At 37.6% G+C, this 1,153,433-nt stretch overlaps 1 protein-coding gene and 1 long non-coding RNA gene across 4 annotated transcripts; one reads left to right on the forward strand and one right to left on the reverse strand.

Annotated features, from left to right (window-relative positions):
- Positions 1-15,371: 15,371 nt before the first annotated feature.
- LOC136012758 (uncharacterized) lies at positions 15,372-179,221 on the reverse strand. 2 transcript variants are annotated; one of them, XR_010611940.1, is made up of 5 exons: positions 179,090-179,221; positions 98,813-98,879; positions 22,537-22,600; positions 19,759-19,831; positions 15,372-16,662 (listed from the first exon to the last, which is right to left on the reverse strand). It is a non-coding gene; the product is annotated as an uncharacterized LOC136012758 (long non-coding RNA). The 2 variants fall into 2 exon arrangements; XR_010611941.1 differs by lacking the exon at positions 98,813-98,879.
- A 20,276-nt stretch (positions 179,222-199,497) lies between these two features.
- Positions 199,498-926,431, forward strand: PCDH9 (protocadherin 9). Of its 2 annotated transcripts, XM_065678149.1 has the most exons (5): positions 199,498-199,858; positions 201,111-204,280; positions 511,940-512,005; positions 662,218-662,419; positions 924,105-926,431. In XM_065678149.1, the coding sequence occupies exons 2-5, from the start codon at positions 201,245-201,247 to the stop codon at positions 924,476-924,478; spliced, it is 3,678 nt and encodes a 1,225-aa protein (XP_065534221.1). In that variant the 5' UTR covers positions 199,498-199,858; positions 201,111-201,244; the 3' UTR covers positions 924,479-926,431. The 2 variants fall into 2 exon arrangements, with proteins under 2 accessions (XP_065534221.1, XP_065534220.1); XM_065678148.1 differs by lacking the exon at positions 511,940-512,005.
- Positions 926,432-1,153,433: the final 227,002 nt, after the last annotated feature.

Raw genomic sequence — 1,153,433 nt, forward strand, 5'->3', positions numbered from 1 at the left:
AGAGGAAAGGTGGATTAAAAATGGACATGCAAGCAAGGGATAGTCAAAGAACATACATCCTTTGGTCTTTTCAGAGAGTCCTCTCTTAAGCTTATTATGTACCATTTATTTGGTGAGAAGAAGCCTCAAGATGCCAGGAATTGCTTCCTTTCCTTCTTCCATGGAGAGATCCATTATTTCCAGATTACGTAAGACACACAGCAAGACTTACAGTCTGAATGGTCTTTGTGGCTGAAAGGGATTCAAGAATGTCTTACATTGCTCAGTCCATCCTTAGCAGATGAAAAATGTAAAGGTGTACTCATATATACAGTCCTAAATCCTGATGTGGTTTTCAACTTTCTGCTAAGTATTAATCTGATCTTAAATATGTAGAGGCATTTACTTTCCCTAGTAAGATAGGAATAGTTAAGCTCCTTCATTGTTCTTTCCAAAAGCTTTATGAGGTATTCTTTCTGCTTTGATCATGAAAGTACTTTTGTTGCATTATCTTGGCAGTATAAATCACTATTCAAGGCACAATTTTTCAGTAATCTAAAAAAAATAATTATACTATTTGAATATACCAGAAACAAAACAATAATGTCTACAGACTTCATATCTCACTTGTCCTGTCTTAATGAAGGAAACAAAATTAAAAGAACTATGAAATCTCATTGAGCTGGTCTGCTTTCCTCTAGGCTTTTTAAGATATTTCATCTTCAAAGGAATGTAGAAGACACAAACATCATGCACTTGAATTTACATAGCAATGAATAATTGTTCATCCTCAGAGGGAATAATCCAAATGATCCAGAATTTGAACTCCAGATAAATTTATCAAATGAAATTAGAACAGAAACTCCTTAAAATCTGGTTATTTTAGGTAAAATAAGCTAAGCAGTATAAATCAGATTATGATTTGGTTTTCAACAAAAAGGATCCAAACTGAAAAGGTAAAAATTGAAAATGAAAAAACAATATCTCAAGAATAAGCAGCATATTTTTTTTCAGGGATATTCTAAGAGTCCAATTTTTATTGATACAAAAGTTGGGAGATTGAAGGGAAATTGCATCTTTTCTCATTTATCTGAAATTATCTTATTTCTGAATATGATACCCAGTGAGAAAATTCACTGTGTTCTTCTCCAATAGGAACTCTACTATTGGCATATAATAAATATAGAATAGTATTTATTAAGTTTAAAACTGCTAAAACTATATTCATATTTACGTAAGATGAAAAATGGAGGAGAAATATAATAGGACTGATATTGTGAAAACTTTTTCAATACACAACTGCCATAGATGAAAAAGTGGGAAACAAACATCATATTGTCACACTTTGTTAAGTACAGTTCATTCTTAATAGACTTAGCACCAGCAAACAGATTCCTGTCGAATGAAATATTACAAAATCAGCACGGCCTAGCAGAGTAGATTCTGTCTTATTCCATGACATCTTGAACAGGCAAATAATAAAAAAAACATTCAAAAATTGAAGCTGTTGGAAAGAACACATGTGGTTAAGATGTGGAGTTATCTGTGGCAGGTGAAATTTGGAGTCTGAAGCATCTCAGCCAGCAGAATTCCACACGTGAAAGAATTGAAGGGAAAGGCAGAATTGGGGTGTACTATGCTCAAAAAGAAAAAAAAAAACCAAAGATTTAGTGTTTGAGATTTAAACCTGTAAAGCCAGTATTTAAAAGGTTAAATATAAGTGCTAATCTTTAAACTAGAACATTTGAGTCAATTCTTTAATATATTTCAATCTCTGTAGCCTCTGCAATATATCACAGTAGTCAAAAAAATATTGGCATTCTCATCTAAATACCTTGAAACTGAAAACTGTCCTCATGTTGATTCAAAGGGTAATCTTAATCTCCTTTAACACCCTACAGTAAATTTTGTCCATACTTTATTATTACATCAGTAGATCAGTTTCATAGTGACAGGGGATGTCAAATATATAAACTGGAAATGTGATAGAGAAGAAATTTGTCTTTAAATATAACAATGTTTCAAGCCAAAGTGCATTCAAATTTACAATATGTTCATTTTTATTTCTGTGTCTACTGAAAGGACATACGAACTGTGCAACTGTCATGGTTTATGCCCAGCCGGCAACCCAGAAACCACACAGCCATTCACTCACTCCCTCCCCTTCCTCCCTCCTCTCCCAGAGGGATGGGGAGGAGAACTGAAAGAATGTAACTCCCACGGGTTCAGACAAGAACAGTCCAGTAACTATGGTATAACACAAACCACCTCTGCTGCCACCAACAATAATAATGATAAGTGAGACAAGGGGGGACACAAAATCACAAAATGGAATATATAAACCTTTAGAATCAGTTTTAAGTAATGCTAAGTTTGATGGCTTTGTAACAGTAGTAATGGAAAATTACTGAGTTGCATGATACATAGAAAAAAAATAGAGTGCAGCTGGAGAACATATTGAGAATTCTTGTACAAGATAAGTTGTTATAGTTGACACAGTTTTAAGAAAAACAGTCTAGAAGAACAGGACACAGGGAGAAGGAGTACCTGGGAATGGCAGGTGTCCAGAATGGGCTACAGTTAAACCAACTGATAAGTAGGAGGATAGGAGGATTATTATGTCTCTGGTGTTAACGAACCAATTAAGCTGGTATAAGCATCTACTGCGTGCACTTCAAAGGCTGCCAGAAGTGATGAAGATTGGTGGAAGAAGTAAACGACCCTCAGAGACCACCACCAGAATTCTGTACACATGCGGGGAGCTTTCTGGAAAATTATGTAATCCACATGTAACCTTATGAATATGTATGTATGCCCAGGGACTGTATAAGTACGGCTTGTGTAGCAATAGGGGGACACACATTAGGAGGAGTTATCCCCCGTGTCTCCTGGCACCGCAATAAAGAATACTTGCTAGTCAGCTTGAAAACTTTGTTGGCAAGTTTGTTCCTGGAGTTTTCTCTGAATCATAAGGGAAATAACAAGGTAAGAGAATACAACTGCACACCACCCACCTACCGATACCCAGCCAGACCAGAGCAGGCATCTAGCCCTTCTGGGTAACTGCCTCCAGTTTTTATAGTGGCCATGATGTGCTGTGGTATGGAATACCTCTTTGGCTAGTTTGGGTCAGGTGTCCTGTCTCTGCTTCCTCCCGGCTTCCCCTCCTCCCTGGCAGAGATTGAGACTCAGAAAGTCCTTGGTCAGACTAAACATTACAGAGCAGCAACTAAAAACATTGGTGTTATCAGCACCGATCCCAGGCTGAAAGTCAAAACCACAGGACTGCACCAGCTACTGATAAGGAGAAAAATGACTGCTACTGCTGAACCCAGGACAGAATGTAAAGGAAAGTGGAGAATGCTATGGATATTTCTGTTCTTTCAGAGCATACATTGTAACACAATTTTGACAAGAAATTAATAATTTTCCTTAGTATCAGCTCTTATTTTCACTATCCCAAAGTTCTCTCACCATAATCTTTCTGGATCTGTTACTTAATCTCCAGGCCAGTTAGCAAGGCATCTGTCATTGTCTTCAATTATATGTATTGTACCTATCTAAAAAGGAGATGTAAGAAACAAAGTTGCTCTACCTTGATTTTGAATTTTATCTTAATCCCCAGCAGTAAGTGAAAGACACAACCCAGTAATCTCCAAACATTTTTGTCATTGTACCAGTACAATATCAGTAACTGTTAACAAATATTTAATTGTAGAAAATGACTGCAATTTATGTGAATTTATCTTCAAAAGGCCTCTACTTACATAGGCTTTTACTGTGATGCTGACTGTTCTTAGTTGCTTAGAGAGGTTGAGGTCAGCTCAAGTGGAAAGCTTTCAAGAAAAAGCTAGATGGTACAAGAAATAGTACTGGTGATTTAGTAGGCAATATTTTCCCCTCTGATTCAACACTGAAGCAGTGCCTCTGCTTTTAAGGGACACTCTGCAGTTGTAAAGCTGATATTTCAGATGAAAAATTAGTTATAAGAACTTGACTTCACTATTTCTGGTCAAATAAAGTACTACTGCATATATTTATCTTGTCTTCCTTGCCAAGCTGTCTCCTGCAGAGTTACATTTTTGTTGTACACTCCTTTTTATATTTCATTTCAATAGGGGTGGAGAGTTTTTTTGGTGTGGTTTTTTTTTGTGTGTTTTTGTTTTTGTTGTTGTTGTTGTTGTTTGTTTTTCACTTTATGGCTTAAGCTATTGAATATCTACTGGGTGAAGTTACTTTGCCCCTTGAAAGAGTTTTCATGTTCCATATCCTTTTCAGTGATGACATTTTTCTTATATAATTTTTACTGCCATATGGGTATTGTAAAGCACTAGAACAATGTTCTTAGGGACAGTGTAGAATCTCTTTTATTGGAGGCTTTTCAGAACAAGTTAGACAGACACTTGCCAGAGACAATATCAGCACACCTGATCCTATTTCAGTACAGAATTGCACTGAATAGTGAGTGGTTTCTCATGTCCTTTGGAGACCTACATTTCTCTTATTCTCATTTTGAGAGTTGATTAGAACTGCTTATTTAGTACTTTAAATAAAGTTGCCTCTAACCATGGGAAGTGCCAGAAATAGCACAAATAATAAAAAATAAAAAAAAAACACACAAAAAAAAAAAAACACCCCAAAACATTGACGAGACTGGTCTTCAAGTGTTTCAAATGGTAAAAGCCTGAAATGAAAGCAAGTATAATTGCAGAGGCTTTCAAGCAATTCCATACAGGTATGTCACTGAGTTGATCTTTGACCCAGAAATACTGCTGACTTAAAAGTACAGTATAAATATATGGACCATTTGCATAGCCACTTTTTCTTCCTGAGAAATAATTGCAGTTTCTTCCTGCAATACTCCCTTAATATTTATCAAAACTCCAGAGGAAATAGGGAATAATATATCACAGCATCATTCCTCAGGAATAAAGTTGATGCTGACAACAATAACCCCATAAGTCACTGAAAATACACAAGAGTTCAATACTAATATTTCATTAGCAAATAAAAGCAGTCCAATAGACTCTTAAGATAAATTCTGTACAAAGAACTTTGGCCAATAAGTTGTGTATTTTGCTCCAAAAATGAATGAAACCAATGTAGTATAACATATATTCTTATATATGTGCAAAATAGCCCTGATTTCTTATTTAATTTTAAGGTCAATATGTATTTTGACAAGCTAAGCAGTGCTGCTTATTTCACCTCTTATTTTAGGTTTTGCAGCATTAGTTCATTTACTTAATAGTATTCCTAAATATATCTTACTAGTCCACTGAAAATGATTTATCTACTAAAAATTCATGTACAAGACAATATCTGGGGCAAGATCTAGAATAGATGTAAATCAAAATTGTTCTATTAAATTACATGGCACGTGGCCAAATTATGAACTGGTGTGAAAGACCTCTGTTTCATGAAAATGATCTCAACAAACCTGTGGAATTATTTGAAGGAGTTTCTCTAATATTTCAACAGACAGCAAAAGTGAATAAAACATAAAGAAGCATGAGAAAACAAGAACCTTAGAGAGGAATATATATATATATAAGTATATAAAATATATATAAAATATATATGGTGGGTCCATCTTGGATCTGTCTGGCTTTGGCTCTATTGGACAGAGGGGAAGATTCTAGCAGCTTCTCACAGAAACCAACCCTGTAGTCAGCAGCGCTACTAAAATCTTACCATGAAAGCCAATACATACATATACATATCTTTCTCTCTCCAGTGTACTAACATAACATGAGACAGAGAGACAAAAAGCAAAATTCAATAGATAACTTACACAGGCTACTTTGAGCATTATTTCTTGGTAATGACAAAGTCAAATTATTCAGTAATTGTGAAATGGTAAGAATAATCACAGTGATCAAATTTGAAATGGAATGGCCTTCCTCCTTTTTAGTGCAAATAGCAGAACACTTTGTATGTGTTTCAACTGATATTTTTTTTTTGTTTGTCTTCAAAGAGTATTCTGCAGAATTACTTTACATCCAGAAAATTAATGGAAAAAACTCACCTGAATTTTGAGAGGAAATCAGTAAGTCAGTACCACAAGCTGATCTTAACCTTAATGTCCAGTGAAAATTAACCCATGCATCTCAGTTTTATACACTGGAAAGTTATATAGCATATATAGAGAATAAGGAATAATTTTTTTTTCTTAAAAAAAAAAAAAAAAGAGTAAAACATAAAAAACCTGCTTATGATTAGAAATGAGAGGCAGATTAAGTTAATTGAATGCCTTCCCTATCTGAAATTATTCACTGAGTTATATAGATGTTAAGACTTCTGGCAGCTGCCACAAAATAAGGGTAGGATTAATCTGCCTTAGTTTCTAGTCATTCATCTGGGCATGTATGATTGAGATAGTCACTCCAGGCTTTTTCTTAGTCTGTGGAGAACAATCAGTATCTGCAGAGTCAAATCATCTCCCCTTAGGCATCTGAAAGAGTCCAAGTCACCCTTAGCTTTTTTCAATCTTCTATCTTTAAAAGCATAACCGACTGAGTTATAGACATAAGCTTTGTATATATCAGCCTAGAACTGAAGAACAGCAAAACTAGTTGAAGACTAAGGAAAAAAAGACAGACTTAATTTCAAAGATTCTTGAGATTTGATGTTTTCTGTAATAGCAAGCATGGGCACTATCAGAATAAAAAGGCTTGCTCATAATTTCCTACCTCCTTACTTTTGCCCTTGGGCTGTATTCTGTCAAATGGATTTGCAGACAGTGTGACCCAAATGAAACATATCTGAAAATGTCACATTTTTATTTTTAGGAAGAAAAAATAAATAAAAATACATTTTATATATTTTTCACTTTAAATGCATCATTAACCTTTATTACATGCCAAAATCTGCAACCGACAACCAGATGTTTGCTTTTGAATTTAAGTATTTGGCAAAATATGTAGAGCCTTGAAAGGACACAATGAATATTCTCAGACATTCTAAAAAATGAAATGTATAGAACTAGCAGAGAGTTATCAATTTATGTGTTTTAAAGAAAAAAAGTAAAGGTAAAAAAGCCAACTTGTTTTAATTTACTTTGAGACTTTCTCCATAACCTCACAGTCAACACAAAGATAACTTACCTTCAGAATTTGTATCTGGAAAAGAGAAGGTCTTTGTGGCTTACCTGTAATTTACCTTGTGTACTTAGAACACTGCCTATTGGTCCTTCAGAAATGAGGAGCTCCTTTGATTGCTTCAAAAACATGAGATCTTGTGGTGCTACATATTTTATATTGTTGTTTGAACCCATAAATTCTTCCATTTAATCGTCAAACCTCAAATATTTTTCAATTTTGTGTCATTTTTTGAACATATTCTTATACCTCAGCTTTACTTTAAAAAATAAAAAAATAAGATCCATCCTCATCTTAGCCCTTGTTTCTAACACCTCCTCCTCAACAGCTCTGTATACTCTTCTTGCCTTCCCATCTACTTTGGCTCTTCCAAATCCAAAAGTTCAGCCATATTTTACCCATTTCAGATGGCTAAAGCTTGGTTGCTGACTGCTCTTCAGGTGTGCTCACAGAAATGATGGACAGGGGTAGAGCAGTTGATGTCATCTATCTGGACTTGTGCAAAGCATTTGACACTGTCCCACACAACATCCTTATCACTAAATTGGAGAGATATCAATTTGATGGATGGACCACTCGGTGGATAAAGAACTGGCTGGATGGCCGCACACAAAGAGTTGTGGTCAATGGCTCAGTGTCCGGCTGGAGACCAGTAACGAGTTGTGTCGCTCAGGGATCAGTGTTGGGACCGGTCTTGTTTAACATCTTCATTGCTGACAGGGACGGTGGGATTGAATGCACCCTCAGCAATTTTGCCGATGACACCAAGCTGTGTGGTTTGGTTGATACGCTGGAGGGAAGGGATGCCATCCAGAGGGACCTTGACACGCTTGTGAGGTGGGCTGATGCCAACCTTATGAAGTTTAACCACGGCAAGTGCAAGGTCCTACACCTGGGTTGGAGCAATCCCAGGCACGGCTACAGATTGGGCAAAAAAGAGATTCAGAGTGGCCCTGCAGAGAAGGACCTGGGGGTGCTGGTCGATGAGAAAATGAACACGAGCCGGCAGTGTGCGCTTGCAGCCCAGAAAGCCAACCGTATCCTGGGCTGCATCAAAAGGAGCGTGACCAACAAGTCGAAGGAGGTGATCCTGCCCCTCTACTCTGCTCTTGTGAGACCTCACCTGGAGTATTGTGTGCAGTTCTGGTGTCCTCAACATAAAAAGGACATGCAACTGTCGGAACAAGTCCAGAGGGCCACGAGGATGATCAGGGGACTGGAGCACCTCCTGTATGAAGACAGGCTGAGGAAGTTTCAGCCTGGGGAAGAGAAGGCTGCGTGGAGACCTCATAGCAGCCTTCCAGTACCTGGAGGGGGCCTATAGGGATGCTGGGGAGGGACTCTTCGTCAGGGACTGTAGTGACAGGACAAGGGGTAACGGGTTAAAACTTAAACAGGGGAAGTTTAAATTAGATATAAGGAGGAAATTCTTTCCTGTTAGGGTGGTGAGACACTGGAATGGGTTGCCCAGGGAGGTTGCGAGTGCTCCATCCCTGGCGGTGTTCAAGGCCATGTTGGACGAAGCCTTGTGTGGGATGGTTTAGTGTAAGGTGTCCCTGCCTATGGCAGGGGTGTTGGAACTAGATGATCTTGAGATCCTTTCCAACCCTAACTATTCTATGATTCTATGATTTCCTGTCTTTAATTTGCATTATTCTGATCATGAGGAAGGAAGTTTCGCTGATGTAGAAGCGGCAATACAAAGGCAGGGATCCTGTAACACTCACAAGAAAAGTTTCATAGACTTTGGTAGCTTGTGAATAAGTAATACTGAAGAGCTGGCTTAACTTTCTCATTTTAAAAAAATTTATTGGCCTTTTTTTTTTTTCCTTACAAGAGCTACATTGCACTGGCTCATGAAGCAATTTGGAACCAAATAGACAGAAAAAAAATGTCTATTTTTTTTCCGGTTAATACAACTCTAATAGAAGATATTGCTTCTTTTGGCACACTGCCTCCAAAATTCCATTAATGTATTTGAAAAAAAGAGTTTTCTTATTTTTTTTCACAGAACTAGTTTGATCATGCTCTAGAAAGTGAAGTAAGCAAATAAATTGCCAAATCCTTTAAATATGTCCTCATCTCTCAGGTTATTTATCCCATTTTCCTGCATGTATCCTCCCTCTTTACCAGTCTGTCTTCTTTGGCAGCTGGAGAAGAAATTGCTACAGAAAGTATTAGATATCAGCATATTTAAAAGATAAAACTGAAATTTGATATTTTTTCTGAAGATGGAGAAATTAGCAACTGCTACAGAACATGTGAAAAAAACCTAGTTTGTTATAATTAAAAATCAAGACGAAATTAAGACAGATGATCAGGGGACTGGATCCAGGATGACTGGACTTCAAAAGAGCAGACTTTGGCCTCTTCAGGAGCCTGCTTAGTAAGGTTCCATGGGATATAGCCCTGGAGGGCAGGGGGGCCCAAGACTGTTGGTTGATATTCAAGGATCACCTGCTACAAGCTCAGGAGTGCTGCATCCCAACTAGAAGGAAGTGCAGCAGGAGGGCCAGGAGACCTCCTTGGATGGATAAGGAGCTGCTGAGGAAAATTCAAAGGAAAAAAGAGGCTTATAAAAAATGGAAGCAAGGACAGCGGCCTGGGTAGAGTACAGGGATGTTGTCCGGGAGGCTAGGGACCAGGTTAGGAAGGCTAAGGCCCAGTTAGAATTAAACCTAGCCAGGGATGTTAAGGATAACAGGAAGGGATTCTACAGGTATGTAGCAAACAAAAAACAGACTAGGGACAAAATAGGCCCCCTGAGGAAGCTTTCGGGACCTCACCTGGAGTATTGTGTGCAGTTCTGGTGTCCTCAACATAAAAAGGACATGGAACTGCTGGAACAAGTCCAGAGGAGGGCCACGAGGATGATCAGGGGACTGGAGCACCTCTGGTACGAAGACAGGCTGAGAAAGTTGGGGCTGTTCAGCCTGGAGAAGAGAAGGCTGCGTGGAGACCTCATAGCAGCCTTCCAGTATCTGAAGGGGGCCTATAGGGATGCTGGGGAGAGACTCTTCGTCAGGGACTGTAGTGACAGGACAAGGGGTAACGGGTTAAAACTTAAACAGGGGAAGTTTAAATTGGATATAAGGAGGAAATTCTTTCCTGTTAGGGTGGTGAGACACTGGAATGGGTTGCCCAGGGAGGTTGCGAGTGCTCCATCCCTGGCGGTGTTCAAGGCCAGGCTGGATAGAGCCTTGTGTGGGATGGTTTAGTGTGAGGTGTCCCTGTCCATGGCAGGGGGGTTGGAAGTAGATGATCTTGAGGTCCTTTCCAACCCTAACTATTCTATGATTCTATTTTATTTGAATAGGTGTAAAATACAAAATATAATACAGCAACATGTTGTGGTTGGGCACTAAAATAATTTGCGGGGCTCCATGTGATAAGGGTCAAGAGGTGAGTACAGGGGTGTTTATTGTTCCATTATTATTTCACTAAAATTACTTAGAGAATTGTTCAGTTGAAAATGTTTTACCTGGACATAGGGCACTGTAATTGTCATCACCTTAAGCTATTTTTGGAAAATAATGTGCTGTGAGGCAGAAGATTTATGGAATCCTGTTAGACATTTCTAATTGCCTTCAAGGTTGTTATAAAATTTTCAAAATAATTAAATGAAAGCTATCTAATTGGGCCATCATCCCATTTTTAGTGATGTGTTTCAAGAGTCACAGTTCAGTAGCTGAAGCCTAAATCCTTTACAGAAGAATTTTGCAAAATGTTATCAGACTTTGTTATTTTCATTAAGTTAAATTAAATTTGTTCCTTTCGTTTGGACTACTACAAGTAGTCTAATGAAATTCTAACACAAAATTTGTAACAGGATTTATTATTTCCTTTGGGCAAACTGCCCTATATTGACATGCTATTAAAAAACTGCAAATATTTTGAATGATGCTAATTGAACCATATGATGAACTGGATGAATTATTATTTATTTGTTATGCATGTTCTGTAGAATGAATTGAATTTCAGGTTGTGGTAACACACACTATCTTGGCTGCTACCTGATCAAATACCTACAACAGAAATAGGGGTATACTGCTTCTATTGCTTGACTTGCTATGAAACATTTTTAGCTAATTAAGATTATTTTAACATAATATAGGTTGGAGAGGTCTAAAAGGAACATTTGAAACTACTGACATAACTTGAACTTTCTGTGGTTAAAGACGTTTGTTTTAGAGGTGTGAAACATCTAAAGATATAGAATCATAGAATCATAGAATAGTTAGGGTTGGAACGGACCTCAAGATCATCTAGTTCCAACACCCCTGCCATGGGCAGGGACATCTCACGCTAAACCATCCCACACAAGGCTTCCTCCAACATGGCCTTGAACACCGACAGGGATGAAGCACTCACAACCTCACTGGGCAACCCATTCCAGTGTCTCACCACCCTAACAGGAAAGAATTTCCTCCTTATATCCAATTTAAACTTCCCCTGTTTAAGTTTTAACCCGTTACCCCTTGTCCTGTCACTACAGTCCCTGACGAAGAGTCCCTCCCCAGCATCCCTATAGGCCCCCTTCAGGTACTGGAAGGCTGCTATGAGGTCTCCACGCAGCCTTCTCTTCCCAGGCTGAACAGCCCCAACTTCCTCAGCCTGTCTTCATACGGGAGGTGCTCCAGTCCCCTGATCATCCTCGTGGCCCTCCTCTGGACTTGTTCCAACAGTTCCATGTCCTTTTTATGTTGAGGACACCAGAACTGCACACAATACTCCAGGTGAGTTCTCACAAGAGCAGAGTAGAGGGGCAGGATCACCTCCTTCGACTTGTTGGTCACGCTCCTTTTGATGCAGCCCAGGATACTGTTGGCTTTCCGGGCTGTGAGCGCACACTGCCGGCTCATGTTTATTTTCTCATCGACCAGCACCCCCAAGTCCTTATCTGCAGTGCTGCTCTGAATCTCTTCTTTGCCCAATCTGTAGCTGTGCCTGGGATTGCTCCAACCCAGGTGTAGGACCTTGCACTTGTCGTGGTTGAACTTCATAAGGTTGGCATCAGCCCACCTCACAAGCGTGTCAAGGTCCCTCTGGATGGCATCCCTTCCCTCCAGCATATCAACCAAACCACACAGCTTGGTGTCATTGGCAAACTTGCTGAGGGCGCACTCAATCCCACTGTCCATGTCAGCGACGAAGATGTTAAACAAGACCGGTCCCAACACCGATCCCTGAGGGACACCACTCGTTACTGGTCTCCAGCCAGACATCGAGCCATTGACCACAACTCTTTGTGTGCGGCCGTCCAGCCAGTTCTTTATCCACCGAGTGGTCCATCCATCAAATTGATATCTCTCCAATTTAGTGATAAGGATGTCGTGTGGGACAGTGTCAAACGCTTTGCACAAGTTCAGGTAGATGACATCAACAGCTTTACCCTTATCCATCAATTCTGTAGCCCCATCATAGAAGGCCACCAGATTGGTCAGGCAGGATTTCCCCTTAGTGAAGCCATGCTGCCTGTCACCAAGCACCTTGTTGTTTTTCATGTGCCTTAGCATGCTGTCCAGGAGAATGAGCTCCAAGATTTTACCAGGCACAGAGGTGAGACTGACTGGTCTGTAATTCCCCGGGTCTTCCATTTTCCTCTTCTTGAAAATGGGGGTTATATTTCCCTTTTTCCAGTCATCGGGAACTTCACCTGACTGCCATGATTTTTCAAATATGATGGCCAGTGGCTTAGCAACTTCATTCGCCAGCTCCTTCAGGACCCGCGGATGGATTCCATCAGGTCCCACGGACTTGTATGCGTTCAGATTTTTAAGATGGTCTCGAACCAGATCCTCTCCCACAGTGGGCCCAAGGTCTTCATTCTCACAGTCCCTGCATCTACCTTCTAAGACCTGGGTGGTGCAGTCAGAGCTTTTGGCAGTGAAGACCGAGGCGAAGAAGTCATTCAGAACCTCAGCCTTTTCCAACTCCTGTGTAGCCAGTTCTCCCGAAAGCTTCCTCAGGGGGCCTGTTTTGTCCCTAGTCTGTTTTTTTGTTTGCTACGTACCTGTAGAATCCCTTCCTGTTATCCTTAACATCCCTGGCTAGGTTTAATTCTAACTGGGCCTTAGCCTTCCTAACCTGGTCCCTAGCTTCCTTGACAACATCCCTGTACTCTACCCAGGCCGCTGTCCTTGCTTCCATTTTTTATAAGCCTCTTTTTTCCTTTGAATTTTCCTCAGCAGCTCCTTATCCATCCAAGGAGGTCTCCTGGCCCTCCTGCTGCACCTCCTTCTAGTTGGGATGCAGCACTCCTGAGCTTGTAGCAGGTGATCCTTGAATATCAACCAACAGTCTTGGGCCCCCCTGCCCTCCAGGGCTATATCCCATGGAACCTTACTAAGCAGGCTCCTGAAGAGGCCAAAGTCTGCTCTCTTGAAGTCCAGGGCAGTGAGCTTGCTGCACGCTCTTCTCACTCCTGGGGATCTCAAATTCGACCATCTCGTGATCGCTGCAGCCAAGGCTGCCCTAGAGTACCACATTCTCAACAAGCCCTTCCCTGTTGGTGAGCACAAGGTCAAGCATGGCACCTCTCCTTGTCGGCTCCTCTATTACTTGCAGAAGGAAGTTGTCTTCCACACAATTGAGGAACCTCCTGCATTGCTTGTGCCGTGCAGTGCCATCGTTCCAACAGATGTCAGGGTGGTTGAAATCCCCCATGAGAACAAGGGCCTGCGAGCGTGAGGCTGTTCCTATCTGTCTGTAGAGTTCTTCATCCACAGGTTCTCCTTGATCAGGCGGTCTGTAACAGATCCCCACAGTAATGTCTCCCACGGCTGTTTTCCCTTTAACCCTGACCCACAAACTCTCTGTAAACTGCTCACCTGCCCCCAGACAGAGTTCCATACTCTCCAGCCTATCCCTAACATAAAGGGCAACTCCCCCTCCCTGCCTATAAGCAACATCATAGCACCATTTATTTCAATAGAGTAGTCTAGCTTTTACATCTTTGCGTTTTTCTACGTCTTCAATAGCATGTACAGATGAAAATAAGTATTTAACTATAAAACGTTTACAAAAAGTAACAAATGGCTACCTGTTCTGATTGCTCTATTTCATAATTAATTTAGATGTGTAATAATTAGGCATCACCCTAAGATGACTAATTTCAAAAAACCTTCCATAATGTCATTGAAGGTGTGTGTTGTTGTATAGACTTTAATGGAATGAGCAGTTTTATTATCCTTAATACAATAGCCCATAATATAACTGCTATTATTATACCTGCATTACTGTAATATGCGAATCGTTCATCTGTGTAAGCCCTGAATTTGTATTTCTGCTGTGTTCTGATATAATGACATATGGTTAGAACTAATAGAATGTTTAAAACATTTCATGTAAATGCAGGATTAAATACTGTTCTATGATGTCTTGCAAGACTGCTATCATCATTTAAATGAACCAAATTTTATAATTAATATTTTTTAGCTTACCAGATCGATGAGAAAATGAACATGAGCCAGCAGTGTGCGCTCACAGCCCAGAAAGCCAGTCGTATCCCGGGCTGCATCAAAAGGAGCGTGACCAGCAGGTTGAAGGAGGTGACCTTCCCCCTCTACTCTGCTCTTGTGAGGCCTCGCTTAGAGCATTGTGTACAGCTCTGGTGTCCTCAACATAAAAGGACATGGAACTGTTGGAACAAGTCCAGAGGAGGGCCACGAGGATGATCAGGAGACTGGAGCACCTCCCGCATGAAAAGATGCTGAGAAAGTTGGGGCTGTTCAACCTGGGGAAGAGAAGGCTGCGTGGAGACCTCATAGCAGCCTTCCAGTATCTGAAAGGGGCCTATAGGGATGCTGGGGAGGGATTCTTCATTAACAACTGTAGTGACAGGACAAGGGGTAATGGGTTAAAACTTAAACAGGGGAAGTTTAGATTGGATATAAGGAAGAAGTTCTTTCCTGTAAGGGTGGTGAGGCACTGGAATGGGCTGCCTAAGGAAGTTGCAAATGCTTCATCCCTGGCAGTGTTAAAGGCCAGGTTGGATGAAGCCTTGTGTGGGATGGTTTAGTGTGAGGTGTCCCTGCCCATGGCAGGGGGGTTGGAACTAGATGATCTTAAGGTCCTTTCCAATCCTAACTATTCTATGATTCTATGATTCAGTTGGTGCAGTCTTTTTTTTTTTTGTATGCGTATAAAATTTTTCAAATTTTTATTATTTCAATTAAATTATTTAAATTTAATTATTTCAAATAATTACATTTTCAGAACTGTAATTTTGTATATGTATATGTGTATTTTCAATAAAATGAAAAACAATCCACCAATAATAGTATTGCATAACAAACCACAAGTACTGTTACATTTGATACAAGTAATCTGAATGCTGAGGATCTGCCAAGATTAGTCTTTGAAATCATATCATGTTGTCTCTTGTGCAGTTACTGTATAGTAACTTCCCATAAAGGAACCTGTAGCTCAGAAGCTTAAAAGCTCTCACAGTTTAAACTTCTCTGTGGATAATTCAGATTATACTGATGTAATTTTCGAGAGCGCCTGTTTTGATCCAAAACAACATTTATTTCTCAGAGTCTAATTTTCCCAAAACACAGACAGTAATAGGTAATTATTTTGGAGAAATAAATTTGTTTCTTTAGTGTAAATATATGTACTTTCAGTAAATTACATTCATGTTTAAATAATGTTACATCATTCATGAAGAAAGAAGATAAAACATTACTTTTTCATACCAAGATGGTCACAGATATTTCAATGTAGGCAGTTCCCTAGAAGCGTAAGGCATGCAAAATAGAATCACTTTCAGGAAATCTACAAGGCCCTTTCAGCTGGGCAAACCCATGGGATACATAAATCAGTGGGTACCTGAATTAAATGAATAGGAAAGTCTGACAGTCAAAACCTCAGTTAAACTCAGTGTTTCCAGTCCATCAGTCACTGTCATTTAAATGTATCCAAGGTATAGGTAAAGCTCTCGCTGCAGAGTCCATTTGAATGAGAATTGTGTACAAGACACAATGAATCAGAACTGGTGTTTAGTATCAGATTAACTATGGGTTGGCATGACAAGAAAGAAAGAAAAAATACTATCTTGAGTTTCATAAAAGAAGAAAATCGATTATTAAGGCATAAGGTTTAGGTCACTAAGGAAAAAGTAAGCTGTTTAAATCATGCAGAAGCAGAACTGGCCATGATTGAAGGTAGCAGCAAGCTAAAAGGCTTGTGAGATAATTGCAGAATCACAAAATCATAGACTCACAGAAAGGTTTAGGTTGGAACCGTGAAGATAACCTAATCCAATACCTTCTGCCATGGGTCAGGACATTTTTCACTAGATAAGAGGACCAGGTAATGGGATGAGAGGCAGCAAACATAAATTGAAACACAGGAAATTCCATGTGAACATGAGGAAGAACTTCTTTACAGTGAGGGTGACTGAGCATTGGAATAGGTTGTTCAGAGAGGTTGTGGAGTCTCATTCCCTGAAGATATTCAAGAGCTGTCTGGACACAATCCTGAGTAATGCCTTGTAGGTGACGCAGCTTGAGCAGGAAGGTTGGACTAGATCACCTCCAGTGGCCCCTTCCAAACTCAATCACTCTGTAACTTTGTGATTCTGTGAAAATAAACGAAGAGGAGAAAAAGAGAGGAGTGGAAAGTAAATTGCAATAATTCATACAATTTTTGTTTTCTATGCAACAAATAAAAAGGAAATCACTAGATAATCAGTATTCCAGGAAACTCTGTTTTTTTTTCTTTTTCTCCTGCATTTACTTTTTCCTATCCAAAGTCAAATAAAACTTTCCAAAATGAAAAAAAAAAAAAAAGAAATCAGTTATATCTGCAATAGTATGTTGACTAGATGTTTGACCCCATGTGGACAGTATTATTAATCACAGCATCAAGAAACAGCATCACTGAGCTATTTAAAATTTTAATAATTTTCCTGGAATTTACATACATTTGATTGATAGAAACTCCATGAGTCATGGCAGGAGTTACTGATGAAATCTCAAATAGGTTTTATTTTCACAGGCCTTTTTACCTGCTTTTCTTGCATGCAAGGTAAGAAAATTAATGCAGTGAATTACAGGAATGTTGAAGGCTGTTGATCACAAATTCTGCCCTAAACTACATATTAGACAGGTTGACAGAAACCATGTATTTTGTTACTGTTCTGGTAGAGTTGTTACTTACTCTCCTGTTCTAACCACTGTTCCACCCAACACTTCTTACAGTGTGCTCTGACATTGTCACGTAAAAACCACAGTTATGCTCTCAGGCCTTAAGATCCAATATGCATTTTCTTGCAATTTCAATGGGTTTTTTTTGGTTATGAAGTCAGGTGCAAAGTACTGGCCCAGTTTGTATGATTTCAGCCTGATATACTTGTGAGCATCAGAAACTGAGGGACGAAGAAAGCATGATCATAAGCCATGACCCCCAGGAAAACTGGCAGAAAGGGTAAAAGCCTTTCATCAGTTGCGTCCTTAGCCTCCACTTCAGTACTTCCTGAAGAATAAAAGCAAGGCAGCAGGAAACTTTTCTTTCCTATGCTTGTACAACACATAAAAGGGCGCCTATGCCCCAGAGATGTTATCTCAGTACAAGTAATGAATGATAAGAAAGGCAAAGAAACTGGGGCAGCATACTCCAGATTCAAGAAAACTAAGCATTATGTGATTTATCTAAAATCATATCCTTCCTCTAATGAAATTACTCAAATAAAAAGTCTCAATATATAGCTCACAAAATGTGCACAGAATGACCTAAAAGCCACTGAAATGGTGAGGGAAATCACATTTTTTCTTGTTTATTTTACCCATTATTATCAGTAAGTCGGTGTTTTAAGAAACTTTATCTTTTCAGTAGGTATTACCCTTGTTTTGGATAGTTCCATTTGTAAATGTAGTAGTGATCCCATATACAGGTTATGGAGATGAACCAAATACCCCAGCACACTACAAGCTTGACATATTAACTGATACAATCTGAATTTTTTATTAAAATATAAAAATAATGAACTAAAATATATTAAATCAACTAAAACATGAAAAAGAAGAAACTTTGTTTTTTTTATTTAGACTCTACTATTGATAGACATAATTTCTCCACTAATTCTTTGAGAAAAAGAAGATTTATAAGTATTAATCTCATGCCCTCATATTAATGCTCAGAGGTCAATTCACAGTTTATTTAACCTCTTCTAGTTCCCATTGCTACTAGAAAGGTTACTTCAAATATTTTTGAATTGTGTCCATGTTGAAATTTTATTGAGGCTGCAGTTATGTCAAAGCAATTAAGCATTTGCACAGTGCAGAGGAAATGCAAGCTGTTTATTGTCTTTATTTTTATAATATGTAGGAGAACATGACTAAATCCATATCCAGTTGTCAAAACTATAAAAGTAAAGTTGGAAAGACAGCAAGGGATGGAAAATATGTGGAAAGCGAGTAAATATACCAAGGTAAACTCAGGTAACTTATAATTAGCTGTGAAAATTAAAAAACTTTTCAGAAAACTTAATCCAAGAAACCACCCTGATTCTTTGGAACACTCAAGATGTTATTTTGGCCCCTTTCATTAATTTTTTCCCATTGAACCTAAGGAACTCCCAGCTTCACCATTTCAAACACAATTAAAAGGACTTGGAATATTTCTTCCACAGAGTCATAAGGACTACACTATTAAAAACAAAAAGTAAAAATAATGTCTTGAATTCTGTCATCCATGTAACTTTCAGTAGAAGTCACTGAAAGACCTATGTAATGTTGCAGATAGCGGCTGTATTCAGCTAATTACATTTGTAATATCACTTGGATGAGGGGCAGAGGAAAGAAAAGAAGGTGAAAGACAAGCTTTGCCTCCAGTAGATCTGGCTTTGCTGGAAGAAAGTTTCAAAGCTGTTTTTAAATCTGTATCTACATAAGTAGGTTTCTCCGGAGCGTTTCCAAACCTTTATGTTGAAGTGGGTTGAATATCATTATACTGGAATAGCATTTGCAAACCATTTTCCTTGCTATCCCAGACCAAACAACATTTCTGTATCAAAATGATCCTTTTTAATGAAAAGTGTGGATGCTTTTGCTTGATCATATCTTAGCATAATCAACCTTGATGTAAGTCTAGTCTACCTCTCAAAGGAGAGTTATACTGAATAAAAAATTGCATAGACTCTGGTTTCCGTTTCACAGTTTTAAAAATAATAGTAAAGAAAATTATACAGAACTGTGCTGTTTAGGCAGACTTTTAATGAATACAGGTGATTGATAGGATTTTCTATAAACAAACAGCCACATAGAAGCAATAAAATGGAAAAGAGAATTCATAGAATAGCATTATGCTAATCCCAGGAAACTAATACTAGTGATGTACTACAACAGCCGCTGCATACATTCCATTCACTCAAACCAAGAGAATATACTGCAGAGACCACTCAAAAGTTTAGTGTTACCTTTTGCACCTGCAGTGCTCTACAGCAAATCAATGTAATATGCATTTCTAGTGCCAATATTAGGATTTTTTAAGAAGTTGTATAAGCTTTCCAGTGTCATGGTTTAACCCCAGCCAGAAACTAAGCACCACTTTCTCACCCCCCTTCAGTGGGATGGGAGAGAATATCAGAAGAGTAAAAGTGAGAAAACTCATGGGTTGAGATAAAGACAGTTTAATAGGTAAAGCAGGCACAAGCAAAGCAAAACAAGCAATTCACCACTTTCCATGTGAACATCACTCAGGCAGGTGTTCAGCCATGTCCAGGAAAGCTCCATCAGGCGTAATGGTTGCTTGGGAAGAAAAAATACGATCATTGTGAATGTGCCCTCTCTTTCTTCTTCTTCCCTCAACTTTACATACTGAGCACGGCATCATATATGGAATATCGTCTTATTCAGTTGGAATCAGCTGGCCCAGCTGTGTCCCCTCCCAGCAACTTGCGCACTGCCAGCCTACTTGTTGGTAGGGTAGAGTGAGAAGCAGAAAAAGCCTTGATGATGCACAAGCACTATTTAGAAGTAGTTAAAACATCTGTTTCTTATCAACACTGTTTAGGTCACAATTCCAAAACATAGCCCCATACCAGCTACCATGAAGAAAATTATCTTAGCCAAAACCAGTATAACCAATTCCAAGAGCAGGTGGGCAATCAGATTCTCTTAATTCATGGAGAGTAGTATGGCATGTGTCTCTCTTAATCTACAGTTTTAAACCTAATGGAACTTTCTTTCAGCAGCATAGTATTGCAACTATGGATTGTTTTATACATAGTTCTATGCGAGCACAACCTCCTGCATCCTCCTCTATTTGTCTTTCCCCCAAATCTTAATGTTTCTCTCTTCCTTTCCCTCCCCCACACATACTAAAAATTTTTGAGCTGTAGAAAATTTGCCACATTCCAATTTTAAAACCTACGAAAAAAAGGAATAGAGTTTTCACTAAAAGTTTTGGAATATATGGCATTTGTACAAATCTCCATTATGTATGCAATTTTATTATAATACACATCTTTGCCTTAAGCAGATCTATTCTGTTACAACAATTACACATTGTTTGATGTTATAGTGCAAAAATATAATGTTTTGAATTGATTAGACAGTTTAACTATCACTCTCTGCTCTTCTCTAACAGCAATTGTTGTGGAGATGCATGATTGACACAACCAGTGGTGACATATCACAGCAGAGAATGTGGGCCTGGAGGGGGAGCAAACAAAAGCTGCTTGTCAAAAAAAAACATGATCAAAGTAACCAGAGATTACAGGGACTTCTGTTAAAAGAAAATAAACAGAAAAAAAATAAATGCACAGACATAAAGAGGTCTGCAGTTAGAATTTGCATATGCAAAACGTAGCAGAGGGAAAAATTAGTATTTGATGTCATGTTTCTCTACAGCCCTATGTGGTAGAACAAATTCCTTGTGTGGTACTTATCTGCATAGTGTATGCAATTATGAAACTGAGAATCTTAATTATCAATGGGCTCTCATTCCCCCACATCTGTGAAACATCTGTCTTCTTATATGTCATGAGTGGCTAATACAAAGAAGAGGCCAAGCAAATTCTTCAGATAAAATTATCTTGTCAATAGCATATAAAATGCCATTAAAATATTTAGTCTTTTATTAATAGCAGTAAAAAAAATATGCAATGAAGGGCTTGTAAGATGTGAGATAGCTTTATAAACAAACAAACAAACAAACAAAAAAAAACCCAAAACAAAAAAAAACCACAAAATAATTTTTAAGGCTTGAAAATCGGTCAGATTAGAAAGTATAGAAGGTACATGGGCTGTTTGAAGGATCCAGGTACAGAAACGAATAAATAATATACTAAGGAATAAAGGGATTATTCCCCAGCAATGGCTGTGCAATAACTAATACTAATTACATATTAATAGATTTTAAAGTTAAAGGACTTCTAGCATCAACTGGCCTTGCATGCAATACCATTTACAGAGCTCCTCATACCCTGAAATCTCCCCTCCAGTTGAGGATGGTTTAGCTTTGGATGTTTACTGCTGTCAACAGCTACACATGAACCGGCAGTCTGGAATAATTTTGCAGCTAACAGAGACAAGGAGGGTCTCTAAAGGTCCAGTTCACCTGACCTTTATGTTTTGCTAAAAGTGCTTGTAATAAAAATCTAGTTAAATTTAGTGAAATTAATCTTGCCCTACATGTGTCTTTGTTTCAATCACATGGATGACCAGTATCTTGTAAAAATTCTTTACTGCTTTTTTGTCAGTATAAATGACAAAACTGCTACAGGCAATATATCTTTGGCAAATGTTAGATTTCAAAAGTGTTACTTGATCCTGGAAGAAATACTAAAAGGAATAAAATACAGAAAGTTTCTTTTTCAGTTTGTTTTTAACTGATATTTTTTCTTACTTATTTTTTGTGTTGGATGTGTATTTTCCTGACTTTAACTTCCAGTCATGGAGTCATCTTTGGCCTTCTTGTGAGACTAATCTTCTTTTGGGGAGTTAATTTTTAATCCTCCTTACAGTACTGAACTATATCTTCATCGTTATTTCTTGTTTTGTGGGCTTTGTTTTTTTTGTTTGCTTTGGGTTTGATTGGTTAGTTGGTTTTCTTTGGGTTTTATTTGTGGCCTTTTTTTTGGTTTTGTTGCCAGAGCTTATTTTGATATGGTAATCATAGGCTTTACCTGTGCAGTTTTGAGGTGGAGAAAAGCTAGGTAGGCAGTAGAAATATTTTGTTCATTTCTGTAGTCTATAATTTAGAGTCCTTTTGTTGAAATAATGTTCTTTGGGAGCATATTCAAACAGGTAGTTCTGCAGGTGTCCTAAGGTGCCTACATTTTATTTTTCAATAAATTTGGAATCACAAATTTACTTATGATGAATAAAGAGTTTCCAAAGCAATGGCAAGAATCAAGAGATGTTCAGGAAGAGAAATTTGGATTTTTGTTTCTCAGAAATATTGTGCACTTTCCCTTAGATTATCATTGCTTAAAATGCCAAGCACATACCTTGAATGGCAGATAAGATATCTTGTGTCCTTTTCCTGTCATCTGATGGTCCATGAAAAGGGTCCTAGGAAATGAAGAGGTAGACAGACACTTAAAATTCTCTCCCAGATAACTGGATTAGTATATAATGAAGTGGTCAATAATTATCTTTTCGTTAGAAATTTTTATTGATGTTCTGTTGTATACACTTGCCCTTGCATACTGGCAATGGTCAGAACCTAACATAAGGTCTTTGAGAAATCTAAACAATCGAAATACCTACTCCAAGATCCTCTTCACATTTAGGCACCACAACAGCAGTAAGCTACTCACGCTTATCAAGATCATTTAGAAATATAAACCTTAGGCCACCTAATGAATTCTACTAGGATTTTTTCAGTGTGCTTTTGGGTTCTTCGGTCTCTACATTACATTTAATTTCCAGGTTTTGTCTTTTTTTGTGGCACCTTAAAAGATATGCACATCCCCTTCCTAAAAGATTTTGAGAACTAGAATTGTAATAGTCCAACACTAATCATGGTCTTTCTTTAAACTCATATAATGGTGATGGGAAACCAATTTGTGTCAGGCAAACTCTATTTCAAGCTCCACAAAGGCTGGATAGACAAAATGGCTTAATAATTTCTAGTTTCTAATTTCTTGTATTAAACTAAATTGCATTGGCAAAATATTCATATCAAAACACTTATGCTGATGAAAGAAATTAGTTCCAAGCCTTTAATTTTTATAGTATAATTGCTAAATGGCAAAGAACGTAGAATTTACATATCAGTCAGTTAAAGCATGAAGGACTCTATGTTCTTAAATTAAAGAATAATACTTTCATTTTTGTAGTATCTTGAATATCAACAGATGTAATAAATAGTAGTGATTCTTTCAAAATAATTCATGCAATAAAGTTGCAGATAAGATATTATATTGAAGTAAAAACTATCAAAAAATCCTGGCATGGATGCAAATTGCAAATCCAATTAAGTAAATTAAGTTCCCCTGTTTTGGGTTCTTTGTGTTTGTTTTTTTGTTGTTTTTTGTTGTTGTTGTTGTTTTGTTTTTTTTTGAGCAGTCGTAGAATCATAGAATGGTTTGGGTTGGAAGAGATGTTAAAGATTATCAAATTCCAACCACCCTGCCATAGGCAGGGACACCTTCTACTAGATGAGGTTGCTCAAAGCCCCATCCAACCTGGTCTGGAACACTTCCAGGGATGGGGCATCCACAGCTTCTCTGGGAAACCTGTTCCAGTGTCTCACCACCCTCACAGTGAAGAACTTCTTCCTTATATCTAATCTAAATCTCCCCTCTTTCAGTAAAAGTCCTCCCTCTCTGTCCAATCCCTACAGGCCCTTGTAAAAAGCCCCTCTCCAGGCTTCTTGTAGGGCCCCTTTAGGTACTAGAAGGCTGCTATAAGGTGTCCCCAGGAGACCTTATTCTGATCATCTTTGTGGCCCTACTCTGGACTTACTTGAAGAGGTCCACGTAGCTCTTATGCTGGGGGCCCCAGAGCTGAATGCAGAACTAAAGGTGTGATCTCATGAGAGCAGTATAGAAGTGCTGAATCACCTCCCTCAACTGGCTGGTCATGGTCCTTTTGATGCAGCCCAGGATATGATTGGCTTTCTGAGCTGCGAGTACACAATGCCAGCTGACTCTGAGCTTCTCATCAACTAACACATCCCAGTCTTTCTCCTCAGGGATGCTCTCAATCCAGCCTCTTCCTAGCCTGTAGTTGTGCTTGGGATTGCCCCAAACCAGGTGCAGGGCCTTGCACTTGGCCTTGTTTAACTTCATGAGGTTTGCATGCGCTCACCTCTCCAGCCTGTCAAGGCTCCTCTGGATGGCATCCCTTCCCTCCAGTACATTGACTGCATCACTCAGTTTGGTGTCATCGGCAAATTTGCTGCGGGCGCACTCAGTCCCACTGTCCGTGTCACCAAGAAAGATGTTGAACATCTCAATCCCCACACCAACCCCTGAGGAGCAACACTTGACAAAAAAATCTCCACTTGGACCTTGAGCCATGGACTACAGCTCTTTATGTGCACCATCCACACAATTCCTTATCTACCAAGTGGTCCATCCACCAAATCCATGCCTGTCCAATTTAGAGACAAGGGTGTTATCTGGAACAGTGTCAAATGTTTTGAACAAGTTCAGGTAAATGACATCAGTCACTCTTCTTTTATCTACCAACACGTGACCCCACCATAAAATGCCACAAAAGTTCTTAGGCACAATTTGCCCTTAGTGAAGCCATGTTGGCTGTCACCAGTCTTCCCCTTATTGTCCTCATATGCCTTAGCATAGTTTCCAGGAGGATCTGCTCCGTGATAGTGCTGGCACAGAAGTGAGACCGACTGGCCTATACTTCCTCCAGTCTTCCTTTTTCCCTTTTTTAAAAATGAGGTATATATTTCCCCTTTTCCAGTCAGCAGGAACTTCACCAGACTGCCATGACTTCTCAAGATAGATAATGGCTTGGCAACTACATCCTCCAGTTTCCTCAGGACATGTGGATGAATCTCATCAGATCCCATGAACTTGTGCACTTTCAGCTTCTTTAAATGGTCTCAAAGCTGATCTTCTCCTACAGCAGGTGGATCTTCATTTTTCCACTTCCGCCTGTCGTGGTTTAAGCCCAGCTGCCAAGCAGCCCACTCGCTCACTCCCCCCTTTCCTCCCCCAACCCTGCTCCTGGAGGGGTGGGGAGGAGAATTGAAAGAATGTAACTCCCACAGGCCCAGATAAGAACAGTCCAGTAACTAAGGTATAACACAAACCACTGCTGCTACCACCAATAATAATAATGATAAGGGAAATAGCAAGGGAAGAGAACACAACTGCTCACTACCTGCCTACTAATACCCAGCCTGACCCAAGCAGTGATCTAGCCCTTCCGAGTAACTGTCCCCCAGTTCTACATCCTGGGCATTATGTGCTGTGGTATGGAATACCTCTTTGGCTAGTTTGGGTCAGGTGTCCTGTCTCTGCTTCCTCCTGGCTTCCCCTCCTTCCTGGAAGAGCATGAGACTCACAAAGTCCTTGGTCAGACTAAACATTACTTAGCAACAACTAAAAACATCGGTGTTAACAGCGTTGTTCCCAGGCTGAAAGTCAAAACCACAGCACTGCACCAGCTACTAAGAAGGAGAAAAATGACTGCTACTGCTGAACCCAGGACACCGCCTTTGCCTTCTGCAGCTTGGGCAGTGTGGCTGGAGCTCTTGCTGTTGAAGACTGAGGAAAAGAAGTCGTTGAGTACCTCTGCCTTTTCCCTGTCCTGGGTAGCCAGTCTCCCATTTCATTCTGGATGAGGCCCACATTTTCTTTTCCCTTCCTTTTATCGCCAGTGTAGCTAGAGAAGTTTTTTGTTACCTTAATGTCCCTGCCCAGATTCAATTCTATCAGGATTTCAGCTTTCCTAGCCTGACCCCTGCCTCTTCTGACAGTTTCTCTGTATTCTTCCTAGGCTACCCACAGTTGCTTCCACCCTCTGGAACCATTGATCACAACTTTCTGTGTGTGACCATCCAGCCAGTTCTTTATCCACTGAGTGGTTCACCTATCAAACTGATGCCTCTCCAATTTAGAGACAAGGACGTTGTGTGGGACAGTGTCGAACGCTTTGCACAAGTCCAGGTAGATGACATCAGCTGCTCTGCCCCTGTCCATCAGTTCCATAGGCCCATCATAGAAGGCCACCAAATTAGTCAGGCAGGATTTCCCCTTAGTGAAGCCATGCTGGCTTTCACCAAGCACCCTGTTGTTTTTCATGTGCCTTAGCATGCTGTCCAGGAGAATGTGCTCCAAGATTTTACCAGGCACAGAGGTGAGACTGACTGGTCTGTAGTTCACTGGGTCATCCATTTTCCCCTTCTTAAAAATGGGGGTTATATTTCCCTTTTTTCAGTCGTCAGGAACTTCACCTGACTGCCACGATTTTTCAAATGTGATGGACATATTGCATTAGGATTGTCATTCATTACTCTTCTTTTTCTTCCCTTTCCATTTACAAGCAAAATATTAACAACTTCTACATATTTTCAACCAGAGGAATCATATCAAGTTCACTTTCAACTGTTAAATGTCATCAGTGATCCCTTTGAGGGAACAAAAGGGTAATATGTATAAAGCGTAATATCTCCCTGGATGTTGATTTTATGACATGTCATGACCTTACTGAAAACCACAATTATCTTCAGGGAATAACTGTAATATTTTGATTAATATGCTTTCACGTTTTGGAGCTGCTTGAAGGTTGGGCTCAGATTTAGACCTCTTTTTCAGAAAAATAAATAATAAATATTTATACTGAGTCTGAGGGATTAAAATTAGTTTAAATATAATATGCTAAGGATCAGAATAGAAGCTGCCTTTCCAGAAAATTTTAAATGGGCTTTTTTCACTGAATTTATTTGAACAGCAAGAAAAATTTTCCAAGAAAAGAAATCTCTTATCATCGCTTGAGATGACTGCAGAAACACTCAAGCGTATAAATTGGAGTATGAAAGTTTTTCAACAGATCTAAAAAATGGGCTGCATGTTGTCCCTTTGGTTAATGAAGTTACATATGAAGAGGGTTGTTTTGGAGTTTTTGTTTTGGTGGGTTTCTTTGTCAGGAAATGATCATTACCAAATGCAGTCAATGTATTCTGTACTTCATCAATTCGCATGCAACATCACTATCTGAATTGAAAAAAAAGATAATGATTCTAGAAATCTCAAGTTACTGTCACACCACAGTCTTCTTATTCTCCTAGAAATGGGAACTTAATCAAATTCTAACGACAAGTTCCAGACATGGTAATAAAAGTAGTCTGAGTCATACTGGCAATGTGTTTTCTTCAAACAAAAATTTCCAAATCCATTCTGCAAAGCTTTCCTCCTGGAAATCCCCTGCTGTAATCAGCAGAAATATGCAGAGCCAGCTGTTAAAGCATGGTGTAGGTATCTCTTAATTATATCCTCTTTCTGTGGTTGCACACACTATGGTAGTAGGCTGTGAAAATCTTATACGCACACAGCTTCTATATTTAGAAAATACAAGTAGACACACATGAACATCAATGAGCATAGTTTATAATACTTAAAAATGTAACGACATATAGATATTCATACCTTGGGCCCACTGTAGGAGAGGATCTGGTTCGAGACCATCTTCAAAATCTGAATGCACACAAGTCCATGGGACCTGATGGAATCCATCCGCGGGTCCTGAAGGAGCTGGCGAATGAAGTTGCTAAGCCACTGGCCACCATATTTGAAAAATCATGGCAGTCAGGTGAAGTTCCTGATGACTGGAAAAAGGGAAATATAACCCCCATTTTCAAGAAGGGGAAAATGGATGACCCAAGGAATTACAGACCAGTCAGTCTCACCTCTGTGCCTGGTAAAATCTTGGAGCACATTCTCCTGGACAGCATGCTAAGGCACATGAAAAACAACAAGGTGCTTGGTGACAGCCAGCATGGCTTCACTAAGGGGAAATCCTGCCTGACCAATTTGGTGGCCTTCTATGATGGGGCTACAGAATTGATGGACAGGGGCAGAACAGTTGATGTCATCTACCTGGACTTGTGCAAAGCGTTTCACACTGTTCCACACGACATCCTTCACTCTAAATTGGAGATATACCAATTTGATTGATGGACCACTCGGTGGATAAAGAACTGGCTGGACAGCTGCACACAAAGAGTTGTGGTCAATGGCTCGATGTCTGGCTGGAGACCGGTAACGAGTGGTGTCCCTCAGGGATCGGTGTTGGGACCGGTCTTGTTTAACATCTTCGTTGCTGACATGGACAGTGGGATTGAGAGCACCCTCAGCAAGTTTGCCAATGACACCAAGCTGTGTGGTCCGGTTGGTATGGTGGAGGGAAGGGATGCCATCCAGAGGGACCTCGACACACTTGTGAGGTGGGCTGATGCCAACCTTATGAAGTTCAACCACGACAAGTGCAAGGTCCTACACCTGGGTCGGAGCAATCCCAGGCACAGCTACAGACTGGACAAAGAAGAGATTCAGAGCAGCCCTGCAGAGAAGGACTTGGGGGTGCTGGTCGATGAGAAAATGAACATGAGCCGGCAGTGTGCACTCGCAGCCCAGAAAGCCAACTGTATCCTGGGCTGCATCAAAAGGAGCGTGACCAACAGGTCGAAGGAGGTGATCCTGCCCCTCTACTCTGCTCTTGTGAGACCTCACCTGGAGTACTGTGTGCAGTTCTGGTGTCCTCAACATAAAAAGGACATGGAACTGCTGGAACAAGTGCAGAGGAGGGCCACGAGGATGATCAGGGGACTGGAGCACCTCCCATATGAAGACAGGCTAAGGAAGTTGGGGCTTTTCAGCCTGGAGAAGAGAAAGCTGCGTGGAGACCTAATAGCAGCCTTCCAGTACCTGAAGGGGGCCTATAGGGATGCTGGGGAGAGACTCTTTGTCAGAGACTGTAGTGACAGGACAAGGGGTAACGGGTTCAAACTTAAACAGAGGAAGTTTAGATTGGATATAAGGAGGAAATTCTTTCCTGTTAGGGTGGTAAGACACTGGAATCGGTTGCCCAGGGAGCTTGTGAGTGCTCCATCCCTGTCGGTGTTCAAGGCCATGTTGGATGAAGCCTTGTGTGGGATGGTTTAGTGTGAGGTGTCCCTGTCCATGGCAGGGGGGTTGGAACTAGATGATCTTGAGGTCCTTTCCAACCCTAACTATTCTATGATTCTATGATTCTATATATTGCATCACTTTTCTTCAAATTTGCTTTTCAGATTGGAGAAATGGTATGTGGAAGTAAGTCCTGGAAGGTTAGAGGATGGTGTTTTTGTAAAAGACATCCCTTTCTGTATTCTTGTTTAGTTTTAATTTTTAATTCTCATCCAGAGGTTTTCGTGTTGCAGATTATAAATATCTTCCTACAACACAGCCCTTGCCAAAATAGACAGATACATTTCTATCACTATGTAACAAGATAAACACTCATTTGCTAGAAAAATCTAAGAAATATGATAATAAAATTATTTATTGTGGTTGCTTGGGTTTATTTTTTGTTTTTTTGGGGGGTTGTTTTTTGCTGAAATTTGTGTCCTTCATGAAATTTCTGTAATTTCTGTACACCACAGAGACAGCTAATAAGAAGAATCAGAACATATTTTTTATAATTTACAGGAACAGTCAGGCTAAAATATCATACTGCAGCTGTACATTAGCAGACCATGTCTCCAACACCTTTAGTTTTTCTTCTTTATTATTTTTCTTTTTTATATCTTATTACACAATTAGGGTTTTTTTTGATGTAGGAAATTACAATTCTATTACTTTTTGTAGTAGAAGTATAACATCAGGTTTTCCCCAGCAAACTGACAAACATTAGTCTTTAATAACGTCTATGCAAATAAATAGGAAAGGCCATAGGCCACTTTCTGACCCCTGACTGAAAACATAGCATTTTACCATACTTTTACCATATCATCAAAGTGCCCCCCTTTCCCTGAGAACCTACAATATATAGGGATGTATTTGGGATTTATGCACAATTTTATATAATTGATTAGTGGTTAGAGTGTGTGTTCAAGATGGAAAAACTAGATTCCATGTCCTCTTAAATGTAAATACTTCCTCTGGATTCAAATCTTTGTTTCTTCTTTCCCAACTTTCAGTTTGGAAAAGAAAGAACATATGTTGTCCACGTTTGCTAAATCTGTAGAACCACTTATTAAGATTTTAAACACTCTGAATCTCACAGTGAAGGCAGAAGAGGGGACATGAACTGATAGCCAAAGAATTGGTCTTCTGATCTGGAAGCAAGAAAGTTCTTAAATCTGATTTCTGCTTTCACAACTGCTCTTACATATTTTCCATTTCATAAGATACAAATAAAATAAAAAGAAATTAAAAAAAAAGGAAAAAGTGCCACTTTCTCAGGTGAACAGTCCCATCAGTGTGTCAGCGGGTTAAGTCAAGGAACTTCGTATGCTTATCCTCTCTCATCCCATAAATCTTAAATTTTCAGCTGCAGTGTCAAAGCTCTATCAGAAAAGCTGGAGAAAGTTCCTTACCCCTTACTTTTCCACTGGTTAAGTCACTCTCCTGGGAAATGCAGGTTTGAGCTGCCTCAGGCTGAGGAAGCCGCAGAAATAGACCTGTTACATCTTGAGTGTGTGCTCTAGGCTATCATATGAAAGGTGGACAACACTGACACAGACGTTTTAAAAGAGACAGTGGACAAAAAGAACCAGTTCTCAACACAGTGGAAGGCTGTCAGCCTAAAAGAAGAATTCTTCACCTGTTAATCGCCATCAAACTGCAAAGAGTGAAACACTGATGTTGTGTGGAAAGCACACAGACTATTTGGTGTGATTACTGTATTTATCACATTACTACAGTAATGAAGACATAATTTGATGGAGGCAAAATGATCCTAAATACCGCTGAAGGCCTGTCTTTGCTCTGAAGAATTTATTGTCTAACTAACAGTTTTAAAAACCCAAACATAAAAAGGATATGAAATTATACCTATTTCACTAGGAATGGGTCTAAGAAAACTAAATATTCTTTTTCATGGCAAGTAATGTCTGTTTTATAACCCCCAATGAAAACATTTTTTTTTAAGTGATAAGCAAAAATACATGAAAAGCCAAATCTCATGAGTCCTGGGTTTGAAGGGCCTGCTTTATTCTCCAGTTATTATTTTCTAAATTGTCATCATTATGAGTGTTGAAATTTTGCTTTTGATACTTCCATGAAATTGTTGAAGTACAAGCAAATGCATGACATGAACAAAATACAACCAGCCTTCATGAGCAGGAACAGCAGTGATATTGCTATATCACTAAACAGTACTGAAAATGTGTATGTCAAATGCTTATTTTACACTTGGCCCTGAACACTTCTTTTATGTAAGAAAAAAATGTATCTCAAACCAAAGATTTTAAACACAGTTTATTAGCCAGAGGAAATAAGCATATTAAAATCCTAATCTGATTATGGAATTGGTTAGATTTTGTCAAACAAACCAAAAATTCCTTTTAAATTTGGTATATCCATTTATGAAGGCCACAGCCATAAGTAAGTGAAAAGGAAGCAACCATAATCAATATATGTGATTATGTATTTTTATTCTAGACTGTAATAGTTTTAAACTCAAAGAAATGTAAGGTCACAACTATGAAGTTATTAAAGGCAGCCTGCGCAAATTATGAATGGTACAGTATTATCCTGTCTACACCTCCACCTCAGCATGAAACCTGAGAGTGCTGTGTGAGATGGCATACCTTATTTCATTTTGAAATGACAAGGAAAAATTGTTGAAGAAATATTAAATATATACCTTTGATAAAAACAACTTCTGAAAAACAGGGTTTTTTAATAAAAGTCTGTCTTGGGTGTTGAAGAAGCTATTCAGTAGGCATCTTTCTCAGATAATTTCTTTTTACCTATTTCTGCACACCTTTATTCAAGCTCAGTATCTAACAATTGCTGGAGTTTATTACTTAGGAAGTAGAGTACTAGGTAAAGGCACCCCTCTATTCATGAAAATGAAAAAAAAAAAAAAGGGAAAAGTGGAAAAGGCTGTCACTTCCACACCACTTAACATGATTTTTATTACAAGCATGAAGGTACAATGTAAAAATAAGGAAAAGGCTATGATTTTTGCAGGTCAGTTGGTTAACTTCAATGGATCACTAGCTGGAGATTGAGTTTTTGTAGACATGGTCAGCCAGTAGTGCAGAGAGAACACAAGACTGCAGGTCTGCCATGGTGATATCCCCTGGGCAGAAGCCATCAAACAAGAATAGTGGCTATCATGAGTGCAGCAGGAGTTTAAATCAAACCCCAACAGCAATGTGTTAGGTGATCACCCCTGTGGGTTATTCCACAGATGTTTTCTGGCAAATCATCAGAGGTACCCTTCTTCTGAGGCCACTATCAGCTGGTCTTACACTCAGCTTGAAAAAGTCCAGCTGAACAGCAGAACTTTGGTAGAGCTATAAGCAGTTGAACCGTGTCTTGCAAAAGTAGTAGGCAGCCTAAAAAACTGGCAGTGCTACCATCCTCACATGTGACCTACATCTTCACAGGTATATATAAATCCAAATTCTTCTGTTTCATAAGAATTTAATGCTATATTTTTCTAAGAAATTAAAAAAAAATTAGAAACCATAGATTTAATGTAAATTAAGTCTGCCGTTTTTGGTCAGTTCTGCACGTGCATATGTGGAGTCAGTGAAGTATGCTGTCCAAAGTAAATGAGGCTTTTAATTACAATCAGTTTCTCCTTTCCATTAATTTTGCTGATTCCAGGAGCAGACATGTGGCATTTCTAATACTCCAAATGAGTAATATAAACTGGGGAGGGGTACATCTTGTGTTCAGACAGCTACATTTTAGATGTTTAGGGGTTTATAATGCCTACATCTGAGTTCATGGTCTAGATTTCAGTTATGGTCATTGAAGAGAAAGATTCAGTTAGAGTAACATACTTAACTTTAAAATAGGCTTATAAAATCACTTCTTTTAACTGACCCCTGGAGAATTCTGTTTCTCTTCACAAATGATAAAGAGAGGTCAGTTCATTTGCGTTAATAACGTTATCTGTATAGTAGGTTTATATAATAAGTTGTGATAAATTACACTCTAAATTGGGATAATTATATTTTCTCCCATTAGTAAGATAAGTTGTTCTTCATTCTAAAAACAGCCATTGCTATTCTCTCTCTTAGTTCAAAGTCTCTCCAAATGTACTTCTCATTGTTATTATTTTTAATAAAATACTACTCATTCACAAGGCACCATGTAAGCTTCATTCCCACCTTCTGTTTCCAGGTTATATATCCCTAGTTTGTGCTTTTGTCTCTTAAGGGAGATCTTCTTCTCTTTTTTGCTTATCACTTCCACCTAATACTTATTGGTTTCTTCAAATTCACTCAGAATTAAAGATGAAGTTACAGTCACGTGATTATTCATCCAAATTCAGAAACTTAACATAGCCAGCTGTTTGACAGCCAGTCACTCAGATCAGCTAATCTTAATTTAGTTATAGTTTCTAAACCTTATACACCTACTACTCTTTACTACAAAAAGCAGCCTATAAACAAATTAGTCAGAATCCAATGCTAATCTCTGCTTTCATGGAAAAAGAAATATCTTAGGATTTCATGACTGTGATCTCCTTAGTTTCTTGCCTGCACAAAATAGCACCGCTACAGGGAAGGTAAAAGATACTTTCTGTCTTCTCTCCACTGTACTGCTTTTAAGAACAGAGGGAGACAGATATATGTCACAAAGAATTATTTGGTTGGTTGAAAATATCAGAGGCCCTTGCTGTCAGTTTTCATATAGTGGAATCTGAAGTTTTAGGTATTTTAAAATGTGTATTAAGTTAGAAATGTGTCAGCACTTTGAGACTCTTTATTCTAGTTTTGTTTTTCTGTAAGATTAAAAAAAAAAGTCATAATACTGCATCGTCCACAAGTAGAGCATAAAACAGAAACAGCAGACTAGTTCTCCATTAAAGATTTAGCTACGATTTTTGTAACTAATGGTCAACAGGGTTCTAAAAAAAAAAAAAAAAAAAAAAAAATCAGAAATGCCAGATAAGCCTGCTTTATTTTTTTATGTGATTTTAAATAAATTGAGATTCAAAATGCTGATACAATTTACTTAAATTATCATGATGTTTGACATAAGTGGTCATGCTATTACAATTAAAAATACACACACAGTTCATATACTGCATTTTAAATGGATTTAAATTCCCTGACTGATAGACCTTAAAATATAACTAAATAGAAAATTATCATAAAATCAACTGTTTCTAGTGGACTGCTGTAGCAATCTGTGTTTTTCCCAGTGCTAACCTACTTTTTATCAATTGTATTGAGAAAACATCAAAAATATCGCCAGAGACTTCTAAAATTGACAAAAGTAGTCAGAGTTGGAAGAGTGTAAAATATAAATTACATAGGTAAACCAAAAGAATCCTGCTTAGCTTTTCAAAGTTAGAATATATTGTCTTCCAAACCATCATACTGGATTGCAAATCATTAAACTGCCCATATCATTGTACTATCCTGCATAGTCATTCTTGAATAGTCTGCTAATCTCTACCAGGCCAAAGAACAAAACATGACATTAATGGCCATCTCTGTATTATTTAATTTGTGATGTGTTCTCTTTTGATCACTACAGGAATCATTGTGCCATTTAGAATCATAGGATCATAGAATAGTTAGGGTTGGAAAGGACCTCAAGATCATCCAGTTCCAACCCCCCTGCCATGGGCAGGGACACCTCACACTAAACCATACCACCCAAGGCTTCATCCAACATGGCCTTGAACACCGACAGGGATGGAGCACTCACAACCTCCCTGGGCAGCCCATTCCAGTGCCTCACCACCCTAACAGGAAAGAATTTCCTCCTTATATCCAATCTAAACTTCCCCTGTTTAAGTTTTAACCCATTACCCCTTGTCCTGTCACTACAGTCCCTGACGAAGAGTCCCTCCCCAGCATCCCTATAGACCCCCTTCAGATATTAGAAGGCTGCTATGAGGTCTCCACACAGCTTTCTCCCTGATAAACAGCCCCAACTTTCTCAGCCTGTCTTCGTACCAGAGGTGCTCCAGTCCCCTGATCATCCTCGTGGCCCTCCTCTGCACTTGTTCCAGCAGTTCCATGTCCTTTTTATGCTGAGGACACCAGAACTGCACACTATACTCCAGGTGAGGTCTCACAAGAGCAGGGTAGAGGGGCAGGATCACCTCTTTCGACCTGCTGGTCACACTGCTTTTGATGCAGCCCAGGATACGGTTGGCTTTCTGGGCTGCGAGCACACACTGCCGGCTCATGTTCATTTTCTCATCAACCAGCACCCCCAAGTCCTTCTCTGCAGGGCTGCTCTGAATCTCTTCTTTGCCCAGTCTGTAGCTGTGCCTGGGATTGCTCCGACCCAGGTGTAGGACCTTGCACTTGTCGTGGTTGAACTTCAGAAGGCTGGTAATGCACCAAGTCTTTGGGCAACTGTTTTCTTACAGTTTTTCACATTTGCTAAATAAATACTCATTATATACACATCTTGAGTGATTTGACTATGGGGCTTAGCAAATTTTCATATACATGTATTTTTATATATGTGTATATATATATATATAAAACTTCCTTGGAATTTACTAGGTAACTACTATGCCAGATGAATCCTGCTCATGGGTTTCTGAGATAAATCACTATGCAACATGAAATGCAACTTGATAAAACCTTTTCCCTTTAGTCCTTCACACTGTAATGAGAGCTTTCTTTGTCCTTAGAAGGTAGCTAGAGATCTTCTGATTGGCCTACGCTTATTCCAGTATTCGATATCCAGTATTTGACAGTAATGCTACTGATATGAGATATATGATAATAGCCTGCACTTACTGATTACAAGTTAGAATTTCAATTGTTTAAAACTGTGAAGATTTAGCAACTTGCACAACAGAACAGAAATCACTAGAGTTCACAATTATTTCCATAATGAATAATTTGAGAATCAAACCTCCATATAAATTGTGAGCACCTAGTAAAATATTTCTCTTAAAACAGTAAATGACTGAGTTTTCTTGTTTGTCAAGGGAGAGGGCAGGAGTGTTGAAAGGTTTACAGAAGAATATTGCATTCATCTAGCTTAGAAATCTGAGTAAGTGATACTGATTCTCATTCTATGTAATTATTTTAGTATATCAAAAGTCAAGATGTTATGGAAAATACTTCAGAAACTACATTGCATTACTGAATTTGGTTATTTTAAATTTAGAATGCATTCTTTTTGTTCCTTTGGACCTGCATCAATATGTTTTTCATTATTTAATTTACATAGATTTAAAAATACTGCATGTTAGGGCAAAACTATAGAAGATTAAACAAAACTATAAAACTCTAAAAATTAAAGTTCTCTTTAAGTAGCTGGTCACATATACAATTACCTGATACAATGTTTGTTTGTTTTTCATAAAAGAAAGCTTGTATTTTATTTGTGGATCATTTAGCAAAACAGTATAAACCCATATATATGTTTCAAGTGCATTAGAAGTAGGTAATGATTATTTTTACTGATCCACATTAGAAGAGTTTTATAATGGTCGCATTATATCTAGGAGAAAATTTACATTATATTTCTAGTTATTTAAATCATCTGAGTGTGGATAATTTTTAGGATGAAGTCTGAACAATTATATGAACAGCATTTTTTCTCTGAGTTGTCTTAGTGTAAGGCTGTAGAATGTATTTGGTCAGCTGCCATTGAAATTACCAGCAGCTCCATTATGTTAGGGATGATATATAGCTTTGTTTGTAACATTAAAAGTAATGTTACCCATCAGCCATGTTGTATTCTATAAGGGAAAATATGTTTATAATATGCCTCTAAAATCACACATTCTTCTCACAGACCTACAGACTAAAAGCATATAAATTAATGTTTTTTGGTTGGTATTTCACATACTAGATCATAGAATAATAGAATCATAGAACAGTTAGGGCTTGAAAGAACCTTAAGATCATCTAGTTCCAACCCCCCTGAGATGGAGAGGGACACCACACACTAAACCATGCCACCCAAGGCTCCATCCAACCTGGCCTTGAACACTACCAGGGATGTAGCATTCACAATTCCCATTCCAGTGCCTCACTCACCTCACAGTAAAGAACTTCATCCTTATATCTAACCTGAACTTCACCGGTTAAAGTTTGAACACATTACCCGTTGCCCTATTACTACAGTCCCTACAAATTAAGTCCCTTATGAAGACAGGCTTAGAAAGTTGGGGCTGTTGAGGCCGGAGAAGAGGAGGCTGCGTGGAGACCTCATAGCAGCCTTTCAGTATCTGAAGGGGGCCTGTAAGGATGCTGGGGAGGGACTCTTCATCAGGGACTGTAGTGACAGGACAAGGGGTAACGGGTTAAAACTTAAACAGGGGAAGTTTAGATTGGATATAAGGAGGAAATTCTTTCCTGTTAGGGTGGTGAGACACCGGAATGGGTTGCCCAGGGAGGTTGTGAGTTCTCCATCCCTGTCGGTGTTCAAGGCCAGGTTGGACAGAGCCTTGGGTGGCATGGTTGAGTGTGAGGTGCCCCTGCCCATGGCAAGGAGGTTGGAACTAGATGTTCTTAAGGTCCTTTCCAACCCTGACTATTCTATGACTCTATGATTCTACAATTTTATATCTACAAAACATATTTGTTATCCATATGTATACCTTGTATATTCCTAACTCCTCCATTCTCACCTAGTTTCTTTATGAAGCTTGGAGAAGGCATGGGAAATGTTTCTTTTAGGAAAAAAACTACCTCAAAAGTAATAATGATGGAAATTAATTAAAAAAGGTGCTTCAAGATACTCTGAAAAGTTTTCCTTTTGTGCAGCTACTCAAATGAATATCAGATCCCAAGTGTTCTTTTGTGTTGGGTCTGAAATTTGGGCAAAATCTCTGTTTCTTTTAATGCTAAGGTAAGGACATTAAAGTAAAGCAGTATAAGAAGCTGTTGACTATTGCGGCTTTGCTTCTTTCATTATTTACTATAGACTTTTGTCATATAGACATATAGTCATACAGATTATAATCATTTGCTTGTCATCATTTGCATGTCCACTAACAAATTTTCTTTTTACCAGACAAGGGTTTATGGGCTTTGTCATCACCTCCTCAGACAGAAGAGTGGATAGATTACTTGTTCCAGCTTTAGTTTACATTGAAATTAATGTCACACTTGTAACAAAATGGTATGCTCTTCTATTGTCAAACACTGTAAGGCCAAGTGTGGCAAATTAGTTAGTATTAGCATATAGACCTTCTGGCAGGAAAAGAAGCTTTTTAGTTGGATCTGGGCACTCAGCTGGGTCTGTCAACTTAAAGCTGCCACTGGCCTCATTATCTCATTTGTCATAGTTAGTCCAAATTGGCAGTTATGTCTTCATGGCAAATGTTTGTTTTTACAAATGAGCAATAGAGCAGTGATAGAAGACATAATATGAGTACTTTTTTTCCTGAAGTTGAATTTGAAAATGCTATAGCTGCTGACTGTCTTCCCTGATTTCATTTCCCAGGCAGTTTCGAAAGCTATCCTTCTCTTTTCTCACTTATACAACTGGATGTTGCATGTACAAGTTATGGAAAGAGAGGTTATGAAGCTAGTGTTAAATACATTTCTCTCTCTTTCTGATTTTTTAAAAATAATGTCAAAATGTCTTGCAATGAAATATTTTGGAAACCATAACTAGACAAACAAAAAACATTGCCATGGTCATGATGATGTATGTACCCCCTATTTAACAGTGCCAACAAGAACAGGCAGGCAGGAAGGTTATACATCTTATTAAATAACATCACATTGCACTCTGGGCCACAAAATGACAATGATAGAATTTTCCAGTTAATCAGCATAGAAAGGCATTGCACAAAAGAGAGCTATAAAAGTTACATAATATGCTTTTTTGTTTAGTGATATCTGGCACTGCAATCTCACTTCCAGTCATGTTCTGAAAATGATATTTCTAAAGCACATCTTAAATCCTAAGACCAATTTCCTGGCATAAGAAAAGTCCTTTCCCCTCTCTTTCAAATTTGCATCTCTCTTCAGAATGATACGGTGCTATAAAGAGTTTCTGGCCCATCTTTCTGAACAATTATGTAATAAAAATTGAAAATGATTATACAAAATAAAACTTATTTTAGCCAGATTTTTTCTGAAATAAATAATAATGTCAGGTTAGGTCTTTTAAGTACTTTTAAGCCCAAGTAGTATAAGGGTTTTGTTCACCAGAGCAGAAAAGCTAGCAGAAACAAAGGTTCATGTCGTAAACTTCAAAACCCAGGTCCCGCTACTTTTATTGCCCTTCCACTAATATTTCATTGGTCTTTACTTTAGAAAAATTCTAAGATTTTTATTTCTTTCATATTTCAATCTTTTCAGAAAACTTCAGAAATTTGAGAATTTTTTCCTTCATCATCAAACTTTGAAATGTTTATATCCCTATTGTCACTTTTTTTTTTTTCCATTTATGCATTGAGAATGAGTTTCTTTTGATGTCATTGCACAGTGTTTGAAAAAGTAGTTTAAGGACTAATACTGCATCATGCTCTGCCAACAGTCACTGTTAGCTCCTGAAGGCCTCTCCGGAGCCTTGTTCTTATTAAAGCAGTGTGGAAAAGCTGTGTTTGTGTTGGTCAGTGAATCCACATCCTCTCTATTTTTTTTTTTTAGCAATAATTTGTTTACATTACTGCACAAAACCGTTATAAATAAACCAATAATGTGTATGATTCACATGGCAATAAAGTATTGGATTCAAACTCCAAAAGTCACTTTCTTGTGTTCAGATATTAGATATGCTGGGTGGGGAGATTATTTTTTTCATTTTATTTCATAGTGCTGTGAAGTTCTATTTGTGCTTGCATGAACCAAAGATACTAATATGACACATCCTTCAAACTTTATTTATTCACATTGTAGCCTTGTTATCAGGTAGGAGCTGACTGAGCTTCTCTTGGAAAGAAAGCTTTTGCTCTCCAAAATCAGACTGAAAGTAGTCACACAGAAAGTATTATTCCTATTATCTTCATCTTATGGTATATTATTTCAGTCACAAGAGAGAACAGCACTTCTAGATTATTAACAGATCTTCAAGTCTTCTATAAGTGTTTACTTATTGTTGCTGAGATGGGACTTCATTAAGAAACTAAAACCAGAAGCACAGCAGAATAGCAGAATAACATAACAGAAGATTTAAATTTCTACTTGTTCAGCATCCTGCCTAGTATGGACATATCCAGTGCTCATTACTTCTTTATGCAAATGCTTGAGCAATGAAGTGCAGAATATTTCTTTGTTTCTAGGAATGTCTCTTTCTTAACTCTCTTACATGAGACCTGAGGCGTATGAGTTTGCATTCTGTCTAAATTACTAGCTTTTAATTTTAATTGCACAGATGTTCTCATCAGTGACAAATTAATTTCTGAATCTTGCCAAGCTCTTGGCTTTGGTGATACAATAATCCTTATCACATAAAGGTCCATTTCTATACAGTCAGCTACAGTTTAATTTGAGTTGTTAGACTCTGTAGGTGTTCATATATGTATTTGTACATATTATTGCTACTATTATTATTTTTTAAATATTGTTGGAAACAGAATGGAACCTTGTGCTTTGTTTTAACCTTTCCATAGGAGTAAACTATTGTAGTGCCTTGGCAATGGTACTTCAAAGCAAAACCACCTTCCCTCATTCCTGAAACAAAGGCTTGCTTTTACACTCTGAACATACATGTTGAAAGAGCAGCACAAACCAAGTAAATTAAACCAGTTATACAGATTCTGTTCAAAATGCCTCTGAAAGAAAAATATTAACCTGTATGACTTAGATCTATGTCGTGGTTTAAACCCAACCATGCAGCTAGTTCTCTCACCCCCCCCCCCCCCCCCCATTCTTTCCCTCTCTCTACTCCCAGAGGGACAGAGAAGAGAATCAAAAAGAATGCAACTCCCACGGGTTGAGATAAGAACAGCTTAGTAACTAAGGTATAACACAAATCACTACTGCTACCACCAAAAATAATAATGGTAAAGGAAATAACAAGGAAAGAGAATACAACACCTCAACACCAGCCGGCCAATAACTCGGCTCACTCCCCCCAGCTGAGAACTGACTGATACCTCGTCCAACCCTGCAGTCCCTAGCCCTTCTGGGTAACTCCCCGTTACATCCTGGGCATGACGTGCTGTGGTATGGAATACCTCTTTGGCTAGTTTGGGTCAGGTGTCCTGTCTCTGCTTCCTCCCGGCCTCCCCTCCTCCCTGGCAGAGCACGAGGCTCAGAAAGTCCTTGGGCAGACCAAACATTTGAGCAGCAACTGAAAACATCAGCGTTATCAGCATTGTTCCCAGGCCAAAAATCAAAACCACAGCATTGCACCAGCTACTAAGAAGGAGAAAAACAACTGCTACTGCTGAACCCATGACAGTCTACTATTATTCATTGGACTGTTTTGAGAACTTCGGCAGCAAAGGTTCATTTTGCAAAACTTTTTAATTTTCATCTCTGATCTTTTACTTAACTTTTCATTTAACAAAAATAGCCTTGAAAGCCTGAAACCTTTGTGTTCATGAAAACTTTTCTACACTACCCACTTAACATCTACTAATTTGTTTCTATCTTAATAATCAACAAACTACAGCATCTGTAATTCATAAAATAGATTACAAAAATGTTTGATCTGCTCATTAGCTGCAAGATCTTATGGCAATCTCATGACAAGAAGTACCTCACTTCTCCTCCAATTCCAAAGAAATCTATGGAAATTTATATAAAATTAGTCACTATTTATGATAAAGAAATGATGCCAGAAAAATGTCTATGTGAAAATGATTGATCTCTCTGACTTCTTAAGAAAATGTTTTATATATTGCACATAATTTTGTCGATCAGTTATGAAATGCTTTACAAATTAACTGTCTGTGAAAGTGAACATCAGCACTTAGAACTTAACAGTAAGCATTCTCCATCTTTGAAACTTTTCCAATCATGTTAGTCTGGTTATTTCATATGGTTTAAATTAGCTATGAAATAAAACATAGATGAGACTCAGAAAGCTGTTGTATGTGATATAATTATGCCAACAACATTTAAAATTATGTTTTGGAAGAATAGAACTCCTTCAAAAGCCGTATTGAAAATACTTCTGATGCAAAAATGTAACTTTTAAAAAAACTGGAGACTATCTATTCAATATCAATAGCGAGAATTTTTACATTAGCAAACTCAAACTTCTGTAACTTTTAAATTTTCCTAGTAGGAAAGGTCAGATACTCATGAATGCCTGCACACACCTATCGTTGAATATGTGAACAACTCATATGAAAAGCTGAGCCTGACTATCTAGTCCAACAGTGTCAGAGAAGCTTGCATATTCCTTTCTCGTCAAAGCCAACAATTGTCTTCTTGGTACTGCCATTAAACTCATCTATATCTGTTTCTGTACTGATTCTCCCTAAATTGTATCTTTTGACTCATATACCCTTATCACTCTGAATATGTTCTTGGAATACTTCATCCAGATGGGGTCAGCTTGTTACTGCGTTACTCAGAAAACTCAAAATTGATCCAGCAATTTAATCTAACTACATATAGTACTGGTACTCTTTTCCTCTTGAACTTTGCTTTTGGGGTGAGTTACCTAAGTTCTCCTTTTCAGAATTTGCTGGCTCCATCCCATCTTAATGGGATCTAGTATCTCAAAAGAAAAGAATCAGCAATTCTAGACCAGTGTAACCTTCTACAGTCTTCTCTGTTGCTGGAAAACAAGTTTTCTTCTTCTATCAAGTTCCAATTATGTGATAACTGTCACTATATAAATCTATTAAATGTAATTACCTGCAATATGAGCAAGTTAGGTTTTTGCCATGATGATAGCATTTTTCATCCATCTCTAAATGGAAAGGTAAAAAAAAACAGAGATAAAAAAGAAGAAATAACTAGTGGTGGCACCTCAGTACTTTGAGGTAAAAAATCTCTGCTTTCTTAAAAAAAAAACTTTCAAGATTTTTAGTTGCATCATTGAAATTAACTGAATTAACAATTAAATAAAAATGCCTCAAAACCCAAACTTTTTAAAAAATGTGCCGCTGTAGTCTTTGTCTTTAGTATCTGACAAGAGTGTCCTCAAGAGACAAACAATCCTGAATACTAAACAACTGGCTAATGCTAAAAGTGTCACTATGGTGATCATGTGCACCGCTGCTGCTCTTGATGCTCATGGGCTTGTGCATTGCAATTAACTCCCTGCAATGAATGGGCACACATATTAGAAAAATTAGGAAGAAGATATTCTTATCACCTTCACCTGAATCCCTGTCTTTAAGCTACTGTATGACTCGTGGTCTGGTGGTTCAAGTCCTTGCACAGCTTTTGCACGTCAAAGAATCATTGACATTGGTTTAGGCTGTGTTTTTATTTTAAGGCTGTATATCAGCTGTTTAACTGTGCTTACGCAACTTGGACAGGGAAAAAAGACAGGGTGACATTTTTAAATCCATGAAAATAGCTACATTGTAGGCATCTACATTTTTGCTACTCTTTATAATTGATGGAGACAGAAAGCACTTCTAGATGTGAAGAATCTTTTCTAGAAATGGAGTTCTGAAAGAGGTCAGAGGAATAGGATTTACACATGACTGTTTCTCTCTATTGTCTGTAAAGCAAGCATAGGCTGAGAGGCAGGCGTCAGCACTTATGAGGTCAGGATTCTTCTGAAACATCGGGTTCAGGACAGAGTATCAGGCACTGCTAGAGCTGTAAGCAGAGGATTGGCATATCTGCTTAAGGGTCTAAAGAGAGGCAATTGACATGATGAATTAATTTTAACAGCAGAGCTGGAAAGCATAGAGTTAGAGGACTCAGCACAGAATAAGAGAAACCAGAGGCAGACATCTCAAGCCTGTGAGTTTTTTGCCAGTCATGAAGAATGCTTTGTTCGTGGGCTGAGAACAAGAGTTCTCATCCTGTCTCTGCCACTAGTTTAATGCTTGGCAATGTCTGGTTTAGATATTGGTGCCACAGTTTCCTCAGATCTGAGCAGGGAAATTATAATGCTTTAAATAATTTTACAACTCACTGATGTGAAAAAAAAGAGTTACAAAAGTTTCTAACTCTACAGACTGCTTTTTGTTCCACTTTTGTCAGTAAAATTCTGGAAGAGGCCACTCTGAACAGCACATATACAATTACAGAAAATAAGTATCAGAATTGCTAAGGAGAGTAATAAGTAAAAATAATATTAAAAAAACCCAAACCAAACAGTTACAGTAACTGACAAAGCCTGTTTTCAAATTATTTAAAATCCATTTTGGGGAAATAATCACACATAGACAGCCTGCTGTTGTGGTTTTTTAATCCAGCAGGTGTAAAACTGAAATCCTTGCATTACTATGGCAGAACTATTTTGAGTAATTAGGGCAAAGCCTGTGTAAGATGTGCTAGACATAAAACATCTAGGATAAAGAATTAAACTGTGATCAAAATAGGACGTTATAAACTTTACAGAGTACAAGATGATTTAAAGTGGTGAACTACATTAGTTTTGAGCAGTTTTACATTATGATTTATATTACTTTTCTCTAGCACTAATACATCAGCATTTGTAGCCTTCAGTTCCTACTTTTTCCACTTCCCTGTTCCTTATCCAGCACTATGAACACCATCAGCATTAATCCTCTGCACTGACTGTGAAGGCACTTTTGAATCTTGATTCACTCTTCAGATCTATCCAGAATCTAAACTTTGCTGCAGGTTATTGACAAGATTTCAAGCTGATATCTTCACTGTATACATTTAAATATTGCAAGGGATGAATCCCATTCTTAAGCAGATTTTCTTTGTACTTGGGGACTGGATTCAGCTTGTAAAAAAAAGTTTTCTAGTCTCTATTTATTAAAACCCACCCAAATGCCTCAATTCCGATATCTAAATATAGCTATACGGGATCTTCCTCTCTGGTACTCAGAAGCAGCTGTTTATTTCATCTGTCTATTAAAAAGTGTCAGGTATTTTTCTACAGAATCCATATCAGCTGTCACCAGTCAGCCCCTTATTGTCCTTGTACACTTCAGCACAGATTCCAGGAGGATCTGCTCCAAGATCTTGTCAGGCACAGAGGTGAGACTGACTGGCCTGTAGTTTCCTGGCTCTTTCTTTTTCCCCCTTTCAAACATAGGGCTTGTATTTCCCCCTTTCCCATTAGTGGGAACTTCACCAAACTGCCATGACCCCCTAAATAAAATAGATATTGGCTTAGACATGTGAACCAACAGTTCCCTCAGCTTCTGTGGACTTGTACAAATTCAGGTTCCTTAGATGGTCTCAAACCTGATCTTCTCCTAGAAGAGGCAGTTCTTCACTATTCCAGTCCCTGTCTTTGCTTTCTGTGACTTGGGCAGTGTGGCTGGAGGACTTCCTGGTGAAGACCAGCTGAAAAAAAAACCCAAAACTGAGTACCTCAGCCCTCCCTTTATCCTGGGTAATCAGCTCTCTTGCGTCCTTCTGGAAGGGGCTCACATTTTCCCTAATCTTATTTTTATCACCGACATACCTATAGAAGCTTTTCTTGTCCCTGGCCAAATTCAATTCTATAGAATCACAGAATCATAGAATAGTTAGGGTTGGAAAGGACCTTAAGATCATTTAGTTCCAACCCCCTTGCCATGGGCAGGGACACCTCACACTAAACCGTGCCATCTAAGGCTCTGTCCAACCTGGCCTTGAACACTGCCAGGGACGGAGCATTCACAACTTCGTTTGGCAACACATTCTAGCGCCTCACCACCCTTACAGTAAAGAACTTCAGGACTTCAGCTTTCCTAACCTGATTCCTGGCTCCTCAGACAATTTCTCTATATTCTTCCCAGGCTACCTGTGCTTTTTTCCATCATCTGTGGGCTTCCTCTAGTGTCTAAGTTTGTCCAGGAGCATTTTGTTCATATGTTCAGGCCTCCTGGCATTTTTGCTTCACTTCCGCTTTCTTGGGATGCATCACTCCTTAGCTTGGAGGAGGCAGCCCTTGAATATTAACCAGTTTTCTTGAGCCCCTCTTCCCTCCAGAGCTTTATCCCATGGCATTCCACCAAGCAGATCCCTCAAGTGGCCAAAGCCAGCTCTTCTGAAGCCCAGGGCAGGGAGCTGCTTGCTGTACACTCCGCTTGCCTCCCTAAGAATCTCAAACTGCCATTTTTTTGGTCACTGAAGCCAAGATGCCTTTGAGATTCACATTCCCCACCAGCCTCTCCCTGTTGGTGAGAACAAGGTCTAGCATAGCCCCTCTCCCTGTTCACTCTTCTATCTCTTGGAAAAGGAACTTATGATCAACTCATTCCAGGAACCTCCTGGACAGCACGTGCCCTGCTGTACTGTCCCTCCAACTGTTACTGGCATGGTCTTCTACGAGTACCACGACTTGTGAACATGAGGCTTGTCCTGCCTGTCTACAGAGGGCCTTATCCACTTGGTCCTCCTGGTCAGGTTACCTGCAGCAGATCCCCACTTTAACATCACCTGTCCCTGTCCTCTTTTTAATCCCACCCCAGGTGGAGCTCTGAGCCACTCCAGCCACTCACTGACACAGAGGGTGACACCCCCTCCTCATCTCCGCTGCCTGTCCTTTCTGAAGAGTCTGTATCCTTCCATTCCAACACTCCAGTCACAGAAGCTGTGGTATAAATCCAGCTGCTTGTGGTTTAAATCAGCACCACACAGCCACACACTCACCCTTCACCCTTCTTCCTCCCTGGGCGGGATGGGGAGGAGAATCAAAAGAATGTAAATCCCACAGGTTGAGATAAGAACAGTCGAGTAACTAAAATATACTACTACTACTACTATTAATAATAATAATAATAATAATAGAAATAACAAGTGGAGACAATATAAAATGAAAAAGGGAAAAGAAAAGGAACAATAAACCCAAGCGATGCACAATACAGTTGCTCACCACCTGCCAACCAATACCCAGCCTAACCCAAGCAGCAATCTCAGCCTTCTGGGTAGAAGTATAAACTTGAGCTTGAAGTATAAACTTCTATAGAAGTATATAGAAGTATATATATATATATAGCTATATATATATATAAGAATATATAATATATAACATTATATTATATATTATATATATATATTATATATATAAGTATATATAATATATACTTCTATATATTCTATAGAAGTATAAAATCAAGCCCCCAGTTTATATACTGGGCATGACGTGTTGTGTTATGGAATACCCCTTTGGCTAGTTTCAGTTAGGTGTCCTGTCTCTGCTTCCTACCGCCTTCTTGTGCCCCTCTTCACTGGCAGAGCATGAGACTGAAAACTTCCTGATAGTGGTAACTGCTACCAAGCAACAACTAAACCATGGGTGTATTATAAGCATTGTGCTCAGACTAAAGTAGAAACACATCACTGCACCAGCTACTAGGAAGAAAATTAACTGCTACAGCTGAACTCAGGACAGGAGCCATCCCAACAGTTCAGTACCAGACTGAACCATGAGAGCTGATCTCGGGTTACAGGTACCTAACACATCATTTGGCTCCTTACTCTCTCGGTCAAGGTATCTAGATGTCTGATTGAAATAGACTGAATTCCCACTCATGTAAGCGCAGATTTTAAGCACTGGTTTTCTACACAATGAATAGAGCAAGATGGCTGCCTTACTGGAATAAATGATATCATATGTTCCAGGATATCTAGCCAACTTCAGTGATTGAAACATTAAACATGTGTGTTGGGTTGAGATCAATGGCATCCTGGAATACCTATTTTTTTTCTGTTGCTTATGAAAGGAGGCAAGATGAGTAATGCAAATGCAGATACTGCAACACAAATGTCTAAAGTTATCTGATGTGAAGTCTTCTTTGGGTTCTCATTTTTTCCCTTCTGCTCTTCATAGTGATTTGTATTACATATTCACTAGCTTCTGACATTGTTCCTGCTTATTTTTGTTGATAAAGCCCCAAATCCAATATTTTTCTTTCAAGTCATTTCTATGGATTTTTTTTACATGATTTTGCTTTCTATTCACACTTCTAATTTATTTTGTAAATTTTCAAGTTATTCAGTGATATTTTACAAAGCAAACCCAGAAACTTTCTAATTAAAATATCTTTGCATGAAAGAGTTTAATCTTTTAAAGAGTGGATATACTTGCTGACGTCTCTTTGATCAGTCTTGCAATATGTGATGCTCATTCTGAATCGATAAGTATTTTTTATGTCTTGTAAAGAATTATTGCATTCATTTGAAAAGTTTTGGGATTTGTATTACACCAAATTATTTGTTAGAGATCTAAAAGCTTGATGAAAATTATTTAAATGACTTAACTTATATAGACTTGATTACCTTATACAACACAATTCTGAATTATGGAAAAGAGAGAAGACTATTTCATACAATCCAGTTCCACCAGCGAATGATTTTTCATGAGTTAGAGGACACGAAAGAAGGCAGATGTTGGCTTTGTGAGAAGATTCACTCTGGATTCTATCCTGAAAGACTACATACCTTTTTTATCTATGTGGTGGCTTGACCCTGACAGGACGCCAGCTGCCCACCAAGCTCCACTATCACTTCCCCTCCTCAACTGGACAGGGCAGAAAAATACGACAGAAGGCTCATGAGGTGAGATAAGGACGGGGAGAGATTACTCAACAATTACTGTCATGGGCAAAACAGACTCAGCATAAAATTAATTTATTACCAGTCAAATCAGAGTAGAATAATGAGAAGTAAAGCCAAATCTTAAAATCACCTTCTCTCCACCCCTCCCTTTTTCCTGGGCTTAAATTCATTCCCAGTTTCTTTGGCTCTTTCCCCTGAGTGGCACAGGGGGATGAGGGATGGGGAATTGGGGCTGTGGTTAATTCATTGCATCTTTGCTGCTCCTTACTGCTCGCTCTCTTCCCCAGCTCCAGTGTGGGGTTCCTCCCACAGGAGAAAGTCCTCCATGAACTACTTCAGTATGGGTCCTTCCAACAGGCTACAGTTTTTCATAAACTGCTCCAGTGTGGGTCCCTTCCACGGTTGCAGTCCTTCAGGAACAGACTGCTCCAGTGTCAACCCCACAGGACCACAAGTACTACCAGCAAACCTGCTCCAGCATGGGCTCATCTGTCTTGACGGGAGCACAGATTGGCTTAAATAAGAATGACACAGAGAGACATGACCCTTGCATACCAGATACTATTCTGTTCAATCTCTGGCAGCAGTTCATAACAGAAGCTGCTAAAATTGTTCCTGAGGCAAATAGTACATTTATGATCAGACAGTAGGAAAACAAAGGAAGTGAAAACAGTCCTAACTTTCCATGTTCTTCCTCTATGCTGGAACGATCATTGAGAGTTAAGAGTAATCAACAGTTATCTTAGCATGGTAAAATAACTTCTATCTGAAGTTAGTAGAAGGAAACTCTAGCTCAGAGAAGAAACAATCTGTGCCAGCATAGCTAAGAAAAAAATTCCTGCTTTTTTTTTTCTCTCTTTTCTCCAATAGAAGACATATTCTACTATTTTTTAAGAACATTGTATGTAACCTGTTTCATCCCTAATTGTATGGCAGGACCCGTGAAATAAATACCCTGTTTCATAAATGAAGAAAGAACATGCAGAATATTTGTAGCTGTGACTGATCCCCAAAATATGCCACATTATAAAAGATAAAATACTTTTCTATTTCTAAACATGAATATGTTAAACACTGTGACAAAATAATCAAGGGTAGAAGTGTAAGAAGCACATATCCTATCCATACTATATGTATGACTTTAACGAAATATGGCATTAGAACATAACAATTTACAACGAATTGCACCCTAAATGAGGTTAGGTTGTAGGGACTTTCATAGTGCACAATATCAACCTAACTAAGGCAATAGGGACCAGATTTATCTCAGAGAAAGTGAGGCGCCTTATTTTGGGTCATAATGAAGTTGGAACCCTAGTTCCTTCAGAACATAACTGACTTTACTGTGAGGGTGGTGAGGCACTGGAACAGGTTGTCCAAAGAAATTATAAATGCTCCATCTCTGGGAGTGTTCAAGGCAGGTTGGAGCTAGACAATCTTAAGGTCCTTTCCAATCCTAACTATACTATGATTCTATGATTCCATGACTTTGTGATAAAATCACAGGGGTCTTATTCTATACTCCGAACACAACTGGCCAAATGGGATAGTTGTAGGAGTTAAGAGCAAATAAATACTGTAATTTACTCTCAGTTTTGAAAGGGCAGTCCTCCAAAGCATCTCATATATATATAGTATCAAGCCCTTAGTTCACCCTTCTGTATGCATTTAGGGTATCACCAGTGATTACAGTCTTCTTTCATTGCAATCAAGGGCAAAAATCCCCACAGAAATGTCATGTGATGTATGAGTTCCTTTCAAAAACCTGATCTCTGAATTAATGCTCACCCAGATTCAAGTACCACTTACTGAGTCAACAGCACCATTTCTTGTCAATATGCTAGCTTTTTTTATTGAGTTTTCCAAGAACATTCTAGTAGTGAGTAATTTTGATGTTAGCTAACCTACATAACAGAAATGAAACAAGACAGAAGTGTTAAAGCTGTGAGCCTTTAAAGCTGAGCATTGTTTCTTTGAAACCCTAACCAAAGTCTGAATTCCCATTTAGATGCCCTATTGCAAAATACATTCTGAACCAAACAGGAGACTGAATTAAAATCTGCACTGCTTAGGAGTCTAATGTTAATCCACAAAAAATGAAATCATTAAAAAAAAGACCTCAGAAAACCCTACTGCTATTTATTTCAAACCCATTTCTGGACCAGATCTAAGAAGCATAACTTCCCCCTTAAGAGGGGGAAATAAAGAAATGGTTCTTCCTGCAGCAGCTAGTTCCTGAGCTTCAGTGAAAGCTCTGAATTAGTAGAATGTTACCCTGTATGTACTGCTGTATCATGGCCAATCTGTTATCCACCATGGCCCACAGGTCCCGATATAAATGATATGACAATATTTCACATTAAAATAATCTTGTTTCAAGTTTTGGGCAGGCACTGATTTTTTAGAAAATTCTTATCTGCATTAAGTATGTGCAAAGTTCTTCATTTTCATTTCAGTTGGAAACTAATAAATTCCACCAAGGAGCAGATGTCTTGTCTTTCAGCCTGTAAGCATTTTCAATCCTAGAAAATTCATCAAATTCATGTATTTGAATATCACCAAGGATGTAACTGGTCTGCTTTCCATCAGACATATCTGAACCTTTTGTTTTGACTAGTCAATAGGAATAAACAAGGACATTTGGATACAGGAGTCTCATCTATTGAAAATAACCATGAGGCAGATGTCTACTTAGGTACTTCTAAGCATCTGTCACGAGTGAGGACAGAGTAAGTGGCAGCCCACCATGGGTATAGATCCTGAGGTTTATTTAAGAACCAAGCAGATTAGAACTTTTACTCCACTTTTACTTACTCACACATTCACTCACTCCTCTCCAGTGTTATGTCCAATAGGTTTTGATGTCACTTTGCTGCAGAGAGGTCGCTGCTGGTCCAGGAAGGTTGGGCAGAAAGTCACGTTTGTTCTTGCCATGCTGCTGCTCAGTCACCAGCTTTGTGTATTACTGCCCAGCATCCCTGGCCATCGCCCAGCATATGTCTTCACACAGCTCTCTAATCTCATCTTCCCCAACTTCCTAGATCTTTCTTTCAGCCAAGATCTTCACCCGCTGTCAGAGACCGCTTCTTCCTAAATCTAAATAGTCAGTGTGCACAGTATGTGATCAGACTGGTAATTCTATCTCATTTCATTGTCAGCTGGAGGACTCAGGACATGCCACTTCTGTTCAGTCCAAGGCCTAGCAAAATTTTCAAACACACGTACACCCAATTATCTGCCATGTTAGCATTTGCATTTTAAGCTGTTTTTTCACCTGTGGCAGGACCTTACAAGAAATATTAGGCATTTCACAGTTTCAGATTATAATACTCTATGAACACTTGTGAAAGAAATGCAGTCTTCTGAGGTGATTCCTCTATCTTTAGAATGGTTTTAGTCTTATAAATTTTTGCTCTGTCTCTGCAGTGTTGCCTCTGGCAAAATAGATATTATTTTCTAAAAACTGGATTTCACAATGCAAGTATTCTCTGAGTCTTCATATTGTTTACCATCACTTTTTGCCTATGCCAGATGATGCAGCTATATACTTATAACGAGACAATTTATCAAAGTGAAAGCCATTAACTCATTTCAATATTTAATCACCAAATAAAAATTGACCAAGCAAAGCAGCAGTTAACAAAAAATAGTAAAAAAGTAAGTTACTTAGTTTCAATAAAATGGTTATGTCTGGAAGCCAAGGCTGGGGCTGTAACTTGTACTGAAGTGCTTAACCTTTTCATAAGAGCCCTGCAGGGCACTATTCTAACAATAATCATGAAGAATTCCAGATACCAAGAGCTATAACTAAACCTGTGTGTTCAGGTTCAGGGGTTATACAGGAATGGTTTTATGATAAAACAAATGTCAGCTTAAGACCCATTTATAAATTTAAATGCCATCATAAATTTACAAGACACTACAAAATACTGCATGACAGAGCAGTTGAATTTTACAAAATTTTATGTTACTAAGGCTAGAGTGTTCTGAATTCCAGACAAAAAGCAGTATCATTTTGTCTCTTAATTTCTAGTTCTTTTATTTTGTCACATTCTAGCACCCCAAATGTTCTGGATTCCAAGGCACAAGTCATTATATGGCTGATTGCTCTAAGGGTGAAAAATTCTTCCTGCAGAAAACACAGGTAATCCAGGAAAGCAATACTGAAAACAAGGGTCAGAAAAGGCTGATGGATGGTTAACTTATTTGATGAGGCTTAGTGCAGGTCAAATAGACTTCTATGTATTTGGTGATTATAATTTCTCTGAAGCAGACAAGCACCTCTCTGCTTGGGTTTTATCTTCTTAAGGAGAACTAATGGAGAATTTGTACTGTCCAACTTAGAACAAGATGTGCTTTCTGTATCCTGTGACCATGCATTGGAAATAAATAGGATGATTTTAGTTGCAAGGTCACTTGAAACATCCAGCCACTACTAGGAAAGTTCAGGGAAACCGCTTTGCTTCTATGCTCTCTACATTGCACAGCTACAGAATTCAGTATTCCTACTTCATTAGTCACATTTATAGACAAGGACCCAACAAATATTTCTTCTTAAAACTGCCACATCATTTCTCACTGCAAAAGAATCGCAAATGATCAATAAACTTAACTGATATGTACACTAACAGCTGTGTATGAATTCTTCCTCCCTCCTTCTGAGTTTTTGAAAACTTCCAGACTGGCCCTTCAGAAAACAAAGGTTATTTTTAGTCACAGCTGTATCATTTATTCCTTTTATACTTATATTTAGTGTTGATAATGCAGAGGGGTCTGGTAACCTTCATGGGGTGGAAGAAAGCACATACCTGATACTAGCAGTGTCTCTTCTTACAGAAAACTATAAAAATTGTGATTTTGTATCATTTCCCTACAATTCAAATTACACTATTCAACAAGTAGTTTAGCTGGCATGATTTTCAACTGAAATGGATTACCACTGTAAACCAAACTGATTTTCACTTTGTAAACCTATGTCACAAATATTTCACACTTTTGAGTGATGGGCATTTTTGGCTGATTATTTTAATTACTATTGATTATTATTAAAATAAGCTGGACAAAATTAGTTTAGAAATGTTTAATGCAGGGCAATCAGAACGGCTAGTGTTATGTTTTTTATACATCTTTTATTTTTCTAGTGTTATATTTTTATCTAGTAGTGCATAACTTCTATTAGCTCCTGGATATATATATGTATGCTGGTAGTATGAATGTTTACACCCCCTCTGCAAAACCCTCTTTTCCCCTCAAAGGAGTTTATTAGCCAACTGAGAAATTAAAGTCTACTCTGTCAGCTGATAATGAGACAGAAACAGACCTTTGTGTTGAAGAAACAGATCTTTGTACTGGATTGTTCATTTGCTCTATTACATATATGCCTCATTCCTGTCTTGTTCATGTTATCAAGGGGTATATTTTACATTTCAATTTTCAAGATCTATTTGTTGGGAAAATATTTTAAAATCAATGTTGTCTTGAGTGTTTCTACCTCTTTTCATTTCTTGGTGGCCTTGCTATAGTATTTTAAGAATTAGAAGGTGAAATACATTGGATGACACTGTCAGCCTTGTCAAATACATTCAGCTTTGAAGGGCATCTGTAACACTGCAGATTGAAATAGATTGAAACTCAATATTTTATTATATAAGTGGATGGATCGGATCAAATAAAGTAAGAGGTTCACATCTGAGACAAGCAAAATCTGTAAAAAGATTTTGTTCAACTGGGTCTTAATTTTATCCAATTTGGTTTCTTAACACTTCCTTTTTAGTCTGCTCATGGGAGAGGCATTTGTATGCTTCTCTTCACTTTCTGATGAATGGATATTTCATGGATAGAAACACAAAGAATAACCACAGAAAAAAACCCAAACAACCCACCCCCCAAAAAAATGAAACCACAAGCACAGGCTTTATTAGCCTAATTTCTGTGCAGTAACGTACGAAGAAAAACAGCAGCAGAAAACATTCTGCAGGGCTATACTGACAACACTGGTCAAAAAGCAGAATCACAAAATATCCCATACAAAAGCTGTGGCAAGTGTAAAAATGTATTCGTATGGGGGGGAAAAAAAAAAAAAAGAAAGAAAGATTTCACAGCTCCACCCAGCAAAGTGATGATCAGTGTTTAAACCATGTTTAAATTCTAAATTAAGGACTTATATTAATGCTTAGTAAAATCCAATCTTTAAAGCCTAACTTCTTCTAAGCTGAAGTTCTTCAATGACACAAATTGTTTCATGTGAGAAGTCTGAGAAAAGAACTGCAATTACATGTGAACCTATTCACACGTAAATATGCTTTAACCTCCGAAAAAAATGAACTAGAATAGTAAATCTAGAATCATAGACTCAGGTTGGAAAAGACCTTTAAGATCATCCAGTCCAACCATAACCCCAGGATTGCCAACTCCACCACAAAACCATGTCACCAAAGGCCTCATGTACACATTTTCTGAACACTTCCAGGGACGATGATTCCACCACTTCCCTGGGCAGCCTGTTCCAATGCCTGAGCACCCTCTTGGTATTAGGAATTTTTCCTAATATTCAGTCTAAACCTCCCCTGGTACAGCTTGAGGCTGTTACCTGTTGTCTTGTCACTTGTTACTTGGAAGAAGAGACTAACCCCCACTTCACTATAACCTCTTTTCAGGTAATTGTAGAGAGCGATAAGGAGTCTTCTCTTCTCCAGACTAAATAACCCCAGTTGTCTCAGCCTTTCCACATAAGACTTGCTCTCCAAACCCTTCCCCAGCTTTGCTGCCCTTCTCGGGACCCGCTCCAGCACCTCAATGTCTCTCTTGTAGTGAGGGGCCCAGAACTGAACACAGGATTCAAGGTGCGGCCTCACCAGTGCCAAATACAGGGGATGGTCACTGTCCTGGCCCTGCTGGCCACACTATTGCTGATACATGCCAGGACACCGTTGGCCTTCTTGGCTGCCTGGGCACAAACTGGCTCATGTTCAGCTCCATCAATCAGCACCCCCAGGTCCTTTTCCACTGAGCAGATTTCCAGCCACTCTTCCCCAAGCCTATAGCATTGCATGGGATTGTTGTGGCCCAAATGCAGGACCCAGCACTTTGCCTTGTTGAACTTCATATGACTGGCCACAGCTAATTGATCCACCCTGTCCAGATCCATCTGCAGAGATATCCTATCTTCCAGCAGATCAACACTCTCAGCCAACTTGGTGTCATCCACAAATTTACTGAGTGTGCACTCAATCCTCTCATCCTGATCATTAAGATATTAAACACAGGCCCTAACACTGAGCCTTAAGGGATACCACTAGTGACTGGCTGCAAACTAAATGCGATACCATTTACCACCACTTTTTGTGGTCAGCCATCCATCCAGTTTCCAACCCAGCAAAGAATACAGCTACCCAGGCCACTGAGCTGCCAGTTTCTCCGAGAGAGCACCATGGAAGATAGTGTCAAATGCTTTACTAAAGTCCAAATAGACAATGCCCATAGCCTTTCTCTTACAACCAGGTGGGTCACATCAGCCACCAGTCCACTGTTTGCGAACAGCAAACTTAGCCAGGCATCTCCCCTAGTTGGCTCAGTCACCATCTGGGTTACAAATTTATCTTGCACACCCTCCAAGAACCTGCTGGATTGTTTCTTGTCTGCTGTGTTATACTTCCAGCAGGCATCTAGTAAGTTCAAGTCCCCCATGAGAACAAAGGGCAAGTGATCATGAAACATATCCCAGTTGTTTGAGGAGCACTTCATCTGTAGCTTCATCCTGGCTGGGTGGTCTATAACAGACTTCTAGGAGAATATCTGCTTTGTTGGCCTTCCCCCTGGTCTTCACCCACATTCAGCCTTCTCACTCACAACACTGAGTTCAAGGCAGTTCATGTACTACTCCCTAACATGCAACGCAACCCCACCACCTCTTTTTCTGTGCTTATCCCTTCTGAAGAGCCTGTATCCATCCATTGCAGCACTCCAATCAGCTGAATCATTCCACAACATTTTGGTGATGGTGATTATGTCATGATTTCCCTGCTGCACAGTAGCTTCCAGCTCCTACTCATAATCACAGATTGTTCACTTTCTATGTAAAATTATTTTCATACCAGAATCATGTACCAATACATGATGTGAACTCACAATTTCATAAGTTTTCAATGAGTTGACAATGTCAGTGCTCTACAAAGACTAAAACAGAAAAGCTTTATATGAAAGAAATAGTTTTGCAAAAAGCCTCTTAAAATTAACCATGAGGGGAAAAAATAACCCATTTTTGCCATGGATTACAAATAGATTTTTCATTATTTATATTTCTATAAATTTGTTATTTTTAATTGTTTGATGGGCAATAAATGTGAACAACTGCAGCTTGTGGATTGTTTCCCAAAGCTACTTAAAATTTGCTGTATGTGATTAGTCACCACATCACATGGTATTGTTTCTGTTCTTGGTACAGTTGACTGTAAAAAGAATAGTAGAGAACAGCAAACAGCTAATAAAATATACGCATGTCCATGTATGAATGCCTTTCTTATATGAGTGTTTACAGAAAAAATTGGTATTCCCTGATTGTTGTCTTATGTAATATTGTAATACATAATCAACTACCCAATTTTTTGGTAAAAATCACAAAAAAAACCCTGTCATATATTCTGTAAGAAAGCAATTTCCCGAATGCATTGACCTTTCAATTGATATAACAGAGTATAATCACTAGGCATTCAAAATAGCAATGTAACTCAACATAGACAGGTAACAGTGAAATCTCAAGGGTTTGTTGGCTGAACAAGACCACAACGCTGTAGATAAAAGGGTAAATGTGCTTCATGTTTAGGGATGACCTTTAAGTCCCACAGCTGCCTATCGTACATCTTGTTAATCAGCCCTATTTAATCTTTTTTTATGGGTGAAATTTGGGTTTCAGTCAGGTCCATCACCTCTGTGGCACAGGTCTTTGTGCTTTATTTTATCTTAATCTAGGCTCACAGTCATCTGCCTGATAAAAATGTTCAGGCTATGAAAAATACAATTTACTTTAAAAAAGTTTCAAATGAAATATTAAAACGAGGGAGAGTTTAGTAGTGTTTATTCTTTTGACTTTGTTTAATAGTAGGATTCATCCAACAGAATTTTAACTTCTTAAGGTTAAACATCTAACCTAGCTGCTTATAGACCAAATAGCCAACAGAGAACTGGCACTCTTAACTTATTCCAGATATTTTAGTACCTAACCAAAGATAAGGCAAAATAATGTCTCTCCCTTTCTGTACTGAGCATAGACAGCATCAGGCTCGCTCTCTCAAGAACTTAACAAACAAGGAGAACTCTAGAACAAAGCTTTAGAATGGGTCACTTTTGAGTGAAGAATTCAAGGTTTATAATGTTTTGGTTTTAATAGTGCCTCTTCTATTTGTAGTTAATCTGTGGAGATGAAAGTCCAGCTGCATGATTTCCTTTGTCTGGACTGACAAAATTCAGTTTGTGAGCCTTTGAAATCGTATATACCTGTGTACAGACACTGAATGTACCTGGTAGGATCACGGTTCAGAATTAATCATGTCCCATAAAAACAGAGGAGATTATTTAATGAAAAACAAAATTATACCAAAACAAAGCAACTGATTGACCGGAAAAAATTTGGAAGCAGCCTAAGGAGGTTTGTTTGATGAAGGACTGGCAAATTCGATTCACTGGTGTCTGACACTGGTATCTGAAATGGGTTTGGGGTTGCTTTCCAATCCTTAGCAGTCAAGCGTTCACACCACAGAAAACCCTTGGCACTGACAAGAGAGATGATGAGTGAATGCAAAAGGCAGTTGAACAAACATTCTCATCCCATAAGTCAGCTCTTCTGGGTAATTCATAGCTATATTTTTTGCTCCAGTTGAATTTCTGATGTCATTCCTCCTTTTTACGAAATGAATTCTGGCAATCTAAATGAAACCTATTTACTCACTATTACCTACTGATTAGCTGACAAGCCCAGCAAATCTGAGATGTACCAAAGTAATGTCCCACATCAGCTAAAAATACATGACACTTGCTAGCCTGAGCAGCATTACCAGAATGTTCCTATTTGTAAAGGAACACAAGCTAAGTGATGAAATTTGAGTTAGTTTCCCTTTTAACTGGGGGAAGATCTACAGTTTTGTGTATGCAAATTACTCTTGTTAATCTACTTTTCTTTTTCCCTCTCTGACAAACTTTTCTAAAATAAGCAGTAATTTTCAGCATTTATAACATTCATTACCCCCTCTGCTTATCTTGTGTAGCAGGTTTGTGCTTTTTAAAAGGACCTTTTTCTTCTTCTATTGCTGTTTACTTCTCACACAGTACCTTTACAGAGAAAATGTCACATGGTGAAGTCTCCAGGTAACCTCCACACAATGCTTTTTTTACCACAACTTTATTTTACAAAAGGGCTTTTTAACAGCAAACACAGTTCAAAACACTGAAGAGTTTGGAAACAAAAGTTCCACAGTAAAGAAAAATCGATGGTTTCAAATAAATCAAGATTAAATCAAATCAAGCTAGCTTTAACAGAGGATTTTAAAGCCAAACAGTGACTTGGCTTACCTGATAACCAGCCACAGGTATAGCAGATCAAATGAATACAAAGCCAGTAGTGAATGACAGAACCCTCTATACCTATAACAACTTATAACAACCAGATGTTATAAACAAAAAGATATTGACTCAGCTTCTGCCACCTTTATCCACCATTGTCAGCCACTTATTCCACAGGATGTCTATCTTATTTCAGTGGGACTAAACTTAAAATAAGATGTAGTTTTATATAAGATGGCAGAAATTGTTTTTTATCATGAATCAGATATATCATTTTAAGTAACTGTGGAGTACTCAAAGTTAATAAACTTATTCAAAATTCCAATTAAATATTAGAATGGTTAAACTGAAATCCAGTAAGCAGTTTCAAAATTTGCCTGCCTTAGCTACTTCCTTTTGCACAAAACACATACTAGATAATCTTTAGAATACCATGTCTCATTAAACACTGTATTTATTCATGGGGAGAAAGGTTCCTAGCGCAGTCAGTAGGACAAGGAAAAAAATTTGATTTGAACTTGTACATTTGTTCTTATACTGTAAGTCATTTTGGCATTTATAAACTGATTCTTGTTCTCTAAATCTCAGCCAAAATGCCAAGGTAGTCATCAGCCAGCTATTTCCCTTTCATCCAAGTCTTCTGCCCAGTGTTGAACCTGACATATTAGACAGTGTGGTGACATTCTACATACATACACAGTCTTCGTTTATTGTCTTAGCTGCCAGCTAAGCATGGCTAGTTTTGCACAAAATAGCACATCTGATTTATAAATTCAATCATAACATATAAACTGTTCATCACAGCTGAAAGACATGAAGCTGCTTCTTAAGCTACCTCCAACACTGTTGGCAGATAGCTGGCTCAAAATATTAAGTTCCATCTCTCTGATGGTAGTTCATAGTTTACGATCTCTCCTGGGTAGTCTAATGTTTTAAGTTATCATGATCAGGGTTTATATCACAAGAGGAAAAAGAAGAGATAAGCCCACATTTCATTAATAAAATACTGCTCAAATGTTCCCAGTGAATTCATCAGCCTCCCTAAAAGCTGTCAAACAATGAAAAAATATTTGGAACAAAATATTTGGAAATCTCTAGCCATACAGAAATTTAACACAGAATATGGGATTCATCTCACTTAGCTTTATTAACATGAAAGTTAGGCATCTAACTTTGAGCTAGACATTCACTATTATGCTTGGTAATCTTCCATGCAAGGAAGAAAGAGGGCTTAGAACTTAGATGCTTTTTGCATACCAGAATGCATGTAAGGATAAATATTTTCATCAACTACTGATATCAATAGATTTAGTAGGTATTTATGTCCATCTCACTACAAGGTGACACCTCCAGTCTCATCTGAAAGTGCTGCTTCAGATTATTCTCTCTGTGTTTTACGGGCCTAGCACATACACAGGTACTTTGTGGCATGAATTTACTTTTTTTCCCCAGCTAGGCACTGATATCTATAAAAGAAATTATTAAGTTCATTTTCAACTCATCTATATTAATTCATCTGTATGATTACTCCTTGTCAATAATTTCATCTGGTTAGTGCCCTAAACCAACAGAAGAACATACATGTCTTTACTGAGTATAAGGCATGATGGGTCTTTCCTTTCTGGTTTTGCTGTTCCTGTAATATTCTGAATCCTCACAAACCACTGTTTGTTCTTATTGACTTTTATAGTGACTTTATGATGATTTGCTATGTGATTAGTGTAACTTCAGGAGAACAAAAATACTAAACTTCTTGCAGAAAATACTGCTAAATACCAGTATTTTTCCCAAAGCTTCTGCTCACTGGTGACTCTTTTCAGTTCAATTTTCCAATGCAGATCATCTTCACAACAGCTGCACTAATAGCCAACGCTCCATGCCAGGTCTTATTTTCTGATCCACAGAACACATTAAATCATTTTTACTCACTAGTTTGCCAATTAGGTTTTTCCATTGGATGACTTTTCTTCATCAATTAAAATTATTGGTGATCATCTAAAATCATTTCCCTAGTTCATTGCCACTATTTCTGTGCCACTATTAAAGCTGGCACACTATGCTCTTGCCAGCTGCCTTTAATCTGCCTATTGGTCTAAACAGACCAATGCTGATATTTAAGTCACAATGCTGGTCTCAGTCATGTACTCAGTAACATTTTGGAATCCATTCAAAATTTACCTTTTTGTTCCCTTTATTTCTTGTCCTTGTTGGGTCCTTGCTTTCCCCACACCTTGGATCTTGCCTAGCATCTGTCACATTAACTACAACAATCTCTTATCCTTTCTTGATTTTCACTGGCATGTTTCACTGTGTAATAAAGAGACAAATCTAAAACTTCTTTCTTATAAATCTCATCTAGCAATTTCATAACGTGAAAATCAGTATTACAAGCAAATACAAAAACCCAAAATCATTATTTCCCCTCATTTTTCTTTTTTATTAAGATAGTAATAAAAAAAAAAAAAGATTGAGGCATAATTATAGTCATAATGTTAGTTGAGTAAAACTGAAATGTATGTGACCGACCATTCAGAAATCTCTATTAATGAATCACAGAATATGAATACATGGAAAGTGTTGTCCCAGCCCCATTACTATGCATGGTTTGTTGTTTTTGTTTTTTTTTTTTGGGGGGGGGGTGTTTGTTTTTTCTCCTCAGTTGCTTTCAATGTTTTTCCTATTTTAGCTACCTTTTTTTTTTTCCCCCTAATTCATTTTTTGGGATTGCTGTATTTTCTTGGTTCTTCAGGAATTTGCAGAAATCTTATTCAGTGCCTGAAATGCGAGAAAAGACAGAGGTATCATTAAGCTAGTCAGCACTGAAAAAGCAATCGAGCAATGTTGTTCATTATCCACTGCTTCTGAAATTCATGGTAAAACTATTCAAGAGTAAAAATTAAAAGAGATTTAAAACTAACCCGATTCAAACCGCTTTAAACTAATAAATAGTGACAATATCAACACCACATGATGGGTGTGCTTTACAGTCTTGGATCTGCTAAGTATGTGATCCGGAACCATCCCAGATGTGTGCCAGAAAGATACCTGGTTAGGCATTGTGTCTCTGCACACTAAATTTTCCTTTGGAAGGAAACTTGGGCACACAGAGAAAAAACCATGGTGTGTTCCAGACTGGATGACTGGAAAAGCAGGTGCATGACAGGGCACATTTGCTCAGCAACCTAGACAGCAATTCTGAATGAAGAACAAACAACTTTAGCTAAACCCACCACCAAAGTTACAGGCATCTTTCTTTTACCTTGCCTGGGCTTCCAATCTTCTTTCCGAAAGAGAAGATATTTGGCTCTGCCATTGACCAAGATATCTTTTTCTAAAATATTACTATTTTCTAGCCACGGATAGAAATATTTGGGGGTGTGAGTGGTGGTCTTTGGCTTCAGCGCAATTTTTAGTTTCTTTATCCCACAGTCGAAACTGCTAACATTGCTTGCAAAGTGTGCAAGAGCTGAAGCTGATAATATTGCTTACAAAATGTATATGACTGATCTGAAAGTATATTAAAACACAAATATTACTAGTGTCACCTTTTATTTTCATTAGGAAAGCATTACTTCTAGTGTAGACTAGGAGTTGCTAATAGTAGCACCAATCAATAATCTGATTCAGTTTAAAATATATATAAGAAGTCATTTATGAAAACGCTTATAATAAACATTTTTAATGAAGTAGTTTAACTTCCCATAAAAGTGCTAAAGTTTCTCTTTCCTCCTTTCTCCCATTTTTACATTTCAATGGCTTTGGGAAAATAAAGTAAAAATGAGGATTTTTTCCCCTTTTTCGATGACTACTTACCTCTCTGCTATTCCAAGTTTTGGAAAAGTACAGCAGCAAAAGCGAAACATATTAAACAATATCAAAAATGAAAAAAAAAATTCTACTATACTAGTGGTAGAACCAAGAATTTAGAATATTAAAAAAAAAAAATCCAACTAACAAAACACTCTATTTAAATCCTCTAAATAGAAACCCATTTTTATTCACTGATTGAAAAAAAATAAATTAATTTTTAAAGCGTTGTAGTCACAAACTTCTGTTACAGCCAAGAAACCAAGATGCAAAACTTTCTACATGTTTATAGGTCTAATTATAGGGGTTCATTGCCTCATTCTCGGATCTGGAAATTGATTTAGTAGTTTCAGTGAACCTTCCTCTAAGACAATGACAAAGATCTTCTCCAAGTAAGATGCTTTCTTTATTGGTGTCAAAGAAGGTTGGCTATAAATTTTTCCAATTCTTTTAATCAGAATTCTATCAATTTCTGGTTCAACAAGACAGAGTTCATCCTGAAACATATTTTATTTAAAAATAAGGTATATAAACAATACACCTCCTAAAGTAATGCCACTATCTAGGGCAGCTGAAACTTCTTATTTTAAAAGAAACCTCGTAGTCAATTTTTATGAACTCAATCATAAATTTAAGGTTAGTCTGTAGTGGCTAACATGTATGTGCTAGATTGACCTTCGCTGGATGACAGGTGCTCACCAAGCCGCAATATTACTCCCCCTCCTCAACTGGAAAGCAAGTAAAAATACAACAAAATGTTTGTAGGTTGAGATGACAGGGAGAGATCACTCACTCATTGCTGTCATTAACAGAACAGACGCAACTTGAGGAAATTACTTTATTACTAATCACAAGTCAGAGTAGGGTAATGAAAATAAACCCAAACCTTAGAACATTGCACTTCCCAACACCTCCCTTCTTCCTGGGCTTAACTTCACTCCTAATTTCTCTACCTTCCCACCTTAGTGGCACAAGGGGATGTGGAATTGGGGTTGCAATCAGTTCATCACATGTTGTCTCTGCAGCTCCTTCCTCCTCACTCACTTTCCTGCTCCAGTATGGGGTCCCTCCCACAGCAGACAGTCCTCACTGAACTTCTCCAACACGAGTCCTTCCCATGGGCTGCAGCTCTTCATCCTTCCATGGGGTGCAGTCCTTCAGGAACAGACTGCTCCAGTGTGGGTCCCCCATGGGGTCACCAGTCCTGTCAGAAAACCTGCTCCAGTGTGGGCTCTTCTCTCCATGGAGCCACAGGTCCTGCCAGGAGCCTCCTCCAGCATGGAATTCCCATGAGGTCACAGCCAGAACTATTCTGCCCTCCCCTCCCCCCAAAAAAATCTCCTTACCATGCCAAACAAAACACAACACACTACTTCAGAGCAGAAAAATTTTCATCCATGTTTCTACATAGGAAAATAAATGCCCTTATTTTTCACTGTAGCTGAACACCAGTAATGAAACATTACATCACTAGAAGCCTGGAGTGTGAGCTCTCAGACCGTTGCACAGGTATTGGACCTCTATTCAAAAAACTGTATAAATGCTAAGTCATTCAATGATATAAGGCCTAAAAAGTTACATGCCTCATCAGTAATGAAATATCAAACATTGAATTATGTACTTCCTTTCAATTTATACTGAATGCAATGTGGAATTCACAGCAGCCATCCAGGTAATGCCCAATAGATCCCAAGGAAATAACAGTATATACACAAAAATAATTTGTCAAACCCCTCTCACAGCAACTTTTACAGCTCACCAGAGCATACATTTTTTTTATTCCTCTAGGGGATTTAAAATTTCATGTTTCTTCAGGTGCTTGGGTGCTGAAGTGATGCTTTTAGACTTGGGTAAATGGATCACTGTTTCTCTTCAATACAGTTCAGGATATACTCTTGCATCATACTTTCATGCTATACTCTTTGTAATATCCATACATCACTCTCTTAGCATTAGTTCAGTAAACTGTTTTGTGACCTTATATTCATTTTATGTTAGATTATTATTAGTTTTTCACAGATTCATAGAATCACATAATGGGTTGTGTTGGAAGGGACCTTCAAAGGTCATCTAGTCCCACTACCTGCAATGAGCAGGGACATCTTCAACTAGATCAGGTTGCTCACAGTCCTGTCCAGTCTGACCTTTTATGTTTCTGTGTTTTTGATATCTTCGACCCTATTTCTCCCTTCAGTGCCCTCATCTTTAGGTTAAACATTGTGCAAACAATGTGAAAGAAAGTAATAAGGTTCTCCATTATTGCTCACTTCAATTTTTCAACACATAAATAGGATTAATCTTTCCCAGGATGATAAAAACAGCCCAAGAGTATCAATAATTCTAAAGAAGAAATAGAAATGAGAACTGGAGCAAGAACAGGAAAATTTTCACACCATGACAAAGCTATTGAAAATATCTGAGGTATTCTAAAAATAGGGAGAATTTATTAGGTTGCCTTGTCATGTTGCACTTTCTGAAAATGTAAGCATCATCAGCTGCCTGTTCCATTTTCTTGCAAATTTACTAAATTTGACTAGTTAATGATGTAGACCATTCAGTTTCCAAGCATTTTTAAAATGGAAACTGGCTTAGAGATGATGTCTCAGAATATACTGTTAAGCTACCCTGGGAAAGGAGAGTCTGGCCCTAATATCACAGATCAATTCAAACACCACATATACTTTTTAATGGCTCCCAAACTAAGAAAAACCCTAACCTGTATCAATTGGCAAGCTTTATATACTCAAAAATTCTGCTGTAAGTAGTTTAATAGGTGTGTGGTAATTTCACTCAGCAATTTCAGAATACTTAATGATCACAGGCACAAATACTATCTGTTGCTACAATTTAGGATGCTCAGTCATCTTCTTTCTTATAGAACATACATGATGATGGAAGTCGACTGCAGGTCTAGATACCAGAAGTTTTAGTGTGAGAAAGGAAGTGATTTCATTTATAAACCCATCTGTTCTGGTAGCAACAGAGCAAGAAAAAAAAAAGATGACAAACCATTGTGTCTGATAGGGTGTTCAGGTCAGTGCAAAATAAACCCATATATTTTCAAAACCAGAATATTTATTGAATTAAAAATACTAAAGGATATGTTTTGACTATAGTCAATTAACACAAATAGAAACAAGTAGTCTATTCGTGTCTGTGACTGACCAAGTAGATGATCTGCCATCTAAAATGCAAGCTCTGGGGCCTATTCTGGCGAAAAAAGAGAGCAACAAGAAAAAAGTTTATATTTCATATTCTCATCTTGACAATGCATTCATGGAGCAGATCCTCTTGCATACTATGCTAAGGTACATGGACAATTTGGGGTTGGCCAGAGCAAGCCAACGTGGCTTCACTAAGGGCAAATCATGACTAAGAAATTTTGGTGGCTTTCTATGACAGGGTACACAGCCTTGGTGGATAAGGGAAGAGCAACTGGCATCATCTACCTGGACTTGTTCAAGGCATTTGACACCCTCCCATGTGACATCCCACTCTCTGAAATCGAAAGGCATGGATTTTAGGATTGACCACTTGGAGGATAAGGATTTGGCTGGATGGACACATCTAGAGAGTTGTAGTCAATGGCTCAAGGTCTAAGTGGAGATCAGTGACAATTGGTGTTCCTCAGGGGTTGGTGTTGGGACTGCGTGGTTCAACATCTTTCTTGGTGACGTGGACAGTGGGATTGAGTGTGCCCTCAGCAAGTCTGCCAATGACACCAAGCTCTGTGGTGCAGTCAACACACTGAGGGGAAGGGATGCCATCCAGAGGGACCTTGACAGGCTTGAGAGGTGGGCCCATGAAAACCTCAATGAATTCAACAAGGCCAAGTGCAAGGTCCTACACATGGGTCAGGGAAATCCAAAGCACAGCTACAGGCTGGGCAGAGAATGGATTGACAGCAACCCTGAAAAGAAAGACTTGGGAGAGTTGGTTGGTGAGAAACTGAAGTTTTTTGAGTGGCAAGGTTGGCTACTTCTGACAGCTGTATTTCCGAAAGACGTGAATGATTGTGATGTTTTGATTAATTTAAGTGTGCACTTCTAGTAGACTGGAGTAGTCAAGCACTCACACAACCACTCACCCTCTTTCTGGCCCCCACCCTGCCCAGCAGGAAAGGGAAAGAAGTATGAATAGGAAGAACCAGAGAACTCACAGGACAAAACAGAAATTACCCATTCTCCAGTTACTTTCATAGGCAAAAATTGATTTTTCTTGGGGAATTTAACTTCATTTGAGATGTCTAATTACTAGTTCGTATCTCAGGAAACAAAGACAAACATTTAGACACTTAGGGAAAACACCTTTCTTGCCTTAACTTCAGTCCAAACACTCCGACGTCCCATTTGTAGCCTCTATTCTCCTTGTTAACACCACAGATTACAACCTGTCTCTTAGGTGAGGCAACAGGCAGCTCAGGAGGTTGGGGTCAGGGCACAGCAGTTTCCTCCTGCTGCTCCTTGTTCCTTACTCTTTTTTTTCCCTTCCTCCTTACCTTTTACTTATTTTCTCTGCTCCAGCATGAGCTACCCAAGTGCTGTAATCACTCTGGGGGTGAACCTGCTTTGCCATGGATCACCACCTAATGCTCTCTCCTCTTGGTCCTCTCTCTTGCCATTTTATACTCTCTCTTGAATGTTTTCACAGAAGGCCCATAAACCCCCCAAGCTAATTCTGAGATGCCACCAACTTGACTGATGGGCTCACCTATGTTCTGTAGAGGGTCTGTTGTACAGACAGCTGGAAACAGCTGTATCCAGCACCAGGCGGCACATGGCCTCTTCTCTCAGAAACCACCCTGACCCACCATGGCTACCCAAATCATGCCACAGACACCAAGTACTGCTTTATGGTAACTTTTTCATAGAATCATAGAATCATAGAATAGTTAGGGTTGGAAAGGACCTCAAGATCATCTAGTTCCAACACCCCTGCCATGGGCAGGGACACCTCACAATAAACCATCCCACCCAACGCTTCATCCAACCTGGCCTTGAACACCGACAGGGATGGAGCACTCACAACCTCCCTGGGCAACCCATTCCAGTGTCTCACCACCCTCACAGGAAAGAATTTCCTCCTTATATCCAATCTAAACTTCCCCTGTTTAAGTTTTAACCCATTACCCCTTGTCCTGTCACTACAGTCCCTGACAAAGAGTCTCTCCCCAGCATCCCTATAGGCCCCCTTCAGATACTGGAAGGCTGCTATTAGGTCCCCATGCAGCCTTCTCTTCTCCAGGCTGAAAAACAGCCCCAACTTCCTCAGCCTGCCTTCATACGGGAGGTGCTCCAGTCCCCTGATCATCCTCGTGGCCCTCCTCTGCACTTGTTCCAGCAGTTCCATGTCCTTTTTATGTTGAGGACACCAGAACTGCACACAATACTCCAGGTGAGGTCTCACAAGAGCAGATTAGAGGGGCAGGATCACCTCCTTCGACCTGCTGGACACGCTCCTTCTGATGCAGCCCAGGATACGGTTGGCTTTCTGGGCTGCGAGCACACACTGCCGGCTCATGTTCATTTTCTCATCGACCAGCACCCCCAAGTCCTTCTCTGCAGGGCCGCTCTGAATCTCTTCTTTGCCCAATCTGTAGCTGTGCCTGGGATTGCTCCGACCCAGGTGTAGGACCTTGCACTTGTCGTGGTTGAACTTCATAAGGTTGGCATCAGCCCAGCTCACAAGCGTGTCAAGGACCCTCTGGATGGCGTCCCTTCCCTCCAGCATATCAACTGGACCACACAGCTTGGCGTCATCGGCAAACTTGCTGAGGGCGCACTCAATCCCACTGTCCATGTATTTTGTTAAATGACCTTGTGTATTCACAATTAGACAAAATTATTTTTGCTTAGGCCATTAAAACTTCATGTTGTGGAGTGATCATGATTTCAAGGGACAGAGAGAGAGGGTGAAAAAAGAGAGGAGTGAATATCAGCTTTTGAGGAGGAAACTAAAGAGCTAAAATTAATATTTCAATTTTGCCTATATAGGAAAACAAATCTGTTGATTACCTCAGTAATCTAATATTAAATCTTACTTTCTCAGGTCTAACATTATTATATCTTTTTTCACAAATAAGAACACAGATGCACAAAAAAAGCAATAGAAATTGCTGGGATAAACCCAGGTGTCCAAGTCCCACCCTAGAAAACAAACCTCACAGATGTCACCAAACAGTTCAGTCACATGATGTCTCTTAACAGTGAATAAAAAGAAAGGAACACTTTTTTTGAAGCAGCTATTACAGACAATTTTAATGCCTGCCTTACAATGAAGTGAATCATGCCCTAGACTGCACTGACTATATCAATCAGATTTTATTGACTGAGAAGTAACACCTGCATGAAAAGCTTAGATAGACACATCTAAATTCTATACTTAGTGAGACTAATCCCACCTAAAGACTTAGACATCATCATGCAATATATTAAACACTTTGAAGCTTCATTCCTCTTCTCTAAAAAAATAAACTAAAATAATTTAAGTGTCTTGTTCACCTTATAGCTTTATACTGCTGTATCTCCTCGTGGTTTTTGCTGGGTTTTTAGTTGGGTTTTGTTGTTGTGAGTTTTTTGGGGGGGTTTGCAGGTTGGTTTTTTTTGTTTGGTTTTTTTTTTTCATTTTTACCAGGAGATTAGTAGCCTACGAAAACCTAAAGCAAGGATAGTACAGCAAGGGAATTTTTGATCTTTCAGTAAAGAGTGACATATTTTTCACTGGAACCACTTATAAAAACCATTTTAGGTTGTCATATATTTGCTAGATAGTTATAACAAACTAATTTGATTATTACTGCTGCTTACTCCTCTTTCTATATGCTTCGTTCCCCTTGTGGATTTCAATATATGCAAATATCAGCCTATAATTTCTCTATGCACCATAAAACTAGTATCTTGTGATATAATGCTAATTTAATTGAACTTACTTCAAAGTGGATGTTGAGTTGTCGTCCTAAGCAAAGTTTCAATAAATCTTGTCTAAATCCTTTATAGTTCCTTAAGAATAACCTTTGCAAGCTCAGAAACATCTTCATCAATTTATTTTTACAGGTTTAAACATCACAAGAGAACTCTTTGTACAAATACAAGTTGTCGTGCTCCAACTCAACTATTATGTTCTACAGTCTATATGAATGTTCTACAGTCAATGTGCATCTGCTACTGAGGTAGATGGCTGAAGAAAAGTTTGTATTTCAAAACTAATTACTGTAAATGTTATTTGAACTAGGCCTCTACAAACTGCTTATTTGAAAAAAAAAAAAAAAGAGCACAAATTGGACTCTCATGTTGCATGTTGACAGAAGAATGATTTCTTACTCTCCTGATACAATTTTCTAGGACTGATTGGCTGGCTTTATCATTAAAGTTTAACTGATTGACAGCACCAACTATTCATGAGTCTTGGAAAGGTCAACCAGATGTATCAGGAATACATATGGAACTTCTGCTTGAAAGGTGAATTAAAATAATGGAACTGTAAATAAGGAGGTGCAACAGAATATAAAGGAGAACAAAACTCTGAAAGACTTCTGAGAAGTTTCTTTAGTAGGACAGGAATATTACTTGTATCTAAGGTATCTGTACAAGGATTAATTTCCAAATTTTTCAAACTTAAACAAGCATCTGAAATGTAGTGTTTATCTTTTCATCTTTTCTACCATACCAGCCATGAAATTTCCCTCCTATACTACACCAATAATTACAAGATTTTTTGTGTTCAGTGCTATTGCCTAAAATAGAGAAACCTGTAAGAATGAGAGATTTCATGTCCAAACAATAAGACAGAAATTCTCAGAATACATAGACTTCATAACTGAGTTGGTACCACGCTGAAAGTTTCTACCTTAAAGAGCAGTACTTTGCACAGCATCCAGAAAGGCTGATATGAGAGGGATAATGGCAGCTTCCAGACACTTCAGAGATAAATAGCCATCTCTGTACTTACAGTGATCCTCTAGCAACTAGATCAGCATAAAACAAAATTAGTAATTTTTTTGTGGTTGTTTGGGTTTGTCCCCAACGAAATACAGTGAAGATGAGCTGGAAGCAGACACCTGAGAAAGACTGAGCAATACAAAAGGGGAAATAATAATAAAACTCCCCTAGGAAAGTGCATTAGTATCGCTATCACATAAAGTGATAAGTGATGAGTCAGCCCTGACAGGACTTGAATCTGTGACCAAAGGGGGCACATAAACAAAAATTATTAATAGCATAATTGAAGCAAGTACAAGTAAATTTAAGTATTTCCCCAAGGAGTTTACAAAAAAAAAAAAAAAAAACAAAACAACAAAACCAGAATGTCAAGTAATGAATATTCCAAAGCACCGCAAAGACTCTATACTTGTGTACAAAGTTTATTCTGTGAGCACAAGAATGTTGATGGTTCAGCAAGTGGTATCTTCATTGATTATCACTGTATCTTTGCACAAATATTTGAGGGTGACTGAAAAACAAATGAATATTTGAGTTCTAAACCCATGGTTATTATATGTATAATGTGATATGCTATCATATGCTATGCTATGCAATTGATATTACATTACATTATACTCACTATATTTGTTGCAGTTATCATATTATTTAACACCATATATCTTTTTATGTGTAGCATTTTTACATTGTATGTGGACCAATATGCACAAAATATTTTTCTCCTACCATTGCAAACTTATCCTGGAATCCTAAATATATATATTGTTTCAATGCATCAACCACTGAAGACTAACAAAGCTACATTTAATTTTTACTAGGTTCTGATCAGATGCTTGTAACCAAATGAAATTCTACTCAAGTCAATGCTTCAGGAGAGCACAGTTTTGAATTACTTTAGTGGAAATCTGAGTTTCATATATTGATACACTTTTCATCAGTGTGCTAAATATTGACACTACCTTACTCTGTCATAAAGAGCTAAACTTTTCTAGGATACATATAGAGGTCACAGTTACATGTGTCTGCAAAACAGAAATTTTCAGCTGTGTCTAATCAATGAAAATAAATGCTGTATCCCACTGACCCAGTGCCATCACTTTTCAGATGATTACTCTCTTCTTGTCAGACTCTTTAGCCACCTTTCCAGTAATTCCAGCTCACTTTTTTTTTGTCTATTTATACAAGTAAAATTAAAAATGCTACTTAATCAAAGTAATTATTAATATTACCTTAAGTAAAATTGCTGTTAGTGATGCAATATACAGCTGCCTCATTGTATAATACAAGTAATCTTTATTTTAACTAAATACATTTCTGAGACGTCTTGGTTTGTATACCTGAAAGTTTTTAGCAAGTCCAAAGTTACTTTTCTCTTCTGATGATTTTTATTCATTGTAATGATTTATTAGACATTTTTCTTGACACCTACTCTTTTCCAGATTGTCTCCAACTGGTGCATAACTTTCTAGACTTTCTAGACATATGGTAACTAAATGAGACAAAATACTAAATAGAAAACTTGCCAAGCCTGGTCATGTTAGCCAGTTATTTCATCTGTTTCTTAGATCATGCTATTCATAGATCACAATATGATATTAGGAGGTTGGGGTTTTTTTTGCAAAAGCATGATTTTTTTCCCATGCATGTTCAGACTGTGATCCACAATAACTCTATTATATTTTGTTGCAATATATGTCTTTTTTTGTCTCTGTTAAATATCATTCCATGTTTTAGAGAAGAAATCACCAAGAATTAGATCTGCAGAGCTATGACACATACATACCATTAAAGTAATTAATAAAATTATTAAATTCTACCAGACCCAGGAGATACCATGCAGAATTCATTGTAAGACCATTAACCTTCAGATTCACTCACAAAATGGTTGAGGTTGGACAGGACCTCTGGAGCTCATCTGGTCCAACCCTCTCCTCAAGCAGGGACACCTACAGCAGAACCACGACCGGGCAGATTTTGAATATCTCCAAGGAGAGAGACTCACAAGATTTCTAGGCAACCTGTGCCAGTGTTTGGTCATGTTCACAGTTAAAAAGTGTTTGCCGCCATTCAGAAGGAGCCTCCTGTATTTCAGGTTGTGCCCACTGGGCCTTTTTCTTCTGGTTCTGTAACTGGGAACCACTGAAAAGACCTTGGCTCTGTTTTCCCCACATACTACCTTCTGATACTTACGTATATTAGTAAGATTCTCTTGAGGATTCTCAAGTCCCAGCTCTTTCAGCCTTTCCTCACATGAGAGATGATCTATTTCACTAATTATCTGTGTGGCCCTTTGTTGAATTCTCCACAGCATGCCCATATCTCTCTTGTATTCATGAGCCCAGAACTGGACAAAATATTCCAGGTGTGACCTCACCAGTGCTCAGCAGAGGGAAAGGATCATCTCCCTGAACTTCCAGGAAACTACTTTGCCTAATGTTGCCCAGGACACTACTAACCTTCTTTGCTAGCACACTTCTGGCTCATGTTCAACTTGGGGTCTACCAAGATGCTTTTCAGCTGGGTAGCCCCAGCATATATTGGTGCATGGGGTATTCCTCCTCATATGTAGAACTTTGTACTTCTTGTTGAACTTCATGAGAATCCCACCAGCCCGTTTCTCCAGCCTGTCAAATTCCCTCTGGATGGGAGCATGAGCCCCTGGTGTTTTCTTCACTCCTCCCAGTTTCATGTCATCAGCAAACTTGCTGAGGGTAGACTCTACCCTATCACCCAGATCATTAATGAAGATATTAAACAAGACTAGACCTAGCACTGATCCATAAGGTACACTGCTAGCACCAGTCTTCACACTGATCACTACCCTCTGGGCCAATCCATTCAGCCAGTTTTCAACCCAGCTCACAACATGATCAGCAGCCCATATTTCAAGAGCTTCTTTATGAAGATCTTGTGGAAGAAACTGTCAAAGGCCTTGATGCAGTCCAGGTAGACAACAACCGATACTGTCAAATATATGGAAAATAAGGGGTTCTAAAAATAGTGGTGGCTTACCTGTGTTTGATACTAACTTATTACTTGTTGCATAGAGATACTGCATTCCACTGAATTTACAAATAAACTTTGAATTTATTGGAAATCCTGCTTCATTTTCTATTTTTAAAGCCACTGGCATGTGTAGTGCTTTTGGTTTTTTAAACAGATGTTGAAGGAAAATTAAACACATTGCTGAATTAACAAAGAAATATAATCTCAGATTGCATTTAAATGGTAAACTAGCCATGCAGTGTATTTCATACAATTAAGCAAAAAAAAGTATAAATTGTGATGGATTTGACTCTAAAATAGACACAAAAAATGCACAACAGGAGATAGCAATAGAGATCAAATATTTCAGAAAGTAACAGTTTTCCATGTCTTGTAAAATACATAAATGGTAGATCAACCAGGAAACAGCATTTGGACAGTATGTGCTTTGGTAGGAAACAGTTGCAGCATATACATGTGGTTCATTTACCAAAGGATTTCTGAATAACCTTGCAAATGACAACACACAGTCCACTGAAAAATAATAGCATCTCTCCAGCTGTTTAATTTAGGATATGATAAATGGCATGCTATTTGGATTTCTTTACAACTGGAAAGGATGAGATTTAAAATCAAGCTGGCTATCTGTCTGCTCTTTCTGTAATTTCACAGGAAGGTTATCAGAGAGTATTCAGTCTGGACTACTTGAAGAAAAGTTCATTGCTGTTGGAAATAAGTATCTGTGAAGTAATGTTTCATTTCAACCAGAAAGACAAGTTGCTCTTTGTCTTAAAATAATCACAGTAACACCTCTACAGAAAGGAGGTAATATGTGAGAATATGCAGCTAAGTGTGCTGTGTGATGTTATCCCTATGAAGCTTAATGCATTCATGCAACAGGAACTACATAAAAGACATTTGAGAATTGTGATGTCATTCAACAACTGTTTTGCAATGGCAGGACTGATAAACAAATGGAGACTATAACAAAATAAAGTCACAGCTTATAGTAAACAAAAATATTTTTGCATTCTTGGGAATAGCAAGCTGATTTCTTTTCATCATTTTATAGCAATGTGCAGTAAACATGATTATATTTTACAAAAGCCTACAACATACAGTCTATCCATATCTCCAGTCAGTTAACAACAAGAAGGGCATAGACAATCTGAAAACAGGATATCTTTGAAGGAATTATATATGGAAGAGAATCTGGATACACCATCTGTTAGAATGAAGGGAAATTGCACATCCTAGGTATCTATTTCTAAACCAGAATGATATGAGGTTTTTCACACCTAGAAGTAAAACCATTTTGAAGGGGCTGAAGAATTCTCTTTCCACCTTTATTAAAAGCTTTGTTTAGAAGTGTCAATGCCTGTTTTCACACAATGACTGCACTTTAATTCTGTTTTAGATAGTGATTATAAATATTATTCAAGCTGCTGGCTCTTGATTGGTTAATGTTTAGTATCTTTTCATTACCAACTGATATATTCCAGATACTTTCACTCTCCACAGAGTTAGATAAGGCTATTTATGGGTATTGAGATGAAAAACTGGGTGATATTTTATGCTATTTTCAGATCTATTTCGAAACATCTGAAATTCTTGCAAAACTAATAGAAAGGCACTTTCACAAGAACATGTATCTGCTTGAAATGATTGATTCCTAGCACTAAACAAATACATGGAGTAGTAAAAAATAATAGTGATCTATTGTATGTCTCCATTCTTTATACTTTTGTGATCTTTGTATAGGAAGTACAAGATAATTAATTCTTTGATCCTTGATGCTGATTGTAAAAGAGCCCAAGAGCTTAAGAAAGAGTTTCTACCAGAACTAACAATTATGACATAAAGAAAGTGCAAGATTTCAGGAAAATTCTTATCCGCTCAATTAGAGCAGGTCATACTGTATTGCTGCAGGTGCTGTAAGAAGCATTACAGACCAGACCTGTTTCACACGCTCCAAAATCAGATGGCTTCATTGCTTAAATGTGACCAAGAAATAGTAAAAGCTGACTGCTAAGTGCAGCAGCAATCACAGGTGCACGTCTGGGTCTTACTCAAATCTTAGCTATACCTATGTAAATTAAAAATAACTTGATTGAGGTCATCCCATTTAGAGTAATTTAAAACCAATGTAAGGTTAGAATTAGGCCAGTCATTAAAAAAAAAAAAAAAGGGTAAAACTTATCTAGCAAGAGTATATCTTGCATAGACGTTTTTCTTTTTTTTCTTTACTTGTTTCCTAAGTATGAAAGATATGTTCGTGTAACATATATTAAATGCTGAATCTTCTATTTGAAGCTCTCCAGTCCTACAGCAGCTCCACCACAACATATGCTTGGTTGCTCCTTTAAAACAGATTTGAGTATTCCACAGTACAAAATTAGATGCATGCTAATTTAAGCTCAAAATGATACTTGCGATGAAAAGACATTTTAGAGGTCAGATACAGACAAATACTTGAGCCAGCCAAAAAAAAAAAAAAAAGTATTTAATTTCACCTGGAAAAGTATCTTACACCTACACTTCCACTCCTCACTTGGACAATATTCATGAAACAAAAAAAAATGCTCTCAACGAGCAGCATGTGTTGGCAAATCTGCACCACTTCCCATATCAATATAGCCATTACAGACATACCAGCTTCTAAAACATGTGGGAAAAATGACACAGAGGTCTATATTTCAAAATATCCTTGCTCTATACAAAACAGTTATTTTGTATAATTATAACAATTTATATTGACTAAGCTCCGTGGCAATTGAAGACTCTTCTTCTAATAAAAACATTGCGCAACTACAGAGAAAGCATCAGCTATCTTTGTAGCCATCATCACTGAATTTCTGGGGGTCTTTTCAGGTGATATGTGCCTCCTTAGTCATTCAACACATGCACACAGACAATATTCAAATGGAAAACAATTTTATCTCACCTCATTCACTCATTTTCTTAGCCTATATCAGTCAAACAATCGACTGGTCTATTACTGAAGTGTATGTACAGTAATAGTTGCAGTACAGCAGAATCTCAATTTGTAAGGTACCTTACAAAGGCTACAACTCATCCATCAGGCTGGGGATTACAAGGGTAGAGATTCCTCTTATATGCAACACTTCACAAATGATTCAGAACAGTGAATTTTAGAAACAGAGAGTCATATCTTTGAAAAACATACAGTTAGTATGCTTTTAGTATACAGTTAGCATAGCTAGTTCCAGGAAGACAAATTCTGTTTTTCTAGCATCAACTAAAGCTTAGCCATGTGGCTTTCATTCAGGCTTCACCAACTGATTGCTATCTTTTCTGGAGTTAAAGTGCTTGTATAATTAATGCTGCCCCCAGGTAGTTGTAACTTTTACAACTAGCATTTACTCAGCATGTTATCATAGGTCTCACCGCCCATGACAGCAGCATGGGGTCACATTAATACAGATTAAATGGTCTTGAAAAAGTTCTTCAGTATTAAATTTCTCTCTCCAGCTATTTTGTCTTACAAATATGTCTGTTGTAGAATTAGGAAAAAATGAAAAGCCCCACTAAGTGCAAATAATGTTTGTCATCTTCCAATTGTTTTGAAACACCAAAGTGCTATTCATACCTACTCTTGTCTTTATTTTTTAAGGATCAGGCTTCATCTTTGAAGTGCTGTAAATTCATAATAAGTTTTTTTAATGTAGCATTTAGAATGCCTGTGCTATAGTACACCATATTTAAGTGGCTGCTGACAAAGCCAAAACACTGTTGAACTTTCTTCTTGGTTTCAACAGTATGTACTTCAGTATTCTTTTCAGTCCATCACATCTCATTTCAACCACAGCAATGTAAAATTAATAATGCTAAGATTTGATTTGCTCTTTTTACTGTACCTGAAAGTACAAAGATGGGATAAAGCATCTTGTTTTCATCGCAGCTATTCCATGAAAACTGAAGAGCTGGTGGGTATGTCTACAGTTTTTGCGGCCTCCTGGAATAGCTGCAGAGGTTTGCCCAAGCCAAAAAGAAAGACACAGTACAAATAGAGTACATCTGATATCTATCGAGACACAGCTGATCTCTGAATAGCTATCGCTATTGAAAGCTGCAATTTAAACCACGCCCAAATTCTACTAATAATCTAATTTAGTATTCCTAAGCATCACTTCTTTAAAAATTAGCAGCTGCAGTGCTTATTAAATAGTGATTTTTCATGGAAGTAGGATTTTACACTCTTGCTAGTCACTGCACCCCAGCAAAAAATGGGACATTAAATCCACAGCAGTCATGTAGGCATCATTTCAATAATGACTCATGCTATTGCCCTGGTGTTCTGACCTCACTGTGCCTTCCTAGATCAAGTCTGACATTATGACACTGATATCTTTAACACTAACAGCCCTCTTGAGACCAATTGAGCCAGCTTGAGATGATCTCAGAATATTCAGCATCTTGAATAACTTCTGATTCATGAGACGGGTACTTCCGACAGTCAAGCACTCTCCTATTCAGTGAGCTCTAAGTCTCAGAGATGGTTAAAAAGTGAAAAAGTCAGTTAAACGCCAGAAAACCTTGAGCCTTCTTTGCATGACTCTTGGCCTGGTTAATGTTAGCGAGTATGTTATGGTCCAATAGAGCAGTCACTCACAAATTCACAATGCTATGACTTTAAGTTCTTTCCATGAGGTTAGAATAGCTTTGTTAGTTCAACTTTAAAAAAAAAAAAAAAAAGACAGGTGCCACTTAGGACACACATTCACTGCATTGGTGGACAGACAGAAAATACGAGTTTTGCAACTTTCCTTTCACATAACTTTAGGCCTTGACAAAAATGAAAGCTGCAGTGTACTTGCCCTTGTACTAATAATGAAGACATTAAAAATGAAATATAGAAGTTAAAGCAGGATAAAATCAAGAGGTTTGGGGTTCTGGCTTTTTATTTTTTTCTTTTTGCGGGCAGATAAAAAGGTACAAAGTAAATAGCAGAAGGTTGAAAAAGATTTTATCTCAGAGCCAGATACTCGTTTTTACAAATCTTATGCTAAATGAAACAAAAATGGGGCACAGGGGAGAATTCATCAGTACTCTACTATAGAATATTCTTAGCTCATGGTGTTTAAAAGGGCCAAGAGGTTAGCACAGGCTTTTCCACTAGTTAGCTCTCTAGAACTTTAAATTATTGTATCACAATAATAAATTAAAGCTCAGTTTTAAGTGCTCCTATGGGAATGGATGCTTGAAAGGATTATAATGAGTTTTGAAGACAGTGACCTCTTAGCCATCCATTTGAATCTAATTTGGCTAAGTAATAGCAATAAACTGTTACAATCCAATGAATATTTAATGGCACAAATAAAATTACATGTTTATTGTTATTTTTTATTAATGATCTGATTCTCCTTGATTCTTGTAAAGAATTGTCATATATTCATATTATCATTTATATACAAATATATTTTAAAAGATAGGTCCATTACATTCTAAATTAGACAAAATAAAGTACTGCCTTAGAAGACATATGAAGGCAAAGAGATGGTGATACACCAAAGAGAAACCTAGTTCATTCTTCTGTATACTAATGTTTATAAGCAAGTGCTGTGAATGATCTGCAACTGAGTAGTAAATTTGTAATCATTAACTCTTGCCTTTTCTTCAATTCTTTGAGATAGTTAACTTCCTAGAATGTGAAAGAAGAAAAAAATGAGACAGCTACTTATTCTCCCTTCACTTACTCATCCAACTGAAAACAAACCTTGAATTAAACCCAATGACTATGTTTATCATATGGGCCATAATTAATTGTAGGCCTGCTCTTGAAGAGGCTGTCTCTTGAGGATCAGAGGTTCCATCTGTTATATCACTGTCCTTTTTAAAAAGTTACTAAGCAAACATTTAATCCATGTATTTATAGTTTTGACTGTGACAGTTAACAGAGACCTTCAAAGAACAGCAGTAATTACTGACCTACATCTTCTCACTATGAAATTTTAATACCAGTCACTGAGGTGATGAATAAAATCACATGTCTATAAGACTTATAAAAGTACTTCTGGAACATGACTGATGCTCCAAAAGATGTCTTTGATAAGAAAAAGATAAGAAAACAAAGCAAATTAATGCTATTTTCAGAAATCAGAGTAGATGAAAGATTTCCAGTTGCATCAAATCAGCTGAATCCTAAGGTCACTCCACGACACTTCACAGAACCATAGAACAGATAGGGTTGGAAAGGACCTTAGGATCATCTAGTTCCAACTCCCTTGCCATGGGCAGGGACACCTCACCCTAGATCATGTTACCCAAGGCCCTGTCCAACCTGGCCGTGAACACTGCCAGGGATGGAGCATTTACCACTTCCCTGGTCAACCTATTCCAGTACCTCACCACTTTCACAGAATTTCTTCCTTTTATCTAATCTAATTTTCCCCTGTTTAAGTTTTAACCTATTTAACCCTTGTCCTTTCGCTACACTCCTAGATGAAGAGTTCCTCTCTGGCACCCTTGCAGGCCCCCTTCAGGTACTGGAAGGCTGCTATGAGGTCTCCACGCAGCCTCCTCTTTCCCAGGCTGAACAGCCCCAATTTTCTCAGCCTGTCTTCATACGGGAGGTGCTCCAGTCCCCTGATCATCCTCGTGGCCCTCCTCTGGACTTGTTCCAGCAGTTCCATGTCCTTTTTATGTTGAGGACACCAGAACTGCACACAATACTCCAGGTGAGGTCTCACAAGAGCAGAGTAGAGGGGCAGGATCACCTCCTTCGATCTGCTGGTCACGCTCCTTTTGATGCAGCCCAGGATACGGATGGCTTTCTGGGCTGCGGGCACACACTGAAGCCAGCTCATGTTCATTTTCTCATCAACCAACACCCCCAAGTCCTTCTTCCGCAGGGCTACTTGAATCTCTTCTCTGACTAACCTGTAGCTGTGCTTGGCTCCTACTCAAGTGCAAGACCTTGCAGTTGACCTTGTTGAACTTCATGAGGTTTGCACTGGCCCATCTTTCACGCGTGTCAAGGTCCCTCTGGATGGCATTCCTTCCCTCCACTGTGTTGACCACAACACATATCTAAGTGTCATATGCAAACTTGCTGAGGGTGCACTCGATCCCACTGTCCCCATCAATGACGAAGATGTTGAACAGGACTTGTCCCAATACAGACCCCTCAGGGACACCACTCATCACCAGTCTCCAGCCGGACACTGAGCCATTGACCACAACTCTGTATGCGGCCATCCAGACAGTTCTTTATCCACTGACTGGTCCATCCATCAAATTTATGTCCCTCCAGTTTAAACAAGGATTTCATACGGGACAGTGTTGAACACTTTGCACAAGTCCAGGTAGATGACATCAGCTGCTCTACTCCCGTTCATCAGTTCTGTAGCCCCATAATAGAAGGCCACCAAATTGGTCAGGCAGGATTCCCCCTCAGTGAAGCCATGCTGGCTGTCACCAAGCACCCTGTTGTTTTTCATGTGCCTTAGCATGCTGTCCAGGAGAATGTGCTCCAAGATTTTGCCAGGCACATAGGTGAGACTGACTGGTCTGTAATTCCCCGGGTCTTCCATTTTCCCCTTCTTGAACACGGGGGTTCTGTAGTACTTCATTTGCATAAGCAGAAGCATCTTAGGGATTTGCTCATACTTGTCACAAACAGAAAACATTGGTGCCTCTTTTTTCTATATAGTATCTTTTTCAGAGGTTAGAGCTGAATCATAGGACTCCACGTGCTACAGCATACTAAGAATGAAATGTTGAACAGCAATGAATGAAACAGTATCTTGCATTGAGGTTTACCACACTTCCAGTGCTATTGTACTCTGCCATATTACCTCATATGTTTAAATATATAACACGAAAAGAATGCTTAAATCTGGGCAGATTTCATCTTTGCTACTGTCATTTTGTGCACCTTTGAAATGGGCATAAATATCTATGAGAATTATTACTGAATTTAGTGCAACATGAGAGACATCAGAAAACCTTATTTTTTTTCAGAGGCTTCTAGATTTTACTTGAGCTTTTTTTGTATAGTTGATGATTTCTGCCTAAGCTAATACCTTGACTTGCTCCTAAAATATACGTTCCTTTTTTTTTCAGGCAGTAAGATATAAAGGTGATCTGAAAAACAGTGTTAAAAAAAAAAAGATTTATTCATAATTAATATTTGAAGTGGAAGCTAAATAAGATTTTTATGTCCCTGTAACTAAAAGTAATGAAAAATAATGAAAGGACTGTACAAGGTGTTTTCTAGCTGTTTCCAAAAAGTTGTGTTACCACTATTGTTTCAAAAATAGTTAAATACTGATATAGAAAATCTGAATCTATCTTATCTTTACATTTAGGGTGGAAATATATGCATTTATAGTGAAAGATGCTTGCCAACCCAATCTGAAATTCAGTAACGAATCCCAGAAATTGCCAGTAAGAAGCTTATGGTCAGTTTTAGCTGCCTACTTTTCTCTAGAATTAAAGTGAAGTTTTTCATACCTAACTTTAAGAACAGATTTATCATCTTTATTTGAACACAACAGAACACAGCTGTTCAAATAATCCATGACATTTAGAACCAGCTATTATGAAACACTGGTTTTTAACACCCATGTATTACTGTAAGTTAAAGCATGGCTGCAATGCAGTTTAAGCAAAAAGTCAGGTGCATGGTAACAAAATTCCCAAGCAGCTAACCTCCCACCATGGAGCCTGCAAAGATGTATCTTTCATTACAGCAGACACATACCCTTAGTTTTCTGGTTATCATAACAGTTCTAAAGGGCTACGGTTCACTAACTTTTTTGAACAATTATGTAATGCTAAGCAATACTATGAAAACACTTAAAAGAAGTAAGTAATAATTATTCAAATTCTTAGTTAGAACTTCTATCTCAGCTTTATTGGATAATTTTTCAGAGTAGCACTCTGGGGTTACTGGTACAAGCACAGAATTCCAACATTAACTTTTACCATGAAGTATCCTTTCTTCTCTGCTATTATTGGCATGCTGAGGATCAAAGCAGTTTTACTGTCATCATATATTTCCAATAAAAAGAGCTGTCCTGGGTTTACCAGGAGCCGTTTTGCTCCTTCTTAGTAACTGGTGCAAGCTCTGTGTTTTGACTTCCAGCCTGGGCAGAGAGCTGATAACACCGATTGTTTTTAATTGTTGCAAAGTAAAGTTTATTCTGGCCAAGGACTCTGTGAGTCTCATGCTCTGCCAGGGACGAGGGAGGCCGGGAGGAAGCAGAGACAGGACACCTGACCCAAACTAGCCAAAGAGGTATTCCATACCACAGCACGTCATGCCCAGGGAGGTAACTGGGAGTTACCCCAAAGGGCACACTCTCTCTTCGGGGGGGTTGAACTCGTTCGGCAGTGGTATCGTATTCTCTAGTTATTTTCTCTTATCATTATTATCATTGGTGGTAGCAGTAGTGGTTTGTGTTATACCTTAGTTACTGGGCTGTTCTTATCTCAACCTATGGGAGTTACATTCTCCTGATTCTCCTCCCCATGCCTCCGGGAGTGGGGAGGGTCGGGGCGGGGGGGGGGGGGTGAGTGGACGACCTGTGTGGATTGGTTTAAACCACGACAAGAGCTTAATTTTTTTGTTTGTTTAGAATCAGCTAGGTTGGAAAAGACCTTTAAGATCATCAAGTACAACCATTACCCCAGGACTGACAAGTCCACCACCAAACCATGCCACTAAGGGCCTTGTCTACGCAGTTTTCAAACACTTCAGGGACAGTGATTTCACCACTGCCCTGGGAAGTCTGTTCCAATGCCTGATCACCCTCTTGGTGGAGAAATGTTTCCCAATATCCAGTCTAAACCTCCCCTGGCACAACTTGAGGCTGTTACCTCTTGTTACTTGGGAAAAGAGACCAGTCACCCACTTGTCCATCCTCCTTTCAGGTATTTGTAGAGAGTGGTAAGGTCCCTTCTGAGCCTTCTCCAGACTAAACAACCCAGAAGCTGTGGCTTTCTCCAGGACTGACTGGAGACTCTGGCCACACTCTTTAACTTTCACTTCTCAGAACAAAACATCACCTGTACAGAAATTACCTGTCCTTACACAATAAAACAAACCTGTTGCATTTCACAGTGATATGCAATGAGTGCTGAACATCATGCAGCAGTCAGAGGAAATGGTACTTTCCAAGAAATTATACAGTGTGCATAACGGGAGCTTCATTCTACTATGATGATATACTAGAACCTGGACGACAAGCAAATTAGAAAATACCTGGCATCAGCCTTCTCTCAAAACGTTTTTCCTTTTCTAGGTATTTGGTTGTTTTGAGACTATCTATAAACATATGTACATTACTATCTTTTTAAATTCTCTGTGATTTTGCATTTTTCCTATGGTTCAAACCCAGTACGGAATATGAAGCAATTATATATTTTCTCTTATATCTCTGATATCAAGATTAAAACAAAATGTCCTCTTTAAACTCTTATGGCAAACTTTCCCAGAATCTTCATCTGTGCTGTCTACATTCTCAGTGGTGGTTTTGTTTTATTTCTATTTATGTTGAAGTCAAGTGAGTGACCATGTTTAATCTAATTATTTATGGTATAGTCACTGGTAAAAATTAAACATTACAACTTCCTCTATACATTGGCCCATATATTCCATCTTACATACTTATATACATGGACAAAATAATCAGGTTAAGACCCAAATAATAATCCTTCCTCATTTTTGTTACCTATAGATCTTTTTAACAGTACTAATGTCATTATTTCTGTCACAACAGTGCCTTTTATATCAATTTAAATTAGTACAGTTCTTATGTGTTTTTCAGCCATTCCTTCACTGCTGTAACATAATTCTTTTGAACCAATGATACTTTATCCACTTTGTCAATAATGCACCTTCTGTTCTGATACCTGCAGTCTCTTACTGTCGTGATAATTTCCTCTGTCTTTTCCCAAATGTTAAATGTTGACGTGGTCCTCTGCTGTGCAGACTTTTGGGTGGACTCCAGTTTTGAATTTCCTGCCTCTTTCTGTTTTAATATCAGTCTTCACAGTGTATTCTCCAATAGTTTAAGAATCACAGAATCACAGAATCCCAAGGGTTGGAAGGGACCTAAAAAGATCATCTAGTCCAACCCCCCTGCAAGAGCAGGGTAACCTACAGTACATCACACAGGAACTTGTCCAGGCGGGCCTTGAATATCTCCAGTGTAGGAGACTCCACAACCCACCTGGGCAACCTGTTCCAGTGCTCTGTCACTCTTACAGTAAAGAAGTTCTTCCTGATGTTAACGTGGAACTTCCTATGCTCCAGTTTACACCCATTGCCCCTTGTCCTATCACTGGATATCACTGAAAAAAGCCTAGCTCCATCATCCTCCTACCCATTTTCCACCACACTGGGTTTTGTTTGGGTGTCATGGTTTAAGCCCAGACAGTAATTCAGTACCATGCAGCCATTCACTCACTATCCCCCCGCTTCCTCCCTCTGCTCCTGGGGGGATGGGAAGGAGAATCGAAAGAATATAACGCCCATGGGTTGAGATAAGAAGCCCAGAAACTAAAGTATAACACAAACCACTACTGCTACCACCAACAATAATAAGGGAAATAACAAGGTAAGAGAATACAGCCTCTTGCCAGCTGTCTACCGATACCCAGCCCAATCCGAGCAGCGATCTAGCCGTTCTGGGTAACTGCCCACAGTTTCTATACTGGGCATGACATGCTGTGGTATGGAATACCCTTTTGGCTAGTTTGGGTCAGGTGTCCTGTCTCTGCTTCCTCCTGGCTTCCCCTCCTTCCTGGCAGAGCATGAGACTCAGAAAGTCCTTGGCCAGAGTAAACATTACAGAGAAGCAACTAAAATCATCGTTGTTATCAGCGCTGTTCCCAGGCTGAAAGTCAAAACCACAGCACTGAGGAGAAAAATGACTGCTACTGCTGAACCCAGGACATCGGGTAATTTCCTTTGCTTACCAAACCTGCTTATTTTGTTACCTACAGTGTTTTTTAATCTTTTTCTTTTTAATGTTTGTCTTAAAAAAAAAAAAAAAATAAAAAAAAAAAATCATTGTATTTCTATTTTAGAATAGGGGATTCCAATTACTACCCCTAATTGCAAGATGAGATCCCATCCATAGATGCATTACAAATTTCTCTCTGCTTTTATTTTAATAAACTCTGTTAAAAGAATCTTTCTATTTTACAGAAGTGCAGTACTTCTCATTTTTATAATAGTTACATAGTTAGCCTCCTCTGCTTGACTTAACTGAACAGTACTAAAATTAGCTAATGCTTCAGAAATAGCTGCTTTAGAAATAAGACTGCCTCTAAATGTCTTCTTTTCTGCTATCACTCATTTATTACACATTTCATGTGAAGTTTAAATCTTCCGCATTTCCAAATACTTTTAAGTCTAATGAAATATTTCATTACTCCAGTCTTCTTTTGCAGTTCTCTTTTTTTTTTTTTTTTTTTTTTGGATGCTGTGTGTTGTTCAGTAAACAGTGAAAAGTGAAGTGTCTGAGAGTGGTTGAGTAACTTGAGTCAGACTGGATTTCTCACTGATCAGTGTTGTGAAGCATGGGCCATTGCATCTCATGACATTCAGTGACAATTAATTAAAGATTGCACACATTTTTTAAGAAGTAGAAAGGAGGACCCTGCGAACTACTGACCTGTCAGCCTCACCTCTATGCCTGGGAAGATGATGGTATAGATCCTTATAAAAGCTATGCTACAGCACATGAAGGGCAGGGAGGCAATTCGAGACAGCCAGCATGGCTTCGCCAAGTACAAGTCCTGGCAGACCAATCTAGTAGCCTTCTATGGTGGAGTGACTACACTGATGGACAAGTGAAGAGGTACGGATGTTGGGATGTCATCTATCTGGACTTCTATCAGGCCTTTGACATAGACCCCCACAAAACCCTTCTCTCTAAATCAGCAAAATACGGATTTGATGGTTAGACTGGTAGTGCTCAAGGACAGGTTGTATGGAGCCTTGGGTGGCATGGTCAAGGATGAGGTGTCCCTGCCCATGGCAGAGGGGTTGGAACTAGATGACCTTAAGCTTCTTTCAAATCCTAACCATTCTACGATTCTATGTGAACCTCATGAGGTTCAACAATGCCAAGTGCAAGGTCCTGCACCTGGATCAGGGCAACCCCCGGTATCAATACAGTCTGGGGATGAAGGGATAAAGAGCAGCCCTGTGGAGATGAACTTAGAGGCACGCAGGATGAAAAACTGGACATGAGCTGTCAATGTGTGCTCATAGCCTAGAAAGCTAACCATATCCTGAGCTGCATCAAAAGGAGAATGAACTGCAGGTTGAGAGAGGTGATTCCACCCCTCTACACTTCTCTGCCGAGACACCACCTGGAGAATTGCATGCAGCTTTGGAGTCCTTAATACAGGAAAGACATGGACCTGTTGGAGCAGGTCCAGAGGGATGGAGCACCTCTCCTATGATGAAAGGCTGAGAGTTGGAGTTGTTCAGCCTGAAGAAAAGGGTCCAGGGAGACCTTTTTGTGGCTTTCAAGTACTTAAAGGGGGCTTATGAGAAAGATGAAGACAAACATTTTAGCAGGGCCTGTTGCAATAGTACAAGGAATAACGCTGTTAAATGAAAAGAGGTTAGATTCGAGCTAAATGTAAGGAAGAAAGTTTTCATGATGAGGGTGATGAAACACTGCATGGCTTGGCCCTGCCTGGATGCCAGCTGCCCACCAAGCTGCTCTATCACTCGCCTCCTCAGCAGGACAGGGGGAAGGAAATAAGATGGAACAAACCCCTCATCAGTCAAGATAAAGGCAGTTTATTACAGCAGAAGTAAAGGCCACATGCAGAAGCAAAGAAAAACAGAAGATTTTATTCTCTACTTCCCATCAGATGACAATGTCCAGCCACTTCCCAGGAAGCATGGCTTCAGTACACATAGGAGTTGCTCTGGAAAACAGAAGTAAGTGACAAATACTTTCTTCCACGCCCACCCCCCCAAATCTCCCCCTGCTCCTCTTTTCCCTTAGCTTCTATTGCTGAACCAATGTCATACAGTATGGAAGTAGGAAACATCCCTGCTGTTAGTTTGGATCAGCTGTCCTGGCTGTGTCCCCTCACAAGATCTTGCCCATCCCCAGCCTACTGGTGAGTGGGACTGCTGGAGAGACATCCCGAATGCTGTGCAAGCACTGCTCAGCTATGGCAAAACACTGGTGTGTCACCAACACATTTCCAGCTATCAATACAAAGCTCGGCACTATGAGGGCTGCCATGGGGAAAATTAACTCCATCTCAGCCAGATCCAATACACAGTGAAGCATGTTGTTCTGAGATTGTATACACCCCATCCCTGGAAACACTGATGGGGCTTTGTGCAACCTGCTCTATTTGAAGATGTCCCTGCTCATTGAAGGGGAGGTTGAACTACATAACTATGTCAGGGACAATAGATAATGGTCCGTGGTGAAACACACAAAGATAGAAAAGTACTGTTTGTCCGCTTTGGCTGCTCCCCGGAAAGTCCAGCTTTGGTTCCTACCCAGAAAGTTCTGCTTTAGAAGTCCCTGGAAAAGTCTCGACCCTTGAGGAACTTGCTAGATATTGCTGGCCACTTCTTCCAACGTAGGCTGGCCCCCTGCGCTAGAATGAGTGTGCATTTTTGTCAGTATAAAAGGCCGAGCCTCATGTGATGAGGGGGAGGCAGAACCTCATACCACCCAGGTCAACGTTGCCTCCGTGGAGACACCTGCTAAGGTTGAGCCTGCCACCTCGCACTGTGATGATGATTCTCAGAGCTGATTTCCTGATTGTCTTCACAGGGTTCTTGGGGTTGGTAAGATAACCAAACATCAGAAGTATCCTTTACTGTATCCTTTACTATCTCTATATTTTCCTGTGTTAATAAACTACTTGAGAGTTCTCTATTTGTCTCTCGTTTTCTCTCACCTGGAATCCTCGAACTCTGGAACAATAACCTTTAAAGGTCCCTTCCAATCCAAACTCTTCTACAATTCTAGGACAGAATATTTTTCCATGGCATCCTAGTTTAAACATGTACTTTTAACAGCTACCTCATAAAAGAATTAGGTGTTTGGTGCCATGGAGGCAATTCAGTCTATGTAACATGAAGCTCTTTGTTGAGTCAATGGAGGAAATCTTTAAAGACAAGCAGAAAGACATACAGTCCATCCACACATGGTGCCTGCCTTTTTTCATAACATGTATAAAGAACCTTCAAATGAGTTCTCTGAAAAAGAAACTCAGTTAATTAGGTCAACTATCTAACTCTTTCTACTAGAGGGAAATCATAGGCAATTACTATCTCAAGCTTCTTGGAACTCAGTTCATCTACCCTCTTCACTACAAGCATGGGGGAAAGTACTTTTACCTAATAATATACTAGTCTGAGCATGCACTCAGAGATATTTGTGAGGGGACTGAAGTAATTTCCATAAAGGCAAAGGTGGGTTGCAACCACTATTACATGGACCATTGTTCTTCTATCATAATCATCTGGTATCATCTCTTCTGATGATTATGAAACCAAGCATACAAGCACTGTAAGACCAGCTGGAGGAGTCTGATCAATAGTACATACAGCTGAGTGCAAACCAGACTGGTGGTTCCAAATTTGCCCTCAGAACCTTTTTCGAGGGCCTTCTAACAGCAGTTTGAAATGAAATTTTACAACTGGTCAAAAATTGCCCATCTCAGTAGGAAACAAATCTTAAATGCAAACTAACAGAAGTCATGTTTTTCTGCCAAACAACCAACCAACTGACTGACTTAAACATTCTCTTCATTTTGGAACACTTGGAATACTTGGCTAACAGTATTGTCTCCCTCGATTTTACTCAGTAGTGTGACATCTGCTACATTTAACTATCTGCAAGTCATAACACTTTTTACCACTTCTGCATAATGTTTTTGGAACAATATGAAGCATCATTAGTGTATTTCAGTTCCCAACATTATTGTCTCATGTTGCTTTATTACCATAATAAACTTGTGAATCATAGTAACTAACACAGTAGGGCTCCCATAGTGAATTCATTTTCATAACCTCTTTTGGTATCATAAATGTGATCCAGAAAATTGTAAAGTCAGCAGTTCTATACAGCTTATTAATAAAGCACATTACAGGGATGCATTAAAGCCTCAACAGCTGTATTACAATGAAACACTCTAGTTATAATTACAATTATGCTAACACTTAATAATAATTGGGCCTCTGTGTAGCTCATTTGCTCAATAGGAGATTGGGTCTTGTCAGAAGTAGCCATTCCCTCAGCAGGTGACCTGGTTGCAAACATAACAGAGTTTAAACAGAGCACGAAGTTAGTAATGGCATGAAAAGGGCAGATCTGCAGGTGGGGTTACCATCTGTGAGAAGGAAAATGTGAAATAATGAGATATATGGGTTTCTCTCTTTGTGGAGATCAGCTATCCAAGGGTGAAAAGAGGAAAAATAAGGATATTGCATGACAGAGGGAACAAGGTAGACAGGTGAAGAAATATCCCAACCTGCAACACACAGTTTGCTCCCATTAGCAAAATATAGGACTACAATGTCAAGAGTAAACAACTGGTTACATATGTCCCCTTAATGCTACCAACATTTTTTTCTGAGGTAGAAAATTAATTTGAGAAGACTAGGAGTTTATTGTTGAATCCCAACTTTCAGTTCAAGGGTGACAGCAGGGATCTTGGAGACAGACAGACTATTGTCCATTACAGCTTCTTGGTCTCCAGCAATAAAGACACTGCTACACTCTTATCTTAATCAGGAAACAGCAGCAGGAATCAAGCTGCAAAGTTATTTATTTCCACTGTCTAGAGATATAGCTGTGTAGTCTGGAAACTTTTATGTTCCAGGTGCTAGCAGGTTATCCACAAGAAGCCAGCACTTCTGCAGTATGAAAAGGAGTGTTTTGCAACCAAGAATTTAAAGTAACAGAGAAAACTCAACTTTGTATGCCTCATTATTGCCATCCTTACAAAATTAACAGAAGCAGACATAGTGCACAGTCTTCCACTGTGAGGTGAAGCTGCAGTTCCTATTGCTGTACCAGCCCTTACCTAGATCAAGGCTGCATCAGCTTTTGGGCTCGTGGTGGAAAGATGAAGATTCCTGCTTCCAGCAGGGGAATCTTGACATGAGATTATCCTTTCCCCAGTATTATGAATAGGCTTCTTGTTTTTATTTTGTTCAGAAATATAAACAATATTGTGAACTCATTCAGACAATGTGTGGAAATACTGACTACACATGCATATCCTCCTGTACTCTATTCTAAAATGACTAACCTGTTTAAGGAAAGTCTCTCATATCTTGTGGAAGAGCGACTGAGAGTCACTGGAACTACTGCTAATGGGACAAAAATGTCCCTTACATAGTTATTCTCCAAGGTATAGTAAATGTGGTCTGGTGAGAAGGTCTCACCTTCTCAGTGTGAGTGAATGGCATGGGAAGAGGAGCTTATCCCAAAACAGAATGTATCTTTTGCAGAATCTTCCACTGCAATTAAAGACATATTGGCAAGGTGAAGAAAAAAAGAAAAAAAAAAAGTAGAAATAATTAAAATGGTGTTTTCTATTCCTAACTTTACCTTTTCTTCCTGCCAAATTTTCTTGGAAAAGAAGGTAAGAGAATGTAACCTTGGAAGGTTCTGAAAGAGAATGAGGAAGTAACGAGGGAGCTCAGAAGCATTGAAGTACTTAATCTGAAGCATATAGAGGCTGGATCACTGAAGCAACATCAGGCATATAACTTGAAGTCAGGACTGTCCACCAGAGGAGCAGAAACAAGAGCAGTAATTTGCTTTAGCCTATGCGTCTATTTTCAGCTAGGATGAATTCTTGTTTGGAGGTATTTATTCCTCATCTTGGGGAGGTTTATAAACCAGGCTTAGACTAATGTTCACCTGTCAAGGAGTACAGGAAATAAAACTCACTCCAGTCAAAATGTTGAAAAATGAAAAATTATAGAAGAAATAATCTCCAGGAAAGGAAAAATGCATGAAAAGTGATCTTCAGATACTGAAAAGGCAGAAATGGGATCATACACACCCAATATTGATTCTTATATCAAACTTTCAATGAGATTGTGAATTAAATAGTCTGAATGTCCTTATGTCAGTCCATGCTGGCCTAAAATAAGAAGTGCCTTAACAACCCAGGTATACCTATTTCTAGTGCAATATTCAGAGCTAGAGAGATCTGGGGTCTTTATTTAGTGAACTGACTTAGGCACCTTGAAAAGATAAATCTATACTCCTACATGATGTTCCCACCTAGAACCAGAGTTGTGAAGACACAGTTGGTGACTCCTCAGAATTACTCCCAAATGCTGTTTAAAAAAGCCCACAGTATGCCTTTCTTAGAGTATATGAATATCACAATTCAAAAAAGCATGCTAGTAATAGGTTGCTTTGATGGAACTTTTGAGGCCATCAAAATATACTGTCAAGTATTTTAATTTCTACAAGGGGTGGATATAGCATAAGTGTCATACAACCATGTTGCTTTCAGTAAAAAATATTGACAATCAGTGTAATGCTAAGGAGTTCAGTAAACTGGCATACTTTGGATGGAGTGAGTGTTCACTGTACTCTTGTTTGCTTATAGGGAAATAAACTGAAAAAAAAAACAACAAAACAAACCCAAACCCTTTTCAGCTCTTCTCTAGAAAGAGGTATCTGGATTTATAAAATACAAAGAGAGAATAACTTATCTTCTATGGAGAAGTGAATAATGGGGTTTGCTAATAGAGAAAAGCTTTCAAAATGTGATCCCTCTAAAATGCTGAATATAATTGTATTTTTATGTCTTACCAATGTGATCTTTGATTTAGCACTTAAGCATTCTTATCAGAGATATTTCTATTAAAAAATAAGTATTAGATTGATGTCGGGTTTTCTTTTATCATATAATATCTGCCTTCACAAACTGTCCTACCTAATTCTGTGAAGTGTGTCATATAGTATTCATAAAATCACAGGTTTTCTTATGTTTCTTATGATGCACTAAAGTTGAAAATATCCTGCTACTCAAGGCCTTGTAGGGAGCTATGTAAGCTCTCCTCATGAGAGATGTCCTCTAGACCTTTCCCCACCTTCATTGTGCTTCTAATTTGCTATTTCAACTGATTTAGGAAGACAATTAAGAAAACAAAACAAAACAAAACAAACAAAAAATATTAAAATCAGATTTTTTTTTCAAAAGACATCAGAAAGCACAATTACAACTACACATTAGTAAAGCATACACATTAATATATTTTTAGTCAGTCAAATAATTTCTGTAACTAGTAGAATAATGTACATGGGATATTACAGAATCATAGAATACCTCCAGTTTTAAGGGATCCATACGCATCCAACTCCCTGCTCCTCACAGGACTACCTAAAAATAAACCATATAACTAAGAATGTTGTCCAGATGCTTCTTAAACTCTGATAAGGCTGGGTGCTGTGATCACTTCCCTGGGGAGCCTGTTCCAGTGACAGACTACCTCTCAGTGAAGAACTTTTTCCTAATGTCCTACCTGAACTTCCCCTGATGCAGCCTTATTTCATTTCCACGTCCTGTCACTCGTCGTCAGAGAGAGATACGCACCTCTCCCTCTATTGCCTACCTAGAGGAAGCTGTAGACTGCAATAAGGTTGCTCTTCAGCCTTCTCTTCGCCAAGCTGAACAAACCAAGTGACCTCAGTTTCCCCTCCCAAGTCCTCAAGATCTTTGACCATCTTGGTTGCCCTCCTCTGGACACACTTTAATAGTTTGATTACTTCTTACTGAGACACCCGAAAATGCACACAGTACTTCAGGTGGGGTGCAGGGTGCAGGGTGCAGTGTGGGGTGGGACAATCAACTTCCTCAACTGGCTAGCTACGGTGTGCTTGATGCACCGCAGGAGAGGTTGACCCTTTTGGTTGCCAGAGAACACTGTTGCCTCATATTCAACTTGCCATCAACCCAGACACCCAGATATCTTTTCTTAGGCCTGGTCTCCAGTCTCTCATTCCCAAATTTGTATGTATAACCAGGATTACCCCATCCTAGGTGGAGAATCTGTTGCTTGCTATTGTTAAACTTCATATGGTTGGTGACTGCCTAGCTCTCTAGGCTATCCACATCTCTCTGTAAGGCTTCTCTGTCCTTCAGAAGTCCACAGCTCCTCCTAGTTTAGTATCAGCTGGAAACTTAATATACACTTGATTGCTGCATCCAGATAATTTATAAAAACATTAAAGAGCACTATCCCTAAAATTGAGCCCTGGGGGGCCACACTGGTGACTGACTGCCAGCCTGATGTAACTGCATTTACTATCACACTTTGAACTGACCTGTCAGCCAGCTGCTCACCCAATGTATCACACATTTGCCTAGCTGGACATTCTGTCCAGAAGCATGCTGTGAAAGACAGTATATATGAGAGACATCGATACATGTAACATTGATATATACTATTGGAATACATGTTCTAAATTTTCTTCATCTTGAGTATTTTTTCTAATGAATCAGTGAATGATGGGAATAGATTTGAGTAGGATTACATTAAATGGTATTTGGTGTAACTAAATTTAGTCTAGACAGGAAATAAAATTGCCATACAAATGTCTTTCATCTGATAATAATCATTTATCCTCAGGTTTGAATGATTAAACCTGATTTACCATAGCTGTAAGTGAACTGTCATCTTCTGATTTTCAGGTATTAGGGAAATGTATTTGCAGATTTATATAACACTATATGACTTTACTTATGGATTTATAGATATTACAATGTTTAAATACATCCTTCAGCTTTCTAGACTTAGGATGACTTGCTTTATATAAAGCCCTTCTTTGAAATATGCCAGTGTTCAGTTTTGATTGTTCACTCAGTAGATTTAGCATTCAAGAAAATATTTTCTTATTAGCTACACTGCTTCACTTAGGGTGCTGTAGTTCCATATCAGAAATCTCAATATTACTACATCACTGTTCACACATTATTATTGATTATACAATTTAGGCTCAGGATATGGCCCTTATGTTTTACATCTTCAGACTACGTTGCCAAGTATTTCACTGTTATGATTCACATGTCTGCAATATGGTCAAATGATCTCTATTACTTGAGTCCATCAAAACTCAATATATTTTTCTCCAGAACTGGTAATGGACTCTTCTGCCATTGCTTGAAGAAATGGAAAATTGTTAGCCAAACAAATAGTTTCTGGATTATTTTATAGCTGAAAGCATCTGTCATCAAATTCTAAAAGGTTTCCTTTAATATTGCATAATCTCTTCATGACAGTTCAATATATTGTCAAAAAAAGAAAAAAAGGTAATACAACAAAAAAGAAAAAAAAAGTAATACAAAGGGAAACTGTATGCGTTCCACTGCTCAGCTTTCATATTGAAAATTAAAGCAAATTCTAGGGAAATTATCTACCAAATTCTACTGGATTTGAGGTTGCCGTCCCATTGGATTTCAGGTTGTCATCCCATTACTTAAAACTTTTTCTGCAAGAACTGGTGTGCCCTCTGTGTCCTCACATTGCATAGAAACTTCACTCAATAGAAACTTCACCCAGAACAATTCAAACACCTTCTGTTTAACTTTTGGAATAATATAGTATTCAGTACAGTAAAGACATGAATGTTTAGGAAGTTAAAACAATGAATAGTATTTTAAATGTCTAGGTCACTAAATAATATATAAAACCAGTTTCTAGCTCTTGATTTTTTTTCCTTTTTTTAGTTATTCTTTTTTAAAGAATATCTATGTTCTTTCTATGTTACTAGAGACACCTTAATAACTGCTGATGAAATGGCTCTCACTTGTTTCTTCATTTCACAGCTTGGAATGGAAGTTGACTAATTAACACTAGCTAACTTTGTAAATTAATATACATATATTAATAAATAATACATATATTTTAAATTAAAAAAGCATATTACAGATACATTGCTGGAATATGTGCTAGATTAGTAGAAACTTTAGGTTTGGGGTTTTTTTTATATTGTACAGGAACTGTCACTATACAAAATAAAGAAAAAAAAAACCCAAATCAGGAAAAACTGTGAAGCACATAAAGAGATATCATTTTCCTCCATATATCTCTTAATGCAAACAAGGTATAATGTGTAGAACTAGATTTTCGTCACTAGGAGACTACCAATGGTGATATAGCTCAGATGAAAGATGCACTAAAAGTAATCAACACTTTGTGTAAAATAAGCTTCTAGTCAGTAGTATTTTATTACAGTTTGAAGGAATTCTACTGCTTACAAATTAAAGGCTTTCAATAACAAAATCTTTCAATAGTAATTTTTATCATCATTTTTGTGAATTTAAGTTCAAGGTTCATCTGCAATATGAAGGTCACATTTTACAATATAGTGTACCACTACAGTGATTCCTAACTTTGTCATTATTCCTGAATAGTAAAATACATTATTTTGAGATTACGAGTAGTAATAATTCATCAGTAAATCAGAAATTTTTGGGAAAACCCCATAAATATTATGCAAGGTTCACTTTCATGAATTCTCTGTTAAAATAGTGTCTTGTAGAGAGAACATGGTTCTGTAAAAGAACTTTGATTTCACTGGTCAAGAGCTCCTGATAATGTATTTTTAACTTTCCTGTAACGTATTCAAAAGACTTCAACTAAATATATTTAACCATGCAACATGCCAATGACATAATTTATATACATTTTGCAAAATGCACAGGATGATGTTATATTTAGCAGGCTAAAGTATGAAAAACATATTAAGAACATCCCAAAATATAGAAAAAAAAAAGAGATTTCATAATTTTAGGTGTTATCCCTTTAGATATTCAAGATTTTCTGCACCATGTCTGAAAACAGAAACAACTAAATTTGATAGTTCTTTTGATCATTTAACAAAAAGATGCCTGTTTTTCAAGCATCACAGGTTTCTCTTAAAATTCAGCAGAAGCATAGGTAAACTCATAATAGCATTACATGATATGAATATATTACAATTATTGTATTAACAGCCACTCTTGATTAAAAATTGAGGTTTTCCAATTCAGTGAGAATATGAATTCTTATAAAATATGCATACTTAAGTATGTAAGACCTAAAGAGCAATTTAACACTACAACAACACTGTCACTCTCTTACTTTTTTGTGTTATGTAGATGTTCAAAAGACAACTTCAAAAATCTTTTAAGTAGATTTACCGTCATAATAAATGATCATGTTAATAGCAATTTTGCTTGTAATATGTTTTTTAAAGTTGCTTGTCTGCCTCACAGTACACTGTTCTCACAGTTTCTGAATTTTCATGCTTTATATTAAAAAAAGAAACGTGTATTAAAAAGTAAATACACATAGATTGTTATTTATAGCAGTTTCATATTAATTCTTTGGCTTAATCAATGAGTATTAAAACTGGAAGTGGCAAAACAAGTTCACACTTCTTTCTCCTTCCAAAATACAAACAGTAAATCATAAACACGCATAATTTCTGCTGTTATATATTGTAAAGGTTATGTTTATACTATGAGCTGTGAATTAGATTAATGAGTTTTCTCAGCACCATAAACCTCCTCCACCAAAACAGGAGCTAAATTGCAATAAATCACTGTTTATGCTCATGCATTTATGGGACAGCAAAGATTTAGAATTCCTCTATAGGGAAAACTACCCCAACACAAGAAGGAAAAAATTACAGCTTCTGCATTGTAAGGTGGATGAACAGGGGGGAAAGCATGAACACTGTTTTCACTTCACTATAATAATGTAAATTGTAATTTATTAAAAGCAATTTCTAGAATAAAGCTTTTTGCCAATGCTTCAGCCAAAGTGACAATACTCCAACCCAGTATGTTTCCTCTTTCTGTGCCAAAGTTAAATTATGTAACTTTTTACATTATTCTTGTAATAAATATTTTTTTTGTCAAAAAATTATTAGTGATGGTATAAGTAAGCTGTATTCTTTATGAGCTGCATACATTAAAATCTCCTTACATGTGACTGAACAGTATTATTTACTTCTACACATTTATGTTGGTGATTTCAGATTACTGTGGCTATGATTTTTAAATGTGTTCCACATAGAAAAGTACAGAATTTTCTCCTTTTCTGCATTTTCCTATGCCAGTCTTTCACTCCACATTTTCTTCAACTACTCAGAAAATTTTCTACTATCTGTCCAAAAGAACAATCTTATTAAACCCTCTTTAACTGTTTGTGTTTTTTTGTTTGGCTGGTTTTAATATCTGGTCTTAAAACACCCCCCAAAACCAAAACTATGCATTTTAATTGGAATTTTATGTAAATACACCTACTTTCAAATGTGTATAGCAAGTTTTTCTATTTATGGAGAAACACTTGAAATTACAACAAGAATGTTTTGTAGAGTTACTGTTTATTTCTTCCAACAGCTTCAAACAGAGGAGCAGTTCACTCCCCTGCCCAGGCATAAATCTTAAGTGCCAGCAATTATATGTAGTTAAAAACCACTCCTTTAGCATAAACACTTGCAGCCAAGTTTTCAAAACAACAAAGAAGGGGAAAGTCTTATCGCACCATGAATTGTTAAACTGTGGAACCGATTTTTATAGAAAACAGCAGATGGCAAAAATTTATAGAAAATACAAAAGTCATCTGATAAGTTCAAAAAAGAAATTGATGCATGAAAAGGAAGCTTTGTTAAAGTGATATTTTGCGCTTCCTACATTACAGCTTTTTGCTCCAACACTCTTCTCTAAATCATCCATTATTTGCTATCAGTAGAGACAAAGTATGAAACTGCTCCTTAATTTACATAGTACATTTTTTAACTGTACAATGGTTGTTACAGCTCTTACCTTACATCCTTATGCAGTTGCAATGTCTTCTTCATTTGCTAAACACCAGGAACCAACCTGCTGCCACCTCAGATGAGAAATAGTAAAATGGTGATAGTTACTGATTTTTTTATGTAAGTGGGAAACTGAATGCAAGACCTTTACCTAGAAATAAAACTCCTAATTTTAAATTGATCAGCTAATAAAAAGTAAGGTTCAAAGAAGAAAAAACTGTTTAGTTTGGATTTACATGCCGAAGGTGGCACACAAAGAGACATGATACTGCAAAGGTAGATTTCATTTTCAAAACTTTGAGAACCACTGTATTCATGGAAACATGTTGCTATGCTATAGATATTATTTCAGGTTTGTAGCTTCTTAGGGACCATTCATGTCTTTTACAGAAAACAGATTTCAAACCCTTAGAATCTATGTTTAATAAGAAGGAAATAATTTTGTTGCCTAATGCAATACATTTCTTCTGCTCTTCTTTCTCCCTTCAGCCTCCTAAGCAAATTTACACATCACACTTATTTAAATAAGACTGGAAAATGTAGCTTATTTTTAGTCAATGAAGAGAGGTAAGACCTTCTGATCTCTCATGATCCTATACTTCAGGATGCTACAGCAATGATGTACAAGTGCCTATTCTTTACTCATGTAAACGAAGCATTCACTCACTTTCTCACACATAGTTGTCTTCACAATGGGAGCCTACATGTAGTCCGATGACTCCCACTGGAGGAACAGTAACTCTTTGATAAAAAATGAAGCTCAAGTGTTTCTTTTAACATGTGGAGGGTTGAAATTAATTCTTTCTATTCCAGAAGCAAAACGGCATGCTATGTAGTCTTATTCAGTTCTAAATTAACAGATAAAGCAGAAAAAAAAAATCCCCAGTTAAATCACCAGTCTCAAATGTTCTTACTCAGGTCACTAACTCAGACTAGTGTCTAGCACAGGTAGGTTTATGGCTCTAGAGTCAGATAAAGATTCTAGGGAGAGTTAACTCCTTAGACACACTACAAGTCACCTAATTGTAATATTCAGCTACTCACTTCATCACTCTTACTGGGGCAGGGGGAGGGGAACAGTTACTGCTAAGACCATGCACTTCAAAAAAAAAAAAAAAAATGGGAACAGTGGAATATTTTCTATTCAATAGTTAATTATACTGTTGATGTGGTTCATCAGGATCGTTCTAAAATATTGATACTTCTTAACAGTTTTTAAATTAATTTTCTCCTTGGAGATAGCTGCCATGCTAAAAAGCCATGTATGCAACTTGACATAAGGGTCAAATTTATGGATCCCCATTTGTAGTGGGCAAACCACACTTCTAAGCAGAGACCATCCTTACATTTCAAATCTATATGATATTGACAAAATGTTGCCACAGGTGTCATATTTTCTATTCTACAGCTACTGTTCCCGGGTACATACAGCATGTGCTTGTTTCAGACTCAGTTTTCATCAACATTGCTGACAAACATCCATCTCCTCATTGCTTAATTAAGATACCTCTCAGTCATCTGCATATGCAATTAGTCATCTCTACGGTTTTTCTGTAAGAGTTAACCACCCAATATCTGGGTTTAGAATATGTCACAAGGGGGGGGGGGGGGGGGGAAGGGAGAGATTTTCTTGACCCCTAGTGTCTGATCTGTCAAAACTGCCACTAAACCATACCACTGAGGGCCTTGTCTACATGCTTTTTGAACACTTCCAGGGATGGTGACTCCATCACTTCCCTGGAAAGCCTGTTACAATGCCTGAACAACCTCTTGCTGAAGAAATTTTTCCTAATATCCAATCTAAACCTCCCCTGGCGCAGGTTAAGGCCATTACATCTTGTCCTATCACTTGTTACTTGAGAGAAGAGACCAACTCCCCACCTCATTACCACCTCCTTTCAGGCAGATCCCGTGCATGCCAACTGTCCTGAAAATGGCAACTGCATTTAACCGTAAAAAAGTTTATATAATACTACAACTTCTGTTAGACCCCAGTGTTCTCTACTTTGCCCCCCCCCCCAGTTGATTTTCCCACAGCATATGAAGGCTTGCAAATGCATCCATCTCATAAAAAACAAAATTTCAAGAATATTTATAGATTTACCAAATTTCCAAGCTGTGCTTTTTTTATTTTTCTTTTTTCCTCCTGGGTTGAGCAATCAGTTATTGCATTTTCCGGCACCAGAAGAAGCCTTAAGGCTTCTACCAAAGGCTTTTCCAAATTTTTTTCCAGTTCTTAATTGCTTTGTGCACAAATGCTGACCTGATTCCTAATATTTTGGCTAAATAAAAAAGAAGCATAAAATGGAGTATAAATGCAACTGTACTGGCTGGTTTTGTGAAGATTTCTGTTCTTTCTTCAAGTAAAATACAATTTAATTTTACTTAAACTGCGTAAGAAAAGAGCAGTCTCTTCCATTAAAAAGAGCACAAAGGAAAATACACTAATGGAGGGAAGAAAAACGTAAAAGTTCTGTTTATTGACTAAAATTTCATTAAGCTCCTTGGTATTTTGCTTTACTTTGATAAGCTTGATGGTAAAGCCACTATTAGTTACATCAAGTAAAAACATGCTAGACTTTCTCCAGCATAACAAGACCTCATTTTACAGTTAAGGTCACATGCAGAAGTGTTAAAATAAAGAGTAATTTAATTTCCATGGTAACATATATAGAGATCTATAGTTGATATAACTTATGTTATTTCAATGTTATTTCAATGACACTATTTTATCTAGGTTTCTGCCCTTTAAAAAGCATTATGCTCAGAAAATATCCTGCATCCATTTCTCATGAGGAAACAAATAATTTTACAAGACAAAAGTTTCTTCCTTTGTGTTTTTTTGTGTTCATAAGTGTATCCCAGTTGCTATCTGGAGAAGTAGGTTGTTTCTCAGAGAATGGAAAACCACATACAATTTAAATGTCCAGATTGTCTCACCAGATAACTCAGCTGTTACAGTAAACCCTAGATGTTATCTGACATATATTATTATGATTTATGGACAATGACTTGCAGCTTGGTATAGTCTGAATTGTAATGTACTGATGTACTGATGGGTAAATAGGAGGAAGGATAAACAGTCACACGATGGCACTGCATATACAGAACAGACATTTCCCTCTAAATGATAGTGACTATTCTCTACGCTATACTTTATTACATAAAAAAAATAAAGAACCTTGTAAAGTACTCTCTAGAGAATTGCAGTCGGCTCTGAAATTATTGATATCTTATTGGATGTCTAAAAAGGAAAGTTACTCCTTTTTTTCATTATATTTATAGTCATTCACTGTTTGGTGAATTAGTGCTATTAAGTCATGCATTAGCTTGAACTTGGTTATAAATCTCTTTCTGATACAAAATCTGTAAAAAGTTAAACAGTTACTGTAGTGAAACAATATGAAGCAGAGTCTGCCTAAATCATATTCAATTCATATATTGGAGGCTTTAATTACATAAAGTACGCTCAGAAGAAACAGAACATAGTGTTTACACCATAATCCTCTTTGTGAATGATACAATAAGGAAGTGGTTTACAATGTGCATTGTACAAGAAGATAAGCACGGCTGCTGCAGTGCTGCAGTCATCTTTGGCCAAGAAAGGAACTTTGTGACATTGATTGTTACCAACAATGGCTTTTGAGTGGAATTGATTCCCTTAACTTTTCATTTTCTTTTAGTAAAACTTCTGGAAATAGCAACACTTAGGACCTATGCAAGAAGTACTTTGATGGCATTAGATCATCTTTCAGCTGGTATTTTTGCTTTCACACCAGATATAATCTCTAGCTGATCACTATTTTGCTATTTTGAATTAACTGAGTCATCTAACTACTTGACAGAAAGATTTTTTTACATATTTATAAGTTCTGGAAGCTAGAGGATTTTATCTCTTTCAACATTTCTTCCTACAACTAAAACACTTTCTAGCTATGTCTTTCTAGATTGCCTGTTTTCCTATGGGGCACTTTCTTCAGGGGTTATTCAGGGCTTCTGTTGTGTTACTTTATTTATCACACCTTTATTCTGGAAAAGGAATTATTAGACAATCTGGCCTATGGTCAGACTACAACAAGGATGATCAATTTATCGTAATGATTAACTTACTGTACTGTAGCCCCCTTAACTTAGAATAACTATCTGAAAGATTACACTTTCCATCTAAGCTATTTAGCTCTCTCAGGAACCAGAGATAAACAAACATGAAAAGAAAGTTACTTATCCCCTTAATATAGGTGCCTAAATTGGATAACACATTATTGATGTGGCCTTATCTTCCCCCATTAGCCAAATACATGAAAACAAATTAAACAATTTGGAGCTTTCTGTAGAGTGCTATTTATACGCCTCAGCATCCTGTTCCAACAAGCTTCTTTTAAGTATAAAGCTAAACCAAAAGATAGAACCCAGTCTTGCTCTGAAACTGGACAAGAGGTAATAGCCTCAAGCTGCACCAGAGGAGGTTTACACTGAATATTAGGAAAAATTTCTTCAGCAAGAGTGTGATTAGGCATTGGAACAGGCTGCCCAGGGCAGTGGTGGAATCACCGTCTCTGAAAGTATTAAAAAACTGTGTAGATGAGGCCCTCAGTGACATGGTTTAGTGCTGGTCTTGGCAGCCCTGGGGTAATGGTTGGACTTGATCTTAATGATCTTTTCCAACCTTATATTTTCATAGAGATGACAAATGTCATAAATAATACAGATGGTAGATTGGGCATTTCACATATTCTGTTCCAGGCTTTTGTTAACTGTGGAACTCCTGCTGTTTTAAATAAGCAGATAAGGTAACAGAAAAAGTAAAATACAAAGAGCATGAAATAATTGTACTAGCCTCCAGACTTAAATTACAAATGACGCTAAAGAGATAGAAAATACCTATGTATATATATGAAAGGAGACTCTTAATTGCGACCCAGTTGGTTTTATTAGAGTTAATTAGGTCAGTGGAGCTGACCTAAATTTTTAATTAATAAATTGATTCCAAAGAAACACATGAAAATATTGCCAGACTTCCATAAACCAGGCAGGATAATTACATTGTAGTACAAAACCAATTTGCAACCACTAACTTTTCATTTGAATAATTAGATTCTTAGACAACAGTTTTAAACTATGCTGTAGTGTAACTACAGTGTAGATGGTACTGCTTTATGAAATGCATATAAACGTAAAACAGCAAGTATACTTTTTTCCTCCCTCAATTTCTCTAGTCCAGACTATTTGGGAAAACATAACATATAAACATATAGGGGTTTTATACTGTTCCCATATATTACTAAATAGAAAACACAGATAATTTTATCAAGCAGAGGACATTATCAAAACTGTGGATAAATTTCCTAGATTTTTTTCTAATAATAACTTACAATTAGAGTAGTCACTCTTTATACTCAATTTCTCTACTGTTATTTTAATTATTTTAATTTTTATATTGCCTTAGAGAAGATGAGGTATTCCTAATAATTAGATGGCGTTTTAATTGGCTTTGAATATTATAAATCAATCAGCAAGGTTCTTCCTCGGAAAAAAAAAATGTAGATCTGATTAACTGTTTTATGTTCCCAAATGAATTCTGAACTCATTTGTTACCACTAAGATTAAACAACTTTTTTTTATGCCTTATAATTTAAAAACTTGTTTTAAAGAAATTAACATAGGTAAAAAAATGTTTGATTATATGAGTAAGAATGCTCATATTATACCATAACATCAGATCATTTTCTCTAGAGGAATATTTTAAAATGTGCAATGGCCGAGTAATCAGAAATCACCTTTTATTAGCACTAGATCAGAAGCCAGCTAATTCCCCGCTTCACCTATTCAGTCTCTGCTCCATCTAGTAAGGTCCACTGCAAGTTCTTACACAGTATGTAAAAGATAACACTTTATTGTGTGATCTTTCTGCACAGGAGAAGCTATATAATTCTGATTCTGCAATGCCTTATACAGGAACATCATCTGGGAACTCCAAGTTCTCAAGTTTTTGAGCCTGATCTCTCAAATCCCGCACAGAAAACCTCTGCTGAAGTCCTGGAATTTTAAGAAGTACAGAATCTAATACTTAGATATGCATAAAATATTGCGTTCATTTCAATACTACTTAGAAATATCTAATTTTTGTACTTCCTAAGATTTGCCCTGCACCACCTTCAGAAAGCTATAAGAAATGTTGCCTGTAATATTTTTGTAAGATAGAATCCAGACATCAAGAACAATTGATCAATTCACAGACAAATTAACACATACTCAACGTCTCGTTTTGGTACACTAACTCAGCTAATAACTGAGATGTGTAATAAGATAGGTATTTATTTGGATAAATAATTATTTTTAACAGTAAGGAACAATGAATTCTATATATTATATTCAATCAAATATATTCAGTATGTGATATCCTATATCATGAAGCATGATACAGTGGATGAAGCAATAGGTTCTGAGTCAGGAGAGAAATGCTATGTCATAGGCTGGCTGTTACCATACACAAAACATTGACGTCACTTCACTGCTCTGTGCCTTTCTTTCCTTGATTATAAACTGGAACTTGTTTGTGTAAACCACACTAAGGTATTTTTGGTATCTTAATTATTTATAATGTCTATTAATAGTTCCTGAGTTAGGGAAATGGTTGTGTGCTAATTTGGGACCCTGGTCAAGAAAGAACCACCATTTCTAGAATGAGGGCATGCTCTAGCCTGCACCCATCAATGCCTTCCCAGTTCTTCAGATTATCCTCCTGACACTCAAAAATGTCACTGGTACAGTTAAAAGTTATAATGCATAGTAATGCGGCAACAGGAATAACAATTTTTAGACATATGCTATGAGTGAAACCTACCCAAAGCTACTCAGACAAAATGAATCTTGAACGCCAGCTGCCTAGTTCCAGCTCTTACGATTGCTCCACCATCCACAGGGGAAAAGAAACAAGCAATGACAGTTGTCATGGGCAAGCTTATCTGAAAGCACTAACCTGGACCACACTGGCCCTGCTTTAATGGTTTAGATCTGCACAGAAAGACACACAGAAGCACATATGAACAGTTAACAGCATTCCTTGAAGAGAGACTACAGCGTTACATCTATGTACAATTGCTTACTTGGCTTAACATATGGGAAATGTCAAGGAGATTGGCCTGAGGCTGAGAGTCCATTAGGAGCTTATTCAAAACAGTAAATAGTTACAGCATTAGTTCCTTGGAGGGAACTCACCCATGGATGTCCAACGTTATGCAGAAAGTTAAACTGGAGTGGGAGCAGCTGCATGTAGGGGCCAGGTTGCCAGCCAGCCTCTAACCCCATAAAAAAGTCAGAGTGGGTGTCCTAGTCCACCAAATTTCTGGTGCCAGACACAATGGGACCAAAGGAGCAGGAGCCTTGTCTGGCATGAATGCATCTGCACATAGCGTATTCACTCTGTACAAACGTCCCAGGAATCTTAGAAAACAGATTACTATACACCCACTATACCTATCCTGCTTAGCAAACAAATTTTAGATTTTATATTTCTGAACAGTGTGGTTTGTTCTCATAGCCACGCCACCCTGTTCCCATGTGATGGCATACTATTATGTGTTGCTGTGTACTTTAAGTAACACAACTGCACAGAAAGAGGCAACATGGAATTAAGTCCACATAACATATTGAAACTCCAACCTCATGGAAACTCTCTGGAGAGGTAGACAAACACAATTTAGAGGCAGGGCAGAGCAGAGTTTCCCAGTTCCCAAATAAAGGATATCTATCATCACTGAAACCAGGTCCTGGCGTTACTATCAGGAAGCTTGTCAGCACATATATTTATCACTTCTAAGTAAACCCACGGTATAACTCCAGTTGATGGTAAGACCACAGGTTCTTTGTGGGATTAACTGAGATATAAAGGCATGATGGGTCAACCCTGGCTGGACATCAGGTGCCCACCAAAGATGCGCCATCATTCCTCATGCTAAACTGGACAGGGGAGTCAAAATACAATGAAAGACTTGTGGGTCAAGATAAGGACAGGGAGAGATCATTCACCAAGTACCACCATGGACAAGACAGACACAAATTGGGGAAAATTAATTTAATTTCTTTCCAGTTGAATCAGGGTAGGATAATGAAAAATAAAAACTAAATCTTAAAACACCTCCTTCCCTTTCCTCCCTTCTTCCCAGGCTTAACTTTACCCCTGATTTCTCTGCCTCCTCACATGAGCAGTGCAGGAGAACATGGAGTGGGTGCTGCGGTCAATTCATCACACACTGCCTCTGCTGCTCCTTCGTCCTCAGGAGGACAACTCCTCACACTCTTCCCTTGCTCCACAGCAGAAAGTCCTCACTGAACTTCTCCAATATGAGTCCTTCCCATGGGCTGCAGCTCTTCATGAACTACTCCAGCGTCAGTCCCTTCCATGGGGTGCAGTCCTTCAGGAACAGACTGATGCAGTGTGGGTCCCCAGTGGGGTCACAAGTCCTGTAGCAAACCTGCTCCAGCATGGGCTCTTCTCTCCATGGAGCCATTTGTCCCGCCAAGAGCCCACTCCAGTGCAGAGTTCCCATGGGGTCCCAGCCTCCTTTGGGCATCCTCTGCTTTGGCGTGGGGTCCTCCATAGGCTGCAGGAAGATATCTGCTCCACTGTGGCCCTCCATGGGCTGCAGGGGGACAGCCTGCCTCACTACAGGCTGCAGTGGAGTATTAGCTCTGGCAACTGGAGTACCTCCTCCCTCAATTTCTTCACTGACCTTGGTGTCCACAGGGCTGTTTTGCTCACATATTCTCACTCATCTCTCTGGCTGCAATTGTGCAGCATGTTTTTCCCCTTCTTAACTATGTTATCCCAGAGCCATTACCACTGTCACTAACAGGCTCAGCCTTGGCCAGTGGTGGGTCCATCTTGGATCTGGCTGGCGCTGGCTTTATTGGACACAGTGGAAGCTTCTAGCAGCTTCTCACAGAAGCCACCACTTTAGCCCCCCACTACAAAAACCTTGCCATGCAAACACACTATAAAAGCAGAACAAGCATGATGCAGACTTTTCCTTTGAATCTTGCCAACTTATTTTAATCAGGTTTCTTCAAGATAAGTATGTCCTTGGGGGAAGCAAACCTATGTGGTAGGATGCTTCCCTTCATAAATCTCACTATGCTTGCTAGTATCATTTTTATACCTTCACCCTGACTTCTGACTACATTACTCCCCAGTTGCCTTTTTCATTAACTTTAAATTTAATTCATAACTCCTTACTAACAGAAAAAAACCAACCAACAACTAAACATGAAGTGGAGAATGAAATGTAAAAGGGTGAAAAGTAGAAGCAATGCTTTAAAAATCCAGCTGAATATGTTATCTTTCTAGCAATATGTTATCCTCCACTAGGTATCCATCCTGCTTCTGTAACAAAAAGTGTAGTATTCAGCGACTTCTTGTTTCCCATCCCTTCATTGTCAACTATCATAGCTTTTCCTAAAAATTACAATTTTAAAATTATTTTTATACCATGTGCTCTCTTTACACTCTAGAGACAATAAAGTTGCAAATTTCTTTCTGCATGGTGTATCAGCTCACACAGTATGAAAACACAGGGAATCATTTGCATTAATCTTGATGAAAGCATGAACTTCATCTTATCTGCCTGCACATACTGACTAATTAAATCTGACTATCAAAAATAAATGGAATAGAATGTAAGTATGATGTGATAAGGTGCTGTCATACAGAATACTAACAAGAAAAGGGAGTGAGGGTTATTATGGGGGTAATAAAGGGCAATTTTGATGGGGAAAAGTCTTTACAAAGTAGCTGAAGGTGGTCTTCCTAACCATGAACTAAGCCTTTTGAGGCTTTAAGCAGCTGGCCCAGTATTAAGGTCAGTAAGTCATAGCTCACATTGGAAGACAGATGTACAGAGCATAGAGAAAGCAATCTTATTTCTACATAGTTGTGGGGTAAACTCTATTGGAAAAGCTTAGAAATTATGCGAAAAGCAAGTAAATTGTAGACAATATTCATACACGTTAAGCTTGTTTGCTTCTTTTTCTTTTTTTTTTTTTCAGGAGTGTTTGCCATTCATAACCAACTCCTAACATCATTGTGAAAGAGTTCACAGATGCCAAGCTATGCTATGCCTTTCATGGTAGTATGATCAGGAAATATGAGGTTCAGTGCAGAAATCCAGCCCACAAGTTGTGGAATGATATAGTGCCATCCAAAGAGGAATGAAGTGACAGAAAACCTTTCCCCCAAAGGACTATACTTTAAAGGAACTGTATTACTCTGAAGTTGTACCTGTACAGGAACTGGGATGTGCTAATGTTAATTTTCTTTCTAGTACCACCTCATTTGTCCCTGCAGTGTTGAACAGCAACTGCCAAAATCAATGCCCCTTTTCAGTCACTGACAAAAAGCTCTTTCTTGAACCTGTCTGCAGAACAACGGACCAAGGAGGTCAGCAGCAATGAGAAACTTAGGAACAACAGTGAGGAACTGAGTTTCTCCTTGTGCTGTTCTGCGACTCTTTTCATGTCTCTCTGACATGATGGGCACATTTTAAAAATACATAGATAATTTAGAAATCATGCAAAGACTCCAGCTGACTTGGGTACCCATGTACTTTCCCTCAACAGTAGGAATCTGAGCCCCCTGACTCACAGAACAATTCGCTATTGTCCTCTAACCAAAATATTTATTATCCCCAGGGACAAGACAATTTAAAACACATGCAAGTCTCCATAAGAGTTCTAATTGCTGCATTTGACAACAAATTTACAAAAAATATAATCTTTATCTCAATTATACAGGATCAAGCAAACAAAAAAAACACAACAAAACAACAAAAAATCTCAATCAAAAACCACCACTGTTTTTAAAGAGAAACTGAAACTTTTTACATTATGCTTTACTTACTCCGGCATTATTTTGTACTTTGCAGAGTAAAAATTATTAAGGATTACCTTATTCATGGAGCAATATATACTACAAATGAAACATCAAAAGAATAGCCCTCTGTAGAAGATCATATTGTAATGCTTGCAAATACATTGCTGCAGCCTCAGATTTCTGTACCTATATCTTCATTTTACAGGCAAGGTTGATAATGACTGTGCATATAATATATTTTATTTGGATTTGTAGCAAGTCTTTGATCAAGTTTTATGTGACAGGTCTCAGCTTAAAACTACAAGCTTCAGAGATCCAGATTAAGACACAGAGAAGGATAAAGAACTAGTTAAAAAATAGACTAGTGATTATGTGGTAGAAAAAAATAACACTGTGGTTTTATATGGGTCACATCTGAAAGTGTTAACATCTGCAGAATGTGTGAGGTTAATTAAGAACACCTAAGTGCCCATAAATGCAAGGATGACACAGACTAAATTGAGAGGTGGGTGGCAGCTTCCCACAGGAGAGGTAGTGTGAGGGGAGAAGGGGCACATCTCCCCTAGGAAGTATAATTGCCTCTTCTCAAGGTAGTCTGGGTGGCACAGGTCCACTGTTGCCCTCAGGGGTGCTGGCAAGTACATTTGGCATCCTTAGTTTATGACTGGACAGCAGCTCATCAGTATGAAAAGCTGTTACCTCTGTATGTGCTTAAAACATTTGCTTTCCTGCTCACTTTCTCATGACATGCATCACTGGCATGGTCACTACTGCTGTCCCATGTGGTCTGCTGTGGGGCAAGGAGGGTGATAAGGATACGTTGTGTCACTGAATTACCTCTTCTAGGTGAAAGGACTTCAGAGAGCTGGATAAAGTCTGTGAATTTATGCTCATTAGTGCTCCCCAGGGGCTTCTTTTATATGGGGGAAGGGACTTGGCCACCACTGCTCCTGAACGCACAGAGGCTTCGTCAGTCATTGTCACAAGATATGGTCTCCTGCCAGCTCTCTCTTGTCTCCTCCTGAGGTTTCTCTGGCTCAGGAAACTCCCCTGTGCACACCAGACTGCTGCGCTGTGTATCATACTGGCACTGGAGCTGTTCACCTCAGTGAACTGGGTTTACTGCATTCAGAGAGCTTTGTATATATATATGTTTAATTATTTTTTTAAGAAAGCATGTTAACTTCATTTAAATTTTCCAGCATAACTACATAATAAACACAGGAATAAAGCTGGACTACAGATCTTTCTAGGTGTCTACCAATTTGTCAGACTAAAATATGTCCATGCATGCTATGTAGCTCAAGCACACTCTCACCCAGCCAAGATGGTGCGCAATCTGCTGCCTACAGATACTGTTCATTCACAGCAAACCTTACGTGCCCTGACAACTATTTACACGTGGTGGTGAGTAGGTCTTGCACAGCTTCCAGACACCCAGGCAGCTGCTCTTTCACTCCCCTCTCCTTAACAGAACAGGTGGAACAAAGGAAGATGAGAAAGCTCATGAGTCAAGGTGAAGACACAAAGATCACTTACCAATTACCATAATGGGCAAAAGAGACTTGACTCAGGGAAAATTAATTTAAAGTACAGCCAACTACAACACAGTCCAGTGGTGAGAAACAGAAGTAAAACACCACCTGTCCCCCAGCTCTTTCTTCATAGGCTCAACTTCACTCTCTTCTCAACAACTTTACTCCCAGCTGGAAGGGGTGGGGAATGTGAAATGGGAGTTGTGGTCGGTTCATGCCACTTTGTGCTGCTCCTTACTCTTCATGCAGTTCCTCTGCTCCAGTGCTGGGTCCCTCTCTCAGGATACAATTCTTCACAAACAGCTCCACTGTGGGTGCTTCCCACTGGCTGCAATTCTCCATCATGAGTCCTTTCCACAGGGTGCAGTCCTTCAGGAACAGACTGTTCCCGCATGGGTCCCAAGAGGGCCAAGCCAGAGAACTTGCTTCAGCAGGGGCTCCTCTCCACAGGCGACTCCTGCCAGGAGCCTCCTCTTGTGTGGTCTCACACAGGCTGCAATTTCCCTTAAGGGCACATCCACCTACTCCAGTGTGGGGTCCTCCATGGCTGCAGGTAGATACCTGCTCCACTGTGAACCTCCATGGCTGCAGGTAGATACCTGCTTCACTGTGAACCATGATGGGCTGCAGGGGCAAAGCCTGCCTCATCACAGGCTTTCGGGGAATCTCTGCTCTACTGCTATGGCAGGTGCATCTGGATGCATACTTTTTTATTCATTCGTTAAGGTGTAAATATACATTTTTAATCCTACCTATTATGCATTATTATTCATATAGTACTTGTCTTAATCCAAATTATATCTAATAGTGAGACTTATTCACCAGCCAGTATTCCTCTTTACACAATGAAAAACTATTTTCATTGCTTTTTAGTCTCGCTGCTCATCAGTCCATGCCTGTGAAAGCAGATGATACTTAAGAATTTAGTTTACTTTTCTTTTGTTGTTATCATATGTGTTCCTCTTATTTAACTATCAGCCAAAACTGCACTGTCCCACTGTGCTTCTCAAATGTCTTTAGGTACATTTCTCTCTGCCTTACAGTACTTGCACTTCATGCAAACGGTGTATTACAACTTTTCTTGGAGAAGTATCCTCAATTCTACTGAGGTTAATTACTTTATGTAAGTTTTCTCAGAAACTGTTTCAGAATACATTCTTTTGGATTTCTCTTAATCATAGAGCAGATGCTTTCACCTCAGTTTCCATGTGATCAACATCCTCAATGCTCTTAAAACTAAAGGAATAGCAATATACAGAGAATGAAAATTAGCCCACTTAGGCCCAGAATCTATTCTTATGTTATCGCACAGAAGCCTGAGACATTTTAATCATGCATGTAATGGCTGACATTGCCCATTCTGCTTTAAAAAAGAGAAGAAACTGCAGAATGCTCAATAGAGCAGACACAGAACAGCGTTGTATTTTTACAAATAACATAAATGGAGAAGAATCTTCTTAATAAAACAATAATACTGTGAGAACATTGTCAGAGGTTTGATTAGACCTCTCCAACCCAGTAGGATAAAATGCAACCTTTATTAAAAATAGCAGAAATTATTGTACATATTAGGGAAGCCTCCAAATTGAAACAAAATAATTGTAGTCACTTAGCCACTTGAGATTTTTGGGCAAAATACCTATGGGATATAATCTTAAAATTACAGAGGTCAAAAAGAATTTAGAAGGGTAAAATACAGAAAATAGTCAAAAATGGGGAGAGGAGAAGGAAAGAAGCAATCTCACCTTCAGATTAAGTGTGATTCTTTAAAAGGACTACAGACATTTTCGGGAAAATGAGTAAAGAAAACATGTCTCAGTAAACCAGGAAACAGTCACTTGTAATTTCATTTCTCATACTATTCAGTAAGTCAACATTTTGCACAGGTTTTTAGAAATACCTTAAGAAAGCACTGGATGCTATCAACATGTTCTCCTCTTAACTGCAATAACCTACAACGTCTCAAACCCTTTAGTGTCTCGAGTAAAAAGGGATAATATTGCCATTAAAAAAAATAAAATTCAGGTGATACAATTTCTTTTCCTGAACAGCATTCAAATGAGAACACTCTTGTAGCCTTTGCTTGGGTTTTCATTGGACTCCTTCCCTACCCATATTTACCAAAGTCAATGGAATGAACACTAATAAGTTAAGGTTAACATTTATTTAGGGGCAGAAAAAAAGAGTTCTGAAGTATAGACACATATAAGCAGAACAGTGTGTTTTCATCCCAACAGAATCAGTAATAGGTGAGGGACAACTAAAACTTCAAACCAGAGCACAAGAGCTTTTCAGAAATTTGTCCAGCAATCCAAGCCTCTGCCTGTGTCCTTCAGTCTTGCTCTCAGTCTAGAAAACGTTCAGGTGCTCCATCACGCATAACAGTTACTTCAGAAGACAAATGGCATCACTCTGAGCATCCCCTTCCTTCTTTCTTCCCCCAGCTTTATAGGCTGAACATGACACCACATGGTACGGGTTATCCCTTTAGTCAGTTGGGGTCAGCTGTCCTGGCTGAATCACCTACCAGCTTCTTGTGCACCCCCAGCCTACTTGTTGGTGGGGTGGTGTGAGAAGCAGAAAAGGCCTTGACTGTGTAATCACTGCTCAGCAACAACTGAAACATCACTTTGCTATCAACACAGTTTTCAGCACAAATTCAAAATACAGCCCTGTAACAGCTACTATGAAGAAAATTAACTCTATCCCAGCCAAAATGAGCACACCAAGGCCTCCATGATTACCCATGTCTCTATTCACACTTCTATTTTCAGTCTGCAGCCTCAGTCACAGACAATAGCAATCATGCATTTACTGGGTTACAATGCTACAGATTTGCAATAAAGGAATTTCTGATCCAATTTCAAGTTGAGTAAAAATGTATTAATACACAAAAATAGTACAGTGCTTTGTCTCAAAGAGAAATATTGAATTGTCAGTGATTAAATAACATTTACACTTCCAATGTCAACATCTTTTTCATCTAGATGACTCTAGAAGCTCAACAGTTACTGACTAGAGATTTTAACCTGTTAATAGTGAATTAAAAGAACTTTTGTGAATGGTATCCCATGTAACTACCAAATAAACCTCCCAAAACTGAATGCTGTATTTTATTTCCTGATAACAACTGTATTTTTAGTGATTTTATTTAGTTCCTTACAAGTGTAAATATCCTATGATAAATGTATTTACTTAAATTTCTGAAATCTATAACCCCTGTTATGCTACCTCTTTTCGTTAGAGTTAATACCACTTTTATTGTCAATATTGAAATAGATGTGAGTTTTTAAATAAAAAATTTATTTAGAAAACTTAAAATTCAGAAGATTGACAACAAACATGGTATGCTTTATTCAATACTTTTGTTTTATACCATCTTTGTGCTAATGTCCTTTTACCGATCATGACTGCTCTTCAAGATATAAAAGTAGTTGGTGGCTAACCATGATCTTTCCCACTGAATTAATGAAGTTGGTCACACTACCTGCTGTGGTTAGACAATGACATTGAGCACCAGAGTGGCACTGTAAAGTGGTAACTTTTGTGTAAACAGAAGTTAACTTAAGAAGTTTGAAGATAAAATAATCCTTAATATTTTCCAGATCACCAGCAATACTATTTCAACAGCTCTACGCTATGCTTTCAAATATGGATGCACTTTCAGAGAATTATTTTTTTTTCCCACTTTGCCATGGTGATAAAGAAAATCTTAAAGATTACAATCCTTGGCTCAGAATATTAGAGAGCCTCTGAAATAAGAAAGTCAGTGCTTATTAGAAAAAGAGCTGACAGAAGAGAGGAAAAGCAAGAAACTAAAGAGAAGGGAAACAACAGGAGGTTGCTTGTTGAGCCTAGTGACCTTATTTGCTGCTCTTAATATGCTAGCAATTGTGCCAATCAAAGAAATAAAAGGGGAAAGAAGTTCTTTTAAATTCAATTTTTCAGCACAGTGGTTGGATATTGTTCGGGTTTTGTTTCCTGCATCGGTTTTCAGCACTTTCATTTTTTTTCCCTCAGGGTAATATTTTAAAATGCAACTTTTACATTGAAATGAAAAAAAAAAAACAACAACCCAAACCAAAAAAACCCACCCTGATTATACATCTGTAAGTTATTATTACTGACATGTATGCAAACTGCTAACTAGTGCTGCGTGCCCTTCATTCAGCTTGCATTATTTCCTTGAGAAGCAGCACCAAAATTACTTGGGAAGAGTGAAATACAGCCTTGAACTAGTCTCAGAGCTTATTAAATATTTAATAAGTAATAAGAATCCATCAAAGGATGGACTTTACTTTACCTATGCCGGCTGCAGGCAAGAATTGTTTTACAACTTGGCCTGAAAAGTGATTCTCTATGAAAATGACATGAACATAAGAGGGAGGAAAGAGGAGAAACTATTCTATTGCTAGCATTTAAATACAGAGTAATCTATGAACAGCTGACTTATTTGCTTTTACATCTATTATTATGAGGCCCCAGGAGCTAGGACTGCATAGTTACGTGCACTTATCTGTGAGTATGAGTTGAGTAATGGGGAAGGCTTTGATCCAGTTTTGGCTGAAATTTCATCTTTCCTGCTTATGCTACCAACTGTACCAATCTGTAGAGTTTTAGTGCTGATACTTCACATGTAAATAAGAAAGAATATGTAGTTTAGTTCTACTTTTAGTGAAGCATACATATATTCAGCATTGCATATCATTACCTCTATCTTGAATAAGAAGCATAGAATTATGGAATGGTTTGGGTTGGAAGGGACCTTTAAAGGTCATCTAGTCCAACCTCCCTGCAATACGCAGGGACATCTTCAACCAGATCAGCTTGCTCAGAGCCCCATCTAACCTCACCTTGAGAACGTTTTCAGGGATGGGGCATCCACCACCTCTTTGGTGCAATCAGTGTTTCACTACCTACATCATAAAAAAATTCCTTCCTTATTTCTATTCTGAATCCTCCCTCTTTTAGTTTAAAACCATTGCTCCTTGTCCTATTGCAACAGGCCCTGCTAAAAAATTTGTGTCCAAAAAAGCCTGGGTTTTGGTGAATATGCCAAACTTGGAGTTTCTTTCCCATAATTCCTGATCTTGTACAAATCTAGACTATCAATTAGAATAGCCTCTTACCACTTTTGTAGCATTGGAAATGGTTCCTTTACATATTTTTGTTTGGAGGGGGTAAAAATAAAAAAGGATACGAAAGTTCCCATCAAATTACCAACTTCAAAATAGCTTGAAGTAGTGGACAAAGTGACTAAGAACTGTTATTTTTGCTGGAAAAATCCTTGAAAATGAAGAAGATATCCAGATGCATTAGTGTTTCACCCAGGCTCTCTGAGCAACAAGCACCAGTGCAGAAGAACACACAAAAAAGCAACCTTACGCTATACAATTACAGGTTCCATCGCATTTTTTCCCATTAAATCAGGCAAGGGTACTTTAATAAGCAAGACATTCTAGATTTCTGTCACTCTGCATATAATGCAGAAGACAGGGTATCAAACAGTGAAATTAAAAAAAAAGGTGTAATAAAATTTTTGAATGTCATAACTCTTTAAGAGATAGAAGAAGTCATTTATTTCTTGTAAGAGATAAGAAATCACCAAGTACTAGAAAGGGGTCTAAAAGATTCCTGAATGAAAATTAACCCTTAACAAAGTAGCTAAAAATTCATCAAGCAAATTAAAATATAGTCAATAATTAAATCTATAGAAAGTACAGAAATAATTTTAAAAGACTAAAAATTCTAATTTAGTCTATGGAATGAGAAAAACTAAGTATCAGAGTGCATATCTATCATGCAAACCTCTCCAGTCGTTAGGCACCCCACTTCAGGATTAAAAAAGAAATTTCAGCCTGCTTCTGGTTTGAATCCAGAAACTTGGATAGACCACTGCTCAAAACTAAGACAGAATTCAGAAGACGAAATGCAAAAACAAATTGTAGCCAGTAACAAGCATTTACCTGAGAGGAGTTTGGCCTCTGTGACTAACTTTTACTAACTTTCTTAATTAGTCACCAGATAAAACGAGTTTTGATGTTTTAAGTTGCCTGAAATAATTTGTGGGTGGGGGGCGTGGAATTCAAATGCAAGAGCTGGGGAGTTGACAGTAACTTCCAATAAGGGATAAAGAGTGGCCCTTTTCTACCATCACAGAGCTAGAAAAGGTTGTAAACTTTCGGTGTGGGAAGGACTGAGCACAACCTAACCAGTTACACATGCAGCTAAGTGTCTGTTAAGAACCCTGAGAGTTCACTAAATATTGATCACTACATATGGCTCCCACTGGACTTGAATGCACTCTGAGCCTTTCATAACGTGTGATATCCACTAGGGTGTCTACAAAAGAAGTTATATAAGCAATATGTCACAGTTTTAGTGATATAGGTAACTTTCTAGTGAAATTTGGAGTACTTCAAATCTTTGGCAGAGTTTTCCAGAAGTCTCTGCGGTATTTATATTGAAGGCAGAAAGAGACAGTATTCTCATGAACTTTGTCACCTTTTAAGTTGGAAAAGCGAATTTACATATCTCCAAGGGTAAAAAGGCTCAAGCAGCTCCAGGTAGTGATGAAGAGAGAGCATACCACGCACCAGTTCAACTTGTCTTTACTAGACCTAGACTGTTCTCGGACAGACGTTGTCCATAATTGATTCCAATCTGATTGATAACTAGTTTAACAGGGTCCTAAGAGGCCCAGAGGAACAAGGAATTCCTCAACAATATTTAGGTTTTTATGCTAAAAAATGTAACTGTGAATCTTGCCAAGATGACGACAAAGTAAAATTCTTGCGCTTTATCACAGGTTATGCTTTACAGTGGTTTTCTTTCTGCTAAAAACACATCATGGGCAGCGCTGTGTTAAAAAGCAATGTACATTTTTCTGTGAGGTGTATTAAATAATGTATTTCTTGGTAAAGCAGTGAAATTTAGTATGATGTCTGTGGTTTACCTACCCAACAGAGAATAGCAAGTTAAACAGAAACTACTAACAAGTGCAAGGTACTTAGCAGTGCTTTTGCAGGGTACAAAAAATGTTCTTTCAGCCATTCTACCCCAAATGCAGAACTGACTCACTGAGCATAAATAATATCTTAGATACAGAGACTGAGACCTAGAACACTGTTAACACCTAGGCACATAATTTCAACTGATTTTAATGGGAGATACATACTTGAATGGCTCTTGGGACTGGGCCTGCTCAGCATACCCACAGAATCATAGAATCATAGAAGAGTTAGGGTTGGAAAGGACCTTAAGATCACCTAGTTCCAACCCCCCTGCCATGGGCAGGGACATCTCACACTAAACCATACCACCCACGGCTTTGTGCAACCTGGCCTTGAACGCTGCCAGGGATGGAGCAATCACAACCTCCCTGGGCAACCCATTCCAGTGTCTCACCACCCTAACAGGAAAGAATTTCCTCCTTCTATCCAATCTAAACTTCCCCCATATAAGTTTTAACCCATTACCACTTGTCCTGTCACTACAGTCCCTCATGAAGAGTCAGTCCCTCCCCTGCATCCCTATAGGCCCCCTTCAGGTACTGGAAGGCTGCTATGAGGTCTCCATGCAGCCTTCTGTTCTCCAGACATCCTCGTGGCCCTCCTCTGGACTTCTTCCAACAGTTCCATGTCCTTTTTATGTTGAGGACACCAGAACTGCACACAATCCTCCAGGTGAGGTCTCACAAGGGCAGAGTAGAGGGGCAGGATCACCTCCTTTGACCTGCTAGTCACACTCCTTTTGATGCAGCCCAGGATACGGTTGGCTTTCTGGGCTGTGAGTGCACACTGCCGGCTCATGTTCATTTTCTCATCAACCAACAACCTCAAGTCCTTCTCCACAGGGCTGCTCTGAATCTCTTCTCTGTCCAACCTGTAGCTGTGCCTGGGATTGCTCCGACCCAGGTGTAGGACCTTGCACTTGTAATGGTTGAACTTCAGAAGGTTGGCATCAGCCCAGCTCACAAGCGTGTCAAGGTCCCTCTGGATGGCATCCCTTCCCTCCAGCGTCATCAACCAGACCACACAGCTTGGTGTCATCGGCAAACTTGCTGAGGGCACACTCAATCCCACTGTCCATGTCACCGACAGAGATGTTAAACAAGACCGGTCCCAACACCGACCCCTGAGGAACACCACTCGTTACCGGTCTCCAGCCGGACACTGAGCCGTTGACTACAACTCTTTGTGTGCAGCCATCCAGACAGTTCTTTATCCACTGAGTGGTCCACCTATCAAACTGATGTCTCTCCAATTTAGAGACAGTGGGACAGTGTCGAAAGCTTTGTACAAGTCCCTGTGGATAACATTAACTGTTCCATCCCTGTCCATCAGTTCCGTAGCCCCTTCATAGAAGGCCACCAGACTGGTCAGGCAGGATTTCCCCTTAGTGAAGCCATCCTGGCTGTCACCAAGCACCTTGTTGTTTTTCATGTGCCTTAGCATGCTGTCCAGTAGAATGTGTTCCAAGATTTTGCCAGGCACAGAGGTGAGACTGACTGGTCTGTAATTCCTTTGTCAGTGAAGACAGAGGCAAAGAAGCCATTCAGAACCTCAGCCTTCTCCAAATCCTGCGTAGCCAGTTCTCCCGAGAGCTTCCAGAGGGGGCCTGTATTGTCCCTAGTCTTTTTTTTTTATTTGCTACGTACCTATAGAATCCCTTCCTGTTATCCTTAACATCCCTAGACAAGTTTAATTCTATCTGGACTTTAGTTTTCCTAACCTGGTCCCTAGCTTCCCGGACAACATCCCTGTACTCTACCCAGGCCACCTGTCCTTGCTTTCACCTTTTATAAGCCTCTTCTTTCTTTTGAATTTTCCTCAGCAGCTCCTTATCCATCCAAGGAGGTCTCCTGGCCCTTCTGCCGCACTTCCTTCTAGTTGGGATGCAGCACTCCTGAGCTTGTAGCAGGTGATCCTTGAATATCAACCAACAGTCTTGGGCCCCCCTGCCCTCCAGGGCTATATCCCATGGAACCTTACTAAGCAGGATCCTGAAGAGGCCAAAGTCTGCTCTCCTGAAGTCCAAGGCAGTTAGGTTGCTGGACACTCTTCTCACTGTCCTGAGGATCACAAATTCGACCATCTCATGATCGCTGCATCCAAGGCTGCCCTGGAGCATCACATTTCCAACAAGCCCTTCCCTGTTGGTGAGCACAAGGTCAAGCATGGAATTACATAAAAAACCTACAGCAGTAGGCGGATATTTCACATCTGAAACTTGCATCCTAATAATTGAGCCTGACCTTAAAATTCTTTTTGGATCCTGGAAATCTAAATTAACCATTTATATTTAGACAAGTTTCTGCTGGAGAAATCAATATGTGAGACGGATTAGAAAAGAACTATCCTTTGCAGCCTTCACTACATCCTGGAAAATTATACTCAGGTGACTATCTTATGGCAAATTTAGAGATTACAATGAAGATCGAATGGGCATTGTTTTAACCGGTTGCTTCTTCACTATGCTTCCCTGATAAAGCTGTTACCAAAGACAGCTGGTAACATAAAGCCATATCCAGACAATTTTGGCAATAAGATTTAAAGGGAGAAGAAAAAAACAAACAAAAAAAACCCCCAATAAAAATCAGTGTTTAATTTCTATTTCCTATACTAAATTTGGCAACAATTTCCAGCAACAAAGCAACATCTGAAGAGATAATACATCTTGTATTAAAAGAGGATAACAGTAACAAAAAGATTCCAGTAAACTGAATATTTATGTATTTCTAAAAACGTAAATGTAAGAAGTAAGAAGGGCAGTACTGTCCCCTTCTATGCTATTTTTAACAAAATAGCATCTCTCAATGCCAAGAACAAAGAAGTTGTTTGTTGTTTTCCCTTTGTTTTAACCATGCATCAAGGGCAATCTTTGTTAGAGAAGCAGGCGTGGTGTAAAGAATAAATAATGAATTTAGGAGGAAAGATTCATTGTGTACTTCCAGTAAAAGGAACTTATTTCGTCTTTCAGGACCTGATCCAAGACTTATTGAAGCCAGTTTGATTCTTTACTCTCATTATTCAATACAGAATCAGCAGAGACAAAGTAAACAAGACACATCCTAGTAAGTTCCATAGGAGCTACCATCTTGTCTAAGGAAATCAGTGTAAGTTCTGGATCTGTTTCTTTCCCATTGTAGCCATTGTGCAACAAGTATTTTCTGCCCTCCAGATTTAGACATTGAGAGCACTGATTTCACCTAGTCATCAGTGCACTGGTTCTCAAAATCCCCGCCTGCTGAGAAATCCCCAGTACAGCTGAACTTCACGTGCAGCCTTCCAACATTTTCTGTACCTGTGAGCTTTTATCTTAGTTTCTGATCTCACAGAAAATGCAGAATTTCAGTGGACTCAGAAACATAAGCCCTAGATATGTCAGTATCCAATTCCTTGGAATACAGCCCACTAAAACTTATTACCTCATGTTGCCCATTTATACCATGTTTGGCAACATCATGTAAACTGGTACATAAATGCGGTGGGTTGACCATGGCCAGCAACCAAGCCCCCACCCAGTCATTCACTTAATTTCCCCTCAGTGGGATAAGGGAAAGAACCAGTATGACAACAGTGAGAAAAACTTGAGATGAGGGAGAGCAAGAGGAAGAGGAGTAGACCAGTGCCCACACCGTCTGACTAATGGCAACTTTGCCAAGACTATGCCTTGGTTTTACTGCTGAGCATGTCACATGGTATGGGATATCCTTTTGATCAGTTCAGGTCAGCTGCCACAGCTGTGTCCCCTCCTTGCCTCTTGCCCATCCCTATTCTATATGCTGTGGGGGCAGAGTGAGAAACAGAGAAGGCCCTGATGGTGTGCAAGTACCGCTCAGCACTAGCTGGAAAACTGACGTCTTATCAACCACATGTTGTTAATATAATCCTGTTTTATGTTTGAGAAAACACATATCTAAGAAAACTATAGTCTGTACTTTCAGATTCACCTGGAAGAGTTATATTTCCCTTTCACAGGGCTATTTCTATATTTCAACACATATAAAAGACTAAACAATCTTATACTTGTCAACCTGTTTATTGACCAGTGGATCTTGAATTCTATGTGCTAAATAGCACAGCTTTAGGCATAGCTTCTACCTGCAGAAGCTGTATATCTGTTGGTTTAAGAGTATGGTCATGGGGATGCATGCTGATACTCAGACTGCACATTGTGGAAGCAATGTTTAACAGAAAAATCAAGAAAATTTGCCTTTAAAGAGGCAAATCTATACAATCAGAGTCTATACAAACTGCAACTGGAACAGATATATCAGGTTTAATTTACTGCTATATTTCAAGGTTAATCAAGTGTAGGGATCCATCTTTTCTTGTAATGAAGTAATTTGATAAAATATTTTGCTCATGAAGGCATAAGGGTCTTATCCTGAACTGAACCATTGCTCAGAAGCAACAGAACTACAGCATCTGTTATTTTTTTTTCTTTCCCTTTGAGCACGTATGAAAGATCTGGGGAAGTCTAACTCTTAATTCTTGTCTAGGTAATGACCTCCTAAATAAGTTAATCAGCTTTCTTAACTACTAAAAGCATGCATAAGTAAAATGCAATTTTTGACACTAACACCTTGACATGGGGAATAATGTAAAGTGACTGATAGAACAACATATATAGCAATAAGCCACTAAGAAGATTCACTTTCTGGTTCTTGCAAATATTGGTTTAGATCATGTGCAGTTTCATTTCTTCAGCTACACTTTTTTTGGCACTATAAAAACTTCTGACGTACAACTTCTACATCTTTGATAGCTGGTGATGCTGTTATGTTGCCTTTTGCTGTTAATTATCCAGCATAATTTTCCTGGTATATTGAAACTATTTACAACTTCCTATTAGACCCTTGCTTCCAGTTACTTTTTTTGTTATTTTTAGGTGCTGCATAGCAAGAAAAACATTCAAAACATTTACATCCAGTAAACTTCATGAGTGGTTATCTGAAAGACTGTGTTCCTATCACAAAAGAGCTGGCTGCTGCTGTGCTGAACCTTGACTGTGCCTTGGCTTGACTTTGAGGGGCACTACTAAGCTGCAGCTGGCACAGCTGGCAGTAGCACACCTGCTAAGATGAGCAGGCTAATGAGAATATCTCACACCAGTATGCTTTTCTTTATGGTAGATATTACAGCTCTTCAACAGGGGAAAAGTCCTTGTCCCTGTCTGCAAAATCCAAACTCTGTCTGTGGCTGCCACAAGCCTGTTCACTGCTTGCCCTGAAATGACAGCTGCAGTTAGCATGCAGCACTGCATACTGAAATCCTGAATGTATTTATCTGCCTTCCAAATACTCCTTTTCAATTCTTTGTATATTTTTTCCATAGAATTCCAAAATACAGGTGTGTAAACTAAAGCTAAAACTGTATGTCTCTTGCTACTCTACTTTCATAGGTACAAAATGTTATGAATATTCCCCTCAGGTAGCAAGTATACAGCTGGTCACCATGGATTATGAAAACGGTCAGTCAATATTTGCTCACCTTCATATGAGGAAGGGGAGAATGGTTAAAAACTAGATGACTCCAGCAGACTTTTCCATGTCAGCTGCTTATCAGCTCTGAAGAGCCGTACACCCGAAAAGTCATACCATGTAAAGTGTCACAGACTCTGGAGAAAGTAGGGTTTTATAAAGAACCTGTATATTACGTATGGATATATTTAACAAAGCAAACACTTTATTAAATATGTATTGAATAAAATGTGTACTCATTCTTCATCTTCTGACAAACAACTACTGGTTACTACTTTATTCACATCAAGAACAGACTATGGATCTCTAAGATTTCAGTTGACAAATGCTTGGGGTGTGATTATGTGATAAAAAGCTTCTCCGATGTTTTTTTCATATTAGGATACCCTAGGTATTAGCTATTTATGTAAGTTTTGCCTGTGTTCCTCATTGTATATAATTATTTCTTATCATTAGTCCTGTATCTGGTCTGTTATTAACTAACAAACCTCCCTCATATTGTCACTGAAAATTAACTAGCAGAACAATTTATAATCTTTATGGAAAATGAGACAACATTAGAACTTATGCACAGAAACTTTGAATGATAGCTCTAGCAGAAAAGTAAATACGACTGTGTAAATAGAACTATCCAATATTTCCTTTTACGTAATTCAACTTAATAAAGCAGGCTTTCGGTGTTAATTACCTGATACTTCACTTGTAGATTGATTAGGACACTGTTTTCACAAACTGGAATTTTACCAGTATCAGCATGAGATTTTTGCCTTTCTTTTATACTTTTCTAGCAGTAGAAAGCTCTGAAGAGACAAGAATGTCTTACTGACGGAAGTCAAAGTTTCACAGCCTCCAAGCTGCACTTTTCCCCCCCCCCAGATACTCTGTAAAGAGGTAAGGGAAAAGTACAGATTTTAAAGTTTCTTATTAACATATATTAGCTGGCAGTTATTGAGTTCAGAATGTCATTCTCTAAAGCGATACTCTGAAATAACTTTGATGTCCTTCAACTTCTTAAATTGTTTAAAATCTGTACAACTGTTATAAAGCTGATTATTAGTAATTCCGTAAAGCAGATATTTATTTGAAAGTCATACTTTTGTTTCCACATCCCTTTGAACACAAACAAAACTTATTTAAAGTTAAAATATATGTATTTGTAAGGCTTTTACCCCACAAAAAGATTTTCAGTTATAGTTTTAAATAAGGATCTAGAAAATGGGTGACTTGTAAATAGTTACTCTAAACCTGTACCAAAAGAAAAAAAGAAAATAACATCTCATGTAACTTGGAGTTCATGGAGTGCTCTGCTGCCTCAGATATTCTTTTCCCTAACCTTTTAAGATATTTAAATACTAATGGTTTTGTATCATGTTTCAGGATATTCATTGTAAATGTAACAACCTGGACTGAAGAAGACATAATTCTTATATGTTTAGTATTCCCAAAGTTGCTTTGAATCATTGTGAAAATCTCACTGTGGATGGAACGTAACTGTTCATACACTTCCTTGTACTTAGCAGGGTTTAGGACCTGACATCACCAACATGCAAACTGTACATCAGTTTTTCACTAAACAGAAAAACTACCACAGCATTTTGTGTCTGCATGAAAAGCTATGATCATGTAAACTGATAACCAAACAATGCCTACATCAAAGATCCAGGTTGGATGCAGACTGCAGGAGTTATGAAGTTTAGATCAGTTATTTCAGTTACTTAATCAATTCAGTTCAACTACCCGAGTAGTGAGAAAAAAAAAAAACTCAAAACAACACAAAACAAACAAACAAAACTACAAAAACACAAAACCCAAAAAAGTTAAATGATGTTTCAACCAAAGTTTTTACACATTTTTTTAAGAACTGTCATTTGCTGACAAAGATCACTACAAGCATATTCAGTTTATTCATTTATTGAAACAGTGTCAGTGGCTGTCTTAAGTGAGGGGCTTGGGAGAACTGCTCTGAACCTATGTCTTCTTGCACATATCTAGAGGAAGTCAACATTTTATGAACACCTCCGTTCGCTCTCCTCTTTCATTTTCTGTAGCTTATACCTGAGGAGGCTTGGGCACAAGTTAGGGAAGAATTTTAAAGTATTGCTTACATTGCACCAGTACCTCCATCTGAATTCAGTCAGCATAATATAGTTACAAAACAAAGCAGAGGAAAAAAGAGTCATAACACAGTGATTCCTGAATCATCAAAAAGATGAAACTGCTAATGGAAACATGCCAGCATTTTGAGAATACTCAAAGACTTCCAGTAAAGTATTTTTAGAGCTGCTTTCCAAACTAGAAATAAACTTTGATCCTGAAGGCTTGAGTGAAATAGATGAAGTTTTATTTGTAACCCAAGTTTTCCACCTCTCTGTAAGACAGTCTGAAAGGTTTGTTCCTACCTGAAACAGGACTTTTAAAGTTGTCTATGCTATGGTTAATTGAAGCTAAAAATAAGCATTTATTTCTTTTGTAAATGAGGGTTGGCCTTGCCCCGAGTGAACCAAAGTTTACTGAAAATTAAAATGGGCAATTAACAATGTCTTCTCCCTTATCCCATTATAGAAAACCTTTTATTTCCCAAGGAGAACAGAAGCTGCTTTGAAGAAAACACAACACAGATGCAGTAATTCAATTGTAGGCTACGCACAATTGAAGCTGGAGCTAGTTCTGCTTACATTCATTTTCTAAGTGCGAGATGCAAGCTAAGAGAACGAATTTGAAGTGCTCCACCCAGGGTCACAAGGGAATAATAACAAAGCCACAGGTCAGGCTATTCAAGATACTGCTTTACAGTACATGATATAAAAAATATACACAAACAGAGAAGCTCAGTGCTTCAAAAGCTGAGGCTGGTACTGGATATGCACCTTTCGGCAGCTGTCTCAGAGAGGCTAAGTTTCATTGGGAACATGCCTATCACAGTGTGGTAATAACTCAGGATTGCTCCTGCTCATGAGCTTGAAAGCATACAGAAAGCATTGAACAGCGATTGTCAGTGGGAGAAAATCAAAATCTAAATATTATTTTTCTGCATCATAGTACATCCAGTAGGTGCATGTAATGCATCTATGTCTGCTGTAACTGTACTTCAGGCTACTTCCCACTCACCTATGCACTTTCCCATGAGAAGAGTGCAGCTTTGCTTTCTCTGTTAATGACAGTATACACATTCCCTGCTATGTACGAGCCTATTAACAAATGCTGTCAGGAAAAATCTGGGCTGTATGGAAATCAATAACAAAGCTTTTCATTGATTACAATGAAGCTGGATTTCACGTTACAAACTAGAATTCTTACACTTTAGCTTATTGCACGTCTTTTCATCGGCGTTCAGAAGCTGAAAGGATTGATCTCCTGACACCTTTTATTTTTAAGTTATTTATGATGGAAAATCCTTTAATTAAAAGCCCTTCTTTGACAAAGGAAAAATTGTGGAAACTTATTTACGTAATTAAATCTCTGTGTTTACTATTCATATACACCCTGGTTTACTGGAAGAGCAGTTAGGACCTTTCTGAATGCATTAACATATGTTAAATAAATTTCAAATCAGGCTGAGGACATGAAGCTACAAATACTTTCCTTGTCTTGCTTACTTTGAGCATGTATAAAGGATATATGATGAACAGATAAAAGTACAACCACCACTTAAATATATCTCTTCCTTTTATTGTCCAAAGTGTTTAATGCACAGAGGCCCAAACCCTGCTTCATTCTTTAGAATAAAAGCCACAAATTTTCACATTTATTGTTGAACTGATGGTGTTAATGTCAGAAAAAAAATAAATCTGGTTATTTAAATGCATTTTAAAAAATCTGATCTGTTTGACAAAGAAGCAGTAGAAAGCTACTGGAAAACTAGTATTTAGGACTGTTTAGAAGCTGATTTGTTTCTTTCTTAGCATATTCTAATATTTCACTGAAGATGAGGTAATTCTAAATTTAAACAGAAATATAAACTTTTGAAATGATCAGTCAAATGAAGAGCCCAAGTACATTCATCCTAGACCATCTAAAAGTGTTTCAAGTAATTTGATTTTTAAAAATCTTATTATTTCATGCTTTACTAACATAGATACCAATAAATACTTTTACCAAGTATAAAAATTTACATTAAAATACATTCTACTCTGAAATCATGGAGTTTCCTCTTTTATTGCTAGTGGTAAGTCATTATGAAATATTTATATTCACAAATGCATTTAAACTTAAGACTGTTCAATTTAAAATATTGGAGCCAAATCTTTTTGAAAATTATTAGATAGGAAAATGAAAGGAGCCAGTCTTGATTCTGGGCCTGATCCAAGACCAGGGTACTTCCACTGATTCAGCCATCACACACTGAGATGTGTTCTCAACTGATTCTGTCACCTACAACTTAGATACCTGGTTTGAGTTGGCTACTCCAGACTGCCTTCGTAGTCAACTGACAGAAAAACAAAAATTAGACTGTGATTCGTGTGACCACAGGTGATGTGATTTCTGCACAAATACCATAGGCCTTCAGTGCCTCATTAGAAAGGGCAATAGCCTTCACACCAATGACCCACATGTGAAGGTGTGGAGGGATGCAGCATGGCAACAAATACCCTGCAGTGAATACATGAGGCTCTGAAGACATATCTATTTTCTGAAATACTGAGGACAGACACCCAAGTTCTTAGAGCACTAGCTACCAACATACGATGCACTGAAGTGCAGAGCTGCACAAAGTATGCCTTCTATGCAGTGCTTCCCTCTGCTCAGAGATACACCAGGACAGAAAAGCCTGGCTGGTAGAGCACCACGGAATGAATACAGATCCCCAAAGGAGGTGACCCTTATTTGCAAACAGTCTGTTTTCATGTTTAATGTAATTTCTAGTTCATTACTAAGGTCTGGAGAAGCATTATTCAGATTTTGCTCATGGGTTGTTTTTTTTTGTTGCAGTTTTTTGTTTGGACATTTTTTTATTATCTTTTTTTCTGAGGGTAAGTGGGGCGTAGTACTTAGACCTGGTTGAAAATGAGTTTGTTTTCAATGTACTAATAAGAAAGTAGGAAATTTGAGGGGATGGCAGAATTTCAGTGAGCTACACACACTTCCAGCCACATAAGTACAAAGATCTTAAATACATCATCTAATGTACCCAAAGATTTTATTTTAGCTTTCCACATCTACAGTAACAGGCACCTTTCACTCAAAACTTAAATAATCTTAGCCTTAATAGCTTTACACTGCAACATGAATCATACTTTCCTTTACTCATCCACAGCAATGGAAATGTGAATTTGAATCACTGGAATAAGAAAATTACAGGTAATTTATATTTGTTGTAGCCCTGTTTCTACGATTTTGAGAGAAGATGGCCACAATTTGTAGCCCTGGTAACCTGTTACAGGGCAGTGTAATATCTATTTGTTAAACCTTACCCAAGAAACTGTTTGTCCCTCTGGATTTTAGTTGGAGGGAAAAATAAAGAAAGAAAATGAGATTAACTCATCATTTGGGAATTTACTTGTTATTGTTTAATTATTCAAGTAGCATTACAGAATGAAATATCATAAAGGGATTTCATTAATAACTGCTTCTGCTGGAGCTATTTTTAATTGACTCAATCATAAAGAAAAAAAAATTAAATACTGTTTCTGGAATATTCACATGATAATGCATCTATCCATTTAAAACCACACTTGATTTCATCACATGCCTAATATTACCTATTCAGATTGTTATCTAGCAGCTAGTTAAACAGGGTTGTGGTAAATCCAGACCAAACAGTGAGAGTATCTGCATATGACTTGAAAAAAATATCTTCAATGACCCCAGTTTTTTTATATGAAAGATCTGGATCATGAATCTCTGTTCCCACTGTAGTAAACAGAAATCAAAGTTCTTTAAAGCCTACAAGAGGTGCTTAGTAACTTCTAGCATCTTGTCCTTGATTAGCATCAGTTTACAGCTGAAACATTGGTCTATTAACTTAAATTGATTTGATGTGATGGAACAGACTGTGTTCTAAATGCTTTTTCCTAAATCACAGTCAATTAAATGAAAAGCTTGTGATGTGTTGATGTGATATCAGTGCCCACAAGCTGTAGGGTTTGTCTGTATTATATAAATGCTTTTTTAAAAAACAAAATGTCAATCTCTGTACTCCTCTATGATATATCCTATGAATATCACTCTTGAAAGCACACCTATCCCCCCAAACATTCCCACTCTAATGACCACATTCCATTATCCACTTTTTTCCTCAAGCATGTGTTCTGTCTGTGAAGCTGGTGTACCTGTTACCCATTACCTCCCTGCATACATCCAATTTCACAGCCATTTTGCAAAGTAGTGAATTTCATCCTGAAAGTCCATTTACCACACATTTCTTCAGCTCTTAAATAAAACATTCAGTTGCCTAAGCAACTGTCACACCACTGAACTTTGCTAGCTAGAAGAAAATGCATGCACCTATGCACAACCCCATACTCTTTTTTCTTTCTCCCAAGTAGACAATCAAAACCAAACCCCCTTTACAGATATACAGATTTGTCAAGACTATTTACTTACACTCTGTCAGGTCTGGATTAAAATCACTGGCTCCCATACATTTCTACATCTCCTAATCCTAGTTGCTGGCTGATTTTACATTCCAAAAGACTTTCTTGGATATACTTCTTCAATACAAAATCCAGTTAGATCCTCTTTATGTAATGGAACACCACATGGTCCTGCTGTTAACACTGTAAAACCTGTATATATCAGCCTCCTTGAGACATAGCTCTCTCTAAAAATCTGAGCTGGCGATTTTGGAGAAAAAAATTCTGTGCTGCAGTATATTCCGATTTCATAATAGCAATTTTCAGGGACAATGCACAGGAAAGGGAAGAACCACCGGCTCAGTTCTGCAGTTTCTCAAATATGCATATATACTTTCATATTAAAAGAAAATAAAGCACGGGTCTATCTAAACCTAAACATCTCAGAAAGCATTTACCATTCCTGTTCTTTTAGCAACAGAGTGGAATCAAGATTCAGGCTGTATCTACGAGGTAAACAAAACTATGGCCTACTTGAACTGCTCACCTGGCTATGGAAGAAGAAAATTTCCTGTTTGCACAGAAAACTTTCCCCTTCTAAAACAGCCCGTGACTCCTTTCAACCCCCTGTGCTTATGCTGAAAATTTTCCAGCTCTGACATGAACATGCACCCTTTCAGCTTCTGAGCAGAGTTGTTCAAAGTCAATGGCCCTGCTGCTAGCAAGCCCATTGATCCACTGGTGTAGAGCCATTAAGAGTTGATGGCCCTTGATTGCTCTATGAAAGCTTCTCAGCTATAGTCTTTTCACTATGTGTCAACCTCCTGCTTTAGAACGAATGCTCCAAGCTGCACTTAGTTACCTTCAAAAAGAAGTACAAAACACAACAGGGTATTCATAAAAAACAAACGGGAATTATACATTGACAGCGACATAACCCCAAACCCTCACCGGTTTTCTTGCCAATTAAAAGAATGTCAATTAGTCCTTTTGTCAACTAGAAGACTTCAAAATCTAACAAAGAAAAAGAGCAGAGTTTGAAATACTACCGCAAGTGTGAGAATGAAACAGAGCAGTGCATCTCTGAGAAAATGCATTGATAATAGTGCTCTGACTTCACAGCAAAAAGAACGACCTCTTACTAGGGCAGATTTGAATGAAGGGCTATAAGAATCTTAAGTATTGCCAATCATGTGACTGAACTATCTTAAGGAGTCGAGTTTTATGTAAGAATCTTTAATGAGCTCCGCCAGACCCACTGTCTGGCACATTTTACATGATGATTTGCACACTAAATCGATGAGTAAATTCTTATAATAAATTACTGATTTATTTAATCCCATTTCACCCAGTCAGGCATATAATTACTCACAGTATTTTAAAAACACGGACTTGTTAAAATCCAAATAGGTATGTAATCATCAGTGCTTCTCAGATTAGTTTTAATCTCCTGACTAATAACATGTAGATAGATATTTCAACTCAAACAACCCCCTTCATTGAAAGTACAGAGCTGTATTGAAACAGAAAACGGATTTTATATTTTATCTTCTAAATAGATGCCAGAAGCTCAGCTGGTGTCACCCCGTACAGCTCTATTAAAGGCAATGTCAATTTATACCAGCTGGTCCATGTGACTGCCTGTCTAGGTGAAAGTGAGATTTTATTATTGTATATAAAGTTCTTTCTTCCACTTATTTGATTCTTCAGTGATTAGAGTCAGCTGCATATGTTGTTTTGGTTTAAAAATAAAATGTACAGTGCAATATTGCCTTTATATTTGTCAAAAGAGATATATTTCTAAACAATACCCAGAAAGGGACAGTTATTTCCCCCATGAGAAGGAGGGGCAGTTTTTCAACTGAGTTAAAAAGGCAAGTGAAAAGAAACAACAAAACAAAACAACTGTTAGTGTGGGAGAGCACAGGAAACTAGAAGGACTAAAACTCAAGAGCAGGAACGTTCATGCAAAAAGAGCTTCAGTAACAAGAAACCGTACTTACAATGAGCTGCAATTTCAGATGTTTCCATACCTATTTTTTTTTCCCCTCTGTGTTTTCATGAATTACATGAATATATTACAGACAGATAGGAAAAACCTCACACTCACAGGCCCTTGGTCTCATGGGGGACTTCAAACACCCTGACATCTGTTGGAACGATGGCACTGCACGGCACAAGCAATGCAGGAGGTTCCTTGACTGTGTGCAAGACAACTTCCTTCTGCAAGTAATAGAGGAGCTGGCAAGGAGAGGTGCCATGCTTGACCTTGTGCTCACCAACAGGGAAGGGCTTGTTGGAAATGTGACGCTCCAGGGCAGCCTTGGATGCAGTGATCATGAGATGGTCGAATCTGAGATCCTCAGGACAGTGAGAAGAGCGTGCAGCAAGCTCACTGCCCTGGACTTCAAAAGAGCAGACTTTGGCCTCTTCAGGAACCTGCTCAGTAAGGTTCCATAGGATATAGCCCTGGAGGGCAGGGGGGCCCAAGACTGTTGGTTGATATTCAAGGATCACCTGCTACAAGCTCAGGAGTGTTGCATCCCAACTAGAAGGAAGTGCAGCAGGAGGGCCAGGAGACCTCCTTGGATGGATAAGGAGCTGCTGAGGAAAATTCAAAGGAAAAAAGAGGCTTATAAAAGGTGGAAACAAGGACAGGCAGCCTGGGAAGAATACAGGGATGTTGTCCAGGAAGCTAGGGACCAGGTTAGGAAAGCTAAAGCCCAGACAGAATTAAACTTGTCTAGGGATGTTAAGGATAACGTGAAGGGATTTTGTAGGTACGTAGCGAATAAAAAACAGACTAGGGACAACGTAGGCCCCCTGAGGAAGCTTTCGGGAGAACTAGCTACACAGGATTTGGAGAAGGCTGAGGTTCTGAATGACTTCTTTGCCTTAGTCTTCACTGGCAAAGGCTCTGACTGCACCACCCAAGTCTTGGAAGGCAGACGGGACTGTGAGAATGAAGACCTTGGGCCCACTGTAGGAGAGAATCTGGTTCAAGACCGTCTTAAAAACCTAAACGTACACAAGCCCATGGGACCTGATGAAATCCATCCATGGGTCCTGAAGGAGCTGGCAAATGGAGTTGCTAAGCCACTGGCCATCATATTTGAAAAATCATGGCAGTCAGGTGAAGCTCCCGATGACTGGAAAAAGGGAAATATAACCCCAGTTTCAAGAAGGGGAAAATGGATGACCCAGGGAATTACAGATCAGTCAGTCTCACCTCTGTGCTGATTCAGAGAAAACTCCAGGAAAAAACTTGCCAACAAAGTTTTCAAGCTGACAAGCAGGTATTCTTTATTACGGCGCAGGGAGACACGGAGGATAGCTCCTCCTAACGTGTGTCCCCCTATTGCTACACAAGCCGTACTTATATAGTCCCTGGGCATACATACATATTCATGAGGTTACATGTGGATTACATAGTTTTCCAGAAAGCTCCCTGCATGCGTACAGAATTCTGGTGGTGGTCTCTGAGGGTCGTTTACTTCTTCCAACAATCTTCATCACTTCTGGCAGCCTTTGAAGTGCGCGCAGTAGATGCTCACACCAGCTTAATTGCTTTGTTAGCACCAGAGACATAGTAATCCTCCTGTCCTCCTACTTATCAGTTGGTTTAACTGTAGCCCATCCTGGACACCTGCCATTCCCAGATACTCCTTATTCCTGTGCCCTATTCTTCTAGACTGTTTTTCTTAAAACTATGTCAACTATAACGATTTATCTTGTACAATTCTCAGTATGTTCTCCAGCTGTACTCAATTTTTTTCTATGTATCATGCAACTCAGTAATTTTCCATCGCTGTTACAAAGCTATGAAACTTAACATTACTTAAAACTGATTCTAAAGGTTTATATATTCCATTTTGTAATTTTGTGCCCCCCCTCCCCCCTTGTCTTTAATGCCCCCTTTTTCCGTCCTTTTGCAAAATCTTAGAGCAGATTCTCCTGGACGACATGCTAAGGCACACGAAAAACAAGGCGCTTGGTGACAGCCAGCATGGCTTCACTAAGGGGAAATCCTGTCTGACCAGTCTGGTGGCCTTCTATGATGCGGCTACGGAACTGATGGACAGGGATGGAACGGTCAATGTTATCCACAGGGACTTGTACAAAGCTTTCAACACTGTCCCACACAACATCCTTGTCTCTAAATTGGAGAGACATCAGTTTGATAGGTGGACCACTCAGTGGATAAAGAACTGGCTGGATGGCTGCACACAGAGTTGTGGTCAATGGCTCAGTGTCCGGCTGGAGACCGGCAATGAGTGGTGTCCCTCAGGGATCGGTGTTGGGACCGGTCTTGTTTAACATCTCTGTCGGTGACATGGACAGTGGGATTGAGTGTGCCCTCAGCAAGTTTGCCGATGACACCAAGCTGTGTGGTCTGGTTGATGACGCTGGAGGGAAGGGATGCCATCCAGAGGGACCTTGACACACTTGTGAGCTGGGCTGATGCCAACCTTCTGAAGTTCAACCATGACAAGTGCAAGGTCCTGCACCTGGGTCGGAGCAATCCTAGGCACAGCTACAGGTTGGACAGAGATTCAGAGCAGCCCTGCAGAGAAGGACTTGAGGTTGTTGGTTGATGAGAAAATGAACATGAGCCGGCAGTGTGCACTCGCAGCCCAGAAAGCCAACCGTATCCTGGGCTGCACTAAAAGGAGCGTGACCAGCAGGTTGAAGGAGGTGATCCTGCCCCTCTACTCTGCTCTTGTGAGACCTCACCTGGAGTACTGTGTGCAGTTCTGGTGTCCTCAACATAAAAAGGACATGGAACTGCTGGAACAAGTCCAGAGGAGGGCCACGAGGATGATCAGGGGACTGGAGCACCTCCCGGATGAAGACAGGCTGAGGAAGTTGGGGCTGTTCAGCCTGGGGAAGAGGAGGCTGCGTGCAGACCTCATAGCAGCCTTCCAGTATCTGAAGGGGGCCTATAGGGATGCTGGGGAGGGACTCTTCATGAGGGACTGTAGTAACAGGACAAGGGGTAGTGAATTAAAACTTAAACATGGGAAGTTTAGATTGGATATAAGGAAGAAGATCTTTACTGTGAGGGTGGTGAGGCACTGGAATGGGTTGCCCAGGGAGGCTGTGAATGCTCCACCCCTGGCAGTGTTCAAGGCCAGGCTGGAAAGAGCCTTAGGTGACATGGTTTAGTTTGAGATGTCCCTGCCCATGGCAGGGGGGTTGGAACTAGATGATCTTAAGGTCCTTTCCAACCCTAACTATTCTATGATTCTATGATTCTATATACAGTAGACCAGTCTACCCCAGTCCTACATATGAGGTTTGGTAGGTAGCTTCTTGCCACTGCTTTGCAGTTGTTATTTTCAAGCCTCTTTTATGTCCCAGTTTGATATGCAAATAACAGAGGCTCAATGCTAAATTACCTACCAAATAACATGACAACCTTTCTTCATTTTACCTTTCAAAACATTATTTTCTGGTCTTGCTTTCTTAAAGGCAAAAAAGCTCTTCCATTCAGACAAGAAACAAGGCTCAACACTAGGCAATGTAAACTAATGGGATGATCCTGAAATAAAACCGTGTCAAGAATTTAAACAGATTTTTTAACAATATTTTTATAAGCTGCAAGTTTTTCATGAAGCATAATTACAAATAGAAAAAAAAATACAGCTAAATGATCTAAACAGTGTAAGATTGCACTGAGACCAACCTTTCCTCAGACTCTAAAAGAGGTAAGTCCCCTCAGTAGAATTTTTATTCCCCTTGCTTTTAAGATACTATTTACATACACATACTGAGATTTATGGTAATGCATTTCTAAGTGTTGTAGCCAGAAGAGTAAAATAAATGCATCTGTTACCTATTTTTATTAAAAAATACCTCAGGAGTGAATGCCAGCTAAGCAGAGAATCCCTATAGCAGTGTGAGAAACCACCCCTGAAACAAGGACTGAATGCAAGTGAAAAAGCTTTCATAATATGAGCTGAACTTGTGCTGGGACAACCTCTTGAAAAACACTCTCAGTAAGACTCTCAGTGAATAGTTCCACAAATGGAGGTAACAGAAGTCACCAAGAACCAGTGGCACCGTCACAGGCTAACATGCCTGTGACTACATACGTTCCATATATATTCCATATATATAGTCACATATAATACATACACTACACACACACGCACAAGAGCACACACACATGAACACACACTACTGTGACTATATATTCTGCACATGAAACTCCTGAACAGTATATGCTGAAAAGTCATGTTCTCACAGCTGTTTTATATTGCCCTTTCTTTTTTTGACCACTGGACAACCTGTTCTGCCCCAAAGAACTTCGTCTGGGTAACTAGGCAACAGAGACAGGCTAGTTAACAATTATCTCATAGTCTGCCAGTAATCAGTGCCTATGACATCAAGGTTTCCTTCTTGTCCTTGAGTAGTTCACATATCACAGCATGCTAGTAACTGGCAAATACTAAGGGCTTTCCTTTATAAACAGGGGAATACAAAGTCAGAGGCGATATTAAATTGGAAATAATTAGCCATAGCGGAACAACATAAACAAATCAAAACAAGTAAGGTCCAGCCACCTCTAAAAGAGATCATGAGACATACCTGAAGGCACTCAGCAAACCAACTGTCTGGACAGAAAGAGAAGACTAATACTTTATTCAGTTAAAATTAGCAGATGAACTTCAAGTGGCAGAAATCAATCACTTGATTTGGAATTTGGCTCAGCCACACCCTAGTTACACGACAGTAGTATAGATTTTCTGTGGCCACAAACAGGTGAACTTGAATCTTACTGTTCATGGATCTGTACTGCGATTACAGTATTTGCTTAAAATTTTTGTGGGTATTTTATAGTCTATTTCAATGTTGAAATTGCAAAGCAACTTGAAGATCAGTACATTAAGATTTTATGAAAGTGGATGAAAAAGATTACTTTAAAAGTTCTTCTGGGAAATGCTTGTTTGTACCTTCAACATTACAATATAAATTACTGTAAGAGAGTTAAAAGATTCTAAACAAAGAGCATACCGAATGCTCAAAAATAATTAATTTCCCTATGTCATCACCTGTTCAGGAGGCATCTCTCCCTTGAGTTTTTGTAAGTGTAGTTGACAACCAGTGAAATATTGCATAACACAGGCCCACCTGTGCTCTTCTGCCTAAAATAATCAGACTTCAATTGAAGTTGCCAAATTTACACCCACACTGTCCGGAACAGAAACTGGACCTCAGATATCACAAAAGTTGTTAGAATTATTTTTTTGTAAATAGTTTACTCTGAAGGTTTGCAGATTTCTCAGTGGAGGAACTAAAAAAAGAAAAATCTACTGCTAGACAACTCTGACGAGTATACACAAGATGTTTTTGTGTTACCATGCTGTTATGTCTACCATGTATTGGACAATATAATGTAGTCCATCGTGCCTGTGGCTCGCCTCAGCTTGCAATATATAATGTTCTCTGTGGTCCTGATTATACAGCCTGCAGCCACTAACAGTTGCTGAACGTGTTTTGGAAGTTCAGTATTTGAGCCTTTCTTGCTCTCTGACAGACACTGAAAATGCTGTCTTTGGAGTGAGCTCATTTAATTAAAGACTATGTAGATATATGTACCCAGTGGTACATATGTAGGTTTTCTTGAGGCTTTCTTAGAAACAGAGTATTTATTTCAGAAGAATCCATATGCACTTCTCAGCTGGAGGGATAGAGCGGCTCAAGCTTGGGGGATGATGAAATATTGGCAAAGAAGAGGCAGAGAGTTATGTGTAACAGATAGTTTGTTTTATGAAGTTTAACTAGGGGAACTATCTAACCTGACCCTGTACAATTTTGAAATGGGAGCATGTAATTAGGAAAATGATTCTACGATGCTATGAAACGTAATTAGATCTGCCTGACGTGAAAACTGCATGAGTCACCATTTTCTGTAAGCAATTAGTGCACATATTACTTCAAATATAAAGGAGTGCATACACTGTCTGCAATATACATTAATGATTATAATCTTCAAAATGGATGTCCAGACATTAATGGGGGAGTAAATAAAACTGTAACAGGTAGTTGTCATTGGTATGATGACTGAGGAGTTGCCATTCATGGGACTGTTTTTTAAATGTTATACTATACCAGACTGTTTTTATTTTATACTGCTTCACTAGACTGAGGTGAAAATCATACATAGCTTTAAGGGATGGAGGCTATTTGTAACTGAATGTGTAAATATTAAGGAAATCAGAATAAAAATAAACCACAATGTTTGTGTGAGAGCAGTATTTTTGCTAGCATTAACAGGTCAACATTAATGATGTGTCCTCTGCTCCAGAATTAAGCTCTCTGCTGTGGGAATATATACTTCTCCCTGATAATGTTTTTTACCTCCTTGACTATAGATTGTGTTCCTTGGTCACTGCACAACAAATGCCTTTCGTCACTAAAAATGATATATGTCTACTTTAAGACATGCATGATGACGAGTGTGTTTTATAATATACATAAATTTTTAAAGAGGTATATAATAAAAAGAGTGATTGCTAATCAAGATAAGGGGAATTCATTTTTCAGCTCCTATTTATCAGTAAAAATATTGTCTCTTTTATGCACTTCAGAAAACTCAGAATATGTTTATTGCTTGAATTTTGTTTAAGTTATGATCAGAGATGTTTATTCTGAAGAGTCCACATTTATATGAACTCTTCTACATGCATATTTTTGATGTAACTGCATGGGATTAAGTTTTCATCTATACATACTATTTATATAGAAACATTTATAAATATATTGAGAGAAATTCTGAATCTCTAAAAGCAAATAGATGAGAAAATAAATGACCTACAACTACCAGCCACCGAGTCGGTAATCAAATCTATAGCATCATGTCTTGAAAGAGAACCACAGGATAGCGTATTAAATACTTCACATTATTTTATTTTCTCCCAGAGAGAATATGACTTTCCTGTGCAAAGCATTCAGACTGTAGTTTGTGTCCTGTGCTCTCAGCCCTTCAAATTGTTTAAGACTTTAAAATTTAATCAAGGGATTTCTTAATGGAGGTGAAGGAAGACTAACATCAGAAATACATTTGACAAAAGGGTAACAAATTTCTACTTAATTATTTACAATGGCCCTATACTGCTATGTAGAGAGACAAAGTAGTCAGACTCCTGAGCATCAAATCCAACAGTCTGGAAGGACAAGGGCATCAGTTCGTCCTCACATCATGCAAGCAGTTTTCAAGATTGCATCTTGTTGATCTTCATGAAATTACAAGTCTAGGATCTGATGCAGCATGCCAGTAATTTATGATCACAGGTCACTCCAAGCTGAATGTTTTCAGGGCACATCAAGCCTACTTGTCATTTGCATGCAACTCATTTTATCACCTAAGAGATGTTTTTCATCAGACCACTGGGCAGACATTTGCAGTTCTGGCAGGCCTGCATTTTAAAAAAAAAGATGACCTCTTTTCATCCACCACAACATTAAAACAAACATCAATGCAAGACGTAATATTAAAGCAATTAACCTATTATCTTCAGGTCAGGTGTTTGTTATTTTGCCATTTACAGAATGACAATCTCTTCCACTTGGCTGCTGCTGTTTGGACTGGGCCAGCTGTCTGTTCTTTCTAAATGCTGTTTCAGTTGATTGCGTGACTATGAAGTGCCCTTCTTCCTGCCATTTGGGATTAGATTATTCCTAGTTAACTCTATAGCTGAGCAATTTCCCCATATTGCCTGTTTAAGGCAAAAAAAAAAAAAAAAAAAAAAAAAAAGGCGAATTCTGTATCCATACTTTGCAAAATTTTGGACAGGTTTTCTTTTCCAGAGGAATCTGTCGTGTTCCTGTGCACTAGGTGAAAAAAAAATAAATTCTTTGATATTGTTATTTGTAATGTTATGCCACTCACAGGGATCACAAGGTTCCTATAACAGCAATTTAGAAAAGAAAGGCAACATTTCTTAAGACATCTCAAAATTAAAAGCTAAATGATAGAAGCTTCATATAGACTTCATGGAGGAAGTTTAAATATTTGAATAATTCTGATTTTGGGGGGGATGTGTGGAGAGGAGTTTGCAACAGAAGTAGAATTTATTTGTACTTGCTTAGGCATCTTCAGTTTGTGTCTATGCTAGTCATACTAGGTTTCCTCGTAAACAGTTCCAAAAGGGAATTTGTCCCACCCAATGATAGGCATCTAAGTTAAATCTGAGTAAGAGCCTCTTGAGGGTTCCTGTTTCTGTCTAATGGGGGGAGAGAGGATGATTCATTCAGGTTCAGATATAGAATTGATGGATCTCTGACATGAGGGATGAATCCTGCATCAGGTGTATTTCTACTCTAGGTGCAGACTGCCAAGTGAGTAAAATCTTTGCTGTGGCTTTGTCTGGTTTACCTCATCAGCTTTCATGTTTCAGCTACTGTAATTAGATAAGTATCTCTCCCCACTTTTTGCTATTCCATGTAGTAAGGCAAACAGCTGAACCAAACTTTCTGTCATGTCATCCTGTTATTAGTATAAACAAACCAAGATGGGGAACAAAAAAAATCTCCTTCCATACCACTACTGAAACCATCATACAGACATCATATATAATCCAGGTAATAGAATTTCCTCCAGAACATTTTCTGCAACATTCATAGGAGAAAAAAAAGTGCAAAGACCATCCAAGGATGAATTGTCATTTATAGGAGTAATCCAAATTAGTCTTCCAAAAGTGTAAGGTTTGTTCCTAGTTCATGTTTTCTAAGTGAAAGACCAGGTACACTTGGACAAACAAGTTACTTCTAACCTCCAGCAAATGCAAATAGGCATTATAAGGAAAAAATAAATAATTCTTGGTGCTCTATTTTCCTAAAATATATGCGTATCAAGCTCTCAGCAACACTACCAATTAGACTAACCGCAAAAGCCTGACATTTAATGTTGAAATAGATAATAAGGGAACACAAGTGAAACCTTTTTAGGGGAGTGAGGAAACTGAACATGAGTCACAGCACCTGGAAGCATCCATTGACACTGTATGAGACTTGAAAAACAAACTGCATGAAGATTATAAAAATATAATTTTTTAATGGATGCAGAAACTTGGGTGCTGCGGTGCCATACCTCTGCTTTATAGACTGCTGAATAATTTAGTAATGAATGTTAAAATTAGAATACATTATGAAGGGCCATTAATATTGCATGAAGCATTGTTGAATTACATGGTATCAAAATTACATCTGTTATAGGGTGTTTCTTCCAGTAATGGTCAACTGTGTTTATACACAGTCACTGCTTTTCTTAATTGTAAGTATTTTAGTGATGTTCTGGAGAGTGAAATCAACAGATGTTATACAGTATATAGCTTTCCAGATGGCGAACACTCCCGCTATAATAGGCTAAAGCAGACCTTTTTGTCATCAATACCTAAACCATCACTAGAAAACTGTTGCTGGCTTTTTTTTTCTCTTGCAACTATTAAGTTGGAAAAAACTTGTAATAATTTTTTTCAGTGTGTCCTCAGAAAGATGACAAATGCTGAAGTCTTAATCCTGTAAATTTCTACTTGATTATGGTACACATCTGATTTTGCTCTGAAGTTCCCCAGGAAAAGGTTTGGAGAGTGTGAAAACTATTGCTGTAGAAGAGATATAGGCCCTGTTTCTTTCTGTACCTGACCAAGTGTCACCATCTTTACTGTTTAAACTGTCATGCTTCTCTGTTCTCAGACAAAACCACAAGGCTTTGTGAAACAGCAGAGAATAAAACTTCCTCTTTGTTGTTAAGATACAGAAGAAAAATGTCTTATACAGTAAATGGCATTCTACTAATATGATATACAGGATCATTCTATAAGGATGATACTGGCCAGTCTTTATTGCTACTACTATTTATTGCTACTACTTATATTGATTAAAAGATCATTTCTCATATTCTTTTAGTGAATGCAGTCTTCATACAATGACATGAATTACTGAAACAGTATTTCAAGATACTAATAGACTCTTTAATTAGCATTTGAAAAGTAATACAAGTTTTTGCATCTGACCCTTTTGGTTCAGAAAGGCACGACCCTTGGTACAGCACTGTTGCAAACAGCTACCACTAACTACTTTCCTTATTGAAATCTAATTACAGAGATTCAAGTATCTGCCTTCCCAAATACAAACCTATATTCATTTTGCTGCAATATTAATGTCAGTCTCAGCACAGCTGTGAAATATAACAACCCAGCTTGTTGTACTAATGAACTAAAGAGTTTAATGTTTAAAAATTTCTAAGAATTATATTCAAGCCCAGATATTTTTTTGGTTGATATTTAGGTAACTTCAATGCTTAGACACTGCCTAACTACTTAGACCACCTTCTGCTTCTTTAAAGCTCACTGAATCAAGTTGACTTTGTAGGCTTCTAGCTAGGTAGTTAGCATGGATGCATACTGTTTTTTTCTCCCGCTCCTGCCTCAAAACACAAGGTCATATCTCCATTCTTCTGTCCCTTGATGGGTACTCTCCAGCTGAAATCTGTTATGTAGCCATCTGTTTATTAACTACCAGCATTCTTCAAAACGCATCTGTTAACAAACCTAGATTTTTTTAGAGACACCAACTAGCACTTTAGGAAAAAAAAATTTCCATTTTCTGTGCCCCAGTCTCAACAGTGAACTCCCTGTACCTTTTGCCTATTTTGACCTTCCTGACTGAGCAAATATTGATCCTTTCCTTTGCGCTTCTTAAGTGAATAGTGAATGTTCCTCCATTTCATGCATTTTGTCTGTGCTCCAAAGTCTTTGCTGATACAATTATTGTGGTAATACATCCATGACTTTCTAAAAGCTGTTTTGTTTCTCTTGTCTGTGTCTGAACACATACTGAGTATAAATCATTAAAGAATTGCAGTGCTAACAGAGGTCCAAATTTTGGAAACGAAACTGCCATCTTTGGGTTACTGCAAAGGTTCTTCACTGGTGCAAGAGGGGGGAAGGAAAAAACAGAACTTTTCTTTCTTTGTGATGCTACAATACCTGAGATAGAATTTGTCCCCATATTAAAAATTGAAGAGCTCCTTAGTCCATTTCTTCTGGGTCTGATATATGTTTGTGCGTGTACAAACATATACTAAGAAAAGAGCTGACTGCAGGCAACAAACAGAGTGTGTTCAGAGTTCAAATTCCTGCGCATGTTCCTTCAGTTGTTACTGCCTGTCATTCTGCAGTTCGCAGCATGCTGGTTCACAGGCGCCCCTCAGTTACCATCTTTGACTGGAAGGAGATATGCACTATGCATTTTGGCAGCGGCAAAAGTTGGAAGGAGAAAAATGGTGGCCCTTTAGAGGGAGGGAGTGGAAGCTTTCCAGGCATGATCTTGGTGCAGACAGGAGTTTTAGCAGTAACTTGCAAGACTGACTGTAAAAACAGACGAAGTACCGTTAACAGCTCATTTGCTATTAACTATATTGTGTCTTTTTGTTGGTTTGCTTTTTTTTTTTTTTTTTTTCAGACAGATCATTAAGAGTCACTGCATTCTTAACAACCTGAAAGTCTTAAACTTTCAGCAAGTGAGAAGGGGAAAAACTTAAAAAATGTATTATTAATATTACAACCAGGTGTCCTGTTGATAGAGAGAAACAGGCATCTGTTATAAGACAGGTGCTGAAGATCAGCACTGTTTCTAACTTCAGGGATGAGACCATAAAAATAGCTGACTGTGGAAGAGTTAAAGACAGTAAGCTATAGTGAACGCACTGTGAGCTGTAGTTATATACCATGGCAGGTAAATTACATATATATGTAGTTATATACCATGGCAGGCAAATTACTGACAACCCCATGTCTTATACAAATGTGTCAGAGTGTAGGTGAACTACCTGAAAAGGCTATTGAGGTATTCTAAGAGTCACTTTAGTTAAGCCTTGCTGAAGGAGAGAGAAGGTAGATGGTGCATGCTACAGATACTGACAAAATCCACTCTTACAGCTAAACCACAATTCAGTGACATCCTGAGTGCGAGTACTTCCTATACAGCATCTTAAATTATCATGTAGTCATATAAATGTATCATATAGCTATGTATCATGTAGATTATACGATAATTATTATATTGCATTAAAAGCACCGTAATCCTGATACAAATAATCAAGCACTCCACTTTATTGTAACCCATACTGATATTCAGTGGTTCTAAATTTTAAGCCTCAAGAACAAGATATGATTTTCACACAGATTATTCACACAGCCAGGGCCCAGCATTCCCAAAGGAACCTCTTGTGGATGGGGCCTATGTAGTATAGAATATAACTGAAATAAAATATATGAGAGCTCCAAGGAGAAATAAAGATGTCTTAAAACATCTCTAGGCACAGGTATTTTTTACATGGAAAAAAATGCAGTAAAGATCTATCAAACACTGCATGGAATGGCCTTAATTTTAACTCTTTTATGTTAAATTCTACATGGAAAATGCACCAGTAATGTGTGTACTCTTGTTTATTTAGAACAGGTCCATAGCCTTCATTACCTTCCAAAGCATTATTTGCTGCTTTCTAGATTTGAATTAGTCTCTCAATCTTCCTCCAACAGAAATCTACCAGCTGTGACCGTCAGCAATTCCTCTTTTTAGTCATAACAAAACATGTAGTGCCATACCCAGAGATAAATTAGTCTGGTGGGTTCAGAGATGGGAGTCAGCAAAATTAAAGAAGGAATAAATTACCCAAGAGCAGAATAACAAGGTTGACAACAAACCCATGCTGAGAGTGCATGGCACAGATAGCTGTACAGTGTAATCAGCGTAAAACAAATAAATGCTGTACTTATAGCTGAAGAGACTCCAAAATTTCTGTCCAAACAATATAAATAAAAACTGCTTCTTAAAGTTTCTGAACTTTTTCTATTTTCTGACCGGTCATTAAGTAACAGTTATTATTAAAATTATCTCAAATTTTAGAATGCAGCTTATTCTTTTTGTTTTCATTAAGCTCAACTGATAAGTGCTTTGTATCCCTACAAGAAGAGATATCAGTTCATAAAAAATAAATGTGGTGTATTTAAGAGAAAACATGTTTTACACATCTCTCACCACCTCAAATTAGCTGTAGCTTCAGAGATGATGTCTTTACTGACAGAACTTACCTGAAAAAGTATTTCTGTGACATCAAGATCTATTACTGGCCACTGATTTGCAATTTTATAGACAGAAAGTTGATACATTGATGACATTTGGTAGGAGAAAGTAAAATGACAAACCTCACAAGTTGAGATAAGGATGGGGAGATCCCTTACCAATTACCACCACAGGCAAAACAGGGGAAAATAATAATTTATTATTATTATTGGGGAAAAATAATTTAATTTATTGCCAACTAAAATAGAGAAACAAAACAAATTACACTAAAAACATATTAAGGATTTAATTTAAAACTCAGAAAGGAGCAGTGTGTCCATCAGTAACTCTGTGAGACACTGTGAGAAAGAGAAGTTTTAAGAAACACACACATGCTCCTCAGTTCCTTCAATGGGATGGTAAATTTCTGTCGGTCTGATCCAGCAGCAAACAGCAATTCCCTTTACAAGATAGAGCTGTCTTGGTCACTGCACTGAGGAGTAGAGTCAACACTTGGCTTCCTTCCTTTTCATGCCTCACTTGATTCAGGAGGGCAGGCACACTGAAAAACATTTATCCCAGCTAGTTGTAGGTACCGAACCAAACACTCTCCCCATCAGCTTTTCACATACATAGTGGAGATATGAATCACTTATGGCAGTTCTGGTCATTATTTAGCCACTTAAGTGAGGTGTCTACATTTAAAATAAACCAATGGAGGCCTGACAACCTGCATAGAAGTGGTCACCCAAGGCCAAACTTCGGACATAAAGTGTAGGACAAGAACTGTTTACTCCCATGGGCAATGTTTTTGTCCAAGACATTTGGATGTGTTACTAAACAAATGAGCATGCATGTTATAAATATGGACCTGTCCCAGCTAAGAAAAGTACTGGTGCCTCAGCTGAAAACTGAAAAATAACTCTCTTAATAGGTGACCTGAGGACAGATTCTTATTCTATTTTGTCATGTGTTATGCAATTGAAAATACAGAATAACTCAGCTGGCTTTAGTAAACACAGCCCCCAAACTAATTGACTTTCACTGATTTTCAACATAAATGTGGGCAATATTTAGTTCGTCAACATAATAGTGGTGTCTTGATACACAGTAAGTGGCAATATCAGCACAGTGATAAACACAGACCTGCCTTGGCTAGCATTTTTGCTCCCATTTCTGAATACTCTGTCAAGTATTCTGCCTAAAGCTTTCTGATTTTCTGAAATGAATAGTACTATGGAGCTGTGGTAGTCATTCCATGGCTAAGGTTGTAAGGTTGTAAGTACGTTCCATTATAAGCTCAATTTGGCTTTTACATCAATTTTAACATCAGACTGTTCTATTAGAAATTTCTTTTGTGTGGTGTTCTGAAAGATTTTTTTCCCCCTAGAAATTTTGAGATTAATTGGACAAGGCATTTTCGAGATTTGAGAAGCTGTAAAATCAGTGGTAATTTGCATTTGTTACATTATCCTAATGTACTTCAGATCAGCATATCCAAACCAGCATGTTGTAGAAACAGTAAATGTGGCTTATTCTCTTGTCTTCAGTGAGGAGTTTACGAGCTTTATGGGACTAGACAGAACTACCGGAGCAGGGCTAGGGAAGAAGCAGAGCTTAAAAGGTTCACAGGAGCTGGGCTGCTGTCAAGAGGTTTTTTAAGAGGTACTCAGCAAAAGCAGGCTTTGGAACATCTTCCTGCCTAAGAACACTTTAAAAGATAGAATTAGGAATAAATAGAAATATGAGATTAAGATTTCTCTTGCTAAAAATAACAAAATTCCCTTAAAAATCAGAGATGCCAATTTTCAGAAATCTCTCTGTTAGCTTAGAAAAAACTTTATTAGAACATTCTGCAAGAAATGAGAAATGTGAAAGTCAGCAGACTATAATATCCTCAAAGAATGTTAATAAACCCTAAAGATCAGAAACTTTAACTTTTTTATATCAAGTACCAATACCTCACTTACTTCTTTCTCCTAGACTTGATCATCATCATGTAGCTTTCACATACAGTGCAAATACCATATATTGACCTAGACTTTTAGGTCATGATCACTTTATTAAGTAATAAAACACAACTGCAAAAACAAGATGCTAAAATAGAGGTACCATAAAGTACTGAAAAAAATCACAAATTTAAGCAAAAAGAAATCATACTTCTATGCTGTTCTATCCCCCTTTCTCTAGCTTATGAAGTATCCTCTGTAAAATTCTTAGAACACACACACATATATATAAAAATTACATTGGTTTAACTTTATAACCCCAGGTTACCTTGATAGACATACATTCTAATGTAAATCTCATTTTTCACACTTTGAGGTTAAGAAACATGGATGTAGAACAAGTGCCATTTTACAAGCCAGTAAACTGGGCAACAAAACATAGCTGGTACAAGGTGAAGATCAAAGCTGCCCTCCAATTTGCTTACAAATCAGAAGTTACAGTATTATACATACTGTTCTTCATATTAGTATTTTATATACCTTACTGCAGGTTTAATGCACTGTATTACATATAATTTTCAGTGTAATTCATGGAACATATACCACAGAGCAGAGGCCAGTATGGAAGCTAGTATGGTAGGCATGGAAAAGTAATTATTTCACTTAACTTCAGTCACCATGTTCAAAGCAGTTGTCCCAGACTCTATCCCATGAAAACATGTAACACCTCCAGAAGGTAACTAATACCCTTTGAAGAGTCAAAGACGAAATTCAGTTACCTCAAAATAAGAATTATCTGTTTCAAGTGTCCTAGGATACCTGAAACACCAAGATCTTCCTGGCAGACATGATCCCTTTGGAGACCCCTTTGGAACTGTTGCTGAAAGCAAAACTAAGCATATAAAGATATTTAAAATATTACTAGATTAAATGCTTGGGGAACTGAATTCCATCCAGTTGTAAAGTTTAAACTAAATAAAAAGCTTTCTTGGTTACTTAAATTAGCTAAGAGTATTGCCACCCACACTCAGACAGAAAGCCTAATGGGTGGGTTTGCTAGTCATGCAACTTTTCTTTCTTTTAAATTGCATTACCTGGAGAGCGGTTACTAAAGGTCTCCCAATCTACACTGCAGATGCAGTACAGCTGTACTGTCACAGAGATATAATGAAGGTATAATGAGTGACTTTTACACCAAGGAGAGCAAGCACAGAGTCCTTTGAGTCCTTACCTTGCAAAAATACCATCATTTAACAAAATGACTGTGTTCTAAAAACATGTTTTTCAGTATCATTGACTTTAAGAATATGCTTGAATTTAGCAATTGCCAAGCTTTTTATGAATGAGAGTTTAAAAGATGAGGGATAAACAGAAGAAAGAGTAAAAGAGACCACTGGAAAAAAATTAAAGAAAGCTAAAAATATTTTCTTTTCTCTAGAATAAAACATTTTATTGGAAATACATTATGATCTAACTATAGTGATGCTCCTCTTACAACAAAAATTTATTCTTAAATGATTTAGCAATGGCAGTGTATGATGAATAAATTATACATTAAGATTACGTAAGGCAGCATTAGAGTGTCAATTGCAACTTTTTTTTTTTTTTAGTGGAATTAAATGAAGGTTCTAACATTTGAAAAAGTTGTGAACAATCCAATAGCTCAAATGCATAAATCCAGTTTTACACAGATAATTTAGCAGTTATTTCCTATATCTATACTTGCATTCTAATCAGAACTGGCACTGTTCTATGCATCATATGGATGGAGTCCTAAGAAGAATTTAAGATACTACTTTTCTTGTGAAAATACAAATCTTGAGGTCTACCAAGGCTCCTAGATTTTTTGCAGATTTTTGTAAAGTCTGAGGTGCTCTGAGTGAATTTTACTCATCTGTTCTTCATGTGTAAATGATGCCATATCAATATTCGAATATAGTTACAGGAGTCTACACACTTAATGGACTATTGGAACACTCAGTGCTAACCAGCTGATTTAGTCTATAAGTTTCTGGCACCATGAAAGAACTCTGTGCAGGGATTTGAAGTCCTATTTACAACTACCTTTCCAATTCAGTAATTCAATAGACCATCTAACTCTTGTAGCGTAGTCATTTAGACACCAAATGCGTGATATGTAAGCTTCCTTAGTAGTCAGCTGATGACAACTGTATTTTCAGTTAAGGGGATGCCCTGTACGCAAGTGTGAAAAACGTATTTTTAAAAAACGCTTCTGTGTTAAAGGTTGCCTAAATCAACATGTCAGCTTTTGTTCTGTAGCATCACTTACCTTTCTTCAAACAATTCTAATTATTATCTCCTACCAAAAGACTAACAAAGAGAACCCATCTCAGACCAATTTTTAATGACGGATCCTTTTAATGATTGCTATCCACAGTACGCAGATTCTTTTTGTTAAGCTGACACAGAAAATTAGCTCTACCCTTCCTTTAAAAATCCTCTCCTACAAACAAATGACACTGAATATCACATAGGAGAATAGTAAATATATCCTCGGAAACTGTGATTCTTTCAAACAATGTATATTTGATAGACATTAAAAATATTATTAAATCCCTCTCCTTCTGCTATTTGGCATGACCAGACTAATACATTTAATTTTAGTGTTTGGTTTTTTTGCCTGTACATTACATGAAACCAAAGAAATGGAAAGTAGACAACTCTTCATTCAGAAACTAATATGCTCAACAGACCATAAGCCCTGCCTCAAATGAGCTATCATTTTTCACTTTTCTTAAACACCTGGGAGGCATTAACAAATTTTTCCTGGGAAGGGAACCTGTTTCCCTAACCAAAGGAATTATATACTTTGTATAATGTCTAAATAACAAGCCACTTGAAGAAAGAAAAAGTATAAGCTGAGGAGCTTCATACATGGGTAAAAGCCCATGGTGAAAATTCTGCCTCTCCAATTTCCTCTGACTGCAGGCATCCTGGACACAGATAGAGATTCTGCTGTCTTTCTGAAGTACTGTATGGTTGAGAATTCTGCTCTTTTACTGTAAATCTTCACTTAGCAACATCATGCTAGAAAGTATTACATGGTCTGTGACACACAAGGTCATATAAAGTAGACGTGCTGCAGACCCTGTACGGGACACTTATCTACAGTTCATAGGGTTTCTACTGAATTATTTCTAGGTCTTTTTCCATCCTATGACCCTACTATTTGACCTACACATGACAGCATGTAAGATCAGTTCTAAAGGTTATACATTTCATCTCCAATACCCAGAAAACAGCTTTGTCCAAGTTTTCAGTCCTATCACTGCACCTGCACCATGCTTCTGAAGAAGACGGTAAATTCAAAGGGTTGAAGTTTTGATGACTAGAGCTGAATCTGAGGAGAAAATCTGGCACTAATACCTAGGAATGGGAAATTCCATGTCTGAGAAGGGCAAGTTTCTAGAAAGCTGGCTATCCATGCTGATTAAAAAGCATTTTTACAATTAGACAAATAACTCTGCTGCTCTACATTTCATTGCTGTAGTCTGAACATTCACTTGGTTAAATAAAAGACAGTATTCCCATTTATTCCAGTGATTGTCGGACTAAGCTCCCAAGAGGACCCTTGTCATACTCTTTAAAGACAGGGCAAACCCTCTCAGCAGCACAAGCTTCCACTTACAGTTTTAAGAACACAATAGGCCTTATAGAAGTTACAAATCAAAGTTGTTTTCAGTTTGCCTTCTCCTGATACAGTTTAGTCTCAGAAATTATAATTGAGCCATATATAGCAGAGAGTGGATGAAAAGGAAATGCCACAGCAAGAATACAAAGGCTACCTGATACGTGATGCCTTTCTCTCTGTCAAGGCACTTCTTGTGAAATACTGACTGGTACCTTGAGGAAATTAGTATGAATTATTGTCATGGGGAGCACAGAAAAAGAAAGATGTTAAACTTGTCATTCTTGCTTTAAAGGTTATTTCTAATCTTTCATTTAATCTCCTTAACGAGATGCCTGTTGTTACCCTAGACATACTTACCTACTTCAACAGGTGACAAATTGAACCCCAAACCTCAATTAATAGAAGATAATAGCTAGAATCATAAAGAAGAAACCCAAGTGTTCAGAGAATTTAAAATGTTCAGGAGTGACCCATTCCCAAGTTTTAAATGTTAATTTTATTCAGTGGATTTTCAAAATAAAAGCACATATGCTCCAACACAAAGCATTACATGGATATTCAATAGCTTTACCAGTGAATATATGAGGATGTTAAGTTAGTCTATTTACAGTTTATGGGCTATGATTCATATTCAGTACTTGTACTAAGTGTCAGATTGCAAACATCACTTTGAACCTGGGCCTTGCACGTCTTTGCTGACTTTCAGCTCAGCACTGAGCTAAATCCCACAGGTGGTGTAATGAGAAATACTTGCTTTCATCACAGAGCAGACAACAAGAGTCATTAAACTTTGATGACTTAAATGGGATAATGTTCAACAAAGAGATGCATGCAACCCAGAATATTTTTCTTTTAAGTTTGAGTGTGAAAGATAGCATTACTTGGTAACAAACTACCCTGCAAAGACTTTGGTAACTTGTCTTGAGAACTATGTGAAGAAGTTGGTTGACAATTATAGCAGAAAGGTTTACTGAAACACTCTTCTCTCCAGTACGGCTACACTCCATAATAAACCTCAGAGTCTGTGCTCACCAGTTATCCATAGGAAGGGTCGTGAAAAAAGAGCACAGGAGCTTTCTCTAGCCATCAACTTGATTTCATCCACAACAACCAATGCATCAGTGATACAAGGGCATGCATACAGGTCTCCTTCCATTATGTACATGAGAAAGTCTCTTGGGTTAGCCATTTCACATACAGTCTTGCATGACTGGAGTGAGACAGACTGAAAAGAGAAAGGTCACCTGCTGAAATGCAAGCATATTTCATGTCCTGGAGGGAATACTCTGTGACAGAAGAAACTCAAGAAGGGTTTGGGGCTCTTTTACAAACTTCTACTCAAAATCTAAGGATGCTCACTAGTCATGATAAAACACAGAGAAGCATGTGCAGGCATTTACTGGTTTATGTGATCTGGTCCTTCATTAGCAAGGCGTGTCTCTGAAGACTGACTATAAACCCAGAAGCTACTTGATATGTCTTTTATGGGAAAAGGTGTTTAAATTACACTGGAAACTGAGCAGGAGTGATGACACCAATGTTGCATCCTGCTTATGAGAAGCAGTAATAGTGAGGGAGAGTGCACTCTGAAAGGATGCCAGAGGTTACATCTACACTGCTAAATGCACCCACACCAATAAGTGGACCCTGTCTATGGACCAAGAGGTAGAGAACAGTGCTCTACATTGCTGAGCAATAAATCACTAGATCATACTGGCTATACCCACAACACATAGAAACCAGTGTTGGATCATCTCTGAGACTCATGTAGGTAAGATGTAAAAGACTTTTTTTCCCCAGTCCCTAGAAAAAATGAATAATGTGAGGATTCTACTGCAGCTCACCAAAGTGACCTTTTTACAGCATGAAAATGAGGCCATGTATTGCATGCATGCCCAGGGTTGTGTGGTTAGGGCATGTATGAAAAGTTGGGATGATACCACACGGAGGAATAAAACTGCTTCACTCTTGTCTACAATACCTTAAAAAAAAAAAAAAAAAAAAAAAAAAAAATCCTGGATATATCTGGGGGTCAGCTGCTTGATGCATTGTGAGCTTCAGCATGAATTACAATTCATGCAATCTGGAGTGGCAGGGGACCTGCACACTGGAGGGAACTTGGAACTTAAACTGATTAACACCAGAGACATACTCACAGCGGGCAGTGAAGAAACATACTCAAGCTAAGACAAGTTTAGGAGTACATATTCCCCTGTGTATCTCAGGAAAATGTACCTGGGATACGTAATAGCTAATTATCCTTTCAAAATGTATCCTTTCCTTTGAATTCAGTCTTACTTAATACTAAGTGATTTTGTTTCCATGATGATATGAAGCAAAGTTTAATCCCACCAGAGCAGGTACAAATCTTTAGAAGGGGAATATGAATGCAAGGAAATGCTGATTATTATCACTTAAAATGTTTTATACCGATGTACAAGAGCTTTCTGATTTTTTTTTTTTTAACCTTGTAAAATTTCATGACATAGTAATTATACTTTCTCCCCTTGCCTTGTCACCATATATTCAAACCCTCTCTCTCCAACCATCCATTAAGCACTTAGGTAGAAGATGACCTTCAAAATTAAAAATGTAGTTTTGCTCTTTTTTAGTGTCTACACATTAGTACTGAATGGAGATAGCCTCTTCTTATGGACAGTGCCCTGAGCAATACAAAATTCCTGTTTGTCAGCAGACATCGCTGCTACTTCAATGCTTATCACTAAAATGAGACAATAGTAATAAACCCCCTTCTTTTTTAAGGATGACACACTCCTCTGGCACTGTACCCTCTGTTGGCACCATATGATCAGATCAAAAGAAGAGTGACTTAGGGGAGTGTGGAAGAGCAAATGATTCACAGTGAATAATTTAATAACATTTAGCCTCTTTTCCATGTGTCAAGTGCCCACAAGTAGCTTAATACTTTCTCAACTACATTCATTACCTGCGACTATTCAATATGTATTTTCTCTAAGTAACATGGATTTTAAATTTTTCATTTGAACTGTTTATTCAAAGGCAGTATTGTTTTCCTTGATATACGAATTTTGTTCAGTGAATGGATAAATTCAAATGAAGTCACGTATCTGGTGGAAAAATCTTAGATTAAAAATCCATAATTTGCTCTCTCAAATATTTGCTGTGTGAGCAGTAAACACATTTCTAGCAGCAAGTTTTCACTAGAATACCTGCAAGTATTGTAAGTACAACTAGGAGACATTTAATAGCTATTCTGCTTCTTAAGTTAGTCTCCTTGAATTGGAACCCAGTTCTTCCCCCATCCCATAGAAAACACCACAAAGCAAAGTAATGTCAGTATTAGAAGAAACAAGTCAGATACTAATTTCTCTCTTAAACCAGTTTTCTTCTGTGTAGTCTTTTAAGGTTTTGGGACAAGTTGTGACATCTCCTTATTTTCCCTTTCTTGAAAGTACTCAGACAGACACTGAGTAATCTTATCTATGAAAAACTACCTATAGCAGCATAGATGTAAGCCTCACCCCTTGGCCAGGAGACCTTGGAATGGTAGTTTTAGAAATGTAATCTGGCCTCTTTTTTTACTAGCAAATGTGACAGCCCTTTGTCAGAGCTCTCATAAGCCCTCTCCCTTCTCATTTTGAAGTGCTTTATTTATTATATGTCTTGTAGTTTTTCTCTAAAAGCTAGTTCATCAGGAATGGTCAAAACAGATACTAAAGCAGTTCACCTGTCCTGTGCTCCTTGCAACATTTCAGGATGGCAGTAAGGATTTCCATAGAAGGTTACTGAGGTGTTACAGTGTTTACTAGTGCCTACTGCTTTCCAATATTACTGCTTTTTGCAACATGGAGAACCCATTGATTACTCATTTGCATTGTGCATGGACTCATTCAAGCATACACAAGGTTGAATTCCTCCAGCTGTTACTACTGTGCTTGACCACGAAGGAGAAACAGCTCATGCATGACCCTCCTTTCCATAACTTTGACGGCTGTGGCATGATTTTCCTTTAATATCATCTGCAAAGAGGACTCAAAGTTTATTTTATCCAAAATTACAAAATCACTGTAGATCTAGATATGGATATCTGCAACTGATGGCCACAATGTCAATAAAGGGGTGAGGGGTTTAGAGGGGTCATTCCTTTAAAGCAATTGTACAGACAAGGCAGCTACTGCTGCTGCCACCTTATGCACCCAGAAAGGCTCTGTTGCAGAGTTTCCTTTTTGTAGCTATATTAGCAACCTTTACATTGTTGAGACTTGCCCCCCCCTTTCTTTCATGCCTTTTATTTTATGCTTAACACTTCAGTATCTTAAGAGGGTTATCACTGGCAGGTTATCACTGCAGCAGAACTCTCAGTATGTTTTTACTCTTATCATATCCATTCTCAAAACTGGAAATGCCTAGTTTTAGACCAACAGAACAGGCCTGGCAGTGACAAACAGGATCAGCAAAAAGTCCAGGTCCCCAGACAAGTCTGTAAGGACAAGAAACATTCAAGGTCAAGATGGGAAGCAGGGGCCTGGATCAGATCTGGAAATGGAAAGAAGCATCAGACATGGACCAACTATTTCTGGTCAAGTCTACAGTGAACAGGCAGTTCTGAGATCAAGCCAGAAAGTCAAGTCTGTATATGCTATCTTTACTCTTTTATCACTAACTGTTTATTTGAGATTTACTCAAATTTTAATCATCAGCACCTATACTAATGAAGTGGGAAATCCAAACAAATAGCTTGAGCCCCATGGACAATCTCTTTTTTTCTTATCATATGTCTAGCCATACTCTGTGGTAGCTACAATGAGAAAGAAAAGTGTGAACTTGCCAAACACCACCTTTTTTGTAACATATTCTTGTTCATAAGGCAAACACCACAGGTCTTTTTCCCTACTAGCACCATGGTACTGCATTTTTTTCACGTCTGTGTTTTGCCTGTTTCATAGCCATATTCTGTGCTTTTTTGCCTAAGTATCTTCAGTGTTATCCTTCTACTACCTATTCTGAAGCATGGTGCCATCTTCCACTGTTTCTGCAGTTAGAGATATTACTCTGCTTCTCGTGCTGTCCCCAAAGTCATTCTTTACTGCAGTTACTATGTTTTATAAACAACAGATGCTCCATGCCCCTTGTCCATCTTAAACAATTGCTGTCAAGATGCAGCATCAGAATAGGCCACCTTGGCAACAAACAAACATAAAATCCCCCATTTCAAAGTCTGGACTATAGGTCACTCATTTCAGTGCTGACTGCTGTGGCTGGAGATGTGAAGACAATTCCAGCTCTGCCTTTTCTCTGGGTTTAAACAAACAGAGTTCCCAGAAGACTTGTAATTCTGGCAGAAGAATTCTTTTAATTAATGATGCTTCAACTACACACAATCATGCATGTAGTCAGTAGGTAAGATTCATACCCATAGTAATGCAAAAGAACAGCAGAAAGCAAAATAAACCCTTATACATTTGATCTAACTTTCTTCCTTTAATTCATCCCAGAACTGTTTTGGCCATGAACTGAAATAAATAAATAAAAAATAAAAAATAATAATAACAAAATAAAAAAATAAAAAAAGAAGAAATCTCCAGCATTAAGAACAGGAATTTTGTATCGTTCACCAGAGAAATTCAAGGGACTACATTTGGTAATTACAGGTCAAGCTTTAAAAAGGGATGCAAAGATTCCTTCTAGTCTTAGTGACTTATCCTTAGGTTCCGCTGGTACTGCAGAAATTGGTAGCAGGTTAATTACTAGTTTTTCCCAGACTTTATGATTTTTATTCTCAGTGGAAATTTTAAAATATAATTGTGTTTTTCTCTTAAAAATCTATGTTCTGGCTATGTACTTTTCAGCACATAGTTTACAGACACTTGCAGATTCAAGAAAGCTAGCTAACAAAAGAAACCTGTTTTATCAAGAGTTTAATTCTGGACTTTGCATTTTCATTGTGAAAGTGTGCAATGGGCTGAAATTCATAAAGAATGACTGTCATTTTGTTCCCTCAGTTATACCTATTACAGCTGAATCAAAAATTAGTTGAAGAGTCACATGGCCTCTGTTAAGTCTGGCAAGTCTGATTAAGATGATCTTTTCTGGCTTCAGAAGGTATGAACCTATGAAATTACTTCTGTGTGTTATGTTGGGAAATTAGGCCAGTTTAAACCTTGTACCAAGAGAGTTTATTTTACATATAAGATCACCTTGCTTTTTTTTTTTTTTTTCCTTCTTCTTTTGTACAGATACATAGTTGTTAATTTTCTTTAAAGCAGGCAGGAGAAAGCCAATTTGCATGAGTTAGCATGCCAAGGACCCTGAGTACAATACAGGTCAAACAGACTCCAAAGTTAACACCTTCTTCTGGCCTCCTGGCATAATGATTGCACCAATTTACAGTCCTTTATACATCAGCAGAATGAAAGCAAGTAAAAAAGATTCCAAGTGAGTTTAATGGGAAGTGCTCTAATTTAGAAGACCTTATGAATAATTTTTGGACTTTCCCCATAGAAATTAATGGTGTGGAATGCCTATTAATTCACCTGTTCCATCCCCTACAGCACAGTAAATCTACCCTTGCCTTATGTGGGTCTGTCTTAGAGGAGAAAATAATGAAAAGCTGTCTTAGAAAGCACCTACTTGGTCACCTACTTTGGGAGAAATTTCTGACCATGCAGAAGGGGAAACATATAATAGATTAATTTAGACATATAACTCAAAAGTAATTCGTCATTTAGGAATAAAATATACATAGCATTTAGAAACCCTTCTAATCTGTCTAATTTTGTTATACCATTCATAACAGAGATTGCACACAAAATTTAGCCATGTCCAACCATTTCTAATTTTCTAACAACCAGGTGCCACAGTGAATTCACTTAGAAAATATTACTAAGATGTATTCACTTCTAAAATGTTTTATAACATGCTATTTTATAAAGCAAGAAGCAGTCATTGTGATCATCTATCCTCTGAAATGAGCATCTAGGAAGACGCTGAACTGTATAAGCTACTCCATGATTGCTGAATGTAGAGTGCAGTCCCAAAAACAACTCAGTATTGTCCTGCTTCTGTATGCAACATTCATAACAGTTCTTTCAGTTCAAGTGTGTTAACAGAAGCTTACACACAGCTGATGAACTCTCAAAATAACTGAATTAATTTTTCTCCAGTCACATAGCTCTTAATGCAATTTCTTATTTTCCAGTTTATCCAGTGTGCCCACAGTTTGGGCATACTAAAACACAAGTTTGTTTGCTTGTTTCTAGTTTAGAAGCATCCATTTAACTTTCTAGCCAAAGTTATACAGATGGTTTATAGATTAGACCAGTCTTTCCATTATTTAATACTTCCAGGTATTTATCAGTCATATTTTATTCCATATTGTAAAGGTAACGTCAGATAGATGCATGAAAAAACAAAGACCATATCTACACATCAGGTGGCTAGGTATAGATCTCCATTCTCCAAGCCAAGATTAATGTCAAGACTGCTTAAACATAGCCTCATGTATAGCAGATTGGCTATATTCACAGTCTGTGGTATCCCTCTGACCCCAAGGCATAACCACCACCACTACTTAAAGAAAACCAGATAAGTTATTTGAAGTAATGTGAGAAATGTTCTGCACAGTCACTTGAGATGTGTGGCTTAGTCAACAGCCACACATAGTTTAGTCATCTCCTCTGCTCTTCCAAATATACTGGTCATCATTGGGCACTGTACTTTATTAATACACTGCAAAATAAAAAACAAAAATAATACTTTTATTTGCTGTGTAAGCAGACTGGTACCTTCTTTTCAGCGAGTATCTATTAAGATCAAGATTATCATTACAAATACTTTTATCTGCAGCACAATCAGCAACTGTATCTATATGTTTCTTTTAATTCCAGTCTACAGCTACTGCTTATTACCAAGGAGATTTTAAAAACATTGACCATGTCTTCCAATGCTAAAAATTTACTGGAAGCTTTTAAAACTGTCAGTTTTTTTTGCAGCAATGAAGTGTACTGCTCAGAGAAAGGTAAACAAAGGTAAACAAAGCTACAAAGCTAAACATGCAGCTGACATTAATTCAGTCCACACAACAGATGGCAACATGGATGCAAATAAAGTGCTTGTCCTTTTATTATTATTAGTTAATATTTACATCACTGGAATGCCCAGATGCCTCAGTCAGGAGCAGAGGCCCATTATGCTAGACACTACACAAATACACACCGGAACATTTTGTTCCAGTATCGTCTTTCTCCTGCTGCACACTAAACTCGTTGATGACTCATTTGTATTGCCCAGAGAGTCATTCAAGCATACAGAGGGCTGATTTCCTCCAGCTGCTCTGAAAACTTTATAACCTAAGCAGCAAAGGAAGGGAAGAAAACAAGCTTCCAAAATGTAAAATTTCACATTTAAGTTTCAGCCTTGCATTTCTCCTAGCACAGATGTGTTGGAATACCCCTTCACTTTCTTGTTTCTCAGACTCCCTCTTTAGTTTCCCACTGCTCCACCATTCTACTCATTTTCTTAATCCCATCTCCTTCCCTTTGCTGCATTCTCCTTGCTTTTCCTTCACTGCTTTCAAGGCATATGCTTTTAATAGGACATCACCATATATCCTCCAAGCGTGGTAAGACACTAGGAGCTATATAAAAATCACAAAGCGTATGGTGCATGGTATTAGCTGGCTAACAAAGACATCAGTAATTATTAACCAAACTGGTGCATTTAATTTTAAAATTCAAAATGTTCCACTGTTTTCAGTCAGAGTGTGATGCATTTTAATAATGGCAATTAATATGCTGCCATATTGTATATGATACAACTGATTATTATCATCAGTTCTCCACAGAAAAGACTGTTTGGCAGGAAGTTTTTATCTGAGGACTGATTCTACCAGGTAACAAGAACAAGCACCCCCAAATTCATCTTTGCCCTCAGCAGATGCATCATTCTGTCTCTCACAATTAAGTCCTAGAATAGTTTGACACTAGATTTCAATCAACTGCTCTCTGATCCTTTGGATGAGTATCAACTATATCGGTATAAAAAGTTTTTTTTCTCATATTTTTGTGTTTTCTCACCTCTTAGAAAAATTGAAAGACTTTTTTCAGAAGTCTACTATGTGTTTTGATGTTGTGGGTTGATACAGAAACCCACTATTTAGCTAATTACAAATATAGTAGAAATACAACTACCTGAACAGTTTTTAGGATTTTAAAATTCAAGCGAATCAGGCTTTGTATGGAAATACTGTTGCAGCATAAACTACAATGTATTGTAGTTTATGATTCAACAAATTCTTATCGTAAGTTAATCAGAAGTTTATGATATCATAAATCAAAATTTTTAGCTTACAAAAATATCTTTAATACAAAAAAGTATTCCTTTCCAAAATAAAAGCATTAAAAAATGCAATTAGTATTAAAGCAATATTATCAATATGATTGTGATGTCTTATAAGAAAATTATGAACTGTGGAAAAAACTAAATTATCACTTAGATTTAGTGTTAAGAATCTGTACTTCCCAATGTAATGAAGCATTCCTTACAAAAATTAAGATAAAATTCATCACATTTGCACTCAGTCATCATTAGGATTCAGAGTTAACGCCCATATGACTATACCTCTTCAAAAATGTCGCAGATGATGATCTGTGCATACAGTGTCCCAAAGCATTTATTTGATGAAATGTTATTTGGTTATATTGCTAGTAGCATCTTTCTTTAATAACTCTTGTGGCTAGAAGAAAAACTGATGACCAGTACAGCTTAGTGTATGCTTCTACTCCAAGATTAACTTAAAAAAAAAAAGTATTTTCATGCTGAGTTTCTTTGGGAACTTTTGGCTGACATCAGTGGGCACTGAGGTCTACTAACTGTTATTACTGAGGTGATCCTTTGACTCCTACTTTTGTAGACGATAAAAAAACATTTTAGTAATATCCAACCCAAGGATAACTAGTTACGCACAATCTTCATACAGGTACTCCTGTGCAACACTGCCCCACTGTCCACAGTACTATTAATGTACTGCACTATTACAGGAAATGAGAAGCACTGTAACATTCCCACAAAGAAAACAAGAATATGCTGTTCTATACAAATACTTCGCTTTTACTGGTACTACATTTTGTCAGGGGCTACTGCTTGTAAAACAGTTCTGGTATTTAGTATTCTGGTATTATTTAGTTAGCTGCCTTAACTGCAAATCAAATTGAAATGCTAGGTGAAGGTCTTGCCTGGCAAATTGGGGGGAAAATAAATAAATGTATTAACTGCCTATGTTTGATAAGTTATAATTCCTAATTCTTTATTAATAATTTTGATTTTTAGAAGAACAAGAATAATGCAAAAATTAACCTAGAAATTAAGATAATGGGAGGGGAAGGCTGATCTACAATGGAGTGACAAATAACAGAACAGTGTTATTTGTGAAAGTTGTCACCTCAGGTTGTTTCGATAACAGATACTGTCTCATGATTGTGAAGACATGTTGCTATTCAACCACTATCCATCAACTATCCTTCCTTGTATATACCACAGCTGATTGTCCAGTACTAGTAATACACATTTTGAACAAGACCATCTCTTGTCTTACACATGCTGTTCCAGAGGATCAAACAAAATGATTATTGCTCTGCTTGGCAAGGTTGCCTACACTGAGTTTTTTGGCTTCAAATGAAGCATTTACAACTTACCTGAATACTGGTTTATAATACAACCATCTTATTTGGGTCTAAACTCATTATTATAGTATCATGTTGGAGACTGTAAGTAGACACACAAGCAATACATGCTCTAATGAGCCAAACATTTCTCATTCATTACAAAATAAAGCTCTGGATCAAACCCCACCAAGTACCTCTAGCGGTACCAGTTACACAACCGGATTCTCTTTCCCAGTTCTTCAGTTTATCTTCAAGTTTGATGCAAGCAACAATTCTTGAATGCATCCCCAGGCCTTGATTCTTGTAATTAAATGTGAATGTGGTGGCCTGGTTGCACCAGAAATGCCTTAGAACATGTGCTGCAAAATGGACATGTTCTCTAGAAGTCCCTAACACTAAAGAATTTTAGTAGCACAGTGAGAGTATTACAGTAATTGCAACTCTACAGTAAGGAGCCTATTATATATTTCAGAGCAATAATCTCAACTCTGTTCAGCTGGCATTTTTGGCAGTGGCACACATCTCATCAGAAGTTCTTGCTCCCTAGCTCATGCCAACTATGGTAATGCCATAACCCCTCACTGACAGCCTTGACGACTTTCCTTTATAGGCAGTCCAACTGCACAAGGTAAAAAACAGGAATGACAAGAACATTGTGTAAGGTCACAAATTCAGATACTAGCAGTAAATCATAGGCTTCAAATGCCAATAAAACTAGAAATAATGAAAGCTATTGACAGCAGCTGTCAATATTAAAAAGTCATCTTTCATTTTTTTTAGAACAATTAAGTATGGTTTTAGAAAGTCAGACAAGCTTATTCTTGTGATGCAGATAGCAGCAGCCTCTGCAGCAAGGAGGTCAGATTCTATTTTTGTTTATGCCAAGGACTCAAAACAGTACTCCAGGTTGACATTGGAGGCAAAGAAGAAATAATATGACCCTTAAATGTTTGTATTAAAGACAGGACAATGAATTTCTTGTCAAAGACAAGACTTGTTTTCAACCTGTGTGTAGTTTAGCCTTATATTCTTACCATAGTTCCAGATGACAGACATAAAAATATCACTCTTCTGAACTCCACTATGACTTATTTTAACTTTATTACAAGCCATGTGTAATTAACATTTATTTTACAGTATGGAAAAAGAACCTCAGACAAGTTTTTGATGTACCTATCCTGTATTGAGCTTGATCTATAACACTGCTCATTTTTATTGACACCAATTCAAACAGATGAGTCACTACTACTTTAGCCTAATCTATATAAAAGAACAAAGGTTCCAACAGTATGAAAAAGTAGATGTAAGGCAGACTTATGTTGCTCGTATGGGTTAGAGTAATTTTCTTAGCTATTTTGGCACTCTTTTTGACAAAAAAGAAAAAAGTTTTAATACATTTTGCTGCTGAAAAAAGGAAGACAGGCTATAGACTGTTTTCTGTTACAGTAAGCCAAAATTTGTCATGTGTCACATTTGTCAAATAATACTTATTAATCAAGTTAGTCTTGAGCTATTGGCTAATTCATCTGAAAATTCCTTAGCACCCACACATGACACAGCATTTCGTAAGCTTGAGTCATTCACTTAAACTAAGGAAATATTTATGGCAGTGTAAAACATAAATTAGTTATCAGTCTAAGAAGATTCCAGGAATGAATGCTCAAACTCCTTGAATTTTAACAGACAACAAAGAGATTAAGTCAAATAATTAACCTTCACATGACAAAAAAAAATGTCAGAGAGAAGAACAAGTCTTAAGTGTATCTGTTAAACAGAGAGAATCAGCATGTAAGGTGAGCAAAAATGTAAGCAGCTAAAAGAGGCACAGTTATTTGTATACAGAAATATATTTTACATTGATGTCATTTGGAGCACTTCTAGCCTTCGGTCTATGATTCACACTGCTTGGGCAGCATGTGCCAATGTCACTGCAAATCCATTCCTTAGATTACAGTCTGAAATAAAACAGATTTTATATTATGGTCATAGCTTACTAACCCATGTTAAGTAATACGATGTAGGGACTCTGCACCGCCTTTCATTTTGATGACTGGCTTGTCCTTGGTTAAATAATGCCCTTGTAAAATTGCAAACCAAAAAATAAACTGTTTAACTAAACAGATAGCCCTGTGATGTGAAACTACTGAAAAGATGTGATCTGCGGAAATCACAGTTCCTGGCTTAGTATGTATTGCGCATGCCCTACAGCCTTCCCTAACCAGTACCTCCCAATTTCATTTAAATTGCAATGATTTCCTTTAAGGACAATTATGTTGCCTAAGAGCAATGCATGCATAATAATGCTGCTTTGGCATGGTTCAGTATAAAATGAAAGTAATAACTGTTTATTAATATGATAATTAACTGTTAATGTTTAGCAACCCAATTATATCTGTTAAATAACTTACATTTTTGAGCCAAAATTCCAGCAAAATGAATTCTGTTAAAAATAATAAAAAGTAAAAATAATAAAAAGCTATGAATATTATAGCAAAAGCACAGTTACAGTTTAAAGTGCTATATTTTGACTTCACTTACTCTGAATTTCTACATACTGTGAACAAAAGCGGCTTTAAGGCCTTCCTTGTTTTAATAGGAAATGGTTCAGTGCTAGAATTTTGGGCTTATTTCAGGGAGTCCATGAATGAACAATGAGTACCATAAAAATCTATGTAAAAAACTCTATAGGGTTATTTGAAAGAGTTTAAAAAGATAAGAACTCTTCTATCAAGAGATGTACATTTCTCCAGTGGTGATCTTTGTAAATTTTATTATTACTTTTTCTTTCTTTGATGTAGCAAAAATAACTGCTTTGATAGTGAACAAACATATGGAGAACTACAGCCCTGGCAAGGTCATGACTAGGAGCAATAAAATTTAAATGCCAGTCTTCAAAAAGGTGGATTAACAGACCTCACTAGGAGTACTGCACACAGTTCTCATGTCCCCAGCATAAGAAGGACAAAGAATTGTTGGGGCCACGAGGATGATCAGGGGCTGGAGCACCTCCTATACAAAGACAGGCTGAAAAACTTGGGGCTGTTCAGCCTAGAGAAGAGAAGGCTGCATGGAGACCTCATAGCAGGCTTCCAGTATCTGAAGGGGGCCTACAAGGATACTGCAGAGGGACCCCTTCATCAGGAACTGACAGGACAAGGGGTAATGGGTTTAAACTTCAGGGGAGATTTAGGTTAGATATAAGAAATAAATTCTTTACTGTGAGAGTGGTGAGGCACTGGAACAGGCTGCCCAAGGAAGTTGTGAATGCCCCATCCCTGGAAGTGTTCAAAGACCAGGTTGGACAGGGCTTTCAGCAACCTGGTCTAGTGGGAGGTGTTTATTTCTCCAGAGCAGCATAATATGGCTATCATTCCAAATTTAAAAAATTTTAAGTAGTGGCCTATGAATAGCTTGTTTGCATTAATTTGACCAATTGTTCTCTGAAGTACTATCATTGCACTTAAAATAGTTGTACCATTTGATTATCTCTCTTGCTATCTGCCTGGACCTGCAACCTCTGCAACAAAAGCTGCATTTTCTCCTCTGTGACTGGTAACTTTTTACAGTGTTTCTTCTCATTTCCTGACCATACAATGCTTAAAATTATTATGACTGCAACTTCCATTACCCTGTTACATAGACTTTCGAACAAAAGCTCAGGAAATAGTTCACCTTGGAATATCTACAAGCATGGGTAAAAATGAAGCTAGGCAACCCAAAGACAATGCTGTATCTGTTCTTTGGTAACCCTTCCAGAAAGCATTAGTTTTAGATGGAAGTGGAAATTTTCCACCTTACTTTGTTTCCTACAGCATCTTCTTTTGCCCTATAGTTTTGAGGACTATTATTTTTTTCCCATGTTTGGTCTCACACTAAGACTCCTTCCAGAATTTTTATATTAAACAATCTTTTCACATCCTTGACAACCCCTAATAAAACTCAGTAAGAATTTTCAAGATGTTCCTTCCCCCAGCCCTTTCCTCTGCTCATCACTACTAAGTTAAATAAGAATATAATGTAAAAAAGTTTTATATGATCCTTTTGATCTCCTTTGGATAGGACTTTCATGGTTCTGAAATGGTATAACCTACCTCCTATCAGCTTCATTATCATAATCTGTAACTTCAGGATAATACAACTGGATTCAGTATTTCAAAAAAGTTCTCCCTGTGCATGCAAACATAAGTCATTGAAGGTTTTAGTAATTAACAACAAGCATTTGAATTTAAATTTGTTCCAGAATTAAGACCAACTGTTATTTGCAGGTCGTGTCATACTAGCCAATATCACATAGTTGGCAGATAGACACTTACTGAACCAGTATACTTTTTCCTCTAGGAATCATTGGCATGCCAAGGTGACATCATCAAGGGCATGATGAAGAATACCAGCAGTAGGCAATACAGGGAGTGATTCAGAATCCACTGTAGTGATCCAAAAGTTTTATCCTAACTCACTAGACACTAGACTGGACTTCACCTTATAGACATTAATAATGCAAAAAATTAAAATAGATCGTAATAATGGTCATTTGAATCACAAAGATAATGGTAAGAGAACTGACTGACAGAAAGTGTACTCTTAGATGTCTTATTAGTCCTACTCTTGAGAGTTTCATTTGTAAGAAATGAAGGATGCAAAAAGAGAACACTGAAATTTGTGACCTTTCATCACAACCGGAATAAATCAACTCTAAAATGAAAGGGCATAACACTAACACTCCGCATTCTCCACACTGAGAAGCCTCATCCATCTCCTAGAAGAGAAATGGATTCTTGGCAAACTGAGCTGGCTGACAGTGTTCTGACTTGTTTGAGCCAGCTATTTCAGGGTGATTCATTAAGATCTATTAACACAAAATTTAAGATCCCTGACTTTTCACTTTTTATTTCAGAATTAGAAATTCTGCTGCAGACAGGTCAATTAAACCCTGTATTATTACCAAGCTGAGAAAGTAAAAAAAGACTTTTATTTTCCTTTAACTCATTTATGGATGGGGCAGGCCAATTATACTGAGTACTACAACTGTACTGCAATCAGAATTGGGAGATTCAGCAATCACTGGACTCAAGTTCACAGCTCTACAAAAAAAAAATACATATACAGATCATATATACACATGAAATAATTATGATTAGCATGTATCACAGTATGATTTGAATGTTTACCCCCTTCAGGGGAATTGTGCTTGTATTCTGTCAGTTCTCTGTGACAAAAAGAAAGAAGGTCATAGTTGCTTAGAGGAATCTAAGGCACTTAATACAGTTCTGGTTAGTGGCTATACAACATGATGATCTGACCTTACTGGTCTCACCTCATTCCAGAAACAGACACCTGGCCCTAACAGAGTTGCTCACAGACCCTAACTGAAGCATCTTCGCAGACTGTCTTGCAATTATTAGACATAGCCTGAGAAAGATGATCTACAAAAGCGTTTTGTATTTGTTAAGGTGCTGCGTCAAGCTAGTCAATAGAAAACACTCCATACATATTTCTGGATGCAGGCTTCCTTTCCCACAGACAAAAAGCCTCTGTTGACCTCAGACCAGAGGCTAGGCCCATTCCTATTAAGCTTGGGTGCGTAACTGAGGAGGCTTATATTAATTTAGGAGTAGGTATCAGCAGTGCTCTCTGACTGCATATGCTACCTTAGGGGCAAAGTGCTCTCATCCAAACAGTGATGGACCTGCGCCAAGTCTGCAACTCGCTCTACAATTCACATCTGCATTTTAGTCTGGGTGAATAAAACATTTGGCTTTCATATGTAGATAGATGACTATATCAAAAGGAATGAAGGACTCCTGGTGGCAGGTGGAGAAGAGGAGATGACTCAGCCATCAGGTTTTGAGTGTCCACTGCTCAGATGTGGAGGAAATAGCCCTGCATTTCAGTGGAGCTGTCCATAGCTCTCCTCTCTGGGGAAGTTCCATACCCAGATGTGCTTAAGGAATGCCATGAACATGGCTGTGGCGCCAGGCTCACCCAAGCTGCCCATCTGCCACCAGCCTAGGTCATCATCAAGGTGAGTGCCAGTCACCTCACTCCCCAGGAGCCACTTCTGCTGAGCACATGTGGGCACCTATAAAACTTTACAGCTCAAAATTAATGCAACAAATTAGAGTAAACAAGTGATGAATTTTGCCCTTTTGGGATACATTTCCACATATGGTGGGGTTTTTTTAGGTGCTCACTCTTCCTGGTTTGCACCACAGAAGTAGTTTCTTAATCTCTAGGAATAAAAAGAAATAAAAAGAAAAAAAAAAATATAAATGGATAAAAGTGGCTCTCCCATCCTTCAATCTCATTCTACCCAGTGGTCTAATGCTCTTTCTAGCAAAACCAAGTAAAGATTTGATTGTATTATTCACAGATCACTGGTCATGTAATTTTTTGTAACTTGTCTGTAAAGCACCACTGGAGCAATGTAAAGAAGTAGGAAGTAAAAAAAAAAAAAAAAAAAAAAAAAAATCACTCAGTGGTTGTTGCGGTTCAAACCGGCTCTCTTCAGGGGGTTCGAACTCGTTCGGCGGTGGTATTGTATTCTCTTCTCTTGTTATTTTCTCTTATCATTATTACCATTGGTGGTAGCAGTAGAGATCTGTGTTATACCTTAGTTACAGGGCTGTTTCTTATCTCAACCCGTGGGAGTTACATTCTCTCGATTCTCTTCCCCATACCTCCGTGAGCGGGGAGGGTGGGGGGAGTGTCGTGATTCAAACCAAGCCACACAGCTCGTCCACTCACTCCCCCCCTGCCCCTTTTCTCCCTCTTTCTTTCCTTCCCCCCCCACCCCCTCCCTGCCAAACAAGTTTGACACCCCCCCCCCCGAAGAGAGCCCGTGCCCTCCCGGGTAACTCCCAGTTACCTCCCTGGGCATGACGTGCTGTGGTATGGAATACCTCTTTGGCTAGCTTGGGTCAGGTGTCCTGTCTCTGCTTCCTCCCGGCCTCCCCTCCTCCCTGGCAGAGCATGGGACTCACAAAGTCCTTACTCAGGGTAAACATTACTTAGCAACAACTAAAAACATCGGTGTTATCAGCTCTGTTCCCAGGCTGAAAGTCAAAACACAGAGCTGCACCAGCTATTAAGAAGGAGAAAAACTGACTGCTACTGCTAAACCCAGGACACTGGTTGATATAACCCTCTCACATTTTGTATTACTGAAAATCTTTTCTTTCTTCTTGGCTTTTTTTTTTTCCTAAAAAACAGTGAAACTGAAGAAAGGTTGGGATGTCATATGTTAGCCTCTCTAACAGATTTACTCAGTTTCACTTAGTCAATCACGTTGGACCCCACAAGTATCCCAGACCATATTCTCTCTTGTTATTTACAGTGTTGCTAAAGCCTGTATGCAGCAACTTGTAGAGCACAAAATGCAAGGCTGCTTGGCACTCCCCAGCTAAGTGAGACAAAAATATCATTGTATTCAGAAATTAATACGAAAACACAAAAAAAGATATAGAAGTACCAGTGTAAAAAGAAAAAAATAAAATCACTGCTTTTATTTATTTTGCTCATAATGCTTTTCCATCTTGGCAAGAGTTTTCTTAGCACATAAAAATACTGACATGATTAAAATCACTGATGGCTTAGAAAGTAGAAGAATACAGGCCTTGTGAAGGAGAAGACTATAAGGTGACCTGGAGAGATGGAGCAACAGGTTGTGTGAAAGGTATACAAAAGTAAAAGGAAATATATGGAAATGGAAGGTAAAATTACTTAAAGGCTTACAAAGTAATAACCTTGCAAGAGGTAATTTTTTTCCATAAATATGTATCTGTATCAACTCCATCTAAACAACAAAATTAATACCATGCCAATGTCCTCGTCTATTTCAGACTGATGAAGGATTTTACAACAATAAAAGCAGTCTGTTCCTCAGGTTTAGAAAGAAGAAGTGCAATATAACTACCAAGGCAGAAGAGAAGCCTACAGCACTGAAAAGAAAAAAAAAAAAAGCTTTTTTAGAGAATGTACTTCCAGTCTGCAAAATGGCAGAGCAGACTAAAAAAAGTAAAAATCAGTTTATAAATAAAAGTATTCATGACAATGTGTGGCTATATTAAAAACCTTGAGATGTTAACAGAGTGTTCTCAGCATCTCATTGCTGTTAATTTTATGCCATCATTGTAAATCAGTTTTAAGCTCTTTTAGAAAAAAAGACGGTATCATAGGTAACAGTGTGTGGAATAATTGTCTCTACACAGCTGAAATTGACTTTATCATCAATCACTGTCACATTTGAGCCATAAATATTTGTACAATGTCACAGCAACACATTAGCATTATGCAACACTAAAGAGCTGAGGGTCACCAAACAGTTTTGAGACTTTGTATTTACAGCACAACTTTTTGATCACTTGGGGTCATTTGGTACTATTTTCTCCTCCTGATCCATCCAGGAACAACAAAAAATACATTTGGTAGCTGCACCTGAGTTAATCACACTCACTAGTCTTGCTTCAAAATCAGTGAAGAAATTTTCAGACCATCATCCATCTAATTTTAAAGTAAGTATCTAGAATAGGTCAGAAGTATTGTACCTTGAAAGGCTTTATTTCTGTTCCTTGATTAGAAAAAAGAGCCTGCAAAGGCTACATCACATACAAATGTCTCCACTGTAGTTTTCTAAAGCTAAGTGAGATTAATTCCACTAATACATTTTAAATCTTTATTTCTGTGTAAAAAGTTCTCATTACATGTGTCCGTAAGTAAAGGTAAAGCTTCTGTGAGCACCAGGGTTCACTTTGCTTGTTTCATCAAATCTCCCACGATTCTGCAAAGCAGCATATAATGTTCCAAATGTATGTACACTGCATTGTTTTTAACATTTTGGGTCTCAGTCAAAACGCTACTGTCTTCAAGGTAGTATTTTCTGAAAGAAATCAATTATTCATATCGTCAGAAAATGTTATGATACAGAGGAACAGCTTATGTCACTTAACTTCAGACATCTAAAAGTTACAGATGTAAGACTGAGCCAGTCAACCTAAGTTCCCTTGGTAGTCACTGGAAAGAAATTGGTATCTCCAAAGGGCAATCCATCTGACCTATCCTAGATACTGATATTAGGATGAGATGAATCATTCCCTTGAGGTGCCCATTACTCTTCACTGACTATAAAAAAAGAATGTTACTTTTTTTTTTTTTTTTTTTTAATGCCTAAACTAGGGCAAAAAATGTTGGTCTACTTTGTATAGAGAGCTTCTAAGAATGTAATGGGCCAAACTGAACTCTGTTCAAAACAGTTTTATAGGCTAAATTTACCGGCACTCTTAGAGTAATAAATTAACTCTTCCAATACCAATATCATACCCATAGAAAAGATTAAAGTCAAAACCCTCCCCATACATAGGAGACTTTCAATAAAGAGGCACAGGCTTAAAGCCAAATGCAGAACACAACCTACAGTGAATGCAGATTTGGAAGCTAGTCAGGGTTGGGTGGAGAGGAATGGTAGGTTTGGAAGAAATTGACTGGAATATAAGAGGAATAACAATTTTTTGCTCAATTAATTCACAAGAACTATCCTATATCAAATGTATACTTAGAATTTGTATTGAAATTGTTCCTAAAATATGGAAATTGCTTGTAAGTTGGAAAATTTATTTTGTCCTATCCTGAGTTTCCATTGCTCTAACTTGCCAAATTGGGATTTAAAGCTTTTTGTCAGGGTTCTGTGGTTGTGACTTTTTTTTTAATACTAGCTTAAAATATAAACATCCCACCTTCATACAAAGTACAAACAAAACAAAAGCATTGTAAAACTTTTTTTTTTTGTTACCACAGAAACAGAAAAAACAACTCTCCTCATATGATAATATTTAAAAATCTATAATAAAGACTAATGTATGGAGAAAAAAAAAGGAAGATTCCTTGCATTCTTCAGCTAGATACTATATAAGGTCAGGCTGGAAGGGGCCAGGCCATCTAGCTGAAGGTGTCCCTGCTCATTGCAGGGGGGACTGGACTAGATGACCTTTCAAGTTCTCTTCCAAACCATTCTAAGATTTAATGATTTTGTAAGCTAGTATTTTCATATATGTGTATGACTTTCTGTAGAGCAAACATACAGAAGAGCTGTCCTGAAGTCAGTAGGAATATTCCCAAAAAACTGGTTAGGGTCAGGCTTCCAAATGGCTTTGGGTGTATCGAGATTGTTTTGTACTTGGACTGTTGCACTATAGGTGCTCTCTTCCCTCACTCATTCTGTTCATGACAGTGACTCTTATTTACACAATGCAAATAGTGTATCTGACATTTTACTAGAGGAAAGACAAAACTTGCTTTGGTCAGGTGTGGGGCAGGAAAGAAGGGACATGCATGATCACTATGGAGTGGGAGAGCATTAGGATAAAAAAAAAAGACCAGTCCGTGAGAAGTATCAGCAACTGAAGTACAAGACTAGCATCATGAATACCTTGACATCTCAAAAACTTCATTATCACTGGTTTTAAAGCATATTTGACTACATTTAGAATCATGATATAACTGAGGTATCAACAACCTACACTGAAACATGGGGTTTGTTTTTTTTTTTTTTAATTCTGAGTTTATAAACACATTTCTCTGATGGAAAGTTACTACTCTTAAGTTGTTCTTGGAAATCTCATTAAATCATCTTTTTCTAAACTGTATTAGATAGGAGTAACATCTACACTTCTTCCCCAACAACCCACCCTAGCAAAGTCAAGCTATGAAAAAATTTGGTTTTATACTCTGTTGAACATAACCATGCTTGCAAAAGGTTACCCAGAGTAAGAGTATATGGTCTGATGCATTGATAAAAGACATTCAAGAAGACTTTAATCACAACTTTGCATATAGAGACTAAAGCAAAGACAGCATTATACTATAATTCTGGGAGCACCACAGGGACACTGAAGTATGTACAATATGAAAGAGACTCTATTTTTTCACTTTAGAGTTTATCAAACATTATATCAATGCTAACTAAATGAGACTAGGAGTAAAATTTTCCATAGCAATAATCTTGTTTCATAATGGCTCTTCTAAAGTGTCCACAAGGGACACTAGAAGGAGGCCAGGTCAGTTAAGCCACATGTCAGACACAATATAGTTATTTTAATGGTGCAATGAGGAAGACAGAGATATGATCCAAAAGGTAGGAACTGAGCATAGAGTTCCCATAGTCCAGACTGGTGCAGGAGCTGAACTCAGTAAGACAGAGAAAGCTGAAGGGAAAGAAGGATAAAGGATATATTTGGAAAACACTTCAACGTTAGACAGTTTAGCATATAAACTTCAACATAGCACTGGTAGAGGCAAGTCCAGTCAGGAATATTTCCCTAACTGAAAACATGCACATATATGCAGAATATGCTTTTTTTTCCTTACACCAGACTTAATGAAAGAATTCATCAACAGCATTAATACTTCCATTTTACAGATACCATTGCTTTCATGAATCTTTCTTTTACCTTTTACCTACATACCATATTTATAGAACTGTCCATGGTCTTTCATACTGGATGAGCACACACAGGTCACAAACGGAGGCTCCACACCTGGCTGAACTACTCAGAAGAAATGCAGCTGGACATGGAAACCAATTCTGTTAAATTCAGCAGGTGTCCCCCAAAGTCAGTAGCAGGGAACTACTTATTTAATGCAGACCAGTTTCTGTAATTTCATCCTTCCTGCGCACCACTGATTCCAACAGGCCTCACAAACAACCTCCTAAAACGGAGAAGGCTTAATGAGAAAATGAAGCCAATGTTCTGGATTAATGCCTTCCGAAGTCACAGGCTGTTAAGTAGATGCCCAGAACAATTTTCAGACATGTCCCCTAATCATCAAAAGGTCCTTAGTACCTAAGAAATGACCTCAAGCATGATTATATTAATGCTTATTGTTAACTTACTGCCATTGCATCCAGCTTTTGAAGAGAAAGTTGCTGCCAATCAGCCTTAAAATAAGCTTAAAAATCCTACCTATACAAATGTCAGTTAAACTGCTTATAATATTTGACGGCAAGTTTTGACTATGAAGTTAGAAAAACATTGGATGATGATGTACTGGTAAGTACAGGACATGATTATAACGATGGTATTTATGACCATAAATGATATGATACGCGATCAAACAGAAAAATTGAGGATAAGAGCTTAAGAAGGAAAGATTTGGAGTATATTCTTTTCTTAAATTATGTATTTTCTTAAATGCAATACGTATTTCTTATGATCACTGTAGAGGAAGTTATTCTCTAAAGGAACCTGAATATGTAAGATCTAGTGGTTAGTGACTTGCTTATATTGGAGAAAATCTAAACATGAGGACTGGGTGGAAAAAAAGTAAGGAAAACAGTGCAAGAAGGGAATGAACTGGGTATGAAAGAGCAGAAAACTGGGGGCGATTAGTCTGGAACACTGCAGAGAGGCTACTGTTCCTGGCTAGGATATTTGCTGAGACTGCATATCACGTATTTATTTATTTCTGCTGATCTAGCCTTTTAAGTAATAAAGTGCTGCAAGGGCACAGACCAAGAACAGTAACATAATTCATTTGAAATTAAGTCACAGCAACCATCTTATAGATAAATGGATAAAGAGCTACATATTCTCCTAGCATAAATTAGGTGCAACATCACTGGAGTCAATGGAATTGTCTCATTTTACATCAGGAGAGAATTTGCTCTACAACACAGCAACAGTTTTGACAGTTATGTCCCATTTTCAGTAACGCCAAAGCTACAGAAAAATCCCATTTGCAGCTTATTGTTGATCTGTCTAGTAGTTCTGTCTAACAGCTGCAAGGGTCCCCCAAGAATTAAAAAAAAAAAAAAAAAAAAAATCAATTTCCCTGCTGGTGACATCTGAAGAAAAAGGTATGGAATAAAATTCTGACACTGTTTACACCTGGAAGTTTCACTGAGTTCAACAGCACAATTTTATGACACAGAAATTTGGTACACTGTTTCCTATAGTTGTCACTTAAATGTCTCAATATTTAAGTAGTAATAAATACAATATCTGCACAAATGTAGATTCTTTGACACCTTTAGCACTGACATTTCTAGCACATGAGCTAGCTCAATAAAGGAGTTGATACAACTTGTCCAGATTGAACATTTAAACAGGTTTATTCCTTAATGAGATTTCCATGTTGTTTTTTTCTTTAAGCATTTACAAATTATGTTGCAACTTAGCAATGATAATGCTTTATTTCACAAACTGCAGAATTTTACACCAGTCCCAAAATGCTTCAAAAATTAAATACTTTTCTCTGCAGAGGCACTGTAATTGTCTTGTTCTCATTTTGTTGTGTACTTTTTTCTTTCTTGTTATCATTTCCTTATTCATTCTGATAACTGGTCAAGTCTCTCATACTTGTGATCAGCATCATACAAAATACTTTAATCCAGTAACTTAGTAGACTCCTAGGACAGAGAACTGAATCTTAGAACTGAATCCTCACCTCTAACCTCAGCCTCCTTTGAGATGAGGACTCTATTACTACATTGAGAGTGGCTGGGACTTTTCTGTGGGCTTTCTTGTTCAGTTTTCGTTTGTCAGGTTTTGGGTAGCAGTGTGTAAAAGAAGTGTCTCAGGCTCTTACCTAAGAGAATTCTTGTGTCAGAGAAATAGTCTTTTGAGGAAAGGGTTAAGGTCCTACCCTTCAGTATTTTCAAAAAGCCTGACTATTTCATGTGAACCCTCTTCAGCTAGCGAAGTTTCTATGACACCTCGCTTTCCCCATGCACTGAAAAAGGAGAAAATATAGTTTGCCTGCAGAGCTCTCAGAAATTAGGTATTGCAGTACTTAAAATCTTCTGTGGATCCCTATCGATCTCTGATGACCTGAGAAAGAAGGAAATCATGCTTCATTTATATCCAACACAGCATGTAAATTCCAGCACATTACTATACTATAATTGCAGCTAGGGACATAGAGATGCAGATTCAGGATATCCATTTCTGGTGTCCTCATATCCACATGGAGAGGTAATTGAAATCTCACAGCTGTGCAGAATATGCTTCCTCTTTATCTGTGACCAATATACGGTATTTTTAAGTATTAAAACATTTCATTTTCAGTCCTTCCCTAGTTAATGATGGTTTTCAAAGAACTTAATTCACCCTCTTTAACTGTGATAAAGCCAGTGGAGTCTTATCAGGAATGTATTTGATTTGTTAGCAACAATAGCTTCTTTTATCTTTGTTTCCTTCATATCAAACAATTCAAACTCCTTTATAAACAAAGGAATGAGTTCAGATACTAATGAAAGGCAATCATCCATAGGTGAAATGCAGATTTCCTCTTAAAAAAAAAAAAAAAAGAAAGAAAGCCTCAAAATAAAACTATTCAGTGCTGGTAGTAGAAAACAATCTCTGAGGTGAGAGAAATTGTCTTTAACTGAGGTTTGTTTTTTTTTTTTTAATTCCCCTGGACAGAGCAAAACAGCTTGTGTTTCAGGTTGAACTACAGCCAGAGTTTTAGAAAAGAAGAAAGCTCAATTAGGCCCTTAACACAACCAAATGTATGAGAAAGATGACTTACAAACCCACTGATCACTGTCTCAGCTAGTTGACAGCTCTATGAGCTACTTATTTGGCTATGGGCACATGACATTAACATAAGTATATCCAAGAAAAGAAAAGTCATTCTCACAACGGAAGGGTTTAAGATATCAATAAAGCACATTTACAGCAGTAACATTAAACAGTTAACTGTGATTCACAGCTTTAAAAGCAGAAGTCATTTAGCTTGCTAATTACAATAACAACCGCAAAATTGAAGTATTCTTCAACTATTTATGAGGCACTAATGACAAAATGTGAAGATAAAGCATTAGAACATTTGAGATCTGACTATTTAGGTTTTTCTACTAAAACAGTCTCATCTGAGTCCAGCAGAGTCCCTCTGAAGGGACTTTAGAAGCATCTTCAGTCTTTCCTGCTTAGTCCCCACAGAATCATAGAACAGTGAGGGTTGGAAAGGACTGTTGATCCTTCACTTAATTGCTTTAGCATGTTGGCTGGGTGTTCAGCATGTGAGAGGCGTCAACTGGCTATTGTGAATGGAATTCTCACATGCTTGGAGAAAGTTTGCTTCACTGAAGTAGCAAGTCCTTTTGCAGGATGATCAGGTCACAAACCACAGGTGTCTAAAATAATTCATCTGATCCCTGTGGCTTCTGACCCCTTCTTTTCTGCAGATAGCACAACCATGAGAAAGTGAGCTGTGACTTATACAACAGCTCCTGGTGAACCATATCCAGGTCTATTTCTTCATCCTTTCTTTTCTGAAATTCCCTGTTTCTTTTCCATTTTATCTACAGCTATGATTCTGTTTTCAGTCAGAATATATTATACTATATAACCTAGTAGATAAACAGCCAGTTCTCTGGTGGAATATATACATATCTGATCACCCCCCTACAAATACACCAGGAACTATGTGCACACAGTCTATGCTTATTGGGACTTTGAAAAATTCCTTTGGCAGCAAGGGGGTTAAGGTTTCTTTCCAAGGAAACTTTAAAAGGGTCATTAATCTGGTTTTGAAGCATATCCAGATAGGAAAAACTAAGAAAGCTACCCTCTGCATAAGGAAGCAGCAGTTAAATTCACCAAGTGAAGGAACTTGAAGACACTTTTACATAGAGCTTATCTGAGTCAATCTCACAAGATTACAAGTTATATTAAAAAGCAGTGCAGGGAAATGAAAGCCAAGGCACAATGTCCATCAAAGTAGTGCAGCAAGGTCTACAAAAAGCCCTTTCATAGCTATCAAGCATTGAATGACACTGCAATGGCAATGGCACTAAACATGATAAAATCCTGTAGTGATCATCCACAGTCATAGGTTGGGCAGTTTCATGCTAAGTGGCATTGTGCATGCTGTGCTATCCCTAAGAGAATTAAATTAACTCTGGAGGCTTGTTTTTATTTCTCCTATGAAAAATATTTCCAGGGGTAATGTGTGATAAAAACTACTCCTGCAACTAACTCTCTGGACAATACCCAAGAGTTGCTCTTCTATGGAGTAATTAAGGGAAAGGAAAGGGATACTGCCTCTGTGCCTCCGAAGCTCTCAAGAGCACCTGGAAATCAGGTTTTGCACAATACATCTCCTGTTGCCTATCTGCCATCTTAGTATGTTTTTCTTAACAGCTATTAGCTCTCGTGCCTCCAGAATAAAGACTATGATGAAATCTATCATAGGGAACAGTCCTTGTCCTTCCATTTCGCATCCTCACTGGTTAAACATTTTGGGTGGGAAGGGCTCCTCTGTTTGAGTTCCATTTCTGTCCTCTGTCTGTCTCTTTTCTGCCCACCCGCCAGTCTATCTACATGAATAAAATCCACATTAAATATGCAGTGGTGCTGTTAGCAGAGATGTACTGGAGAACTTGCCACTAAATAATGTCATTTAGCTAATTAAGTTAGACTGCTAATAAAGGTAATGATAGAAACAATTGTTTTGGCAACAAGAGCCAGGAACTGTGGAGGAGAATGGGATTGCTGCTTGGATCATATTCACCTTTTAAAGTGCCATTTTGATGTTCATAAAGCAAGCATTGCTTGGTGGGAAAAGAGTGCTTTCAGAGCTGTGCAGATCAGTAATAAGTACAGAATTGGTGGATTAAAAAGGCTGTTTAAGATTCTGGGTGCCTCTCATACCAAGCTCTGCATTCTCCAGAGTTCAGAAGCTTACAGCCAGCATCTTCTGGAAACATGTCACCTTTGGTTGCTATTGATCAGTAGCTACCTACTGTTGTGCTGGAGATTCAGCTCACCAGCAACAAAGTACTGCCAGCACCAAGGGTGCTACACAACAGTGCACACAGCCTTTTGATGACTAAAGTAAAGAAAAAGATATCTTTGAATAAGGTCAGAAATTACTCAGTGATAAAATGTTTTCGTGTTATCCGTAAAAGCATCACCATGGCTCAGTTGACAGAGGTGAGAGACTTCTCCAAAACACTGAAAAACAATCACGTAGGCTATCTTGGGGTTTTAATACTGAAAAGAGGAGCTTCTTTCCCTTGTTTTTCTCTTAATTTTTACCAAACTGAACCCACACTATTTTACTTTGGTTTTATGCCCTAATCATTTGTGAAAAGTGACTTAATGTACCAGCAAAATGTTTTCAAAAGGTGGTCTTGTTAATGTACAAAAAGCAAATGTGTAGCAACTCCTATAAAAAATGAAAATAGGACTATACATTTAAATAGTTAAGCCTGAGCAAAAAAAGAACTAAAGTTATGACAAATGTGATGCACACAGATCTCCAAAGTCTACACGAGCACATCAATTCAGTTTACAGTCTAGTCAACCTGTGGACTTCCTGCCCAACTCTTTTCCTAGAAACCTGTACGCTGCAAGGTCCAGAGCTGGGCTACAAGCGTTCGCCTGAAGGGGGGAGCTGATCTTCTACCACATTGTGCAGTTCGCAGAGAAACCACAGGTCTTCCAAAGGTTGAAATGCTAAATAACCATTGCTTTTATTGTCAATTTCCCTAAAAGTGTGTCAGGAGGAGGAATAAGTCTTGACAGGTTCTTATAAAAGGAAGGAGAAAAGAAAACACAGACACAGCTCACCACTCCGGGGATGCAGCAATGTCTGCTTGGCCGGCGGGGTGAAACCCTTTCAGCGGCCGCAGCCCTTTCCTCCAGCCCGGGATGCCGCCGTGCCGGGCGCACACCTCGCAGCGCAGCTGTTACCCTTTACGTTCGGACAGACTCTCTCCAACCCCTCCCGGAGGCGCAGGTTCATTCCCACACCTGCACAGGCGCCGTGAGCCGCCCTGGAACGTTGCAGGCAGGGCAGGGTCTGTGGCGAGCCCCAGGGGCAGTGACTCTGTGCTCTGAGGCGCAGCGTGGTGCTGGCAGTTGCAGGGTCTGTGTAGCTGTCTCCGGGCCCGCTGTTGTCCGGGCCGTTGATTTTAGCCGCCTCGGGGCAGGCACCGCAGGAAAACCATCCCCCACCTTCATGGAGCCCATCCCTGCTCTGCCCCTGACCAGCAACAAGGTGCTCACTACCGACAGGCCCTCGGCCTCCCTCAGCTACTTCTCTCCTTGAGTTGTGGTACACACACATAGAGGGTCTCCTGCCCATCACAGTAAACTATTATTTTTGTATACTCAGAGGAGGGAAAAATCTGTGCAAGTTGCACTTACCTGTTCTTCTCTGCAGTCCCCAAGATCATGGCAAGAGTCTCTTCAGTCCTCTGGCAGGTGGTAGAAAGGTACTTTTGAGACCATCAGTTACAATACTCAAGCAGAAGAAGTTTGTCATGCTTTGAGTCAGAGTGACTTTTCTCCTTGAGGAATCCCTTACAAACCTACCACAGAAGGAGTGGTAAAGAGGGGGTTGTAGAAAAAGCAATGTCGAAGTCACAAGAGGAGACTAATACTACTAGATACACACAGTAAAATGGTGCATAGATACTTTATCTCAGGCCAGAATTGCAATGGATTATCTTATCCATTGAATCATAAAATCACAGAATGGTTTGGGTTGGAAGGGACTTCAGAGCTCTTCTACTTGAATACCTCTGCCACAGACAGGGACACCTTCCACTGGACTAGATTATTGTGGACTTTTCTGAAGGGTGTATCATCATGGACCTGATTCTCTTTTGCCTAAGTTTCTGCAGTTATTTTTCATGTGTTTTCCTCCAGCATTTACAAAAGCCACAATCCATTTAGAATAATGTTAGTTTAGTCACTATCTAACTGGTTATACTTACTTTTGGGAGGGGCAAAGTTACTGAAAGGCAGTATTTTTCTTTCCTGTCAGCCTCAGTTTTGTGACCAGTGACTGAAAGACTTCCTTTTACTTTTGCAAGTTTTTCACTTTTATTCACTTTTCTAATTTTCCAATGGCAATTAGGAATGGCTGGATAAAATCTATGTCAATGTCAGGCTATTAGTATATAATCAGTAAAGGTGTTTGTGCTTAAGAGGACACATCTGTGGGAAACCAGGGAGTTGGGGTAAGGTTCTTAAAGTCTAAGGTTCAGGCTTAAACATGCGCTGTGTATTTACTGAATTATTTACGAAACCTGGAAAGTTCTGCAGCCTGCTATTACAGGAGGCAATGTTTGGCAGGTTTAATAGAAAGATGTGCCCTTCAGACTGCTGTCAGTTTGTCCTATCGTGTCTTTTTCTGTCTCCTGCCTTATAACATTTTCTATGCCGTGCAAACTGATAGGAATTCATTCCTCAGTGGTCATACACAGAGGTTAATAAGCTCCCAACAGCAGCTGACTTGGCACTAGAGAAGAAATCCTCTCCCCTACCTCCAGTTCAGAAGCATTACTTTCATATCCCTTTCCCTGTTTTGGGAAACGGTACTGACAGTAAGTCTTTTTCCACCTCAGTTCTTCTGGATGTAGATTGGCAATGCAGTAAGCTTTTCCTCTTGTCCTGTAACTGAGAGGCTGTGTGTTGTGCAAATTGCTGGTCAGTGTGATGTGACACTGAGTCAGCCAGAGCCATTAGGTAAGGTGTACCAACATTGTTCCCTATGTCAAACCACAAAATAGGGCTTTCAGAGTTAAAAATCATCGTTTGTTAGGTCAAAGTGTAGGACAAGCATGTTACAATAGAGAAAAAGAAGATTTTGTAGGGGAAGCAGCTTAATTTAAACCGCCTAAACACCATCCTTTGTCTGTCTTTCCTTGTGACCTTGTCCTCCATCCAGCAGTTTTCACCTTGGATTGCAGCAGACTCCCTCTGTCTCAGAATGTTTCCTTTCTGTCACTTCTGTGTCTGTGCTCTCTGCTTTCCCGCAGTTTGCACGCCGGCTGAAGGCTCCCTACCTGCTCCGCCCTGTACTTGCCACAGGTTTTCCAGCAAAGCCTCAAAGCTCACTCTGAGATAACACCACCTCCCTCTCCATTCAGAGGGTGCAAAATCACGACAAAACAAAGCAGCAGATTTTGACCTTGCTGTCCAGCACAGCCTTTCAACAAAACACACTGCGCACGGAAACTGTGAACAAACAAATAACTCAGGCTGTGACAGGGTGGTGAACGGTAGGAAAGGCTAAAGAATTTAAGAGATTATTAGAGGACAAGCAACTAATCCCCATATGTATTTCTCCCACGTTTCTTACATTGTAAAATGTCATTCACTTGTGTAGCCAGGAAGCAAGAGAACTTGCTTGTTTAAGAACAACAGATCAGGTAGGCACTGATGATATTTATTTCTCAGAAGGATTCCTTCTAAGGTGATAAAAGAAAGTAGTTATCTGTACTGGCACAAACAGCAAGGTGTCTCTGCCTTATAGTATTAGAGCCAAAATATGACACTTTCTGTGCCTTAAATTCATATTTATCTATTTTTTCTTATGCTCAGAAGACATGTACAAATCCCACCATAAAATAAATAGGGTTTTGCACTGAGTGCTGAGAATGTTAAGAGGTTAAAAATGTTCTCTATCTCCTGCCTTATCCACACCCTGCCATCTCTATATATTTTCGTACATATGCAAGTTTATGCTATAAAATGTTCCTAGCAAGAGATTGCTGTTAAAAGTGCTATGCATTATACCTGATAAAATATTGAGATAAAATGGAATTACAAGATGTGAAATACACCTTGGACAGTGTACAGTGCACAGTGCTGCACTGGAAAATGTACCTCACAGGAAACTATGAAACCTGTAACCTAAAGCATGGCACCAATCAATCTATGAGAAAAACTAGTATGCAGTATGCCTGGGTTTCATGTCTTCAGCAAGCATATTCACATGATAAGGCTTTTATCATTTCAATATGCTGCACCAGAATGGAAAGAATAAAAAATAACTTGTCACCAGTTTGGAACGAGGTCTGTGGCAGTCTGCTGGAAAGGAAGCAGACCATAACTGGGGGAAAGGGAGCTGTCTAAGTAGGCAAGGCTTTCTACAAAAAAAAAAAAAAAAAAAAAAAAAGGACCAACTGGAAGAATAAAGACAATTGCTATATATTTTTTTTCCCCATACATATTTTTTCAATTCTCGAAAGGTTTGGAGACAGTAATTAATGTAAATGTTGAAATGTCCTCAATTTACCTTCTTTTTATTTTCTTGCTCCTTGAAATTTGATAATATAAGCAATGTTGAAGATTTTTTTTCCACCTTTTCCATTCTTCCAGACCCTTTGGTTCCTTAAACAGTCATTAAAGCACCAAAAGAAATATTAAGCCCTGTAGTCTTTGTAGTCTGCCACTCTTCCAACACTCAATTTTTTAAAGTTAAAGAATTCCTTCTTTCACTATTCTGAACTTTCATAGGTGCAAAGTTAAGAATATAAAAATAAACCTTAACAGAAGTATAATTCCGTGTATTAAAACAAACAGCAAAAATAGGGTAGGAAGAGAAAGGACAAGTAAGGGAAGTAAAAATTAAGAATAAAAAAGTTAAAATACTTTTTCCAAATTAGCTGCTTTAAAAAATGCATATATACATGTATATTTTGCGTGTGTCTTCTAGTTTGATCTTTATAGAACTGGAAGAACTGCAGTACACCGTTTATTCATGGTTTTGGCTTTGTGCAAATGTTTCTCTGCTTTTCAATAAGTTCTGCTCATACCATGTAAATACCTGTGGCCAAGACTATCCCCCTGGAGTGATACAGGATGCATTACTAAGCAACATTTTTTGAGTTTGCTTTGGTTTTGTCTTTTTGTTCTCTCCTGGAGTTCCTTTTGTTGTTTGCTGTTTACCATATAAATGCACAGACAAGTTCAGCCAGGGCTTTTCTGCACACAGCTATGCACAGAGCTGTGTAAAGACTTCAGATTTCAGATAGCCCATAGAGAAGACCAAGACATTTGTTAACCAACTCTTATGTCCAGAAGCAGAATCCCACCAGAAAGTGGGAGTAGAGATCTGAAGCATTTCTACTCTCTATTACTCTCTTTAGGTGGATGGGTCTTCTACAGGCTTACTCCACAGCAGAAAATTAAGAACTTTTTTCCCTTAGTGTACACTTTGCATTTTTTGGGAAGAAATCTGAGCACACAAACTAGATGGGAGCCATGGAGCACTCCAGCAAGATCCCTTAACTAGGTGATCAGCTGTGAGGACTTGAAGACATGCTAGATTATGCAGTCTTTGACCAGCTGTTGACACAACTTAAGCTTGTCTGAATCTCACCTAACTAAAGACAGAACACACCTACAACAGAGCTCCTCGTATCATTGAAAAGCTAGTATGAAACTGAAGGTCTAAACGTGTATCTCTGTACTTAAAATGATTGAAAACTATTAATGCACATGTATGCTCTAAAATTACCAACCCAAACAGCAGAAATGTAAGCACTCTTAGGTTCATAGATCTGGGTTGCACAAAGTGTTCCCAATACAGAATACTCTGACAAAAGCTAAAAAACACAAAATCAAACTTTTTGTCATTTTCCTTGAAAAAAAGAGGGTACAGATAGCTTCTGAAGCTGCCATTTGAGAATATGAAGCTACTCAGTTCCTTAAATCATAACGTATCTTCCTGCCTTGCTCTTTTATTGAGACCAACATTTTTGTTGATGCCAGTATTGGGTACTGGCAATGCATGTTTCAAAGACATGGCAGCAGTTTCAAATGGGTTTGCAACTGACCAGTACCAGTCAGAAAAGGTAAGTTTCCAGATGTTTATGACAAAATGCATCTCTACAGACAAGGAAATCTTATATTGGTATGATACCAGCAGCTCCAAGGCAACCTTGACATAAATTTTCAGCAAACATATTCCTGTCATTGCTAGCTGTGCTATCCTATCAATTCAGTGTGATTATCTAGTCCAATACCAGGAATCCACATTTAATAGATGGCTCCAGCAGCAATCCTGTGACACCATCAGCTAAAGCTTGTTCTCACAATCTTCTTTACCCTCATCTTTATTGCTGTCTGCAAGAGAGCTTCCCAGTTCCATGAATTGGCATGTAAGGGTAGGTATTTACTTCATAAACTCCTGCTGTTTCTCAGCCGTTTGTCGGTGCAATGTAGGATTTTCAATACACCATGTAATTAACCATTACTAAGAAAGTAAAAACAGGAGCGAGAAGTGTTTGTTGTTGAAGTGTAGCAGAGAAAAATGTGATTTGTCAGGGTTGTTCTTTCCTACTGTTTTTAAATTGCACCATGTCTTTCCCAAAAATGAATTCATGAAAGACTATGGTAGTTTTACTAGTCATCTCTGCTCGTGGTAATGGAAATGGCTGGCTGCTCTCCAGAAAAATAAACTCCATGTGAACAGAAACCACCCCCCAACACTGTAACAGGGCAGCAGTGCAGATTATTACAAGACACGTACGCATGGGGATAAACACAGACATCCCTATATATTTTAGTATAAACATTCATTTGTAATGAGCTAGCAAAACTAATTTGGGACAACAGTCACATTCTGGGAACTAGTTACAACAAGAATTTTATTTTGAGGTTTCACACTTGGGGCAATTGTACTTGTGTGATCTTTCCCACTGAGCACAGAAACCATTTTTGCAAGCTCTAAAGCTATTTGGTGGGGATGGTCTGAGACACTCTGGCAATGCCTTTCCCACAGAACTGTATTGTTTTCTAAGGGCACAGAGGTCAAGGCATTAGGCTACTGACAACTTGGTGACTGTACAGCTTCATTGTGATACTGTGAAATAACAGCATGTATTACATGTAAATATTCATATTGAACTAGCAATTAAGCTTGAAATACTTGTATAACCACCAATTAAAAAATCCTGTTCTAATTATACCAAACTTACATAGATGCTGCTCTCTTTCTCTTTTTGTTTCCTAATTTATATCCTCTCACATGGCGTTGCCTTTGTTGCTACTTCATTCTTGGCCTTCCTGACTACAGTCCTTTCTTGTCAGAATACTCCCACATCTTTTGCTACTTAGTGTTTCCTAAACGTCTATCATCTCTACAGCTAAACTGCATAAAGCATTACTTTGCTACCAAAAATATCTGCTGTGAGGGATCTCATTTTGCTATTCGATGCTTCTATGGACTGTTTCCATTTCCCCAGCTATCTTGAGATAGGGAGACCAGCTGTTTGCTTTTTTCACTTCTTTCATTAGAGTTCACACTTCAGATACCCTGCTAGAGCAACTGTCTTCCTACACCAAAACCCTCTGGAGATGTATAAACATTAGTGATCATGTTAGAGGAGTACTAACGTGCAGAAACTTACCCATATTGCATGTGCTGCCTCTTGAGTTCTGCACAGGGAGCAGTCAGTCTTACATTGTTCCTCCGTCTGAAAATGAAAGAGTGGATGAAATAAAAAAGGTTCTGTGCAACTGCGGGAACATATTTGTTTTCTCTTTATAAATGCATTTACCAGGCAGACATCCAAATCCAGCAGAGTTCAGCCTGACGAAGCACTTGTCCCTGCGGAACCATGGTTGCTGTCTCTTCAGGAAGAAGCTCTGGATGCTAATGCACCCCCATCCACTTCTGTCCCTCCTAACTGGGTGCGCTGTCAGCTCTGTGGTCTCTTCCTTACCTGCGAAAATAAGGCGTTTTGATTCTGTGAATGGGTTAGAAATTACATTTTTTTTTGTTACTTTAATTACTGTTCTGTTTCTGCTTTTACTTGATCACAAAGAAGATTGTTGTCGTATCATCCTTGTCACCAAAGTTTATGAGAGAGTCACTGAATAGAAAAAGCATCATCTGACACATACCCTCTTTCCTTTAGCTTCAACCCTGCAAGTGTTTGCAGCTTTTCTTGTTGGGCAATAATGTGCTGGATGCAGCAGTGTTTTTAATGACTTCAGTCGCCATTCTAATCCTATCATTATGCCCATAATATGTACCCATATAAATGCAAGCTTACTGTTGAATGCAAGTGATGCCAACCTTCAAAATGGATGGTCACTTTAATTATAACAGTGTTATAAAAGGAAAATTGCTTTTTAGACAGTATTATCCTGTCAAGAGGTTTTATCTGTAACTAGTTAACTGGACAGCTTCATGGAAACTTCTGTATCATGTAACTGTCTTGTTTGATTTTATTTCCTATTACAGTTTTTAATTCATTTAATTAACATTATAGCCTCATTAAGCATGGTATGTTTTTAATGCAGCTCATTTGTAAAACAGGTATTAAGTTAGATCGCAATGGACCCATTGCACTCAAGTTCTCTACAGATTGAGCCCCTGCTTCACCCATGACTGAAATTAGATACAGCCTGAGATATTTAAATTCCTGCAAAATAATATGAAACTGTGATAAGCAGGATTGGATAACACTTGTAAGTCCTTCTTTGGCAAAGCAGGCATAGCAAAGAGTTGCAGGGTTTTTCTGTGGCCTAGTCAGATAAAAGTGCAACTTCCGTTAAGGCAAACAATAACACTTTTTCTAACAATTTGCTATTTACATATAGGTTTTTTAGTTGGTTGGTTGGTTGGTTGGTTGATAATAGTTCTGGTGGGTTTTGGTGGTTTTTTTTTTGGTTGTTTGTTGGGTGGGTTTTTTTGTTTTGTTTTGTTTTATTTTTGGTGGTTTTGCTTTGTTTGTTTTTGGTGTTGGTTTTTGTTTTAATGAAGATTTTAGCCCAGAAAGTGGTAGAACTGAATTATAAAAGAAGTGACAGGAAGACCTGTATGACTCATCATCTGTTGGTGGAATGAGGCTTTGTTAATTGTTGCCACTCACTGCATTTAAGGTTGGAAATAGAAACCTCCTAGTAATGTCAAGTTGTCAATTTGACATTCAAAATGTGCCTCTGAGTCCTTTCAAAGAGATTGTTTCCTACCATAGGTACCATAGCATGATTTGATGAGATAAAAATTGTTTGTTTGGTTTAGTTAAGTTTTAAAAGTATTTTTTATCAATTTCTTAGTGCAATTTTAATTACATTATATTAAGCACTAAAGGCAATTATTTAAATACGCACTGGTCAAAACTACATGATAGTACACATTATTCCCTTACTTTCTATTATGTTCATTTTGTATGATAGCTTGTTGCTTTAACTGAACTAAAACAAAAATTCCAGTAATAGTGGATGTTAGCTTAATTTCTTTACATGCCCCTGATTAAATAAACAGCCTCCAAGAATCCAAATATTTTGTTGTGACATTGTATTAGTCTTTCTGGTGTCCTGAAAACAGACTGCGTTCAATAATACTTTTTTTTTAAATACAGAATTAGAAAACAAACAAACTAACAAACAGAACACCAAAAAACCCCCACAATTACTACCGCAACTGTCTAGCTTCATGCTTTCAGTTTGCTTGTCAAAAATCTTTGTAGTTGTAGATGACATGCAGTACTTAAAAATATCCTCTAGATGACACTGTTTACTGCATTTGGAAGGTGTGCAGGTGTTTTCAAGAAATAGCTGTAAATTGAACGAAATACATTTGACAAGTACTGTTTAAGCCTAAGCCTGCTCTCTTGACGTCAGTGGCCAAGATTTCAGTAGTTTCAGTGGAAACAAGAAGAGCACCTATATTTATATATAAAACTAAACAAAAATCTTGTACTTTTCTTTCACAGAAAGGACTGCTCTTTAAAATATAGTTTTCATTGCATCCTAAGCTATAAAATGTAACATAGGAATGCTTCCTAATTACTGAACCACCTTCTTACATACACACACATACTTAATTATTCTAGATGGCTTTGTTTAAAAATGACACTGTATAAATATTAATCCTTTTTTCCAGCTATTCTTTGTTCCATAATCTACATTCATTGTAACACAGTAAATTTGAGTTTGTTAGATCAGTTACTGCTATTTAGATGTAAATGTCTTCAAGGAGGATTAATTACTAACTAATTCTGTTTTTTTTTCATTAAAAAAAAAGGATAAGACATTTTCTGACATTTTTCTGATTAAAACAAAACGAAACCAAAAAAAGCAAAACCAGACCAAACACCTCCTCATGTACCTCCATATAACACAGTTCACAACAGGTAAAATTTTGGAAAGCTTCTGTGTAATTTTTGTGGTACTTGAGCTAGTAATTTAGGTTAGGCTGATGCCTAGAAAGCCGTTTAGTGGTTGAAATGGCCATGCTCAAGTTGTCTGTTCCCCACAGGGGCACCTTGGTTGCCTCTACAACAGATGGGAAGAGTGAAACATTCCAGAGTGCTGTCCTTCAAGATGAATGAGGCCATTCTTTTCTTTAAACAAGTCGGAGAAGAAGGAGCTGTGACTGACACATGTAGAGCACATAGCTGTGCATGTTGCTGTAATATTTTGAAAAACTTTTCAATTTGCACGTCCTTACAGATTCTCTTAAAGAGAGCTCTGTTCAGAAAACTGAAAGTACCTGTTAGTAGGAATGCTTTTGAGCTACCTGTTATAGACCGCTTAGAAGTGGTAAATGAACAGCCAAGAGCTCTTGAATCACAGGCTGGTAATTCCTGACAGTTTGTCAAGGAAGCAGGAGAGCCAAGAGCTTTTTCCTTCTGTCCTCTGTGATTTGAGCATGCACCACCCTTCCATTAGCAGAGTATCTTACCCTGCAACTCATTGGTTACTTGTGGAGGGTCAGGCTTACTGACACTATACAGGTTTTCTTAAATGATAGTTTCATGCAAGTAACACGCACTTTTCATGGAGCAGGGAATGTGAGCCAAGACTCTCCGTCCAGTCTTACCAGCTATGCTCCAGAGTCAGCACACACACACACACACAGCCTGTCCCACTAGGACTTTAACCATCTTATCAAAGAACACAGCAGCATCAGGAGATGCAGCTAAGATGCTCTTCCAGAAATTAGAAGCTGAGATACCAAGCCTGTAAACACAGTAAGTGATTGAATGCCTTCTGGGCTAAAGGGATATTAAAAGCATTTAAACACAAATTTCATGGTTGTGCTTAAAAATAAGGTAGAACAAAATACATTATGCTTTACACAGAGCTTGATTTTGTAAACATGCAGAGCTTTATCCAGTGAGAAAAAGCGTCTTATTCATAGGTCCTGATAGGGCTTGATATATGCGTTGCTCAGACAGGCCAGGACTAAAAGCCTTTTCAACAGTCACAGAAGTACAAGTTCAGCTTCTCAGAAATTTTAACTATGTAAATTGAAGCAAACTGTGGAGAAACTTCCTCCAGTTTGATGACATTTAAGTTCAAACTTTGAGGACTGTATTATGAGGCAGATGCCTATATTCTGTCCATAATGTACTTTGGACAACTAAGATCTTTTTAACTGTTGTTTCATTGGTTTTTTTACCACCTCTCTTCTTAGTAGTCTTAGAGTATTATGCAAGATTCACTTCACATCAGAACAAGCAGTATCAGTGTTAATAATAACAGAATTTGTGCCAGTATGCTCTAAATCAGAGCTGCCTTAGGCTGTGTGGGAATGCTAACATAATAATTTGTAATGCTAACTTAAAGAAAGAATGCAGTTAAAAGAACTATGAAAATAAGCCTCATGCCTGTATTTTGTGGGGAGGAGCTGTGTTTTCAACATTATTTTCTCTTAATACTAGCAAGACATGCAAGCCCTGATCTTAAAATGAGTTCCAAGCACCTTAAAACACATGTTCAGGCACAGCACATTTCTGATACAAGACCATTCCCCCCAGCCTCCCATTTAGGGAGGCAAAACATATGAGCTTCTGAAAGAGAACCAGTTAGGTTCAACTTCTGTATTGAAATTGAATACTCACATCCATTTAAAAAAAAAATGAAGAATTAAAGAGATTAATCTTTAGCCATAGAATGCCAAGTTTTGCCAAAAGCTTTCTTTTTTACCTTACAACATTTTACACTAGATGCTTTCAAGTGACAGGTGGTGCTGACTGAAGAATACCTGGGTAGTTGTTCCATAGAGAAAGTATGGGGCAGTGACCCACCACAGACCAAGGTAGGATAACAAACACTTCTGTCAATGGAATGGGGATTTTCACACTCAAAGACTCAGATTCAAGACCAAATACTTAATGGTCAAGAAAACTGAAGGCTTACAACTCCACTGGTTCTTTCATAGTAACATAGGTATGTGTATAGAGAAAGATTCTTGCTATCCCATCTATAAAAAATGGGATCTCTAGGGCTAGCAGAGGCAGTCTCTTCATTTGCTTAAATGTAATCATGTTAATAAGAATTTCATAGTTTCCAGATTAAAAAAAATCTTATTTCTGTCAGTAATGAACAGCATATTATTGTGCTGAATACAACTGGCTACTCTCACTGTACATCCTGAAGCCCTCTGGCACTCACGCTGTAAGAAAAAAAATCCTCTTCAGTAAGACTCCCTACATTCTTCATTCAAGGATCAGCTGAACAATGTAAATCAAGCAACAGCTGAAGTTCACCTCTGAAATGACTGGTGTTCAGTATATGAAGCTCAATAAATTGTGCAGGTGTTTTGAGGGATTGACAGCGGTGCAGCAGTGGGAAACAAAAGGCTTTGTAATTACTACTCCTCACTGGTATGGTAATAGAATAGGCAGGGTGGATCTGGTTTACAGTGACTGCCATACTTTGTAATGCCTGAGAGTAAAGGAAATGAAATAAACTTACAATTTTTGTATTATACCTTCGTGTATCTTCTTCTAGCAACACATGCATTTCATCTGAGCCTTAAATCCAAGAAAATCTCTAGGTTTCTTTTTCTACTGCATAAACTTGCTGTCTTTGGTGACAAACAGTTACACAGATATGTATTGTACAGAAAAAAGATTGTCTAAACAGGACTTTGAATAAACTTGAGCCGCTGTTTCCCAAAATATTGTTTCTTGGAAACAAGTATCCTCTCTTCATCACAGGCCTGAGGTTTGCAAGCATGGATATAAGCTAATCAGCCAGAAGGCCTTCAGTCTATCCGAGCTTTAAAAAGATAAAGGAAAAAGACAGAGATATGAAAGGGAATCTAAACGGTGATCCCTGTAAATCCATCTGAAAACAACAACTTTCTGGCCTATGTCAGAACAAACTTTGCCAAGAAAAAATTATGTCACTTCCAAGAGATTCCTAATTTTGCATTTTTCCAATTCTAAGGTGTTCTCCCTCGGAGGGAGGATTTTCATTGGTTATGCAACCTGAATCTGCCCAAACCCAAATGCTGCACAGGGGGAGATGAGTGCCTTACTAGGTTTTGCTCTGGACCACTGCAGCACCCTCCTGCTTCTGTTAGGACTAAAAGCAATCTGATCTACCTGTCTAGACAAGGCTTTGCTCTGGTCTGATCCCTCTACTTGGTGTTGCTTGTGACATCCAGAAATTTGACAAGGAAAGCAATTATTGATCAGTCCAAGGTGTGTTTTGCTGTGATAGTTGTCTAAGCATGCCTGAGTGATGCCCCTATAGATAGGTGCTTTCTTATTTCCTGAGGCATGTCGTCCTCAAAGCAACAGAAACATTGATAAGGAAGAGGACAAAATTACTAACTTTGATGAAGTTTGTGTTAAAGCGCATCTGCTGCTTCTCAACACGGGAGGCAGAAGTAGTGATTTATTAGTAATAAAAAAAAAAAAGAAAACCAATGAAACTGACTTCCTCTTCTAAACTGTTTTCTGACTATGAATGCCCAGTGACGTCTCATGAGGAGAAATTACTGCCCCATTATTTGTGTATTTTTATTTTGCTTAAGTTGTAACATACCACGTACATGATAACACATATTTTTCTTTAAGACTTCGAGTAACTTCTGCCTATTAAGGAACCTTGCCAGTAAAGTTACTGAATGGAACAGTGAGTATCTATGGAGAAGTCAAATTCTGTTCATTTAGATTTTCTTGTTTAGAATCTAAATATTTTTACAATATTGAAGAGAATGTAAATGAATGCAAAGATATTTGGTGACGTTTCTTATTCCCTGAACCCTTACCAAACACAGACCTTTAATTTCCCCTGCAGAAAAGGACTTGAGGGTGCTGGTTGATGAGAAACTGAACTTAAGCCAACAGTGTGTGCTCACAGCCCAGAAAGCCAGCCATATCCAAGGCTGCATCAAAAGAAGCATGACCAGCAGGTTGAAGGAGGTGATCCTCCCCTGCACACCCACACACCCCCCCCCCCACTCTTGTGAGAGGACATGGAACTCTTGGAGCAAGTCCAGCAGAGGGCCATGAGGATGATCAGGGGACTGGAGCACCTCCCGTATGAAGATAGGTTGAGAAAGTTGGGCCTGTTCAGCCTGGAGAAGTGAAGGCTGCCTGGAGACCTCATAGCAGCCTTCCAGTATCTGAAGGGGGCCTATAGGGATGGTGGGGAGAAACTCTTCATTAGGGACTGTAGTGACAGGACAAGGGATAATGGGTTTAAACCTCAGGGGAGATTTAGGTCAGATATAAGGAAGAAGTTCTTTATTGTTAGGGTGGTGAGGCACTGGAATGGGTTGCCCAAGGCAGATGTGAATGCTCCATCCCTGACAGTGTTCAAGGCCAGGTTGGACGGAGTCTTGGGTAACATGGTTTAGTGCTAGGTGTCCCTGTCAGTGGCAAAGGGGTTGGAACTAAATGATCTTAAGGTCCTTTCCAACCCTAACTATTCTATGATTCCATAATTCTGTGAATTTACCCCCATTGTTTTAATGAGAGTAATTTCATTTGGATTAATCCTTTTATTTCAGGCTTAGCTCTGCATTGGCACTCTGCAGAATTCTGACTTCTGTATCAAGAGGGGCACTGAGAGGAATTAGCCTCCAGAAAGCCAAAATTACATCAAAGTACTTCCCTAGAACATGGTGGCGTGTACAGAGTTGGGGTACTGCCACCCATAGGAGGAAGTCACATATCTTTTACTGCTTTTCAGCCTTGAAGAACAAAGCTTCTTTAGAATCACAGCCATGCTACTGGGGCATGGAAGAGTGATGCAATTCATGAATCTGTGCTCTTCCCTTCAGTGCATATACATTGTAAGTAGATGGGCATAATCTGATCAATGAAAAGGTGTAGCTCTTGATATATTTCTACCATCAGAACACAAAACATATCAAACCCAAAATACAAAACCTCAAAACTATATATCCTTTGGTTTAACTGGAATCTAAGAAAAGTGAAAGTGTTAGAAATAAGAAGAACCTATCATAACAGCACAATGCTTTTAAACAGAAATTAGTCATCTGTCTGCCTGACTGTGATTTAAAGAATGAAGCTATGTCTATGTCAAATGAGTATTTTTTTTTTCCCAGAGGACACAGAGTTTAATCCAGCTTCACTACCTTAGTAACCTTTTTGTAAATGGTGAGGCATAACTGACTTCAGAGTAGGACTGAAAAACAGAAGATATTCAGGTTCAAATCTGGATGTAAAGATGTCAATCTCACTAATGAAAGTTATGTGAGTATATATATTGATTTTAAATTGAGCATTTTCTATTTTCTGTGCAAGCAAGGAACAGGTCAGAAGTTGAAAGCAGAAAAGCAAAGTAAGTGCCTGAAGGAGGTCTCATTCCATGCTTTAGGTCTCATTCTGATCCTGTCAACATTTCATCAGCATAACTCCATCAGTCAGATTTACATTACTGTTTTGATGGAAATGAAAATGATTTAGTAAAGCTTTCTTCAGACATTGTTTTGTCTGAAAACCTTTATACTTCCTTTATTTTCCTATCTTTTTCCTTCTCCCATTTTTAAACAATAAAGCATCAATAAAACATCAGGTTATATGCAGGTCTTGGAATATTTTCACCTTGCACAAAAGCACAGTGGTTGAAATCTGCCCCTATACTCTGATTCATCAGCTACTTTCATCATAACAACATAAGGGTAGCAAAGAATGAAACATTCTTTTCTTTTTGTGCCACATGCAATTACATCTCTTTAAAGTGGTCTGATAATTGCATTTTAAATGGCACTTGTTTATTATTCTCTTTTTGCCATATCCAAATAGATTTTCATTGTTTTACTAAATACTAACTAAAGCTCTGTGAGGGAGAAAAAAGCCCCACACAGTTTCAAGCAAACAATTCAAGTCTGTAAGTTAATCTGTACCTTTACATAAACAGCAATAATTACTGTGAGTTCGGCACCTTGCTGTACTGTGCAGTGACAGGGATTAAACACTGGCACTGCAAAATGCCAGTTTTCAGCTTGTGCACTTGTAGACCCTTCAGACCATGAACTGACATTTGCAATCTTTGTCAGACCACACAGGAAAAAAAAAAAAAAAAAAGAAATTCCAGTTAAATTTAGTTCTGCCATTCAAATGGAACAAAGGTTGTCACCTGCCCCATTTCTGATTTGATTATCCAGGGATTGAGATTATTTTCCTAAAGAAAGACACATTAAAAGGGCCCAATTCTGCTACTATTGCCCCATCTCAGCAGCTCGACTTGCTTCAATTATTCATCATTAACTGACTTAGCTATTGCTGTTTATTTGAGAGTGGAGATTAATATATAGTCCACAATTGTTTGCTTAAGTGTTTTTCCTTTGCTAGAGCTCTCATAACCATTCTGAAAAACAAATATATTTTGAAATTATGAGTATATTAAATAAATATAATTTATAATTCAATTACCTGGGTTTTTGAAATGCTGTAGTTATGTATGGTTTACATTACTCAAAATATTTTTATTGACTTCATTTAACTACTCATGTAAATAAAGACTCCAGGCTCAATCCCTACACCCAAGAGGAGAAGGAAACTCTAAACCAAGCTCCTGAAATCCAAACTATTAGATGTATAAAATCCAGACAAAAGCAGAATGCTTCGAAGGAGAAACATGCTTGTAAGGATATGCAGAAAACATAAGCTCCACCATCCTCTTCGTATGCTGATCGCACCTTTGTGATGTTGTTGTCTCTTGTATTCATAGAATACCTGAAGTTTTGGGAATTAAGAGGGTGATAAGCATATTTTTTCGGCCCAGTACTTCTTGTAAGTGGATTTTTCTGAGGTTACCCTGAGACTGACTTTTGGCAGAAGCCTGAGTCAAGGACAGAGCAATGCCAGTGCTAGTCTGAGCAGAGCAAACGTCTGTCCTGGGGAGGTGGACTACTTCATGGATTAAATACTACCCATTACAGGGACAGTCCTCTCTTCTTACCTGCCACACTGAACTCCAAAACTCTTCATGGGGACAGCAACATCAGGAACAACCTGAAAGATCTCAGCAGAACGAGCGATTTGGCCTTGAGTATTTCTTGTAGGAGATGGGACCAAGGCTGTATTTGCTAATGATTTAAGCAACATTTAAGACACAAGGCCTCCATGGATAATATTAAGGACTGCTAAATAGCTAGCATATAACCTGCTATTTGAACACACAAGCAAATGTTTATAATGCATTTTTTCACTATGCTGGACCAAAGGGTAGATGCGAGAAGTACACCATAGGTCAGGTTCCAGCATTGCAGTGCGATGGCATGAAGTAAAAGAGCTCACTCATTAGCATATGAATCAGCTCTCCATAGAAAGTGGTAGAACTGCAGGAGAGGAAAAGCCATTTTGCTTTAATAATAACAGCCTGTAAGAGGCAATCCCAGGTACAAAATGATCAAGTGACCAGAGCCAGTTCAGTGAAGAATGACAGCATTTTATGCTCAACACTTCAAGATTAAAGTCTTTAGTTAGCTAAGCATAATGTGAATCAGTTTCATGTATAATGTATTGTGTGCGCCTGTACCCAGTATGATACAATGTAAGCAATTCCATTTAGTGCAATTTGACTATAGCTAGTACAGAATAATTGGAGTCAGTTTCTAGCATGCTAGAATTTGAATCAAATATGATATGGAAAAGAATTTGATACAGAATAATGTGGAGGCGAAGATAACAAGCAATGATGTGGATGAATAGTTAATATGCTATAATACAGAAGTCCTTGTAATAGGTTATGATGTGATTAGGAGTCCAGTGTTCTTATATGCAGATGAAAGCCTAATACATCATGGTAAAGAAAGGAGACTATTAAGGAATAGTATAAATAATGGTACATAGCTGCATTTGAGGAAAGTGCAACATCAAATACTGCAGTTTTCTCAAATGTAAAAGTGAGGGAGTAAACATTCACTGGAAGATAAAACATGGCTACTCAAGTGAACATGGGAAATGTTTCAGAGCAGTTCCTTGCATTTCAGGGGCAGGGTAATGTGGCACTGGGTGATTCCAACGCCTCCTCAAAACCCCATCCCTTTCTATTCGTTTTCTCCCACTACCAGAAGCAGTTCTGACAGTTGTAGCCCCTTTGATACTCTGGGCCTCTATTTTACAATCTGCTGTGCAAATACTATGGTCTGAAGACCTACTCTTCCATAAGGTTAATAATGTATGATTAGTTAAAGAACTACAGCACTTTATAGCAAGTACATAAACATTAACATGGCAGATCCACACGTAAACATCTTTGGCTTTATAAACGTTAACATGGCAGATCCACACGTAAACATCTTTGACTTTCTAAAACAACTTCAGAAAAATGCAAAAATATGCTACTGTTGTGACTGTGTTGGGTTTAAATCCAACAGCCGCTAGCTCACTGAAATTTCACTTTTTTTCCCTCTTGCTAGCTTTTCATGAGGCTAACCCTGTGTACATGGGAAGGGCTCATTTATGAGCATGTGCTAATCAGTTCTGACTACAAGTTAAAAGTCATCCCTGAGCAAACAGAAAACTATTCAGCTTAGCAATAAAGTTAAATAATTATTACCAGGCTATGTGATGTGACTACAATGTGACATTGAAATGACTATGGTGTGATTAGAATAAGAATGTTATATGTCTGGGATGTTACTAGAATGAGGCTATAAAACGTCTGTGATACCATACTGCTGTGATAGGACTAGTGTCAGGAAAAATGCGTGCATTATTAACGCATACATAAACATGCCATATTTCAGAAGCAGTCTGCATTACACAGAATGCTAGTAGTTCTAATTATCTTTGTTATTAATGGCTGTTCTGCTTTGGAATTTAAAAGACAAAAAGAATTGCATGCTTAATTCATTCACAGAATTCTTTTCCTAAATGGTTTGGCAGTAAGGTTGTTCCTTCATGTCACTTGCTTGACTTTCAATGCTGGGGCTGTAGCCATCCTTCCTGTATTACATAATGAACATTCTTCTTGAACTATTATTAGATTCAATTCCGTTTGCTACCATTACTTGATGTCATCAAAACCAGGATCAATTTTTCTATGTGTGTCTGTAACAGAGGTCTTTTGGACACAAATACAAAGCACAGCAAAACTTAGAGTGTTTAATCTTTACACATCGTAGGATTACAGGATGTGTGATGTTCTGCACATACAGCATCTGCATCTGCTTGACTAGTGAGGATACGTACATTTATCAGTGTGTACCTCACAATACCAAGCCATGCAAATTACTGACCTCTGACAGATAACAAGCAGCTTCCACCACCAGTTAACAGTGCTTCGTCGTATGTGCAGACGCATATAGGAGTCTGAAGGTAGAAGCCTGCATCTGAAAACATAAAATCTTGAAGGTAGAAACTCGGATCTTTTACTTGGCCAATGTGATCAGCTGAAAATGTGTATATTATTTGGACATAGCGCCACGTACAGAAAAAATCAAATGCCAACCTTATCTTTGTTTTTTGTATGCATGTATATCTGAAAGCAGCAACCAGCATGGCCATGTACCTGGGCATACTGAATTGGATAAGTACCGTGTCATGCAGCTTGGAAGTTCAAGCTGAAAAAATCTAGCATTAAAAGCACAGTCAAACGAAGGTTCATTCATGCTTCAGAAAATGTTGAAAAAGGCACTACATATAATGCACTAGATATAATGCACTATAATCATCATCTTCTTGTCACACTTTTGAGGTCATGCATATCGCAGTACATTGGCATTTTATTACACTGTCTTCCAGGCGTTTGATGCTTCTTTTGTGGCTAGCTGGGCAATTTACCTGTGTCATTTATGGGGAAGGCAAAATGATCACTTTTATTATTTATCAAACCAGAGGGAGAATGGTTTCCCCGTTCAACGTCTAAGCAGATAAACCCCAAACAAGCAGAGCAGCTCGCCCTCTCCTTCGGGGCGCATCTCGGCTGACCCTTCGGGAAGGAGGAAGGTGTGCGGCCATAAACGCGAGCCGAGACGGGGCTGGAGTCAGAGCCTCGTGAATTATAGATGAAAAGCCATGTATTAAACATAAGCTCGCACCGCGCGGAGGAGGGCCGGGACACGGTATTTCCTCCGGCCCTGCGCGGCGCCGGGCGGTGGACCCGCGCCAGGCCGCGGAGGCTGCGCGGACACCAGAGCTCTGCTACGGCCCCACTCCCCCGCGCAATGGAGACCCAGCACGCTCCAGATCACACGCACATCCCTCCAAAACACCCACCACCAACACCAACCTGCACCAAACCCTTACTTGCCGCCCCCCCTCCCCCCGGGGGTACTCGCAAGCTCGACGACGCTTTGCGCCCACCGGGGTGGCATCGGACCCTGCTGCGCTCCCCTTCCACCCTTCCCCCGTGGTCCGCGGCGCTGCGCCCCCGACCCCGACCGCGGAGCGTCCTCCCCCCGGGTAGCCGCGACACCAACTCCACGCCCACCTCTGCGTACGCCCGCCCGCCTCCCCCCCCTCAGTTTCCGCGGCCCGGCGCGGCTCCGCACGTTCCCCCGCACCCTTCCGCGGACCGCTGCGCCTCCGCGCTGCACGCCAGCCCCCCGCCGCCCGGCCGGCCCGGAGAGCGACGTGCCCGGCTGCCAATGGCAGGGCCACGTTCCCTTCATGCCCCGCCCCCGGAAGCACGGACCAATGGGGTGAGGCGGGAGGGGCGGTCCGGTGTTGCTCACACCCTCCCTCTGGGCTTATTGAGAGTTATATCAAGAATTTCGGCTCAGAGAGAGGAGAGAGCGTGTGGCAGGAGGGAGGGAGAGAGGCTGGGAGGGAGGAGGAAGAGGAGGTGGCGGTGGGAGAGCGCCTCGCTTCCTCCCGTCACTAGAGCAACAGCCTATTAGGATTTCATTTTTTTATATCTTTTTTTTTTTTTCTAAATTCGTGGGCAACTATCGCCCCAGAGATAAAGAGGGAGAAGAGAACCACCGCCAGACCAACTCTTGTCATTTCCAGTAAGAAGTTGCACACTTCACGTAGCTGCCTCTTGCTCTACTGAGAGGGGTATGGGAATTGCGTGCAGTGCAGAGTGGAAAATACCCCCGGTCTAAAGAAGTGCACCGGATTCTTCTTTTTTTTTTTTTTTTCCCTTTTTCCTCTCGCTGTTTGTTTGGGTTGTTGTGTGCGCGTTAAACACCCAAAGGATCGTCGCTTAACGGGAATAAAACGTGGGGAGGATGACTAACGACAGAACTGAGAATTTGTTCCCTGGAGTTGCTGCTTTGCCACCCCGAAGCAACACATATCTCGAGGAGGAAGCGTTTGGCTGCTGCTGATTTCTCCAAAACTGGTGGTTTACCAGATGCATTGTGCTGTATCTGCTGGAACAGATCACTGCTTAGCCGCAGCAGATCCTCAAAGGTACACGACCAACGTAAGTGCAAAGTTACCCATACACTGTACTGCATTTCATTTAAAGAAAGAGAAAAAGCCACCTCGCAGTATATTTATCTAGGGAAAGGATCAGTGTTTCGGATTCAGTTGATGTTGGTGGCAAAATCTCACCTACTCGCTGTCTCTGCATCCCTACCTGCATCACTCTGCTGGAAGTAATCACGGGCATCAGCTACCGTGCAGCTTAATGCAGATAAGATTAGTGCTTAAGGGCTGCCCGGTTCCGCCGAGCTGTAGGTGCTGGCAGCCTTGCACCCAGATAATTCGTGGTTAGCAGAGCATGCAAGCAGAAGTCTGTCGCTTTCTCTTTTTTTTTTTTTTTTTTTAATTTTTTTTTTTTAATTCTTTCACGTGCATTATTAGTCTGCAGTATTTATGTGTGGCAGCTGCTAATAACATCCTGAAGGGAGATCAGTGTCAATGGGGAAAGGCTGCACCTTTTTCTTCCTCTCATCATCAGAAAAGATAATTCTCCCGCCTCCCCCCCCCCCCCCCCCCCCCCGATCTGTAAGCATGCTGGCTGCTGCTAAGTTACATTTGGAATTTCCAGCCTCCTTATTTAGGCTGTGTTTAAAAGCAGCCAAATAAAGTTTAAGGTTATTAAACAGAAAGAGAAGTATCCAACATCTGGAGGGGAAACACTGAGCTGAGAGTGTAAGAAACTGTAAGTCCTGTTATTGTCTCATCAGTTAACAGGGATATGAAGTAGCCAGTGACGACTGCTGCAGCAGCAGCATGTCCGGGTGGTTATTTCCCAGTACGATAGCTATAGAGAGGGATGCGAGACACAAGAAGCAGAGAAAAATCTGATTAGTAAGAGCTAAAAAATACGTGTGGAAGCAAACAACAAATTACATTTGGCAGCTGACATAGCAGTTAAAATCCAGAAGTATTGCGGGAAGATTTTTCACTTGCACCAAATGACTGGGTGGAGGAGGGTAGAGGGGAATGCACATTTATGGATTACACGGTGTGCCGAGAAATTATTCAGAAAGTACGTGTCAAAACAGTAGATACCCTCAAAACTGCAAGTAGTCATTTCCATCCTCGCTCTGTGCAAATGCAGCAGACGGGATATTGGTGCATTTGTCCGGAGGGATTGCTTGTAAAAGGGAGCAGTAGGAAAATGTACTGCTGCAAGTGTGCATTGCAAAAACAAGTATTAGTTTGAGATTGTGGATTTGTCATGCATAAAAAACCAATAATGCTGTTCTGTGTGGTTGTGTTGACAGTGCTGTCTCCAAATAAGAAATGAGATGTAATGCATCCTACAGTCCATGCATGCCTCCTCTTGCAAATCGCGCATCATTCTTCTCTGGAAACCTTTAAGTCCTAAAATCCGGGCAAAGAGAATAAAAACATTATCATGGACCTGAGGGATTTTTACCTGTTGGCTGCTTTGATTGCCTGTTTGAGGCTGGATTCTGCTATAGCTCAAGAACTTATTTACACTATTAGAGAGGAGCTGCCTGAAAACGTACCCATAGGGAACATACCAAAGGACCTGAACATTTCTCATATCAATGCTGCCACAGGGACCAGTGCCAGCCTTGTCTACAGACTGGTGTCTAAAGCAGGGGATGCACCTCTGGTCAAAGTGTCCAGTAACACCGGGGAAATCTTTACGACATCTAACAGAATAGACAGAGAAAAACTTTGTGCTGGAGCTTCATATGCAGAAGAAAATGAGTGTTTCTTTGAACTTGAAGTGGTGATTCTCCCCAATGACTTTTTTAGGCTGATCAAAATAAAAATCATTGTAAAGGATACTAATGACAATGCACCTATGTTTCCATCCCCTGTCATCAATATCTCCATCCCAGAAAACACTCTGATCAACAGTCGCTTTCCAATCCCATCAGCAACAGATCCTGACACAGGTTTCAACGGTGTGCAGCACTATGAGTTGTTAAACGGGCAGAGTGTGTTTGGACTGGATATTGTAGAAACTCCAGAAGGAGAGAAATGGCCTCAGTTGATTGTGCAGCAGAACTTGGACAGAGAGCAAAAGGACACCTACGTGATGAAAATCAAAGTGGAAGATGGAGGTACCCCTCAAAAATCCAGCACAGCCATCCTGCAAGTCACAGTAAGTGATGTCAATGATAACAGGCCGGTGTTTAAAGAGAGTCAAGTAGAGGTTCATATACCAGAGAATGCCCCTGTAGGCACCTCTGTAATTCAGCTTCATGCTACTGATGCAGATATAGGAAGCAATGCAGAAATCAGATACATTTTTGGTGCCCAAGTCGCCCCTGCAACCAAAAGATTTTTTGCTTTAAACAACACCACAGGGCTGATTACGGTTCAGAGGTCCTTAGATCGAGAAGAGACTGCTATTCACAAAGTGACAGTGCTGGCTAGTGATGGTAGCTCTACACCGGCCAGGGCCACTGTTACCATCAATGTCACTGATGTAAATGATAACCCTCCTAACATAGATCTCAGGTACATAATAAGTCCCATCAATGGCACAGTGTACTTATCTGAGAAAGATCCCATCAATACAAAGATTGCCCTAATTACAGTTTCAGATAAGGACACTGATGTGAATGGCAAAGTGATCTGTTTCATTGAGAGGGAGGTCCCCTTCCACTTGAAGGCGGTTTACGACAACCAGTACTTGCTAGAGACTTCTTCCTTGTTGGACTACGAGGGCACCAAAGAATTCAGCTTTAAAATTGTTGCTTCTGATTCTGGCAAGCCCAGTTTGAACCAGACTGCCCTGGTAAGAGTTAAACTGGAGGATGAAAATGACAACCCTCCGATTTTCAGCCAGCCTGTAATTGAGCTGTCAGTTTCTGAAAACAACCGGCGTGGTCTATACTTAACAACTATTAGTGCCACAGATGAAGACAGTGGGAAAAATGCAGACATTGTGTATCAGCTTGGCCCTAATGCCTCCTTTTTTGATCTGGATCGAAAGACAGGAGTTTTGACAGCCTCCAGAGTTTTTGACAGAGAAGAGCAGGAGCGTTTCATTTTCACTGTTACAGCCCGAGACAATGGCACCCCTCCTTTGCAGAGTCAAGCAGCCGTAATTGTTACTGTGTTGGACGAAAATGACAACAGTCCCAAATTTACTCATAACCACTTCCAGTTTTTTGTATCGGAGAACTTACCAAAGTACAGCACAGTGGGGGTGATCACAGTGACTGATGCAGATGCTGGGGAAAATAAAGCAGTGACCCTTTCCATCCTGAATGACAATGAAAACTTTGTGCTGGATCCATACTCTGGAGTTATAAAGTCCAATGTTTCCTTTGATCGAGAACAGCAGAGCTCCTACACTTTTGATGTTAAGGCAGTGGATGGAGGGCAACCTCCTCGCTCTTCCACGGCAAAAGTAACCATAAACGTGATGGATGTTAACGATAACAGCCCCGTTGTCATCTACCCACCTTCTAACAGTTCTTTTAAGCTAGTGCCACTCTCAGCAATTCCAGGATCTGTGGTAGCTGAAGTCTTTGCTGTGGATATAGACACTGGCATGAATGCTGAGCTTAAATACACAATTGTAAGTGGAAATAACAAGGGTTTGTTTCGGATCGATCCGGTGACAGGTAATATCACTCTGGAAGAAAAACCGACTCCTAATGATGTGGGGCTGCATCGCTTAGTTGTCAACATAAGTGATTTGGGTTATCCCAAATCGCTGCATACTCTTGTGCTTGTGTTTTTGTACGTGAATGATACTGCTGGAAATGCCTCTTATATTTATGACTTGATACGCAGGACTATGGAAACACCTTTGGACCGGAATATAGGGGACAGTAGCCAACCCTACCAAAATGAGGACTATCTCACGATCATGATCGCCATTGTGGCGGGTGCCATGGTTGTCATAGTGGTGATATTTGTCACTGTTCTTGTTCGCTGTCGGCATGCATCCAGATTCAAAGCCGCCCAGAGGAGCAAGCAAGGTGCTGAGTGGATGTCTCCCAATCAGGAGAACAAGCAAAACAAGAAAAAGAAAAGGAAGAAAAGGAAATCTCCGAAGAGCTCTCTTTTGAACTTTGTGACCATTGAGGAGTCCAAACCTGATGATGCAGTACATGAACCTATCAACGGGACAATAAGCCTTCCAGCAGAGCTGGAGGAGCAAAGTATAGGAAGATTTGATTGGGGCACAGCACCACCAACAACCTTTAAGCCTAACAGTCCTGATCTTGCCAAGCATTACAAATCTGCTTCTCCGCAGTCTGCTTTTCATCTCAAACCTGACACTCCAGTTTCAGTGAAAAAGCACCACGTGATTCAGGAACTCCCGTTGGACAACACCTTTGTTGGTGGTTGTGACACCCTTTCCAAACGCTCTTCCACTAGTTCAGATCACTTCAGTGCCTCAGAGTGCAGTTCCCAAGGAGGCTTCAAGACAAAGGGCCCCTTACACACCAGACAGGTAAACGAGCACTTTTACTGGTCTATAAGTACTGCATACAAGTGCCCAATCAACCAGTATTAAAAGTGCCCCTGTGTTGTCGTTTGTTTTTTGTTTATTTCAGTCTAATTTCACTTAATTGCATCATGGGGGGAACAAAAAAAGCCCAACAAGATAAAACCAAACAACCAAAACCAAATCGACCCCTTTATCATTTACCTGGGGCTTAACCATGCATTTGTGCAATGCTTCTGATACTTTGTGTTTTGAAGAATACTGATTGTAAAAGGACTATTATGCATGTGCACATACATGTGCGTATGCAAAACTGAAAAATACTTTTTTTTTTCTCCCCAGTATATGACTGTCCAAATGTAAAAGCTATTGAAGAAAAACTGTTTCCTTATATGCTAAATTTCAGTCAGAAAATCTGAGTGTTTCAAGATTGAAGGGATATGTACCTTCAGTTTCAAATTTCGAAGTGAGTTCGCTTGAGTTTCTTTTGCAGTTCAAGCTGCTTTGGAATCTTGCTAAGTTAGTGTTACTAAAGGGGTTAATTTTTTTTTCCCCCTAACAAAGACAGCCAAATCTCCAAGCTACTTCATCTGTGAAGCACGTGGTTTGTTGGTAGGATATAACTAAGCCATATAGAAGTCTTCCTCTGTTTTGTGTTCAAAATGATTTTGTTGTAATAGATGAAAGTTGGTATCACATAGACAGTTTGTTGCATATTTTAAAAAATGGCCAAAGCATACTTTTGAAAGGAATGCATTCTCTGAATACATCTGAATTATGCAGGAAACAAAAAAAAAAGCCCATTGTAAATATTCTCTCATCTTAGTAATGCATAAACGATCTGTCATTTTTCATTTAAACTGTAAAATCCACCATGTGAAGAGGGATTAGGAGGCTGGGAAACTCATATTTCAGCCAAATCCAGCATTAGGTGTCTTTTTCTTTTTTTTTTTTTTTTTTTTTCCTTCTCCTTAGGTCTAATAATTCCTTGCTAATAAAGATTTAAACGCGGTGCTGTCTAATTTATTTTGTTGGTGCTTGTCTCTTGGCGCTGGGTCGTCGTGCCGGCTCAGCCTGTAGATGGCGCTGAGGTACCACGTCGCCGGCGCTGGCCCGGTGCCAGCCCTGCAGTAGCTGGGGAATGGGGGATGGAAGGGGAAGGAAAAGGAAGGAAAAAGAAGGATCAAGCCAATATTACAGCCAAAGAGCCTTTTATTTAATGAGAGTTGCACTGGAGCGGCCAGTAGTTAGGTTTGTGTGTTTGCAAGGCAGCATCCTCAGCACTTCGCTTTGGCTTGCACTGACTTTGTAGGTGTTAGGAGCCGAGTTCATATTCCCCTGGCGCTGTACCCTCCAAGTGATGGTGATTTGTCTGAATTTATTAGGGATATGAATCCTAGAGAATCAAGTGAGACGCATTTAGGCTTGTCTTTGCAAAAGGATTTTGACAGTATCCAAGTTTAGGGTAAAGTCATCTTCTTGCTGTTGCATTAGCCTTATCTGAGATGAATGTGACGTTCCCAGAACTGTGTCTTGACTTTGGATTGTCTGTAAGGTGTCACACTAACAAGATGCTAAGAATAAAACAAGCACTTTTAAGGCAATTCTTCTAAAGTAACTGCTCTGAAACAACTCATACTTAGAGTGAGACACTGCAAACATTGCAGTAGATTCTCATGAAACCTTAACCTTTCTAAAGATTTTAAGGGTAGACACCCAGAGCCATTTTCAGGCTGTTGCACAGCACCTTACACATACTGTCAGCATAAGTTAAAAAAGAAGAACCAATTTAAAAAGAAAACGCAACAAATTTATAGAAGAGCTCTGCATAACCTGTGGATAATCAGATGAAGCTTTCTCCCCAGTTTTAGTTACAAAATGTTAACACCCACAACCCACACTTTCCTTTTCTGTTCTGAAAGCTTTAATTAGCTTTCCAAACTCTATTAGGAATCTCAAACTTAATCCCCCACAACATTTACAGGCAGTTAAGACCCAAAAAATTATTTATCTGACATAATGTATAAATTCAGCGCAGTGCAATAGAAGGGGGGGGGGGGGGGGAGAGAGAAGAAGAGGAGAGGAAAGCTAAACAAAAAATACTAATAGTATTCTCAGTTTTACCTGTGTTAATTACATTGACATGTACATGGTTTCAGTTTAATAATAGTGTCAGTCACCATACCTGTATATGGACCTGATTCAAATTCCACTGAAGTTTTATAGAATTCTGTTTGAAGTCAGCAGATACTCACGTGATTTGAATCACTCCTTGCAAAAACTTGCATGTTACTGAAAATACAACTCTTTCTTAGGTAGACACTTATCTTAACTGAGCTTCTGTATTTTTAATCTGTGGGGAAAGGAGATAGTGTCTTCCCTCACCAAGTGAAGAGAATTGCAGGACATAATGTTTTTCTGCCCTCTTGTCACTTTTGGCTGGAGGAGTATAGCCAGCAATGGTAGTAGTCATTAGCAGCCTTATTATTATTCTATCTGTAATTCCTGAAATTAGGTTGCATTTTAGCTAATATTCAGTTATCACAGGAGTTGAATACACTTTCATAGGTGTTTTGGGGTTAGATTTGTGGTAGAGTATGTCTTTAAGCAAAGTATTCAGAGTTAAAAATCTTACTGAATAGTAGTGTGTGCTAGTGCCATAGTGTCTGAAAAACATTTCTTAAAATTCCTTTATGAAGAGGTTCTTAGTTCTGTGCCACTGTACTGTTTTCTTGAGATTTAGTGTAATTAATTGCTCTGTATTTAATGTTAGAAGTTGAATTAAGTTACCTGTATATTCGACAAGTTTTATGTGTTTTGCAAAGGGTGCGGGAATTGTGGAGGATGTTAAGATAGGGAAAGAAGAAACATAGGGTTAACATGTATCTAAGAAATACTAGCATCCTCCATTTTTGCTTACAGTTTCTTTCAGTCCAAGGTAAATACACATGCAATGTATCTTGCAGATACATTAATACTAATAGAGAGCTGAGACCTAAGTCAACACTTGGACTTCATTCAAGCAAAATCCTGTTACTTTTAGTGGGAGGTTGGCCCTAGAAATCTGTTAAGAACTGGGTCTTAAGTCAAAAAGCTTTTAGAATTCACAAATAGATACTTCAATGCAGATTTCTTAGTTGGGTGTTTTGGGGGGATTTTTTTTTTTTTTTTTTTTTTTTTTGCTGGGCAATTTCTGTGCAGTCGTCAATAAATTTAGTGGAAATTCTGTGGTTAAATCTTCATATGTCACTTTGAATTGCACAGGCTGATGTTTCACAAGTACCCAGCATAAAAACCAAAGCCGCCTTCAAGTGCCTGTCTTGCAGTAAACCTGGTGGATGCTCTGAAAAGAGCATTTTTGAATACTTGAACTTGGGATTGTTCTAAATGCTAATTCACATAATTAGGAGTATGGAAAGGATGTTGCACACCACCAGCTTGTATAGCTAAGCTTCCAAAATCAGTGTTATGACTCATAAAGAATACTGAAATCTATGCAGGCTTCTCAATCAGTGTTCTTTTCAGTATTTGATTGAACTTTAAAATGCATTTCAAATTAGTAAGTCACTACACCAAACAGCTACATAGAAATACAGTAGAAGACAACATGTTGTATTCTTCTGTGTGAAAGACCTTTCATAAAAAGCAAATAAACAGACAAAAAATTCTGACTCAATGTCATTAGATTAACAATGGATTAAATGATAGAAGAAATTAGGCACAATTTACTGTGGTTATCCCAGTGTTAAATTTTAACTTCATTTAATCAAATTCAAAGTACAGCACTGAACAAGTAATACACACACACACACACACACAGAAAGTATCAATATGGGTTATGAACAAGACCTTCAGTCTTCATTCCTAATCAAATAGCATTTAGGCATGTGCTTAACTTTAGTTTGAAGTGGTGGGACTGAAGCAGATCCTTGAAGTCCAAATGACTTCAGATGTTGTCTTCAAGAAAGACAGCCATAAGCACACTCTCAAGTACTTTTCTGAATCAAGATGATAGCTTATAAATTTGGGAGATGTGCACAGTTCTAGTAGATTCAGGAAAGCTAAATATATATTAACACTGTCCTTCTACTTCTGTGCTCTGATGTCAGAAATTAAGGATTCGGGGCTTGTCTGACACTTTAAATGCATTCCATACTAAGGTATATTTTTAATCTTATAATCGATAACATAACCTCTATGGAGCTTGCTTTACTCCTTTTTCAGTCAATGGGCTTCTTGCCTGATCAAGGAACAAGCAGCCGGCTCCCACTGATCAATGCACATCACTTAAGCTTTCTGTGGCAAACATAATTGATGTTGTCCTACTCTGTAGTTTTTAAATTTATAACTTTGGGGTTTATGTAAGAGAAAAGACAAACTAAAAACATTAATGTCTCTTAATTTGATAGACTGAGAGTGGCAATTTCAAGGTGCATAAGTTGATGGAAATCTGTATTGGAACAGCAATGCAGAGCCTACGCCACCTGCAAATATTAAAATTCTGTAACCATAGCATTCCATAATTCTGTGTGTGGTATTATTTTTAGTGGCCTTGTTTTACCACTTAATAGATTAAGGGAAAAAAAAAGAAAAAAGACTGTTGTTTCTTTTTTATGCTTAATTTGTTTTATGTGTTAGCATGGATATTAGTCTTGGGTGAGAACTGGTCACCCAGAAAAACCTTTGCATGTGAAATCCATCTGTTTTCTAGTTCTGCATATTTATATATCTATACTAAAATATTAGCAAGGGTGAAAATGTACAGTGTATTTTTCTATCCTCGTATAACTGAAAAATAGGTTAACATATTTTGCTCAACTGTCTAAAGAAATTCATCTTTGAGCTGAGACCAAGCATGGAAAATTTCAGCTGAAAAGAAGAATTTTTCAGAAAGTTAAGAGCATGTGAAAACTGGGGGTTATAATGGAAATCTGAATATAACCCTAAGCTATAATACTGCTTTCAATCGTGACAGGAGAAATGCTAGAGTAGGGAACATTTTATGTCTACAGATACAGATAGTGAAAGCTTAGCATGCTTCATTTCTCTTTAAATGTTTCCCATGCAAAAGATTTTTAACAGAATCACATTCTGTCCTGAATGTGCAAAGCCAAAGTTTCACAAAGGCTAATAAATTTGTGCCAGACACAGGAGTGAGAACTGGATCTTGAGAGTTTAAGGCTATTGGAATTTTGTGATAATATTTTTTTGTATATAGAAACAAGGAGGGAGGATGTTTTTAGTTTCCATTTCAGATTTTCACTTCCAAAGAATCTATTCTTCTAGCACAGCAAAACTGTATCAGCCACACTTTATTGACAGCAATTTTATTGTAGCTAGAGGCTTACAGTAAGCTGTTTATTGCTGTTCCCTAACTTGGTTGACAGCAATTGGGGAATTAATTTTCTTGCCCCTGATGTGCTTTCTTGGGTATAAACAACAGATGTTAAAGATACAAAAACTGTGACCCATTTACATTCAGCAGCTCTTCAACGGGCACACTCTACCTGTCTGAAATGCAGGTTTCAAGTCGTAAGTAAGAATGCTTCATCAGTTCTAGGATTCTTGGTTTTGCAGTAGAACTGCTCATTTATACTTATTCTGTACAAGGGCAGATGCATAATACCTAATGGACCAATCCTCATCTAGGCAAATTCAGTTCAAGAATACCTGAGTTCAAGTCTCATTTATTTCAGGATATGCTGTATCTTCTTGCACTGCCATTTAATTGCACTGAACATACAGAATATAACTGACAAAATGGACATATCATGTCATGAAAGATCTAACAGGAATTACAGGTGATACCTGAATTTTGTTATCACTTCTCCCACAAAATATCATGGTTATCTTTAAAATCTATACTGAGAAGTTGTCTCAGTTGCTACTCAAGTACAGCCATCTCACGTATGTTCTATAATGCTTGAGTCTTTGCTGAAGGAAAACCAAACACAAACAAAGTCATGTTACTTTTTTCTTTTATTATTGCTTTGACTTTCCAGCCTGTGGTGACAGGTGTGTAAAAAGATTTATCCCAATAGATGGATGTGGACATTTAATCAGTTCATTTCTGGTTTACATGAGATAACATTCCATTGACTGAAAAAAAGATTTCGCAGGCTGTACATAAGAAATGAATGGATCCTATCATATTTTACTGAAGTATGGGGTGAAGGGGCTTCTTCTGTTCATTTCCATTGGTGTTTTTTAGCAAGACATTTACAACATCAGGGGCTTTAGCTTCTTGCCTGAGATTTTAAAGGCGTGTCTAGATGCAAAATACGCATCATCTTAACTGTTCTTTTATAACTAAAATTTCATACAAATAAGTTACTTCTAAAATATTTGCAATAATCTTTTTGTAGTGGATTGTGGTCTACTGAGCTATAAACACTCTCTGGAAACAGAACTAGTCATATCTGACAAAACACGCCTTAAATTGGTAGTACTGCACTATTACATTGTTCCTGCAATTATGAAAACTTCAAATAAATAAATAAATGATTGTTTTGCATAGCAACACTGTTGTAGCCATACAAAACCATTTGTAGATTATTTCTAGTACTGAAGGATTCAGATAATTTTGATACTAAATTCATATTGATCTTACTAAAAAAATCTGGACTTTCAAATCTTTGAAAGATTTGTCCTGCATTATCAATTTAGTTTGCAGTTCTTGTATCATGAATCATGCATGATAATACAGAGAAAGTTGGTTAAAGATCTGATTCGTAGACATACTACGGTGTTAAAATTGTACCAGTCTCAAAAGTTACTCATTCTTCGTTTTTTGTTGTTTCTTTTGCAGCTAGTGAGGTGTAAGGATATTTGTTTTAAAGTCTTGGTATGGGTTGTCCTGCATCTTAAGTTGCACAGAGGGAAAATCGTGTAATTCAGCGTTTGTCAGGATTTGTTGGTGTGTAGTATCTGTAGTTTTCTATGAGCTGATGTGTAGTTTTGCTGTTTCTTTTGTAAAATGCCACACTGATTTTTTTGTGTACAAATATTAATAGTATTATTTGAAAGTTGTTCTGGAATATGCACACTTCTTGCTACAAGAGAAATATAAGAAGCTCTTTTTTAGAGTAGTATTTGAGGCTAAATCCAAACCATGGTAAATCTGATTTACACCATATGCAGCTCTTCCTGATGTTAACTTCTTCATAAGAGTAATAGGATAATGTTGAGATAGTATTTCCAAAATCTAAGAATATGTAAAATTAATTTGGTGTCAAGTGAATTAAAAATAATTTTATTCTGAGATGAATTTGATAAAATGCAGAGGATCAGCTGTCAGATTTTTCTTCTTTCATTCGTTTCTTCTCCCACGTTTGCAGAAGCAAGATCTAGGTGGCATTTTAAAACAGCAACCTCTTCCCACTCCAAAAAAATCAGATACTCTCATTGACTGATAGCTGAAAGAGAATTGCTATTGGTATTGGCTTGCAAAGTACTTAGTAGCCTCAAACTGAGACTCATCCATTCTCCCTCATCCTTCCAGCCAAATTCTTAGATACAACTACTTTTATTTGTAATTTTGTAGGATATTCTTAGTAACTCCTAGGCTTTCATGTGTTACTAGTAAGGAAACTCTCTGATTGGTTTTCTCGGTTGTTAAAAATTGTTAAATAACTGCCTGTACAATATTTTTGATCAAATGAGCTACTTTAGCCTACAGCCGATATGGTCATATAGCCTTTAAAACATGGCAGGGGTGAAGTAAGAGGAAGACCATGTTTCATTTGTGAATGATATTTGCCAGTGTTACATACAGCCTCTTGTTGATTGGTAGCTAGTAGTAATCTCTCTCTTAAATGGCTAAACTCGCTAAATGTAAACACCTGTCTCATAATCCGTCCTTCAAACACATAAGGTTATGGAGGCAATTGTGTTTCTGGTATAAAGGCATCTATAGGATACATGTGTTTCTATATGTGACCTGTGTATCAGGTTATTATAGGGATTATTCACTCATATTCCTTAAGAGAAATAAAGGATTTGCTGTTGAACTTCATGACAAAATACTTTCAACACTGAGGTTTATGTGAGTCTCTGCCTTCTCCTTACCAGTATTTTTTGCAAGAAAGTTTTAACATAAGTTTGGTTTTACAGGAAGGGGTGCAGGAGCTCCAGAAAGGGGTGCAGACTTATGAATTTTAATTAAAGAAATCGCCTCCTTCCTGTGTAGAATAAGATTCAAAGCCTGAGAGGAATTGATATTTAACAGCTGGCTTCAGTAGCTTTCCATTCAGTGGGGAAGGTGTTAGCAGTACTGTTGTTATGACAGTCCCTCTCTTTGTAGCACATAATGAATATATCTGAACATTACGGTTCCTTCAGGTGCTCAACTTCTGACTGAGGATCCAGTATAATTTCTGGAAATGATGTTCACAAAAAGTATAATTTATATAATTTCTAACAGTATACTTAGCTGGTAGCACCTGTGCACAGAATACCTGATTATGGTCCTCTTGACACTAGGGTGGGATTCATCTTGTCAGTTCTAATCGGCTTCCCTGGGTTCATGATTTACTGCACCATAAAGAAAATGTGCTGGTTTAAACTGATTGCCAAAGCTGATGGATACAGTTGGGTGAGATGCATCCCACACCAGTGAAGAGTATGATCCAGTGTGATCCATAATCTTCACTTTACCAGTAAAAAGCATGATCCAGTCCAGTTTTCTTACTGAGGTCAAGAGAAGGGTTTTAAGAGTGTGTATTTCTTTAAGTAAAGGTGTTATTTGAGTAGTATATATGCATACAAAAATGTATAATGTGCACAGTTGCCTTTGGGAAAGTCTTTAGATTATGGCTCAAATTCAAAGGCTTCTGGATCAGCAGAAAGACTCATACCGACTTTTTTAAATCATTAACTGGCTATTTGTGCAGCTGTCTATTTTAGGAAGATGGTGCAATGCAACACCTTTTTTTTTTTTGCTTTGGTACTGTTTTGAGTATTTCTGTTTTTCCTCAGTGCTGCATGCTCCTCTATACCTCATTCTGTGAAAATGAATAGGAAAAAAAGGAAGTTGTAAACTTCTGGTCTCTACCCTCCATCATATCTAGCCATTCACATTATACTGTAAAAATGCTTCTTTTACCTCTCTGGTTTAGATATGTGTCTCTAGCTGCATGAATTTTCAGTCACTTGTCAGATTATTTTACTTTCACCATTTCAAAAATACAGGTCAAAATATCAGTGAAGTGCTAGTGTTACCAGTAAGAGAATTTGAAATTGCCTTCAGCTTGTGACAACAGTACCCTGAAACACAAATCCAGCTGAAGTCTGTGGCATCCAGAGCAGCAGGAGGTAGACTGTGCACCAATAGCGAAGCCCTAGTCATTGCCCATATTTTTAACAGCTGCCAGATAAATAAAAAAAAAAAGGAGAAGAAATCTGCATCTGTCTAAGGACAGTAAACCTGCCTGTTGAAATTTAATGTCTCCCCTGTACAGGACATGGACTTTCCTACTTGAAATTTCATCAGTTTTGTTTCAGACAGCTGTAATATCTGTCAAACATTTCAGTTTGAAATTAATGCCTGATTTTTTTTTGCCTTCGTATGCTACAAGAGCACCAGGTTGTCAATCAGGAGAAATACAAAATGAGACGAGCAAGATAGGTGATCAGCTACTGATTGGCATTTTATTTTTATTTTAAAACCCCTTTTTTATTCCTCAAACTGCAGTGACTTAAAAACGTCAATGCTTGTCTATACTGTGGAATTGGATGAGAAACATGGATATAGTGAAGGGAAACTACCCTTGGTTCACTCCGATCCTGTTTGGTTTGACTTCTGATGGCTATCCTTTTGAGAGTACTGGTACAGTCCCCATGGACAGTAAAGCTGTAGGTGACTAGTGGTATGAATTGTGTGAATGTCAGTCTCATGTAAATGCGATGAAAATACATTGTATGAATGAGATCGAAATAAATACACTTACTTTTTCTTTCTTAGCTATGGAATTAGTATATTGCAACAAATCACATGCAGTTTGTAATACTTAACAGGTAGAGTGTGACCACTTCTGGGTGGGCTGTGTAGGCTTTCAGAGTGCCTCCAGGAAAAGGAGTGGTCCAGAACCTTGAGCAATCAATGTGTATATCCTAATAATTTTGTGGCTTTTTTTTTTTTTGCCCCCCCCCCCCTTTTTTTTTTGTCCTGTTTAATATGCTTTTCCTGATTACAAATCAGAACTTTTTTTTTTTTTTTAATAAGGTTTTTCAAATTCTGGGCTAAGAAATTGTCAAATGGTAGGTGTTTTTCAAGATATTTAAGAAACTGATACGTTTCTGTGGCTTTGTGATGTTTCTATTGATAGCATACCTGCTGAATGTCCCTGGATTTCTCTATTACTCATCTTTGCTCAAATCTAGGCTTTGGCCACCTTCTGTCCTTTAACAGTTTATTAAGAAATATTCTAATCCATCATAGGGTACCAAGAAACTAATGGCTTATGGAGTATTTTAGTCTTCAGGCTTCTACTATAAATTATATAAAAAATCATAGTTACTTGGCTGATGCTTAAGCATCTTTTTCCTTTATGAGAAACTGTCATTGTCCTTTCTTATTTCTCTTTTTAATCTCATCTTTCATTCTCTGAGCACTTGTACGCACATATTAGAAAGCTGAGATTTCCCCTCACAGGAATACTACCACAGTAGAGACATGGAACATTTGTGTATGATCTGCTGTAGCACACCGAACTTACAACCACACACTGCTGTTCGTAAGGACTTCTGATGAACCAACTGGCTTCCTTAAGATTCAAAGGTCTGAAGCATTTGGAAGTATATCTGGATAGAAGCATAATATGGGAAGTAAAACACATCTCAACTAGATAGATACTTGATTTGACTTATTCCAGCAGATTTTAAAGAATCAGAATAAATTATAGTTATTAATACAAATCTGAGAAGAAAATCCATTCCTGCAACGTGAAACACACAATTTCCCTCTGTATCTCAGTGATATACTGAATTTGGATTGTAAAACCAAGCTGAAAGTTTGGCAGAGGAGAAAATAGGGCCAACCTTCATCACTGTGATGAGATGTTTGCAGAGATGTTGGCTGGGACAGCTGCTTCTTGTTGTAACTAGAGCTGAAGGAGTCAATATATCTGGCCCTAAGCAATACAAATATACAGAATGTCAGTGATCCTTGAGTCTGCTTTTTTAAAGCAGCATGCTGAGCAGTTTTCAGCAGAGTGGTTTCATATGGTGCAGATCAGTTGCAGACAAAGTACTTCTTGTTGCCATTTATGATTTTTATCTGTCATAAATATGTCACAGAAGTAATTCCTGATTTCAGAACTTTCATACTTTGGATCAGTGGTGACCACATTAAAAAACATTTTGTATTCACTAGCTTGCACTTGGTATTTTTTAACATTTTCATGTCCTAGTGCTGAATACAAGCCTAGCTTGTACATTTTGGGAATCCTCTAGCTCCTGAAGAGTGTTGCACCTTGCTTCCTTCTGTCCACAGCAAAGATAGTTGAGGATCAGGAGAGCCCTTTGCACTGTGTGCTACTTCTTCCTACTGCTCATAACATTTGGAGTCTGAGAGAGTTGCTGTGATAGCACCTTCAATTAAAAGCCACAGGCCATATAACAAAGAGAATCCTTAAGACTGCTAAGCATTATGCCGTTGCCTTGACTAGAATGGAACCAGCACAAGAATAAATTTGCTATGTTAGTTTAATTGTGATCTTTACCTAAGTGTTGCCCGTGAGACCCTAGACCTGGCAGAAAGCCCTAGGTGAAACATTAAGGGGCTTTTTCTGAGATTGCTTTAATATTATATTTCTGTTAGAAAACACTAACACAATTCTATTCCAGTTTTAAAGCCTTAAGCTTTTGCTGCCTGTTTTGGGCTTTCATTACTTTTACATGTATACAGTTACACAGATAATGAGGAACTTGCAAAATCTGCATATCACTGCATGTAACATCGCTCTGCAACTATTTACCACCTCATTAGTTTTTTCAATAGCAAAGATAAGTTAGCATGCTGTCATGAAATTTGAAGCTTATAAGCCACGGCATAATAACTTTCACGAAGTGCATTAAATCTTGCACCAGAAGATGCAATCTTGCAAACACACGAAAAAAAAAATACTGTATTACTTCTTCTATATGTGAAGCAAATTTGTGTGGCATTTTCTCCTGTAAATTTTGCTGCTCTTAGAAATCTTTTAAAACACAAAAGGAGAAATTTAGGTTTCGTGTTATTCTGCACAACTCAGATCGACTGAGCTAGACGATCTCATTTACATTTGGACTGTGCTGTACACGCCTAACTTTTTAAACACATGTGTTTTCTCATTTTTGTTAAAGGCTCTGTCCTCACTGAAAAAAAAATAAAATAAGAGGTTTGTTTTACATCAAGATTACTATGGTGAGGTATCTGTCTAAATGTAAAATCCTTGTGGAGACAAGCAGCAGGTATTACATACCTTGATGTAGCTGGTTGAGGTCAGCCCTGAACAATACACCTGGGGTTCATCTCAGCTGGATATGTACAGGTGAAACTACAATATCTTATCATTAGCAGGATATTATACTGCACTACCAGCTTCAGTGTAAAATCATGTTACACTACCTTGCAACGTAAAGATGCCTTTGAGGATATGAATTACATGTGTACTTATTCTAGGTCCTTTGAAACTTCTAAAGTGATGCAAAGTGAATCTCTGCCCTACTGCCTGGCTAAACCATACAATTTGGTCCCGTGACTGAATTAAAGTCCTTGCTAGACTTTCACATATATCCCTGGTGATACTAGCAGTGATACCCATAATAGTTCCTGCCAGGCTTGCGTTACTCTCTGGTATAGTTCCAATGCATTTTCATACCTTCTTCAATGTTGGTGTTTCTGTTTTGCAAACTGTGCATGATAGCATCAAAGATTGCATCTGCATACAGTGGTTACAACTGTCATACCCCCAAAGTGGAGTAATATGAAGCATCAAAAATCAAACACTAATTCAACACAGGCCATTTAAGTTATGGTAGTGATAGTACAGATGTGCCTATATTCAACTTTTGCTTCAGTAAACCACAGCATTGTGGAGAAAACATGGTCAAAATAAAACATTTAATACACAGTCTACTCCATGTTGACAATAAAGGAGCAGAATAGGAACAAATACCACTTCCTTTGCAAGCGATGTGAGCAGTCCTGAGCATGAGTTGCTTTCTCCATTTTTTATTTTTATTTTTGTATTGTAATTTGAGCCTGCCCACTCTTGAGAACGCACTTTTCAGTGTATGTGTCCCCCCTTGGTTAAAGCATCTCCTGAATTATCCATTGGTGTGTCAGCTGAAGGGTAACCATTCCTCTAAAGCCACGTTTAAGATGTGCTGTTTATTTTAGCAAGCAATCTGGGTAAACGGTTATTTTATACCTCTTAAAATGTTCCTCATATCCTGCAGTGATGCTTCACCCATCTAAGGATCCTCTCATTTTCAATATTCTTTTTGTTTCTTCTTATTTTCCCCTACAAACTTACCTGCAAGACCACATATTTGATTCAGTCAGTAGTTACTCAGTGGGAGACTTTTCCCATTCACATGTGATACCTCCTGGCTGCTGCTTCCAATTATGCCATATGCTGGAAAGTGGAGCTGTTGAAGTATTGGAGTTAATGTTACAATCAAACTAGTTAAGAGGGTAGCAGTGTGTCTCATGAAGGCTTCTGGACAATGATTTCTGCCATAAGCAAAATACTGACGAGTCCTGGTTTGTTTTGCTGCTTTTTCAGGTGGTAAAGAGCTAGAAATACATTCATTATATTGTGAAATCACAACCTTCGAGATCTTGCTGAATCTGCCCTACAGCTATTTATCACATGATTGCAGGGAATGAAAATAACATTCTTCCTTCTACTTGGAATGTGTTGCTAACCTTGAGGCAAGATAGTGCATAATTTTATGTGTGCCTAGTCTTGCTGTTATATATAGACTGTTTGGGGATGAAACAGTGTTATCATTTCCCAGAATTTAACACTCACGCTTTACCAGGGCCAAGGAGATTTCATACACTTAGGCTCTTGGCTGCGACAGTGACCAGGGATCCCAAGTCTGAGTCACATTTACACTAATAACCATTTTATAGTCATGGAAAAAGGCCAGGAAGATGATAATTTCATTTACTCCCAAGTTAAATTTTTATTGTTGATGTTAGAGCTGCATGTAGTAACCTCTGAGTAAAGGCTATCTGAGCCCAATTCTGATTTCACATTCCTTAATTTTATATTTGTGAAATTGCAGCTATTTCACTGATATTTTTGCTTGTAATCAAGAGTTGAATCTGTCTCCTCATGTCTGTACGATAATCCCTCTTTTTTCTCCTCCCACAACAACAGGCAGCAGGAGACTCAGAGATCTCTAAGACACTTTCTTTCCTTTCCTGAGGCACCAATCCTTCTCTTGCTGCTTCTTGAGTAATCTCTGTTTTTTTCAGTATGAAGCATTAATTCATTTTAAATAGCAAGAATTAGGGAAGCTGGAGCTTAGTCCCTCTCCACAGTTACCAGTTTAACCATCGTGTTGGCTGTCTGATGCTTTTATAAGCACAGCTCTACTGTAGCTGTATACCTAGTGCATAGCTCTGACTTCTTGGTTTACTTTGTTTGCAGGGTGACCTGCAGCAAGTAGTTTTAAGCTCATTGAAATAATTTCTAATACTACGTGGACACTTTGATGGCCTCCTTTTGAGCTACTTATGCATGTAGACAAAATTTTTTAGGTATTATCTAAAGATCAACAATATTGGAATGCAATTTCCAAGCTTTATAAATTGTGTTTCGGTTTTTAATATCTGTGATACTTCAACATCTTAAGAACAGAAGGACATCATGAAATTTATAGAAAAAAAATTGAGGCATATACTGAGGAAAACAGGTGAATATGCAAATCAGGTGACATCCACAGTTTAAGGAATATAATACTTCTGAGTGTAATTGTTAGGATTGTCTTTGACCTTAACAGGAACTTCTACAGTTATAAAATAGATGTCATTATTTTCTAAGCACAGGGTACAAAAGAATCACATTTCTAGTTCATGGATCTGTATTTTTTTTGAGGTATCTTAACACAACGGTGGGAATCATTATGCATAATCCAAACCCACTGGAGCTTCAGATTATGCTGTTCCAACTTGCTGTCTGAGTTTTCTTTAGGGGATTTCTAGTTGATTAAAGCTTGATAAAAACAAACATCAGAAAGGGAGAAGTTTGTTTTTCGTCTCTTCTGGACTGGGGTAGCTGTCCAAAAATTTAGGTATGAAAGCAGCAATCCTCTTTTGCAGGCTTAGCTGATGCAAAAATATAATGATAAATTCTGCAGAACATACTTGGGCAAAATTCCCATTTGTTTTATTGAGAATTTTGCCTGATTAAGACTTGTTTTCCCCTTATCTCTGAGTTTCTTGGACAAACTGCGTTGACTCTGATCCAGTAAAGCAGAGCAAGCTTCTTAATCTGGCACATTAAATAAAAGCTCAGCTGGGAAAGGAATGTAGTATTTAGTCTTTGCATTTCAATTGATTTGAAACTTCTCATTTTAAGCTTAGGCTGTGAGAATCACCTCCAAGCAATGTAACATCATTTACAAAGTCAGGTGATAGATGCTTGCAGTGAATACAAGTATATGGTGGGACGCCTCTTTCCTATTAATAAACACAAAAATAAATAAATTCAGCCTTAAGACTTCCTTATTCAGTTCTTTCAAGAAGCTCCGTTCTGACTTCAGCATCCATGCTGTTTCAAGTTATGGACCTTTCTTTTAATATGGACAGCATATTATGCTAATTTGCATGCTGGGCAAAAGCCCAGTTGAGAGTAGCTGAAAGTCTACAAGAAGTTTCACTTTTGACCACATCCCTGTTTTGAACCAAGATTGCTAATGTAGAAAGGCTTGCTATCTGTAGAGGTGTGCACCTCTTTCTTAAAACTCTGGTGTCCTTTTTTCCTCTCATTTTGCTTCCTTTTCTCTGGGGAAATTACTCATAATTTTACCAGTGTAATAACAAAAAGAGTTGTACTGTTTATTTCTAAAGCAAATAAGCATTTTTTTCCCCCACTTGTACTGAGACTCTAATCTCTGCCAAAAACCTGAAAAGAAATCACCAACTGTTCTGTAACTCTTCAAGAAATTGCCATTGAATACAGACACTATGGTTCAAAATGCAGTAAGTACATAAAACTTCAGCAACAAAAATCTAGCTCAGTCATAAACAAGTAACTGATGCAAGTACTAACATAAGTATTTTTGATGTTAATACATAAATTATGAAATACACATACAGTGTCAGTAATCCCATGAGTGGTTTAGTATATCATCTTATCATATGGTGAATGAGGGGAGGCTGAATTTACACTGAATGCTTGCAATCTAATTTATCTCTCAGGAATACTGAAAATACCAAGTTTAATATGCAGAAGTATTTGTTAAGAAGCTTACTAAAACAATATGGTGGGCCTAGGCTAAGATCGTACCAGAAGGTCTGTCCTTCACTTCTCTGAGTCGTAAAAAGAAACAGATTGTGTCAAATGGGAAGTGAGAAATAATGTAATCTAACCAGTTTGCACTTATCAGAGTCACTGTAGGTTACCTGAGGCTTCTTGCCTCTCCTCAGTTTATGTAGGTATTTGACACAATACTGAAGAGCTGACCATTGTAATCGTGAATATGTTTTGCTGGAAAGCAGTAGTCTTAGTAGGTTCAGAGAAGTCTTTCTCATTGGGCCAGTTGCATAGTGCTTCTCAGGGTCAACCAGCAGGGTGAACCAGGTGGTTGCATTAGTACTGGCACCAACCCCCATTTGGAAACTGCAGTAGTTCCCAGAGAGAGAGAGCAGGAAGAAATAGATACTTGCTTCCTTCACAGTTTTTACTGCTTCCCCTGAAGCCTTCTGTTCATGATTCCTGTTGATCTTTCAAGTCCATGAAGTTTTCTTCTGGGGCTTGAGAGCTATCGCTTTTTAGAACTTTGTTGATGAAAGTTTCTTAATTCTTGCTCTTTTTTTTGCTGAGGCTGCAGGCTTAGATTTCCATCTTTTTAAGGCACTTTGGCTTCTTTTCCTGTTGGCTAACCAAAGGTAACAAGAGTATTCTTACTTTTTAATCTCTTTCTTGCTCTGACTGCAGGCTTACTGGTTTTCACCTTTGCTTTATTTCACAGGAGAATGAGCAGATACTCCCACAGAGTAACCGTTATTATGAAGTGAATCATACATCCTTTGCATGTTATTGGCTTGTGCTGTTTTAGCAACAGTTAGTATTAACTGTGTAGGCTTAATTAACATATTTAATTTCAGAATCTTAAACTATAAAGCTTTTCTGTTTGCTAAAATAATCCATTTAATTCTGTATGAATGCCAGCTATTTAAACAGAACAGGCCAAAATACTTACGTGGCATATAAAAAAACAAAACCCAAAACTTTGCTGAAAGAAATGTAAATGTTTTAGGCTAGAAAAGTATCATTATTGCTATTTCAGTAGAGGGTAAACTGAGGTGTAGAGAAACAACATCTTAAAGGTGACACTCATTTTCAAAGCCAAGAATAGAACGTAGATTAAAGACTGTACATTACATGCAGTGCCCCTTATTCAGAATAGTTGTTCAGTTAGATATAAAATTGTGATGTTTTCACGGAGGACAACGTGCCAGTTTTAGAAAGCTGAGAATGCCAATACAACATCAGCAGTTATTTGCATAGTATTGTCAGGGACAACTATTATGGAGACAATTCAGTGCATCAGAGCTGTTTGATTAATCAAATCAAGTCTCTGTTGTAGCAATGCAAAGAGGTTATGTCTGCTGGCAGTCTGATTTGAAATCAAATGTTTATGGATTAATGAACACCAGACAGTTGCTCCTAAGCCTCTTTTTAAGCAAAATCTTAGGTCTTTAGAAATGTGGATAAGTAGGGAATGATTAGCTGGGTTTGACAGCACAAGTGAGAATTTATCCCCTCGAACATACACTTTTTACAATTAAAGAAAATCCAAGGAATTAAAAGCAGCCAAAATTTAGCAAAGAACAAAATTTATAACTTGTGTTTGTTATTTTATTAACATATGGTAATGTAAGCAAATTGTAATCATAGTTACATTGCATTCTAATTGAACTATAAACTTAACAGAGCTATGTCGTTTCATATCAACTAAGAGTGTATCCCACAACTGCTTTCTAAAAGGCAGTCCAGGCCTCATCTTCAGATGGCCTTTGCACTTTAATGTGTTGAAAAAAAATTAAAAATCATTCTTTCTTAGCAGTTGTTGTTCATTACATTATCTTTAAAAACTGTGAATAATGGGCATACTATAAAAGGCAATGTGTAATCCATTTGAGCATAAAAGAAAGTTCTTCTGCTTTTATAGGAATTGACTCAGAAATAATTCAGGTACAATTTTGTGTTCCCTTTGGTCTCTTTCTTCACTGAGAAGGCTCTCTGCTTTGGTTTAATACTAAATTAGTTATATCAATGCCACCTTTGTTTCTGCCCCCACTGAGCTTAACAGTTAATTTTCCAAGCTAGAATAAAGAAATCTTTGATTTCATATTTTATCCCATCCCCATGGTGCAAGTACACCAGTAAGAAGCACATAGTCCTTATTGAGTTAAGAGAATAGGAGCACTTCTGAAGAAGATTGTCTGGCTTTCATGCACTGCATAAAAAAAATCATCAATTAAAAATAGAAAAAGCTGGAAATTAACATCTTCCTCTTGTTGAAGGTGAATATTAAACTGCTCCCTGATTTGACTTTATTTGTTTTAAGATGACCATCACTGTTTTGCAGCAACCCTCTTACTTGCTAATATAACAGCGGTGGCATTGTCAGCTTGGGCTTGTTTTTGGAAACCTTGACTGTGCGTCACATTTGATCTACAAGTAGCTGCACTTTTTCTGTGCACAAGGTAGTGTAATCCTAAACTCATAGCGGGATGAAATTTTTATCAGAACAGTTTAGGTTTAGCAAAAGACTTGCATTAAAATCTGTGGGAATTTTACAATTGATACTAAGTGCTTTTGAAAAGTCTACCCTTTTGCCTCATGTTAAACTCATGAGGTTCACAGAACTAAATCCTAAGGGTGTTTGCATGCTACTTCACCTGAAAGGTGACCTAGTTTGGAGGTTACAACATTTTAAATGGGTGTGATGACAGTAGTTAATCTGATAAAATAAAAAATAAAATAGCAAGACATCAGCCACAGTGTCTTAAAACTGTAACAAGTGGGTGCTGTTTGTACAGGGGGAAACTCCATGAACTGGCCACTTTACTCAAGTTTCATAGTACATCATGATCTCAGAATCATGATTCTCTTTAGTGTGTAATAGTGTTTCATATTTTTTAGGTGCTTATTTTAGTTATATTAATTTTGCTTGTTTGTTTTTGTTAGTTTAGTTGCATTAATTTAGCAAGGATTAAAATAATTTAGTCAAGGAGAATATGATGTCAGTCATCAAGTTGCCTTGTCAGTATGAGTGTGCATGCATAGGTATGTGTACAGATATACATGTGCTTGTTTGTGCAGGATTATATATACTTACTGAAATATACTGAGGATTCTACCTTAAAGAAAAGACACAGTGCTAGCCAAAGGTACATTATTCATGTTGCCTAAAGAACATGCACTGGCATATAGTAAATAGCTAAAGAGTCATAGGAAGGAAGTTAAAATTAGTTTTCAACACTTTAAGAAAGACCAACATTACTTCTTTTATGACTAACCCAGAACTGCTTTATATTTTTGAGTTGAGAAGTGAACTGAGTCTTCAGGTAGTAGGGGAAAATCTCTTTGTTTATGAAAACAGCTGAGGATCTAATTTAATGACCTGAAGATTTATTTTGCAGGATAAAAACAGATGCCAATCATTACAACGAACCATCTGAAAATCTAGTGCAATTGAAGTCCAAATGATTGTGAATCTTGTCCGAGAAGCCTATGGCATATAAACATGAGGTGAATATATTCTGTAGGAGTGTCTTTAGACAAAAGCATTATAGAAGCAGGAAGAGATGAGCAGTTTGTAATGGCCAGGCTCCTCCTTAGCAAGCACTTCCATGACTGTATCCATTCTGCTTACAGTCTGAATGAGAATTAGTCCAGCTAGGGTTGTCATTAAGGCATCATCTAGCATGTGATAGGAAAAAGTTTTTAACTGGAAGAGATCATGAGGTAGCTCCACATGAATATTGCTTATTTCATTTGGGTTTACTTGCATTTTGCTGTTTGTTTCTTGACGTGGAAGTCTTCAGGATTGCAGCTGTATTGGTTCTGTAGGAGCTGGGCAGGTATTTTCAAAAATTCAGTTGGGGAAACACATGCTGGTACTGAGAGTGGGCTGTCAGGTACCCATGTACAGTTTCCATGTGCAGGGGTGTGGCTCTATTGCACTGTGCTAGAAGCTAGGATTGTTGTCATCAGCGTGGCTTCTGCAGTTGATGACAGTTAGGTGCTGCCTATGCTGATAAGGCCTGTCCTGAACATCTCCTTAGGCAAAGTCCATGTGTAAATGTAGTTTGTTCTAATGCTGAGCAGCAGCGCAGACTGGTGTGTCTTGTTTTGAAGTACATGGTAACTGCTACTACTAGTATGACCTTTAGAGAGCTGTTAGGGTCAGAATTAGACACCCAAACCTTCTTTTTTAGTTAGATTCCTCTATCAGATATTGAATGTGTATCTTTGCTCAGCATGCATTAAGATCTGTTAAACTAATTGCATTTAGCCTTTTATTTTCATGTAAGAAATTGCATTTTGCTAAGTGTTTTACTGTAAGAGTATCCCGCTGTCTTGAACAGTGTTGCAAGGACACATGGCTGGTATTACTGGCAGATCACTTTTGTATCATATTTAGTATTATAAATGTTGAAATTCAACAGTGAAATCTCAACTATTTTTAAAACTAGTAATAGAAAATAATTCCAGTTAGCCTTTCAGTATAGAATGTGTTAAGTTTGGATTAGGCTTCAGTAGTCCCATCAAGCTTAAGTATGATTCTTCTGCACATATTTTCCATGTGTTATACTCTGTGTACATCAAACTAAATAAAACTAGCACAGTCATCTGCACCCATGGGTAAGTCAAGTCTGATTCATGTAACAGTACACTAAGAAATGTAAGTGGTGTGTGGCAAGCATGTAGATCATGTAATCACACTCATGACTGCTTTTCTATTAGATCTTGCTGGATTTCTGAAAGGTGAGATGGTAGTGAAAGTACCTTACGAAAGACAAGTCAGATCTGAGAAATAAAATGTTACAACTTTCAATATCTGATATAACTAAGAAGATATTTATTTTAAAATTTCCTCTATTTTGTGGATGATTGTGAAACTTTGGCTGTTTTGTTTTCCTTTGGTTTAGGATTTTTTTTTTAATTTATTTGCATATTTATTTCCCTTTTTTCTTTTTTTTTTTAGGATTAAAATATCTAAACATTTAGTCAGCGCTTTTCTTAATTAAAGAGTGTGGTTGGATATGTCACTGAATACAGACCTTAGCACAACTAATAAGTAAACAAGCTTTTTTGTAGAGGCCTCACTAGGTAATCAATCACAAATCCTGACTGGGAGCTTGTAGTTGTTACTTTTTCATGTCAGTAGAATTAAACCAAGTTTACAGGTTTAAATTAATCAAAATGATGAGTGACTGGGTTTTGTTTATTTGTTAGTTTTCAAAACAAAACCAAAAAGTTGAATTTGACTTCTGCCTATATAGTGAAAAGAAAAAAGATAGGGATACACGTACTTGGAATAGAAACCATGCTTGCGTGTGTGTGTGCATTTGTGCACTTTCATACGAAACACAGAGAAGATCCAGACAAACAGATTATTTTGCAGTGTAAAAATGTTGAATTAAAAAGAGAAATGCTGGTGTTTATAGAGAATCTTGTATTTAACAAGAGCAGCCCTGGAAAGAAATGCTACCAGTAATTTCTCTTTAACTGACTAAAGTGGAAGAAAGCCAAGTTGTTCAGTTGCACAATAGTTGCAATCATGTGGGAGAGTTCCCAGTTGGGAGTTGAAAACTGAAAACCTGACATGCATAAGTGAATGAAGCTCCCCTATGTGATGTGTTAAGATTTTTTTCTTCCTCCTTAAAAATACAGCTGTGCTTCTGCCTTTGTCTGGGTACTGAGGAGGCGACACTGAGACACAAAATTAGTTTAAAATTGACATTTGGATGTTGGTGATAATTTATCCTGACGTTATGGCTACTGGTTGTGATTGTGACAAGCAGGCTTGATCCAAGAGGGCACTGTAAGAGCCCTGTAAGACGACCATTGTAATTTTCTGCCTTGCGGATGGCAGAGACTTTCCAATGTTCCTTCACCACAACAATCAGGGATTACTAAATAACAAGTCCACAGGATTGGGGGAGGATTGAAAGGATTAACGGAGTATGACAAAATTGCACCTGAGGGGGAAAATCTGCAGGGGTTTTTGTATGGTGATGTGGTACATCAGGCAAATTGGCAATTGCTACTGATCTTTACACATGCATGTCTTCAAAAAAACTGTGAAAGTCAAGCAGGTGCAACTATGTGACTAAGGCTGTCATAAACATTTATATCATCAACTGCATAAATCATTTAATATTATCATTTTAAGTATTTTGATTATCAACTATATTAAACATCAGTGGATTGTAGGCACTGTACTAAATCATTTTTTTACTCCACTTTAACCTCTTATCCTGCTAAACTAAATCCTAAAAAGATTAAAAGTGGTGGTTATTCCAACCCTTCTCTTCAAAGATAATTAAGGAATACAGTTCCTGTTTAGGAAGAGTGTTTCCAAGCTTTAGAACTTGAAAACAAAAAAGGTGTTTGCGTGTGTGTTTATCTATCTGTCTATCTATCTATCTAATCTATCTATCTGTCTATCTATCTATCTATCTATCTATCTATCTATCTATCTATCTATCTATCTATCTAAATAGGTTTGTGGTATGCATTCTTGTACTGACCTGATGTTAAAATAACCCCCTTCTATCCCTTTGGTAAATAACCATTTCAAAACAATAATAAATCTTAGCCCCAAGTTCTTATTAACACGTTTTTAATAAACTGTTTGCCACTATGAAACATTAGCAGTTTATTAACAGATACAGTTTCTTTTCACACTGGTCTTTTCTCTGTGTAGTTCTGCACAAGAGAGAGAAAGTTAAAGAGGAAAAATCACAAACGCATTTATAAGTTGCTATCTGGGGTCATTGCTCATGTATTGTGAATTGTTTAAGGAAACGCTTCTTTGGCAGCACTGACTGAAGGTCATGTTGTTATTTAGACTTTTGACTAGTGGAACAGCAAACGATTCATTAATTCCATTAGCCATTCTTTCTGCACACTGGGAAAAGCAAATGTAATTGTCAACTATTCTGACTATATACTTAAGCTGTCAAGGATCCTGGAAGGCTTCAGTTATCCTCTTTGAAGGTATCAAAGGAAGGGGTGGGCTATTTTGTGTCTTTAAAACAGAAATAGGGAAAAAATATGCCACATAATTTAAGCTAAAAGATTTCTTTTTAACCTAAAGTGACACCCTAATACAGAAACACTGGGCAAGTTTCTGACTGGTAAAGCTTCTGGTTATCATTATTTTTTTTTTTTTTTTTTTTTTTAAGAAGTGTTCAAATACAGCCTGTCAGCATGCCATTAGTGTTGTCTCTAAACCTGACTTGTCTGCAGGAGCCATGCCAGGGACTTCTCGTTTCCCTTCCCTTTGCATTCCCAAGGCAATCCATAGGTCTCACCCTGTATGATGCTACATGTTATGGACAGGGGAGTGTAGCGTGACTTAAGTCAGTGGGTATGCTGCATTCTTCTTCCACAGACATTAGGCAAAATTGGGGTACATATTTTTATAGCTTTTCACCATTAATTTACCGGTGGGTTAGTGGACAGGAAAAGTGAAAAACATCAGGTGGGTGGGCAAAATTACTGGCATTTCTTCCTGCTGTTAACAGGGATGACAGCTGAAAGCCTAGTCTACTACATTTAGCAGGAAAAAGTAGTTTCCAGGATTAGTAGCTCAGCCAAAAGTGGATTACATCTGAATTGGAGTGTCTGCCCTCTAAGCGGTCACTGCTGTTAGGTAGTTTTTTCAGAGAGACAGTAACATTTTTCACCATAGAAGACATGGTTATATTGAAAAGACAATGGGGCTCTTTGTTGCAAGGGGCTTCATTTTAACTATGGTGAAGAAGTCCAGCAAATGTAGGCAAGCAAATCCATGTACAGGGGATTTAAGTGTACCCTACCTGTGTGCTTAAAAGAAATAGCATGCTCTGTTCTGCAGATCTTAATATCCCAGACATTGTTGGTGGTGGTTAAAAATCCACCATTGGTTATTACACGCTTTAGAATATTCCTTTTATTTAGGCAATAATGAATGCAAAGCTGTCTTGTCCCTTGCAATGCTTTGAGCTGTTCAGATAACACATTGTGAAGTGGTTGGACACAAATCACATAACCCTACTGTGCTCGGTTTGAAAGGAAAGTACAAGTTTTATTTCATTATTGGCTAGCTAATTTTCTGGTATCCTTTTCCCACAGTTTTGAGTGACAGTCCCACACCCCCAATGCATGGTTTGTTTAATTGTGGTGCTGAAAACTTTACTTTCTTTTTAAAGATATAATTTTACATCCTGATTGTAAAATAATTAATAGTTTGCTGCTTAATCTTTGATCCTGAAAAAGGAAGCACATTCTGCATACTTCGCAAGATATAACTTTGTCACTGTGTGATGATTTTTCTCTAAAATACGAAGAACTGTGGAAAAGGAGGTCCATCTGTTGGGAAAAGTTTTGCTCTGTGTGTGATATAATGTAATGAGTAATCATAAATGTAAAACATTTGATGTGACAATTTCCTATATAATGATTATGCAGTAGTTAGTAGCCACAGTATACTATATTACTCCTGTTAATGTATTTTGGAGGTGGACGCTATGGATTCATAATATGGTTTAACTTGTATAAGTAGTATCAGTCCATCTGAGGGATACTTTTCCCCTAGGTTGAGAATTATGAATTTATGGTGTTGATTTTTTGAATCTTACGAGCCACTACAGAGTGGAAAATATCTAAGGATAGCAGTGTATGTACTTCTATATGTTACTGAGTGTTAAAATAAGCAATTGATTGTTAAATAAACTAATATATATATAATGCATTATATTTATGCAAAGAAGAGCTGCAAAAATCAGGTGAAGTGTTTCACTTTTATTGTAGTAATAGGCACCATTGCTATGTATTTATCTATGCATAGTTTAGGAGAGAAGAAGATGCTGTCAATGATTCTGTAATATTTTCTTCATGTAGTGGCCATTGAGTTGAATAAGAATTCACTGGTATGTATAGTAATGAATCTTTAAAACTATCATTTCTAATCAGTGTTGGACACTGCAAACAAGCAGATGTCCTTTTAAAAATGGACCATTGTACACTTTGAGTAAAGAACTACCTGAAAAGGATATAAAGTAGTTGTACATTCAAAATGTATTTAATTCCATTTTTCCTTTGCTATATTTTGTAAAACATTTTTGTTGTAAACAGTATGCATCTTACACATGTCAAATCAAAACTCTTTATTTTAAAGATATATACCTAATGTAATTGGAAGCTTATTGCACTCTCATGCAATGTATATATTGTGACTTCAGAAAGTCTGTACTGAACTTTGCTTAAACTACTAGTATGTGGATTTCTTTCAAATTTATTTTTAATTAATGATATTAAGGATAAGTTCCTTTCTAAATGTACTTTAAAATTCACAATAAAGTTTCAGAAGTTGTTTTGTAAAATGTTGAGGCTTTGTGTTGAATTTTCTTGTTGAAATCTTTTAAAACTGGTATCTTGAATAAGTTCCACGTTCCTCAAGTATGTGTAAATCTGTGTTTAACACCATCATGGTTTAAATCAGGTGTGCCATATCATGAAATACGGTATGTCCATTTATTTAAGAGCCATCTTCATTAAATTAGGAATTGCTGCTCCATTGAGCAGAGTGTCTCCTGGCACTTCTGTAATTTCTGCTGGCAATTCAGCCTAGGTTCAAGAAACTCTCTATATTGGACTGGAAGAATGAGATAAAATATATACTCTATTTTGTATGTCAGCTCAATCCAGGACACAGTACAGAATGAGCTGTATGAAACTGGGGGGTGAACATAGAGAACATGTTTATTTTAGAATATCTAAAAATCTGGTTTATAGCTCCCAATCAAACAAAAAAATGACTATGTGAATACTGGAGAAAGATGCAGTGGTGCAATGTAGAGTCAATTCTATTGCAAGCTTTCATTTTTATTCTGTATGTCTTTTCGTTTTATTACTATTTTATTATTAGGTGATTGAGTGGTTACTGAGGTAAAAATGTTTGTGGCCTTAATGGGGAATTTGCCTAAGTAAATAGGTAATCGAGCTCTGTAGAGCTTGGAATAACAAGTATTTTTCATGTCTTTCCTTCCCCATCTGGGAAAAAAGTGACAAATTTTTTGCCCAGAAATGGGAGTTTCTATTTAGCTGTATGTTTAGCAATGACTGAAAAGGTTAAGCAAGGGGATGGCGTAATTTTTCTTTTGAGGATAAAATAGTCTATTCCCCATGAAATTCACTACCACTTAGCTGTTTATCTAACCAAGAGAGGGTTAGGCTTTTAATGTTACAGAAGAAATTTTAAGAATTGAGCCTTGTCCTGTTGCTATCTCTATGAAAATTGCTGGTGGCACAGTTATAGCTCATTTGTATACATGTTTGACAACCCAATATGGCATACCTGTATTATCACGAAACTGTATTTTTTTAAGATTTCTATGTTTCATAGAAAACATATATAGCTTGATAGTTCCCATTCAGAAATCCCAATGTAGCTCCTTAACTATAGATTTTTGCACATTAATAATGTCATCCTGATGTCAAGCAAATCTGATTTGAGAATGAGCTAGAAATACGTATGTCTTTCAAAAATCCCTTCTTTAACTTGTCTGTTTAAATAGGTAAAACTCTTACAGAAATTATTTCCCACTGAAGAGCTTCAGCTAAGGTCCAAGGCAAAATTAGACCTAATTATCTAATGGCAGATAATACTCAGCTGAATACTTTACTTAAGAAATTTCTTAAATTTAATGGTGCTATTCATACAGAAAAACAGATCTTTCTGAGTGACTCCTTCATAAAAGACTGAAGAACAGTTTTGAATTGTCTTCAAAAAGGAATCTGAAATTCAGGCTCTAAAGAGAGCCCTCAGATCTCTAAAGAGATTGATAGTTTCACCATACTTTGCTAATTTTTTTTCAGTCTTTAATAACATTTATCTTATTAAAAATCTCCAGTAAGGCTAACTCAACACTCAATTACGGTGAAGCACTGATACTCCAAATGAGAGAACCATTTTCACTCTTAATTTTGGAAATGGGAATGGATGTTCAAGTATTCTCATGTGAGGAAACACTGATGATCAAAAGGAGGTAGGATCATGCACTTTTCTTGCAAATGTAGCCAGAGACCAGAAGGAGTACACCAACATGATTGCACATTAAAATAAACGGAACACTCATAGCCATCAGGAACGGAAGTAGGTGCATTGTCTGTTGCCTGGTTTGATGCTAGTCATCGCCTGCTCGGCTTGCTGGCATTTGAGACGCATAATTGTCTCTTGATGTATGACTTTCTGTCTTTTTGCGAAGGTTCACATCTTCACCTTCTCCATTATGAATTATGATTTTTTTGTTTTACTACAATGCTAATGCCAAAGGATTAGACTAAATTTAGAGCCTGATTGTGTAACCCAGGCTCATATTACCTGGCAGCTAAATCTGCAAGGGCCCCTGTTAGTTTCAATATTGCACAGTGCGCTCTTGCAATACTTTGCTTGTGCAAAAAGCCTCTCGGCATGCAAGGGGTTGTATCACCCAGTGCTGAACATGTGGATTACCCTGAGCAGAATCTGACTTTAGCCAAGGTTGGGGGCCCCTGCATTTTAAAACAATTTAAAACCAATTTTATATCTGTGGCAGAAAAATTATTCCTGGTGCCCATAAGCAGAAGTCCCATCCTGAGTTTCATTTTATATAGTTTTATAATACTGCAATATCTTGGTAAAATGGTTGTAAAAACAAAGGTGTAGTCAAATTAGGGTATGTTAACTTTCCTCAGGTAGATTTCTTGTATTGGGATTTTTCGTAAGAGCTACATGTAAGACTGATGAGCACCAGTTTCTAGGCCAGTTATTCATACCGCATACCATTACACCAACAGAAACCTTGTCTAGCTTAATAAGATCCAGCTTCTAGCAAAAAAAAAAAAAATTAAAATTATGGGAGCCACCTGTAGCAGGAAGTAGGGTAAGATGAACTAAAATCTTTTCACTGATAGCCATCATCAAAGGAAAAAAGGAAAACATAGTTTATTATGAACCCAGGGGAACAATTTAATTTCGTTTTTGAACATAGATAAACTCAAAAACAATACCCTACAGAGAGAGCTCTAAATTAAATGTTATTTTGATCTTATGAATGTTCCATTTTTTTTTAGTTTTTGCAGGCTTTCATATATCAAGTGTTATGATCAGTCCATGAAGTTAAATGTTAAAAGGCATTTAGCAGTCAGTCTCAGCTAGTTATTTCTATACTCATGTATATATTCCAATTTTATTTTCTTAATAGTAGTAATCATTTTGATGATGAAGTTTCAGGAAGTGCTCCAGCATTTTTACTTTGCAGCTTTCTTGAAGAAAGCCAGTGTTGAAATATCTGATGAGAGCCTGCTTCATAAGAAATGGAATAAAGTGTTTTTGTCTGAAAAAGGCTTCCTCCCCATTTTTGATGGGGAGCAGATTTGCTGGAAGAACTTGTTCAATTTCCTTTTTGCATATTCACCTTGCATTAATACCAACCGTTTTCTTGCTTGCAACATGAAGCAGGCTCTTGTCGTAGCACTGCAAAGGGAAAACACATAGTGGGCTTGGCATTCCCTGACAAAATGCTTTCATTAGAACTTTAAAATGTAAATATATGGTGAACGCATGTCATATCCCATCACACAGCTTCACAGCTATTGTATTCATTGCTACTAGTATGTGGCAGAGTTCTTTTTATAGCTTGCTTCCCTTGTAAATGTAACTATATACAGCAAGTTATATTTGGGAGTGAATGTTTTGCCAACCTTAGCTAATCAATAGGAATGTTAGCTCCAGCTTCATTAGATCATTAGCAGTTCAAATTAGTAATGGCTAACAGATTTTTAGTGCTGCAATTTTTCTCCCCCCAAGTTCTTTCTCAAACTTCTTTGCAGTGCTATTTTCAGGTCACTTCTCAATGTCTTATCAGAAGGAGTGGGTGGATTAGAATTCAGTTACATGAGAAATGTTAAATGGAAATTGTTCAGTACTGCTTTGACTGTGGCCAAAATATATGTTAACTAAAAACATCAGAGAACATAATCCTTTTCTGAATCCAAATGGCTATGACAGTTCCTAGAGTTAGGAGGCATGGGACATGCTTTAACCAGTTACAAAGCTATTTAGATGGATAGAAAATATAATGTAGAAAGATTATACTAGTGAATCTAATTCCAGAAGTGTCATATCATCCCTCCTTTTGCTTTTAGTTTCTTTTAATATTAAACACTTGAAACACGATCTATCATTTGGAACATATGTTAATTGCAAAATAACATAAGAGCTCATTTTTTTTGTCAGAAACACTACTTTTTTTGGTCTGCTAGTACACAGCAATATGCTCAACAATGGCATTATCAGTGTTTTGGAAAGCTTATTTTGCTCCAGCTTCTTCAAACTAGCCTTTCCAAAGGCATGTTCAGAGATCACAGAGACAAATATTGTTTCATGCCAGAAAATCATACATTCCTTAGTAAGAGAGAGTGACCACAGGGGCCACTAGCAGAGCCTGTCTTTTAGGATACATTTTTGTTGCAAACAGGCATGTCACTGCTCTGTCCTTTGTGGGCGATAGCAGTGGCAGGAGCTGCAGTTATGTGTATTTCAATGACAGAGATAGGAGACATCAGTTTGCAGCCAGTACACTTGGTATTTATCTCCATGTGTGCTCTTAAACCATGGTTCTAAACCAATTATTTTTGCAATTCACGTGTGTCTTTTTGTAGAAGTCTCTCATAGGAGACTTATGGCTCTGTGGTGACATACCTGCATACCATAGGGATACAGCAAGAAAGCTTTGACAGGTTAAGTCTCCATGATTCTTTGTGGTTTTATGCTTTATTTTGAAAAATATTTTGACATGGCTTTTTTTTTTTTTTTTTGTGGGCTTGTTTAGTTGTTTTGTTCTGTTGGTTTGGGTTTGGGGACTTTTTGTTTTTGTTTTATTTTTAATTATTCTCTTCTCTTCTGCTAGCCCAGTCTTTCCAGACTTGCAAAAGTACTGATTTTTTTCCTTTCCAATTAATATTCTTACTCAGAGAGTCTCTTTTGCTGATAGAGCTCTTTTTGAGGATGACACAGTATTGTCTTGTTAGAGGCAAACCTAAAGACATACCTTTAAAAATGAAAATAGTATATTACTGTTCTGATCCTAATCACCATACAAATACCATTGTAAACACCTTTGCTATAGACCATGACAAGAAATTAGGTACTCTGTCTTTGTAAGTGTGACAAGAATGTCAAGCTACAGTAGAAATAAATGGGAAATCAGCATTATTTAAGAGAAAAAAATAACTTACTCTCGTATCCAAAAATAGGTGATTGCCAAAAGCAAATATTTCACTTCAGGCTTCAAGCCTTCTTTAAACAGAGCTATTTTAAGGATTTTAAGAAAACAACAAAAATATTAGGAATTATCAATAAAAATGCAAACTTCAATAAAAATAATTTTAAAACCCTCTTAAATATTTTTTTTTAAAGAACTGGCGGCACAAAATGCTATGTAATAGGAATGGTTTCTGAGAAATAAATGCTGTCCTCTAAATCAGCTCCTTGCTTCTGCAATTATCTTGCATTAGATTCCTCTGACTGAATGATCGAATCACCTAGACAGCCTTTATAGTTAGTGGAGAGAAACAAACAATTTGGGGTTTGATTGATCTCATTTCATCTTGAAGTAGGTGCCCCAAATCAGTCCTATGAATTTAACTCTAAATGTTAAGCAGCTCACATGTAGATATGGAGCCTGTAGAGATTTAAAGCTAGATGAGGTCAGTCTTTTCAGACCTCTTCTTTCTTTGAGTGTTGTGTCTAAGTAAAGTATTTCCAACTTCAGTATTTCTCTGTCCAAGGCTGTGAGCATAATATATATAGTAAAAGTCATTATTTTCAATGAGCTTCATTTAGAAATGTGTAAGGAATAGAATTAAATGAAGCTGAATGTTTTCAGTGATGGAAAGCTGAAGTCTTGATAGTCATTGTGATTGCAGTATCTTAACAAAAGCATGAGTGATGATCCTAGAATTTCAGTTATTCTTTAACAGTAATGTAAAGTAATATTTTATGCCAGTTGACCACTTAATGACAAGTGGTTTATATGTTGGTCATTATCTCCTTTGAAGTGGGTGAAGGAGTTAATTCTTAGGCCAAGCCCTCTAACCATCAACTACTTCTTTGACCTAGTTTTTAGTTAAAGAAAAAAAAAATAAATAAAAAAGCTGAAAAGCATCTTTTTTACCTTTGCTACCTGCAATCATTGTCTTGCAGTGTCTGACTCGTGTTTAGCTTACTCTGCAAATTGGTATTTTTCTAATGGCCAGCCCAGAAAACAGATCTGAATGACAGGCTAGAATTCTTTATTTGTTATGCATCATCACCAATTATATATGAGTCAGACTAAATTGCTCAATCAGGTTTATGTGCTTTTCTTATTCTCTGAGGAATTTTCACCTCTGTAAGGCTTTCCTCACAGATTTCTTTTGTTTACTTTTTTTGAATGGGCGGGTTTTGCTTCGTCATTAAACCCTAGATGCTGTGACTGGGATGGATGAAGCTTTATTGAAATAGTTCTGGAGTTTTCTTCCAAATTTCACCTTACTGGCACATCACTCCACAGGGTATGGATTTTTATCTGTGAACCTCAGTGGCAGCACAGTCCTGCCCAAGCCCCGCTTCCATAACATCTTAAGGCACTTAACACCTTAGGTCTAGCTGGGTTTTGTCACGTGTCAGAGATGCTTGGGACAGGGCTACCTTGGTTCTTTTATTGCTCTTAGTATTATAGCTTCAAATCCACTGCTTCCATTCTTCTTGTCTCCAGGGTGAAGAAGTGGATTTTAGCTTTTGATGACAGCAATAACCATAATGATAAAAGAAAAGGAGAAAAAAGTAAGAGAAAAGCAATTTCAACCATAAATTATGAGAGATCATCAAGCTTATGGATATGCAATTTCAAATACCTATAGATTTTCAATAAATGCACTAGCAAAATATTTATTTCACAGTAGGATATGATCAACAGTCTGGAATTTATAAAAGACTCTGAGCTCTCAATCCATTCTTTTTTTTTTTTTTCCAGCTGTTCTGCCTTTGGGAGCAGTGGAGCAGTCTGGAAAAGACTGCAACAGATGAATCCAGAGACTCCTTTAGGAACATAGCAATGAGCAAAATATATCAGCATTTCTATACTGACAATATGCAGTAGAAGATATTTTTCGAAACTCTGTTACTCACACAGTATTAAAAAGACATAAAAAAGCTTAGTGTGCCCATGAGGCTTGGGAGTCAGATTATTTCTCTCAGTTAGTTCGCATCCATAAGTTAAGGACTGTATTCTGAATGTTAGCTTTGTTGGTATAATAAAGTCTCATAAAAGAGAAATATATAAAACTAGATCCATTACCATGGAAATAGTGAAAGGTCATTTCCATGGAAACCATGGGAAGCTCTCATACTATAATTTTGAAGAAGCCTGTCTTTGAAGCTGCAATGCATTTATAAAATGAGCTTTGTTTTAAATTAAATTAAATCTATACATGTAAAGTGATAGACATTTTGAAAATTCTAGCTCAGTACAGCCATTTGCTGGAAAGGGAATGAATTATCAAAGCCAGACATGTTACTCATTTTAGCTATGGGGAAGCTGTTTGGTATCTTTTTGTTCTTGTGTTGTAAATACCTGGGCTTTCTTACTGAGAACAGTAACCTTTAAAGATTCAGGACTCAGGTTTCTGTTTTCCAAGGTTTCATTTACTGTCTAAGCCTGATGTCAAACTTCATCCTCAAGTGTATATATACATATGTACTTTCCAGTATATATGTATATATTTGTAATTTGAGAACTCATTTAGGCACAGTAATAAGACAATTTGCAAGGACCTAACTTTATGAAGGTACTGTATAAATAGTACAAAGGTCAGGATTCTGTAGAAGTGTCTGTGAAATGCTCTGCAAGCTAATTTATCCTATTTTTTTGTTTCTTATCATCCATTGTTTAGATTTTTCTTTATACAGTTCTGTAGGTAGTCTTTTTCAGACTTTTGAATAGTATTTCATAACAATTAAATAGACAATCAACCTATAGATGTTGTAAAAAAAACTTTATATGAATAAGTAATCCAATAATTCTGTGATTATTATTTTTTTCATAATGAATGAGAATTTACTGTTTCTCTAATGCAAATATGGAAAGGTAGATGGAAAGAGAACACTAAGGTTTTTAAAGTTTTTTTTTATGATACTGAAACACACATATGCCTGCCTTTAGAGTGGATTTCCAAGCAAATACAAAGTTTGTTTGTAAAATCCTGTAAAGTTTGCTAAACTTGCTTTTTATTTTAAAAAGTAATTCAACTTCAGTATCCTCGAGCACTGGAGGTTAAGAATCTTCACTTAAAGTAATTTACATAAAAACATAATGAAGGCTGGAGCCAGACTACTTTCTTTTTCTCTTATCTCATCAGAATCACTGAAGCAAAAGTCAGGGCATCTACTTTTACATACCTGCTTTAGATTTGAGACAGCAGTAAGCTTTCAGACATCCTACTCCCCTGGGTTGCCTATGAAGTCAATGGAAAGAGTTAGCGATATCTAATGTTAAGGTAGACTCTCTACTACAGGTCCTGCCCACACAAGTATTTAGGAGTCTATGCCCCATTACAATCTTTGGAGTGCAGTCACTTAAATGTCTCCCCCCGTCAGATTATGCAGTTACTTGATTACAGAGGAAACCTGGTACTGCAGCCTGTGTCTCCCTGTATCTTAGAAATAACAGTAGTTACAGGGCTGTGACTGCACTTTTCTAGAAGAGCCTCTGGATACTATCTATACCTTTTTTCTTGTCAGGATTTCAAAATGCTTTCCAAACTTTAAACCTTTTATCTTTCTGTGTCTGAGGGAGTTAAGGATCAAAAGTATAAGGCCAGCATTTCTAAGTTTCCACTAATTTGATGAAGGTTTATTAGTACTCCTTTTGAAAAAGCTTGGGCCTGACTTCGGTCTGAGAGCCTAGGACAGGATGTTCTTGTTCAAAATAGTGTATACTAGCATCTACATTAACTGAAAATCAATTTGTTTATCAGAAGATTTTTACAATTTACAAGAAGGAAAGAAGAAGTGATATACTGGTTTGATGCAATGGTCACTATGAATAAGGTTTTCCTGATCTGACACCTGACTTTCAAGGTGCTGGTAAACGGAAAGAGATAAACGAAAACTCTGTGAGTTTTCTGCATTATCTGTCATGTCAAGGGGAGAGCCTTGGTTGGAGTCATCATGCAGTTTTTCACAAAATGCAATACAGCCATGCACTTCAGACTTTGAAATTGGGGATTTTTCAGTCAAAACATTTTAATTTTTTAAAAGTCATATTCAGGCAGGCAATTGCAATGCCAGGAACCAGTTGGTGCCTTTAAATACTCCAAATGCATAGAACATTGTTCTTTTCTTTTCTTTTCTTTTTTTTTTTTTTTTGGTCATTATGTGCATGTATGTAACTGGGAAAGCAAATACTTGAACTCACTCAGAGCATGCGTTTAATTCATACTAATTTAGTTCAATGGTACTCTCCAGGGTACCTCATCTTTTTGGACTCACTGCTGCTAATCTACTCTGCTAAGCAAAGATACAGATCTTGATAGCAGAAAGATTCTTTTGACATGAGACTGCCACAATGTCTCTGCTGAGTGATACTTAGGTTGGGAATTTTAAGAAGTTCTACTCACATCTCATCTTTATTCACTTGTCTTAGTTTCACTTATTCACTTTTAATTAGTTGAGTTGTCACTACAATCCAAGGGTATCTATAAGAAAGTGTCCTGCTCTACAAATTTTCTGGGAACCAAACCAAAATATTTTAAGAAGTAAGTCATCAGCAAGTAAAAATCAGTCTATCTTTTTGTACTAACTTTGGCTGGGATAGTGTTAATTTTCTTCCTAGTAGTGAATGCAGCGCTGTGTTTTCAACTTTAGCCTGAGGACAATGCTGATAACACACCAATGTTTTAGTTGTTGCTGAGTAGCACTTATCCTGATCACAGACTCTTCAGTTTCCCATGCTCTGCCAGTGAGGAGGGGCACAAGAAGGTGGAAGCAGAGACAGGACACCTGACCTAAACTAGCCAAAGGAGTATTCTGTACCACAGCACATCATGTATATGAACTGGGGGAGTTACCTGGAAGGGCAGATTGCTGCTCAAGTTGGGCTGTGTATTGGTCAGTGGGTGGTGAGCAATTGTATTGTGCATCAGTTGTGAGGGTTTTTTTGGGGTTAGCTTTATTCCTACCCCTCTTTATTGTTGTAATTGCTGTTACTATTATTATCATTGTCATCATGACTACCGCCATCCTCATTGTCATATTTTACTTTTATTTCTATGATTAAACTGTTCTTATTTCCACTTACGGGTTTTTACATTTTTTCTGATTCTCCTTCCCATCCCAGTGGGGAGTAGGGGGCAGTGAGTGAGCAGTTGCATGATACTTAGTTGCCAGCTGGCAACCACAAGACTTTTCTATCCCAGATCTTTTGCCTTAAGTCTTGCTTCTCTAGTTGTCCCTGCTGGGAAGTTATATTCAAAGGTATAATTTTTTTGGCAGGAAAGTTCCAAACTACATTTAACAAAAGTGCATGTATACTTTTTAATTTATGTAATTCATTTCGCCATGTACTGTTGCCAAGGAACTCTAGTTACCTGGGATGTTTTCTTCACATTTGGCCAGATTCAGAGTGAAGTCAAGGGAAGACTCAGAGAAGTTTCTGTGAGCTTTGGAAGAAACTTGTTTTATTTGTATACCACTAGAAATATCATAAAGTAGTATTTGTAAAGGTTTCCACTGACATGTATTAGTCCTAAGGCAAATATTACAGTTAGAGCATCAGTTCATATTTGTTGCCTGTGAAAATAGCTTTGAAGTAAATTGAGGTGTAGTAAGTAGATTAGAAGAGACACACTAATGAGCATTTTTACAGGATTCCCTTTGTGTCCATGAACCAGCTTTTAAATATGCAGATTTTGTTTATTTTTTCTTATTTTGTGTAAATTATTATTATTCTTGCTAAGTCACAGTTTGGCTACTTTAAACCTTCCCTGCTTCACCCTCCTCCCCCCATTTTTTTTTTTTTCCAATTAGATTTTTGGAAGACTAAATTTAGTACAATGAGTCACCAGCTAGCAATGGTCAGTTGGCCCAAACCTCCCCTGGCTTTTACCATTTTCACTGCTGTAAAAGTAGTATTCTTCCATATTTCCCAGCCATTCAAATAAAGAATGAAGCAGGACCTGATTCACTTTACCTAACTTTCTGGGCCCAGTCCATGTCTTCTGCAGATTTTCTCAGTGACAATATTAATACCATGATATACTTTTCACCTTTTGTATTTGGAAGTACAAGATCTGTTCCTTTGTTTATTAATTTTTTAAGGGATATCATTAATAAATGCATAAAAATGTCTCTGTGTTTCTAAAATAGTAATTTGCATCAAAGGAAGTAGGATATGTCATTTGATATAATGATAACTGATGGTATTTAATTGACATTTTTGAGATTAAAAGAAAAGGAAAATAGTTTTAAATTATTAAAATGGGTCAAATGGTAATTCAGTGTCCTGAGCTGAAGAATATGAACCAGAACAGTATTTCTTTGTGTATTTCCTACTCTTGATGATTTGAAAGTGGGAAATTGGAAAATATAAGTTTGATTTCTTTAGAGGATATTTATCTGCTGAAAGGTCAAACAAAAGGTTATCCTGAGATGACATTTTTGAGTATTATATGAAAAGAGGGATGATAGAGATTGTACAAGGAGATGCAAGGAATGAAAAAGCTTTAAAAAAAGCATCAAAAGAGAAATTATCCACCATTTCAAATTTCCAGGAGAATATATGCTAAAATGTCAGAAGACGAATGTTTAATTACCAGTTTATCAGTAAAAGAGATGACATACACCATCACCCATGATTATTATTGTCTGATTTAGTATTTTGGTTACAGACACTGTCTATGCAGACAATAACTTCAAGAGCATATTATCACAGTCAGATCCCATGTGCCTTGCTCTCTGCATTTGCAGAATATCTTACAGCACTGACGCCAATTCTACAGACAATCACTTTTAGCAAATTAAAGAAAGTTGTGTGTATATGTGTTCCAAGATCAATTCCCCAGTTGAGAAGTAACTCAGGAAACCAGAGACAGAATTTTGAGTATGTCAGGTGGTAAAAATACTGTAGGAAGACGCAGCTGGCAGAGAATTTTAAACTAAAAACTGCCCTCAGTCTGTTTTGTATCATATGAATGTCAGGAGTTCTATAATTAGAGTGGAGATCAGAGAATATTGGCCTTGAAACACAGAAGTTTATCAGTGTTTTTGAGTGGAGGGCATAATGAAACCAACAAAACTATGGTTATGCCAACAGAAATAAAATCTAGCTTCATCCATTCTAATTTAATATAATTTATTAATTGTGTTCATAATTTTTTCCTGATTATAATAAATATACATCAGGTGCATTTAAAGGCTAGCAAAAGTGAAAACCAATATTCTGTTCACAAAGAGCCAAAGAATCTCAAGCAATTTCCTCCAGCTCAAAATGTGACACTGATATCCTGCTAGGTGTAGGAGAAGAGCAGAAGTGGGAGCACCCAATAGTAGAGGCGTCTGTTCATCCTGGGCACATGAAAAACAAAATGACATGAATTTGAGCTGCCTACTATGCAGCTGAGTGAGCTGAGGTCAAGAAAAAGGGGCCAGGAACTTGTTTCTCATCACCTATAGTATCTGAACCTATAGGATCAGAACCAAAGTGATTGTTTATTAGTACATGTAGTTACTGGCACTAGACAGACCAACATTTATCTTTACACAGTTCTCTGACATACTGTACTGCCCGAAGATCTGCCTGAAGTATAAACATGTATGCAAAATAAAAATCTACCAGCATTTCAAAGTTACCTATTAGTGGACAGTCATAGCATTGTCTGTGAAGATACAGTTCTTGCTGCACTGCCACTGCTAAAGGAAGTATTATTAAGCATAAGACCATCATATCCTCAATAATAATACAAGGTATAAGGCCCACTTCTTCCCTCACTGAAAAATCTGCTGAAGTTAATAAAACCGTACCAAGGTAAATTTGGCTTCTCTTGTCCTTTCACAATATGTAAATACTGGATACACAGTGAGTTGTTAAAGGATCCTGAAGATAAACTTCTGCCAGTGACTATTTTCAGGTCTTTTACAAGTCACTAGCATTGCTGTGCATGAATTATACAGTGCAGTATTTATTTTATTTAATGTTTGGTATAGTTTAGTTCAGCTTGAACCATGATATTTAGTTCTTCCTTTAAATATAAAAAACAGAATAAGAACCATTTGTAAGTTTTGTTTGTGGGGTATCCCCTAATTTTTACACCTATTTCCACTTTAAGTTTCTTTTTAAAGTCTTTTTAATTTTTATATTCTTGTAATAATCCATTTAAAGGTTTTACAGTTTTGGCATTACTGGCAAAGTGACTAAATGTGGAGGAAATTAGCAATCCATATCTTATTTTTACATCATATATGCTTATGTGTAATAACCTTATGTATAATAACACCCTTTTAAAATCTGTGTGGGTGTGTGTGCATGTATTTTATAATTTAATTAAGGTGATATATCTGGTGTGGCTTTACATTTTCCCTATCCAGGTAAGTGATTTGCTTACCTTTTCATTTCAAAAAATTGTTAAATTGTTATGTAGTTTTGTGTGACTTCCTCCCATAAGGTTCCAGCTCATCTGAATGACCTTGCAGCTTATTGTGCAGGCTTTATCTCTATTTTATAAATACTGAAGACTTTAAACCCACTTTTTTTTTTTCATTGTTTTTATTTGCAAAATGAAGCAACAACTGTCATGTTCCCACTTATAATAATAGGGATTTTGTAAATGATTGCTTTGGGATCTGGCATACTGGTGTAACACATTTATCTACATCATCCAAATGGCATTCAGAATCCTCCCAGAGTTTGTTGGATCCGTGTCCAATCCAAATTACACAGTGCTATCATATAGTTGCAACTAACCACACTGGAGTCACTAACTTTGTGAAGCACTGAGCTGATAACTGCAGCAAGAGCTAACAAGCTAACATATCTTTGTAAATAAGCATTAGAATTACTGTGTTGAGGTTATTTTACATCCTTCTTGATATTGGTTTTCATTTCCATCACTCCAAGTTGCACACAGATATTTTAAAGAGATAAGATTGCTGGTAATATGATCAGAAAAATGACTGAAAAACCTGTGAAGTCCTGTACTTCCTCACAATGACTTTCCTGTCAGTGCAGGTAGGAAGTCAAAAAAGGCTTTTCTAATTGCCAGCTCTGGGAATGCTGTATCTGAAAATCCGTGTTTCTGACTTTCACATTTAGCTTACTAATAAAAATTCTGCAGTTCAGATTTAGATAAATCATTTTGCTGATGATGCATAAGATAGAACAGAAAGCCAGCTCAGTTGTAAATGAGGTGTAATTCTGATAATGATAAAAACTTGATATTTATTGTTAAAGGAGACTTGCATGATTTTTAGAATAGCTGGGCAGATAGATCCTTCTGAGGGGGGAGGGCAAGAATTTGTCAAACAGTGACGTTCTTGAGTTTACTTTTGAATAGTTAATGTGAAAAACCTGATCTTAAGCCTATTGATAAGATCCTCTCTAATTTTAGCAGGCTTTGAGTGTTGGACTGATTACAGATTATAAATCACTTATTTCTCAGTTCTTGTAAATCCATTTATGAGAGTTTGTAAGGTTGTGCATGTACAGTATGTATTATTGTTGAGGCTGTTCAGCCTGGAGAAGAGAAGACTGAGTGGAGACCTCATAGCAGCCTTCCAATATCTGAAGGGAGACTACAGGGATGCTGGAGAGGGACTCTTCATTAGGGACTGTAGTGATAGGACAAGGGGTAATGGGTTAAAATTTAAACAGGAAAAGTTTAGATTGGATATAAAGAAGAAGTTCTTTACTGTGAGGGTGGTGAGGCACTGGAATGGGCTGCCCAGGGAAGTCGTGAATGCTCCGTCCCTGGCGGTGTTCAAGGCCAGGTTGGACAGAGCCTTGGGTGACATGGTTTAATGTGAGGCGTCTGTGCCCATGGAAAGGGGGTTGGAACTAGATGATCTGAAGGTCCTTTGCAACCCTAACTATTCTATGATTCTATGATTCTATGACCTTAATACTCTGCTGAGACCAGACATTTTGAAGCTGTCCTCCATCGTACTGATTCTGACTATGCAGATGTGAGGACCAGTTACCACATGGCCTTGCCTTTTTCAGCTTTAGAAACATCTTTATCATATTTTCAACTTAGTATTTTATTATTCTGTGAAAAAATACTTTTTGAAATTAAATTTGCTAATTAAAGAACAAGATTTTTTTCATGCCCTCAAGGAGAGAAACTTTGAATTGAGTGTACAAGGAAGGTATGAAAGGCAAAATAATCCTTATACATAAACATCTATGCTTCAAAAATAGTTTGATGGAATCAAACACTGCTTTGAAACAAAGCTCAAATATGCATTTGGTACAACAGTTTCTAATGGCCAGAGTCCATGGGTGTCATGAGGCATCCCTTTTCCCAGTTCTTGGCAGTTTATAACAACTGATACTGTGTAAGTCAAATCCATCAGAGGACACCTTTATCTGTCCTGCCATTGCAGAGCTCCCTAAGGTCTCTGGAGAGACACGAGGAGAGATGTTTATTATGGGCTTCATGTACTGAAGAAAACAGCTCTTGCATTTAGTGGGAGGATCACAGAGGCGCAGTGAAACTCAGAGTAGTCCCTCAGCTCTAGGTTTTAAATCTCCCAAGCTTGCTTGTTCTTTTATTTGTCTGTCATTGTGCACAGAACAGCATGACCACTGTTTTCCTCCAGAGTCACAGCTGCCGGCAGGGGATAAGCGAGAGGCCCAGAACAGCAGAGGGGAGGATGTTTATATAGATCCAGCCTGCCTGAAGTTTATGCAGAAGGAACTGCTATTACAGATGTATAAAAATGTTAAAAGGGAGGATAGCTTGTCATCTAAGACAGAATTGCCTTAACCTCTGCCTTGCTGTCTTTCTGCCTCATAGAGCAAGGGATTCTCCACCCTCCTCTAGCTCTGCTGAATTTTCTTTAGGTGAAGCTGAGCTGATGGAGAATCTGGTTAAGTGTTAAAACAGGCCAGGTCTGTGTCCCAGTGGACAGCTGAGGAGCTTTCTGCTCAGCGTGGGCAGTGAGGGCTCATACTGCTCAGTTGCAGTCACACTCCCAGCCTCTTCAGTAGTCTCGCCTCAGACTTGTTTCTCCATCTGTGTTCAGGCTTCTCTGAAAATGCAAACCCCCCATTCCCTTACCCCCTCTGTAGCTTGGCTTTCCTTTGTCACCGGTGGTCACTACAGATTTTGCAGCAATTACCAGCATGCAGCATTCACACTGCACACTACAGTTTCTTGGGAGTGGCACACCTTTGAATGCATATCCCAGGAGGCTGGGGGCACACAGTTCCAGTCTCCAGAAAGGTGTAATTCACTTCTCCTTAGTCACTCAGCAACCGCAGTGGGCTCTTATCATCCCTCTTGGACACCAGTCAGTGTAAATAAGCAGCAATTTCTTTGCTCCCCTACGATACCCTGATTACTGCTGTGTGTGTGCAAGGAACACAGAAAAACCCTCATGTGATCTCATGAATGCTTCAGATGCAGCTTAGCCTTTTGCTTCTTCGGATAAGCAAACATCATGTGTATAAAAATACATTTGTATTTTTTCTCTAATATGCTAATTTATGTAAGCATGCAAAATTCAACTCAGAGATTGTATCACCTGTTTATTGCCCCACCATGTTCAGGGTGGGCTTCATCCCACCTAACCCCAACTGTCTACAACGTAGATACTGTATCTGAGCCCTGTATATATTTGTAGATAAACAGAGAATAGCGCGTTGCAAGCCATTTGTCGTTTTTAACAGCACAAGATGACCTACAATTCCTTAGTTTGCTCCACTGCCTAAGCATACTAATGCTGTAGCATACTAATATTTCTTGCAGGATCAGATTATTTGGATTTGATCTGTTTGATCAGAGAAGGAGCTGGTTCAGTGTAACACATGTATGTCATAACACATTCCCTGAGGGAATGTTAATTGCTTTTATAAAAACAAGTTTAAAGTTGGTTTGGTGTTTTTTTTTCAAAGGTGTTTGTAATCTAGAGCAGCTATGTTGTATGGATACATTTTGCTTTATAGCATGCACGATACTTAAAACTATGCTACTACAGTGTTTTTATAGCCAAGCACGAGCTTTTCCTCAAACTGAATCACTTTTTTGTATCTATTTATTTCATTTTAGAGTGTTTATCTCTTTCATGCTTGTGTATTTTACTTGCCTATGGTTTCTTTCTCACTGTTTTATCTGTCAGTCTAATCTGTCTAACCTATTTCAGGCGTTTATAGCAGGCTTATCACTACAGTATCTAGGTATTAAATGCTTCAGTGCATTTCTGAAGGCTTTCATTTTACTTAAATGCCTTTGAACACACTTAGGAAGTGTTATTAATTAGAATCAGCAGCCCAGTACAACTTCAGGTACTAATTAGGCATTGCCCTTCCATAAATTTTTTATAAGTTTCCTACACACAGAAGGTTTTAGCTAACTCAATAATTTGGAGATGGAGAAAACTATTGTATGTGCTTTTGTCAATCTATACCGCATACACAAAGGATATGACCTGATTAGATTAGAGATTTTTCATAGCAAGCAAACATAAATCTTAAAGTTCTGTGTCTCCAATTATGTATACTTAGGTAAATTCTGTCTTTGGATTCCTTCATGGGGGATTTAACGAAGACAGTGAACTTTAAAAGCAGTCATCCAATTACAGTTTAATTCTAACATTTTGTTTTCTTTTATGTTTGGCAGGGTTTAAAGGGTTTGTTTGTTTATCTATCTCTTTTACCTTGTAGAATTAACATTTAATCAACATTTCATTCTTCAAAACAGTATGACTGTATTTATACAAGTCCTGTAATTTTCAAGCTGAAAACTCAATAGTGGATTGGTAAATATAATGCCCAGCCTTTATGTGAGTATGACAAATTGTTCCATGCTTCGGGTATTATGTCAGCATTCCTAACACAAAGCCCCACTAGCAAGAACTGAAATACTTTAAACATCTCAGAAAAGATCTTACTGGGTATTGAAAGCTAGGCTATCACTGGGAACTAAACTGTCCTTACTTCACTGGAAAGCAAAACTTCCTTTGTACTTCTACAACAGGTAGAGCTGCAGAGCTTGGATGTGCCTTTTTCTACTCAGTGTCTGTATGAGTTACTGGAAGCATAATGCTGTTGGCAAGGTTGTCTTACCCTTAATCTCACCTATTGAGCTATATCTGAATCCTTTCCCTAGAGATTCAGTGTCAGGGTTGTTACTAGTGATCCACTAGCTGTAATTGCACTTTGCTGGCCTTCTCACCAAGATAAAGAATGGATAATAGTTTCTCCTGGTCGTGTTTGGATACAAAAGGAAGTCAACTGTGAGAGACTTCAGTTACATACATAAATGCTTTCTTTGCATTTTTTGAATGTGGTGGAAGTATTTGCAGGACACTTAAACAGATCATGTGCAGTTAAGAAAATAAATTGAGCTAATGTTATAAACTCAGTGAGGAAGAATACAATACATGCTAAATGTGAGCTGCTTTAAGTCTGATTCCACACTAATGGGCTGGAAGAATAATTCCTGTCTTTTGTGCTGTAAATTTTGAACTTCATTTTTTTAACTTTGAAATGATTATGTTGGGAATGAGAATTGGATGTTAGGTAAATGCGAGGCTATTTATGAGATGGGGCTAGAATAGATTTGCTTAACTTAAACAATAATCTTTTGTTTGCACCACGTTAATCTTTACACCAGAACTCTATTTCTGCCTTGCTTATTTCTTTTTAGTATGAGCACTAGATATTATTTCTCCGAAATAAGTCTGTGAAAACCTGAGCCAGCTTGCTGCGTTTGGACAACATTCAGTTTCTTACAACCCATTTTATGACCTTTTTTGTTTTTTGAAATAGGCCCTGTACTCCATGTACCTCATGAAATCAGACAAAAGTGAATTTATTCTATGATTAAAATTGCAGCTAGTATAGTTTAGCCTCTTGACACAAGTTTAAAATGAACAAGTATTTAAAATTATTTTATTTTCCATTACTTAAGGTGCCTAAAAAGAACAAGTAGATGTGCTCAGTTTATTCTCTTTCATGTATCAACATTACAGTGAAGGTATCCCAGCATTTAAGCCGAAGCAAAAAAATCTTCATAACAGTAGCAGTTACTGGTCTTGAAAATCGAAGGAGATTCTTCCTGCTATGTTTACTACTAAGAGATCAAGAACTGAGCTTGCAAGACATTTAAACTTTGCTTAGATTTTGGCTAGAAATTCAGCACCAGCATTTGTCAGGGATGGACCCACACTGTTTGCAGAGGCCAGATCAAATGGTAGTCTTTGTCAAAACTATGGATAAAATTAATTTATGAATCTCTGAGGAAAGTGGTAGTGTACTTGAACACAACTGCAGAGCAACATGCCAGTTCTAAAGATGACTGTCTCCAGAAAGTTTTGTCTCAGCAGGCTGACTTCTTTACCTGAAAATAAAAGAATCACAGAAAGGCAGCACAATGATTTATGAAATACAACAGGAACTGAATCTCAGATCTCAGAAATCTGCACATAACCTCTGCATGTCTACAGCTATCCCTGAAGTCATGATGCTGAATCCTAAAGAGCTAGGAAAGAAAGCAAGCTTTTGTCAGAAGTGGAGCCTTTGCAGTTCTTCAGGAAGGAAGCTTTTGTTCAGCTCAGTGCAGTGAGTTGCAGCTCAGCAGAACTTTTTGTACTTTTTTTTTTTGGCTGACATTGGACTTCAGCTGTGATACAGATACCTTTTCAATGGATCTTTGCTGAACAAAATGAAAGGTTGAGACAGGGCAAATATTTTTATGAGGTCCTCAGGGAAGTGGAATCCCTGGAGCAAAAGAAGTGATGATGTTAAATTCATGTAGTAATCTGACATTCACAGTTCACCTGAAATCTGAACTTTAAACTAAAGGACATACAGGTCACATTTAGTACATGGAGTGACAGGACCACAGCATCTCCTCGTTACTTCCAGTACAGCATACCATGTACACAGCAATCTAAGTGAATCACAGCTTCTTAGTCAGATTCCTATGAAATACCCACTCTTCTCTTAAATCATATCAGAATGAATTCACCTGCCAGCAGACCACCATCTTTACACTGTCATTCATACACAGAGACTTACACGAAGTAGTGATCTGAAAGTCTGAACTGGGCATGTATCAGCCGCTGTACAATGCACTGTGTGCGCTTCCAGTTGTGTTGTTTGACACCAAAGCACATATTACTTCTGATGCTCAGAATACATATCAGTGTAAAAAGAAATGCTATTTGTGTCAATGCGTATGTTTAATATTTTTTGCTATGTATGTATGTATGGTATGTATTTTGGTATGTATGGATACACTTCTGATAGAATTCAACATTGTTGCTATGCTTTAAGAATGAAATTAGCTATACAAAATGAAAAAATCATCACATAATGTAAACTGTAAACTTAGAAATACCCAACACATTTCCAGAAGAATATAATTGCATGTGTTTTTTAAATACGTGGAAACTTCTCTCACTTTACTGAAAAGTAGTGTTGGCTGATGACAACAGGCATACAATACAATTTGGGGAAAATTAATTCTCTGGGGGTGAAAATTATATGTCTAATCAGTAAGAAAATTCTCTTTCTTAAAACTGATTGCTTTATTTATTCAGTTTAGTAGAGCAAGTCTTTATTGTGCAAATTGCATGCAAGTTGTGTTATGCTCTTTTTTATTCCACACAGATTTATCTTGATTTTTTTTGCAGAAAATACATTTCCTAAAGAAGGGAAAAAAAAAAAAAGAAAAGAAAAGCAATTCTCCATTTAATTTGTTCCACCATAGTAGTAGAGTAGTTTCTCTTGAGTTGACCTTTTAGTTTGGGTTGAAAGAATAAGCCTTCCTTCATTTAAGAAAGCCATCTCAATTTTTAAGACATATAATGTGAAAAATAGTTTTTTGCAGCTCAATCAACATCCATCTAAGCATTGCAGGGTTGCTTTCCTTCAAGTGTGGATGAAATTCATTATATTTTAATGCAAATATGTTTGAAATATATGGGTTCAGTGCTCTGTGCTTTTTTTCGGGGCAAGTTACTTTTTTTCCAGATATCACCAGGGATCAGTGAGGATAACACGGATAAGCATCCTATCCGAGACATGCATTTTTATCCTCTCCATTCTGACTGCTTTGCTCATCATAGTCCTTGCGAACAGATGTTTGCAAAATTTGAAATGAACATGACTGCAAAAGATTCCTTTTCTTCTCTATGTAGTAAATATCAGAAATTCCTACCAACATAATTTTGTTTTATTCCCTGTAGGCCTAGCTGACCACTGGTGTAATAGATACATCGTTACTTAGAAAAAGCTTTCATTGTCTTTTGTGATTTATTTTCTTTAAAATTGATTAAAAGACAGGTTTTTGTTTGTGATGACAGGAAGAATACACATTTTTCAAAGAAGTCTCACTGGAACTCTAAAACTTTCTAATGTCAATTGATTTAAAAAACTCCAGCCAGTTCTCTGTTCATCTTGTACAACATATAGAAGAAACAGCTTATAATGCCATTCCTACTGTCATACCTTTACCCAGCCCACCATCCACATAACTCTTTAGCATGAGAATTTGATGGCCAGAACTCCTGGATGAAAAGCAGTAGCAGTTAGACTCCTGTTATGTCTCTCAGACAACCCCAAGATAATGTAGTATCTCTTGTTTGACATCATCCTAAAAATGTGCCTTGGATGGATATTTTTTTTTGAAGTTATATTTTCCTGTACAATCTGCTCCATCCAGTTCAGTACGGAGAAAGGTAATTTATCATTCTGCAGACTGATTTCATATATGGCATGTGTTGGCTCCTATGAAGTTAAAATTACTGCAGTGTCTGCAAATACTAGCACCTGGGAGCAATGGCCTTGCAGTGATCTCATGCCTAGTGAATCAGGATTTCTAGAATTCTCCAAAGAACACTCATCTTCCAGTCCTCTCCCCAGAAACCTGAGCCCCAAAAGACAGTACCCTGCTGCCAAGGCAGTAGCTGTGCTTGGACAACTGGTCCAAAATAGACCCAGTGGCATAGCGCCATTGCATCTCGATAGATAAAACGTCACATCTGCTGTTCTGGACCATCACTGTGAGGTCTCCACTTCCTCGGATAGAAAGACTGTCCTACAAAATGCCCAGGTTCTCTCTGTCCTGTGTTCAGTCTAGAAAGGGGGGGAGCATGACGGTGATAAAGCTGACTTTTAATGCCTGACAAGATCTGTCATCCTCACTGTTTGGCAAAGGGAAGAGAATAAATGCTGTTATGTGATTAACGGTGGTTATGAAACATCTGAAAGATCCTTCTCCATAGATTTTCCTGCTATCCAGTGGGAATTAGAAATGGTTGCTCACAGAGCTTTTCCTTGTATGGCAGTAAAGCCATCACACATTTTGTTTCCCAACAATTTTGGCTTGTATCGAATGTGAAGCTGGCTCAGAAAGAGCCTGTGAAGGAGAGAAAAGTAAGACTCTTAGCTCCAGTAAGTGCCTGAACACTCTTTCTCATTAACTTGGCATGAGTATAATGGTATTTCAACTTGACATTGACACGAAAATTTCAATGGCTGGACAGTAAGCTCTCTGATAAAGCCATTGTCTGAATAGCGAACAAGGCTCTTTTACAGGGCAGCCTCTTTATAGCAATTACAGTAAAAATTAACCTTTTTGAAGTTAAGTTTCTGTTTGAGGGGCCAAAACAAGGACTGAAAGCAAGGATTAATTTCCCAGCAACAATCTAAAAGCTTTTCTTTTCAAATTAAAATTAAGCTCAGAAAGCATTTTAGAAGAGATATTTAAATGCACGTGAAAATATCAGTGTTTTAAGTTTTCTCATTAGGGTCTGCTTCAGATATGAACACATATGTGGAAACAACCCTTTCCAAACCTCTGGAAAATACAAAGCACAATAAAGAAGAAACCCACACAGAAAATAAGTCGTTTTAGACTATGACAAGCTTGCATTTTTAGGAATAGACCTTGACAAGAGTTGCCTCATTATGTTTGGCATATTTTGGCTGGTAGTTTAATATAGCACTCTTTCTAAGTACACTGCATAAAAACATAGCTTTGTATGGGTTAGAATGTCTGTTCTGTGGTTCTCTGTATATTTCTTACTTTTCCATTAGTTGCCATTGTGTTTTCCAAAATATACATGCAAGTCCTTTCATCTGTTTCTGCTTCTTCCAGCTTTATCTCCTTCCCTTTGGTTGTAAGCATGCGACATCAGCCTTCACAATCTATGTTACTATACTAGAGCAGTGCCATAATGTGATATCATCTGGAAGTTAAGTAGAGGCATTATATATTAAAATGACTCCTAAATCATATATTCCACATTAAGAATAATCAGGGGAAATAAAATTTCTGTCATTACTTGTAACTAATGTAACTAATGCTCAAAAGACTTGCCCAGTACTGTCAGACAGGAAGTGATATCCACAGTGAAAGTCCATCATATTCAGTTTATCAATTTGCAGTCCTTTCAGTTGTATTTTTTCATTTGAACATTTATTATCGGTTGCTGTACGTTCACCCACTTATTTAGGTTTCAGTCTTCTCCTCTTTGAATGTATGATCTTAAACCATTTATTAACCTGAAGATAAATCAGCTTTTAAGAGTACTTTTCCCCCTGATTAGCATCAGGGCTAATAGCCTTATTTCTTGCTGGTTTAGATGAATGCAAATTGGTTTTGTTTGTACATGATGGCAGATTAGGACTTCTGCCAGTTCCCTTCATTGTTTGAGAAATTCCAGACAGCTAGAAAGTAGTAGTTCCTTAATGCATGTTTAGTATTGTAAGTCTCCTATTGATGGTGCATTAATAGCTGTCATCAGAAGTATCATCTAAAAATCTGGGTGTCAGCAGTGCTATACCAAATGGCAGTCTCCTTGTAAACAGACTACAGAGAGAGGTGAAAAAAGATAGATGATTGTTTTAGGCCCTTGTTCTTCATTTAAAGGAAAAGAGGGGTGAGACTGTCACTTTAAATAATACTTTTCTACTTCAAGAGGTAGTTTGTTAGTTGTTCTTTCTTCATGTTATGCCAAAGTTGATTTTTGTGTACTGGAGATAATAAATGTAATGCGGGAGCCTAGTACATATTCGTAATTTTGCTCTAAGGCTAAAATGCTTTCCTTGTAAATTCATCTAGCTACAGATATTGTGAGCACCAAAAGCAATTACTTCACCCCATCAGTTTGGTCTAAAAAAGAATAGCATTCAACCCCTTGTTCTATATTTATTGTTCTAACAGGGAACAAGAAGAACTTCTGCTGAGACACCAGTGCAAGAACCAAAATTAGGAGGCTTTTATTTAATTATGTTTGACAAACCTGGACACCTTTTTTTTCAGTCTGTAATGTAGTAAATTTATGTACCTATCAAGAACAATTCATAGAGCTCTCCAGTCTTATTGTGGTAAAAAATTAAGGCTAGGCAAATTCAGAAAAAGAACAATATGCTTTCCATTTGCAAAGACAGACATGAGACATAAGACTCAGGAAAGAAAGCTGTTTTTTTCAAGTTGGTGTTTCTATTACCTGTTTTATCACTATATAACACCTAGAGACAAGAATCCATTGATTGGGCTCTGTACAGAGATAAAAAAGATGTGTCCTGCCTCCAACACTTATATATAACACAGAATTAAAATTTGTATAAAATCAAAGAGACAGTGGGAAAAAAAAAGTTATTTCACACTGAAAGACAATGCAAATGAAATAATAAAAAAACCCAGAACAGACTAGTTTTCTAAGTGGGTAGCTAAGAGGCATTTCACAAGCTTGATACACATATAGAGAGGTATTTATTTGAAAGTGAAGAGAAGACAAACTGGGCTCAGAGGTGCATCAGAGACAGAGGTCAGACTCAATATGGAAGAAAAATTTATATTAAAGAGGAAGGTCAGTTATAAAAGTTATTGAACATTAAAAATAATAATTTCTGTGACAAAGTAGATAACACAGATGAGACAATCTTTAAAATGAGCACAAAGCAAGGAATATGAAGAATATGATCTGGGCAAATCAATTATCATTTGCGTAAGTATTTTTAATGACTGCTAGTATGTCAAGATCGCAGTTTTTGAGGCAAGGGGGGACTGTGAAGATGTGAGATGGGGAGAAGCTCTATGACAATTTTTTCCTATGTGCTTTGACTGATATGATGTACAAATGTTGGCCTGAAACTATTCTAATTCATGGAGCTGTCTACATTAATAACTTAGTAGTCACTGATTCACTACTCAATGGACAGAGGCACCTCCAAAGCACCATCAGGCAGGCAAAGTAAATGAGATGTTTCATTTTTCAGGGATTCATGGTTGGGTTATTTGATTATTGGGTTTTCTTTGCTACACAAGGCAATTTAATGTTGTATACATCTTGTCATAGCATTATGCAGAATGAATCTTACCAATAGTTGGATGGTAAATGTAGACTTTGACTGCAGTACTGCCAAAAGGCTTCACACTGTGTTAAAATCTTGTTGTGAAGGTGCTGTAAAATAGAGCAGTTCATACAAAGAGTCACGTATCTTTCTGTGCATGCATCATGCATCTTACTTGGAGACCTCTGAAGCACGACTCTTACAGACCAGAGGCAGAAGCTTTATGAATTGAACCTCAAAGAGCTTTTGAAATGTTTCTAAGTTGGATGAATTGTGAGCAAAGATGTTTATAGGCCTTCTTTCTTCTCGATTTGATGCTATAAATTTCAGGAACTGTTTTTCTGTTTGGGAATGTAGATAATGTGAACTGCAGCAAAACAAATTGCATTAAATATATTTGTATACCATATCAGATGAAATACATAATTAAAATTATATAATCGTAGAATCGTAGAATAGTTAGGGTTGGAAAGGACCTTAAGATCATCCAGTTCCAACCCCCTGCCATGGGCAGGGACACCTCACACTAAACCATGTCACCTAAGGCTCTGTCCAGCCTGGCCTTGAACACTGCCAGGGATGGATCATTCACAGCTTCCTTAGGCAACCTATTCCAGTGCCTCACCACCCTCACAGTAAATAACTTCTTCCTTATATCCAATCTAAACTTCTCCTGTCTAAGTTTTAACCCATTACCCCTTGTCCTGTCACTACAGTCCTTAATGAAGAGTCCCTCCCCAGCATCCTTATAGGCCCCCTTCAGATACTGGAAGGCTGCTATGAGGTCTCCACGCAGCCTTCTCTTCTCCAGGCTGAACAGCCACAACTTCCTCAGCCTGTCTTCATACGGGAGGTGCTCCAGTCCCCTGATCATCCTCGTGGCCCTCCTCTGGACTTCTTCCAACAGTTCCATGTCCTTTTTATGTTGAGGACACCAGAACTGCACACAATACTCCAGGTGAGGTCTCACAAGAGCAGAGGAGAGGGCCACGATCACCTCCTTCAACCTGCTGGTCACGCTTCTTTTGATGCAGCCCAGGATACGGTTGGCTTTCTGGGCTGCGAGCGCACACTGAAGCTGGCTCATGTTAAGTTTCTCATCAACCAGCACCCCCAAGTCCTTCTCCACAGGGCTGCTCTGAATCTCTTCTCTGCCCAACCTGTAGCTGTGTCTGGGATTGCTCCGACCCAGGTGTAGGACCTTGCACTTGTCATGGTTAAACTTCGTAAGGTTGGCATCAGCCCACCTCACAAGCATGTCAAGGTCCCTCTGGATGGCATCCCTTCCCTCCAGCATATCAACCTGACCACACAGCTTGATGTCATCCTCAAACTTGCTGAGGGATCACTCAATCCCACTGTCCATGTCAGCGACTAAGATGTTGAACAAGACTGGTCCCAACACTGACCCCTGAGGGACACCACTCATTACTGGTCTCCAACTGGATATTGAGCCATTGACCACAACACTTTGCATGCAGCCCTCCAGCCAGTTCTTTATCCACCGAGTCGTCCACCTATCAAATTGATTTCTCTCCAATTTAGAGAGAAAATTACATCTTTACATATTAACCATGGAAAAAATTATAGCAAGAAAATTGTTTTAAAACTAATTTAACTGATTTTTCCTTTATTTAATGAGTACTGCCAGTCTACAGCTGGTGTATGCAGATTTCATATCTTCATTTGTCTTTTTTTTTAAATGTGTTCTAAACAGTTTTAGAGTGTCTGTAAGTACTTGCAGCTAAATAAGAATTTAATACATGTGGAAAGAACATATTTCTAAGTATATACAAAGGCAAACCCCTTTTCTTACACAAATTTTAAATTTTATTTTTTTCCTGACTGAACACAAAAATATTTGCTCAGGGGAATAAGAATTTTTATATTTAATTGTTTGATTGTTTTTAAAATTAACCTCTGGACAAAGTAGTTTCCTATGCAGCACTGGACTTCTAAATTTGCTTACTGCTGTGTAAGAAATTGTATCGCCTAGATCTGTATCTCAAGAAAGGACTCTCCAGAGGCTGAGCTGCTGTGTGATGCTGAGGAATGGATATACCATATCGGTGACATCAGAAATGTGGTTAGAAGCTGTTGTTGCCCTATCACTGTGCTATCTCATCATGAATTTAGCTGTTGTTCCTATCTTTTGTGAAATGGGAAGTTGTCTTTTCCTGAGCTAGCAAGCTTGCTGGGTTAAGTGGTTTGGCCAGAGTTGCACAAGAAATCTGTAGCTATAGTAGAAAATAGACACATGCCTCCTTAAGCATATTAAGTTTCCTGTCAAATCAGATCATTAAAAAAACAACACACACACACGCTTTTTACTTGGTTTTCATTAAGACAAGTGTCTAAGTGGTGCATATAGAAAAAAACTTTGAACTCTGCTGAAGTTGGAGTTATATTTCTCGTAATTCCTAGAACCTAGTAGCGGAGATACAGTTTTGTGAGACTGGTTAATTTAGGAGGAATGTTTCTACTTGGTGTAGTAACTGTGAAAAGGAAGTCTTTCCTAACTATTAAGTAACTGGAAAGAAGAGCAGATGGCCTCCTGTACTTCTGGAAACCCTTACAGTTAATCTAAGAGGGAACAGATATACATCTTCATCTGTTTGTCATGGTTTGGTTCTTGTGGTTTGGTTTTTTTTTTTTGGTTTGGTTTTTGTTGGGTATTTTTTGTCTTTTGGTTTTCTTTTTGTCATTTTGGGTTTTTTTTTTTTTTGGTATGTTGTTTTTATGCTTTTTTTTTTTATGTTTTTGCCATTTAAAGTTATCATCTGGTTTTCTATGTCAGTTTTAAAAATATGATTTCAATTCCTGGTTGGCTTCTCTGTTCTTAACAAAGCTTCCCACCCAGCACATTACCATCTCAACATACTTTCTGCCTGGACACCCATTACAAGGTCTCCTCCTCATGGCAGGATGCGTTGCAAATGATCTGTTCCCTCAAGTATCCTTGTACACTAGGGCTTTTTTCCCTGCAAACACTTTTTTTTTTTTTAAGCAAATTCTTGTTGGTGTGAAAAAGATCTGCCTGTGTCAAGGTGGGAATGAGAATTAGATTTGACTCTGAGTGTCCATCTGAAGTAGGCAATTTGAAGTTTTGCTTCTATTCATCAGCTGTACTGGGCATCCATTAATATTCAGGAAATATTTTGGACATTAACCTCTGTTGCTTTAGTTACATCTATACTAATGAAAATTCCTGTAAAAGTCACAGGAAAAACTATCACTGGTAAATTCAGTGCTTCTAATAAATCCAGTAATCTAAGAAATTAAAAAGTCTTTTCTGTGCAGATGCTGTAATGTAAATAGGATAGTTACAATGAGCTATTGCAGCCATTGTCAAAAGCCCTTTAAAATAAGATTAGATCATTTCATTGTTGTACCATTTTCAGTTGGCAAATTACAACTTTGTTTTATGAGCCCTATTTAATATACAAATCTTACTGGAACTTGAAGGAGTGAAGTAATAGTTGTGATGATTTAATATTAGAAGTGTTTGGATAAACGCAGATGGTAGTTGCAATAGATCTGAATTGTCACCTGAGATTGTGTAACATGAGTTATCATTTCACTGAGGAAGTGCAGATAGCAGTTTACGATACATTTCCATATGTAGTCTTGTCATTGTTTTCTTCAATAAATTATGCTTCCCTATATAACAGAAACAAGAGTTTTATTTTGTCCTAAGGACATGTAAGATTTATGGAAAACAGTTATTTTCTAGGTAGAAGAACTGATATTATTTGCTCATTCACTTTGATACAGGGAGGTACAGTTATGATCTTCATGTGCTTATTTATATTTAATGCATTTTGTTGCTTCTTCATGTTCTGGAATTGCCAGAGTAACTGCATTTGTGAAAACCTGCAGTAAATTTAATTCCCATTTGCAAAGTTAATAAAGCCACTCTAAGAAAATTGCTCTCTGCCAACCTATTCTAATGATCTAGTGACTAGACAGGTCATGTCTCTTAGGTTCTGGAATCAGAGGGAGACAAGAAAGGATTCTGGTAGGAAAGTATAGTTTGCACGTAAGTGGTTTTGAATAAGTGTTTTTTGCATAGATTTCTCAGCCAACTTTTCCAAACTTTATTATGAAAATTTAATGGCTTGTTTAACAAGGATTTTCTGTTTCAGTGGTCATGAGTCAGATAGCTATTTTCTGTGCTCAAAGCATCAGTTTGTCTGACATTGGGGATCTTTTTTTCCTGAATGCATGATCACAGAGAGTGCTGCAGACAAACAAACGCTCAGTCACTTTCCATCCTCTCGTACAGCGTGTGGAGCAGCACAAGGGCAAGGTTGCACCTTATTTTCCTCATTCACTCGGGCCTGTAGCCTTTTTGTCAAGGGAGCTGAGGTACATCCAATTTTTATTTTCTGATGCAGTTTCCTGCTGACTGAGATCTAGGTCAAAACCTTGTGACCTTACTCCACGTGCAGCCTTTCTGCTTCTCAGCAGCAGTGCTGTTTGATGATTGCACCAAGAGCTCGTAGATCAGCCACTGAGAGGCTGGTGGCACCAAATGGTTTTGTCTGTGCCTGAGACCATTGCTATAAACTTTTCTTATGCAAGAGCTCAAAAGTTAATTTGCTGTCTGTTTAAGCACATCATATTCCTCCATGAGTGCTGAGGTATTTCAGCAGTGATCCAGCATTATCTCCTAGAAGAGGAAAATACCTTTTTGGGGTCACAGCAAAGGTCTTGCTTCTGGCAGTGGATGGCAGCAAGTGTCAAAGGAATGGTGTGACAGCGGGCAGATCACAGAGGTGACCTGAGGTAGGCGGTTATTTATTTCTTGCTTCTCCATTCACAGCAGTTAACGTTTAGTACAGGTAGGAATCAAACCTCCTTCGTTTGATAGCAGGGGAAGAGGGAGTTAACACAAAGTAATGGGAAGTAGAACATGAATCAAGCAGGAGAAATATAGCTTGAGTATCAGAGAAACTACTTAGTGGTAAGCTGTATTACAGAATCAGGCAGCTTCCCAAGGAGAGATGACAGATTTGTATTGCTTGTGGCATTTAAAAGTGAGCTGTGCACAGCACATGAAATGCGTTAAGAGGGATCTCACCATCTCTAGCAGAATGACAGATTAGATGAACATCTCTAGATACAAATGTGTTGCTACTCAGGAGAAGATTTAAATAATTTCCACAATAGCTTAAATAAACACAACAGAAATAAAATGCATTAACTTTTCTTTAGGATTGTAAAAAGTTTTGGTTTTTTTTTTCCTGTTCTTCTTGAAGAAACTGCCTTCCTTCTGTGAACTATAGTTTTGCATATATAGTATTTGAATGCATATAATAACACTTGTTCAGTGTTCTAAAGGTCATACAATAATCTGCATTGAATTACATACTGCAAGATGTACTTAAAATGCATATGCTTTTTTATAGCACTGGGTGACTGAAAATATCTTGCATCCATTTTTTTTAACAAAACTAAATTAGTATGTACTGAATTCTAGCTAATGCAAACAGGATCTTATACTGAGACCCTAGCTCCATGGAACTAGCTTACTGTTCAGTCTAAATAACTATATCATAACCTGGGCTTTCATTTTAACCAGCTGAATGCGTCTGCCTTGTGTCTTTTAATGAATACTTTGTCCAGAATGTCATGCACCCTCTCGTGAATTCAATTCTCCGTAGTCTGAAGCATTTACTTTTAAAAATATTTAATATGCAGCTCCCAGCTAACATACATAGCGAATCTCCGTGTGAAGGTATCAAGTGGAAATAAGGCACATAAAAACTTTGAGAGATAGCAGAATTTTGCCACTGAAGGCAGTGTAAAGCTCTAGGCACTTAGGTAACTAAATTTTTATATGAGGGAAGAAAGAGACTTAGGCATTCAGAAGATGAAGTCAGACTGCTGTGCCAGGTGTTCCTGCTGTAGGAAACCTTAAAGCATGGAAGGAACAATGTAGCAGCAAAGCAGACCTGCTGAATAATTCATCACTGTCTTACACACTTCTCCTGCTCTACCATTATTTAGGAAAGAATATTATATTGTTATTGATTATAGCACTTGCTGACGCGTTTCATTTGCTGGGAGGTGTGTGTGCATGCTTGGTATTTCTGACACTTTCACCACCACCAGAGAAACTTATGTATGAGCTTGATTAAAATTTAAGAGGCTGGGTGTTATACACACACATGCATGCACACACATACTCAGCATTTATCCCTAAGACTCCTAGTTTGGTGAGGGAAAGCTTGTTTCATGTGTCAGTGGAACATCTTCCCACAGATAGTGTTTTCGAAGTGATGAAAAACGTTTCTTAAGGGTGTACAAGTGGCTTTGCCTTTTTACCGTAACACCTCTGGGAAAACGGTTCCTTCGTTATACCAACCTGCCACCCTGCAGCGGCACAGGAGCACGTGGGAAAGGACCCAGAAGCATCCTCTGCTGCAAGAGCTAGCCCTGCTGTGCCGTGATCATGAACAGCCCCACTTACACAAGCCAAACCCCAAGGGTGCCCTTTACTTAGGCTGCTGCAGTTGCTGATACAAATAAACTTTTGCCTGTAGTTGGCTAAAGGCCAGAGAAATTTGATGTCTGCTGCAGCTAGTACATGTTATTTGAACAATAAAATGAAATCCTGTTCCTTTCATGCTTGAAAACAAATATATATATATATATGCATGCATGTCTATATATAGAGAGAATTGGTCATAGAATATGGATAGAAGCATATACAAATTTATATATGTACACAACCCTGGAAGTGTTCAAGGACAGAATGGAAGGGGTTTAAGCAACCTGGTCTAGTGGAAGGTGGTCCTGCCATGTTAGGGGGATTGAAACTAGATGATCTTTAAGATCTTTTCCAATCTAAACTATTCTATGATTCTATAATAGATATAGGGCACTATTTATGCTTTCAGATTTATACTGGAGCTTTGAGAGAGTGAAGCATATTTTCCTCAGCTGAAGAAAGGGGAAGGGAAGGAACAAACAAAAATCATTTTTCTGATTTATTTTTTGTTTGTTTGTTTAAGGAAAATGTGGCACAGATGAAAAAGGTACAGTGGCAAAACCTAGATTTTCTATTAACAGCACTGAGAAGATCTCGAGTGGCTGTGGTGAGCTTTCTCTCAAATGTTGAGTTTGTAGGGGATCTCATCCCAAATTCTAAGCAGCACTGAAGGCTGACAGAGAATAAATTGCGTGTGTACTAGAGGAAACCCTTTCCTTAACTCTTTTTGCATGTCCAAGTCCATATATAGCAAAACAAAAACCCCCAAAACAGCAAAACCACAAAAAAAAAAAAAAAAAAACCCACACACAACGACCTAAACCCAACAGGAAACCACAAAACCCAACAACAAACACCACCATCAACAACAACAAAAAAATCCCCAAAGCCCCACAACAGCAACAAAAAACCCCAAAACAAAACAAAAAACCAGCAAAAAACCCCACAAAAAAACTACCCAAAACCATAGGCAGAAGACAAGGGACCCTCAATGCTTTACTAAAATAATGTTCCTTCTCCATTTTGAAAACAAACTTGGTGGAAATTAAATTCTTTTTATACCAAAGTACGATACTGACCTGTTGAAGCAAATGGCTGCCCTCTCGATGATTTTGAGAGTCAGGGCTCTTTCCTAATGGCCAGTTTTCTCAGGTAGCAGTGATTAGATTGCTAAGTATTTGTTCAATAAATATTTGCATCTGCTCAGATTTTGGAAGGGGCAGTTCATATTTAGCAGGTCCAGAAGCTTGGCAGATTATGGGATCCCACAACACAGCAGTCATATATACACAGCATATACCTGTTTGATGTATACAAACTGAATTTGCAGATTTTGGATGGTTTCAGTTATCTAAATACTAAATGAAGACCGCTCGCTACAATATTCAGTAATATGACTAGCAAGTATTACTTTCAGGCTTGTTTGGTTGTTTTAATCCCTTCTCTCTCTCTTTCCTTCTTTGCCAAGAAAAGAATTAGACAGACAGGTAATATTTGGTTTTGTAGTTGTGTTATTTTACTCCTTAAAAGGCAAGACAGAAGGAAAGCAATGTACTTGGAAGGGAAGGTTTTAAATGGATTTCCTGTGGTTTGTGTTTGTAGGTGACTCTGTATGGATACTGGATCAATAGCTGAATAGAAATTTGTGAATATAATTTTACAAAACCATTCTTCAAAATGCTTTCCTTTTCTATGGCAAGAATGGATGAATGTGGCAGATTTAGAAATAGGTGCTTCAAGGCTTTGATGCTTTTGCATTAAAGACAACTCTTACTTCCACTATTCAGTTATTGTGCTTTACCTAGAAGAAATCCATACATAGATTTAGTGTTTTGACTTGGCAGAATTAGTCAGTGTTTTGATTCTTGATAGATAGTTAAAATAAAAAGCAATAAATCTCTGAAACATAACAAGAATGTTAAAAGGTACAACTTAGTAGTTATTTATTGTCTAGAGCTTTTGGTATGTCTGATTAATTTTCCTGATAAGTGCCAAAAAATAGGAATGCAATGTATCTTTTACAAAATGTTCAGCAAAACTCACAATAATATGGTAGTGATTAGTGCAGAGCAATGCTTACAGCAGTTGTATAGTGCCAGTGATTATATTTCAGATCCCCTATGAAAACAAGCTGTTCCTGATGTGCTTCTCTAAAGCAGGACAAAATGTTCTCCATTAGTCTGTTGCTACTTATCATCTTTCTCTACGTCACATCTTAATTTTTCTCTCATGCCATCTGCAGAAAAACATGTCTCTCAACCTTCTAGTTCCTGAGATGGCAATATCCAGAGCTGTAACAGGAATAAGGCCATGTGAAAAGAGACTCTTGTCATAGTGGTGTTGTAGAGGTTTTTAAAAATATATAGATAAAAGCCAAAGTTGCCAGCACTGATTTCTTCAATAAAAGTAATTGTACCATTATTCACACATAAAGCCAAATATAAATTCACATATAAAATTAAAATATAAATAATATTCTGTGATTTCAATCTATTTTTGCTGCCAAACTATACAAGTGTTTACATCTTCAATCTTGGCCTTGGTCATTACATTTTAGAGCAATGTGAGAACAGAACACATCCTGGGGCCAGCTGAATGTATCTTTTACTTCTCTAGAAATGAAAATATTTCATAAAGAATTACATATAAAAATGTACTCATTGTGAAACGTGGTTTTGTGTGTGTATATGCTTTTTATATTTCACAAATAGGACTGCTACTAGATAGGGAGCATTGTGGACCAATCTGACGATCTGCTTGTGCTGCCTTGCCAGCACATCCTCTGCAGAAGAATGCTGATGAGATAAGCCTGGATCTAGGTGTCCTGCTTGACTGACATCACAGTGCTGAGCATCCCTCCATCCCTGGCTGTCCTAGGGGCTGCCTTGCACATTTTCATCTGCTTTTATAACAGATGAAGAAATAATAGGAGTGTGTTTCTACAGTGTGGCAGTGCTGGGACCTCTCAGGACAGGTTGGTGATGAATGGGGAGTGGGAGCAGTGCAGGAAGGACTTGAGTACTACACCTAAATGTTCAGAAAGAGGAGCACTTACGACCTAGTGACACAGTGAATGGTGGCAGTTTTCTATAGCATACGTTGCTTCCTGACATGATAATGCCATCTGTGCCCTAAAAACTAATGCTGCTCAGTTACACTGAACAACTTGGCTTAAGAAGCTCAAGGTATTATTCCATCTATGAGAATCAGGGCTGGTTTGAAAAAGATTAGAGGCCTTAGTGGAGCTCAAAACCGTACTCTGTAATACACTGACAAAGTTGAAGCTTCTCAGCAAGTTATAACTGTCATGACTGTAAGGAAGCACCTATGGACAGAGTCAAGGCAGATTGAAAACTTTGAATGTCTTTGCTGAGTTGAGAGAGGGCAAAAAATAATGGGAGATGCAACTAAGGATCTTATGACAGGCTGAGACGTGGTATGATGTGAACTTTGGTTGAAGTCAGTGACAATTGGTGTAGCTGAGCATTAAGGGAACTTCTTGCTCACCATGCATCCATGCGGCATGTGGCAAATCCCTGAGACTTTTAACATGTATAGTGTTCTTCTTTGGCTTTTTTTCCTATTTCAGACATGCTGTCTTTCTCTTTCCTGTGCACCTTTAGTTTTCTTTTTACAGTGAGTTTCTTCTTTTGCTTAACAGTGAATATTTGATTAGCAGCTACTCAAGCACTATCCAGCTTCCACTCCAGGTAGCAACAGTCTTTTTTTCCTTTTTTTTTCTTTTTTGTGTCTTTCACACTGGCTTTTTATCCTGGGTGTTTTTATCAATGCTTCATTTTTGCAACTCTCACTGGCATCACCATTTTCTTTTTTTCCTATTCCAGTTTACTTTCCATTCTATATTTCATTCCGTATTGAGAAGGGAGATTGGCAGATAATTTATGCCAAAAATTAAAGGGTTGGAAACAAAGGGTTTTACAGAAGCAGATAGAATTTTTTATTGCTGAAAAAAATTTGTGATCTTTTAAAATTAATTGAAATACCTGCAGTACTGCAGTTCCTGCAGAAACCCAGATATCACAGGGTTATGAAAGAGCTTATCCTAAAGCAGAATGATGCCAATACAAAGATCATGAGTGACTTATAGCCAATTGGTACTACAGCTGATTGGAATCTGTGACACTTCTGTGAAAAAGATGTCCTTCTCTCTGGGATTAACTAGCCTTAAATTATATTTGCAGTGTGAATGTAGCCACTGTTGCTATATGATATGATTGCCTTTCATATCCTGCAATGTACTATGTCGTACTATATTATATTATATAGCTTGGGTTTAAAGATTTTTCTGTTTTCCATTTTACAGTTAAGAACTGAGGCACACACTGCTGCCATGGCTTGCTCAGGGTAACACATGGAAGTCTGTTTCAGAGCAAGGACTTGAATTTCAATCTTGTGAGTCAACGCTTTAGCACTCAAACAGTTGCTACTCTGACACCTCTCTAGTAATCAAAGACCAAAAAGTGAAGAAGGGTAAAACGCGTATGGTATATCAGTCTTTATGTTGAACAAGAAACTGAGAGAAAGAATTAACCTAAAAAAACCCAACCCTTCTTAAATGTTCTTATTCTATTGAAACTGGGGCACTTGTGCACCCAGGGATTCAAGATTCATGGATATAGGGCAGCAAACACGAAGGTGCTTGGTTGTACATCGTAGTGGCAGAACAACTCGCTAAGGATAATGGAGTCTTAGAGATTTGCTCATTGCATTGTTCAGACATTTTACATTAGAAAGTTGTTAAGTAAAGAAAAAGAAGAATAATAGAAATGAATTCCCCTTCCTCCCCCTGAAATATGCTTAAGTTAAATTTTAAGGATAAATGTAAGATTTATTCTGCATTATTCTTGTGTAAACAAGATCCCGAAGACTGCTTAAAAGAGAGATTGCAGGTAGGCTCAGAACAAATACCTAGAACTTGTTGTGGTATACATTCACAGTACAGATGAGACTGATCAATTTAGACATCTTTCATTATTTATGCAAATATTTTATTCTACATTTGTTTTAAAGAATGTTGTGTTTGCTGTACATAAACCAGGTACAGTTGTGTATCTAAATAACAGCTCTCTGCAGTTTACCATGTAACTGTGCCTCTGAACATAATAGATAATGAATGCATCAGAGAAAATATGGTTGGCAATAATACTGTCTGTTTAATTAATTTCACGTCAGTACAAGTATACATGGACATGTGTCTTCATAGACATGATTCTCACATAAGAACTATAGAACTATATAGGAAAAATGTTGCAGCTTTAAATTCTACTGTCTTATAATAAAATAGACATGGCTAAACCCCTGGGATTAATCGTGGATATCCAGAACGCAAAGTCTGTAGATGCTAAATCAAATGCAGATCACACCCAAAAGGGACACTTGGTTATGTGGTAAAACAAGCATGACTGACCCTAGGATACCATGCGTGTTTGAAAAGTTTTGAGAAAAAGTGGCCGTAACTGAAGAGTTAATATGCTTAATATTCACCGTCTGATAATTCTGCATGTATTGACAGGTCTAATTACAATAGTCGCTGTTAAAAAACAGAGCTTTTTTTTTCTGTAGCCATGTATATACATGCAACCTGGGTGCATTACCTTGGTAGGAGTCTTCAGTGAGTGAAAAACAGTGAATAGCATACAGCTGTATATACTCTGTATATATGTGTTTAGTTTTGAAAGGGGAAAGTATTAGTCAATTCCAGACATTGAGATGTTTCCTGTAATCTAATTGTATTCTTTTGCATAGTGGCATTTCTTTTTCAGAGGTATCCCCTATCTCTCTGTTTTCCTATCTATCTCGTTATAAAAGGCACCAGTATTAGCAACATATATTGCTGAATTTTCTATGTACTTACAGCTACTTGCAAATATTAATATATGTTAAAATCCTTATTAAAAACTTATTATTTGCGCATAAGTGCACATGCATGTTCATATAGAAACACACTAGCTATCTTCCTCCTTCCTTCTTTTCTTCCTTCTTCCCTGCCTTTCTTCCTTTCTTTAGACATAACTGCCTGCAGATTGCTCTCCGGTCTTGCCGTTCAGCAGGGACATCAATCATTTTGAAGCTGAAGAGATTTTCAGGAAAATGCTTGGGTCTTTTCATATTGAAAGAAGCTTGATTTAATCAGAGATTTGAAAACTTCTTTTACCTGTCCATGGAATCTATGAATTTGACTGCCCTTATGTTGTCACTGTAAAATAAAAGCAGAAAAAGGTCTGTGAAAAAGGCATTCCTTCAGTTTTGCTTTTTTATTGATAAAGCAGCTTGAATGGCACAGCATGGCTTCACATACTAAAGGTACATAGCTCTAAGAAGTATACTGTTAATTTTATCATCTCAGACAGAACCGGGCCTGGAATTCATTATTCTGTTTTGTCACTGGAGCAGAGAATTAGGCTGTGGCTGGCCTCTCCATCTGCATAGAGCCCCTGAAAACACTCAGGACTTCGTGTTTGAAGTTAGCTGAAGGATGATACTCTCAGCCTAAAGGAAGCAGAGTGTGTTTTTTACTTTTGCGTATTTATTTTGCTCACTTTTCTTCTGAATGTGATAGAGTCAAGGCAGGCTCAGGATCTTCCTAAGTTCTGTGACATGGTGTGACTCTGAAGTTTATCTAAGAACATACTTAGGTAAACATGCTTGGTCTTATCCAGCAAACATTAAATTCATATCCTGTTTGAAAAGACAGAGGTTCTAACTAATTCTGTAGAGGTGACATGATATGACTTCTGGCTGTACTGTTAAGTCACCTAACTCAATGCTAATGTGTAGTTTCTAGAAATACCTCCACTATTGACTTTTACATGCCTTTCTTCTTTTCTGACTGAACTCTTCCTGAAGTGAGATACTTTTCCAAACTAGCGTAAAGTCCCTCAGAAAAACAGTTACAGAACCTTTAAAATTAAGTCAAAACAGGATCCTGTCCAGCTAAGTAGTGGTTTTCCCACTGTTATTGTATATTATTGCCTTCTTGTTCTGTTTCTGTTGTGTTTCCAGACTTGAAAGTCCTGGGGTGAAAAAGCTTGTTTTGTTGTTACTGTCTCTTAAACATTAAACGAGAGAGAAAGGAGGAAAACAAAGTAGCTTACAGTGAGCAATGATGAGTCATAATATTCACTGGTCTATTAAAAAAACCATCCCTCTGTGATTCCAGATTTGGGCAGACTGGTGTTACTAGATTGAAATCTTACAATCATTTAATTCGTGGGATAACACAACATTTAATAGAAGTCTTACCCTTATTGCATTGAAGCCAGTTCACACTCTGAGTGACTGCTGTGTGAACAGGATCGGCTTTTATACATGCAACAATCTACAACTCCTGCAGTGCTTTTCTTTTTTTAAAAAAATAATGTTTACCTCTCTGATAAAACCAAAATCGAATTAATTCTCCTTCTTCTTTTCTGAGACAGTAGTGGCGATAAGTCATGACTGTTACTGGAAGTTTATCTAAAAGCCAGTGACTACCAGCACTTTAATATCTCAGTTATCACAGAATTTCTGGGTTCATAAAGAAGCAAGTATACATGCGCTCCTTGAGTCAATGAGAACTTTGCATTGATTTTGATGGAAGCAAGATGTAGGCCCAAGTGAGATAGCTTGACTGTACATTCTAGTTATCAATGATAAATATTGACTTCTTTCATGGCAGGTACTAAAGATTACTTTCCTCATTTTACAAGTGACAAAAATCAAAGCTGAGAGGTTAAATGCCTTGTGTTCAGCCGCAGTGCAGAACATGGAAGAACTCTGAGGGTCAGGGACCTCTTGGCAGTCAACTCTGAACTGAATCTTCCAGAAATTTGGCAGATACAGCAGGCAGCAGATGAGAAAGGAGGCATATACTGACTGAAGGTACAGGGAAGTGCATGCCAATTCTTAGTGTATCAAGTGAAGCATGGACTAAAAAAAAGGCCAAGAAACATTTCCATGCATTCAAACTGCAGAATATGCTGTTCCTAATGAAGGTACAGAAGAGCCCCTTCAAAGTCAGGACTTTAAGGGTGTGGTACCCCTGGATGGGGATCCTGATCTTCACATTCACTACGTGATGAGGTTTGACAAGGTCATGCTTTCTTGACTGGCACAGTGGGAAGTAAAATTGCAATGTGTACATACAGAAGGACCAAGTGAGCCTGCCTGTCTGGTGTACTGTGTTCAGGGAGGCTGAGATTGATTTAGCCAGGTTTCTCTAGATGAGAAAGAGCTGAATGAGCAGGTTAGTGGCCCTTTTAACCTCAGAACATAAAACCTTTTGTACTGATGAACTTTTCCAGAAGGCCTCCCAATGAAAAAGACTATTTCTTTAGTATAAAATGATGTAACTAGCAGGATGCACAGCCCAAGGGAGAGGACTTTGTTAGCCTGTTGCCTAGAACGATTTTGCTGTCTCAAGTTTCTACAGAAGTGAAAAGAGGAAAGAAATAGTGGCTATAGGAGCTACAAGTTGTACAAGCTAAATTGATATGTTTCAAATTTCTGTTTTTCTTTCATGAAGGTTCTATCTTACAGTAAAAATTATCTATCAGGTTAAAAGGGTGATAAAAGATTACTTACACGGAGCTAGAAATAACATAGAGTGTTTACCTTGTATTCCTCATGACACATGTATCATCCTGTTACCTAAGAGAGGAAGGCATGTATGTAAGGTATAGAAACTAAAAGGAGGTGGGAAATGTCTATAATTGGTCCCTAACTGTCTGTGAAAAGAGGTGTTTCAAAGAAGGAAAACAATCTTGGCAGGCAGTGGTTTTGCCTCTTCATTGATAAAGGAGAAAAAAACCCGACAGAAATTGCCATTCTTTTGCAAAGAAATATTCTGAATGTACAGTCATACAGCCATAAAGGAGTGTGATACACATTTCATATATATATATGCATCCATGCATAACTACTTATAAATTCTCAGTATCACTAAGAGCTACTGGGCTGCTGAGGACTTATGTTAAAAAGATAGACTTGCATTTAAATGCTGATCTCAACTTTCCACTAGGGACCACTAAAAAGTCTTTCAGTAGAAAAGACTGGGATCAGCAAAACATGAAATCATTATAGCTGCAGACTTTCTAGACTTGCTTTGTATTAAGCTTTTGAAAGGGACATTTGTTTAAGGATAAGATAGTTTTATCTTGCCTCGATGCTTAATCTTCTTCTATGGCAGAATTCCCATATTTTCACAGCAAGGTCACTGAGCAAAGGACTGGGGCACATATCTGTCCATCCCCTCCAAACTGAGAACTGACACATCCTACTGCAGTCTGACTCTTAAAGGATGCCTACACTAGGAAACCTGGAAGTCTTTGTCTTGATTTTAAACAGACGTGTCTTAAGATGTAACATGGATTTAATACAGGTGAGGGGAAGCGAGGTGAGAGTTTACCAGGGTAAGTGCCTTAGGGAATATGCCAGCTTTTTCCTTCTTCACTTTCTTTACTACAGGTAAAGTCAAGGTAATATGTCCACTGTTGTGGAGTTGGTCTTTTTAATCTTGTTAGGGTCTTTTCGAATTCCGTTATAAATTGGGTCATACAATGATGTTATAATTTCCTTGTGGCAGCTGAGTGAGGTGCTAACATGAAGTGACCTGCAGCACCAGGGTGACCTGCTATGAAATACATGAGTACATAGCTCCAGAGAGGAAGAAATGTCTGCCCACCCTTAATTCAGTTACAGGAAAAATAAAAGTACCCATGTTTGGGGTGGATAGCTTTTTTATTTGTACACTATGAAGTGTCATTGAAGAATTACACGGGAGCACAAAAGGGATCCCTTACAAAGTAATCCTGTGGGAATTTGGATAACAAATTGTAGATCATTTGGGCTTTACCTGTGAGTTTTTTTATCCTCCAGCTGCAATCAGGTCATCAGGAAGATTTGCAGACATAAAAGACATATAGTCTGGTCCATATAGTCTGCAGCCTCTAGAAGACAGAAACAATTCTATGAAGAGACAGTTGGTAAGGTGATTTAGGATTTGCAGACATAAAAGACATTCTAAAAAGCTATAGTATGAAAGTGAATACTGTTTAGTCTAAGTTTCCCCCTTCCCACTCCTAGCCTGTAATCTTGGAGTTAAAAAGATTTGCTTATAATCCAAGGATAAATGACATAAGGAGTGTCTTTTCCTAGAAATGAAGGGTGGCCAAGGAAACAAGCACTGAAATCCTTAATCTCTTCCCCTTTTTTACAATGAGTCCACTGAAGTATTCATATACCTGATGGATGCTGAACAGGAACATTGTGACAGAAAGTGCACTACTTGGTAATCCAAATGCTTAGAGGTAGATCACATCTCCTGAGACTGAATTTTAGCTGTGTGTAGGTGGAATGTAACAAAACAATGTCCATGTAGTTTATGCACTAGTGTATAATTAGCCAAGCTTTCCTTTTTATTTTTGGTCTTTTACATGTGAGAGGTAATGTTCTGTACATAAAAATGAGACAAAGTGCTTTCTACAATTCTTTCAGAGTATTTCCATTTATAGAGATGTCAGAAAGCTTTTTTGTTATAATTCTGAGGAACATGAATATCTGAGCCTCTGAACTGATTAACATCTCATGCATGCAAATCTAACACAAAAGAATCTATTTACAGCTTGACTTCACAGCAGATTGCTACCATATTAGCAAGCACCTTTAAGTAGTTTGAAAAAAGTGATGATTTGTTATTTCCTTTGGGCTGTGTATCTCTGACTTGTATATGACTGCTTTTTTCTCTTCTTTTTAATGATGTCCTCATCATCACCACCACCACCAAAAGAGAAAAAAAGTCTTTAATAGTTTCTTCCCATCTTGTTGATGGATAATATACACAAAAGTCATTTAAAGTGTGGCTTGGAAACCAATTACTTCAGTCTGTCTGTGTTTGTCTTTAAGTTTTTACAGATGGCTGGAAGACAACCCATAGAATCTTAACTCAAATTAGAATTTCAATGTGAATATGACTGAGTATGAACAGTGTGTGTAACCAAATACATCAGAATAAATTACTAAAGAAAACTGTTTTTAAAATATTTTTAAAGCAAATTTCTATTTAGCTGTCTCTGCTGTACATTCATTATCAATTTAATACTGGATCGATTCTATTTCTGCTGTATAGGTAAAAATGTATGTGCATTAATTAGCTTACAGACAAAATAAAAGGAAAGCTGAATGAGCACTGAGACTATTTTACAATCTCATGCCTAGGAATGGTTATTTTGGGTCAAGGATATTGTGAAGGAGAGAGCAAGCAAGGATAAACAAGAAAGCTTGCTCATTGCTGCTGTGCTGTGCCTGTTCTAAGTTTGTCTGTTTTCAAGGAATTCAATCCTAGCATGTTCAAAAGCAGAGCTGAATGAATAAAAGCATAACTGGGAAAAGGGGACCAGTTTCTAAGTTATCAGGGCTGCACTGACATCTATTAAGCAGCTGGTTGAAATATACAGTATTCTGGGAAACACGTAATTGTATATTATACGTGCATATATCTTTGTGCTAAGATATTTATATTAATGGAGAGGAAGTGAAAGAGGGAATCAGATAAATGTTTGCATTTGTAATGGGCATGGAAAGGAAACCTACTCAAAAGTAACACAAAAATATTTTTATAGTTAAATATAGCCTTAGAAGCCGGAAAATAAAGACTACTAAATGTTTAATAATAAAGTAGTAATGTAGAAGAAATTTCACAGTGAAATAGAAGGAAGAAGTCTCCACTCTCAACTTTTATGAGCTGCTTCCAAGCTGTCCAAAACAATATGATGTGAGGAATTCTTTTGTGCAAGAGTACCTAAGCTAAAACCAATGCCTCTCTTGAAAAGTCTACTTACTGATATGAAAATTATACTACAAAGAAAAAACAAAAAAAAAAAAAAAGAAGGAAAATATGTATCACAAAATGCACGTGATCATCATCCTTCAGATGATGATGGATATGTATTTCCTTGTGTATCATCATTATGCCACTGACACAGTTGCAGTTTGGTGGGTGGTGTTGAGAATGCCCAAATGACAAAATAGCATTTTGCAATGCTGTAGTGTTATAGTGCTGTGAGCATAACATTATGTATTACTAAAATAAATTAATACAGCACAAATGGTGTGATATTTAAGGTCTAGGACTGATTCCTAGTGTAACTAAATGGAATACAGTGACATTGCATGGTTGGATATTTAACTTACTGTCTTATTGGTCTGCCACACAATATAGGAGCCGTAGTCTGGAGGTGGATTCAGTTGCATTAAATGTCATCCAAGCCCTTTTAAGGCCACACCTGAAGTACTGTGTCCAGTTTTGGGCTCCCCAGTACAAGAGAGGCATGAATATTGAGTCCAGGGAAGGACCACTAAGATAATGAGGGGGAGTGAGTGTCTCTACTGTAAAGAAAGTCTGGGAAAGCTAGAACTTGTCAGCTTGAAGAATAGAAGGCTTGGGGGGATCATGCTAATGTGAATAGTACCTGATGGTGCAAAGAAGAGGGAGCCGGGCTCTTTTCAGTGGTACCCAGTGACAGAAAAAGGCGCAATAGGTACAAATGGAAACAGGAAGTTCCTCCTAAACATGAGGAAACACTGTTTCACTGTGAGGGTGACCAAGCACTGTCACAGGCTGCCCAGGGAGGTTGGAGGTATTCAAAAGCTGTCTGGGCATGTTCCTGAGCAGCCATCTCTAGGTATCCCTCCTTGAGCAGGGATGTTGGATTAAATGACCTCCAGACCTCCCTTCCAACCTCAGCCATTCTATGACTCTTGGCAGCTAACTGGTGAATTTTTGAAGGTTCAGGGCTTGCTTTATGGTGCTGGATTCTTGCCACAGCATAAAATGCAAGGGCTATGTTAGGTATCCATCTGAATTTATCTATTAGAGGACTTTTTAAAACTGAAGGCAAATAAATGATTGTCTAATGCTAATGTGAGAATTAGTCTTATAACACTTTATGCACAGTGGAAATTATACTTGTGCAAATAGAAGTGTAAGGGATATAGCTGAGCTATCTAACATGTTAATTCCTTTTATGGTAGAAGAAATGAACCAGGTAAAAATGAAAGCTAAAATTAGAGACTTCACTTGAATGAAAAACATTGCAATACTGGGAGGAAGCCAGTTTTCTATGAAGGATGTGAAATAGCCAGAACTGAAACTGAAGCTAACCTGTGCTTGGATTTGAAGCTTACCATTCCTCTTTACTTAAGAGGTCTATTTCCAGTAGATAATTCCATTGAGACCATTTTGTGGTAATAAGAAAATATAAAAACATTGTGTCCTGGGAATTGGTCATGTGTGAGATTATACTCCCCCCACTCCTCTCATATTTCTACCCTTGAAGTACCTTAAATGACAAAGTATTAAGAGTAGAATGGAAAGAGCAATCTGAGGGAGCAAAGCTTGTGTGAGAGGCTGACATCACAGCTCTTTCAGGTATCTCTTGAAGAGACTGAATATAGAAGGGAAGAGCAGGTGTTCATTTGAAATAAGGTCACCGACGAATAGAATACCAGACACGGTTTTACTAAAATTGGGTCTGACTCATTTTGGAACAGTATGAAACTTCTGGGTTTTGTTTTGTTTTTTTTCCTCCCCTCAAAAGGACCAGTTCTCAAAAGGACTTTTCTCCAACAAGCTGGTTGGTCAACAATTAGTTGAGGTGTTGTCATTAAACCATTAAAGTTTTCATTATAAAATCTTTGCTCTTTCTCTCATCATGAGAGTAGTGAGGGTTTGCTAACATAACAAAATGATGCTCAAATATTTTGTCTTTTCAGTTCTATTATATTCTATTCCTCCACACTTCAATCTATTGTATGCCTACAGAGCACTATAAATGTATCAGAATATAGTTTGCAGTTTATCATTGTCAAAACATAATGTGGCTGTGATTAGTACAATAAATGTTGAAAGCACTGAAACCCAGTAAATATTACCAATCTTTAACACAATTCCAAATTAAGATGTTCTAGTTGTTTACAAAATGTAACTGTGTTTATTGTCATATGCAAGAACGATGCTAAGCAATTTCTAACGTGAACAGACGTTAATGATCTGAGATTTAACAAAGAAGGATCTATTAAGCTGCCTTCTAAAAGATAATTTTTTCTCTGTGCCCATCTGAAAATTATAGCTATTAATCAGTCAGACATTTTTGAGTAACCTAAGCATTGAATTTAGTCAGGGAACTGAGAAAATACGCTAGAGCATGGGAGGTAAAAGAATTTGAACACCTTGTGGTACAGACAAAATTGATTAGGAGAGTTTGGAGTTGTGAATAAGCAGTTTCCTGTGTGGTCCTGTGAATTCTTATCACTCTATCTCCTGATTTAGTTTGCTGGCCTCTCAGTCTTAATCCTTGTTCTCAGTAAAGTCCTTCAGGATGCTTAGGTTAGGGTGTTTGGTTTCTTTTTTTTGTTTACTCTAGCCTAGTTAAGCTCAAATAGCTGTTTCTTATGTTGACCTGGCCCTTTATTTACCTCTTGTGCTCATAGTTTTTATTTTTTAGGTTTGTATTCTGTTTCAGAAAATTGACTAATGCTTATTTAGCAGAGCAAAAGTTAATGAATCATTTCAAAGCAATGTTTTGTTGTTTGGGTTTTTTTTTTTTTTTTAATTTTGGCAGTATCAGATGACATGTTAAACAGCTCTTTAAAAATCTTGGTGTCACCTTTACTGACATTGCTTCTTGCTAGGCTTGTTTTATAACTTGTTTCAAAATGGAAAAAGACCTCCTTTGAAGAACTTCAGAATTGGAAAAATAGGGATGGAAGGGAATCCATGTCTCTGCATTATTCTGCAAACCCTAATTATAAAAAAAAGAAAATGCTAACTCCTTTGTCATCTTGATATGTTTTACATTAAGATCACTTTTACATATCAATTTTACAATGATTTACATTCCACCCTCAATTTTGATTTTTTTAAGGCATATAAATTAGCTACTAATACAGTTATGCTTTATCTATGAATATTTTCAGTTTTGTTGCTGCATGTTCAGTTACTGATAAATTATAAAGGTGGTCATCCTAAGTATGATGTCTTTTACTTCTGATTAGAAAATGCAGCTGTATGGTTCCACTCAGATGAGATTAATATCTACATATTGTGCTAGGGAATTTTATTGCTAGCATGTTGATGAAATCTGTTGAGTTTAAAAGTAAGTCATTCATAGGGTTTCAATGAGATTTCTGATTATACCCATATTGAAGATTAATTTGCCTTATAAAATACTAGAAACTATTCTTATTAAAGATGAAATTCCATTTCTAGCCATTAAAATATCTCAAATGTTTCATCTTAATTTAAAATTCTTGAACTATTACTACCTTAACTGATAATTAGTAATTCCATTACCTGTGTGAACCAACAAATGACAAACCAGCATTTCATTACTTTTCTTTTAATATACAAAAAAGCAAAAAGTGGGATGATAAAACATTTGACTCTATTTACATTTGTCTTTGAGAAGGTTGACTCAGAAGGTGAAACTGGATTTGTCAAAAATCTTTTGTCTCTCATGGAATTCACTTAGAGAATAAAAGAATTTAGTTTGAACCACAAGTAAAATCCTAATCCATTGCAATAAATTATGAGGGTGCTTTGGTTTTAGAGGTGACCATTAATTTACCCTGGTTGCCTACACAAAAAATTCCTGAGAACCATGAATGTAAATGCTGCTAATTCATTTACATCGTGATAACAATTTAATCAGAACTAATTTGTATTTTGTATAGTTTTCTCAAAGTACAAATTTTATACTTTGACATTTCCCTTAAATCTCTTTGGTTTTAGGAGTCAACCTGTGTGGCTGGAGATATTTTCCTAACAGCGTCTAGTTTTGTTATGAACTTACTCTAATTTCAAGCATGATTTAGCATCTTTAATTCTTCTATTTGCCTTTGCTTTTATATTTCAGTCAGTTATGTCCTCAGCCTGGATTCTCTGTCCGGTCTATGGACTTTGGTTTCTATAGGGAGGTATGGACTGTTTAGTTAGAAAAAGTATTCAGCTGTATGCCAAAAGCTGCAGTTATTACTTAGAATTAACAGTGTTGGAAGTGCAGTGGTTGGGGTTTTTTCAGTACTTATTTTGGTTCTTTTTGAAGGCACAGAGCCAAAATCGGAAACAATATGAAAAGCTATAGTTCTATTGATGTCAGTATATTCAATCCTCTAACTCTGAGGCTAGATTGGCCCATTGCCTATGCATTTTAACTTTCAGAGGATCTGATCCCAGAGCAATGGACATAGAAAGCATTTGGCTGTCAGTCTTTCAATTACATGAGAGTCAGTACGGTATATTCTTCTATAGCTGTAATTAGGGTTCTCAAGGGATAGTCAAGACACAGAGCTTTCCTTTCAGACAATGCTTGTTGCCTCAGGGGGGAACAATAAACATGCAGATATTCTTAGACAGCCACTGCCACTCACAATAGCTGTTCCTAGATGTATAGGATCATAATGCTGAGGAATCGTATGGTTTGTTGTAAGGATTTTTTATATAGATGCCAGCAGCCTCAAACTGCAAACTAGTCCAAAAGCTGTATCCATTTATTAAACTGGTATCAATAGCTCATTGAAATGGTAAAGAGAGTCTCAATAGGTTCACAAATGTGCATACACTGCAAAATTAATTTCAAAGTTAGCCTTATCTGCCTGGCATTTCTCTTTAAATAAACCATTTTAGATTGGTAGGTCTAGACTGAAGGTAAGATGTAGATTCTGCTGAAGATTCTCTTCTCCTGGGTCAGAACTCGCCCACACACTGGACAAGCCACCCAAGCAAAGCCACCCAAAAACTGATGGCCCTATGGTGCCTTTGTACATTGTCCCCAAGGATCAGACATGATTGACTAAGAACAAATGGTGGAACATCTTAGCACACAGAGTAGTGGGATCTGTCCTCATCAAAAACAGCTGAGAGCAGAAACAAAAGACTCAAATATTAATGGAATCACTTTGCTGTAGGATGCTCGCATGCAAGCAAGGTGGGCCTGGATGCTTCGTCTTGGGTGCCAGTGTGTCAGCTCGCTGGCTTCTGCAGATAAGACCTTGGTGCCAGAATGGGCTGCCCTCTCCAACTCCCTCTGCTTGTGATAGTATGACCTGACTACAGCAGTCAGAGATAGAAATGGAAATGGTCTGTCATTCCTTGTCATAGGCAACTGCTGTTCAGAAAGGAGAAAAGAGGGTTCTAAAGTGGAGGCAAAAGTGCATTCGTATTATAATGTCATTTATTTAAATATCAGGATCACTGAAAGGGTATTTTATTCATTTTCTTGCTTTTGAAAAATTAAAGGAATATGCCTGAAAGTTTCACCTCAATGATTGCAGTACAGAAAGTGAGGAAAAAGAGGTCAGCTGTTGGTTGTCAGTTTTCTCATTACATTATACATCAGAAAACGAAGCTCTCTGTGATCTACAATTTGTGTTGTTTATTGCTTTCATCCAGTTTTGGAAAATCCATTTTTTAAAAATCAGTGTTAAAACCCCCAAATCCTTGATTCTGTCAGAATGTAAACAAATTAGCAGAATTCATAATGAAATTTTTATGACTCCTGGTTCTGAAGGTATCTTAAGTACTGCTGCTAAGGCATTCTTTCAGGCAGTATATAGTGGTTATTAGTGCAATAGATTCTTTATCCAGTATATTTTGTTTAAGGTCTTTGCTCTTTTAATAAAGATAAGAATCTGAGAGACTGATTACTTGCATAGTCTTGGGTGGAAATTACTAAATGGAAGACAGTTTTCAGAGTTGTGTTTGAATGGGTTTGGATTCCTGTCACAGAAGTCTACACCTTTTCCATTCACAGAAATCCCACAGAAGAAGCGATCCTAGTAACTTAAACTCCATAAAAATAGTTGAATGACTCTGTTTTCAGGTTTGCCCTAAGATTTTACTGTGATCAACCAAGCCTCTGTGTGACTAGAGTGAAGGAAAAGTGAAATGTCTATTGCATCTTTTCTTCAAAGGAGTACATCTTCCTCTTCATGTGACTTTATGTGCATGTCTTTGTGTTCAGGACAGAACACAAAGTTTTGGAACAGTTTTCAGAGTTGTGTTTGAATGGGTTTGGATTCCTGTCACAGAAGTCTACACCTTTTCCATTCACAGAAATCCCACAGAAGAAGCGATCCTAGTAACTTAAACTCCATAAAAATAGTTGAATGACTCTGTTTTCAGGTTTGCCCTAAGATTTTACTGTGATCAACCAAGCCTCTGTGTGACTAGAGTGAAGGAAAAGTGAAATGTCTATTGCATCTTTTCTTCAAAGGAGTACATCTTCCTCTTCATGTGACTTTATGTGCATGTCTTTGTGTTCAGGACAGAAATGGTTTGAGGATGAATGCAAAGGAAGGAGGGATTGTCTGGAAGACCCGTGTGGTCTACATTTATAAAAATGATGACAGAAATGAGGACAGATGTGAAAAAGGGCCCAGGTATTTTTAGGGATGCATAATTACTCTACACATTCCTTCTGTAGATATCTGTGAATGAATAAGTGGAGGATTAGGTTTTGAATATTCAGTATTGCAATTCTTCCAGTGTAAACATGCATCTGTGAGTTGTCCACTGTTCTTCTACAGAGACGAAGGAAGTAAAGGAAGAAGTTAAAAGTCTGTTGTGAAAAATAATGAGCATAATACAGTTCTTCTCCGAATCTTATGTATGTAGTGCTGCATTGAACATCCTTGTTTGAAAGATGAGCTTTGGAACAGGAGAAGTTATTGCGATCCACAGCTGAAAGGCAAGGGAGATCAAAGTAGGGGCTCCTGAAAGAAATATAAGTATCAGTTACAAAAATTTATCTGCCTTGTTTAATCCCAGAAGATAAAATTAACTCAGTCCTGCCTATTAGAAACATAGTGGATGGATTTAAGTTCAATTATTCTTATTTTCTGACATATTTTTAACCCCTGAAGACAGTTTCTTAATAAGAGCTTTGCTAACCAAGACCTCTTCTCCATATCATGTAAGTCACTGGAGCATGGAAGTATGTGCTGTGGGAAAAAAACTAGGCTTATTACACTCATTGTTTATACATTGTTTGGAGTATCTAGATGCATATCTCATGATCTTTAAAGTGAGGAAGGAGACTCCCAGTTACTTTTTTATTATTTAACTGCTAAACAATTAAATAAATATATTCTGTGTTTGTCTCTCAATTTCACTGTCAGACAGCACTCACCTGCCCCTGACAAAAAAGAAGTTGAGTGATTTTAAAGATTTAACTTCTGAAATAGGACTTAAACTATGTATAATCAATAGTGCGCCTGCAAAGTTCAGGAGCCTTATTGATTGTACATAGTTTAAGTCCAATTTCAGAAGTTTTTCAGAATTACTTTGTAAAGTATTTATGAACTCCTGTGGAACTAAAATATATAGAACTTGGACCAAATGTGTCCTTTATTTTTGAATATCAATTTAAAGTACCTGGTAAAAAAAAAGAAAAAAATCTCTTCATATCAGTAGAATTTTAATATTTTAGTAGATGTTAGTTTTGATGATGAGTTTCTTTAGTTGTTTTCAATATTAAAATTAAGTGTTGAAATTATATCTTGAATGTATATAATTTAGATAACATCAGAACTTAAAGTAGTTAGCCAGTCCCTTAGCTTTCTAGGAAAGTTTGGTTTTGATGCATTCAGTTGCCCTTCTCCTTCAGGCATTACTGAATGTTTCAATGCTGTAAAGCTGTATTTTTCTCCACTTCTATCCTCTCTAAATGGTGCTCTTGGGCCACTCATAGTGAGTGTGCATAACTAACTTCCTTCACTTTGGTACAAATAAAATAAACTGCTTTGCTCCCCCAAGTCAATAGCTATGTAACTTCATGCCTTCTCCTCATATTTTTTCTGATTGATGGTCAGAGGGCTGAAGCACATCTGTGAAGACAGGCTGAGCAAGTTGGGCTTGTTCAGCCTGGAGAAGAGAAGGCTTCAGGGAGACCTTAGAGCAACCTTCCAATACCTGAAGGGGACCTACAGGACAGCTGGATTGGGACTTTTTACAAGGGCATGTAGTAATAGGACAAGGGGGAATGGCTTTAAACTGAAAAAGGGGAGATTTAGGTTAGATATTAGCAATAAATTCTTTACTGTGAGGATGGTGAGACACTGAAATAGGTTGTCCAGAGGAGTTCTGTCTGCCCTGTCTCCAGAAGTGTTCTAGGCCAGTCTGGATGGGGCTTTGAGCAATCTGGACTAGTGGAAGTTGTCCCTGCCTATGGCAAGTGGGTGGAACTAGATGAACTTGCAGGTCCCTTCCAACCCAAACTATTCTATGGTTCTGTGATGCTATGACTGCACATTTGTTTTGCCCAGAAAATCCCAGCTTTGTATGCTTATCTTCTCACATATGTTTTTGTTTTGTTTTCCTGAGTCTCAAGCCACATATATATATATATATATATATATATACTTTTTTTTTTTCCAGAAACCATCTCCCAGACAGAACTAGTTTCTTTAACGGTTGCCCCTTTCAAGGTGACCCACTGCAGACAGACTCAGTGACTTTAATTTGTCTTTACCTTCCCCAGGCAAAGCAGAGATCACAATTCAGTAGTCTGCTGGCAGGAAAAACAAACAGTGACAACCTCAAGCAATTCTCAGAGAGCATTCAGTGTGTAAAAATAACCAAGTTCATATTTATTTTGTTTGCCTTTTGGTTTTAGAACATTTTGAGTCCACCTGGGTGGTATTTTTTCAAACTCTTCCCTGCAAATAAGGAGCTGCATGTATATTTTATTTACAAGCCACATGGCCTTCTTCCCTCAAAATGCTCATGCATTCTTTTGGCAAAGAGCCAAAAAGCACAGAAAAGGCTACAAAATATGTGATATATCCTGAAAGCTGATCCAAAGCAAATTTGAAATGAACAACATCCCTTGGCCTTAGTATTCCTTCCCTTTATTAAGGGGGGGGAGAAAAAGGGAGGGGTGCATATTTGCAGTCCTTTACTCTGTCATTTAATTCTCACTTCTGCTTCACCAAAGGTGAGACAAAGGACAGTTTATCACAACAAATAATCTGTTGCTAGAAAAGGAAGCTTTACTTAGTTCAATCAGTCTTCTATCCAAAGCAGAAATTGAAGTTCCCCTGTGCAAATATCCTCATCGTATTATTCTTTTTTCTTTTTGTCACTTCAGAATTGAACCTGAAATAAATAAATGTGGTGTGAGTGAACATAATGTAACAGAGGACCACTATATGCTTACTGTAAATGGAAGAAAATTCTAGAGAAAAGACTCTCTACTTTCCTGTTGCAGGTAAAACTGAAGCTGAGAGAGTTGCAGTGGTTGCAATGACGCTACCTCTGGCATTGCAGAATGGAGAATAGGAGGGGGTATGACATGACAGAGAAGCAAAATAATTTGAAATCCCTTTAGACAGCAGAGGCTATGAAAGCCAGCTTGCATAACAGGACGGAACTGTACAGACATTTCAAGTTGTGCAGCCCTCTAGTGTTTTAAGATCAAATATTGTGAATAGCGGGACCTAACAGCTTTTCTCCAGCTAAGGGAGCTTTCTGCTGAGCCAAACAACTTTTGCATTTTCATTATTAGCTGAAGTATAGCAATAAAGAGATCTGATTCGAGTAAATTACTCACGCATCATCTGTTTGCCTGTATGTTACTTATTTGGAACAAGTTCCAAGTTCCAGCAGCTTTTATAATCAGTGCAGCAACTCACTGAAGAAGACATACTTTGGGCAGACAGATTTTGTCATTTATTCTGTCAGTCACATAGTTGCCAGTTATGGTATATCACATAAGATCTCTTTCTATTATGGTGCTTTACTATAATCCTGAATTTCATTGCATTTTATTGAAAGCAATAGAATTGTGCTCTTTTACTTTCAATATGAATTTGACCCATTGATCTCATTTGGTCCATTCTATTTCATCAGCCACTTCATGTACCAGCTTTCTGAGGCATAATATTTCCGTAAGGTGCCTGTGTGCAAGTTGTGGAAACTTAACAAAAGATGACACAACAACCCCACCACCACCACCACAAAGCCCACACAATGTGGAATTTTACCTACTTAAAACACAATGAAAACAGTAAAACAGTTAAGAAAACTGGTATGACACATTTTCTTTTTTGCCTCAGAATGGAAAGGACATATTCTCAGGGCAGAGCCTGTAGCTCTGAGTGCAATATTTAAAGCACTGTGTATAGTTAGGGCATTATGTGCTTTAAATAAACCTGAACTGAAAAATAAACAAAGCATATTTATAAGTAACAAATTAAAAAGTTATAATTTAGTGCAAATTTACAAGTAATTAAAAGTTAGTGTAATTACCTAAATACACACACAGAGATAGTAATTTCCTGTGTTTAAAAATTTCTTTGGAATCTTTGTCTTTGTAGAATAACTTTGAGTTCCTAATTTTGAAAGTTTTTTTTACATATACTAGCTAAGTGGTGAATCCATAGCCACTGTTTTAGTATCATATGGCACAGTAGCAAGGTATATATGAAAAAGATTTGATAAACCAATACACTAAGACTGCTTTGTTTCAAACATTTATTTGTAAATCTGTGGTTGAAAAACATTTTATACATCAAACTACTGTGAGTGAAAAAGAGATGCCAAAAGTGCCAAGGAGAGAAAAAACAAAGCAGCTTTGACTTTTCTCTAAGTTGAGCTAAGAAAACAGAACCTTCTCAAGCTCCTGAGCCTGTCTGTGTATGTTGGCTCTGTGTGGGGGGTGTTTTATTTGTGATGCTGGTAACCTAATGGCAAACATCATAAAACCTGTACCAAAAAAATAGAAATAGAATTGTTCGTAGGGCATACGTAATCATCCAGAGCAACAGAGGCGATTGTTCTAGGAGAATGACAAAGTTTCCCCCAGTATATACTGATTCGTCACATCCTTTGGGAAATAGATACATCAATGCATTTGCCACCTTATGTGTAATAAAATACCCTTCCAGCCAGAGAAACAAATAAATGCTTCCTTCCTCCTTCCCTCTGCAGATAATAAGCAAAACTGAAGTCAAACTCACTTTTCATCTCCCAGCAATCCCTCAAATCAGCAGTGTCCTGTAATTTGATTTGGTTAAAAACTACCCTCCATTCCTTTATTCAGAATGACAAATCTAAGCTTATGGCAGAAGGATTTTGAGTGAGGGTGTTTTTTTTTTATATGGGCAAGGTTTCTCCTGATTTTACACACAGCGTAATCTAAAACGAGGCACAGTGGATTTGAAGCTGGTGTGTGACCTGCGCATGTGGTTTTGCACCTCTGCAGTGTGTACAGCACGCGCAGTCCATGTGGCAGGGTGCAGTCACACACTAGCAAGCAGCACATTCATTTTTTACTCACTGCAGAGGGTACTCCTCAAGTGAGTGTCCAGCAGAGCTACAAATTCAACTTTATATTCCAACATAATCCTCTGTAGCGGAATCTGCTGTAGCACTGGACAGACAGCACCCTTGTTTTGGTCTGGGCCATCTCTCTCATCTTGGACTTTATTACTCCTGGCATAGAGGAATTTATGCAAAGTTTGTGAGTTTCTCAGCATTGCAACTGTTTTATTCCTGTACAAGAACATGTGTCAGTGCTGTCTCAGTGAGTATAGGTAACTGAGTTGAACCAGTTCTTCAGGTGTGCTTTACGGGAAGAGTCTCCTGTGCTGAGGTTACCTCAGTTAGATCATTTCCATATTGCTCTGTTTAGAGAAACTTGGTGAAATTTGGTGCATGTGAGTTAAGCAAAACACACTATTTTTTTTTTTATTTTATTTATTTTTTAGGGAGCTTTTGCAGTCATTGGCACTGCTAACAAAACATATGTAATATAAATTAGTCTCAAAAATTGTTTTCTCTATAAAACATTTGTTATGAAGGATCAATCTGAGCTTCAAAAGGTTCAAGTATTCTCTTGATCAGAAAAGTGTAAATAGCAGCCATTTTGTTGTATGCTTAAATTTAAAAAAATAAAAAAGAAGAACTGGAAGAGCTGGAAGAGAACTGTTCTGATTATTGCCAGTCATTTATTCTAATGTTCCCTTTTGGTTGTTTTTTTTTTAAACAAGTAACTTCTGTTTCTTTTTGGATATGTAGTTCAGTTCATCTGTGAAAGTAAAGAGAGGGGGAAAAATCATAAATACTTGTTTTATTCAGGAGATAAATTTTGCTCTTCCAGTTATGACTTGTTATTTGACAGTGTCTTAGTTCAGAGTGTCGCATCTTGAAAGTTCTACAGTCATTTTAGACCTTTGAAATCTCTTCATGAATACTTAATTCTGCATTTGTAGGAGAAGAGTCTGTGCTGCAGAGATCTGTAGTACTGTTCAATCTGTTGCCACTAGTTCTCAGTGCAGATTGTGCAAGGCTGTAGAATAAATTAGTATCATTTTGAAACATTGTTTGTCCACCAGAAGTCACCCCCTCAGGTCCTTGCATGGAGCATGCAAAATAGCACCAGATGCAGACAGTGATGTGTATCCCACTGTGGGTCTCGCAGTTATCGTCATGAAGCTCTCTTGCCTGCATTGATCTTTTGTGAGAAGAACAGTGCTGCTTGTGATCAAGGCTTTTATTTTCATTTCTTTGTTCTTCTAAAAAGAGAGTGACTGGGTAGGATAGAGGTAGCTTTGTTTTCTTTTGCACGGGAGATCCCAGAGCACGTGGCATGAGGCAGCAGGAACCTGCAGCATGGATAGAATGCAGGGAGCTGTGGAAGAATGCAGAGAGCACGTGTGCTGCAGAAGTGAGGGACCCAGAGGGTACTGCACTAAGTGCAATGCAACCGAGGTTGAGTCATTTGGTCTGAAACAAAGCCTAGAGAGAAGGAATTGCTTTCAAGCATATGATTTAGGATAAACTGAAGGGAACATTCTTTATAATCCTGCTTTATTTCTGTTGTTTTACTTAGCTGATTTTGAGTTTTCTCCAGTAAAAAAATATTTGGCCTAGTCTTGGTTCATATGCAAACTTGCTTTAATGATTAAGAACCTGTTGGAGTTTTCACGGTACTCCTTGTGCAGAAAGAGATTACCATTTCAATGTAAGTAAAGGGAGTATTTTGAAGGTCTGGCTGCCTTTGGCTCTTGTCACAACAGATTGAATTTTTCAGATCAGAAATGCATATTTAATTTTTTTAAAACAACCTCCCTGAATTACTTGCTTAAAAAGTGGATTCTGTAATCACTGAGCTGTCAGGGTTGGTCAGATGTAAATCAAGAATGGCATAACCTTTGCCATAGAATTTTTTTCCTTTTCTCCTCCCGTTTTGCTTTTAACTATTTAGATTTTTTTCCAAAAGAAGAAGAAAAAGGAAAAAAAACAACAAACCAACAAAACAAAACAAAGAAAAAGGAAAAAAAAAAACCAATCCAAACCACCCAAAAAAATCTAAACAAACACCAAAACCTAGTTAACATGCCTGTTAGAAGTTGTTCCTTGGAGACCCTAATCTGCTTCTGGAAACTGTAATTTTCCTCTTTTTCATAACTTCCAACAGAATTAACTTGTTTGAGCTACACGTATACGGCATCCTTAATGTACTGAATGCCATGCTGTTTAGGCAAACCAGAACCCATAATAAAACAATTCAATTAGACAAAGCACTTAACCACTTTACCCTTAAGTGTAAATTGATATGTGAACTGAACTCAGTGGAATTTTCCCACTGAGCTCACTTTTGCTGGAATAGATAAGATGTTACTGGTTTATGTACATGTCTTAAAAGCGAGAGAGTTTGACACATGCTACGGCAATTCTGGAAAACATTGCCTCTCACCCTCTTTTTTTACTTCTGAATTTCCTGAGGGTCCTAATTAGCAAAGTTAGTAAGAAAAGCAATCGCAGCCTATCAGTGTCCCTAATGGACTTTCAGTAGAAGGGAGGCCAACTTCTTGCCTGTTTCTGACACTCAGTATATAGGCTGCAATATCTGGCTTGGATCTGAAACTTTTGTTTTCTTTCAAGATTTCTGTAATAATAAATTCTTTGCCAGACAACTCTATTTTCTAAATTTCATACTGAGTTATGATGTCTTTACAACAATGTCTTTTTTGGGAGGGTAAAAGTTAGGGGGCTTTGTGGTCACAAATCTTCTCTTGGGTTGCGACCAAATAACTAGGTTCTTAGCCAGAGCACCTGAGAGACACAGAAACCAATATATTTGCACAAGATGCTGGCTATGCATACCCCTAAATTAACAGTTAATGGGCAGAGCTCAAGTATAACCTTGGGGCTGGCTCTGTAAGAATGGCTTGTTTAAAACCTCTCAGTGATTAAATAATAATAAATGCTTAGTTCTTACTTTGGCATTTATTTGAGTAGATTTAAAAGCTTTTTAGAGGAGGTAACCTTGACTAACTGTGTTTTACAGATGGGAAGAGAAGGATGCAGCTCTCCTAACTTTGCTGAACAAACCAATAGCAAAGTTACAATTACAAATTCAGGGCTTCAGGCTGCCTGTCAGGGCCATCTACGCAAGGTCCCACTTATAGGCAATAATATAAAATGAAAGTTGTCTCAGTGCTTATTCTGGATGGACTGTTATTAGTGTTGTGCATTTACAAAGGTTTGTGTCCTTTGAAATTTACACACAGGAGTTACAGTTTGCAATAGATGCATAATGTAACACCAGCAACACTAAAACAAATGCAAGTGGCTGGAAATTAATGGAGTTTATGCAAAGGCACTTGGGTGGCAGACTTTGGCTTTTGTTTCTAAGAACCATTGAAGGAGGCGGGGGGAAAGCCCAGCATGGAAGAATGCAAAATATTGGCAGTTATCAATAATATTTATATCAATATCAATAATAAAGGATAAAGAGCAATTGGCAGAAATTCTGAAGGACTGTGAGTAGACCTCTAGGAGTGTGAGGGAAGAAGTCCAAGTCACAGACAGAGGGCAAGTACATTGACACAGCAGCATTATTTGAGTAACAAGGGGGAGGAGGTCAGAATGGAACAGTGACATGGACACTCTGGTTTAACTCAAACTAAGATTGAAAAGCTAAATGCAGCAACTAGAATTTTCCTAATAAAGCAATGTGGCATTCCTGGCTAATTTTTATATGAATGAGGGTAGATCCCATGGCCAAGTTTTTCCATGTATGTTAAATTTAAGTTTAGTTATGATAATTTTTCTGTACAGAGCAATAAGAGCACACATCAGGGCACTCCTGCCCCAAAACCAAGCAGTGAGGAAGTGACCTCCAGCAGATTGGATAAAACAGTGGATTTTAATTTTATAGTCAAACAGGGGGCTAAATGTGAATTGAATGAGTCAGATTCAGAGTATCAGGTCCAACACAGTATGCAGACAGTTGCTGGCAGCCCTCTGGGCTGCATCTCTTGAGGGGAAGATCAAGCCCTTAGCAGTGGAAGAGAGACAATTTACTATGAAGGCTTAAAACTGTATTCAGTTTAGGCTCCATTTAACCTCCAGGACCTTTGTGAAGACAAGAGACACAGAAAGTAAGGAGTGAATAAAGAGAGAAGGGAAAGGAAGGATAACTGAGTCAAAAGTGGATATAGAAGAAAATGAGTAGGACATTAGAGAAGATGAAGTGGGGGAAGGATGGCAAAAGGGAGAGAGGGGACCCTTTCGCACTAGCGGAGAAATGCAGAAGCTTCCTTTTAGAAGCTTTCCACCCAGCAACATCTAAGGCCCACAATAAAGATTTTGTTATTCATCCTATTTTTAGTAGTACTAAAACCTAAGTATAGCATCTCGGCTTGAGTCCACCCTGCTGCACAATGTCCATGTGGCGAGCAGGGGGTGAAGGTGGCTGCCCCCCAGCACCTTTCTCTTCCAGTTTGTGCCAGGCTGCAGGCACAGTGAAGGGGGAATGTAAGCACAGGCATGGTGAGGCTGTGAACCGAGGGGGGCTGGAGCTCAGAGTGGGATCTGTGCTGGAGCAGCAGCAAGCCAGGGCTCTTGCCGTGATGGGATGCTGGAGCACTTCTCAGAGGAACCACTCAAAAGTGGAAAGGAAGCAGAAATGGCTGCTAGGTGAGCAACTCAGAGGAGCTCCGTCCTTTCTCCCAGCTCAGGAGCTGTCATATATTTAGCCATCTTCATTATTTTGCTGCTTTCCTCCTTATGGACTCTCTTTTTTTTTTTCCTTTTTTTTTTTTTTTTTTTAATTTTGCTTTTTGAGACAAGGCAAGAACATGGACTATTTGAGGTCACTGTATTTAAACGCTTTATTTTCATTATTGTTCTCTCTTTTAGTACTCTGAATTCTTCAGGCCTTAATAATATTGTTTGGCTTTTTGACTTCTGCTGTACATGGAACAAATGGTTTTATTGAACTGTCCGAAATACTTTCCACATCTTTTTCTGAATGGGCACACTTAATTTAGAACCCATTTGTACACAGGGCCAATTCAAATTATTTCATGCAGTATGTATTGCCTCTTGTATACACTGAGTTTTATCTCTTGAGTTTCTTAAATGCATAACTTTGTTCAGCTTTTCTGAAGTTCTCCCTGGCCGCCTCTAATCTTGAATAACCTGAGCCACTTTCAATGTGAGTTTTAAAAGTTCCATTAATACTTTAAATGGTTTTTAATTTTTTGTTTTGTTTTGGGATTGGCAAGGTAGTGTCAGAGGTACATTGAGAGTACCTTTGTTCAGCAAAGCTGCAGTAATTGCTTCTGCCTCTTGTAGTTTGAAGAAAGTGAAATAAAGTGAAATACCCATTCATAACAAGAAAATGTAAAGTCAAATATGCACAAAGTTTTTAATATTTAATTTTCCACATTATAAAGCAGACTCTTCTTCTCCACTTTCCTGTAAATGCAGAAATGGATAGGATTAATTAAATATTAAACCATTATTCTTCCTAAAATAAAAGTCCTTGCTGGTCATGTTTGATATAGTATATTCCCAAGGTGATCTTTCCCCCATATAAAGTTTCCCCATCAGTCTTTTTAAAAAATAATTAACAATAAAGAAATAAATATTTTGTTATCATATTGCTCTTATCTTTTTACTGAAGGAGAAAGGAGTATTATATGTTAAATCTTCCTTTCATTAAATAATTGACTGGAAGACTGATTCCATAATGGAAATGTGTGGCATTCAGTACAGGTAGTGATTTAGAAATGAGACAGTGAATCTGTGGAAGTAAAAAGGTTTCTAGGTACTTAGGCTCTAAGGAAGAAGCATATTTACTTTATAGACTGCTTGCCTTCTAGAAAAAAGGAGGAGCAGGGCATGAAACCAACAGAATACAGCCACTAGCATTTTTAGCTAATGCTAAAAATGACTATGCAGTGTCAAGAAGGTGCTATTTTGTATCTGTGAGATATTGCTATGGGCTGACAGAATAAGAAAGCAGAAACATATGAAGTAAACTGAAGAAAGCAAAAATATGCCATCCAGGAAGAAAATAAACGAGAGAATTCCGTGGTGGTTTTTTTGGTTTTGTTTTTAATAAAAGTAAGACATGCTTGCTTAAATTACTTAAGGATTGCATTTTGCTACTATGAGGGTATGAGCATAACTATTGCATTTTCTATGTCCTGTATTCTTTAATTTATGTCTATTACTAACTTTGTTATTTTGCAGAGTGTGCTTAGGCTAAATGGATAGCTCTGGTCTACATTTCAACCATAATAGCACTGAATAAAAATTATGGTTACTAGCATGTTTACACAAATTAATGGGAAAAAATAAATAGTCTTTATAGACCTACAAAATTAGAGAACGGGTGGGGTGGTAAGAGAAGGAAATATGTCCATTCAATAATTTCCTGAGGTGATACTGGTAAATAATGAATTGTCAGGAGCTCTCTGGGTTTAGGGAGATATGCAGTATAAGAAACAGTTAAATATTTACCTAGTCCGTTTATTACTCCATGGAAACTTGAAGGACTTCTGATCTTTTAACTCAAATTTTACCTACTCTCTTTTGAGCAGTAGTTATACAATTTGTAGTTCTTTATTTTAATCTCCCAGTGGTATATTTATTGCCTCAGATCATATGTTAACAGCACAGTGAGTCCCAGAGAAGGAAAAGGAAGACCTACTATAACTCAGATGTATAAAACCTTCTCTCAGGTGACATTCACCAGTATCTTTCTAAAATGAAACTAAAAGGAGAGTGAACAAATGATACAAACTTGGGGTGCAAATGTCAGTGGGAGAGGAAGTGAAAAGCAGAGAATGGACCAATCACTGCTGTGACTACAAGAATTGAACCTGAGCTAGGGTCTTTCTAGCTCCCAACTGCCATAACTTTGATTAACCTTGCAGTGTTTCAGCACAAGGTCACGCTATCCTGTTGACACTTTTCTTTTGAGATGTCAGTCACATTTCAATAACTTTCCGGTGTGGGCTTGTAAGACCTGTCTCTACATTGACTTTGAATAAGGCAGGTTGCTTATGAATGCAGCTAGAAGTGTCACTCAGATATTCTTGCATTGTGTTATCTTTGATTGACTTGTCTGGAGTGGTGAAAAATTCAGGGTATCTAACTGCCCCTGTTTTGACAGTGAGAACACTCCATATTTTTATATTTTTATTTATTTTTATTTTATTTTTAAATTCCTGCGACTCTTTCGCCCTTCTGATGGTAATGAGATTTGGAACTGCTTCTTTCTTTACAGTATTAGCAAGCACAAGAGAGTCCTATCCTGCAGGTGTAACATCTTAGCATTTCTGTCTGGAGTTTAGGTTCTCACAGCATAAAAAGCATAAACTCCACTAATGGGAGATAATACGTTAATGATAGTAGAAAAAGCACTGGTTCAGGGAAGGGCACAAAAGAAATTCCTATTGGTTTAGCCTTCAAGATAGCTTTTAGTTTATGTCTGGCTTGTGTAATTCCTAAGAATTAGGCCTAAAGCCATTTAAAAAGGGCCAGCAGGAAGGAAGAAAAAGCATTTCTAGTTTTTCAGTGTTTATTATTAGCAACAGGACTGTAGCTGTTTTGTGCAAGTTTCACTGTGTAGTAGAAGGCTGTGTCCCAGAACGGTGATTTTTCCAAGGCTGTGTTATTCAGTAAACTGATTTATAACATATGACTCCAGTTATAATCCAAGAGTTTCTCCATTTATTTTAAACAAAATAAATATTTCTCTGCTGTAGCCACTTGAGGTTTATAATCTTGTTTTCAGGATTGCCCTGGCTCACATAAACAGACTTAGCTTCCTTCCAGTGCTAAAAGAAAATGCAGGATCTGTGGTGGAGGAGGGGAAAATTCTGTAATATAAAATAGTTCATATCTGCTTCATAGTGTTTTATAAATCTGGTTCCCAGGCAGTAGAGGAAAATGAATAAGAAGCAGTTTTGGTTTGTTGGGTTTTTTTTCAAGCTACTACTATTGCTTTTCTTCTCAGCTGAATGGAAAGAAGTTTATAAAAACAGCTAGTGCTAGAAACTAGATGTAAAACAATAGCAAACAAAAAACTCTTTAACAAGCATAATCTGTTGTCAGTGAAAGGCAAAGACATCATTAAATTCACAACAGTGCTTATTTATCTAATGTAAGTCATGGAGGAAGCAGTCATGCTGAGATGTGAAAAAGGAAGCAGGAGCTGTATCCTGAGCATTGCCATGCCAAACTTGCACGCATGTCTGTCTCCAAGGCTAAATCTTGGGTAGATCTGGGGCCACCCATATAGTGCAGGAAGACTGCCGTGTCTAGGGTGGAATCCACAAAATTTACTTCGATGAGAAAAAAGCTATTTAAGCAAGCTTACAGCAGGGAGAAGTCAGCATCTTATGAATCATCATGTATGGATTCGTGAGCGGGAATGAAAATACCCCACCGTAGCTTGTACTCTGATGGTTATGGCACTTCACTTGACTATAGAAGTTGGAATACTCTTGAAAGGCAATTGAACTTTGTCCTCTCACATGTTACATCAATGCTTGAACCACTGGAAAACTGGGACCGGTGGTCCATCCTGCAGCTAAGTTTCATTTTTTAAGTGGTACTTCCCCCTGAAAGGGACAGCTTCCACTAGACCAGGTTGCTCAAAGCCCTGTCCAAACTGGCCTTGAACACTTCCAGGGATGGGGCAGCCACAGTTTCTCTGGACAACCTGGTCCACTGCCTCATCACCCTCACAGTAAAGAATTTATTGCTAATATCTAATCTAAATCTACCTTCTTTCAGTTTAAAGTCCTTACCACTTATCCTATCACTACTTGTATTTATAAAAAGTCCCTCTCCAGCTGTCCTGTAGGCCCCCTTTAGGTATTGGAAGATTATTCAAAGGTGTCCCTGGAGCCTTCTCTTCTCCAGGCTGAACTCACTCCAACATGTCTAGCTCTTTCTTATGCTGGGGGCACCAGAACTGAATGCAGGGGTCTGATGAGAGTGGGAGAGAGGGGAGAATCACCTCCCTTGACTTGCTGGGCACTCTTGATGCAGCCCAGGATATGGTTCATTTTCTGGGGTGCAAGTGCATGTTGTTGTGTCACATTGAGCTTCTCATCAACCAATAACCCCAAGTCCTTCTCCTCAGGGTTGCTGTCAACCCATTCTCCACCCAGCCTGTATTTGTGCTTGAGTTTGCCCTTACCCATGTGTAGGACCTTGCACTTGACCTTGTTGAACTTCATGAGGTTGTAATTGGTTCACCTCTCAAGCATGTCAAGCATGTCCCTCTGGATGGCTTCCCTTCCCTCCAGCATGTCAACCACAGCACATAGTTTTGTTGTCACTGGCAAATTTACTGAGGGTGCACTCAGTCTCACTGTCCATGTCACCGACAAAGATGCTAAACCAGCACCAGCAGCAGTACCAGCCGTGGAGAATTGACACTTGTCACTGGTCTCCACTTGGATATTGAGATGGCAATTCTCTGCATGCAACCATCCAGCCAATTCCTTATCCACCAGGTGATCCATCTGTCAAACCAATGTTTCTCCTATTTAGAGACAAGGATGTTGTGGGAGACAATGTCAAATGCTTTGCACATGTCCAGATAGATATTGGTTGCTCTTCCCTAATCCACCAAGGCTGTAACCCCATCATAGAAGGTCACAAGATTTATCTGACATGATTTGCCCTTAGTGAAGCTGTATGCCTTATCATAGTTTGCAGGAGGATCTGCTCCAAGACTGCCAGGTACAGAGGTGAAACTGACTAGCCTGTAATTCCTCAGGTCTTTCCTTTTTTCCTTTTCAAAAATGAGGGCTGTGTTCCCCTTTTCCTGTCAGTGAGAACTTCATCGGGCTGCCACAACTTCTCAAATATGATTGCTAGTGGCTTAGTGACTTAGTGGCTTAGTGACATTCCATGCCAGTTCCTTCAGGACCTGTGCATGCATCTCATCAGGTCCCAAGGACTTGTGCACCTTCAGGTTTCTTTGATGGTCTCAAACCTGATCTTCTGTGCCTGGCATGGGGCAGCCCTTGTCTCACTTCATAGAGGATGCCCCTGAAGCCCTCCAGTATCAAAGCTTTGGCACGTACACCCAACACACCAAGATACAGCACCTGAGAAAGGTAGGTAGTAAAAACGTAAATAGCAGAAATGTTCGCAGATACTGCAGAAACTGGGTTTTCAGGATTGTTATTTTGTCTTAGCTACTTAAAAGAAAATTATCCAAATTCTGTCCCAAGATCAGGAGAATACCAGCCTGAATTTGTAAGAAATAAGAAGACACTGTGTTAATTAACGTGCCTTTAACTTACCATAAAATACTGAGCTAATCATTTAAATATTCTACCCAGAAGTTCCTCTTCCCTTTCTCTCTATATTTTCTCTAATATTTACTACAGGAAGTTCATGAATCTTAATTAATGCTTGAAAAAGCTTTGAGAACTTTGGGAGAACCAATAAGTTCAAATTTGTCCAAAACCTAGTATTTTGAGTGGAAATGCCACCTTCGGAAATGCCACCTTCTTGTAAAACACATTGTAAGCAGATGTTATATTTTAGTATGTGTTGCTTAATGGTACCAAGATTAACCTTAGTGTCCTTTCCTTATGGCTTGCACACAGAAAAGACACTGATCTACAAAAATGTAATAGGTACATATGTACATTAGTCCATCGCCTGGCTTGGCATCATGTTTTTTAAATGAAAAGCAGATAGATACATTTACAGATACCTAAATGCCCTTGCTAGCAATTTTTTTTTATGATTATTTCATTTCCATGAAATTTCTTAATACTCTGATACCTCTTCAAACATTTTGGGAAATAATGTTAGCATGTTTTCCTTGTAAGTACCTTCTTTTGATTTTTATTTGTTTATTTTTATATAACATACTGCATGTAACATTAGTGCAAAAAATATACAGTCATGAATATGTGTGCATTTGATGTGTGCAGTATAATATGCATAATATGATGAAAGCATTCTTTCAACAGCAACATTATGGCCACCCCAGTGGCAGGAGCTAACATGCTCAAGAAGAGACCTTTTTAAAGCATATTGAACCTCCATGTGATGCTGACTTCACTCTTCATTCACCGGCCTTAAAATGTCCAGAGCAATAAGAAAAAAAAAAAAAAAAAGAAAAAAACAGTATTTCCCAGTGGATAGCCATGAGCAAAAAGACAAAAAGCTGTGACACGACTTGAGATATCACACTGGGGGCCTTTGTCTAACTGCTTAGGTCTGTGTATTATCATTATCACAATAAATGACTGTGGAAAGCCTTTTAGTTATCTTTCTGAAAGAGGTGTTCAGGAACAATTTTCTAATGTCACCATCTAATTTGTGCTTTAATATTCAATACCTACTCAACCTTATGTGCCTGTATTTTAATGCAGTCACTGAAGAGATTTACGGTGTGTAAGCAGGCAGAATCCCTCTGTAAGCCTGTGAAGGCACATAACTTCTCTTAATTGCTAAGTTAAGTTTCTCCTAAAAGCCACTTAACATTCTTTAAGAAGTTGGATTTGTCAGATTCTCATGATGTAGGTGTACATAAGTTGTTAAGTTAGGCTGAGTGCTAAAGATTGCACTTCACTAGCATATTCAAGTACACAGTGAAAACTAAGTAGAGAAAAAAAAATGAAGGGAGGGACTAGATTTTTATATTAGTCTTTGAGTGGCAACACAAAAGTTATTATTTTTTTATTTATTAGAAAGAATTTTCAAGGACTCCAACTTTTTAGAATTGTAAGGGAGATTTAGCTTATATCAGTATGAAAAGAACGATGCTAGAAGGTATCTGCGTATCCAGTATGTTTTGCTCTTTGCGGCTCCCTACTTTCTAGCAGTTTGGCTAAGTGTCTTTGTTTAAGCCATTTGTGTCAGGAGATGACCTTCAAGTCTGGCAGACTTGGTATCATTAGGATGTCTTTCCTAATATTTTACCAGCAGGGCTCTATATCTATAGGTATGGGACTGCACAACTGTACCACAAACAAACAGTTGCAAGGTGGTATGTAATTGTGGGATAATGACAACAAATACTTCCTAATCACTTTGGAAATGAGTGAATTTTTATTTTTATTTTATTTTATTTTGTTTTATTTTATTAAAATTTATTAAATTTTGTTTTAATGATTGTACCTAACAGTACGCAAGTGCCCTTTGACCACTGGCTGTCATCTCTGAGTTCATAACTTTGGATCATTAGCCTACTTTTCCAACCTCTTATTTGACCCCATTTTTGGATGTAGCAATGATGTAGTAGTGGAATGATACTATTAGGTTAAGCTTTTCTTATTTTGATTTCACTTTATTTCACTGTATAGGTCCCATAACTTGTGCATGAATATCTCTCTGGGATAGTAGGAAACATGAGTCATTTTGATTCCTATCACAAAAATTGGCTTCTGCCCAGTTCACAATATGTGCCCTAACCTGTTAAAGGAAACAGCAACAGCTGTTTGTGCACAGTACCACATTTGTTAGGTGTGATCCAAGAGTGCTTACTACCCAAACTCATCTAGCAAACCTCCTTAGTGAATCTGGGTGGACTAGAGAAGGAAGCACTCAGCCCTGAGAAGGCAAGAGAATGGATTTCATGCCCAGATTTGACATGTGGCTGAATTATAGAAGCTTCATGGTCACCGCACATCCTCTGCGCTTCAGTTGCAGACTGTGTGAGTACTCTTAGCCAATGCTAATTGAAGTGTAATTAGACATGATCCATTGATGCAGCTCAGCTCATGTGTGGTATGTCTTTATACTAAGGTCACTTTAGAGTGCAAGTAAGACAACTTAGATAAGCAAAAAATACTGATTTGAAATAGAAGGAAGGCTTTTTAGATTAGATATTTAGAAACTTCAGTGGCAAAGATAGTTAAACAGCAGAACTGTTTTGTTATATTGCTGTCACTGTGGAGCTGGAAGATATGAACATGTTAAACATAGTGAGAATTGTTTTCTTATGGGAAGAGGTTACTTCCAGTTCTAGGACTAAAAGGCCCAGAAGAGAATTTGCTTGCCCTGACCCATTTAGAAGAAGTTATATGGTAAGCCATGGTGGAAGTGGGAGCCTAATTGTTTCCCTTTCATTTGAACAGACTTTTGTCTATAGGTTTTATTTACAATCTCTTTAGATATTTTTTTTCAACCTGTCTGACAGTATTTGTATTTCTATCCCATATGCACATAATTCTTTCTGATTTCTATTTGTTACTTAGAGGTTATCCATCCAAATTCTGAGCTAGGATGGTTTTGCTAGAATTGTGGTTGCTGGAAGAACTGTGAGAACAAGATACATATTTTGTTTGAGCTCCTTCATTTAATCTTGAGGGAAAATAGAATTATTTGCCTCTGATTTTCAAAAAATGTTCAGTGTTTTAAGCAGCAGCTGTTGTTCCTACCTCTGTATGCACACGTGCCTCTGGAAAGAATACCTGTGAAAAATACCTTTTTCTAGAAGTCCCGGAGATGATTCTGGCTGGAGTTTCAGTGCTTTAATCACTTGTGGCTTGATTCTTGCAATGCATTTACCCTGGGGCAAATATGGTTTTAATTTCAATAGTATTTGCTTTTTATTAATTTCACTTCATTGTATATTTTCACTTTAATTTCATTTTGGCTTCTTTTCCTACAGGAAAGCTGTGTAGAAACTAGAAAAATAAATTAAAAAGAATCACTGACACACTAGGAGACACACAGCTCAATAACTCATTAAGTTTTAGATTTGCTTATTACACATATTCTCAATTTTCGTTCACAACATGCAAAGTTCAAACTCCATCTCTCTTTTGATACATTTTACCATTGTTAAAATGTATTACATATTTTCCTTGCGCAGGATATATTGTCTATTGAGATCTATGAAAATAAACACAATAAAAAATCCAATGAATAGTTACTGTGCAGAGTAAGTGGTTGCTTTTAAAGTCTCACTATTTTAGCTGCATTAATTGTAAAAGCTACAGTGTTTAATATTTTTTAAGAAAAAAATTAGGAACTTGTTTGAATTATTCATGTTTTGAAAATGGCCTGTATGACAGTTATTTTCATAAGTCATTTTTACTGCAAGTTTAGCACATACCAAAACTCCCACTGAATTGAGAAATTAGGATAGTTAAGATTTTATCTAGAGTATTTTAATCCTTTCTTTTAAAGAAATAGCTTCCTTACTGTTTATGTTTCATATAGTCATGAATGCGGAGCTACAGACCTCTGAGATCATGCAATGCTTTTCCTAAATTAATCTGTAATATTTTCTCTTTCTTAGAATTAAGAGGATAGTTTCATAAATAAAAGATTTTTTATCTCATTTTCTCTCCAGTGCAGGGAAAACCTAGACCCCAAGTAAATTATATTTCCATAATACATGCGGAAACTACTAGCAAAAAGAGCAATATTAAACCTGAGATAATTGTTCTGATTTTGGTCTGTAGAAGGAGAGAGTGAGAAACTGAAAGCTGTCTCACTCTCCTGTCTCTCTTCTCCCTTCTCAAACCACATAGAAATAATTAGGTAAAGAGTCTTGAGCATCTTGGGTCCAAAGAAGGAGAAAGAACTGAGAGACAAGATTTCCCTCCTGGGACCCAAGTTACCTGATGCCTGCAGATTAGACTGGATCTTGGTTCGTGCTTCTCACAGCCTGCATCCAAACACTTAAGTTAGCAGCTGGAACCCTAATATCCTCCTTGGAAAAATTACACTAGATCCATATTTATTCAGCACCTTTATAAGAATCTCATTTATGCAATCAAAAAGGATATCTTACTTCCAGCTTGCCGCTCCACTCTTGCAGCAGCAGTGTTTTTATCCCTGAGTACAGCCAAATTAATAATTTCTTGATATATGCCAGGTTGTATTGCTCTTTCCTGACCAAATAAGCTGGTTTAAATATGTTGCTTGTACTACACTTGGATGCTGACCCTAGTAAATTGTGGTGACATCCAGAAAATTACTCATTAGGAAGAGGTATTTAGAATAAATAAGCTGTAGATTGAAGGAGCAAATGTGCTATAAATCTCATCTTTTAATGTGTTTAACTTAAACTACAGTCCCGGTTCTGGTCCATCTTCATTTGGATATTGCTTTCTCATTAAAAGGAATTTGAACAAAATCTACATCCACCTAGCAGGATATTGTGAATATAGGCTTACCTTTGAGAGACCCCGGGCGTTGAAGAAAAGTAACAAAAGCATATTTGTCCTGATGAAGGGATTTTTTTAAAGAAAAGAAAACCCTTAATTTCTAATGAAAAACTGCTAAACATACACACACACACAAAGCCAGAAAAGAAAATAATGTACCATATGGCAATTATGCCAAAAAGATTAAATTTATTACCAAATAAAACTGTTGGCTTGTGCATTTCACAGTTTCCTCCATTCTCAACCAGTGTGTTTTTAGAGCCTTTCTGTAGGGTTAGTTGCCCAGACTTCTGCAAAAACAACAGTTTGTTCTTATTGCAGGAGGTGTTAGGAAATCAAATTCAATTGGAGCAGCAAATGAAATTACAGACTGGTTTTGTCCCAGCTGCATGACACATGCCAAGAGCTGATTTTTTCAGTGCAAGCATTTAAAGAAATGAATACAGAATGCTATTTGTTCTCCTGTTGAATGAATTATGCTTATTATGTTTTTCATACTTCAATGTGTTATTTAATATTTCAGCAAAGTCACTGTTTGCTTTCACCTCAGTGAAAATGTTTTTACATGTCATGTTTTCTTTTAATAAATTATGTTTTAAAGGAAAAAAAAAAAAAAGAAGCAAGAATCTATGCAAAACTTGAGTTTGATCACTGAATAATGCTTGTGTGTGACAGATTGATTGTATCAGTGGTAGCCAGATGATAGCCATAATGGCTTATAACAGCTTCGGCTCTGACATGTTTCATTGTTACATGTTGTTTTATTGAATGACATATTTTCTACCAAAAAAAAACCCTCATCTGTGGGATTTCAGAGTGATTCAGTCACTGACATTACAGAAATTTCCTGTAAAATTCTTCTAATGTTCCCTGGTCTCTCAGAGCCTGCTAATGAATACTCACATCCCAACATGCTTTTGAACCTTTAAAAATATGTGTTTAATATCTGAACTTCTGTGCCATCAACTTCCTTTATAATCTACAGTTTTAATTAGGTAACATTATGGAAAATATTTCCCACCAACTGCAGCCGTTCATCTATGAAAGTGGACATTTGCATTAACACCTCAGATAAGATTTGCAGAACCCTGAAGTTGTGAGGTTGAGATGCAGTTAGTATGCATTTAGCATGCACAGACAACATGCATGTAGATTGCATTCAAATTACATGTAAACTGACATTTTTATTTTTTGTGCAGGCACCTGCTGAATGAATGTTCTTAGTGTGTTCAGCAGTGCTTACTGCTTTCAAATTCTATTGCCAAAAATCAGGTGAAGGGATAAATTTGAAGACATGAGATCCCCTCGCTTCCACTTGGGCATGCAGTGTGACTCTCACAACTAAGTTGGCAGAGATCCTTGAGATATGAAAGGGAATTCTTCAGCAAGGACGTTTTTTTATTTGGTAGTAGGAAAAGATGCAGGGGAGTATAATTAAGCTCCGTACTCTTGTGCTGAATGGCTTAATTCTGTTATGTTCATTCACAAATACTTCACTCCTGTTCCTGTGACTGGCATGGGGAGGAATACAGCAAAATGAGTCCACTAAACTCTCTTCACGAGGACAACTTACTTATCTCTAACCTGACAAATCCACCAACAGCTGATGTTAGTGTATTCAACCCTTTCTGAACACACTTGCAGTTTGTTCATCAGGTTGGCTCTCTGAAAATAACTCATCCTTGAATCTCTCCCGTCTCTCAAGCCTCTCCTAATTTGCCGTCTTTGGCATTTAATGTCAAGGAAATAGTATAATGTGAATTTGTGAAATATATTTTCAGCAAGTTCATGCTGATATAGAATTTCCCTGAGAGGCAACATTAATAATGGCTTGGCACAACACATTTGCTGGAGTGGGTTTGATGCCTTGATTGAGTTTCTGTGGTGCGTTTGTTGTTGCTTTGGGGAACATGCGGATATTGGGTTCAACAGACCATAGAATTTTGAATTAACCTCTCTTTTTCTCTTCATGAATATAATGGCTTTGCAATCTGTTCTTACTTTGGCCTTTTATTTAAAGGAAAAAGAGAAGCTTTGATTTTTAAAAAAATGCCATTTTTGAGAGCATTGTGAGGAAAAATAAATATACATAAGGAAACATTGATTCATAAGAATATTGTAGGCTACTTTCCCACAAGACTTTACTACACTGATTCTCTATAGAATATTCAGTTTAGCTCTAATGTGCAAAAGATGAAAACCATTAGCACTAAGTTCAGATATGGCAGCTCCAGTTCAATCCTTGGTATAGGAAAAGCCTATGCTGACTTTCAAGGGTCTTGTTAAACCCTGTCAGAGGTCTTATTTTAGGTTATTTCTCTTTTCCTGGGAGTTGTAATTGAATAATGTAATTTCACAAGGTGAAGACTGAAAAAAAAAAAAAAAAGAAAGAAAGAAAAAAAGGAGAAATTAAAAAGAAATGAAAATGAAAAAAAAAATAGCTTGTGATAATATTGCTATTTAAGTTTTCAGGTTTATTTTAAGGTAAACCTGATGATATGAACTGTTTTTCAAGTTTACTAGTTCAACCCTACACTAACAGCAAGCCAATAGTGTATTACACAATAGTGTATTCCTGAATGTTCTTTCCATCTCAGTGCTGGCCATGATTACAAAGAATTAATAAAGCCATTTCATACTTTAGCAATTTGTTTTCTGAGATCCTCATTCAAAGTTGCATGGCTTTTAGAGAGTGAGTTAAATTAAGGAAAATCAAATTAACCTTTGGGACAGTCTGTCTGGTATCCCGTACTTGCAGTAAATAATTTGGGTGAACTTTATTTGCTCTAGGTATTAGCTGAAATGATGCTGACCATGTTTAGCTCTTAAGAAAGTGGTGTTTAAGACTTTTAACATGACTTCTTTTTCTCCCCCTCCCCACCCCCCAACAGAAAGGCTCAAAAGTGGCAGATTCCTCCTTTTGTTTATAAAACACTACAGAAAGCATAAAAAGGCTTTCATGGGCTATTGTAAGCACCAGGATTTTTTTCAAAATTTTTTAGTTTTCACTATCTTAGCTCCATTTTTGAGGAAAATGAGAGAGGAAAGCAAGAATCAGATAAATAGGTCTTTGCAACAAGACAGGCTCAAAGTAGTGTAAGTATAAGGTGAAGCTGGAGGAGTAGGAGGCACTGTTTTATTATCAAACGGCTTAACATTCCTGCTCTTTTTTTGCACTTGCCTTTGCCCCTACCAGGTCCACAGCTTAGCATCAGAATTAGTTGTTGAATGCACCTGATTTTCTGAATGGTCAGCACCTGTTACTCTAAGTAGGGTACAGACAACTTAGAATCCCAGCAATTCTGAAAAAAAGATAAGAAACTTTTAAATACTGCCTTTCCTTTATTTTCCCCTCTACTGGGCTCAACTGTATAGTGACAAAGGAAGACTTTAGCAAAAGTTGTCGTGATGTTGCCAATCCCACACAGCTGCACTCGATTTGGTAATCTAACTTCTTGCACAACACAAAACGTGGGCAGTTTTGGTAACAGAAGATCATGTTGCTTTTTTACACTGAAATAGAAGGCACTTAGCTTGTCACCATATGGAGCAAAAGTAATTACTAAGGATGAAAGGAAAGGCAAGACAATTAGCATGCTTCTTGTTTGTCAAGAGGCAGCCTTCTACATCTCAGAATGCTGTAATTCAGGTTTCATGATGAGGATTTTTTTTTTAATGCACCAGAAGTGATTTAAAAGATTTATTCATTATTGCAATGACAAATGCAACGGGAACCTGTTCAGAGGCTTGCTTTATACTCAATTGCATCTTGTAACTGATTCATTTATCAGATATTAGACTAGGAGAAACTCAGTATAGCATTATATTGATGCAAATCAGTGTAGAACAAAATATGTTGAATTTTGTAGGCTTGCCGACACAACAGAACTGATTATAAGCTCTATCTTAAATATCAGGTATTTTCATTTATAGGATTTGCCACCTGTTGAACATGATTTTTATGTAGTAGTCTTATGGCCTGGTAATTTATAATTTTAAATATAAGGAAATTTAAGTCTATGGAAACAATGTAAAGAGGTTGCTCCTAATTTCCTGTTTTCTGTCATGTAATTTCTGTCAAGGGTACGAGATGGGCTATCCTTGCCTCGGCAGAATATTAAAAAGTGAATGTGCTCTAGAGCACATCTTTACATGTTCTCTCACCTAGATTCATCAAGACCAGTTCATCTACATAGGGTAACCCAAGTTTACAGTCACATTTTTCCTTCACTTTTCTTCTTCAGGGAAGATTCATCTCTTAAAGTAACAAAGAAAATGATCTCAGCAAAAGTCCCAGCAGAAGAGTTTGTAACTGGCTTCACAGAGACAATAGGTTAGCTGGCTGCAGTCCTCATGGTCTGTATTAGTTACATTGATGCAACTCAAAGAATTAGGGACTCTGTTAAACTCTTTGCTACCACATGTTCTTCAATTCTGAATGAAAAAGAAAAAAATCCTCAATGTAAAATTAAAGACTCTTGTAGTCAGGCTGAAGTCTACCCTTTTTACCCTGCTCAGGAAATGCCCCGGCATTTTCTTCACCCTCTCAGGTACATTGCTTCTTTTTAGGAAGGAGTAGGGATAAAGAATCTAAGGATAATAAGAAATCAGGAACCCAGTGCATATCTTTACCTATTTCAGAATTTTCCATGTTGCGTTCGTAGGATTTATAGTTATTTTTTTCTGAATAATCCTTTCTAATTTTGGGGTAGTGAATAGTCAAGCCATGTGTCTAGACAACTATACTATTTTACTTTGTTTCCCTTTTGTTGTTACAAATCTTTTTCTTAAATGTAAGGTTTGCATGGTATTCCCCTGTGAATGTTTCATATATGTAAAAACAAGAAGGAGGAAAATTAGACAGAAATTAACTTTTTTGAGCCTTTCTTATCAAGCAGAACATTTTAATAAATTTTATGGAGCATAGTTTTAAAATATTATCTGCTAATTATGAATTTTTTGAAATATTCTGAAAGCGGATGTTATGCAGATATTATGTTAGAAATTAAGAATGTGATAATAATCTTTAATAAAAAATACAAAACTTGACTGAAAAAGAAAAAGCAGAAATTTTGTTGTATGCAATCAATGTTCTGAAATGGCTTCCTGTACCATCATGTATCAATCCGGTTCAACCCATTTGTACACCTGCAGATGTATATAGCTATTACTTATGCAGTTATTATAATACTGGAGTTATGACAAGAAAATTAAGCCAGAGAGGATGGGCTACACACACACAAAAGGGTTATTTTGTAGTTGACCTGGGTGATGTAACTGTTGGTATACTAGTTGCCAAGAGAGCCACAGTATATTTTTTGTTTGACTTGCATGGGAATAGCGGCAACTTGACCAAGGCTTGTGTTTTTGTTTTCCTTTGTATTTCAAAGATAGCAGCCTTAATTAAGATTTGTGTGATGACTTTAGCTGATTTTTTTTTTCACTTAGTCAAAGCCTTTAAATTTCTTAATAGTGCTGTTTATAGTACGCTAATTTGAGTTAATTTTACTGCACTAGATGATACACTGATTTAGAAATGCATGTAAAAATCCAAGTTTGAGTGGAAAGAGACCTTTCTTGCTTTCTTCTTGTAAGCACATGTTGCCTGCTCTGACCTGCAATTCATGTAATAAATCATTTCTAATGCTGGCACAGGTGTCCTTTTGAGTTTAAGTATGCTTTCCATCCATATTGTCTGCTATATTTTTTTTTCTGATGTATAGCTCATTATCACATCATTCTGTGTGCAAGTATTTTTATAGCATCAGCTTTTGTAGCTGTTTCTAGTTTCATAGCTGAATTTCCTATACTCGGGTTTTAGTTTTGTATTCAAACTGCATGCAGGAACTTTGAAATACTGTACTTGAATCATTCTTGCAATTTTTCAGGGAAATTTGAATCTGTCTCAGCCTGATTTATTCTCCAGTCTGAAAATAAATGGTCTGATCAAGTAATGGTTGAGAAAGTAGCAAAGAATTCCGGAGTTCTCTATAATTTCAGGTACAGATAGCTACCTATGGCATTGCAGCAGTGAGGGCTTGACTCTGCAGAAATGACTTATAGTAGTTCTTAAACATACAGGTAGTATTTCCGGCAGGCTGTGTTTGAAAAGGACTACAAGACTTTCTATAAGAAAAATATTTTTTTTCCCTTAAAATTTGAACAGGAAAAAAAAAAAAATCCACAAAAAAAAAAGTATTACGGTTAATGATCCTGTCCCTTCCAAAGCAAGATCAACTATACCTAAGTTATTCCTCATGGATGTTTGTTTCTTTAAAGACACCCAACTGTGGGAACTCCAAAGCTTGCTTAGCAACCCCTTTTAGTGTTTGAGTAGTCTTTCTTACTATTAGAAAGCTTTTCAGCACCTTGCTAGAATCGAATTTCATTAATTCTTTATCATGGACAGATACTCCTCTTCAGAGCTACCTTTTATGTATTAAACAATTGCTATCATCTTCATATTCAGCCTATTCCTCTTTAGCTTTAACAATCTCAGTTGTTAAATCTCAGAACTTTCCATGTTCATCAGACTCATGGTAGTTGTCCTTTGGACTTTTTCCTCTTGGTTCATCTCTCTTCGAGCTTCCCAAAACAGGACAGAAACCATCCACCTCAGGTTTTCGCAGACTGCAGCAAAGCAGGTTTATCTTTTGTATCCTGTAGGTAGTTTTCAGTTTTACATATCCAAGGATATGTTTCTTGCAGTAGGGAGACACTTTTGATTTATTTCCACATTGGATCTCCAGATCCTTCCCTGAAAAACCTCTACACACTCAACTTTTCTATATCTTTGATTTGTACAGATTTGTTCCTGCATTTTAGAATTTTGTATTCCAACTGACCTTCCAACACACTGGCAGGCCCAATTATGTGTCTTCTTTAAATGCAGTAAGCACTCTCTCTATCACTCACATCATTATTAAAAATTTAAACAGGCCTGCTAGAGAGAGGAAAAAAAAAAAAAAAGAAATCAATTTTTAGCAATAGATTAGTCATGATTGCACTGTATATACAGTTATCTAATCAGTTTTGCACCCACACTATATTAGTACCACTTATACAAGCTTTCCCTTTTTTTCTTTCTTATGTGTTTGAGAATTCTTTATAAGGCAAGAGCTATATAGATGACCTTGCTTGCAACTCACCTCTCCACAAGGTCTGTTACCATTTTAGGGAGAGATTTAATTCTGTTGACACAATTTGTTCTTAAAGGATTGTCTAATTCTTAACTAATTGATTTTGCCTGTTCCTGAAGTCCTTTTAATATTTCCAGCTACTTCCAAATTATGTTGCTCATTTGTTCCAGTACTTTTCTGAGACTTAATAGCTGATGGAAACATTTGTTGTTCCTAAGCTCCTGCTTTCTTAGTTTTTTTAAAGATGGTTATTGTGTTTTCATTTTTTCTGTTTTATTGGTACCTCATGTGTCTTTCAAAGACTGCTTTTCTGATGGCAGCACAGTTCTTAGATGGCTTTACCAGTTCTCTAAATACCCTAGAGGGAATTTCATCAGGTACATCTGTTCTGAAAACCAATTTACTTAAATACTCTTTAACCTTTTCTGTCTGTATTTTTAATTGAAAACATTCCTTTGTTGTTTGTATTAATTATGCTAGTCACCTCGTCATTGTTGACCTTTTTAATTAAAATGAATGCAAAAAAGACATTAAATGCTTTGGCCTTCACTGTGTCATCTGTCAGTAACTTTTTTCTCTATTGGATAGCAAAACGCTTTTCTTTGTCCTTCTCTTAGTCTGTGTAGATTTAGTTTGATTAGTGAAGGATATGAATATTTTAATTATGATGTTTTATCCTCCCAGTAGGTCAGCCTAAATTTCCACAGAAGGGATTTTTTGTTTTTCATTGACCTTCCTTTGTCCACATGCATGCCAAAAGTCAAATTCCTCCTATTCCTGAAAAGTTTTATACATGTAAATGCAAATTATTTAAAAAAAAAATATGAAATTCAAGCCAAAATCAGGAAAAATGAAACTCCAGAGACAGTTCTGTTTGCTGAGTGATACATTCAGCCCCTCATTATTCACACACGATGAAAGTGAACACTTCAGCAACTGGAAATCACTATGGCATGATCGGTCAGTCAGAGGTTTTGATGGTGTTAACATTCCCAATTCTCTAGTTGCTACAGAGGACTTTTTATATGCTGGAATTCATTTAGCAATTTTCAGTCATTACTGTTCTACCATGAGAGATGAGAATATCAGGAAACATGATATCAGCATGAAAGTATTAAAAAGAAACAACGATAAAAATATTACAATCTTATCTCTTTCAAAATTAACTTGAACTGATTCTTATCTCTTTCAAAATTAACTTGAACTGATTCTCCATTTGTTTAAATCTCATGACTTGTTAATATCGTCCCTTTCCTGATATTGTTTTAAAAACATAAGTGCTGAGCAGATATTTTTGTTTGTATCCAGTGATAAGACATGTGAGAACCTGTGCCAGGGGAGATTCAGACTGGACATCAGGAACCATTTCTTCACCAGAAGGATGGTCAAACACTGGAACAGGCTTCCTACAGAGGTGGTTGATGCCTTAGGCCATCTGCAATTGAATTACAACAGATCTTACTAAATAGTATGTTACTGTAAATATGTTTCTTTTTCTCACATTGTCACTCCATGGCATGTTCTCAGAATTTACATTAAAATCTTACTAGTAAAATTAAACAAATAAAAATGGATTTAGTAATAGCTGCGACAACACTTTCTATAACACTTCAGTAGCATCTGTTTGACCTTCTAGAAACAACTGTTCCTTATGGCACAGTAACATCACTACAAGATGGCTGAAGATGGTTTAAAGCAGTTGAGTGAGGACACTCAGGGAATATTCATGAAGAGAGTCCTTCAAAAATTTCTTTACCACCTCAAGCACAATGAGCTTTTACTGTTGTATGTGCAATTTGCAGGCTGCCTATAAGCTGAAGAATGGGAAGGTTGACAGCCAAGAGAATATGTTCTTGAATCCTTTTTACTCCAGATGGGATGAGAGTATTGAACATGGTGATACAGTCTCTGTAACTATTCATATTTACCATTAGTCACTGGAAGAGGAGCTTCCTGACTAGAGGACTCTGAGATTTACAGTGCTGAAAATGTATTAAATCTGCTCTGGGTAACTTAAAGGAAGACTCCACAGCTAAAGGAGAGATTGGGTTTTCTGAGTGTGTATAGGAGGGAAATTACTGAGGAAGAATACACATGAGTTAAGTTGAATCTTTCAGCTTACTATATATGTTCTTCAGGATGAATATATCAAGTCTTTTATTAGAAATATAAGTGAAAGGACGTAGAGCATCAGATACCCATGTCAAATACTCTGTTACCAGGTCACAGGAGATTTCAGGATGTTTTTGTTGTAACTAGACAACTTGGAAGAAAACCTTGCCCTTTGTTATAATACAGGCTGTCAGTGATGCCAGGGCTGCTAATGTACCATGAGCACTTAGAGGCAATTTACTAAAGCTCCGATAACTAAATTTCATGCCAAAGATATCTAAATTATTTGTGAGATTTTAACAGCCTAAAATGTAGCTACAATATTTTCTAAGGAATTGAAACGTTATTTTACAGTGACAATAAATTTATTCTAAGAGGGGAAAAAATTAATTCAGCAGTATCTAAATCGCATAATGTTATTGCCACCAGGGTGGGGCTTTATTTTTGTTTTATTTTGTTGGTTGAATCCTAATAACTGCTTGCTTTTGCTTCGTTAGGTATGTAAGGTGTTAACTTGCTGTAGGCAGCACAGCAAGTGAAACAAGTGAAACGCTGTTACAGCCTAGGGCACTGAACATCCATGCTGTTTACTAGCATCATCACACAAGTAATTTTGAGTGTAGATGATATTAACTTATCATAGTCCCATATATCACAAAGATTAAATCAGTCTCCCCAAGCTAATCCTGAAAGAGTTGAAAACATATGCTAGAGTATATGTGTTGTAGCTTTTATCATTCTGTTCATCAAATGCCATTTTGAATAGTTCACAAAGCAAAAAAAAAAAAAAAAACAACCACCCAATCAACTAATAATAAAATAACTCTGAGTTTATTTCACTTTCTGGTGTATTTCAGAAAGCGTACTGTATTAATCCCTCCACTGTTGTCAGATTTACAACATTCTTTCATTATGTTCCAGAAAATTTCTAACTTTTCCACTAAATCTAAGACCTGAGTGGAGGCAACAGTCCCATCAGCCTTATGATAACTGAAGACAATCTACCCCACCTAAACAAGGTCTCAGAGTTCATTGTTTATTTGGAGGCATTTTAGCATAAAAAGACATTTTGCAAATCGTCCACTCTTCTTAAAACTTGCTTGTGTCCCTACACTCCCAGATCCTGTTCACCTAACACCCATCCCCACAGCAGTTATGTTACAACAGATTTTTTTAAATTTAACATAGTTTGTTCCTTTTGCTTCTGGAGGCTTTTGCATTTCTTTAGTCTCTTTTTGATGTTGTAACTTTCCAAGGTAATTCTGAGTAAGAAATAAAATGAACCAAACTGTATGTACAATTACATTAGATATTGAACATGCTATGTGTTGAATTATCAGTGCATAGATCATCATCTTAAAATGATTTTATTTTCATAGGCCAGAATTTAGAGAAGTAAACTGCAACACTTTGAATGGTGAAGCAGTTGGATCTGCTACCCGTATTGAGAAACCCTGCCTCTTTGTGATTTTATTTTTCTTGGAGAAAAATAGTGAGAAAAATGGATTCTAGAATAAATTTAATTTACAGGTGTTTCCTTTGCTGCATAAAAGCATCTATGTTTAACTGTTAAAAAGCTGGTCTTCTTATCCATGTTACTGAAAGAGAGCACTCTGCTGTTAAACTGCAGCTAAATCTCTGGTATAACTGTATTTTTATGGAGGTAAAAGGCAGCTAGATGAATTGGAAATGAGAGAATATTTCTTTCTTTGTGTGTTGATACAAAGGACTCATTAAATCTCATATCAGGCTTGCAGGCACTGCAGAAGGACAGACATTTCAGAGATCTTCAACCTCTTAGGAACTTTGGAAGTTAATGAGCCATCCCACAGTTATTATTTTGTGTTTTATCAGGGGTTTGCTCTGGGCTTTTATTTGATTTTCAGATTGTAGTGTGATCTCCTGTGTGTGAGTACTGGATGACATCAGCTCTAGAAAAGCTGTGTTTTCCAGTAATGATTTGCTATACCAAAATCTTTTAATGCTATTTGAATCTTTTATGATCCTGCAAGTATCCCAACACCATTAAAAATTTCAGACAAGAATCAATAGGGCTTTGTGGAGTTCTTGAGACACCTAAGGTCATTTTGGCCATGGTGAAGTCTGCAGCACTAGGATCTGCCAGGTGTACTGGGACCTCCAAATATTCTGGTATGCAGCACCCAGGTGACCTCTGGTCCCATGCTTGTCTCAAAAGTGCCCTTTCTGAGTCATATTGATATCAGGATGAAGGGCAACCAGTTAATACGGAGAGGAGGACATAGCTGCCTCCAGTTCCTCTCCCTTGTTCCCAACAGTATCAAGAAGCTAGTGGGGTAGCACTGCTTCAAATCTGGAGAAGCAAATGGAGAACAGGAAGAAAGGCAAGAAAAGGGCACAACCTCTCCTGTATGGTGATATTACTAAATGATCACACTTGAATAATTTTTGTGTCATTTGGGGCCATTCACTGATGCTACTTTCTGTTTGTTTCTCCCTCTGAGATAGTCAGAAATGTTTAAAAAGAAAAAACAAACAAACGAAAAAAAGACTTCTACTGAATGTCATAAGACTATCAGAATATTGTTCTAAAAAAAGCTTCTGTTGAACAACTATGTCAGTAGGTATTTAAACATCTGACAAACAGGAACCCACTCCCTCTAAGGCTTAGTAAGGGCACCACTACAGTCATTGGTGTTACACAATTAGCATAGCTTGATTTATCCAACCTGCTTATGTAGACCTGTAAAGCACAGCGGTAGTATCACCATTAGAAATGATGATTTGCCTTGCTCATGTTATATATTTGAACTAGCAGGTCTATGTCAGAGAAAACTGAAATTCATTCCTGGATTAAATCAGATCCTTTAGACATAACACTTAGAAGTCACTATGAATCTTTCCATATCTTTCTGTGAGCTTTTGATCAGAAACACAGGGTCGATTTTCTTCAGCTAGAAGCATCCTTTTGGAGAATTTCAAACAAAACTCAAAAGTATTCCTCTTCACACATGCTTTCTACTACAGTGCAAAAGTCTGTCCTATATTCAGAGACTTGTATTCAAGTTTCTCGTTTGACTGGTTTTGGTTACTTAAACAAAACCAGAAAAACAGAACGACCATGCTTTTTCTGAAAACGTGTTTCTCTTTTGAGGTAAAATGAGTACTGGAGTTCATTATCTTTTGAACCTAAGTAAGAAGTTAAAGAATGAGAGTCAGTTGAGTGAACATTTTTATTTTTTTCTGGGCGGTGTTGGAGGCTGTGTAAGGAGGTGAGGAACTAAAAAGATGTTTGTTTTATAGCAATCAGGCGTTCTCATGCTGACATGCAATGTTTTTCCACTCCAGCTGACATGGTTAGACATCTTCTGACACCCTAGGGGATATAAATCAGAAACTGAGAATTTTAGACTTTTTACTCTCTGGAGATATGTTCCTAGTATTTCAATGATTATTTATCTTTCCAAACTGCATATTTGCTTACATGCATGCAGGTTTAAATATGTATAGATATATAACCCCTCTCAAATCTTCAGAAGACAACAAACTTTAGCCTGTATAGCTTGTTATCATTTTCCTATACATTTTCCAGAGGTGTACAAGGAACAGCCTGCTATACAGCTGCTCTTCTCCAGCTGAACAGGTTCATAAGGAATGAAGAGCTTAAAGCAATTTGTAGGCAACGAAGCAAAAAGAAAAATCCACAAAGAAGCAGCTGATGTTAGCAGCTTTTAAAGAGACTGAAAGAAAGCTGAAAGAATAGGGAGTCAAATGTAGAACAGAAAGAGAACATGATTTTGGAAGAAAACTGAATTACTATTTTTCTAAACCAAGGAGAAGCTACAGTGCTTAACTTATAAGCCATACTTTATCCTTTCATGCTTCTTACTGCTTGCTGAACAATATCTATGCTTAGAATATTCAGACATTAATCTAACTCTTTACCTGTGTTGCACAAATAGCTAGGAGCTGGAGACTGGCAGACAAAGTTTTGTGTTATAGCTGTGTCACTGACACACACCTAGGCCTCAGTCAGGAAAGTGGTTAGAATGTGTTAAATTTTAAGTACATGGTTAAATCCCACGACTTGCAGTAATACTTCTCTGGAATGAAACCTGCATATTAAACTCTGCAAACCAATCTTGCAGTGCCTGTTTTCCTATTTGTAAGTGGGGAATAATACTACCTGGTTCCTATGTGTGTTTTGTAGCTTAATTCAGGGCATCTATACACCATGCTAAGCAAAACTCTTAACATGAGAGAGTTGTGGTTTATTACTACATTTCATTAGCATTAATAGGAAATGTTATGTGTGTGTATTTCAAAGAGATAAACCTCTAAATTTTCATGGCATTATGCAATACTGGGAATTTTAAAGGGGAGACTGTCAGTATTAATTGCCGTTAAATCAATATCACAGAGTCAAGTTCAGCTCCTTAGCTCACATCAAATCACATGGGGATTACTTCAACAAATCCTTTAGTGCTTTTTTTTTTTTTTCCCTAGTTATTTACTTGAATGCAAAGTGAGTGTGAGATAGTAACAATAAAAGCTATATCCTGATATAGAGTTTACTTTCCAGAGGGGCCTATGAACTAAGGAAAGCAAGATTGAGGTGGGAAAACCTATGGACAAGATGTAAAAGCACCTGTGAGAATACTAGATATTTTTATTTAGATGTTTTCATACAGATATTGTTTAGAAAGAAAATAAATACTTCATGATGTACAGATAATCTAATAAATAATTAAAGAACAAAAAAAGAAACAACCTGTGAGAGGAAGAATGAAGAAAAACACTTCAAATTGTTGTAGCTACTGCAATTTTTAAAACACACGTCAGTGACTTTTAACTCCCCATAAGAGTATGTTAGATATTCGTGAGGTATGTAATAGACGTGATGCAGTGTCCTGGTGCAGAGGGACCCATTATTATATTGCATTGGTTCCTTTATTACCTGAGGGTTAGCAGAGGCAATAGAACAAGATGTCAAATTTACTTTTAACCTTTGGTCTTAGAAAAAGCTAAATGAGAGGTTTAAGTGTATTTTAAGTTATTATCCTCAGAATCACGTCTCTCTGTCTCTGTTTGCAACTGGTGAACGTGAAAGTTACCCAATTTGTAGTGTCAGCCCTTTATATTGCATTCCACTTAAACCTGTTGTTTTCCCTTCATGTTTTTTTCTCTGCTTTGTGTGACAAGCTATAGGTTGTGTCAGATACCTTCAACATGATTTCTGCTTAGGGGGGGAAAAATTGTAAAAAAAAAAGTTTAACTTTTGAATGATCGTAAAAAAGCATAAGACTGGCTTTTTTTTTAAACATACACAGGTCATAGATCAAATGGAGGAGTGCAGTAGCCGTTGTTAGAATGAGGTATAGACTGTTCTTAAATACTGGAGGAAAGAAGAAAACTAGAGAAAATGGCAGAATATTCTTCTATTGCAGAAGTATTCTGGGTGAATATTAGTATTTGCAATGTTGCTAAAGCTTGTTCCTAACTGAGCTTCAGATATAAACTGTGGAGGTCAGACAAAGGGTAAACCAGCCTAAATCATGCCTCTGCTTTAAAGGTGGCACAAATACTGTGGGCCAGGAGAGCAGGAAAATTAATTTTGCTATAAATTTGGAATGGAATCAAAACTATGTATTTTCTCCCACTTTCCCACCTGCATCCGCTTCTCACAGTCTCCAGTCATCAAATGTGGAAAGTAATGATGGAGGCTGATGGAGCAAGGACTACAGTGCTGATAGGTCTCTTCTCTGAGAAATTTGTGTTTCACAGTAAGATATTAATGTGAGGATGTTAGTGTCTCATAAAAACAAAAATAAGAGAGAACAATGTGGAGAAAAATAATGTGGAAGACACTTTTTTAGCAGCTTTAAGGTTTAAGGAGCAGCTTCAGAATCCATTATTATAAATCAAGGACACTTCTGTGTTGGGTAAAAAAAAATACATAAGATCCTCTTATAACTTTGACATTGGAAATCACTGAAGGTGGTTATAGCACTGAGAAATAAATATTTCACTATTTCTAGTTGCTTAATTCAAATTCATATTTCGGTGTTTAGATTCATTATTTTATTTTCCTTAGCTAATAGTTGGTTTGGGGTGATGAAGGATGCAAAGTGCTGAACTCTCTCCACATTGACGGTCATTAATTGTCCTAAGGTTTATTCCATACACATAATTCTGCCTATAGTTTTGTTTAAGTAAAGCCAGCTCAGCAACAAAGACAATTGTTTTGAGAGAACAGCTCTTTATTTTACTGCTGAGGGTTCTCTGTGTTTAGTGACTCCATCTTGGGAATCCATCTAATTTCTTGTCTGCAATGACCTTTATGTTTATACTGTTTCATCAGTTTCCAAGCAGTCAGCTGGAGGTGAATGCAGTAGTATTAATATATTTATCATCAATTCATGTAACCTGAACATAATTTGCTATCCCCTCCTGGTCCTTTTCTTTTTTAAGCTCTGCTGTAATGCATTTTGTTGAAATCTAGGGAAAGTATTAGGTTCATTGTTTTTCAGACAGATGTGAGGTTTTATGATTTTAGTCTTCTATTCTAAATGTATCAGTTTGCCCTTTCTATCTTTGTACACTATTTTTTCCACACTAGTAGTTTGAACTCATCTAATATCTGTTGATTGCGTTGATTATGTCACTGTTTCATCCTTAATACTAAAATGGGCAATACAGTATTCTGTTTTTTCTTAATGTTTTTCAACTACAGATCTGAGAGTACTTTACAAAGGAGTTCAAGACTTTTAGCCCAGTTTACTTGTTGGGAAAGTGAGATGCAGGAAGGGAAATTACTTGCCCCCATATTAAATTAAGAAAGCTAAGAAAGAACGGTGGATAGAGGCTGCATTTCCTAACAGTCATTACCATCTTCTCTTTCCAAATCATTTGCATTAGTATGTTCCCATGCAGATAAAGAAAGAAGAACCATTTAAACCACTTCCCTTTCCTTAATTTTGTCTCTCAGTAGGATAGAGTATCCTTGCTTATTTCTAAAGAAATCAACTGCAGGGTATTTAAAAAAATAGATATCATATTTGCATAGATTTCTCCAAATATTAATACACACTGGACAATAACCAGTGTTTTAACTTTGTTTTCATTTGGGTCTGGTTTTTGCTTCTTTAGTGCGGTAAAGATGAACTGGAATAAGGCCTTTGCTATGCAGGCCTATCTGAGAATGTACCTTGTGTATTGTCTTAATAACATTTTACAGCACAAAAAAGGAAAAAAAAAAGGACATTTTAAAATCAGCTATAAAAAGAACATTTTAAAATCAGCTGCAAAAATAATAACACCTCTGTTGGGTGTGGCAGCACCTCTGAAACATTATCTTATATAACTAATCCTTAAAAACAATATAACTTCAGTTTTTAAAAGCCAGTCATTTTACTAGAGATATTTAAATGGATTAGTGCCATGTTGCCTCTGTGATATATGATGGTAGTCAAAGTTTAACAGGAAAATACATACCAAAACACAATCCGTGTTTGAAACAGAATGAGGTTTTGGTAATAATTTAGTGAAATTACATTTAGTTCACTAAAAGCTTATTTATATGGGGACTTACAGGAAAATTAATCTGTAAAAACGAATTTAAAGTGGATTAGTTAAACCTAATTAAGTCCCTGTATAGATGCTAATTCTGAATAAAAATTGCCTTGATTTGGTTTAACGTAACTCCCTTCCAAATGAATTATGACTACCAGAGATTTAATGTAGTTTAAATAATCTACTTTAGAAATTAAATGCAGAATAATTTTGCTGCATGTCTCTGTGTAGACAAGGTCTTCAGGAGAAATCTGTCTGTCTGACCCTTTCCCAGATGTTAACATAGATGTAGACATTAACTGCGTTCCAAAGGTAGTCTGAAGTCTTGCAAAATGTATTCAATCACTCTGAATTTGGAAATGATCTTTTAGAAAAGGACAAGATACAGACAAATAAGCTGCTCAACAGGTATGAACTTCTGATAGGAGGAAAGGAATATCTTCCGATTATGCCTGCTTTCAGTAACCGGGGAAAGTCTAGACTTCAGCTTTAGGTTAATTTTCAGTGAGGTGAACATGACTTCCTCCCCTGAGAAGGAATAAATTGTATAGGGTCATCCTCTATAGGATGATAACAAGTTAGAACTTGTCTGGTAGCTATCTGTCATCTGTTTAGAACATGATAGCTTCCTTATTGAGAGATTCCTGTTTGTTACATCCTGGTAATAATCCAGGATAACTAATAAAGTATTTCTATGGTTCTTTGACTATGTGTTTTTTAAAAGGCTAGCATTTCTTTCAGAATTTTAGCGTCTCACCACATACCACAGTTTCTGGGTGACAAATTGCTTGCGCAGATGTAAGTAATGCGTAAGGCCAGAGAGATTGCTAAAGAAGAATAACACCTATTTCTTCCGTAGCTGTGCAGTGTGTAAATAAGCATAGAAGCATAGAGAAACATAGAGGCATGGTCAAAATGAATTTTGAAAGACCTCTCCCATGAATGAGCTTCTTAGTGTTTAAAAATGAAGCCTCTTATGGGCAGAGAGACTTTCATAGCTTTTGTGTAGCTTATTTCAGTAACTCTTTTGGAGCATTGTGGGTAACTTCTTCCTGTCATAGTTTTACTCTGCCAGTTATGCAAGATGTTGCATGATTCCAATACATTCCCTGCAGTTGTAGTGGATTGTATTTTTTTCACAAGGGACTTAGGAACCAGCATGATTTCAGGTTAAAATATATTGATCAATGGTAGATAATCTCTGCTTACTTAAAGCAACAGAAAGAGTGATGCTTTCTCTAAGACCTCAACTTGACAAAATTCCCAGTACATTGGAGATGTTACAGTGTTATCAGAACCATTATAAATTAAAAATATGAGATGGGGGAGGGGAATTACTAACAGAAACACTGGTAGTTCTGTGTGTACAGTAACTACACAATGATTCCAGATATAGGTGATTTCATTTTCAAAACATCAGCAGTATTATTGTTCTCTTGAATTGATTTTTTCATGGTACAGTTTAAAAGCTGGATTTGTTTCTCTTCGCTTGCTTAGTAAGAAAATCAGCAGAGAGCAAACTTCCAATCACTATAATGAGATGTGTCACAGAAATGCTCAACACTACTAAGTTTACACACTAATTGTACTATTGGATTGTGAAAGAAGAAGAAAAAACAAAATATGGAATAGTAATAGAAGGAGAAAACATAACGATTTTGAGAATTGAGAGCTACCTAGTAATAACCTTCACATTTCACCTTTATGTGAAATAAACCACAAAACTGTAATGAAAGCCATTATTGGTGCATAAATGTACTTCTTCACACATACAGATCAACTCTTGAGTAACTGAAAAAAATTATAGTGGGAAACTGCAGAACTGCAAACATAAAATTGACCCTTTCAGAAGGGGTCAGCCCCTGGCAGTATGAACCCGCAAAATGTGCCCTGCAGAGGTACCTCCTCCATCACACTCAGGTACAAGTCCCCATCCTCTGCTCAGTCTGATTTCTGTGAGCTGTTGCTGTTTGAAATATCCACAGAAAACAAACCATACTAAAACAAAGTAAGTAATTTTTTAATGGCTGTTCAACCTATATATGCTTCTTGGGGGTCAGATGAGCACCGGTATTTGCAGATGAGCACCGGTATTTGCAGATGAGCAGGAGTGGGAAAACCTGCCCTGAGTGAAGGGGGAAAGGCCATAGGGCAGTTTAAGCTGCTTTTGAGTATAACTGAACCTTGAGTTTTGCTACAAATGTGAAAATGTTTGTTGTCTGTATGGGTAGATATTTTTATTGTTCTTACATGATCATGCAATACATCTGAAGAGATATATGTACTTATTTCACATTTGTATCTTCAGAGTTGAAAATATATCCCTTGGGGTTTGGGGTTTATTTTGTTTTAGTTTTTACTTTTGTTTCAGTTCAGCATCTACAGTAAATATCTGTTTGCTAAATATTTTCTGAAACCACCGAAGGCATAAATTAGATGATTTAAGAGCAGAACATTTTTTATAAAAGTGCACTTGTCAGTGTCCAGTTCGTAAAAAGAAATAATCCTACCATGACAGTAGTCCCTTGGGAAGACCTTACCTTCCTGATACCATCCATGTTTCTTGTGGTTCAGAACACTTGTTAAGCTGAAAGGGGGGAAGAAAAGTACATGACATTTAGACTCGTTGTAACATAAACTATTTCTTATCTCTCCCCTCAGTCCCTCTCCTCTGCCTCCCTTCTGTCTTCGTTTACAACTTCACTATCCCTCCTGCCTCCTGGGACCATAACCTTAACGTAATCTTTGTTCTTTTTGCTTCTGTCTGCATATCTAAGACAAACTGTTTCTACTTTTTTTTTTTTTTTCCTAAGTCTCAAAAAATATCCACAGTTCTTTCTGCCAGAAGCCTTGTTTCTCCTTTTTTTTTTTTTTTTTTTTTTCAGGCTGAATCTATCTCATCTCTCTGCTTCACAATTCCCATATTAGCCATCCCATGGGGCTAAAATTACAGGTGATACTACCAGTTCTACCTGCTAGTCCTAGTACGGATGTTGTTTTTTTTTTGTCATAAAGTGGGTATTGTCCCATCTGGTTGTAGAACTGAATTCCTCTTTTTTCTTTTCTTTTTCCCAAAAGACAACCTGAGAGATATTTAATTATGGCAAAATGCACTGTCATAGAATAGTTAGGGTTGGAAAGGACCTCAAGATCATCTAGTTCCAACCCCCCTGCCATGGGCAGGGACACCTCACACTAAACCATCCCACACAAGGCTTCATCCAACCTGGCCTTGAACACCGCCAGTGATGGAGCACTCACAACCTCCCTGAGCAACCCATTCCAGTGTCTCACCACCCTAACAGGAAAGAATTTCCTCCTTATATCCAATCTAAACTTCCCCTGTTTAAGTTTTAACCCATTACCCCTTGTCCTATCACTACAGTCCCTGACGAAGAGTCCCTCCCCAGCATCCCTATAGGCCCCCTTCAGATACTGGAAGGCTGCTATGAGGTCTCCAAGCAGGCTTCTTTTCTCCAGGCTGAACAGCACCAACTTCCTCAGCCTGTCTTCATACGGGAGGTGCTCCAGTCCCCTGATCATCCTCGTGGCCCTCCTCTGGACTTGTTTCAGCAGTTCCATGTCCTTTTTATGTTGAGGACACCAGAACTGCACACAATACTCCAGGTGAGGTCTCACAAGAGCAGAGTAGAGGGGCAGGATCACCTCCTTCGACCTGCTGGTCACGCTCCTTTTGATGCAGCCCAGGATAAGGTTGGCTTTCTGGGCTGCGAGCGCACACTGCCGGCTCATGTTCATTTTCTCATCGACCAGCACCCCCAAGTCCTTCTCTGCAGGGCCGCTCTGAATCTCTTCTTTGCCCAGTCTGTAGCCGTGTCTGGGATTGCTCCAACCCAGGTATAGGACCTTGCACTTGTCGTGGTTGAACTTCAGAAAGTTGGCATCAGCCCACCTCACAAGCGTGTCAAGGTCCCTCTGGGTGGTATCCCCCCTTCCCTCCAGCATATCAACCAGACCACACAGCTTGGTGTCATCGGCAAACTTGCTGAGGGTGCACTCAATCCCACTGTCCGTGTCAGCAACGAAGATGTTAAACAAGACCGGTCCCAACACCAATCCCTGAGGGACACCACTCGTTACTGGTCTCCAGATGGACATTGAGCTATTGACCACAACTCTTTGTGTGTGGCCATCCGGCCAGTTCTTTATCCACCGAGTGGTCCATCCATCAAGTTGATATCTCTCCAATTTAGAGAGAAATATGTCGTGTGGGGCAGTGTCAAATGCTTTGCACAAGTCCAGGTAGATGACATCAACTGCTTTACCCTTATCCATCAATTCTGTAGGCCCATCATAGAAGGCCACCAAATTGGTCAGGCAGGATTTCCCCTTAATGAAGCCATGCTGGCTGTCACCAAGCACCTTGTTGTTTTTCATGTGCCTTAGCATGCTGTCCAGGAGAATGTGCTCCAAGATTTTGCCAGGCACAGAGGTGAGACTGACTGGTCTGTAATTCTCCGGGTCTTCCATTTACCCCTTCTTGAAAAAGGGGCTTATATTTCCCTTTTTCCAGTCATCGGGAACTTCACCTGACTGCTATGATTTTTCAAATACGATGGCCAGTGGCTTAGCAACTTCATTCGCCAGCTCCTTCAGGACCCACGGATGGATTCCATCAGGTCCCATGGACTTGTGCACATTCAGATTTTTAAGATGGTCTCAAACCAGATCCTCTCCTACAGTGGGCCCAAGGTCTTAATTCTCACAGTCCCTGCATCTACCTTCTAAGACCTGGGTGGTGCAGTCAGAGCCTTTGCCAGTGAAGACCGAGGCAAAGAAGTCATTAAGAACCTCAGCCTTCTCCAACTCCTTTGTAGCCAGTTCTCCCGAAAGCTTCCTCAGGGGGCATATGTTGTCCCTAGTCTGCTTTTTGTTTGCTATGTACCTGTAGAATCCCTTCCTATTATCCTTAACATCCCTGGCTAGGTTTAATTCTAACTGGGCCTTAGCCTTCCTAACCTGGTCCCTAGCTTCCCAGACAACATCCCTGTACTCTACCCAGGCCGCCTGTCCTTGCTTCCATTTTTTGTAAGCCTCTTTTTTCCTTTGACTTTTCCTCAGCAGCTCCTTATCCATCTGTTGTGGTTTAAACCCAACCACAAACCTCGTTCACTCACTTCCCCCCCTTCTTGCCCTCCCCCTGCTCCTGGAGGGACGGAGAGGAGAATCAAAAAGAATGCAACTCCCATGGGTTGAGATAAGAACAGTTTAGTAACTAAGGTATAACAAAAATCACTACTGCTACCATCAATAATAATAATGATAAAGGAAATAATAAGAGGAAAGAATACAACACCTCAACACCAGCTGACTAATAACTCGCCCCACTCCCCCCAGCCGAGCACCTACCAATACCTCGTCCAACCCTGCAGTCCCAGCCCTTCCAGGTAACTCCCCGTTACATCCTGGGCATGACGTGCTGTGGTATGGAATACCTCTTTGTTCAGTTTGGGTCAGGTGTCCTGTCTCTGCTTCCTCCCGGCCTCCCCTCCTCTCTGGCAGAGCATGAGGCTCAGAAAGTCCTTGGGCAGACCAAACATTTGAGCAGCAACTAAAACCATCGGCGTTATCAGCTCTCTTCCCAGGCCAAAAAATGAAAACATAGCACTGCAGTAGCTACTAAGAAGGAGAAAAATGACTGCTACTGCTGAACCCAGGACACCATCCAAGGAGGTTTCCTGGCCCTTCTGCTGCACTTCCTTCTAGTTGGGATGCAGCACTCCTGAGCTTGTAGCAGGTGATCCTTGAATATCAACCAAGAGGCTTGGGCCCCTTGCCCTTCAGGGCTATATCCCATGGAACCTTACTAAGCAGGTTCCTGAAGAGTCCAAAGTCTGCTCTTTTGAAGTCCAGGGCAGTGAGCTTGCTGCACGCTTTTCTCACTCTCCTGGGGATCTCAGATTCGACCATCTCGTGATCACTGCAACCAAGACTGCCCTGGAGTACCACATTCTCAACTTGTTAACACAATTCATGATTTTCCTGTTAATTAGACATTTGGCAACATAGGTTTTCATTTTTCAAATACCTAAATGAGCAAAAAGTTCTTTGTCAGGATTTTCCCAGAAGTACTGCTATCTTGGAAGAGCAGTCCAACTTACACTTTACTCTATTTAGATTTACAAACTAACCATTCTTGTACTAAATCCTATGGGTGTCCAGTCTGGATAGGTGCTCTGCAAGGGAGTTTAACACACACAGGCAGCAGTGAGTTTAGCTGCAAGTAGTCATGACCACCGCCACTTTCACTGAAAATGCATTTAGAAAATAAAGTGGTGCTGGCTTTCTTTCAGAGCATTTACCCAAGTGACAGACTTGGGAAGACCTGAATGATACTAACTTCCTTTATGGGTTTCACCCTCAATTCTGTTGCTTCACTTCTTCAACAGAATAAGAACAACAATGTTTGCATATTTTGCAGAGTGTTTTAAGATCTTTTGTTAAAGAGAACTGTTTAAAAAGATATATGGCTTTTAAAAGAAGTTTTGAAGTGTCCATAATTTTGCATTAGTAGTTCTATATTAATAGTTTTGAAGTTCAAATTAATGCTGTTATAAATGGCACCACTTAGATATGCCTTGTATGTTACTAACTTTGCAATCACCATGAAAATGCAGTAGTTAGATATCTTATGGCAATTCTATGTGGGAGAACAACTAAAAGTATGAAGTTAATGCAGCTAAATTAAGGACCATTAAGCTTCTATATGGAAACTTTTATTGAGAAGTAGAGTGCTTAAGGGAGGATTAAACTACAAAAAATAAAGGCATTTTAATTCAGAATGAGAACATCTACATATGTGTTTTAATTCCTCTGCATTAACTTCATAGTTTTAGTTGATTCATTTTAACCTTCCCAACTGCAGGAAGTCCCAAGTGATAACATTTTTTCACAAAAGTACATCTTTGGAAGTCTTCTCTTTAAAATTTTATATCCTTCTACCCCACTCCTTGCAACTAACCCAAGAAAATTCTTGATAAAAGATAATAATAGTAATAATAATAATAATAATAATAATAATAATATGCATTATGTCATCAACTGATTATGGCAGCAGACATGATCATTGAAGTGAGAAACTACCATATTAAAAGAAATATATAAGCTAAAAGTAAATATTTTACAAGTAGAGGTTGAAAGCTTAAAGGGAAATCAAATGTCCAAGAATGATGGACACAATGGAAAATCACAGAGAACAGCAAAAGACCAAGGTATTAAAAGGCATCACATACTTGCCTGCAGAAACTGAATGTTCATACCTGATGATTGTGGCTGAAGTAAAAATACAGATGCTTGTGTGTTTGGCACAGCCCATGTAAAAGCAGCACATGAGGCTGTGCTAGGCCAAAGCTGGGATTCATCCTGTTGCTCCATGCAACTTGTTCCCAAAAGAGTATTTGTCTTATTTCTATGGTGTCTCCACAAGCTGTACTAACTTCTAAGGAATTCACCCTGGCTGCTTGGTTCTCGTATGTAAAGCTCTGTGTAAAGAAGTATGTAAAACTGACTAATAAAACATCCCACATCTTATACTCTATAGTCAATAGAAAATTCTTCTCAGTCATTAACTTAAGAATTCTGCAACCTTTTCAGCCCTAATAAGGTTGCACCATGGACATGAGTATTAATAATTCTGTCCACTGGAATGAGCACTGTTTGGGTTAGTATTTAATTAATTAAATTTTGGTCCTATTTTTAAGTGGCTTCCAAAGATTAGATTTCCAATTTATTCCCTTCCTCAGCATTATTTGTAAAAGTTTATGGAAATGAACAGAAGTGTGGTCATGTCTACTGGCAGAGTAGGTAGTTCCAGTTACATTCTTCACTGACATTCATGTTATGCTGATTACAAAACTTAATTAAATGGAAAAACAACCATAATGCCGGCAAAATACAAAGACATCAATATCGCACATAGGAAGCAAGCAGAGTATTTTCTAATTCTAAAAGCTACCAGATCTGTGAAGGACAAAAGCCCTGCTGGTAGTTATTGCTGGTAGTTTTAGGTCTTAAGGGACCTTGCTAACATCATTTTAATGTATTAGGATGCTACTGATTTTTAAAAATGATATCCTATACAGTTAAGAAGATTAGAAAAATCAAATCTTCTGTAGTTACTAGAGAAGTTTCTTATCATAAAGTATTGATATGGTTGATATTAAGTAGATTTATTTATGTAACTTTTTCATTTTTTTAAATATTTAGTTAGATATTAACAGAAGGCAGTAGGGAGTAATATTTGACAGCAGCACAGCATTTCAGTTCAGCATCACATAATTAAACTTCAATGAAGATCTTTAAAAGGGTGTCCTGCTACAAGGGGAGAAGCACATCAGTCTTCATATAGAAATGCCAAATCCTGTGCATTTACTTTATCGTGAGTTACAGTGGATGGCCAGTCCTGGGGCTAGTGCTTTTTCTTGTTCATCAGTGCTTTTTGTTGTCAGAGTTTGTAGACTTGCTTTCTCCATTCAGACAAATCAATGCTTCTTTCCATCCCCCTTTTTTTTTCCCTACTGTTGACCGTTTTTCTTGTCAGTTTGCTTTTGCCATTTCTGGATGAGCAGCTTGTGAGAAATAAACCACTGAGGCACATCAAACCTTAGAAGAAGGCCAGGGAAGTAATTCAGTGGCTGAGTTTTTCCAGTCATTCTCTTCAAGTGTCTTTTTTAAAAGTAAACAACAGAAATGAAAACTTACAATGCCTCTTGTTGGTATTTAGCAAAACTATAGAAAGACCTTTTACCTTAATAATGCCAGTGACATGCATTTTTTTATCTTTCTAATTATTTATTTATAGTTGACATGAAAATGCTTCCCACTAGACATCAACTGCACAAAACCCAGTTGTGTATTGCTTTTGTGAGACTTTTGTTATTACAGCATGATTAAAATAGTACATTAATTATGCATCCTGCTATAAAACTGGATATAGCAGAAGAAATAAATACATATTAATAATACATTAGTTGTTAATCTGTATATTTGTCATTTGAATGAGATGCAAACTACTACATCTTTGGTTCATGAAGACCACCACTCCTCTGTCTTTAGGTCCACTTACATCACATTACCATGAAGGGCAAGTTTTTATAAAAGGTCAGCCTGTGCTAAGTCCTAAGATTAAGAAGCCAAAAAAGCTATATTACAAAGTGAAAATTTTACCTGACTGTGAGATACGGTGGCAGCATAATAACGAGGTTATCCACTAGGCTGGACAATGTGCAGTCAACTTTTAATCATTGAAAGTGATAGAATTCGTGGTCCTTACAAAGGAGACATCTTTCTGAGCCAATAAGAGTGATTCTGACTTTCTAATCATGAGTGTCCTTGTACTGCTGGAAAAGAAACTTTTATACTAAAGGAAAACCAGATATAGTTTGCTGAACTGATGAAAAATGTTGTAGACATGGGTATTTAAAAACCAGTAGGTCTTCTGAAGTACATCAGGTGATTGCATTGCCTTAACAGAAGATGGTAAGGCTGTGTGTGGATCGCTCAAATGTGAGGAAGTTGCACCTATTTAGCAGTAACGCAAGAGGTTCCTAAATCTTCGCACATCAAGTCACTTAGTTAAAGGACAAAACCAACAGATAAAGAAATAAAATTGAACCAATTAGCTGCAGCAAAGTTTTATTAAAAGAAATAATTTGCTTTCTTTTTGGCTCAAGCTAGAATAAAAATTAGTTTATTTAATGTAAGAGCTGCTTGGCAAAATTTGCACTAGGAAATTAAATGTGCCTGGGACTGTTCATGCCAATGAGGTCAACTGTCATGGAGTGACCCATGTCCATACTATTAAAATTTGCTAGTCTACAAAAGAAGTGAGTTCAAGCAAATTGACTGTGGAGAATCCTGTTAACACCTAAAGGTTGCCTAAAACATATTTTGTGAGAGGCTGAGCTGGACTGAAATAAAACTATGCTGGGGAGTATTTATGTAACTTAATAGGTGGTTGAGTTTCAGTCCCTTGGTACATATGCTAGCTCTGATTATTTTCCTGGTAGTGGTAGTGTTGTTGAGTGAATGCCCAGAATACAGAGTTGTTCAAAGATATATTTTCATTCAAGATCTTAGTTCCATCATTAAATGGCACATGTATGATTTCCGTATTGCTAAGTGGTTTTAGATATGTTTTAATTATTGGGCTAATGCTTGTGAAGGAGATAGATATTAAATACTTATGCTGAGGCTAAGTTAAAAATAAACATAAAATCCTTAAACTGTCAGATACATTATGACTATGTTTTCACATTGTCTTAAAATTGAACAAAGACAAATAGAAAACTTTACCATGGGTGTGCAGTTTTAAAAGTTGTTTGATTAGCTTTATATAAAAGTTGAGTTAGCCAAGACAGGTTAAAATAATTAATATTAATAATAGTAATAGCAATACAAGGACAAGCTCTTGATATTTTCACCTATACAACTAGAAGCGCATGAACAAAAAAAGCATTATTTTGTGGACTGTGAAAGTGCAACAGAGTCAAGTGGGTTGTCATGACAAGAATCACCTTTAAGGTCATGAGCAGCATCAGGAATAGCAGGAATAGAATGTAGGTCTCTCGAATCCCACACTAAAATGCTGTTCACTGTTGTGACACCTGTGGTTCAGCACATAGGTTTAAATTATTTCTAGATAAATTCTGAAGAAGGTACCGAGCAATGTTACATGGACAAGTCATCTTTAAGTGCAGATATTCAGAACAGTATGTGAATGTTTATTACTTAAAAAAGGGCTTCTCTATTCCTGTCTCTCCTTTCTTGTATTTTCATATCTGCTTAGTTATCTTTGATAGAAGACAGAAAAGATCATGCAGTCAAGAAAGCTGTCTGCCAAAAGACAGATTCACCTGTCTAGAAACCCTTCCTGATAAATATTTTATACAGTTTTTGAAAAACTTCCAGTGGTAGAAAATAATGGTCTCTTTTTATGTAATGTTTTTAGTGTTTTATTATCCTTACTCTTGAAAAGTAGCTTTTTTGTGGGTTTTTTTTTTTTTTTTTTTTTTTGGTCCTAATGTCTAAGCAACATTTCCTTTGCTTTGAGTCCATGGGATCTTCTTCATAACTGGCTCTCCACCTTCCCTTTTATAACAACTCTTGATACATTTGAAAATTATTAGTGATCTTACATATGGAAAAAACTGACTATCAAGTATAACAAAGAGTGGATCTGTTCCTTCTTTCACCATTATTTGCAAACCTTTCCATCACTTTCATTAGAATACTCAGGCAATATCTTAGTATTTTGCGCTGAAAATGTTATCTATCTTCTTCCCTTCTACTCTGTTCACTACAGTGTAGACCCCTCTAATAAGAGAGATGAAAGCACATGAATACTGGTAAATACAATCTCACAAACAAAACAAAAGCAAGCTGAAAAAACCCATACATTGATGTTGTAACCATTTGGCTGTTTTACTGTTGAAGTTCCTTAATTTTAAAACAATGTTGCACAATTATATATTCACTGTTTGCTTTGTTTTGTAAAAACCCTAGAGTGGTTTCTGTGAGAGGAAATTAAATGATCTGGCAGGCTGCTGAATGGTTTGGCTGTTTTAGGGCACTTTGGTAGAAGTGGTTTTGTGTTAGCTATTTGTACAGTTTTTTCTTTATTCTTTTCCTTTTTTTTTTTTTTTTTGAAGGGCAAAAATAATTATACTTCAAAACCCTATAAGAATCATGTCCTGCTGTTTGCTAAGTTTATATAACAACAGTTCATTCATTCAACTAGCTTAAAAGAGGTTCTTTGCCAGTGCTGTATTTTTCATAAACACATACAAATCCTTCTGTTTAAAGCGCTAGGCTTACTTAACTTCTCCAAATACTCTAATGGTGGTGTAGCTGACAGAGCACAAAAAAAATCAAACAATATAAGAAGAGTTATCCCTTAATTCCCACATTTGTTACAGAGATGTTTTGCTTGTTTAAACTAACTCTTTACTTGTGTTTACTTTGGTTAATGTTTATATTTGTAATTAAAGCCCCTCCCAGTTTTTCTGCAAGTTGTTGATTATGCTTCACTCATTCATCAAGATTGGTTAACCTTAGAGGAAAAAAAGTTACACTCCTATTGGTGTAGGAGAGGAAGTTGAAGCCATTTCCCTGGGGCTTTATAGCACTCTTTTAGTTCCAGAAATCCATAAATGTCCTTCAGTTAGACCATTTCTCTGGAGCTATCACCAAGAATTGCTCTCTGTATGTACAGCCATTTTAAGATGTGGGGAAATGAGCAAAGGAAAACAATATGTGTCTCAAAGAGACTTGAAACCTCTCTCTATTTTCAAATGTGAAGTGTTCCAGTAGTATCTCAAGACAGCACAACTTTGATAAATCTTTTCAAAATCCAGTTTGAGGGGAAGTTCTGTGGCACCTCTTTAAAATTTGCTCAGATGACTATGCTGAAAGGAAAAGTCTGCAAAATAATCTGTAGGGCCTGGATAGACTAATTAAAAATTCTTCGTAAAGCTATAGGGAGATGGACTGGAGTTTGACAGGCTTCCTGCCTTATGCATTGGTTTGAATTATATGATACTTGGTTTATAATTGAGACAAGGAGTAGCAACATAACCTTCAGGAGTTGAAGGTTAGGTGGTGGTCATATATGGGATACGAACTTAAGGAATATATTTTCCTGAGGATTTAGGGTGATTTTTGCCCTTCCTCTCTGCCTCTGCAGCAAGTTAGATTTTTTTCTTGATAACATTTGTGGCTTCTAGGTTTTTTGTGCCTGGTAAGGTCATAGACATTTTTGGCTGGGCATCATCATTACGTGTACACACATATATGCAGACACACATGCGCTCACTCTCTGTGCCTAGGAACCACAGAAAAGATCCCCAGTTGGTGTCATGATAATATAAAAAATCTATACAAGTGAAAATACTGCTTTGTGGTTTCTTCATACTAATGCTTTGACTATATGCCAAAGCATTGCAACTCAAGCCTGATACACAAACAAATTCTGGAGGGAAAAAGGAAGGGGAAAAAACCAACAATGTAACACTGAAGTAAGCTGAATTTTATTCTGAGAGGTGCTAGCATCCAAGACAAGAAACAACAGTGCATATTCCTCTTTAATTTTCCATTCTTGCTTATTATCTTTCTGTTTGCTTGGAACCTCTTTTTATGAGAGGGATATGCTCTGGTAAAGGAAGCAATGATACGTGAAGTAGTGCTGTGACAAAGCATCAATGCCCTCAGTTATCCTTACTGTACTTTCACACTGTTAATAGTTTAAAAAGACTTACTCATCAGATCTCACCTTTGTGCTTTCTGCAGTAGTGCCATACTTGAACAAAAAAAAAAAAAGCTCCCGGTAATGCACTGCAAAATATTCAGTAATTCTCATAACATCACTCTAACAGATGCGTCTTACTATTTCCTATTGTGTAGAAAGGTTAAATGACTTGTTTCAGCTCAAATAATAGGTAAGTCGGTGGTGATCAGGAATTCGTATGCTTATTCGGGTACTTAGCTTACATGAAATACCTTTATAACATTAACAAACATAAAAAATAACCCTGCATATTCAGCAATTGAGGCAAATTACCAGACTGTGAAAACTAATTTTAGAATTTTTTACATAAGCAATGCACTTATCTATAAAAAACATTTAATTCTCTTTATGCTAATACCAAATTTTCTTTTTCTGTTTCCTTCTTTTCATTCCCCTTGGTCTGTTGTTTTGTTGTTGTTGTTTTTTTCCCCCTCAAAATTCTTTCATCCCTTTAGCCAGGATCTGCTCCTAAGTACTTTGCTTTCAACAAGAGACTGTCTTTTTGTAGCAGACGCCAGTTCCAGTCAGTGGGAATGTAAACAGAAAGTACCTACGACAACTGATTCATTCCCCACAGAGACTATGCATTGTACCTAGAAAACGTCTGCACTTAAAAGAGTGGATCCTATCCCCAGCTCAGGTTTGCAAATCAAAGTGCCAGAACAGGTGCCAGGAGCATTTATTTTGTCTTGAAATTCGTGAATAAGCTAAGGTGTGATGAGGAATGCAATGTCCATTGACATTGCTACCCGTGTTCTGGCTATTTACAGAACAGAGGAGCAAGCTTCAGTCCGCAATGTGTGATCATTTCACCCAATACCTGATTTAATATAGGACTCATTTCTACTTACACTATGTCTTCCTTTTGAGAAGTTCACACTCTACAAATATAAATTAATTAAGCTTTATACTCCCTATGTGCAACATAGGTAGACACAGGAATAGAGTAGTTTAACATTATACTTGTGCGCCAGCTGGGAAATACCAGAAATCTAGTTTTCTTACTTTCAACGTGCCCTAGGGAGGATTCAATGAGTGCCTTAAATGTGAGGTTTTAAAAAGACAATGAGGAATGTGGTATTGAGAGTGTCATTAGGCTTAAGGTTTAAGACAAGGAGCCCTACTTGAAAGGGCTGGAGTGCATGTGGCAGTGAAGCAAAGGATTATTCCTTGTGAAAAGGTGTATGCCTCAACATGCTTGTAAGCTGGGCTGATGCCAACCATATAAAGTTTAACCATGATGAGTGGAAGGTCCTACACCTGGGTTGGAGCAATCCCTGGCACAGCTACAGGTTGGGCAGAGAAGAGATTCAGAGCAGCCCTGCGGAGAAGGACTTGGGGGTGCTGGTCGATGAGAAAAAGAACATGAGCCGGCAGTGTGCGCTTGCAGCTCAGAAAGCCAACCGTATCCTGGGCTGCATCAAAAGGAGCGTGACCAGCAGGTTGAAGGAGGTGATCCTGCCCCTCTACTCTGCTCTTGTGAGACCTCACCTGGAGTATTGTGTGCAGTTCTGGTGTCCTCAACATAAAAAGGACATGGAACTGCTGGAACAAGTCCAGAGGAGGGCCACGAGGATGATCAGGGGACTGGAGCACCTCCCATATGAAGACAGGCTGAGGAAGTTGTGGCTGTTCAGCCTGGAGAAGAGGAGGCTGCATGGAGACCTCATAGAAGCCTTGCAGTATCTGAAGGGGGGCTATAGGGATGCTGGGGAGGGACTCTTCATTAGGGACTGTAGTGACAGGACAAGGGGTAATGGGTTAAAACTTAAACAGGGGATGTTTAGATTGGATATAAGGGAGAAGTTCTTTACTGTAAGGTTGGTGAGGCACTGGAATGGGTTTCCCAGGGAAGTTGTGAATGCTCCATTCCTGGTGGTGTTCAAGTCCAGGTCGGACAGAGCCTTGGGTGAGACAGTTTAGTGTGAAGAGTCCCTGCCCATGGCAGTGGGATTGGAACTAGATGATCTTGAGGTCCTTTCCAGCCCTAACTATGATGCTATGATGCTATGATTCTAAATCCTGCTAAGGTAAACAGCCTTTCCGGTGGTCCTTGAAGAGACTGTCCGTTGTAGTGGCCTGTATGTTTCTGCCTTGTTGCTTTCTCTCAACTCAAATCAAATAAATTCGAGATATATCTTCATTATGACAGTTTCCTTAAGATCAGGGTTGTGGCTGTGTGCAGTTATGGGTTTCCTCGTGGGCTGAAAGGGTAAGAGCCCTTCCATTTGGCATCACCTGCTATGGCACACATTCCTGAGGTATGTGACAGCCATAAATGACCTGGTCAGTCAGACTAGCACAGTGTATACCCCCTGGCCAGCTGAGCTTAGGAATCCTGTCTCCCAGTTTTGTTACTGTAAAAATTGTCTAATAAATACTTTTCTTTTGTTCTCCCCCCCCCCCCCCCCCTCCTTGAAGCCCTATATTTTTATGTGCAGCAACTTTTGGTTTTGTTTTCCAGAGTAGCAGCTCTGCACTGTATAAATTATTACCTCAGGCACTAGGACACTCTTGCTAAGAAAGCAAAAAGAGACTGTAAATGGGTGTGAGAAAGAGAGGGTTTCTGCATTTTAAAAGTAATGGCTAAAAGACAATTAAGGCCTAGCTTTTAAATCATAGGGCTAGGCCAATGTATATTGGGACTGCAAATTGGAATTGTTGCTTTATTTTTAAATGGCTGAATACCTATTGCAGCATCCATAACAACTGTTATTTCTCTAAAGCTGCATAACTTACTGCAGTGAAAAAAAAATTAATCTACCTAAAGAGAATATACCTTGGCAATTACCCCCCATTAAGTGTACATCCTAATCCCATGCTATCCATACATTTTGATTTACAAACAAATGACTCAATTAATGTCTCTTAAAGCCTTCTGGGAGGGAGAGTGGAGGACATGCACTGCTTGAGCAATGGCTGTTGAAGGCATTTTGATTACTTAAGCTTGGAATAGGCATAATATCCCAGCGTGAGTGGTCCTTATGCCCTGGCAGTGCTTTCTCTTCTCCTTCTGGAAAGTGTTTGCTGCAGTAACTCAGGCTGTTTACTAATCCCCAAGGGGAGGCTTTGGCAAAGCTGCCACCCAAGAAGATAAAAGCTCCTAAGGTCACCCAATACCTAAGGGAACATGAGGTCCTTTCCTTCCTTTTGTGCCTACCCAGTATCCCCATACATATAACTCTTTCCTCTAAAGTGCAAGGGAGCAGCAGAAGCCTTTTTTTTTCTTTTTTTTTTTTTTTAATAAAACTGAATAAAATCAAGTTATTTTATTGTTTTAGCCATTACAAGTCATCAGAGATTAAGCATTTCAGAGCTGGAAACCACTGGTTTCTGAGTCAAAGAAATGGGTTCCAATCCTACTTTCTCTCACTTCCCAGGTGAAGCTGCCCATCTGCTTTTATGAGGCTTTTTAAAGTCTGACAAGCAGCAGGAAGTTGTTCATTATTGTTTGCAGAAGTGTCTCCTCTACTGATGGCCAGTTTGATGCTCCAGTTGGCCAGTTATTTGTTAGTGACGTCTGTGTCTGTTCTCTTACTCCCTTCAGCAAGCAAAAGGAACATCCAATGATGTGAAACCTGTCTTTAAAATCTCTAGTATGCATCTAGCACAGTTATCCAGGATTACAGAGTCCCATTGCACAGTACAGGTCAGGTTACGGCTAAACTCTTTTTGTAGTTGAGGTCTAGCCAGAACTTCGTGACAGACTTAAGGAGGGAAAAAATTGAGTCACTCTACCATCAAAGTCAGTTTACCCATCCAATATTACCATAAAAGTGATTGGACTTGTCAGTATGCTTTGTAGGGGTTCTGCCGCTGGCATGGAGATCGCTGGCCTAAATCAGCATATGTAGAGTTTTAATATTAACTACTGCTTCTGTCACAGAATGAATCCTCCAAGGGAAGCAGAACTCAGAGAGGAAAGAAATACCTTTGAAGTCTTCTATTATCCATGTGAGCACTGGCAAATTCCTTGAACAACACAACAGGAATCTGTCTAGAACCCTTTGAAAATTCTAGTCATGGTTTTACTAAAACTATTTCTTTAGACTTCCAGAGGTTCTTGAGCAAGGGTTTCCATGTAATACCTACCACACAGCTTTCTAGTGCATGCAACTCACTGACATAGATTTGTTGGTAACTGAAAAAAAAAAAAAAACAAAAACAAACTAGAAACTAGAAAAACAAGATGTTATGATGTCAAATTCCCAAACTGATTTTGAATTAGAAACAGAAATATGCTTTGTTTTATAACCATGATTCAATTGCACCACCCAATCCCCACACCAAAGAAGATCATAGTCATTCTGTTGAACAATGAAAAAATGGAAATTCATTTTGATATTGTAAGAGGAAATAAAAAGGCTGAAAGACTAATAATAGAATGTCACCGTATACATGTAATCCAGATTTGAACCTGAGGGCAATCCTTTCAAGGAGTTGAATGACATCTGTGTGTAATTTAATAAATAACTGTTATAACACAAGTGGAGAGGCTCTCAAACACATTGTTTTTGTGTTGATTGCTCAGTTCAATTACTGTAAGCAAATAATGTAACATTATAATAGTCACTGAAATAAATCTAGCCTAAAAGGTTTGGAAAAAGGTTGGAAATATCAAAGCTATGTTCATCCATAATTCAATGATTTGATGCCTGACTCACCTAAAAATAAAAGGCCACCCTTCTATGAGTATATCAGTGGCAAGGTTACCAATTTCCAGAAGTTAATGACAACTTTTAGCTGATGGTTCAAATAGATATTTTTTTCCAGAATAAAATTTAACATGCTACTATAGACATGTAAACACTTAGCAATAGGTAGAGATTAAATATATTAATTGGTAGGCTTTTCCTTCTATTTAGAGGCACTCCAATAAACAGCAGGATTTAGAAAGAAAAGATAGATGAACTAAACTGTAATTTAAAACTAAGCATTTTTTGTTTGTTTGTTTTAATTTGAAATAACCAGGTGGTTCATTAGACAATAAACCAAGTTCCCTTGAAAGTCCAACTTCCACTTAACACAGTGTTCCAAAATAATCTTTTCCCATTCTTCTTTTCCCACAGGCTAAAGCTGATGTTTGTTTTTAAAAGGTTTTATTTGCTCAGTAGATCTCCATGTGCCTGAATTTTCATGCTCTTTCACCTCAGAGTTTTCCTAAACCTCTTACATAATTTGGTTACTTCATATCCCCAGCTTTTTCAGCAGCAGCAGCCATCCATCATTCCCACAAGCTAGCTTTACCCAGAGCAATGCATTATGGCTGAGAGGACAGGATGCAGCTGCCTCTAAAAGCCTGTCAATGATGCTTCTTTTTAAGCCACTGAGAACTCCTAGCACAGCTGCATAGTGAGGTGGATTTACACTTCATACTTCCCCCCCCCCCGCCCCTTCCCCTATATGAGGAATTTCTCAAAAGCAGTGTAGAATAATGAGTTAACTGCTGATGCATGAAGGCAAATGAAGACACTGCCTTATGCTTAATGGAGAGACCTGCATTTTTGATACAGTTTTTCTGGGTAGACATAGTCTAGGTCAGTTGCTGGGGTTATTCTTTACAGGGAATTTGAGGAGATTCTTAACTTCAGATGTGACAGTCCTGGAACAGGAAGGAATTTAACTTTGTTAAATCTACATCTTGTATCTTATTTCCTTTGAGCACTAAATTGCTTCAGTCTTGATGGCTCGCACAGTACCAGTAGACTGCAACAAAGCAGTTAATTCTGGGCTCTAATTTATGAGTTATGATGCATTTTAACATCAGTGCAGAATTGTTTTTATACAGAGCAGTAGCTGGTGGCCTTAGTGGCCAGTGTGCCCCCCCCTTTCCCTGCACTCCTCTTTTCCCTCCAGGCTCCATTAGTTACTAGCTTTATCCAGACTGAGAAAAGCAAAAGGCAAGAGAGCAAGCCTGGCAAGACTGCAAGCTGATGTTTCTTTCCTGCTTGCTTCCACTTTTCCTTTTTCTGTTTATTAAAAACGGTAGCTGTCATACACATGGCAGCTGTGCCTGGTTGGGGGAGGGCAGCGAGGGCAGAGAAAGACCGAGGCAGTAACAGCAGGGAGAGTGGATGCTACTGGATGTTTGTTACATTGTTTAAAAATGCCGAATTAAAAACATATCTTAACATGCAAAAAAAACCCAAGTCTTTCTATAATTTCCAGCTGGGTTGGTAACAAATGAATCAAATGTACCTTTGATGCAACAAAGAATGTCTGTCCAAATGCCAGCAAAAGTAGGTGTATGATTTGGTACTGACTGACCTAATGAGTTGAACATTACCTGACTCAGATATGTAGAAAGATGCTTAAGTTGTCCCTGCCCACATTTATTCAAAACTGAAGGCAGAGCTTCAAAGCTGAATTCTGAGCTTGAAAAAATAACAATTTACAGGCATGTGAGTTTTTCAACGAAATGCAAGCAAAGGATTGTATTATCTTACTTCTATAACATTATTATTATATGGATTTCTGTTTATGAAGTTATGTTTAATACGATAATGTTTTTCAATATGCATAATGTTAATTTTTTTGTGTGATTTGTGTTCTTGTGCTACTACTTTTGACAGAGGAAGTTGCCACCTTTAAATGGGATAACGATTTCATTAAAAAATCTCCTATTGCAGAGATCAAACCCTTTGCCTTGCAGACAGGCTGGAGAAAACATTCTCAGGATGATTAAAAGGTCTTTGAAAATGTAATTCTAACAATCAAAACCAAATTAACTACCAGTTAACATGATTATGTGCATTAAAAAGTGACTATAAAGTGTGAAGCCAGCAGCTTCATGTGATATAAGTTCATAAAAAGGAGACATCAAAGAAACCCAGAACTATAAAATGTTAACAGAATATTTGGAAAATTAACTTAAGGTTATACTGTAGATGGTTTGAATTAATTTAAAAATTATTTAAAAGAGATGTTCTGACTTGATTTTAATGAAAACACTTGCTTTGATGGTTTCAATAAACTGGGATTAGTTGGTAAGAAAACATGAAATGTCAGATGCTCCAACATGATAGAAAATATCACCTTTCAAACACCCAGTGGAATTTCAGAGTAGCTACCAATCTGTTACTTTGCCAGTGCTGGGAAGTGATTGCTGCATTTCCAAATGTCATCAGAGTAGTTTGAGTCATGCCATGCACAAGTAAATTTCTGAATATTCTTATGAACTCTTTTAAACAACTGAGTTCCTCTGGCTTTGGAAATTCTCAAACCCATTGTTTAAACACCCAGCATTTTTGTCTAAAGGACTTCAGTCACTTAAATCACAGATTATGTAGATACCTTCAGCACTTAGATGGGAATGGAATTCTGAAAACTCTTGATAGTTACAATTGTGTTGAAGTTTTTGTGTGCCAAAATACCCCCTGATAAAATCTCCGGCTGCATCAATATATACAGCTGTTCTTGTACTGAAGCTTTTGGCTTGCTAAAAGCCCTGCCTTTTGCATGTGGTATTGTCTTCCTCTTTTCTTATCCTGATCCCCTTCCTATCAGCTGTCTTAGGATAAGAAGACAGACTAAACCTCAACTCATCTGCCCAGAGAGCACGTCACTAGAGCTGCTGCCCAGGACACGGTGTGTATGCTTACACAGAGGAGGAGAAGCAGCAAGGACTGATGACATTTCCCTTAACTTTGCTGAAGAATTAAAGACGCGACTTGACTCCTACTCCTTTTGGAGTGTTTGAATCCAGAAGGGGGAGGAAGCGTGCTAGGAGGCACTACAACCTCATGTTAGGTGAAAATACTGCCTGAGAGTTGGGATTTATTCATCCCTTTCCCCTTCTGCATCAACTTGTACAGGCTGCTGGCTTTTGCAATGCTATTCTCAAGCACTTCATGTGCAAGAAGAACCTGACAATGTAACACAGATCTACCCAGCCCTTCAACTGGGGGCCAGATAAATATGTCACTGCTGAGTATTGAAAAGGCTTAGTCCTTCTTTCTTTTATCCTGAGCTAATTGGCACTATGACTATGCAGGCCATGACTCTCGCTGCTGTTACTAGAGGTGGAGTTAGACCAATATAATAAGAGAAAGCATATCCTTCCCCATTAACCCTCCTGTGAAAAAGGCAGATTTTACTGGCATGTGAGTAAAAAAACCCAGTGTCCCCTTCTCGGAATAGTGTTGCATGTTGTTCTGGCAATGTTATATCAAATAGTGAACCTGCTAAGAAAACACTGTATAGGATTTGTTGCGGCAGCTGCCTTATAGAACTACCCAGCTTTAAGGGAAATAGTTAAATCTCTCAGCTTTGTAACACATGATTCCCAGAAGCAGACAGCACTAGGAAAAAGGCTCAAGTTTCATATACAGCAGTATTAATTTTGGATTGCTCTTTTTATTAATAAATTAGGTGCTCAATAAGGTGAAGGTTTTTCTTCTGTCAAGAAGCTGGCATGTACTTTTATTTGGAGCAGATTAGAAATGTGATTTCACAGAGGAAATGTAATCTTATCTTAAATATTTACAGAATGCTAATTTTATGCTTATACATTGGCAGAAAAACAGAATAGCATTAATTAGTCTGAATTATTTTCCAACAGAAACATGTTCTCTCCCTTTGGCTAGGAGTATATTAGTAAAAACCCCAACATCTGAGCCCATTCTTTGGCTCTCAGATAATGCAACACAATTTGCATCCATACGGTTAAATTCTTCCCAGTTCTTCAACCCTACTCCAAAAGAGGATGGCCTGCTTTGTACTGCCAGGTGGAAATTACTACTGCTTCCTCCTATTTCACATGCAAAACTTAAGCACTACCTAAGAGATGCTATTTGGCATTACTAAAGGAGTACTGATAATGTGTGCCAATGCTTGACCCCTTGTGTTTTATGTAATAACTATAGAGAGAACCTGTGGCAGATGCCTTAAAACCAGCACGCAGGGCTAATACTAAAGGAATAGCTTTATACTTCTCTTGAACCCAGAACTTCTTTCACTGACTGCCTACATAAATGTTAGACAAAATAGAGCATTATATCATACTTTTAACTTGAAAGACTCTCCAAATGTTGAAATGGGTTACACAGGAGGCCGTGAAATGCCTACTTCTGCAAGTTTAAAAGTATAGGTTAGGCAGATATCTACCAGGCATCCTGCCTGACGATAGGGAGATGGAGAAACTGATGTCCTGAGGTTCTAACAGCGGTAGCTTTCTTTAATGCTGTGAAGTTAGTATGCTTCTTTGCTGGAAGTAATGACATGTGTGGAAAAAAATTTGTAAGTCTCTCATGTACTGAGTAAGCAATTCTTAGGGTTTTTGTGCTCACTTGCATGGACTCACAAAATAGTGATTTTTGGTTTGTTTCTTTTTAATCTGAGAAACACTGCTGTTACAAGAGACCCCTTCATGTATTTTGATACTGAGATTTGCTCTATATCTATAGCCATGGATACAGATTAATTTTTAAATAACGAAAAAGAAATTTAGAACTTCATGTGCGCATTTTAATTTGATGACTGAAGTCTGCCCAAAAGAATACTTCCTATTCAGATAAAATTCTTAAAAAGATAAAATGGTTGATGGATCTCTTACAAGGAAAAGCCATATAAACATTTGAGTTCATGCATATTCAATAGAAAAGTTTCTGATCCATAAATAAAAATTTCTTAATGTTAATCTCTATTTCTTCCTACTTCCCCCCCCCCCCCTCCACATACACATAGGCTTTCACAGAGGATTGTCTCAGGATGCACAATGCTAGGAATCAAAAGTGTTGCTCTCCCCTGCAAAACTATCAGTATTTTGGGGTATGGCTAATATGAAATAAGTTACATTTTTTTGCTTAACCACCATGATTTATGTTTTCCTGTTCTACAGAAAGATTTCCTTAAAACCCAGTTGTAGGTTCAGTGAAAAAAAACAAGCCCCTGGAATCCTAAGCACCAAAATCTTATTTAAAATCAGCATTAAAAGGGAACTTTAATTTTTGTGTTAGTTACAATCTGATACATTTTATTGCAGTTTTTCTTTTGTGAGCGTAAAATGTTAGAAGCTTCTCAAATGGTGTTTAGTGTTCATAATGCATTTGTCTGGGCAGATGTGCCTGTAAAATTACTAAACCTTTCAAAGTTATAAATATAGTTCAAATAAAGCTTGTTTCATCTATGTGAAGGAGACCAATCCCTTCCTCTCCAGAATTCCTAGAATACAAGCATTATTACCGCAGTTTAATGGATACCACTGTTATATGTGGATTGTGACTGCTGGTTCTCCCTGCTTTTTTTGTTCCTTGTTTATTTATAGGGGAGTTATGAGTCTCTGATTTAAGTTAGAAAAGACTGTCCCCTTGGGCTTGAAAAATGACTGACCCCAATCAGCAGGTCTTGTTGTCAGTGATGCTGGAATCTCTTCACGAGTGAGTGGAAAGTAGTTTTCTGTCAAGTTGAGTTAGGATTGGGTTTCTTCTTGGTTGGTTTTTTTGGTTGTTTGTTTTTTTTTTTCTCTCCAACATAGACAGTCTCTGGGTTTATGTACAGTGTGATTCCTGTACTGCCTTAAAGATACAAAGAAGAAAGCCTCTGTTTGAAATAGAGAGACTATTACAGCTAAATTTTGGTTCAATGGAGTTGTCACGTAAGAGCTTTCTATGCATCAAGAGATACATTTCTTTAACAGCGAGTCCTGTCAGGGACCCTTGAAAAGTAGAAACTTATGATTGAGTTTCTCATCACAGTCCAGTCTACTTTATCTTCTGCCTCTGCAGTTTAAAACTAACCTTAATTGTGTCTTTGCACAATATGCTGTAGAGGTGATATGTAAGGCTACACAGGGAGAAAGCAGAGATGTGTCTGATGATGCTGTGGTTGGATAAAGGAGTAAAGAACATGAAGAGGGACATTTTCTTTATTTTTCAGTGAAGCAGCTGAAAGGAAAGGTGAAAAAAAAATCCAACAACCCACTACCCAAAAAAACAAATGAAATACCCCAAACAAATAAAAAAACCCTTCAGTTTTCCACACTGTAGAAACTGGAATTGTTTCCAATTTAGAAATGCGAATTTAGGGTTGTGGTTTGCTCTTTTTATTTATCTGTTAAATAATTTTATAAAAGATGTACTTTAGTTGGGGGGATTGGATCCATGCTTGACAAGACATTATTACTTCTTTCTGAGAGTGGTTTCTAATTTCCTTTCAGCATTCCTTCCAGCATTCCTTCTGTAACAAAATCCATTTTCCGTTGCAATATTTTTCTCAGTATGATGGTCTGGCATTGACCCTTCACATTTGGCAGAACCATGCAGATACAGTTCTCAAGTAGCCATTTTATTTCTGGATGTTGCTGGCTATTGTTCCTTTCATTGTTCCAGTTGTGAATGACTTAACTCCTGTCATTTCCCACACTAGCTTCTGCTTTAGAAGGGAAAAAAAAAAAAAAAAAAAAAAGAGAGAGAGAAAAGGAAATGACTGAGGGAGAGTGACATTTTTAACACTTACTTTTGATGGTCAGAGAATTTATTGAAGTGCTGTTCTTGGCAGGATGGTTTCAACTGAAGTTCAAGTCTGGCCTTATCTCTGAGTCAGAGACTGGATCTGATTAGGACAGAGGGGGTTTTGCCTAACACCTTCTCACGGTTGTGACTACATCAGCTACAATCATAGTTTCCTTTTTCTGTAGTTTTTGAAGATTGTTGTCAGACTTGGCTGTTAGACTCAAGTGCTCCAAGATGAATGGTGTTCTGTTGTAGAAGTGCCAAGTGTTATTAATTATTAGTAAAAGTATTTAATTAGATACCACCTTGCTGGTAGTGATCAACCAAGGGGCAATCTCTGAGGTGGTTGGTATATAAAGTGATTTGAAGCTTTTTTTTCAGGATTTTGGCCCATTTTTACCAGGAATTTTGCTGCTGTATGAAAAAGCCTAAATGCTACACTATGTCAGATGTTTGCTTTTGTTTCCTGCACATCTCAAAGCAACTGCTTGCCTCTCCCTTTGTCTGCTACATTTTGACACGCTTACAGTGAAGATTGATTGAATATCTGATTAACATCACATAAGAAGCATTTTCGCCCAGTTTTCTGACGAGATGCTGAACCAGTCCAAATCCCTTGAGTCTTATGCAGGAGGTAATCCCACGATCCAATGTCAGCATAATCCCCCCAAGACAGCTTAAATATTTGTAGTTCTTTCTTAAATCAAGAAATCCCTTGCGGTTTATACCAATCCCAATTTAAAAAATGACTTGACCTGAAAACCCTGGAGGGATGTTTGAATGAGGTTGTCTTGCTTCTGGTTTCTTGGCCAACTTGCTCCAATAAGATATGAATAAGATACAAAAGTTCATAATTTATAACATGATATGAAAATTATGTATCCAGGGAAAGGCTAGGGGGAAAAATGAGGGATGGCAATGGTGGTAGAGACAGCATTTATTGTGATTACTAGAAAGGGGCCTTTGTGGGCTGGGATTATTGTACTTTAAGTGAAATTGATTTTGTTCATGATTTGATTTTAATCTAGTTTAGATGAATCAAATTCTACAAGGAGCAGATATTTAATTTAGTACATTAGGATGAAAAGGACATCAGTTCAGAGAAGTTTAATGCATATGATGTGATAAAAGCAGTATCTGATTATGAGAGGGTTTTTTTTATAGTAATTCCTTGTTATTTCATTACTTCTTGGATATTTTTTTTCTCTCTACATAATATTTTTTATTAGATCGAGCCAAGATTCTAGTCTCCTTAATGATATTTAGGCCTATAGCCTGAGCAAAAATAATAATAATACTAAAAATTGGAGGAATACAGGGAGGCAGACAGAATTCCAGACTTATCACACTGATTTTTTGCTAGAGATCTACTATTGGAACAAACAGAAGATACTCACTTGTCTCCAGGGCACATGCTGCAGGCAAACTCCTTTGCACAGGGAGTCCTAGCTGTCTTCTTACAGACTTCAGTTGTAAACACAGAGTCTGTAGAAACCAATCTCCTGCAATTTTCCAGTTTACTGTTTTCTAATCTAGGGGAGGTGGAATGCTTTGCAATTTGGAAGCAGTTGGTTGCTGTTGAAGAGAGGTCTCCTGCACTTTAGCAGTCGTGACCAGATGGATCTATTTTCTTAGGTTAACACCAGAGCTGGGAAAGCTATCCATGCTGAGAATGCAAAGTTCAGCTGATGTGTGTGTATATATGTATATGTATATGTATATGTATATGTATATGTATATGTATATGTATATGTATATGTATATGTGTATATATATGTATATGTATATGTGTGTGTATACATATGTATATCTCTGTTTTTCTTATAGAAAAATTAACGTGAAAATATTCCTATTTCTTTCTTCCCTGTCATCTGATTACTAGCAGCTTCTTCCTGCATGAAGGAAATACTGTGGATTCACTGGCTTCCTTGCACCTTTTTAGCACTTGTTAGAGAACAAGTTTTCTCACTGAGGAATGTTTTCTGTTTGAATGTTTCATGAACAAACATTTTATATACTAGGAAAATATTTTCTCTGATGGAAAGGCCTTTCTATCACCATCTACATTTACAAAGATTGGCATGGGTCACAGTAATCTACATGGGAATATAATGAAAACAAATAATGAAGGAGGATTCTATCATAGATGCAGAGCAGGAGTTGGCAGAAAAGCACTTTTAATACATCAGTCTGGGAATCCTTGTTTAGATGTCACCTTGCTGTTCTTGCTTGTTTTAAAGCAAATTAAGAGTACTTTGGCCCTCTTTGTAAAAAATGTAATTAAGATTTTTTATTTCCTGAAATGTTTCTCAGAAAACAAAATGGAAGGAAAAGGAAGGAGAAAACAAAAAAAGCTGTATGGGTCTGACAGCCTGTATCCATAGGATGGGACCATCCCTTTCAATGCTTAAATTTAATCATGTATTTCAGGCAAAACTAGAATCCCCTTCAGCTCCCCCTTCCATATAACAAGTTGTTCCAATTTAAAACTAATTTACTTAAACTAGGACACTGGTAGATAATTGTCAGATGCCTCTTATTTGGAGGCAGAATTCACTCTAGAGAAATCTCTGGAGATGGGTTTATATTGACATAAATGAAATTAAGATTTTAAAAGAAGAGTGCACACTTTCTGCAGAGAATGCATTGGGTTTCCCCCTTATTATACTGCTTTAGTGTCTGTTGCCCTGGTCTGAGAGCTGTGGTTGTTGTGGTTCCCCATCAGAGACTGAGAGCCACCATAGAAGCCATTTAAAGGACACATGGAGAATGTGGTCTGGCATGAGGGAGAGACACTGTCTCTCTTTCTGGTTTGGAGGCTTGGCTCCTTCTCGGAATACCCAGTAAATAACACTCCCTGAGAGCCTGAAGAATCAGCACACTAGATATTTTATGGTTTAGTATCTTATACAGACACTGTGCCAATGAGTAAATGTATTGTTTCTGTCCTTAAATACTTGTGTGTTGTAGGTAACAACTGCAGTTTTAGCTTGTTGGTTTAAAGTAGAATGCCTTTATTCATCTAGATTGCTTTCTGTTGTTGACTAATTGATATTAGCAAATAAGTCTGTATTGTTTTGGTTCACCTGAGGTTTGAATGAAGTAGAGTTAGACAAGGCAAGAGATAGAACGCTGACTTTGCTCTGTGCCTAATCTTGGATTTCTACCAAATGCGACAACTATAGTTTCACTCCATCTCTTGCTTTTTCCTTGAGATGCTGGGAGTAATGAGAATTTTATTGTCGTTACTGACTATAAGTCCTGTACTGAGATTGCATCAGTTTATTTAGCAAGAGCTTTTCAGGGACCTCCTGGCAGGAATTGATTTCCTTATTTTGGTCCTTCCATTTTGTGGATTCAACCAAAAAAAAAAACAAACCAGTTTTCAGTGAAAGAGGTTCTACTTTTATATATATTTTAAAAATTACTAGAACATGTTATGCTAGGGAATCCAAGTCTCTTTATAGAATCATATAGAATAGTTAGGGTTGGAAAGGAGCTTAAGATCATCTAGTTCCAACCCCCTGCCATGGGCAGGGACATCTCAAACTAAACCATACCACCCAAGGCTCTGTCCAACCTGGCCTTGAACACCACTGGGGATGGAGCATTCACAACTTCCCTGGGCAACCCATTCCAGTGCCTCACCACCCTCACAGTAAATAACTTTTTCCTTATATCCAATCTAAACTTCCCCTGTTTAAGTTTGAACCCGTTACCCCTTGTCCTGTCACTACAGTCATTAATGAATAGTCCCTCCCCAGCATCCCTATAGCCCCCTTTCAGATACTGGAAGGCTGCTATGAGATCTCCAAGCAGGCTTCTCTTCTTCAGGCTGAACACCCCCAACTTTCTCAGCCTGTCTTCATACGGGAGGTGCTCCAGTCCCCTGATCATCCTTGTGGCCCTCCTCTGGACTTGTTCCAACAGTTCTATGTCCTTTTATGTTGAGGGCACCGGAACTGCACACAATACTCCAGGTGAGGTATTGTATGTTATTTGCAAGTGTATTTTAAATTTGCTGAATGCTTTGAAACATTTTCTTTCCCTTTGCAATGCTGTATCTAGTGTGTCTTTAGGAAGAGAGGGGGAGAAAGGAGCAAAATAAACATGCAAATCTGGACATTGCATTGATGAGATAAAATAATCTGCTGCAATTGAAAGCCTGAGCATATTCTTATTTTTATAGTATCATATTTCCTAGGTCTTCCTGGGCTGTAAACTGCCTGAAACCATGAAAGGCTATATTCAATGTCACAGATGTGTGCAGGAGAATGCATACGGGTTGACATGTACTTGTCAGTGTCAGCTGAGAAAAGAGCTGGCAAGGATTGTTCAGTGAAAACAATGAAGGAGGTGGTGTCTCTGGGACAATAGCATTAGCTGGCAGAGCAGATGGACTGCTAGCTTGGGAGGTCTAACTAATCCTCTATCAGAACAAAGAACAAGAGTTTATGCTTTACTTGGCTAAACTCCACTAAAGTGAAACAGAAATGTCTATGTATCAGGAATCCTGAGTTAGGGCCATCAAGTGCAATCATTTTGCCTGTAAACAGCCTGTAAAGGCTGTTTGAAATGTTGCAGAACCAGTGTATGCGTCAGCACAGGGATTCATTAACTGTTAAGGAAATCCAGAAATTTTTGCCATGTGAGCAAACTCTCATAGGTGAAATGGTAACATAATTTCTTGAATGAAGGACCTTTCCCTAGGAGGCTGTCTTCAGTTCTTTATAACTTTGCCAAAATTATCTGATATTTGCCAAGGTCTGCATAGGCTCAGATTTTTTTAAATGCCTAGAGGCAAAATATATGACTAAAATAAAATTAAAACACAAGTAATCCTCTTATAACTGTTTACTAGAGGAAATTCAGTCCCTCTGTACTTTAGAAAATGAACCTGGAAATGGTAAGAATGTATCTTTTGCTCTTTCTCTGGAAAAACCACCCACATTTAGTCCACTCATACACATTTAAAAATGCCTTGGTTTGCCCTGGCTCAGTAGCAACATTAGCATTTGGCAGTTAAAGTCTGTGATTTGTGTCTGAATTGAGCTTGCTTTATCTCTCAGAAATCACTGGTGTGACCTGACTGCACATGAGCCATCCCTAAATAGCTATATCCATGTATATTAGGGTGAGCAGCTCTTTTTTTTTTTTTTGGTATGGTGTTTGCAGAGGCCTTTTGGTCTCCACAGGGAGCTTCTCTTCCATACTTTCAGTATTTGTCCACTTGATGTCCAAACAGAACTGGGAATTGCAGTGTGGCTTGGCTGCAGTGAATTGAGGAGCAGGCATGTAATAGGTAATAGGGGGCTTGGAAGGAAGAGATAACTTGCTGAGCAGGATGAAGAGATGGCGGGAGACGCTTGAAAGGCACAGGGTGGCCTGTGGGTGCTGCTGACTGCAGCTGCAGGTAGGCGGGAATGTGAAAACTGGAGGTAAGAACAAAGGTGACAAATGATATTGGCAAGTTAAGCAGGGTTTATGAACCCAGGAGAGCAGTAGCAGAGACTGGACAGGAACGCCACTGAGGAAAATGTATGTAGACAGGGTGATGAGAAGCTCAGAGCTGGAAAAGAACTATGAATTAGAAGCTCAGAGTTAGAAAATATTCATGAGGGCTAATTGGAAGGCTAGAAGCTTACTTCTGTAGGATTACTTTTATGGTGAGAAAGCCACATAGGCTGCCTGTGCCAGATATGCTGTTGCCCTCTCCACTGGCTGGAAAGGAAATTTAGGAAAGAGAACTTTTATTATGCCTGAAGTTAGCCTGGCGACACATAACTTAAATGAAGCTTTCCTTCCAGGGAAGGTTTACTTGCTGTGCATTCTTATTATCTGTGAGACAGCCTGCCATGCACTGACTGGTGTGCAAAAAGTCTTGCACTTGCCCCAGCAGCTGAGGCCGAGGGGTATCTGTTCAGAGACTGTGGGTGTCTGTACAGTGCCAACCACTGGAAAAAGCAAGACCCTGGAGCTCTGAAGCTTATTTCACACCTCTCTGGTTTCAGCAGATGCACATGGGCTTTCCTTTGTGAAATATGCCCAGCAATGCTACCAAATATTGCACAGTGAAATTATGCAGCTGAATCTGTTGATATTTAAAAAGAACTAAAAGGCTATATTGGGAGAATCAAGAAGTCTTGAGGAAGTTAGTATTTTGATATCAAGTCATGTTTGAACAGCATGCTGGAAAGGGTGTATGGTGTATTCACTAAATAGTGAGCATAAAATAAGCACAGATTAGCTGCTGTTTAACAAGCAGTGCCTCATCTGTGCATTCAGTGAGAAGAAATAGGAGATGTCATTTACAATATTTATGTACAGAGAGGGGAAAAGAAAACAGAGCTATTATTATTCTGGCATTCCCTAATTTCTGGTTACCATATTTTGTGGTGTTAACAGTCTGATGTATTATTTCAGCAGTGCAGTGTTCACTAATGTTCAGGCTAGGCCTACCTACTCATCTTCCTTACTTCAGAAAGCTCTTTAAAATAACCCCATAAACCTACCACAGAAATCCATGTGTGCTGGGAAGGGGTTAAATAACACAACCCTTTTTTCTGTCTGCTTTGTTAATCTGGACACTGTGTTAGATTCACAATTGCCTATGGGGTTATCTACCCTGTAGAAGCTCAGAAGAATTTTCAATGATGCTCATTTGTAGTAATACCTGTTGAGGGAAAGAAAGAGTTTGTGCAATTACAGCTTCTCATATAGCTATTGCTTATCTGGGTCTGCCTCGGAGTCAGGAAGTCTTTTCTGGCTTGAGCAGTGCAGTGAAGAATGACTCTGCTGCCAACAGAATGGAAACTCAAAACAAGATTGAGTTTAAATCCACAGCTGGGACTTGAACACTTGGCACCAAGGATCATAAGGTCATTGCAGTAAGACAGGGAACGTTCATGCGTGGTGTGTAAGAAACACACAGACTTGCCAGTCCTCACTGCAGATTTTCACTATCTGGTATAAGTGTGCTGTACAATAGATGCCCATCTTTTCAACCTGAATAAAATCCCAAATCTCTGTATGATTTTTTTCTTTTTTATGGCCAGACAAAAATATTTACTTGCAGTAAATATTTATTTATTAGAGTTGTCACTTGCAACACAATGGAAAATGGATTTTCATATTCTTTTTGACAAATAAAAGATATAAAATGTCCTATGAAATACAATTACGTTGCTCAGGATATCAAAACTCACATAACTGAAAGCAATCCTTCTCTCCTTTTTTGTAAAATGTTGTTTGGGATTTGTGTATATCTGTTAATGCCTTGCACATTCAAGATTACCTGGCCACTAAAGATACTAATAATATTAAATTCCAAAAAAACCCCCAGCCAAACAAGGGCTGTTTGCAAAGTTAAAGCTGTAGTGGATAGCTACAGTCTCATAGATTTTCTTTTTTGCTGTTTATTCCAGGTTATAGGTGTATTACTTTGCATATTTCTTGATAAATTCAAATGACCAAAAGAGAAAATGCTTCTTTTTAAAGAGCCACTGTGACCTCTGAAACTAGAAGAGCATATTAATCTTACAGCCAATAATCCTGCCTGAAAAATACATAAAATGCATTTTAATAGAATCAGAGGTAATAATTTCTAGCTGTGAAGGAAAGGTGAAAGCTTCACTGAGACAGAAGGCAGAAACCAGTCTGGCTTCAAGGACTTAGCGTAAAGCTTGGTACAGTACAGGGAAACAGGCACAGGTGAAGATTTGGGAATTGGTAGAGGACTGAGTCTGCAGAAATAGAGTTGTCTGGTAAGAAGTTATTAGTGGAAAAAAACCCAAATATTTAGTTGACATGATTTATAAGCTCTTTATAATTTTTGTAATTACTAATGCACCAATCTTCTAGACACTGAACATATTTTATCTGTCTTCTGATAAATAAAACAAATTTGTCAGAGATTAGATGTAGGTACTTTATATGGTATATAAACTATACCTTTAGACATAAGAATCCTCACGGAACTGTTGAACCCCCCTATGCTTTATAAAACAGAGTTTGCATGGAATAATTGAAATGCCAGACATAAAGCCATATTAAACTGTGTTTCATTGGTTAAGCCTCTCACAGAGCTACATATGCTATATAAAACCTAACTTTTGCTTTCAAATGATGATTGGTAGGTTTTGATGGTAAATGAAGAATAGCTAGGAGCTAATAATCCAAATATTGCGCACCAAAGATGGACTAAATGTATGAAGAAAACCATAAGCCCTAGAAAAGGAGGAGCTGAAATCTCTATCATTTGGTTTAAATAGCCTCTAACACTATTAAAGAAAGGAATCGAGATTTGGGAATCATATGATTTGAGAAAAACTTCAGTTTAAACTTAATGAAAAACAAACTGTTTTGCAATTCGCTGAATAAAATAAATAAATAAATAAATAAACTAATTAATTAATTAATTAAGGTTTCAGGAGCGCTGGCACATAGAGTTTTGAATTTAAATAGGATCCCTGAAGTTGCTCAGTGAAGCTGGCATTCTTGACAGACCAGCTACTTCTGTTTAATGGTCAGCTACTTTGGATTTTAGGATCTGTGGCTCTGATAGGAATTGGGATACTTGAGGCTGCCCCCACTGCAGAATGAGAGATAAATACACTGAGATTTGGACTTCTCAGCGTTTTCAGTCTCCAGGCTCCTTCACAGAGGACCCTGGCATGACTAAATGCCCTGATGGGAGCCCTTAAAACTCTCTTTTGTTTTCATCAGCAGTTCATCTACTGCAGTAAGCATGGGCCCAAATATTTGTTGGGTTCAGTGAGTACACAGTTAGAGGAACCCCTTTGGGGAAGCTGAATGGAACTTTCACTAATAGGAAAAATGTCACATTTCAGTGACTTTCATTTTTTTTCTGTTTTATGGTAGTGTCTTCGTTACTCCCCTGGACAAAGCTTCTCATCTAGTCCAAGACTATTCAAACTTTAATTTAAACTGAAATCTTTTTGAATGACAAATCCAGAGTTTCTTTATTAGAGTGAAATTTTTCTGGCCATGCTATGTCATCTCTTCTTCTTTTTTTTTTTTTTTTCTTTTTTTTTTTTTTTTTTTTTTTTCCTCTTCGCAGGACAGCTTTTCTGGCTGTGGCTTTTCTTGCTTGTCAAAATGGTGATTAAAGTGTCACAACTCAGATACTAATTTACTGTTGAAAGGTCACACTCTCCTTTTTCAATTAAGTGGTTTATCCGTTCCTTATCGCTGGATGTGATCATGTCTATGTAAGTTTCCCACCCTGCTTCCACTTAGATCTGTGTTGCATCCTCCACTGACAACCAAGAGCCCTCTAAATAAATAACTCAGTTTAACCTTCACTTTACACAGTGTTCTTACAAAATGTGCTTTGTTATTTTAAGGATTGTTCTGCCAAGTGAATAGCACCCAAAATTTTAATAAGTAAGTCTTAAGGCTAGAAATATGGACCCTTGTTTACTTGGCACTACATTTACCTTGGCAAAATGAAGATCAGGTCCTTAAAATATGATAGGACAATAATCGTTTAGCTCCAACCTCCTAACCTTTCATTCTGGCTTTCCACCTTTATGTATTAACCGCAATGCTTTATTTCATTCTGATTTATTTTTATTGTACTTTCCCAGCAGGTTTGCAATAATGCTGCTTTCTGTGGCTTCTGTGTGCAAAACACACACTCTTGCAGTAATCCAAATTTTGTTTATTCCATTTGAGGAGCAAGCAGATTTGAAGTGAAGTACCATGATGGCTGATTCTCTTCACATTTTTATCGTACATCAGGCTGCAAATTATCTTTCACCAGTATTGTGGGCAGAAGTAAACTATAATGACAGAAGAGTATCGATATATGAAGGAATCCATTAACTGTTTGTGGCTGTGATTTTTCTCATGTATGATGTGCACATTTCAATATATATTCTGCTGAACAAACCCATAGCTCATGCACACAAAATACTTTCAGATGGTTTCACTCATACAGAATACTTTTGTCTGCTAAAACCATTGTGGAATTATGCTGCTGACATTTGAGCCATTGAAAGCAGCCTTTATTTGCTCTAATGAGGCAGCTGAGACTGTCAGCTTTTTCTATGGAGTGAAATTTCTACAAGATTTATAGTGGCTTCTCCTTCAAGAGGAACTAGGTGAGAAGAAAAGCTTGCCACTGTTGTGTTTGAGAGCGTGAGGACTGGTGCTAAAGACGCTGGCTCAGGGTGGATAGTTGGTGTGGCTTTGCCCAGCCAGTACAAGCAGGGTAATTTCACAAAGTTTTCAAACATTGGCTGTATACATCCCAGGTTTGTCCTGTGAGTACAACAGTCTCAACAACATAGTTATACTGTCTCTTACTAGTTATACAGTATAACCGTTGTCTCAACAACAACAGATCTACTACATTTGGCAGCTCTGTAGGGACTTTCATGACCATTGGCAGGATACACTCTCTAGATGGTATTTAGTCATTGTATGGAATAGGCTTCTTTTTCGTGCTTTTCTGGGGTTTCAGGTAAAAGGCTCTTCACAGCCTCTTCCTCTTCTGAAGCAGTGCATCTGTACAGCACACGGCAGGATTTGCTAGGTCTCAGGCTCCTGGGTACTGCGAAAGTGCTGGACAGTACAAAGAAGGAAGGAAAGTATTACAGTGCTGAATTCCCCCAAATACCTCATCTCTTGTTTGCATCACTTCAAGTCAAGTTTTCACAATTCTTAAAAGAACAAAGCCTGGTAAAGTTTTCAATTAAAATAGAGAGCAGAGTAGTATACTAGCAGGAGTTGGTTTTGGTTTTTTTTTTTTTGTTACTGAGAAGGGAAATGCAAAAGTGATGTATATGAAAATCAGAGCTCAGTGTATAGCATATGTAGTGCTGCAAGACTTACCATTTAACATATGTTTCTACTTGTCAGTGAGACTAGATATTTAGGTACAGATGATTTGATATTTAAAACAAGACAACTTGCCAAAGTCATTACTTTAGTATCTTCTAGTAGATACACTCCCTCTTCAAATCAATAAAATATCCATCCTCTGCTTTCAGTAAGCATGAACCAAACGTCACCATCTCCTAGAACTCTGCTGCAAGATTGCAGTATGTAGCTGCCTTCTGCTTATGCACGAGTAAGCTTGTGATAAATTCACTTTAAACCGTATTTTCTTCTTCTACCTTGGCTCCTCACCCTCCTTTCCTTTTTTTTCCCCTTGCTTGTAAGGGTTTAATTTTCACTAGCTTGTCAAAAACATAATTATACTTGCTGCATATAAATACTCAGTGGAGATCAGAAGAGAAGACAGGGAAAGTAATTTTTAGAATTCTAAAAAAAATTGCAAATGTAAACTGAAAGTGCCAACAGGATTGGAAGTGTGTGGGTTGGATCACTAATTTCCACTAAGGTAGGTTTCATTCAAGGGGAAAATGTGGTTAAATTAGACACACTTAGGTAATGAATTACTTGCATATCTCTAATGAGCACTTCAGATTACCTACTATTAGAATTCTAGTACACCCAACCTAAATTTGGATGGGGTACTGCCTACACAATGCTCAATTTCAGGAAAAAGATTTTCATTTACTTTTTAGTATGCAGGCATTTCATTTGACTTAAGATATTGTGTGTCTTAATCTAAAATGCTGTCAGTTTATGTAGGAATTAACTGTACATAAGCATAGAAAATACAGGCTAGATTATGTGGAGAGTCCTTACTCTTTGTGTTAAATTGTGATTCCTTGACTTCCCATGAGGCAACTTTAGCAGACTGAAATAGCAACATCCCCAGTAACTTTTAGCAAGCTCTGCTTGCTGATCTGTGTTTGGAAAAAAACAGAATAGTTCTATACATTAGTACGTGCTGATTTTAAAGTTGTCAGGGCATTAATTTATCATTTAGTTTAAACTTTGGTAGAAGGTATGGAGTGTAGATTGGAGAATGAAATCACAGATACAGATTTTACCTTATTTTAAGTTATGATGATATTTTGACACAGGCTGTATTCCTGTTAGCATGGCTTAAACAAAAAGAAAATGCCTTCAGATCTTCAAGGTGATATTCTTGTGATCTGATCGGAAACTCCCTGTAGTAGATGAAAAGACTCTTGTCTTGCAAACAGACTTCATATTGGACTGAAAACCATCTCCTTCAAAGCTCTTCCCAGCTCTGCAGCCACATATTTTTATAGATTGCTTTTTCTTAATTTCTCTCTCCTACAGAGTGTCTGATACTGTTCTCTATTTTGTCCTAAAACCTTTCTCCTTCTGGGCTTTTATTCTGGATCTCACTACTAACTTTTGTAGACTTCTATTCATGAGTTAGATCACTGTCTTTTGTCTTAATTCAAATACTATTCAAAACTCATCCCTTTTGTGGAGCCTTTAGGGAGAACCCATTGACATAGAGAAATCTGAAATGCAAACAATATACTTGGCAAATATACAATATAGTTAATCACTTTCACTGGAAAACTATGGTTTTCCAGCGTATTTAAGAATATTCTTATTTCCCGTGTGGTTTATCCGTATGCCACTTTTTCTGCAATCCCCAGTAGTTTTATTGTTCTTTTTTTGTGAAAGAACTTCTGCATTTGTTTTACTATAAGTAACATTTTAAAATTTTTACACAAAGTTTCTGACCTTATTTCCTTATAATGTGTGTGAGTCACACATGGCACTAATATTTCTAAGTATATAGAAACACATTAGATCTTATGCTTAAAAATGCTCTGCTGCTGAGGTGCTGTCATACTTTGTTTTTATCAAGCCATCATATTTTAAAAACACGTATGCAAATTTACATGAATGTCTGACCAAGGTCAGACGTAAAATACATGTTAACATTGCAAATGTTACTAAATTGTCCTGTAATATTTTCTGATTTTTTGAACATTTGTTCTATGTTGCTCCATGAAAGCATAATTCAACTTTTCCATTACCTTCTATGAATATTGCCGAAGGGTTGATTAGAAGAGCACTGACAGGTGGATAGGAATACATTTTAAACCTCTCTTACTATACAAAAGATGAATAAAGTAGTTGAAGATAAAATGTTTTTCTAGCCTTCTTGTATGCTTTAAAATGTATGTCAACACTTCCCTGTCTGTGTCAGGTCATAAGTGACATTTGAACAGTAATTTTTGTTCATATGTGGCATATCTAGGCTGTCTCTGGATTTCTATAAAATAAGAACAACCTCCTCCCCACCCCAAACCTACAAAGAAGAGCTCCTTAATATACCATTTCCAAAGCCCTTTGTGTCGCCACTAGAAGCAAATATACAAGAGATTCTTTGTTATATAGAATCACTATTGTGTCTTATTTGCAAGATTTTTTTTGCATAGATATAAAGATCATTTTGTTAGAAACAAAGATTACCATCATCCTTTTAATGCTAAAATGTTTCAAATATATTTTTTCTATTATCATCAGAATAATACCATCTCAGTCTTTCAATTTTTTAACAAATCCTGTTATATGTTAGATATTGGTTTATACCTTGAGATACCACCACAAGAAAGAAAAAATTACTAATTTTCACTAAGATCCTTTTTGCTTATAATGCTTTAATATTAAGTAACTCTTTTCTACTGTTATATTGCAATCAAAGTTGAAAGTAATAAACACAGAAAAAAAATTAAATCTAGAAATATTTGAAATGACAGACTCAGACCTTCTTCAGCTGGGTTAGAACTCAGTGTTAAATACAAAGGGGTAATTATGAATCTGCTTACTGATAACTATGATTATCACAAATGAAAAGAATAATTGTTATATTTGATTTGCATATGGGTCCTCACAAAACAGCTTGTTATCTCAGGACCCATGTGCAAAGCAAATATAACTGTGTAGTTATTCTAATAAGCCCTACTCCAGAAACTTTATTCATTATCAAATGTGTGAAATCAAACACTTACCTATGAAGAAAATATAATGAGAAGAAAAAGTAGGGCTGCTTGGCATAAGATAATATTAAATGCAAGACATTCACATGATGTTCTCTTCAAGATCAGAAACTTGTTGGTTATTGGATACATTTCAACAGGAGGTCTGTTTTTTATTTTTGTCTTGAGAGATGTTTCTCTTTACAGTTGACATCAAGCTTTCATATCAAACCTTCACATGTATAAACAAGATCAAAAGTTTTGAAAAACTTTAAATTCCTCAGTCAGCATCTCTTTTTATGAGCTCAGTCATAATGTTACTCTACACAGTGTGTTATGCCTGTTTTCCCTGATTCCTTTTTGTTATTTTTCATAACCATGTGAAAACATTAATGGTGTTGCAACCTGAGAAATGGAACAGCAACAGAAAATGGGGTAAAAGAATGGTCTGGATCAAAAGGCCTGTGTGTAAAGGTATAACTTTCATGGATTGATAAGGAACAGACAAAATGACTGGGATTGTCATACCCTGCTGCTTTTCAGTTCTCAAGTTGCTGTGTTTTTTAAGTTAAAGAACAGTGATCATCGTGTGTAAACCTGCATCTTGGATAATCTATGCAAAATCAAAGCTAGAGGCAGGGGGATCAGCAGCAGGGGTGCTCCAGGGAGGCAAAGGAAGTGGGCTGTAAGGGATTGACGTGAAAGATAGTAAGGAAGGGGAGTTTTCATGTTAAATTCTTCTTGCACAATCACATATTGCTACTTTGCAGAATCCCTCATTTCATTTTGGTTTACTTTTTTTATAGATAACCACAAGATCAGAAAATTAAAAAAATCTGTAAACTTTTACAAATTCTATGATGTTTTCTGAACACAGTGTGGTCTATTCTGTCATTGAAGAGCCATCTTTTTTGCTGGTGTGAGTCAGAATGGTTCCATCAACCATATGGAGTCAATGGTAGCATCAGCAACAGTGGAATTCCACTGATTTACATCAACTAAAACTGGATTTCAGACTGAATTCCTTAGGTTTGTTTTACTTCATCTTGCCTTAATCTGTACAGAGACTGTTTTAAGTACCTTTTCATACTTCTTCCCCATGACTGTCACATTTGTCTGACCTCAAATAGTTAAAGTTGACACCCAAATAGGAATTTCCTAGTGCACAAGGCATTGTGATATGCATTTAGGTGTTGTCTGTTTCCATTTTACTAACTTGCTGTATAGTTCATCTAATTTCTCTGAGTTGAGCTCAAAGTCTTGTATCAGGAGCTGTAGCTATCAGTGGAAGTAAATGAGTTGCCACTAGTTACAACACTTTTTTTTGCCCCTTCAGCAGCAGTAGTCAGGAAGCCTGGGACACGATAAAAAAAAATCAAAATAATTGGATGTAAGAAATCTGAAGGTATAGCAGAGATGTCTTTTTTTTTTTCAGGTAACTGTAGAATTTGAATAATTTAACCTTTAAAATGTTGTTTATTCTGTTGTGATCAAGAGGAAAAAATGTCACTCCTTTCTTTTGCTGATGCCATTTACAGGGCATGATTAGAGATGCATGGTGTAGGTGCTTGTGTACAAGGAGCCTTCATCTCAGTAAGGAGCTTTGCTGTGCGAAACAAATCATCCAGAACAATTAAAAAAGAAGAAAGGAAAATTACACTTGGATTTACCTTGCATCACTCTGGGCAATTACAAGGTGAAGAGTGTAGCTTGTGAAACCAGATAAGAAAAATCTGGCATATCTAAGATGATCTTTTAAATTTATCACCAGAATCATGCCCATTTCTTTACTTTGTTAAATATGTACTTGTGGTCAGCCCATCTCTTGTTCTCTGAAACTGGTTGCTGCCTGGGCAATATGTGGGACAGTGGCTCCCTCTGGGCTGGGGCTGGCAGCAGGGGATCTCTCCATGGGGTTGGCAGGGCAGGGCCCTTGTTCCCCAGCCATGCGCAGGACAGGTAGGAGACAGCAGGGGCAGCCCCAGCCCTGGGTATTGGGCTGCCTGAGGCAAGCTGGGAGTCAGGCCAAGGTCTGGGTTAGCTGGAAGAGAACTGGGTGTAGTCAGGACTTTTGATGTAAATCGTAATGATGAGTGGTGGTGGCACCTGCTGTTCACAACATGTTGTGCCCCACTTGTGTGTCCTTCCTTGTGATGAACGCCATTGAAACAGCAGTTGGAGGTGACTAAAAATATATTGGGATGACTGGTTCCACATGCTATAAATTAGTCTGGTTTACATTTTGCAGTCCCCTGAAGTTGGAAAGTCATTATTCTCTTGCCTTTGCTTAAGGAGATTGTCTCTCACACTGCATATTAGCAGTGATATGTGCTGCCTGGTACTCGTCATTGTGGAGCTGGGACAATCTTTACTACAAAGACCCTTATTCATTGACTCATACCCATATGTGCTTTGCCACCACTACTTCACCACTGGTGTGGAGATGGTGGTATGCTGGCTGTCTTTAATATTGCTATTCTGAGAAAACCAGCAGAAATCTGTTCATGCAAGAGTGCAAATAAATCAAGGGAGAACTTTGTATTATAACTTGTGCACTTTAAAACACCCTTGATAGGCTCTGAAAAATGGCCTTCCAATGCGTTATCCTTGTGCCTTTCAGAAAAAAGAAAAAAAAAAAGTATTTTCTGGAACATATTGCTTCACCATGTCTAAAATGTATTTTGTTACATTCTATGCCACTGCAGATAGTCCACTGAAACTACTTTGCTTGCCTTATGAAGCATGGCCTGTAGCATGCCTCAGGGCATGGCACTTGTGGGGCTCAAGTGATAGCTAAGTTACTGTATATGTACTGTATAGTTTCTTAAACTTACTTCAACATAAAACAACACATTTACACATTAGACAAGCAGAAAATGGTCCATGTGGAACTATTTTCACTTGAGGAAAATTGTCTTTGTAGAGGTTTGAAATGTGAGGTGAATTTTATCATTTTAAATTGTACAAATAAGCAAAAAAGTAAGCTAATCTGGCTTTTTGGGTTTTGGGTGTTTGGTTGTTGTTTCTTTGTTTTTTTTTTTTTTTTTCCCTGTTTCAGGACAGTCAAGGGGAAGGTTTTCACTTTTTCTGAGATTTTTTTTTTTTTTGGGGGGGGGGGGGAAATGGCAGGAGAGCTTAGCCAAATTATCTTTTCCTTAAGGGTGTAAGCCAATTTCCAAAGTAATATAAAATATAATAATGTGGGAGGGCAAGCCTCTCAAAGCTGACTTAGTATGTGTGATAAGTAAACTTACTTTGTGCTTTATTATGTGGAGCTTTTTGTTTAGATGAGCAGAAAGTGAAAAAAAGAAATAATTGTGTTGAGTTTATGGTCTATTGGAAAAATTCCTATGCATTTCTCTTTCCCTGGGAAAGCCCATTGGACATAAAAGTTCTGTATATGAATGTGTTTCCAGATGAATCTTGCCGGTTGTATCATTTGAATCCTACTTGAAGCACTGGCATATGCAGACAGGTAGAGCAGTGTGGCATTTTAGCCCTTTACCTTACAGGTTTTTGGGCAGGCTTGCTGTTCCTGGGAGTTTTTAGTCTTTTTCACATTTTATGATCCAATTCTTTTCATTCAAAATTGTATTTTTTTCCCTGAGGAGCTTTCCAAGAGATGCTCACCAAAACATAGTAAACAATTTGTGTTACTTGGATTTGGTGATTCAGGTGGAAGTGTCACCAATGTACACTGAAAGATCTGAGAAAACTGTGATTCATGAACAGTTCAGAGACCAAAATCTGTTCCTTTGAACTTGCAACACACTATGACTTGTAGAGGAGTAAAACTGAAGTCTCTCCATGGAAGGCATTGGAACTACATCTGAGAACAAAGACACTACATCCCAGTAACCATACTGGAATAGTATGCTGCATGTAAAATGCCTGCTGAAACAACTGAGGATTCTTCTTTTCACTGTGACTATGAAAGCTTTGGCAGTTGCTTTTTCAAACCTACAGTGTCTGAGTTTCATGGAGAGCTCAGGACTGCTTAACAAGGGGTGGTCTCTGCAGCTGCCTTGGCCTGAATAGACAGGGCAATCTGCAAATCAGCCTCTCTAGTATATAGTTCACTACATGTTAAACCCCTGTTTTAATTTATAGTCCATAATATAGTTTCTTTGTCAGGGATTCATAAATCTCCATTTCATCTGTACGACTGCTGCATGATAATAGAGTTTTCTCTGGTGCTGCCTCTATCTTCACAAAGCATGCCTCTTAGGACATGCAGAATTCAGCAGTAGGAATATCACCTGATGCCAGTCCTCACAGATGCCTAGCATTACTGAAAATATGCTGGTACCTTGCATTGCTATGCAGGTCCATGGTCATTAAAATTTTATAAACCCCGCCATCTGCACCAAAGAGGAATTGAGAGCCTTAGCAGACAATGATCATGTATTTTATCAGAATCTTCTGAAAAGGAAAAAACAGCAAGTTCAGAGCAGGAAGGAACCAGAATAACATTCTCTTTAATTTAAATATAATGTAATGTCAAAACCCTTGAAATTGACGTTTATCTACTGTGGTTCATTTTAACTTTTTCCCCAGAGTGGCTCAGTGTCCCATGGTTGCACAACAGTTCAAACCAGTTGCACATGATGTAATTTTCATATGTTTCTCCTGCAAGGCAGATATTCATCAAAGCATGCAACAGACAGCTAACGCAAAAGGCAGCAAGCTATAGATTATAACATTGATTTATCAGGGGTCAGACTGTCAGATTAGTAGGTTTAGAGGCTAGGCCACTTGTGTTTCCTAGCACCGATGAAGATAGAAACTGGCAGGCAGATAATAAGGCAGAGTATTCTTCAGGTAAGACAATTAAGAACTTTAATTAAAGAAAGAATAATAATAAAAAGAATTAGCTAAGTTATTTATTGACCAAGTTCTTTTGGTTTTTTGTTAGCAGAGGATCAAATGAAAGAAGTTTGGCCTGCTTGTGGTTTTACCAGGATTCTTTTTTATTATCATAGAATCCTAGAATGGTTTAGGTTGGAAAGAACCTTGAGATCATCCATTTCCAATCACCCTGCCATGGGCAGGGACGGCTTCCACAGGACCAGGTTGCTTAAAGGCCTTTTCTTAATATTTTGCTTGTGTATGTACAGTTTCCTTTCCTGTTAAAATTAAAAAGAGATTAGAGAAAGAAAATTACAAAATTAATTAATTCTTAAATATATAGGAAATATTTAGGAAATGCTTATTCTGGATTAACTAGGAACTAGAGGAGCATTCTGAAATTCAACAAAGGCAAGTGCAAAGTCCTGCACCTGGGGAGGAATAACCCCATGCACCACTGCATGCCTGACCTCCCAGAAGGTTGCTCTGTGGAAACAGATCTGGGAGTTCTGATGGACAAGAATTGTACATGAGCCAGCAATGTGCCCTTGTGGCCAAGAAGGCCAGTGGTATCCTGGTCTGCATTAAGAACATTGCCAGCAGGTCAAGAGAGGTAATTCTACCTCTCTCCTCAGTGCTGGTAAGGCCTCACCTAGAGTGCTGGGTCCAGTTCTGGGCCCCACCGTACAAGAGAGACATGGAGATCGTTCAGCAAGTCCAGCAAAGGGCTATTAGAATGGTTAAGGGTCTGGAGCATCTCTCATACGAGGAAAGGCTGAAGGAACTAGGCCTGTTCAGCCTAGACAAGAGAAGGCTCAGGGAGTCTGAACAATGTGTATAAGTATCTGAAAGGAAAACGTCAAAGAGGGTGAGGACAGACTCTTAGCAGTGCCAGGTGATAGGACATGAACAGGCATAAACTGAAACCCAGGAAGTTCTCCCTGAATATGAGGAAGAACTTTCCTGTGAGAATGACTGAGCATCAGAATAGGTTTCCCAGGGAGGTTGTGGAGTCTCCTTCCCTGGAGATATTCAAGAAGCACCTGAATACAGTCCTGACAAATGTACTCTAGGTGACCCTGACTGAACAGCGGTGTTGGATAAGATGACCCCCAGTGGTCCCTTCCAACATCAACAATTCTGTGATTCTGTGAAATATACGAAAAGTTGAATGAGAGCTAATTTTTCCTAAGGGATAATCCTTACTTATTTTATTCTTTTTTCAATCTGAATACATATCTTGGATGACTGGTATACAGAAACTACACCTAGTTTCCATTGAAGACAAAGAGAGTCGGATTTCTAAGTTTCTCAGCACATCTTGAATTAGTCTCTAGTTCCAGAGAAAGAGTACTCAAAATGTTCTACTTTGAATCCACAGCCTATTTTCAAACTTCACATTCACTGGTTTTCCCCTAGGCAGAATTATAGCCCATAAATAAAAGTTTCCTGATGATAATCTGTATATAGGCAAATGAAATATTCTTCTTCCTTATAAGGAAGAAAATACATATTCCTTTACAAGGGCCTGTAGGGATAGGACAAGGCGGTTTGACTTTAAACTAGAAAAGGGTAGACTTAGATTAGATATTAAGGAGAGGATCTTTACTGTGTGGTTGGTGAGGCATTGGAATAGATTGCCCAAGAAGTAGTGGATGCCCCATCCCTGGAAGCTCTGAAAGCCAGGCTGAAGTTTTGAGCAACCTGATCTTAGTGGAAGGTGCTCCTGATCATGGCAGGGGGGTTGGAGCTAGATGATCCTTAACGTCCTTCCAACCATTGTACAATTCTATGAAAGACAGATACAGATCTACTGCAGCTAAAAAGTGTTTCCATTCTCATATTTCATACATACACGAACTATTCCAGTGTTAGATGGACTCCAAAGATTAATGAATTCAGGAAAGGCAAATCCCAATTTTCCTAGAAGTCTGGCATCTAACTGTTCTTGCTTTAAAAACTAGAGAGGGGACTTTTTTTCTGTAAAGCATTAGGACTAGTGCCAAACACTTCAAAGGTACTTAAAAGAAGCACAAGTGTTTTCATCATTTAATGAAATTAAGGAGAAAAAAAAAGTATTTTCTTAATGAGAAGTAATGTTTAGCCATAGAATTAACAACAGTGAGTACTGCATGAGTGTTTTTTCTGGATTACTTCATGCTCTGTAATGTACTACTGGGTTTAGATCAGACAGCTGGCTAGCAAGTTCTTACCTTACCTTCATAAATGTACATATTATCGCAGTGATTTTATTTCACTTATGAGTTAAAAGTGCTTGTTTTTTTCCAGCTCTTAGCTTATCTTTTCTCTCTTTTTTTCTTTTTTTTTTTTCTCTCTTTTTTTTTTTTTTTTATAGATGAGTGTGCCTCTTTTTATTTCTATGTCAGGCTGGCTTTGTGTCCTGGCTTTGGCTGGGATAGAGTTAATTTTCTTCCTACCAGCTGGTGCAGTGCTGTGCTTAATTGTTGCTATGTAAGGCTAACCCTGATCAAGGACTTTTCAACTTTTCAATCTCTCATGCTCTGCCACTGAGGAGGCGAACGGGAAGCCAGGGGAAAGCAGAGACAGGACACCTGACCCAAAACAAGCCAAAGGGGTATTCCATACCACAGCATGTCATTTCCACTATATAAACTGGGGGCATTACCCAGAAGGGGTCTATTGGTGTTCCAGGATGGGCTGGAAGTCAGCAGCTGGGGAGCAATTGTATTGTGCATCACTTATGTTTCTTAGTTTTATTTCTCTCTCCCTTTTTCCTCTCATCATCATCATTATTACTATAATTATTGTTATTATAGTTTGCTTTATTTCAGTTATTAATCTGTTCTTTCTTCAACCCCTGAGTTTCACCATTTTCAGGTATTTTTTCTCTTCCCTGTCCCACAGGGTGTGGGGGAAGTAAGCAAGCAGTTGCTTGGTACTTAGTTGCTGGTTCAGGTTAAACCACGACACTTTGTTAAATTGAAGTACTTGTTTATATTGGCTTGCCCCAAGATATTTTATCACCTAAGCAAAAAATTATGTCATGAAGGACATGGCACTACAGTGAGCAAATGCTGGAAAGCTACAGACAAGCAAATATATTTTGATGTTCAAAAAACTATCTGTCCTATCAAAACAAGTTTATATTCTGAGCTATGTGGTTTCTTCCTTTCCTAATGTTTTGTAAGTAGGTGATTCTGCATCTGTGAGTTACTCACACTTTTACGATTCTGTTGAAGCTCTCAATAGAGAATGCAAATAGCAAAAGGACTGTGGAGCCACCATCTGTGAAAAAGGGAACTGCTTCTTTCAGTGTGAAAATCTCCATAGCTTCGTCTCTGTCCACCTTCTACAGCACACGCCCTCCAAGAAAGGAGGGTGGCAGATAGACCAAAGGCTTGAAAAGCTTTGGAGGAACTGGTAGGCTTCTATGAGGGCCTGCTTCTTGTATCATTATTGCAGACCACTGAACTTATCTGTATGAGTTGAAATGCATTAGAAATAAATGATGAAGGGATTCTGCATGAGAGATTTCTGTTTAATTTTCATCTTTTACTGTACTTTGGATGATCTAGCTTTTCATAGGGACTGTAATCATCTAAGTGAGTATTATGAGTCACCTACTGAAAGTAAAAAGTTGCTCTTATCTGTTAAAAAGTTATCTGCTATCCTTCTTAAATATGAAAAAAACTAGAAGAAATTCTACCATATGCCTATTTTTTATAAAAATCAGCTCGATAATGATACTTCTGCTCTCTGATTAGTATTTGTTGACAGAGTTGCTATCAAGTGATTTAAATCTAAAATTTGCAAATATTTTGTCACTGTCGAGGTTACTCTCCAAATATTTGGAACATTATTTTTCTTGCTTGTGCTTGTAGGAATGTTTCATATACTCATAGCTGAGGTCTGCTTCCTTACCAAAAAAAGATATGCCGTATTTTTTGAATGCATATAACCTTTTGAAACTTGTAACTTGATGAAATCTATTTGGACTTGTTTTCATGGATCTAGCAAAGGGGAGTTCTGTGGTCTTGGTACTCCTTCTTTGCTTAGTATCAGACTGTAGCTAAAGCCTTCATAAGGTTCTTCAAAGAAAGTACTAGAAGAATTCTCATTATGAGTATTAGCTAAATGACTTGGTTTTAATTTGTTTCATTTTCAAAACCAACAAAAAAAATATTTCACTGGAATATTTTGTAAATCAAGTCAACACAAACAGTCAATTAATAAAATCCCTGAGCCAGTCTGATTCAGATGACAGGCATAAGTTTGGTTTCATACACTAAAAGTTGCATTAAAGTGTAAGTAAATGAGAACACAGCTTTCTCTGTGTTCTACGAAACTTGGCAACCTTCACTAGGGACATTTCTACCAGCTATAATAATCGTGTTATTATTATTATTTCTTGCATTCCCTTAGCTGTGAGAAACATGATGAGTAAGATCAGTCTCATAATGTATATTGATCATCCAAGTATTAATCTACTCAAACAATATTTACCATTCTCTTAGCACTTTTCATTTCTTTAAACATTAAAGCACTTTAAAAAGTCCGAGTAGGTCTGTCTTTTTCTGTTTTACTTATGGAGAAAACCAGGCAGAGCATAGCAAAGTGGCTTTCTCAAGTCATGACCGTAGAAGGGTGAAGTGACTTGGTCACTCACGTTCCCAGGGCTGGAAGAGGGGACAGTCTTGGCCAATTTCTCAAACCATGGTTGTGCCTGATGTTTCTGGTAAATGCTTCTCTAGATTTTATTCTCTGAAAATAACAGCTTCTTCCAAGCTTGTTCTATCTCTCGGCTTTTTTGTCTCTACCCATCTTCACGACTTTTCTGGGCTTGAAAAATACATGCAAACAAATCAACCATTGAAGATTTCTAGGGCTGAATATGAGGTTTTCTTGCTCATCTTCTTGATTGTGGCATACAGTCAATCTTAGGAAAAGGTGCTTGTGGGGAAGTCTAGTTCAGCACTTCAGCTTTACCAGAGGTAGTACTTCATTTTTATCTCTTTCAGCCAGTACTCCAGCAGGAGTTTTCCGGGGGGCTGGGACAGTGTTTTGCACAAGATAAGATAATATAGTGCACACACACTGATTCCTAAAAAGTGTGCTTTCTAGCATACGATGTTGATAGCACAGCAAGTAAACAACAATAACTACCTCTTTGGCATATACTTCCACAGCTATTGCTAAGCGACACTGCCATCCAAAACCTTTTCTTTGCACATCTGGGCTTGGGCACTGTGATTTATGGTCCATGACTGCAGTTTCAGCTAGTTTCCTTTGAACCAAATTTTGCTTTTAAAAAGACCAGTCTCTGCTTTGTTCTTTGTTAAAAAAAAAAAAAAAAAAAAAAAAAAATTCAACTGAGTTTTCCACCAGATTTGTAAAGTTCCAAATCCTTTTGTTTCAGTGACAAATACTTCTTCCACTGAGCCCTTTTACATGTCAGGGTGGAACCATCCCCAGGTTGATTTAAAGGCAAGAGACAGAAATGGGCCACTCCAGGCTTCCTGTAAACAGTTCAGAGGAGAACAATGTTCTAACAGTTCCATGCAGTTTTCAGAGATGGCTGATTTGCTGGATTGCTGAGTCATTGACAAGCTGTCGCATGAATGAGACAATAATTTCTTTCAATTAGAAACTCATAGGGGCAGTAATATCCTTCAAATAAGAATGGTAAAATGAAAATTTGGCTCCATTTTTGGAGGCAGATTACTCTGCTGCAGTAGAGTAAACAGCATATGATGCAACTGTGCATCTACCTGCAGACATCAAACTTCTTTCCTTCTTTTCTTTTTCTTTCTTCATTTCCTAACTATCTTTTCCAAATTCATTTTACTGTTGGCTGACTCTCACTGGTTACCATAGCAACAACCTCTGGTAGCAGCAAGTCCGGGATGCCCTATGTGAGCATCTTCACATTTGAGCCTTGCCAAGGCTAGCTATTAATCCAGGGTTATATATTGGCTCAACACTGTAAGATTGCTCTATTTTTCCCCTTTAGTTGGCTGCCAGTATGCTTTTCTTGAGTTGGTTACTTCTCTTTCCTCACATATCTACTGGACAATCTGGTGTTCATTTTCAATTTTTGATCTTTCCATGTTGGTTATTTTGAAGGACTGCTCGGCTTAAATAACTTTTAACAAGGTAACATGCAACAAGGTTGCATTAAAGAATCTTCTTATCAGTATTGTTTTTAATGAAAAAGAAGGATTTGAGGTAATATTCCTCTTTGGACAAATATCCACAGTTTGTTAGAACAAATTTCACTTGCAAGCTGTTTAAATGCTTTGCATAGTGTAACAACATTTAGGTTTTTATTAGGGTAAGGGGAAGAGAGATATATTTAATAGTAGCATGTTTAGAGACAGGCAAGTATCATGGAGCAGATGTAAATGATGCAGTACTTACTATCAGGCGTAGAAGAATATAACAGTCTTTAAAATTTTTTAGAACCCCATATCTTCGCCATAAAACAACCCCTATTAGCAGTTGAAACCTTCCTGTAAAGCAGAAGTAGCAAAGTGGTTAAAAGTACTTGGTTGGGAAATGAAAGCTGAAAAAGAAAACTGCAGTGCAGTGATTGGTTTGATTTGCTGAATAAATTGCTCTGTTCAGATTCAATTTGTATCAATAAGCAAAGCACTGTACACCTGCAGAGGCTGTCACACTTGGTATCCAAAACTCTGACACAGTTGGTCTTAAACTATCTTTTTACTGTTGTCAATAATTAAAGAAAAAAAAAAAAAAAACAAAACCGTAAACCACCCCACCAAAAAAACAACTACTAAACTTACAGTATTTTCATTTTTCTTCCATATACATGAAAAAAAAAAAAAAGAAGAAAAAAGCAATGTTTTTTTGGGGTATTTCCTTAAAGAAACACAATACTTCTTATAAATATATGGAATATTACAGTATTCTCAATGGATTATTTTAAAAGTAGCCAAGGGGTACTGTTCATTCAGTAGAAGGATTTCTCTTTATTAAACCTGACTGAAAGCTAGAAGCATAATATGCTGTCTTCTTAATACAGTGGAAATTGCACTTTGATAATTTGCAGCTATGATGTAAAATGGGTAAATGTGAAGGCTTTTACATTTGCACCCAGGCAATTGATGTTTATCACTGCAATCCCTGTAGCTTTTCAGGATTGAGAATAGGTGGTTTCTAGGGAGTGCTTTTCTTGGTTTTTGTTTTGGTTTATTTCATTGTTTTGGTCTTAAAACCCCTTTGCACATGTTCTGAAATGAGCAATTCATTCAAAATATGAACTTTCCATTTTTTTGTTTGGGTATTGTTTTGGGGGGGGGTGTGTGTAGTATTTTTGTTTGTTTATTTGTTTTGTTTTGTTTTTTTCTGTTTCCAAAACCCCCTGCAGCTTTCTTTAGAAGTTTGAGTTCAAACTACTGTGATGGGAGTTTTCAGGAGAAACAGGACTGAACTCTTATAAATGATAGATGTAGAATAACATTTCTAGAGTAAGGGGAAGGATGGATCTTGAGAAGAAGTATAATGGCTCCAAGGTGTAAGGTTATTTGGACCAAGCCTAGTAAATTTTCTGGGAATTCCTCAGGCATTTAGAAATTTGCAGACCTGACTGAGAGGCGTATCAGTTTAATGTTTTGTATTAGGGAATTCCATTTATTTCTAGGAGAATAGAAAGAGTGTAAAATAGTTATTTGTTTGAGAGAGTAAGTAGGCTGAGTTGATGCTCATCACAGTTTGTCCTGACACTTTGTGCTGCTACACTCATATCTGATTTTAGTCGCAATCCTGCAGATTCTGTTTCTCATTGAAGACATGCATCTTTTTGTGCAGCCCAGCACTACACACAAGCTTTGAAATGCTGCTTATTAATTACAGTTCAAAATTGTGAGCTTGGGGTCAGGCTACTTTTTGAAAAAATGACTGTTTGGCAAATTTCAAAAAGCATTTTTGGCAGTTGCAACCCAAAAAGACTTATGGACAGTTCTATAACTTGTTTTCAGCCTTCCTTAATATTAGTTTAACACTCTAATATTTAATCAAAGTGTTTGATATTTAAATATTAAACATTGCCATTTTCCTCTGGACACTTAATATTAAACCAATATTAAAACAGAGTGAACATAGTGAGTATCTTGTTTAATTATTGTTAATGGTCCAGGCAAATTCCAAGACTAAAATACCAGCAGTTATTACACATCAAAAGGAAGTGTGATTCTATTTGTTCTTGGTGACAGGTATTTTCAACAGGTGAACTTAAAATGTCAGGATGAAAATGATGCTCAGTTTTTGATGACTGACAGAAAGAAGGTCTCCTTCCTAATATAGATAGGAGTGACAGTCTGAATTCAGAGGGATATTATAAATTTGGACTATATATCACTGAGTATTCTAATTTTAAGGAAATTTTTAAAGCATGTAGTTTTACCCTGCACATAGTGGGTTGATAGTCTCAAAAATACCCAAAATATTATGTAAAATTAGTCTTAAAAATTTGTACTGCCATGCAAAAAAAAAAAATATATTTTAAAGGTCACTTATAACTACTTAGATTTACTGGATCTTCTGCATTAGTGGGGGGAAAAAAAGTGAACAAAAAAGCTTGGTTTTTCAGTAGTGGAAGAAATCCAGAAGGCAGTCAGAAAAAAAAAAAAAGGGGGGGGTGGGGGTGGGGATAGAGGAAAGGCCTTTGACAGTGGGTCTGACCAATCTGTTAAAATGGGTTAAATTGAGTTTCTTTGTTCATAGACTTAGTTAAATTGGTGATTAGGCTAGCTCACCATATTTCCTTCAGGCTACACAGAAGGGACAATTAAACACTCTTTTATATAGTCACTGCTGGACACAGTAGAATTGTGCCACAAAGTGGCTGCAGCAGAATGTGTACCTGTTCACCTGAGGAAAAAAAGATATTTCTAAAAGAGAAGTTCAGAGGCCAGTGGATTTATTGGCTGCAGCTGTAAAGGTGAATGGCTAAAACCAGGGACAGTAGACATGACCATTTGGCTGTGAAGATGCCAAAAAGAAAAAAACAAAACAAAACAGAACAAAAAAAAAAAAAACCCTCCAAAACCCAACAAACAAACAAACAAACAAACAAAAAAGGCAAAACTCTTTTAGTGTTCTAGGGTCTTTTATGCTGAGTTTGGATTTTTTCTGGTAATGTTTATTTCTGAGCATGAAAGCTGTATTTTGTATCCAGTTTTTAGACAAAGTCAGATGTCCTGATATTTACTGTAAATAAATAGGATTGTGTGAAGGAAATATTTGATGACTCCCTTGTTTCCCCTAACAGAAACAGCAAGCAAGTTCTCTAGTAATGGCAAAACATTCAAGATAAAATATGCATGACAGTATTAATTGCTGCAGTATATTAAAACCTAGATGGATTGTTGTACTTCTGTCATGCTTCAAAAGCATGATCTTCTTTTATATTGTTTCTAATACATGATTTCGTTAGAAACATCATGGATATTCAGCACTTGCCGTACAAAGAGAAGTTTCCCTGAGTTCCTGTCAAATCTCTGTTCATTTATAGAAATCTTTAGGGCACTTTAGCCAAAAGGAATTTGGTCTTACAGTGCCAGCATGTGCTGCCAGCTTTTATTGTTCTACTGTACCTATGTTCTTCAGGGACAGGCTGTTCTCTGTCTTCCTCTGCTTTTAGGGGCCTTTGCTGCTTTCAATTGTGTTGTTAATGAAGGTGAGAAATCTCTTCCTACAAATCTTTATTGACTCTCAGGCTTTGGAGTGAAGAAGTAGAGTCCTGAGTTTTGATTTCTTGTTGTTTTTAGAACAAGCAGACAAGAAGTATTGACTTATTGAACAAAAGAGATCAGACTTAGATGATGATGCAAATGATGATTCAGAAGAGGGTTTAAATGAAATGCCAATAAATATGATCACAGGTCATACCTACTCAGCTGTTTCTTGATCAGTTGGTATAGCTCTGTATGTGTTTACTACCCAAACCCATTATGCACTTTGTCTTCAATGAAGACAGTTAAACTGTAGAAGCCAAATGCCTGAAACAAAATGAGTATGCTAGTCATGCAAATATTCTTTGGTGTACAGAGACAGCTTCCTGAGGCTGTGGCTTCTTGATAGGTAGGTAAAGTCCTACAAGTCAAGAAGAAATTGAGAGGATAGTCAAGGATCTTTCTGTTTTTCTTGTTTGTGAGGGAAAGGAAAAATAATGAATAACAGCAAAATAAGTGTAGCAGTAAGAGGCAAGTGGCTTTTGTTTTGCCAAGAGACGAACATTTGCTTCATTCATGCATCATAAGTCTGCAGCTTGTTGTCAGTGTTTTCCAGTCTTCCAGTACAGACCCCTGAAGCACACTCATACTACTTGTTCTTGGAAGTATATTGAAATAATGACTGTAATTCAGACAGAGGAGTGTGGAAAAGGAAGGAACTTCTAATTTGTAGTGGCTAGGTAAGCACTGTTCATGAACTTGCATTTACTTGCTGTTGCTAAGATTTTCTTTTTGTTGGTATTTAATTTTCCCAAGGTGCTACTGTGTGTGTGCTGCTTTTTATTTTAAACCAAATAGAGCCATGTCCATCCCAGGGAGTTTATGAGGAACAGCTCTTGCAGCCTGATTTGATACTGTCTTTCTTAAACACTAACAGATAAAAATGGTAGTATTCATATTGCCCCCCCCCCCCCCCAAAAAAAAAAAAAGCAAAACCCCAAACATTAATGTAAGAGTTTGCTCATTAACGCTTCTGGACAATAAAAGCTGCATCAACTTTTGCAGAGACTGGAATGTGGGGTGCTGGAGGGAGTTTACCTAAGATTTTCACGTCTGGTCAGTGAATTGGTGAGCTTTCTGAGGTGGATGGCTTATAGTATGAGAGGGATGTATTTGCTTTCTCACAGTTTGTGGATTTGGGAATAGGTGCAGACATTGGCCTTCCTCTAAATTCTGCTCCCATAGACAGCTTATATTGCTGCTGCGCAAAACTCCAGCTGCACTTTCTTTATCACAGGAATTTTGGAATGGAGTCACCTGGTAATTCTCATTCACTTCCAAAGAGCTCATTTGCAACACACAGTCATTTTAGGTACTTGACAATGATTTGATTGGTTATTATTTTGTTTCAATCAGATCACATATTGCATGTTATAGCAAATTGAAAAGATTTTATAACCACCTGTTCCAAATTATGGGCTTATGAGGTAAATTTAGATAAAATATATTTTTAACCATGATTTTTTGTTATTTGTGGTTTTTTTCTTCTTGCTTCTTAATGGGATTTCCACCCCCCATCCCCCCCCCCCCCCCTTAATTTGTATTGTTGGGTTCTTTCACAATTCCCATTAAATGCATAGGATTTTAATACAAACTGAGAAATAGAGTTGAGCTACTTGTTTATGAGCATTAGGGATCTCAGGTGATGGCCACCTGATTTTTCTTTTACACTACGTTATTTTTAGTTTTAATTTTATTTCATTTATTTCTTTAATTGCCAGATAACATTATCTGCAGTAAGTGATGAAAGCAGTGGGTCCCACTAGTGGCCATTACCTGCTGCTTGTGCCCAGTCTGCGTTCTAACCCAATACTAGCAAGTGATGTTTTAGGTTAATTTATAAAAAAACATAATTGTATTTTGAAATTTGTAGTCCAGTAAGATATGCCACTGTAGAAAATGTAGAGGCTTACAAAATCCCATGCTTTAAAAATAAAGGGAAAAGCTTTCAAAGTTCTTTTCAAGCAACTCTTCACAGAGTGTAAGTGAACTACGTACACATGAAGAAAGCAGCGTATGATAGACATCAAGGAAAACCTGGAAAAATTTCTGTTTCTTTTTTTCATCAGATAGTTTGAAAATGTCAGATAAAGACTATGTTGTTCTTTTCTTTTAACTGGAAAATTCTCAGCAATGCGTAGGTAGCAGGAGGAAAATATTCATGGGTTATGTTATAGTCACAGTTTCTTTCATTTCCCAAAATGCACAGCTGCTGTGCCATTTTAAGATTTAGAAGTCACTGCATTTACGTTTTAACGATCAATGGCAGCTGTTGATCTGAGTCATTAATGAGATTTTGACTGCATCTGCATTTAAACCGTGTATATTCTGCAAGAGACAGAGTATGCTTGGAAAATGAGATTTCTGTCATGGTAATAATGAAGAGTTTTACATGCTCGAGCTGAGAAGAGTCAATCCTCTGCTCTACCCTATGGAAGGTTACACTACAAACTTTCTGTTAAATGAGAAGGGGCGGAAGGAGAACTCTTGTTGGGATTTCAAATAGAGCCCCTTGGTCTATAGGCATATAGAAAACGGCCCTTAAGTGAAGGTACCTGCCACTGCCATGATAAGAGTAAAGTAGCAGGAAGGTCTCCTCAAAGTGAATTGTGATTTCATAGCTCACTTGTTTACTTAAATGCTATCTATTACTTCCTTTGAGGGCAGCAGAGTACCTTGATAATGACAGACTGAGTTTATTCAGTGTCACTTGGGGGATGTTTAATATAATGTCATAGATATTTGGGTATAGTTAAACTGTTCTTAAAAATTGCAAATAATGACCTTCTCAAACAATGTCCAAATTGTAATTCTTTTCCATAAAAAACTCTCCTTATAATCAAGTTTTCTTGTATTATTATTTTTTAAGGTTGTGAGAATCAGTTTCTGTATCAGTAATAACTTACTTACAGGTTAGCAGAGAAAATTATAAATCTTTTTCAAGCTACAGCGTGAATTTCTAGCAGGGTTTGCCTGCTTTCACACTGCCTTCTCGGATGTATGCATGTTATTAGTCTTTCTATCCTTTCAACTCAGAGACTTCAGTTTACTTCAGTTCCTTGGAAATTCTTTTGGTTAATTTCTCCTTGCCAATAGGGTAAATGAAATCCCCAATATAACAAAAAGATGGAATTTTCCAAATTAGAAGTTGGGGAATATGTGCAAAAAACCAGAGTGAACCATGTTAAACTCTTGTAGAAGTGCTATGATGTTGTATTTAGTCCTATTGAACAAGGAGTAGTTCCGGGGGCCTCACTGGGTCTTTAATATAAATTTGTATCTTTTTCAGGCAATTGGTAATGAGAGGCTAAACGGGCCAATTACTGTTGCAAAGCCTGAAGTACTATCCATTAGCCCATGTGAGAAGTAGCTGGGAAGAGCTATAGAAAGATAGTGACATGTAATTGTTTGCAGAATGTTGGGACAAGTCTACTATTTCAAATATCTCACTCATAAAGACTAAATCTGTAAATTCCCCCAAACATTAAGTAGAGAAGTAGCAACACAGCAAAGTCACAAATCAACTAAATACTATCTTTCTTTCAGATGATAGATACCTGCTACTGCTTCCTGGTAAGACAGAGGCAGTCATAACCACCACTTTAGAAAAAAAAATTGTTAAAACGTCCAAAGTCACAAATAATGATTGCTTTATGGGTTATTGATTATTTGGAGTTAACTGCGTTGGAATTTGACTGGCATGGACATTTTAGGAACAGATACTATTCTAATTTGAGCAAAGAAATTAAGGACAATGAGAGATAATGTTAAGGTTGACAAGAACAACAACATCTTTTTGTCATCTCTCTCAAAAATTATCCACTGCTGATTAAGATAATTTCTTCATTCCATTTGTCCTATACAGATTTTCAATTTGGCCAAATCCCAGCTCTCAGTTCTTCAGCATCATCACCTCGTTTACAGTGGAGAGCTTATCCTTTGTCTCTTGACATGCTATGTTGCAATTGAAGTCTCTGTTGGCACTAAATCTTGCCGATTGGGCACTGCAGAACTTAATAACTAGTGAGAATTAAATAATTTCATACAAATAACTACAACTGTAGCAGACTCATTCCCTTGGAGAATTTATGACTTTGTGATTGTGAGTCTAAGTTCATTATGAGATTGGGAAGAGGACAAAATATCCACAGCCCAAATGTACCTTACCTCAAAAATACAGATGTTGAAAACTTTGGACTGTAGCATGTTTAAGATGTTTGCCATCTCTACTTCTTTATCCCATGTCAGGAGTTCATAGAATCATTTAGCTTGGAAAGGACATTTAAGATCAGTTAGTGCCATATCTACATGTCATCCAGGGATGGTGATGCCACCACTTCCCTGGGAAGCCTGTTCCAATATCTGATTACCCTCTCTGTAAAGAATTTTTTCCTAATATCCAGCCTGAACCTCCCTTAGCACAACTTGAAGGCATTTCCTCTTGTCCTTTGGCTTGTAATTTAGGAGAAAAAACTGACACCCACCTTGCTACAACCTCCTTTCAAGTAGTTGTAGAGAGAAAGTCTCCCTTGAGCCTCTTTTCCTCCAGGATAAACAACCCCAGTTGCCTCAGCTGCTCCTCATAAGACTTGTGCTCTAAACACTTCACCAGCTTTGTTGCCCTTTTCTGGATCCGATCCAGCACCTCTATGTCTTTCTTGTAGTGAGGGGCCTAGAACTGAACTCTATCTGAGGCGCAGCCTCACCAGTGCTGAGTACAGGGTGATGATCACATTGCTAGTCCTGCTGGCTACACTATTTCTGATACAAGCCAGGATACTGTCCTGGATTTAACTGTAATAGTTATTTTTCTCCTTTTTAGTAGCTAGTGCAGTGCTGTGCTTTCAACTTTAGTCTGAGAACAATGCTGATAATACACTGAAGTTTTTAGTTCTCGCTAAGTAATGCTTACCCTGATCAAGGACTTTTCAGTCTCATGCTCTGCAAGTGAGGAGGGGCACAGGAGGCCAGGAGGAAGCAGAGACAGGGCACCTGACCCAAACTAGCCAAAGGAGTATTCCTTACCACAGCACATCATGCCCTGTATAGAAACTGGAGAAGTCACTCAGAAGGTCTAAATCACTGCTCAGGTCAGGCTGGGTGTCAGTCAGCTGGTGGTGAGCAATTGTATTGTATATCACTTGTGCTAATTGTTTTCTTCTTTTACTTTCTCCTTTTAGTTTTATATTCTCTACCCATGTTATTTCCCTTATCATTATTATTGTTAGTGGTAGTAGTAGTGGTTTTATATTATACTTTAGTTAGTGGACTGTTCTTATCTCAGCCCATGGGATTTACATTCTTTCGTTTCTACTCTCCATTCCCTCCAGGAGCTGGGTGGTAGAAGGGAGGGGAGTGAGTGAGCAGCTGCATGGTTCTGAGTTACCAGCTATGCTTAAACCACTTCTTGGCTGCCTGGGTACAAGCTGGCTCATATTCACTCAGCTGTCAAACAACACCCCCAGGTCCTTTTCTGCCAGGCAAGTTTCCAGCCAGTCTTCCCCAAGCTTGTAGCATTGCATGGGGTTGTTATGACCCAAGTGCAGGACCCAGCAGTTTGCCTTGTTGGACTTCATACCACTGGCCACAGCCCATCAATCCATCCTGTCCAAATCCATCTGCAGAACCTTTCTACCCTCAGGCAGGTCAACACTCCAGTCCAATTTTGTGTCTTCTGCAAACTTACTGAGAGTGCACTTGATCCCTTCATCCAGAACATTGATAAAGACATCAAAAAGATCTGAGCCCAATACTGAGCCCTGGGGAACAACACCTGTGACCGTCAGCCAACAAGGTTTAACTCTACTCACCAGCACTATTTGGGTCCAGCCATGCAGCCATTTTTTTATCCGGTGAAGCATACATCCTTCCAAGGTGTGATCAGCCTGATTTTCCAGGAGAATCCTGTGGGAAATGGTGTCAATGACTTCAGTCAATGACTGAAGTCCAGGCAGGCAACATCCACAGCCTTTCCCTGAGGTGACCACTAAGCAGGTCACCTTGTCATAGAAGGAGATAGGATGAATCAAACAGAACCTGCCTTTCACTGGCCCATGATGACTGGGCTTGATCACCTGGTCATGATGTACATGCCACGTGGTGATACTTAATATGATCAGCTTCATAACCTTCCCTGGCACTGAGGTCGGACTGATAATAGTGTAGTTCCCCAGATCCTCCTTCTAGTCATTCTTGTAGATGGACGTCATGTTCACTAACCTCCAGTCAACTGGGACCTCCCCGGTTAGCCAGGCTGCTGATAAATGACTGAAAGTAGCTTGGCAAGCACTTCTGCCAGCTCCCTCAGTATCCTTGGGTGGACCCCATCTGGCCCTGTAGACTTATCTGTGCCTAAGTGGTGTAGCAGGTCACTGATCGTATACCCTCAGATATGGGGGCTTTGTTCTTCTTCCCATCCCTGTCTTCCGGCTCAGGAAGCTGGGTAGCTGGAAGACAACTGGAAAGACTGAGGTAAAGAAGGCACTGAGTAACTCAGAAGCCACACTGAGAAGTCACAGAAGCCTCTTGCGATAATGGTGTCCACTTCCATCCTCTTCTGGTGACATAGTGGCTGCTTTGTACTTTGAGATCTTTTTAAAGAAATGGGTGAGCTAAAAAAACTGTTCTTATGTCTGAACACTGACAGTTTTGGAGATCAGGAGATTAGAGAAATGAAGAATAATAGTTCAAGAGATAGTTTTGGTTACCATGAACTGAAAATCCAATTAATTTAATCAACTAATTAAAAGAATGATCCCGAATGTCTATTTCAGCAGTGGTTCAACAAAATCATATTGCCCCAAAGATTGTTTTGGGATTTTTTTCATAATTCCTCTTACTAGCAATGATAATACCAGGGAAAAGGAATAAGCAACCAAGAAAACAAACATCCTATGTGATAATTGTCCACTGCATAACATAAGTTGACCACTCTGTAATGCCCCCTCTAAACTTAGAAAACTGACCTTCCTGGTTAAACAACTACTGACTAAAAGCAAAATCATTATTTCAGATCTCATCTTACAAACACCTTACACATGTCAGTAGTGAATATAATGAAATTAACTATATGGGTAAGGGTTGCACATCTGGGCCCTTGGACACTTAGGACTCCTGAGTAAAGGATGATTTTGAGACATGAGTAGTTTTGTGGAAGTCATTACAAATCTGATATTACCTACATTATAATACCGGAAAATTTTAATGTTCATTCCATATCAGGCAGAAGATGTGTACAAAGGAAATAGTAGTAGATCATATTTTATGCAATAATACCCAGAGTTAAATTTCTGCTGGGCCAGTAGAAGCAGAGGATTTGTTATTATCTTTGCTACTGCTGGGACCATATGGTTTATTTTAGAATTAAAAAAAAAAAAAAAAAAAAAAGTTGTATGAATAAACCATATATTTATATTAAGTTACATTTATAAGTATACTTGAATATTAGTTATATTTAGACTTCTATTAAGTATGGTTAAGCATTTCCAATTGTTAACCATTTTCATGGAAATGTAGCTTATGTTCTGATGAAAACTGCAAAATAAGAAAGCTGTCCTTTAACAATGGTATCTTCCAATCACACCATTCCTGATTGAAATGTCTGAGAAAGAGGAGATTTTCAGCCTTCGGAAAATCAATTCAGAACCATTAAGTATAGTTCAATCTCCTGTACTGAGGGGTGGGGGGAAATCACTTTTGGATTGAGGATAAAGTGTAGCGTATATCAAATCCCAAATAATGTATAGAGAAAGCTATGAGCAAAAGAAAGAGTTCTGCATAGAATTGAATATGACTGTGTATATTATATAGATAAAGCTGTACTAGACTGGAGAGCATAAAATCCAGTAGGCCTTTGTTTCAGTATGCCTAAGTTTCACCTGCGGTACTGAAGCCTAACTTGTGTTTGGGTGACATTTCCAGGTCTTTAAGGTTCACTTTTAAGAAGTGCTGAGTGAGGCCTTGCAACATTTCTCGCACTCACTTTTTTGTAATTTAAAATAGGCATGAATTCTTTTTTCTGTTTTAAGAAGGCATTTGCCATAATGGAAGCAGATGCAATATACTTCCCAAAATTCATTTCAAATATACAGTGACACCAAACAAAACAGTGTGCCCTTCCTCCAGCTGAGATGCTAAAATCTATCCCATTCATATTTCATTCCACCACAATTCTACATAATCTAATTGGGTCTGAACTTCTAATATGAGAAGACAATTTTAATGTTAAGAGAAGTATATTTATTTGTCCATACCTGGCACAATAGGTGACAGAATAACACATACCTGATATGAGGTATAGGGGAAAAAAAGCACAATACATTGTTTAGATTTAATATGCAAAACAAGAAAATAGTATGCATTTGTGTAACATGAATGAGGTAATGTGGGGAACCTAATTTTACACAGCCATAAAGGAATACTGTATCTTTTGTTTTAATATTTGACTGACATTTGTGCTGCTTTGCTAAGAAACAGAAACTAGTTGGAATAGTTTTCCGTAATTGTGTAGATTTTTCATATGAAAATAATATTTTAATTCAGGCTATGCTTTCTAACTGATGACAAAATTTGGAACAGAACTTGACTTGAAAAGGTAAGCTGGTGTCCTGGTTTAACCCCAGCTGGCAATTAAACACCACACAGCTGCTTATTCTTTCTGTCTTGGTGGGATGGGGAGAAGAATTGGAAGAGTAAAAGTAAGAAAATTTGTGGGTTGAAATAAAGACAGTTTAACAAAGACAGTTTAACAGGTAAATCAAAAGTCATGCATGCAAGCAAAACAAACAAGGAATTAATTCACCACTTCTCATGGGCAGGCAGGTGTTCAGCCATCTCCAGGAAAGCAGGGCTCTTATCACTCATAACAATTATCTGAGGAGACAAACACCATCATTCCAAACATCCTCCTCCAATGTTCTTCTTACCCCAGTTTTATATGCTGGGCATGACACCATATGATATAGGATATCCCTTTGGTCAACTGGGGTCAGCTGTCGCAGCTGTGTCCTCTCCCAACTTCTTGTGCATCCCCAGCCTACTTGCTGGTGGGATGGTGTGAGAAGCACAAAAGGCCTTTTAAACACCACTCAGCAGTAAGCAAGACAGCCCTGTGTTATCAACACTGTTTTCAACACATACCCTGCCAAAACAAAGACAGCTGGCAGACTTGACAAGGTAACATGGGCATCTAGGTGAAACCTTTTTGTTGCAAACCACTGATCATTTAGTCAAATCTGCTCTTCCCAATTCTTTCACAATGTGATATATCAAGAAAGAAGCAAGCTTAAAACTAAGTGGTTGTTAATAAAAATTAAATGGCTAAAATATAGCTGGAATACAGTATTTATGCAGCATTAGGGTGTATTTTTAAATATTTGTGTAGTACTTAATAAAAATATAGTACACTCTTTTCCCAGTAGATGGCTTTAAAATTAAAGGTATTTCATTGTTTCATGATACTGGAATTGTTATCAATGGGAATTAAGTCTCAATAAAAATGTAAAAGGTGAAGAACAGTATACATACCAGTTATTTTGAGCTCATGTTTGTTAATACTCACAGGCTGGAAACACCTTTCACATTCCTGTGACACCAACAGTATTACTACTTTTTATTATCCCATGTAATATGGGATCCATTTCTTCTAGGCTTTTCAAATTAAATTCCTTGTTGTTGATAATCAGCTCCTCCTCTTTTATTATTGAAAGTTGTACTACAGTAGCATATTTATGCCAGAATGTGTTCAGTGCATGTTCTGTAGACTGGATTCAGCCTAAAACCAGTCTTGCAGAATAACTGTAAACCCTCAGACATATTTAAACCGTATGGTGAGTGCAATGCAGATACCTGAAAAGGCAGCACTGACAAGAATGTGTAATCCACATGGTGCTTTGTAGTGTTGTGCAGGATATACCAGCTTAAGATGGCAAAGGTAGAACATATACTTTTTATGTTACTTTAATATTTCCTTTCCCAGAAAAAAATGTGAAAATAATGATGGGACCACCTCTGGTTAGTGAGGCATGCATCTGAAAGTTGAGAAAAATAAACACTTTGAAAGCAGAAGCAATTCATGGAATCACAGAACAGCCTAGGTTGGAAGGGACCTAAAAGGTTACCTGAGCCAACCTTTTGTTGAGGAAAAAGGAGCCTTGATGAGATTACCTAGTACTCTGTCCAACTGTATCTTGAAAACCTCTGGTAATAGAAGTTGTTAGGGAAGGAGGGAGACAAAGCACATCATATCCTTCTTTGTAGTAGCTAGTCCCATCTTAGCTAGAGTTGGGGCTGCCCATCTTCTCTCAAGTATTATCCCTGGGTCAGGCGTCTTCACTGTCTCTCTGCAGTGTCCATTTCATGACCACTGTCTGAATTCAGCTTTTCTTCAGAGCAGTTACAGCCCTCCAGTGTTTTGTTGACCCAGCTAGTGCTACAAAGGCAGCTGATCTATGTGCCCACACCCTCAATATGTTCACTTACTTTCTAGTTACGCTTAGACCCCTACAGAACTTACCAAGTTTTGTAGTGGGTAGGTGTCATATGAAAGCAAAGGTAAGAGTTAATTGAACCTGTATAAAGATAACAGTATGGCTTCTCTCCCTGCTATCTGTTTTAATAGCTTCTGTTGAATGAAGCCTCTGACAAGTGAGTTGAATCTGAATCTTTAAAAATTGTAGGTGATTTTAATGCTATATAATTAAATTGGCTTTTTGTATAATACCAATAATAATAAATAGACTACTACCATTTTCTTCCAAAACCTCTACCAGATACTTAAAAGTTCTTCTCCCCACCCCCTGGCTTTGAGAATGTAATCAAATTAATAACAGTGGAAGGAAGAATTATTTGAGAATACTGTTCAAAATCAAAATTCTTATTCTATCAAGTATCTTTCACACTCTCTTTTTGATTCAGTTTTCAGTTAATGCATCTGACTTGAGGAGAAGATTTTTTATGCATGTGTCTATCATTATTTACTTGCACTGGAAGTCTTTGTATAGGAAAGAACTGGGCAAAGGAAAGCTAATGAATTAGAAAAGAAATGGTTTAAGAACAAAAGGAGGAAGAAGATCACCTTATCTCTGAGCAAGACAGGCAAAAAGGGGAAAAAATGTGGTAAAGAAACTGGAGAATAAGAAGAATAAGCAGCAAACTATTTTGTTTGGAGACGTTGCATACGTCTTCCAGGTGCAGGATGGGAAGCAAGATGTCAATAGCATATCTGAAAGTTAAGGTAGGGCTTGAAGAAAATTGGGACACATGGAATCAATTGCATAGCTGTCACAGCAAAAACATATTTGGTTCTGTGCCTAGAAATATCACAGTTGCTCCACATGCACAGTGCTATATAGCTTACGACAGTGGTTATACTAATTGACAATAGGTGGCAAATCCAGTTGGCTAACTATAACGGATTGGAGTGGAATACAGTAGAACATAGGACAACTATTCTGCAAAAGGGAAGACCAAAGTACTAATACTAGGATTTCACAGGAGATACTAAGATGCTAGTGTAGTACTAAGATAATAGTAAATGGAACAGAACAGTGATTCATTATTATAGTCTCCCTCTAAGACTGCCCAGATGTCTCCAGAGAAAATGCAAACAAATCAAGCCGAGCAAAGAACAAAATAATCAAATAGCCAGAAATGGAAAAACTCATTTCCAGGGAACTTTTATCCAAATTCTTTCTTAAAGTATTGTCTCTTAAATCATGGAACATGACACATAACCTCTCTTTCAAAACTTTTTAACTGTTAGTCTGTGTAAGATTCCCAAGAATATAAAGAGTTGTATGTGCCAAGTCCTTCTTTGAATCTTGGTGAGGTCTTGACATCAGTGACATCCTGTGGCATTGAGTTCTATAATCTAATTATGTGCTGCATTAGAAAGTTTGTCCTTTTATCAGATTTGGAACTGATGCTTTTCACTTTCACTTAGTGTCCTTTTGTTCTTGAATTACAAGATGCAGGACTGCAAAAGCTCCTGATCTATTTTCTCTTTGCCACTTACCATTTTTATACTTTCATCATATCCCTCTTTATTCATCTTTTTTTCTAAGGTTAATAATTCCGGTTTTTTTTTCAGTCTTTTCACATGAAGGCTTCTCTATGAGCCTAATTATCGCAATCGTTCTTCTCTGAATACCTTCTAATTCAGTAATATCCTTTTTGTGATGGGGTGACCAGTACTTCACACTGTTCCAGAGGAAGGAATATTATTGATTCATATAATGACATTATATTTTCTTTCTTATTCCCCAACTCATTTCTTATGCATGTTAACATTTTACTTGTTTTTTTTTTGACTGCAGCCGTGCATCAAGTAGGGCTTTTCATTAAGCTGTCTGCAGTGGGACTTTTTTTCCTAAGGTGCTTCCAGGTGTTTTTTCCTAAGTTGGCACTTTTAATTGAGATCTGTGGTAAAGGGAATGATTTTTTCACAGGCTAGTTTGGGGTTGTTTTTATTGTCATAGTTTTGGTTGGTTGGTTGGTTGGTTGGTTTTGTTTCTTCCCTCAGCAATGTGCATTACTTTGCATTTAAATAAACTATTTTCACTTATTTTAAGATGGCCCATCCATCTAGCTTGGTCACTTACCTCTTTCCTCTGAAGTTTCCTGTCTTCTTCAGACTTGATGAACAGATTTTTTTTTTTTTTTGAGTGATCAGCAAATTTTGACACATTGCTGTTCACTTTGTTTTTTCACATTGATTAATATATTTTGAACACCTGGTCCTTGTATGGTGCCTTGAAGCATCCTGCTGTTAACTTTTCGCTATAATGAAAATTAACAATTTATTTGCATTTTTTTATCTTCAAGAAGTTTTGTTTCATTTTGCATCCCATCCCAAAATGACTTAGTCTCTGACTGCAGTGGAGACTGAGTCAGTCTCTTGAGAGGAACATTGTTCTTGCCACATTTATCCAATTACTCTAACAAGGTTAAGGGCCGGATACCCTCATAATTAAATCTAAATCTTTGAGAGACAACTCTGCTCTTTGTGACCACAAGTATGGAAATTAAGAACAGATGATGGAAAAGTAGTTAATTCATTCAGTATGTTGGGCAGATGTATTCAAAATTAAGATGGAAGCAAGCTTTCAGCATAGCAGTTCTCAACACTGTCTTGGTGATAATCCTAAAACCCAGGAATATAATCAGTCTAAATAGACAGGATTATAACAGTCTACTTCTTATACCTAAGATTTTCTGTGAAGATAAGGCTAAAAAGGAAACTAGTGGTAAAGTCTGGGCAGCTGTTAATTTTTCAGACTTCCTTTCAAAATCTGATATGAATCAAGGTATTTTAGGATTTGGAATCCCCAAAGTTCTTGTGGAAAAGGGGAAAGGCAAACTTATTTTGAGGCTTTATATGTCCTGACATCCCCTAGGCCTGCTTATTTCCTGGTATCTCTCTTTCTTTCTCTCAAGTGTTCTCCATCCTCTCCCTGAGAGAGTCTATGTCTGCTTCAACCCTGACTGCCTACAGTATGCAACAGACTCCACCACCTTTCTTCACAAAGAAGATTGCTTGCACAGAAAAAGGCTCCTCCGACTGCTTGGGACACCTTGCACAGATGTATACCCCTGCCTTGAATTCAGAATGGACACTAAAAGAGATCCTGAATATATTGGTGGAAATGTGATCAGTCACCTGCAATTCAGACACTACCTGTTTGGTAAAGGACCTAAAAGGACAACTTGAACTTCTTGTGATGCTCACTAACTTTTATCTGAAGGAAATACAGTATTTTCCATACCATAGTCCACCTAACCCTAAACCAAACTGTTCTGGGTGGAATAGGAGTTGAAAACAGCTATCAAGTCTTTCTTTTCTGAACTTGCCTATCAAAATGCTAGTAAATACAACCAATACTGGAGCCTAAAAAGATTTGAGGGCAGAACATGAAATAGAACCTATGTCTGTGGACCAATTATACATACATATATTCATGCACACATATATTTCTGTCTGTCTATATGACTATATATACCATATATATTCTTATTTTTTGAGCAAGCTATTTTGATATAGTCACATATAGGGTGCTGAATTATGACAGTGAAACTTGCCACAGTGACCTTTTTTTTCACCCATATCAACACAAAAATTATCAGTATTATAATAATAGCACAATCAAAAATGTAAGCAGATTTTCTTATTTAAAGAAAGAATGGGAAGAAAAATTTGTGCTTTGCATTGAATTTTAGAAGGTTCTAAAATACCACATTGCTTGTGCAGCATAAGAAAGTGACAGGGATAAAACATAAATTGTAAAGTCCCACCTATTAATCAATATAATGTTATATTAATAGCACTTTTGCATCAAATATAAGAACAGAAACTGTACTGTGTTCCACTTAGTAAATTTAGAGGAAAAACCCCATGTATACCAAAACTATGAGCTCACTGCAGGGAACAATTCAAAGCTGAATGCATTTCAAAATATATTTGCAAAATAAGCAGCAACCTAATAAAATGTTATGTGTGTAGAGTTTGCCAGCCAAACCTAAAAAGATGACTTAGCATTAAGTGATTGAAGGCTGAGTTTTCCAGAATCAATGCATGTAGAAAACGGTAAGAATACTGTGCCTGCTGCTAGCTTCATACCGAAAATATCCATGCTTTGCATTTGCTGTGGGTTAATATACCTCTTGAAAGTGTGTGTATTCAGATAGTATTAGGAGATAAATATATACCTTTTTAATGGTGCATTGCCATTGGGGAGAATATCACAGAATACTTATCAACATCTCTAGGAGGTTGTCATTCATTAAATTAAACTTGTAGCCCACTTTATTTCAAGTAAACCCACCATGATAAAATGTATCAATAAATAAGAATTAAAATGCTGTCTGAAATAAATCTGTATCCTGATAATACTCGAGTGCAGAATTGGCATATTTTTTCGCAAGATTTTTTTTTTTCTGTCTTCTTCTCTAGAACCTATCTAAAAATTAATATGAATATAGAATAGATTTATCAGTGCTTTACAGGCGGGCTTCTAGGTTCTCTGCTTCCCTTAAAACACTGTGCATCCACCTGTGTTCCCCAGACACATTGGAACCCATAAGAGATGCTGCATTTTTCAATTAAATGTTTTAATGACTTCCCTCCCTCCATCCTCTTAGTCTCTGTTAATGAATTCTTCTTGGGGAGCAGTATCACTGGTTATAATTTTAATGTACAGGATAGTAAGTGAAATAACAGTCGAAATAGGCTGTAAAGGATTATATTGGCTAATATACTAATTTGTTTGGAACATGCTGTTTCATATCCTTAAATCTGTGAAAAGAAGCCCATCATGAGAGTTTCTGTAACTACTGGGAGCAGGCTTGGGTGCTGTTTTAGTACCTCTGCATTTCTTCAAAATCATGATGATTTTTTCTTTACACTAAGCAAACTAATAGGATTATAACGCACAAAAGGCAACCTTTCTGAATTTTAGCTGCTTTTCTTTTTTTGCCCCACTCCCTCCCCCCTCCCTAAGATTCACAGCTGTAAAGAAGCTTCTGTGTAAGAAAGAGCCTTACTCAGCTATCCTATCCTTAACCAAGAACTGGGACAATGTATTGTTGCTGCCCTTACTGCAGATTTTCCACATATATACAATCATAGAGATATAAACATGCAGTTGTTCTATTCAGTTCTTACAAATTCACTTGAAAGTAAAAAATGTATCAGTAAAAGTCAATAGGATTTGACTTTTTACTTCAATGGAACTCAGATTTCATCCAGATGTGACAGATAGATATAGTTGAAAAACTGTTTTTTATGAACACTCTCCTATCACTTGTGATTTCACTATTTTTATTTTTTTTCTGGGGATGGCACTCTATTTTTCAAAGACATTGACTTTTTCCTGACACTTTTAATTATACTTGTCTATGTAAGACAAACTGTGATCCTCAAACCATCCAGTGAAAATTCTCAAAGCAGAGTTATGTATGGTTCCCAGAAGGAAACAACTGAAAACACTAAAGCTAGATGGACAGATACATTAATTATTTTATTAACTTCAAATATTTTTTTTCCATACCAATTCCACTTTCAGAAACGGAGAATCTATCAAATCAAGTATTTGACAGGTAATGTACAAAATATCATGCCATTTATCTGTCAGAGAAGAAAATACTCTCCTGACTGAATCTTACTAAAAGATATTTCTTTGTCTTCATACTTACACAGATTTCACAAGATACTTAAGCCTTGACTATGCACAAGATGGGCATATACTATTCATCCATATTATTATATTAGTGTATTGTTAGCAACATGTGAACATCAGCAGGTGTTAATGTTGTCCACCCCTAGGGTAGATTGCCTTTGCAAACTTAAATAACAGACTGCTTCCTTTAAATTTTTCAAATTGATATGGACCCAGGGCTGAATTAGAGGAAATATTTAAGCTTTTCCTGTTAAAATTAAATATAGTGTTGCAAATTCTTATGATACATTCCCAAACTCTTTCTGACCATTCGTTGTGAAAGCATATCAAAAAAGAGTACATTAAAATTCAAGATGTTCTACTTTGAAGCATTAAAAGTATTTACATTTTTAGTTTTGTAAGAAGGATGCTGTCTTATGAATCCTATCTTTATTTTAGAGATGAGTCTTTATTGTGTAACTTCACAGAAATTAACTGTCTTTTTATTTAATAGCAATGGTAATTGTCATCACTTCACTCTAATTTGGTTTTCACTGTTCATCTGTTTTTTGTTGAATTTCAGATCTCACTGATTTTGAGCAGTGAAATCAGATTGCCTTTTAACTTTTAGGTTCCCTTTCATATTCCATTGAGCAAGTGTAACACAGTGCCACTCATGCAATAGTAAGTTAGGGCTACAGAAGCAGGGAGGGAGAGGGGAATAACCCAAAATAGCAAATGAATGGAGTTGTACTGTCTTTTTCCTTAAAATATAAAAAATATATTCATTCAATTGACATCTTTCATAATGTCAAATATTCAAGGTACTGGAAATTTTTGTCCCAGACTTAATTTAGGAAATCAATTTAAAGATTTAGAGTACAGCCAGAAGTGTTAATAATAGTATCAATACTGCATCTTAGCTTGCTATTGTACAATATCTATTTTTCTCATCAGAAGAAAAACAAACAAATAAAAAACCCCACAAGCCTGAAAAATTGTAGTAGATAGTGTTACAGTACTTAATTTACCAAGGGAATGACTGGTAAAGAAACATTTTAATCCCGTGCCTAACTGTCACAGAAGAATTTTAATGAAGTAGTAGACAGTTTGTGTGCAAACTTTTCTGAACTGCCTTGCAATTTTCAGCCAAATGTTTGAAGTTTTTCCATAACATAAGAAATGTGAGGTTTAAAATAGGGTATGTTATATAAGTTCTCCCCACCTCCCAGGAAATGGTAAATCTAAGTAAGTAGCTGTATTATAACTGTCAGACTGTATGCCTTTATGCAGATAGAATTTAAAATACTTTTATTTAAATCTGCTTGGTCAGATCTTGCATCTTTCCATACCCTTGTGGTTCTCTCTATATGGTCAATTCCTAGTAATTATGGTGGTAGACAGCAGATCTGATTAGGAAAGAAAAACAATTTTGTGTTCAGTAAATCTAATTCCACTAATTTTAATTAAACTTTTGATAAATAGCATTAATAGCAATTGCTAGATGTACCTTTTTTTTTTTTTCTGTAAGTTTAAGGACCGATGGCTAGAAATGCCTTATTTCTTTCAAAATCATTCTTTGTATGTCTATGCTAGCTAAGTATTTTCCTGTACACTTTATATGATATCATCTATGAGATCACCAACATGTTTCCTTTTAATGAATGTTCTAATATAATACCATAGTCTTTTCCCTACCACTAGTACACAGCACACTGCTTTTTTAGTTTGTGGACAGTCTGTATTCAATTATACATTGTTTTTATCTTACCTCTATAAGTTTTGTCTAAATTGCATTGTGCTTATTTTGCATCTGAGGTAGAAAAAAGATTGTTTTCTTCCTATTCTGTCTCTCATCACCTTACTACATTTAACAATTTTTAACTAGATGAGTTGATACATATGTTGATCACAAGCTTTTTTTTATGGCCTGGTTGAAGGGGAGGCTTTCAGAAGCTGGTCTTGAATACCTGGCTTACTGCTGTCAATATGCTGAATTAGGATGCGTAATTTATGGCTGACTTAATTAGTTGTCATATGTGGAAACAAATAGTTTTAACATTAAAGCTTGATATAAAAGAACTTAGTAATTCTTAGATCCTTAATTTGTGTGAGAGATGATAAACTAAACAAAACGGAAGATGTACCAGGAAATCATTCAGCCATTTACAGTATAAGCTTTTCTGTGTCCCCGGAGATCAAAAGAAAAGCATGAGTGGAGCACTTACTTGCATCTTGAGACTTACCAAAGTAGTTGTCTGTAGGAGATTGTTTAGCCAATCAGCAATCCAGTGTTAAGCAAAATGTATGATCTTTGTCCCCTTGGTAGCAGTTGTGTTTAGCACAACAGAATATGTGTTGCTCTAATCATTGCTCTAATTGGCACCTTTGTTGACAGTCTCAGAAGAAAGGTCAAGATGGTTAGGCATGGGACTGATCTACTGCCTTACAGCTGCAGCCTCCTTGGCTGAATGCTGCAATTTATTGAGCTGCCATGTGCTCTTAAAATTCTACTAATGTTTTAGCAAATTCCATGGGTAAATACCATATGCATTTAATCTTTTTATTTGCTTTTTTTCTCTTATGCTTTTCTTCAGATAGTGTTCTTACTGTGTTAAATCTAGGTGAGAAAAAAGGAAAACAAGGTGCTATGCTAGTGAGAAAATATATGCAACCCAAACACTTCATAAAATCACTTACTGTTGACAAGCAGGGTTTTATACAGCAGAATATTAACACCACCTAGGCAAAGCTACTTTGGGTATTTGAAGAAAGTACATATTAGAACACCTAAGTTTAAAAATGTCTATTCCATATATAGTCATATTCTATGAGGTAGACACTCCTAGAGGGTGATTCAGAGCCCTAAATTAGCTGACTAAAGTTAGACAGTGTGAATACCTCCCACAGTAGCAATATGTTGCAGAGGGACAGAAAGGAGATGAGTGAAAGGAGAAAGGGAAGAAAAGAGTGGTAAGGACTATAAATTAAGTAAGTTTACAGTGAACTTTAGAAACTGTTAGAAATAAGTTTTTTGACAAAAGGGAGATCAGTTTGCTTGGTATAGCACATCCTCCAAACCGAGTAGCATCTTCACAGGTAACCACAATAATAGTGTGTGACACCTTCAACTGTAATTTTCCATACATACATTTATTATATCTGTATTACAGTTGTTTCTGGAGTCCCCAGTCAATAGTGGAGGACTAAAGTACATATATAAATAATTCCTGCTTCAAAGAGTTTATAAGAAAAATAGTATTCATGGGTGAAGAATAGGAAGGCAAAAGGGTGAAAGGAGAATGAAATTACCTGCCCAAAGTCACCAAGGATGGTAATTCTTTCTTACTGTAACATGGACTATAATCTATAACCCCCATGATTTCTGTGTGTCAAGGCATTCATAATACACACAACTTTTGGGAATTCATTTGTTCAAAAAATGTTTGCTTTTAGTAAAAGAGAAAGTATTTATACTCACATGTAATGGTACCAAACAGTATAACTTATGTTCATAAAGGTAGGGTGGAGCTCTTGAAAACACAGTATTTATGGCTTTTCTGGTTTTGATTAAAATAATTAATTTCTGTTGCAGGCACCTTTTAAAAGAGAAATCAAGAACTCTGCATTCATCTGTCTGTACATTTATTAGCTCATTAGTCACTGTACAAGTGGATGGCAAATCTTGATTTTTCATCCTCAAAACCAAATTTTACCAAAGGACAGATATCCTACATGTCACAAACTTTTGATCTTTCAGTTTGTATTTAACATCCATTTAGAAGTCTTTTTGGCATTTAATGGGATTGCCAAAGAGCTTTCTACTCATGCATGGACACATATGCACACACATACTAATACTTTGTCCATTTGTGTATCTACCTATCCATCTCTTATCTTAAGTAAGTTGTGTAGGATAAAAACATTTGACGTGTAATCATCTATTGAGAGCTATATATTGCTGAGAAATTTTCCGTTAAACACCTTCATTATTGTGCACAAGATAAAAATAAAGTATTGTGGTTAGGGGTGAAATGGGAAGCAAATTATTCTATTAAAATTGGTAAAGCCATTATTTCACTTGCTGTTCTCTTTGAAGGACTTTCGCTTTGCTGTCTCACTGTAAATTGGCTCAGTAGCCAAACTATTGACAATTCGTATCCTTAGTTTTGCTAAAACTAATATGCGAGTCATAGGTTGCAGATTCAGGGGATTCCATTTTTAAGTACTGATAGTACAGACAGTCTGATATCAATCTGTGTCTAGTGAATACTCTTTCAGAAGTACACTTTACTGGAGTAGAGCAACAAACTCTTAATGGTATGTGGATTTCCTAAGTTGCATCGTATTTTAGATTTAGGTTTAGATTTGGCCTGGACCAACTGTTGTAGAGATAATCGTACTATATATATTAAATTGTGGATGTAATCAAGTGTCCTATGCTTGGTGTTAGTAGTCTGATCTTACTGGACAGAAGGCTTTAGCTGGATACTAACAGAGAAATACAAATTTCAGCTTGCATTTCATCTGGTAACAGGGAAGAAAAATTTAGGCAAATTATCTTCTGCCTGAAAATATTGAAATGAATTTATATGGCCATTTATCCTATTCAACAAGAATATTTGGTCTTTTGGTTGGCCACAGAAAATGTGCAGACTGTATTTGATATCTGATAGCTATAGGTTTCTTTAGACAGACTCATATTTTGCCTCAGTAGAGAGAAATTGAACTAACACATTACAGTGTTACATATTTAGCAATGTGAGCTTTTTAACTACCGAATATTGAGATTTTTACAGTTCTAGAAAAAATGCTAAATGTTAAAGCACTAGAAAAAGATTAAGATGCACTTATTATCGTAACTATCACTTTATAGTCCTTCCCTTGCCTAACTTCTCATACTTTTTTGTCAGTTTAATAGAGTATTCAGATAAATTGGATTGAGAGTGTATCCTTGGGTAACAACTGCTGCAATCAGTCACTTTTTCTTTGTTCTGAACTAAAGAGATAAGCCCTTTCATTCCACCACTATCAAATTTCTCTTCACTGTGGAGCAGGAGCCAGACACTATGAACTGTATCATTGTAACACTATATCTGTATCATTGGACATATCAGTCCTGCAAATTTCCATGTCAGGGAGCACATTCCCAACAGGATGCAAAGTTCATATTTTGGCAACAGGAGGGCATCTGCCATATCCCACTTCTCAGTGTCCTGATAAACCTGGAAGTGAAAAGAGGGCATGTGGACTGGGCAGAAGGTGAAGTCATGTTCCAAGAGAGTGAGTTTGCATACTTTGAGCTACATATGCTGTGCTTGATTTTCTGCTGGGTCAGTTGGGGTCAGCTGTGTTCCCTACCAACTTCTTACGTACCCCCAGCCTACTTGCTGGTGAAGCAGTGTGAGAAATAGAAAAGGTTTTGAGGCTGTACAACCAATGATCAGAAACAGTTAAAACACCTGTGTGTTATCAACAGCGTTTTGGTGACAAATCCAAAACACAGCACCATATAGGCTTCTATGAAGAAAATTAATTCTATCCAATTAACTTCAAGATATTATTGATGTCATTTATTTGTTGAATCCTGTGTATTCTTCACATAAATATATAGTGCATAATAGTTTCCAAATCAGCTTCTCTTCTTGGATCCAGCGCTGTACACTTCGGAAAAGCCCATTAATGTCTCAGTTATCTTCGAAGAATGAAACAGAAGGAAAGGACATTTCTGTTTCACACCTTTTCCTTCACATTTTGAATACCAAAATGAAATTTCCATATCAATATGCAGTTTCTGGTTTTGATGAATAAAGTCCTCCTAATTTCCTCTCACATCAGCTATGGGACTCAGAAGTGGGATGGCAAGTGTCATGTAGTTAGATCAAGAGTATCATGTATTTAGAACTTACAAGAACAATTGTGGGCTTTGTTTTGTTATCACTTTCCTTTTTATTGTTCACATGCTGGGAATTTGCTTCCTGGGTTTCTGGAAAAATGCCAGGCTCAAAGGAAGTTTCTCTTCCTCTTCCTTTTTACCTTCTTGTTCAAATGCTCTTGTGCATTCAGCGGGAGGATGCCAGCTGCGTGAATTCAAGAAGCACAAACTGCAGAAGACGTTTTCAGAATAACTCCGTGCTCTCTGTGGCTTTGCATGTTGGATATTGGAACCTGTTTTCTTATGCTGGCTGACAGCATAATGTGGCAATGTGAGATGGACAACTATTGAATACCAATATTTTAAAGTCCTCTGATAAAAAGTGTGCTAAGTATGGTTTTTGTAATGATTATTCACGACTGGGGGGAAGGGTATTTTTTTTGGCAGGTCTAACAGTCATTTACAATAACTTAGTTTAGCATCTATAGAAATATATAGCACAGCTCAATCATGCTGTTAAAGCCTTTCATTGCTTTAGTGGTAGTGTTGAGCTGTCCTGCCTCATGTAAGCCAAATGTTTTTGATATGGAGATGCTTGCAAAAATCTTAGGATGTCTCTGGAGGGATGTGCCAGGGCAGAGGCATACTGGTTTTGGCTAAAGAACTTGTAACCATTTTTCCTAGCCAAATTATATATTCCTAATGACAGCAGTTCTACAGGGAATTGCAAGTGAAGGTGCTGTAGATAACTGCAGGGGAGGGAGAGAATATGTCCTCGCCTTGCCTTTGTTTTCGAAGTCTAGCCTTAGAAAATTAAAGGACAGGAGAAGTATAAATTATTAACACAACTTATGAAATTTTAAACATACAAACATATCTTGAAATATAGTAGCAGGAGGGTGATAAACCCACACCCTTTCCACTTTTTTTCAGCGGTGGACACATTTGTGCAAGAGCACTCAAGAACAGCTTCTTACTGCAGGTGCTTTTCCCATTTTGGGAGTTCACTGCCCTTGTTTTGTTAGCCTCAGCATTTTGAAAGTGTTGGCTCACCCGCAGTGCTTGCAAATATATCACTGTCCATGCTGCCTTTGCTCTTTGTATTTACTGGTGTCTTATGCTTCAGGGTTTCAGATGCCCTTGAGAAGCTGTGACCATTTTTTACATCTGAAAGACTGCCAATTCATTTATTAAGACGGAGTGAGGCCTGGATAAATTTATTCTATCTAACATTTAATAAAACATTAAATTAAAAATGTGACTTATGCTGTGACATACTCAGCACTATCCTTCCAAGGTTTATATTTGAGTGTTGCAGGGCCCCACTCTCCAGAAGGTAACATGCTATCAATCTAGCACTGAGGTGACAAGGCCAGTGATGTTTTCCTGTGGTGGTTGTTTAATAATTAATCTTTCATTGCTAGTGTGTTCAATGAATAGATTGCAACATTTAAGACCAGTTTAATAGGTTTATAGGTTCCTTATAAATTCTGATAATGATAATAGTTAATAAGAAAATAATGAATTTGCACACAAAGATCTCAATATCAATCAAGCAAATTAAATCTGGCCTACACCTAAGCTGCGGCTGCTGGGGTGGATTTGGTTTTTTGTTTGTTTAAGGGTTTTTTAACTATAAAATGTACCCTGTGTGGATAAGCCTGTCTGGTGATTTGTTGAATTTCTTAATGTTTCACTTGTCATATTAATTTACATTTTCAATCTGAGGACGTGTCAAGCATATGAAATGGCACATTAAATCAATATTATATCGCAGACGATGTCTCTGAAGACATTGCCATTGTGTAGTGGAATGCAGTAACAGGAATAATAAAAAGAAATTGCATTTTGATCTTTCTACATATGTTATTACAATGCTGTTTACCCGTTTAAAAAAAACATACATCTCTGCTTGTAAAGGCAATCCTTTGCACAGGGCTTTGTCACATACTCAAAATGCAAGAAAAAAAGAAAAAAAAAAAAAAAAGAGTCCAGATGGGGAAGGGGGAAGTCTCACCAGTTACTGTTAGGATTTGAGAGCATCAGCCTTATGAAGAGGGAGTCTGTTGGTTAACAGGCGTTTGCTTGGCATTTAGAATAGATGGTTGTTGGTCTCATTAGAGTCCCTGATAGTCAGAGATAACCTCATTAAGAAAGTTAATAAAGGAGGAAGGTACATTTGGTTTATCTACTTGCTTTATGTCTCATTCAGGACCTGATTTTCCACTTATTTTCAAACTTTTCTATATAATCACTTGAACTGTGGTGATTTTGTCGTTTCACAGTCAACTCCAGAGCTCTTTGTTATTGAACACACAGTACACTGGAAAGGGATTCAAAGCACTTTTACTCGTTCCTGGCTCTGCAGCTATCTTACTGAGTATCCATTCCCTTCATTATCCATTTTCTACACCTGTAAATTATAAATCAAGCTCATGACCTCAGTAAAATGTTTGGATTAAAAATGCTGGATAAGAGCATATTATGTGAGATACAAAACAGTGGGAAATTAGGGCATTTATTTTTCCAGAACTTTAGGATCTGACTTAAGGTGGTTTTTTTACCAGTTCTTTTTTTAAACATACGTCTGCTTAGACAGGTCCAAAATCTGTGGTATAACCTGAAAAGCATGGGTGGAAAAAAAAAAAACAAACATGACAGCCACGGCTATTATTATATAAGAAATAAACCTTAGGAAAACCTACATATCTAAACCAGCCCCTGGGAACCAATAATTCGTGTGACACATCAACACATTTCTTTGGCCTTCCTCATTTTTGCCATAAACCAAGGCTACCATGTCTCAAGCTTGAAGGCAAGGAAAAGACAGTGAGGTAGCAAGTAATCATTGTCTGGGCAGGAGTTACCTGTGGCTGCTGCTCTAGTTTATCTGCTGAACAGCTTTTAGAGAGCATAGTCTGGGTACCCATATGTAAGTGAAGGAAAGAAGAAAAAAGCTTGGCAAATGCAGCTGTTGTTGTTATTGCAGATAAAAAGATATGCAGCTGGAAAATTATGTTGTACTACTGAAGAGTAGAATTAGGGTGGGAAGATATTGTAACAAAATGTAGGAAAAAACATGGGCATGGGGGTATCATAAGGTGATAAAAAGAGGTGAAGGGCTGATAAACCTTCATTGCTACAAAATAGTTAATTATTTAAGCCTTGATTCATGGGGACTCCATGTATTTAGAACAAATACTACTTATCATTGACTGGTAATAGCCTGTTTCCTGTTTTGGTAGTAGTTGATTAATACTAACTATCAATGGCAATATCTATCCTGACAAAAGTAGGTATTTCACTATTGTGCTGCAAACTGGATTTGCCATGCTGCAATTCATCAGTGCCATGTACCATTATTACAATGTTTGCCATTTTCAAATCTGAACACACAGTAACTGTTTATCCTGTAGCAAAAGATCACTGCTAACCTATTTCTGCACACTGAAGTTGCAGTCAGTTACTGGCAGTGACCTTTTTCTCCCAGTCGTGAATGGTCATCACTGAGAAGCAATGGGCACTGACCAGTGCATGCAAATTGCACTTAGCTGCATAGCAGCTCACTAGCAGGGTATATTCTGTATAGGATATATTATTTGGGGGCAAGGAGCTGCAGAAAGCAGTTACTGGTTCCTGCCAGCTATATAGGTCTCTAATTAGTTTCAGCAGTGACTTTGTGATTCACAGCAGGCGATGAGCAGTGATAGTTTACTAGTGGAGTATGTAGTGGCTTCAGATAAGAAGCCTGGGGCTGAGGAGATAGGAAATGTAGTAGGAAAATGGAATTATTGTGGCTAGAATGGAATCAGGTAGCAATTTTTCTTTTTTTTCTTTTTTTTTTTTTTTTTTTAAGACTGAAGATGAACTAAACAGGCTGGTTAAGATTTTGAAATAGGAGAAAAGAAAGGAGGTAGGAAGAGGGATTACAGCATAGACATCTTAGGTTGAAATTTTAAGTGGCTCTGCCTTTCATTTTGCTCATGCACTCTCATTTAATATAACACATCTAGATATTGCTGTGGCTGAAGTACACTTAACATTTATTCTCTGAAGACCCATGCAATTTCAGTGAAGTCATTCCTGAAACACAGTGGGAGATTCAAACTCAGTGTATGTGTGTCTACACAACAGTCACTAAATCCCAAGAAATGCTATTTTCTAAAGAATGGAAGGAGCAGTGGTGGGTGGCCTGACTGAAGATACGCATCCAGAATAGACATGATAATGAGATATCTCCTTGATGTACGATAAGTGCATAGAAAGAATGGCAACAGCAAACCTATGAAGTTTGAAATATGTAGGGGAAAATCAGAACTTTTAGCAACTATTCTCTCTCCCAGAAACTGCAAGAAACATTATTAAAGGAAGAATCTTACTGATGGCTCCATATAGGCAAATGGGAGAGCATAGTAATTTGTTTAGCATTTTTTTTTACTTCAGTTTATGAGGTTAGCAATAGCACTGTAGTGATGCAGAATGATATATATAATGTTTGCATGAATTAGTGGCCCTTTAAAATTTATCCTGATCCTACAGAAGGCAGGCAGACATTTATCACAGTATTCCTTATTACTGAAGAGAATCTTATTTGATGAGTAAGATATCCTTTCTGTAGCCCCAAATAAATTTTGAAGAAGGGATGAGTAAGAAGTTTCCTTACCTCTTAGAACTGAACTAACTCAGAAGAAATCAGCAAGGTGTGAGTTATATTTATATTGTACACTCAGTTTATTCCCATTCCCTAGATATAGATTCATAGAATGGTTCAGGTTGAAAAGAACCTTAAGATCATCTAGTTCCAACCCTGTTGCCATGGGCAGGGATGCCTCACAATAGACCATGTCACCCAAAGCGCTGTCCAGTCTGTCCTTGAACATTGTGAGGGATGGACCATTTACCACTTCTTTGGGCAACCTGTTCCAGTGCCTCACCACCTTCACAGTAAAGAACTTCTTCCTTATATCTAACCTGAACATCCCCTGTTCAACTTTAAACCCATTCCTCCTTCTTCTATCACTACAGTATGTGCAATTAACATTAGCTCAGTTACAGTATGGTCACCTTTAATTCTGCTTCTCTTGGAGTTCATTATTTTAGTGAATCTGGGAGTGACAAATCCCATTCCTTGCACTTTGCCCGACACTTAGATCTGTGCAGGAAACCTTTGCTGCTACTGACTGAGAGTCCTTCTTAGCCTATCCAAAGTACATCTTTCCCTTTGTGCTCTCAGCCTGATATAATTTTACTTTCTCCAAGTTGATGTTAATATTCAGTCATTCAGGGTATGGAGTCTTATGTCCCTCCTTAAATGCCTCCTATGGTTAGATTTCCTATTAAAAAGCCTGGGCTTGTTGTTAGCAAAGTATTGTATGTAAGGTCTCAGTTCATTCTATTTTAGAGATTATGAAAAATACCATTTCAGATATATAGTATTGTAACATTTGAAAAATGCTGACTTGTTAAGGATAACTGTTGCGTATTTTAGCAAAGAATGCTTTGAGGACATTTGCTTTAGAAAAAAATATGAGGTTTTAGGCAGATTAAATAGTTCTTCTAACTCCATGGAAATTATTACTTACATGTTAGTGTCACTTTCAGAGGACTCTGAAGGTGTTTAAATGCCCACATAATAAATCTGATGTGTGTTATTGGTGCACCACTTTAAACTAGGGATCAACATAACACTTTCTTTTTCAACAGTAAATTTGCAAATAAGATCTAACAGTTAGTTAGGTTTTTTTTTTTTCACTGTCTGGGTTCATTGATTTTCAGGCCATGCCATAGAGGATCAGAGCGGTATTCCATCAGTGTCCTATTTTAACAGTAGACCATGTCAGAGGGAAATTAAGGGAACTACACAAAGCTCCAAAATGGAAATGTAGCAACATTTCCACTGAGCCTGTTTCTATCCCACATTTCTAGTAGCAGAATTATGCACTGAAATATGAGAGTTTATTTTCGTACAAAAAAGAATATATACTGTCCAGTGTAGTAGTTGATGGTCTTGTTATATCCACACCTCCTTTGAATCCTCCTTCAGTGATATCTTGAAGGAATGTGATAAAACATGCTTCTGACACCAACTTCTTTTCTTTTGGGAATGAGCTACTAATTGTTATGAGAAGGTGTTCACCATGGTCTAGCTCTGACAGACCTGATCAAATACCTTTCTACCAGAAGTGGCTAGCTTCTTATTCCCTGGGATAGAAAAAAATGTGCTTCTCCCTCTTCAGTCTATTAATAGTGTTTAGATACTAATGGATTGGTCTTGTGAAATTGAATTCATACCTGCTGACAGCTAACAGCTCAGGCTTGATTCAGTCAGACATATAGATCATTTATAGACCATGGACAGATTCAGGGTAATGCTCCTTCAAAAATAAGTAAGAAAGTATGGTATGAACTCTGTATATATCCACATCAGACTTATAACAGGTGGGCTGAAGTAAAAGTAATTTAGGAAAAAAATTGGTGTACATTGCAGGAATATGTAGATTAATGAAGTAATAAGGACAGAAGGCCAGATCCTCAGGGTGCTGTAAATCATCATCACTTAGCTGAAGTTAGTGGAGCTATGCTGATTTACAACACCTACAGAATTGATCCAGTAGCAAATTCTTAGTGATAATGTTGGTGTTCTCTCCTGGTAACGGAACTGCAGGCATCAGGGATGACAGTTGGCTTGTGGGGCAAGTTTAGAACAGAATATAGAGAAAAGACAACATGCATATTTACAGCATGTGGGGAGCTTAAGGCTGGAGAAGACCTTCTGGAGTTTCTGTGTTCAGCTCTTTTTTTCTGTTGCAAGCAATGACATCTTATCATCCCATTCAATTTTTTTTTTTCTTAGAAAGGAAGTGGTTAGTCAAGGCAGAATGATATTTTAAGCACAGCTTTACTCTGAAAAACAGATTGAATAGAACTTTTATCCCATGCTGCCCTCTGGTTTCTTTATGATCACTTTGGCATCTTTCATTTGAAGAAAATAAATAAATATTAGAAGTGGAGTTTTTTGTGTTCTGTTTCAGATTTTTTTTTTCTTTGCTGTCGTGCTTTTTTCGTTATTGTGGGTTTTGGGTTTTTTTTGTGTGTTTGTGTGTTTTGTTGTTTTTTTTTTTCTCTTCCTTCATGCTATTGTTAGCCCTGTAAAGCTAGGGGAGTTGTGGAAAAAAAAAGTGGATGGTCTTCTATTTAATTCATTTTTCAGGATCTCAATAATGTTCTCTTTTCAGAGCACATTTTTGTAAAGTCTGCAGAACCTATATACACTGTCTATGTTGCTAGAACTGGTAGCATTGAGGAACATGGTATGAATGTGCTAAAGATTTGATCCTGCTTTGTACTGAGGTGTGGAGCTGCACTTAATTTACCCCCTGAATTATCTGTTAATCTGGGCATGTCCAGCCACCCCAGTCCACTGTGCTGTGTCTACTGAGTGAGGAATTTTGTCTGCGAGTTCTTTAGTGCTGGCAGTAATATATGAAGCCAGAAGGACAACAGCTTGGCTTACAAGTAGCATGCTGAGTCTGCAAGGACTAGATAGATTGAAAGACTGTCCCTTGACTTGTAAATTAGAATATTTGATAGCGAATCCTGTGGCGTATTGAAAATGCAAAAGCTTTGTATGATGTTGTTTATGATTCTAATTTACAGAATAGGATTACACTTTAGGTGAACATGAGCTTTTTATGCATAAGTTCTGAATAAACTGAATATTTTTCTTAGCAATGAAGTACAACTTCAGCTCCAAAACCATTTGATATTGTGTGTTGCTATTTTCACTTAGAGATTCTTACTTGCTTGAGACAGTTACTAGAGGAGTGCATATGTAGTGATGTCATGTGGGGCAGGGGGGAGATGGGAGAGAAGAAGAGAAAGGAGGACTTATTTAATTTTCCAAAATGCAGTTCCTGATGATAACTGATAGAGGATATAGCATGCATAAGCATTTCGTGTTCATTTCCTAAACTCAATCTGGTTTATTTGATTTGATCAAAGTTTCCTTATCTCCAGAGAAGAATTAAAATTAACATTTTGCTGAGAAATCTTTTATGATACTTCTAGGTAGGTTTCTTTTGTGGTTTGTTTTTGTTTGCTTGTTTGTTTGTTTGTTTGTTTGTTTCCTGGCTAGCTTTGAGAGCCTCTGGGGTGTCTTTTCCTGATGTTTACTAAATTTAGTTAAGGTACTATCAAACCTCCGCAAAGAAACATATACAGAAATTGACTGCTATGTGACACTGATAAAAGTTACCAAGCTTGTTGTCCTTCCAAAACCCTATGTTCTTATTTTCATCATCAAGTACAGCATATTGTGAATGGGAGCTACTTTATTTATTCAAATGAATTATTTTGAAACAACAACAATAAGAAAATACTTCTGTGAAATATTTTGCTGTAAAGCTATATTTGCTCCTTCTAGGAAAAAACTGGGTCTCCAGCAGAGGAATAGTTATCAGCTGTTTAATGTTTGGAGATAAAGTGTACTGACATTAAAGATAGCATCCCTGTGGTAAATAGGTTAAAATATCTTCATATTTAACTGCTGAGTTTGTTTGTTTGTTTGGTATTTTTTTTTAAGTGGAAGATGTTTTTGTTGTTAGTTTCTTGTTTTTTTTTTTTTTTGTGACAAGAGGCCGAGGAATTGAGGTTGTGAGGATGTTCAGAGCAGTAACTGCTATATCAAGAGTTTTAGACAGGGCACTGTGTAATATGCAGGAATAACATAAATTCAGACGATATTTTAAGTATTGGTAGTAGTACACATGTTCACTGGCTTGGTATTCCTCAAGAGGGTGCACCAGAGCAGATAAACTAAGGTATTTTGGAAAGTGGCAGTGTGAAGGAGCTTCAGAGGGAGATGAGCTAATTTGTAAAGTGCTGCTTCCATTATCAGATATTTGCATTCATTACTAGAAAAAATTAGTTGAGGAATGAAATGGATAGTTTTTTAAAGAGATTACATATATGAAAATACAATTTGAATAATGAAATCTAAATTTTGGATTCTTTTCACTAGCTGTACAGTTTAACTAATGGAAAATGGAATTTGAAAATCATCAGCAACAGAAACACCCAATAGTTATTTTAGGATACTGCCCAATAAGGGGCACTTTTTAGACTTATGCTATGCAATTAAAAAGGTTAGTTGAACCTAATTGACTACACCAAGGCAAATGAGATTAAACTGGTAAACTTAACTATTGCATAGATATGTGAATAGACTCATTATTATACACTGAAACTCGCTTTTCATAGTACATTGCACTAATGTGAAGCTGTCCTAGACTTCAGGGTGATGTACAAATTGTCTTCAAATCCCCTGGCTAGTACCCACCAGAGAGAGTCTGTCTGTGGAGGTGTCTCTGTCTGTGGCTTGTACTGTGCAAGACAACAGTGGAAATGGATCTGCTGTACTTCTGTATGGTACAGAAGTTTTGATACTATAAATACGAACAGTTTCTTGGAACAACAAAATTCACATACATACAGAAAATCTTAGATGCTTGTTCCAGTTGTTCTGTGATTATCTTGATAAAAAAAAAAAAAGAAATATTTAATTAGCCAGTATAAAACCAGTGTTACAAATGTGATTTGAAACATTTGAGAAAAACAGGCAAACAAGTCAAAATCCCCCAAGAATTAAATTAGGATGACAAAAAAAAAAAAAAAAAAATTAATTCAGTTCATTGACTCTACATCTTAATATAATCTTGTAGATCTGTGAATTTAGTACCATGTTTATTGGGAGATTTAAAACAAGTTATGTTACTGTAGTAAATGGTGATATTAAAAGCACTATAAAGATATGAAGAAATATAAAAATCTGGAAGAGTCTTTAAAATAAATTCCATTTAAAAGTCTTTATGATAGAATATTTCTGTTTTATTTATTTATTTTTGCAATTCACCAAAGTATATTACTTCGAAAAGGTAGCAACTAGGCACTCGAGATAAAGATTTGTCTTGTATTGATCTGGCTTTTGCACTTTGGTTCTGCTGAGTCTCTGCAAAGATAGTTTACCCCTTTGCTGGTAGCAGCTGGACATTGAGTAGGAGGAGGGAAGTAAGAGGAAAGTGAAAATGAAGAAAGGGATTTGCCATGCAACAGACACCTGGCATTTGCTGGGTAGAGCAGGGAACAGAGGTGTGGCCAAGCTGTAGGAGCGATGGAGGGAAAGGTTGTTCTTTTTTTTTTTCCTGTTTATTTTCTTCCTTAAGGGTCAGTCACTTCTACAGAGATTTTTGCAATATGGCAAGCTGTTTCAAAATAGCTGACCTGAGAGGAAAGCATGAGGAAGAGACAGAGCAGGCAAGAGAGAGATTTTCTGTAGTTTTTTCTTATTTCTGTTACATTATGGGTTTTTTCCAGTCAGTGTATGTTTTTCCACTTGTTTTCTAACACAGCCCACTCTAGAGAAAATAAGAAAAAAAAAAAAAAAAAGAAGAAAAAGAAAAAGGAAAAGAAAAAAGAAAAAGGAAAAGGAAAAGGAAAAGAAAAAGAAGATGAAAAAGAGAAAGGAAAAAAGAAAAAGAGAAAGGAAAAGAGAAAAAGAGAAAAAGAAGAAGCCTTATTTAGCATTACATGTAGAGGTCACCTGAAGGAAAAGGAATGGGCAGGCTTAATTCCAAACTGTTAATGACCAAAGTCTAGTCACAGTAAAAAAACCCAGAAAAGAAATGCAAAAAATTCCAGATGGCACAGCCTTGGGAACTTTCAGCCTGATTACAGACAGTATGGATAAATGACTCTGATAGTTACCAAGACATCAGTCACCACATTTGGTGACTTGCCCTCTTCCTTACCCTCAAATGGGTTTGTTGTAGATGTAGGTGGAGAAGGGGGGCAGACTTACTGCCAGTGCCAGTCTGGTGGATTGCATGTTTCCCCCAGTGAACTTACCACTTAAGGATTTCTTTTCTTCCATAAACAGATTTTCACCTGACACTTTGGGACAGTGGGTTGGGATGGTGTCAGGATACTATTTTGGAATTTCTCATAAAAATCCAAATCCTGTGTTAGTCAGTTTGGTGCTATGTACAGTGCATGAGTTAATTGGGAGCAACCAGCCATGTCTGGTGACATAAACAAGCATGTTAACTTGGAAGGTGTCTTCAGCATGTGGCATTCAGTATTTTGACAGCATGCATGCAACAGTTTTGAAGTACCTGTGTAATGCACTTTGGAAAGAGTGACTGTATAGCCACTCAGTAAGGAAATATTTAGGGTAATGACAGCTACAGGTGAGTTACTGGGTCCAAAACTGCTTCTGGTGAAACCTTAAGTTATGGTAAGTAAGTAAGTAAGAGTAGATGAATATCCTAAGAATAGGACTGTAGAGTCAGCATGCATATGGATGTCTGTCTTTCCCTCTTTCCATAAATGATGTATTTAGGGTAGTTTTCTCAGGGTTATTCCTTCACTGGAACTGGCCTTTTTAAGTCTGAAATAGAACAGAAAAATACCAAAGTCTCTGAACCTCCCCATGCACTCCAGTCAGTTCATAAGGGCAGGCTACTCTTTGAGAGGCATTTGAAGTAACAACAGGGTTATTTATCTCAGGTATCATTCTACATGATTTCTAAAGCACTAAATTAAAAGTAGATTTTCTGTATTTTATTAGAAATGTAATTTTATCTTCATTTAGATATAGATTTGTAATTAACGGGAATGAAAATGCAGGATGATTTTATATAATCTGCAGCTGGACAGCGCAGGGAGTTGGGTAGAGGAGGACATGTTCTTCATTTTTTTTGTGCAAAGGATATTAAGTCCCGAATAGGTTCATGGCTTAAAGCCTTTTCTTGGCATTTATGAACAGCAATTCACTATGATTAAGACTGAATTTGATATGAGGTCAGCAGCTGATTCACTAACTTGTTTGACCTCCTTTCAGCATCTTATTTCAATACTGAATCCTGTCTTTTTTTATCTTTTGCACTATCAGATGGATTCACATCTCTGTTATGCTTGGAGGCTCTTCTACTACTTTGCAGTTTTGTTTAGTCAACAGTACTCCATTTTATACACGTGTGTCTGTAAATAAATGTGTATATTTACAAAAAAGAAATTACTTCTCTTGTGATGTAATACTTTGTATATTAATTGACATTTTGTCTCTAGAAGGTAAACATAGTGTTTCCCATGGTAAAGCCAAGCTCAGGTCCCACGGGTGCCTCTTACGGTGTGCATGCATCTACGCTAAATTGCTTGATAGTTACAAGGGATCCAGAACCTTTCTTGCAGCCTCTGTGCAGCCTCAACCCTATAAGAGAATTGTGACAAACTTGAAAGTTGTGTATTACAGAAAATTTGTCAAATTGACTTTCTATTTGAATTCTGGGTAGGTAAGAGAGCATGTTTCTTTCTTTGCTTTTCTGCCTTTTTTTTTTTTTTAATATTTTTGGAAGCTTGGGAAGAAATTTTTAAATGGTTGACAGCATCAGGGAAATCTGGCACTTTACCAGTCAGCCTAGATTTCATACTTTTTCTTTCTGGATGTTATAACATTTTTGACCAAAGCTACATGTAAATAAGTATTACAGGTCTTGTTCTTCCAGTTTCCTTTCTTTATAGTTTGTGATGCTTAGAAGTGTGATGCTATGCATATAAGGATTTTACTTTGGATATTCAAAGTCTTGATTGTCTGGGCAGATTTTTGCTCTGTAAAATCAGTCTTGCTGAAGTCAATAGGACTACTTGTATGAAGGTAATTGTTGTGTTATTTTTCTTTTTTTATTACAAATATATTATAGCATTAATGAATATAATTTAGGTGATTGAACCTGTTAATTCTTTGGGTGAGTTCAGAAAAAGGGCACAATGGGCTAAAAGAAAGGTTGTAAAACTTTAAAGTAATCAATAAACCAATTAATGTATCAACCGTATATACTATTAGGCATCAGTGCAGTAATACTAATCACACAGCAGTCTTTAAGGTTTACTCTGGATGATGAATAAGACATTACTGTTCTTTTTTGTTTGTGCTACTAATTCTTTTTAAAATAAATTGATGTGAGAGTAGTGGAAGGTAAGAACAAGTTTCTTCGAATTGTTCTGTTTGAATAAATTGCTTTTTAATAGGTCCTAGCTTAAAAAACAACAACAAATATAAACACTGAAAATAGTGTAATTTAAGAGATTGCTCCAGCTTCTTAAACCACAATTTGTTTAGGAAATTAAATGCCTATTATAATATGCTAAGTGCTATCAATGGAATTAAGTGAGGTTTTTATCTTCAGTAAATGACAAGCTGTGTAGCAGACTATGCCACACCCTGCAGTTTGTCTCCCCCTCTGTTTTAAGATTAAGAGCCTCAAGTATCATTAACAATCAAGGCAGGCTTTGCTACAGGAACAGTATCATTACAAATAAGTAGCTTAACACTCTGTGCACGTTAATACACAGCACAAATCCTAGCACCGATTTGCTAGCACTAAAACCCATTAGAACACTGGCCCCAAAAGGGTCACATCACTGAAAATGTACTAATTATCAGTCAGGCACTTCAGAGAGATTTTGGGTCAATGCCAGGCATTATTAAGATTTTCAGTAAGTTTAGGCTGAATTTCATGTTTGGTTCTCTGAAAGAAACTTGTAGGTAGAGAATTTGTTTTATGCATGTGTAAATTGAAACCGTATGGAGTTGTAGAAGTTTCTGTGTTAAAATGAAATCCTCATTTAGTGAGTTCCAGTGTACTACTGGGATAGGAAGTGCTAGCACGCTGTGGCATCTCTGAAGCCTATATTAAGCCTGTGCTTGGGTCTTGAACCTGGACCAGCTTATATCACCATTGTTACTTGCATGTCCTTTGTCAGAAAGCTGAAAAGCAGTCAGCATAAAATAATAAATGAGTAAATGTTTATACCAATGTCATGGCTGGTGCACTGCAGTCTGTCTGGGGAGGGGAGCTTGTCGGTGAAAAATGGACAATGTGTGAATTTATGGTTCTGTCAAGGCATTTTCATGGCTAAGGGAATGAGTATAGTGGTTATTGACCAGCAGAGGATTTATATCCAGGATTGACTATCGTTGTTGAGTACAATGGATTGTTTCTCACACGTCTCATAAATAATGTGCAGCTTTTCATTCAAACTGATGAGTATACCAAAAAGTTGTATTTTCTGCTTTCCCTCTGCATGATGTTGAAACAGTGATGACATCTTGCCACCTTCTTCAGCTGCTTTTACATGTATGAGGCCTGAGAGATAAAAGAAGATAAATAGCTATAGAAGAGCCTGCTAGCTTATTTTTTTTTAAGCAGTCAGAAGCCATCTGTTACAGGATGTGTACCGACACTGTCTCTCATCTCTGGCTGAGTCAGTGGTGGGACTGAGTTCTCCACACTTTGGCATCTCAAGATGAAAATGTTCCAGTAAAGTGGTAGAAATTGAAGTTTCTACTAAGTAAATGGGACATTCATTGGCTTCAATGCAACTTAATTAATTTTACAATGCAGGATAGCCTGTCAGGTTCTTTAAAGCACATATTCCTTCAAATAAGCAGAGAAAAATTGTCCTATAACTGTTTAGTCACGTATGAACTGATAAAAGCAACCACTTATGGTCAGGTAAACCTCATGCTACCTAACATGAATAATCCATCATTTACCCTTTCAGTTAGAAGACTGTAGTCCTCCACTACTGTTCCTTTCAGCTGTATTCATGGGAGCAGGTGAGAATAGGAAAAGACAGGGCACACTTCAAATAGTCGTAAAAATTCCATGTAGGCTTTTCCAGCAGATGTTTTCAATTTGTGAGCAGCTTACACACAGGTAGTGGCAGAAAACGTGGACCACAAAAACTGTAGCTTTCATGGATTAGTGGTGAAATTATATGTCAGTCCTAGGTATCTGGAGATTCTCCTGGTGTGACTGGCCCTCTGTCCTCTTAAGAGCCAGGGTAATATTAACTCCTTTTCTCTGCTAATGTCCTCAGATCCCAGATCTACCTTCCCACATAGTGCTTGTCTAGCAGCTGCATATGGTGGGCCACCTCCACGGAGATGCACCAGCTTAAATAGACATTCCCAATTAGCTTGAAGTGAGTCACCTTTACTAACGTTAGCAACACAGCCATGAGCACCACAGTAGGAGCTATTTGCTGAAGTGCTTACTCAGCATCTGCTAGATGGGGCAGTCCTAAATGGACTGGCATAATGGATACACTGTTGTGTAAAAATGTGAGTGGTATCAATTGTGGTATAGTTTATACCACAGTGGTAGTAAAGCTTGTGGGAATTTGCACCTCAAAATGCACTGAAAGATGTGCAGAGATTTTGCAGGTGGTTGGTGGGGTTTTTTGTGGGTTTTGTTTGGTTGGGGTTTCTTGGCTTTGTTTTGTTTGCTTTTCCCTTCAGCTTCATTCTCACTCAGAACAAAGACGTACCCATTCTTAATATGTAAAGCTGTATCCTGTTGTGTTTCTCTCAAGAAGAAAATTCCTTTCTACCAATTTCTAACTCTTTGCCTGAATTACTGTACCAATGAAAGTACTGCGTACGTTTATGTTAGAAGGCATTCTTCTTGATAATAAAACCAAGTTTAATTAAAGAAAGCCTGAAGTGGATAAACAAATAGGGTCTTTTTTTCTTAGTGCTTTCTTCTAATTTATTTTAGCATTCTTCAGGTGTATTTTAACTGCTGTATATTAATTTGGATTTTTTTTTCCATACTTCTTTTTGAAGGTAGTTTATAGTTGCACTTGCAGTAGATCACCAATCAACACTAAAACGTTTTCCCTGAATTTTGAATTCTTAATTTTGGGGCTAATAAATATTTGGATTTGCTTTGGTTTGAATTATTTCTTCCTGCTGTTTGAGGAAAATACAGTTAAGGTTGAGGCAAGATCTTTTTTGCTTAATAAAGGGAGAACAGTGCATTCAATGTATGTATCTTTAATCTCAGAGTCTCAGAAGTGAATTTATTGAAAAGGAAACTAAACTAGTGATTCGGTGATAAGGCAGCATGCTGCCACATAGAAGACTTATTTTTATTATTGTTTACACAAATTTATGTTTTTTTCTTCATGTTTTGGGGTAGCTGTTAATAAGCACACATACTGTAATTTTGTCACGAGTGGAGTCATGCAATTTACTTGCAAGAGAAAAGCAACAATATACTTTATTGATATAACAAAGTTCAATGGTAAATGCAACAGTGGTGTAACGAGATTTGATGGCAAGGTACATTTGATTATTTACTGCCTAAAGGACAGGGTCAGACAAAACTGTCAGGGAGACCCTCTCACTGAGTCATGGGGTTCAGAAAGGACCCTTTTGCTTTCTAAACTCCTTCTTAGTGCAGCTGGATCTACTCATAGTCCCAGGCTTGCTCAGCGGTTTATATCAAGGAGATTGTATGTGCACAGTCAATCGCTTTATATCATGTAGCTGCTGAAACCTATCTGGGAGTTCATCTGCTCTCCCATGGCAAAGGATCATGCTAATAGAGATGCTGCAGAAGTGCAGGGTGAAACTATTTCCGAATGAATGTTCAATGTTGGCTGTGTAAGGCACTTTCATATTTGGATGTGGGGTTTGGCTTTATTGTATTTTCACTCGAAAAGAGAACTTAATTGTAGCTGAACCATAATACTTCACCAGGATTTGCTTGCTGTAGCCTGCCAAACACAGTTCCCTTGGGAACAGCAAACTTCCCTCAAATGCCTCTGAACAGCTAAGGCTTCTTTTCCTTGACCTATGAATTTGATCCCAACTGACAGAGGGACACCAATGATACTCTTGCCCTTGATCCATCTGGAAGCAAATCCTGCTGCTATAAAACTGGTAGTTTTAGGCAATGTATAAACATAGAAAGGCTCAAATAAAAGTCATCACTGGCCTTGTTTGCTTATTTTAGCATGATCTTTCATCATCCATTATGAAACCGGTATCAAATGCATAGTAGTGCTGAAAGCAAAAGGTCTGTCATAGACAACCAAGGGGAATGTGTGTCCAGTGATGATCATCAGTAAAAAAGCTTCACCTTGCTAATGTGATATGGAGTTAAATATGCCTCAAGATTACATATATTTGAGTGACAAAGAGGCTGTGCCATCCTTTATGAGCCTCATAATTTATGAATTGGCATGCTTTTGCGCAGTGTAGTACTTCCTTGCTGTATACCCAGTGCCAGTGGAAATTTTGTTTTTAATCCCCTGGATTCTATCCATGTGTCTAAAATGCATCCCATAAGCTCTGTGAGAGCTTACATCCAGTATTTTGAATAATCAAGTAGGATTTCTTAACTAATACTTAATTTGTAATAAATGTCTATGCATGGTTCTGTGGTCAGAATTGTGTTGATAGCATACAAATTTCTGAAGAGAAGAAAGATCATGTGTTCATGATTTATACAGAAAAATGATTCTCCTGACATTTACCTGTGGATTGATTGTTTGTTTGTTTGTTTCCCAATTGAATAGGTTGTCAATTTAGAGTAGGCTGCAAGTATGTGTGTTTTTAATAGTATAATAGATCTGACCAAACGTCTAGATGTTTGATGTTGTGATGTTTTGTCATCGGTCACTTGAGATTGACCTAGGGGATGACAGTCTTGTTCAGAATGTGTGGTTAAAGCCCCTCCCGAATCTTCATTAGCAAAGACAAGCCATCCTCATAGGAGAAGGAAAACTTCAAGCCCTGGCAGATGGAGCTCATTTAGCCTTGTAAGGCCTTCCATCTAAGAGGACACTCTTTCAAAACCTATGACTTGAGGACTTTGCTGTCACTGTCCTAGTTAGGTAGGCTGTGGCAATTAAACCTCAGGCGTAAAGGGTGGGGCCAGTTCTGGCACACTGTGCCTCACTTAAAAAATCCACTGTGCAGGCTGGAAGGATTTACTCTCACTTGTCTGTATGGACAGGCAAGGGTCAAAACGGCAAGTAACAAGGTGCATTGGAAGCTGCAGATCCAACCTTGCATGCAGGTGGATCAGGACATTGGTCGCTCGAGATTGCCTCAGGAGATGTCAGTCCTGGTCAGAAACTTCCTGATTCCCTAAGCAGCCTTTTTTTTCAGATTTGCCTACCTCACATGCCCTTGGTCACCATACTTGTAGTAAGCATGGATAAAGCCCTTCCCAAATCTTCGCTCGCGAAGCCAAGCCATCAATCAATCAATAGATCTGATGTTGTGTCACTCATAAAAGGATATGCTGATAAAGCACTGGGCTGAGATCTGGTTTTCAGTCTCTAACTTCTTTAAAGATTTTTAATAACCCTTGGTAACTCACTTATCTCTGCAATTAATTTTACATCTGTGAAATAAAAGCGGTTCTTACTTTTTCTATTCCTTATATATTTCACTATTAAGGTTTATGACAGAAATATTTTTTAAAACGTGTTTCTATTGAACAAATTGAGCTAGCTGTATCTTATCTGAGTTTTTCAGTTAATCCTCTAACTTAGTCAAAGGAGAATATTAAAAATAAGAATTAGTCCCTTTTCATTGTTGTGAAACACAAAGGAAAAATATAGTCTTTTTAAGACAAGTAGGAATTATTATAATGATTTTCTTTTTTTTTTTTTATTTTAAGAAAGCTTTATTCTTGCATCAGGATGAAGACAAGTCTTACTCCTTTATTTTTTTCTTTTTTTTCTCGCCAAAGTCAAACCCACTTTTTTATTTGTATCCATTGATCAGTTTGGGTTTTTTGCACATAAAAGAATATTGCTTACTAAGATTAATGTGTATCTGCATTATACAGAACAACATACACATTTTTAATGCCTTGCATTCAAATTCTAGCTTAGACTATTTTTATAGCCCTACTTACTACGAAACTCATATGCCATTTCATTCAGTGGCTGATCCAGTCTCTGAAGTCCGGTGAAGAAAATTAACATCTAATGGTACAATCAACAACAATGTTGTATCTTTCAGAACGGCAATCTTATCCTCAGATCTAAAGTTTGTCTTCCCAGGACTTGATATAAAATACTGCATTGTATTTCAGTCCTGGACCATATTGTTACTAAAATGAGTATTCAGGCAGCTTAGTAATGAGTAAGAGAAAAGCAAAGAGCTAGCATGTTGTCCCAAACATAGCAAGTAAGTCCCTAAATAATCAAATACTGTGGTAAGATCTGGGAATAACTAAAGATCTCTAAAATGAGGGATCTGCCAAAGCTATGTAACATAGACACTTTCAGGGTTAGGCAGCATCTGGGAAGATATTTTTGAAATTGTAGTTTTGTACACAGACACCTAACTTTTTCTATAAAAATGTCCTTTCTTTACCTATTAAGGTACAAACCCCACTTCAACTTCAAGCATAGTCTGCAAATAAGAATTTTATCTCCAACATTTCCTATTGCCTTTGAACATGCAGTGTGTCTGAGCAAAAATGCTTTCAGTGACTTTAACTGTTGGAATTAAGCCAAAGTAGGGTTTGGATTATTATGTAATTTCTTGATATTAGTCTGAGAGCCAAGAAAAAATGCAAGAGCTAAACTTTCTAAGATCTTTCTTGCATCCTATCTGGAAATAGCGCATATATATATATATATGTTTCAATTTCTAAATCTTGATGCATGCAAAATTGGAATTTGATAATCTTGTATGACAAGCATCTATTCTGTATGCTCAGTGATCAACATGAGCATATTATTGCTGTGCCTACAATAATTATTACTTATGCTACTATTATTTTAAAATAAACATTATGGAACAAAATAGTTCAGTTGGAAGAGACTCACAACGATAATCTAATTCAACTGCCTGCTGGACTTGGCTCTCTAACATAACTCAGGCTGACATTGAGAGAACTGGGTAAATACTTAAAATAGGTAAAAATCTCTATTTAAAAGGTAACTATTAATACAGTTATAGAGATCATATATGTGTGGATGGTATTTGCAAATAATGAATTTCATATATACTCAGTTTTCATTTCATACTAATTCAGAGAATCTCCAGAAGCAAGGCCAAATTGCACAAACAACTTCAAACTAATTGGAAAAGGGGAACAAGTCCAACAGCAAACTGTTTACTTTGCACAGATCACTTAGCTACTCAGCTAAAGGTAGTGAAATACTTTTTGGCACATACTGATACAAAGATTCCCTAAAGTTAGGCAAAGGTTTGTAAACTAGATCTAGACTTTTTTTAATGCTTTTTTTTTTTTTTTTTTTTTTGATTTTGTGTAATTGCCAGCATCTCAAAATTTCTATTGTTTGTTATAGAAGATCAGTCCTTGGCTTGCAATTATTCTGATTTCATGTGTATTACAACCTCCCAACACATGTGGGAGACTGCAAGCTCAATATCACCATCAGCAAAATCAGAGCCCTTTTTACTTTCAATTTCTTTTTCTTATAGTAACTGCTATGTGTTTGAGTATTGAGTCTTTTATCTCTGGCAACATTTGAGATAACATAATATCGTGTCAAAAGGAAGTGGGAAATTTTAGAACAAGCTTCTAAGTCCTGGTTCACCAAGTGCCTAAGTCATTATCTGTCTACAGTGAAGACAACTGGAGAACAGAGTTGTGGACATGGAGGATGTGGTGCACTCTGAAAAGCTGTAGAATCATGGAAGTTCTAGTTCCTGGTCCCTAGATGACAAGTTACATAGCTTTATAACTATACAACTGCATTTTTCGGTTTGTGTCATGTTTCCACCTGTTTTAAGAATCAGACATATTTCAGAGATGTGATTTTTATTCACCATCGATCTCCCACACATGGCCAACCTTAAAGCAGACATTACACTGGTTTGATGGGCAGGAACACAATAGGAAAACTTAGGTTAGCTTGGAATTTGCAATTAAATAGTACATCAGCTAACTTTAAGGTCAGTGACATTGACCCAGTGCTGTATTAAGAGGAGTGACTTCAAAAAATATGTGATATCTTGGTTCAAATTGTTTCCCCAGTGTCCAAGATCATCATCTTGGTGATTGCATACGTTGAGTAGAATTTGAGTCCCCAGATAGTTTGTCATTATTCAATCTCATGGAAACAATTGAAACTACTATTTTTTTTTTTTTTTAATACCTTATCCTGCACAATTTAGCTGTGCTCTGTTTTTATCATTACTATGTTTTGGTTTGGTTTTGTTGGGGTTTTTGTTGGGTTTTTCTTACTGATATACTCAATTGTTCTTCAGTTATTCTATAGATGATGGATTTCAGAATTTTTTTTTTAAATTAAAACTTAGTATTTTTATTTGGAGAGTTAATTAATGCTTCAGTCCCTGTGTCCTCTCTGCCATTCATAGTCTGAGATTTATATTTGAAATATAACACTTGAAAGTATTGCTATGGGGCTCATACCATGCTGCCTGCTCCTCCTCTCTCTGTGGGAAGTCTGGGTTAGGCCTCAGGCTTGTCTCACACATGCACCAAATTATCATTCAGAACAAGAACACAATAAGTTGCTGTTGCTCAAGTGTTAGCTTACATTTTAGCATCCTTCAGTTGGAGGTGCTTTAATTCCTGCTAACTCAGTGGGCGTCTTTTTGTAGAACCTTAGAAATCAGGCATCACAAAAGCCTATGGGATTGTGAAGCATCAGCCTCTACTATGACAAGAATTTCCTAGACCAATTTGAAAAGGTAAAATCCCAAACCAAGCAACTTCTGCCTTTTGACTTACTAGATTGGATTTTCTATGTGTAAAATATTTTTTTTTTTTAACCTTTGTTTCTTTCCTTTCCTTGATTCTTATAGTTAGCCTTCCAACAGCTTTTTTTAGGTATCTTAACTATTTTCTTCAGGTTTTAAGCCCTCACCTTAAAGATTGGTATTGCAAAGCAACATATTAAAAAGAACTGAAGACATAATTAGATATTGGAATGCTTGGAACAGGGATGAGGTACAATTTTCCTGACTTCAGTAGAACTTAATATTATCAACAAAAGTAGCATGCCCATGTATTTTAACACATAAAATTTTATTAAAAAAAAAAAAGGTGTGCTTTCACAATATATATTAAGTAGTATGTAAAACTGTCAGCTATTAGTGGATATTTTAAAGTTGTCATATATTTTGAATTTTCTACTGCTGATGAAATGAGATAATTGATGAGGCAATTTGTGGTACAGCGCAAATACATAACATTCATCAGATAAAAATGGTTGCTGAGGAATTATACCATATTTAGTAGCATTAACTTTTTTGCCCTTTACATAATGGCATAAAAATGCTTCTGGAATGAAAATGGGTCTTTCCTTGAAATGTATCCTCCATTAATACTGCTTGTAATTTCTGTTATGTATCACCAATTATATCTTGGCACTTTGCCTATCGTAGTGGATATGCTGTTACAGTTGCAAAACTGTTTCATCTAGAAGACCTGGTGGCCTGGAACAGTGCATTACATTTACAGCACAGAGAGAGAATCTAGGGAGAAACGCAATTTTCCAGAAATTCTTGCTAATGGAGGTTGGATGCCTACCAGAAATGATGCTAAGGAGATCTGAGGTAAGACAGACAGAAAGAGAGACCTTCTGCTCAGTTGCCATTCAAGCTGTAACCTGCTATGACAGTTGTCAACACTGCCCTTTCTGATTTCTCCCGGTTGTAATCCATTTATTATAAGCACTTCAAAGAGATGCCTGCTGGGGAATCCAGAGGAGAGTCGCTGCAGGAGTCTGGCTAACAGATTCAGTCAAAAGTATCTTTGCCCCCTGCTATGAGCAATAATTTAACAAGCATTTCACAACAACAATATCAAAATAGGTAAGCCACTTGCTTTCAGTACAGGTGAGAAGAGTGGGCTTCCAAAATGCATCCTGTGTTTCTGCAGCTGGGATCTGGGCTGCTATCTTTTTGCCTCGTAACAGTGAGCAGAGAGCAGAAGTTAAAACTTTGACCTGCATTACAGGATGCATAAAGTTTGAAAGCAGGCAAACACTGCAAGGTTTTCTTACTGGCTCCCCCAAGCCAGTGTATATGTATATATATATGCATATATACACATATTTTCTCTTTGAAAATGAAAGAGATGCGAGGACTGTTTCTAAGCAGTTTTGTGTAGTCTTGAAGGGAAGATGCACGTTACTAAAGCAATAGGCAAAGGGTAACATAAAAATATCAAAACTGTTTTGTGGAATATCAGATAAAAACGAGTGGAATAAACCAGTACAAGTCCTTCAGAGTGTGGGAGAGGTGTTTAAATAAAGTTAGCAGTTCTACTTACAGGATGGTTTAGTGTGAGGTGTCCCTGCCCATGGCAGGGGTGTTGGAACTAGATGATATTAAGGTCCTTTCCAACCCTAACTATTCTATGATTCTATTCTATGACTCTATGACAGCTGAGTGGCTTACTCTGGTTAAGGGAGAGGATCCGTGTGCCCTCTTACCAGTACAACCTCTTGCAACTCCATTTTGTTACAGCTGAAGAGAATATATAGCTGAAGAATCACAAACCATTCTTTAGAAAAAAGCAATTTCATGTCTGAGAGCAGCTGAGCATGACTGTCTGTGGCACTTGTTTGGGGGAGCAATGTTGGCCCTTCATTTAAAAAGACACTTCTGAAAAGTACATTTCAACTTCAGTTGAAGCAGTGGAGCTTTATGGTGCAGTAATTTTCCAAATATTGTGTGATAGTTGTTCAAATTCAGGTAAAACAACTAAATTACTTCTAAAAGAAGTTCATGAAATGCACATGTGCATCAGCAGAATCACCCAGTGGAGTACCATGAAAATAGCATTGCCTGATGAAGGGCTATAGCGCTTTGCAGTGAGAAGTTATTTGCTTGCAGAAGTTGCTATTTATTTACATGTTTAGTTAACTGTCTAAAATATGAACGCATGTCAATACCTGGCACACATTTCACAGGCACAGACTTAATAATGTAACTTTTGAGCCACAAAATTATCCTTGTATTAACATCCTGTATGCTCATTATAGACCAGTGCCTGTTCTTCCAGATTATTCACTAGAGTGTACAAAATCTGTTGTTCTATGATCCTAATGTAGTTTCTTTTCAAAGAGAAACTGTAGGAGGCTATCACCTCTTATCACCAGTATGTGGCAAGCTGTTACTGATATCAAATTAGAAGTCATTAAAACACAGTGTTGGAGATACTAGTCCATTGTTAAAGTCAGGTTATGCCAGTGCATTTCTGTCAATGAAGGAGGTGAATAGTTCACTCAGGATTACTAGTGCAGTTGTACATAATTAGCCTACAGGATGTTGAAAGTCAGTTCATTACATCTTCAGAGCATTTATGTCCCAGGGGCCTGAAAATTCAGTTTAACATAGCAAATAATGGACCTTCCTATTATATTCACCTTGTTTGTTTCCTGTTTTCTGTTTTTCTTCCCATGAAGAATGAAATCTCTAGTTACTTATCAAAAAGCCTCTTTTAAGACAAAACAGCATTACTGAAATGAACTTGATCAATCTCATTTTCTCACTTTTTCTGGGTCCTACTATGACTTTTCAGGTTCACAGAGAACAGACAGCTGGCTTTGTAGCTTGTAGGAGTGTGGATATCGTTGAGGTCTAGATAACATTAATGTGACTGGGAGTTAATTTTCTTGTCTACGTGCTCTGCATTGTGGGGTGCATTTTTAGGTTCAACAGTGGTGCTGGAAAAGCTGTCTGCCTTCAGAGCTGGGTAGTATGAATAAGAGGAGATAAGAGGATTCACAGCCAGAGTAATTTCTAACTGATGCTGTTAAACCTTGATTTAGGATATTTCTGCACAGCTTGGCCCATGCTCACAAAATGAAACTAGTGGACTGTGCTGAGATCATAGGCAGTGATTAAATATTTATAGTTAACCGTAGTATACTATGGTATTGCTGCTGCCCAGAGGCAAAGCATTGTAGTGCAGATTCAGTATAGCTGCTGCAAGAACTAAAACAAAAGAGGACCTAGAGTCTCTTCTGCAGTACTGGCTCCTGGCTGTTCTCAAAACTATATGTATTTCTGCTCTATTCTTCTTTATTTTAGTAGGATTCCATTTTAGAATGGAAAAGTAAGTGGAAGCTGCTAACAATGCTTCAAAATCGACAGCTTCCATCTTTTGTCATCTGCTTAAAGTTTACTGTCATATTTGTTAGGTTACTCTGTTTTTGTAAACTGGTTTATGCCATTAAATTCTGTAACCCTAATGCAAGTACGTAGCTGTGTTCAGTTGCTCAGTTGCTAGACAGATTAATTAGAATGACTGCTTGTGGAAGGCCACCATTTGTTAATGAAAGGGGTATAGATATTTGGATTATAAATGCATTCCTGTCATAGCTGTGGTTCCTTCAGGTGTATATATGACAATCATGCTTAATAGAGGAGGGTGGGATGGTCTTGTTTGGTTTTAAGTGATTATAAGAAATGATTTCTTGACTGCCAGCAGCAGCTGGTATTATTCAAGAGTTCTGTGTTTTGCTTTGTTTGTATTTATTTGCATACCAGAGACTACTGTTTGCATAATAAGACCACTTTTCATTTAAGTCCCTGTATGCCTGATTGCACACACATCGCAACGTGGTAGTTTTTTATGCTATGTTAGGATCCAGTTCAGCTTTCTGTCTTGGAAAGTGTTGACTTGTAAATATTCACTGTATGTGAAGAAAATAGTAGGGTCATAGCAACATGCTTTTGATGGTAAGTGTCGTAATTGTTATGCTGTGAATTTCCTGATGCTGGCAAGTTGGTGGTAGAGGGAGAGAGAAAGGGACTTAAAAGATGTAGATAATCACATCTCCATTATGCACATGTAGCAGTTCAGATAAACAAGTGCTAGCTTACTGCAGCAAAAGGCATTGAGGAAAGAAAAATGGTTGTCTGCTAAAGTCTCTTAGAGGTGGAAATTCTAAGACAAGTTCCTGTGGGACATACAGAAAATACTTAAACCTGTTTTAGCCTGCATTTACTGCTACCACAATGGAATTATACTTTTAAAAACACTTGTAAGCCTGAATACGATGTTCTTAAAGGAGAATTTTATGCTGAAATTCCATAACCATATAATTAGCTAGTGCCATGCTTGGGCCTAATAATAGATGTGATTTTAAAACAAGCACCTGCTGGGAAGGCACCTACTGGAGGTGTAATTGTGCATCGGTAAGTTCTTAATTTGCATGCAGCTGAATATAGGCATGTCTGAAAGCTGAGTCTGACCTTTTCTCTGAAAAAGATTGGGGATTTCAGAAGGTTTCTTTGAGTAAAACGTGGTCTGATTGGCCCCTATATCAGATGAATGGCACCATCTCATGAGAGAAGTACTGCTGCTATCCTTTCTGGTATTTTTATTTTCTATGGAATTTAGTTGCCCTAAGAATTCCTTGAGTGGCAGTAGTGTTTCACAAATGCCTGACGCAGGTCAGCATTTGGAAAAGGGAAAAAGTACATAGGTGTTGGCAAAAAGGAAAATAAAGGCAATTTAAGGCAACATCTTGTTTTAATGCAGCGTTTTGAAAACAGGCATGACCTTTGAAAGTTGTATTGTCTTTTTGTTAACTTATGACAGAATCTATAAAAGCCTGATTTGTCGCAGCACAGTGTCATTCGGTGAGAATAATTGTAGAACTTCTTGGTGTTGCTCATCTTGCTCTTTTTTATCTTTCTTATTTCTTTCTTTTCATTCAACATAAAGACACCTTAAGGTTTATCCACTGGAAGGGAAAATGAAGAAGACATGTAAAACCACACCTATATGAACACAGCATGTCAGAAAAGCAAACGTTCATATGAGAAGAGGGTTAATGTCTCCTTTTAAGTACCCGAGGGACAGGAAAAAGAGAGATGGAGCAATGCATAGAAAAATAAATGAGGGCCTTTACTGATAATCATAGAATCACAGAATCCCAAGGGTTGGAAGGGACCTAAAAAGATCATCTAGTCCAACCCCCCTGCAAGAGCAGGGTCACCTACAGTACATCACACAGGAACTTGTCCAGGCAGGCCTTGAGTATCTCCAAGGTAGAAGACTCCACAACCCCCCTGGTCAACCTGTTCCAGTGCTGTTGCAAAGTGTGAGTGTGGCTCAAGTGTTAGGGCAGGGGATTGGGAATTAGGTCTCCTGGAGACTTCTATGAGAGTTTCTTCAGTTGACTTATCATTGACCTTAGGTGACTTTTTTGAGGCTTGAGTAGATAATATGGGGTTGTTTGTTTTGTGGATGTGGAGGGAAATGATGGCTTGAAAAATGTTTTGAAGTTGTTGTGTGGAGCCAAGTCACTCTTAGTGGAGGCGGTTGGCAACATTTTTATACTTGGGTTCTGCTAAGAAATGGCAAAGGGCAGGTAAAAAGTAACGCCTTTTGAACCTGACTTTCACTGCCTTGTAATGTGTGGAATCGTTTACTGTGGTGTAAAGTGAGTGTAAAAATGCTACTGAACTAGAAGAAAACAGCATTTTATGCTCATTTTATCCAGATACAGATCAGGACATGATGATCAAGGCAGTAGAAAATCATGCTTTCGTGGTAGATATAGAATAACTATGCTCAACATGGTATGCTCTATGCCTACAAATTCCCCTGAGAAACCTATCTCCTCGAAGAAGACATTTCTCACAGATAGTTTCTAAGCTATTGGATAACAACTTGTTCTCTTTCTGTACAGTCCACCTCAGTGATGGCTTGAGATCTCATCCTGAAGATGGAGCAGGAGAATATGTCATAATTTAAGAGCTAGCAGGTCCTGAATTAGCATGGGTTATGAATCTGACTCATTGCCTCCTCCTAGGTGTGCGTTGTATCTGGTGGAAAGGCTAAGTTAGCATCTATGGTGAACAGTATGTGCTATGATGAACAGCAAACCTGTGCTTTCCATTTCTTGCAGAGCTCAAGACTCTCTTCTCCAGGCAAAATGACTATGAAAATAAGCCCTGACAGAAGAGGCAGTGCTTTCATGCATCCCCTTCATTGCATAATGATGTGGGAGTAAACAAGTTCCATTCTCTTATCAGATAGAATCTGTAAGTCAGTTTGGTCTCTATAGCATGGCTGGAAACAGGCCCAGAGAGGTGGATGGCTACAGAGTTAGCAGAGTCTAGAAAAGAAACCATTTTTTTCAAATATTAGTCCCACCTTTTTTTTGGCGGTGGAGAGGAGGAGGGGAAAGGAGGTGTGATCTGGTTGGTTGGTTGGTTTGGGGTGGGGTTCTCTTGATTGTTTTTTTTTGGTTATGGGGTTTGGTGGGTTTTTTTTTGTTCAGTTTGGTTTGGTTTGTGGTGGTTTGTTTTTTTTTTTCTTTTCTGATTGTAACATGCTGTCCATATGTTGTGATCTTCTATAAACTGTAAACGCATGGCTTCAAATATGTGGAAAATTGCCTATGGCATGAAGTTTTAATTCTCCAGTAGCATTATCAAATAGCATCTAAGATTTTATAAGTTAAGTTGGGCTAATTCCCTTGAAACTCCTTCAGTATAAGAGGTTGTTAAAGCCAAACTGCGTCTTAACCTAACGTTACAGTGCATACTTCCGATAATGCAAATTTCAAAAGCTTTCCAGGTGTATTTCAACCCAATAGTCAACATTTAGAGTGGATGCCTATTCTATAATTGATTGTGGTGGGTTTTGGTTTTTTGTTTGGTTTTTTTTTTTTACATGACAAGTAGTAGAACTGTGTTGGGAGAAAGACAGATGATGGACACTTGATCAAAGCACTGGTATTTACATGAGTCTTCTCTGTGAAGGACTCTTTGAAGTTATTCTGTTTGCTAATTCATTCACCACTTTTCTTAGAAGACAGCTTTGAGAATGGCAGTGTTTTATTTATTGGTGAACAATATTTTGTTCAGTTATGACTGGGTCTCAAACACGATAGGATCCCAGCCCTGGAGGTCAGACTTCTTTGGCTGATAGCTGACTGTGGTTGACTGCTTTCTGCTGTGATTCTGTGAACCATATCAGTATTGATCAGAATAAAACTGCTTTCATGTCTGTGGTCTCTGACTGTGCTGTAGAATAACTTTACTTTATCCAAATTGTGCTTGGGTGGTTTGCCAAAAAAGTTTTTCTGGTTTTTTAAAATCGCACTTTACATAGAGTCATCATAGAATCATACAATGGTTTGAATTGGAAGGGACCTTAAAGATCATCTGGTTCCAAACCCCCTGCCATGGGCAAGGACACCTTCCAATAGACCCAGTTGCTCAAAGCCCTATCCAGCCTGGCCTTGAACACTTCCAGGGATAAGGCACGATATCTGTATTGATATTTTGTATACGTATGATATTTTGTATGATACCTGGTGATATAGTCTATGTTATTTGCATAAATGGGCAGCATTTTCTCCTTACCAGTAGACTGGGGGTGGGCAAAATCTCTGGAGGGTACACAGCCAGGACAGCTGACCCAAACTGACTGAAGGGATGTTCCACACTTCCATACTCTGTGACATCGGCTCAGCAATAAAAACTTCGGGCAAAGAGGAGAGGGGAGTGGGATTTGTTATTATGACATTTGTCTTCCAGAGCAACCACTATTTATACTGAAGCCCTACTTCCCAGGAAGTGGCTGGACATCACCTGCTGCTGGGAAGCAGAGAATAAGTCTTTCGTTTTCTTTTGCTTCCTCATGAGGCTTTTGCTTTTGCTTTGTTAAAATACCTTTATCTTGACCCATGAGGTTTCTTCCATCTTATTTCCCCCCCTCATGTGCTGCTGAGGATGGTGGTGACAGAGTGGCTTGGTGGGCACCTGGTGTCCAGGTCAACACACGGTGGGTGCCCAGTTGTCCACACTCTGTAGGAAAGTTTTGAAAAATTCTGTTGAAAGAAAAAGGTTGCACTTGCAGGCATGTTTTTTAGTGTCTTTGGAAAGATACATATGCCAAAATGACCTGATGTGAGTATTTGCATGGAGAGAATGGAAAAAAATAATGTTAGTGAGTGTAAATCTCCACAGTACAATGCTTAGGGAGCACAATGCAATGTTTAATAAGATGTTTCAGGAGTCATCTGACTCTCTGGTGTAGCAGGTTAACCAGTGAAATTTGGAGTCAGGTTTTCAGGTGATCAGTGAAGCTTTCTGGCTGTGAGTGAGAGGAGCATATGGTGTCATATTTTCACTTGCCTGAGTTCCAGTATTACTGCCTGGGCTGGAACTGCACCGTTTTTTAGTGTCAGATATTGAGATGGCAAGTTTAAATAAGGATGTGCGGCTTGAATATGAAAATGTGCTCCTGAGGAAATTGAAAATTTGGATAGTGAGAAGTCCTGAGATGGAAAATGGTGGTCAGTAGCTACAGGGATGTTTTAGAAATCACCTGTGCCATGTTTAATGAATCTCTCTGAGATCTCTGCCTGGGAAGATAAGAACTAAGAAGACAGAATTACTCAAAATAGGAAGCAGAGGAGGCAGGGCAAACCTACTTTAGTTGTTCAGATAAAGCTTTCTGACTGGTTTAATTTATTTTTTCAACAGCTGGAAAGGAACAGTTTGGGGATCTGCTAGACCAATTAAAATGCATGTGTGTACGCATGTAATCTGTATTCTAATAGTGTCTGGTTAGCTGTGTTATGAGCAAATTCTTTTTCTTTGATTTCTTTTTCTTTTTAAGAAAGTCTAGGAGATATGACCCAGATGAGCTTTACTTGTTTATTAAAAAAAAAGAATAAAAATTGAGAAGATACCTATTTAAAACAAGCATCATAATATATAAAAAATAACCAACTTGGGAAATGGGGTCAGTTATTTAAAGGTAAGAGATAATGTATAAATAGATACAGGACTTGATATTAAAATAGCAAAGATAAACAAAACACTGTCCTTACTCAAGCATCAGCAATCTCTAAACAAATTATAAGTTTTTCTTGGTTCTCTATTGAAAAATGTTGTTCTTTGCTAAGCAGTGTGCTACATGGTTTACAGCTCACAGGTAATAGCAGCATCCTTCTTGCTGCAGAGCAGAAATCTGTTTTTTATAGCCCTAAGTAAAGCAAATGGCAATTATAGGCAGCAGTAAAACAAGCAAGAGTGGTCATTTTTTCCAACAGGAATGACTTTTAACTTTATATTGATAAAAAATACACTTTCATCTAATACTAATGCTTGAAGGTTGTTGTGTTTTTTTGGCCAGTAGACGGCAAGGGATTGTAAATGAATGTCAATGAAACTATTACAGGCCATTATTAACATCTCCATGACAAAGTATGTATTATTGTAACTGTACTGTATAGACACTGAATTTGTTTCAAAAGCTTCTTTGACTTTGTAGAAGTGTAATGGTCTGTGCATGTTGCTAGTGGAGAATCTTATCCTTAGGTATGCAGTTCATTTAACAAGAAGTGAAGTACTCAGTTACGCACGTGGACGTGACACAAGTACATCTCTTTTTTATATGTATGGGGTTCTCTAAGGAGACATACAAAATTTCACTGTTTTATTATTTTCTGCTTTAAAAGTGATAGTGAGGGGATCTTGCCTCCCTGTATTTCTTCACTCTTTATTTATTTTATTGTTTTCTTCTAATGGTAGTAAACTAGGAGATGCATACTGCATATCATGCTCTGTTTTCAGTTGTCACTTTGTCCTGATCTCTAGACAGTAAGGTTAGATGAAGGGCATATGCCAAATGAGCCAGACAGAAGGAAGCTGGTCAAATGAATTAAAATCAGAATAAATAGATAAATATTCCAGACTTGTAAAGTGGTTGTCTTTAATCTCTCAACCTTCTTTATTGCTTTTCTTCTCCTCACATACATATTTCTTTTGAGCTAGCAGGTATGCCACACAATATAAGAAGTTTTCATTAAGGCATCTGTTAAGATTTATTCCTAAATCTTAGAAATATTCGTATGTTCATAACTTTATTATTTTACATGTTAAAGATTTTTTTTTTTATTTTTTCAATTTTAGCAAAAACAAATTTCATTTGTGCTTTGCGTCACTTGAGTAAAAGATATGCTCAAAGATTCCTTAATTAGTTAATCTGAAAATCTCACACTTTTTCAGAGAGGAATAGCTATTCCTATCTAAACATTTCAGCTACCTCACACTAGGAAAAATGTATTATACATCAACAAAAAAAAAAAAGGATTTTTCTCTGACTGCCTATCTAGGAAGCATGCATAGTAAGGTGTGTAAAGATGAACTGAAAATATAGCCTCCCACGTATCTATTTTTCTTTTTTTTTTTCCTTTCCTCAATGATTATGGTACCAAAGCAGCTTCAACTTTTACTGAATTTGCAAAATGACAGAATTCATTATCTGTCACCCAAGCCTTGCTGTGAATGCCACCTTATATGGTAGTGTGTGTTTTGTTGCACAATGAGCATCCCTGGTCATTCTCTCAGATCCACAGGGCAACTTAAATGCACTTATGTCAATGCCCACAGCATGGGCAAAAAACAGAAGGAACTGGAAGCCATTGTGCAGCAGGGAAATCATGACATAATCACCATCACGGAAACATGGTGGAATGATTTGCATGATTGGAGTGTTGCAGTGGATCGCTATAGGCTTTTCAGAGGGGATAAGCAAGGCAAAAAAGGTGGTGGGGTTGCATTGCATGTCAGGGAGTGCATCAGCTGACTTGAACTCAGCGTTGTGAGTGAGAAGACTGAATGTTTGTGGAGGGTAATCTGGTATTGGAACAGGCTTCCCAGGGGAAGTGGTGGAATCACCGTCCCTGGAAGTGTTCAAAAACTGTGTAGATGAGGCCTTCAGTGGCATAGTCTAGTGGTGATTTTGGCAGTCCTGAGGTAATGGTTGGACTTGATCTTAAAGGTCTTTTCCAGCCTAGTTGATTCTATGATTCTAGGTCATATATCTGAACACATTGACAGAATTTCTTCACAAGGAGTTAAATTAAGTATCTCGATTCTGAAAGTATACAATGATCAGGTTCCCATCAAAGAAAATAGCCTGATTATGATATTTTCACATAGTCTACATAAGTAAAACATTAGCAGCAAGAGTATAATTCACAATCTGCAGTAGCTAAGGGTTAAACACATGTCCAGACAGGAATAAGGTTATCCTCAAATTCTCCTGTTGCAAGTGGGCTCCTGCCTCTCATCCTCCATAGTCTGCTCCCTCTACTACAATGACTCCTTCTGCTGTGATTAACATTTTTGTTTTAGTAAGTAGGTTATCTTAAGTGCTGGTTGTAAAGAAAAAAGGATATTTTTAGGATAAGGTGTTTATAAATTGTAAAATGTTGCATAGTTCTAGAATTTGTTTGTTGTTTTTTTTTTCTTTCTTTAAATATAATTAATTTATTTCTCAGAGGATAAATTAAATTCTGTACTATAGAAGTACAGAAGAAAACATGATATATGTCGTTTACAATCCTTGCAAGTGTGATGCCACTATCTTGACAAAGAGAAGCCTTCCTTATAAACAGGATGTAATTCCTACTGCTTTCCTTCCTGAAGTTTGGTTTGACACGTTTATTCTCCCTTCTGGATTAGAGTTAGATTTTACATAAAATGAAACAGATTTATATTTATAGGTTAAATGAAGATAGGCCTATCTGGGGTTTCGAATTTTAAGACTAGTCAGGATGAATATCCAGCAGAATCTGCTTCTTTTTTATTTTAGCAGTACTACAAAGGAGAGTAACAATTCATTTTGAAACTGCGGCACTAAAGTATCTTTAAAGTTCATATTTTATTTTATGTGACAAAAGTAGAAGACTGCTTTGCTTGCAAGCTCATGTCAGCTTTTGTTTTCTCTTATAGAGCAGAAACCTAAGTGGTTAAACATCACCAGTTGCTACAGTTCATTGTTTTTTATGAACAGTGGAATGAAACTCTTGCCTGCCTTGAATGTAGGACACTAAGACTCTGCACTGTAAATCTTAGACCAACAGCATTCAAACATCCTGTTATAAATTGAGTTGTATCATCATTAGAAGATGAGTCTAGCATCTATTTATGAGATTTATGGAGACACAGGAGGATGGCAGAAGTCCTAAAGTGCTCAGTTTCCTCAGGTGAGAGGAGGATGCGTTTCAAGCAGGCTGTCATCTCCCCACCAGTTAATGTAAATGGCATTTATTTTAGATTCCACTGCTACAATAATTGGTTCCTTTGTCATTATAATGTAGACACTTTTAAAGATAATAATTTTATCTGAAGAGGTTATCATTCAGGAAACTTTACTAATTTCTAAAGTTTTTAAGAGATGCATGTTCCACTATGGAACTGAACATGAAGAAAATTGAGAAGTGTGTTCTGAGGAGTTCTCAGTAAAAACTTCTCAGTTTTTACTGGAATCTGACACTTCATACAAAATCCACACATTGTATTGTTCACAGCTGTGTAAACATGAGTGCCCAGAATGTGGTCTGGGGAATTCAGGAGTGCAGTAAAAATTATTTTCTCTCCAGTCATGTTTGCCTCAGTTTGACCCTTGTTGTTTCTGCAAGTTTTTTGAAATCACAGAAACTTAGTCTGAGGAAAAAGGAGAAGGTAGAAGAGCAAATATCTGAATGAGATAGGAGATAAATAAGCCACAGGAAATAAAAACGATAGAACATATTAAATATTTATAAGAATTTCTTAATTGTCATACATTCACTCTTTCACAGACTTTCCTGTAAGCAGCTCTTGATGTGTTAAAAACTTGGGAACATGCATTAATTAACTTGCTTGTATTCATAATGGGACACAGGTGAAATTTCTCAAAGGCAAAAGTTATGAAAGTTTGAATAGTTTTTAAGGTGTTGCTGGTAGGAGAAACTCTAGTGAGGTAGAAAAATAGAAGTTATGACTGTTCCTATCTAACTACCACAAATGTAACAGTATGACAAGGTGCTTGCACTTGAAATGTATACTTGTATTTATTCTTTACCAATTTATCTCTTCTTTAGAGCAGTCAGTTTTCAAATTTCTTTTCTTACTTATTAACTTGATTAATTTAACTACATTAAGTACATTTCAAAACACAGCTTTGAAGATAGCGGGTTTAGTTGTCGCTGGAAGTCAGAAGTTGAAGGAGTACTGAATATTAAATATTCAATGTAGTATTTTTCTGGCATACTGGAGCTAGAAGTCTTACTCTTCTTTGTGAAGTGTTAATAATCTACAATTAGTACATGACATTTTTTTTGTCACCTTTTACTTTTTAAGTAAAGACAGAACTGGTCTGTGTGGGGATATCATTTTTCAGTGGAAGCTTCATGTATGAGTGATGAGAACTTTAGAAACAGAATTTTAAATAAAACAGTTTAAAACCTGAAATATGTATTCAGCTGATAGCCCATTCTGGTAAATAGACTTTTTTTTTCTTTAAATATAATTAATTTATTTCTCAGAGGATAAACTAAATTATTTACTATAGAAATATAGAAGAAAACATATGATATATAAATGTGAATTAGGGCTGGTGCTTTTAGATGGATTGCTAATTAATTTTTAACACGCAACTACCCATGCAGTATTATGGTTAAGGTTCCCCAAATAAACTGCCCAAGTTCCTTTTAAAGTGAAAGGTGGTATTTTATTTACTGTGATGTAATAAATAAATAAATAAGCAACCCTACCATCTTCTTTTTTCCTTGTCTGGAATCCTGTTCCTGACATAAGAATCCAGTGACAATAAAAGGTGATATTCAATATTCACGTAAACTGTTTCACAGGAAAAGACTAGTATGAATACTTGGGAAAAGAGGAGGAGTCCAAGCAACAGAGGATAGAAAAGCCATAAATTCTATAAAGAAAAGGTGAGGAAAGCTTTTATATTGCTGTGCTCTCTCATCTGTTACTCTCCACCCTTCTTAGGGCAGGATGTCAGAACGATTTATTTCTAGAAATTTATGGTTAGTAGATTGAGGTGCTTCAAGATGAAGATAGATTCTTTTTGGAACAGATAGATACACTTAAATCTTCAACCGTAGGCTTGTAATCAAATTCACATTGATGGGAGCTGGATAAAATACCTCTTCAGATAGTAATGCTTTTTGCTATTTCTAAAAAAAAAGAAAAAAATCAGAATTGTTAACCTGTTCCATAACAAAACTGCATGCTCTGGTTCAGGAGCTTCAGTCACCTTGATTTCTTGCAGAGCACAAAGTATGTGACTGAGCTATTGCTGGGTAGAGTCTTAGCTCCAGCTGCTTCAGGAGATGAACTGTATGTTCTTATGAATTTTTATCTAAAATATCTTTTCCCCTCTTTAGCTGTTAGCTGCTTTCCAAGAAATTCATCTGCTTTTTTATCACACTTAAAACTTGTGAGGTTTCATTTGGTGTTAACCAGTGAGATCTCTTAGACAAAATAACCAGCTTTTACTGTAATAAATTCTATGAAAACAATTATTTTCATTCTGGAAGGGGAAACAGTGTCTTCAGTGTATATCGTCTTTGTCTGTTAGTTGTAAAGAAACTGTTATACATTAGAAATTCATGACTGCAGGAATTTTCCACTTTTTTCTGCTGAAGATAATTAGAATTCCTGTAACCAGACCTACAGTGAAAACAGTGTAAAGTCTGAATAACGCAGGTTTTCTTTTACAATAACAACATTGTTGCATGTAAAAATATTGAGGTCTCATTCTAGTATTAGAAAGCAGAAAATAACTACCAACTATTAATGTTCCCAAAGGCCTGTCAGTAATAGTTTCTAATAAAGCAAATGACCCTGTGTATAGCCCCATACTTTCACTTTACATATTAGGCAGTGGATGGGAAGTGTTAGCTTGGAAGGATTTATTGCTCAGCAGTTCACATGTTAAGCACAGGTAAGGATTTGATTAAACTGCTTAAGACAATGTTTCTCAAAGCCAGTAACTTCCTTAGCTCTTCTGCATGATTTTCTGGAAGGTTATGCATTATAGTTGCAAAAAAGATTGCTGCTGACAGCAATGTTCTTCATACTGGAGCATTGTCAAAACAGGTATATACATAAACACAAGAAACAGCTGAAATATATCGCTTGCTGAATTTACTGCTGGGCATGCTCAATCTGGCTGTGCAACTGCATAGCAAAGCTCAGGGCAGTTATGCAGCAGACTTTGGGCAGTGAATCTATACCATTGGAATTATTTTTTTTTTTTAATAACTTTCAGTGGGGCCTTAAATATGTTGTTCAGATTTGCAGCAAGTAGGAGAAATTAATCTTATTCATATTAATTTACATTCAGCTTTCATATTTTGACCAGCATTGTTGCTCTGTACATGGTAAATGACGGTGGAAGTGTAAAAAAACAAAGAGGAAGTAGCCTTTGTCACATTCAGTTTCTGAACTGATTTTGTAACTTTCCCGTGTAGTCCTTGAGTCACATATTTACACAATGGCTGCTTGAGGATTTACATTCATTATCATGCTGATTAGACAGCAAAAAGGCAAGATTGAATTAGCATAATTGTCATATACCATCCATGTATTTATTATCCCTGACCGAAGTGAGGATAGAAACCTGGTTTTCATCAATAATAGAGGAGGGACTTGTTTTAGATTTCTATCTGAACTGCTTCTGACTGTTCACACTCAACTGGGAATCTAGACCTTGTGTACGTTCAATCTTTTTGTCTCACAGAACTTGAGCGTGTTGTCTTTAACTTCTGCTCCAGGAAAAACATCTTAACATTTTTATAGTCAGGTTTAATAGCCAGCAGAGAGATATCTAAGACTGACTCATCTTGACAGAAACTTTTGAACATTTGCTAGACATGTTTTGATTTAGGAAGCCAGTTCTTTTCTCTCTAGAAGGGTAATAATAATTAACAATATATAGAGAGATTAAACGGACTTTAGCAGTGTAGGCAGTGTCTCCAATCCCAATTTAAGACATGTCTAATATGGACATGCTTTAGTTTGCACCTGAGAAAACCTAAGAAATGTGAGTCCTTATCCCAGAACTGTAGAGGTACATGTGGGAACATGAAGGTTTTGGATTTCTGAATGCCCCAAACACTCTTCTAATCTATGCCTTGATCTTTTTCTGCCTCAGTTTACAGGTCTGTAGTAACAGTAGCAGTAACAGCTCTGGGTTGTTTTGAAGCATAGTTAAGGAGGCACAGAAAGGAAAGATTACTCATTACTAGACAGGATCTCTGTGCCCTATATAACATGTGTTCTGTCTTGGATTTGATTACTTGGGAACTGCAATGGCAAAAATAGACAGCCTGCCTTAAGTGATTCTGTGCCTACCATTCCAGTACAGACCCTTCTCTACTGCAGACCCTCATTGCCATTTCCCTTCCTACCTCAGTTGTATCCAGGCAAAAATAGTTGAGCCACCTGGTGGCATATCTGCAAGAATCAATTTTCATTTCCCACCAGCACATGAGCATCTGCTCACAAGGTGAGTCAGGGAAACCAGCTGCTCCTCTGTTTGAAGCAGTGCATGAATTACAAAGCATTACTGCTGTGTTGTGAAATGGGGGGAGCAAGTTCATAAAAGTATAAATAATGTCCATTTTGTAAGCAGTGCTACTGTAATTAGCAAAAAGTCACATCAAAGTGCAATAGAGATAGCTGTATCTCTGATTTTGCTGTCTGTGAAGTGCATTGTGCTTTACTCAGTAAGAATCGAGAGTATGGTACAGCTACCTGTAAGCAGCCTGCTACTGCGCATGAGAGTAGCTGGTAGAGCCAGTATTCATCTGTGAAAACACCTGTGTAATTAAGCTCCATTGTGAAGAGATGAGAGTTCAGATGACAGCAGAAAGCTTCAAATATACCCTTAGATACAGAGATTTGATTATCACATGGTCTTCCCAGACTTGGCTACATAACTCAGTAGGCATTGATAAATTAATAGATATGTATGCCAAATGCATTAAGAACTGTTATACTGAAGTTAAAATAGAGACAGAAAGAAGTAATCTCTTTAACAGATACTTTCTTGAAAATATACATCATCCTTATCTTGTCTTGAAATTATGTTGAATAATGTTGAACTATATTGAATTTTGTGGCTTTCTACTTTTTGTTCTGAGTTGCATTTAAAAAAAGAAGTGTATGATTTGTCGTGTAAAAGAAGGATTTCATTAAAATAATACCATTTAATCTTACAAATAAAAATGTTCTCAAGTAAAAAAAAATATTCCCACTGCACTAATAACTTGTAGGTGGTACATACTCTCAGTATATATTTATTAAGTATCAGTATGGTGTGCCTAAGATGAGAATACCAATGTGTATGATGTGTGATTTCAATATGTTGGGTTTTGCAGAATGTAGTTTCCTATAAAACGCCTACAGAAAGTAGAGTAGCACAGAAACATGATTCTCGGAACACATGCTTTCCTGAAGATTAAAAGTGCATACAGCTGTTTGAGCTTGTTTTTATTTTTCCTTTTAAATCACATTTATATTTTAAGGAATCATGAAAGTCTTACATCAAGGTTTAAGCTGAGCTTAATAGTAACTGAGAGTTGTTTTCTTAAAACAAACAAACAACCCCCCCCCCCAAAAAAAAAAAACAACTGCAAACACCAAAAAACAAACCCAACCAAACCCCCAGATTTTTGTCTAAAATAATGAATTTTAACTCTCTTATAACGTATCAGATTCAGGTGAGAAGTTAGTGAATATGAACTGATGTGAGATGACTTTTGTGCTACTCTGAAGTTTTGCTGTGAACTTTCAATAGGAGCACATTTAGGAGAAAGACTGCATAATTATTCATTTAGTGCCTTTTTTTTTTTTCTGACATACTGTAATGATACTATTCATGTTACAATTCAATTTCTACTATTTGCATTTTAACCTCAGATTATAGTCAATTTTGCTATTGAAAAGAGAACTGTGTAGTATTCGAGTAACTCATCTGCTAACATAGTTGCTTGGTTCTGATGAATGGACCCAGTCTAAAGGATTCTCTACTATGATGTGTGATACCTCAAACAAATAGAAATGTGTTTTTCATCAGCAGATTGGAAGGAATCATTTATATTGTCACATATAAATGACTTGTTATTGAATGTTGTGTTTCCTCTGTTATACTGAGCTCCTCATTTGAAGTATGTAGGGAGAACTTACTGGGTAAAAGCTGTTGTTCAGCTAGATAATGATATCCCCAAATATGTAAAGCAGATCAATCCTGTGTGACTTTATAGTGTTCATTTGTTGGTTGGTTTTGTTTGTTTTTTGCTTTTCTCTTTTTTATGGAAATGACAGCTCTGTTTCTACTAGCATTCTGAGTGATGTTGAAAACTAAGAATAGTGGCCTGTATTTTAACATTATATGTTAAGTCAGTATTAAAACTTAGATACTTCAACATGCACAACAGGCAAATACATGTGGTTTCTATTTTAAATATATGAACATCTGAACTCAGAGATATTTATAAATTAGTGATGTTGACAATATTTTTTTTATAAAGGCTTATCTTGACCTAGGAGATATCTTTGTAATGTAAAAATGTTTGTGTCTGTATTTCTTCTGTCAGTGGAAGAAAAGCATGATGTATGCAAACAGTATTCCTTGTGCAATTAATTAATTTCCTATTCTTTGTATGAGGTAGAAATTCTTAAAAACATGCACACACACTCATCTGGTTTGGATTTCATTTTGATACTTGCATAAAGATTTTCTAGGCTTTCTGATCTTCTCTTTTACATATTTCATTTTCCTCAGATTCTGAGAAGGTATTGTACTGAGGGAGTGAACTGTCACAATGCCTGCAATTAATGATAAAACTTCCCTTGTCATTCTTTCTCTTCATCGCTGTAGACATTTATGAGTAAAGTAGAACATAGTGTACTTGTGCTTCGGATGCAAAATCCGTCACTTCACCTTTTCTTCCAGGGAGAAGACGTGTAGTGAAAGGGACAGAGCAGGACAACTGATGTCACTAAGAAATTCACAGAAATCTTGCTTCTTTCTTTTTCTGTCTCATATTAATTTATTTTTAGTTGCGGGGTTTGTTGTGGTTTTTTTTTTTTTTGTTTGGTTGTTCGACTATTTTTTTTTTAAACTATAATATTTCCTCATAATTAGAAGAAGCATTTGTATTATTGTAGTTAGGGTTTTTTTTTTTGAATGGGACAGTGTGAATGAGCCTTCACATGCATTTAGATACTACAAACTGATGTCAACATAGTATCGCAATACAGTTGGCTAAACAATGCTAAATGCAGGCTCATAATTTGGGGAAGTTGTTAAATATTTGCTTGAAGATCCTGTACAGCAAGGTGGTGCATTTCCTCAACATTTCCGCTTATAAAAATGAAGAAATTTCTTTAGGATTGGTCTGATTGATGTTAATGTTTTGTCTACGTTCTATGATTCACAGAAAAGCTCTGAATGACCCCTGTGCAGAGAAAGTTTTTGATTAATACAATGTTTAGAGCTCTCTGTAATGCCTCTTGCATTGGTCATGTTGTCTCATACCAGTCTTAAAGTTCCAGATCCAAAATCCAGTAAAGTCAGTAAAACACTTTCTTCTGCTTCAGGAGATTTTCTGATTAGTATACTCTGATTTTAATGCTGCTTCTAAGGTTAAAATTTAAGCCTCTAAACCAAGACTTCAAAAATATCTCGAAAGCCTTTAAGGTGACAAGAGCTTTCTTACATTCTAGCAGCTATCATGGCTTACAGTTAATTAGCACTGGCTTTCAGATTTTCAGTGAAGAGAAGAAAATAAAATTAATCTTCTGATTCAAGGTAAAGAGTACGTGGGCATAATATATTCTGACTCTGATTCTCTGCTCTAAATGATAACAATGGCCAGTAGAAGGACCTTTCCCAACTGTAGAATGTGTTTTTGGTACAATATGATTTTATTTAGAGCTAAGTCAATAACATATAGTCCTCTATGAGGGAAGTTTTTTACCTTTAAAGAAGAGAGACTGTGTCTTAATGATTTTGCAATTGTGTGATGGTGCTGAGACCTATTACGACAAAAGGAAATAACTGTTACTAGAAGCATAGTGTGACTTGGCAAAAGATTCATTTTTGGTAGATTTAATATATTTCTTGACTGAAATCTTGACAAATGCTGGCTCTATGAAATTACTAATGTAGCCTAATTGGTACCTGGGTGTGTTATACAGGCTGTGAGGCAAAAGAATTATGACAAAAGGATACCTATAAGAAAATAACACCACTGAGACTTATATTTTCTGGAAAAAAAATATACTGTTTTGCAAAATACAGGTTGTGACATACACAGTGGCTAGCTTTCACACATAACAATCACGTTCAATATAAGTAGAGGACAAGGTGTTAATAGCTGATGAATCAGACTTCTCCACATTCCAACAGTTCAGAATATTAGGATATAACATTTTAAAATTATTTATTTCTAAACATTTTATAAAATCCGGAATATAACAGGCCACATTCAGATTTCCTACTATACACGTCTTAATTTATATTGAATAAATATGTAGGGACCATCATGGATGCTGATTTCAGTGACTTGCTCTGTTGAACTGACTATCTGTTAGTGGAAATAATACCCAAGTACCCATACCTAGCACTTTCGGTGTATTGTCTAGCCATATAATCCTGTTAGAAAATTAAGCGGTTGCGTTTAAAAGATGTCCCTACTCCATGGTTGTTTTGTGCATTTTTAGAAAAGCTTCTGTGGAACCCTGTTTTTATCTGCATTAAATTCTGTTATATTTTTTCCATCAGAGCATTGTTTACCAGTTGGTCACTACCACAGATTTGATAGAACTATCAATCAGAAACACTGTAAAAAGGGGAAATAAAAAGCAAACAACACAGCAGAACTGCATGTGTACAAAACCTATGGCCTTTTTTTGTACTGTGGAAAAGATACCTATCAGAATGCCCTCATTTGTTTGGATGCAACTGAGCTTCAAAAGGGCAAGGCAAGCGTGGTGTTTTCAGGAATCTTAATTTATTGTGTGACACAGTTCATAAACCAGCAGCTAAATGTGAAAACAGAATGCATTTGGGGTCCAGCTCAATGCATCTTTACTTTCTCTAGAAATGAAAATTATTTTATTTTTTTTTTTTAATCTTCTTAACCTTCCACACTTGAGATGCTGTGGCATCAGAGCAGAGTGGAGAGCGTTTTCTGAACGATGTGCTTGCCTGGGATAGCTCAGCACTTCAAAAACCTAGACAATGCCATCTCATGAGAGGTAGCATGCTGTTGGGCTTTAAAGGAGTTAAGAGTTGAAGGTGTATCCAGTTGACATACGAGTTCTGCTACTAGCTTGTGTTACAGCAAATGAGAAGATGAGGGAACAAACGAAAAAAAAAGGGGGGGGGGGGGAAGAAAAAAAAAGGTATGCCTGTTGTGTTCTGTCTCTCAAATCTTTATACTGACAGTTTTAAGAGGTAGGAAAAGTTTTTGAGTAGACCTTTACTTCTTCCATTGTCCTACTCTCTCTGTCTGGTCCTGCACTTTCTGAGTGCAAATGTCCAGACTAATACAGAAAGAACTTTCTCAATCCTGACTATCTGAGAATCTCTTCTATTTTTGTGTTTTCGTTACTATTCCTACAAAATTCTAATGTAGTTTCCTGTTTATGTGACCTTTATTGAAACATGAGCTGTGGTTCCTATACTTCGTTCATTCTTTCTGTACTCTTCACCAGCACAGCTTTTTCCTCTTTTTAAAGCATTTGTATAGAAACTAATCAGCTGCATACAAATGGATCTGCAGTGATGTACCTTCTGCTTGCAAACAGCATAAGGCAAACAAACTTCTAAGAGAGATCAAAGAGTTAGGTTACGTAAAGGTGTGCATTGGAGACAGAGCAGCTGCTCCAGAGTCTTTTGAACTTTCATTTACCTCCTCCCCCTTCACAACCATGGTATCATGGCAGCAGTTTTTCACAGCCATTGGAGACTGCATTCTTTCCCAAACTATTACCAGATCTCTGGTATAAGAGCTATGGCATATGCTTGTGCTGAATAATGGCAATTGAGCATGTTTAGGGCTTAAGCAGGTTAAAGTACTGAGGCTTGAGGTTAACTCCAAGTGAAGTTGCTTGAAGTGGGTAGTGTTCCTGTATGTGGAAATGGCTCACTGTTCATTTGCTCAGCTAAAAAGCAATCACTTCTTCCATTCGTAACCTGGTATAATAGCTCTGAGTTGTCTGAAGGAAGACATATTAAAAAATACTACTTTTTATTTTAAGAACTTATTTAATTTTCTTGCCTTGGTTGCAATTTGGCAAAAATCCTGGAAGCTGTTTGTTCTTTCCTAAGAGACTTGTGCCTACAGCACAGTCCAGTGGCCCTCTGCTGATGTGGGGCAGTGCACACAGCTGATTGTGACTGCAAACGAAGATGACTCTTTGTCTCTTCTGTCACGTTAAATTCTAGGACTGGCATTTAAAAAGCCCTTTTGAATGAGTAGCTTCAAATTGATCCAGTTTGTTGGAAAGCTTGAGGCCCACTGAATTGAAAAATAGTATTTGGATCGGAAAAAAATGATAGATTTCAAGTCACTATGCAAGCTTTGTGAGACTGGATTTTGCATTACAGCAGTCATTTAGAGTGTGCAGCTGCTTGTTTCAGCATTCTTTTAATTTAGCAACTTTTCCCCCACTAAACTTAGAACAGAAAAGTATTCCTGTATGTGTGTATGTATATACGTGTCTTTGTGTGTGTATGGGGATGTTAGTAACAGTTTTATATAAGAAATAATAATTTTAAATGCCTCCTAATGCTGAAAAAGAGTTAGAAGCTATTTCAGTGCATTTTCTGAGTGTGTTGCACTTGTGAATACTATGTATTATGGATGTCTTTGCGCCTATCTGTATAAGTTGCTGTATGCGGTAGAAACCCATGGTTATAAACCAAAATGATGAATTATTAGATTTGTAGATAATCAATTCCTGTGGATTACAAATGTGTTAAGACATGAATTTATCAGCTGTTAATAAATACATAAATTATTAATAGTGTCATGTGGACACATAGTATGATTTTTTTTTTCTAGCTTTACTATTTTTCCTTTCTGCAAATCTCGTGACTACAATCTTGCAGATTTTTTTCTAATAGTAACATCCTGAATCAGCAATTAGCCTTCTGTTTGCAGAAAAACTTCAAGCTGTGCACTTCAAAATTAGACGTGGAAGTTTTTCAGTAAGGCTGCACAGTGCATTTATTCTCTTTTTTGAAGAAAATATCTAGGTGTGACAAGGACAGTTAAAGCTTACTGCTTAAGCATTCAATTGAAGTCCGTATTTCCATGTGTCCATTTCTCTAGAATTTGTTGGTTTTGATTAGAGATTAACAAAAGGATTTGGAAAATTCCATTCTTCAAGTGTCTAGTACTGATCACAGCCATACACCTAAATATTTGTTGTCCATCTTCCCTGTCTGTCTGTTCTTCCTCCCCAGAAAAGATTGCCTGCTGGGAAAGCAGTCTCAGGCCATACTGACAGCTTGAACTGCTTTAATGGATCGTAAGAAGTTTTCACCGTTCAAACAGTGGACAGTTTACAAGCTAGTGAATAATTTGACTATGTGGATAGGTATGTGCCAGAGTTCAAGGCTGTGACCTGCTGCTGTTCAGATTACTAGGATAAACGTAGCCACTGGGACCAGGATTAGCAATTTAATTAGAACACCATGTAAAATTCATGTCATCTGCTGAACCTGTATCATTATACATCTGTTATATCACAGTTAAAGGAAAAGGAAAGTCAAGTAGTATTTATGTAAACAATATAATTAGAATTCAATAGTTTTGTGGGTGTCACGTCATAACCGTCAGGTTTTATAATTTGCATGTCTTGCCTGTGTTTAATCATAGCAACATATTCCAGGATGAAATGCTGTTATGCAAAACAGTAACAATTTGGCACTGTCATGTATTACAGTTTGACATCATAAAAACAAAACAAACTCTTAGAAAATTTGTAGACATTTAGAGAAGAGCAAGGATATCAATCATCATAAGTAATGCTAGCAAGAGTAATAGCGGGGAAGAAAGTCCTTATTTCAAAGTTTAAGCTAACTCCTCACTTTTAAAAATTAGAATGAAAATATGATAGGGGTGAGATGACCTCAAAGATGCCTAATTGTGTACAATTGGCTTATTCCGCATGATACTGGGAACAGCTGGGAACAAGATGCTGGAATTAAATGACACATCCGTTTGCCTGAAATTTTCTGATCAGTTGTTGTATTTTGTTTTCTGAGGTAGACCAGTACATTTTATAGCCTACAGACTGCTGCTGTAGGTAACTGTTAAATACCAAGGCTATCCAGACTTCCAGTTGCTAACGGCGGACAAAACTTTTGCCTGTCCTCAAACAGTACAGTGACACTTGGTCCAGAGTGATCCTTGTACAGAAGGGAGACACATAGTAAGATGGGGAAGAAATAGTTGTGTCAAAGAAATAGTTTACTGTGGCTGCAGAAGCTGCATTCTTTCAAAGATTTTGATTGTAATTGCTTTACACTTTTTGCATTTATAGCTGCAATATGCCTGAGAAGCTGATCAAGGGAATGAGTTGGAATCTTGTAGCATTTGTTGGCTATACTTATATAGAATAATTTACTCCTAGAGGAAAAGTGTCATACTTAAAATTTGATATTATTCTTTTCAAAATGAAAGAAGCCTTTGGCATAAAATTTATTCAGGGTCACATTTCACCCATAACCTGCTTTTTTTTTTCTTTTCAGACCTGTACCTAGTTACACTTTAATATTTGCAGTCTCTCTAGATTGTCAACATCACTGTATAATAACCAACTTATTACAGAAAGCAGCAAATGCCATGCTGCCAATCACTTGTCCATCACACTAACAGGTACACTGCCATTGTCAGTGTCAGGCTGAATGCTTGGGATCAGTTAGACAGGTGAAGTAATTTACTCATCTTGTAGTGGCAGAAGGGGACATTTTATCAAGGAAAAGAGAGAAGCATCTTCCCTTGGTGCATTTGGTATGTGGCTATATAACTTGGATTTATAGTCTTTGTGTAGAAACCGATTCATGGACTGAATTTTACTCTAAAGTTGTGGGGAGTTCTTTTAGGTATCATGAAAGAATATTTGTTTTTCCTTTCTGTTAACTTTATCCACTGTCATTCTCACCCTCTCCCTCTACCCTCATCTTGAACCTTTTACTATTATCAATTTAACAGACTGCTAGATCTAAATCCTTAAAAGATCTGTCAGTCTCTTGGACTAAAAATCAGACCCCAAACTTCAATGAGAATGGTCAATTCTGTGCATTTAAACATTTCCTACTGCCATTGTTTTGGCAGTGTTTGGAAGAGAGATAGACAGAGAATGCTTTACCATTTCATCAGAAGTAGAATGAAAGTAGAAGTTATTATAGCAGTACTGATGTCAGTCTTCACCCATCCTGGTCTCTGTAGCCATGACAGCTGCTGGTTAATACCTGAAAGTTTCTGGGGGCAATGGAGAAAGAAGTTGCTTTATTTACCTGTCTTTCTCTGTTACTATCAGTGTGCTGGACAAATTTTCCAGTATCATCTGTGACCTCCTGGCTGGAGCTTTAAACAGGAGAGTTAAGCCTGGTGTGTTTGTGCTTGTAGCTTCTGACTGAAACCATCTGTGGTCAGGTACAATCAGTAATTGCCCAGGCCAGGGAATAAGGCTATTACTTATAACAGGGATCTATGAGTCTTCAAAGTAGGAACACGAGAGGCAGCCTCAGACTAAATGGTGGGAAGGAAGAATTCATGGCAACAGTTTTGAAACCTCACTTTTATTGCAGCACAGAGAGCAGTGTCTGGCTGATAGATAAGATAGACCAGAGGTTAATTTTAATTTATTCACAGAGGAATTGGCAGGAGTACATGTATGCTCACACTAGAAAATTTGGGGTTTAAACAAACTTTAGCTTGCTAAAGCGTCAATTTTCTTTAGGATACTTCTAATAATAGGCTTGACCTGCGGCTGACAAGGGAGTTTGTGATGCATTGACTCTCATAATCTGCAATTCCATCATCTAGATATGTAGTTCATCAATTCTTGTAAACAGCACTGCTTTCCTCTCTTCTCTGTCTACCAAAATGTAAGGGACAGTGCTAAAACTTCAGATAGCCTTGGGCACGGTATCACATTATACCTAATCTGATGTAATTACAGGCTGCTGCCAACAAGGATGCTCCCAGCCCTTATGTCCTTGTGCTTCCTGTTGCTTATCTTGTATCCTTTAAAAGGAAGAAGAAAAGCTGTTTTCCACTAATCGGAAAGAACCAACTATCTCCTAGCTGCAGGAGTGCTGCGAAATGAAGGGGACTAGGATTATCTTTTTCAGTGGCAGGCAGCAATTAGGTGGAGGGTGAAACTGTACCTGTGCAGTCCTTTCCAGCTCTGCATGCAACCCTGTGGCTAGACACCCAAAACTTTCCTCTGTTTAATTTGCTGTTATTCCCTATAAAGTGATATAGGCCCGTTACCATCATATGTTAACTTCTGAGGATTTTTGACAGCACTGTAATGTTATCTCTGTTTAACTAGTATGATGTTTTAAAATTTTTTTTTTCTTTTTGATGTCATTTATAAAGTTCAGAGTCATTGACAAGTGTAAAGAAGATGATCCAGAGTTTTCTCTTTCAGGCTACTATTTTGAAATTCAAGTTGCTATACAGGAAAAAGAGGAGGCCATTTTGCATAGAAGGAAAAATGAAACAAAAGCCAAATAATGTTGAAAATAGCTCTTATAGTGGACACTTAAAGAAAATATTTTGTTTTCTCTTAAATCGATTTTGTATTTTAAGTTGATATTCTTGCACTGCATAAGAAACTGGGCTCAGAAACAGATCAAGGTCGGGCCCTGAAAATGAGTCTTAGGCTTTAGCTACACAGTGCCCCAAGGCTGGATGCATATATCGACTGGTTACATTCTGACTCTCCAACAAAAGCAAGACCTGCATACTCCAGCCTTTTCCTCTTTGTAATCCCTTTCTTCTGAGAGAAAAGAAGCATCAGTGCGTACCCTGAGTGGATGCTAATCTGTATAATAATTTTGCAAATGGGGCCCCTAAGGCATACTTAAAAGCATGCAGACACAAAATGCCTATCAGCATTGGGACTTCTGTCTGTGCATCAAGAAAACCAGAAGCCAGGTGATCCCCAGCTCCAGGTGGTTTGTGCAGCAGGGCTGTCAACATGGAAGTGAAGTTCAGTTCTACTACACAAGGCCTAGAAACAGGAGAAGCTCAGTTTTGCTTAAATGACATTTTGGCAAAATAGCTGATTTAGCACTTCTGTTTGAGAAAGTATTTGAACTGAAGCACTAAGAACACCCTCTAAAGGTTTAGATCAGGAAAAAATACTGTTATTTATTAGGAATAAAATGTTCTACAACAAAATTACTACAAATATTTTAATTAGATAAGGAACCTCTGCAATGGCTAAGACTGAAGATTTAGATTTGGGGTCTCCTGTACATATTTTCCTCACTCACTTGAATGGAGATTGTAAAGTTTAGTTCAGTTATCACAGCTATATTAACTTTCTTTTCATCTTCAGAAGCAGTTTTAAAGGTAAATTATGCTATTCACTGACAATAAGCATTCTAGTGTTCTTTGCTGCTTGCAGTTCTTTCTATAAATGAAAACTGTCTCTAAAGCTGGCAGTCCAGCTCTTTGCATGACAGGTAAATTCTCCTTTTCTCTCTCAATCTTACAGTTCAGTTTCGCAAAAGAACCTCACACCACACCATCTCTTTTTCAATGCCTTTTAAATATTTCTTCTATTTCTGCTATGTAGTACAATCTAAAATGAACAGTCTTTCACCAGTTCTGATATTATGGCTTCCCTCCCAGTGATACAATTTTGTCTGAACTATAACCAAAGCTTTCAGATCTGGCGTGTAAAGCTAAGTGTCTGCACCCATACTGAATTGAATAAAAATTGCAGTTAAATATACCCCACATGGATTCAAGAGCTGAGCTGTTAAGTGTCAGGTCTGAAAATGTTGGTCTGTGTGTTCTGTCAGTGAGTGGGAGAAGGAAAGGATAACATTAAGGAAAAATAGTGAAGATTTTTTTTCTTTTTTTCTTTTTTTTCTTTTTTCTTTTTTTTCCTTTTTTTTTTTTTTTATCAGAATTCCTTGTGATGCTGTCATCAAAGTGTGCATGTGGACGAGTTTCTTTAGAAAACCTGAATTCCTTAACTACATGCTGCTGCTTCAGTAGCAAAGCTGCAATGTAAAATGCTAGGAAGTCCTTCATCACCAGATTGCTTTTATGTGTTCATAAAAGCTCTAGTAATAACTTCATTTTTTTTACCTCAGTACACACTGTGGGATTCAGGTGGTGCTTACCACAGTTCAGGGGACCTGTATATATCTTGACATGTTCAGGGACTGTTTAGTGTGTGTTTTTTGTTTTATTTGTTTGATAGAGCAATGAATAGGGACACCAAATTTCAAAGGGTTTCTGTTTTAAAGAGTGAGTACCTTTTCCTACATGGAAATTTATATTCAGAAATATCTCTAGCATGATAGGGAAAGTAAAACACTTAGGATGTAACTGTTCTGATGAAGATATACCCTGAAAACTTAATATGGTGGTTAAAGCACAGAAGGCTGAAATTTTGCTTATACAGCTAAGATTGTTACAAGGTTGAAACCCTATAGGCCAAGTCCAGAGAGGATCATGTACTCAGCTCATGTACATGTGGTGCTTCATTTTTGAACAAATTTTTCAATAATTTGCCATTTGAATGTTATCACACGAAGAAACGCACAGGGGATTTCTCGTTTTCTGTTGGTAACTTGAGGTGCCATGCTGGGAACTGCATGTGGAAAAGTACTTGTTTCCTTATTATTTATTTATTTAAGAACTCAGCTCCCTGCTCTTAGAATATGTTTTCAAAGAGATGTCTCAGTTGCAGTTTTTTTGGGGAATGCTTGTATTGCTGCCAGCTTACATGTCCCACTGGGAGTCACTGTGGAGCAGGGATTACCTTGAATAGGTTTTAGCAGATTAAACAAGCCACCAAAAAAGCTTGTCTTCATTTTTTTCTTTCTCTCTCTACAGAAAACATGGTAGACAGAAGGGGATGAATTACAATTTAGTATGTCAGCCATAACCAGGCTGTATCTCAAGAGGTTTTCTTTTTTTCCAACTTTACCAATATATGAGTAAACTATCATTTGAAAACTCTTAAAGATACTAGCAAATATATATATGATACCAAACCTGTAAGAACATTCAGATTTTGCTAAGTTCCTGCACTGTGTCTACCTTGTAATTTTGCATTTCCATTCTCAGGCAAATGTTCTCTTCTGTTTTGCCTCTGCTTTCTGGGACAGAAAGGCATTTAAATTTTGAAGCAGTTTATACTGACATAAATCAGGTACACTAAACACTGAAGTAAAAGTCTTTTTACTTCATTGGGAACAAAAGAGTAAAGCTTATGTCGGCCGTGGTTCTGTAGATGCTGTTGTGATTCCTGCTCGTTTGTCTCCAAGGGCTGTTGAAGTCAGTTGATGTTTTTTCATTTAAGTTGATCAATGAGTTTCAAGACTGAGAAAATGTTGTGCATATGTACTTGGAGCACACCTTCACCTGGTGTAGAGAAATATAATCCATATTGTCCCTCATGGTGTACAGCCACAGATCACTGCTGAGTTTCTACCTGTAAATGTTGCTCTGTGTGAATAAAGCAGAAGTGGCAAAGTGTCTTTGAAATGCTACTTGGAGAGTAAAAGTAAAATTTTATTAGAAAGATAGACCACGTGCAAAAGATTTTATCTTGTTAAATTGTTGTCTCACGTCCTATCTGTATATAACTGCAGGCATTTTTCCACATCATAATATTACCTTCACTGTTCTAGCTGATTCCCTGTTAGAATCTGTAATCAGTTTCACATTTGTCTCCAACAGAAACCTCTTCTTCAGCAACTCCAGCTATTAAAGGGGAAGTGATGCATCTTGCTTCAGTGATGTGTGATTGCAAATTAATTATACGATACAAATTCGTATTGTTGAAGACACTATAGGATTGCTTGCATTTCCCCCCTAAGTTAATCAAGGATGGGTATCTTCTGTTTCTTCCACAAGGTTTATGAACAAATTATTAATGAAAAACAAAATTCCTAAGCCTTTCAGAAAAAAATATCATTCAACTAATAAAAATATTTCGTGTTTCAAAAGAAGTAAAATGCTTAACATGTATGCTTAAGGTATAGTTAAAGATTCTCACAAAAATTTTTGCAAACAAAAAGCAATCATTTCAAGCTTTCCAATCCTGAATTACTGTAACAAGTGCCCAGCAAACAATACCAGTTTCTCTCAACCTTTGTATTTGTGCACTCCACATATTTTATAATAATATTCCTTATGCTGTTAGTGATATTTTATATTTTAAGTAAGAGCAAGTCTAAAGCATGATTGCTAGTTAAGCCTGAACTGGGGAAAAGGAGCAAACCATTTAACTGCCCCCAAACATTGGCCTAAGATTCTGAACATTTTGCTTTTAAAATAGTTCCTTCATATTATTTGGAAATTAAATTACTCTCTACAGGAATATAGTTTATTGTGGATGAATGATAATGGGGTTATGCTCATACACAGGAAGCATGACACTGTAAATCATGTCATTCTTGAAATGCAGTTACACTCAAAAGGTAACTATGTGAAAATGACTGTGGAGTTCCATATTTATTCTTTCTCAATGACTTCCCAATTAAATCTGTTTGGCTTGCAAGTAAAAAAATATTTTTTCTAACTGCTAATATTTTTTCTAACTTGAGCTGTTCAAACTGAGCTCAAGATCTTAAAGCTGTCTCTCATCTCTTACCCACAGAATAGAATTTACTTATTGAAACTTCCTTTTTGGTGATGGATGAGGCAGAATTGGACCTAGCTAATTCTTCCATGTGGTAGCTGGAGTGACATTTCAACTGAATTGCAACCAAATATAAAAACTTTGCTACATGAAGAAACAGGTGCAACTCTGTAAATAGAAGCTGTTATGTGAACTGGAAATATGTCATTTTTCCATCTTACATTATGTCTGTGCATACCAAAGCACATGCAGGTATCATTATCTTTCCTTTATAAGGAGAGAAAATACAAGGTAGGTAGGAAGCTGGGTTAACCAAAACCACGAAGACGTTACATAATCTAATATATATCACTTTAAGACTGATTTGCTTATCTCTGTGGCTAGTGGTAAGCAAATATTTTACTTTTCTGAGTAGTTGCCTTACAAGATAGAGCAGCTGTAAGTTGAAGGGTTGTCAAATGGTGCTTGCTTGTCTGGGAAGTGTATCTTTAAACTCATTTTTATATACACTGGGGTCTTTTCTATCACTTTCCCTTTCCAGTCCTTATTAGTTTTCCCCCCAAACCAAAACCATACCATATTGATCTCTTTCACCTTGTCTTCCCCAGAGTAGTCAAAGCCTCCAGGTCTGAGTAGGACTAGAATTATGAAATTGTGTAGTCTTAACAAGCTGGTACAGCGTCCATCATGTCTTGTAGGCTCCTTTTCTCTCTGTCACTTATCTTCTTTTCCAGCTATCACAACTGGACCAGTATTTGATTCAGTAAAACATAAAGATTTAAAATAAAACTTTAAGTCCATACTTTTGCTAAATATTTTTCTTGGCAGAAGCTTCACTGCACAATAAATGAGTCTTTTGGAAACAGCCAACTGCTTCGTATGAAGCAAGCTCCTGTTCCTTTATTGCTTTGGGGGAAGAACAATTAAAATTCACTGCTACTGGCCACATCAACCTGAATGAAAGCCAAATAGGAAAATTGAAAATGATTGTCAAGTTCATCATGTCTACTACAATAGAGGCAAATTAGAGTTATCTGCAGCAGCAGAAGTAGCAGCAGATTGCATTATAAATCATCATATCATTGACAGTCAATTGCATTCAAAACTTTTCAAGCATGAGGCAGCAGCAGTGTTTATCTACTAACAAACTTATTCAAGCCAGAATACAGAGTGTGGATGCATGAGGATAATTTCTTGGGGGTCTGAAGGGTCGTGTTGAAAAACAGAATTTCAGCAAAAACATATTTCATGAAGGACAGGAAGGATGAAGCCTGGTTTGTTGCGAAATTACATCTTTAAACCCATTCTGTCTTTCCTCTTCCACTGCAGTAAATCCGCTTTTGCCTGTTGTCTGGAAGAGTCCTCCAGTAATGTCAGCTTCTCTCCAGTCTTTCCTGCTTCATTACCACTTCTGCTTTTACAATACTTCTAGGTCCCTTCTGAGTTTCCAGTATTTGCCCCCTTCCCTTGTCCTTCTGTTTGTTTGTTTTTAAATTTAAAGTACATTTTTAGTTTGTCTCCTTCAGGAACAATGAACTTTCTGTAAGTTATTCAAAGTAAGTAATCTTGCATTTTGAGGAATCAGTGACTCACGTAAGGGATGATGTGATTTTAATTAAATTTGAATCACATAGATTGTATAAAAATTAATATTAGTTAAGAAAAGCCCTGACAGTATTTTACCAACCAGTTTAGTATACAAACTCTGAGAATTGGTCTGAAGTCTCAGAATTAAATGCATTTTTTTCTTTACTGGAATTTGCAATGCTTATATTTTTTGTCTGTTTCTGTGGGCACCAGGAAAAGCACAGTGCAGGAGGAAAAACTTCAGACCCTGAGAGGGGGGTCTGTGATTTTGCTGTAGTGCAAAAGAAGGGGAAACTGCTCTGTATGGTGGTCTGTCTAGTTTTTCAGTAAGCATAGAAAGCCCTGAAGCAGTAACAGCATGTAATGCAGGATTAGTATTGATCTTATATTCACATGCCTGTATGGGGTGGGAAAAGTTGCTGGGGTTTGGGAAGAAGGTCTTTAGTTTATGCTTATTTTTTTTAATTGAATCTGAATAAAGCTCCAGAGGCTGTCTTACAATCAGGTCTCCATATTTTGAAGTGATTCGAGAAAACGATCATGCAATAAAGCAATTAATTGCTCTAACATTAAATTGGGCAAAGAGATGAGGTTTCTGTTGTTTTGCAGAATAAATATTTCATTTTTAATAAGAAATAAGACACTTCATGTCTGAGGTCTTCCTGCAAGAGCTCTCCTTTGTGCTCTGAGTGCCCCTGTCTCCATCCCACCGGTCATCTGACTCCAGTCATACTGCATGGAGACAACCCTGTGATTCATTCTCAGTTCTAGTCCTAAACCACCAAGTAATTTTTATCATTAGCCACCAAGCCCTTGGTGCATGTAAGAGGAGCATGAAGGTGAAGGAACATTTTATGACGGTTGCCGCACATCTCTGCTAAGTCTTAGTTTTGCCACACCTGAGAAATTATCTGTCTCTCTAAAATTGAGTAGCTAGCTGAAGTGGTAAACTTAGCACTTCTTGTATCGTTAAAAGGAAAGCAGAGGTAACTGCAGAAGGTGGTTTGGATATTAGGTGTTTTAAATCATGCTGAGAATCTAGAACAAAAACTGAGTTAGTTGCCTGAAGATTTGTAGGATGAACTTGGGGCAGTTGCTGAGGTGAGTAGCGCGAGAGAGGACACCTTCAACACCTGAGCAGAGGGAAGCTCAGCGTCCAGGAGCCTCAACTCAGGGCGGCAAGAGCCACCAAGGGAGCCTCAAGTCCTAGACAAGACTTGCCCAGGAGCCGGCAGCTCCGCTGACCCGAGCAGGGACCCACAGGGGGCGGAGCCAAGAGCAGCGGCACCAGCCCTGATTGGTTAAAAACCTGCCCCAGGGAGCGCGAGCGACCAGGAGTGTGGTGAACACAGCAGTTCGTGCAGGCAGGCGAGTGGGATGGTGGGCCCTCACTGTATGACCAGGGCCTGGTCTGGGAGCTCTGCTCTGGCTGCCCCGGCGTAGGCACCCAGACAGAGCCGATGAGAGGGGAGGCTGCAATGCAGGGCTCGGGGTGTAGAGAGTGCCTGCAATGGCCGTGTGAAGGGAGGGTGCACAATGGGCAGGGCTGCACTTGGTGCTCCCTGGTGGAGGTCCTTCTGCTGAGCTGTGGGACACTGTCAATAGGCTGAAAGATGTTAGGGAAACTGAGAGGAAGCAGGACTGCTTACTCCAGGCCCAAACTGTGCAGGGACCTCAAGCGCCCACTGTAGCTCATTTAGAGAGGAAGGAGTCCATTAACCCAGGAAGCTGGGAAATAGTAGCAAAAAAACCAAACCAAACCAAACCAAAAACAAACAAAAAACAGCAACAAAAAAGGAGGAAGTGGACAATTAAAAACAAGGGGATTCCTCCTAAACCTGTTGTGCCCACCCAGAACCGCTTTCCTGTCCTTCAGGGGGCTGATGAGGAAGCACACTCACACCAGAAGCAACCGGCTGGTGCACTGGTAAAGATCTCTACTGGTGCTGCCAGGAAAAAGCAGTGGGTCGTAGTAGTATGGGACTCTACTTTGAAAGCGACAGAAGCACTCATCTGTCGGCTTGAGCCGGTCTCAAGCGACGTGTGTTGCCTACCAGGGGCATGGATCAGGGGTGTTGCAGAGAGGCTGCCTGCTCTAGTAGGTCCCACGGACTATTACAGACTTCTAGTGATCCATGTGGGTGCTAGGGATATAGATAGCAGTAGCCCAGAGAACATAAAGAAGGACCACAGAGCCCTTGGAGGGGTGGTTAGGGGCTCTGGAGCTCAGATTGTCTTTTCATCGATTCTCCAAGATAAAGGGGAGGACCTTAAAAAGGCTAGGAGGATTGGCCAGGTTAATAAATGGTTAGAAGGGTGGTGTCATAATAGGCCAGGTCTACTGCGGGTTGGTGGAGCTGGTCTGAGAAAGGGGGGGAAGAGTTGTTTTGGTAGGAGGCTTGCCAGACTGGTCAAGAAAGTTTAAAACCAGATGTGTTGGGGGAGGGGGCATCATTCCACCCCAACACACCCAGTCAGTTGCCAACACCTATAATAAATGCTCGGAGCAATGTAGAAATATTCCAGCTGCTCCAGCCAATGAGCAGGCTTCATCTGGAGCTCAGCTCACATGCCTCTATGCAAATGCCCGTAGCATGGGGAACAAACAAGAGGAATTAGAGATGTGTGCACGCCTATGGTGGTGTCGTGGTTTAAACCGATCCACACAGCTCGTCCACTCACTCCCCCCCTTTCTTGCCCTCCCCCTGCTCCCGGAGGGATGGAGAGGAGAATCGAAAAGAATGCAACTCTCACGTGTTGAAATAACAACAGTTTACTAACTAAGGTATAACACAAATCACTACTGCTATCACCAATAATAATAATGATAAAGGAAATAACAAGAGGAAAGAATACAACACCTCAACACCAGCCGACCAATAACTCGCCCCACTCCCCCCAGCCAAGCACCGACCGATACCTCATCCAACCCTTCAGTCCCTCTAGCCCTTCTGGGTAACTCTCGGTTACATCCTGGGCATGACGAGCTGTGGTATGGAAAACCTCTTTGGCTAGCTTAGGTCAGGTGTCCTGTCTCTGCTTCCTCCCAGCTTCCCCTCCTCCCTGGCAGAGCATGAGGCTCAGAAAGTCCTTGGCCAGACCAAACATTTGAGCAGCAACTAAAAACATCAGCGTTATCAGCGCTGTTCCCAGGCCAAAAGTCAAAACATAGCACTGCACTAGCTACTAAGAAGGAGAAAAATAATTGCTACTGCTGAACCCAGGACAGGGGGTATGATATAATAGGTGTCACAGAAACATGGTGGGATGGCTCCTATGACTGGAGTGTTGGAATGGAAGGTTACAGGCCCTTTAGAAAAGACAAACCTTACAGACGGGGAAGGGGAGTTGCTATTTATGTTACGGATAGGCTGGAGAGTATGGAACTGTCTGGGGACAGGTGAGCAGTCAACAGAGAATTTGTGGGTCAGGGTTAAAGGGAGAACAGCTATGGGAGACATTATTGTGGGGATCTGTTATAGACTGCCTGATCAAGAGGAATCTGTGGATGAAGCACTCTATACAAAGATAGGAAAAGCCTCATGTTCACAGGCCCTTGTTCTCATGGGGGACTTCAACCACCCTGATATTTGTTGGCGGGACAGTACAGCCCAGTACAAGCAATCCAGGAGGTTCCTCGATTGTGTTGAAGACAACTTCCTTCTGCATGTAATAGAGGAGTTGACAAGGAGAGGTGCCATGCTTGACTTCATGCTCACCAACAGGGAAGGGCTGGTTGGAAATGTGATACTCCAGGGCAGCCTTGGTTGCAGTGATCATGAGATGGTTGAATTTGAGATCCTCAGGACAGTGAGAAGAGTGTGCAGCAAGCTCACTGCCATGGACTTCAAAAGAGCAGACTATGGCCTCTTCAGGAGCCTGCTTAGTAAGGTTCCAAGGGATATAGCCCTGGAGGGCAGGGGTGCCCAAGACTCTTGGTTGCTATTCAAGGATGACCTACTGCAAGCTCAGGAGTGTTGCATCCCAACTAGAAGGAAGTGCATCAGGAGGGCCAGGAGACCTCCTTGGATGGATAAGGAGCTGCTGAGGAAACTTCAAAGGAAAACAGAGGCTTATAAAAGGTGGAAGCAAGGACAGGCAGCCTGGGAAGGATACTGGATGTTGCCTGGGAAGCTAGGGACCAGGTTAGGAAAGCTAAGGCCCAGTTAGAATTAAACTTGACTAGGGATGCGAAAGATAACAGGAAGGAGTCTATAGGTACGTAGTGAATAAAAGACAGACTAGAGACAATATAGGCCCCCAAGGAAGCTCTCGGGAGAACTGCCTACCAAGGATTTGGAGAAGGCTGAGGTTCTGAATGACTTCTTTGACTCAGTCTTCACTGGCAAAGGCTCTGACCACACCACCCAAGTCCTGGAAGGCAGACACAGGGACTGTGAGAATGAAGACCTTGGGCCCACTGTAGGAGAGGATCTGGTTCAAGACCATCTTCAGAACCTGAACGTACACAAGTCCATGGGACCTGATGAAATCCATCCACAGGTCCTGAAGTAGCTGGCAAATGAAGTTGCTAAGCCACTGGCCATCATATTTGAAAAATCATGGCAGTCTGGTGAAGTTCCTGATGACTGGAAAAAGGGAAATATAACCCCATTTTCAAGAAGGGGAAATGGAAGCCCCGGGGAATTACAGACCAGTCAGTCTCACCTCTGTGCCTGGCAATATCTTGGAGCAGATTCTCCCAGAAGGCATGCTAAGGCACATGAAAAACAACAAGGTGCCTGGTGACAGCCAGCATGGCTTCACTAAGGGGAAAACCTGCCTGACCAATTTGGTGGTGTTCTATGATGGGGCTATGGAACTTATGGACAGGGTCAGAGCAGTTGATGTCATCTACCTGGACTTGTGCAAAGTGTTCAACACTGTCCTGCACGACATCGTTGACTCTAAATTGGAGAGACATTAGTTTGATGGATGGACCACTCGGTGGATAAAGAACTGGCTGGATGGCCTCACACAAAGAGTTGTGGTCAATGCCTCAATGTCCAGCTGGAGACCAATAACAAGTGGTGTCTCTCAGGGATCAGTGTTGGAACTGGTCTTGTTCAACATCTTTGTTGGTGAGATGGACAGTGGGATTGAGTGCACCCTCAGCAAGTTTGCCAATGACACCAAGCTGTGTGGTTCAGTTGATACGCTGGAGGGAAGGAATGCCATCCAGAGGGACCTTGACATGCTTGTGAGATGGGCTGATTCCAACCTGGGGCTGATGCCAACCTGATGAAGTTTAACCATGCCAAGTGCAAGGTCCTACACCTGCACTCGGAGCAATCCCAGGCACAGCTACAGGTTGGGCAGAGAAGAGATTCAGAGCAGCCCTGTGAAGAAGGATTCGGGGCTGTTGGTCGATGAGAAAATGAACGTGAGCTGGCAGTGTGCGCTCGCTGCCCAGAAAAGCCAGCCGTATCCTGGGCTGCATCAAAAGGAGCATGACGAGCAGGTCGAAGGAGGTGACCCTGCCCCTCTACTCTGCTGTCGTGAGATCTCACCTGGAGTATTGTGTGCAGTTCTGGTGTCCTCAACATAGAAAGGACATGGAACTGTTGGAACAAGTCCAGAAGATGGCCACGAGGATGATCAGGAGACTGGAGCATCTCCCGTATGAAGACAGGCTGGGAAAGTTGGGGCTGTTCAGCCTGGAGAAGAGAAGGCTGCGTGGAGACCTCATAGCAGCCTTCCAGTATCTGAAGGGGGCCTATAGGGATGCTAGGGATGGACTATTCATTAATGACTGTAGTGACAAGACAAAGGGTAATGGTTAAAACTTAAACAGGGGAAGTTTGGATTGGATATAAGGAAGAAATTCTTTACTGTTAAGGTGGTGAGGCACTGGAATGGGTTGCCCTGTGAAGCTGCGAGTACTCCATCCTTGGTGGTGTTCAAGGCCAGGTTGGACAGAGCCTTGGGTGGCATGGTTTAGTGTGAGATGTCCCTGCCCCTGGCAACCTCCTGGCAGGGAGGTTGGAACTAGATGATCTTAAGGTCCTTTCCAACCCTAAGTCTTCTATGATGATTCTACTGGGGGTAAGTTGAGAATGAACACAAATAGAAATTGTTATATCAGCATTATTTTAGAGCTCTAATACATTACCTGATCAGGTATGGAAAAAAATGCTTATGCATAATGGTGAAATCAAAAGTGTGTGTGCAATTTTGCATATCTGGAAATAGTAAAATATTCTCTTAGCTATTTGAGTATCAGGGAAGTAAGGAATCAAAATGCAGGTACTTTGGGTGGTATTCAGGTGCCTCAGCATAGTTTTGTCATGCAGTCTGAGATGTCCAAGCATGCCACGAGTATGATTCTTATCTAGAATGGTGTAGTTGACCTAGTAGTCCTGTGCTCTATCTGCTCTATGACACAGCAAATATGTCATAATCTGCCATGTCAGGGTATCTCTTGGGCATTTTATATGGCATTAGACATTTCTGTTCAGGTAACTGAATCTCACCCAGTCTTTGGACTGTTTCCACAGTAAGAAATGCCAATTAAAAATATAAAAAAAATATATAAAAAAGAAATTATGCAGGTGCAGTTGTTTGCTTTTGTTTTAGTAGATGTTTCATTCAGTCTGGCCTGGAACCCAAATTTTTGGTAGGTTAGAAAAGTTTAGCATATTTTCAAAGGTTTTCAGTTTTAGTAAGTACTTCATACAAATCCGACTGTTAATCATATCTTTATTTATCCATCTTCTCTGCCTCTTTTAGCTTTTTATGAAACACTCTTTCACCCACTACTGAAATACAGAGTACTAAATTTAGTATGTAAGTACTTTTGAAGAGGATTATGTTCCATACTCTTACCATATTAAGAAACTTTGGTGTTTGTCTTGCTTGTTTACTTTAAATGTTCTTGACAGCTGAGGTATGACAAAAATGCTTTTCTGTATACTTGTTCTGAAATTTTTTGGACTCACGTTATCCACTAGCCATAAACAAGCCCTATTGAACCAGGTTATTTTACATTTGCTTTCACAAATTTCACATACTGAGTTCTGCTGTGTGTTTTATTCCTAAGGAATAGGCCATGGTTATATCTCTCTGGGTAATATTCTGAGAATTATTTACACCAGAAGGACTTGATTATGTTTACAAACATATATTTCAGTAACCAGCATGAATAAAATACTAGATTTCAAATTATGTTTTTGATTACTTGAAATTGAAAGTTATTACCATTTTGTTAGAAATACAAAAGCAAACTTGTGATAGGAACATTATTTAAGATCAAGAATAGTTATTTGAGCTCAGCAGCATAAAAGTCTATTCAAATCACAGTTTGTTGTGGTTTGGTTTGGTTTTTTTCCTTTTAAATCTGTTATTCAATTTCATTAATCTTTTGGGATAGTTTTTCAGTGGTTTTCTCTTTAGCTATGCTCATAAAAAATAAATAACATCAATTTTTTCACCTGTACTGAGCTACATGATACTTCTAGTATTAACTGAAATTAGTAGGATACTTACCTTGCTTAATGCTGTGTGTGACCCCTTATTTTAAATACTGGAATTGGTTTTGGAAACCTAATTTTCTGCTTACTAGTTTTAAATGTTTAGTTTGATTTAATGTTCCGAGCAGACGCAGGCATGGCTTTTACAAAGCAGTTCTGACATATTGTTAAGTAATGTTTGAACTGTAGGAACTCATTTGATACTTCGTTCTTGCTCTTTTATTAAAGTGTATATACTTCCAATTTGGGATTATGTTCAAACTCTCGAACATACCAAGCCCTGAAGCCCATCCCATTTCACATTAATGCAACCTGAATTTCAGCCTTATCACAAGGCTTTGTATTATAACTGTATCTTTCCTACAGTTGCAGGCCCTCAATGTCCATCTTTACTAAATGCAGTATGACCCAATTCCTGTGCTTCCAAGGAAAAGTTTTTAAAAAAAATCTTGTTTTGTAAAGTGATGCCATCTTTGTGGGTTCATTTTGGATTTCTTATTGGATTGGTGTCACGGTGGGGTGGGGATAACTGCCTTTCCTTATTTTTAACTGCTTCCCAGTGGGAAACATCTTATCTGTAAAAAGCCCAATTACAAGCTATAGAAATGCATATGTTCTCAGAAGTCTGTAATGTACAGACAAGATGCGTAATTTCTGTAATACATTTTGGATCTACACCTTCTTTCTATTATTTCATAGGAAGGAAAATGCTGGACTGTCAAATCATGCTACATGTTTTAATTTTTGATAGAAAAAGCGAATGTGTTTATACAAGGTCACTCAGCTCCTGTAAGAAATGTGAGAAATTAATGTGAGAAATTATTTGCTGAGGTAAACCACCTCTGTTAGACAGCAAAATTCCTCATTCAATTCTTGTTTAGGCATGTAAAAAATACACTGTAAACATTAAAAATTCAAGAGAATTAATGTTTTATCCAAAATATTTTCAGACTATCCTAATAGTAATGCTAAGGGTCCATGAGAACTGGTTTAGATCAAGTTGACACAAACAGTTCCTCCAACGTGATCCAAGGTTTAGGTTGCCAGATGTCAGCTACTGTATGCTGACACATAGTTGAGGGTGCAGTGACCCCACAGAATGTATTTACCCTCCTCCTGTTCACAAAGGAGTAAGACCAGGCTTGCAGATAGTTAATGTGAAGTAGGTGACAAGAAATTGTACCTTATAAAACAAATTATTTGCCTTTTAATAATGCAAGATTTCTAGTATACTTATGACTTTTGTTTTTGTTTCCCTTTAAATAATTTTGCCTTTCATGTTGTGATTGCATTTTAAAACACTTTGTAGTTTGGCACCCAAGTCAGTCATCTAGAATCCCATTATATTAGTATTCGTCTTGTTACATACATTTGTTCTCTGTAGTTTTAAGGAAAACAATGTTGAGTTGTTTTTTTTTTCCCAGTTGCTAATAAGTATTAACACTGTGTTTCCCAGGACTCCTAAACTCAAATTGCAAGTGAAGCTTGTTCAGGATGGTGGTCACAGAACAGGATGCCAGCTGTGTCTACTTATCAAACGTTTTTTCCTTTAGATAATACAGTACCAGTACTTATACTAATCATGTTTTTTGAATGCTCAGCCATTAATATTGAAAGGGGAGAAGGTTATTCTGTGACACATGGGATTTCCTAAAAAAGTGCAAAACTTTTGCAAATCAAAGAGATTGGTGAGATTGGGTGTGGGGTATCATTCTGATATTCTGAAGGTCTGAGTTTATTAGTATGAGCATGACAAATATTTCTGACCCTTCCCAACTGTCTAAGACTCAGATATTAAACATGTTTGAATAAATGTTGGAACCTGCCTTTCACTCTTCTTCCTCTCAGAAATGAAAATGCCTAACTGTAGAATGAGTACAATGGACTTCGACAAATTTAGAGAATAGATACATAGGCTCCTTGAGGAAGATAATTTGAGGTATACTGAGAACAAGAGACATAGACTCTGGTAGAAATACAGCTGCAAACTGTTTTGAGACATGCAGAAAAGGGACAGGAAACACAATATAATACCATTTTGACTGCAACAGAAGCTCTGTAATAACCTGAACCAGAAATAATAATACAAAAGTGGAAGAAAGGTATACATAACTAGACATAAGAATGGAAAAAAACACTGGAAATAAAGATAAAATGTATTAGTGCAAAATGAAAACTATATTTTATTTAGAAAAGTTTTGTGGGAAATTTTACATTCAGAAAGGAGAAATTAAATGCACCAAGCTGAGAAGATCTGGCTAATCAGGTGTTAGTCAGAAATGAAGCATGAGTTTACAATGTGATCCTGTAAAATATATGAACATGATTCCTGTGTACAAGATGTGGAAAATAATTATTCAGGTCAGTGCTTCTGAGGCCATGTCTAATATGTTGTTTAGTCTTGGTCATCACGGTTTAAGGAAGAGCTGAGCAAGATAAAGAAAGTTCAAAAGAGTAAGAATGATGAGGGGTTTTGAAGACATAACCTGTAGAGAAAGGTTGATAGAATTTGTTTTATTTAATCTAGATAAAAGAAGACTCAGAGAAAATATGAGGTCTCTGTTATGCAAAAAATTGTTGCAAACAAGACAATGATCAATTGCTTTTTCTTGGCTACTGGATGAAAGAAGAATAAATTGGGTTAATCTATGGATTAAGGTTAGAGCAAAAGACATAAAAAATTATCAGGCAGTAACCCACTGGAATAAATTAGCCACAGATATTTTTTTCCTGGAGTTTTCAAGTTTGACAAATGTCTGACAAATGAGTCCAGTACACTGGCTTTTCTTCATTTTATTTAGTTGAAGTAGATGTTCTGTGAGATATCATTTCCCATTACAAATAATAGTATGGATCCATAAAATTTATGTTTATTGTACAAGGTGGGATTTATTTATTTATTTATTTATTTATTTTATATTTTTGTGTCTCAGTTTCATAGCCTTAAAGTATAATAATAATTTTTCTACATTTGGTAGTCTTAGTGGGAGTATATGTACGTGAAATATGAGATTGCTCACGTACTCTGACAATGGAAGCCATATACGTTTACACTGTAGAGTGATAGACAGCTACTCTATGAAGTCATTGTGAAAAATGACATCTTTTTTTCTTCAATCCTTGCCTTCTATTTCTGGGAGATTGGAAGGTACTGTGGCTTCACGGAGTTGTAAAAGAAGTATCTAACCTCAATTGTGCCCCTTGGGACCCCTTGGACAATTTTTGGAGAAGTGTTATTTGCATATTTCAAATCAACTCTTTGGCAAGTACTGGAAAATTTCCCAGCTGCCAGATTTGACAGCCACAATTCTGGCAGCTGTTAGTCTTGAAGAGGAAAGAGGGAAAAAAGCTTTGGTATTTTTGTAGATCTTGGGTGACATTTAATATTACCTGCAAAAAAAAAAAAAAAAAAAAAAGGCATGAATGAGAAGGAGAGAAAAGGGTTCCAACTCATGGAGCAGATAATAGTAATTTAGTATTTTAAAGCAACTCCATAACTATTTCATTTCTTCACAGTTCCACTTTCAGCTTGTTAAATTGAAAGTGGAAATAAGAAATTACAGGCTGAAGGAATGGGGTTAAAAATAAATCCTCAAGTGGGCTGGCAACTGCAACTTCTTGGGGAAAAGTAGTTCAGCTAATGTCAGTTTTCTGTTGTAATTTGCACAAGAAAATGTCTGGTACTGTTAAGTATTTCCCAAAAGGGAAGTTACTTTAATATAAAGGTAATAATATATAATAATGATTATATAGAATTACTTGTTGTTGTTGTTGCTTGAAGGATTTAGACACAAAACTTTATGAAAGAGAGAGAGACACTGGTTTGTATACTCTATGTCTATTTGCAACATTTGATTGTACTTCTAAGTGATAAACCAGACTTAAAATTTTCAATTAACTGTGGTGTGATTTTTAAAAGAGAGATCATGATGTGGCTTGGCACTGTTTTTTTGTAAGATGTGTATTTTCATTCTCTAGGAGACTAGTCTTCTGAATGCAAAACTGATGTTATAAGAAGTTTGGTTTGAGTAGTAACCACATAATTTGACCTGGAGGTCAAACTAAATTGTCTCTTGTATTGAAGTATCATGGATAGTATTAATCTGTATTTGTCTTCTGTTTTCTGCTGTATGTTATCATGATGCATTACCATTATAATAACAAATCGCCTGTCAACACATTTACTGGACCGCAACCCTCTTGGGATAATCACCGAATTTGCATCAAGACTGCAATGATTAGTGTTTCTGATTATGATAATCAAATAACTAATTAGCTATCATGTTTCAGAAAAGACATAAAATTAAAAAAGTTTTCAGAATATGTAAAGACTGAAGTTTTTTTGTCTATTTTTGCTTGGTTTTGTTTTGGCTTTGTTGTTGTTTTGTTGTGTTTTGTTGTGTTGTTTTGTTGTGTTTTGTTTTGTTTTCCAGAAGGCTTAGAGCATGTAGGAAGAAACAGAAGTTTCTAATTTTTATTGAAAAGGAGATGAGTTGTTTCTCACTCTCTCCTGTTACATAAAGACCTGTATGCATGTTCTTTCCCAATATTTTCGAGCAGAGATGATTAAAAAAATATGGTGAAACTACAACTGGACTGCGTAACACAAGATAACACATTTTGTTTCTGGGGTTTGTATGTTTCTTTTCCCTTTCCTTTATGTTTTGTGCCTTTTTTTTTTCTTTTTTCTTTTTTATGAATTTTCAGAAGTGTTAAAGTCTGATTAGACGTCAGTGTAAAGGCAGAGAGAGATCTCATCTTCACAGATTGCCTCACAGCGGTGCTGCATTGTGGTGCTGAGATGGTGTTCTTCTCACCTTTATGTGTGCTTTCTCTTTTTGTATTTGTACATGATGAAAGTTTTTTTCAGTTTTCTTTCAGGTTTCCTGCCTTCAGAAGTGAGCGTCTGACTAGATTTTCTGGGGTTTCTTTTTTCCTGTTTTGTTTTGCTTAATGGTATAACAGAGAAAGATGGCAACACAAGGGATGCTGCAGTTTGTTAAAGGATTCATTACATGCAGTTTGAGCTCCTTGCCCATTTTCAGAACTCTTGTTGGATCCAGATACGTGTAATTGCATTGTTTTCCATGCTGTCCTTCATCTGCACTCATTTTAAATGTCACAGAGAGAGGTGGTGACATTATGCTAATTTGTAATGGATTCCAGTGTTACATTGCCCCATTTTTTTGACCTCAGCAAAGAGCACTTGCTGAGAAGAACAGAGGATGATTACCTCCCCTCTGAGCATGAACTAGCTGCTATGGCTACATGACCTTGGATTTAAAGAATAAACTCTAAAATAGCTGTGCAGAGGTTGTACAGGTTTTGTGCCTAAAACAAAGAAAGGATTTCAAAGAGAATTTTTTTTTTTCCCCCTCTATGGCAGAATTTATAGATTCTTCCTTATACAATATATGTCTCATTCAGAAATTCCTTCATCTAAGCTTGTGAGATCAGTTTTCAATGGGTGTGAAAGGATATGTGGCTCACATATATTTAGGATATACTGTTTAAGAGATACCAAGCTTTTATAGGGGAATTAGATGAAAGACTAAGTTTTGCAGTTTATTATGAGTTTGTGGCTAGAGTTAGACTGTACCCATATCAAGATAAGAATCTTGCCTGGAAGACTGCTGTGGTTTGATCCTCCTGCAGCCTAAATGCAGGAATTATTGAGCTCCCAACAACAAAAAGACTCTCAAAGCAGCCCCTGAAACTATATAAATTCTATACTGCTAGAATATAAAAAAAGTGGTGGCAGGATCAAAGGCATAGTTCAGCCATTACTCCTCCTTTTAAAAGAGAACTGAACAGGGTCATGTAAGAGGACCCTATGAATGGTGGAATTGAAGGAAAATTTCAATCTTCCTTTGAAAATACACTGGCATTAATATGATTTTGAAGAGCATCAATAAAAAAGTATACAGTCAAAGCACTGCTGCAGGAGCAGGTTTTTGGCCTTTTTTATGTCAGCTACAATTATACTGGAGGTCCAAATAAGAGGTGAGTAAAGCCTGAGGACATGATTCTGCATTCATTCCTCATTCAAAACTCCCCCTTACGCTCCTACTGAGCGTAAGGGGGAGTTTTGTGTTATGCGACACTGCTTCTGTACTTGATTCTGGTTCACAGTGAAAGATACATCCATTGTGCGACCTCCTTATTTCTCCTGAATCAAATAAATCAAAACGGAAGAGAAAAACCCAGCAAGCAGATTATAATTCCTTTTGGGAAAAATAATCTGGCTTTCTCCAGATGTGTCTGGTACTTTGATTTTAAAAAATTAGGTACTTCACACTTGGTGAAAGTCAAAAGCTATTGAGCTCTGTCCAAAGGATAACTAGTTTTTTAATGTAATACCTTTAATTTTGTGTCTTAACACTTGTTATTTTATTTCCTCTTGATGATTATCAGATTGTTAATGATTGTGTACTGAAATCTCTAAGACTATCAATGACGTGATGGATTTGATTTTTTTTCTGTCAGCGGAATAGGAAAAGTAAAATTGTGCTGTGAACAGATGCAGAATGAATGTCACTTGTAGGTTACTGTAGCATTTTTCCTTCCATCTTAAAGACAGATTTTATTTGTTCTTGAGGGAACAGACCTTAGATTTCGTACCCCTTTGGGCTTCATAGATTTTAAAATTTCAGAGCAGTTTAGACTGTTTTGTGGATTGAAATGAGGGAAAGAACAGTTATCTTAGCAAAAAGACCCAAGCTTTTCTGTCACACTGAATGTCTTCCTGTCTTCATATTTAGTATCTTGCTTCCACCCTTGTAATGCAAGCTTGCTTGTAACTGTTCTGCTAAATTTGTGGAGAAGAAAGATTGACAGTATAGAAAGATGATTTTTATGTTCATTACATAGTAATGTTATAGCCCAGGTTCATGAATCACCTTATTTCAAAACACCATATTTATCCTGATCTTATCACACTCAATGTCCTAAGATCCAAATAAAGAATATGTTCTCTATCTAAAATCTAAAACGAAGTCTTGTGTGGGTGTGCATATGTATTTGTGTAGGTAATGAACAGAGGAGTTGTTTTGTGTGCTCAGAACGTCTCTAATTTTAAGACCAGAATATATTATTAAAATCTACTAAAGTAAGTCATATTACTGTTAGCTTTCTTTTCCCATAAATTTCTAAGCTTATTTAAGGCAAAACTGTAGTTTAAATTTTTTGCTTACGTGTGCAATCATATATATAACAGCTGCTGAAATGCATCTGCTTTTGAGTGGATAGTGGTAGGAGTTTAGAAAGGTATTTTCCTTTTAAATTGTATTTTTATAATGAGAGGTTAATTTGAACTCTGGGCTAAAATACAGCAGTTTCCATATTTAGACAGGCAATCACTTATTTTAATCAGATACCAGTATTACAATGTTGTACTTCACCTGTTTCAGAAATAAATTTCTATTAAAATATACTGCACAGGAGGTTAGGGGGGTTTTAGCACTGCAGTAAAGTCATATTTCATATTGAATATGAAAAAGGAGTCAATTCTGAAATGTAAAGATAAGTTCATAAAATTGTACAATATGAATGGTATGTTAACTATACTTACAACTCTTCAGTTCTTTAGTATAGTCAGTCTAACTAGCACCAAATGGAATTAATTCCTTTAGCTATTAATGAAAATATCTGGCGTATTCTTCCTAAGGCAGTCTTTGGACCAAAATAACATTTATATTCATCTGATTCTAAAGTTGCAAATGCCTACATTTCTTGTCTCAACTTATTTAAAACCTAATGCTGAGGAAATCAGGGTGGACTGTAATGCAGGTCTGTAGAGCCAGTCCAGCATGTTATTGTAACTTGAAACATTTCATTACATTTTCCTTCTATGATTTTTTTTTTTTTTTTGCAAGACTGTAACTGCATGTGAAAAAGTAGCAAGCCGAATCCCATTACTGTTCAAGGTATATTTTGATGTGAATTTTTCTTAAATGCATATCTGTAGCAACTTGGTCGTAACAAGTATATAATATTCAAATATAATGGTTACGAACCCTTTATACCTGAGAAGCAGGCACAGGACATCTGAAAAGTGTGATTCATACCAATGTTTCTGCATTCCTTCTGTTCTGAGAATAATTATTTGAAATAGCATCTAGTTTTGATATAGTAAGAAGGAGAGATGGACAGTAGTTGAATGTTAATAATCTTTGCAGATGGACTTTGAAATGCAGGACTGGCTTTCCTAAGTGCAAGGTTTTGCTTACCATTCTCCAATCACTTGTTTTTCTGCATTTTTTTCCTTGGCACGCTTAATGTTTTGTTGAATTTTAGCTGAACTATTATTGCTTGTATATTACAGATCATTTACTAGGAACCTGCTGGGTTACTTTCAGAAAGGGTGCTGTTCTTCAGTTCTTAATTAAATCACCAACAATTCAATTGTAATTGTACATTTAATGTATTATTTGCAAAACTTCACCAGATTATTTTCAACGGGTAACTGAAATAGTGGTTTATTTTATATTTCTGCAGTGTGATGGCTGTTACATATGCAACAAACACAGTTAAACTTGAGTCAGTTCTAACTAAAGTATTACCTAGCATACTACTGATTTTTTTTCTGTCACTCACTAAAAAAAAAAATAAATTAAAAGTAGCTCTGGTTTAAGAGTAATTTTCTCTAATATACTTAGGTGTGTTTAATTGTGAACATATGCTGCAGTGCTAATGTTTCAAATGTATTCTGATTAGAATACAAAATGCAGTGGAAAAGCCATTATCAGTCTCAATTCAATTTTACGATCAGAATAATTCTTTTACAAAGGATCAGAATAATTCTTATCATGACACATATCCCTGACTCAATCCTCCTTTAGTGCTGATTGTTGCTTTCCACTGTGAACACTCTCCCTCTTCCCAGAAGCCCGGAGGCCCTTGTTGGTGAAGAATTTGGCAAAGCAAGCAATGAGCACTTCAGCCTTGCTTGTGGCTGCTGTCAGTAAAAAACCTGCGCTATTCAGTAACAATCCCACATTTCCTTGTTCACCCTTGCTATCAATGTGGTAGGAGCAATTCTTGTTGCCCTTTATGTCCATCACAGGTGTCAGGTTTAGGTGGGCTTTTGCTCTCTCAACACCAGCCCCTTGTGCCCTAGAAGTGTTTCTAAATTGCCTCTTTTATAGCTCCTCCCTGCTTCCACCTCTTGTAAATTGCTTTCTTTTACACTGGAGCAATACAGTGTTGTACAACTGTATAAAGTTGTGCAATATTTAATTATACAGGTTTATGGTAATAAATGTATTTATTTGGGATGGGGTTCTGCTGGTAAAATTGCTTTAGGCCAAAAGGTAAAAACAAACTTTGACTGACATTTGGTTGCTTGGCTTCACTTCACTTTGGTGATAAATTCTTCCAGATCCTTTTCCAAACAGATAGACTACTTATTTTAAAATGTCCTTTAGTGATATGCCATTTAAAAACACCAGTCATTTTGCATAATGGAACAAATAAGTTTTCATGACAACAGGTATAGTTGCAAGTTTGACAGGTTTAATTGTAAGGAAAATGTATGCTATCTTCTGTGATTCATCCTATTTCTGTCAGTGTATATTCTTTCTGAGACTATCCTTCCAGCTTTAACAAAACCTTGAATGCTGGCTTTAACACAGTGTTAAGCATCTTTCCAGAGTGTGAAATAACAAACTTGCTAATACAAAAAAAAAGGGAACTCACTGCCAACAAACACTGTGAGTTTGCTCCTGTACACCTAGCAATTCTTGAAACTGCAGTTTCTGTTGGTGCCGATGAACATTCGGTAGACCTTCTGACAGCTTCCTTAAATCATTGTGGTTTACATAATAGCAAGAATTTTTTTTCCTTCCACCCAACAATAATCTCCTAGCCTTAAGGATTTATAGATGTGTTTATGCACAATGAATGCTTCTCTGATCTACAAGGCATTGATACAATTCTTAATACGACAATATTCTGCAGACCATATGTGCAGATATGTAACACTACTAGTATATGATACTAAAAATAAATTACAGCTTTGAAAATATTCTGCCTCTTGGGCTATTATTATGCTGTGATATTGGCAACAATGTAAGTCAGAGCATGTTTACTTGCATTTGTTTATTTAGTGTTATGGTCCAATAGCCTTTTATGATATACTTCAATCTTTGTCTTAGTAACTGTGTGCTTACTGAGATTGATTGGTATGTTTTCCGAGAGTATTTAACATGAACCATGTTACTGAGAAAAGTTGTTGAATAACCAAAATGGAAATCACAGTCTTCCAACTTAAGGTTCCAGTCCTTCAAAAATTTAAAGGTCAGTTATGTGATTTGCAGGAGTAAGTTGACTATTAATGTTAGTAAAATCATTTTCAGATGTTAAACTATATAAATACGTGCTTACCGGGTGGTGTGTGTGCATATATATATTTATATGTAAACATACATAAACAGTTGTTTGATTCACTTCCTTCTCCAACAAAAGAAAGCTCTATTTTGATCTCAATTTAATTTTGAAGAGATTTCCTACTTTGTTTTATAAGGAACTAGGGGTATATTCCTTACCTATTCGCTTCACCCCATGTTCTTGAAACTCTGTTTCTTCACCAAAGGAAGAAATACATTTCCTGCAGGGCTTTTAAATTTAGACCATGAAGTTCTTAATGAGTGAGTAGAAATCAGTGGTACTTGAAGAAAATAAATAAAACATGGTTTAGTGAAGAATAACTGGTGCAGCTGAGAGAGTGCTAACTGAGTCCCGATGCCTGTTGGTATTTTAGTGCATCCTGCAGCATAAATATAAGAATCCTGCCTCCTCAATTATAATGAACACATTTTATAATGGTTCTAGTGTTCTTTTGTGAGCAATGTTGATTTTGTAAGAAGGGTAGGTGGAGCAACTAACAGCGTACACTGCTATTGCTTTCCAGCAGCGTAGTGGCACTGAAGTTCTTAACTAAAAATGTTCAATTATTAATGTAATTGATGTGGAATATGTTTTCAATATTCTAAAAAGTAAGTGAATATCATTATTTCATGACTTGTACTGTTATCAGCTTCTATCATTCACAGGAAATTACATCCTAAAATCTCAATAGATAGCACGTAGATCCTGTAAAAGTTACTGAGTTAACGCTATGTGGGGAGTACAGATTGTCCCTGATTGAATACAGATCGAATATAGCATTTGGAAAAATTCTTGCCAATCATTGAAAATAGTCATTACATAATTAAAATTAAAGAAATGCCTTCCTGGATTTTTTTTATAAGGAAACTAATTAGTGATCTTAAAATAACAATGAATTTCAAAGTTAAGTAAACCCTTGCAGAAAAGTGGTAGCAAGGATCATTAAGTACAATCAAATTCAAGCTATTCTACTTTTCTTTCAATCACTATCAGTGCCTTTTTCTCCCGAAAGTGCTCGTCTCTGGTACTGACAAGGAAATCTCTGAACTTGGTTAGAGAAACTGTTCTTTGCATTAAGCTATTTTTAATTACTTACTAGATATAATAGTTAAACCTGAGATGCAAAGCATAGAGCTCTGTAATTTTGGGTTTGGTTTTTTTTGCATATAATATATTCTTATTTAAGGAAAGTTTGGAAACACAAGCTGACTGCATAAACTGTGTCAAATATCTCATTCCAAGAGACGAACAAAATACATCTGACATTACTCACAAGGGGCAGGTTTGCATAATTCAATGAAATTGGAAGGAGTATTTGATAATAAGATTAAAGGTCAAAAGCATGGGAGGGAAAAATGTCTTCCTTTTGTAAACAAAAAGCAAAAGTACATTATGTGCCAAATATCATGCGTCATTGGATAGGTGAATGAATTGTGTGGGATCTGACAAGTTCCCAGCACTATCTAATGGTATCTTAAAACCTCATGTTTTACTGTGACTTTTCAGAAATATTGCTTGTTATAATTTAGCAGCTCCTTCAGAGAAATTACATGGTCTTCAGGAAAATGAGCAGTTATAACAGGCAAGAATATTTGCTCGTGCTGTTGAAGCCTCTGAATTCATTCTGTCTCTCGTAAGATAGAAAAGCAGTATCATTTCAAAAGAAAATGTTTAGATTTACAATAATGCTGTAAAAGCACACTTTACTCTTGCAAAGTAGAACCTAAGGGTCCTATTCAGTGACCTTCAATGCAAAGCGATACCCTACTGAAGTTGGTAAATCATTTTCAAGTGTATTTATCATTATGGAGTATTCTTACCTTACTGTAGCTATTGTTAAAAATTCTCTATCACAAGAAAAAAAATGCTGCAAAATCCATGAAGACTGATAAAAAGTAGGTAGACTGGTGATCAAGATACCATTTTAGGAGAAATTTGATCTGAGTCTGGCACGGGCTCATTCGTTCTAAATGATAAAGGATTTTTATGATGTCCTTTCTTTTGGTCTCCAAAGTCTTTGCTGCAGTTGTTAACTGAGTATAAGAATTGTTTATAAATTTGCTACAAACTAGTGGGGAGGATATAACTTCTAACTGTGTTCTCTTTAATGCTGAGTCACACTTCCGTTGATTCGTATTGAATTCTGGTCTGCCAATAATTTGGACCACTGTAGGGTCAAAACTGTCATCGCGATCCTGTGTTCTGCCTGTTGTGACAGGCCATGACCCAACTATATATTATGTCTCATATTTTTGAGATTCATATTTTTTGTGGATTTAAAGATTGCTGCCATCTGAATAGAAGTTGGTGACTGATGTAAATAGGTCATCAAATGTTGATAGGTTTTGGATGGAGAAAAAGCCTTTCCATTTCAGCAAGATAGGAATAGGAAGGAACAGAATATGTGAGATGGTTAGGTTTATGTATGCACTCATTTTCTTGGGAATCAGGCAGTAACATTTTGTATTAGTGTAAGAATTGTAACATATAGCAGTATATATAGTAAATAACAATAAGCTAGTTGGACTGTTTTAAAGACACATAATTTCCTAGTTACTTGGCAATGAAGAATTTGTGTATAGTCGGTATATAGTAATGCATGACTAGGCAGAACTCGAACAGAGATCCATAGTCTGAAGCTGAGTTTTTATGAACAATTCAGCCTTCTCATGTAAAATTATAGGGCTTTCTGACTTACAGATAGGTTCCGTGACTTCTCTGCCTTGCTTTGTTTGAGCACTTGATGTTATCTTTTTCTGCAGTGAAGCTTGTTATTGGTAATCACCTTGAGCTGTGAGTAGCTGACTAGTTTTTCACAATCGTTTGGCAGTCAAATTCAGTGCAACTCAGCCTAGCAAAGTTGGCAGTATTTTTCTCACAACTGTGCATAAAATCCCTATGTGATAATTTCTCACTTACAGAAGACTGGAAAAAGATATTATGAGATATTTTTCTAGGGAGTCTTCATGTTTGTGTCACTGACTTTCACCTTGATCACTTGGAGTGCTCTCTTTTATGTTGCTGCTTCCTCATTAAGTTTGTTGCCATTTTCAGCTATCAATTTTTTGTGTTTATTTTTTCTTTGTGTGTTTAGGATTGTTTTAATAATTAATTTATTAATACTGGTTACATAAAACTAAACAAGGGAAAAATATTTTACACTAATGCCATAGGTAAAAACGTCCTGACAGCATGCTACAGAAATACTGCTTTTCAGTCAAACAGTTCAAAGTACCCATTAAATTAGATTTAGATTTATTAGATTCCATAGTTGGAAATTTCTTGCAGAGGTAGGTAGCTTAGTGCTTTTTTATTTTATTTCCATTTTATTCAGGTTTTAGGGTTTGGGTTTTTTTTTTTTTGTTTGTTTGTTTGTTTGTTTTTTTTCTATTTAGCTCAGTAATCTGATTTCCTGAATGCTCTGACAAATGACCACTGAACATGTCCAGGTTAGCTCCACATTACATGATCATGATTACAGACACACTGGGCTCACAGAACTTGTCATTGAAGGAATGGGATAGTCTTCATTTATGCAACAATTTTAAATGTTTACTTAGCCTATACAGTTTATTGGCATGTGCAATATTGGTCTTTCATAAGACCTCTGAACATTAGCAGATTTGCCAGTAGTAAAAAACTCAGTCATCTCATAAGGATGCTGGGGAGGGACTCTTCATTATGGACTGTAGTGATAGGACAAGGCATAATTGTTCAAACTTAAACAGGGGAAGTTTAGATTGGATATAAGGAGGAAGTTCTTTCCTGTGAGGGTGGTGAGGCACCGGAATGGGTTGCCCAGGGAAGTTCTGAATGCTCCATCCCTGCTGGTGTTCAGGGCCAGGTTGGACTGAGCCTTGGGTGACATGGTCTAGTGTGTGGTGTCTCTGCTGATTGCAGGGGGGTTGGAACTAGATGATCTTAAGGTCCTTTGCAACTCTAACTATTCTATGATTCTATGATTCTATAAAATATTACTGTTACCTTTTCTTGGTGTTCTTATGTCATTTGATTAAAGACTTGTCCTTGAATTCTAAGTGCTTCCCAAATCTCAGTCAGAGGTTATTTATTTAACACAAGATAGGACAAAGGGGAATGGCTTTAAACTGAAAAAAATGTAGATTTAGATTAAATATTAGGAAAAAAAATCATTATGAGGGTAGTAAGACATTGAAATAAGTTGACCAGAGAAGCTGTGGCTTCCACGTCCCTGGAAGTATTCAAGGCCAGGTTGGATGGGATTTTTGAGCAACCTGGTCTACTGGAAGGTGTCCCTGCCCATGGCAGGGGAGTAGAACTACATTATATTTACGATCCCTTCCAAACCAAAGCATTCTATGATTCTATGAAGATGGAGGCATCTTCATTTAGCTTTTTTTCTTATTGGAGAAACTACTAATATAATGGGTTACTTAATCTATAAAGGTGTCAGAGCAAGGTCATTCTTATCTATTATTTCCTCAACTTCAAATGTGTTGCAACAAACTTCTAAGTTTCAAATTTAGTGAGGCAATAGTGTCAGTGTAAAACACCATAATCCAACTGTAAAGGGAACCTTTTTCAGCAGGCTTAGAATCTCAGGAGATATGGTTGAATTTAATTTCTCTTTTTTTTTTCACTTACTTTAATGTAATCCAGTAGTTCAGCCTTAGTTTATCATTTAGCTTTTTCATTGTCTTACCACAAAAGGTTGTTTCTTTTATGCAGCTCTTTTGGTCCACAAAAGACATTAAAACATGAAAGGCTAGAGATACAAAATTCGAGCACAAACTTGAAAGTAGTGTGTTTTCTGACTCCCCTGGACTAATTTGAGCTTCTAGAGTTCGTCTATGCATACATGTCCAAAAGTAGTTTAACTCTGTAACAAGGATTTTTTAAAAATTCTTAACTGGGCATTACACAGATCATACAGATCATCATGGTGATCTCAGCAATGGCAGCAAATCAATGGGATGAAAAATACATTATAGATTAATTTGGGGATTGGGTTTGTCACCATTGCAGTTACAGGAGTATGAAGGGCACAGTTTGAGGATAGATTAACCTTTCCCTCTCCCTCCCATGTTGGAGGAAGAATCAACGTATATAAGTAAATAACAGCCCATACACCAAGGGTGGTACCTCAGGTTGATCTTATGCCTCAGTCCAACAATATGGTTGCAGCATATACATGCATGCCTGATCAATTAGTTTTTAGTTTAGCTATAGCAATGTTTGGTTCATTTTGAGCTGAAATATACTCACTCCTCATCCTTTGGCAGCTTGGGTAGACCAGTCTAGAAGCTCGACTGATAGGAAACACAAAAGGACTTCTTTTTATGTGTATTTCATGTTTGATTTGTATAAATGTGTTAAATGGTCACTGGTTTAGAATTTCCAGAAAAATTAAGGTCTGTTTCTGCTTACTCACAAGCCTGAAGTTCATTCTATGAAATACAGATTATAAGCCACACATGCACATGCACACACTTTCTCTGAAAATTTGAAAAAAAAGTCCTCTGCCCATAGTTAGTCTTTTCTTGTATTTTCTCACCTTTGTACAACAATACATTACTGCAGTTCTCTTATTCGCCTCTACTACATTATTAAATATTCCCATCAGCAAACCCTATTTAGCAACAGATTCTGCTGCATGCTAAAATAAAAACCAGTGTGAAGCAGCATAGGAATACAATATATCTGAAAGTGTGAATTAGGAACCTTTAAACTGAGTTTGTTGTTTTGCCATTTATGGAAATACACATAGAGATCATATTTTAATTGATGACACTGCTTGCTTCTCTTACATGCTTATACAATGAATAAAGGATAAAAAAAAATGGATTTCTAAGGAGACCTGTCCTGTAATAAAGTATAAGATTTTACAATAATGACCAATAAAAAGATGTTTTCTTTTTCATTTTCTTTCCAACTCAAAGTTATACAAGTCTTCTATTTAATATACTTTTTGATCTTTTCTTGAGAAATAAAACTCTAAATATCCCAAATATGGGATGTTTGCCTTTTCCTGGTATGTTATGTAGGCAATAGTAATTACAGATTAAACATTTAACTTCTTTAATATTGAGTTCTTATTAGTTTGTAGTTGGGTATATATCATTAAACACCATGCCTTAGAAAAAATGTGTGAATATTTATTATTGTTGGTTTATTTTAAAATAATTACTTCTATGAAGGGTTTTCTTTTTCATTTTTTAAAGAAAACATTGTATTGATCTTCTGTTTTGTACAAACTTTTAACAAAATTAATTTTGTAGTAAAAGCAAACTTTAATTGCTATTTATCTCAACCAGATAAACAAGGAGTCTGCTGATCAGGATAATCACCAGTCGGAGTTAAGAATTCGTTTTGAATTCCATCTCCTTGAATGACTATTCATAAACATGACTTAGAGATTTTCTTGGGGGGGGGAAGATAATAAAAAAAAAAAATCACCCTACTAGTATTGCCAGTGAAATAGATGACACTGTCTAAATTGATATACATGGGATACTTCCAGTTTGGAGAACATTTTGCCGTATCTCATTTCTCTCAAAGGACAGGAACTCAGTAGCTTCACATACAGTTTTCCATGAGACCAGAACATATTTTACAGCCTCAACACAGTGAATCTTTCTGTAAGCGAAGATGTCTTCTGTGTTAGAAGGTGGCTAAATCAATTCCTTATGATTGGAAGAAGTAGGAGATGCAATCAGAAGAACTGAAACTAGATAATTATAAACACAGAGCTCTATGTAAGTTTAAGCACTTATGTAAATGTTTGCCATAATGGGGCATAATCAGGCAAGTCAAACAAAGTGTGGAGATTATAAAATTAAAAATCCAACATCAAAAGAGTTCAGAATTCATCCTGTGAACTCCAGAACTGCTTTAATTCTTTTTGTAATGTCAGGTGGTCTGCTCTTTTTCTAAGAATGTAGTTTTAATTAGGGATCACATCACTGTAGTAGTTGTGCAAATCACAAGTATTTGAAAATAGAAATCCTTGCAGATTTATCGAATAATGTCTATTTTCAGGAAGCTTACAGGTCTGTGAAAGCAGGTGGAAAATTAATGTAGTTCTGTTTACATCTGTGCAGAAGATCAACGGACAGCACGCTGGTTAATATAATCAGAAACTGATGTTTGTTCACTTCAGAGTACTGCCTTTTATAGCTTCCAAGCTTGGTCATGCATTTAAGCTTTACAATGATTGGTTTCTACACATAATGCAAAGACAGCTGATTGGTTCCTTCTTCAGCATCCAGGAGCAACAATAACTGATTGGTCCCTTCTTCAGCATCCAGGAGTTGTTTCCCTCCTGCAGAACTTCCGCATATGTGACCACAACTTTGCCCTGAAGTAATCTGTGAACTAGGCCGTTAATCCTTACTACAAACTCTAACTAATGGCAAGAGTCCTGGATCACTCACATGCCCATTGTTTGTTAAAAAGCTCTCAACACATCTGCAAACAAATGGAATTTGAATGCAGTGTAAAACTGGTTGGAAAATGGGGAAAAAAATACTATTATACTCCCCTTGCACCCTTTAAGTGGGATTCTTTCTTTCCTTTAATGGATATTTCCAAAGCTTCCTCTTCTCCTGTTCACTTCACAGATTATATATTTATGCTCCTCACTCCTCTTTTTGTCAGAACAATTGCACTTTTGGTTTTCCAGTAATTGTTCCTTGGTTCAGTCTGTGTCCTCTGGCAGTTGCCACAACAATCTGTGCATCTTCAGAAGATTTAAAAACACACTTGTGGTGCTTCTTCCATAAGTGCTACCTCATTCTACTGAATTTATAAAAGGCACTTCAGAAATATAATGAGAAAATATTTTACTTTTCCCCATCACAACACATTCTTTATCACTGAAGATATGAATGAATGCATGAAAATTTATGTGAACTAAAATAACTTAATTAATCTCAGTATCCATCTCTTTTGATTAATCTTTTAGCATGTATAAGAATGGCAAGGCAGAACTGTGGCCAATAGTTGGTCTAGCCTATTAGGTGGCCTTCAATAATACGAAAAAAACAAACAGAACCCTGAAATATCTAGAAGGTCTAGACAAACATATTATGTATGTATCACCTATATTTGTTTATGTAGAGATTTTTGTTTCTCTGGGTTTTATTTAACCATTTTAGTCTGTGGTTTAAGTGCCTGATGGATCAGGGTCTGTATTTTATTTTTGTATTCTGTGGATCTTGATGGACTTCCATTCTGCATTTACATGTGGAAAAAGATTTAATTTTCTTGTTTTGTTTTTCTGTGCATTTAGACGTACCAAATCTTATGTTACATTTCACTGAATTCAGCTGACAGCTAGAATAAAATAGTTTTTTCTTTTCTATTTCTGTATTTCTGAATTGTTAATTTTCATCTGGGAGGTAAAATGCATGCACTTCATTTGTTTTCTGAGGCACTTTTATGATAACAACCGAACAGTATATCCTGAGAGTATGTAACATCATATAGTAAGGGTTTTTTTGACAAAGCTTTTAAATTAGCTATTTGATAACTGTTTTGAAATAGAAGAAAAAATATAAAATAATTTTATACTGTCCATGTTAGGCAAACATTTTGAACTCAAAGTGTGTAACATTAGGCAAAATACTCCTCCCCAAAGGCAGTGATCTTAATTAAAATCCCACTGGAAGTCACATTAGACTGTTTCAATGGAAGTAGCTGTTCCTTGTCACTGTCTTTGATGCTTCAGGGAAAGTAATTTTACCAAGTCATCCAGTGTGCAGTGTGTGAGTGTCTCTGATAAGACGCCTTCCTTGTAGGGATAAAAATCAAAAAAATCCATGTCAGATGGAAATCAAAGTTCCCAAAGTTTGAAGGATTGATGGAAAGAGATTTTAATGAGTGCAAATTTCAAGCTTTACCTTCATAAATTTGGCAGAAAGGGCAAGCATGAAATCCCTGGGTGCAGATGTCTGGGACAGATTTTTGAAAATAAGGAGACTAAAAAAATGTTTAAATGAAAATCATTTTGATGGAAAGATAGAAATATTTTTTTCTATATTTTTATGTGGAAATGTAACACAGATGTTGAGGTAATTAAGTATATGCTTGTGCCTTCATGAAACTGGATGATAACCACATTCCAATTACCTCTCAATAATAAGCATGAAACTTAATTGCTTATATTAAAGTAGCTATTTCTTCTAATTTAAAACAAATAGAAAATCCCACCAACAAGAACAGGGTAACTGAAGACATTGCCAAGTTGACTGATTAAAGTCAGCTGACTGTTTAAAAGTAGAAGACCCAAACAAGTGCAAAATATTTCTGGGAGATAAGGAAATTTAACCTACTTTTTTTTTTTTTTTTTTTCTGTATGACATCACACAAAGTATTCTGAAAGCAAATGTTAATTTTGTCAGTGATCAATTATAGCCATAAGGAAATAAACCCTTTTAATCGGTATTTCTGGTGCATCCATGTTCTTTAATATAAACTGCATCTTTTTAGTAGTTCTATTTTGATATTTTCCTGTTCAACCCAGTTTTCTTTGCTAAAAATTGTGCACTTGTGTGTACAAGTGAAAATAAAGGTATTTGTTCTTTCTTCATGTAACTGTATAACTGTATCAAATGAAAAATGAGTAATAAAATCAAAAGAGAGAAATAAATGGGAAGCTTATTTGTCACAGCAGTTGGGTTCCATAGCTGCCAATTCCAAACCTGATATTTGCTGCTTTCAAGTATTTACTCTGAAATAAAAAAGTGATTAAGAAACAAATGGGGGAAAAGTGTTTAACAAAATTGCTGCAATGAGAAAACCTATTTTGAGCAGGGTATATGCTCTACTGAAGTAGGAGCTGGCTCTTTTTGATTTTCTGGGGTTTTTTTTTTGTTTTTTTTCCTGTAAGTATTGTGTAGAAAACACATAGGCTTAGCACAGTTTTCAGAAGTCAGCGATAAAGATGCCCCTTTCTTACATGAACTTGGGCAACAACTATGCCTGTTTTGTGAATAAAGGACTTCACAGATAGTGAGGGTTTGAAAAAACTCTACATGCCACAGGCATATTTTTTCCTAGGTGTGATTTGAAATAAGAGCCATTTTGTACTCAGCTATGCGAAGCTAAAACTGGCAATGGAGAACCTTCATTCTTGGAGAGTCCCAACACTTGACTAGACAAAGCCCGGAGCAACCTGGTCTTGCTCTGAAGTTAGTCTCTGCTTTGACTGGTTAGAATAGACGATTTCCTGAGTTCTGAATTGTTTTAGAGTTTTAAAATGTATTGTATTTCTGTATTTGTCATAATGGCAGTGTTCAGATTGAATCTTCCTTATGTGGCAGAACCAGGCCCGCACTAATAGCCATAGCTAAATATTGTGCTTTTGCTCTGGCAGTTCAGATGTCGAAAAACGATTTAAATTAAATAAGGCAGCTCCCCATGGACATCCCAGAACCTTCTGCTTTATGGTGACTTAATCAAAGATTTACTTTCCTTTCTTGTTCCCCTCTACATTTTTGTCTTCTTAAAAAAATGTTCCTTCAGCCCATAGCTTGTCATTTTGACTTGACTTTGGTTTCACCTAATTACATGTGCTTATAGTCCTCAGTGTAAGTAAGCTTGTAGTAAGCTTTGGTGGGGAAGCTAAGAAAAAAAATTATGTGCACTTAGTTGTTATTTATTAGAAATATTATTGGGGGGCTGAGGGGGAGAGATTAATACTTTTACAGGATAGTTTCCAAAACCTGTGATCACAAATATAATGCCAATTACAGGTGTATTTGCCTCTCTTTCTACAAATAAATTAGTCTACGCCACCTTTGCATTTTATGTCTTGTTTTGCTGACACAATTGTGAACTGTTAGAAAAGGAGCTAACTGGAAGAGACAAAGCATATGCATTGAAAGGGTGTTAGCAGGTATGAAACACTGGCAGAGCCTGACCCTCCACTTTCTACTACCCATACTCCACCATCTTTCCTTAGCCATAAAAAGATGCTTTGCTAGCCCCCCTAAATGAGGAACCAAACGTGACAGCTGAGTGGATGGTGTTGACATTGGCAGCAGACTTGATGGAAGGCACCAAACCTTGCCGTGGCCTATCTTCTGCTAATTAGCTGTTCGAAAGAACTCTGTGTGCCACAGGCACATTCTTATCGGAAAAGGACATCTTTGCTGTTCACCCTGACAGCTGTGATGCAGCTGTTCATGGAGTGAATTGAGCATGGAGGGGGAGGGTGAGAGGTGAGGAGGAAGATTTAGAACAAGTGACAGCTCCAGTATCTTGCACTGAAGCCATCCTGAGCTATAACAAACAACCAGAATGGAGAAGTGGGAAGATGGGAATCAAAATTTATAAAATGGGAAGGTAGGTTAGGCATGAAACAAGAGGAGGAGTGAGAGGAAGAGAACACAACTGCCCCATGAGAGTTCTGTAAGGCAACTGGAGCAGTATGCTCTTGTGATTAATGCAGGCTGGAGGATTTAGCATACAAAAGTTTGCGATTTCTATAGGGTTTGTGCATGCCTATGGAGTAATGGGGGTTGGTGCCAAGAAGTCCCACAAGTGAACAAGATGGGGTGCAGCATGGGCTTGAATAATTTATTGAGGTACTATAGATCTGATGGATTTAGAGACAGACTGAGGGAAAAAAATAAAAAGTACTTGCTCTGAGTGATTACGGATGGGGAATAAGAAAGTCTGAGAAAGTGATCCTACTGCTTTTCAAAACAAAACCCCTTCCTGACACAGAAACTCTAAGTGGTAAAATACATTGTTATAACTTTCTTATTCAAGCTCATGAAATGTAGTCTATTGACACTTTTGAAGACATGTCAAACTTAGTTAAATGTTAACTTGATGGTACAGAAGTAAAGGTACGGATTTAAGGATGCAGAAAATTAATTTGAAACAGTGACATTTTAACTGGTGTACTTTTGTTAGTTCCCATCAAGTTTTATCTTCTGGTAGTCTATTTTTTAAAGGAGAGAGTGAGACCAGACTTGAATCTTTTCAGACTTGAATCTTTTGGGATGATAAACTATCAGTTTTAAACTTAGTAAGTGCTTTATAATATAAATTCAGAATACCAATAGAATGCATGTTTTGCAATTAATTTTTCAGATTGAAGTGAGTTTGCAACTTTTCAAAGAGTTGATATCATTTAGAAGGTAAAAAATTAGTTTAGATTAAATATGTGAAACAAGGTTGACAGCCACATTCCCTTCCCCAGAACTCATACTAAACACATTTTAATGCTGTGCATAAAAGTTATTACAACATCAGTTGATTTTCCTCTATGTTTTCTAGAAATAGAAAGATTAAGACAAATATTTTGCTTGCAATATATTTGTACTGTGCAAAGGAGTATTAGCTTGCCTGGGAAAACTTGCTTATAAAAAGCTTCTGGTATAATTTTACAATTGAGTGGGTTAGTTAGTGATAGCATTGCGATTTGGGATGTTCCTGCAAACTAATTCTTTGTAAGGTTTTCTCTTTTTACTGCTGATTACCTATGGGGTTAGTACAGGCAACTTCTCTTTTCTCTACTGACATATAGACAAAATAGCTAACAGTATGCTGCCATCAGTAGCCAAAAATGTCCCAACACAGATGTTTCTATTGTCACAGCAAAGAAACCACACATATGCTTATACACATCATCAGTGCTTTGTTTTTACATTTATTACCATGCTATTACCTCTTATCATGCACATCTTTATTTCGCCCCAAAAAGTAACATATAGACTTAGAATATATATAAAAATTATTTTGAGTATTTATACATATATACAAAACCAAAACAAAATGCTTAGAGAAGGGAGAAGATGAACTTATACTTCAGGGACTGTGTTAATCAAAAAAATACAGATTCTTAGTCTACTTTATAGCAGGACTGCTCCTGCAATTTTTATTTGTGTGTTTATAATGTATTCTGTACCATATTTACAGAGACATGCAACGTCTTACAGTGACATTTTATTTTTGCTCCTGACTTGTAAGGTAATCCCAATTATCATACTGAAAACTGTAGATAGTCTTCATAAATATTTGATGTGCCCATATAACCTGAAGTTTATCTTTCAGATGTTATAGCAGTCTAATGACAAACGAGTAATACATTTTTAGTGAAAGTGATTATGCTCGGTAAAAAAAAAATAAATAATTTAAGTGTTTACTCTAAATAATTTGTCCATTATTTCTGGTATTTTGTTATGTTGTTTTTTGTTTTTTTCTTTTTTTTTTTTTGATTCTTAAAGAATGCAGCTTACCATTTACAAATGAGTGGCTGTTCGTATTTCTACCACCAATACTTTTTAAGATTGTACAAGATTAGTGGTATCGAATGTTTAGGTTTTTGCATCTGTTCTGTGTAAATGATCACTCAGCTTAATAGCTTTATTAGTAAACTTTATATCAATATCTATTCACAGTGGATTTAAGTGGTCATTGTGCAACTTGCAATTTGGAAAATGCTTAATTTTATGTATTTTCCAGATTTAATAGTAAGATTTAGGGGTATGCATGTGTTATCATACTGCTGCTACTTCCTGTGTTCTGAATTGTTGGAGTTTGCCATTGCACGGAAAATTGGTATTTTCATACAAGGGTTTGTTTGGTAACTCTGTATTACTGGTCCAGTTCACTGAAAGGGGAGAAATTTTGCATCTAATTACTTTTGCTATGGGTATTTGTTGTTTTTTGTGTTTTTTTTTTTTTTTTTTTTTCCTGTGGGAAAGTTGTTCTATATTTGTCTATTTTTCAGTTGGTGATATAATGCAATTTTGTGGCTTGTGCATGGATGGCCACAGCTGAACCTTTGCACACTGCACTATATCAACAACATAAAATTAGATTTATGGTTTTTAATGGGTAGTTCTTGTACTTGAGACAATAATATATTTCACTTTTATTTAGTTTATGCAGAAGCCAAGACAACGTTGGTAGGTTCTTCAGAAATATATCTTCACATATCTTGTGAACTGTGGATGTGTTTGATATTGATCAAACATAGAAGCTGGGAATGTTAACTACATTAAGAAACAAAAACAAAACCAAAAAAAACCCCAAAATAACAAACCAGCCTTAAGGTGTAGGTAGAGTTGGGACCAGAAGGTGTATACAACCTTCTAGTCATAAAAAGATGATTTAGAACAACCTTTTTGGGTTAATGTGTTTAATAGTCCTGATGCATGAGAGTATGAGCTGTGTGGCAAAAAGGGGATGTTGGGAATTTTCAGCCTTGTTACACCATGTAAGTAACAAACCAGTGAGCTGAAAGGAGTATGACAGTTTCTTTCATTCTGTTTCTGCTACCAAAATCTGTTGTTTCTTTGCTGCTGATGTGATTGAAGGGCAGCAGAAAAACATCCTTCTAGATACTGGCTGTTAGCCATACTTAGGAAGAGCAAATACATCCGTACAAAATCAGTTGTTTTGTTTGTTTGTTTGTTTGTTTTTTGTTTTTGTTTTTTTTTTTTTTATTATTTAGCATTCTTATAGTAGTGAGTTTTGTTTTAATCTTCCATCTTTTTATTGGAGGTATTATGATAATCCACAAACCACTGAAATCTAAAAAGTCATAAACTTTCAGATTTCTTCTCTCTCTGAAATTAAAATGGTGTCTCTGAATGCTGCAGATACAATCATTTTGATGGCATGTCTATGAGTTTCAAAGAGATGAACAGGAAGTTGTTCAGAGAAGCACAGCTTTTCATCTAATATATCAGATAGAGTCAGTGTTCATTTCAAAGTCATATGTATTTTCAGTGTAGTTAATAGATATATATTAGGAATGCAGTTACCAGGAGCACTAAAATGCTTTTTTTTTCTAAATAACTTTGTAAGTGGCAATAAGCTGCAGAGGGAAGTTTCTGTGTCTTTTTCAGGAAGGGACTTTCCATGTTTGGTTTTGCTTCATTTATTTTCCTTTGTCTTCCTTGTGCTCTTATTTGCTGTCAGTCTCACTTTCTTTCACGTCGCTCTGCACCATTCCTGTCACACCTGTTGTGTGCAAGGTTACATGCTCACTCTCACTAGCGCTCTCTTAAAAATACTCATGCAGACTTTCATGTGCTGTATTGCATGTGCTCTCGGTGTGTTGCTTGCTCATTCTTGCACTTTCACTTTCTTGCTCACTTTCTCTGGCTTTCTCTTCCTCTTGCTCTCTCACATGCATCCTCCCATGCACACTCTCACTTTCCCATTCTCTTGTGTGCACTCTGTCTTATGCTCATTCCCTATCTCCCTCATCCCTTTGTATTCTCATTCACTTTCTTGCTCCTGTGCACCGTCTCTCTCTCTGTCCCTTTTGTTCTCTGACTCCTCTCAAACTTATTGTATCTTATTTTTTCTAGGGTAAATATGTCCTTTTGTTACGTAGCAAGTGGTCAGGGATTAGCGACACAAGATAGCTTGATCATGAGGGATAATACTGCTTTATGAGCCTTCTTAACTGAATTCACAAGCATGATCTTTTTTCCCTTTAGGGTGTCCGTCGCCCCCACCCCCTCTTCCTTCCATCCCCTCCTTCTTTCAATCACATCATTGCTTGGGGGCAAGAGTATGGGGAGAGGGGAGAGAAGCTCATTTAGCAGCCCTGGTAGACGTAGGCATCACAGTACCAATCAATCAACACACATGCTTTCCCACTGAGACTCCCCTGTGACCTTGAGGAGTGTGACAAATGACTTAGAGGACAGAACAGACAGAAGGTTTGTGATAAACCAAAAAATTATGTTCTTCTGGGTGCTGAAGAAAAATAAAAATGAAGAGTGAGGGTAGATAGATATTTGGTTTGAACAAGACTCAATAAATTCTGTTACTACCTTTTGCTGTACTGGCTGTGGTTAGAAGAGCTTACTGTCATGGTAATCAAGACTTCTTCAATAAACCTCACTGCAGTGTTTACAGTACTTTTTTGTTCAGTACTGCAGTACTTTATGGCTCTGAGCCCTCAGCTGTGGCTGGAGGTTGTAGCAGTTATTGATAACAGATTCCAGAGGCAACATATCTCATCAAATTCATGTTGAGGGAAAACAATCAGCAGAGTGAATCACTTAACCTGGATTGACTTGACTCATTCTGAAATCTGCAGCACGTTAACTCAGTCATGAGAAAGTTATTATTAATCACAACTGTTTGATACATTAATAAGTGTAGCAATTTACAGTCTGAATGCAGATACACTTTCAGCAGATTTTTAAAAAATAATTAAAAAAATTTAAATTTAAAAAATAATTTTTACATATTTAGGATTTTTTTATTTTTTACTAGAGCAGTTGGTGTCAGCAATTTTTATATACCTATTCCCTATCTAGTGTACTATGGGAGAAAGGGTGCATTTTCTTGTACCCATCAATGTGTCCTCAATTACTGATTCCTACCCCTTCCACTTTTCTCTAGTTCTAGTTTCTCTGACCCTTATCAACACTACTATCTGTATTCATCCCACATCAAGACCTTAGAAATAACAATCGCTATTACATATTTCAGCCAGCCAAACCACTGATACTTATGGTTCTATACTTAGATTTCTCTTCCTTGCAGCTCAATTAAAAAAAAAAAAAATTAGTGACCTTCTTGTTGAAAAACAGACTGCTAGATATACATCAGAGGTCAATAATGCTTGTTCACCACAACTGTCATTGTATTCAAATCCACACAGGACATAAACCTGTATTTCTAATCTCTTTGGCAGAGTTTAGAAAACTATTTCCATTCTAACTTCCTTTACTTGTTCATGGAAAAATAAGTTTATTGTAAAAAAAAAAATTGGAAGCTATATTTTATAATGGCAGGATACACTTTCCAATGGAAGAAAAGGTATTTAAATTTGTTAATCTCAGTATCAATGGTAGTAAACCAAAGGCTAAGTGAAAGGAGGTGGCATGTGTTAGGGGAAGCAGGCAGTAAAGTCCCATCATCCTTCTAATGATACTGAAGATGGTCAGATTTACTGGTAAAATGCCCAGATCTCCCTTGTAGCAGCCATAACTCAATATATGTCTAATGTTTTATAGTGCCAGATTTGAAAATCAGAAAAAAATGGCAGATTACTTCATGGAGAGTTGAAATAATTTAGAGAAATATAATCTACTCTAAGGAGGAGTGAATGACAATCACTACAAAGTGACTAGAAAATTACAGGAGAAAGTAGTCTGTTACTGTTTCAAAAGACTTGTGTTAAATTTACCAACAAGGGATATGCTATCAGAGAGCAGCAGATATATATCAGGAAAAAAATTCAGGAAGCTGATTGTTCCTGGGGCTTTTAATGAGGTCGGTAACTCAGTCTTATAGAACAATTAATTTCTTCAGCGTCTTGCTAAATGTAATTCTGTTTTGAAAGTGTTACGCTCTTGTCCCTCGACAGATTTAGCCTTACTTTTCATTCAGGTAAAGCCAAATTGGTACTGTGTAACTTTGCTGCTCACTCATCCTGTAGTTTGCTCTAATGAGGGCCTTCAGAGTGGATCTGACAATGGGAAATGACAGACAAGTAGGATTATAGATTAGTCCGAGGTTTAAAAAAAAAAAAAAGTAGAGACAGGTTTAGGTTGTAAGCCATTAAGTATAAATTGTATTGAGTAGATGCTATGCTTTATTGATATGAGTAACTCTTTAGAAATGTAGAAATCAAGACTCTAGCTTTCTATCCAATAGAATTTTCAAATTGAATGTATTTTACCTGAAAATATTAAATTTCATTAAATTAAATTTTCATTAAATTGCTTTCAAGAGCTTCTGCTTTTCCAAGAAAGCTGGGTTTGAGGGGGTTTCTTGTATTTTTTTTTTTTTGTGGTTTTTTTGTTTGTTTGTTTGTGGGTTTTTTTTTGCCCACACTGGATATCACGTTGAAATGTTGTCCACTTGGAATTAATTTATTTTAGTTGGATCAAGTCTGTGTCTACCAAAAGTAGTTAAAAAAAAAATAAAAAATTTTGAAAATATCTTCAAGGACAGGGAAACATGACTGGGTATTTTTATTAGTTTGGGAACACAAGTCATGTAGCTATGTGTCTCAAAGAGATAAGGAAAATAGAACAGAGACTTGAACCCAGGTCATTAAAGCCCTAAGATAACACTTTAATCACTGTACCTATCCATCCTTTGGAAGAAGATTATTAATGCAAGTATTTTCATCTTTTGCTTTTAAAAGTCAGTTTTCTCATAAAATAGCAATACACCTCAGTGGAGAATTTCTGCAGCTTCTGTCTGAATTTAATACTAATTAAATAATAGGTCCTTTTGTTATCAATGCCAAAAGCTTTTAGAGTGCCTTATCTTTTGGTTTATCCCTAAAAAGAAAGGTTAACACATTTGAGAACAGCGTACATATCTCTTTATAAAATTCGTATTTATATAGCAGAAATATAGATCCGTTTGTCTCGTTCAACTTACTGTTGAATGAAGGAAATACTAGAGGCCAAATTTTGAGACACCTATATAGTCTATTTGTGTATTGTGTAAACACACAGTTTTGAAGAGTGAATACAAAGTCTGTATTTGGCTTTAAAACTAACAGTAATTCTGGGAATTTTTAATTATGCTTTTAATTGAAAATAAACCCTTCTTTTTTTTTTTCTTTTTGGTGAGGCAGGTAAAATAGAGGTTATGAGAGGAAAGCACAGGTAAACCAGTGCTTAATAGACTAATCCTGTTCTTAGTGCTGTTGAACAAAACTGTATGCACATCCATTTGCACAGATAAACTTCACTGTAGTGAGATTTAGTTCATAAGAACATTATGAATCATAGCGATGCAATGTTTGTTAGAGTGTGGTATTTTAGGTACAATCTAATTTTGTCTGTCAGTTATGCGTCTCAATAGCTTTAAAATTGTGAAAACCTGCTATATGTGGCAACATAGAACCAAAGCAAACAAAAACATTCATGATTTCTGGTATCAGAAATGAGACTTCGTGTTTTTCTTCTTTCCCTCCAGTGAAAAGGTCCAGTGACAAGGGATTCTGTTTGGTGCTTAGTAACATTTAAATTATTATTAAGCTAGAATTACAATGCCTCAGTAAGGGTAAAAGAGTAAATAAGGAAGAACTGAGAAAGAAGAAGCCAATATATCAGTCGATGTTGACATTGATTCTGAATAGAATTTCTTAAAATAGGTGCTCAGAAGGAAGGATGTACTGGTGTCAGTGCCAGTAAATTTAAATTTCAGATATCAGTTATCTTGTTAATAACAGATTAAAAACAAAATAAACAAAAACAAACATAAAGGTTTGTGATCTGTACGTTCACAAGTCAAACCTATAAGAAAGAAAAGAAAAAGAAAGACTCTCAAACTGTAATGAAATGAATTTTATTTTGCAGGCACTGGGCCTATGCCATTTCATTTCATTACCAGGATACGCTGAGCAGCCTGGAATCAGCAAGAACTACAGGCAATGCAAGCTGATGATAAGCATTTTATCATGGCCCTAAACATATTAAATTTTTACCTATATATTTTATCAAAAGCATCTACATGGCTGGATAGCATTTCCCCCCTTCTTTCTTCACCCGCACCCCTGTTCTCTTTTGCTCTGCAAATACAACTTGTACTTGACTGTTCTGAAAACAAATTTAAAAAATCAATAAGTGAAAATACATCTACAGTTTAAAGCTTACTTGTCCAATAATTATCATTCACCCTATCTTCTGTACTTACTGAAATTGGGAAAAGAAAGCTACAGCATGACAAGGGTAACAATAGAAGAACCTCATCAGGTTTTGTGACAGTGTCTAGAAGACTTCTTTCTAAAACTAATGGCTTATCCCATACGAATATTTTTCAGTTGAAGACCTCATTCACAGATATTTGGCCTTTATAGAATACTGATAAAGAAATAAAAGGTCTAAATCTAAAAATAAAGGTTGTAGATTTGATATTTCTAATAATATAGTCAATAGAATTTTACCTATTTCAGCCGGCTGTGATGGTTAAAGGGACAATACAGAAGCATACTGGAGTATACGATGAATTTTTTAATTAAATGTTCCTGAGGATAAGAACCAAGAGAAAACCTAATCGTCTGGATTACTAGGTGATATCCCAGTAATCAATGACAGACAAAAAGGGAGCATAAAACTGTGAAACAGAGGGAGCAGATTATCATTCTGGTTTAGTCTGGAAAAGGGCTGGTCTTTCTGAGCAGTACTCTTGACTAACTGTAGTAGCATTTTTAAAGATAAGAGAAAGAAAGTTGCATATTTGGGAACTCTCAAGGCATAACAACCCTGGGGCTGGTTAGAGGCTAAGTGGTTTCAGAAGTGAAGACTCTAGAGTAGCTGAGGGAAATCCTAATTATATTAATAATAAATTCTGTTCTTACATAGTGCTATAATACCGGTCATCATTGAAGATATGTTTTTAAACAAATACGTTCTTTAAGTTATGGCTGCTAGTAAATACCAACTGAGTGGTCTGCTGGGGAAGAAGACCACACACACAGATATGTTGACTGCTAAAGCTATGACCAATATCCTGATGTGACTCAGGAAAACCTGAAAACTCTGTACATTGCTCTTCCACTAAGCTGTATAAACTTGCTTTGAAGCTTGTAGTACAAGAATCTAGGGGTCAAGAAATAGGTAGGGATGATAATTACAGAAGGAACTCATTGGTCATGAGAGATTAAGTAAGGAAAATGATTCAAGATCCTTGTCCTGGGTTTACCAGTAGCCGTTTTGCTCCTTCTTAGTAACTGGTGCAAGCTCTGTGTTTTTTCTTCCAGCCTGGGAAGAAAGCTGATAACACGGATTGTTTTTAATTGTTGTTAAGTAATGTTTATTCTGGCCAAGGACATTGTGAGTCGCATGCTCTGCTGGGGACGGGGGCTCCCTTAGGCTGGGAGGAAGCAGAGGCAGGACACCTGACCTAAGCTAGCCAAAGAGGTATTCCATACCACAGCACGTCATGCCCAGGGAGGTAACTGGGAGTGACCCGGAAGGACACGGCCTCTCTTTGGGGGGGTCGAATTCGTTTGGCGGTGGTATCATATTCTCTCCTCTTGTTATCTTTTATCAATATTATCATTGGTGGTAGCATTAGTGATTTGTGTTATACCTTAGTTACTGGGCTGTTCTTATCTCAACCCATGGGAGTTACATTCTCTCGATTCTCCTCCCCATCCCTCCGGGAGCGGGGAGGCTTGGTGGGGGGAAGGAATGAAAGATGGAGAAAAAGAAAAAGGCGCGGGAAGTGAGTGAACAAGCTTTTGTGGTTGGGTTTAAACCACGACAATCCTAAAGAAGTTTGTAACAAATGCGTACAGCTTCTCCTTTTTCTTGTTCTCATCCTTTATAAGGAAATTAATTCTCTCCTCTATCTGGTATTTCTGGTTCCTATATTTACTGTTATGAAAAAATAACAAAATAAAACCTGCTTGCCTGTGAGCGAGTAAGGACTGATGAGCAGTGACAATTGGAAAAATTAGTAGGTATACTTGGATTTTACTTAGGAAAACACCTTATAGTTTGAGGAAAACTATTTTACATTAGGCCTGGAAATACGGCTAGGACAGGCTAGAAAGACATCAGAAAGATGATACCTACACTATATTAATGTAATAATTTCTTACAATCAAAAGTAAAAAAGTTGCATTGTTAATGGAAAAAAGAACCCAAACAGAATATTAATATTTTTCTTTAAATAACATTTATTATCAATTTTGTTGGAGGTTTTTTTTTTTTTTTGGTGTGTGTGTAATATAATATAGCTTTTTTACTAAGTTTTATGAGTACAGCTCATCCTGTGCATATTGCAAAGCCTGATATAAGGGACATTTGTACACATTGTTTAGCAAAACCTTCAGGAAATAGCAGCTGCCGTTATAAGTCTTACAAGTGGGCAAATTGATTTTGAAGGAAAATAGGGAACCTATCTACCTTCTAATATGGTTTTCATCATTGTGGTATCTAAGTCGTTTCATACAAGTAAAGATAACAATAAAGGTTTTTCTCCTTCTTCCTTTCCTAGTGGGAAAAATACAGCAATTATGGGACATCTATCACAACAAATAATTCATGATTAGAGCAGTATCTGTTCAACGAGTTTATCAGACATTGTATCAGGCCCAAAGTGGCTGCATCACATTTGTCTCTATGCAGAAAGTTTAGCATATAAAAGGCTAGTGTAAATAAGGAAGGAATAATCTGTTCTCTCTGTCCAGGGTGGATACAAGAAGTAATTAGCTTAACTTGCAGCACTGAATACTCAGGTTAAAACATTCTTCCTAGAATAGTGAAATATCGTAATTTGAAAATAGATTACCTGGAGAGACAGAAGATTTGTTATCACTGGAGGTTTATTAGGGGCAGAGTTGATAAATATCAGTTAAGAACACCAGTGACAGTTTGTCATGTCCTGGAGCAGGAAACAAGGGGATGGTGTCCTGCAATTCATTCTACCTTTCTAATTTCAGCTTCATGGCCTCAAAAGAAGAGGCAGTAGAATTTAAAAGACTTTTTCTTTCATAAAAATGGTTTGTGTTTTGCTTTCACCTATGGCATATTAATAAATACTTGAGCTGTGTCTTTTTTCCTAATCTTCAAAGCATCAACAAGGAAAAATTTCTTTCATTAGAGCCCAAGACAAGAAAACTTTTTGAAAAAGTAGGTGAAAGTTTCAGACAAATGGAAGGTGCTTCAATTGAGACAGTGGCCAGGGCAAAAGAAAAAATTATGTAACTCTGTCTAATAATTTATTTGTTAGTCTTTTTTCAGAGCCAGGTAAGATCTTTATTTCATATGTCATTTGATTTTACTGGAATGCTTTTCTATTGAAAAACAGATGAAATCTTCTGTGTTCACCATCTTGTGTTGAACTCAACATATATAAAACTGCAATTAGTAATATAGAAAACAATGAAAAAATAAATATTTTAATGGGAAAATTCTTAAGAAACTGAAACCAATTACTTGGTTAAAGACTATTTAAAAAAATAATCTATATGAGAAAATGTTTTCACATTCTAAGATGTGAAAATCCTAAGTCTCCTTTAGGATAGCCTGATCTTTGTCTTTCATTCAACCTCTTGCTAAACTCATCTGTCCTTACTTCTTTCTTGTTGCTTTATTAATATACTGGCCCAACATTCATTTCTCCTTTCCGTTATTTCTGTAATTTTCAAAAGGCAAATTAAATCTGGTGTGTGACAGCCTTATGTGACAGTTCAGTAGTTTCACAATTCGTACAAATATTCCAAGTCTATTGCTGTCATAAGTGATGCTCTTCTGTGTGACTTTCAGAGAGCAAAAGCTTTTTATAGGCAGCTGTGCTAGTTGTCCCAGTTTCAGTTCTTCAAGTGAGCACAGTGGAAGAATTCTGTTCCGGTATGCCAAAACTCCACAAGAAATCAACTCATGCCCATTATGTATTTTACACCTCCTGATGTTGTGCAATCCAAAGCATCTTTTCAATTTCCACATGTTTCTGCTGTGCCTTTTGTCTCAGAACTTGTTTGGTTTTATTTACAAAAAATTGGGGTTTGATGCCTTCAAAGCAAGGCATCTAAACTGCAGTTCAATGAATTTCTCATGATTATCTCACATTTCCTTCTTTTTTCTTAGCAACAGCTTGGTTTTTTTTTCTTTGCTATGTTACTGATGTTAACATTCTAAAAAGTATATATTTTTAAATAAATTACTAGAGTTAGATTTTTGAGGACAATTTCAGTTTCCCGTTTTTATTGCTTTGTAGTGATAACAATTATCTGTATGCCATTTTTAAATATAAAAAGCTACCTGGCAAATATAATTTTTAATTTGTCCTGCTCATTGCTATTCTCATCAATGTCATTTGATGATCTATAAGGAAGTATTATTTCATGGAATAATACAGCATTAAACATATGAAACTCTTTTGCCACTCTCCAACACTCTCTGGCTGTTCACTGCCAGTGAAGCACTTTGAGTTGTGGAAAGATGAAGTTATGGAAACAAAGTACAAGTGGTGGTTACACACAAAATCATCATCTCACAGGCTGTCAACCATCCATATTTTACCTGAAAATTTAGGAAATGTCGGCTTCTCTCTCCCTCTCTGTGAAACTAATCTTTAAAGTAACTATTTTTAGGTCATAAGTCCTAAAACAGTTTTTATCAGACTTCATTTATTTATTAATAATTCTGCTCCCCTTCTATACCACCCTGACTTCAATATCCTCTTCCCCCACAAAAAAAAACACGGAGATGCAAATTACAGTATATGAACTACAAGCCTCCTGTCAGTATGGTTATGTGGTATTTTCAGTTTATCCATCTATCTATCTAGCTAGATAGATAAATAGCTACCTAGCTATCTGTCATCTATCTATCCATCCTTATATATCCATTTCCTGGAGTATCTAAAATGGTAGTGTAAGATACTGACATTGTTAGATGTTGAGAGATGCCATATCAACACAAGTACTTTTATTGGCCCTCAAACATGACTTAAAATATGGTTACCATCTACCTGTCATACAGCAGTGACTGAATTTCTATTACCTATTTTTACCCTTTCTGAGTAATAACTTTTTAAAAACTGTAGCGGTAATAATGTAAAAATGTAATAGTAATGATAATAATAATAATAATAATAAGCAGGAGTCTTGACATGACCTGTTGCAATCTCTTGGTTTTTTCAACATCCTTACTGATGCAGTCTCAACAATCCTGAGAAAAAGAGGATAGTAACTTGTAGCTATAGTACTTCTAATGTATGCAGTTTGCCTTATTTACTATAAGACTCACATTCCACCTGACATCAGCCACAAAATTTTGACCCTTTATAGCAGGGTTGTTATTCATCCAAACACTTTCCAGTCTGCATGGGGTTATTTCTTAGAGCTTTGCATTTTTCTTCGTTGAGTATCATAAGTTTTCTGTTGGTCCAGTCCTCAATTTTATCCAGGTGCTTCTGGATCAAGTCTCTTCCATCTGTCACATCAAACACTTGCCCAACATTACCGCCATCTTCAAATTTGTTGAGGGTGTAATCTGTGTCATAGTTCAGTCTGTAAAAGAAGTTTTTGAAAGACATGGGAACAGATAGCCAGCCCTAGGATAATCTGCTTGCGACCAGCTGTTAGCCACATGCCCGGCCTTTTGTTTCATGGCAGTGCAGCCAACTTTCATCCCACCTAACAATCCTTTTTTTCTAGGCCATGCCTCTTCAGCTTTCATTTGAAGAAAGTGTGGGATGCTAAATCTACAGGCTTACTAAAGTCAAGATAGGTTACATCCACTGTTCTTTGATACCAGACATTTCATCAGAGGTATTAGATTGCTCAAGCATGACTTACTATTGGAAAATCCATGTTGCACATTCCTGATTACTTTCTTTTCCTCACATGCTTGAAAAAGGATTCAAAGGAGACATATCTCATGATGTGTCTATATCCAGGGACCTAGCTGAAGCTCATATGGTTATTCTCTGTGTCATTTTTCCTTGCCTTGGGTGAATGTGATGTTTACAGCCATCAAGGACCTCATCTAATTGCCATGCAAGTTATTGACAACAGACTACAGTCAAATCAGCCAGCTCTTAGAACAATCTCAGGAGAATCCTGTCAGGTCTTATGGATTTGGATACATCCAACTTGTCAATATTGTCCGTAAACTTTTTTTTTTTTTCATGAGTAATACATAATTTCTTGCCTGTTAATTGCCATAACTTCCCCTTCTTTTGAATTTGATAAAACTGTTTCTTTCTGTATTGAGGTAAATTGTTCTTAGGAATTTGTTTTAACAATAAATCTGTTCTCTTGAATGCTATTGGAACTAATGTTCTGGATTCAAGGAACTGTCTCTACTACAGAGCATTGCATGAAAAATTATGTCATACATATGATTTTTTTCATGTGTAGGGTCTCCTTCTGTTATACTATTGATATGTCTTTCTTTGTTTGCCCCTCCCACCCAAAGGCTGTCGTCTTTTGTCACCCTGATTGTAGCACTGGAACTTCAACCTAGGCTGAGAATTCAAGGTTCTGCAGTAACCCAAACACTGTTAATAGATCAAAAGGTTTGGATTATTAGATCATTGTTCTCAAACCTTATAAATTTTCTGAAAATTCAATGTTTATATTCTTCCACTTTTTTCTTATTACTTTCAAAGTTAGTCAAATGACAGGCAGGGTTGGTTAGCCTGAAGTAGTCTGCAGCGTACACTTTCCCCTACTCCATTACAATTAATAACTTGCTAGAACACATGCTACAAATTACATCTTTTGCCTCATAGATATGCAAACATATGGCAGTACATTTTTAAAAGTACACTAATTCTGAAAATTTCTCAGAAAAATCTGATTTGACACATTCACATCTGAACTTTGAACCCTTCCAGTGATGATGCCAAAGTGTAGATTACCAAGTATTGCATTTCATATGTAAAATTCGATTAACACAGTTGATATTTATAGTAAATTGTCTCATCAAATGCTTTGCAAAGTTTATTATGGTTTGCAATGAGGAATTTTATAAACACTCTCAAACCTCGGTTGCTTTCTTCTTCCTCTTACATTTCTGTTGAAGTATAGACTAGTACTTCATTTATAGTTAGATGAAATAAAGATACTTTTGCCATCAGGACTTTCACCATCTCATCTATGGTAGCTCCAACACCCCTGCCGTGGGCAGAGACACCTCACACTAAACTATCTCACACAAAGCTCTGTCCAACCTGGCCTTGAACACCGCCAGGGATGGAATATTCACAACTTCCTTGGGCAGCCCATTCCAGTGGCTCCCACCCTTACAGTAGAGAACTGCCTCCTTATATCCAATCTAAATTTCCCCTGTTTAAGTTTTAACTTGTTATCCCTTGTCCTATCACTACAGTCCCTAATGAATAGTCCATCCACAGCATCCCTATAGCCCCCCTTCAGATACTGGAAGGCTGCTATGAGGTCTATAAGGAGATTTCCTAGATGTCTGAAGAGACAGAACATAATACAAAGAGAAATTGAAAACTGAGAAGTAGGTTCATTTCACTGGGACAAAAAGGGAATTCATATAAGGGGGGCATGAGAAAAGTTAGAACCCAAGACTATTAGAATATGTATAGTGCATAGTAAGATAACTAAAAAATCACCCAGAAAATCTCATAATTTCATCCTTTCTTCACCATTCCCTCTACCCCCGTTATTCTTTATAGGAACCCTTGACAGCTGTGGCAAAACTTTCATTCTGGCCAGCACTGGACATTTTCAGTGTATTTCAGCATTGCTGGCATCTTTCCTAAAAGTGAAAACTGTGACATTTTTATAACAAGACAAAAATAAAAGAGGGAAAAAAGTGTCCTATTCACCCATTTCTCTGTGTGGAGGTTTCAGATTTGCGGTTTTAATGCAATTAATCAAAGACCAAATGCATTTGTATTCTCTGAACAGTTCAGGAATATTTTCATATATTCTCAGTGTAGCAGTGTGAAATGGTGCAGGATGCCAGTGGTAATAGTTCTGGGAAAGCTATCTTTCATGCTAGGACAGCTCTTATGGGTTTTGTTTTAGAGGATGGATTGCAAGTTCTCAGTCATTTGCAAGCCACAGGCTTTACATGCGCTGTCTACATTATCAAATTTCTCACACAGTTTGAAAACCACAGCATTTTAATTGGAAAGAATGCCAGACCTTCCTGTTATGGCACTGTAGAAAGGTTGTTAGACTCTGAGAAATAACCTTCCCACTTCATAAAAATGAAAATATACCATGCAAATGTTTTTACTTTAGTAATCAATGGGGCTGAAAGGTGAGTTAGCACACATTCAAGTGCAAAATATCAAACAGTGAACTCTGTGCTACAGGAACTCTTTTTAAATTCACCAACTTGGAAGATATTGAATATCTGAGGGCTTAGTCTAACAACAGTGTCAGCCTCCCTAGAACTGCCATAGAAAATACTTTCTCCTTTGAGGCTGGTTTCAGTGTATGATGGAGATTGCCAGTTCTGTTTCAGTAAGAGAAGGGATCAGAACAAGGGAACTGGCCATTTGTACAGCAGAAGCTCTAAGATTAGATTAGTGTAGTTCATCAAATGGTGGAGTTTAATTTAGCTCAGAATATCACACAGTAAAAAAAACCAAAACAACTCAGTATGAAGTGAATGCTTTAATGGCCTTGACACTGTGAAATGTCTTAAGATAGCAGTATGTAGGATTTCAAAATAAAATAGGGTCTCTATTTGCATGTACACTGCCTTTTCCAGTGTTGGAAAATACTGCCTTTTTCAGTGGTTGGAAAGTTACTTTTAGAATGGTAATGTATACATAGTTTATACAATGTTTAGGCATAACTACTGATTTACGGGTTTGTAGGTACTGAATTTAACTTCACAGGCTGCTGCTCATGTTCTGACTCCCCACTTCTAATCCCTGTTCTGAGGACATACCTTTGACAAGTTATTTTCACACCCACTTTTGGAAAAGCCAAAGCTTATTTTAATTGAGCCAGAACATATGCGAGGATTTCTGGAAATGTAAAATCATTCTTTAAATGTTTGTTTTTCAGGTACATTTACTATTTGACTATACATTAGTTTCTAGGGTATGTTCAGTGTTTGTCAAACAAATGTTTATGGCATTTATTAAGACATCAGTTTAATAACTGTGTAGGTAATAAGGCTGACACTGAATTAGGGAGAATGACTGAAAATGGGATTGAAACACATCTGGAAAAGTTTCATGTTTTGCGTCTTCAGGTAAATAATACCTACTATTGTAAAATCTGACTTTTTAATAAAAAAAATATTTAAAATAAATGTCTAAATCAGAAGTTTTGACATCTGTTTTCAGGTGCAATTTGAAGTTTTATAAGACTTACAGAAATGTACATACCCTGTAAGTTCAGCTGTAGGATTGTTTTGATGCAAATTTCTCTTTCTGTAAAGAAAGACTATAGTATGCCTCCAACTCCATGTACTTACTTGAAGAAGTGGTTACTGGTCAGTAAATATTCAAGGCAAACAGTTTAAATCTGTGGTGTTTCAGTTAAGTAAATTTTATAGAAGTACACTTCCTATAATCATCAGGGTGGACCACTGAAAGTAAAAATAATGACCCTTTGTTCCTGAAGGTTCTTTGCTGTGTTTTGCTTGAATCGGGATCAGTGTTAAAAGGGTTATCTATTGCTTTCATAGAGACATATTTTCATTTTAATTCTCTGTGATTTTTCTCCCATTAATGTGAAATTATAAGTCATCTGGTAGACCTGAATAGCAAGCAGTTATAGTTTACTATGAACACTTTGGTTTGGTTCTTTTCTTTAAATGCGATATAGGTACATTTTATGGTCTTTATTGTGGGAGATGTGCGATGAACCTTTACTCTAATACCTCCCAAAGGAAGAGTTCTTTGGCAGGTGCTCCTGACCGAATCCTCTGGTTCTGGGGCTACTTGCTCTTTTAAAGAACTTGTTTTTCTAAGTTTTAAAAAGTCGAGATCCCCTTGTGGAATGATAGCCTAGCTTCCGATACTGTAAATCATCAGATAATTATTCCAGATAGTGAAAAAGTACTGGTGTTATCTGGGTGTATAATAAATCTAGTTCTAATGGGAATTCATGTTCATCTTATGCTCTTCCAGTTCAGCAGAAGAATACAGAATAAGATACAGGTCCTGTCATATAATATTCTAGCTTTCTCTTTGATCTCTTAACATCAGTTTTGACCACACCACTGCCAAAAAAGCAAGTTGTGTTCTTTTGCCTGTCTCCACCTGTGTGTTCCTGCCACCTCTCTTGTGTCAGCACTAGTGATTGCTCAGCTGTTCTGGGAAAAAAATAATAATTTGGGGAGGCAGGTCTAGTTTTCAGTCAGTTCAAAGGACTGACATAACTGGTGAGCTACGTGGTTTAAGTATTGACATAGCAAAGGATATGGGTGGTAAAAGAGAAGAAACTGAGGACTCTCTGGTGGCAGCAAGGGCTGAGATCACAGAAATCTCAATGCAAGTTTACAGAATGAAAAAACTTCCTTAAAAAAGCTTTGCATGGAATTTGTGAGTGTTTGCTAATCTCTGTTATCTGAAGACTTCTATTAGAATAAGTCAGTTAAGCAGTCAGGTGTGGTTTTCTCTATATCAAAGTATGCTGATTCAGTTCTTGATTCACTGGTATGTAGGAATTTGCAAGAGAAAACTAAGATTTTGCTTTAAGTTATGAAAATGCTGAAGCTCAATTTTTCTGGTGAAGTCAACAGAAGGAAGGATGGAAATTCTTTCTCATACTCTTGATACCTTCTCGTGGTTGGTTGCTTTCAGAGGAGCCTGGTTGTCATGGGAGACACAGTGGGAAATGTAGTTTTGAGCTAAGGACATTCTGTAGCATCTATCTGTTGAACTGTGTAATAGTGACATTATCACTGTATAACAGAATACTAAATATCAACTGGACTTCTTAAATCATTGGGGTTTTTTTGTTACTAAATGCTTAAAGATTAATACTAAAGAGTGAAACATGCATTTTGAGTCACTAAGTAGTAGCCATTATTAAAGACACAATTACAGACAAATAAAAATACATACCCTTGAACCTCACAGTTTCCTGTATTAGTCAATTCAGCTTTAGCTGATTTCTTTCTACTCATATGATCACTTTTATCAGTTGTTGCAGAAATTATCCTTCATAAGCATGAAAGTTGTGGGTTTCTAAATATCTATCAGGCTGATTTTCAAATAATCAGAAGCTGGGAGAAAGCCTGAGGGACGCTTGCTTATCTGTTGCTTTTCATATTTACAGCATGAATTCTTTGCTGTAAATTTTGGGTTTGGGTCTGTTTTCTGAAATGAAGAACTGTCTGTTTCTTTTTTTACAGAAGAATAACTTGCTGCATAATGTATGCACACAAGAAGTGACACATTTATTTCAGACCTGTGAAGGAAAAAATCTGCTGTAGATCCAGATATCTGAGTGTTCTTGAGTTTGTACTCAAACCATTTCACAAAAGTTGCCAAGATGGTTGGAGACAAGATACTGAGCCAGGCAGGTCCTTGACATGAACCGGTATGGCTGTGCCTTTGGAGGTTATCTGATCCAACAACCCGCTACATGTCATGTGGAACATTCAAATATTTATAGCTATTGTGGGGTTTTCTTGTGTTGGTTGTTTTTGTTTGTTTGTTTATTTGGTTTTAACTTTCTTCTCTTTTGTTTTCCTTCTAGTTGGGGATACTGATAGAGAAACATGATGAGGTGGGGTTGTGTTAGTCATGGCACTCAGTTATGTTGCACATGCCTGAATCTTGAAGCTAGACAGTTCTCCTAATTTCTGCAATTCTGAAAAAGCCTGACAGACTCTGTTGTAATTAGGATCATAGTACTTACTATAGATTATGTAATTTAATGCTTAAGCAGTAAGTAAGTGATGTTGGCTTGAAAACCACACTAGAAAAATTTAAAAGTGAGGGGGTCATCATCTTTTGTACCTGAACTTCACAGAGGATTTTAAAGAATCATGCAGTTTAATGTGGATCACTAGCTCAAACTGTGAAGTCTTGCTTTCAACTATTGAGGTTTTCCTCCAGCCACCAACATATTAGAGGGCAGGAATTTTATTTCTTCCTCCTACTTATCCAAGTACAGATGAATAAGTAATATATATATATATAAAAGAAAGAAAACATAGGTTGACCTGCTTCTTATAACACTTCAAATGAAAACTGTGTGGAGGAAAAAAAAAATCTTATACACTTGTTGATTAGAATTTTTTGGGAGTAAAACAATTAGTTGAATTATTCATATAATTAATTGGAAGAACTGCAGCAAATGCTTTTTAGTAAAGCATGCTAGACGAAATTTATGCAATTAAAAAAGTTAATCTATACATTTCTTTTCCCCGTCTTTAATGTCTAACATGATTTTCACAGTTTCTTTCAGACCTCATCAAATTATTTTCTTATAGCATGTTTGTATTTTAAGTTAAGGATTTAAAAAACTGCTTTATTTTCCTAAATTCAGGACTTAGAAGATTCTGTGCAAGGAAACATGAGAGCTGTGTCATAACACTAACTGCAATCTACCTTTGCAAAATCTGACAGAAGTGATTATCATGGTAAAATGGATTCTAAATTCATTGGAGTTCTAATATTTTCTTAAGATAATATTGAATTTTATGAAAATAATAAAAAAGTTATGTTGGATTTCAGAGTTAATAAAAGCTTCAAATATGTTGCTGTGTTATCAGCTGCTATATTACATCAGAGGATTCTGTATCACATCAGGGAATATTGGATTTGCAATAGAACACTAAATGTCAATGTAATATAAAATTTGCACAACTGGTATTTTTTTCAAGTTGTTAATATAATAGACTAATCGAGTGAATGATTTTTACATTTTGTCAGTAGCTTAAGAGTAATGAAGAGGCTCATCTTGGCTGCTTAAATTGAAACTGAGTGACAGAATAGTATCATCCTGGTCAGTCCTAGTTCTACATCATTGTCTTAAGCAAAGGAAGGGAAAGGAAGACTCATACATTGTGTCTCTGTATTTTCATGTGGTATTTTCATACCATAGAAATGAAAGATTTAATAGGTATCTGATTTTCACAGTCTAAGGAATCCTTAGTGGGGATCTTGAAGGATTTTTTTCTCCTTTCTAAGTGGAATACTTCACTGTAGGAGGGATGACTTAATGATGGCCCTGAATTCAAGGATTAAAATTGTTGCTCATTTTATCATAGTATTACTAGCTGTTAAGCATCAGCCATTTAAAATGTAAAAATGTTAAATGAAATCAAACAGGACAAGCAGCAGTAAACTTTCAACTCCTGTAAAATTTCACCCCTGAAGTGGAAACAGATGATTGATCCATCTATGTAAGGGTAACAGAATGTTATTTAAGAGTCTGTCCTGGGTTGAGCAGCCGCAGTCATTTTTCTCCTTCTTAGGAGCTAGTACAGTGCTGTGTTTTGATCTTTTGGCCTTGGAACAGTGGTGATAATGCCGATGTTTTCAGTTGCTGCTCGAATGTTTGGTCTGGCCAAGGACTTTCTGAGCCTCATGCTCTGCCAGGGAGGAGGGGAGGCCGGGAGGAAGCGGAGACAGGACACCTGACCCAAACTAGCCAAAGAGGTATTCCATACCACAGCACGTCATGCCCAGGAGGTAACTTGGAGTTACCCCGGAAGGGCTAGAGGGATGCAGGGTTGGAGGAGGTATCGGTTGGTGCTTGGCTGGGGGGAGTGGGGCGAGTTATTGGTCGGCTGGTGTTGAGGTGTTGTATTCTTTCCTCTTGTTTTTTCCTTTAGCATTATTATTATTGGTGGTAGCAGTAGTGATTTGTGTTATACCTTAGTTACTAAACTGTTCTTATCTCAACCCGTGGGAGTTGCATTCTTTTCGATTCTCCTCTCCGTCCCTCCAGGAGCAGGGGGAGGGCAAGAAGGGGGGGAGTGAGTGAACGAGGTTTGTGGTTGGGTTTAAACCACGACAGAGTCAAAGAAAGGATTCTGTTTAGGATGGCTCACCCTACTTTTCCATTCCCTTGGTTTACCAAGCAAGACAAAAAATTTAAAACTCAGAGGCTGTGAGTTTTGTTTCTCAAGATTATGACTTCAGTAAAATGATTGTGAAGGTATTGGTGAGAACTTAAAAAAAAACTTAACAGTCATGTAACATGAAATTTCCTTCAGAGAAACTGTGTGAAGTGCACCCATGAATGCAAACTTCAATTAATAATAGCCATAGCTAAGTTTGTGTGCACTTCTGAAGAAAATCCCAGAATCCACCACTACAACAACTAACACTGCCCTCCAAGAAACCTCAAACCCACACTTTCATTATATCCTTGCTTGCAGTAAACAAACTAAAAATTTGGACTGAAATATTCCATGAAAAGTATTGACTATAGACATAAAAACATTTCAAGAACACCGAGTTTAAATGGTTCCACTGTTTCTAAAAGAGAAGATTAGAAAAAAAGTCTGGTTTCCATCTCTATATAATATAATCTGATGAAACAGACTTTTATCTAACCTCATATGTATCAGTCAACATGGTCTAGGGTGAGGCGTCCCTGCCCATGGCAGGGGGGTAGGAACTAGATGATCATAAGGTCCATTCCAACCCTAACTATTCTATGATTCTATATCATTGTGTTAAGGATACCTATTGTCTTATTAAGCTAACAGTTCCATGCAAAATGGAATGCGAATCAAATCAGCCAACTGACTGATGGTATGGAAAATGTCTTTGAAAAGTGATGATAAGATTCCCTTTGTTGAACTTCTCAACAGAAAAGGATAGACACTGAATTTCGAACACCTGCACTGGACTCCATCTATATGGAAAGGAATAGCATTTCCAGAGGGCAGATTAGTATAATGCAAATTGGAAAATTAAGTTACAGACCATGTTTCTACCTTCACCAACAATATAGCATTTGATGTAGGGAGTTTGGTACCCTCAAATTATGGTAGGATATGCAGCAAAGATACATTAATTTAATTTTGGATTTGGTTTACATGTTTTTTGGGGGGAGTATATGTGTTCTTTTTTAATTACTGGTAGACTTCAGAGACTTTGGATCACACCTACGATGTCTGCCCTATATATTTGTTAATCTGCTCTGTTTTCATTCCAACAGTCCCTGTTGAAATGCTGTCAAAATGAGGTTCTTTGCCATTCAGAGGTTTCCTCCTTTGAAAATAAAAAGCATTCACTGCACTGTTAGAAATCTTTTAAAGAAAAAAATTCATTTGATGCTGTGGTACCTACAGCCCTAGCCCAGCCAGCAGTAGATACAGACTATTGAACATATGCTTTCCTGGCTAGCAGTCAGACTTCTTTAGCAGAGATTCTTTTATGCACACTCTCCCTTTGAGGTAATGGAATAGTGACAACATGTTTTCTAAAGAAAACCTGTGTATGAAAAAATTGCTTAGACATGCATAATCTTCTTTCAAGAAGCTGTCAAGGACTTGTATTGATGTTTAATGGTATGTTATTAACATGCTTACAAGAATAATCTAAAGGCACTAGAGCAGGGCTGTTTATATTATTTGTGGTAATATTACCATTACTAATTACATTATATAGTAATACTCACTGATACAAATCAAGTGCTGGCAATGTCAGGATTAGTGGGGGATGGTATAACAAGCCAAGATTTCAGACCTTTGAGTTTAGTTTGGCATTCTCTTGTAGAAAAATGTTTTTTTTATCTTATTCATTAACATGAGTGGACATGTTTGCTATCGAAATTACTGCAAAGACAGCATTATTTTGGTAACTTCTTTTTTCCCTTTAGTCTTGGCTTTTGCAGAATTAAAAATTGTGGAGATTGAAGAGTGCATTGTTTATTTTTTAAAAATAGTCATGTTTGTTTACCTATTAGAAGCACAACAAGGAAGGTGTCACTTCTTTTCTTAATATGGAGATAATGGATGACAATGGGATCAATACAGATCAGTAAAGATATCTTAGGGTATGAATAGCTTAGGGAATATCTTAAGGGATGATATCTTAGAGAAAAAAAGAAAAACCTGGGGAACTGCAGGCCAGTCAGTCTCACCTCTGTCCCTGCAAGGTCTTGGAGCAGATCCTCCTGGAAACTATGCTAAGGCACATGGAAAATAAGGGAGTGATTTGTGGCAGCCAGCATGAATTCACTAAGGGAAAATCATGCCTGTCACATTTGGTGGCTTTCCACAACAGAGTTACAGCTTGTTGGGTAAGGGAAGAACAAGTGATGTCATCTACCTGGATTTGTGCAAACCCTTTCATACTGTCCTGCACAACATTGTCTCTAAACTGGAGAGACATTAACTTCACAGATGGACCACTTGGTGGATAAGGACTTGGCTGGATAGTCACACTCAAAAGAGTTGCAGTCAACAGCTTAATGTCCAAGTGGAAACCAGTGAGTGATGAATGGTGTCCCTAAGAAGTTGGTATTGGGACTGGCATAGTTCAATATCTTTGTTGGTGACACAATGAATGGGATTGAGTTGACCCTCAGCAAGTTTGCTGACAATGCACCACTGTGTGGTGCAATCAAAATGCTGGAGGGAAGGGATGCCATCCAGAGGGACCTTTACAGGGTCTGAGGTGTACTTGTGCACCTCATGAGGTTTCTCAAGGCCAAGTGCAAGGTCCTGCACCTGGGTTGGGGAAATCCCAAGCACAAATCCAGTCTGGGTGCGGGAGTATGTTAAAAGCAGCCCTGAGAAGGACTTGGGTGCATTGCTCCACTCTCATTAGACCCCACCTGGAGTACTGCATTCAGCTCTGGGGACCCCAGCGTAAGAAGGACATGAACCTGTTGGAACAAGTCCAGAGGAGTGCCACAAAAATTATTAGACAGCTGGAGCACCTTGCCCATGAAGACAGACTGAGAGAGTTGGGGCTGTTCAGCTTACAGAAGAGGAGGTTCAGGGGAGACCTTCCAGCCTTCCAGTAGGCCTTCCAGTACCTAAAGGGGGCCTACAAGAAACCTGGAGAGGGACTTTGTATTAGGGTCTGTAGGGTTAAAGACAAGGGGGAATGGCTTTAAGCTGAAAGAGGGTAGGTTTAGATTAGTTAATAGTAAGACATTCTTTACTACAAGATGGGTCAGGCACTGGAAGAAGTGGCCTCAACAACCTGTGGATGCCACATTGCTGGAAGTGTTCAAGGCCAGGTTGGATGAGGCTTTGAGCAACCTCGTCTAGTGGAAGGTGTCCCTGCCTATGGCAAGGGGGTTGGAACCAGATGATCTTTCAGGTCCTTTCCAACTCAAACTATTCTGTGATTCGATGATTCTAATCAGCCTTTCACAGATGAGGCAGGCAACTGTGTTAATTGTACTATTACGTGTGTAATGGGTTAAACCTCTCAGCAACCCCTTCCTCTTGTAATATTAACATCGGTATAAGAACTGGGATAAGATTTTTGACATTCAGACAGAAGAAAAAATAAGATTAGACTTACTAGAAACAAGATATATGAATAATTAAATAGGAATGTCTGTAACAATGTAGGTTCTTTATGTAAATCTTGACAATTTTTTTTTTCATTTTGTGAACGGAAAAGTTACTAACTGGGCTCCATCAATCATATCCTAGGCATTGTAATCAGGGTTACTTCTAAAGTTTCTTTCAAGCACTGCTTTGTTTCTTTGATACCCTGATGGTCTTCATTAGTATTACTTTGTCACTATTCTTTATGGTGAAAAAAATAAACTGAACACAATAAACTCTCTCTGATTTTCTTCTGATTATTGTCAGAAGTTTACACTTATTGTCTTTGAATAGCATCAATAATTAAATGTACCACTCTTCCTCAACCAGAGGCTGCTTCTGTCTTCATAGCTTGTTCACTTCATAACAGAGAATTGCCCTGCTACCTGTGCAAATCATTACCAGAAAGTCTTAGGGTATATTTATTCTCAGCCTATATTTATTCTCAGCATGGGTTTGAGCTTATACAATTCACAGGTTTCAAATCAAAGCATAAAAATGAGGAAAAATTAGTACATTGAGTCATAGCGCCAATTTGAAAGCTGAATCACATCTACCTTTGGGATTTTAATAAAATGTAGCTTTGTATGACTAAGAGCCTTCCCACCAAACAAAAGTCCCCTTCTGCAACATAATATGCTGCGTTTTCAAGAAGAGCAAATGCAAGGTCAATTTTATAGCTTTTAAAGAGAGATTCTATCTCACTTTTTTTTTTTTTTTGTTTTGTTTTTAGCATGCTGTCACTTAGAATTTAGAAATATCTGAAGAGTAAAAAAGTATGGTTTTATTCAATTGCATATAGTATGCTAATGTAGTGCTGCACCTGCTGAAAGAATCTGTCCCCTAGATATTACAGTCTTTTCATATAATTGACCCTTCTGTAGTTTCACCTGAAGAGATTTTCAGTTGTAAGAGGTGATATATAGACCTTTATCATCCATTTTTGTCTCAGTGTTTCAACAGACTAGGTGCAGTGCAATGAACAACAGTACAAAGAGCCAGTCAACTGTTGGTCAGGTAGTGGTTTGAATCCTCGATCTTTTGGACCTTAGACTTACCAATAAGTATTTTACTTGTGGTTTTTTCACAAATAAATCACATCTACTTTGAGCTAAATTGAAACCACCAATTTATTTCATGTAGGAGTAATCCACACAAGCCTAAATAGCGGTCATCAGTTTCCCAGGAGCCACACATTATTCTTTGTCTTAAAATCATAGAACAGTTAGGGTTGGAAAGGACATTAAGATCATCAACTTCCAACCCCCCTGCCATGGGCAGGGATACATCACACTAAACCATGTCAACTAAGGCTCTGTCCAACCTGGCCTTGAACACCGAGCAGGGATGGAGCACTCACAACTCCCTTTGGGAAGCCGTCCCACTGCCTCACCACATAGTAAAGAACTTCCTCCTTATCTAATTGAAACTTCTCCTGTTTAAGTTTTAACCCATTACCCCTTGTCCTGTCACCACAGTCCCTAATGAGGAGTCCCTCCCCAGCATCCTTAAAGGCCCCCTTCAGATACTGTAAGGCTGCTATGAGGTCTCCATGCAGCCTTCTCTTCTCCAAGCTGAACAGCCCCAACTTTCTCATCCTATCTTCATAGGGGAGGTGCTCCCTCCCCCTGATCATTCTCATGGCCCTCCTCTGGACTTATTCCAACAGTTCCATCAGCCCACCTCACAAGCGTGTTGAGGTCCCTCTGGATGGCATTCTTTCCCTCCAGTGTATCAACCAAACCACACAGCTTGGTGTCATCGGCAAACTTGCTGAGGGCGCACTCAATCCCACTGTCCATGTCACTGACAGAGATGTTAAACAAGACCGGTCCCAACACCAATCCCTGAGGGACGCCACTCGTTACTGATCTCCAGGTAGACATTGAGCCATTGACCACAACTCTGTGTGTGTGGCCATCCGGCCAGTTCTTTATCCACCGAGTGGTCCATCCATCAAACTGATGTCTCTCCAATTCAGAGAGAAGGATGTTGTGCAGGACAGTGTTGAACGCTTTGCACAAGTCCAGGTAGATGACATCAATAGCTCTACCCCTGAACCATCAGTTCTATAGCCCCATCATAGAATGCCACCAAATTGGTCAGGCAGGATTTCCCCTTAATGAAGACACACGGGCTGTCACCAAGCACGTTCTTGTTTTTCATGTGCCTTAGCATGCTTTCCGGGAGAATCTGCTCCAAGATTTTGCCAGGCACAGAGGTGAGACTGACTGGTCTGCAATTCCCCGGGTCATCCATTTTCCTCTTCTTGAAAATGGGGGTTATATTTCCCTTTTTCCAGTCATCAGGAACTTCACCTGACTGCCATGATTTTTCAAATATGATGGCCAGTGGCTTAGCAACTTTATTCACCAGCTCCTTCAGGACCTACAGATGGATTTCATCAGGTCCCATGGACCTGTGCACGTTCACATTCTTAAGATGGTCTCAAACCAGATCCTCTCCTACAGTGGGCCTACGGTCTACATTCACACAATCCCTGCGTCTGCCTTCCAAGACATGGGTGGTGGGGTCAGAGCATTTAGCAGTGAAGACCAAGGCAAAGAAGTCATTAAGAACCTCAGCCTTCTCCAAATCCAGAGCAGCCAGTTCTCCTGATAGTTTCTGGAGAGGGCCCATGTTTTCCCTAATCTTTCTTTTATTCGCAATTTACCTATAGAATCCCTTCCTGTTATCTTTCGCATCCCTAGCCAAGTTTAACTCTGACTGTGCCTTAGCTTTCCTAACCTGGTCCCTAGCTTCCCAGACAACATCCCTGTACTCTTCCTAGGGCACCTGTCCTTGCTTCAGCCTTTTATAATCCTCTGTTTTCCTTCAAAGTTTCCTCAGCAGCTCCTTATCCATCCAAGGAGGTCTCCTGGCCCTCCTGATGCACTTCCTTCTAGTTGGGATACAGCACTCCTGAGCTTGTAGCAGGTGATCCTTGAATATCAACCAAGAGTCTTGGGCCCCCCTGCCCTCCAGGGCTATATACCATGGAACCTTACTAAGCAGGCTCCTGAAGAGGCCAAAGTCTGCTCTTTTGAAGTACAGGGCAGTGAGCTTGCTGCATGCTCTTCTCATTGTCCTGAGGATCTCAAACTCGACCATCTCATGATCGCTGCAACCAAGGCTGCCCTGAAGTGCCACATTTCCAACCAGCCCTTCCCTGTCGGGGAGCACTAGGTCAAACATGGCACCTTTCCTTGTTTGCTCCTTTATTACTTGCAGGAGGAACTTGTCTTCCACACAATCAAGATACCTGCTGGATTGCTTGTGCCGAGCCATACTTTCCCTCCAACAGGTATCAGGATAGTTGAATTCCCCCATGAAGACAAGGGCCTGTGAGCGTGAGGCTGTTCCTATCTGTCTGTAGAGTGCTTCATCCGCAGGTTCCTTTTGATCAGGCAGTCTGTAACAGTTCCCCACAGTAATGTCTCCCATCGCTGTTTTCCCTTTAACCCTGACCCACAAAATCTCTGTTGACTGCTCACCTGTCCCCAAACAGAGTTCCATACTCTCCAGCCTATCCCTAATATAAAGGGCAACTCCCCTTCCCCGTCTGTAAGGTTTGTCTTTTCTAAAGGGCCTGTAACCTTCCATTCCAACACTCCAGCCACAGGAGCCATTCGACCATGTTTCTGTGATACCTATTATATCATACCCCCATTGGCGTGCACACATCTCTAATTCCTCTTGTTTGTACAGAGGCATGTGAGCTGAACTCCAAATGAAGCTGGCTCATTGGCTGCATCTCCTGGAATATCTCTACATTGCTCCGAGCATTTATTATAGGTGCTGGCAACTGACTGGGTGTGTTGGGATGGAATGATGCCCCCCTCCCCCAACACATCTAGTTTAAAGCTTCCTTGACCAGTCTGGCTAGCCTCCAACCAAAACCACTCGTAGAGCAGCTCCACCAGGCCCTAGTAGACCTGGCCTACTAAACTGAGTCTCATGTTCAAGACACCAAAAACCCCTGACTATGGCACCACCATTCTAACTATTTATTAACCTGGCCAATCCTCCTAGCCTTTTTAAGGTCCTCCCCTTTATCCTGGAGAATTGATGAAACGACAATCTGAACTCCAGAACCCCAAACCACCTCTCCCAGGGCTCTGTAGTCTTTCTTTATGTTCTCTGGGCTACTGCTATCTGTATCCCTAGCACCCACATGGATCACTAGAAGTGGGTAATAGTCCGTGGGACTTACTAGAGCAGGCAGCCTCTGTGCAACACCCCTGATCCATGTCCCTGGTAGGCAACACACCTCCCTTGAGACTGGGTCAGGCCAACAGACTGGTGCCTCTGTGCCTTTCAGAGTTGAGTCCCCTACCACTGTGACTCACCGCTTTTTCCTGGCAGCACCAGTGGAGATCTTCTTTACCAGTGCATCAGCTAGTTGCTCATGTTGTGAGTGTGTCTCCTGGTTAGCCCCCTGCAGAACTTCAGGTTGGGTCTGGATGGTGACATCAGATTTAGGAGGAAGCTCCTCGCTGTCAATTGTCCTCTTCCTCCTTTTTTGTTTTGTGCTTTGTTTTGGGGGGGGGTTTGTTTGGTTTTGCATGTGTTGTTGTTTTTTTTTTTTTTTTTTTTTGTGGTTTGTTTGTTTGTTTGTTTGTTTTTTCTGTCACTAATTCCCAGCTTCCTGCGTTAACAGCCTCCTTCTTTCCTGCATGAGCTAAGATGGACACTTGAGGCCCCTGCATAGTTTGGGCCTGGAGCAAGGCTTCCTCTTAGCTTCCCTGACATCTTTCAGCCTATTGACTGTGTTCCTCAGCTCAGCCCCTGCTGCAGGAGGACCTCCCCCAGGGAGCACCGAGTGCAGCCCTGCCCGTTGTGCAGCCTCCCCTCACCAGACCAGTGCAAGCACTCTCTACACTCCGAGCTCTGCACTGCAGCCTCTCCTCTCATCCGCTCTGTCTGGGTGCCTATGCTGGCCACCGCCGGGGCAGCCAGAGCAGAGGTCCCAGACTGGGCCCTGGTCATAAGGCTCGCCTGCCTGCGCAAACTGCCTCGACATGCCCTGTTCGACACGCTCCCGGTCACTCGCGCTCCCCGGGGCAGGTTTTTACCCACCCAGGGCTGCTGTCGCTCCTCCTGGCTCTGCCCTCTGTGAGTCAGCTGCTCATGTCAGCTGAGCTGCCGGCTCCTGGGCAAGACCTGTTGAGAACTTGAGCCTCCCTCAGTGTCTCTTGCCACTCTGAGTTGAGGCTCCTGGACGCTGAGCTTCCCCCCTCTCCGGTGTTGCAGGCGTTCTCTCTCGAGCTACTCACCTCAGCAATTGACCCAATTTATGTTGTCTTACATGACCATGCCTTTCCTTTGCCCTTGGGGTGAGTGTGGAAGTCTTCATCGTTGGATTATGTTGTACTTATTTGTGGATTGCAATTAGATGTCTATGTTCAAACTATGGAAAGTCTTTTGTTGAAATTATATATTCAATATCCTACATGTGATAAAGTTTTATACCTTTCAAATGGTCTCACATCAGGAGATCAGCATTAATTAGACATCACATAGACAATAAATAGACAAAAGCAATGAATTCACTGTAGAATATGAAAGATTAACCTCGTGCTATGTTTGCACTGTCTTTACATCTCATTTTAACAGTAACTAGTCAAATACAAGAGACTTATTTAATAAAGGAGCGTAGGACAAATGCAGGGAATATAGGTCTGTGAGGCAATGATAACTAAGAGACATGACTAGCAGTAAAATTTTGATAGCATAGCGTATTATACTGCAAGTGCAGAGGCTGCATGGGGGAATGCACATTCTTTAAGAAGTTGAATTGTGAAGACTCTTTCTGCTTTCTTCTGATGGAGAAGAATTTGTCTGTGATCTCCAAGACATTCCTCTTACTAGATTTTCTCTGTTCTGTATTCACTGCTAACACCAGTACAGGTACATTTTAAAGTACTTTAAAAAAAAATGTACTTGGTTTCTTTATCTAACAAAATGTTCATTTGTCTTTTTACAACATAGTTAATTGCTAATACAGGAAAATAATTGTATGTCTTGTGAATGTTTCAGTTCTAACACTGACATTATATTCTTACTTTCATTCTTTTTAATAAATTACAATTTGCCTTTCAAGGTTTCATTTCATCCTTTAGAAAGTGACTGTGCCTCTGTGGAGTTTTTTTGCTGGTGTTGTTTTTGAAAACTAGCAAAATTACTTCCCTTTGTAACTGGTGTAGTTGCTGCTTTTACTTTCTGATGGTTTTTCCCTCTTCCATGGTGAACAACCTTCACCAGTAGGTATTGTTTATTTAATATTTTTCTGTGTGTTTTTAAATCCTGTAAATTACAGCATTTAAAAATAAAGGCAAGCTGTAGGCAAAAGAATGCTGAAGTAAATTTAAACCATGCCAGCTGGAAAAAAGAGAACCCAATGAGTTGTCAAGGACTTTTCTGGTGCTGCTTCTTCAGCTGAATGTTTACTGTGGAGGTATTTTGTGTGTGTATTAGTGTGTCAAAGTGCAAATCAGTCCATCATCTTTATTCGCCCTTGTTTCTGTCATCTGCTAGACCTTTACTTTTTTCACAGTAATTAAAAGATCAGTAGTTCATTATGCTTGAATTCATCATAAATGAAGGCAGTGTTGCAAAATCCCTACAGATATTACAGCATCTTTACTGGATGGTATAATCCTACATAAATATCCGTGCAGAAGTGGATCATTTCTAGACTGGATGCCAGTACAGTACACTCGCAGGCTCTCTAAATGAGCAATTAAATTCTGTGCTCTCCTGTCTTTTCTCTCATATATATACACTACTTTGTTGTTGAAGTGTAAAAATGAACAAAAGAAATTATCCTTGCTAAGGTCGATTAATGATCAGCCATAAACAAGTCTCATACTTTTCCTTAGGACACTGTTATTAGTACTACCTGATCTGACAACTTACAGTGTATTTTATTTTTATTACTGTGCAAGAGCTTCCTATACTAATTCAGCGGAAGAAAATTGAGAATTATGGTGCAGTAATAATGCTATTGTGTTACAGTCAATGAAACAGTAAATTCTTTTGAATACAGAAATTTCTTGGTAGGTTTTGTTGTGGTGTTGTTGGGTTTTTTTTATAACTCCATAAGAATTGTCATTTTCCTGAAATGACTAACCAACAGTCTGCAAATCAAAATGATTTATTAAAACATACAAATAAGGATTTAATTTTATTCCTTTTAGGCAATATCAGGCATATGTTGCAGGTTGTGTGAGTCTATGTGTCAGAAATGGGCGCTGAACCTCAGTCCCTTAATTCCTTATTTGCTGGGAGTGAGAGATGAGGCTGTTCAGAGTCTCTGATGTTTTTGTCTATTAGTTTCAGAGAGGTTTGCCTGATTAGAAAGTTTGCGTACATGCATTTCAGTTGTGTAATTCAGACAGTTTAACTTCCACAGTCACTATGCAACACATCTTTATGAAAAAGGCCAAAAATTAAGTATTAGGAATCCAGGTAGCCAAAGTTCTTCAGAATCGGGGTTTTACTTGTGAAATTAAGCTAAGCTTTTGAGGATGACAGAGTATAGAGACTTTCTTTCTTGGGCAGGGTTATGATTTCTGGTGTCTATATTTTTTAATATACGAACCTAGCAGGAAAGGAGAGCAAAAAATGAAGGAGTTTGATTAATGGAAGAAGCTTACAAAGAGCTAAGTTTGAGGACTAATCTTACAGCTCTTAGGCTGGGAAAAACGTCCCATTAATTTTAGTGGGAGTTTTGACTGCACAAGGACTTTCAAGATCAAGTGCTTTCTTGTTCATTAAAGGATAGAAGGTAATTAGAAATAAAGCACAGAAAAGATTTTATATAGTACTGCTTTTGTCAGCTGAAAAAAATCCATATTATTGTAGGAGTTTTAGGCTAATCTCTCTCTTTCTTGCATAAAATGATGACACAGTAGATTGTTTTCATTACACTTAGAGGTCTGTGGTTCTATCTGTTCATTTTATTGGGAAAAAGCAATTGGCAAGTTTTCTCTGTGTTATATTCCTTGCTGTTGGATTGCAGTCTCATCTATGATGCTGACTTTGTCATTTCCCTCCTCCATCCAAACTGTTTAGCTCTAGATATTCCCACATTTTTGTTTGTAAATATTGGATGATAAATGAAATAAAAAGCCAGTGTGCATTTTAGTTGAAGGATTTTGCCTATGTCAGCTCATGAAATAGAAGAACAGTTGGAAAGAAAAAAACTGTACTAAGTTTTGCAGAAACAAATCTTGCATGTTTTACAATACTTTAAATTAGGCTGACTTTTGAACACCTTCTGGGGAAGAAGCTGTATATACTTTAAGACCTCTTGAATCCAACCCTGAATTTTAAATCTATGGCAGTAATGAGCCATTTCAGGAATCATGAATTTAGGTCATCAACTCATCAGAGTACTTTCTACACTGACCTCAGGGACAAGGTGCTTATCTCCTGTTAGGACTTCAAACCAGTCTTTGTAATACTTAAAAATACATTTCATGTTACCCGTTCCTTACAGCTACTTTATTTTCTTCCACCCCTCCTACCCACCTTCATCAAAATCTTTTTTGCCTCAGCCTCTAGCTGTAATTATTTTAGTGAAGAGTATGGTCCAAGTTTAATTCCAGCTGAAATTGCCACTGGTTGTAAGACGGAGCAGGAGCCGCTTTCTTTGCAACTTTCTACCATGTGCTGGTGGATATAGGGAAGCTATAGAAGGATGGGGAGCCAGAGAGGCTGTTGTGAAGCTGTTGCTTCCCTGGTTCTCCTTGCTTGCCTTGCAGTACATAATGCTCTTAACCATTCCCAAAAGCAAGGGAAAGTGGGAAGGACAAATTTCCCTTCTGATGTGGCAGTAGTCTGCTTTTTGAGAAAGAAGCTATGTAGAAAAAAGGCATTGCATTTAATGATGCCATGCATTTGTCCTTTCAATCTGCAATTGTTATATGAATGAGATTTTATTTCTGCTCAATCATTTTATTTTGACAGTCTCCCTAAGCTTTTAACTAACAACTGTGATGTGGGAAATATTCATTGTTTGGTGTTATTGAAATTGCTCCTGTGATTCCTTTCCAATTATTTTCAGGAAACAATACTTACTATTTCTGCAAAGGTGACTTATTTTTGCAGAGGTGACTTTCTAACAAATAAGAATGTATTTGGTAGTATGGAGTCTGCCTTTAAAAACCCATCACTTTATCAAAGTGGATAAAATTGTGCAGTATACATCCTAAAGAGAGCTTGATCCACAGAGACTCCTTTGCTTTTTTACCAGTTTAATTCTATTGCCTTTGGGTGTATTGCTCTTCATTTGTGCTCATGTAAATGAGGAAAACAATCATATGTAAGATATCAGAGGAGACACAGGCAAATTTTAAAATGAGCATTCTCAGTGGCTTTTACCTTTCTGCTAAGCTATACCTATTAATCTGCATGGATTTTTGAAAAGCGTTTTCATTTAGAATTTAAGACCAAGTGCTAGGGTAAAGCATTTTGGTTTGGGGTTGGGTTTTTTTTTTCTTTTTTAAATGAATTTTAGATGACAAAGAAGGGACTTCCTGAAGTTAGTTGGAAATGTGACTTCAGATACCAGAGGAGAATATTTTTGGTAGATAAAATACTTTAGATGACTTTTTGCTTTCAAGGGGATTTCTTGAAAAAGCTGTCAGAACTGTGAAATAATTCTCCAAGAACACAGAACTTATGTGAGATATCTAAGGTACCTGTTGGGTGTGTTTTGAAAGAAACGTGTGTTTTCCATTGTGAGTAAAAGTACTCACATGTGATGTAAAGTTTTCTGAGGATTTTGCTCACTATGCAGTGGTAAAGGAATGGATAAACCACTCCATACAGAATACTAATGTCCTTTCTGGATGTGGTGCACTGAGTGCTTGTTTGCAATTTGGGCATATTACACTACAGAGAATGGATCTGAAATTGTCTGACTTTCCAGAAACATTCCTCTTAACATAATTTTCTGTCTCTGGGAAACTTTCTTTTCTCAAATAAAATAGAACAGTACAAAGGCCTGGTGCTGGATTCATACCTGAGTTTCTGACTGTCCTTCCAAATGCGTGTGTTGCTGACTTAGATTGTTCAGAATTGTTGCAGTCCTGCTGTCTGGTTGGATAGCAAATTCAGTTCCTCTAGGAACAGGCAGTTTTGAAGGTTCTGCAAACTTGGTAACCTACTGAACTTTCCCTCCATTGTACTCTTATAGTCACATAAACACAGGGTCCCTATGACTAAAGTCCTTGGAGAAATGGTATTTTGGAATATCTGAGTATTATACGTAGGAGGGAGCCAGAAGTACATAGTGCCATTTATATTCAGCACCTAGTAACAGAGCATGAATATCTATTAATGCTCCCACATTAAACACAGTTTTAATTGCAGTTTTAAAGATCTGCTGGTTTTGCTTTTTAGAGTCTCAGGGTTGATTAATAATAGCTAAACAAAAAACAATAGTGCATTAAACTAAAAAAAAAAAAAAAAAAAGTTTCTTGGTACAAGACAGCGATTTCACTTGGTAGTTCCCCAAACAGAACAATAAAAACCTATCTGAAAATCTGTTGCCTGGCTGCAGCAAAATGTTGTATGATCAGCCTTTAGAAAGCAAACTGATGTTTCATGTAGCATTTTAAATGTTACCATGCTTATGTTTGGTAACACTAGGCTATGGCCTCTGAAGTTTGTGAACCCTCGTTATTTATCTATCTTCAGCAAAAATTTGCTCACATTTTGCTTTCTATATTACCAATATCGGGCCATGGGGGAGGTGGGTTATCTGAAGATCTCTAGTAAGAATTACACATCTTTTTTATTTAAATATTATTGCTTTTTAGGCACTGAATTTTGGAGATATGCCGAAGTACTTGTGGGAGATTTGGGTACCTGACAAACCATGGGTGGTAAGATACCAGATCCACTGAAATAAGTAAAATAAACATGTAATATTAAGACAGGCATTTGGGCCCTGCTGTTGTTGAATTCAATGGGCAAAACTCCTACAGGGCTCTTAAGAAGTGCATTACTACAAATTTATGCAAGTGTGTTTTCATTTTTTTTCAATATTGTCACACTGGTGTGAAGTTGAAGTGATGCCTGTAATGAACTAGAAGTGCATGATAGCATCTGACAGAGGAAGAGAGAACTGTTCAGCGGAAGGTTATAATAAGACCTTTTCTCTTATCTTTACTCAGACAAACAAGTGGCTAACTATTGTCCATCAGAGAAATACGTGGTTCACAGCTGCGCCTACTGAATAATACCTTTCTCAGGGTACCCTCCTGTTAGTCTTGTTTAGTGCTTGCTCTGGACTCCGACACAGTAAGCCAAGGAAAATAACAATCGCGTTTTGAACACCATGTGGACTTCTCAGAAAATTAACCTAGCAGATGCTGTCTGTCCTCCACTTTCAGAGGCAGTAATCAGAAAAGAACCAGGGTTTAATATTTTGGTTTCTAAAGCTCTGCAGTAAGGAGAAGCCATAGTCTATTTAGATGCATAACTTCTTCTCAGTGCAGAACTCTAATCGATTGGTTTCAATGCTTTATTTTTGGTGTGAAATAAAGGACTGTCCACTCTCTGTGCTTTTTGAATAGAGTCTCTCCAAAATTAATAACAGAAAACTTCATGTAGAAGTTCAAAAGTTCCAAGTCTTTTAAAGGTTAAAAGTAATAAATTCAATTTAAATTTAGTTGCATCTTAGGATATATTCAGTTACTTTTGTTCAACTATACAAACTGCAAGACTACAGTAAAATGTTGTTACCTTTATAAGTCTTTCCTCAAAACTAAGCACTCTGTGGCACTTGCTTTAAACTACATCAGAAGAAGCAAATTCATGGATGCAGGATTTTTTGGTATCAAACTTTACATTTAAAACTGTATTTCCTAGCTACTTACTGGGTAGTCTGCTCTATTCTACTTCCATTCCATTCCACTTTATTCTATTATTTTCTACTCTACTTTACTCTGCTCTGCTTTACTCTACTGTACTTTGTTCTGTTCCATTCACTAGAAATTCAGCTGTCTATGTAATTTATTATTTAAGGTAATGGAGAATGGTTAGACCACACTGGATTCTATGTGGATTACTATATGAGCTTAAACATGGTCTTCAGCTCTTAGCTCGGTTTGGGGACCTCTTTTTTGTGTCAGTACTAGAATGTAATGTTTTAGCAGAAGCTGTCACATCTAATATTTCATTAGATATTAATTACAAAATAAAGAGTTCTGATGCACTTTTATTTAAAGTTCTAAGAACAATATGTATGTAATGCTTCATGGTCAAGTCAATTTTTTTTTTTTTTTGAGGGAAAGTATATTATTCTATACCTTATGTTGTAAAAGCTAGTCTTTCAAGAGTTACAGGTGTTAGGGAAATCTTTTCCATGGAAGTTGGATGTTAATTGCTAGAAAGCACTATCTAAAGTAACTAAGCAGGAAGAAAGTTCCAGACTTTTAAGCTACTTTGTAGAAGATTTGATGGAACTCTCTCAGCCTTTCCCTAAGAACTGTTGCTTTTTGTCAGACAAATCTTTTCAGCTAGGTGCAGTACTTGAAGAGAATTAAACAAATGGGTAAAGGCTTCCCCATACCTGTTTTAAGTTTTTAAAAAGATGAAAATTTATTCTCCTTTCCCTACAAGATGATACTGGGCATAGAAAACTTTGGTCTTTTTCTAGCTGACAACAGCAGCCTGGATAATCAGTTTAATTAAAGCTTCTTTTCCATGCATGTGAATTTTAGGCTTTGAAAAAATCCTCTAACTCTAATAAAAAGCATTTTATTTTTATCACTTTAATATTAATAGATCTTCACAGTGAGAGCAATAACTAAGTGATGTTGATGGTCTGTAGAATGAATGAATACTGCTGATTTTGCAATGTATTGTTGAGTGTGAATAAAGATGTATTGTTTTCTTGGTTTTTAAAAAGCAGTTGAATTACCTGTGAATACTTTGCTCATCTAGATAGCAATTACAGTCTCTTTCTAAAGGAGTCTTGGCAAAGCAAATTTCCATTATCATGGTATGTAATAGAATCTAGAAAACTCTCCTAAAACCAAGTTTTAGACCTAATGGATTTTCTGTTTCTCATAGTTAAATTTTAGTCATCACTTTCTATGCTGGTGGTAACTGGACCAAAGGTTAGATGCAGAAGTATTTATGTAAGTGTCTGGTGTACCTGATTAAGCAGCAGATCAGACAGCATGATTTTGTGGGGGAACTGGGCTGAGGCAGGATGGATGGAGAAATGGAAACACAGCACTCAGTGATGAATAATCTGAAATGTATTTAGCGTGTGGGAGGGATGGCAGCACGTGAATAGCAATTTGTCTTTTAAGAAACCTATTTCACAGCATTGAGGTTTCTAGCACTGTGGTTTCCCAACGCAAATGTGTTACAGAAGTGTAAAGCCAGCAGCTATTATATGATGGAGTTCAGCTAGTGCAGCTTTGTTTTCCATCTCATACCAGGTTAATTTAGTTATTTGCATATGGGCAGATGTCATGGTCCCATTTATCTGAACAACGCTTTTGGTTAGACTCTATCTTGTGATGTGCGACCAAAATGATCCCTTCTAGGACTATAATGGTACTTTGGCATCAATAACATCAGCATCTGTTCCGCTGGGGTGGAAACACCCCCTCCCACCCTAACACACGAACAAACAAATCTGGGAATATGCATATAAAAGAGGGAGAAAAAATGCCTGGAATAATCAAAAGCATAAGGCAGATTTGTGAAGGATATATTGTGTGAAGGAAGCTTATGACTGAGCTTGTCCTAAAGTAACAGAATCCTTCTTTGAAAGGGGAAAGATGCAGAGCTGCAGGAAGTGGTCTAAGGTTAAATGGAAGAATCTGATACTACTCAAGTATCTCATCTGAGTATGTTCCATACAAATGACTTGGCTTTCTGTTGTAGGTTGATTCTGGCTGGATGCCAGGTGCTCACGAAAGCCACTCCATCACTTCCCCTCCTAAACTGGACAAGGAAAGAAAATATAACAAAAAGCTTGAGGGTTAAGATAAGGACAGGGAGATAATTCAGCAATTACCATCATAGGGTTATTACTGGGGAAATTAGTTTAATTTATTACCAATCAAATCAGAGTAGGATAATGAGAAATAAACCCAATTTTTAAAACCGCATTCTCCCAACCCTCCCTTCTTCTTGGGCCTAATTGGACCTAACTTTACTCCTGATTTCTCTTCCTCCTCCCCAAAGCAGCAAAGGCAGATGGGTAGTGGGGGTTGTTGCCAGTTCATTACATGCTGTCTGTGCTGCTCTTTCCTCCTCAGGGGAGGCCTCACACTCCTAACTTGCTCCAGTGTAGGTCCTTTCTATGGATGCAGTCCCTTAGGAACAGGCTGCTCCAGCGTGAGTCCCCCCTAGGGTCACAAGACCCACCAGCAAACCTGCTCCAGCATGGGATTCTCTCTCCATGTAGAAAGAGGTCTTGCCAGGAGCCTGCTCCAGTGTGGGCTTCCCATAGGGTCACAGCCTCTTTCAGGCATCCTTCTGCACAGGTGTGGGGTCCTCCATGGGCTGCAGGTGGGTATCTGCTCGACCATGAATCTCCATGGGCTGCAGGGACACAGCTGCCTCACCATGGTCTGCACCACAGGCTTCAGGGGAATCTGCTCTGACAGCTGGAGCACCTCCTGCCCTCTTTCTTCACTGACCGGGTGTCTGCGGTGCTGTTTCTACCACATTATCACTCTTTTCTCTGGGTGCAGTTGCTCCTGTGAAGTAAGTTTCTTTCTTTTCTTAAATACATTATCCCAGAGGTGCTACCACAGTCACTGATGGGCTTGGCCTTGGACAGCGGTGCAGTCCCTTTTGGATCTGGCTGGCACTGGCAGTACAAGACATAGTGAAAGCTTCTAGCAGCTTCCTACAGAAGCCACTCCTGTAGCTCCCCTGCTACCAAAATCTTGCCATGCAAAGCCAATGGATTTTCAAACAGTAGATAATACAGGAATATTTTTCTTGTGTAAAAAGAAAAAAAAAATTGCTTCAGTCAGGATTCTGGGAACAGGAAAGCTCTGTACATTTTATGTTTTGGAGTCTGCATATATAGATATTGTTACTAATCCTGGCAGAAGTTTTCACAATATGTATTTTGTGATGATCATAATTCTCTGTGCCTATTAGCTGATAAATGATAAATTACATCTTTTAACTTGGATGTAATTCAGAGATGTTGGACAAACACAGATCTTCTTTGTAATTAGATTTTATTATGACTGTGTTTTCAAAAGTAAGCCACCTTTTAGTTTAGAATCATCATTAAAATTATTTGTGAAGCAGCTCATTTTCAAATGAACAAAAATAGATGCTGGTCAATGAGGTACTACTTTTTCATATGTAGTTAAAGTGAAACAGGGCAACTTTAGGATGTTATGAAAATAAATGTTTACAAATATATCTTGACTTAATTTTTCTCCCTAATTAGTAGCATTCAATATACCATTCTGATTTTTGATTCACCCCCTTGGTGCCTGTGCCTCCCCTTAGGGATCCCAGCTGTTTTCCTCTCCTGCTGTAATTGAAATCAAACTTGTTCCAGCCTGTAATTGATAGTCAATATAACCATCTAATGTTTTCTATGAGACAGATGCACAGCAGAAGCCCATGAAGCAGCATATGGAAAAATGAGTGCCCTACTGGGGTGAAGATAGATCCACTCTTGTTTTGTTATACAACAGTCCAATACTTTAATCAACTAGTTCACCTACATTTTAGTAAGTTGAGTATGAAATTCAAAGTATACATGCTGTATTAATTGAAATTATTAGGACAAGTCTCTCTGCCTTTATGAGAGACTGTGCCTCCAGGCAGCTTTTACCTATTGTCCTCTTTGCCTGCTCTTTTCTCTTGAGGTGTAAAGAAAAAGTATTCTAGTGTCTGTATGGGTGTTATGACAGGTCTAATGGCTCATATGTGATTGTAAATCTAGATGTTCTCTCTCACCCTTGTTTTGGCATCTAGTGCAAATCATAATCTTGTGTAAAGAGTGCAACTTTTTGTCTCCAGATGAAGACATTTGCTAAGAATCTGCCATTGAAAGCAAGATGCTGCTGTCTGTCAGTACTTCAATATATTCCTGTTTTTCTCTCTCTTAAACCGTATAATGCTTCAATTTTTGGGGAATAAAACAAGATGTTCCTCAATCCTATAGCTCTCTGTCTCACTCTCTGTATGTACTACATAAGAGAAAGGAGCACCAGTCATGAAATGTTGTATTTAAGTAATATATTAATATTTTAAAAGTGGGGTTTTAGTTGTTTGGTTAGGAATTTCTTTGTGTTTTGGAGGGTTTGTTTGTTTGTTTTGCTTTGGTTTTGGTTTTGGTTTATGGGTTTGGTTTTTTTGTGTTTTGTTTTTTTTTTTCCCCCTCTCTGTTTGGAATCTACCCTAGTTCCTACACTAGAAGGGCTTTATAGTTCTAATAGAATTTTTCTGCCTCTTGCTGATAACAAAATATTCAGTGATTAAATATAGAACTAAAGAGAAGTTGTAGGTTAATAATAGCTTCGATGGCTGCTGGATTTCTTAAGATATTTTTGAGGCATATTTTCTTAGTAGAAATAATGTAATAGTCCCCTGTGTGGATTTCCTATCTAGTTTTGAAAGGAGCCTCATGTGTTTCTTCTTGTGTTACTGATAGAGAGGTTGTTATCAGTGCATCTGAGTCAGGCAGACTTAGGCTTTGAGCGACTGCATCTGCAACTATATTTGAGATGCAGCTTAAATCAAAAATCACACTTATTCTGTACTGTTCTCGACTCTAAATATGGTTGGCCTGTGTAAAGTTCAGCAGGATTTCTCCTGGGATAGCAAAGTTCCTTTAGGTATATCTAAATAAATATTAGCTTTCTGGTGAGTACTTATAAAGAGATTTGGAGGAAAGCTAGTTATTCTGTAACTCCTTAGATTATACCTGGTTTCTCAGGGACTTGGGGAAAAAAAAAAAAAAAGAGGAGAAATTAGCTTTACACAGTTCTAAGTCATAGTGGAGATTATTCTTATTAAATATTTATCCATCATGGAGGAGGAAAAGAGTTGAGTAATCAAACAGTTGGTGCTAATTTAAATGTCATAACCACAATTAGAAAAAAACATCCTTGCAATCAAGTTTTATTGTGGTTTCCCAATCTGTGTTCTGAAAATATCCTTTACTTGAGGATTTTCACTGTGAAGGAAGACAGTACAATATGGGTTTGACTCAAGCTTACTGAACTTTTTCCTCTTTCTCAGAATTCCATACACTTTCTGTATTTCAGCGATCTCTTTATAAGATGTGCTGGGTTAATATGGTGTTGTCAGTAGTTTCCTGCAAATAGATTTGCTTCTAACTTGATAATCGTCTACTCTGAAAGAATAATCTGAAACCACTACTTGTACTTTCTGTGTGACCTTTCTGAAGCCAATACAAGAGAGAGCAGAGGGAGAAGCTGGTGTAGATTTTTAATTGTTTGTCGTCGTTCTTTGTGGTGGGTTTTCTTAAGATTTGTTTGTTTATTTTTGTGGAAATTAAGCTCATATACCTAGGAAGACTTTTTTTATGTTATTACAAAATCAATTAATATCATACTTTGTCAGATTATTTATCTGATGCTATTTCTAATAGCATCATCAGAACAGTTTAAGTAGTTAAAAATTGTTCTAATATTAGAATGTGCAAGGTGTAAATAGATTAGCTTTCATGTATGATTATATTTTTTGTGTATTACAGAGAAAAAAATATTTATGATCCACTGAAATATAAAAATGAGAAGTACTAAATCTATTAAGGTTAGGCATGTGATTATTCTAATACTTTATAATAGAATCATAGAATAGTTAGGGTTGGAAAGGACCTTAAGATCATCTAGTTCCAACCCCCCTGCCATGGGCAGGGACACCTCACACTAAACCATCTCACCCAAGGCTTCATCCAGCTTGGACTTGAACGCTGCCAGGGATGCAGCATCCACAGCCTCCCTGGGCAACCCATTCCAGTGCCTCACCATCCTAACAGGAAAGAACTACCTCCTTATATCCAATTTAAACTTCCCCTGTTTAAGTTTTAACCTGTTACCCCTTGTCCTGTCACTACAGTCCCTGACGAAGAGACCCTCCCCAGCATCCCTATAGGCCCTCTTCAGGTACTGGAAGGCTGCTATGAGATCTCCACGCAGCCTTCTCTTCTCCAGGCTGAACAGCCCCAACTTCCTCAGCCTGTCTTCATATGGGAGGTGCTCCAGTCCCCTGATCATCCTCGTGGCCCTCCTCTGGACTTGTTCCAGCAGTTCCATGTCCTTTTTATGTTGAGGACACCAGAACTGCACACAGTACTTCAGGTGAGGTCTCACAAGAGCAGAGTAGAAGGGCAGGATCACCTCCTTCGACCTGCCGGTCATGATCCTTTTGATGCAGCCCAGGATACGGTTGGCTTTTCTGGGCTACGAGTGCACACTGCCAGCTCACGTTGTTTCTCATCGACCAACAGCCCCGAGTCCTTCTCTGCAGGGCTGCTCTGAATCTCTTCTCTGTCCAACCTGTAGCTGTGCCTGGGATTGCTCCGAGTGTAGGTGTAGGACCTTGCACTTGGCATGGTTAAACTTCATCAGGTTGGCATCAGCCCACCTCACAAATGTGTTGAGATCCCTCTGGATGGCATTCCTTCATTCCAGTGTATCAACTGAATCACACAGCTTGGTGTCATTGGCAAACTTGCTGAGGGCGCACTCAATCCCGCTGTCCATGTCAACGACGACGATGTTAGGCAAGACCGGTCCCAACAGTGATCCCTGAGGGACACCACTCGTTACTGGTCTCCAGGTGGACATTGAGACGTTGACCACAACTCTTTGTGTGCGGCCAGCCAGCTAGTTCTTTATCCACTGAATGGTCCATCCATAAAATTGATGTCTTTCCAATTTAGAGAGAAGGATGTCATACAGGACAGTGTTGAGCGCTTTTCACAAGTCCAGGTAGATGTCGTCAACTGCTTTACCCCTGTCCATCAGTTCCATAGCCCCATTATAGAAGACCACCAAATTTGTCAGGCAGGATTTCCCCTTAATGAAGTCATGCTGGCTGTCACCAAGCACATTCTTGTTTTTCATGTGCCTTAGCATGCTTTCCGGGAGAATCTGCTCCAAGATTTTGCCAGGCACAGAGGTGAGACTGACTGGTCTGCAATTCCCCGGGTCATCCATTTTCCTCTTCTTGAAAATGGGGTTATATTTCCCTTTTTCCAGTCATTAGGAACTTCACCTGACTGCCATGATTTTTCAAATATGATGGCCAGTGGCTTAGCAATTTCATTCACCATCTCCTTCAGGACCCATGAATGGATTTCATCAGGTCCCATGGACTTGTGTCCGTTCAGGTTCTGAAGATGGTCTTGAACCAGATCCTCTCCTACAGTGGGCCCAAGGTCTTCATTCTCACAGTCCCTGCGTCTGCCTTCCAAGACTTGGGTGGTGTGGTCAGAGCCTTTAGCAGTGAAGACTGAGGCAAAGAAGTCATTCAGAACCTCAGCCTTCTCCAAATCCTGTGTAGCCACTTCTCCCGAGATCTTCCTCAGGTGGCCTACATTGTCCCTAGTCTGTTTTTTATTTGCTGCGTACCTGCAGAATCCCTTCCTGTAATCCTTAACATCCCTAGCCAAGTTTAATTCTAACTGTGCCTTAGCTTTCCTACCCTGGTCCCTAGCTTCCCAGACAACATCCCTGTACTCTTCCCAGGCTGCCTGTCCTTGCTTTCACTTTTTATAATCCTCTTTTTTCCTTCAAAGTTTCCTCAGCAGCTCCTTATCCATCCAAGGAGGTCTCCTGGCCCTCCTGCCGCGCTTCTTTCTAGTTGGGACGCAACACTCCTGAGCTTGTAGCAGGTGATCCTTGAATATCAACCAAGAGTCTTGGGCCCCCCTGCCCTCCAGGGCTATATCCCTTGGAACCTTACTAAGCAGGCTCCTGAAGAGGCCAAAGTCTGCTCTTTTGAAGTCCAGGCCAGTGAGCTTGCTGCACACTCTTCTCACTGTCCTGAGGATCTCAAATTCAACCATCTCGTGATCACTACATCCAAGGCTGCCCTGGAGCATCACATTTCCAACAAGCCCTTCCCTGTTGGTGAGCATGAAGTCAAGCATGGCACCTCTCCTTGTTTGCTCCTCTATTACTTGCAGAAGGAAGTTGTCTTCCACAGAATCACGGAACCTCCTGGATTCCTTGTTCCGGGACTTCTGCTATATGCATGGAGTACTATTCTATTACCATGGAGTAATTGAAGTTGGAATGGTCCTACAGAGGCCATTTGATACAATGATGTCTTACATGAAAAGGGCTAATTTCAGGTAAGTTTTTTCAGAGCCTTGCCCAATCAGGTTTTGAATATGTCCAGGGCTTGCCATGGCCTCAGTGGGCAGCCTGTTCTCGTGTTCTATTATCCTTGTCATAATATTTTCCTTTGTATCATATTAGAATTTTCCTTGTTGCAACTTTCCTCTGTGCTTCTCATCCTATCACTGTGCAAACATGTCTGGCTCCATATCATTCAGGCCCTCTTACTAAGTGGCTAAAACTGCAATAACTTTTGCATGTTGAGGGTGGGCACATGCTCGCAGAGGCCTACTTGATACTCTCCATCCTGTGAGACTGTGTCCAGTCTTCTACTACTGTATGCACCTAGATGTGACTTCCAGACAGATTTGCTGAGTAGTGAGCCTTGCTGGACTGGCCTGCAGTTCCTGCAATGATCCTCCTTCTTCTCTTTGAAAATGGGCAATTTTTCCAGTCATTGGAAACATACCTCAATCACACAGACCTTTGTAAGACCATAGGCAGTGTCCTTGCAATGACTTTGTCTGGCTTCCTCGGCACTGTTGAAGGCATCCCATCTTGTTCTATGTCCAATTTACTTAACTGGTTTCTACCTTGATCTTCTATTGTGGGTAATTCTTCAGTCTCCCAGATCCTGGCATAGGCTCAGAGGACTTGGGAGGCTTGAGGCAGTCCTTTACCAGTAGAAGCTGAGGCAAAGAAGGCATCTAGTACCTCAGATTTTTCCATTTCCTTTGACACTGGGTTTCCTACCACTTTGAGTGGTCATCCCACATTTTCCTTCTTCTTCCTTTTGCTCACAGTGTAACTTTCTTTTTATGCTTCACAGTCCTCACTAGTATCAGTTCCAAGAGAGTACTGGCTTTTGTACTTTCTGAGCTCAGTCAGGATTTCTCCATTATCATGCTGAGCTTATGCTGTGCCTGTTTGACTTCCTGTGCATCATACTGGACTTTTCCTGAACACTGAAGAAGTTGTCACTGATGATCAGTCTGTTCTCCTGAGCTCCTTTACCCTCCAGGGTAGTCTCCCATTAGCCCCCACCAAGCAAATCTCTGAAAAAGTTTAAATTTGTCTCTCTTAAGTCCAGTTTGGGGTTTTTTAATTATTATTATAATTTAATTTTATTGGGAGGTGGGGGGCAAATAGGTCCAACTGAGTATCTCCTCTGGTCAGTCTGTCAGTCACCTGTACACCTTTGTCAAATAAATCGGTTCTTGATGCTTCACAGAAATCTCTTGCAATTTTTCTACTCCACCATTTTGTCCTTCTAGAAGATGTTGGGGTTGTTCATATCCCACCTGAGAAACACCCTTGTGACTGTGCAGCTTCCCCTAGTTTTCTAAAGGAGGCTTCATTTCCTCTTCTTGATCAATCAGTCTTTATCAGACACTCATCACTCCACCCACCCTGATCTTGACCCATCTGCTCTGGACTGGTTGGTCACCTCTTCCAGTACAAAGCTCCACGAATTCAAACTCTCCTTTTCCATAGAACACAACCTCTCCTCCTCACTTGCACCCCCAGCTGTGCTATATTTGCAAGGGACATTACCTGTGTGTCATGCTTGCTCCTGGGAACTTTCTCACTTTCTCTTATCCCTCCTCTAAATCTCAGATCTTTTGTCCACCATCTCCAAATGTTGAAAGCCCCTTTCACTAGATTAGCAAGCTTCTCTGCAAGGCTGGGTCTTGCCCCACTTTATTAAACATACCATGACATAAAAATATTTTCATACATATGTTTAATATATGTTTAACATGTATGTACAAAATATCTATGCTTGTATTTAGTGTGTGACTATGGTTAAATATTGTAATCAAGTTCATGAAGAGAACAAATGCTTTGTATATATTGCTATGAGTTTGTGCACAGCAAGAGAAAGAAGAGAATGCAAGAAACTTCTAAAAGTACTGAATAATTATCTTTTTGTTTGGGAGTATTGTCTTTAGCTTTTTAACTCCTACATGCTTTACTGGCACTCTTGTCTTTCAGTCTGATTTTTCAAATGCTACCATGTGTTTTTGGTTTTTGTTTTTTAAAATATCACTGAAGTGTGAAACAAAAAGCAGTCTTATATATGCCTACCCAATTTGATGGTGATGGTTTCTTCTCTTTTGTAAAGAATAAATTGTAACATTTTGGAAAAGCTGGTCCTGTATAGGGTTTCAAAACACAGGAGTTAAAGAGATACAACAATTTTCATGTTCTTTTCTTCCAGAACTATAATCATACATAAAATAAATTTTAAGAATCATCAGCATATATTATTATAAACTCATTTGAACCGTAGCACTGAATTATGCTATCAGAAAAGACATTTTAAGTACTCCCACAGATTCATTTTATTTAAAAGCTGTTTTTCTTGGGAAAAAAAAAGGAAAATATCACCTTCATGTATCTGAGTATTTTAAGGAAGATATATCTACTATTTAATGTTACTAAGGTGCCAGTCATTTTTTGTTAAGGGGAGTTCCACAGAGGTTATCCAAGTGGTATGGGTTTTTTCTGATAGTATATTTGTATGAGAAGTCTCTTGGACATTCCTGTTTGTATACCATTGCTTAGGCTATTTTGTTTTCTTAAACCAATAATTATCATTGTAGGTGACAGAAGTGAGGGAGTATGCATGAGAACAGTTTTTCACAAGTTTTCTTCATCTGTCCTATGCCTATTAAAATTAATTTATGTTTCATACTAAAGGAAATGCTTTTAGTTGCATTTTCCTTTGGAGGAGGAGAGAATTAAAAAGAACATTATATTCCATAACTGAAAGGTTTTATGATCTACTGTTAAATGCAAAGGTGTAGTAGGATAAAAAAAGGTACAATTGTGATCCATAATGTTAATTTTACTCTGTTGTTTTTTGGGGGGAAGAGAGGTGCATTTCCTTTGGTTGAAAATTATAGTGTCACATTTTTTTTTCTGTTGATATTTACCTGATACACTGTTTCTTAGGCATCCTATCTTATATGCTTCTAAATGGGTAGTTTACTGTATTAGAGAGGCTGCAACATTTTTTATAGTACCATAAATACTAGTATACTCCATGTTTAGACAACTGAATGAAGTCTTAGTGCTTCACTGCCTCAACTGGAACTTAAACACCTATATTGTGGATGCCTAACTTGGGGTGTCCCAGCCTAGAGTTGAAGCACCAGTCTTAAAATTCATCCCTTTTTTTTTTTGTTTTGGTTTGTGGGTGATTTTTTTTTGTTTGTTTGTTTGATTGTTTGCATTTGTTGTTGGGTTTTTTTCCAAATTATATCCAGTGAAATTGTTAAAGAAACTTGGTAAAACTCTGTTAACAGATATTGAAGTGCTGCAGTTTTTCTCCATCTTTTTTGTGCTGTGTGATATCAGAGCATGTCCTCAGCAAGACCTATAAGAAAACAGTTCACATGATTGTCACTGAGAACAGAATTTGATAAGCTTTCAAATGCAGAAATTGAACGAGGACATGAAATGTCAAAATAGCAAAATAGGCTAGCATGAGTGTCTTGTGGGTATAAACAGAAGTGATACATAAAATGTAATTCAGCACCATCTTTGTCAATGACTGAAGAAGCATAGATAGGAATATGTTTATTTATTAAAGTATTATATAAATATTATTATTTATTAAAGTCAGTGGACATTTGCCATTGACCTTCATAGACAAGGGGTCTATAGACAAGGGGTAACGGGTTAAAACTTAAAGAGGGGAAGTTTAGATTGGATATAAGGAGGAAATTCTTTCCTGTTAGGGTGGTGAGGCACTGGAATGGGTTGCCCAGGGAGGTTGTGAGTGCTCCATCCCTGGCAGTGTTCAAGGCCGGGTTGGATGAAGCCTTGGGTGAGATGGTTTAGTGTGAGGTGTCTCTGCCCATGACAGGGGATTGGAGCTAGATGATCTTGAGGTCCTTTCCAACCCTAACTATTCTATGATTCTATAATGCTTCTGTATTTTACCCACTCTATCTGACTGAACTGAAAGTTGGCCAAGCATGTGCTGGTAATTCCTCTCATCTGTAGAAATTTAGTCTGTTCTGGGTAAAAGCTCTGTTACTATTCCCTTCTTTATCAGGGTGAGATTCACAGACATTACATAATAGTTTTAAGAAAATTTCTTCATTTGTGATGATTCACCTGATTTGAGCAGAGTAGGATCAAACATTTGTTGTGAATTTAGTGGCCTCTGAGGATCCAAACTATGAATAAGAAAGAGGTTTCAAATATTTTTGCATGCATGATGTATCAGATTAATTGTTTCTGGTTTAGAATTAATGAGGCTTCTTGGATAAGGATAAGAGTGGGTAAGCAGTCAGTGATCTTTGTAGGAAAGCAATGGAAAGTGTTTTATTGCGAAATGTTTCAACAGTGCTGATTCTTTAAATCAATTTTCTGGGTTTAATACAGTTCCATTTTGAGCTGTCATATTTCTTCTATGTTGCAACACTGTAAATGTTCACATCCTGGACATTCCTTTAGAAGATTTGGTATATATGCTTGGGTATGTCAATGCAGCGATGAGAAGACAGCACAAAGTGAAATGGCTGTTACTGCATGTTCTTCAGCATGAGAATGTACTGCAGATCACAGGGATTTATTACATGAGGGTTTCTTTTGCTTTGTTTTGGTTTTCTCCCTGCCCCCCCCCCTTTTTTTTTTTTTCTTCACATGATCTCCACTTTGCTTCTTTTGTTTTTTGAGTTTTTTTTTTTTGGGGGGGGGTTGTTTGGTTTTTTTTTGTTATGCCATTCAATTGTCAGAAGCAGTAAATCCATTAATAACTACACTTCATTCACTAAATACTTCCTTAACATAGAGTAAAATAAATCGTTGCATTTTGGTTCGTACTCCTGTTTCCTCTCCTCCCAAAAAACAACCTAACCACAACCAACTTCTGTTAAGTTCAGAACCGGAGGCTTTACAAAGATTAAAGCTGCCAAGTATATTTGCTAGCAGTTCATTTGTACACTTTTCAATTTACAGAAAAGGCCCTCAGTCTGAGGTTTTAATTTGGTGCTTTAGATGAAATCCTATTTGGGGAAATCAATGAGAGGTTAACCAAATCCTAGGCAGCTGCAGTGGTTAGAAGTCAACAGCTTTGATTGCATGCCAAACTGACAGTTCAGTTTTTATGTTTTATTTATTCCTTATTCTCCAGCCTTTTGCCATATCATATGACATTATTATATTAAGCTTTGCTACTGGGAGGAGAGTATTAGTATGCTTAACAGAGCTTTGCTTGTTACCTTATACTATAATTTTACAAAGTCAGAAAAATCAAATGAAAAACAATTATACAGCAAAACCTGATAGTTAAGATGGAATTTCTGACAAGGTTCCAGCCAGTGTCTGTTACTCTGACACCCTTCACTGCTGCTGATTTCAATGAGACAAGTGATTAAATCATGTCATAGGTGAAAGGTAAAAGGCCAAAAAAGAATTTATATAACACAAAATGATACGTGCAAAAATACATTATTCATACTCACTGCAATGTACAAATTAATTTTGGACAGTTCACATTTTTCACAAAATTTCATTACCTCATTTCTTTAAAAAGAACAATTTAAAATGCTCTTGATTAATCAGTACAGTAGTTAAACTGAATGTTAGCAATGAAATTAAGAAATTAATGCTATGTGGCATAAATTTTCCTCTGCCATCTTACTAACAGATTTAAGTGGGGGGATAGAAAAACATTAAAACAAAGTTTTCAGCTATAATGTTATCTACCTATAACCACATGTATAAGTTATTATTATATGTATCTTTATTCATGTAAAAGCTAGTATGCTGAGATCAATTAAGAAAGTGATCAAAGTGTCCCAGACATTCACTAATGGGCCTGATAACAGAACCCAGATTTTCTGTGAGTCTCACAGTGCCCATACCCATTATACCATGTAATTCCAGCCTCCAGATGATCGTGGTACAGAAAACCAGGCATTTGTATACAGCATGTAACAGAACAGCTTTTATCAGTATTACAGTGACAGAAAGCAAAGGCTAGTAGGACAAAAATTAGATATTGCAACGCTGGGAGAAGGTGGGAGCAATGAGTGCCTGCTTGTAGCAAAGATACTTCACTACTTACATGAAGGCCCCTGACGTGCAGCACGATACTCATTGCAGCTATGGGTTATGAAATACAGCTTTGTGTTGAAGGCAAGCACCTTTGATAACACTCTTCCATTATGGGTACAACTAACATTAAAGGCTCTTTCAGGGAACCTCTTACATCATGCTTTTATTTTATTCCAGTTGGCTGAATCTTTCCTGCTGAAAGTAGGTCTGGAGGAAGAGTAGGTGTTTGATCTTGCTCTGATTAAAGTCAATGCAAAATTGGTTTTGAGTTTAACAGCATGAGTTCAGTCTATAGAGAGAAAGCATTTAAGCCTTTCCAGCACATTTAGAATATTTCCAATGTGAAATGGGAACTCGAAAAGTGAGAGCTTACCATTTTTTACCTAAACTTCCTTTTTGCTACGCATTCATTAAGCAACCAGAGAGTGCTTTGATATGCTATTATTCACTGCAAGTTTGGAGTTTAATGGAATGAAAAGCCAGGAGCAGTAAATACTGTATTTCTTACTGTACTTTAAATATTACCTCAACATTAATTCCCTTTTAACATAAGACCATGGTACGGTTTTCAAATGGTGGCCTATAAACTGCTGGCGGCCAGTGTTTCAAAAGTATGCAAAGGATAAAACACTAAGAGGTAAAGTTAATTATATTAACATTGAAATTACTCATCATTGTCTGTGATTACAACTGGCTGCGTCTTTTCCATATTATTGACAAAGACGTAAAGAACTGAAATTAAGTACAGGATCAGCAAGAAGTTTTTCTTTGGTTTGGGGGGTTGGGGTTTCTGTTGTTTTTATTCGTGAACATAACAAATATGGAGTAATCTCTCTTGTCTAAAAATCACTTAGTAATTTTAAGCTACCTTCCAACATTTTTGTGGTTTTGTTGTGTTTTGTTTCATTCTGCTTTGTTTTGTTTTGTTTTGTTTTTAATGATAACAGAATGCGAGCAGAGAACTGCTTCTATTCATCAAAGTAGTAAGTGCTTGGCATGCAAATTTAGCTTTCATCTAAGTTTGGAAGTACAACTTAAAGTTTGAAAGACTATAGAAACAGTGAGAGCACAATCCCAGATGAAGACTGGTGTTTAAAGAGGCTACCATCTAAACTGTAGAAAGCAATTCAAGGGAAAACCAAAACAAATTACTTTATAAATTTGTTGCAGGAGAGTCCATAAGTATGTAAAGTTTTTCAGGTAAAGTTTCTATATCTAAAAATCTGTCAATGTGGATGCGCAGAGGAAACACCCAAATTGGCTGAACTAAATATTTTATTGTCAAACCTGTGAATTCCAAATATGTTTAGACACAAAGTGGTCACTCCCGTGAATGATTCCTGTAAGAAGATACATCATCCAGCAAGTGGATTTTAAGAATGTGTAGCATGTGCTGACTGGACTGAGTACAGCATGAAGCTGTACCAGACATCACAGTTTTGCTTGGAGATAGGTGAAAGCAGAGCCCATGTGCAATAAAGAACTCCAGCATGGTGGTATACAGCATTCTACTCAGACAGGGCAGAGCACTGTCCAGGGAGGACATGATCATACTTTGCATCCTTTTACTTTGTATTTGAAGAATTGCAGTTTTGAACCTATTGTATTTATTCAGTGAAATTGTATTGGGCAATGGATCTGGCATCACAGGTGCTTAGTGGCTTTTCTTGAAGCTAATGCAAGCTTGTGGTGTAAGAAAAGAGGGAGAGCTCAAAACAAACCGAAAGGAATTATGGCTTAGTAGTAGATTTTCAGTCATTCTGGCGCCTGTGTGCTCTTCATTTTCTGGGTTCAGTTCCAGTACTGTTACTCGCCAAAAGATTCTAATGGAAAAGGAGTTTTAAAAGAGAGGTATAGAATCCAGGGCAAAAATTCAGATTGTTAACCTTTAATTTACCTCCCATATTAAAAAGAAAAAAGACCCAACCAATAAAACACACACACAAAACAAACACATACACACACACACAGAAAAAAACACCAAAAAAGAAAAAAATACCCCCCTAAAAACCCTACACAAAACCAAGCAAAGAAAAAACAACAGCAGAAAGAAAAAGACAGTATTTTGTGAACAAATGCACAGAAATTAAAGAAGAAGTTAAGTTTTAAACTGTAGTATCACAGAAATTTTTAGCTTAAGATTGGAGGTACCATCAAGTCCAGGAGGGAAAGATGCATCTATTGGGTATTTCCTATTGATCACCATAGCTCTTCTCCTCCATGACTAGCACTATCTGCCTGTCCCATCACACAGCTGCAAATTCCATTCCAAGAACTTCAATATATTGCAGAATTTAGGTATGCAGCTTCTTCATGAATTCTGCCTCAAGAGTTTGTACCTACACAGCTAATGTCATTTACAGGTCTTTACTGAGATCTATGGTATATTTAGAAGCACATTTCTCAATTTGTCAGAATAAAAATTTCTTTTTTAACGCTACTTAAAGGTGCAGAAACATGGCATTAGGAAGCTTTTGAATAAAACAAACTAAAAAATGAGAGAGGAGCGCATGTATTGTTTTTTATTATAGCCTAAAGTCTCTGCAATGAGGATACTCCCAAGTATTTAGTTCTTATTAACAAGCAATACTGATTATGAAATAAATTTGACAAGTTGAAATAAAGCACTAATCATTCTGAAGATTGTTTTACACTTCTATTGCAGTGACTACACTGACATTTACAACTGATAGAAAATTACAAAACTCATGATACTGCCCCAAATCTTTATCCTAATACTGCAATATTCAGAGGGCCTGAAATGACTGTTTGCAGATTACATGCAACTTCCATTAGGTCAGTAGCAATTTTTGACATGCTGTGTACTGACACTTAGGTGTACAACTTCAGTTCTGCATATACTTTGTTGTATTGTATTATGTGATATTTCATGATTCTTTTCCTTGGAACTAGCTGCTTTCTTATTGTATTTGTACAGGTTATGCTGTGTGATTCCTTTTTTTTTTTCTTCTGGGGGGAAAATATTAATCAGTTTATTGTGAAACCAAAATACAGCTCCGAAGATGCATTCTGAATTACAAGTGTTAATGATGCTAGGTTTACAAACACTGGAAGATATGTTGAGAAAATGACTGCTTGGGCTCTCTGAAACTAGTTATTGAACCCCAGAATGCTAACATGAAATCCATTGAAGCTTTATCATGACTTCTGTAGAATGTCATATTATCCCTGAAGAAAGATGGACAGCTGTAACTCATAAGCGCTGTAGGAACAGATAAATTGCAAGGTCAAATTTCATTCTGGAGTAAGACACTCAGATGATTTTTATTTTATTTTTAACTCCACCTAAAGATTAAAAAAATAATGAAATTAAATTTTCAAGCTTTTGTAAGAGTGTCCGTCAAGTCTAAGGGCCTTCTCAAAAGTCTCTTTTTTTCTCAGCATTTCTAAGTATAGAGTCTTTGTGGGAATATAAATGAAGATGACTTAGGAGAGTAAAACTTCTGGGAATGGTGAACATCTGTAATTTTAAAGGAAAGGAATTCATGACCAATTTTGTTGCAAATTTTCATGTGCAAAATTTAAACTCATGCATCAGTTGTACAGAATAAATCTACAGCAGCTCTATCAGCCTGCTCCCTCTTGAAAAACAAAATCTGTAAAAATTATGCCAGCTGCACACAGGGTGTCACCACAAAAGAATTATATTATATTTAATCCCTTAATACAAGGGTGCGTAATGAATTAAGTAATCACCATCTGATACTTCTGCAAGTTTAGATTAAATGAGCTGACCTCCATTTAAGTCCCAGAAAGTAAGATATTCTTCCTGCCCTTTTGTTAATTTGGCAACTTCTGGCACTCCAAATGAATAAATTCAGGGACTCAAATATTTCTCAGTCCTTCACATCCCATTTCAGGAATGCTGAATCTGATGCTTGATCCACCTGTTTGGGGCTTGGCACAGGATCTGGATAAGGACAGCTTTTCAATTCGCTTGATCTGTGCTGATCTTAAACTAAAAGCAATCAAACGAATTGCTTTGCAACTGGGTGATGTCTAAGCATGAAAGGAAGTTGCTTGCCATTTCAGGTATTCTATTCTGTATTATTCACAAGCTTTCTCTATAGTTGATGTAAATTTTCAGGGAGTGTTTGTTTTCTTCTTTTGTAAGTTCTTGAAGATTACTGAAGTGTTCCAGGAATGTACTTGTTTCTAGCACAAAGTCCAGCTTTTGAATGTCTCAGGTCAGCTGAATCTCAGCCTGAAAAATTAACTTAATAAATGGTAAATGAAGTGTAGCTGATTTTAATCCAGAGTTGCTGCCTTTGTTTCTCACAAGTGAGAGCTAGGTATGGAAGTAGCAGAAAAACTAAACCAAGTCAAATACTAGCTAATTTAAAAATAAACATATAGTTTCACAAGATGTACTACTAGAGATTATATGACAGAATTCCTGGTGTCATAGATGTTATTAATTGGGGTTTCTAATTTGTTAGTCATAGAAGCATAGAATGGTTTGGGTTGTAATGAGCCTTCAAAGGTCATCTAGTCCAACTGCCCTGCAATGAGCAGGGACATCTTCAAGTAGATCTAGTTGCTCAGAGCCCCGTTCAGCCTGACCTTGAATGTTTCCTTGTATGGGGATTCTACTACCTCTCTGGCAACCTGCTCCAGAGTTTCACCATCCTCATAGTAAAAAATTTCTTCCTTATATCTGTTCTGAATCTATCCTCTATTAGTTTAAAACCATTACGCCTTGTCCTATCTCAACAGGCCCTGCTAAAAAAGCTGTTTCTTCCTTATAAGCCCGCTTTCATTACTGAAAGGCTGCAATAAGGTCTGAAACTAGGTTAGACAAAGTTCTCAATAATGTCCTGTAGGAAATAATTTCCTTTAGAAGAAGAAGAGCTAAATGGCTATATTTATTTATATATTATTCTGTAGTGCTTAAAATTAAAAATCTACGTCTTACAGTTGAATCTCGGACAAGAAGAGAAACGGTTGTGAGAACTAAAAACCATATCACATTTCATTCCAGGTCAGAATATTAACTGTCCCTTAAATAACAGTTTAGGAAATCACTAATTTAATTTTTGCTTGTTCTTTTGATATGTTACTTTCCAAAGCACTGTGTATTACATGCTCAAGACATTAAATATCTGCCTAGAAAAAAAACCCAGAATTTCTTCAATTTGTTGAATGGCAATTTGTTGAATGTCGCTTGTTCTTTCACACTGGTAAATGTCACCATGTATGTCCTTTTCTTTCAGGTCTGTGGTTAAGTTAACTGTAGCACACATTCACATGTCTGTAAGGCAAATTTATGTTTTACATTTAGTCTAAATCTACCTCACTGACTGATTTTTTTGAGTAATATTTGGGCTAAGATTCAGAGAAGTAGTAGCTATACTTTTGAAACTGTTGTTCTGGTGTCGCTCTTGTCATAAAAACAAATTTTCTGAAGTTTCAGTTACCTCTGTAGAGCTTTTATATATTCTGGCTTTTCTGGCTGTGACTCCAGATCCCATTAACAAGATTTCTTTTAATCTCTATTGCTACGTCTGGCACAGAGAAAGAGGTATCTTCCAAGCAAGATAAAATCTTGGCTGTGAAGGTCCTCAACAACTTCAATTATTCTTCACACTAGTTCAGAGTTAAGTGTAGTTTAATCCTTGTAACTACCTCCTCTTAACAAGTTAGTCACACATTTTGTATCACATGAAAGCTACGAGCATTCTGAAGTGTAGCTGAGACTGAAGCTACCATATATATCTAGTTCAGCTGGACAACATCAGCATGACTAATTTTTATATGGAATTAGTGCACAAGATTTTATAATGATTTCAGGGAAAATCAAAGGTTTATTTAGTAAAAATAAAATTAAATTACTTGGTTTGTTTTTCTTTCAGTTTATAAGTATTCTTTTAATGTATTGACCATGCCTGTAGCGTTATCTAAGAGTATACATGGTTAGCTACCCAGCTTTGACACTGAGTGGTATGTGGCAACAACATTTATGCCCAAAGCCTTCTGTGGTAGATCTGCACGTAAAGAGATTATTGAAACTGTTTAGAAGAGATCCAAAATGTAATACAGAAAAGTGATTAGTTAAGGGTTTAGTTTTGCAGGCTGCTTTTATTTGTTATACAAATACATTGTTATGCAACATGATAAATGTTTATTACTTCTTTAATAACGCCTATATTAGACTATATTTCAATAATTAATACATGAAAGATTAAACATTAAGCATTTGATAATTTGCATTTAGCGGTTCCCTTTTTTTTTTAACCTTGTTGTTGATACAACACTTAACCCATGTACATTTCATTTCACGTACAAGTTCAGCTTTCCAGAGGTACATATGCCTGGCCATTAACTGGAAAGGAGATTAGTCAACTAGTCATTTACATTAAGTAAGAAAGGATGAATACAGAAATTAGTAATTTTGCTCTTTTTCTTTCAGTGTTCTCCCATCATCCAGACCTTTCTGTTATACAGGGAACTGTAACACTTTCTTGACAATACAGAGAAAATAATTTTTGCAGAAGCCACAAGTGGAATTACCCCCGTGCAGTAATGTGTTCAGCACCTTATAAGAAAGCCTCATTCCAAGCACACTAATTACCAAACGTATCATGTAAACATATTTGTCTGATTCCCTCAGTATAGCTGCAAACGCTAGTCCTTTATCTAAGCAGCTAGTGCTGGCCTAATATATTGGCAGATGGCATGCTGGTCCTTTTCCAGTGGAGTTTGCCAGCTCACATGGCTACCACCCACTCCTATCTTCTTTCCCCCACCTTACACCTCCTGTATCTTTTTGGTACCCTTGCATCTTCTCAGAGCTCTTGGAAGGTGGTATATTTAAAGAAAGGACAATTTCATGTTCCAGAAGAATTTAAAACTGTAGCCAGCTATGTCGTAGCTGGCATGCTGAAGCTTGCAGGAGCATCTGTCTATAAAATATTCTGACTCTACATCTTACTGATCTCTGCTGGAGGCTTTGAGGGAAAGTTTGCAGTTCTTGTTCTACGAGCTAAAAAAATCCACAACAAAACAAACAAAAAAAAAACCTAACTAAAAAAAAAATGTAATCTTTAAAGTACTTGAAACTTAATGGAAAATATATTTTTCTGGTACCAAAAAAAGACAGCTGCAAAGCTACTACTCTGTCTTCTTTCTCCTGAACACCATGATTTATTCTAAGAATTTGTGCCCTCAACAGAAAATTTGGAAGACTCTTTTCAGGATGAAGGCTCTGGGAATAAAGGCTGTTTAATATCCAAAGTAAGAGTAACACTTTTAGTGTCCAAAAGTGGATATATAAAAATCTACAAAGAAAACATGGGCAAATAACGGGTGGTAATAACTTTTGTTATTCTCAGTTAAAACCATTAAAAAAAAAAAAAATAAAGGTTATATTTTTAAGAATATTTACCAGCTATTAAAAAACCTTTTGGGCATCTCTATCAAATTATCAAATGTAATGACAATTTTTATAGCCAGAATAGGTTTGGTGCTTTTATGTTTTAGGTTATGGTGCTTCTAAACTTCATCCACTATTTGCATGAAAAAATGTATCATTACATGAAGGTAATTAGGTATCTGTCATTGCCAGATGCTGTTCCCTTCTAAGCATGGTGACATTTCAGCATTGTATTATGACTGGATTTTGAAAAGGGGCTTACAATAGACCTTCTCTACACTGCTGCCTTATCATTAAGAACACTGCTCCTAAGTAATTGTAGTTTTCTTCATGCCATTTGCAAGGAGTGCTGTTTGGGGTGGAAAATGGGACTCAGAGTTTTTAAGGAAAGCTGCTACTTTAAAGCTGGCACAAATTAAAGCTTCAGTTATGACTGAAAATTGGCAGAGATACTCTGTGGAGTAGTTTGCTCCAGCATGTCTATCCCTGCATGACTGGCTTCATTATCGGCCAGCAAAGGAATAAATGCGGTGAATTAGTAATCAGATCTTATCTTCCTTTATTTAGAAGTTTTCAGTGAATAAATGCAACAAATCATATGAAAAATGTTGTAATCACTGCTTTAGTGAATTCCTGTGTTTAAATGCAGGTTGCCTGGCCGGGTGGGGCTTTTCATAGGGAAGAGCTTCTAACTTACTCCTTTGCACTTCAGTGAAACCCAAGATCTTGTAAGCTTGTTATATTATCTGTGTCTATGGAAGCAGAGATAAAAGAAATATTCTTCTTCATCTCTATGCTCCATTTGAAAAGTTGATGAGCTATAAAATATCTTTTTGCTTTGATTGGTCTGCATGGCAGTGTCTTAGCTGGGTATTTGCTTCATGTGACATCAACAATTTCTGTATTCAATGTTTTAAATCCCAAAGACATTCTTTGAAATAAGATACCCAAAATGAAGATGGTGTGTTTGCTATTTTGTTTTGGGTTTTGCAGCATGTAACTGAATAAAACGTGGCAAACAGAAGACTGGGATGAATGAGTAATACATCTATTGTCTTAATATTTCCAGTCTTCATATATTGAATCCAAAAGACACTTGGTTCTGCTTATATCCAATTATGATATGTCTCTCAGTCATTTTCTGACAATACTTCCACTGTTGTTATAAAATTGTTAGCAATGTGTAGGGTTCGTATAGTAATATCTTCAAGAATAATTAATGACTTTGAGTTCAATTGCTGATATTTGCTTTTTAATCCTGTTCCTTTTTTTTTGTGTGACTGTGGTGTAGTACTATATTTTCACAGATGCATAGACAGTAAAGTTAAATACCTAAAGAGAAAAGCCCTGTAAACAGTGTGTAGTTGGCCTGCACTGTGCACCCTCACATCCTGTAGTCACTACTAGCTCTGTGGGTTTCTAACCACTTTCCGATTGCAGCTGCTTCCTGAACAGCTTTTTCTCTTCATGATGCAGGTGAAATTCAGGCCTTCACCACAACTCCAGACTGTGTCGTTTTTAGGCTAGGTGTTGAATCTGAGAGACCTTTTTAGTGTATCACTGCAGTTCTAAAAGTTATGTTACCCTAGTTACCAATTTTCAGGTACTGCTGAAAAAGAAGTTAATGCATGAATTTGCTTTTAGCGTTCTATTAAAACAACAACCATAGAAAAATGTAGTGAGTGCAGTTTCGTCACACAGTTTCACCAGGTCTGTCACAGGATGTTAAGCAAGTTTATTGTTTGACATATCTTTATTAAAATGCAAATGTTGGCATTTTCCCAAGCTGGCAAATCCTTTCCACTCAACAGTGTGAAGCAATAAAACACACAAAACTGTATTCAGAGAGAATGTAATATTGCCAGGGCAATTTGCTAAAACCAGTAAAAATTTCAGTCTGGGATAAAGAAAAAGTATCAGAAGATTCTAAAGGGAAACAAATTAAAATATTATCTGGTTTTCAGTGTTGTCATACTCCTACCTCTATTACTCATCAATTAGTATTTTCTCAGTATTTTTACTGTTCAGTATTGACCTGCATGCTTTGCAACTGTACTTCAGAACAAAATGACTCAAATAATGTCATAAACATTTTTAACAACAGCTTACCAGTGTTCTAGCTCATATATGCTTGAATATGGGTTACATAAACAGAAAGAAATTGTACAGTTACATTGTGAATAGTACAACTGAAGAAAAAGGGGAAACATTTCAGTAAAAAGGAATGGTGTTTGACTAATTGGGTGTGCACTGAGGTATTCAGCGTGCTATATGGAAGGGAGCATAGGGCTCATTGAATTACATTCCCTTTAATCAATTAATATCTCTGTTGTCAAAGCCTTTTTATTTTTTTTTTAAGTTCAACTGACAGAATTGGATTAATAGCATCTAACAAGCAGTTTACTATTCAAAGAAATTTACTATCATTAAATAACTACACAAGTCAGACTATGACAAAAATGTGAAAAGTTATAGAAGTTAAAGAATATCTAGTTAGTCTTGAAGAAATTAGATTGTATTTAGCTTAAGTAGAGACAGAGGAATAGTAACTGGTCAGAAGGTCTCTAGTTTATAAAGGGGTGAGAAAGAACTAGAGGGAAGTACTTAATGCTTCTGAAACTGTGCATGCAGACTACAGTACCACAAATGAAAAGGAAATCAGTCCTCAGTCTGAGCATTATGTGCTACTATAAGATAAAAAGTAGTGCTAATTAGTTATAGGTAAGACTGGGGTAAATTGGTTGGCATGCACTGCTGCAATTCATACAGAGTCAAAATATTATTAGAAGGCTAGAATCTGCCAAAGCTGTTAAAATCTTGTTTAATGACAGAAAAGAAACATTAGAGCACTTTTGTAGGATACATTTGTTACAAGGCATGCTGGACTGTTAGAGATTATAGACACACCCTGGCTTTGTTACTGACTTGTTTTAGAACCAGATATTTGTGGGATTTACAGTTGCCAATACGTGTACTTTTGGACTCTGGTAAACTATTCTGAAAATGGAGACTGAATGGAAGGACTACTTTTTCTCATTAAGACCAGAAGGATGAAATGAGTAGAGTCTTGGCTGTGTTTCTCTTGGCAAAGAGACAAACAGGGTTCTTAAAGAGCTAGGATGATGTATAAAAAAAAATATAAAAATAACATTTTAACTAAATATGTAACATGTGAAAAGGATTACACTGTATCTCCAATGACTGCTTTTACATTTTTACAGCCAGGAAAGACAGAGAAAGAGGCTGATTTAAGGACTTATGTCCTTATTACATTCCGAATAAATCAGACTTTCACTCAGAATAAATAAGATGTTCAGTTCAGTGGAAGGGCTAAACTTTCATAGGCAACAGCTTAATATTGAAGGTGAAATAAATCACTACACTTTTAATAATCAGAAACTGGCAAATGAATAGAACTGTTGCAGGCTTCACCTAATAAAGAGAACAATACCCTAATCATATCCGCATAGAGTCCAAAACATTTAACAAATATTTAAAGTCTCAGCTCATTAGATTCTTTTAAAATGGGTTGTATGAGTACTGGAGACTATATTTCATGGTTATGCCCACCTTCAGGAAAAACAGCACATGCCTTTGAATAAATGTGCTGTTAAAAATCTTAGAAAATGGAATAATTCAGCATTAAGCTGTTTTGATGAAGCAGTCTGATGGCATGATAATGTCATTTAATTTCCATTTTCAGGACAGTGGTCGTCGATATAGTCTACAAATATATACATTTAAAGTATAAAGTGATCTTTGATGAGGTCGGCTCAGTGTTTCAAGATGTCTCAAATAGAAATTCTATACAGAAATCTGAGACACTTGTAATGTGACACAAAGCCAAGTGGTATGAGTGGCATGTTAATTTTCATTGCCATGGAAGTTTACACTTGAATTACATAATGACTGGATTTCTATAATCAGAACAAAACACACCTAAAACCCCACCTGTGTAAAATGTAAAGTCTAATCATCACATGGTAAGTCTTCAAAACACAGGGACTAATCAGGTATAGAAAAGTTATTTTGCTAGAAGAAATAAGTGATGAACAAGAAAATGTGTAAGAGAACCAAAGGAAAATAAAACCAAGACATTTAATCTCTAATTGGCATTATTGACATCAAATCCTAAAAATTTTTAAGGTATTTAAAGTGAAATTATATAGTCACTAACTAGCATTTCAAGTCTTTCCCTACTGAAAAATAAAACTGAGAATTCATTTTCTCTCACTTTTATCAAGACTTCAGTCTTTGATATTCCAAGCTTCATGTTTCTAACATGCTTGCATCTTTCAAAAATTGACAGAACAACAGAATTAATCAAGACTGGTGTGCCTCTCTTTCAGCTAGTTCCTTGTAATCCATCAAAAATGTTTTTGTAAAGAATGAATTAGCCTAGAGGGAATTCTAAGAAGCTGCAAGTGATAAGGACCATGTGCTTGAACTACCAAAGTTTAAAAATATAAATTCCACTTTTTGGACATATTATACCTTTGGCAATTTTATTAAATCAGTTATACATTTATTAATCTGTTATAGTTCTTTAAATTTATTTCAAAGTAGTGATCCTTTATATTTATTGGTTTAAAACATGAACAAAACAAACTTCTGGTTTGAGTGTTGTAATTCTTTTTTGAAGTCCACACCCATCTTCCTTACTTCATCTCTTACTCAGTTCCAGTTTTCTCTATACTACCATCTTAGATTATAACACAAGAAGTTACTCCTCAGTATTACAGTTTTAAGGACAACCCCCCCCCCCAAAAAAAAAACAAAACAAAACAAAAAACCAACCCAAACAAAACAAAACTAAAATTGCTGAATGTAGCTGTTAATTAATTCATTAGTGCATGTGTACTAATCATGCTTCCTCTTAAAGAGCCATATATGCAGTAATTTTATTTTGTTATTTCTACTGTCATGTATTCTGTACAGAATTATTTATAGCTATTATATCTATTTTTGTTATATCTATTTTTCATTTACACTGTACAAAATTATGGCAGTGGGAGATTCCAGTGGGAGTTTCTGTCATTATTCATGTTTGCAATTCAGATTTTTTTTTTCTTCGTCCTCTTTGGTCACCCAAATAGCTACTGCCTATTCCTGTGACCCTTTTCATCCCTTATAATTTTTCTTAGTTGTATTTTATGATATTTTCCTTGAAATTTTTTTTTTTATTTTTAATTCAGGCAATTTTCTTTTTTTTTGTTCATATCAGAGATATTAAGGCTTGTGTCATGAATATGTCTCCCCGAAGAACAGAAAAAAGAATATCATTTTCCATTCAACTCATTTATAAGGATATTTGCAGATACTTTTTATGCCTCCCGTTCTATAACCCAGCAGAAAGTTTGTGGATTGTTATCATAAAGTATATATTAGTCTCAAGAAACTGAGAAAAATCAGTAGGAAGTATGGAACATTTCAATGTTTTAGTGTGGAATGTTTTATCTGTACAGGAAGGCAATGAGCGTTATTATGAAGGTTAAACAAGAATAAAGACTTTAAAAGAAACCCTCTCTTAATCAGTATTTTCCCAGATGATAAAAAGAAAACCAAAGAGATGAAATTGACAGATGTAGTATATAATGGTCCTTCTTGGAGCAGTACTACAGGGGCCTCATTAGTAAGCATTTTAGTACAATCATTTTTACCCCTGTGGCTGTCACTTCAGACTATTCAGAAAAGGTGGCTATAGGAGCTAATCACAGCAATGCCTTTCTCAATTTTATTTTCCTTGTAAAAATGAGGCACAAGAGAGCTAGTAAGTTCTAATTGAAATCAGAATTATCATTACCATAGATGCATGCTGTGTCTGTAGGGTATGTTTGTGCCAGTGAAAATTTCCCTTTTTTCCTATAAAGTTTGTGGGCTTTAGACTTAAATGTAAAGTTATGATAAAGGCGGTATGAGCACCCATTTATTCTGCTATTTTCAACATTTCCATCTTGCTTAGGAGTACAGTTGTCCATTTACATTTAACATTACTAACTGTGGTTGATAAGGGGAAGGGCAGACTTCAAGGAGATGTTCCATTTACATTGCACTTTAAATAGGCTCTCTCTGGCATGGAATTCCTTTTCCTTCAAAATTCCTCTATTTCTCGTACAAAAATAACTGCAGTTTAATTGCCACCTTGACAGACACTGCAAAATCTCTGTTGTTCAAAAAATTGTGTAAGGCCAATCAAAGTATTGTGAGTGTTTTTAAAGTGAGGGAAAATCTCCATTTTATTCAGCTTCAGAGACGTATCGTCCTGTAATGGTCCATCATGCAGACACTGGGGGAAAAATAACAAACCCCACCACTCCCCAAAGTTCCTGAAATTCCATTTCTCCCACCATTGAGTTTAAATGATAGTGATTCAGTTAATATTAAAAAATATTCAGCCCTTCTTTTCTTGGAAAATTGGAATTTATCAGAAAGCAAGAGAAAGAAAAATTGGTTTAGAAAGTTTTGATCTCCATTGAAAATGTCTTTTAATCTCTGTTCATGTCCTAGAACTTTCTTGTTTTGGAGGACTTCCTAGTTTTGAGGTACTGACGCATCTACATCTTAAAAGGAGGGAGAAAAGGAAGAATCCCATCTTACTGTATAATTAACTGATGAAATGTAAAGAAAACACTCAAGAGTTTCTCCCTGAAAGAGGATGATACTACAGTTCAAAATAGATGAGTCTCTATGAAACCACAGGTTAGATAAATTAAACCTTGCTTTAGTTTTAGTAGTCTTTTGAGAATTGTGAAAATGGAGACTAGACCTCAAAGACCTTTCCACCCAAAATTTTACGAGTGTGTGCTTAATCCAGTTTAACCTGTCTTCTAATATCTGAAAATGTGATTTAGAACTTACAAAGTTTTTATACCATGTTGTTATTCCTTCTGAAATGAATTGTTAAACATTGTCATAACTAAACATCTGAAAGTAAATAAAATCATATGATTGTTAAGTCTTAGAAACCAGAAAACTTTCAGTAATTTAATGAACTGTGATTTTCTGATATAAGGGTAAAGAAACCACTATGGCACATGCTGTTGTTTAAGCCCAGCCAATAACTCAGACCCACACTCGCTCACTCCCTCTCTTCTTCCCCTCACCCCACACCCACTGGAATAGGGAGAACTGAAAGAATGTAACTCCCATGGACTGAGATATGAACAGTCCAGTAACTAAGGCATAACACAAATCACTACTGCTACCAACAATAATAATAATGATAAAGAAAATAGCAAGGGGGGAGAATATAAAACTAAAAGAGGAAAAGGAACAGAAAATAACAAACACAACTGATGCACAATCCAATTGCTCACCACCTGCCAACCGATTCCCAGCCCGACCTGAGCAGCCATCTGGGCCTTTCGGGTAACTCCCACCAGTTTCTAATACTAGGCATGACGTGCTGTGGCATGGAATACCTCTTTGGCTAGTTTGAGTCAGGTGTCCTTTCTCTGCTTCTTCCTGGCTTCCTGTGCCCCTCCTCACTGTCAGAGCATGAGAGACTGAGAAGTCCTTGATTGGGATAAGTGCTACCAAGCAACAACTAAAACATTGGTGTGTTACCAGCATTGTTCTCTGACTGAAGCTGAAAACAGAGCACTGCCCCAGCTACTAGGAAGAAGAAAAATAACCATTACAGTTGAACCCAGGGCAGCCCAGCAGTGAAGTGTCATTTCTATCAAACAAAGCTTGTTTTAAAAAAATGAAAAAAACTTAAGGACAGAAATTCCAACAGTATGCCATGAGCAAAATGGATATTCACTGGATGTGGCTCTTGGTGAGGCTGACAGTCGAAGAGAAAGGGTGAAGCTTTTAATTGATGAAAGTTGCTATCAGAATTATAACTAAACGTGGGCTTTTTAAACATCACCTAAAATCGTAGAATCATAGAATAGTTAAGGTTGGAAAGGACCTTAAGATCGTCTAGTTCCAGCTCCCCTGCCATATGACTACTTTATCTATGAGCTCTCCGTCTTTGGTCAAGAAAACAAAATTCTGTTATGGAGTAATAGCTATGGTAGAGAAGAGTTTTTCTGAATGCTTCTATTTATCCAGAGTGCTATTGAGGCAACAATAAGCAGAGAGTGTGAAAGCAACTAGCTATAGATGGAAACTATTTTTCAGCTTTAACTGAAGCAGGTGGTATTACATGCTTTTCGTGATACTGATTTTTGTGGAAGTGACCAGGCGAGATTAACCAAAGAAATACTGACAGAGGTGAAATTAAGGTCAAAATAAGTACAATAAATCTGTATGTTTCATAAATACCTGAGTCCAAGAAGAGATATTCTTAGTGGTTTTATTTGTAAGCAGCAGAACTTTTTGTTGGGTTTTTTTTCTTTGTTTCTTTTTTTTTTTTTTTTTTTTGGGGGGGGGGGGAATATAGTAGTGATGATTTACTAATGTTTTACATGTTTGGGGGAGCTGGGAGAAGTAATTCTAAAGCTCATTGAAACATAATTGTTTGTTTGCCTAATCTAACTGGACAAGAGAATTTAGCTAACAGGAAATCACGTAAATTAAATTTATTTATGAATTGTAGACTTCATAACCTATCTGCTTATATTTATAAGTAGAAACATTCTGTTACAAAAACACTTGGATAAGTGCCTAACTGCTTATTATGACTGAAGATTTCTGTCCTGATTTTGGCTGGGACAGTTAATTTTCTTCATCGTATCTGGTGCAGTGCTGTGGTTTTGACTTCAGTCAGAGAACAATGCTGATAACACACCAATGTTTTAGTTGTTGCTGAGTAGCACTTACCCTGACTGAGGACTTTCCAGTCTCTAGTGTTCTGTCAGTGAGGAGGGGCACAAGAAGCTGGGAGAGAGCAGAAACAGGACACCTGACCCAAACTAGCCAAAGGGGTATTCCATAACATAGCTTGTCATGGGGAGTTGGCTGGGAGCCACTGATTACTGCTTGTGATGGGCTGGGTATCGGTCAGTAGTTGGTGGGATATTTTACTGTGCATCACTTCATTTCTTTTTTTGGTTTTTACTCCTGTGTCTTCCCTATTATTATTATTATTATTATTTATATAAAATAATATAATACAGATTATATATATTGTAATATATTTTATTATATACCTATTATATATAATTTCAATTTTTAAACTTGGAGAGGTGGGGATAAGCAAGTGGCTGTGTGGCACTTAGCTGATGGGTAGGGTTAAATCGTGACAATTTCTCAAGAAATATAAAGCCAGAACTGATTGCCTAAAACTGGTATAAAGGCCTATTCATGGTGTCAACTATATATCAACAGAATTTTAGTAACAAAACATTAAGAATGAAAAATTCAGTTCTAAGCCATGACAGGAACAAGTGGGAGTGCTTTTGTTACTATTAAACTTCAATGATTTTAATAATTTTAGGCAATGTTTAAGTCAGAGTTAGAAATAGGAAAAGGTACTGTAAGCAAGATGGGGAATGAGAAATGAGAGACAGACGTCTTGATCTCTTTTCACGCTGATATGTGACAAGTATCAGAAAATTACCCAAAAGATGTAGGAATAGTCTATGTGTTGAGGAAGCTTTGGAGGTCATAGAAAGAGCTGGAATGAAGAAATCAACACAGAAGCCTGCTAATACTGTTTCACTTTGATATTATGGATGACGATATCAGTGCTGAACTGACTTTCTGGTCAGTTGTCTGGGTTTTGTGTCTGAAAAACTAAATAGCATTCATACCAATTTGGTTCATTTATCTGCCTAATCAATTGTCTGATTCTTTCACTCAATGCAGGCAAAGTACCGTTTGTATTTTTTTCCATTTGAGATCTAAGCCTTGTAGCATGAAACACATTATCCTTCCATTCCTTATTCTTCTATGAAGATGGAGGTGGTGAGAAAAGTATTTGAAGCAATTCTGTTATGGATAATAAATTACATTTCCCACTGCCTCCTTCCCCTAAATCCTGTTGTCCATGTGCTAACCTGAAAGCATGAATAATTAAGAAGTCAAGCACTGCAATGCTGGTAAGAATTGATTACAAATTATTTTATAGGAAGAACCTACAATTTACCTATAATTTACAGATATAAATCAGTTTTTATTAAATTGTTGTTCTTTACAGAAGAATAGAAAATGCTAAAATGTCACTAGCATTATATTTCTGTATTGAATTTTATAAAGAAAATTTTGTGTTGTCATGTGAAGTTATATTTACATATAGTAGAGGCATGTTAAAGATGTGGGGCACAGATACTGTGAGCATTGCATTGGAAGAGCCAAACAGATTCTTCCCACATTCTTCTTCCCAAGCTACATTCACTATCTCTTTGCTTTGCCTGCTTAAATACATTTGTAGGTAGGACAGACCTCAATGTGTGCTTACTTACAAGATTTTAATTATTTTTTTTTCTCGTCTCATAATAATTTCTTACTGGAGGAATGTTGATGGAGCAGTTTGGGAATATTCTTTATCCTAAAAGTAGATATTTCTTCCCTTTCTTTAGTTTTAAGGCAAATAATGCTAATAAATTATGCTTGTATCACACAGCCATGAATATCAGGAAGGGCTCTGTACTTCACAGCAATCCCAGTTTGTTTCGGAGACTATGTAAGTAAGTTTCAAGAGTCATTCCCCAACCTTTGGATAAACAACCACAGCATGTAATGTGTATTATTAATGATGCTCTTGCACACTGTCTCTCTGGGAAAAAAAAAAAGGAAAATTCTGAGTTGTCAGAATCACATTAAAAGTGAAGGAATGGAGGACAGCAAAGGACAAAGAGCTACACTCCACACTACAACTCTGTATTCTGTTAATGCAGATGTTGTAATTCATCTTTCTAGTCAATTACCCTGCTGGTAGCTTATGGGGAGAGCACAGACATTAATATTTCCAATAAACCTGATTGTAGTGATGAAATTTCAAACAGTTTTCTAGCAGGAAAGAAAGAAGGTCAGGAGAAATAGCCACTGCAATTTAATAAGCCCACTGATAGCCTCACCATTAGCATCACTATTTCCAAAAACTGTTCCAATGATGTAGAGTTAAATATCAGACATTATTTCACTGACTGAATAAGGAGAAAACATATCATTTATATCTAGGTGTTTTTTTTAATTTCTTTTAATACACTGAAAAGTTTGCTGCTAGAGCAAGTGGAGTATACATTTTTAAAATCATTAAATATGGAGGGGCGGGTGTGTCACATCTGTGTGGTTCCTTTGTTCTTCTTCTATGCTCTTCTATATGCTAAAGCATTTATTCTGTAAAGTATTAATTGCAGGCCTGTCTCACAGAAGTGTTACTGTGTAGTGTCAGAGGTATCCAGAAAGAAGGGACAACTGGGGGTAAGGATGGGGGTGGGGGAAGCAAGCTTTAACTATGTATATATAAATCAATCTATTCTATAAAAAAATCACTTTAATAACCACTTTATTTTAGAACAAAAGAGATGTGAGAATAATATTCTCTGTCACTCTTTCTCTTGCTCTACTACTAACAAGCATTTATGTTTCTACAAAATAGATGCATGTGTGTGTGTGTGCAAACATATGTAGTGACTTCAAGGTGCCACAAGTGGTTGTTCGTACAAGGAGAAGTTATTTCAGGTCTAGATAAAGAAATAAATCCTAATACTTCCCTTATCTGATGTACATATATACATATGTATACTCATATAAGCCACAAAAATAGGCACTGTTACCTTTGCTTTTTCATGTCTTTCCAAGGTTATTACTTTAGAATTATTTTATACAGAAAGGTGAGGAAAAACACTGCAAAACTGTGGAGCTTCCTAAAGACTACATTATCCTGTAAGAAAATAGCAGTCAGGTAGAAAACAGTATATGTTTAATGTTGCTTCTTGCTCTACTGTGATGAATTGTTAAGTATTTAGAAAATTTTGTAAAAGTCCTGTGAAAATTTAGAATGTAAACGTAACATTGCAACTGAATATAGGTAGGTAGATAAATATATACAAGGAAGTTAAGAGAGTTGTGTGACGGGAATGTGATGGAAAAAGATTCCAAATCCAGCCAGCTTCAAGTTTCAAAATCACTCCTGACTGGATTGACTGGATTTATTAACAATGCACATTGTAAATTCTTAGCTCCTAATCACTAACAATCATCCATAACAATCTTAAATTAGTTGCATGTATGCAATGCCACTGAAGTGGTGCAAGTTTAGTTCATACTGGTAGCTATAATTCATCAGTCCAAACAACAGTTTCAGAGGGAAAGCCAGAACAGAGTCTGCACCTTCATTCCTATCTATCCTTCCCCGTAAAACAACATTGATGTTCTCTGCTCCTCTGCCTCCTCCCCAGAAGAAAATTGGGTGATCTCAGCTTCTCTTGATATTTATTTTTGGGATGAGGACTTGTTCTGGTTTTGCATATTCTGCAGGATTATTCTGGTTCTATCAGACACACTGTCTGCGTGCTCTGCAGGATTATTTTGGTTTTACCAGACATCATTCTTGCCTACTCTGCATCCTCAGTTCCTATCTTGCAGAGTTTAACACTTGCACATTTTTTATACACCCTGTTTGTGCCGTTATATCACAACTCCATCCCCTCCTTTGCAATTTAGGCAATTATTTATGTATTAAAGCTGAGCTTCATTGCAAGGTGTTACATTTTTACAATGTTGAGATATATACTGTACCTGTTTATGCTATTTTAGTGTGCTTATGTCTGTGTTGTCAGTAAATAATTTTCTTGCCTAGTAGGCATCTAATTACTGCATGCAACAGGCTTTATTTTGGCTACAACACGTCGTGGTTTAAGCCCAGCCAGTAACTCAGAACCACGCAGCCACTTGCTCGGTCCTCTCCTTCTTCCCCTCCCTGCTCCTGGAGTGATGGGAAGGAGAATTGAAAGAATGTAACTCCCACAGGTTGAGATAAGAACAGTCCAGTAACTAAGGTATAACATGAACTATTACTGCTACCAACAATAATAACAATTACAAGAGGAATAACAAAGAGAGAGAATACAAAACTAAAAGGGGAAAGGAAAAAAAAAAGCACAATAAACACAAGTGATGCACAATCCAATTGCTCACCAGCTGCCAACCGGTACCCAGCCCAACCTGTGCAGCAATCTGGGCCTTTTGGGTAACTCCCCCCAAATTTATATACTGGGCATGACGTGCTATAGTATGGAATACCCCTTTGGCTAGTTTGGGTCAGGTGTCCTATCTCTGCTTTCTTCTGGCTTCCTGTGCCCCTCCTCACCGGCAGAGCAAGAGAGACTGAGAAGTACTTGATTGGGGTAAGTGCTACCAAGCAGCTACTAAAATATCAGTGTGTTATCAGCATTGTTCTCAGACTAAAGTCAAAAACACAACACTTCCCCAGCTACTAGGAAGAAGAAAAATAACCATTACAGTTGAACCCAGGACACAGTAAAACCAAGTCACAGTTTGGAGGTAAGAATCATAGAATCATAGAATCATAGAATGGTTAGGGTTGGAAAGGACCTCAAGATCATCTAGTTCCAACCCCCCTGCCATGGACAGGGACACCTCACACTAAACCATCCAACACAAGGCTTCATCCAACCTGGCCTTGAACACTGCCAGGGATGGATTGAAACAATCCCATACATGTACCAAACAAATGTTTAATCTCTAATAAAGTTCTAATTAAACTGAATATATATTAAAAAGGAGTGTCACATCATAACTTACTCAAACTTCAATATCACCTAGGTGATGTATTTTGCAGGCACAGACTAAACTGCTCCTATAGGAGAATACTCAGAATATTCTGAAACTTTAGGCAGGTATGAACTTTCTTCAAGATGTTAGAGCATGAAGTCTAGATGGCAATCTAGTCTAAAACAGAACCCTCTTTCCCTAAGTAATAATTCAAAATCATGAGAGTGTGCCTTAATCAGAAACAAGTAGGAACAGCTATTCTGACTACTACTCAAAAAAAACTGTGTCGACACAATTTTTCAGTTACTATTTATCTGGAAGAGTAATTTTTAGTTCTCACAGAACATTTTCTTGAACAGTTGAGGGAGAGACTTGGAAAAATGTTGTCATTGGAAGAAATGGGGAAACTTGTTAATAGCAAGCAACTTGTGGTTTGAACATGCCAACTCTCCTGTAGAGATTCTCCTGTAACCTTACAGAAATTGTGTGCATAAGTTAACTGTACATGCTTAGGAGACAACTTACAATCTTGAGGTAGCTGAACATCAGATCACCTTTGGCTGTTACTATGTTTGGCTATATTAGCATGTCATATCTGCACACAAATATTCAAGCTGATTTTTTTTTTCTTTTCTACAACTAGCCTTGGGCATGTGCAGGCTTGCTTTCTCATTTCCCTTTCCATTCCGTCCCTTTCTTCCTTTCTATTTTCTTTCTTTCAATACGGCAGATAAGTAGAGTTTTACCTTTTAACTTTTTTATTAGAAAAATGTGGATAACTTGTAAGGGCTCTCACAGGAACACAGGTCAAAGTAAGCAGCTAACAGTGCAGTACAACATGATTTAGAATGGAGAATTAAACTGATGTTTTAAAATTATGCAAACTGGAATTTGGAAATCAGCTGCAAAACATGTTAGAAAATCTATGGCTATTTTAGAAAAGTATTTAAGGTTTCTCTGCATGTTTCTGTCCAAAGTGGAGCCTGTTCAATATTGAGGGAATGCTTGAATTGCCAACGAACCTTTTGATTTGTGATACTCTGCTGCTCATTGTAAGAGAACATCTTTTACTTACTATATTACTTCTTAGAGGCAGCCCAGTCCAAACGACTTGCACACTTAAGAGATGTTTTTTTATGCCCAACTAAGTGACAGAAACCCTTGGAGGATTTTCCTCCTGTTCTTTTTCACAGTTTCAGGCTACAAAGAGTTGGACATCTTTGAACATCAGTTTGAAGATGCGTAAAATAAAAGCTTAGAATCATAATTAATTTCATTGTACTGCTGAGAAACCCATACAGAAGAGTGCTGGAAAATTTTTGTGAGAACTGTGATGGTCAGGGCTTGGAATCATATGTTTCTTCATTATATTGCCAAGGCCAATTAGGAAGGAGAGGAAAATTTGCCCCCATAGGCCAAATGGCACAGGGAACATGAAAGATCTACTTGACAAGCAAATTACATGACGCTTACAGTTTTATAGACAAGTAAACTCAAAAATATTTCGTAGAATCACAGAATAGTTAGGTTTGGAAAGGACCTCAAGATCATCTAGTTCCAACCCCCCTGCCATGGGCAGGGACACCTCACACTAAACCATGTCACCCAGGGCTCTGTCCAACCTGTCCTTGAACACCGCCAGGGATGGAGCATTCATAACTTTCTTGGGCAACCCATTCCAGTGCCTCATCACCCTTACAGTAAAGAACTTCTTCCTTATATCAAATCTAAACTTCCGCTGCTTAAGTGTTAACCTGTTACCCCTCATCCTATCACTATAGTCCCTAATGAAGAGTCCCTCCCCAGCATTCTTATAGGCCCCCTTCAGGTACTGGAAGGCTGCTATGAGGTCCCCACGCAGCCTTCTCTTCTCCAGGCTGAACAGCCCCAGCTTTCTCAGCCTATCTTCATGCAGGAGGTGCTCCAGTCCCCTGATCATCCTCGTGGCCCTCCTCTGGACTTGTTCCAACAGTTCCATGTCCTTTTTATGTTGAGGACACCAGAACTGCACACAATACTCCAGGTGAGGTCTCACAAGAGCAGAGTAGAGGGGCAGGATCACCTCCTTCAACCTGCTGGTCACACTCCTTTTGATGCAGCCCAGGATACGGTTGGCTTTTCTGGGCTGCAAGCGTACACTGCCAGCTCATGTTCATGTTCTCATTGACCAACACCCCCAAATCCTTCTCCACAGGGCTGCTCTGAATCTCTTCTCTGCCCAACCTGTAGCTGTGCCTGGGATTGCTCCGAGTGTAGGTGTAGGACCTTGCACTTGTCATGGTTAAACTTCATCAGGTTGACATCAGCCCACCTCACAAGCGTGTCAAGGTCCCTCTGGATGGCATCCCTTCTCTCCAGCGTGTCAAATGAGCCACACAGCTTGGTGTCATCGGCAAACTTGCTGAGGGGGCACTCAATCCCGCTGTCCATGTCAGCGACTAAGATGTTGAACAAGACTGGTTCGAACACCGATCCCTGAGGGACACCACTTGTTACCGGTCTCCAGACGGACACTGGGCCATTGACCACAACTCTTTGCGTGCAGACATCCAGCCAGTTCTTTATCCACCGAGTGGTCCATCTATCAAATTGATGTCTCTCCAATTTAGAGAGAAGGATGTTGTATGGGACAGTGTCGAATGCTTTGCACATGTCCAGGTAGATGACGTCAACTGCTCTACCCCTCTCCGTCAGTTCTGTAGCCCCATCATAGAAGGCCACCAAATTGGTCAGGCAGGATTTCCCCTTTCTGAAGCCACGCTGGCTGTCACCAAGCACCTTGTTGTTTTTCATGTGCCTGAGCATCCCTTCCAGGAGAATGTGCTCCAAGATTTTGCCAGGCACAGAGGTGAGACTGACTGGTCTGCAATTCCCTGGGTCATCCATTTTCCTCTTCTTGAAAATAGGCATTATATTTCCCTTTTTCCAGTCATCAGGGGCTTCACCTGACTGCCATGATTTTTCAAATATGATGGCCAGTGGCTTAGCAACTTCATTCGCCAGCTCCTTCAGGACCCACAGATGGATTTCATCAGGTCCCATGGATTTGTGTACATTCAGGTTCTTAAGAACCAGACCCTCTCCTACAGTGGGCCTAAGTTCCTTATTGTCACAGTCCCTGTGTCTGCCTTCCAAGACTTGGGTGGTATGGTCAGAGCATTTGCCAGTAAAGACTGAGGCAAAGAAGTCATTAGGAACCTCAACTGTCCCCAAATCCAGGGTAGCCTGTTCTCCTCTGCTCTCCTGAAGTCCAGGGCAGTGAGCTTGATGCACACTCTTCTCACTGTCCTGAGGATCTCGAATTTGACCATCTCATGATCGCTGCAACCAAGGCTGCCCTGGAGTGTCACATTTCCAACCAGCCCTTCCCTGTTGGGGAGCACGAGGTCAAGCATGGCCCCTCTCCTTGTTGGCTCCTTTATTACTTGCAGAAGGAAGTTGTCTCTCACACAATTGAGGAACCTTCTGGATTGCTTGTCCCGGGCTGTACCATCCCTCCAACAGATATCAGGGTAGTTGAATTCCTCTATGAGGACAAGGACCTGTGAATGTGAGGCTGTTCCTATCTGTCTGTAGAGTGCTTCATCCGCAGGTTCCTTTTGATCAGGTGGTCTGTAACAGATCCTCACAGTAATGTCTCCCATCACTGTTTTCCCTTTAACCCTGACCCACAAACTCTCTGTTGACTGCTCACCTGTCCTCAGACAGAGTTCCATACTCTCCAGCCTATCCCTAACATAAAGGGCAACTCCCACTCTGGTCTGCCGGGCCTGTCTTTTCTAAAGAGCCTGTAACCTTCCATTCCAACATTCCAGCCACAGGAGCCATTCCACCATGTTTCTGTGATGCTTATTATATCATACCCCCATAGATGTGCACACATCTCTAATTCCTCTTGTTTGTTCCCCATACTACGGGTGTTTGTATAGAAACATGTGAGCTGAACTCCAAATGAAGCTGGCTTATTGGCTGCATCTCCTGGAATATCTCTACATTGCTCCGAGCATTTATTATAGGTGCTGGCAACTGACTGGGTGTGTTGGGATGGAATGATGCCCCCCTCCCCCAGTACATCTAGTTTAAAACTTTCTTGACCAGCCTGGCAAGTCTCTTACCTATATTATAATTATATGTACCAATAAGTATAATTACAATTATATAATTATATAACTATAATAATTATATTTATAATGAGATGTAATTAGATGCACATATAAAATAATAATTATAATAGCTATGTAATATAATTAAATATATCAATATTAGATATTATATTGACTATATATTGAAAATATATTTTTATATATATTTTATATATAATGTTTATAGTTATTATTATTGCATCATTTTTATACCTTGTATCATAGAGGTCTGTCATATATTGGAGAACTGGCTTCAGTGGAATAAAGGTAACAAATTCAACCAATTTCAGTGAAACCAAGACTTTAGGAAAGATTATCAGAGCAATGTTGTAAGTGAAATTTCAAGGGAAAAGAAATTCTTGCTGCCCCTGAATGCTTTGTCCTTTTCTTAGACCAACATGTTGGGATTGTACATGCTTTGAGCAAATCTCAATGCTCTGCAAGATATAACATGAAAAATAGAAAAACACAATATTAATGGAATAGAAACATTTAACTTGTGGAATTTTTCTAGGCTTTTTGGCATAGAATTTTCTCCAGAAAGTAATATTATTCTCCAGAATATTATATCCTTAATTTTGGGAGGTAAAACACTGAGTGCATACCACAGCCATTCCTGCTGGGAAAAGGATGCATACTCTGAAGTTAAAATAGTCAGAACAGGTCCCCTGCTTGATAACAGCCAAGTGCTGCAGTCAAATACAGCTATTGCAGCAAGATTCTATTGATTTATACTGGACAAAACTGGTGCTTTTATCAAACAGTTTTGTGGTTACTCAGCAGTCTGCATCAAGCCATAGGCAAAGATTTTCAGGAAGTTCCTGGCATCCAGTGAGACAGAGAAAACTGCTTATTATACCAGGCAAATCTCTCAAATCACTTATCAGCATGTCTACCTGAGTCAGATGGAAAGCACATTCGCATTATTCGGATTATACTACAAGCTAGCACAGCAGAAAGATTAGGCCTCATAATTTTCCAGGTAGTGTTTAAAATCTTTTCCCCAGCTAAAGGATATAGCTGACAGTTCACACTCCAGAGTCAAGTTAATCTGTAACATTATCCACTCATTTTGCACTGAGCAGTCCCCAAAGCAGTTTGTAATATGCATATGAACTGAACCATTGTTGTGATCAAATTTTAAATACCCTTGTGAAATGGGAAAAAAGGAAAGATAAAATAAAACCCTGCTGCTCTGGTACTGAAGATTGACAGCTAAAGGAGAAGTATTGCTTCATTGAGTGCATGGCTCTGGCTACAGTGGCTGCATTAAGTTGCTGGTGGGACTTCCAGTCCCTCCTCTAATGCATGGCTAATAGATCTGAATTAACTCTGTAGAGGTAGGAGACTAAGCTTTCCTATTTCAGAATATTATGAAATTGCACTGGTGTGAAATTAGAGGGATAGTTATCATGAATTTGTTTTGAACAAGGGTAATTGGTTAATATAGCTCATGAATGTAGCTTTGTGCACAGTAGGTGTTTCACAGTAGCTCACTACTGCAGCAGCAGCAGTGCAAAGCAATAGCAATATGTATTAAATTTTCTGAATTTTAAAGCTTTTAAAATTATTTCTTACTTCGGGGATCACACATCTGTTTGAAAGTGAGAGGAGGAATGGAGTACAAGGAAACATTTGCCATTATGGCAGAAGGTAGAAAACAACACATCCTTGTTCGGTCTTCTGCTAGCATGATGCCCTTTCCTAGAGTGGTTGACACTATAATTAATTATATCCATTTTTTTCGTATTAGTGAAATTCACTCCTGACTTTACTGTGTGCCCAGAATTGATCTTGTTGGTAAAACTGTGTAATTCACTTTAATAACCTCAACACCATCATCATGCCATGAGATTAGTAAATGTTTCTATACTTTATGACTGTCTTGTTAAATAGCACTCTGTTAGTGTATTCTCCACTATACAGGCGAAGTAAAATTAGTAATCTATGGAATTTGTATTCTTGCTTGCTGATAATATTTTAGTTCCTTATCTGACTTTGTAGCAGCTTACTTCATATCATTGCCATTACTACGGCTTATTCTTGCAAAATAAAAGTTAGATGAGAATTCTTTTTCTCTCTTTACTTTACATGGGTTTAGCCAAACACAAGTATTTAATCCAGGTTTCCCCACTGAGCAACAGAGAAATCTAAGATATGTTTCCTCCAACTTTCCTAAATTATATTTAAAATATTATTATGAAAAATTATGTCTCTGTTATTTGACAGACGGTGTTTTAGGAACATGTTAAAACAATTTTGAGTCTGCAATTCAAGCAGAGAATTGATACCTGATATTACTTTTGTAGAACCAGTACTAGTTATTCAGTATAAAGGTGATTTTATAGCAGTTTTTTTTTTCCCAGGACTTTATTGGAAATACGAACGTACTCAACTTTTGGTCCCGCAAGCTACTTGTATAAACATTACAGAAACAATTAAAAAACCCGTTTATAATTTTTAGAAAAAGGATGCAAGCAGTGGTGTAGCTTCATGTAAGAGGTTATTACATGATCTTATGCTTGGTGATATAAAATGTATGATAAAGTCAACAAAAAAATTTAGTATCAGTTTGCTTTCAACTGATAAATTAGAATTATCTATGACATGACTAATATGAATTGTTACAAATTCTGAACCAAATCCAAATGAAATTTCCAGAGGTAAAATTTTAGAATGCTACTCAGTTTTCATAACCATTAGAAACTACGCTGAAAAAATAGTGTTACCTAGTTGTGCAAACCCATTACTTTAGGATTCTGTGGCATGTGCCTTAATTGACTTACTCAATATTGTGAAAGTCTTTTTTACCTTAATATTCATGTATTTTATCTTGACATTAATGTAATTATAAATTCTGACACAAGTATTATTTGCATAGCAAGTGGTCACAAAGAGTAATTCATTAATATTCAATGAAGTGTTAATTTGTGCAGAGCATAGTGTGGTTGTAAACTTCGTTTTGCCTTTAGATTAAAATTTATTAGAGTGCAAATATAACTGTATATAATTGTATTAATCAGTCCCAAAGAGTATTTGAGGGGGAAACATACATTGTTGGTTTTTTCGTGACCTACAGTGCACACTATGAAATTGTTATCGTGTCAGAGAATGTTTTTTCTAATATTCTTAACGTCCTGCTCTACAAATACAGTTAGAAGCAACTGGGTTATTTTGAGAAGACTGTTCTCTTTGTTATTTGTTATCTGAGTTATTAATTCAGAAGGGTTTTACCTACTATTTTCTGTTTGAAACATGGGAAAAAAGAGAGAGAGAAGGACATAAAGAAGTTACTTTTGAGAGAGAGTATTAACTTTTGAGAGATATATTTTCAGAGCACCATTTGATCACTCTGAATTTTGGGGTTCTTTATTTGGCTGTGAATATAAACCTTATTTATTTTGTCTTTAAACAGGGTAATTCTGTATGCACCTATACAGCTGATAATGAACAGAGTTGCATGTCGTATATTTATATTGACATGTATTTATGTACATGTATTTATATTAAGCTTAAACTAACACACTTTCTAAATGAAAGTGGGAAAGTGAGTCCCTGAAGCTTGTGATAAAATGGATTTCTTGACTTTCCATAGCTTCAATGGGAAATGTACAGTGTGAAGGAATGGTAAGCTAACATAAACCAAGCATTATACTTGAAAGAGTTCTCCTAACAACCTACTAATGACCCATATTATATGATTATAAAATGCACAAAGCTAATGCTGAACATGCTATGTATTGAAGATGCATTGAACTTTGCCACTGCAGCTGGTATTTACCTTTGTCTCACATCTCCTAACTGTAGAATCAGAGAATCACTTAGGTTGGAAAAGACCTTTAAGATATCTGAGTCCAACCATTAATCTAATGCTGCGAAGTCCACCACTAAACCTTGTCCCTAAATGCCACATTTATACATCTTTTAAATACTTCCAGGGACTGAGCCTCAACTGCTTTCATAGGTAGCCTTTTTTAATGCTTGATAAACCTTTCTATGAAGAAATTTTTCCTAATATCCAAACTAAACCTCCCCTGGTGCAACCTGAGGCCATTTCCTCTTGTGCTATATTGTTCTGGATTGTCAGGAGAAAATGGAAAATTAAGAGAGAGCAAAAGGTACATACACTGCAGAAATGTGGGTATCACCAAAAACAATTTGGGAGATCAGCAAGTAGGGATACCTGTAGTTCTCAGCAGTTCTTCCTGGAAGATTGCTACCTGCTAAGAAGAAAAGCCTGTATCACTGCAGGGGGACATCATGGAAGCAGGTCAAATGCCCACAGGTGACTGACCAATATGGATATGTTAATACACAGGTCATTCTCATACATTTTCTTTCTGGTCTTTTAGGGGCTTGGATTTATGATTTTTGGTTGTTTGGGGTTTTGAGGGTTTTTTGTGGGGTTTTGGGGGGGGGGTTGTTTGTTTGTTTTGTGTTGTTTGTTTTTTGGGTTTTTTTTGCCGAAGTATCTTAATAGTAGTCTCCATACAGCTTGCTAGCCATCTCTCATTTAGGAGAAGTCTTGGTAGAAGTCTACTTGCAGTATGCTAATCCCTGCTTGTTATTCAATCCAGGTACTCTGTTACTTGACCTTTAAGTAGTAAAAACTACATGCAGTATTTTCACATGAAAGGATAAGCTAAAGAAGCCTTGTTTGAAAATGGTTTTCATGTTAGACCAGTTAGCTAGAATACCAGACTTGGCAAACTAGGATTACTGTTTTTGAAGCCATAAGAAAATGATGGGTTCAGAGGTTATTTTTAATATGTCAAGATATCTTGCAAAGGTAATTTCAGTCACTGACCTGTTACAATTGTAGTTCCTTAATAGCTTGTATAAATTCCAGCACTCCAGTTATGATTAACTGGAGCAGCTCATTTAGAGAGAACTGATCAAAAGAATGTAGGTTTTTTTTATAGAACAAACAATAGAAGCAGTGATGGAGTATGTACACTCTGGTGTTTAACAGCCATAAGCCTTTGGTTTCATGTGGAAGAAACAAAACAGCAAAATAATTGCAGCACAAACACAGATAAGAATCATGTTCTCAGATCCAAAGTGTACAGATTCCATTAAGCTTTCACTGTTATCTGGATTCAAGCTTTTTGATTCTGTATTCAAGATGGTAGAAATGCAGTTCTTACCCATTATTTTGGACACTCGGAAGTTTGTAGTGGTTTTTAAACTTAAAAATCTCATGTTGATTTAACACATAGGAAAACTTTGATCTTGTCTGACCATATCTCAGCACCAGCTGTTTAGAGGATCTCTTGTACAGATATAGCACCCAAATCTCTTTTTCTATCAATAAATGAGATTCCATTTAACATCAGTTAGGCCATGCCTATCTATTTTCATAGACTATTTGCCCCACAAGGTTTATCATAGGAGCTTCAGTTTTGCATTTCCTTTTGTCACCCAAGCTAGGAAATTCTTTATTCTGATGGTTTGAATTGGATTTCATTTGTGGAAGACAGAATTGTTTTTTGCAGCTGACCTTTCAAACCTGTTCTGATATGTCCAGTTGAAAAAAAGTAGCTCTCATAGCACTATTCCTTAATTCAAACCTGTCCCATTGTATATAACTCCTCCAACTAACAAACAAACAAAAAAAGATAAAACAGAAGGAACTCTGTGAAGCGACACTACAGAAGTTGCATCATATTAACACTGTCATTTTGTGTATCATGAAGATATTCTCCCTAGTCTTTTCCAGTGCCATTTGCTTACCTGCAAATTAATTGCATAATATTTTCAAAAAAGTCTATGTCCTTGTCCTCTTTTTCTTTTCACACCCAGTGAGTGTGACTGGTGAACAGTAGGTTTCCCCAGTCTACTTTCCAAATGGGAGACAAGTTTGACTTGGCAATGCTGCCAACAGCTAGAGCAGGCTGGGTGCACGGCTTAACTGACTGTCACTAATTGAAGAGAGAAGACTAATGGCTACATGTAATATTTCCACAGTAATGAGACCACTGCACTGACACTGCTGTGTTTCTCTGTGAGAGTCTAAAATGTTTTACAGGGGTGGCAAGGCAGAATCACTCTCAACCGCCTCCACCCACACAGCCTAAATGTCATAATGTAGTGAACAAGCTGACTTGGCTGAGGAATTTCAGGCTGCTTCTTTTCCAATTCAAAATGGGAAGGAAATTGTGCCTAGTGGAAAACCAGTGGCCAGCTACAGCTCAATGCCAGGAGCGCTGCTTAACGAACATCTAATGACAACCAAAAAAATGTCCCCATGCAGACGACAGTAATTACAGAGTCCTAGTGATGCCATGTTAACACGATTGCTTAAATTACTTTCAAAGTTATGCTACGCTGATGATAGAGACATGGTTTCACCAATAAGTAACTAATGCAGTAAATTTAGTGCGAAGAGAGGAAAAATCTGCCCTAATAGGTTCAGTGTACAAGGTAAAGTCTGGACAGCATCCACCAGCTCCCATCAAAGAAATGAGCAAGTTGCATATTCAGGAAGCTGAAACAAATCACTACAACGTAGCGGGTGGGAGGAGGAGGTGGAACGGGAGGTGAGCAGAATTATTTCTTTAGGCTCTCCAAAAGGTCATGTTTAAAAGCTTCAGTCCACACTGAGATATACTATATTTTTTCTCAATTGTACACTGTACTCTGGCTTAGAAATTAATTTTGTCAACGTGAGCATGTTTACTGTTGCTTTCAGACTGTCTACCTAACTGGCTTGGCAGACAGGCAGTTCAGCTATTGAGAAATATGGGACAGCTGCTCGATCTGCGTGTCTGCTTTATAAAAAGAGAGGAGGAGACTTCATCTGAAGCTTTATAGCTGCTCAGGGCATTCTCACTGATCATTGTCCACCCTTACACACGTCCTGTTCTAAGAAAAGTAATGAAGAGGATAATAAGGTGTGAATGGTATATTATGATGCATGAGTTGTTAGAAAAAAAATGAGGAGGTTGTGTTATTCCAGATAATTTGGACAGGGTTATACATTTAGATATCAGGAAGATATTCAGCTAGCAGAAAATTTACCTTTTTAATCTGTTCTCATTGTGTTCTTTTAGACCTGAAGACATTAATCTTTTAACAACCAAAACATTACCATTAGAAATCCCTTGCCAGGATTTTAGCATAGAAAGGTATTTGTAGTGTTCTTTTGGCCCTCCCTGGTCATAGAACTGATTGAGTACCAATTCCAGAACAGGGAGAAGTTGTAGCTGACATAAATGCTCCTTAATTAATGCTTTAACAGCAGAGAAAGTATAAACCAATGTTTATGTACCAAAGAATTGTGAAGGTCATATTGTTTGTGGAAGAATTTAGATATCAGATCCCATAAGAGTACTTGCATGATATTATCTTCTCCAATTGGTCCTGCTGAAAGACTTGAACCTGCATCATATTTTAGGATTACATAGGTCCCCAACTGAGGCAAACTTTTGAACATACTTTAAATGCTATACTAAAATAAAATATTTTTCTCTCTCCTACTCCAGCTTAAAGGCCACCAGTTTATACATCTTCTCACATCAGTATTAACATGTCACCCCTACATCAAAATCTATTATCTCTTCTGAGTTTGGTCCTGTATTCTGTAAAAAAAAAAATCTTCTTAGTTGCGCTGGTCCATAAAAGACATATAATGTGGTCTGTGGCACAGTCTATTTATTTATTTATTTATTTATTTATTTGTATGAGAAGTGAGGTTTAATAAATTGCGCTTTCTTAGAAAAATATTTTTTAATTTTTTTAAATAACCCCATTTTTGTTAACTAATAGATAAATTGAACCTGCATTTTTGTACTATATGCATTTGTTATTAATCGGTTTGCCATATTATCTGATTAACAGCTTTATCAATGAAATTTAATTTTGGATTAGTGATGATGTTAGTCCTATCTCTTGAGACTAGAAGTAAGCTGCCTGTAGGTTTGGACATGGTGCAAAGACTGATGTTTATATGCAAGCAGTTTTCACTCAGTATACAACATACAGACATTTGTTTGACAATTTTTTGCTGTAACACTTTAAAGAAGTGGTAGGATTCTACTGACAAAAACATTTGCATGATGGATAGTTGCTGAATACATGTAGGATGAGGTTTTCTCAGGTTTAAGGTTCAAGGACACCTAGAATAAGCTGGAAGTGATGGGATACCCCTAGCTGTTTTTCAGTGTAGACATCAACTTTAATTCTAAAAGACTGTTAGAACCTCTGGAGGGGCTGGGTGATAGTGGTGACTGTTATCCTAAAAAGCAGATGGCAAAGTGAGTGACACCTATAAATGTGCAGGCTGTGTTACTTCACTGACAAGATGCTAAGCCCTTCTGGCACTAAAGTAAAAAGACAGGTGTTTCTGGCACAAAAAAGTAGTATTGAAACTATGCCTCAAGCCATGTGGAGAGTCAGAGCCAATTTTTCAAGTAAAAGTAACTAAAAATCTAAATTGGGGTGTACATGTAGCAGTACGACAGCTTCAGACTTTTCCTGTCGATAAATTTTGGATGAGTTCTAGTGCCTGTCTCATGCCTGTAGAGTTAGCCGATCACCTTTCAAATAAAACTTTAATTTTCAAGGTTTGAATAAATAGTGGCTTTGCTCTGGAAATCTTGTGCAGCTCATTTCCAAGTGAGTGAAATGGCAAGCAGTATTATTGGGCTTTTGTGATAGCACCCTTTGAGTTTGGTGCTAGAATCCCTGGACTACCTTTATGTCTGACTTAAATATATTATGAAGATAATTTAGTGTTCACATGCCACATATTATAACTGTAATTAAAAATGTCAGGTTTAGAGATTCATGTGACCAATAGGGAAACCACAATAGTGTAAACCCCTATGTAATGAGTATATTTCCTTTAAGATCTATTATCACTTGGTCAACAGATTACTTTGTTTAAAAAAGCATTAAAGTTAATAGCATTTATCTGCTTGCTTGAATGTAGTAGTATTTTTCAAACACCAATGAAAAGAACGCTTCAGTAATCGAGCACTACCAGACGGTAAAATCTCCAGTGCAGTTCTGTCTCAGAGAAATTAGGTTTTTATCTTCATTTCTGCTTTCAAATTTAAAACACCTATTTATGTTTGTGGATGACAGGAAGCTGTTAAGTAATAAAAGCTGACTTACTTATTCACCAAAATAAAACCCAGTGGAACACACTTAAAAAATAAAAAAAAAATTTAAAAAAAGGTGAATAAATAAATAAATGGAAATGTGCCTTCTGCTTCTTGCCATGAAGTGAAATTAGTTATATCCAGTAAAAAGTTAAAAAGCTCTCTCGCATTTGTATGACAAGGCTTTTATGTATCCCTTGGTCTGCTTCTTGTTTTCAACAAGTGCAATGTCCAGTAGAGTATATAATCAGTGCAGAATGTCACAGAATCACAGAATCACAGAATCCCAAGGGTTGGAAGGGACCTAAAAAGATCATCTAGTCCAACCCCCCTGCAAGAGCAGGGTAACCTACAGTATATCACACAGGAACTTGTCCAGGCGGGCCTTGAATATCTCCAGTGTAGGAGACTCCACAACCCCCCTGGGCAACCTGTTCCAGTGCTCTGTCACTCTTACAGTAAAGAAGTTCTTCCTGATGTTAACGTGGAACTTCCTATGTTCCAGTTTACACCCATTGCCCCTTGTCCTATCACTGGATATCACTGAAAAAAGCCTAGCTCCATCATCCTGACACCTACCCTTCACATATTTGTAAACATTGATGAGGTCACCCCTCAGTCTCCTCTTCTCCAAGCTAAAGAGACCCAGCTCCCTCAGCCTCTCCTCATAAGGGAGATGTTCCACTCCCTTAATCATCTTTGTGGCTCTGCGCTGGACTCCTTCAAGCAATTCCCTGTCCTTCTTGAACAGAGGGGCCCAGAACTGGACGCAATATTCCAGATGCGGCCTCACCAAGGCTGAGTAGAGGGGGAGGAGAACCTCTCTTGACCTACTAACCACTCCCTTTCTAATGCACCCTAAGATGCCATTTGCCTTCTTGGCCACAAGAGCACATTGCTGGCTCATGGTCATCCTCCTATCCACCAGGACCCCCAGGTCCCTTTCCCCTTCACTACTTTCCAGCAGGTCAACCCCCAACCTGTACTGGTACATGGGGTTGTTCTTCCCCAGATGCAAGACTCTACACTTGCCCTTGTTAAATTTCATCAAGTTTCTCCCCGCCCAACTCTCCAGCCTGTCCAGGTCTCGCTGAATGGCAGCACAGTCCTCTGGTGTGTCAGCCACTCCTCCCAGTTTTGTGTCATCAGCAAACTTGCTGAGGGTGCACTCAATTCCCTCATCCAGGTCATTGATGAAAATATTAAACAGCACCGGTCCCAGCACCGACCCCTGGGGAACTCCACTAGTCACAGACCTCCAGCTAGATTCTGCGCCATTGACCACAACTCTCTGCCTTCTTCCTTTCAACCAGTTCTCGATCCACCTCACTACTTGATCGTCAAGCCCACACTTCCTTAGCTTATCTATGAGGATGCTGTGGGAGACAGTATCAAATGCCTTACTGAAATCAAGAAAAACTACATCTACCGCTCTACCATCATCCCTCCACCTAGTCACTTCCTCATAGAAGGCTATAAGGTTGGTCATACATGACTTCCCCCTCATAAAACCATGTTGGCTGTTCTTAATGACCCCCTCATCCTTGATATGCCTAGTGATGGAGTCAAGAATAAGTTGTTCCATCATCTTTCCAGGGATGGAGGTAAGGCTGACCGGTCTATAATTACCCGGGTCCTCCTTCTTGCCCTTCTTATAGATTGGTGTGACCTTTGCCATCCGCCAATCCTCAGGCACCTCGCCCGTTTCCCACGACTTACCAAAGATGATGGAAAGTGGCCTAGCAATGACCTCCGCCAGCTCCCTCAGCACCCGTGGGTGCATTCCATCCGGACCCATCGATTTACAGATGTCCAGACTGCATAGCTGATCCCTAACCCAATCCTCATCTACCAAAGCAAACTCCTCCTTTGTCCTGACTCCTTCTGGGGCTATAGAAATCCAGGGCCCTCGGGGAGAGTCGGCAGGAGTAAAGACAGAGGCAAAGAAGGCATTCAGCACCTCTGCCTTCTTTATATCCTCTGTCTCCAGGGTACCCACTTCGTTCAGCAGTGGGCCTATATTGCCTCTTGTTTTAGTTTTATTTGCTATGTATTTGAAGAAGCCCTTTCTATTGTCTTTAACCCGACTAGCAAGATTGAGTTCCAAGGAGGCCTTAGCTGTCCTAATTGCCTCCCTACATCCTCTAACAACTGTCCTATATTCCTCCCAAGCGGCCAGCCCCTCCTTCCATAATCCATAGATTCTCCTTTTCCACTTGAGTTTGCCCAGCAGCTCCTTGTTTGACCATGCCGGTCTCCTAGATCCCTTACTTGACTTCCTACTCATTGGGACGCTCCGATCCTGAGCTTGGAAGAAGCGGTCCTTGAATGCTAACCAACTATCTTGAGCCCCTTTACCGCCTAGTACACTTTCCCATGAGACTTCCCTTAGCAGTTGACTGAAGAGGCCAAAGTTGGCCCTTCGGAAATCCAGAACTGTGGCTTTGCTAGGTATTCTATTCCTCCCACACAGGATCCTAAACTCCACCATCTCATGGTCACTGCAGCCAAGGCTGCCATTGACCGTCACCACTTCGACCAAACCCTCCTTGTTGGCGAGTACTAAATCTAGCAGCGCTGCTCCCCTAGTTGGTACGTCCACCATTTGCATTAAGAAATTATCATCAATGCACTCGAGGAACCTCCTAGACTGTGAATGACTGGCTGTGTGAGTCTTCCAGCAAATATCGGGGTAGTTAAAGTCCCCCACGACGACTAAGGCATGTAGTCGCGAGGCTACTTCCAGTTGCCTGTAGAAAGCCTCATCAACTCCTTCGTCCTGATCAGGAGGTCTGTAATAGACCCCCACAACTGTATCACCCGTGCCAGTCAGCCCCTTGATTCGTACCCACAGACATTCCACTTGCTCCTCATCCGACCCCGGACAGAACTCAATACATTCTAGTTGCTCTCTCACGTAAAGAGCAACTCCACCACCTCGCTTCGCCGACCTATCTTTCCTAAAAAGGACATAGCCATCCATGACCACATTCCAGTCATGTGAACTGTCCCACCATGTCTCTGTAATCGCCACTAGATCATAACCTTTAGCCCGCACACAGACTTCTAACTCCTCCTGTTTATTCCCCATGCTGCGTGCATTGGTGTACAGGCATTTCAGGGAGCCAGTCCTAGTACCCTTTTTCCCCTGCGGGACAGGGTCTAAAGAGCTATCCTTTCCCACAAGTGAAACAAGAGATTGATAGTCCTCCTTAGCCCGCCATCCTTCAATCCCTAGCATGTTCCTCTTGGGCTTGTCCCCAACAGGCCCAGTTAAATCCCCTCCCCCCTTCCTAACTAGTTTAAAGCCCTGTCAATAAGCCCTGCTAACTCCTGCCCCAAAACCCTTTTTCTTCTCTGGGACTGGTGTATCCCGCCTGTCACCAGCAAACCAGGTGTCCCATACAGCAGCCCGTGACTGAAAAACCCAAACCCCTGCCTTTGGCACCAGTCACGTAGCCATACATTAACCTGCAGAGTCTTCTTATATATCCCTTCACCCTCGCTTGCAACAGGTATGGAGGCAAACACCACTTGCGCTCCAGACCCTTTAACCAGCCGTCCCAGGGCCCTGTAGTCTCTCTTCATTGCCCTTACGTTCCTCGTAATAATTTCGTCACTGCCAACCTGAAAAACCAGCAGTGGGTAGTAGTCAGACGGCTGCACCAGTTCAGAGAGCTTCTTTTTAACATCTCTAATCCAAGCCCCAGGCAGGCAGCAGACCTCCCTGTGGGGTGGATCCGGTCGACAAATGGGCCCTTCTGTTCCCCTCAGAAGGGAGTCACCCACCACAATTACTCTTCTTTTCTTCTTGGTTGGGGAAGTTCTGAGGTATGTGGGTGAGTGACTATCCCTGGGTGACTCACTAGATAGATTTGCCTCACCATCTCCATTCACCTGGCCCTGAATTTCCAAGACCTCGTACCTGTTATTCAAGGGCAACTGGGAGGGAGGAAGGGATTGTGAGGGTTTTCGCTTACCTCTCCGAGGAGGAACCTCCCTCCATCCATCCTTGTCCATTAAGCTCTCTCCTTCTGTCTGATGGTAGGAGGGAAGGGGATCCATAGCTTGTTGAACCACTTCCCTCTGCCCTTGCCTTAGGGTGTGGTTCCCCCAATCTATTTCACTTTCACATTCTCTAATGGCTCTCAACCTTTCTACCTCCTCCCTCAGTTCAGCCACCTGCCTGAGCAGGTCATTTATTTGCTCACAGCGAACACAAGCAGTGTCACTGGCTCCCTCCAATACAAGTGCCAGGCTCAGGCATTCGCTGCAGCCAGAGACCTGCACAGCTGCATGTCTGCAGGAAGGCTCAGTCTGGATACCCACATTAGTACTCACTACAGCTTTCGATCGTGTTGTAACCATGATCTATCTGGTCAATCAATCCGTCTACGTCCCTCAGCACTCCTTCCCCCTCCTGTACTCCAGGCGAGTTCTCTCGATGAGGCGGTTGGAACGCTTCCCTGCCCGCTCGCCTGCCCGCGCGAACTGCCGCGCAAACTGCCTCGACCCTCTGCCTCGACGCTCTCTGTTTGCCGGCTCTGTTCGCCGCGCTCCCTGGGAAGGTTTTTTAGCCACTCCCAGCTGGTGCCACTCCTCCTGGCTCCGCCCCCTGTGAGTCAGCCCCTCGCGGGAGCTGAGCTTCCGAGTCCTGGGCAAGTCCTGTTGAGGACTTGAGGCTCCCTCCTCAGTGGCTCTTGTCGCTCTGAGGTGAGGCTCCTGGACGCTGATCTCTCCCCTCTCCGCTCCGGTGTTGCAGGCGTCCTCTCTCAAGCTACTCACCTCAGCAACTACTTCCCTCTTGTCTGTTACCTTCATTTAATCAGTGTAGTTGTCTTCTTGGCAAATGGTCTCCTCGCACATTTAGATTTGCTCCAGCTGCATAATTATTATCTCAGTCGTGGTGAAAACTGTGTGTCCAGTCCGTATGTGGTACTGACAGCAGGGACACTTCGGCAATGTATTGTATTATGCTAAGAGAATTCAATGAAATTTTGATTAGAGGGTATCGCTATTTCAATGGCAGGTACAGAGCATGCAGTGAATGATACGCTGGTGACCATTTGCACATTAAAATAAATCTAATGTTCTCATCCAATGTCAATATAATAGCAAAGTGATATTTAATACAAGAAAGATTTATGGGTCCAAAAGAAAACAACAGAAGAGGAAGCATGGCTCCATTGTCTTCTCTTGCTATTACTAACCTAAGAGGTTAGTAATTCAAGAGTGGGGAAACCCCCCAGTGGTTTGTGGGTTTTTTTTAACTTCCATTTGAACGGCACTGGATAAAAATCTGGGGAGTAGGGACTAGAGCCCCATCTAGAGCAATTCTGCATTGTTGATTTTATAAGATTTTTCTATAAGAAGAGTAGAGAATAATATTCTAGTCTGGTGATCAGAATGTCCTCCAGGAATACAGTATAGTCTGGGAGGACCAAGTTTCCTGTTTCTTGACTAGCTCTCATAACCACACAATTACCATGCTGACACCATCATAACCACCTCAATTTTCTGATAGCCATGCTAAAACAAAGCAATACAAAACAAACAAAACTTGATTTTTGCTGGGGATGACTGTAATTTAGTGCATCTCATCTGCTGAAACTCGAGTGAATGAGTATTCCAAGAAATTGTTTTATTTTCACAGCCAGAAGTTTATATATGGTGAAACTAACCTCCTTTTACTGCGATTACTAATACCAGTAAGTTTCTTTCCTGATTGTTTTTTACATTTCTTTTTACTATTTATGCACTCCTGTTACCCACAATAATGTTTCTGTTGAGTGTTTGAAGCATTATATTCTACCCATCTCATCACAGATTATCATTCAGTTTGAACATGTTTGTTTCATTTGCTTCTTCGAGGAGTGCATAATATATTGATATGTTTGATACATCGCTATCCTTCTAGCCCTCAGGAAGTTTATTTCCTAATAGTCCCCCAGCCAGTAAGTGTAAAAATTGTAGTATTCCTCAAGAAAAAGTTATTTCCTTTTCATGTCTTATAATTTTTTCCTAACAACTACATGGAATAAAAGACTTGTTTCTCAGCCATCATCTCTTGTAAGACTGAGATCTTCATATGGATGTCTTTCGGATTAACGTCAAATTTGTGATGCTAGTACTTTTTTAGTAGTTGCAGACTTTCATCTGTACTATCATTCATGGTATTCCAAGACTAACTGGAGGGAAATTCAGCTTTTCAAAACGTGAATTTTTAATTTGATCTGAAAGAGCACTAGAATGCTTCTTCATCTGTCTTCTGTACTTCACCTAATTGGGCTTGGTAGACCCAGCTCTTAGTGAATGTATTAGTTACCTGTATATCAAGACTTTGGTGTGAAATTAAGTCCTTCACTGTGTGAAAAGTCACACTGTCTACAGTACTACAGGTTTCTAAGACTTCAACTGAGTGTGTAAGCTTTAAAGTATAAAATTGTCCCTGAATTTTATTCTGGACAGATCTGGCGAAGATATGCATAAGTAGCAGTCGTAAAACCACAAAATATTTTAGGTTGGAAGAGTTATCTGGGGGTCCAAAGCCCAGCTCAAAATGAAGAGCCTGAAACTGGACATTGTTCCAGGTAAGGCCTCACAAGTGCTGAAAAGAGGGAGAGAATCCTACCCTCTTCAAGCTGATTAGATTTTTGATAATACAGCCCATTATGTGTTGCAAGACCACACTGCCAAGATATATTAAACCTACTTCCCATAAGCTCCCCTCGGTGGATTTTTTTGCCATGCCACTTTCTATTTAGTTGGCCCCTGCCTGTATTGCTGCATGGGATTTTTCCTTTCAGGGGCATGTCGTGGTTTAAGCCCAGTCAGCCACACAGCGTCACTCACTCCCCGCCTTCCTCCCCCGCAGCTCCAGGAGGGATGGGGAAGAGAACCAAAAGAATGTAACTCCCACGGGCTGAGATAAGAACAGTCCAGTAACTGAGGTATAACACAAACCACTGCTGCTACTACCAGTAATAATAATAATAAGGGAAATAACAAGGGAAGAGAATACAACCACTCACCACCAGCCGACAGATACCCAGCCCAACCCGAGCAGTGATCTGGCCCTTCTGGGTAACTGCCCCCAGTTCTACGTCCTGGACATGGTGTGCTGTGGTATGGAATACCTCTTTGGGTAGTCTGGGTCAGGTGTCTTGTCTGTGCTTCCTCCCAGCTTCCCCTCCTCCCTGGCAGAGCATGAGACTCACAAAGTCCTTGGTCAGACTAAACATTACAGAGCAGCAACTAAAAACATCGGTGTTATCAGCACTGTTCCCAGGCTGAAAGTCAAAACCACAGCACTGCACCAGCTACTAAGAAGGAGAAAAATGACTGCTGCTGCTGAACCCAGGACAGTATCCACCCCTTATTCCATGCCATTCATGTCATGCTCAGATCCCACATTTTCAATATACCATCACTCTTATCTCATATATATATATATATGACAGAAGTCTCAAATGCTGCTGCTGTACTTGTCACTGGGGCTGGTGTAGCTGCTGTGCTTGGAGCTGGAGTAGCTGTGCTGTCTGCTGCGGCTGGCGTTTGAGTAGCTGCTGTAGTTGTCGCTGGGGTTGGTGTAGCTGCTGTAGTTGGAGTTGGAGTACCTGTGTTATCTGTTGTAGTCAAAGTCTGAGTAGCTGCTGTACTTGTCCCTAGGGTGTGTGGGAATGTCTCCCTCATAGGCTGACCACCTGAGGAGAAGAAAAAGAATGTGTAATTGCTATACACTTCTACTATATACCTTCCAAAGTATAGAGGTGGTGACCACACTGGGAATGCAAGCCAGATCAGTTTCATGATCAATGATTCTATTGTATTACAAGTCATTACCATAAAGTGCGATGAAACAAGAACCTTAGCCCAAAGCCCTCAGCCGATAAACACTAGAAGAGCAAATACCTGCTGCAAATAAGGTACAACATGCTGAAACTGTGAGATCAAGAGCAACAACTTTGAGAGTCAATAAATCAGCATTGTGACAAATGACTATTAATCTAAAACAATAAATGCTTATCACAAATACGATTAGACACACTCCGGTCAGATCTGTTGTTAACTCAACCCTTCGCGCCCCATGTTGGGACCACAAAGAACTGTTGTGGTTTAAACCCAGTCAGCCATGCAGCCCTCATTCACTCCCCCCCTTCCCCGCCCCACTCCTGCAGGGATGGGGAGGAGAATTGAAAGAATGTAACCCCCATGGGCTGAGATAAGAACAGTCCTGTAACTAAGGTATAACACAAACCACTGCTGCTACCGCCATTAATAATAATGATAAGTGAAATAACAAGGGAAGAGAATAAAACTGCTCACCACCTGCCGACCGATACCCAACCTGACCCCAGCAGTGATCTAGGCCTTCCGGGTAACTGCCCCCAGTTCTACGTCCTGGACATGGTGTGCTGTGGTATGGAATACCTCTTTGGGTAGTCTGGGTCAGGTGTCCTGTCTCTGTTTCCTCTCGGCTTCCCCTCCTCCCTGGCAGAGCATGAGACTCACAAAGTCCTTGGTCAGAGTAAACATGACTTAGCAACAACTGAAAACATCGGTGTTATCAGTGCTGTTCCCAGGCTGAAAGTCAAAACCACAGTACTGCACCAGTTACTAAGGAGAAAAAATGACTGTTACTGCTGAACCCAAGACAGGGCAGGACTCCATGTTTGACATTGCTGCACTTTTCAAGGTACCTGTTGCTCATTAGTCTGGCCTGTCAAGCTCCTTCTGAATAAAGGCCCGTCCTAGCATGCAGAGCACTTGCCCCCAGCTTGGTCTCATCTGTATATTTGGAGAGGTGCACTCTGCCTCAGCATATTAAAAATATCAGATGCAAAGGCAGCATTGGCCCCATTATCCAACCCTATTGACCAGTTGCCTATTGGACTGTAGATGTCTGATCACAACCCTTTGATCCTGGCAGTCCAAGAAATTTTGCCAGGCACTTGATAGTTCACCAATCCAAACTTTTTCTGACCAATTTGTCTGTAAGGATACCATGGGTAACAGTGTCAAAAGCCTTGCTATCATCACTGTACACCTCTTTCACCAAGACAGCCGTCTCATCACAGAAGACAATCAAGTTGGTCAAGAACATTTCGTCATTGGTAAATGCATGTAGGCTCTTTCAGTCTCCTCCTATTGCGTATGCCTGCATATGGCTTCCAGGATGTCAAGTAGTGAGACTACATTGACAGGCCTGTAGTTCCCCTGATGATCTTCTCCCTCCTTGAAAATGGGCAGGAGGTATGCCTTTTTGTTTAGTCAAGAACTCTGTCATGAGTGGACAGCATAAACTTACAGAGGATTCTTGTTTCTTGGAAAGATGTGTATGTTAAACCTGAAACCCCAGTTGACTTTTATGCTCTGAAATGTACATGGGATTTTTTTAATTGACTAGTATTTTAAAAGAAATAAAAAAGTAATTCATATGCAATTGTTTTTATTTAGAAAAGAAAGGCACTTTTTGTCTAAAATTCAGCTTTGAAGTATCTTTTTTTTTTTAAATTGGAGACCAGAGGCTTGGATTCATCTCACAGTTATTTAAACTTCCTCTGTAGTTATGGTAATGATGCAAGCAGATCTCAGGATAAACTCAAACAGGTTAGGTGGTGGTTTACTGCTGAAACAGTGTGATTTTTGTCCAAAGTCTACTAGGTGTCTTAGGTTGTGACATCTAAAAGTAGATTAAATAAAGACTGCTTGAAGTTTATTTCATTACACTGACTTTAGACTTTCTCTGTTCTAAAGATATTAAACTGCATTTTCTAATGTTTCTGTAGGAAGCAGCTATGCTTCATTAAGGGTAGGAATTTTATGGAAATTATTAATATTATTTTATAACTAATTCCCAACTGCTATGTCAATGGGCAGTCAATACAGTAATTGATTGTGTTGTCAGATAAATTTAAGTTTGGGGATGTCTGAGTTGAGCAAAATATAATTACTCAAAATGAATTTTGCAAAAGTCACCAAGTCTAACACTGATAGTACTTTTTATATGGGGAAATATTTCATGAGATTTTAAGCAATCCCCAGTTATCTGGATCTTCATTTTCTTTCTTAGCTGAGAGATGGTACATTAGCATTACACTCCACCATCATCATTCATTACTGAGAGTGTTGTCACCTTGCAACTTTCTTTTAGACAAAGAGATAGATACCAATAAAATATAACTTATATCCTGGATTGCCAGTATTTCCACTGATTGTCTTCCACCCTCATGTTTCCTGATCTGCATGGTGTATAATTTAACATCTGACTCTCTATGCAGATAAAATCATAGAATAGTTAGGGTTGGAAAGGACCTCAAGATCATCTAGTTCCAACGCCCCTGCCATGGGCAGGGACACCTCACACTAAACCATCTCACCCAAGGCTTCTTCCAACCTGGCCTTGAGCACTGCCAGGGATGGAAGTGCAACTTCCATCCCTGGCAGTGCTCCTGGGCAACCCATTCCAGTGCCTCACCACCCTAACAGGAAAGAATTTCCTCCTTATATCCAATCTAAACTTCCCCTGTTTAAGTTTTAACCCGTTACCCCTTGTCCTGTCACTACAGTCCCTGATGAAGAGTCCCTCCCCAGCATCCCTATAGGCCCCCTTCAGGTACTGGAAGGCTGCTATGAGGTCTCCACGCAGCCTTCTCTTCTCCAGGCTGAACAGCCCCAACTTTCTCAGCCTATATAAATATATAAAATATATTCTCTTTAAATGTTGTGTTTTGAATCTGTTGGTGATAAGACTATTAACCTACCATTTGTATTCCTCAGTAAGAAAATAATGTATTTTTATAAATGTTTTTTAAAATTTCATTGTCTTTGCACACTATAAATTATTCTCAAATAAGTTATGGTGAAATCAGCTTCAGAAATGAAAAATTCTAGTTGCATTTTATTGGATTATTCTGTAGAGTAGAATTAAATAATTGCATATATTGACTAAAATAATATTTTCAATTTATTTAAACAATGGAATAACACCTGTGCATCACTATTACCTCTTAAGGAATGTAGATCATGACATGTGCACAGACATTATGTAGCCATTTATGTATGTCAATATTTCACCAAATATATATACTAAGATATTGGTGATATGCTGTGTCAGTGGGCAGTCTATAGTGTAACTGATTGTTCTGTCAGAGAAATGTAAATTTGGGATATCTGAGTTGAGCAAATCTATGTTATCTTATTTTCTTCCTATTCATGTCTGCCGTCCTTTTTGTGTCTATGTCCCTGCAGATATGTATACCTTTACTTAGAATCAGAATGAAATTGATGTCTACAACCTGTTCTTTTTTTTTTTTCTTAAAAAGACCAAACTATTTATGGAATATTTTTGCCTTTTTGTCTGGTTTGACTATTCTACCATGCCAGTCACACCATGATTCTTTTAAATTTAATGTCTGCTTCTTAAAGATGTTTTCCCTTCTGTTCTAAGTTACATTGTAAAATGAATACTACTGTCTTTCATGTTCATTGTATCTTTTGGGATCTAGTAAAACATTTTTCCCCTTATCTGAATCTGATCCATTTAAAGGTATCTACTGTCTATATGGTGTTATGTATGCAATGAGTATGTGTTATGCTCATCACAGATCTGAGTTTTTATCACGGAAGACAGCCTAGAATTTTGGACAATATAACATCTCTTATTCATAGCAGAGAAAGATCATAGCTCTTCAGAAGAGTGTATTATGAATAAAATATTCAGCACAAAGCTCTGCATAAAATTATGGTGCAATTGTCAGTGCATTAGGCCAATCCGTTCCTGATTCACCCACTCACAGCTGTCCCGAACTCAGTGTATATGAAGTGATTGCAAAGGAACTTATGATACCTTATTTCTTCCCTCAATGACCCCAACCTTATAAAGATGAAGAAAAGGTTAGTGCTCTTAGCATAAAGATCGCATTGTCTCTACAGCTTTCCAGTCCTGCAGACAAGAGCACAGGAATCTGTAATGATCACAGTTATTCATGACCTCTTTTATTATTGTGTCATTTCCAAAACACAGTTTAGAACATTTGGCATCATGATAGTAAATTGGCATAGTATTCCAGGAAGTGATGAATACTGTAACCTGTTCAGTCAAGTATGATAATTCAGTTAACTTTTGTAGGCATAAAATGTGAGTTTATAATAAAACTGCTCAAAAGCATAATACCATTTAGTGTGTATAAAGCTATTTTTCTCTACTGATATCTGCAGGATTTTTTTTTTTTTTGTTTTAACTGCTGCTCAGGTTGCCACTGTGCACAAACTGCTGCTCCATTTGTTCTGCCTTTGGATGGTCGAAAGTGTTATGTCATGGTTTTGGCTGATTTCAGTGAATATTGTATCAGGTATAACAATTGAGTTAGATATTTGTAAGACTGTGTGTATTCTTAAGGGATAGAAAACAGTTATCATAGCTAATCTGTGTTCCCCTCTGCAAACCATTTTCCACACACCAGAGACAAAATTTATGTTCTGAACTAATGAGTCCTTAAGAGATAGAGTCCTAATTCTAATTTCCAGTGCTGCTTTTTTATTCCTTTGTAATCTCAGTAACAATTTTAACACCTTGTCAGGCATTCAGGAACTTCCATCTGCGCAGCCTAGTGCATTTGTGAAATAAACCCATCTGTACAGCTGATTAAAAGTTGGATGTAGGCCATGTTTTGTCTTTATCCTGAAAGAGACAGTACTGCTGCAGCAGTTGTTGATGTAGGGCCTGCGTATAGAGTGGAATGCACAAGGCTAATGGAGCAAAATAGCTTTTAGTGTTTTCATTTGTATTTAATAATTGTTTAAAATAAAATCAGAACAAATAAAGTGTGACAAGCAAGACTGATTAAAAAGGCTGCAGAGTTCAAGTTTGCAGTTAGATGCAGGAAGCAACTCTAGAATTACTGTCATTTCAAGTATGTGTTAAACAGCAAGGTGAATTCAAGCAGATTGCAACTTCATGTACTCTTCAACAGAGAAACGTGACCTTAATTACTATGTAGATGCAGCTGATAATTGTATTTGGTACCAGTGTCACATATTCAAAAACCAAAACAAAAGAAATACCAAACTTCAAAATCCAGAGTTATGCTAGAAAGGAAGGAAAATCCAGATGTTCCAATGGAAGAATACTATAAGTGGGATTTATTAAAAAAATCAAAGTAACAAAATAACAAAATATTAATATGAATCTCTTTGGGTGTTTTGAGGGGTGGAGAAATGTGGGTTTGATGCTTAGTTTTTGTTGTTGAAGTTGAAAAGTGAAAACACATTTAATCGTGGGGTGGGAAACAGCAACTATATAATTATACACTGCAGAATTTCTGCCCACTGAGTACTGTTTTGTTGAATATGGTTCACTTTTTGCGATAATAACAATACGTCATTTGGAGAATTGTGAATTCCCTCAAGGAATTTATGATACAACCCTGGAGCTGAACAAATCCCAAGTGCTGGTGTCTAACTTAAACTAGATAAGTGCAGTTGCTTCGTATTTAGGACAAGTGTCACTAAAATATTTAAAAAATACTGTGTCTAGAATTTCAGTTTCAGGTTGTCCAGTTAAATTGCCTTGAATGCACTTTAAACTTTATTTCATATTTTCTTTTCACCCAGTGGCATAGTTTAGTAACCTCTAGGTGAAAAATGATAGACATGGTTTTCCCCTCCCTTTTCAAACACGTTTTTTGATCTACACAGTGCTGAGCCATCAGCTTCAGTTGTACCATCTTTAACTTCTCATAGGTGCAGAGGGCGACTCATTCATATATAATCTAATCATTACCATTATCTGAGGAAGTTTTCCTTAAAGTCAACATACATGAGTGATGTCTCATATTTTGGTCCTTTAGTAAACTAATATACAGAAATCTTTTTCATAGTGAACTGAATGACTAAAGGTGCTCCAGGGAAGTACTGTACTGAATACAACAGAAAGAAATAATTTAAGCAATGTCATACATAAATCCCCATTGCTTTTTCATATCAGAATGTTAATTCTAGGGATATGTGACCCCACTGGAGTTTGTGTCAGTCTCAGGCAGGATAATATAGAGGTATAGCACAACTGAGGGAATAACTTTTAAGTATGAATAATGCTGAATTCAATATAATGATGGCAAATTCACCAGTGGTTTACCCCGATGTAACATCATTTGTGTTGTGAATTGTATAATAAAGAGAAGAACTTGTCCCCATGTTTTTGCATGAAAGATAAGCAAGGCAGTTTTGTATACAGTGTAATTTATTCAGTTCAGTGTCAAATTAAGCTGAATGTAAAAAAAAAAAAACTTCTGGGCATCACGTTTGCAATCAACTAAATTTAAAGGGCTAAAACTTAACAATTATGTTTGCCTTCCCCAGTATACTTCCTGAGCAGACATCTTTTTCAGCCAAAGTATTCAAGCAGCTGATCCAAACTCATTAACGTAACAGTATTTCAGCAAAAGTCATGCTGATAGCTATTGTTTCATTAGTGCCTGAATCCAGAAGGCATATAGAAATAGAACCAACTGACAATCTTGGCTTCAAATGTGATGCACTCACTTATAAATAGCTGAATGATGTTTTGGAGATTTTTGTCTGTGTTTTGAGAGATCAAGATTATATGTTTTTTGATAAAATTTCTAATAGATCTGCTTTGTTATTTCATATTTATTTCTCCCACCAAGTTACAAGTTAGCTGCTACTTATTAATGGTGTGTTTCTTGTTATCTTACTAAGTCACGATATTATACAAACTTTATCACACAATTCCATTGACTAAAACTGACATCAGTAGTTATGTCAATTAATATATTGCTCCATGGTGTAGTTCTAATAAAATGAAGCTGTAAACTTTCTTTTGGAGCTAGAAAAAATCATGAACAAGAAAAGTTGCAAAGTGTGCCAATCCAAAGGACAAAGTGTGAACATAGTCAGAGGCAGGAAGAATCCACAGAGAACTGCGGGAACCAAGAAATCTGTTATGCTATATGACATGATGATGGGGTGCCATTGGTCTGAAGGATTTCTTCCACCCCTGTTCGATATTCATCATAGATTCATGTTACTAGATGTAGTTTAAAATAAAGGGAGGATCCTGAGCTGTAGCAACAGGAAAGAGGAGATATGGTAAAACAGACAAGAATCAAGGCACATCCAAGCAGCATCTCAAACAAAGAGCAGTGGCTGAAGTTCCCTAAGATACCGGTTAGCTGAGGTAACCATATCAGGCTTGTAGGATAGTTCTTAGTTTTCAAGAAACTCATCATGCCTAAATGGATAACTACCGATTAATTATGCAGGTGGAGCCTGACAACTGGAGCTTGACAGCTTGACAAAGACTGGGACAAGATGGAGAAATCCCAGGCACAGCTACGGGTTGGGCAAAGAAGAGATTCAGAGCAGCCCTGTAGAGAAGGACTTGGGGGTGCTGCTCAATGAGAAAATGAACATGAGCCGGCAGTGTGTGCTTGCAGCACAGAAAGCCAACCGTATCCTGCGCTGCATCAAAAGGAGCGTGACCAGCAGGTCACCTGGAGTCTTGTGTACAGTTCTGGTGTCCTCAACATAAAAAGGACATGGAACTGTTGGAACAAGTCCAGAGAAGGGCCACAAGGATGATCAGGGGACTGGAGCACCTCCCGTATGAAGACAGGCTGAGAAAGTTGGGGCTGTTCAGCCTGGAGAAGAGAAGGCTGCGTGGAGACCTCATAGCGGCCTTCCAGTACCTGAAGGGGGCCTATAGGGATGCTGGGGAGGGACTCTTTGTCAGGGACTGTAGTGACAGGACAAGGGGTAATGGGTTCAAACTTAAACAGGGGAAGTTTAGATTGGATATAAGGAGGAAGTTCTTTCCTGTTAGGGTGGTGGGGCACTGGAATGTGTTGCCCAGGGAGGTTGTGAGTGCTCCATCCCTGGCGGTGTTCAAGGCCAGGTTGGACAGAGCCTTGGGTGATGTGGTTTAGTGGGAGGTGTTCCTGCCCATGGGCGGGGAGGGGGGGGGGGGGGGGGGGGGGTTGGAACTAGATGATCTTGAGGTCCTTTCCAACCCTAACTATTCTATGATTCTATGATTCTAAGATAAAAGGAATGTGAATAAATTACATAAAAGGAATCTTAGCCTTTTTTTTTTTTAGTTATTATTCTAATCCTAGAGTGGCTGGAGACCTCCTAAAAAATATTTTAGCAAATCGAATAAATGGCCACAGACCATACCATGTGTACTCAGAGAAGCACCTTGTAACATGTTTATAACCCACTGAAGTGCACATCTTAGAAACAGTCTTCAGACTTTTCTAGGTTAGATTTTTAGGGATGATTAATTACACTGATTACTCTCTGGATTGCTATAGGCACATAACTTGTTTTGCATCAAAATTATATCACAATAAATCTCATCCCATGTATATTGCATAGCATTTTAAAACGTACAGAATTCAACTTTCTCATCGATTTTATATAATCTCAAAAATAAAGATGATGAGTTAGTATTGAAATCAGTTATTTTGCATGCAAATAAAATTTGTAATTGAAAAGAAATAGTATTTATTTTTAATGTTATAATTTAGGAAAGAGCATATTGTGTTTTTCAAAAATATATAATTTCTTGCATCTTCAGGTGTTTCCTCCCCTGAAAGGGGATCAAAGTGGGAACTCTGACTACCTTTCCTGTGGTATTAGTAAAGATTTCCTACTCTGCTTTCCAAGTTGTCTAATAGACAAACAGTTCCTCAGCTGGATGCCAAAGTTCCTATGACACTTGTAATAAACTCATTAAATTGTTTCTGTTTGAAATAGTTTAACTAAAATTAGTCCTTGGAGCAATTCTGAAGAGCAGTTATTCTTTGCTGGAATTTACCAGGTCTTTAGATTTTTCTTTCTTTTCTTTCTTTTTTTTTTTTTTTTTCTTTCTTCTCTTTAATTTAGTGTAGTATTCTCAGGGTAGATTTCTCTTGAAAGACATGGTTCCACTGCAGAAAATATTGTGGTGTATGGATGTGTTAAAATAACAGCTCATTTAAACTGTAATCACAGAGGGTGAAACTGTATTTGAACTACTAATGTACAGAGTAGCTACATGTGGTTTATAGGTCAAAGTATAATAGTGTGAGCATTTTTTGATTGGTACAAATTGTAACCACAGTTGTCAACTTGGCTCCAAGAATCCCATGCACTTGGGGAAAAATAATAATGTGGGTTTTAACGATGCCAAAGTACTTCAGGATATTGCTTCACCAAATATTAATTCTTCTGTGCAAGTTCCACTTTCCTCTTAGTGCTGCCCCCAATTAAAGCTTTAAGCACTTAACCTGTAGTTGCAAAAAAAAAAAGCAGTTTATGATGGGTGTAATCTTGCTCCCAGAGGTCTAATTATCTCAGTTGGTTCCCAATTAATCCATGAAGTTGTTAGGTCTTCCTTTTAATTAGATCTGTTCTTCTTGAAGAATAGTTTTATTTTTCATATTTCATTTTATATTTCCTTCACTGGAACCCTTCAGGGTGGGAATTATACTTTGAAATGTTCTTATTTGTTTGATTGCTGGTTGATGCTTAATGAAAATGATGTTCTCTACCCACAACTTTCATTAAAGTTCAGTTTGGAGATTGGAATACAAGTCCTTTAAGCATGAAAATTTGTAAATATGTACCAATTGAGCAAGTGAACACTTCCTTTGTTCTAAAATGTTCTAAAGCCATTCCTTAAAGTGTTGTGTTGGCTTTTTTTGGTGCTTTTGGTTTTGATTTTTTTTTTTTTTCCCTGTTAAGGCACAATTATCTTTGCTCAAATCTCATAATATTGAAACTTTGCTGAATTTTCTAAATTTCACTGTGGTTTTGTGTTGTGAATTGTTTTGTTTCTTTGTCTACTTGGCTTTGGTTTGGTTTTGTATTTCAATAATGAATATATGTAAGAGCAGGCATACAGAGGAAATTGGCTGTAAAGCCATATTTTCCTTCTCACTTTCACCTGCAGGGATCTGCAGGTAGGAAGAGAAGCTTCATTACGTAGGGACAAAAACATCCAGTAAGTGGAATATTTTCTCAAGACTGATGGGAATTTCATTTACCCCTCCACTTCTATGTCATCTGCTGTCCTGGGTTCAGCAGTAGCAGTCATTTTTTCTCCTTAGTACCTGGTGCAGCGCTGTGGTTTTGACTTTTGGTGTGGGAACAGCACTGGTAACACTGACGTTTTTAGTTGTTGCTAAGTCATGTTTAGTCTGACCAAGGACTTTGTGAGTTTCATGCTCTGCAAGCGGGGAGGGGAAGCTGGGAGGAAGCAGAGACAGGACACCTGACCCAAACTAGCCAAAGAGGTATTCCATACCACAGCACGTCATGCCCAGGATGCAACTGAGAGTTACCCAGAAGGGCTGGTTCACTCCTTGGTCAGGCTGGGTATCTCCGGGTGGTATTGTATTCTCTTCCCTTGTTATTTCCCTTATCATTATTATTGGTGGTAGCAGTAGTGATTTGTGTTATACCTTAGTTACTTGGCTGTTCTTATCTCAGCCTGTGGGAGTTACATTCTTTCGGTTCTCCTTCCCATCCCTCAGGGAGTGGGGTGTGGGAGAAAGGGGGAAAGTGAGCAAGAGGGTTGCGTGGCTGACTTACGGCCTGGGCTTAAACCACGACAGCTCTGCATTGGTTTATCTGACAGTGTCTTGTCCTTTGTTGTGTCACAGTGATATTCCCTTGCTGTATTCCGTAAAAAAATCAGTTTACCCTCTGGAACTGTAACTCAATTCTAAGGAAAAAATGATCATCTGTGGTCTTCTTAACTATGGAATTTAGCCAGGCAATGAGACTCAATTTCGAGTATGCGTTACGAGTGAAACATTTTCTTACCATGATGCACAAGCTGTGTTCTAAAACCTGCATCAGTTTGGTAGGTGTTTATTTTTGTATTAGTTTTACAGATAGTGAAATAACTGTCCATTCAGAATTCACTATACCATTTAAACATTACTTAATAATCAGTTAGTATTCTTTATGCAAAAATAGTAAAGTTCAAAGAAGAAATCAATATTCAGGAAGACAAGAATAAAAATAATAACCAAAATAGAATCATAATTGTTGTTCATAGATTAAATTCACCTCCTCAGACATGAATTTTAATTAAATTACATAGGCTACATAAATAAGAATAATAATTGTTATAGAGAGAAGATATATTTTTCTACAGTAATTGGTAGTAGGGTAGTGTAGTAGTGAAGTAGTCATAATTTTATGTTTTTAGGAGGAAAAATGTAAAAAAAATACTGGTTTAGCTCATGCCTGTTTTTTAGAAACAGACAAAGATGTCTTTTTCTTTAATCAGAAATTAAGAACTGTGAGAATAGTTTTTAACTCCCTCAGATTTCATTGTAACCTTTTACACCTAAGCCTTTGCAGAGATGATTTATCAGGTGTTGTCCATATAGAGAAGGTGGTGGTATTTAAGCGACTAGAGAGAACACCAAGGAAGAGACAAGAAATGTATACATTGTCCTCTTCTGACCCCTGGATAGTAGTTAAAGGGTGGAAATCTGAAATATTGTTTCTGCTCTTCGTGTTTTGTATAGGACTGTAACAGCTTCTATGACTTCCGCAGGAAAGTCAGTCATTCTAGTAATGTCTAGCTAAGTCCGTAAAAGAGAAAGTGATTATAATCCTGATTTAAACAATCACCATGAAACACTATTTAAAAAAGTAAATTAAAAATGATGTCCAATAACTACACTTAGCATAGGTAATTTTCTGCTGATGTGATTTGCCTTTCTGTTTTGTGCAAAAATTTCTTTGTTCTTAAAAACAAACCAACCAAGTAACAAAACAAAACAAAACACAAAAAAAAAAAAAAACAAAACAAAACAAAAAAGGCAAAAGACAACAAAACCTCCTAAGACCTACTCAGCTTCCTATTTTGTTTTATTTTGTTTTGCTTGTTAGGGTTGTGCGGGTTTTTTAGGAGCTCAAGTTTGCTCTTTCCGAAGTATGTAGGCTACATCTAATATTATTAAGTACGGTGACACAATAGATCACCTTAGAGACAGCACTTTATGCTGAGGAGTTGAAATCTAGAATTTAGCTAGGTCTGTCTCTTGTCTGGTCCTGTGCTGGACACCCTGGATACAGGAGCACATTTTAATGTTTGAATGTATTCACCAGAAAGCTGGTCTGTACAATTCCAAACCTCCACACACTGTAAACCAAGGTTCAGTCAGAGATCACAATATGGATGTCCATTTCTAAAACTCACTCCTGATTTAACCCAAAAATGCTCATGCAGGTAAGAACATAGACACATGCAAATTTCAACTGATCTAAATATAATGTGGATTTCTGGCAGTCCAGACACATTTAGTATGGTTGAACTAGCAGTTGTTGAATTTGTTAATTCAATAGTTTGTTATTGTTAATTTTATTGAAAGCTGTATGTTACTTGATTTTCATGCTAGTGTGTAGTTAGTTGAACAGTGCAACTAAAGTAACTTTTTAGCTTGTTAGGTGATTTTTTTTAATAAACATTCAAAATAAAGATTAAAAATAAGATTTATGGGCAGATGGAACTGTGGCTGAAAATTGAATATCGTTGTACCTACATTTTGAGGAATAAAAACATGATATCACACTGTGCATTGCTGTGAAATTGTATCTAAATGTTTAAATGGAAAAGGTAGTGAAATTCGCCAACATTTTTTCTTGTTGAATTGCACATATGCTAGTGGATCAACATGTTAAAGAACAACCATTAATGTGTGCAACAGAGGTGTATGAATATTCTGCTAATCTCCCCAGATGTTAAATTTAATGTAACAAGGAGAATGAAGGGGGCAGAAAGCTGGTGTAGTCATAGAGACTGCTTATACTGGACCTTGCTAATACCTAACCCATGGTATTTTGGCATTATGGGGAGACCTTCCATCCTCTTCATCTACTCTAGTCTTAAACTTTCACCATGTTATCATGATTTCAGGTCTTCAGGCTAGCATTAATACAGAAGTATTTTAGGTAGTGCCATTGATGTACGAAGCAGGTGGCACAGTGGATGTAATAGGACCAGCTGTTATGCTTTCTGTCTCCATTAGAAAGAATATCTTTACTGATACCTATGAAATTGGAAATATTGGGAAAAAAAAAATAGTTTGAATAAGCTTTGGAGTTCTCTAAGACAAATCATTGGGCTTTGTTTCGTACAAGCCTGGATGTAAAACTTGCCAGTAGATGGCATGACCCTGCCCTTCAGTTATCAGTGTTCCCTAAGTAAATGAAATGAGAAATCAAGTTCAGCCCCAGAGCGTTGATCCGTGAAAGTTAAGTACACTTCAGGGACAATGTGATAAAGCTGAAGATGTGGCTGTTGGCAGGTAGATTAAAAGGGAATGAAGAAAATAGCAATTTTGTATAACTAGAAGAATTTATACAAATATTTAAAAAAAACCCAGATAACTTAAAAATATAATTTTCTGATGTAGATGATTTCTATTATGTGTGAAATTTTTAGGTTGATTTTTATTAAAATAGGGTTCTTAATTGTGAAGTCTAACCTCTGAAATTGCTCTAACAGACCTTTGTTCATTAGGCAGTAATTAGAAAGGCACCATTAGCATCTATGCTGTGAACTTTTCAGTGTAGTTCAGGACACATGGTAGTATAGCCAATTAAAACAAAAACATTTAAGTGGGTAAGAAAACTATTAAAGCCAATTCATTAGACCTGCATATTTTGGGGTCAGTGGTACCGAACATGCACATCAAAGCAGAAAAAGCTTGAATTGCTAATATGCCCCAAAGCACTGAAGTGAGCAGCATTGCAGATTGTGAATTTGAGAGGTAGGGCAGCCTTAGGGTACTGATTACATTGATGAGGATATGGTAATGACTTAAGCAGCTGTCAAGAGTTAGACCAAAATCCACAAGGATGTGTGACTAAGTAACAGATGCCTTTAAAACTGTCTGTTTTGTTACTGTTCAGTAACTTACAGCAAAACTTTAATGAGGTGACCTCCGCAGCATTTTGCACGTAGATTAGGGTTTTTTTCAGTTTTCAGAAGCCAGGTTTCTTACAGCAGCGAATGAGCTCGGACAGTTCTGATTTTAAGAGCTACCAATACTTATGTCAGATCAGAGAGCAGAAACAGGGGAAGGTGATCTGGAAGAATGCTGAATAGTAAATTAATTCAATCAATACCGGGCTTTTTCAGTGACTATACAAATCCAGCTGAGAGCAGACACCAGTGATCCTTGAAGGTCGCTTTTAAGACCACCATTATGCTGGACAATTGTGGTCAGGTTGATCTAATGTCCAGTCATACTGCAGATACTTCTGGCAATCTGACCAAAGCCTGCAGATCAAGAACAACTTGAAAGAATCTAGTGACTGAAACTGTAATTTGTTTTCAGAGAAATTTTCTCTCAGAAAAATCACTCTTCTAAAAGTTAGGCGCTAGGTCCAAACTAGTCATCCTAGGGGTGTCTATGGTCAGTGCAGAAAAGCAAGCATCTCAAAGGAGTGAATCATTCTGTTCAGGGTATCTAATTTCTTATTCTCTAGAGGATCATTCTCTTTTGTCTATAGAGGAGGACTTGATGAGTAATTTAAATTGGATGCCTAACTTTCAGAAGGTGGCGGAAAAGGAGTTAAATAATACTGTGCCTGTGATAAATTATCCAGTTAGTATGACTACATAACAATCTGCCCATATCCTACCCATTTTGCTATATTCACATATTCCAGTACTTGCAGACTACTTATTAAATATATAGAGCCAACTGTCTTTTTATGTCTTCCACCCCCCCACACCCCCACCCCCCCCACGCTGTAGTCCCTACAAACGTTCCACCACTAAAACTGAATAGTGCTATTTGGACAGTGTTGTCAGTAGTAGGGTGCAAAGTAGTATTGGCCTCAGGAGACGTGTGGGAATCACTGACATCTGACCTCAGTTAAGCTTATACAAACTGCTGAAAAAAACTCCTGCTGGTTGTAATAATTCTTCAGGGATCACCATCCTTCCCTCCTGCAGTTCATGTGCAGCTCTTTTAATGAGCAGCTCAATGTTCTTATCCACAGCAAGGATAGAAGTGAAGATAGTTGAGAATCAATCAGCAATGTGATTAATCACTGTTAACATAAGAGCAGGATACTGCCGACTGTTGGTATGCGCTGTTTGGTTTGAATGCATTTATCTGGGGAGGTAGAAGTCTCTCTTTACTCTGACTATAGCGACCCTGCTGCTTCCAACAGCTGCTGAAATCAGGCATGTTTCATTGCTATTAATTCAACACAAGAAATCATTATCATTGTGCTGAGGTGCTGGGCACCTATTATTCTTTCTTGTCTGAATTCTAAAGTGAAATTAAAAAGATTAGTATGCTCTCAGTCAATAAAGTTTTATTAGGTAAATGGTTTTGTCCTGGTCAGAGTTCAGTATTGTCATTTAACCTGGAAAAATGATGCAGGAGGTATTCAAACTACTAAGACTCAAGAGTAAATTAATAAGTGTGTAGTTCTCTTTTATACCAGATGTGAATAGCCCTCTATGCTGACATACTGTGTGATAAAAGTCAAGGATTTATGTATCATTCTTGCATCTCAAAATTACACTGCCTTTTCCCTGCTGTTTTTGACAGAACATCATTAAGATTTTCATTTTTTTTCTTTCTTTGGTTCCTTATTGAAGATGATGGATTGTTACTTCCTTTTACTGTCAGCTGGGCAGTGAATAACTAGTTAAGAGGAGAATATAGTATCAAGCCCCTTTCCATTTCATAGAGTCTTAGACTTTTAACTGTGAAGGCAAGCATTAAATCTACTCTAACCTATTTACTGTGGGCTGCTGTCCGTCACCCTGGTATATGAGTGCTGTTTAAATTAAATAAATGGCAGTAAAGATTCCACAGGTGAATGATAGCACTCTCCCTGTTTGAGATAATTAAAACCCCACCATGGTCACAGAATGTTTTTACTGTTTCTGGAATGATTTCCTTTCCCCTCCCCAGATTATTAACAGCTAGATTTTCAGTATTAACTTCCATTTGTATAGTAAAAAGCTTTTCCAGACAATAAGTTTGTAGAACTTTATTTTGAAGAATTTTATGAACTAAAGATATTCAAGCTTTATATTTCTGTGTCGTTATGAGAACCTCTTTAATAGCCACCCAGTTTCTGAATGGTATTTTGGACTCATACTCACTGTCATAATTTGAGTGTACCAATCACAAGCAAGGACTTGCAACATCATTGTGTGTTTTGGTTTTGGGTGGGGTTTTTTGTTTATTTGTTTCTTGTCATGAAACAATGAATTAAAATAAAATAAGTTTTGTGCTAATTCATGCAAATATTACTTTAGAACAAAAATTGAGAGTTGGCTAGTTTGCTAACTTTTAATTGTTATTATGACTTGATCTTTTTTATATCTTGGAACCTTATACTTTTGTTCCTGAATAATTAAAATCTATAAGGTGGTTAATGTTACTGTTGCTTATTATTATTATTATTGTTATTGTTCCTGTTTTTTCTTTAAAATAAATGCTGTTAATTTGAGTTATCATATAGGTGGCATCTGTACTCTTAACTGATTAAAGGATATTGCTGAGGTAACTGTTTTGTTTGCATAGTCAGGGGAATATCATCAGGCTGCATGTAAAAACTTGTTCTGCCTTGTGCTTTTGATACTATGTAACAAAAAGGTACGTTTGATTTATGCAGATATTTATGGTTTTTATTTATAATTTCAATTCATGAGTTATTGTCTTTATACTTTTCCTTCATGTGGTAACAGCCACAGAATCCAGAAAATTTTGTGTGTTTCAGGTGGGTGGTGTCTTTAAGAAGTTATGTGTAGAATGAAAGGTGGGTTTCTATTATTTTATCCCCCCCGACCCTTTATTAAAGCATGCCACTGAGTACTCTATGCAAAAAAAAAAGTAGGATATAGAAAAAATTATTTGCCAGTCTCACCTCTGTGCCTGGCAAAATCTTGGGAGCACATTCTCCTGGAAGGCATGCTAAGGCACATGAAAAACAACAAGGTGCTTGGTGACAGCCAGCATGGCTTCAGAAAGGGGAAATCCTGCCTGACCAATTTGGTGGCCTTCTATGATGGGGCTACGGAATTGACAGAGAAGGGTAGAGCAGTTGACGTCATCTACCTGGACTTGTGCAAAGAGTTCGACACTGTCCCATACGACGTCCTTGTCTCTAAATTGGAGAGACATCAATTTGATGAATAGACCACTCGGTGGATAAAGAACTGTCTGGATGGCTGCACACAAAGATTTGTGGTCAATGCCTCAATGTCCAGCTGGAGACCAATAACAACTGGTGTCCCTCTGGGATCAGTGTTGGAACTGGTCTTGTTCAACATCTTTGTTGGTGACATGGACAGTGGGTTTGAGTGCGCCCTCAGCAAGTTTGCCAATGACACCAAGCTGTGTGATTCAGTTGATACACTGGATGGAAGGGATGCCATCCAGAGGGACCTTGACACACTTGTGAGGTGGGCTGATGTCAACCTTATGAAATTTAACCATGCCAAGTGCAAGATCCTATGCCTGGGTCAGAGCAAACCCAGGCACAGATACAGGTTGGGCAGAGAAGAGATTCAGAGCAGCCCAGTGGAGAAGGAGTGGTGGTGTTGTTTGATGAGAAAATGAACATGAGCCGGCAGTGTGTGCTTGCAGCTCAGAAAGCCAATCGTATCCTGCTCTGCATCAAAAGGAGCGTGACCAGCAGGTCGAAGGAGGTGATCCTGCCCCTCTACTCTGCTCTTGTGAGACCTCACCTGGAGTCTTGTGTACAGTTCTGGTGTCCTCAACATAAAAAGGACATGGAACTGTTGGAACAAGTCCAGAGAAGGGCCACAAGGATGATTAGGGGACTGGAGCACCTCCTGTATGAAGTTAGGCTGAGAAAGTTGGGGCTGTTCAGCCTGGAGAAGAGAAGGCTGCGTGGAGATCTCATAGCAGCCTTCCAGTACCTGAAGGGGGCCTATAAGGATGCTGGGGAGGGACTCTTCATTAGGGACTGTAGTGATAGGACAAGTGGTAACGGGTTAAGACTTCAGCAGTGGAAGTTTAGATTGGTTATAAGGAAGAAGTTCTTTACTCTAAGGGTGGTGAGGCACTGGAATCGGTTGCCCAGGGAGGTTGTGAATGGTCCATCCCTGGCGGTGTTCAAGGACAGGTTGGACAGAGCCCTGGGTGACATGGTTTAGTGTGAGGTGTCCCTGCCCATGGCGGTGGGGAGGGGGGTTGGAACTAGATAATCTTGAGGTCCTTTCCAACCCTAACTATTCTATGATTCTATGATTCTATGTTTATATAAATTTAAATATAGTTTTTTACATTCTTAGAAAGAAGCCTAGCTATCCTGAATATCCTAAGTAGAAAACTGAATATAAATATCCATCAATGTATATGTGAAGTTTTATGTATGTATGTTTTGCCTGCAGTATTTACTTGCCTGCAACACATACTCATTGCTAGTATTTATTGCATGTCCCATGTCCATTTTCTACTGTGTCTACAGCCATTTAAATTGTTTTGTTTGCTGCTCTGGTAATTTATAACAACAAGTAATATATAATGTTAATAAAGTAGATAGTAACAATAATAGAATAGCTCTTTATACTTTGATTGACAGATCAGTATATGAAAGAAAGGAAGTCTCAGTCAATAAATTCACAGCCATTTGTCCAGCGTAAGAAAAGACAAACTATTAATGCTTCCAGTATTTCTTAGAATACCACTAGAAAGTGCCTTTTAAACAAAAATATTACATATAATGGAACGTTGGCCTGTTAGCGTGAAAACTCAAGCATGCTGCATATATGGACTGCTTAAATAAACTGATTTATCAAATGAAGATTATAAATAGCAATTATATCAGGTGTTACTGGTATTATCCATCCAGAGAATCAGGAACCAATACCAAGAATGGTTTGAAAGGAAGTTTTACATATTATAAGAGCAAATAATAGGTTTTGCAAGAGGTAAGCCTTCTATAGCCTTCTATGAGGAAGTGACTAGGTGGAGGGATGATGGTAGAGCGGTAGATGTGGTTTTTCTTGATTTCAGTAAGGCATTTGATACTGTCTCCCACAGCATCCTCATAGATAAGCTAAGGAAGTGTGGGCTTGACGATCAAGTAGTGAGGTGGATCGAGAACTGGTTGAAAGGAAGAAGGCAGAGAGTTGTGGTCAATGGCGCAGAATCTAGCTGGAGGTCTGTGACTAGTGGAGTTCCTCAGGGGTCGGTACTGGGACCGGTGCTGTTTAATATTTTCATCAATGACCTGGATGAGGGAACTGAGTGCACCCTCAGCAAGTTTGCTGATGACACAAAACTGGGAGGAGTGGCTGACACACCAGAGGACTGTGCTGCCATTGAGCGAGACCTGGACAGGCTGGAGAGTTGGGCGGGGAGAAACTTGATGAAATTTAACAAGGGCAAGTGTAGAGTCTTGCATCTGGGGAAGAACAACCCCATGTACCAGTACAGGTTGGGGGTTGACCTGCTGGAAAGTAGTGAAGGGGAAAGGGACCTGGGGGTCCTGGTGGATAGGAGGATGACCATGAGCCAGCAATGTGCTTTTGCGGCCAAGAAGGCAAATGGCATCTTAGGGTGCATTAGAAAGGGAGTGGTTAGTAGGTCAAGAGAGGTTCTCCTCCCCCTCTACTCAGCCTTGGTGAGGCCGCATCTGGAATATTGCGTCCAGTTCTGGGCCCCTCTGTTCAAGAAGGACAGGGAATTGCTTGAAGGAGTCCAGCGCAGAGCCACAAAGATGATTAAGGGAGTAGAACATCTCCCTTATGAGGAGAGGCTGAGGGAGCTGGGTCTCTTTAGCTTGGAGAAGAGGAGACTGAGGGGTGACCTCATCAATGTTTACAAATATGTGAAGGGTAGGTGTCAGGATGATGGAGCTAGGCTTTTTTCAGTGATATCCAGTGATAGGACAAGGGGCAATGGGTGTAAACTGGAACATAGGAAGTTCCACGTTAACATCAGGAAGAACTTCTTTACTGTAAGAGTGACAGAGCACTGGAACAGGTTGCCCAGGGGGGTTGTGGAGTCTCCTACACTGGAGATATTCAAGGCCCGCCTGGACAAGTTCCTGTGTGATGTACTGTAGGTTACCCTGCTCTTGCAGGGGGGTTGGACTAGATGATCTTTTTAGGTCCCTTCCAACCCTTGGGATTCTGTGATTCTGTGATTCTGTAACCAACCTGTTTTCATAAAACCTGTGCTGCAATGTCTCTATTGTAACTCTGCTTAGAAAATGTGCTTAATTCAGATGGCTAAGTCAAAATTAGATGTCCAGGATAATATTTTTTAAGGATTAGGAGGTTAGATTTCATTTCTAAAGGTAAGCTTGGAGTCTTGGTCTCCTTAATTATGGCAGCGTGTGATTAAGTTCAAAATGCTGTGAATCACCCTGTGTCTGAGTTCTCTTTAAGACACTTCTGACTTGACCATAGTCACGTCACAATACACAATAGCATATGGCACTTCAGATAGCTGATGAGGTTTGGCTGAAGGACGGCTAGAGTCCTCATTTAAGATTACATTACAAGAATAACATTTAACATGTGGTAAAAACTAGATTCCCACATTTGAGTGTAGTTTTCAACTCATTTAATTTTTACCAGCTTTTGAAAATGTATTTCTTTGGGTTAGTTTTCAAAATTATGCTCAAAAAGGGAGTTATTCAGTATCTTTTAAGCCAGGTGTTTTGTGTAATCATCTAAATCTGAATTTTACAGAATACTGAAAATGTTTGCTACCTGATCATGAAAATGTTGTCCTTTATTTTAATTTCATTTTGCAAATTAAGAATGAAAAGAACAGCTTCTGATTGAGTATATGTATTCCGAAAGAATATTAAAAACAGTTATTAGAAAAGCATTTGTATTTCTTTTTCTTTTTTTTTTTTTTTTATTTTTTATCACAGAAAACTTTTGAAAGCATAACCTTAGTTGTGCAAGTTTTCCTAAATATTGAGGGGTGGGGGGTGGTTCTTCCTGATAATTTGAAATAGCTATATGGTGACTCCTAAATTAATTGCATGCTTTAAATCAATCCATCCATTTCTCATTCTCTTTTACAAGTTCTTAGTTACAGTGCATGTTAAAGAGCTGAATCTTGGGATGTTATTAAAGCACCCCTTTAGAAACTGCTACTGTATTTAGCTTTGATTTGACAAATGTTACCTCCTGACATCTTGAAGTTTGTCAATAACTCCTTGCACGCTGGAATGTACAACATGCTTAAGAACTGCGACTATTTAATGATGCTTCATTAATTTCAGTGGAATGCTGGGAGGCATATTTTCAAAATGACATACTGATATCACTGTTCTGGGAATACATCATGTTTTGCAACAATTACAACATCCACAGGGCAATAAATCAGTTAACTATTCTCCTCTAGGCCCAGAAAATGAGCTAAATTGCTGTTTCAGAAATAACTTTTCCCAAGCTCATTTAAAATGAGGAGGGTTGTAAAGGAATCATAGGAATAAACCGAAAGGCCAAGTGAGGTATATATAGGTACAACAGAATTGCATCATGGGGACTTTGAGCAGGATTTTTTCTTTAACAGTATACAGCTAGAGATAATGACAAAAATATGCTGTAAATAATGTATAACCATGAAGAAAAGTGAAATAAGAAAATAAAACACATATTTATGTTCTCTGTATTTTAATCAAAATGGTGGATTTTCAGTTTTCTTCCAGCTGTAGGGGTAGAAGAAAAAATAAAACCAAATACCCTGGTCAAACATTCTTTTAACTCATGATGCCCCTGTCTATAATGTTTTCTACATTAGTATCTGTTTAAAGATTTTGATCTCTGTGAAATACTGTAATGTTCTCAAAAAAAAAAAAAAAAAAAAGAATCATTGAGTAACAAGGAATATTGAAAAAAAATATTCCTTGATTATTCAAACACACATACACATATGTAATTTTATATATGTATATATATATTATAGACATGTGTGTTTGCATATATACAATTCTATAGGGTTTTTTACTAGTTTTTCCCAAAACCTTCATTTAACTCTGCTTAATGTAAAATTAATTGTCAGGTAGCTGAAAAAAGAAAAACAACACATTTAAATAGGAACCATTGTAAGCTTAGAACTGTGAGATAATGCATCATAATTATTATGTATTATAATAGCATTATAACAATATTATAATAGCATTATAACACTAAGATAATACAGAAGTATTATAATGCATGATAACACTTCTGCTTGTGAATTTTTGGGCTTTTATTTATACTGGTATATATGTGTGTGTGTGTGTGCATATACACATTTATCTATATATGTACATCTATAGATGAGAATATATATACACACACACACATAAATAGCTATCTATATATATAACTTGCTCAAGTTCATTAAAGCTGCCATTTTGGAAAGTCATATTTTAATCACATTTGTGCATCCACACACAAATACAGAAATTTCCTAAATTTTATTAACCTAGGGACAGGGAGTCTTGCTAAGTAATTTAGTATCTCACAGGCAACAGAATTATGTATAATATGCAGGACTCTGTCCAGGGCCTGTTTCACCTTTTATTGTTAAGTAAGCAAAAAGGTGTGAAATTAAATAAGTTTCATAGGTGTAAAACTGAGATAACTCTACAATTGTCCACTGTATTTAAAATACAGGAAAATATTGGAGCATAAGCAACTGCAAATTATATAAATAAAGTGCATATTTCCAGTCCAGTGGGCTGATAATGGAGACTGGGAAATGTATCTGCAAAAATATTGACAATTTGCTGCAGTTCTGGAGACTGGGTAAGCTGCAAAGATTTCTTCTAAAATAAGACACAGAAACAGATGTGGAATGAGCAACAGTATCAACATTTCTTTGTTTAGTTAGACTGAAGGAAACTGTGAACATGATGGAATCTCCAAAGTACCTGTGTTTCCAAATTTACAGTATTTATTGATAAAATGATACTGTATTTACTGATACAATCAATTTTATTTTTATTTAGCTAATTTAACTCTTGGGGAGGATGGGTTAATATGTTTCAATGAGTCTTCTTCATATGTGAAGCTGTTCCCAGAGCTGATAACTAGTTCCTGGAGTTACTGATCCCTTTATGGGTATGTCAGGACTGCTGTCAAAGGGATGACTTCTGTTGAAATATTCAACCAAACTTTCAATTAATTCATTCACTAGTGGCTGTGATAAGACCTGCATATTCTTGCAAAATACATTCTTATGCTAGGTTCCCTGTTACCACAGTAAGTGTGCTGGATATAATTAGCAAAGTACAACTGCGTAAGCTGCAGTACATGTGCAATTCTATGCATATAGCACATGCAAACTGCAGTGACACCATTGGTTGAAGATTACATACACCTGTCTTCCCCCAGATTACATGTATGTAATACATAGAATCATCATAGAATCATAGAATCATAGAATAGTCTGTGTTGGAAGGGACCTTCAAGGTCATCTAGTCCAACCCCCCTGTAAAGAGCAGGGACGTCTTCAACTAGATCAGGTGGCCCAGAACCATGTCCAGCCTGGCCTTGAATGTCTCCAGGGATGGCACATCCACCGCCTCTCTGGGCAACCTGTGCCAGTATTTTACCACCCTCAGTCTAAAAAAATTTTTCTCATACCCAGCCTAAACTAACGGTTTTAGTTTAAAACCATTACCTCTCGTCCCATCACAAATGTAAGCATGTATACATTAAAGAGATGCCATGAAATATTACAGATTTTTTTTCTCTCTTTTCCTAGCTATTCTGCTCTTTTCTTCATGTGAAATTAATACATAATCTTAAATTAGCCTACCTGGCAAATATTATTAGAATAAAATATATATAAAAGTGCATGTGTTCAGGGATTATCTGTCAGTTAATTTCAAAAAAACATAAAATATTTTATTGTCTGTGACAAAGTACATATTTTGGAGGCGCCTACTGATTGGTACATTTCAGTCATTATAAGTGTTGCTGCTATACAGCAGCAACATTAAGCTGCTATACAGCTTAATGCAACCAAACTTGAGTCCTTGTAGGACTTTGTGTCAATCTGCAGTAATAACCCAGACTGAGGTACATGTAGAAGTGCGTGTTCTTCTTCTAATCTGGGAAATGATGGCCATTATAGTTTTTCTATACAAAAATTGGGTTGTCAGAGCATATATTTGATTTCTGATATTAGATAATTGAAAGGATGAGGCTCAATTGGTGACAATACAGAGTAGAAAGACATGAACCAGTTGAGAAGAGTTCACTGCAGGTGAGCTGTGAGAATAATCATATGTCTAAAGAAAAATATAATCCATGAGCAAAGTTGTAAAGAACAGCAGTTGTTCTATCTAGACAATACCAAACGTGTGGGTATAACAAATAAAGACTAAAATCAGCAAGGAACGTTTAGGTTAGACTTTAGGAAATATCTCGTAACGGTAAGGATGCCTAAACACTGGGTTAGTTGTTTGAGGAGAATTTTGAAAACTTCATTGGTAAGAGTTTTTGAAATCAGACTGAAACCAGCCAGGATAGAAACAAGGGTGAGGTTTTTTCTATGGAGGAGAAAAGGGTTAGAAAATATGAACCTTTGAACTTTTTTCTTGTGTGATTATATACTCTGCAACTCCTCAGGATTGCTTTTAGTCCCATTAATTGAATAAAATATAGATGATTTTCTTTAGAGGAAAAGGAAATTATTTATTTGGTGTTTTTACAAAGAAGCTAATTTTCTGTATGTAGAATTGTCACCTCATGTGCCTATTGTTACCTCATGTCATTCACAAATGGGAGACTGGCCAAAATTATGACACTTAAAAAATTAGTTTGAGTAAGTGTATAAACTAATTTGTTGGATGCCATCTTAATGAAATTTTCATTTAAAAAAAAAATTCCAGTAAGCAAGTAGCTTATTCTGCCTTCTGTTATGCTTTCCTTGCTGCTTTTCTTATAGTTAGGAGAGACTTGTTCTTTGATCTGGTTTCTTTTACTTCTTTTATTGAGCTGTTATTTTTATTTCTTCCTCTGGGTTCATGATAATGAAAATAAATGAATATAATTGAAAATAAATGTTTGGCATTTGAGGTGATTAACTATGAAAAAAAATATTGAAGATGTGACTGAAATTCTATTGGTACTTTAAAAAAAAAAAAAGGCAAAAATTGAAAATAAAGATGTTTTGCAGCAGAATTTCCTCAAAATTCCTCTGGGACAGAGCTGACTTAACAGCATTGGCCGTTCATTTGGGTCTGAACTGTTGAACAATGTGGTACATCTAGGATGAGAAACATGAACCAGCAGCAGGATAGCTGCTTTTTATCTTTCCCATCCTTATAGTAATTCCTAGTCAAAATGCTGCAGGAAGAAATATGGTTTATATGCAGCGGGTAGTAGAACCAGTCTATGGCTGAATAAGAAAGAAATAAACAGGGAAGCTGAGAAGCAGTTTTCATTACCTGAGTTGGATATTGGGAAGTTAAAGGGCTAGAAAGGAAGGAAAGACTGTAAATACTGGTTTGACAATGGATTGACAGCAGTCTGCAGGTTAAAATTTTGGAACTAATAAGTTACTGATTTTTTAAATGGGATTTTATGTTATGCAGACATCCTTTCACTGAGGTCTGCATTTTTCCTGGTCAAATAATATTCTGCATTAATGTGGCATGTCTGTTTTGATTTGGTTTTGAGGGAGCTATTCTAGGGATTTAAATCAAGCAGTGAAATTGCTCCTGCGCTGTATGCAAGTTTGTAAGTGATTAGTAAATAATATAAATACCTAGTTCTTTCAGTTAATTGACACAGGTATAAGGTTATATAATTTCAGAGACAGAAAAAAAAAAACTCAAGCAATCCAAATGTAGTAGGTAATTATTTTTCCAGAGAGGTAGCTTATGTCTGAACAGCAAGAAAGTAGATAGAGGAGATTTGTCAAGACAGAGGGAAAACTGTCCCAAGTAGCTGAATGATCACAGAAAAGAAATGCTCTACAAAAATAATGAGATTGTGTGAAAGGATGGAGATGCACCTTAGTTAGTGGAAAGATGAGAGCTAATCAGAAAATTTAATTTGGACCAAGTCATGAGGTTTTTATTTGTTGTTTGGTTTTAAGGAATTATGTTTTAATTTCAGCCTTTCTTCTTTACAAATAAATAAGACTGAGTTGTCTAATGCTTTTTATGGTGTGCAATGTTTTAACTTCTGAATTTAATAATTCTTCAGTTTATGTAAGTTAAACTGTATTTCTCCATCTTACAGAAAAGATTGGCCTATTAATAGTGTCCTTTACAACATATGGTATTATATTCTGTCAGTATTTAAACAGGACATGGTTCTTTTTTTATCCTGAATCCCACTTGTACTTCTAAACTGACGATGTAGAGTTATCAGCATTAGATTTGTTACAGAAATCTTGCCAGATCTTTCTCATCACCTGATTATCTGTTCTGTAGCTTGTATTCTATCAGTTTCCCAGAATTCAGTGTTATTTTAACCTTATTGAGTAATTTATTTTTGCAATCAGCAGACAGCAGACGCTGAATATTAATTTTTTTTTTATCACAGAATCGGATTTTTACATGCATCCTTTTTTTTTTTTTTTTTGCCATTTTTTTAAAGGAATGGAAAGATGTACAGCCTCTTTTAGACTGTTTGTGGGTTTTGCAGAAATCCTTCACATCCTCTTTGATTCTATCATAAGAAGGATGGAAAGTGTGTCTAAACAACTTGCAAACCATGGTTTTTACATTTATCCGGCTTCTTTAAAAAAAAATATAAAAATAAAGATGAAAATTAAAATGAAAAAAAAAGATTTAAACTAAAACTAAACAAAAAAAAAATTAAAATAAATATTTCTTCTTTCTTGAGCTAATGGTATCTTTACAACATTTTAGAAATTATGCTTCCTCAAGGACATTCATCTTATTTCTGCATCATCACTATCTTGCTAGTATTGACTGTCAGGCCAATAAACTGTTAAGTTAAAAGCCTATGTCTAATTATTGCAAAATTCTGTTAAAGGTTTGTATAAAATGTGTAAGCATGCTGATGGGGGGGGAAAAAACATATAGCTTACACAAGCAAATTCTGATAAATTTATATTGAACTAATTAAGGCACATATGGTAGTGTCTGTCCAATATGTGATGGATAAGGAATAAATACAGACTAATTCATTTACTTGTACATGGGGAAATAGAACATGGAGGGGTTTATATGGTTGGATTTTTTCCTGTAAATCCTAAAACTTCTATGCACATGATTGGGAACAAAGGCAGAGGACTTTTTAGAATATTTAACATAATAGGAAAAAAGAATCTCAGGATCTTCCATTTTTAAATAAACAAATTGATGAGTCCAAATAAAATTTCCATATTGGAAGAATTTGAGTACTTGGTAATAGAACATTAAGAGTTTTGCTGGGAAAAGTATATTCATGAAATAAGCCTGAAATGGATGATATGATAATGCCATTTCTTATAATTCAATTTGCCAGATATAAACTGCTTGGTGTTTCAAGGGAGGTGTTGTTCGTAGCACAGAGTAACTGATGTAAACTTTTAACATTCTTATTCTGTTATAGACACTTAATGAAGTTTAACTGGAGTTATGAATCTCTAAAATTACTCAACCTAGTGTGGCTGATAAAAAACTAAGGGAATCAAAACTAAATTCATGCTTTCGGTGCCGTATTGTTATGACAAGTTCACCAATACAAGGTTAGCAGTAGCTTTACTGCACTGCAATGTTCATGTTTCTACTGAATAATCTTTATGCCAGGTTATGAGCACCGTGGTTCCTGATATGTGAGACTCAGAAGTGTAAATAGTGTAGGGTTTTTTGAGATGAGTAAGGCAGTCTTGACCTATGCTTTTGGGAAGTTGAAAAATATAGAAAACCTCAAAGGTGTGATTTTTGCAATTTATAAAGATACTGTCCCTGTGATTAAAATCTCTGTGGAACTTGCTCTAGTTTCTTCCTGAAGATGAGATACTCTAAAATACTATTCACAGTAGAGGTAGGATATGAATTCATGATTATAGGGAAAAACAGTAATTTATAATAAATGTACCATTAGTATTTGGCACTTCCAGATACTAAAAAATCCTCCAAAACTCTTAATCCCAAACCAACTGAAAGCAAATGAAGAACTGCCATGATTTTAGTGAGCTTCTCTTGCACCCCTAATACACCACATTACAAATTGTAATCCTATTCTGTTGCATTTAAAAGCAGTTCAGTATATTTGTTACACCATGCTGGAACATGCTTTTGTTCCTTAAAATTGAAAGATATTTACAAAGCCCTTTTTTTGTCTTCTACAGCAGTTCACTTAAAAGTTGCGTGATTTCTTATCTGTATCAAAAATATTAGATTTTTTTATTATATGCCCACTGGGATCTTGGTCACAAACTATCAGGATTATATAACTCTAATAAAGAGCATAGGTGAGCACAAAACAAAAACGAAAAATAGTAATATATATGAACATCAAAATCCCTGGTGATTCAGGCTGCAAAGAATGCATGAAATAAAATCGGCCTTTACTTCTCCAAGACTCCAGTGCACCTAATATAATTACAGTATCTCTTTGCAGTGAATGAGACGATCAAATTCTAATTTTGGTTATATGAGTGAGGAATTGATTTGTATTAATCAATGAAGTACTCTCATCTAGGTGCTCTGTGGTAGGGATTAATGTATTTTTGTATAGAAAACAAGCAGTTTTCCTAAGTTTTGCATAGCAGCCACTTTTCCTAACTTTACCTTTGCTCTGCTTACATCATTACTTTTATTTTACAACTTTAGGAACATTTCCAGATAAATTTAACTCTGGAAGCATGATGAACCCACCTACAGTATTTATCACTCTCAGCCTTCAACTGTCAATACAACTATGGGATTCAAGGATTTTCTGTCCTGAAGCATACCTTAAAATAGCTTGACTATTTGATATAGATAATGGCAAAATAAACAAAATTGAGTCCTGGAAATGCAAGGAAGTTGGCATGAATCTATCAGTTGTTGACAGATCAGGATTAGGTGGCTGACTTTTAAAAGGCATTTATTCTTCTCATCACAACTATTTCCATATTTTTTGGTTTTATTCCTGGTAGGTTGCATTTCTGAGTTGTTCTGATGTTTCAAAAGCATGGAAAATAAAATCTCAACTATGTATTTCATATAATTTATTGTTGTCTTTTACCAGCTTGTAGTACAGAAAATATTCTGTTTATGGAGTAGAGCTATCTACCCCTATTTCATTTCATTTTGTCTGGTTGCTTTTTGGGTTTGCCTGGGTGTTTAACTGAATGTTTTCTGTTCACTTTGGCTCCTCTGTGGAGTCTAAATAGCTCAAAATTGTGTTTAGAACTATTACTTGTGCAAAGCAATTGTAGAATTACAAATAAACACAAATAATTATCCCAAGCCTGTGGAATACAAGAAAGTTTTCATTTCTTCTATTCGATATAAGTGAATTGTGTAAGCCTCTTATATTGTATGCAATTTAAATACTCAGTTTAAAACATGCCAATTTTCTTTGGTGGACTAGCGATCTTCCTTTTAGGATCAAAAATGTATGGAAAAGAGAAATACATTATTTTAAGACCTGGGAGGAAATACATTATTGAGGACATAGAAAGAGAGAGAAATTAACTTAATACAGAAATAAATTAAAACCAACTTGATAATTTGGAGGCTTCTGTTTCTAGATATTGGAGAAGGTCTTTTACAACAATTTTAGGAGAATATACTTACTTGGGCTGAAAATATCATAAAAGTGTAGGTGGCTTGAGTTAGAGTGACAAATAGTGTTTTAAGGACAGTTTAATTTAAAAACCCACCCTAAATAATTATTAAAATTCTCCGATTAAGAAGTGCATAAAAAGATTCTATTCTATTGTATTTTCCCCTTGCATCTTCATCATAATGACATTTAAAGCCTCATTATGTTTTAAAGTGAAAAACTTTGTCTTAAGATGTATGAGCATGACAGAATGATGCTGTAAGATTTTCCTTTGAAGTTCGGAAAAAAATTCTTCTCATCACATTATGTGACAAATTCTTAATGAGAAGATGGTGGTGGAGTGGAAGCTCAATGATTTTCTGTGTGAGTGGCAAGGGTTTCCTTTGAGTTAAAAAGGACTGTGAAAGCAAACTGTAATGTTCATATTGATCTAGACACTATCTATAGATGTCTCTATTACGTTTGCTTATTTTGCCATAATTTATTTAGGACTAAATTACTTGGTGGAGTCTCAGGAAGACCAAAAAGGGATTTTTTTTTTTTTTATTAAAAAAGCAAAACAAAACAACAAAAAACACAAACAAAACCACAAAACCCACCTCCAAAACTTATTTTAATTGTTAAAAGCTTTACTAATACAAAAGGAAATTCAAAGGGGTAAAAAAAGCAGCCATGAAAAATATAGTATGTAAAAGACTTTCCTCAGTATATGACACAGTTAGCAATTGGTTTACTTAGGAACAGATTGTAAAATTTTGTGTTGCTCCAATGAAGTCTTACCATTACTGAATTATTTAAACTTCAGTTTTAAAAGTAAATAAATACTAAGGTCTTCATACTTTTTTCTTTCTTATGAAGAAAGAAATATAATCTCCTGCTATCAAAATCTCTGTATCATGTATGAACTAAAATTCAGCCTGTTTTGTCTTAAAATAAATTATTTAATATATTTTATACACAATCTGGAGACCCATGCAGATAAATATGTGAGCAGTTATTTACTGTTTCACTGGAAAAAATGCAGTTTTATATTAAAAGAAAAAAAACAAAACAAAACAAAAATAATTTGGGCCTAAGCTCTTCTTATTCATTTTTTTGATAATTCTTAAAGACAGTATAGAGCTGCAGATCCTGGAGATGCAGTGTATCATGATTGGCAGATGTTGATACAGTATTGGGTCCTTCATGAACAAATACCAATTCCCTCTTCTGCAAAACCGCTCTATATTCACATGTGTTAACATGCTCTATCCAAGCAGCCTTCCTGCTAGGTTCTGGAGTTTGCCAGGCTTTGTCTGTTTGATTACCATTGGACTCTTTGCTCTGCCAAGTTAGGCGCACCTGTGCAAAGCTGCTGAGCTGAGGAACAGATCTGCTCACTGTAAATTGTCACAGTGCTACCGACTTCACAGTAGCTGTGATAACAGTCGCTGCCTTGTTTGACTGCTGTCTTGTTTGAGAGGATAATCTAATTTAGCAGTGATTTACATTGTCTTTGCAGGAGTGTAAATGATTACTCAAGCTAAACCACCACAGAGGATCAAGTCTTCTTGAGAAAGCTACATTGAAGAGATAGACTTTTTTGATACACATGGTGGGATTTATTACATAAACAAATGTCTTTCCAGTGTACATGCTTTCCAATTAGTTTCTATCAGAGTTACAGTTTTGTAAACAACTTTTTTTGTGATCACATATGATAAAATCCTGCAACAAACAGGAGGAAAATTTTCACAGTGCAATATCTTTTCCAAAATATATACTTTCTTCCTCATTTCATGAGGCTTCAATTTGCATTAATTAAAGCTCATTTCTGGGTGGCCAAAGACATATCATTAGTATCTTACACTATAGCTAAACATCCTTGTATTTTATCGCTGATTTTCACATTTTCACTGCAGTTTCTCATTGCTTTGGTGAGCTGTGAAATTAATCTTTATTCCCATAAAATCAGGTAATTTACTATAGTTGATAAATGGGAGACATTTTTCTGAGTTCTGATTTCAAAGTTCAGTATTTTTGCTGTTTACATTTTAAAATAGTCTTATTTCTACTCAGCAACAAAAGAAATCTATAGATGTCATCATTCCATCGCTTATGCCACTCTGGTTGAAGTGCATTCCCTCTGGTGTCAACCTGGTTGAAGTAATTAATGAGTCTAACCTGCTGTCTCAGAATGTGCGCATTAACCAGAAGATCCCCTCTAAAGGTCTAAATCGCACAAACATACAAACAAAAATGGAAGTCCAATAAGGTAAACTACAAAGTATCTTGTTTCAGAGTTTGCACCACTACCTGCAGGCTAACAATTTTCTACAAAGATTGGCTTTTAAAATCCTAGTAAACCTTCCAAACTCTGAGTTGATGCTTAGTCTGTGGGTTGTTTTTTTTTCCTTTAGAATACTGTAGAACTACTTTTGTGATGTGGTTTAAATTAAAAGGTACTAAAGGGGACACTTTGAAAGGAAAGCAAGGGAAACAAGAGCAAGGAAATAAAGAAACCTAGGCAACACTATGTATTACAAAGTTGACTTTGCATCAGTTTCCCTCCAGCAAAGAGGAGATACCATTTCTCTAGAAGTTGGTTGCCTCTGATTAGCCTGGGTAGGAATTATCTCATGTCAGTTGTCTAATTGTTGTCAAACTGTAAACTGGACATCTAGCTCCTCCTATGGTCAGTGGAAAGAAATTGACACCAAGTGATAAATACCCTTCAAAAATCAGGAGTGATGGGAGTTGTCTTTGGACTAGATAATAAAAGGAGCCTTTATATGTAGATAAGCCTTAGATGACTAATTTTAAATGGGTATGGCAGAAATGCTCTTTTGGCAATTAGGCTTAATACATCCCTTGCTGCAAATACAGTACGTCATACTTAAGATATTTAGCAAGTACTTGGTATTGAAAGTCAGTATCATTTTGCAATTGGGCTGCAGGGCTAATTCAGAAACCTATTTAAGAATACCTAATGGAGGAGACATCAAGTATTTTTTCTTTCTTTCCTAAAGTATCTGTAAGAAGTTTGCCACTTTATCTCATGTTCAGAATTTCAAAGGAAATTTTGCCTTCTCCTTTATGTCAGTGGGGTGTGGGTAGGAATGGGGGTTGTGGTAGGTGCCTAACAGCTCCTTTCTGCCAGTGCTTCCTCCTCACACTCTTCCTCTCGTCCACTTTGGTCCTTCTTGTGGGCTGCCTTTCACCTGCTCCAGTATGAGCTTTTCTACTGTCTGCAGGGGAATGTCTGCTCAACTCCCAGAAGCATCTCCCTTCCCACCTTCTTCTCTCATTTTTGATATTCATAGAGCTGCTTTTCACACTTCCCCCCCCCCAGCACCTACTCTCTTGTCAAGTGTTTTGCCCTTTCTTAAACGTTTTCCCCGAGGCACCACCAGTTTGGCTGATGGGTTCAGCTATGTCCTGTGGTAGGTCCACTCAGAGGCAGCTGGAACAGGCTGTGTCTGGCACAAGGCAGCTCACCGCTATGAAAGCATTGCCATTTGCAGCCTGTCCATGGCAAAAATAATGCCATGCATAACTGCTTTAAGTATTGAGAAAGTTCTGAATGAATATTTCCATGAGATATCCTTGTAGCAAATGGACCCCTCCTGACATAAAAAAAATATTGAGAATAAGGTTGAAACAAAGGCAGTATGCATTTCCCAATGCATTTGTAGTATGAATTTAGAATTCAGTCCTTTTAAATTCTCAGAGTAACAAATTACTCTTTCATCGAAAGGACATGAATTTAGGAGGGAGATAAGTCTGTGAAGTATTTTCAGGTTTTGCAATCATATGTGGGTTTGATTTTTTTTGTTTGATTTTTTTTTGGTTTGTTTGTTCTGTTTTATATAGTTACCTCTGTGTATTCAAAGAATTAAAGTCTCTGATCCCTGTAAGTAATTTTTCACTCCATTACTAGAATAAATGTTGAAGTAATTTCAGTTTCAGTAATAGCATTGACTATTTGTAATTTCAAGTTCTGACTACTACATGGAACCATATATTAACCAATATATAGAACAACATTCGTATTTGCCTTATCATATATTTAAGAAGTTGTGGAGTCCCTCAGTTTCTTTTAATAACTTTGCAAAAACAGACACAATTAACATATTCCCCACCCCCCCAATAATAAAAAAAAAAAAGAACAGTATTACTATGACTATATAAATGGGGCAAATGGCATAATTTACGTTCATTAACCTGATTGGGGCTTGGCAATTAATTGTAGCCCTCATAAATGTTATCTTTTAGAGTAATAAATTTTCACATTTTGTAAGATTGTGTTACTGTATTGCTGGGTAACCTTTTTTCTTTCTCTTACACTTATGTTATAAAAAAATGTTCCATGATTCTATGTTATAAAAAGATTGCAAATCTAATAGTCAAAGAAGAAGCCAATCTTTGTTATTCATCTCAGAGACAAAAGAAATCTCCTTGCCCTTGCCTGTCCCTCTTGAAGTAAGGCTAGCCTAATCATGTATATTTAAGTTGGGTGACTCGTGCAGTTGACATTTATAATGGTACATCTTAGAAGCACAAGTCTTTTCCAAACTGACTTAGTCAAGATTATGATGAAAGTAGTAACATGATTAGACCTGATATTAACATCGTTAGCAATAACATCTTTGAAATGGTTTAATTGTTTATGATAATAGGAAACCTTTGTCTAAATCTTAAAATATCCCGGTGTTGCAAAACTATGTAATTAAGGCAGTGACAAAACATAATCCTATTGTATGGGCATAAATTACGGTTAAATGCAGATCATTCTCCAAGTCTTGTGAAAAGTTGTTTTTTTTTCTTTTCATTTGTACAAGTTGTTTTAGATGGACAGCCAAATGAAATGAAAAAAAAAAATACCTTGGAAAACAACCAAGGTATTTTCCCTTTCCTAGGTAACCTTTCTAAAATCATGCTTGATCTTCAGAAACAAAATGAAAAATGTTCTCTTCCATTAATATTGAGAAAATATTTCCCTTGGTATACAAGAAGTAGCAATAGATTTAAATAACATTGTGCATAGAAGAATTCTCTGTGGGAAGCTTTTATTTCTTCTTGGAAGTAGCTAGTATATTATCTCTTGAGTAAGTATAATAGCTAAGTAAGTAATCCATACACATGCACAGCATTTTAAGAAGGTGTGAGCCAGTGCACTCACAGAACAGAAAGAACACACTTGAGGCCCAGATTCATGTCACTTAATATGAGGCACTTAACCGAGACAGATGAAACATGAGCGCAGGTGCTCCAAGTTTCAGTGGTCAGAGTGTGACTGAGAACTGAATTGACTTATTGAGATACCTACCTATCATTACTGACTAAACAGGAACCCAGGAATGAAAACTTCAGTATTTTTAAAGGCTCTGCTTTGATGTTTCCCATTCCAGTGGGTTTTGGCTTTTGCTATCAATAACAGGAATACAATGCACAATGATTTTGTTTTCCTCTAACCATCACAACCATAACAACAAAAGTAACAATAACTGTATTTGAGTTAATCTCAAGGAAGTGAGCCTGAGAGCTGTATCTCTAAAACCACTTTAGTTAAAGGTTAATGTTCATTAGTGTGGAGTCAACAGCACTCTGATAAACCACTTAGTTTAAACTAAATGACAGAATAAGAGCTAGTAGTACTCTAGTGAGCATTACAATAAAACATGATGCATTGCATTTATAAAAATAAAAACAACAGACTTTAGAAAGCTGGATAATGCTTCCATTTAATATATTACAAGTGTAGTTTTACTCACATTTCTTCTTGCATTCTCATATGCAACATTTCTGTTGCTTAAATTATATAATAAGAGCTGGTTTTCATTGTTTAAGATCAAAATATGAGACCTGGGTGGATAAAGGTCAGGAAATGCATCAGTTGGCTCACAATAGCCTGTGAAAGGGTGGTAGGTTTGGAGAGAGGGAAGAGACAGTGCGTGGTACATTTTCTCAGTTCTGTAGGAATACATGACTGACTTGCCAAGTGCAGTCTATTTGGCAGATCTGCTCCAGCAGTGTTTTAAAGCAAGACAGGAACTAACCCGGGGAAGAGCAAAGCAAATGTTCTCTACACTGAAAAAAGAATTAATTTAAACTGAGGGTGAGCAGAGGACAATGGTCTTCAAATCTGCATGTGAGCATTTTTTCTAGCCAGTTATTGGGATCTGAATCCCAGATCAAAAGTAACTTTTAGACTGAAACTAGCCAGCATTTGCTATAGCTAGTCAACATGATAACATTTTCTTGAATTACTTTACTAAAAATCTAAAGGCACAGAAGTCACTTTTGGAGGTTGAGCATGGAACAGGAATGAAAAACAAGTAAGATTCTGAGAAATAAGAATGGCCAAAGTCTGAACTTAAAATTAGTTATGGATTTCCATTTAGGACAGCTCAAGTTTTATTCCTGTTTTAATACTTCAGAACTATAATTGGTTAAACAATAAAGTTCTAACTCATAAGTGAGGTGTTTTTTTTTTAATCATGACTCCTGTTCTGGAACTCATGAAGGAGATTATAATGAAAAACAGTTCTTTCATGAGATGGAGAGGGATCGTGAGAAGTGGGAGCTAAGAAACAGGTACAAAGATAAAATAAAGCTGTTGCTTTGGTAGTTTGGATCAAATCTCACACATATCTAGCTGTTCACAAGCAGAGGTTAAGTGCCTATTCCAACTCCTGAAATAATCAATAGAAACAAATAACACTCAACTTTCTGTAACAGCTTCAGACATTTCAAACCAAAGGCACACATAACAGAACTCTAAGTATTTTTAAACACATTGCAAGTAAAGTAGCATTTGTTGATTTTGTATCCAGGTTTCCGTAATTGTTGGTAGTAGAAGGGACTTGAATGGTCCATTTGAGCAGTACATTTATTTGAAATAACAGTTTTAAATATTGCAGTATTATTTTTGGATTAATAGTTGAAGCCTCTCAATGCCTTTTCGCTTGAAAACCTGAAGAAGTTGAAAATTTCATTAATCCTATTCAGCTTTTAAGGAACTCCCACAAACTGCTACTGTATTTTTACAGCTGACAACTGTAAAAATTGAAGACTTTGGATTCCTTTCTCATTTTAGATATTTAATCTTACCTTTTTACTCCTTGTTTAAACAAATTTTTAAAGCTGAAAACATGTGAAGGCCTACTTCCTCTCTAAAAGATAATAATGTACCAAATATTGTCTCACCTCCTTATTTTAAGGGAGTAACCGAAACTGGTTAAAAATAGAACTCTAGTGCAAGACTGGTTTTGGAGTGAGTTTGGTCTCTTTTAGGGTTTTTTTTGGTTTTGTTTTCTTTTTTTTTTTTTATTAGGAGCTGTGTAGAACAGTATAAGAGGATGTTGACTCAGCTTCGGAAGTGAGGAGCATTGAAGTGTCAGTATATGACAAGTATTTTGGTGCTGAGTTCCTTCAAAGATGAGAATTACCTGGTCTTTCAATTGTTTTTCGTTTCCTTGTTGTTGTAGTGGAACTGTAATTGGTTTCTGTGGGCCTCTCTTGCACTGCAGCATTGCCTGCACATGTAAAGGTGATATACCTACTAATATAAAAATAAATGTAAATACACTCAAAAAGTCTTGTTAGTAAGTACTTCCAATATGCAGAGCCAAATGTTACATCATTCTTTCTCTGTATATATTTATATACTTCATAAATACATTAAAAAGTTACTCTTTGTATACCTCTGTATATCTCACAGCAGCAGCAACTGGCAGTCAACATTATTTGTATACAGTAAAACTGTCCTTAAATCTTAAGCTGTTCTTAAAACTGGATGATGTAAGTAGAGACTCTCCTGACTAGAATAAGTTCATTTTAGTTGGATCACCTAAGATTAATGACTTACAATAGCATTTTATGAATTTGGAGATACTTGTTTTAAGTGTTTTATGATGTTCTATCCTCTGCAAATAACATCCGAAACACATTTCCCTCTGATGTTGAGACTTTTCACTTCAATGGGTATATAAGAGCATACTTGTGTACATGTGTGTATTCATGTATATAGACATTAGTATTTATAGTTTTGTATAGCAGTTGACTTTTTCAGTCAGTCAGTGGGAAAAAATAGATTCTATAAACATAATTTGTAGAATGTTCAAACTTGAATTAGCACGTTTTCTTAGAAATTAAATTCATCTTGTTACCTCGTTGATTTGGGCACTCAGATTGCCCCTGTTTAACCACTATGGTCTTTTTTTTGTTTAAATTTTTTTCATTTTTGGTGTGTGTCTAATGCTGGAGAGTGCGTGGCAAGTCAAGGTAATCAGACATTTGCAAATGGAAAAAACTGAGTATGTTATTCACACCACCTCCCGCTACTTATTTTGTATGTTCTGAGCTCTGCTGAAAGCAGTTAAATTCTTACACTAATCTTGCAAGATTGTTCCAGAAACAAATTAATTGTCAGTGATTAATTTCCTGGTATTATTTTTCCTCAATAGTATTTACCTGCTAGTTCTACTAACTACAGCATGTTACATTTGCATAATAATTTCAGTATTCCTTTTGCTTTAATGGTTTAAAATTCTATATACACTATAAACACCTCTCAATTCTCTGAGCTTGCTTTCAAGAAAAGGATGATGAACATAGAACTGAGCTACAGTTGTAGTAAGCTAGAATAAAAGAAGAGAATATTTTCTTTGTATTCCACAGTGCTTTTGTTACCAGAGTCTAAGCAATAATTTAATATTCTATTACTATAAGGTCATCTGTGATTTTTGTCACCCACTTACAAGGGTAGTACAAAATGTTATAAACCCCCATGCTGTTCTGAACAAGAGAATATATTGAGCTATTATTACCCAAAGCTGTCCTCTCTTCAACTACACTTTTGTTGCTAACTCAAATGACACCCAAACATATTTATCTTCCAAATATAATTGTTTTTAGATGTTTCCTCACAGGACCTTTCCTGTCCCACCTTCTGATTTCTTGTCTCATATTAAACATTAGAGCAGCTCTCACATCCGAAGAGGTATTAATAAGGGCCACCTGCCACTGTGACTCATTTAAGATGTCTCTGCACAGTCTAAGATGAGAGATAATAAATATGTCCAGGCCATGGGGATCAGAAAGGAGCCATGAGACAGTGTTGATCAGCATGATGGGCAGTGGTCTCAGCATGAGAGCAACCTAACCTTATGCTCCATTATTCCTCTGTGTAAATGCTCAGCAAATGGCACAATCCCATCCGTACGCTCTAAGCAGTTTGTGGCAGGTACCACATGCTGCTGTAAGTCTGCACATAGCCGCTGCATTGTTAGCTTTTAACAAGTACTTTTTGATACCTCCCAAAACATTTCTGAGCAGTTGCCAAAGTACTTTTTACCAAAAAGATCTTGGCACTTCTTTTGTATATTTTCAATATAAGTTAGAGTTGCTTTTATTCTTGGAGGAGAATGGGTATGCCTCTCCCTGCTGTATTTTTGGAATATTTTTTCATTCAGTCGTAATTCTATCTCTAAGTATCCCTAGCTAGATTACTTAAGCTTCTGTTCCTTCTATATGTTCAGCATTTTTTCTGGAAAGCTTTTCACAACAATTTTCTCTTTGGTGATATTACATGTTACCACTTCAGTATACAAATTTTATTTACTTTAACATGCAGCTAAGGAAGACACAAATAAGAAGTGGATAAAGTTTTGTAGAATCTTTATGTACTGAAGGGCATGGCAAAAGCACTTTTTTTGAAGATGGAGAACATGTGCCTGTTCCTCACTGAAATTTCATTATGCATCCAAAAATTATATAAAACCAAAAATAAAATCAGAACTATTGTTTAACAATAATGAGCTAAAACCCCCAAACAAATAATATTAAAGAAACCAAATGCCCACCATAACTGGAAAAAACCCTGAGGAAAAAAAAAAAAAAAAAGAGTGCTGCTGTAAAAGGAAATAAGGTGTATTCTTTTAATAAAATTCAGTAAATAATATGTAATATTATCCCAAGTCTTAGATTTAACTTTCTAGCTGATATTCTGGGGTTCTAATGTATGCCTTCTATTTCTTCTGATGTTTTGTAAAGTCCCTTTCTAAATGCTCTTGGCATTAGAAACAATAAAAATCTGAAGTAAAGTAATATGATATCCTAATCAAGCCTGAATTTATAAAACACAGGCTGCACAGCAAAGTCACTGCCTTTGAAAGGATGGTTCTTAAGTTCAAAACACTTCGTACTTCTCCATATCAACTTCCAGAGAACAAGGATTCATAAAGGGCATCAAATTCAGTCTCACACAATGGAATAATTTTTTTTCTTGTGCAATGTGAACGTTATATTCTTGTAGAAATTCTGCTGACTTTCCTTAGGTGAAACACTAAATTGGCAATAGCTGCAAATTAGGTAGTTTGGTATGATATATATTAGTGAGACTGCTCATGCAGTATATAGAACTCTTCTTCTCCCCAGTTTGAGTGCTAGGAATGCTATTAGTCTTAGAGGTATTATCTGTCCTTTGTGAAGTCTGTCTGACTGTAAAGTAGATGTTGGTTTTATTCTACTTTTCTCAGGCAATCATCTTCTACTTTCTATACCTCTTTCTTTAGGATGTCACTCATCATTTGGAAATGATCTGAAATATTCCTTGCTGCCAACCCAACCTAGCCTACCACTTTTAGAACTTCCCTCTGTGCCTCTGGAGAGCTAGCAGATAATTTGGGTTATTCAAGCACACTGATTCAAGGACTAAGTGTGGGTGTTCATTCCCTTCATACCAATAAATGCAAAGATGGTGTTTACCCTTTTGGGAAAAATGTCTTTGTCAAGTGGCTCTATAAGACATTTCAGGTGAAATGCTATTTAACATCTTAGGTATTTATGTTTGCAGCCTGTGGTAAAAGGGGCATGTTACCAGTAAGACATTTTGTGGTATTTTCTGACTTAACTAAATATTAGTTAGGAAAGAAGGGAAGACAGTGGGGATTTTGTTTGTTTGCAGCTTCAGCTTGTCAGGGAAGTACAGTGGAAGTGAAGTGTAGTAAGGGTCTCATGTAGCAGAAAAAGATAGAAGAAAAGGACCTCAGAGCTATTCTGTATGCTAAGTGCCTGTGACTGAGATGCAGTTAAAGAATAATTGTATCATTTCCAACCAGAACCTCTTAGAAGGTTTTTGTCACCGATCCATTGCTTCAGAATAAGCCTTCTTTTCCTGGAACAGTAGAGAGTTGTCAAATGCTATGATCAACTAGCTCATCCAGGCTTATAAAAAAATTAAAAAGCCCTGGGGATTTTCTTATGGCTAAGATATTCTGTCTCACTTGTGATCACATCCCAGAATGTACTGTGACCTCTTAAGCTGTGAAAAGGCTGCTTCTACTCTGTCAGTTTGTGGAATTATGATCGACTTCTCAACCCAACCACCATAAATCTAGTTGGGGGGCAAGTTTCAGTCTACAAGCTTAGTTTTGCTGAAGCATGTGGAGTCCTGCATGGTCCCACTAGCGCAGGCAGATGCCAGAATTTTATCTGTAAGGCAGGGTTTTCTGTATTCAAGAGACTCCATCCTTCCCACTTGGATGTAGTGCCCACAGCAGAATTCTAGGTTAGTTATCCCTAAGGTATTTTTAATTTTAGCACACAGTTTTCCATACTGTCCTTCTGTGTATGAGTGTATTCTTCAGTACATACAATGTGTGTGTATATTAAGTTCATGGGCATGTGTCTACCCACACAGATAAGTTGCTGCATAGGAAGCACTGTTTACTCTTCTTTCTCATCTTCTGAAGTTTCATTGCCAATAGAAGTGACTTAAAAATGTCATGTTCACAAAAATGATCAAATAAAGTTGAAAACAGTTTAAATATTTGTCCATTAAAAGAAATGCTTCCACTGTATTTGCTTTCTATGAACATTAATCTCTTTGATTTCATGTACTTACACTGTTTGACTCTCTTGCTATGCCAAATAAACACCTCTCAAAAAAGGCAAGGAGAACGCAATTTGAAAAGGGCAAGGCATGTAGGCTGAGCAGAGCTGGTGTCAAAATGCTAAACAACTGTTCTTATGACACATCCAGTATGGTGAGACTACATTTTCTTTTTGGTCTTAATATTAGAATGATTCTCAGAGGTATCCAGTGTATAGTCTTTACAGAAATCTGCCTCAGATGTGTCTTGGCTAGGTATTTTTATTTGGGTGAAGAATAATTCCTCCCCAGAGATGATCACAGAGACTATTTGAGACAACTGCCTATAGATAGCAACTTCTGTTCCTCCGCCAGCTTTTAGTGGCTGCACATCCCTGTGTAATTGTCTGTAGTGTTTCATGAAGAGCCTATTAATCCCTATAGGTTGTGTAAAGTGTTTCCCCATGGAAGATCTAATTGAAGCGATTAAGGTGGCCTTATTATCACTGTTTAGTAACTGGACCCATAGTCTTCCTGTGGTATTCTCAGATTGAAAAAAAAAAATGCTGGCTGGAAAAGGTCATGGGCATTTCTTCTTTACAAGTGTGAAGAAAATTAAATAGTATCAAAACTAAGCTGATAATCAGGTTGATGAATAAGGGGTTAATTTGTAATTAGAAGGTTTTCAAGCATATTAGCTAATTCTCCCTTAATTTAATTTCTGTTGAAGGTCAGATTTTGCCTTGATGTTCTCTTTATTGTATCTGTTAAAAAACAATGGGTCTGAAAAAAGGTTTTACTGAAATACAGAGCAGAGCACAGGGAAGACTTAAGGGAGCATATTAGCATGTAGAGGTGAGAGATTCATGTCCAAGGTGACAAATTTCATGAAGTGCTGTATATTCAGCAAAGTCAGTGATAGCTAGGCCCATGTAGGTTAGGCATATAATGCATCAGACCTGTATTACTGTAGTAAACCCCTGTTCTACTGCCTTAGAGGGACTGCTGACATAAAACTGGACACTTTGGTGCCACTTGCTCCTTTAAGCTTTACTGGTACTGGTTTGTTGTGTTAAATAACAGGTCTATTGATATCAGAAGATATTCTTTTTATCCAGTAAAAATATGTCTGTGATAATACACAGTTCTTGTCTTAATAGTTTGTCTTTCCCTTTTTAATTTATATCTGCTCTCCACAAAAAAAAAGTACCAGTAATATTTCAGTAAAAGTCAGTAGGAATAAGACTTCCTAACATACTTTCCTCAGGCTTTTTGTCAAAATTGGGAGCCTAGGCTGTCACACAAAACTTTTTGGACATTTATACCTAATTACCTGCATGTAATACTTAGTTAAATACAGTCTTCAGTCTAATAGACCCAAAATTCTTTAAGTTGTTGAATTATTATGAAGGCCTTGCAATTTTTGGTAGGCTCTAATGCATTCTTGACTCTCTTTTTAATTTCAAAATGCTATTGAAAACAGTGCATTTATAGTGTGCTGAACTAACTGCAAAGCCACTTGGCCTGTGAATAGCCAAGAACTACTTTTAAAAGCTTGACCCCTAAATAAGACACATCTGTATTCAGGATCATGTTTTCCAGCTTCTGCATTTCTTCAGGGACATGTTTTCAATTGGAAAAAAAATCCCAACCAAACAGTACAAAAGCTTTTAGTGTGTTGAACAAGTTCTGATTTTTTGAATTGCACTTAGCCTTGCACAGTATTAGACTTTTTTTTTTCCCAGCTTAATTGAAAGAAATTTTCATCCTATTTGCAGTTCTTACATAAACGTAAATCATTAATAGCTGTGCTACTGTCAGAAAAGTTATTCTATATTTAACAGTTTATAGTCAAGAGACAGAATTTGGCCCTTAACTGTATCTTTTTTTTTTCCCATTCTTACAGACTTTCAAGCTACAGGGGAAATTGCTAGTCTGAAACAATTAAAATGGACACATCTCATTGATGTTTATAGTCAACATTTGTAGCATCAGTCCTCTCGAGAAAAAAGCAAAGATCTTGAGTAGGGATTGTCAAAAAGATGTGCAATTCTGTCTTCTAAGCTGAAAGAATAGCCACAGCTAATATCATTTTCTTAAATCTCTGTCTGAACCTCCTTGGAATTACAGTTAGGGGCAAAATCAGAATAAAAAAACCCTTTTATTATAAACCACTCCTACTCCTGTGGCTCTCTGAAACCACAGGTGTGAAAGGAGGGGAACAGTAAAACTCCCATAGCTGTACTATTTTCAGAAATATAAGACTCTGGAAACCAGCCTGGCTGTAGCTGCTCCCCAAAGGGTTTTTGTGTGAACATCAGAGGGTGTGTGTGCTGGATGTCAAACTTCACCTATGAGCAGTTTTCACTACCCTCACTCTTAGTGATGGCAGCAAATCAGAGTTGTTTTCCTTCTGGCTTTCTCTTACAGGTTTGCCCCTGTCCTGTTTGTCTGTCATACTAAGGGCAGTAAAAATTAAACTTCACTTGATATCCTGAGAAGTGTTTAGATTGCTCTTGCTAGATCCCAATGTTCAGCTGATATGGTGCTGGGTCTATGTGAACTCATGGCAACAGGTGGAAATCTTCTCTTGTGTTTTGTGTAAGTGCTGTCAGGTACTACACAAGTGAGCACAAAATGTGCAATAGAGACCAGCACTGCAGGAAAGAACTTTGCAGCAGCACTGAGGAAGAGATTTTTACCTTTACAGATAACTTTCCCTTCCATCCAAAGCCCCCCCTACTTTATCTCCGTTTTGACCAGGAAAGAAACAGTGAAATAACTAACAAAGACTGTCAAGCCTATTTTTTAATGCAGCTAAACCAGTGCATTTTAATGAATCTTATGAATACTATAAAAACAATTCTCTATGTGTTGCTTTTTTTAGATAAAGTGATGCTGAGCATTCATAAGAGTGTTGGAATAGAGAAACTTTGATGTCTTTTCTGTGAAACATAGTCAAATCTATTGTTTTACAGCTCTGAATCTCTGTTGCCCTAGCCAAACAGTTTATCCAGGTTTCAGACTGTAGTCAGTTTTTGATTCAATTGTCCTCATAATATTGAATGACTATATACAGCTTCTGTGTGCTGTTAATAGCTTTCATGTGCTGTGCAGCTATTTCAGCAATGGATGGTTTCCTCTCTGTGTTTGCAAGGCAGAGTTTCTGAATTAAAAGAAATACCACAACAAAATACTGTAGAATGTGAAGGTGTAATATTGTAAAAGGATCAGAAGCAGAATAAGAGATTGTTTTGAAAATCTTCATTGAACAATGTGATTAAGATACATCAGATAGTCTGTGTGAGATTTTGATGGCCAAGTTTATGTTATACACAACCTGTGTGCAAATATTTTTTTAATAAAGTTGTGAATCTATTAAAGGTTGCTCCTTTCTTACTTTCTTACAAAGTTTTCTTACCTGAACTTAGACATCCAAATGTGAGATAAATGACCCAAACCACATAAAGAAATAGGTGCCTATCAACCACAATTCATCTCATTTTTAAGATCAGTCAGTTAGATTGCAGGAATCATCATCCGGACACAACTGCAAAAGAAGACAATCTAGCTAGCTTGCATTGAAATACACATCCTAGACATTAAAGTTAGATGTATTGTATCAAAGTATTGCAAGAATGTAGGAACATACAAAATATGTACGAAACTTGTGTTTTAAAAACAGTGATTATTCAGTGGTCTTTGTTGGTCACGCTGAGTATCCTGAATTTTAAGGATATTTGATGGAATCATTATGATGTTCTTTGAGCAACCTCTTGCAGTGCCTCACCACCCTTACGGTGGAGAACTTCTTCCTTATATCTAACCTGAACTTCCACTGCTGAAGTTTAAATCCGTTACCCCTTGTCCTGTCACTACAATCCCTGATGAAGAGTCCCTCTCCAGCATCCTTGTAGGCCCCCTCCAGATACTGGAAGGCTGCTATGAGGTCTTCACACAGCCTTCTCTTCTCCAGGCTGAACAGCCTCAAATTTCTCAGCCTGTCTTCATATGGGAGGTGGTCTAATCCCTTGTTAATGTTTTCTATGCAAATGCATGGTTCTACCATACAAAGACACGCAAAAGTAATACGGATTAGCCATAGCCACCAGTTAGAGAAATTGTTGTTGCAATTCAACCCAGTTAAACAAAGCTGCAGGTCCAGGAAAGGTCAGACAGAGCTCACGTGATAAGCCACAGTTCAGAAGCCTTGCGGATTTAGTACAAGCCTACTCCTGTTGCTATCAATGGCAATACTGTATTACTGAGCTACACAGTTAAATGTAAATGAGAGTGATTAAGTGAAATTATGGTAAATAAGAGAAAATAATGTGCATTTGACTGCAAAAGAGGATTCACCCCATTCATTTTGTTACTTTACACAAATATTTGCTTACTACATTCCACCATTTGCAGAGAGATTATTTTTATTTTTGACGGAAGTCTGTACAAAGTCCACAAGGAATTGACTGTAACAAAGGCTCCTAAGCTTTTGGTATAACAAAGCATTAACTATGGGTCAACTGTCTTACCAAGGAAAATGGAGTTACCTATTTTTGTCTATTAAATCAGATTGCATTCTTGCAATTTGAAAGGCTCTACATGAAAAATATGTTTAGTAGCTTTACCATTAATGTTGCTATTCTGTTACTGCTTTCCTTTTTAAATGTCACAGTGATGACATTGGACATGATTATTTTCTCACAAAATTGTAATAATAATATTGATTTCAATGGAATTATTATTCATTTGCCCAGTGCAGAGAATCAGATTAATTCAGAAAAATTATTTTCTTGTCATGTTATAGGAGCTTATTACTTTTCCTTGTCAGACATTATCATAATGGTCTTAGTAGGGAATAGGTTAAAATAATCTTCATCCAGTTGGGCAAATAGAGTCAGCCTGCTGCTGTGTTATATAGCCCGTCTGTTCTGCCAACTTATTTTTTATGATCTTCTTAGAAATAGCTGCTTTTATGCCAGTGACTTAGGGTAGGATTGTCTGTAATTATGCTCTTAGTAACGTTGCAAGTATAAAGAAAGAAGGCAAAAAAAAAAAAAAAAAAAAAGACATAGGTCTTTTATGGGACCTCTTGTAGGCTTCTGTCTCATTATGTTAACAATCTGCCTAGAGAATGGTGTCAGATTTAGAGAGCAGACGAGATTGATTTACTTTCCAGGCCCTTCTACCCAGCCTAATTATTGTGTTACAAATGGCAATTCTTTCACCCCTCTGAAGGAGCACTTTGATTAGTGTCTGCAATGCAGGTGCCAGGGCTTAATACGGTAAGTGCATGTCAACTAGTTTCTTTCATCACATAGTCAAACTGTATAAAACAGCCATTGCACAGTAGGAGCTGATACGTGGTTTTACCATAGTTTGCATGAGCTTAAAACTGATAGAGATAGAGCAACTCTGAAATTTGCCATCTTGCTTTGTTTTAATGGTTTCTTTTGTTATTCTAGTAAACACGAATGATGTGTAGATGTGAAAGAGAAATAAAATGAGTGTGAATAGATACTTTACCGTTGTAGAATTTTATTTAAAATTCAGATCAGATTTCTCCCTTCTTCCTGCCTGATTGAATGGTTCTACTCACAAATTAAGGTATAGTTTCAATATTATAGGCTCTTTGCTCATGTAGTCGGTGTCTTGGTTTATTGGAATGGTTTTATTATTAAGAATGATGATATTTTTAGTTGGTTAAAGATTTCTTTATAAATAGCTTTTTTTTCTTTTTTTTAGCAGTTGACAATGACTAGATAAATACGGGCTTGGAAATAAACAGAAACATGGGATTTTAGAGTTAACTCTAGTTACTTTAAGAACTAAGAACCAACATTCATATCAAATTCACAGGATTCACATCAAACGCTAGTCTTCCCATTAGCTTATTATTGCAAGTTTCTCACTTGTTTGATATGTTACCTCATTTGCCAGAGAAAGTTGTAATTTTATTTTTTTAACTTTCTGCATACTAAAAGAGAAAAATGTAGATAATAAGCAGTGCAAACTTCTTTCCTAAATAATATTATGTAAGCTAGTACTACAGATTGAAGGGAAATTGTAGGAATGCTGCTATACTGAGTGGCAAACAGAGGTGAGGCTCTTGAGATCACTGAAGATAGTGTAATGTTTCTCAAACACCTGCGCATTTGAGTTTCTGGCTCAGAGAACACCAGCTTCTTCCTCAGTGACTACATTCTCCTTGGATCCTTATTATGAATTCTTGTGAGTTCTCATCCCACATTTAACTAGGATTGCATGTTAATAGGTATCATTTACACCTCAAATGACTTCTCCATGTTCAATCTAATACATGTTCCTTTTAAATTATGTCTTGATATGTTCTGAATTATGCAAAAATCATGGGTTCTGCTTCTAAGCTATTCTATGTGCAATGTATTTAGTGTAATTATCAGGAAAGAGTAATCATTTCAGTATTCATTACTCATGCAACAAATGTATTCAATGCCCATTAATAATGCTTGATCATGAATTCTGCTATGGATCACCACATGGTATGTACCTGGTAAAACTAGTATATGTATTATACAATTATATAATAATATAATATATATATTATATAAATATATTATATAATAATATAATATATATATTTTATATATTATATAAATTTTTCTGGTTTTAATAAAATAAATGGAAAATACAAATGTCAAAAGTTGAATTAAAAATATACAACCTGTTGCCTTAGTAAATTGTCCAGCAGTGCTAAGATCTCACACAATATGCTTGTATAATGTTGGCAGTCCAGTAATTGATTTTAATGGCTCCAATAAAAAATTGTGTTTTCCAATTAAAATAAAACAATAAGGTTATATTTTCATATCTGAACTCACTGTAGTCACCTGTGTTAAACACAATATGTCTTAATGTACATGTATAGAGTCATTGAAACAAGACATTACTGATAAGTAGGAATATAATTTAGAAATGAAAGTAGAAGAGAGTTTTTTGCAGAAAAGCATTTCTGCCCACCTGTATTTTAAAATTAGGCTACCCTAGTAATTTTTTATACGGTTACAGTGATATTAACTCCAGGAGTTGTACTTAGCTTCCACATTAATTGATTGAAAATTTATTTGCTTTTTCTCCATTATCTAGATCTCGTCAAACTGCATTTTTTAAACTTGTAGTATAGCTATTCATCCTTCTGTAAGACTTCTCTTTAGCTTGTGAAGTTATTTACACTGCTGCTTTTTTTTTTTTTTTTTTTTAATTTTGTGTGTGTGTGTGTGTATACAGTATTACTGTGCACAGGGGTTTTTAAGCCATGAAAGCCTGACTTCATCCTGTTCAACTTCTCAATTTTTTTTTCTGTATCAAGATCATTACCAAAGCATGAGGCAACTTGCTTGTGGAATATTTTTTTCTAAGAGTTTTTACCCTTTGTCTACACATTTGAAACATTTTACATGTTATCTCTGACCTCGTCTCTTAATCTGCTTTTAATCACCATGCTCCACTGGGCTGTAACATTCCGTTTCACACAGATGTGCAACGCAACCTGTTTGTGCAATTAAATGGACAGCAGTGAACCTGAATCCTCAATCACTGCAAATAAGAGTGCACAAAATTATTTAGTTGGGATCTTCTGTAAAAACTTTATATGTTGTATGACTTAGCACCAATTGTATTATCACTAGTTATTTTTTCTGTTTTTCTGGTATTTTATTTTATTTTAAATCTATGCACAACTAGATGATGCTGTGTCTTGATAGCTCTCAGTCTGTTCCTGTGCACTGTATAAATATGATCTAAGAACTCCAGAAGTGACACGTGAATTTAAGACTCTATATTGCTAAATAAAAGAGAGACAGAGACAAATCATGGCCCAGAGGCTGAGTCAACATTTGAACTACGTAAGGGTATTCCTTTTCTGCTGCAGATTTCTCTTGGAGATCCAGTAAGTCTGGATTTTTCAAAAATAAGACACCAAATGGTGCCTGTTTTGAATGTTTGTTGTAAAATCCTGGAAGGTGATTGCAAGGTACTTGACAGAATTTTAGGGTTCTCTTTAACCATTTGTTTTTTGTTATGTTCCAGAAGTACTTAAAACTTCACATTTTTTGTTCTGGATAAAAATGATGGAATACAACATAGTATTATATCCTTTCATAAAAGAATTCAATACTTTGATAAGCATGAAGGAATTAAAACTTTCACAGACATATCAGAAGCTTTTAATGTACTTTGGCAGGCTGGAAACAGAAGCAGATTAATGTGGTCTGAACACCAAATAGTTAAAGGGCTATTTAAATGCTAACAGTATATGGAGGTCAAAATTTGTCATCCAGTTTAAAAAAATGGAAGGAAAAGACAACAAACAAACCAACAGAAACAGGAATGTAGGAGACACAGAGTAAATGAAAAAAAAAGTGACAAAAAAATTAGTAAACTGGGTGGAGTCTTCAGTGACATGGATTAGTGTGTGGTCTCCCTGCCCATGTCAGGGGAGTTAGTTCTTGATAATCTTAAGGTCTGTTCCAACCCTAACTGTTCTATGATTCTATGTGTACTACCGGGTATTAACTTTCCTAACTTTTGCTAATAAAATGGTAACTGTAACCTTATTCTTTTGCTACTTTTTACTATGCTGACTCACTAAATCATATGCAGTTTATAATGTAGATAATTTTACTTTGGGGGGATGGTGTTTATGCTCAGAGTGTTTGCAGAATGTGTGCCATACACGTGAGTATAATTAAGAAAAAAACAATCATAAAGGGGCAGTGCCATTCTGACGTTCATCTTGCAGCAGAATGAGTTTGAAATTTGATTTTATAATCCCTTAATGAAGTACTAGTCAGGAATTTATAATAGACTACACATTTACTGAAGAAACCTCACAGTAACAATATAATTTGTGTGTTTTCAGTATTTTAACTAACAAAATAAGAAAAAACAGCTTAATTTCCAGACTTGTGAATTTTAATTCAGACCTTTGATTCAGATTAGGCAGTTGCTATCTGCTCAAATTAAAGTATGAGGAGTTTCAAAGCTATAGCAACATATTATCACGCTTGCAACACTAATTACAATGTAGCTTTTTTCAACAGCATGAGAACATGAAGATCATCTGTGTCATCATTCTTGCTTGATGCATAATTATGACCCAGTGCTTTAATTTGAATTGTCCAAAGGAAGGTTGAATTAACTTCCTTGTAAGTAAATACAACAGCTGAGATTCTGTTAGCTCCCTCCAGAGATCTCCAGGCAATATTTATCAGAAATTTCAAGTGCAAAATAAACTGTTGTGCTACAGCAGTCAGTCTGCACAGTGGTATGTGTACAGCTGTAATAAGTGGCAATATACAGTTAAACAGTGTGAATTTGATCCTGTTACACCTCTCCTATCAGTAATTCTTGCACATTTCAAGTGTTGTGATGCACAAACCTTTATCTCATAAATACAATTTTTATGGGAGTGTATAGCTGTAACTTTTTCCTACTGTCGAAACCAACTATGTACCACCAAGTTCTTTCCAAAAAAAAAAAAAAAAAAAAAAAGGAGTTAATGCTGGTAACAGTAACATATGTGTCTTCATTACATGATTTCTGATTTGCATTTTTATTCACCTATCCAGATTTGTTAATGTGCTTTCATGTTCTTACCTTAAGTGCATCTTGAAGGTTGGCCAGGGAGTCTTGCTCTGGCTTTCTAAGGTTAGGAGGTTTGAAATAGTACTCTTTCAGTCCTGCAGAGACACTTAAAAGTAATAACGACAGCAATAACTACAATAACATGATTATTAATAATAACAATAAATTAATAATTACATAATAATAATATCAATAATAGCAACTACAGCAGTAATAATAATGATGTAGCAGCAGAGCTGCAAAAGCGAGCTGCGGCTCTGTGATGCTCTGTGCCAGCCCAGCTCATCTCCAGTGAGTTGGACTATTTTGTCAACAGCTCCATCTGCAGCCCATGGGCAGCCGAGTGCTGCGCACTGCCATCCTGGGATGTGCTCGCTGAACACTGTTGTCTGTTAAAATTAGATTTGAAAGGCAACACCTTAAAACACCTTTTTGCGGTTGAAATTTTGGCACTGTCAGGTTTTATGTGATTTCTGAGAGTATAGCCGTAGGCTCTGTCAACGGAAACTCTCTGGGAAAGAAGCAAGGAGGGAGCAAGCGGAGAAATGAGCTATCGCTCTTGCTGAGGGCTTGCAGTCAGGCATAATAATCTCTCCAGTCAGCTGTTTAAATATGTACACCACAAATTACTGATATTGATATTATTATTTTTTTCCCCTTTCTGTGAATATGCTTTTATTTGCTAAGGCCACTTCTAACCTTTTGGCCACTTGGTACCATCTCCCTTGTGATGTAAGAGTGAGAGCGGTGTAACTCATTCTGCCAGAGCTGTGACTTCAGTTGTTCAAACAACTTGTGTGCCCAGCAGTGGCAAAAGTCGGCAGGTTTTTCTTCAGGGTGTGGGGGAGAAATTGGTGTTGCTTTGGTCTATTTTTAGCCAAGGTCTGTAGTCTGGCAACACTAGAGGGCTGTAGAAGTCTTTTCTAGTCACCTGCAGGTGACAGGTGTTTTGGCTTGGTTTAATTTGAGGTTGGTTGTGGGGTTTTTTGGGGGGAGGGGGAATGTGGTGATGTTAATGGAAGTACTTGTGTAGGGCAGGAGACATAAATGCTAAACAAGTTTTGAACCAGCATTTGTTTTAAATTACCAGAACGAAAATTTAAATATCAGTGCTATTATATCTGTTTGTGTCCTGACTTTCAATAATATAGTAATTGTCAGTACTTTATAGAATCATTCAGCATAAAATTTGTTTCTTCCTTACTTTATTACATACTTTAATTAATAGCAAGTGAGTGTGGGCTTGCGGGTTTTTTGGGGGGACGGGGTAGCTTTGCTATTTTACACTGAGCTATTTCTAATGCTACTGTCTTTGTATATATAGTGTTAAAACTCTGCATGTTGTCTTCAGAACACCTTCAGATATCTTTTTTGACCTATTGGTGCTCCTGACAAATTAAAATGCCATTCACGATGGGCAGGAACATTAATCAGTAGGCAACAGTAGTTCCCTGGACACAGAAAACAGCACACAGAAAACCTTCCCTTCTCCTTTTCGCTTTTCATGACAGCAATCCTACCTGCATGTCTGTATAGATAAATGGAGTTTTAGTATATTCTAAAGATTAACAAATCTGTATCACTTCAGATAGGTATGGAAGTGAATTTTGCAGTAAAAGAGCACTCATATACTTTGTCATTGGTTCTCTACCTTTCACTCAAAGGTGCTTTAGTGCTGTCAGTAATCTTAACACATGGGGAAGTGAGTCAGTCTCTCAAAGCAAGCTTCAAGCCATTTTGGGCTTTATAGGTCAAAAACAGCACTTCAAACTCCACTTGAAAAACAACAGGCAGCCAGATCAGAATTGGAGAGCGGATGTCAAATGCTCATAAAGGGATAGAAAGCATATCAAGCAGAACAGCACCTTCCTATAACAGATTGCTTCCAGGTTGATTTAAGGTGCAACCCAATGTAGAGCTCACTTAAGTAGCCAGATCAGTTACTTGCTAAAGACATGTTTGCAAATGCTATGTTATGATAGCATTTTATAACACAGAAATATAATGATACATTAAGAGAAAAGTTAATTCTCATACTTTTGTATCATGTAAGATTGCATTCAGAAGAGAGCAATACTCCTCAGCATGCTTCAGTTTCACCCCCCAAAAAGTGCCAAAACCACACCCAGTTGGCACTGTTATTGCCATTTTCTATATGGGAAAGGTTCGGGGGCTGTAATATACTTCCTGGGAGACCTCGAATAAGACTGGAAGAAGTAAGAAGCAGAAAAAATAATTCCTCCATGTTCTTCTGATCTTAAAGACTTCTGCAAATATTTGCAGAGTTGCAAGTTTATGTGTATTATAAGTAGAGCTGTTTTTTTCTGGAAACAATTCCGCTTACTTTCAAAGATATAGAACTTTTAAATATTCCTTTTCAAACATTAGATTTTTGAGTTCTCTTAATAACATGCTATATGAACGGTACTGGTGTATTCAGATTCTTTTCTCTAGTATTCAGATTCTTTTCTCTAGATCAGTCCTTCATTTTAAATGAAAAAAAAATTTTTTTCCCTTCTTATCACTTTATTGTTGCAATAGATTTCACTTAATTTTGTACATCCATGGAATTAGTGGAAAACGCAGCAGGGTGCTTGATTTGGTTAGCTGGCCAAGGACATATGAACCATGGACATTTTTCATAGTACCTTTCCTAAAAGGCCCTTGTATGCTTCATAAACTCAGTCAACCTATGCTTATATTATTTGTGATGCCATTTCATCACCATGATGAAAGCCAGATATCTAACAAAAAGGGAGTGTCAGGTTTTAGGAATGCATACTGATGTTGTGTGACAGATTAAAATAGGAAGGAAAGAATGAAGCATCCAGTCTGCAATATGTCAGGTATGTCTTACTATGGTCAGCTTGTTAACAATGTTTTTTTTTTCTTTTGTGCTTAAAAATCAAATGGATTTTGTTTTAAAGTAGCATATAATAGCAAAGCTTTTGCTATTGTTTCCAACTGTCAAAATACAGTGCTAGGGCTTGTTATCCTCTATTGCTGCTAGATATTCATTACAAGAAAGGAGAACAATAGGTACTCAATCAGGATAAAGGGGGAGAAAAAATAAACTTACAAAGTAGTAACAGAAATCAGAGTTAGCACTATCCCAACAATTCTCTGTATTTTCCTCCTGTTAGGAAAACACAGTAAAAAAAAATCCAGGAAAGGGCAAGTTAGAAATGTATTGCAGATTCCCACTATCACTACAGCTAAAAGCAAATTTGGGAAAAAATGATCCAGAATGGCATTTGTGCTGCATGAGGGAAATTGGTTCCTGTTTCTTTGTGTGTTGAGGAATTAAATAGTAAATTCGGTAATAATAGTTTTCTGGTGCCACATAAGGTTGGTAAGTGGTTGTTAATAAAGACATAAATGGCTAATTCTGATCAAACTTGTTAAACTGATATGAATTCCACTGCGAGCACTGTAAAATCCTAAGAAGATGGACCATATTTACAGATGGGAAACTACTGCTTCAGGAAAACAGTCAATTTCGCAAAGTGAAAAGTTTGCTGAGAGAAATACTGGATAAACAAAGGAAAGTGAGCTCACAAAAGTGAAAGGGTTTTAGAGATGTGGCTATGCAAATATTGAATAAGACCTAACAGATTATATTGCCCCAGTTCTTGGCATTAGTATGGATATTTAATGAACATTGTGTCCTAACCTGGTGCCATCAGTTAGGAAACCAAAACACTAAATGTCAAAGAAGCACAAAGAAATAATGGAACAGACTGGAATTGCAATTAAAAGCTGATCTTACATTAAAAAATAAAAATAAAAAGAAAGAAAAGGAAAAAGCTATAAATAACTAAATGGAGAACAAAAATTTATTAATGCTGGTCTATTAAGTCTGTAGGCAGGAAAAATGTTAAAGTGTAATGGATAAAAGCAGAACATCGACCAAATCAAGGTAAAAATAAGCTGGATATTTTAACTAATCCTGGAAACTACTTTCTGATGCAATTGATAGATTTTCTGTCACTGGAAATAAAAATCTGACCTTTATTCATTTTCTTCTTTTAAAGATATAGTCGAAATCAAGCTTAAATATTGAATTTGAAGCAGAAATAATTAAAGTGTAGTATCTATAATATACAGGAAGTCAAATAACCACAGTAGTATATCCTGTCCTTAGAAGTGCATTAGCCTAAAATAGAAAGCATGCACACTTTCTGTTACTTTTAATTTCCTTTCTATATCCTAACTGTTAAACTATGTGCCAATTTGTTGTCTACTCCTGAAAATACTGTGTGTAGAGAGCTTCCATTTACATCAATAAGATTAGGGGATATAGGGGTCATACCCTTAATATAAAATATAATTTATTTGGATATTGGCTATCTTCCAGTTGACACCATAACAAATTCTACTTACCTGAAAGCATACAGATTTATTTTTTTTTTTTTTCCCACTCAAGAATGTATAGCATTGCACAATTGACCAAGTGTATTATGGGAGAAGTTCATCTTTCTATAGAGGATTAAGTACTACCCTTCCCCAGAGGCAGAATGCCAGATTGATTTGATGGACCAGTTTACCATAGCAAATTGCATATTCCAGAAGCACTTTCAACCAAGAGTTACGGTCTGTAGTGTACCATCTGTTAAAAGTCTGATATCTCTAAATTTAGATGATCGGTGCAGTCAATTTGGATAGTAAATTATTCATTAAAACATTGTAGTGGACACTTCACCACATGAAAGCCTGTTTCTGCTTCTTCTGAAATTTTAGTTAAGTAGGATAGATAACTGGTGGATAAAAGCGAATACATTTTTCAGTACTTTGAACATATACAATTACTTACATCCATAGAAACCCATGTATCAGTAGAATTGTAATTATAATATGAATACACTAATTTGACACTCAGCACAGTAAGTTGAGTAATGAAGAATGAACTCAGGCAGTGCAAACTAATGGCACTGTGATTACATTACTTTGGGATGACAGTTTGTAGGATGCAACATCACACTGTCTGTATCATTTAAACAGTTCTATCCTGAGAGCAGGGGAAAACAACACTGAATGTGCGGCTGCAATTTTTTTCAGTTTTTCTTCCCTATTACCTATTTGTCCTTGTATCCGATGGGGTATTGTGTAACTCCTTTGAGAAAAATGAGTGGCGACAAGCCTGACTTGCTGGTTAAGCAGTGTAAATTGACAGTGTGTCTGGGCTAGACTGGTGCTAGACCAGTAGTTTGTGACTGCCTGTTGGGTGAAAAAATACAAATTGGATGTGTCTCATAGCCGTGCCATCAAAACTGAAGTTTTCTTGATTGTGGGATTTGCAGACAGCCTACTCCTGTACTGCAACATGTCCTAAACCCAAGTTTAAGTGATAGCTGCAGGCTGAGCTAACAAGTTAGCAGTTTCCACAGATAGATATCATTGGTTTTGCTGGTAACATTTTTCTATCATTTGGTTTCTAAATAGCTTATGCACCAACAAATTGGAGCATACCAGAAATAGTGAGTTGGGTATTATTTCATATTTTTCTTCTGCACTTCCTCTTGACAGCTCTTGAGATGGGATGGACTGTACCCTCTCATGTTCTGTGCTTCTCTCTCAGCATTTCAGGGTTTGCATTTTCCAACTCTCCGAAATGGACTTTACTGGTGCTGTGGAGATATACATAAAGCCTATCAGCAGCTTCAAAGCCTTTGTAAGCCTCATGTCTAAGTAACGGTTGTATTTCTAAGTAACTTTGAAAGGTAGAATTAAAACACATGTGGTACTTTAGGAAATTCCAGTGCTGTTTCAGATATAATTCATGCTGGGGAACTGAGGAAGTATCTCAGAGCTGATGCTATTTTTCAGTGTCATCCACAGGAGCCAGCGGTTGGCTTGTTACTCAGATATATGCATGAAAGCAGGATAGGCAATACTTTTAGTATTCTTGCTATTAATGACCGTGTTGTCTGTATGGTAGTATAATAGATTGTTGATATAGTGCTGAAGCTGAACTCTTGCTGAGAGAATTTTCAACTTAGGAGTGGTGATAGATTTAAACTAAAACTGTTGTTCTAGTGAGAGGTTTTGTTTGAAGTGATGTGGTGAAGACACTGGAATATGCGTTGCTGATTTGGATATATGTGTCACTGACAGTTAATAAATCTGAATTTTTCCAAAGGTGCTAAGTAAAAGTGTAAAGATGTACACAGAGTTATGCAATCATAAAAGCGTACATCAGAATTCTGTGATGTTTAATTTGTGTGTGTGCTTTTCTGTTTTCTTTTGTTCCAGATTAATGAAAAATATCAGTCAAATAAAGTTTCTTGTTTAGATTCAAAATGAAAATAACTATATGCAGTTTGTTGGGGGGAGGTTGGGTATTTTTGGTTGGGTTGGTTTGGGTTTTTTTAAGTAGCTAAAGACCACATGTACATAATTGTGAAATGCTAATTACTTAAAGGTCACAGAAAGAGTTTCTTTTTTTTTTTTTTCATATCCCATGGTTTCCTTTTTATAAAGCATAGTAATTAAATTCCCTACCAACCAATTTTACATGATGTTATTTCACTGCATTATTCTAAATGGAAATATGCAGAATTTATGCTGGTATAGGATTTCTTATTCTGCTATTTGCTCTTTTTACTGACTGACACATGTCTGGAAGACACCTTAAGAAACAATATAATTAGTCTATTTGCATTGCCTGGAATTAGGTGACCTTTGGTTTTGGCAGTAATTAGACTATCCCTGCTGTTCACTGTTGCTTGCTGGTAGTCACTAACCAGGCAGAAAAGGAGTCCAAGCAGCTCATTTAGTGAGCCACAAAAGCATTTCAAATGTCATTAAAATGAACAGGAAATTATAATTAATAGTGCAGTACCATCTTATGGAAGTGTCCCACAAAAAAAAAAAAAAAAAAAAAAAAAAGGCAAAAAAAACACCCCATGTCTGGAATCAGTTATTCATCTAGCCCCCCCCAAAACCAAACCGAAACCTTAAAATAAACCAGTATTTTATTGGGTACATCTTCTGTAGCCTCTAATTCTACAGTTCTTCAGTACTACGAGAACCTGAGAGCGCATGCATGTTCTGAATGCTTTCTTCTTAGTATGTGTGTATGTAGGCTTACATCCTGAGCCAAATTTTACCAAAGGTATTTATAACTGGTTCTCTAAGGCTCCTCAAAAAATTATGTAGCTGTGTATGTTATTTATGTAATCCAATGCTACATCTCTTTGATAACATTTCAATGTCATTAAATAATTTTTTTCAGAGAAGATATTAAAAGGCAATGTTGTAAATTTTGGAATAATATGTTTTTATACTATTCACAAAGACTCAAAAAAATAACTAAGAACAGAATTTCCAGGTACTTTAATGCTTCATCATATACGGATGATAACTTCCTGTATGAATACTGCCCTGCAATAAGAAAATCTGGATTGCCATTACAAGAAATTGAAGGTTCATGCTTTCATTTCTAGCAGTTAATTGAGGCAGCCAATTTGATAGCCTAGATTAAATAGACTCCTAGTTTAGGTCTCGCTTCTGTGCTTGAAGTTGCATTGTAGAATGAATCAAAATTATAAGATTCCCATAATAAATTACTCACCAGAACTGAATTTTACGCAGAATATCAGGAATGTGTCGAAGAATTACCAGTAAGTAATGACTGCATTTTATCACTTGGTTAAAATAATTGATCTATGCATTTTTGTCATTGGCTCATAGTACTGTAGAATTAGAAGACAGATGATGCATATTGACAGAATAGTATCAAAAAACCCTCAAATTACCACAGTCAACTAACTTCCACGATATGCTCTGCCTTCATTGACCATAATGGATGTAAGTTAAAAGTCCTATAAATTCAGGAATGCTGAATACCAACAAAGAGGGGTTTGGGTTGGGGTTGGGGATTTTCTTCAGAGGATAATTGGAACCTTTTTCTGGGGGTTTTGAAAACATCAATCCTCAATTTTATTTTATTTTTTTTATACATTATCTATTTTTATATACGTCAAAAGTTATTCTATTAGCTGAGTGCACTGTATGTGTACCTTAGTTTTGCATTCAATTTTAATGTCTCTGTTTTCATAAATATACACCAGATGTTGAAAATGTCTTTTAAATTCAAAATAGTTAACATAATCTAAAATTAGATGCATTTGAATTAAACAATTTTTAAATCTGAAGTGCCAGATATGTTTTTCACTGCTGCCACCACTGCTTCAAATCCTCAGCCAGTAAGGGTTTTGGAAAGGTGGGCAAGGTGATTTTTCTTCTTAGAAAAAAAAAAAAAAAATTCTATTTTCCTATAAGCATTTAAGCCCTACAACTTAGAAGAGTCATCTTTGTATGGTCAGAGAAGATAAAATAGATGCACTGCTCTCTGGAGATGCCTATTCCTCTAAGCACCTTTGCCTCTGAATAAAAGCTTGAGAGTAAGTTATCCACGATGTATAATTTCAACTTAAACATCTTATTCTTATATTTCAAGACTGAAATACATTGATCACACTGTTCTCTAAAGTTTGACAGCTGTGTCTGAGTATCATCAAAGAACTCAGCTGAAAAAATAGTTAACTTCAGTACCTCACATTGCAGTTCAGTAGTTAAACCTCTCACTGAGTTCACTGAGGGAAGGCTAGATTCCCTTATTACCATGCTACCCTTCTTTTCCACTTGTTTGGGGATTTTTTTTTCCTGCCTTTTCAAGAAGCCACTTTATTAGAAGTATGGGCACACATGTTCTCAACTTGCTTGTCTGAAAGAGGTAGAACTTCACAGTGTCACAGCTTAGATTTCTGAGCACTCAGAGAACTTCAATCAGTTTTGACAGTAACAGTAGCAAGTGGCCATAAAGAAATGAATAAATTCATTTAGAACATTCAGGATTTGCTATTAAAAACAGAAGATTGACAGCTTGCAAACTTCTTTTCTCAGAGTTGAAAAAAATCTTACTCTTGACATTTCATAGTCTTTTGAAACACTGATTCAGTGAGATGTCAAACTCATAATTTTCAACACAAAGTGTTTATTTTAACTTTTTTTCTGAGTTAGTAAATTTAATTTCTTAAATATAATAGTTATCACAGAAACATCCAGTTATCAATAAAATTACATCATGTCGATGCGCACACAAAACGCTGTTGTCAGACAGCTAGCCTTTAATAGATTGAACTGTCTGAAAAATTAGACACCTTGCGATTGTTTGATGAAGTAGAAAGATATAGGCACCTTCACAGGCTGCTTAATCTCACCCGTTTTAGATATATTTGTATCTAAATACAAATACATCATAAGCTTTGCTTTTTTTTTTGTCAATGCATATCAGTTACATTGAATTAGGTTTGGACAATTAGCTGAGATCAGAGTCTTAATTTTAATACCTATTGTTAGCTGAGATGCATGTAGCTCCAGAATTTTCACATTGTTTAGCTGCCAGTGGTAAAATGTGTGAAATTTTGTCTCACATTCAAAGTATAAGAATGGAAATCAGCCCTATATAATGTGATACATCTTAGAGACAGTGACATTTGGTTATAGCTTTTCATTAGTTCAAAAACATATTCGTCAATCTCTATACTGAAACAAACCTGAAATTCTTAACTGAGGACTGCTCTGAATGATCTCCTGTGAGCAGATTTGGACAAACAGCCACTACTTGGCTAAAAAACAAAACACAGATTTTTTTTTCTTTCATTTTAGTAAATTAATAATGCTTCTCAAGTTTATGTTAGGAACTTTCACTATCCAGCCACGCTGTTCCAGTTTATAAATTGCCAAACATAATAATGGTGTCTCATTTTTTAGTACAAATTTATACAGTGCAGAAGTGAGGGGCAGGGAGTAAAACTTTAGATTAACTGATTGAATGCCATGTCTTGTGACTTTTTTTCATGAATGGATTTTTATGTTTGTCATTTCACATTTACTTAATCCCTCATTTCGTGAGCAAGGTAAATGATGTTCATTTGCTTACTTTAAAACTATATTGTTATTATTTAAATCTATATTATTATTCTGGCAGTGTTCCATGTATCTGTGGATAAATGAAAAGAAACACCCACCCCATTGCCTACCCATTTTACAGACGCCAAAACTGTTGTTTCAGTACCATCCCTGGGTAATAATGTAAAATATTTGTGCACATTTCTGGAGTACAGTCTGTTTATCTACCTACCCATCCACATGTTTGCAAAGATATTTAAATAAACAAATGTGCTATGCAGACAAAGGTATATTGGCTGTGAAACTGAAGTATTTTTTTAAGTGTATTTTAGGTCAGATTTTTATGTGAAGTTGTGAATAAAAGCCATCTAGGTGTAATTAGAATTTTTCATGTATATATATATACAGCGAAACAAACTTTTAAAATTTTTGAATTATTGCATGTATAGTTAAGAAGGATTTGAAGGATGCTTTTGGTACTTTTTTGTCTGCTTTTGGGGAAAAAGTATTATCTATGAACAATTTACTGGAATAATGTCTGATGTTGAATGTCACAGTTATATTAATGCCACACCTGCTAAACCCATTAAGATAACAGGTGCAGACTGGAGATCTGATGAGCATCAAAGGTGTTTGCATTTCATGTGCACAGCATTTAAGTTCATAATTGCTTCTTGGATAACTCACAATTAACATTCAGTATTCAAATTCATAAAGAGCAAAAGATACTTTCTATTCACTACTTTCAGTTCAGAATGTTTCTAATTTATTTTCCTAATCAACATCTTAAGATATAACCATCTTATAAACCAAGGTGAAATTGTCTCTAACTATAGCTCACAAAAGGTTCTGAATGTTAAACTTACTAAAAACTACACAAAATCCTATCTACAGAGAATGTCCTTTTCAATTTCTTTATATTTCAAAATTGTTACAGGAGAAACAGTAACATGGTATGCTTTTATATAGAACTCCTAGATGTACAGCAAAGATGGTTGTATCACAAAAATTGGAATTTTTCTGTGCATAAGTGATGTGAAAAAATTTCCCCCCAAAAGAGGATTAAAAAAACCTGGTTTCAATGATACTTAGAGTGACAATAAGTTCATCTTACTTTAATCACACACACACACACACAAATAATTACTTTCAAAAGTAACATGAGTCAGTGGGAACTGTGAAGGAAAGGTTTTTTGTTATGCCGTGAGTTTTCTAGTGCTCTAGAAATACCCACAAATGCATTCATGGGACTGTCTTTAGCTCAGAAGTCTTTGTAAATTCTAAACCTATGAAATTAGGAGTTGAGGAAAAAAAACCCACTTACTGGCCCTTAGCTACATGCTTTATAAAATTCACTCCTAGCATTATAGGCTCTGAAACTGCTGAGATGACAATTATGGCCGTATTTTGGCTCAGGATCAGTTTTTGAAGTAACGTACTAGCATTATCTGAAAGGTGTTGCAACTCCCCCACTCCCTGCAAAACAAAACCGAATGTCAATATGGAACAGTATTATCCTCAGATTTTAGTATCTTTATTCCAAATAATAATAATAAGTGGAATTTGCTCTAGCTAATACATGGATGAATACAAGCTATCAATTCTATTTTTATACCTAAATATTGTAATTGGAGTAACTCATATTACTCTGTGTTATTTGTAACAGATAATTCCAAGCTATTGGTTATCTTTTTAACCTGAACTAGTTTCAACTACCTAATAAAGGAAATGGAGATATAGTACTTCATCTGCAAACGTTTTTCCCTTCTCTATTTCTCATTTCTCTACCAAGCAAGAAACAGAATACTTACTTAGAAGTTCTTTGGGAGTTATTAAAACAGAGCGTCATCAACAACGTAAGATGCTAAAATAAAAAAGTTGTCACTGACATTTTTTATCTGTGCAGAAAAGATTTCTAATCTCAAGATGTGGAGGCAAAAATGACAGATAAATGGTAAATAGAAGTACAGTATAAAGGTGTCACTTCTTTTTTGCATCTCCAGCTGCTTTCCTCCTCAGCCTTATTCAAATTTACTACTGATTTTTTTCAAGGCTATAAAATCCTGGAGTGTAACACAACCTCACATAATGCTTCCCTCAACTTTTATAGCAGAGGTATGATTTACTATTGCAATAAAACTCTGCTATCAAGTATTTTCTAACTGCTTTTATCTCTTCTGTTGTTGAATAAAATGTAAAATGAGATTCCCATATGAATATATAATTGAAGACAAAGTTACTTATTGCAGACTACTTTGGGAAGCGAGATAGATTTAGGTGTGTTAGTTTAACACTGACACAAAAATGTCTCACAATGTATAATTCTTATCTTTGATACCCAGGAGCCTCAGAATTTGAGCAGACTAGTAAAACACACAAGACTTTGACTCTGGAATCACAGAGGCATACAGTAGTTTCTGTGTTTGACTTCTGTATCAAACAATGAAGTCATTACTGCTGTTCTCATCCAAAAGCAATATTACTCAAGCTGTTTCTATACATTCCAGTTATGCTTCACTTTATTTTGATCAAGAATTACATTTCTAAATGCTAAAATTCTGAATTCTTTGCAAAGAAAAAAGATACAAAGCATTTTATTAATACAAAATATTGTCATGTACCAACAAGCAAAATAAATTTTACCGCTTCTGGTTTCCTTTATTTCATTACTCATTAGCTTTGCAATACCTTTCTCAGTTACATGAATATAAAAATAGAGAATAAAATGAAGAAAGAATAAAAATAAAGAATAATACTGTATATTTCCTCCAGATGTGAGTGCTTTAAATGCCACATCTTAGGAGTGTTGACATCCATCGAACATACTGCCCCCTGTGGCTTAAAAGGAAGTTTGGTTGATCTTAAATTCAATGAGGTTTTTCGCAGGCCTGTATGGTGGAGTTGCAGTTTAGCATAAAAGAACAGCATGTAGTTTAAACTGTGTGGCATGAAGAAACTGTCAAATGCACAGTGTGGACATAGAAAATGGTGTATGTTCTAACTTCTCTGTGCAGGTATTTCTCCATGGAACAATCCTAGGCACAAATGGAGATGGTAGCATACCATGCTGAGTTGACTTTTATGCTTTTATTGCAGTGTTCATACTAGACTTACATAATGTTTCTCTGCTACTTTCTCTTCTCAGATGAACAGTGGAAACTGCGCTTACTCTTTGCTACCAAATCTTCTGTTTGCTGCTCTGTCAGATTTATTTGAAAAAAATCTTCTGAGCAGTGGAAAAAATGCTATAAGAAGGCTGCCATTTAAAAGAAGCATTTTTTAATCAGGGTTCTTTTAGGCCTTTTTTTTTTTCATTAATGATCTCAAGTTTTTGAAATGTGTCTTCCTTCTGAATTGAAACTAAATCTGAAAATTCATAAAAATGGATTTTGAAAAAAGTATTTTCAGACTAATCACTTTTACTTTAATTCTATTTTGTACTGTAATGCACAGAATAATATAAATAGAAAATAGAACAGGGTGACATTTTATGGCTGCCTGTAACAGCATGGTTTTGGATTTGCTAACCTAGTAGATCTCTTTCAATTCTATGAATAGTAGTTTCAGAAGAAAGTATTAAAGACAGTTGACATCATCAGCTTTTTGCTTCTTGGAAACAAAATTTCAGCAAAATTGCAATACTGTGAGCCGTTTCTCTGTTCTAGTGGCAAATTTAGCCAACATTTTCTCAAAATATACTAGATGTCTAATATTGTTTTAAAAAGTTACTGATAGAAGTAATTAGACTGCCATTTTGTAAGAAAGGTGTATGCCAAACAGCACTTTTGGTTTCTGCTGGCTTTTTTCTTCAGGTGAATTTATGTTTCTAAACTTGAACGCTCTTATCGTAACTCAGTAATCCTATGATAATCCTCTACCTGCATTTTTCTTCCTCTTCCTATGGGGTTTTATTTTAGGTTGAATGAATGGACCATCTCATTCTTGGTGTCATTTTTTAGCCAACTGATATTAGCAGACAGAAAAGGCAACGTGCAGAACCAGAAGACTTCTGTCCTGTGGACCAGTGGACCTGGCATAGGAGAATAGCAAACAGCAGTGCGATACTGAAGCACTGTGCCACTCAGACTTTTCCTAAGCATTACTTAAAGATAAGAGGTTTCTATAAGTACTTAAGAAGTCGATCTCATGAGCAGTGTAATAATAACCTTTTAGAAAGGAAATTCTAATTATAACTATTTCAGAAATTAGAACCTGGAGCAAAGGGGAAGGTGCTTGTCTGAATCCAGCAGCCAGAGCAGGGTATAAAACTCAAGTTTCCCAATTTTTAGCCACTACTGCAAATGCCTTCTTAACACCAGAGAAGGTGTGTATAAATCACTTATCTCACTTAATCAATTGTCTGCCATTGCAGAGGTGTTTGGATTGGTAGCATCTGTTTTTCTCATTTTCTCTCTGCCTTTGGCCAAAAGCTTAGTCTTCTGAGAACTGGAGTGATAACTAAAGACTTTGGACTTAATATAAGAGCTTGTGGGTTAAGCTTAATGGCTTATGATATATGGGAGGTCAGAGCAGATGATCAAATAGTCCCCTCTCACCTTAAACCATATGAAACTATGTAGACTCCTGAAATATGATAAAGCTAGTGCCAGTGTCACAGATCACTGTGATAAATGCTGAACTAAACCTTCTGCTTGGCTGCAGCCTGAGAACATGACTGACTAGGAGCATCCTCGTGCTGTGAAGAGACTCAGCCTGCTGCTGTATGCCAGAGAAGAGCAGCAGTGAAAGAATCTGAAATAGCTGTACCTCATGTTGTATCTGGCATTTTTTTCTGAAAAAAAAAGAAAACTGTCGGAAAGTAAATTCATACTTGAAAGAAGTATGCTAAACAGTACATTCGAGAGTGTGGCTCACCTAAATTAAAAGCTCACAGTTGTTTGGTTTGGTTTGGTTTGTCTTTGTTGGCTTTTTATTTTTTTCCCTCAGAAATGAGAACTGTTATATATGGAGGACAGTAATTCTTTGTTTCAGAGTCTTTTGGTTTAGCTACATATGCTGTGAACAGGTTCTCTTGAAAGAGGTTATTACCGAGTCTCAAGTAAGGGACTGAACCCCTTATGGCCTATGTGAGTGGGTTTCTAAAAGGATCTGAACCTGTTTTCATGCTACCCTGCACCCTATATATACCAGTGAAAAATGCTGCTTGGGAAAATTATTGCTTGTCCTTGGTGACAGGTTGAAGAGTGTGTTTCAGTCACAGCAGGCTGGAACTTGGAGGCTTCATTGAAGAATGGTGAAAAACTTCTGTGAAATAAAAGCTGATTAGAAAATGTCTCAGAGGTTGGATAATTTGGTTATGTGGAAATATGCCTGCTTTCTGTACGCATATTCCAGACAAGAAAACAACTACCACACTCAGAGGTGTAGAGGCAAAATAAAGAGAACCAAAAAACAGACCTAGCTCCTGAAATATGTACAGAGGCATCAGTATTGCATTTCACTTCAGTTGTTGTCATCCTTTTCCACATGCCCTTTCCTTCAGTGAGCAGCATGACTGCTTTTGCTATCGCTTTGAAGATTTACTCAGCAGGTAGGTCTTGTGATGTGGGATGCTGTACTGCTAGCTCTGTTGCCCTTGTGCAGTGAGAAGGGCCTAATACTTTATGAAGATAGACATGCATTTAGGGGAGAAAAATTTTGTAGATAAACTGTATTATTTTCTTCTTTTCTAATTCAAATTCTCATTTATTGTCATTAAAACATAGGTAGGGATAATGCAGTTTGATGATATTTGTGATAGTATTCTGAATGACAATAAATGGACCAGGACTGTGTCTTATAAAGTATGAGGAAGAGATGTTGCTGTAGTCAAGGTATAAGATGGTAAGATGGATTGGAATTTTTAGTTGTGCAGACATAGCTGTGAAATGTCTTTTCAAATCTGTCAGACAGAAAGAGTCCTTACATTTAAGCAGTATTCAGATGTAAAGACCCAGAGAAAGGAATCTAAAGAGAAACATTGCCCAGAATATCATTATTTTAAGTGACACAATAAAAATAAGGAAAGAATCAGAAAAGCGAAAAATAACAAGAAGCTAGCAAATTTGTTTCCCCATAGGTCAGTTCCTACATGCAAATGCAAGTCTGAATGTACAGAATTCTTCATATGGAGATTATAATTTTCTTAAGAAGTAGAGGTTGAAAAAGAATATTGTCCTACCGAAAAAAAAACCCAAACCAAAACGAAAGTTGTTTAAGAAAAAAAAAAAAAAAAAACAAAAAACCATTACACATTTATGTAATGAAACACAGGTAAATATCTTTCAGGAAAACAATAATTTCCCTAAACACCCATATTGACTGAGAGACTGTAGATCTCTCTGTTTCAGAAACCAGCTAAAAATATAAAAGCAGCTTCATGAAATAAATTCTCAACTGACAAAACTGGGATTTTGATGGACTTTCAACAACATATGCTCAGCTGACGTAAATATATTCTGTAGAATGTTTTTCTTCATCTTACTCAGAATTTGTGCCTAACCAGATCTTCAGTATCTTGGTGTCCAGCTTCTTCCTTTCTGGTCTCAGTGCACGTGAGAACCTGTGTCATCTGTGATCTCACTGTGACTCTGCAGGTCTGTTGAAATCTGCTTGGAGGTGCTAATGCACCTTCTGGCTATATTAGAAGTGGGTAATTGAAACAGTAAAATGAAACTGGCTTGTATGGTGCAAAACCACTCTCCTTTTTATCGTATGGGTCTGGTAAAAGTTTTTTATTTAAATGACAGTGTTGTGAAAGGTGGGAATTTAGGGAGTCTTTGGGTTTGGGTTTTTGGGGGTTTATTTGTTTGCTTTTTGCAGGCAATTCATCATTATTCCTATTTGTCACTATCCAAAAAGGAAGAAAAATATCTACATAAAATTACACATAAAAATTGAAGACTAAACAGCATTCTTTTTAATTTTTACATTAAACCTAGTGTTGACTTCTATTTATGTAAATGTGCACTGGAGAGCAGATAGAGAAATCTTATGCTTATATATAGAGAAACCTTATTCAGCTAAAGAGAATGAATATCATTGAAGGGCACATTAAAGCTCCTTTTGCTTTTTAGCGTTACTAAATATTAATCAGGGGTTTTAAGGGTTTCCCTAGCAATGTCACCCTAACTAAGGGAACCACATCCCTTCCTAAGTAAACATCATAAATACAACAAGTCTGTCTTGCCATGATTTTGCGGAAGTTACTCAGCCCAAGACTCCCTCTTAGATTCCAGGAAGAGTGATTTCCCCGTCAGCTTTTCTGGTGATGAGAGGTTTTTCTCACTCTCTGTATTTAGCAGGCATCAGGCAACAAAATTACTTCTTAAGTAGCTGGGATTCACTTCTTGTGTCAGCATTATGGCATTTCAGTGTGTCTTCACTGAAGAGGTTTTAGGGTATATATGACTTTTATATCCAATCCCACCTTACATTTTTAAGAATTAAACCTCACTGAGGCATCCTATAAGTGTAAATCAGTTGTTATATAAATGAATTTTCCTGAAAAAAATTCTCTTGCTTCCCAATAAACATGATTTTACATTTACTGATAACCCTTTTCAATTTTCTGCCCAGACAGCATATTAGATTTCCTTCTCATGATTGCTGACTGCAAAGAAATTGTTAACCCTACATGAAGATACTAATTTCCAGCTATAAAAGTAGAGTCTGAATCATGGAGTATAGCTTCTTTATTCACAGGAATATGTATCTGTAAACATGCATATACTGGCAATCACTGGCTGTGCATGTAAGTTATTATTAGGTTTTGGCTGAACTAGCACATGCTGGTAACTGCGCACTTCAAGGTTATGGTGGTCCTTCACTCAGAAGAACATAACAAAAAACTTTATTAGATTTGTTTCTGGATATGATACAGGCACTAATGATCTTGTGTTGATAACAAAAGACAGTCTGTTTTATACAGAGTGTGTTGCATTTGCTCGGTGCCTCCTATATTATTATTCAAGTGGTAGAAATGGAGTCTGACGGGGACAGATTAAGTTGTTCTGGAGATACTCTGTTTCTTCCTTGCTGGGATGAGATAGATACCAGGTAGTAGAGAACAATTGCTCACCCTCCATGAAGGTCCTCTTGCACATGGATTGACTTAATTAACTTTCCTGTTTAATATTTGAGGTGATGTAGTGAGTTGATTGAACAGGTGGTACCTCTTAACAGATGGATAGTGCATGGTATCTGTCTTTAAAGAACTGAAGTGATGATTTTGATTTGCTTATCTAGTATCTTGCTGTAACTGGGTTTTGAATGAGGTCATCCTAATTATGAGTCATTTCACAGCTGACTGACTTTATTCTACTATTAGTAAGAGTGATAGTAGTCCTCTTTATTCACATGTATGTCTGTTACTGCCAGCTGCCTTTCTTTCTTCCACTCCAATAGTCTTTCTTTCTAGCTGCTATTTGTTTCAGCACAGTAAACAGAATAAAACAGCCTCTGCCTACTATGTGTGTGGGAGGAGGCAGAGAAGAGAGTAGGAGCTCTGTGTGCTTAGGTGAATTTCAGCCTTAACCATGCGCATGCAACATATTCTTCCCAGTGCTAGATATTGGAAATTCAATGTGAATTGGTTGATACCTTTATTTCCCTGGTCTAAAGAGAGTATGGAATAGCATACGGGGCAAATAATTTTGCTGTCTGACTTAAGATTAGAAGTTTCTGAAAGGTGAGTATGGTTTTACAGTTTACTGTAAAATTTGATTGCATTTACTGGCGGGTAAAAATGTTGTGAACTAATTTTACCAGTTCATTTCAGACCTTTTCATTTAAACTGACAGGAGCAAATTATGGTGCTATAGCTCATTCATCCATGATTTCACGGTCCTGCACTGTAGAAAACAACAGGCAAATCTCAATGGGTTTTACCATGGTAAAACATTTTTAATTAGTAAATAATTCTGAAGCTACAGATTTGAAACAAACCCTCACTAAGCAAGCCATATTGCCACTTCCAATGGCAGCACTTTCAGATTTCTCAATGACTGCATACATAGGTTCACTTTTCACAGCAACTTTTTCTCCAAAGAGAGTCCTGAACACTGTTGTTTCTTGCCAGTTAGACTAGCATACAAATTGAGCCAAGTATGCCTTTGTGGAAGCACTTCAGTCTGCAATCCATGAAACTTATAAATAGAAACTAAACAGTGAGTGTTGAAAAATGTGAGGGAATCTCAAACAAATATGCATTTGGCTTAATGCAAGTATGGTCAAAACCACTGTTTTCTAGTGATGGCTTTAACAGGCAGAGTGAAAAACAGAAACTTGAATGTCTTTGTAATGTCAGTTTGGTTTTAATTCATAAAGAAGAGAAGCAATTAAAACTCCTAGGTTAGGATAAAGAGGCTATAAATAAAACAAACAGGGAAATACTGAGCCATGTTTCCAAAAGATTTAAAAAGACCTGGAAAAGATGATTGAAGAAAAATTGTGCAGAAACAGATTTTTTTTCCAATTACATTTATCTTATCTCTAAAAGGATTATATCTCATACTATGTGGATGTCTTGGAAACACACCCTTTCTCCCTACCTGTTTGCAAGTTGCGGTGGTATATCCAGTAAGAACAAAGTATACTTAATCATCATTTTAATGTTGCAGGTTCTAGCTGACCCAGAAGCCAGTATTAATGTTGCTACTCAAAACTCCATTCAGCCACCCTGTATGTAGGAATTAAAATACAGACTTGAATTGCCTCATCATATATGTTATTTCCAAAGAATCTTGATCCTATTCAGTGTGAAAAATATTCAGTTCTTGTTAATGAGCTAACCTCAGTATTTCCTTTCCTTCTTGTTTTTCACTATATGTTGATGTTATTTGTTGCAGTCTTCATATCCTGTTTTCAAGAGAGAACTATTAGCTTTCTCATGGAATTTGCTATGACATTTATCATTACTGTATCTGAATGCTTTGCAAATATTAACATATTTATTCTTCAGTGCAAAATCAAAAGTGTATTAGGACCCTTTGAGACTATGAAGAAGTAGAGCATAAGGCACTGTTGCATGCATGATCTCAACTCTCAGACCCTAAATTAAACAGGAAATAAAGAATGGAAACTAAAGATAAAATTACTTCAGTAATATTTCATCTTATTTACAGGAGGTCATGTAAACATTGGTTTTAGTAATCAGAAGTAAATGGCACTGATAGGAAGTGATTTAACCTGTCTTAAGGGTGATGTCTAAAACATGGCATCCTTGGCAAATGCTCGCTTCTCTCCTCTGACTTTGAAAATAAACCTGTTCTTTTCACCCTAATTGGTCATTTGTAGAGAGGGTAACAACTTACCTAGTGCCCTATACACATTTTGTATGGAGAAAAGAAGGTCAAAACCTAATTCAGAGTGGGATTCATCATATAGCTTTTCCAGGGGACATTTTTTAATCCTTTAGTCTGTATATTGTAACACAAAGATTTGAAACAAATTATCAATTTCTGATCACTATTCTACTATTCACTACTAAATTTTGGGTTATTCCCAGGAGAGTTTTGTCCTATTGCACTCAGACAGAGAGTGTTTTCTTTTAGACAATTTCTTTCTCAGCGGATTTCTTCATGTTGCTTCCATCCATTTCCTAGTCCTAAGTGTGCAGGCCAGCTAGAAGCTTTTCTCCCAGTTCTTTGTCTGCTTCCTTTCACCACCTTCCTCTACTCCCACTGGTAAATGAGAATTGATATCTATTCTTATTTTGTCCTTGGGTTGCCATAAAGCCTTGGTCTTATCTACTATCGTTGTGCTGCCTTTCATTTCATTCTTCTTTCCTACTTAACAAGTTTCAAACTGCTTCCTTGACTCCTATCCTCCTCTTTTAGTCCAGTTTCAGTCATCCTTTGTTATATTTTTACTTCTAGGCTCAGACTTCTTGCACTTTCCTTGTCACAGTGTACATGCATCCTTTTACAGAGGTCTAGCTCATATCCCTGTGACATATTGTTCCAAAAGACAAAAGAAAGCGTTATTTCTCCATAAATGACTGTATTTTGGAAAAATGTAATGCATCAAAAATGACATTCAGGGTTTTTTTGGGTTTTTTTTGTGGGTGTTTTCCCCACACACACCCACCACCCCACCCCCGGATTTTTACTGTTCAAATGAGAGAAATCAAGAAATTAAAAACAAAACGAAAGAACCAAAAGACCCCAAACAAACAAACAAACAAACCCCAACAAAACCAAATACCACATTTAAAGACATTATGAGCTCTGGTTGAAAAGGTAGCTGTCTTGCTAGCTCATCTTCCCCAAATCATAAGTGCTGCAGTTTACAGGAATAAAGCCTTCCTATACTGTTTACTTTCCTCAGGCTTCCATAGTCTAAACTGCTGCAAAGCAAAATTAACATCCTTCTTGTCAGTCTCCTACTGCTGAGAGAGTTTTGAATAGCAGTAGAAAAATATGACAAAAGGCTCTTGTCAGTTTTAACTCTGCTGTAGCCTGTCAAATCTTTGGGTTACAGCAGTGGCACTCCAGCTGTCTGTCTGCTGATTTAGAAAGCAAACACCGCATTGCCTTCATTCAGTTCATAGTTTTGAGACCTTCTTTTCAGAATTTAAAAAAAAAAGCAACTTAGGTTCTGCAGAAGCTGATAAGGGCCTGTAAGGAATGAATATATTCACTAATAGCTCAGAACAAATTTCCAGGTTGACGTTAATTTGATTCACCCATATAAGTGGACTCGAATTTAAGTGCTACATTGCATTTTGATATCCTGATATTTCTTTATGATGAATATCTCACAGAATGTAATGAAATTAACCCAAGTACTAGAAACATCACAAGAAAGTGATCCTGCTGAGTGTTCGACTGAATGAACATAGATGGGCAAATGGGCTCTTTTAACATCTGAGTATGTCTCAGAGGAGTTATGTAGGTGAGTATTGGCATGTAGGAAGCTAAAGCATTAGTCACTTTCAAAATATGCTGCTTCTAAGATTTTCAAAAGATTCTTTTTTTTTCTGCCTGTACACCGTTATGGTTTGTATTATTGACATCACTTGGAGGATTGCATACAATGATGCTTCATGGGACTATCAGATAGAATCCTCATCTTGAAATCCTCTATTACCTGTAACTTTCTTGTCACTTCAAAACAAAATGGCAAGTGAAGGAAGATCTTTACCCTGTCAGGCTTCACTAATGTATTGTAGCTCCTGTAGTGTTCTACTAAAGTGTCAGAATGCTGTGCTGAATGTCAGCACCATTAAAAAAAAAAAAAAAATCAGCTAGTTCACTAACCCCCACACCTATCCTTTACTTCAAAGCATTTTAGAAATAAGCTGTTGTGTTGGAATTGCTTTGCCCAAGTCCTTTAAAGACAACAATTGCAAAGAAATCAAACTGCCCTCTCTCTCCTTGGCCTGGAAAGACCTGAATATTCTAGCTGTCTTTGCAGCCAGCTCTGCTGGAATTTGAAGAATTTCTTCAATGTTTGATTGTCTGTATCCCAACCCTTGTTAAACTCTGGACAATGCTTAGGGAATTAGTTTCAGAGCAATATTTAGTGTCTAAAAGAGTATGTCTGTTTAATCTGGCAAAAGCCATCTCAGCAGTATTATTAAGCCACTAAGGGAATTTTCAAATGCTGGTTTCTTTGTTCTTCTTTATTCTGGCATCTGTCCTGAATTGCTCCCAGATCAGAGAGATGTGAAAGTCCTTTATGATTAAGGGTCTTTTTGTGAGAGTGTATGAGTGGCCCTGTGCCAGACCACCACCTTTCATTTTTGTAAAACCTTTCACCTACAGATGACAGATAGTACAGTGACTGAGTGGTAGTTGTTAGTTGTTGGCAGATTCACAAATATGTGGCTATTCTTCCATGCTTATCCCAAGGCAAGATAGTGTCCAATGAACTGGGTATTGCTTTGCAAAATCACTGCCATTTAGGCACTGGAAGATAGAAACACTTTTAGGCATCTCAGGTCATAAAGCCTTAGAAACTATTCTTGATATTTTGCTCTGCTGGTGCACAAGGTGCTGCAACTTGCTGTTTTTAAGTGTTGGTAAAAAAATTGAGAATAGGTGATGCTATTGATTATAGCAAATAGGGCAATGGTTGAAGCTTCTGATATTCTACCAGTTCCATATTCTGCCATCTCTGCAAGAATTTGAAACGACACTGTTGGATTCACAGATTTTCATGTGGGCATCTGTATACTGTGACTATATAATTAATACATCTTGCATTTGGTAGAAGTTACTTGTCTGGAAAAAAAAAAAAGAGAAAAAAAAAAGAACAACAAGGTTTAGAACAGTGTTTCGATACCCTTACTTTTAACATAATGTATTAGTCGGGTTCTAAGTCATCATTGCCTTCCAATGCAAAGCATGGAAGCTGACATATTAGGCATTTTATTACCAATGTATGCCGAAAAGATAAGAAAACTATTTCTAGAGTTTACAGGGAAATTATTACTAGCAAAAGGATTAGGATTTTGCAAAATATTTCTGGTCTAGAAAAGCATGGGTTTCTCATCAGTCTTTTAAAAAATGTTATTTGTATAAGGTTTTCAAAGATATCTGTGAAATAAACCTTGCGGATCTATCTCTTGCATTATGTATTTTCTAGGTGGGTTTTTTTATGAAAAAGGATGGTGCTCACTGGTTCATAAGTGAAAATCTTTCCTGATTTGCATTTAAAAGGGTCAGACCTGTATTTTCAATGCGGTTTCTAATCTGGAAGTTTTAGGGAGTTTGACCAAGATCCTGGTGTGGAACTGCTGAATAAGGTTATAGAAACAATGGACTTTGTATAAAACTGTACCTAAATCATTGAAATTAGGTACCAAAAAAAGTTAAATTAGTTGAAATTAGTTACAATTGTTAGTAAAAAATCCCAAAGAAAACAAACCACAGTCCTCGAAGACAGTATGCAAAAAAATAAACATAATCAAATTTTCCTTGAGGGCAATCTTGAAAGGAGTTTACAGTTGTAGTGCTGTTTATAAACCGGGGAAGGGTATTTTCACTTGAAAAGTGATTTAAGCATGCAATTTTCCTTTAGATTCTATCCTTGCAAGTGAATACACTTGGTTCTTTGACATAATTGTGATTCTATAGATGTGTGTGTGTGTAGCCGTAGTCTTGATCAACACATTATTTGTAAGTGCGCGCAGTGCTATGCTGTGTAAGCACTTTTGAATTCAGGACTCTCTTCATCATGGAGAACAGACTTCTTAGGGGAAGGAAAAAACAGATATTTTTAATTAATAGAAATAAAAATTAATCTGGTTGTTTCTCAAAAACAAAGCATAATTGCTGAGAATAGTAAGTGTTCTAATTGTAATTCCAGAATCCTCTCATGGTATTTCTTATTTATGTAGCAAAATGCATGTGAAAATTTCAACTCCCTGCTCTAATTAATTCTGCTCACTAAGATTCTGACTGGCAAGTCTTCTCTAGGCTGAGCTTTTGTGGTTTTGCTGTTTATATATTTCTTAACTATTTCGGTCAAAAAACTCTTACTATGCTCATTTGCCTCCATTAATTTCACTCAGTTATGACTGGATCCCAAGCAAAAGTCTTTTAAGAAGAATTTTAAATTAGTTTTTGCTTTTTTACCCTCTAGACTCTTTCACTGGTTTTGCCAGCATGTCTGCTTTTTTGGCATACCTGCTTTTGCTGCCTAGATTGTGTAAGATCTTCTCTCAGAATCAATCGTGAGCAGCTTGCAACCAGATGCCTGATTAAAAAGTTAGCAGACCTTGAGGGCAATTACTTCAGCTCTATGGCATTCATGCATTAAACCCAGTGTTAATTGTTTCCCATTTTTGTAACGATCCTTATAATAGGATAAAACAAGAAGAGATCATTTCTTGAAGTTAAACCAGCAGAAAATAAAGACATTTACTCTGATTAATCATCTCAATACGAAATTAAAAATAATCACAAGTAAACATAGAGGGTCTTTGTGTTAGAAACCAGTGAAATTTGTCATTGGTACAGTTTGCAGTATTCATTCACCAAATTTATTATTTGTTATATTTGAAAGTAGGATTGAGTAAAGCAGTTTCTGTATTGCTGGTTTGAAGGGGTTTCACACCATTATTATATAAGCAATGCTTGGATATTATCATAGATAAACATCCATATCATGTACTGCTTATAAATGTTCATAATTTTCCCAGAAATGCATAGATTTATGGTTTCACTTGGACTACTCACGTAATGTATTGCATGATTTTAATAATGACTTTTATATATTTAAAGAAATCCTAGCTAAAAACATCTTTGAAGTCGCAATAAAGGATAACCTGCAAACACAGTTAGCTGAGTGGTATCACAGACTAATGACCACTTTCAAGATTAAAGCAACCCCTGTAATTATTGGAAAACTTACATTTAGCTATTTTCATAACAATTTAATAGAAGTTTTTATGCAGAATATCCTGTTCTCAACATTACTTTATAGTGGGTCTTTCTATGTTTATTTTCCCAAGCATTCCCTACCTATTTGCAGGTGAAATACCACCAGGTTTTACAAAGAAATGCTAAAAAGGGGGAGGAAGATATGTAATTTCTATTTATAATTGTTTTAAAAATCAAAGCCTGAAAAGGCTTACCATGAAAGTACAAGTCTTTACCATAAAATTAAAATTAGGAGATTAAAGAAAAGAAGCCAAGGAAAATCTGCCACTCTTTGGGGATTTTTTTTTTTTTAAACAAAGTCTATTCCCAGAAAGAACCAGAAAGCGTAATGATTATGATCCATCAAGCAGGACACAATCACCAACCACAGTACTCATATGGAACTGTCACTGCTACCTTTGTTATTACCCCATGGCTCTGTTGTTGTCTACTTCATCGAATCTTCAATCAGATTTCAAATTTTCTGAGGGAACAACATTCTTTCCTATGTTATTTGAGTGTTACTTCTTATAGTGCCACTCTTATGCTTTTCCTTCCAGCCTTTCCCTGTTAAGTGTTAAGCTTTTTACAATCAACTAAATTGAAATTATGAATTTATTTCTTCCATCTCAAATTATAAAATTATAAAATATTTATGTTTTGGATAGCATTTGCCATCTGAGCATCTTAAATTCATTTGTGAATGTCGTGTTAACTTTCATAAGCATCATGCCTAACTGAAAAAAGAAGGCAATGATCTTTCCCGCTTACCAATAAGCAAAAATGTTGAGTGTTTCACATCGCTGGCAGATGACAGCAGCTGGCCACTGTCAGGAGGTTCTCAGTACCTGGAGTATAGACCCCAGGTACCTGATTCTGAGTCTAATTGGAAACTTTTGATTGATTACAGAGTCTTACATGAAATCTGTCACAGAGTCAGTCTTCTAATGCCATGTCCTGTACTTTAACCGCATGATCACCTTCTGTCCCTAGGGTGAGAATGACTACTTATATCCCCTCACATTAGCTTCTCTGTCATTTTCAGTTTTGCTTAGAAACTCAGTATCATGAATTCTTTAAGATGCTACTTGTCTGACCTGGCCCCTGATTTTGGTTGTTAAGATTCAGTCTATCATTCCATATGGTGCCCTCTACAAGGGCTGCACAAACTGGACCTGGTTGGTGTTTTGCCATTTCCAAGGAAAGTGCCAGCTGTTAGTCTTTGTGCTTGTTACTGAATATCATTTGAGATGATACTAGTGGGCAAAGTCCTAAAGGATATTTGGCATTACTGCTCTGATGAATATCTGCAGCCAGTGTTATTGCATAAATGGTTTCATCTATGCATGAAATCTTATGAGGAAAAAAAAGAAAGGACAAAAGAAAAAGAAATCAAGAAATTAGAGCACATCTGTCTTTCTTTTCCTTCCATCTGTCAAACTAGGGCATGTACCATATAATTTTTTTCTTACTCTAGAAAACATTTGGCTTCCTTGTTATGAAGTTAACTACATACAATTTGATGTTGGATTATTTTTGTTACTTTTACTATTGTTGTTGGGACTGCTATTGAAAATATACTATCCAGAGGGTTTCTAGTTCCAGTTCCACAGATTTTGGACTATGTATTTGCCTAAGACATAAGGATAAGTAACCTTGCCTCTACAGAGCAAAACCCATAGCCTCTGGTCTTTTTCAAAGTGCACATATTTCTCTAATATGTTATACATACATGGTTTAGGCCCTTGTTTGCATTAGATGCAGAATTAATTATTTAATAATTTTAATTGTATTCCTTTCAATAAAACAAATACTTACAATAAACATTATCTATGAATATTCCTATGCAAAAAGGTAATTTTGCATTAAGCGCTTACCCAAATGTAATTTTACCTGCTTTTTTTTCCCTAATTCTAGGAAATATTCCAGAAAAATGCCTGATACCAAAGACTGATCTAATTAGCTTACCTGCTGTTTTTCTCCATTACATGATTATAGCTGTTGTCACTCTGCTTCAGTGCAATGTCTGTGCTGTTTTAAGGAGCAAAGGGAATACATCTCTGCCAAGTGGGATTTTTATGACTACTCTGTAACCTGCATATATATGTGAGGCATGGTCTGACCAAATGTGACACATGCTTGACACTTTAGTATTTTGGCCAGTCTGTCATTGTGTAATGGAAGTTTTAATTGAATAATTACCTGTCAGTAAAACCAGCAATCCTTACTGCAGTGCAAGGCCTCCATTACCTTCTGAAGAATAACTGCAGGATTTAGCCTTTAATGAAATCTGCTGTCTTTTCATACTGAAATTTCGATCTCACTTTGACTGCCACATAATTTCTGACTGTTTTTTTTGGCCATTCTGTAATTCAGAAGTTGAGGGCATGATTCATATATAGTTAATTAATTACATATAAGAATTTGCTCTCCATTTAGAAACTAGAAAGGTAAGACATTAAAACACTATATATTTCATTGATTCTAGGAAGTTCAAGCACAGGAACCTGCACACGCAGAGAAAACATTGACACACAAAACACTTCATGTCAAATCTAAATGATAATCTAATATACTTAAAGCTTGTTTAAGAAGCCATAATCAGATTTAAATTTTTATATCCAAATAACACTTATTAGCACATACTGGAAAAGAAAATCCATCACTACAAGGCAAAAAAAGTAGATTATGTATGATAAGTGTCTTCACTTATCATACAAAAGATAGTATCTGTGAATAACGTGATTTAGATTAAACGGGTTGGTAAAGTCAGAGACATTCAGAACAATGACTGTTAGATGACAAGAAAAACTTAGAATTTTATTAACTTTAATGTTAGTGAAAGTGTTGATAAACAAATCCTAATCCATTGATATCAGAGGTAAACTTTCCAGTACCTTTACTAAGTTCTAGGTTAGGCCCGTGTTTATTTCTTCTACAAATGAAATTCAAAGTTCTGTGAACAAATATTGTAGTCTCTATTTCAGAAAATTTTCTCAGCCTTGAAGTTATTTTGCCTGCTCTTTTCACTGCTTTTTTATATTACTAGTAACTGTAATGTAATAATAGCTTCTTCCTCTGCTCATTGTCTCTAAAAATAACCAAACCAAACAATGAAAACCAAAACACAAACCAACCAACCAACAACAACAAAAAAAAAAAAAACAACAAAAAACAACAAAAAACAACAATACAAAAAAACCCAAACCAAAAAAGCTTTCCTTTTCAGAATTTTTTGCTGAAGTAGGCATGGTTATCTACCAGTTTTTACTAGTTATCACCCTATTTGCAGTTCCTGTGGAAATACCTCAGACTTACATGATCTGTCAAGAATAGAACTCAAATCAGGGGGCTTAGGTGCATTCTTTATATGCCTTGTCAACTGCTGAAGACTGAGATAAGGTGGTTTCCACAGGCATTGAGCTCTGTTATGTATTCTACAGTTTGATAACACTTTAAATCTCCAAATACCACCATGCATTTTATTCCATCTGTCATAGTAGCCCATGTCAGAAAGGATCCTGACCTACAGGTATATGAGAAATTGGTATTAAACCAATAATGTAATTCAGTTCAAATTGTCTGAAAGTGGATATAGTTTATTTAATAATTGTTCTAATGCTGAATCCTCATTCAGAAATGTGTCCTGCCTGTTCTGTAGATAGCTAGTAATGTAACCCAGAATGTATCACGACAACAGCAATACTCCTAAACCAGCAAAACTCCTAAAACATTGGTTTAGGTTTAGATAAAACATCTTTGGACTTCCTTTGTTATTATTCAATGAGAAACAGAGAAACACAGGCCATGTGCATATACATTATTTTTGTGAAGTGCAATTTTATTCATTTGTGGCTCTGATTTTCATGCTTTCATTTATACTAATGTTAATGCATAAAATAAAACAGAAAGTGAAACATAAGGTTTGTGCTTGTCAGTTTGCCTACTGAAAAGCTAGCATTTGCAAAATAAATATAAAATACCTGTGAAATATTAGTAAATATTGGGCCTAAAATTCAACAGTCTTTGTCCATCTGTATTAATAGAAGTGTTCATGTGCTCTAGGTGTAAAGTACACAAATAAGTCCATCAGTTTTAAAATTGAGATCAAAAGTGATGACATACAACAAATTATGTGAAATGAGAACTTGCTAGTATGTACATTTGAAAAAAATAACTAAATGGTTTACATTCAAAATAACTGTCTAGTGTCCTGCTTTCTTCATTTTGTAAGTAGATAATGTCAGAGAAGTCACAGGGCAAGATAATTTGAAAGTCTGTTTTTTTTACTATTTGACTTGAATCTATTTCCAACAGAAGCTAAGCAGTAGATAGTTATTACCACCAGTCAATGTAACTTGAAAGATTTCTGCTAAGTTATTCTTTTAGACCACAGAAAGACAGAAATTCGCCAGTGTGAGTTCACTTTACTCACACTAAACTCAAATGGCACAAATTAAATTAGATCATCGATACCAAAACATGAACATGGACTATCAAAATTACCTTTTGGCATATTCTAAGGGGACCCTGGGCATTGGCATAATTTTTTAAAACTATTCATATGATTGTCAGTGTTGTTTTCCCTGTAACTTTTAATGTGGCAAGAGCATGCCGTATGTAGTTTGTGGAAAATACTGAAAGTTGGATGAAGTCAAATAATAATAGTGATTCTTGTCAGCTATCATTTAGCTTCTACCTGAGGCCAGCAGAAATTATATTTCTAACTACTCTCACAGTAAAAAAAAACTATAAGAGTATCTGATGTTTTGATAGTATATTTATACCACTGTCTTCTCTGTGTAGCTGATTTCCACTAAGTCCTTATTTGTTTCCTCTCTCTTTTTTCATCTTGTTTGTTAATAAATGAAGTTTTAGCTTTATAACTGGCTAAGCTGCTGAAGTATATTTTGTATTTTTTCCTAGACGTCTCTGTGTGGAAACACCTTAATATGCTTACTTTTCATTATGCATCTGTGGGTGAGATTTGGTCCAACAGTCAACATGGCACAGGCCTGAAAGACCCATTAGCAAAACAAAAAAGCCTATTCAACCATCGGGGGTCCTAACACCCTCTATGGATTTAGTTTTTTGAGCTTTGACATCATAAGATATTACCAGGCAGATGTTGTATGTAGTGGAAAAAGAATTTTTAGTTGGTATTTGTAATATGCGTTGCTCTCTGTAGAATCCTAGGTGAAAAGCTGGGGATTTGTTTTTGTTGGTTTGGGTTTTTGGGATGGTTTTTTGTTTGGTTGGTTTTTTTTTACCCTTTTCTTTATCGCATGCTTACAGATGCAAAATGAAAACCCCAAGTCTTTGGGAGTACAAATAAAAAAAAATAAATTAGAAAACTGCTCTTAGGAAAGCAGTTCTTAAGGACATTCTGTTCAAGTAACAAAACATAGGTAATACATTACTGCCTAGTTCCTTTTCTAGTATAGATGCAGATATTTTTTTAGCAGGGGTGTTTTATTAACTTATAGCATGTGCAATTGATTGTGATAATAATATTAGTTTCAAAATTAAAATATTATAGAAATTGCATCTTTCCCAGGGTGCATCAGCTTAACTGTATTGTCCTTGACAGTTGTGTCCACTTTCAGCTTTTCTAATGTGGATCCATTTATCTAATGTGACAGGTATAGTGTCCATTGTTTTAATAGATGTACAACTGCTTTCTAGACTCATAGCATGTAAAAGGTCTTATCCTCAAAGGGCAATGCTACTGCTGTTTCTGCTTTCCTTGCTTGTGGGAGAAGACATGGCTGCTGACTCAGAATTAATTGTAACCGGTGAGCTGTCAGTGACAGATACCCATTGCACATGATAGAACTAGTTCAGAAGGTGATATTTTAATGTACTAGTTACCCTACGGCATATCTACATTGAGAGCCTCCTTCCTTCCTTGCCTTCCTGACATCCCCATGCTAATACAGGATATCATAATCTTTATGAGAATTTGTTTTGTCCTGCATATTTTAATCCTTGCTTTATTGAGGAGCAATATGATCTTCTTAATTGAATTTCCTCTAATTCACATAAATAAACAAAGATTGACATCACAATGTTACTATGAGTACTGGTTGTTTCAAGGTGTGATCATTTAAAGGGCTTCAAATTTTCCTTTTTTCTTTTTCTTTTTTTTTTTTTTCTTTAAAAACACTGTTAATCTGACTACCTTTAAAGCCCTTTGATACAAATCTTCTTAATGGACAGCTGGTTGTTTGCTCCTAAATATATGGATTTTGAAGTACGATTTTCTTCCTTTTATATACACAGTTAAAACCAAGGTATTCAAATCCTGAGGTTAGTTTTATTACAGAATGAGGGCTGCATCATCTCATACAAAAGATTGCTACCATTATGCAAAAGCTATGGCCTGCTTGATTTCCGATGTCACATGCCATACTAAAGAAATGGAACAGAATACTAAAGTGATCTTTATACATCTTTCTTTTTCCTGAAGATCATGGGAAACTTTCCTGCTTCTTGGTACTCTGCATATCTGCTGTAGTGACTGACAGTGAAGAAAGCATAAATATACAGCACTTCTGTAACACAATAATTATCAGCTTTGACAATAAGATGCAGTATCAAGAATGATTATTGATGTGCTACCACATCTATCAGTTTACTCACTACAATTAAAAATTTTAGTTGATGTAATGTTTCTGTAAATCATTAAATATTATAAAAATAATTTATTATAACATTATAAATATAATTGCAAATATAACAGTCAGTATTTTCATAGATAAAAGTAATAGGTTTATTTTTATAAGCAGCCTCCAGATAATGTATATTCCTCAGATGGAAAATATTCTAAATTGTTTTTTCTCATATTTAAGAATGTAATTTATCATTAAAAGAAAGTCCCTGAAACTTTATTATGATGTTCACACTACTGAAGCCAGATGAGTTTTAGAGAATGTAAATCAGGACAAATTTATTATTATAATTAAACTTGTAAAATTTCAGCAACAGCTGTTTCTACATTTTAGTTTTTCATACACATTATTGATCAGCACATGTTTTTTACTGATGTAAAACTTCTCAGAGTGCAGAGAAGTTATGCTGGTTATTGTTATAATTGGTACAGTGTTTCTGCAATGCTTCTTCAATTGAGTGCACTTGTAATGTGTATTATATGTATTGCTAGGAGGAGCTCATCACCAAAATCAAACTAAACAAATCAATTGAAAATCACTGAAGTCTTTAAATTGCTAAAGATCACATAAAATATAACTCTATTACAACTGAATTGTTTATATATCAGCTTCTTTTTATGCTGTAATACAAATTAAATGTGCCAGAGCAGCAGGTAAGTCAGTGTAGTATCTTTTTGACAGTGAGATCTGTTTTTTCAGCTTCTTGTATTCTAAATACTTAATTGCAGCTAAAATTTCAAGTGTTGAATGTCTAATGTTAAGTGCCTAAATAGTTAGAGGCAGAGTACAAGATCTACCTTTACTTACTGGTATGACTTTGGCCATTTAAATTTTAAAATTCTGATTTTCATGTTTCTCTCTATTGTCAAGCAGTATATTAACACAATTGTCAAAGAAATTATTGTCTTAAGTCTTCTAGTATATAAGTTTACCTAGTCTTCTGTAGTCAATGAGTACAGACATCCCAAAAAGGCATTTTACTGTTACCTTGCAATCACAGAGTTTTAGAAAAACTATCCCACATATAACACTAATTTTTAATGGGTATCTACAAATAATTGCATTTTCAATTAAACCTTTCTCAGTGTTATTTTCCGCAGAGTTTCTGCTAGGAAACATGCAATAAATATAGGAAACTGTAGTTTACTAATGTCTAGCCATTTGGGTGTGTAATGTTTCTGAACATTAGTTTAGTTGTTTACTGGTAGTGCACCTGGTTATTTTCTTTTATGTTTTATTGTGTACAGCATTTTCCATCTCTTCCCCCCACTTGACTTTCCATGCATCTGAGATAATAATTTGCATAACTGTAGGCATAGAACTAATTTCCTGAGTCTCAGACAATTAATTCAGGAGAACGGGGGCTAAGACTCAAAATGTTGAGAATTTATTAGTATTTTACCAGACTCCCATGTTGAATAAGGTAACACTGATTTTGCCTAGATTAAATTGTAACACTCAGCCTTCCTGTTAGGTCACATTTACCTTGCAATCAGGATAATCATACACAGGTAACAATGCTCATTAGAAAAATGAGTATTTGCCTTCTAAGTGGATATTAGGAAGGAAAAACTTTAAATAAAACATATAATAATCCTGTGTTTATTGTCTTTAGTTAGAGGTTTGTCAGTATTCAGAGTGTCCAATTAAAAAAAAAAAAAAAACCAAACCAAACCAAACCAAAACCAAAACAACAAAACTCAAACTGAACCAGACAAAAAAACCCTGAACACATAAAATCCAGTAAAACCCGGTAATACTTTATGGCACAAAGAGTTCAGTTTTCTGAAATAAAATGAAGGAATATCACTGCATAAGCAAAAAAAGAAAGTGATATTACTGCAACAAAAATATTACTAAAACCATAGGGTTTGACTGACAGTCTCTTCATTCACTTCATTCACTGTCTGTGCAAAACTAAAACACCCCAACCAGAGAGGCTGTTTGTTCTCCACATTTAAATGTGCTTGGGACCAGAAGGAAGTCACTTCCTCCCCAGTCAGTGGGTAGAATGTAATTGATAATGTTGTAATAGTTGATTAAATTTATGCATCCTTCTAACATATTACAGAGTAATTTACTGATTTCTATGAAATTTTAGTATTGCAAAACTCAGCAGAAGAAATCAAATGATTGTCTGGCATAACAAATATATTCTGAAATCAGTAACAACATTGTTACCTTAGGGGGAAAAACAAGTTAAATACCTATCCACTCCAGCTATTTATATGGGTAGCATAGTATGAAGATGTACCATGAAGATGCAGTAAGAATTGCTTTTTCTTTTTTCATTCTTAGTTTAGCCTGAGAGATTGATTGAAACCTTATCTATCTCCATTATCTTGGTTCTGTGGGGAAGATATCAAGATGGGCATGGAGAATGGATTATCCTGTGATGTAAGCAGGATCCTTGAATAAGGACTGTCATGGGGACTGCATGAGGGAGTTAAGTTTCGATGTTGCCAAAAAAAAACAAACAAACCCATTTCTCTTAGCAAATTGCAGGGATCTACAGCACAATTTGTAAATAACACAGAGTTAAGCCAGGATTACTGGAAGAAGCAAGAGTGGCTTTTACAAAGAAAGTAGAATGATTTTTATCTCAGATTCATATACTTTAAGCTTGAGAGAAACATGAAAGAAGAATATGTGTATAAGTGATCACTAAGCTACGTTATGCAAAGCCCTGTTTAAGGTGCTTTGTGGCCTTCCTGCAAGACACACGACAACTACACACTTTGAAAGAAACTCACGGTCCAGAAGTACATTTTCATTAAACTTTCCAATTTGGAAAATAAACGGTAGATTGTTGATTTTAGAAAGTTTACATTAAGTCAATCAGAACTGGAAAAAAAATATAACAAACTATTATTTATAAAACAAAATAGTAAGCAACAATATGTTGACACAAACACCTTGCCAGTTCTTTCTATGGTGCAAATACTTAGATGTTTTCTGTGTAAGTTTCCTGTTGTATTTTACTTTAAAAAGAATCTCCTTATCCTGGATCACACTCTTGCCACATTAAAAGATGCAGTTTGTGCTTCCAAAATACAGATTTAAGAGAAAAACGTGGTTTTATCTTAGGAAAAAAGAACAGTTTAAACTATAGTGCATTTCGTGGTGGTTTAAACTATAATTTAAAGCTTGGTGGTAACTAGCATATCTTTACTCTTCCCCTCTGAAACTTATTAACTGTCATTTTTGCGACTTCCATTTAAAAGTTTGATCTCATTTAAAATCAAAAAATCAAAAAATCAAAAAATCCATGTTTTAGTACATGAACCAAGTGACTTTGTTTTGGTCCTGTGAGGAACAAACTTTATCAAACAGAATTCTTCCACAGAGGAGCTCCAATAAAGCAATTTTTTTTTTTCCTGTGTCCTTACAACACTGTCTTACACTTTTGCACGAACATAATTTCAGAGTATTTATCTAATGGGTTTTTTTAAAATAAGTTTCTTCTCTGAAGAACTGAGTGGGTTTTAAATTTCACTGAAGTATTTCATGTATAGACTCTGTCTTCCATAAAGGTAAATTGTTTTCTCAAGTTTCTCTTTAAAGCCTCCTTTTCAACAATTTCCACAAGGCAAATATTCCCTTGAGGTTTTTTTTTGTTTGTTTGTTTGTTTGTTTGTTTTTCATTTGTTTTTTGTTTTAGTCTTTGTTTTTCCTTCACAATATTCCTTTGCCATCTTAACACAAAGTATGGCATAGTTGTTCAGAAAGCAAAGGGAAACAATTTTTTGTGGATGAAAAAATCTGCCTATCTGAAATAAAAGGTATGTCATGCTTGAATATGTATTCTGATACGCAAGAGCATGGCCCATTCTGTAAAGCTTAATTTGACTTTCTGTGAATTATATGTTTTGGTGACTTCTGCCTGTCTGGAAAATCAAGGACAAAAATCAAGGCTCTTAACTTACAACTATAACAAGCAGAGAAGAGGACATTTTGTTTAAAGTAGTGATTTGTAAACTCAGAAGCCAGCTCAGCTGATTAAAATTCCGCAGGTTCTATTTGCAACAACCCAGTGTAGAAATGTTTTTTTAATTATAGCTTGTTTTATAACAATGGATAGGATCTGTAGCCAAATCTGTCCCTTTGAGACATTCAGCAATGGAACAATAGTATAATTATTTCTTGCATCCCTGATTAGCAAAAACAATGCAATAGTTGTACAAAGCTTGAAAGTCTGGTTTTCAGAATAAAACAATCTCACCATGCAAAAGCTTCTCTTAATGCTGATCTCTGTAACTTGCTGTTTGATTCAAACCCATAATGGGAATGAAAATTTTAGAATATAACATACAATGGAAAGCACTGAAAAGTTTTTGAAAACCTGTTTTTATACTTCCTACATTAAAGTTCTGTTTCCAGCACAACTCGCAACTCATGTGCTGTAGGACATTTCGAACACTTGATATTACAGGACATGATGTTTCCTCTACTTCAGAATTTCAGCACTCAGGACCACAACATAATTTACTCTATCTACAGCCTACTTTCTGCCTGTGTATGAGGGTGGAAAATAAGGCAGCAAAAGTTATCTCACATGCAGTGCCCAAACCTCACTAGCATTGGTCCACCTTCTCTAGAAACCCATGCTGTGGTAAAATTCCTACCAATTATTTTGCTTAAGTAAGGCTTTCATTATTGTATCTTTAATGCTCTATGCCAATTTCAAAGCAATAGAACAAATAGAACAAATGCAATGTTTCATCAAGCACAGGTTCTACTTTTTTGTGCTTGATCTAAAAGATTAGGAATATTCCCCACCCTTCATCATCCATTCCTCCCATCCACCAAAGAGATCTTGTTGATATTGCATTTTCAAATACCACAGGTGTTACTTATATACACTAATTCTACAAATTAAAATTGGTAGAAAGTACTAGGTATGTGTTTGGTTTCATTGTAGCATGAAAGAAGCAGCTAGACCAGTTTCATGTGTGGTTGATTTGATATCATTTTGGTTGTTACTATGATTAAAGAAAGTATCAGCTGGCTGACCACCTGGTATGAAAACAGTGAAAAAACCCTGTGTTCCTATTATGCTTGGACTATCCTTTTATCAGCACCAGTTTGCTATCCTTTATCACCATCTAAGATTCAGAATTAATTCTTCTCTATACCTCTTGTGGGTGTGAAGTCATGCTTCACCTGGCTGAGCTCTGTTGAGTCTGCTGCAATAAGTGATTGAAAAAAGAGTGATTCCATGTAACTGGTACCAATTGTGGTCCTGTTTTCTAAATGCAGCCCAGGTTCAAAAACATGCTGAGACAAATTGTTCTGAATTATATATTGAAATTACTTTAACACAGGTTAAAGACCTATTATTTTGACTGAATTTTCCTTTCCATTTTGGGTTTCATATAACAATGATGTGATATATCCTGATTAAAAATAAAGACTGAATGTTTTTCAGGACCTGAAGAAAACCCATTTCTTTTTCCCTCACTAAATAATATTTTATGATTTAATATGTCAGAGATTTTAGACTTGAATTTTGTCCAAGTGTTGTGGACCTGAACCATAACCTCACCTCATGCTGTATATAATCCTGCATATGTTGTAGCATAATGAAGATTGTAATTACTTATTATAATTAGTACCAGTATTGTACCAACTTATTACTCAGAATAACTTGATTCCATCTTTAGGTTAAAAAAAAATAATTCAAAGCTGCATTTGGTTGCAAAAGGGAGAAGAGAAATACAGACATAGTCTAAACATGTTGTAGGATTCCCTTCTGAGGCAAGAATCCCTGATACAATAGTAGAGAAAAGAAATAAAATGTGAGGGCTCAAGTGAGGGGCTCGGCACTGAATCAGGACCATCCATCACAGCCTGTGTGCTGAAAGCCAGCTGCTGGGGGTGAGTGTCTGTACCCTCCCTAGACCACGTGTGCATGGTGTAGGAGTGTGGATTCACTGGCAAACTCCAAGCTGCACCAGCCAGCAAGTAGAAGGCACTGGGTTTGGGCAGGGGTATCAAGATGATGGAGGGTCTGTGCTGGTACCTGAGGGGACCTGTGAGTATGAGGTGCCTCTGGGACGAGTCTGTGAGTGCTGTGTGTGTGTGCAGTCAGCACCCAGCTGGACCAGCTGGAGAGTCAGGGACCTGTGGGGCTGGTAAGGAGGGCAGGGATCTGGGTAGGGGTGCTGGGCAGGGAGAGGGACGGTGCTGGTACTTGGGGAATCTACAAATGTGGATGTGCACATGAACCTAGGGAGTGTGGTGTGTGAGCTGCATTGGTGACCTTGTGCCTCTGCCAGACCAAGAGGAGGAGGGTATGTGGCTGGCTGTGCTGAGTCTAGTGTGAGTCCTGAATGTGGGTGCTGCTGAAAGCAGCGCCTGGTCTGTGGCTGGCTGTGTGTGTGTTTTGTGTATGTGTCTGGGATTCGTGCTGTTTTGGTACTGCGGCAGCTTTGCTAGCACAGAGGGGAAAGTGGCAGACATATCCTTCAGCCTAGGCAGAAACTCGTTCCCTGGGCATTGCGCTGGGCCCCAGTGGCCAGGCAGGAGAGTATTGGACCAGACAGCTAGAGGAGGTGGCCACATATCATATTACTCAACACCATCATAAACTCTCAGTAGACTGACAATCTTCCACTGTAATTAACATGATATGCCTAAACCTAAGTGTTTACTTCTAGTCTGTCTTTGTAGAAGGGGTTTTCCCCTCATTGTTTTGATGGCACAGGTTAGTCTACAGTTTTTTGACAGACTTGCTGTTCATTCGTCATCTCTGGAACTGGATCACTGTTTACTTGACCTTTAGATTTATAGTTTGGATTTACAAATTTACAGCGCTATCAGCAAAGAAGTTTCCAGTATTGGTGTTAGGCCTGTGCCACTTTATTGGCTGACTGGTCCCTGACAGTGTAGATTCAGAGCAGATTTTGACTAGTATGAGGATCTTTTGTTAGCCAAGGTCTTTATTTTTAATACATATATCATGAAACTAGCCATTTTTGTAATTATGTATTTTTCTTTTTGTTTAGGTGGTCAGTTAATTACAGGGGTTAATTATTTTGCAGAATCTTAAACTGAAATGTTCATGTCCTCCCTTACCTTAAGGATTTATTTCCTCAGTCGTTCATAATTTCTCAGAGTATTTTTAGTTAAAAAAGGAAAAGAGAATAATCTCCTTTTCCTGTGACTCTTGCAGATTTTCCTAGTGATAGAAATTCTTTGGAAAAACAGATCTCTAAATTTGGGTTACTGAAAATAAATGCAGAAAGAGAAGACTTTAAGCTCTGTAGTTAGCTATATTTCTATTTTGTTCATATTAAAAGGAAAATGCCTGCTAGCAATTCCAATAAAATTGTTCAGGGTGGAAATTCTAGAATGAAAAAAGCTGTAAGAATGTAAGAAAGCTAAAGCTTGCTTAGTGATAGTGTATAAAGTAATTGCATATAAACTTAGGACCTCTGTTGATGTAAATGAATACAACTCAATGACTGAGAGTATCTATTTGGTTTTGCTACTGCTGGATTCCAATCCTAAAGCTAGAAAAGGAACTTAAAAGAAAAATGCTAATTATAAAACCACAGCCAGGAGCAAGTAGTATTACATTTATTTCTATACTGAATTACACAGTAATCCAGAACTGACTTAATCAACTATCTGTGTCCACCCAAGGGAGATGAATAAAAAGAAACCTGGTAGAGGATATTGATCATCATATAAAATGGTAGCAATTATCATTAACAAATAGTTTTTAATAAGAAAACATACAGTTAGTACTATTAACTTGAGGTTTTCCTCATTAAAGAAAAAAAAAAAAAAAACCAAAAAGAAAAAAAGTCAGGGCCTGCCTGACGCTTTTTCCATTCATTTCAGGAAAACTTGCTTTAATTTTGGACACTTACAAGACACCTGATTTTAATTTCTTTAAAAAACTGTAATTCGTGGAAGATACCCGTATCTTCCTAATGCTCTTTTCTCTGCTGACTTTGTAGAAATCTGAATGTTTAGCTTAGATATAGCCCATAACTTTCAGATGGCTAATATTAGTAAGAAAGTAACCACTAAACTAAACAGTTATTAAGCTTAAGGCAAACTCTGTGAATCTTCTCTTCATTCTAAAACAATCTAGTTAACCAGACCACTCAGGCTCCCTGCTGCTGAAGCTGATTTTTGTGGGAAGATGTGCTTAACTTAATTTGGCCACTCTCTTGAGATACTCTTAAACTAGTTGTTTCCTCGGTTTCAAAGATGCAGTATTTTGATCCATGAAGACCTGTAATATTCTTTTCATGAATCCCACGGATGCGGTTGCTAAACAATTTGCAGCAGTGCTCTCGGCTCTGGAGCTCACAGGGAATCACTGTATCATTCTGTGGCTACAATTCACAAAGTCGGGTTATTTCTCCAGATGAGACAGGTTCAAATCAATAATGGTTAACTAATCCAAGTGTATACGGCAGGGTTTGGCGGTTGTTTATGGTGCGTTTTTTTCTTGAGGTGACTGTGGGTTTGGTTTTGATTTTTTTTTTTAATTGTATTTGTTTCTCATTCATAGTGTTTTTTGAACAAAGTATGACCTGCTTATTTTTCTTTCTCTTAAGAGAGTGAAATTTGCTCGTAACATCATTGCATTCTATGATTCTTTGTTGACCATTGTGATTGCACAGATATATTATCAATCCTAAATATTCATTTTAGTTTGATAATTGATATCTGTTAATTTCCTTATAGGCATGTATTTATATATCCTTCTATTCCTGCAAGATAACAAAATTTTGTATTGGTTTGTTTAACTTGGTGGACTTTTTTTCCAGTGTGAACGGTGATAGTACAGGTTTTAACCTCAGAAATATAGTCTTGCTATATTTTCTGATGTAATTAGCTTTTCATAACATAGTTTACAACAGCTTCGGCTTCTCAGAATTTTGATAGATCACACCTTTAAAATTCTGAGAAATATACCTAACTACTGAACACCTTCTTATAAGAAGCTTACTGAACACCTTCTTATGAGAAGCTTACTTACTTCACAGATGAGCGTGTGCAGACCTTTGAAATTTGGCTCTCCTGCCTGCCATCTTCCCTGGGTTGCTATAAAAGCAAGTTAAAAGAAAAAATACAACGCGCAAACATAATAACAATTGCCTCATATGCATTGCTAGGAATCCATTTGTATGTCAAAAAGTTAAAAAAGAAAAACAAAACAACCACAAAAAAAAAAAAACAAAGAAAAATTTAGAAAAAAGAAAAAAGTCAGGAGAACAGAAGAGCACTAATCAGTGTGTCCTGTGCTCTTCTTTGTAGTCCCAGCGTCGTGTTACATTTCACCTCCCTGATGGCTCCCAGGAAAGCTGCAGTGACAGTGGTCTGGGAGACCACGAGCCGGTGGGTGGTGGAACCCTGATCTCACACCCTCTCCCTCTGGTTCCGCCGCAGGACGAATTCTATGACCAGGCTTCACCGGACAAGAGGACTGAAGCTGATGGCAACTCTGATCCCAACTCGGGTGAGTCACCATCAGTGCTCTATTTATCTAAGTTGCTTTAGTAGTAACTTGGTTACTTTCTTTTTTATCCCTTTGAGCTCTGCAATGGTAGAGATGTTTTTAAGCATGTGCACAAATATTTGGTCATGTTAGTTCATAATGATTGTTAGGAAATAATGTAGTTTCCCTGAAGTGCATCATGTAATTTCAATGTAGAAATCCAGTGAGAAAAAACAACTGCATACTAATTGCACAGTAAGTGAGAACAGCTGGGCAAGGGCATCCTACAAGGTAACAAGCTTTTCTTGATGAATGCAGTGCTGTTGCTATTTAGTATTGGACACTGTTTTAGGAAAGTCATTCTAGATACAAAAGAGCAAGGACACAGAGGTGACACTATGTCAGACTAACACAGACAACAGTAAATCAGTGAAGCACTGAAAAATTTCAAGAATCCAAGTTTCTATTATGCACCTACAATTCCCCCTTCTAGCAACAAGAAATGTGGGGCTTCCTTGTTGGATTGGAATGGCATGATGTTCTGCTTTTCTGGAACTGTTGGATATGCATTTTCGTACAAATATATATCCAGTTTGATTTGGGAATTTCTGCCTTTCTTCTTCTTTCCTTCTCCTTTATATACCTCCTATATAATGCCTTTACATTATTCCAGTGCTTTCGTGACAGTCAGTACTGAACAATGAAGTGAGGTCTTAACCAATACTATGACTAGAATTTCAGAAACTGTGAATGGGCTGACTCTTGAGCAAGAATGTATGTCTACTTAAGCAAGTGAGGAGCTTAAGTGGAATTATCCTGTTAATTCTCTGACCACGTATGAGACATGTGAAAGATTTAACGAGATCAGAGAGGAATTTTAAGGCAGCATGGCGTATTGGCTGTGTTACATTGGCTTCACTGACTCCGAATTGCACATCTCTCCAAAATGTGATATAAAAATCCTCCAGGAGTTAGAAAAAATGGGCTGAGTAAACTTTATACCATGTTATTAAAAGTGTGGGTTTTAGAAATTTTGTCAAGCACATTGTGCAAACATAGTATATTAATCATGATTATCTATTCATACCTGATACACAGACTAGCAGATTAGTCAGAGTGACTAAGTGCTCCTAAAAGCTAAATGAAAAATTTTAATATGTCTGTGGGTACACCTGGTTTAGCATTGGGAATGCTAAATTTATGGCAAATTCATGAAAATCTAACCATCAATCTGTACTGATGATCAGTGAATTATTGAATTATAGGGTTTTCCACATCAGACTGAATTAGGACAGACATTGAAATAGTGCATTCCAGATCTCATCAAGTCTCACAAACTAAGAAGGGAATGATATGGTCATTACTGTGACAGAAATCATCCTAGGAAAGCCTAAGTCAGGAAGGGAGTGATGGCACCCATTAGATGAATTTGATTTTTATGTATTACTCAGTATCAAGCTATTGCCCAAGCATTGTGTCAAAAGTTATTTTGCTACTGGAGGCACAAAGTTTTGGAAGAGATGTGAAATGGATTTTTAAAGCAGTTTATGGTTATTGAAAATCCTGTGACAAATTTCAGAAGATAAAAATGCTAACTGGTTATTGGGAAAAATTACTTTGTGGATATTTACATGTGTTCATGGTTAAAATAACTGATATAGTATCATTTCAACATTGTATTCTTTGACACTTCTAAACTGAATTTCTAGTTCTATTTCAGTGAAATGTTAAATGGGTATATGTATTGGTAGATGGAGTTTCATTTCAGTGGCTGTTTAAGGATTGCTGCTTTTGAAAGTACTTGGGGCATGCTGAGGTAAAAAATACAGCTATAAAGTAAGGAATAAGTCTTAATGGAGAGTCATAGAGTTACCATGTACATGTATGACTGCTAGTTTTGGATTATAAATGTGGCAGAACAATATTTTATTTTTATTTTAAACGTTTCAACTGAAGAGAAAAAAATGCTTATGGGAACATTTTCTAATGATCTTCAAAAAAAAAAAAATCTACACTAAAACTAGAGATTTGTCCCACTGTATTTTTATGAAAGTTTATTCTAAGTGAAAGTTTGTTTCAGCTCACAGGAATATGATATTAACCTTGATAGTAAAGTCTTTGCCTCATGGTGAGAGCAATTTTGGTTAATAGCTTTAATGCTCAGTGAATTGTGTGATTTATTGTTGTACACTGTGAAGTTATATGGATAAAAATGCAGCCATTATATCTCAATATTAGTATGCTGCTATTTTAATTATATTTGAAGTGTAATCAAGGGCCAGGTCTTCAAAACCTGAAACAGGAAAAAAAAAAAAAAAGCTAAAAATCTTGATAACTTATTACACAAAGGCATGAGAAACACTATTGCCATATCTTCTTGCAATCGTTAGCTTCTACAGAGACACAAGAGCCACAATTATATGATTTAATGAAAGATACATACACAGTGAGAGTATATTCATCTAGCTAATTTTAAAATAGTGAGATCTAACTTGGGGAAACTGAAATGAAGAGAAGCACCAATGACACTAATATTGTCAGCTACATGTCTTCAGTGTGGTTTTGAAGGAAAGGTAAACGATAATTTTTTTAATATGAGATTTTAGAATCATATGTGTAGTCAAAGTCTGGTTTGTATCACTCAAAACTGTCTTCATTGTCAGAGGATTCTGATGTTAACCTGCCAGTTAGTTGCAACTGCCTGATATTTCACCTTTGTCTATTTACACCCTGATATGCTTTACAAAAATTCTTTCGTCAGTGAGCAACAATTTACCATGTTTAAAAACAACATAGCATTACAGAATGACACCAGCTCTGAGGTTTTATTATGCATTATTAAGTGATAACGACAACAAGTAAATCAAATTTACTACAGGAAGTCTCATTATTCAAGTGTCATGGTTATGATAATTTAATTTTGCATACAATATTGATTTTTAAGGCAAGCCTTGTGTATGTTACAACATCTTATTGCATTTAAATGCAGTGATTAACAACCTTAGTCTTTTCTTGCTGACCATGACTTTGTCAGATGCATGGGTCAATAGGAAGGGAAAGCAGCATGACATATTTGGCTACACTGTCACAATGATGACAAAAAAAGTAAATATTATAGTGTTGATTGTAAATATTATAGTGTTGAGAGTCCGTAAACAAACAAAACAAAATAAGGCACATGCTAAGAAAGAGATTCTATAATTTTCTGGAAACTAATGGCTTTGAAAAATCTGAACTGTGCTTTGGTGTGTGGAATGCTGACCTTACATGTTCTCCAAAGGCACAACATCTTCTGCATTTGAAAGGTGTGTATATAACAATTCCTATGAAAACTAACGGAAGATATCAGCTGATTAAAATTCTTTACCTTTTGTTGTTTCAGATAAGAATGCAGAAAACATAAAATTTCTTTAGGATCTAAAAAAAGGAAAAGGTTGCTGTAAGATTGTATTTACTGGCATGACTTCATAGCCTGTCTTATTACCAAAATTCCTGCTTTTAAATGATTTTAAATGTGCATATTAGGAAGTGCACGTTTAACTCAAATATCTTCTTTATCATCAGTTACAGAAATGTACAGCTGTCTAGTGTATTTTAATGTGGATTATTTCCTCAATAGTTACACAAAACTGTTTTTCTTTGCCAACAGTCAGGTGCAGAATGTTATTTTTCACTATTATATGTGTGGGTTTTGTAGACATAAAAAAACCAACCCACCATATTAGTGAGGAGTTTTTCTTTAGCTGTGGCTTTAGTAAAGATTGTCAGGGACTTAAATTTATATTGGAATTGTTAATGTAACTGAGGGTTTCATGCAGCAGAGCTGTGTGATAGAACTGTATGAAGAAAAAATGTGCCTCCTAGTGTAAAGAAGGGGAAAAATGCAGTTTAATGAAAATTCTTGATAAATCACATTTTGATAGCTGCAAGCTGTGGATGTGATTCATTTTTCTTCAAAGAGATAGAGGAATAGCATATATTTAGTAGAGTGTTAGATCTGCTCTAGGGAGAAAGCCTACTATGCACTGTGAATGAAACTATGCAATAATTCCAGTGGTTTAAAACCAGACAGGAATATGATATTTATGTCTTCTGTTGTTTATGAAACTACGCAAACACTTGCCTAATTTCTACACCTCATTAATAAGTGCTAACAATATATGTTACATGACACAAAGTGATATCTTTATAAAAGAAGTAAGGAGCTGTAGAAAAAATTGTAACAAAACCACTTAGTAAAAAGGATGACCTTCAAATTAAGCAGAATATTCTATTATGTCTTAAATTATTAATTACAAATTACAAAACAATTCCATATTCCGGGAAATAACTTTATAATGCTGTCTATCAATAATATTGTTTTGTGGATAGATTTTTTTATTTCCAGTACATTGAAAATTTTATGGATAAATGTGGCTGATAAATACCTTAGTTCCCACCTTTTAATAAACCTAATATTATGGTAGTTTATCCAACTGATGTCAGATGTATTAAATCATACTATAATTCCAGTAATAAGTAGGAATATGTTTGTGGCAGTGGTTTAATTATGATTAAAGTTCAGAGTAAAGGCAAGACTGTCTTGTATTACACTTGGTCATATGATAGGGTCCCATGTGGAGAAGCTAAGCTTTTCATGCAAAGAGCTTTGGTTTTACAGTGTCACTATCATTACACCCAGTGGGTGATGATGGTTTAACCTTGTGGGCATACCCTCTGCTTAATCCTGACTTTCATTTTAGTGCCTCAGAAGTTTGCTGTCTTACTTGGCAATATTGAAGTCCATAGTTGAACATCCTAAGGTGTAGAAAGAAATATTACTCTGTTAATGCTTAGCTGCAGATAAATCACTGTCCATAGTTATTCTTGTGTTTTTATAATATGAGACTCTATGTGAACTAAAATAGGAACATTTGCCTTTGAGTCATTTCTTCCATTTCATTAAAAACAAGTTCATACCTCACACGAATCTAACACTGTCACATTTAGCTACAGGCAAGTAGGAGTAAGAAAAACCGGAGTCGAGTTGTGAGTTAGCCTACTGAAGAGCTATAAAATAGTCTGAAGTCTGAAGTCTGAATTCAATCTTAACCCATGCCCTTCTTTCTTTAAAAAGATAAATAAAATCTGAAAGATATAAGAAGTATTGTTATCTTTTTACATCTCTTTGTTGCCTCATTACAGTGAAAATCTTAAAATTGTCGTAGTTTAGAAAAGCCATTGTGTTACATCTGTTCATGTTTGACTCTCTTTTCTCCCATGCCCCAAAGCTAATAGGAGTGTAAATCAGGATGGCATAGCTATTGAAAGGGCAGCAAGAGGAGAACTTGTCCTATAGCTTCTCTATGATGTGCACCTAATGCATCTGAACTTTCTGCTGCTGCTGCCATGCAAGATGAGTTGGTCCTCAGATCCTCAGTAGTGAGCTGAAAAGGCTAGATGGGGTATTTGGACTATTCAGACTCAAAAGAAAAATTTAGAAGGGTTGGTAGGATTAAAGGATGGGGAACGTTGCACATTAGGAGAAAGCTGGTGCCTGTGACAGCCATCTCTGTTGAAACCTAGGACAGTTTAAAACTACAGATCATTTGCCGGTGGTGCAAGCTAAGCATTACCTAGTCAAACCTCTGCCATAGCACAGTGCATAGAATTTCACACAAGGTTTCTTAAAGCAAGCCTGTATTTTCAAATAGTCCAGTGATCTATTTCATTTGATGTTTGTATTGGGTTTGCATGACAAGGTTGTGGGAAGTGGTGTCTGCAGGTGGTGCTTCTATGAGAAGAGACCAGAGGCTGCCCCCATGTTAGACAGAACCAAGTCCTGCTGACTTCTGAAAGACCCACTGCGGCCTGAAAATGCACAGCAGCTGGGAGAGAGGAGTAAGAAAAATGTGCTGCAAGCAGCAAGGTCAGTGAAGAAAGATGGGGGAGATGGTACTTCAGGCAGTGGAGCAGAGATTCCCCTGCAGCCTGTGGAGAAGACCATGGTGTCTGTCTCCTGCAGCCCATGAAGGAGTGCGCCCCAGAGCAGGTAGATGTGTCTCGAAGGAGGCTGTCGCCCTTGACAAGCCCATTCAGGAGTAGGCTCCTGGCAGGAACATTGGCCTCTTGGGACCCACTCTAAAGCACTCTGTTCCCAAAGGTCTGCACCACGTGGAAGGACCCATGCTGGAACAATTAGTAAAAGACTGTATTGTTTAGAAGGGACCTCATGTTGGAGCAGGGGAACAGTATGATGTTGGTGTCCATAGTTTAGACATGGTGTTCAAATCACCTTTATCTGTGATAAACTGGTTAGTTCTCTGTAGGATTTTGAATGTTGCAATATTTTGCTCTTAAGAACATTTTTCTTTCTTTTTTTCAGTGTTGGTCCCATACCTGGCCAGAACAAAAAATAGTGAATCATCCAGGCCTTTTAACACATTTGCAGATAAATGACATAGTTAACAGTTTCAAGTTAAATATTCACTACAAGAAAAAGAAAACATAACTATTCCAAATCACAGACTTTTGAAAATCAGTTTCTTTATTTATCATTCATTATTTTGACCTACGTGGGTACTTTTCCATGCAACTGTAATGTTTAGCAGTAGAATAGGAACAGCTTTTTCTATTCTTAGACACTTTCCATGGGAAATAAAAATAAAAAGCACAACTGAATGCATATATCTTTAATCATAGTTAAGTGTATTAGAAGGGCTTTATTAGCATTCTAGCAGCTTGATGAGATGATTATATTTGAGACAATGCACCTTTTAAAAGTGTGATAATATGATTATAGAATCATAGAATAGTTAGGGTTGGAAAGGACCTCAAGATCATCTAGTTCCAACCCCCCTGCCATGGGCAGGCACACCTCCCACTAAACCGTGTCACCCAAGGATCTGTCCAGCCCAGGCTTGAACACTGCCAGGGATGGAGCATTCACAACTTCCCTGGGCAAAAGATTCCAGTGCCTCACCACCATTAACAGTAAAGAACTGCCACCTTATATCCAATCTAAGCTTCCCCTGTTTAAGTTTTAACGCATTACCCCTTGTCCTGTCAATACAGTCCCTAATGAAGAGTCCATCCCCAAAATATTTATAGGACCCCTTCAGATACTGGAAGGCTGCTATGAGGTCCCCACGCAGCCTTCTCTTCTCCAGGCTGAACAGCCCCAACTTTCTCAGCCTAACTTCATACAGGAGGTGCTCCAGTCCCCTGATCATCCTCGTGGCCCTCCTCTGGACTTGTTCTAATAATTCCATGTCCTTTTTATGTTGAGGACACCAGAACTGTACACGATACTCCAGGTGAGGTCTCACGAGAGCAGAGTTGAGGGGCAGGATAACCTCCTCATTTGGATGCAGCCCAGGATACGGTTGGCTTTCTGGGCTGTGAGAGCACACTGCCAGCTCATGTTAAGTTTCTTGTCCAGCAAAACCCCCAAGTCCTTCTCCGCAGACTCTGAATCTCTTCTCTGCCCAACCTGTAGCTGTGCCTGGGATTGCTCTGAGTGTAGGTGTAGGACCTTGCACTTGTCAGGGTTAAACTTCATGAGGCTGGCATCAGCCCACCTCACAAGCATGTGAAGGTCCCTCTGGATGGCATTCCTTCCCTCCAGCGTATCAACCGAACCACACAGCTTGGTGTCATCAGCAAACTTGCTGAGGGCGCACGCAATCCCACTGTCCATATCTCCAGCAAAGATGTTGAACAAGACCAGTCCCAACACCGATCCCTGAGGGGAACCACTCGTTCCTGGTCTCCAGCCAGACATTGAGCCATTGACTGCAACTCTTTGTGTGTGGCCATCCAGCCAGTTCTTTATCCACCGAGTGGTCCATCCATCAAATTGATGTCTCTCCAATTTAGAGACAAAGATGTCATGTGGGACAGTGTTGAACATCTTGCACAAGTCCAGGTAGATGACATCAACTGCTCTACCCCATCCTTCAATTCTGTAGCCCCATCATGGAGGGTCACCAAATTGGTCAGGCAGGATTTCCCCTTAGTGAAGCCATGCTGGCTGTCACCAACCACCTTGTTTTTCATATGCCTTAGCATGCCTTCCAGGAGAATGTGCTCCAAGATTTTGCCAGGCATAGAGGTGAGACTGACTGGTCTGTAATTCCCCGGGTCATCCATTTTCCCCTTCTTGAAAATGGCGGTTATGTTTCCCTTTTTCCAGTCATTGGGAACTTCACCTGACTGTTTGTTGTTATTTGTGTTAGGGATAGGCTGGAGAGTATGGAACTCTAATTCCTCTTGCTTGTTCCCTGTGCTATGGGCATTTGCATGGAGGCATCTGAGCCGAGCTCCAAATGAAGCCGGCTCATTGGCTGGAGTGGCTGGAATATCTCTACGTTGCTCCGAACATTTATTATAGGTACTGGCAACTGACTGGGTGTGTTGGGATGGAATGATGCCCCCCTCCCCCAACACATGTAGTTTAAAGCCTCTTTGACAAGCCTGGCATGCCTCCTACCAAAAACACTCTCCCAACAGCTGCACCAACCCCTAGTAGACCTGACCTCCCAAGTTGAGTCCCATGTTCTAAATACCCAAACCCCTGACTATGGCACCACCCTTCTAACCATTTATTAACCTAGCAAATTCTCCTAGCCTTTTTAAGGTCCTCCCCTTTATCTGGGAGAGTTGATGAAAAGACAATCTGAGCTCCAGAGTCCCTAACCACCTCTCCCAGGGCTCTCTAGTCCTTCTCGATGTTCTCTGGGCTACTGCTGTCTATACCAATAGCACCCACATGGATCACTAGAAGTGGGTAATAGTCAGTGGGACTTACTAGAGCAGGCAGCCTCCCTGCAACATCCCTGCTCAGTGCCCTTGTAAGCAACACATCTACCTTGAGAATGGCAGCAATATTTGTTTAAATTTTTTGAGGTTTCTTTTCCTGAAATTCAGTGAAAGTTATTATTGCCAGCTATGATTTTTTGCTACATTGATACTAAGATTTATTTCCTGATGTTTCACATTCTGTTTCTAGTGGAGTCTTAGCAGTGCAACTCCTATTCACAATGGCAAACTTTTAGTTATTTAAAAGAAAGGTCATATTTGTGAGAACACATGGGTTAGGTATAGCATGGAATTGTCAATTTCAGCACTGAAGTGGTTGCAAATTCCAAGTAGAATTAGAATTGCCAATTGCTTCAGAGAGAAGTAACTCCATACAGTAGGAATAACCCCATTGCACCATCACAGACTTGGACCAGATGAATTAGGAAGTAGGTTCTCAGTAAAAGAACTGGGAGCCCTGGTGGGCAACAAACTGCCCATGAGCCTGAAATGAATCCTTGAAGAAAAGGAAAAAACCTCCTGGACTACATTAGAAAGAGTATTGCCAGCAGATTGATGGAGATGATCATTCCCCTCTGCTTAGTATTGGTGAGACACATTTGAAGCGCCAAGTCCAGTGCTTGGCTTCCCAGTATGGAAGAGAAATGGAAATATGGAGTGAGTCCAGCGAAGGCCTACAAAGGTGATTAAAGTATTAGAGCATCTGTCACTTGAACAGATGCTGAGAGAAATTGCACTGTTCATCCTGAAGAGGAGAAGGCTTAGAGAGGATTATTAAAGTGTAAAAGTATATGATGGGGCATGAGGAAGGAGAATAGAGATAGAGGCAGACTCTTCTAAGTGGTATACCAAATGAAAGAAGGGGCAATAGGGACAAACTGAAATACAAAGATATTCCCTTTAAACATAATGAAAAGAAACCAACTCACTCACACTTTCTTACTCTCGGGGCGATAGAACTCTCTACCAGGTTTCCCAGAGAGATTGTAGAGTTCCCATGCTTGGATATTTTGAAAACTGAAGTGGACATGGCTCTGGTTGACCCTGATTTGAGCAGGGAGGTTGTACTAAACAATTTCTAGATGTCCCTTACAATCTCAAACATTCTTTGATTCTAAAATCATAGAATAGAGTCATAGAATCATAGAATGGTTAGGCTTGGAAAGGACCTTAAGATCATCAAATTCCAACCCCTCTGCCATGGGCAGGGATGCTTCACCCTAGATCATGTTGCCCAAGGCACTGTCCAGCCTGGCCTTGAACACTGCCAGGGATGGAGCATTTACCACTTCTTAGGGCAACTTGTTCCAGTGCCTCACCACCCTAACAGGAAAGAACTTCTTCCTTATATCTATCCTAAACTTCCCCTGTTTAAGTGTGAATTCATTACTTCTTGTCCTATCACTACAGTCCCTGATAAAGCGTCCCTCCCTGACACCTCTGTAGGCCCCCTTCAGATGCTAGAAGGCTGCTATGAGGTCTCCATGTAGCCTTATCTTCTCCAGGCTGAACAGCCACAACTTTCTCAGCCTATCTTCATATGTGAGGTGCTCCAGTCCCCTGATCATCCTTGTGCCCCACCTCTTGATTTGCATCTACAGTTCCATGTCCTTCTTATGTGGAGAACACCAGAAATGCACACAATACTCCAAGGGAGGTCTCACAAGAGCAGAGTAGAGGGGCAGGATAACCTCCTTTTACCTGCTGGTCATGCTCCTTTTGATGCAGCCCTGGATACGGCTGGCTTTCTGGGCTGCAAGCACACACTGCCGGCTCATGTTCGTTTTCTTATCAACCAACAGCCCCAAGTCCTTCTCCACAAGGCTGCTCTGAATCTCTTCTCTGCCCAACCTGTAGCTGTGCCTGGGATTGTTTTAACTCAGGTGTAGGACCTGGCACTTGTCATGGTTAAACTTCATGAGGTTGGCATCAGCCCAACTCACAAGCGTGTCGAGATCCCTCTGGATGGCATTCCTTCCCTCCAGCGTATCAACTGAACCACACAGCTTGGTGTCATTGGCAAACTTGCTGAGGGCACACTCAATCCCACTGTCCATGCCACCGACAAAGATGTTGAACACGACAGGTCCCAACACTGATCTCTGAGGGACACCTCTTGTTACCGGTCTCCATCTGGGCACTGAGCCATTGACTGCAACTTTCTTCATGTGACCATCCAGCCAATGTAATACAGATGTGAAGAAAGATGGAAAGAAAAAATCTGTATTCACTAAGCTATTGGTTTCTGATGTGCTTGCCTAAACATACAGTGTAGTGCCATTTATGATAACATAGAATGCACATACATCCATATCTGACATATATGCCACAAGAACTATTTTCTATAGGAATGCAGGAAGCATAATGAAAGATATCTGAAATTACACCAAAAATAATTATAGGGCAACTATATTAAGACTCAATAACTACACTAGCTTGCCTAAACGCTCTTTACATAATAAAATACAGACCATGCTGGGCTTGATAAGAACATGATAAAGGAATAAGACCAATGGTCTGTCTCGCACCATACTTTGTGTGGGCAGTGGAAGAAGCTATATATGAGAAGTACTTTTAGCTCCTAAGTTAGGTATCTGAACTTCATCTAGCACATTTCATAGAGAAGAGTTCCAGATGTTAATGATGGAACTCAGCTCCATATCATAGTCTCCTGAATTTGGATGCTTACACGTAAAGATCTAAAACTTCATCCTAAGCGTCTAAGATCCCTTTTTAATTTCTTGATCAATAAAGCTTTAATGTTATCTTAAAGGAACTACTAAAAAAAGGTTGGCTAAATTTTCATTTTAGAGTCCATTTACAGTATTTCTATTGTGAAATAGGAGTATAATAGCAGCTCAAACACCAAACTTATATACAGACATTTGGGATTAATTTAGCTCCAGAATGTAGACGCTACTTAAAATACCCTGAGGTTACCTACCTGTTGTTAACTACACTGCTTTCTTTCACATTTGGTATCCACATGCAAATATCTAGGCACCCCAGGATATTTTTAAACTGGCCTTGCACATGAATTGTTAGGCAGCAGCAGTGAGGTTTAGGTAGAGATTCATTCAAGAAGTTAGCAAATTTAGTTAACTAATTGCAGGTGTTATATATGTAACCTCTTTATGGATCTATAACTCATTCGGATGTGAGTTAGGTAGTCTGAGCTCCAATTGTAGTCATTGAAGACCTAGTCAGTACCATAACTGAGTCTAGACACCCATTCAGTTGGGTGTCTAATTCAGTGTGAGAGGCATAGTTTTCCAGACTATACTGACTAGATTGCCATTGTGTATAGGGGAAGCTTAGACACCTAAGTTTAGCTGATTTCATAAAATCCAACCTTCTTTTTGTGAGATGAATCCCAGCTGTTCTTGTTGCTAAGGGAATATTCTTCTCTTTTGGGAGATTTAACAGTCTTTCTAACCTACCAGCACATGACATTTTTCAAAGGAAAATGATTTTTTTTTAATTTCCTGCCTCATTTTTACAGTACTAATTAAATGCAAATACCAATTTACATACTTTCCTTTTCCTCTTTTTTGGTATAACTTCAGCTAAAACATGGTATCTTTTAACACACAGTCCTAAAGAATAATTTCTAATATTTTTGTTCTGTAATCCATTTTTCTCCCACCAAACAACCACCAATTATTGTGTGGTAAATAGTATAAGTCTCATGCCATTTTGAAAAAATAGCATGTCTTGAAGTGAAGATTTTGCATTTTGACTGTCTCTTTAAGAATGTCCTTATGGGACATTCCTGGAAACCAGTCACAGGATATTGAGTTCCTTCCTTAAAGCAATTGGCTTGATAAGATATTGCTTTCCAAGAAAGAAGCCTAGTCCTTCGGTAGAAAAAAATGTGTTATCTTCAGAAACATCATTAGATGTCAGTGTCTTCAGATTTGACCTAATCTTATCCATAGACTACGCATTCATTTTGTTTATTATGCTTATTTTATGGCTTTGCAATTTTGCTTTTATCAGATTTTATGTTTGCTTCTTTGTTGTAAATCTAAGGAGAAGTCCATGCATATGAAGGGAAGTTCTCTGAATAAGATCTGAAAGTTATTTGTTATATGGATAATTAATAGTCTATTTTCTTTCAAATATTTACCTTCCCAAGGAACGCTTAATGTTTCTCTGCATAAACTTAATCTGTTTGTTTTAAACAAGAGAAGGCGGAGGAAAGATGAACTAAGTAAACTGAAAACAAATAAGGGATGATATTTGCAGTCTAAAACATATATAAGTAAACCTTCTGAAAATAGAAATAACAGTTGAATCTCTTTTCTAAAGCTTTATTCCCTTTCATACTAATACAGGTAAATACATGTTAGAATAAGACATGTAGGGAGAATGAAAATAGGAATAGAACACTTATTTTGTTCACCAGGCACAACATCTTACATTTGTTTGTTCTTTGGTTGTAAGGTGAAGGCATGCCTTCCAGAGAGAAATCATCCAGAAGTGATAACATCATAAACGAGCTAACTTAGGACATATTTACCTTTGGCAAGGAAAGGTAAAAGGGAAAAAAGAGAAAGCCTGAAACCCTGGGGGGTTTCCCATCTGCAATAAAATACATAAATAGAGACATAAATAATACTTTCACTCTCAGGAAGGTTAGAATATTTTGCAGGTTTAGCAAAAAGATTTTCAACCCATGTTACATCAACACAAAAATTTCAAAAATGTTATTCTTTGCTTAGTAACATCTGGTCATCTTTAGGAATAAGTAGAAATAAATATTTTCTTGCTTATACCTACATATTACTTTTATACCTTAGTAAGTGTGGTTATAGCTACATTAGCAACTAATATACAGAACAGTAGGAACAGACCTGAGTGCAAAGCAGCTGGTGCTGAGATGTTTACTGTGTATACTCCTGTGCGATTTACTATGAATGCATGTGGTCCCATGGCCTGAATGCCCATTAATTACTGAAGAATAATTCTGGTTTCATTTCATCCAAAAGGAATCCCATACTTGTGTTCCAAAGGGACTCCACAACACAAACACGCTTGTTTCAAGTGGAGATGTCTGGGAAATTCTTGTCACATGTACACTCCCAAATGTCAATGTATCCATACTGTTTAATAATGTGTTTATTTCCCCATGGGCCTACTCTCCTATCATTTTAAAGAAATTTAATTACAGAACTATCATCTAAATACTGCATGCTTAAATATTCTCAGCGTATTTATGGTGATTTTAAAGTTCTTCACCCTGAAAAATACACAAAAATGTCATTTTCAAGATAAAACTTGAAATTAAATGTTATGTGTGTACCATTTAGGAGAAGGATTCTTTTTGCTTTCTTGGTGATATGCCCAATTACTCTTTCAGATTAGATCTGTGTTGTCTCCAAAGTCCAAAGAACATTTTTAAGTTCACTGAAAAAGATTGAATAACATCTTCCTTTTACTTTAGCCCCACTAAATAGTACTGAAGTATTTTATTGTGTAGCTGCATTTATGGAAAAATGTCATGTAGATAGCTGTTGAAGGCATACTTTAATATCAAGTAAAAGCATCAGTTATAAATGATTCATCCATCTGAAGTAACTGGAAAAATATGAAAAACTTCTTAGCTTTATAATCATTGCATATTTTTAAATCCAAAAAAACCTCATGGTGTGCATGTTTATAATTTTACATGTACTTTATTTTTGCTTATGTAAAATATATGTATGACTGACATTACAGTGTGATTGACCAGTTTTGATGTTTAGCTTTTACTGAATATTAACAAATCTTTTTCTGTTAAAGAGCAGTGTTCAATTACTGAATTTAAGGGAAAGCAATTTGGTAGTCAAAGCACATAAATTGTTGCAATTTAAAATGTATTTTAAATATGCAAGCACATATTTCAATATTGCCAGAGACATACTGTAACACAGCAAAGGTATAAAGAATTGATTTTCAGTAGACCAATACAATTTGGGTGTTTTGGGGTTGGTTTGTTTTTTTTTTTTAATATATTGGGTTTACAAAATTATAACAAAAGAAGCTGGTTTTAATTGGTAGTGTTATTGTAAGGCCCCTGAAAACCCAGCCACTTATGAGTTGTGAGTGTGTATGTGATCTGGCAAGCACAGTATAGTCATTAACTAATGGATTGTAGCTATAGTCGTTCAGTAAAAATATGTAGGTGGTTGGTAGTACCATCGTGTTACCAGCAATTTTAAAGTCATTTGTAGGTTAGCTTGTGAAATTAAAAGTCTAATCAAAAATTTTGCTGCACTGCTGCCTTTTTCAGCTGATTTAACTGCAGATTCCTTGAATCATTCAGAAGAAGAAACAAATGATTCAAAAAACAATCATCCATACCACAGTGGATTCATTGTTTGAATGATAGTTTTACAGTTTATATATTTATTTTAATGAGAAATTAAAAGAATAGTATAAAGTAATTCCTTTGTACCATTACTCGAGGTCTATTTTTTATATACTATACACACGTCCTTTATTATTGCTTCATTAGGAATGAAAATCATACATTTTTCAATTGTCAATAGACAATAATAAATTTTTATTTTCAAGAGCAACTACACTGTTTAGAGACACATGAAACCTATTTTTTTTCAGAAAAGTGAAAATATCTAACATATGTTGCAGATGAATATAGGTCACTGTGCCGGCTGTAAAAAATAAATATAATATAAATATATGCATATATATGCATACTGATATGCATCATTTTAACACGTTCAGCTAGGGTAATGAGATGTTCAGATAATCTAGGTGTTTACTAATTATACTGACCTCTGGTTACTCAAGTTCCCTTCAGCATTTAAAGATATATCATGACTGATCTTAAAGATGGATGTAGTTAAAAATAATGTAATGCATCTTGATACTCTTAATACTCTGTGCGGTCTACTCAGACTCTCGTGGTCACATTTTCAAGAAACTCTACGTAGGAGCTCCATCTCACAAGCTCTATTTACGAATAAATGGACTGCTGTGTTAGGCTGTGTCTGTCCAGTTAATCTCCCAGAAACCTAAAAAAAATAGGTTTATGCATACTTCATTTTCTAGCCTATATGAGTCATACCTCTCAACAGAACAAAATACTTTGGTGTTAAAGAGTGTATTTAATACTCACATTCTATCCTGAAAGTCAGACAGCATTTTTGAGCTACTTTCTGCATAAATGGCAGAAGAGGTCATGTCCGAAGAGGGAGACAAAATGAAAAAGACAACTTTTGAGAAACTTGTGAGTTTATCCATATTATTTTGCAAACAATGACAATGTTATTATAAAAAAGTTATAGTTTGTAAAAAGTCTGGTTAAACAAAAAATAATAAAGGTTCATAGAATCGCCAAATAGTAAGCTGTTTTGCATGCTTTATTAGCTTTTGGGCTTAAGATCAGCAGCTGGTTCTTCAAGAACATACTTGAATAAATAAATCTTTATGAAAATAATAGTTAAGGAAACATTTAAGAAATTAAAGTGTGATCTGTTGGAAGATATCTTAGCACAAAAGAGACTCATGGGCCAGAGTCTTCCATTTTTGGAGAAACATTTTCTGTGACCTTTTATAAATCTGTATCTCTCTCTTGCTTGCTTGTTTAATTTCTGTCTAATTTAGTTCAACTGATGTGAGTCTCCACACACTAAAAGGCTAAATCCTGAGGGCACTGTACGTTGATATCTGTCTATATTTTATTACTTTCATTCATAAATCAAGTATCAAATACAAGAAAAAGTGTATTTATTTGTCAATGGATCAAGTCCAGAAGTGACTGTTGCCTACACTATTGCGCAAGTTCAGGGAAAGAAATATAGACAGATTAGACTATGATTAGTGGAAAGGCAGAGAAAGGAATGTCTTGAAAGCTGATAGTAAGCCGTACGCATGGTATATGGAAAATGGAGTGCCGGGGAAATGACATTGGTACAGGTAGTTTTTCCATCTACATGGAAACATTTTACCACTGCTCTGTGCTGCTCAGAAAGCTGTTCTATTTATGGCTCAAAAATGTCCATGAATCATTCTGTCAGCTGAAAAATCTTCAAGGGAAGAATGCTTGTCCTCAGAAGACTGCAAAATTCCAGAGCAAACTAGAAAACAAACCAAATTGAGAAAGAGAGCACTTAGCTGGGGGAAAAGATGAGTGCCGTATTGCCTAATTCAACCTCCTTCCTTTTTGGTCTTGTTAAATGTTTGCTTATATCAAGATACCAGCCTATTCAGCGTCGTATTCTGTTACAAGGTATATGGCAGCTCATAAATCTTGCAGTTCACTGACAGCAGTGTTCTACTTTTCTATCTTGCCCATTAAAATCTATTTAATCAGGTTGAGGCTATTAGATCTGAGGAGCATGTCTAGACTAGCCAATGGTGTTAAGCTGTCATGGTGCCAGATGTAATGCTTAAGAGTAGATAGCACTGACCTCCAAAATATTGAGGAAATACTTGCACGTTATATGTCTCTGCTAACACTAACAGTAGTATAAGAACAGAGTTTTGGTTGTATTTTGTGGGTTCTTTCTTTTTTTTTTTCCTTCACATATATCTGGTATTTGTCAAATATGTACAATTTCTATAAATTATGTTCAGTGCATCCAAAATTAAAGTATAATTCATAAGCAAGTAAATCTGTAATGGGCAAGTATACAGTGATATATTCAGTCTCAGGAAAATATAGTAAAGATTCAAAAATACTGTTATAGTTTCTTTTAATAAATTTGGCACATATTACTTCTTAGCCCAGATTAAATAATTGGATCATTTAAATTATCTTAAAGAATGAAAAAATGCAAATCTCTTTTCCACTGGAACAGATATTTGACTATAAACTGGAGCTTAGTGTCTCTCTAAGTCATTAAGAGTGTTTCTTTTTTGATGGAGTATATTCCACAGCTTTGATAATTTGAATCAGCCAGTCACAATCAAAAAGGGTGGATTGGTGTAGCTAGTTTATGTTCCTGGTCGATACTCCAGTAAAATCCCAATCTAAAATGATTGAGAGATGAACAATTTAAAAAGAAAAAACAAAACAAAACAAAACAAAAACCCAAAATAAATCATAAAAAATAATCTTGAGCTTCTTCCTATAGTTGAGGATCAGCTTTACTGATTAGATAATCTACCTTCTGAAAGGTTTGTCAGACTAAGCCATTGATCTGTTCATTAAATGGCCAAACTGCAGGCAACTTGAAAATAGACCTTTCTATTGTAGTAGTTGGTTGCTCTCAATAATAGAAACTGGACATTTTTAATTTGGAGAGAAAAGTAGAGATATTCATTGTTGGGCATTTGTTTGTTTTTTCCAAGGTGCTACCTGTTCAGGCAACACATGTGAGAAAAGTTATCCTTATCTGTCAATGTAAGCACATTTGTTTGATGGTCAGGAGTAAAAATTTAATTAGTGTAGACATCTAAACTTCCAGCCATGTGTGCACAGACATACAGGGATTTTTCTCCTTCTGTATCAAATGCCATTTAAGGAAGCACCAGGATGATCAGCTAATTATGAAGCACTATGTTTATTTCTAAATCTGTTTTGCATAGTATGTTCTTTGATATACTGTACTAATAATTTCTGTTCAACCATACAAAGTGTAATAAAGAATGAGTACCTTATCTATTGCTGTCTCCTTTCTGCTCAAATCTTTTCATGAAAGTCTCTTATAAAACTTTACCACTTACTGCCATTTCAGCTCTTCCCAAGTAACACTTTTACACCATAAGGGTAAAGACATACCAGTTTTATCTTCATTAGCATGTTATGCGATAAACAAATTTGGCATGCAAGAATTTCTCTGTGTTAAGATGAAATCAATCATTAGACTAAATTTTGCTGCACTACAAATACACATTTCAACCTATTGAATTTATTATCTAGTATCTGTGGGCAGTGATTAGCAGTTTTGCTCATTATCGGTCTGAACCTTCTACATAAATCCTGGCCTCAAATTGTGTGATAGTTCCCTGAACTTTTTTTAACCTTTCTGGCTCAAGTGTTTCAACTAGATTTTTAAAAGATAAATATTTCATTTTTAATGTTTAAGCTTGACTGTAAATCAGAAAAATATATGAAAGATTCCCTGTAACTGCATAATGTTTCTCATTACTCAGCCTGACTTTATGTTATGAAATGAGTGTGTACATCTTTATTCCGCTAAATACTTGTATTTTTCAACCTCATTCACTCAATATTTTCTGCCCCTTCCTTTCCCCTCCCCACCTCCTTTCTCCCACTCCCCATTTTTTTTTAAGATATTGGATGTGGTTTCCAGGATTGTATGGAGTTGTATTGGGTGCAGGTGCTCAAATGCTGGCAGCGGCAGGGGCTGCAGGGTGACTGCTTTGAGAAGAGGCCGGGACTGCCCCATGCCAGATACAGACAGTTCCAGCCAGCTCCAACTGACTCACCGCAAGGCACAGCTGAGCCCTGCAGACAAGGGGGTGACACATCAGGGAAAGTGTGTTTAAGAGAGGGTAAAAAAATATTGTCTGGTAACGAGAAGTAAGGAAAGATGTGAGAACATCTGTGCAAACATCACGGTGAGAGAAGAAGGAGGAAAAAAGGTACTCCAGGCACCAGCGTAGAGAATTCCCTGCAGCCCCTGGAGGAGACTACGCCACAGCAGATATGTCCACATATCAGGAATGAAGGAATGAAGTTGAGCCTGGAAAAAAGGGGGGAGTGAGAGGAAGGTGTTATTTTTTTTTTTCCTCTCTCCTTTTTTCTCACAACCCAGCTCTATTTTTGTTGCTAATAAATTAAATTAATTTTCCCCAAATCAAGCCTATTTTACCTATAGCAGTAATTGTTAAGCACTCTTCTCATCTTTATCTCAGCCCACGAGCATTTCTATCTTGTTTTCTCTCCTATCTTGTTGAGGAGGGGGAGTGAGAGAGCGGCTGAGGAGGCATCTGGCAGCCTGTCAAGGTCAACCCACTACAGGTGGTAGTTTATATTAGTTGTCTAGGAAAATGACCTCCAAGTTTAAAGTATTATACATTTTTTTATATGAAAGTATTATGAGAAATACTCATCCTTGCCAGAGATGATCCCAGCTAAACAGGATGACCAGGTTTTAATCTATACCACATTCTTTAAATTTCTAGCTTCTCACTGTCTCAGTTTCTGTTTTATTTTCCTGAGGATGCCCTAGTCCTCTAATCCATACTTGAATGTAACAAAAATTTCGCATATACTACCTCTGTGACATTACCATAAGTATATATGTGTGAGGAATTTTGGCAGAAGATGTCACAACTCTTCTTAAACACACATAACGAAGTTTTGAGTAACTAATGTTTTGAACACATATGTATTTGGATTTCAGAGAAGGATTCTGTCATGTCACTGAAGCTACTCTCATAAGTATAAAATTTCAGAACAGGGCTTACTCTGAAAGGAGTATTGTTCTCTCCTTGATTCCACCTGAGGTTTTGTTCAAGCCTTTGCTTCCTCAACAAAATCTTTCCATGCGGAACAGCAAGCTTTCTCCTAAAATAGCTGTATTACTCTTTAAGTGTTTCCATCTATGAAGACAAGCTTCCTTAGTGACATACGAGAGTAGTATTGGAGTCATAAAGCCAAAGATAATAAGCTATGTCTCACCTATATTACGGTCAGCAGGAAGAGGCAGCAGCAAGAAAACTAGAATCTATTAAACACAGATTGTTTTCCTGATTTCTTACATGAAGAAACTGTAGAGAGTCTAAGACAGTCTGCCATTCCATCTCCTTAAAAGGACTGTAACCATACCATCCAAAGAAAACGCATCCACAGTGTAAGGTTTTGCTTTCCATATAAGCAAGTGAGCCTGGGAAGAAAACCCATAGCATTTGCCAATACAGTTCTGCTCAACAGATGCTCTTACAGATTCCAAATGACCTGTGCTGTGCTGTCAGTGACCTCATTTACACTGTGTCCCAGAGATTTTGAAGACTGCTTTACAGAGTGATAGAATATAACAACAATGCTTTGAACATTCATATTATTTTTAAAGGATATTTTTCTTTTCAGTTCTTACAAAACAACATCTATAAATAAAAGAAATACATGGTCACCAAAAGGTATCTGAAACATTTAAGAGTGCTACTTTTTTGATTGACATCTAGCTTTATGTTAAACACACTACTGTAAGGATCTCACAGATCAGAGCAAAAATTCTGAGTTTTCGTACTTGTGGGGTTTTTTTTTGAAACCAAGCAGGAGACACTGCAGACAATGCTTTGTGCTGTATTCCATTTCCCTTCTTCCCCTCCCAAATATAATACATTGCCATTCTGAACAGCTTATTCAGAAAATATGAAAATGAATTCTGAATATTAAATTATGTGTACCTAAACCTGAAAAATGTGTTTTAGGAAACTCAAGGGTTAGAGTCTTTCAATTCACATTGCACAAAACATTTTTTTAACCCAGCAATACCATTATCATTCATTTCCAGATGAGTATATTTGTACTGAATGTCTGTATCTGGAAAAGCATTCATATCTTTTTATTTTTTTTCCCTGAAATTACTGTCCTGACATACAACTGTGAACAGCTTAAAAGGAAAAAACTGTAAATAACTGTCACAGAATACGTGGATGCTTCACAAGGCTTTGCTTGCAATCATTTTTTCAAAATACTGTGAGAGACTTCACTTACGTTTCCATTATAGAGAGACTCATTCTGTGCTAAATAGTGTGTGGATCTTTTGTCCCTTGTGCTTTATTATTTCATCCTTTGGATCTATTTTTTGTTTGGTTGAATAGTCAACTATTTAACATGAATTCGGATAACCTTTGAAAATGGTTTTTCCTGATGTTTGCTATGCAAGACCTGTTCTCTGAATGCAAGCAGTAGCACTCTTGAGATGGGTTTTGGTTTGCTTTATTTTGGCTTTCTTTGATTCCACCCCCCTCCCCCTTTTTTTTCCTTATCTGACTACAAGGTGTATTTAGGAGTGTAAGCCCGCAATTGCTTATATCACTTCCACCTTCTGTCTGTACAACTGGAAATCCACATATAGAATGCAGTGAGCAGAATAAAGACATTGAAAAAAACCCAAAACAAACCCCCAAACAAACCCAAGCCAAACTAAAACAGACAATAAGAGATAAATGGAGCAGTCTGGTCAGAGTACCAGGTTTCCTGATGTTAAGAGAGAGCCTTGACTCGTTATGTTATAACACATCCTGTGGGTCAGTGTTTCAATTTTTATGAAAACTCTCTTGGTACCTAGTCACCCATTGATCAGGAGTATCCTGTAAGCATATATATAGATGAAGTTGACCTCCATCACACTGTTTTTATTAATACCATAGTGTAGCTAACCTGGAAGATGTTTTCTGTCTCTCCAGAAAAAATCTTCAGAGACAAATACCTAAATGTATAATCTTTCAGAAAGATTCGTTTAGCTGTTTGAGCTTTCTATGTAGTTTATGAACTCTCAAGATACCTCCTTTCTTATCAACTGAACCTATTCCTGCTGTTAAATAATTTCTTATGATATAATAATGTAACTAAAAATAATATTACAGATTCACAAATGCAGTTAAAATTCTAATTTGCTTGTGCCTTCAGGATTTGGTGAACTTGTTTCTTGGTTAGTATGTCAGTTCTGGTTTTACACAAGGTGTTTCTGTAACCAAGGAGATTTCTGCCATGCCAGGCTAACTTCCAGTAGAAGATTGACTTCACCTTTTGAACTTCATGTTATTCCTCAAAAAAGATGAATTCTAAGTATCCTGGGTTCAGCAGTAGCAGTCATTTTTCTCCTTCTTAGTAGCTGGTGCAGTGCTGGTTTTGACTTTCAGCCTGGGAACAACGCTGATAACGCCGATGTTTTTAGTTGCTGCTCAGTAATGCTTACTCTGACCAAGGACTTTCTGAGTCTCATGCTCTGCCAGGGAGGAGGGGAAGCCAGGAAGAAGCAGAGACAGGACACCTGACCCAAACTAACCAAAGAGATATTCCATACCACAGCATGTCATGCCGAGGATGTAAAACTGGGAGCAGTTATCCGGAAGGGCTAGATCACTGCTCGGGTCGGGCTGGGTATCAGTCAGCGGGCGGTGAGTGGTTGTATTCTCTTCCCTTGTTATTTCCCTTATCATTATTACTATTGGTGGTAGCAGCAGTGGTTTGTGTTATACCTTACTTACTAAACTGTTCTTATCTCAACCCATGGGAGTTACATTCTTTCGATTCTCCTCTCCATCCCTCTGGGAGCAGTGGGGAGGAAGGGGTTGGGGGGGGGAATGAGGGAGTGGCTGTGTGGTTTCTGGATTGCCAGCTGGGCTTAAACCACGACACTAAGCCATACAGGAAGAACAGTTCCTGACTCCCAGCAAGCAGTTAAATTTGGATTATAGTTTATCTAGACCTGATACATGACAATGACCACATAATTCCCTAATTAGAATTGCTTAGTGTGTTGGGCTTAAATTAAGTTCAATGTTCATTTCAACTAAAACCACTATTAAAATAAAACAGAATGTAGAAGTCACTAATTTGAAAATCATGATTCTTGAAACTAAGCTTTCTAAATTGTTTTTATTGCTTCATCTGTTTGAAATTTAGTTACAAAAGAGGGGCACTAGATTGTAAGTTACTTAGTAAAGAAATTTTTTTCATGTCCTACTGCTTCTTCACAGAATTTTGTGAAGTACAGCATTGTCTCCCTTGAGACCAGAAATATGCTAACCACTGAAGATGGATGATAGTGTCAGTTGAATTGTGGTGCATGAAAACAAAAGCACTTCTTTAACCACTCAAAAGCATTATATAGAAACATAGTTCCTGATGCTAAGTAACAGCATGATTGCCTTTGCGGTAAGTGCTAATGATCAAAACAAGAGTCGTGAAAGTAATAAAGATACTATATATGTTACTACAAATTATGTGAAATTTCTTTATTTAGGATATGTTGAGGAGGATGCATCACATGTTTTATTCCATTCTGATTTTAAATTTTCCCTTCCCCCTGCACAACGCTCTGTGTGTGTGTGTGTATGTATGTATTCTTGAGGTTCTCTCCTTTGAGTATAAAATAAAATAAAAAGTAATAACACTGAAAAGCCGATGGGCAAAAATTGATTCATAAATGAGAAGGTGGCATTCATCTCGGCACTCTTATTGGAAACCTAAATCTCAGTAAATTTGTAGCCTAAGGATACAATGGGCTTAAAGGATTTCTGTCTCTGAAGAAAAATTAGAACGCCTTTGAGGTAAGGTAAATGGAAAACGTTGTTTGGGCAAACGTGGAGCTCTAGCACTATTAAATGTTAAGCACCATCAGGGGGTATCTCAGTCATTAACAAGAGTGGCATGTTGAAGATTGTTTCAAGCAGGAGAAGAGTTATGGATGGCTATGTGGAGGTGGCGCAATGCCACAGGGAAATTATGTCAAGCAAAAAGATTTTTTTTAAACTTATTGTAGGGAAAAAAAAAGTACTGAAATAACGTCCTTTCTTTAGGTACTTTAGAATCTTTTCCCCAAAATAATCCTATGTTGTCCTTTAAATTAAGCAAATCTAACTTTGTAGTTCATGTACAGCCTTATGCATACTAGTCCTGCTTGATCTTTGGCATATTTTGTGTTCACTTGCCATGTAACTTAAGCACAAACTTAATCCAAACATAAGCATGTACACTTCAAATCAAAGTAGTTAGCAGTCTTGACTGACTTGGAAGTGTTTTATGGACCTTGTGGGTTAGTTTTGTATATAATTAAAAGGGATCTCAGGGGTTCTGGAGGCAGCCAGTAAGTTAAGCTATCTGGTGTGAGAATAATGTGTTGCTGTCTAAGGAAGGAAAGATTTAGGAGCCAAGCTAGGATCCCTGTTTCAAGCCAACAGAGCTTGAGAAGTGAGCAGACATGAAGTGTTATATCTCTAGGCAGTAGTTACCAGCTTTCTCATTGCGCTAGCACATCCTCCTGGCTGCTCTGCAAAATTGCCCTGAGATTAGAAGCTCTGCAGGAAGCCAACTCTGTTCTCACAGTTGGAAATATGTTGTTAGGGTGACAGCAGTTACATGGAAAATGGGTATTAAGATAGTCTTTGGCATAAAGAATATTTTGCTTTCCCAGTTTGCCTTAAGGTATTGCTTAGAGAGAATATCAGGTAGTGTGGCCTGTGTTGTAATCCTATTTGAGAGTAAGTAGTGAGAAATGCCATTTTAAGTTTATCTTCTAATGTGTAGTGTACAGTAAATTTTACTGTGGGACAATAAATTGTACTGTGGGAGGACATTTTGCCCATAGATTGATCTTTAGTTTAATACAGAAATACTCATCCATATCTTCACCACTTCCTATGTTATTTGATATCACATAATATCCTTGCAGCTACTTGTATTGGGCATATGTGGAATGGTTTGCTACTTGGGGGAGCTGCAGGTGTGGCTTCTCTGAGAAGATGCCAGAGGCTGCAGCCATGTCAGGAAAAGCCAGTTCCAGCTGGAACCAAGAGGAATGTCACCGGCTAAGTCTGAGCCAGTCAGTGACATTGGTAGTGCTACTGTGTTAATGTTCAAAAAAAGGTAAAGAAAGATGTGCAACAGCACCTGGAGAGAGGAGTGAGAATATATGAGAGGAACAGCTCTGAAGACACCAAGGTCAGTGAAGGAGGAGGGAAGGGGGTGCTTCAGGTGCCAGAGTAGAGATTCCCCTGCAGCCTGTGGTGCAGACAATGGTGAGACAGGCTGTGCTCTGCAGCCCATGAACATCCACAGTGGAGCAGATACCCACCTGTAGCCCGTGGAAGACCCCACACTGGAGCAAGTGCGTTTTACCTGAAGGAGCTGCAGCCTGTGGAGAACTCATGCTGGAGCAGACTCCTGGCAGGACCTGTGACTCTGCGGGGGACTTTTCAGGTCCATTCCTGAAGGACTGAACTCTGTGGAAATGACCCATGCTGGAGCAGTTTGTGAAGGACTGTATCCTGTGGGAGGGACACCATGCTGGAAAAGGGAAGAGTGTGAGGAGGAATGAATGTCAGAGATAAAGCATGATGAACTGACTCATTCCCCATGTCACCTGGAGGTAGAGAAGTCCAGAGTGAAAGTGAGCTCTGGGAGAGAGCTAGGAGGAAGGTGTTTTTAGTTTTCTTTGTATTTATCATTATCCTATGCTGTTTAATTGGCATTAAATAAAATAAATTTCCCAAAGTTGAGTCTGTTTTTCTTGTGATGGTAATAAATAACTAATTTCTCTGTCCTTATCATGATCCATGAGCTTTACATTGTGTCCTGCTGAAGAGGGGAAATGATGGAGTGGCTTAATGGACCCCTGGTAGTCAGCCAAGGTCAACCCACCACACTTCTAAAGTCAAAGCTTGATTGTTTATAGAAGAGTTGACAGTATGTGACCTTTCAGTTTCATTTGGACTGTCACTAAGAGCTGAGCAGCCACATATTACAAGGTCTTGTTTATCTTGCTGTTACTGTATACTGGGATTTTAACTTTACGATTTTTTTTTTCATAATCCTTACTTTGTATCCTATTTAAAATATAGTTGTGATACCTTTTATAGTATTCTGGGATATGTTCAATTCCAGAGATATCATCAGTCCCCTTAGCTTTTGTCTACCTTTCTCCATCACATTTTATCTAAAGCAAAATAAGAAACTCTTCCTACCTTTTTTTCTTGTCTTTGAAACACTCGCACTTTACAGATACTTTAGGCCAGATTATGGATACAGTTCAAGGAACAAATTCTGAGATTACTATTTTTTCTACAGTGCTAGCACCTTTTGGTAAAAAGAGAGCTGTTAATAGAAACAAAATCACCTTGTTATGCCACCTGAAATATGATCTATCATAAAGCACAGATGCAGTGGTTCCAGGTCTGTCAGACACTTAGCTAGTGTCAAAAGCAGAAACATCAACCCTGAAACAGGTTATAGACAAAAGGGGAAAAGTGCTGGACTGTGACCTGGATTACCAAATATTATCAGTTTTCTCAGATGAGGTGCAACTACATATATCTTGATACCTTCTCTACTAAGTAAGCACCTTATTAATGATAGTTGTTATTTAGAGATTTAATTCATGTAATTTTCATTGCCAACTAAGACTATAGAAGTGAATGTAAAGTCATGTTGAGAAATGTGAATAAATTAATGAAAATAAATTATTATTATATTTAATCTATATTGATACCTCAATTATATCATGATCTTTTAATCGTATTAAGAAAAGAAAGACTCCTCTTGGGATACAAGTAGGAAAGAAACAAATTAACAAAATTGTTATTAAATGTTGCGCATGTTAAGAATATGTAAACACCTAGTCAGGGTAATACATGAAGGATTAATATGACTTGCAGTGTAGTGGCGAGATGCTGGGTGGTTAAATGGGACCTCATTCATTCATTTTTTAATCTAACTTTGTTCAGAAGAAATTCCATTTCAAGGAATGAACACAATCTCAGAAACTGATAACATAGCAAATATATATAATCATGCATGTAGAAAACTAACATGGTACTTTACTGAATTTGCTAAGCTCTTTTTAGTGACAAAGTCACTCTACAATTCTTAACCGGCTTGTTCAGGGTATTTAATGTCTTTAAAACTCATTATTCCTATTTCATATTTAATACAAGCCTTAGAGTTCAGGTACTAAAAAGCTCTAGAAGAAAAAGATCAGTTTCAGACTAATATGTTACTCCACTAATCTTGCAGAAAGAGATTCAGGTGATGTGAACTTTTATACAGTTTGCACTTAAATATCCATTTGGCAAAAGGAATTAAAGATAAAGAAATGTGTGTAAAGCCCTGAAGTGTTGGATTCATTCCTTAACTAGAAGTTTGAGCCTACAGATTTAATGCATAGCTTCTGAGAATGTTAACTATTGTACATATTAAGGCTACTTAATTCAGATTTAACAGTAGGAGTTTTGGAGGCCTGCCATGTACAAAGTAAAGTGAGAGAGGTAAGCACTCCCTGATGTTAGGAGGAGCCATCACTCAAAATCATTTCAGCCTAATTTAAAACCATAGATTTGCACACTGAAATCTTATGGCAGATTTGTGTTTCAGTCAAAAGTTTTCCTTAAACTCAGAATAAATTTTCCCAGTTACAGTATCTATGTATCAGTATGAGAGATTTTTGCTTTGTGTTTTCAGAGTTTGAATACAAATATTTGGTAAAACCGATTGAGGCCATTGCACCTTACGGGATTTTGTTAAACTGTGGTTATTGAATGTAAAGAATAGCAATATGAAGATGTTATTAATAACAGCATAATATCTCTTTCTTCCAAGCAAGTAGGATCTGAAATGACAATGAATAGGTGTAGAGCAAATTTTGAATTCCAGTATTTATTATGAATATGACAAAATTAATTTTTAAGGGGTATATTTTGTCCTCATTTATAGTATTGAAGTTCTCTGGAAATGGACATACTCATTAATGGCAAAATGAAACTCCCAATTTAAAAGTTTCACATGATTCATGTTTTGAATAAAGACATTATTCTTGTGAATAGAGTTTAAAACATAGATCATGTGTGCAGGAATCAGACACCACATCTTTTTGAACAGTTACACTGAGATCAATCTTCAGGTATTTGATCTAGGAATGCTCAAACAAAAAGGAGAATTTAGGCATGTATGTTTGATGGGAGGGTACATGATTATGCCATCTACAGTTCAGTTTTCCCAGGTTTTGATATAGACAGCAGTTGGAGTGTTCCACAGTTCTATGACTCTCTCCTGTCTTGTATATCATAAATCCCTTTATATGGCTAACCATTAGCTAACACAGCTGTTGCCCTGCCGAGAACTTAGGAAGCAGCTGAGACGTATACCTGAGCCCAGGAGAATGAGTATCCAAAACTGTATGTATCTCATACCAACAAAGAACACTATTTAAGAAGTTGGTATGCTAATGGAAAATATGTCCAAGATCATGAATAGTCAGAACACAGTTTATGCATGTCACTAGACTTCATAATATCCATTTGTGATTCAGATTAAATTTGAGCCTGCAATTCACAATTGAAAATCCAGTTCTCAGATTAAGTGTAAATAGCTTCTGTGAACTTGAACAACTACCTAAAGCATTAATAATGGTGAGGAAAGAAAGTAAGGAATTCTTGCTTTTCAGGCTTTTACAAATAATAGCCTGAAAGAAGTGGGATATTAGTCTTGTCCTACTCCAGGAAACTGCCTCTGTCTTCTGCGGTCTTAGAAAGACCACTGAATACATTAAAGCCAAAAAGATATAATATAGAAAGAAAAGCTTTAAGAGAAGCACCATCCTGTCCTTTTTCTTCTCCTGGAATATTTTCCTGTTTGAATGTTTATCACTAGATGTGGAAATCTGTAAAGCAGAGAGGAAGAATAATGGAAGGAACTGGCCATGCATAGTAGAGAAAAAATGCTTTCAACTGCATAATAAGTGGAGAGAACCAGTGCAATCTTCCCTGAGAGCAGAGAAGATGCAGCAATTGTAGAAAAAGGGATTTTTACAGTGTACCTTTTTGGAACATATATTGGACAACCCACTGACTGCAGTTCCACAGATTTATGGCAAATGGATGATAAAGCCCAGTTATTAGTCTTGGTCTGAATTCAGCCTGTAGACAGGTTTGGTGCATTATAGAGAGTGATAAAAATGATAGGAAGTAGTCAGTACAAAGAAGAAATCAAAAGCATAATTAATGATTAGGCTTGGCAACAAAATCTGGGGGTATATTAGCAAATTGTTGTGCACCAACCCAAAGAGACACAGCAAGACCTTAGTGCTGTGCCAAAAAACTTCAAAGTTTGACTAATCAGGAGAAACTGGACTAACAAGTAGGCAATATCAGGAGAAACTGGACTAACAAGTAGGCAATATCCTTAGAACCTATGTGAACTGGCTAGCGATAGGAATCAAACAAAAAAAATGCGCAATTCAGGGGTGCAAACTGAAAAGGCAGAGTTGAATGAGAACCAAGGTCTTAATAGGCAGAAAATACAATACAAGACAGTCTACAGCTTTCATGATGTGCTCACGTAGCTTGGTCTTGACGGCATCCAACTGGTCATGAGGCATAACAAGCATGAGTGAACCAGAATTTTTGTCCTGTGTGTAAAGCATCCAGGTACTGCCTGGGAAATGATTGTCCTCTCTATCTTTCCACCTGAAGGCAGGCAATGTTGTCACACATTAAGCAGTTTGGATAAACAGAATTGAAATGTTTCTTGGCTGTTTCAACTGTTTCAGTTCTAATCACACCAAATTCCTCTCTGGGCTTCACTACACTAAGAGGAACAGTGAGGATATTCACTATTCCCTTTGTAAATATAACTTTTATGGTAAAAGAAAGGTTTGCAGTCCATGTAGAAGCTTGCCAAGGGGGTCAGACATAGAGTTCAAAATAATCCATCACCCTAGTTTTGCTATTTATATCAGGGGAGAAGATGGAAGTGTTTAGTCATCAAACTAAAATCTCATTAAGGAATAATTTGATAAAAATTCTGTGCAGAAAGCCTTAAGATTTTCATTCATCCACTTGATTTTGCATAGCTTCCCTTGGGAAAGCTCAGGATTATTATGCCATCACCTTATAATTGTGTCATTTGCTTCTTTACTTTTTTTTTTTTTTTGGGGGGGGGGGACACGATTTTTTTTTTTTTTTTTGTTCGTTTGTTTGGTTTTGGTTTTGGTTTGGGTTGGGTTTTTTGTTTGGTTTGGTTTTATTTTCCTCTTCTCTGGTTTAGATTCATGATCACTCTTCCTCTTTTAATGAAATTGCATCCCTAAGGCTTATTAACTTAATATGCAATAATATAATCTTCTTTTGATTGTTTGCCCCTGAAACTGATACCTTACTGGGCATCAACAGAGGATGCTGAGTGTTATACGTCTAAGTTTATAAGCAGTGAAAACTTTTACTCTGTAAACATTTTTTTTTTCAAACCAGTAAGTCATCCACTACTATGCAACTCAAGTGGAACACCCAATCTTAGTAAAATATGAAAGCAATCTTCTGTTGCTAGAACAGGCTGCTTCTATTTCAGTTGCTATGGAGCTTTACAAGTAATCAAAATGCAGACATGAGCTATGACACACCGCACCTCATGTGTTCCATTGATAGAGACTAGAGACCCCAAGTCAGTGAAACATGTATACAGGGATATTAGATTCCCATATAGGCAAACCCTAACCTTCAAGCAAGTATTAAAGTTAACCTTAAAAAAGTACTTGTATTGAATTTTCATACTATGGGCAATATACTTTCATGATTGTAAAATAAATTTAATACGAGTTCAGTAAAACCAATCCCAACAGTGCTTGCAGTGTTTTTTACTTAGTGAGATTTAGTTACAGAAGATCAAATATTGCAGAAGAGCAAATGATGCAAGCCTACCTAATGATATGCTTTTATGTTATTCATATCATTAGGTGCAAATTTCCAAAGTTATTTCAGTGGTTCCTCATGTTCTTTATGTAACTGCCAGTTTTTAACAAAGTTTTCTCAGAAAGTTAAAGATTTTTGCTGCACTTTTTGAGTACGTGTATATTTTTCGATTTTCTTTCCTCGTTTAAACTGTTGTATTTGTAATTTTCTTTGACTTTTTTTGTTAGAAATTTAAGCCAAAAGATTCCAGGCATTTTGTTTTTTAAAGCATGTAAATGGTATAACATAGTTGATATTTACTACTTCTGTGTAGGCATGTTCTTGAAATTAAACAAAAAATACTGGTTAAAAATTAAATGCAATATAAACACATGGATGATATGCATAATTTGAAATCTAAAAATTGGCTTAAAGAATGGTTTTACAGTATGTCAAGATGGAATAATTTAGTTATTCTTTAACGTGCCATATATTTATAAATGTACATCACATTTTAATTTTGCCATTTTAAATGAGCTTATAAGAAAAAAATCTTTGAATGATTAGAAAACACTAATATTTTAGCAGTTGTAATTGTCTAGTAAACTAGATCTTTCTCTGAGTTTTTGGGTAAAGATTTAGAAACATAATCATAAGTATTTAAGATGGTTAAAACCTAAACAAAGAAAAACAATTAAGAAGCAAGAGGAGATATTTTGTAGTAATAACACGGTTTTAATTGAACATTCTCCTAATAAAGTGTATCTATTTTAATTTTAATTATATATAGCAATTCTTTCTGACATCCATGCTACACTTTTCTTGCATTTTTTATTTCTATAGTTCCTTTTCTTCAAGTATTTAATGCCACTCAACAAAGGAAAATTGAAAAGGAGTTAGGCTGTGGCAAAATAATTGATGTCCCTTTAAGTTTGCCCCATGAGGATGCTCACATAATAGCCCAAATCCCCTTGATTTAGGCTTCACATTTTAACTTGTCAATATGTAATTATGGTTCCAAAACAAAGCAGATTACTTCTCAGTTTTAGCACACTTTTAAAACAAGAAACACCCAAGTCTGGTAAAAGTGATTGTCCCTTTAGTAGTTTTTTATATAATGACCCATGGGTAGTGGGACTATACTTTTGTACATCAGTTCAACTGTCTGAAACAAGAAACCATTTCAGTTTTCCTAATCAGTCTCAAAGAAGTGGAACTTTAATTTTCATTCCTACTAATGGATTTACAAAGCAATGGTATATTTTTTACATACTTGTTGTTTATCTTTCTTTAACAGTTGTTGGAAATACCTTCCGAGGCAAACTAGCTAAATAACTTCATATAGATGACATTTTTGTCACATCAGATCATTTCATTTTATGATGGCTTAACATTGACATTGGTTATCAGTAGCAGTGCAATTCCCCTCACATAGTAAAGGGGATCACTTAAGCTATCACCTCTTTTATTAATATATTTTAAACAGCTCCACAAAAAACATGGAAAATGTTCTTGCTTTCTTAATTCTTATTGCTGTCAGTCGTTAATCCCTACCTCCAGTTTGGCAACTGGAGCTCTTTAATCCCAACAAACAGAAGTTACTTATTAAAATGATTATACTTAGTGAAGTAGACAAGGGTGCCTGTTTGCTGTACTTTACTTGGATAAATCACATGAGTCTGTGGGCATACTGTTAAACCAGTGTATTTTAAAAAACAATAACCACAGCAGTGAAAGGCAACTAGATATACACTTTTCTATGCAATATCGATGTAATCATTATAGGTTCATTTTAATCCATTTGAGGAGCTAGATCTGGTTTGATCATTAGTGGGACTGTATTCCCTTCACCAGTCTCTTCAGATGGAACCACCGCTTTCATACTGAGGAATCCAAGTTTTTCTGATAGAAGGAAAATTCTTGCTCTTACTGACTGTATTCCCTCCTCCAGTTTCTTCCAATGGAACCAAAACTTTTCACACCAAGGAATCCAAGAGCTTCTGATAGGAGGAAAGTTCCCATTATTACCCCCTGCCTAATTTGAATACCAATGACAAGCATCAGTCATACACGTCAAAAATTGAGAATGTATGTCATTAACTTGCAATTGTGTCATTGGCATTGCTGAGATTGACTCATGAGTGGTTGTCTTCAGGCAGCTTGACAAGCAACATCTTCAGCTAGAAAATGGCTGATTAGCAGAATATGATCAAGGAAAGTCTGTCAGAGCAGATAGACTGTAAAGGGAAATGTCAGGCATATCTAACTCTATTTTGACCAACCTTCATTAGAAACAAGCAAACCATGACCTTCCAGTTACATAAATTCACTGACTAACTGCTCAAGTGTTTGTGGTTTAATTTTGACATTTTGTTTTATCTGAAAGTTTCACAGTTTTTACTACCCTAGAAATTCCTGTAATATTCAAATGAGCACAGGACAATTTTGGGCTTGCTGTCACTGATATTAAACAATAATAACATATAAATCAACTAAAACATGCATTAAATAACAGATACAAAACATCTGTGCTACGTTTTAATGGAATAAATTTTTAGACAGGTGAAAATATTATATGGTGACTGCTACCTTTTAAAAAAATATTTTTTATTTATGGACTAGATTTGTTTTATATGTAAGTACAGCTATTAAAACCAGGATCAAAAGTTTTACTAATGGCTTTCTGCTAATTAAGAGAATCATGCAGGCAATTCAGTCATCAGCTCTAATATTTGGTAGCTTTTATAGTCTTTAAGCAAATTTACTGCGTCTTGACAATGACATCAAATACAATGCTAATACTAATAAATTTTGAAATCGGATATTATGTAGAATAGAATCCTATCTCATAGAAATTCATATAGATTTCAGGAGATGATGCAAGGAGAATTTCCAGAATCTGGGAAGAAGATGTTACTTTAACAGAGTTTTATCTACAATTCTCAGTCTTTTCAAAGAGGGAATAAGTATCACTAGTCAGCTAACAGTGTGGATCACAATGTGGATATTTAAAAGTTATATAACCTTATCTTTTCTTAAGAAATTAACCCATAAGAAGTATTTATTTAAACGCAGTTGTGGTTTTGAATATGGTTTCAGGAGATACTATTGAAAGCATACATTATATGTCATTGGATTGGATCACTTTAAAATTCTATAATTTTGACCGGAGCTAACAGACTTTTCTTATATGGCTAGTGCTCTGTAAACCATACAGTTCTTATATTTCCATTATCCTCTGAGTCCTTCTCTTAGGATTTTTACATTGTCTTGCTAGGGATCTACACCCATATAACCCTTCACAGAATCATCGCTTTTGGTATCACACTTTGTGTTTTTATGTAGTTCCTCCTACTGCCTTCTGTCTAGGACAATGTAATTGGTAATGTAATTACAACACAAATGCATTTTTATTAAGTCACTGAATTTTAACTATTCCATGATTAATGTATCAGTATACTCAAATAGTAATTTAGATCTTTGTGTTCTTGAGGTATGGCAAAAATGCAAAGAATGTATGCATAATTGGTAAAATAAGTCCTAATAGGCTTTGATTTAATCCTCCCTTATTACTTTCTGTACAGTTCCTGTCTTGGAGCATCAATAGATATTAAATGCTTACTTTGTTCAAGGAATCTAGTAATGTCCACTGCAGTTAATTTATTTGTGAACAATTACTAACAGGGACTTAGAAGAGAGAATTACTACTCCTGTCATCTTGCTGTGGGCACAAAAAGGGAATGTGAGTGACAACATGGTTAGTGGTGGTGAGAGGTTTTAGTCTGTTCTCCTAAGTAAGTGGCCCCCCTTAAAACCCAGAGTGTGCAGAACAGGCACAGAGAAGCAGAACTGCCAAGTTACCGGCCCTGTCAAAGTCTATATAATAGAAATATCTCTAAAAAGCAACTTCAGTGAAGGTGATTTTACAGTAATACACAAAATATTATAAAGTTATATTAATTCAAAGTCCTTTTGTTTGCACTTGTTTGGCTTGGGTTTTTTTAAGGGAAGACTTTACTTGTACCTTTGCAATTAAATGTCTGATATTAGGTAGCTGTTCTGTATACCTGGAACTGTCTTTTCTGTTTTCTGTAAGACATCTAGAAGTCAAGGGTTTAAACCAGCCAGAAATTTGATGCCTGTGAGAGTATGGAAATCTAGATAGTTTCTTTGAACAATATATAAGTTATTTTGCTTTCAATATTATAATTTACATGGGGACTTTCATATTAGATAATATGTTGCTTTTCTACAGCTTTTGCGTGGTTTTTGTATTATTGTGTTATTGACAGATTTCTTTGTAATCCCTAACACAAAATTAAAATTAACCTGTAAACTGAAACAAGTGTTAAGTGCTCAATTCACCCCTTGCAAACATTTTTTTCTCTCCTTCCTTTATAAGAATACAAACATTCCTTTGTAAGTACTTCGGTGAAATTACAAAATTCTTCAACATTAGACTGTAACGATAGATTAGTTTATAACTTGGTATCTCCATAGCTAACTACTACCCTGATATTTAACTCTGTGGGAGAGAGAGAATGAGATCTGTTGATTTGCAGCACTGAAACAAGCTTTTGTTTCTATAGTAGCTGCAATAGATAAAATTCTTAAATAAAAACAATATAATCTCTGCTGCTACCCCGTAAATTTTAAGTACAGCCTAAATTCTCCTAGAAATCTTCTCCCCTTGTAGGGAGATAGCTTAAATCTATGCTGGTCCTCTTAGGTCCTCTTGCGCTCTCTGATTAACCTCTGTGTATCTATATTGGCACTGTCTAAATAAAGCCAGAATGAGAGAAACATCCAAGGAAATAAAAACAAGTGATTCAATACTGGACACTGCTGTGAAAGCTCTGAAAAGTGAAGAGACAGACCTAGGCTGCAGAAAGGTTCACAAAGATCAAATTGGGGCAGTTTTTTTTTCTGTTTTCCAAAGGAATAGTCTCTGAATAGAATAAAATCGTTTGTGGCATCCAAGCTTCATGAATTTGAAAGTGGTTGAGCAATTCAGTCCTATCTAGCTTGCCATGTAGAGATGGTGATCTAGCATAAAGATGAAACACAGAAGTATAGACTATTTAAAATTATTTTATTTCTCTAAGAAATTTTCTGTAATATATGCTGTAATATGCTGTAATAATACTTTGGCTAAGGATGCAAGCTTCAGTTCCTACATTTTTCTTTTATTTACAAATAAAAAATACCTTCCTGCCTTCTACCTTTTTTATCAGAGTAAAACTGTGGTTTTTGAAGTTCTAATAAATATTCTCAAAATGGAGTGATTATTATAATTTATTTTTTTTTTACACATAATTAAAAGGAATAAGGTTTTCTCTCAATGCATACCACATGTTTGCTAGTGGGTGGCATATTCTACTTTTTATATAGAAAAATGTATAGAATTATGGCCACTTATATTTTCACAAATATTTGCTTTTAGGTCAATGATTGATTCAAAGTGAATTAAATTTCTGACAGACCCAAGGCAGAATACCATTAATGAATAACTTTTTGTTGTTGTTTTCATTCAGATAATTAATTTATGAATTATTAGCCCATGCAACTATAAATGCCTGAAGAAAACCACACTTTTTATATAATCTCTGAGAATTATCATTGTGTAATAATACATCTAATAATTTTCATGATTTAAAATGATAGATTAAATTATAAGAAAACGACTGCATAATAAAATTCAGATGGAATGTTTTTGTATCATCGGAATTTTCTCCCATTCCCTCTGCTATGCCACCAAACCATTCTAGAAATTTCAATTTACAAAAGATGTTGAGAGTGATATGGTGAACTTAATTCAGTAAATGACCTAAAAAGACCTAATTTAATCCAAAAAAAGGTGTTTCAATATTTTATGTTTTGTTTGGTTTTAAGTTCAGAAAATCAGTTTATTTTTTTTAAATCTTAGGTAAAATACTTTTAAAAACTATCTGCAGATTTCAAATACTCATTTTCCTAGTGTAAAATTCTACCAGATTTTTATGGTTTTGTGGGGCTTTTTTTCTTAGCCTCTCCATTTCTGGTGCAGAGAGAAGTGTAATGGTATGCTGAACAGTGCCAGTATTAGATCTTGCAAGGATTTTCACTGAATTGCCTTTAATTTGTATCCAATTCAGCCTCAAGTTTTAGATTAAGAACTTTTAGATTAAGAACTTTTAGGTTAAGAACTTCAGCCCCAAGTTTTAGATTAAGAATTTTTCCTTGGAAAAATAATCCTTGGTTTCTTCTTTCCCCTCTCTACTCAGCACTTCTCAGCATTCTTATAAATAAATAAATAAATAAATCCTATTGTAAAATACCCTCTAGTATTATAATATCAGCATGTAAAAGACAAAGCAGTGATACTTTAGCTAGGGGATAGTAATGTCAGTAATTGAACTACATGCCATGGCGGAAGAAGTTACAAAGGTTCATCATCACATCAAATTGAGCACAGGAGAAAAGGCTTTCTGCACTTGAAGGAAACCTGAGTTGATGAACTCTCTTACTATTAGTGTCTAAAGAAGGTTTTAAAGACAAACTGATTACATTTATTGCCAGCTGTAAGTAGTTTTGCATTCTCCAATACAGGAATATGTTACATTTTTAAATATATGGCATAATTTCTTTGTGTGGCATCAGAATTAAGACTGTATTTTACTAAAGCAATGGGTAACTGCAATGATGAAAGCAAAGATAAAGGTGTTATGCAGATTGGTTGGGCCTTTTTTACTTTTTTCTTGTCTTGGGTTTACCAGGAGCCGTTTTGCTCCTTCTTAGTAACTGGTGCAAGCTCTGTGTTTTGACTTCCAGCCTGGGAACAGAGCTGCTAACACCGATTGTTTTTAATTGTTGTTAAATAATGTTTATTCTGGCCAAGGACTTTGTGAGTCCCAAAGAGGTATTCCATACCACAGCACGTCATGCCCAGGGAGGTAACTGGGAGTTACTGGGAAGGGCAGACTCTCATTTCGGGGGGGTTGAACTCATTCGGCGGTGGTTCGTATTCTCTTGTTATTTTCTCTTATCAATGTTATCATTGGTGGTAGCAGTAGTGATTTGTGTTATACCTTAGTTACTGGGCTGTTCTTATCTCAACCCGTGGGAGTTACATTCTCTCGATTCTCCTCCCCATCCCTCCGGGAGGGGGAGGGTCGGGGTGGGAGGTGAGTAGATGAGCTGTATGGATCGGTTTAAACCATGACAGTTCTTTTTGGCACCCAACGTGGGGCACGAAGGGTTGAGATAATGACAGATTATTGGGGGGGGGGGGTGAGTAGTAACGACAGATTTGTCGGGGGGGTGTGAGTAGACTAGCTGTGTGGATTGGTTTAAACCACGACATTTCTTTTAAGTCATTATGATTTCTTATTGTGTCTGGTTGCAGTGGATTAAGCAAGTGGTAAAAGGAAGTTACATCCTGGGGGTAGACTGAGAGTGATATTGCACGGTCCATTTGCTAGCATTATGATTTTTTGTGTTTCAAAAAGCTGTTAAAATTCCACATCTTTTGTTCTATCTTCCTTCTAGTACTACCTGGAAAAAGCAGTTGGCAAATTTAAAACATTAAAAAAAAAAAAAAAAAAAAAAGAAAGAAAAGATAAAAGCTTTGAAAGTTTTATTAAAATCTAGTAAAATTCATCTCCTCTTCTCATCAGTCCCTGATTTTCTCTTTGGGCAAAGTATTCCTATCAAACCAGTCCAGATTATATAGCTTCCACCATTAAAATGGCATGCTCCTTAGGAAAACTTCTAGAACACCTGAAACAAAGTTTCATGTGGGTTCACTTCATTGCAACATCTTTGAAATGGCTTTGAAATATACTTCATTACATCAACTTATAGCCCCTAGTGAGTCAGAGGGTATGGCAAACAATAGTAATAATGAGGGCCAGTTTGTTATGAAAGACAAAAAAAGTCAGTGATGAAAACTGTTTTTCAAGCTTATACAGAGAACAGCAGCAGCTCCAGAAGGCAATGACTTCTTAGAACCTTTGTTTCTCTGCTTTTGGTTAAATTGGGTTGAGATAACCGTTTCAGCTAGTTCCATAAGGTGCACTGAGAGTGAGGAAATACTGTATTTTTGAATTCTGAGTCCTGTATGATTATAGACAGCTTCACTTTCTAAAATGACCACTTAAATGATATGTTAGCTTAGGTAGCCTAAACAAAGCAATGTAAAGCCAACTACCTATATGTATTGATAAATCAATTGCAGAAGAGTACTAAAAAATATTGGTTATTTTTTCTCTTAGTCCTGTTACAATTGTCATCTCTGTGAAGTATTATAGGAGCAGCTTCTCTATTTTGATCTTAAAAACTCATTTTTTTCTTCTATCAAATTAAATTATTTTGTGTTCTAATTTATTTCAGCTCGATGGTATATTTCAGTGAATGAATATATCCAAAGCTCTGCAGCTTTTCTGGTGAAAAGAAATTAAATATTTCATGCATACTTACAGATAGATAGATGGGGTGATATAGATAGATAGGCAGACAGACAGAAATAAACCGTCAACTGAATCTTAGCAGAGATTTACATTTACTTCAGGAGAACCTAGATTTCCATTACCATGAAAATGGTGAGAATGCGTGGCAGAAATAAAGCTGTTGAATAGGCATTTTCATGATACCTTTCATTTCCAGTACTGTTATTTTGTGTTTCCTTTATACTAGTCACTTGGAAATAACTTGAACACTAATATTTAAGCCCTTTGATATATTTAGATAATTCACTAATTCTACTGGGTGCCTGCCTAGATGCAGAAGAAAAAAAAATAAAACAAATCTTGACCAATCTGTTTGGATGTTTGGTCTGAAAACTTATGTCTAGTATGAAGTTGAACAAAAAAGAAAGAATATGTACTTACGTCAGTAATTATTTAAGCTCTCGCCATAAGAAATGTAGATGCATAAGGGAATGCTGCACAAAAAGTCATTTTGGAGTGTGGAGGGTTTTGTTTTGTTTCTTTTTGTTTTGTTTTGTTTTGTTTTGTTTTGTTTTGTTTGTTTTGTTTTGTGGGTCATTTTTTCCCCAGTTATGATAATGAAAGAAATTCTCTGTGTATGCATGCAAAATGAAAATATTTTAAATTAAATAACTTGTCAGTAAAATATCTGTTCTTGTGCCTATTTTAACTCATGATTGAGCTGACTGCAATCCCCAAAAAAGTGATTAATAAGAAAACCCAGACTTTTTTGTGAGTTTCATTAGAGTTTTTTGCTTATTTTACTAAAGTTTCTGTGGGAAGACCCTTGTGACTGAAAGACTCCCAAGGGTAGGAGCCTTTCCCACCTCTGTCATTGTAAGGGTTAGTATGATAGCAGGATACAATGTTTTATTGCTTATTTAAATGATTAATTTTAAAACATGGCCTTAAACTGATGGACCAGAATAATTTTTTGTAACGACAGTGTTTGGATGTGGAAGCACTTTTGTTGCAGAATAATTTCTTTGCACTGGATGAGCTGTTTTCTTTATCCATGTAAAACAACAACAAAAAAAAAATATATATATATATCCTCTCTTTATTCCAGGAGAAGGCGCTCAAGGGGTTAACTAAACATCGTTTCTGTGGTGAGAAAAATAATTGGTATTGATTAGCAGTTGGTGCAACATTGCTGGAAGGGTTATTAAAACCCCAAAGTACAGTACAAAATGATACTGAAAGCATCATGTACTCCCTAGACTGTCCTATACTAAATGTTCCTGTGTTTGAGATGTCCTCCTGACTTTGGTTATGATTCTCAGGAGCTTTGTTATACTTAGTGATTTCAAATTCTAAAGAACATTTAATTAGTGAAATGGGGGCTAGGGTGAAGGGGAATTACCCAGATGTAGAGGCTGCTGTCTTTCTCCTCAAACAGAACTTGAGAGCTATTTAAGAAAGAAATCATTAAAGAATTGGATCTTATAGCCGTATCCTTTACGCAGCTACACTGTATGTGACAACAAAGTGGCAGCAAGGGACTAGCAAGTACATGTTTCTTTCTTTCCTTGTGCAGCTATTTTATATTTTCAGTCATTTTATATTTTATATTTTCAGTCTCCTTATAGTGAGCCAAGAATACACTGGACTTTGCCTAAATGATATCCCAGATAATTTACTCATATTTGTCACTTGCATTTTAAGAATACTGCTTGTCAAGAAATTCTTTAAAAATTATTCTAATATAAAACTAGCTCATGGAGAATGTGGTAAAATTAGAACAGAAGTTGCATATCATGAGTTTAGATTTCTTTTCACTTAGATTAATGCTAATTCATTTTTTCTGTATATCAAATTGAATATACTCAGCATGACATTTTCTGAGTGTTTTAACAAAAATAAATGTAGTTCAGTAAAAACGTCAAGTGCAGTTAAGTGTTTTAAGGCCTTGTTTAGAACTAGGTAGTGACTTAGGACAGTGTGGTTGCACTCTGTCTTGTGTCTGGGTCTGACTCAAGAGAGACTTCTCCTGCACTGCCAGGTGCATGTGACAGCTCGAGGAAGAGCAGAGGGGGAAACTGAAACTGGGGGTAGTCTGAGACTGGTATTGCATGGTCCATGTGGAAGTCCCAAAGGAAGGTTCTAGTCCCTGTGGCTTCTAAGCTTGGATTACCTTTGTCTAGAGGATTTGCAACTGCTGAAAGATAAACTGCAATCTCATTGAAAGGTTTAGTGGTATTTTTGTAAATTCTCTGGTAGTAAACCACTGTAATCTCCTAGCAGTATGATTGTTCTAACCACAGTAAATTTTTCTCAGGACTTAGCAAAACCAGGTGCTAAAATGAACTCTTCTAGAGAAGCTGAGCCAGCAAATAGTTGCTGTGGCAAAGCTCCCGATTTTTCTTCTTTTTCTCATTAACTTCAGTGTATTATGTCACCCAGTCTGCATGAACAGGTTGGGATCAGAAAAATGTGGTCCAACATCTAGATTTGTACAAAGTAGATATAAATGTAGTAATAGAATGCGTACCCGTGATATTTATGTCAGCATATATACATTGTTGCTATTATTAAAAACAGTATCTATTTCTCACTAGTATAAAACTGTATATCTATTTTTAAGTTATTAGTATTAGTAAAAGAATCTTAAATTTTGTTTTAAGGAAATAAAGTGGATCTATTGTAACAGCATTTTTGCTGAACACAAATGAAGATTAAAACTTGCAAAGTACTATTTAGGAGATACAGGATAGAACACTAACTTCTCTAGATAAATGAATGTTACTCCATGATGGAGTACATCAAAGAATAAATAAATAATTTAATTCCTTCTTGCCAGATATGTTGGGAGGCACTTTATGATTGCCTATAGTAACACACTCCGAACTACTCATCTAGTTCCCCTGACAAAAATTTTAATGGAGTGAAAATTTGAAATAGCAAATCAACAAAAAGCTGCATTATCTCAAACTAAATCCTTCCAAGTTAGTCTTCCATCATGGAACAGAAAGCTTCACTAATACAGAGAGCTCAGTCTGTTGGTGGTTTTGTGGGGACACATCTGAGTTTCAAGTTACTGTAGAAAGGTAATACTTATTTGCAAAAGCTTATTCCAAAATAATACTTTGGTTTCTGATTTGATAAGTGAGGCAGTGCTTATCCTGTTTTTTGTAGTGATTACTATTGACTATTTAAGTTTCTTTTTACAAATACTTTTACTTGGTGACACACTGCAATATTTTCATTATCTTTATGGTATTATCCTTCAATTTTAGGGTGCAACATGAAAAAATAAATACTATGATTGCTGGATATTCACAATCCATTGGGATTAATAAATGAATAATGCAAATAGATATCTTCTGAAAATATTGTTTTACTCCTATTTTTCTCCTACTTCCTCTCTTCAACTGTATTGCCTAATACTCATTTATTGCAGCTCAATTATCCAGGTATTCTCAGAGTTCCCGGTATTTCAAAAAGAAACCCAAATATTGTACTTTACAGACAATCTAAACTTGCATTCAGTGATGACAGAAACTGCTGTACAGTGTTGAAAGAACTTAGCAGTAACTTGAACAACAGAGGTGCCCACTTCACATTATGTGGTGACAAATTACATTGAGTACTGAGGTAAAGTACTTTAAAAACATCTGCTAAACAAAGACACGGGTAATGATAAACTAATCAAATGCATTTGTGGATGACTGTCAGCCAGCTAAGAACAGATAAGCTGGCAAATCAAGCTAGTCATTGTTAAGAGCTACTCAAGAAAGTATAAAGAAAGCAGTTTCATTTGAATGTGTTTCACGTAAAAATATCTTTTCTACCAATTATTTGATCTGAAAGCTGCATAAGTAGAAATGCATTAATCCTGGATTCACATATTTCATTGCCATGAAAATACTCCTGTAAAATTTCTTGAGAAAACATCTGTCTTCAGTCCCAATGTTGGACAGTTCACACAGAACCTTTATCGTTACCTTTGGTGAGAGAACAATCCACCATATTTTCTTGCTTATAAAGCTTCTTACTTGTGCCCATTCCTTAGTGAATAATAGATTTCAGGCCTATGGTTCCTGTGGTCTATTTGGAGTAAGGTGAAAAGCAGAAGTTTATTTTGCATTACAGTAAAGAACTTCGCAAATACATGCAAATTGATATGCCTGTTCTGGTCAATATGATTATTAGGGAAATTATACTGCCTAAACCTTAACTGATAGCAACAGTATATGTAGTGGCTTTACAAAAGAATGTAAGTCACTGTCATGTCAGTATTCTGTCCCATGGGAAATGTCTTCGACCATTTAAATGTGAGAGCGTTAGGTGCACAAGATAAAATCAGGAGGAAACACTGAAAATAAGCTATCTCACTTTCTTGACTTGCATGAAATAAAGGAATTTATTACATTTTTCTTTGTAGCTATTTATACTTTTCCTTCTTGTAAAGTGAACTGCCCAAATCCAGCTTCTTAACAGTAGTGGAAGTACCATATTGAAATGAAATCCCAAACAACTGTTTTTGTTAAGCTGATCAGAGAATTTTGCAAGACTTAATAAAATCAGGAACATTTTGTTACTTCATGTTACATTTTGTTACTTCATGTTACATTTTGTTACCCAGCACCTGGTTTCAGTAGAACCCTAATGCTACAAGAATAATAATCATAAACCAAAACAAATTCAAACTCATTTCAAATAGATTTATCTCCTAGTCTTTAAATTTTTGTTGGAAGAGGTAAGATTATATGTGGTGAAGCTCTACTGCTGCTCAGGAATAAGTTGGATTATTGTGTGCTGTTCAGCTTGGCTGCTCAAATGACTAAGTCCACAACTGTAACGGGGACATTCTTTATATACATTAAATCTGTCTATGGTGAAACTTTTTTTCTTTGCAACTTATGACTTCTGAAAGATGTGAAATGATTTAATCAGATAGAAAGAAACTTAGGGGAAAACTGTGATAAGCATGGAATGCAATGTAAGATGTAATTTTCCACCAATTTGGTGTCTACGTTCAAACAATATATTTAGGTAAAGTTTGAGGTTGGAAAAAAATAGTTTTGTTGTCTGTGTTAGCAGGGTGAATTGGAGCACAATCTGAACAATTGGTATTTCTTGTAAAACCGTATTAAAGCAATATCTAGAAGAAAATTGTTCAAAAGAAAGACATTTTTCTATTGGTGCACAAGTCTCGGAAATTTACAGTTGAAAATACTACTGATTTTTCATTAGTTTTAACTCCAGGAGATTAAGTCCTTTTTGACTGAGAAATGAAATGGCAAATTGTGCCTTCTTAAACCATGTACTAATGAGATTTGTATAGCTTTCTGTAATTTCAGTTGAGTTTTATTATGTTTCCCCTAAGATCTGTAAGCCAGCTCTTAATCATTGTAAGACATCTGTGGAAAAATTGTGTAAGTCGTTACCAGTTCTTTTTATTGTTTCTTTTAATGGGGAAACTGATCTTGTGTTGTCTCTGGATAGAGTCTCAGTGATCATAGTAAAATAAATAAGAACACAGTGATATTACCAGGACAATGGAGGGGGAAATTATATCCTTTAAGTAATGCAAACAAAGCAATGAAAATAACTGATTTTTTTTTTTTTTTTTTTTTTTTTTGAGAGAGAGAATATTCCTCTCTGTTAATTTTCATCATTTCAGAAGCATATACAGAACTCTTTTCACCCTTGGCCTTATTCTTCAACCTGAAAAAACACTGTTTCATGTTAAAGAGATGAGTCTTAAATTAAAGTCAGCCTCCAAATATTGCTGGTCTGCCTCCTGCTGCTTCCCAAGAAAGGTAGATGTGAGACACCACATGTGGTAGAGAAATTCTGCATTACGGCTGGATTGGAAGAGCAGCAGTGACAGGGACAGCACCAGGTATTGCTATTTTACTGTTTTACGTTTGTCTCTTCTGATGTTTGTCTAGTGCTGAAAGAAGATAGGAACAATTGAAGTGATATGACCTATCACCTCGTATGTGCTGTGGTGGTTCTCTCTGTGTGCTATGGACCCAATCACTCCCTGGATAGCATAACATCATTTCCATTGATTTTGGTGGGAGTTGAACAGAGGCAAGTAAGGGCAAAATTTGGTCTTTTGGCTGCTGTGATTCTGTGCTTGAAGATTGCAAAGGCAAATAAAGGTCTGTGTGATTCCATTCCTTCTGAGTAAACGACTGCGTGAAAAAGACTAAAAAACCATAAACTTGCTGCAATGTCATTATCAGTTTGAAGCCCCAGCTTGTGTCACAGTAAAAAAGAAGGGGAACATAAGCCAAGTTTTTGAAAATGTCAAGAATTATCTCTGCTTTGTCAGATTTGAGAGTGGCATCATGGGGCTTAATTAGACATCGTGTAATAGGAAATGCAGGGGTGTTAGTCAGTAGTGAGTGCCTTTCACAGAGCTATAAACATTCATGCTGCTACATTATTCGACATCTTTCCAGTGAGCTTGTGAATTACCTAAAATATAAAGAAAGATTATTCTGCTATGAAATATCAGTCTGATGCTCAGGTATAAATTCTCTTTGTTTCTAAAGGGTTTCTCTAAATCTACTAAAGGAACCAAATACATTTGTTAGGATTTTAAAATATAAAATCTTGGAGTTCTCTACCTGGTATTTTGTTAAGGGAAGAAATTAAAAATCTACTGAGTAATTCTAGCAATATTATTTTACCTTTTTTTTTTTTTTTTTGAGAGCGAGAGGTTTTTAATTTGTAGGAGGTTGAAACTATTGTATTCACAGGGATCAGCTCTGCTTTTCTGAAAGTCTATGTGCACTAGCCTCATAAAAAGTCCTGATACAATTAGATACAAAAGTTTTGCTCTCCTTTGTTTTTTGGGCATATCTTTGAAGACTCTTAGCCTTAGGGACATATCATCTCTGACAACTACATGAAATAATAAATTTAAAAATCAATAAAATAAGCCCCGGTACCAGAGGTTTTTTCATTATTTCTTTTTTTTGGGGGGGGGGGGTAGGAGTATTTTAGGGCTGTTGTTTGGTTGGTTTTTTTTTTTTCCATACCCAAGTTATTAGAGCCTTAGATAATACCAAAAGAATTAATTTTAAATAATTCCAGAGCTAATCATATTGGGTTATCTAGCTTTTAATAGAAGGTAACAACAGACGAACCTTTGCAAAATTTTTCCTAAGATTCATGGTTGTAATAATACATTTTCCCTACTGTGATGTTTGAATGGCTACTAAACTGTGATAGAAATTTACAACAGATTATTATAAGATGAATAATAAGTGGACTTATTATCTTTTTTTGCAATAATCATAGAAGTAATAATTAATAGAATAAAAAGGTTCTCTCACAAAGGTGGGATTACATTGATGTAGAACCATGATGTGAAAGAAGCCTCTTTCATAGTACTTGAAAAATCTGTTTCCCTTACAGATACATTGGTTTACAGAATGGTTCTTTCTTCTGTATATCACCAGCAGTTGCTATTTTCCTTCAGAAATGTCTTTTTTCATTTTTTTTTTAGATACTATTTTTTGAGAAACCTGAGATTACACTTGTTATTTAACAGGTAGCTGTAATAAAAGCATCTTGTATTCTCAGTGATATCAAGGGACTAGAATAGCTTTTATACAGTGTAGTGTTTAGCTGATCAATCAGAGAATAAAAAAACCAAAACAAAACCAAACATTCTGCATACTGCTTCACTTCATTTGATATATGGAAATATAAATGATAGAAATTCAAAAAAACAATAATGATGAACACCACTGTAACTCTATGGAGAACTGCATGACAGTGCCTGTTATGACATCTACTTCTGCGTTAAAAAAAAAAAAAAAAACAACAAAACAAGTACATCTGAAAAATCTGGAAAAGTACAATTTATACCTGGCTTTATTAATTTTGACCAATGCAACAATTAATACAGTCATACATTAGTCATGCAAAAGTTCTTACTGATATACCACTCTGTCACATTTTGCCACCACTGAAATGAAAGAATACATATTTTTTATATGTATACACACACACACACACACACACACACAAATACACACATGTAAATGTATGCGTACATATATATATGCATACATTTGGGTTATATATATTATCCTATTTGTGGTGTTTTTTCAGCTTTTCAGTGGAAAAGTTCCAAAAATCTTTCTTCTGCTTTGTCAAACTTGGATGAGATCTTCCAAAAGAGAATGAAGTCATGGTCTGAATGTTCAGCTATTAGGTTTCCTATAGATACATTTATCAATATGTATATTGAAATACAGTGTTTCAGACAGTGTCTCTCATGCTGAAAGATAAGTGATACATTTATTGATATTTGCATTGCCTTAAGCTCAGTGTTGTAGCCAATCCCATGACATGTTATATTAAGGAAGAAAAAGAATCTAGGAATAATCTACCAAGGTGTATAGTTAAATTATATTTTTATCATATTAATACATAATTCATATTCTCATATCTTTTTTTTTGCCCCGATTTTCATAGTACCCATGTTACTACAATATCAAAATACCTTGCCATAGTGGAAGAGCATCATAGATGTAAGAATATAATTAAGAAGTTCCTGCTATTGGAATAATTTCCTAAATAATTCAGATCTAAGTCTTTCCATTGCTCTCCTTTCTCTCTGTGAAATTTCTAAGGGTGAATCAGACTTCAAAGACTATTTCTGTGGCTGATTGAAAACCTGTGTATGAAGGCCTCTTTTTTCCCCCCTCCTCTGTTATTTGAAGCCCAAATGAAGAGTAGTAAAAGACAATAATAAAAGTAAAAACTACCAAATGTTTATGCTTCTTAATGTCCAAGCAGGATTACTTGAAATTTACTTGCAAGCTTTCTTTTTTGTTGTTGAAGATGGTATTTAGCTCTTAAAAATGAACAGTATTCCCTAAAAAAACACCCCTCAAACCCTACAAACCCAAACAATATAAAAGGCAAGAGCTGTAGCTGTATCCATTCAAAGTAGTTGACCATAGGTTTTATTTGGTTTTATTCCTTATTTTTATAATTATAGAGATATGTTTCAGGCTAGCTGGAGTTTGTGAGAAAAATGGACAAAGCACCATTACTGTAACATGCACAAGTTTTCCTTTTGCTGGCTCATTAGACGGAATATCTGCTTAGTGATCCCATCTCTAATTGTTTGCACCTTTTATACATCTGCTGCATGTGGAGGAATCCCTAAGTCTTACATTAGAGACGAATTGCGCTTTTTAAAATAAAACCTGCCAGCTTCAGGAAGACCAATCTTAAAACCCCACACAGACAAAAATAACCCAAAGCAAACAAACCAAACCAAGGAAAACACCACCAAACAGATAAAGAAACCTGAGACATCTTCAACAACCAATTTCATAACAACTGCTTTTTTCCCAATTTTCCAAATAAAGTGTTACATTGTAACCTGTCACATTAGATTATATCCATCATGTAGCACTATAGCACCTGATTTGACATAATGGGATGTGAAGGCAAGTATTAGATATGACTAGAAGAAAAGGGCTTTATAAATGTCAAGGATGCATTTGTGTGTTTGCCTATCATCACTTATCTTAGTATCAATGCATAAAAGCCACATTTTACTCACATTAAGGGTTTTGCTTCAACCCACTATACTGAAGTCATTTTGAGTGCAGAATAAAGCCGTGTCCTTAGCTCACCCTCCCCTACTACAACACATTAGTGTTTCTGTTATGTAACACTAGTTATTCTTTCAGAGTCTTGTCTGTTGACATCTGAGTGATTTAAAGGTACTTCAGTTCTGGACAGAAAAAAAAAGAGTTGTGGAGGGGACATTTTTCCTCCACTTTATATCATCTGGGCTTCTTTTGTGTGTGTACTTATAAACAGGGTGGTTTTTCAGCCCTAAGCAAAACTTGTGAGTCTTAAAAGTACTTTTAATTTATTTTCCTTCTCCATCATTTGTTATACGCAGTAATAGTCTAACAGGGCAATTTGTGCTCAAAGGAATCTCTCGAGTCCATCTAGCCTAGCCTTTTCAAAACAAGGCTAACTTCAGAGCTAGATCTGGTAAAACAATGTTTTGCTTTCTGATGTGTAAACATCATATTAACGTAGTTGGTGGCTACCATACAGATCATGTAACAATATCCATATTTTTAACTTAATAATGTGTCCTTTCTTTTTCTAACCTAGGGGCTTGTATTTGTGTTTTGTGCAACCTAGGCGAGACATTATGCTTAAGCAAATAAAATATTAATGAAATGAACTAATAAAATTATTAAGAAATTATACATTAAAATAATTTACTGCATTACCAGAAAGGAACACTTTGTTTTTTTGTGCAATAACAAAAAAATGTCACTTTGTCTTAATGGTGACTTTGGGTCAAATCATGAATTGAACTGATTTTGGTTTTGTTCCTTAGATTCTGTTGTTTAGAACTTCCTGAGAATTATTCCTAACCATAGGTAAGGCTGAAGGAAAGTGCTTCAGAAAGCTAGCCATATGCTGTCTTCCCTTAATAAGGAAGACATGCAGCTTTTATTTTAGCAGTGCAGGACATGGTGTCCCTGCTTTACTTAAAACTTAGTCTGCATGGCCAAGTAGATTCATCATCTTTCTATAGTATTTATTCCTACTGTTCTCTAAGACACATTACTCATATTTCTATCTACATGAGGATGTGTATCTGCATTACAAAAATGCAGTTTGGAAGAGGCCTCAGAAGGCTGTGCAGTTCATCCTCCACAATGAAGTCAAGAAACAGGACTCTTGAATATTGACTATATCAAGTTACCTATGGTTATCTATGCCTGAGTCTTGAAGATCTCCAAAGGTGGACAACACTTCTCTGCATGACCTGATCCAGTGCTGTACAAAGTTTTTCCTAATGCCAAATGTAAACCTCCCAAGTCACAGCCTTATAGCGGTTGCACCTTGTTTTACAATTTGGCATTGCCCAGAGTTTGACAGTTAATGTCATAGATGTCCTTCAAGTAGTTGTAGGCTTATCCTCCTCTTAGCCATCTCTTCAACAGACTGAACAAACCCATCTATTTCCTCTGGCAGTCAGGTAGCCCATTACCTTGGTTGTGTTCCACTGAGTACTTCCCAGTTTTCAGCATCTTGAACTGAGACACAAAATTGGACACATCTTCCAAATGCAGCCTCACTGGGACTAAGTTGAAGAACATAATAACTAACCTCTGTCTGTTGACCACAGTTTGTCTATGTAGCCCTGTATGTGATTTGCCTCACTCGCAATGAGACCACATAGTTTGATCCCACTCTAGCCTGCTATTCTCTGTAACAACCAGATTATTTTCAGATGGTCTGGTACTCAACCTGCTAAAACCAGATTGCTGTGCAGTCTGTATCAGTGCATGGTGCATTTTGTCCTAGGTACATACTACTGCACTTTGCTGAACTTCATGAGATTCCTGTTAGCTAAATCCTCAGCTTTTCAGTCAATCATCTAAGCAAGCTCTTTTAATATCCTCCAGTGAATCCCATCCAGTCTCACGTATTAGGCCTACATTTGTTACCTCTTAGGATATATATAAAAAATCCGAGAAAAAATGTAAACACAAAGTACAGGGTTGAGAGTGTGAGGAATACAGCAGCTTTTCTCACCAGTAGGCAATAGCTTTTCTCTACACCCTTGCATTCACACCTTCCTCCTGTGAGCTCCCTGTGTGTTTGATTCCCCCCCCCCCTTTTGTTTTTCTTTCTGATCAAAGCACAAATGCTATGTGGACTTTCCCTGATTAAATTCCAAAGACAAAGGTTTTTAATTTAAATTATTTTGACTAGTAGATAATTCCAAAACATAGAAAAAGCAGAAACAGATCACTCTGGAAATTCTATCAGGTTTATTTATTTTTTAACCATAGTATGAAAGTTGAATCTGTAAAAATACTGTTGCTTCAGAAAAGGAAAATAAGTAAGCATGGTTTTCTATTAATATGGGGGAGATTGCTGAAATCCTCTCTGTTTTGTGTTTTTGGTGTATATAGAAACGACAGTATCAGATTCTAAAATAGGTGATGTATTTTTCACTGTATAAAAGAAGTCAGAGTCTTAAATGGAGGATAAGATATTACAAATAATTATTAAAAATCTATTAAAAACTATCTAAGTAATGGTAAGTCAGGTGTTTATAACCACTTTCTAGTGATACCTGTCATGACATGAGCATCATAAACAATACACAATTGAATGTTATGATAGTAGTACAGTGAAGTCAACTTATTCATTACTTTATATAGTTTCCTTCTTCAGTTATAATCACTGTTACTTTTTCTGTTTCATGTAACCCTTTCTTCTACCTGTAGTGTTGACTGCATCCTTTGTGGGACTTTGTTTCCTTGGTTAACCTCAAATAACCACCAAGAAATTCAGGGGGAAAAATAATGACAACGCTAAGCAGATTGAAACTAATTTTTTACTTATGTTGCACTATTTTTATACCTCTAGAAATCTGGCTTGGTGATATTCTGTTAGCAAGACTGATACAAAATTTTACTGCCATATGTGATTAGAATTGTTGTAGGTTAATTAGTCATCATATAATATTTTGACAAATTCTGATGGACAAATTGTGTACACTTTTCACTTACTGCCTGATAACTTTAGTGATCCAGAGGAATGTGTCAGTGTTTCTACAATTTGATGTACAGTTGATTTCCCCATTCCCTCATGCCATTCCCTTAGGAAAAGCATTATGTAAAATGAGAAAGCAGAAAGAAGAAAACTTTTTTCCCTGAAAACTCGGCCATATATACTGCTTATAGCACTTTGTAAATATATTCCTTGACATAGAAAATTGACTCTATTGTTTCTGTTCAGGAATGTATTCAAGGTAAGATATCGACACAACAAATAAGGAGCTGATTGTTGAATAAAAAATTAAATGCACCTACTTACTTTTTTCCTGTCTTTTGCTACCTAAACCAGAAACCATTTCCAGTATCGTGCTGTTGAAACATTATCCTTGGACTATGTGTTTTTGCTAATAAGTATTGAGATAGCCATTTCTGAATTGCTTTAGTTTTACTTCTACATGTTTTCCTATGTTTCTCAAATAGTGGGGGAAAAAAAAAGTGACCATTATTATTTTGAGAAAAATGGATCATTAACAATTATTTGAAAGACATTCAGTACTGAATTTCTTTGACAATACATGATTATAACTAAAGGAATAGTCTGATGAGGCAGCAATAGTCCATTATTAATAAATTTGGTTTATTTTTAATGTTGCTAATATACTTGTAACAGTGCAATTCTTACTGCTCTGACAGGTTATTAAAAGAAGTATATAATTATACATAGTGAAACACTGTCACAGATCAGATATTTGATAAAATAGGATTCAAAGAAAAAAATATGCACTCTTTCTATTTTATGGGAAAATTCTACAATGCGGCTGATTTCAGGTTCTCTATTTTGTCTTTTTTTTTTTTTTCAGCTTTGCTTTAAGTATTCATATTAATAGCCTGAAAATACAGAGAGTAATGAGGTATCTATATTTGTAGATGACATATTTAACATCAAAGAGATGTTAATACATGATCAGAGATATCATAGGGAGATCCAAGGGAGCTGAAACAAATGGTAAATGAAATGTAATACAATACATTCAAATTGTGGGAAAAATAACTTATAGCTGAATTCAATCACATTATTTATAGTCTTTTAAATTTTATATGATGCAGTAGAAAAAAAAAGATGTGGAAAAGTTGTGTTGAAAGAAACTGAAACTACTGCAAAAGTAAACAAGTAAATGAGGAATACTATAATATTTTTTCTGATTTTTTCATATTTACACATGGTAAACTTTACCCACATCTGAACAATATAAAAAGAGGACAGTAAATTAAAATGAAATGTTGCGCAACTCCCCAAAAGCTTATAAGTTTATTACTGTTTTTCAGGCACATGATAATGGATTACAGAGCTCATTAAGACAGGACATGGTTTAGATCAAATATCAAGGTTTTTTTTTTTAATAAAAATAATAACAATGGCAACATATTTAACTGCTTGCAGCAAATTGTACACCATTGTTTTTAAGTGAGCATTTCAATTTTAAGGTTTAAGTATTCTCTGTTTTTTAGAGTGAATAACCCTAGATCTGACTGTTGTAGGTTTCTTATATATTTCTCTGTCAGAGACAGGATATTGAACTAAATAGATCTTGGAATCATTCCAAAGTATCAGTTCCCTCTTTATGCTCAGTGCACCATGTGTTTATAGTAAAGCTCTATTAATACCAAACTAAATGCAGGATCTCTGTACTGAGGCACAGCTCTTATTTCAGAAATTCAGAAGGGAAAAAGACATGGGAATGAAGCCAAGGAAGTTTTTGATGAAGTGAAATAAGTGATAAAGGAAATTATACACATGGTAGATATACAGTATTTCCAATATAAGGTCAGGCAGAGGAACAGTATGAGATATTCAAATTTCATTTAACTTGATCTGGTCTTCAGTTAAATACCTAATAATTAAAGCAAGACCCTTCCAGCATTGAATCATATTTGCATCCTTATCATAGAATAGAATAATAGAATTATAGAATACTTAAGGTTGGAAAGGACCTTAAGATCATCTAGTTCCAAGCCCCCTGCCATGGGCAGGGACACCTTACACTAAACCGTGTCATCCAAGGCTACATCCAGCACAGGCTTGAATACTGCCAGGGGTGGAACACTCACAACCTCCCTGGGCAACCTACTCCAGTGCCTCACCACCCTAACAGTAAAGAATTTTTTCCTTATATCCAATCTAAACTTCCCCTGTTTAAGTTTTAACGCATTACCCCTTGTCCTGTCAATACAGTCCCTAATGAAGAGCCCCTCCCCAGCATACTTATAGGCCCCCTTCAGATACTGGAAGGCTGCTATGAAGTCTCCACGCAGCCTTCTCTTCTCCAGGCTGAACAGCCCCAACTTTCTTACCCTATCTTCATAAGGGAAATGCTCCAGTCCCCTTATCATCCTTGTGGGGCTTCTCTGGACTTGTTCCAGCAGTTCCATGTCCTTTTTATGTTGAGGACACCAGAATTGCACACAATACTCCAAGGGAGGTCTCACAAGAGCAGAGTAGAGGGCAGGATCACCTCCTTCGACCTGCTGGTCACTGTCCTTTTGTTGCAGCCCAGGATACGGTTGGCTTTCTGGGCTGCAAGCGCACACTGCCAGCTCATATTCATTTTCTCATCAACCACCAGCCCCAAGTCCTACTCCGCAGGGCTGCTCTGAATCTCTTCTCTGCCCAACCTGTAGCTGTGCCTGGGATTGCTCCAAGTGTAGGTGTAGGACCTTGCACTTGTCATAGTTAAACTTTGTGAGGTTGGCATCAGCCCACCTCACAAGCGTGTCGAGATCCCTCTGGATGGCACCCCTTCCCTCCAGCGTATCAACCGAACCACACAGCCTGGTGTCATCGCAAACTTACTGAGGGCGCACTCAATCACACTGTCCATGTCAGCGATGAAGATGTTAAACAGGACCGGTCCCAACATCGATCCCTGAAGGACACCACTCGTTACTGGTCTCCAGCCGGACATTGAGCCATTGACCACAACTCTTTGTCTGTGGCCATCCAGCCAGTTCTTTATCCACGGAGTGGTCCATCTGTCAAATTGATGTCTCTCCAATTTAGAGACAAGGATGTCGCGTGGGACAGTGTCGAACACTTTGCACAAGTCCGGGTAGATGACATCAACTGCTCTATCCCTGTCCATCAGTTCCGTTGCCCCATCATAGAAGGCCACCAACTTGGTCAGGCAGGATTTCCCCTTAGTAAAGCCATGCTGGCTGTCACCAAGCACCTTGTTGTTTTTCATGTGCCTTAGCATGCCTTCCAGGAGAATGTGCTCCAAGATTTTACCAGGCACAGAAGTGAGACTGACTGGTCTGCAATTCCCCGGGTCATGCACTTTCTCCTTCTTGAAAAGGGGCTTATATTTCTCTTTTACCAGTCATCGGGAACTTCACCTGACTGCCATGATTTTTCAGATATGATGGCCAGTGGCTTAGCAACTTCATTCGCCAGCTCCTTCAGGACCCGTGGATGGATTTCATCAGGTCCCATGGACTTGTGCACGTTCAGATTTTTAAGATGATCTCGAACCAGATCCTTTCCTACAGTGGGCCCAAGGTCTTCATTCTCACAGTCGCTGCGTCTGCCTTACAAGACTTGGGTGGTGTGGTCGAACCTTTGCCAGTGAAGACTGAGGCAAAGAAGTCATTCAGAACCTCAGCCTTCTCCAAATCCTGGGTAGCCAGTTCTCCCAGTAGCTTCCGGAGAGGGCCTACATTGTCTGTAGTCTTTTTATTTGCTACATACCTATGGAATCCCTTCCTGTTATCCTTAACATCCATAGCCAAGTTTAATTCTAACTGGGCCTTAGCTTTCCTAATGTGGTCCCTAGCTTCCCAGACAACATCCCTGTACTCTACCCAGGCCGCCTGTCCTTGCTTCCACTTTTTATAAACCACTTTTTTCCTTTGAATTTTCCTCAGCAGCTCCTTATCCAACCAAGAAGGTTTCCTGGCCCTCCTGCTGCACTTCCTTCTAGTTGGGATGCAACACTCCTGAGGTGATCCTTGAATAGCAGCCAAGAGTCTTGGGCCCCCTGCCCTCCAGGGCTATATCCCATGGAACCTTACTAAGCAGGTTCCTGAAGAGGCCAAAGTCTGCTCTTTTGAAGTCCAGGGCAGTGAGCTTGCTGCACGCTCTTCTCACTGTCCTGGGGATCTCAAATTTGACCATTTCATGATCGCTGCATCCAAGGCTGCCCTGGAGCATCACATTTCCAACCAGCCCTTCCCTGTTGGTGAGCACGAGGTCAAGCATGGCCCTTCTCCTTGTTGGCTCCTGCATTACTTGCAGAAAGAAGTCGTCCTCCACACAATCGAGGAACCTCCTGGATTGCTTGTGCCAAGCCATACTCTCCCTCCAACAGATATCAGGATAGTTGAATTCTCCCCTGAGAACAAGGGCCTGTGAGCATGAGGCTTTTCCTATCTGTCTGTAGAGTGCTTCATCCGCAGGGTCCTCTTGATCAGACAGTCTGTAACAGATCCCCACAGTAATGTCTCCTATGGCTGTTCTCCCTTTAACCCTGACCCACAAACTCTCTGTAAACTGCTCACCTGTCCCCAGACAGAGTTCCATATTCTCCAGCCTATCCCTAAAATAAAGGGCAACTCCCCCTCCCTGTCTGCTGGGCCTGTCTTTTCTAAAGAGCCTGTAACCTTCCCTTCCAACACTCCAGTCATAGAAGCCATCCCACCATGTTTCTGTGATGCCTATTATATCATACCCCCGTAGACGTGCACACATCTCTAATTCCTCTTGTTTGTTCCCCATGATACAGGTGTTTTTATAGAGTCATCTGAGCCAAGCTCCAAATGAAGCCGGCTCATTGGCTGGAGAGGCTGGAATATCTCTACATTGCTCCGAGCATTTATTATAGGTGCTGGCAACTGACTGGGTGTGCTGGGATGGAATGATGCCCCCCTCCCCTTCCTTCTCCATAGAGAATAGAGGGTACTAAGCCAGAGGCTCAGTTTGTGGCAGCTTTAGGTGCAAAGCTAATTCCTAGCTCCAAATTCACTTTGTTATACATGTCACAGTATTTGGAGCTGTATTAAAAAGATAGCTTGTTTGAACTCTTTTCCTAGTCTAAGTAGTTTTGACCCACTCAGTCCTCAAGGTCACATTGTTCAGCTGGTAGAATTTGTCATCCCTGAATAGTTCACCTTTCTGATATATCAGATAGACCTCTATTCAATTGCCACATTTTGAGAAGATACTGTCTTGGCAGCTTTATAGTTCAGATTGTTCCAGGCCTTTGTTTTCAGTGTGGCATAAATTCACAGTCTGCAAAACTTACTTTCATAAACATTTCTGATCAACCACTCTAATTGCCTTGCTAGTAGTTGCCATTGGATTTGATGTCCTCTGAATTTTAATTTTCAGATTTATTCTGCTATAGGCCTTCTGGTCATTAGCAAGGTAAACAATTAGGAGCTAATCTGCCTGATACTCAGCCATCAATGAGTGCTGAAGAGAAGCTAGCTTCATAAAAAAAGAATGACTTCATCCTTCATGCATAGTTAAGAACTTGCAGCTGACTTGGCTCTGTTTGGGGCTCACTGGGTAGAAGAGTCCATTTAATAATTAACTGTTAGGAGTCCATTAAATCGTTAACTTTCTTTCTGGGTATAAGTTTTTTTAATAACTTGATTACAGGGATCAATGGCCAAGAGCATCTGTCCTATTGTTGCTGTACCAATACTGAAACAAATCTATGCCAAAATTTGCTGGATAGAGTATTCCTTACTCTTAGCAGGCTTTATACTAGAAAATACATTCCCTCTCTCTTTTTTTTTTTTTTTTTTTTAAGACCTTTAGTTTTTTTGATCTCTCTCCAAAATACTTTAATATAAAGGAAGTTTTCTTTTCATAATCAAATTGTTTGTTTTCTCCCAAGTGTTCATCCTGACAAAAAAAAAGTTATGCCTGAAAGTAACATAGAAGTTACTGAATCAAAATAATTATAATAATTTCCACTATTTAAAAAGCTTCTCCCTGTTCTTCATGTCCCTGACCCTCATCCTTAAGCAAATCCTGATTGTAACTTTTAGATGAACTGTGATTCCTAGTGTCCTTAAAGATTCTAAGTCAGTATGTACCAGGATACCAAGTAGCTTACCGGTATATCTGGCTAATTTGTGCACCATATATGCTGAAAAATTATTCTAATTTATTCTGTGAATTTCATGAAGCCTGATTTAAACCCTAGCTACCCTAATTTTATTCTTAACATTAGTTCTCTTCCTTGGTATTTGCCTTAAAAGCACTCTTAATTCACAGGAAAATTTCCATCCCAATTTTATTAAGTTTTGCCCTGAGATAGTCTATCTGTTTTTTGGGGGCACTGAGAAAGGGAACCTTCTTTCACTCTTTTTTTTTTTTTTTTTTTCCTAAGTTTTGAGTATTTTTTCAAGTTTTTCAAGGACAGAGTGATTTTCTTTTCATGCTGGTATGGAAGACAGAGAATCTGAGAAGAAGACGAAATAGAATCTCCAGTTTCCCTATCTATGCTTGAATCATAATCCTGTTTCCATTTTTCCCCCAGTCCTTTTCTTCTCACAGGCACGTTATTTAATTATTACTTCTTTGATTAATTACCGCTCCAACTGAAACAAGAGGGAAAAACACACAACTTTGAGATTTCTTCATACTTGTGATCTACTTGAATATTAGGCAAATTTTAGAAAGGGGTAGGAGAATTACATGAACTACTCATTTTTATGGTTTTAAAGAGAAGATAAGCCTTTAAAACAGAATGAAATACTAAATAAAAAAAATTAATAAGAAAATGTTTACTATTTGAAAGACATATGAAGGTCTTGGTAATATATCTATTATGGACTTATTTATTGCAGCTTAGATACAAACTGTGATTTAAATTAATTTTATCATAATAAGTACTTTTATGGTCAGGTTGAATACAGTATGTTAGAAAAAAGTGAACAGAACACAAAGACTTGAAATATGTGGACATTGCCAGTATGGTACACAATGCCTAGTGAGAGCTATGACTGTTGGTTTACAGATAATTTTACCAATGTAACCAATATAATAGGCAGCACAGAAATACTACATCAAATTATGCATTCATACATCCCACCAATTTCAGTAGAATCTCTAATTCTGATATTGTAAGGTAAATTGTAAAGGTAAATAAGATTGTAATACTGAGTTCTTACACAAAATACCCCCTGGATTTATCCAGAATCTTATTGCTGAGATTGTGGGACTTATTGGCTAAGGGGAAGTTAAATAGCTGAGCCTTTTACTTAATAAATGGTGCACAATAATCCCACATGACAGACATCTATAACCAAAGACTCATTAAGACAAGCTAATTAAATAAAAACAGTAAGCCAAATAACTAAGGTGAAAGTCACGACCTGTAATAACCCCAGGTCCTGTCTATGACACAGAATTATTAATCTTTAATAATGCCTAATGGCTGCTTGCATATTTAATGCCTCCTACACTTCCTATCCTCCCCAAAGGGAATCCTCAGTTTCTTTCCTTCTTTCAGCAGTTCCTTTGGGAATATGTGTTAACTGCTCTTACAGAAAAACAAAAGTAGTTTGAATTTTCAGAGCTTTTCCATAATCTACCAGATGTTTTTGAATAATGGGGATTTTGTTGCTGATCTTGTTGCTTTGTCTTGTTCTGTGTAGCAGGAGATTGATCACCAGGCTTTGTAGTTGTTTTTTGTTTGTTGGTGTTGTTTTATTTTAATATTTATTTCATTCTTCAATTATATTTATCTTGTTTTAAGAGTTGTAGATCCTTGTGAGGAAGGTTTTCATAGGCTCTCACACTGTCAATGATGTTTCTAAACTCAAAGAATATTTCTCCCCATCACTGCTGCAGAGAAAGATAAGTATCATGAATTTAGTTTAACGAGACTGCAGCCTTACTGGGGTAACATACATGTAAAGAATCTGTGATAAAGTTGTTCTTTCCTGCAGTCAGTTCCACTTGTTGAAGGGCTACTGTCTCCATGAAAAAAGTAACAGGGAGCTAGGAAAAAGAGGTTATCTTCTTGTAAAACACAAACCTTTTTTAAAGGAGAATCTTCTATTCTGCTTCCAGTTATCAGGAAAAAAAAAAAAAGAACAAAAAAGAAAATTACTTCTGGGTGGCCATTACTAAGCACCTCTTCAGTTATAATAACTTGATAATCTGTTGGATTTACTAATTCTTGACCGTGGAAGAGAAAGAGGCTGCCAAGGGGAACAGAAGACAGCTGTATCTCAGGGCTCAAAACCACCAGCAAAATATTAGATAATACCTTAAACCACTAAAAATTTTGTGTTATGTATATCTAGATAGCAGTTAAGAAGGCTTTTTTCCCTCTCAGTATGCTATGATATTTTTGATGATGTGAAAGTTATAAAATCTCATAAATATGTTTCTGCGGCCATTATCTTTGTTCCACATCCTTCTCTTTATGTGGTTTGCCGTTCAGCCATTTCTCTTTAGCTCAGCCTCTAACGTAGCCATGAAATTTCCTTTGTCCACATTTATAAAATCAGGTAATCATACTGTTGATCTAAGATTGTTTTTCATTGACAAAGGGCATGTGCTTAATATTCTGTATCTTGTGGACTTCACATATCAGATACTCAGCTAGTGTAAATTAACATAATTCCACTCACAACTGAAACCACTTTGACTTACACCAGCTTCGTAATTGGCTTAGCTTCTGTATCAAGATGTGGAGGTGGTTGCTGAAGACACTTGAATTTATTACATATTATGAAGTGCCGGAGTCCAATACCATCTGAAAAAGTTCTTACAGATATTCCACTCATGGAGGGTGTAATGTTTAATATCAAATCTACTTATGTGGAGACAATTCAAGCTACACAGGATTTCTAATCCAGAGAAGTGATACAAAATATACTGAAACACAATACTAATCTAAGATACATAAAAAAAAAAACACAAACAAACAAAAACACAGAAAAATCATAGCAATTGCAATATATAGTTCAATCACAATACCAATATGATTTCCATTACTAGTCTGTAAAATGTGCTCAGTGAAATGAGGTATGCATCCTGAATGTGCTCAACTTTATTTTTTTTCCCATATTTTCCTATATCTTCAGATATAGGAAGGTGTAATATTTATAGAATCATAGAAGAGTTATGGTTGGAAAGGACCTTAAGATCATCTAGTTCCAAGCCCCCTGCCATGGGCAGGAACACCTCACAGTAAACCATACCACACAAAGCATCGTCCAACATGGCACTGAACACTGCCAGGGATGGAGCAATCACAACCTCCCTGGGCAACCTACTCCAGTGCCTCACCACCCTAACAGGAAAGAGCTTCCCCCTTATATCCAATCTGAACTTCCCCTGTTTAAGGTTTAACCCATTACCCCTTGTCCTGTCACTACAGTCCCTAATGAAGAGTCTCTGCCCAGCATCCCCATAGGCCCCCTTCTAGATACTGGAAGGCTGCTATGAAGTCTCCACGCAGCCTTCTCTTCTCCAGGCTGAACAGCCCCAACTTTCTCAGCCTATCTTCATGCAGGAGGTGCTCCAGTCCCCTGATCATCCTCGTAGCCCTCCTCTGGACTTGTTCCAGCAGTTCCATGTCCTTTTTATGTTGAGGACACCAGAATTGCACACAATACTCCAGGTGAGGTCTTACAAGAGCAGAGGAGAGGGGCAGGATCACCTCCTTCGACCTGCTGGTCACTGTCCTTTTGATGCAGCCCTGAATATGGTTGGCTTTCTGGGCTGCAAGCGCACACTGCCAGCTCATGTTCATTTTCTTATCAACCAACAGCCCCAAGTCCTTCTCCGCAGGGCTGCTCTGAATCTCTGCCCAACCTGTAGCTGTGCCTGGGATTGTTTTAACCCGGGTGTAGGACTTTGCACTTGTCGTGGTTAAACTTCATGAGGTTGGCATCAGCCCACCTCACAAGCGTGTCGAGATCCCTCTGGATGGCACCCCTTCCCTCCAGCGTATCAACCAAACCACACAGCTTGGTGTCATCGGCAAACTTACTGAGGGCGCACTTAATCACACTGTCCATGTCAGCGATGAAGATGTTAAACAAGACCGGTCCCAACACCGATCCCTGAGGGACACCACTCGTTACTGGTCTCCAGCCAGACATTGAGCCATTGACCACAACTCTTTATGTGCGGCCATCCAGCCAGTTCTTTATCCACCGAGTGGTCCACCTATCAAACTGATGTCTCTCCAATTTAGAGACAAGGATGTCATGTGGGACAGTGTTGAACACTTTGCACATGTCCAGGTAGATGATGTCAGCTGCTCTACCCCTGTCCATCAGTTCCGTTGCCCCATCATAGAAGGCCACCAAATTGGTCAGGCAGGATTTCCCCTTAGTGAAGCCATGCTGGCTGTCACCAAGCACCTTGCTGTTTTTCATGTGCGTTAGCATGCCATCCAGGAGAATGTGCTCCAAGATTTTGCCAGGCACAGAAGTGAGACTGACTGGTCTGTAATTCCCCGGGTCATCCATTTTCCCCTTCTTGAATATGGGGGTTATATTTCCCTTTTTCCAGTCATTGGGAACTTCTCCTGACTGCCATGATTTTTCAAATATGATGTACAGTGGCTTAGCAACTTCATTCACCAGCTCCTTCAGGACGGACCCGTAGATGGATTTTATCGGGTCCCACGGACTTGTGTGCGTTCAGATTTTTAAGATGATCTCAAACCAGATCCTCTCCTACAGTGGGCCCAAGGTACGGGTGTTTGTATAGAGGCATCTGAGCCAAGCTCCAAATGAAGCTGGCTTGTTGGCTGGAGCAGCTGGAATATATCTACATTTTTCCGAGCATTTATTATAGGTGCTAGCAACTGACTGGGTGTGTTGGGATGGAATGATGCCCCCCTCCCCCAACACATCTAGTTTAGAGCCTCCTTGACCAGACTGGCAAGCCTCCTACCAAAACTGCTCTTCCCCTTCTTTTATCAACAGATCAGCTCCACCAGCCCCCAGTAGACCTGGCCTACAAACTTCAGTCCCATGTTCAAGACACCCAAACCCCTGACTATGACACCACCCTTTTAATCATTTATTTACCACCTAGCTTTTCTTAGGTCCTCCCCTGTGTCATGGAGAATTTACAGAAAGACTATGTGAGCACCAGAGCCCCTAACCACCTCTCCCAGGGCTCTGTAGTCTTTCTTTATGGTCCTCAGGCTACTAATATCTGTATCCCTAGCACCCACATGGATCACTAGGAGTGGTAATAGTCCATGGGACTTACTAGAGCAGGCAGCCTCTCTGCAACATCCCTGATCTGTGCCCCTGGTAGGCAACACACCTCCCTTGAGACTGGGTAAGGCCGAGAGACGAGTGCTTCTGTCCTTTTCAAAGTACAGTCCCCTACTACTACAACACGCTGCTTTTTCCTGGCAGCACCAGTAGAGATATTTACCTGTGCATCAGCCGGCTGTTTCTGGTGCAAGTGCGTTTCCTCATTAGCCTCCTGCAGGACAGCAAAGAGATTGTGCGTGGGGACAACAGATTTAGGAGGAAGCTCCTTGCTTTTAATTGTCCCTTTCTTCCTTTTTTTGTTGTTTTTTTTTTGTTTGTTTTGTTTTTTTTTTTGGGGGGGGGGGGGTGTTGGTTTTTGTTTGTCACTAATTCCCAGCTTCATGGGGTTGGTGGCCTTCTTCTTTCCTTCATGAGCTAGAGGGGAAGCTTGAGGCCCCTGCACAGTCTGGGCCTGGAGCAAGCAGCCCTGCTTCCTCTCAGCTACCCTGATATCTTATCTTGCAGCCCGCTAATAGCATCCCGCAGCTCAGCCCCTGCTGCAGGAGGGCCTCCATCAGGGAGCACCGAGCGCAGCCCTGCCCATCGTGCTCCTTTCCCTCACCAGACCACTGCAGGCACCCTCTGCACCCCGAGCTCTGCACTGCAGCCTCCCCTCTCACCGGCTCTGTCTGGGTGCCTACGCTGGCCCCCGCCGGGGCAGCCAGAGCAGAGCTCCCAGACCAGGCCCTGCCCATACGCCGGGTGCTCACCATCCTCACCACACTCCTGGTCGCTCTCGCTCCCCGGGGCAGGTTTTTACCCCCTCAGGGCTGGTGCCGCTGCTCCTGGCTCCGCCCCCTGTGAGTCCCTGCTCGCGTCCGCGGAGCTGCCGGCTCCTGGGCAGGTCCTGTCGAGGACTTGAGGCTCCCTCGGTAGCTCTGGCCGCTCTGAGTTGAGGCTCCTGGACGCTGATCTCTCCCCTGCTCCGATGTTGCAGGCATCGTCTCTCGAGCTACTCACCTCAGCAATTGACATTTGAACCTGCGAAGCCAGCAACTTCGTGTTTTTCCCCTGTTCACTTATTATCCTGAGCCATGATATTAATGGTCATAGATGATTTAAATCCAGAAAGGAGGAAAAAATCAAATTTTGACAGAAATACTGGGAAATGAGTCAGCCTATTACGGAAGTATTTAATAAGCATAGCACCAGCACAGAATGAAACACAACTAAGCATTATGAATCTAGACTAGAAGAGATCAAAAAATCTACACATCTATATCTATACAGAAAGAGTAAGATGTACAAAGTAGCACACATCATTATTTTATAGTGCATATTGTTTTATTTGTGTGACTTTCAGTCCCCCTCTTTTGGGGCACTGTGGATAAATTGTCAATTGCGCAAGCAGGCACCTGATGTATATGACGCAGATCAAATTGTTCAGAAATCCAGCAGTTGTACTGTTACGTTGGGTGAATTCCTGAACTCATACTGTATAAATATTTTCCTACATCTAGACTGGAAGATACCCTTCCAAAAGACAAGTAAGCTTCTAATAGTAACGGTGAGTTATGTTCACAACACATGTGAGACCTCTTGCAAGTACTTACTGTGGTTCTGTTATCCAGTGATTACTCATCCACACAGCTGGAAAAATAAAGATTTGTTTCAAGGTTGAATTTGCCTAAATTCAGATTCAAGCAATTTGATATCCTTTTCAGTCTGGAAGACTGTAGCTTGCCACTATCAGAGCTCTCACTCTCAATATGCAATTACTTGCAGACAATGAACACCCACTTTTCTCATAGATGACCTCTGAGCTGGCTTCCATGTTTTGTTGCTGTTTACTAAAGTGTGCATGCCTGGTTGAGTTTTTGTCATCTCAACCAGTGTTAAGTCTGCAAAGTTTAAAATACTTCCTCTACTTATAGTACTGAAAGCAATTATTTATGTTGATTCCCACAGACTTATTTGAGGTATCGAGTAGGCTCAGGGCTCCCTGGAGCCAGGAACAGTGGAGGTCTCCCCTGAGGTCCATCAGGGCAGGACCTCGCAGCCAGGATCTGTCCCACCCTCTAGTCAGGGGCAGGGCAGCGGCGGAGGACGGGGGTACTGGGGTAGCCCTAGCCCCAGGCATTGGGAACCTCACTGGGGACAAGTCAAGGCCAGGCGAAGCTGTGGGCTCATGAGTGAGCCTGGCTCAGAGGGGCCCATGGCCAGGCAGGGCAGGGGTGTGTCACTCAGGCAGGGGCTGAAACAGGGTCCCGAAATGGGGGTCAAGGGCAGGGTATGGGGAGGCCCTGGATAGCCTGGGCAGGGTCAGTGAGTCCTGTGAGTGGCCTTAGGGTCTTTACAATCCTTTTTCAAGCCATTGCTTTCTAAAGCTCCTAATTTTTAAGCAAAGTTTGAATTGTTAATTCCCAGGTGCATTAGCTTTTATTTGCTCTATAAAAATGCATTTTGCTCAGTGGGACCTTTGAGCTCAGTGGTCTGCATCCTTGTGTAAAAGTAATGTGCCATTGGTATTTATTAATCCATCAGTTTTTGTGTCATCTGTAAACTTCACTAGTAAAAATGCTAAATTATCCAGTAAAGTACTGGGAAAATGTAGAGGAGCTGTGCTGGATTTGAAAAACCTCTCTGAAGGACCACAGCAGGACTTGAGTCAGTAGGACAGCAATGGCAACAAGGGAAGTAAGGGAAGAAAAGAAAACCCTTCTTCTTTTTGTGTTTCAGGAAAGATACTGTGTTGTGTTCACAGTGAGAGGGGTCATTTGGCCACAGATTCCTCTGTCATCAGGTTTGGGGGCATTTAAGGACATACAAGCCATTGTGACAAGTGGAGGCTGAAAGGTGCTTAGTAGTGTAGCGTGGAGTGGTAACAATGCATGACTGTGTTTTGTAGGAGTGCATCAATACCAATGAACTTGTGAGAATGATAAAATGATGAGGATGATGATGATGAAGCAGTGTCAAGGAGGTCTCTCTACAGTTTTGCATCTCTGGATGACTGTGTCTGCAAGCTCAAACTATCGTATGCTTTTGCCATTCTGTATAATGATCTAGAATAAATTTCTTTTTTCATTATTAGCTAGAAGATTTTATTATATTCTGTGAACTCCTCTGTCAGATGCCTAGCACCTGCTCACCGCAAGTCGTTCTGTTGCCAGCACTGTGTAAAATCTATAGGGGTTTTAAAGGATGATAGGCTTTCTTATTTTAGTTTGTTTTTTTTTTTTTTTTTTTTTTAAAGCTATTAAAGCTTCTTCAAACTACTGGCCCTATTTGATAAGTCCTGCTGTCACATGTTTTTGCTTTTTCTAAATCAAATAGTACACAGAGATGAGCTGTACTTGGGGACTGAAAGAACAAGCAGTTCATCTTGTGATCTGAAATGTCTGCTATGAAAATATCAGCATCTTCAAGACACAATAAAGTGCTAGCAGTAGTGGAACATTAAAATGTATGTGAGTTTATGTAACTGTTCACGTCTGTTTCTTCCTATTCTCACTCTTTGAAGGTAGATAGGAAATTAAACGCACAAAAGTAAGCTAAATTAATGAAAAGCACGGGCACGACATTTGCATTGTCTACTCGTGTCATTAGGATGGAAAGCTTTATTTAAGTGCACCTTTGTATCTTACCTAAACAAGTAGAATAAATCTAACAAGTGTAAACACCCATTGCTTGTATCTGTATAAACCCTGTCTGTGCCTTTTGTCAGGCAGAAAAATAATGATAAAAAGGGAAGAAGATTAGCCTTTGACAGGGACAATTCTCTATAAGAGTCTTAACAGTCATTGATGGTGTTTAATGTATAACTGTACTGGATAACTTGTACCTTTACAATGAAACTGCACAAAGAAACAAAGCATTGGCTTAACAGGTTTTAGCCGTAGTTGGACTTTATATGCTACAGAAATCCCAGCAGAGCCTGCTGTTCAAAGACTTCATTGTTATTCAGTTTGTTAACATGACAATGATCAAAGATATCCAGGCTAAACCACTCATTAATTCCAATTAAAATAACTGTTCTGATATGTTATATGTTTTATTCTTATAGTGTGTATATCTAGCAAAAGAATCATTGATAACCTTAAAATGCTACAGAGAAAGACATAGTGCATTCCTTCTCCAGGGCACTGAAATTTGATGCTAAAGGACCAGAGTTTTTAAGAGCAGTCCATTTTTACTTCATCGCAGTTGTAATAAAAGCATTGGTCATTTATTGAGAGGTAGGGTCCTGGCAGTCAGCCAGGTAGCATGACACTTTATTTCACATTACAGTTGAAAATATGACAATAAGAAATGGCACTAAGCAGGCTGATTTATGCCTAATTAATTTTTCTTTTGTTTCAGAAAAGCACGCAAAAACAGGCTTTATGTGATAGTCCAATTGATTAATTTGAATCAGAAAAAAATCTCTGTGGTAGATTGGTTCTTGGTACATTTTATTTGCCATGTCCTGTAAATTATTTGTATTTAATTACCTTAACTTTTAGAATTGTGAATAATTGTCTTCCTTACAGTGAGAGAGATGGGCTGGCACTGAACTGATCAGCTTGCTCAGCATTTTGAAGATCATCAAAATATTCAACCAATTGCTTAAAAATAAAGAACTGATGAGTATGTATATTCTTTTCCATTTTATGCCAGCTCTTACACCACTTTCATCTCAGAACCCACCTGAAGAGCTGTAATTAGGTTTGAGAATGATAAGTGATACCATCTGCCTTCTTTAGGTACCTAATTCAAGTTGTATGATTAAAGTTATGTGCTGTTAAGTGTCCTGGTCTTAAATCTTTACCTTTGGTTAGGCAAGACTACTGAACTATTTGCTGTGTCCAAATGACAGTTATTGGACAGAGCAAGGACAGGTTAAGGTGGGGATTCTTTTAGTGGGGAAGCAGCAACTGAAACTACCATTGCCATTGTAAAGTATTTTAGTTTTCTTGCTTCCACTCATCAGGAACCACCAGACCAAATGTCATCTGAGAGTCAATGTAATTCTTTCTGTCTTGGGGAGAAAGCTGCACTAGTATAGTATTCATGAGCAGTTATCAGCACTGGTTCACACCTGAGGTATACATCTCACCCATGTCTGTGCATGCATTACTTAGGAAGTGCAGCAGGGCACCAAGCTCAGCTGGGAAACTGTACTTATACCTGCCACCTCCAATGTATGAACCAAAGCAGAAATACTTATGTACTCAGGTTCTGGACTCACCTGTGAAGCAGCAATTACAAGCTGTGATAGCTACAAGCAGATTTCCAGCTGCTGTTGCCTGTAACCTGCCATTCTGTCTTCTTGATGTATTGGAACTCAGGAGGCTTTTCTTTAAGCCTGGTGAGTACCCAGAGATGAATTCTATAGTCTGGAATTAAAAAGTATGTTCAGTTTGTTAACTGGAGCACAGACTTGAGACAAAAAAAAGATGTTAGCTATGCCATAGCCTATTTCCTGTCCTTGGTGGCATTGAGAACCAGTCATGAATAATCAGCAGAATTGCTATAGCTGTCTAAAATGCGAGTGTCACAGAAAATGATTTTGAAGACTGGATTGTTTCATTGCCCTTTGTTAATGCTTTATTGTTGTTGTTGTTGTTAGGAAAGAGTTACTGATTTTTTTCTCTTCAGGAAGGAAAGTCTGGTTGACATGTTACTACTCTGCTGAGATTATATGTCTTTCCTCACAATGAATTGCTTAAATGCTAAACTACACTTCCATACTTAGAAATTCAAGGTCAAAGCAGCTTCTTGTTATATTTGTAGTAATGAATTTTATAGGAGAAAAGTGTGTCTAACAATTTAACAGTGTAAACTTTCCCTTTATTTCTAAAATCCTGATTGTTTTTTCATATAACCAGTCCCTAACACCCCACCCCCCCCCCCTCACGCCCCCAGCCCCACATAATTTTATAGTCATCTTAAGTGAGTATTTTGTTTTCCTTAAAGTATTGGGTTTTTCTTAAGACCAAAGTATAAATAATGATTTTATTACACATATGAAGTGCCTCTGAGGACAACTTGAGCACAGCCTAAAGAGATGAGCCTAGTAAGCTACTAGTAACTAGAACTTAGTAGTTAGTAACTAGAACTTACTTCAGTGGAGTCTTACAGCAGTGAAAAGTTGAATGCCTTATTTTTAGCTAAATGTATGAAGCAAGGGAGATGTTCTTTGTGACAGACATTTTTGTTCCTCAGACTTTATCTCTCTGTCCATATTCATCCATGGAACATAGCTGTAAAATAGTATTTGTGTTCAATTTCCTCCTGCAGTGGCATAGCTCTGTCTTGTAGTTTTATCACAACAGGTGGTAGGGAAAAAAGGAAGACAAAAAGGTATACAAACACAATAAAAGCTTCAAAACCTGAAAATAAACCAGAATAAAAAATATAGCAATATTATTTATTTTTACAGTTAACTGTGATATAACAGACAAAGTATGAATTAATGGGGATAGGAACTATAAATTAAGGACAGGAACACTTTTAAAGCACTGTTTCTTTCTGTCAGAAGCAAATCACGCTTATCTTCCTGACTTTTTAGACTTGTTTCCCTTTCTTCTTCCCCTCCCTCACCACTTAAGCTTTCCACCCCATCAGTTAGGCCAACAGCCAAATCAGCTGTTGATGGAGATAAACATTAAGTGAATGAATGAAACCTAGTAGTGAGCAGGAACTCAGGGGCTGGGCACAGAGATATAAGCAGATAGAAATAGAGTAGCAATCTCTTAAAATTATAATGAGAGAGAAAGTGTTTGTAAGTCATTAAATTATCATTGGGAGGTGCTTATGATTTTACAGCTCCCATTGACCACTTGGTATACAGCTCCCTACTTGGAATGTATCATGCTGGAGCATTTGGAACTGTCCAGCCTGAGGTCTTTCCTAGCATTTTTTCTACATGATTTTGCACTGCTATTCCTAAAACATAAAATTAGCCACACAGCTGTCAAAGAGAAAGGATTAAAGTGGTCACAGAAGAGCATTAATTCTGTCGCCTCTATAACACTGACTTGCCAGTTCTGAATCTCCAGCTGTCTTGGGTTCAGAATCCAGAAGAGGGTCACAATGATGATTAGAGGGTTCAAGCACATCTCCTAGGAAGGCAGGCTGAGAGAGTTGGGGGTTTTCAGCCTGAAGAAGAGAAGGCTCTGGGCAGATCCTGTAACAGTCTTCCAATACCTGAAAGGGGCCTACAAGAAAGGTGGAGACTTCTTACAAGGGCATGTAATGCTAGGGCAAGGGGGAATGGTTTTAAACTTAAAGAAGGTAGACTTAGATTAGATATTAGGAAGAAAATCTTCACTGTGAGGGTGGTGAGATACTGGAACAGGTTGCCTAGAGAAGCTATGGGTGCCCCATTACTGGAAGAGTTCAAGGCCAGGTTGGATGGGGATTTGAGGAACCAGGTCTACTGGAAGGTATCCCTGGCCATGGCAGGTAGATTGGAACTAGATGGTCTTTAAAGTCCCTTTCAACCTTAACCATTTCATAGAGTTCTATCATCTGGAGATGCCTCATCTCCGTTAAGCATATGGGGAACTTAGGGTCCTATTTTTATTTTCTAACTAGTAAGTAGTGTGGACCAGTACAAATAAACTGTTGAAGGGCACAGTGTTCATACTGTGTACTTTTCAGAGTTTTTATTCTGGCCTGTTTTATTTTCTTTTTTTAAATTAAATGTCTGTTAGTGATTAGAGAACATTTGAAATATGTCTATAGTAGTTAAGTGGAGTGGCCCAGTAGTATAAAATGTATAGAGTGAAAGAGGTAGTGTTGAGGACTCTGCATCCTCACTGAACATGTTTTGGGGTGTGTATGTGTACTCCTCAGAGTAGCTCTAGTTTGATCTTGTGGGCTGAGTACCTATTATTGTTAATGGTGGCAGATAGAGTGTCTTTTGTGTTGTAATTACATCCAAGAATTCTTTGTGCTGTGAGATAAAAAGCAGTAAATGGAAAGTTAAAAAGATTCCCTTCGAAATTGCACTCCTGATCAAAACTAAAATGCTAGTGTAGATCTTCCCTACTTAAAACACGTAATTAGACTATATGAATAGATACTTAATAGTTAAATCTTGACTAATATTGAAAACTATTTAACTTAATAAATACTCCCATTAAAATCAATAATGAGGCTGCTTCACAGTGATGTGCTACCCAATAACTAAGAACATTAAAATCTATCTTAAAGTAGTAATAACAGTGCTCAGGATCCATAATTCATGGACAGAATTAATATATGAGCTTTTGTCTTACTGAGAGAAATTTACAATGTTTCAATATATGCTTTATGACTTTTATTCATAGATTTTCTGGACTGCAATTGTTTACTTACCCATGGTTAATATAAACTTTAGTGAAAATCAGTCATTCCAGTATTAAACATTCATGGAAGTGGCTGGTTACTGACAGCAGTTAATATACTAGTGATTAAAGAACACTTAGAAGGTATGTTCTCCAAAGCAGAATGTTTAGGTCATTCAAGTTTAAAGGAAATAGCCAATGGCAAATAAAAGATTTATCTTATAACAAGATTTCTAAAGTCACTAGTCAATGCCAAGCAAGGTTGACAAGAATAATAATATATAATTCCTTTTTTAAAAGTAACCCCAAAACTCAGGTGTTTAATTATTGATCCAAGTAATATTTTCCTTTCAAACTCATCCAGGGGCTAAGAGCCATTACTCAAAGCATCTGACAGAAACTCTTCCTAAAGGATTAATGAAATGAACTCTTTAGCAGTTCTCAAAAAAGGATTTTTACACTAGTAGATTAAAGAAAACAGACACATAAAGCATACTGATTCACTTAGAAAGAATAATAATTACACTAAGGTTTCTTGCATTTCTCCTTTTCCTGTACACCACTTCTGAGTGATAAGTGGTGTGTTAGTCTAATCCAAATGCTAATTAATGTTGCATGTGAAAACCAAGCAATTTTCAGGTGAAGTCTGCTACCCTTATTCATAATTTATTACTTTACCACCCAGTATGTCTGTTGTATAAATAACATTTTATGATATGCAATTGCTCATTTTAAGGGAAGATAACATAATTACAGACCTGATTGTCACTGTCTTTCTATTCATGTGACTGTTAAGATGTTTGTGAATTATGTGTACATAAATATTTCACAATGTTCAATGTCTTTAAGGCATGTGTAAGATATGAAGTTCTGTTACAGCCATCTTATAAATCTGTATCTTTTCCCCCATTCTGTGAGGTCAGCACAGAACTTAGATTTAGATACCTTAAATTCTTTTTGAAAAATCTAATTTGGTGCCTGTCTGTATTTCTTGAAGCCTAACACTTTTAAAAATTGAGTCCAAAGTAACTTTGCCAAGATATTACTGGAAGAGAAGGGACTTCAACATGGATCCTGGGTTTATGCCCCAGCCCTTGGATCACTTCCTTACAGTAGTTTGTTCAGTCTTTCTGCAGTCACAATTCTTATAAATGTCAGTAGGAGCAAAATTACTAATATTGGAGTTATGAGCCAAGAGGGGGAAAAGCCTACTTAGATAAATTTTATTTTGCACTCTTGCAAGCCGTTTTTCAATAATCCACTTTATGGTCCTCTACACCCTGTTGAATTGTGGGATAAAAAAAGTACAGCTGACATAATTCACTGCTGAGCACCTAAAGGCAGATTCTCATTTTTAGAACAGTGAAGTAGTAAGACAAAAATTAAATTGGTTTACTTTAAGCCTCAGGAGCTTTAATGCTGCCGAATGCCATTTTACCTAAACAAGTATTTTCAGTGTTTTGTGTAGAATCAAAAAGCATATGTTGGAATTCCTATCTATTGTAAAATTAAACACACGTTTTCACTTGGGTGTACACCAGGAGTGAAATTATGGCCCCATTCAATCTGGTGGAACTTTTTGCAATTGACTTCAGTGGGACTAGGACTTCACCCCGGGAGTGTACTTTTAGGCATGCTAACATCTTTTTTAATGTACCCCCTACATAGCCTATTAAATATTCTTGTCATTACAGAATACAGAAGAGCCCATTTTCCAATTTGTCATGCTCTGACGAGCACTGTTTCATAGAGCTCCCCTCAACCCCTGTTGTTTCCTACTTACTAGTTAGAGCATGAAAAAGCCAGTGGGTCAGAGGTTTTCTCTGTCACCACATATACTTTATAGCAGCTAACAGGGTATGAAGGCTTCCTAACAGGCAACCTGAATTTAGAGGTTTTTGACATACCTGGTCCATCTTTTATTTGAAGATTTTTATTATAGGCATGCTTTAGTAAAATACACATGATTTGAAACAGCTGGCCTATGGAAGTCATAGGGAGAGAAAGAGCCATGGGAAAGAACAGAAAAAATAATTTCTGTGAGTCTCTTGTGCAACCACAAAAGAAAGAAAAATTATGCTGGGTCTTAATGACTACATCTTTTGTCACTTCTTACAAAAAAAAATTTTAAAATTTGTGCTGCATTTCAATAACTCTGAAAACAGATTACCTTGGTACATTTGTTGAAGCACCCTAGAGTCCATGAGTACTGATATATGCTACCATCTCTGCAACAGCATTGTGGCTATTGCTGTTCCGCAATGCTGCCTCCAGCTAAATGGAGTGCAGAGGTGAAGGAAAGACACATAAACCCAGTTATTTTCCCCCAGCAATGTTTACTAAGGGATGCCAGTGGGTTGGTCTTCATTACAATTTAATTTGAGAGGGTAAAAATATGACAAATGAAATAACCTTGAAACAGACTGCAGGTTTCCTTGTGAAGGATCTAAACTGCATAGAGCTCAGAGCAATTTGCTTTGGATTTGATGGGAAAACTTAGGAGCCTCACCTGATGTAGGTAGTTTAACGAGTGCTTATCTTCTATTCAGTTACTTATATTTAAGAAATTATTCAATTTCCTTGTGTAAATAGAATGAAAATGAAAATCTTAATGATAAATTCAGGGTTGCCAAAAATCTGAAGTAACTACCTGTTTACTTAATAGTCACTGAGAAAATACAGGGTCCCCTATTCTTATTATACAAAATGCATCAAGACCATATAAATTAAAAATAATAATGGGTATACTCTCATGAGGACATAATTATTTACTTCATTTTTAAAGACACATTAAAAACCTAATCCCATGTTATAAAATACCAGGAATTAAATTAAATTCTCTAGATTTCATTTCAATTATTTTAATGTTCAGAACAGATTTTCAGCTGTTAATAAAAACATGTTTGAAGGAAGAGAAATACAAAACAGTTGTGGGTTTAGATCTCAGATCCACTATATTCTTTTTAATTTATTTCAAATTATTTTTTTGTATTTGCTTTTTAGAACACTGTTTTAACCATATACTTTCACCACAGCGTTTTCTTCAAAATCAGTCACAATATACTGCTCCAGATTTTCTCTGATACATGTGCAGGCCTACGCTTTATTTTACTGCTTGTGTAGATTAAAAGTTCTGCTTAGGATTTATCATCAGAGTATTCTACAAACAAAGCATTCTCCTAACTGTATTCAAGTGTGCAATCATTTTTAGAGCCTGAAGTGATTCTTGCTTAATTTGAGAAGGTTTAGGGACTTTTTATGTATAATAGAGATGGTTAATATAAACCACTAATATGGTCCTGATCTAACAAAAGGATTAAAAAAGCTCTATGTCCTGCATATCTAATGCACTCAACAGTTTTCAAGCTGATTTACTCAACATATTGTATTGTTGCTATGGTTACTCTACATCGTGCTATCTCAGACATAGCCAATATATATGTAAAGGTAAAGGCCACTACATCCTTACATCAGAGAATTTTATTCAGTTATTTTTTGGGATGTTCTAATTCACTGGTTGAAAACTTATTAATGTGTATGTACAGTATTCATGAAGAAAACGAAAGTCCTTTCTTTTCCTTATTTATATTCAAAAACAGAAGAAACCTCAAATGCTATTGCAACCCTGTTTTGTGAGGGGCTATAAAAAATACATAGAATCACAGAATGGTTTGTGTTGGAAGGAACTTTAAAGTTCATCTAGCTCCAGCTCCCCTGTCATGGGCAGGGACACCTTCCACTAGACCAGGTTGCTCAAAGCCTCATCCAACCTGTCCTTGAACACCCCAGGGACGGGAGTGTTCTTAACTTCTCTGGGCATCCTGTTCCTGTGCTTCTTTCTAAGAAGAACTTCTTTCTAATATCTAATCTAAACCTACTCTCTTTCAGTTTAAAGCCATTCCCTGCACTACCTGCTTTTGTAAGAAGTCTCTCTCCTGTTTTCTTGTGCATCTCCTTTAGGTACTGGAAGGATATAGTAAACTTTTCATTTATTATTTTTTTAAACAGTAAAAAAAGCAAAAAAAAAAAAAAAAAAACAAAACAAAACATAGGAGTGTTATATCCTCCTTTTACAGTCAAGGAATATGTTGGAGGACTGTGCCATTCAATCCAATATCTTGTTAAAAATGTGTTGTCTTATATCTGTTCACTTTTGTTCCCAAATACAGCTACCAGGAAAGTGGACAAGTAAACTGGGTGTGTGATTGTGTTGATGTTTAGGATTTTTACAATTTATTTTAATTCTAGACTCTTATCCAGTATACTCTGTTGCACCTAATTTTATAATACAGATCAACCGTGTATTTGTTTATGTTTTACATTTAAAAATCAAAATAAGAACAAGATCTTTCAAAATGTCTGAGAACAAGCTCTCAATCAGGTTCAGTCTGAGCACTTTTCAAGAACCTTATTTTAGCAGCTTCGATCCCTTTTTTTTCATTATTTATCACATTTTATATAAATGCAGATGGTGAGATAAATTAAAGACAGAGATTCTCCATTCAAAGGGCAGTATTTAGAATCTTGAACTGAGATAGTTTGCTGGCAATGATTGCAGGTCAGTCTTTGCTTGTATCGTCTGTTTAATGTCTGTGTAGTTATTTAACTGTTTTTATCATTATTTAAAAGAAATAAAACTAATTGTATTGCTGTTTTTAAAGTAAAATAGAACTGGCCAGGTTGAATATATTGATGGGTGACTATCTCACAGTGATGAAAGCAAGATGGGACCAGAAAGGCACAGGGAAATATTTCTAAACCATTCAAAGGTATACTTTAGCACTCAGAGCTAAAAGGGGGATTTGCCTTTCCAGTAGGCAGTCATCCTTCACCTTTTGCATAGATTTCTTTGTACATATCCACATTCACAAGAGTTAGCGTGGCTGTACAGAGCTGGGTAGGAAAGAGAATGTAACTAGTCTGTCCTTTGGATATGCAAATTGTACATAACCATAGATTTAAAAGGAACTTGAGTAATTTACAAAATCTTCTACTTATCTTTCAGTGCTACAGAAACAAATGTGCCATCAGAACTTAGACAGGTCTTAGCTGCACCACCTCTGTAGCAGTTCTCATTTGTTTAAATCAAATAAAATTATTTTCTTTACAACCTACAGAGCTAGTTTTATGCATCCTTTGGTTCACCAGTACATTTAGTCCTAGCTTTTCAATATTGCTGACTAACTGGTAAAAGCATTAGTTAATGGGTTAAAGACAATAAAGGAATCTGTTTAAAAAATCAGCAATCTCAGAGGGGCTTGGATATCAGCCTACTTAAAAACATCTTTAATATGTATTCTTGAGAGATTTCTACTGGTGGTTTAAATTGCAGCCAAGCAATTTCGCATTCTCACAGCATTTCTTGTATACCTTAAATGCACAAAAGGGAAGAACAAGCATTTTCCATCCATCCATAGCTCTTTTCAAAGCTAGATTGCCTCTGTTGTCCTTTTAAAACCTCTATAATCATTGCAATGAAAAAATGGCAAGTAATGAGGCATCTGAACCACAAAGAGTAGTATACTGAGCCTTTCCAGGGAGAAGTGCAACTCTCAGTCTGAGAAATTAGAATACACTTAGAGGCCTAGAAATATTTTTAGTAGGTTGTGGAACAATAAATGCAAAAGAATAATTGAATATTGTCATGGAGATTGTAGTAACTTTCTGCTTAATCAGAATAGTTCATCTACCATCTAGTTCTCTAATATGTACGTTCAAAGAATATAAAGGGAACCACATGGCCAGATCTTAGATCATGCCAAATGAAGGGCTTTTTCCCCATCTTTACAAGTATATTATGGGAAAAGAAACGTCACTTGTCATTGTCTTGTTTTCTCAGTGGTAAAATGACTGTATTAACAAAGAACTAGAGATCTATGGATGGAAAGATAAGTAAGAACTATAATTATTAGAACTGTACATTTTTGTAATATCTTTGTTGCAAGATGAAATTTAAAATAAAAAAATGAAGGGTTTTTTCCCCATCTTTACAGGTATATTATGGGAAAAGAAACGTCACTTGTCATTGTCTTGTTTTCTCAGAGGTAAAATGACCATATTAACAAAGAACTAGAGATCTATGGATGGAAAGATAAGTAACAATTATAATTATTAGAACTGTACATTCTTGTAATATCTTTGTTGCAAGCTGAAATTTAAAAATGCCATTGTTTTAAGGATAGGGTGATAACCTCGTACATGTAGCATTTAAAATTATTTTATTTTTTTACCCTTTCCATGATATTTATGGAAAATATTTAGCATCACACTTGGACTAAATTCTGTGAGTTAAATATCACCAAAGCTAAGGTTTTTTTATTATTATGATGTGCAAGTCAGCAGCCAAAAATCTAGCAGAGTTTCTCATTCTGAAAGTAGGACTGAAAAGAGAAATCATTAAATGAATATTTCTATTTTTTTCTTCTCCCTATCCAGGTGTGCAGGAATATGTTAAGAGAAACCAATGTTTGCTGTCCTCACTTACACATTAGGAATTAGTTTAAATTGTGTAAATATGCTGTATGATTTAATCCACCCAAACATCATGTATTACTGTGGATATTTCATTAAAACATCTTTCAGGATCTGAGTATTAGCATTTACCATCAACTTCCCAACATCAACTCCCCTAAGGTTAATTGTCATCTATCACCCAAAGGTTAGATACCTTTCTACCTGTAAGTTACTATGCTAGTATCTCCAGCTATATCTGTATTACAAGGTGAAGAGATGGCTTCACTTCACCAACTCAGGGCACCCATTATTTCTGACCACACTGTTTTTCTATAGCACAGCTGTGGCAAAGTCTCAAAACACTCTTACAATATTTAGGAATTAATATAAAGTCTGGATTGTTGTGTGCTTGGCTATGGTCAACACAATTATACAGATATGCTAACATGCTCGGAATGTTTAGGAGCTTAGCCTGTGTGCATATCTGAGCATACCCTTGAGGGTTTCTAATGTTAACAGGGGGAAAGTCTAGCCTTGAAAGTCAGCATATATGCTCATTTAACTACTGGCAGTTGCCATATGCCTTAGTTCCACTTCCTACAATGTGGTATGTTAAATAAAGTAATTCAATACTTAGAATTGCAACAAAAATCATAGCTAAGCCTTTCATATTACTTTAACTAAAAACTGTGGGTAAAAAACTTTCTAGTTTATTTGCTTTGTCTAAGAAGTGATGTGGTCCAGACAAAGCATCTGCACTAGACAAGGACAGTGAGAGGAAGCAAAAGTGATAACCAAGGACATTCTGTCTATTATGGTATTATATGGAACTGTCAGGAAAAATTAAATCAAAAGGTTGTCTTATCTCAGAGGAGAATTGTACAGAACTTTAGCTAACATTATATGCTATTCTGCCTTATTTTCACTTTTAGTCAGCTCCCTTTTTCTTCTGTGCTCACAATTTTCAGTATTATTCAGGACTGACAAATGGGCAAACATGACAAATATGCCATTTCAAAGAATGCAAGGCAGTCTAAAATCTGTTCAGAAGGGGACATTAGGCATCCTAATTTGCTCTATTTTGGGTTTATGGCTAGATTTGAGAGAGAAGATATATGTCTTGTCCAGGGAAGGGGTGGCATCCAGACAGACCTTGACAGGCTAGAGAGGTGGGCCAATGCAAACCTCCTGAAGTTCAACAAGGTCGAGTGAAAGGTCCTACACCTGGGGTGGGGCAATCCCAAGCACAGATACAGGCTGGGTGGGGAATGGATAAAGAACAGCCCTGGGGAGAAGGACCTGGGGGTTTGGGTTAACAAGAAGCTCAACATGACCTGGCAGTGTGCGCTTACTGCCCAGAAAGCCAACTGTATGCTTGACTGCATCAAAAGGAACATGGCCAACAGGTCAAGAGAGGTCAAGTGATTTTCCATCTCTGCTCCACTCTTGTGAGACACTACCTGGAGTGCTGTGCTCAGCGCTGGGGTCCCCAGCGCAAATCCAGAGGTGGACCATGAAGATGATCAGAGGGATCAAGCACCTCTCCTGTGAAGGCAGGCTGAGAAAGTTGGGGTTGGATAAACCTCATAGCAGCCTTCCAGTCCCTAAAGGGGGCCTACATGAAAGCTGAAGAGGGACCTTTTACTGAGGCATGTAGTGATAAGGCAAGGAGGAATGGCTTTAAAAAGAATGACAATAGATTTAGATTAGATATAAGAAAGAAAAAGTTTACTGTGAGAGTGGTGAGACAGTGGCAGAGGTTGGCCAGAGAAGTTGAGGCTGCTGCATCCCTGGAAGTGTTCAAGGCCAGGCTGGATGGGGCTTTGAGCAACCAGGTCTAGTGGAAGGTGTCCCTGCCCGTGGCAGGGGGTTAGAACTAGATGATCCTTAAAGTCCCTTCCAACCCAAACCATTCTATGAATCTGTGATTATTCTATGATATCACGACCGAACTATATTCACAGTACTGTTATTATTAGTGAGGGAATGTTCCAGTGCAAAATACTTGTATGAATTTTTTAAAGCTGTATTAATCCAGTAGAAAACTATAAAATGTACTTTGGAAAGTGTTAGGCATACAGATGGTATTTCAATAAAATATACCTAATAGACATAACTGAGTCCTATCAATCATTGTTTTAGAACTTCAGAAAGTCAAAATTTGAGAAAGATTAAATATATACCTAAGAAGTTTTCCAAAGTGCAGCTTTTCTAGTCTGAGTAGTGTCAGCAAAGGTGCCCTCTTCAAAATCAGGAAACTTTAAATGGCTGTTTAGGATGGAAGAGACAGTATTTGGAAATGTACATGGCTGCTTTCTGAATTTATGTGATCCTTCTATGTCTGAACACTGCTGTATCTTCCCACTGTTACTATCCTTATTCTGTATTCTCAGTAATGTTGCAATATTATTTTGTACTTTGCTGATGTCCGATTGCAAACAACCATTGCTAATCGGCTTACTCCAGCTTCCATATATAACTTTTAAAGAGCTTATGAAGGTAACCCATTGAGATTAAGGAGGGATAAGCCCCTTTGTTTTCAGGTATGTGACAGGGAGATGGAAACAAACCCACCTTCGCATACAGTGCAGCAAAACTAGAGCAGCTATCAGTAACTCTTATTTATCTTTAGTGTGCCAGATTCAGTGCTTTATCATAAAACGCACTTCCTTATCACTGCCTAGTCTTGTATAAGGAATACACCAAGAAATGAGTTGCTAGAGGTTCAGAGGTTGAATATTTAGTTCAGTACGTAGCAGTACATTTTTTTTCACAGTGATGTAAGCTTGTCTTTCCTGAGGCTTAAAGAAAAGTTTTAGAATAGCAATAAGTATTTAGAAAACAAATGTGAAGTTAAAAACAACATTTCCTTTAGAGACGGTGTGGAAGTACTGAAGGTGATTATGGAAAAAACAACAACCTCTTCTAGAAGTCAGAGTTTCCATACTGATTAAACAAATACTTCAAAAGAAAAAGTGATTAGTAAAGTATTTCAAAGTCATTAATAGCTTCTACCCAATATATGTAAATTCTTTCAGATTACAGTGCAAGAAAACAGCACTGAGATCATAGCATTTAACTGTTTAAGACATGCAACATTACAAATTTTTTAAAAAAGTTTTTAGATATAAAAAAATTATACTGAAATGACACTTTGTACAACTTAAGACACATACACATTTCTGAAAAGAGACAGATTTCTTAGTTCCTTTGTCTTATTCCCAGTTATGCATTTTCTCTGCAAAGTGTAGTATTTAAGAAGCTAGTACATTTACTGCTCTCATTTGCGTTTCCTTGGTGGCAAGATATCTTGCCAGAAAAATATTTCAAATATGTAAATATAAAATATGTTTAGGATTTAATATGACATAGCTGGGCTTTGATCTTGTAAATACATGTAATTGTGTAGATGTCCATCTTCAATATAATTAAGAGGAAATACTGGTTATTGGAAATCTTAAATTGGTACATTTGGGCATAAAAATGAGCTATTTTGTACTGCATTAAAAATTACATTTTTCTTAATGTCTTCATGTTTTCAACAGAAATTAGAATTAAAAACATTTCCCCCCCCCCCCCCCCCCCGCTTTTAAATTTGTCTTTAAGTGACAATAATATATTGCCATTGACTCAATATGTTGTTTATGTTTCAGGCTTGTATATACATAATCAGGCTAACTGATGTGCTAGCCATGTTAGTACAAAGCTCAGAGCAAACTAGTTTACCACCTTCTTTTAAGTGCCCTTCCTCTGTCTAACTAATCAACATCAGAGAAAACATGAGGTATACGAATGCATCAAAGTAGGTTATTCCTGTTTTTCCTATCCTCTCAAGTTATAGGCGGAGAGAGTGACATTCAGGTGCTCTGAAATGATGACAGAAATTTGGTTTTGGAAAACCAAAATAAATCAGAAGTGTTTTGAAAAAGAAGTTATTAAAAAGAGGTAAGAGTAATATAACAATTCTAGTTTCTAGTGCATGCACACACACAAACACATATATAGTATAATGTCCACTGAATGTGCCCATCTATCTGTTCACCTGTAGTACTGATTCCAGGGAGGCTGTGAGTGCTCCGTCCCTGGCAGTGTTCAAGGCCAGGTTGGATGAAGCCTTGGGTGGGATGGTTTAGTGTGAGGTGTCCCTGTCCATGGCAGGGGGGTTGGAACTAGATGATCTTGAGGTCCTTTCCAACCCTAACTATTCTATGATTCTATGATTCTATGATTCGTGCAAATTTGCAGCTTTCCCATCTTTGCTGCAATAACTGTAACACTACCTGTATCATCTGTCATATCTGGGACATGTGTCATTTTTTGTGCTATGCTGAAAAGAAAACAACTGTGTTAGCTTTACATAATCATGTACAGTAGACTAACAAAGTGAAACTTTTTAAAGAGGACTTATGGAAACATAGATAGCAAGAACAAAGTTTTAATTTCTAAGTGTCTCCAAGTCATCCCTGTGTGTTGGTTAAGCCTAAGGAGATAATAAAACATGGCTGCATGAAAGTAATATTTTGATGTCTGATTGTTTCTAAGATATCATGAAAGGAAATGTTTTTCCTTAGTAGATTTTTTTTTGTTATGTAGATAACTGCCTTCCTCTTTATCTGATCAAATCCAACTGCCTCAGATCCTCTGATGCCCAAGAGCTTTTTAGTTTTGAATATTTCTCTGTATTAAAACCTTATAACTTTTAGGCAAATGTCTCCTGTTTTCTGCTTTAAAAAAATCTAGAAGTTCTACTGCTGAACTAAAAGCTTTAATACAAATCTTCTGAGTCTAAATGTGGTTTATTTCAGGTAGCCAAAAAAACTCCAGGTCAGAGATTTCAGTTCTTCTTTTCCTTTCTTATGATATTAGCTCTCCCGATGTAACTAGTCTTGTAGCCCCTGCTGAGAAGTCTAACCAATAAAGAGAAGAGAAGCACTGGTATCCAAATTTAATTTTAAAAGTCACTGCAATTTTTTAAATGTCACATTTTTAAAGAACTAACTGAAAAGCTTTTGATTTTGAGCTTTTTCTTTCTTTTTTTTTTTTTTTTCCCGTTTCACTTAAGATACCTAATCAGCTGTGTACTGCTGATGGTGTCTTGAATTGTGGGCAAAACCTCAGCACTGCCCTATATATATGTCAGATGACTGTAACTGCTATGGGAGAACCTAGGAAATAAGTGAAAATGTATGTCTCATGCTAAATATATGAGCCTTGGAAGCTTCTATAACTATTTAGGCTAAAACTTTCCATGCTGGCTAGTTACCTCAGGACGACACACTGAAAAAATCCACCAAAATGGTTCAGCTGTTCTCAGCAGCTAGGCTGGAGAAAAATGTGTTTTTCAAAACTAGGTTGTAAGTGACCTCAAAAATTGGCAGAGGGGTGGCATTTGTGTCATGGATGTTTGTTATGCTACCCTGTGCCAATCCAAGCAAATTTAGCAAAATTGAAAAATCACGTATGTTCAGCAGATACAAACCAGGACTTCACTACTATTACTTCTAAAAAAAGTCACTGAGCATGTTTTGGTCTCCTACAGCTCCTATTACTGCCCAGATGATGAAATGTTGTGCTCAAATATGACAAAATTACTTCATTCAGGTTAGAGCTGCAAGGATAAAACTAAACATCACACCTGATGTGATCTACTTTGAGCAAAGGCTGGCTAGGAATTCAAATGGAAGCAAGGGAATTAATCTGTTTTTCCCAGTCCCTTTTCTCCTGTCCCTCTACAATGCAGCTGAAAAAGTCAGCTAGCTCAGGCACATGGTGTTTAAGCAGCCAGAGAGATACACAGGTCATTGGAGTTTGGGGAGAGTTTGGCCGGATAAGGCACAATCAAGAGCAGATGGGGAAAGAGATAGCAAGTGAACTGAATTAAATCGAATGAGAAATTCTGGGACTCAGAAGTATACAGTTGCAGAGCAGGTGGGAAGTGAGGAGGGTATAAAAAAGAGAAGGTTTAAATAACATGTAATAATGATACCTGCCATAAGAAGCTGCAGCCCTATCATGGTTTAAGCCCTATATTTCTCTCCAGAAACTGGTTGCTTTAGGTGCAGTGTTCCCTTAAAATTACCCATGTTGCTGCTGTAAAGATAAAATATATAGCAGGAATTTTATATTTTCCTGAAGCGGGGTATGGGGGTTTGTTTGTGAAGAAATGGTGCATTTCAATCCCTCTCAGTCGGAAGAGTTATTAACTTCATTTCCTTTTTTTTTTCTCTGCCTTTCGAAATCAGACATGGATTTATCCCACATCTCCCAGAGGCTTCTGTGTGCAATTAGCCATTGGATTCACTGAATAATTACTTCATTTTTCATGTAAAATGTGCTTGATTTATTGTCTACTTGGGAGGGGATGGCAGAGATAGGTCAACAATAGTTAGAGGAGATTAGCACAGAAATCCTCTGCTGCTGTGGTAGCAATCAATCCCTAGGGAAGCTGACTGCATGGGAGCAGTGCTGCTGAATTCTTGGCAATGGAGCACCATTTGACTTTGCCACTCCTCTGTGGAATTAATGTGAGTGACTGCCAGGCAGATCTTAATCCCTACCTAGCTATAGAAGCCAGCAGATTGTGGAAATGATGGAGATTTTTGAAGAATGTGCTTGGAAAAAAGCAGATACTTTTTCTCAATGGGAGCTGAGAGCTGTTTTAGAAGCAATCTGCCAGGGAGAGTAGCTAGAATGTACTGGAGGGAAAATATAGACTGTTGTTATCTTTTCAGACAGGTATTATTTGCACTCGCTGTTCTGGGTTAATTTTTTTAAAATAGTGTTTTCAAAATAGTTATGCTATAAAAATGATATGGAATAATGAGCCTTTTTTTTTTTTTCTCTGAAAAGCAAAATAACATAGAGGGACTTCTTAACAAGAAACATGAGCTACTGAATATATATATGTGGTAGGTTAAATACTGATAAAACATATAATGAAAATATAGATATAACGAACTCTACAAAAATTGCAGTTGTTATGGAACACCCCATATTTGCTGTGCTTTACCAACCAGTATAATATCACTCCTTAAAATCTGTGAAAGGTTATCTAAATAATTTCTATTAAAAAAATTATGTACTTTTACATACAGAAGTGACTATGAAACATTGGTAGGTGAATCTCTACTGCTTTTGTATATGAGATCAAATAAGTAACCAAACTACTACTATTCAGCTTGAAAATGAATGTACTTGGATGGGCTCATCTGCTAAGCTTGTGCTGTCAAGTCTGTCTTTCAGTATTCTTTTTATGAGGAACTAGTCAGAAATATTAGATTATGATGGTGGATGCTTATGAGTTTCTGAAGATAATGAAGACAATTTATTATGATTTTATTTTGTCCTACTTTGGAACATACCTATTTTTTAACTTTAATTCTATCAACTTTATAATTTTAATCAATGTCAATGTATAAGGAGTTCATGGCACTGAGGAGGATTTTTGTGTATCAGAAATGATATTTGTGATATACAAAAAGCTCGGCGTGTACATATAAACTTAATATTCCACAAAAGCTCAAAGTAAGGCTTATGAAATGAGAAATATATTTATACCAATTTTAAAGATGCACTATGATGATAAAACAGAAAACAGTTCAACACACTTCAAGTGTTTAACTAGTTTATAATCCAAAAATAAAGAGTAATTTACTGCCTCAAGGACCATCCCTCCCATCCCTCCTCCCCTCTCTGAGCAATGACCAGTAATCAGAGTGGGTTTTTTCCATTTACATAAGTAAAGAGGATAACCAACTAAATCTCTTGCTAACACTGACTTGCAGCACTCTGGGAGTAATTACAACTTGTACAGGATTCCTAGAATTACATAACCAAAATTTAAAATAATCATATATTCCCTGAAAGTTTGCCAGTACTGCGAAGTGATTCTGTCAGAAAGGCTTTGTTGAGGATTAGTGGGTGTCAGTGCTGGCAGGCAGACATGAAGCAGTCCTGTTTTGGTCTGAGTAAATCCTATGCATATCTACAGTCAAATTGATGTATCTGGCATTTTCAGTGCATAACTTTATTTTTTTTCTTCTCTCTCTCTCTTTTTTTTTTTTTTTTTTCCTCTCTGTTGTTTTTCTTTAGTATTATTGTACAGTATTTTTTTCTTTTGAGGGTTTTGGCTTTATAATTGCTGTGATTTTATTTCCAACAAATCATAGAGTTAAAGCTCCTTTTTCTTTCTTCCTTTTATTATCATTCCAAACTTGAAAAAGGAAAAGGAAAAAAGACTCACAATTGCTGTGACATAAAATATATATAAAATTCCTAAGTGATGTCAGTAACTCTATAATTTCTGATATGCTGGTGGGGTTTAAATGTCTGATTTATGTGCAGCAAATCCAGACAAGTGATTAAAGTGCAAATGTACCCTTTTCTTCTAATTTTGGAACTTTTAAATATTCCCCATAGAACAGGAAGATGAAAACTGAATTCCCATTAGTAGTGAAAACCAGAAAAATGTCTCCTAACTCTGAACTGTGAATCTTGTGTAGAACAGCTTGCTTGGATAGTGCCATTGTAAGATTTGAAAACAGTCCATCAGGAAAAAAAACGTTGTCACTTAATTTTAAAATCCTCCACTAATCAATAGTTGGTAACCATAACTTTGATACCACTTAGTTACAAGTTTTTCCCATGCAGTTGTAGTGGCTCAATCTGTGGTATCATCATGGCAATGTTTAGTAACTGTTGTATTTTGCATGCCTTTGCTGTTATTCAGGAAGCATACAGTATGTGCCTGACTTATATAGTGAGAAGAGAGAAAGGAAAAAAAAAATCCAACATTTAAATTATAGTGATTATTGTAAGCCTAATCTTTTTGTCAGCTTTATGTTAGCTTTGCTGGAGGTGCTCTGTCTTCAACTCCACCCTTAATTTTAACCAGGACATCTTAAAATTGATGACAATTTTTAGCCACTCTGAGTTTGCCCAGTGTCCTGAGTTCAGCAGTAGCAGTCATTTTTCTCCTTCTTAGTAGCTGGTGCAGTGCTGTGGTTTTGATTTTCAGCCTGGGAACAACGCTGATAACACCGATGGTTTTAGTTGCTGCTAAGTAATATTTAGTCTGACCAAGGACTTTGTGAGTCTCATGCTCTGCCAGGGAGGAGGGGAAGCTGTGAGGAAGCAGAGACAGGACACCTGACCCAAACTAGCTAAAGGGATATTCCATACCACAGCACGTCATGCCCAGTATATAAACTGGGGGGAGTTAACTGGAAGGGCTAGATCACTGCTTGGATCAGGCTGGGTATTGGTCGGCGGGTGATAAGTGGTTGTATTCTCTTCCCTTGTTATTTCCCCTATCATTATTATCATTGGTGGTAGCAGCAGTGGTTTGTGTTATACCTCAGTTACTGGACTGTTCTTATCTCAACCCTGGGGAGTTACATTCTTTTGATTCTCCTCCCCATCCCTCTGGGAGCTGGGGGAGGAAGGAGGCGGGGAGAAGGGGAGTGAGTGAGCAGCTGCATGGTTCTGAATTACCTGCTGGGCTTAAACCATGACACCCAGTTTGATCTGATAATACAGAAATCACCTAGATGCCCACATTCTCTATTTTATAATGAAAGACTGAATAGTATTCCAGCAGCTGATATAAAATAATGATAGTAAATATGCATATCAGAGACAGGATTGGATATTTGTAACTAATACACAGGTTTTCTATTACACCAGTTTTGAACTATGTGTTTCTAAGGTTCCCTAGGCAATTCAATAACTGCTAAAATAAATTAGCTTTAGCTACTTATTATTTTCTTGTAATATTTTTCAGAAATAAGAAGCTAATCAAAAGAATCCCATCTCTGGGGGAGGGAGGAAACTACCCTCTTATTCATAAGGGAATTAAGAATCAAAGAAATAAACAAAAAACAACCCACCCACCCCCCTTTTCTACTTCCCCATTACTTAAAATGTTAGTTGTCTTCCATATTTAATATCTCCTTAATAATGTTTTTTTTGTTTTTGTTTACCCTTTGCTGTCACTGGAGTTAAGTGCCTTTTAGAAGGAAAGTGAGATACAGAGTATATTTGTTTTCAGTCCTTTGTGATCCTTGGCTGGCTTTGTGAGGGGTAACTGGATATCCAGTATTTTTAGTGCACTTTGGAGAGGCATCAAAGAACACCCAATGGCATTAATTGCAAGAGTGTACACATGTCAGCGTCGTGACCTTAATCTAGCTGTATTCCTTCATGAGGAACCTACTGGAGCTACATTATTGCTATAGTACCTGAAAATGGGGTAGCCAGCAAGTGTGGTCTAATTAATCTTTTTTCCACCACCAATCTGTTTGCCGTAGGGTAACTGTAGAGCTGAAGCTAAATTGTAAGATGAACCTAAATCCTTTGCATTTTCTCAGATTGTCTTCTCTGGAGCTGAATGAGATTTTCTCAATGATTATTATGTTCAGATTTTGCATTTCCATTATCATGGCACAATTTGCAACTTTCAGGTAACATTTAATGATTATCTTGAGCTGCAAAAGGTGCTGTGACTCCTTTTGCATGAAGCTTCAGGGGCTAAACTTTTCGACAAGGAATAGAGAGAGAGATCCATTCTGTATTTGTGGAGCTTTACATTACCATTTTTCATTTTTAAATACAGGTCCCAGAATATTTAAGTCTAAGGATTTTAGACTTGGATTTTATGCAGTACATCATGCTGCAGACATTCTGCTCAATATAGGAAGTTATTCAAACGCTTATAAGACCCAAGAGTCTTGCTATAGACTGATGATTAGAGCATACAGCCAGGAGATAAACCTCAGCTTTCTGTTTATCTTCCTGTTACTATTTAATTGTTTATATAAAGTAGATTGACAGGACCTCCCAGAAATGTTTCTGACATATCCTTTTGTGAAGGAGAGGAATTAAAAAGACTCACATTGCTTCAGGCAAACAAATAACTCAAATCCTTGTTCTTGTAAGACTGGGCTGTTTCTAACTCTGTACCTCCTTCTCTTCTGTCAGTTTTGAAAACTCCCTGATTTACCCCTTAATATATTCTGTTTTTCTGCATATAAAATGTTTAATTATTACATTTTTTAAGATCTTATCTCAAAGAATATGAAATGTATTGCATGTTCCAGTAACACAGGCATAAATTGTTTTAGCCTAATTTTGTTTCTTTCTGTGTCTACATATATGTGTCTATGTATATTATTCTGACTTTTATAATCTTCTGTAAAATATCAGCATATCTACAATTACTAGAATATTCAACATCTTGATTTAAACATTTTCAAAGTAAGAACTTTACCATTTATTTTCAGGGTTAATTACTCGTTTTCAGCATTATTTAGAAGATTAATCTGTATAATAGAATCAGAGAATCATAAAATAGTTAGGGTTGGAAAGGATCTTAAGATCATCTAGTTCCAACCCCCCTCCCATGGGCAGGGACACCTCACACTAAACCATCCCACACAAGGCTTCATCCAACCTGGCCTTGAACACTGCCAGAGATGGCGCATTCACAACCTCCCTGGGCAACCTATTCCAGTGCCTCACCAACCTAACAGGACAGAATTTCTTCCTTATATCCAATCTAAACTTCCCCTGTTTAAGTTTTAACCCGTTACCCCTTGTCTTGTCACTACAGTCCCTAATGAAGAGTCCCTCCCCAGCATCCCTATAGGCCCCCTTCTAGGTACTGGAAGGCTGCTATGAGGTCTCCACGCAGCCTTCTCTTCTCCAGGCTGAACAGCCCCAACTTTCTCAACCTATCTTCATACAGGAGGTGCTGCAGTTCCCTGATCATCCTCGTGGCCCTCCTCTGGACTTTTTCCAACAGTTCCATGTCCTTTTTATGTTGAGGACACCAGAACTGCACACAATACTCCAGGTGAGGTCTCACAAGAGCAGAGTAGAGGGGCAGGATCACCTCCTTCGACCTGCTGGTCATGCTCCTTTTGATGCAGCCCAGGATACGCTTGGCTTTCTGGGCTGCGAGCGCACACTGCCAGCTCATGTTCATTTTCTCATTGACCAGCACGCCCAAGTCCTTCTCTGCAGGGCTCCTCTGAATCTCTTCTCTGCCCAGCCTGTAGCTGTGCCTGGGATTGTTTTAACCCAGGTGTAGGACCTTGCACTTGTCGTGGTTAAACTTCATGAGGTTGGCATCAGCCCACCTCACAAGCGTGTTGAGGTCCCTCTGGATGGCATCCCTTCCCTCCAGCGTATCAACCGAACCACACAGCTTGGTGTCATTGGCAAAATTGCTGAGGGCGCACTCAATCCCACTGTCCATGTCCATGTTGTTAAACAAGACCAGTCCCAACACCGATCCCTGAGGGACACCACTCGTTACTGGTCTCCAGCCGGACATCGAGCCATTGACCACAACTCTTTGTGTGTGGCCATCCAGCCAGTTCTTTATCCACCGAGTGGTCCACCTATCAAATTGATGTCTCTCCAATTTAGAGACAAGGATGTCATGTGGGACAGTGTTGAATGCTTTGCACAAGTCCGGGTAGATGACATCAGCTGCTCTACCCCTGTCCATCAGTTCTGTAGCCCCATTACAGAAGGCCACCAAATTGGCCAGGCAGGATTTCCCCTTAGTGAAGCCATGCTGGCTGTTACCATGCACCTTGTTGTTTTTCATGTGCCATCCAGGAGAATGTGCTCCAAGATTTTGCCAGGCACAGAGGTGAGACTGACTGGTCTGTAATTCCCCGGGTCTTCCATTTTCCGCTTCTTGAAAATGGGGGTTATATTTCCATTTTTCCAGTCATTGGGAACTTCTCCTGACTGCCATGATTTTTCAAATACAATGGCCAGTGGCTTAGCAACTTCACTCGCCAGCTCCTTCAGGACCTGTGGATGGATTTTATCGGGTCCCATTGACTTGTGTGCGTTCAGGGTTTTCTTATACTTTTTGTATAGATTGCTTCTGATTTCCTAAATATAGGGTTTTTTTTATGTTTTTTTTTTCTCAACTGATACAAAATCAATTAGACACTAATGCCCTAGTATGTTCCTAGACCCCTAGACTTTTTTAGTCAGATAAACACAGGCTTTTCAAAAGCTTACATATGTTTGTCTCCCTATTTATGGCTCCTATTTCTTGTTTACATAACATAATAATGATGGATAAATAAATTGCTAACATTAGCTTATGATGGAAAAACTTAAGCTACCAGTAATAAGCATTTCATATGGTGAGCTGTATGAAATATACCAAATTACTCACTTTCAGGAAGATTTGTGGTAGTCTTCCAGCATGTGGTGTTTTCCAAGAAAGCAAAAAACTCCCCTATGCAATACAAAGATTTTTTTTCTCCTTTTGCAGCATGTATGTTCTGAAACGAAACATGTAAAGAAAACCATACAAGAAACTACAAGTGTAAAGGATGACAGCACATACAATATTAAGGTGTCAAGATACCCAGATACTGTGTCTTGGCTTATCTTTGATGATTGTTACAGAAAAGTCTTCTAACCACACCCCTCCCCCCCCGGTTTTTTTGTTGTTTTTTTTCCCCTGCAAGCATTATATATTATCTGTAAATAGCTGAGTTTGGTACAGGATCTCCTGAGCTGGCATATCTTGGGTCTAGAAGAATTAAAACTATTTTTGCACAGCTCTGTGCCTGATAACTCCTGCCAGGAAAACAAATACAGACATGAAGTTTCTGTATCCCAACTCTGCTGATTGAATGAACACAGATATAATATTCCAGCTCAGAGATCCAATACCCGATGTATGCAATGTATGGTCCAGGTTTGGATGATTATATCAGAATAATAAAAAAAAATTAGTAATGATAGATACTCTAATGAGGTTATTTAACTAGCAACACCTAAGCAAAAAATCTCAGATTTTTATTAATTTCACTGAAGTTTCACATTTTTAGCTTGAATTTAAGAACAATTATATTTTTAAAATTAAATATATGTATGCAATAAATGTACGTTTGCTTAAAAAAAATCAATGTCAGTAGATTTTTATATAAGTATATGGGAAGTATTAGGAAAAGTTAATCATATAATAATGATTTGCCCAAATAGCAAAAAGGCAGTTCCGAAGGCTACTATATTTTGTATAACGTTAAGCACATTGTCAATACTAAATATATTAAATCAGTTCATGTATTTTCCACCAGCTCAGAAGTGTCTCCTCTTATCTATTTCACAAAGCTCAAGAGTGTGCTTGCAGATAACAGCTGAACTCCACAACAGATAGCATATTTTATCTAACTACTATCACCTGGTTGACCCATAATAGCTGAATTGTAATGCAGTTGTGGTATGTTCTAATTTTCACAGGTGGGTTTTTTTCATTGAATAAAATGCCTTTTGTTGGAAGTTTCTTTAGATATACTAATATAAACCAAACAAACCTCTACATTTTACCATCAACTTCTTATGCAAAAGAAGGCACAAAAATTATAAGAATGATATAATCCTGCATTTTGGTTTTGGGGTTGGTTTTTTTTTCACATTTCATGTCATCGTTTGTTGTGTTTTTTTTTTTTTTTTTAATCTGAAAACTAAATATGGGGATTTTTTTTGTTTGAGATATGCTGGAAAATGAGAAGGAAAAATCTAGGTCTGAATGTCAGAGTAACACATGATGTGACTGCTATTCAGTATCAAAATGGCTACTATTACTGTGATAATTTATTTTCTGACTTACAAAACCACATTGCATCTTATTCCTATTTATTCTGTGATTCATTGTACATTAATTAATCTCAACATATTTAGAATTTTAGCAGAGTTAAACTTAGCAGAATTAGCTTTTGTGATTTTGCTCTTCACCAATACAAAGGAAACAGTAAAAACCAAAATTTGGTGGTACATATCATTGATTTCTTACAGTAGGTACATACATGTGCAATAAACTGTGTATGTACAAAATGAGGCAAATTCACACCGGGAGGAGGAAATTACACAGCAAATTAAAATGTTCTGAAAGTTTTCTTACAGGGTAACTTTTGCAACTTTGATGCTTTTGGCAGTCTCTAAGGTTTCTTTAATTCCTGCTTCAGTTTTTTTAGGCTGGAGTTAAAGAAGGAGGAAGGGAAAGAGGGGGCAGTTAAGAAATTAGAACATCAGTGTGCAAGAAATTGATTTCTATTAGTTCTGCCACCTGTCCTAAAGCAGTCGTGTTTAGAATAGTGTTCTTATCCTACAACACCTTTGCTCAGTCTAATCTAAAAACTACTTTGGTGCCTGCAATATTTAACTACCATTGCATGCTTATATGCAAGTGCACCTAACATCTAACTATCATTATTGTGCTCTATATCAGTATTTAGAAGCTGAACTGGTACAGAGGTATAGGTGCGGAATTATGAGGGCTGCATAGACACAAATATCTTGTTATTTATTGAGCTACTGAAGAACACTCAATGATACTTTTCACATTGTTTACTCTTCTATTTGTTTCATACTACCTGAATGCCTTCTCAATAGTTGATACCTAAGTTCAATATGAAAATGGCATGTCAGAACAGTTGTGAGTCTCACAGTTCGAATACTTCTGTTCCAGTTTCAAAATGAGGTTGTATAGTTTCTAGAAATGACTGACAGGAACCTTCTATTTATAGCCTCGTACAGAGGCAGTAAACCTCATCACAGCCCATTTCCTTTCAAATTGCTTGGGAAAATAAAAGCTTTAAAATGTGAAGGAATTGCTAAAGAAAGGATTTTTCACTCTACTAATAATGTTTTACAACACACCATGACAAATGCTGCATTTTATCTTTGTGAGTGTAACTGAAATTCAGACTTGTAAAGGGTGTGAGGGGAAAAAATATAAACATGGGTCTTGGTTTAATTTAGAACTGATTGCTCATTAATTTTTAGAATAGTTACCCAAGCTGTCTTCCAATTGCAGGGGAGGCAATTGGCTGCTATCATAAAACCCTGCTGTGCAGTATTCAGCTCTACTTTGGTACAATATTTAGCCTTTTGTTCAATGTTTGCATACAAAAAATATTGAGAAAATATTGCTTAATGAGCTAGTGTAGTTGGATCAAAGGAGTTAGGCATTCAGTGTCTGCAAGTGGGTAGCCAGTGTGAACTCACTTGAGTTGTTAGATGTAAAGCATAGTAATTTCACACTTTTGATTTGGTGAGGCAGAAACCTCAGACTCCATGGAAATTGAGGAACTGCATGAGTTGCTGATTTAAAACCAGGGATAAGATGTGTAAAGACTAGATTTAATTGTGAGTTACTATTTTGTGCCTCACTGAACCACAAGAATTTGATTTTTCTCGTCTATGGTATAAAGAAGCAACATTTTGTAGCTCTGGACTGAAAGATTCTGTATAGTGGTTAGGCCTGTTTTAGCTTTTGGCTTTTCCTGGTGGCTATACCAGCTGGCAACATGGACATGATAATCTCTGATGTGTCCCTTCAAATAAGCAGGAATGGAATTGGCAAGAGTGATTTTCAATCAGGACAGGCATTGTATGCTTGCTTGAGCAGGTGGGAACATTTTTTAGCTCCTTTGAAAATGGCTATTTGGAGACACGTATAATTCTTGCTGTGTTGACTGAGTTTATTCCTTAGTTTGAGTGACAAAGACTGAATTCTTTGAAGGTCACATAAAGTGTTGAATGATGTAATGTTGGTCACATTAGAAACCAGACCATGTGACTGAGAGCAGAGCTGCTAACTGTCCAATTCCACCGGTGACCTTGGTTCAATATCATGGGTTTTTTAGCTTAAAAGTATCACGGAACAGCCCGAGTTCATCAGCTTTTACCTTGGCAGGGAAATAAAAAACAATAGAAAAATGATAGTATCATGTGTTGAATGACAAAAATTCTATTTTTAGATGGGTGTCTGAGACGAAAGAGTAGTTCTGTGCACATGTAGAAATGTCAATAGATAACTGTTGTTAGTGAATTAACAAGCAGAATGGTGTTTATTTTTGAGAAATAAATGCATCTAAATGTTAGTATTATCATGATTAGAAAACAGCATGCTAGTAAAGCCTAAATAAAGAATACATATGAATTGCAGGACTGCTGTCCTCCAAGAAATTTCAAGGAGCTTGAGGACAAGGACTTTTTATGTTATGTTCCTTTTTATATCCCTATTCTGGCAGCAAAGGACAAATTGAGTAATAGGAAACTCATGCCAGTCAAAAACACTTTATTTAGTGTAATCCCTTGTCAGGCTAATGTAAAAGCATATAACTTATTTTAATGGGACTGCCACTGATCTGTCAAATAAAAAGAGTAAGTTTTGAGCTTAAACATGCTAGTCGTTCTGCCTTGAAAAGACACCCAAATGTGAGCTATGGCTGCTGCCTACAGCTATATCACTAAAGCATCTGACAATGGTCAGAGAAATTAAAACAGATGGCCTACCATGCAATAAAGTCAGAATTAAAAGAGTTCTACTTGTTGTGAGCCCTATTATTGTAGAACAAATTGTTTTAAAGGAAGGAATATTCCATAATGGTATAAAACAGAATAATTGTAACAGGTACTTTCAACATATGTATGGAATTTTAGTTACTATGGCATAAACATAGATCTATGAATTTTGTAGAGAGATATTATGCTGCATTAGTTATCTATCTCATTTGGTATATAAGGCATACCATTTTGAGAAATAAATATTTATGTTTCACCAGTGAAATATTTAATCAAATTTTGAGCACCTGTAATGGATGGGAACCCATCTGGGAGCTGATCCCCTCTCATGACCGAGAACCATAACAAAGGATGTTGTTTGCCACAGTGTATCAGGCAGACTATGTTTGTGCTCATTGTGACTGTTTGTCTGAAAAAGGAAGGAAAACATAGGTGTACAGCTGTTCTATGACCTTCATACTTGGCTGCACTGGGGCTCCTGGCCTGAACACTCTCAGAGTGGACAACAGTGAGATCAGGAAAAACTGCATGGTCCCACAAGTAAGCAATTAGAGATCTGGCATAAAGCCAGGTGTTTTGATAAGGGTATACAAGTGGGACCCTCTTGTGGCCATGGGAGAAGCCTCACCTATTGGTGGATGCACCGCATAGGAATTTTCCCGATTACCTGAGGCTCCTGGCATTAGCTGCAACAGGGCTTCCCAGCTGGAAGTGTGGGCCTGGATTATGATTCAGTGGTAGCTGGTGATGTATTTCTTCTTAAACTCTGTTCTCTCTATACATTAATGATCTAATGCATTGCTAACTTTCTTTGGTACTTTACTAATATACCTATGTCTCTGATTTGCCTTATTGTACTTACTACATATATTTACGTAATTCACATTAGTGTGCTTGCTTTTACTGCGTGTATTGGCTTTAGTGTACTTGTTTAATAAATTCTGCATATTTTACAACTAGTGTGTGGTCACTTTGTGGCATACCCTATCTGTCAGCAGAACAGCACCTTATAAACGATAGAAACAGACAACCTCTTATCTGTTTCGTTCCAGTCACCTATTACCTTTAAGCCTTGTTATGTTCCTACCATATTTAGATTTTTACAGATTAATTCTTCTAATCTGAATGGCTAGCACCAATTCAGAAACAAAAATATTGACGTCTCATTTTTTTATGTCTAAACAATGCCAGCAGATCAGCGACATCCTTTTCAAAAATATACTATTTCTAAAGTGTCACTATTCTATTCTTTACCCATGACTGTCAGAGTAGATGCATGAAGCCATGTTTACGGCTATTATTGATATATATGAAAACATGCTAAAACCTTGTTTTGAAGTACTGTAACTTTACCACCCCAGAGATGTAATGGGAATATTGGGATAGCCTTTACAGATCACATATTTGGGTGTTTCTCCTGTCCTGTGAACACTGAGAAGTGACATCACAGCTTCACCCAGTGAATTATTTTAGTCTGCAGGTTTGTCCACATGATCTTAGTTAAATATGAAACCTCTTGTGCAAAGAGTAATTTTAAATTAAAATATGAGTTCTTTTTCATGGCTTCAGACATTCCCAAACTAGTAGCAAGGGGTCTTTTTATTATGTTATGTTTTTTTGGGGTTTTTTTTTAGTTTCATAGAATCATAGAATAGTTAGGGTTGGAAAGGACCTCAAGATCATCTAGTTCCAACCCCCCTACCATGGGCAGGGACACCTCACACTAAACCATCCCACACAAGGCTTCATCCAACCTGGCCTTAAACACTGCCAGGGATGGAGCACTCACAACAGAATCACAGAATCACAGAATCCCAAGGGTTGGAAGGGACCTCAAAAGATCATCTAGTCCAACCCCCCTGCAAGAGCAGGGTAACCTACAGTACATCACACAGGAACTTGTCCAGGCGGGCCTTGAATATCTCCAGTGTAGGAGACTCCACAACCCCCCTGGGCAACCTGTTCCAGTGCTCTGTCACTCTTACAGTAAAGAAGTTCTTCCTGATGTTAACGTGGAACTTCCTATGCTCCAGTTTACACCCATTGCCCCTTGTCCTATCACTGGATATCACTGAAAAAAGCCTAGCTCCATCATCCTGACACCTACCCTTTACATATTTGTAAACATTGATGAGGTCACCCCTCAGTCTCCTATTCTCCAAGCTAAAGAGACCCAGCTCCCTCAGCCTCTCCTCATAAGGGAGATGTTCCACTCCCTTAATCATCTTTGTGGCTCTGCGCTGGACTCCTTCAAGCAATTCCCTGTCCTTCTTGAACAGAGGGGCCCAGAACTGGACGCAATATTCCAGATGCGGCCTCACCAAGGCTGAGTAGAGGGGGAGGAGAACCTCTCTTGACCTACTAACCACTCCCTTTCTAATGCACCCTAAGATGCCATTTGCCTTCTTGGCCGCAAGAGCACATTGCTGGCTCATGGTTATCCTCCTATCCACCAGGACCCCCAGGTCCCTTTCCCCTTCACTACTTTCCAGCAGGTCAACCCCCAACCTGTACTGGTACATGGGGTTGTTCTTCCCCAGATGCAAGACTCTACACTTGCCCTTGTTAAATTTCATCAAGTTTCTCCCCACCCAACTCTCCAGCCTGTCCAGGTCTCGCTGAATGGCAGCACAGTCCTCTGGTGTGTCAGCCACTCCTCCCAGTTTTGTGTCACCAGCAAACTTGCTGAGGGTGCACTCAGTTCCCTCATCCAGGTCATTGATGAAAATATTAAACAGCACCGGTTCCAGCACCGACCCCTGAGGGACTCCACTAGTCACAAACCTCCAGCTAGATTCTGCGCCATTGATCACAACTCTCTGCCTTCTTCCTTTCAACCAGTTCTCGATCCACCTCACTACTTGATCATCAAGCCCACACTTCTTTAGCTTATCTATGAGGATGCTGTGGGAGACAGTATCAAATGCCTTACTGAAATCAAGAAAAACTACATCTACCGCTCTACCATCATCCCTCCACCTAGTCACTTCCTCATAGAAGGCTATAAGGTTGGTCATACATGACTTCCCCCTCATAAAACCATGTTGGCTGTTCTTAATGACCCCCTCATCCTTGATATGCCTAGTGATGGAATCAAGAATAAGTTGTTCCATCATCTTTCCAGGGATGGAGGTAAGGCTGACCGGTCTATAATTACCCGGGTCCTCCTTCTTGCCCTTCTTATAGATTGGTGTGACCTTTGCCATCCGCCAATCCTCAGGCACCTCGCCCGTTTCCCACGACTTACCAAAGATGATGGAAAGTGGCCTAGCAATGACCTCCACCAGCTCCCTCAGCACCCGTGGGTGCATTCCATCCGGACCCATCGATTTACAGATGTCCAGATTGCATAGCTGATCCCTAACCCAATCCTCATCTACCAAAGCAAACTCCTCCTCTGTCCTGACTCCTTCTGGGGCTATAGAAATCTGGGGCCCTCGGGGAGAGTCTGCAGGAGTAAAGACAGAGGCAAAGAAGGCATTCAGCACCTCTGCCTTCTTTATATCCTCTGTCTCCAGGGCACCCACTTCGTTCAGCAGTGGGCCTATATTGCCTCTTGTGTTAGTTTTATTTGCTATGTGTTTGAAGAAGCCCTTTCTATTGTCTTTAACCCGACTAGCAAGATTGAGTTCCAAGGAGGCCTTAGCTGTCCTAATTGCCTCCCTACATCCTCTAACAACTGTCCTATATTCCTCCCAAGTGGCCAGCCCCTCCTTACATAATCCATAGATTCTCCTTTTCCACTTGAGTTTGCCCAGCAGCTCCTTGTTTAACCACGCCGGTCTCCTAGATCCCTTACTTGACTTCCTACTCATTGGGACGCTCCGATCCTGAGCTTGGAAGAAGTGGTCCTTGAATGCTAACCAACTATCTTGAGCCCCTTTACCGCCTAGTACACTTTCCCATGAGACTTCCCTTAGCAGTTGACTGAAGAGGCCAAAGTTGGCCCTTCGGAAATCCAGAACTGTGGCTTTGCTAGGTATTCTATTCCTCCCACACAGGATCCTAAACTCCACCATCTCATGGTCACTGCAGCCAAGGCTGCCATTGACCGTCACCACTTCGACCAAACCCTCCTTGTTGGCGAGTACTAAATCTAGCAGCGCTGCTCTCCTAGTTGGTACATCCACCATTTGCATTAAGAAATTATCATCAATGCACTCGAGGAACCTCCTAGACTGTGAATGACTGGCTGTGTGAGTCTTCCAGCAAATATCGGGGTAGTTAAAGTCCCCCACAACGACTAAGGCATGTAGTTGCGAGGCTACTTCCAGTTGCCTGTAGAAAGCCTCATCAACTCCTTCGTCCTGATCAGGAGGTCTGTAATAGACCCCCACAACTGTATCACCCGTGCCAGTCTGCCCCTTGATTCGTACCCACAGACATTCCACTTGCTCCTCATCCGACCCCGGACAGAACTCAATACATTCTAGTTGCTCTCTCACATAAAGAGCAACTCCACCACCTCGCTTCGCTGACCTATCTTTCCTAAAAAGGACATAGCCATCCATGACCACATTCCAGTCATGTGAACTGTCCCACCATGTCTCTGTAATTGCCACTAGATCATAACCTTTAGCCCGCACACAGACTTCTAACTCCTCCTGTTTATTCCCCATGCTGCGTGCATTGGTGTACAGGCATTTCAGGGAGCCAGTCCTAGTACCCTTTTTCCCCTGCAGGGCAGGGTCTAAAAAGCTATCCTTTCCCACAAGTGAAACAAGAGATTGATAGTCCTCCTTAGCCCGCCATCCTTCAATCCCTAGCATGTTCCTCTTGGGCTTGTCCCCAACAGGCCCAGTTAAATCCCCTCCCCCCTTCATAACTAGTTTAAAGCCCTGTCAATAAGCCCTGCTAACTCCTGCCCCAAAACCCTTTTTCTTCTCTGGGACTGGTGTATCCCGCCTGTCACCAGCAGACCAGGTGTCCCATACAGCAGCCCGTGACTGAAAAACCCAAACCCCTGCCTTTGGCACCAGTCACGTAGCCATACATTAACCTGCAGAGTTTTCTTATATATCCCTTCACCCTCGCTTGCAACAGGTATGGAGGCAAACACCACTTGCGCTCCAGACCCTTTAACCAGCCGTCCCAGGGCCCTGTAGTCTCTCTTCATTGCCCTTACGTTCCTCGTAATAATTTCGTCACTGCCAACCTGAAAAACCAGCAGCGGATAGTAGTCAGACGGCTGCACCAGTTCAGAGAGTTTCTTTTTAACATCTCTAATCCGAGCCCCAGGCAGGCAGCAGACCTCCCTGTGGGGTGGATCCGGTCGACAAATGGGCCCTTCTGTTCCCCTCAGAAGGGAGTCACCCACCACAATTACTCTTCTTTTCTTCTTGGTTGGGGAAGTTCTGAGGCATGGGGGTGAGTGACTAGCCCTGGGTGACTCACTAGATAGATTTGCCTCTCCATCTCCATTCACCTGGCCCTGAATTTCCAAGACCTCGTACCTGTTATTCAAGGGCAAATGGGAGGGAGGAAGGGATTGTGAGGGTTTTCGCTTACCTCTCTGAGGAGGAGCCTCCCTCCATCCATCCTTGTCCATTAAGCTCTCTCCTTCTGTCTGATGGTAGGAGGGAAGGGGATCCATATCTTGTTGAACCACTTCCCTCTGCCCCTGCCTTAGGGTGTGGTTCCCCCAATCTATTTCACTTTCACACTCTCTAATGGCTCTCAACCTTTCTACCTCCTCCCTCAGTTCAGCCACCTGCCTGAGCAGGTCATTTATTTGCTCACAGCGAACACAAGCAGTGTCACTGGCTCCCTCCAATACAAGTGCCAGGCTCAGGCATTCGCTGCAGCCAGAGACCTGCACAGCTGCATGTCTGCAGGAAGGCTCAGTCTGGATACCCACATTAGTACTCACTACAGCTTTCGATCGTGTTGTAACCATGATCAATCTGGTCAATCAATCCGTCTACATCCCTCAGCACTCCTTCCCCCTGCTGTACTCCAGGCGAGTCCTCTCGATGAGGCGGTTGGAACGCTTCCCTGCCCGCTTCCCTGCCCGCTCCCCTGCCCGTGCGAACTGCCGCGCAAACTGCCTCGACCCTCTGCCTCGACGCTCTCTGTTTGCCGGCTCTGTTCGCCGCGCTCCCTGGGAAGGTTTTTTAGCCACTCCCAGCTGGTGCCACTCCTCCTTGCTCCGCCCCCTGTGAGTCAGCCCCTCGCGGGAGCTGAGCTTCCGAGTCCTGGGCAACCTCCCTGGGCAACCCATTCCAGTGCCTCACCACCTTAACAGGAAAGAATTTCCTCTTTATATCCAATTGAAACTTCCCCTGTTTAAGTTTTAACCCGTTACCCCTTGTCCTGTCACTACAGTCCCTAATGAAGAGTCCCTCCCCAGCATCCCTATAGGCCCCCTTCAGGTACTGGAAGGCTGCTATGAGGTCTCCACGCAGCCTTCTCTTCTCCAGGCTGAACAGCCCCAACTTTCTCAGCCTATCTTCATACGGGAGGTGCTCCAGTCCCCTGATCATCCTCGTGGCCTTCCTCTGGACTTGTTCCAACAGTTCCATGTCCTTTTTATGTTGAGGACACCAGAACTGCACACAATACTCCAGGTGAGGTCTCACAAGAGCAGAGTAGAGGGGCAGGATCACCTCCTTCGACCTGCTGGTCACACTCCTTTTGATGCAGCCCAGGATACATTTGGCTTTCTGGGCTGCAAGCGCACACTGCCAGCCCATGCTCATTTTCTCATCGACCAGCACCCCCAAGTCCTTCTCCGCAGGGCCACTCTGAATCTCTTCTTTGCCCAGCCTGTAGCTGTGCCTGGGATTGTTTTAACCCGGGTGTAGGACCTTGCACTTGTCGTGGTTAAACTTCATAAGGTTGGCATCAGCCCACCTCACAAGCGTGTTGAGGTCCCTCTGGATGGCATCCCTTCCCTCCAGCGTATCAACCGAACCACACAGCTTGGTGTCATCGGCAAACTTGCTGAGGGCGCACTCAATCCCACTGTCCATGTCACCAACAAAGATGTTAAACAAGACCGGTCCCAACACCGATCCCTGAGGGACACCACTCATTACTGGTCTCCAGCTGGACATCGAGCCATTGACCACAACTCTTTTTCTGTGGCCTTCCAGCCAGTTCTTTATCCACCGAGTGGTCCATCCATCAAATTGATGTCTCTCCAATTTAGAGACAAGGATGTTGTGTGGGACAGTGTCAAACGCTTTGATTGTTTTACTGACCAAGCATAAAAGGGGGCATTCCAGATAGGACAGAAATAAAGGTCATCTGTCAAAAGTATCTTTGAAGATAAAATTACAACATTTAATGTGGAAAAGGTAGTGGGTCGAAGGCTTCTGTGTGGTGATTTAATGGCATGTTTAGGGAGACAAAGTAATAACTATAACCTATTGAATAGTTAGGCACACATTTTAAAGTTTTACTGGGTTGTTGCTGATCAGAAGTGAATTTTTGAGTCTGATATTTGTGATTATCTCATATCCCGGGCAACCACTCTTAAATTGTCCTGACTGTTTCTCACAACCAGACACCAAAGCCTGACAAACTTATTTCATACTTCATTTTCTACAGTCAGTGCTTCCACTGTCATTGCTTGGCTTCTGTCTGTGCTCCTCCATGTGACTGGCTGAGCCAGCAATCCCTGCGCTTCCAATGTGTTGCTGCTTAGATAGATAGAATATTTCATTGTTCATCCCACTGGAAAGGATAACACTCAGTGTTAACAAAGTCTGTGCTGACTGAAGATTAGTGTCAAACATCATTTCAGTGGAACGATTACAGGGAAGACTGTTCTACCACACTCCTCTGTGGAGAGCACTTCTCTACTGTACTCAACACTTCAATATTTCTATAAATAAACAATGCATCATATATGGAAGCAACATTTTAACCTAAACCACAGGTTATTTCTAACTTGGATTAATAGTTAAATACTGATGAGAATAAATAGGCAAAACTATAGAACCAGTAGTAGTAAATATAGTCTTCAGGTACCACAAAAGACCTGACATACCAGTAATGCTATTACTTAGCAGATGGGATAAACAAGGAACATTTTGTAAAACATGAAATCAATGATAGAAATGTAGGCTAATCATGAATAAATAGCAAATGGAATAAGATTTCTGGTATTAACAAAATAGCACAGGCAGTGTGTCTGTTTTCTCATTAGTATCTTAGACAATAAAATGGAGAACAGCAGCTGAACATACCACTTTGGGAGTTATCAATTGTTTTAATCATAGCAGATAAAGAAGTCCCTCAGCTTTGCCTCAGGGTCCATTATTTTCCTAAGCAGTACAAAGTGATGATAGAAAAGCTTCTGTCTCAGGTCTTTTTACTTAGTTGTAACCACTATGTATGTACCATATGTATTCTACTGTCTCCAGTTAGATGTTAATAATACAGAAGCTCTACATGTATTATCCATTGAATTACACTTCTTCAGGGAAATATAAATTAAATTATTACATACTTCCTTACATTAGTAATAAATGAGAGAGAAAAGTGAAGTAATCTTTTTTGATACACCAATTGCTTTTAAAACAGGGGGATTCAAATCACGTTAGGATGACAAGGAAAGAATTTTTATAATAAAAAGATATTTTCCTAGCCAGGAAGGGTCAGTTAATCTCTTTTAATACCATTCATTAATTTCTTTTAATACCATCCTGTTTTGCCATATATTATGTTCAGTTTAGCAGCAATAACCCCACAGAATCTCAGAGTAAAAAATGATAACTTATATAATCCACTGGATACATCTGATTAACCAGGAAATCTTTTTTTTTTTTTTTTTTTTTAATAAATAGAAAAAAACACACACAAAAAAAAAAACAAACAATTGAGTGCAAAAAGGTACATTAAGTATCAATTTCTTTAGGCACAGTATTGTGGATTTGGATTGGTGCTGGTGTATTGGCACACATAAAGCTTTCATGACAAAAAAGTTGCCTTGTGAAGTTAGGTGTCTGTTAGTATTGGAAAGTGATAGACTCCATCTTTGCCTGGAACTTCCATTTTAAATGTCTATATTTCATTTTAAGAAGGAGTCAAGTGTATTGGTTCCTGACTACAAGTGTTTTTAACATGAAGTGCTGAAATATTTATTGCCAGCCTGTGTTATGGACCAATTAATTTGCACAGAACTTTAGAGGACTTGCTTAGAGTAGGATTTTGCTTTTTGCTGCAAATTTTGAAGAGGCTCTACTCATACTAATCCAAAAGATGACTTCCACAGTTTCTAAGATTATGACTTACATAGAAGCAGCCATTCAGATACAAGGCTGGCTAGATGCTCAATAAACTTGTAGTGCTTGTGCTTTTTGAAGGTCTTTTTCTTTCGAAACCTAAAGTAGTTAAATCTGCTACAAATGTACAGTACTATATCTGCCTTGCAATAATGCAAAATTTTGATGAGTATACATATATAGAATATATTGTTGTACATATTTTATATACATTCTATGTACATATGCATTCAAACTCACGTATTTTATTAGATAGATAGAGAGATAGATATAGATAGATACATAGATAGATAGATAGATGATAGATAAAAATATATTCTTCTTGTTGATTAATCCTGATAGTCAGGAGTGGGCTGATATGAACCTCATGAGTTTCAACAAGGCCAAGTGTAAGGTCCTGCAGCTGGGTGAGGACAACCCCCAGAATCAGTGCAGACTGGGGAATGAACGGATTGAGTCCTTCGCAGTCCCATTCCATCATCAGCCCTGCAGAGAAGGAGTTGGTACTAATGGATAGAAAAATTAGGTATGAGTCAACAATGTGTGCTTACAGTCCAGAAAGTCAGTTGTATCCTGACCTGCATAGAAAAAAACTGTTGTATGTTAAGCCCAGCCGGTAGCTCAGAACCAAACAGCTGCTCGCTAACTCCTCCCCTTTTTCCCCCCTTACTCTGGGCAGGATGGGGGGGAGAACTGAAAGAATGTAAATCTCACAGGTTGAGATAAGAACAGTCCAATAACTGAAGTATAATGTAAAACTACTATTACTACTAATAATTATGATCATTATAAAGGAAATAATAAGAGGAGAGAATATAAAACTAAAAGGAGAAAGGGAAAAAAAATAAACACAAATGATGCACAACACAATTGCTCACCACCTGCCAATAGATACCCAGCCAAATCTGAGCAGTGATCTGGGCCTTCCAGGTAACTCCCCTTCATTTATATAATGGGCATGATGTGCTGTGGTATGGAATACTACTTTGGCTAGTTTGAGTCAGGTGTCCTGTCTCTCCTTCCTCCCAGCTTCTTGTGCCCCTCTTCACTGGCAGAGCACGAGAGACTGAAAAAACCTTTGCAGGAGGAACTGTTCACTTTGCAGTGCCTTAAACTCTTCAATAAAGTTAATAGCAACATCTGCCTGAAGCAACATACTCAGAAAAATTCTACACAGACTTTATAAGAGGGTTTTCCACCAAATAGCATTTTACGAGTTAAAATTGTGGATTTCACATATACTGGAAGCAAAGCTGTGCTGGGTGACCTGTACCTCTAGGTGTAGGAGCAAGGTGGTACAGAGTTGACACCATCAAATCAGGTTGAGATCTGACCTAACTCAGATTTGTAATATCGCTGTCAGAACCTTTCAGGAGATATTGTCCCTTCTTGCCTGTGAACCATTCCTGGAATTTTCCCTCTCTTCATAAGTTTTGTGCTAATTATATTGCTTCAATCACTGCTAAGAAGACTTTAGTTTGTGATATCACAGAAAGGATCTTGCTCCTTTCAAAGATAGCATCCACAATTTGGTATTTCTCATTGCAATCAATGACTATATATGTCTTTTTGTAAAGGGTGGTATATAGTTCAGCAAGCGTGATCCCAGTTCACATACATGTTATTTCAGAGAGCATACTTTGATCTGGATAAATTGGATCAGTTCTTGTAGTTTTGCCCTCTGTATAGTGTCTCAGCTTATTTTTAGAGATGCATCTCTGCCAGCAGTGCAAATTCGTCCAAAGAGTCTGTATCCTCCTCTAAGAGTGGAACTGAACAAATGCTCATGAACTATCTTATATTAACATAGAAACTCTTCCAATTTTCGTAAGTCAATAGCAAGGCATGACCCAGGTTTTGTTTACAAAATAGTACAGATGCAATTAGCTGAGAGATGTTACTGCTGTCTTGCAGTGCTGCTTTAAAAACATCTATTTGAGGGATACTTCTCTTTCAGCTCTACAGATAGAAGCTGGTTTTTCATTTTTTTTCCTTCCCTTAGGACTTTGTATCTCTGTTGGTTTTTTTTTTGTTTTTGTTTTTTTGTGTGTGTGTGTGTTTTGTTTTTTTTTTTGGTTTTTTTTTTATTGTTGGTTTTTGAGGGTTTTTTTTTTTTTTGCTTGTTTGTTTTTTTCTACTGGGAGAAAATTAATTGTTTCATGAGGGAGTAGATGATTAGATCCTTGCAAAAACGTACAAAATAGCAAGTTGTTATTTCAGGCTGTATGAGTGCAAAAGGACAGAGAGAAATGAAGTGGGGCATCAGGTTCAGAATGTGAAAGCTGGAAAAATCCTCTTTATTAGCAAAGATTGAATGCCATATTAATTTTTTTATATATACTTTAGGCTTGAAAGACTGAACAATGAATTTAGGTTTTGCTAGCGTTTTTCCAAATTTCTAAAATATAATGTGTTAAAACTTTGGATGGAAATAAAAATTCCATTAATAGAGGCCTTCTGATTTGCTTAAGGACATGCAGTAACAAAAGCCACTTAGGCAATTACAATTTGTTATATACTGGATATAGGCAGCAGAGAAATTCTTCTATAGCACCAGGTTCTTTAAATTAAATCCTCAGTTTATTAAATTAAGTCGACATGTGATTAGATATTTTTATTGAATTATGTATGGAGCTGTGAGAGAAACTTTTTCTTTGAGCTTTGTGGCCAGGAAGGTAAAAATCCTGGCTTCCACAATTTCAAGGACAAAGCAAAGCATAATCTTTTCATTTTCAGGATATTTTTAAGCTAAAGAGGGTCACATCATTTGTATGCTGACATCTTTCATATTGTTTTCATTAAAGAAAGAAGAATGAGAGTCTGGAAATCTTGAGCTGCACCTGATAAGAAATTTTTAAAAGATGACTCCAACCTGTGAAGAATGATTTATGAAATCATGGTTTTCATTATTAGACTTAGTGCTGACTCTGTTGTTTTTGATTGATATGCCTGGAGTTTATAGGCTTCATTTTTTGGTCTAAAGCAAAGAGCAAGGGCATTGGAATTTTAGTGTCGAACAAAGTTATGTAAAAGACATCCAGGTGCTGGAACAGCTACCACTGATGGTAAAAGGGCTACAGAGAAAAAAATACTCATACTTTTAAAATTACCATAAAATGTATGTAAAGGTTAAATTTTAAACCAATCTTTAGGGATAACAATATTGAAAAAAAGAAAAAAAGAAGAATTTACTTTTTTTGTATACAATCACTGAATGTAAGGTATTCCAGATAATTTGATTCCCATCTGTATGTCTGTCGTTACAAGCAAAAAGATAACAAAAAAAAAAAATCCACTTAAAATCCAAGAAAAAAATAAAAACCCAGCTGCAGAAACTGCAAGGAAAAATAGTATAATAGCCATATTTACTCATATTGGCATATGTGTGGTGCATAAACTGACAATATTGTGTATACCTCTTCTACTGGGTTTACAGAACCATAAGACTCCAGTTTAAGATACTGAAGATGTCTAAACCGAGTTGAAAACAAAATATGTCCTACATTAAGATACAGTTTAAATTTCATAGATAGCTCACCCATCCCATTATCAATGTCCAGGTAAATGAAGCTGTAATTTTTCTCTTATTTTTAAAAGTCTAAATTGTCAGAAGAATAGTTTTCGGGCGGGGGTGGGGGGGGAATGCCAATCCAAACTAGAGAGAGAGAAAGTTACTTTGTTAGTACAGCTAAGGGAGCAAAATTATTAATGCATTTTTATGAAATTAAATTATTGATTGAGAATAAACTATAATTATGGAAAACAAGATAGGAACATATACTCCAATAATATTTGCTATGGTTGATATTTTAGTCCTGTTTGCTGATAGTTCTTGTGCAAGTTAAATTATGGAGGAACATAACACTCTAAAGGAATGATGATACTGTAACTCACCTATCAGGGTCCACAATATATTATTAATATTTTGTTTACTTGTGATACTTAGGTTCACAAGTTCTGATATACGTCACCTGTTACTAAGCATCATAGTAGCTGAGGCAAATGACATTGGAGTTTTCAACATCATCTACTTGCAGCAAAAAAAAACCCAACTCTTTGCTGCACAACCTATTGGAAATGAGCAAGGAGGACAATTAAGCTAGATGCAGAATGAAACTACTACTGCAGCCAGAACATGTTATCATGCATCAGTTGCACTGCAGTAACTCACAACAAACTTGAAATGTATGAATACCTGTATTTGCTGTGGGCTAAGGACATGCAGATGGTTACACGTGCTTTGACTCACCGGTATGTGTAAAACTTTGCTTGCTTGATCGTATGCCTTAGCCCTAAGTAAGACTCTTTGCACCAGTAGAATTTAAGGCGCATATACCCACCTGAAAAAGAAAAGAAGGGGATGAGGGAGATGTGGAAAGATTAAGAAAGCAGAAGAGGTTCTTCTGATGAGAGGGTTCTAATTCTCTTCTTTACTTATACCCTTTGTTCATATGTCTGAATACTATGTGCATAGTGGCTTTTAGACACCAAACCAGTAATAATTCTGTTATTACCATCTACTGTGCAATGATAGCTTCATGCTGTAAGTAAGTTAAATTGAAACCTAATAAACCACAATCTGAGCTACTGATTTTTTTGTAAAATCCTGTAGACATTAGTTTCAATCTACACTGCACATGTTCATACAGTGTCACCCCTGTTACAGTAAATTTCAATACGAGTAAAAGAATCCTAGTGTATTTTTAGTATGTGAAAATTTTATACTTTTGAGAGGTTCAGGTTTTGTTAAACTGGTATGAGGAAATTTCTACTCTGAAATGTCACAGGTAATAATTAGACTATTGCATAAACTGCTTTATGCAGCCACCTCTTTATAGCACAGAGTCCAAACAGTGCCATTAATAGCAGTGCTAAGCATAGTAGAAAATAGTCATTATACAGTAGTTGTGTGAGTGGGGAATTGATGAACTTCAAGAAACTGAAGATATGTTCTTGACAGCTCAATTAAACATCAGGAATATTTTAGATCATTAGCATGATAAAATGTACCATGCTTTTAGTGCCTATTTGGGTTTTGTTGATTCAGTGGTTTCTGACAATTACTTAAAAATAAACAGACATATTCAGTTGTGTATTTTTGTTCTGTTCTGTTTATATGCATGATTTTCATTTAGCAGATTAAGTATACAGTCCAGAAAAGTTATTTCAAGAAGGTTTTGGATTTTTTTCTGGTGGCTTTTATTTATTTATTTATTTATTTATTTATTTATCCTTTTTTTTTTATTTTTTTTAATTGGAACGAGCTATACTGAACTATATTCAGTATTGGGTAATACAATTTTACACTTCATTGTAATCTACAGTTTGGTCAAAGGATAAAATATTTGGGAACCATAATACGGTAGCTTGCTTGATGATTAGCTGCTAATATAAAACTGTCTCTGGACTTGAAAATCTACTCCATTCCTTTTAAAGTAATTGAGTATTCAATTTTGCTAATTCTTAAAAAATATCTCTCAAAAAACATTAATTCTAATACCAAAGTCACAACCCACAGAATTTCAATCTCATGAAGGTTTGTACACAGGAATTTACACAGATCCATTTATAATATAACTTCTTTCTTCTACAGAACAATTTACTTAGGCAAAGATGTTTGATTAGCAGGGTTTAGGGAATTTGATTCATTAATCCCCATCTACTGTTTTTTTTTTTTTTGCATGAAGCAGACTCTTGCTTGTGTTTTCATTAGGCATGAAAGTTCCACCACATTCCAAGAAATGGAAAGCCTCTTTTAACAATTTCAATAACAGTTCTGTCAAGTCCATGTAGAAAAACATGGTTTCAGAGATATGACAGTCACTTTTTTTTTCCCAAGTTCTTTTGTGAATTCATATGCTATTTATTTTAATGTTAACAGAATTATAAAAAACAATACATAAAACCAAACAGACCTTGTTTAGAGCAGTCAAGAATTGTTGCATGCCTTCTGTAAGTTCTCATGTAACTCTCATCTATGTAGATGACTTCATACCACTTCATACATACTTTGCTTTGCTCTTTTTTTAAAGCCATGATACTAATTTCAGTAGTTTAACTGATTTTGGTAGTGATCTTTTCTTAAGGTAAACCAGTGACATTTTTAGATAAATGGAAGAGATAGCACTACTTTTTTTATTAGTTTTTCTATCTAGTATTTCAGAAAATTGCATTACATATCTGACTCAATTGAAAAAACTATACTTCTTTTGTCACACTTATAACATTTGAGAAAAAAAAAAAGTTGTATTAGGAGAAATGTTTTATACATCCTGGAGTAGTTTTGTCTACATTAATTTGGAATTCTTACATTTAGTTCTCATCCATAGAACAAGACTATATTTCCACTAGATGGAGGGACATAGGCATCATGAGTGTGATGAGTGTGTTGCTTCTGATCTGTTAGATGACTACTTAAGACATCTCTGTACTCTGATTTTCCGCATTGATCATAAAGGACACTGCCATGACTACTACACACTTAAAAGTGTAAATTTTTTGGATTTCTAAAGTTTAGTGTGTGGATTATCTCTTTATGTCCTAAATTATTACTTTAAACTAACTGAAGATTGGTAACTCACCTGAGAAAGCAGAGAATCCATTTGTTCATGAGTTTAATTTTTGATGTATAGATCTGTAAAATAGCAGCACATGTATTAATTTTCCATCATGGAAAAAAAAGTATTTCTCGATTAATTCTGAACGTGAAATATACCAAGAGATAAAATAAACCCATCCAAAAAGATATGATAATTATTTTTTTCAAAGGTGATTGATTTTTTTTTTTTTTTTTTTTTTTACGTAAGCTAGTTTATGTTTTTTTTAAGGAACTTTCTGGGACCTTCAAAATTTAGTTTAGGGTTGCAGAGTTGACAAAGATATGGTCATTATGAAAAACATACATAGACAAATTGTGTGTCTTTATAATACCCAGGTAGCCAGCTTTCTTCACCACTGGGTTGGAACATACTATGTTCTGTTTCTTCTAAAAAGATTGAAAATAGAAGATGGTTCCATAAGTCAAGGAAAGTGTGTCCATTATTAAAAACTCTTTTTGAAATTCAGAAACTCTGAATCACTTCATGTTTTATGAAATTGCAATTGTTAAAGTGCAGCTCTGTACTGAATCTGTTGGAGGAAAATTGTAAGTAATGGCTTGATAAACAAGTGATCTTTCATCCAGGTATTTATCTTGAGATACTTTAGGTATCTCAAGATACTCAGATACTAAATCCCAGACTGAGGGAATTAATTTGCTTGGCATGTGAAATAGGCATTTAATAGCTAGATGTTGTTGCTTTTATTATTTCACCTTGGAGACTTAAAATCTGTTGAGACTTCATGTACACACAGCCTAAGAGAATGTACTAATGATTTAGGGTTAAAGTCTTAACCACTACTTGGGGACAATTCATGATGACAGGGGATAAAAATTCAATCAAGTTCCTGATACTTAGATCCTTTTCAAGTAGTTTCCTTTTCTTTAAGTAGGAATTTTGATTCACGAGGAACTCCAAGCAATATCTTTGTTCTTGTTATGAATATAAATTAAAAGAGGAAAAAAAAATCTCTAATGAAAGATAAGTTTTCATCCCTGAAAGATTATATTTTTTTTACATACTACTGGTAAACAAAAGAATAATTAAATATTTCTAGTTGTGCTGTTCATCAAAAAGAAGCAGAGATAAATTGTGTTTTCTTCAATTAGCAGTTTGAGTTAGTCTTTTCATAATCTGATTCTGACACCTGCTTAAGCAGGAGCTGAGTGTAATCTAGAAGTAATTTTCCTACACAGTCCTTTGCATTGTGAAGAAAAGCATGAGACCAAGACCTTCTTTCATATAGATGAGAAGCCTAGGGAGAGAAATACTGTTACATCATACCAGGAAGATAAGCATGAATGTCACAGATTTAAACATAAACCTGTCTGGCATTTTAAAATCTTAGAAAAGCAGAACTTGTATGTACAATATGGATCAAAGACAAAGCAGATTATTAATTTAACAGAAGTTAGAAATTCCTGAAAAAATGGAAATGTAATCTAGAATTATCTTTCTGATTATGCTGTACTACTGGGATGGAATTTTACCTGCAAACTGAATGCTATGTAATCATACTGAGTCATTCGGAAAAAAAGAAGTACAGACCCATGCATGACAAGTTGACCGAAAGACTCTTAGACTAGGTCTCAGTGCTTTTCTTAGTCTTCTTGACCAAACCAGAGAAACTGAAACACCCCCCCCACATTTTAGTATTAGGAGAAATCTCTCATTGCTTAAGTCCAAAGTTCCAAAACAAGGGTTAGAATTTGCATAGAACAGCTTGAATCAAGCTATTGGCTAATGTGTTCTTGACATTTTTATGTTTTTTTAATTGAAAGTTGGGATTTTATTCTAGAAATAAAGGAAACAACTATACATTATAGCCAGTGGTTCTCATATAAATCCTGTACCAGCCTGAGCTTTGAATATGTGTCATTTATTTTGTTCATTAAAAAAAAAAAATGTTTCCACTTTTATTGTCTTTCTACTGGCAATTATTTTATATACTGCTGTTGTGGTTTAAGCCCAGCCGGTAACTCAGAACCACGCTCGCTCACTCTCTCCCCCCACTCCCCTTCCTCCCCCAGCTCCCAGAGGGATGGGGAGGAGAATCAAAAGAATGTAAATCCCTAGGGTTGAGATAAGAGCAGTCCAGCAACTAAGGTATAACACAAACCACTGCTGCTACCACCAATAATAATAATGATAAGGGAAATAACAAGGGAAGAGAATACAACCACTTACCACCTGCCGACCAATACCCATCTTGACCCGAGGAGAGATATAGCCCTTCCAGTTAACTGCCTCCAGTTTATGTACTGGGCATGACGTGCTGTGGTATGGAATACCCTTTTGGCTAGTTTGGGTCAGGTGTCCTGTCTCTGCTTCCTCCTGGCTTCCCCTCCTCCCTGGCAGAGCACGAGACTCAGAAAGTCCTTGGTCAGAGTAAACGTTACTGAGCAACAACTAAAGCCATTGGTGTTATCAGTGCTGTTCCCAGGCTGAAAGTCAAAACCACAGCACTGCACCAGCTACTAAGAAGGAGAAAAATGATTTCTACTGCTGAACCCAGGACAACTGCGTCAACCTTTACATCTTATCTATGGTAAAGAAAGGAGTAACCACATAAAGCATGTCCAGAAGTAGCTTAAGTATACAATACAAAGTTATGTTGCACAGAGGGAAATAAATGCGATGCTGATGACTTTAAAAGGGAAAGCCCTTCTACATATAGGAAGTTGGATATCTGAGATGACTGTAAATCTCAGAAGAAAATTAGTGGATAAACCTTTGCATTTCTGTCTGCCTGTGTCCCATACTTCTTTATTTTTCTGCTTTCACAGCTCTTTAAAACTCATATTTATTAGAATTTTGACTACATGATGTTAGTAGTGAAAGGAGGGAAGATAACAAATATTGCCATTTATACTTACTTCTCAGTGTCATTTGAGAGTGGCCATGGGGGGACAACCGTGAAACAAGTAATCCTTCTGCTACCCCTCTGTACTGCTGTCTGGATAAGGTTAATCTTGGGTTTTCTGGAATTTACTATCTTACCAAGTCTCTTGACACGTCTTGATATCTTTGCCTATGTTGGTATCTGCAGTATCTGGCTCACTTCTTTGCTGTGTGAGTATATATATGACTTTGGAACACAGGATATATAACTTTTGGAATCCAAAATATAATATAACTCTGAGATAATTTAGTAATATGGTCCTAAAAATTACCAAATCCTACACTAGGCTGCCCGTGTTAGAGCAAAAATACTGAGAACAAACCAAGAAACTTTAAATAGAATACTGTTTCCTCATTGACTTCTGTAAATGAACCAGATTTCAAGTCTGTGCACCATTTTCCATTAATTCAACTACAACTGCCCAAAAAAGGAATTTCCCTTGTGAGGAAGAATCTTTATTTTTTCTACACTCTGGATCACAGAATCACAGAATCACAGAATCCCAAGGGTTGGAAGGGACCTCAAAAGATCATCTGGTCCAACCCCCCCGCAAGAGCAGGGTAACCTACAGTACATCACACAGGAACTTGTCCAGGCGGGCCTTGAATATCTCCAGTGTAGGAGACTCCACAACCCCCCTGGGCAACCTGTTCCAGTGCTCTGTCACTCTTACAGTAAAGAAGTTCTTCCTGATGTTAACGTGGAACTTCCTATGCTCCAGTTTACACCCATTGCCCCTTGTCCTATCACTGGATATCACTGAAAAAAGCCTAGCTCCATCATCCTGACACCTACCCTTTACATATTTGTAAACATTGATGAGGTCACCCCTCAGTCTCCTCTTCTCCAAGCTAAAGAGACCCAGCTCCCTCAGCCTCTCCTCATAAGGGAGATGTTCCACTCCCTTAATCATCTTTGTGGCTCTGCGCTGGACTCCTTCAAGCAATTCCCTGTCCTTCTTGAATTGAGGGGCCCAGAACTGGACGCAATATTCCAGATGCGGCCTCACCAATGCTGAGTAGAGGGGGAGGAGAACCTCTCTTGACCTACTAACCACTCCCTTTCTAATGCACCCTAAGATGCCATTTGCCTTCTTGGCCACAAGAGCACATTGCTGGCTCATGGTCATCCTCCTATCCACCAGGACCCCCAGGTCCCTTTCCCGTTCACTACTTTCCAGCAGGTCAACCCCCAACCTGTACTGGTACATGGGGTTGTTCTTCCCCAGATGCAAGACTCTACACTTGCCCTTGTTAAATTTCATCAAGTTTCTCCCCGCCCAACTCTCCAGCCTGTCATGTTTCCACTTTTTGTGTTCAGGGGAAATCTTGTCTAAGGGGGAATGTAAGATTTTATCTTTATTTACTTAGACATTTTTGGTTCCAGAGTCGGTAAACCCTGAGGAGAATCTGTAAATTGCAAGCTAAGTCTCAAGACAATACATGCATCTGAAGATTTAACTGGACTTTAGTTATTACTGTTGTCATTTATTTGCAAAAGTAATTCGCCTTAATTTCAAACGTCTGCAGAAATGCTGACCATTGTAAGAAAGTTCAGTTAGCCCAAACTTAAGCTCTTCCACAATTTATTTTCATTTTATCTGAAAAGCTATATGTTGAGGGGATCAGTCCAGATACTTGGTGTGCTAAAAGTAATCCATGTTGGAGAACGTATTTACCCAGCCAAAATAATTAAAAGAATTCTGCAAAGCAGGGAAAAGAATATTTGTGTACAAAGACAGGTTCTAGAAAAATTATTTGTCCAGCCCTGATAAGTAGACATCCTGAATTTTTAAAACTGAAAAAAATCTTCCATGACTTAAGTACATTTTGCCTTGAGGAACTTCAGTCAGTTTGAACCTGAAATGCAGTCCAGGGATGAATATTTAATTACCTTTTCCCTATAAGTGAAGTTGAATCACTTCTACAAGTCTGTGGGTGACAAGTTTCAAATTTCAGCTCAGGCAGGCAATCATCAGAGAATAACATTACGGCAGGGCAAAAAGTTGGTGACTCAGTAATGACATTTTAATATTACAGAGCAGTAGTAAAAAGATCTGCAGTCCCTTGTGAAAGCTTCTGTTGACTTACTAATCAATATCATCATAACAAGCAGCATATGTAAAACCGTACAAAGAGTCAGTGCCTGAGGATAATGAAGAAATGCATCCCTCATGTTTTCCTGGGTTTGCAGTTTATGGCTTTTTTCTCTATAAATGATTCAAAGCACTACGATTTCAAACTGCAGTCCCGATACAAGCACTGAAGGCCCTGTGATCCACTCTTGGGACTTTCACACTTGTGGTCAGTATTACTCACATTTATCTCAACCTCAAATTAGTTTCCTTACATTGTCTAGGGTTAGGGTCAGAACATGGTTGACCACCATATTGTTGCAATTACTATAATGGAACCTGCTAACCAAGCACTGATCTTCACTGCTGTCTTCAAAGTCTGAACCTTCATTAACCATGTCTGCATTCTAGATCTAGAAAAGAGTGGTGAAAAGGGACCCGTGACTCGGGAAGAAAGATAAATGAAAACAAATGAATTTGAACGGAAGCAGAGCAAGAACATAGAGTCATAGTGTCATACAGTCATAGAATCATAGAATCACTGAACAGTTTGGGTTGGAAGGGACCTTTAAAGGTCATCTTGTCCAATCCTCCTGCAATAAGCAGGGGCATCTTCAACTAGATAAGGTTGCCTAGAGCTCTGTCCAGCCCGACCTTGACTGTTTCCAGGGATGAGGCATTTACAACCACTTTGGGCAACTTGTTCCAGTGTTTCACCACTGTCATAGTAAAAAATTTCTCCCTTTCATCCTGTCATGGTTTTGGCTGGGATAAAAATTTTCTTCCTAATAGCTGGTACATGTGCTGTTCTAGATGGAGTCTCATGAGGGTGGATTACATGGGCAAAGTCCCCTCTCAACCTGCTGCCTATGCTTCCTCTGCTGCAGCTCAAGAAATGGCTGCAGCTCCCCATCACAGGCTTATGTTGACCTTTCCTTCCACCAGTGCCCTCAAGTTTTTCTCAGGGCTCCTCTCAATCTGTTATTTCCTGACCTATATTGATACCAGGTGTTGCTCTGACCCAGGTGCAGGATCTTTCACTTGACCTTGTTGAACATCATGAGGTTTGCATGAGCCCACTTCGTGAACTTGTCCAGGTCCTTCTGGTTGGCATCCCAGCCTTCTGATGTGTCAACTGCACCACTCAGCTCGGTGTCATCTGCAAACTTGCTGAGAGTGCACTCTATCCCACTGTCTATGTAATTGATGAAGATACTGAACAGTACTGGTCCTAGTACTGATCCCTGAGAGTCTTGATGGTGCAATATCATGTCATAAATCTAACAATGACAAGTTGTTATGGCAAAATAATTACATAATATCTCAGTTATTCAGCTGATATATTGCAGTGCGTCTTTTAACAATCACAAAAGTGCATAAATAATCGTTGTGTTTAATAAAATAACAATGAACTTATTATATCTTATGAGTTGTTATAAAATAATATTTCTATCTAAACCAATGAAAACTCAATAAATTACATTTTTAACATTTATTTAGAAATGCAGCTTTAAATAGTTTTACATTAGTATCTCACTTACTGCCAGCTTAGTTCCATTTAGTTTCATAAACAGCATCTTGTCTGAATACAGTTATTTGCATACAGAGATTTGTGTGTGTATGCATGTATGTGTTGGGGGGTAAGCTTATGTGCAGTTTTCTTTAATATTTTCCAGGGGATAATTTGCCCACTTTTCCCGTAAGATTTCTAATAAGACAAATGACTTTACCATCTAGATTTCAGAAATTAGTAGGAGGAATTAAATAGAGGAATAAAAACCAGAAAGTAAAAAAAGGACAAACTAGTATTTTAAAATAGTGAACCTCATACATTTTCATAACTGGTCTTAATAATTTGCTTCCTATACTATGGAATAGAAATGAACATAACAGTAATGATTAGGCATACATACTTGGTAGTGGGGGCATCATCACTTTCACTACATTGAAGGGTAGTAAGATGTGCTTCTTTTTTTCTCAGATTGAGTCTAATAGATTTATTTCTGTATCTTAACTAAGATCAGTGGATGTCCTCATATATTCTGAAGCTAAATATTAAGTACTTGGCTGGATATTGTCCTAATCACTTAGCAGTCCCTGTAAAATTAAACTTTGAAATTAGCAATCAGGTCTGGGTGAAAGCAAATAAAACAAAACAACCCACTCCGATAATTTTCCTTGTGATTTTAAAACAATTTTTGAATTTTTATCTTTTAACATGGATCTTTGAACTACTCCTTTAGATAAAACTTCTATGTGTGGAGTTTCCTGGCTCACCCAGTGATAAGGTGGCTTCCTAATTAAGATACCAAATGTAGATGACTGTCAATGCAATGGGTCTTGGGTGCTTCACAATAAGAGAAAATGCACATAACCCAAAAGGCAAACAGAGCAGAAACAAAATGCTGGTGTTAATTTTAATAGCTTTTAACAAACATGGGGGACAGCAGTCCTCAGTATACAAAAGTCTTTCAGATTATAAAAGAAGTTTCAACATAGTATTTGTTTTAACTCTTAACAAAAAGGTGAATACATAAGTATATCTAGGGAGGCTTTTAAATATTATCATTGATATGATTTATAATTCCTTTTGGTATTTCTTACTAAATCCTGTTGGTCAATTTTGTACTTAAAAGAAGTCAGGTTTCCTATTAATAAACATATTGAGTTCATGGTATTCATTACCACTTTGAAGGGTAAGTACCTAAATAAAGAAAACAAAATGGAATATAATTTTTGCCAAAGGGATGAAAGAAGGTGGAGGCTTCTTGATGTGGTAATAATTAAACAGTCACTAAAGGGTGAATACTATTTGCACTGAAGTGAACATATTAAAATATTGGCAACATATCCTTGAAATACATACTGCAGGGACATTGGTAAAATATAATTTTAGAATTAATTACCAAGACAATTATTTAGACTTTTGATCTTTAATATGTTTCTAGACATTTTCTTCTGCTGAGGCTAAGAGGAGCTTCAAACAATATTCTGTACCTTCAAAACCCTTTTTTCTATCAGGAAATTAGTATTAATATTGTCAATTTCTGGGACTATGCTGTTGCAGCTGGAAATTCAGCATTTAAGTCTCCTTTGTCTTCAGATTAAAAGTATATGCTAAGGATTTTTCTATTCTATTTCTTTCTCTTATTTTACTTTGCCACTTCATTTTATTTTCTGGTTAGTTATCAGCTACATGTACTATGTAAGTGTACTCAACAACATATAAAAATCTATTGCGTTTCTTCAGTTGCTGGATTACTTAAAAATGGCTTTTTATAGAATCATAGAATAGTTAGGGTTGGAAAGGACCTCAAGATCATCTAGTTCCAACCCCCCTGCCATAGGCAGGGACACCTCACACTAAACCATCCCACCCAAGGCTTCATCCAACCTGGCCTTGAACACTGCCAGGGATGGAGCACTCACAACCTCCCTGGGCAACCTATTTTTTGAGCTTCTGCCATAAAGTAGATGGGAATAAAATCCAAGTCATATAAACCTTTACCATTTCAGAAGCTGTTGGTTTGAGGGTAACAGATGAACAGCTGTATGGAGTTTTTTCAACTTAGTGTTTATGATAGTCTGTTCTTGAGTTTTTCAGCTTTTACTGGTAGAATGCTCTTGTGCCCCAATGAATAAAATACGTTTGTGTTGGGTTAGGAACTGCAATATCTAAGCGTATTTCAAAATCAAATTAAAAATGCAGATATCATCCAGGTATTGATCCTGATCTCATTCCACTAAAACTGTTGATTTAATTTTCACTGATTTCAGTTGAAGAATACTGACCAAGATTCTTATTTTGTTCAATACTTTTGCACAAGAAAGGATGGGTTAGTGTAAAACAGGCAAATCTTTTGCATAAATAAAAAAGGGCAGAAATAATTAGCTTATGTAAATGGGAGTATTGCCAGAAAACAGTATTCTATTCCTAGCTAGTCTCTTTAATTGAATTCTGTTTTTCCATCCAAGAGAATTGAATGGAATTAGTACATAGTACATGTTTACATTATATTACCATACATATATATATGTATCTATTTCAGCTATAAGTAATTGTTTTGTGCTTCTACCAAACCCCCAAGTGCATTCACGATTACCTTAATATGGAAGGTACTGCTACCAAGTAGGATATTGAAAAAAAACCCAAACCCAACAAACAAAAACCCTTGGTGTAAAAATGATGCTACCATAAGTTCCTTGTAGTGTAGAAGTCTATAGCATGGACCATGAGTATCAGTGCACAGAATATGTCTTAAAAGACACTAAATTTGATTTTTATTTTTCTTCAAGCAAAGAATGTGCATCTCTTCACTAAAACTAGAAGCAAGAAAAATCAGTAGCACATTATGGTATATAAGGTTCTTAATTTTGCATGCACCTGTTGTCATGAAATTACTTGGATTAGAAATTATATGAAACAAATAATGATCTCAAAGTTAGGTAATGAATCTTGAGAATTTTGTGTGACATTCCAAAGAAGTTCCTCAGTCCTTGCTATGTGTTAATTTAACAGTCTTAGCTATAGTCTGTTATCAGCAACAATATAGAGCATATGCAAAATTCAGTAGTTTTACATTTTTCATATGGAATGTCACTTATTTGTTGTCAGATTGAGATCAGAATGAGAAAGTTGTGTATCTATCTCCCCTGCAAAGCTGTGGATTATGTCTGTAAGACAGCTATAAACAAATTCATAACAGCTCCTATCCCAGATTTGGTTGATTTAGAGGCAGTTCTGAAGTGCAAATTAACTGGTCTGCTCCTGTTGCCTTGAAGTTTTGCATTTTTATAAGTGCCCAGACTTACTAAGGGTCCTGTAGCAAACAATTCTGTATCTGTAGTAACTATGTTTTGCTTTACGGCTGGCCAGTTATGTTGAGAAGAGCAAAGGAATTGAAAATCTGTTGTGCACCACAGGTGGGGGACAGCTTGTTTCCATAATCTCTTGACCTTCCAGTCTGATCTTGTGTTTTCAGCCTTTTCAGAGCAATTTATATTTTCAAGGAATTTGCATAGCTGGCCTCCTGCAGGCCTCTATCCCTGGTTTCTGATCTGAATGTGTTCTGCTACTTTGAGCACTAAACATTTTAAAATTTTATAATTCTGACAAGCAACTAGAAACACTATGATGGAAAGTATGTTTTTAAAGCTATTAAGTACTTACTGTGTACATATCCTATATTTCACTTATCATTTGACAGCAGAATAATTGCAAAATGAACATTTAGTTTGGATTGAGGACACCATAAGCTAGAACAGCTGTGGGTGGGAAGATAGTCAGGCTTGGTGGTTCATCCTTTGCAGTATGCCAAAATAAATAAATAAATTTACCATGCTGACAGTATGCACAACGTAACAATGGTACTTTCTTGTTAAATCTTTATGCCTGACCTTTTATAGCACTTGCTGTATGACAGGTTCTCGAGACTTGAGCTACTGAAAGCACCCTTTGGAGTACTAGTTGGAATATATACTATTCATTGACTATTGAATAGAGAGCATAGTAGCTGTATCCCGCCCTACCTCTCTTAATTAAGTTTCTAAAATTGGTGTTATTTAGACGACTTATTTGAGCATGAGCTTAAGTATTTTGCTGGATCAGCAGCACAAATATCTATCAATTATTTAATTATATTATATAATAGAAATTTCACAGATATTTATGAATAATATTTCCTGCAGGCCTTCATTTAATAGCAGTTTGTGAATACATATGTTTGTTATATGGCCAGTTTTATTTTAAGGAAATAATCAGGGATGTTTTGGGGACTATACAAAACAAAGAAAAACACAAACAGTCTTTTGAGTTGCCCAGAAAAGAAGGCTCGGAAGCCTCTATATGCAGTCAACCCCAAGATTATTTTTAGCTTGAAAACTGTATTTTGCACAAAATATTTCTCAATTCAAATGCTTTGAAATTACTATACTCTAAATATATGTATTTCTAACCTAAATGTAAATTTCATTGTTTTGCCAGCTTTAGTGTCAAATGTAAACTCAAAAATATTGTTTCTTTTAATTTCAGGTCTGAATAGTTCAGCTCTTTCTAATGAGGTGGGCTATGTGCCTCATTAATGTAATTGCATTGCTATTCTGCATTATTATCTTCAGCACTAGGCTGTTTTCCAGCAACAATTGTTACACAAGTCATACTAATTTGTACATTTTCACTGCCCTAATATTCCACTGAGATGCTACTTTAATTAAAACATGACCTTATTATTCATAACTAAATGTGAAGCATAACCTTTTATCCTCAAGGAGTGTCATCAAAGGTTGTATCTTAGTTCTGCATCCGATCAATGACTGTCATGCAGGATGAAGCTCCTATCATCTGTGAATGGCACCCGATGGTAATTTATAACATTACCTGCCAACTCATCTATCTTTAGAGACACACTGCAGTCATTCTCAACCTGCCTCAGATGCTTTCATTTAGCACCGCCTAACCATCACTCCACAATGACAGTCAGGAGACAATTCATAAAATCAGAGTGAATTACCATGTTTATATGTATCTGAGTGTGAAAGGCAGTAAGCAAGTCTCTGAAGGCTGAAATAAGTTTGTATATGCTCTACCATCAATTTGTTTTGTTATTGCACCCGAGGGGAACCACGTTTGTTTTAAAAGGTGAGCAGTTCTGCTTCAGAGTTAGGAGACTGTGAAGCAAAACTGAATGGTCAGATCTAAGAGGAAGAGTGAATGGAACGCCCTGCAATAAAAATAGCCAGCCTCAGGTCAGTATAAAAATTAATTACTATGGTACTTTGATACACAGTAAGAAAAATAACAAATGAAGTACATACTGTCATTTATGAATGCTAAGTAAGGATTTTTTAACCAACAAAAGACATTTTTCCAAGAATTAAAGCTATTGACTGGAAACCCCTACCTTCTCTATAGATGATGTCACTATCTGCATCACTGTATGTGGTCCATTCAACAGGTAGCTCTGCTTAAAAAAAGGTCATTTTATGAAATTATTTTGTTTGCCTGTTTTGCTCATTGTTTAGTACCAATTGATTACTGTCATAGCATTTAGTAGGACTAGGTCTAATCAAAAGGTCAATTGACAATTACTGTTACTCTCTGGTACTGTTTAACTCATATAGCAGAACACATGCAGCTCTGGAGCTAAGCATTTCAGTAACTTTTGAAGCTGTTAAGGCATTCTTATTTTTTTCCAGTACTCAGCATTTCTGTCGGACCATCCAGAATGAGATGGTGTTTTGTTTTTTTTGTAGCACAATTATATAAAGCTGAAATTTCTGTAATATTATTTACTTGTAAGGCAACAAAGTTTTAATGTTGGAGGCTTAGTATAATTAGAGGGCTCAGTAAATTGCATGTCGCAGAATATCTAAGCCAACTTTAAATTGACTGAAACTACAGAAAAAAACACGAACGTGCTAATAAAAATAACTAAGACTTTCTATTGCAAATTAAATTAATTTTCAGAAAAATCAATTCTTTTTAAAACAAAATTTCAAAAATTGCAATGAAGAAACATTACATTCCAAATAATTAAAAATAAGATTTGCTATTTCTATCCATCTCAAAACCCCAAAAATATTCTGTTTCAATTCAGTAATTCACATAATATGCATTATACCAGCTGTGCAAGAAGATATTTCCAAATTTTCCAAAGTGTTTCTCTTTTTCCCCTTCTGCCTTTACTTTTTGGAAGTTCAGTCATTGGCATTTCATTTCTTACACAGCCTCCCATTGTCATAAAGCATGCAGTGGTATTAATATAGTGTCACTCCCTAAGAAAAAAAGTAAGGAAAATGAAAACAAAACCAAATCCCAAAAGCTCCACATAGGTAGACATTAATAAAAAGGAGTAATCATGTATTTAAGCAATTAGTATTTTTATTGTACAGCTTAGAAGTGTTTTATTAAATTCTTTGTACTGGAGTTAAAACAGGTTAATTCTGCTGTGAGAATGACCTATGGATTAGTATTATGCACCAAAATACTGCATTTTGTCATTACCTTTGCTTAGCTTTCTTTTAATCTTCAAAGCATAACTTACCTGGAATGTTTCACATTCCTTTTATTGTATCTGTTTCAGAGTAGTTTGCTAGTTAAGAAGGAAAGTACTTTTTCTTTCTTCAAGGCAGAAGTTTTCTATATCTTAGGAGTATGTAATTTTGACAATGTAGTTCAGAACACAAGAGAAAAATAGTTGTAAAGCATGTTCATGTCCCAAGAACTGGCTTTAAAAGTGCTGTGGCAAGTTCCATGGATTTTTTTTTTTTTTATTATTATTTTTTAGTCAACTCAGGAATTTTACTTAATTTTTAAGTAAAAAATATGTATCTACTTCCCGGCTTATGATCTTGAATGATCAGTTTGAGCTGAGTAAAATAATCAGAAACAATAACAAATATTTGCTAAAGGACACTTAGTCTCCAGTCCATCAGGATTTACAGGTCCTATTCAGCAGAGCTGCTACCGAGCCAGTCCACCTGTAATAGCACAGGGGGTTTTGCCTTTGTAGATGCAGGTCTATGCCATTTTTTAATTTACTGACATTCCTGGAAGACCATTCTTCTAGCCTGTAGAAATCCTTCTAAATGACTGTTACATCCTCCAACATATTGATTACTCCTCCCAGTTTGGTGTCACCCAACTGATGAGTTTGCACATCTTACTTGTTTGGATGTAGTTGTTTACCTGTGACACATGTAATTAAGTCATAGAATCATAGAATAGTTTGGGGTGAAAGGGACCTTAGGATCATCCAGTTCCAATGGGCATCCATCATCCATGGGCAGGGACACCCACCACTAGATCAGGTTGACCAAAGCCCTGCCCAACCTGGCCTTGAACACTGACCGGGATGGGGAAGCCACAGCTTTTCTTGGCCACTTGTTCCAGTGTTTCACCACCCTCACAGTGAACAATTTCTTTGTTATATCTAATCTACCCTTTTTCTGTTTTAAGCCGTTCTCCTTCGTCTTGTCACTACACGCCCTGATAAAAAGTCCCTCTCCAGCTTTCCTGTAGGCCCTCTTTAGGGACTAGAAGGCTTCTCTAAGATCTCAAAAAAAAACCACCAACCTTAAGAAGGGGAGGGGTGTGTGTGTGTGCATGTTTGTACATATTTTTACAATTCCTTGGTGGTTTGAGGTTAACTAACAAACATAGAATATTTGAGAGGCAACATTTTTTTTTCTCTCAATAATTTTTAGAAATTAAAGGGTCATGAACAAGGACTTCCAACATATGCCATTCAGACTGCAGTTACACATTGCAATGCAGTTTTTCCACCTACACAGCAGAAATCAGTGCTTTACAGGTCAGCCATCCTTTTTGCTAGATGAAATTGCTGGTCAATTACAGACATCAACTAATACCTTGTCTAAGCTTTTTGTTCATTTGTTTGCTAGAGCATGAATCTATGAACATGAAAAATGTTGGGTTTTTTTTTCTGAGTTTTTGGCGAAGTCAGGAGCTTTTTTGATATAAACTGCCTTTCTTCTTTTTTGCTCACTAGATCCTGCCTAAATATAGTATATCAGTGATGTTAACATTCTGCTCATGCAAATCTTCCTACCAGGTCTCAGAAATACTGGCTACATCATAAAAGAGCAATTCCAATTCCAATTTCTCTTTTTTATTACCCAGGTTTCTAGCATTCATATATAGGCAACTAAAGCATTTCTGTTCAAGCTTCTTGGTGCCTTGATTAATTTTATTCTTGACATCTTGATTTTGTGCTAAATGAGTGTTCATTTGTTTCTCCTTTACACCCTCCTTGGTAGTCATTAGTTTAATGTCCTTTGACTGGCTGAGTCAGCTGATTCCCCAGAAGTTCTGTGAATTCAGATGGATAAATGGCACTTGTTTTGAAATGGATTGCCACCAATAAATTCTTGTGCAGCGACTAGAAATACATAAATAATCTCGTATTTATGCCATGGTTAATATTTATTTTAGTAATGTAAGTCAGGCATCGGCTCTAAGCTGTTCTACAGGCTTTCCCTATAGTCAGTGGAGGAAGGTATCTCCATTTTCCAAATTTAGAGGCACTCTTAAAATGAAATGAGTAATGATTTGGAATCTCTATGCTGGTAGAGGAAACAGTCTGGATAAAGTCTCATTAACTGGAATACCATCTCTCACGTTCAGTGTTAGGACTCATTTAAAGATTACATGACTCCTCTGGAAATGGTTATTTCTTTTCATTCACCAGACATTCTAACATCTTGCTGACATTCCTAAGTAAAGACAGGTGAATCCCACCCAAAGAAGAAAAAAAGCTAAAAAAAAAATCCATCATATTATCTGTCAGTTAATGCAGGATACTCTTCCTATCCTCAGTACCGAGTCCTTGAAGAAAATATTTTTACTTTTTTTCCAGCTCATTATGTTTTTTCTGTTTGTGAGCAGCTATGGTTATCCTGCAAGACTAGCCAGGCAACTGGTTTCAGATGTTTTCTGTTCCTTCCCATGAAATAGAGTTTGTTTCTTATAAGACAGCCCTTCACACAAAGAGTTTTCCCTGGACCTCTAAACCTGTGTTTCTCTTGTCTTGTTCATTTTCCTGTCTCTTATCATCTAGAATATTTTGATGTCTTCTAACCTGTAAGGGTGAGTTGGTACCCTCTTCCTTTGTTTTCCACATTTTGTTCAGTATCAAGTGAGTATAATTCTTAAATCAGATTATCAAATTCTCCTTCTTTGTGGTTCTCTTTCTTTTTAGAAGATATATATTCTAACCCTAATCTCTGCAAACCACCCATTTTTATTTTGCAACATAGCCACCTATTTTTACAAAGAAAGGTCCTTTTGACTTCAGAAAAGAACTAAAATAAAGCATGAAAACTTCTTCTAGGTCATACTCTGTGTTTCAGTGCTGACCAGTGTAGTAAGAAGTAAATGACCATATGTAAAAAATGTATCTTCCTCTTTTGGACATTTTGTTTGCATTTTATTGATAAAAAGTGTACTGCATCTCAAATTTCTTTTGTGTCATTTCTGTAAACACTTAACAGCTTCACATCTTTAGTAAGGTTATACACCCATGCTATTGTGCACCAGGGGTTATTCTGATTTTACGCTTAAATCACAAAACTGTTCTTATGGTCGCTACTGCTTTGAAACATTAGAGGGTGGAGAGAAGAGAGCATGGATGGTGATTAAATTGAAGTTTATGATGTGATTAAAGAAATGGTTATTACAGTCTAGTGTCATAGTGAGGAAAAATACCTGGGACTCCAATTCAGTGGTGGCATTGGTTGATTTCATTGTGTCTTTGTTAAAAATTGTTTGTGGAACAAAAAGTCTTTAAATGCACTGGAACAAGACATATAAATAGATTCTTCTATTCTCTACCAGTACTTAGTCAGCTGAGAGCATACTGAGAAGAAACTGCTTTGAGTCAGCACCCGCTATGGGCCTTTGTAACACTTTTACTTCAATTAAACAGCTGGGGCCTCCTGGAATAAAAAAAAAAAAAAAATATGAAGAAAGAAAAATAACCTGTTTTGCAGACATTGAAGTCCAATCTTTTAAATTCTTTCAGTGCCTCAGTTTCTCCATCCATAAACCAAAGATAATTACCTCTCCATTTAAACTTTATTGAATAATATTGTTAAGAGAATGCTATAGGAGAGCCAAGCATTATTATCATCTCTGTTACTGTTACATTTATAGACTGTAATCTGCATAGTGACTCATGATACAAAAGCAATTGCTTTGCATAGGGTCTTATGACTGAAAGTACAATATGGTATTAAAGACAAACATGTACAATTATAGATTGCCAGAACACCAAAATAAGAAAAAAAAAAAAAAAAAAAAGGAAGAAACCTAATCCACCGAACCATAGAAAAGTCCTTTCTTCGCAGATAATATATGACTCAAAGTTTGCTTTTCCCCTGATAGCTCACTGCTGGAGCTTTACCAGTCTCCAGGGGAAATGGAGATCTGCATTTAAATAAAGATATTAATAACGAGAGCTGTGTTGTAAGGTACTTTGTATAAAAAAGCATGTGAAATGAATACCAAACGACATTGCAAATATTCTGAGGAGTTCATCTTTTGTCATTTATCACATCTTGTACAGTAAATTATAGGTTATATTGTACGAAGTCTAATAAATGCATTATTCAGGAGTTATTGGTGGAATTCTGTTAAAGCAACCGATATTTAACTTCAGTGTGTATTGCTAGGACTGCTCATACACTAAGGGGCAGTACATGTTCATTAAGGCTTGAGAAACAGAAAAATAATCTATTTTCCCCTCCCCTTCCCCACCCCCCAAAAAAAACCCAAAACAAACCCCACAAAACAACCCAACAACAAACAGCAAAAAACAAACACCAAGACAATTTTATTGGTGGAAGCAAGCAGCTGTGTAATTTAGTCTTGGAATAAATATTTAATGTGAAAAAAATTAACAGACTTCTGAAGATTATGTAAAGGTTGGGTTAAAGAGACTTTGGGGCATTACGGAAACAAAAATCTGCTTCCAGAATTTAGTGTGAGGGACAAGAAGCAAGAAGGGTTGCAGTGGTAGAGGGCTGTAGGGTGGTGAGCAGTGGTCAGATCCCTGTGCTATACATCCATAATTGTCTTTCTCAGTGGGTAATCCTCAGGAAGTGTGACATCTTTCTGAGTGTTGCTGGGATGCACTAAGTTACAGTTTCCATCTTTAGGTCTAAACTCTTTCCTTAATAGCACAGGACATTGTGTTGCACTTGGTCCTCCTTGCAAGTTGCAAAGGAAAGAACCAAAGTCCTCTTTGCTCTTAACTAAATCTTGTTTCATACTTCATTGCTGACAGTTTTGAAATTCCTATGCCTTTTACCCTTCTAGAACTGTAAATTGTGTGGGGTTTTTTTGGGTTTTTTTAATAGTACTTGGGAATCATCATTTTTTTAAGGTGGCCATGAAAGATGTCATTTCTGTTTTTAGACTGCATAACTCTTTCACGTCCGGGAAAAAAAAAAAAAAAAAAAAAGCACTGTTAGGGATTTAATTCTCAACAAGACACAGTCAGCATATTTCCCCCTAATTTTTGCTTACAAATACTGTTTCCGTCTGTGTGGACTGGGAAACTGAGAATGATCCAAAATAAAATTGTTTATATTCTGTCAACTTACTATGCCTTTTGATTTCTCATTGTTTAAACTATATAAATCTTTTCAAAGCTTTGCTGTTTAAGATTGGTTTCTCAAGACAATGTCCAGCAGTGCAAGTACACTGAGGCAATTGTACTTCATGCTGTGTTTAATCTGCTTTAAATCATACAAAAAAAAAAAAAAAAAAAAAAAAAAGAGTGAAATAGCCAGCTCAGCTGCTGACTAAATTCCCCTGGCTCTGGCTGGGCTGCCTTGGAGGGTCAGCAAGGGTGTCTTTTTTAATGGGTTGAAATACCCTGCTGATGTTTTCACCCTCCAGCAGTGGTTGCTGCTGATCAGGTGAAGTAGTAAACAGATGATGGGCTTTGCAAGTTTCCTCTTTCAGCTGCAGATGCTGGTTCAGGAGCAGATGGCTCCTTTACTTCCCAGCACCACTCCTTGTTTCAGCTGTTTGAGCTGGCTAAGAGGAAGAGAATGGTGGGTATTTTCCTATATTTCAGCTCCAAATCCCATGTGCAGTACCAGAAACATTTGGGAAATATTGGGAAAAAATATAATATTTTAATATTGAAATCAGGGATTTAGATCATGACACAGGAAATGCACTAAGAAACCTAGTATTTTAAGCAGAGTAATAAAATTTTGAAGGATCTCCATCCCATCGGGACCTTCCTTAACTGGTGTTCTTTCCATAGAAGTAGACATGAAATACCTGTAATCTAAGACAGATACTAGTACAGTTTAATCTGGTTTCAGATGAGTTTTCTTATATACCTTTCATGTTTCTCAGGCAAATACTGCTCCAACACATATTAATTGCAGTCACGATGCTTGCATAAGATGTTAGTACATGCAGAATCAGGTCTTGTCTTTGGCCTGGCCTTGTCCCTGTGGAGTTGGCTCTAATGGAAAGTAACTGCAGATAGCAATTACTTTTTTTTTTTTTTTATTCTCTAACATTTTGCCACTATTAAAATTGTGACAAAAATGGATTAAATACTGTCACTTTAATGGTTAAAGCAGTAGCTGAAAGTAGATGAATACTTACTCATTCACACATTAGGGGGAGGAATGGCTGAATGTATTTGAAGCTTTGTCTTTCTTAAGTTATGACCCTTCTCTTCTTTAGTGAACCTGTAAATAAAAGAGTACCATGCCCCAGCAACTTCTGTTGTATAACGTTCATAAATAAAATGACAGTAGAAAAAATATATTTGTCATATTTTTACTTTATATTATTGCGCTCTCAATAGTTTTTTTCTGCAGCACTTTCATTGCGAGACAACATAATGTGCTTTTGTCAAAGCGCAATCTTTCTTTCTGCTGAGAAGAGGTATATTGCTGTCCTCGTTAAAATAAATTAAGTTGTCAACCACAATTGAATATACCTAATTATTTAATTTGCTAGCTTTTTCTAAAGAGATGTGGTGAATGGGAAATGTTTATAAATATGAGTGAAATGCTTCTTTCCAGTCTTTCAGTAGCTGAAAATGCAGAATAACCAGTAAGAAAACAAAGATAAGGAAGGGGTAGGGGGAAGAAACAAGGAAGAGATTGAAAATTAGGGGGATAATAGTTAATAGAGCAAAACATTTTGAAACTTAAATAATTAATATTTTGTGAGCAGAGATGAAATAAAAGCTTACCATGTAATGATAAGCTATACTGGGACAAGCAGCTGAGATCTGGCTCTGTGTGGTCTGCTGTCAAACCCGATGTTTTTTCTAGTATACAGCTGGAATTGTAATAACTGATTTTTTTGAGATCGAGAGGGTTTTTGTTAGAATACACTAATAAAGCAAAATCATAGTTTGTTCAGAAACATACCGGTTCCTGTGAATATTGTCCCAAAAATTATTTCCCCAATCTACCAATCATTTTTGGAAAGGAGAGGAAATATCTACTCTGTAGCATTCAGTAACTGCCAATCACTGGGATGCAGAGAAAAGTTCATGCCCCTAGTTTGCTTCATTAGTGTAAGGGGCTTGAACAGAGACCTCCTGGGGGACACATGGCTCTGGTCCCCACTAGTCTTTTCTCCCCTGTTGTTTGTAATTCTGAAGTGGATGTAGCTCTCTCCCTGCTCTTGAGAAACTTTAAAGCACCTTTGTTCAACTGTGGTATGAGAAATTTTATGAAAACTTACAAAGTAAATCTTGATGGGAAAATTATTTCCCAGGCAGCATTATTTGCTGTGGTCAAATCTGGTTCACTGCCACAGTTAACAGTATGACCCTATCTCAGTCAGAGCTTGCTCCCAGTAATAAGCGATCAATAAGCGCTGGATTCTTTATAGACAAAGTTTACCGTTTTGAACATAATACGAAAAATATTTCTCCTGTTACTTTGTGCAATTTTGTGATGTTCTGCTAAATGCAAATTGTTCCTCATTACATTATTTTGGTGGCTTGTTTTCTAGTGTTCATCCACATGATTATTTATGAACAAATTGCTATATATGATAGCAATTACAGTATCAGTAAGAATAATAATACAGCAAAGCAAAAGCAATAATCATTGTGAAAAAGTATATAGGAAAGGCTAAATTAATACCCAAAAAGTGTAGTCACACTACAGTAAAAAAATACCCACTTTGGATACTGTGCTTATGACAAAGTCTCTAAAGCATTAATAACTACATGTTCACAACAGGAAAATTTGATAGCTGAAGGAAAGAAGTACTAAATACCTATTATTACAGCAATGCATATTATTAATGAACATAATAAAATATGTGAATTAATAATACAAAGGAGAACAGCATATGAAGAAAACAATGCTAATAGTCTTGCAGGGGAGAAGGTAGAAGCCCCATTGCTTGAGTTATTTAAAATGGGAGAAGATGCAATATTTTAAAGTAATAGGCTGTGCTGCAAGTTTATTCACCAGATTCAATGCTATACTGATCTCTCTTCCCTTCCCTTCTAAATCTTGGTTACTTGACATAGCTTCTGTTGCTATGTGGGAATAACAGAAGAAATAAAATTGGTCATCAGATTGTGTGGGTTTATAACACACATTTTCTCTCTTTTCATGCAATAATATATTTGATACTGTTTCCTAGGGAAAAGTGGTATAGCATATTAATTTTTCACAGGTTCTCAGAGACTATAATGAATAGCATTAGATGAGGCTTGCATACTCAAATATATCCTTACTTTGTAATATAGTCAATTTGTATTAAATTACTAGTTTTCAAAACAATTTTGCTTCAGCTTGAACTGACATTTTCAGAGTCAAAGCAATTTAAATTTACCAACTTGACTGCACTTCTTAATTCAAGTGCACGTTTGAAAAGATTGAAAAAACTGTTACAATAGCTTAACTCTAGTTCAACAATTTGAGAGCCAAGAGTAATGGAGAGTTGATGTCATTCCTCTCTCAGCACAGGCTGCTAAAATAATCTAAGGGTTTAATGTAGCACTTTGAAGACACACCAAAAATATAGAACTAATTAATTTTGCTGCCTGACCAATTCTTCAGTGGAACAACTGGACTTCCAGGCTCTTCCAGTAAATCATAAGGTCTTACTGCATTCACAAGAAAACTCTGGAAAGGTTTGTTTTGTTTGGTTCATTGGGCTTTTTTTTTTTTTTTTTTTAATCAGGAGGAAGACCAAAAACAGAAGAAAAACCCCTAAACCTTTCTTGTACCCCTGGTCACAATTGCCTGTTCTAATAATTACCTTTTGCAATAATGTTCTGGACTGTCCTGATCACCTTCACATGGGATTTTTGTGAAGGAAGCTGAGAAAAAAAAATACACAAAACCAAAACCAAAACCTTATATTTGAAATTGCTGTAACTCTATTTTGTAGCATCATTAGATGGCTACAGAGTTCCAGACGTAAGAAAAACCAAACACCAAGAAATGGGCTTGATAGAATACTAGAGTCAGGAAAAGCCGATCAGATTCAAGGTTTGCAGGCTGTACTTCTTGCATTTTGTGATGTGTTAGGCAGTGCTCTCAATCTGTGGTACACAGGGAAAATCTTGTCTTTACTGTAACTCATGCTCACTGAATATTGATAAAATTAAGTGGGAAGCAAAAGAAAGAACATAGTATGCGTCAGATTCTTCTTACAGAAAATCATTGCCCACAGATCTACCAAGGTAGGGGACGATAGCTTTAGGACTGATTCAGTTTCACACATTGCAAAGCCTACGCATATTTATTAATTATTTATTTCCTGATCTTTAAATTTAAAATATATTCTTTATTTTCTGGTTTCTCTGTTGTTGTTTTTTCCAAATTTACTGCTTGATGATTTTAAATGTTCAGTTCAACCTAAATAAAGGTAAGGTATACTGATAAAAGAGCTGTGAGTAACTTCATAGTTAATTGTTGGTCATTGATATACATGAACTAAAGTGTTCTTACTACTTCTCAGAATTCTGGCTCTTGCATCAAGATCAAAGCAAACATAATTGTAACGATGCTAACAATGCTATAAAATAGAGAAAATTGAGAGATGGAGAGCCCAGTCCCTTCAGGTTGTAGCATAACAAATCTTGAAAAATTAGTGCTTTCACAGCTACTTAAAAGTCAAATAGAGGAAGATCTGTGGAATATTTTGACAGTCTGTTTACCAGAAATTCAGTGTGTCTAGGAGGAATTCAGGATATCTATTTACACTCCTGTGTATTTTAATACATTAAAAATTTGAAATATATAAACATATGTGTGGTGGCAAAAAGTCGTGCAGTTTAATAGTGTCACTTTCTTTTACTCTACAGATATGTACTTTCTATCCATCATTAAAAAGAACAGAATTAATTTGGGGTTATTCTTGTCTGAAATACCTGTTTCTGTGGATTTCTTCTGCTTGAGAATCTCAGAAGTATTAATTATTTTACTTATCAAATCTTCATGAGCCAATGTTACTGATTTTTCAGCAGGTATCACCTGTGGCATTAAAAGATTTGAGTCCATCTCTTTCTTTGGTCTAAATTGCAAGAAAGCCTATGATGTTTGCTCAAGGAAACTTCTAGACTTACCAGGAAGAAGGGCCCAGATATTTCAACTCTCTCAGTAAGGAGAGATCTGTCTGTCTTTGGCTATTTCAAAGTTAAGATGCAAAGCAAGAGTGAATCCCATTTCATGGCTTAGGCTACATGATCCAGTCATGTCCTGATTTTTTATAGGATGAATTCTGAGCTATTGGCTCCTGCTCCTTCATAAGTAGACTTGAGTTTCTACATTAAAAGAAACTGTGTTGCTTTCTTGTGTGTTCCCTGAGAGGAATCAGTGGGAAACCAGGTGTATAGATCAGTGTTGAAGTGCACCTCCCGTGTGGAATATATTTGTATATCCTTCTTGACTTGTGCGATTTCTTGTTGTTGGTAGAATATAAGATGAGAAATACAACATTGTCAAACTTGTTCTTCATTAAAAGACACTGAAATGTTTCATGGTATCTTTTGCTTTGATATTATCGTTGATTTGAGGTTAAGTGCATTTGTGTGCCATCTGGAGACAGAAATATCTCTATAAATCTATCAGAAGGCAGCAATTCCTTTGGGAAGTAAGTTAGGGCTAGAGAAAAATTAATGAGTAAGAGACTATGCTCTGGCAAGACTCTGGACACTAAATCTTTCCCAAGATGCACATCAGAGGACAGAATTTGACCCTCAGAAAAAAATATGAATAAATACAGAGGATATGAGAATCCTGACTTACTTTCTTCTCATGTTATGGCTGGGTTTATTTAGATTAAGAACAGGGAGAATAAAAATCCATTCCTAAATATTTAGGAGGGTTGTGATAACTTCTTCCTTAAAAAAATAAAAATAAAAAAACATCTCCACTTCTGTACAAAGGACCTATTACTGTGGTCTCAGTTAACAAGAAATATGCTGCTGGATTTCAGAACTGGTGTCATTGTTCAAGATTTTTCTGTGTCTTTCTTCTATGGTTTACTTTCACTGTAATATAAAAACAGTCAGTGTTTCCTTGGTGTTTTATAAAGACAGAAATCTTGTTTTGTTTGTACAGAAAAAAAAAGGAGTGAAAACTTGCAAACAGAAAAATGCCCTTCAGTTAAAAATACATTTGTTCACTAAAAACTGTTACTTTCTAAAAATCTGCAACACCTACTTCCATAAAATACTTTCCCCTATCATTCAATCCTATGTCTCCTCCTGCTCTGGATGAGGCCTGTGTTATTTCATGGAGGTCTCTAGGAATCTTCTGTGTTTTCAGTAATTACCTGAATTTAAGCTTGCTACACAGAGTCTTCATCCTTATACAAAGTGACTGTGGGTGGGCAGATTTGAAGTTTGAAGAGGGAAATAGCAATGCAAGTTTCTCTGCAGTGCCTAGCCAGTGTACAATAATCCTGAGGCCATGGCTACGCATGAGGCCATGGCTATGCATGGCTAAGCACTGAATGCTTGCTCATTCGGTGCTTGACACTATTGCTCAGACTGCCAAGAAATATCACAGTTCTTCTGGATGTTTTATAAGAAGGACAGGCTTAGCCACAAGGAAGTTATCTAAGACAACTTCATTTCAAGATGAGAGAAAAAAGAAGCATCAAGGAATTAACTTCAGTTCAATGAAGTGGACTATTGCTGAGCCAGTAAAAAGGCCAACTTCTGCAATGGAACAGTTCTTTTGGATGTGTGCATTCAAATTAGTTTAATGTTATTCTGTGTTTTGTAAAATGCCTGAGAAAAATCTTATAAAAACAAGTTGTTATTTCATCTGTCTTTATTCATAAAGAAACTTGTGGGAGCTCCTTCAACAGACTCAGTCTCAAAGAGGAGTAGCCAAAGCTTGTCTGCCTTTTAGGAAGAAATGTTGAATATCAATTTTGTTTAACAAGTTCAAAAATGAAGCATTAGGTACAATTTCAATGAAAGTCTGGGTTTAGTTAATTAAAAATATATGTAATTAAATTGTGACATTATATATAATTAAATTTTATGTAATTAAAATATCATACCACACTTCTGATTTATCTTTTTTTTTGGTTCTAACTTCAGGAAGTCCTTCTGCTGAAATAAAATACGAATAATGTGTTTTGATAAAAAAGGCTAAAAAGAAAAAAAGCCTTCAGAAATGTAATGGAAACATGAAAGAGAGAGCCTGGAGCACAGTCAGCATGAAAACAGAGTGTCAATAAATTTGTGCTTTTAATCAGATTCAAAAGTATAGATGTTAAGGTGCTTATTCACATCTCATTAATGAGGCAGAGCTGGAACATTGCCCATCTTCCAGTTTCATGGAATTTAGATATTAGTAAAATGAAACCTGGAGAATGGCTGTGTTAACCTCATAATCTGTCTTCCATGTCTTTGTATATGGTTAGATTTTATTTCAAAATCATTCCATTTTACAAAAGTTCGAAAAATCACCCAGGAAAGCCTCTGTGTAGTCCCCCCTTAGCTGTCTTAGGGGATCCATCCTACATTTGCTGTTGAATAGAACACTTCCCCAAATTATCTCTTTGCAACTTCTCAGCAGCACAGTGTTCTGATATGTACTAGCGTTTCTAACAATAAGCTAATACATATCAAACATGAAGAATACTTATTCATATTTACGATCACAAAATATGTCTAGTAAGTTCAAAATTTATGCAAAATTGGGTGTGTGCTTCAAAATTCCTCCAATCTTTACTTATATATATGAAATCACAGAAGTGGGCACATGTCCTGGTTTTGGCTGGGATAGAATTAATTTTCTTCCTAGTAGCTGGTGAGGTGCTATGTTCTGTCTTTAGTCTAAGAACAATGCTGATAACATACTGATATTTCTAGTTGTTGATCAGTAGCACTTACCCTGACCAAGGACTTTTCGGTTTCCCATTCTCTGCCAGTATGGAGAGGCACAAGAAGCCAGGAAGGAGAAGAGACAGGGCACCTGATTCAAACTAGCATCACTTATTTTTTGGGGGGTTTAACTTCTCTTTCTCTCTTCCATATTATTATTATTGGTGGTGGTAGTGGTTTTGTTGTTGTTATTATAATTATGATAATATTTTACTTGATTTCAATATTGAACTGCTCTTAACCCATGGGTTTTACCTTTTTCTGATTATTCTCCTCACCCCACCATGTAGGGTGGGGTGGGGGGTGATCAAGCAGCTGTGTGGTACTTACTTGCCAGCTGGGGTTAAATTAAGATGTTAAAACTTGTTAAAACATGTTAAAACTTTAGCTTGGGCCACTACTGTTTACTGAGTAGATCATATCCTGCGTATTTATTACCAGGACTTTAAGTCATAGAATCATAGAATACCAAGTTGGAAAGGGCCTTAAGAATCATCTGGTCCAACCTTTCTTGACAGAAGAACCAAGACTTTTTGGACACCTTCTAGGGGTCCATTTGAATAAGCAGCTGTAGTGTTTATTTCTCTTTTGCTTAACATGTTTCACATTAAAGATTTTTGTCCACATTTACTCATGTTGGTGGTTAATTCACATTAAGTAATGTAGAATATAGAGAAAATCGAGTTCTTCCATAATCTTTTTATGAGTATATACAATAGGGAAATGTGTTGAAGTAATAACCTATTTTATGAACAAAAGTGTACAAATCAAAACTGCATACCACAGAAATCAATTAATTTTATTCTTTTTCATCTAAGCATGGCAAAAGGCTGTTCCGCTTTATGAAGTTTGGAAGGCTGACCTCGGCCTTTCAAATCTGTCGTACTTGGCATGTGACTTTTTTACGGACATCACTCTTGAATGAAATTGCATGGATTTTATTCATTGCAGTAAGCCACAGAACTATTGATGTGGTCAATTAAGTGCTTTGTAAGTAATGATAATTTCTGAATTTTTTTAATGAGTATAAGCTCTGTAATTGGCTTATTAAAGTACAATTTACCACTGTGTGGTTGTAAAGTGACTACAGTAAATACTGTCTCCCAATTATATATTAGTGAGTCTTGTTTACAGATTATTTTAATCTACATATAGTAAGATGACAGGAAGATAAAGTGAACTTGACACTTTTGTTTAATTTTGCTTATTTCTTTGTTCTGGTCAGAGTCAATAATTATTAAAAATGGAAGGAGGGGGAATCCTTATTTTTCTTAATTTCCATTTTCTAAGTTTGATAGTCTTTCTAGTTAATCAGAGAAAGGTGAGTGATTTCATTACATTATGAATGCGCAGCTAGTATTTTATATTTTTTAATATTTAGTAACTTTTATTGGTTTTAGTACAAATCAAGTATACAGAGATCCATGTACTTTCCAGCACTACACTGAAACATGGAAATATGCTATTGGAAATATTAATAGTTATAAGGCTAGCTCTATGAAGAGACAATGGTTCACTTAAATAACGCTTGTGCAAAGTGTTCGACACTGTCCCACATGACTCCTTTGTCTCTAAACTGGAGAGACATCAATTTGACTGAGGGTCCACCTGTGGATAAGGAATTGGTTGGATGGCCGCTTGCAGAGGGTTGTAGTCAATAGCTCAGTGTCCAAGTAGAGAACGGTAACAAGTGGTGTTCCTCAAGGATCAGTGTTGGAATTGATCCTATTCAACATCTTTGTCAGCGACATAGAAAGAGTGATTGAGTGAGCTCTCAGCAAGTTTGCAATGACACCAAGCTGTGTGGTTCAGCTGATATACTGGAGGGAAGGAATGCCACCCAGAAGAACCCTGACACACTTGTGAGGTGGGCCGATGCCAACCTTATTAGTTTACCCATGCCAAGTGCAAGGTCCTACACCTGGGTTCCGTCCTGAAGGAGCTGGCGAATGAACTTGTTAAGCCACTGGCCATCATATTTGAAAAATCATGTCAGTCAGGAGAAGTTCCTGATGACTGGAAAAAAGGAAATATAACCCCCATATTCAAGAAGGGGAACATGGATGACCCGGGGGATTACAGACCAGTCAGTCTCACCTCTTTGCCTGGCAAAATCTTGGAGCATGTTCTCCTGGAAGGCATGCTAAGGCACATGAAAAACAACAAGGTGCTTGGTGACAGCCAGCATGGCTTCACTAAGGGGAAATCCTGCCTGACCAATTTGGTGGCCTTCTATGATGGGGCTACGGAACTGATGGACAGGGATAGAGCAGTTGATGTCATCTACCTGGACTTGTGCAAAGTATTCAACACTGTCCCACACGACATCATTGTCTCTAAATTGGAGAGACAGCAATTTGATAGATGGACCACTCAGTGGATAAGGAACTGGCTGGATGGCCACACACAAAGAGTTGTGATCAGTGGCTCAATGTCCAGCTGGAGACAAGTAACGAGTGGTGTCCCTCAGGGATCGGTGTTGGGACCAGTCTTGTTCAACATCTTTGTCAGTGACATGGACAGTGGGATTGAGTACGCCCTCAGGAAGTTTGCCGATGACACTAACCCTAATGCCATCCAGAGGGACCTTGACACGCTTGTGAGGTGGGCTGATGCCAACCTCATGAAGTTTAACCATGACAAGTGCAAGGTCCTACACCTGGGTCGGAGCAATCCCAGGCACAGCTACAGGATGGGCAGAGAAGAGATTCAGAGCAGCCTGTGGAGAAGGAGTTGGGGATGTTGGTCGATGAGAAACTTAACATGAGCCGGCAGTGTGCTCTTGCAGCCCAGAAAGCCAACTATATCCTGGTCTGCATCAAAAGGAGTGTGACCAGCAGGTCGAAGGAGGTGCTCCTGCCCCTCTACTCTGCTCTTGTGAGACCTCACCTGGAGTATTGTGTGCAGTTCTGGTGTCCTCAACATAAAAAGGACATTTAACTGTTGGAATAAGTCCAGAGGAGGTCCATGAGGATGATCAGGGGGCTGGAGCACCTCCCGTATGAAGATAGGCTGAGAAAATTGGGGCTGTTCAGCCTGGAGAAGAGAAGGCGGTGTAGAGACCTCATAGCAGCCTTCTAGTGTCTGAAGGGGGTTTACAAGGCCAGGGGAGAGGACAAGTCCCTCAGGATGCAATCCCAAGCTATGAGTCTCTCAGGACTCATCACCTCAGCACAAGAGGTGATGGGTTTAAAGAAGTTCAGGTTAGATTATAAGGAAGAACTTCTTTACTGTGAGGGTGGTGAGGCACTGGAACAGGTTGCCCAAAGAAGTGGTAAATGCTCCATCCATGGAAGTGTTCAAGGCCATGTTGGACGGAGTCTTAGGTGACATGGTCTAGTGTGGGGTGTCCCTGCCCATGAAAGGGGTTGGAATTAGATGATCTTAAGGTCTTTTCCAACCCTAACTATTCTATGATTCTATGATGACCTTTATTCCCCAAGTATCTAGGTATTCTGTGTAGGTTTGTTGCATTACCTCTGCCCCAGAATGAAGAAGGAGTATTAAAGAGTGTGATTCACAAAAACTTAAAATATTAATTTTTGTATTTATTTAGTAGGTTATTGTCCAGTTGGCATTTTCTACTGAGTAGCTTGAGTCTACATGGGGAAAAAGAAGAGAGGAGCAACAAACACAGTAACTCACAGGCTTTTAAATATAGCTTGGGGTTGCATCAAGCACTGAGCGTAACCTTTGCAAGAGTATTGTCTCTCACTGGATTCATAGGTAAACATGTCCTGAAAACAGGAATTCAAGCCAATCTCTTCACACAAAATGCAGAATAATAAGGTTCTTAATTTTTTTTTTTTCCCTAGTTCACTGTTTAAAGGACTTTTCAATGCATGGGAAACTTTAGGTCTTTTCAGTGTTTAATGAAACTTGAATGCATGTTTCCTATGAGATTGCATCAAGTACTGGGCTATAGATATATGTATATATAGATATATTCTGAAAAAGTCTTCAATCTGTTTTCTTATTTTTCTGTATGTTTATGACCTCTTTAAATATTTGTTGAAATGAAAAAAAAAAAAGGCAGGATCTTATTTCATAAACTGAAAGGGCGGAAGAGGAAGATGGCATATATGATTTACAATCTTTTTCTCTTTGGTATTGCTGACATTCTTAGGCTTTGAGCATGAACTGCCATGATTTCAACGTGAAAGAGAGGCTTGAATCAACAGGACATATTCCCTGGCAAGGCCTCCTACTTCTTCACTTATTTATAACTACAGGCAGTTACAGGGTCCAAAATGGAGGTGTTAATGTAAGGTAGATACTTCCAGGATTTGACAGTAGAAGTCATTTTCAAAATCAAAATCCTGTCTTCAGCAGCAAAATGGGAGATCAGCCTGACACTTATTTTTGATCTAGATTATTATTCTTTTATAGCTGGTGGAAATATTCTCATTTCACTAGCTGAAGGTTTGCATTAAGTATGCACTTATTTTGGACCATTGCGTGCTACCACAATGAATGGTCACCTAAGCATAGCGTGTATTTAGTGCACTATGGCTCATGCTAGAATAGGGGCCCTGGCATTGATTACTAATTATTAAATAATTTGTAATAATAATTGCCTTCTAACTGTGAGTGTAATTGTGTGAAAGTGATGGCTGTACCTTTCCAGCTGCTGTGTTATTTTGGGTTTGAACTTGATTAGTAAAGCAGATCCTAATGCAGAACAGTGCATTTGCATGTTGCTCCCACATGCCTTGAGGGCTACCACTCAAGCAAATAGAATATTGAGGCTGGTAACACTGACAACAGAACAAGTTTTAAATGGGATGAAAATGACGACGTGAGAATAAAAGCTTCCAGGGGATATGTTGTGGTTGGAGTGCAGGAAGAATAATAGGGTTGAAGAAGCAAGTAGTCTGGCTTTCCTTTCTAAGCAGCAGTTCAGATAACAAACGTGCTCTAAGAATTCCTCACTCTGAATCTCACCTTAACTATCACCGTTGAAATTTTCTCTTTCCTGAACTTGTTTTCCTAACTCTGCCTGCCATCATATCTTATAATCACTACTTTAGAAGGGTACTGCTGCCAATCAATCTGTATTGAAAAATTATAGATAAGTTTTCTGTATGGCTTTCTTGAGTTATAATCACTTCAGGCAGGTAAAGCCTTTCAGGTGTTCCCAGCAGTTAGGAAAAATTGCAGTTCTATTACTGGATCCTACCATTAATTGTTATAACTATGTGGCAGTTCTCCTTTCCCTGTCACTTTCAGCATATTACATTAAGTTCCCTTAGGTAGGCTTATAGACAACTTAGATTTTTTTTTTTGTTGTTATTTAATCCAGTTTTGGTGTTGCTTTTTTGAGATATGCATCTTCATCACAAATATTTAAAAAATAAACTTTAGAAATTTTTGTGTGATGACTGCGGTATATATTTTACTAAGTCTCAAAAAAATTTAGAACGCCATGCATAGTAAAAGAAAACACCCACAGAAATGAAGTGATTTAGATTTAAGAACGCTAGAATATCTAATTTAATGGCAAAATTATTTTTCAGACTTACTGACTTGTAGCCAAGAGATTTTCAGGACAATTTAAAATCAAATTCAGGATACAGCTGCATTAGGTTTAAAAAAAAAAAAAAAAACAAACAACCAACATCAGAAGATACACATTTATGCCTTCTTCATTCCTTTTTCTTATCTTCGCTGTGTTTCTGCAAATTTCTGCTATCTGCAGATATCACACTTTAGCGCTAAGTGTGTGATACTGAATTTAAATTGAAATGTAACAAGAAGATATTTATGAATTGCTGCAATACTAAATACATGAATATCTGAAACAATTTATTTATTTATTTATTTATTTATTTATTTATTTATTTATTTATTTATTTATTTATTATCATAGAAAGAGAGATGAACCTGTATTAAAACTGCTGAATAGTGACACAATAATTAATTTTAAATGTTTAGATACACATCTATGTATCCATGTACTAATTCTGTTACTGTAAATGGCAGTCTGTTCTATCGGTTTATTTAACTAATTCCTGGATTTCATACTGAGGAGAGAAGCTGTCACAACTGTAACAATGGCTTAACAAAGACACCCTAGATTTTTCTTGCCATTTTAAAAATTCAGGGCTTTTGATCATGTCAGAATCTGTCAGTATGAACAGCTATAGAGGTATCACCAAAAAAGCCATGTATTTTATCTTCAAGTCATACACAATACCATTAATTATTTTATTTGCCTTTTCATTCGTTCCTCTCTGCTCTTATGTACTTGCTGACAGCTGTACTTAGTGGTGTGACACACAGCCTTCCCTGGAGCAGAGCCCTTTGAGCATGTGCATTATTGTGTTGCTCAGCTGGATGGAATCTGTTGCTCTAGGTCAGCCCATCCACATAGGCAGCCACTCAAAGGAGACTGATTCACTTCTTCCCAGGATGTAGCAGGGCCCTAAATTTGTGCTGGCAGCATTCTCAGTACAAAGTAGAGAAAGCTCTGTGGCAAAAATGTTTGAAGATCACAATGTTTTCCTACTACTCCTTACTCCTTATTAGCTACAATAGAATAATATTGCTTTAGTTTCACATTCTGCTACACATACTGCATAAATAAAATATCAAGGGTTTGACGATGTTACAAGTCGTTGGAAGCGCAGACTATTCAGATATTGTTGGTAGTTTGAAGATTTCTTTTGGCAATGATTTACATAAGAAAGTGTATACTAGGTGAGTTCTTTGTTAAGCTGATCTAAGAAATGCAGTCCTAGGACATATAAGCCATGTCACTGTTATGGGGAGGATACATTGGCTGATCATCTGCTGTACAAAATGGAATTGTACTTTGGCAACCCACGACGTACTCAGTGAAAAAGGTCTTCAGATAATGTTCCAGGGTGAAGCTTTGCCAGTTTTTTCTGTCGATGCAGTTTTATTGTGTTCAACTGGCTTTTCATTTCAAATGAGATAAGTACTTACTCACTCATCTCTTACCTCTTGCTCAGCAGGAGGGTGGAAAGAAACAGTGAGATGGTAGCCAAACCAGAGAAACTAAGAGTATGTTTTCTACTGCAATTTATAAACAAAGAAATCAGAGTCTATCTAAAATGAATAATCTTATTTTTATGCTTACATCTCTGCTTCAGAGGCGTGAAAGCAAGGTAACAAGTAACGATGCCCTCTTTCTGTGATGTGATAGCTTAATTGTCTTGCTGCTTAGTGCTGCCATGAATAACATTTTGAATAAGTCATCATTAAGTCTGTTTTGGTTTCCACGTGGTAATCTATAAGAGGAGAGCTCGTAATGTAGCAAGAACAAGTTAAAACCTGATTATGTGTCTCCAGCATCTGTTTTTTTGAAGTCTCATTAGAATGGTCAGAAGATGACAGAGCTGAAATATTCATTCTATACTGTCTGCTCATTGCCAGGACACGGGGAAAAAAAAAGAATCTTTGGTTTCAGTACTTCTTCAGATAGATACATACTTCCATCAAGAACAGTGAATATTTCTGGAATTACTACATCTTCCTCTGTGCCATAAAGAAACATGGCACACTAGATGTCAAACATCACAACTTGGTCAAAAATTTGCTAGAAAATGTATACTCTGACAACTGTACAAAATTAAGAGAAAATAGAAAAGCTCCAAGAAGTTTCTGCTGAGTACTCTGTTGCCTTACAACAAAACTGTATTTTAAAATAGGTAAATGGCATAAAAATGTATTTTCAGATTCCTGTGTCTCTGGCAGATGAGCATGAATTAGTTTTTGTTATAAGCATGCAAGCTTCTGAATCCTTCACTGAATTTCACCAAGGGCAAATAACTGCTATCAAAGTATTTTCATGCTTCCATAGCTGTGCAAATAAACAGAACTCTTTTACGCTATTAACCAATGCAAATCAAAATTGTCAATATTCTGTAAGTACAAGGAAAAAGATATTGGTGTCCATGTTTGCATGAATCCATGTGTGAGGAGATGTTGCAAAGGCATTTGATTTTCTGCCTCAAGTGTGTGTTTTCTTTCAGTAAAGTAACTGATTCACTAATCTATATAATAATTGGAAATTTCAGAATGATCAATTTCTTTTCATATGCCTGGCTATTTAAATTAAGTTTATAGCTTCTTTATCAACAGGACAATGGACTTTACAGGTACTTCAATTTTCCTTAACAGTCATTTCTTCCTCTTGATCCTGCAGCCTTTACTGAAGCAAAACACCCATTCTCACTAAAATAAGGGTTACAGAGCCCTCTGTCCTTTGCCAACAGTTTTATCCAGTGAAAAGAACTGATTTCAGAATGTAAACCCATTAAACTATGGCTATGAAATCCTGAATTCTCTTAATAAATCTGCCACTGAATATGATAAGATTTAGAAAAGTTCATTTAGCCTCTGCTTCCATCTGTCTTTCCATTCTTTGAACTGTTTTGTGTATATAGGTAATACTAGCCAATAGCTTGCCTCCTCATAAGTTTGTAAAAAGATCTTGGATAGCTGTTATCAGTCAAGAAGTTTTGAAAAATGCTATCATACAAAGAAATAATAAATTTAATCTACAGGAGGCTTGATAAATCACAATATTTTTATGGGCGTCAAATAAATTAGACATTTGGACAAATCTGCATCAAAATAAAAGACTTCTGCTTACCTTTAATTTCTGCTCAAACTTTATTTTTTAATTTATTTTTCTCCTTAATTAATGCAGGGGCTTTTTTATCCATACACTCACACTCCTACTCTCTGCAATTACTCAGAGACTGTGGAAAAGTTGCTTAATGCTGCGTTTAACTATCTTTCCAGTAGCATATATCCTTTAAAATCTGTGTGTCCTGACAGCACAGTAAGCAAATGCTGTGAAGGTTAAGCAGAGAAGTTAAACAAAAGTAATCCTCCTACATGTTCTTCCAAGGGCACCACCAGCAGATTACCAGGACGGGAGGGTGGAAGTCTGACATTAAGTTAGTGAGTGTCCTCTGGTTCAGTCAAACTAAAAGGTACACAGGAAATTTTATTTTTTCTTTCACCTCTCTTCACAAATATGCCAATGCTCCCTACTGGCATTTTGCATACAGTAGTTATGTCTTTCTGACAAACAATACCTACAATTTACTATTTTACAAAGAATAAAGATTGATGGAGGTATGTCTTAAGGCATACTATATTTACTTCAGAGGGGGAAAATAGCATTCTTTCACATAAATTCATGATTTTGAAATACAGAGTGTTGGATTAATAAACCAGATGACCCATGCAGTATTCATTCTTTCATTTGCCAAATTCTTTAACAACATAGAATAAAGCACAATTTACAGTAATGTCATGGTATGAAGGTTCAGTTACAGGATCTATTAATCTTGCACACTATGACAGAGTATATTTTGAGGAAAACAAAATCCTTGTGTTTGTAGTTTGGCCCTAATTTGTTAAAATACTTAGGTCTAAATTACTTTCATAAAAATAAAGAACATTGTAAAGGAAGAAACTAGGGAAATTGCAGCACTCCCCTACTAAATCCCAAAGGAATAAATCCAGATACATTAGAAAACGTCCTGCATTTTAAAGTCAGCTGTAGCAACATATGAAAACTCATTAACAGAGAAGAAGGACAAAGCAACCCAATACCTTAATAATTATTTTGCTACTAAATACATTTTTCTCATAAATTATTATATACAAAGGCTTGCCTTGATGCATTTTGAATCTCATTTCCTTGCACTAATTGCTTGCATCTTAAGTTACTACCCAGGTCAGCCCAGTGCTTACAGATAAAATTTAGGTTAAATCAAACTCCATAGAAAAGTATAGCTTTCAAATAATAGAATCGTAGAATGGTTATGACTGGATAGGACTTGAAGCATCATCTAGTTCCAACCTCCCTCACAAGGTTTGCATTTATTTTAAAATGTTATTAAACTATTATCTTTTTAAAGGAAAGGGTCTTAGTATTAACATTGTGATGAATTAATGTTGTGATGCATTTCTGTGTAACTGATAATTAGGATACCATGTAAGTGATAAGGAAGCATGTTCGTTTTCACATCTATGACAATGAATTTGATCTATTGATAATATTACTAAGTCTCATTTTAGAGTAGATGTTTCTTTCTTTAAGAAAAGCCTAAACGAATGAACTGTGAGGAAGGAGGATACAGAAAATAAATCCATCATCTTTTTTTTTTTTTTTCCTTTAATTAAAATTATATGGCTCTTGATTCAAACAATTGCTGTAGCGTTACTCAATAAACCTTTCCTCACTGGCAGTGGTATTACATTTAAAAGGGTTTTCAGCTAGGCAACACATTTCTCAGTACTGTTATTTTGTATCATCACCGTATCATCTCATGCAAGAGTGGGTGATGGCAATTAATACTGTAGTGATACCCAGTGACACTAATTGAACTAGCTTACTTCACTGTTATTGAGAAAAGAAGATTGTCTAAAATTTGTTTAGAAGACTTGCAGGAGAAAGAAATACAATGCATTGTGTATGCATGTGTCTGAGCTACAAAGTATTTACTTGGATTTGCAAAACATTATTAAAATACCTAAGTATATGGTGCATAAAATTACATTTTGTATAGAATTGAAGAGAAAAAAAAAGAGCCAAAGGAATAATGAGAAGGGCATAAAAGTGGAGGTGTATAAGATGATTGGATGATCACCACATGAGAAAAAAACATCTGCATCAGCTTGAGTGGCACACACTTCAAAGTAGCTTTCCTCATTGTAACTGCCTCTTGAAAATGCTTGCCAATTTACAGAAGATTTACTAGATGTATTTAAATTTGTCTTTTTCATTTATCATAGTCAGGGAATAATCTTCCCTGGATACACCTAAAGGGATCACCTAATAAGGTACTAGATAGACCATTTTATTTGCTACTGATTTATCTAAATCACGCCTGCAGATAATCCTGCTAAATTATAGTCTGTGTAAAGTAAACATGTCTCTGGCCAGTGATATGGTCATTTAAGTGGGCTTCTAGGACTTGAAGCAACACTTATGGTAATATACTTCTTTTAAATATATATGTACCTACTGTGTGTTCAAGTTTAGTTTCAAGCTGTTAATAGGATATTTTATTTGTTCTTAGTCTGCAGAAAAAAAAAAAAAAGCTATTATGCATTTGTTACAAGGCAGATGCTGGGAATACTTATATGTGTAGTAGCATATAGTTTTATTTTTTCATAAGGTATGAGTGAAATACCTCCAGGCATTTTTACCCAGAGGCTTTTCCTAAAGGTACAGGAGCTATTTCATTCCTCATTCAGATTACAGTAATGTTAATCAGGAGTGCAATACCCTCAACCTCCTATCCTCCCAAAGAATAGGTAGGTTCTTGAATTTGGTTCTTTTCAGCAGATATTTGGAATAAAGGCTGTAGGCTGAGTTTTGGAATCCTAGAGGCTCACAATAGCCAAACTATGTCAATTTCAAAGCCACATAATGTTTAGGTTTGGGTTTTTTTTTGGTGGATTCCTGCAACAGCACCCCCCCCCCCCTTTTTTTTTTTTTTTGTTTGTTTTTTGGTTTGTTTGTTTTTCAATGACTTTGTAACTCTACCATCATTTTCCTGGAATAACGGAGCTTTGTTAAAGCTAGGCTTTTATTTTGGTCTGTGTTAATGCTTGAACTAAAGAGGATGGGAAATTGTGCATGCATCTACTCCAGTGCGCAGCCCCTAGGAAACTTGCATAAAAGTAAAAATACTGGAACTTGGAGTAAATAAAAAATCAGAAAACCAGATTAGCCTCCTGTGACTGCTGAGCCTTGGGGAACCAGGTCACAAAAAGGCAGAGCTATTATAATTGAAGTAACGGTGTTACATACCGTAAACATAGACCAATGGGACTGTAAAAATTACTGTCTATTGCAAATGCCCCCTGTACTGTAACTGTGAAGAGGTTAGACATAGATTTTCCTTTTGGTATGATTGTGTGAATATATGTACAGCATGATTGGAGTTGATCAAATTTAGCACAAAAGATTATTCATAGTTCATAGTTCATGCATTTTGAAGTTTTTATGTGTGAAAAAGAAAGCTGCCGTTTTCAAAGTGTTAAGCATACAAGCAAAGGGTGAAGCGCACTGTTACTATATGTATTTCTGGTAGTAGCTGGAAACAACTGCTTTGTGGTGTCTCTTGCAATAAGAATACCACGAGCCAGTCTCGCACTGTCAGAGCTCAGACTTTCACAATATATAGAGCTAAAAGAGCATGTCATGGCAGGAAGGATGATAGACACACACAAAAAAAACAAACACATGTACATTATCTCTTGAACTTACTGATTTCCTGTCAATGAATTCACACCTCATAGATCTGGAACTGCTTTTAGAATGAGTTCACTTGCTTATCAGAGTTGACAAAGTGACAGGAGAATGAAAAATAATTCCCTGCTGTTCCCTTGATTTGCTTTCCTGTCCCTTGCACTAAGATTTCATGGGATCAATGTGGAAATAGGACTTTCTTTGAAATTTCAGAGAAATCAACACACCAGTGAAAGAAAGAAAACTAATGTTTTCGGTAAAGTATTTGATTTCTTTTTAAAAAATTCTTAACTACTAAATTTACTTTTAATAGCAGTTTTAACATTATTTATGCTAATTCTGCAGAAAATGTACTCCTAACCTGCTAACCTATCAAGCATATCTTACTGAATGATTATTACTTGCTGCTAATATACCTGAGTGTTACGTGAATATTGCAAGTTTATCATATCACCCTGTGCTCAGTATCTTGGGTGAGGTGGATCCACTTCTTCTAATTATTCCTCAAATATTTTTCCTTCTAGGCCAATTTTTTATAATTCAGTATAATAATTTCTTATCTTAAATCACAAAAGATATTAATCTTCTAGATGCTAGGGACAAAGCCTTAGAAGACCACATTTAAGAATAGCATGACATTATCTATGTTTATAGAGTGAGTTTTTTCTTCTAAGGAGCAAAGGATTAAGTGGGAAAATATTCTGAAGTCTGCTTTAGTACTAATCTTGAGAATGGCTTTCTAATGATTGTAAAACTTTACTGAAGTGTGGCTACTTTTACCCTGTAAAGTAAAAGCAGAATGCACCGTACTGTTCTCATTTTGCAACAACTTAGGCAAGTAGTGAATCAAGCTCTTCTTACTATACAAAAGAAATGACTTCTCCACACCCGAGAGTAGTGTTAACAGAAAGTTATATAACCTGTTTTGGACATCTATCTTGAAAGTAAAGAATTGTCCTCTGGAAATAGACCACTGTATATAGAGTGAGTCTGAGGCAGAAGTATATAGTACATACACAGCTTTTGGGTGGATAAATCTAAGGGACATGTATCTCACTTTTGGTTTTCTCACATAAAAAGGCACAGCAACCATTATATGAACAAAAAAACCTTGTCCCTTTCTTTAGTATGAGCTAAGAGGTCACAAACATCAAATTTGACACACTTTGCTGGTAAGTGGTAACTCAAGCCAACCTAGTTATACTTTGATTTTTCCCTTCTCTTTCCTTCCCTTCGCTTTCTTCCCTTCTTGAACAAAGATTGCTAAGCTTCTTACCCCGCCTGATATTTTCCCTATTTAAAAGGGGAAAAAAAAAAAAAAAGAAAGAAAGAAATGCCACAGGCACACGTGAAAACATTAGCCAGAAGCAGCATCTACAGTGAACTCAGTGGTGTCCATCTATCAGACACGCATATCAGATAAGGTCCCTTGGGGATCTCAGGTGCGGGTCCATTTCTCACTTTTAAATGGGCTTCAAATGAAAACGTCAGATTCTGAAACGCTCAGATTAAGCAAAGTAGGCTCTGGGGTAGCCCTTGGGTCTGAGAAATAGCAGAATTTGAGACATCTATAGGCTTTCCTGGCAAAATGTGTCAGTACCTGCATTAGTATCAGATTTTCTTGCTCTTCTTGCTTAAGGTACATTCTATTTACACCAGACTTTGTTCACTATTTGTTTAGTCTATATCTGTCTAAATTTTCTACCTCTGAAATATGAATTTTAATACTTTATTTAAAAAAAAAAAAAGATATTGCAGGGCTAAAATTATTAAAAAGTCTAAAGCAATCTGGCTCTCTGGTGACAGAGTTCAGCTATTTATTAGCTTGTAGTACCTTGTTAAACGAAAGCATTTATATTTTAATCTGTTGCCTTAGCTGCATGAAGGGAATAAAAAACTCTGCATGTGACCCTCAGGTACTCTCTATGAATTACACAGCTGAAGGATACTAGTATGAGGGCTGGAGTATTTGCAGAAACTGTTACAAATGCAACATTTTTACTGATTCAGTACGTTTCCAATAATAAAAAAGTTATTGAATTTCTGGGAAGAGTGAAGGGCAGTTCTTCATCATCTACTTTGCAGTTTATACTGTTATTTCAGAAAAAGCAATGCTGTTCATATTTGTAAAGCTAGGGATTCTACTACTTTCTACTACTACCACCACCAGTAATAATAATGATAAGGGAAATAACAAGGGGAGAGAAAACAGTTGCTTACCACCCTCCGACCGATACCCAGCTTAACCCAAGCAGTGATCTGGGCCTTCCAGGTAACTCCCCCCAGTTTATATACTGGGCATGACGTACTGTGGTATGGAATACCCCTTTGTCAAGTTTGGGTCAGGTGTCCTGTCTCTGCTTCCTCCCAGCTTCTTGTGCCCCTCTTCACTGGCAGAGCATGAAAGTCCTTGGTTGGAGTAACCATTACTTAGCAACAACTAAAAACATTGGTGTTACCAGCACCGTTCCTAGGTTCAAAGTCAAAAACAGCGCTGCACCAGCTACTAAGAAGGAGAAAAACAACTGCTACTGCTGAACACAGGACATTAATATAATCTCAACACCAAAGTTTTCTTGATGTTATTCTTCCTTTCCTCTTATCCTCATGCTTGGGGGAGAAGTCAACTAACCTCTGTGTGGTGTTTGGCTGCCTACCAGGGTTTACCAACAACAGAAGGGAATGGGAAAGGGAAGGGAAAAAAGCATACTAATTTCTGATGCTAGTTATGCCAGGGAATATGGATTTTTTCATTTATAGCATATTAAAGTGTGAGTAAAAAAAAAATTAAAGAGCAGTGAATTACACTGGTTATTAAGAAGTACTTCAAGATTACAATTTTAAGGAAGAAAAAAGTCTGGTTTTGAGAAGGCATAGCTTTGTACTCTGAGTTATACAAAACTATATTAATCTTGAAATTGTAAGTGTTCCATTGTGTAAGGGTTTGAATTACGAAACTGCTTTTACAATCCTTACTATTTTCAGGTTCTTTTGACTACTTAATAGCACCACAAAGCAGTTATCGTATTTTAAATTATTGAGCTCTGTGGCTATCCATGTAGTTGCTCTCAGGAAAGCAGATCATATTCCTGTTGAAATGCCTACTGTATCTTTTTGTACATAAACTAAACTTAAGAGGTTTCACTGAGAGAAACAGATGCTCTTGCATTTTGTCCCTTAGATATAAACACACCTTTCTTTCTGAACTTCATTAAAGATATTGTCTTCATGGTTGAATTTCTTTATATTAGGCTCCCTGTCCTCAGACAGAGAGCTGGATAAATGACAGAAACTGAAAATAGGTCTTTATGATAGACTAAACAACAAGTGTGACTGACCTTCAGTGATAACCTGCAAGACAAGATTTTTTTAGATATTTTTCTTTAAACGGTATGACTTTACTGTACTTCTAGATGAAATTTGTTAGCTTATTTGCAATGGACAGCTACTTTAAAACAAGATCACATAGGAACTAATCCTTTCTAATACCTTGCTGCCTCCACAAATAGACATTGCTATGTATCTGTCTGCTACTTACATAAATAACTTTTTTTCATAGCCCTGTTTCCAAACATTGATTTCCCTTTGGCTACCATAGTCCACTGGTTCCTTAAGTCTTGGTCAAGTTTATTTTTCTTCAGTCCCATTTATGCCTCTTTAACCATTTTCTTTGAAGTGCCCTTATCTGAACTAAATATTAATTTGTCTACATTGCTGAGAGCCAGCATATATAATTTTCTCTTTTTTAACTTTAAGGGTTCTAAACTGTCTGCATAACTATTTCCCTTTAACACAGGGACACACATCAGTGGCATTTTTTTCTTGCAGTATTACTTCTACTAAGTGTAGTAAACAGTAAAAACCTTCATGACTTTCTCCGCCTTCAGAAGCCAGAGAGTACTTCATCAGAGCAAGCTATACTCCCAGGAAGCAAAACATTAGTGGCTGGAAAGGAGATCCTCAGAATGACCCCTGCTCAAAAGAGGTCCAATTAGAGAGACTTGCTCAGGGACATGTCCAGTAGCATTTTGAATGTCTTGATGTCCCTGTTGGGCTAATGTCTTCTAGTGTTTGCCCATACTCACAGAGTAGAAAAAAAAAACACCACCAGAAAATAAAAAAAAAAAAAAAAACAAAAACCAACCCAACAAACAAATACATCCACATTGGAGACTCTCCCATTCTCAAATTTGTTCCTATTGCCTCCAAATCAGTCGCCATGTACTTCGTGGCTCTATCTTCTCTGTGCCTTCCCACAAGGCACATGAAAACAGCAATGGGGCCTCCCTTGAGCTCTCTCTTATAAACTCTGGAAAGTCCTTACAACCTCTTCTTGCACACGACATGCTCCAACTCCCTCCCTAGCCTGATAACCTTTGCTGGACCCACTCAGTATACCTGCGTCTTTCTTGTGCTGAGGAGTCTAAAACTGGGCACGGCACTCAAGATGTAGTCTCACAACTGCCAGCCAGAGATGGATTGCTTTCCTGGACCTGCTGACTACACTTCTGCTAGTGCATCACAGGTTGTAGTTTTGCTGCAAGGGTGTGTTAGCGATTCATATTCAATTTGTCCATTAGGTCCTTCAGATACTTTTCTGCCAAGCAGCTTTCCAGCCAGCCAGCCCACAGCCTGTTATATTGCATGGGGTTATTCCCTCCCAGATGCAGTATTTTACACTTTGTTGAACTGCATGATGCTGTTGTCAGCCCATTCCCCACACCTGTCCGGGTCTCTCTGAATAGCAGCCCTGCCCTCAAACATATCATCTGTTCCTCCCCATTTTGTATCATCTGCAAATGGGCTGGGAGTATCCTCTTTCCTATTCTCCATGTTGTTAATAAAGTCGTTGAACAATATCTGCCCTGGTAGCATTGCTAATTTTCTTTTTAATTGCTGATCACCAACAGTCTATCCAATTTTTCTCCCACTTTGTTGGACATTTCCACAGTCCATAACTAATGAATTTGGCTATAAGAATACAGTCAGAGGGACTGAAAGATGTGTTGCTAAAATCAAGGTATTCCACATCCACCATTCTTCTGTCATGCGCAGTTTTGATGACATAGAAATCAGTCAGGTTGGTCCATCCAGCCAGTTCTTTATCCACTGAGTGGTCCATCTATCAAATTGCGGTCTCTCCAATTTAGAGACAAGGATGTCGTGTGGGACAGTGTTGAATGCTTTGCACAAGTTCAGGTAGATGACATCAACTGCTCTATTCCTGTCCATCAGTTCCGTAGCCCCATCATAGAAGGCCACTAAATTGGTCAGGCAGGATTTCCCTTTAGTGAAGCCATGCTGGATGTCACCAAGCACCGTGTTGTTTTTTATGTGTCTTAGCATGCCTTCCAGGAGAATGTGCTCCAAGATTTTGCCAGGCACAAAGGTGATTCTCCAAATCCTGTGTAGCCAGTTCTCCTGAGAGCTTCTTCAGGGGGCCTATTGTTGTCCCCAGTCTGTTTTTTATTTGCTTCGTACCTGTAGAATCCTTTCCTGTTATCCTTAACATCCCTGGCTAGGTTTAATTCTAACTGGGCCTTAGCCTTCCTAACCCAGTCCCTAGCTTCCCGGACAACGTCCTTGTACTCTTCCCAGGCCACCTGTTCTTGCTTCCACTTTTTATAAGCCTCTTTTTTCATTTGACTTTTCCTCAGCAGCTCCTTATCCATTCAAGTAGGTCTCCTGGCCCTCCTGCTGCACTTCCTTTTAAGTGGGATGCAGCACGCCTGAGCTTGTAGCAGGTGATCCTTGAATAGCAACCAAGACTCTTGGGCCCCCCTTCCCTCTAGGGCTATACCCCACAGAACCTTACTAAGCAGGATCCTGAAGAGGCCAAAGTCTGCTCTCTTGAAGTCCAGGGCAGTGAGCTTGCTGCACACTCTTCTCACTGTCCTGAGGATCTCAAATTCGACCATCTCGTGATCACTGCATCAAAGGCTGCCCTGGAGCATCACATTCTCAATGAGCCCTTCCCTGTTGGTGAGAACAAGGTGAAGCATGGCACCTCTCCTTGTCTCCTTGTCGGCTCCTCTATTACTTGCAGAAGGAAGTTGTCTTCTACACAATCGAGGAACCTCCTGCATTGCTTGTGCCGGGCAGTACCGTCGTTCCAACAGATGTCAGAATGGTTGAAGTCCCCCATGAGAACAAGGGCCTGTGAGTGTGAAGCTTTTCCTATCTGTCTATTGAGTGCTTCATCCGCAGGTTCTCCTTGATCAAGTAGTCTGTAACAGATCCCTACAGTAATGTCTCCCATGGCTGTTTTTTCCCTTTAACCCTGACCCATAAACTCTCTGTAAACTGCTCACCTGCCCCCAGACAGAGTTCCATACTCTCCAGCCTATCCCTAACACAAAGGGCAACTCCCCCTCCCTGCTGCTGGGCCTGTCTTTTCTAAAGAGCCTGTAACCTTCCATTCCAAAACTCCAGTCATAGGAGCCATCCCACCATGTTTCTGTGATGCCTATTATATCATACCCATGTAGGTGTGCACACATCTCTAATTCCTCTTGTTTGTTCCCCATGCTACGGGCGTTTGTATAGAGGCATCTGAGCCAAGCTCCAAATGAAGCCATCTCGTTGGCTGGAGCGGCTGGAATATACATAGCTCTGAACATTTATTGTAGGGGCTGCAACTGACTGGGTGTGTTAGGATGGAATGATGCCCCCCTCCCCTGTCATGGTTTAAACCGAACCACAAACCTCGTTCACTCACTCCCCTCCCCTTCTTGCCCTCCCCTGCCCCTGGAAGAACGGAGAGGAGAATCGAAAATAATGCAACTCCCATGGGTTGAGATAAGAACAGTTTAGTAACTAAGGTATAACACAAATCACTACTGCTACCACCAATAATAATAATGATAAAGGAAATAACAAGGGGAGAGGAATACAACACCTCAACACCAGCCGACCAATAACTCACCCCACTCCCCCCAGCCGAGCACCGACTGATACCTCATCCAACCCTGCAGTCCCCCAGCCCTTCCGGATAACTCCCCGTTACATCCTGGGCATGACGCGCTGTGGTATGGAATACCTCTTTGGCTAGTTTGTGTCAAGTGTCCTGTCTCTGCTTCCTCCCACCTTCCCCTGCTCCCTCAGAGAGCATGAGGCTCAGAAAGTCCTTGGTCAGACTAAAACATCTGAGCAGTAACTAAAAACATCAGCTTTATCAGCACTGTTCCCAGGCCAAAAGTCAAAACATAGCACTGCAGCAGCAACTACGAAGGAGAAAAATGACTGCTACTGCTGAATCCAGGACACACCTAGTTTAAAGCCTCCTTGACCAGTCTGGCAAGCCTCCTACCAGAACTGCTCTTGCCCTTGTCAGATCAGCTCCACCAGCTTCCTGTAGACCTGGCCTACAAACTTTGGTCCCTTATTCAAGACACCCAAACCCCTGACTGTGACACCACCTTTTTAACCATTTATTTACCTAGCTAATCCTCCTAGCTTTTTTCGGTCCTCCCCTGTGTCCTGGAGAATTGATGAAAAGACTATCTGAGCTCCAGAGCCCCTAACCACCTCTCCCAGGGCTCTGTAGTCTTTCCTTATGGTCCTCAGTCTACTACTATCTATATTCCTAGCACCCACATGGATCACTAAGAGTGGGTAATAGTCCATGGGACTTACTAGAGCAGGCAGCCTCTCTGTAACATCCCTGATCCATGCCCCAGGTAGGCAACACACCTCCCTCGAGACCAGGTCAGGCTGACAGACGAGCACTTCTGTCCCTTTCAAAGTAGAGTCCCCTGCTACTACGATCCGCCGCTTTTTCTTGGCAGTGCCAGTAGAGATATTTACCTGTGCATCAGCCGGTTGCTTCTGGTGCAAGTGCGTTTCCTCATTAGCCTCCTGCAGGACAGCAAAGCGGTTCTGCCTGAGGACAACAGATTTAGGAGGAAGCCCCTTGCCTTTAATTGTCCCTTTCTTCCTTTCTTTGTTTTTTTTTTTTTTTTTGTGTTTTTTTTTTTGTTTGTTTTTTATCATTAATTCCCAGCTTCCTGGGATAACAGCCTTCTTCTTTCCTTCATGAGCTAGAGGGGAAGCTTGAGGCCCCTGCACAGTTTGGGCCTGGAGCAAGCAGCCCTGCTTCCTCTCAGCTACCCTGACATCTTGCAGCCTATTGACAGCGTCCCGCAGCTCAGCCACCTGCTGCAGGAGGGCCTCCACCAGGGAGCACCGGAGGCAGCCCTGCCCATCGTGCACCTTTCCTTCACAAGCCCAGTGCAGGCACCCTCTACACCCCGAGCTCTGCACTGCAGCCTCCCCTCTCATCTGCTCTGTCTGGGTGCCTACGCTGCCACCGCCGGGGCAGCCAGAGCAGAGCTCCCAGGCCGGGCCCTGCCCATACGCCGGGTGCTCACCATCCTGCTCGCCTGCCCGCGCAAACTGCCTCGTCCCGCTCTGTTCGCCGCGCTCCCTGGGGCAGGTTTTTACCCACTCAGGGCTGGTGCCGCTGCTCCTGGCTCCGCCCCCTGTGAGTCCCTGCTCGCGTCCGCGGAGCTGCCGGCTCCTGGGCATGGCCCGTCGAGGGTTTGAGGCTCCCTCGGTGGCTGTTGCCGCTTTGAGTTGAGGCTCCCGGACGCTGATCTCTCCCCCGCTCCGGTGTTGAAGGCGTCCTCTCTCGACTGACCTTCTTGTTGAAAAGAAGTAGGCTTTTCTAGGATATGATTCAACTAATTTATTACAAACAGTTACCTGGCACTAAAATGAAATCATACTCTGAAAAATACTAGTTCTTATTACTGAATATAAGGTACTCTGTCTTAGTTGTGGAATTAATCAGATAAATCTCACATAGAATCATTTCATTTGAATTTTCCCAAGATAATTCTATTACAATTCATTTGTTATTAAATGGATAGGAGAAAGTTTAAGTCTAGATTTTTCCTGACTTCTAAAATATTCCAGTCCAGAGGTCCTTGAAGATTTTGTATAGCTTATGGTACATTGCATCTCACACTAATAAATATATAACTGGGTTTGCTTTTGACGCTATTATCTGTGTTCTATTTGTGACATCAGAACAATCTGTTTGCTTTTGCTGCTGCTAGCCATTGTTTAGGTATTTTGGAAGCATGTAATTTTTATTTTTTTTTTAGGGGATCCAGTCTTGCCTGAGTGAAAAATAACAAAGTTTTGTTCTTGCCTTCAATAAATGCAGAATCAGGTCTTCAGTCTTCTTACTCTAATGTGATTCTAATCATGTTCTGCTTTTGTCCTTCTTCTGTGCTTTCCCTTGCAATGTTAAACTTAATTTGTTAATTACCTAACATTTGGAAATTACGAGGCAAATTGGGAACTCATTTTATTTCCTTTGTTGCTTGCTCTATGTCTTCCCTCTTAACAAAAAAAAATTAAAAAATGAGTGATAAGCGTATGACTATGCTTTGCTAAACTCTGTCTTCTTTATTCAAGTGGTCCCCTTTATAGTCTTGCCAGTTTACCTTATACAAATGACTGTACTCTAACTTTGCCCTGATTCAGAAAGATACATAAGGTTACAACTATCTGCAGCTGTGTTGGAAATAATATTAGTTTTAATGAGTCTCCTTATGGTGAATATTGGGCTTGTCTGTAAATACTATTTGGTAGTAGGGCCTGCTTTCAGAAAAAATCAATGCAAAACATTAAAGCATTTATGAAATATTGTAACTACTGGAATAACCATTTGCCTAATGCAAAAATGACACATCTAAAAAAGTAAGTTTTGAATAACGGAAGTTATTTGAATGCAGAATTCCATCTTTTAAATTTATTTCTTGAAATATTGCTGAGCACCATATTTCTATTGAGGAATGTACTACAGTCAATCTGAGATTAGCTGCAAAGAATGTCTTCTGAAAGATTATTCAAAGTCCTATATTGAAAAAGCCAACCAAACAAACTGTTTTCTGCAGGAAATCAAAATCTCTTCACAGGTTTTCTCTATCTCTGCTCTATTTGTGGTGCTCTTGATACTGTTAACTAGAATGTTAGCTGTAATGCAGCAGGATTGTAATCGAACAGGAATCGAACTGAGACCATAGGATTAATTTTCAAAAGCAATTGAATAGCCGTCAGTCAGTAATGATATTTTGGTTGGATGTATTAATGAACTGGATCACATACAAACTAATAGTCTGTTGGAAGATGGAAGGTCATAGTCCTTTTACCAGTCTTTATGCCTTTTCGTACTCTGAAATATTTGTGGGGTTTTTTGCTTGTTTCTTTTGTTTTGTTTTTTTCTCTCAACTTATTTTTATGATATTCCTTTTAAACTGTCTCCTAAGACTTGTATGAATGCATTATTTTTTCATATTATATTTTTTATTCCAGTTATATATTGTATCAGGCACATTTAGGTTCTGAAATCTGACAGGATCTCTTGGGCATTAAATTAGTAAAATTGATTGTATGTAACAACTTCATCTCCTGGCAAAATTAGACCTAATAAATGGAAGTAGCAGTGCTTGCTTCTCCAGTCACCAGAAAGGTCTTTTAACTGCTCATAGCTTCCAAATGCACCATCTTGGATGTTCAGATCTCAGATCGTATTTGGAAGATTTCCAGGCTTGGAGTCTGTCTCTGCAGCAGGAGTTCTCTGATGCTCCAAGAATCCTTACTGTAATTCCAATGCTGAAGAGAGCTTGACTTAAGCCAAGGATTTTGGGCTTCTTTTTCAAAGAACAGAGACCAGTGAGGATCTGGAAGCCCTGCATCCATAGGTCTAGAGCTTGAGGAATCCTGCTGCAGGGCTTTCCACTAGCCAGCATCTGCCTCCACCCACACAGCTTAAACCTCTGCCCATCTCCTGGCTGCAGAGCATGCTCATTGTGTGCACTCACTGACCAGTTATGCTCCACGAATGAGAATTATGTTTACATTTCCAGTGGTATTTTTAGTAAACTGAATATGTTATGCTTAGCTCAATTACTTCTGGCATGAATTTTAGTAGTATAACTTTATATAATATGAAACCTGAAAAAAATATAGATCTCCAATATTTCAATGTCTTTCTTCTGTCCTTTCATGGGGATTTCTACAGTCATTACTAGAATGAAATGTTGTATTATCATTGCCTTTTGTCATTTCCTGTTATTGACTACATACCTTAATGTGAGGATCATTCTTTCAAAGGTAAGTATCTGATTTTGGGTATGTACATGTATACAGGTACAAACCCCATACATATGTACAGATATAGCTATTCACTAAATAAAAATTATTGCAGTCAGACATGTACACAAGGCCTATAGGCTGAAAATTTAAATTTGAGCTACAGCTGCCAAATCTGTCACCCTACAGTCTCGTGAAATATGAGTTCTTTCTCCCCATTCAGCCGTATCCCATGTCTTTCTCACCTGCAAAATAAACTCCATGTAATGACCTCTGGGTTATTCCCTTCTTCTCCCCCACTTATCTCATGCCTGTCTATCTAGAGCTTCCAGGAACACTTACTGTAAATGTACCACCATCCTTTGAATTTAGCTATGCTGTGGCAAATGTAGGCATATATAGTAATTTTCAGTTGCCTTCTTTTCAACTTTAATTCCTATTCTAAACATTCATCAACCAACTCCTGAGTTTGCCACTAAAAACAGGATTAAGTATTCTTTTGGCATGCTTATCATAAGCTGGCTACTGCTATGCCAGGGGAACCAGCTGGACTGTGGAATAAAAATCTCATACTGGATTTTCCCAAGGATTTTTTCTTTAAAGAAACCAATAAAATAATCAGGGGAAAAAAAAAAAAACCAAAAAAAAAACCCCAAAAAACCCAAACCAAACCAAACCCACAAAACACAATACAAATGTTTACAGCATAGGTTGGAAATTGTGTTTGCTGCTAGAATCACCTATCTTCATATTTAAGCCTACTAATTTTGAAGATATATGATTTATTCTGACATAAAATTCCTAAGACCTGCAGCAGTTTGAGTGGCTCCCATTAGTACATGAAACACTGACTAAAAGTCTTGGTGTTGTACAACAGGTGCATCTTAACTGTATTTTTATTGTATTTCATTTCTTTCATTAAAATTGTCAAATTCCTGACACTCTTACATCAAAACAACCCAGCCAAACAAATAATGGGGGAAAAAAAAAAAAAAAAAAGCCAGCCCAAAACACTCTCAAAAGCCCCAGCTATTAGAAGACTGCAATTTCTTTACTTGTGGAAGCCCTCCAATAGTTAAAGCTGTCTTCTTTTTATGCCTCTGAGCTACAGTGTAAAAGTCAGTCCTACTAAGATATAATTAGAAGTGTAGGATAATTCTAATGCTGTTTTACAACTGATGAAATCTGCTTCAGCTCTGTCTACCACCTGATTACCATGGAAACCATTGCTGGCCAACAGAGTAATTCTGATCAAAAGGAATTATTATTAATCTTCCCAGTCAAGGTTGGATGGACATTTGCACAACTTATGTTAAAGTCTCTGATACAGGCTGAAAGGTTCGGTAAGGGTAAATATTAATTCTTAGTGTGCTAGAAAGCAAGAGTGTTTTGCTATGATTCAAGCACAACTGGCTCTCCAAAAAACAGATATTACCAGATTGCAATATCAGCTGTGCAGCATCCAGGAAGTGAACATAAATAAGGATAATTTTCTGAATGGTAAGGAGCTATGAGAAAAGTTGACAAGAGAACATTAACTATCTGTTTCAAGGATAGTCAAATGCTAGTTTAAAAGCTAGAGCTGGAAGGAAAAAGCTGTAAGGATGTTCTACACAGGTCAGTGTTTAGACAGGCAAATAACTATTTTGCCCAAATATTCTGTTAGAAAAATTGCTTTAGTTTTCTTTAAAAAAAAAAAGTTTGATATACAGAGACAATAGCCATGGTTCGTAATAAACATTGAGATCTAAATATTTTACAGAGGCTTAAGAGGAGGTCATAGAAACATATCAAACTTCTGCTATTTGAACAAACAGCATTCCTTCTTTATGGTAAAACTGTCAATAGAGAAGTAAGGCCACCTTTTCCCAGTAATTCCCTATCTCTTGAAACAGGTGGTGCAAATTGATCAGCATTTCTTCTTAGTAGACTTGAGAAGTTTTTCAGTTCACAACTGATGTTTATACCAGACACCAACAACCCCCAAAACACGATAGTTGTACATTAAAAATATACATTTCCAATTTTCCCGTGGTTCATATTCCAGAAAGGCTAAGAAGAAAAGAACCAAAAAGCCAGCAAACATCACAAAGTTGGAGTGAGAAAACAACGTATTAGGAATCTATATGGAAAAATAATTGTAGTAGTTTTGTACTGCTTTATGTAGTACAAAAATGTATTCTTACCTTCTTATTACTAAACTGTTATTTTACGTCTTTCCTTTCTCCATTAATGAAGGAAAGACAATTATGCACTTAGTTCCTGAGAAACTCAGTTACATAGTTACTTAGCAATTAGTTGCCTCAGTCAAGCTATTCTTACAGGCTGTTTCTGTAGACAAAGGAGATAGGTATCTTCAGACAGTGATTTAACTCCATCTTAAAATGGAGTTCAATTTTAAAGTGTCTTTTTATTTCTTTTAACTATAAAGGCAACATGGATGATATGTTCAACTTGCTTTTGGAAAGCTAACCTAGATGAGTGAATCTTGCACTTAAAGATCTTCACAAATTACCAAGTAACTTGATGGTTAACTGCTTCTTCTCTTTGATATTGCCCCAGCAACTTTTAAAAACCACAGGCCACTTGTTTTAAGTATTCAACGGCTTATAGTTTTCTCTGTAGAACAGACTGGAAGATTAATACCAGGCTTGGATGGAAAGCTGTTACGAATGACAGGGAATAGATCATTGTTAGAATAGCCACATACTAAACCCATGCTAGCAGGGGTGTTGTTTTGGGGGTTGCTTTTTGCTTTATTGTGTGTTTATATGTGACTGGATTAATATTGACTCTATGAACATAGTTATTTTCCTGAATTTTGTATAAATAAAAAACAAAGAAGGAAACGTTTTGCTTAATTTAATGTTTTGGAAGAAGAGAGGAAGTACTGATATACTGGAAGCCAAAACCTTAGAGGGATTCGGAAATCACTGTTAGACTTTATATTAGACTCTGTTTCCCAATGGGAAATAAAACAGGGTTTCTTTCTGCCTTCAGCCTTGGTGGCCAATTAAGAGCCTTTTTGGTTCCAGCTGAAGATTTGGCAGGTCTACTGTTTTGGCCACAATGTGGTGAGGAGTGTAATGAAAGTTAAAGTTAAATTAGAGTTCAGCACCTGTGGCTAGCTTGGCTCTGTGCTCACATTTGACACTAAGCCAAGGCAGACCCAGAGTGAGAATCTTCTAATGTTGTTTCTTGGCAGTCAAAGTCACCTTAAATATCAGTTAATATATTTATTTTCTCTCATTTATATAGTTAGTTCCAATGCTTTTACTTCCATCTTGCTCAAAGGAACAAACTAGGACCTTGGTATGTTTCTGTTAACATAGGTTTGGATGAAGGAGTTACACAGATTGAAGTAAAATTTACTTTCTAAATTACAAAGATGAAACTATAGTAGTTAACTTTTTTGTGAGACACACTTTTTTTCTTAAAATCTTTTTTGATCTCCTATTTGAATGAGTGCCATGTTTTAAACCCAGTTGACAACTAAGTACTACTCAACCACTCACTCAGTCCTCCCAACAGGATAAGGGAGAGAATCAGAAAAGTTGAGATAAAGACAGTTTAATAGGTAATTAAAAGCTGTGCATGCAAACAAAGGAAAACAAGGAATTAATTAATAGAATCATAGAATGGTTAGGGCTGGAAGATCATCTAGTTCCACACCCCCCTGCCATGGCCAGGGACACCTCCAGCTAGCCCAGGTTGCTCAAGGCCCTGTGCAACCTGGCCTTGAACATTGTCAGGGACAGAGCATTCATAGCTTCTTTGGGCAACCTGTTCCAGGCCCTCACCGCCCTCACAGTAAAGAACTTCTTCCTTATATCTAACCTAAATCTCTCCTGTTTAATTTTGAAGCCATTACCCCTTGTCCTATCTCTACAGTCCCTGAAGGAGAGACTACCACATTCCATTGTCACATTCCCCAGATTTATGTGCTGAGCATGATGCCGTATGGTATGGGATATCCCTACAGTCAGCTGGGGTCAGCTGTCCTGGCTGTGTCCCCTTCCAGCTTCTTGTGCACCCACAGTCTACTTGCTGTCGGGGTGGTGTGAGAAGCAGAAAAGGCCTTGACTCTGTGTAAGCACTGCTCAGCAATAATTAAAATATCACTGTTTCCAGCACAAATCCAGAACAGACTCATACCTGCAACTGTTAAAAAATTAACTCAATGCCAGTCAAAACCAGCAAAATGGGAAATTCTTTTTCTATTTTGTGAATATGCTGTAACTTTTGTGATCTAATAAAACTAAGAATTTTGAAATTTGAAGAAAAAAGAAAGACCTGCTTACCTCAGCATAGCCATTTTTCTGAGGACTACTATACTTTCAGAGAATGAGTAGAAACTGGTTTTTCAAAATTGTCATGAATCAGGCTAAGCAGACACTCGGAACTGTCTTAAGTAAAACAAATCCATCTATTGACTCTTCTGACTTGGGTTTCTCTCATTATGGCTGTCCCTCTTTAAACTTTTTATTAAATAGGCACCAGAACAGGATCTTTATTCTTTATCAGGAGTGAGTACTCTAAATCCTTCATTTTTTTGTAAATCAATATGCCAAAAAAAAAAAAAAAAAAAAAAGAAGGCACACTTAGAGAGTAAAAGGGATGGTCTTTACCTTACAGGCAGTATCTAGGTCTGGACTCTGATTACAGAAGGAAAAGGCAGTTCTAGGCATAATTTGTCTCATCCTAAAGCAGATATCTAAGAGATAAAATAAATTTCATACTAACAGCATCTGTTTCTCTCCATTGATTATAAAGGAAATTAGACTGATTAGCTTTGTTGCCTACATTGTAGTTTTGTTTCAAGTTGATAAGATTCTTGTACGCGTGTTGTCTCACATTTTTAAAAAATGTTGTTTCATTTTAGATTTGTGTTAACCAAACCTGAAATTTTTTTCTTACCTAAATGAATAAACCACAACTTTAAAGCCACATTTATATCCTTTGTCAGTGATTGTATCAGCTCTAACATACTCCTTAATTAATGTACAATGCCAATATGTTAGTTAACGGAGAGCAGTCAGCTGGAAATACAGGAAAAGGACTGAGGACATCGTGACTCTTTTGTGCAGTAGTCATACATCAATGGATGTATTCCAGGAACCTGAGTTATTACAGTGGCTGCACTGTGAAGAGAGAACACTAAGACTGCCTTTTGTTTGACTGTTACAAGAAATGTAATCATATTCATATTAATGATATGAAGGTAAAATTACCAGTGGAAATGCCTTCTGTCATCTACTATAATAAAATAGAAGCCTGTATCCTTAGGAAGTTACTTAAACAGCGAGACCTTTATATCCTATCTTTGGCCTGCCTTTTGTCTCACTGATTTCGTTTAAACTGCTGTACTTGACAGTATATGATTCGAGTGCTCTACTGTGCTGGTGAAAAAGGAAGAAGCTAATCTCATGAAGGTTGTTAATAAGTCTTAAAGTATTATCAACGTTTTAACATATTATTCATTTTTGTATGCTATTAGGGAGAGGGGAGTTGGCTAATGTGATAAGAAACCAATTACTATGGTACAGAAGCAAGTATATGATAAGACCTTTGTTCATAATATTGCTGCCTTTGATAAAACCTCCCACACAGTCATTCAACAGCTTCTTCAGCTGTGATAGTTCTTCTTAATGTCCACCACAGAAGAACACAGGGATTTGTTCGTTGCTCTTTTGACATCATGTAGCATTATCAGCGATGAGGTAACAGTTTGCAAAACATTACGTTACCTCTTTCTCCAAGAATGTTTCAATTACTATCCCACAGCTAAAGCTCATGGGTAGCTGGCATTTTTTAATTGTATCTGAAATACTCACCTCAAATATTATTCCTTCTATTATTTCCTGTGTAATAATTTGAATATTACAATTATTATCCCCCTAATTTACAAATATTTTATAATTTAACCTGGAGTAAAAGAAGTGTCTGATTGAATGCTTCTCTTATGAACCGCATGATAATTTTTCTTTTGACAGATGAGGAGCTCAAGTGGTTCAAATAATATGCATATTTACAGGCATCGGTTATGCTTAAGTAAACACACAAGCTTGAACACGTACTTTAAATAAAAATCCTAAAAAAATTATGTACTACTAGATGTTCTCATATTCACGTTCCAGGTTCATGTTCAGCAGTCTATAGTTTTACAAACAGCTTCCCAATAAAGAAGAATAAAAATTAGCAAATATGTCCTTTTTATTGATGATATATACAGCATAGTGTTTCAGTGATTTCTAAGTGCATGATTAATATTCCTATAGAGTGTAACAGTAATGAAATTTGAAAGGTTAGGTTGGTAGATTTTCCTTAATTTTTTATTCTCTTTCATGTGCTGCTATTTTACATTTTATTATACATAACGGTTAATTTTTCCTAGCTACAGATGTTGGTTTCCTCACATATTGTTAAGTCATTTTGGAGTCTATGTCTTTTAAACATGCAATAAATCCTACTTTGAAGCAATGTTGGAAGTATTTTGACAAGAATTTGTCATTTGGGATTGTGATTTGTCTGGGATCTCCAGAAGTTTGTCATGTTGTGTCACTGTAAAACTGTAGTATCTAAGACAATATATATTTCCATTTCTGGTTTTTTTCACATAAAGGCAAGCCAGTTAAGGCCTGAGTTAAAAAAAAAAAAAAAAAAGGTGGGATATTAAAAAAAATAAAAGGCAGTTAAAGAGCAATACAAGAGGAAAAAAAAGAGGAAACAAGCAGTGCAGAGCATGTGAATAAGGAAGCTTGATTCTTTCAATCTCATAACACAGATAGGCAAGCCATTAAAAAGAAATGAACAGTGGAAAGTCTAAAGCTAATGAAAGAAATCTAAAATGACTCCTATACACAAAGTGCATTTTGCTTAATTTCTTTCTGATCATAAGTTTGGCACCCTGTGCTGGAAGAGAGTAGGTAGCAGATGCTGCCTTCTAAGGCATGTTCAAATATGTTCTCAGCTTGAATTCAGGAGACACAGCTGACTTGATTTTAAAACTGGGGGAAAAAGATTAATGCAAGATTTAAAACCTGGGTGACAGCAGTTAAAGGAAGATAATCATATTTTTAGTTCACAATTTTTTTAATTGATTGCCAAAATGAAGTTGTTAAACACTCATTTGCTTTTTCAAAGTAAAGAATTAAAGCTTCCATCAATGTTTCTTTTCTTTCTTCCCTCTCCCCACAAATGAGCTGAAGTCTCCCTTTCTGAAATAGATGTTGAACTCAAAGAGCCTTGAGATTAAAGCAATGCTATGTGTATTTGAATTCTATTTTAATTACACTATCTTAAATATTTTCTTTTAAATTGTTCTTTTGTGATTTGCTTTTTCAGTTCGCTAGGTCCTATTCTAAACATCACTGAGCTTGTAATTGTTTGAGGCACAAATAATAAAAGCTAATTTGTTGACATTCCCTGAAACATCAAGGAATCCAGCCGAGACTTAATGGATTTCTCTATCCCTTCCTTAAGAAGCAGTTTCAAGTTTAATTCCTTCTCTGGCAAAGTACGTTTCACTGATGCGTAAATGCAGGAATCTAAAGGTTATGAATATAGCTCTTTGCTGTCCTGTTTTTTTTATCCAGGGTCATGAAAGCTCATCTGGAGATACTGATCTCTTTTTAATGTTCAAGACAAAAAGAGAGAATACAGTAATCAGAATTAACTCATTTTTCTATGTAAATGCTGAATACATTCATTAGTATTATTTATAACTTTTAAAAATTTGAGATACTATGAGTAGGACCTCTCAAATTATCCAAATACTTGACTATTGTCATATTAAATATGCAAAATGTTAAAAGCTAAATGAAGCTCTTTCTCTGGATCTTCCAAAGAGCTGGCTATTCCTGAGCTTCTATGTTTAAAAAAAAAAAAAAAGCTCCTTGATAAATTCATACATTATTTAGCTCACAAGCTGCTTAATAGTGTTATTAAACAACACAATTGCTAGCTCTGATTGTTATAATATTTCCCCTGATCATCTCAAAGTCGTTTACTTATTTTAGTTGCTGCATTTCATAATGATATAAGTTTCTAGACACAAAGTGGATTTTTTTTTTTTTTTTATTTCAATATATATAATATGATTATTTGGGACTGATATAACTGTATGAGAAACCTGTAAGAAAAAATATTAATGTCTTATTGGCTGATCTTTCAGTGTTTCAATCACTGACACTGTAACTATCACTGAAGTTGTGATTCCTAGGAATTTTTTTATTTTTTATGTAATTTTTGAAAATTATTATTTTTATCTGTGGTTAATGCTCCTCTGTCTTGTCTTCATGTAAAAAGTGATAGTTAAGAACATTCTGGATGGAAATTAGAGTTTGATGTTTCTAAGGGAACAAGCTTAATTTTATCTTTCTTAAACAAATAATGACAAAGAGCAGGAGTGCTGAAATCAAGCCAGGAGTGGCAATGTTCCATACAATTCTCTATCCCATGTTGCTGCTGCCAACCGAACCCAGGAAAAAATTTTGAGGGGAAAACCCAAAGATTGCAATTCATAGGAAATAGAAACCTCTAAATGTATACATACATGAAAACCACCAAGTTCTTTAAATCTGGTGCCAACAACAGAGCCAGGTGTGATAGCTCCCATTATAGTCAGTGGAGATCTAGCCATAGTAAGTGAACTTGATTTAGCTGCTCACACAAAGGTGCATGATATGACATATAATAGAAACATTCATTAGTCAGACATCTAAGACAGATAGTTGTGCCAACTTGTTTTGGAACTTTCTTGATGCATTCCACTTAAATATTTTTATTTTTAAATCAGAATTTGTTAGTTTATTCATTGCTTAATACTCTTCTACTTATTAATAATCAATTTCTACACTGGCATAAAGCCTTTGGCTTTCACTCCCCTAATTTATCCTCTTGGGAGCTACATAAGTGCCCTGCAAACCTAAAAGTTAATTCATTGTTCTTTGATTGAATGCTAATTTCATGTAACTTCTACATGAACATTATTGAAAAGCAAGATAATTTGACCTATTCTTTTATAATTAAAGAACTACAAAAGAAAAAAAAAAGAGCTGAAATTCTTTTTATATTGCTAATTAAGCTTTTAATCAATGATTATATATTTAAATTTCCATTTAAAACTATGACAATTATAGGTTAGCTTTTTAATTTAGTTGATAATCTGGTAATTTTAGTTTAATAAATGTATTAATTAAATATATATAGTGCTTCATCTTTATTTCTGTGTGACAGCTATCAAACTAAGTTTGATAATTTATGCAGTACAACACTAGAGAACATTCAGAATAAGTATTTCATTCTGTGTATAATTTAGAGCCATCATAAAGGACGGCTAGAAGACATGATTGCTAAGATTAAAATATTAAACTGTGCTTCTTTTAGTGATTTACTTCTCTGTAAAATTTATCTTAAAAATGCATTCAAGCTGCAGTTAATCTGTGCCTACAGGGCTTTTCTTTGCCTTTCCACCTCCCAGCACCCCACAAAAATGACTGAACTTGAGTTTGAACTCAGACATTTTAAAATCTGGAGGTCAATGAAAAATTTGTTAAATATAGTCTTGAAACTCCTGTTTAAAATGGAAGCTCTACTGATGTTGAAGGGAAATACCCTATAATATGTTCTGCTTTAAATTAATTTACATGTTATTAACTTTTAATATTATGTATGCCTACTAGGTCTGGCTATGATAGAGTTAATTTTCTTCATAGCACTCCTTTGGTGCTGTGTTTTAGGTTTCTGACCAAAACAATGCTGATAAGACACTAATATTCTGTCTTTTGTTGAATAGTGTTTGAATGCATCGAGGCTACCTTTACTTCTCACTCTGCTCCCTCAGTGAGTACACTGGGAGAGTACACAGTACTTTTGGAGTTGACACAACCATGCAGATAACCTGAACTAGCCAAAGAGATACTCAATACCATATAATGTCATAAAAGGGGAGAAAGAAGTTTTTAGGAGGGTCAGCCTTCTTTTGCTTGGGAACTGCCTGGGCACCTGTGTGCCCTTGGGAGGTGGCAAGTGATTGCCTTTACATTATTTGCTGTTTTCCTTTCCCTTCCCTTCCTTCCTTTCACTTCCCTTCCTTTCACTTCCCTTCCCTACATGTTGTGCAGTAGACACAACACATCCCTTGAACTAAAAAATTCATGTGAAAACTGATGGAGTAAAGACACTCTTGCCTAATATCCTTGTGGGCTGTAATCTCTTTGCTGTACTTCTATCTATATTGCTGAATACTATGAATAATATTTTCAGTGATGCTTTTCTCCAGCAGCAGTAGGATCTGTGCACATATTGGTGTGAGTATCAGACAACACAAAGCAGGTAAGAGATGACAGAAGCCAATTTAAGCTCCTTATATTGAAAGCAAAAAGCATGCTTTAGAATATCAACTGCATGAAATAGTGTTTTTTTAATGGAAGCTGTACCTGAAAAAAAAACAAAACCACCAAAAACCCACATAATAAATCAATCATTAGGTAAAATCACCGATCCTAATTCATTTTCTGAGTACATATTCATTTTAAGATATTCCTCCTATGAGTAGAAAAAAGAACACTTAGTGAAGTTACTTTTTCATAGCATTTTTAATTTCTCAGAAATATCATTCTAAAGTCACAAGTTTACCATATCCAGCATAAATTACGTATTTTCAGTATCTAGGCACCATGCGGTTTTGTTAACACATGTTAATACATTTCTAAAATATATTTAGGAAAACAGATTGTAACAAATGCTTCGTATGACACAAGGTTAATGTTTTATGCCTGTAATGAAGTATCTGGATCATATAAAGACACAAACATTTAAATCTGATGCATATAGTAGGACAACTGTTTGCAAAGAATATAAATTTTTCTTTAGTAAGCAGTATTAATATAATTATATAATGACTACTAGAGCATAATGTTTGGGGACAATAATTTCCCAGCTCTTCCTAAATTACCTTGTTGTTGAGAAGTGATCATAATTTAGTATTTGAGAAGAGTAAAATATTGGTTCTTGCTATATTCTAGACACTGCACAGTAAGAAATGTAGTAAAGAAAATATTGCTTTGAAGGCAGTGTAGGTCCACATGTTTAGTAGAAAGAAAGCAAACCTCATCTATCATGTTTGCAAAAATTCCCCAAACATGGTCTTCTTCAATGATCCTAGCTAGCCCAGATGTACTGCAATATTGTACTGTTCGTTATTAGCTACTGGTATCAGACTTTGTCCCTTTGGAGCCTGTAAATAAGCTTTTTTCTTGTACTAACAAAACACAGTTATGCTGCAGGCATTTGTGCTACCTTCACTGTTATGTGATAATGTTACGGCATATGGACATGTCCATTTGATCCCTATTCCATATGATTTCCTATCACTGGAACCAAGAAAATGCATTTGACATTGCACCTTCTTTCTACAAAAGGGCATAGAAATTAAATGTTGATTAGATCTGTTTAATAGCTTATCAGACATAATGGATTTAGGTGTTACAAGGAGCATAAATTCATAACATTGCACAATATAGTTTTGTTTATTTAATCCTACCATTTTATTCTGTACTAGTGGGAGCTGATATCCACAAAATTTAATGAAAACCTGATCTTGCTAGTGTCAAAGGAATTATGATTTTCTTTGAAATAAGGAATTTACACAAGGTGTTCAGGACCCCAGTGCATTCAGGTTTCTCTCCTCTTTATTTTATTAAAAAATATTGTTTACATAATGCTTCATCTACTAATTTTTGTTCATGGGTGAAGAAAATGGCTTCATTCTTGATGTCTGCTCCTTAACAGTTTATACTTCTATGGTCATTCTTTGCCACATCTCTCAAAAGCATAAAAAAAAAAAAAAAGAAAAGAAAAATAAATCTTGTCAAAGACAGTAACTTCATAAGAAAAAGACATGCTCCAAAAAATTACTTTTAAACAATAACATATATGGCTATCAGTCTAGCTGGTGGTGACGAATATTTCAACTCTTGTGTGTAAAATTTTTGTGTAAAATTTTCATGTAATATTAGAGTCTCAGCAATAGCTAAATAAAATGCTAAAAATATAGTTAATTATTGAGACATTCAAAACACAAAAAAACCGACATTGAGATTAATAGTGTCTCTCCCATCTTCGTCTTTTTTAGACCTGTGTTACAGTGAAAATGTGAAACTTATGGACAAGTAAGCTGTATGTATGATATTATTTGTGCAATACTAATGCTAAAAACCATCAGACTGGGCAGCTGCTCAGCCCCTTGCAGAACCATGTCATCTCATTCCAATTAACAATTTGTCTAGCTTCACTGTAGCATCTGCAATGACAGTGCCTTGACCAAACGCCCTTGAGGAGCTTATTTCTGCAACCATTCATCTTAAGACCTTTTTCTTATTTACTGTTACCACTTTCCTGTTCTTTGCTCTTGGCCAGTGCACCCTGTCCTTAACACATTTTCTAGACTAAATATGTCCCTTTATTCTTCTATTTATTATTACCCTGAAGGTATTTGAAGAGACTGACCATGCCCCTAGAGTTTCCAGTTTGGTAGTAAACAGTCATTTAGTGTACCTTCACATGGTTTATTTTCTGATTGTTGTGTTTCATTTTTGTTATCAAACATTGTATTCCTTTAGTTTGTTCTGTGTGACTCACTATCTGTGAGAAACAGCATTACAGATACTGGGCAACAGACTCATGGTCAGGACATGCAGCAGTAAAAGTGCTTCGGTTAATGCTCAATGTGGTCACTGTCCGGGGGGTACTGGTATCATAAAAGACTGATCCGTGGGGTATGCTACAGTCCCTAATGAAGGGAGAGGAACAAAACCAAGTAACACTCCATTTAAGCTTTGGGAATTGTTTTGTGAGTTTTGCTATGGTCTACACTGAGGAATGAAAGCTGTCCCATAGATGGCACAGAGTTATCAAGGAGTAGCAAGGGAAAGATTTACTTGTCATGCTCCTACTACAAAATGCCAGTCATTTTTTGTTTGCAGATTCGGGCTGGTGCCAGACAGGCTGTAAGCTTTCATCTTCTTTTTAATTCTATTGTGATACTCTTCCACTACAGTGAACTCCATGTCTAATTGTATACATATCCTTAAGGAAAGTCAGGATAATCATTTCTACTTGGGCTACTTATGGGGCTATAAATATGTGTCTCTTTGAAGCATGTCACATTTTGACATTCCTTCAGTGATGAGACAGACACTGCTCCTAAAAGTAAATGGGCCTGGAGAAACCAGGACTGATATACTTCATGCTCCCCCCCCCCCCCCCCCGCCTTCAGCTGATAGCTTTATAGGTGCCTTGAGGATGAGTTTGGTAAATTTACATTGTCTCTGTGTTTGCAGGTGCTTATAGACATAGTCTCTTCACAGACATAGTCTCTCTGGGATGTAGACAATGATGAAATTACCTCCAGCGTGTCTTATAAGTCCCAGATGCAATGCAATACAGTAGACCTTCGGGTTTGTGTGCTTGTTTTGTTTTGTTATCTTTCTCTGAGTTCATGCAGCTGAGGTATTGACTACAGCGATGTTGAGTACGTGAATATTTACATCTAAACAGAAAATAATCTCCAGAATTTCAAGGGAGATTTAAGATTTTCATGGTAGTATTACTAAGAGAGCAGTTAGCAGAACTACGGTATCAGCTGCCACACTTTCTAGTGCTGTTTTCACTTGGATTTATTTTTAGGAGTCGGCTGCACCTGCACCCACCCCAAGGGGCTGATCCCATGCCAAATAATGCAGAATGGATCATGTGCAGAGCATCACTCAGGGCTACCTGTCTCAGACCAGACTCACTGTATCCATGCTACAGAGCACACAGTCCTGGCTCTCTGTAATGCCTATATCACTGTAAGACAAAGCAATCATTTCTTGTGTGCTTTCTTAATTCAGGGGTCTGAAATAGTACAAAAGGTGTGCTGAAATCCTCAGTGTGAGAACTTCAAAGCACAAAAGAGGGTGTGAGGGTGGCCTCTCCTTTGATATGGCTTGAGAGCAGGTAGGAAAGCTTGCAGGTAGGCAACCTGTGAGAAGCATGTTAGAGGACTGTGGCAGGGCAAAGAAAGCAAATGTGATTTAGCTGTGTCCATACGAATGGTCCCTGGAGCAAGATATCATCGGAACTATACACAGGGCTTCTTTTAGAAAAAAAAAAAAATTAATTTACACTAGGAATTTAGGAATGAATTGAGATTTGTGTAGCAGTGAAAATTAGGGAACAAGGACATGGAAGTAAACTGGGCAACAAAGTATTTAGCTTACATAACGTATTTGTTTTGTGTGGTTTAAGATGTTAGTTTTTCATTCCTTATCTCTCACAAAATTGTATTTCATAGTTTTCTCACTTGTAGATTGGGTTGCTGAACATGGGTTCACATGCATGAAACCATTTTACCTTGCAGGTAAGGCAACAACGCATTTTGCCCTGGATATCTCTGAGCAGTGGTATTTAATGATCAGCCAGCCTTGTTCAAATGAAGTATCAATTACTTTAACAGCAGATACAAAATTCCAGAGAAAAAAAATATTTTAAACAGACAAATGACCTATGTGTGGGTGTGCCTCAGCCAGCGTTTATTATCCCTTATGGCAACTCAGGCAATTTAAAATATGCTGCTTCCTACCCCAGTGTGTCAGCTGGTTCTCCTGGAGAATATCCATTCTCTACAGAAAAATCACATATCATTGATCTCACCATAGTTCTTCCATTTGTATATATTTTGCATATCATTCCTGTGCAGATTTAAAAGCAGTTTTGGAGGTTGGCATTAGGAGGCATTAATTTGAAGATTTCAACATTGTCCCTTAGCAAATCTAGCTGTTTATCAAACTGTGGGTATTTTTTCTTGAATAATCAGTTTCTCCCTAGTTGTAATCCATTTAACATAGCAGAACTGTAGTGTGACAGTTAAAATGTTGTGATGATGCTTATATATTGTTTATTAATTGTGTTTTATTGCCTGCTACAAGGAATATATGCTGAGATTTTGGGGTTCTCGTTGAGACTTTCTGTGGAGAAAAGTATCTTGAATGTGTATTTTCTATATCACTATAAGAATCACACCAAGGACAAAGTGAATATTTTAGTCTGAGAATATTTCTAACTGTGCTTATTTGCACTATAAATACTCATCTCTCCTTCTCAGTGTCTAAAGAAGCTCTCTGCAACAAAAATTGTCAGGCATAATAAAAAATGCGAAAATAAAAAAAGCTAAGAATGACCATAGTCATTCCTATGGGAGACAGTTCTCCAAGCACCATTGGTTCTTCTAGTTTGTAAAATGTACTTGAGGTAAAGCATCAAGTTCCTGCATCAGTTGCTCTGTCCAGTATCACTGCAGTACTGTAGGTCAGAAGAAAACTTCATGGATGAATCCAATGTCGGGCTAACTTCCAACCTGAGACTAGCAGTACAGTGTTGCACCCTCTTGTGAGGCTTTATTTTGAAATAGGTGCTCAGAATTTGATCTAATGATCAGTTGACTTTTTCATGTCTTCAAACGCTTTGCACCTAGCTGTTGTGAATTTCATTCCCTACCTCTTTGACCAGTACTACAAATATTAATTTTCCAGACCCATATATGTCAGTTCAGCCACAGTCTGTGAACTGGTATATATTTAGGATGACATAGAGATATATTCCTCAATAAAGAAAGGAGCAGTCAGTGATACCAGTTGAAGGCTTGCTTAGACCACAGAGAAAGACTATGGCCTGGGATTTAGTACATAACCTATTTTATTTTTAGCATTTAAAATGGATATGATTATTTATGGAAAATTACTAAAAAAAAATACTGTAGGAGTTGTTCCAAATTCTAGGAAATATATTGGAAAGGTTGGAAAGGAAAATATTTTAAGGCTCAACACAGTGCAGTAAAAATATACTGTCCTGAGAACTGTTACTGGATTTTTATTTTTTTTTTCTACACTCTTCCATTCTTTTTCTTCTCACTAAGAGACATCTTTTCTTCTTCCCCATAGCAACATCTTGCTTTTACTTCCTGACAGCTACACAAGTCAAAAGTAATGTTCACTTTAAACTTTTATATATTGGATTCAAGATCAACAGATCCAATAAATTAATGACTGGTATGGATCTCCTGTCTGACTTACAGCCTAAGGCCATCTTCAGACACAAAAAGAAAGGTTTTGCTTCTTAACTGGAAAGATTCTGTTAAAACCAAAAAGAGTAGAAAGATAAGTAATTCTGAAACTTCTAAGTAAATGACAAAACTTTCAATTGACATCAGCAAAGGCCAGGTTCACCCTTCCTTCTTTGTGAGGTTTCAACAAAACATGAAGAAAAGAAACTATGGGAAAAAGGCCAGGTCTGCCTCCTTGCTTGTATTTGTCACCCATGTGTTTCCACATCTCAGTTGGAAAATTGCAACTGTAACTCCTATGCTTCCTTTGCCATAAAAATTCTGTAGTGGAAACACTGATTCAGCAGTGCTTTAACACTTGTGAGTGTGTCTTTCTCTCCCACTGACTTGAAATTTTTATAGGTTCCTCATTGTGACTTGGAATTTGAACAGATGTACAGAAAGACAAACACATGATTATGGAATTCTGAGGGATTTTTCACATTGGTGCAATCTAAGCTGCTTAACTAGTTGGCTTTTGATTCTTTAAAAAAAAAAAAAAAAAAGAATGTGAAGTGTAAGCATAGGAAATCTGTCATATCTGTACTGATCTATCTATACTTTCAGCTCATAAAAACAGTTTTATATGTGCTTTCAAGGGAATTGTAGATGTTCTACACCCAAGAGATAAGGCAATAGTGTAAGATAAATAAAACAGGGTGAAAGTAATTTCTGGACTAAGTGTTCCATGAACTCAGGAGAGTTACATCTGTTCTTATCACAAGGTTTAAACACCAAAGGAAATTATAACTACAGAACTGTAAATATACATAGTACTTTAGTCAAGTAAGTCAAGGTTACCTTCTCCAGTCAATTTTTAATGTATCAAGAGACCTAATTACAAAAGTCCCTGTTTCCCCTTCAGCTGACTAAAGGCAGCACAAAAATATCCACTTCCACTATTGATTCCTTGTCCTAATCTCCTTCACAATCAACTCAGTGGAAGGAGGAATTCTGTAAAAGCTTTCAAATGTTTACAAAATAAAGAATAACACAAAATAAATGGAGAGGCACTACATTTGTATATTTAGAATTATCTCTATTTTTGCATCCTTTTGTTTGCTTCATTTCAAACAATGGTATGGCCTTCAGATTATTATCCATGATTGATTTTTCAGGTAGGCGGTGATGAAGTTGCTACAAGAATTCTGAGGGCAATCAAGACGGACTTCATGGCCTTGGTATGACTGGTTAAGCGATCCGGAGCACAAGCAGTGTTCCCCTCTATACTTCCAGTGACAGGAAATTATGAGGGAAGAAACAGGAAAAGCCAGCAGATCAATACCTGGCTCTGAGCCTGGTGTCACCAGCAGAATTTTGGCTTTTTGATCATGGTTCGGTTTACACAGCAGATCTGCTGGCAACATACAGGGTATACCTGTCTCAAAGGGAGAAAAGGGTCTTTGCACAGGAGTTAGCAGGACTCATTGAAAGAGCTTTAAACTAGATTTGCATGGGGAAAAGGGATAAAACCAGGCTTGCTAGAGAAAGGCTTGGGGGGGCAGCACACTAGTGTTTGAGAGACAATTTGCTAGTGAGGTCCTTCAGCCTGCCATCTCAGTGAAGGTAGGGGGTGGAGATTCATGCAGCAGCAAAGATGAAAGGTTTATTGATGTGTTAGAAAGCACGGTCATGTAGGAATTAGGACTTTTCTCTCAAATTCTTCAGAAGCGATAGGCAAGGAAAGAGAGGCGGTGAGGTAGCCCTGTATGTTAGGAAGTGTTTTGATTGTCTAGAGCTTAATGATGGTGACAACAGGTTTGAGTGTTTATGGGTAAGAATCAGGGGGATGGCCAACAAGGCAGGGGTCATGGAAGGAGTCTGTTATAGACCCCCAACCAGGATGAAGAGGCAGATTAAATATTCTATAAGCAGCTGGGGGAAGTCTAACAGTCATAGAATCATAGAATCAACTAGTTGTTTCTCAATGTTAATTAATTATAAGTAGTTTACTGTCATACTATATATTACTTATTATGACACATAAAATCTGAATTAAATAATGCAGAAATTACGTGATAATAATGGTAAACCTGTCTTAATGAAGTAAAACTCAGCTAAGACCTTTACTAACATTAGCCTATATAATTAACTGTTTTGCAATGTAATTACTGGAATTTTGTTGTCTTCTTTTTACTTGTTATTATACATGTTATTACACTTCTTCACTTCATAATATCACCTGTGAGGGGAATCGAATTTACCAAAATCATGTAGTTCCAATAGTCTGCTTTCCTTAGTTTTCTGCTTGTTTTATGGAAAGCTGAAACATTTCACTGTGCCTTGTGATTCATGGAATTTTAATTTACAAATGTTAGAATCTTCAAGTTCAGAGTAAATATTGCTGGCTGTAATTGAGAAGTGCAGTAATCATAGCAATTGAATTAGAAGTGAATGGTGCCTAGGAAAAATTATATATTTTTTATAATAAGGTTAAAGAAACAAAATGTAAAATCTATTTTCCTATAATATATTCAATAAAACTATGAAATTAAAATTGTATTTTAAAGTGGTATAGGCAAAAATACCAAAACAAGGTAGCAATTTATAAAATATGTTTAATGTAGTGTCAAGTTTATAAATGTGTTTGCAGAGATTTTCAGTGATTAACAGTGGCATATTCACTAGTCTCTATTTCAGGTGTATATTCTCTGTACATAGCTGTCTATAAGTGTCTGTTGTCTATAAGTGTCTATAAGCTGTCTGCTATTTTAACCTGTCTGAAAAAAATTAACTCTAAGAATCAAGATCTTGCAATAGACATAACTGGGAATATCCCTTGAGGTCAATAAGAGTGAAAACATTTGAGTGCTGACCAAATCTAAAGGCCGTGCCCAGAAATTCTCAAAGAAATTTAAGGTTGAAGTAATTTAACTCAAGGAGGCTTCAGTAGTGTATGAAAATGTAGGATAGGCTTAACAACTATTTTTACTTCATCAGAAGCCCTGTAGTCAGCATCTCACCCCTCACACTACAGATGTTAGCCAGCTGTAAGCTTAAAACATGGGACTTAGTTGCCTCTTATAGCAATGGTAGGATAAACGTGAAAAACTAATCCCATGTGTCCTGAAGTACATCTTTTACACATAGTGACTCTTGCAGGGGAAAAGTTATTACACAATTTTTATTTGATACCACAGCACTGGACTGGGGCAAAGAACAGGAATACAACTGTTTCTACTCCTGTTTTCCACAACTGTACTTATTTCAGTTGTCGTTCACATACACACCCCTCATCACACCCACAACCCATTTTATAATGATTTATCACTTAATCATTCATTTTAAAAATGGTTTAAGGCATGAGGTTTAATTTATCAGTTGTGTAAGATTCTCCTCCTCCTCATTTTTAGTTCTCTAAAGCAGGGTTTGGTACTTCTTTGTGCAGTGATGTGAAGGTAAAACCTGAAGTGTTGTTTTATGTATTTCCTTAGGCTCTCCTTTTACATCAAGACTTTATTTATTTATTTTAAAGGAGTAGAAACATAATCCCTTAAAATGCTGTATGGTGGAATACTCTCCTCTCTTTTCCTGTGGAAGCAAACCAAATTGTTGTGCATAATGATTAATTTCAGCTTCATTGCTCTCAGAAGCATCTAAAGGACTGTATTATGATTAATATTAAATAAAGCAGGTGAAGTAAGCAAAAAATAAGATATATAAGTATTGTCTGAAAAATCAAACTCTTGCATACGTATACGCTCTGAACTTGGGAGTTTTTGCTTGCTGAGTTTTTGGGTTTTATAAGTTGCACTGAAAAAACATAACGTGGCAATATATGGAAATGAAGATACAACTGCTTGTCTTAAAGTTTCTCATAGGTTTCCAGCAAAAATAAGAATAATTATTAGAAAAGTGTATAACACAAAAACTTTAAAAATTTTTATAGCATTTCATGAACTTTGTGCTGGTGTTCTTGCTTTCTATTTATCACCTAAACATATTTTTTCTCATAGCCACCGTGTAAGAAAAAAGATCACAGTAGTTCACTTAACCAGCTTATAAGCATGTTTTATCTTTCCAAAGACAATCAACACCTCACTGTATTATTCAGCATTTCAAACATAAATTTAGTCTTCCTCTGCTCTTCTGTTGCATTTCTTCTCACATGTTCACACTCACTTGCTCCCTCAAGCTTTCAGTTTCCTAGGATTCAGAAGCTTCTTACATAAGCTTAGACACTTAACTAGCAAACCTTAATTTTCCTGAGGAAATACGGGGCTATGCCAGGCTCTTTCCACTGCTTAGGAAGGGTAATTCAAGGCCTCTTAATATGTCTGTCTGAAATAAGGACCTCAAACTAAGCAGTAGTCCAGATTCACTTGGCCCAATTTTTTTGTGTTTCTAGTTCCTGTTTTATATATTTTTTTTACTTTATCACTAAGTTATGTAGAAAATGTAGTAAATAATATTAATGTTTGTGAACAACCGGATTCTCTATCACATGTCCACATATGAACAAATACTTTATTTATATGCAAAAAGTGCTGAAGCATGATTCATACCTGCATTATTTGGGACTGTGACACTGGAGCAGAATGGCTCTGCTCCACACAGCATCATCTGTAGGTTCCTTTAAAGCCCCATCTGGTACCCCTGTATGAGGCATTAGTACCAGTTATGAACATTTTGAACTCTTGTGAAGGCTGTCTTGTAAACCATCAAAACAATGCTTTTATAGCTTGAAGTAGAGGATGTATGTTATACTTCAGGTCGGGCATGCACAAACATCAAGGTTTTTTTAGACTGACGGCGTTAGCCTACTGGGACAGTGCTGATTGATAGAGAGCAGCACAGGGTGAAAGGATCAAAAACTGCTATGGTTAAATCCATACTGCATTTTAGGAAGGGTCTCTGACATGAACAGCCCTATGAACTGTGCTGAGGATGAATCCTGGCAAGAACTGCTTAAAATGCTGTAAATGTTTCTGCAGTTGTGACGGCTAGTGCTCCAGTTTGCTTCCTAGTCTAGCTTATTTAACAGTATAGATAGAGTCCGTGTTTATTTCTTCTTATCTATGTATTCCTATAGCACGACTGAACAGTTGCATCACTGTTGTTAAGGCTGGTCCAATCTCGAGCATTTAACTGACTTTCTTCTATGTTCTACACAAAGATATATCTATATCTAATCTATATATCTATAGCTAAGTTATAGACGTATAGATGTTTGTGTATATCTCTCTTTATAGCTATATTTGTAGAGAAAGAGATACATACACAAACAAACCCAGATAAAAATGTGTTTTCTGTACTTTTGGATAGCTTTCTATGAACTGAAAAAAATAACCTCTTACTTAGTATTTAGAATTACATCAATATTTCTTTGCTGTAGTTAGGGGTTTCTTTTCTTTCTTTTAACATTCCTCCCACCAGCTTCAGAAACTTTTGAAGTATTTACCTAAGCCTCAAATATCTGTTTGTACTGTTTCATGATGTCATTCATCAGATTAAAAAAAAAAAAAAAATACAGCAGGTATTTTGCAAACTATAAAACAAACTGCAGTACTGGGTTTATCTTGGTGAAAAGACCCTTAGTGGTCTAACAATTTTTCCTTTATAAGCAATGTCCTTACTGCACAGTGGGTACCAAAAGCATCACTTGCTTCTTAATCTCTTTAGTAGGCCCTAAATTTTAGTTGTGATTTATAGCTTCTCAGTAACTAGTTTCTAGTTTCATACTCAGCAGTATCACAGTCCTCAAGTTGCTGACATGTTCAGCGAGCAGTTTAGCGGGAAAATTGTGGTACCTGGCTGTTTTCCAAGTGTGCCCAGACCTCCATTACTCTGGAACTCCAGGGTTCAATTATTTCAAACCAAAGCAACTTCTCTAGAAAACTTTAAATTATAATTTTAAAAAAAATAAAAATAATGCGCAAGTGAATTCATAAAAAACGAAAACAAAAAAACAAAAGCTAATTTGCTCTTAGTATTTGGGGTGCTGTCTAACAGGTCATCAATATGATGTTTATGCCTTCTATGTATGTATTATGTCAGCCATGTCAAAGCTGGCTTTAAGAAAAATGTAATGTGAATTTATTTTTTTTTTTTTTATAGCTAACTGTCTTTCAAGATTTTGACCTTTTTTGTATATTAAAGTATTTTAGAAATAGAACTATGATTTTCAAATTGTAGGTTACAAAAAAAAAAAAAAGACCAACTTTCTTTAAGTACCCCTTTTTGATAATATTATTACTTTTGTTTTAATTGCTGTCACTTCATCAGGGGCTATAATTGAAATCTAAAATTGATGGGGCGGATATGCTGAGCTTAGACTCATTTCTCTTGAAAGAGAAATTACTTGTGTAAAAGTACCTGTTCTTTACTGATTATATGCTTTATTACTTCTATTTTTTAACATCTTTACCGAGCTGGCGTCAGGAAAACTGTTGTGTAATGTATTAACGCTGCACATGATTCTGTAGAAGATGTTAATACTGAGATGTCTGAGACAGATTTGTCCAAAGTGTCAAGGAATCTCAGGCTCCTTTTTAATCCCAAAAAAAGTTTGGTAAATTCAGTGTTTGGTGCTGACTTCTTCTGTGGTAGATCTTCAGTGCTGCAAAAGGTCTGTAATGAGATTCTTCTGAATCATAGGTGTCCACCTGTAGTCACTCTCTGTATTATCAGCGGAGACAAATAGGCGCTTTTAAGGAACAAATCATGTGACTTGGTTTAGATCATAGAATCATAGAATCATAGAATAGTTAGAGTTGGAAAGGACCTCAAGATCATCTAGTTCCAACTGCCCTGCCATGGGAAGGGACACCTCACAACAAACCATCCTACCCAAGGCTTCGTTCAACCTGGCCTTGAACACTGCCAGGGATGGATCACAACCTCCCTGGGCAACACATTCCAGTGCCTCACCACCCTAACAGGAAAGAACTTCCTCCTTATATCCAATCTAAACTTCCCCTGTTTAAGGTTTAACCCGTTACCCCTTGTCCTGTCACTACAGTCCCTAATGAAGAGTCCCTCCCCAGCATCACTGTAGGCCCTCTTCAGGTACTGGAAGGCTGCTATGAGGTCCCCATGCAGCCTTCTCTTCTCCAGGCTGAACAGCCCCAACTTTCTCAGCCTAACTTCATACGGGAGGTGCTCCAGTCCCCTGATCATCCTCGTGGCCCTCCTCTGGACTTGTTCCAACAGTTCCATGTCCTTTTTATGTTGAGGACACCAGAACTGCACACAATACTCCAGGTGAGGTCTCACAAGAGCAGAGTAGAGGGGCAGGATCACCTCCTTCGACCTGTTGGTCACGCTTCTTTTGATTTAGCCCAGGATACGGTTGGCTTTCTGGGCTGCAAGAGCACACTGCCGGCCCATGTTCATTTTCTCATCGAACAGCACCCCCAAGTCCTTATCTACAATGCTGCTCTGAATCTCTTTGCCCAACCTGTAACTGTGCCTGGGATTGTTCCTACTCAGGTGTAGAACCTTGCACTTGCCGTGGTTGAACTTCATCAGGGTGTTATCATCTCACCTCACAAGCGTGTCAAGGTCCCCCTGAATGGCATCCCTTCCCTCCAGCATATCAACCAAACCACACAGCTTGGCGTCATCGGCAAACTTGCTGAGGGTTCACTCAATCCCACTGTCCATGTCAGCGACGAAGATGTTAAACAAGACCGGTCCAAACACCGATCCCTGAGGGACACCACTCGTTAGTGGTCTTCAGCTGGACATCGAGCCATTGACCACAACTCTTTGTGTGCGGCTGTCCAGCCAGTTCTTTATCCACCGAGTGGTCCATCCATCAAATTGATATCTCTCCAATTTAGAGACAAGGATGTTGAACGCTTTGCACAAGTCCAGGTAGATGACATCAACTGCTCTGCCCTTGTCAATCAGTTCTGTAGCCCCAAGGCCACCATATTGGTCAGGCAGGATTTCCCCTTAGTGAATCCGTGCTGGCTGTCACCAACCACCTTGCTGTTTTTCATGTGCCTTAGCACGCTTTCTAGGAGAATCTGCTCCAAGATTTTACCAGGCACAGAGGTGAGACTGACTGGTCTGTAATTCCCCGGGTCTTCCATTTTCCCCTTCTTGAAAATGGGGGTTATATTTCCCTTTTTCCAGTCGTCAGGAACTTCACCTGACTGCCATGATTTTTCAAATATGATGGCCAGTGGCTTAGCAACTTCATTTGCCAGCTCCTTCAGGACCCACGGATAGATTTCATCAGGTCCCATGGACTTGTGCATGTTCAGATTTGTAAGATGGTCTCGAACCAGATCCTCTCCTACAGTGGGCTCAAGGTTTTCATTCTCACAGTCCCTGCGTCTACCTTCTAAGAACTGGGTGGTGCAGTCAGAGCCTTTGCCAGTGAAGACCTAGGCAAAGAAGTCATTCAGAACCTCAGCCTTCTCCAAATCCTGTGTAGCCAGTTCTCCCAAGAGTTTCCTCAGGGGGCCTATGTTGTCCCCAGTCTGTTTTTTATTTGCTTCGTACCTGTAGAATCCTTTCATGTTATCCTTAACATCCCTGGCTAGGTTTAATTCTAACTGGGCCTTAGCCTTCCTAACCTGGTCCCTAGCTTCCCGGAAAACATCCTTGTACTCTTCCCAGGCCACCTGTTCTTACTTCCACTTTTTATAAGCCTCTTTTTTCATTTGACTTTTCCTCAGCAGCTCCTTATCCATTCAAGGAGGTCTCCTGGCCCTCCTGCTGCACTTCCTTCTAGTTGGGATGCAGCAATCCTGAGCTTGTAGCAGGTGATCCTTGAATAGCAACCAAGACTCTTGGGCCCCCCTTCCCTCTAGGGCTATATCCCACAGAACCTTACTAAGCAGGTTCCTGAAGAGGCCAAAGTCTGCTCTTTTGAAATCCAGGGCAGTGAGCTTGCTGCATGCTCTTCTCACTTTCCTGAGGATCGAAAATTCGACCATCTCATGATCACTGCATCCAAGGCTGCCCTGGAGCATCACATTCTCAACGAGCCCTTCCCTGTTGGTGAGAACAAGGTGAAGCATGGCACCTCTCCTTGTCTCCTTGTTGGCTCCTGCGTTACTTGCAGAAGGAAGTTGTCTTCTACACAATCGAGGAACCTCCTGCATTGCTTGTGCTGTGCAGTGCCATCGTTCCAACAGATGTCAGGGTGGTTGAAATCCCCCATGAGAACAAGGGCCTGCGAGCGTGAGGCTTTTCCTATCTGTCTGTAGAGTTCTTCATCCACAGGTTCTCCTTGATCAGGCGGCCTGTAACAGATTCCCACAGTAATGTCTCCCATGGCTGTTTTCCCTTTAACCCTGACCCACAAACTCTCTGTAAACTGCTCACCTGCCCCCAGACAGAGTTCCATACTCTCCAGCCTATCCCTAACAAATCCCCCTCCCTGCTGCTGGGCCTGTCTTTTCTAAAGAGCCTGTAACATTCCATTCCAACACTCCAGTCATAGGAGCCATCCCACCATGTTTCTGTGATGCCTATTATATCATACCCATGTAGGCGTGCACACATCTCTAATTCCTCTTGTTTGTTCCTCATACTACAGGCGTTTATATAGAGTCATCTGAGCCAAGCTCCAAATGAAGCTGGCTCGTTGGCTGGAGAGCCTGGAGTATACCTACATTGCTCTGAGCATTTATTGTAAGTGTTGGCAACTGACTGGGTGTGTTGGGATGGAATGATGCCCCCCTCCCCCAACACATCTAGTTTAAAGCCTCCTTGACCAATCTGGCAAGCCTCCTACCAAAACTGCTCCCTTTCAGTACAAGATGAATCGCACTGAGGAATTTTCTGTTTCTCTGAAATGACTATAAAGGTGCCTAACTTGTCTTTAGATGTGGATACCTCTGTATCATAGATATGTGAATTTATTTGGTAGAAATCCTACCCCTTCAGTCTGCTAAAGCCTCAAATTTATTGATAAAAAAGTATTTTTAATCTGGGAGATGACACTGGTAAGGATTTAACATTCAAATAGCATTAAAAATCCCAGCAGAGAAACTTAAAGTGCCAAAGTTTTAACTTTATTTTAAAGATTTGTACATGTATTTTACTTATTTGATAGTAATCAACACATGAATAATATTTACCACCAATAGTTGCAGCAACCTCAAGGAAACTATTTTTTTACTACCAAATCTAGAAATCTTAGTCAACTCACATCAGGAAATGTTAAACAGTTTTTCTTTTGTGAGTCTTTGCCCCTCAAAAGCCACAGTAGCTTTGTACAGACATTGCCTGCTTCTTGTGCTCTAGTTACTCTTTATGGCAATACGCCATCTTTCCCATAGGTAAACAAACTGCATGAGTCTCGCCATTGAGGGGAATGTTCAGCTTCTGCTTTCTTTTTGCTAGTCTCGCAATCTATTTGTTTGTTAACCCTTTTAATTAATCAGTTTCTCTCCATTACACAAAGGAAAAGTACATACAGTCAAAGAATATTCATGTCAAGCCATGTATATAATTTAGGGGTCTTCTGTGAATGCGCACCCCAGGAATCAGAGACCACCAGAGCTGATAGGATTTGTGAGACTTGAAAGCTTGTGCATGAACAACCCTTTTATATTAAAGAAAAAAAAAAAGCTGCTTAAGAATCCATTCCTTTCGACTTTATTTGTCTATAACTCTATATTTGTTAGCTGACACTATGCTTGAAGCATTTTTTAATGGGAGGTTGGGGTTGATTCGTTGGGTAGGTATTTTGGTGTTTGTTTTTTTCCCAGAGCATAAGGAAAAATTGCTTACAGTCCAGCAAAATAATAATTTGAAATGTTAGAATGCAAATTGCAGTAGATAGTTGGTAGGTTCAGATAAGTAAATTTCTGCTGTGATAGCTGATAAAGGCAAACACTTTCAGCTTCTATTTTACTTCTAAGAATGAGTGTGAATCTTGTTAGAAATTCAGTTGAAACTGCATGCAATGAGTAAAGCTAAATCTTTCATATAAGAGATCAGCTATGACTGTAGGGAGCTTATTTGATTATTTTGGAATCAGACACATGAAAATAAACATTTTTTTCTATAAAATCAATAAATTATAATCAAATGGTTAAGGCTATGATGTGTGGCAAAGTTCTGAATTATGTTTTCCCTAGATTGGGATCACATGTGAGGCTGCAGCAGATTTCTCCGTGGCTGTTTGTGTTAGATGAAAGCTGCTTGAGGGTATGGCAGTGGAATTGGCTTCCATTGCTTACACAGTTATATAATGTACTTGGAATGGGAAAAGAATGCTTCTCCATTAGAAAATCCAAAAAGCTCTGTCCCTTACTGAACCCAGTGTTTAATATGCAGGGGAGAGAGTTGAGAGGGGGAAAAAAAGGGGGACAGTTAGCTGTAACAGTGCTTTTATACAGCTTCATAGCAGTTTGGGTGTTTGTTGCTTTGTTGGTTTTTTTTTTTCTTTCCTGTGCTGTGCCTGAGCATACTAATTGCTTCTTTTCCTCTTCCTTGTTAGTTCTGCAAGTGCTTCAGACACTGTACTATGCATAATGCCTTATACTAGAGGTGAAAGTGTGAGGGTCATCTGGTAACATAACACTGCTTAGCAGAAAGGTTTTACCCTCTAGTATTCTTTACACATGGTCTTTTCAGTTATAGCAGTACTGTGTATTTCATTTTTCACTTGAATGGATAGTCTTTTTCCAAGGGACATTTTTTCCTTTTGTTATTTTGTTGGGTGATCTTTTCTTTTTTTTTTTTTTCCTAACTGGTGTGTGAGTTACGTGAACTGTGGTCAGAAATTTTCCTTGGAAGCCTTGGCTTGAATTTCTTTGAATGAGGATCGCAGGCACTGTTCTGTAAGGATGCCTTTATGAAAAGTCTATTGCTGAAATTTTTGAACAGTGGAGAATATATTCATGCAATCCAGAGATATAAAGTTACTGTAAAAATGATACTATGGCACTATGTATTTGTGTTTCCTATACTCTTTCTCAGACAGACTCAATTATCTGTCAGAAAAAAAAATAAAAAATCTTTCCCATATGCCAGGTCAACAAAATCAGCCTAAAAATGGACAGCCAAGCTAACATACATTTTCTGTTTATACTTATTTGTGCTTGTAACCTAATTAGGATCTTTGTTGCTGTTTGAATTTGAAAAGAAATTGTGTTCATTTCCTTGTATTTGATGACTGAGAGTGGCAAATACACTTTTCTACAGAAAAAAAAAAAAAAAAAGAAAAGGCTGTGGGAAATAGAAACATTAATAACTACTAATTAATAGCAGTCCTTAATAAGACCTAGGTTTACCATTGTCATTGGTTTGACCTTTTATCAGCTTAAAGTCCATGTCCTTGGTGTGCCTTGTAAAAGAGTCTTAATTCACAAGACACACAAAACCTGATGACTGTTAGGTGTTGAAGATCAAGCATTTTCACTTACCATTCTGATCTATTAGCTGTCAGTAGTATAAAGGTGTCTTGAATAGATACAGGTACGTTTTTATAATAGTAGTTATAAAGAATGCCTATAAATGGTCTGCTTATAAATCACCTGCTGTACCATGGCTACATCAAAATGGCACGATCTTGAGGACACAAAATCATGAAGGCTTTGAAAATGAATACAAATAATGTACTTTTCTAAGCTAGTTGTACTTAAGTTTCTCCTAATTTGTTTCATTGATAGGATATTAATATTGGTAAGTCTGAGACACATTGTCTTTCTCTTTGTTCTAATTCTATGTTTTGGTGTTCTAATGCTTTAAGTCCATTTTGCATAGAATCATAGACTAGTTAGGGTTGGAAAGGACCTTAAGGTCGTCAAACATAATATGCATTTAAAGTGCTACGAATGAAGCATTTTAGCATAGGTGAGCTTAACTGTTTGATAGCATGTCATCATTAATAGGAACTCTAGTTTATAACAACATGAATAGTGACATCTGTGCACCATCCATTATGAAGATTTAATAAATCAAGAAATTAGGTCAATCCACAACAATATTGCAAATAATTCTAATTTTCAAGTACTTAAATTAGGAGAATGAATATTAATGGTTAAATCAAATTACACTGGCATATACAATTTATCAGTACAAAGCACAGCAGAAAAATCTGCATTCATTTAATGGATTCAAAATACAGGATTTATTTTTTTTTAGCCTCAAAAGAAAGTTTTTGCATATTTAGTATGAAGTAGCTGGACTGCTGAGTAGCTATTATAGCTTTATTTGCCCTGAATTTTCGGTTCATGACTTTACTTTTCAGAGCTAAAACTGCTCCTCTGATGGTACAGTTTTCCCATACGTAGTAAGCAAGAATACAATTAGTTTACTGTGTATGTCTGTTGCTAAACAGCTGAACAGCTGCTATCTGGTATTACAAATAAGATGTCACAGACAGCAACCTTTAATTGGTTTCTAGTTTTGCAGTATGTTATCTGGTTTTATTTTCACCTATCCGTCCTTTTGGCTACCATTTTTCCCCCTTTGCTTAAAATATTTAGACTTATAACACAGCTTGTTTTGGCAATACCTGGCATGTGTAACCAAATACTATCAACAGCTGTGTAATCATATTTATGCTTTCATTTATGCAGAAATATTTCTGTGTTAAAACTATACAAAGGTTATTTACTGATTTTATATCAGCATGATAATAATTAAGTGATTCATAAAACATATTCACATTTGTTAACACTGTATTTGCATGCCAAAATATATCCCTCTGTATATCCATCTGTCATTAATTAGCAACAGGTAAATTCTGTAGCTTTAGTACAAAAGAAGGAAATATGGCAGCTACGTATTGCATAGTAGTACTGTATCCATGTGCATTTTCCCACAGATTTCATGCACAGGACTATACTCAATGTAAGCAGTTTTATCTTTACTGACATTCAGTTTTATTAGCATAATGCTAATATTTTTTATTGAGCTATACATTTATATAGAGAGAAATTCTTAGACATACATATGTATGATTAGCGAAAGATCATTCTTAGTAGCTATATTTATAAATGTATGGATATAGCTCACATGCCTACACACACATATGCACTAAGCAATGTATACATACAGTAATTCTAAGAATAATCCTCATATCCTAGAAACAGGGTTTTTTTTCGTTGTTTTGAAAAGCCTCCATTGTTAAAAAAGTGAACGTACCAACAGTAAGTAAAAAGAATACATTAAACAAGCAAAGGAGTTAGAATTGAGCCAGAGGGAGATGAAGTGGGTTGCCAGTGATTACAGAAGTAAAAGGAAAGTAAAAAAAAAAAAAAAAAAAAAAAAGTAAAAGAAAGAAGTAAAAAAAAAAAAAAAGTAATAAAAGTAGAAGGAAAGTGATGATTTGTCTGAATTAGACCTTTATCTGGCCAGCTGGTAAGAGCCAGCACCAGCTGCAGTGGGATGGATGACTGGGTCATCCAGCAGCTCTGCCTCAGGTCACAGAACATGGACCCACCTGAAAAGTCAGACCACAAAAAGCTACACCAAGCAGAAGCAAAGAAGAGTCTTGAAATAAAGTTATATCTCAAGCCACATTTTCTGTAGTAATAGGCTGGGTTTGCATATCAGAAAATAGAAACAAAACCGCATGTCCACTTTCTAATAGGACTGCTTTTCTGTGGGGTTCTTAGCTGTCTAATTATTGTTGAAGGTATTGCAAATAAAATAGTACTTTGTGGTTGAAATCAACTGACGGCAAATTATTATTCTAAAGAGCATTTGTACTTGCCTCAATAGCTTTAACTCTTAAGCACATGAATCATAGAATCATAGAATAGTTAGGGTTGGAAAGGACCTCAAGATCATCTAGTTCCAACCGCCCCGCCATGGGAAGGGACACCTCACAACAAACCATCCCACACAAGGCTTCGTTCAACCTGGCCTTGAACACCGCCAGGGATGGAGCACTCACAACCTCCCTGGGCAACCCATTCCAGTGTCTCACCACCCTAACAGGAAAGAATTTCCTCCTTATATCCAATTTAAACTTCCCCTGTTTAAGTTTTAACCCATTACCCCTTGTCCTGTCACTACAGTCCCTGACAAAGAGTCCCTCCCCAGCATCCCTATAGGTCCACTTCAGATACTGGAAGGCTGCTATTAGGTCCCCACGCAGCCTTCTCTTCTCCAGGCTGAACAGCCCCAACTTTCTCAGCCTAACTTCATACGGGAGGTGCTCCAGTCCCCTGATCATCCTCGTGGCCCTCCTCTGGACTTGTTCCAACAGTTCCATGTCCTTTTTATGTTGAGGACACCAGAACTGCACACAGTACTCCAGGTGAGGTCTCACAAGAGCAGAGTAGAGGGGCAGGATCACCTCCTTCGACCTGTTGGTCACGCTCCTTTTGATTTAGCCCAGGATACGGTTGGCTTTCTGGGCTGCAAGAGCACACTGCCGGCCCATGTTCATTTTCTCATCGAACAGCACCCCCAAGTCCTTATCTACAATGCTGCTCTGAATCTCTTTGCCCAACCTGTAACTGTGCCTGGGATTGCTCCTACCCAGGTGTAGAACCTTGCACTTGCCGTGGTTGAACTTCATCAGGGTGTTATCATCTCACCTCACAAGCGTGTCAAGGTCCCCCTGAATGGCATCCCTTCCCTCCAGCATATCAACCAAACCACACAGCTTGGCGTCATTGGATAACTTGCTGACGGCACACTCAATCCCACTGTCCATGTCAGCGACGAAGATGTCAAACAAGACCGGTCCCAACACCGATCCCTGAGGGACACCACTCGTTACCGGTCTCCAGCCGGACATCGAGCCATTGACCACAACTCTTTGTGTGCGGCCATCCAGCCAGTTCTTTATCCACCGAGTGGTCCATCCATCAAATTGATATCTCTCCAATTTAGAGAGAAGGGTGTTGTGTGGGACAGTGTCAAATGCTTTGCACAAGTCCAGGTAGATGACATCAACTGCTTTACCCTTATCCATCAATTCTGTAGCCCCATCATAGAAGGCCACCAAATTGGTCAGGCAGGATTTCCCCTTAGTGAAGCCATGCTGGCTGTCACCAAGCACCTTGTTGTTTTTCATGTGCCTTAGCATGCCTTCCAGGAGAATGTGCTCCAAGATTTTACCAGGCACAGAGGTGAGACTGACTGGTCTGTAATTCCCCACATCTTCCATGTTCCCCTTCTTGAAAATGGGGGTTATATTTCCCTTTTTCCAGTCGTCGGGAACTTCACCTGACTGCCATGATTTTTCGAATATGATGGCCAGTGGCTTAGCAACTTCATTCGCCAGCTCCTTCAGGACCCACGGATGGATTCCATCAGGTTCCACGGGCTTGTGCACATTCAGATTTTGAAGATGGTCTCGAACCAGATCCTCTCCTACAGTGGGCCCAAGGTCTTCATTCTCACAGTCCCTGCGTCTACCTTCTAAGAACTGGGTGGTGCAGTCAGAGCCTTTGCCAGTGAAGACCGAGGCAAAGAAGTCATTCAGAACCTCAGCCTTCTCCAAATCCTGTGTAGCCAGTTCTCCCGAAAGCTTCCTCAGGGGGCCTATTTTGTCCCTAGTCTGGTTTTTGTTTGCTACGTACCTGTAGAATCCCTTCCTATTATCCTTAACATCCCTGGCTAGGTTTAATTCTAACTGGGCCTTAGCCTTCCTAACCTGGTCCCTAGCTCCCCGGAAAACATCCCTGTACTCTACCCAGGCCACCTGTCCTTGCTTCCATTTTTTATAAGCCTCTTTTTTCCTTTGAATTTTCCTCAGTGCATGCACCGGTTTCTCATGTGGCAGAGCAGTCACTAGAGAATATATAAAAAGCTTTTAATTCTTTCACTTGCAGTTTTTCCTTACTATTCTGCTTTGCTGTCAGTTATTGTTTTTCTGAATGGGTATTAAGTGGGAAGTGCCAGAATGACTAACATCAGTAAAATTTTAGGATTCAATATATGGGGGCTTTGTACAAGGTTGGTAGAACTTTTGGCTAATAAGGAGCTTAGTTGACCATTTGGCAAGTTGCTAGTAAATTGAAAAATATTCATAGAGAAACAGAATGAAGAATCTGCATGTTTTATAGAAATACAATGTGCAAAGTGCTTTGTTCACACTTTAGAGTGGATATGCTTCACATCATTTATGAAATTGTAATAATAAATATATATTTACATAAAGGCAACATCACATCACAGAACACCAAAATACACATTTGCACATGTGTAATGATTAAAATAAACCTACTATGTTTGACAGATAATTTTTTATTCAAATATTAAGAAATAGTAGGCGTAAGTTTTTCCAAGCAACCTGATTTTGTTCTCTTTGTGTGGCTGGGGTATCTTTTCGAGGTAAGATTTTTTTGGTACCTGTGGAGCAAAAAATAATTCAAGTGCTGCGTTTTGAGGGGAGATAGAATTAGAATCCGAAGCAAAACAAATCCTAAGTGTGTTTCTGCACCAGGTCGTGGGTTTTTCCAATATTTTTAGTGTAACATGTTTTTTTTTTTATATTAATGAAAGAATCAAGGCCTCATTGGTGTCAAATATATTTAAATACTACCAGAATATTAACTGTGTCTAGAATGTGATTTTTCACAGATGGATCCAATCCTTGGTTAGGCATCAAAGCCTTTGGTATAACTTGAAATTGGTATCATAGAATCATAGGATGGTTTGGATTGGAAGGGACCTTAAAGACCATCCAGTTCCAGCCCTCCCGCTTTGGGCAGGGACATTTCCCACTAGACCAGGTTGCTCAAAGAGCCATCCAGCCTGGCCTTGGACACTTCCAAGGATGGGGCAGCCACAGCCTCTCTGGGCAACCTGTGCCAGTGTATCACCATCATCATAATCAAGAACACCCCCAAGTTCTCCAGGCTGCTCTCGGTCCAGTCTCCTCCCAGCCTGTAGTTGTGCTTGAAAAAATTATGTTTACATTCCTCAAGTTTTCAGTTGTTTGGATTCTTGGCTGCTTCTTACACATATCTTTTCTTGCTTTAGTGCTGTAGTTTTGTCATGGCTTTGGTTATATAGTTCAATTATCATTTTTCCAACTTATTTCGGCCAAGTCCATTTTTATAACCTTTCAAGTCTGGTTTGAGTTGTTATCTTATTTTGGACATTTTCCTCAATATTTCCTCAACAAAAACATTTTCTAGGATTTTTTTTTTTTTTTTTTGTAAAACCATGTGGTTGTTGTTTGGGGTGATTTGAATTTTTTTAAAGTAATACAATATGACACCCTTTGAAGTAAAAAGCATTAACACAATATAGTGTTTCACGATAGTTTGCAAATGAGTTATTCAAAGCTTGTTTACAAACAGTTCTTTGCATCCATATCATGTAGTTGGTGAATTAATAGATTTCTTATTTTTTACCTCTGCAATAAATTACAAACTTGCTAGTAATTTGTTACTATATACATTTCTATTGTATCCTTTAAACAGAATGGGCTTTGTCTAATAGGTAGCTTCAATGCTGAAAGAACTTACCCTTTTTTTAGTGTTGGTTTCATTAACATTTTAATTAACTTTTTTCATCAACATTATTATGAATTAATGAATTCTTACTACTTTCGCTGAAACAAAACAATAAAAATGTGAGAAAACTTGATCAAGGATTATGCAAGTGGAAAAAGTCTCTTCTATGCAGACATATAGATTTAATTATTTAAACACTTAAATAATAAATATGTGTGTATAGTTATTTAATAATAAATAATTTTAAAATATTAAATAAGCAATATATTGCTATTAGTTTTTCATTCTAGATACTTTTTTAGTCTTCATCACCATTATCTAATCACTGTATTTAGCTCTAATATATTTCCCACGTATGGTTTCACCTGGGTAAAGCAATTAATCTTATTTATTTAATGTTATAATTTACAGTTTTAATTTCCTCCCACTGAGACAGTATTATACATATATCAACATAGTGAATTACTGTCTTTCTGAGCCGTTGTTTTACCTGCTTCTTTACCTGCTTCTTTACCTGTTTCTGAGAACAGAAGTAGAATTGTGTAATATTTCAAATCTAAAAAATTGTTGTGGGTTTTTTTTTTTTTTTTTAGTAGTGTTTTCTGCTCTGTCTGAATAGACTGATATGATTATCCATTATCCTATCATTCCTGTTTGTCCATATGTCACATTGACATTATCTTTAGGGCATATGTAAGCAACTATTTTGTTATGAATTCTCCATATTTTTATTTTAGTAGAATCTCCAACCAGGCTATCCTTACAGAATTTGTTTTAGCATTCATAAATAATCCTCTTCAGTAAGCTCCTGGCAAAAAAAAAAAAAAAAAAAAAAAAAAAAGTAAATCGCATGAACCTAAAGGAAATAGAGGCATCAGAACACACTTCTGTAGTTGTATGTCCTCACACTCAGCAGTGGTCTTTGCTTCCTTTAATGCCCCAAGTCAAAATAACCCAATACATTAAGGAAGAAGATAGTAAGCAAGTGATATGGCTGCTACGAAAGAAAGAAAAATACTTTGATCAAAAGAAGATCTGTTGAATAGAAATATGACTTGTATCTAGAAAGCTTAAGAGGCTCTCTAGTTCCTAGCTAATGTAACAAACATGTTTTCTAAATGTCCAGAGTAGCTGTGTGCTCTCACAATTATGCAAATGCCATGGGACTTGAAGCAAGAATATTTGTATGCGTGCTGGTATCTTGTTGGCAAATCTGGACTCTTAATACGCATTTCTACGCAGCATATGATGAATTATTTTGAAGATTAATTCTGTTGTTTATAGGTAGCTGCAGGCTACCCATGAAGTCATGAGCTGGTCATTCAAATGCAGAACACTTATAAATTTTAGCATCAAAGAATATAGATAAAGTTCTTGCCATGCAATGCTAACTTGAAACACTCAATCTGAATATTAATATCTGTGACAGGTATTCTGAAATAAGTTGTTTTTTTCCTATGAAAGCAATGAAACATGTGACTGTAACTGACAATTCTTGTTGATGCTGATGTGCTTGAAACATTTCATTTTTTTTCACATAATAAAAGAGAGATGACAGCAATTTCTAGATCTGGGAAAATTATTAAAATAAACCATAGTGGCAGTTTAAAGAAATCACACATGTGGTGAAAATTATAGGCTCTTGTTGTGGAAGATGTTGAAATTTTGAACTGATCATATTTCCTTCCTTTAGTGTACTTAGATCTTAAAAATTTCTGAAGATTTTTTTTTTTTTTTTTGTCATTTTAAATGCTATAAATATATGTTCTTCCGTTCTTAAACACTAAGTGCTATGTTTAGCCCAGGGTGATTCTTTATAAGTAATAACACCCTGACAAGAATGGAAGTGCTGGCAATCCCTTTATTAATAAGTGGTGAAGATGATGGCTGTAATACAGGGCTTTATTTTAAGTAGAAGTCCTTCATCTGACTGTGATGCTGCTAAGAGCAGTGAAATGCTGGGGTATCTTGTGACTGGTTAGGAGGGGTCTGTGAATTTAAAAAGGACATGCTCCATGTAAGTGCAGCAACTCAAGATACAGTGTGAAGCATGTTTGTCAAAGCCTCTATGCCTGGATTTAGGCTTGAGCTGTAAATTAATTGTGAATTAAACTTTATTATAATGGGGGTAAAATGTTTTGTTCTCTCATCTGGAATGCAGTTGTGATTTAAAATGTCTTTAACAAACTTTCAGTTCATTATTTCTAGCCTCTTCCTGACTCGTCACATGTTTTCTACAGAGCAAGGAATACTTGCACAGTAAGAATAGAGATGGAAGCAAACAAACAGGCCATTCAGAAAGTACCTGTGCTGCTCTCCCAACAGGTTCTCAACAACAGCATTTGAATTCAGTGACTGAAGCAGTAAGATCTCCTAACAAGGAGCTTAAATGCTCTTAGTAACTCCCTTTTAAAAAACATTTGTAATAAATTATTTCATGGCATTCCTTTAATTTTTTATGATACCAAATGGTCATCCAACATTCTGACTCATGGCTTGATCCACTTAGATAAGCAGAGCTATGTACTGAATGGCTTTTAAATGTGCTAAGCATTTTTACTTTACTCAATCCTGGCTTAAAATAACATACAAACTGCAAGCAGAGGCCAAAACTAATTAGCTCGTTTAAAATCTAAGCCATAACTTAAGACTGTAACATTAAAAGTATTCCTATTAAAGATATGTGTGTATGTGTGTGCATGTGTATATATGTGTATTAAAGTAGCTATACTGCATTCACAATGTTTGTTTTAAATAAATTCATATTTTTTATACTCTTTCAAGATTTTTTTTGTTGCTCATTCTCCTTAAATGTACTTGATTAAAATTCCATACTATGATTAAAACATAAAGTAATACATTCATGATAAACTCAATACTGCTAGCATAACCAGAGAGGTTTCATTCATATATTAATCTCCCTCTTGGGAATTAAGCTATGGAGAGCTACCAGGACAGTCTTCTGCAGCAGTTAAAAAATAAATCCAGTAAGTTGTGGTCTATTTTGAAGAAATTGTTTGTTCAGAATGGAAATAGACCCGCTTGCAACATTGGAGTGTACCCTGGGATATGCAGCTTTGAGGTGAAGAAACCTGATTTCTTTGTTATGTAGAAAATTAGCTAGCATCATTAGAGTCTTCAAATATGACATTGACAATTGAGATGAGCATCTGGTAGCATTTGATAATGGTCTACCACTGGAAATAAGGTAATATATTTCTTCATAATTGTTCCCTGCCAACAGTGTTCATTTATGAATGAAACAAGATGACCATTTATTTTCCCAGTTGGGCAATGTTGCAGATTTGTGTTCTGTTCCTTTTGGTGAAGATCTGAAATGGCTATTAAAGATATATCATTGCAAACTAAGTACATTGCTTTCAAATACTCTGTATGACAGTTCCTTGATGCAATTATGTTTTAATGTCAAACACTTTGCAGTTATATTCACGTAGTGAATGTATCTGAAAGTGCAGAACCCAGCTCTTCCCTCCTTACTACAAATACATGCTTTCTGCACTGAAAGGGTAAAAGCATAAATTTTCTGTTGTATACTGGAGGAAAGCTGTGAACTGTGCTCTTTTAACAATGTAAAAATCAGCTTAAAGCTGATTCATATGCAATTAAAGCAGAGCCTTTGTTTCTGACACCTCTGCAGTAGAAAATGCCACCAAATTTATCTGAGGGAATGTTGGTGAAGTACGCACATTTAGGAGCTAGTCTTAATTATGAATCCAATGTTGCTTTTTGTTCCAGTTTTATCAGTGATGTGTTTCTGGGTGTAGCAGGAATTAACAACTGTTTGGATGAACATCTAATGTCACTCTAGGTCATGATTTGGTGCCTCTAGACTTCCTGTATAGATCCCAGAGAAAGCAGGCATGCTTCCACACTGCAGAAGTAGCTGGGTTAGCTCTCAGGCTCCTTGTGTTGCCATAAAATTATTACAGCTTTGTTAAAAGCTTTGCTCTCTTGTCTCATTTCTAGCGTGTGGAGAGGAGAAGCCAAGTAATTCCAGTTCTCTATAAGAACATCTGTGCTGAAGTGCCAGCTAGGACCAAGACAGTGTGTCAATAAAGAGTAGCAAGTAGCAACCATTTGTCATTGCAGTAGTCTGGATTTGATGATTCAGAATCACAGAATCACAGAATCACAGAATCCCAAGGGTTGGAAGGGACCTAAAAAGATCATCTAGTCCAACCCCCCTGCAAGAGCAGGGTAACCTACAGTACATCACACAGGAACTTGTCCAGGCGGGCCTTGAATATTTCCAGTGTAGGAGACTCCACAACCCCCCTGGGCAACCTGTTCCAGTGCTCTGTCACTCTTACAGTAAAGAAGTTCTTCCTGATGTTAACGTGGAACTTCCTATGCTCCAGTTTACACCCATTGCCCCTTGTCCTATCACTGGATATCACTGAAAAAAGCCTAGCTCCATCATCCTGACACCTACCCTTTACATATTTGTAAACATTGATGAGGTCACCCCTCAGTCTCCTCTTCTCCAAGCTAAAGAGACCCAGCTCCCTCAGCCTCTCCTCATAAGGGAGATGTTCCACTCCCTTAATCATCTTTGTGGCTCTGCGCTGGACTCCTTCAAGCAATTCCCTGTCCTTCTTGAATTGAGGGGCCCAGAACTGGACACAATATTCCAGATGCGGCCTCACCAAGGCTGAGTAGAGGGGGAGGAGAACCTCTCTTGACCTACTAACCACTCCCTTTCTAATGCACCCTAAGATGCCATTTGCCTTCTTGGCCACAAGAGCACATTGCTGGCTCATGGTCATCCTCCTATCCACCAGGACCCCCAGGTCCCTTTCCCCTTCACTACTTTCCAGCAGGTCAACCCCCAACCTGTACTGGTACATGGGGTTGTTCTTCCCCAGATGCAAGACTCTACACTTGCCCTTGCTAAATTTCATCAAGTTTCTCCCCGCCCAACTCTCCAGCCTGTCCAGGTCTCGCTGAATGGCAGCACAGTCCTCTGGTGTGTCAGCCACTCCTCCCAGTTTTGTGTCATCAGCAAACTTGCTGAGGGTGCACTCAGTTCCCTCATCCAGGTCATTGATGAAAATATTAAACAGCACCGGTCCCAGCACCGACCCCTGAGGAACTCCACTAGTCACAGACCTCCAGCTAGATTCTGCGCCATTGACCACAACTCTCTGCCTTCTTCCTTTCAACCAGTTCTCGATCCACCTCACTACTTGATCGTCAAGCCCACACTTCCTTAGCTTATCTATGAGGATGCTGTGGGAGACAGTATCAAATGCCTTACTGAAATCAAGAAAAACTACATCTACCGCTCTACCATCATCCCTCCACCTAGTCACTTCCTCATAGAAGGCTATAAGGTTGGTCATACATGACTTCCCCCTCATAAAACCATGTTGGCTGTTCTTAATGACCCCCTCATCCTTGATATGCCTAGTGATGGAGTCAAGAATAAGTTGTTCCATCACCTTTCCAGGGATGGAGGTAAGGCTGACCGGTCTATAATTACCCGGGTCCTCCTTCTTGCCCTTCTTATAGATTGGTGTGACCTTTGCCATCCGCCAATCCTCAGGCACCTCGCCCGTTTCCCATGACTTACCAAAGATGATGGAAAGTGGCCTAGCAATGACCTCCGCCAGCTCCCTCAGCACCCGTGGGTGCATTCCATCCGGACCCATCGATTTACAGATGTCCAGATTGCATAGCTGATCCCTAACCCAATCCTCATCTACCAAAGCAAACTCCTCCTTTGTCCTGACTCCTTCTGGGGCTATAGAAATCCGGGGCCCTCGGGGAGAGTCTGCAGGAGTAAAGACAGAGGCAAAGAAGGCATTCAGCACCTCTGCCTTCTTTATATCCTCTGTCTCCAGGGTACCCACTTCGTTCAGCAGTGGGCCTATATTGCCTCTTGTGTTAGTTTTATTTGCTATGTATTTGAAGAAGCCCTTTCTATTGTCTTTAACCCGACTAGCAAGATTGAGTTCCAAGGAGGCCTTAGCTGTCCTAATTGCCTCCCTACATCCTCTAACAACTGTCCTATATTCCTCCCAAGCGGCCAGCCCCTCCTTCCATAATCCATAGATTCTCCTTTTCCACTTGAGTTTGCCCAGCAGCTCCTTGTTTAACCACGCCGGTCTCCTAGATCCCTTACTTGACTTCCTACTTATTGGGACGCTCCGATCCTGAGCTTGGAAGAAGCGGTCCTTGAATGCTAACCAACTATCTTGAGCCCCTTTACCGCCTAGTACACTTTCCCATGAGACTTCCCTTAGCAGTTGACTGAAGAGGCCAAAGTTGGCCCTTCGGAAATCCAGAACTGTGGCTTTGCTAGGTATTCTATTCCTCCCACACAGGATCCTAAACTCCACCATCTCATGGTCACTGCAGCCAAGGCTGCCATTGACCGTCACCACTTCGACCAAACCCTCCTTGTTGGCGAGTACTAAATCTAGCAGCGCTGCTCCCCTAGTTGGTACGTCCACCATTTGCATTAAGAAATTATCATCAATGCACTCGAGGAACCTCCTAGACTGTGAATGACTGGCTGTGTGAGTCTTCCAGCAAATATCGGGGTAATTAAAGTCCCCCACGACGACTAAGGCATGTAGTCGCGAGGCTACTTCCAGTTGCCTGTAGAAAGCCTCATCAACTCCTTCGTCCTGATCAGGAGGTCTGTAATAGACCCCCACAACTGTATCACCCGTGCCAGTCAGCCCCTTGATTCGTACCCACAGACATTCCACTTGCTCCTCATCCGACCCCGGACAGAACTCAATACATTCTAGTTGCTCTCTCACGTAAAGAGCCACTCCACCACCTCGCTTTGCTGACCTATCTTTCCTAAAAAGGACATAGCCATCCATGACCACATTCCAGTCATGTGAACTGTCCCACCATGTCTCTGTAATCGCCACTAGATCATAACCTTTAGCCCGCACACAGACTTCTAACTCCTCCTGTTTATTCCCCATGCTGCGTGCATTGGTGTACAGGCATTTCAGGGAGCCAGTCCTAGTACCCTTTTTCCCCTGCGGGACAGGGTCTAAAAAGCTATCCTTTCCCACAAGTGAAACAAGAGATTGATAGTCCTCCTTAGCCCGCCATCCTTCAATCCCTAGCATGTTCCTCTTGGGCTTGTCCCCAACAGGCCCAGTTAAATCCCCTCCCCCCTTCCTAACTAGTTTAAAGCCCTGTCAATAAGCCCTGCTAACTCCTGCCCCAAAACCCTTTTTCCTCTCTGGGACTGGTGTATCCCGCCTGTCACCAGCAAACCAGGTGTCCCATACAGCAGCCCGTGACTGAAAAACCCAAACCCCTGCCTTTGGCACCAGTCACGTAGACATACATTAACCTGCAGAGTCTTCTTATATATCCCTTCACCCTCGCTTGCAACAGGTATGGAGGCAAACACCACTTGCGCTCCAGACCCTTTAACCAGCCGTCCCAGGGCCCTGTAGTCTCTCTTCATTGCCCTTACGTTCCTCGTAATAATTTCGTCACTGCCAACCTGAAAAACCAGCAGTGGGTAGTAGTCAGACGGCTGCACCAGTTCAGAGAGCTTCTTTTTAACATCTCTAATCCGAGCCCCAGGCAGGCAGCAGACCTCCCTGTGGGGTGGATCCGGTCGACAAATGGGCCCTTCTGTTCCCCTCAGAAGGGAGTCACCCACCACAATTACTCTTCTTTTCTTCTTGGTTGTAGAAGTTCTGAGGCATGTGGGTGAGTGACTAGCCCTGGGTGACTCACTAGATAGATTTGCCTCACCATCTCCATTCACCTGGCCCTGAATTTCCAAGACCTCGTACCTGTTATTCAAGGGCAACTGGGAGGGAGGAAGGGATTGTGAGGGTTTTCGCTTACCTCTCCGAGGAGGAACCTCCCTCCATCCATCCTTGTCCATTAAGCTCTCTCCTTCTGTCTGATGGTAGGAGGGAAGGGGATCCATATCTTGTTGAACCACTTCCCTCTGCCCTTGCCTTAGGGTGTGGTTCCACCAATCTATTTCACTTTCACACTCTCTAATGGCTCTCAACCTTTCTACCTCCTCCCTCAGTTCAGAAGATCACTTCTGCTGTTCTTTTCCTAGCTAAGGTACTGTGCAGAAGTCTCAAGGCTTTATATGATCACTGAGAGTGTAACATACTTTGCTGAACAAAGTAATAGTGTATGCTACTCCTGATTTTTCTGTTAAAAAGATTTCTTTTTTCTTTTTTTAAGCATTTGTTGTGTATTTGGGGAGGGTGAAGGGTGAAGCTAGCTCATGATAAATGAACTGCTGCAGCAAAAGTCATTGTACTGCTTACTATGTCTATTTGTTGTTAAGGGGAAATACAGTTGTAACAGCATTTCAGTTTCTGCATTACATGTATTTAAGTGCCTGTCTAGGAAGGACGCCTGCTTCCACTGATTCAAGACAGGAAAGCTGGCATATTATTCCCCAGTGCTCTAAACTCGATGTTGGCTTCTATTAAATGCTACCAGACAGGCAGAACAATATTTGAAACAAGACTGTTTGAACTAAAATGTAATTGGACTCATTTAAAGTCTTATTACAATGAAATCTGACTTCCTCCTTGTAATTTGACTTGTAGAAACCTCTCAAAAAACATTACCTTTGCCACAGGCTGTAAATTTAAATTCTGCACTAGGTAAGCGTAATGAGAAAGGAAAGTTCTGACATGGCTGGAGATCATATCAGCTCTGGCTTGATTAATTATTTCCACAAGATCAATCAGCACCTTATTTAGATAACTGGAGGCACTCACTACTTAATTTGTGAGAGTAGAACAACGAGGGCAAGCATTTATATGGTCAGTCAATACTCCAATTAGTGTTAGAAAGTCAAATGTGGGTTTGAAAATAGCTAGTAGAAGAAAATGGACTGAAATAACAGTTCCTTCTCTGTTCTCAGATAGATTCCTTTCTAGATTCCTTTCTATGATTACATTGCAGTGATTTCACTCACCCTCCTCATAACTATTTGCCTAGACTTCTCAGTCATCCACTTCATGTAGGAAAAAAAAAAAGATTCTAGAAGTTTCTTTATACATTTAAAACTACTTACAATAAATAACAATGCTGCATTCACATAACAATCTCAAATTTGCAGCTGTATATTTACTCAGTTTCACCTTAACAGGACTTACTTTCACCTGCAAGGCCGTAGTTGTAGGAGGTAAAATCCAGGAGGGAAAACTGCACTTCAAAATTGCAAAACTTTGCAAGGCGGAAGTTGCAGAAAGGATTGGTTACTGCTCCATGTACTGCCTGGTGCATGGATTAACTATCCTGAAATATGTGATGGCCAAGTCTGTAGACTGACTTCAGCATTCAGAATAAACTCCCTGGCTACAGTGTCAGACACAGAGTGATAAACTGGCAGAGGTTTAGGACAAACATTGCCCCAAATTACATTGTTGCTGTTCCCTGTAGCATCTAAGCACTGGCAAATGCCTGTAGATGAGAAAAAAGAGAAATAATCATTTTATATAACATCATATTTCTCCACCTTCTGCTTCAGAAAGCGAAGAAGCCAAATTCAGAATCTGACATTTCAGCTAAACCATTTTTATCAACATCAGACTGATTTTGACAGAATATTTTGGGGGCAGAAAGTATAGAAAATTAACAAAACTTTTTTAAGAAAAAAAACCCTGAAGTTTTGATATATTTAAATATGCATAACTTTAATTTATTATTGCTGGGTTTAGTGTTTTTGGTTTTTTTTGGTTTTTTTTTTCTTTATAATCTAATGTCGTTTGAACCAACTCATTTGCCATAAAATTGTCTATGGAGAAACATTATTACATTTTTACTAGATACTAAGTAAGACAAAGTTTGGAAGGAGAATTTTGGTTATGAGACTGATGGAAGAAAAATGCAATCTGTTTTGACACACATATCTTAGGTTACAACAATATCATCACTATTCTTAGATTTCTACAAAGTACAATAGTAACATATTCTATTACTTTTATAATTGATATCACTTTTTATCTTTAAATTCTTGTCTTTATAGCATCAAGCAGATGTTAATTGAGATGAGAAGCCATCATAAAAATCACCACCACAGTTGCGATTCATAAGTACTTGCACATAAATATAAGTACAAGAATCACACAAAGAAGGGGAAAAAAAAAAAAAAGTAAGAAATTAAGAAAAAAACTGTGTTGCCTCAAAAGCCCTCAGTTAATCAATTGAAAATGAATCTGAGGACCCTCATTGTAGACCAATGAATTAGCATCCACAGCAATGAATTTTGCTGTTGTGTGTGTTCCTGGTATTGCTGATCTCTGAGGGAGAACAGTGCATCACTATATCACAAATAAGTTTATTTACCTAAAAGTGCACACATCAACATGTAAACAAAAAAATATTTGCATACTTCAGTACTGCAAAAAACACCCTGAACTGGTTTATTTCTTTTTCAGTACTGCTGTCCGGTGGAAGTTGTCTTGTTGTTTCTTGGCAGACTTTTGAACCATTAGCTAAATAAAATTTTCAGATTTAATGTTCATGTTGATTGTCTAAGAGATAATCCTTAGTCTTCTGTGACACTGGGCAGGTAGGTGATAGGTGGGAATTAGTTAGATGTTTTTATCAGAGCTGTAGTTATCTAAATTGTAAATGTAAAAAATGTGGCAGGGAAGAACTGTTCAGCTCATTTGGGTTAAACCAAATCAGGATCGGTGATTCGTTGATTTTTGAACTATATTTAATTAATTGGTGAACTATTCTTTGGGATCAGCAATACAATGGATAAAACATAATACTGGACACCCACAAAACCTGAGTGTATTCCTACACATTTCTAGTTGCCCTCCAATACTCCCAGGAAGATCTAACTGCACAAACATACAACAATATGGTTATATGCAGACCCTACCTCATCCGTGAGTGTGGGTTCCCTTCTTGATACACACCTCCCAGTAGGATTGCAAGTGTGCTAGCTTTGTGTGTGATCCATACCCATGCTGCTCCCTACAAGCTACTGCTGGCTCAAAAGGTCCATGGGGCTCATAGAGGTACCCAAGGTATGGGTCCCTGCATGGGGCACCCTTGCAGTGCCATCCCCGTAGCTGGAGTGCAGCTGCCTATGCTGTCAAATGGAGGGAAGACCCCCTTTAGGCCAAAACAGAGGTTAGGATGGACGTGGGCTGACTTCTAGCAGTGTCATCTTGGATGCTCCTCTGCTACCACTTTTCTGTTCCAAGGTATCTCCCTCATCACAAAATGCCCTGCTTCTTTATTCTTCTGTCAAACAGGCTCATTTTCTCAAAAGTCGTTTTGGAATTATGTGATTATTGTGTAGTCTGAGTGACGGTAATTTCATGCAAAGTCTTGCCATTGGTAATTTCCTCTTTAAAGGTCTCTGGTTTGATGCATCATCTCAGAATGTGATACTCCATTCAGAAACACTGTTAAAACTCACTTTGCTATTCATTGCTATCAGCTGTTGTTAACCTGGTCAGGTGTGTTAACAAGAGGAGGCATTGTGGATTTCTTAGCAACAACTCATCTAACATGAGTTAAGGATAAGAGCTTCCAAGAAAAGTAGAGGAATCTCAGGTAATCTGTTAATACTTGGATTTGGACACACACCCTAATACTGAGTACCTTTGGTCTATTAGCATGGCTAAACCTTGCTTGAAGTATAATGAAGTATATAAAGTAGAATTTGGTTGAGCTTCCTCTGACAAAGAAAAAAAAAAATAATAAATTCATAAGATAAAAAATAGCTGAAGGGGTATGAACAGCCAGAATAAGAAAGGGTTGTTGTATCTTTTACTCTGTACCCTGTCCAGACTGATCCTCTTCCAGCAACTCCTGCAGAAACTGTTGGAAGTGCTAATGTATGCCCTTAGCACATGGCTGTATGCCAAGCCATAGGATTTTGTTATAACTCTCCTTTCCTACACCTCTTACCATGTTGAATTTGTCCTTGGAATGGATGGCATCATTAGGAGTGAAGATTTAATTATTGCCACTTAGAGACAACTTAAGAACTGTTGTTTAATTTACTGAAATTTTAAAATGAAAGCTAGGTAGATGGTAGTTTGGAAATTCAGCAGTTTTAAAACACTGACACGTAAGACACGTAGTTATAGGATTGTGTAGCACAAGATCATTCTCAAGGACAAGTGAAAGGAGTAAGGACTCTTAGACTAATTTTTTATTTTTTTTTATTTTATTTTATTTTTGGTAAAGCACCACTGGATATACCTAAGGGTAATCTGAGCAAATCTTTTCAATATACTTTATTTTTATGACTGATCTACTGGTGCCTCAGCTAGTCATTTTGACTAGGATTTATGTGCCTAGCTTTAGACATCTACAGTACACACATCTGCATCTTTTACATGTTAACTTTTACTTTTAAGGTTTGCTTTTATATACAAAGAACAGAGCAACATAACACAATGTACTTGTACCTTAATACAGAGTAAGATTTTCAAACTGCTACTGGGCTAGTACGCGTTTCGCCATTTGAAATCGGTGAATAAACACTCCCGTAGCAGTTTTAGGAACATTGTCAGTGCAACCAGATAAATTCCAACTCCAAAACATTCAGCATAGAGAAAGAAAAGAAAATTAAACAAAATTCCTGTGGCTTGAAAATGAAGAGTTGATTTTTGAGCTGGCATGCACCATGCCTTCTTTAGGTAAAATCTGGCTGGTAAATGTGCTTTATTATGTTATGTTTTACATCATTTTCTTATTCAGTCATTTATTTCCCCATGGAAGAAATACATTTCTATCTAGAAGAAATATAGCTGACCTTACATTACGTTGTTGGTTTCTCTAAATGACTGGTATTGGCAGTTTTGGTGCCAGTACAAATTTTGTTTCCAGTTTCCCCTAGCAGCAGGCTAGCACAGAAATGGACTTCCCAGCCTTCCACAAGGCTAAAAGCTTCTATGTGGGCATGTCAGAGAGTAAAGTAGGTAAGATCAGACCCTGAAGACCATGAAGGAAAGGTTACAGTGTGAATTACAGAGGTTTTCCAGTTTGTTGATTTGTTTCAGTATATTTTATACAACAGGATGCTGCGCTCTCTCTGGGTTACAAGGTTAAATTCAGCCCAGAAATTAACAAGGTGGGGGAACATGGACCTCTTTCCATGCTTTGCTCAGAGCAGTGGTGAGCCTAGTGCAAATCTGAAAGACAAGAAAGCACAATGAAAAACATTTCATGGCTTTGCACAGCATTTTACCTTCTCTATGGTTTTCTGTGGCTGGCATACTGATGTCTTGAAATACTTGCTGGATCTGTGAAAGGGCTAAGTCAGAAGCCCAGAGGAAAGAGAGTTTTGTGCTGTGAGCATTTGCTTACTGTAGCTTGGGAAATGGTCATGAATGGGAAACAGAATTCCCTTATCCTTCTTCAGTCTCTTGTTGTTGCCCCTGCCCTGCTTAGCATAATGTTGATGCATCACTAGTAAGAATACTATACAGTTTAATTAAAGTTGCCAGCTTCTTCAAAAAGGTTTTTTTTGTTTTTAGTTTCAAGCAATGTATTCTTGATATAATGTTGGTGATAGTTCTCAGACCATCTTTGCATTTGTTCTTTAATGATACCTACAAGAAAGTATTAACTTGATACCTAATGTTGTAATGAAAATTAAAATATTCCCTAACCATACCTCTTTCTACATTTTAAAATCTTTTATTATAACCAATCAATCAATCAATCTTCATTTTGGACCTTTCGTATTGATAGCCACCTTTCAACAACAACAACATTGGTTATGAATAAATGTTTTATTTTAAGAGATACCGAAGAAAATGAGCATTTCCCTTACCACTGAATGTTTTTCTTTTTTTTTTTTTTTTTGCTTGCATATACATTTCTACAGCTCTCACAATTCTCACTGCTCTCAATTATTTTTAGCTTTGACTTAGTATTAACTGGTGTATATTATCAGTTTTAATGCATTGCAATATATTTTTGCTTTCTGAACTTCAGTTCATCTCTTATAATTGAAATAAATTTAAATCTCAGCCTCAGCAGAAATGATATTTAATGGGCTTCTACAATCTGCCCATCTGTTTATGTAAGAAAAATATTTCCCCATTTGATGTAAATTCAACAAGATTTAAAGAAATTAAAATGCTGGAATTTTAAGATAAAACATTTGACTATTTCTAGTATTTCTTAGCAAGATTTCTGAAGCGTGCAAACACACAATCCAGTATTTTTGAACCACATGATATTCCATTTCCTTTGTTGTTTTTTTTTTTTTGCTAAACTTTGCCATGCATGCAGAATCTACAAATCTTTGAAAGTTTCTTTTTTCATTTCTATTGTTTTTTCCAGAAAAATTAACTGAATCAGGATGTAATATTTTTATTTCCTGAAAGCAAGACTTGAAGCCAGTTAATTGAGTGCGATTGTCTTTGCAATTCTTTCACATTTTTTTTCTGCTTTGCTTTAGGGTGTTTTTAGATAAAAGTTATGTTTATAACCAAATTAATTGACTTTAGTTCTTTGTTGTCAGGTAATCTTTCAGTGATGCCAGAAACCTGAGCACATACACAATCAAATTTCCCTAATTTAGAAGCTGTATCATAAAAAGTTTTAGTACATGCTAAAACACTTGAAAGTAGTATTTAGTTGCTGACAAGGTCTTTTTGTCACCTATAAAGCACTTAAAAGTTACAACTGAGCAGCCAACCTCTCCTTACAAGAGTAATTTTTAATAGGTAAAAAAGTTGCAAACTTCCTTTTAAGTGTAAGTTACAAAGAACACTGGGATCCTACCTCAACATCCCTGTGTATTTACATCTGATAAAGTGAAATGTCTCCTTTTTTTCTTAAACTAATTTGGTAGATGTGAATAAGCTGTTTTCTATTTTCATTACATAACCCTAAATGAGGCATGATGGCTTTCATGGAGTCATGTTTGCTGTATTGTTTTGAGAGTTGACCAGTTATGTAGAAGCAAATTTTTACATTCTTTTCCCATTTATTGATAGACCTGGTGATATCTCCTGAAAGTAACAGCACTAGCAGTTGCAGATAATTGTACATTGGATCACTGAGTGAATTACATTTACACATTTTCAAATATTCTGAATTTTCAAGAAGGGATTACTTGTTCACGGAGAGCTACTGTCTGGCTGCAAGTGATGTCAACCCTATATTCAATTCATGTGGTATACACTTTGTGTGCATACTAGTGAGACTAGACTGACTGAGCAAATAGTTTAGAAAGATCTCTGTATATTTGGTAGTGAGTATACATGGACAGAAGAAGAAACATTTTCACCACTGAGAATGTTGTGTGCAGAAATAAGCTGCCTGGGGGTCTCTGCAGTCTCCATCCCTAGAGTTTCTTCAGACTGGGTAAAGCCATCATGAATCTTTGCTAACCCTACAGCTGATGCTTCTGAGGATCAGCTGTTCCTACAGCTGAGCACAAGGGTGGACTAACAACCTCCTGAGATCCCTCCCAGCTTGAACTCTTTGGCAGATGTGCAGTGCCCGAAACTTGCTTTCTACCAAAACTTATATGTCCAGAGTAGGTCTCTTTAGTAACAGGCAAAATAAATATTATAAGCTGGTATTAACTGATCAAAAGGAGATATTTGCCAGCTCAATCACTTTGTCTGAGGGAAAACATCAAGGACTGCCTCTGTAGCTCTGGAAGTCATTGTGTTCATCCTCATGACCTCATTTCTCTGTTTTCCAGCTAGCAGCTGCAGATTTGAGGGGGAAGCCTCAGGTAATATAATCACTTTGATTGAACATGTGCTGTCCCATTTATTTTCTGGATGTTAAAAGAGGTCAAAACAGAATTTCTGCATGTCTAATAGCACAGCAATAAGAGGACAATGTGGCCAAGGACTTGTTACTTTTCTTCATTCTGTAAACAAAAAGGTTACTTTCACATTTTTTTAATTTTAAATTCACATGATATTTTATTTTTCAAAGAAATAATTTAAATATTTATATGAAGGTAGGTTAGATTAGTTGTCAGATTTTTTTTCTCTGTTTTGCTTTCTTTTGTTTTGGAGAAAGTGAGAAAGAAGAATGGGAGTTTCCAGATTTGTGCCTATTTGCCTGAAATTAAGAAGGCAAACCAATTTTCTTTTTATTAAATCCTCTGGTTATATCACCATTCCCCAAGTAATCAAGTTGATTTTTTTTTTTTTTTTAGGTTTGATCATCTATGTAGGGCCTCCTGATGGTATTTTACAATGTTGAGTATTAATTTTATCAGATCCTTGTTCATAATTTTTCATCAACTTGGAAGGGTTTTCTTTAATAATTTGATAACATTTCTATTTAATACATTTTATTTTGGACATGCCTAAGAAGCCTGTAAACAAATCTAAACATATTTGGGCATGCCTAAGACTACCCTGTAAACACAGACATGTTGCTATATTTGCTGCATTTGGTAATACTGCTGTGAGCATGTAATTTTATACCTTCAAGTAATTGCCTCTGAAGCTAGAGGCTTTTTTTGTTTGTTTCTAAAAACATGCAGCTTAGGGTATTTTGAATTCAGAAATTATGTTTTACAGGCACATTTCTAAAGTCAAGTTGAATATTTAAATTATGTAATCAATACAATAAATAATTATTTAAGATATTACTTTCAATGCTATGTCTTTCTCACTATGTAACTTAAACATGGAAAGCTTTATTTTGTGCATTTTGTACTAGTAGAGGCTTCAAGCATTTCTTCTGATTGTATTCTATAAAGAGCTCTTGCTCCATAAGTGAAATCTGTTCAATACTTTCCTAAGAGATCTATCTTTTATTTTAAGGGTTTATACTGTCATTCATAAATATGACATTGAAATACCTTCCACATAACTTGCCTATCAATAGCAAATCTCCAGTGCCAACTTACTTAGCCAATATTTATACTAAATAAAACAGCTCCAAAGAATGTTTTCAGTCACTGGAGCTGGTTTTGTCCACGCTGTTAAATTCTTAGATTTGTCCCTCACATGATTTTGGCCCAGGCCACATGGGACTTTTCCAAGTAGCTCCTAAACACAGTCCAGTAGTCAGAGCAGACTAGAGATCATCCTTAGACGGTAGTTCAGATGTGCTTTGTCCTGACCCTAATGTTTCAGAGAGTAATGAGTAAATAGCAGCAGCACAAGCTTTTCCATGCTTGTAATCTCGGTGCCAGAGAACAGCACCAGGATATTTAAGTCACAGCCTTGGAGGCTTATTGTCTGTCTTACTGTCTTCTATATCAAATATGTCCTAGTGAAGATCTTTTATTCATTTAGTTATTTTTTTTGTTTGTAATATCATTTGGTTATTATTTTGGAGGTTTTTCGAGGTTTCGGTTTTAGCACCATTTAGAGCTACCTGTAAATAACAGGGTCAAATGGATCTATTGAAATGTTATTGACAAAGTATTCTGCAGGAAGGTCTTTATCAAAAAGGGGTATTTTACACATATGTTAGTTTTATGCTTTTCCCAATCTCTTCTGGATCAAGTATTTTCTAAATATAAGCCAGTCAACTTTTCCTCACCACTGAATGTTCCATCTTGAGCTCTGTGGACTATTTTGTTCTAGGAATACTACTGTAAAGGCATTTCACATGAAAAAGATTGAACTTTACATCACTGTGTAAAGTTATGTCCTTAATTGAGTCATAGGAGACTGGCACATGAGTGAAATATTGATGTATAATGGTTGTATGACCATGTGGTAAATTATGTCAATAAAGCACATGCACAGCAGGAGTTTAGTTTTATTTTAATATCACATTATAATATGTACCAGAGAATTAGGATCATTCTTAATGTGCAAGTTCTATTTTCTTTTGCTCTCTTATTTATTTGAATATATTTAGATTAATTGCATCAGAAAACAGACACTTGAGGCAATGTTATTACATAGGAAAAAGAGAGATTTTATACTGATCAGCTCTTAATGCTTGGTCTAACTATATTGTTTCTTGATGCCAGAAATAAGAGAGGAAACAAGCATAGTACACTTATGTCTGAAATCTATATGCTAACAACTGTTATATGAATCAGAGACAGATTATTCCTTTACTGGAGGTTCTGTAAAACCTTTAAAAAATATTATTATATTGCCAAAGCATTAAATGACAACAATTCCAATATTTCATGTTTAAATCCATTTTCATTTAAACACACAGTTTTGTGCTCTACTTTCTCCTTGGGGCTTTTCAGCAAAGTTATTTCCATAATAATTCCTATAAAGAGGACTTAAAAATGTAGCCCAGAAACACATTTTGAATGAGTAATTCTATATCTGTGTAACTCAGCTTTCTTGGGAAGTATATTTTTAATATCTGACTGCTTTTGCTTATACAGAGAGAAAGAATGTAACATCATTTACACTTTTGTTCCCAGGAAGGTCCATTTTCAATATCCCTCCAGCAGCAATTACTCACAGAACTATTAATATTGCTTTGAAACAACTTGTGAATCACTTGCAAGTGTCTGGAGAAAGATGGAGTTTCATATGACTTAACTCTTCTGAAAAACTGTAAGGTCCTGTTGCTACCAATTAGTCTAATTTGGTTTTTTGCTATAAGTTTGGCATAATGTGAAACTTGAGGAATATAATATTGGATTGATGCAGACTATTTTCCAGATTCTTTTTTACCTAGGGTTTTTTTGAGAAAAACAACTAATTCTTTACAAATTGTTATTCATAGATTCCCTATTAATAGATCCCTATTAATCTCCTAATTCCATGCTTTAGGACATCTCTAAGCACAGTTTCCATACACTGTTTCTAAATCTTATTTTGAAATGTGATTTATTTGAGCTTTTCCTCGGTTATCTCATTACACCCTACCAGAGCAAAGTGACTACTACTTCTCAGACCTCTGAGCAGTCTACAATTTTTTTTCACTGTGATTGCTTTTGTTAGCTGCAGTTTAAGAAGTGCATGTTCCACAATAATCATGTGCATACTGATGACATTTTATCTGTTGACGTATGTAGGAGAGTAACATAAAATACGAAGAAGTTTATATAAATGTCCACATTATAGACTTTCAGAAGGCCAGTCATGATTAGTGTTTATTTCAGACACCTGCAGCCTAAGGTGTACTCTGGGAGGTGGTGGGGGTTTTGGTTGTTTGTTTTTTATTTTCTTGCATATGATATGCATACTCTTATATTTTGGTTTTATTTGACTTTTTAAATGCTGTTCATTAGAAAAATACATACTAAGCAATGGAAAATATGTGGTTATATGTGATAATTCAAAGAACCACTTCCATAAACATTCAAAAGACATTATTGGAAATAGAAGTGCTCAGAGGTCTTGCTAAAATGAGCATTCAGGCACACGGTTTCTGCCCAAAGGTGCTGTCTAATCTAAGACCAGACAGAATGTCTAAATGTGATGAACAAGGGCATAATGTGGAAGTATCATCATGCCAAAACAAACAACACATGATGGATGTTACTTGCAGTAACTAGGACTTCACTGGGAGTGCTTATACATGACAGAGAAAGAGAAATTCTTATATTTTTGTAAGACTTGTACCCAGAATAGCCAGCAGCAGTAACTGGTTCAGAAAGAAGTTAGGAGAATGATTCAATGGAAATTCGTCAAAATATCTGCTACTAAATCCAGTGCTCTGCTCTCACTGATCTTACATTACAATAGATGTTAGAATTTATCTATCATTGTAGGTAGTTGTATATTGTATGATCTTGCCAGTAATATATTGAACATTTTTCTTTTTTAAAGTTGTGCAAAATGTTCTGACAAGTTTTGGACAGGTTTTGTTATTATATAAAAGCATTTTGAATTTTAAGTTCTTGTGAATCAGCAAGTGTGAGAAGTCATTTTAAAAACACCAAAAAGCCTGAACAGTGGAAATCAGTGTACCCAAAATTTTGTAAAAAAAAAAAAAAAAAAAAAAAGGCCTGCTGGACTCAAAGGTATGGATTATTTCTAGCTAAATGTTCGTATGTTGTAAACGCTTTGTGCAGCTTCAGCAGGGGACATTCTCTGGCAGCGGGAAATGGGAGTTACTTTCTGTTCATTTTGAATTGTATTTTAAGCATCAGGGATAAGATCTCTACATTCAAATAAAATTCCAGTGCTAAATCAGATTAACTAACTACTGGAGGACAATTCATTAGGTCACATATTTTGAGAGCTCCATGCAAAATGCTATCCACTGCCAGAGGAAGGAGAGCAAAAGGGTGAAAATAATCAGGAGATGCAGATTAGAAAGTACAGTTAGGAATGTATGTGACAATGAATGCATTACAGTATTTTAGATGTGTTAATACCAGTGTTAGCTTTTTTTGAGGAGACCTTCAGAATGCAGTGAAAAGTGGACATGGTTAGTACTTCCCTAGAATTTTTTAGGAGTGAAAGTATGCTGATGGATGAAAAGCTTCTGTCATCTCTCTGTTAGTCATACTAGATCTAACTAGTTTAAGATGATTTCCTTCTCCAAGCCATAGTTCAGTTTGGTTATAAATTTCTCAATTTGTGCACTTCATTTACTTTTTGTGTGTGTATGAGTAGACAGGATGGTAGCCAAGGTTCTCTTTTCTACTAGAAAGCTGAGCATATAGCATACTTCAGATTTTTACCAACCAGAATTTGCTAATAATATGTTACCGAGAGTTATTTACTAGCTAAGAATTTGTTATTTAAACAGTTTATTAGGCTGAAAGCTAACAGTGAACTGAATTTAAAACTGAACTAATTCAGAGTACTTTATGTAATGTTTTAGGCCATGTCTCTATTATGTGTAAAAATTTAGAAGAGCCTACAAAGCCTTGCTTTTCATTATGGAAATTTTGAACTATCATTTTTAGAAAAGGAAAATTAAGTTTGTGGTTACCTTATTTTCAGAGAAGCCTCTTAGAGTGGATTAGAAGTTGTTTATAGATAGGATTGTCTATACAATTAGGCTTAGATTCATCTTATTACTTGATACCTTGTCGGGTGCCTTACTAGAATTTTATTAACTGATAGCTCAGAGGTTTATAACAGAAGGCACTGTCTGCAGAGGGTGATCCAGATTTAAGGTATGCAGAACTGCCTAACAATGTGGTCATCTTTGACTGTACTTGCTCTTAGATGCATTACTCACCTGAAGTGTTGGTGTTGTAAGTCTAATCTCATAACATAAATTTCTGCAAGTAAATGAGCTTTCTAAACTATTTTAATCTGGATAACAGACAAGGTTTTGCTGTGACGTTTTAATCTGCCTTTTTACAGAAATATGCCATGTTCCTTGTTGAGCCTTAGCTATGATCTGGACTAAATAACTCAACTAAGTGATTGTGTACAGTGGAAAAAAATCCAAATTAGATGGGTTTTCTAAGGTTCTTAAGCTACAGAAGTATGAGATTCATCTTATCTAGCTCTGGCCATGTAAATGTTTGTTACCTAAGTTTAACTCAGTCAGGGTCCACCTATCATCAAAAGAAATGGGCATTTTCAGGAGAAATTGATGCCGCCTGTCTTTGAAAATCATTTTGAAAAGGAAGGAACTGCCATTTGAAGGTAGCAGTTGCTTGGAAGTGACCATGCACTAGCTGATATCACTGTTATAAATTTTGGTGAGATGAATCCCACTGATATCTAAAATTCTGAATTACTGTACTCTTCTACTGTTAGTCATGGCCTCTTGTATTAATCCACACAGAACAGCTTGTGACCAGAATGTTCAGCAGTTTAACATTACATACAATATTCTTTCCTAGCATAAATTTTCTGTATTTATTTATATTTTTAATTTGGAATTTGAAATATGTTTCCTGACATTCAGACTGATCGTCATTTCCATATATTTCAAAAGTGTTTTCTAGGAAGTATGCACACAATTTATCATCTGAATTGCTCAGTTCACTCAGCAAAGCCATTCCTATGTAGAAGTCTAATTTTTAACTGAGTTTGTTTCTATTTTTACTTTCACCATTATGATTAATATCTCTGCTTCTTTGCATGTTTTTATTAAGCATTTTTTTCCTCTTTTCTTTTGGTTTACAATATTTGCATGTGTTTATAGATTTACTGATTTGCTTTTATCATTTTGTAAAAACTTTGATGCCAATTTTTTCTCTAATTTTAATTATTTTTATTTCTAAAAATTTTTTTTTTTTTCCTTAATAAAACTGGTTTAGTCTTTGCAGCTAACCTGGGATTATGCTGATGTTCAGTTTCCTACTTCAAATAGATATCCAGTGCCACTTTGGACAAATCATTTGTCTTGGCAGTTCATTTCCTTCTCCTGTTCAGAGGATAAACACATTAACCTTCTGCAGCTCTCATACACAACTCCAGTATGAGCCAGGGATAATCATAGGGTCTTCTGCTGTTCTCAATATCAACCCCAAAACAAAAATACTGGTCATGATTGGCTAGCCATGTCTTGTTAAAGTTTCTTTCCTACCTTTGCTGTTCTCATAGACATTGGGAATTCTTTTCACACTCCTCACCACCTTTGTGTTGTTTCAAGCTGACAACTTTTTTCTGTTCCTGAGAGACTGAAAACTTTAGTAGGTCTTTCAAGGAGGTAGGCACTAGTTTTACCAGGTTCATTCTTTCCTGAGAGCTGTTAGAAAACCAAAGTGCAATCAGTGTCTTCAGCATGGCAACAGAAGTGAGAGAATCATTTTATTCCTGCATATAATATCTGATGAATAAAATGAGACAGGAATCTGGAAACAGGAAAACACTTATTTAGGAATCTGTGGGACTTGATTATTAAAGGCAAAATCTTTACACTTTAATATGCCATAATTTCTGCTTTAGTAGCTGTTTTTTTCTATTCTGCTTTTTATGCATCAAGCTACCAATACCATTTTAATGCTCCCTCTCTCATTTCTAAAATTCTCTCAATTTGACCACTTACAGGTACAAGAAAAAGACACCTTTTCAGGGAAGCATCTCTGTTCTACATTTAAAGGTTGCACCAGATGATCCTTGAGGTCCCTTTCAACCTGGTGGTCTATGATTCTATAATTCAATATAGAGCTTTAATTACACGATTACATTTTTAAGCTTGTGTTTAAGTTTCACAGAAGTCAAAGGTTCTTACAGCACATGCTTGAAGATAAGCATGTGCTAAAGAGCTTCGCTAAATGGACATAGATTTAAACACATGCTTAAGTGCTTTCCCAACTAAGGGACAAAATTAAAGCCAGGTAGCTCAAGTGAGATTAATGCAGCATTCACAGCTTTTCATGTTAATTCATTATATCTTAGCTGCTGTTTCCTCTAGCATTTTCCATTTGATACTTTAGTATTATTTATACTTTCATAATTAAGTACCAATTTCCAATCTTTTTTTTTTTAATTAATCACAATTTGCTGAAATTATGGAATTATGGATCACAGCACGTTATCTCTCTCTCTGATTTCTCATAACACTGTCACATAAAGCTGTCTTTCATTCCTACCCCACACAGTGTAAGCAAGATATGCTAATGGAAACCGCTCTGGAGCTTTATACCTTACTACAAAATAAAAGAGTCAGGTAACTGGTGTCTACTTTGGATACAGAAATAGGTGGAGAGAAGAATGGAGATGGTGAAGGGGGAAAGAAAAAAAAAAAAGCATTCTTTGATAAGTCTGCTTTAGTTAGAACTTGTGTCGCATGTTTTAAAGAAAAGGAAAACAGGAAAGAAGGTTTGAGGGCCTGGACATGAATAAATTCTCATTCATTCATGATGACATGGACTAACTTCATTGCTATCTAGAGGAATACGACTTTAACATGAACAGCTAATGCTAGCATTGGAGTCAAAGCATCATGGAATGCCTTACGTGTTACACTTATTAAAAGTAATTCATCACATTTCCTCCTTCTGTCTGAATCCTGTATGCGTAAGTCCACTCCTACCAATCTAAGTTATTCACAAAACAGGCAATTTGCTAATGGTACTTTTTTTCAAATCTGGTTGCTAGCCAGTAGTACATACTTTTCTGTCAAGAATGACTTGTATACATGCCCAGTCTTATAGAACTGCACAGTCAAAATCATGTTGGAATAAAGCTTTTGCGGTTTTGTTTATTTTTGTGCTGTAAGTAAGTGAAGCTACTTATCTGTTTAGAAAATACCTCTGAAAACTCAAAGCTTACATGAGGCTTTTCACTCATATTCAGTGCCTCTGGCTTACAAGCAAGTGTCATATGGTTGCAATTAAAAGGATGTCACAAAAACTTCATTGTAAGTAGGGTAACATATGCTCTTAAGGGGTTTGTTTCAGTTTCCAGTGCTTTGAGTCTTGCTGAGGTTGGGAGTCACATATTTCACAGCTAGTCAGTCTTCCTGCTTCAGATATGTCAGCTGACAGGGTGCCAGTTAAAACATCTTCCGGAAATGTTGACAAGTATCTGAAGGGAGAAAGCCAAGTGCTTCAAATAAACAGATGACTGAGGAACAGGAGTGGCAGTTTTGCTCCAGAGGTGGTACATCTATAAATCACGCAGACTATGGGTGGCATTTGAGAAATGTTTCTTGTTGAGGGATAGAGGTGAGAAGGGTTTTCAGCAATTCTACCTTCTGCTTGGGGAACTGCCACAGGCTTGCCAAACATGATTCAGAAACAGGGACAGCAAGTAATTAAAAAAAAAAAAAACAAACGAACAAAAAACAAACAACCAAATGACACTGATAGCACAAATACAAGAGAAATATAAAGAGATGTGTGACATTCCTGCTTATCACAGAAGGCTAAAGATGCATAAATTCAGTCATGTTACAAGAACAAACTGAATTAGTGAGGGAAACGCATACTGCATGCCTATACTCTTAAAATGCATAGCTGCAAAATTAGTTGGATGTGTTTACAAAGAAATGCCTTGCAGAGCTATTTTCTCATTATGAATTTGTTAGAACAGGGGCAGGCATTTGACTCAAGTTCTCAATTCACTTTGGCACATGTACAATCAAATTTTCCTAGATTTCAGCATAATCTTTACATCTACTATGCAAAGAGAGCAGGGAAATCAATCTGCAAATTGCACGTTTGAAGGCTATAACAACATATTGCCATTTGGTTTCCCTTCATGCAAATTTTTTTCCCTGGCAGAGATTTTTTTCCTCCTTTCATCTTAATCCTTTATTTGGCAACCGTGCTTTCCTTCCCATACAGCTCGCGTCTCAGTGTGCACTGGTAATTCAGCTCCAGCTGTAAAAAAATTTAGCAATTTAATGCCCTGGGCAGAAAGTAGCTATTCTTAATTATTTTCCCATATAACCCAAATATATTCTTTCAGTTAAGAACATAAGGAAAAAGAATTCTGCTGCAAATACAATCCTATTTCAGTCTGTTGTATGACTGAACTCATCATTACTTCCATAAAAGCCTTAACCATATTTCCTTCACCATATGTGTTAAAGTTCTTTCTTATAAGGCAGGAGGTGCTAAGATTCCAGATGATGTTCATATCAACTAATATTTTAGCTTTGCTGCAAAAACTTTATTTGGTTACTTGGCAGTGATGAAGATCATTACTAGGTTAGGTTTATGACAGTGGTATCTCCACAACTTGTAGTAAAGCAAAATAAAAATGCTTAGCAATTTATAGCAATGGGAAGAAAATATTTTTCTGAAACTAATGAACTTCTGCCCTAGTGAAGTCTGCTTTTCTACAGGGGGAAGTCTGTTTAGAATACAGAAGTTTAATATTGCTTCTGCTTTACTGTCTGTCTTAAAGGTGACAGAGGGCATAATGTTGAAAGTTTTAAATACACAAGTAGGATCAAGGGTCTTTACAATTTCTGGCTGATGTGATTTTTTTATTTCTTTTTTCTGAATGTAGCTGAAAATTTCACAGTTTTATTTTGTCTTGTTAATAGTTGTCAGTTAAATTTTTTGACTTCACTCTGCCTAAACTGTACTCATTCTTTATGACTTGAAAATACCCTACAATATTACATCCTGCTACAGTTATACTAATCTGATTTTAAAAAAGCAAAAACCAGAAATCCCCAGAAGAGAAAAAAAACCCACCACGCAAACCACTCCCCCACCTGCACTGAGATGAGGAGAACAAAACATATGTCTGAGGAAGACTTAGACTGGAAAAGTTCAGAAACTAACCATATGGACATGTTTTTTAGAAACACCATTGACATTCATTAACAAAAGTAGTTTTGTCTTAATGGGGTGATTTTAAAAAGGGTAAGAGCAGAGGAATTGTAAATAGTGGAAAAGCAGTGTCAACATCTGGCTTGCAATGGCCTTAGTCAGAAGAAGGGTCCCTCTTCTCACTCAGTTTAATGACTTTCAGTACATTGTAAGGGTATGACCACATCGTATATTTGAAGCACAAGAGGAGATTTGGGCCCAGTGTATGTAATGTATAAGATTATGGGACAGGGACCTGCTCTGATTCAGGACATGACATTAAGCCTGTTGTAATCTACTTTCTTTCTCAACGAAATCTGGCACTGCATTGCTACATTTATGTACCTTTAAATGCTTTGATCAAAAGATAAATGAGAATAGTCCATCCAAAGTACATTTTGTGTTTATAACTCAGTCTCAGAAACTATGTGTTAGTTTGTGTTTTCCACTAGTAGGTCACCTTAAAATAAGCTTTGTTTCTGAAGTCTTCTTGGGATGCTTTCATACTATCACTATAAATGTACAATGGTAGAAATGGTCATAGCTGACAGAGGTCTGTATTTTGAAGCAATGTGTCATATTCACAGAACTAGAGAATACTAAAAAAAAGATATATAGTGTATTGCTCTTATGTTGGTTACATTGAATTTTATTATTTCTCTTGATAGGGTGTCCTGATTAATCATCTTGGACTGGATAGTTGCTCAGTAGCGTGGAATGTGTAATACTACCACACAGAACCTTCAGCTTAAAAGTGGTTTACGGTTACTGTTCTGTTGAGGTTTTTTTTTTGTTTTTTTTTTTTTTTTTGTTTTTTATAGATGAAGAAAAAACCCCACAGCTATTCTTATGGATATATATATTTGCATTAGCATTTTGGTTTAGATCAGTTGTACTATTTCAAAGCAAACCCTCTGTTTTTCTTGGGATAAGGCATCTGAACTAAACACTGCACATCTGGGGAACTTTAAGTAACAAAAATGGTAGTGATGTTCAGTCCAGGGAGCCAGATAAAATTATCAAAACAATCATCCACCCCCACTAAGAAGCTTTTGTATGGGCCTTACTACTAGCTGGTATGATTAAACCATTCCTGTCACTCCAAACTACTTGTCATTGTGGGCATAGCCAGTGGTAACAGACTGGACTTCAGGAGCCGAAAGGGAGATACACCATCCGTTATGACAAAATAAGCCTACCTATGAAAAGATAGAAACTTATAGTTTACTTCAGTGAAAATCCAGCATAAAAGCCATTAAAACATCTATTACAAATTTGAAACTTTCTTCAAGAAGTATATTTTCTGGTGGAAGTGTCAGAACTGTCGTTATTGATCCCAGTATTCTGAATCCTATCTGAGCATATTTAGTAGCACAGGTGCAAAGGGTGTATAAGTACTTACAGCTCCTAAGTGGGCATTTTCTCAAATTTCGTATTGTAAAGTGATATTTTTAGTAACTAAAATGAAAGGCACATTCTATTACAGAATAATCATCTGTACAATTCTCATTTATCTATTAAATTCAAATGATTGTTGTGTGGTGTATTTCCGTTTATGTAGAAGAAAGACTGGTTTGAAGTATACACATTTACTATTAAAATGCAAAACTTGGAACAAATTGAAGACTCTAGGAGTGAAATTATGAGATTAGCACACAACTCTTCACATCAGTTGAGAAATTCATTGTGAGAGTGCAGGTTCTATCTGCTTAATACATTCTGGTTGTGCTTTTGTGTAGATTGAGAGTTGTATTGATTCAGTAGAAACACACAGTGGGAGCATGTTATTATGTAGATTATCTCATCAGTTAGCCAATATAAGAATATAGAAGAACTTCACTTGAGTATTTGAGAAAACAGAGTGCTACCCCATTTAAACGAATTGTCTTCAGCTTGCTCTCAAAGGCTCTCTGATAAGATTGTACTATCAAAGAATTGGCTTACCTTATGGGTGTGTTACAAAAAAAGATTTTCAGTTTTAAGGAAAAAAACCCTTTGATAGAGCTGGAATAATTTTTTGAGGTGTCTGGATCAAGCTGTCTGATAATGGACATACAACATCTGTGTCTGTAAGGCAAGATTAGAGAGGATGATATCAGATTCTATAATTCATATTATTCACTTTTTGCATGGGAAGAATCCAAGGCAATTTGGGTATTATTCAAGTACATGAGTTAATGCTGTTTACAGTGAATTTTCAAGTCACCCAAGATTGTTAGTTTGAAATACGTATTTTAAAGTTACGAAAAATTGTATTTTTCCTTATTCCTTTGTGGCACAGATTTGTAAGTTCTCTATAAAATAATGTCAAAAGTGTGCTCTATCAAGTACAATGACAATACACCTGGTTTTGCAATCAGCATTTGCTCAGCCTTTGCAAGATCTACTGTATGGCAGACATGCAGGTGATAACCCTTTTAAACACCACATCTTGGGACTAATAAACACTCTCCTGGTTTCAGCATCTGGAGTGTGAGTTTCATTTTGCATAGGATGACCTTGGTTGAAGCAACAAAAGAGAAGTGTGTGTTACTGAATTTATAACTTGTCATTAATACCAGCTACAAGGAAATAACCTGTGCCCCTGTTTTCTGCTTTCTTACTTTATCAATATTACTTTAGAGTGTTATTCATCCAGGAACTATATGAAAGAGCATCTTTACCTCTGTTGTTCTCAATGCTGTTTTTTCTAAGAAAAAAACTCTCTGAGTTCTGAGGTCAGTGTTTTAGGGCCAAATGCAATAGCTGCTGATGTCAGCTGGAAGATACATATCGGATTCATTGAGGGCCTAGCCTTTATTAACCTTTAACCGACATAAGGTAGATAGTCACCATAAGTAACCTATTGCAATAGACAACTGGCGAGAGGTAACATACTAGTAGCTTCTCACTGTTGTATGTGTTGGGTTTCTGAGTTCATATGTTTCCACACTGGGTCTTCTGGATGTTTCCTTTTCAATGCAATTCATCTTCATGAGTTGTGTACTGAGACAAGAACCTACTTAACAATATTATAGCCAGGAATATTTTTACTGATTTTCAGAAAAGACTCTTAGAGTGTGACTATTTTTTTTTTTTTTAAGGAAACACTGTTTTCATGATTGTGAATGAGAACTTTGCTATACAACTGGAAAAATTTATCTGTCATATATCTTTATAGATTGCCAAGTATTTTAATTTATTTAGCAGTGCCTTTCAAACTAACCTGGAGAAGGACAGGGGTACTACCCATTCTATGTGTACAGTGTTTCTTAGCTGCTATTCATAAAATCTTTACAGTTGATATAATAGATCCATGGTCCTTCAAAACTGGCTGACCTACAGACAGCAATGTTAAGGGAATAATAAGCTGTGGGAAACAACATTTTTTTTATACTTTTGGATTTCAGTTTTCCTTTTAATTCTTCTGAGGCAATAAACAGTGTTAGAAATCTTATAAGGCAACATGTTGACTAAGAGCCAAAGGTGGGGGAACTTTAGAATTCACATCCTGATGGTATAAGAATAGTATTCTGAAGAATTGAAATTGACCCTGGTTTATATGACATGGTGGAGTTGTACACGCACAAAAAGAAATAATTACAAAAAGATAAATTCATTCTCAATGAAATAGTGATGAGCAAGAGAACAGCATGAGATGGATAGATGTTTTGAGATACAGTTGCTGATTATTTCTTAGTGAAGATTTTCTTCAAATAGTTTGTAGCCAGTGGATACCTTCTGATTCATAACATGACTTAGAGATTCCCATCTGTTGAATTGAAGTATTCCACATGGTAAGATTAATAAAATAGCTGAGTAGCACACTTCAGAACCTAGTCACATAGTAAAGCTGCATAGCTGTGGATTTTGAGACCATCTGTATTGTGAATATAGCAACAAGTCATTCACATCATTTACCATACAATAACAGTCAGGGAGCTATTTTAGGAGCAATGGTCCTTACATTGCAGACATCTAGCAAGAAACTACAAAATACAATTTATTTACTTCAGTGCTTCACAAAGATTAACTTTATCCTTGGGAGGCTAATAACCCTAGGCTCCCTTAATAGGCCATGGAAAAAATAAGCTCTTTCACTTGATTCTGAGCAGAAACCTGACTTGAAGAATGCAGACCATTTGGAAAGAGTACAAAAGAGATCAAGAAGAGATTTCAAAACAATGATCTGCTTGTAAAGATTAAAGGAAATAGACTTGTCATGAAAGGGAGATGATGGGGGATATAAATATTTTAAAATACATAGCTGACTGGTGCAAAGTCTGTTCTCCATGTAGTTACTGAATAAGACAAAGTAATAATGCAGCAAGAAAGATCTATTTTGAACAATAGGAAAAATCTTCCAGCAGTACAGATAGGAAGCACACTGCAAGAAATTCTCTGAGCAAATCACAAAGTCTTTGTTACTGTTAAGCAGTGTAGACATCTGTCAGGAATGCCATAATGATTCTACCTACAGAAAGGAGTAGACTAGATAGATGACCTCTGGAGATTTCTTAAAGTAATATAATATTTTGCCTTTCTGAAGGATGAGCCTATTTTATGGGATGATTAGGGAGATTTGTTTTTAAATGAACTTTAACTTGTAACCATTCCTTGTTTAGTGTGAAAAAATATCCACTGTAAAGTTGTCAGGTTGCTGTGTTCCTCCCCAGGAGAGATCATCAGCCCATACATTCTTGATCATCATAATGCACTTCACACTATATCATCTTCTTACAATACACACATGTATTAAAGAACTCGATTTTATTACCTCCAGTATTGGTGATTCTATTTTTACTATCATAATTCAGTTTATTAATAAAGTGTTCTGAACTGTGAGTCAAATTTTATACCCAATTTTCATTCTAATACTTAGAGCTTTTCCAATCAACTCTCCATTTACTACTCTTATTGAAAAACTACTGGAAAAGTACAGGCTTCAATGATATCTTCTCAATACAATGAATTTATTGCTATCTTTGATATATTAATATACATATATATGTATATATATGCGTATAGTAGATAACATATTAGATTTATTTCTCTATTTATGCCAATGAAGGAGAAAATAATTCTTATGAAATAAGATCATTTATTGCAGGCTTGATTCGGTACTATTTGTCTCCCTGTGTTTACTTGCAAGCAGGTTTGTGGTTTTGGTTCTACAGGATATGCTAATATGTGCACCCTTTATGTGCAAACTATAATACGTATTAAAAAAGTGAGAGAGAAAAATTTCAGAAGAAAAGGTATGTAACTATTTTCATATTTTAAACTGTTACAGATATAGTTATTTTATTTAATTAGCTATTACTGAAAGTTCTTGAGTATTTCCCCCAACTTGAAATTCTGAAGAAGCATTTAGAAATAAGATCTTACACTTTCTTTTTTTATGTTAAAATTGAACATAATTTTTTTTACAATCAATTGAATTATTATGTAGACGTAAGTTTTACTTTTTTTTATTGAACTGTTTGTCATATCACTCCAAGTGTGGCTGTTTAACAATTTTTCAGTACATACAAACCAATGAATTTCTGTCCCACGTTCTGTTTTTTTGTTACGACATTTTAATTCTCCCAGGCATTTTAATTCAAGTATTTTATCAAAGCCTACCAGTAAAGCACTGTAAGTGCTGACAAGTGTATTGTACTAGTGAACTATTAAATAGGGACATATTAAAATGCTGACATACTTGCCTTCTGCTTGTAGATCTGACCCTACAATCACATATTCAAGATATTAATATTGTATTTAAAGCAAAGTTTATAAATTCACTAAAAGTACACAAATGTGAATGCAACTGTATGTGTTTAAAATTATATTATCTTCCTACAATAACAGTTTAAGATCATTCTAATCTTGCTTTGTTATACTTTAAATCATACTTGGCAAAGCTGTATATGTGTTAAGCAGCATGGCTTCCTATTTCTTTTCATTTCATTTAATTTCTTTCTATAAATGATGAAGAGCAGTTAATCTTCTTTCCCTCTGCACCCCACTACCCCTCACAGTCCCTCGCATGTAGTGGTACAATAGGTGCAATTTTAAAAGCCTGCTCATCCCCCAGCTCCGCTGAGTCGTTATTCTGCTATTGGAAGTACACAACAATTATACATCATATAGCAGGTGAATAATAATAATAAAAAAGACTTTGATAATTATGTGGTAAAGCCATTTACTAGGAAATCTGCTATCTTTTCTTAATAGTAGTAGGGGGCCCAGCAAATGAGAATGGCAAATTATTCCCATGCAAAACACTAGCAGGTTACATAATGTCCAATAGCACAAAGGACATAAATTTGCAATCACATGGGCAAAAGAATATAAAATACCATAGTGAAGGAACTGCAGGCCACCTTTATCGTCATTCTGCTCAGCAGTTCTCTGTTTTGTTCTGTGGGCATATTTTGCAATGAAAATTTAGATGATATGAATTCAGGTTGCAGTATGTAAATCTATATAATTTTGCAGAAATTTATATTTTAAAAAAACTTAAGTGTCTTGAAAATTCTTCTGTGAACACGTCATTGCTGGGTATTTTCTACGGGAGAGGAAAAGTGCCAGTTCTTCGGGTTTGCATGTTCATATGCTTGGAAGCTTTTTTTCTTAAAAGTCCAGTACGATGAGAATATGTATGAGCATATTATCTCTTATTACAAAAATAAATAAATGGCTAGTAATTGTGATCTGAGGAAGAAACTTGGAAATGAAAAGTAAATCTTAAACACGGAAGAAAGCAAACCAAACACCACAAAAGTTGTATCTAGCCAATCAAACATATTTAGTTTTTTATTTTTATTTTATTTTTTTTTTTCTGTAATCTAGCTTGAATTTTGATCCTGGACTCAGGTTTGAAATGTTTGAGGTTGGCAGTGCTTCATGTGCATAGTCTTCTTGGGAGAAATTTTCTTTCAGCTAGTACATGAACCATGAAATTGCTGAAATAAAATAGAGTTTCAGGATTGTACATAGAGCACAGGCAGTTTTGCTTTGTTTACAGCAGTGGATAAAACAATGTGCTTGATGAGCTAAGCCAAGGAGAAGCATTTCTGCAAAGATAGGTTGGGTTTTTTTGTTTTGTTTCTTGTTTTTTTCTCTTGGATTGAATCACTGAACCAAATTCTCTGCTGCTATAAATTGTTGCAGATTACAGTTTTGTTAAAGGATTGCTAGTGTGTAGTCTGTGCATCTTCCGTTTACTTTCCTGTGCTTACTCTCTTATAATTCTAGCCAGGGTTCTCTCAGAATTAAATTTACCACTGATATATCTGATTTCCTCAACAAAGCCAATTTTGGATTACTGGGGACTTCAGAACCAGCTTTGGACTACACAGTTTAGCAAAGGTAGAAAATTTCTTCTGCATGAAAAAAAACCAAACACAACAGGTTGGAATTGCTTTGGGATAGAATTAAGTATCTGATGGAAAAGTTAAGTTGTTGTCATTGGCAGAAAGGTACGGATAGCCTTCTGAAGAATTAACTGATATTAAACTATGTCTCTAGCAGGAATAATTGCATCTTGTAAATGATGATCTTCCTAATCCCCATAAACAATAACAATCCACAGGAGGTGCTGTAATGCTAATGATAATTATGTAAAAAGTAAGTGTTTGGAAATCGCAATTATTAGAACTTTTTCTTTTTTCCTAAGATGCATTAGCTGTTTTGGAATTTCAATCTAATTAAATTTTTACAGGGTAGAAGGTGTGTTTTTAATCAACTTCGTTAACTGACTGTGGTACTTCAAACAATAATAACTATTAAGGTCATACTTTTCCTTTTCTGTTGTCCATCACATCCTACAGAATGAGGATTTTTCTTTGGGAGAATTTGCAGAAGAAAATTAATACTTTTTTTTTTCTTTTTTTTTTTTTTTTTTTTTTTTTACGTATTAATTCACTGGAATTTGTATGGCAGCCAGGAACTGTCTAGATTAGTGTAGGGAGATATCCTCTTAAAACGTAAAAGAAGTCCATAAGATCTGGGAAACTGGTGCTACAGCTTCAGAAGACCCCAAAAGAAGTAGTCCCATAAAATGGAGTACATTCACTTATATGTTCATTAACATTATAAATAATTATCAGGGATTTGCACATGTGCTAAAGTTTATTTTACACATAGTAAGCAGTTTCATTGAGTTAAAAAAAGAAAAAAAAAAAGTGTTTAATTCCATTTGCGAATCTTTTCAGAGCCAGCTTCTAACAGTAACTGTTACAGTATAATCTTTAGTGTCCATACAGGAATGAATGTAACATGCTGAAGAAAAAGAATATGGTTTTTGCATTTGGCTTTCCTTTAAGGAAGAAAAAAAAAATGCAGGTTTTTGACAGGTGCTTAGGGATTTGAAACATTCGAAGTGTCCCACAGGAATAGGATTTGTGAGACAAGCACAGGTGAGATGATGGACGGTAAATGCAATCTAATTTTATGCCTGTGGAGTTTATTGCATATGTCTCATCAAAGCTGATTTAGCTGGAGTACCTACTCGTATCTAACTTTATACTTGATGTCTTATTTCTTGCAAATCATCCTTTATTGTCATATATAAGGTTGCCAAAATGAACTACCCCACTGCCATTGTCTTGGGCTTCAAACAAGCATGGTGAGAGGGTAACAGATAGTAGGACTTCAGCGTAGCTGTTCATAGTGTCATGTGCTTAGTGTCACCTGCTTAAAAATTGCTGTAAAAACTCTAACTTAAGACCATAGTTCTGGTCGCATACAAACTTTACTGATCCGAGTTTCATTTTTCTCATGTATATTCTTTCCCACTAAGACAAGAAAGAGAAAAACAGTAAATAACAAAAGTCACTCAAGTTTTACACTGAGTTCAAATGGTACCTTGTGTGAAAGGAGGTGTTTGGAAGAATAAATATTTTTGGAAAAAAAAAAATCCAAACCAAACATTTTCTATCCAAGGGTCAAGTATCATAGAATCATAGAATAGTTAGGGTTGGAAAAGATCTTAAGATCATCTAGTTCCAACACCCCTGCCATGGGCAGGGACACCTCACACTAGACCACCCCACCCAAGGCTCTGTACAACCCGGATTTCAACACCACCAGGGATGGAACATTCACAGCTCCCTTGGGCAGCCCATTCCAGTGCCTCACCACCCTCACAAGAAAGAATTTCTTCCTTATATCCAATCTAAACTTCCCCTGTTTCAGGTTTATCCTGTTACCCCTTGTCCTATCACTACAGTCCCTAATAAATAGTTCATCCCCAGCAACCCTATAAGCCCCCTTCAGATACTGGAAGGCTGCTATGAGGTCTCCATGCAGTCTTCTCCAGGCTGAACAGCCCCAACTTTCTCAGCCTGTCTTCATATGGGAGGTGCTCCAGTCCCCTGATCATCCTTGTGGACCTCCTCTGGACTTGTTCCAGCAGTTCCATGTCCTTTTTATGTTGAGGACACCAGAACTGCACACAATACTCCAGGTGAGGTCTCCCAAGAGCAGAGTAGAGGGGCAGGATCACCTCCTTCGACCTGCTGGTCGCACTTCTTTTGATGCAGCCCAGGATGCGGTTGGCTTTCTGGGCTGCAAGAGCACACTGCCAGCTCATGTTCATTTTCTCATCTACCGACACCCCCAAGTCCTTCTCCACAGGGCTGTTCTGAATCTCTTCTTTGCCCAACCTGTAGCTGTGCCTGTGGTTGCTCCGAGTGTAGGTGTAGGACCTTGCACTTGTCATGGTTGAACTTCATAAGGTTGACATCAGCCCAGCCCACAAGCGTGTCATGGTCCCTCTGGATGGCATCCCTTCCCTGCAGCATATCAACCAGACCACACAGCTTGGTGTCATCGGCAAACTTGCTGAGGGCGCACTCAATCCCACTGTCCATGTCACCGTTATCGATGTTGAACATATATAGACGTTGAACAAGACTGGTCCCAACACCGGTCCCTGAGGGAGACCACTCATTACTGGTCTCCAGCCAGATATTGAGCCATTGACTAGAACTCTTTGCTTGTGGCCATCCAGCCAGTTCTTTATTCACAGAGTGGTCCACCAATCAAATTGATGTCTCCAACTTAGAGGCAAGGATGTCATATGGGACAGTGTCAAACGCTTTGCACAAGTCCAGGTAGACTACATCGACTGCTTTGCCCGTGTCCATCAGTTCTGCAGCCCCATCATAGAAGGCCACCAAATTGGTCAGGCAGGATTTTCTCTTAGTGAAGCCATGCTGGATGTCACCAAGCGCCTTGTTTTTCACGTGCCTTAGCATGCCTTCCAGGAGCATCTGACCCATGATCCTGCCAGGCACAGAGGTGAAACTGACTGATTTGTGCCAGGTGGCATTTCTCCTAATATGTTTTAGTTCATGTGTCTGTTTCCAGCTTTCTGGAGACAGACAGCTAAAAAAACACCAGCATATCATTCTACCTGTGGATAGATAAGAATATGTATGAGACTAAGACTTATTTAATAGCAGCCTGAAAATGCAGTAGAAAGCAAGATTTTATTAATGATTTTAGCGTAAATTGAAATTGGTATTAGAAAGCTAGAGAAGAGCTCTAAAATATTAAATGTGTTTGAAAAAGGAGAATTTGCAAACCGGAAGGATGGCTTTATACTAAATACAGTAAATCACTGTATTATAAAGGCATGAAATAAATAACACTGTTAACACCCCTCATTATTAGGGTTCTTAGCAGCTTATAGAGAACTTTAGGTAACTACTTTGTTACAGTCAGCTGCTTGAAGCAAAATAATGCACTAGATGACTGTCAGATTGACAGACCTCTCTTGCTGACTTTGAATCGGAGAACCTAGAAGTTTAGTGTAGTATATGTTTAGTCCCTACCAGTTTGGAGCTTCAAAGATAAATCTCCCACACAGAACTGCAGAAAGGCAAAGAAATCAAGGCTTCCCAATTCCTTCTATGTGCTGAAGACTCCCATTATTCAGGGTCTTGATGTGCGGCATATCTGGCCAGTGTGAAACTTCAACAAAGGGACTTTGTGCTCAGAGAGAAAGAGTCTTACAAGAAAAAGCTTGGAGGTGGTCTCCTTACCAACTGGGAAGGAATATTTTCATTCCCCTTTTTTTTAGTGGGTCTAAAATAGGAGTCACATGGTGATACCAAAAGGGTTTTGAGAGGGAAGACTAAAGATCTTAGCTACTTTGCAGACAAGATGTCCCGGAAGAGTATATAAGAAGAATGATTCATGAGAATTTGCCTTTTATGTGAATTTGGCCAAGAATGAAAGGATTAGAAAAATTATGAACAGGCTTTTATTATAAACAGTTTTGTATCTGAGTAATTTTTTTAATACCAGATATTCCTGCTTTTCAAACTGTGAAAGCTGCTTCTCACTGAAGATTTTATAGTGGCAAAAGAACAAAGAACAAGAAAGTGGTGCATAGCATACTTAACGTGTAATTGATATCTTGGACTTTTGTGTATATTACAACAGGACTAGACAGTAGCAGAACATTAGCATGTTCAATAGGCACAGAAAGATATTCATTAACAACACCTTACTCTTGCTGCTTATACAGTTTTAGGCTCCCTCTCCACTGTCTGTGGAGGAAGCCTAAAATTAGCTTTTGTTAGTATTCCCCACTTACCAAAATACAGTTATCTGGTATTTTTTAGAAAGGTTCACGGGACTGACAAACCCTGCTGCTTAAAAGATGCAGAAGTTAGACCATTAGTGGTTTTGATAAATATGTTTTCCTCTTTATTTTTCTGCCTCCAAGGTTTTGTAGCATTATTGATCTTCAAGTCAATGCATCATTATGTTGTTCACTCATATCCTATTGCTATGTAAGAGCAGCCACTGAAAAAAAAACCTGTATTTTTAAGGAAATAATACTTGGATTACAAGCAAAATCAAAAGAAGGAAAAGCCACAAAAGGAATTTCACTTGAATCTACAATCAATAATATTTGACCTTATCCAGTGTTTAATTGGTTGGTTCTTCAAGTCTTTAAAATAGTGGATTACTTACACTGGTTAGTGGAGCTTTTTTACCGCAACTATGTACCTTTTATATTGATCAGGCTTGGTCGTGATTGCACTGTAATGGATAGTTCAATTGGAAGAATTTACTTCAGCACTGTTACCCTTTAAGAAGTCACTACATGTTCACAGATTGGTGCAAATCTTCAATTTTATTCTAGAAGGGAAAGGTGCTGAAGCAATAATATTATAAGATATAATTTATAAGGCACTGTTATCAAACTAGAAAGATTAAAGTTGAAGTAGAAAGGGCCTGCAAGCTGTGAAGTTTGATGAAGTTCAAGAAAGAGCTGTCAATACTTTTGCTTAGCTTTGATTTTCTCTTAAAATTTATTTATTGCTATATGGATGGTTAAATGTACAGAAAGATGCATTTATGTGTGCCTGCACAACTTTTAATATGTCCTGTAATTAGAATTATGATCAAACAATTATATGTATACATGCCCCGTGCTTTATGTGGGCTTCAATAATGAAGGAATACATTTTCCTTCCTTATTTAATTCTCATTCTAGTTCTTATGCTAGTTTTAATTTTATTTTTGCTAAAATCTAGGACTTAAGGTGGATGATCACCAGCTGCTGACAACAGACATTTAATGGTTAGAGATACTTTGCCCAAAAGAACTAAGATGCTTACTGTCTATTATTTTATTAATTTTCTTTATTGCATTAAATTGAAGTATATCTCTTTGGCTCTGTGAAATGTAATAATTTAATTTAAAAGCTCTTTTGCCTTCTCTCAAGTCAGTTTTACCTTCAGAATATGTCTTTTTATTGTTGTCATTAATAAGAATTGCTCTACTTATTAAATCTCCAGCTTCAGGAGGATTCAGGTGGCATCACAGACAAGTACAGAAATCCTAAAAAAGAAGTCATTATCTAAATTTTATGTCCTTATATTTTCGTAAAAGTCATTCAGAAAAACACTTCTGTTGTCATTAAAGAGCCGTTTGGCTCCTGTGAGCTGGTATGCAACCATGACTTCAGCTGAGGTGATATATTTAAAGTTGCAGTGCATAAAATAAACAGAACTGTTGACATGACATATTTAGGACAAAAGGACCATATATACAATATTTAAAAGAAAAATCACATGCTAAATATTTCTGGTTTTGAGACACTGCAATTTGTTCATATAAATCCTTTGCAGAATTTCAGTTAGGAATTCAGAGCATAACCCTACAGCACATTCTCATGCAGGAACAACTAATTGAGGCAATTCTTGCTATTATTTATAGACTTTGCATTAACTTAAAATTCCTCATATTTCACAAACAGTTTCTTTAGGATGGAAGAGAGTCTTCAGTTAGATTCAGTTGAATTCATTTAACCTTACTACTTCTCAGCCTATGTAACAACATTTTTTTTTCTGAAAAATAAATGTTTTTCCGAGCTGAGAGAGCATGCTGCATCTTTTAATGGAATTATTGTTCACTGCAAACATGGGACAGCAATTACAGCAAAGAATGGGTATAATGGTGTATGGATTGCAAAGCATATGAGGCAAGAGTAGAGGAAGCTTTAAAGACAGCTGATTACTCGAGACCGTTTTTGTAGATTGTGGATTCATACCATAAGCAATGTTCACAGTGAAACTGAGTAGATTCATCTGGAAAAAAAATATGTTGTCTCAAATAAAAAATTATTTACAACAAATAGCCTGATTATCTGCATGTATATATGAAGGAAGCAATTAGGAGATTTGTATGTGGACATTTTTCACTAGAAAGACTGTGTTTTAACACTGAAATCTGCATATTTGAACAGTGAAAAACTGATTTGCTTAATCTAAGTAATAAGTATTGCAATTTTTTTGTCCTACAAGTCTCATTTTCTTTACCAGACATACTTTTTTGATTTAGAGGGCATTTTTCTTCTAGGTGACCTTTCAAACAATCATCTGAAAGCAGACAAGTGTAATGAATCATCTTCTGTTTTCATTTTTCAGTCCCACTAGGTATTTCTGGCAACGTAGTTCATTACAGTCTTTTCTTCTGGAAGTTGCCTCAAACTTTTTTTCTAATGAAGGACTTCTTTCCCTTGTTTAAAAAAAAAATAAAAAATTGCACAGAACAGGATACTGTTTGTGGCAGTAACATTTGACATAGGAAATACATTTACAGATATATAGGTTTTCAAATGCAGACCAAAATCTGCCCATAGTCCAAGTTTTTTAACTGAAAAAAAAATTAATGGTATTATATTATTTATATTATTTTTAATTTTAATGGCTTACATATATGAGAAAAAGCAAAAGTATCCTTTTGGTTTTATTCATGATAACTGAGATCTAGAATGTAAATGCAAACAATTAAGTTAAAATTAATTAGATTATAACTTAGATTATTTTCACAAACTTAATTTGAACAAATCCCAAATTATACAGAATCTCACCTGCATTATTGAAGGCTATACTCTGAAAAGTAATATTAGAATCATAAGCTCTTTCCTTCAGTTTATTTAGAAACACTTTATTTAATAGTTAATCTGCAAAACTATTATAATTTCTATAATTTTATTTAATTACCTTTTCTTGCCATGTTCAATAAGGAGGGGGAGAAATACTTTATTTTGTGTGACTTTTGTCTCAGAATTCACAATTCTAGTTTAATATACCAACAAACACCAGTTTCTTTGGGTTTATTTTAAAACCTGAAAATACTGGTTTATGGTTGATATTCTGGTATTGGTTTAAGTTGTGAAATAGTTTTAACAGTACTTGCAAGAGTACTTATGCATATCATGTAATTAAAAAGCTGCAACAGAATTTTGAATATTTTTCTTTGTAATGGATTCATCTCCTTAAGAAGTTACCTTTAAGCAGCATTCCTCTTATTTAGTATTTATCATCTGATTTTCTGAATACCATCAATGCTAAGAGGTGAAAGTGCAACAGAAGAAATTCTATATGAAAATTTCAGCAGGAAAATATCTTAAGAAACATTAATATAGTCCAGTGATTAGTTTTAAAAATAGTTCAGAAATATCTTGCTTAGCAAACATTTCATTTGCTATATTTATTATTGGGCTTTACAGTCAAAAATATCATGACATTAAATAGGAAAAATGTTGGTAGAAATATTAATTGACAATTAAATCCAGGAATTGCAATAATAATCACAAATAATGTTGGTGGAGCTCTTATCAGTTATAGTTCAATATCAAGTTATGGCTGGGAACAGATTTAACTCAGATAAGCACCTGAGAACACCTTTAGAACACATTTTCATGGATGCTTCAGGGGAGACAAAGAAAGAAGGGGGCCAGCTGCAGCTTCCTTGAGATAGCAGAGAGCAGGGAAGGTGTCATTCTCATTCTTTATTCACTATTTAACCCTTATTATTTCTTCACTGTGTTTTCAAATGATCTGTATCACCAGTTACTTTGAAAAACAGGAGTATTTGAAACCTTTTGAGTATAGATTGCCAGGAGTGTAGCTTTCCATGTGTCTACTTTACATATTTAATTTGGCCTCAGACAATCTAAAGAGGCACCTCACAGGTCTTTTTGATTAGCATTTGATTAGCATGTTTCCAGTATGCGAAAATGTATTTTTTTTTTCTTTTTTTCTTTGAATGGTAAAAGCTCAACTGGATAAAAGAGCATACTTAGGGACAGTGCAAATCTCCAAGGAAATCCTGTGATCCAACAAAACTTCTGTTTGTAAGAGAGCTATATAAACCTGACCCTCATGACTACACTACCAATAATTCAAATCAAATCATATATAAACTGGCATTGGGTCATAGCAAAAGATACAGCTTTTATTGCTGTGCAGTGATGGATGAACTGATATAATAATGTCAAAACCTGATATTGATTCATGAAAGTTCTGCATCTTTCAAAGTAAGCGACCTTCACCTTGCTTTCAAAACTGGGGGGAGAGGGAGTGTGGGGAATAGTTTCCCTTTCCTGGTCTAGATAGATACTTCAAAAGCTCATTCTCTAACACTTGTTATATTCACAAACTATTTGTGCTAGCTGTTTGCATGATTTACATCAGAAGGGATTCAGTTTACATGAGAAATCATTGTCTGGAATAAATAGTTCAGTGGTGGTATGCTCCACCACTTCTATGCTTCACAGCATAGAAGATAACCTGAGGTGAGCAGTGGCCATGAGGGTGTAATACAACTTGAGTTACATATGCTTTATTTATGACTATTTTACATCCCTTTGTGATGTGTAAATGACATGATGCACACCATGAATGTTAAACATTTACATTTCTGTTCCAGTTTTGAGGAGGGAGAAATACTGTTCTGCATTAATTGGACATCTTTGGCTCAAGCTTTTAAGTGTGACAAATGGAGATGTGCCAAGCTGCCTGAAAGTAATTTGGGCTGTCAGTGAACCACAGTGGCTTCCAGTTTGCAGACAATTTCTAGTCTTCTTGGGTCTGCCACATCTCTTTCACACTACCGATTTACCATCTGAATAGAAAGCCAGCACTCTGCGACATAAATAAATGTATTTGTCTTTTATATGAGAGTGTTCCTGTGAGGGAGTTCTGTTACACTGAACTACACATCATAAACCAAACTGAACTTCTGAGATGACACAAATGACAGACAGGTCTCCTCAAGCAAGCAACAACTAAAGTACTGCTGGAAGCCAAAGAATGTAATTAATAAGCAGGAGACTTTGAGGTTGCCACATAATTTTCTCATGTTGGAATGATGTTTGTGTTAGATTAGCTCACTCTCTCCAGGACACCTGAAAGTATATTTGTGATAGAATAAACAACCTATCCCTGCGGATGCAACAGCAGAAGGCTTTGTTGCTTTATGAGTCTGGTCCAAAGCTGCCTTATGCTCCTTAGTTTACAGGAAATCCAGGGTAAACCTTTTATTTACAAATACAGAACACTTGCCAGAACAGAATAAAAAAGCAGCTGATTAATCAGCATGCAGTTTTCATCTTGAAGGGCCTAGCTGCCTGGACCTTTTTAACATTTGGAAGATTAGCCTTGGTGAGAGAAATGTTGTGTGGAAATGCCTTTGATAGCTCTGTGATTAAGTCTATCATACTTTGGAAAGGGGATAGCACTGAGTTTGAACAAGTCTGCATGATAGAAGAGAGAATGTTCATGGCTGGGGAAAAAAATTATCTTGTTATAGCTCTGTACTGCTGCCCTTTGAAGCAAAATGAGAGGAAAGCTTGCCTTGCTACTTCAGCTGATAAAATCTGCTTTCTGGAACATAACCAAGTCTCAACATATATCATCTACAAGAAACAAGGCAGACAAAGGATTGTATTCCCAAATAGGCTTGGAATATCTTGGCAACTGCTAAGAAAGCACAAATAAGAAACAGTGCCCTGCAAGTTCGACCCATAAATTATGCAGCTGTTCATTACCAGAATTATATATCTCATGCTGCCCTTTGGAAAGAAGGCATAGTGCACAGAGCCGGAACAATTACTGAATTATAGTACAATAACAAAGACCTCCTGAAGTGTCACATGCATGTAGAGGAAGATAAGAAAGGCCAGCTTAAGTTCTTGGCATTTTAAAGAAGGCAATCAAAAAACCCTTTGAATTCCTTGGTTTTCTTTCTGTGCAGTTCATCTACATTTTTATGCAAGTCTGACAAAGCATCCCATTCATGTGTCAGCACTCTTGTCTCTGGATGCATTAGTGTTTATTACAGGCTGAATTTGCAGATGCTACCATTTGAAAACAGTAATAGAGCCAGTTGTGTGGCCTTAATATTTATATAATTAGTAATGATTTCATGCTTCCCTCCCCAGTGCTTCTGAAATAAAAACGGCAACATTAGCATGGTCAAGCATAACAGTGCTCAATACAATCCTGTAAGCCTAAATTGTTTTGCCATAAAAAGCTTTGAATTTCAATCTGAAATAAAATATATTGTGTTAATCAGCTTACCATTAATGAACGATATAAGTGACACATTTGGCATATTTTTGCACATTTAGCCATGATCTGACTTTTTTTTTTAATCACACATAAAACGTATGCTCTGAAAAGTGTTCTGGAGTGTCTTGAATCTTTGTATTTGTTGATCTGAAAATAGTATGTTGTATTTTTCATCTCCCAAAAGCTTATCCAGCACTATGGTCTGGAAATTAGCCTAATAGAATTTTTTTTTTAGTCCTTTTTGTAGTTTCAAATACGGTGTCTCTTCATGCATTTAGATTGTATTGAGAATATCTGTAATCATACCCATTATTTTGATGAAGCGAAAGTAATGCAATATTTTTTATTAAGATATTACTTATCCAGAAATCAACCCTGTTCATAAAATGTGAGAACTGCACTCTCCCAGTAGGTTCAGTGCTATGGTGTTCAATATGTCTGTATTTGTCCTGGGTTCAGCAGTAGCAGTCATTTTCCTCCTTCTTAGTAGCTGGTGCAGTGCTGTGGCTTTGACTTTCAGCCTGGGAACAACGCTGAAAACACTGATGGTTTTAGTTACTGCTAAGTAATGTTTACTCTGACCAAGGACTTCGTGAGTCTCATGCTCTGCCAGGGAGGAGGGGAAGCCAGGAGGAAGCAGAGACAGGACACCTGACCCAAACTAACCAAAGAGGTATTCCATGCTACAGCACGTCATGCCCAGTATATAAACTGGGGGCAGTTAACTGGAAGGGCTAGATCACTGCTTGGATCAGGCTGGGTATCGGTCGGTGGGTGGTAAGCGGTTGTGTTCTCTTCCCTTGTTATTTCCTTTATCGTTATTATTATTGGTGGTAGCAGCAGTGGTTTGTGTTATACCTTAGTTACTGGACTGTTTTTATCTGAGCCCATGGGAATTACATTCTTTTGATTCTCCTCCCCATCCCTCTGGTATCTGGGGGAGGAAGGGCGTGGAGTGAGAGAGTGGTTGCGTGGTTCTGAGTTGCTGGCTGGGCTTAAACCGTGACAGTATTAAATCCTTCCTCATATAGAGAAGACAAAAGAAAGGTAATTTAAAAATACATCAGGTTTCCCACTTTATTTCATTTTTTAGGACTAGGAAATCTCAGTCATTTCTATGTTTTGAAATTAAAAAAAAGGAATTAATAGATACTGGTAGGCTAGAACAGCATTTAAGGATGCATGTTTTGCTGTTCATCTGTTGTTCTTTATTCTGTTCCTTCGTCCGGCGGTTTAAAGGAGATGGGTTCAGTAAATCTCTGTAAATCAGGATCAAATGCTAAGTAAAAATTCTGTACAAATGTACAAAAGAATTATTAAGGAAGATTAATGTTTTAGAATCTGTCCCTTTGTTGTGTAAATAGTAACATGACTTAAGAAAAAGTAAATCAAAGCAAAACCTTTTGATTGTAAAGATGAAAAGAGGAATTACTCGCCCTTTAGAGGATCCAGCTAACAGTGTCTATACATCTGGAGTTTGGGAATGATGTGTGAATGTAGAGAGAGCTGTCATAGGCTTACAGCATCTCTATTCCTAACTAACAGCATCCCTGAAATTATCAGAGCTGAAAGACACTTCTATTGCTTTTATCTCAGATGCTCTGTAACTATGTTCACAGAGTAGCTTTACCAGAACTTCTAAGGATCGTGTCAGAGGGCTCTTGTGTCTTTTGTCTTATATTCCATTTACTTTGTTCTGCTGTAATCTAATTATTAAAAGCTTGTATCACTGTTAATTTCAATAAAATCTCTGTTGTGTAGACTTCTGTTGGGCAGAAGTCACTTCTCCCTTTGCTGCTTTCTCAGTGACCCAAGAATAGGACACTTGAGAGTGCAAACAATTAACAAAGCTATTAATGCTTGTCACTAGCTACTTGAACAAGCACCTAATCACTGCTCAAGTAGTAAAGTGCTTACATTACAGTGGAAGTTGTAACTGTCTTCTACAAAGACAGCTCAAAAGTCTCTTAAAATATAAAAGACTTTTAATTAAGTCTTCAAGACATCTGTCCACCTTCTACTCAGTTTCCAAAACTTAATCAGAAGCAAACAAAGCCGTATGAAAATCCACCATCAAGAGGGTAACTGCGGTTCTCTCTTTGCCAAAACCACACTGTGGTGGAGAAGGCCTGCAGGGAGCTCATGTGCTTGCTTCTGGTCTCAGGGCCACACACTCACCATGCAAGTAACACAAGGACACAGCTGTGCCTGCACAGCTCCTGTTTTGACTGGTGTTGGATTTTGAGTGGACTTGCTATTTATGTAGCTGGGGATCTGGCTTAGGACTTCCATGAGCTCTTCTGCCTTGAGAAGGAAAAAAAAAAATGTACATTCATTTTGTGATTCTTTGTTCCTATGGAAATTTGAGACCAGTTTTCTATGAGATGAATTTCATATCTCTTGTGAATGAATTTCAGGCACTATGGGAGAACAAAAGAGAGCATTCCTAAGTAGAGTGCTTTCAAGGCAGACACGGAAAACATGACACCCCCCCCCACAGGTCTGGCTTGCTAGAGGGGTTACTAGTCTGTCATCTCTAGCACAGTTATCTCAGTACTTCTTTTGATCAACATAGGAAGACTCAAATTTGGGCCTGTGAGCTGCAAATAGCTTTTCCTGAGATCAAACAAAGAAAAGAATGTCTAGTTTGGCTTTAAATATTGGATTGTAAGTATAGTGCTGTTGTTCTTACTATTGACAAGGACTTCTTTGTACCTATTTCTATGCATTCTCCAAATTCTATCATCAGCCATTAGCTCTGAACAACCTAACAGGAGATTTTTGTTATTTGCAGTAACTTTAAATGCTTGCTTTCTCTTTATGGCTGCTGCTGCTGTTAAAATATTTATATCCTTGATTTTAAATAAATAAGGCCTCTATGTTTCTCTAAATCAATGTGATTAAAAAACCCTTTCTCACAGGGAATTCTGAATGAATGCCAATTTAGCCTTACAATAAAAAGGCACTTTTCTGCTGGAGAGTTGTAAGCATTGGCTGAAATATGAGGATGATTCTGACAATGATTCTAGGGTAAATTAGGAGCAGTTCAGCTGGTAAATTGGTATTGGTGTAGATGAGATAAAAATCAGCCTTTGCATATATGAAACAATCACATATCACAAGAGTCAGAATATAAACCTAGAAATGTGTTGCAATGAATTTTTCACTAAAGATTTGAACCCTGGCAAACATTCCCCTGATAGCTGTTTTAAAAGACGACAAATTCAAAAAGATGTATCACGTATCAGTGGGCAATAAACACAAAGAGTTCTTTTGTTGATGCAGCAATTGTTTGCTTGAATCATGAGAAAAATGGAACAGCCTGTGACAAAAGAGAGAAACATATCCTGTGTGAATTCTCTTATTCAAGAGGGAGGGATACACCTTCTTTCAAAACCATCACTGTTATTGTTATGATTTATCATAGCGTACTTTACATGAACCCCATCCTTCAATGACACTTAGCTTCAGGGAGTTGTCAAATGTGCCTCTGTGAAAAGAAATTAGTTTGCGAGTTTTACTGTCTGTTCCTCTTGGTTTCCTCATTTAGCAGTCAAGAACAGGCATAAGTACTTACAAGGCACCCATTGCCACGGTATTAGAGAGCCATGCAATATACAACCCACTGCATTGCCCTGTAAGGTATAGAAATTCTATTATCCCCATTTTATAGATGAGCAGTAAAGACACAGAGGAGCTAAATGACATAGCTAAGGTCATACACATTTTCTTTGATTTAGTAGATATTTTGAAAGATCTGTCTTCTGTTGCTTCAGCTGTAGAAGCTCAGGATCACACATACACATCTGATCTAGGCACTTTGGGTAATTTAGTAGTCAGCAGGGAGAAGAAGACACTTTCAGGGCACGATTCATCTCATCGTAAAGTAAAACCTAAAGGACTTCAGATGAATCACATTGTAAAAGAGCTCATTTAAAGAATCTAGCTGATTAGCTGAAAGGTGTTCTTCAATTACAAATGCCAATATTTCATCAGATCATTCCTACTTCTAGTACCTTCTTTTACTAGATGAGATTTTTTTTGAGAGGATGTTAATGCTGGACAGCATTCATACTGAAAAAAATCCACCTTCTTGCTAGCATTTCTTATTCTTAATGGTGCATATTCTCTCTCTAAGGAATTATAAATCCTTTAGTATACCTTGTATTAGAAACAGTACACTGCAACTATAGTGTCTTAATACTTTATTACACTGCAAACTCCTACTGTACATCAGCCACCATAACTATAGGTCAGACATTAAGAAGTGAAATGTAAGAGTATAAACTTCCACTAAGATTCACAATAAAACTAAGTCCACCTTTTTTTTTTCATGGGGAATTTTACTAATATAAGAATCTAAATATTGGGAAGTGGTCCAGTAGTCTGCTATCATAGACACCATGTCACCATATTTAGTCTTTTGGCAACACTATCTCTTAATTTACAAAGCTGTTTTACATCTCTTAATTGTTTAGCATACATTCTAGCTAAACTAAAATAATTTCTTATACAGCACTTCATCACATGCTTTACAGAATTCCAGAGAGATGAGTTTTACACATTTTTTTTTTGCTTCTAAAACTGAAGTAATTTACCATCGTAATCTCACATTATCTACCACTTAAAATATATGTTGCAGGGCTTCCTGTTTGTCAGTTGTCATGGTGTTTTATTTTGCTTTTTAATTCTGTTTAATTCCTTCAGATCAATTCTTATAGATTTGTGGTAACTTGTGCTCTCTTTGCTTTCCTCTAAGATTGGCTGCACACTTACGACATTCCTGTGACGTAGTGCTCATCTTATACTTCCTAAATTTTATAAATATTTTGGTGTTGAATTTAGGTTTTTCCTTTAATTGTGCCTGGTTTTGTGCAGTAAATGCCTGCCTGGTAAACAGCAGGTATCAGATAAAAGAACATCAGCTATGGGCAGAGAACCTTAGGTTATATGCAGCACAGTTAGCATGAAGTTTAAGCAAGTATTTCTAGTTGATGCTGTGACTGCTGCAGGTCATGCTGAGGTGGGCTTTTGTGCAGACAGCTGTTGCAGTCTCACTTAATCAACCTTGTCAACAAGGAGACCTTACTAACCTCCATCTTTTATCTGTAAAATTGTAGCCTGAAGGTTGACTTAGGAAACTGACATAGATCCAGAGAAAACACTGTCAATTCATAACCATTAGGACTTTTTATAATGTTACTGCTTTCTGGAAAAAGAGCGCTGTGGAAGGGATATGCAAGCCAGTAGTGAACAAATTACCAAGATTTTATGTTATTCCCATGTTCTTTGACAATACAAGTATAGAAACTGACAGAGCACAAAGTTCCTTTGAAAGCCAGACTACTGAGAAGTTGCAAAGTGATTACCTGTGACTGTGAAATAGATTAATTAACAAATATAAAAGAAATGCAGTGCTTAATAAAAACTTTCATATTCAAGGTGTCTGCCAGGTGTTTTCTGCTTTCAGTTCTATTTTGGTCCCCACAACAGGGAACAACATTTTCTGTTTTAATCAGGAATACTGCTAGCACATAATGCCGGAATTGGGGACCAAATGCAATTTACAATATAATCCATCTTTTCAAACTTTTTTGAAGGGTTTGTTGTCTCACTTGCACTCAGCAAAGCTAATAACATTAGTTGAATTTTGCAGTTATTTGGTTTCCAGTGTCATTGGTGTGGGCTGCTGTCCTACAGCTACAGATTTGTTGCCCTAAACCTGCAGAAATCCATACTGCTGCGGTGACAGAGACCTGAAATACTGTGAAAGTCAGCACAGTCCCTGGTATTTCTATGAAATTTCATTCTATTTTTGTGTCACAGTGCAGAAAGAATGAAAATTTTCTCTAGAGAAGTTGTCTGAAACTTTTCAGCATGTGCTCTCAGACCATCTGGAAGCCTTGCTAGAGCAGGGGCTCTGTCTGTCCAGATGGAATCTACTCACAAATAACAGAGCTCAGGAAAAAATAATTTTTTCAATGGGCTTTATTTTGTAAGTAAAAAAGTCATTGGTTTCATGTAGCAATTAGTTTTAAAGAAATACCTAATTGCATAAGGGAAAGTTTCCTAATCTGTGTGCACACATTAGGAGATGAAAGTGACGAAGTGCTATGGCAAAGTGTCCTGGGTTCAGCAGTAGCAGTCATTTTTTCTCCTTCTTAGTAGCTGGTGCAGTGCTGTGGTTTTGACTTTCGGCCTGGGAACAGCACTGATAGCACCGATGTTTTTAGTTACTGCTCAAATGTTTAGTCTCATGCTCTGCCAGGTAGGAGGAGAAGCCAGGAGGAAGCAGAGACAGGACACCTGACCCAAACTAACCAAAGAGGAATTCCATACCACAGCACGTCATGTAACTGGGAGTTACCTGGAAGGGCACTCACTGCTCGGTCAGGCTTGGTTGGCGGGTGGTATCGTATTCTCTTCCTTTGTTATTTCCCTTATCATTATTATTATTGGTGTTAGCAGTAGTGGTCTGTGTCATACCGTAGTTACTGGACTGTTCTTATCTCAACCCATGGGAGTTACATTCTTTTGATTCTTCTCCCCATCCCTCCGGGAGCAGAGGGGAGGGAAGAAGGGCAGAGTGAGCGAGTGAGACTGCGTGGCTGACAAAGTTTAAACCACAACACGAAGTCAAGGGTAGGACATAGCTCCAAATTCAAATGCTAAATTTAGCTATCCACAATGAAGGTGTGTAAATAATGGTTAGGTGCCTTAACTTCTCCTTGTGGTTAACGGATATCTAGTCAAAACAATTAATACAGAGAGCTTTTCAGATTCACTTCTGGACATTGGGTTTGGTGAATTACTGTATCGTATTAACTAGACCAATATGATTGACAGAATCTCTGTTAATTAAAATGAGAGATTAGAAAATATGTGTATCTCTGGTTCCCATGTAGATGGGTAAATTGTAGATAGCTATATTTTGAACCTGAATCTGAATCTCAGTCCTATACTTGTCTCCTCTGTAGCATTTTGTCACCTTGATCTTTAAAGTTACAAATATATAAGATGAAACCTTCCCTGCATAATAAGTTCAGATGACTGTCTCTAGAGCTGAACTCTAAGACGGAATGAATCCCACTTTAGGACTCTGTATTTAAGTAATCTTAAGCTTTATACCCAAATGAAGTACAAAAAAAGCCACTCACCCATGTTAAGTGAAATCTGGTTACTACAGTCAGTCTTATAAATGTGTAAGAGAAAAACTTACCATCCAGGCAGCTGAGAAGGTGGTGGAAGAAAATATTTATTTTTGAGAAAAAAACACAGGAATTCTGGTGAGACCTGAGTTGAAAACATGTCAAAAAAGACATTAAGCAGAACTATATATAGGCAACTTGGAAAAAGTAGTCTTCAGCTGAAGAAATTGTAAAGGAAGAATTGGTGTAGTATATAGGGAAGCTAAATGCTAAAGGAATGACTTGTAGTTCACAAGGGAATTGATCTATTTCCTTCAGTGAATGCCTTCCTAAATCAGGCTTTCTGGTAAAATTAATTTGGTGTTCTAGAGAGACAAAAGACCCAGTTTTACACTCAGTGAAGGCAGGAGCAAAACTCCAACCTATTTCAAAGGAAAAGCAGTATGTGTCTAATTAATGTGTGGAGAAACAGCTGCCTGTGTCTGTTATCCCATCAAATAAATTGGCCTGGAATACTTTTGTTTGTCTACTGATAAAGTATTCTGGCATCTCAGATAGGTCATTGTGCTCTTAAGTGTTTAGCATTGTTTCTAAATGACTTGCTGCCTCTGAAGTTACCATTTAATAAATTAACTCGCTTGATAGGTTGATAATCTTCTTAAATGTGACTGTTAATTCCCTCATAACTACAGTTTTATAGTAGATCTTATTCTAAAGCTAAATTGTTGGCTCAAAGCCATGCATTACTAGCTGGGCTTTGCAGGGAAAGACTGTGTCCTAACCAAGTGTCAGTGATCTTCAGCTCAAATCAGTCATTGAACTCAAGCTTGGGACAAAGTCATTAACAGAACAATAATTCTTAGGTGTTTTGACAAGGCATTCTATAAATGGTAATTAACATCTGCAGTGCAGTTCCTGCCAGGGAGGTGAAGCAGCAGAAATGTAATGTGAACTAAATCCAGCAACTAGAATTCTTAATTTAATCTTTTGTATTTTGCTAAATCAGCACTTTTTTTTTTTTCCTTTTTATACAGGAAGGAATATGTATTATTTCATACAGGTGGTTAATCTGTGTTCCTTCACAATTTTTCAATTCTACAACTCATTGAGTAAGCACAAAGCTGTTTATATTGCCCATTATTTTCAGAAGCTTGAATGTGACAAGCCTATGCCATACCTCATTAAGTATGAGCCCAAAATTATATTATGCATTGATTTTTCTCTTTTTTTTCTTTTTTTTCAATTATTATTACAAGATTGAAAATAAAACCTATAAATTCAAATATATGAAATTAAACTTTATGTTTCAAGCTGGAACCTAAAAGAAACTCCAGTGAACTACCAAGTATTTGCAACTCTTATGTTATAGGAATTGTCAGCTTCTTACATGATCGGGCAAGAAATATAAGTTTCTAAGGAAGTAAGCAGTCTTAAATCTTGTCTTTCAGTATTATATGAAAACTGGTTTCAGGAAAATAAAACAACAGTTTTTCTTGGTATGCTCCTGCCCAAAAATTACTTTCTATATAAACAAAATTTCCCAAACTTTGAACGAGTGTTTTTTTGATTACTTGAGAAACCAGGCTGCATAAAATCATAAATGAGAATGTAAAGAGGTTGCTACATTTGTAAGCGTTCATGATCTGTGCTCATCAGAACAATTCTTCTTTTAGTATCTCTCTCAAGCCATTTTGATCCATTTAAAAATAAATAAAATTTTTACTATTTGTTTACTTAAAAAAGTTCAGACATCCTGGAGATGCCATCCGGGATATTCCTCTAAGTGTGTTAATGGAGAGCTACCGTATGTGTACTTTTCAACACTCATTTCAGACAATCTTTTTACCATGTACTTAGATTTGGATGCAAACTAAAATGGCCTACTTTACAGCTTCTCTTGCATGAATAAATATAACACAGTAAAAAATAAATGTAAGAAGTCTGGAAGGCTTGGTTTGCTGAGATGTTTCATTAAATAGAAAAAAAAAGAAGTTTTCAGCCTTCATTAAATGTGGATTCACTTTTTATATTAGATATAGTTTGATTTCCTCTTTAAAATCACTAAGATTTTTCTTTTCCAGTCTTCCAGGTAAGATTGAAAGCCCAGAAGTATAGCTCTTGCCAAGGATTACAATAAGACTAACTAAAAGTATTCAGAAAATAGTGTGTACACACATTGCTTCTGTGTTAATTTTCAGGATATTGAATGTAATGGCTAAATGCAAGATAGTTTAATTTTCAAGCATGCTTTAACAAAATTTAAGTGTTCTGACTCAGGAACATCTGTTTAAGGGGAGTTTTACTGTAAACTATAGAAGTTCATTAAGACACTTATGGATATGTCTTCTGAAAAAAAGATGTAAAAGAAAATAGTTTTTAAAGGAACTGTAGCATAGGTGTAGCTCAGAGATAATGAAGGAAAGCACTTTCTAGTATTCCGTGTGTAAAATGCCTGTAGTTCTGACAACTCAGCTGGCACTGATCTGAATTTTAAAAAATGAACTAAATGAGATGCCATTATACAAGCAGAATTAGGAAATGGTTCTTTCATTTTTGGATTAGTTTAATAGCATCTCTGACATCTGTGTCCTGTGAAATTTATCAAGCATACATTTCTGTTTAGAATGGAAGACAAAATCATCAATATAATCAGCCTTTCTTGGCACCTCATTTAAGCACTTTCTTCTGTTGTGTACTTCAGTTATTCAGATTCAGGTAGCCTAAGGTAGGAGGAGTAGTTGCCAGATTTAGGTCCTAAATCTGCAACAAGAATTGTACTTCTAAAAGTCTTTTCAAGCCAGTTAAGTGACTTATTTACATAATAGCACTTACACATAAGGCATCTGCCACAAATTTGCAACAAATTCAGTTTAACCTAAATTCAGTTTTCGCCTGAATTATACTTAAGGAAAATGGGAAAACACAAAAGTGAAGAATTGAAACATACATACTAATAGGGCTTCATAAAAAAATGATTCATTTCAACTTAAATTTAATCTTTGATTATATAGCTGTAATGAACCAGCATTATGTTTTTAAACACCATAACATGTCTGCATTTTTATTTTGCTCTTAGATGAATTGTTGTCTGGAGTATAAGATTTAAGATTTGTAACTTTTTTATATTGTCTTTTTTTTTCCCCTATTTTTTATTTATTGAATAATGCAGAGAATTGATTTTCCCTCATTTATTCAAAAATCATGGGGAAAATGTTTACTTTGGCACTTGCTGCTGTACAAATGTTAACCAAGTGCTAGGAAATAGTACTTAGAAAAAAAGTCTAAATGTTCAAAAACGCAACTAAGTGATAGAATTTGAAATGAAGCTACGCTGATTGTTCCTGGTGACAGTTTTATGTTATAAATTTTATAAAGTCCTGGAGTTAATAATGTGGAATTATTTTTCTCAAGATAAAATCCCAGACTTCTTCCTTTTGGAGAGAAACAAGCCAACAATCCCATCCAGGAATGCCTCAAAAATCTTGGTTTGTTTGATATGAGAAAAACCAAAACTTACAGGAATGCAGAAATATACTGAAATTTGGGACCAAATTCCTGGAAGTCTGGAAAGGTAGTAAGACAGTGAAGTAAGTTGTACAGTTATGGTGAAATAACCTTTTCCATCAAAGTTATTTTTAATGAAGGATGCTACTCTTTGTGATTAAATAACTCTTGCTGTGGTCCCTAGTCTGTTTTCTTATTTATACATTTCTGTGGTGAATAATAAGAGCAGTAAGGCTATGTTTTAGAAACTCTGCAGTCTTTTTCATCAACTTCTGTTGAACACAGCCTATTATTATTTCTAGAACTTGCTTGAAAGAACAAAGTTTTGTGCAATCTTAAAACATGATGTCCTTTTAAAAAAGAAATTATATTTTATTAGAATACAATACTTCATATTAAAAAAAAAAAAAAAAAACCAAAACCAAACTTGCAATGGAAATGAAGAAACCTTTTTTCTTAGTCTATCAAGTATATGTTAAACTAATAGCAGAATATTAGTGGTATTTCAAGACTACAGGAAAATTGGTGATGTTTGAGCCTTACAAGAGAACTGGAGATATTGGGGTGAATTACTGAATGACTCATCAAAGAAGATTAATATAAACTAGCAAAACTATTAAAATTTAATAGATGGTTTGGGTTTCATTAAGCCTAAGGATGGTCTGAGGAAACTGTGGAGGTAAGTACAATAAATAAAACTATATGCATCTCTAATTTTAAACTCAAACAGTTTTGTGGTGCTGTACATAACTTACGAAGATAACTTTCTAAATCTGGACAGCAAATTTTATAATTTTCTTTTCTTTGCAGTTACATGTGTTCCAGGCTTTTAACCTTATGATCTGTCCTACTTTCAAGACTTCAGGAAACTTCAACAATCACAATCTTCTCCCTCTTATAAATAGCAGCATTTCGGGGTCTTCCACTTATTTCAGAGTGTGGAGAAGTAGAATAATTCCAAAGTATTCATTTTCTGAAAGATAACTTTACTATAGCAGGCTCCCTCCAATAAGCCTCTTCCGGGCTTCACAGGATCTCCCTTCCTGAGCATGCTTGAGATGCACTGCCATTTGGGTATTTTGGATAGTGTAGTTGTCTGTTGTTTCATTTTACTGGCTGCTAGAACCATTTTACTTGTAATAAAAAAACCTTTATGCAAATGCATTTTCAGATATCGAAGTGAATTAATCTAAGACTTTCTGGAATGGTGGCATAATGATCTGGACTCATTATTTTAAATACATAGAGCTAGATGTAATTGCCATCTGTTGATTCTTTTTTTATGAATGGACAGAAACTCACACCTCCAAAAAGTAAATCAGGTCTTCAGAGAGCTGAATCACTTTGTGCAATTGCTTCTTTATTCTTTGATAACATACTCAACTTGAGCATGGAAATGAAGTTCTCACTTTGTGAGTGATTCTGTTCACTTCAATGTGCATCACTTTATTAACTGCATTCTGTTATTAAATGAAGATAAAAGATTTAGATGTTTAGATAGAATATATATATAAAATATGTATAAAATAAAAATATAGAAAGTGTATGATATATATATCTACAAATAAAACACTATATATAATTGTACAGATAGCACAGTTCATCATATATATCTATATGATGGTGAATTGTGCTTTTATTCAGTTATTATGGATTAGGCAAGTTAATAGCCTTACTTGGGTAAAATCACAAGTTATCATGCCTACCCTCAAAGCATTATCTGTATTTATCACAAGTCAGAAGGTCAGGCTTTTACTGTAAGTTAGAAAGCGATCAGGAGAAACAAATCTTTAATTTAGACTCCTTTTAAAAATCAAAAAAATCAAATCAAATTCATGTTGACTGGTTTTATTTTTTTCTTCTTTATGTGAGTTACTAGTCAGGCATTATCAGCTGCAAAAATGTTTATAAAATTGTACAGTGTTGAAATAAATATTGTTCAGCTTAGTTTCACAACATTCTGACAGTTTTTCTCATTTTAAATACTACCTTCTTTTCCATTTTAAATACCCCTTTTTCTCACATGCAATTTGTCGAACATACTCACCATAATTTGGCTTTATGATAAACAGTTAACAGAATCTTCCAAATAATTGTTACTTAAGTTGTTTTTTTGACCGACACCAGCTTTAGGACATATTAATAGATCGGAAAATGTGACCATGTCAAAAGTGGTGCTGTCTCAGCAGGTTGCCTGTAAATCAATTCAACACAATATTTTGATCAAGTACCATAAATATTTAGATGCAAGAGAAAAAAGATTGTAAATGATTGTGACCATGGGGTGCTTTATAAATATTTTATTATCACCATCCATCATTACTTTTTGGGATGTTGTGGTGAATAAATATATTTTTTTAGGCAGCAATATGAAGAGCTACATAACGAAAAAAATTAATGCTGAAAATTAATAGTATTTCAAATATTTGAACACTCACTGTGCTTTGGTCTCAGTAAGTGATCCAATCAAATTTAAAAAGTTTATTTGAATTCTCTGTGGCATTTTCATTTGCTAGGTTGTTCTGTTAAAACTAAGTCTATATAGGGAAAAAAAACAAACAAAACAAAAAATAAAGCTTTTTTTTGGGAAAATAGCATTAGATGAAGTAGCATTCTTCAGAGGAGTAGCTTCAACAGATGAAAAGATGGATGAGTTCCATGCCATGCTAAAGATGGGTACAAATTTATAAAGATATGCTGTCTGCTCTTTGTGTGCCATAAAGTCTGTCTAAATAACAACATCCTCTCAGGGAGAGAATCTGCTGTTCTGGCTGCTCATGTATTACTGTATTTGGAATATCTCCATTGCAAATGTTGACTTTTCATCTGTGACCAAAGAATGAAATCTGTATGAGAGATGTGTAAAACATTTAATCTTTATTTATTTGTTAACAAAACAGGTTTTTGCCAAATCCTGTTTGCATTTCTTTTTTCCTGTTCTCCCTGGAAGGTGACTGTCTGCATTCACCAGAGGACTGTGCTGCCATTCAGCGAGACCTGGACAGGCTGGAGAGTTGGGCGGGGAGAAACTTGATGAAATTTAACAAGGGCAAGTGTAGAGTCTTGCATCTGGGGAAGAACAACCCCATGTACCAGTACAGGTTGGGGGGTGACCTGCTGGAAAGTAGTGAAGGGGAAAGGGACCTGGGGGTCCTGGTGGATAGGAGGATGACCATGAGCCAGCAATGTGCTCTTGTGGCCAAGAAGGCAAATGGCATCTTAGGGTGCATTAGAAAGGGAGTGGTTAGTAGGTCAAGAGAGGTTCTCCTCCCCCTCTACTCAGCCTTGGTGAGGCCGCATCTGGAATATTGCGTCCAGTTCTGGGCCCCTCTGTTCAAGAAGGACAGGGAATTGCTTGAAGGAGTCCAGCGCAGAGCCACAAAGATGATTAAGGGAGTGGAACATCTCCCTTATGAGGAGAGGCTGAGGGAGCTGGGTCTCTTTAGCTTGCAAAAGAGGAGACTGAGGGGTGACCTCATCAATGTTTACAAATATGTGAAGGGTAGGTGTCAGGATGATGGAGCTAGGCTTTTTTCAGTGATATCCAGTGATAGGACAAGGGGCAATGGGTGTAAACTGGAACATAGGAAGTTCCACGTTAATATCAGGAAGAACTTCTTTACTGTAAGAGTGACAGAGCACTGGAACAGGCTGCCCAGGGGGGTTGTGGAGTCTCCTACACTGGAAATATTCAAGGCCCGCCTGGACAAGTTCCTGTGTGATGTACTGTAGGTTACCCTGCTCTTGCAGGGGGGTTGGACTAGATGATCTTTTTAGGTCCCTTCCAACCCTTGGGATTCTGTGATTCTGTGATTCTGTGATTCACAATGTGACGCTTAAACTAAGAATACAAATTGCAGGGTTTGAGGGGGGGGAGTTGTTCGGTAGTTTTTTGTTTGTTTGGGTTTGTTTTTTTAATGACAGAGTGCATTAAACCAGAATAACAATCCCATATATTATTTTGCATCTTCTGTAATTCTAAAGAGTATGCTACAATTTGCTACACATCTCAGGAAAAGTTTATACAGAATACAGTTTTATGTTAATAATTGCTGATAAATAGAATTTTAAGACCGTTCTTGTACATCTGTAAGAGGGAAGGACCAGAATCTATCAAGAAGAAAAGGGAGCTGGAGCTGAGCCTTCTGGAAATGTTCTAACCACAGGTGGCCTCTGCACAATGTTTGACACAAAAGGCAGGTGCCCTATCTGTGATCAGCCTATGAGTATAAACCGGAGGAGAAAAAAAAACAGGCTACTGGATTGCTATACTCTTCAAAGCTACAACCTGTTGGCATATGCTAGTTGTACTCTTAAAGTGTCAAACACATTTAGATGTTCAAGATGTAAAGGGAACACTTACTTTTTTTTTACTCTGAAAAGATTTAAACATGAAGCAACCTCTGAGGCAGTTCTGTTTAGAAACTGAATTTCAAGCACTTGAATAGTGTTGCATTTCAAAATGTCCACAGAGTCAAAATTTTTGAAATTATAGTTTGGATCTTAAATACCTACATTTCTGTGGAACCCATCTGGATCACTTAAGCACTTCACAGAATTGTTTAGAAGAACTTGTCTTTCCAGGTTTCCCTCTCTTTTCAGAAAATAGTTGCTGCATTTCTGTATTCTAGGCAGTACCTTGCACCTACTTTTACACCCCTGCTTCCTGTCTTGCCTGTTATTGTGCTAATTAAGGGTTCTTGCAGCTTATCTCTGCTAAGTAATGCAGATATAAGCTAACCTTATGTTATTATGTTCAGTGGTGATGAAAAAGAAGCTTGAGCCAAGACAGAGAACAGGAACTAGCAGGGGTTTCTTGATCTGTACATGAGTACAGGGGACACAATTCCAGGAAGGGAAGGGAGAAGCAGCAGGTTGCAAGGTGATGGTGGTAAGTCTACCAAAAACTGACAGCAGCAATGGTAGGAATCCAGGGACCTTGGAACAAGGTGATCTGGGTACAGAATGTGATTTTATCAGCGCTGACTGTGCCAGGTGGAATGACCATGGAAGGAGCCACTAAAAATATATTTTTAGTAGTCACTGAATCTTGCAGTTAATTAATAATACCAAGAAAACACATTCAGCACAGCATGTATGAGGCTTTGTAGTTTTGGATTATACTTTTTCTACAGTTTAGAAATAAAGAACAGTCTCCTTTATTTGTCTGATATGTAAAAGTAAAAAAAAAAGTCAAAAGAATTTTTTTCATTATAAACTGTTTTCCAGGTTTTACACTTACCAAATACAGCAATTGCAAAACCTCTGTGAAATGTAATTATGTCACTTTAGTTCAAATAGATGTGGGGAAGGCTGTAAAAAAATGTGGTCTCAGATAAGGTCATTTAGTAAACTAGCCCATGAAAGCCTAAAAACGCTTTCTGTATTTGAGGTTAAATAGAACTGAAAATGTTGCTATTGTTTTCTTTTTTCTTTTTAAGGTACAATATGAAAAGTTAAATAAATATGATTGCCTGAAACACAACTGTGGCAGTGTTCAAATCTACTGTACTTAATGTTAGAATCCCTCAGGCAAAGAGTGCCTATTCTTTTTTTTCTTTTTGTGAGACCAAAACTTCTCACTGAGTGGAATTTATCCTGTGGTCTTGACTCTTTCAGAAGTGAAGAATGAATTTTCTGGCTTAAAGAGAGAGAGTTTTGGAGAAACAGGTTGAAAAGCAGCTGGTCAACACACCAGAAGCTAGTTGCTAATTGCAGCAGTAAGTTAATCAATGAAATAGGAGTTTAGCTTCTGGGTATAATAAAAGAGATAAAAGACCACACAGAAATTCCGGCATTAGGGTATGACCAACTCTTGAGTGGCATACATTATTTTCCTTCTTACACCTGTCTGCTTTTGAGTAGGCAAGTCATGCATCTGCTTGACAGCTATTAACAAAATAAAATAACAAGAAAAAAGTATTTTGGGGTAAGATCCGATATAAATATTTACAAAGACAATTTAAGGGAGTGTTTGTTATGCACTTTCGTGTTTGCTTTCAAAACATTTAGCTCCAGAGACAGATGGCTTGTACGGTTTTATCAGCACTTGTGTCATTATATATTCAAGCAGCCAAGACTGATAACCAGCTTCACGGATTAGGGATTGTTCAGAGAACAAATACTTAAAAAAAAAAAAGAAAACAACACACATATCAATAAAGTACTTCAGAGTAGAAAAACTTGATACAGAAATTTCAGTGACATTTTTATGAAGAGAAAGGAAACAAATTAATGTGATTATAAAATTAAAGCAGCAGGAACAATTTTTTTAAGTGGTGTCATTGTATGTGGTAATGAAACAACTTTTAGAAAATTGGGTGTAAACTATTTGTCAGCAATGGTGGAGGAGAGAGATAATTACCATTAAGGCAACATTACACTTTCTCAATGCAAAGCAGCCAATTCTTCAGTGCAAGCTACCCCCAGAAGATCTCTCTCCCACCATACTGCTTATGATCTTTTCACTTTATGCTACTAAATAGCAACCTGAAAAAAATTAGTCTTAGGAAAGAATAAACTGTCTATACTTGATAATTACACAGAATGTTTTTTTGGTTGTTGTTTTTTTTTTTTGTGTGTGTGTGTAGGTGAGATCCTCTTTTCCCAAATCTGTTTTTCATCTTTTTCCAGTGTCTTACAGTGGGACATTTATAGATTCTCTTAAATGACGATCACCATCATTATTAGCCTATAATATTTACAAAAAACATTATGCTTGTATCTGAAGGCCTTAACTGGAAAACAGGTATGATAGGCAACATGTGCATTATGAATGAAGCTGCCTTCTTCCTGAATCAGTAAGCATGGTCATTCCTTGTGGCAGCTCAACAGTAAAATATATTATTTTAATAATCTTCATTTCTAAAAAAAAAAATACTTTGTGGATTTCTTTTTCTCTTGTTATTAAAACAATAATTGTTGATTATATATGAGATGAAGTCTTGCAATGTATTTTATAAACGTAAGCCTTACAATATTTTAGGCCCTTTTCTTACAGATTGGAAAGCATGAGTCAGAGCGTTGGAAAATATGCACGCTCACTTGAGTAGGAGTCTGAACCTATTCTCAATTCTGGACATGCATTTTATTCACAGATTTTTTTCATAAAAGCATATGTAGACTTACACTGTACCTCACAGCTATTTGAACATCATACCAGCTAAAGGTCTGCTAGAGTCCTCTCGTTCTGCCTCACTCTAACTGTCACTTGGTGTGACCTATATCCATACAAAAATTGTAATTGGTCAGCTGCAGAGACTACTATGGTGTTGCCTTTGGCTGAAATCTTTGCATAGGGAAGGTTGACTGTAGGAGGACTATTTTTTGAATTTTTGAAATCTTAATGGGACAGTTATATTTTTATTAAAACAAAAAAATCCCAAGTAGTTCCTCCTGAACAACGGACCATCTCATAGCACTGCTACCCTATTCACAGGCAGGGTACGAATTGCTACCCTATTCTCACGCAGGGACTTTGAGAATGAAGACCTTAGGCCCACTGTAAGAGAGGATCTGGTACGAGACCATCTTAAGAACCAAAACGTACACAAGTCCGTGGGACCTGATGAAAAACATCCACGGGTCCTGAAGGAGCTGGCAAATGAAGTTGCTGAGCCATTGTCCAACGTATTTGAAAAATCATGGCAGTCAGGTGAAGTTCCTGACGACTGGAAAAAGGGAAATATAACCCCCATTTTCAAGAAGGTGAAAATGGATGACCCAAGGAATTACAGACCAGTCAGTCTCACCTCTGTGCCTGGCAAAATCTTGGAGCACATTCTCCTAGAAAGCATGCTGAGGCACATGATAAACAACAAGGTGCTTGGTGACAGCCAGCATGGCTTCACTAAGGGGAAATCCTGCCTGACCAAACTGGTGGCCTTCTGTGATGGGGCTACGGAACTGATGGACAGGGGTAGAGCAGTTGACGTCATCTACCTGGATTTGTGCAAAGTGTGCGACACTGTCCCACACGACATCCTTGTCTATAAATTGGAGAGACGTCAATTTGATTGGTGGACGATCTCGGTGGATAAAGAACTGGCTGAATGCCCACACACAAAGAGTTGTGGTCAATGGCTCAATATCTGCCTGGAGACCAGTAACAAGTGGTGTCCCTCAGGGATCGGTATTTGGGACCGATCTTGTTCAAAATCTTCGTCGCTGACATGGACAGTGGGATTGAGTGCGCCCTCAGCAAATTTGCGAATGACACCAAGCTGTGTGGTCCAGTTGATACACTGGAGGGAAGGAATGCCATCCAGAGGGACCTCAACACGCTTGTGAGGTGGGCTGATGCCAACCTCATGAAGTTTAACCATGCCAACTGAAAAGTCCAACACCTGGGTCAGAGCAACCCAAGGCACAGCTACAGGTTGGGCAGAGAAGAGATTCAGAGCAGCCCTGTGGAGAAGGACTTGGGGGTGCTGGTCGATGAGAAAATGAACATGAGCTGGCAGTGTGTGCTCGCAGCCCAGAAAGCCAACCGTATCCTGGGCTGCATCAAATGGAGCGTGACCAGCAGGTTGAAGGAGGTGATCCTGCCCCTCTACTCTGCTCTTGTGAGACCTCACCTGGAGTATTGTGTGCAGTTCTGGTGTCCTCAACATAAAAAGGACATGGAACTGCTGGAACAAGTCCAGAGGAGGTCCACGAGGACCATCAGGGGACTGGAGCACCTCCCATATGAAGACAGGCTGAGAAAGTTGTGGCTGTTCAGCCTGGAGAAGAGAAGGCTGCGTGGAGACCTGATAGCAGCCTTCCAGTACCTGAAGGGGGCCTATAGGGATGCTGGGGATGAACTATTTATTAGGGAGTGTAGTGACAGGACAAGGGGTAATGGGTTAAACCTTAAACAGGGGAAGTTTAAATTGGATATAAGGAAGAAATTCTTTCCTGTGAGGGTGGTGAGGCACTGGCATGGGTTGCCCAGGGAAGTTGTGAATGCTCCATCCCTGGCGGTGTTGAAGTCCAGGTTGTACAGAGCCTTCGGTGACATAGTTTAGTATGATGTGTCCCTGCCCATGGCAGGGCGGTTGGAACTAGAGGATCTTAAGGTTGTTTCTAACCCTATGATGCTGTGATTGTATTCCTGTCTGCTTCTCACAGTAAAAGATATCTAAATATTCCAGTGTTCTCCAGGAAGTTTGTCAACTTAAAGATGGCTAAAGCAAAGGATGTTTAAAATCCATTCTGAGTTTAACATCATTAACTGCCTAGAACTGTTACTACAGAGCTCAAAACAGAGAAAGTAAATCTCCTGAAGAGCTTGACACGTAGCTTATACGGCCACATGCATATTTAGTCCAAAATAAAACCATCTTATTACTCATTTAAATTTTAAATGGAAATGAATGTCTTATCTCTTGAAATTTAACTAAACAGAAAAAATAACTTACCCCCTTTAGAACTATAGTACTGAAGACTCTCCTGTTAACCTTTTTTTCCACTGTAGATTTGAAGCACAAAGTCCATGCACTATATTTCTTGAAATGTGTCATTCTGTGGTGAAAGGTTTTCTTTGTGTTTTGAAAGTATTAATCCCTGTCATATCTTTTCTCCTTGGTCAGCAAGATGGTATTGTGCTTTGAGAGTAGACAAGTTGAAAATAGTTCTGCCACTTCCCATTTCCCTCTGAAAATGGGGAAAAACTAATAAAAATTAATTTTCTGTTGTCAGGAAAAAAAATAAATCAACTTTTAACCTATAATGTTTGAGAATGTTAAGAATGTACCATGAGTACTTCCTTATTATTGGGTTTTTTTTTACTAAGTACCTGCCTCAGGTTGGTTATAACTTCATAATAGAGGATTCAGATAAGGGGTTTATAGAAAAACGAATCTCTCTTTTCAAGGCAAATATCACAGTTCTTATTTTAGAATCAAGGTTCACTGAAATTTCTGCTAAACTCCTACTTTACAGTTGCTTTTTCTTTTGTTTTTCTAATGGTTCTGGCTTAATTATTTCACCTTGTATTGATCTAAATGGAAAGCATTGATTTGTACATTGTTCATGCTCTAGTTGTCAGCAATAGGACTCCTTCTTATACAGGGAATGCAGAAGCAACTTTAATTCCGGTTTATTATATTCTGTCACATCAACAGTGTACTGTATAGTCTCTAGATATTCAAAGAGGAGCTTCTCAGAGATAAGATTAGCTAATTACATTGTAACATACAGAAATATACCTGATTGCATTTTCTGTATGTGTGTATAAAAGCAGTGGGTTGATAATCTGTGGAATTTATAACATGCCAGTTAAAAACAAAAACCAAAACAAAAAGCAAACAAACAAATGCAAACCCACAACAAACAACTTAGGAAAGAAAAGCAAATTCCATAAAATTAATTGGGATAATTTCAATATTCAGAAAAAAAATCTGTTACTAAGGGTAATTCATTTTATATGCATGGAGTACAAGAGAGAGAAATGACACAGAAATCTTAGAGTGTCCTGACTTATAATTTTGAGTCTCAATTATATTATTATAAATATATGGGGGGGTTTGCTGATATACCACTGACATTTTTCTTCTGATTAGTACTGCTTTTTTAAAATGTTTCTTAACTTCACTGCTCATGTCTACCTGTTAACATTCTTTCTCAAAAATCAATCTATAATTTCCTCGTTGTCACTGGGCTGTTTAATCAAGAAAATATATCTCCTTAACTCTTCAAATATCTGTAGCACTACCCAGCTGTTTTACTCTGAAGTCAAGAAAAGGCATCTCAAATTCTTGCTCGGAATTATAATACATTTAGTAGAGAATCATGACAAAGCATATTGCAGATATTGAGAAATATCTAACAACAAAAAACTTGATTTTTCTGCCTTTTTCGTTGTTTGTCCTTCCTCATACATCCAGTGTAATCGGATGAGCAAATTAAGCTGTTTGAAAATGAAGTAAGACTGAGAGGAATTTAGTGCTGCTGAAGACATGGGTAACCTATCTGCCTGATCGCAAGACGCCTGCAGCTGGCCAGCTGTGTCCTCAATAGTGTGTGAAAAATGATGTGGATATTTAATATGCATTGTAATTCAGCAGATTTAATTTCTTTCTCCTGTGGTCTCATATTCGTGAGTTGCAAAAAATTATGAGAACTGTTTTTTTATCAAGCACAAGATTTACATAAGCCTTGTTTGTTTATTTACGCATTGATTTTTATGGTTGCACAGCAGCTGAGATGTGTTTAATGGTCAGAAGACTTACAGATTTTGTTCTCTTTCATGTTGCAATGTTTGAAGTGTTTCATGGTTTCATATGAAATCCATCAAAGTTAACTTTTCTCTTGCTTTTTAGGAGCGTGCATCAGAGTTTTATCCACTGGGTAGATTTCTAGAACTATGCATCAACCCAAGTCTGTAAAACTAGTAGTCACTAGAGTAATCCCACATAGAGAGCATTCCTTTGGGCAAGCCTGATTTTGGGTAGTGTAGATGTTTCTCAGTTTGCAGTAGGCTGTTCACCAAGGCTCTGCAGCAGTCAAGTGAGTTGAAAGCAGAAGTGAATACACCCAAACTGCAGGATTTAACAAGCAGCATTAATTCTCACACAGAATCTGCAAGGGTTTGTTTACTTCCTCTGACATTTTCACCCACCTAGCTTTATTTTCTTAGTGTGACTGAGAGAGTTAAGTTTATTCACAGTAGGTTCTGAAACAGGTAACTTAGGGCTAATTGAACTGTATTTCCACTTTTGGACACTAAGCAGGACATATACTCCAGGTATATGTTTCTGGTGGTGTATATACCACCAGACATATACTCCCTGTATGTATTTATGGTGATGGATGAGAGGGAAAGGCATTTGTTTGGAATCCTTGATCAAATTATTCATAGTCTGTCATTTAATGAGTGACCTTGATCTAAGCTGGAACATAGAGAGGAAATCCTACAGGAGCAAAATACAGTACATATATTCCCTATATATGACATACAAAGCAACTACTTTCTAACAGAATTAAAATGCATCTAGGATTTATCAACACAATATTTTGTTGTGGAATCATCACTTATTATCTTATGAGGGGTATGTATAAATTTAATGCCAAATATCACAATCTAATATTATGTCTTTTTTTGTTGTTTTCTTTTTTTTTTTTTCCCTTTCTCCTTCTTCTCTTCTTTTTTTTTTTTTTTTGTTTCTTTTTTTTTTTTTTTTGTCCTACAGATGGGCCTCTTGGGCCACGAGGATTGGCTGAAGCTACAGAGATGTGTACTCAAGAATGCCTGGTTTTGGGTCACTCAGATAACTGTTGGATGCCTCCCAGCTTGGGCCAATACCAACAGCCAAAGTCTCCTCTCTCCACCTTCGCGTCTCAGAAAGAATGGGTTAAGAAGGACAAACTAGTTAATGGACACACGTTGACCAGGACCTGGAAAGAAGATACCAATAGAAACCAGTTCAGTGACCGAAAGCAGTATGGCTCCAGTGAGGGCCATTTCAACACTGGCAACCACATGACTGACATTCCTCTGGCCAACTTGAAGTCTTATAAACAGGCCTCAGGAGCTGTCGAGAGTCCAAAGGAGCACCAGCTATAAGAAATGGTTACTTTGGACCAATGACTTTAGCCTATTTAGACTTGCTAATACGATGTGTGTGTCAGAGCTTTATGTACTGGGTAGACCTCTAGAACTATGCTTCACGTAGCAGAGATATGCATATCTTTATGTTAGCACCGTGGAAGGTATGATGTCCTGCAACATGAAAGAGTGTTTCTACTAGTTGTGTGCTTTTGTTAAATAGATTCAAATCTGCAGAAATCTCTCCAGTTTGCAAATATCCTTTTTTTCTGTTTGTTTGTTTTTTGACCCTGGACTGCTGCTATGAACAGAAGATGCACTTGGAGAGTGATAGAGCAAGAAAGTTCAGTGGATTGCAATGATTGAAAAGCATATTCAGTTAGAAAATTGTGCTTTTGTTGTCACTGATCTATGCCTGGGACCATTATACTTGAGAACATACTGCAAACAAAACAACTGAAACTGTAAACATTAAACCTATTGTGCTATTAACAATGTTAGTGGACACTTGTAAGCCAATCAGTGTTCAAATACTTGTAAATAGAAACAATTATTACTTACAATTTTTGTGTACTTATAACGTTCACTTGAAAAGATACTGTAGCATATTTCTGTGTTTCACAGTTGCTTTTTACTTCCTTTCATTTGCTTCCTGTCATTTTGCTTTTATTTTCAGTGATGGTGTTTCTGTGTTAGTAATCTGTCTGACACACAATGTTCCAAGGAACTCAAGACACTTGTGTTAAAAGAGAAAAAAGGAGTGATGGAGTGGGAAGAAAGATTGGTCATAGAAAGGAAAAAAGAAAATATATTTCATTCTATGTAGTAGCAAATGGTGCCAGCATTCACGTAGAATTTCTTCTTTTTCTTCTCTCTCTTTTTTTTTTTTTTTTTTACTATTAAGAAATGAAAGGACTTGTGTAAGAGCTTAAGAATGTAGCTTTTTTTTTTTTTTTAATTCCACTATGTTTCATAAAACAGCAAAACTGCAAAACAAAGGAAGAATATTTAAATTCTAGTGGAGGGTAAGAGGGGAAGCCGTTTGTAATCCTTGATCAAATTAGCTGCAGTCTGTCATTAGCTGTAGCAGCTGACCTTCATCTCAGCTGGAATATACAGAGGAAGTTCTACAGAAGCAAAATACAATGATCATGTTTTTTTCCAGTTGGGCAGGTGTGTGTCTATACCTAAGACAGTTTGTATTGCTGAAACAGCAGCATTTGTGTTGATCTTCATCTGTGTTAACGTTGTAGTAACACAAGTGTTTTTAGACCATAGCCACAGAATATTTAATGTGTTGTGCCTTCATGATGTAACAGAGCATTCTCCTGGTAGGCTAGTTGGGGGAACTAAAGGGTTAAATCTCTAATTATTCCTGTTTAACTGTTTATTATCATAGTTGGTCAATGCCTGGCAGGTACCTGTATCATGTCACCTCAACCAAATCAGCAGAGTGACTCCTAATGTTAATAAGATCTAAGTTGCACGCAAAGCAAATCCAAATCCAAACATTTTAGGTGGTTTTTGTTAAGGCATGGCAGATGATCTACACAAATAAATAGCATGCAAAAAAAAAAAAAAAAGAAAAAAAAAAAGAAAAAAAAGAAAAAAAGTCCTTACAGAGAAACAAAAAAGTTACTTATGCCACAGTGAAATATCAGTCTTAAAGTAACAAATTTAGCTAATCTGAAGGTGACTTTATTCTTACCAAAACCACAAGGTTTTTTCTTCTTTATTCTTTTGTGGATCGTAGTTCACTTTTTATATAAATATTTTTTTTTTTTACCTTTTTTTTCCTTCACAGTATAAAAGGCATAAAAATGGGTTAGGGGTGCATTGCTTATTGCAGTACTTATGTCAGTTCATGAGGGGTGTTTGATGACTTTGACAGAACATATATCTAACCAGTTATCCTTGTTAATGCTTTGCCAGTTCAACGTTATTTAGTTATTCAGCTCTTGCAATAAATGTTCTGAATTCCTTATTGTGTTGTGTTAGTTCTTGGGCAGATGCCTAAGGGATTTTATTCCTGCTAATTTCTCTTTCTTTCTGTTGTTGTTGGTTGGCTCATTTCTTTGTTTCATTCTGAATTTCCAGTTAATTTTCTAAGCATATCATGGTCCATTTTGTTCATATAGATACATATGAGAATGGAATATACAACACATGATGAATCTTGAGGGCTATATGCTGTCATTCTTATGGTAAGTAAGAATTTACTCAAAATGAGTTATTTGAATTGGGTAAAGTTTTTACTTACCCAGCACAGGTGACAGAATCTAGCCCAGATTTGTTAAACATACTTAAGCACATGTAATAAGCATCCTTGCATGAGTTTTTGCAGCAGTACAGTGGTAGCATATAGAAAAGTCAGCACTTGCCACACCTCAGTGTTTCTTTTGAAAGTAGAATAAAGTTATATTGAAATACAGTAAACACATTGTTACAAGGAAAATTTGTGTGGTTACATAATCACTATTGTTGCAGCACAGTAAAAAAAAAAAAAAAAAAAAAGAAATAAAGAAAAAAGCCCTGAACAACCTGGAAAAAAATGTATCAATATAAGTAAACTGTTTTTTAACATGCTCAGTTTCAAAGCAGACATACCTTGAGTTCTATATTAAAACTAGAAATACAATAATTATCTGAAAACCTAAATCACACTATTTTAAATTATAAGTGCCTTTTAAACAGAACATATTTGAAAAATCATCTATCACAACAGAAAATAAATTATGTGACTGTCATTACTGAAAGAGAACTATATTCTGTTCTAACCCATTACTTTGTGCTGCCATCACATGTGCAGGAGGAGCACAAATATATATGATTTAGATATCTAGCAGGTGGAATATTAATATTTTGGGAGGAAGAAAGGAAAGACTATATTTTAATCCCATTTAAACCAAAGGAATATTTTCCAGATGTTTCCAAGGAATCTGGATTTGGCCCTAAACATGTAGTCAGTAAGTGCTCCTTCATTAAGAACCATTTGGTTTGCTCAGTCAGTAATATTAGTGCTGCTGTCTAAAACTTACAAATTTAACTAAAAATAATAATTAAAAAAAAAAAAGATTAAAAAAAGGAAAAAATCTGACATGAATTCAGTACTTATGCCAGATTAAGAGATTTAAAGAAAAAATTTAAATCCCACTGCACAGAATGAGAAGGCAGCTGAATGTAGGAAACTATTCAAGTTTACTATCTAGGAGGCTAAACATTACTTAAAATTATTGGTAAGTAGGCAGGATATGGATGCCTCTCTAATGCCAGTTCTGGCCTTCTTTTTCTTCAGATAGGAAGATTGGGTGCCATTTATTTATTTCTTTATTAATGCATACATTTGAAGGACTGCTAAAAAGATAAACCAAAGGGTTTTTTAATTGTCCTTTATTTTTACTGTCACTGACCAAAGTCCTTTGTCCAAGTACAAAATGGAAAACCTGCATAAATATAGTTATTTAGCCCTACTTAACCCTATGCTGTGCCAGCTCTTACTAGACGTTCAGCAGTCAGGACCCCCTTCCCAAGGAACTGTCTCAAGGCAGACAAAGAAATACACGGAGCAGAATTAAGGAGAATGCAGAAATACAAACCAATTCTAACAAATAGATAGGAAGAAAAATTCACATTACTTGCTTAATATAGTTATTGACTTTTAGGAAGGAATCATGATCAGAAAGAATCTTAAGAACTTGAATATGGAGTAAACTAAACTCTAAGGGAGAAACTCAGGAAGCTTTGGGTATATAAATGGCATAAAAGCCAGAGACACATATCTGTGAGAGGAAAAATCAAGAGTGGTGAAGACTGAAAACAAATACATAGGGAAAAGAGGATCACAACATTGATCAGAAGTGTAATCTTCAGATGTTTTGAACAGAGGCACACGTAGCTTTAACAAAAGACAATGAGAATCATGGGACATAGCAATAGGTGATGTCAGGAGATCCATGGGACTCATGACATGACAAAAGGCATGGGGTAGAGTCTAAGTAGCATCTGACACCTTAAAATAAGTTGCAAAAGTATTCCTACTGGCATGAGAGCTCATATGCAGTTCAGACAGAGTAAGTAATCTGTGATGACTGATTTCAAGTGACCACTAGCTATTTAGCTGATTCAGCTAGTAAAACTTCCTTATGGGGTGTATCCTTGCTACAAAGTAAAATAAGCAGGGAGAGTTCTCTACAGCACTTGTGGTCACATGTACCAATTCAGACAGTGAAAGCAACCAAATACTCAATGGCATTATCTCTGAATGTTCAGTTCTTTCCTGTTTAATACACTTCTTCAGCAGAACTATGTTCCAAAGTCTCTATTTTATTTAATATATATGCTTGCATTCCTTGCTACTGTGATGAAAAGCACCAAAATGGAAACCAATTCTAGAGCAGAGCAAGATGTTTTAGTATACTGAAAACAGGATACAGTGTCACCCAGGGGTGTAAATCAGCTCAGTGTATCATGTACAGTTAAGGTCTAACTCAATTAATATTAGTTTTATTCACTTTCACCACTGATCACCTCAGTGGACACATCCACCAAATATAATCACTCCATAATCCAAAACCATCTTTGACTTTTTTCCTCTTGTTCAAAAAAACACTGGCAGATGTGCCCTTGTAAAATTATGAAATATCCTTTTTCACACATTACTTGGTTCTTTTTTTTTTTTTTTTTTTTCCAGTTTGGCTTCTCTGAAATGTGGTAGCTTATGTAACACAGCTTCTTGTATCATAAACTGCTCTTCTCATGAGATCCCATTCTATACTTTGTTTTCAACCACTTGCACATAGTAAATGCATAACGCAGAGGGACAGAATCTGAGCCTTCAGGCTTCATTGAAACTCTTACAAAGCAAAATATTAGGGTCTGTCCCATAATTAGAAATAGCAAGTGCTTTATATACAGTGAACTAGCAAATGCTTGAAAAGAAATAAATTTGTAATTTCCAGATTTTCAAAACACAATGTAGTTTGTTGATAAACTGAAAGTAATGCTAATAAATACAAAATTAGGGAATATTTTTTGTTGGTTTTACATTGTTTGCTTAATTGATATAGACACATCACTTCACTGGAACTTACATGCTGATATGTATCCTCATCCTGACAAATGCTGTGCAGCTCTTTTGAAACACTGAGTGCACTTTATTTCTTTAGAGCACTGCAGTAAGCATCCTCTTCTAGGAGCAGCTCCATGTTTCACAGGACTAGGTCCATAATGAGGAGAGTATCACAGACATGCATTTCATATGCTAAGTTTTGAAGTAAGAATTGTTTAAATGCAGCGTCTCATGGCTCGAACTACAGCTTTAGGTTTATACTGCTACCTAAATTGTACAATAATGAAGGTATGTCGTTAAATACCAGAAAGTATTCAAATTCTTGCTGTGTGTTATGAAAAAAAAAGAACTGAATATCCCTCATTTTCAAAAATAAGTTGTTTATTTTTACCACAGCCATTCTTAAATCCACCTGTTGTGCCTAGGTATTGCAACACATTCTAATATTGCATGGCATGTAAATAGATATATTAATTACTCATAATAATATGATTATATACACACATATACATATATAAATTATATATATACTTAAATATTATCAAACACGTAATTACTCAGTATTATTTAATGGAATTTTGGGACTATGGATTTTGTTGTTTGATGTACTTTAAACTGTATGAAGCAGCATATTCTTAAGACTACCCTCATCAATGTTTTTTATTATTTATTCATTAAATAAATTGCTTTCTTTTGCTTGTTATATCCTGTTTGTACAACCATGTGATAATGTTAAAATGGGTAAGTACTGTATGGGAATTATAACTGTTTCTTTCTTGTCTAAATATATACTTATAACAATATTTATTAGTGATCTGAGTTTTAAGAACGTGTCTTTTTGTGTGCTTACTATCTCCTTACACATGGTACAAATTTAAAGGGAAGCTGAGATAACACTTTTTCATGTAACTCTGAATACACCAATGGTTTTTAAATGTCTTTTTGCCTTTATTCACACGTGAGATTACAACAAGAGTTGTACTTTAAATCAGCCATAAAATACATAATACAGTGCTTAGGGTTTACTTACTGTAGCTATCACAAGTGAACCTATATTTTTCATTTCTCAGGTAAAGATATATTAAGGCTCAGATGGGGGAGAGAGAGACTCTGCACTAAGAAAATAATATTTAGAATAGCTGTTTTAACAGAAGATGTGTCAGAAATCCTGTGCACTGGAGAGTGTGTTTTTTCAATGTTTCACAGTCTAGGGTCAACTAGAATGTGTGCCTCTTTGAGGAGCTCTAACTTTCATTGTTGATAAAACTGAGAACTACTTTTTGTAACCCTTAGTTACATCAAAGCCAATGGGAATTTTCTTGATTAGTTCAAAAAGCCAGAATTTCGCTGACATTTAAATGTGTATCTGTTAGAAGGAAACTTACTTTCTGCTTTTTTTCAATCATTAGAATATTCCATAGAAAGATTCTTTCCTCTCCTCTCCTCCCATCCCCTTCCTTTTCACCCATGTTATTGTCTTGGATGTTTTCTGGAGAGGTAAGTGCTGCAGTACCATGAAATGGTAGACCAAACTTGAGGAAGTTATGGGTTCCTAGTGCCTACCCAAATCAGACAGTTCAGTTAAGTTCCTTGGTTACATTTTAGGTACTGCCAGATGGGTGCTATTTCCACCAGCCATTTCCTAAGGCTGTCTTTTAGAATTTGCTTTTCCTCACATTGCTTGAGAACCCACCTGTACTCCTCAAAGATTTTGACATTAAGCTGAATCTGTTACTATGTTACATTTACCTGTACCACATCCTGCATAAGGTATATAGTTTTCAGTTTCTTTTCAGGTAGGGAAATGAAAATGTGATCTGTGTGGTCCTGCAGCTGTACAGACATTTTTGACATATGACATCTTGTCATATGGGTACTAACAGAAAAGAAGGCTGTTGACCTCATTGTGTTCAGAATAGAAAAGAGGAGAGAAAGTGCAGCAGAAAGACGGGAAAGGGAGTGGATAGCAGAAAGCTGCATGTGTTATGGAAGAACTAAACTATGGTAGCAATGAAAAGAATACATTTCAATTTAATGAGAAAAATTCCTGTGTGTTCTAGGTCTTTGTATCTTTGTGATACCATAAAAACTGATCCCCTTACCCGTATAGTTTTCTGTGCACACAGCATATATAACAGCATTTTCTTGTGAAAAAGGAGTACGCAAAATTATGGCAAGGCTGTACCACTCTTCTGCTGAATTTCCTCCATTTGATATTCACATTCCTTCTAAAAAAAAATCAGGTTTTGAAACTTTGCTCTTCTGTCTTCCAAATGAATATAAGGACCAGAAATAATACCACTCAGTGACTGAGCACTGAGTTTGACTAGTGATTTTTTTATATCAAATGCTTATAAAATCATTAGCTACAGATAACTTGTAAATAAACCCTAGGCTCACATGAATAGGGAATTATCTGTTACCAACTGCAAAGAGAAAAAAATAAAAATGACAGTGCACAAAGGATTATACTTCTAATAATTCAGACACTTTTACCCCTGAAAAGGGCACGGCTGATAAAGATACATGCTTAATGCCATAAAGAGATCAGTGGGTTTCTTTTCATGTGCAACATCCTGTACAAAGCTCCAAGTTGTGGAGATGTTTGTGTTTTCATCTGATATTTAAATTAATTAAAACTGAGATTTAAGAACTTCAGTCACATAAAATGAAAAATACAATATCACACTAATAGAAAAAAAATAATTAATTACCTTTTTCTATTACAAGTCATTATTTAATAATTATGTTACAAGCATTATCGCCGCCTTAGTAGTGGCTAAGGAGATTCTTTAAGGAGAGTATTCTACAGTTTTATATGTATTATGTTTTATTTTTTTTAAATTCAAGTTTATATATTGCTTTCTTTTTGGAAGAGAAAGCCTGAATCCTGTTTATAGTGTTTGTACTTCTGAATTATTATTTTTTTTTTTAAGAATATTTTCAGGAATATTGTTTACCACAGGGAACAGCATAGGCCTCTGCTTTTACTCCATGATCTTGTACTCCTAGGACACTTAAGCTATATTCAATAGGAAGATAAAGATCATGCATAATTACCGTCCACCATGTGGTTTTAAGCCCCCAAGAGAACAAAAAGTAAAGGAATCAGCCACATAAAGACATTGTTTTATTCACAGACACACACAAAAACACCTGTACTGTGTTATGAAAGCAAAATTAACACACACCAGCGCTACCTAGTTACTGATTATGACTGACTCAGCAACACATTGTTTACTTCTTTAGGAACCACACCAAATGAAGTTGTGAACAGTTATGCCTCATGGTGGGTCTAAATTTCATTCTGAAAATTACTTGAAACACAAAAAGCCTCTGAATCTATGGATTCTGAGGGTGATGCAGTTTTAAGCAAGACTCTAGCAGGACTCTAGGCGCTTAGTGGAGCAACCTTTTAAAATTACCTCAAGTTCCCTCAAGTATAAACAGCTATGTTTCAAGATGTCCAGAAAGAAACCTTTTACTCCCAAGTTTAGACACAGTAGCTCTCTGCTTTATGGAGAATCAGAGTGCAGAACCTATTCCAAACTTTGTCAGCTGTCAGCTACAAAGTCTCTGGATACTCTACCATGTCAAATTACCCATCACTAATATTGAAAATCGGAAAAACTGCAAGAAAAACAGCGCAAGAGAGATTGAAGCCAATATCTGCTTTTAACCCCTGGTTAAAAAGGAAAGCAAATTAATTTTGTTGAAGGATGAGGGAAAGACACATTCAAGATTTTTAGATTTTTTTTTTTTTTTTTGTGAAACTTGTAGCTGCAGGAAATTATATTGCTAATATGGCATTTTCTTTGGATGCCCTAATATGCATGGTTCAATTACCATGCTAAAGTCTAAAGTCAATAAACGTACAAGCAATAATTCTACACAAATACACATTCAGTTAATCTACGGTTCTTGTATGGGAAGTATAAAGAAATTGAATTTCTCTGCATTTCTAGAATATCAAATGCATGATTACTATTTATAATAAGGTTGCAGTCACAGGCTCTGGAATTCTTTAGTCCTGAACAATTGCATAATTACTAATTCAACTACATTAGCATTGGGAGTAGACATAGATTATTTTAAAAGGGATACTACTGATTTAATGACGCCTCAGTCTGTGCATTTCCGAAATTACAGAAATTCTGTTTAACACCCATTGGTGCTTTTAGGCATTTGAACCAACAAATCAACCAACTGCCAACTAAAAGTAGCAGTAAAAAATTAAAACAAGCACAAACAGGAATGAAATTGCATTTTTTACGATACACAGCAACCAAATATTTCCTAACTAGTTTCAAACAGTCTGGCTGGCTTTACTATGGACTCATAGCTGCTGAATCTATTGAATACCTAAAGCTGCCATTTCTGACAGTGGTTTTGTATTTTTAATGTTTATGGCATTGTGATTATGCTAGAATAAACATAACAATAGGCCATGGACACAGAGGAGCTATTCTGAATTCATTGCCCTTCTCTTGCATTTGCCACCTCATTTTCTTTCTGTGATAGGCAGCAGCTGATCAGATCCTGAGGTTGTGGAGCTGGTATTTTGCCAGCAGTAAATAGTTCGCAGTTCTGACTAGAGAAGAATTTGTAAAATTTTGTGAAACTTGCCTTTTTTTTTTCTCCTTGAAGGTGTCTTTATGCAGCAAAGGTCCCTGTATTAAAAACTCCCTTTGATTTCAGCAGGAGATGGATTAGCTCAAGCAGTAGTTTTCATGTCAGTGGTCATTACACCATATAAGGATAAAAGGATATGTCAGTCAGAGAAACTGTAAAATCCTTAAACTCATATGCCCCCAAGTAATCCTGCTGTGTAACCGACAATTACTTTATACAGAGGAGTAAAGGGGAACAAGGATCTTAACATAGAAAGATTTAGATTGCCTAAATTATAGCACATAGTTGCAGATCTACCACGCAGCACCCAACAGTAGATCCTCCCATTGGCACTGAAATTTATGCTTGACCTCCATCAGTTTTAATGGGGTTTTTAGTGCTTCCACAGTAGGGTCTGCACATGTTCAAAAACTCCTCACACATCTCTATTCAAGAAGGTGACAATGGACTTAAGCAAAGGCTGGCTTTATTAACATGCTCACTGGATAAAATCAGTTGGATTCTTATCCTCAAAACAGTACACCTGAGCCTGAGTTGCAAGTGAATGAGGACATCTTCATCTCTTCCTAAGAAGTTGAGAATGGTAAGAGCTAAATCACATTTGCCTTCCAGCCCACAAACATTCTGAAGAACAGGCTAAGCACTATGTGTTCTCAGCTTGCTTTTTAGCCTTTTCGAAGAAGAAACATAAGTAATATGGGTGGCAAGAGCCACTTATGACTTTCTTTAGCATTACACATAGGTGTTATGCTATATTAGTCCCCAAAACAGTATGCTTACAATAGGCTATTTGTTACATGAGCTCCAGCTGCAGAGGGCTGTCATGTAGTTGCAATGTGTCAGCGGCAATGTGGAAGGACCTCCCCTGACTTCTTCTAACCCATCTTTGATCATTAACACAGCTGTGCCAAAGGGATCTCTCTACAGTCCCACTACTGAGGGACCTCTCAGCAACTCTGCTACTATTACTGGAGACAACTGACCCCTTTAGACATCCTGGGTGAGACCTACAATCAATATCAAAGAGCTAGGATGAACACAGAAGTGCAAACTGATGTCCTCTTCAAGCCAGAGCACTCTACTTCCATGAGAAGTTCATAATAAAAGTGTGAAATAAGCATATTTAAGTTTTTATATGATCTGCCTGCTTGTTCCCAGTCTTATTCTATTAGCATTTCAGCCTTCTGGCTGCAAGAAATGAATGTCAATGATCTTGTGTGGTCTCACTGTTCCTACCTGTCTTTGCTCCACTCAAAATGTCCTAAGCTATCCAGGGTGAGTGACATATTTTAGCAAATCATAAACCTTCTAATCCTGCAGGACCCACTTCTCTCTGAAACTTTCTAACATTGGTAGAAAGGCTACTCCTTTTATTTCCTTAAACCCTCAGGCAATCCCAACTGTCCATCGCTTCAAAGTTTTTCACAACAAAGCATGCCCCAAAGGTGACTTTGACTTGTCTTAAAACTTGCTGTAGATCACCCTTACAGGGTAAGAAGTTACTCCATATTTTGAAAGGAAAATCCTGCTTTTCATGAGTGTAACAGGGTGTATACTTATTTAATTATGCAGAAGAGCTGCTTTCACCGAGTGTGAAGGTTTTTGAAATGAGCAAGAAGCCAGGATAGAATAGGATGAGTTTCACTGTTTGTAAAGAAAGGGAAAGAGGAAAGGGAAAGATGTTACACTTGATGTATCCAGGAACGGCTGTCTTCTCAGAGAATGTGTCCTATGATGTCTGAGGCTATTACGTGTGACACAGGAGATGCAGTACTAGGCCTTGTAAGTGTTGATGCAGATGTTAATAGTCTTTCCCTCAAAAAAATGGGGAAGAGTTAAGAAATAGCTGCAAAGATGATGGAATATGCAGTCCAGTCCCGGCCTGTCAGACCTATGGAGCAGGTGGACTGGCATTTATACACCATAAGTGAAGCTCTTCCACAGAATTCTGAGAGGTTGCTTGGTGACCTTGCTGGAAGGAGCTAGAATTATGGTAGCTCTAAGTGAAGCTTAGAAGTGAGATAATATTATGCTGGGAGGCTTTCAGTTATAGAAGTACTTCTTGACTTCAGCACGGGTCTCAAAACTTGTGAGTTCCACTGCAGTCTGAGGAAGGTAGGATGTCCTGAATGCAACAGTGTTCCAACACAACAACCACCAAACAGGGTGATGGACATCCTATTATACATGGATCACAACTTTTCTAAGCTCTGAACTGCAACCTGCTTCTCCTCCTTTGCCCATAAGCAGCACTTCCTCTTTTCTTTGTCCAAACTTTGCCTTGTCTGACCACAGATCCCCACACAACCTCCTGTCTAACTAATCACATTAGCCATGTGCTGTTAGACTCATTCCTGAATTTTCATTAAAGCCTGTCATTATCTGCAAGAAATCATTAAATCTGTCACTCTTCTGTGGCATCCAACTCCACTTTCTCCAAGCCCCATGTTCTGTTTGTTAAGGTACTTGAACTATTGCTATAATTCAGATATCAAGATAGGCATTCATCAGAACCTAAGTGTTTCCCCAACGGCTTTGATCTGAACAGTCTTAATTGGTACTCACAGTCCAGGCAAAGCTGAAGTAATGAGTGTGTAGCCAGTGAGAGTATATTATAAGTACATCTAGAAATGGGATGTCAGTTATAATGTATGTGGGAAGGCTGCACTGCAGGTGTTAATGTTTCCTAAATCTTGATGTCTAATTGAAGATCCTTTTTGGCTATAGGTATTTTTTTTTTGTGTGAGTGTATGCAAGTGTGGGGAAGAAGCACTGATGAGTACTAGAACATCTACAGACCTCACGGATATTTACTGTCAGTCAGATGAGCCACACCTACTGTGACCATTACTTTTAAAGAAAAATAAGAAGTAGTTTTTAATATTTTTAAAAAATTTGTTTAGTCATAGAACTAATGATTACTTATGTTCACCAGCCTCTGGTAAATGATTTCACAAGAAGAATTTCAAAGCAAAAAGTATAAGTAATAATTAAAAAAAAAATAAATATAATACATTCATTCCTGCACTGACTAAGTTTAATATTCTTTAAATGCCATAGAAAATTCTTATCTTACTTATTAGATTGGAGACTTTTATTGCAAATCCAGAATGCTGTTGAGAGCATACTTAATTCCAAGGATTCAGTGATATTGAAAGCCTGATCTCAAATCTACTGAAGTCAATTAAGCCTTTTCTATCACTTAGAAATCAAAATAATTTTGTGAACTAATTCATTAGTTTATTCAAGAATGAAATTTGATACTTATTTTATTAAAGAGAATCTTTGAAATTAGTATCTACATATTTAATTTCTGTTGCTTCACTTGCAATTAATGCAGATGCTTAAGACTGAATTTCTCACCAACATAATTGCAGGACAATGCTTACTAGGTGGTTCTCAAAAAAGAATCCCTTCTCTGACATTTACCAAATTCTTTTTGTTGCATTGTCCTTCATGAGTAAAGAGAATACCTCTCGTGGTATTGTCCTGAAATAATATCAAGGGGTGAAAAAGATACAAAAACAAACAACAAATCAGTACAAAACAAACCCCAGAACCAGACATAATGCGCTACTGGGATGTGCTCTTCCCATTGATTTCATATGTAATCCAAAGGGTTGCTGGTGATTTCTTTTTTTTTCTTCGATGTGTTCTTTCTTTTTTATGGATGCAAAAATGAGGCTCAGATGTGCAGCATCATGAACTTCAATGCCTGAAGTTGCCAAGTTCATATTTGCATTCTGCCTCCGCAGAGGAACCAGATCAAGACATATGAGCCTCTCCCACCTGCACTCTGTAAGAAAACCAAGCGTAGAGGCCAGCAGGGAACAACAATGACCTCTTAACTGGAGACCTCTGTCCTTGACAACGTGTTAGGAAAACCATTGGATGCTTCTGCTAGCACATTTATGTTCAACTGAGTCTTCTCAACCTGAACTTTGATGTACCAATCCTACCCATCTGCTGTCTTAGCAATTTTTGTTACTTGAAGTTATATTTCAGCGTATCTTTGAAGTGGTTCATCTGTCTGTCCTGGTTACATGCTGCTTCTTCAAGTCCACAACACACCAGCTGCTGCAGGATACCGATGTCTTCTATGCTAGATGTGTGACCAACCCAGTGCAGCTGTTCTATGATGATCATGGCTACAGTCCCTGGAACATAACACTGCTCTCAAACTTTCTTATTGAAAATTTTATCCTGCCATCTGATGCACAATATGGTCCACAGATGGTGCAGATGACATTTGTCTAGGAGTCATATATGTCGTCACTAGTCCATGTCTTCAAACTATTCAGCAACTTGGATGACAGTGCTGCTTTACAGACTGTCAATGTGATCTACCATTTAATATTGAGTTGTTATTTGACCTCAGAGTAGCTTGTATCCTGAACCTCACTGTGCAGTAAAAAAGTTGTATCTTTTTTGGACTTCTTATAAGAAAAAGAAAATAGTTGATTAATGTTTTCTTCTAAATATTATTGTTTTCTTCCAAAGATTTGTTTGGGGTTTGTTTTTTTGTTGTTTTTTTGTTGTTTTTTTTTTAGTCTGGTTTCCATTGTTTAAACTAGGAAGTATTCTACTTACCTACTTCACCTATCTGTTAAGGGTCAGTACTTAACAGGTACGAAGCACTTGTGTTTCTTATTTATTGCTATAAACTAAGTGCCTCATGTAAGGGCCAGACTTTGATCACAGCAGGCAGCAGTGAGTTAAATGTCTTGTGTATTTGAGTGTATAGATAAACAAGTAGGCTGATGCTGACAGAGGACATCTGCTTATATGTAACAAATGCTATATATAACTAAGGTCACAAAGCTTATTCCTCATGTTTATATAGTTTGGGACAACAAAAAAAAAAAAAAAAACAAGGAAAACTAAAAAATTAACAAAAAATTCACCACATGGTAACTTACCAGATTTTCCCTCTTTTATCTATGGAGAGAACTTAACATAAGGGGAGCATTCCATCTCAACTTCTGCCTTCCTTCTATTGCCTAGTCTCCACGGAAAGGGCAACCAGTAAAAGTTCAAGATTGCATGGAGCTAGGCTTCAAAACCTTTATTTCATTGTCACTGCCTGGCATTAGGTTGCAGATGTGGTAAGCCCTTTTCCAGCCAGATGGACGAAGAACAGTTAATTCAGCAGTGAAAATCAATCCTGCAGTGAGCTTTTTTGTGGACCCACCACCCTGAAAAGGGAGAAAAAAACCTGGAGACTCTGACCCTGTCTTTCTATAGCCTGCTGGAATGAAGAGTGAAGTATTATCTATGGATGATGGAATTTGATCTTTATCTATTTTAATGGAAAAACATGAAAGAAAGCTCCTAACTTCCACTTATGCTATACTGATTTATTACTGGTATAGAGGGTACCTTTTTTCCCAGTCTATTACAAAATATACAGCTATAGGCTTTTAAATTTCCATATGGAAAATTCCTTCTGGGTAGCTGTGTTGTCTTCTTCTGGACTATTTTTTTTTTAGTTTTGTTACAATCCATACAACTTAGGTGATAGCACTGTTAAATCACATACTTCTTCCATAGTACTTTTTCTTCTGCAATATTTCCTATTTTAAGAATTCTTTCTTAAAAAAAAAAAAAAATCAAAATTACAAACTGAACATGTTTCCAGTGCACTTCCCAGGTGTTTAGCCTCAGTGACTACAGTTAATTTAGAACCCAAAACCATATATGAGTAATACAACTCTAATTATTCCTTATGATGTGTTTTGCCTATAACACACTTTATCTTTTATTCACTGAATCTCTTCCTCATTTCTTTAAACTTATTAGCTCCCATTGAAGTTCTCATCTTTTGTATTATTCTCTGAGGATGTAAGCTTACAACTCTATGTATTTTATTAAATTGATTTAACAAGTGTATGGGACCAATTAGGTTCCCACTGGTTTTCATACTTGGTTTTCCTTGAATATGACTATACCGTAGTCTTAACAGTATGCATGTGTTCGTCATATGTGGCCATCAGATTGTTTCCCATGTTGTCCAGACCATAATGCTACTGCTAATAATGCTCATGGTAAGCCAGTTTCCAGTCTGACAATGGATCTTTTTCCACCCTCTGAGGTTTTACCTCCTAAATATTACATTATCCGCAATAGCCTTTAATCCTCGCCCTAATCATGTCTTCTTAAAGGCTTCATAGAAAGTCCACAAAATAGCATCTTAAAACCCTGAAGAAACTATATGTACTAGTTTGTCTTTATTATTTTTTTGGTATGGCTAAAAACATTCAACTCACTTTGTACTCTCTGCAAAATTTAAAGTGAGTAGACAAAAAAAAAAGAAGAAACAAAGTGCTCCCTGAAAAATAAAATAAATCATTAACTGCTTGCGCCAGCAGAGACCACATTGACTTTCAGGCTTTTGCTTCTTTTGTGACTACACAAACAAAATTAAGTTATATCCATTAAGTTCTATCCTTTGCATTCCACTCTCCATTAAATATTGCTATTATACAGTGGTGGGTCTGTTTCTCCTAAGTAATGAATAAAAGTGTTTGTAAATAACATTTCTCTTCCTCTCCCATCCATTCTCCTAGGACCAAAACAAGAAGTGAGTGAAAGGACATCCAAATCCAATATTTCAAATTAATTGAAGCCATTCTTCTAAATATGCAACAAGTCCGGTTTTCTCCTTAAGGATTTATTAATTTTAAATTTCTCTGCATATTCTTGTTTGTTTCAAATTCTACATTATTCTCAGAGGATGTGCCAGAAATGTACAGCACAAATAGAATGTGCTACAGGGGAGCTGCACTGTTAACTGCAGAGTATCACAGGTCATCTACATAGGTTTAACAACTACATTTCTGATGCTTGATCTGTGTCAAGAAAAAGCCAGAGCTGAATCACTTAATGGCATATTTGTGTAGATATAAGCAAAGGTCTAGCTGATACTGCTTTGGGGTATTATGACTGACTCCAAAATTCTTTAAGTGCTTTTTATTTTATATCTGTTTTAGAGCAAGGATTAAGTTTTTAGGGGTAACATTAAGCACAGGTATTCAAAAGTCACAGTCACCATAGTACTACTAACTCAGCCATGTTACACATTCCTATTTATTTCTACTTATCTCGTGAACATTACAGTAGTCCTATTATAGATGGCTTATGTATGTTTTTCAATTAATACAAACTTCAGATATCAAGTTCCATGGCTTATTTCTTCTTTGGAAACCAAGAAAAATTGTACCTTGGAAAATTAAACACTTCTTTCAGGAGGAAACGAAGTACTGAAGCCTAACCCTCCAGAGATTTGAATCTGTTTTTCCCTAAGCTTTCTTCTTCTATCCTCTGTGACAGACCTGTGGAGCAAAAGATAGCACATCTGGAACCGATTAACTGTGTGCTGATGAGCTATGCAATGGACTTGATAGATCGGCTAGTTTTATGCTAAGTGAAGAAGGGCTGCTTGCCTCAGAGGGTGGAGGAGCACCTCCACTTTAAATGACTTGAAATTACATTTATCTACAGTTGCATATTTAATATATTTTATATATCCCAACAGACTTTTTTGAGTGGATTGAAGTTGGGCATTTTTCCCCAAACATACCATTCTGAAAGTAAGATTTTCAAAGAAGACAAATACTCTTTTCATTTAAGCAACTTTCAAGACTCAGGCAATTCAAATAAGAATTTCAAATGTCTCGTTGAGTCACTTTGCCATATAGCTTGAAGATGATAAAAATCCTGACTCATTTGAGTTTCATATTTAAGGCAGTTTTTGAAAGTTTGATGATAGATTACTGTCATTGCATGGTGTTTCTAGGGGTTTAGTGATATGATTTGTGTCTTGTTCAGTAAGTGCTGCATGTTTACTGACAATGTGGGTAATCTTATAAAGCTCACCACCACCACCCTCACCCCCCCCTCCATTTGCTGAATATTTCCCAGTAACTGAAGGTTTCTATAGGGCTTTTGCCATGGTAGTTTCTTAACTTTCATCCTGCCAGGACAGCATTTCCAAATGAATTCTCAACATTTTTTTTTTTTTTTCCCATGGTAGGCTTTTCCAGGTGGTTGTGGCTTTTTTGGGTTTGTTTTTTTTTCTTCCTTGTTTTGCCGGTTTGTTTTGTTTGGGTGGTTTGTTTTGCTTGTTTTCTGAGTTTTGATAATTTTTTTTTTATTTTTTTTTTAAAGCAGTGGATAATTTTTTAACAATTTCACCTCTGAAAAGCCTTTTGTTCTGCTTTTAACCTTCTGTTCTTTTGGAGAGAAGCAGATTCACACAAGCTAAAATTCTATAACTCAATATTTAAACACCTGTTTATTTTTTCTATGATGTGAATCCATTATTTTTGTATGATTTTTGAGACAAGAATCACAAGGAAGTTCCATTATTTATAGAAATGAGATAAGATTTACTTAGGGTGACTGTTAATTGCTCTGACTGATAGAAAATCCATAATGCCTGCAGGTTTTTAATGTAAAAAAGGTACATTTAGGGAAATACTGTTGCTGAAATAAATGTTTCAGATTCAAGAAAGGCATGACACATTTTATTTCTTGTAGGTCTGTCCTGGGTTCAGCGGTAGCAGTCATTATTCTCCTTCTTAGTAGCTGGTGCAGTGCTGTGGTTTTGACTCTCAGCCTGGGAACAGCACTGATAACACCAATGTTTTTAGTTGTTGCTCAGTAATGTTTACTCTAGCCAAGGACTTTGTGAGTCTCATGTTCTGCCAGGGAGGAGGGGAAGCTGGGAGGAAGCAGAGACAGGACACCTGACCCAAACTAAACAAAGAGGTATTCCATACCACAGCACATCGTGCCTGGTATATAAAACTGTGGGCAGTTGTTGCTCTTGATCTCACAGTTTCAGCATGTTCTAACTTACTTACAGCCGGTATTTCCTATGTTAGTGCTTATTGGCTGGAGGCCTTGGGCTAAGGTTCTTGTTTCATTGTGCTTTATGGTAATGACTTGTAATACAATAGAATCATTGACCATGAAGCTGATCTGTTGTGTTCCCAGTGTGGTCACCGCTTCTATACTTTGGGAGGTATATAATAGGAGTGTATAGCAATTACGCATTCTTTTTCCTCTCCTCAGGTGGTCAGCCTATGAGCGAGATATTCCCACACACCCTAGTGATAAGTACAGCAGCTACTCAAACTCTGACTACAACAGATAGCACAGCTACTCCAGCTCCAAGCACAGCAGCTACACCAGCCCCAGTGACAAGTACAGCAGCATTGAGACTTCTGAAGGTTTTGAATGGCCTTTGGGTACCCTTGAGACCTGCTTGCTGATTGTGATGTGGATCACCATGTTGGCACACAGAGTGTGTTTTACCCATGACCATTTCACCTGATATCTAAAGTTAAGCGGAGTTGGGTTTGGGTCTTGTCTAGGATTAGATGACGGTATAGGATGACCAAGAGATTTTCCTCGAGGCTGGACAGTCATGAGTGGCAGGGTTTGTGGGACAACATGGGCAAGTATCTAGTCCACTGGGACCCTCCAGTGCTTTGGAAACATTGGAGATGGAAGGCAGCTGCATGGAGTCCCCAGTGACAAGTTTCAGAAACTGCTGAAGGGGAGGGTGAATTATTTTGAGCCTGGTGGGCCCATGACACTTCAGGCCATCAGGGCAGAGATGCAACATAAAGATGGACTCATGATCGAGGGGTGGACTTAGCAATGGACACTATTGCCCAGGTTATTCACAAGTGTGAACACTGCACACAGCCTCTCCTGCTCTGAGAGACTGTTACAAGAGATGGAGCCTGACATCATGGATCAGATGGACTCAGGAGCTCCATAGGGTTTGGTCCATGCACTAAGGAATGATCTCTCTCTCTGTGTGGGTGGATGTATATATATATGTATGAGATAAGAGTGATGGTATATTGAAAATGTGGGATCTGAGCATGACGTGAATTGTATGGAATAAGGGGTGGGTACTGTCCTGGGTTCAGCAGTAGCAGTCATTTTTCTCCTTCTCAGTAGCTGGTGCAGTGCTGTGGTTTTGACTCTCAGCCTGAGAACAGCGCTGATAACACCGATGTTTTTAGTTGTTGCTCAGTAATGTTTACTCTGACCAAGGACTTTGTGAGTCTCATGTTCTGCCAGGGAGGAGGGGAAGCTGGGAAGAAGCAGAGACAGGACACCTGACCCAAACCAGCCAAAGAGGTGTTCCATATCACAGCATGCCATCCTCACCATATAAACTGGGGGCAGCTTTCCGGAAGGGAGATCACTGCTCAGTTGGGCTGGGTATTGGTCAGTGGGTGGTGAGCAGTTGTATTCTCTTCCCTTGTTATTTCCCTTATCATTATTATTGGTGGTAGCAGTAGTGGTTTTGTGTTATACCTTAGTTACTGAACTGTTCTTATCTCAGCTCGTGGGAGTTACAGTCTTTCGATTCTCTTCTTCATCCCACCGGGAGCGGGGTTGGGGAGGAAGGAGGGGAGTGAGTGAGCGAGCTGCATGTCTGAGTGGGCTTAAACCATGACAAGGTCATGCTGCTATAGTGGTGGGGAAATGTTGATCCTTATCCTTACCTCTACTGTTTCAATGAGAACTGAAAGTATTTTTTTGTGCCAGTTCTGCCAGCTGGTACATCCCTGAAACATTCACCCTAAAGCAGCCCAGATAATCCAACCACCCCTTAGTTAGGAAGGTGCATAATGAAGGGCTCTCTTTCAAGAGTATATTTCAGTCTCTATGCTCTCTTTTTCTGTTCAGCAGGAATGGAGTTAAAATTAAAGCATGCGTTCAGTCTTACATTGCTGAAGAGGTGAAGGCCCAAGAGAGTGCCTTGTTTGACGATCAGATGCTTTTCTCTCTTCTTGCCGTTCCTTTTATGTATACGTACAGATCAATAAGATGCCCCAACACCAGTATGTCTAACAGCTTTATATTTCAACGTTTAATGCACTTTCTTGGGTGAAACTGAGACTTTGCTTCCAGGTACAAAGCCAGTGTATTCATTTTATATCATAAAATGTTGCAATAGTTCTATAAGCCAGGATCTGAGCCATACAATTTAGTGTGCACATGTAAGATATAGGTATTAAGTTTGATTCTTTCCTCAGTGGGTTATAACAAGGATTAAGACTCATTCAATTGAAACATATACACCTGGTCTTTACTACAGAAAAACAAAACAAAACAAAACCAACCAAACAAACAGACATAAAAATCCCCAACCAAACACAAACACATCACCAAAAGAATAAATGCTAAGAATGCCAATTTCTCTTCCGCTAAGAACCGTGCAAATGGCGAAGCTCCAGAAGCATTAGCAGGCTACTCCAACTCCTCTAGCTACCTTCAGCCAGAAGTCCTCTCTAAAAATTCTTCTGCTGAGAAAGGAAAGGGAAGCAGAGCTGTCAGGGAATAAAGTCAAAATGCTCAGCCATTTAGCAGGATTGCTGAGGCCTCAACCAAACCCACTCCCCTTTTGTAAGCAGGCACCGTCTTCTACAGGAGTTATTGCGAGAGCTGAAGAGCAAGTGTGAGCTGCAGTGACAAGAGAGTTTTGTCTCCTTCATTGGTATATAAAGCCACCTCCCCATTATGCTTTTGTTCCACTTCTCACACAGAGAAGCATTCATATTCTGGGAAGTGACAGCTGAGCTCTATATACACAGTTTTATACACTATGTACATCTGATGAATTCTGCATATTCACATGCCCTGATCACTAAACTTTCTTCAGTATCTCTATTTTATATAGCCCCTAAAATATCATATAGCTCAGTCACCTTAGGTTTGGGGGATTATTTTTCCCAACATGCTATTTTCTATGAATGGAAAATATTTTTCCTTGGGCTGGTTAGAAAATATTATTGGTAAACAGTGTTTGTGACTTAAACTGACACTCCCAGCAGGAAATCACTTGGACTGAATAACTGTCTCAGTGGGACACATGGTCTGGGGGGCAAACAGCAATGTTGTATTGCACTGTCGTAGCTGAATGAGACTGTAGAGAGAATAAGGACGTGATATTTTTTTCTCTCTTCTGAGATTTCTTGTAAAAATTCTGTAACATAGAGTTGTGACCTAGCAGGGTAGAACATGGAGTTTAGAACAGCTTTTTTAATAGGAAAGGGCTTTAATTTTAAATGAAGAAGCACTATGGTTTTCATTGGTAAGGCTAAAAGCAAGTATCAGCATTTCTACATTGCAGTAACCCTGACCATAACTTTGTTGGAAAAAGAAACTGTAAGGCTGCTTGCAACGGCAATCATGCAGAGAGTCTCTGCAGGCAAACTTCTGGACTTACTCCAGTCATTACACATTTGGAAAGAGCTTCACACAAAGGTATTTTGTGCATGAATAGTCCAGAGGAATAGGTTTCTGGACCAACTGGTGTGTAGCTAATTTTAAAAAGTCAGTTTACCATAACAATTATTTTATGGGCTGTAGAGCAGATCTCATTAAAGTGAGGAGAGAATAACAAATTAAAGGAGAACCAAACATTAATATGTCTAATACTTCCTCTTCTTAACAGGAACATTACAAATGGTAATGAAGACACTTCATGGGGGATGGAAGCAAACATGATAAAAGTAGACAAGCTTCATATTCTCATACACAATTTTCTGATTTTATTTCTTCTTTACTTTTTTCCAGAATGCCACATAGCACCTTGTTTGTACTCAGAGACCCCTCCATTGTTACCCTAATTATTTTCTTAGGTTATTTTCTTATTATCACATAGCTTTCTGGTTTTAGAAATGCCTACGTGTAAGTTAACCATAGCATTTCATTTTCATTACTATCCATTCTCTCATCTATCTTGTATATTTGTTGATTTGGTTTTTTTTATTTTTCCTGAAATTCTCAAAACATGAAGGCTCATCTAGTTGTATGTAACAAGTATTTGTGTGTTTATGCTGGTACATTCACAAGCTACTTAAGCTAATTGGATAAAAGGCATTAAAAAAACAAAGTGACAGATACTTTTTCCTATGAATTCAAATTCATACTTTTCTCCAGAAAGTTCATAAAGTGGATCCAGTGTCCAGAAACACTACAATGATAAGTAAAAATTTGGAATTCACTCTAGGAACACAGTAAATCACTGTCTGCTTCAACTGAATTCTTAAGCTTTAGTTTTACATCTTTGTTTTCAGATGTAATATATTTTTGCATATTTGTCTATATTAAAAAGGCTGGTTTAAGAAGTGTCTTTTTATTTTCAAGTGCTAAATTTATTCATTCAACTTTTACTTACAAAAAAAAAAAAAAAGTACACCAATTGCATATAAAAGACAGATCTTTTTCTAATGCTTTTCTATTTGACTTTTATTCTTCCAATTTCAGCAGCAAGTATTAAAAAATAACAATACTAATCAGTGGGAGTTTTCCCATTGACTTCAACGAAATTACACTTAGATCTGAGTTGAGTAAGTTTGAAAAACTCACCCACTATTAAGCAACACTGAAAACCACCACAGGGGTGCCTACAAATCATCATTTGCCATACAAAAAAAAAAAAATGGAGATGGAGGTACAGTCAGAGAAGTGACTCATTCACCTCAGCATTTGTGCAGTTTTTCAATCCTGATCTAAGACCCAAGGTGATTTAGCAGAAGAGTGGTGCTCAAAAAACAAACAAAAAAAAAAATTAAAAATCACTGGGAAAATAATCATAAGAATCATGAAACATACTTGAAATGAGGTAAAATGATATCTTGGATTGATATAAGTGAAGCAGGTACTGTAATTAGAATAAATTGACTTACAGTGTTGTGCTCCTGAGTTGAGACTGGACCCTCAGTAACAAAGGGCTCCTCCACCCTGCCCTAGCTGATACAGGACCTTGAAGTAGTGACTGAGGTGAGCAATTCTGACTCTTCACGAAGTAGTGATAAATAGAACAAAAGTGCTTAAGCAGACTTAGACTGGCTTTCCATGACTGCATATGTCAGAGTGCATATGCACTCTGGGTTTACCCATGCCTCAAAAGCAGAAATTTTTTTAACAAAAGATGCCTCTTAAGTTACAACACCATCGTTGTTAGATTGAGAGCAGTGTTGGCTTTTCTACTTTGTAGTGATCCTGAAGATAACTTAATCAAGAAAGGAAACTGTAAACCAACATTTTTGATTTTTTTTTTTTTTATCTTTCTCATCTTCACTGTATTTTTATCTTACCTGTAGGTGCTAGTGTGTTACCTGGTGTTTTATAGTAGCCCTGCAGAGAAGGACTTGGGGGTGTTGGTGGATGAGAAAATGAACATGAGCTGGCTGCAGTGTGCGCTTGCAGCCCAGAAAGCTAACCGTATCCTGGGCTGCATCAAAAGGAGCGTGACCAGCAGGTCGAAGGAGGTGATCCTGCCTCTCTACTCTGCTCTCGTGAGACCTCACCTGGAGTATTGTGTGCAGTTCTGGTGTCCTCAACATAAAAAGGACATGGAACTGCTGGAACAAGTCCAGAGGAGGGCCACGAGGATGATCAGGACACTGGAGCACCTCCTCATAGCAGCCTGCCAGTATTTGAAGGGGCCATAGGGATGCTGGGGAGGGATTCTTCATCAGGGACTGTAGTGACAGGACAAGGGGTAACGGGTTAAAACTTAAACAGGGGAAGTTTAGATTGGATATAAGGAGGAAATTCTTTACTGTGAGGACGGTGAGACACTGGAATGGGTTGCCCAGGGAGGTTGTGAATGCTCCATCCCTGGCAGTGTTCAAGGCCAGGTTGGATGAAGCCTTGGGTGAGATGGTTTAGTGTGGGGTGTCCCTGCCCATGGCAGGGGGGTTGGAACTAGATGATCTTGAGGTCCTTTCCAACCGTAACTATTCTATGATTCTATCTAGTACAAATTCCAGCAATGAAAATAAGTACGAAATAAAAGCTGGACCTGAGCTTCAAACAGCCACGTTTAGGTTTCTGTTTGTCTGCAGTATGCAGAATGAGTGTCAAAGCTTTCATTATTGCCAGTAGAACCTAGAAAGAAATTTAGCACAGGGCTTGATTCAGTTACCTAAACATAGCTCTTTAGCACTAATTTAAGACTTCCAAAGATAATCAAGGCTGCATGGTCTCCACATATGACAGAAGATCTAAAAGCCTGCACAACCCTGAAATGTCAGATAGATGCTAGCCAGGGCATTCTTACAGCTCAAATGGCAATGGACAGACATATGTGGGCAGCTGAAAATGAGGCAATTATTGAACATAATGTGAGCTTATAAGTTCAATATGTAGATGTAGATACTTTCATTAAGGTTTATTGATTAAAAATTAAATTTTATGTCCTAGAGTGGATATATTACACAAGCTTGCAGAAATCAGATTGATGGAGAAGGTCAAGTAGTGTTCTGTATTCAGTTTTTGTATTCAAAGGAAGATAATTAAGAATAAATCCAACATATCTAATCTAGACAGTTTACCTGAAAAGAATGCAGACAAGAATTCACAGAGCCATAGAGCCAATGAGCTAACAGAGCTCAGTTCACTTCAAGAGATCAGCAGCTAATGTCATGCAAGTTGCCATATGCAGTCTATTTGGACATCTAATGTCTTTTCCAGAGAGTATAATACTCCTGCAGATGCTATGCTGTACTTTTTATCCCTGTGAGGGTATCTCAAGTAACTTAGAGTATTTCAAAAAAACAGTAGTTGCCCTCTGTGTCTATGCAGTTGAAATAAGCCCTTCATGTTCTAGCTGCAAAGAAAGATAATATTAATGTCTGAGTTTCATGAGAAATTATGCTAGAAGTAGCAGAAAAGCTAGCATGCTATAATAAACATAAGCATACATTTACCTAGACTTTTGCTAGAACGTGTTACAAAAAAACCCAAAACAAAGCAGAGATGACAATATTAACGAGGAGAATTGTGCCTGACCAAAGGACATAGTGAAAATTTCAACAAGTCGGCTAGTTGATGATTCATAAAGTACAAGCCAATTTATGTCTTATAACGTATATGCTGGAATATTATTGTTAAAAAAAAATAAAGACAAAAGCATCCATAAATGCTTAGGATCAGAAGAATACTTTGATGTAGAATTAATATAATCTCTTTGCATTCCTGTAGCATAAACACCTAAATCTAAGCTAAAAACTTCAATCACAGTTTATTGTCAATGGAAAGAAAGAGACACTTTCAGAAAGCCAGTAAGCCAGTCTCTTTTAGGCATGTGTAGTAAGAAGAGATTAATATTGCTTTAGAACTGTTTCTCTCCACTGATTAAACTGACAACTTTGCTCTTCTTATTTTCATGAGGAAAAGCAGGTCTCAGACAACACTGTCATTTGATATCCTTTATTACATAGAACTTTCACTTACACAGTCCTGTAAAAACTACCTCTGTAGTATCTATTTTATATGTAGGAAAGACTCATTGAAAAACTTCTGGCACTATAAGTTTAAATGACATGAGCATCCTGAGCATTACCAGACACATATTTTTATTCTCTGAGATGTGGCTGCATCAGTGACAATGTATGTGAGAATCTGAATGAGTGTCAGTAGAATGATCCTCAACTTTGTAAAGCATAAGTAATAACTATAAGAAGACTAGGACATCCGTTATGGCTTCTAGTAAAGAAAAGGTGATCACTGGTGAAGTCAAGGCAGGAAGGAGAACTGAGATCTACTTTATATACTTACAACTTTTCCCCATTATCCTGTTGTACTAGTGTAAAACAATCACTGACACTACTCAATGTAAAGGGATACATCACTCAGAAAAAAACATGTAAGTGGAATTGTTCAGAAAAGCAGGGACCAGGAAAATTATTAATTGTTTCATTGGGGAATCTGGACACTACAATAATAAAATAGTAGACTGTTCAGCTGACAGGCAGGCAGGAAGAAGGTGAAACTGTGTTTTAGTGTTGGCTCACAGGGACCAAAAAGGGGAGGACTGGATTTTGTTTCTGATTCCCTCACAGCTAAATATGTTATTAGCAGACTGTGGTTTGATTAACATAAACAGGCTTATAAGAATTTGACCCTTAAACTGATTATTCCTAAAAGTCTATTCTGAGACTGTCCTAACATTTAAATACTCTGACATCCTAATAAGGAAAGTGAAGTATTGTAAAAATGATAAATATGGTTTTAGTTTTACTTGTTTTATTTTTTTGAGTTTAGTTTTCTGTTGGGTTTTGGTTTTGGTTTCAGGTTGTTGTTTTGTTTTTTTTTTTCAGCAGACAGGAGATGGTCAAAAAAAGAAGCTATCAAGAAGAAAAAAACTACATGGTCTGAAAGCTAAATGAAAAGACATAACAGTTTCCAATGATAGAAAAAAAAATCAATAATAGCTTACAAGCTACCTTCACATTGGCTTGTGTAGTTGGGCAAGATTTCTGAAAAGATTTGATTTGAACTGAAACAAGACAAATCACATATGTAACTTAAAGATCTATAAGGAAAAAAATAAGAAAGAAAAAGAAAAGCAATGCTGAGTAAGTTTCTGCTTTCTCCTTATCAATCTTTTAAAAAAAAGCATCATTTAGTGATATTATTGAATTAGTTTGCAAATTTACCTGTCTTGTTCCTCTGGAGGAAGAATTATTTAGTTATAAAAGGCAAAATATGAGCTTAGTTACACAGATTAAGCCACAACATAAAATTCACCTAATAAAAATACATAGTTATAGTCTGTTTTGTTGTAATGCTGGATGCACAAATGTACAGCTGCCATTTCAAAATTGCACATTTTTCTTCAGCATTATTTCTTAAGACAAATTACTCTGAATAAATGTTAGCACATGTTCAGTCTCAAAAAGCGTCTAAATATTATTATATATTCTTTCCTGTAAAGAAGAGAAAAGCTTATAATCCATATGGTAAAGGGTGAACTGGTTACAGATCTTACTGTAGCATGCCTCTTGAGCATTCACTTACTTATACTGTGAGAAGCAAATTACACTAAACTTCCTTCCTCAATGTTGATTGTGTTTGCTGATCTCTGCTAAGGCCAGAAGGACTCCTGTGTGCTGCTGTCACTTCCTTCACAGTTATAACCTGGCACTGTGGCGATTGTCCCTTCAGCAGGGATCCCTTGATTTGGTGGAAGATCAGAACGCATCACCTGTGTCTGGCATATTTATAAACTAACATATGTTGCTATGATTCTCAACCTTGACTGTTCAGGGCAATAGAAAGAAAAGTAACAGAGATTATACGTACCCACATGTATACTTGATTGTCACATAGCCCACAATTAAATCTACTCCTTGATTCACTCATAACCCTTTGTTTAAAATCTTATTCAAACTTGATTTAAACAAGCAGCTTGAAGAACTGGATTTAAATTTTATTTCTTGTCTCATACTTGTTCTGATTTGCACTAACTTTCTTAAGGAATAAATCTGCTGTCTGCAGTGATTCTAGACAAAGTGTGTAACTCAAAGCAAAATATGAACTTTAAAATATTTACTGCACTTTTGTTACTTTTGTGTAGTTCTAATCTGATCTGATGAGGCACAACATAGGAAAAGACAATGTACACTTTTACTTGTCTATCACACTTCCAAATGTAGCTTTTTAAAAGTACAAACAAAATAAACTGTTATACTTAGTTTATGAACTGGCATTTACTAAGAGCACAGTATTCACAATTGTCTTTCAATTTGCTTTAGTTTCATTTCATTGTATGTTTGCCCAACATATTTAAAATATAACTTTTGCTACTTCTGTCATGCATCATAATATATCTTCTGCAATATTTACAATAGGATAAGCATTACTTCTATTAGTAGATGGGTGTTTGCACCTTTAAAGCTCAGTATAGGGGTATGTCCTGGGTTCAGCAGTAGCAGTCATTTTTTCTCGTTCTTAGTAGCCGGTGCAGTGCTGTGTTTTTGACTTTCAGCCTGGGATCGGTGCTGATAACGCAGATGTTTTTAGTTGCTGCTCAAATGTTTAGTCTGATCAAGGGCTTTCTGAGTCTTATGCTCTGCCAGGGAGGAGGGGAAGCTGGGAGGAAGCAGAGACAGGACACCTGACCCAAACTAGCCAAAGAGGTATTCTATACCACAGCACGCCATTCCCAGGATGTAACTGGGAGTTACCTGGAAGGGCTTGCTCACTGCTCAGTCGGGCTGGTTTTCGATGGGTGGTATCCTATTCTTTTCCCTTGTTATTTCCCGTATCATTATTATTATTGGTGGTAGCAGCAGTGATTTGTGTTATACCTTAGTTACTGGGCTGTTCTTATCTCAACCCGTGGGAGTTACATTCTTTCCATTGTCCTTCTCGTCTGTCTGAGGGTGGGGGGGAAGGGGCAGGAAGAAAGGACAGGGGCGGGGGGAGTAGACTGCGTGGCTAACTTGACGGGAGGGTTTAAACCACGACAGGGCAAAATCGCAAGATTAACGCTTCCATAGTATTTTTTTGCTTTTGTGTCAGAAATTTCAATTACGTTAGATGCAATTTCATGATGGCAGTACGATAGTATGGAACAGTATATAGCTGTATTGTTGTCTTATTAGCACTTTCCTCATGAAAAGTTTCCTAATGAATCCAGAAAAAAAAATTGATAAATATGTATGAGTCTAGATGCTTTCAACTTTACATCAAATCACATTGGCTGAGACATTACTGTAACCAATAAGATAGCCACATACCTATTTTCACTTTTGCTTTGAAAAATGAAGGCTTGTTAGAAACATATACTATACTTTAAATTGTAGAATTGCTTTTTTTACAGCATTACTATTTCTGAATCCAGACTGCCAAAGATCAGCTCTACGAACCTATTTGAGCTTTTTTTTTTTTTTTTTTTTTTCATTTATAAATAGAAAAGGGTGCGGGAAAATGCATTTCTATTCAAATGAATCTATTCCTACATAATAAAACAAATGCTGCAATGTGATCCCTTTCAGGCAAACAGCTCAGGAAAGCAACTGCAAGCTTTTTCTTACTTCACTGTTAAGCTTTATTGCTGAAGTAAAACACTTCAGGGAAGTATTAAATATGCATCTATTCTTTTTTTCTAATTTTAGTGTGAGAATTACCCTCAGAACTGTGTTTATACAGTATGCAGAATATAGCAGATCTGTGGCAGCATTAAGAAACCCGTGAGGAGGTATCAAAGTTTATGCATCTTTCTTCAAATTAAATCTCTGCATCAGCAGGATGTTTTCCTCTTATCTTTTATAGAGGCGGAGATGGGTTGAGAAACGTGTTAGGTGCCTTGTGCTTCATTGTAATTTTTATCCTTTGCTTTCTAAAACTGAAGAAACCTGTTGAAACAGTTCATGAAAAGCTCTAAAATGTTATTTGGTATCAATTGTTTTAACAGTTCTGTGAGGTAGTTTGCTTTTTCTGGGAGTCCTGACTTGGGATAATTTTTAGTACCTGCACCAACAACAACAAAACACAAACGACAACAAAAAACCAACAAACAAGCCCATGCTTTACAGAGTCACCTTTTGTGAGTTTTTAAGCTTTTATTTTAACTAAAATGTTCAGTCTGAAGTCCAATTTAAAAAAAAATTATGTTTCATTAGGATTTGATTCTTTCTGTGAGGTTAATTATATATGTTTATTATATATTAACTATTTACTTCTTTATTTGAAATTGGAATATGAAAGCAATGTAACCTTACGCAAAAAAAAAATCTAAAAATGATAATTAATGACTTAATTTGGGGAAGCATATAAGCACCTGCTTCAAATTGATTATTTAATTTGAGTACCATCAAAGTCAGTGGGAGTTAAGTACCTCCTTAAATTTAAACAAGCATTAATATGCCTAGAAACAATGTCTGCAAATACACACTTGGAGGAATAGAGCTTTAATTTGCGCATTTGATGACACTACAGAACTGTAACCAAATGGGGACCAGTGAACTCCCTGTAACACAGCCCCATCAGCTTATTAAGGAGACGTAACTAGGTTGTAGGATACTGATGATCAAACTTTCAGTTTTAGTCATGGGTAACCTTGAGAAAATAGATATTTAGTTACTCAGGTAAGCGCTCTGAATTGTTAGGTTTTTATGGTAATGCAACAAGAGATACCTGCGCGAAATCACAGAGCGCCTCATTTGGGCTTAAGGTTATGCAAACATCTGCATACGTAAAAGCTAAATGATGAAATACCTAATGGTCATCTCTTCTTGAAGGTCTGATCTAAATTCTATTAGAAACATTGGAAAACTTCCCACTCATTTCAGTCACCACAGGAGTCTGCTTTTACAGCTTTCAATCAGACAACACTCCTAGGGAGCTCAGTGTGAGTTGTGCATGTGCGAGACCTAGATAAAAAGAAAGCAACTTGGGCAACAGACTTAAAGTAATTGAATGTATTTCCTATTTGTTACATTAACATATATTCTTTTACAAGGTGAGATTCCACATACATATCTTTTATCCAAACTGACAGCAAATCCATTTGAAAAAGCAACTCTATTCCATTGTGTCTCTTCATGGTGTTGTATACAATGTTGGAATACATGAGATAGACTCAGTATGAAACAGCTTAATCAAATATGTCAGCATCATATGTTTGCACTAGCCATACAAATCTAACATGCTTTTAGCATATCTGCCATCATCAATTCACTGCTGGACACAAGACTCCCTGTGTCTTGCATCTTTTGCCATATCTGGTTAGTCTGTTTGCATGCTGTTCTCAATGACATACCAGGTTCTGTCTCTCTCCAATATTGTTTAGTCTCTTCTGCTGGGATTACCAGGCTTTGGCAACTATTCCAGAACCACTTTTATCAGTCTATGATCTTTTCTTTTGATGACAGTCTGGTACTTATCTGTTGCTATTCTGGATCTTCACATATGTCACTTCACATTACTGTCCAATCCACTGCATTTGCTCCTTAAATATTACCATAATTCTTACCAATAACTTATTTAATTCTTTGTGGAGCAACATGTATTTTGTTTTGTTTTCCATTGTGGAAATAACTAGATAGTGCATTATTAACAAGGGAATTGTACCAATTATATAAACTTTCTTCCAGATGAATAAATGTATTTATGTGCACACAGTCAGCACAAGACTATGCACTATTTAGATCTCATTTACAGATTCAAAAAAAAGGTTTTTAGTAAGGTTCTTGCACTTTTTACTATAAGAATGAGATCCACATTCAAATCCCTGTCATACAGAAGAGAATATTTTCCAAATCCAAATTCCAAATTACATAATGCTAGCGCTGGTTAATGGCTAGCATTATGTAACATGTTCATTCTTATTTGATCGTTTTGTCTTATGTGCCTCCTTTTTGCTTGCTTCGGGTTTCAAGTATATTCAATGAATGCTTTATCTATTTGAACACCAGAACTCTTTGAAAAAAGCAACTGCTTCAATGAAATATACACAAATGTTACTGAATTTTTACTGAAAGACTTTCTCTATAGAACAGACAGACAAATAATCTGTTTTTGTAACCAGTGGTTGGAACAGTGGACTCTTGAAAATTTGGGACTGGCAGTGATCTACAGAAAAAAAGTCATGAAAAGTGGGTTTAGTTCTCCACACCTTTGCAAAATATATAACCAAAGCACAGCTATCAGCATAGTTCATTTAGCCCATTATCAAAAAGGCAATTGCTATGTTAAAGTAATAATGCTTAGGTTTATGAGATTAAATGTAGTAGAAGACAGGTGTCTGGTCTCACCCAGTGGTGAGGGGCCACCTCTTTACCAGAAATATATTGATGAACTGAAAAGAATGAAGCAACTAAAGTGGTCAGGGAATTAAGATGATTGGACTTAAGATTAAAAGAATATTAGCATTCACAAATTTGTTGAGACAGCAAAAACACCCCTCATGATAATACCCTAACTATTGCTCAAAGATGTGCATACCAAAGAGAGAAATGGAAAGGATCACAGAAAAATGTATATGTAATGGGAAAACTCTAAAATGAAATTAAAACAGTTAAAGCTGATATGAAGATCAGAAATTTCCATGACTGAGATCTCATATATTAGACTATAATTGTAGTGGGAAAAAGCTGTATCAGTGTATTTGTATGTAAATCAACCTGGACAAAGTATATCAATATCAGATGTCTTTGTGCAGTCAATAAAAGCAGCAAAAATAGCCATTTGAAAAGAAAGCACTTCTAATCTTTTGATTTCATGACATAGATGCTAGAGATGAAGGAAGAATGAGTCCAGAATCAAGTCTATGTTAAGGCTGAATCAAGTAAGAAATATAAGGTGCTTAGATTGTCTTGCAATTCCAAATAAGAGGACAAGATTGTTCTTGCCATGGAGTTCAATCAACAATAATCCCCATTAACTGAAATCTAGTCACCTATAACTCTCTTTAGTGCTACACAGCATTTCAGTCTGCTTACTGTCTTGGACTGCTTTACCCTGCAATTCATTACTTTTCTCCTTAGTCAGAACGCTCACTTGCCAATGACAGTTAATTTGTCATGCCTGCTCCAAAGTGCCTGTTTTGAGTGAACAGGTACTCTTTAGGTTGGAACTCGGGTGTGACTCGTGCACGATCCAAATCCACTGAGAAACCCCAAAACATACATGTGATTTGCCACTGTCAAGTTTGTGTGTAAACATCATGTCTCGTTTGATTGCTGTGATGTAGCTTAAACATGAAGGAGAAATTTGTAAACTTTTGACCCTGTCAGATGGAAAGGCTTTGAACTTGCATTTCCTAGGACACTGCTGTGACAGCCAATCTGTGGAGTATCACCAGTAGGAAATCTTACATTTTTTTGAAGCTAGATCACTTTGCTGTCACGAATGAGAGTGTAGTGCAGTTAGGAGGAATGCAAACTAATCTTACACAACAGTTAGGGCTCACATATAGAGATAGGACTATATGTAGAGAGATGATAAAAACCATAGCAGGCTCAGACTTTATTTTCAAATTTTGTTTTGGTTTTGTGTTTTTGGTGGGTTTTTTTTTTTTTTTCTATTAGACGGAAAAATTCCCACTTGATTAACTCTTATCCTCTGAAGGTGAGAAAAACTGATTTCAGTAGGTGAACATGGTGTGTATGCCTATCATTTCTCACCAGTTTTTATGCAGAAATTGGAACCTGACTCTGTAGGGAATTGATTACTCTTCATGTCACAGGCATCTAAACTTTTTGCTACAATAGTGGTTAAATTGTGTACCTAAATTAGGTGTTCTACCTACAGTGGTATTTCATTAAGTGAAGGAACTGAGGTAAATAAACATGCACACATATTGAATTAGTAAATATGTAATCATTTGACTAAGCTGTAAGTGTATTAATACATGACATTCATTGAGATGTATTGACATGTCACTGAAGAAATTCGGAAAATGGCCAAATCTGGATCATATTACAGTATGGAAGAACATTACATATGAAATTTGTCAGAAAGTCAAAAAGCAAATAAATTCACCCCCCCTGAAGTAGGGAATAAGAATTTTGACTGTGCTAATAAAAAGGTACCTTACAGATCAAAACAGAAGAGTAAAAATTATGATATAAAAAAAAATGCACTAGAGAAACAGAATAGAGTAGGTCTCAAACATAGTAATAATCACAAATACTACAAGTAGAAATGGTGAAGGCAGCAAAAAACCCAATGCTTACAATATCACACTAACATAGCTTTCTGTTTATTCTTTGCTCTTTAAGTTATATAGTAGTCCTAACACTGTAGTTGATAGATCACTCCTCTGAATTGCAGTGCATTTTGTCCTTGAATTCTTCTTCATACATCTGTCATATTAGATAAAGTATCGGAAGCTTCTTAGCAGGATGAATTCTTTATAAAAACACCTAACCTGTTTTGGATGAATTCTTTATAAAAACACCTAGCCTGTTTTAGAAAATAAATATGAGTTTTCTGGGGTAAGAATTACAGAAATAAATGGAATTATGTAGTATAATTGGTGAATATTAATTGATTACTTGAGAAATTAAAAGTTGAAGAATAGTTTTGAAAAAGATTGCCTCATTTCAGCTTCCTAAATCTATATTTAGGCCCTTGTAATTTACTACTCAGCACCTGGTTGGTCTTGCTACTTCATAAAAACTTGTATAAAATCTGGAAGGTCATGCCAGTGACACAGCTTTGACTGGCCCCAAGCTGCTGATTATTTTGTAGGCTCTGTTTAATTCTCTCTTGTTTTCAAGAAAGCCATGTGTGCCTGCAAATGATGTGTAATGTTTGTTATTTCTGGATGAATGCACTTAATTATCTCTAAAAATCATTTAATCAACAGATGTCTCCTCCTCCTTCCTTTATACTAATCATTCTCCACATTTGTGAACCTTTTTTTCTGAGTCCTTGTGTTCCTTTTTTTCTTATCTCTAAAGGATTTCTCCTCCAGGGCAAAGCTCTTTCTCAAAACCAAATATGTGTAGCTGTTTAAAGCATACCATACAAGCTTTGCAGATATTCCCCAGTGCATGTTTGAATACATCCATGAGATCTGCCCAGACAGCTTAAAAGAAAGAAAGAGGGGGAAAAAAAAAATAAAAGCACACAATTTTAGTAATTGCTGCAGTGTGTTGTAACAACTAATGCTTCAAAATAGCCCACAAAATATTAGTACTATATTATCAGTAAGAGATCAAAAATGTTGAGGCTTCAGAAGGCATATCAAGAGGAAGTTACCCTTAAAGGTTTACAGCTCAATGAATAGCAGTTAAGTTTTCCGGTAAATCTTAATTACTATATGGGTAAAAAAAAATCTGTATTTTAAAGTGGGAAGAGAAATATAAAGTATTGCTTCTGCAAGATGAATGTTGGTATTGTGGAATGAACTTCAAATTTTTTTATACAATCAACTTTTTAAGTGCTCATACTGCAATATTTAAATCTATTGTTATTATAGTATCTGTGAAATGAATAGGAGTACTGCTAATAAAAAATAGGTATGTTTTGTTTATATAGTATGAAGCAAAATATTGTCAGCTAAAAATATGTCTTCTTTTATGCTTTGGCTCTGACAACATTACTTCTTTCATAAGAAATCTAAGAAAAAAGATACCTAGGACTGCTTAAAAGGATATAATTCTCCAATTTAAGAGAATTATTTTCATGCTTTTGGGCAAATACAAAGCCAAAATGATGATCAAGTACGAAAGACAGAGCAATGACAGTTTTCAAAACTACATTTCTTTTTAGAATATGTTTATGCGCAGAATGCCCCATAGGCTTGTTGACATAGAAAACAGTCTAGTAAAGAAATACAGAAACAATGTTACAGAAACAGCAGTCTTTGACAGAAAATCCTAACAAGTGCTTTTCAGCCCCATGACCAAGGAAATTGTTTTACACTCTTTCTTTTCCCTTAGTATGCCATTTATTCATTTCTATAAATTCATATAACGACCATATCCACTCATCTCAGTGAGAATTTCAGACAGCTTCTTACATAAATTATGGAGACTTATTTTTCCTGGATCCTGCATCACAGCATATATTACAGAAGAGAATACTTTTCCATACCTGTTCATTCTAGCATTAGTATCACTTATCACTGTACCATTATTAACCATGGTGCCTAAAAATATTTGCCATGAATTAAGATTTTATTGGTTTTCACATGGTACATATACTGAGACAATTGTTCTTTCTTTACAGAGCTGATGTGAGTACAGAATATGGGGTCATAATGTTTGTTATACGGTATGTATATCATGCTAAAATACATTTGTAGTCCAGTATAAGTGGCTTTGTGGAGTTATTCTCCCATCATAGTCAGTGAAAAGAAATAGGTACTCTTAAATTGCAGATCTAATTTAGAGATCTAAACCAAATAAAAGATTCTGCAACATATGCATGGCTATTTCCCTTTGTTAAATATAAAAAGACAGTAGGGACATCAGCTCAGACACAGACTTCTGCAGTGTAGACAGTGTTAAGTTACATGAAATAAATCCAAGTCATGGAAAGACCTAATGAGGGCAAGGAAAAAATAGCATTAATTAGCATTACATAGCTTAAATATTCTAATATTTTACATCATGATTTTAGTAGAAAATATCTGTACTATAATCTAAAGAATAAATTCATTCTTAGACTACATTGTTAAAATTTTGTTAGTACAGCCATTTTGGAGCAAAATCTCGGAGCTGTTAAAACCAGATATTTTATTCGTTTAACTGATGGTACCTGCGGAAACTGTGAAAATTTGCTGATAGAAAAGGTCTTTTTTGGCATACGGTTTTTGCACACATGAGTTCTGCTAGTATAGCTATGGTTTTATTACTCTTACGGCAGTAGACAGGCTGTAGAACATTCAAGCCTCTCAGGGAAACAATTGCAGAAATCGTTAAGGAAATCTAATTTACATGGGCCCCAAGTTCCCTAAACACAGTCCCCCTGTTAAGAGTCCATTTGAAAGATAGTTTAGTGATAGTTAGCTTTAAATACAATTGTTATGCCTCATGGAGTAAAGGCTACTATCAGGGAATGGATCAACATATTTATTATGTATTGAAACATCAGTGTGATATGCTTATCTTCAAGACACAGAAAAAACAGCTTTCAATGATGAACTCTTTGTCTGGTAATAAGCTTGGTAACAAAAATGCTACCTGGGGCAAAGTTTAAATTATTCTGTAGTAATAGGACTATTGCACATTTACCTGACTATTGAGACATTGGACAAATGATGTGATTATATGAGGTTTTCAGCCTTTTTATGGATCCTAGGGAGCATCACACATAGGAAACTACTTACTGAACTGCTGAGCAACTATCTTTAACTATTAAAGACTGAGAACATTATGGTTAGATTCTTGTCATCATCCATCAGATTTTCACCATCCAAATATTATGTGTACAGCAATCTCATCTAATCGTTTTCCACAATCAACAGAGACATAATGGCATCTTTACAGAGTACAGATTACCAGAATGGGAAGAAAGGTAGGTCATATATAAAGGAGAAAGTAGTAATCTTCTCATAGTAAGTCTCTTAAGTACTGTATTTTGTAGTGATCTTATTGTTTCTCACAATGTGGGAAAGGTTTGGGGCCCTCCTCAACAGATTTACCTTTAAATTGACTGAGAGTCTTGTTCCTTAGGTACTTGGCTTGAATGTAAGGTCATTAACAATCCTGAAAAAAACATTTATCTGTTTCTTTTGTTGAGGTTGAGGCACCAGCTGGAAGAAACTGGGGAAAAAGCTAAGCAAGGAAGAGTCTAACTCTTGGGATAAAACATGGTTATGGAAGGAAGATAGCCTGAGATCAGATCATTAGCCACAAATATGTATAAATATGACTGACTGGTCACTGTGAGAACTGGAGCGTCTTTTGACTTAGGAATATTGGTGGGGTTTTAAGTGTAACATTTGTATCACTAAACTTCTTCCTGGGAGAAAGGACACATTGTGATTCAATTTAAGAGGGGTTTGGACCAGGGTATTTGGTCATATTGTCCTTAGGGAATGAAATACTGGTGCCGTAAGCCAGTCAGATTTGAAGTATATTGTTAGGAGAAGTTAAGAACAGGCCCGATGAGAGGGATTATTCATCAGTGACTTTAGTGATAGGACAAGAGGTAATGGGTTCAAACTGAAACAGGGGAGATTTGGGGTGAATATAAGGAAGAAATTCCTCACCGTGAGGGTGGCGAAACACAGGAACAGGCTGCCCTAGGACTTTGTGAATGCTCTGTCCCTGGCAGTGTTCAAGGTCAGGTTGGACCTAGATGATCTTGAGGTCCTTTCCAGCCCTAACATTCTATGATGCTGCAACATGGCTGTCGCTTTCCCCTTTACACTTGTGAAGATGCTGCAGTACCAAGACTGGGTGTGTATCCCACACACGCAGAGGACACTGCCACAGCCAGGACTGCAGTTACACAGACAGCCATAGACCAGGCGCTGTCTTCAGCAGTGCCCACATTCAATACTCACTACCAGACTCAGCAGACAGACACATTCCCTTCTCCTCTTGGGCTGGCAGAGGCAGAAACTCACTAGTACAGCTCACACACCACACTCCCCAGGTTCACAATCATGCTTCCATTTGTGGATACCTTCAGCACCGGGACAGCACCGCTACCTGCTTGGCGCTTGTCTGGATCTGTCCCTTCTTACTCATCCCATGACTGGTCCAGGTTGGAGTTTGCCAGTGTATCAAGCAGGCAAGCATATTGATGGGCACCTTTTTGCACCTGATCAGCCTTTTTTATACTTTTTCCTGCCTGTTCCTGCTTTAGAATCATAGAATACTTAGGATTGGAAACGACCTTAAGATCATCTGGTTCCAATCCCCCTGCCATGGGCAGGGACACCTCACACTAAACCATGCCACCCAAGGCTCTGTCCAACCTGGACTTCAACACTGCCAGGGATGGAGCATCACAACCAACCTGGGAAACCCATTCCAGTGCCTCACCACCCTAACAGGAAAGAATTTCCTCCTTATATCCAATCTAAACTTCCCCTGTTTAAGTTTTAACATGTTACTCTTGTCCTATCACTACAGTCCCTAATGAATAGTCCATCCCCATCATTCCTATAGTCCCCCTTCAGAAACTGGAAGGCTGCCATGAGGTCTCCACACAGCCTTCTCTTCTCCAGGCTGAGAAGCCCCAACTTTCTCAGCCTATCTTCATACGGGAGGTGCTCCAGTTCCCTGATCATCCTCATCCCTCCTCTGGACTTGTTCCAGCAGTTCCATGTCCTTTTTATGTTGAGGACACCAGAACTGCACACAATACTCCAGGTGAGGTCTCACGCAAGCAGAGTAGAGGGGCAGAATCACCTCCTTCGACCTGCCTGTTTTTAGTTGTTGCTAAGTAATGCTTACCCTGATCAAGGACTTTCTGACTCTCATGCTCTGCCAGGGAGGAGGGGCACAAGAAGCCGGAAGGGAGAAGAAACAGGACACCTGACCCAGACTAGCCAAATGGATATTCCATACCACAGCACGCCATGCCCAGTATATAAACTGGGGAGAGTAACCTGGGAGGGTTAGATCACTGCTTGGGTAGGGCTGGGTATCCGTCAGCTGGTGGTGAGCGGTTGTATCCTCTTCCCTTGTTATTTCCCTTATCATTATTATTATTGGTGGTAGCAGTAGTGGTGTGTGTTATACCTTAGTTACTGTTCTTATCTCAACCTATGGGAGTTACATTCTTTTGATTCTCCTCCCCATCCCTCTGTGAGTGGTGGCTAAAGAAGCAGGGGAGTGATCAAGCAGCCATGTGGTTCTGAGTTACCAGTTGGGCTTAAACCAGGACACCAATGTATTCCAAATGGAACATGTAAAGAACCATCAGATACATGAAGATGCTTCAGAACAGAAATTTTAAGTACTTTTATAAAATCATTTATTTAGTTAATATATGAAGAGATATGAACTGTGCAAAATTAGTTCTGAAAGTAACATCTTATTTAAACTCTATGAAACTTTCTATTGCTATCTATACTGTTAGCAGTTGTGGGTTTCAAGTGCTAGAAACCCTGCATTTTGGGTTCATTCTTGCTGCCAAAATCCTCAAATTTTCCCATGCAGTTGTCATAGCACTGTTTTTACAGAACTGGAGCAATCTCTGAACACCAACTTCAGCTTCGTTTGGTAGGGCTTTGCTACTTTGAACCTCCTAGCACTGTGGTCTGTTCACGTTATCAAAGGACAGTAATTATTTAAATGTCTTTGTTAAATAAGTACAAGGTGAGTAACTAAGATAAAAAAGGTAAAAATAATGACACTTGCTGAAAACTGTTGGAGAATCCGCCCCAGCTGCTTCCATTTACACCTACATGATGCAAGTGAGTATAACACACAACGCGCAAGGGAATTGAATAGAATGGAAAATGCTGGCCCATCTTTCATAGAATGAATAATAAAGTGCCTTCTTCTCTATTTTCCTGCATTCCAAAGCAGCACATATAAAGAGAAATGGAAGGAGGAATTTTGTTCTGGGTTTTCTCTATTATTACTGTAAGAGAAAAAGAGAAATATAGTCTATGTCAGGCATTCAAAATACCAATGAAAATTAAGTAGGTCTAATTCTGATTCAAACTGTGTACTGCCTTGAAAGAGGTTTGGTCCTCAACCTGACTCTTTTGTGTTCATTTTTGGAATGGAGAGCATTATGCCCAGTTGTGCAATAGAAACAATTTGTTCCAGGGTCCTTAGCCAGTAGTGTTCCAGAAACAAGGCAAATGACAAAACAGTTCTCCTAACACTTTTATCAGAACAACGTGATACATGCCCAAGTGCAATAGTAGCAACAAAGCGCTGATGATATTTCTAAAGCACGACTTAATTAAGTTGTTCATGCAGTAAATACAACATCAGACTCCCAGGCATGTCCTACTGTGTTGAGGGACATTAGAGTTACACAGCAGACACTGGAAACAAGGACATGCCTCCGGCATAATAAAGAAACCTTGGGGGAGGGGGGAGAAAAATCCAAGCAAATGAGGAAACAAAAGGAACCTGTGACAGATAATGTGGATCAAAAGCTATTGTTATTTCTTTATATGGAAATTAAATTTCTAAGGAAATTTTCTGCAATAGAAATAAGTGGATTGAGGATTGTAAACCAAGAAAAACACAGTGGCAAAAAAAAAAAAAAATGTGAATGAAACTAAACTAAACCAAACCAGACCAAACCAAACTAAACTAAACTCAACTCAACTCGAGTCAACTAAATTAAACTAAAACTTTCATTTCCCATGATGAGGAAAAATTTTGTAGTTACAAACTACTATTGGAATTAGAAAGGACAAAATAGCTTTACTTTCTTGGCTATTACCAAACTAGGTTATTTCTCTGTTTTGAAAGACCTATTCAAAAGGGAAAGGTATTCCAGACATGGTATTTACTACCCTTTTAAACTTCTAAATCATAAATCCAGTTATATGAGTGAGATGGGGAAAAGTTAATTTGTTTGATATTAGCACTTAATAACTTGTGTCAAATCATGGTACAAAATAGCACATAATGGTAATACTAATGAGAATTCTACTTAAGTCTTTATTGCTCTGAGGACTAAGAATAGTTTATTGTAAGAAAAAGCCCACTGTATTCGCAAGGACATTTCTCAGCTTCCAGGCTTATCTGAGTGAAAACTGTAGGAGTTCTTTCTGCAACACTTTGAGCTGGTACTGGTATGTCTCACTGTTCTGCTACAGTGATGCTATGGACTGACATATTCCTGATCATGCTATTTAGGTAGAATATCCAGCATAGGTATGCCTGTCTGTGCCCGCCTCTGCTTGATTTCATAGGTAAGGAGACTGCGGAAGAATATCTGCCATTAGTTTGGCCTTTTCTCAGCCTTTTTTGCCTGAAGGAAATAAGAATCAGAAAAACTGGCTTTAGAAATCAGATCTTTGTGTATGTGCTGCCTGATAGTTTAAAGCATTTGATTGCCTGGAAATGTATCACCTAACAGTTTCATGATTTATGTCCTTCATCTTACATTGTAATGGAAGTGATCAATGAACACAATAAATTTGTCATGTATCAAGTCATGTATCAAGTAATATTCCATCAACAGTTTACAACTGAATGTTCTTAATGTTCTTCTGAATGTTTTCTTAATGGCAGAATATTTTTTCTTAATCTGGGTATATTTTTAGCCGTAAGCATAGTTTGTGTTTTCGTGACCTATGCTTGAAATTACATCAGTCTGTTTCCTCCACTGATAGCATTAAATTGTAAATGAAAACCTTTTCAGAAAACAGGATTAAGCAGCACTGAGAATGGCCTGAAGAGACACTGTATATAGAAGGACATTAATATTCCACTTACCTCAGTCCTTCTGGAAGTGCTGCTGATTTACTAATTGCTACTAGGGGCTGAGAGTGGAACTGGATGGTAGTAGTAATGTGGAAAAGGAAAGATCATAGAATTACAGAATGTTTTGGGTCAGAAGGAACCTTAAAGGTCATCTAGTTCCAACCCCCCTGCATTGGGTAGGGGCAACTTCCACTAGACCAGGTTGCTGGAAGCTCCCTACATTCTGACCTTAACACTGCCAGGCATGGGGCTGCCACAATTTTGCTGGGCAACTTGTTCCAATGTCTCACCACCCTCACAGTAAATAATTTCTTCCTAATGTCTAATCTAAATCTATCCTCTTTCAGTTTAAAGCCATTCCCCCTTGTCCTACCCTTTGCCCTTGTAAGAAGTCTCTCTCCAGATCTCGTGTAGGCTTCCTGCAGGGACTGAAAGGCTGCTAAAATCTCCCTGGAGCCTTTTCTTCTCCAGGCTGAACAGCCCCAAATCCCTCAGCCTGTCTTCATGGCCTTCCTCTGAACTTGCCCAAGCAGGTCCAAGTCCTTCTTATGTTGGGGGTCCCAGAACTGAACAAAGTACTCAAGGTGGGGACTCATGAGAGCAGAACAGAGGAGGAGAACCACTTTTCTCGACCTGCTGGTCATGATTTTTTTTAATTCATCCCAGGATACGGTTGGCTTTCTGGGCAGCAAGCGCACACTGCCAACTTATGTTGAGCTCATCACTGATCAACATTCCCAAGTTTTTCTCCTCAGGGCTGCTCAGGCTGGGTTTTTTTTTAAGATAAACCCTATATTTTGATAACCGAATTGCCATGTACAGTGTTTCCAGAAGTAATGAGTATACTGTATTGATAAAGCACCAAATGGAATCTTGTAATTTAAAATTATTTTGTTTTGTAGCATTGCTTTAGCAAGTAGATCCACAAGCCCTATAACTAGCAAAGACAATTATCCTATGCATCTGGAGCACTGACCAAAGCATTTCCTTAGAATGAAATATTTATAACATTACATTCAAAGGCTTTAAGGCACAGACCTCATTGAAGATGGACACATACACAGACAGCTGAATATATAGTATCTGTGCACAAGTTACACAAGCTGAATTATGATTTGCTAAGTTTCAGTAACCTAAATATCCATATGAAGAATAAAATATCAGATTCTCTGATATGAGAGTCTTTACCAACTGCTAAGAAAATGATTACATATTTTCAGGGTGTACAATTTGAATATTGAACAGTTAAACTTTTAAACATCCTTAAAAACTGTATTTGAAAGTTTAAATCTTGAAAATTCACCTTTGAATTAAATTATCTATTCAGATATATAAGTGGTTTGTATTATTTTGGGGGTTTGTATGTGTGCTACGTCTTACCATGAAGGCATATCATGGAAAGGCAGTATTTTGGAAATAGTATCATCCTAAATCTCCCAGTCTTTGTAATGTATTTAACAATATTGATATATGAAAGCATAACAAACAGCATTTCTAAGCACAACACAATCTTTTATAACCATATTGTTTTACACATTGCTTTGTTTCTGTTTGCATTAATTTTTAGCACATTTACCAGTCTTATATTTTCTATGACTAATTTAATCTCCCAACATAGAATTCTTAGGCCACTACTTTTCTGACAAACTGCAGTGACATTTCATCTGATAAGTTATATAGTAACTCCAGATAAAAATGTAATGCTACACTTACACTTCTTTATAGCTCCTATCTTCTGTAGAAAGTCTGGAACAGCTTCATGGAGATCTCTGCAGGATGATTTCAGTTTTTGCTTTGAGGAATTTCAAAGTTGTTCTCCTTCAAATAAGAAATTTCTGTATTTCTGTGAGACTTTCTCCATGAGAGCAATGTGCCACAGTCACACATGACAGAGAACACTATAATATGCTTATGCATGAGGTATTATATTGTTACTATTGAGGTTAATGCTTTGCTATTTTCAGATAGCACTTAAAATATTTGACCGAAGAACTCATTCATGTTTCTTTTTACCTAGTGCTTCCAAATAAACCTTCAAGGTCTGCATTAGTCTGAAATAGACTTAAAAGCACCTTTTAGATATAGGAAATAGAAAATGTTGGGTTTCATTTGTGTCAGATTTTGTTTCAGTAATTCATTTTATAACTACTTTTCTCCAAATATTTAGAACTACAAAATAGGTAAATTAATACCTGACTAGACAAATTCTCAAGATCAAGTTTTTATGTGCTATACATCAAAATGAACCTACTTTTTTTAGCAAGCTTTTGAAACATGTAATTAATTGAATCACTAGCAGTTTCAAATACATTTGCAAATGAAATGCCATCCCAGTAAATAACATATTTCCATTTCCAATAAAAGGCAGTACTGTTTGTACCGACATGATGCTCAAAACTCTTCTGACCCAGTCTTGGCTGAGCTAGTTTTATCTTGTTGTGACAATTCCTTAGTGGTAAGAGAATCTCTGTCTCACTTTTTCTCAATAAAAACATGGTCTACCAGGCAGGTTACAAGGAGCTGAGAGAAATGTCTGACATGCAGGGGAGATAGCATCTGAACCTCATGCTAGGAAATGGACAGTGAGGGGAGCAAGGCAAGACTGTGTTCAGCTCAGAATTAAAGAAGGGACATTCTGGCTTTTTAGGTAAGAAGGGTTGTTGCGCTAAAAGCTAAGATGATTTGGCAGAAAATAAACCCCCTTGCGTTCCAGCTGGTCCTCAGGTATTAGAGGAGTTGGGTGCGGCTGGGCTTAGATTATGAGTGATGCCCCGTTTACCACTATCAGTCCTGTCGCCTTTGATATAGTGAACAATCACTATTCTGGACACACTAATAGCGCACTGCACCTCCAGCCTAATCATGCTCATAAGCTAACACAGCCACACTGAAGGATTTGGTCACGTTCAATGAGAAAACTATCACAATTAGCTACTTAAACAGTACAGTTTATTGATACAACAGAATCAGGTTCTTACTGACTGACGATGATAAATAAACACAGTCTGCAAAAACACATGCAACGATAGGTTATACAAATGCACAATAAATCTATGAATAACACAGCCTGGGTTTAAAATATAAAAGTAATAGTGAAAAGTAACTCTACATAGAGATTCCTAATTTTCCCAGGGAATCACTTGATACAGTGCAAGTGTTACCCAAACACATCCCTATGGGGGGTAAAAAAGGTCCAGCCCATTTACCAGTCCCAGGAATCAAGGGTAATCTGCTGATGGAATCTTCCTCGACTCATCCACGATGATGTCTTCCCCAATATTCCCCCTTCCTTGGGCCATTTTATACTGTTTTTCACTTTCAAGGTGGAGCTTGAGTGACTCTAGTCATAGATACCTTCATTATTATTGGCATAAAATTCTCTCACTTTGCTTTTAAAGGTGTATATCACAAAGAATTCAAAAAGCATGCTCAAAGAGGGGTGATCTCACTTCGGAGGCAGGTAGCATCAGAGATGGAGGTGTGTTTTTGTGTTTATAATATATTAAAATGCATTGTAATGAAGCAAAGTTCGTACAAAGGATGGCACTTTGTCAAAAGATGACAGACTGTTGGCTCAGGATAGAAATTATATAGCTTATCAGTTTCTAGTACCACCCAGTTCTCATCTCTGCTGATGCCAGGACAGAGCGTGGCCACAGAATCTCCAGTCAGCTCCATCCTCCATCAGTGTTGCCATAGGAATCACTGTGGAGTGCACATCCCAGGCATACCAGGCGTAGCTGCATCTTCCCCCGAAAGTCCATTTTTGCTTTGTGTATGAACAATGCTACATTTTAAAGATAAGCTTAATTTCTAATTATTCCACAAGGATAGTAAGGGAGAAGTGGCTCAAATGGTAACAGGATGGAACCAGGCTGAAGTAAGGACAGAAGCAATATACAAGTGGATATTCTTTCCGTAAGAGGAAAAAAGAGTTCAGTCAAGGCACGAAATAAAATCCCAGGTTTGCTAATCCTACAAATTCTCTTATAACAAGCAATATTAAACCAGTAAGATAATAAACTTCCTACAAGAAGTTTGCTTTTTCTGAGGAATTTGGTTTTTGATGACTGCATAGAATTATGAAGTGTGATACTGAAGTTGCATATGATGAATTTGTTAATGCATAAATTCAATGACAGTAATATGAAACTTGATCAGTTCAGGATTGGATTGGAAATAGGTGTATATAACCAAGATGCTGAACATGCTTTCCTGAAAATTTCTCAGCATTCTGGAAATGGGACTACTCAAACAACTCCAAAGCAACAAGCCCTAGGATACATGCAGTATCTGCTAACCAATAGTTGAACACTCGCTTAGAATACATAAATAAAGATAGAGCTGACAAAGGGTGAAGGAGAAACTGAGACTTGTATGTGCTTCGGTAAAAGCCTGCTTTAGAGTTTAAAATGTCTATATTTACAGATAAATAACTCAATTAAGCCAGATGGCACCTTTAATTTTTGATGCAATATGTTCAGTGCTCCTTTAAAAATTTTAAGACATGATGCTGCATACACAGCAGACCAAGCTGATATAACGGACTAACCACATAGATAAGAGCAATAGAGATGCATTTAAATTTCTCAGGATAACAACAGTAATGACACCTTTACAGGTTACTGTATGGGGTAACTACAGGGGTAGACACTAAGAAAAAACAGGTGGAATGAAAAAAGTCTTTCATAACATCACAGTTTGAAAATTAACCCTCCAGTGTAAACTAGTTATCCAAATTCCTACTATATTCTGGAGTGCAAATTATACCTCTAAATATAATATTTTGGTAATAGACTTATCTTACTGGCTTAATACTTCCTGATATAAAGCAAACAAACAAGCAAGCAAAATCCTAAAACAAGCAACACAAAACCACAAAAAAAAAAAAAACCCTCACCCAGCAACTGCTCCCTCCACCCCTCTCCCCCAACCAAAAAAAAAAAAAAAAATATCACCAAAGAAACATATAAAAAAATCTACAAAAGAAACCAGAAACCCAGATGAATCTCCATCTGGAGGTGCTTATTTCTATCCACCAAGTGCAGGAAGAGTCTGGATAACAGCTTTTGACCACAGGACTAACACTGAATATGTGCTTTTTTACATTAATTCTACCTGTATTTGTACACTTAAAGAATTATATAATTTTGAGTAACCACATAGGATTGTTCTAAACAGAAGAGCAGGATTAATACTGGCAGAGGAGCAATTAATTCCCCCATATCAACAGATATACAAAAGGTTGATTGCACTAGTGATTTATTGCCATACAGTCGAGTTTCATCTGTTAAAGGTTCATTCACTAGATCAGATCTTTCATTGAGGCTGATTTGGAGAAGGACACATCAGTTGGCATAGGTTTTTTGGTTTGGTACATAGAGATACTTCAATATTTACTAAACACAGGAAATTTACAGTGGTATGTCTTTGCCTAGCTTGGAGAGAAGAATGACAGACTCATGAGAGTTATCTGCTGCCAAGTTATTCCAGATTCAATCACAGTGTAAGCCTAAAGAAGATAAAAGAGATGTTGTACTGGATACGGCTGGAAAAGAGTTCACTTTCTTCGTCACAGCACATACGGTGCTCTGTTTCAGAATTTTTACTAGAAAGGTGTTGATAACACATCAGTGTTTTGGCTGTTGCTGAACAATGCTTGCACAGCATCAAGTTTTTTTTTATTTTTCCACAATGCCCCACACTACCAGTGGTGTGTAGTGAATCAATTACTTCTACTTTCATATGCAGCTTTGCTCCACCTATTAAACTGTCATAGTCTTGATCCATAATGCTTCATACATTCTGCTTTCTCCCCATCCTACAGGAAAGGAGAATGAACAAGCAGCTGTGTGTGTGCTTAGCTGCCAGCTGGAATACAACCTTGACCAGACGCATATAAAGAAAAGGAGACAATAAAACAGATCTAATATTTTTTCAGTGTGAGGCTTCTTCATTTCCATGATTATTTTCATAAGCATATGCTTGTTTTATTCTTGATGGTATTGCAGTCACGCTTGCTCTCCGTATGTCTGGTAAATGAAAACTGTCTTTAGTTCAAACTGAGTTAGGCATTGACTGGACCAGGAGAAGATAGCAATGTAAAACTAACATGAGAGACAAAAGGTAGCTCAAAAGTATGTGCAGTTCAAGGTAGCAAACAAGAACAAGCATTTTGTAATGTAAATTCTTCTATCCCAATGTAGAACAGTCCCTGCTGTCAATAAACCCTAAGGGAGAAGCAAGAGATATTACCTGAAAAGTCCTGCTAAAAAACTGGGAGGAAAATATTACACTATTTTTTTCTTACAACAAAAAGATTCTTTAAGCAGAGATTTTTAGTAAATGGAGAAATGAAGTTTTAGCAGTTACAAATTCCTAAGTGATTTTCCTTTTTCATACACTTTTTAGGCATACTAGTTTGTGCCAATTACTTTCATGAACACATTATGCCAAATAAGTCAAGCCGAGTCTAGTACTTGGCCACTATTTTACCATGATCTGCCACAAAATACAACTTCTTACATATTTTTCCTCCTTTTCCTTTGAGAAATACTAATATTTATATTAAGGTTCTTTTAAAGTAGTATTAGTCATAAAATTACAACTGCGAAAAAATAAAAATACAAAATGTGCATGCGTGCAATCACTAAGCCAAGAAAACAGTCTTGTGTAAATACTTGTGTTCTTTCATTCTACTCAGAATTTGGAGCTCCATCTGGTTAGGTTAGTTTTCAGTTGTCAAATGACCAAGGAAGTTCTCACAGGGAAAAGTAACATTTTTGCAATCTTTGCACCTTTGAAATTTCACTCACAGATATTCTTCTATAAACTTCCTTCCAGTAGATTTACCAGTATCCCATTACTTTCACCCACACATCCTCTCCTTGTAACAAAGACATAGAAGGCTCCCACAGATTTTTTTACCATCTACTGCATACTCTGTGAACATTTTTTCCATACTCTAGAAAAGCACATCTCTGGGGCAATGGAGGAACACCAGTTCTGCAGCTGGGACAGCAATTTTTAGGAGCCTTAGATTTTTAACTTGCATCAGACTTTGTTCCTTTGATTTAGAAGGTAAATACAGGTTTCTGAAAGCATAAATTCTAATCTGACTCACCTCTACCTGTTACTCATTATTAAGCTTAAACTTTAAAAGGTGCCATGATCTGAGAACACTACCTTTATCTATTATTTCAACTCCATTCAGCTAAATACAACAGTCTTATAAAGCGCAGCACACTGAACAGTTTGGTGTTCCTTAAGTATTTATTAGGAGTAAGAGCTCAATTTTTATTCGAGTCATTTTATTAATGAAAAAATATTACTGATGATCTAAAGAACTAGCAAAACAGAGCTAAAAGACTTTTCAGATATCCAGTCTTCAGAGAGTTATATGTCATATTAAGTACATGGAGGCCATTCTCCACAATCTCTTTCCTGAATTCTTTTTCCATATCTCAGTGTCTGTTTCAGAGTGTCATGGAAATCATCATTTTGCAGTTTTAAATAGCTTACCTATCTTCCAGTTATAATTTGAAAAAGAATCCCTGTTGTCCAGGAAAGCCAGAAGTCATTTCGAACTAGTGTGTCAATTATCAGAGTGCTGACAACAGCATGAAAAATAGTATAGCAAAAAAAGTTTCACTTTCACCTGTTCCCTCTTGAGATGATCAGCAAGAACTCATTAGTGGAACTTTCCACATTATGCTGTAAATGTGTTGCTCCAATAGACTATGCTGAGGTTTTAATAGGACTTTCATCTAAAAAGAAAAGATGCTTTAGAGATTAATATATAAGTTCTTGTTTTATTCAGTGTTACCATGCTATAATGCAAGGTTTATGTGACATACAGAGTTACAAACTGTGTGTTCTTTAATATAAGGAGAATATGCTATTACAGTTTAGCTGAAGGGATGGAAATATATTTCATTGGTATGGACAAAATACTATATCCAGATGGTGCATACTTCACTGCAGTCAGTGGCATTACTAAATGCTTATTTAAAAACTTTGGGAATTTTAAACAAATACCGTTACAACACATAACTGAGATGAGTCAGCCATGTCAAAAGATGGGTCAATAAGATGATGGAGAAGAGTTTTTGTTTAATTGATAGCTTGGATTCAAGGCCAGATCAAGGATAGAGTGTAAATGTTCCAAGGTTCTAGGAACTGTCACACAGCTTAGCCATAGTGTCCAGGAACTTCAAAAGAATTTCTCTTGTTTTGAAGCTATCAATATCCTGGATTAAAATTTTATTATTATGGATATTGGCACTCTGATTTTTGCCTTTGTGGAAACAGAAGCTGAACAGATACTCCAGCCAGCTTTGGACCTAATCCCAAATCATAAATTGAAGAAGGAGGTTCAGCTAAAGAAATCAAATGGGAATTTTATTTGGTATGTTTCAAGTCATGTTCTTGAAATTTTTATTACAGTTAACTCCATTAGAATGAAGCTATCTGGTTCAACAATGGAGTAGAACTAACACTTTCATATCTGACTTACAGACTGTTGGCTCTTTTAAAACACTTTCTTTAAAAAACACAACTCTAAAAAGAAAAACATTTTGTGATCCAAATTTAAGGAAAGTCTTGTGCTTGTTCTTAAAACTTTGTTATGATTTCTCAAACATGGCAGAATTTATGTGGCACGTCCATATAAGACTAGGATTGATCAAAATACTTGATATACACATTTAAAGACCTGTATGTGTTTAAACTACAGCTACATTAGCTTGCTCAAACTAGTTATTGATGTAACTAGTCAGTGCACTGCAATAAAACCATCTGTGCCACTGAAACTGCAAAACCATATTTTTAAATGGTAAGTTTATTAGTAGCACGTGTAGAAATACAGTCATTTTCTGTTAAGCTAAGTTTGCTTACCACAGTGCTGTGCAATTTCTTCCAGGATTATTAGTGGTTCATTGATTTATTACATTAAGAGAAATAAAGATTCAAAGATTTTCAGTTACTGAGATTGACACTTCAAGAAGCCACTCAAAAATCTTTGCAAGTACAGCCTCTAAGAAGAACTTTGCATTTTTAGGTATGACTCACTACACTATTTAGGTATATTTAGAGAACAGACTTTGGCCTCCTCAGGAACCTGCTTAGTAAGGTTCCATGGGATACAGCCCTAGAGGGCAGTGAGGTCCAAGACTGTTAGTTGATATTCAAGGATCACCTGCTACAAGCTCATCTTAAGGTCCTTTCTAACCCTAACTATTCTATGATTCTATCATCTGTAACTGCATTCTCCAACACAAACTTCTGAAAACTGCACTTTGCTCATACTCAAGTTATGGGTAAGTGCATGAAATTTTATATTGCATAGAAGGTTAAACTAGATATTCTAATGGTCCCTTCTGGCATGATAATCAACTAATAGGTAAACCTTCTCTGAGGTTTGAATTTCACTCCCCATTATTAATCTACAGTCTGGAAAAACTCTGAAAATACATTGATATTAGTAAATAACATATATCTTCCTAAATTTTTAAGAAAACCTTTAAAACAGTATTTTTGTTACTTGGTAATTAAGAATATTTGTATGCTTCTAGCTAAAAGCATCTAGGCTTTTTATACATTGTAAGGAAAATTACTCTTTTTTTTTTTTTCCCCAAAGCATTTTTTATCCATTCTCCAGATTTGGTTGGCAGTTTTAGCAAGTGCATGAGAGTCCAAGCTCCTTAATGATGCTGGAATTTGTGGTGTTATCTTTGAAAGATGAAAATTAACAGTAGAACGTGATGAATTTTACATAGTAATTATTCTGTGTGCTTTGACAGACAGATTTAGGCAAACAGACTGGGATTCAACTTGGGTAGTAATAGCAAATAGTCATATAATTAAGATGTTAGCTACTCAGATCCCATAATCCAGTTAGAAAATGTCACTAATATGTGGGAATTATACATGGGAGCTAAAAAGTTCAAATATGTGAGTTACAAACTTCTGTGATTCTGATGTAGCTGGTCGGTGTTTCAGGTTTGTGGCTAATTGTGATCTTTGTTATTTACGTTTTCTTATATCCAACTTGCCAGCCACATGAGAACAACAGAACAATCTGACTGTGAAAGTGCAGTATGTAGATAAGTCTGCTATGTACCTACTTAAATGTAATGGCCATTGATTTCCTGTATGAGAATCTCTGGATATTTTTTATAATACATGTAAGGTGCATTGTCAATTCTGTAGTTATTTACAGCCGTGTGCCAAAACTACAGACCATCCTGAATAGATTGATGGCTCAATACCTTGTCAAAATGGTACTTAGAGCAGGAAAATTTAGCTGATTGGGACCTTACTTGTACAACCCTATGAGTCCAAGACAAGCAGAAAGTCATTCTTAACAATAACTATTCTCTGTTGACATATTCGGCAAAAAACAATAAACCAAGTCTTCAGTGCCTACAGAATGCTATCAGGGTTACATTTCCCTCCCCCCTTATTTTTCCCCTTTTTCTTTAGTCATAAAAGAGGTAGAGCTGCAAAGACAAATTTAGCATCACTCTGAAACATGCTATCCCATTAAACAAACAAACAAACAAACAGACAAATAAATAAATAGATAAATAAATATGTGTGAAGGGAAAGACCTTTTGTCTAAACAGAAAAGGCATGGATTTGACAGATGGACCACTCGGTGGTTAAGGAATCATCTGGATGGTCGCAAGGTCCCTCTCCTGGGTCAGGACAATCTCGAGACAAATACACAATGAGCAGAGACTGGATAGATAGCAGCCCTGAGGAGAATAATTTGGAGGTGTTGGTTAATGAGAAGCTCAACATGAGCTGGAAATGTACACTTGCAGCCCAGAAAGTCAACCATATCCTGGGCTGCATCAAAAGAAGTATGACCAGCAGGTCAAGCAAGGTGATTCTTCCACTCCACTCCACTCTCATGAGATCCCATCTGGAGTACTTTGTTCAGCTCTGGTGCTCCCAACATAGGAAGGATGTGGACCTGTCAGAGCGAGTCCAGAGGAGGGCCATGAAAATGATCAGACAGCTCAAGCACCTCTCTTAAGAGGACACGCTGAGAGAACCTGGAGAAGATTCCAGGAAGACCTTAGAGCTGCCTTCCAGTCCCTAAATGGAGCTACAAGAAATCTGGAGAGGGACATTTTAAAAGGCCATGAAGGGATAAGACAAGAGGGAATGTCTTCGAAATACCATAGATTTAGATTAGATATAAGTAAGAAGTTCTTTACTGTGATGGTGGTGAGGCACTGGAACAGGTTGCCCACATCTCTGGAAGTATTCAAGCTCATGTTGGATGGGGCTTTGCGCAATCTGGTCTAGTGGAGGGTGTCCCTGCCCATATGGTTGAACTAGGTTATCTTTAAGGTCACGTCCAACCTAAACCATTCTATGATTCTATGACTGGAACAATATTAATAGAAGAAATAGCTGCTAGACTGAGTCCACATGGGAAAAAAATCTCAAATTATTGCATGATATAGTAAGACAATAATCTTGTTTGTAAACATATTTGTCTACAATTTAGACAGTTGACACTGTAAAACAAAATGCATTTGAGTTTCTTAATACAATCCATATATCACACTACAAGACAGTGGACTTCTAAAAGTAAGTTACAGACCTAGGTTTTTTTGCTTTTTTTCTCTTAGGAAACTAGTTTATTGCAGTATGGAAGCAAGTATGCTTTATTTTCAAGGTTTTTGTTATTACATTTTTCTCTTGATGTAATGGAGATATGAAAACTGACATAGGGATGCTGTGGATGGCTGCAAAACCAGTGCTTGTTTCTCTGTGGGGAAATAAAAAGGGCCCTTGTCCACTTCTAACAATCCTTTTATTCTCCAAATTGGTTATTATGATAACTACTTAAATCAGTGATGCCACCTGTCTCATAATTCTGAACTTTTTATTGCTTGTAATATAAATATAGTTTACTAAAGTAACATTTTTAAAATCTAATGCATTAAAAAAAAACCAAAAAAACCCTGACAACAATATATTTGTGGTTATGTCTTTGGCTATTTGCATTTATAAAGCTTTGGTCTTTTACTCCTTCCAAATAATTGAAAACCATTTCTGAAGCATATCTTCTTTATATTTTGCTGCAACCATACAAGCACATGGCAAAAGTACTAGGAACAAGGCAAACCTCTGTATAGGTCTGATTTCAAAGAAGTGGTGTAGGTTTTAAGTCACACTAAAAGTGTTGATCACTGCAGACATCCATGGTGAGAATGTGGAGGTATAGTTTTGTCCTCTAATCTACAATCATCAGGCTAGATTTTCCTTCTATGATCAGAATGTCCAGTCACACTAATAGAAGAGGTCGGTGCAAGGAAACTAAGTCAGAATGCATAACTCAGCTTAGCTTTTCTCGAGGCAATGACAATGTGTGAGGATGCTTCAGTCAGTATCTTTTGACGGTGATTCCTATTGAACTGTCCAGAATGGAAGGTTACCTGGGAGACAGAATCCTCCATTCTTTACTCCCAGTGATGATTTCTAGTGAGGATCCCTAAATTAGGGGCCACACTTGCCTATTCCAACAGCCTATGAATTCCTAAACATCAAGGCAACTCCAGTCTGGGGATTTATAAGATTAAAGAAATAAACTTATTACAATGCAATAAAAATTATAAGAAAGGTAGATGGCATATGGGAGACAGTAAAAGTTACGGCAGAAAGCTTGGTGCTACCAGAGTATTTTTTGCAGAGCAGATACATATAAGTGTCATAACAGGTTTTATGATATGTAACTTCATTTCTGGTTACAGAATACCAATTCCCTTTCCTAAGTCTCTCACTATTTTGCATGTCAGCTGTATTCTTAGAACTGAAACTCAGTCTTGGTAATTTATGGCGTATTTCCAGCAACATCCTGTACATTCACTCGCAGTACCTGACTTGGTCTTCTGTGACACTAGAGTAAATACCTCAAATACATAAAATGTGAATGCATTTTAAGATTAATACTGCAGATTTGGATGACTTTGGTAAATTAAATGTAATAGACATTGACATCATCCATATTAACAGTTCCTCTGGAGCAGGTTTTTTTGTAAAACGTCAATGTGGATTAAGAATAATGTGGCTCGTACATGAAGCCTACTGAAATCAATGCTACATTGCCAGAATAGTACACACATAATACAATTAATTATGAAAAAAGTTATGCAAATTCACAACAGCTATATTTTAATACTAAAATTAAACTGCACACGTTTATCAGAATATGCAACACATTCTAAGGTTAAGCCACAAAGCTTTTTAGATGTTTTTCACTCTTTGGTTGATATTGACATCCTTAGTGCCACCACTGAGATGCTGTATAGAGTGGTCAGTATCTACAACCTTCATTACCAGGTTGCTATCTACCCTAATCTGTATTTGTTACTGCCAGATGTCAGGTGTGCTGTCTGGCTTTAATCAGACCATGGCCATCAGACACTGGACTAATTCACTATTCACATCACACCAGATCCCAATCCATATAGCTTATCTTGAGAAACATCCTCATACTATTTGGATACTCTCTTCAAAACAGTGTTGAAATTCTTGGTGATGCATGCATAGTTCAGATTGATTCCAATTATAAGTTACCACATCCAAAGCTTTTGAATGCTGGATAATTATGTTGTTTAAAGATGAAAGTCATCCTTAGAAGTCATCCTTGTCATTCGCAAGACACTTTGAAAGAAGTAAAATATTTATGACAAAATCTTAAACATATGATGTGCAGCCAGGTAGCAGATATGATAGAAATAAATTTTAAAATACATGTATTCTTCTCCAAATAAGATGCTATTCTAAAGCTTTCTCTTCCCTTCTTTGTACACAACTGATGGATTGTGGATGCTTACCCAAATACATTATGCAAACTCCCCTGGGTTGCAATTACAGACATATGGTAAACTGGACTTCTGTGCTGCAACCCTTTATTGAGGTTCTATTGATATCTTCCTCTTAAAAAAAAAAAAAAAAAAAAAAAAAAGTCTTTTAGTTATTTAATACCTTCGATATCATCTCAGGTTGTGTACTGTACTAACCACTTTAGAAATTCTAAGAGGTCTTTGATAGACTGTCATATCTTAACTGACTCAGTTATTAGGAAATCATTATCCACTGAAAGATAAACACTTTCCTGTCTGGAGAAGCAATGAGCTACCCTCATTGCGAAGCCTTTCAGTATACAGAATTCTGTGGGAATATGTGAATTGACAAGCGTACTTAAATTAAATGTGGAAGTGGAGTTAATGCATGCTACTAATGCTAACTCCTGACCAAGCACAGAGAAAAAGGCTTTGTCTACACTTCAAAATGAAAGGGAGTGAGGGAGCAATCTGTCTCTCAGTGTTCATGTAGAAATTACTGACTTTCATCAACAATGCTTAGAGCATATTTTCACAGAGCTAAGACAAACTGGATGCATTACAGCTTATTCAATTCAGTCTGGGTCTCCTTTGGATCCTAGCTGAAGCTCACACATCCATAAGACACTATTATGCGCATAGTTTTTTATGTAAAATATTTATAATACTTCAGTTCAATAAAGTGTTATTTTCATGATATGAAACTGAATTTATATGCTGCATGCAAAGCCTCCTGAGATAATTTTGGAAGAGTGTGTCCCACTAAGGGAGCCAAACCCTATTACAATCCTTGAAAATGATCCCTTGCAGTTGATATCCCCTGATCAGAACTTTGGCTGTGTTTCTGGGAGCTCTTGTTGACAGGAGCAAAATTGTGCTCAGCAATTAACCCAGCTAACATTGGCTGAGTACTGTGGATTATCAGTGCCTGAAATTGCACCATAACCTTCTCTAAAGCATAGGTGTAGCAAATAAAAGTAGATAATTTTGGTCTATTCTGAGCTTGCAGAAATCAGCTTTGAGGGATATCAAATAGTGATGATTTTAAAATAATGGTCTCACCTATCTTTGCAGATGAACATGACTCCTTAGACAATAACATCTTCAGAACAAATTTATGTCAGATGTAGTTTCCTAATTTATGTAGATGCAGCAGTGCAATACAGTCAGATGAATTCTTTTCCAGTATTGACTATCTTAGGAATGTGTGAGTGTTTAAACATTTCACTCTCCGGAGTCATTTACTGGGGAAAGCATTCACTTTCAGTTGAGTGTTTTTAGCCATGAAGCACTCCACTGAGTGCTCTGTAGCAATTGTCTCTTATTGACTGTTATTTGAAGTATGGTACATTAAAAACATAATTAAATACCAACAGAGTAGATTGTCTGTATTCCAGGGCTGTCTTTTTCTCCATTTTAAGTTAGTGCCATAGCCACTGAACTATAAAATAAAAGTGTGAATCAGTCCATGTAATATCATCTGCATTGGGACATACGCGTCTAGGTTTGTCTAGCCTTGTAGTCATCTGAAGGACATCTAACCCATATTAAGAAAGATTAGACTGAGTCATCCTTTGGTGGCCAAGCCTCAATATGCATATAATGAAAAGAGGTAAGCAGCTGAATAAGATGTCCTGGATTTCACTTTGCGGGTCTACAACATGCACATACCTTATTTTCAATAAGAATTAAGGGAGAATTACTTTAGGTGATCTGGATTGCCTTGCTGCCAAATTAGGTGCACTAGTTTTCACTCTCATTGTCTTGACTCTAACGCTTCATTCCGATCGGAATCAAAATATAAAAGTGGTCTCGCTTTCTGCAAAATGACCATGAACTGACCCTTAATACTAAATTTAAATGTGTTAACCTTATTCACAATCATTTTAAATAACAAAATGGTACAAAAAAAGCAATTATCATAAATTAAAACATAAATTTTAAACAGCCAGCTCTTAAAAAAATTCTAATCAGACATCTACTGACTCAAGATCTAATTCTGCTGACAATGAAGTCAGGTCATATATTATTTTAATTTCTTCTAGCTAGCTTGCTAGTTACTAGTTCTTATAATAACATATATCACTGCAGCATCTAAGTGTCACTGAGGAAATAGTAACTGCTGCTGTAAAAACTGCCCAGTAATCCATTTTTTCCCCTCTACTTGTCTCACGGCAGTTAGACCTAGGACTATATTTTTATTTATTGTGTTTTAAACCACGTGTTATCTCTTTATTTTCATCTTCTATTTTAACTTCTCTTCCACTCCTCAGTGTTTCCACCTTCAGTGACATTTGGAGAAGTTTATATTCTAATTGAAAGGCTGTTAAATTTAGGTTTATTTTAGTCTGGTCAGTTAAAGCTTTGGTCCTGTTGCTGAGAAAGTGCTGTACTACTGTGCTTTTTTTTTTTTTATTTATTTCCCACTGTAGCAACACTGACAGTTCTTACAGAAAACAACTATGTGTGGGTCATCATTGTGAAGATAGTCATACTCTATGAGAGATCTCAGGCATTTTTAGTGTGAGGTGTCCCTTCCCATGGCAGGGGGGTTGGAACTAGATGATCTTGAGGTCCTTTCCAACCCTAACTATTCTATGATTCTATTAGAGATCAACAGACATTAATTCTGAAGGTAGCTGATATGGGATGACTGTTTCAGGAGTCATCACGTTAAGCAGTGTTCTGGTGATTCTTCTTTTTTTTTTAATAAGGAGATGCCCACATTCTGAAATTGCTTGATTTTGTATTATTATTATGCTGATACCACAAAGCCAAATCTTAACAAGATTCCAGGAGAATGACAAAATATGATGATCTATCACTACTATGATGGAATGAAAGGGTATCTATCTTTAATTAGCCACTACTGAAAAGAATTATTAATTCTCAGTAAAGACTCATCTGGCAGTCTTGCCTGAAAGAAAATGAAAGAAAACTGGTAGCTCAGTTGAAATCCACAAATTTAAGACATTTTATTAACAAATTAAACAGGATGTAATTGTTGGGAGATGGCACCAGAAACCTATACCAAAAGAAGCTGCAAAGAGAAAGGTACAAACAAAAAAAGCTTTTAGCTTATTTTAAGGATAATAAAACAAATAGGCTGCTCAACCGTGAAAAATACATAAATTTTGTATGCAATAATTAAGACCAGTGACACCTTGAGTCTCCTGTTTATGTGCATTGCACTATGGACAGTACAACTTAGATTCTCAGAGCTGTTGCCAAAAGTCAGTCTTAGTCCATTATGCTAATTAATCTATGCTTATTATCAGGATGGCAGTATTTCTGTGAACAGAAAGTCAAAGGAGAAGATGTATCATTAGTGAAGTTTTTAGAGCAATTTGCAGTAAACTGGGACATTAAATATTTTCTACCCCTAGTGCAGTTCTTTGATCCATAACAATAACAATGACATCTCTAAATACAACCTTGAAATAAATACTTGAGGGCCTGCAAATCTGGTGCATAACAGAAACTGTCATTCACACTAATCAGCTGCTTTCCTGCTTTTTAAAAAATTAAGGGGTGTTACCTACAACATATGGCTTTATGATGATCTGAATATTCTTACAAGATTATGAAAAAATACCTCTTGTTAGAAAAGAAATATGTAATTACAGCGCCTTATAAAAGAAAAAGACAACACAAAAAAACAAACAACAAAGCAAGAAGTAGCTATACAGGTATGGTCTGAAATGAATGCATTTTGTTGAAGAAAACTTGCAAAACCTACTTGATATAGGGTCTACAGTTGTATTTCTTTCCCTTTCTCTCTCTCTTCCTCTCTCAGTGTATATTGTATAGATGCGTAAGATACATAGCATGAAAATATATGCTGTGTTTAACTGTATTTTCTTATGGTGAATATATGTTAGTTACCAGTATTCTATCAAAAAGTTAAGTACTTAAATGAAAACCACATTAAATCTGAATTAAAACTATAAATGTTATATATAACATTTATATATTATATATATTATATATATTATATATATATTATATATATTATATATATTATATATATGTAACAAGGAGAACTTGTAACAGGAACATTTAGCAATCATAAACACATATATTACAACTCTAGAAAATAAATTCCAAATGTTATACCTGAAAAAAGCCACACCAAAATCTGTAAACCCGTGCATACCCCCTACTAAAGGAGCAAATGATGACTGCATCTCTCCAATAACTAAAAAGTTCTGAAAATTATGCACCAAAATATTTATATTACCTGCCAGTTAAGAAAGGACAATGAAAAGCAAATCAAAGAGGTCAGCACAAAGAACTGCAAAAATCCAAGGTAAGAGGATGTAAAAGTTATGGTTTTGGTTTTTTTTTTGTTTGTTTGTTTGTTTTGGCTTTTTTTCTTCTTGGGTTGGATTAAGTGATATGTTGAATGTCCTCATATATTTCATATGTCTTTTGGTCTAGAAGGATGAGTATTGCAGTTGTAACAAAACCAGCCAATAATAATCTTCAAAAGGAGCTAGCAATGTATGTTACTGGGAAACAAAGCTAAAGTAGTTACCTAACAATTAACCAATATTTTTAAGAACGAGAGCAACTGATGTATATCAGTCTGTTTTATACTAATAATAGCTATATTAGGCAGTATTATGAAATGTGTGTAGTCATTTTATGAAATGTGTTTAGACTGTTAGAGAGGGGTCAGATAAACACTTATGAAAAATAATACTGCTGCTATGAGTTATGCTGTAAAGATGTCACATGCATGGAAAAGAAAAGTCGCATGAAAAAAAAAAGAATAAAGAAAACTAAAATCAAAACATTGAGTTATCGAAAGGTTTCCATAAAAGGTAAAATTTTAAAAGTTACAGCAAAGACTGTTAGCACTGGATTCTGATGGTGGACAGGTCAGGTTATGTGCCCACTATCAGGTCATTAAAGTGACCAGATTTTAAACTGCCACACAACATTTGAAGTCTCCAACATTCATCACATTTTCAAAGCAACTTGGATTAATAGTATGTTGCTTGAAGAGTAATGCATAATTCAAATGCTCTTGCTGACTTGGTCACTGCTCAGGTCACAGATTTTTATAGTTGAGGACATAAATAGTAGTACATCCCACTAAATATAATTTTGCCTCCAGTAATAGAAGGTCAGAGACTTTGCACTGACCCTACTGCAAGGTCTCAGCACTTGTCTTAGCTTGTCCTGTCCTAGCTGGTTTTAGCTCATCAGTACAGCCAGCAGACTTCAGAGAGCAATTAATCTCACCCTAAAGTAGTCACTTACATTTGACCAGCCGGATCTTGCTTGCTTTAATTACATTATTACAGATTTACCCCAGATACTGTAGATGTGTCCCACTGCTCTTTCTGATTTGGCAGCTTGCCTGTGCCAATCGTCCTTGTGACAGCATAACATAGCTGGCATTGGGAGACAGAGACCATCTAAATCCTTCCTAGGCAGACCTTGAAGTTTCCTGACCAAAGAATGGGGAGAAATTCTAGTCAGCATGAAACTAGTCTGAGCTCAATCTACCCAAAAAGACAATATATACACAACCAGGTCTGGCAAACCTCAACTTTTAGGCTCTCAGGATTTGTCAATTCAGGTAAGTGCAAATACGAATAGTAACACCTTCCAGAGCATAGAACTTTAATGTATGCTAGAATCATAGAATCATAGAATAGTTAGGGTTGGAAAGGACCTCAAGATCATCTAGTTCCAACCCCCCTGTCATGGACAGGGACATTCTCACACTAAACCATCCCACCCAAGGCTTCATCCAACCTGGCCTTGAACACTGCCAGGGATGGAGCACTCACAACCTCCCTGGGCAACACATTCCAGTGTTTCACCACCCTAAAAGGAAATAATTTCTTCCTTATATCCAATTTAAACTTCCCCCGTTTAAGTTTTAACCCATTACCCCTTGTCCTGTCACTACAGTCCCTGACAAAAAGTCCATCTCCAGCATCCCTATAGGCCCCCTTCAGATACTGGAAGGCTGCTATTAGGTCCCCACGCAGCCTTCTCTTCTCCAGGCTGAACAGCCACAACTTCCTCAGCCTGTCTTCATATGGGAGGTGCTCCAGTCCCCTGATCATCCTTGTGGCCCTCTTCTGCACTTGTTCCAGCAGTTCCATATCCTTTTTATGTTGAGGACAGCACAACTGCACACAATACTCCAGGTGAGGTCTCACAAGAGCAGAGTAGAGGGGCAGGATCACCTCCTTTGACCTGCTGGTCACGCTCCTTTTGATTCAGCCCAGGATACGGTTGGCTTTCTGGGCTGCGAGCGCACACTGCCGGCTCATGTTCATTTTCTCATCGACCAGCACCCCCAAGTCCTTCTCTGCAGGGCCGCTCCGAATCTCTTCTTTGCCCAGTCTGTAGCTGTGCCTGGGATTGCTCCGACCCAGGTGTAGGACCTTGCACTTGGCATGGTTGAACTTCATAAGTTCATCAGCCCACCTCACAAGTGTGTCAAGGTCCCTCTGGATGGCATCCCTTCCCTCCAGCATATCAACCGGACCACACAGCTTGGTGTCATCGGCAAACTTGCTGAGGGCGCACTCAATCCCACATGTTTAAAAATATCTTTGAGATATGCTGTAATCTTGCTATTTACATGCATCTTTCCAGTCTTGTGGTCTACAAAATTTTATGTTCTGAAAAACATAAAAGAATAATTTGTAAAGTCTTATCACAAAAAGGAGAAAATAAAAAGAAAAAAGCAAGAGAATCTATACAAACTCGAAAAGAAGCATAAAATATAAGACTCAATACCAGCTATTTAGGTGCGTACAAATTTTGTAGACATAGAAATTTTGTAGACATTTAGAAATTTATACACTAATTTTATATGCAAATGTAACACTGCTGGACATACCACTAACAGTCCTGCATATTCAGGTATTTACTTGTTATGCTTGTTACAATTGTCTTTTTTGTAAGTATAATCCTGAGTTCACTAAAAATTAAGTACCAGATATTAATAAAAAAGTCAATTATACACATGTACATGATTATTAATAAAATGAACGAGCTTAATTTTACACAGTTAAGAAATGCACGTATGGAATAACTCCATTAAACAATTTCAAAGGTATAGTTTTACTGAATAAGAAGGATCTCTGCATGCATACATCTATGGGTCAGATCCTATAATTTGTCATAGCTCGCTAAAGTCAGTGGAATAATATTTTTCACTGAATGAAAATTAAATTTAAAATATTTTTATTCTCTGTTATCATATTCTTTGCTTGTTGTCGCAATCTTACCTAAAATTTTCTGTCTTAATTCTAATTATATAGAATTGTTCTGTGTGTGGTCTGAATTTTGTTGAACTATTTGCCATATGCTAACTTCCAAAAGCAGCTGTGTTTTTAAATCTAACCCATGAGTTTTACCTATCTGAGTTCCATTAAAGTCAATGGGAAATGAGCTGCTGAAATCCTTGTTTGCCAGTTTGAAAATTTGTGAGCAAGAAAGAAAATAAAAAAGTTCAGTGGCTACAAAAAGAGCCTTTGCTGTTAAACTTGTTCAGTATTCAGTGGCTCAGCTTGCTGAGCTGCAACCTGCGTGCTTCACTGGACACTGTAGTTTCGTAATTGGCACTGCTGGTTACTTCTGAAACCATCATCCATCAGTTCATGGGTCCTGTGACAATATGGAATGGGCCTTGATGTGCACAGTTGCTTTCATAGAAAGGGAAGGATACATCGTTAAAAACACCTCAAGAAAAAAGAAAGAAAGAAAGAAAGAAAGAAAGAAAGAAAGAAAGAAAGAAAGAAAGAAAGAAAGAAAGAAAGAAAGAAAGAAAGAAAGAAAGAAAGAAAGAAAGAAAGAAAGAAAGAAAGAAAGAAAGAAAGAAAGAAAGAAAGAAAGAAAAAGAAAGCAAGCTCCATTTGTGTTCTGAACATTGTTTTTGATCTCTAGTCAAAAACAAGTCTAAGGCTACTTTGTAGCACACAATGTATTTTTCGGAGCGTCCCAATGAGTAGGAAATCAAGTAAGGGATCTAGGAGACCGGCGTGGTTAAACAAGGAGCTGCTGGGCAAACTCAAGTGGAAAAGGAGAATCTATGGATTATGTAAGGAGGGGCTGGCCGCTTGGGAGGAATATAGGACAGTTGTTAGAGGATGTAGGGAGGCAATTAGGACAGCTAAGGCCTCCTTGGAACTCAATCTTGCTAGTCGGGTTAAAGACAATAGAAAGGGCTTCTTCAAATACATAGCAAATAAAACTAACACAAGAGGCAATATAGGCCCACTGCTGAACGAAGTGGGTACCCTGGAGACAGAGGATATAAAGAAGGCAGAGGTGCTGAATGCCTTCTTTGCCTCTGTCTTTACTCCTGCAGACTCTCCCCGAGGGCCCTGGATTTCTATAGCCCCAGAAGGAGTCAGGACAAAGGAGGAGTTTGCTTTGGTAGATGAGGATTGGGTTAGGGATCAGCTATGCAATCTGGACATCTGTAAATCGATGGGTCCGGATGGAATGCACCCACGGGTGCTGAGGGAGCTGGCGGAGGTCATTGCTAGGCCACTCTCCATCATCTTTGGTAAGTCGTGGGAAACGGGCGAGGTGCCTGAGGATTGGCGGATGGCAAAGGTCACACCAATCTATAAGAAGGGCAAGAAGGAGGACCCGGGTAATTATAGACCGGTCAGCCTTACCTCCATCCCTGGAAAGATGATGGAACAACTTATTCTTGACTCCATCACTAGGCATATCAAGGATGAGGAGGTCATTAAGAACAGCCAACATGGTTTTATGAGGGGGAAGTCATGTATGACCAACCTTATAGCCTTCTATGAGGAAGTGACTAGGTGGAGGGATGATGGTAGAGCAGTAGATGTAGTTTTTCTTGATTTCAGTAAGGCATTTGATACTGTCTCCCACAGCATCCTCATAGATAAGCTAAAGAAGTGTGGGCTTGACGATCAAGTAGTGAGGTGGATCGAGAACTGGTTGAAAGGAAGAAGGCAGAGAGTTGTGGTCAATGGCGCAGAATCTAGCTGGAGGTCTGTGACTAGTGGAGTTCCTCAGGGGTCGGTGCTGGGACCGGTGCTGTTTAATATTTTCATCAATGACCTGGATGAGGGAACTGAGTGCACCCTCAGCAAGTTTGCTGATGACACAAAACTGGGAGGAGTGGCTGACACACCAGAGGACTGTGCTGCCATTCAGCGAGACCTGGACAGGCTGGAGAGTTGGGCGGGGAGAAATTTGATGAAATTTAACAAGGGCAAGTGTAGAGTCTTGCATCTGGGGAAGAACAACCCCATGTACCAGTACAGGTTGGGGGTTGACCTGCTGGAAAGTAGTGAAGGGGAAAGGGACCTGGGGGTCCTGGTGGATAGGAGGATGACCATGAGCCAGCAATGTGCTCTTGTGGCCAAGAAGGCAAATGGCATCTTAGGGTGCATTAGAAAGGGAGTGGTTAGTAGGTCAAGAGAGGTTCTCCTCCCCCTCTACTCAGCCTTGGTGAGGCCGCATCTGGAATATTGCGTCCAGTTCTGGGCCCCTCTGTTCAAGAAGGACAGGGAATTGCTTGAAGGAGTCCAGCGCAGAGCCACAAAGATGATTAAGGGAGTGGAACATCTCCCTTATGAGGAGAGGCTGAGGGAGCTGGGTCTCTTTAGCTTGGAGAAGAGGAGACTGAGGGGTGACCTCATCAATGTTTACAAATATGTGAAGGGTAGGTGTCAGGATGATGGAGCTAGGCTTTTTTCAGTGATATCCAGTGATAGGACAAGGGGCAATGGGTGTAAACTGGAACATAGGAAGTTCCACGTTAACATCAGGAAGAACTTCTTTACTGTAAGAGTGACAGAGCACTGGAACAGGCTGCCCAGGGGGGTTGTGGAGTCTCCTACACTGGAGATATTCAAGGCCCGCCTGGACAAGTTCCTGTGTGATGTACTGTAGGTTACCCTGCTCTTGCAGGGGGGTTGGACTAGATGATCTTTTGAGGTCCCTTCCAACCCTTGGGATTCTGTGATTCTGTGATTTTTGTTTACTTGTCTGGAATCCAAGGAATGAAAAATACAGAATAATGAAAAAAAAACCCAAACAAATGAACAAATAAAAACAAAACCAAGTAAAAAGTCTTTTTATAGCTTTTCTCGAAGTATATAATCACCAAAAGAGACAGCATGCTTGTACTAGCACCACATGAAAGCATTGCTTGGCAAAGAAAGTATTCAGCAAAGGATGTTCTCTATTTTATAACAATATAACATGAAAACAAAAGAATGCAAAGCTTGAAGCCTTTACAAAAGTTAAGTTAGAAGCATTAGACTACAAAACACTCATATTATTCAGTATCTCAGCTGCGGCATCTGAGTAGTTTTTAATTTTCCTTTCCCTTGAAATGAAAATTTTATTTGCTAATCACTAAATAGAAGAATAATTCCAAAACAAAACCAAAATAAAACAAACAAACAAAAAAACCCCACAAACAAACAAACATAAAAAAACCATCAAAATCTGAACATTTCTGAATACAGAATGTTTTGAGAAAATAAAATCTCAGACATTGACCAAATACTTTACTATTTTGGAGTAATCTCAAGGGGGTGCTTGTACTTCAGGGGTCTAACTTGTGTACACCACATGCTTAGGATCTTAATTTTGGTATAGTATGTTAAAATATATTTGGGGGCTGGATATGTAAGGAAGAATTGTGAAGAGACAGAAGGGAGAAGGCAGGAGTGTGTGGTAACCTGCACATTTACAGCAAGAGGGAGAGATACAGGAGTGAGACTTAGACAATATAATATCTTTACTTTGAGACACTACCATATACATGCTCTCCTCATGGTTTAAATTAATCTTGTGGGTTGTAGTAAATAACTTTCTTGGCCACCTGTCTGTTTGGCACTTGTGAGCAATGGCAACACTTATGTTTTGAGGTGTAAAAGAAAGTCTGCTGGAAAGTCTGCTGATTTTCAGTTTTCATCCATCAACACTTGGCCCACCAAGTGTCTTGCTACTTCATTGACACCACCCTTATTCTGCTAGTCTGCATTTCTGGTTAGGTAATTTTGCCAATACACTAGTGCTGCTTTACTTAACAATGTCAACTGAACATTGAAATTTTATTCATTTTGGCAAGGTAGCCCTGGGTCCATGATACTGACAGGGCACTGACAGGCCTCACTGCCCCTGCCCACCCTCCTCTTGCCCAGGATCCCATTTCAACCCCAGGGACTGTCAGTCCCTGCCCCAGTGATGCTACATCAGGGCCAGTTTCCAGCTGCTCACAGCCCTGCCCCAGCTGGCCATGGGCTCCATGAGCTGGCCCAGCCTTGGCCTGTCGCCATCCCCAGGGAGGTGCCCACTGCCTGGCATATGGGGCTGCCTCTGAGGCTCCCTGCCTGCCCTGCTCTTGTCAACCCAGCCCACAGGGAACAGCTGGCCAGTGCAGCAACCTGGCAATAGTCAGATTGAAGTTGCCCAGGGTCATATACGGATTACCCTGGGATACTATCCAGCAATGAACCACCCACAGTTTTAGAATATTTCATCTAATTTAAGAATTTACCCTGGCATGAAGCATCCTCTGGGTGCACCTATGTAGACTAGCAAGGCTCTTAGCCAAAGTGGGTCAGTTATTAAGATGTTGTCAGAAAATAATTTTTTCTTGTTTTCTGTGAAACCCTTGTGGACATGCAAACTATGCTAAATATACCTATGACTTATATTATTGGGATCTCAGTATCTGTATATCACACACAAACTACCTCACAGAACATGTGTAGCTCCTCAGGTGCTGAAGTACATAAAAATGAACAAAAATTGTCAAAGAATGAAGTCAAGAGAATTTCCAATGGCACGTATTTCCAGTAATAAATCACTCTTGCTCACTGGCTTCCCCAAAGTCTTCAAGCTTGCAAGCAGTTAGAAGTAAAAATCATGTGCCACATGGCAACAAGAACTGAACAGAGTGAAATCTTAATAATTGCTACTGCTTGCTCATTTGCTGCTTGTTCAGTGGTACGAACTTCTGTGGAAAGATCTTTGAACACAAATACATTTCTGCTGTTTGGTAGTTCAGAAGTATTCCACTTTTTCTTTTCTGAGTGCAAAATATGCAGTGATTCAGGGATGATATGCAGTGCAGATACCACGCAGCACATGTTCAAGGTGCCTGTTTCTGTACTTTCAGAATCTCACATAAAACAGACTGTCATGGTTTAAACAAAGTCAGCCATAAACCACACAGCCCATCCACTCACTCCCCCCGTTCTTGCCCTCCCTCTGCTCCCGGAGGGACGGAGAGGAGAATTGAAAAGAATGCAACTCCCACGGGTTGAGATAAGAACAGTTTAGTAACTAAGGTATAACACAAATCACTACTGCTACCACCAATAATAATAATGATAAAGGAAATAACAAGAGGAAAGAATACAACACCTCAACACCAGTAGACCAATAACTCGCCCCACTCCCCCCAGCCGAGCACTGACCGATACCTCGTCCAACCCTGCAGTCCCAGCCCTTCTGGGTTACTCCCCGTTACATCCTGGGCATGACGTGCTGTGGTATGGAATACCTCTTTGGTCAGTTTGGGTCAGGTGTCCTGTCTCTGCTTCCTCCCAGATTTCCCTCCTCCCTGGCAGAGCATGAGACTCAGAAAGCCCTTGGGCAGATGTCGTGGTTTAAACCAATCCACACAGGTCGTCCACTCACCACCCCCCCCCCCGACCCTCCCCACTCCCGGAGGGATGGGGAGGAGAATCAGGAGAATGTAACTCCCATGAGTTGAGATAAGAACAGCCCAGTAACTAAGGTATAACACAAATCACTGCTGCTACCGCCAATGATAATATTGATAAGAGAAAATAACAGGAGAATACGATACCACCGCCGAACGAGTTCGACCCCCCCGAAGAGACAGAGAGCCTGCCCTTCTGGGTAACTCCCAGTTACCTCTCCGGGCATTACGTGCTGTGGTACGGAATACCTCTTTGGCTCGTTTGGGTCAGTGTCCTGTCTCTGCTTCCTCCCGGCCTCCCTCGTCCCCAGCAGAGCATGAGACTCACAGAGTCCTTGGCCAGAATAAACATTACTTAGCAACAATTAAAAACAATTGGTGTAATCAGCTCTCTGCCCAGGCTGGGAGTCAAAACACAGAGCTTGCACCAGTTACTAAGAAGGAGCAAAACGGCTCCTGGCAAACCCAGGAAAGCAGACTAAAACATTTGAGCAGCAACTAAAAACATCGGTGTTATCAGCACTGTTCCCAGGCCAAAAAATCAAAACACAGCACTGCAGTAGCTACTAAGAAGGAGAAAAATGACTGCTACTGCTGAACTCAGGACACAGACAATAAAAAAACCTCAGCTATATCTATGAGATAATGTGAATAAACTCAATAGGCAGCACTTAGTAAAAATATATAATTGGAAATATAATGAAATATCGTATGATAATTGCATAAATGTGAGTCACGTAATACAACTATAATTTTATAACATCCCATTTCAGAGGCAAAAAATCTTCATGCGTGATTAAATAACAAGCTTTGTCTGAGCATACTGAGGATTTTTAAAACTGCATCACTCCTTTTATTTCAGTTTCTTCGTCAGATATAAGATGAGCTTTATATAGCCTTATCTTCAGTTTTCAATTTTCCAGGTAGTGTTAACATTCTCTCTCAAGCAAGAGATGAAAAAAAACTGAGAACACTAATGCATAGAAATCTCTTTCCTTCTTCTTCAAAGACTATGAATAGTACACTTTCAGATTTAGTGATGTAGCTTTCACTAACGTAATTCCTCATTATTCATGACATTTTGTCCATTATAGCATGAGAGTCCTTGGAAGATAGAAATAATCATCCAAAAGTAGAGTCTAGCTAATTATCTATTGTCTGAGAAACTGAGTTGGCATAATAGATGAAACATCAGCTACAGCAATTGGTGGTGTCTACTGACAGAAAAAATGCATCTTTCAAATTACAGTAACAGAAATATCAGAAAATTTCAGACTTCTTTACCTGCCTTCTCCACATGGGAAGAAAAGCTTGTTTGCAACAGAAATATATATATGTGTGTGCATATATATATACACATATATATATAAATATATATATATTTATATGTGTACACACATATTAAAAAAAATAATTCCTAACAAGTAATTATGGGACATTACATAAAATTTACTTTTGTAGAATGCACAAGCTATTGCCTTATTTCTTATTGTTTTAACACAGTAATTAGTGACACTGTAAGAGCTTAGGAGATACAATATTTGCACTAGGAATATATGTCTTTTAAGTTTCAATTTAGTTCATTCTTTTATATTTATACTATTAAAAAATTGGTTTTCCTTTGTCTGTTTGTTTGTTTAAATACACAAAACACTTCAATTGTATTCAGTTGTAACCTATGATAGCCCTATGACTGCTTAGCAATATTTTAAGTCCTAGGGCAGCTAAAAACATTGATAAATAAAATTAACAAGCAAGTAATAGGAAAATTTAGACACCTGGGATTCCATAAAGAGGAACTCTGACATTTGAATTTGGGATTTCTAGGACAGCTGGAAAAAAACAGAGAAGGACAAGAAAACAGTCTAGGAAGTCAAGGAACAGATGAAAAGAAACCATGTCCTGAAGGGGGACTACTGCGATGCTAGGGATGGACTATTCATTAGGGACTGTAGGGATAAGACAAGTGGTAACAGGTTAAAACTTAAACAGGGGAAGTTTAGATTGGATATAAGGAAGAAGTTCTTTCCTGTTAGGGTGGTGAGGCGTTGGAATGGGCTGCCCAGGGAGGTTGTGAATGCTCCATTCCTGGCAGTGTTGAAGTCTGGGTTGGACAGAACCTTGGGTGGTATGGTTCATTGTGAGGTGTCCCTGCCCATGGCAGGGGGGTTGGAACTAAATGATTCAAAGGTCCTTTCCAACCCTAATTATTCTATGAGTCTATGATTCCATGTGCATGGACGCTAGAAATGGACAATGAAAATAACAGAATTAGAGAGGAGAAGTGCCAGAGTCAGAGCATTCATGTGAAAAGATAGAAGATAAGACAATTTATAAAACAACTGATTTTGATAGCATTTGATAAATAAGACCTGAGGAGAAAGGGAGATGTCCTACATTAAATGCAAATAAACTCTACTCCCGAGAAATTTAGACCTGAGTTCTGCTTTCAGATGAACTACAGCGAGAGATGTAGATATAAATATATATATATGTGTGTGTGTATACAGCATAGAGGCAGGATTTGGCCTTTTTTCTTAATCATTTTAAGATGCTTGAAAATAAAAAGAGATGAGAAAAAAAAAAGATAGCTGGAGGATTACAAGCATAGTAATAGTCTGTTCCTATTTCCTTTAATCCATTTTGATTTCTGCTTCATTTGCTGTATCTGGAAAAGTTACAAGCTGGCATTCGCATAGGAACTAAACTCTGCTCTCAGAGCTGGAAAGGAAGATGAGTGCTTAGATGAGTACTAACCACAGGTACAGTTATAGTAGTAGTTTTCTGATGGAACGGTGCCAAAGAATATTTGAACTGAATCAGTTTTCTGTGTGCCTGTCTTGCATCAAATCATGGTCAAAACAGGTTAATTTTTTTTTTTTTTTTCAAAACAACATTTAAGTAGATTTTTTTGTAAAACTGGCTTTTCTATTTGCAAGTATAATCCACATAGGGGAAAAAAAAAGAAAAAAACAATCTAAAAAAATAAAGTATTACATATGAAAGTCTTTTTTGCTTTCAGAGTGTTCAAGCAACTTCTATTTGTGAGTTTCTGTGGGTTTAGACATTTGCTTAGTTCATGCACTGGAGCGTACTCTTATGCAAAATTATCTCTTCTTCCCTAAAACAAAAGAATTGAATTACTGCAAGACATTCATTCTGAACAGCAAGTGACAGTGATGAAGATTCAGCAACCAAATATCAGTTTCCATAAGAAATAAAAGTATGTATTTAAATCTAATCTAAAAGCTAAACATCTTCCCATAAAAGTTAGAAAAAACATGATATAGATTAGGGACAACATGGGCCCTCTCAGGAGGCTATCAGGAGAATTGGCTACCCTGGATTTGGAGAAGGCTGAGGTTCTTAATGACTTCTTTGCCTCGGTCTTCAATTGTAAATGCTCTGACCACACCACCCAAGTCTTGGAAGGCAGACGGGACTGTGAGAATGAAGGTGTTGGACCCACTGTAGGAGAGGATCTGGTTTGAGACCATCTTAAAAATCTGAATGTACACAAGTCCATGGGACCTGATGAAATCCATCCACGGGTCCTGAAGGAGCTGGCGAATGAAGTTGCTAAGCCACTGGCCATCGTATTTGAAAAATCATGGCAGTCAGGTGAAGTTCCCGATGACTGGAAAAAGGGAAATATAACCCCCATTTTCAAGAAGGGGAAAATGGAAGACCCAGGGAATTACAGACCAGTCAGTCTCACCACTGTGCCTGGCAAAATCTTGGAGCAGATTCTCCTGGAAGGCATGCTAAGGCACATGAACAAGGTGCTTGGTGACAGCCAGCATGGCTTCACAAAAGGGAAATCCTGCCTGACCAATTTGGTGGCCTTCTATGATGGGGCTACAGAACTGATGGACAAGGGTAGAGCAGTTGATGTCACCTACCTGGACTTGTGCAAAGCGTTTGACACTGTCCAACAAGACATCCTTGTCTCAAATTGGAGAGGCATCAATTTGATTGGTGGAGCACTCTGTGGATAAAGAACTGGCTGGATGGCTGCACACAAAGAGTTGTGGTCAATGGCTCCATGTACAGCTGGAGATCAGTAACAAGTGGTGTCCCACAGGGATCGGGGTTGGGACAGGTCTTGTTCAGCATCTTTGTTGCTGACATGGACAGTGGGATTGAGTGCACCCTCAGCAAGTTTGCCAATGATGCCAAGCTGTGTGGTTCGGTTGACATGCTGGAGGGAAGGGATGCCATCCAGAGGGACCTCGACATGCTTTTGAGGTGGGCTGATGCCAACCTCATGAAGTTTAACCATGACAAGTGCAAGGTCCTACACCTGGGTCAGAGTAATCCCAGGCAGAGCTACAGGTTGGGAAAAGAAGAGATTCAGAGCAGCCCTGTAGAGAAGGACTTGGGGGTGTTCATCAAAGAGAAACTAAACATGAGCCAGCTTCAGTGTGCTTGCAGCCCAGAAAGCCAACCATATCCTCGGTTGCATGAAAAGCAATGTGACCAGCAGGTTGAAGGAGATGATCCTGCCCCTCTACTCTGCTCTTGTGAGACCTCACTTGGAGTATTGTGTGCAGTTTTGGTATCCTCAACATAAAAAGGACGTGGAACTGTTGGAACAAGTCCAAAGGTGAGCCACGAGGTTGATCAGGGGCTAGAGCACCTCCCGTGTGAAGAAAGGCTGAGAAAGTTGGGGCTGTTTAGCCTGGAGAAGAGAAGGTTGCATGGAAACCTCATAGCAGCCTTCCAGTATGTGAAGGGGGCCTATAGGGTTGCTGGGGATGGACTATTTATTAGGGACTGTAGTGATAGGACAAGGGGTAACGGGTTAAAACTTAAACATGGGAAGTTTAGATTGGATATAAGGAAGAAGTTCTTTCCTGTTAGGGTGGTGAGGCACTGGAATGGGTTGCCCAAGGAATCTGTGAATGCTCCATTCCTGGCGGTGTTCAAGTCCAGGTTGGATGAAGCCTTGGGTGAGATGGTTTAGTGTGAGATGTCCCTGCCCATGGCAGGGGGGTTGGAACTAGATGATCTTAAGGTCCTTTCCAACCCTAACTATTCTATGTTTCTATGGTTCTATGATATGTTAGGTCTGTTATAGAGTCATGATTGTTTAGGGAAACGTGTCTATACCCCACCTAATCACCTTATACTCTTTAGAGTGTTCTCTACTAGCAGAGTTTCGCAGGAAAGATTGGGTTTGCTCATGTTTTATTGTACTATTACAAGTTAGGAAAAATGAAGCACATGAAGAAGTGAATTCAGAAAATAAGCTAGCTTATACATAGGAGTATTGAAGTGGTAATAAGACAGGTGCAACATACAATGAACCTCTATGGACTGGAGAAAGAAACAGAAATGAAAACTTTTCTGAAGACATAAGAAGGGCAAGCTAGGTTAACAAGATTGTGCTTATGGCTGATTTTATATCAACCTGTTTCAACCTCCCTGGTATTAATCAGATAATCTGTGAGGCATGCTGTAGAATAGAGAAAAAACTGAAAGATTTAGGATTTAGTAAATAATTGCTTTCCTAAACCACTGTTTAAACAGCTCAATATGGAATAGTTTTTGCCTAATCTAGATTGAATTTTAGCCAATGACTAAGGCAACGGTGGTAAATTATTGAAAGAATAGAAGACAATTAATTCAACTGTTCACAATACACTTAATGTGTTGAAATTTTTAAATGGCGTTATTGTATACAGAAACAGCAGGTACACAAAAAGTTTTAAGAATGGAATAAGAAGGCAACTGTAAATAGCAAATGGAGGAGCAATAGATGCTACGACCAAAGTAAATTGTAATATAATATGGATTGCTTGTTACTATGTTGAAACAAGTAAAATATGAACATGACATTTTGTCCATCAGAGGATTAGATTCTTTGGAAGATAGAAATAATCATCCAAAAGTAGAGTCTAGCTAATTATCTATTGACTGAGAAATTGAGTTGGCATAATGGATGAAACATCAGTTACAGCAATTGGTGGTATCTACTGACAGAAAAAACGCATCTTTCAAATTACAGTGCCAGAAATATCAGAAATCTTCAGTCTTCCATACTTGCATTCTCTAGATAGGAACAAAAGCTTGTTTAAAACTTTATATATATACATACACATATAAAAAAAACCTCCTATAAGCCACTGATCTAAAGGGCTGTGACATATATAGAATTCTAAAATGTATTTGATGTACATGAAGTCTTAAATGGTGTAGACAATGTCAACCTCAGTTACTGTGTTCAGTCTACCATGCACAATAGTACAAGGAGGTACAAATGGATATGAAATGAAGTGAGACTGGACCATTGTTATCTACAAGAAATTATTGGACCTGTTATTTACATAAGATGCTTCACATAATTCAGTATTGTTAACTGACACTATTGTAAAAGAGAAAACAAACCCCCAAAACCTAAAAAAAAAAACAACCAACAACAACCAAACAAAACAAAAACAAACCCTTACTATATAGCTTTAGAACTGGTTTATGATCTTTCTAAAAGTAGTAAGACAAAAGACCACAGAATCTTTAAAATCTTTACTGGGTCATGTTGACTGAAAAAAATAAAATTTCAAAATTCTGCAAATTAATGAGCATTGATATAAGGAATGTTTGTCTATATTTGATAAAAATTTTACAGTTATTTTGTTACTCAAGAAGCACAGTTCCTTGAAGAAGACCAAATTAATGACTTGCTTGAGATACAATTCTATACATGAAGATTTGTTATTCTGTAGTTATGGCCTCTAGAGTCCTTTTCCTGACTGAGGTTTCATTCTGTGTCTGAAGGAAGAAAAGTTAAAATATTTGTAAGATTGAAAAGAAAAAGCAACAGTTTTGAACAATTAGTAATATTTACAGAGAAATTTTAGTACAGCAACTAAACCCTGCTATTGGTATTGGATAGCAGTAATACATTTGCTGCAGGTATGAGATGATTAGGGAGAAAAGAAAAAAAAAGTATTTCCATCATAAATACAAATGGCCCGAAAAAAAATGGTTCTATAGTTCTGGTATACACATACATTATTCTAAAAGAAGGATGGTCATACAGTCAAAGTACTCTGATCTTTAAGATCCTTGAACTCAATTCATGGCAGACACCACTTACATAATTTAATGACTATGCTTTATTTCTTTAACTGCAAATAAGATGATATCGTTTCTCTATACTTTACCTACATAGTTTTTGTAAAAGTTAAGGTCTTCTGATTGAGGTATTTCTCATCTTATAACTGTATCTATAGTTGTAACACAGTGAAAGCCTGAGTTTGGTAATCATCTCTGAATGCTATTATATCTAAAATAACACAAAATATGTCTTTCAGAAAGTCACATATCTAGAACATCAACCTAAACACTTTCTCTGATAAGTTAAAAAATTAATACTTCATATATTTCACTGAACAGTCATTAGAACAGAGACTAAAACTTCTCAAGTAGCAGCAACAGAAGGAGAGCTGCTCTGCAAAGACAAACCAGGAGGTGGGGGGTGACCTTGGAGTAGAAAGAAGCAGTGACTTCACTGATGAAGGCACATTACCAAACTAACTGAGGGGTTATCAGCAAATTTAAGGTTACAGTTTTCCTGAAACTTAAGGCTATGATATGAAAAAGTGTGTTGGATTTAATGATTTACAAACCAGTTTGAGATAGTGCTGTGGTTTAAGCCCAGCCGGCAACCCAGAAAACCACACAGCCATCTGCTCACTCCCCCGCCACTCTCTCCCTCCCCACCCATTCTTCCCCCCAGTTCCCAGAGGGATGGGGGAGAGAATCGAAAGAATGTAACTCCCACAGGTTCAGGTAAGAACAGTCCAGTAACTAAGGCATAACACAAACCACTACTGCTGCCACCAGTAATAATAAGGGAAATAGCAAGGGAAGAGAATACAACCGCTCACCACTCACCAACCAACACCCAGCCCGACCTGAACAGTGATTTGGCCCTTCTGTGTTACTGCCCCCAGTTCTACATCCTGGGCATGACATGCTGTGATATGGAATACCTCTTTGGTTAGTTTGGGTCAGGTGTCCTGTCTCTGCTTGCTCCCAGCTTTCCCTCCTCCCTGGCAGAGCATGAGATTCAGAAAGTCCTTGGTTAGAGTAAACATTGCTGAGCAGCAACTAAAAGCATCAGCGTCATGAGCGCTGTTCCCGGTGTGAAAGTCAAAAACACAGCACTGCCCCAGTTACTAAGAAGGAGGAAAATTACTGCTACTGCTGAATCCAGGAGAGATAGTAAAGAAACAGGATTTGGCAACTAGATAGATTAAAACAAAATAGGGTCAGCATTTTGGCACTCACGCTCATACAGGGCCATTTATTGCCAGGAGCTCCAGTAGACTTTCCACAGAATTTATAACACAAAATTACTTTTTATCTGTCACTGGTGTACCTGTTTTAATACCAAGGCATCTGAATCATGAATATTTTCAGGAGTATTTTAATGTGTATTTCAGTAAGGAATAAAGCAGATTTTATTTTTTTTTTAATCTTGTATCTTTTTCAGTGAAAAATCTTCTGAGCACTGTAATATATGTAAGATAGACTACCTTCTCAAAACTGGAGATAAAGAGTGGAACCAAGTTGTTCAAGAACAACATCCCCTCCAATAATAATAAATAGCAATAATAATAATAACAACAATAAGAACTGCCTGAGAAATTTTTGCCATCAAAACCAAATCTAGGTGCCTCCCATTGTTCCCGAGAAGCCAATGGAAGGCACCTAGATTTAGGTACAGTGAGGCGTTTCATCTATTTCACATCCCAGGGTAGAATTTTAACCAGAAGTGTGTAAGGCAACCTTCCAAAGTATATAGACTTCTAAGAAAGCAAAAGCCTACTTTTCTTGTAAATCCTACTAATTCCTGTGCAGCTCGGTTCTGTTCTTACTCTGGTGAATGCAAATTATTCAGCCTTAAAAGAAATGTCAGAACTAGACTGTGTCAACCCAGTCTCTAACTGATTGGAAATGTATTCGTGCTGACATTGCCTTGTAAAAGTATGAAAAGGAATTCATCTTTTAAATAGCATGTAGGACCTGCTATTGCTAAGTAATAAATTAAAAAAAGGACTGAATGTTGATATAGAATGTCTTTTTGGTATTGCTGCTTTGTCCTACTAGGTAGACATTTGCCTAAGGAAGAAATAAATAATAATAAAAAAAAAAAGTAACAAAAAGAACCCCAAAACCAACCAAACAAAGCCCCCACATCTGATCCCATTTATCAATTGTTTATAGGTTAACATTTATTAAAAAAAGGTACAGAAATGAGTGTTAATGATGAAGTCTGATACAATTTGCTTCAAAAGATTGCTTTCAGATACATTTATTTTTTCAGTGCTACTAACTGAAAAAAAAAAAAAAAGTAGAAAATACAGTCAGGTAGTATAATGCATTTTTCCTTGTAACATAAGTGTTACCCCGATGTTTCCTAGTTACTTTTTATTTCTTTATGTCTGTGGATATTTACATCATATTTAATTATGCAAAGTTTTAAACTTCATGTCATACATTTTAACTTCTCTTAAAAGGGAGACTACATGACATTCAATGATTTTATCTTTATGTCATGTTTCTTTTCCCTATATACATGTGAGTTAAAAAAACAAAAAAAAAAATCTTTAAAAGAGAGAAATCAATCTGATGATTCACAATACATTTTTGCCAGATTAAATAATTGCTAAAGCATGCGAGGCAAAAAACATTTCTAAACCACTGATTCTCATATATTGTGGCAATTAAAATTTCTGATACAGAAACAAATGGTTATGTCTGTGTTAAATGTAATGAAATTATCTGTTGTTATTATTCATTAATGTTCTAACCATTTTCCCCTAAGAAATATTTAGTAATCTAAGAAGGAGCATATGTTTGTGCAAATTATATTCTCCCTTATGATTTTGTAAGAAGCTCATGATAATAAGCAATTATATGGTATTTCTTTAGCTTAAACTTTTAGATTAATCACAGAAAGGTTTTGTACATAACCTTATTGCCAAGAACACACTTTAATATGACAGGTTTACCCTCAATTAAGTTTTGCTAAAGAGTCATCTTTGTGCTATTATGCATGCTTTGGTTTAGTACAAAGATAGTGTATTCTCTCTACAGATATATTAATCTAAAATATATTCTGTTCAGCATACAGCTTTCAGAGAATAATTAATTTGATGAAACTATTTTTTTTCTTATTGGTTTCAGCTTAGCTTTTGATGATCAAGATGACAAGATATACAATATCATCATTTAAACACTGAAACCACCAGGCAAGCCCTGTGCTGCACATTGAAGAAATCTATCTTTTGTAGTTTTATCTTATTGCTTGTAGATGTCAGTTAAACCCTATTTAATGTCTTTTCTCACAAATAATTTGCATGTTTGAATGGTTCCATGACTTTAGGTTGAGAGAGAGAAAAAAAAAATGTCTAACTACAAATTCCAGTCTTCTGTACTTTTATTTGACATTATCAAAATGTACCACAGAGGCAATATGTCATGTTATGTCATAATATAAAATGACAAACTCTGTACAAATACATGAACAGCAAATCTTTTATCTGGTATTAGTAAAATAAGTAGCAAAGGTGTAAATGTCTTAATTTACAAAGGGACTAGATGCTGTAGCTAAAGACAAGTGAAACCTTTTAAAAAGAATCTTTTAAATGACTATGCTCATAAGGTAACATGGGAGAATTAGAATGTGAATGTTCTTTACAATAAAACAGATGGTGTCACCATTTAAGCAGTTGCTTTTTCTTTGATAACTGTAGGTTCCTTCATGTTGACTGAGCATTTCCACTTGAGTAAGTGGCACAAAACAAAGGAGATTTCTGGTGTGCCTGGAGCACAAAAGAAAGCTTTCCAGTGGCAGGGTGTACTTTACCAGATAGTAGATCGCTATGAGAATATACTTACCACTGCAAGCTGAACATTGGTGAATTCTCAAGAGAACACTGATAGCTGTGAATAAGCTTTTCCAGCTGTCTTCTGAAGACAGATGTACTCTGTGGCAATATTTGCATATAAAGAAATGAAGTATTACAGTACAGAAAGCAGTGGGATATGACCTCATAGAAGCCGAAGTAAGAATAGGAAGGGTTGCAGTAACAGAGGTACCACTTGGAAATGAAGATATTCCCCAGGATAAGGCAGTACAAGAAATCAGAGAAAGGAGATCTTCATCCAGGAAATTTTCCACAGATGATAGTTACAAATCTGGTGCTGAAGTATCAATGCCATTAACAATACAGAATAGTCACTGAAGGAAAAATAGAGTGGTTAGTCACCTGATATTCTGTGATAATGATCATTGTGATCAGGTATGACCAAGGGTCAACATGAGTTGTGCAAAAATATTCTAACACTTTGACATAGCTTGATCAATCTCTTCTAAAACACTCCATCTGGGCCAATTAGCTTCACTTTATGTTCTGGCTTGGCTTCTTTTTATCAGTGCTTTTGCACTACTGCATTATTATTTGTTTGGTTATTTTGTTTGTTTGTTTTTCACAGAGCCTCAGATATTCAAGACATTAACTAAAGAGACAACTGTATGAGCTTTCTTTACAAGGCTAGTGTGTCAAATGAACTTTCCAGTGGTGGTGTGTGGCTAAGAGACAAAGTCTGAATATGAGTTACAGAATTTATTTCATTGTGGTAGCACTATTTACTAAATTCAAATTTGACACTAAAAGAGTGAACAAAACTTGGATGACAAATATCATACGCTGACAACTTCTTTACCTATAAAGTGCGTTGAAAGTTATCCACAGAAAAAAGGAAATGTCTGCAAGTTCTTTTAAGGCTATGAAAAAGAGAAAATTAAGTTTTTTTTTAAGTGCTCTTCCTGCTCTGAGCAGAAACTAGAACTGAAAATCTCTATGAACACTCTGTCACAAGATTAATTCATATTTTAGACTGAAGAGCCAAATGTATAGCTTTTAAATTCTGTTAATAACACTAAGAATGGCTCAAGTGTTTTGCACATTTTTTTTTCTGATTGTCTTAAGAAGTTCCTGATTATAAATACTGATATTAAATTTGGGGTTTTGAGTGTTGATTTACTGTTATGTTACTTTCAGAAGAAGACACTGATACACTCTTTTAGACCATGGTGCTTTTTCATCCTTTTCATTTTGCACACTACTATTCTTCATTTTATCCTGGCAGGCAGAAGCCATATAGGTAGCTATCAAACTTAAACTGACATAGTAGCATATACTTAAATGCTATGCTATGTGAGCTTAAGCTGAAGTTGTAAACAGGAAGGGTTTTCCATGTTGCATGTAAGTATACTGTAATTTGAATAGATATCAGGTGATATTCCAAATTTGGTAGGAAACAAAGGTTACATAGTGTAGCAGTAAAACTCATTTCTTACTGTGCTTTGAGGACCTAAACTATAACATAAAAGAATTAGGGTTAAGTTTTTTTTCTCCAAGCTTTGCTAATACACTTATATTTCTTACTTGTGCAAGCTCAGTACATATGAGAACTACTCCTTTTCTAAAGATTCTTTCTACTTCTCTGACAGCTGTTCAGGGTTCAATACCACCTGCTAATAGCAAAAAGAAGCTTAAAGGCAAAGCATGCCAAACAGTTAAAATATTTTACACTGTAATTTTCAACTTTACATTTCAAACTACTGTAATCTTTAAAGAAGTTATCCCCAGCTTTATATTTGAAGTTTTCATGTCATTGAATTAAGATAAATACTGCTTGAATATTATGCATTCATATGCAATAAAAAAAAAAACATACAGCAAAACCAAGCTCTCAAAACATTCCTTAAGTTGAGGGGGACAGTGGAGTTAGAAGTCCAAGTCTTAAAACTGCTAACTAAAGTTAATAACTATTCAAAATGAAATCAATGCTTTGGATCTTGTCATGAAAACTTTACTGTAACCAGGTTGAGATTATTCCTTTTTCAGAAGCCTCTACAAGAAATAAAGGAAAATGCATTATTCCCTAGAGGCCAAGTCATTTGCCTGCAGCATTAGCAGAAGTATTCAAGTAATACTAAAAGTGGATAACTAAAAATCCCATAATCATCATCAGTTGTAAAGGATCACACCCTATTCTATTACAAATAAAGACTGAAATACACAAAATTAGGATCTGGATGAATCTAAATAAAAAACTACATGACATGCAGTAAATTGGTTAAAGTTGATTTCTAAATAAGCTTAATAAATCAGGTGTTCTTTTTTTCATGTGTCCTGTCGTGGTTTAAACCCAACCACAAACCTCGTCCACTCACTCCCCCCCTTCTTGCCCTCCCCCTGCTCCTGGAGGGACAGAGAGGAGAATCAAAAAGAATGCAACTCCCAAGGGTTGAGATAAGAACAGTTTAGTAACTACGGTATAACACAAATCACTACTGCTACCACCAATAATAATAGTGCTAAAGGAAACAACAAGAGGAAAGAATACAACACCTCAACACCAGTTGACCAATAACTCGCCCCACTCCCCCCAGCAGAGCACCGACCGATACCTCATCCAACCCTGCAGTCCCTCTACCCCTTCCGGGTCCCTCCAAGTTACATCCTGGGCATGACGTGCTGTGGTATGGAATACCTCTTTGGCTAGTTTGGGTCAGGTGTCCTGTCTCTGCTTCCTCCCAGCTTCCCCTCCTCCCCGGCAGAGCATGAGGCTCAGAAAGTCCTTGGCCAGACCAAACATTCGAGCAGCAACTGAAAACATCGGCGTTATCAGCACTGTTCCAAGGCCAAAAGATCAAAACACAGCACTGTACTAGCTCCTAAGAAGGAGAAAAATGACTGCTGCTGCTCAACCCAGGACAGTCCCATCTTCGCTCCCTCTTTCTGATGGCTTAGCTGGCTTATCACATAAGTTTACAGAATTGTCAGAATAAAGCAAAAATCCTCTTATAGCAGAGAAGTAAGAGAACTTACAGTTGGACTGATTTGTTCTTCAGATTGCCTATCACCCATACCAGAACTATATTGGCATTGGTCTCTACACAGCAATGCATTTTATTCAGTGTTTTACTTGCAAACAATGCTATCCTGTGTGATTGTCAGCAGTCAGGATTTTTAACATGTCCTGCATTGATATATAAGAGAGAATAGTCATCTTCTGAATGTCTCATTGTTAGCGTAGGAACAAACACATAACCACCGGAATGGTTATATGAGGTGCTTTATTGCAGCGCTGGGAAAACAGGGGTACGCACCCAAATCTGGTTTCAACCTCGTCACATCGCGTCCGCAATTTATATCCTAAAAGTTTCACAGTTAATACATATTCAACATGGATTACAACATTTAACTAATGCATATGCATTAAGGATTACTACATCAATCTATTACGACATCAGCCTCTTCTGCGCTTGCGCAGCCCCCTCTGGTGATCGTCTGGTGGTCTTTCCGATGAAGTAAGAGTCTTCCTCAGATGAAGTAAGAAGTCTTCCTCAGGTTGTCCTCTTCACCTTTCCCTTACTTGAGTATATTCCAATCATTGTGTGGATGCTAGCATTTTCTTATCTTACTTTGACTGCTTCTGGTATGCTCTTTTGGCTACCTTATGCATAGGTTCTACTCAGGTATAGTCTCCAGTACATACTTTTCTAAATCCACCCCTACTCCCTTCACCATATATGGTTATGGACTATCATTACAACACAGATTACAAAACGGCCATGATACAAAACTACAAAGTTATAACATTTTCTAATATATATATATATATATATATATAAAATCTCACTAATGATTTATAAATTTCTTAAACATAATCATTTCTACTATTTTATACAATACAAAATTTTGCTCTTTTCCAACATCATTGTCTTTTCCATCTGCTGTTTGGTCCTCTAGAATGTAAATCGAAAGAGCAGATGTGAAATTTGGGAATGTCTAATGTACTAAATATTGAGTACGTTCTGTTTTGGCACAGTTTATGTAGAAACCTACAGTTTTCCTGGCCTCTGTTTCTCAATTGCCAATTACATGGTTTCCCCTTGTGCAAACAGATATTATGTGCATGCTCTTTCAAGTGAGCCAAATGGCAAAATCTGGAAATAAAATTTATAGAAAGCAAAGTATCCTGCGTGAGTACATTATTAATATAACCTGAAAAAGGCCATCGAGAAAATAAAACAGACCCTGTAAACTGCCTTCTGTGCTTGGCCATAAAGGCAAGAAAGAGCTGAGGAAAACTGCTGCAAGAAGCAAAGACACTGCTTCCATCTTCTGCTGTTGACTTGTACCAGACAAAAAGAGTCTGGAACAAAAAGACCTTAAAAAAAAATAATAACCCTTTCTGTAAGAAAATAGCAGTTTTCTCTGCCCAGAATTCACCAGGTTTTGGGAAGAGGAGGATCTTGTACTACAGCAATCTTAAGGTATAAGAAAATTTCACTCCAAGATTGTAAGCAATACAGAGCAGAGGTGAAGGCTTGAGGCAAAAAACATTTTAAGTGGGACATACAAAGAGCAGATAAATGTGTAGAACTGAACGTCAGAAAAGAAAATTGCAAAAACGATGTATTGATTTTGATATTTGTGTGGAAAATACTAGAGAAAGGACTAAGCTTCTTAGGGAAAAGACGGTGTGAAGACAGAACTTCCACATTTTTTTATATCTCTTCAAACACTGCTGATACATAACCATTTCCTGAGCATAGCCGCAGACTAAATTTGTCTTATACTATTTGTGTGTGTGTGTGTTCCTAGCACCTTTCCAGACTTTTTCCTTTCTCCTGGATAGTACTGACACCGATTCTGTTTTGAGAATTTAAAAGTAGTTGTTCCTAAAGTCTGCAACAATTTACCTAGATAAAAGGTTTGAAAGAATAGAAGAGTGAGATAGTACTTTAAGGAAAGGGAGAGGGGAGAGGGAGATTAAGATAACATATTGAGATAAATACAAACTTCTCATTTACATTCTTCTTTACAAATCTATGCAACTATTTAAGCCCATGTTATTAATTTGCTGTTTCTATTCTAAAAGCTAAATCAAATGGCAAAACTCATTTTCAATAGTTTCATTGAGCACAGATTCTACAGATGCTTTGCCAAACAGCTTTTCTGTAGACAGTCTTAATAAAGTGTGAGTTGCAAAGCCTCAAAGATATTCTGTGTCTACTAAATGCATGACATGAATTCTGTTTGCCAAGCCTTAGCAAGCTTTGTGATTAATTTGGTGGTAAAGGTAAATAAATTTCCATTGATCATCTTTTTGAGAGTGTGTGGAGAAGTAGTAAGGATTCTAAAGTGGAGATGGAAATGAAGGTACAGTAGAGATGTTGAAACGCTCAAAGTTAACGCGGCTAGATAAAAGCATCAGCTGGACCTCAGTGCTTAGGGTACATAAGTAAGTGCAAAGAAGATCCTGAAGTGAAAGGAGCAAAAGGAGAGGCAACACTAGGATAACAGAAGCTGAGGTTACTTGAGAACTCTACAAAACCCGAAACTCAGTGAAAGGAAAGGAAGCAATTGAAAAGAAGACTCATTTCAATTGCCATGACTAAGGTGGAAACTCTACAGCTTGCCACAGATGCTTGTTGAACAGTAGAGCTCCATAGAATCATAGAATAGTTAGGTTTGGAAAGGAACTCAAGATCATTTGGTTCCAACCCCTCTGCCATGGGCAGGGACATCTCACACTAAACCATACCACACAAGGATTAGTCCAACCTGGCCTTGAACACTGCCAAAGATGGCGCATTCACAATCTCCCGGGACAACCCATTCCAATGCCTCACCACTCTAACACTAAAGAATTTCTTCCTTATATCCAATCTATACTTCCCCTGTTTAAGTTTCAACCCATTACCCCTTGTCCTGTCACTACAGTCCCTGATGAAGAGTCCCTCCCCAGCATCCCTGTAGGCCCTCTTCAGGTACTGGAAGGCTGCTATGAGGTCCCCACGCAGCCTTCTCTTCTCCAGGCTGAACAGCCCCAACTTTCTCAGCCTGTCTTCATACAGGAGGTGCTCCAGTCCCCTGATCATCCTCATGGCCCTCCTCTGCGCTTGTTCCAAGAGTTCCATGTCCTTTTTATGTTGAGGACACCAGAACAGTACACAATACTACAAGTGAGGTCTCACAAGAGCAGAGTAGAGGGGCAGGATCACCTCCTTTGACCTGCTGGTCACGCTCCTTTTGATGCAGCCCAGGATACAGTTGACTTTCTGGGCTGCAAGCACACACTGCCAGCTCATGTTCATTTTCTCATTGATCAGCACATCCAAGTCCTACTCCACAGGGCCACTCTGAATCTCTTCTTTGCCCAACCTGTAGCTCTGCCTGAGATTGCTCTGACCCAGGTGTAAGACCTTGCACTTGTCATGGTTAAACTTCATGAGGTTGGCATCAGCCCACCTCACAAGCGTGTCAAGGTCCCTCTGGATGGCATCCCTTCCCTCCAGCATATCAATCAAACCACACAGCTTGGTGTCATCAGCATACTTGCTGAGGGTGCACTCAATCCCACTGTCCATGTCAGCAATGAAGATGTTAAACAAGACCGGTCCCAACATCGATCCCTGAGGGACACCACTCGTTACTGGTCTCCAGCCGGACATCGAGCCATTGACCACAACTCTTTGTGCGCAGCCATCCAGCCAGTTCTTTATCCACCGAGTGGTCCATCCATCAAATTGATATCTCTCCAATTTAGAGACAAGGATGTCTGTCGTGTGGGACAGCATTGAACAACTGCTCTACCCCCGTCCATCAGCTCTGTAGCCCCATCATAGAAGGCCACCAAATTGGTCAGGCAGGATTTCCCCTTAGTAAAGCCATGCTGGCTGTCACCAAGCACCTTGTTGTTTTTCATGTGCCTTAGCATGCCTTCCAGGAGAATCTGCTCCAAGATTTTACCAGGCACAGAAGTGAGACTGACTGGTCTGTAATTCTCCAGGTCTTCCATTTCCCCCTTCTTGAAAATGGGGGTTATATTTCCCTTTTTCCAGTCATCGGGAACTTCACCTGACTGCCATGATTTTCCAAATATGATGGCCAGTGGCTTAGCAACTTCATTTGCCAGCTCCTTCACGACCCGTGGATGGATTTCACCAGGTCCCATGGACTTGTGTACATTCAGATTTTTAAGATGGTCTCAAACCAGATCCTCTCCTACAGTGGGCCCAAGGTCTTCATTCTCACAGTCCCTGCGTCTGCCTTCCAAGACTTGGGTGGTGCAGTCAGAGCCTTTGCCAGTGAAGACCAAGGCAAAGAAGTCATTCAGAACCTCAGCCTTCTCCAAATCCAGGGTAGCCAGTTCTCCCGAGAGCTTCCGGAAGGGGCCTACGTTGTCCCTAGTCTGTTTTTTATTCACTACGTACCTATAGAATCCCTTCCTGTTATCCTTAAGGTCCCTAGCCAAGTTTAATTCTAACTGGGCCTTAGCCTTCCTAACCCAGTCCCTAGCTTCCCGGACAACATCCCTGTACTCTACCCAGGGCACCTGTCCTTGCTTCCACCTTTATAAGCCTCTTTTTTCCTTTGAATTTTTCTCAGCAGCTCCTTGTCCATCCCAGGAGGTCTCCTGGCCCTCCTGCTGCACTTCCTTCTAGCTGGGATGCAACAGTCCTGAGCTTGTAGCAGGTGATCATTGAACATCAACCACCAGTCTTGGGCCCCCTGCCCTCTAGGGCTATATCCCATGGAACCTTACTAAGCAGGCTCCTGAAGAGGCCAAAGCCTGATCTCTTTAAGTCCATTGCAGTGAGCTTGCTGCACACTCTTCTCATTGTCCTGAAGATCTCTAATTCAACCATCTTGTGATCACTGCATCCAAGGCTGCCCTGGAGCGTCACATTTCTAACAAGCCCTTCCCTGTTGGTGAGCACAAGGTCAAGCATGGCACCTCTCCTTGTCGGCTCCTCTATTACTTGCAGAAGGAAGTAGTCTTCCACACAATTGAGGAACCTCCTGGATTGCTTGTGCCGTGCAGTGCCATCGTTCCAACAGATGTCAGGGGGGTTGAAATCCCCCATGAGAACAAGGGCCTGCGAGCGTGAGGTTTTTCCTATCTGTCTGCAGAGTGCTTCATCCGCAGGTTCTCCTTGATCAGGTGGCCTGTAACAGATTCCCACAGTAATGTCTCCCATCGCTGTTTTTCCTTTAACCCTGACCCACAAACTCTCTGTAAACTGCTCACCTGCCCCCAAACAGAGTTCCATACTCTCCAGCCTATCCCTAATATAAAGGGCAACTCCCCCTCCCTGCCTACCACGCCTGTCTTTTCTAAAGAGCCTATAACCTTCCATTCCAACACTCCAGTCATAGGAGCCATCCCACCATGTTTCTGTGATGCCTATTATATCATACCCCCGTAGATGTGCACACATCTCTAATTCCTCTTGTTTGTTCCCCATGCTACAGCGTTTGTGTAGAGGCATCTGAGCAGAACTCCAAAATGAAGCTGGCTCATTGGCTGGAGCAGCTGGAATATCTCTACATTGCTCCGAGCATTTATTATAGGTTTTGGCAACTGACTGGGTGTGTTGGGATGGAATGATGCCCCCCTCCCCCAACACATCTAGTTTAAAGCCTCCTTGACCAGTCTGGCAAGCCTCCTACCAAAACTGTTCTTCGCCTTCTTTACCAGAGCAGCTCCACCAGCCCCCAGTAGACCTGGGATACAAACTTGGGTCCTGTGTTCTAGACACCCAAACCCCTGACTATGACACCACCCTTTAAACCATTTATTAACCTGGTCAATCCTCCTAGCTTTTTTAAGGCCCTCTGCTTTATCCTGGAGAATTGACAAAGAGACAATCTGAGCTCCAGAGCCCCTAAACACCTCTTCCAGGGCTCTGTAGTCCTTCTTTATGTTCCCCGGCTACTATTATCTATTTCCCTAGCACCCACATGGATCACTAGAAGTGGGTAATAGTCCGTGGTACTTACTAGAGCAGGCAGCCTCTCTGTAACTTCCCTGATTCATGCCCCTGGTAGGCAGCACACCTCCCTCGAGACAGGGTCAGGCCAACACATGAGTGCTTGTGTCCCTTTCAAAGTAGAATCCCCTACTACTACAACCTGCCACCTTTTCCTCACAGCACCAGTAGAGATCTTCTGTATCTGTGCATCAGCCGTCTGTTTCTGGTGCGAGTGCATTTCTGCATTAGCCCCCTGCAGGACAGCAAAGCGGTTCCGCATGGGTACAACAGATTGAGGAGGAAGCCCCTTGCTTTTAATCGCCCTCTTCCATTTTTTTTTTTTTTGTTTTGTTTTGTTTTGTTTTGTTACTATTTCCCAGCTTCCCGGGTTAACAGTCTCCTTCTTTCCTCCATGAGCTGGAGGGGAAGCTTGAGGCCCCTGCACAGTCTGGGCCTGGAGCAAGCAGCCCTGCTCCCTCTCAGCTTCTCTGACATCTTGCAGCCTATTGACAGCATCCCGCAGCTCAGCCCCTGCTGCAGGAGGACCTCCACTAGGGAGCACCGAGTGCAGCCCTGCCCATCCTGCACCTTTCCCTCACCAGACCACTGCAGGCACCCTCTACACTCCGAGCTCTGCACTGCAGCCTCCCCTCTCACCTGCTCTGTCTGGGTACCTACGCCGGCCTCCGCCAGGGCAGCCAGAGCAGAGCTCCCAGACCGGGCCCTGGTGGTAACGATGAGCGCACACGATCCCCCCGGAACTCCGCGCAAACTGCCTCGCTGCGCTCCCTGGGGCAGGTTTTTACCCACTCAGGGCTGGTGCCGCTGCTCCTGGCTCCGCCCCCTGTGAGTCCCTGCTCGCGTCCGCGGAGCTGCCGGCTCCTGGGCAGGTCCTGTCCAGGATTTGAGGCTCCCTCGGTGGCTCTCGGCGCTCTGAGTTGACGCTCCTGGACGCTGATCTCCCCCCACGCTCGTGTTGAAAGCGTCCTCTCTCAGGCTACTCACCTCAGCTCCAGCGTTAAGATGATTTGGAAATCCATGACTATCACTTCCTTTACCATTTACTATTATCAAGACATCAGACAGATAGGCTACAAATTAAATGGAATCTTCATTACATGGTCTGCTTCTTGTTTGTGTCAGCTATTTAGCCATTGAGCTGCTTTGCTTAGTGTTATTTTTCTTTCCCAACTCAATAATATTTACTTGTAAAATGACATTTACTTATAAAGTGACACTCTTCTTCACCCTCAAGTGACATTTCTATGGCACCCTGTGCAAATGTTTGGCAAAGTTTTGCTGGATCGATTAGAAGAAACAAAGGAAAAACACACAACAGATGTTGATTTTCTTGTTGCTGTGACTATTGTTTTAAAAGACTGACACAGAATTTTTAAGCTTTTCTGTCTTCTTGAAAACAGTATTAAAACGCTTGCCCAACTGCAGCACACATACTTTCACCTTCATTAAACTGTCTTTGCAGGCTTCTAATGAAGGAGGCTGCATGTCATCTTTCACAGGATGAGCTGTTCTGAAAACAGAAACCACTACAGGACAGTCACCCACTAGCCATGGAATTGGATGTACTAGCTTGCATGTATAAAGCTGACCTTACAGCTGTCTTTTCTCTATCATCATAGTGGTGAAAGAGCCATTTCCCTAATTGGTTCCTTTATTTAACTACTGCATTCATTTTTAAGAAAAAGTAGATTTGAGACAACTCCTGAAACTGGTGGAATACTCTCATTTTAAAGTATCACTTTTCCATTCCTCTGTTAGTGAAAATTTTCTGAAGAAATTGATACATGAATGAAGAAATGTGTTTATTACATCAGGTGACCTTCAGGAACTGTGTGACACATGTTCTTTAGATTTGTGCATTTTCTGATTAATTGAAGAAACAAGAAAGATTTCAGGTGGTCTTGGCAAAAAAATCAGTCATGGAAGACACTGTGCGTTTGGCTGTATCTTTAGTTTAATAAATCTGCCACCCCTAGATCTAATCTTTAAGCTCAATTTTAAAGAAAACAGAGTAGAAAAGTACCAAGTTTCCTCATCTTTTTAAATAAAATTAAAAATCCATGGGAACAAAAGTGCCTAGATGTTTTTGCTAAACAAAGAAAACAGTCATCCAAAATGAGAGATTCCATTTAACTGTTTAACCACAGTCATCTAGAGTCATTTTACATGCCTAAAAATATCAGGACACCTGCACAGGATTTACAAGACAAATCACAGACCCTTGTGAGATGCCCAAAGTCTTCCAGAGCAGGAACTGAATGCCAAAAGGAATACTTTAAGGTATTTCAAATGGCACTGAATTCTTTAAGTCCAAGATGCTTGATTTCCTTTTTTCCTTGGGATTTTTTTCTTTTGTTTGTGAGAGTGAAATTAATTGCCTAGTTTTCTGCTTCAGACCAAATATAGGATCAGTTTCACAGCTGCATTAAGAGTTTTTTTCCTCAGTTTTCCCAGTTTCTTCTTTGTAATGAAGAAGTACTAATCAGATCCTTTAAGCATTCAAAAATCACTGCTTAGGCAAAAATCACTATTTAGGCCCCTCAGAAAGGATAAGCCAACTAAATGCCAAACTATACAGGCAGATTTAAATTAGTCAGGTCCCAAATTTACCCCACCTAATTAAATTCAGTTAGTGCCTTACTTCAGAGGTTAACTAATCCACAGTTTTGAGTCTAACCCTAATTTAGTTTGGGACTGTCTAGTGTCTCATGTGACATAGAAGTGTATGTCATGGTAGTGCTCAGTCTAAAGACATACAAATAAAAATATTCAGAGTAAAAAATCACTAAGATCTGCCTTGTTTCTTGAAAGGAAATCAGTCTTCCCTTACTTTAAATGGAGCTTTCAGGATGTATAATTCTTAGTTCACTGTATGTAGATGGAATGAATCTAGCTTTTACTGTAGTTTTCAGAGCACTGCTTTCATACATCCTTAAGTAGAGGCTACATTCAACAAGTAAGCTGTTGCACGTAGCTTATTATTTCGTTTTCTTAGGTCAGGTATGGCCAGGGTATGGTCAGGCCCTTCTATCAGACATAATGATAATTAAATTGGAGAAAAAAGAATATCTCATACATAAGGCAAAGAAGAGTTGACTAACTGTTACTGAAGGATGGCCATCCACCAGCAGCTGGCAGTCTGGGGAAAACCTTACATGAGAGCACCAGTGATGAGAGCAGATATACTCACTCATTTAAAGATGCTAACATAAATTCTGAAAATATTTCCAGGTGGTTTCCCCTGCTCACCAATATCATGTCAGTTTGTTCTGAGCTGTGTTTCAGGCAGATTTCTTTCATTCATGGAGAAGCCTTGATTAAATAACATTTCAGATACTGAATCATGTTATAAAATATCCTTTTATTCTGTTATTACCAAGTCTTTATGCAATACACGCCTTCTTATGAAACTTTATGTAATATATGCAACACACTAAATTCTTCAGTAAACTGGTTCTTGTTATATGGTTTACTTACGTTTCCTGACTTTCTCAAATTGTGATTATGGGTATGGGTACTTGATTTTTTTCTTTCACATGCTTGGAATGATGCCTTCATTTTAGATCTTATGAAGTGTGGTTCCTTCTTGTCTTAACCTCATGAAGGCACTGAAAATGCTTTTTAATGATGGAAAAAATAAGTAAAAGGATGAAATTACAACTAAGACCAATTGCTGAATTGCTAGAGTCCTGCGAGTATAATTGCCTCTGAATTATTTTCTATGTTGCCTACGAATTCATGAAATGCAAAGCAGAAGTGAACAAACAATTTACATTAAGAAAATGTTAAGATTTTGAAACTAAACACAGAAGGCTGGAAAATGCTGAATAGATTTGAAAAGGAATTGCTGCCCATACACTAACATACATTCACATTCCTATCAGCATCAAATTATACTTTTTTACCCTTTGTGTTATGTATATATATATATAGTGTTATGTATATATATATATATATATTTATAGTAAGTGAATACACAGACTTTCCATGCTCATTTATCTTAATGGTATGAATATTTTTAATATGTTAAAGCCACATGTTGTCTGAGGAACTGTGTGCATTATTACAATATTATTTAATCAGGTCTACCTTTAAGAAATATCCTGTAAGTGTTTCATCTTTCACTGCCATTGAATTCCCTAAATGTATTGTATGTATTTGAACAAGTAGGAATAATGTCTGTATTATCTTTCAGGAAACTAGCTAAAAATAAATTGCATTGCATTTTAAATCTATTTATGGGGATAAAATATGTATTATTTAAGGTTATATTAAATATCAAAGAGTGGTAGTTATAATAATGAAATACAGAAATAGGACACCATATGTTCTAGTAGAGTGAAAAATGAGTGTAATCTAAAACAAATAAAGAAAGAAATACTGAGAAATGGAAACTCTCTCTTCTCCAGTCCTTAGGTTCCCAAAAAGCTTATAAGACAGAAATAGTGATCAGAGGCTTCAGTTAGTTGGAGAATTACATTCCCTAAACTCTTATGGAAAAATAAACCATTTATTAAAAGCCTCTCACAATAAGAATTACAAATGACTGTCCTTGGAAAAAAAATAAAAATCCCTGAGTAATTAAAATTCAAATATATACGGGGGGGGGGGGGTGGGGGGGTGTTAAGAGGAAGAACACTAATGAAAATAGTGAAAATGCTTTTGCAGTATGAAAACAACCTAATCAAAGTGTAAATTACAAATTCCTGTTAAAATAACAGGGAAAGAAGCATTAGTGAATCTTACATTGTGCAGAGATGCTAATGATATAATAGCTGCTAATGCAGTGAATCTTATTTCATTCTGTCCTGGGTTCAGCAGTAGCAGTCATTTTTCTCCTTCTTAGTAGCTGGGGCAGTGCTGTGTTTTTGACTTTCACACTGGGAACAGCGCTCATGATGCTGATGCTGTTCGCTGCTCAGTAATGTTTACTCTGATCAAAGACTTTCTGAATCTCATGCTCTGCCAGGGAGGAGGGGAAGCTGGGAGGAAGCAGAGACAGGACACCTGACCCAAACTAGCCAAAGAGGTATTCCATACCACAGCACATCATACCCAGGATGTAGAACTGGGGGCAGTTACCCGGAACGGCTCAATCACTGCTCGGGCAGGGCTAGGTATCGGTCGGTGAGTGGTGAGAGGTTGTATTCTCTTCCCTTGCTATTTCCCTTATTATTATTGGTGGCAGCAGTAGTGGTTTGTGTTATGGCTTAGTTACTGGACTGTTCTTACCTGAACCTGTGGGAGTTACATTCTTTCGATTCTCCCCCCCATCCCTCCGGGAATTGGGGAGAGGAAAGGGGGGGAGTTGGGGGGGAGCAATCAGATGGCTGAGTGGTTTTCTGAGTTGCCATCTGGGCTTAAACCATGACACATTCTCAGTTTTGTACCAAGGTTTAATATGGTGATAAACCTACTCAGATTTAATATCCTTGTATGGTGGCATGTTCGACCACATGAGGTTTCAGATATATATAATACAGAACACTGTGTGATTAATCAATTCAGTTGTGCTATGAGAGTTCCAGTCCATTCCTTTCATTTTTTTTTTATTTTTTTTTAATCAGTTTCATCTCAGTTCTCTAAGCACTGTCGAGGATTGCTGTCAGTGGATGTTACAGTACTAGTGTTGACTGCAGTCTGTTAACAAGTGTTTGTTTAGTTATCCCTTGGAGTGAAATATTTCTCCTAAGACTAGAGTTTGCTAGATAATTTCATAAAAGAGTGTATGTTTTATTTTATGTTACTAATCTAGTATAATCTAGATCTGGGTTCTAATGACTTTGAGTTAGATAAAACTCAGGCAAAGGCACAGACTGAGATAGCAAAATACTACTTATATAAAGATACTGTCAACCACAGACAGTCATTGCCAAACAATCTCTGGTCATGTGATGAAATTCTGGACTTTTCTGTTAGACAAAGATTGATTTAGAGGTTAAAGAGTGAACATTCCACTTATTTTTTCTAATATAACCCCAAGATGGCCTTTTCGTTCTGTGAGCTGGAGGGGTTGGCCTTGCTTCCCCTTTTTTTAATCCTTTTACCCTGATACTTGAGACCCCTCAGGCACTCAGGTAATTGGCAAGGATACAGGGTGAATTTATAATAAACCTGTGTCTTTGAAGGCTTGTAGGAAGACAAAAGAAAAGAGGAAGGAATAAAAAGCAGATGAGAAATTGTTAGGCAGTGAGAAATTGTTGCATATATGAGTCATTGGAAAGTAACACCAAAGTTGCTTTTCCACATCAGATAACATAAACCAGTTGGTACTAAAGATTTCCTTGGAATTCTCTTCCTCTTTCAATCATTACATATTTTTCTATTTATTGCAATTTAGCTCTGGCTCCCAACACACTCCAGCAAAAGCAAATGTCCCAGATTGTTGATGTATTTAGAAGCAAGGTAGGAAAAAACATTTGACACAAATATTGTAAAACTTAAAGATTAGGTTCTTATCCATAGAAAAGAATTAGTTGGAAGGCTATTTTTGAAAATTTGGGACACCATCATTTCTTATTTTGGCAGCATTTTTGGAAGGAACAGACTCTGAGTGCTGTACTTTTCATGGCTCTATGTTTGGCTCCATAATTTTTTTAATCCAAATTAGCTACTTTTTTAGGGCACTTGCCTCTGGGCATGAATAACAGCTGTGTGCTCTAGAACCAAAGTTTCTGAAGGAGGAGTTGTAATGATCAGGGATGGTGCTACTGAGGCTACATTAAGCATCAGTAAGGAACAATTTAACTAATTTGCTTCCATTTTAATGACAAGTCTCTGGTAAATGTAGAAAGTTTAAGACTCCCAAAACAGGGCTTCTTTGGAATGGAACGGAATTATAAAGAACATCACCACCCAGATCCTACAGTGGTACAGTAGCAATTAAATTTTATTTCCACGAATCGTGAGTAGCAAAATGTCTTTTAACTGAGAGTAGATGGAAAGTGTATTTATATCTCTCTACTACTCATTTAAATTACAGACATTTCTCAGGCTTGACTATTCTGTAATGCTGGTTTTGACCTATGTCTCTATTTCTTTTCCTCAAGTGTGTGATATTGTATCCGTACTGGTCAGAGGAAATAATTAATGGGCATTTTTTACTACAATTTCAAAAAGCAGCTTCAAAAGGAAGCCCCGAAGTATGCAAGATCTGAATATGCCCTGGAGATTGGGCCTTCTCAGACCTCGCAGAATTACTGGAGTCTGATATGGGTCATCATACTGAAAGAGTAATTATTAAATGGATTTAGTCTTTAAAAAATAGTCAGAATTTCTTTTTACGTTTGCTGCGAATTTAACACCAAATTTTCTCTCACATGCTACAGACATTCCCAGAAACTAAGCTGTTTATATATACATGTGTGTGTGTATATATATACATATAAACAAAGGCATTAGAGAAATGAACTTGTAAAATTATGAGCCATTGATGCAAAAGTTGAAATGAGAAATAAGAGTTGAATTTGCAAATATTAGTTTGACTGTACTAATCTAGCCAATTTTTATTTCATTTTGTCATGTTAAAAACACAAGTAAGTTTGTGTGAATGAAAGATCTGAAAAATGCCCAAGCTAATATTTCTGAATGAAAAGAACCTTTTAAAAAATAAATGTAATTGAAGGTAAGTTTTTTAAAGACAAATAACCTCTAGGTTTGCCTGTCATATGCTAGTCACTTTAAGCAGCATACTTGCATATGAAACTGATTTTCAGACTGTAATGCCCTTGTTCGTGATTTTCATAAACTACATTTAAACTGTTTTATGGGAAGAATGTAAAAAACAAGGACTCCCTGCATGCTTACAACTACACCCGTGCATGACACTGGAGTGAACCACTGCTCACCTTGCCTTCGTTTACACCAAGAGCAATCTCGATTTTGGCATTACACATGCTACACAGTAGTGGCAGGTGTCCCCTGCTCAACACCAGCAGACTGAAAGGGCACTCGTGATTTACCAAAGGGACTAGCTCTCCAGGGAGCACACAGGGGGTTCACCAGTCAATGCTTATAAGGAACTGACAAAAGCCATCCTCACACTGAGGGTGAATAGATACTGCAGGTTATCATAAGACTCTCAAGCAAATGCAGAATAACACACCATACCACCAGCCAACTAATATGGAACTATGCTAACTACACATCTCATCTATTACAAATACGCAAAGCTTATTTTTGATTGCCTTTTTTCTTTGAGTTGTTAGGTCAAGGCCTTCCTTCTTCTGTTTTCTTCACCATTCTCTTGTCTTCGATCTTTATCCTTAATAGGCTGCTACTTAGCACGCAAAACCAATTTCATTTGTCCAGTCAGGGTTCTTGTCCTGCCTGCCTCAGTATTGATCCTTATTTCTCCTGTCTTATGGTTTTGACATCTGTCACCTCACCTGCTCTTTCTTTCTGCCCCCTTTTTTTTTTTTTTTTTTGTGATCTTTGAACAGGCTTACTTTGGTCTATATTAGCACTGTGTTAACTGAATACCAATCACACTAAATTATTATAGGGACAGGTATTCTTGCTAGTCGGGTTAAAGACAATAGAAAGGGCTTCTTCAAATACATAGCAAATAAAACTAAAACAAGAGGCAATATAGGCCCACTGCTGAACGAAGTGGGTACCCTGGAGACAGAAGATATAAAGAAGGCAGAGGTGCTGAATGCCTTCTTTGCCTCTGTCTTTACTCCTGCAGACTCTCCCCGAGGGCCCCGGATTTCTATAGCCCCAGAAGGAGTCAGGACAAAGGAGGAGTTTGCTTTGGTAGATGAGGATTGGGTTAGGGATCAGCTATGCAAACTGGACATCTGTAAATCGATGGGTCCGGATGGAATGCACCCACGGGTGCTGAGGGAGCTGGCGGAGGTCATTGCTAGGCCACTTTCCATCATCTTTGGTAAGTCGTGGGAAATGGGCGAGGTGCCTGAGGATTGGCGGATGGCAAAGGTCACACCAATCTATAAGAAGGGCAAGAAGGAGGACCCGGGTAATTATAGACCGGTCAGCCTTACCTCCATCCCTGGAAAGATGATGGAACAACTTATTCTTGACTCCATCACTAGGCATATCAAGGATGAGGGGGTCATTAAGAACAGCCAACATGGTTTTATGAGGGGGAAGTCATGTATGACCAACCTTATAGCCTTCTATGAGGAAGTGACTAGGTGGAGGGATGATGGTAGAGCGGTAGATGTAGTTTTTCTTGATTTCAGTAAGGCATTTGATACTGTCTCCCACAGCATCCTCATAGATAAGCTAAGGAAGTGTGGGCTTGACGATCAAGTAGTGAGGTGGATCGAGAACTGGTTGAAAGGAAGAAGGCAGAGAGTTGTGGTCAATGGCGCAGAATCTAGCTGGAGGTCTGTGACTAGTGGAGTTCCTCAGGGGTCGGTGCTGGGACCGGTGCTGTTTAATATTTTCATCAATGACCTGGATGAGGGAACTGAGTGCACCCTCAGCAAGTTTGCTGATGACACAAAACTGGGAGGAGTGGCTGACACACCAGAGGACTGTGCTGCCATTCAGCGAGACCTGGACAGGCTGGAGAGTTGGGCGGGGAGAAACTGGATGAAATTTAACAAGGGCAAGTGTAGAGTCTTGCATCTGGGGAAGAACAACCCCATGTACCAGTACAGGTTGGGGGGTGACCTGCTGGAAAGTAGTGAAGGGGAAAGGGACCTGGGGGTCCTGGTGGATAGGAGGATGACCATGAGCCAGCAATGTGCTCTTGTGGCCAAGAAGGCAAATGGCATCTTAGGGTGCATTAGAAAGGGAGTGGTTAGTAGGTCAAGAGAGGTTCTCCTCCCCCTCTACTCAGCCTTGGTGAGGCCGCATCTGGAATATTGCGTCCAGTTCTGGGCCCCTCTGTTCAAGAAGGACAGGGAATTGCTTGAAGGAGTCCAGCGCAGAGCCACAAAGATGATTAAGGGAGTGGAACATCTCCCTTATGAGGAGAGGCTGAGGGAGCTGGGTCTCTTTAGCTTGCAAAAGAGGAGACTGAGGGGTGACCTCATCAATGTTTACAAATATGTGAAGGGTAGGTGTCAGGATGATGGAGCTAGGCTTTTTTCAGTGATATCCAGTGATAGGACAAGGGGCAATGGGTGTAAACTGGAGCATAGGAAGTTCCACGTTAACATCAGGAAGAACTTCTTTACTGTAAGAGTGACAGAGCACTGGAACAGGCTGCCCAGGGGGGTTGTGGAGTCTCCTACACTGGAGATATTCAAGGCCCGCCTGGACAAGTTCCTGTGTGATGTACTGTAGGTTACCCTGCTCTTGCAGGGGGGTTGGACTAGATGATCTTTTTAGGTCCCTTCCAACCCTTGGGATTCTGTGATTCTGTGATTCTGTGATTCTTCCTAGGACTTTCTTTGGCCTCTTTCTAACAGGTTATTTTGGGGTCTACGTGAAGGCAAACCAGAAGCCGCAGTGGCAACCAGTATGCTTCCCACTGTGGAGAACCATGAGAATGAGATTATAGAAGTTGCAGGAAAATGTCTACCTGACATTTAGACAACACCTGTGAGAAACAAGTGATTGGATAGCTGGACAGGCAGGTGGCCCATGAAAAAACTTTCTGTTGTGAAATGGTCAGTGAAACTGAAAGGAAGAAAAACATTGAAATAAACTATATGTTCCAACTATTTCCCACCTACATTGGGAGATCAATTCAGATTCACAAATGTAAATAGCTACAGTGTAGGAGCCCTTACAGAAGATTCGTGTCTAACCTCCCACTTTAATCAGCCAATACAGCCAAAGAGCAATTTCATCTAAATGCAGACACCAAAGGTTCCATTCAGTTGCTTTAATTTCATTGTCTACCACTCATTGAGACTTCCTAGGGTATTTCTGTATGTCTTTAGTTGCTGGTTCATAAGGGTGCAGCTCTCTTGCATGTTCTGTGTCAAATATAATAACCCTGTATGACTATTTTGCTACCTTAGTATGTCTCAAAGAGCACTCCATGCTCATGTTTAGACATCTGAATCAATCTGTATGTCCAAATATTTTATATAATTTAAATGTAATGTAGTGAAAATACAAAATTTTTTTGTGTGTGTTTCACAAGAAAGGAGAGAAGTTGAGGGAGGCTGAGCGCTTGTCGGCGGTGAGCACCGTGTTGCTGGTCAAGGGCAGAGCAGGGATGGGCTCCATGAAGGTGGGGGATGGTTTTCCTGTGGTGTCTGCCCTGAGGCAGCGAAGATCAATGGCCCCGGCAACAACGAGTCCCGGCAACAGCAGCACAGACACCATGCTGTCTCGGGAGACAGAGTCACCGGGCCTGCGGATCACCACAGACCCTATCTCGCTTAGAACGTTCCAGAGCAGCTCACAGTGTGTGTGCAGGCATGGGAATGAGCCTGCACCTGCGGGAGGGTTCCCAGAGACCCTGACCCAATGAAAAGGGCAACAGCCACGCTGCAGTTGGGTGACGGGATTTCTGCAACAGGGGGTTTTGTCGGGCTGCAAGGACTGCTCACTGAGAAGATGCCACTGGATCCACGGGGTGGTGAGCCTATTTTTTTGTTGCCATTCCTTTGTTCTTCCCTTTTTGCCTTTTTAAACTTTGTATCTTCTATAAGAATACAATAAAATTATGATTGTTTTGTGTTTCAGTCCCTGGAGGGCCTGTAGCGTTTCCCACAAACCACTCTGTGGTAAAGTTCAGGTCTCCCTTCACCTGCTGGGGGAGACGAGATGAAAGACTTCTGTGCCACTGTCATTACTGTAGTAAAATTGGTACAGAGATTCACGAGTCTGACCAGGGATCCTTTTGGTTATCTAAGATTAGATAAATTCAAATGGGGTTTATAATCTAGATGACATACTTGGGTAAATAGAAGTAAAATAGAAGTAAAAATGTGCCAAGTACTTTACCAAGTAAAGCATAATGGCCCACAATCAGCGTGACTACATACACACCCAGCATACACTTAAGCATTTTACTGTTTGGAGAGTAAACAGAACCTTGCAAGAGAACTGATTGCTTTCCATGCAAGCATGAGAATCAGTGTGTCTTGGGCACAGCTCTGATGACCTGTTTTTACCAAAATAACTGTCTATTTAGAAACAGGAAAGGACTTGTCAGAATAAGAGTTATTTGGAAGATAGTATCAATAACAAATTTGCTTGATTTTTAGTGTTATGAGGCTGTTAGAATTAGGATTGTCATGAAAAGGGGACATTTGTTTTAAAATTCGCACAACACTTTATATGAGTTATAATCAACAGAACAGCCCAAGTTTTTTCATCTTTGAAAAACATTCCTGGAGACATTCAAGGCCAGGCTGGATGTGGTTCTGGGCAACCCGATCTAGTTCAATATGTCTCTGCGCATGGCAGGGGGGTTGGACTAGATGACCTTTGACGGTCCCTTAAAGCCCAAGGTATTTGCTGGTTCAGATTTCAGATGTCCGCAGTCAATAGTAGGCTGCTTCTGCAAAGGCAATTACAACCATTTAACAGGTGATAAGCTGCTGAGACATGCTGTCTTTTATCGTTTACTCCTGCATAGGTTTCTAGGTGTAGCTAAGGGTTAAAGCTCAACTGAGTCACAAAGTATGTATACTACGATATTCTGAGCATTCTTTCTCTGTTATATCTCTCTCCGTTGCCACAGTTAAAATTTAACCATGGAGCTTTATAAGATTTATCTTTTTTATCCCTTTCTTCCACACAACTTCTAAATAGATCATTTCTAAATAACGTGAAGATGCTGGCATGTACCATCTTTGACAAGTCAGAATGATTATTTCTAGAGTACTGTCAGGTTAGATAAGCTTTCCATCCTGTGTTAAAGCCTGAGTTGGAGTGTTTTAATTCTAGCACAACCTTCCAGAGTCTGACAGCATGACACTAAGAATCTACTGGTACCTGGAGGAAGGACATCTGGAAATTGAATGATTAATTGAACTTTTGGAGTATGCCTTTCTCAGCAATTTTCAGAATTTATTAACACAATTAATGTTAAATGACAGTATGAGGTTTCATAGCATTAAAACTTCTCCATGTACGTGATATAATACATATGTGTGTGTATATATATATTTGTATATGCGTAAGCATTCCATAGCTAGGAAGTGAATCATATGAAAAGAAAGCTCAAAAGAACATGGAGGCAAAAAGCAAGACAGTTAGTGCTTTCTAGATCTGAGTGCAGTGACAAGTGAAACACCAAGTTTTCTTTGTTTTGTGTTTGGTCGCCAATTTTTGTGAAACAAGACAAAAACTAAAATGTATTTAGAAAAAAAAAAACAAACAACCAACCAGTTGATTTCACCCATCTATCTCTCTTTCCACAAAGTAGATTAGAATGGAGTTTTTGTATATTGGTACAATGATGCATGTATATATGTAACATTAAAAGAAAGCACTGCCTACCTATTGGAATTCTTTATGCCTAAACCATTTAAAAATAAATCCTCCCTTCCTTCTTCTATACCCACCCATCTATTGTACCTGTCTCAACCTTTGCGAATTCCTCATTCCTTGGTGGGCAGTTAGATATACCTTGGCACATTTCCATCTAGTAGTGTGCAATGGAGAATTCTGTATGGCTTTGATGTCTAACTTTAATCAATTGCTGTGTCAGACAGATGTTTCAATTAATGTGATTACCTTTATATAGGTAAAGGTGCTCAGTCTAGGAATATAGGACAGAATTCTCACATTGAATGAGATTGAAATCCCAGAAGTTGTTTTGTGTTTCCAAATATAGTGACTTTCTTGCAGTTATGAATGTTACTGGTAAAATGCAAGGCTACACCTAGTAGTTATTTTGTAAGTGCAACGTTTCTGCTGGTGAATATCCAGATATGAGAGCAGAGAATCACACATGCATTTAAAATGTTTTAAATATTTTCTTCCAATGTCATCCAGTTTTTTCTGCTCTTTTTAATTTGAAACAAAGTATACGTTGTTATTGTATTTTACATAGGCTCATAGAATAGTTAGGGTTGGAAAGAACCCTAAGATCATCTAGTTCCAAGAACATGTTAGAAACCTTCTACTAAACTGGTGGATAAAACCTGTAATTTGAAAGAAGTCCACAAAATTTTCTTGTTCCCTTGTCATAGAATATTAATGGTGGTTATTTAAAGATTTTTCAAAGAAATTCTGTATGACTAATACTGCAAACTACAGCATTTATTACATAAAAATTGTCTTGTTAGTTATTTTTCATTAAAATTACTATATATTACTTACACTCCTGAGTAATAAATAGAACAAATCAGTATGTCTTCTAGTAAAGACCAATGGCTTTACGTAATAAGGACGTGAGGATTTGGAAAATTGGTTCCTGAAGTATGTAACTCTTTGCTCTGTGCAGGGCTTGCGTCCCTGATTTAGGTGCCTAAACACCTACGCAGAATACGAGGACAGCCAGGTACCATAAGGTGGGATCAGAAAAACAACATTCAGGAAAGAAAAGATAGAGGCAGAGGTGTATCTCTTCCTAAGTTATAGCCAATAGGACTGTCACTTGGAAGTGACAGTCTGGAGTTGTTTTGGTGAAAGCAGACCAAAAGGCAATTATCTGTCTCTGAGAGAATATAACCTCTATTAAATGATGCTCCATGGGAAAATGTCCTAACTTGACTATAACATGCACTGAAATAATCTTTTGGTCCAATCTTGCTGTGTAATTTTTAAGTTCTGTATGACACTTGGCTTTGATCTATTCAGACTTGTAAGTCCGAGATGTATACATGTATGCAGCTCTAATAATGAGGTGAGCATCACTGGTGAAAGGAAAGTACTAATGCTAAGACTTGAGAGGACAGATGCTCAGTAACTAACAAGGTTAGCCTGTGATGTCTAAATTCTGAATTCCCACTCTAAGGATCTGTGGTTGCTTGTTGGCTCTAACTTATGTTTTCTCTTTATACCTGTTATGGGTACCACCGTCACAGAAAATTACGGTTCAATAAAAATAATAAAAGTATATTTTAAAGTCCTGTGTACATTAGAAACTAATTGCATCTCTTCAGGATATCAGTAACCACATTAACAACCATTGCAGGATGTATATTGCCAGTTTGCTGTTTGTATATGTCGTGGTTTAAACCCAACCACAAACCTCGTCCACTCACTCTCCCCACTTCTTGCCCTCCCCCTGCTTCTGGAGGGACGGAGAGGAGAATCAAAAAGAATGCAACTCTCACGGGTTGAGATAAGAACAGCCCAGTAACTAAGGTATAACACAAATCACTACTGCTACCACCAATAATAATAGTGCTAAAGGAAATAACAAGAGGAAAGAATACAACACCTCAACACCAGCCGACCAATAACTCGCCCCACTCCCCCCAGCCGAGCACCGACCGATACCTCCTCCAACCCTGCAGTCCCTCTACCCCTTCCGGGTCCTTCTAAGTTATATCCTGGGCATGACGTGCTGTGGTATGGAATACCTCTTTGGCTAGTTTGGGTCAGGTGTCCTGTCTCTGCTTCCTCCCGGCCTCCCCTCCTCCCTGGCAGAGCATGAGGCTCAGAAAGTCCTTGGTCAGACCAAACATTTGAGCAGCAACTGAAAACATCGGCGTTATCAGCACTGTTCCAAGGCCAAAAGATCAAAACACAGCACTGTACTAGCTCCTAAGAAGGAGAAAAATGACTGCTGCTGCTCAACCCAGGACATTATCCACCCCTTATTCCATACCATTCACGTCATGCTCAGATCCCACATCTTCAATATCCCATCACTCTTACATATATATATACATCTACATATACACAGAGAAAAACATCATTTCTTAGTGCATGGACCTATAAAGCTGCTGAGTCCATCTGGTCCATGATGTCAGGCTCCATCTCTTGTTACAGTCTCTCAGAGCAGGAGAGGCTGTGTGCAGTGTTCACACTCATGAATAACCTGGGCAATAGTGTCCATTCCTAAGTCCACCCCTCGATCATGAGTCCATCTCTATGTTGCATCTCTGCCTGATGGCCTGAAGTGTCATGGCCCACCAGGCTCGAAATAATTCACTGTCCCCTTCAGCAGTTTCTGCAGCTTGTTGCTGGGGACTCCATAGAGCTGCCTCCATCTCCAATGCTTCCAAAGCACTGGAGGGGCCCAGTGGACCAGATACTCGCTCATACTGTCCCCCACACCCTGCCACTCATGGCTGTCCAGCCTTGGGGAAGATCTGTTGTTCCTCCCATATTGTGGTCTAACCCCAGACAAGAAGCAAACCTGACTCTGCTTAACTTCTGAGATCAGACAAAATGGCCGTGGGTAGAACACCCTCCGTGTGTGTGCCACCATGCTGATCCCCATCACAACCAGCAGGCAGGTCCCAAGGGTACCCACAGGCCATTCAAACCCTTCAGAACTCTCCAATGACGCTGCTGTACTTGTCCCTGGGGCTGGTGTAGCTGCTGTGCTTGCCGGCTCTCCCACCAGCAGCTTCTCTTTTCCTGGGTGCAGCTCTTCCTCCTCTGCCTTGCTGGGAAACGCTGCCTGGGCTCCTGAATCCTCCTGCGGCTCTGCGGGCGGCTGCCGGGGGACGCTCTCGGCCGCCACGAGGCTCGGCTCCTCCGCTGGGCTCGGCTCCTCCGCGGGGCTCGGCTCCTTCGCGGGGCTCGGCTCCTCGGCCGCCTCCTCCCGCTGCTCAGCAGCCGCCTTCCTCCCGGCCTCCGGCCCCGCTCCCGACGCCGCCTGGTCCCCGGGGCCGCTCTCCCGGGCCGCTTCGGCCGCCGCCGGCTCCCGGGGCCGCTCCCCCTCGGCTCCCCGCAGCCTCACGAAGACAGAGGCGAGGACAAGGGCCAGGGCGGTGAAGAGCAGCGGGACGGCCGGGTACAAGTCCACGGCCACGTCCATCCCTCCCTGCTGCTGGAGCCCAACCGTATTACAAGCCATTGCCATAAAGCACAGTGAAACAAAAACCTTAGCCCAAGCCCCACACTTGATAAACACTAACACAGGGAATACCGGCTCTAAGTAATGTACTACATTCTGAAGCTCTGAGAGCAAGAGAAACAACTTTGAGAGCCAATAAATCAGTACTGTGACGACTATTAATCTGATCATCTCCGTCGTTATCTCAACCCTTCGTGCCCCACGTTGGGCGCCAAAAAGAACTGTCGTGGTTTAAACCCAACCACAAACCTCGTCCACTCACTCTCCCCACTTCTTGCCCTCCCCCTGCTTCTGGAGGGACGGAGAGGAGAATCAAAAAGAATGCAACTCCCACGGGTTGAGATAAGAACAGCCCAGTAACTAAGGTATAACACAAATCACTACTGCTACCACCAATAATAATAGTGCTAAAGGAAATAACAAGAGGAAAGAATACGACACCTCAACACCAGCCGACCAATAACTCGCCCCACTCCCCCCAGCCGAGCACCGACCGATACCTCCTCCAACCCTGCAGTCCCTCTACCCCTTCCGGGTCCTTCTAAGTTATATCCTGGGCATGACGTGCTGTGGTATGGAATACCTCTTTGGCTAGTTTGGGTCAGGTGTCCTGTCTCTGCTTCCTCCCGGCCTCCCCTCCTCCCTGGCAGAGCATGAGGCTCAGAAAGTCCTTGGTCAGACCAAACATTTGAGCAGCAACTGAAAACATCGGCGTTATCAGCACTGTTCCAAGGCCAAAAGATCAAAACACAGCACTGTACTAGCTCCTAAGAAGGAGAAAAATGACTGCTGCTGCTCAACCCAGGACAGTATAATAAAGTTTAGTCTCCTCGAATTCCATTTGTCTGTAACCATGATTTGGTATTTGCAGTATTTTAAGATAACTCAACTCTTTTCATGGTGTTCAAATCCTTAGCGGGAAAACCCATTAGACCTCAGTATCGTCAATTTTGAGACTAGTTTCTAATGAGAGTTTTTCAGTTTGACCCTTTTGGCAATTGTGTTCATAATCTCATCTGTGACCTTCAAATATTCTGGAAGGAGATACTGAGGTGATACCATTTCTACTTTCAACATTGTTTTATATACATTGCCTGTTTCTCTAAATGGGAGTAAGGAGGGCAAGAAGGAATCAGTGCCAGTAGAGTATTTGTTACACTTACCAGATACCTTGTCTCCTCTCCCTGGCAATAACTGTTTCTAAAGGACGATTTTTCTTATCTGTGTCTCATATCCTTCATCTGGGTATAATTTCATGAGGGTCTTGTCAGAGAAGATTAGAAAGGATGGGCAAACCAAAATGATTGACAATAATGACCTTTCAGTAGTGATTGCCATACAGAGCTGAATTTACTGACAAGACTGGGCTGTAGGAAGTTCTGCAGGTTGTTGCAGCTCATGCTCGCCAATGGCTATTGCATTAGCTGTGAATATTAATTAGGTTAAGCAAGTACTAGAAAGACTGCAAGAAAAGCATGGATAAGATGATTGTGGGTAACTTCTGACAGAAAGTCTGATGAAAAACTTTTAAAGCAAACAAATTGTAGAATCATAGAACAGTTACGATAGGAAAAGGCCTTAAGATCATGCAGTTCCAACCCCCCTGCCATGAGCAGGGTTGCCTCACCCCAGACTATGTTGCCCAAGGCTCTGTCCAGCCTGGCTTTGAATACTGACAGGGATGGAGCATTTGCCACTTTTTTGGGCAACCTGTTCTAGTACCTCACCATTCTCACAGTAAATAACTTCTTCCTTATATCTAACCTGAACTTTCCCTGTTTAAGTTTGAACCTATTACCCCTTGTCCTATCACTCCAGTCCTTGATGAAGAGACCCTCTCCAGCACCCGTGTAGGCGCTCTGCAGATAATGTAAATGCTAATCTTTAGCTAGGAAATAGGAGATCAGGAATTGAAAGAAAACTTATCCTGGAAATTGAACAATATTCCTTGCTTTCATTTTGTCTAGTAAAGGTGTGAGTGTGAATGCATTATACCATGTTAGTATAGCATACACTTATTACCATAGTCCTTAGACCTAAGATACCTGTCTAGCTGATATTCTGTAAATTCACTCACATCAAAGATATGAAGTAGTCTTGATATGGCGAGAAAAAAAAGCATTGAACTCAGTGTGATATTTGGGAACAGCAAGACCTTGTTCCTTGAAGGACCATGCTGGTAAAGAGTTGAGAGTATCAACTGTATTATCTCTGGGCATATAAATGCACTTCTTCAGACAAATATCTATACATATAACAAAGAGCAGTAGAGTACCCTGTATCTTTGAGTATCTTTGTAATTTATGAAACAAGAATGGCATGAACTATGTATTCAAGGTAAGAAACAAACATTCTGATAACTGATGACTTTACTGGTCTGGTCACAGAGTAAAATTTATGTTTTTCAAAAAATGACATACTGGATATATGTTTATTGCCTCCAATATCACAAATATCAGTAAGCAAGCTTTGAAAATTAATTGCTGACTTAAATAATTCTTATATGTGATTTGACCTTGGATGTTAAGGAAATAAAAGTAACTAATTCCTTAATTCCAGATTTTTGAAAATTAAGAAATACAATGACTAGTGGCAATAACACCTCTTCTAGATCTAAGTGTTGTCTTGTTCTCAGTAAAACAGATTGGAAAAACAATGGCTGCATCTTCATTATCTTCAGTAATGAAAGAAGAATCAATTGTGTTTATTGACTGAAAGTTCTTCAAAAACTTCTGATATTCATGGAATTTGGAATGAGTCAGAAGGGTATCAGTTTTCCTACTTCAATGATTAAGGATTCATCGTATCCTTGATTAGGCAGAAGCATTAGTGCTGAAAGTCTGAAGATCCATTCTGTTAGTAGGCAGCTCCTATAAGATGTTTGAGTAATATCTTTATCTTTCAAATTTGAAAAATTGCCATCTGGAGCTATATTCCCACTTTTTGCTGAGTAGCACTCTCTTGGCTGAGAAGCAAAATCGTATGTTCTTCCTGGGATAGCTAATTTATCTACTCCTGAGCTTCCCCTCACCAAGCAATTTTCACTGCTAGTCAATCCAAGAATGGGGATTTGCAGAGGCATATCTCCACAGAAATTGGGAGGCTTTTCATGTGGAATGGTCTGGGTATATACCTCTTCATAGAAAGTTAATCCGCCATCTTTTCTTTTTCAGAGTTTTTGATTGTTATTTCATATATACTGATAGGAAAAATAAACTGAAGGAGATAGGAACCATGGTCTGTTGTGGAAACCGGTGTAATGCAGTGGGATTTGAGATAGACTGCACATGCAACACAAGCAGTCACTTTGTTATAGTTGTCTGTGTGTGTGACATTGCTGAAATACATACTTAAAAAAAAAAAACCAGAGACAAAACAACAAATGATTTTCCAGAGGCAACATACTGGCAAAACACTAATTTTTCAGGCCAACAGATATAGTATATGAATAGCAAACCTGAGAAGCACAGCATGGCAGATCTAATTAGCATTAACTATTAGAGTGCAGTCCAAGATAAAGCACTAAACTATCTTTAATCTCAGTGGGATTTGGAGTTTATATTGTGTTTGTGGTTTTCATCTTATCTTTTTAAATCAGGCCATACTATTTTTTTGTTGCATAAAATTAAGTCTGGAAGTAAGAAAATCATTGCTGTATTCCTGGCATTAGTAAAGTTACCTACATGAGGCAATATGGAGTAGTAGATATTTTTGAAGCAAAAAAAAAAATCTTTGCTGTGTTTGTGCTAGAAAAGATGTTTAGCCTACAGCTGTTTCATAGCAGTATTAGTGTCCAAGATCTGAGAGCAGTGGAATAGATCTTGCTTGCTTGTGGACTTTTGTTGTTGGTTTTGCATGGAAAAATCAGCAGAAAGGAAGTCTGTAGAGTCCTTCTATCCAAACATTCATGGCATTTTAGGAATAATACCAAGCATAATCTATTGTACATTACTACAGATAAATGCCTTTAAACTGAGGGACTCTTTGTCAGGGACTGTAGTGACAGGACAAGGGGTAATGGGTTAAAACTTAAACAGGGGAAGTTTAGATTGGATATAAGGAGGAAATTCTTTCCTATTAGGGTGGTGAGGCATTGGAATGGGTTGCCCAGGGAGGCTGTGAGTGCTCCATCCCTGGCGGTGTTCAAGGCCAGGTTGGATGAAGCCTTGTGTGGGATGGTTTAGTGTGAGGTGTCCCTGCCCATGGCAGGGGGGTTGGAACTAGATGATCTTGAGGTCCTTTCCAACCCTAACTATTCTATGATTCTATGATTCTACTTTCCACCACCACTCTTTTTTCGTTTGGCATCTTTTTCTCTAAGTAGCAGTGATGCAGTGGAATCCAAAGGAGCACAAGCTCAACTGATATCTATCTCAATTGATTAACTGTCTGGAAGATTTGATTTTCAGAATAGATACTCAAGAGAGCTCCAATTCATTAGTGGTTGTCCACATGTGATTAGAAACTGTGGGAGGGATAACCCCCTCTTTTAATTGATCCAATTTCATATTCCTTGTGGTCATTAAGTGTGTTAATGGTAACTTAGCACCTGCATTAAGAAACATCCTATAAATGACTTTAAGTCAGCAGGTGCCAAATTTACAGGAAAAAAAATGACATGATTGCTGCTTTAATGTTACTGCAGGAGGGATATGAAGTAATAAAATGTTGCAATTGTTTAATCCATCACAATCAAGCAGTCATCATTTGACAATAACATGATTGTTATATTATTACAATCCTTTGTTACTGATTGCCCCTTCTTCACTCAAGGGTATCATTCCTGTTTTATGTTAATAACTACACTTTCATTTATACTACTTTGTAAAGGAAGTGAGACTTCCCACTTCTCTTCACTATAATGAGATTGCAGATAGCAGGCTGTTTTACTTATAGGTGTGCCAGAAATGCTCTCAGATTTTCTTACTCTTGTGCTATATTTATATGGACATTTTACTTGAGAAATCTTTCTGTAAATTATATGAAAGGAAGCTGTCACTCTGACATGATAGTTCTGGTGTTTTCTGGTTCCAGCAAGATTGGCAGTACTTTAAAAATAAACGCTGAATGATGCACAACATAGGTTTGGTTTTTTTTTTTTTTTGAGGGATTGTACTGATTTTTTTCTTTTTTTTTTTTTTTAATGAGAGGAATAAGAGTTAAATTTTTAGTTTAGAAAGATTATCCAAAATTTTCTCCTTACTTCCACTCAGTATGCAGGTGCAAGATGACTGCTACCTAAATTTTGGGGCACAGCTAAGTTCCATAAATACAAATTCTAGAATTGTACCTCTTCACATGCAAAACCTACCCCATCCTGAGCAGCCATATGCCTAAACCCAGCTGGTTTCCAGAAATGAACCAGAGGAATATCTGTGCCCCCTGAAGGGTTCAATCTGTGAAGCGTGTTGTGCATGCATTTAGCATGCACCTATTGGACTATGTTGTCATGCAAAATGGAGTTACTCTAGGCTTTGTTACTATACAGCAGAGTAATCGGTAATAATTTCCCATTATATCTGAAGACTCAGTTTTGGGAGAGAAGGGGGAATGTTCTGTTTTAAACTGGATGCTCCATACAGTTAAGACAGAAGGGAGTGCTAGGATGAGAACTATTCCTTGGAATTGGTTAGTGCTTAGAAAAATTTAAGTAGGAGAATGTGAAAGATACAGGTAAGGGGAAGAAAGTAATAGAAAAGGAGAAAAGGAAAGAGAAGGGTTTAGGGTGAATGACTGGCAGGATAACAAGCATCTTCCTCTGAGAAAAATGGATGAATGTTACAGAAGATCAGCCTCATTGGCTTCTGGGCATAACCATAATATACAAATAAAGTAAGAACTTGTAAACAGGTACTCTTCAGAAAAGAAAAGAAGGAACGTTTTGAAACAAAGGTACAAATACAGAAATATATTTCTTCTTTGCATTAACAAGTTAAAATTTTAACAATTGCACACTGGACATACGTTGTGCCACTAGCTGTAAAATGCTAGACCCTAGATGATATCCTAGATGGTTCCTTAAAACACTGGAACAGATAGGGTCAAAAATGATCCATTGTAATGTACAGGAGCAAAAGCATATGTGAGAAAATGATTGGGATGCCTGGTTGTTATCAGCTGCTATTTCCTAGATGAATATGCAGCTCTACTGACAATGCACCTCTTTTCTTCCTTTCCTGGAAAGCAGCAAGCACTTCTTTTGGTTGTGATTTCTTTACCCGGCTGGAATGGTGGAGAAGAGGCTTTTTTTTCCTACAGCTGAACTCTGTGCTCACCTGAGAAGTGCCGTCTGGGATGCAGTGTTACTGACACTTCTTAAAGGAGACCAAGGCTGTTTCCCTCAGAGAGGAGGAAGTGAGCTCTTTGGGTGTTGAGCTCAATCCGGAAGCTCCTTGTTCTTTATAGGAATCATGTTTCCTATGACACATCCTTTGCTTACTAATTTCTCAGCACTCAGAATTCTTTAGGTAATTGGCTTTAAAAAGAATAATTAATAAAATTTGAGTCTCATAAATATTTACATATATGTTTATATATACATGCTTATATAATGATATTAAATTTGTTTAATTAGTTCAGCTGAACTAACAGATTGTCATGACTGACATAATGGTGTGTAATCAGCAAATTGTTGTGTCAAAGCCCAGAGTTCAAATTTAATATGCAAGGGAAATGTAGCACTCTTTATGCTTATGTTTGATGCCACATTATTTTTCTCTTGGGAGCTGACAATATGAATATAGCTGGTTCAGGAAGGTGTAAAATATTATTCCATTAATATTGTCTCACACAGTAAGTTTATATAATCCTTATATTCCCATCTGTGTCACATCTTGATGCAGAACAGAAATGTTGCAAGACATTCTTCAATTATGTAGTTAAAGGAAAAAGTATTGGAGCCATCTGTAAAGTTGCACTGTAAAGAAATTCTGTGTTTTGTGTATTTCTGCTTTTTTAACAAAAATCCAAGAAATGGCAACCGTAACTCTAGAGAAAACATAAGAAACAATCTGAGGAGAAGAATAAGATCACGAATTTTGATCACAGCAATTGGGCCAATAGGCAGGCATTTGCTTCATTCTAGCAATGGGAAAGAGGATAATACAGGTACAGGCCTAAAAGCTTTCATAAGACTTGGAGAACAGCTAAGTAAAACTCCCCAAAATGTATTATCTTTTGGGGGGGGGGGGGTGGTATTTGTTTGTTTCAGGTTTTGTTTGTTTGTTTGTTTGCTGTTTGTTTGTTTGTGTGTGTGTGTTTGGTTTTGCTTTGTTTTGTTTTTTTCCTCTGGCTTCCTTTTCCAATTTTCTGATTGTTGGGCAAATTTACAGAGGCTGAATGGTAGAAATAATTAATAATTATCTTGCCCTAGCCTTTAGGAAAACATCAGTCTGTTGAAACTTTTCATTAGTGTTTCTCTGCTTGTCTCTTTAGTACTCGATGAGTTTCCCATGGGAGGAAAAAATCATTATTAACTGACTAATGAATATGTGGGTCATAAATATAAATTATGAAGATTCGGTAGATGACTATTAGGTACAAAGTGAAGCATTTAATTCTTCATTAACTCCTTAGAGTGAACATTCTATTATCTTGCCAAGTGTTGGTTTTATTAGTAAATTTAATACTTATAATAGAATATCAAAACATATTAAAACAGTCACATAAAAGCCTGTGTAAATTGTTCTTAGAGAATTCCAGCCAGATTCTCTGTTAGTGTAAACTGATTTTCCTCTAACAGAGTCATTGATAAAATGCCTGTTTATAGCAGTTGAAGGCTTGACTTTTGATATCATAGCGGCTGTATCTGTTTTGAGGTCCTACTTGACATCGCCTTTGCAAATTGCTACAAACCTGGTGCATTGATATCCTGCTGTGAACAATTCAGACCGGGATTTTTTTATTTCAGTGTAAAATAGGAAATGTAGTCTACAGTGAGAGAGCCTAGAAACACACAACTGTAATAAGAGCTATACAATGGGTGAATAACTGGGAATGTATAGTGACTTCAGCTGATGTAGAAAACCACATTCTGACTGTGTTCCCTTCAAAAAGCATTGCTTTATTCTAAGCAATGGAAAATTCCTGATGCATGAAAACTGATGAAGACAACTGTCTTTGTACTGTATACTTATGATAAACTTCCATAAGTCACCATTTAAATATCTACATAGTCAGTAATTCAATAAATATTTTTCATGAGCAGTGGAGAAATCAGGAAATTGTTTTATTTTACTTGGTTGCAGGACTTTGACTCAGCTGAAATGCTCCACAGGAGAGAGAAGAGCACTCTAGAGCTCTGGGTAGGGCAAGCAGTGGTTGGGAAATACAACATAAGCATGTATGCATTTGTCAGAACATATGGAGACACCAAACTTCAGGTGTTCTATAGGAGCAGAATACAGTAGAAGATTAATTTGGCAAAAATTTCTCCCCAGCAGAGCAGCTTGCTTGGCTGGCTTCTGGACTCAGACAGGATTCTGAAATCAAGTGAACTCCAGGTTCCCTGAAGGACTCAGTCTCAGGGGTTGAGTGCTTTGTCTGAATTCTGCTTGAGTCAGCCTGTTTTCTTAAAAGCTTCTTATTTAGGCAACATTTGTAGGAGTGATCAAAAATTTTATTTTTTTTCTTGCGTTCATATGGAAGCAGTTCCACTATGTGTAAGTACTTAAGTGCTGGGTGGGTCCTCAGTAGGATTCTGTGCGAAGCTAGGAAAGCAGTGTCAGCTAATGGGGCAGTTCAGTTTCCTCAGGGCTTTATGCAGTAGGGACTTGGAAACCCTCAAAGGCTCTCTGGACAAACAACTCCACTGGTTGACTGCTTACCTTATCATGAAGAAGTTCTTGCTTCTAGCAAATCCAGTCCTTTCTTGGTTTAGCTTGTGTCCGCTGAATTGTGGTTATATGATGTATTGGTGTGCGTATGTTTGGAACAGTTTTAACTAATTTCACGTTTCTTTTAGAGTACTGTCAAACAGAGAATAGAATTGGTAGACCTGAAAGGTAGCACCAGTTTCCTTATCAGAGAACAAAGCAATGATGAATTTCTTATGCTGGCTCTGTCAAAAATAAGCTATAGTCTTCTAATAAATGCAAGTGTACACAGACATCTCAGTGCCTTTACAATGGCCATTCCTAATGGCTGCCATTAGATATCATGTTACCTTTTTTGTGCCCCCATCATTTTTCACCAGAACGCCAGACTCCTTTTCTTAAAACCTTTATTTATATTTTTTAACTATTTTTATACAGGGTTTTGCATTCTCTGGCTATGTAGTTGTTCTACTCTAACTTGTTAGGAATTTAATAAAGTACAGGAGAGTACATTCTTCAAGCTTTTGCATTCATGGTGGAATACACAGATTAGAAAACATAAACTACAAATAAGCATCAGTGCCCTGAAAGTTAAAATGAAATTCTAGTTTCCACCTTTTCTCTAGACTTGCTATGGCAGAACTTAAGATTCTTGTTACACCAAATAACCTCCGCTTCTGCAGATGCAGTTCTGCAATGTTATTTGATTGTGCTATGTCTGTTAGTGTTCTGTTTACCTCAGACTTTTTTCTTTGCCTTTTTTTTTTTTAACATATTTCAACTTTTTCTGTTGTCTCATAAGAGTACGTATAATTTACTGGGACTTCTAACTGAAGTGACAGACACTTGTTTGCACTTAAAAACAGCTTTGAGTGAATTTGTCATGTACTGGTAGTAGTAGAACCATCTTTTAGTTATTAGCGCTGTGGAATAAACCTACGGTTAATACCTTATTTACACAAACAGAAGACTTCTGTATCTATGTTTGGCGACCTTGAAGCTGCATTGTCTTCAGTGCCCTTTTTATAACCTTAATTACCAGAGAATACAGAGCTTTAAAGAAAGACTACCATTTCACCTTAACATCCACAGTAATCTATTATAAAGCCAGCTAAGCCGGACCCCAAATACAAAGAAATATTATTACATGCTCAGCTAGCTGTCAAGGGGCCATGAGTCAGTGGCTTACAGTTATCAAAAGTAACAAGGTTGTTCAGAATTTCCTCCAACAAAGCCAGACAGCTTATGAAGGGATTAAGCTCTCTTTGATTAGAACAACTGGAACACATCCTGCCCTTTTAATTAGCATTCCCTTTTGCTTGGTTTAGGCTGGTAATTTGACACTCTTAGTAGCCAATTCAAGAACTGACTTGCAATTTTGGCCTATCCATGACTGTTATAACAGTATATTATCAGAGTGCACTAGCTAAAATGTGAGCCATCTTGGAGATCACTTTCAAAAACTCGAAAATTCCAAGGGCATGACATTAACAGACACAGTGTAATAATATATGAATTCTGTGTATGACAGCGGACTCCGTGAGCCTTTAGGCACAGTATATTGCCCTGAGGCATAATCTTTCTGCCTTCTATCCTAGACAACCAAAAAGGTTTTATGTCAGCTTTACTGGTATTTTAGAGGTTTACATTTTAATTTCGAACTTTAAGTCAAGTCAGTCATAGCTACCTCTGTTTGCACTGGTGAAGAAATGAGTGAAAAACATGTTCAAAAAATGAAGTGTTGATATGAAGACAGCTTGGTGTGGAAACTTGTCATGTTGAAAAGAAAGAGAAAAGGGTATTTTATTGGAACACAAGTGCTGGTCTCTTAAGTTTGTCCTCATCTTTTCCCTGTTCCTCCTCTCACTGCCCTGATACCTGGTTTGCTTTGGTATTTGACAAAATGCAAGGAAACTACATGTGATCAGTATGCTCTCCAAACTTCAATTAGTTACATGAAAATCTGAGTACAGTTACACTGAATAATTGCAGAGTGAAATGTTTGTTAGTATTTTGCAAGTTACCTACTTTCTCTGCTAACTTCTGTTGACATGGATTTAAAACAAAACCCACTGTATGTTGCTGCTCTTTGCCTCAGATCAACTGCTTAAATGTGTACTTGAGAATGTCCTGCTCTCCCCCACATCCTTTCCTTCCCTCCTTTCTTCTGTCCTTCCTTCTATACAATATTAAGTGGAAAAAAACCAAACGAGTTTGGTGGTGGTGTCGACAGTCTAGCTGAGGCTGTCTCCTAGTTTCAAGAGCAGCTGCTCATCTCCTACTCTCCACCCACCAGACATTACCCCACCTTCAGATCTGCCCTGTGATCTGCTTGTATAATCACTCTCTAACTCAGTTAAATCAAAATTAACTTTTAGAGAAGTTTTAACTTTTAGAGAGCTTGAGGCAACCAAACTCTTGAAATAAAGCTCTCAACATTACATAAACTTACTAACGCAATTTATTTTCAAAAAAGGGGTAATAAAATTGAATAAAATATTCAGATTTTATTTTTTATTTTCTGTATTTATTCTTTAAAGTAGAAAAGTAGCATAGGATCTGATTTATTATGTAATCTTCTGCTGGAGCATGAAAAACAAATTTGAAAATATGGAACTTTTTAAAAAAATAAAATACTTTAAACATTTGATTTCTGTAGATCAACAGGAATTGGGTTTAATGTATTGACTCCTAAAGCTATTACTATCTCCTGTCAGCTCTTTGTTGTCCTGCAGTGGAGGACTGAACTAGAAAATACAGGCCATTTTTTTATAGATATTTAGACCTTCACTTTCAATTCACCAAGATTTTGGGCTCACTAGAAATGCATGAGGAAGCTTGGTTACCACCCCTCTCAAATTCTGTGAATTGGTACTGTTTTGTATGGGCAGCAGACCTGATTATTTGATGTCTCATAGCAGTATTAGGTTTAACAGACTGCTAGGGATGACATAGAGTAGCCAGGGTTTTGTCCACTGGCCTTTTACTTCCTGTGTTTCTGTTAGGTAGACTGTCTACAGGCAGGAAGCAGTATAAACTACTGTAAAAATCAGCAGCTGAAACAGTTCTTAGTGCAGCTCTTGCCTGTTCCCACAGTCCACATTTTTGTGTGACCCAATCCATTCTGCCCGACAGAAATATTCAAAGTTTGGCTGCTTGAAGTTTGGTTTTCAGACTTCTACAATGTCCTAAATGATTTTATAAGCTGAACTGTCCATACTTAAGTCTATATTCTAACAGACAAATCCAGTCCATTTTCAGAACTAAAAAAAATTCAAAGTGGAGAATATTTCTGGAGATGAAAATGCCCTCTGAATTAATAACTTTCAGAGAGCTGATCAGTATAGTTTTTTGATTTAAGAAGATTTTCTGTTTACATGAAAGAATTTTGTTTCAGATTGCCTGTCAAAAGTAACATTCCTTACAATGATGTATGAAATACGTACACAAAGATTTTTCTCCTGGATGTGTATTTCTAAGGTATGACAGGCATGTTTTGGTTTGAGCATAATAATTTATGTACAGCATTGTGGTCTTTATGTAACTTGACTTTGTCTTTTCTTTCAGGTTTATTTTTGGGTTTTTTAATATATCTTTGGATGTAAAAATTTAAAAATGTTAAACCACTCTATTGCAGGCAAGACTTTTTCAAAAAGCTTTCTTGAAAGACAAAACATAATGAAGTGAAGGAATTTTTCTTTTTTTTTTTTTAATAAAGACTGTTAAGACATTTAATGTTCTATGAAATATTTTTTTTTGTATTGTGGTTCTCTAATATACTCGTAACATAGAATTAAAGTAATTCAGTGGAAGATAAAATATTCTTGAAACAAGATGGCTACTTTATATAGAAACAATGTGGATAAGTTGTAGTATTACATATTAAACTAATAATAGATTACATAATTTTGAAAATAGAAAAAAGCAAACAAAAAATACCCATGGATATCTCCTCCAGAATGTGAGGAGAGGTGAAAAAGACATCATATGAATGTGTTTTATGTAGTTTCTTAGACATTTAAGTTCTTTCATACAACAGGATTCTGCACATTTGAAATACCGTGAAAAATACTGTTTAATTTCTCTTTATGTGTGCCATGAACACCTAATGAAGAACTAATTGCATGAAAAGGGAGGGTACACTTATAATTTTCTGGTATGATGAGAATAATGCTTTGATTTCATCTGTAAATCTGTACACATCTGAGTAGGAAAAAAAAAAAAAAGGTGGAGTAGCATCTAGTAAACAAATTACCTGGGAACAGTAACAATTCAGTTGCTAGGATATTTTGCTTCTATCCCACAAAACCACATGCATATGTACAGTCACAGACCGTGTTTTCACAAACACACATACATATTTGTGTTGGTGATGACACACACACACAGTGAAAAAATATAAGGACACTTTTCACTACAGGTGGAAATTTTTGTGTATCTTGCCAGATATCTGCTTGTGCTCAGCTGTTCTCAGAAACATACACTACAAAACTCTGGAGTATGTGCATATGATGGAAATGGAGGGATATAAAAGAAAAGGGCTGGCATTAGAGCCATGTCTACTGACTGTTAAATAGAAAGAAGGGAGAATAGGAAATAGGAGAAGGGAAAGCCATTTAAAGACAAAACAATATATCCCTGCTTAAGCACAATTAATACAAATAACACATTCTTTTTTTAGTGCAGTTCCTAACATGATTAATTTTTAATGTACTTATTCATTGATGTACTCATTTATGGTACATTGCATGTATAATAAAAAATGCTAATTAAATTATGCCTGATCAAATTAATTTGATCTGGGAGGGAGGGAACAGAAATTACTTTCTTGGAAATGCTATAAAAGCTTTGCAGAATAAAAAACCAAGCCAAAACAAAAGAAATGAACCAAACAAATCAAACCCGCGAAAGAATCTCTTCCCCCCCCTTTTTATTTAGGCAGAATAGAGAAGGCCTTTCCTATTGCTAAGTTCAAAGCCAAGTTTATCACAGATGATTCCTTCTACTTGTTTTAGAAGGTATTGATACTGATACAGGATGTGAATAAGAAATCAATATTTCAAAGGAATGCCTCATCACAAAATAGTCTGGAAATAATTTTAATAATAATATAGATGCAAACTGGGAAATGCATACTACAATAATGAGACTGTTGAAGGGCCCTGTATGTTACTGAGAATTCCAGCTATGGTTAGCTCGGTATGAATATTTAAAGATGTACAAATATGCTTGGATTATATTACAAAGCGTTTTCATTAGCTTGTCATCAAGCAAGGCCTCCTTCATGAAAATAGATACAGTTGTTTCTTTACATTGTCTTCCTTTATCTGATACTTATCTTGCTGGTATTCCATAGGTGCTAAGATGAGCTATTGTATCTATCATATTGTAAATTTTAACTTTTACCGTTTGTGTTTCAGTATGCCAATGAATAAAAAACAAAAAAAATACCCAAAACAAACAAACAAAAACCTAAGAAAATACTATTTTTAAGTACCTAGAAAACACCACCTGAGCATAACAGCAGACTTTTCATGATGATTGTTCACCACAAAATTTAGAGATCTAATTTTTGCAAACTCAAGTCAGTTCAAACAATTCTGCTGTAGATGAGGTAAATTCAGTCATCTAATGATTACATGATTCTTCCTGTTACTCAGTTTTAGTAATAAGTTGTGTAGGAAGCTGTGTAAGTGTAGTAGACTGGTGGACTCCTTGAGTTAATTTTGTCAAAATTAAAAAAAAAAAAGAAAAAATAAAGGAGTGCTTTGCAAACAAATCTCATATAAACTCCTTTTGAAAGCTCGAATACATACTAATTGAATTTATTCCACTTATGTAAAGCACTCCTGCTAGCTATAAATTTGGTAAGAATCTGAACTGCCCAGATACTACTTCAGGAAATACTCCTGTGATACCAGTCGTCTGGCAGTAAAAGAGAACTACGAACCTTATGAGCTGATGTTTTGTCTGATCATAGACATTTGAAATTCTGCCTAATCATATGTATTCACAGATCGAGTCCATAGTTTGTAAGCTGTGCCATGGTGTGCTTCAGCATACTATCCAGTCAGACTGGCCCTCTTTGTGTGCTGTAGGTCTTTTTATCCTCAGTACATCTGACAACCTTAAGAAAAACATGCATATATATGGCATAGAGGCATCTAGCACATTGGAAAAATCCTTCCATTAAGGAGTGGGAAAGGGAAGGAAACTAGGAAGCATTTCTGAGTTCCCTAATTTAGATGCAGTGCGATTTAATTTTAGGCCAACAGTTTACCTTAAAGCAGAGTTGATAACAACACGACTCCAAATTGAGCACTTTGGTATCACATTGAATACACATTTAATTCTTATTGAATATATATTTTGTCTGCCACTGACTGCAGAGATACATTATATAGAGCTGGAAAATTTGATCCAGCAAGCAGCTGTATTTGGATAAGATTCTTACAATTCTGTATTTTTCAGCACTTATCTAAACTGAAAATTCTCTATATATCATTACTTGTATTACTTAGATGACATTCTTTAATTATTATTTTCCATCAAGCAACTGGTGACACCAGTTGGATTCTTTCTAGCCTTTTGTGAATTTTCATGGTTGTACTTAAGGCTCCTAATTCTTGTGGTGCCTCTCCATTGGAGTCACTACTCTAGATGCATTCTCACAATTGCCAAATAGAGAAGAATAATCACTTTTGTTGACTAGTTGGCTAGACTCTTACTAACACCTGCTAGTTTGTTGTTTGGTCTTTGCTACAACAGCACACTTCCCTCATGTTCTACTTACTGTCCACCAGAATGTGTAAATTTGCTTTCTAGACAGATGGTTCCAGACTTACATTGTTTCATCAAGTTATTCCATCCCACGTACAGGACTTTGTATTTTTTGAACTTCATAAGGTTTCTTTTCACATTCTTTTTACAATATCTTCAACCTGTTGAGGTCCCTCTGATTATCAGCCTTATTCTCTAGCATATTAACAGTTAGCAATGTGGTATCATTTGTGTAATCTGATGGGATTTTTTGGGGGGGGGAGGGGAGAGGGTTAATAGTTATGGCTCAAGTCCTTCAGAAAAGTATGTGCCCATTGGCACCAGTAGAAGTGCATCAGAGTGAGTTCCCTATGTCACCCAGACACTTGGGTGTAAGCACCTGAAGTAACTATAGTAAAGTAGTCCCCATGCACATGTTTATGTGAGCTGCCTAGGCTGGCAGCGTAGTCTGTGGGGATATGGAAGTTTGTTCACTTGCCACATACAGGTGTTTAGTGTCAGATGAGATCTTTAATGATGTCCAAGGTGTCTGTGTGGAGCTAGCAGATACAACAGCAGGTACAACCTTCATGCAAGACATGTGTAGTCCTGTACTGGCACTTGAGGTCTAACAGGACTTGATAAAGCACTTCAAATGGATTGTGTGCCTATTTTGGAAAAAGGAATCAAGTATGTATTAAACTGGAGATGAGGAATTCTAAGGAATTACTCAGTTCAACTTTTAGGAGACAGATAAATTTAGTCAGCTGAACAGCTTTCTAGCCTGCACAGGCTTAATTCAGTTGCCTAAATATAGGCTCCTGGTAACATTTGAGATATGCTAGGATATCCAAGGCATACGCAGAGGAGTGACATGTGGGACATAAAGCAGACCTATATCTTCTTGTGGTGGCAGCTGGAGGATTTGCAAATGGCATGAGATGAACACATCTAAACAAATTGTTTGAGTCTGCAACTATATTAACTGTAAATTTAACTAGTTGACTTAAATGTAGGCACCTACTGCAATTTCCCTTGCCCTAGAATATACAAGCTGTCTCACAGGTATGGTACTTAGACCACAATGCTTTCAGGAAACCTGTATAGTTTTGAAACAGAAACTGAAAGACAAAAAAATTCCAGCACTGAAATGGCACTGGTATTCTGTGTTTAGGCAGCTGAACTAAACCCTGCCTTATGTGTGTGAATCTGAGTTCCACCTCCATATACGATAATGAAGTATACAGGAAAGAAAAGACTGATTAGAGAACAACCCATGTGAATACAATATTGATGTGTTTTTTCACTAATAGATGCATAATTATACATTGTGAGCCTTATATAACACAGAAGAAATATTGCTTTGTGTTTAGCAGTACCAGGCAAGAAAAAATAGAGAAAAAAATTAACCATTTAAAAGTCTACAATATAGCAGTATATAAGCAAACTTTTTTTCTCCACATAAAATTTGAGAGCAATAAGAAGCAAATATTTTTTTCACCTAGCTTACGATGCACTAAAATGGTAAAATCTCCAAGACTTTTCTGAAATTATATCCCTAACAGAGATACCAGGTGTGGTTTACAAGAGCATAAATCTTCCATCTGCTACACATATGAGCATCTCTGCCTTCGCATTTCTGCTGAAAATGATCCCAGACTCTTATGAAAACAGCTAAGATGATGGGTTAGATACACTGGGAGAAGAAAAAAATATTCTTTTTATAGATAAATGCTGTTAAAAGTTCATAACTTGAATGTGTGTACCTTCAAGGGGTCACTGCTGAAATCAGGGAACATGTTAAAAGGTGGTATAAAATAATCTAGCTCTGAATTTATACATTATAATAAGTATTGTAATGCTGCCACTCATAACTCACCTGTAGTTAAGTCTGCAACAATTTAATAATAATAGGAAATAAATAATTATGGTATTAAATAATTGTATGTGCATCCAGAACCACAGAAGAATTAATTATCAGATCTGAAATTAAATTTAGTCACCTACAAGCGACATTCTAGAGATCTTGCCCCCTGTCCTATAACTTAATTAAAGGTTTGTTGCCACTACTCTTTTTGTCTGTGTAGTGCCAATTGATTTCACTTGTACCTCTGTCTAATTCTTGAACTTTTTCCTATTTCAATTTTCTCATGATCATGGAAGAAAGAATTTGTATTATTGAGTGAAAAAACCCTACTTTCTGGTTTATGTCTGTCTTCTTGAAAGCATACCTTCAGATTTATTGCCATCTCATCACAGCTGGGAATAATCCTAATTGTAACCGAAGGTTGTGATACACTAATGTGATGTTCAAACATCATATATAAATCACAACTTCAGTTTATTCTCTGGCTAGCTGGTTGGATTTCTTACCATCATTTCTCCCATTGAAGACATACATTCTTATTTGATATTTTCGTAATCCTTGTTCATCAGGCTCATTGCTTTCATATAGTTGTTGTTGTCCGGTTTACTAACAGTAAAATACTGTCCTATTTATTTGGTTAGGAATGATAATGAAATAGCTTTGAGTTGCAAATGCTGCTGTGTTTTTTTTTTTTTTTGGGGGGGGGGGGGTGTTTGTGTTTTGAGGGTTTTTTTAATAAGAAAGAGGACAATAAGAAATTTAGGGAAAAAAGATCATGTTTTCAGGTATCATGTTTAAATAATACATCAAAAATAATGGAGATGTGTGGCAAAAAGGATCTGTGATGGTTCATTAATCTTGTATATGACACAGTCTTGTATATGACACAATCTTGTACATGACACAATGAAGGAATAAGATGCTCAATAATTCTGAAAGAAAAGATAATTTTAATTGTAAGTTTTACTTTTTGAGGCAGGTGTGTTTAGATAGAGTTGAGCAGCAAAAGAAAGTACATCTTAGCTTGCTGCTTTATATTTCTGCATGTTTGTGTATCTTACATTGTGTTCCTAAATTGACATCTCTGAGGCTATTTGAAGGAGGTACACTTTAAAGGCATGTAGGGGTAGGTTTTATTTTAATTGACTATTCAGAGACTTGAGTGAAGGTCAAAGTTAAAAGCTAATGGAATTCTGAGAAAATTTTATTCCAGAAGAGAACTTTTGAGAATATTATACCTGTATTTTCTAGTAAATGTGGTCTGTGAAATAAAGTTAGTACTAAAACTTATCATTCTGTAAGCTTGCACTCAGTCATCCGGACACCTTCTGTATCTCAGATTTCTTATGTAATACAAGTATGTGGTTCAAAGAGCTGCCACAGTATCCTCTAGCATTTGATGTACTTTATACTCCCAGCCCAGTGTTTTAACTTGTATATCTTTCTTTGAGGGATGTTTCTTGTAGCATTTCACACACACCCTTATCCATTCCCCATTTTCTTTTCCCCAAGCAGAACAATAAGTTTTGTTCTAGATCTGCTTAAGGTCCAAATACATCTTACAAAGTAGCATCCTGTTTTACTTTATTTTGCCTTGTCCTGTTAGCTGCCTGTTCAAAGGGAATTTGTATTTCTGCCTTCATAGTTTGTCCTATCTTTTTTCTACAGGGAAGATTATAGGATTATTACACCAGAATGTGGTGTATAAAGTCTCAGTAAGCTGTAAATGTGAGTGCAGCCTAGGAATCAAATTCAAAAATTTTATTGGTCTTTTGATGATTTAAAGTCTGATGGGTGTAATCTATTGAAGACCAGCCACCACAAGACAAGCACTCACATAAGGTCTAATTGACATATAAAAGCCAGTGCATGCATAAATACCACATGTAATTATAACATGAAGTACAATACACATATCCATGCGATACAGTGCTACAGTTTAAAGAAGTCAAAATATAATGATGATCTATTGTTGATATCTGAATTCTTTATATAAATTAATTTGAAATACTTGAGCAGAAATTCAGGCAGAAGGACAATTCAGTCCATCTCCCTAGAATATTAGATCGATTAATAGTTACATTTCAAGGCATAGTAAACCAAGAATGGGTCTGGAAGATAATATTGTAAACTTCATAAATTCTCTGCATTTCAGAGATTTTCATAAATTGTTCAGTTTTGAACCTTAATATATTTCTCCTGTGAATACCTCCTAAATATTTTATTAACCTGAAGAAATATTAGTACTGTGCTTTCATGTTACCCATCCATCTATGGGGCAACCTGTCTGAAAGAGGAACGAATTAGTTCTTAGGAATGCTGAATATTCATTGAAGCATATATTAACTGGAGTCAATAGGATATTCTTTATTATAATGGAAAAATAGTGAGATGGCTTCACGCTCCACTAATTTAGATAAGTAGGACTTCTACACTTTGTACAGAAACATTTACAGACCTGTGTGAGTCATCACTTATTTTTATTTAATTTCAGTGGATAATTATTCTATTTGTTTTTATAAATAATAAGCACCGGCTGTGATTGTAGTTTAAACATGAGCGCCTCAGTATCTATAATTTCAACATGCCAATGACGCCTGCAACAATACCAGTGTGTTTCCAAACTCCTGTTTAACACAGGACATTGTGACACGTTTGTCCAATAATGTAGGACTCTTCCTTTGTTATCTAGGAAAATGTCATATTTTCCTTTCAAACTGGGAGTAATAATCTGATACCCAAGTTCAGGGACTGCATTTTCAAACCATCGTATTTTAGTGTGAGCTACTGACAAGCTGAAATATGAAAAACGTTAAGAGACACTATCAACAAAAAGTGAATCCAAAGGACCTTTAAAAGTAACCTTAAACTGAGTAACTGATTGTAAGCTTATGCTATAGGAACTGCTCACAGCTATCTCTTAAACGGTCTGTAGGCTTCACATACATTTCATAACAGCCTAAGTAAAGCAGTCTAACCCAATTTTTGCAGTATCAGACTTGCCAAAGCACCCAGATGATCTGTGCAATCACTAGGATTTATGATCTAGGAAAAGGAGAAATTCTATGAGGGGAAAGTAATAAAGAGAGAAGCACTGAAAGAACTACCAGTTTCACAGAGAAAATAAGAATCAGTTTGTGATAAGTACTTTCAGTTCAGGTATGTTCATACTTTCTGAACTGTTTCTTTTATAGTGAGCATCTTATTAGGCTTCCTAAACCAGTTATAAAATAGATGCTGTTTCCCCATTAGATGACAAGATCAGCCTAATGGGAGGATTTTTATCCTGGCTTTTAGTGACTTAAGGATGTCGTGGCAGTTTGCTTCAGTTCACCATGGCGTGTAAATTCACTGGCTAAACAGCACATCAAAGAATTACAGTACTGTTCGAAATGCTGTGAGCTGCAATCTGACTTCCAGGGACATGAAAGGAAAAGGAAGGAAAAAGCAAAGAAGTAAGGAATGGTACAGATTGGTTAAGGTTATAGCATAGTGGAGAAGCTCATTGATCTAATAGAAAAAGCAACTAACAAAGCCATATTATAACTCTCCAACTGGAGTTTTCATTCCCATGGGAGAAAAATAAACTGTAACAGTGGTATTAGAGAGGCCAGGTCATGAAGAAACTTTGGCTAGAAGATTTTCTTGGAAGATGAGACTATTTGGTATAAATATTTTTTCTGAATCTGCAAGCCCACTGATATGAACTTCAGAAAGCTCAGGAAAAATATTTTGGCAGGTGACTGCTGTAACAACCAAGCTGCAGAATACTTTATAGTTTGTGATAAAGAAGCTTGTCCTTTTCCAGTGTGGGCATTTAAAGACAGGAAATTGTGTTTTTCACAAACAAATTTAACAGTCTAAAGTTAAAGTATTTAGTTTACACTAGTTGTAGTGGTCATTCTTTTGCAGGTAGTAAAAAGGTGGCCATTTTGCAGGTGTGATGGATAAAACTATCTTGTATTGCTGTCTATTTTTAAAGTGATTATTTTTGTCTAGGCTCTTCAGTTTTACATGGCTGAAGTCAGATTGGAATTTCAGCCTGAAGGATTATTTTAAATTCTTAATTTCAAGAAGTGTGTGTGTGTGTGTGTGGGGGGGAAAGTCTAAATGTATGATTTTATGATTCAGTTCAAAACAGTTTTATTTTATAGAATCATAGAATAGTTAGGGTTGGAAAGGACCTCAAGATCATCTAGTTCCAACCACCCCGCCATGGGCAGGGACACCTCACACAGAACCATCCCACACAAGGCTTTATCCAACCTGGCCTTGAACACTGCCAGGGATGGAGCACTCACAACCTCCCTGGGCAACCAATTCCAGTGCCTCACCACCCTAACAGGAAAGAATTTCCTCCTTATATCCAATCTAAACTTCCCCTGTGTCATGGTTTAAACCCAACCACAAAGCTTGTCCACTCACTCCCCCCCTTCTTGCCCTCCTCCTACACCCGGAGGGATGGAGAGGAGAATCGAAAAGAATGCAACTCCCATGGGTTTAGATAAGAACAGCCCAGTAACTAAGGTATAACACAAATTACTACTGCTACCACCAATAATAATAATGATAAAGGAAATAACGAGAGGAAATTATACAACACCTCAACACCGGCTGATCAATAACTCATCCCCTTCCCCCCAGCCGAGCACCGACCAATACCTCGTCCAACCCTGCAGTCCCCCAGCCCTTCCGGGTAACTCTCGGTTACATCCTGGGCATGATGTGGTGTGGTATGGAATACCTCTTTGGCTAGTTTGGGTCAGGTGTCCTGCCTCTGCTTCCTCCCGGCCTCCCCTCCTCCCTGGCAGAGCATGAGGCTCAGAAAGTCCTTGGTCAGACCAAACATTTGAGCAGCAACTGAAAACATCGGCGTTATCAGCAGTGTTCCCAGGCCAAAAAATGAAAACATAGCACTGCACTAGCTACTAAGAAAGAGAAAAATAACTGCTACTGCTGAACCCAGGACACCCTGTTTAAGTTTTAACCCATTACCCCTTGTCCTGTCACTACAGTCCCTGATGAACAGTCCCTCCTCAGCATCCCTATACACCCCCTTCACATACTGGAAGGCTGCTATGAGGTCTCCACACAGCCTTCTCTTCTCCAGGCTGAACAGCTCCAACTTTCTCAGCCTATCTTCATACGGGAGGTGCTCCAGTCCCCTGATCATCCTCGTGGCCCTCCTCTGGACTTGTTCCAGCAGTTCCATGTCCTTTTTATGTTGAGGACACCAGAACTGCACACAATACTCCAGGTGAGGTCTCACAAGAGCAATGTAGAGGGGCAGGATCACCTCCTTTGACCTGCAGGTCACGCTTCTTTTGATGCGGCCCAGGATACAGTTGGCTTTCTGGGCTGCAAGCGCACACTGCCGGCTCATGTTCATTTTCTCATTGACCAGCACATCCAAGTCCTTCTCCACAGGGCCGCTCTGAATCTCTTCTTTTCCCAACCTGTAGCTGCGCCTGGGATTGCTCTGACTCACGTGTAGGACCTTGCACTTGTCATGATTGAACTTCACAATGTTGGCATCAGCCCACCTTACAAGCATGAAGAAGTCCCTCTGGATGGCATCCCTTCCCTCCAGCATTATCAACCGAACCACACAGCTTGGTGTCATCGGCAAACTTGCTGAGGGCGCACTCAATCCCACTGTCCATATCAGCGATGAAGATCTTAAACAAGACCGGTAATTTTCTTGGTTTTCATAGTTTAAATACAAAATCTTGTGGATTACAAGGAAGTGTTCATGTGCTAGAAGGCTGGCAAAAATGTCTTACTGCTTAAGAGTAGTGACCCCATGATGATGATGATGATGATGGCAGTAGTGATGATAACCTTTAACTTGGATGGCATGGTTTAGTGGGAGATAGCCCTGCCCATGGCAGGGGGGGTTGGAACTAGATAATCTTAAGGACCTTTCCAATCCTAAATATTCTATGATTCTATGACTCCATAAGCTTTGTTGCCCAGAGTATTTAAAATTCTGTGACCCAGAAGTACATGTTGAGAAACTGTATATACTCTAGGATAGTGAGCCAGCTGGCATCTTGTAGCTTTTTATGGTCTGATGAAAACTTCTATTACTCTGCAGAATTACTGTAGTGCTTCAGCCATACCAACAATTTGGAGTTAAACTATGTTTCTGCTGGGTGCTGGTGTGGAATCTCTTAATGGAATTGTTACAGCTAATGTCACATGCTGGAGTCTAGCATGCCCCAAATCTTGGTATACAATAAAAATGTGCAGTTTAAAAAAAAAATCATATGGGAATAAACTGTGAACTAAGGCAAAAAAAAATGAAAGCATATTTCTAGCTTGCAGGTAGAAACTTAATAACTTCAAGTAAAATCTAGAACATTTTGCAGGAATTACAAGTAAAACATGCATAATTAAGTTGTGTCCCACAGGGAGCCATTCACCTCAAAGTTAGTACTTGAAGAGGTGAAATAATTGCCACAAAACTATGGTAATTCTGTTGACACTGCTAAGCTTAGGAAAAAGGAAAAAAATTAAAAGACGAAGAGGAAAGGAAAGGAAAAGAAAAAAGTCAAAAAAGGAAAATAAATGAAAAGAAAATAAGAGAAAGGAAGCAAAAACCCCCAAGTCTCTGTGAAAATTTTAGGACTCATTAGATAAAAGAAACCTGTTATGTTGCTGGGGAAATCCAGTCTCTAAATTAATTTAAATAAAATTTGTTTCGGTCTGGATGTTTTCTTCCCTATACAGGTCCAGCCATCTTGAAACTGCAAAACTGCAAAACTCGCAGACATTGTTATCTAAAAAAAAAAAAAAAAAAAAAAAAAAAAAAAAGGGATGAAATTTGCTAACTTGTAGAATAAGAGGCATTTTTTTGGAAGCTACAGTTGTATTCTGTAAAAGGGAACAAAATATCTTTTTGCAGATTAAGAATATTTATGGTCATTTAGTCTGACCTCTTGCATAGCATAGGCCTTAGGGTCTCATTCAGTGATTTCTGCCACTAGTCGTTAGCGTTATTCATGTCTACTATCAACCATTAGTGTTTATAGGGTAACTTGTATTTTAATTAGAAATAAATACTGGCTGGTGAGTTTTAAAACTTATGGAAATTGTTCCTTGAAGCTTCACTTATTGTCCCTTTTTATTATTCTTAGATGTTTAGTTCTTTGATGCCACAGAGATACCTGCCTCTGTGTTGCTACTGACCTCCTCTTTCTTGTAGTCTTTTGGTAATATTGTTATTTAGTTCCCACCAATTCAGATAGTGGTGCCTAATATAGCCTACCATTTAAAATGCCAGCATATAAAAATGCCATCGCTGACTACATTATGGTGGGATTTGAAAGACTAGAGTAATATTTAGCTACTAAAACTTAGTATTTTAAAAGAGTATCTCATAAAATAGAGCATGGTAAGAGTGGATAACATTTTCTGATAGACCAAATATGTAAGAGTGCAGATCCTGCTGTTAGAAGAAAATTTGCCCAAGTTAGTGAATACACTAAATTGCTGATCCTATGAAGATAAGCTGTCCACAACTCCAGGGTGCGTAGGTCTTCATGCAATAAAAGCAGAAGCACATTGTTCTCATACCATTCTAGAATTCCTAATCTTGGCATATTGTGTTTTTCTTCGTTGTGTAAAGAACTTTTAATGGACAGATCAGGAGAATAAAAGGATAAACAAATGAAAACATGATCCACAGGCTTAGTAGCAGAATTTGAGCAGCCACAAAAGATTCTCTATGCATGCCCATATACACAACAGAGAAGGCAGTGGGTAGTAAATTCATTGAAAAAACAGTTAAAAATAAAACTCAAAGCTCCCTTGGTTAATTGCTCATATTGCCTGCTTTTGCAGTTGGCATTTTCTCAAATTAAAATTAAGTACTCTTTTCCAATGTAGACTTTTAGGACAATGAAAATATTCAGCTGTTTACAAACCTAATAAACCATTTCCAGAAATGTGACAACTAGACTGTTCTTAACTTTCAGGTGTAACATAGGAGAACAACACTAACAGTCACCATAAATTTTAAAATTTTAGGTAGATGTATAAATTCCAACAAAGTTAATGAGGCTCAGTGTCTCTGTACAGTGACACCTACAAGGTGCAGAATAAAGTTACTATATGATAGGATGAAAACCCTAAATTGCTTTACTGCTCTCCACTGAGCAATCTACAGTTATTTATTCACTGAAAAGTTATTTCACACATTCTGTAATGAGAGCAGCTGTAGTTCTTTTAAGACAAAATTGGTGAGTAGACCAAAACTCAAACCAAAACTATTTCCTCAATTAATTAGCCTGATTGGTGAGTAACAGCAGCCCTCACATGGTATGCAGCTGGTGAATAATGTATTCCAAGTGCTTTTTTTCTCCAATGACTAATTGAATCTTTGAATGACACAGTCGGATTTCATAGTCTGCATTGTTGATTTCAACAGCTGGATAAGATGAATCCCCTGGCCATACTGATCCACAAATTCTTGGAAGGCTTTAATAACTATTTGGTTGTACCGAAGGTGTAGAAAACAGCTTGAGAATGTGATAGTAATTAATAGGTTTTATTCTAATTAATAGAGAAGAACTGATTGGGAATATCAATCCCAATAGGAGGTGGGATCTAGCTAGGAAACTATGAAATGGTTACATAAATAGCCTTCAGAACAGGAAAGATGAAATGGAATAGAATTGAAACAGGAAGATAGACTGAAGATAAATGGGAATTTGCGTAAAAACTTCCCAGAAGTTATGTCACTTTGTGGAGGATAATTTAAAATGTTATGGGCAATAAACACGGCTAAGTGCATGCTTTGTACTGATCTTGAACAAAAGAAAAAAGCATTTAGAAAATGGAACCTGTCTTGTTGATACAAAAATAAGCATGGAAACGCAGAACAAAAATGTAGAAATTAAATAAACGACTAACTGCTAACTATAGTGGGGTAGCAACTGTTCTCTGGTTTTCACTAACTAGCTGGCCAAATGAGCATTATGCTCTGGATCTAGTATGGACTCTGTTGCAGTGGGAAATTGAGGCTCTATCTACACCAGCAGAGTAATCCTGGCCAGAAACATGTCCTGACACTGATGCCAGCTAACACCACACAGTTTATGTGTATCTTGCAAACTGAACTTCCAAAGCTGTGGCTGCAGGCAAATTCTTTACCAGAGAGGGCTCTAGCAAAGTTATAACTCCCCAGCTGTGATCAGGAGCGACCAGTGCTAGCTGGAATATGCCACATCCCTGCTTAGGAGACTCTCTGGCAGTTTGTGAGTGCAGAGAATTGTGTACCTGTGCTTGAGACTGGTCCTATGAATCTATAGACATAATCTGAATACATACACCGTTGGCTGCAGTGTATGGCATGAAGGTATGCAGCGGATATCAACAGTATAAAGGTTGCTGCACTAGTTTTGCAACTGAGGGGTTACGACACTTTAGTGTCGTAACTAACACCCCTTAGTTTGCAAACCAAGTCTGATACAGTGTTGTGCAGATTATTAAATTTTGCCTTTGTATTGTGTTGTTCAGTAGGAGGTTTACAAGCCAAACCAGTGCCAAACTGCATGTAGACAATTATCAGTATGAACAATAGGTGTTCCATGCCATTTAGTACCAGAGACATAGCTGTAATGTTGTAGAGGCATCTGCTTATTTATTAAAAAAAAAAAAAAAGAGCAATCTGTCATCAAGTGCTTAATGTAGCTTTTCAATAATGTCAGCATAAGATCAGATCTCATTGTTGAATGAAAAAGAATAAGTTAGAGAGGGCTTTAGCAAATTAAAGGTTTTCAGATTGAGACTGATGAGTATACTATCTGGAGGAAAGTGGTCTCATCTTCAAAGGTGGAAAGTAGCCAATTATAGATCTGCCACCTTAACTTTGACATGCAAGACAAATAAATGTTTGAAGTTGCCTATACAAAAACAAGGAAATGAATTACAGACAATATGGATTTACTAGGAATCAGTCAGTTTCTGTTTATAAAATGATGGCAGAATTGTAATCAGGAGACCAAGAAAGGTAACATACATCTTGATTTTAGTAAAGCCCTAGTGAAATGGGGCAAGACCATTAAAAAATATGTAAGCATAATAGGCAGATGTAACCGGGAATTAAAACCTGGAAGATAAGAAATAATATATTTACTCTGTTCAGTGCTTTACAATCTCAGTAGAACTCCTACTTCCAGTTTTGGGCTTCATATTTCTAGAAATACATGGGCAACTGTGAATAGCCAGGTGAGACTTAAAAAAACTACACATCAAATGTTTGTTTTACATGATCAAATGAGGAAACCTCAATAAATTAGTATGTGCAGTTCAAAAAGAAAAAAGGAAGAATGAGGAATAAATGCAGTAAACAGCTGTATATGCCTAAAGAGGTATCTCTGAGAAAGAACACAATTTTCCATTCTTTATTCCACATAACATAGGCCAAGACAGTGAAATTTAGTAGAACCAAGAAAAACTGGACAGCAGGAAAAATGACAAATCTGAATGAGCACACAGAAGTTGAAGTGAGGACAGATAGGTTACTGAGGTAAGCAAGAAATCTTCATAGGCCTTTAAAAAGTACACAACTAGGATGACTATCAAATAATGGCTTACAAACATATATTCAGGAACGTATAACCTTTTTGACAAAGTATTTACAATTGATAGATTTGTGATTTTTTTTGAAAGATCCCTGTGCATCACTTCTTTGCTTGTCAAAACAGCTCTTGCATTTTTCAACATTTTCCAATTTTCTAATGAAAACCTTTTTTTTTTTTTCCCTTTAAGAATCTTTTCTTTTCTGTGGATTTATTTTACTAGAAGAAAAAGAATAGGGTACCTCACTTTTGATTATTTCTCCATAAATGGAAGAATTTGTAATGTGTTTGGTGGAATATACTTTTCAAGCAGACATACTTAGCAGAAAGCTGATGGTTTCAGTCAAAACCAAGAATATTCCGCTTTACTTTGTAACACAGTGGGCAATAATGATGAAAACTAGCATTACATCTGTACTCTGCATGACTCAAAATTGACCTGGGATGGTGAAAACATAACTGAGTGAGATAGTGCAAGGAGTTATATGTAGTTATGTAGACTGAGGGAAACTCAGGTAGATATTTTATAACATGGCATGTTATTTGGATAATATTGAATATTGATGCTAAAATTCTGAAATTTTGCACGCTCTTTAACAAAACTGTTTTGTTGTGGTGTTTTGTTTTTCTTTGTGGTTTTTTTTTTTTCCTTTTGGTAGGGGGAGGTGGTGGTGGTTTCATTAGCTTTTTTTCTCAGCATGTGATTAATCACATATTTCTAGGAAAATGGAGTTGGCGTTTTCTAGTCAGCACTACTTTCTGGTGCTATTTTTATCCAAGTCTTGATTTCCTTTTTTTCTTTTCCTTAAAAGGCTCATTATAAGTTGTTTTGAATACCTACACTCCCAAATTGTTTTCCATCATTTTTAGGACTTTATATATATATATCTGCCAACTCATGAGCTCATGACTGCAAGATATCTTTTTGCTATAGCTGTTAAAATCAGAAATCATAGAATCATAGAATCATGGAATCATAGAATAGTTAGGGTTGGAAATAAAGCTTTCTTGACAGGATTTCTCATACAAAAAGTGAAATGTGGCTATCTTCTGACTCAGTAAACTTCTCTATCCCATGTGTTCTTCAGTCTTTACAGTTCTTCAGCCTGTGGCCCTAGTGTAGTTTCACTGCCTACACATTTGATAGCTATACAGTATTTCATGCCAGAGAAGAAATGGAAAAAAAAAAAGCTTTCTGCCCTACTTTTATGTTCTACTACTGTCACTAACTCTTACAAAACAAGCATCTTGCAGTCTGCACATAGGTCTTGTAAAGGAAAAAAATTGAGTTAACCTTTAAATATTGTAGGTAGTTGCTGCCTTCTGCTCCAGTAACACATGCTGAAGGAAACTTCCTTACAAGCTGTCCTTGAAAGTTGCACAAGAAAATGTATCTCTTAAAAAGCCAAAATAAAGAAGTACAAATACTGGAAAGATTCTATTCTTGAAAATATTATGAAATCTTCTGCACAGATGGACTGAGAGTTTAATTACAGCAACCTCTGAGTGTTGTAGACATCACTGTTCTCTCAGAGTTGGAGACACAGCAACAAAAATATCCATCAGGGGCTAGTTTGACAGATCTGTATCAGTTATGATTGCAACCAGATGCTATTTCATTTGTCACCCAAACATCCAAAAATGTTACAATATCCTTATTGCTATAGGGATATCTAATTTTAGATACTTAATGGGACATTTCAAATACAGCAGAAAAAAAAAATATACAAAGGACTAATTAATGATGTAGTTAGCTTACAATGATACTCTGAATACTTGCTTTTTGGCACATATGTGGAAACATACACACCACTGAATTCTCATTTGAGAATCCTCACTGTTGAGATGCTGCATCTCAACTGAAGAGCTCTTCCATGGTACTGTTCTAGTTAATAGTCTATGGTCATGTATACAAAGCTGCAGTATATTGCCACATTTTTTTCTGATGAAGGGCCAAGTGCTCTGTCAAAAGTGGAATAAATCATCTTATGGAGAATATGAATATAAATGAGGTAAAATTCCTTTTTATTTTTTCCTATCACATACAAAACGCTCTGTGTTTGCTATTAAAAAAAAGAAAATATAAAAAAATGGATACTAATAACATTGTTCATAATGGGAAATATCTTTCTGAAAACCACAGTTGGTGAATAACAACCTAAGTAGGCAGTACTGTGCCACAGTGGAGCAAAATAATAACTGTTGTGAAGAAAAGCACTCAGTAAATATCATTCTACTGAGTTCATGGAATAGTACATGTGTAATGTCACAGCAGGTGGCGTTTTAATTATCCTCAAAATAATATACAACACACTAACTTTTTGGCTTAATCATATGACAGTATTTATTTGTAGGTCCTACTATAAATATGTGGGTCCTACTTTTATTACAAGAGTCAGTGGGGATTTGTACCTCCTTTCAGCTTCTACTGTATCTTGCAATAATTAGGAAATGTTTAAATGGATGAATGCAGACACACTGAATTTATTCCATTAGTGCTTAGAGGTGGCTGGATGTGAGACAGCTATAGTCTAGAAGCCAGTTATTTTGATACAGCAGCGTGCATGAGCTATGTACAGTATAACAGAAATGTTGACCCACCATCGTCATTTATTCACAGGGCAACTTAAAATTGGGATGAAATGCTCAGTTTCTGAGGAAAATATGAAGACAGTTGTTTCCAGAATATTGATGAAAATTCAAATTACATTTGTTAGGTTTTGCTATTCATAACAACATAAACTGAGCAAAAGGAAGACAAACTTTGCACTGTAGATTCTACTTTAACTCTTGGCAAATTTCTTAATCTAGAAAAAACACTGAAATTTGCATGTAAATCTTGACAACATGACAAAACCAAGTCTGAGTTACTGAACAGAAGTGGGACTGAATAAGTGCTTCATGTTCAGCATGTAAGCTTGCACAAGGACCCTTTCCTGCACTTCTCAGACACTTTATTTTTAAATGTAGATGTTCTGTACAGTTTGTGATTTTTAGGCTTTGGTATTTTCATTTTTCTGTCTTTTGAAAAGGATACTAGTGGAAGGATTTGACATATTTATTACATCTCCCTTGTGTTTTATGGAGAGGACTTATATAGCCAGGTGCTTCTTGTAACCACTTTAATCATTCATTTCTAAAAAGGCAATTATAAATTCCCTAGCCATGGTAAACATTTAACCTCTCATGTCAGCGGGGCTTATCTTGTTTTCCTGAAGAGATTTTAGCTGTGAAGTGCAGATGGATTGAATTAAGTGTTTTAGCTCCCTGGAAATTATATGAGCATTCTAGCAACACCAGTCTAATCAGAACCCTATTTCCACTCCTCTGCCTTAAATAGCTGCAGTCCAGGATGTATATAGGGATGGGAAGAATTGCTTTAACAGATTTCACTACCAACTGTTCCTCAAATGTTACAGTGACATTGCTAGTGAATAGAAGGTGCTGACAATTATCTGTGGTTAATAACATCTCTCACTAGCGTCCATTCAGCTGCCAGTTAGCACAAAGCCGTATCTACATGACTTTTAAAGGGTCTGCATTAATACACCCAGCCAATCAATGATTTCTGCCTCTTCCACAAGGACACTGGTCTGTTGCCATAGCTAGATGCTGTCAACAGAAAATGACACAGGAGTCACAAAAGGTAAAATGGTGTCAATTTAATCAGAGAGCAGACAAAAGGCAGACAATGCTGCGCTGGAAAGGAGTCTAGCAAGGAGACTCAGAGGTTGGCGTAAACCACTCTCGGCAGGTCCCAGTGAAACCAGATTGAAATTCAGTGATACAAAATCCAGCAATGTGACACAGAGGATGAGAGCTGTTGTTTCCATTCAATTAAAATCAGTGACTGCTGCTGGCGTAAAATAAATTTGACAAAATACCAAGAGAATCTGTATTGTAGGTCAAACTGTTTTCCTTCTAAACTGAAAGAAAATAAAAGTGGTAAATGAGTTAGAGGAACTGTTGTCTAAATTACACAAAATAATGATAAGAAAGCCTTTCTGCAATTTCCTATTCACTGTGAAGTTAAACAAAACTCTACTAATTGAGATCACTACGATGTAAAAATTAAGCAATTTAAAATGTTTACATACTTATGAAAATGGGTTGTAAGAAGTTTAAGATTCTTCGTTTTGGAATTCATACTGTGTTGTGCACAAAATTCCTCAAAAAATTGTTTATTTTTCAAGGATTTATAGGAAAGCAACATTATATCAGTTCATGTTTGTGTGGAAAATTTAATATATGGGTTGTTATGTGGCCACATAGGGCTCTACATCCTGTCTAGTTATCCATTTGTTTAACGTGGGTGTCCTATACCATCAGGATACTGTAACCTGACTACATGTCAACTCAAAGAGTGCAGCTTTCTTCTTCCTTTCCATGAGCTTTCTTGTATGGAAGTCTTGGTTCTTAGTCAGGAATGGATCCAAATAGTGCCTGATCTGGTCTGCCTGGGTTAGGAGAATAAAACTCACATGTCAAGAGAATGAATCTCACATGTCATGTAGCCTAGATGCGGGTTTACAAACATTTAGGCTCAAGGCTTTTGTGTCTAATGTTGAGTACCAAGAAAGAATTATTATGTTTATTTTCTAGCTGATCTAAATCCAAAGGGCTATTTGATCTTCTGAAGCTGTGGACCAATTAGAGATGCTGTGTGTGTTTCCACTGAGCTTACATAAGAAATGGAAAGCTTAGTTTTTTGATAGTGGGTGGGATAACTTTGGTCCTTCATGTGTGTACATATAAAACAACCCAGTGACCAATTCTAAATATAATTGTTAGGGTTCAGAAAACTCCCCAGATTCTTCTGAGTTCTATGTAAAGTAAAATAATGAGAAGAGATTAGGAAAAAAAAAAAAATCTTTATTTGGTTGTAAATATACACTTTAAAAATTAAGATTGCAAGCTGCTCAAGTTGATATAAAAATTCATGGTCAGGTGAACAAGCTGTTTATCAATTATTGGTAATATATGAAAGCTTGTATTAATGAACTCTGACTAATCTCTCTGTTAGACTTTCCTGGTCTCTTTTACCCTTTATTTGTTTAGGTATAGCAAGGATTTTTTAGTATTTGTCAAGAGTTTTACCTATGTATGGTTTTTCTTGACCTACATAATATGACTAGAATGACATTGGGTATTCTGAAGACCTTTCTGGTCATCTGCTTATTATTTCTGCATGTAAGCTACTTCAAAATAAATGAAAGCATCTGTAATCAAAATGCCTTTGTAAGATGGAAAGTGACGAGGGCAGGTGCTGGTCTGATACTAGCTCTGCAGTAATAAGGTGTCCTACTGTGAAAAACAGCTGGACTGTGATTTATGAATGAGGATTCGTTAAAAAAAACATTAGTATAAACTTGCATGGACAATTAATCTGGTGGGAAGCCACCTAAACTTGGATCCAGTGTCAGACAGACCGCTGCTTTTCTGAAAGAGCATGGTTACTCTCCTTGGTAAGGGAGTAATGTGTGCTGTAAGCAGATACAAGTAAGTATAGAGTGACACAAGTTGAAGATATAACTGCCTAAACCTAATGAATTGTTCAAAACAGGTTTTGGCACTATCTATCCTAACATCAGGTACCTGAAGTTACCATGAACTAGGTGTCTATACATCCTGTAAAACAGATGGCAAAAAAATATCTCTAGGAGGGCGAACACCATTCTAAAAGTTTGGATGGGGTCATTTGTGCCTTGGAAGCACTTGTTTTTCTCTACTGACAGACATTTTGTTTTTTAGCCTAAGCTCCTTATTTTCAGGAGCTTTAAAGTCAGATAACATGAAATGGAAGCCTAATTTAATTATCTTAATTTCTGAACAGCATCAAGGTTTATAGGAAGGTGTGTTTTTTAAAAAGCCGCTTCAGTGATCTTTAACACTGTAACATACCAGAAAATACATTTGGAAATTAGAGTCATGGTGATGAAAACATTACTGAGAGTAAGAAAAAGAAAATTTGTAGAAAGATTTTCCATCTTCCAGTGTACAATCATTTGATTTCATATGTGACGGATTTTTTTTACGTTATCTATTTTAAGCAGTATCTTTTCTATGGAGTATGATTCAAATTGATTTGGGTAATATTACTTTCACTGGATCTGAGAAGCAAGAAAAAATCTTCCATATTGATTTTTAATGCAAATCGATTTACATAAATAGGGAATTAATTTTACTACGTAATAACACACGTGATAAACAAATGCATTGTGGTTTTAGTGGCTTATATGTAACATATAAAATTAAAAATTTTGCACCCTATTTTAATCTTTCTGACCAGTAATTGCCTTTTAATATCTCTTTGCCTGTTATTCGCAGAGAAGGAAACAAGATTTTGCATGACATTTGACATTACAGTACACATACTGGCCCAGAATGTTTAATGCAGAACTAGGCTTTTGCATTTGCTTGTATTGTTTCTTTGTTTCCTAGAGATTATTTCATTTTACATTACACTGCACAAACAGCAGCTACTAATGAAGCATAAATTTACATTATATAATTTATATTTATGTTTATGTTCTCTGTATTTTTATATCTAATATAAATTTGTATTATAATGGGCATAAAGAGCTAGAGAAAACATGACACATTTCTTTACTAGAATACATGATTTCCAATATATCTGACTTTTTATTGGACTATGCCTAGTGATTATTTTTGAATAGACAATTGATATTTGATTTTTAAATCACACAATAACAGGTTGATATTAATATGGATATACCACTGGAACAGTAGATGCTGAATAAATTTATGAACCTCCAGGGCACTGCTCAGCCATGTAACCCATGTTATAGATCCCTTTTTATAAAGAATGATGGGAAGTGTTTCAGTTTTTCTGAAGTAAAGCATTACTGGGGTATAGACAGACATTTCTTCCAAAATAAATGCAGTGAAGCCATCTAAACAAATTAGGGCACGCTTTTTATTTGTGCCTGAGAAATAACAACTAGACCCCTTTGGAAAAAAGCACAATGCTAATAGTTTCAGTATAATAAAAATATTGAAGCTAGAGTTACAAGAAATGAGCTTCCAGAGCCTAACTTAATTCCTGAATTTGCAAATGAGTGGAGTCACTGAAAATGTGATACGACAACCAGCTTACCATACGACAGTTCAAAGCTTGAGACAGTCTGATTTCTATTTATCTATATTACAAAGTGACTAGCACTGGAGTTTTTTAAATGTGTGAGACATTTTATTCATAACTCTGCAAGCAGAATTCTTTAACATTAGTAAAGGTAGAATAGAAAAAAAAGTCACAAATATTTAAAAAACCAATTTAAGTTTAAATGGCAGTTATATACAAAGCAGTAAACATATTAAAAATTGTACAAATCTCCTTCTAATTATTTTGTGATGGCTTTTATTGGGTTTTTGTTGGGAGTGTGCATGTGTGTGTGTGTATGTGAGAATGGATCCCAAATGTATCCACTGTGAGCACTGTCCTGTTTTTGTCATGAGTCTGGATTCAAGACTTTGTTCAGACAGCATTTTTTCTGCTCTTGTGTTAGAAGTTAAAGATACGTTGAGTATATCCTGAAAATTCCTACTTCTCTTCTTGAATTTTTAGGGGAGTCTAGATGATTAGTTCATATGGGTATCTACCTAGCAGTTGTTTAAAGTTATTAAGGTTAATCCCATCCTATGCATATGTTTGAGAAGTTACACTTGGTTTCAATGCATATGTCAGCAAAATCTTGCATATGGAGCTCCAGTAGAGGGCCACAGAAATTCTGTGATTGACTTCTAAACTTCTTTATACTATATTATTCTTGCTTTATTTGCACTATGTTGAAATCCACAGGATGGCATTTGTCACCTTTTCAGAGTAAAGCATTAACTACGTTATTTTTTCATATAGGTTGGACATTCAACACCTTAAGAGAACGCATTCTGATCTAGTTACCAATATGATCCTTTCATAGAATTTTTGTTGATTCTAGGATTTTTGACCAGAAAAGTGTATTGCTACGTCAGAAAAAGACATTTCAAAACCAATAATAGATGACATATTTGGCTATTTTCAGAAGAATATCTGCCCATTATTGATGTAGTAAAAGGTTTTCCCTTTGAATTGATTTGTTTCTCAGCTTCACTGATGCCATACAGGGAAAGAGAATAATATGCAGGCATGCTTAAGTGATAAAGCATCAAACTTTAAAATACAAGAGGACTAGGACAACCCAGCTACTTACTACAAACCACTTCTCTATGGCTGTGCTAGATAGTTTGTGCTCATTCTTGAATCTGCAGAACTAAAGAGACACACGAGAGTTCAGCAGGTGTTTCTGATAGTTGTACAGCTCAGATACACTGTGCTGGTATCCCTAGTTACGTCTAAGCCTATTTTATAGCTATTTTGTAATTCTAGTATTAAACCTTATAAATTACAATTTTCTGTAACTTCATTCAGTGAAAAATGTCATTTAACTAGATACAGTTGTAATTAACTTTCTATTTGATCAAAGAGGGATGTAATTTAGTACAGGACTGCAACTGAATATCCAGGCTGGATAAACCCTTGAGTAACTAATTGATCTCATACCTGACCCTGTTTTCAGCCAGAGACTCTTGAGGTCCTTCCAGCATAAACTGTCATACAATCCTATTGACTTATGATCACTGCAGTACATTTTTATTCCTCCTCGTTCCAAGATTTACATAGGATTTCTAGCGTTCACTGTATACTTTTTCATAAGATACATACACCTTGTTCTGCCTCTGCAATGTAAACTGTATCAGACATATAAAGAGAATCATCACTGAAATGTACAAATCTGCAATTTTGAACTATATTTTCTACATGACAAACAATCAGGTATTTTCCTTCTCAGGAAACTATCCTATATTCTATTCTTGCATTTAATTTTCCACACTTTTGAGAGCTCTTGTACAGTAGTTGCCTCAGGGAAGGTAAGAGTTTGAGAATGTTATAGCAAAAGTGAAGGACAATTACAGAGAACTGTAAGTTAAGAATTATTCCACAATGCACCTTGAAATCTTTACAGGAATGAAAATGTAAGAATTCAGGGGAATAAAAGAAGGTCAGACTGAGGACTGTGTGAGGATTCTTTACCCGTACAAGGGAGAAACAGGTCCTGAAACAACGTGGAGGACAACAGCATTGTTTTAAAGGGGCAAAAAGAATATTGTTGAAGACAACATAAGCATCTCTAATTCTAGAGAATCTGTGTGTGGAAAGAGGAGCGGAGCTGAACCATGAGAGACAGAAGGGCTTAACTCAGTTTAGATGGAAGAAAAGAGCTAATTAAACCACATAATTTTATGTTGACTTTAAAAATGTTGTTTCTGCTGTGTTGATATTCTCTTTATTTGTGTTTATAATGTCTAAAAAAGAGGAAAAGAAGTTTGAAACTGGTGACAGTGCGTTCAATGCAAAAGAAACACTTCTGCCAGTTAAGTGGTTTTCAGATACCAGTGCTGGCTTTGGGCCATTCATCTCTTTGAGTGGATTGCCTGCGTACCTTCCACTTGTACTGCTGATCCAAAATGAGTGAATGAATGTGCAGCAGGCACATCTTTATACTGGCTCCCTGATACTGCAGAATATTGCATTTTGCCACTGATTTTTTCCCCACTGGGGTCAGGGCGGTACCATTTTTAAACTGTTGACTGACATCTAGTGCAATTTATGAGAAGCAGTTGACTTCTGTTCTTTGTGATGACGATGTACAAAAAGTACTTGAGTCAGGATCTAGTACTTCCATATATCCATACCCTTCTCCTTTCACCAGAAAATCAGGTGATTTTTACACCCAGCTTTTGTTTTACAGGAATATTGTAATTAGCTTCTATTTTTCCAAGTGCTTGAAGGAATAGATTGTCTCTCTAAAACAAGGTTTAACAGCATCTCAGACTTGAAAGAGATAATCAGGTTACTTGATCACATATAGCAGGGACCTCCCATCAAGCTATCTTACATTTTACAGGCACAAAAAGGGGAAAAACAACAGTTTCCCCAGGATGCTTACTCTGGTTTCAGATACCGGATGTAAACAAAGAGTTTTTAGACTCTATGTATCTATTTTAAGACTGTAGTCATCCCAAGCTATTTATACAGTCATTGAAAAACTGTGGCATATTCTTACAAGAGATTTAGGCCACTGCTGACCATCATTTCTGACAGAGTTTTCCTCTTTCTCTCTGGGCAAAACCATGACTTAGGTTCTAATTTAAAGTATTTCTCCAGTCACACAGAAGGAATCTGGATACAAACATGAAGTGTCTTCTTCAAAAGCCAGCTATCAAGAAAGAAGAAATATTAAAAAGTAAATTTTGGCTTACTTCTTATAAATTCCTCTTATCTCATATAATCATTAGAATGGTTTAGACTTTAATGGCCTCTTTGTCCTGAGATATTCCTGTAAACAGGTTGCAACTTCTGTCAAAGCTTGTTGCTTTGTACTAAATTTGCATAAGTAAATGTAATTTAAAAGCACATTCAGAGACAGAACATTACCATCTCTGGATTCCCTGAGAAACATTTCTATCTTTGATACTATTAAACTGTGGATTCATACTGTTCTCTCCATATGTTCCCCTGCCAGGTCCCTCTCCCAGTTTCCCTATGCCTTTGATCTAGAAGTGCAGATATAGATTAGTTTATGGGCTTGTCCTGAACTCTGTCTTCAAATGAAGATGTATTGGATTTGCATGGCAAGGTTTTGGTAGCGGGAGGGGCTAAAGGGATGAGTTCTGTAAGAAGCTTCCAGAAGCTTCCCCTTCCAACTGCAGCCAAAGAGAGGAGTGAGAATATGTGAGAGAAACAGCTTTGCAGACGCCAGGGTCATTGAAGGAGGAGAAGATGCTATAGATGCCAAAGCAGATTCCCCTGCAGCCTGTGGTGCCGATCATGGTGAGGCAGCTGTGCCCCTGCAGCCCATGGAGGCTCACGGAGGAGACACCAGCCTGCAGCCTGTGGAGACCTTACACTGGAGCAGAGGATGCCCGAAGGAGTCTGTGACCCTGTGGGAAGTCTGCACTGGAGCAGGCTCCTGGCAGGACCTGTGGCTCCATGGAGAGAGGAGCCCACACTGGAGCAGGTTTGCTGCAGAATTTGTGACCCCACAAGGGACCAACACTGGAGCAGTCTGTTCCTGGGGGACTGCACCCACGGAAGGGAACCACACTGGAGGAGTTCATGAAGAACTGCAGCCTGTAGGAAGGACTCATGTTGGAGAAGTTCATGGAGGACTGCCTCCTGCAGGAGGGACCCCACCCTGGAGAAGAGTGTAAGGAGTCTTTCTGAGAAGAGGAAGGAGTGGCAGAATAACAACTTCCTTAAGCTTTCTTCCACCTTCCATTTTTATTTGCAACGTACTAAGTGGTATTAAACTCTTGCTGTATGGTGGTAATTGTTATTTGTGAGGAAGCCACTCTTGGATAGATGGAGAAACAGCACAGACTCTTTAAGAAAATGTTTTGAAGAATCATATCTACTATAAGGGAAGCAAATTTTAGCCCTGTTGAAGAAAGCAGTTTTGTGCTTAAGGTTGTATATTGAATGAAGCATTGAAAGAGCTGTGAAAGATCTTTCTCATTTCCCACTACCGTGCGTGCATGGTCAAAATCAGTCAAGCTAAGAAAATACAGGGATAATGAGAAACTAAGCATCTGTTTACATTCCCAAGCGGCTGTATTTGTTCAGATGTGATAGTTCCTCTGTATCTTTAGAGGTTAAAAGAAGGATTTCACCTGATGTCCTGGATGGAGGATTATTGATCCAGAAGAAAGTAAAAATAAGAAAGATAGCAAAACAACCTTCCTTCCCAGAGAGACAAAAACTATAAAATTGGATTTTATTTTTTTTTATTTCTAAAGCTCTCCATCCAAAACAAGGAAAAATCCCAACAAACCAAGAACAACAACAACAGAACAAAACCAAAAAACCCAAAACCCAAAACAAATGTCAATGACCAACAAAGAACAAAACACAAAAGAAAAACAAAACAGGCAAAAAGCTGGTATATGTAAGAAGAAGTTGTCAGTACATAAGATAGATCCTGTCCTGTCAATGTACATTTTTTTTTCTGGGCAGATAAATAAACTGACAGGTACTTACAAACTTCTATGTGCATAGATAAAACAAAAGCTTGCTATTTTAAAGGAATAAAGGGGTTGGAGCTTTTTCATGGTAAGGGAGTATCTTATTTCTATTTTAAAGATAGAAGCATTCTTAAAAAAAAAACCAGCAAAACAACAAAACAACAAAAAAGAAACACCAAAAAAAGCTAAAAAAGGTCAGAATTTACTGATTATTCTTTTTTTAAACAAAAGTGTAATCAGAATATCCTGGTAGGTTATTTAAGTACTCTTACATTCACAGGCTATTCCTCCAACTACTAATCAAATATATGGAGAACTAGCACCTGAACTTGAATGAATACAATTACATATTTTAACTAAATACCTAAATACCTCCTGTATTTATTCCAGTATGCGTTATTTGTTGTGAACTTTCTAAATGCTGAGGTAAAAGCTTCTGCTGCTTATGTTGTTTTTACAAAGCCATTTGTTAACCACTTCATGTCATATCAGTGATTATCATTGAAGACTATGCTGAAACTTACTGACATAATTTGTGAATAAGAGTAAAGAAGTGAGAAGAATTTGTACTTGTTTCTATGTCAGCATTAGGTGGAGGTGGGCAAACAATATTTATATTAGAACATAATACTCAGAACATCTAAGTTGGCATATAACTGCTTCAGTCAGATAACAGAGATGCATCTACTATGTCAGGCACATAGTACAGAGGGACAGTTTTTATTCTTTCACTGGCCAGTCATCTTCTGCTATTTGGTCCAGATCAATGCATTGCTTGGCTTTTAAAACAACTGAACTCCTCAGTTTTCAGAAGTCTTTAATTTAATCACTTTTTTTTCAACTTACTGAAAAAAGTGGATGGTGACGTATGTCTATTCTATACAGGTGTACAGGAGCTATTACAGTATGCATTTGTTACAGAGTTTTGGTAATTGAAACATAAAGGGCAGATAAGGAACATCAAAAGCACCTTTCCAGTGACTAAATTAATCCATGTTATTCAGAGTACAAACACAGTGCTAGTGCTTCCTTTAAGAAATCTGGCTTTCTAGTTCAGTTAAACATCAGACACCCCTACACATGCAAAGTGCCTTCATAATAAACAAAATATGCCACTCAATTTTATGTGTTCTGCATGTTATGGAAACTTCCTGTAAAAGCTTGGGTGATGCTTCCTGGAAGACTGAAAAATTTCGCAAATAATATGAAGTCTTTGTTCCTTTCTCATTGTGAGATGTGTTATCTAAGACAACAGCTGTTGCATCTCATTATGAGTCTCTCTCTAAAGGTAATAACCCTTTATTTATGCATGATACCTATTCTGAGGTGTGACATATACCACCATTCCTTCTAGTACTTAGGGTCAAGAAGGGTGTATTAATGACAGTATTTCCATTCTTGTCACTGTAGTTCTGAAAGTCCTTGTGTTTGGGTTTTTGGCTGGGATAGTTAATTTTCTTCTTAGTAGCTGATGTAGTGCTGTGTTTTGGCTTCAGTCTTCCAACAGTGCTGGTAACACACTGATGTTTTAGCTGTTCTCAGTAGCACTTATCCTGATCAAGGACTTTTCAGTCTCTCCTGTTCTGCCAGTGAGGGAGAGCACAAGAAGCTAGGAGAAAGCAGAGAAAGGACACCTAACCCAAACTAGTCAAAGGGGTATTTCATGCCACAGCACATCATGCCTAGTACGGAAACTGGGGGGAGTTTGTTGGGAGCCAGTGAACACTGTTCAGGGACAGGCTGGGCATCAGTTAGTGAGTGGTAAGTAACTGTACTGTGCATCAGTTGTGTTTCTTGAGTTTTATTTCTCTCACTTTTTTCCTATAATTATTATTTCTACTATATTTTACTTTATTTCAGTTATTAAACTGTTCTTATCTCAACTAGTGGGTTTTAACCTCATTCTAGTTCTCCTCTCCATCCCACCAGGGAGGAGGGAGTGAGTAAGTGGCTGTATGGTACTTAGCTGCCAGCTGGGGTTCAACCACAACAAGCACATAATTTTGTTCAGAGTTAAATTCTTTCCAATCACATTTAAACAACCCACTCCCACCCCCACAAGCCTTCACCCTTTCTTTTCATCAGTTAACTGTCATCTAAGAGAGGTATAATTAGCAGAGAGATATGAAGACAATATACAGCATGGAGAATAATATGCTTAAGCATAAACAGAATTTGTGCCACATCTGATATTTAGCCACCATATATGGAGATTGTATTACTGGATTAGCTGTACTGTAGAATGATAAACTTATTTCATAACATGAGGTGAGCGGGATAAGAAAAGATCATTGTTGTAGTCCTCTAGGGATGCCTTAGCCTAGGTAAATTGCTGTAGGACTGACAGGGTATTGTGGTTTAACCCCAGTCAGCAACAAAGTACTATGCTGCCACTCACTCACTCCCTCCTCCTCCAGTAGGATGAAAGGAAGGGAAAGGAGAATTTAAAATAAAAGCAATAGTTTTTTTTCTTTCTAGCCAGAAAAGGGGATCATGCAGTTGAAACAGAATTCTATTTGTTGTCTGTTTCTTTTTCTCTAAACATCCTTACTGGATACTATCAAAAGTAAAATTTGGGTTGGACTGCAGTTTACAGCTGCAGTATGGATGCTCATGTTTTCTTATCTGGGTTTGTTTAGACAAGAGAATATCTGGTTCTATGAAAGATTTTATGTGGAATCTAGGTACAATGATACGATGTTTGCAAAATGCAAATAACCTACATACCTGGTTTTTGGCCTCTTCCACTCCTCCCCTTGCCCGTTCACAATCAGTGAAAAGAAGGAAGTAAGGAGAGCAGAAAGGCATTGACAGTGGCTTCATAATTAAGGCCAGTCTTGAATTTAAAGCAGGAATTTAACTATTATGTTTGAAGTACACCATATACTCGCTGTTTACAACCAGCATTTACTATTTGAGATTTTGAGTATGGATAGAGTGTTCTTAAAATTGATGAATAAATCTGTTTCTTAGTATATGATGTAATTTGAAAGTAATTTTTAAAATGTTGTACTTTCTACCGTAATTTTTCACAGATCTTCTAAATAATAGTTTTCCAGACCTACTGCTTGTCAAAATCTCATTGCACGTTGGTGCACAGGCAAGACCTGTTATCTGAATACTTACTTAAGGATTTTTTCACCCCTAGTTTTAGACATAAATGATATCAGTGACATGGAAGACTTTTTTTTTTTTTTTTTTTTTCAAAATGGCACTTACTTTCATTTTTGGACTCCAGAATAATGCTATTTTTGGGGAGATGAGTAGGCATAATTTTATTAACTTTAAAATTGTTACTGAATATGCTACTTCCTACTCTCTTCTTTCAGAGACCTTCCCTGATTCTACTTTTTTGATATATTGGGGAACTCTACTTAGTACATCTTTTTTCTGTCCTTAAAGCAGAAGAGCAAAGCAGAAGAGGAAGAATTATATACCCCCAGGTTTTAATTTAACTACCTTAGATGTTCATTATCCAGGACTTGGAAGCCTAGAACCTTTATCCTGTTGATTTCAAAGATTCCAGAATTTTAACAACTTCAAGCTTTTGCATAAATAAGTAGAAATGTGAAAACTCTCTTCCAGTCAGAAGTTTAAAAATAACTGATTTGGTTTTATAGAGCATCAAAACTAGCAATGTCAGTCTGTGAGCTCATTTCAAGTTTCTTCTGACAAAAGCACCAAGGTTAACCAAGTAGGGTATTTCAGTAGAACTGTCCACCTAATTAATTGGTTTCTTGGTTCAGGTTATTGTAGATAATACAGTGGACCACACAAGCATTTTCATGTGAGTTTTCAGAGTAAGGTAGTTAGAAACATTAGCTCTTTTGTCTGGGGTTATCAGCGGTCGTGTTCCATTCAGTTGCGTATAGAGTAACTCTCTGTTGAGAGATACTGCAGAGTAGCTTTCCAGAATCAATAAGGATACCTCATGTCATTCCCATTTTTTACTGTAGATACACTCTTTAGGTCTTTGGCATACTGAGAATTTAGTAAACTTGAAAAAAAAAAAAAGTGTTATTTGGAAGTCTTGTGGGATGTGATTTCCATATATCATTAGTTTTCAACACGTTTTCAACACTGTTATCATCTGTGATGCTGATGCTACTCATTTTCATATCAAAAGTGTTAATTAAAATTATAACAACTTGGTGGAAAGGTTTAATATTATAAAATGTTATTAATAATTTCTTCATTACATCTAAAACAATCTCAGATTCATTACTCTTCCTTTTCTTCTTGTATGTCTACAAATTAATCTTTCAAGTTAATTTAGTGCATTTATTCATAAAAAGCTTTCAATTAAATGTTCTAATAAAATTATTGAGTTGTACATTTTTTTGTAATTTGACAAAACTGGAGGTATATCTTAATGATGCTTATATATGATCTTTTTTTTTTTTTTTCTAGCCTTACATTAGTTTTCTACATCTGTCTTCTTTAGAGATGCTTTGTAATAGGCTGGAAATCCTCTATAGTTAACAGTAATACTGTTTTATGTAACCTAGTTAATATTGAAAACTATAATGAATTAAGCAACTTTCATGGATAAAAGATTGTTTGAATTAAAGACCAAGGAATCTCCTTCAGCAGTGTGAAGCCTGGTTAAAATACAGGCAGTCCTGTAACACTTAAAAGACACTACCAAATCTAGCCTTCATCAAGAAACTGGGGAAAATCATCTCCCTAAAATATAAATATGCACATTTATATGCATGCGTGTCATGCACATAAAGTTTTCACTTGTAAGCATAGTGCCCACATAAAACAAGAAAAAAAAAAACAAACCAAACAGCAAACTCCAGAACAGGAAAAGGAGCAAGGAATAATGCACTGAATTTTGAAAATCCAAAATTAATAAACAAAGCCAACATGTGTGTGCGGTGCGTGTCTGTGTATGTTTTCAAGTGAGACTCATCTTTAGCACTGCCATAGCACAGCCAGGTTCCATGCAGAGAGTGAGAATGCAGTGATGCAAATTTCTTTTCATAGTCAGTTTTGACTTTCTCCTTCAGTTGTTTGTTAGTTGTAGATACAAACATAGGAAAGCATAGAGCTTAGAAAAGACTTTTTTATATGTCCAGCAGAAGTATTGCTTGTATTTTGTAGGAACATTGCCACCCAACTCAGTTAAGGAAGTTTTGTCTTTTAGTGCTTACTAGACTTTCATAGCAGGTTGTTACATACTCCAGGCTCTGAAACAGCCAGCTCTTCACTTCCATAAAGCAACATCTAAGCTCCAGAAAGAATCCATTGTCTGTAGAATCCTAAATACAGTCCTCACACAGAGGAAGCACTCTCATCTCACACTGCCTGATAAGAACATTATAAGAACATCATCTGTTCCTCTGGCAGAGGTGGTTCATATCTTTAGCACAGTCCTATAGAACTGTGATAATTGAGGTCTCCCAGCCTGGTCACAGTCTGTGTCATTCTTCTGCAGTTTGTTAGTCAGTGGGAATAGTACAGCAGCATTGCACCAAAAGTCAAATTGTAACAAAACGAACGGAAGTATCACTCAGGAAATGTGTTGGATGTTTTGTTCATCTACTTATTTCTCCTTGCTTGCTAATAATCGTTGTCAGAGATTTATTTCACCTTCCTTCTAACCTTTTTCCACTTTAGCTTGTTAAGACTTTTTTCTTCATTTACAAAATACACTGGTTTGTGGAGGTCAGAAGCTTCATGGAAAGTACTAGTTATGATAAAACTTTCTACGCTTCAGGGTGAAATTATTAATTATAGAAGACCACTCCACAGAATAGCCACAGGCTTAGAGTTTCAGTTAATCATCTCAAGAGTGAGAAAATTTAAAAGTCTATACTGTTATTTAAAGTGAGAATTCAGTTTGGCTCTTCCTGAAGTCAAGCAAGTACCCTACATGCCTCCATGTCTCTAAGGAAATGTTTGCTTTATGATTGATTTCTGTTTAACGTTTGTAGAAAATGAAAATAAATTTCAACCACTTGGCATTATATATAGAATCATAGAATCATAGAATAGTTAGGGTTGGAAAGGACCTCAAGATCATCTAGTTCCAGCCGCCCCTGCCATGGGCAGGGACACCTCACACTAAACCATATAATCATAGAATCATAGAATAGTTAGGGTTGGAAAGGACCTCAAGATCATCTAGTTCCAACCCCCCTGCCATGGACAGGGACACCTCACACTAAACCATCCCACACAAGGCTTCATCCAACCTGGCCTTGAACACTGCCAGGGATGGAGCACTCACAACCTCCCTGGGCAACCCATTCCAGTATCTCACCACCCTAACAGGAAAGAATTTCCTCCTTATATCCAATTTAATCTTCCCCTGTTTAAGTTTTATCCCGTTACCCCTTGTCCTGTCACTACAGTCCCTGACGAAGAGTCCCTCCCCAGCATCCTTATAGGCCCCCTTCACATAATGGAAGGCTGCTATTAGGTCTCCACACAGCCTTCTCTTCTCCAGGCTGAACAGCCCCAACTTCCTCAGCCTATCTTCATATGGGAGGTGCTCCAGTCCCCTGATCGTCCTTGTGACCCTCCTCGGGACTTGTTCCAGCAGTTCCATGTCCTTTTTATGTTGAGGACACCAGAACTGCACACAATACTCCAGGTGAGGTCTCACAAGAGCAGAGTAGAGGGGCAGGATCACCTCCTTCGACCTGCTGGTCACACTCCTTTTGATGCAGCCCAGGATACGCTTGGCTTTCTGGGCTGCGAGCGCACACTGCCGGCTCATGCTCATTTTCTCATCGACCAGCACCCCCAAGCCCTTTTCTGCAGGGCCGCTCTGAATCTCTTCTTTGCCCAGTCTGTAGCTGTGCCTAGGATTGCTCCAACCCAGGTGTAGGACCTTGCACTTGTCGTGGTTGAACTTCATAAGGTTGGCATCAGCCCACCTCACAAGCGTGTCAAGGTCCCTGTGGATGGCATCCCTTCCTTCCAGCATATCAACCGAACCACACAGCTTGGTGACATAGGCAAACTTGCTGAGGGCGCACTCAATCCCACTGTCCATGTCACTGACAAAGATGTTAAACAAGACCGGTCCCAACACTGATCCCTGAGGGACACCACTCGTTACTGGTCTCCAGCTGGACACTGAGCCATTGACCACAACTCTTTGTGTGCGGCCATCCAGCCAGTTCTTTATCCACCGAGTGGTCCATCCATCAAATTGAGGTCTCTCCAATTAAGAGAGAAGGATGTCGCGTGGGACAGTGTCGAATGCTTTGCACAAGTCCAGGTAGATGACATCAACTGCTCTACCCTTGTCAATCAGTTCTGTAGCCCCATCATAGAAGGCCACCAAATTGGTCAGGCGGGATTTCCCCTTAGTGAAGCCATGCTGGCTGTCACCAAGCACCTTGTTGTTTTTCATGTGCCTTAGCATGCCTTCCAGGAGAATGTGCTCCAAGATTTTACCAGGCACAGAGGTGAGACTGACTGGTCTGTAATTCCCCGGGTCTTCCATTTTCCCCTTCTTGAAAATGAGGGTTATATTTCCCTTTTTCCAGTCGTCGGGAACTTCACCTGACTGCCATGATTTTTCAAATATGATGGCCAGTGGCTTAGCAACTTCATTCGCCAGCTCCTTCGGGACCCGCAATGGATTCCATCAGGTCCCACGGACTTGTGCATGTTCAGATTTTTAAGATGGTCTCGAACCAGATCCTCTCCTGCAGTGGGCCCAAGGTCTTCATTCTCACAGTCCCTGCGTCTACCTTCCAAGACTTCTGCGGTGCAGTCAGAGCCTTTGCCAGTGAAGACCGAGGCAAAGAAGTCATTCAGAATCTCAGCCTTCTCCAAATCCTGTGTAGCCAGTTCTCCCGAAAGCTTCCTCAGGGGGCTTATGTTGTCCCTAGTCTGTTTTTTGTTTGCTACGTACCTGTATAATCCCTTCCTGTTATCCTTAACATCCCTGGCTAGGTATAATTCTAACTGGGCCTTACCTTCCTAACCTGATCCCTAGCTTTCCGGAGAACATCCCTGTATTCTTCCCAGGATGCCTGTCCTTGCTTCCACTTTTTATAAGCCTCTTTTTTTCCTTCAAAGTTTCCTCAGCAGCTCCTTATGCATCCACAGAGGTCTCCTGGCCCTCCTGCCGCACTTCCTTCTAGTTGGAATGCAACACTCCTGAGCTTGTAGCAGGTGATCCTTGAATATCAACCAACAGGCTTGTTCCCCCCTGCCCTCCAGGGCTATATCCCATGGAACCTTACTAAGCAGGCTCCTGAAGAGGCCACAGTCTGCTCTCTTGAAGTCCAGGGCAGTGAGCTTGCTACACGCTCTTCTCACTCTCCTGAGGATCTCAAATTCAGCCATCTTGTGATCACTGCATCCAAGGTTGCCCTGGAGCATCACATTCTCAACAAGCCCTTCCCTGTTGGTGAGCACAAGGTCAAGAATGGCACCTCTCCTTGTTGGCTCCTCTATTACTTGCAGAAGGAAGTTGTCTTCCACACAATTGAGGAACCTCCTGGATTGCTTGTGCTGGGCTATTCCTTCGTTTCAACAGATGTCAGGGTGGTTGAAGTCACCCATGAGAGCAAGGGCCTGTGAGTGTGTGGCTTTTCCTATCTGTCTGTATCAGGTTCTCCTTGATCAGGCAGTCTGTAACAGATCCCCACAGTAATGTCTCCCATAGCTGTGTGAAACAGAATTCTTTTTCACCAGACACTGATAAAATTTCCTCATTTACTTCCCGCATCCACAACCTATTGTTATCTTACGGCACTCTGACAGCTCAAAACCTTACATGTTCTTCTTCACCCTACAATATTTCAAATAACATTGTACTGGTATTGAAATGTAGTGCAGTCCATAGTTCTTTTCTGTTTATATAAATATTCACAAAGACTCCTTTTCTTTGAGTCTAGATAAAAAGTGATATTCACAGCATTCCCACAGTACAACAGAAAAACAGAAATGAAAAGAATACTTGACTTAAGCACATGAAATACCAGATTCTGTCTAAACATATCTAGGCATAAATCCTATGGTTCAGCTGACAGTTACATTTCATCCTCCTTTTCCCGAAATGAAGGGAATCTGTACAGGTTGGGCAAGTAGGAGAAAAAGGAGGTTTATTTCCTTTGCAGAAATGTACTACCGCTGGGCAAACAGCATCCTTAACAATCACTGGCTACTACTCCACAGGTCTCCCATGGTTTGTGTATTATATCTGCCAGCTTCTTATAGCTTGGTTATGTCAGAGGAACTCAAATGACACTTTAAGCTTCTGTCTGGGCTACTGACTTCAGTTTTGTATGCTTATTTCTTTTTGACCAAGGATGACATGTAAATATAAGCATGGAATAGAATTCTTTACTACCACAGGTAACTAGATTGTGTAAATTTTTCATGTACCCCTCCAAAAAGTGATTTCATTCTGAAAATGTTACCATGACGTAAAGTTACAGTAAGCAGAGGCTGGTTGTTGCATATTTTGGTTATTTTTTAATTGCAGTTAATAATTCTACTGGTAATTATGTAATGTTATAGTCACATTAACATACTTTGAAACTACCTTTGATATTTACATGTAAATTTTTAAAGTCAGTAATTGAAACCAAAATTATTAGTTAGCATTTGAAAGTCAAGTAAACAGGCATGATTTCATATTTAAATAGTAGTAGCAATTTCGATGGCATCTGAGCATTCAGGAAGACTTCAGTTCTTAAAATGAATTCCCAGTGCCAAAAGGAAAGTGTAATTTATAGCTGCTGGAATATAAAGTATCTGCTGTGTTCTTTCTCCCTATTAGTTCTTTCTTTCTATCGTACAAAAGCAGGGTTTTAAACATTATTCTTGCCTGGCTTTGTGATTCAGAAAACTATACTTAGCAATTGCTTAGTTTTGTCTTTCTCTTGCTTTACAAAGAAGACTCCACGGAATTTCTTTTTGAAATATCTCTTAAGCCACAGAATATAAATTTCCTGTGTTGCCTGGGAAACCGCTTTAGGTAAACCAGAAAGCTACACTTAGTTTGGTATAAATATGTTGACATGGAGAATTACACTTGTGTAAGTTCATAATTTTAAGAATGCTGGCATATATTATGCTGGTGCAGCTGGCAAAATTCCTGCAGACATGGATTGTTATTGTTCATAATGGGCATCTCTGTATTATGAAGCTTTCTGGTAGGCCCTTCGCCAGAAGAACATGGAATAACAGTATGGACTCAGTGGACATTTGCCAAGGAATTTTCTTCAGAGAGTTTGTGAACTGATAATGGATCCTTCATAGGCTACAGACAAGTTCAAAGAGATCATTACTTAGAGGAGAACTGGGGCAAAAGCTTCAAGTATCAGTCTTTAAAAAAGCATCAAGATCAAATGAATCATAGATTCATCAGCTGATACAGCTCCAGACAGAACACTGTGAATCTAGTAGGTGCCATAGAATCATAGAATGGTTAGGGGTGGAAAAGACCCTAGTTCCTGGCCTAGACCAGGTTTCTTAAGGCTCCGTCCACCCTGGCCTTGAACACTGCCAGGGATGGAGCATTCACAACTTCCTTGGGCAGCCAGTTCCTCAATGCCTCACCACTCTCACAGTATAAAATTTCTTCATTATATCTAACCTTAATCTCCTCTGTTTAAGTTTAAACCCATTACTCCTTGTCCTGTCACTACAGTCTCTGATGAAAAGTCTCTTTCTGACATCCTTGTAGGCCCCCATCAGAATTTTTTGAGTTTACAATCTCAGGTGCTTTTCTCAGGATACACTTTACTTGCTGGACTGTTAGCATCCAGTGTCCTTTAAAATGCTCTGACGCATACCTCCTGTAACGCCCTGTATTATTTGCCGGCCTCTCCGAATGTCCCAATTACTCTAGGGCGTTTCATGCTTGATTTCAGGAGAGGATTAAGACTGGTGGAATGTGGCAACCTCTGCCTACCAGTGGTAAAGTAAAGGTGGGTATAATTTCACATACATCATGGTCCTCGCTCTTACCTGCTGTGTGAGTTACATCTGAAAGCACTATTTTATGGAAGTGTGCAGATAGGCGCAAGTTTCTCTATGCTCTGACGAGTCTGGGCTGTTGTGGCTATAGCCTTCTAATGTGAAGCTGGTTCCTAGCCAGCTGGGGTGCAGAGTATGTAGAGCAAGTGTGCCTACACTCTCTTCACTTTTATAAATAGGAGAGTTCTAATTACAAGTTCAACTATTCAGGAAAAAAATGAGGTTTGTAAAGAAAGCATGAACTGAGATATTCTCAGCAAGTTCTTTTAAAAATGGAGAATGAATCCATAAAAAGGATAATGCCGAATCCCTTTAAACATGTGCTTTAATTGATGTAGATGGCATTGAAACTTTTAAGAGGAAACATACAATTAACTTAAGAGTTATTAGTTTTACTTAATCTTTTTGATGGCTGTATCATATCAAATGATTTGTCTCTGCTATTTCAGGATATGCTCATGATACCAAATAATTAAAAAATATTCAGGAAAACATTAAAATACTATAAAAATATTTAAAGCCACTGATGGTTGCCTTGTTCTGTTTTGCTTTGTTTTTTCCCCTACATTTTTAAAAATTTGTATGTTCATTCATTAGTTTCAATATGAATATTTTTTACTCTCCCTGTAAAGCAATCTGTGTTGGAGTGTATGTAGTGTGTCTTTGTGTGTCAGAGAGGACTAGAGGAAAGGAATACAGATAACCTTTAAACACATTACTTTTGTGAAAATTAGCAAAATAATGCATTTTTTTGGTGACCAATCTGACAGCTGGATGTAACATCTTGGTACTCACCAGAGATGCATATTTTTTAAAAAATTCTCTCATAATTTGTTTGTGTTCTATCTTTTTAATATATTAGAATCATAAAGTCCAGAACTAGTTATCTTATATGTTATTAATTATGCCCATAAAGACCCCTATGGGAAAGTCAACCCTGATTAAGTATTTTCAGCACTGTTAGCTATAATAAATCTAATATACAATTTAATCAAGTATTTTTTTTTATATATATAATTATAGGCTTGGAGTCTTGAACTCCTTTAAAAAATTGTTAATTTTTTTTCCAGTTAAGTAAATAGCACTGTGCACTTTATGGTGAACTTGAAAGATACCAAGAAATTCTGTAAACTTACTTTTATCATAGCTGCCAAGATGTTGTCCTGGTATACATAGGTCTGTAACAGAATATTGGTCACATAGCTTAGGGGCAAACTGGAAAAGTATTTAAAGTCACTAATGATTGCCTTGTTCTGTTTTTTTTTTTTGTTGTTGTTTTTTTTTTTTTTTTGAAATATCACAAATAATATTTAGGGTGAGGATAAGCTTCCATTCCACTATCAAGAACAGATTGAGTCTTTCATCAGCATTTTATTGAATGAATTAATTGACAGTAACATGTTGTTAGAGAAGGAAACTAGGAAGAATCTTTGGTTATTTAGCAATTGTACTGCAATACAACTGCAGTGTCTAGAAGGGTCTAGGTAAATTAGGTGTCCTGGCTTCAGTTGTAGCAGTTATTTTTCTCCTTCCTAGTAGCTGGTGCAGTGCTGTATTTAGACTTCAGTCTGAAAACAGTGCTGATTTAGTTGTTGCTTAGTAATACTGACCTCAGTGATGCTCTGCCAGTGAGGAGGGGCATGAGAAGCGAGGAGAAAGCAGAGAAAGGACACCTAACCTGAACTAGCCAAAGGGGTATTCCATACCACAGCACATTATGCCCAGTATATAAACTCGGGGGAGTTACCCAGAAGGCCCAAATCACTGCTCGGATTAAACTGGATATCGGTCAGTGGGTGGTTAGCAATCGTATTGTGCATTATTTGTTTTTATTGTTGTTTAGTTTTTTTTTCTCCCCTTTCCCCTTTTACTGTTATATTCTCTCCCATTGCTATTTCCTTTATCATTATTATTATCAGTGGTAATAATAGTAGTTTTGCATTGTATTTTAGTCTTGGACTGTTCTTATCTCAACACGTGGGATTTACATTCTTTCAATTCTCCTCCCCATCCCACCCAGAGGAAGGTGGGAACGGGGGAGTGAGCAAACAGCTGTGTGATTCTGAGTTCCCGGCTAGGTTTAAGCCACAGCATTAGCTCAGAGTTAAATTCAGAGCTCTTGGCAAAGTAGTAATAGACCATTTGTATAGAACTTGCAGTCTAGATTGCTCCATAGCTCTCTTTTACACAGCAAGGAATACCAAGTTAATAGTTTCTTTCCCCATACAGACCAAAGGATATGATGTGCTTGCTAATATATATGCAAAAGTATATAAACATTAGAAGAATCCAGAAAACCGGTAAGAAATATTTTTATGGTTAGTGGAGGCTTTCATCTACATAAAAGTATATGTTTCTGGAATTTCTTGAGGCCTGATTCACCCTTTGGAGATGTATCTCTGTTTAAATAGACTAAATAGGGTGATTTCAATCATATATATTTGTTACCTAAGATGAGATGAGATCAGTTAAAGTCAACAAGTAAAACTGAAGACACGAATCATCAAATGTACACAGTGTATATGTACAACTAGAATGAACCTTGTCTTCATGGGTTTTTAAAAAACTTACTTTTAAATATTTATTATAAGTTATTTGTCCTTTTTTTTGTGAAAGTTAACACTCCTCAGCTTTCATGAGATCTGCCCTGTGTATTGGTTTGCAGCAGTTTGCTTTGTGTTTTGTTTAGCTTAATTAACTTTGACAACTCAGAATGTTTCTTTCTTTGTCAAGCATAGTACATGAGGCAATTTTATACAAATGATTGTCAGTAAAAATTATGTGGCTGTATTTTCTATTAGTGTTAATAAACTAATAGTTTCACCAAGGGTGAAACTCTTTCCCTGCTCCTTAGAGAGTATGAGTGACAAGCTTTTGTATAAAGCGTATGATGAAAGTATACATAAATATGACATATTATTAGTAGATAATTCAGATATTTTGAATTTTGCTGATAATAAATCAAAGTAATACATTTACCTTCATTAATGTCTAATCCTAGTGTTCAGGTAGGTTCAGAATTCTTAGGAAATTAGGTTGTTTATTCTCAAGTACATCATTAGAGTGTCAGGAAGAACTATTGTCCTTGGTTGTCCCGTCAGTCTTGAAAGTCCGTAGCTACGAACACAGATGAGCAGGCTGAGTGTGTACAAGGCCATAAAGACTTGTTACAAAAAGCGACATATAAATAAATCGGTAACAGAAACATGATAGTCCTAGAGGACGGTAGAGAAACAGTAACAGGAATACCGCTGAACTTAACAATATTTGTTTCCCATGCCTTGGGCAGAATAATTTTGCTGCTGATGTGCTCAGAGAGAGGCACAATATGATCTTTTGAAGATCTTTCACTTGTAATATAAGGCTTCTGGTGTTTTTTCAGCCAAAATTACCCAAATACAGCAAATAATAATAAAGTAATAATTTCATTTCAAAATTAATAATCTGCCTGGTTTCATGGAAGGACACTGCAAACTGTTGGAATGGAATGGAATGGAATAGAATAGAATAGAATAGTTCAGGTTGGAAAGGACCTCAAGATCATCCAGTTCCAACCCCTCTGCCGTGGGCAGGGACACCTCACACTAAACCATGTCGCCCAAGGCTTCGTCCAACATGGCCTTGAACACTGCCAGGGATGGAGCACTCACAGCCTCCTTGGGCAAGCTACTCCAGTGCCTTACCACCCTAACAGGAAACAATTTCCTCCTTATATCCAATCTAATCTTCCCCTGTTTAAGTTTTAACCCATTACCCTTGTCCTGTCACTACAGTCCCTGACAAAGAGTCCCTCCCCAGCGTCCCTATACGCCCCCTTCACATACTGGAAGACTGCTATGAGGTCTCCACGCAGTCTTCTCTTCTCCAGGCTTAACAGCCCCAACTTCCTCAGCCTGTCTTCATACGGGAGGTGCTCCAGTCCCCTGATCATCCTCGTGGCCCTCCTCTGGACTTGTTCCAGCAGTCCCATGTCTTTTTTATGTTGAGGACACCAGAACTGCACACAATACTCCAGGTGAGGCCTCACAAGAGCAGAGTAGAGGGGCAGGATCACCTCCTTCGACCTGCTGGTCACACTCCTTTTGATGCAGCCCAGGATACGCTTGGATTTCTGGCCTGCGAGCGCACACTGCCGGCTCATGTTCATTTTCTCATCAACCAGCACATCCAAGTCCTTCTCTGCAGGGCCGCTCTGAATCTCTTCCCAATCTGTAGCTGTGCCTGGGTTTGCTCCGATGCAGGTGTTGGACCTTGCACTTGTCATGGTGAACTTCATAAATTTGGCATCAGCCCACGTTACAAGCATGTCAAGGTCCCTCTGGATGGCATCCCTTCCCTCCAGCATATCAACCGAACCACACAGCTTGGTGTCATCGGCAAACTTGCTGAGGGCGCACTCAATCCCACTGTCCATGTCACCGACAAAGATGTTAAACAAGACCGGTCCCAACACTGATCCCTGAGGGACACCACTCATTACTGGTCTCCAGCTGGACACTGAGCCATTGACCACAACTCTTTGTGTGCAGCCGTCCAGCCAGTTCTTTATCCACCGAGTGGTCCATCCACCAAATTGAGGTCTCTCCAATTCAGAGAGAAGGATGTCGTGTGGGACAGTGTCAAACGCTTTGCCCAAGTCCAGGTAGATGAAATCAACTGCTTTACCCTTGTCCATCAATTCTGTAGCCCCATCATAGAAGGCCACCAAATTGGTCAGGCAGGATTTCCCCTTAGTGAAGCCATGCTGGCTGTCACCAACCACCTTGTTGTTTTTCATGTGCCTTAGCATGCCTTCCAGGAGAATGTGCTCCAAGATTTTACCAGGCATGGAGGTGAGACTGACTGGTCTGTAATTCCCCGGGTCTTCCATTTTCCCCTTCTTGAAAATGGGGGTTATATTTCCCTTTTTCCAGTCGTCGGGAACTTCACCTGACTGCCATGATTTTTCAAATACGATGGCCAGTGGCTTAGCAACTTCATTCGCCAGCTCCTTCGGGACCCGTGGATGGATTCCATCAGGTCCCACGGACTTGTGCATGTTCAGATTTTTAAGATGGTCTCGAACCAGATTCTCTCCCACAGTGGGCCCAAGGTCTTCATTCTCACAGTCCCTGCGTCTACCTTCCAAGACTTCTGCGGTGCAGTCAGAGCCTTTGCCAGTGAAGACCGAGGCAAAGAAGTCATTCAGAACCTCAGCCTTCTCCAAATCCTGTGTAGCCAGTTCTCCTGAAAGCTTCCTCAGGTGGCCTACATTGTCCCTAGTCTGTTTTTTATTTTTTTGCTACGTACCTGTATAATCCCTTCCTGTTATCCTTAACATCCCTGGCTAGGTTTAATTCTAACTGAGCCTTAGCCTTCCTAACCTGGTCCCTAGCCTCCCGGACAACATCCCTGTACTCTACCCAGGCCGCCTATCCTTGCTTCCACTTTTTATAAGCCTCTTTTTTCCTTTGAATTTTCCTCAGCAGCTCCTTATTCATCCAAGGAGGTCTCCTGGCCCTCCTGCTGCACTTCCTTCTAGTTGGGATGCAACACTCCTGAGCTTGTAGCAGGTGATCCTTGAATATCAACCAACAGTCTTGTTCCCCCCTGCCCTCCAGGGCTATATCCCATGGAACCTTATTAAGCAGGTTCCTGAAGAGGCCAAAGTCTGCTCTTTTGAAGTCCAGGGCAGTGAGCTTGCTATACGCTCTTCTCACTCTCCTGGGCATCTCAAATTCAGCTATCTCGTGATCACTGCATCCAAGGCTGCCCTGGAGTACCACATTCTCAACAAGCCCTTCCCTGTTGGTGAGCACAAGGTCAAGCATGGCACCTCTCCTTGTCGGCTCCTCTATTACTTGCAGAAGGAAGTTGTTTTCCACACAATCAAGGAACCTCCTGGATTGCTTGTGCTGGTCCATTCCTTCGTTTCAACAGATGTCAGGGTGGTTGAAGTCACCCATGAGAAAAAGGGCCTGCGAGCGTGAAGCTTTTCCTATCTGTCTGTAGAGTGCTTCATCCACAGGTTCTTCTTGATCAGGCGGTCTGTAACAGATTCCCACAGTGATGTCTCCCATGGCTGTTTTCCCTTTAACCCTGACTCGCAAACTCTCTGAAAACTGCTCACCTGCCCCCAAACAGAGTTCCATACTCTCCAGCCTATCCCTAACATAAAGGGCAACTCCCCCTCCCCGCCTGCCGGGCCTGTCCTTTCTAAAGAGCCTGTAACCTTCCATTCCAACACTCCAGTCATAGGAGCCATCCCACCATGTTTCTGTGATGCCTATTATATCATACCCCCGTAGATGTGCACACATCTCTAATTCCTCTTGTTTGTTCCCCATGCTACGGGCTTTTGTATAGAGGCATCTGAGACGAGCTCCAATTGAAGCCAGCTCGTTGGCTGGAGCAGCTGGAATATCTCTACATTGTTCCGAGCATTTATTATAGGTTCTGGCAACTGACTGGGTGTGTTGGGATGGAATGATGCCCCCCTCCCCCAACACATCTAGTTTAAAGCCTCCTTGACCAGTCTGGCAAGCCTCCTACCAAAACTGTTCTTCCCCTTCTTTACCAGAGCAGCTCCACCAGCCCCCAGTAGATCTGGCCTACTAACTTCAGTCTTATGTTCAAGACACCCAAACCCCTGACTATGACACCACCCTTTTAACCATTTATTGACCTGGCCAATCCTCCTACCTTTTCCTTGGTCCTCCCCTGTGTCCTGGAGAATTGACGAAAAGACTATCTGAGCTCCAGAGCCCCTAACCACCTCTCCCAGGGCTCTGTAGTCTTTCTTTATAGTCCCCAGTCTACTAGTACCTATATCCCTAGCACCCACATGGATCACCAGGAGCTGGTAATAGTCCGTGGAACTTACTAGAGCAGGCAGCCTCTCTGTGATATCCCTGATCCGTGCCCCTGGTAGGCAGCACACCTCCCTCGAGACGGGGTCAGGCCAACAGGCGTGTGCTTCTGTCCCTTTCAAAGTAGAGTCCCCTATTACTATGACCTGCCGCTTTTTCTTTGTAGCGCCAGTAGAGATCTTTACCCGTGCATAATCCGGCTGTATGCATCTGTTGCCTTGTTTTTAATTATCAGGGCTTTTTAAAAAATGCTTTGGAAGCAGTCTATAACATATATTTGACCTGAGCAGCTAGTCAAAATTCAGGACTTAGTGCATTGTTTCCAGAAGAAGAAATTTATTAAATTGAATCATGAGTTTCTCATGCAATTTTGGTTGTTTTTAAAAGAGATGTAAAAGGGTTTTTTTATCCCTGAACACAAAATGACTCAAACAACAAAGAACTTAACTTCTATTTCCTGTATCTTTTCTACAGATCAATATTGAGTTCTGCAAAAGCCTCCCTCTGCCTCAAATTTGGCTGCTACTGCCTGGTTTCTTCACTTATCCATCATTTTTTCTCATTCCATCTTTGTGTCTTTACTGGTATTTCTACTCATGCACTTTCAGATAAACTCAGGGATACTCTTGTTCCATTTTGGTCATACTTTTTAGCAGATTTCCAGTACCTTTGCTGACCACAGACTTTTGCCTGCTGTGGACACTTGAGTTTCAGAAAGGTTATTGTTTCTATAGTATTAAAGGAAGGACATTGATTATAACCACTAGTTTTAACAGTATTTTCGTTGTCACAAAGAGAGCTTTCTTCATATTTCTACGACTGAATTACCTACTACAGCTGGGCTTACTAGCATGTGACTGGGACTGATAATCAAGGGGGCTACATAAAGCAGACTCAAAGCATTAGCTCAATCATTATAAAGCTTCTGGGAAGAAACGGGCTGTTTCACTTAGCACTTTTCTAAAATATACCTTGGCACAGTTCCTAACAGAGTGCCTTTCAGCTACTTTTAATACTGAAAATATGTGGATGTGGTTACTCACTATAAGGGGCAAATGGAAGGAGAGCCAAATCTGATCATGCAATCTGGACCACGTCACTTAGTGAAAAATTATCTCTGCTCTGTTTTGTCTTATTTAGACATGAAAGTGTGAATATATAGTTATATATAGCTCTTATAAATAACTCAGTACTGATCACAATATTGTGGGGTTTGGGATCCATCTGAGCACGCTGAAGGTTAGTACTGAAACAAAGTTTTTAGATTTTAGAAGAGCGAAGTTCAGCTTTCTGGGAAGGGATCCCATGGGAAGCTTCGGTAGAGCATAAAGGAGCTAGTGAGTGCTGAGACATTTTCAAGAGTGCTGTCCTGGAAGCACAAAACCTGTTCATCCCCTTTAAAGGTAAGGGAAGTAGGAGGAGCAAGAGACCTTCTTGAGTTAACTGCAAGCTTCTGAGTCTGCTCAAAATCAAAAGAGGAGATGGAAAATTGTACAAATGCCTACTGAGAACTACCAAGGGCATTTTCAGTGTGTGCAGAGACACTGTCAGAGAAGCAAAAGATCAGCTCGAATTGATGTTGGCCAGAGATGTCAAACACTACAAGCATGGGATCTTCAAGTATGTAAACAACAAGCAGACACAGAAGGAGAATACTGTTCCATTGTTAAGCAGGAGTGGGGAATTAGTCACCAACAACACTGGAAAAGCAGAGGTTCTCAACACTTTCTTCACCTCTGTCTTTTACCAGCACTGTTGAGCCCCAGGCCTGGCCCATCTTGTCCAGACTGCACTTTTCCCAAGCAAGGTTAGACCAGATGATCCTTGAGGTCCCTTCCAACCTTGTATTCTGTGACTCTGTGACTAGAAATGGCAGTCTATATCTGTAAGATGTAGTGCTGTTCACAGCTTCTTTTCTGTTGGTTTACCTACAGAAAGTGAAACCTCGCCTCTGTTTTCTGTATCTTTTCAACCCCACATGCAAATGGTACTTGTACTTAGAGTTGTTTTAAGGGGTATGAAGCTGGTGACAGTGGGAGAGTCAATTGGCTATGTCTGAAATGCCTTTTGAACTGAAACCTGTCATCCTGTGTATTGTTCATTCCAGTACTCAGATTTAGCCCTTATGGGATTGTGGGACAACCTAGCACAAACATTTCATATGATGTTCCGCTTTATCACAGTCCCTGTTACAGTCCTGTCTATACTGTGAGCACTAAGGTTAGCTAATCAGTCACCACATACTTTGAGGTGTATCAAGTGGCCTGTCTCAAGTTGAATAGTTAGCTGTCTGTGGGGTCATCCCTCTACAGCATAATTATCTACATGACAGACAGCATTTTAGGCAGTCTCATTCTGGGCTATCAATGTGAAAATGTAAATATCCCCTGTTTAGATGCAGATGTACTATAAATGCAACAGGGATATGAATTCATGGTTTGGACCCTTTCTTATGTCTGTGACTTAGCAATGCTGATGTAACTAGTTCTTCATTTCCTCCAAGTCTATCTGCACAATATATGGTCCCATTACTTACTTTCCACCTTTTACTTTGTGCTTGGTGGCATCAATCGCCTAATCAGGCAAAAATTGATTATACTTAATTGAAAAGTCATTGTGACATGCCTTGTGAAGGAGTTTGTACAAGTATAATAGAGAAAGTACCTTCTGTAATGAGAAATTAGACACCTCATATTTAGACATTTCAGATAGTGCTGAGTTCAGCTCCTCAAACTAGGCATCTGTTCCCATTCAAGATGCTATTAGTGTAGCTCTTCTGTTCCTCAGACATCGAATCATAGAATCATAGAATAGTAGGGTTGGAAAGGACCTCAAGATCATCTAGTTCCAACTGCCCTGCCATGGGCAGGGACACCTCACAATAAACCATCCCACCCAAGGCTTTCTCCAACCTGGCCTTGAACAATGCCAGGGATGAAGCATTCACAACCTCACTGGGCAACCCCTTCCAGTGCCTCACCACCCTAACAGGAAAGAATTTCCTCCTTATATCCAATCTAAACTTCCCCTGTTTAAGTTTTAACCCGTTACCCCTTGTCCTGTCACTACAGTCCCTGACAAAGAGTCCCTCCCCAGCATCCCTATAGGCCCCCTTCACATACTGGAAGGCTGCTATTAGGTCTCCACACAGCCTTCTCTTCTCCAGGCTGAACAGCCCCAACTTCCTCAGCCTATCTTCATATGGGAGGTGCTCCAGTCCCCTGATCGTCCTCGTGGCCCTCCTCTGGACTTGTTCCAGCAGTTCCATGTCCTTTTTATGTTGAGGACACCAGAACTGCACACAATACTCCAGGTGAGGCCTCACAAGAGCAGAGTAGAGGGGCAGGATCACCTCCTTTGACCTGCTGGTCATGCTCCTTTTGATGCAGCCCAGGATACGCTTGGCTTTCTGGGCTGCGAGCGGACACTGCCGGCTCATGTTCATTTTCTCATCAACCAGCACATCCAAGTCCTTCCCCACAGGGCCGCTCTGAATCTCTTCCCAATCTGTAGCTGTGCCTGGGATTGCTCTGACCCAGGTGTTGGACCTTGCACTTGTCATGGTGAACTTCATAAATTTGGCATCAGCCCACGTTACAAGCATGTCAAGGTCCCTCTGGATGGCATCCCTTCCCTCCAGCATATCAACCGGACCACACAGCTTGATGTCATCGGCAAACTTGCTGAGGGCACACTCAATCCCACTGTCCATGTCACCGACAAAGATGTTAAACAATACCGGTCCCAACACCGATCCCTGAGGGACACCACTCGTTACTGGTCTCCAGCCAGACATCGAGCCATTGACCACAACTCTTTGTGTGCAGCCGTCCAGCCAGTTCTTTATCCACCGAGTGGTCCATCCATCAAATTGATGTCTCTCCAATTTAGAGACAAGGATGTTGTGTGGGACAGTGTCAAACGCTTTGCACAAGTCCAGGTAGATGACATCAACTGCTCTACCCTTGTCAATCAGTTCTGTAGCCCCATCATAGAAGGCCACCAAATTGGTCACGCGGGATTTCCCCTTAGTGAAGCCATGCTGGCTGTCACCAAGCACCTTGTTATTTTTCATGTGCCTTAGCATGCCTTCCAGGAGAATGTGCTCCAAGATTTTACCAGGCACGGAGGTGAGACTGACTGGTCTGTAATTCCCCGGGTCTTCCATTTTCCCCTTCTTGAAAATGGGGGTTATATTTCCCTTTTTCCAGTCGTCGGGAACTTCACCTGACTGCCATGATTTTTCAAATACGATGGCCAGTGGCTTAGCAACTTCATTCGCCAGCTCCTTCAGGACCCACGGATGGATTCCATCAGGTCCCACGGACTTTTGCATGTTCAGATTTTTAAGATGGTCTCGAACCAGATTCTCTCCCACAGTGGGCCCAAGGTCTTCATTCTCACAGTCCCTGTGTCTACCTTCTAAGAACTGGGTGGTGCAGTCAGAACCTTTTCCAGTGAAGACCGAGGTAAAGAAGTCATTCAGAACCTCAGCCTTCTCCAAATCCTGTGTAACCAGTTCTCCCGAAAGCTTCCTCAGGGGGCTTATGTTGTCCCTAGTCTGTTTTTTGTTTGCTACGTACCTGTAGAATCCCTTCCTGTTATCCTTAACATCCCTGGCTAGGTTTAATTCTAACTGAGCCTTAGCCTTCCTAACCTGGTCCCTAGCTTCCCGGACAACATCCCTGTACTCTACCCAGGCCGCCTGTCCTTGCTTCCACTTTTTATAAGCCTCTTTTTTCCTTTGAATTTTCCTCAGCAGCTCCTTATTCATCCAAGGAGGTCTCCTGGCCCTTCTGCCGCACTTCCTTCTAGTTGGGATGCAACACCCCTGAGCTTGTAGCAGGTGATCCTTGAATATCAACCAACAGGCTTGAGCCCACCTGCCCTCCAGGGCTATATCCCATGGAACCCTACTAAGCAGGTTCCTGAAGAGGCCAAAGTCTGCTCTTTTGAAGTCCAGGGCAGTGAGCTTGCTACACGCTCTTCTCACTGTCCTGGGGATAGAAAATAGGTTTTCAGCTGGTAATGTTTTGTGTCTAGCAGCTCCATGAAGATGTCTCAGACATCTTTGAGTACTGTAAATGTATAGAAATAATTTACTAGAGTTCCTAAATTTAGATGAAGTGAGTGTTACTCATGATTATTTTTAACTGTCCGTTGATTTAGCTTGGTTTGGTTTGGTTTTAAATGAATGATCTCCCCAAGACTTCCTTTGTTCTCTTGTTTAATGCTGCTTGTTTATGGATTATCATTGATGTATGCATATTTTCTTAAGCTAAATAAACAATAGAATATTTTATAAAATAGTGTAAATAGCAGGCATTTGTGAATATTAGAAATGTACCGGTATGTTAATTAGCAGACAACTAGATAAATATAGTAAATGTACATCCAATAAATTGCATGAGCTTCTAATTCAACTTTAAAGGAATCTGTGGTGACTGCAAAGAAATTCTGTCATAGAAAGGATCAGCAAGTGAAGGATCAGCAAGGTATACCTGATCTAGGATATGTAACTAACACAAGCTTACCACTTACCAGTATGCTAAATTCTGAACCTTAATACTAGGTGAACTTGCCTTGTTCTGTGCATGTTTCTACAAATACAGTAAAGGATAGGGGAACAAAAGTACAAAAGTACAATTTTTTTTTTTCCTTAGGTTAGTTGCATTCTCTTGTGATTTTGTGGATTGATAGAAGTTTCATAGAAAGCTCAATGACACTGAAAACTGGTTTATAACTCAGTTTGACAGCTAGTACGGTCTCTGAATTGCTCTGCTGCAATCTATCCTGTCTTCCTTGGTTAGCAAACATTATCCCAATTACGCCTATGCCAAATATAAGCAGAACAGATGCTTCTCATAGCCAACAACTAGTTTCCAACAGCAAATTTATAAATATGAAAACACTGATTGCCAATTCAAAGTGCATCACGTCAATGGTTAAAAGAGAAAAGACAAATATGCTTGTTAGACTATGATGTGGTCTCATCAAAGCCAAAGTCTTTACTGATATTTCTTGGGAAATGGGATTACAGTGATAGGGCAAGGTAAAGATTAATCTAAAAAGTGGAGGAAATCCTGACAGATTCCATTCAGATAGAATTTTGGTTCCAGTTTTCTCTGATGGAGAAAGATACATTAAATAGAACAGTTACAGTAGATGTAGAGTTATAAATTAATACCTACTGAACAGAATATAGCTGTAATCTCCACAGAAGTTAATCACAAACAATTTAGCAAGTCTGTCAAGTTAGATATGTGGGGAAAAAGCAGTAAAAAATGCATTCTTACTGCTGTGAATGCTATCTGTTGGGTACTGGCAGTAGTACATTCAGAAAGAGGAAAACTGTTTCCTGTGGAACTGTAAGAACAGTTGTACTGGATGTATAACCCATTATCATGGTATTAAATGTGTTTAACAGTGGATGTCTAGCAAACTGAGAAGAATATAACATTCTATATAGATTCTTTTAACAGTTTACTTTTCGATGTCATAGTGGTATGGCCACAAACACTCTAGATAGAGGCTGTTCAAGGTTCTTGTTCTGAATTAGAAAAGTGAATGTTTCTTTATTAGCTGAAGCAATTATAAAAAGACTATAAACCCATAAAGGTTTAATGAGAAAAGAGAGGGAAGTGCCAATATGCCAAATTTCTTACAGATGCCAACAATGAAGTTTTTATTTCTATGGGAATTGGCTGTACTTGTCTTTGGTCTCCCAGTCAGCCTGTACGACCAGAAAAGAAAACAGATTGTTGTTTTTAACTTGAAAGTTTTATTAATTGAATGAACAGCATAGCTTTCTTTACATAACCACAGGTTGTTCAGAAGCTTGAAGTAATGAATTAACCTGTTGATTCTTGCCAATGGCTTTAAGCTTGGTATGAGAAACATGAGTTTGAACATTCTCATGTTAAGAAGGATATTGAGGATGTATCTTCCAGTTTCTGAATGAGTAAAAATTGATATTTAATGAGAAAAACTATATCTTCATTTTTTCCATCTACACACATTTTTTCAGTTACAGTAACAATGGTTGCTGAAGGTTCTGACCTGATTTGAATGTTTTAGCAGTACTGAAGAATACATCCTGTTCCAACTGAGGTCTTGAGCAAAGCATGACTATGTGGATTACTAATGGGGCCAAGTATCAAACAAGTGTGTAGTAGCTCAGCCATACCAGGATGGCAGCAGTCTGGCCATTCATGGCAGCAGCATGTTATGCATCTTGGTAATTTTCCTAGGGCAATCTTATGTGTTAGAAATCTCTTCTCAGGATTATTGAGGATTATAGACTTGAACTTCGGTACTTGCATTACTCCTAAGCACCACATTTGCTGTCCAGGAGGCTCACGTCTGTGAACCAAGGCTTAGATTAGAATTTTTGTCTGCTTTCATGTCTGTTAACTTCAGGTTGCTCCTTTTATAATTTTTAGTTGCAGATACTTTTGAAATGTAGAATTTTCAGAGACTATTGCATAACTATTCTTTATGACAGATATATTTTCATTTGGTTCCAACTACATTCCTAAATGGTTCAGACAAAGGATATTTTCAGGAATAACGTCACTGATGAGGCAGTTAATACAAGGTCCCAAGTCTGGATTAACGAAATTTATCTCTTTGAAGTTTTAGAGAGAGTGGGAATAAAGTTTTAACCTTTATAATGATCAGGAAGATTTGTAACACAACCTGAAATGGCATTAAGGGGCAGCACTGACTTGTGAACAGGAGAGATCACACTTAATTCAAGAAATGATGCAGGGCTCTGACCAAGATGACAAACTGTGCTAGCCCTATTTATACTGATTGGCTAAAACTACATTTATAAAGTAGGCATTGTTTACTGTGCACAGAGTGCTTGGTGTAAGTCTTCACAAATCAAGCACCGTGATGATTGTAACTTTAAGCTATTTATAAATTTTGACACTCAAATCAGTATCCATTGGTTGAGAGTTATACAATTTGTTCATTAATTAGTATTTCACCCCTCATTTGTTAAAAGGTCCCTCTTGCCTTTCATGCTGATCAGATATGCACGCCCAGTCTTTCTTTCCTTTGAGTCAGTGGGTTTCTTTGTGTCCATAGACCATGAGCCCATGGTTGCACTGTCCCCTGCCAGAATTACCTTTTACTACCCATTTTCTTTTGGATAGTCATCCAAGGGTTGGGGCCTGAGAGGATACATAAATATGACATGTTATTAATAGATATTAATATTACCTATTATTATTGATATCAGTTATCAGTTGTGACTCATCAACCAGAAAAGCACGATGGATGCTCTTTGCTTAGAGAAGTCTTCATATGTTATCTATCTTGGTTATCTAGCAGAACTACTGATTGGATTAGCATTGTTTCATACGATGCTGCAAGCATCAGTATAAATGCTTACATTCAGCTTTGTTGTTACTGTTTGTTACATAAGGAGGAAATTCTTTCCTGTTAGGGTGGTGAGGTACTGGAATTGGTTGTCCAGGGAGGTTGTGAGTGCTCCATCCCTGGCAGTGTTCAAGGCCAGGTTGGATGAAGCCTTGGGTGGGATGGTTTAGTGTGAGGTGTCCCTGCCCATGGCAGGGGGGTTGGAACTAGATGATCTTGAGGTCACAGAATCCCAAGGGTTGGAAGGGACCTCAAAAGATCATCTAGTCCAACCCCCCTGCAAGAGCAGGGTAACCTACAGTACATCACACAGGAACTTGTCCAGGCGGGCCTTGAATATCTCCAGTGTAGGAGACTCCACAACCCCCCTGGGCAACCTGTTCCAGTGCTCTGTCACTCTTACAGTAAAGAAGTTCTTCCTGATGTTAACGTGGAACTTCCTATGTTCAAGTTTACACCCATTGCCCCTTGTCCTATCACTGGATACCACTGAAAAAAAGCCTAGCTCCATCATCCTGACACCCACCCTTTACATATTTGTAAACACTGATGAGGTCACCCCTCAGTCTCCTCTTCTCCAAGCTAAAGAGACCCAGCTCCCTCAGCCTCTCCTCATAAGGGAGATGTTCCACTCCCTTAATCATCTTTGTGGCTCTGCGCTGGACTCCTTCAAGCAATTCCCTGTCCTTCTTGAACAGAGGGGCCCAGAACTGGACGCAATATTCCAGATGCGGCCTCACCAAGGCTGAGTAGAGGGGGAGGAGAACCTCTCTTGACCTACTAACCACACCCTTTCTAATGCACCCTAAGATGCCATTTGCCTTCTTGGCCACAAGAGCACATTGCTGGCTCATGGTCATCCTCCTATCCACCAGGACCCCCAGGCCCCTTTCCCCTTCGCTACTTTCCAGCAGGTCAACCCCCAACCTGTACTGGCACATGGGGTTGTTCTTCCCCAGATGCAAGACTCTACACTTGCCCTTGTTGAATTTCATCAAGTTTCTCCCCGCCCAACTCTCCAGCCTGTCCAGGTCTCGCTGAATGGCAGCACAGTCCTCTGGTGTGTCAGCCACTCCTCCCAGTTTTGTGTCACCAGCGAACTTGCTGAGGGTGCACTTAGTTCCCTCATCCAGGTCGTTGATGAAAATATTAAACAGCACCGGTCCCAGCACCGACCCCTGAGGAACTCCACTAGTCACAGACCTCCAGCTAGATTCTGCGCCATTGACCATAACTCTCTGCCTTCTTCCTTTCAACCAGTTCTCGATCCACCTCACTACTTGATCGTCAAGCCCACACTTCCTTAGCTTATCTATGAGGATGCTGTGAGAGACAGTATCAAATGCCTTACTGAAATCAAGAAAAACCACATCTACCACTCTACCATCATCCCTCCACCTAGTCACTTCCTCATAGAAGGCTATAAGTTTGGTCAAACATGACTTCCCCCTCATAAAACCATGTTGGCTGTTCTTAATGACCCCCTCATACTTGATATGTCTAGAGATGGAGTCAAGAATAAGTTGTTCCATCACCTTTCCAGGGATGGAGGTAAGGCTGACTGGTCTATAATTACCCGGGTCCTCCTTCTTGCCCTTCTTATAGACTGGTGTGACCTTTGCCATCCGCCAATCCTCAGGCACCTCTCCTGTTTCCTACGACTTACCAAAGATGATGGAGAGTCGCCTAGCAATGACCTCCACCAGCTCCCTCAGCACCTGTGGGTGCATTCCATCCGGACCCATCGATTTACAAATGTCCAGATTGCATAGCTGATCCCTAACCCAATCCTCATCTTCCAAAGCAAACTCCTTCTTTGTCCTGCCTCCTTCTGGGGCTATAAGAATCCAGGGCCGCCGGGGAGAGTCTGCAGGAGTAAAGACAGAGGCAAAGAAGGCATTCAGCACCTCTGCCTTCTTTATATCCTCTGTCTCCAGGGCACCCACTTCGTTCAGCAGTGGGCCTATATTGCCTCTTGTGTTAGTTTTATTTGCTATGTATTTGAAGAAGCCCTTTCTATTGTTCTTCACCCGACTAGCAAGATTGAGTTCCAAGGAGGCCTTAGCTGTCCTAATTGCCTCCCTACATCCTCTAACAACTGTCCTATATTCCTCCCAAGTGGCCAGCCCCTCCTTACATAATCCATAGATTCTCCTTTTCCACTTGAGTTTGCCCAGCAGTTCCTTGTTTAACCATGCTGGTCTCCTAGATCCCTTACTTGATTTCCTACTCATTGGGACGCTCTGATCCTGAGCTTGGAAGAAGCGGTCCTTGAATGTTGACCAACTATCTTGAGCCCCGTTACCGCCTAGTACCCTTTCCCATGAGACTCCCCCTCTACTCAGCCTTGGTGAGGCCGCATCTGGAATATTGCGTCCAGTTCTGGGCCCCTCTGTTCAAGAAGGACAGGGAATTGCTTGAAGGAGTCCAGCGCAGAGCCACAAAGATGATTAAGGGAGTGGAACATCTCCCTTATGAGGAGAGGCTGAGGGAGCTGGGTCTCTTTAGCTTGGAGAAGAGGAGACTGAGGGGTGACCTCATCAATGTTTACAAATATGTAAAGGGTGGGTGTCAGGATGATAGAGCTAGGCTTTTTTCAGTGATATCCAGTGATAGGACAAGGGGCAATGGGTGTAAACTGGAGCATAGGAAGTTCCACGTTAACATCAGGAAGAACTTCTTTACTGTAAGAGTGACAGAGCACTGGAACAGGTTGCCCAGGGGGGTTGTGGAGTCTCCTACCCCCAGGGGGGTTGTGGAGTCTCCTGTGTGATGTACTGTAGGTTACCCTGCTCTTGCAGGGGGGTTGGACTAGATGATCTTTTGAGGTCCCTTCCAACCCTTGGGATTCTGTGATTCTGTGATTCCCTTAGCAGTTGATTGAAGAGGCCAAAGTTGGCCCTTCGGAAATCCAGAACTGTGGCTTTGCTAGGTATTCTATTCCTCCCACACAGGATCCTAAACTCCACCATCTCATGGTCACTGCAGCCAAGGCTGCCACTGACCATCACCACTTCGACCAAACCCTCCTTGTTGGCGAGTACTAAATCTAGCAGCGTTGCTCTCCTAGTTGGTTTGTCCACCATTTGCATTAAGAAGTTATCATAAATGCACTGGAGGAACCTCCCAGACTGTAAATGATTGGCTGTGTGAGTCTTCCAGCAAATATCAGGGTAGTTAAAATCCCCCACGACGACTAAGGCATGTAGTCGCGAGGCTACTTCCAGTTGCCTGTAGAAAGCCTCATCAACTCCTTCATCCTGATCAGGAGGTCTGTAATAGACCCCCACAACTGTATCACCCGTGCCAGTCTGTCCTTTAATTCGTACTCACAGACATTCCACTTGCTCCTCATCCGACCCCGGACAGAACTCAATACATTCTAGTTGCTCTCTCACATAAAGAGCAACTCCACCACCTCGCTTCACTGACCTATCTTTCCTAAAAAGGACATAGCCATCCATGACCACATTCCAGTCATGTGAACTGTCCCACCATGTCTCTGTAATTGCCACTAGATCATAACCTTTAGACCGCACACAGACTTCTAACTCCTCCTGTTTATTCCCCATGCTGCGTGCATTGGTGTACAGGCATTTCAGGGAGCCAGTCCTAGTACCCTTTTTCCCCTGCAGGACAGGGTCTAAAAAGCTATCCTTTCCCACAAGTGAAACAAGAGATTGATAGTCCTCCTTAGTCTGCCATCCTTCAATCCCTAGCATGTTCCTCTTGGGCTTGTCCCCAACAGGCCCAGTTAAATCCCCTCCCCCCTTCATAACTAGTTTAAAGCCCTGTCAATAAGCCCTGCTAACTCCTGCCCCAAACCCCTTTTTCCTCTCTGGGACTGGTGTATCCCGCCTGTCACCAGCAAACCAGCTGTCTCATACAGCAGCCCATGATTGAAAAAACCAAACCCCTGCCTTTGGCACCAGTCACGTAGCCATACATTAACCTGCAGACTCTTCCTATATATCCCTTCACCCTTGCTTGCAACAGGTATGGAGGCAAACACCACTTGTGCTCCAGACCCTTTAACCAGCCGTCCCAGGGCCCTGAAGTCTCTCTTCATTGCCCTTGCCCTCCTTGTAATAATTTCATCACTGCCAACTTGAAAAACCAGCAGCAGATAGTAGTCAGAGAGTTTCTTTTTAACATCTCTAATCTGAGCCCCAGGTAGGCAGCAGACTTCATGTGGGGTGGATCTTAAGGTCCTTTCCAACCCTAACTATTCTATTTTTCTATGAAATTGACACAGATTCACTTGAACCCTTTCCATGGTTTCATTTGTACTGATTCCAATAACAATAGTGTAAAAGCCCAGATAAAAAGAATAATTTCATCTCGGATGATGAAAAGTAATATTTTAAAGATTTCAATCAGGATTGTATATGGTCCTCTGATCATTTTTTTCTGCTTCTGCATGGGGAAACGATCTTAGGTTTTGTGTTATCTCATCTTAAATTATTTATGTGTTACCTAGAAGAAAATGCAGCAGTCAGATTGGAATGGTGAGTTTTATTGTGGTACACAAGTAATTACAATATTTAGAAGTGAAATTGTAAAAATTCCTTTTACTGGTTTGCCTGATGTTCTGTGGCAATAATGAACCATACCACAGCAGAGAATTTTACAGTTGCTGAATTGACAGAGCTGTGCATCTCTGTAGTGACAGTTAAATGTTATGAGTATGATCACTTGGGATCATTCAAGGTCTGAAGTGTGGAAATGCTAACTACACTAATTCGCTGAATTTCAGCTTGAACAGATAATTCAACGTGCCCTGTGTTAAACCATGATCTCTACTAAGGAGATCATGTGGGAATAATTAGCTGATCTAAAGCTGAAATGATCTCTTCTGTACCACAGTGCCAGTATCTTCCAACATGGATCCTCCCGGAGGTTAACAGAACAAAGAGAAGCTAAGAATGCAAGACAGATTCCTAGCCTAATAAAAGAGGTTTTTGAGGGATAAAGTTGTGCAAAGATGATTACGAGGACATACTCATGGTTTAATGCAATCCTATGCTTCTGTGGAAATCATTTCCCTATTTCTATGCTGCTTCTCCCGTTGCTGGGTTTTGTTTCTTTTTTTTTTTTTTCTCTCTTGTTTATTTTTTTTGGTTTTTGGTGTTTTTTTTTTTTTTTTTTCCCAGAATAGTGAAATGTTGCTTAGCAGTTCAACCCCTTTTGGCTGTATAAGGAATTACACACAGATCTCCCACTCAGTGATAGGATGATTCCTGGGAAATGGGGCTTAGTGGATAAGTGTGTCAGGAGAAAACAATAGTACACAAAGTGAGGATGGTTCAGGGATCTGTGATGTAACTGGTCTTTTCTATCATCAGTGTGGAACTAGAATATTTTTCCTAATTACTGAGCAAGGCCAATTATGTGAATCTGTTATTGACAGAGATCTTTTTAAAAACAAAAGAAAACAAGAAAACATGCACTTTGTAGCATTAATTAGAGTGCCCTGTCCTTTCTTTAAGGTTAGTATATGCAGCTTATTTTAGATGCAACTTAAGGAAAATATTTTGCAAGAGACACAAAGGAACTATGCCATTCAGTCTTTAAGAGTGTTTTGAAATTTTTAAACTTCCATCTACAAAAAAAGATCCTGGCTCACAGAGGAAAGTATTATTCCTATCAAGAAATACTTATTTGGACAATGTGAACTATTAGTGTTATTATTTAGTAACACTGATAATACAGACTTAAAGCAAGGTAGAAACACAGTTGTTTACTGTTGTTGTTTAGATTACTTTTCCTCCTTAACATGGAAGATTAAACATAATAATCAATTGCAGCTGGAAACACCTCTGTGCTTCACCAAGAACAAGTTCACAAATTAAATTTTACCTATTAATTTAAATATTAATTTAATATGCTTTATTTAAAAAAACAACCAAACAGTTAAGAGGAATGTAATTAATATTCCTTATTATAAAATGCTTTGATAGTTTTTGTGAGGAAAAGTATTTTAATATCAAAATGTCAGTACTTTTGTGGAAGGAATAGATATTTATTTTTCTGAAATCAGTGTACTTGGGGCATTATATGTAAAATATTTAGGGGTTTCTTTTCCTTTTTTTTTTTTTTTAATATTTGTCTATTTCAAGAAGAAAAATACATTATTTACTTACCAGAACTGTGGGTATAATAAAATGTGAAGATACAATAGTGCTGGCTGTCAAAATTTTGGTCAGTTTTTCACAGTTGCTTTGAAAAATCATTATGTTAGTGATTCTGAAAGTAGTTTGAACTTGTAAATAAATGTCTAAATATGGATTTAGAAGACCTACATTATGTTTCCAGATCTGCAGTGAACAGTGTGAGTGTTCATACCAGCTGTCTTTCTATGTCATATTCCTTTCTATTCTCTGTCTCTTTTTTTTCAGAGAATTTATATTTGATACCCATTTTAAATATGCTTTGGTGACCAGAACAATCTATTTCAACAAACTCTAACGAAAATAAAAACTTCAATTTTCCCTTCTTTCCTAGATTCAACTAGAAATAATTGGTTAATGGGGTGTGGTTTTGTGAATTAGTATAACAAATTTTTCGTTTCATACTCTTCTGTAATTGAAACTTTTGAAAACCGTTCATGGAGATTTCATTGAAAATTCACTGCGCAGAGACTTTAACACACTTTCCATCTTTGGTTCCTTAAGGCCTGTTAAGGATTCCATATCTTATCATTATACTAACCCTGATATACCCATTTATTGCTTAGCATAACAACAGCAGATTTATTTTTTTTTTATTTTTATGAGCTTACTGGTTATTTTTGTAACGTTTGTAATGGTGGGAGATCAGTAGAAGTGTGTTTGGCTGGTAGAAATAATCCAAATGTTTTCTTAGGTTGTACTTAGTAGTACATATCTCTGGCTGTCCTACCTGAAGGATAGCCAAGATCTTCCCCTGCTTGCCTTCTTTCCAGTTACAGTAGGTGAAGACCTGGTGGAAATCAGGATCTGCTTTAGAAGTCTGGAGTCACACAGAGATTAGCACTGTTATTTTTTTCCCAAGCAAAACAGGCAAACCTTTTAATGTGCCAGTTCTAACAGCTTCTGCCATACAAGATGCAATGTACTGATCATAACCATATAAACGTACCCGGGGAAATGTCACTCTATTAGGAAAACAGTCACATTTTTGCCATTACAGCCAACACACACACTTAAAGGCTTTTAAGATAAAAAGAGGCACAATATAATTCCCTAATACCATACTGAATTCTTTTCACTAGAATGGCTGAATAGTTCAAAACAGCAGTTACCTTGAAAATAAATGACTGTGCTGAAAGGAGAATTAATTAATTCAGATAAACTAAATAAACTCTGCAAACTGACTAATGTAGCAGAAATTACTAAGTGCTGATACTGCTGTTTTAATTATTAAGTCCACATTAGTTAATTTCAAAGCTACCTTTTTGACCAACATTCAGACTATAAAAGATGGCAAGAGACAAATTTTGCTTAGTAGAACTTTTGCAAAGGCTGGAACTGAGGCTTCATACAACCAGATGTGATGAACGTTTAAAGAAAGTGACAGTTTCAGTTAACAACATAGGATCCGAATAACTGAGTGGTACTTGCTTGGTCACAAACTGAGAAACAGAATTTGTTTTCAGCAACCTGTTTCTTTCACAGAATGAGCTAGGCTTTTTGTTAATTGTCAAGATGGTTCTGAATATAAAGGGAAATTAATGTCTCTTTGAGAGCTGCAATAGAATGAGTGATCATGGCTACTCATGACTTTGCACAGCTACTGAACACAGTGAGATTCAGCCATGATCCACTGTGAGATCTGAACCTCATTGAGCTTGAGCTTTGCATGTTCTGTGCTTCATATTCCTCAGCATGTCCATTTTGCTGATAGTAGATTTTTTAAACTATTGTTTTACTTTTGAAACATTGAAAGATTCTGGATTTTATCTAAAATTATTTCTCAATAAGTAGATTTTTCAGTCCTTGCATTATATCTGTTGAAACAGTTACTTATAGTCCCAAATGCCTACCAATGAATGGATACCTACCAACATTATGTATTCAAGCTACATTTAGTAGTTAGCATTGATGGTTCTTGTACATCAGGACGTAAGTAGCAGAAAATTTATTTCTACCATATTTTATTCCTTAACTCTTACCATGTGTGAAGGAGTGTTTCAGATATTTCAATCATTGAAGTATGTACTACATACTCCTGTTTGGGAATGTTCAGAAGGGATTTTACTATCTATGCATTATTCTAAAAAGACAGAAAGGAAATTATTGTATATTTCAGCCTGTCTGTCATAGTGATCAGTGCCATAAATTACTAAACTCAGCAAATTTACGTCTACTGCATCACACAGCAGACAGCAGTAACATCAGTACAGTAACTAAACGATACAGTCCCACAAGGATTTTGTTCTCTAATCCGTCATCATTTTGTTTCATTCTTAAAATGGAAACACCTGTAGCAATAATTTCTCCTGACAAGCTGAAAAGCAACAAACAGGGAACAAGTTTAATAAAACACTTTAATTACCATCTTTAGTGTACCTTCACTGTATACAAACACCTCTTATGAACATCTTAATCAAACTTGTTTTTTCTTGTTTTCACTTGAATCAAATTTAATTTTTTTTTGGGGGGGGAACTCTACATGCAGCTTCAAGGACCAGGAAAGATTGTCTTTGAGAAAATGACAGACAAAATAGCTGTAACAAAAACTCTTATCAACTCTTAATATCATGTAGTTGAATTAGAAATATTTAAGGGCAGAACTAAGTATAACAGAAACTTCTGAAAGCAAGCTTTTCTGCAGTGAGTTTGCTTTATCAGGCTATTACTTCTGAGACTGTCTACTACAAAATTTCCATGTAGGCCAAATCCCTGCTTAATTAAAAACAAAACAAAACAAAACAAAAAACAACAAACAAAAACTAAAACAAACTTTACCGTATTAAAAGCAATTTCTCATTAAAAAATCCCAGATAAATAAATGACATCCTTAATACTGTTACTTGCCCCACAAGTATTTTAAAATACCACTGTGTATGTTGAAAGAAAAAAATTACCCTTTCTGCAGAGTCTCCTACTAGTGATCAGTTTGACAGTTTTCTGCTCAGCATGCTGCCAGCTGGGATCCTTCTTCAGAGTGTTATGTATTTTCACTGTATAGTACTGGGAGCACAGGTTGCTCCAGCGGGTGGATTCCCCTCTGGGAGTGAGGCATTGCAGAGCTCAGTGTTACAGCACTCATGTCATTTTGCAGGTCTAGCACTATGATCATGCTTGAGAAATTAATATTAGTAGTCACACTACAAGAGCCTCACACAACATTAGTATTGCCATTACTGCCTAAGAACCGTATGCTTAGTTTCAGCTCAGAAAAAATGTTTAATGCCATGCTATTTTAATGCTCTGAATGTACAGGTTTTACAATGGGAATGTTGGCACACTCTTAATCATGACACTGCAGGCATCCTGTTGAATGAGCTACCAAGGCTGATGGAGGAAGCAGTTTAAAAGTCTACGTATTGCCTGGCATTTCTCGAATGCAGCAGTGTGGGTTTACCTCAGCTGGCTGTCAGATGCCCACCCAGCTGCTCACTCAATCTGCCTCCTCAACAGAGGAAGGGGGCAAAATAAGACAAAAAGTCATAATTGAGACAGAGGCAGGGAGATTGCTTACCAGTTGCCATCACAGGCAAAACAGACTTGACTTGGGGAAAATAATTTAATTTATTGCCAGTTAATAGGATTGTGGGAAACAAACGCAAAATATCCAAGCCCAAAACACTAAAACACTCTTCCCCCACCGTTCTTCCCAGGCTCTACTTCACTCCTTTATTCTCGAATCCTTTACTTCCCTTTGTTGAGCGGTGTAAGGTAATGGGGGGTTGTGGCCAATTCATTACTATTTCTGTCTGACATGCTTTTCTTCCTCACACTATTTCACCGCACCAGCATGGGTCTTTCCCATGGTCTGCCGTGTGCGTATTGGTGCTACCATAGTCACTTCATGGGCTGTAGTGGAATGGTTTGCATTGGAAAGGACCAATAAAGATCAGCTAGTTCCAACACTCTTGCTGTGAGAAGAGACATCTTTCTCTAGATCAGGTTGCTGAAAGCTCTTCCAGTCTGACCTTGAACACTTCTAGGGATGATTCATCCACAATTCCATTGGGCAGCCTGTTGCAGTGCTTCACCCCCTGCCTGGGGTTCACATTGACTCGCTTCACAGGACTGTCAAGGTCCCTCTGAATTGGCATCTGTTCCCTCAAGCCCCTCAGTTGCACCACTCAGCTTGGTGTCATCCACGAAATTCTGAAGGGTGCACTCAATCCCACTGTTTATGTCATTATAAAGATACTGAGGACATTATAAAGATACTAAAGGACACCCCTTGTTACTGATCTTCATTTGGATGTAGAGCCACTGACTGCAACTCTTTGGATGTCACCACCCAGCCAGTTTCTCATCCATCAAATGGCCCTAGTCCATCAAAGTCATAACTCACCAACTTTGCACAAGGATTTTGCTTGGGAACTTATCAAATGTCTTACAGAACTCCAGGTAGATGACATCAATTGCTCTTCCTTTATCCACCAGTACAGTCACACTATTGTAGGAAGCCATTAAGATTACAGATTAGTCAGGCACAGTGTGCCCTTTGTGAAGCCATGTTGGCTGTTTCACAGTTTTGTTCTGTGTTTTCTGCCTTTTCTTAACTGTTTTCCAGAAGCCACATCATCTTGGCTGAAGGGCTCAGCTGTGTCCATTGGAGACATCTCCAACTCACTGTATCCAGCAATGGGCAGCTCCTGCCTTTCCTCACAGTGGCCACCTCTGTAGCACTCTGCTACTAGCACCCAGGCACAGACACGCAATATGTGATATTCCTGATTGGTTTAGAGTATGCAAGTATGACAAATAAATCAGTCATAAATCTATTAAAGATGTTTTATTATCATTTGTATTATTTCTCTGCTTTTCCCACTTCAACTCCTTACTTTGTTTTTAATTTTGATATGAGTATCAGGTGGGGTTTTTTTCCCTCCTTTCATCTGTGGTTTTGCTGTCCTCCTGAAATGAGTTTCTTCCAGTATGCCTTATTGTCATATAAATCTTTAAAATTATAAAATGTTAGAATTTTAAACATAGATTTTAAAATAAAAAGGCTCTTTTGAACAAGATTAAATTTTAGTTGTGAGAATAATTTATTTTGGAAAGTTGCTGTCATAAAAAAATCTATGTTGCTACTAAAAATATCCATTTTTTTCCTTTAATTTAAGCAAAACATTTAGTTCAACTAGGAAAATTCTGTTTCTATAATAACAAAATCAAATTATAATAAACTTTAAAAAACAAAAAGTGTAAAAAGTTTCTTTTTGAAAATTTTGTCATAGTATATTTTGGCAACATAAATAAAAAAAAACATAGTTATATTTCTGCTGGTAGACATTTGTTTTATGCCAAAAATGCATTTAAAATAAACCTGTTGTGTATCACTGTTCTAAGCTTTAGACAATGATCTTTTCTGTCCTTGAAAGACTAGCTCTTAAAATGTAGGAGCTACCCCGTGACTTTAATAACTGTCCCTCATCTAAAAAACTTGGAGGCACATGAATCCAGAAGAAATATGAACCTGACCCTAAGAAATGTTTCCTGAAATTCCCCAGTACCATATGGATATAGCTGTCGTCCTCATTTCCAAGGGTGCAGCATGTGCTCTAACCCACAGAGCAATAGCTTAGAAAAAAGTGTCACAGGCAGCTTATCTGCTGATTGATTTTTCTTCTGCTTGCCCTTCAGTATTAGTGCAGTGGAAATGAGAGAATTTGCACTTCTAAAATTATTTCCCCTTCCTATATGTTTTAATCTATACTTGACTGTATACAGGAATAGGGTCCTTTTCTAGGTACTAGAACATAGCAACTTGCAATTTCCCAGAGGGAAATTCTGAACAGCTGAGTTTCTGCTGTTTGCTTCCTGGTACAAGAAAAGGCATTTGTAGATCAAGCAAGCAGCAGATGGAGAACAATTGGAGTATATAATTATTCGGCCTGGGCTCCTTTTAAACGAGTAGGCTGAACTCTATCTGTTTGGCTGGGAAGACAGAGGAATAGAGTGGCACATGGTAGATAAACCATCCAAAGATTTCTTTAAAATAAATCTAAGCAAATATGCAAAATAACTTCATCAGTTATAAGGGTCTCTTTTTCTGTGAACTCCAAAATCTGGCAAGTCACTGTCAGTCTGCTTTTGAAGGTTGAGATTAATACACAGGCTACCCAAACACTTCTGTATTAATAAACTACATTGATTTCAGTATGTTACCTGAGGACTCCATCTGGTGATTCTACTTTACTTTGCCAGATTTTGAAAAGCTGCAGCCTTACTGTGATCTATTGCCAAAATATAAAATCCACCATAGCAAAGTATTAACACTGATTCTTGCTCCGTGGAAGTGAATAACTGAATTGTGTGACTTTCTGAAACTGCCCTCGTAGGAGCATTACATTTTGTAAGCTGACAGCTCACAGTTAGACTGCTTGCCAAAAATCAGTGTCTAGAGAGCTATGGTATTTTTATTAATTATTCAAGATTAAATGGACATATGAAGGAAAATGCATAGGACATCGAAACAGGAGAAATAAAGTGTTCTGAGAAAAAGAAGCCAATCAGAAGAATTTGAATACCAATAAAATGTGAAATCAGAAACAAAGAGAGGACAGCAAAATATGTCAGAAAGGAAGTGGGAAGCATCGTACCTTCTTAACATCACTAAATTGCTCTCTGAAAATACATATTCAAATCATGAATTACTCATATTTTCCCTAAAAATTGTTTCATAGCAAAAAAAGACTAACAGGACAGAGAAAAATGGATGAAACATTTATTTCTGCTAAGAAAAATAGAAATTAGAATTACAGCTACATGTAATAAAATTTACTTTCCTTTAGAAAATTGATGCTGAAAACAGAAATTAATGACTGAAGAAAATGTTAGGAGTTATTGAAGTTTTTGTTGTGCTAAAATCCAGGAAAAATTGGGACTAAAGCTAGCTACTTGAAGTGAAAGAAACTAGGAATATTAAGAGAGGTTAAGCAGGAATGAAACTGTGCTTGAAGCGCTACATACTTTGCCCTTTTTTTCAGTTTCTGTCTTCAACCTTGTCTGAAGTTCTAAAAGCTCATTCTTTGCTATGAAACTGTGACAAGAAAAATCTTAAACCTTACTGCTTCCCTAACTGATGTTACTCACATGTTTAAAAACTTCTGTGGATCTCAGTGAGAATTCAGATTAAAAATATTACATGCAAGACAAATATGTATGCAAGGTAAACACACGTGCAGTTAAACATTTTATGTTTTCGTCTCTTGACTAAAATAATGTTGATAAAAAATATTTTAGCATATGCAACATTGCAGTCATATGCAAGAGTGCCAGAGGTGTATTGGTTTTCAGAGTAATTCAGGAATTTAAATTAAGCTAAATCTTACACATGCATTCTAGAAAAAGTCTGACTGTAACTCTGTGTAGAATGACTAAGCAAAATTAGATGACTAACTCCTAAATTATGAGTAAAATATACTTAAAAATTGCATTTGTTTAGCATAACATGTACTCATTTGAAACATTCTTAGGATCTTACTATTTGTGCACATCGTCATTTTTAGGGATGAAGGATAGATTACATACCCACAATTTATTTAAAACCTGTGTCTTTTAGATAGCAAAAATCTATCTTAGAATCATAGAATCATAGAATAGTTAGAGTTGGAAAGGACCTCAAGATCATCTAGTTCCAACCGCCCTGCCATGGGCAGGGACACCTCACACTAAACCATCCCACACAAGGCTTCATCCAACCTGGCCTTGAACACTGCCAGGGATGGAGCACTCACAGCCTCCTTGGGCAACCCATTCCAGTGCCTCACCACCCTAATAGGAAAGAATTTCCTCCTTATATCCAATCTAAACTTCCCCTGTTTAAGTTTTAACCCATTACCCCTTGTCCTGTCACTACAGTCCCTGACGAAGAGTCCCTCCCCAGCATCCCTATAGGCCCCCTTCAGGTACTGGAAGGCTGCTATGAGATCTCCACGCAGCCTTCTCTTCTCCAGGCTGAACAGCCCCAACTTCCTCAGCCTATTTTCATACGGGAGGTGCTCCAGTCCCCTGATCATCCTCGTGGCCCTCCTCTGGACTTGTTCCAGCAGTTCCATGTCCTTTTTATGTTGAGGACAACAGAACTGCACACAATACTCCAGGTGAGGTCTCACAAGAGCAGAGTAGAGGGGCAGGATCACCTCTTTCGACCTGCTGGTCACGCTCCTTTTGATGCAGCCCAGGATACGGTTGTGAATCTCTTTTTGTGGTGTTGGGATTTCACATACACCAGGAGGTGGGCTATAACCACAGTGACTTAACCTTTTGATCACTTTTGAACTTCATTTTAGAGATCCTATTTTACACAGTTAAATTATAGAATCATAGTTTGTTTGGAAGGGAACTTTAGATCATCTAGTTCCAAAGCCCCTGTCATGGGCAGGGACACCCAGTACTAGACCATGTCACCCAAGGCTATGTCCAACCTGGCCTTGGGCACTGCCTGCAGGGAAGGAGCATTTACCACTTCTGTGGGGAACCTGTTCCAGTGCCTCACCACCCTCACAGTAAAGTACTTCTTCCTTATATCTAACCTGAACTTCCCCTGTTTCAAGTTTTAAGTTTTAAGTTTTAACCCATTATCCCTTGTCCTATCACTACAGTCCCTAATGACGAGTCCCTCCCCAGCATCGTTATAGGCCCCCTTCAGATACTGGAAGGCTGCTATGAGGTCTCCACGCATCCTTCTCTTCTCCAGTCTGAACAGCCCCAACTTTCTCAGCCTGTCTTCAGCTTCAGCTCAAAAACTAAACAAGAATACACATGCAAATAGCAAATCTGTGCTTCACTGAAAAGCAGCAAAACTGTGATCTCGATTATTTTGTATTTTCTTTTTATAAGGAGGAATGTTATTATTTTGCTTCAGCCAACACCATTGCACACAGGCGTGTTCGCACATACACAATTGCATATGCAGACACGCATTGGGGCAAGCTGTGAACAAGAATAGCGGGTGTTAATACACAACCCTTTTAAGTCAAAATGCTGTCAGTTTTTAAGTAGCCTGAACAAAGTGATTACATGTTGTGGGCAGGTTTGTCATAGCTGTGAGCAGAGGCAAGAGGCTTTGGACAGAACTTGTGCTCCTTTGATTGAAATAAAGAGAGCTTGGGCCTTAACATAACCAGAGTGTCTGGGGAGGCATATTAGGAAAGTAAGATTGCTGATGCTGTATAGTTAAGATGTTATAAAGTTGTGGTCGGCAAGCAATGTTTAGCAAGTCGACATTGCTAACTTTTGAATGTTAGAATGTTAGCCAATGGAATTGCTGTTGCTAGGCTTGTGATGTAAGTTAGCCTTTGAATGTTAGCCAATGGAATTGCTGTATCTAAGGATATGACAAAAGCTGGAAGAACGAGATCAGTTTATAACCCAGTATATACACAATAAACTTTGGCAATTGCTTGATCACATTGATCGTTTCCGCATTGTCTGTGACTCCCGCGTCAAAAACATGTGGTATATAGTTAATAGTCTTTACTACCGTCAGCACGACTAGGATTCGTATCGCATGTGCATTAATCATAGTTATCGGTGTGTAAGAATTTTTCTATGAGAATTAAAATTGAATTAACAGGATTTTATATGTTAAATACACTGTGGAATATGTAGAATATATACAGCAGAAATACATTATTTTTAGAATATTTAGAAGACAAAGGGAGAGAAACTCATAAACTTGAAAAGTTAATCTCAAACAGTTGCCTATCCATGGTTTACAACTAAGTGTGAGAATTTTAGCCTGATTATTGAATTTTATCTGACTTAAGTAAATGAATGTCTCACATACAATAAATGAAAAAACACTATCTTTTCTAGACAGAATCATAAATCATCTACATAGGTGTAGTATGCACTAAGTTACTATAGTTGTACTAACAGAAGGATGCAATCCTTTCAACCTGCCACAGAGAGTGCACTTTCTTAGTTTTTACTATAACAATGTTATGGCTATTTTTGCATATAACAGTGACTGCATTGTGCCCAGTGTCATCCTCTGCAGTTTTGTTTCTTTCATTATTTTATTGTTTTTTGGTTGTTTGTGGGGTTTTTTGTTGGGTTCTTTTTTTTTTTTTTTAAGTGGAAGAGGAAGGGGCTGGTGGTGTATGATTTGTGTGTATGTTTATAATTCAGAAAAGTACGCTCTATCACTGTAAGAAACACAGCAAACTGAAGTCATATTAAAGTTTGTGCTACTAATGCCAGAGATTAAACTAGCTCATAGGGAGCAGAAGAAACAGGATTTAGAGGAGAGCTATTACATGCCAGTCAAATATGTAGAGAAAGAAAATGTGGTGATTAATGTTAGGCATGAATCTGCCTGATGACTGTTACTCAAACATTCTTCTGTTAAAAATGGACTCTATAAAAGAAGCAGTAGCCAGTGTGAAGTGGCTGCACTAAGCACTTCCCATGCACTTAAAAACACTCATACACATTTTTACACACACCTTGTGTCTATACATGTTACAATAAAAAGTTAATATGAACAAAGTCATATTATATTATCAGTATTTGCGGACAAAAATGAAATGCATCTAATGACTGTGGTTATTGATTCTTTAGCTGATGGGACTCGTGGATCTACATCCTGTGCTGTGGAGATGAAAAAGTGCTGCTGTTTGACTGTACCATAGCATGTTTATATTTATTCAGTTTTTAAATCACTGACATAACAGTCATCCCCTACTTCAACTATACTAATACCCTGAAACTGGGAAATGAAGGAGTTTAAAATTAATAGTAAAACAGAGAAGTAAAACTGCCATATTTCCTCTTGTTTCTATGGTCATAGCTAAAGAAGGCAACACTTTGATGTCTGTTCACTGTGAAGGTTAAAACTGGTAAAAGACAAGCAGAATCGGATGATTTGTCACACTAGGTAAAAAGGAGCAGAGATTCCTCTGTCAGACAGAGTTCTTCCTTTTATTTATACAGAGTTTTGGAACATGTGGTTTTCTCTTGCAGAGTCTCTCTCTATATATATAGATAATCTAAAAGCTTTAGGACAAGGAAAAAGTTGTTTTGCTTGAAGATGCCTGAAGGTAACTTTACAGGTGTACTAATTAAGAAAACAAACAAACAATCAATGATTGTTATTGATTTTTACTAGGGATCATCCTCTTTAATGATAGAGCTATCCAGACACACTTCTTCCTGCAGCACAGTCCATATATAGGCTTGCTTTGATTTGTATTCTGTGTATATTTTTCCCCACTGATATTCTTCATTTGTATACCATATTTCTTTAGTTTTCTTTTGCTGTTCCATGCACTGCTCTTGAGAGGACTGCTTCAATACTCTGAAGATGCCATGCTGGAGCTTTAGTATGAATAGCTTGGATGATGGAATAGAGAATATTTACATATAATACCATGCTCAGGAGAGAATGTAAGTGTCTTGGAGGACAGTAATAGAATTCAAAATACTCTTGACAGATTGGAAGTAGGTTTGAAATAATAGCATGTGATTCAATACGGACAACTGCAAGACATTTGCTTAGGCAGAAATAATGCATTTCATACATACAAATTAGGGAACAAATTAGTCTAAGTAAAAGTTCTGCAGGTCTACAAGTTAGAGAGCACCCCAAGATAAGCATGAATTTACAACATCACGGTATTGGTAAAAAAAAAAAAAAAAGGATTATTATGCTAAAACATTCCTTGTGGCCTACAAGATGCATGCAGTCATCCTTTTATTCAATTCAGCATTCATTAATAGACTTGCATAGTATATGAAGTTTTTTCCTACCAGACTTTATAGTGAGTAAGAACCAAGTGGTGACAGTGCTAAGTGGAGTGGAAATCCTGATTGAAGATCCTGAGATTATAACCTGCAGGAAAAGCTAGAATAAAGAAAACATTTAGGAAGTACGTGATAGTAGATTTCAGGAAAATAAAAAGAGTATTTCAGAGAAAGGGATAATAGGCTGTCTGTATCAGAAAAGAGGTAGTGGGCTTCAATTGCAAGAAAAAATAATTCTTCGTCTAGTATAAGTTGATGTTAGAAAATACTTCTGGATGGAAAGGGTAATGAAGAACTGGAAAATTTGCCCAATAAACCTGTCAACCTTCTCTCATCAAAGGTACTTTCAAGCATATGAGACAAAGGTCTGGCAAGAATGCATTAGCATTCAAAAATCTTTTTCATACTTAACATAGTATAAGGAATTTGAACTGACTTAAAATGAAAACACTTCATTCTTCTCTACATGTTTTCCTCTTTCCAGTCATTGATGTTTTTGAGATACTTCTTGTTATTTTTTTTAAATACCTGACAATATTTCAGCACTAAGAACACATAAATTGAGGTTATATTCTTACTCTCATTTTTTTACATATATATAAAGTTGGTTTTTTTTCTTGTTTTGTTGTGGCTTTTTTTTTTTTTTTTTTTAATTCTTTCCAGAACACAGTGTAGTTCCCTACATAGCTGGAGCCATATTGCATATTTACACTCACTGTCATATCAGTGCGGGTTCTAAAGCTGTACAGTGCTAAACTTCTATGAACTTCTCACCTCACCAGGTGCTATCATCAGCCTTCTCTGTGTTTCTCTACAGTCCTCAGAAAAGGGAATTTGTAATACAGCTCAAAAGTTATCCTGGATAAAACAGACAGCACCTGAATATCTCCAAGAATGGTAATGCTACCTCTCTAGGCAACCTGCACCAATCCTTAGTCACTGTAGGGAGTTGGAATTAGACGACCTTTAAGGTTCCTTCTAAACCAAACTATTCTATGGTTCTACAATTGCATAGCCTTTAACTAATACATTCACACTCTTCATATATCCTCTTATTCACCTACCTACCATTACCTTTTGTATCACCTCCATTTGTTATAATTGTGCATACTGAGATTTGTATGAACTGACATCATTAAATTATACTGTGAATTCATAAAGTGCTGCAGCAAGTTTATATTTGCTGTAATTGTTTAGAATTGACCAAACAGGAATGAAACAGGAAACAAAACACGCAAATGGTAATGAGTTATGTTTCAAAACAGATTTGTAACACAACCAAAACCGGTAAACTCTAGTTCTCTCCTTTTTTTTTTTTCTTTTTCTCAAGAAAAATAAAATCAACCAACTTTACCTTTTTCATAGGATAAATATTAAGCACAATCTTGTAAGCAAAAATTTTTAATAGCAAAAAGTACAACTTTTTGCATTTAAATGGAAAGTATAAATGCAAGTTAAAATATATTCCTGATTCCATGTCTAATTTACATACTAAACATAGTGTTTAAAGTTGGATTTGTAAATCAACAGAAGGAGAAAGAAAAACACCTGCAGTTTGTTGATCTTCTGTGTATTCTGTAAAACACATCTGTTTGATGATACTTCTGGTGAAGGCTCAAGGTGTGAAGTCTGGATATATGCCCTCTATATAGTTACCAACTGATGCACTAATTTCTGTAACAGAAGTAGGTGGTTGGTTAATATTTGTCATAGTAGATTTAATAGCTTTTCACATGAGAAAAGATCTGAAAAAGTAGAAATAACTGTAATAAATCGTGTGCTTCTACAAAGTTTTTAAAAATATATAAATATATTGCTAAAGGAGAATATTAAAGGAGAAGAGTTTTAGCAGCATATCTGCAGGGAAGTGTGTATGTTCATGAATGTGTGCAGTCAGGTTAATTGAAGTGAAGCAAAAATAATCAGGCAAACAGGTTATGGCTCATTAATAATTATCAAGTAAAGTAAAAAAAAAAAAAAAAGAAAAATGAGAAGTCAGACACTTCCACTACTGAATTTATCCTGACCTCTGAAATAAAACAGCTCACAGAATCTCAGAATGGTTGAGGTTGGAAGAGTCCTCTGGAGATAACCCTTAGCTCAACCAGGAACACCTAGAGCTGCTTGCCCAGGACCATGTCCAGATAGCATCTGAGTAACCCCAAGGATGGTGATGGCACAATTTCTCTAGGCAACATGTACCAATGCTTGATCACTATCACCATGAAAAAGGTTTCTTCCTGTTCAGCATGAACCTCCCATGTTTTTATTTATGCTCACTGCTTTAGGTCCTGTCACTGGATTCCTCTTGAGAGACTCTGTCTTAACTACAAATTCCCTTCAGATATCTCTACACGTTGATAAGATCCCTGTTCCGCCTTCTTTCCTCTAGGCTGAACAGCCTCGGGTCTCTCAGCCTTTCCTCCTATGGGCGAGGCTCTAGCCCCTTTGTCATCTGTGTGGCCGCTTGCTGGATTTTCTCCTGTAGTTCCAGTACTCCTACAGCCTAGAACTGGATACAGTACTCCAGCGATGTGTTTAACAGTGCTGAGGAGAGGAGAAGGATCATCTCCCTTTGCCTGCTCTCAGGATTACTCCTTATGCAGCCCAGAATACTGGTGGCTGCCTTTGCCACAAGGGCAGTGTTAGCTCACAGTCAGCTTGCTGTCTGCCTTTTGCCACTGCCCAAGTCCACTTTGCAGCTCTTTCCCCAGCATGTACTGGTACATCAGGTTATTCCTTCACAGGTGCAGGACTTTGCACTTTCCTTTGCTGAATTTCATGATAAAAAGCAAGGAAAGCCAAAACAAGCTGTAGTAAATGGGGAGTAACGGTTTCCCCAGGGGTCACATTATGGCCAAAAGTGTGAGGGATTCTGGGTGCTGAGGGAACAATCCTTAATAAAATTGCTAGAGATCTGGTTTTGGTGGGTTTGGTGGAATGAGGGTAAAGTTCCTTTCTGAAGTTTCTTTACTCAAAATTTCTTGGCAACTTGTGTATGTGTGTAAACTGAGGGTGTGACCATGCCAGCTAAAGGCCAGATAATTTCTTTGGGCTGCAAAATGTGTAAACAAAACGCTGAGGTTTTGTTTCCTTATAGTTGTGTCAATCAGACCAGGCAAGAAAAATGAAACCTGATAACTTTTTTACCTCTTTCAGGTCTGATTTAAAGCCCTCCCCAAACCTGGCTGTAAACCTAATGTTGTTACTCGTATTTTATCTTCTGTATCTTCTCTTAGATTTATCGTTTTTCTCTCCCCCTCAGCCCCCTGCAAAACTGTGACCTAATTAGGGTTTTTTTTTTCAGAAGTGCATTAATGACGAGGCAAACTTAAATTTAGAAGATAAAGTTGTTAGACATATAGATGCTTAAATGTGTTTTAGGCACTGAGTTTCAACAACCAGGTGTCTTTTAAATTTATAACATTTTACCTCTGCTTCTGAATTCTGTAAATCGATCTATGCTTCTCACCTAAAGCTTTATGTTGGTGAAATGTCATGGATGGTTTTGCATCTTCTGCTGAGCATGCATATAGAAGCTTACCATCAGTTCTTTAGCGCTGTTTCCCCCTTTTCCTCCTAGCCAGTAGGCATGCTTGAAGCTTGCTTGAAATACTTTCTCTTCTCTCTTCCCCTTTGAAAAGCAGAACTAGTTAGTTAAGGACTTTTCTGTGCTGCTGGCACTACCTGCTATTATTCCACAGCTGAATAGCTGTAACACACAGAGAATGTGATGACGACTTCTTAAATTTTCTTTAAATATTCGAGTGTTTAAGCCCTTTTTTGTCACTGTGGAAATGCTCTAACTGGAAAATAGGATATTTATGAATACATATGAGGCTCCCTTACTCAAACTAATTTAAGTTAATTCAGGAAAAGCAGATGGCTTCTTCACCTGTGCATCACAAGCAGTCTGTGTGCTTGTTCCTTGCACTGACATCCAGACTTCAAGAGTACTCTCATGGCCTAATTTCTAGATCAAAGTCAGGCTTGGATGCTGAGGCATTTACCTGGCCAAAACTGGGATGTGACACGTTAAGATACAGATGTAACTATGTGCCTGGAAACTTCTGAAAAGTAAGCAGCAAAGTACCTATAGAATTTAGGCACAGAAATTGTCAGCTGATAGAGAGTTTTCAGTGACTGGGATGGCTCACATTACTCACTATTACACCTCATTCAGCTAAGTCCACTTATGGTCTAGCCTAGATGTATAACTCCATTTCAACAAAGCCTAAATAAGAATGGTTTCACAAACTGTAATGAAGAAAATAATATGTGATTCCCTTGCAGATATTAGTAATGAGCACACATGGGTGGTCATACTGCTTTTTGTAGATCACATTTTCAGCAATCAAATCCTTCACAAGGAATGTAAATTCTAACAAGCATCAGGCATCCTGTTAGATACATCATACAAGATGAGCTGTATACTCACCCTTTTGAGTCTATTCCCCAGCCTGAAGCCCTGACAGTTAACTGTACTGAAACTGATTTTTCTGACACTCAGAGTATTCCTGAAGTATTTACCCTGATTAGTGTGTTTGTTAGTTCTTTAATGTTCTATAAGTGTAATTTTTCTGCTCTAGAAAATTTTAATTTTACAAAACAATACAAAGTAGATATTTCAGAAGTGTAAATATATTATTTATACCAAAAGTTGTCAGGAGGATCATGATCAAAGTCTTACTACACAACACTGAATTTAACTTCAGTTCCATTTGTGTGAATAATGGCTGTTGGGATATTAAGCACAGGTCCTAATTAGTTTGCCAGTAATTTTTTATAAGTCAATCAAAAGTCATGAGATGTCGACATTGTAACCGAAAAGTAATTCTGAAGTAATGGCTTAAAAATCTAGGTAAGGTACTCCTAAAATTTATTTTCTCAGGCTTGCTATGTATTTGCAGTACTTTTCCACTCAGTCATGTCAATTTACATAGCTACCTCTATGTAAGATAACATCTTTTATCTCTGTTAGCATAAATATGACTTATTTGCTCATCTCAAATCTAACAAATTCATTAACATAAGCCATCATTATACCAGAAAAATAGGCTGGATTGCACATTAATTTTGTACATACAGCTATATATTTGTAAACTTGAATTATTAATTTCCCACATGTACAAATCAATATTAGAATCCTTGTAGACATCAATTTTGTGATAAGTCCTTTCACATGGGGATGAACCAGATTAAAATTTATGCCCTTTTTTAGTAGAAGATAGGCAGATTTTAATTTTCATGGGAAGTATTGGAGTATCAGTTTCAGACATTTTTGATTAAAGGCTACCAACCTTGTAAACTATTTTGTTAGCAAAATGGGTAGAGGGATACTGCCATTACTTGGGGGTTCCAGTTCATAAAAAAAAGTCACGTAAGTAACTGTTCTGAGATTAGTTTTTCATGCTTTGATGTCACAACTGTGGTTTTTTAGAGGAAATCTTCAGAGTTGAGTGGGGTGGAGATTTTTTCTATTGTTTTTCTTCCAGTGTAAATAAACTTGTCAGATCTTTTACACAGATATAAGATGACAACATCTAATTTTAGTACATACATCAGCAAGCTAGCATCAAATAAGAATATAATCCAAATTATGTATCTATAGGCATAGATACAGATATGTTTTTGACCTTGAAAAGCAGCTACAAAGTGTACCCTCCCCACCCTCCAGTATGATACAGAAGGTGCAACTTATCTGGATATACACATCCAAAAGTTAAGCCAGACACCTCTTCCCAAGCAGATATCATTCAGTACATAATGGATTTCTTTCTTGAAGCAGTTCAGTTTCTGCGATGAAGCAAGAGAGCTTTTTTACAGGAGTCATGGTTGAAGGGCAAAGAGGAAAAAGGACTGAAGAGATACTAGTATAGACTGCCTATATGCTTCTTTCAGAATCACCAATGGACAGGCTCGAGGACCCAAAGACTTTCTGCACACAGGTAGATGCTGTTAGTAAATAGCAATCAAATACCTGAGAGCAGGTTTAATTATTTATTTACTTTTACATATTATGCATTTTGCTTGTTTGTATTTCTTAAAAAACATTGCTACATTTTCATTAAGCTGCATAGAACACATATTTAGAATGACTGAACATGTGAGCTGATCAGGTTCTGGGCATGTTTTTCACAGTGCAAAAATGAGCTCTTTTTCAGTTTCACAATTTGGGTGAGTTTGTGCACTACAGTTGTAGTCTTCCTTGGAGATAAATCCACTGAGAAACATGCCACAGAGAATGCAGAAGATACATCTGCAGTGGGGTCCTTGTAGAGAGGAGAAAACACAGAGCTCTACGTACTTTCTTCCTGCATCTGTGATGCATCTGGTTAAGGTCATAAATCAGTTTGAGCACTTGCATAAGATGAATTACAAACTCTTACCCTGCTGTCCTCAGAAAAGAGCAGGTATGGATTTTAAGAGTCAAAACAAAACTAATACCCTTTTTCAGCATTGCTGCTAACTGAAAGGTCTCCTATTCAAGTGGTAAAAGTGAAGTACATCCAGGGTGGAGGTAAAATCTTTGACCTGTTTTCCCAGAATGAAAATAAAATAAAAAATATGTGAAGAAACCAGCAATAAAACCAGATCAATGTAAATAGGAAAGAAAAAAAAAAATCTGCTCTGTGCTTTCATTAATTAAAACCTCACCACACATCAAAAGTACACCGAAATCAGAGCATATCAGCACAGTACATTTTTGTCAATAAAGCTGTCTGAATATTCATGCTGAGAATCATTTTAGATTAATTAATTTAGTTTTGAAAGATTTATTCAAAAAGTCAATTAACAGTTAGTGAAGAATTACTTGGACCCTTTCTGTTCTCAGTGTCTCCATCCATCGATGTGTGAATATACTTTCACACAATGCCAGGATGGCCTGATGATTAGGCCACACAATGGAGATACGGGCACAGTTCTCTTAGGAGAACCATTTGCCACCAACTGGTATAAAACTATAGTACTTGTAGTGAAGGTGCAGATGTCTTCCTCCATACTCTTACAACTCTGCAACCTCATGGCATAGACAACAATTAGTACGCATGTGACCTAGTAATGGTTAGCTCAAGATAATAATGGAATTGAATCCATATACCATATCCATGTATCCAGTAAATACTGAGCTGAGTCTACTTTATGTATTACGTGTAGTACAAAGCATCATTATCAGACTGAACCGAATAAGCAAGAGAGGTGAACAAGCACCTAATTTTTGGATCATGACAGAATTTGAAAGATAAGCTACTTAGCATTTTATAAACATTTCAGGCATGCCCACGTGCCATTCATTGCAAATAACTGCATGGCAATATTGTCGAGTTTTTTTAGGATTTCAGTTTGGGTTTTCTGTGCTTGTAGTGTGCCATTTAAACAACAGATGTGAGCTAAATCCTTTCTCTTGTCCTGGCTGTTGAACTTTATTGAGAAAGAAAAACAGAAGTTGCAAATTTAGAAGGACAGAGGCTAATTCTGGTGGGCGTAAACTGCAAATGCATGTCAGTTGTTACGCTGTGAATGATACTTTGCTCTTCGAGCTAATTATAAAGTGAGCAACTGAAGATGAGATTTTCTCAACCTTTATGTTAATGTATCTGAACATTTCTAGTCCTTTTGTGCTGCACCAGGACTCTGACCTCTCTGTGCCTTCAGTCAGTTTTACAAGCAACTGATGAGATGTCAGTCTTTGTGAACCCAGAAATAAGCTGGTTCTTGACATTGGGATTTTCTCATTGATTAAATTGTCATGGTGTATTCACAGCCTAAATGCTGCCTTTTGGTCACTGTCCTTTTCTTGTGTGGAAAATGACCTTTGTGAATAATTACATGCCCCAGATGTGTCAAAATGAGGAGGAAGCAGCAATCCAAAGCAGTAACACTGTAGGAACTATGTGTCCCTTGACTCTTGTAAACTCTGTGGGGGAGAAAAATAAAAGTAAAAAACTCAAAAGTACCTGAAATATTTTTACCAGGATATCACTGGAAAGTAATTTAAGGCGCATGTAGGAAATTTTACTTGTACTTTCTATTCTGCTTTAGAATATTTTAAATTATTGACTTGTATTGCTTGTAAAGGTAAGTCTAGGCAATCCTTTAAGCCAGAGGTCCAGCCACTGAAAGAGTAGGTCTGTTTTGTAACTACCTTTAAGCAATTTTAGTACTACTGTATTTTCTATCAATATGTAAACATCCCTAAAAGTCATTATGAAGGGTGGGAATTTCTGGAGTGTAATGTATTCTGGTGGCAGTCTAGCATGCTCCAGTTTATCATACGTGCTGTACAACTTAAATGGGATGCCACTAAAATGATACAGAAGTTCTTCCTCTACCTTGCTGAATTGTCTGAAGACAGAACTGAGCAAAACTTTACAGGTAATAATACTTCTCTGAAAATGGTTCATATGATTCAGTTAAAGGCTTTCCTTGCAACTTTGTTGACTTAACAGAAATGTATCAAAACCAAAGCAGATGGGTAGGTTGGAAGGCTTGCATGAATGCCTGCTTTTCCTTTCAACTTGCATACCAGTCAGATAACTGACATGTGGCTTCCCTGGCTCCCTGAAATCCCACCTGTTTGGGTGTGGGCTTTCCAACTACCTGGGAGCTCTGGCTAACCTATAGTACAACTGGTAGGATACAGGAATGCCATGGCTCTATGGATAACTCAGGCTGCATGGTTTCCTGATAAGACTGTTTTCTTGGCTGACTGTCTATTTCTCTGGATCTCTGCCTAAAAACCAGGCATGGTCCCAGGTCCCCAGGCAAGCTGGGCAGACCTAAACTGCTGGCCTGTGAATGATAGAAAATTTGTGCTTTGCCTTCTCTGAAACAAGTTTTTCTCAAAACAGTGTATTTGCTGTAAATCCACCCTTTGCATTCTTCATTCTGATTCATAATGAAAAAACACCCCAAATTCTAAAATTTCTTCAGGATGAAAACTCCAATTCTAGATTCAAATGACATTTCAAAGAATGAAGTAATTGACTGCAAGAGGCAAAAGCCAGAATCAAACAAGTAACTAAATACAGCTGAAAATTGAAGACATTTTTATTGAGGGATGGAAATCACAATCCTACATATGTGAAAGAAAAAGAGAGGTAAACTAACTGTAAGTGCAGAGTCCCATGGTAACTGTGTGCTGACAGTTCACAGGTCTTATATGTAATGGCTTCTCCAGAAGATGTTATGACCATTCCTCATAATCATTCTCAGAACAGAATTTTGTGTGCAGCTGTGAAGCAGAAATATGTTAACTGGATACGAGCTCCATTTTCTGAAGTCTATATCACTCCTTGTCTCATACGTCTTTCCTTGTCTTACAATCAAGCAGCACATGAGATCCAGTTGCCTCAGCTTAATGCTGCATGGCTGTATTGGGGGTTTTGCAGTTGTTTTGTACACTGCTGTGCTCTTCCTGTCTTTCAATGGATAGCAGATTCTTATAAATATTGCTAAGATCCTGTTAAAATAATATTGTTCACAACAGTTCAAACAGAATTTTAAGCCATCATCTATGCATGCATAGAAAAAGATTTTTTTTTCATCTTTTGTGTAGAAGAGACCACTAACTCCTCAAATTTTTATGTCTCTACATGGATATGGATACTGGTTTGTGTATGTAAACATAGAGCTAAATAAAGAAATACACATTACGTTAACAGAAGCAGACTGATAAGTTTTTAAAACATCTATGGACAATTTCTTCATATGCACATCATGCCTTTGGTTGTACATACCACAGACACAGATAGACATGCCACTGTCATATGGATCAAACACCAATAAAGTATTTATTTCTGTTCTTTCATAGATCTGAGGCCAGTCTCAATATTTATTTCTCAGAGAATAATGTAGGTCACAGAACATATTAAGAATTTACCTCATTCAAAACCCAAGGCAGAAAGCAATCCTCCAGCTTATTTTGGAGTAATATCTGCTCGAAAGATACATGGCAAAACTAACAACAATGTGCAGAACATCTCCCTAAACCCTAGTATTTATTTGAATAATTTAAAAGAAAAAAATGAATACGCCATGAAGCAACTGAATGACAAAAGATATTACGATATGTCTTTATTGTTTAATCAGATCTTCTGATTGCTAGCTAAATTTGTAAATTAATATGCTTCTCATAAATACAAGTTCTGGGGATAAAAACCTGAAACAATTAAAGTTGAGGTATTGCCTCATTGAATTTTCAGTCCATGATCCACTGAATGAGGAAATGTGTTCAGTCAATAAATCACAAATAACACGTATGCTACTATGTTAGAACGATCTCTGAATTTTACTCGGGTCCCAGGTATTCTGTATTGTCTGTCTGGCATATAGATAAATTCATGCAGTTTTCGTCATGTGAAATGGAGGAGTTACGCTGATGAGGTAAGTAACTCAGTTTGGTGGACAGCGCCTCTTAGACCTCTTCACGGGCATGCAGTTTTCTGATCCAGACCTGACTCCCAGGGACAACAACGCAGCATATACTGTTTCTAGACTTGACTAGCTGCTGACACACATGCCCTTCTAACCTTAACAGATACTCAGGGCAGGGGAGGGGAGTGGGACTCAACATCATTCTAGGCTGAAAAAGTTAGGGCTGTTCAGCCTGAATCATAGAATAGATCCTCGGCCTGTCTTCATACGGGAGGTGCTCCAGTCCCCTGATCATCCTCGTGGCCCTCCTCTGGACTTGTTCCAGCAGTTCCATGTCCTTTTTATGTTGAGGACACCAGAACTGCACACAATACTCCATGCTTTGTTGAAGTGCGTGTTTGTCCAGGAGACTGTGTGTTGAGCACAACTGTCTGAGATGGTAAAGATGTAGCCAAAGTAAGTTAGGAAAAAAATCGAAAGAAGAAGGGTCACAGAATCATAGAATGTTTTGGGTTGGAAGGGACCTTAAAGATCATCCAGTTCTAACCCCCCTGCAATGGGCAGGGACACCTTCCACCAGACCAGGTTGCTCAAAGCACCATTCAGTCTGGCCTTTAACACTACCAGGGATGGGGCATCCACAGCTTCTCTAAGCAGAGTTCTCTGATAGCAGAATGTCCAGCAAGGCTAACTTAGGTGACCTGTCCATTCAGGCCATTCTGTTCATGATGATCTAGTCTGACCAGCTCTCTCGTGAGAATAGTGTAGTAATGATGTTGATAAATCTGGAAAAAGTAGCATTAGTATCACAGCAATTCTGTACTCCTGACATGAGGTGACATGGAGTTCAGTCAGCTATCCACAAAAATGTGAACTGGAGCAGAACACTTCGTTACCAGAAGGAGTAGCTCTGCACACCTTGTACATTGACAAGATTAGCCACCCAAGCAACATTTTAACTAATCAGGGATGCACCGAAGGAATAGAACATTTACAGAGTAGACATTCTTGCCCCCTTATGCAGGATATGGCTTGATTAGGTTTATTACATGTTTACTCATATTTACCTGGCAGAAATCATAAAACGAAAGCCTTGTCAGAAAAAAGGAGAAAACTAAAATGCTAAGAAAAAAGGATAAACTTGTACATGTGATGTAATTGGGGGAATAAAAGAAGAAAAAAAAACAGCTTATTTGAAAGTAATAGCCATCTAACATAGATACTGTGAAGAAAAAATACATTTACTGGAATTATTAGAGGTTATATGTAAAGGTCACATTAAGTCTAATCTTATGAAGCTTTCTGCAATCCAGTTGTATTCACATCTGTAGCAAATACAGTATTTGTCAAGCTTTGAATGCAGATCACAATATGTGATGGTTGAAGCACTATTAAGTGAAATGTTACTTTGACAAAAAAGATCTGTAAGTATTACTTTCTGTGGGTTGCATGCAATATGGATATAACACATGCTAGTCTATTTATCAAATGGACATTAAAATACTGGGGTCAGCTACCATTTTCTTAGTAGAAAAAGATGTTGTACAGCTGAAGTTCTAGCTTTAGCTTTATGCTTGCAATTTACCTATTCACAAGAAATGTACAATTATTAAATTCTGTTGTTGAATCCTCAGAAAATTACATGGAACTTTCATAAAAGTCATTTGTTGCTACAAGTAATTTATTGGGGTCTTAAAAGACTAAAAGCTTTTCTTACTGATTATGTGCATGTGCTGCAAATAACCTATTTACACATGAAACACTTTACATACATTTGATGGTCTTCTTCCAGAAAAAAATATGTGTATTGGAGTACTGTGACTGAGGAAGACAAAAATACTTGTGTTCTCGTTTGCACTGCTGCAATTTGGCAGCAGCTCTAGCATTCATGCTTTAAAAGTTATATGCAAGTAATTCATTGCTTCCTCTTCCTGTGCATTTTAACATATTCCAAAGGTTCTAATTTATCTACATGCCTATCAATAAATATTTCACTAAATGTAAATGCTGCATTATCAAGTATGCGCTTTTACTACATCTGTACTTCAAGCATAGAAGAGCTGAACTGTCTGGGTGACATCCAGGTACAACAATCTACAGATTCGGTAGGTTATTGTATTTCATAGAGGCTGAGAACAATAGTCCTTGTTTTCAAAGAAGATTGTTTTTTAGTCTTCCATTAGTATCTTAAATGGCATTTATTTATTATTACATCATTCCCTAAATGCCACTATTTTCCTCCATTCCTTCCCATATCTCCAAATCCTGTAATAAATGAAACAAGACATATTCTTTAGAAATTACCTTTATAGGAATATGCTTTTGTGCTGGAATATTTCAAGAGCAGTGTTCCTTTTTTGATTCTTATTTGTATTGTACCTCAACCAGTTAAAATCTCATCTATACCAAGATTCAGAGATATCTTGATTATAATATTTTGCTTCATAATTCATTTGTTTTCCTTCTCAGAAGGTCATAAAAAAGCTGGAGGTAAGAAACTCACATTTCACGGCTACTTCCTAGAGGCATAATGAACTGATTGTAATATCTCTTGTCATACCAATGTAAGAGAGAAAACAAAATAAGAGAGAAAACAAAATTGAAAAAAAAAGCAGTTTAATAATGGAGGAGGGAGTAGATGGAGTACATAGATGGGAAACTTTTTTATTCTGAGGGTCAAATTTGGCTTCAAAATACATTTGTTGGTCTACATAATAACAAATGAAACTAAACCCAGCTACCAACCAATCAAAAAATTCCAAGTGAAACAACAATAAGAACTGTAATAAATATAATCTTAAAGATGTAAATTTAACACTTGAGTTGCTAATGTGATTAAATTCATTATGTTTTCAGACTGCATTTAGTATATGGAATACAAGTTGCCAAATAGATGACTAGATTTCCTCATGAGAAAGTCTGTCTTGACTTATGGATCTTCTGCTTTACTATGACTATTGTTCCTGGAGGAAGTTCATCGTACAGTGTAGAATTTTTGTTTCCTTCACAGAGGACACTGTTCCCCTCTGAGCAATGACAGTCTTTAAAATCACCCTCATAATGGGAAAACTTTGAGAGTTAGAAGGACTGTGATTTGGTGGAGTGGTAGACTTACTTCAGATAGCAACTTTAGTCACAACAAATGGCTTAAGTCTCTTCCTTGTATTATCTTTGAGGTTTCTTGCACATGGGGCTATGCCATATGACTATTCTCACTTTGTTATGTGCGTTCCCTGTTCTTATCAGCACGCTGACAGTTACCATTGCTGAAAGTCATGTAGGGCAGTATCTTTGAATAAGAAACTAACTGACATTATGTTAACCAAAGAACAGAAAGCGTTCTCTCACTACAAAGGAAAAGCAGAAGCATTTAGCTGAATTGACAGCTACAGTTTGCATCCAACTTTTACTACTTGAAGAGACTCTTTTCAATCATGTATTTTTAATAAAGTATATCAAGAAATTCAGATAAATATTGAAAAGCCATATGGGTAGAGAAAGCAACTGTTCACAGATGAGCAGAATGAAGACATTCTAAAAATAAGAAAAATTAGTACTATCTGATATTCAAAATGTGAATGCCGTGCTTTATTCACAAAGACAGTGGAAATCTTCGGTGGCTTAAGAGTAAGCCCCTCTAGCTTCTAGCTGTGCCAGTTAAAACAGAAGCAGCAAGCATCCTTTTATCACTAGTAGGCATTGGCACAAAAAGTAAAACTAGCTGATTTAAGGCTCTGCTGGATATTCAACAATGCACATCATAACTGTAAGGATATATAACATCCTAGAGGCAAGATGTTCAGAACAACTTAGTGCAAGTCATAAAACATAAATGGATAGCATATCTGGAAGGCATGCTCCTGTAAAATGCAATGCAGAAGGATATTTATTGATCCCTAATTTGGTTTGGGCACCATAATTATTTCAGTGTTGTATTACCCTATTTCATTTTTGGCAAATGTGCTATAGTCTGAATCTTATTTTTGCTAAGGTCCTGTTACTCTGCTGTATCCATTAAAATGGACCTTCAAGTGAGTGTGGATGTAACTCACTGTGGAAGAGCATTACAACCTCAAATGCAGAAACACAGAGCAGTAGTGATGTCATTCTTTTCTTTTTTTTTTTTTTTTTTGAAGGACAAACATACTGACGCATAAAAGAAGGGATTGAATTTGTCTTCCCTTTACCAGAGAAGAGAAATCATATTGAAAGGGACTATTTTCATTCACAGTTGACAAATGATTTGGAGTTTCAGTGCCTGATAAACGAGAGTAACTGATCTTAAGCTGACTGACATTTCTCACAATTTATCATTTGGTTCATTCATGGCCATCACATTTTGTACTGTTTCTGAACTAAAAACATTTAGATAACTTAAGGTTGATATTCAGGGTATACACTGTAACATCGTAAAATACCCAGAAAAAGTAAATACCTCATTTCTATCATAACATGCACCAAAACAATGCAATGTTGTCATTCAATACTTAATAGAAGCACAATGTCTGAAGGATAATACATGGGAATAGAAGACTTATTAAACTTCCATTATGGCTCATCAAGGATGGCAGTTAATGCCTATTTTTATAGGACAAGATTAGTAAAAACCACCCAAATTAAAAGTAAAGGTATTTAAAAAAAGTTTGGTTAACAAATCCATTAGATTAAACAATGAGAGAACAACTTTGAAAAACAGAATTGGAAATAGTCAGCAAAACTAATTTTGCCCATATAGTACTTACACCCTTAATTTTAAAATCAGTCAAAACCTTCCACTTATGATGCGATTTGTTGAAATTATACCTCTGTATTTTGAACGTAAAGTGTAAAATGTTTGTAATGCAGTATTATCAAATGTTGTTCAGCATTTCTCTACCTTGCTGCCTTTCTTTATTGTTCTCATGAATATCTGAGAATTTGGAAGTTATCATTTGCAAATTTTGGACACTGCAATTCAACATCACATCTGAGCATTAACCTCAGAAAAGTTAAAAAAGTTACTTATTCAAAAGTGGGTGTATCTCAGAAAAACTTGTATATTCAAAAGTGCATACTTTCAAAGATGATCTGAGCTTTGCTATTTAGATCTTTACAGGTTAATTCTTAGAAGATACATGAAAAATATTCCTGGTTGTGTCAAGTTGGGCTAATACTACAAACACTCTACAGCACTTCAAGGGCCTGTGGCTATCTAAAACTAAAGCAGAACATCTACATAATTAATAAAACATCAAAATAGTCAAAACGCTCTTTGCTAGCCTAATGGTAGATAGTGAATAGAAAGGTTACTGAATCGAAGGTAAGAAAGAATGAAATAAATATAAATTAACTTCATGATGCTGAAAAGCAGCTTGATTACTACGATTCTTTTCACAGCCTATGTAACAAAGATTAATGAGGCAAAGGCTTGAGTCCAGCTAAAAAGTTTGAAACAGAAAGCAACATTTGACAGCTGAATAATTAAAAAAAAAATAAATTCATTCATACCAAGAAAAAAAATACATTTAATATTTTGTTTCATTATCATTTAAGAATTATGTCTTTCTGTCTATTATTACAATGATGGATACTTTTTGCAAGGCTCACAGCTGTGAGAAATGAAGTCCAGTTGTCCCCTTTCTTTTGTTCTTTTTGTTTCTGCAATGATTTTGGCTAATAGAGATCTGCAGGAAAACTGTTACTGCTTCGTACAGTGACTAGAGCTCTTTTTCTTCCTGATACCTCTGTTTTAGATGTGATGATTATCTGAAGTATCTGTTTTTACTTGGAGCATGCAAAGAATAGTGTTAATGTAGGCATGGCTAGATCACATAACCTGTGGACATAAAGCTGAAGGCCTCTGATGATACAGTTAAAATGTATGCTCTTGCTATTAAACAGAAGGAGCTAGCTTAAAATGTCAAGGATTTGGCAGGCTGGCAGGAAATATATCTTTATACTGTGATGCCTTTTAAAATAGCTAGAGGGTGAGAGAAACTGTTCAAGTGATTTTGATCGAAACTCAGGAGAATGAATTAGGGCAATTTTTGCTCTCATTCGCACCAACATAAATCTGGAATGACTCCACTGAAAGGGAGAGCTAATCCTGAACATACTCACACATAATTTATTCCTTTATTATCATTAGAAAATAAGTAATAATAATTGTTGTAAGTTATAATTTTGTGGCCTAATGAACTTCGCTCAGGGCTTCTCTTTGGATTAAAATTTATTGATAATCTGCATTTAGCTATTTTAACAGATGACGTGCCCTTTTAAATTCCTTTATTTCATCTGGCCACTTCTCCTTCAACCCTACAGCTAATTCTTCTGTGATCTCAAGTAGGTTTTTATTGTTAGAGAGCGAGACTGAGGCACCAGCTGACATATCCCCTTCTCCCAGACTGGACTACAAGGCAATCTCTATAAATAAGGCTGTATGTGTATCTGACTTAAGGGTATGATCCAAGCCCATGCTGTTGTTGTTGTTCAGGTTATACAATGTTCACTATCAAGTTTGCACAATGCATAAGAGGCATGACACCTGCCCCAAGCAGTTTACAATCTAAAATTAGATATGCTACAATGAGTAACAAGTAATGATTTTTGTTGCAGTGTAAGAGCTGGTGGGCTTGTAAAAGAAAAAAACAGGGGAAAAGAAGTTATTAGAATAAGTTTGCATGAATGTTCAACTTCCAATTAGTTCAGCTTCAACTTGGAAGTTGAACTAATGCCAATGTTAGTTATAGGCATTGTATTAGCTAGCCAGAAGGCTTCCAATAGCTAAGGTAATTTATCCGGACTAGAGATTGTGGATGCAAATTAAAGAGCATAAGAGGATACCGGAGCAAGAAGTACAATTTATCAGCACCATTAGATCATTTTAATCACTGTACAGGACATGATATAGTTTTAACTGTCTTAGCTGCATAGCATAGGATGACGGCTAATTTAGGAAGTCAGTGAAGTATCTGGAGAGACTTTCTAAGGCAGTACCCTGTGATAAACAAGATACAATGAAAGCCGGGGTCAGTAGTAATTTTTCATTTGATGCTTTGTAAAAAAATATTCTCTAGCATGTTCCAAATTTGTTGCAGTGAGATGTTAAGTGGCTTGCTAGAGACAGAATATCAGAGGAAGACAGATGGAAGATCTGTATTTTTAGTGCTTACTTTGAAATTGAAACTGAATAATTACATTGATGCTAGGAATAAGCTTAACTGGCTGGTATTTGAAGAATGTTTTGGAAATGTGAACAGCGGTGTGTTTGTACACAAGGAAGTATTATTATCATGTGCTCCCTTCAGCAAGGATCCGCTTGGCTCTTCAGTCAGAGTTATGAGAAGTCTAAAAAACGGATGCAAACAATATCTCTTAAGTGACCCATGTGATATACTCATCTTAGTTCTGGTTGGCTTCTATGTCAACTTCTGCATGTCAGATAGCATGAAGTCTATTTAGTTCATGTGCCAACAAACTGAACATGTGAAAGGACTGAGAATCATCACAGCAAGAGCATAAATTGGCAGTATGCTTCTTCCTCCACTTCAGATTTTCCAAGAGCCTATCCTATCTGTTACGATGACTCTGCTGTGGAAGTTTACCTCTGTCCTGAGGCCAAACTGTAAATGCCCAGTTTAATTCAGTTTCAGAGTATTTTGTAACAGTGGAAAGCAACACAATGTTCTGGTAACCTTGGACTGGTGTTGTTTACTCAATTTATCAAAAGTAATATTTTATAAGCCTGATTTCTATTTATTAATTTGTTTATTGACTTTTCAGGAATTCTTTTCCTATAGCCCTTAAAATTTAGATAGTAATTAAAGGGACTTTATAACATTCAAATTAAACTTTTTTTTTTTTTTTCCAAAAGGAATAGAGTTATGAAAAGGTAATAACCTCCATCTCTCTAGGCAGTGAGGGTACTATAGAAATTCATGGCACAGTGGAGCCAGTGGGTAAAGTAGGTACTGGTAAAAAAAGACTGAAAGGCTTTGAGACATGAGGAGATACAATTTTATCTTCTAAATAATTTCTAGGTTTTTCTGGATCAGACATGCCAATCTCTCTGTTTCCTTGCCACTGTTTCTCCAATTAGTGACTGCATGTGTAACTTGGAGATAAGTCTAATTTAAACTCATAAAAACTTCATCTTCTGAAATCTCTGATCTTATTTGAGTTTTAGGTAGTACATTAATAGCCTTAACCAGTCTCTCTTCAGCTGTACAGCTACTTACTTATTTATTACTTTTTTCATTTCTGTTGCACTGCTTCTTGTAAGATTTGATTTTAAACTACTAACTAGAACAAACAATTATGCAAATGAAAAATTAGATCCTTCAGCACTTCAGAGAACTGCTACACATTTAATTGCTACAAGGAACCAAAAAGAATAAGTTAATTCCAGAATAATTCAACATCTGCTAACAAATTTAAAGAAGATACTGAATTTATTGTAGATTTGTAAATACTCTCTAAGTTGGCAGGTGGCATTTTTATGGAGCAGAGAACAAAATCGAAAAAAAGAAAAACAAAACAAAGATGAACTTAATCTTCGTGGGTAAGGGACACTGCTGTAGCATATGTGTGTAAAAATATTATAACCTTTTACGCTTGGGAAGATTTTTTTTCATGGCTGTTGATACCCTTTTTAAAGCTTTTATTACAACTTTGGAGCTTATTTCATTTGGTGTTACATATGGAACTGTCTGTGCTAAATTTGCTATCTCAGTGATTCAGGTGTCACATTTCTGGCATATACCAGAAAACATCGGGCAGTTTATTTCCATGGGACATTTTAAAGGGTGTTACAGTCACAGCAGAGCCTGAGGAAAGAGATCTCATGGAAGGCTGCTGATCTCTACCAAGTTCAGTTTTTGTTGTAAAGAATGACATGTGAAACCTTTGCTTGGAAGTGTCATCTGAGCTGGCACAATTGTCAGATGACAGGAAGCTGCATATTGTGTATAAGTAGTTGAGAGACATAACTGCAAGGCAGGATCACTTGGGATCACAGATGGTAATTCCTGAAACAGTTCATTTATAAGGATGAGATATTTAACTTTAGATTCTCAGTTTGCTATCATCTTGAGGCTATAAGGGCTGAGCCAAATAGTCTTTGAAGTCTGAAATAAAAATTAAAAGCTTTCAAATATTAAAAATTGTATTTAAAATATTTTTTATAGCTGATCCAGTAAAATATTAAAACTGTGATCACTTTTATAAAGCACGTTGAGGCTGAATTGTTTTTCATAGAATCATAGACTAGTTAGGGTTGGAAAGGACCTTAAGATCATCTAGTTCCAACACCCCTGCCATGGGCAGCGACACCTCACACTAAACTCTGTCACCCATTACAACCATTACTTTTTCCCAGTAAAGGATATAGCTAGTGACCATGGACAGATGTCTTCCATTTTCTATGAATATAAATGATCTTCTAATGTTATACCTGTCTATGCAAATGGCTATCACTGAGTCATATAGACAAAATGGACTTTAGAAATAGGCAGAGAAATCAGTGGTCTATGGCAGAAAAAAAATGGGTACAGGGTGCCTATGATCATGTTGCTCATTTGCCTTTTCCTGAATTTGTTTGCATTATGCAAAAGGGGAAGGAGGATGAAGACACAGCGGCTGAGAACCGTGCTGGCAGCTTGAAGCTCTTTATTAACCTCAAGAGGACTCAGTGAAGCACCAGTGGGGAACCAGAAGGAGCAGTGAGATATAAAGAAAATGGCAGCTTAAATTTATGAATTGCTGGGGATTTTTGGTCCATTTAACTTTCCCTCATACTCTTGCTGTCACCTACAGAAAAGTAATTTGAAAACAAATCTCTATGGTAATCTTACTGAATCAAAGTGCAGATTAATTGTTAAGGAAGTCTTCAAAATGAAAAACTATTAAAAAAACCACCAAGAATTTTAGCTCAAAGTCAGTTTTTGTTAACTTTTGACAATGATGAAGACTTTCATATACTCCTATATGGTCAGGAACACATAAAAGATTGATTTAATCACATATCACAATTACAATTTTTTCTTTTTTAAAAATTATTAGCCAGATAGCTACATAAATATTGGCCAGCTCTTTGGCTATACCCCATTAGAATACAAGACTAATTAGGTTGTATGCAGGAGGGTTCTTAAAAGATTAACTTCTTTAACTATGTTTCTGTTCATTCTCATTCTATTTTCTCATTATAGACAGGGAACATTTTTCTGTGGCACTCTGAAGTCTCTCAAAAGCTAATTTTGAACAAAGGTACTGTCATTTCAGTGCAAGACAGAAATTCCCAAGTGATATTCCCTTTATTCTTTGAAATACGTTGTATCTATTTAGAAAAGAACTCTTCTTATACCTGTTTACTAAAATGTGAGATGATATTTTCCAGTTTGTATATCAAAATGCACTGACAAAAAAGGTCTACAGTGTGCAAATGCTGATTGCCTTTGGAGTTAGGTTCTGAACTGAAAAGAAATTCCATTGAGGATAGCACATATCTTGCAGGAAATACTGAACTTCGTCCATTTATAACTATCAATATTGTAATTTAGAGTAATCAATGTCCCACCAAGATGTGAGAAGTAATTCCATACTTCTTGTTGCTAAATATTTAACTTTTAAATTTATAATGAAAATAGTTCTGGCTAAACAGAACAAAGTGGCCATCCAAGTTAAAGACCTGTCCTGCTGAGGAGTAGTGTTTTGACTTAAATATTATGCAAATAATGATAACACTAATGATCCATTGTGGGTGGAAGAGTATCAGAGGCAGTTTATTTGTACTGACTTTCTAGCATTCTACGCCAATGAAGAGTTCCCTGAATGAGCACAGTTCTAATGGCAAAGCTCTACTGTGGACATATATTGCTATAGGTATAAGCATTTATGTGTATTTATACTGCAACAGCAGTGTAAATAGGGAAAGCAAGCAGTCCAGTTAGTTACAGCTTTTTTAGAATGAGCTACTCTGTCCTCATACCTCTGATGGAAACAGCAATGCTGGCAAAAAACTGACATGAAGGCCTACTCCTCAGTATATTTATTTAACTTCCAGCTTTTGTCACATACAATTGTAGACTAATGCTGATGGGTTTAGTTTTTACAGAAGTTTGGTGGTATATTGTAACACTGCAACATTTTGAAACTGATCTCACATGTCATTCCAGTTGACATCCCTCACCACTGCAGGATTCTTTCTGTCACAAGGGAAAATGGTTAGCAACATTTAACCTTGGTGCTAACTTGTGCAACCATACTGAATGTGCAGAATCAAAATGCAAAGCCTTTCACTGACATTCGTTGTGCACAGTGGTTTAAACATAAATCACCCATACCAGACTCGTAATATAGAAGACACATCAACAACATAGATTTTCATAATAAAAACCTGAATAGCCATACACATATATACAGGTAAACACATTTCTAGAGCAGCTTGTCTTTGCAAAGCAAATCTCATGTAAAAAACAGAAATCTTTTGAGAGAGTCAAGGTATACCACACAATTGTCAGATTAGATCAGTGTAAGGAATTTATTTTTCCCTATATTGAAACACAGTTTAAGTGCATAATCTTTGTAGATTATTAAGCATAGTTTTAAATTGCATAATGAACCTTACTGCAAAAATTATTGCGAATTTTTCAAATGCTGTTCTTATAGAAGACTCAGATTTACAGATTATAACATGTAAAACTATGCTTATGAGTATGTGCGGTGATCTGGTATATATTTAATTATTATGGTCACTAAATAAATGCCTGGCCAAATTGATTCCTTTTAGTCATTTTAGTGTTATTTTCATGTTGCGTTACTTTGGTATTTGAAAAAAAGTCACAAGATTTCTATTATTTAGCTGTATTTAGCTAAGTTAACAAAAATGAAAGCCTAAACTTGTGGCATAGCAGCTTTTATCTAACCATTTTATATCTGGAAAGCTGTTTTCTGTGAAACAATACTAATAAACCCTTTATACATTGACTAAAGAACATTTTTACAATAACTTCAATTCTACTGAGGATCACCAGACTTTTAAAAAATACTATATTAGGTTTTTTACACATTTTCTGAATACCTCTTGCTACAAAAGATGGTAAAACATTCATCTTATATCCTGGTTAAAAAAAATTTCCTAAACTCAAAAAACATACTCTCATATTTAAGCTATGATAGACATATTAAGTACATGATAACAGAAAAAAAATCTACAGTGACTTTTACCTCCTTGTACTGTTTAACTTTCATAAATATTTATTGAGCAAATAACCTATCTTTTTTAAAAAACTTAAAATATTGTTTAAAAGTACTTTCTATAAAATTTACTATTATGTATAATCTTAAGATCTGTAAAAACTTTCAGATAATATATATTGGGGGCTATAGTCTGATAAAAAGAGATAGAATTTGTCTCTTATCATACTTTTATCTGAACACTGAATTAGGATAAAACCACAAATAACCCCTGGCAATACAGGATGCCATTGCAGATTCCCATTGTATCACAAAGATGTGGGTTATGTTTTGCATAAGAATTACTTGAGGCTTTTTTCTCATCTGGAAATCAAAATCTGATTATGCTAGTATAGTGGCCATACATAGGCAGTGTCAAGCTTTCTGGGCCTTTTTGTTTCCCTCACAATAAATTTTGTCCTGTGGCTGTGGATGTAAATTGCAAATAACATATTTCAGATCTTGTGTATTTACTGATAATACTGTAGAGCCTTCTTTCTCTTAGACTTAGCAGACTGGACACACTTTGACATGATCTTGAGCAAGAATAAAACATCAGCTGTGTCTTAGAAGACAGTTAGTTGCAAATAAGTGTGGCATTGTTCCAGGTGTCATGTCCTCTCTTCCTCCTCCTCTTCTTTTCTTAGCTAAATACCTCTCATAGTCTTAAAGTGATTGACTGGGGGTGAACTTGCAGGACCCCTTTCACATTAGGGAAGAGGGAATGATGGTCCTGTGGCTGTATAGGGATAGTGAGGGTGAATTGCTCTGTGTTCTCTTTTATCTGCTCCCCACTCTCCAAACTGTTTGCTAGAGCTCTTGCAAGGCTGAGACAGACTTCCAGTTTCAGGTGAGGAAATTTTTCATATGGCAAAATTGCTAAATGTATGTAGTCTTTTTAGGTGACTTCGGGTACATCTAATTAACACTGAAGACACTAATTTTTTTCCCAGTTCATTTATAATTCTTGGGCTTGCAAGTTTGGAAAACAATGGACTTGAAGCCTCTGTGAACCATTAACATCCAGCCATCCAAGTTAAAGACTTGTCAAGCTGAGGAGTAGTGTTCTGACTTCCATCATATGCAAATAATGTTATCACTAATAATCCAATGTGTGTGGAATAGTATCATAAAAAAACCAAAACAAACAAACAAAAAACCCCACAAAAAAACCACACCATCTATCTAGTTCATCTATACATCCTTAAAATGCTTATATTCAGAAAAGATGTCTCTCCTGACTCGGGGAGAGATGTTGCTATTCAGATACTTATTTTTTTTTAGCTTCTAATTTTTTCCAGACTTCTGAAGATAATGGATTTAGAGGAAAAATAAGAGATATTTCAGCTGCTGCTTTGTGTTGTTTTGGGGGTTTGATATGCTGTTTTGTTTGTTTCATTTGCTTTTATTTCCATGCAGTTACCCAGAATGCAGGTAACAGAAGCTTTCAATTATTTTGTTTCCATGGTCTAATGTTTTAAATGATCTGCATTGGCCAATGCTTTATAATATGTACTCTGTGTCCTCTGCTTGGAAGAGTTGAGCAACTTGGCAGTGGGGTAGTTCCCCTTGGACAGTATTAACTGAAGGAGCAGATGCAGTGGAATAGTCAGAATTTCCTTGAGACTGAAGATTCTGTCCTAGCCCTCCAGACATGTTCTGCAAGAGAAAGAAGAAAAGGAGCTCAGGGATGAAATAGCCCATCTACTGAATGTCGTTTGTAATCTCTTCTTACAGGCAACTTTGTCCCACATGCCTGAAAGTTAGATAATATGATTGATGACTGCTACAAGGTGCGTTCGTAGAGAGATCTGGGAAAACACAAAAGTGGATGGTGAAGAGCTATATCCGATGAATTAGCAGAAAGAATAATAAAAGATAAAATCAGTAGATGGCTGGATAATTGTGATATATCAGGGAAAAAAAAACCCCAAACCAACAAACCCACAACTTTGTTATACAGAAATCGTGACATAGAATGTTTTAGAATTCTTTGAGACAATTGTGCAGGTAAAGATCTGGGTTGATACAATCATAGATTCCATTTCACATGGAGATTAAACATAGCTTCTTGCCAAATGTCCTTTAAGAAGCTAAGCAAGTAAGGAGCAAAAGATGTGGTGACGGTAAGGAGACCCTCTATGTGTGTGTGTCACAACTCAAGGAGAGAAGTAGCTGAGGGAGGCCGAGCGCCTGTCGGCGGTGAGCACCGTGTTGCTGGTCAGGGGCAGAGCAGGGATGGGCTCCATGAAGGTGGGGGATGGTTTTCCTGCGGTGCCTGCCCTGAGGCGGCTAAAATCAACGGCCCCGGCAACAGCGGGCCCGGAGACAGCTACACAGACCCTGCAACTGCCAGCACCACGCTGCGCCTCGGCGCAGGATGACCAGGCCTGGGGCACACCACACACCCTGCCCTGCCTGCAACGTTCCAGAGCAGCGTGCAGCACGCACGGAGCGGTGGGCGCAAGTCTGCTCCTGCGGGAGGGCTCCGAGCCTGACCCTATGGAGAGGGCAATGGCTGCGCTGCAGCCACGCGGGGGGAGCTCGGCGCGGCGGCAGCATGGACTGAAAGAAAGGGCTGCAATCACTGAAAGGGTTACACCCCGCCGGCCAAGCAGACGTCGCTGGGCCCGCAGAGTGGTGAGCTATGTCTGTGTTTTCTTTCTTTACTCCTCCTATTTTGTTTTGTTTTCGAAGAATAAGAACTTGCCAAGACTTAGTTTCTCCTGACACAGTTTTATGGATGTTTGCAATAAAATTAATATTTGCTTGGTGTTTCAGTCTCTGGAGTGCCTGTGGTGTTTCCAGCGAACAGCGCAGTGTGGTGAAAGATCAGCTCTCCCCACCTCCCCCCGCCCCCCCCCCCCATATGCTGGGGCAGATGTGTCCTTGAATGGGAAAAGGGAAGAAAAGGAGGGTGAGAAAGGGAAAGAAAAGGGAGGCAGTGCAAGGCAACTTCCATTTAGTTCGGGGGTTGACTCTGCTACATTGTTTCAGGAGTTATGCTAGATGAAGTGCTCCTGTACATATTCTTACGGAAAACTGCATGGGTAGTGAGGTGTTCAGGGCTGCTTACATCACTGAGTGCGTTAAAGAGGAGGGCTGGCTGTGGAAAACTACAAGGCTGAGTTACAGGGCAGTGGAATTGGGGTAGTTAAGGGCAAAATCATGAGCACAGAAAGCTTTCAGTTCATACCTGGATTTTGAGGTGATGATAAGTACCTAGGATGAGAGGTTTTGTTTATTTTAGGTAACTCTGTGGAAATACATTATCTGAAGTGACTAGTGATATGGGAGGGGGAAAGTAAATGCTGGACTTTATTAAAAAAAAAAACAAAACCAACAACATAATAGCAAACGACCTTCCCTGAAAACACAGACAAAACCCCTTAAGCCAGACCCTTGAGAATCATACCACTTCACAAGTCCGTCTTAGGCTTGCATGTTGAATATTGTGTTCAGTCCTGGTATCTTGAAAAGGATATAGTAGAACAGGGAAAAGTCTAGAGAAGACAACAAACTGTTGGAGTCTGAGAAAGAGTTGTCTTTAGCATTTTATCAGTGATTTTTTTTAGATATATTTAGAGACAGGTATGGACAGCATGGATCTTTGGCCTCCTCTGCTCTGTTTATTCTCAAATGATTATGATATGGATGGTGACAATTTAGCAGTGTTACTGTCATTGTTTTCTAATGTTTTACAGCATTTTGTTTTCTCTTCCCTTACGATACTCATCCGGCAGTCTGTCCTGGAAAGCTTTGGTTTACTTGATGTTTAAAAAAAAAGTGGTCAAGTTTAGGATGAAATCTCAAAAGAAGTTACAATGGGAATGTTGGAATCAAAGAAGACGTAAGTACAAGAATCCTAATAATAAGAAGTAGGTAGAAAAATATAGAACAAAGTATTGATTAAATGTTGTAAGATATCTACCTAAGAATCACAGAATAATTTTATGTTGGAAAAATAAATTAAGTTTATTGAAGGTTATACTCAATTATGAATATCCAGATGGTATAGCTAAGGTGTTGTTTTTGCTTATCACAGACTGCCTAATGAATTACTTAGTTTCACTTGGATCACAGTAAACTCTGGTATCGTCAAATCAGTTCTTATTAGCTGCCTCAAAATAAGCAGGACTTGTTAACTGCTATGTCCAGGAGGGACATGAATAATGAATGTCTGAAGTTTCTGAGGACAGTTTCACTGCACAGATTGAATGAAGCAAAAGCATCATGTACAGTAACATGGAACTGTAGTGAAAGTGAGTAAAAAGCCATCACCCCACAATGTAGGCTTCCTACATTATGTTAAAAACATCAGTTAATGGGAATATTTAAAGAGGCCATTAATAATAAATGTTTTTAAGATAAACTGCTGATATTTACAATAAAAAATGTGTTGAAGTTTATACAGTATGTATTTTTATTTTTTTATAACCCACATAAATTTTAGTAAACAAAGTAATCTAGATTCTTCAAAATAACATCAGGATGCCATCAGGCTATTAAAATGGTAACTCACCAACTCCATACTTTTCCCTTTTCTGCAGAAGCTTTATTTAAATTTCTTATACATGATAGCTTTAGTAGTTTTGTGCGATTGATGATCACCACTAGCTTTGAGAGATCCATTAATTATCTAAGCAGTTTCAATGGGTAACTGACCTGTTTTAAACGGCTGAACTGTGGCAGGGAATGGTATTTTGTGTTCTTACAAATACATCTCTGTGTTTTTTTGGCGATATCATCTGATATTAACAGCAATCTGAAATTACAAAATATGAAATACTGATTATTTACCCTCGCATATAAGCAATATATGAATGGTTCCTCAAACTGGATAAAAGTAGAGTATGTGTTTATTATTGCTCAAGACTCTTCATTTTCTTCTGGCTGACATATGGCCATCTTCCAGTTCTCTTAATTTTCAGTGCTGATGGGACATAGTCACTGAAGGTGCCATGTGGCATGTGTCACAATTATGCCTTTGAGATCCAACAGATGTTCCAGTAACAGTCTTTCCTGTCTTTTGAGTTTATTCCTTAATTCTTCAATTTAGTTTTGAAAGAGGCTTCTGAATATGCTTAGGTGTCTAATGGCCACTGCTGTCACAGAAGCTGGGTGCCTAAATACTCTCAGAAATCTGGCCTTATTCAATGTAATATAAATGTAACTCATATATCAACAAATAATTCTACTCCAATGATAATGAAAAAAAGAAATGATTGTTTAGTTTGAAAGGGATGTTAATTTACACAGTAATGACTACGTAGTCAGAAATGGCAAAATGCCACAACTTGACCCAGGCTTTTAAGAGAGGTTAGCTTCCATAAAATCAGCACCAAATAGGAAGGAGGAATGCGCTTTAGCAGACCAGGCATTAATCTAGTGCCCAGACTGGACTGGTTCCAAAATCACCTATTCTCTCTCTTTTGTCCCAGATAACCTAGGAGCATGCATATGACCACTGAACAATCCTCCCCCTGTCCTGAAAAAAAATAAAACGTGTTAGTGAAAAATTGTATGAATTAGTATCTGTTGGCCTAGTAAGAACAGTTATTAACTAAAACATAACCTTTCAAAACTTACTTTACATTAGTATCTTAGCAGCAAAATTTAAAAGTGTGAAATCTTTAGGGTAATGATAAACTGTGGCAATAAGAAAGAGCCATCTGTGAATAAAATGCTCAACTTGTTTATCAGCAAGTGCTATATAATCACATATTTTAAGAAAAATGTACTGCAAAAAGACACAGCAAAGAGCTGCTTGGGCACAGCAGCTGAACAGTGAGCACTACTGAAGCTGAATGTTAGGAGCAGAGAATGGCATATGTGAAATATGAAAATTTTGGGACCTAGAGGCAAGGTCAAATTGTCTATAATGTCTCTAACCATAGAAGCTCTCAGCTTGCAGCCTCTGAGCAGTGAAATCTTCCGTGTCATATTTCTTACCAGATCCTCTATTTCCCACTTTGTCTGCAAGATAACCTCTGGTTATTGTGGTATGTTGTTTTGAGATGAGCACTGTCAACAGTATGCACTGCCTGTAAGCATCTGTGCTGTTCATCTCAATTCACTATAAACTGCTTTCTTCAGGCTTAATTCAAACTCTGCTGTTGATTCTCTCATATAACATGTATACTATTTATTGAGAAAAATGAATACCCAGCTCAGGAAAACAAAGTTTCTAATCAACAGCCGGTTTTGCAGGTATAAAAGCAGGTGGTTTTCTGTCTCATTCATGCATATTTTGCAATTATGCTAGATTTCAGTGGTTGTTAACACTTCACAATACTGGTTTGGCTCTGCATTTCAATCATAATGAAGAGTTTAAGAGTTTTGTTTGCATGTACATAATGGAAACAAAAGAAACCCCCTAGAAAAATAGATACATTTTTGCAAGTGAAATGCTAGAACATGGTTTAAAACCTGAGAATCTGACCAGTGAAGTAAATTGCATGTGACAGGACTTGATCCTATCCCTTCTCAGTCTAGCAATCCTTTTCCAGTTGTCAGTATTTAGTAAGTGTTTCAAGCTGCTGTTTTTCCACATAAATAGCTGATAAAATTTTCTTCTGGGTTAACATGGCAGGCAGCTCAGCCCCAAACAGCTGCTCACTGACTCCCCCACAGTGGGATGAGGGAGAGAATCAGGAGAGAAGAAGTGAGAAAACCCGTGGGTTGAGATAAAGACACTTAGAATAGGTAAAGCATTGACTGCTTTCCATCAGCAGGCAGATGCTTAGCCATTTCCAGGAAGGTAGGGCTTCCTCCATTTGACAGCTCCTTGGGAAGGCAAACATCATAAACCTGAATGTTCCATCTTCCTCCCTTCTTCACTGAGCTTTCATTGCTGAGCTCAGCACCATATGGATATGCTATCCACTGGTCAGTCAGGGTCAGCTGTCTCGGCTGTGTCCCTTCCCAACTTCTTGTGGACACACAGCATACTTGCTGACTGGGCACTGTAAGAAAAACAGAAAAGGACTTGCTTCCCACTGTTATCAGCACTTTCAGCAACAGCTAAAACATCAGTGTATTATCAGCAACGTTCTGTCCATAGAATCACAGAATAGTTAGGGTTGGAAAGGGCCTTAAGACCATCTAGTTCAACCCCCCTGCCATGGGCGGGGACACCTCACACTAAACCATGCCACCCAAGGCTCTGTCCAGCCTGGCCTTGAACACCTCCAGGGATGGAACATTCACAACTTCCTTGGGCAAGCCTTTCCAGTGCCTCACCACCCTCACAGTAAAGAACTTCTTCCTTATATCCAATCTAAACCAGTTTAAGTTCTAACCCATTACTCCTTGTCCTGTCACTACAGTCCCTAATGAATAGTCCATCCCCAGCATCCCTGTAGCCCCCCCTTCAGGTACTGGAAGGCTACTATGAGGTCTCCACGCAGCCATCTCTTCTCCAGGCTGAACAGCCCCAACTTCCTCAGCCTGTCTTCATACGGGAGGTTCTCCAGTCCCCTGATCATCCTCGTGGCCCTCCTCTGGACTTGTTCCAGCAGTTCCATGTCCTTTTTATGTTGAGGACAACAGAACTGCACGCAATACTCCAGGTGAGGTCTCACAAGAGCAGAGTAGAGGGGCAGGATCACCTCCTTCGACCTGCTGGTCACGCTTCTTTTGATGCAGCCCAGGATACGGTTGGCTTTCTGGGCTGCGAGCACACACTCATGTTAATTTTCTCAGCGACCAGCCCCCCCAAGTCTTTCTCCGCAGGGCTGCTCTGAATCTCTTCTCTGCCCAACTTGTTGGTGTGCATGGGATTGCTCTGACCCAGCTGTAGGACCTTGCACTTGGTATGGTCCATAAATCCAAAACATAACACCTTATGAGATATTTTGAAGAAAATTACTTCTGTCCCAACCAAAACCAGGACAATTTCCACTCCATATTCCATACGGTTTGTCATAATCAATACATCCTCATTAGATAATTCCTCTCTTACCATCCTTTGGTACATACGTAGACATCATTACCCTAGTCCCACTCCTTTAAAGTGTGTAAAATTTCCATAAAATACCTTTTGAGTGCATTTTATCCCTTCATTTTGGTTGTATCTGTTACAGTGGTCACTCAGGGCAAGAGTGTGTTGCATGGAGTTACTGGGCACCAAAGTCAGCTCAGGTCAGGCCACTGCTGCACTGGCATTGGTTCTTGTGAGGCTTATCTTCCATTGCTTTGTGTGTGTTGCTACAATACTTTCTATAATATGCAACACAAATTATGGTTTAAAGTAGCTTACATGTACATCCGTTACACATTTAAATATTTTTATGTTTATTCCCAAGAACTGTTTCATAAGGAAATGGGTGTTCTACATTTTTAGGATAAAAGAAAAAACTTGGCATTCCATTATAGATATATACAGAAAATTTCCCAGCTTCGAGTGGAGAAGCTTTTAGGTTGTTGATTGGAAACAAACATAGGTAGATAGAAGGAGCACAGAAATTAATTCAACTCTATCTGTATCAGCTGAGGATTTGCTCCACAAAATAATTCAAGTAAGAAAAGTCAGATAAAAAAACTGTATTTAAAAGTGAAAGCAGAGATTCAAACAAGTCTAATTCAGACCAAGTTTCAAGACAGTATACAAAATTAGAATAACCTCATTTGCTTTTGTGGGCCTTTTTGGTTTTTCCTTGCCTTTCTAGCTGTGATATAGATTGTAGGCCAATCATCAAGACTAATAAACATATGCAAATATAAGAAAAATATATATCATGTCCATAGCTTTTATTGAACAGATTGGTGGGAATACACTTTAAACATGATTCTGGAAGTTAATTATCCTGCAAAAAAGAGAAATAACAGTGTGTCTTATTTATCTAATAAAACTAACCAACCTACAGCTCTTCAGATCTCAGTAGGAAGTGGTCATGACAAGCTCTTTATCATCCAAGGAGACTATCAAGCAACTGTAACCCTAAAACTCATTAGATTGTTTTAAAATATACATCACTTAATTAGATAAACAATTCTATTGTAGCCTAATCAGCTGTATAACTACTAGCTGTGGGCTGCATGTAGTTGTAAGCAGGTGTGGTGAGTTGACCCTGACCAGATGTCAGGTACCCATCAAAGCTGGTCTGTCACTGTCCCCCCTCAGCTGTACAGGGGCATAAAACATGGGTCAAGATAAGAACAGGGAGATATCACTCACCAGTTACTGTCACAGGCAAAACACACTCAACTCTGGGAACTCAGTTTGATTTATTACCAATCATATCAGAGTAGGGTAATGAGAAATAAACCCAAAACTTAAAGCACCTTCCCCCACCCCTTCTTTCCACAGGATGCAGTCCTTCAGGAACAGACTGCTCCAGCACAGGTCACCTGCATGGCCACAAGTCCTGCCAGCAAACCTGCTCCTCTGTGGGAGGAGGAGCATGGGGTCACAACTTCTTCTAGGCACCCACTTGTTCCACCTTCATGGGCTACAGGTGGGTAACTGCCCCACTGTAGAACTTAGTGGGCTGCAGGAGAAGAGCCTGCCCCACTGTGGTCTGCACCACAGGCTGTAAGGGAATCTGCCTAGCAGACTATTTTTTTCCCCCCTTTTTAAATATGTTATCCCAGAAGCATTACCAACATAGCAGAAAGCCTTAGACTTGACCATCTTGGAGCTGGCTGGCATTGGCTCTGTCAGACACTGCTTCTAGCAGTTTCTTGTAGAAGACACCCCTGCAGGCCTCCCATTACCAAAATCTTGCCATGCAAACCCAGTACAACAGGACAGTGCAGTGGCCAAGTTCACTGAGAAGCTTGATTGACAGACATCTTAACCTAGCACAGTGGACCCTTGCCAATAAGCAATCACAGTTACTTCATTAAAAACTAACAAAAGACCTGCTCCCCCAGAAAAAAAAAAAAAAACAAACAAAAAAACAAAGCCCTGAAGAAGCACTGAAAACTTCCTTTTATACCATAAAATACATTATGTGTGATAGGGGGAAGGAAACATAAGTATTTTATTGTATCTAATCCCCCAGAGTGAAGTTCTTTAAGGGAAAATTTTAATTCAGTGCCCCTTACAGCCCAGTCATGAAGACTTAGATACCCTGTGTCTAAACTGTCATCTTAGTTATGAGTCAGAGGAAAAACATTGTGTTAATTTACTTTTAGCATTAATAGCTGTATTGGCATGGCAAGATGAGGAGATGCTGATTGAATTTTGACTTGATAGAGGTCCAAGTCCTGCTTTGGGCTATAGGGCATGGGTACAGAGGGTGACAGATGGTCATGGGTGATTCTTCCTAATTATGAAAAAACGAAGGAATCTTATGCAGAAATCGTGTCTGGATAGTTGTCCATGGGACATATGGCAGAATGCTAATGAATATGTACTTATGGGACATATGGCAGAATGCTAATGAATATGTACTTTACACTTACACATATATACAACAGAGAACAGTTACTGACAGGCAGTATAACATTCATAGTGGAGTAAGGACCTTGTGATTATAGATTATATTTTTAAACATTTGCCAAACCAGATTTATTTGTGTGTTTTGATCACATGGTGTATAAAGAGACTACCTAATCACTTGTACAGCTAGGTAGGTAAAATGTTGTACTCACTACACACGACAATGCCATTCTCTGTAATTATTACCATAATATAAAATCAAATCTAAAGTGATGTAAATAAATTGAATTTATTTATATCAACTGTTACAATTTGCAGACAAAACCAGGTAGGTTTATTCACTCAGTGTGGGGAAGTAGGGTTGCAGTAATACGTGTCTTCTTTGTCAAAGATAGCTGAAAGAAATGGAACATTCAACAATCCAGGCATAATCATGCCGTCTGCTCACCAAAGTATCTTTTGAGATGACCCTATCTGGGAAATACGCGATCTATTCTGTAGCTTGCAGTCTGGGGTTTAGCACGCAGTCCATTTGACTCCCCACCTGCAACTATCTTTGCCCCACAGGTTGAAAGAACCATGGGATGAGGGGGATGTCCAATATGTCTAAAATTATTCATGATCAGTAACCGAGGTCGCACTTTAGAAAGTTACCTTTATGTCAGAGGTTTATTTCCTTTTCAGACCTCTTGAGTAGAGACAGAACCTTGGGTGACATGGTTTAGTGTGAGGTGTCCCTGCCCATGGCAGGGGAGTTGGAACTAAATGATCTCAAGGTCACCACACAGCAGGTCCCACACTATATTCCCTTCTACACATAGGGTGACCCAGGGTCACACTGGCATGACAGCTAATGCTTTCTGCACAGAGGAACTTCTCAGACCCATAAAAAGATACACAGAAAAATCTCATTAATACTTCTTTCAATGGAGAACCTCTTTCTCTCTTGCCAGAAGATTAGTTGGGGACTCCTAGGTAACTTCTTCTTCTGAGTGAGCTGTATGTGGTGTACAGTCTGTAGATTTGTTTTGTAGTTATGAATGGCAAACTGGTTTCAGTGGAAACAGTCCTTTTGAAGTGCTTAAAAGCCTGCTACCCTCACACAGCCCTGTACCATTAAATGGCTGTTTATGAAAACTCTTTCAGTGGGAGATACAGTCCTTCTGAATAATGGCCTGCGTATGCCAGTGTCCAGCATAAAATGTTCATGATAGAAAAACAGAGAATTGTGGAAAATTAAGAATTTTTAAAAATGTAATCTTTATAAATTCATGAGATCACTTGTGAAACAAGCCTTCATCGCCTCAGATGTGGTACCTGGCAGAAAGCGAAAGGAAGCGTTAGGTGTATGGTATTCAGACACATACCCAGAGAGGAATACTGGCTTTTACAGCTTCTGTCTGCTTGCTTTTAACACATCTTACAGAAATAAGAAAATGAGGATTTCACCTTTGTAAAAGGAAAGTAGATCTTGTGATGCAACAATATACTTTCAACTAAATTAAAAATTAGGGTTTGGTGTTTTGGGTTTTGTTTTTTTTTTTTTTTAATTGTGTATTGAAAACATGATTAGCGATAGCAGCTTAGCTATGGGACATTCTGGCTTGTAGAAAAAAATGCACTAGTACAGCTGAAAGAGAGAAACATTAAACATGTATTTGACAGGGAAACCAGTAGCCTATAAAGGATAAAGTCTGAATAAGTTAAATGCAGGAAGATAAAATTAGAACTCTTTTTCTTATAAAAACATAGAATAACAGATACCTATGAAAGCCAAGAGTGAAAGAATATAAGGAATGTAACAACTTTTTTTTTTTTTAATCCTTGTCAATTCAAAGAAAATTTTCAGTCCTCTCTGATAACAAAATCTAGTAGACCAAAGAGCTAAAATAGAGAAAGGCAGACCGTGAAATGTGAATATGCATAAGTACAGTAACGTTTTTTGCATAAGATACAGAGACTTTTTCATATGAAGAAATCTCAGTCTAAACTAGACAGAAGAAGCTTCTTTGTTAATGTTTTGAGCACTGGAAAGTGACTATCCATACTAAGTTATGTTTTAGATGTTTTGCTTTTTGTAGGGAAAAATATAATTAATGTAAAATATTACATTTTAAATGCATATTTCTTTGTTCTGAAAAAATCAATTTAAAAGTAAGTAGAGTGCTTCCAGAAAAAAAAAAAAAAAAAAAAAAAAAGCACTTAAAAAACCTGTAATTTCTTTATTGAAGTATACTTAGAATCATATGACAACCTAAGACCAAAAGGACTGTCTGGGCAACTGCAGACTGGTTTTATCACATACTTTCTTATTATATAAACTTAAACACTTACTATGTTACTTCTAAGTGATCTAAGTAATCTAAGATAATTATTATCTAGATAATAGATCTAAGTAATTATTCACAGCAGCATTACTTATGTAGAAACTCATTCTTTTAGGGGTTGAATGCTTTCTAATTGCCTCATAATCAACATAATACCCATGTATTAATGAATGAACATTGTATTTAAATGCAAAGTTGCTCTCCCTATGAGCTGTTACTATAGATGCTACAATACTGGTGAACACTCAGTTGTGGGATAAAGCTATAAAACTAATACTGTCTCTAGGATTTCTGGAGGCATTCTATAAAATAATAATGATAAAAATTGTATCTTTGGAGTGTACTGGCGTGGCTCAGATATATAAAAAATTCTCTGTAAATATTTTCTCAGCTGAATACCTGTGTATGATTTATCCATAAATTCCAGATTCTTTCTGCCATACTGAAGGCACAAAGAATCCATAAACTCAAGTTGAATGACCATTTAAGCCGATTCTAATATATTTGTGTTCACTGGATTGACACAAAGCAACTAAAGCATATTAGTAATTCTGCTCATGAAGGCTTTAAAATAAATTTGTTTACCATCCTATAACAATTCTGAAGAATTATATTGACTTCATGTGCATAAAGTTCTGCAGGAATATTCAGCTGGAGTTACAGACATAAACTTTCACAGTTCTGTTTAGCATGATCATTTCAAAATATGTTGAATCCTCAATGGCTTTTCTATGAGTCTTCATAGGGTAATACATCTTTCAAAGGTAATGCATCTTTCAAAAGTAATACATCTTTTTTTTTAAGGCAATATATGCTAACTGTTATGTTAAAAAAATTATTTCCATGTATAAATAATGAACTCAAAGGTTTATTTTGTTTTAGTAGAGTAGATCACAAAAGTTAACTTAAGTATTTGCACAATTTTTTCTCCTAACTTCTAGTATTTAACATGTTGTCTTGCTTGAGAATGAAGAGAAGACAAATAGAAGTGATCCCATTATTTGACTCAGGGTAGGCTTTAGCTATGTCCTTATAGCTAGTTTGGTGAAAATGCCATTTCAATCCTCAGTACAGAAGAAGAAAACTAATTCACTATTAAGAAGGGCATACAGAAGAAAGTAACACCTGTAAAATCATGTCACTACTTAGAAGTCTATGAGCTGTCAGCATCCTGAATACATTCCGCAGTTCTGAGCTCCCAAAAGATAATATCCCAAGAACTGGGGAAAAAAGTGGTCAAATGCACAGCTAAGCAAATGACCATGCATCCTGAAAAGCAAACATTTGGGAATGAATAAGAAAGAAGCTATATAATCATAAAAAACATTGAAGAAATAGAAGGGTAAGAATAGTGCATAATGAGCTGTTGCCATGTTAGCTATTAGGACTGGGAACAGTCTAGTGTTCAAAGTGATAGTTTCCTCCTCAGTCCTGGGCTCTGCTTTGATCTGGTTTTAATAGTTTCCTATTGCAGTCTGTTTCATTGTTGTGGGCTCTCAGCTAAAGTTTGAATGCTGCATGACAGCTTCTTCACCGAACTGGAAAGGAAAAGGGAGAAGATCTTTTCTGTTGCATGACAATTACTTGTTAGGAGGATTCTGCCTTTCATAGACCTTATACCTTTGTACTTATTTGTGTTAAACAATGACAATTTATTTATGGACAATAATGTTGTTAGGTAAAATGTTACCTAGGTATGATAGATCCAACCAATATAGTGGATCTTAGTAACTACCAGCTCTTTGTAAACTGCAGAAGAATATGATGATTTTTCTGTCTTATTTGTAACTTGCTTAGCAGTAAATGGCCACATAATTCACTAACAAACCTTATTTACTCTTACATGATACAATTATGCACCACAGCAATCAGTGTGAGTTTTGTCAATAACTTCAAAAGCTGATTGAAGGGTTCTTTTTTCATATATATTGTCTTCCCCTACATTTTCAGCCTCCCAGACAAAACATGTACGTATATATTTACAAGTACTATAACTTAGTAACTGTAATGATAACTCCATCAAGAAGTCTCTGTTCAGTTTTCTATTAGTCTATTTTGGATCATAAGTGCTAGTAGAAGACGATGGGAAAAAAAGAAAAAAAATCTCAGCAGCATCCAAAATGTTTCCGTGGAGTGCTTCCAAAGCAGTAAATCAATTGGCTGTTAGTTCCTAATTCCTTCCTATTATATTGCAACCACATCTGTGGTAAAGATAAAATGTGGGCACCAATTTGGTTGTGAAAATCCTGTGTGCTGAGTTCATTGCTGTACATATATTAAAAAAAAAAAAAATAAAAAAAAATCCACTAGTAAATGTCAGGTAGCACATCTGGCCTAGTGGTTTTACTTCTTACTTGTTCCTGTGATGAAAACCCCTGTTCTTATCGTTAGAGGATACATTTGTATCTCTTTAATGGTAACTTCACTGTATTCACTAAAACATCAAGTAAGTATTGCTCAGAACTGTGTCATAGACAATAGTGGGTGCTTTTGTCTGCCGTGATATTCTGTTCCTCATTATGCTCACGCTTGGCACAATACTGCAGTGTTATTAACACACAAGTTAGGCAACAACTCATAAGATGGTCAAATTCGAGATACTCAGGATAGTGAGAAGAGCGTGCAGCAAGCTCACTGCCCTGGACTTCAAGAGAGCAGACTTTGGCCTCTTCAGGAACCTGCTTAGTAAGGTTCCATGGGATATAGCCCTGGAGGGCAGGGGGCCCAAGACTCTTGGCTGCTATTCAAGGATCACCTGCTACAAGCTCAGGAGTGTTGCATCCCAACTAGAAGGAAGTGCAGCAGGAGGGCCAGGAGACCTCTGTGGATGCATAAGGAGCTGCTGAGGAAACTTTGAAGGAAAAATGAGGCTTACAAAAAGTGGAAGCAAGGACAGGAGGCCTGGGAAGAATACAGGGATGTTGTCTGGGAAGCTAGGGACCAGGTTAGGAAGGCTAAGGCCCAGTTAGAATTAAACTTGGCTAGGGATGTGAAAGGTAACACAAAGGTATTCCATAGGTACATTGCAAACGAAAGACAGAGTAGGGACAACATGGGCCCTCTCCGGAAGCCATCAGGAGAACTGGCTACACAGGATTTGGAGAAGGCTGAGGTTTTGAATGACTTCTGTGCCTCGGTCTTCACTGGCGAAGCCTCTGACCACACCACCGAAGTCTTGGAAAGCAGATGCAGGGACTGTGAGAATGAAGACCTTGGGCCCACTGTAGCAGAGGGTCTGGTTCGAGAACATCTTAAGAACCTGAATGTAAAGAAGTCCATGGAACCTGATGGAATCCATCCACAGGACCTCAAGGAGCTGGGGAATGAAGTTGCTAAGCCACTGGCCATCATATTTGAAAAACCATGGCAGTCAGGTGAAGTTCCCAACGACTGGAAAAAGGGAAATATAACCCCCATTTTCAAGAAGTGGAAAATGGAAGACCCGGGGAATTACAGACCAGTCAGTCTCACCTCTGTGCCTGGTAAAATCTTGGAGCACATTCTCCTGGAAGGCATGCTAAGGCACATGAAAAACAACAAGGTGCTTGGTGACAGCCAGCATGGCTTCACTAAGGGGAAATCCTGCCTGACCAATCTGGTGGCCTTCTATGATGGGGCTACAGAACTGATTGACAGGGGTAGAGCAGTTGATGTTGTCTACCTGGACTTGTGCAAAGCGTTTGACACTGTCCCACACGACATCCTTCTCTCTAAATTGGAGAGACATCAATTTAATAGGTGGACCACTCAGACTTCTTTAACTGGCTGGATGGCTGTACGCAAAGTGTTGTGGTCAATGGCTCAGTGTCCAGCTG

Source organism: Lathamus discolor, chromosome 4 (genome assembly GCF_037157495.1).
Source record: "Lathamus discolor isolate bLatDis1 chromosome 4, bLatDis1.hap1, whole genome shotgun sequence".
NCBI classification, from domain to species: Eukaryota; Metazoa; Chordata; class Aves; order Psittaciformes; family Psittacidae; genus Lathamus; species Lathamus discolor.

Coding starts and splice junctions, on each gene's coding strand:
- PCDH9 (XM_065678149.1), top strand. CDS start 201,245: ATGGACCTGAGGGATTTTTACCTGTTGGCTGCTTTGATTGCCTGTTTG. Junction 512,006..662,217: donor TACCTGACAAACCATGGGTG/GTAAGATACCAG, acceptor TCTTCTTTGTAG/TCCCAGCGTCGTGTTACATT. Junction 662,420..924,104: donor CAACTCTGATCCCAACTCGG/GTGAGTCACCAT, acceptor TTTGTCCTACAG/ATGGGCCTCTTGGGCCACGA.